The 966,653-nt window shown below is 43.8% G+C and overlaps 5 protein-coding genes and 1 pseudogene across 9 annotated transcripts; 5 read left to right on the top strand and 1 right to left on the bottom strand.

The window, feature by feature from the left end:
* The first annotated feature begins 39,311 nt into the window (after positions 1 to 39,311).
* LOC137377283 (kielin/chordin-like protein) lies at positions 39,312 to 494,923 on the top strand. Of its 2 annotated transcripts, XM_068046829.1 has the most exons (44): positions 39,312 to 39,562; positions 130,021 to 130,115; positions 131,085 to 131,174; positions 135,325 to 135,384; positions 176,696 to 176,815; positions 230,551 to 230,703; positions 237,393 to 237,521; positions 265,995 to 266,117; positions 308,847 to 308,975; positions 316,510 to 316,635; positions 322,017 to 322,142; positions 335,286 to 335,402; positions 340,146 to 340,271; positions 341,884 to 341,961; positions 358,830 to 358,943; positions 362,044 to 362,210; positions 367,116 to 367,203; positions 382,473 to 382,555; positions 383,730 to 383,820; positions 393,759 to 393,841; positions 400,555 to 400,642; positions 421,018 to 421,103; positions 428,733 to 428,850; positions 431,010 to 431,095; positions 431,607 to 431,703; positions 437,869 to 437,951; positions 438,630 to 438,720; positions 447,880 to 447,962; positions 449,099 to 449,192; positions 450,630 to 450,712; positions 454,281 to 454,386; positions 455,047 to 455,493; positions 456,406 to 456,488; positions 457,582 to 457,678; positions 458,539 to 458,621; positions 465,322 to 465,462; positions 466,495 to 466,660; positions 468,515 to 468,636; positions 472,478 to 472,652; positions 482,001 to 482,148; positions 483,797 to 483,962; positions 486,878 to 487,058; positions 488,509 to 488,634; positions 494,461 to 494,923. In XM_068046829.1, the coding sequence occupies exons 1-44, from the start codon at positions 39,450 to 39,452 to the stop codon at positions 494,547 to 494,549; spliced, it is 5,250 nt and encodes a 1,749-aa protein (XP_067902930.1). In that variant the 5' UTR covers positions 39,312 to 39,449; the 3' UTR covers positions 494,550 to 494,923. The 2 variants fall into 2 exon arrangements, with proteins under 2 accessions (XP_067902930.1, XP_067902931.1); XM_068046830.1 differs by lacking the exons at positions 488,509 to 488,634; positions 494,461 to 494,923 and adding an exon at positions 487,496 to 487,575.
* Positions 326,638 to 327,790, bottom strand: LOC137377235 (TM2 domain-containing protein 2 pseudogene; annotated as a pseudogene).
* A 22,080-nt stretch (positions 494,924 to 517,003) lies between the features above and the next one.
* LOC137376988 (protein phosphatase 1 regulatory subunit 12A-like) lies at positions 517,004 to 707,689 on the top strand. 4 transcript variants are annotated; one of them, XM_068046047.1, is made up of 26 exons: positions 517,004 to 517,336; positions 593,258 to 593,388; positions 598,845 to 598,963; positions 608,500 to 608,659; positions 609,952 to 610,096; positions 616,673 to 616,747; positions 619,483 to 619,574; positions 625,552 to 625,700; positions 627,861 to 627,964; positions 634,825 to 635,037; positions 639,260 to 639,345; positions 646,279 to 646,482; positions 662,032 to 662,172; positions 665,112 to 665,270; positions 671,983 to 672,081; positions 676,945 to 677,035; positions 677,454 to 677,621; positions 678,901 to 679,039; positions 681,294 to 681,421; positions 686,085 to 686,144; positions 690,783 to 690,799; positions 691,740 to 691,869; positions 692,806 to 692,910; positions 699,006 to 699,056; positions 702,684 to 702,734; positions 702,837 to 707,689. In XM_068046047.1, the coding sequence occupies exons 1-26, from the start codon at positions 517,070 to 517,072 to the stop codon at positions 702,921 to 702,923; spliced, it is 3,171 nt and encodes a 1,056-aa protein (XP_067902148.1). In that variant the 5' UTR covers positions 517,004 to 517,069; the 3' UTR covers positions 702,924 to 707,689. The 4 variants fall into 4 exon arrangements, with proteins under 4 accessions (XP_067902148.1, XP_067902149.1, XP_067902147.1 ...); XM_068046048.1 differs by having other exon boundaries at positions 625,528 to 625,700; positions 646,306 to 646,482; XM_068046046.1 differs by having other exon boundaries at positions 625,528 to 625,700.
* A 60,825-nt stretch (positions 707,690 to 768,514) lies between these two features.
* On the top strand, positions 768,515 to 770,751 carry LOC137376903 (uncharacterized). The gene is made up of 3 exons (XM_068045860.1): positions 768,515 to 768,748; positions 769,141 to 769,470; positions 770,479 to 770,751. Exons 1-3 carry the CDS (start codon positions 768,515 to 768,517, stop codon positions 770,749 to 770,751), a joined length of 837 nt encoding a protein of 278 aa, XP_067901961.1.
* Positions 770,752 to 773,275: 2,524 nt separating this feature from the next.
* On the top strand, positions 773,276 to 777,287 carry LOC137376902 (uncharacterized). The gene is made up of 3 exons (XM_068045859.1): positions 773,276 to 773,605; positions 774,889 to 775,188; positions 777,162 to 777,287. The coding sequence occupies exons 1-3, from the start codon at positions 773,276 to 773,278 to the stop codon at positions 777,285 to 777,287; spliced, it is 756 nt and encodes a 251-aa protein (XP_067901960.1).
* Positions 777,288 to 783,547: 6,260 nt separating this feature from the next.
* Positions 783,548 to 784,156, top strand: LOC137377282 (achaete-scute homolog 1-like). Its single transcript, XM_068046828.1, has one exon. It carries the CDS (start codon positions 783,548 to 783,550, stop codon positions 784,154 to 784,156), a length of 609 nt encoding a protein of 202 aa, XP_067902929.1.
* Positions 784,157 to 966,653: the final 182,497 nt, after the last annotated feature.

The following is a 966,653-nucleotide window of genomic DNA, read 5'->3' as shown; positions in this document are numbered from 1 at the left end:
TGAGCCAGGGAGCAAAAGGCAGCTGCTCTCATATTCCTTCCCTCCCTGTGAAGAAACATGTGACCACCTTCCTTTGAAGGTGGACACTTATTTTGTGTGAAGCTATGTCCCATCACACTGATTTAGTACCGCATTGATCGCCCTCATTAGAGTTATGCTGTAACTGTAATTCTGCTCGAACAGAGCTGCAGTGTTCTATCATACCATTAGATGGCGATCCTCAACACTCAACAAAAAGCTGCATAATCCTTACCTAAATGATGAATAATTTTCAGACCTGGCGGTGTCACTTTTTATGAACTGTAAAAGTAGAGTGGGATAGGGAGTAATTGCTTGAGTTGTACTTGTATTTTAATATATGAACTCTTGAGAGGTAATTTTACAAATTAAAATTAGTGGGTGGGAAACAGTGAGGAGTGTGTCCCCAAGTTATCAATCTCCATGCTCTCTTGGCAAAGCTCCATGACAGGAGTACAAATGACCCATTTAGATTTTAAATTTGGGAAGGGTGTAGCTCAAAGGTGCAACTTCTGCATTTAAAAGATCCCATGTCTTTAAAGGACTGAGCAGGCTATTGGAAGTGGGAATGAAATGGCTGGAGCTGAAGAAGCAATAAGGCAAGCTAACTTTTCAGAGGCTGATGTGGAAGTGCTGATAATTCAAATTAGCCCAAAGATATATGCAGAGTACCAGAGAAGAACCATCTCATGTGGCAGTTCAAACCATGTAGAAAAATCAATTGCAACGCAGGTAACTGAATAACAGAGAGCCACACAGATGTTCCCTAAATCAATGATCAACCAGTTCTCTTTAGGATATCCCATTGCACCATATCCTTTATTCCAGGAGCAACGTTATTTGGCAGTACTCATTTTAGATGTTACACATTCTGTGATGCATGCTAGTACGCTGAAATATCACAGCTTATATCCTTGATCTCTTGGACCTATCATTGCTACCCTTCATTCCATGAATCCTGACTGTTAGACCTAAGGCTGAAGTAGCCAATTCAGAGAATCATAGAAAGTTTAAGGCACAGAAACAGGCCACTTGACCCATTGTGTCTGTGCCCGCCAAAAAACGATCCATCTTTTCTAATCCCACCTTCCAGCATTTGGTCTGTAGCCCTGCAGATTACAGCACTTGAGGAGCATATCCAGGCTCCTTTTGAATGAGTTGAGGGTTTCTGCCTCAACTACCCTTTCAGGCAATGAGTTCCAGACTCCCACCACCCACTGGGTGAAAAGGTTTTTCCTCATCTCCCCTCTAATTTTTCTACCAATCACTTTAAATCTATGCCCCCTCATCACTGACCTCTTTGCTAAAGTGAATAGACCCTTCACCTCCACTCTATCCAGGCCTCTCAAAATTTTGTACATTTCAATCAGATCTCCCCTCAGCCTTCTCTGTTATAAGGAGAACAACCCCAGTCTATCCAATCTTTCCTCATAGGTGCATTTTTCCAGTCCTGGCAACATCCTCGTAAATCTCCTCTGTACCCTCTCTAGTGCAATTACATCCTTTCTGTAATGAGGTAACCAGAACTGCACGCAGTACTCAAGTTGTGGCTTAACCAATGAGTTATACAGTTCCAGCATAACTTCCCTGTTCTTATATTCTATACCTTGGCTAATAAAGGAAAGGATTCCATATGCCTTCTTAACCACCTTATCGAACTGTCCTGCTACCTTCAGGGATCTGTGGACATTCACTCCAAGGTCCCTCACTTCCTCTACACTTCCCAGTATTTTCCCATTAATTGTGAATTCCTTTGCCTTGTTTCACCTCCCCAAATGCATCACCTCACACTTCTCCAGGTTGAATTCCATTTGCCACTTTTCTGCCAATCTGACCAGACCATCAATATCTTCCTGCAGCCTACAGCTATCCTCCTCACTATCTACCACATGGCCAATCTTTGTGTCGTTTGGAAACTTCATGATCATGCTCCCTATATTGACATCCAAATCATTAACATATACCACAAAAAGCAGGAGACCCAGTACTTTGCCCTGCGGAGTGCAACTGGAAACAGCCCTCCAGTCGCTAAAACACCCATCAACAATTAGCCTTTGTTTCCTGTCACTGAGCCAATTTTGAATCCACCTTGCTGCATTTCCCTGGATCCCATGGGATTTTATTTTTTTAACCAGTTTGCCATGTGGGACCTTGCCAAAAGCCTTGCTGCAATCCATGTAGACCACATCAACTGCACTATCCTCATCTATCTTCCTTGTTACTGTTTCAAAATATTCAATCAAGTTGGTCAAACAAAATCTTCCCTTAACAAATCCATGCTGACTATCCTTGATTAACCTGTGCCTTTCTAAATAACAGTTTATCCTGTGTCTCAGAATAGATTCCAATAATTTGCCCACTACTGAGGTTAGACTGACAGGCCTGTAATTATTTGGTCTATCCTTCGCTCCCTTTTTAAACAGAGTTACAACGTTAGTAGTTCTCCAGTCCTCCGGCACCACACGTGCATCCAGTGAGGACTGGAAAATGATGGTCAGACCTTCTGCAGTTTCCTCTCTTGCTTCTTTTAACAGCCTAGGGTACCTGTCATCTGGCCCTGGTTATTTATCAACTTTCAAAGATGCTAATCCCATTAATACTTCCTCTCTCCCTATGTTTATCACATCCAATACTTCACACTCCTCCTCCTTAACTACAGTATCCCCTCTTTTGTGAAGACAGACGCGAAGTATTCATTAAGAACCATACCAACATCTTCCCTACACATAGGTTACCTTTTTGGTCTTTTATGGGCCCTACTCTCTCCTTAGTTATCCTCTTACTCTTAATGTATTGATAAAACATCTTTGGGCTCACCTTGATGTTGCTTGCCAATATTCTTTCATGCCCTCTCTTTGCTTTCCTAATTTCCTTTTTGATTTCATCCCTCCACTTTCTATACTCCTCTTGGCTTTCTGTAGTATTGAGTTCTCGGTGTTGGACATAAGCTTTCCTTTTCTGCCTTATTTTATCCTGTAGACTCCTTGACATCCATGGGGCTTTAGATTTGGCTGTCTCACCCTTTTTCTTTGTGGGAGCATGTTTACACTGAACCCCTTAAATCTCCCCTTTGAATGCCTCCCACTGTTCTGACACTGATTTACCTTCAAGTAGCTGTTTCCAGTCCATTTTCACTAAATCACTCCTCAGTTTAGTAAAATTAGCCTTGCCCCAATTGAGAACTCTAACTCCTGTTCTATCCTTGTCCTTTTCCACAATTATGTTAAAACTGACTGAATTATGATCACTAGCATCCCAAATGCTATCTCACTGCCACTCCTTCCACCTGCCCAGCTTCATTTCCTAAAACTAAGTCTAAAACTGCACTCTCTATTGTTGGGCTTGCTACATACTGGGCAAAAAAGTTCTCCTGAATGCACCTAAGAATTCTGCTCCCTCAATTCCTTTCACACTAAAACTAACCCAGTTGATATTGGGGTAGTTAAAATCCCCTGCTATTACTACCTTATTGTTCTTGCACTTCTCAGAGATTTGCCAATATATCTGCTCTTCTATCTCCTTCTGACTGCTTGGGGGTCTATAGTACACTCCCAGCAGTGTGATTGCCCCTTTTTGTTCCTTAGCTCAATCCATATGGCCTCATTTAATGAATCTTCCAACATATCATCCCTCCTAACAGCTGTAATAGATTCCTTGACCAAAATTGCCACTCCCCCTCCTTTCTTATCCGTCTCCCCATCGCATCTGAAAACCCTGTAACCAGGAATGTTGAGCTGCCATTCCTGTCCCTCCTTAAGCCATGTTTCTGTAATAGCTCTGATATCATACTGCCACGTGCCCTTAGCTCTTCTGCTTTATTTGCTATACTCCTTGCATTGAAATAGATACCCTTGAGCACTGCCAAACTCTTTTTTTTATTTTCTAACCTTTGTTTCCTCTGTCTTCCAGACTCATCCGTTAATTTTCTGCCTTCCATTTTTATTTCTGATTTTGTCCTAACTGAGTCTACCCTCAGGTCCCCAACCCCTGCTAAACTAGTTTAAACACTCCCCAACAGCACTAGCAAAACATCCTGTAAGGAACTCAGGCCCGGCTCTGTTCACCTGCAACCCGGCCGGCCTGTACAAGTCCCATCTCCCCCAGAGCCGGTCCCAATGTCCAGGAATCTGAAGCCCTCCCCTCCTGCACCATCTTCCAGCCCATGCATTTATCTGTCTTACCCTTTTATTTCTATACTCACTTGCACGTGGCACTAGGAGTAATTCAGAGATTACCACTTTTGAGGTCCTGCTTGCTAATCTCTTACCTAGCTCCCTAAATTCTGACTGCAGGACCATATCCTTCTTTTTACATATGCTGTTGTTTCCAATGTCGACCACGACTGCTGGCTGTTTACTCTCCCCCTTCAGGATGCTCTGCAGACATTTAGTGACATCCTTGACCCTGGCACCAAGGAGGCAACACACCATCCTGGATTCACATCTGTGGCCACAGAAATGCCTGTCTGTTCCCCTGACTATTGAATCACCTATCACCATGGCTCTTCCTGTCTTCCCTGTACCCTGCTGTGCAGCTGAGCCACCCGTGGTGCCATGGACCTGGCTCTGGCTGCACTCCCCAGGTGAAGCGTCACTTTCCTCAATATTCAGAACTGATTGCCTGTTGGACAGTGAGATGCACTCAGGGGTCCCCTGCACTACCTGCCTGATTCTTTTTTGACTGCCTGGTGGTCACCCATTCCCTCTCTCCCTGCATGATCTTAATCTGTGGGGTGACCACATCTATAAACGTGCTATCCATGTCGCTCTCATCCTCATTAATGCACCGCAGTGTCGCCAGCTGCCGCTCAAGTTCCAAAACCCGGAGCTTAAACTGCCGCAATTGACAACACAAATGGTTCTCCAGGATACGGGAAGTATCCTGGATCTCCCACATAGCACAGGAGGTGCACTCTCAAGGTTGAAGCACACTGCCATTCCTTTATTCATTCATTGACCCTTTGTTACTGCTAAAAAAAAATATTACCAATACTACAACACCTTAGAATTATTAATAAAACCTTACTGGTACTGATAAATCCTACTAAAAATCAACACAGGTCACTAGTTAAAATAAACCTTACTCAAAAACAAACTTGGCTACTCACTTGTTCCTTATTATTAAAACTTAATTTTTTTGCTCGTTTTTAGTCTGCCAGTTGTTGAGACGCTATAACCCAACTAGTTACACACGCACCCTAACAGTAATGTACTAACCCAGCTATTTACAGATACTCCCTAACAGCAGTTACTCACCAACCACCTTGCAGCTTTCTTGTGATGTCACTGTTCACTTTGTTTTCAAAGTCAGGCACGCATGGACTCCTCTCCATTGCTCTCCTGGAAGGTAAGTGCTGTAGGCCATGATCCTCGGGCTGGATTTATCAGCTGCCCGCTCCATGTTCTTCCCTCAGGTCTGCTCCTCTCCTGGAAGGTAAGTGCTCCAATTAACATGTAAAATCCATTTTCAGGAGTAAACAATATCCAATGACCAGGGACACCAGGCCGCTGAAAATGGATGTGATAACTTATTTTACTCATTCACTGCATGTAGGCTTCGCTGGCAAAGCCAGCATTTATTGCCCATCACTACTTGTCCTTGGGAAGATGGTGGTGAGCTACCTTCTTGAACTGCTGCAGTCTGTGTGGTGTAGGTACACCCACAGTGCTGCTAGGTAGGAAGTTCCAGGATTTTGGCCCAGTGATATATTTCCAAGTCAGGATAATGGTTGACTTGGAAGGGAATTTACAGGTGGTGGTATTCCCATGCACTTGCTTCCCTTGTTCTTCCAGGTGGTAGAGGTTGCGGGTTTAGGAGGTGCTGTTGAAGAAGCCTTTGTGTACTGCTGCAAGTGCATCTTGTAGGTGGTATACACTGTTGCCATGGTGCGCTGGTGGTAAAGGAAGTGCATATTGAATGTGATGGATGGGGTGCCAAACAGGCTGCTTTGACCTGGATGGTGTTGAGTTTCTTGAGTGTTGTTGGATCTGCACTGATCCAGGCAAGTGGGGAGTATTCCATTACACTCCTGACTTGTGCCTATTAAATGGTTGAAAGGTTCTGGGGAATCAGGATGTGCGTTACTCAGAATACACAGCCTCTGACTTGCTCTTCTACCCACAGTATTTATGTGGCTGGTCCAGTTAATGTTGCTAATCAGTGGTAATCCCCAAGATGTTGATGGTGAGATGTTGAATGCCAAGGAGAGGTCATTAGACTCTCTCTTGTTTGAGATGATCATTGTCTAGCATTTTTATAGCACAAATGTTATTTGCCATTTATCAGCCTAAGCCTGAATGTTGTCCAGTACTTGCTGCATGCCAGTATGGACTGCTACATTATCTGAGGAGTTGTGAATGGAACTGAACATTGAGCAATCATGGAAAACATCTCCACTTCTGACCTTATGATGGTGGGAAGTTCATTGATGAAGCAACTCTTGCAGTGATCTCCTGGGGCTGAGATGATTGGCCACCAACATGCGTGTGGGGCCTCCTCCTCTGGTTACTTGTTTAATTGTCCACCATCATTCACGACTGGATGTGGCAGGACTGCTGAGATTTCATCTGATCTGTTGGTTGTGGGAGCACTTAGCTCTGTCTATGACATGCTGTTTTCCATGTTTAGCATGCATATAGTCCTGTGCTGTCCCTTCACCAGGTTGAGACCTCATTTTTAAGTATGCCTGGTGCTGCTCATACACTCATTGGTCCCCTGGCTTGACATTAATGGTGGAGTGAGGAATATACAGAACCATGAGGTTACAGATTGTGATGGAATACAATTCTGCTGCCACTGATGGCTCACGGTGCCTCATGGTTTCCCAGTTTTGAGTTGCTAGATCTGTTCCGAATCTATCCCATTTAACACCATGATAGTGCCACACATGTCCTCAATGTGAAGACAGGATTTCATCTCCACAAAGACTGTGTGATGGTCACTCTTACCAATACTGTCATGACAAATGCATCTGTGACAGGTAGATTGGTGAGGACGAGGTCAAGTAGGTTTTTCTCTCATGTTGGTTCTCTCACCACCTGCTGCAGGCTCAATCTGACAGATATATCCTTCGGAACTCGACCCACTTAGACAGTTTCCCCTTTGGCCTGACAGTTGAAGATGGAGATTTGAGAGGGTCTGTGCCTTCAGTGTGTTTGTGAGAACATGTACCTTTTCTTTTTTAATGTTTTGATGTATTCTTCACTTTCTTCTTGCTATCAGTTTCCTCAGAAGATATCCACAAAGTAGGTGATCAAGACAGAATGCTGCTCAAATGCACCAAAGTTAAGAGTACTGTTCTTTTATTGCCAGAAGCTGCAAGCCAGGATTTGAGGGAGAATATTACTGAAAAACAAGAGCTTTCTTTACCTCTGGCAACATTAGTTCCCACTCACCTACCCCTGTCATTCATCTTCTCCCTTGCACTCAGCAAACTCGGAATACCCCTTTAAAGTGTACAGATAATAACATGTGGTGAGACACAGAGCACACAAAGTCAGAAGATGCCAATGTGAAAGTGAAGCCTGATGTAATTGAGCGGAGGCATAAAAATTGTCAGCCTTTGTCTAATAAGCAAGTGGATGATTATCACAGAGGTCCTGCCATGAGGGTAAGGATGCTAGCAGAGTATCAGGCAGGTATGAGATTCTGTGTGCTTCTCGCAGATATGCGTCAAGTGGCTGTGAAAGCAGTAGATTCCAGTACCCCACTATGCACCAAGAGCTGAGAGTGGTCAACTCATTACAGGGCAGCCTGAACAAAGTGACGGCCGTAGGACAATCTGTAAATCTTTCCCTGCCTCATGAGAGGTCCAGGCACATCAGTTAACTCAATGTGGAGGATTAAGTGAAGGACAACAGGGCTTGGGGAAACCATCTGGTGATGTCAATGTCAACTGAGTTGAAAAATTCAAGTGTTAGAATCTCGAAGGGAAAAAAGGCTATTCCATTGAGTCACTGTCAGAGATTTAAGGACCTTTCTCATTCTGTCAGCTCTGCTGTCCAACTGACAACTGGTAACCAGAATCCTGAACCCAATATGTGTGAAGAAGCTGCTGTGGGTGCTTCAGAAATTACTTTCTCTCACACCAGCAGTACAAAGTAGCACTCCATCAGATTCCAACAGAAGCATTCATCTTTGTTGGATCAGGCTCTTAAGGAGCTTAACCAGATACCATACTCTGAATATCTCAATGACTTGCTATAATAGTATCCTTGTCTTTATGTGTGCTTCATTCTGGAGGCCTTCTGCAGCACAAAGAGATTGCATGATGCATGGAAGTAGCAGAGATCAATGTAATTTCTAATATTTCTTGTTGTGCGTCGCCTGTTTGTTGCACTGTGCAGTATGTTCTGGATTGCTGCGCATCCACACAGCTTTGAGGGAACATTGACAGGTATCCCTCATCACCCCTCAGCATTCTTCTGCTGATGAAATTGGGCTGAGGCACTGGACAGATAAAGAATACAAGTATCAGAACAGGTCCCAGCATGTTGTGAATTCACATGCAAGAAATTGTGTCTCTCATCACAAATTTAAGGAATGGAAGCTGTGGTTCTTATAAATACAAAGATTTTCGTTTGGGCTACATAATGACACTTGGGTAAGATCAATAATAGTTACAACCCTGTGGAATGTGATAATTCTGAAATATTTGATGACCTTCTCAGTCATCAGTCAAATGACAGACAGTCAAATGAAATTGTAGAAATTGAACTGCCCTAGCAAAGATTGCATTGGGGTCTTGCCTTATACAGGAGTGCATCACAAATTGACTGATCTTCCCTAAGTGCCCTATGACTCCCTAGAACATTGTAAAGTTGAGAGTTGTGGTCACTTTTGTGCCTAGTCAGGGCAATATGTGTTGTGGACCATGTTTATAGATATGCTTTCAGCGACAAACAGAGATCTAAAGTTTCATGGCTGAAGTGTAGGCTCCTGGGGCAGTGCTTCTGACAAAAGTCTTGTAAAATGCACCTGGTTCCATACATCTGATTGTTGGATAGTGCTGGGGTGGTCTGACTTTCTGCCTGATTAATCTGGCTTTTCTTAAAGCCTCCCACTGCTCCTTTTCCTTCAGAATATATATCATGTAAAGTGGGATTCCATTGAGAAACCCACTGTGCAGCCCTCAGGTCATAGCTCAGTAATTGTCTTGACATGGAATGCTTTCCAAGGGTAATGCAAAATGTAGCAGAAAACTTTCTGAGTATGAGTGACCTTGTTTTGTTGCAGAATCTGCACTGATTCCCAAGTAATGGCAAAATTCTCCACAAGCAGTCTCAGTGAGCAGTGTACCTTTAATGAGGTACAGATTCTAAATAGACAGGTCCTAGTAAACTTTTAAAAAGTGGCACACAGTCTCAAGGGTGGATGGCAAGGCAGAAATCATGCAATTAAGGACAGGTGATATCAACCCATCCTAACTCTTTCATTTGCATATGACTGGCACTGGGGGAGAGTGGCACTTCAGCTGAATGGAAATTTATGCTATTGTGCTCTGCCAGTGAAACCCTGGCATCTGTCGGGCCCATTATAAATTCCTGGCCCCACAAAGGAATTATTTCCAACTTATGGCTCCCCAACCCACGAATTTCAAGGCTTGTGCTTCTTCCTAAAATGTTTGGAATCCATTTTTTCGTCCAATGTCTAACTAGAGATTGATGGGAAATGATGGAGATTCAGCAGGAGATGCAACACAATAGGAACATCATGGCAATAGTCTGAATAGCCTGTCCAGCAGGCACAAACAGGAATAAGGACTGGCCATTTTAAAAGGTGTTGGAAGGCAGTGCCAACAATCTGTACCAAACTCAGCTTTGCCATCTAGGAAAGTAGCAAGTTCATGGCTCATATTTTCCAGTGGTCAGCAGGGAAATCAATAGCCTAGCCATTCCATGTTACTCCCGCATGTGCTATCATAATTGGGGAATCTTCCACTGAAAAGATTTGGAAAATAGGAATTACTTTTAAACGCTGAGTGGTTTAAACAAAGATGCTGAGATAATAGGTAGTTAAAATGCTTTGATGTTGTTTTGTCATAGACAGTAAATAATCAAGCTGTTAGCCTGTCTCAGTATTAACATCTCACACCCATTGTGTTGGGAAGTGTCTGGTCCCTTCTGGCTGTGAACACAGGGCAATAAGAAACAGAGACACAGAGGCCTGAACTTTAATCTGCAGGAGGACATGGGGGGTTAAAACTAGCAAAATTGACAGCATGTTGGGAAGACAGCTCCAACCTGCCTGCTTCCACATTTCACTCCAGCACATTAGGCTGCGTGGGCCCAACCCACTCAGGAGAGGCAAATTCCAGTTAACATGATAATCACTCAATTAGAGTGATATTTCTACATACCTTTGAGTTTAATGTCGGGTCCGTAGGTTTTGCAGGCTTCTTGAAACTTGCTAGTGAAATACGCAGTGGCAATTGAAGGGGTTGAATCAATCTCATGGAAAAATGCTAATATATACTCAGTATCTCACTGCTTCCTTCTGATCTGCTAGTGGGGAAAGGATTTGTTCCCAGTACTTTTGCTGAGAGGTCACTTTCTACACTTTGGATGTTTGCTCGATCACATCGGGATGAGTGTTGCTTATGCTGCCTTAGCTTGGGCCTCAGATGAGAATTAAGATGACCAGCAACAACACCTGCAGCAGCCTACTGGTCGCAAACCTTTTGCTGCATAGGAGAGAGGGGAGCAGCAGAGATGTGCAACTTACAGGAGCGAAACAGGATCTACAGGTAGACTTTCTGTTTACTTGACATGTCTGAACACCAGTGTCTCCGGAGACATGGGATGTCATGTCAGGTGGTGACAGACATCTGCAGCCTACTGAAAGAAGACATGCTACCTGCTGCACCTGGTGGCCACACTTTACTGGTGGCTGCCAAAGTCATGACCACCCTCAAAATTTTTGCCTCCAGGTCCTTCAGGATCTTCCAATCAGCCGCCCACAAATATATCAGACATGTCACTGATGGCTTGTTTACTGGAGCTGGCAATTATGCCAATGATGATGCCAGTCAAAATGAGTGGGTGCTCAGTTTTGCAATTCTAACTGGTTCCAACACTGAAGCCCAACAGATATCACCATCAGACGTGTGTTTGAACAGGCCATTGGCATGCTGAAGATATGCTTCAGGTGCCTTGACAGCTCTGGAGCCTCCCTTCAGTATACACCAGCCAGGGTCTCCAAAATGGTTGTAGTTTGTTGTGGGTTGCACAACATTGCACAATAGTGATGTTTGGATCTGCAGGGGGAACAAGAAGGCACTTATCCAATACCCACGACTAGAGAAGCTAGGAATGTGATGAAAGTGAATAACATTTATGTGAGCTAAATAAAGATCAAAAACTTATCAAAACAACATTTCCTCATGCACGCATGAGCATACCCTTATGCAACTACAAAGCCTTACTCTTTCTTTTTCTGTTACTGCTACATGGTGCAAGCCCTGTGGCTTCAGCAGAGGTTGAGACAGACTGCTCAGATCTCTATTTCTCTCTCCACAGATGCTGCCAGACACATTGTGCATTTCCAACACTGAGTTTTTATTTGCTTAGATCCCTGCTCTGACTGCTGGGATGTACGTGGCTGAACATCCTCTATGTTTTGGAGCCTGTGAGGGCCCCACCAAGGATTGCTCCACCTGTACCTATGCAAGGACCGACTTGGCCACTGGGAGACAAGACAGCATGTCGGGTACTGGCTGTGGAGGGCAACAGGTGAGAAATGGAAGTGCTTTGAATGAAGTTTTCACATCCATGACCCCTTTGGCCATCGTCCCTCTCATGGCCCAGCTGCACTTCACTGCTGCCACTGTGTTGGAAAATGCTTTTGTGCAGATCAGTGGCGTGCTTTAAGGCCAAGGCTAAGGTATCTGTCAACATATTTAAAATGGCAGGCATGTTGGCAACTGGTCTGGTGTTCAAAGACATCATCTCAATGGTCTTGTGTCTTGTCATCGCCGCACACCCGTCCCCCCTCCCCCCATTCTTGACATAGTATCCTCCAATTTCTCTGCAATCATGGTGGGTGTATTTTAAGGCCTGTCAGTATGCCGTGCATTGTCTGCTGCTGCTCAATGATTCTCCCCTTTAATGATGGCCCCAGAGGTACAGCTTCTGTGTCCAGCTAAGCAGAACTTGGAGAGGGCTGCACCCCCAGACACAGACTCTCCACTGTTGTCCCTGTCTCCACCATCTGGTCTTGTTCATCTGTGAACTGTGAGTCACCAGGTGAAAGCCCAACTACCTGTCTTACTGGTCCAATCAAAGTGTGAGTATCTGAGCTGGTGCATGTTCTGCAAGAGTCGTGTGCACCCTCAGAAGGACTCAGTTTCTCTGAGGATTCATCACATCCACCAACTCCTGCTGTACACATGAAGGGCCTGTAGGAGATAAAAGACATGAATTAGTCCTGTAAAGGTAAGAATGTTGCAAGTTATCATTATAAAAATATCATATTTCACTTCCTGTTCAAACAAAGTCAACAGGACTGAGTGCCATATAACTTGTGTAGTATGGTCGCCTTAAGAGTGATGTCCCTTTAAGAACTCAGTGTGCTAATGAGCTAAATACCAGGGTGTAATCATGTGACCAGAAGCCATAGTCACTCTGCAACTGTAGCACCTTAGTCAAAGGTTCTGTATATAGTTTACTCTGTATTATACATACTAGTTTAGCTGTTAATAAACCTGTTAGAGATCTTCAAGGAACTGGAATCCCCATCCCTCATTGTGTTGCTTAAGATAACACAAAGAACACATGACATGGTGGCAGCTTTGGTGAAAAGACCAGCTGTAATCTTGAAGACCACAGGCAAACAGAAAACAAGTCAAGAAACTTTAAAACAAGTACCTGAAAAGAGTGAAAGAAATTTTGGCCCAAAAGTGGAAAGAAGAAAAAGCTTACCACCAGCTGTGGGAGACAGAGCACTGAAGGACAGGCTGCAAATAAATTCCTGTGATCCGGTGAGTCATTGTGCTGATTGCCGAGGAATCCCAGTTTGAAAAAAAGCTTTGAAGTGTTTCAAAAATTGATCTTTTTTTTAAAGGCTCCAAAAAAATCAGGGAAAACCCAATTCCTCTCTCAGGCTGATTGAGGTCAGCACCATTACAGGAGGCATCCAATAAAAGTACGGAAAACCCCCGAGCACTACAGAGTATCCATTGAAGCAGTCTAGCTGCAAAAACCATTAAACTACTACAAGCGAGAAGAACATAACCAATCTCTAGCAAAAAAAAAGCAAAGCGGTAAACCCTTGATATAAAAAAGAAAGTGCTGGAAATACTTAGCAGGTCTGGCAGCATCTGTGGAGAGAGAAACAGAGTTAACATTTCAGGTCTGTGGCCTTTCATCAGAACTGGCAAAGGTTAGAAATGTAATAGGTTTTCAGTAAGTAAAGCGGGGGTGGTGGGGGGGGGGGAAGAGATCAAAAAGGAAGGTGTGTGATAGGACAGAGGGCCAGAGAGATTAACTGACAAGGAGGTCATAGGGCAAAGGCAGAGGGAGTGTGCTAATAGTGTGGTGAAACACAAAACATTAGTGCAGAGAGAGTGTTAATGACAGAATAATAAACAGCCCCAGCCAAAAGCACAAACATGAAAAACCTAGTTTAAGGCAGACATATGGTACAAAAATGATAAAACAAAATAAAATAAAATGATAATAAAAAAGGGGCCAGTCATGCTCTGAAACTATTGAACTCAATGTTCAATCCGGAAGGCTGTAGTGTGCCTAATTGGAAAATGAGGTGCTGTTCCTCGATCTTGCGTTGATGTTCACTGGAACACTGCAGAAGGCCCAGGACAGATGTGAGCATGAGAGCAAAGGGTTGTGTTGAAATGACAAGCAACCGGAAGCTCAGGGTCATGCTTGCGGTACATTGATGAGTTTATCGGTGCAGTTTCCTGCTCTTGCATAGAACTAGAAAACTTCATCAACTTTGCTTCCAATTTCCACCCTTCTCTCACCTTTACCTGGTCCATTTTCGACACTTTCGTTCCCTTCCTCAACTTCTCTATCTCTATCTCCGGGAATAGACTGTCCACTAATATTCATTATTAGCCTAGCGACCCCATAGGATTCCCCGCCACTGTGGTTTACAGGGTCCTTAACTATGTCAAACCCATTTCCGTCACTTCTGCCCTCACTGCTTCACCTCCCTCCAAGAACCGCGAAAGGGTTACCCTTGTCCTCTCTTTCCACCCCACCAGCTTACACATCCAGAGGATCATCCTCCGCCATTTCTGCCAGCTCCAGCGTGATGCCACTACCAAACGCATCGTCCCCTCCCCTCCCCTTCAGCATTCCGAAGGGATCGTTCCCTCCGCAACACCCTGGTCCACTCCTCCATTACCCCCGACACCTTGTCCCCTTCGCACGGCACCTTGCCATGCAATCGAGAGAGTCCGTCCAGGGCCCAAACACTTCTTTCAGGTGAAGCAGAGATTTACTTGTACTTCTTTCAATTTAGTATACTCTATTCACTGCTCACAATGCAGTCTCCTGTACATTAGGAAGACTAAACGCAGATTGCGGAACACCTCCACACAGTCCGCAAGCATGACCCTGAGCTTTGGTTGCTTGCCATTTCAACACACCCTCTGCTCTCATGCCCACATGTCTGTGCTTGGCCTGCTGCAGTGTTCCAGTGAACATCAATGCAAGTTCAAGGAACAGCACCTCATTTCCCGATTAGGCACTCTACTGCCTTCTGGACTGAACATTGAGTTCAATCATTTCAGAGCATGACTAGCCCTTTTTTTATTATTATTTTATATTATTTTGTTTTATAATTTTTTTACCATGTGCCTGCCTTAAACTGGGTTTTTCATGTTTGTGCTTTTGGCTAGAGCTGTTTATTATTCTGTCATTAATACTCTTTCTGCATTTGTCCCTTGTCTTTCACTACACTGTTAGTACACTTTCTTTGCCTTTGCCCCACGACATCCTTGTCAGCTAATCTCTCTGACCCTTTGTCCTATCACACACCTTCCCTTTTGTTCTCTTTCCCCTGCCTCCCCTTGCCCCCACCCCTGCTTTACTTGCTTAAAACCTATTACATTTCTAACCTTTGCCAGTTCTGATGAAAGGTCATATACCTTAAATGTTAACTCTGCTTCTCTCTCCACAGATGCTGCCAGACCTGCTGAGTACTTCCAGCACTTTCTGTTTTATTTCAGATTTCCAGCATCTGCAGAATTTTGCTTTTATTTTAGGAAAATCCTTGAACTGCCTATCAAGCAGCTGTGTTAACATACAAGCTGAAGTGCTGAAAGCAAAATAAACAGAGAACACTATCAAGCACCTGTTACTCTCAATTAAAGCAGCTAGTCTAAATAAAAAATAATTTCTCAAAAGGGGGACCAGTGCAGAGTTAATAGAACAAGTTTTAAAACCAGTTTCAAACCCAAAATTGAAAAGTCATAATAAGTACAGTGCTACAGGCACACACAGAGCTGAACAAAGTTAAATTACAGAGCAGAAAGCAAAAGAACAGCAGAAAGATGGATATCAAATTTCTCAGCAAGAACTGGAAAGCCATTGATATCCTATCCGAGTTCAAATGTTTTAAACAAAGCATGCATTCATGCTTGACAGAACAAGAGGTTGTAGAACCAGACAAGCAGGCTATGAAAATACTGATAGCAGTTGGAAATGAGGGGTTATATAGAATCAATAATTCTGGCTTATCTGAAGAGACCAGAAAGATCTCACAAAGATATAGAAGATCAGTTTCGGGTAAGAGTGAATTTTACAATTCATCACCTGGAATTGATGTCCTACAGGCAACAGCCATAGGAATCAATAGATCAATTCACCAGTAGATGCCATAGTAAGGGCAATGAATGCGATTTTTCAGAAACTGAGCTGTCGGAGCGAATAACGGAGCTAGTGATTGTCTCAACACATATTGAAGCATTTCAAAAAGATCTCTTGTGGAAAAAGGAAGGTCACAGCATTGATGCGCTGCTAGAAGATGGCTGGAAATAGGGAGCCATTGTAGCTGAACAGCAGCATCTGCAAGCACTAGGTGCAGCTGACAGTATTGGCATGATAACCAGATCGCAAAAAGCAAGCAAGCTATTTTGAAAGTGTGGTTTGTCCCACTCAGTGCTAAGTTGTTCTGCATTTCAAGACCTGTGCAAGGCGTATGGTGCAAAAGGACACTGGGCCCGCCTATGCAAGAAATCTGGTTCCAAAGAGGCAGCCGGAGGTCACAATAGGATGCAAACAAACAGAAGACAGGCACAGCAACAGGGCAACAGCAGCAAGGAGAGCATCAGAGACCTGCGTAAACACAAGCCGATACATGAAGTCTACCGTGAAATAGACCTGAGACAAGGCTCAGAGTGGAGCGATTCTCAGCCAGAAGCCGAGCAGGGTTTCTCATTGTGCACCTGACACATTGTGTTGATAAAGTCAAACAACTGGAAGCCTTTGCTACTATTAACATCATGTGCAAACACACACTCAGGATTAAGATTGATACTGGAACTAGTGCAAATATCCTACCAGTCTGAATCCTGAAGGATATGTACCTGGGCCATTGGAAATGAATGATACAACTGACAACTGCAAAGCTAACTGCATACAATGGGTCATCCATCCCTTGCAGTGGCACACTAATAATGCTATGGCAAGTCGGTATGGAAACCACAAATATTTTACCTGGTAGACACGAGCGGACCAGCAGTGGCAGGACTAGTAGCATGTAAGGACCTCAACATTGTGACTATCCACGAGGTCGCCAAGGTACCCACTACAGCAAGAGACCAAGGGTACCTGCATTGATTCAGTCCATAGAACCATAGAACCGTTATGGCAAGAAAGAGGCCATTCAGCCCATCATGTCTGCGCTGGCTGAAAAAACTAGCTGCCCAATCTAATCCCACCTTCCAGCACCTGGTCCGTAGCCTTGCAGGTTACAGCACTTCAGATGCAGGTCCAGCTACCTTTTAAATGAGTTGAGGGTTTCTGCCTCCACCATTGATCTGGGATTTGGACTTAAATGTAGGAGGCATGATTGGGAAATTTGCAGATGACACAAAAATTGGCCATGTAGTTGATAGTGAAGAGGATAGTTGTAGACTCCAGAATTATATAATTGGTTTGGTTGAGTGGGCGGCAAAGTGGCAAATGGAACTCAATCCGGAAAAATGTGAGGTTATGCATTTGGGGAGGGCAAATTCCAGACACCCACCACCCTCTGGGTGAAAAAGTTTTTCCTCATGTCCCCTCTAATCCTTCTACCAATCACCCTAAATCTGTGCCCTTGGTAATTGGCCGCTCAGCTAGGGGAAACAGGTCCTTCCTGTCTACTCTAACTAGGCTCCTCATAATTTTGTACACCTCTATTAAGTCACCCCTCAGCCTCCTCTATTCTAAGGAAGACAACCCTAGCCTATCCAATCTTTCCTCATAGCTCCAACTTTCAAACCCAGGCAACATTCTTGTAAATCTCCTCTGTACTCTCTCCAGAGCAATTATGTCCTTTCTGTAATGTGGTGACCAGAACTGTACGCAATACTCCAGCTGTGGCCTAACCACCCTTTTATACTGTCCCAGCATTACATCCCTGCTTTTGTATTCTATACCTTGGCCAGTAAAGGAAAACATTCCATATGCCTGCTTCACCACTTTATCTACCTATCCTGCCACCTTCAGGGACCTGTGGACATGCACTCCAAGGTCTCTCACTTCCTCTACCTCTCTCAATATCCTCCCATTTATTATGTATTCCCTTGCTTTGTTTGCCCTCCCCAAATAATTTTTCATGTCTTCTCTTTGCTTTCTGAATTTCCTTTTTTATTTCACCCCTGCACTTTCTATACTCCTCTAGGCTTTCTAAAGTATTAACCTTTTTGTGACTGAATGTCATAAGCTTTCTTTTTCTGTGTTATCTTACCCTATATGCTTCGAGATAACCAGGGGGCTCTAGATTTGGCAGAACCACCCTTTTTCTTTGTGGGGACATGTCTAGACTGTGCCCATAGAATCTCGCTTTTGAATGCCTCCCACTGGTTTGCCACTGATTTTCCTTCAAATAGCTGTATCCAATCCACTTTCACCAGATCACCTCTCAGCTTCTTAAAATTTGCCTTCCTCCAATTTAGAACTTTTACTCCTGTTCTTTCTTTGTCCTTTTCCATAATAATGCTAAATCTAACTGTACTATAATCTCTATCTCCAAAATAATCACCACTGCTACTTCATCCACTTGCCCAAGACTCAATCTAGAATTGTACCCCTCTCACTGGACTTGTTAGATGCTGGCTAAAAAAGTTCTCTTGAATGCAGTTCAAGAATTTAGTGCCCTCTGTGCCCTTCACACTGTTTGTAACCCAGTTGACATTTGGGTAGTTGAAATCCCCAACTATTATTACCCTATTGTTTTTGAACTCAGAAATTTGCCTACATATTTGTTCTTCTATCTCCTTCTCACTATTTGGGGGTCTTTTGTACTCTCCTGTAGTGTGGCTGCCCCTTTTTTATTTCTGCGCTCAACCCATATGGCCTCATTTGATGATTCATTTAGCATATCGTTCCTCCTCACAGCTGCAATTGATTCTTTAACCACTAATGCTATACCCCCTCCTTTTTTATCTCCCTCTCTATCTTGCCTGAAAACTCTATATTCAGGAATGTTGAGCTGCCATTTTTGCCCCTCTTTAAGCCAGATTTCCGTTATATCAATGATATTGTGTTGCCATGTGTCTAACTGTGCCCTCAGCTCATCGGCTTTATTTATGATACTCTTTGCATTTATATAAATACCCGTTAACACTGTCAAATTCCTGTGCTGCACTCTTTTTAACCTTTGCTTCTTCTGTATTTCAGAGTCACTCGCTAATTTTCTACCTCCTGTTCCCTGCCCTAAAATTGTCCTATCTAAGACTGTGCTCAGGTTCCCATCCCTCTGCCAAGCTAGTTTAAACCATCCCCAACAGCATTAACAAACTTTCCTGCAAGGATATTTGTCCCAGTCCTGTTCAGGTGCAGACCATCCGGCTTGAACAGGTCCCACATTCCCCAGAACCGGTCCCAATGCCCCAAAAATCTGAAGCCCTCCCTCCTGCACTATCTCTCCAGCCACGCATTCATCTGGTGTATTCTCCCATTTCTATACTCACTAGCACATGGCCTTGGGAGTAATTTGGAGATTACAACCTTTGAGGTCCTGCTTGCTAATCTCTTTCCCAACTCTCTAAACTCAGCCTGCAGGACCTCATCCCTTCTTCTACCTTGGTACCAATGTCGAACACGACCTCTGGCTGTGCACCCTCACCCTCCAGGATGCTGTGTAGCCGCTCAGCGATATCCATAGCCCTTGCACCAGAGAGGCAACATACCATCCTGGAATTATTTCTGTGACCACAGAAACGCCTGTCTGTTCCCCTAACTATAGAATCCCCTACCACTATTGCTCTCCTGTCTCTCCTCCCTCCCTGCACAGCTGAGCCACCCATGGTGCTCTGGTCATGACTCTCCAGAGGAACATTCTCTCTCATTGGTACTTAGAACTGAAGACCGGTTAGAAAGTGGGATGCCCTCCGGGGACTTCTGCACTACCTGCCTTGTCTGGCAGCCACTCAGTCCCTCTCTACCTGCACTCTCTTAAGCTGTGGAGTGACCATTTTCTGAAATGTGCTATCCACGTATCTCACATCCATGACCTACAACAAATGTACCCAGACAGGTTCGACGCCACAGGAGGTTTCAAAGGCGAAGCCGTACTGCACCTCAGAGAGGATGCAATTCCATCAATCGACCCTCCCAGAAAGTGCAGCATGCATATACAAGAAAAGCTTAAGCGCACGCTGGATGACATGGAACGCAATGGCATCATCCGTCGTGTGCATCATCACACAGACTGGTGCAGCTCAATTACGTGTGTACTGAAGAAGGATGGAGGAAACAGGATATGTCTAGATCCGAGGCGTCTAAACCTCTCCCTGAAGAGATGTCCCCACAAGATTCCAAAACTAGAGGAATTGAATCCCATGTTCACAGGAGCCAAATTCTTCTCCAAATTGGATGCTAAACATGGATATTGGTTGGTACACCTAGCTAAGGAAACTCAAGAAGTCACCACCTTCAGAACAACATTTGGAAGATATTGCTTCCAGAGACTAGCCTTCGGCTTATCTGTCAGTCAAGATCTGTTTCAGCAACATATGGATAGAATTATAGAAAACATGCCTGGATGTATATGCATCGCCAATGATATTGCAGTAATGGGCAAAATCAAAGAAAAGCATGAGCAAAATTTTCATTCACTGATGGCAGTAGCTCCTCGTGAAGGTTTAATTTTTAACAGTAAGAAGTGCCAGGTGAATGTAAGTCAGATCAATTTCTTTGGCTCCATTTATTCAGGTTGCGGAATCTGGCCTGACCCAGGTAAAGTCGAAGATGTAAGGCAAATGCCTGCCCCACAAGACAAAGAAGATCTACAGAGATGTGTTGGATTTTTCAACTTCTTGGCACCAGACATTCCAAATTTTTCTGACAAAGCATCATCGAGAGAGCTTTTAAAGAAAGACACACCATATGTATGGCAGGAGGACCATCATTATGTGTTTGAGTCTCTCAAAGAAGCATTGTCAGCAGATACCTGTACCCTGCAGTACTATGATCCAAGGGAGAAGACAATCCTGGAAGTCGATGCCTCACATAAAGGGTAGTAGCGTGCATCCTGCAGGATGGCAAACCAGTTGCATTCAGATCCAAATGTTTATCCTCAGCACAATCCAATTACTCAAACATAGAGCATGAGACACTTTCTCTGTTGTTTGGAATCACAAGGTTCCACACCTACCTGTTCGGTAAGCAGTTCACTGGAAATTAACCACTGGAGATCTAGCGCAAACCATTGACAAGCGCACCATGTCGGCTACAGCAACTTTTAGTGAAAGACTTCGACGTCGGCTACAAACCGGGTACCAAGCTGGTCACCTCGGATACTTTGAGCAGATTGCCATATCCGAACAAGAATAAGGAATTTCCACTGGATCTACAAGTAGACAGCATGGACATTGAGGTGGAAGATGTGCTCAAAATCAATTTATTGCATTTTGGTCAGCACAAATATGACCATCTACAATCAGAAACAGCCAATTACCCACAACTGAGGGCACTGTGGAGAGTCATCTTAGAAGAATGGCCTGATACGATAAAAGACGTGCCGGAAACCCTCAGATGCTTTCAGCCTTATAGAGATAAACTCGGTATCTCAAGAGCCATAACCTTCAAAGGAAAACAAACGATTGTGCCCAAAGTTCTCCGACAGGACACCTTGTCACAACTTCACCAAGGCCATATCGGTATCGAGTGAATGAGATGAACGGCACAAGACACCGTTTATTGGCCAGAGATCAATGGTGACATCAAAAATTAGTGAGACTGTGTGAGGCATGCCAGAGCCACCAGCCACAGCAACGCAAAGAACCTCTGCACCCTCACGAGATTCCGTCAGGCCCTTGGTCCAAAATCGCCACTCATCTATTTACAGTGAGTGGAGATGACTTTATCTTAGTCACCAATTATTTCTCCAAATTTCCAATTGTCAGACAGGTAAAAGACACTTGAAACGTGCCGTATTCAGTCTGTTCAGTGCACCTGAAGAAATCATTTCTGACATTGGTCCACAGTATACGGGCAGACCTTTCAGGGATATGTGCACCAAATGGGACTTAAACCATGTGACATTGTCACCCCGATTGGTCAGCAGTTCTGGAGGGGGGAGCTTGTCCTTTAAAGGGACAGCAGCCTGACGTTAATTGGCTGCCCACGGTGGAATGGCAACGGAGGGCCGAGGCAGGTTCTCCACGCTCCTTCTGGTCCGCTGCTGGGACTGCCATCAACGGAATAAAATCCAGCTCCTTGAGTGTGCTGTCTGAAGTGCTCATCTGCATGCGCCAGATGTATCATTTTTAATATATTGATAGATTGCAATAAAGATTTTTTTTTAGAGGGTGAATTTCATCTGCCTATCCCATGCTCATGCTGAAAAAGCAGCTGGTCAGCAGAGAACAATTGTAAATAAAACCTACCATCCACTGGCTGCCTGAGGATTCCCCAACTCAATTTTCAAAATGGATGGCCAGCACTCACGGCTGGAACAGGCAGAAGCAGCGCACCCTTTAAGTTGCATGGGTGCGTAGCCGTGCAGCAGTCTGCATGGGGGACAAATAGGCTGCCATAGGAAGCAGTCCCTTTAAGATGTGCACATGTGCAGCCGCACAACAATCTTAAAGGCACCGCGTAGGGCAACAAACAGGCTGCACACAGCAAAGGGTAATTAAAGGGAACATTCAGCGGGAGTTTATTTAAATATTTAAATCAGCAGGTTCCTATGCTGGTTGTTGGAACACACCACAATTTACATATTTGACCACTAGGCAGCCTAACCAATGGTCCTTAAGGGGTCTGCTGCAAGCTGTTGTAATAAATTAAACAGACAGCTGTGGCACTGCTTTTAGTGGGATCAGGAGGAGCATGAATGCTGACGCCAGGTCCCCTCATTCCTTCCTCTCCCTCAGTATTGCATTTTCTCCTTCTTTAGGGGATGACTTCCAGCTTGGCTCGGACCTCTCATTATTGTCTTTGGGTAGGTTGTATGATTGTTCTCCACCCAGCCCCTGTACAATGCATGCTATATCTGAAAAATTGGCAGCAGACAGTTGTGAAGTGTTAATATGAATTCCTATTAGTTGTGAGTAATGAAGAAGATGTTTGTGGTGGTGAGGCCGCTTGGAAGGAGTGCTAAGTGGAGAGGTGTCAGAGCAGCTTAGTTCTGTGTTCCTGATTCAATACAAAGAGCTTTTTCATGTCTTGATACAAACGGGTCAGTTGTGAGGCCTCATTAGTCAGTAACTAGCAGTGTCTGGCCAGGGTAAACGTATACTTTAGTCGCACATAAGGTGAAATTCCAGAACCATTAAGTTCTCATTAAGGTACTATCTGATAGCTGATGTAATCAGAACCCTAATCCACAGACTATTCCAAAAGCTGATTCACTTCTTATAGGAATAGAATCATAGAAGGTTTAAGGCACAAAAGGAGGCCACTTGGACCATCGTGTCTGTGCCAGTCAAAAAACAATCCACCTATTCTAATCCCACCTTCCAGCATTTGTCCCGTAGCCCTGCAGTTTACAGTACTTGAGGTATGCATATCCAGACTCCTTTTGAATGTGTTGAGGGTCTCTGCTTCAACTACCCTTTCAGGCAGTGAGTTCCAGACCATCACCACCCTCTGGGTGAAAATGTTTTTCCTAATCTACTTTTTCTACCAATCACTTTAAATCTATTCCCCCTTGTCACTGACCTCTCTGCGAAGGTGAATAGACCCTTCACCTCCACTCTATCCAGGCCCCTCAAAATTTTGTACATTTTAATCAGATCTCCCCTCAGCCTTCTCTGTTCCAAGGAGAACAACCCCAGCCTATCCAATCTTTCCTCAAAGCTGCATTTTTCCATACAGTCCATGTTTGAGACACTGTTATTCATGTTTATTGCAACATTTCATATTGTTTTAATTTCTGCACAATAAGATTGTCCCCATGATTATACACCCCTTCCCCCTCCTATGTGTTCTCCATCCCAAATGTGCCAGCTGCAGAGTGCAGAGCAGAAAACAGATGATAGCCCACAGGGAGAGTAAGAAGTGAAAGGTAACTCCATGTTACATATACACTGAGTGGCTGGCTGAAAAGTGGCATGGGACTGGGTCATTTGTGACTATTGCTGGGAGACCAAAAAACAGACGGAGAATTGTTGATTATTATGAAGCATATATAATATATCCCCTCCCTCCGACCTATCTTCCTATCTCCCGAGGACACCAACACTTGACAAGGGTGGGTTTTTCATAAACTCCGACTGCCCTCTGAAATCCTGCCCAAATCTTGCACCTTTCAGCAAGACAGTGAGTGTTGACAGGTGTTATGACCAGGTGAGAAAGGGGTCCAGGGTTCTCTCTCAGCCTTCACCTGGTCTTACTGTAACAGGGTTTAATTTTAAACGCATCGTTTTTTTAGCTCCCCCTTAGTGAATCCTTGTTCACTAACTTGCAACTATAAGGCAAAAAAAAACTAGCTAAACAGGTTTTCTTAAGTTTAAAGAAAAAAGGTTGAAGTTTATTAAACTTAAATTCTAATTCGGTTAACGCCTACGGATGCGTGACATGCCCATGCTAGCATGCATATGCGATACACACATGCAGATAGAGACAGAAAAGAGCAGAAGAAATAAAGTGGAAAAGTTTGAGGCAATATCTGAAAATGAGTTTGTTCTTTGAGCTCGCTGTAAAGTCCTTGATTGTAGGTAGGTCTTGCTTATTGTTGTGGCCCAGTTTTCTTCTTAAACCTTGTTCGATGTAGGAGACTTTTCTCTCTTGCGGTTTATGTGTCCTCAGCGGGTCCAGAGGCTTGTGAGAAAGAGATGGGAACAGACAGGAGAGGTCTTCTCACTCCAGAATAAAACAGTCTTTGAGTTCAAAAACTCTGTGGCTAGTTCAAAAAATCCTGGAACAGCCAGTTAGTCATGTGACCAGCTGATTTAACCAGTCCTGGCTTTTGTGGATTGTATCATCTTAGCAGTCTCTGGCATGCTCTTCCTTACACCTTCAATGTCTGGTGATCAAAATCCATTGTGGATGTGGTGTATATGGATTTTAGCAAGGCGTTTGATAAGGTTCCCCATGGTAGGCTCATTCAGAAAGTAAGGAGGCATGGGATTCAGGGAAAGTTGGCTGTCTGGAAATAAAATTGGCTGGCCCATAGAAGTCAGAGGGTGGTAATAGATGGAAAGTATTCAGCATGGAGCTCGGTGACCAGTGGTGTTCCACAAGGATTTGTTCTGGGACCTCTGCTCTTTGTGATTTTTATAAATGACTTGGATGAGGAAGTGGAAGGCTGGGTTAGTAAGTTTGCCGATGACACGAAGGTTGCTGGAGTTGTGGATAGTGTGGAGGGCTGTTGTAGGTTGCAGCGGGACATTGACAGGATGCCGAGCTGGGCTGAGAAGTGGCAGATGGAGTTCAACCTGGAAAAGTGTGAAGTGATTCATTTTGGAAGGTCGAATTTGAATGCGGAATACAGGCTTAAAGACAGGATTCTTGGTAGTGTGAACAGAGGGATCTTGGGGTCCATGTCCATAGATCGCTCAAAGTTGCCACCCAAGTTGATAGGGTTGTTAAGAAGGCGTATGGGGTGTTGGCTTTCATTAACAGGAGGATTGAGTTTAAGAGCCGCGAGGTTATGCTGCAGCTCTATAAGGCCCTGGTTCGACCACACTTGGAATATTGTGTTCAGTTCTGGTCGCCTCATTATAGGAAGGATGTGGAAGCTTTAGAGAGGGTGCAGAGGAGATTTACCAGGATGCTGCCTGGACTGGAGGGCATGTCCTACAAAGAAAGATTGAGGGAGCTAGGGCTTTTCTCATTGGAGCGAAGAAGGATGAGAGGTATAGATAGAGTGGATAGTCAGAGACTTTTTCCCAGGGTGGAAAGGGCTATCACCAGGGGGCATAATTTTAAGGTGATTGGAGGAAGGTTTCGGGGAGATGTCAGAGGTAGGTTCTTTACACAGAGAGTGGTGGGTGCGTGGAATGCGCTGCCAGCGGTGGTAGTAGAAGCAGATACATTAGGGACATTTAAGCGACTCTTGGATAGGTACATGGATGATAGTAGAATGAAGGGTAGGTAGTTAGTTTGATCTTAGAGTAGGTTAAAGGTTCGGCACAACATCGTGGGCTGAAGGGCCTGTACTGTGCTGTACTGTTCTATGTTCTATGTTCTATGTTCTATGGCAACAAGCACGTCTCAAAGACCTTTTGCGTGAATGAATCACTCGTTGAAATCTCACCTGATGCTACATCATTATGATTTATTTCTTTTTTATACATTTACTTTTTCTACCAATTTTTTTCCCTCCTCTACTGAACTTCAGCCTTGTAGCTGGAATAACTTCCATCAGCACCCTCTGAAATGTCATCCAAGCACCCATTATTTATCCATGAGACTAGGCATTGAGCACAGGCAGGTGACTTATGGGGACATCAGTGTCAAGTCTGATGCTGTCCTCATCCAAAGGTCCAGACACTCACAAAAAGAAAACTACTGTACATGGTGCATGTAGTATAAGGAAGTAAAGGGTTAATACTGAAGACAGTGAGAGAGACCCCTCCCACTGTACGAGCAATGATGTAACAATCGCATGAGAGAGGCTTGAGAAGAAGATATAGCAGCATGGAGGATGCTAGCTTAGGTGGTTTGTGGAGAGTGTATATAGTAACTGTAAATAATAGAGTTGTTAGTTAACCTTTACCGGAGTCTAAGGCTCTCAAGAATGCCCTACAACACTACTAATACAAATCCAACAAACCCAACAGTGCATGTCTGAAATAAGAATGGAAAATGCTAGATACACTCAGCAGGTCTGACAGCATCTGGGCAGAGAGGAAGGTAGGTTAATGTTTCAGATCTTATGACTCGGTTCTAATTCAAACACCAACAAGAGATATCACACTGAAAGACTAGATAATGTCCCCACTTTCAAGTGCGAAGTTGTCTTGTCGAGAAAGTCAGGTTTGGACTGAGTCTATCTGCCTCAAAGGTTTATGAGAGATATTTAAAACCTTTCTGACTTCATGAATCATCTTTCTCCTTACTCCCCATCACAATGATCATGGGAAGCCAGCTTTCTACCACAAGGCGGCAAGAACAATTGGAGTGCTGGCATGTCAATCTGGTTATGAAGTGGCATCAGCTATCATTCCAGCGTCCTTTAATTACCCGGATCAGCAGATTAGTTCACAATGATTGGACAGAAAATGGAGAGTGGAGATGGGCTATTAATTAACAGGAGAGGAATCTGTATAATCTTCCACCAACCTTCAGAAAGTTGTGATTACTTCAGCTTATTCTGATGTGTTTGTTATTCCCTTTGAGAACTGTGATCTGTAACTGAGAGTGGCACCTCAAATAGGTACAAGGGCCAAGGAGGATGTTTGCTTCCAAGACACTCCTGACAGTGAGTGAGCAAGGGAAACTATCTAGTCGCATTCTCCCAGAGGGAGAAAGTTTGGAAATTTATTGTATGTTAAGCTTTATTAAGTAGGAGGGAAGATCAGATAAATCAGGAAGTAGTAAATGGGTAATGCCAGGCTTAGTATTAAAAAGCCTGAAGATTCTAGAGAAAAGACTGAGGGAGGCAAGGAGTTCCAGTTTTGAGGTTCTGGGAAAGAATGAGATAGCAAAGGAGACTGTACAATGTATCTTAATTTCAAATACAATTTAGGATGCAGGAAGGAAGAAAAATTTGATGAATGTTGCATTGGGCACTTAGAAGGAACAAGACAGGAAAGTTCAGAAAATCAGTAACCAAAACAGCAGACTTCTAAGAGAAAGAGACAAGAAAGATTGAAATGAGGAGAATGGTCTAGAAGCTCAAAGGAAGAGGATTGATTATCACACAACCAGCTTTTTCTTGAATCTTGTTCAGATGTGAAGAGCCCGATATGGGAGCAGTATTTAAGTCTTGTGCTTAATCGAGAGATCTTGAGGAAGAACAAGTATTTAGAATAAAAGAGGAACAGCTCCAAGGAAGCAGCTTTAGTATGGAGGAAATATGGGAGCATAATTCGAAATCCTAGGAGATAGCAAAGCCAATAGTGTCAATAGATGAAGAAAGATTATGGGGTCTGAGGTAGAAGGTGATGGTTAGACATGCAAGAAACAGGAAGAAACTATGTCTTCAAAGACCTGAACAAAAACAAGATTTTCAATGCCTGAAGTTGAAGAGATCATTACATAATAAACATTAAGCCGATGCAATCTAAAGGAAATTGGTGAAAATTTCAGTTCATGGCATCTCTTGGTAGAGCTCATTCTTTCTGAGGCAAGTGTGACCAATTCACATAACTGGCTATACAGTCAGACCATGGCAATGAAAGGTGTGTGTCCTGGATTGATTTCCTTTATTTGTTTCAACACTTCTGCCCAGAAATGATAAAACTCAAAAGCTGATTGCTGTTTAGTATGTGAACATAGCCTAGACATTTTTCCAGGATTAATTAGCAACAGAGGCAGTTTTGGCAGGGGAAGAGAATCTGTTATTTTGTACAATTCTTGCCTGTGCTGCACATGTCAGGAAATTGCTGGAGCTGTTTCTCTCTTGCCAGGACTGTACAGGTTGAGCTTGTATGAATACTTCAGATGGATCAGCATTAACTCAGTTAGATGTGTTGAAAGTCCATTTTAGTGTAGGTACACTTGGGCATGGGACTCTGTGTTGAAAGTTGTAATGTAACCTTATCTAAGGCAGCTTTCTGCAGGCCAGCCATCTTCTTCCTGACCTGTATCTAGGTCTACTTGACTGTACCAACAGCGTTGACTCGATCTGCAATCTGTTTTCACTTTTATTGAACAAGCTGCTTTTGAAGAGGATGCCCTTCTGTATCATAGACCTGCTCTCCCATACTATGTGGAAAAGGACATTCAGCTTGGACATTAAATTGAGTGATTATTGCTTGGGAAATCTCATTTTCACAGGAATATTACAATTGGAGGCTGATGTCAGAGGAAATGCGGCACAGTGGCTAGCACCTCAGCCTCACAGCTCCAGCAACCCGGGTTCGGTTCTGGGTACTGCCTGTGCTGAGTTTGCAAGTTCTCCACGTGACTGCGTGGGTTACCTCCAGGTGCTCCGATTTCCTCCACATGCCAAAGACTTGTGGGTTGATAGGTAAAATTGGCCATTGTAAAAAAAAAAATTGCCCCTAGTGTAGGTAAGCGATAGGAGAATTGTGGGGATGTGAGAGGGAAAAATGGGATTAATATAGGATTAGTATAAATGGGTGGTTGATGGTCGGCACAGACTCAGTGGGCCGAAGGGCCTATTTCGGTGCTGTATCTCTCGATGAAACCGTCTTCCTAATGACAGTTTTCTTTTCACGTATCTTGTCCAGATGCTAGGTGAACTTCCTTTGGTCTGGAATCAGTACTGAGCAGAATGTGAGGTTGAGAATTGTTCAACAGAATAAAATGCTTTTGCAAAAGGACAAAGCAGGTTTCTTGGAAGCTGCTTTAACTACAGGGGAGCTATGGAGTTTCCATGTGAGGTCAGAGATAGTGAGGCTGAGAATGTCAACAGATGAAGAAAGACAATCGATGGAGCCATTAAAGGTAAGAGACAATAGCTGCTGCTTAGACTTAGGAGAGACCTGAATAAATTGTAGGGGTCAAATTCCTCCTGTTAACTTTACTGAAAATCTCAGTGCATGTACAAAGCAGGTATTTTGGGGCCAGAGACAGGTATGTAGAGTTGGGATCAGGGTGGGGAGACTGGGATTGGGCAATAACCTGGAGTTGGGGTTCACGGGCTGGAAATGGCCAGCAATGAAGTTCCAGGATCAAGCAGGTGATAGGGGCAGGCATTGAATTGTGATCAGGTTGATATTAAGGGCAATGATCAGGATCATGGATCAGGAATGGGGATCCGTTTGGATTGATTTCGCTAGGTACTGAGCAATATTCCCTCTAAACTGTGCAGCCGTTCAGGAACCTGAAAGTTCCCATGCAGGCCAAGCACAAGTTAGCCCCTTTAAGTTATCGCGTGTTTGTGGGCACACAAAAAAATTTAAAGGGGCCACAGTCTTAAACAAATTCCCCACGTACTCCAGAAGAAATTAAAGGGAACATTGGTACCGAGGCAGGTTGCTTGTATTCCTCAGCTCTCTAGTCTGTAGGCAGAGACCTTCCAAACTGAATCAGTCCTTGTAATCTGAGACATAGATCCCATGTATGTTGTGTGCAATGCAGACTTCCCAATTGAGGACAGAGATTTCCAGGATCATGGGAAAAGTGCTTCCTCCCAGTGGGAGACAAGAGGGCCTGTGTTTTGTTACCAAGACTGCCCACAACGTGGAGATAGTAACCTTTAATATGAGGCCATTGGGTCAGAACATCCATTTGAGGGCAGAGACCACATTCTGCCCAGTGAACATAAGAGCATAAGAAATAGGAGCAGGAGTAGACTATTTGTCCCCTCGCCCCAGCTCCACCATTCAATAAGGTCATGGCTGATCTAATAGAAGCCTTAATTCCACTTTCCTGCCTGTCCCCCATAACCTTTCACTCCCTAGTAGATCAAAAATCAGTCTAACACTGCCCTGAATATACTCAATGATCCAGCTTCCACTGCCCTCTGGGATAGAGAATTCCAAAGATTAAGGACCTCTTCATCTCCATCTTAAATGAGAGACCCGTTATTCTGAAACTGTGCCCCCCAGTTCTAGATTCCCCCATGAGGGGAAACATCCTGTCAACATCTACCCTGTCACGCCCCCTCAGAATCTGATATGTTTCAATAAGATCACCGATTCTTCTAAACTCCAATGTGTATAGGCCTGACCTGCTCAACCTTTCGGCATAAGACAATCCCTTCATCCCAGGAATCAACGTACTGAACCTTCTTTGAACTGACTCCAATTCAAGTATATCCCTCCTTAAATAAGGAGACTAGAAACATAGAAAATAGGAGAAGGAGTAGGCCATTCGGCCCTTCGAGCCTGCTGCACTATTCATTATGATCATGGCTGATCATCCAACTCAGTAACCTGTTCCCGATTTCGCCCCATACCCTTTGATCCCTTTAGACCCAAGAGTTATATCTAACTCCTTCTTGAAAACATACAATGTTTTGGCCTCAACTGCTTTCTGTGGTAGCGAATTCCACAGGCTCACCACTCTCTGGGTGAAAAAATTTCTCCTTATCTCAATCCTGAAAGGTTTACCCGTATCCTTAGACTATGACCCCTGGTTCTGGACTCTCCTACCATCGGGAACATCCTTTCTGCATCTACCCTGTCAAGTCCTGTTAGAATTTTATAGATTTCTATGAGATCCCCCCTCACTCTTCTGAACTCCAGCAAATATAATCCTAACTGACTCAATCTCTCCTCATACATCAATCCCACCATCCCAGGAATCAGTCTGGTAAACCCTCGCTGCACTCCCTCTATAGCAAGAACATCCTTCCTCAGATAAGGAGACCAAAACTGCATACAATATTCCAGGTGTGGCCTCACCAAGGCCCTGTATAATTGCATCAGGAGATTCCTGCTCCTGTACTCGAATCCTCTCGCTATGAAGGCCAACATACCATTTGCCTTTTTTACCGCCTGTTGCACCTGCATGCTTACCTTCAGCGACTGGTGTACGAGAACACCCAGATCTCGCTGCATATTCCCCTCTTTCAGTTTATAGACGTTCAGATAATAATCTGACTTCCTGTTTTTACTACCAAAGTGGATAACCTCACATTTATCCACATTATACTGCATCTGCCATGCATTAGCCCACTCATTCAACTTGTCCAAATCACCCTGAGGCCTCTCTGCATTGTCTTCACAACTCACCCTCCCACCCAGTTTTGTGTCATCTGCAAATTTGGGGATATTACATTTAGTTCCCTCATCTAAATCATTAATATATATTGTGAATAGCTGGGGTCCTTGCACCGATCCCTGCGGTACCCCACTTGTCACTGCCTGCCATTCGGAAGAAGACCCATTTATCCCTACTCTTGTTTTTGTATCCCTACTCTTTGTTTCCTGTCTGCCAACCAATTTTCTATCCATCGCAATACACTACCCCCAATCCCATGCGCTTTAATTTTATACGCTAATCTCTTATGTGGGACTTTGTTGAAAGCCTTCTGAAAGTCCAAATAAACCACATCCACTGGCTCCCCCTCATCAACTCTACTAGTTACATCCTCGAAGAATTCTAGTAGATTTGTCAAGCATGATTTCCCGAAAACTATATGCAGTACTCTAGGTATGGTCTCACCAATGCCCTGTACAGTTGTAGCACAACTTCCCTACTTTTATACTCCATCCCCCTTGCAATAAAGACCAATATTCCATTTGCCTTCCTGATTACTTACGTGCCTGCATGCTAACCTTTTGTGATTCATGTACAAAAACACCCAGATGCCTCTGTACCACAGCATTCTGTAGTCTCTTTCCATTTAAATTATATTCTGTTTTTCTATTCTTCCCACCAATGTGGACACCCTCATATTTTCCCATATTATAGTCCATCTGCCAAATTTTTGCCCACTCACTTAAACTATTAATATCCCTTTGCAGATTCTTTGTATCCTCCTCACAACTTGCTTTCCTATCTATCTTTGTATTGTCAGCAAATTTGATTACAATACACTCGGTCCCTTCATCCAAGTTATTAATATATCGTAGATCGCGGCATATAAGACAACCCCATTTTATCGGCCCCAAAAATCATGTTTTTCCATATATTCGACATATAAGTCGACCTCCTTTTTCAGCCATGACATTCTATACTCACATTTGTAAACAGCCTCAATTTTTCACCCCACAAATGCATGTTTTACTTACCTTTATAGCTGGGCACAAAGAATTAAGCAGGGAATACGGGCTGTGCTGCGAAGATACACGGGAGTTTAAGATGTGCCCACACAGAGCAGACCCCGTGTGGCGAGCGAAGAAGAGAAATGGGTCCTCCAGCAAAATGAATGAAGTATGAAGCTGGTTTCAAGCTAAAAATCACAACGTTTGCTACTCAGGAGATCCTTACAATGATGCCCTAGTGAAAATGATTCAGAATGAATTCGATGAACTCTTTGTGTCAGATGCCAAAGACAATGAATTTAACGGGTTTTAAAACGCTTTGATTGTGGTTAAAGGTATATTTGTAGAATTAATTTATTCAATAAACCATGCCATGTTAATTTTATATGAATCATCAGTGTTATGTATTTTTTTCACATTTCAAGATAGCGACCACCCACACTGGTGGATCACATTTTATACTCAGCGTATAAATCGTCCCCGTTTTTGGAATAATATTTGGAGGCTTCAATTGTTGACTTATATGCCACAATCTATGTTCGATTTGTAAATAGTTGAGGCCCCAGCACTGATCCCTGTAGCACTCCACTACAGTGACATTCTGCAAACCTGAAAATGACCCATTGATCCTGACTCTTTGATTCCTGTTAGTTAGCAAGAGGATACTATCCTCTATCGATACTAATATATATTACCCCAATTCCATGAGCTCTTATCTAGTGCAGTAACCATTTATATGGCACCTTATCAAATGCCTTTTGGAATTTCAAATACACTACATCTGCTGATTGACTTTATTCACCCTGCTTGTTGCATCCTCAAGGAACTCTAATAAATTTGTCAAACACGATTTCCCTTTCATAAAACCATGTTGACTCTGTTTGATTGTATTACGATTTTCTATATGTCTTGCTACTACTTCCTTTATAATGGATTCCATTATTTTCCCAATGATTCCAAGTAAGAAAATAGGGAACACCAATGTGAAGACAGAAACTTCCCACGTGAGGCAAGGAAAACTGAGTCTGACTGCAGAGACTCCCAGTTAGGAATAGAGGTCGGCTGAGTCTGAGAACCAGGGCCCACCAGTCTGAAAGCAAAGACCTTCCTTCCAGTGTAATGGCTGTAGCACAGTGTGATGGGAGAAACCCCAGCATCACAGCAGTCACCTCCACCCATGCATGAGAACAGAAACCCCCTCATCTTATGTGTGGTGAAAGACCCCAAGTGAGAGGACATACCTTTGGTATGAGGGCAGAGACCCACCCCACCTGCCTGTACGATGGCAATAACCATCGAGTGTGGACATAGAGACTATCAATGCTCCTCTTGCTCAATGTGGGAGCTCAGGGACACGGCTGATGTCCCTGACTCCTTCACGTGCAGGAAGTGTGTCCAGCTGCAGCTCTTGTTAGACCCCATGATGGCTCTGGAGCTGCGGATGGACTCACTTTGGAGCATGCGCGATGCTGAGGAAGTCGTGGATAGCACGTTTAGCGAATTGGCCACACCGCAGATTAGGATTGCTGAGGGAGAAAGGGAATGGGTGACTAAAAGGCAGAGAAAGAGCAGGAAGGCAGCGCAGGAGTCCCCTGCGGTCATCTCCCTCCAAAACAATTGTACCATTTTGGATACTGTTGAGGGAGATGGCTCACCAGGGGAAGGCAGCAGCAGCCAGGTTCATGGCACCGTGGCTGGCTCTGCTGATAGGAAGGGCGGGAAAAAGAGTGGAAGGGCAATTCGATTGTAAGGGGAGTAGATAGGCGGTTCTGTGGTCGAAAACGAGACTCCCGAATGGTATGTTGCCTCCCAGGTGCACGGGTCAGGGATGTCTCAGATCGGCTGCAGAACATTCTGAAGGGGGAGGGTGAACAGCCAGTTGTCATTGTGCACATAGGCATCAATGATATAGGTAAAAAATGGGATGAGGTCCTACAAGCAGAATTTAGAGAGTTAGGAGCCAAGTTAAAAAGTAGGACCTCAAAGGTAGTAATCTCAGGATTGCTACCAGTGCCGCGTGATAGTCAGAGTAGAAATGAAAGAATAGTCAGGATGAATGCGTGGCTTGAGAGATGGTGCAGGAAGGAGGGGTTCAGATTTTTGGGACATTGGGACCGGTTCTGGGGGAGGTGGGACTATTACAAATTGGACGGTCTACACTTGGGCCGGACTGGAACCAATGTCCTTGGGAGTGCTTTTGCTAACGCTGTTGGGGAGGGTTTAAACGAATGTGGCAGGGGGATGGGAACCAAATGAGGAGGTCAGTGGACAGTAAGGAGGTAGTAACGAAAGCCTGTAAGGAACTAGATAATGAAGTCAGTGTGACTAAGGGGAAGAATAGGCAGGGAGCAGATGATGAACGCAAAGGGAGTGGTGGTCTGAGGTGCATTTGTTTTAATGCAAGAAGTGTAGTAGGTAAGGCAGATGAACTTAGGGCTTGGATTAGTACCTGGGAGTATGATGTTATTGCGATTACTGAGACTTGGTTAAGGGAAGGGCATGATTGGCAACTAAATATCCCAGGATATCGATGCTTCAGGCGGGATAGAGAGGGAGGTAAAAGGGGTGGAGGAGTTGCATTACTGGTCAAAGAGGATATCACAGCTGTGCTGAAGGAGGGCACTATGGAGGACTCGAGCAGTGAGGCAATATGGGCAGAACTCAGAAATAGGAAGGGTGCGGTAACTATGTTGGGGCTGTACTACAGGCCTCCCAACAGCGAGCGTGAGATAGAGGTACAAATATGTAAACAGATTATGGAAAGAAGTAGGAGCAACAGGGTGGTGGTGATAGGAGATTTTAATTTTCCCAACATTGACTGGGATTCACTTAGTGTTAGAGGTCTAGATGGAGCAGAATTTGTCAGGAGCATCCAGGAGGGTTTTCTAGAGCAGTATGTAAATAGTCCAACTCGGGAAGGGGCCATACTGGACCTGGTGTTGGGGAATGAGCCCGGCCAGGTGGTTGAAGTTTCAGTAGGGGACTACTTTGGGAATAGTGATCACAATTCCGTAAGCTTTAAAATACTCATGGACAAAGACGAGAGTGGTCCTAAAGGAAGAGTGCTAAATTGGGGGAAGGCCAACTATATCAAAATTCGGCAGGAGCTGGGGAATGTAGATTGGGAGCAGCTGTTTGAAGGTAAATCCACATGTGATATGTGGGAGGCTTTTAAAGAGAGGTTGATTAGCGTGCAGGAGAGACATGTTCCTGTGAAAATGAGGGATAGAAATGGCAAGATTAGGGAACCATGGATGACAGGTGAAATTGTGAGACTAGCTAAGAGGAAAAAGGAAGCATACATAAGGTCTAGGTGGCTGAAGAAAGACGAAGCTTTGAAAGAATATCGGGAATGTAGGACCAATCTGAAACGAGGAATTAAGAGGGCTAAAAGGGGTCATGAATTATCTTTAGCAAACAGGGTTAAGGAAAATCCCAAAGCCTTTTATTAATATATAAGGAGCAAGAGGGTAACTGGAGAAAGGATTGGCCCGCTCAAGGACAAAGGAGGAAAGTTATGCGTGGAGTCAGAGAAAATGGGTGAGATTCTAAATGAGTACTTTGCATCGGTATTCACCGAGGAGAGGGACATGAAGGATGTTGAGGTTAGGAACAGATGTTTGATTACTCTAGGTCAAATCGGCATAAGGAGGGAGGAAGTGTTGGGTATTCTAAAAGGCATTAAGGTGGACAAGTCCCCAGGTCCGGATGGGATCTATCCCAAGTTACTGAGGGAAGTGAGAGAGGAAATAGCTGGGGCCTTAACAGATATCTTTGCAGCATCCTTAAACACGGGTGAGGTCCCGGAGGACTGGAGAATTGCTAATGTTGTCCCCTTGTTTAAGAAGGGTAGCAGGGATAATCCAGGTAATTATAGACTGGTGAGCCTGACGTCAGTGGTGGGGAAGCGGCTGGAGAAGTTACTGAGGGATAGGATCTATTCCCATTTGGAAGAAAATAGGCTTATCAGTGATAGGCAACAAGGTTTTGTGCAGGGAAGGTCATGTCTTACCAACTTAATAGAATTCTTTGAGGAAGTGACAAAGTTGATTGATGAGGGAAGGGCTGTAGATGTCATATACATGGACTTCAGTAAGGCGTTTGATAAGGTTCCCCATGGTAGGCTGATGGAGAAAGTGAAGGTGCATGGGGTCCAAGGTGTACTAGCTAGATGGATGAAGAACTGGCTGGGCAACAGGAGACAGAGAGTAGCAGTGGAAGGGAGTTTCTCAAAATGGAGACGTGTGACCAGTGGTGTTCCACAGGGATCCGTGCTGGGACCACTGTTGTTTGTGATATACATAAATGATTTGGAGGAAAGTATAGGTGGTCTGATTAGCAAGTTTGCAGACGACACTAAGATTGGTGGAGTAGCAGATAGTGAAGTGGACTGTCAGAGAATACAGCAGAATATAGATAGACTGGAGAGTTGGGCAGAGAAATGGCAGATGGAGTTCAATCCGGGCAAATGCGAGGTGATGCATTTTGGAAGATCCAATTCAAGAGTGAACTATACAGTAAATGGAAAAGTCCTGGGGAAAATTGATGTACAGAGAGATTTGGGTGTTCAGGTCCATTGTTCCCTGAAGGTGGCAACGCAGGTCAATAGAGTGGTCAAGAAGGCATACGGCATGCTTTCCTTCATCGGACGGGGTATTGAGTACAAGAGTTGGCAGGTCATGTTACAGTTGTATCGGACTTTGGTTCGGCCACATATGGAATACTGCGTGCAGTTCTGGTCACCACATTACCAAAAGGATGTAGATGCTTTGGAGAGGGTGCAGAGGAGGTTCACCAGGATGTTGCCTGGTATGGAGGGCGCTAGCTATGAAGAGAGGTTGAGTAGATTCGGATTATTTTCATTAGAAGGAGGTTGAGGGGGGACCTGATTGAGGTGTACAAAATCATGAGAGGTATAGACAGGTTGGATAGCAAGAAGCTTTTTCCCAGAGTGGGGGATTCAATTACTAGGGGTCACGAGTTCAAAGTGAAAGGGGAAAAGTTTAGGGGGGATATGCGTGGAAAGTTCTTTACGCAGAGGGTGGTGGGTGCCTGGAACGCGTTGCCAGCGGAGGTGGTAGACGCGGGCACGATAGCGTCTTTTAAGATGTATCTAGACAGATACATGAATGGGCAGGAAGCAAAGAGATACAGACCCTTAGAAAATAGGCGTCATGTTTAGATAGAGGATCTGGATCGGCGCAGGCTTGGAGGGCCGAAGGGCCTGTTCCTGTGCTGTAATTTTCTTTGTTCTTTGTTCTTTGTTCAATGTGAGCACAAAAATTGTGAGAGGACGGACCCCCCAGCAGAAAGGGCTCTGCAAAGTAGAGGACCACCCTGTGTAAAGACAGAGACCCTACTCACTCAGACTTTCTACTCTGAGGACAATGGCCTCCCTGGTATCAGCTGTGTCTTAATTGGCAATATTCTTGCCTCTAAAACCCAAGATTCTGGGTTTAAGACCCACTCCAGGACTTGCGCACAAAGATTAAGGCTGACAGTCCAGTGCAGTTATGAGTGAGTGCTGCACTGTCAGAATTGCTGTCTTTCAGATGAATGTCAAACTGAGGCCCCATCTGCCTGCTTGGGTGGATGTAAAAGATTTTGAAGAAGAACAGGGGAGTTATCCTCAGTGTCCTGGCCAATATTTATCCCTCTATCAACATCACTAAAACAGATTATCTGGTCATTATCACATTGCTGTTTGTGGGTGTTTGCTATGTGAACTGCGTTTCCTACATTACAACAGTGACTATGTTTCAAAAGTACTTCAATGGCTGCAAAGCACTTTGAGACTTCCGGTGATCATGAAAAGCACTATAAAGATGCAAGTCTTTCTTTCCCTCCCATAATGGAAGGCTCACCCCTTGCAGTGAAAAGATTTCCCCTTCCAATGTAAGAGCAGAGATAATTTCCGCCACCGCCACCTCCCACACCCCCCCACCCCCCCCTCCCACACCCCCAAACCCACCTCATGATGTGTGGACAGGGGCCCCCTGATCTGATGCAGAGATCCCTTACCCCTATCCACTCCCAGCTCACCCCATCCCCCTCTGACAGCAGTATTCCCTCACTATAACGGTGGTACAGAGACCTCCCAGCATGATGGCAGAATGCCCTAGTGTGAAAGAAAGATGTGTATTTATATATTTTCAGTAAGAAGGCAGAGGCCCATCCCATCTGCCAGAATGAAGGCAATGACCATCACTCCTTTCACAACCATGAGACATTCCAAAGCACTTTACAGACAATGAAGTATTTTTGAAGTGTAGTCACTGTTGTAATGAAGGAAAGACACTGACCTCTCCTGTGGGGGGACGGAGCTCCCGAGCCCCCAATGTCAAGGCAGACCCTGTCTAATCTAACAGCAGTGAATACTCACTATCAGGGCACTATAGCTGTGACATTAATGAGAGAACAGAGATCCCTCCCCCTCTGTGATGCAGTGACCACCCCCCCCACCCTACCCCTCCCCCCTACCCCTCCCCCAGTGTGAGGGCTGAGATCCCCCACCCTCCCCAGTGTGAGCTCAGGGACTCCCCCATCTGTCACCACACTCCAGTGAGAGGGCAGAAACCCCCTTCTCCAGTATGAACTCAGGGACCACCCAATCCCTCCCCAGTGTGAAGGCAGAGATCTCCCCCCCCATCTTCCTCTCCCCAGTATGAGCTCAGGGAATCCCCCCCAATCCCTCCCCAGTATGAGGACAGAGATCCCCCCCCCACCCCCACCCCTTCCCTCCACCTCCACCTCCCCCTCCACCGCGTGAGCTCAGGGACCTTCCTCCTGCAGTGAGAGGGCAGGGACCTCCCCAGCTCTTGCTCTCTGAAGGCTGGGTTCAGGGCTCTTCTCCCCTCCCACCAGCCTGTCTCTCCATCCAGCTCAGCCTCCCATTGAGTGCAGGGAGAATCGGAGCGCTGCCGTCCGGGGAAGCTGCGCTGAGTGTTAGCGCAGACCCGACCATTGACTGGAGCTGGAGTGCAGCTTCAGCGGGTGCTCGCCACTCTCTCCCTCTCACTGTGCGGCTATGAGTGGCCTGAGGACTCTGTGTGTGCTGCTCTGTGTGCTGAGAGCTGATGGCAGGGTCTATCCGGGCAGGAAGCGAGGAGCTCAGAAACACTACAGCACCGCCATTCAGAGGTGAGTGAAGCAACTCATCTTCTCACTAACTTTTATTCATGTGAAATGATTGTAAGCAGCCTATTCGGTAAGAGACAGCAGCCTGGCACTGGAATCAGCTGCATTCACGACTGTTCCTTAACTTTATATTGAGGGATTCACTAAACACACTAACAGGTTGAGAGAATTTCACTCAAACCTACGGAGACGAAAAAGTGCAGCTTTAATGTCTCTGTTAACCTGTTAACATTGGCCAGGCAGTTTTTACATTTTTGCGTTCTGTCACAGGTTTACCTGTGGCTCTTAAAGGGACATGGTTTACACGCATATTATTTTTGGGTCAACCCTCATTGTTTATTTTCACTTGGGTACAAGCAAGTGACATAATGTAAATTGTATCAAAATGTATTTTGGTATAGCTTGTGTTGTGAAGTCTCTTACATTTGATGGAAGTGTAGAAAGTTCTATTTCTGTCCAAAGGAAAGATGTGTGTTTTAGGGAAATCGATTTTTCAATCTATGTTTACTTGAGTTTGTAAATGATAATTTCAAGGCATTTGTGAAGTGATGTGTAACCACTGTCTCTCTCAGGTTGATTTAACTTGTTTCGATTGGCATTAATAGGGCAGTAATTGTCTCAAAATGGAGTCAGCCCCATTACCCCTGACGATGGGGCTACTGTCATTTTGAAAGGGGGAACTGCTGGGTGCCCAAAGTGCTTGCTTGTTTTAGGCGGTAGGTCCATGTCTGTTAGCAAATTGTGGTCTTAGAGCCCTGATTGCTATTTCAGGTTGGACATGGTCAGATTGTGTGGTCATTGTGGTTGATGCAACCTAAAGCTCAGCCAAGGTAAGTTTGATAATTTGAGGATACCAGAGGACCAGGAGTGCTTCTCTGGGTCCCACAAATATAACTGTCTGCCACCTAGGAGTCTCCTCTGTGATCGCAAGCCCCCTAGCACTGACTTTGGCAGATGAGGGAGCCCAATATTGATCAGCCTTAATCTAGTGAATTTCATAGGGACCTCTGTTTGGTGCATGCAGTTCACTGGCCCCACGTAAATGAGGCCTGTGCTTCTTCACCGTGGATACCTCTGTGATCAAGAGGATGAAATCCATTGGAATTGTGAGATTGTGTAATTAAATGATAAATGAGAAGACTGGCAAGTATCTGAGGGAGTGAGACACAACACATGGGGCAAGATGTGTGCTAAATGTTAACTGTATATTAATTATGTTTTATTATATGCAGATGGTGGGTATTAACTGGGGATTCACTTGTGCTCCTATAAATAGGAACAGATTGAAACTGGGGTTGTTGGGTTCGGAGGTGTATGTTTGTCATGTGTATCTCTGTAAATAAATGCTTATAAAAGTGTGTAAAGTTTGGCTTAATTTCTGTCATTCAGCACCTGGCTTTCTGGTATATAACACTAAAACCACCCCTCTGTGGTTAAACACTCAAACATATGCATAAACTTTCATTTATAACTGCAGTTACAGTCCACTGAAATATCCAACTCAAAACAGATTTAGTAACCCGTTTGCACTAATCTGATGTATGTTTCAGTTCATATGTACTTGAATTCCTTATAATGTGGAGCAGTATTTGAACTATTGTGGCGAGTGGAGAGAGGGAATCTGCATTTTCAGTTCCCTGAAGGCATTGACTTTTGCTGGGATGCTGTTTCAAGGGTGTCCCACACCGATTTGTCATATTTTGGGGTTTAGATACTGAGTGTCAGCTGTATGACATGGGTGCATTGCAGCTGAGCCCAATTCTATCCTCATTTGACATCCACAGATGTAGTTTCCAGCAGTGGTCACAGGAGTGGCCAACCTGGCTGAATTTTCTCCTCCCTAATCCAGGGGTACTGAGGCCAATGGCAGCATCTTTACCAAGGAACCAATCTTGACTTTTGTCATCTGTATGGGCTAGTGCCAGATTGAGTGTACATTTACCTAGTAAATCAGAGGATAGCTGATGCTACTGCAATCAATCATGCAACAAGCAAAACTCTTTACACATTTGATGCGAGGAAGGTGTTTGGCCTGGTCACTTCCTTCACACTGCAGTCAATATTTCACTGTTGCTAACACAGTGACAATTGCTGCCAAAATATATCAGTTTGACTCTGTTTTGCATCATACCCCTGAATCCCCAGTGCTGCAGCTCAGCAGTGTCATGCAATTGTTAATTCAAAGGGTGAATGCTGTCTGCAATTAGTCAGCCACTGATCCAGTGTCAAGAGACTGGTACAAGTAGAGGATGTCCTACAATCAGCCACTGAATGTTGGATTTTGTTAGCTCACATTTCCCCCCCGCACCCCCCCACACCCCCCGCTTCCTGTTCAGCATCCAACTGTGCTGTTGTATAAATTCTGACTGACCCGCTGTGATTCCAGCTGTTTTGGTTTCAGTGCGCTGTGGAGGTAGAACTGTCAAACTGTTTACCAATGCTCCCATAGCTAGTGCCACAGCTCTCGGATAAGAAGAGAAGCCCTGAGACAGCGGGGAAGGTAACTCCTAAGTCACTAGTGCAGCTTGGTTCCACTTACTTTACAGCCCTGCCAACAACTTCAAGATGTAAGACACTGCTGCCTTTTGGGCTGCCGAGACCTTCTTAAATGAGTCAACCCTGAGAGCTTTCTGAGGCAGCAATATAAACAGTGCTTTGAGAAGTGTGACCTGCCATCTCTTCCAGCTGCCAACAATGTGGTTTTCAGTTTACTCACCTGTGTGGATTTTCCCAGCCGCTGGGAAAAGAACAGCAGACAGAAATCAAAATTTGTGGATTGCAGTTTGCAAACAACAAGCACATGTTGCTCAGGCGCTGGGGAATCTGCCATGTAATGCAAATGAGGTGATTCCGCAGCACTGGCAGTATTGGCCTGTACTACATAAATACTTCCTTTACAGCTCTTTGCTAAGCATGGTGATATTGGGTCTGGAATGTACTAGTGGAATTATTATACAACATGTGGAAACTGCCTTCGTAGAGAGCTGAACATCTCAACATTCAGTAAGCACAGTCACACCATTGGGTTCAGTAAATAATGATTGCTGCAGTATAACTTAGCCTTTTTCATGTGATTGCCTGTAATGAGCCTGCTTAGCAAAGGTGCTGATACTGCCCCTTTAAGAGCAGGGTTGATCCCTGGTGCAGATTTGAATTTCTCGTCATGTCCATTTTTTTGTTACTGTAAACATGAGTACTTCCATTTACAAATGGGTTCTTTCAGCCCTGCTTTACCCCACTGATCTAAAGTGACCTCGGGCCCTTTGTCTTCCCACCTGCCCCATCAATCAATTCAGTAATGACCCAGAGTCACACAACACATCTCTTGGAATGTGTTTGTTGCTTTTCCACTGAAAATGAGGCTCTGTTTCAGTGATGTATCGGCCAGCACGCACTGTTATGTCTCTGACTCTCCCAAAGAAGGTCTATCAATATTCAAGTGTAACCCGCTTTGATTTTAAACTCACTGAGCCAGTATTTTTCAGACTAAACCACTTAAGAGGGCTGTGGCTCAATTAGTTCCCCATTCAGATGTGGTTTTTTTTTCCTCCAGAAGCTGGCACAGTACTGTGAAAAATGTACAATTTATTCAGAAAGGCAGAAGAAAAATTCTAACATATTACCGAATCTCTCAGGTAGTATGAAGTTCACCATTGGTAGATAATAATGGGAATAGAAATTGTAAAAATTGCAACCTGATATACTAGCACTTCTGATATGTTTTCCTTTTTCCTCAACCGTGAATCCTCCCTGGCCCCCCCCCCCCCCCCCCCACCCCCCGCTGTGGTTGACAGGGTCCTCAACTGTGTTTTATCTATTTCTTGCATTTCTGCTCTCACCCTTCCCCTCCCTCCCAGAACCATGGTTTCCCTTGTCCTTAACTTCCACCAGCCTCCATATTCAGTGGATCATCCTCCACCATTTCTGACACCTTGAGCATGATGCCACCACCAAATCACAAATCTTCCCCTCCTCTCCTCTTTCAGCATTCCAAAGGGACCATTCCCTCCGCAACACCTGGTCCATTCTTCAGTCACCCCTAACATCTTCCCCTTTCCATGCAAGCACAGGAGAAGCAATACCTGCCCTTTTACCTCCTCCGTTCTCACCGTCCAGGGCCCCAAACACACCTTCCACGTGAATCAGCAATTTACTTACACTTCTTTCAACTTAGTATACTGTATTTATTCACAATGTGGTCTCCTCTACACTGGGTAAATGCAGACTAGGTGACCACTTTGCAGAACACCTCTGGCCAGTCCGCAAGCGCAATCCCGAGCTTCCTGTCATTTTAATTCTCCACCTTGCTCTCACTCTGACCTTTCTGCCCTTGGCCTGCTACAGTGTTCCAATGAAGCTCAATGCAAGCTCGATTAACAGCACTTCATCTTTCAACTGGGCACTTTACAGCCTTCCGGACTCAACATTGAATTCAATAATTTTAGATCATAACCTCTGCCCCCAGGACAGCTGCTATCCTGCCACTTACACCTTCTCTAGACACATCTTTTGTTTCTTTACTTGTTCCATTACCACTCCCTTTGGCTTTGTACCATGAAACCTTTTGTCATTTAACCTCTTTCCTGCACTCCACCCTATCACAGACCTTCCCTTTTGTTCTTCTTCCCCCTGCCCCCATTCACTTGCTCAGAACCTATTACATTTCTAACTTTTGCCAGTTCAGATGAAAGGTCACAGGCCTGAACTGTTAACTCTGTTTCTCTCTCCACACATGCTTCCTGATCTGCTGAGTATTTCCATCATTTTCTGTTTTTACTTCAGAAATTGTAACCTTCTTTTGCCCCAGACTTTCTGATGTCTGTAGGGCTATTTTTTAAAGGAAGGAGGTAGTGCCATTTCTGCTGTCTTTATAGAGTCTGATGGAACTAACTCCTTGCTATAGTGTATGGTTCCAGGCACCTCTATTCCCTCCAATACCTTTTCTAATTGGCCATTCTGCATGTCTGAGCCTTGAACAGAATGAGTGTCACCAGGTTGCTTGACTGTGACGGGCGGTGATTACAGTCAAGACGGATCCTGTTCTCATCTGACATTCATACTCAAGGTTCAGTAGCTGGTAATCAGGAGCCCTGGCCATTCCTCTCCCTCGCCCAGCTGGGGTGCTATAATTGACCTCCGTGCCCTTTGGAAAAGGAGGAAAGGATGAAACCAGAATCCTTGCCCCTGCTGGAAAGTTCATGTTTGGCAGCCAGTGGACAATAGGATAGTGATTTGGCTGTGAGACCTCTCATGGATGGATAGCATGCAGACACTCACTGACGGGATTCATTCATGAAGTACCGTAGGTAGACCATTAACTGTGGAATTGTACCTGATAAGAATCAGCATTTTCGAGACAGGAGAGAAGACTGAGAGAAGAAAAATCAGTATAATTTTAAATTGGTTTCAGGTGTAATTTGCTGACTTTTTTTTTAAGCTTCAAAATAAAAATGATTAGAGGTCCTGGGCAGAAGTCTTCAACTGATTGGAAAATGAAGCAAAATCTGCTAATCTTTTCTCAGGCACAAAAGGAAACATTAATAGACACCTTCTTGACTGTAAAATGGTGCAGTGACACTGGGGCAATCTTCAAACAGAAGGTTTAACCCTTGCTACTGATCTGAATACACAATGTTCTCAGATAATTCCATTTTCTGTTACGTTTGTGTGGAGTCCATGGAGACTAATGGGTGTTACAATGTATTGCTGTGTCAATGCCAACTACCATGTGCGTAAGGCAGGAGTCAGTGTTGGAAAGAAAATGGCAAATTCCAATTCTGGGCTGTGTTGCTGTGAGACACCTCCCAGCTGATGCACAGAGAGTTACTCACAAACCCGTCCCAGCAGATGCATGGAGCTACTGTCCCAAACACCTCCCAGCAGGTGGACAAACATCCCTCCCAAACACTTCCCAGTAGATGCACGGAGGGCCGCACCCACAAACCTCCCAGCAGAAACATGGAAGCCTCTCCCAGCAGATGCAAAAAGAGTTCCTCCCCAGAGGGGCCCCTCCCTAATACCTACCAGCAGGTGCATGGAAGGATCCCTCCCAAATTCATCTCAGCAACTGCAGAGAATTCTCCTGAACACCTTCCAGCAGATGTATGGAGAAATACATTTCTCCATGAATGAGCATTCAAGATGTACTCTGCTCAACAGCACAGGGGCTGTTTGAGTGGGCAGGTCCTGACTGCATCGGATATGAAATAATCTAATGACTTTAACGGTAGTTCCATTGAGTTTATTGCCATGGAGGTTGTTGAAAAGATGGCTCAATGTTAATGTTCAGGACTGTTCCTTTATTTGGGTGCTTGGATGCGGATTGTTATGTACTGGATGTCCTCAGGAACAACTTCCACTTTCAGTACTAATCCCTGTGCTCATGAAAGTTGATGAAAACAGGCTACATGAGAAGCTAGCTCAGTGAGAATAAAATAACGTCCTGTTTACTCTCTCTCATTTCACTACCTGGCACATATTGGCTAGCACTTGTAAAGGAATAATTAACTGTGTACAAACAAGTGCCTTAGAAATGTCTTGCAGCATACCATGTGAGTTTTAAAAAGACAAGATTCATGAATTCAAAGGTGTGATTCAAAGATTGTTTTACAGTTAATGATTTGTGCAAATTGATTGTAAGTAGCATATGATTTCTGAAATGTTATCTCTTTTGGAGGGTACTGAGCTCGACTGAGTTCTATAACCTCAGCATTGTCCTATTTTGTCCCTGTACTGTATCAGGTCAATGACAGTAATGGAGAGGCAATAATTAAAGAGGCAGTGATGGAGCACACAGTAATTAGACACCATCAATGGGGGGAAATGGGAGGTTAAAATGGAGAAAATAGTAGTGGAGAGGGCAGCAATGAGGGAACAATAATAGAGGCAACAGTAATGGAGGAAGCAATTAGATAGAAAGGGAGGAGATAATTGATAAACCAGTCAACTTAAAGCCCCTGGTCTTTGGATTGCATCCACGCATACTAAAATAAGCCAGCAATAGATAGCGAGGCACGATTGAAAAGGGAATAGTTGCAGAAGACTGGTGGACAGCTATTATTCCTGTGTTCAAAAGGAAGAAAAAACAAATCCAGAGAACTGTAGACCAGTTAGCTTAACATCAATGGAACAAAAGATAACAGAATCTTTACTCAAAGATGTAATAGAAATACATCTAGAAACAGAAAATGTAATGGACAGTAGTCAGCAGAGATTTCAAAAAGAAGATCATGCTTAACAAACTGTAGTGAATCCTTTAAAGAAATAATAGAGAGTAGACAACAGCGGATGCCGTGGATACATGGACTTTCAAAAGGCCTTCAATAAAATATGGTATAATAGACTCGAATAAGATCAGTCCTTGTGGAGTCAGGGGACAAGCAACAGAATGAATAGAAAACTGGCTACAAAACAAAAACAGAGAGTAGTGGTTAAAGATAGTTACTCAGACTGGCAGAGGTATGAAGTGGTGTTCAACAGGGATCAGTACTGGGACAACTGTTGCTCACCATTTACATAAATGATTTGGACTTGGGAATTGGAAGAAGTATATCCAAATAAGGGCATATAATTAATATTGAGCAAGACTGTGACAAAATACAAGAAAACATTAACAAACTTGCAGAATGGGTATGTAAATGACAAATTAATTTCAATATAGATAACTGTGAAGTGGTGCATTTTGGTAAGGGGAATAAGGAGGCCACAAACTCTTTGGGAAAAAGACTCGAAATGGGGTAGAGGTGCAAAGTGATCTGGGAGTACAAATGCGGCTCTGTAACACAGGAGTCTGTGCTCTACGGGCTGTTCCCAGGGACGCACACCGAGACAAACATCAACTGCTGCTGGAGGACTATCAATTCGGTGAAAGACGCCCTTTGGTCTGCCCAAAACTTGCTGGTCTTCCAGCGCAACGAATTGTCCACCACCGAATGTTGCAGACTGGCACATTCCAAGGTCCAGGACTACGTGCTGAGGGACGCACTAAAGCTTGGGGCAGCCGCAGCAAAGGCTCAATGGGGAAAGACCACAGTGTAAGGTCCCCCCACCAAGCTGAACTGAGGGGCTGGATCCATGAGAAATCCCTCGAACTGTATTGGAAAAATTTTGTGTGCTGTAAATGTAAAAATGTATATGGCATGACAATGAAATGGAAGAGTTGTGAGGCAACTCATGATTGTATAGAAGGAAACTGATCACCTTTGCGCTGTTTGTATTTTTTGACTTGATGCTGTTTTAAACTGTTTGGGAATGTAATTTTTACAGATTTTTATGAATAAAGTATATTTTGGAAAAAAAAAATCTGGGAGTACAAATGGTGTGGGAAGCAACAACTAACTTTAATAAAATGGGTATAAGGATTGCTTCCATTAATGTGCATGGCATTAAATCTACTACGCGATGTGTTTCAACCTTGGATTACCTCGCCAAGGTCAAAGCCGACCTACTGTTTCTGCAGGAGTGTGGAATACCACACCTCAGCACCTACAGGCAGTGGTCGCGATGGTATTCCCATGGGCCATCGATCTGGTCAGGGGGTAATGATTGCGTTCCTCCGGCCTGGGTATTCTGCTGCGGGGAGGTAACTTCACCATCTCCGAAGTTAAGGAGGTGGTGGGCGGTCGCCTCCTCGTAGCAGATGTAATGTACAACAACGCTCCGCTCTGGTTGATCAACGTGTACGCCCCAGTTCAATGCAGCAAGCGGCTGACCGTCTTCCAGCAGCTCCCACTGCTGCTGGCAACATCCAGACTGGTCATCCTAGGCGGTGACTTCAACTGCATCATCGATGCAGCTGGACAATCCGGCAGATACGACAGCAAACTGGACGCTACGTCCAGATTCCTAATAGAAGCAGTAAAAGATGCCAAACTGCACGACGTCTTCAGCAAACCTGCAGATGGAGCGCAGCATAGATACACCTGGTCAAGATTGGACGGGTCTTCCCGTTCCAGGATTAACTTACTCTTTGTGTCCCGTGCTGTCATGGTCGGATCCACCGACGTCAAGCCGGTGTTCTTCTCCGACCATTGCCTCTTACTGGCTGTCACTTACAGGACGACCAGCGGGTTGGCAGGGGGACGTGGAAGCTCAATGCTACACTGCTGACCCCACAGAAGAGGAACTCAAAAGGGATTACAAAGGTTGGAGGAACGTGAAACACCTCTTTGAGTCTCCAGTTCACTGGTGGGAAGCGATCAAGGAGAACATCAAGAGGTTCTTTATCTTCAAAGGTGTTCAGAGGGCGAGAGAGAGACAGAGGGAAGTGTCCCGAATCCAGAAAAGTATGCAAAATCTGCTCCGGCTGCAGTCGATGGGGGTCGAGGTCAAGGAGGACCTCCAAGAGGTGAAGAGCCAGCAGGCCTCGCTCTTTGCCACGGAGGCCTCCAAGATCATCTTCTGGTCCAGAGTCCGCTCCATTGAGCAGGATGAGACGTGCTCGCGTTACTTCTTCCAAAAGGTACACAGAGAGAGCTCTGTTATCAGCAGCCTGAAGGAAGAGGATGGCTCGGTGACGTCTTCGCAGGCCGACATACTAAGGATCAGCAAATCCTTTTATGCTGGGCTGTATGACGTGAAGCCCACACACAGCAGAGCCTCCCAGTCCTTCCTGTCATCTATCACAGAGGTCTTAGATGACAGCATGAGGGAGAGACTGGACTAGCCGCTAACTCTGGACGAGCTGACAAAGGCCGCTGAGTCCTTCAAGACGAGTAAAACTCCCGGAAGCGACGGCTTACCAAACAAAGAACAAAGAACAGTACAGCAGAGGAACAGGCCATTCGGCACTCCAAGCCTGCGCCGATCTTGATGCCTGCCTAAACTAACACCTTCTGCACTTCCAGGGCCCATATCCCTCTAATCCCTTCCTATTCATATATTTGTCAAGAGTCTCTTAAACGTCGCTATCGTATCTGCTTCCACCACCTCCCCTGGCAGCAAGTTCCAGGCACTCACCACCCTCTGTGTAAAAAACGTGCCTCGCACATCCCCTCTAAACTTTGCCCCTCACACCTTAAACCTATGTCCCCTAGTAACTGACTCTTCCACCCTGGGAAAAAGCTTCTGACTATCCACTCTGTCCATGCCGCTCATAACTTTGTAAACCTCTATCATGTCGCCCCTCCACCTCCGTCGTTCCAGTGAAAACAATCCGAGTTTTTCCAACCTCTCCTCATAGCTAATGCCCTCCAGACCAGGCAACATCCTGGTAAACCTCTTCTGTACCCTCTCCAAAGCCTCCACGTCCTTCTGGTAGTGTGGCGACCAGAATTGCATGAAATATTCTAAGTGTGGCCTAACTAAGGTTCTGTACAGCTGCAACATGACTGGCCAATTTTTATACTCTCTGCCCCGACCGATGAAGGCAAGCATGCCGTATGCCTTCTTGACTACCTTATCCACCTGCGTTGCCACTTTCAGTGACCTGTGGACCTGTACACCCAGATCTCTCTGCCTGTCAATACTCCAAAGGGTTCTGTCATTTACTGTATACCTCCCACCTGCATTAGACCTTCCAAAATGCATTACCTCACATTTGTCCGGATTAAACTCCATCTGCCATTTATCCGCCCAAGTCTCCAACCGATCTATATCCTGCTGTATCCTCTGACAATCCTCATCATTATCCGCAACTCCACCAACCTTTGTGTCGTCCGCAAACTTACTAATCAGACCAGCTACATTTTCCTCCAAATCATTTATATATACTACAAACAGCAAAGGTCCCAGCACTGATCCCTGCGGAACACCACTAGTCACATCCCTCCATTCAGAAAAACACCCATCCACTGTTACCCTCTGTCTTCTGTGACTGAGCCAGTTCTGTATCCATCTTGCCAGCTCACCTCTGATCCCGTGTGACTTCACCTTTTGCACCAGTCTGCCATGCGGGACCAGTTGAGTTATATTCAGCCCTGTGGGACTGGGTCGGCCCGGACCTGCTGGAAGTATACGAGAGTATGCTTCTGGCTGGCAGCATGTCAGAATCCATGAGGAAAGGCATCATCACCCTCATTTACAAGCGGAAGGGGGAGAGGGCAGAAATCAGAAATTAGTGCCCCATCTCACTGCTTAATGTTGACTACAAGATTCTGTCCAAAGTCATAGCCAGTCGAGTCAGGTCTGCTCTGGAGTTGGTGATTCACCCTGACCAGACCTGTACTGTACCCGGCAGGAAGATCTCCGATAGTCTCACGCTACTCAGGGATACGATCGCCTGTGTACGGGACAGGAGGGTGGACACCTGCTTCATCAGCCTGGACCAGGAGAAGGCTTTTGACAGGATATCGCACACCTACATGATGGACGTGCTTTCCAAAATGGGGTTTGGGGAGGGAATCTTCAATTGGATCAAACTGCTCTACACAAACATCAGTAGCGCAGTCTCAATCAATGGGTGGGTATCGGAAAGTTTCCCGATCCAATTTCGAGTCAGACAGGGCTGTCCTCTCTCCCCTGTCTTGTTTGTTTGTTGCATTGAACCCTTTGCTGAGTCTATTAGGAAGGATGCGAGCATAAGAGAGGTGACAATCCCAGGCAGTGGAGGCACTCAGGTGAAAACCTCCCTGTATAAGGATGACGTCACCGTCTTCTACTCGGATCCGCTGTCTGTGCGCAGACTGATGAGCATCTGCGACTAGTTCGAACTGGCCTCAGGAGCCAAAGTTAACCACGGCAAGAGCGAGGCCATGTTCTTTGGACACTGGGCTGACCGATCCTTTGTCCCCTTCACCGTCAGGTCAGACTACCTGAAGGCGCTGGGGATATGGTTTGGAAGGGCCAGGGCGTGCACCAAAACCTGGAAGGAGTGAGTAGCCAAAGTACAACACAAGCTGAGAATGTGGGAGCAGCGATCTCTCTCCATTGTGGGTAAGAACCTGGTCATCAGGTGCGAGGCGCTCATGTTGTTGCTGTACGTGGCGCAGGTCTGGCCCATACCCCACTCCTGCGCTGCGGCGGTCACCCGAGCCATTTTCCACTTCATCTGGGGATCCAAAATGGACCGGGTCCGGAGGGACACGATGTTCAAACCTCTGGATAAGGGCAGGAAAAATGTACCCAACATGGCCCTCATCCTGATGACTACCTTCGTGTGAGGCTGAATCAAGCTGTGTGTAGACCTCCAGTACGCAAACTCCAAGTGTCACTACGTGCTGAGGTTCTATCTGTCCCCGGTGTTGCGAAGGATGGGCCTGGTTACACTGCCGTGGAACGCTCCATCCAGGTGGACTGTGCCGTACCACCTCTCCTTCGTGGAGCAGTTTCTGCGGGAAAACACCTTTGCCCACCGATCCATCAGGCAGTGGTCTGCACGGAATGTCCTCAAGGCCCTACGGGAAAAGGAGACGGTGGATCCTGTCGGATGGTTCCCCGAGCAGACCGCCAAAGACATTTGGCGGTATGCCTCACCACCAGAACTTTCAAACAAGCACCAAGATGTAGCTTGGCTGGTGGTGAGAAGAGCCCTCCCCGTCAGATCCTTCCTGCACGCCCAAAGTCTCGCCCCCTCCGCACAATGCCCCCGCAGTGGCTGTGGGGGGGAAGAGATGGTTGCCCACCTCCTTCTGGAATGTGTCTTTGCAAAGCAGGTGTGGAAAGAGATGCAGTGGTTTTTGTCGAGGTTCATCCCAAGCAGCTCGGTAACACAGGAGTCTGTCCTCTACCGGCTGCTCCCAGAGACGCACACCGAGACCAACATCAACTGCTGCTGGAGGACTATCACTTCGATGAAAGACGCCCTTTGGTCTGCCCGAAACTTGCTGGTCTTCCAGCGCAAAGAGTTGTCCACGACTGAATGTTGCAGACTGGCATATTCCAAGTCCAGGACTACGTGCTGAGGGACGCAGTAAAGCTTGGGGCAGCCGCAGCAAAGGCTCAATGGGGAAAGACCATAATGTAAGGTCCCCCCGCCAAGCTGAACGGAGGGGCTGGATCCATGGGAAACCCCTCGAACTGTATCTGGAAAATTTCGTGTGCTGTAAAATGTAAAATTGTATATGGCATGACAATGAAATGGAAGGGTTGTGAGGTTGATTGTATTGAAGGAAACTGATCACCTTTGCACTGTTTGTATTTTTTGAGTTAGTGCTGTTTGAAACTGTTTGGTAATGTATTTGTTACAGATTTTTATGAATAAAGTATATTTTGGAAATAAAAAAAAATCTGGGAGTACAAATACACAAATCATTAAAAGTAGTAATACAGGTTAACAAAGCTAGAAAAAGTGAAAACAAAGCACCGGGATTCATTTCTGGAGAAATAGAATTCCAGAGCAGAAAAGATTTGTGAAATTAGTATGGAACCTTGGTTAGACCACATTTAAAAGTACTGTGCATAGTTTCAGTCTCCATTTTATAAAATCAATATAAAGAAAGTTGCCAGGCAAGACTGAACAGGCTGGGACTGCTTTCTCTGGAAGAGAAGACTGAGACTGAGATGTGACCTAATCAAGGTTTATAAAATTATGAAGGGTTTCAATAGAAGTAGGGAAAATGTTTCCATTTGTGGAGGAGTCTAAATATAGAGGCCATAAATATAAAAGATAGTTACTAATAAATCCAGAAAGGAATTCAAGAGAAATTTCTTTACCTGGAGAATGGTTAAAATGTGGAACTTGCTGCATATGGAATGGTTGAGGCAAATAGTATAGATGCATCTAAGAGGAAGATAGATAAGCATATGATGGAGAAAGAAATCGAAGGGTATGGTGATAAAGTGAATTAAGATGGGAGGAGGCTCGTGTGGAGCATAAACACTGATATAGACCTGTTAGGCTGAGTGTTTCTATGTATTTCTATGTAATTCTATGTATTTGAAGGGTAATACTGTAGAAGAACAGAAAAGGAAGGGGCAGTAATGAAAGAAAAGCAATGGAAGGAGACAGTATTGGAAAGGGCAATAATGGAAAAGAACAAGATTGCAGGGGGCAGTAATGAAAGAAGAACAACAGTGGGGGAACAAAGTAAACTGTGGCAGCAGAGGGAAATAATAATGAAGACTTGAGAAAGTAGCCAGGCAGTGACAGAGTTAATCCGTAAAGCAATTTTTAAAAGCTTCCTGACATGTAATGAGTACTACTCTGTAATACCAAAAACAGTCGGGTTGCACCTCTGTAAGAATGCCAAGTGGGCCTGCTACAAGCTCTTTCATGTCTTTACAATAATGAAATTTTTCATTGCTGCAAACCAACTGTGCTTGACACAATTTTAAATGCGTTTTTTAACATTTTAAATTAACTTTTCAAAATTTGCATATTGGCACACAGTCTGTGAAATTGTTGTGCTTTTCAATCATGAGGTGCTTGTGGATGAATACATAATACGCTTATGCTGGGAGTGATGCATTTGTAAGAGTTAAGGCAATTTATTCAGTCCTAGTCCTCAGGGATTTATTTGAGCTGCCGGGAGCAAAGGACCTTGCCTAAATTAATTAATGGGTTGGCCACTTGGGTCGCTGTCCCTTCCTGTCTCCAGGCGGGTCACTGTCCCGTCCTGTCTCCAGGCAGGTCTCTGTCCCGTCCTGTCTCCAGACGGGTCTCTGTCCCGTCCTGTCTCCAGGCGGGTCTCTGTCCCGTCCTGTCTCCAGGCGGGTCTCTGTCCCGTCCCTGTCTCCAGGCGGGTCTCTGTCCCGTCCTGTCTCCAGGCGGGTCTCTGTCCCGTCCTGTCTCCAGGCGGGTCTCTGTCCCATCCTGTCTCCAGACGGGTCTCTGTCCCGTCCCTGTCTCCAGGCAGGTCGCTGTCCCGTCCTGTCTCCAGACGGGTCTCTGTCCCGTCCCTGTCTCCAGGCGGGTCTCTGTCCCGTCCTGTCTCCAGACGGGTCTCTGTCCCGTCCCTGTCTCCAGACGGGTCTCTGTCCCGTCCCTGTCTCCAGGCGGGTCTCTGTCCCGTCCCTGTCTCCAGACGGGTCTCTGTCCCGTCCCTGTCTCCAGGCAGGTCGCTGTCCCGTCCCTGTCTCCAGGCAGGTCGCTGTCCCGTCCTGTCTCCAGGCAGGTCTCTGTCCCGTCCTGTCTCCAGATGGGTCGCTGTCCCGTCCCTGTCTCCAGGCGGGTCGCTGTCCCGTCCCTGTCTCCAGGCGGGTCTCTGTTCCGTCCTGTCTCCAAGCAGGTTGCTGTCCCGTCCTGTCTCCAGGCGGGTCGCTGTCCCGTCCCTGTCTCCAGGCGGGTCGCTGTCCCGTCCCTGTCTCCAGGCGGGCCTCTGTCCCGTCCTGTCTCCAGGCAGGTCGCTGTCCCTTCCTGTCTCCAGGCGGGTCGCTGTCCCGTCCTGTCTCCAGGCGGGTCGCTGTCCCGTCCTGTCTCCAGGCAGGTCGCTGTCCCGTCCTGTCTCCAGGCGGGTCGCTGTCCCGTCCCTGTCTCCAGGCGGGTCGCTGTCCCGTCCTGTCTCCAGGCGGGTCTCTGTCCCGTCCCTGTCTCCAGGCAGGTCGCTGTCCCGTCCCTGTCTCCAGGCGGGTCGCTGTCCTGTCCTGTCTCCAGGCGGGTCTCTGTCCCGTCCCTGTCTCCAGGCAGGTCTCTGTCCCGTCCCTGTCTCCAGGCAGGTCTCTGTCCCGTCCCTGTCTCCAGGCAGGTCGCTGTCCCGTCCCTGTCTCCAGGCGGGTCTCTGTCCCGTCCCTGTCTCCAGGCAGGTCACTGTCCCGTCCTGTCTCCAGGCGGGTCTCTGTCCCGTCCTGTCTCCAGGCAGGTCGCTGTCCCGTCCTGTCTCCAGGCGGGTCTCTGTCCCGTCCTGTCTCCAGGCAGGTCACTGTCCCGTCCTGTCTCCAGGCGGGTCTCTGTCCCATCCTGTCTCCAGGCGGGTCGCTGTCCCACTCCGTCTTCAGGCGGGTCTCTGTCCCGTCCTGTCTTCAGGCGGGTCGCTGTCCCGTCCTGTCTCCAGGCGGGTCGCTGTCCCACTCCGTCTTCAGGCGGGTCTCTGTCCCGTCCTGTCTCCAGGCGGGTCGCTGTCCCGTCCTGTCTCCAGGCGGGTCGCTGTCCCACACTGTCTTCAGGCGGGTCGCTGTTCCGCTGTGTCTTCAGGAGTGTCGCTGTCCAGACCTGGCTTCAGGTAGTTTCTTGCCCCAGCTTGGCTCCGGTTAGGTGCCTGTCATGGTCATGAGGTAGGTCAATCTGTTGATTTTTTTCGCCTCGCCTTTATTTTTTCTATATTTTTCCCGCTCCTCACCTGAGGGCACTGTGTATTACTGGGTTACTGTTCCATCAGTCAAGTAGCCAGACTGGTGGCAAGCTAGCTGACATTGCCAGGTATCATGACTAGGCTGAATCCATACTTTACCCAATGTCCACACACCTGCACCAAAAATGATCGGATTTGGGGTGAGTTATGGCACTCAATCTGTTAGGCCTGTTGTGTGGTTTTGCTAGTATGAAGCAGTAAGCTATGTTTTCAGATTCCTGTCAGGGAGATTCAACAGGATGCCAACCTCAGCATTTGTATACTAAGAGACTATGAGTGTTCAGTGTCGGGAGCCACACAAGGCTTTATTCTGGAGCTACCTGCCAAACTCACAGATGGCCTGGACAAGTACACTCTGAGCTCTCATAACAATTGAAATTAACTTCAGGATCACTGCCTATGCTTTTAGTGAACTACAGACCCAGGGAAGACAAGAGAGATCAAAGCTTTATGGAAATGAGAGATTAAAATTTATTTTCCTTTTTAAAAAGGGAATTGCTAACTAGTTGTGGAAAAGCAATGGAGCAGAGGGCTTACAGAAACCAATGTCTTGGTGAGAGTCCACTCCATAGTTTATGCTTCTTTGAAGCTGAATGAAATTCTTTTACTATAGTTGCTCTCACATTCGCATTATTAGTACAAATGTTGTTTGAAACATTTTTCCCCAAAATGCTCTCTTTCTCTCCTGATACTACTGACTCTTGTTAGGGCTTGGCTCCATGGATGCCAGTGCCTGCTGGTACCTTGCCCAAGTGGCCATTCTTTACATGAGAGCCAAGAAAGTAATTGGCAGTAGGATATTTGACTGTGGAGGCCATCACAGCTGAGCTTGATGCTGCCCATGGTCCCTGATAAAATCATTGGGGTGGTGACCAGGAAGAGCATCTGCAAATAAAAGATCCAGGTTAGTTTTCTGGATGGAGAGCCTTCATCCAAACGGAAAACTAAAAGGTCATTCAATCCATTAACTGTTGAGTCTCTGATTCGCAAACTGTTGTTTAGTCTCCTCATTTTCCCTATTTCCTTTTACAACCACACAAAAATATTTGCTGGTCTTTTAGTTTTCAGTCGCAGTGAAATGCTAAAAACCCTGACTGATCTGTTGTGATTTCCAGCAGTTTCTGCTTTTATTTCAGATTGAGCATTTTCTTTTGATTACTTTTGTTCCGTGTATTTATGAATTTTTGAAAATGTTGTTGAAATAAGTAGAACGTTGAAGGTGCCAAGTGTAAGTCATAAATGAACAAGAGATTTAAAGGTTCTATTTCCCCCACCATCTCTTCTCCATGGTCCATTTCTATGGCATCAAAATCTTGTTATCTGACTTCTTAATGCAGTTACATCTTCTGAAGATGGTTTCTGCTACACCATGCTTCAGGGCTTCAGTCATCATTCCCTCCTATTTGTTGTCTACATGCTCTTCCTTGGTGGCTTTACATGCATCTATGCATATGCTGATGACACCAAACTCTACTCCTCTGTCACTGCCACATTTGACTCCAGGTCTGTTGTTACATTATCAGACTTTCGTCCAACATTATGATCTGGAAGGGTCAAATTTGCCTTGAGCTCAAACTTGCAACCCTCTTTTCCAACTCCTGGCAACCTCTGTGGGTTAGATTTTGACTTTGTGCAGTAATATAAAATAGTGAGTAGTGAATTGGAAGGGTGTTTTACATTTCTCCCCATTTTTATTTCCATTAAAGTCATCAGATGTTGGCAATTCATAGAAATTCAGCCTCAGTGTTTTTCATCTGTACCCAACCTAACTCATAGTCAAATATTTCCCACCCATGGCCTGTCTTTTTTTAATCTGCCATCTAATTTATTTATTTATTTATGCTATTTTTATTTATTTAGAGATACAGCACTGAAACAGGCCCTTCGGCCCACCGAGTCTGTGCTGACCAACAACCACCCATTTATACTAATCCTACATTAATCCCATATTCCCTACTACATCCCCACCATTCTCCTACCACCTACCTACACTAGGGGCAATTTACCATGGCCAATTTACCTATCAACCCACAAGTCTTTGGCTGTGGGAGGAAACCGGAGCACCCGGCGGAAACCCACGTGGTCACAGGGAGAACTTGCAAACTCCGCACAGGCAGTACCCAGAACTGAACCCGGGTCACTGGAGCTGTGAGGCTGCAGTGCTAACCACTGCGCCACTGTGCCGCCCCGTCTTTCAGTCTCCCCTTTCACTCCTCTTATACAGCAGTCAGCCATTTAATCCCTCGAGCCTGTTCCACCATTCAGTGAGGTCATGGCCGATCTGCGAGCTACCACCTTTGCCCCATATCCCTTAATACCTTTGGATAACAAAAATCTATCAATCTCAGATATAATATTAACATTTGATCTAAAATCAATTATAGTTTGTAAAAGAATGTTCCAAACATCTGCCACGTTTCTTGAATGGAAGTGTTTCCCAATTTCATTCCTGAAAGTTCTGGCGCTAATTTTTAAACTATGCCCCCAGTCCTCGACTCCCCAACCTGTGGACAAAGTTTAGAATTTTCACTTTTCTGGTTCAATAACTTTGTTTTTGAAACAGTTCTTCATTATCTATTCCAATTGTAAACCTAACGATTTTCTGATAATTGGTCCCTAACTGCTTTCCTACCTTCCAGCCGAACAGAAGTCTGATCATGTAACAATAGCCCTGGAGTCAATGGTAGTGGTGACAGAGAAGTAGAGTTTAGTGTCAGCAGTATATACGCGCATGCTGATCTAGTTCTTTTCTTGGAAAACTAGGTCTACGACTGCAGCTTTGATTGTTTAACTTGAAATGCACTAAATTAAAAGCAGTCCTAAATAATACCCCTTCCTTTCCACAGTCTACCTATAGATAATAACTATTAGCTCCAGTTAATGTTTGAATTGACTGCAAATCTGTTTCCTTGTTACAATTTGGAAGTACATAATATTAGTGCAGCATCATCATTTTTTTATCACCCCCTCACCACAGCACTCTGATATACCAGCATCTGTCACTGTAACACTATTATATAACAACACACCTCACTGTAATACCCATATCCCTGCACTCCTCACTATAATACCCATATAGCTACACTCTTCACGGTAACACTCTAATATATATTCTTCACTTCTGTGGGTAATGAGTTAACTTTCTGTGAGGTAAACCAATCTTCTGTTGTGATTTTCATGAAATCAGGGCTACAAAAATACTTGACTAAAAATTTCACTACAGATCTGCAATGGAATAATTTTCTTGGACACAGTGGCAGTCATGTTTCCCAGGCTAGAGATTGACACATTGGTCATTCTTGATTCTGTGATGCTCGACCTGTTGGGCTAACTCTTGTTGCCTGCTGATGTGTTGCATCGCCCAGTTGACCTTGTGTGTCCCCTGCAGACAGATAACCATAGTGATTTCGGATCCAGATCAGAAGAGGTGGTCCATGAGGAGAAGAGACTTTTTGTTCATTTCTATTTTTCTATGCTTTTGGGTTAATTTTTTTTGGTGTCCTTGATTAGGCCAATATTTGTTAATTTCCCATTTCGTACTTGTCCGCTCTTCAAAAGTATTCACACTTGCTGGGGTGTGTGTTCCATGGTACGAGCGCCACCTGGCTCTTTACTGAGGTGATCATTCTTCATGTTTGAACCTATATAGTTAGTGTCAGCAGATTTTTCCCCCTGAGCCTGATATGTCCCCATCCAAAACCTCATACTTGGACTTTCCTAGACAGGGATCAGCAGTCAATGATTGTAGTTTTCCCTTCTTAGCAGGAAGGCAATTAATTTTAGCAATTAAACTGCTGCACTGGCTGAGTGCTGCTAACTGAGACAGACCAGGTATCAAAACCAGGATCTTTTAGGCTGTAAGATTTGGTTCTAAACCACATGCTACCCTTAACCACTAAGGTATCAAGAAAAGTTTAACAAGGATAATGAAGAATATAAAACTAATTTTGTAGTCAACAGCGATGGATTTCTGCTTGTTGTTCATCACATTGATGGATGCCCATAGACTATTGCCAGATGTTTGCGTCTCAACTTGCTGTACTTGGAGATCCTCTCCAGCACAGTGCCCTCTATAGTGGATCTGTGGCATGTGCGAGAAGGCAAGTAATACCAATCAGACTGAAGAATCCTCCCTGCGACATGCAGTCTAAACCAGGAAGTATAAATTAGATCTAATATGTTGTAAACTCAAGTACAGAAAGTGAATTAAGGTGCTGGAAAGAAAAATTGGATTGAGAGAGAGATAAAAGACAAAAAAGAAGAGGTAAAACAAAAGATTTTAATAAAAAAAATTTCCAACACTAATTAAACTCTGAAGGAATGAGACTCCACACTTATAAAATTACATTTTCAGTGCTAGAGAGTTTCAGTGTTAAAAATTCACTTACGTCTGAATGCACCAGCCCTAACTTTCTCTGCCATGTTTTGTGGGTAACTAGTGGGCAAGAACTGCAACTTCACACCCTTACATGGATTTCAGTGCCGAGTCTATCAGTGAGGCACGGGTACCATGTAGCCTGTGGTGGAGCGGAGTAATTCGGACAGCAACTTCTAATTTCCATGTTTAGTTGTGTATATGTGGGCTCTGAAAATTGCTATACAATTTACTCCATAATAACGGTGAGCTCTAGTAGCTTCACCATTTATTCTTAATGCAAAATATGGACCAATGACTCCAGATAATCAAACATAATTAGGCTGGTCAATTAATTATGTTCAAAAGAGCTGGACATAATCTTCAGGCTACTTAATCTACTTGAGATTCGCTCACTGATCTGAAACCAGTTGGATTATTGTGAGGAGGAGAGAGGTTTAAGGTTAGTAGATTCTGAAAAATACTAAATTAGTTTGACAATTTTTATCTGTTTTCTTTCTCTGTTCCTTTTGCTCTGCTTCTCTTTCTTACATAAACGAATTGTGCGTTGCTGATAATATCCCATTGCCTGTTTGTTTGATTTATGTCTGTAAAGGGGTACAGTCCACAATAGAGCAGATAGTGCATGGTCTGTTGACAGAATGGTCTTGCAGAAAGACCATCTAATTATTTGGAAGGATAAAGGAACACTTTAATAGATCCAGTAGCAAGTATAACTTGGAAACCATACCCAAACCCCAAGACTTGAGAAGATGATACATGGGATCCATTATGAAAAGTAATTTTCACAAAAGAGGAAGAGGCTTGTGTGGCATTTTGATGTACGTACCCCACCAAATAACCACCTAATTTAATGTATCTGTCCCAATGAACCATCTAATTTGTCTGTCCCAGTGAACCATCCATTGTGTCGGTCCCAACGAACCATTCTTTGTGTCTGTCCCTGCGAACCATCCGTTGTGTCTGTCCCAGCGAACCATCCGTTGTGTCTGTCCCAGCGAACCATTCGTTGTGTCTGTCCCAGCGAACCATTCGTTGTAATAAAAGCAAAATACTGCGGATGCTGGAAATCTGAAACAAAAACAAGAAATGCTGGAATCACTCAGCAGGTCTGGCAGCATCTGTGGAAAGAGAAGCAGAGTTAACGTTTCGGGTCAGTGACCCTTCTTCGGAACTCTTCTCCGAAGAAGGGTCGCTGACCCGAAACGTTAACTCTGCTTCTCTTTCCACAGATGCTGCCAGACCTGCTGAGTGATTCCAGCATTTCTTGTTTTTGAACCATCCATTGTGTCGGTCCCAGTGAACCATCTAATGTGTCTGTCCCAATGAACCATCTAAGATAGCTCCCCCAGTGAACCAACTAATGTACTGGCCCCACTGAACCACCTAATGTAGCTGTCCCAGCAAACCATCTGAGCAAGCTGCTTCAGTGAACCATCTGAGGAAGGTGCCCGAGCGAACAATCTAATGTAGCTGCCCCAATGAACCATCCATCGTGTCTGTCCCAATTAACCACCCAATGTGTCTTTCCTAATGCCCCACTGAATGTAGCTGCCATAATAAACCATTTAATGCATCTGCCGCAATGAACCACCTAATATACCCCAACAACCACCTTATGCATCTGTTCCAATGAATGTACTGTCCCAACCAATCATGTAAGATCCTCATAGCATCAAACCATCAAATGTGTTCACCCCAAACCACTTAATGTACCCACCCCTACTAACCATTGACTGTACCCTTTCAAACAAGTCACCTGCTGTGCTCACCCCAAAGAAACTAATATACCCCCCTCAGCTAACCACCTAAAGTACCAATGCCAATGTATTACTGAACACACCCACTTCAACCAACTACAGAAGTTGTCTGCCCCAACTATCCAACTGCCAAGCTGGTTTTTAAATGACAGTGAGAGATAGATTGAGTAATTGATAATCAGTTACACAAATACTAATTTCAATAAAGTTTGAGCAACTGATTATCAGTCAGTTGTTTCTAATTTTCACAATGGCAGTATTTGGTTTTAACTAACCAACTGACAGGCTGTGATCAGTGTATTGGATTATAAGTGTAGAAAGCAGTTACCTGTAGATGGATGAAAGTAGTATTTACATGATTGATTGTGTGAGTACCCGAGCGCCATGCAAATATTAGTCTGTGGCTCTGTTAGTGCATACGCTTCCCTTTCCTATGTCATGTACTAATTCCCAACACAATACCTTGATTGGTTTTGTGGCCTCTTCATCATCCCATCACAGGTTTTCCCAGAGCTCTACTGTCATGCTTTAAGGATGTTAACAATTTTCAAAGGTTGAATGCTTGTTAAGTTTTCTTATAGAATTGATGGGTTATACCAGTACCTTTAATGTTTAACAAACTCCAATCGTTGACCTTCTGTTGATCAATAATGGGACTGAAGGTTATAGAGATAATGAAGATAAGGCGTCCTGTCCCGCAGAAACCCTTGGAAAAGCATAGCATTAAGAATAACTCCATTGTTGATTAACTGAGACGAAAAAAATAGACAGATTCTACAATTATGCAAAATTATTTTTCAGGGTTGGGTTAAATGTTTGCAGAACCTTTCCTGCAGAATTTAAATAAATTGGGTAGTCTTAATTGCACTCAACTGCTACATTATATTAAACCAATCAGGCAGTGATTGATCGGGTAGCATAGAGCAAATCTGCTATGCACTAAATTATGCTTTACCAACCGGAGAATGATTGATGGGGCAGTGAAGAGGGAGTTTTACTTTGTATTTGAATTATACTAAGATAGTCAGGGAGTGATTGATAAGGCTGCATAGTGGGAGCTTTACTCTCATACAACCTGTGCTGAAGCTGATCTGAAAGTATGCCATGGGCCAGTTTCGAGAGAGTTTTACTTTGCACCTAACCTGTACCAGACCTATCAGCTATTTGCTGGTGTCTCCCTGGTAGAGCCTTTATATTAGCAATGGGGGATTTTCTGAAGGACGATGCTGAATGATGGGATAATTAGCTCTTCTGTAGAAATGAAATGGTTTGCTAAGAACTAGAGTTAACTTTAACAATTTTTTGGCTATTTTTCTTCTGAAATCTTTAAACTATGAGCACTGAAGGCTTTATCTGAGGGGGGAAGGAATCAACTTTTAAGAGTTAAGGAGCCCAACTAGTGCAAGTATTTACACATATAGCTAATGATGGTTTATGCTGATGTTAATATAGCTCTGTCACATTGCTAGGATTAACAAATGATCCCAGCCTGATGCAATGTCTGATGAATGTTGTCCTAAGTGTGTTTTGAAGACTCAGCCAGAATATGTACAGCACTGCTGTATCACATTGCACACCCCACTCAAATCTGAACTCTTCCATATTTTTTGACTTATGTGCATGCTGCAATGTTGCACGAGGCTGTTGCAGCAGGTGATGGAGCTGCTTGGATTAGGCAGTTTAGAGCAGGCTGGTTCTTAGCATGCGGGACTGACACTGTCTTGATAGCTTTATAGTACATTTAGAATGTCTGTGAGTAGTGTAGCTGAGGAAGGCAACTCAAAACATAGCTGATGTGCTCTTCATAGATTACCCTCTTCAGAGACCGGTGATGAATAGATGTAAATGGAAGGTATAATTGCAGATCCTCATAATCTTTCTAAAGGATGAGTTTAGTACATGCTTATGATGTAGAGAATATATGTTTTAATAATGTATTAAGGGGCCAATTCAATTGCATTGCAACTTCTAGCATAATTGTTTAACCTATGTCAGTGATGTAATGAAAACTAGTTTAACTGTCAAAGAACAATTATACCCAAGGGTGTAATTTAACTTAATATCACTACACATATCTAAATATTTTCTTGATTAACATTATTACATTCTACAACATATTATGCACTTCTATTTTCTGTACGTGCTCTGTGGTAATTTTAAGTAATTTAAACCAGATTTAATGCAGAGCATTCCTACAATGCCCTGCCAATGTGCTTCCACTCTAACTGCCTCATCTGTGGTAGATGGGCAGTGGGCACATATTACATGCTATGTAGTAATTACACTGTCACCAGCATCATCTGCTATTGTTAACCTTCACCCACACCTTGGGTGCTAATAAGTTCTCTGCTTAAATCTTGCCATTTTAAAACCTGCGTAATGTCTCCTCTCAATTTTCACAGCTCCAATGCGATTGTGCCCAGTTCTCCTCATAACCAATCAATCTTCTATCACAGATTTATGCTACTGATCTTCTCTGAACTCTCTTCAATATACCAGTGCCCTTTTGGAGGGTAAGAGTACCCAGAATTGTCCACTGTTCAAAATATAGCCTGACCAGTGAGTTATATAGCGCAAAAATGATCTGTTTTGACTTAAAGCGAAATGGCCATGAGATTTGTACTTTATACGTGATTCGCTTTGCTCTTAATAATTTCACGTTGACTGGACTGAATGACGTCACTTTTTACAACTTTCGGCAGCACAATATTGATGTTGCTACGTGGTTGCAGCTCTGATTTTAGCAATGCCACAATATGTCTGGTAAAATAAAGTGAGCCCTAAGCTCTGGAATTCCCTCCCTAAATCTCTCATCCTCTCTGCCTCTTTTTTTTTAAGATGCTCCTTAAAAGTTACCTCTTTGACTAATCTTTTGGCCATCTGTTGTAATATCTGTTTATGTGGCGTGGTGCCAAATTTTGTTTGATAAAACTCCCATGAAGGGCTTTGGGATACTTTACTATTTTAAAGGTGCTATATAAATGCAAGTTATTGTTGTTGGTAGCTCTGTTGCAGTCAGTGGATCTATTACCTAGGGTGCACCAAGGTGGTCCTCTACTTCGGACTTTCCTGACACTCTCCTGCTTTTCTATCTACTCTTTTAACATGTCCAGAAATGCTCCTCAAGCCCTGAAATAGTTGAGTTTTGTATTTAATAATGTCTCTTGCTTGACTCTCTATGGGATCTGTACAAACTTTCTCTGAGGGCCACCATTTTTGCTTTTTCTTTATTTCTTTATCAAACTTCTGTACAGCATTGTTGATTGCTAGACTTGACTTTTAGTGTTGATGTTCCAGGGCATTGTCAGCAGATTACAGCTTAATTTACAAATTTGTACATGATCAGTTATCTCCGCTGTTTGCGCTATAATTTTGGAATTGAAATTACTGCATGTTAATGCTGACCTTGTGCATAGGTGCACACGTTAGCTCTGACATACAGATTAATTTCACTCTCTTACAGAGATCAGGACATTATGCTTCCATATTGTCGAAAATCCTGCATGGTTTTATCTGGTAAATTTAGCAGGAAAAAATGCATGGATTGCTACTTTCCCTTCAAATTAGACTGAATTTCATCTGAAGTGTCTTTTCGCCCAATAAGTCTGTAAGTGTCTGCACATGGCAAAGAGAAATATAAGATTGTGGTCAGATCTGGCTGTGTTTTGCTGCTGTTATAAAGTTCTGAGATTGAGATTAAATTCGAAATAGAAATTTCTTGTGTTCAGGCAATAACTGGGAAAAGGAAAACTGGATTGAGTTAAGTCAACTGAGGTGGACAAATGACTGAGGCAGAAGGGGTGGTGATGGTGGGGAACCAGAGCTATCAGGCTATGACCATCAAGATCATTGGCAAGCTTTGTGCTCAAATGGACTTTCTAACTTGTCAAGAGGGTGCCACTGGTTTGGGAAATGCAGAATGAAAAGGCAAAAGGTGGCTTTCTGCCTTAAAAAGATTGACACCATTCCTTATTCTGGCACATCCCAGTGGTTTTTGCATGTTGCAGCTTCTTAGTCATGAAGGCGTGGAAGGAGACTGCCAGAGAAAATTTCACTCGAACTGTTCACATTCAATGAAACCATTTACAGAAGCTGCCAGAGAAAACAGTGCTAATGCCAAGGAACGCAGAGCAAGTGACTGAAGTCTGCCTGCTTCAAACGGCAGTAGAGGCAAATTAACTGGAAACTGGAAGTTATAGCACTTACGCACAGTGAACACTTACCTGTGTGTGCAAATGTTACAGGGCTACAGCTCAAACAGCTGACTGCACCCAAATTAATACCTGAAAAGTGAGTGCTTATATTAGCTGATTACTTTGGGCTGGGTAATCACACTGAGATAAATAGGGCTGACCAGTAATGTCAACACATCTGTGCCAGTCAGGTACATCTGGTTTTCTGTGTGCCTACAATAGAGAATGACTTTATTTAATGTAAGTAGTGCCAATAGCCTTCCTCATCTGAAATACCATGCTCAAAACTGATTATCTGATAAGGTGGTGACAGCCTGGGTTCACTTCCTATGCCTTCAATCATCAGGGAAGGAACTAATATGGCAGCTGTCGTGAGGAAGATATACTTACTGGCCAGGGACTGATTCAGTATCAGCAGGGCTAGGTAATTGTTTCAAAGCCCATTAAACACTTGGAAAATGGGACCACTTTTGAAAGTCAAACGGGCACAAAGAATTTAGGATTCAAGGAGTTCTACATAGAAAGGTATTGCATGTGGTGAATTTGGGCAGTCTCGCCCCTGTTTCTGATGGCCATGATTGTGTGGTTCAGATTTTTAAATATAGTTTCTGTGTCCACATATGTGACAGATTCCCTTCAAGTGACTTGAGCTTCTTGACAGCTGGGAATGCATGTATTAGGCTGTATAAACATCATCCTATTAGGAGTAACACTGCACAGGAAGGTATGTAATCTTCTGACTATGTCTTCTGTCGATCTGAAAGGTGAAAAATGCTGCACTCCATATGTGACTGGTGCAGGCTAAAACTTCTAATCAAACTTATTTACAAATGATGAATACATAGTGTTGATGATACAAGCAGAAGGTGGGAGCATCATTACCCTAAGGACTACAATAGTTAAAAGAGAAGGTCCACTACTATCATCTCAGAGCAACCAGGGATGGGCAATAAATACAGCTTTGCCAGAACGACCCACATCGCAGGAACAAATGAACAAAATGTGCCATCCAACACAAGGAAGATATACGAAGGATCTGAAACAGTCCACGAGAGGTTGGTTTACCCTTTCCAAATATCAGCCTTTCTCTGTGTAACAATAAGGAGTTCAGCAAAACGTTTCTGAGGTTTTCTTACAGTTTCTTGGAATGGAACAGTTACTTAGGATAAAACTTGGGCCTTCTCTTGCCCCTCAGGGAAACAGAATGCAGTCTTAAAGTGTGTTGAGCTGCTGCCTTTGTAATATGTGAGCCCAAATGCTTATGGAGCTCGGTGCTTCTGAATGGATATTCAGTACAGTGCTGGACAGCTCGATATCTTCAATTTGTTTGAAGACAGGGCAATCAATCAATAGAGATCATAGAAACAATAGGACAGAATTGTGTAAGAATTAATCATAATACCATGAAGATCCCATGGAATGCCAATGAAAAGATTAGCTACTTTCACATACATACATGAGACAGGCATTTTTGATACAAACATGGTCAAAAACAAATTTATTTCAACATCAATTCAATAATGTACTTCTTATGATCAAAACTTGCACACAAAAGTTGTTAGCTGTGGCAGGATACAAAATTTCACAATTGCCTTCAAAGTGAGCTAGCTGCTGTTGGGATCTAAAGTTCTATTAATGAATGTTTAAATACCTGGTAGTTGAATAGGTGTTGGATGTTTAGTTAATTGTACTTAAATGTGCATATATAAGGAAGAGCCAGACAGCATTGGCTGGGTAGTGTTAGGAATGGAGAAGTAAGCTTTGTGGCAAACAATAAACAGTGTCTACCTAAGCATCCTAGTCTCAGTGTCTTCTTCACAAACAGGCTTGGAAGTTTCTCTTATAACTTATGCTAATTTGGAAAGGACCTTTTAGGCCCTTTCTGTTTTAACCAGCAAAAAGTTATAATTTGTGAGATATAGAATGTTTTGATCCCCACCCCGTTCCAAGTTCAGGTCCCTAGTTTCTGCCACCTGTGCCCATATTCCATGAGTTCGCAACACCGGCCACTCACTCGAGCAGGCTTCATGCCCCTTTGAACTAGAGTGTCATTTTACCTGCTCAATAAGACCTAGAGATCAAACAGAGTACCCTTGACATTATATTCCAGCATACTGCAATATATCACCTGCTGCTTTGTAAACTCATGTACAGTAAATGGGTGAATATGCACCGTAACAGACCAAGGCACAGGCTATGGACCAAAAAATTCATTTACTTAATATTAAACAGGTAAGTGAACAATATTCAGTGCAAACATATTTACAATAATTAGTAACTTCTATTATAATTCTTGAAATGTCACAGCAAGAACAACGCTACTGCTGCACTGCCTCTCAGCATTGATCTTTGAAATGTAATCACGCATTTCTTGCATGGTGGAATACTGCCATGAAGCCTCTGCCTGACTCAGTCTCTGTTAGCTTCTGTCTGACTATTGAGCTGAGCTGAGCTGAGGGCCCTTGTTCCTGACCAAAAAGCTGCCAATGGAGAAGACTATGACAGATGATCGGCCTTCCTCTTCTCCAGATTCAACCAAAGCCTTCACCCATGAGACAGCTGTCTACCAGAAGCCTTCACCGCATGCCTCCCCCCTCCCCTCCTCCCACCAGAAGACCTAAAGGACATAAGTCTTGTAGGATGTTTGTTCTAATCTGCTTATGAAAGTGACCTAAGATGGTGACTGTAGTGGGTAGAAATTAACATGTTGTCCAGCCTCTCAAAAGCGTTATTCAATACATTGACATAAATGATGAAATTCAGTAGATGGTACCTGGTCAAACTCCCTTTTGTTTGATGGGAACTAATCCTCAGAAATATATTAATGCCTTTTCCAAAGCAGGCTATAACATATACTCATGCTTGCACAAAGCAATATTAACATAATGTTCAATGTTCAGCAAGAATGAACTTGATAATGCAACAAAGTGCTTCATTTCAGGAGACAGGGATCAGATACTCTAGCTGGAGAAGAAGGGGATCAGAAACCATTACAAGAGATAGAAGGACCAGTAATCCCGACTGGGCAGAAAATGGCCAGCAATCAAAGGGGTCATGGGGAACGAGAGGAAAGTAGTAAGCCATTCAGCTCCTGACACTTAGTTCATTCGCATACTAAAATCTTAAAGGGACATTGCTCTTAAAGGCAATCACACAACATCCCCCTTCTTTCCAAAGATAAGTCTCGTATGCTAAAAGTAAAAACATATAAAATTAGATAACATCAAAATTATTTATACATGGATAGAGATTGCAAGCACACAACAGTGTGAAAAAGTGCTTCCAGATTTTACTTCTAAATGGCCTAGCTCTAATCTTAAGATTGTGACCCTTGTTCTAGATTCCCTCACCAAAGGAAATAGTTTCTCTTGATCTATCTTATCAAATCCTTTTATCATTTTAAACACCTCGATTAGCTTAATCTTCAATCTTTTAATCTCAAGGGAATACAAGCCAAATTTATTCAATCTTTCCTTTTGATATAATCCTTTAAGCTCGGATATCATTCTGGTGAATTTATGCTATACCCCTTCAAAGGCCAATATACTTTTCCTAAGCTTCTGTGCCTAAAACTGAATGCAGTGCACCAGATGGAGTCTGGACAAGACTCTGTACAACTGAAACATAACTTCCTCCCCATTGTATTCCAATCCCTTTAGGATAAAGGCCAACATTCCCTCAGCATTTTTTTGATTACTTTTTGGGTCTACAGTTTTGTCATTTTTGTACATGGATACCTAAATCCCTTTGCTCCTCTGCAACTCCTAGTCTCTCACTATTAAGAAAATATTCCAATTTGTCTTTCTCTGATCCAAGATGGTTGGCACTTCCCCATGTTGAACATCATCTGCCAAAACTTTGCCCATTTGCTTACATTTTGATATTTACTTGGGGCTGTGGAGAGAGCGAGAGGGACGATTTCAGGATGGGATACCCAGAAGTAAGGATTTCCTAGACACTCTGCTGAAGTTAATTGCAGTGTGCCTTTTAATTTTTTCTGCAGGTATCCACCCAACAGCCAGCTTGACTGGCAGGCTAGTTGCCTGTTGGGCAGGAAAGCCTGCAGCACAAAGCTGCAGGAAACACTCCTGCTCCTCATGGGCAGTAAGTAGTGCGGTAAAGGCACTTACCTCATAGATCTAGTCCTTCTTGCCTCCTTTTCGTTGCCAGATTTCCAGAGCCCCAGGATATATTACAAAGCAGGATACAATATAGTCATTGGTATGCTCCAATATACTCCTTCAGATCAGCCTGTGGTATAGCTGGATACTGAACATCCTATGACCCTATTCAAAGATGAGCAGAAAATTTTACCAGTGCAGTGACCAACATTTCTCCCTATACCAATACTACCCAAACAGATCAATTGGCCCTTTGTTTCATTTGTTTGTGGGATCTTGTTTACAAATGTGCTGCTGCATTTTCATCCATTTCAAAGTAATTTATTTTATGTGACGACCTTTGACATGTTTTTAAGAGATATGATAAGTGCTCCTTAAATGCAAAGCTCTTTCACTTCATATTGCAGTTCTAGTTCCATTAAAAGCTGTTCCAAAATATTATAGGGTGCTGCTGCTCTGGAAACCATTTCTTTTAAAGTAATGATGCATGCTTATTTGTTTGGAAAAATGAGATTTGTAATTTTCTATCTAGCTGCTAGCTATCCCTGACAAGCAAGTGAGAAACTGCAGTGCTGACCTAAGATCCTTTGCAGCTGACAAAAGTGGTGGCCTCTAACCCTGACAGCAACTTTGATATTTGCTTCTGGCAGTGCTACAAGCTCTGGAGGGAAAGTGGAGACCTTTCTACCATATATTGCTGTTAGTAAAGTGACCTTCAGACACATTCATAATTCTATGTGTAACAATGGGGTGAGTTAGCAGAGCACATGTCCACTTTAACTCTTGGTGACTTGAAACAGAAACATTTGGAAGCTCTGGGCTGGAATCTATTAACGTAGTGGGCTGAATTGAAGTTGGGGGTCGTGGCGGGGGCGGGGTGTCCGGTAAATGTCTCCGGGAGAGGGCCACCACACACCCCGATGCCTTGAGGGCTGGGCCCAATATTGCCGGCAGCGGCAAGGCCTTGTGGCGGTCCCCATGCCGCTAGGTGACGGGACTGCCATGAACATATGTAAATAAATTTAAATCAATGATTTAATTAACCTTATGCTCCCGCCGTCTGTCCTGGTGCAATATTCGTGCCGCTGGCCGGCACTCCTGCACCTTTGGATCCCCGTCCGGGGAACCGAGGTGGAACACTGGTGGGGCGGGGGCAGGAGGTAAGTTTCTCAGTGCGGGGTGGGTGGGGAGTGGGGTCAAAGTTATCTCATTGGTATAGGGGATGGTGGGATGGGGTATAGGTACTTTGGTGAGGGTGGGGGGGGGAAGGTCAGGTGGACAAGGTAAGTGTTTAGTAGGGGAGAGGGCAAGTAATTAATTCTATGGTTATTGGGGGGGGGTGGGAGAGGGGCACGATAAATTTATTTAATTTTTTTAAATCAATGTATCTTTAAATATTTACATTGAACGGCAGGGCTCGAAGCCCTTTAAAATGGCACCACACCTGTGCACAGGAAGCTGACGCCATTGCCTGGGACAGACAGCCTGGCCCTTCCACATTATTGGGGGAGGGGGTGGGGGGAGGTGGTCTGTCCCGGCTATTAAAATGAGCCGCCATTGTTTTCGGCGACAGGAGTATAAATTTCAGCCCAGTTTCTCACAAACTTGCATTAAGGGCTTGAGGAAAGAGTCTGCAGAGGAGGAGCAGTCCTCCATACTACATTAGGCATTTTCACACACATAGTAGCTACCCTATCATTCAGACAGTCCTTTATGTTTTCTTATCTCTGATCTTCAAAATAGTTCAGTGAAATTAGTAGTAGGGTCAATGGAGATGTGAAGGAACTCATCTTACATGTCTGAAGCACAACTTGATCAGGTTGGCAATTCAAAACAGCAACAACAAACAATTAAACTCACATATTAACGTGTGGTTACCATACCCACCAACTGGGGCTCTGGTGTATCAGTCATAATCTGTTCCCAAAAATTGGGGCTCTGATGTTGCATAGGTGGACAATCATTGGATACCTTTGTCTGTATGATCCTCTAGCAAGAGCATCTTCTCCTCATCGTCCTTTTTGACTTTTCCAGCTGGAAATTCACAGCCTCTGGTCCGAAATAGTGTCTGATTATGAGGTGACAAGAATAAAAACTATGAATCCTGGGAATCTGAAATCAAAACAAAAATTGTTGGAAATGTACAGAAAGTCTTCCAGTATTTAAAATAGATAAGATAGGTAACATTTGAGGTGGAAGCCTTCATCTGAATTGATGTAAGATCTCCAACTGAAATGTTAGCCTTTCTTATTTTATGTTTTTATTTTGGATTTGCAGATGACTAATTTTGGTTGCTTTTGGAATGAAGAAGTGGCTTTGGTTGTGATAATTAATGCACCAGGTAAGTGAGAACAAACAGGTTTGACTGAAGGACAGGAGAATACCATATAGGCCAAGTCCAGTACCATTTGATACTTTTCATTCATTGATTCTACTCTGTTTGATTTGTTCTCTGGTTCCTAGTGCTTAAATAAAATGGATGTTTCCTGGGTCAAATCACAGCAGAGAATACCACACTGTACCACTAATGTAATTTCTGCAGGCACAGGGCTGATGTCTTTGTCACTAGAAGAAAAATCAGTTGACACTGCCATGTGTTAGAAAGTCCAGTGTGGTACAATACATGATAGTATAGCACTGTATAGCTTAGTATAATAGAGCAGAGCAGGACACTGGTCTGTACAAATGGGCAACAGCTAGTATTTATATAGCACTGCTAACATAAAAATTATCCCAAAGTTCTTCACAATTGGATATAGATAAGGGAATGGACCTTGATCCATGAAGAGAGATACCAAGATGGGTCACTGAAAGCTGGTCAAAGGGACTAATTTAGAGAAGGTTTTTAAAGTTAGGGAGAAAAGCTGAAAGGCAAATGTGTTTAGGGAGGAGGTTCCAGAAATCATGGCTGAGAAGCTTAAAATGTGTACCACTAATGGTAGGACAAAGGGAGGGAAAGAATCACATGAAGCCAGAGTCTGAGGACTGGATGTCCAGAGGTAGGATGAGGCGAGGGCATGGAGGGATTTGCACATGAGAGAAAGGATTTTAAAATCGATGCACTGAGAGCAGAGAGAGTCAATGCAGGCTAGAAAGCAATGGGAGATGGGTGAGTGGCTCTTAGTCAGGATAGGACAAGTTGGAGTTTATGGAGGATGGAAATTGGGAGACCAGAAAAAAAAAGTCATGCAGTAAAGATGAAAGGTGGATAAGAGTTTCCATGTTTCAGGGACTGAGGTAGCAGAGCTGGAAGCAGCTTTGGGAGGGCTGGCTAACTGGCCAAGAGTTAAGTATGGAGTGCTCAAGGAAGCAGGAGGTGGCTCTGATGGGAAGGATGATCTTAGAGAAGCATGGGAGAGAAAGTATAAAATGATGAAGTTCTGGGCTTCAGTAGGTGGGAAACTAGCGTAGGTCCACAACAGCAGGAAAAGGGTAAAGTGCTAAAATTATTTTCACGATTGGTCTTGATATTAGAGAGAAAGAAAACCATGAATTTTTATTCTGATGGAAGGTCATAGACCTGCAACATTAACTCTGCTTCTCTCTCCACTGATGCTGCCAGACCCGCTGAGTATTTCCAGCGCTTTCTATTTTTATTTCAGATTTCCAGCATCTGCAGTATTTTGCTTTTATATGAATTTTTATTCTTGGAATTGGATGTAAAACTGGATATAATGGGGAGTGAGATGTGATTAATTGGGGAGAAAAGGTTCTTGAAGTAGTAGGCAGTTTGACATAGTCAAGCCAAATATGGCAAAAAATAAATATGCCAGTTTTGTGCTGGGTACAAGTGCATGTGCACCCCTCTGACTCGAAGGAGCAATGATACCAGTGAACAACAGCTGGGGGTGTACTGGAGAAGAATAAGAGAAGGCAATACAGGGAACAGAAGTGCGAGGCAGTGTTTGATTTGCTCAGAACAGGAGCATCGAAGGCAGAGTGGAGTGAATGGTTTAACAGTTTGACACTAGCAAAGGTGTCTTGCTAATGGAGGGCCAGAGAAGAGGGAGTTGGAAGCTTGAGACTGATTTAATGAAGGAGTTTGGAGAGAGGTTTTGCCATGGCTGTTTGATGAGAGTAGTGGAGGGCAGGTGAAGCAACTTGGATGGAAATGGTGAGGAAGAAGTGGTTTGAGATAGCCTTGTCAGTGATTGAGATTTCAAGCAGCGAGGTTATGAGATTGGAGTGGCTGAGGATATATGTGGGGAAATTTATGTAAAGAGTGAAGTAGATTGAGGATAGAACAGAAAAGTCAGAGGAGAAGGGCAAGGGGATTTTAGGCAAGTTGAAATCACTGAGCATGAGAAGTCGTCTGTTACAGAGGCTAGGGCAAGAGACATCCATGAGAAAGTTGGAAAGGAAGTCATTGTAGTGCAGCATATACATTGCACAAGGTAGCATATACAATACACAGCAGTAGCACACTGGTACAGCACTACCATTTCTGTTGAAATGATATGTCTTGTGTTTTTTAATGAGGAATATCTAAATTTCAGCTAATGATATAATTTGCTCTATTACAGTTAATCACAGATAAGGATGACAAAAATACATGAGAACTAAATAAGGGATAAAAAGAGCAAGTTGTCACACTGTCGTGAACCCTCTTAAAGAGGGAGTCTTACCATCAGGACAACTTTTGAGTAGAGTAAATCTCATTGACCAGCACTTTTTTAAGAAGTATGTTTTGCTATTCGGACCCTTTTTAGTCCGAATGAGAAAGAAGCTAGAGCTAATATCCTTCCGATGAGATGTTAAATCACCAATTCTAGTGATTCAGCTGGATGTAACGGACCCTGTTGCACAATTTGAAAGAACACCAGGGAATTCTTCCAGCGTTCTGACTTTCTTCTCATCAAACTTTCCACTCATCCAATACCAAAAAAAAACCAGATTAACCTTTCTGGGATTTGCAGTGTGTAAAATAGTTGTGTTTGCTGCTTAATAGTCATCATGACTTTGAATGTAATTCTTTGCACTTTGGGATGGTTCTGTGAAATGTGAAAAGGCACATATAATTGCAGGCCTTTTTTTCTTTTAAGGAGCAATTCTCGGAACTGTTGAGCTTAGTAACTCTTCTTACTTCTTAGTCTGTGTCCTGTGTTACTGACTGAATCTGTACTGACGCTAATTAAATTTCTTCACATTGTTAGGCTTAGTAACTTCTCTGTGCCAGTTCGCAGCTGATGTTATCAGTACTTGTACTCTTGAAAAAGAAATATGCCTTTGTCTCTTCTGTCTGGTTTGAATTTGAATATGGTCTTAGAGATCAAAGGTTAGTATTTCAACGTATCATTAGTTAACTTTTCCAATGTAACATTTGCACAGTTTCTGATTGATAGAGTAGAAATAGGGGGAGGCAGTGGCGTAGTGGTAATGTCACTGGATTGGTAGCCCAGAGGCCCAGGCTAATGCTCAGGAGACATGGGTTCGAATCCCACCAAAGCAGATGATGAAATTTGAATTCAATTAATAAATCAGGAATTAAAAAGCTAGTCTAGTGTGACCATGAAGTCATTGTCGATTGTTGTAAAAACCCACTGGCTCGCTAATGTCCTTCAGGGAAGGAAATCTGCTGTCCTTACCTGATCTGGCCTACATGTGACTCCAGATCCACAGCAATATGGTTGACTCTTAAAATGCCCTCTGTAATGGCCACTCAGTTCAAGGGCAATTAGGGATGGGCAATAAATGCTGGCGTTTATAATAAACGACGCCCACATCCCATGAATGAATAAAACAAATCGACTTGAAAATGCAATGTTTTATTTTATGCTCCTACTGAGAGTTAATCACGAATCACAGATCAGTGTTGGTACTTGTTTCTACATCTTGTGATTTGTGACAGCAAAAGATGAGAATTTGGAAGAATTGTGAAGGGCCATCAACATGAAAGGTTAACTCTGCTTTTCTCTCCACAGATGCTGCCTGACCTGTTGAGTATTTCCAGCATTTTCTGTTCTTATTTCAGATTTCCAGCTTACGCTTATTTTGCTTTTCTATCAAAAATACTTCGAAAGTACTGAGAGTTGAATGTAATTGGAGAGCTACAAGTTTACCAGCAACAGGACAGTTGGCATCCTGAGGGACACCCTGGGATTGATGCCATTAGATTTTTTTTTAATGAACTTATCCACATGAGGTGCTACTTTTAATATGAACCAAATCCATCTACTCTTACACATCACTCAGTCTTTTCCCCATTCAAAGTATAATTATTACTTTCATTTCTTTTAACCAAAGTGTACTACCTCGTATTTACTGATATTGAATTCCAACTGCTGTTTTTTGCCCATTCCACCATCTTATCAATATTTCTTTGCAGCTTCCTTTGGTCTTCACAATTATTTACTAGGCCTTCTATTTGAGTACCATCTACAAATTTCTCTAGCTTTCTTTTTCTAGCCCTATATCCAAATCAGTGATTGCTGCTCTGTAGTGATTGGATATGTTCAGTGTTAAGTCTTCTATGACTCTAGGTCTTTCTGATCTTGATCTCTAATAATTTTGATTCCATTCACAGATTGTACAGTCTTTTGTCTATATTAAATTTAATCTACCTTTGTTCTACCCATTTATATTTTTTCCAACTCATTCTATAATTTGTGTTCTGTCTCCTTTGATTCTTTCTAATTTGATATAGTTTGCAAATTTAATGAATTGAATTGATTTTGTAGAATTGTAGAGTTTAGTTTCTTAGAGGGAGAGATTCAGCTCCATGTTTCCAATTTACTGCTGCATTGTGTTGAACTCTTTAGGCAAGATGGCTCCTGGGTTGTAAGCTCCCTAGGAAGCTCCCTTGCTGTTCATCTCTATCCGTGGCCATCTGCTCCCATTCTTAGTGTTTTCTCCCCCAATCTACCCTCTTAAACTGTTTAAACTCCCCTGGCTCTTTAAATCAGTTCATTTTATCTCTAACTAAAAGCTAACAGTTAGTTTAGTTTATGTTACCTGGGCATACTGACCTCCCCCAGCCACACCTGCTCTTTGTTTTCTCAACGAAATTGATCCGGACGAAACTGAAGAGTACAGCTGGTGATACTTTGATCTCCGATCCTGCTGTCTTCACCGTCCAGAGTGTCCGCGGCCACGGCGTGCGGTAAGTCCATTGAAGAGAAGAAGGAGCAGCGGGACCCTAGGGAAGCCTTGCAAGAAGGTGCCCCGAACACCCAAAAAATCCACGAACGGCTCTTCGGCCGCAACTTCAAATCGCCCGCAGGAGATGGCTCGGAGAGCATCTGCAGTGCACTGTCGGCAATGCTGTATGTCTTTATATAAACCACATCAAAAAACCCTTAGTGAATATAATCACCTTTGTAAGTCTGCCAAAAGATGCTTCACCTCCCGAAGGACGCGGATGAGCTTTCCGGACGTCGATGGTGGGAGCTGAGAAAATGGCTTATTACCTGCACCCGCTTTCCCCCCCCCTTCCCCTCCCCCTTCCCCCCTGTCCACTCCCCCCTTCCCTGCTCCACTCTCTCAGCTCACCCCCTCACAATCCCGTCCCAGCTCCCCCCCGCACCATCTTCCCCCTGCACCCGCTTCCCCTGCACCCCCCACCCCCTTACAGCTCGCTTCCCCCTCGCACCCCCTTCCCTCCACTCCTCCCCCTCGCACCTCCTCCTCCCACCAGCATCATCCTACACCTGTGTAGGGGCCCTAACAAGCCCACTGCCTTGTGGGCGTTTCGGGAGAGACCAAGGCTAAGGGAGTAAACCCTAATAGACAATCCGGAGCGGAACCTCGTAGGCGGTCATGTGTCACCTTTGGCATGTTTCTGGCAGTTCCTGCAGCCATACCGGTGCCAAACGTCGTGTCCTGCACTCCTTTGGACCCCACCAGAAAGGCCGAGAGGGGGGTTCTGACGACTGGGCAACTCTCAACCTCCATAAATTTGCCCAGGCATGCGCCATGGAGAGGTCACTCCATAGTTGCCTCACAGCGACTGACACAACACGGAAGGCAGCAGTTACGGGTTATAAGTCCAGCTAAATTGGTGTCGAAACTGGGCGCCACGGGTTGCCTTTGTCGGTGGGAGAGGTCATCACACCTCACTGGACAGCTACCGCCCGCCTCAAACTGGGCAGCCCCCGGTCAATAAGGTTCTGTCACACTACAGTCCACCTGCTTCAATGGGTGCTTGGAGCTCAGGGTCATTGCCCGAAAGGTGGACTGAAACACTGCACCAAACAACACGAAAAATGGAAAGAAGGTACCAGCCCTTCACTTTGCAAGCTGGAACGTCAGAACTATGTGTCCTGGCCTGTCGGAAGACCTCACACAAATCAACGATTCTCGGAAGACCGCCATCATTAACAACGAGCTCAGTAGACTCAATGTAGTCATTGCGGCACTTCAGGAGACACGCCTCCCCGCGAGTGGATCTCGAGCAGAGCAAGACTACACCTTCTTCTGGCAGGGTAGGGATCCTGAAGAACCAAGACAGCATGGAGTGGGCTTCGCCATCAGAAACTCCTTGCTCAGCATGATAGAGCCTCCCTCGAATGGCTCGGAATGCATACTGTCCATCCGACTGTTCACCACCTCTGGTTCAGTACACCTACTCAGCATCTATGCTCCAACACTCTGCTCCCCACCTGAAGCTAAAGATCAGTTCTACGAGGAACTCCATAACATCATTTGCAGCATCCCCAACACCAAACACCTATTCCTGCTGGGGGACTTTAATGCCAGGGTTGGGGCCGAACATGACTCATGGCCCTCCTGCCTTGGGCGCTATGGCGTTGGAAGGATGAATTAGAATGGGCAGAGACTGCTTGAGTTGTGTACCTATCATAATCTCTGCATCACCAACTCGTTCTTTCACACTAAACCCTGTCACCAGGTTTCATGGAGGCACCCAAGATCGCGTCGTTGGCACCAGCTAGACCTCATCTTCACAAGGCGAGCCTCCTTAAACAGTGTTCAAATCACACGCAGCTTCCACTGTGCGAACTGCGACACCGACCACTCCCTGGTGTGCAGCAAGGTTAGACTCAGACCAAAGAAGTTGCATCATTCCAAGCAGAAGGGCCACCCGCGCATCAACACGAGCAGAATTTCTCACCCACAGCTGTTACAAAAATTTCTAAATTCACTTGTAACAGCCCTTCAAAATACTCCCACAGGGGATGCAATTGGGCCCACATCAGAGACGCCATCTATGAGTCAGCTTTGACCACCTACGACAAAAGTGCGAAGAGAAATGCAGACTGGTTTCAATCTCATAATGAAGAGCTGGAACCTGTCATAGCCGCTAAGCGCATTGCACTGTTAAACTACAAGAAAGCCCCCAGCGAGTTAACATCCGTTGCACTTAAAGCAGCCAGAAGCACTGCACAAAGAACAGCCAGGCGCTGCGCAAACGACTACTGGCAACACCAATGCAGTCATATTCAGCTGGCCTCAGACACCGGAAACATCAGAGGAATGTATGATGGCATTAAGAGAGCTCTTGGGCCAACCATCAAGAAGATCGCCCCCCTCAAATCTAAATCGGGGGACATAATCACTGACCAACGCAAACAAATGGACCGCTGGGTTGAGCACTACCTAGAACTGTACTCCAGGGAGAATGTTGTCACTGAGACTGCCCTCAATGCAGCCCAGCCTCTACTAGTCATGGATGAGCTGGACAGACAGCCAACAAAATCGGAACTCAGTGATGCCATTGATTCTCTAGCCAGCGGAAAAGCCCCTGGGAAGGACAGCTTTACCCCTGAAATAATCAAGAGTGCCAAGCCTGCTATACTCTCAGCACTACATGAACTGCTATGCCTGTGCTGGGACGAGGGAGCAGTACCTCAGGACATGCGCGATGCCATCATCCTCTATAAAAACAGAGGTGACCGCGGTGACTGCAACAACTACCGTGGAATCTCCCTGCTCAGCATAGTGGGGAAAGTCTTTGCTCGAGTCGCTCTAAACAGGCTCCAGAAGCTGGCAGAGCGTGTCTACCCTGAGGCACAGTGTGGCTTTCGTGCAGAGAGATCGACCGTTGACATGCTGTTCTCCCTTCGTCAGATACAAGAGAAATGCCGTGAACAACAGATGCCCCTCTACGTTGCTTTCATTGATCTCACCAAAGCCTTTGACCTCATCAGCAGACGTGGTCTCTTCAGACTACTAGAAAAGATATGATCCGCATGCTGTGCCACTCTGAGACTACACAAGGTTAAGGTTAACATTTCTGAGCTCCTGGTCACTGAACGTGTTAGGCCCCTTGTTGAATTATTGATTAACAAAAGGAGGAGGTATGTTTGGTAAAGGATTCTTAACCTGTGGTATCAAGGATAATGGATACTAGAAGCTTCTGGCAGAATCACAATACCTCAGAAACCACTGGGGTTCTGATAATAGAACCTACAACTGCTCAGACCACTTGTCCAATCCAGCCACAACCACCTGTATTAATTCACTTGAAAGCTTTCTATCCAAACAAATTTTGGTTGTCAGCTTTCTTCCCTCATCTTCAGGAATGTGTTGACCTTCACTGAGTTACAGTTCCACAATTGGTGGTTGCTCTTCAACACCTCTTCATGTGTCAGCCTAGAGAGTGATGGACACAATGGGCTCAATGACCTCTTTCTGTGCCATACATTTTTCTATAATTATTATAGCTATCCTACCATGGACGTGCTTGACCTTGTTCTTATTTGATGTTCATGTATGGAGTGGGTTGCCTGGCTGAGTTTTTCAGGTCAGAGAAGATGTGCAAGTCCATCAGTCCCACCTAATCTCACCCTACTGTTAGACAGTGCAACCCATACATCACCCTCCCCAGTTGGTTATTGTAACCCAAGAGGGAAGTACATAAACTTTGCCTAATTTCAGGGAAAATCTGGGAAATTTTTCTCTAAACTCTCAAGGGAATCAAGCAGCCTCTTGGACTGAATAGTTATGTATGGTCTATCCCTTTGTTAGATATACTTAAACTAACTACTTTACCACCCTCTGCATGAAGAAAGTATGTATTGCCTCCATATTGACCATTTCTCATCTAAGTTTGAACCCATGTGGAATCCTTGGTGTATAGCTTGTTTAATACTGTACAAAATTCTGGGATCCAGTTGATCCAGCAAGGTTATAGCTAAGAGAGTGTAATGGTTTCTAATACTCTGAGAACTTTTCTCAGCTCAGGTTCCCAATTACCAGTTTAGTTTCTCTTCTTGGTGCTCTTTCCAAGATAAGGGTATTCCTCCTCACCTGCCGCCCCCCGCCTCCCACCACCATCGTTGTCATCCAATTCCTACTGCCCAGCGTTGTACAGTATTCAAAATGGGGAGACCAGTGCTTTTTTACAAATTGACTATCACTTTTGGGGGTTTGTGCTCTGTCCCTCCTGTTTTACACCTGAAAATCCTGTTTGTCTTTTCAACACTACTACACATACTACATGGTTTCAAGATGTTTTCCATTCCAAGATCTGTCTCCTGTGCTGTTTCCTCTAGACTGTTCCTATTTATTTTATATTCTGTTTGTTTCCCTTCCCCAGGGTCATTACTTTGTATTTCTCTATGTTAAATTACATCTCCACTTTTTGGCACAATCCCCCAGCCTTCATATATCTCTCTGCAACTAGTCTACTGATTATCTATTATCTCCAACCTCTCCCAATCAGTTCTCAGTTACAAACTGGGAAGGTTTTTGTTATTGTGAATTCCTTCAGATTATTAATCTTTATTGAAAGCAACAAGGACTGGAGAACTGATCCCAGTGGTACTCATTAGTGGCTTTCCATGTAGATGTTGCTTCCTCAGCAACCACCCTTCACATCCTCTGGTACAACCACTTCAAAAGCTCCTCCTCCATGCTCTGCCTTTCTACTTTAAAAAGTAATTTACTACATTTTTTTAATTGGAGGCATTGCTAAAGTCTAGATATACTAAATAATAAAAAGAAGCTTGTTCAGTAATGGTGACCATGAAACGACCAGATTGTCATAAAAAACTTGGCTGCGTTTGCTGACAACGCTACCACTGGGTGGCGCTGCAGTGGCACATGCGCAAATGCAGCATGTTCCACTAAAAAGTCACAGTCTGCGACTTCAGGCAGCTGCCAGTACTAAAGATGGTGCTGCTCAAATAATCACACGAAGGCAACCTAACCTAAACACATGGCAGCACACAGTGACGGGAGGGAGAGAGCGAGCGAGCCAGCGGGACGGGGACGGGGGGTGGGGGGGAGTGGAGCGGAGCGGGACGGGGGTAGGTGGGAGCGGAGTGGGCCGGGTGGGAGCGGAGCGGGGGAGGGGGTGCCAGCGGGCCGGGGGGTGGGGGCAGCGGGCCAGGTCAAGCAAGGGAGCGGCCCGGGGACGGGGGGGGAGCGGAGGGGCTGGAGACAGCAGCAAGGGGGGGAGCGGAGCGTCTGGAGAGAGCGGAGCGGCCGGAGATAGCAGAGGGGGGGGAGCGGAGCATCCGGAGACAGCAGTGAGGGGGGGAGCGAAGTGGCTGGAGAGAGCGGAGTGGCCGGAGAGAGCAGCGAGGGGGGAGCGGAGCGGCCGGAGAGAGCAGCGAGGAGGGAGCGAAGCGGTCGGAGAGAGCGGAGTGGCTGGAGATAGCAGTGAGGGGGGGGGAGCGTAGCGGCTGGAGAGAGTGGAGCGGCCGGAGATAGCAGTGAGGGGGAGCGGAGCAGCCGAAAGAGCGGGGCGGCATAGAAAGAGCAGCGAGGGGGTTGTGGGTCGGGTGTGCGGAGCTTGACGCATGGGTTAGCGTTGCATTGCTGTACGCGTAAAATGCATGTGCAGAGGCCGACCAGGCGCGTTGCCTGAAGATACACACATCACGCAATGACATCATCGGCGCATGCGCTAACCAGTCCTGGCAAGTCGGAACGCAGCGCACGTGGAGACAGCAGGAGACGATCTGTGCATGTGCGCACTTGGCGCAGCCTGATGATGTCAGTGGCCGGCTGCGTTGTCAGGAATCACTTTGTAAAAACTTACCTACTTCCAATCTTCCATCCTTACCTTGTCTGACCGATATGTGACTCCAGACCCATAGCAATGTGGTTGACTCTTAACTGCCCTCTGAAATGGCCTAATGAGCCACTCAGTTATAGAAAACCTCTCCAGAAAAGTTGAAAAAGAATAGAACTAGACGGACTAACAGGCATCGACCTAAATACCAGAAATGACAAAGGCACACTCTGTCCAGTTGACCCTGCAGAGTCCTCCTTACTAACATCTGGGGATGTGCCAAAATTAGGAGAGCTGACTCACAGCCTAGTCAAGTAACAGCCTGACATAGTCATACTCACGGAATCATAACTTACAGCCAATGTCCCAGACGCCTCCATCACCATCGCTGGGCATGTCCTGTCTCGCAGTGATATACAGTTAGAAGGGAGTGACCATGGGAGTTCTCAACATTGACTCTGGAACCCTGAAGTCTCATGGCATCAGGTCAAACAAAGACAAGGATACTTCCTGATTACCACCTACTACCCTCCCTCAGCTGATGAATCAGTACTCCTCCATGTTGAACACCACTTGGAAGAAGCACTGAGGATAGCAAGGGTACAGAATATACTCTGGGAGGGGGACTTCGATGTCCATCCCCAAGAGTGGCTTGGTAGCACCATGACTGACTGGGCTGGCTGAGTCCTGAAGGACATATCTGCCAGAATGGACCTGTGGCATGTGGTGAGAGAACCAACAAGAGGGAAAAACCTACTTAACCTTCCTTCACCAAACTACCTGTCACAGATGCATCTGTCCATGATAGTATTGGCAGGAGTTCTTGTCGAGAAAAAGTCCTGTCTTCACACCGAGAATACCCTCCATTGTGCATTGTGTTGTGTGGCACTACTGCTGTGCTAAATGGGATAGCTTCAGAACAGATCAACCAACTCATAACTAGGCATCCATGAGGCGTTGTGGGCCATCAGCAGCAGCAGAATATTATTCAATCACAATCTGTAATCTCATGGCCCAGCATTTCCCCACTCAACCATTGCCATCAAGGCAGGGGATCAACCCTGGTTGAATGAGGAGTGCAGGACAGCATGCCAAGAGCAGCACCAGGCATACCTAAAAATGAAATGCCAACCTGGTGGAGCTATCACACAGGACTACATGCATGCTAAACAGCAAAAGCAGCATGCAATAGAGCAAGGCGATCCCACAACCAATGGAGCTGATTAAAGCTCTGCAGTCCTGCCACAACCAGTCGTGCATGGTGGTGGACAATGAAACAACTAACAGGAGGAGGAAGCTTGACAAATATCCTCAATGTGCAAAAGACAAGGTTGAAACATTTGCAACTATCTTCAGCCAGAATTACTGAGTGAATGATCCATCTCGACCTCCTCCTGAGGTCCCCACCAGCACAGATGCCAGTCTTCAGCCAATTTAATTTACTCCACGTGATATCAAGAAATCGCTGAAGGACTGGATACAGCAAGGGCTATGGATGTTGATCACATTGGCTGCATTACTGAAGACTTGTGCTCCAGAACTAACCGTGCCTCTAGCCAAGCTGTTCCAGTACAGCTACAACACTGGGATCTACCCAACAATGTGGAAAATTGCCCAGGTATAAAAAGCAGGACAAATCCAAACCAGCCAATTATTGCCCCATCAGTCTACTCTTAATCATCAGAAAAGTGATGGAAGGTGTGGTTGACATTTACTCAGCAATAACCTGGTCACCGATGCTCAGGACATCACTGCAGGGGTTCCTTGGGGTAGTGTTCTCGGCCCAACCATCCTCAGCTCCTTCATCAATGACCTTCCCTTCATCACAAGGCCAGAAGTGGGGATGTTCACTGATGATTGCACAGGGTTCAGGACCATTCACAACTCCTCAGATACTGAAGCAATCCATACCCACATGCAGTAAGACCTGGACAACATTCAGTCTTGGGCTGATAAGTAGCAAGTAGCATTTGTGCCACTCCAGTTCCAGGCAAAGACCAACTCCAACAAGAGAGAATCTAACCATCTCCCCTTGACATTCAACGGCATTACCATCACTGAATTCCCCCACCATCAACATTCAGGGGTTGCATTGACCAGAAAGTTAACATGACCAGCCTTATAAATACTGTGGCTACAAGAGCAGGTCAGAGGCTGGGAATTCTGCGGTGAGTAACCCGTCTCCTGACTCTTGATGTAATGTCCTTGGGCTCAGATGATTGGCCTCCAACAACCACAACCACCTTCCTTTGTGCTAGGCATGACTCCAACCAGTTGAGAGTTTTCTCTCTGATTCCCATTGACATCAGTCTTGCTAAGACTCCTTGATGCCACACTTAATGTCAAGGGCAGTCACTCTCACCTCACCTCTGGAATTCAGCTCTTTTGTCCATGTTTGTACCAAGGTTATAATGAGGACTGGAGATGTGCCCGTGGTGGAACCCAAACTGAGCATTGGTGAGCATGTTATTGCTGAGTAAATGTCGCTTGATAACACTGCCGATGACACTTTACATCACTGTTCTGATGATTGAGAGCCTGCCCACCATCCACCATCCACCATCTGCAAGGTACAAGCCAGGAGTGTGATGGAATACTCTCTAACAACAATCAGGAAGCTCAACACTATCCAAGACAAAGCAGCCCGCTTGATCATAACCATCTTAAACATTCACACACTCCACCACTGATGCACTGTGGCAGCAGTGTGTACCATCTACAAGATGCACTGCAGCAACTGGCCAAGGCTCCTTCGACAGCACCTTCCAAACCCGCGACATCTATCACCTCAAAGGACAAGGGCAGCAGATGCATGGGAACACCACCACCTGCAAGTTCCTGCTAAGCCACACACCATCCTGACTTGGAACTATATTGCCATTCCTTCACTGTCACTGGGTAAAAAACCTGGAAATCCTTCCTAAGCACTGTGGGTGTATCTACACCAGTTCAGCCGTCCAGGAAGGCAGCTCACCACCACCTGCTCAATGGCAATTAGGGATGGCAACAAATACTGGCCTTGCCAACATCATTCACATCATGTGAATGAATAGAAAATAAATCTGAGTTTCCCGTTGTGTCAACTATCCGAGTTATATTCTAAAAGAGCTCTAATAGATTTGTCTAGAAATATTGACCCCTTTAAGTCTATTGTGACTCCTTCAGGATACTTTCTATTATTTCCAAAACTATGTGATTCAGACTGCTATAGTTCACTCGGTTATGCTCCCGTACCATTATGGAAGTTGGAACCACATTTTTCTCTCTCCAGTCCCTTAACATAACTGTTATATTTAACAATTACTTTTAGGTAACTGCCAAGAACTGTCCAATTTCATTTGTCACCTCGTTTTGTACTCTGTTTTGAAGTCTGTCCGGACCGCATGCTTTGCCTACTTTTACTCTCCCTAGCTTATCACTTCTTTGTGGTTAATTTTTATTCCCCGCAGTATATCCATCACTTGCCATTTAAATTCTAAACCTGCATGAGAAGGGCAGTCTTCAGATGAGTTGCAGTGTTTATAATGCTGTGGTGACTGAAATCCTTTTGTTCATTGGTCAGGACTAACTCAGTGTTCTGGCACTCATCATCGAAGCTCAGACATAAATAATGGCCAACTGAGTGAGGTACCAGAGGGTCCTTGTGGTTCAGGAAATGTACGACAGAAGGAGGATAGAATAAAATGCTTCTTTGTTGTTGTAAATAATTAATTTTAAGCTTCATATCTGGAGCTAAATGTATTTTCTGCAGCATATATGAGATTTTTGCCTTTTGTGTTTTGCCATGATTGACCTCCAACTTACTATCTCTCCCTTTTCCACTCCTGCTTGCTGTCTACTCTTTGCTCTCCCTGTCAAGTGCTCTGTGATGCATTTCTGTATGTGATCAGCTCGGGAAAGATACAATTGTTGTTGAGGGAGGATGGACTGGTAATCTGCTCCAGGTCTCTGCCAATGACACATCATCATAGCCCAAGGAAAGTGCAACAAAAGAAGCTGCTGATTGCTGCTCAGTGATTCACTGTGATGGCAAGGCTGGGATCTGCTGAGTGATTCACTGAGATGGCAAGGCTGGGATCTGCTGAGTGAATCACTGTGATGGCTGGGCCGGGATCAGCTCAGTGATTCACTGAGATGGCAAGGCCAGGATCTGCTCAGTGATTCACTGAGATGGCAAGGCCGGGATCTGCTCAGTGATTCACTGTGATGGTAAGGCCGGGATCTGCTCAGATTCACTGAGATGGTAAGGCCGGGATCTGCTCAGATCCACAGTGATGGTCAGGCCAGGATCTGTTCAGATTCACTGAGATGGCAAGGCCGGGATCTGCTCAGATTCACTGAGATGGTAAGGCTAGGATATGCTCAGTGATTCACTGTGATGGTAAGGCCAGGATCTCCTCAGATTCACTGAGATGGTAAGGCTAGGATCTGCTCAGTGATTCACTGTGATGGCAAGGCCGGGATCTGCTCAGATTCACTGTGATGGCAGGGCCAGGATCTGCTCAGATTCACTGTGATAGTAAGGCCGCGAACTGCTCAGTGATTCACTGAGATGGTAAGGCCAGGATCTGATCAGATTCACTATGATGGTAAGGCCAGGATCTGCTCAGTGATTCACTGTGATGGTAAGCCCGGGATCTGCTGAGTGATTCACTGTGATGGCAAGGCCGGGATCTGCTCAGTGATTCACTGTGATGGCAGGGCCAGGATCTGCTCAGATTCACTGTGATAGTAAGGCCGCGAACTGTTCAGTGATTCACTGAGATGGTAAGGCCGGGATCTGCTCAGATTCACTGAAATGACAAGGCCGGGATCTGCTCAGATTCACTGTGATGGTAAGGCCAGGATCTGCTCAGATTCACTGTGGTAAGGCCGGGATCTGCTCAGATTAACTGTGATGGCAAGGCCGGGATCTGCTCGGCGAGTCACTGTGATGGTAAGGCAGGAATCTGCTCAGATTCACTGAGATGGCAAGGCCGGGATCTGCTCAGATTCACTGTGATGGTAAGGCCGGGATCTGCTCAGAATCACTGTGATGGTAAGGCCGGGATCTGCTCAGAATCACTGTGATGGTAAGGCCGAGATCTGCTCAGATTCACTGTGATGGCAAGGCCGGGATCTGCTCAGATTCACTGTGATGGTAAGGCCGGGATCTGCTCAGATTCACTGTGATGGTAAGGCCGGGATCTGCTCAGAATCACTGTGATGGTAAGGCCGGGATCTGCTCAGATTCACTGTGATGGTAAGGCCGGGATCTGCTCAGATTCACTGTGATGGTAAGGCCAGGATCTGCTCAGATTCACTGTGATGGTAAGGCCGGGATCTGCTCAGATTCACTGTGATGGCAAGGCCGGAATCTGCTCAGATTTACTGAGATGGCCAGGCCGGGATCTGCTCAGTGATTCACTGTGATGGCAAGGCTGGGATCTGCTCAGTGATTCACTGAGATGGCAAGGCCGGGATTTGCTCAGATTCTCTGTGATGGCAAGGCTGGGATCTGCTCAGTGATTCACTGAGATGGCAAGGCCGGGATTTGCTCAGATTCTCTGTGATGGCAAGGCTGGGATCTGCTCAGTGATTCACTGAGATGGCAAGGCTGGGATCTGCTCGGCGAGTCACTGTGATGGTAAGGCCGGGATCTGCTCAGATTCACTCAGATGGCAAGGCCGGGATCTGCTCAGATTCACTCAGATGGCAAGGCCGGGATTTGCTCAGATTCAGCGTGATGGCAAGGCCGGGATCTGCTCAGATTCACTGTGATGGTACGGCCGGGATCTGCTCACATTCACTGTGATAGTAAGGCCGCGATCTGCTCAGTGATTCACTGAGATGGTAAGCCCGGGATCTGCTCAGATTCAATGTGATGGCAAGGCCGGGATCTGCTCGGCGATTCACTGTGATGGTAAGGCCGGGATCTGCTCAGATTCACTCAGATGACAAGGCCGGATTCTGCTCAGATTCACTCAGATGGCAAGGCCGGGATCTGTTCAGATTCACTCAGATGGCAAGGCCGGGATCTGCTCAGATTCACTCAGATGGCAAGGCCGGGATTTGCTCAGATTCAGCGTGATGGCAAGGCCGGGATCTGCTCAGATTCACTGAGATGGTAAAGCCGGGATCTGCTCAGATCCACAGTGATGGTCAGGCCAGGATCTGTTCAGATTCACTGAGATGGCAAGGCCGGGATCTGCTCAGATTCACTGAGATGGTAAGGCTAGGATATGCTCAGTGATTCACTGTGATGGTAAGGCCAGGATCTCCTCAGATTCACTGAGATGGTAAGGCTGGGATCTGCTCAGTGATTCACTGTGATGGCAAGGCCGGGATCTGCTCAGATTCACTGTGATGGCAGGGCCAGGATCTGCTCAGATTCACTGTGATAGTAAGGCCGCGAACTGCTCAGTGATTCACTGAGATGGTAAGGCCAGGATCTGTTCAGATTCACTATGATGGTAAGGCCAGGATCTGCTCAGTAATTCACTGTGATGGTAAGCCCGGGATCTGCTGAGTGATTCACTGTGATGGCAAGGCCGGGATCTGCTCAGTGATTCACTGTGATGGCAGGGCCAGGATCTGCTCAGATTCACTGTGATAGTAAGGCCGCGAACTGCTCAGTGATTCACTGAGATGGTAAGTCCGGGATCTGCTCAGATTCACTGAAATGACAAGGCCGGGATCTGCTCAGATTCACTGTGATGGTAAGGCCAGGATCTGCTCAGATTCACTGTGGTAAGGCCGGGATCTGCTCAGATTAACTGTGATGGCAAGGCCGGGATCTGCTCGGCGAGTCACTGTGATGGTAAGGCAGGAATCTGCTCAGATTCACTGAGATGGCAAGGCCGGGATCTGCTCAGATTCACTGTGATGGTAAGGCCGGGATCTGCTCAGAATCACTGTGATGGTAAGGCCGGGATCTGCTCAGAATCACTGTGATGGTAAGGCCGAGATCTGCTCAGATTCACTGTGATGGCAAGGCCGGGATCTGCTCAGATTCACTGTGATGGTAAGGCCGGGATCTGCTCAGATTCACTGTGATGGTAAGGCCGGGATCTGCTCAGAATCACTGTGATGGTAAGGCCGGGATCTGCTCAGATTCACTGTGATGGTAAGGCCGGGATCTGCTCAGATTCACTGTGATGGTAAGGCCAGGATCTGCTCAGATTCACTGTGATGGTAAGGCCGGGATCTGCTCAGATTCACTGTGATGGCAAGGCCGGAATCTGCTCAGATTTACTGAGATGGCCAGGCCGGGATCTGCTCAGTGATTCACTGTGATGGCAAGGCTGGGATCTGCTCAGTGATTCACTGAGATGGCAAGGCCGGGATTTGCTCAGATTCTCTGTGATGGCAAGGCTGGGATCTGCTCAGTGATTCACTGAGATGGCAAGGCCGGGATTTGCTCAGATTCTCTGTGATGGCAAGGCTGGGATCTGCTCAGTGATTCACTGAGATGGCAAGGCTGGGATCTGCTCGGCGAGTCACTGTGATGGTAAGGCCGGGATCTGCTCAGATTCACTCAGATGGCAAGGCCGGGATCTGCTCAGATTCACTCAGATGGCAAGGCCGGGATTTGCTCAGATTCAGCGTGATGGCAAGGCCGGGATCTGCTCAGATTCACTGTGATGGTACGGCCGGGATCTGCTCACATTCACTGTGATAGTAAGGCCGCGATCTGCTCAGTGATTCACTGAGATGGTAAGCCCGGGATCTGCTCAGATTCAATGTGATGGCAAGGCCGGGATCTGCTCGGCGATTCACTGTGATGGTAAGGCCGGGATCTGCTCAGATTCACTCAGATGACAAGGCCGGGATCTGCTCAGATTCACTCAGATGACAAGGCCGGATTCTGCTCAGATTCACTCAGATGGCAAGGCCGGGATCTGTTCAGATTCACTCAGATGGCAAGGCCGGGATCTGCTCAGATTCACTCAGATGGCAAGGCCGGGATTTGCTCAGATTCAGCGTGATGGCAAGGCCGGGATCTGCTCAGATTCACTGTGATGGTACGGCCGGGATCTGCTCACATTCACTGTGATAGTAAGGCCGCGAACTGCTCAGTGATTCACTGAGATGGTAAGGCCAGGATCTGATCAGATTCACTATGATGGTAAGGCCAGGATCTGCTCAGTGATTCACTGTGATGGTAAGCCCGGGATCTGCTTAGTGATTCACTGTGATGGCAAGGCCGGGATCTGCTCAGTGATTCACTGTGATGGCAGGGCCAGGATCTGCTCAGATTCACTGTGATAGTAAGGCCGCGAACTGCTCAGTGATTCACTGAGATGGTAAGGCCGGGATCTGCTCAGATTCACTGAAATGACAAGGCCGGGATCTGCTCAGATTCACTGTGATGGTAAAGCTAGGTTCTGTTCAGTGATTCACTGTGATGGTAAGGCCAGGATCTGCTCAGATTCACTGTGGTAAGGCCGGGAACTGCTCAGATTAACTGTGATGGCAAGGCCGAGATCTGCTCGGCGAGTCACTGTGATGGTAAGGCAGGAATCTGCTCAGATTCACTGAGATGGCAAGACCGGGATCTGCTCAGATTCACTGTGATGGTAAGGCCGGGATCTGCTCAGAATCACTGTGATGGTAAGGCCGGGATCTGCTCAGATTCACTGTGATGGTAAGGCCGGGATCTGCTCAGAATCACTGTGATGGTAAGGCCGGGATCTGCTCAGAATCACTGAGATGGCAAGGCCGGGCTCTGCTCAGTGATTCACTGTGATGGCAGGGCCAGGATCTGCTCAGATTCACTGTGATAGTAAGGCCGCGAACTGCTCAGTGATTCACTGAGATGGTAAGGCCGGGATCTGCTCAGATTCACTGAAATGACAAGGCCGGGATCTGCTCAGATTCACTGTGATGGTAAGGCTAGGATCTGTTCAGTGATTCACTGTGATGGTAAGGCCAGGATCTGCTCAGATTCACTGTGGTAAGGCCGGGAACTGCTCAGATTAACTGTGATGGCAAGGCCGAGATCTGCTCGGCGAGTCACTGTGATGGTAAGGCAGGAATCTGCTCAGATTCACTGAGATGGCAAGACCGGGATCTGCTCAGATTCACTGTGATGGTAAGGCCGGGATCTGCTCAGAATCACTGTGATGGTAAGGCCGGGATCTGCTCAGAATCACTGTGATGGTAAGGCCGGGATCTGCTCAGATTCACTGTGATGGCAAGGCCGGGATCTGCTCAGATTCACTGTGATGGTAAGGCCGGGATCTGCTCAGAATCACTGTGATGGTAAGGCCGGGATCTGCTCAGAATCACTGAGATGGCAAGGCCGGGATCTGCTCAGATTCACTGTGCTGGTAAGGCCGGGATCTGCTCAGAATTACTGTGATGGTAAGGCCGGGATCTGCTCAGATTCACTGTGATGGTAAGGCCAGGATCTGCTCAGATTCACTGTGATGGTAAGGCCGGGATCTGCTCAGATTCACTGTGATGGCAAGGCCGGAATCTGCTCAGATTTACTGAGTTGGCCAAACCGGGATCTGCTCAGTGATTCACTGTGATGGCAAGGCTGGGATCTGCTCAGTGATTCACTGAGATGGCAAGGCCGGGATTTGCTCAGATTCTCTGTGATGGCAAGGCTGGGATCTGCTCAGTGATTCACTGAGATGGCAAGGCTGGGATCTGCTCGGCGAGTCACTCAGATGGCAAGGCCGGGATCTGCTCAGATTCACTCAGATGGCAAGGCCGGGATCTGCTCAGATTCAGTCAGATGGCAAGGCCGGGATCTGCTCAGATTCAGTCAGATGGCAAGGCCGGGATTTGCTCAGATTCAGCGTGATGGCAAGGCCGGGATCTGCTCAGATTCACTGTGATGGCAAGGCCGGGATATGCTCAGTGATTCACTGTGATGGTAAGGCTGGGATCTGCTCAGATTCACTGTGATGGTAACTCTAGGATCTGCTCAGTGATTCACTGTGATGGTAAGGCCAGGATCTGCTCAGATTCACTGTGATGGTAAGGCCGGGATCTGCTCAGATTCACTGTGATGGTAAGGCCAGGATCTGCTCAGATTCACTGTGATGGTAAGGCCGGGATCTGCTCAGATTCACTGTGATGGCAAGGCCGGAATCTGCTCAGATTTACTGAGATGGCCAGGCCGGGATCTGCTCAGTGATTCATTGTGATGGCAAGGCTGGGATCTGCTCAGTGATTCACTGAGATGGCAAGGCCGGGATTTGCTCAGATTCTCTGTGATGGCAAGGCTGGGATCTGCTCAGTGATTCACTGAGATGGCAAGGCCGGGATTTGCTCAGATTCTCTGTGATGGCAAGGCTGGGATCTGCTCAGTGATTCACTGAGATGGCAAGGCTGGGATCTGCTCGGCGAGTCATGTGATGGGAAGGCCGGGATCTGCTCAGATTCACTGAAATGACAAGGCCGGGATCTGCTCAGATTCACTGTGATGGTAAGGCTAGGATCTGTTCAGTGATTCACTGTGATGGTAAGGCCAGGATCTGCTCAGATTCACTGTGGTAAGGCCGGGATCTGCTCAGATTAACTGTGATGGCAAGGCCGGGATCTGCTCGGCGAGTCACTGTGATGGTAAGGCAGGAATCTGCTCAGATTCACTGAGATGGCAAGGCCGGGATCTGCTCAGATTCACTGTGATGGTAAGGCCGGGATCTGCTCAGAATCACTGTGATGGTAAGGCCGGGATCTGCTCAGAATCACTGTGATGGTAAGGCCGAGATCTGCTCAGATTCACTGTGATGGCAAGGCCGGGATCTGCTCAGATTCACTGTGATGGTAAGGCCGGGATCTGCTCAGAATCACTGTGATGGTAAGGCCGGGATCTGCTCAGAATCACTGAGATGGCAAGGCCGGGATCTGCTCAGATTCACTGTGATGGTAAGGCCGGGATCTGCTCAGAATCACTGTGATGGTAAGGCTGGGATCTGCTCAGATTCACTGTGATGGTAAGGCCAGGATCTGCTCAGATTCACTGTGATGGTAAGGCCGGGATCTGCTCAGATTCACTGTGATGGCAAGGCCGGAATCTGCTCAGATTTACTGAGATGGCCAAACCGGGATCTGCTCAGTGATTCACTGTGATGGCAAGGCTGGGATCTGCTCAGTGATTCACTGAGATGGCAAGGCCGGGATTTGCTCAGATTCTCTGTGATAGCAAGGCTGGGATCTGCTCAGTGATTCACTGAGATGGCAAGGCTGGGATCTGCTCGGCGAGTCACTGTGATGGCAAGGCCGGGATCTGCTCAGATTCACTCAGATGGCAAGGCCGGGATCTGCTCAGATTCAGTCAGATGGCAAGGCCTGGATTTGCTCAGATTCAGCGTGATGGCAAGGCCGGGATCTGCTCAGATTCACTGTGATGGCAAGGCCGGGATATGCTCAGTGATTCACTGTGATGGTAAGGCTGGGATCTGCTCAGATTCACTGTGATGGTAACTCTAGGATCTGCTCAGTGATTCACTGTGATGGTAAGGCCAGGATCTGCTCAGATTCACTGTGATGGTAAGGCCGGGATCTGCTCAGATTCACTGTGATGGTAAGGCCAGGATCTGCTCAGATTCACTGTGATGGCAAGGCCGGAATCTGCTCAGATTTACTGAGATGGCCAGGCCGGGATCTGCACAGTGATTCACTGTGATGGCAAGGCTGGGATCTGCTCAGTGATTCACTGAGATGGCAAAGCCGGGATTTGCTCAGATTCTCTGTGATGGCAAGCGTGGGATCTGCTCAGTGATTCACTGAGATGGCAAGGCCGGGATTTGCTCAGATTCTCTGTGATGGCAAGGCTGGGATCTGCTCAGTGATTCACTGAGATGGCAAGGCTGGGATCTGCTCGGCGAGTCACTGTGATGGTAAGGCCGGGATCTGCTCAGATTCACTGAAATGACAAGGCCGGGATCTGCTCAGATTCACTGTGATGGTAAGGCTAGGATCGGTTCAGTGATTCACTGTGATGGTAAGGCCAGGATCTGCTCAGATTCACTGTGGTAAGGCCGGGATCTGCTCAGATTAACTGTGATGGCAAGGCCGGGATCTGCTCGGCGAGTCACTGTGATGGTAAGGCAGCAATCTGCTCAGATTCACTGAGATGGCAAGGCCGGGATCTGCTCAGATTCACTGTGATGGTAAGGCCGGGATCTGCTCAGAATCACTGTGATGGTAAGGCCGGGATCTGCTCAGAATCACTGTGATGGTAAGGCCGAGATCTGCTCAGATTCACTGTGATGGCAAGGCCGGGATCTGCTCAGATTCACTGTGATGGTAAGGCCGGGATCTGCTCAGAATCACTGTGATGGTAAGGCCGGGATCTGCTCAGAATCACTGAGATGGCAAGGCTGGGATCTGCTCAGATTCACTGTGATGGTAAGGCCAGGATCTGCTCAGAATCACTGTGATGGTAAGGCCGGGATCTGCTCAGATTCACTGTGATGGTAAGGCCAGGATCTGCTCAGATTCACTGTGATGGTAAGGCCGGGATCTGCTCAGATTCACTGTGATGGCAAAGCCGGAATCTGCTCAGATTTACTGAGATGGCCAAACCGGGATCTGCTCAGTGATTCACTGTGATGGCAAGGCTGGGATCTGCTCAGTGATTCACTGAGATGGCAAGGCCGGGATTTGCTCAGATTCTCAGTGATGGCAAGGCTGGGATCTGCTCAGTGATTCACTGAGATGGCAAGGCTGGGATCTGCTCGGCGAGTCACTGTGATGGTAAGGCCGGGATCTGCTCAGATTCACTGAAATGACAAGGCCGGGATCTGCTCAGATTCACTGTGATGGTAAGGCTAGGATCTGTTCAGTGATTCACTGTGATGGTAAGGCCAGGATCTGCTCAGATTCACTGTGGTAAGGCCGGGATCTGCTCAGATTAACTGTGATGGCAAGGCCGGGATCTGCTCGGCGAGTCACTGTGATGGTAAGGCAGGAATCTGCTCAGATTCACTGAGATGGCAAGGCCGGGATCTGCTCAGATTCACTGTGATGGTAAGGCCGGGATCTGCTCAGAATCACTGTGATGGTAAGGCCGGGATCTGCTCAGAATCACTGTGATGGTAAGGCCGAGATCTGCTCAGATTCACTGTGATGGCAAGGCCGGGATCTGCTCAGATTCACTGTGATGGTAAGGCCGGGATCTGCTCAGAATCACTGTGATGGTAAGGCCGGGATCTGCTCAGAATCACTGAGATGGCAAGGCCGGGATCTGCTCAGATTCACTGTGATGGTAAGCCCAGGATCTGCTCAGAATCACTTTGATGGTAAGGCCGGGATCTGCTCAGATTCACTGTGATGGTAAGGCCAGGATCTGCTCAGATTCACTGTGATGGTAAGGCCGGGATCTGCTCAGATTCACTGTGATGGCAAGGCCGGAATCTGCTCAGATTTACTGAGATGGCCAAACCGGGATCTGCTCAGTGATTCACTGTGATGGCAAGGCTGGGATCTGCTCAGTGATTCACTGAGATGGCAAGGCTGGGATCTGCTCGGCGAGTCACTGTGATGGTAAGGCCGGGATCTGCTCAGATTCACTCAGATGGCAAGGCCGGGATCTGCTCAGATTCAGTCAGATGGCAAGGCCGGGATTTGCTCAGATTCAGCGTGATGGCAAGGACGGGATCTGCTCAGATTCACTCAGATGGCAAGGCCGGGATATGCTCAGTGATTCACTGTGATGGTAAGGCTGGGATCTGCTCAGATTTACTGTGATGGTAACTCTAGGATCTGCTCAGTGATTCACTGTGATGGTAAGGCCAGGATCTGCTCAGATTCACTGTGATGGTAAGGCCGGGATCTGCTCAGATTCACTGTGATGGTAAGGCCAGGATCTGCTCAGATTCACTGTGATGGTAAGGCCGGGATCTGCTCAGATTCACTGTGATGGCAAGGCCGGAATCTGCTCAGATTTACTGTGATGGTCAGGCCGGGATCTGCTCAGTGATTCACTGTGATGGCAAGGCTGGGATCTGCTCAGTGATTCACTGAGATGGCAAGGCCGGGATTTGCTCAGATTCTCTGTGATGGCAAGGCTGGGATCTGCTCAGATTCACTGTGATGGTACGGCCGGGATCTGCTCACATTCACTGTGATAGTAAGGCCGCGATCTGCTCAGTGATTCACTGAGATGGTAAGCCCGGGATCTGCTCAGATTCAATGTGATGGCAAGGCCGGGATCTGCTCGGCGAGTCACTGTGATGGTAAGGCCGGGATCTGCTCAGATTCACTCAGATGACAAGGCCGGATTCTGCTCAGATTCACTCAGATGGCAAGGCCGGATTCTGCTCAGATTCACTCAGATGGCAAGGCCGGGATCTGTTCATATTCACTCAGATGGCAAGGCCGGGATCTGCTCAGATTCACTCAGATGGCAAGGCCGGGATTTGCTCAGATTCAGCGTGATGGCAAGGCCGGGATCTGCTCAGATTCACTGTGATGGTACGGCCGGGATCTGCTCACATTCACTGTGATAGTAAGGCCGCGAACTGCTCAGTGATTCACTGAGATGGTAAGGCCAGGATCTGATCAGATTCACTATGATGGTAAGGCCAGGATCTGCTCAGTGATTCACTGTGATGGTAAGCCCGGGATCTGCTTAGTGATTCACTGTGATGGCAAGGCCGGGATCTGCTCAGTGATTCACTGAGATGGCAAGGCCGGGATCTGTTCAGATTCACTGAGATGTCAAGGCCGGGACCTGCTCAGTGATTCACTGTGATGGTAAGGCCGGGATCTGCTCAGATTCACTGTGATGGCAAGGCTGGAATTGGTAACTTGTATAGAAACCTTTGGTTCTTCACCTGCACTCCAGAGCTCCATTGATTAGTGTGCTAGAATATTTGAAACAAATAGTTAAATGAACAAAGTATAATAGTAATGATTGATGATTGAGCTGTACTGTGTAAAAGCACTGCTGAGCTGAGCCAATGTCAAATGAACCATGAACTCCAGTATATGAACAGTACAGGCAGCTTCTGGGAGTTTTACTTCAGAGTTTCAGCCTTCATAAATAATTCAGGTCCAGAGAAATTACAACAAAATTGGAAAATACAAACATCATAACAGAGTAAATACCAGCAGCTCCCCAAATTCAGTGAATAAATGCACATTTGGTGTGCCACCAGCCATACAGAGAGAAGGACTCAGTTTGATCCTTTGCCCCTGCTGAATTAACTGACCTCAGCTGGGGCAGCTATAATTGGTCTGTGTCTGAGTGGATTAAGGAATTCCAGCCAGAGGTCCTTTTCCTGATCACTAACCAATGACTTTCAGCTCAAAAGCCTGGTATGTAGGAATATCACCAGAAACAGTATTGGGTTTGGCTGAGACTGCTAACATGATTAAATAGCTTGCAGACACTGTCTTGGCTGATGTGTGAAGATCAGATACTTGGGTGATAACCAGCCCTTTGTTAAATCATACAGGTAGAATAGGAGGGAGAGTAAAAAATAAAAAAAAACCCTCTGTCAAATGGATTACATTTTAAAGTAAACCCAGTGCAGCATCGTACAGGCTCTGAATTCTGTTCAGTCTTTTCCTTCAGGGCCCTGTTACATTTTCTTCATTCAATTTGAAGGCCCAGGCCCACACCATGCTGATAAACTGTTATCGCTGGTTTCAGCAAGTTGTGACCATGGACGCATAATCTGTAATAAGTCTGTCAGCACTGCAAGATAAACATTAGGGGCCCACCCTCCCAAGCTTCAATCATCCCACTAATTAACTCCAAGGTCATTAGGTTTCCACACCACATCAATAAATCTCTGTATTTCAAGAATGCAGCTAATAAAGGGTTGTGTGGGCTGCACAGATAAAAACAATCACACATAGATGTCAACACCTTACCCATTATCTACCATGCTTCAACTGCCTGGAATGTTCCATTCAGCAGTCTATTTTTTGAAGTTTCTGTGATTTTCTTTTATGTTTACTAAGGTGTGAAATGTCATTGCCAGTGAATGTGAACATTGCTTTCTTGCTTTTTCCATTCCTATGACAGGTACAGAACAGGATAAAAACAGAGGAAAGCACCCTCCCCTCCCCCCACCCACTGCACCATCTGATTCCCCAGCCATACATCAATTTCAGCAGAGTATTCTCTGTGAACTTTTACTTTTCTCATTCTAGCTATGCTGCACTTCTAGAATTGACTATAAACAATGTCATCCTGGCTGGCCTCCCATCTCATTCTCTAAACTTAAGGTCAACCAACACTCTGCTGCTTGTGTCCTATTCCACACCCATTCCTGCTCACCCATCATTTCTGATCTTGCTGATCTACATTGGCTCCCATTTTTCCAATTACTCCATCCAACTCTGGTCTCTTATCCATCCCACTCTTCCTTCACTCCACCATTGCTTGCCAGACCATCATATCACTAGATCTAAGCCCCAGACTCTTGCTAAATATCTCCACTTCTCTACCTCTCTCCTCCTTTAAGACCCCTCTTAAAATCCACCTCTTTGACCAAACTTTTGATTATCCCTCCTAGTATTTTTGGCTCGGTGTCCATTTTTGTCTGCTTATTCCTCTGAAATATCTTTGAGCACTTTTCTATGTTAAAGATACTTTTTAAATGCAAGTGATTGTTTTCTGTCTGAGTGAGATTGCTAACTGGTGTTGAAATATGGGGCACATTTGTGTTATAGCTTCAGGCTCAGTAGAATGAGCAACCAAACTTTTAAAACTAAGGAAATGGGTTGAAGCAATAGAAATGGTACAGCCAAGATATAGTTGGAGCCTGTCGATAGCTTCAAACAAGACCACAAATGAAAACATTCTGCAAATAAGAATTTGGAATTTGCAATGTAGAAGTTGAGCATCTCAGATTGATCCACAGGCCAGAAACTGTACCTGCCACGACATGTTGGAGAGAACAAGTTCTTTCATCAGGGAAATTGATCTGTAATTACTTCTATACTAGAAGTGATCCTACTGCCTCCCCACCAAGAGACAGCATTGCTAACAAGCCAGGGAAAATGGATTGTGTATATTCATCCCTCCTGGTAGAACAATCAAAAATTCATCTTTACAAACGTATCCAAAGTTACTTGCTTTCACTGTCACCTACCAGTCACTCTTTGAACTTTTTCACCCCTTACCATCCCAGGAAAGTGTGGGCTATGCAAAATGACATTAGCTGTACTCATTGGGATGGTTCTCCCACTTGTCTGCTGCAATTTTGGTGGTAGATCTGCGGAGACCTTGGAAATGTCGTGTAAACTGTGTTTACTGGCTTTCTTTTGGGATTCCACAGCTCTTCTGTAGCAGTTAACAGCAGACAGTTGAGAAAACCTCAGTGAAAATTCAACTCTGAAATGATTTGACATTCCATGATGTAGGAATAATGGCACTTATGTAAAGAGAGAGTGACAATTTTCACCACCACCTTGCTTAGGTTGAAGTGATATATGCTCAAGTATGTTGCTTTTGAACCTAATCTATTATGACCCAATTTTATGCATCTCAGGACCCCAAACTTCATTGCTTGTTCCTTGCAATAAAGCCAATCATTCTACTGTTCTGTGATGAAAATTATAATTGAATCCTGATGAACACATTAACTACTTGGCCAAGTAACTGTGTACATGGGGGCCAGGGTCTATAAATTCCAGATTCCTATAAGTGCTTGGCGAGCCTTCAGCTCAGGACCCACTCAGTCATGCAGTCAGCAGTTCATTCTAAGCAACACAAACACTTGACAAGGGCATTTATTTAATAGAGAATGGGTTCAATTTCCAAAACATGCTGCAACACCTGAGCAGGTGTTAGTCCTGGATTGTTTGTTCATTTCTTCAAGATGGAACTTTTGCCTTTATCAGGAATTCTATACAATGGGCATGAATGGAAAGGAAGGGTCTGATTCCTTAGAGATTCTATACAGTGAACGTGAATAGTGTTTTTGATCCTTAGGGAACTGTAAAATGGGTTTGAATGGGAAAAGGTTTGTTAAGTTGGAATTCAATGTTTGTTGGAGGTAGCTGTCCATTTGTTGGCAGCTCTTCTTATATTTATGGAGTCTTGACTGTTGGTATCTCATATACACATAGTCACATGCATGTGTAGTGAATCCTTACGTGTTTCATTGAAGAAGAAAAGCAGACGTACTGCATTTGTGTGCCAAAGCCTTAGCAAGTCGGAGATCTGATCAGCCAAGGTTCCTGAATCTGATTATTATCTATTGACCTCTGCTGCAAAATGTGCACAAGGACAAGATTGACGAGCGTCACTTTCATGCATATCGAGTGGCTACTTGAGTAAGGTACCAGATGGTGGCTGGTTCCTGTGGATCTCAGCATGATGCAGTGCCCCCAGCAGAAGGGAAGGGGAGATAATAGGGAAGACAGGAAAAAGTGCTAATAGGTGTGTCACGTTTGTAAATGGAGAAATGTTAACCTTACATTTGTTCCACCAAGCCGCTGCTTATCCTGCTCACATTCCGCACTACCTTATGTTCTGCAGCCTATTTGCTTAACGTGAACTTAAACCACATTTGTGCAGCTGTCCTAGAGCCAGCTAGTGAGGTTGGTAAAGTGGGTGCTGTTATTACTGCAGAAACCAGGCTGCAGAATATTTAGTCTGTGGAAATGGGAACCAGATGTTGATGTTTTTCAGGTGGTATCGGATGGCACAGTGGGTCACTTCCTAGCAAAACAGAGCACTGTAGGAAAAACATCATTACAGTATAATAACTGCAATAAAAAATGATTAACCGTGCAAGCTTTTATTGGAATAGAAGAGTTCATTCACAGATATTTTAAAAGTGTTTTGGGAAAGGTTAGTCAGTGCTCAGAACCCAGCACTCAAAGAAGTTTGCAGGGCTCTTTCAAGTTATTTAAAGATACTTTTTCATTCAATCTGGTGAATTTCTGCGGAGGGAAAGAGCTGGAATGACATGATTTGTTATTATTTTCTCTTAAAGGGCCTCCATCTTGAGTAAATGGTGGGCACGAAATTGGGATCAGGAGCACCCATTATTTGGGTGATATGGGTGCCCCTTGGAGGCCCGAAATGGCATCCACTTTGCGCGCACACACTTCTGATGTAAAACTTGTCTGGCGCTGTTGTGGGACGACCTTAAGAGAGGACCATCTTAAGAGCTGTAAATGAAGGCCACCGGAGGAAATGATGTCGCGTTACACATGAGCAGGGAGTTATGGGTGTAGCCTAACACATTGAGAAGTGTTATGCTCATTCAATAACTGTATATATATATATATATATATATGTTCTAGTTAAAATAAAATATAATAAAAACCCATGTTTTCTTTGAATATTTTCTTGTAGTCCTGTGAGTCTTACCATTGTTCACATACCAAGGGAGCAAGTAATATTATATGATGGCAATGTGTGGGATATATTTTTTCTGAAGCCCACCAAATATTACACTGTGGCAATGTTTGATTTTTTCTGAAGAACACACAAAGACCAAACAAAGAACAGCAGGTTGCTTACCTGGAGTGGCTGAAGATCCTGGAGAGCAGCTGGCAGGAGACCCCACAATGGTGCAGTGAACTAGGCTACAGATAAGATGCCAAGCGGTGTTGAAACTCTGTGAGTACAGCAGGCAATCGCCAGGAGATCGGAGCTTTCAACTAATCTGGCAGTGGGTCGAAAAATTTGAAAAGCTGTAGCTGAAGCCATTACTGTTTTAGTTTTCACTTTTGTTTTGGTTTGTGGGCAGGGCCTAAGCCTAAAAGACTGGGAAAATCAAACAGCTCCACTGGAGCTCCAACACAAAGCAAAGGGCTGGTTGTGGCAGCTGCCAGTGGTTAGCACCGCAGCCTCACAGTTCCAGCGACCCGGGTTCAATACTGGGTACTGCCTGTGTGGAGTTTGCAAGTTATCCCTGTGTCTGCGTGGGTTTCCTCCGGGTGCTCCGGTTTCCTCCCACATGCCAAAGACTTGCAGGTTGATAGATAAATTGGCCAATATAAATTGCCCCATCGTATAGGTAGGTGGTAGGGAAATATATAGAGATAGGTGGGGATGTGGTAGGAATATGGAATTAGTGTAGGATGGGTGGTGGATGGTCGGCACAGACTCGGTGGGCCGAAGGGCCTGTTTCAGTGCTGTATCTCTAAACTAAAACTAAACAGTGCTGCAAACTGCAGCTGGCTGTAGAAAAAAAATCTCAGTATAAAAAGAGCTCACAGTTTAAAAATACAAACCAGCCAGTGTAAACGATGCTGTTTCACAATTTAAAAAACTGAGCTGCGTCTCACTCTTAAAAGGGGCAGGCCTGCAGAAAACAAATCTGCCTAAACAAGAAAAAAAGTGTGCCTGTGAAAAGGAAACCTGTAAAAAGTCCTACATTCATATAAAAAGCAGGGTCACTGAGACATTGGCTTTCAGATATCCAGTTATAGATTGGAAGGTGTTGCCCATAGTGTCTGAGTTTAAGCTTTTTCAACAGCAAATGGAACTGTGCTTCCTGGATCAAGAAGTGAGCAAACCAGAGAAACAAGCCATCAAAATTAAGATTGCACTGGGAAGTGAGGGCCTGCAATGGATCAATACATCAGGATTGTCAGCTGAGGTTCAGAAGGACCTTCGCAAGCTATTGCCACTCCCACGCAATCCAAACTTATGAACTGAAAGATGAACTTACGAATTAAAACTGAAATGGAAACTTGTAAACAACATAGAGTAAGAGGTTAGGTGACCTTCCCTTTCTTGCTAATACACATAGAACTACAAGAACCCTGAGCTAATATTCATGTCCGGACAAATTTTTGAGAAGTCATTAAACTGCAAATGACCTTTCTGGAAACATCCCTGAGAAGTCATTAAAATACAAACTACCTTTCTGGACACATCCCTGAGAAATTATTAAAATGCAACAACATTTTCTGTGGGAATGGCTGCTTCTCTCTAACTGACTGGGTTGACAATATAGTTGCAGACCTTTGGACTCCAAACTCAAATTCCAAAGAATGGATGTGGAAAGCTCTACTTTATCAAGGTGAGATGAGGATGAATGACACCTGGACTCAATTGTCTAACACTGTCCTCACCATCAGAAGCCATTTATGAGGATAATGGAAAGAGAAACTATGGTCACATGACAGAAACTAGGGACTGGATTTTGTTCTCCCCCAGGCTTCGGGGACCATGGCAGAGGCGGGGAATGGGGCCTGAAGATGCTTCCGAGAGAAGGCCACCACACACCCTGGCGCCGGGAGGGCATGGCCCGGTATTACTGGCGACAAGGCATTGTGGCGGCCCCCCACCTTCGGATCTCCGTCTGGGGAAACAAGGCGCCACACTGGTGGGGAGGGGGGAGGAGGTAAGTTCCTCAGTGTGGCGTGGGGGGTGCAGGGTCAAAGTAACATCATGGGTGTAGGGGATGGTGGGAAGGGTTTGAGGTTAAAGTTTATGTAGTTTTGTGGGGGAAAGTTCAGATGGACAAGGTAAGTGTTTTGGGGGGAGAGGGCAAGTAATTAATTTAATTGTTATTGGGGGTTGGGAGGGGGCAGAAGAAATATATTTATTTTAATTGACTTTATCTTTAAATAGTTAAATCTCACGGTGGGGCTGAAAGCCCTTTAAAAATGGTGTCGGCACCTGCGCATAGGCAGCTGAAGCCATTGCCGTGGACGGACAGCCAGCCTCTTCATGTGAGCGGGGGAGGGGGGTGCGGCATGCCCTGCTATTTAAATGAGCCGCTGCACAGAAGATCGCGGTGGCTCTGTAACCTGCAGCCCGCGCGGGCGTGTCGCTGTTCTCTTCGTCCGTCGGTGGCAGGCATAGAAGATTCAGCCTGATAAGGAGCTTTAATAAAGGTATATTCTGGGAGGACAAAGGAGATTCATCTATGCCATTGAAAAGAAAGGACCCTGTTTTGAAGTACAGATAGGCAGAGACGGGAGTTGGCCTTGAGCTCCCTACCTGAGAAATCAAACCAGGAATTTGCTATTGACCTTCGGCTGGAATGTAACAAGAGCTGTCTGCAACAGCGCATCCGTCTTCCTGAACCTCCCAAATCTGTCTTCAATGAACGAGGGAAAGGATTACAGGCCTGCATTGTTTCAAGTCTTCACCCTGGGGAAAAGCAAGTTTAACAAAGAACTCTTTAAAATCAACAGACCTAATGCATATTATCTTTACAATCTCTATCTTGAGTGTGTGTATCTGTATGAGTGTGAGAGTGGGTATTGTTGCATATATTTTGGTGTTGTATAATAAACATTTGAGGGCAGTCTCAGTGACAACATTTTCCCTGGAGTACAGTTCTAGGTAGTGCTCCACCCAGCGGTCCATTTGCTTGCGTTGGTCAGTGATTGCGTCCCCTGATTTAGATTTGAGGGGGGCGATCTCTTTGATGGTTGGCCCAAAAGCTCTCTTAATGCCATCATACATTCCTCTGATGTTTCCGGTGTGAGAGGCCAGCTGAATATGACTGCATTGGTGTTGCCAGTAGTCATCTGCGCAGCGCCTGGCGGTTCTTTGTGCAGCGCTTCTGGCTGCTTTAAGTGCAACGGATGTTCACTCCCTGGGGGCTTTCTTGTAGTTCAGCAGTGCAATGCGCTTAGCGGCTATGACAGGCTCCAGCTCTTCAAAGTGAGATTGAAACCAGTTTGCATAGGTGGTCATTGCTGAGTCATTGATGGCGTCTCTGATGTGGGCTCACTTGGTCTCTGCATCTCCTGTATGTGTGTTTTGAAGGGCTTTTTCAAGTGAATTTAGAATCTTATGTAACAGCTGTGGATAAGAAATTCTGCTAGTGTTGATGCGCTGGCGGCCCTTCTGCTTGGAGTAATGCAACTTCTTTGGTTTGAGTCTACCCTTGCTGCACACCAGGGAGTGGTCGGTGTCGCAGTCCGCACTGTGGAAACTGCGTGTGATTTGAACGCTGTTTAAAGAGGCTCGCCTTGTGACGATGAGGTCCAGCTGGTGCCAACGACGTGATCTTGGGTGCCTCCAAGAAACCTGGTGACAGGGTTTAGTATGAAAGAACGAGTTGATAATGCAGAGGTTATGATAGGTACACAACTCAAGCAGTCTCTGTCCATTCTAATTCATCCTTCCAATGCCATAGTGCTCAAGGCAGGAGCGCCATGAGTCATGGTCGGCCCCAACCCTGGCATTAAAGTCCCACAGCAGGAACAGATGTTCGGTATTGGGGATGCTACTAATGATATTATGAAGTTCCTCGTAGAACTGGTCTTTAGCTTCAGGTGGGGAACAGAGTGTTGGAGCATAGATGCTGAGTAGGTGTACTGGACCAGAGGTGGTGAGCAGTCGGATGGACAGTATGCGTTCCGAGCCATTTGAGGGTGGCTCTATCATGCTGAGCAAAGAATTTCTGATGGTGAAGCCCACTCCATGCTGTCTTGGTTATTCAGGATCCCTGCCCTGCCAGAAGAAGGTGTAGTCTTACTCTCTTAGAGATCTGCTCACAGGGAGGCGTGTCTCCTGAAGTGCTGCAATGTCCACACTGAGTCTACTGAGCTCGTTGTTAATGATGGCGGTCTTCTGAGAATGGTTGATTTGTGTAAGGTCTTCCGACAGGCCAGGACACATAGTTCTGACATTCCAGCTTGCAAAACGAAGGGCTGGTACCTTCTTTCCTTTTTTTGTCGTGCTGTTTGGTGCGGAGTTGCAGTCCACTTTTCGGGCAATGACCCTGAGCTCCAAGCACCCATTGAAGCAGGTGGACTGTGGCGGGACAGAACCTTACTGACCGGGGGCTGCCTGGTTTGAGGCGAGTGGTAGCTGTCCAGTGAGATGCGATGACCTCTCCCACTGACAAAGGCAACCCTTGACGCACAATCTCTACATCAATTGAGCTGGACTTATAACCCGTAACTGCTGCCTTCCATGTTGTTTTGGTCGCTGTGAGGCGACTATGGAGTGACCTCTCCATGGCGCATGCCTGGGCGGATGTATGGAGGTTGTGAGTTGCCCAAGCGTCAAAACCCCCCCCTCGGCCTTCCTGGTGGGGTCCAAAGGAGTGCAGAGCACGACATTTGGCTCCGGTATTGCTGCAGGAACTGCCGGAAACATGCCAAAGGTGACACATGACCACCTTCGGGGTTCTGCTCCGGATTTTCTGTTAGGGTTTACTCCCTTAGCCTTGGTCTCTCCCGAGATGCTCATGAGGCAGTGGGGTTGTCAGGGCCCCTGCTCAGGGATAGGTGGATGCCGGTGGGAGGAGGTGGGGGGAAGGGGGTATGGGGGGGGAGGGGGTGCGAGGGGGAGGGGTGCATTGGGAAGGGGTTGAGGGAAGAGGTGCGAGGGGGAGCTGGGAAGGGGGCTGCATGGGGTAGGGGAGCGGGTGCGAGGGGAAGATAGTGTGAAGGGGGAGCTGGGAAGGGGGTGCAAGGGGGGCGGGAAGGGGGAACTGGGAAGGAGGAGCTGGGGGGGGAGGGGGTGGAGGAAGGGGGTGCAGGTCATAAAACATTTCATAATCTCCCACTATTGTCCTCTCGTGATCTGAATGCTGGTGGGGTACCTTCATTAATTGGTTAGTAGTAATGCACTTAAGAAAGGACCTCATCAGGGTAATCGGGCTTTCAGTGAACTTGATCGCTTCCATCTGCATCGTCTTCGTCAACAAGTGGATTGCGACCCTGGCGAGAAGGCCAGCCCACAGCCTGCACGGCCTCCTCAATATCAGCGTCCCCCAGGCTGACGATGCGCTCGTGGTTGCCTGGAGTCTGGATAAACCACAGCTTGCGGCTTCCCGACTCCCGGCAGCAGGAGTAGCTCCCGCCGGCCCCAGGCTGCTCCCGCCTCCTCCGCTGCCTCCGAGAAAGCTCACCGCGTCCTCTAGAAGGTGGGCGACAGCTTCGAGCGCCAGTACCAGCAGGAATTTGCCGACATTGCGCTGCAGAAGTACGCAGAACCAAACTGTAACTCTTGTAATTGCTCCAAACATTTCTCGTCACCGGAAACATCAGAGGAATGTATGATGACATTAAGAAAGCTTTTGGGCCAACCATCAAGAAGATCGCCCCCCCCACCCCCCTCAAATCTAAATCAGGGGACACAATCACTGACCAACGCAAGCAAATGGACCGCTGGGTGGAGTAGTACCTAGAACTGTACTCCAGGGAAAATGTTGTCACTGAGACGCCCTCAATGCAGCCCAGTCTCTGCCAGTCATGGATGAGCTGGATGTACAGCCAACAAAATCGGAACTCAGTGATGCCATTGATTCTCTAGCCAGCGGAAAATCCCCTGGGAAGGACGGCATTACCCATGACATAATCAAGAGTGCCAAGCCTGCTATACTTTCAGCACTCTACGCACTGCTTTGCCTATGCTGGGACGAGGGAGCAGTACCACAGGACATGCGCAATGCCAATATCATCACCCTCTGTAAGAACAAGGGTGACCGCGGTGACTGCAACAACTACCGTGGAATCTCCCTGCTCTGCATAGTGGGGAAAGCCTTCGCTCGAGTCACTTGAACAGGCTCCAGAAGCTGGCTGACCGTGTCTACCCTGAGGCACAGTGTGGCTTTCGAGCAGAGAGATCCACCATTGACATGCTGTTCTCCCTTCGCCAGCTACAAGAGAAATGCCGCGAACAACAGATGCCCCTCTACATTGCTTTCACTGATCTCATCAAAGCCTTTGACCTCGTCAGCAGACGTGGTCTCTTCAGACTACTAGAAAAGATCGAATGTCCACCAAAGCTACTAAGTATCATCATCTCATTCCATGACGATATGAAAGGCACAATTCAGCATAGCGGTGCCTCATCAGACCCCTTTCCTATCCTGAGTGGTGTGAAACAGGGCTGTGTTCTCGCACCTACACTGTTTGGGATCTTCTTCTCCCTGCTGCTCTCACATGCGTTCAAGACTTCAGAAGAAGGAATTTTCCTCCACACAAGATCAGGTGGCAGGTTGTTCAAACTTGCCCGTCTAAAAGCGAAGATCAAAGTACGGAAAGTCCTCATCAGGGAACTCCTGTTTGCTGACGATGCTGCATTAATATCTCACACTGAAGAGTGTCTGCAGAGACTCAGCGACAGGATTGCGGCTGCCTGCAACGAATTTGGCCTAACCATCAGCCTCAAGAAAACGAACATCATGGGACAGGACGTCAGAAATGCTCCATCCATCAATATCGGCGACCATGCTGGTCGGTTCAAGAGTTCACCTACCTAGGCTCAACTATCACCAGTAACCTGTCTCTAGATGCAGAAATCAACAAGCGCATGGGAAAGGCTTCCACTGCTACGTCCAGACTGGCTAAGAGAGTGTGGGAAAATGGCGCACTGACACGAAACAAAAAAGTCCGAGTGTATCAAGCCTGTGTCCTCAGTACCTTGCTCTATGGCAGCAAGGTCTGGACAACGTATGTCAGCCAAGAGCAATTTCTCAATTCATTCCATCTTCGCTGCCTTTGGAGAATCCTTGGCATTAGGTGGCAGGACCATACCTTCAACGCAGAAGTCCTCGAGGCAGCCAACATCCACAGCATATACACCCTACTGAGCCAGCGGCGCATGAGATGGCTTGGCCATGTGAGCCACATGGAAGATGGCAGGATCCCCAAGGACACATTGTACAGCGAGCTCGCCACTGGTATCAGACCCACCAGTCGTCCATGTCTCCGCTTTAAAGATGTCTGCAAACGCGACATGAAGTCCTGTGACATTGATCACAAGTCGTGGGAGTCAGTTGCCAGTGATCACCAGAGCTGGTGGGCAGCGATAAAGGTGGGGCTAAAGTGTGGCGAGTCGAAGAGACTTAGCAGTTAGCAGGAAAAAAGACAGAAGCGCAAGGGGAGAGCCAACTGCGAAACAGCCCTGATAAACAATTTTATCTGCAGCGCCTGTGGAAGAGTCTGTCGCTCTAGAATTGGCCTTTATAGCCACTCCAGGCGCTGCTTCACAAACCACTGACCACCTCCAGGCACTTACCCATTGTCTCTCGAGAAAAGGAGGCCAAAGAGAGAGAGAGAGAGATAATAAACATTTCTGCTTCTTTTAAACTTACAAGAAAACCTGTCATTTGTCTGTTCTTGACAATTAAAATCCTCGGGTTAAAAAACGCTATGTTAGGTCAGTCGAGAGATAGTAAAGGGGGAACGATCCCTATCATTTCCCACCTGTCTGTAACACTATGGACATTCCTTGAGCAGCAACTGAAGGTAAAGGTTAGTGTCTGAGTACATAAGCTTGAGCTTATGACCTACTATCAAAGGCAGTGTGAGTCCACTGACCAGTTTGTTGCAAGGTGCTGTGACAAAACTCAAGGATATGACTTTGCAGACATTGAATTGTCGGAACAGATTATGGAGCCAGTAATCACATCTACCCCAATAGAGGCCTTTCAAAAAGACCTGTAGAAAAGAAGAACGGGAACACCATAGATGCACTACTCAATGATGGAAGGAAGTGGCTGGGCGCCAACAGTTACAAGAATTGGGGGTGGCTGTGACAATTGGTAGTCTGCTAAGCCTTGTGGAAAATTTGGCTTGACTCACCCAATTTGTAGTTGTTTGGTGTACCAGGACCTGTGCAAAGCTTGTGGCATGCGTGGACATTGGGCAAAGCAGTGCAGAAGGCTGAGCTCAGATATTGCACATAGGAATGGTGGCAAATCACATGTAGAGAGAACGTCTGCAAGACAGGATGGCAAACACAACATAAGTTATGCCAACACACAACAAAAGCCCAAGCAGGTACATCAGGTCAGCAATGAGTCGGATTGCCAGGAGGACATGGATGAAGAATGCACGTGCAAACAGCGAGCAAGCATTTCATATAGTTAATTTGAATCAACATGTGAATGTTATTACTCAATCTGAGACATTTTTTTTATTCTTTCATGGGATGTGGGCATTGCTGGCAAGGCTGCCATTTGTTGCTCATCCCTAATTGCTCTTGAACTGAGTGGCTCGCTGGGCCATTAGAGAGGGCAGTTAAGAGTCCACCAGTTTGCTGTGAGTCTGGAGTCACATGTCGGCCAGACTGGATAAGGACAGCAGATTCCTTTCCCTAAAGGACACTCGTGAACCTGATGGGTTTTTACGACAATCGATGACAGGCTCATGGCACCATTACTGACTAGCTTTCAATTCCAGATTTGTATTAATTAATTGAATTTAAATTCCACCAGCTGCTGTGGTGGGATTTGAATCCACGTCCCCAAGCCATTAACCTGGGCCTCTGGATTACTAGTTCAGTGACATTACCACTATGCCACCGTCTCCCCTCATTTGCCATGATTGGGATTATATGTCCACAGAAGAGTTGCAAGCATAAGCTCAGAGTGAAAATTAACACCGGAGCAAGTGCAAATATTCTACCTATCCGTATACTGAATGACATGTACCTAAAGAAATGGGAATCTGTGGTATGACCCACCAGGGCTAGACTGACTGCCGACAATGTTCCTCTAATCAAGTGCACAGGAACGATAACCTAATAGTGCAACTATGGGAGCTCCAAATGGCTACCACAAATGTTTTATATTGTAGACACAACTGGACCAGCTGTCGCAGGACTTCCAGTATGTCAAGATTTATGATTCATCACCAAACATGAAGTCAGTAACGCACCAAAGATAGTAGAAGATAACTAGGTCGAGTGTATCGGGTCAGTCCATGTAAAGGATGACAGAAAGGCTGGGAGCCTTGACACAAAGAGGTGATATGACCGGGCGTCTCTCTTAGGGTTTTGGGTTCATTGCAGCAAGTACCCGGAGGCCAGAGAGATTGCCGATGATTGGTGATGTTGCCAGTCGTCATTTTTCTAAGCTGTCTAAACAACGGATGATGAAGGCATCATATGACAGGCAAGCAGGACCAGAATTAGCTCGACTGCAAGTAGGACAGAAGGTCAGAGTCCTCAATCATGCATCGGGAACTTGGTATCTTGCAGAGCTCATGAGGATATGTGACCAGTCCAGATCGTACGAGGTCCGGACAGCCAATGATGCGATTCTTACACAGAACCGAGGTCAACTCAGAGAGCTGTACAACAACACTACATGTGACAACCCTATAGCATCGTGCGCATGTTCAAAGACTAAGTCTGAAATAAACATACAGAGGCTACGAGCAGAGAGAAAGAAAATGCCAGTCAGAGTTCTGAGTCATCAGAGTTAGGGCATTAGGGCAGCACAGTGGCGCAGTGGTTAGCACCGCAGCCTCACAGCTCCAGCGACCTGGGTTCAGTTCTGGGTACTGCCTGTGTGGAGTTTGCAAGTTCTCCCTGTGTCTGCGTGGGTTTCCTCCGGGTGGTCCGGTTTCCTCCCACAGCCAAAAGACTTGCAGGTTGATAGGTGAATTGGCCATTATAAATTGTCACTAGTATAGGTAGGTGGTAGGGGAATATAGGGACAGTTAAGGATGTGGCAGGAATATGGGATTAGTGTAGGATTAGTATAAATGGGTGGTTAATGGTCGGCACAGACTCGGTGGGCCGAAGGGCCTGTTTCAGTGCTGTATCTCTAAATCTAAGGGTCTCAGCTCTGGGAAGAGGTTCACGAAAACAAGATCAGGATGAATAAGCAAGCCTCCTTTGTGGTTTACAGAATATTCAACTTGCTTAATTGTAAGTCATGTTTTGTTTTCATCATATATAGTCAGTCCGAACCACAACATTATTGTCTATTGTGCATATGTTTTTATCTTTGGAAAGAAGGGGACATTCTGGGACAACCTTAAGAGCTGTAAGTGAAGGTCACCAGAGAAAATGATATCACGTTACGCATGACCAGGGAGTTGTGGGTGTAGTCTGACAGAGTGAGATGTGTTTAGATGTGCTTGCGCAGTTACTGTCTGTATTATTGACGCCATCTTGGTGAGGCATTGGCACACGTGCAGCTAATGTCCCCTGGAAGTATGCAGAACAGGCAGGTGCTAGCATCAGTTAGCATGCAATGCTGAAATTTGCTCTTCAATGCTTCTGAACAAACTAGTTGTTTCTAAAAAGTGGACTAGTAGGCCTTCCACTTGGAATACAACATGGCAGGAAGAATGAACAGAGGCCACCTGCTGCAGCCACAACTGCAACCTCAGAGTGGGGCAAGGACCACATTTGCCAAGGGTGGTGACCTTTTACATATGAACTTTTACGTATCTAGCTCCTTCCAGGCTGGAGTTGAAGATATTTGCAACTTCTCGCAGTTTGCTGTCCACTGTTGCATAAAGGAGGTCACTGAGGCTCTCTGTTGAACAGGATCAAGCTACATTTCATTCTTTCTCACCAGAGATAAGCTAGTGGAGTGAGCACAAGGCTTTGCTCAGAGTGCAAGCTTCCACATGCTGCATCATGTACGTCACTTTGCTTGTACCACATGTCAACTCTGTCATGTACCAGGACTAAAAGGAATTCCATTCCCTTAACATCCAGCTAATGTGTGACTGTAGGCAGTGCATCATGCAGAGCAATGCTTGGTATCCTGGCAGCAGTCACAATGTCTTCATTCTGTGGCAGTCTGCTGTTCTATCTGCATTACAACCATCATGGCAAACCAAAGGGTGGCTACTAGGCAATCTGGGGCTATCCGCTGACAATGTAGCTCGTTATTCCAGTTTGCAACCCATGTGCACATGTACAGCTTGTGTACAGTAACAGCCATGATGCCACAAGAAATGTGATGGAGCAGATCATTGTCATGCTGAAACAATGCAGGAGCATGAGGAGGAGGAAGAGGAAGGGAGGTGTCAACCTAATCCGCTCCTTTCTCCCTTGGCTGTATGTGAAGAACTAATTTGAGTGAGATACCAGTAACTGCAACCCCAACTCCCCATTCAGCAACAGTCCCACAATCCTTACCCTCCCCTCTCTCACTGACCATCACATCATTATCTTGGGCACAGTGCAAGAATGAAAACCATAAAATAAACATTGCAAAGCAAATTTATAAATGAAATCATGCCATATTTCACACAAAAGTAAGCTAATCACCCTTGTGCATTCCCTTAGTGCTTGTCTTCTGTGTGCCTTTGCCTAGCCTAGTGCTGCTGCACAGTGCTACCCCAGTTGCTGCAGCATGGCTGGTGGAAGGCACTTGACTTTCAGTGGGGGAGACTGCAGATGGCTTTGCAGGATGACCTCAAACAACTCTGGGTGTGAAGGCCTGACTTCAGACTGTATCAACTTGGCATGGGTGGCAGCATTCTGGACTGGCTGGCTGGCAAACAAGAGCAGGGGCACTGGCAGGATGGTAAGGGTGGAGGACGAATGCTGTCATCCTGAGAGAGGATGTGCTGAATCACTGGGTAAGTGTTATATTGTTCCTCGAGAAACGTAGGCAAAGGGCTTAGGCAGATACAACACTAAGATTAAAAGGAGTGGAGAGAAGATAAGGTAAATGAAGAAGTAGAGATTAGATGACCTGAAGCTTGAGTTGCAAAAGCCTGCAGATTGCAGAAGGAAGGAAAGTTTGTAAGGAGCTCCAGTTTTGAGGAAAGCATCAGTTAGAGATGGTGGCTGTACAATGAGTTCTAATTTCAATGCAGGAAGAAGAGCGTGTAGGTTGGTGTTTTTGGAGGTTAGAAGGAAGGAGAACACGAAGTTCAAAGAAACATTAATCACAGTCTAAGAGAGAAAATAAAAATTGCAACAGAAAAAGATATGATTGAGGAATTGCTTATAAGGCAATCAACTTTACCTTTTACTGTAATAATATTAAAATATCAAGGGTGAAAGGCTGTTTGACCTGGTGAGGCTAATTCCCTGTCCATGAGGTAGGTGGTAGAAGTACCTGCTTTGCCCTTATATAGCATGCAGAAAACACTGGATAATGAACAGAAATTAGGCTCAGCCTAATTTTCTTCCCCTCCCCAGCTGAAGTGTGCCTAAATCAATAATGCCACCACCCGTGCTTCGCTGTCCTGCCCCTCCCCCCCATCTGAGATAGCTGGCTCATCACTGATTAGAGATGGAACCTGGGAAAATTCTTCATACATATGAACACACCAGGCAGTGCATTTATACACTTATGCACAGGGAGGCCATGTTGCTATGTAATACAAAGCAGTTACTGTGATAGTCTGATAATCAGAGCAAGACTGGTTCAGCATTTGATGATATTGCATGCTGTCCCAGATAAAAGCAGAGTGATCTGCTTTACGTGAGTACAGATCACAAATTTTTTTGTCTTTTTTTTTCCTGATGTCTTATTCCTTTGCCTGTTATCGATATTTGGTTCATTGTCAGCAACTGGTCTTGCCACTCAGATGGAGGGAGCTGAACAGAGCAACAGCCCAATTCATGAAGGAATCAATTCTCAGTGAGTTTGCTGAGAGGTCACAGTCATGCTGAGGGACAGGCTAATGGCTTCACAAGGTTGTCTCAAGGTTACAGATTGTGTCGACTAACTCAGACTGGAGAAGCGCAGCTTAAATGCTGAAAAATTAGAAGGTTCCCTGCTCTCTTGCATCTTCTAAAACATGAAGGAATATCTGTCACTTGTATTTTTTATGAGCATTGCCAATTAATACTCAAGCTGGGCTTTTGGATTTAAAGGGGATAACATACTTTAGAAATTAGTGATTATATAAAATGTGCCGTTTTCTCTTCCACCCTGTGACTCTCTGTGTCACAGAGTATATCAGAAACGGCATTCCGAATCCTGCTGATGAGAATTCATGTTCAAATATTGCTCTATGTGCATCTTCAAATGTTGTATCACATATGAATCATCAAGTTACAGAGTATCGTAATGCTGTGAGATATGAAATATTGCCCCCAGAAATGGCAGTCAGATAATCAATAATCAATCAATCTCTTATCTCTAGCCTGCAACCACTTTTTCTGCACTACAAACTTTCTTGTCTCTGCATCCTGTGTTGAAATCAAGATTAATTTTACCATCTCATACTCTAACATATTCTTTGTCAAGACTTGAAAGCTATAGAAAATCATACCTCCCTCAATCGTTACTTCTTGCTCTATAATTTGCTTTATTTAAATTTTAGCTTAGTGTCATCTCAGTCACTACTTCCTGACTTACCTTATCTTCTCTCCAGCTCTTTTGCTGGTGCCCTGGGCTATAGGCCTCGCCCCTCCACCTGGGTTTCGCAGTAGAAATTCGTATTGCCGTGTGACAAACAACTTAACTGCTATTTAAACATGAATTAACCAGTGGTGTAAACAGATGTGTTGAAAATTTCAGGTCAGTTGAGCTTATGATTTTTCCTTTCTCAAGGAATTTTATCAAAACTCTTGACAAGTCCTTGGGGTCAATGAGCTGTCAGCTGTGTGCCGTATGTCAGTTGATCCCTGCCTGTAATCATTTCTGACTGCACGTCTCGCCACAAGGAAGATAAGAGGGCTGTGAAAATCTCAGAGACCAGGAACAGGAATCAAACTATTGACAGATCGTATAAAAAGGGGTCACAGTTCAACAAGATTCACTGGTTCACATGTGGTTTATTTCTTCATGGGAAGTGGGTGTCACTGGCAAGGCAGCATTTATTTCCCATCTTTAATTGCCCTTGAGAAGGTGGTGTTGAGCCATTTTCATGAACCGCTACAGTCTGTGCGGTGTAGGTACACCCACAGTGCTGTTAGGGAGCTCCAGAATTTTGACCCAGCGATGAAGAAGGATCAGCAATATAAGTCCATTTTTTAACTTCTTGACAAACTTTCCTTATCCACAGGAAATACAATATTTTACAGGAAAAGTGGGTCTTAAAAAGATACAGAAAGACAAACTGGTTAACAGTATGGAATAAGGAGGGCGAGAATCCTGCTAACATTAACAGCTCACAGTGATTTTATACTGGGACATTATAGGTGCATGATAGAACAAGCTGAAAATGTAGATTCTACAAACAGATATAACCGGTTGTCATCAAAGCAGCAATTTTCAAGGTTTAAGGTCTACATTTGAAAGTGCTACTTATAGGTTGTAGAGGTATCCTTTTCTTTTCCCACAGTTCTGCAGATGGGTGAGAACACTTTTTTTTCTGAACCTGGACTGATTTCAGCTTTGAAGAAACCACCTGTTCTGTGCTGATTGTAAACAAACTCTTCGTTCTTTTCACATTGGCATGTGTCTGTGTGAACCAAGGATTTTTGAGTGAATCTGGGCTGAACCTTCACATATGTTGGGTGGTGCAGAAGTTATAGAAAAGGAATAGGTTGTCTTAAAAAGCTGGGTCTATTTGCTTTTGAGATGCGTCGACTATGAATTCACAAATAATATTTCATATTATTTCAATTTAATAGGTTAGGGAGAATCAGGGATTGTGTGTATAAGTTACACAAGAGCAAAACTGGGTTAAATGTCAAGAACTTCTTTTCCCAGAGGACAGTGAATCCACAGAATGAGTTGTGGGCTTGTGCGCTGAGTGCTGATTCACTGCGTACTGTTATGCCAATGTGTTTTGTTGAATGATAATTTTCTTTAATCCACTGACTGGAGATCTGAATTTATATATATATATATATATATATATTAAAAAGGCATTTTGAAAAGACAAGCTGCCAGAAAAGTCATCCTTTCAGCTTAAGATGATCACCTAGTTTACTCCACTGTATCCTACATTGCAAAGGACTGTGAGGAGAGAGGCAAAATGTCTGCTAATTTCCTAGCAAGAACCAAGACCCAGCACATTTAAAGGAATTACTTTTTCTCTCAGCAAGCAGAGAAATACTGCTAACTGCTGTGTTTGAATCACTGAGTAACTGTCATGTGACAAGCCCCTCCCTATCTGTGGTTTTAAGCTGGTGTTTTTCTCTGCAGCAGAGAAGCAACTGGACTCTGACATGAGTCCCTCTCCCCATTCCAGCTTGAAAGCTTTCAAATCCTGCTTGTTGACTGACCACCTTTGCATACTCCGACTGCAATCAGAAACCCTATTGGAGGAAATCATCTGCATCACTGTCTCTAAAAAGACCCCCCTGAACTAGTCATCTACCTCTTCAAACTAAAAGCCACAGGACCACTGAATTCAGCTAGAAGCCAGCCAAATCACCAAACTTCACAGACTGTATACCCTTTTGTTTTATAGACTCCAACTCAACCAATCAACCTTTCCCCACTCTGTAACCTATTTGTGTGTGTGTAAACCTCTCGTGTGTGTGTGAGAGTGAAAATTGATACGTTGTTTATTATTTTAGGTACAATAAAGTAAACCTCTTTCTTTGTTAACTCAAGAAAACCTGTCCAATTGGTTCTTGTTATGATCATAGCAAGTAAGTAATCAAACACCTATTGAATTGGTCAGTGCATCCACTTTAAGATAGGAATAAACCTGTTGTGGTCTATCAAGGAGAGGGAAAAGAGGGAAGCCCTTCGACCCCTCCTCACTTGATCGTAACTGTACCTTCAAAAGAGAGCTGGACCAGATGATGGCTGGAACAGAAATCTCAGCGTACAAAAAGTTGTTGGAATACTAAGTATGTGGTCAGTTGTGGTTACCTGAAGTCGTTTTAGTTTGCCAAAGGGAGTCGGAGAGGAATTTTCCAGATTTTTTCCTACTTAATTTGGCCTTGAAGTTTTTGTTAAAAAAAAATATTTTTGCCTCCCTCAGGAAATTATTTGGCTGGTGGTAGATTCAGGCTGCTAAAAATCATAATGCTTTTAAGGCACCATGACTGTGTGGGGCAGACTCGAGGAACCAGCTGGGCTTTCTCTGTCATTTTTTAAAAATCCCTAGATCTTTACAAATAGTACCTTTGTTTACATGGTGAAAAACAACAAGGAGTAATTGGGCACCAACCAGCAAGCATTACATAGATTGACATTATATAGATTTCAAAATATGGTGGAGGTCACAGCAAATATGGAAAGCAACCAGCCAAGATATTCTCCCAAGCAGAATGATAGAGGGAGAAACAGCAATCCTATGATCAATATGAGAGATTCCGAATATATGCCAGGCATTATGTTCAGTCAGGGATGCAAAGTGCTGCTATTGTCAGAAATGGACGCTTTGCAGGTGGTGTTAAGCAACAAAGGTGTTTGAGAATATTCCTGAGTGGACACCAAGAAGAATGCTGACCTGCATTTATGATCATAATAGAAAGGGCTGGCGAAGACCCAGGGATAGTACAGCTGTTACTTGCAAAAAAAAACATTAGTAGTCTGCCAAGTGGTCGCACAGTTTGAAATTGGTACACTCTCGGAATTGTAGTCCATTACATGGTTGAACCTCTTCATTCAGGGAAGCCTCTGGCAATAATAGCTGTGGAATGAAGCAGAACTCAAGAGCCAGGCCACACAAGAGAGGTGCAGACCTATGAAGGAAAAAGTAATTGAAGAGATTTCAGTAAAGGCGAGCTTCAGGATACATTTAATGGTCTTGTTGTGAAGTATGTATGCTTTTATCTGTTTATTGTGTTGTAAATTTTATCTTATTACTTTGTACTTGGGTCACTAATCAAAGTAAGTTTGTGGCTAAAAGCATTTTCAAGAAATATTTTTAAGGAATTTAGTTGGTTTCCCTTGTTCCTCTTAGAATTATATACAGTACAGAAAGAGGCCATTTGCTTCTTTTTAATAGGATGCTATTCCCTAATTCCTCATTGCAAACTTTCTTACCTGTTCAGTCTATTTCCGGCAGTTGGTACTGATCATTTAACACTAATTTGTTGCAATTTGTTGCTTTTTGATGAATGTGATATTTGAGCCAATCAAACAAGTTTATTCATTCATGGAATGTGGGCGTCACTGGCAAGGCCAGCATTTGTTGTCCATCCCTAATTGTTCTTGAGAATATGGTGGTAAGCAGTTTTCTTGAACCGCTGCAGTTTGTGTGGTGAGGGTACTCCTGAAGTGCTGTTCAGGAAGGAGATTCAGGGTTTTGACCCAGGAGTGATAAGAGTTCCAAGTCAGGCTGATATGTGACTTGGAGGGGAACTTGCAGGTGATGGTATTCCCATGTGCTTGCTGTTCTTGTTATTCTTGGTGGTAGAGGTTGCAAGTTTGGAAGGTGCTATCAAAGGAGTCTTGTTGAGTTACTGCAGTGCATCTTGTACATGGTACCTATTGTAGTGCAAGTGCGCAAGTGGAGGGAGTGAATGTTTAAGGTGGTGGATACAGTACCAATCAAGAGGGCTGCTTTGTCCTGCATGGTGTTGAGCTTTTTGAGTGTTGTTGGAGCTGCTGTCATCCAGGCAAGTGGGGAGTATTCCATCAAACTCCTGACTTCTGCCTTGTAGATGGTGGAAAGGCTTTGGGGAGTCAGGACATGGGTTACTTGCCGCAGAATATCCTGCTCTTGTATCTTATGTGGTTGGTCCAGTTAAGTTTCTGGCCAATGGAACCCCCCAAGATGTTGATGGTGGGTTTCAGTGATGGTAATGCCATTGAATGTCAAGGGGAGGAAGTTAGACTCTGATTAGAGATAGTCATTGCCTGGGCACTTGTGTGGTGCAAATGTTACTTGCTACTTATCGGTCCAAGCCTGAATGTTGTCCAGGTCTTGCTGCGTGCGGGCACAGACTACTTCATTATCTAAGGAGTTGGGAATGGAATTGAATGTTGCAATTGTCAACGAACATCCCCACTTCTGATCTTATGCTGAAGCAGATAAGGATGGTTGGGCCTAGGCTACTTCTCTGAGGAAGTCCTGCAGTGATATCCTGGGGCTGAGATGATTGGTCTCCAACAACCACAACCAGCTTTCTTTGTGCAAGGTATATCTCCAGCCAGTGGAGAGGATTCCTCCTGATTTCCATTGACTTCAATTTTACTCGGGCTCCTTGATGCTACACTCAGTCAAATGCTGCCTTGATGTCAAGGGCAATCACTCTCACCTCGCCTCTGGAATTCAGCTCTTTTGTCCATGTTTGCACGAAGGCTGTAATGAGGTCTGGAGCTGAGTGGACCTGGTGTTCTTTAATGCTATAACACTTTAATGTGTGACAGTTGTACCCTTGAAATGATATAATGTACATCAGTTGTGCATAAAAGGCTGGAGCCAGAGACAGAAACTGTGAGAAGTACGTGAGAATAAAGTCCTGTTAGTGATTGTGTTCATTGTTTGAGCCTATCCTCATGAAATGTGAATACACCAGTTTCAACCTTATTAATGACCCAAAGGAGCGTGTAATTGAAATTGTATTCCCATTAACAATATCCTTTACTGTTGGAAAAAAGTGACCATCAGGGACATCTCTCTTGGGAGGTGAAGGATTCCAATATTTTGTAAACTGGTGATGTTATTGGAATAAATCTAGTTGGTAGGGGAACTGTAACAACTTTAAAATATGGAAAGGTTGACAGTATTTCACCGGTTGTCTAACTGTCAAATTTTCTATCTTGGTCAATCTCTCTATCCCTCTTTCCATCTCTTTTACTCTCTACCTGCCTCTCTAGTTCTCTGTCACTCAGTCTACCTCTCTCCTTCAGCTTGATTAAATTACAATGGAACTGAGGGAGAAAAAAACTTAATGTCCATCTGGCCTGACCCAAAATTCAAAATACCGAACTGCACTCTATCCCTTTGTCTATCAGGCATTTCTTTTGTGAAAAATCTATAAAGCTCCCTGCTGGATTTGCTGATAGTTTATTCCTGCATTTCGCACACTCACTAATCTCCCTCTGCTTCTCTTGCTGCCTCTTTTGCTATCTTTCTCATGTCATCCATGTGTTGTTTGATCATCTTTCTACAATATATTAAAAATCTTCAGCTAAAAATTGCTCGGGCACGGGGGTCATGATTCATGATCTGCCCGCATCTGTTCAGATCAAGGTGGGCAGCACGTGAATTGGTGTACCCCTCTAATTTGCATGATTGTAGCCTCTGGCTGTACGGGTCCTGTGCTGTTGTCATCTTCTTAACACTGCTGACTGCCTCTGTGCTCAACAGGGGAGTCCAGTAGCGTTGTTTAGAAATCGTGTGGTGCAGCCAGTCTACTCTTTTTAAAGGCAGGCTGGCCTTCTTAAAGTGAAGCTCCACTAAAGAATATTGCTCCAATTTAAATGATGGCAAAGTGAACTTCAGGGCAGAGAGATAGCTCCAGATGTGGTGATGGAACCATTCGTGGTACAGGTGGACAGGAGGAGAGATGCCATGGTTCTACTAGGGGGCCAGGTGACCCTCAAGGACCAACCTCAGAAGAGAATGGGACCAGGGAGATTAGTTTCCAGAGTCTGGACCTGAGGACCTGGCAGCAGTTCCAAAAGAGTTTAATGACCTCATGTGGGTGATCAAGGTCAGTGAATGCATCTCCACATGACGACATCTACCCATCACAACACCAGCCTCTCATGCTGCTCAATGCATCACACCCCATCACCCACCCAGCAGCGGTCCCTGGCACACAGGACTCACTCCTAACATTCAGATATTCCACCTCATCCTCACGCGCCTACCAATGCTGATAGCCTCACACCCACCTGCCATTGCTTCCACATACCTCCAGCTATTCAGCTATGGCAGGCACATCAACTAAACACAGTGCAACACAGTCACTGACATTCTGACGTCTTTCTTGCAGACAAGATGGCACACAATAAAAGGAAGCAGAAGAGAACCAATGGGAGACAAGGACACCTGTAACTCCTAAATCCTATGGAGGAGAATGGTCATCTGGGTCATGGGGTCAGCTGTGATGGGGCCTGTGGCATCTGTGCGACTGAGAACTTAGAGGATAACAGTATGTTCCTGCCTTCTCAACTTGCAGCACAACCTCAGCCTCCTATCTGGCATGACGAGCAAGTTGCTGATAGTGTGACCATGGACCTCTTGTTTCCCACCCCACCCGCTTCCCTGACCCCAGCCTTCCCATTCTGAGTTCCAGCTTTTAGACATGTAATAACTGCCACCCAGCCACAGCAGCATGAGGAGGAAGAGAGAGAACAACAGAACAGCACTGATGAATAGGCCCCCACTTTATCTGACCCTTGCAGCCACCAACTCAGATACTGGCATTCTAAGCACCAGATATCATATAGAGTTGGGATCAGCACATTGAGTTATCTGGGCACAAATGGGCTGCAACCAGGTCAGGGAGAAAAGATGGTTTGTTTGCCCGATCACCAGAGGGCGAGGTTACGGACAAGTTCTGATGCAGGGGTCTTAGATGAGGACCTTGATGGGACAGCATCCAGGATAGTGCTGATGGGCAAGTACATCCAGATGCTGGGTGTATTGGGTGGTCAGCCTCGTGTCACCATAAAGGAGCATGGAGGAGTCCAGCTCCAAGTTGGCAGAAGGCATTATACAGAACTTCCCTCCCCGCAGGCTTTGTTCCATCACTGTGTCATGCTGCAGACCCAGAAGCACTGCTACTGCTGCCTAATTACCTGTGTGGCCTTGAGGACACCTCGTTCTCTGCCCTCCCTGTGAGGATGCAGTAACACTCTCCATCAAATGCAGGAATTCAAAACAAAAGACCTCCAGAAACACTTCCATGTTCTTTGCAATAGAAAAAGTTGACAAAACTTGCCTTGCCTGCAATTTAGATGCCTGATCCTTTAAGAAACTCTAGCGCAGGGACCATTTTGCAGCCTCACGTCTGATCTTTGCAGATTGATACGCGAATTCATTGCCAGAACTAACATTGCCCAAATTTGGGATCCTGGCATTGCATCAACTGGTTAGGTTAGCACTGTTTCACAGTTGTATGTTTGGGACATCTATACAGGCATTATTTTCAACAGGCATTGCCATGTGGGTCGCACCAGAAGCTGCTACTGGCACTGCGCACCCCCGGAAAGCAGCACTATGAGGCAGCGCTACGCAACTCAATTTTTCACCCCTTATGTCTGTGCACACTTCTCTCTGTACCACTTGACTTCCAGTCACCATGTTTTTGTTACATTTTTTGTGTCAATGTTTCCATTATAAATTCCTATATCTACATTTATAATGGATAACTCATTACACCGATTGTACAATCTGGTCACTACCATTCAACAATTCTCTCAAACTGCATTCTGGAAAATGTTTTTTGTTGATGTTTTTCAGCCTAATAACTAAAATTTCTATGTGCAAAATAAGGGTTGAACCAAAAACTAAAATTTTGGAAAATGATATTTCGTAATAATGTTGAGTACATCTGCTGAATTATCTTTTGTAATTTTAATGTCTTCATTATAGGTTTTATTCGAAGGCCTCAGCCACTCATAGAAGTAGGGATTTGGCCTTGTTATTTTGGCTAGAGCTGTTACGATGTGAGGTGATTTTGGATTGTGCAGTCTGAGCATGTGTTGTATATCTAATGTCCCAGGATGCATCAGTACTGTCCAATCAGCTACACTGGCCAATGTTTTAAATTAGATTCTAACATTTCCTGCTCAAACGATTTTCAAAATTAGTTGAAGGAAACCTAAAGGACAAATTTCAAAAGCTTTATTAAGATAAAATTGATATTGAGTATCATTCTTTTTAGTAAGGAGAGCCTGTGTGTGTGATAGAGAAAAAAATTGAATGGCCTGATTTCACACTTGTAGCTTTTATTTTCTGTTCAATTAACTCATAAAGGGTGTGGGGTGTTGAGAATGAGTGTGTCTTTTTTGATCTAATGGTATTTCAAGAAGTTGCTGGCTGAAAGGTCCTTTTTTTATAACCTTTCCAAAATTTCTATCTCATAATGTGTAAAAAGAAAAGTATTTTGTTGACAGTTATTAAAAAGTCAATGCTAATGGTTTACTGAGACAGATACTAATTTCTAACACCTATTATTAGATGGAGGGGGACAGAGATGGAAAGAAATGTACAAATAGAAAGAAAAGCAGGCAGGTTATTTCCTCATTTTAATTTGATTTCTTTGAAAAAACAAGTAAAGCTTTGAAAACAAATAAAGTATCCTTGAGTGAAACAGATAGGAAGGTTGGGTATAAGGGGATGGGGGGAGTAAAACTAATTAAGGGTGAGGTGGCTTTTGGCCTCATCACCTATTCTTGGATGGAGAGTTAACGTGAAGGAGATGATCAGAGTGGAACAGGTATTTCACAGGAAAAGAGGCAGTGGTAGGAAGGAGAATGGGCAGTGGGAAGGTGAAGAGGTGGGAGACACAATGGGATACAGGTGTGGGGGAAGCATAAGTAATTGGGGAGGAATGGGAAAGGAGCAGCTGAAGGCCATGTTTTCCCGCAATCCCAGCCTGCAGCTGTTGAAGGCCCCATTCTCCACTACACTAAGCCATGTCATACCATCCACCATTTCCCACCCAAAAGTAAAGAAGAAAAAGACAAAAAGAAAAGTTATGAAGCAGAAGAGAAATAGAGAGACAGAACCAGACAGAGAGAAAAACAGCAACATGAGGGCAGTAAGAGAAAAATTAAGAAAGACCATATTCTCTGATTTACCATGTGCAATGCCATAGGAGATTGACTTAGTATGTGCTGGATCAACCTTCCCACTATAAATTCTATGTGTATATTCCACTGGAAACTGCCTGTATAAACTTGTCATGTGGTAACTGCACACTCACCAATGGTGGCGCTGTAGCACCTCAGTTTTGTGTCTATCAGCACTTCAATCTGGTTCTGTAAAGAACCTTCTGTGCTGAAATGATCCCTAACACTCTGCTTCCCAATTTACCATATGGTTTGTCAAAATATATAAAGACAAGGACAGGATGCTGATTGAAAATGGGGACTGAATTATGCCTTCAGTTGTGATCCAATTATGTCTCATCTTCTAATTCCCCCTTTACCTTTAGACTACATTTAGTCTTGACAATGCCATGGGCGATCAACTAGTATTGACTATCTATATATGTGTGCAGCAGAGGGAGTCCTGGGAGTATTACATTTAGCTCTGGTTGAATGTGGAAAATGAACACATTATGATAATGAACAACACGATATGAGCACATTGACCTTGTAAATTAAGTGATTTCAATTTCATTAGAAACCAATTGGTAATGAATGGCAAAAGCAGCTAAAGTAGGTGAAGCAAAGTAATAAGCTTTCTACCTGTTTGAAAGAGGAAAAGTGGAGAAAAACTTGGTAAGTCTGACTACATGTGGTTCAGGAGTCTGCTCTGCATATGGCATCATATATGCTGGTCCTGCCTGTATTAGATGCACATTCACCCATGTCTTCAGTTGAAAAGATAAGAACCTGGAATGATTGGATTCAATACTACTGAACTTAAGTAGAACAGAACTCTGCTATGTTAAGTTGTGGAGAAATAATAAGCTTTATTAATGTTCTGACTAATTTAGGGAGATAGTTGGTTGGGATGGTACTGGAGCAGCACTAACTAATCATTGCATGGCTAAGGTAAAGTCTATATCCTCTTTCATCTGCTCAGCCAAAATCAGGACTGATGGTCGATCCATTCCAAACATCACTAAGGCATTCAGCAGTAAAGTGTGAGTTCCACAGCATAGATTGTGCACTCCGAACACCAATTGTCAAAGATTATGCTCCAAAGAAGTTGGGTCAACTATGAGAGAAAGACGCGATCAAATAAAGCATCTAGATTTGGCATAGTTCAATGAGTTAACAGAAAGCAGAGTGGAGAATGAGCCAAAAACCATCGTCAAGAGGTAAATATTAAGCAATTGTAACAAAACAAAAGGACAATAAAGTTGAAGGCAAATAGTGTTATTTCTGAGGAAGTGCATATCTGCATGTAGGTTGGCATTCAGTGATATAAACCACGTTGATCTATAGGAAAATGAACAAGCTTTCCACAACTGCCAGTCACAAGTACAAATTCTGACAAAGAACAATGAAACTGAGGTAAAACCAGACCCAGGACAGTGAACGGGTTGTCAAGTCACAAACACTATGTTAGCAGTTCAGAACAGGAGGACTACCTGTTTCATTGTAAAAGAGACAACTGGAAAAAATGTGAACTTGTATCAAATAAAGATGTAGCAGCTTAGCTCGAGAGTGTACCAGTAAACGTGCTGGTTGATTCTAAAAGCGGGGAGAAGCATTATTAAAGAGTGCTACTTTGAGAAAAATCGGGAGAAGTGCCAATTGTGACATGATCTGATCTAGGTGTTTAAACTTAAAAGAGTTCGATAGGGTAGATACAGAGAAACTATTTTCTCTGGTGGGGTAATGAAGAACAAGGGGGCATAATCTCAAAATTAGAGTTAGGCCATTCAGGAGTGGAATCAGGAAGCACTTTTTCACTCAAAGGGTTATAGAAATCTGAAATTCTCTCCCCCAAAAGGCTGTGGATAATTGGAGCTTGGAAAACTGTAATCAATGGATTTTTGTTAGGTAAGGGTATCAAAGGATATGGGAGTTAAGACAGGTAATTGAAGTTGAGGTACAGATCAGCCATGATTTAATTGAACGGTGAAGCAGGCTTGAACAACTGAATAACATACTGCTGTTCCTATGCTGCTAACTAAATGGATTATGTGTGCTCTACAAATTAGATCAAAAATCCAGATTGAAATTAGACCAGCTTGAAATAAAATCAGAAAACTATTATATCACAAGGCCCTCCATTTGCATCACTTTCAAATGATGCAAAAAGTTGAACTTCAGGATCTTGCCAGTTGCTGTTGTACTCCAGAAGGTTATGCAACAGGCAAGAGAATGCATACCTGCATGTTGAATGTTGTGTGATATGCTGGCTCATACACCAAGCCATCTGGAGTACAATGTTCCATTAAGAGCTTTGATCAAAAGAACAGATGCAAAAGGCATCTTGCACGCTCATAAAAAGTGTAAATTCAGCAGTGAAAATTATTCATTTTTTTCCTCAGGATGTTCCGAAGTACTTCACAGCCAATAAATTATATTTAAAGTATGTAGGCAAAGGCAGCCATCATTTTGCACACAGCAATATTCCATGAAGAGCAATAGGGTAATGACCAGTTAACCTGTTTTGTGGTGGCAACTCGGGTGACAGTAAATAGTAGGGCTGTTTTTTGAGTACCCGCTAAGCTTCTGATATAAAACTGATGTTTGTTGAAGAAAAATCATTTTTGGTAGTTAACAAGTGTGCACATTCCAAAAGACATTCAGTATTCAAAAGACTTATTCTGTGTCGTAATCATTGGGGCTCAGAATATTAGAAAACTCCCCACTGTTCTTCAGAATTGTGTCATGAGACTGTATACATCTATCTGAATGGGCAGACCGGGGCCTCACTTTAATGTCCAGAATATTACACCTTTGAAAATGTAGCATTTCTCAGTACTTCACTGAAGTGTCAGCTGGGATTATGTGCTCAAGTCTCTAGATTGGGGCTTGAATCCATGAGTAAGAGGAGAGAGTGTCACCACTGAACCAAGCTGACACTGAGTTCAGAAGGCAGCTCTACTGCAAACTTCCATTGAAGAGAGCTCTACTAGTGATGGTCATGCAATGTTCACACATTATCCCAAACCTCACTACAATTACAAAACTACTGCCATAGCTGGGACGGAAAGATGCAAAGTTCCAGTAGGAAGTAGAACCTGGAAAACAGTTACAGCAGTTGAAAGATTCAATATCTAGTGATCCTGCTGTGTTGAATGTCGATACAGAGAAAAATGACAGAAGTCTGGATGAATGTGACTCCTGCCAGTCATGAAGTAGAGCTCACTCATTGTTTTTGTTTCTCGGTCTATCAAATGAATTTTCAGTTACACAATTGGTACTGTAGTGTTATGGATGATATTACTTAACAGTGGATACAGTGACCTGAGGTCATATCATTCATTTAATAAACCTCTGGCTAGAATTAGGGGGTCAGTGAGTTTGAAAGTTGCTGCTCTGATCTTGGGGGAAAAGTGTTTCCTCTTAAATTTATTCAATTGAGTTGCATTCACACAGCAGTCAGATTTGGCCATTTCTTTTGCAATAATGTTGAAAAATTCAGCATCACAAGACAAGCAACAACAGATATTGAAGTGAATTGTGACCCTGTAGAAGTGTTTGTCTTACATTTCTATAGCACCTTTGATATTCTCAGGACATCCCAAAGCACTTTACAAGCAATGAACTACTTTTGAAGTGTAAACAGAAAGTGATGGAAATGCACAGCAGGTCTGGCAGCATCGTGGAGAAAGAAACAGATGGTCTGTGACCTTTCATCAGAACTGGCAAAGGTTAGAAATGTAACAAGCTTTGAGCAAGTGAAAGTGGGGAGAGGTGGAGAAGAACAAAAAGGAAGGTCTGTGATAGGGCAGAGGGCAGGAGAGATTAAATGACAAAGTTACCATGGAATAAAAGGCAAAGGGAGTAGTAATAGCCACAGTAAAAGCCAAAGCATTTGTCCAGAGAGAGTGTTGATGGCAGAATAATGATCAGCTCGGTCAGAAAGCAAAAACATGACTTGCTCACTGCCTATTACATTTCTAACCTTTGCCAGTTCTGATGTAACGTTAACTCTGTTTCTCTTTCCACAGATGCTGCCAGACCTGCTGAGTATTTCTAGCACTTTCTGTTTTAATGTCAGATTTCCAGCATCCACAGTATTTTGCTTTTACTTTTGAATTGTAGTCACTGTTGTAATCTAGGAAACCCCACAGCCAATTTGCACACAGCACAATCCCATTCCCCTGCTTTTCTTTGAAATAGTGCCATGGGATGTTTTATGCCCACTTGAGAGAGAAGATGGCGCGTTGGTTTAATGTGCCGTCTGAAAGACAGAACCTCCGACAGTACCGCATTCTCTCAGTACTGCACTCAAGTGTCAGCCAAGATCTTGTACTCAATTCTGTGGAGTGGTACTTGAGTTGGATCTTCTCACTAAGGTGAGCGTGCTTTCACTAAGCCACAGATTGCTACAGAACTGTTGCTGATTAAACTCGGGTGATGGTGTGACGAGGCAACTTATAGGGCTTTCTGTTAGTGAGGCCACGATAAATTATTTGTGTGATATTGGAATACAGGTTTCATAACTACTGTTCTGGCCAACATTCCTTGCTCAACCAAAGCAGATTAACTAATTATACATCTCATTGCTGTTTGTGGGACCTTGCTCTTTGCAACTGGCCAGTGCTTCCATATGAAACAACAGTGACTACTCTTCAAAAGTTCTGTTTTTGGCTGTGAAGTGCTTTGGGATGGTGTGAAGTTGTGAATCGAGCAATATGTACGTTAATGCGTGTTTGTTTGTTCTTCTGTTATACAGAATAAGATCTCTTTGAGGCAGCTCTTTTTGTCTTTTTTTGCAGGTATCGCCAAGGTCCTCATGTGTGCCAGTCGCGGTATGGGAATGGATGCTGCCTAGGGTGGAGCCCAACGCTGGGCAGTGGACAGTGTATAATACGTAAGTTAAAATGAGATCCGGAGAGCAAATGGTTCAACGTGGATTTGTTTTTTAAGAGATCTTATCCTCCTGGTGATGAGTGTTCAAGCAGACTTAGCTCCTCTGTGTCAGCCTGCTCCAAAATCTGTGCTGCTGTGCAACAATTTGGCAGCTCATGGTCTTTGTTTTGTTCAGACATTCTCTCAGTGTGCATCTGTACTGTGTGAGAGGCAGGTGAGGGCATCAATGTTGCCTGGCAGGAGCCAGTCTGCTCCTGCCCTGAGATTGTGAATGCCATGTCGGGCATTGCTAACTTGAACCTATGTCCTGCTACTCTGCCATCCAGATGGGGGTACACCACCACAATTTAATGTGCTTCTTTTTCCCCCGCCATCCCATCTCTCCTGAAGTTGCTAACTCTTGTTGGGGTACGCCCTCCAAGTGAGAGTTCTTCATATGTGATCCTGGACAGTAAGTACCAGACGTCTATTCAACTGTGAGGGCATCAAAGCCAAGCCAGCTTTGGTCCTCATCCAATATCCACATGTGACTGGTGTATCAGCTTCTGATCTCTAAGCCACCAGCCTCTGATTCACTGTCGTCCTCATGTAACAGCCATTCACTCTCTTTTCCACCCCCAACTCCATCCCTGTGGGTCAGCCTTTGATTTCTCCTTCTCTGTGTTTAACCCTTTGATAACCCTCCCAGCAGGGAGATATCCCCAGGGCCAACACTGCACATCTCTGGCCCAGTGGCTCAGGATAGTGTTGTGTATGTCTTTTGAAGCACATTGCTTGTCCCTAATTATGAGTGCAGTGATGAAGTGGCTCAGAAAAATCAGGCAATGGGGAAACAGTTTTCTGCAATAAAAGAAACTGATTATTAATTGTTTGCAGACTGTTTCAAGGTTGAATTGTTGTGGATTAGTGCATACTTTTTCTCTGGGGAGAGTGTTTCATGTTAACCCTGACCTTTTTGCTTTGTTTATAGCTGTTTGTTCCTTTGGATGTGAGAATGGTTACTGCGTCGCACCCAACCTCTGTTTCTGCAGAGGAGGACAACAAGGAATCTCCTGCTCAGGTAACCATGGCAGCTATCAGCTGCTTTAGTGATAATGTAACTGTAGTGTCTAGTTTTGACTTCACCCGAGACGGGGGTTGAGAGAGGCAATTTTTTGAGTGAGAGAGATTATCATTGGTTTAGTTAGAGGTGGGAGGTCGAGAGGTAGGAGGCGAGCATCTAAAACCCTCTGGGGTAGAGAATTCCAAAGATTCACAATTCTCTGAGTGAAGAAATGTCTCCTCATCTCAATTAACTTTAAAAAAACGGGTATAAAGATTGCTTCAATTAATGTGCGTAGCATTAAATCCACTACGCGATGTGTTTCAACCTTGGATTACCTCGCCAAGGTCAAAGCCGACCTACTGTTTCTGCAGGAGTGTGGAATACCACACCTCAGCACCTACAGACAATGGTCACGATGGTGGTCCCACGGGCCATCGATCTGGTCAGGGGGTGATGATTGCGTTCCTCCGGCCTGGGTATTCTGCTGTGGGTAGGTAACTTCACCATCTCCGAAGTTAAGGAGGTGGCGGGGGGTCACCTCCTCGTAGCAGATGTAATGTACAACAACGCTCCGCTCCGGTTGATCAACGTGTATGCCCTGGTTCAATGCAGCGAGCGGCTGACCTTCTTCCAGCAGCTCCCACTGCTTCTGGCGACATCCAGACTGGTCATCCTAGGCGGTGACTTCAACTGCATCATCGATGCAGCTGGACGATCAGGCAGAGACGACAGCAAACTGGACGCTACGTCCAGATTCCTAATAGAAACAGTTAAAGATGCCAAACTGCACGACGTCTTCAGCAAACCTGCAGACGGAGCGCAGCGTAGATACACCTGGTCAAGATCGGACGGGTCAGCCCGTTCCATGATTGACTTCCTGTTTGTGTCCCGTGCTGTCACGGTCAGATCCACTGACGTCAGCCAGTGTTCTTCTCCGACCACTCCCTCTTACTATCCAACTGTCACTTACAGGATGACCAGCGGGTTGACAAGGGGATGTGGAAGCTCAATGCTACACTGCTAACCCCAGAGAACGTTGAGGAACTCAAAAGGGATTACAAAGGTTGGACGACCGTGAAACCCCTCTTAGAGTCTCCAGTTCACTGGTGGGAGGTGATCAAGGAGAATATCAAGAGGTTCTTTATCCTCAAAGGTGTTCAGAGGGCGAGAGAGAGACAGAGAGAAATGTCCTGACTCCAGAGAAGTATGCAAAATCTGCTCCGGCTGCAGTCGATGGGGGTCGAGGTCAAGGAGGACCTCTATGAGGTCAAGAGCCAGCAGGCCTCGCTCTTTGCCATGGAGGCCTCCAAGATCATCTTCCGGTCCAGAGTCCGTTCCATTGAGCAGGATGAGAGGTGCTCGCGTTACTTCTTCCAAAAGGTACACACAGAGAGCTCTGTGATCAGCAGCCTGAAGGAAGAGGATGGCTCGGTAACGTCTTCGCAGTCTGACATACTAAGGATCAGCAAATCCTTTTATGCTGGGCTGTATGACGCGAAGCCCACAGACAGCAGAGCCTCCCAGTCCTTCCTGTCATCTATCACAGATGTCTTAGATGACAGCAGGAGGGAGAGACTGGACAAGCCGCTAACTCTGGACGAGCTGACAAAGTCCATCAAGTCCTTCGAGACGAGTAAAACTCCCGGAAGCAATGGCTTACCGGTTGAGTTGTATTCAGCCCTGTGGGACTGTGTCGGCCCGGACCTGTTGGAAGTATACGAGAGTATGCTCCTGGCCGGCAGCATGTCAGAATCCATGAGGAAAGGCATCATCACCCTCATCTACAAGCGGAGGGGGAGAGGGCAGAAATCAGAAATTGGTGCCCCATCTCACTGCTTAATGTTGACTACAAGATTCTGTCAAAATTCATAGCCAGTCGAGTCAAGTCTACTCTGGAGATGGTGATCCACCCTGATCAGACCTGTACTGTACCCGGCAGGAAGATCTCCGATAGTCTCGCGCTACTCAGGGATACGATCGCCTATGTACGGGACTGGAGGGTGGACACCTGCCTCATCAGCCTGGACCAGGAGACGGCTTTTGACAGGATATCGCACACCTACATGATGGACGTGATTTCCAAAATGGGGTTTGGGGTGGGAATCTGCAATTGGATCCAACTGCTCTACGCAAACATCAGTAGCGCAGTCTCAATCAACGGGTGGGAATCGGAAAGTTTCCCGATCCAATCTGGAGTCAGACAGGGCTGTCCTCTCTCCCCGGTCTTGTTTGTTTGCTGTATTGAACCCTTTGCTGAGTCTATTAGGAAGGATGCGAGCGTAAGAGGGGTGACAATCCCAGGCAGTGGAGGCACTCAGGTGAAAACCTCCCTGTACATGGATGACGTCGCCGTCATCTGCTCGGACGCGCTGTCTGTGCGCAGACTGACGAGCATCTGCGACCAGTTTGAACTGGACTCGGGAGCCAAAGTTAACCACGGCAAGAGCGAGGCCATGTTCTTTGGGAACTGGGCTGACCGATCCTTTGTCCCCTTCACCGTCAGGTCAGACTACCTGAAGGTGCTGGGATATGGTTTGGAAGGGCTGGGGCGTGCACCAAAACCTGCGAGGAGCGTGTAGCCAGGGTACAATACAAGCTGAGCATGTGGGAGCAGCGATCTCTCTCCATTGTGGGTAAGAACCTGGTCATCAGGTGCGAGGTGCTCATGTTGTTGCTGTATGTGGCGCAGGTCTGGCCCATACCCCACTCCTGCGCTGTGGCGGTCACCCGAGCCACTTTCCGCTTCATCTGGAGATGCAAAATGGACCGGGTACGGAGGGTGTTCAAACTTCTGGATAAGGGTGGGAAAAATGTACCCAACGTGGCCCTCATCCTGATGACTACCTTCGTGTGTGGCTGCATCAAGCTGTGTGTAGACCTCCAGTACGCAAGCTCCAAGTGTCACTACGTGCTGAGGTTCTATCTGTCCCCGGTGTTGTGAAGGATGGGCTTGGTCACATTGCCGCGGAATGCTCCATCCAGTTGAACTGTGCCGTACCACCTATCCTTCGTGGAGCAGATTCTGCAGAAAACCACCTTTGACCACCGACCCATCAGGCAGTGGTCTGCACGGAATGTCCTCAAGGCCCTACGGGAAAAGGAGATGGTGGATCCTGTCGGATGGTTCCCCAAGCAGACCACCAAAATTATTTGGCGGAATGCGTCATCACCAGAACTTTCAAACAAGCACCAAGATGTAGCCTGGCTGGTAGTGAGAAGAACCCCCCCGTCAGATCCTTCCTGCACGCCCGAAGTCTCACCCCCTCCGCACGCTGCCCTCATGGTGGCTGTGGTGGGGAAGAGACGGTTGCCCACCTCCTTCTGGAATGTGTCTTTGCAAAGCAGGTGTGGAAAGAGATTTTGTCGAGGTTTTTGTCGAGGTTCATCCCAAGCAGCTCTGTAACACAGGAGTCTGTGCTCTACGGGCTGTTCCCAGCGACGCACACCGAGATAAACATCAACTGCTGCTGGAGGACTATCAATTCGGTGAAAGACGCCCTTTGGTCTGCCCGAAACTTGCTGGTCTTCCAGCACAAAGAGTTGTCCACGACCGAATATTGCAGACTGGCACATTCCAAGGTCCAGGACTACGTGCTGAGGGACGCCCTAAAGCTTGGGGCAGCAGCAGCAAAGATCACTGTGTAAGGTCCCCCCACCAAGCTGAAAGGAAGGGCTGGATCCATGGAAAACCCCTTGAACTGTATCGGGAAAATTTTTGTTTGCTGTAAAATGTATATGGCATGAGAAATGAAATGGAAGGGTTGTGAGGCAACTCATGATTGTATTGAAGGAAACTGAACTCTTTTGTACTGTTTGTAATTTTTGACTTGGTGCTGTTTGGAACTGTTTTGTCATGTATTTCTTTACAGATTTTTATGAATAAAGTATATTTTGGAAATAAAAAAAAAGGTCTCCTCATCTCAGTCCTAAATGACCAACAACTGAGACTTTCACCCCTAGTTCTAGACTCTCCAGTTGGGGGAAACTGCCTCTCAGAATCTACCCTGGAAAGTTCACTGTGAATATTATACGTTTCACTGAAATCACCTGTCATTTTTCTAAACTGTAGGGAATATAGCCTCGTCTACTCAATATTGGAGGAACAGAGATAAATACTCAGTTTGGGTTTTGATTGACATTCTCCTGTTTGTTCTCTTAATTTCAGATGATGGAAGGTCCAGTCATCTTCTCAGTGATGGTATACTAAACCACTCGGACATAGATGGTGAGTAAGAATAGACCTCACATTCGGGCCAAACTTGTAGAATTGTATCAACCTAATGTTTGCAACTTATTTGAGTGGGTTCAGTTATGAAGACTCATATAAGCACTGGATAATAACTGTTTCCAGATCAGGCACCATACATGATTATGTATATGAACTGCAGAGTATTTAAAAAATAACCATCAATCATGATAAAATACATACTCTATATGTTTGACTTGCATAATCTCTCTCTCTCTCCCTCTCCGACTCTCTATTGTACGTTCTGAGTTTTGCTCTGTGTATCTAACTTGTTCCTCCCGCTCTCCAGGGGTAGGAGAAGTGCAAACTCTCTCCTCCCACAACCCTGTACTAACTACAGTATTGCTAAATAATGATGGTGATTCCCAATGCCATAGATTTGTTATGAAGAAGGTTAAAGTAAGTTTACCTTTGAGATGACTGAGTTTAGGTTCTCAAGATTGGGAAAGCAATTGACAAAGTTAATTGAGGCAAGCTGTTCTCTATAGTAGTTTCAAAAGGGACACAAGTTAAGAGGTAGGAGTAAGAAAGGAGTACTTCCAAACCAAATGGTGGTAAAGCTATGGAGAAGGTTGATTGGCCAGGCCACTGAAATAGACAATTTAGGAGGTCCTTCTTAGACAGCACCTCTCAAACCCGTGACTTCCACCATCCATAAGAACAAGGGCAGCAGCTGCTTTGGAGCATCATCATCTCCAAGTTCTCCTTCAAGTCACGTACTTGACATGGAAATATATCATTGTTTGTTCACCATCGCTGGGTCAAAATCCTGGAACTCTCGATCTAACTGCACTGTGAGAGCACCTCCACCACGTGTACTGTAGCAGTTCAAGAAGAAGGCCCCCCCACCACCTTCTCAAGGCAACTATGAATGGGCAGCAATGCCCACATTTTGAGAATGAAGCCAGTATGGACTCGATGGGCTGAATGACCTCCTTCTACGCTGTAGATGACTATATGACTACATGACAAGGATGCAACATTGTGAGGCCTAAGTAGTCATCTTTTATGTAATCCTTAAAGCCACAAAAATGTAAAAACCACAGCAAACATTCTGTTCAGATGAATAATACAATGCAGTTTATGAAGGAGGTTTCTCTGTTCCAATTTTTAAAGCCTGTAATTGATTAAGGAAAACAGGCTCAAAGAAAAAAAATGCACACATGCATTGATTTCACATGCTCAAGATGTGCCAAAGCAATTCACAACCAATGAATAACTTTTCAAGCACAGTCGCTGTTGTCATATAAGGAAATTGTCATGCAGGCCCCCACCTGCCAAGAATGAGGCATATTAATTTCGCCACATGAACATTGATTTTAAACTGTTACTGGAGTAAAGAAGGAACTTGCTTTTAAAAAAACCAGACCCTTGACTGGAAAGATATTTGCATATTTACAGACAGTGCTTAAAAGGGACAAAAGACCAATCCCTGACTCATTCAATCCACAATAGACTTTTGATTACCAGACGTTGAAGGTGGAGGAGCTAGCATTCCAGGTTGACTGCTCAGATGGCCAAATACACAAATGGACGTGATCACACCCGCTAGTCACATGACTGACCTGCTGGGCCACCTGAGGTTTGAACTGGCAGAAAGCTCCTGGATTGAGAACACACCTCTCCTGTCTGCTCATCTCGTTCTCCCCAGCTTTGGAATCCATTGAAGACACAGGAACCCTAAGAGAGAGAAAAGTCTCCTACAGTGAACAACGTTTAAGAAGAATATTGAACCCCAATGAAAAGCAAGAATTACTTACAAAAGGGCTCCACAGTAAGCTCGAAGGACAGTAATAAGAATCTCTTCAGATATTACCTCAAACCTCTCCACTTTATTTTTTCTTCAGCTCTTTTCTGTCTCTATTTGTATGTGTGTATCACATATGCATGATCGTGTGGGGCGCGGTGTGTGACCATAGGTGTTAAACCGAATTAGAGTTTAAGTTTAAAGTTGTAATAAATTTCACTTTTCTTTTTTAAACCTAAGAAAGCCTGTTTGTGCTCATTCCTTTGCCTTATAATTGGAAAGTGGTGATCAAGGATTCACCAAGGGGAGCTCAAAACACTGTATATTTAAAATTAAATCCTGTTACAGTAAGACCTGGTGAAGGCTAAAAGGGACCCCTAGACACCTTTCTTGACTGGTCATAACAATATACAGAGAGCAATTTATGCACAGCAAAGGTCCACAAACAACAAATGAGATGTGACAGTTTATCTGTTTGAGTGGTATTGATTGAAGAATTAATGCTTGCGTGGACACCAGGATAATTCCTTGCTCTTCTTTAAATAGTGATTGTGATCTTTTTACCTCTACCTGAACAGGTAGATGCAATTTAATCTGTCATCGAAAATATCTCTCCTCCAACAATAGAGTACTCTCTTAGTTGTTGTACTAGCTGTAGTCCCAAAGGACCATGGGCATCTCTCTCCATTAGAAAGAAAGAGAGTTGGTAATGTATAGCTCCTCAAGCATGGGGCAAAGTGAGGAGGCAGGCTTCCCTGAACTGCCACAGCTAGTACAGGGGTTGAACCCATACTGTTGCTATCTTTCTGCATCATACTTTATCTCTCTAGCCAACTGAGCTAACCATCCCCACTCCTTTTCATACTGTACTGCGTTTCAACCGAGGTTATGTGCTCAGACACTGGGATGGGGCTTGAAGCCACAGCCTCTGACTCATAAAATGAATGCTTTTACTAAGCCAAACTGAAACTTTATGGTACTCCACTTAATTTATTTAGTTTAAACATCGACTGGTATCTTCAAGTTGATTGGCTGCAGACTAATTATGTGGTAAAGTGAGATACAGAGAAACATGGGTGAAGGGATAAGGTTCAAGGTACAAGATAGTAATAAGACTGGAACAAGCAGGAAGTGGATCTGCAGCATGACAATAAGGACCAGTGGTTAATGTCAGTGTGTCTTCAAGCTGCTGCTGATTTGGTTTTAAATTACTTAACTAGTGCGGTTTCCAGATGGGAGTTAAAATTGAGTCATTATATGAACTCTTTTGTACAATTTGTACATAGAATTACAGTGCAAATTGGTATTTGCTGGTGGTGGAATGACTATAGTATGTTCATTACCATTTGCTTTATTGAGGTGAAGCAACAGTTTGAGAGGGATCTTGATTGTGTACCTGTTGAATGTTCCTTCTTTTACCTTATCTTAGAATCATCCATATTAAAATCTATCGATCAGTCTTCATCTCACTCACCGAATTTATCCAGATTCCTTTAATTCTTTCTTTTTCTTTCTTTTGGGCCTCCTTATCTCGAGAGACAATGGATACGCGCCTGGAGGTGGTCAGTGGTTTGTGAAGCAGCGCCTGGAGTGGCTATAAAGGCCAATTCTAGAGTGACAGGCTCTTCCACAGGTGCTGCAGAGAAATTTGTTTGTCGGGGCTGTTGCACAGTTGGCTCTCCCCTTGCGCCTCTGTCTTTTTTCCTGCCAACTACTAAGTCTCTTCGACTCGCCACATTTTAGCCCTGTCTTTATGGCTGCCCGCCAGCTCTGGCGAACGCTGGCAACTGACTCCCACGACTTGTGATCAATGTCACAGGATTTCATGTCGCGTTTGCAGACGTCTTTAAAGCGGAGACGTGGACGGCCGGTGGGTCTGATACCAGTGGCGAGCTCGCTGTACAATGTGTCTTTGGGGATCCTGCCATCTTCCATGCGGCTCACATGGCCAAGCCATGTCAAGCGCCGCTGACTCAGTAGTGTACACAAGCTGGGGATGTTGGCCGCCTCGAGGACTTCTGTGTTGGAGATACGGTCCTGCCACCTGATGCCAAGTATTCTCCGGAGGCAGCGAAGATGGAATGAATTGTGACGTCGCTCTTGGCTGGCATACGTTGTCCAGGCCTCGCTGCCATAGAGCAAGGTACTGAGGACACAGGCTTGATACACTCGGACTTTTGTGTTCCATGTCAGTGCGCCATTTTCCCACACTCTCTTGGCCAGTCTGGACATAGCAGTGGAAGCCTTTCCCATGCGCTTGTTGATTTCTGCATCTAGAGACAGGTTACTGGTGATAGTTGAGCCTAGGTAGGTGAACTCTTGAACCACTTCCAGAGCGTGGTCGCCAATATTGATGGATGGAGCATTTCTGATGTCCTGCCCCATGATGTTCGTTTTCTTGAGGCAGACACTCTTCAGTGTGAGATGTTAAAGCAGCATCGTCAGCAAAGAGGAGTTCCCTGATGAGGACATTCCATACTTTGGACTTCGCTCTTAGACGGGCAAGGTTGAACAACCTGCCCCCTGATCTTGTGTGGAGGGAAATTCCTTCTTCAGAGGACTTGAACGCATGTAAAAGCAGCAGGGAGAAGAAAATCCCAAAAAGTGTGGGTGCGAGAACACAGCCCTGTTTCACGCCACTCAGGATAGGAAAGGGCTCTGATGAGGAGCCACCATGTTGCTCCTCATATAGAATTATCCATATTAAAATCTATCGATCAGTCTTCATCTCACTCACCGAATTTATCCAGATTCCTTTAATAACATCAGAGATACCCTGTGCCTGAAATATCATAATCCACATTATTTCTGAACAGTAAGGACCTAGAACTGAACCCTGTGTAAATGCAGTCACCATCGCCTAGTCTGGGCATGGATGAATGTGAATGATGGGTCATGATGCCATTCACATGATTTTCTGTCATTTCTGCCTGTCTGACCTTTGTCCATATTTTTTTTAAATTCATTCATGGGATGTGGGCGTCACTGGCTATGCCAGCATTTATTGCCCATTCCTAATTGCCCTTGAGAAGGTGGTGGTGAGCTGCCTTCTTGAACCGCTGCAGTCCATGTGATGTAGGTACACCCACAGTGCTGTTAGGAAGGGAGTTCCAGGATTTTGACCCAGCGACAGTGAAGGAACGGCAATATAGTTCCAAGTCAGGATGGTGTGTGACTTGGACAGGAACTTGCAGGTGGTGATGTTCCCATGCATCTGCTGCTCTTGTCCTTTGTGGTGGTGGAGGTCGTGGGTTTGGACGGTGCTGTCTAAGGAGCCTTGGTGCGTTGCTGCAGTGCATCTTGCAGATGGTACACACTGCTGCCACTGTGTGTCGGTGGTGGAGGGAGTGAATGTTTGTGGATGGGGTGCCAATCAAGCGGACTGCTTTGTCCTGGATGGTGTCGAGCTTCTTGAGTGTTGTTGGAGCTGCACCCATCCAGGCAAGTGGAAAGTATTCCATCACACTCCTGACTTGTGCCTTGTAGATGGTGGGCAGGCTTTGGGGAGTCAGGAGGTGAGTTACTCGCCTCAGAATTCCTAGCCTCTGACCTGCTCTTGTAGCCACGCTATCTATTTATCTACTGCAGTTCAGTTTCTGGTCAATGGTAGCCCCTAGGATGTTGATAGTGGGGGAGTCAGCAATGGTAATGCCATTGAATGTCAAGGGGAGATGGTTAGATTCTCTCTTGTTGGAGATGGTCATTGCCTGGCACGTGTGTGGCGTGAATGTTACTTGCCACTTATCAGCCCAAGCCTGGATGTTGTCCAGGTCTTCCTGTGTTTCTGCACGGACTGCTTCAGTATCTGAGGAGTCGTGAATGATGCTGAACATTGTGCAATCAGCGAACATCTCCACTTCTGGCCTAATGATGGAGGGAAGATCATTGATGAAGCAGTTGAAGATAGTTGGGCCTAGGACACTACCCTGAGGAATGCCTGCAGTGATGCCCTGGGACTGAGATGATTGACCTCCAACAACCACAACCATCTTCCTTAGTGCTAGGTATGACTCCCACCAGCGGAGAGTTTTCCCCTGATTTCCATTGACTCCAGTTTTGCTGGGCTCCTTGATGCCATACTTGGTCAATTGCTGCCTTGATGTCAAGGGCAGTAACTCTCACATCACCTCTGGAGTTCAGCTCTTTTGTCCATGTTTGGACCAAGGCTGTAATGAGGGCAGGACCTGAGTGGCCCTGGCAGAACCCAAACTGAGCATCAATGAACAGGTTAATGCTAAGGAAGTGCCGCTTGATAGCACTATTCATAAAAATCTATAAAAGAATACATTACAAACAGTTCAAAACAGCACCAAGTTGACATTTCAGAAAGTGCAAAGGAAATCAGTTTCCTTCAATACAAGAGTGAGTTGCCTCACAACCCTTCCATTCCATTTTACATGCCATGTACATTTTACAGCAAACCCATATTTGGTGTATACAGCCCGAGGGGTTTCCCATGGTTCCAGCCCCTCAGTTCACTATGACGGGAGGATCTTACACAGTGGTCTTTCCCCGTTGAGCCTTTGCGGTGGCTGCCCCAAGCTTTAGTGCGTCGCTCAGCACGTAGGCCTGGACCTTGGAATGTGCCAGTCTGCAACACTTGGTCATGGACAACTCTTTGTGCTGGAAGACCAGCAAGTTTCAGGCAGACCAAAGAGCGTCTTTCATCGAATTGATGGTCCTCCAGCAGCAGTTGATGTTTATCTTGGTATGCGTCTCTGGGAACAGCCCGTAGAGCACAGTCTCCTGTATTACAGAGCTGCTTGGGATGAACCTCGACAGAAACCTCTGCATCTCTTTCCACACCTCTTTGCAAAGGCACAATCCAGAAGGAGGTGGGCAACAGTCTGTTCCCCACCACAGCTGCCTCGAGGGCAGCGTGCGGCGGTGGTGAGACTCCGGATATGTAGGAAGGATCTGACGGGGAGGGCTCTTCTCACCACCAGCCAAGCTACGTCTTGGTGCTTGTTTGAAAGTTCTGGTGATGAGGCGTTCTGCCAAATGACTTTGGTAATCTGCTCGGGGAACCATCCGACGGGATCCACCATCTCCTTTTCCGGGAGGGCCTTGAGGACATTCCGTGCTGACCACTGCCTGATGGATCAGTGAACAAAGGTGTTTTTCTGCATGAACTTTTCCACGAAGGATAGATGGTACGGCACAGTCCAACTGGATGGAGCGTTCCGTGGCAATATGACCAGACCCATCCTTCGCAACACCGGAGACAGATAGAACCTCAGAACCTCCAAACACTTGGAGTTTGCGTACTGGGGCTCTACGCATAGCTTGATGCAGACGCAGATGAGGTTGTCATCAGGATGAGGGCAACGTTGGGTACGTTTTTCCCGCCTATATCCAGAGGTTTGAACATTGTGTCCCTCCGGACCCGGTCCATTTTGCATCTCCAGATAAAGCGGAAAATGGCTCGGGTGACTGCCACGGCACAGGGGTGAGGTATGGGCCAGATCTGCGCCACATACAGCAACAACGTGAGCGCCTCGCACCTGATGACCAGGTTCTTACCCACAATGGAGAGAGATCGCTGCCCCCACATGCTCAGTTTATGGTGTACTATGGCTACTCTGTCCTTTCAGGTTTTGGCACTTACCCCGGCCCTTCAGGTAGTCTGACCTGACGGTGAAGGGGACAAGTGATTGGTCGGCCCAGTTCCCAAAGAACATGGCCTTGCTCTTGCTGTGGTTAACTTTGGTTCCTGAGGCCAGTTTGAACTGGTCGCAGATGCTTATCAGTCTGCGCACAGACAGCGGATCCGAGCAGAAGACGGCGATGTTGTCCATGTACAGGGAGGCTTTGACCTGAGTGCCTCCGCTGCCTGGGATTGTCACCCCTCTTATGCCTGCATCCTTCCTAATAGACTCAGCAAAAGGCTCGATACAGCAGTCGAACAAGACAGAAGAGAGCGAACAGCCCTGTCTGATTCCAGATTGGATCGGGCAACTTTCTGGTTCCCACTCATTGATTGAGACTGCGCTACTGATGTTTGTGTAGAGCAGTTTGATCCAATTGCGGATTCCCCCCCCAAACCCCATTTTGCAGAGCATGTCCATCATGTTAGGTGTGTGATATCCTGTCAAAAGCCTTCTCCTGGTCCAAGCTGGTGAGGCAGGTGTCCGCCCCCCCGCTCCCAAACATAGGCAATCGTATCCCTGAGTAGCGCGATGTTATTAGAGATTTCTGCCGGGTACAGTACAGGTCTGGTCAGTGTGAATCACCAACTCCAGAGCAGACTTGACCCGACTGGCGATGACTTTGGTCAGAATCTTGTAGTCAACATTAAGCAGTGAGATGGGTCGCCAATTTCTGATTTCTGCCCTCTCCCCCTTCCGCTTGTAGATGAGGGTGATGATGCCTTTCCTCATGGATTCTGACATGCTGCCAGCCAGAAGCATACTCTCGTACACTTCCTGCAGGTCTGGGCCGATCCAGTCCCACAGAGCTGGATATAACTCAACCGGTAAGCCGTCGCTTCTGGAAGTTTTACTCGTCTTGAAGGACCTGGTGGCCTTTGTCAGCTGATCCAGAGTTAGCCGTTTGTCCATGTTTGACCTGATGCCATGACACTTCATGGGGTCAGGAGTCAATGTTGAAGGCTCCCAGGGCACCCCCATCCACTGTTCCGCCACCTCTGGTGGGTCTGTCCTGCTGGTGGGACAGGACGTACCCGGGGATGGTGATGGTGGTGTCTGAGACATTGTCTGTAAGGTATGATTCCGTGAGTATGACTATGTCAAGCAGTTGCTTGTCAGGTCTGTGGGACAGCTCTCCCAACTTTGGCACAAGCCCCCAGATATTAGTAAAGAAGACTTTGCAGGGTTGGGTTTGCCGTTGTCTGTGCCTAGGTCGATGCCGAGTGGTCCGTCTGTTTTCATTGCCGTTATCGGTGCCTAGGTCATCTGTCTGGTTTCATTCCTTTTCTTAAAATTTATAGCATTTTGATACAACTGAGCTTGCTGGGCCATTTCAGAGGGCAGTTAAGAGTCAACCACATTGCTGTGGGTCTGGAGTCAGATGTAGGCCAGACCAGGTAAGGAAAGCAGATTTCCTTTCTTAAAAGATATTAGTTAACCAGATCGGTTTTTACAACAATTCACAATGATTTCATGGGCACCACTAGACTAGCTTTTAATTTCAGATTTATTAATTGAATTCAAATTCCACCATCTGCTGTGGTGAGGTTCAAGCCCATGTCCCCAGAACATTAGCCTCGGTTATTAGTCCAGTGACATTACCACTATGCCACCACCTCCCCTGTTCTGGGTGCTGCACTTCAAGAAAGATGTGAGGGCATTGGAGAGAGTACAGAAAAGATTCACGAAAATGGTTCCAGGGATGAGGAACTTCACTTATGAAGATAGACTGGAGAAGTTAGGACTGTTTTTCTTGGAGAAGAGAAGGCTGAGAGTTGATTTGATAGAGGTATTCAAAATCATGAGGGGTCTGGACGGGGTAGATAGGGAGAAACTGTTCCCACTGGTGAAAGGATCGAGAACCAAAGGGCACAGGTTTGAAGTATTTGGTAAGAGAAGCAAAAGTGACACGAGGAATAACTTTTTCATGTAGCAAGTGGTTAAGGTCTGGAATGTGCTGCCTGATCATATGCTGGTGGCAGGTTCAATTGAAGCATTCAAAAGGGAATTAGACTGATTTATGAGAGGAAGAATGTGCAGGGATATTGGGAGAAGGTGGGGGAATGGTACTAAGTAAATTGTTCTTTTGATGAGCCGGTGCGGACACAATGGGCCGAATGGCCTCCTTCTGCACTGTGACAATTCTGTGATTCTGTGTGTGTTCATTTACTGTTTACTGCCATGTTGACGGTGTGTGAAGTTTGTCCCCCTCGCCTTAATTTGGTGCTCAGTATAGGTAATATCTGAGTGACAGGATGTATCTGAGTTAATGATTGGGAGGGAGGGAAGGAGTGATGCTGTGTCCTGCAAAATGCTGGGATGGATGCTAGCACTAAATGCTGACCTGGCAACTCATCGGCACCATCTATTGATGACCTTCCAAGGATTTTGGGTGAAGTTTGAGGTCCCACCACTTATTATATACATCAACCCATCAGTTGTACACTCAGAAGGAATTGAGTTGCCCACTGTGCATTGTGGGCAAATTCCACAGATGATTTGCAAGCCATGCTGATTCTGGAATCTTTGGAATGTTTTAAAAAAACACTTCACACATTATATCATGTTCTCTTCCTCTGTTACATGTGATAATATGTGAACTTAGCAGGATGTGAGTTCAGGATATGGGGTATTTGCCTCTTCTGATAACTCAATCACTTGTCTTACTTCCTGTCAGCTGAACAACTGTGATCAGTGATTAGTTTTTTTAGTTTTAGAGATACAGCACTGAAACAGGCCCTTCGGCCCACCGAGTCTGTGCCGACCATCAACCACCCACTTATACTAATCCTACACTAATCCCATATTCCTACCACATCCCCACCTGTCCCTATATTTCCCTACCACCTACCTATACTAGGGGCAATTTATAATGGCCAATTTACCTATCAACCTGCAAGTCTTTGGCATGTGGGAGGAAACCGGAGCACCCGGAGGAAACCCACGCAGACACATGGAGAACTTGCAAACTCCACACAGGCAGTACCCAGAATTGAACCCGGGTCGCTGGAACTGTGAGGCTGCGGTGCTAACCGCTGCGCCACTGTGCCGCCCCACAGTGAAACTGAGCTGACCATGTGTGTGATCTCTGCACAAATTGATCATTCAAGTGCTATGAAGGGAAAGTGACTGTGTCCCATGGCTACAAAAGGCCCATAAGAGTGTGTGTGCAATCTCTGCTGTGTGAACCTTTTGAGAAAGAACAATTGATTGTGAGCTGCATTCCCAATGAATAAGTTCCTTGCCAACAGAGCTGTAATATTCAATACCCTAAAGATATCCCGAGGACACAGTGTCGATACTTGCACAGGAACATTTCTCTCAGTATGAAGGCTAATAGTCCCATACGTTTTCACCAGATAGCCAATAGGACTAGCAAAGGCCAGTACACTGAGGGATGGGTCTCTACTTGGATCACTGTGCTGTCTTTCTGGATTCTATTTGGAGGTAAATATCTGAGCGTAAGAACAATAGGGTATATAAATCTCATAGGACGAGGCACTGAGCGTGACTGTGTGAACAAGTTGTCTTCACAACAACTGGCATATAGCCAGCTGGGAACAATTACTAAGGCTGACAGTGTGAAGGAGCTGGATTAAATTTAGTGGAGATACAATCAGTTAAACAGCATTTTCTGGTGAAGTTACTGAGCTCATAATGTGGAGGAACTAGATTAAAGTACCCCCGGTGGAAATGGTGCAATTAAACATGTGAAGCACTGGGGAAACATTCTGAAAGGTATATTTTATGATAAGGAGTAAATTGTTTCTAAGTTAAAAACCCTGGTACAGAATTAATTTTGTTTGCAAACCATGCTATGAACTAATTTTATATTTTAACCTTCCATTGAAGTTGTGTTGCCTCCTTGCAACAGATTCCTCTTGGCCAAAGTTTTCAATCAAGGAGAATATTTGTTCCACAAGTAATGTGACAATGAATTACCTTTGAGGGAGAATATTACTTCTTACAATTCATTCTTGGGATGTGGGCAGTGCTGGGGAGGCCAGACTTTCTTGCCCATTCCTGGTTGCCCTTGAGAAGGTGGTGGTGATAGGGCTTTCTACTTGAACTGCTGCAGTCTACGTGGTGATGTTGCTCCCACGATACTGTTAGGTTGAGAATCCCAAGATTTTGCCCCAGTAACAATGAAGGAGTGGTGGTGATTTCTGTCTACATCGGGACAGTGTATGGCTTGGAAGGAAATTTGAAGGTGATGCTGTTCCCATGTACTTGCTGCCCTTGACCTTCTACGTGGTAGAGCTTACGGGTTTGGGTGGAACTGCCTAAGAAGCCTGGGTGAGTTTCTGCAGTACATCTAGTTGGTAGTACACACTACGTCAGTGGTTGAGGGAGCTGTTGCTGACGTCAGTGATAGGGGTATTTTCCCTGTTGCTAAATTCCCCCAATCTGCAATTGTTGGTACGGGACTGTTTGTTCTCAGCAAATTTAGTTGCAGATTGTGATTGGTATTTACAGGAAAAGGACAGTGATAAACACGGTAATAAAACCAGAAAATACTAGAAATATTCCACAGGCTGGGCAGCATCTGTGGAGAGAGAAACAGAGCTAACATTTCAGTTCTGTGACCTTTCATCTGTTTCTCTCTCCACAGATGCTGCCAGACCTGCTAAGTATTTCCAGCATTTTCTGGTTTCATTGCAGATTTCCAGCATCCACAGCATTTTGCCTTTGTATTAGAGATGAACAAGGACCACTCAGCGTTCAAGATCAGGCACCTGTGAACAAAGGAGTCCCTGGCCTTTTCTTTTGTCAACTGCTGCCCGTCTGACTCTACCTAAGTTCTACCCTTTAATCATTGCTGCATGTTGATGTCTATGTCTCAGTTGTTACGACCAAGGCAGGAGGAGTGCACTGTCTTTCTCTAGTTCCACTTCTCCACAGGTCACAACATATATTTAAATGTTTACCCAGTTACTGATACAGCCAATTATATGCTTTATTTTTATTTCAGAATAAAATCCACCAACCAGGTTTCTTTAATAAACAACAACATTATTAATTTATTATAAAACAATACTTATTCAGTAAAGATGCAAAGCATTAACACACAGATTGAAATATGAAAGTTCCCTTTTAAAATTACCCCCCCCCCCCCACATACACATACACAGACCAGTTAAAGAAAAAATAAATAAGTTTTCTCTGTAGAGATCTTTTTACAAAAAAATCCAAAAATCTTTGGCCAAATACTTGTTGATTCTTGAAGGAAAAGGAGAAGATATGGAGTGATATCAGTTGTTCCTTTATCCTGGCATCCCAGATACGCGTGGACAGCTGTCACTGGAATCTTTTTGGAGCAGTTCTCTTCAGGTGAGATTGAGGGTTAGTCTGGCAGGCTTTCTAGGAGAAATGCGGCATCAGGGGTTTCAGCAATCACACACTGGATTCGCAGGACTTCTCAGAGATGTGGAGATAGGATGAGCTGGGTGTTTCAGCAGGCTACAATCCCAGTTGACTCAAAACAATATTCAAAATGAAACCAACTTGTGAACACCATAAATTTTGACATGTTACTTCTCTGTAAACAACTCCCCCTGATCACCAAGGCTCCTGTTGTTTATTTAGTTTAAGACATATGACATCCAGTAAGGTTTGTTAAACAAAGTCCTTCCAGCAACTTTAAAAAAAAAAGTCCAGCATCTATGGAATCACTTCAGTTCTCCAAAGGAATCTGTTTCCGCAATTTTAAAACACAAGTCCTCACAAAAATATTAAAAAATTAAAGTACTTTCATAACACAGTTCAGTGACTCACTCGCCAGTAATGTTTTTCTCTTTCCTTTAGCAACCCATCTGAAAATCTTTCCTCCCATTCCAACAAATTTTTCACATAAACTCCTGCTGAGAGATTTCTACAGGGCTTCCTGTACATTGAGTAAGTGACCAGTCTTCTTGTAGGGACATTAGGGACAGGTGTAGGCCTTTCAGCCCCTCGAGCCTGCTTTGCCATTCAATTAGATCATGGCTGATCTGCACCTCAACTGCCTTTGCTCCATGTCCCTTGATATCCTTACCTAATAAAACATCTATCACGCTCAGTCGTGAAAATTCTAATTGACCCAGCATCCGCAATCTTTTGGGGGGAGAGAATTCCAGATCTTATTACCCTTTGTGTGAAAAGTGCTTCCTAATTTCTCTCCTAAAAAGCTTAGCTCTAATTTTAAGATTTATATCCCCTTGTTCTGGATTCCTCCACCAGAAGAAATAGTTTATCTGCATCTACCTTATTGAACCACTTTAACAACAGCCTGTATTTATATAGTGCCTTTTAAAGGCCTGCTACCAGACCAGGACCCGACGACATGTGTCGGGTTCTGGTCGGGTAGGTCCACACCTCCGGGTCCAGCATTTGGACTCGGGTCAGGCTGGGTCAGACACGCTCTATCACCACCTCAGGTAAGTGACTCTAATGTTAATTTACTATCTGGACTTTAAAGGTGGTTTTGTTACCGTTTTTTTAAGCTTGTGCAGGTAAGGAACAAAGTGAAAAATGGAAGGCAAGTTAACTGATGGTCGGGTGAGGTCAGGCGCGGGAAAAAATGGAAGGACTTGGGACGGGTCGGGCTCAGGGTTGGATGGGGTTCTGTTGGGCTTGGGTCGGGTCTCATTTGCAGACCCGAGCAGGCCTTTAGTGCTTTTCGCATAATACAACATCACAAGGTGCTTCACAAGCGTTATAACATTGAACACTGGGCTACATAAAGTGCTATTAGGGCAAATGGCCAAAAGCTTGTCAAAGAGGTAGGTTTTAAGGAGCATCTTAAAGGAAAAAATAGAGGGAGGGAGGGAGGCAAAGAGGTTTAGGGAGAGAATTCTAGAACTTCGGGCCCAGGTAGCTGAAGGCACGGCCACCAGTGGTGGGGTATTAAAATCGGGGGAGCGCAGGAGACCAGAATTAGTGGAGTGCAGATAGTTCGGAGGGTTGTGGGGCTGGAGGAGATTACAGAGATCAGGAGGGGCAAGGCCAAAGAGGGATTTGAAAACAAGGATGTGAATTTTAAAATTGAGGCTTTGCTTGACCGGAAGTCAATGTAGTTCAGCGAGCACAGAGGTGATAGGTGAATGGGGCTTGGTGTGAGTATGGGCCTGGCAGCAGGGTTTTGGATAACCACACATTTACAGTGGATAGAAAGTGGGAGACCAGCCAGGAGTGTTTTAGAATAGTTGAGACTAGTGGTAACAAAGACATAAATGAGGGTTTCAGCAGCAGATAAGCTGAAGCAGGAGTGAAGTCGGGTGATGTTACGTAGGTGGAAATAGGCAGTCTTAGTGACGGTGTGCCTATGTGGTCGGAAGCTTATCTCGGGGTCGAATGTGACTCCAAGGTTGTAAACAGACCGGTTCAGGCTCAGACAGTTTTCAGGGAGAGGGATGGAGTCGGTGGTTAGGGAATGGAATTTGCAGTGAGGACAAACGACAACATTCTAAACACCTCAATTGGACCATCTTGCTATCTTCTAAACCCAAGGGAGGACAAGCCATGTTTATGCAACCAGTCCTAATTAACCCTCTAAGCTGCACTATCATTGTGAGCTCACCAGTGTATGATGTCATCGCCGTTATATCTGGGAGTCTTTAACTTGTACATACTTTCTGATTCAGCTCACTGGATAATGACCAGGAGCTGGAACCCTGGCAGATTGTTTTCTTTTCCTAGCTCATGGGCATTGAAACCAATTGTAACCTTCCCCTACTGCTACCCTGACTGAGGTCAAATCACTGAGCTCAGATCAAAGGACCTGCCACCTTCCGGGTCTGTATGAATCAGAACTACATCAAAAATGCAGTTAGACGTCAAGTTATTAGAGGCAAAAATAATCTATACCTCAGGAAATAAAACTTCTGGTTTACTTTTTACATGAGTGATAAAAAGCAGGCTAATAACCAAAGGAAACTGAGTCCATGCAGTGACTGATAGGATGATGATAGGGGAACTTCTAATAGAATGGTAAATTCAGTGCACTCGGATTTCAAAAATCTCCACATCCTTGTTGAAATCATTTTTATGTTAAGAAGTTGCACGATTCTTGCTCCCTGCACCTTCCGTATCTCCTTTATCCTGAAGGCGTTTAATCTTCATGGTTTGCTAACCTGAACAGGCAGAAACTGCACCTGCAGACATCATTTGGTCTGTGGAAGAATAGCAGGCCTGCCAACAAAAGTAAGCCTTGAAATCTTTACTGGGGCCCCTGCAGACCAATTCATCTCCCCCTGGCATGCTGCAGCTTCTGACAATCACCAGCACGCACGGCAGAGTACTCACCCCAGCAAGTGGCAGGTGAATGGGGGAGTAGACCGTGACTGCCTTTGATCTGCAGGGCATTGCGAGGCCATTTCCGCTTGCTGTTTCATTGCGCCAGCAATGTTTAGAAGCCCTTTGTTTGGGGACGGGGACGAGCACACTCAGGTCAGTTAACAGAAAAAGTCCTTTTAAGTCTGATTACAAATTTGTGTATTTAAAAACACCTTCTCATTTGTTGATGGCTAGCCAGGCCTTTAATCTACACACTATTGTTTAAATTACTCCAGTTATTGAGGTTTTTCATAATTATCCTTGGAGCGGCCTTATTTTTATTATATGTGCAGCACCATTAAACCGCGTTCCTAGGGTAACCAGCCATTTGATTTTGAACAGTACAGTTTGGTTGTAATTTTGATCAACAGCTAGACAGTAAAGGTCCTGTTACCAATTGCTGTGTTAAAAAAATGAGGTATGTGTGTTGGAGGGAACAAGCTGGTGTAGTGTTCCGTATATGCAAACAGATTGGCTTAATGTGGTATATGATTGAACTGGTGAGTTTAGTATTCATCTATGAACAAATGGTTTAGTGAATGAATTAGCAGATTGTTTTAATGTTGGTGTGTGAATGAATGGACCGGTTTATTGTTCGTGCGTTTTTTTATTCATTCACTTACAGTGTGTAGCTGTCACTGGCAAGGCCAGCAATATTTGCCCATCCCTAATTTTCCTTGAAATGGTGGTGGACTTCTTGAATACAATTGAGTGGCTTGCTTGGCTATTTCATCCACATTGCTTAGGTCTGGATTACCATTCAGGCCAGACTGGGTAAGGATAGCAGATTTCCTTCTGTAAAGGACATGAGTGAACCAAATGGGTTTTTACAACAATCTGGTAGTTTCAAAATCACCATTAATAAAACTGACTTTTTATTCAAGGTTCATTTAATTAATTGAATTTAAATTCCTGAGTTGCTGTGGTGGGATTTATACAAGATATTGCAAGATTTTAACTCACTCAAAACCCACTCACTTACACAGAGTTGAAATTGATCTCATTGTCTCCAGATTATTAGTCCAGGCCTCTGGATTACTAGTCTAGTGACATAACCACCACTGGTTTAGACTGGTTTGGTGTTGACACATAAGCGAAAGGACCTTTGTAAAATTTATACATCAACACAAAAGAACAGGATTTTTGGGGTCCGCTATTTAAAAGAGGTCCTAATGGAGAAACTCTACATACGAACATACGAATTAGGAGCAAAAGTTGGCCATTCGGCCCCTCGAGCCTGCTCTGCCATTCAATAAGATCATGGCTGATATGTTTGTGTTTCGAATTCCACACTCCCATCTACCCCGATAACTTTTTATTCCCTTGTCAAACAAGAATTTATCTACCTCCACCTTAAAAATATACCATAACCCCGCCTCCACCACCTTCTGAGGCAGAGAATTCCAAAGTCGCACAACCCTCCGAGAGAAAAACATTTCTCCTCATCTCTGTCTTAAAAGGGCGACCCCTAATTTTAAAACAGTGCCCCCTAATTCTGGACTCCCCCACAAGAGGAAGCATCCTCTCCACATTCATCTTGTCAAGACTGTTCAGGATCTTATAAACTTCAATCAAGTCTCCCCTCACTCTGCTAAACTCCAGTGAAAACAAGCACAGTTTGTCCAACCTTTCCTTATAAGACAACCTGCTCATTCCAGGTATCAATCTAATAAACCTCATCTGAACTGCCTCCAATGCATTTACATTCTTCCTTAAATAAGGAGACCAAAACTACACACAGTATTTGAGATGTGGTCTCACCAATGCCCTGTATAACTGAAGCATAACATCCTTTTATTTTCAATTCCTCTCATAATAAAGGCGAGCATTCCATTAGCCTTCTTTATTACCTGCTGTACCTGCATACCAACATTTTGTGACTCATGCACAAGACCACCTAGATCCCTCTGCACCTCGGAATTCTGCAGCCGTACTCCGTTTAAGTGATACCCTGCTTTTTTTATTCTTCCTGTCAAAGTGAACAACTTCACATTTTCCCATATTATACTCCATCTGCCAGATTTTTGCCCACTCACTCAACCTATCTATATCGGTCTGCAAGCTCCTTAAGTCCTCTTCACAACATACTTTCTTACCTATCTTTGTGTCATCTGCAAATTTAGCTACTGTGCCATCGCTCCACTCATCTAAGTCATTGATATAAATTGTACAAAGTTGAGGCCCAGCACAGACGCCTGCAGGACTCTACTCGTCACATCCTGCCAATCAGAAAAGGACCCATTTATGCAAACTCTCTGTTTTCTGCCAGCCAGCCAATCTTCTATCCATGCTAATATGTTATCCCTACACCATGAGCTCTGACTTTGCGCAATAACCTTTTCTGTGACACCTTGTCAAATACCTTCTGGAAATTCAAGTACAGTACATCAACGGACTCCCCTTTATCCACAACACGCACTCCTTCAAAGAACTCCAACAAATTGGTTAAACATGATTTCCCTTTCACATTACCATGCTGACTATTCCTGATTGCCTTGAATTTTTCTAAGTGCTCAGCTTCTTAATGATCAATTCTAACACCTTCCCAATGACAGACATCAATCTAACCGGCCTACAGTTACCTGCTTTCTGCCTCCCCACTTCTTGAATGAAGGGGTTATATTTGCTACTTTCCGGTCTGATGGAACCTTACCAGAATCTAGTGAATTTTGAAAAATTAATACCAACACATCTACTATCTCATTAGCCACCTCTTTTAAGACCCTAGGATGAAGTTCATCAGGACCCGGGGACTTGTCAGCCCGCAGCTCCATCAGTTTGCTCAGTACCGCTTCCCTGGTGATTTGTAATTTCACCAAGTTCCTTTCTTTCTTCCACCCCTGATTTACAGCTATTGCTGGAATGTTTTTTGTATCCTCTATAGTGAAGACAGAAGCAAAATATGTGTTCATTGCCTCTGCCATTTCCTTATTATCTACTATTAGCTCCCCATTCTCACTCTCTAGAGGACCAATACTCACTTTACTTACTCTTTTCCTTTTTAATACCTGTAGATACTCTTGCTATCCATTTTTACATTTCTAGCTAGCTTCCTCTTATACTCTAATTTATTTCTCCTGATTAACCTTTTAGTCATTCTCTGCCGTTCTTTATATTCTGACCAATCATCTGAACTGCCACTCATCTTTGTGCAATTATATGCCTTTTCCTTAAGTTTGATGCTTTTGTTAACTTCTTTAGTTAACCATAGTTGGTGGGTCCTCTCTTTTAAAGGTGCCCTGATGATTGAGAGTTCCTTTTTAAAAAGAGGTGTAAGAGCACCCTAATGGTGAGACACTCTTTAAAAGGAATGCTGACAATGACACTCCGTGTTTAAAAGATTGTTGTATATTATCTGAGATTTTGATCAATCTCAGCATGTAATGTGGTATTGATGGTAAAACTCATGCTATACGATGGATGCTGATGATGGACATAAAATGCTGGTTATCTTAGTGCAATCATTGTTGAATTGCAAAGAAATAGAAAAATAAAAGTGGGCTGTAAGTGAAATAAGAAATGCCAAACAGGCACCTGTTTTTCAATGAACAATGGCTAAAAATAGATTTGATTCAAACAGAAATTCCAATTGAAATATGAAGTTAGTCTTGGCCTCTGTGTTGCGGTTGCCTGAAGCTCAACACAGCTGCAGTCCAGACTGTTGTGTGTGCTTGAGAAAGCTCTCTGCTGTGGTAACACCAACAGTCTGCTGCAGGAATGCTGCATGCAGAGTGGAGCAGTGTATATTGGACTGAAACAAGGAATATGATCTGTGATGTAAGAACTTTGCTATCCAATGCCGCGCCTGTCTATTTATTGCATATTTTTTCGGTTTATTTAAAGGTACACTAATTTCCAAGCCAAAAACATTCTTGTATACAAGAGTTCTGAAATGGCTCGATGTGCATTTTTAGTCTGAATTTTGAGCTTAGCGTCAATGCTTCAACCTTGGATTTGCCTAGGCAGCGCTATCGTAAGCTGTGAAATTTGTTTGGAGCTGCCAGTGTTGTGGCCACTGTGACTGTAAAATCAGGGTAATTTTTTTTTCTCTCCTCCCTTCCCATCTATGGACCAGTAGCTGTCTGTTCACGAACCATATTCTGTGCTAGCCTAATAGCTGCCTGTTGGTTCACCCTGGATCAAGGAGCAATCTGCTGGCTAACCTTCAATCCTAATTTCCCTGCACATTTAGTAGCTGGCTGTGGGTGCACCCAAGTTTCCTACAACTCCAGACGCTATGATCTTTTTCATCCATTCACAGGATGTGGGAGCTACGATGTTGTGGCCATTACGGAGACGTGGATATCACAGGGGCAGGAATGAATGTTGGATGTTCCGGGGTTTAGATGTTTCAAAAGGAATAGGGAGGGAGGTAAAAGAGGTGGGGGAGTGGCATTGTTAATCAGGGATAGTATCACAGCTGCAGAAAGGGAGGTCATCGAGGAGGGTTTGTCTACTGAGTCATTATGGGTGGAAGTCAGAAACAGGAAAGGGGCTGTCACTTTGTTGGGAGTTTTCTATAGACCCCTCAATAGCAACAGAGACATGGAGGAACAGATTGGGAGGCAGATTTTGGAAAGGTGCAGAAGTAACAGGGTTGTTGTCATGGGTGACTTCAACTTCCCCAATATTGATTGGAACCTCCTTAGTGCAAATAGTTTGGATGGAACAGTTTTTGTCAGGTGTGTCCAGGAAGGTTTCCTGACTCAATATGTAGATAGGCCGACTAGAGGGGAGACTATGTTGGACTTGGTGCTTGGCAACGAACCAGGCCAGGTGGCAGATCTCTCGGTGGGAGAGCATTTCGGTGATGGTGATCACAACTCCCTGACCTTTACTATAGTCATGGAGAGGGACAGGAGCAGACGGGATGGGAAAATATTTAATTGGGGGAGGGGGAATTACAATGCTATTAGGCAGGAACTGGGGAGCTTAAATTGGGAACAGATGTTCTCAGGGAAATGCACGACAGAAATGTGGCGGTTGTTAGGGAGCACTTGCTGCGACTGCTGGGTAGGTTTGTCCCGATGAGGCAGGGAAGGGATGGTAGGGTGAAGGAACCTTGGATGACAAGAGATGTGGAACAGCTAGTCAAGAGGAAGAAGGAAGCTTACTTAAGGTTGAGGAAGCAAGGATCAGACAGGGCTCTAGAGGGTTACAAGGTAGCCAGGAAGGAACTGAAGAATGGACTTAGGAGAGCTAGAAGGGGACATGAAAAAGTCTTGGCGGGTAGGATTAAGGAAAATCCCAAGGCGTTCTACACTTATGTGAGGAACAAGAGGATGGCCAGAGTGAGGGTAGGGCCGATCAGGGATAGTGGAGGGAACTTGTGCCTGGAGTCGGAGGAGGTAGGGGAGGTCCTTAATGAATACTTTGCTTCAGTATTCACTAGTGAGAGGGACCTGGTCGTTTGTGAGGACAGCGTGGAACAGGCTGATATGCTCAAACAGGTTGAGGTTAAGAGGGAGGATGTGCTGGAAATTTTGAATGATATGAGGATAGATAAGTCCCCGGGGCCAGACGGGATACCCAAGGATATTACAGGAAGCGAGGGAAGAGATTGCTGCACCTTTGGCGATGATCTTTGCGTCTTCACTGTCTACTGGAGTAGTACCGGATGATTGGAGGGTCGCAAATGTTGTTCCCTTGTTCAAGAAAGGGAATAGGGATAACCCTGGGAATTATAGACCAGTCAGTCTTACGTCGGTAGTGGGCAAATTATTGGAGAGGATTCTGAGAGACAGGATTTATGATTATTTGGAAAAGCATGGTTTGATTAGAGACAGTCAGCATGGCTTTGTGAGGGGCAGGTCATGCCTCACAAGCCTTATTGAATTCTTTGAAGATGTGACAAAACACATTGATGAAGGAAGAGCAGTGGATGTGGTGTATATGGATTTTAGCAAGGCGTTGGATAAGATTCCCCATGGTAGGCTCATTCAGAAAGTAAGGAGGCATGGGATTCAGGGAAAGTTGGCTGTCTGGATACAAAATTGGCTGGCCCATAGAAGTCAGAGGGTGGTAGTAGATGGAAAGTATTCAGCATGGAGCTCGGTGACCAGTGGTGTTCCACAAGGATCTGTTCTGGGACCTCTGCTCTTTGTGATTTTTATAAATGACTTGGATGAGGAAATGGAAGGCTGGGTGAGCAAGTTTGCCGATGACACGAAGGTTGCTGGAGTTGTGGATAGTGTGGAGGGCTGTTGTAGGTTGCAACAGGACATTGACAGGATGCAGAGCTGGGCTGAGAAGTGGCAGATGGAGTTCAACCTGGAAAAGTGTGAAGTGATTCATTTTGGAAGGTCGAATTTGAATGCGGAATACAGGCTTAAAGACAGGATTCTTGGTAGTGTGGAGGAACAGAGGGATCTTGGGGTCCATGTCCATAGATCGCTCAAAGTTGCCACCCAAGTTGATAGGGTTGTTAAGAAGGCGTATGTTGTGTTGGCTTTCATCAACAGGGGGATTGAGTTTAAGAGCCGCGAGGTTATGCTGCAGCTCTATAAAGCCCTGGTTAGACCACACTTGGAATATTGTGTTCAGTTCTGGTCACCTCATTACAGGAAGGATGTGGAAGCTTTAGAGAGGGTGCAGAGGAGATTTACCAGGATGCTGCCTGGACTGGAGGGCATGTCCTACAAAGAAAGATTGAGGGAGCTAGGGCTTTTCTCATTGGAGTGAAGAAGGATGAGAGGTGACTTGATAGAGGGGTACAAGATAATGAGAGGTATAGATAGAGTGGATAGTCAGAGACTTTTTCCCAGGGTGTAAAGGGCTATCACCAGGGGGCATAATTTTAAGGTGATTGGAGGAAGGTTTAGGGGAGATGTCAGAGGTAGGTTCTTTACACAGAGAGTAGTGGGTGCGTGGAATGCGCTGCCAGCGGTGGTAGTAGAAGCAGATACGTTAGGGGCATTTAAGCGACTCTTGGATAGGTACATGGATGATAGTAGAATGAAGGGTAGGTAGTTAGTTTGATCTTAGAGTAGGTTAAAGGTTCGGCACAACATCGTGGGCCGAAGGGCCTGTACTGTGCTGTACTGTTCTATGTTCTATGTTCTATGTCACTGACAGGACCAGCATTTATTATCTATCCTGAATTGCCCTTGAGAGGGTGATGATGAGTCACCTTCCTGAATACAAATGTGTGGCTTGCTCGGCCATTTCAGAGGACAATTAAGAGTCAACAGCATTGTTGTGGAACTGGAGACACACATAGGCCAGACTGGGTGAACCAAATGGACACCAGTGAATCAGGTGGATTTTAATGACAATCTGGTTGTTTTATGCTCACCATTACTGACACTGGCTTTATAATTCTAGGTTTATTTAATTAATTGAATTTAAATTTTTTCACCCAGAGGGTGGTTGGAATCTGGAACAAACTGCCTAAAGGGGTGGTAGAGGCAGGAACCCTCACAACATTTAAGAAGTATTTAGATGAGCACTTGAAATGCCATAGCATACAAGGCTATGGGCCAAGTGCTGGAAAATGGGATTAGAATAGATAGGTGCTTGATGGCTCGCATGGACACAATGGGCCGAAGGGCCTGTTTCTGTGCTGTATAACAATATGACTCTAAATTCTCCAGCTGCTGTGGTGGGATTTGAACTCATGTCTTGGTATCATTAGTCCAGGCCTCTGGATTACTAATCAAGTAACAACCATTTTGCTATTGTGTCCTAAATGTGGGTTTTCCAAGTTTCCAGCTGGTCCAGTAGCTGTGGGCTGTATTTTACGGCAAGGCCTGAGGTCCTACTGCCATGTCTGCTTGGGTGAGGGATGGGCTGGAGATGGTATTCTGTGGCAGCTGGCCAATTAGCAGCCGGGAGGCGAAGGTGGTTACCAGGAAGATGGTGGTGGTGGCATAAGTTCATGCTGCTGGAAGTGCCATATTTAAAGGGCTGCCAGCACTCAGTGAAATTGATCCAACCAGAAAGAAGCCTTAGTGGAAGATCTGAGAAAGAAGGCCTGTCTAACAATGGCAGAGGAAAGATCCCGGGTGGCCCCACGGTTTAGCGATGCCCCCCTGCAAGTTCTCCTCCAGGCTGCTTGGGCAAGGTGGGTGGTCCTCTTCCCCTGGGATGGGAGGAGCCTGGATGGAGATCAAAGAGGAGGTCAGAGGCTGTGGGGTCGTCCTTCTGGGGCCTCAACTTTTTACTGTTTATATAAATAACTTGGATGAAGGGACTGAAGGTATGGTTGCTAAATTTGCTGATGAGACAAAGACAGATAGGAAAGTAAGTTGTGAAGAGGGCATAAGGAGGCGAAAAAGAGATAGAACCATAGAACCATATTTAGTCTTAATTATTTTCATCTCCACCTTGATCAATAGGTTAAGTGAGTGGGCAAAGATCTGGCAAGGAATATAATGTGGGAAAATGTGAAATTGTCCATTTTGGCAGGAAGAATAAAAAAGAAGCATATTATCTAAATGGTGAGAGATTGCAGAGCTCTGAGATGCAGAGGGATCTGGGTGTCCTGGTGCATGAACTGCAAAAGGTTAGTATGCAGGTACAGCAAGTAATTAGGAAACGTTATTGTTTATTGCGAGGGGAATTGATTACAAAAGTAGGAAGGTTATCCTTCAGTTATACAGGGCATAGGTGAAATCACATCTGGAGTACTGTATACAGTATTGGTCTCCTTATTTAAGGAAGGATGTAAATGCATTGCAAGTAGTTCAGAGAAGGTTTACTAGACTAATACCTGGAATGGATGGGTTGTCTTATGAGGAAAGGTTGGACAGGCTAGGCTTGTTCCACTGGAGTTTAGAAGAGTAAGAGGCGACTTGATTGAAACATATTAGATCCTGAGGAGTCTTGACAGGATGGATGTGGAAAGGATGTTTCCCCTTGTGGGAGAATCTAGAACTAGGGGTCACTGTTTAAAAATAAGGGGTTGTCCATTTAAGACAGAGATGAGGAGAATTTCTTTCTCTTAGAGGGTTGTGAATCTTTGGAACTCTCTTCCTCAAAAGGTGGTGGAAGCAGAGTCTTTGAATATTTTTAAGGCAGAGGTAGATAGATTCTTGATAAGAAAGTGGGTGAAAGGTTATCGAGGGTAGGCAGCAATGTGGAGATTATAATCAGATCAGCCATGATCTTATTGAATGGTGGAGCAGGCTCGAGGGGTCGAATGGCCTACTGCTGCTCCTAATTTACATGTCTGTATGTTCAAGCCTGGCTGCAGTGTTGCAAGCAGGTTAATGACCTCATGCAATTCACCAAGGTGAGTGCACCACACATTGTTTTCTTTAGGGGCTTACATCTGTGGCTATGCCTGAGGGTGAGCTTGCCAGAAAAGGAATGCCAACCCAGTCAGTCTCAGTGGGGCCAGGCAGCAGCATAGCCAGTCTGCATGACTGGTGTGTGATGGGTGCATTCCACATGTTGCAGTGTAATGTCTTACAGAGTGCAGGTAATAACAACGTCAATGAAGGAACCAACAACAGGGCTGCAGAGTGCTGAGGCCTTATTGAATTGCATGGATCTGTCACTAAGGATCATGCGAAATGTGTCTGCATTAGCATGTTCCGAGCTTCCCTTGCAGGTATCTCATGGTGCCTTGCCTGTGGTCCCTAAGGTTCTTCAGCATCCTCTGCCTGATCATCATCTTCCTCCATTTCCTCTTTGTTGGAGGAGACATTGTGCTCAACGATATCCTCATTGTTCAAATTCTCTCCCTTCTGTACCGCCAAATTGCGGAGAGCACAGCAAACCACTATTGATGTGTCCGACCCTTGCTGGGAGATATCGAAGGGCTCAACTAGATCTATCCAGGCATTTGAACCGCATCTTCACTATGGCTTGCTTGATGCTCTCACAAGTTGTACCTCTGCTCTGCAGGTTCCTCGCAAGCGTCAGTAGGCATGTCTTCAGTGTATAGCTCTTGTTACTCATTATCCATCCTTGAAGTTGTGCAGGGGATCTGGAAAGGTCTGGCACCTGGGACCATCTCCGTATGTCGTATGCTTCCTGGGAACTGTGCACACACCTGCAGAAATGCTTGCAGTGGTCACAGACCAGTTGTACATTGACCGAGTGGAAATCCTTCCTGTTGATGAAGGCTGCAGGCTGGTCTGTGAAAGCCTTGATGGCCACATACATGCACTTGATGAAACCCTGCACCTGGGGGAATCCAGTGATGGCCCTGAACCATATGGCCCTCTCAGCCTAACTGTCCAGTCAGTGCGAAAGAGCATATATTGGTTGGCCCTCTTGAAGATGGCATTCGTGAGCATCTTGATGCAGCGATGAGCTGCAGACTGGGAAATACCACACGTATCTGCAGTGGATCCCTGGAATGATCCTGAGGTGTAGAAATTCAGCACCTTGGTGACGTTCAATGCCATTGGCATTTGGTGGCCACCACTTCCCACTGCTCAACCTCCATCATGGCACACAGCTCTGTGATGGCCTCCCTGGTGAGATGTAGTCTTCAGCGACCCTGCTGCTTTGACATCTGAAGATAGCTGAGCCTTGGTCTATAGACCTTCTTAGCAGGTAACCCCTTCTTCGCATAGGAGGCTGGTTGTGAGCCCCTCTGTGCCTTTTTCCTCCCTTCCCCATTCCCCCCACCCCGACCTGCCTGACTGAGGCTGATGCTCCTGCTGCCCCGCTGGTTGCTGCTGCCCTTTTGCCTGTGGGTGCAGCTGTCTTCTTCTCTGATGACCGCTGGAGGACCTGAAACCTGAGTGAATGTGGCCGATGGAAGGTAGTAGATGCACTCAGTCTCTAGGGCCTCTTACCAACAGCAGCTCCCCACCCCGCTTTACGTACAGAAGTGCCAGCTCTGAGATGGCACTCTGGCAGTATGCCCCCACAGTTCAAGCAAATTTTCCCCTTCTCCCGACTCGCAATGCCAATGCCCGTACTGTTCCACCCTCCCTGCCAAGGCACACTCCATCTGGAGCCAGAACTGACCTCCCGCTAGCTCACCACCTCCCTATGCCTGGCAAGACAATTAATTCCCGTGGTTCCCGTGCACTTGTGGAAAAATCTGAACACTCTGGTAAAATTGAAGTGCATGGGCTTCCTGCCATATTGAGCTCAAGGTTCTCTTGCCATGCCCGCCGCCCCTCCAAAGACCAAATATCCGGTTGTGGCGTGACGATGTTGAGCCTCCGTCCCAATATTTCGACTCCTCCCACCTCCCAGCCTGACACCAATGGGCTGAGAAAATTCAGCCCTGTGTGTGTGGGTTCACTTTGGTTTCCTGCTGGCCTAGCATCTGTATGTCAGTTCTACCAAGTTCTAGGACATTCTGACCTGCCTGAGAGTTTCACATTTTTCTTCCCTTTCCTCGCTCCTGCTGAAGGTGCTACCTTTCTTTGGAATACAGATCCATGGGTGTCAGTACCCAGCCATTTTTCATCCATGAGCCTAGAATTGAATGCTAATAGGCTATTTGCCCGAGGGAAAGTCACAGCTGAGTCCATTCCTGTCCTTGTATGAAATTCCTACATATACCGAACACTTTATAGTGGGAGTCACCACTCCCTGAACTCCAAGGTGATAAATGGCAAAGTACGAGAGAATTGTCAACACCCATTCAAACCATTAGGGGAGAAGAATAAAATAGGGAAACAAAAATACATTTTCTTTTTCTTTGGCACAAGCAATATCCCTGTTTAGGAAGAGAAGGGAATTAGTAAATTCTCAAGAGAAACAATAGTAAACTGCAACCTGACCTATTGTCAGTCACAGGTCCATGAACTCTACTGGAATGGCTCAGATCAAATACACAGAGCTTCTCGGGATGACTAATTGTTTGGCCTAGGCTTGATAACTGCATTCTTAGTGATCTTTCTGACTCCTGTGACTGCTGTCCCTCAACAGACCACATCATTCGCACCAAAAGTCTGCCTGTGCGGGTATATTTTTACATGTTGGCTTATGTTCAGCTCAGTACAGTCTGAGTTCAGCTCCATATCCTGTTGAGAAGCATTTGGAAATTTGTTACAAATGTTTTCGTTTTTTTTTTCCTCCCATGGATATCGACTCTTGCTGGGGAATGGTTTCACAGATACCTCAGAAAAAATAGCCATTCTTCAGCAGTGAAATGAATGACGATAGGCCATATGACCAAGGTAGGGGCCATCACAGTCTTGTTACCCAGTGTCCACAGGTACTATCTTTCCAGCTGGTTCGCTGGACAGTCAGCAGCAAGATGGGCTAGTTGCCCATCTGTCTAACCCAGGTAAAAGACCAAATGTAAAATGCATCCCCTTTTATTTCTGAGTCAACATCTGATGACAAAGAGACATTTCATAATAATGACTCACAATGTCACTGTGAGATCAGTCAGGTGTGATAGCTGCCAGTAGGAAATGTGGCTCACAGACTCCTGAGGCCTTAGTTCCAGTCTGTTTAACAAAATTGCTTATGTTGGGGAGAGTACCTGCAAATCCCACATTACTGGCCCCTGTATGTGTTTAGGTGCAGGACCCATGAACATTCCTGCTGTCCATGTGTAGGGACATAAGTGGGTCATGGGATCCTCTTATAGGCTGCTTACCCTTACACTGATGTGGAACTCAGGGACATTAGGCGCAGGAGTAGGCCATTCAAACCCTCCAACCTGTTTGCCATTCAATTAGCACATGGTGGGTCTCGAGCTTTCCTCTGTTTACCTGCCTTTGCTCCAAATTCCCTGATACCCTTGCCTAACGATCTGTCCAATTGTCCCAGCATCTGTAGTCTTTTTTTGGCGGGGGGGGGGGGGGGTTCCAGATTTTTACAACATTTGCGTGAAAAAATCCTTCCTAATTTCGCTTCTGAATGGCCGAGCTTTAATTTTAGGGTTGTATCTCCTTGTTCTTGATTGCCGCATCAGAGGAAATAGTTTCTCAGTATCTACCTATATCGAATTCTTTTAACATTTTAAACACCTCGATCAGACCACCCCTCAAATCGTTCTTTTTATTTCCAAAATATACTTTATTCATAAAAATCTGTAAAAAATACATTACAATGCCCCTCAAATCTTCTATACTCAAGGGAATATAAGCCACATTTATAAAACCTCATAAGCCTCGGTATTATTCTGGTGAATCTATGCTACATCCCCTTTAAGGCAATATACCCTTTCTGAAGTGTGGTGCCCAGAACTGATCACAGTACTTGGATAAGGTCTGACCTGAGGTACTGTACAACTAACTTTCTCCCCTTTGTATTCCAACCCCCATGGGACAAAGGCTAATATCTCATTAGTCATTTTGATTGTTATTTGTACCTGTTCTCTAGTTTTCAGGTTGGTCCTTTAAGAAAAGGAGTGACCAGCATAGACGCACTTCACTGTTTTCTTTGTTCCCAAGGCAGCCTGTGCAGTCCAAACCACACAATGGCCTGGATTCTCCAGTCAGCAGCAAAATCAAACAGCTCTAGCCATTTGTTACACTTACACCACTTTCTGTGGTCTCTTGCACTGCAGCTTCCTGTGATTAGACATCCAAAACAGGTGATCTCGAATTTGTGTGAACAGAGCAAGCAACTGTGTATTCTCCGAACCAATCAGATTGAAGAATTCATCCTGTAGCATACAGGTCTAGATATTAACAGGAGTGGGTTATGTAGACATGAATGGAGTTTCAGATGAGAATCCTGGTTTCTCTGCAGGTTGTGGAGTTTGAACTCCAAAGTGTGTGCTTTCTGGCCTGAACAGATTCCCTGCCCAGTATTCAGCCTGATTGACAGGTAGGGAGCACTCTAGAAGAGGCTGCAGGATCAGGTTAGTCCAATTCGTGACCCCAGGAGAGGTGGGGGGAGGGGATGTTGCAATTCTCAGCAGTGGTCTGCACGGAATGTCCTCAAGGTCCTATGGGAAAAGGAGATGGTGGATCCTGTCAGATGGTTCCCCGAGCAGACTGCCAGAGTCATTTGGCGGAATGCTTCATCACCAGAACTTTCAAACAAGCACCAAGATGTAGCTTGGCTGGTGGTGAGAAGAGCCCTCCCCGTCAGATCCTTCCTGCACGCCCGAAGTCTCACCCCCTCTGCACAATGCCCTCGAGGTGGCTGTGGTGGGGAAGAGATGGTTGCCCACCTCCTTCTGGAATATGTCTTTGCAAAGCAGGTGTGGAAAGAGATGCAGTGGTTTTTGTTGAGGTTCATCCCAAGCAGCTCTGTAACACAGGAGTCTGTGCTCTACGGGCTGTTCCCAGGGACGCACACCGAGATAAACATCAACTGCTGCTGGAGGACTATGAATTCGGTGAAAGATGCCCTTTGGTCTGCCTGAAACTTGCTGGTCTTCTAACGCAAAGAGTTGTTCACGACCGAATGTTGCAGACTGGCACATTCCAAGGTCCAGGACTACGTGCTGAGGTTCACACTAAAGCTTGGGGCAGCCGCAGCAAAGGACCAATGGGGAAAGACCACTGTGTAAGGTCCCCCCACCAAGCTGAACTGAGGGGCTGGATCCATGGGAAACCCCTCAAACTGTATCGGGAAAATTTTCGTGTGCTATAAAATGTATATGGCATGAAAAATGAAATGGAAGGGTTGTGAGGCAACTCACTCCTGCATTGAAGGAAACTGACCTCCTTTGCACTGTTTGTATTTTTTGACTTGGTGCTGTTTGGAACTGTTTGGTAATGTATTTTTTACAGATTTTTATGAATAAAGTATATTTTGGAAATAAAAAAAATTTCTAGGAGGGTTGCTCTGATCCCCAATCCCAGATCGGGAGTCTAATTCCTGACCCTGAGTGAGGGGGTCTTTGTATGGTGGGGAGCTTAGGGGACCAGGGCCAACAAGCAGTGCTCTGAAGACACTTAAACGTGAACGTAAGAAACAGGAGCAGCAGTCATTTGGCCCTTTGAGCCCACTTCACCATTCAACAAAATCACGGCTGATCTTCTATCTCAAATCCACATTCCTGTACTAGCCCGATCTTCCTTGGCATCCAAAAAGCTATCGACCTCTGTTTTGAACATACTCAACGACTGAGCATCCACTACTCTCTGGGTTAAAGAATTCCAAAGATTCACCCTTTGAGTGAAGAAATTTCTCCTTGTCTCAGTCCTAAATGGTTGACCCCTTATTCTGAGACTGTGACCCTGTGTCTTAGATTCTCTAGCCAGGAGAAATATTTTCTCAGCATCTCCGAGGATTTTATATGTTTTAGGTAGATCACCTCTCATTCTTCTAAACTCCAGGGAATATAGGCCTAGTCTACTCGATCTATTCTCATTGAACAATCCCCTCATCCCAGGAACAAAGATATGGAACCTTTTTCACACTCCTTCAAGGGCAAGCGTGTCCTTCCTTAGGTAAGGAGACCAAAACTACACACAGTACTCCAGGTGTGGCCTCATCAATACTCTGCATAATTGTAGTAAGAGTTCTTTACTCTTATACACCAGCCCATTTGTAACAAATGCGAACATACCATTTGTCTTCCTAATTGCTTGCTGTACGTGCATGTTAACTTATTATATGATTCATGTACAAGGACACTCGGGTCCCCATAAATGCAAACATTTCCCAGTCTCTCACCATTCAAAAAATATTCTGCCTTTTTATTTTTCCTACCAAAGTAGATAACTTCACATTTTGCCACATTATATTCTATCTGCCATGTTCTTGTCCACCCACTTAAACTGTCTATAGCTGTCTGCAGCCTCTTTGCATCCTCCTTACTGCTTACTTTCCCACCTAACTTTGTATCATCAGCAAACTTGGATATATTACACTCAATCCCCTCATCTAAGTCATTAATATAGATCGTAAATAGCTGAGGTTTAAGTACTGATCCTTGTAGTATCCAGATAATTACAGCCTGCCAACCTGAAAATGGCACGTTTATTCCTACTGTCTGTTTACTGTCCTTTAACCAATCCTCAATCCATGCTAATATATTGCCCCCAATCCCACGAGTCCTAATTTTAGTTTTAATTTTATGTAATAACTTCATGTGTGGCACCTTATCGAATGCTTTTTGAAAATCTAAATATAATAAATCCACCAGTTCCCCTTATCCGTCTTACTAGTTGCATCCTCAAAAAACAGATTTGTAACTCACCTTGAAGATGTTCTTATCTCATTTTAGCAGCCAGGTTTCCTGAAGCCTGGGAAACCCAGCCGCCCAGTGTAAAACCTGCAAAGTGGGTCAAATCAAAGGCTGCCTGCCACATTAAAACATTTAAATTGCCAACCAGCCCTCTGGGAGTGGGTTGGCTGCTTGCTCTTGTCCTGTCTCTGTAAAACACAGAAGTGGGTGAGTTGAGGTTGGGGTTCAGATTTTTAAAATTTTCATTTGACATCCTCCCCCTCCCCCCCAAACCCTGGACCTGTGCCCAACCCACCTGTTGTGTGCTAAAATTCCCCTCACAGCGTCTGAACCAAGAAGAATAGTTTAGAATAGTTAATTCGATGCTAAATCATGTACAGAAAGTGAAATAAGGGGGGGGTAGGGGGGGAATGAAAAATGGGATGAAGTGAACAAGAGGTAAAATCGAAAGAAAATTGTGTAAAATATAATTTTTAACAATCTCCAATAATCATTGAAATCTGAAGGAATGAGACTCCACGGGCTGAATTTTACTCGGCGAGCTTCAAAGATGGCGGCCTGCAACGCACGGGTTTCACTCCACGTGGCCGCCGTGATATTCAGTGCGGGTGGACCGTCCCCATCAGGACGTGGAGGTGGTGGCCGCTCCATTCCCGGCAAAGGCGTCTGGCGCCACTGCGCAGTGCTGGCGCCATTTTTAAAGGGCTTAGAGCCCTAAATGGCAATTTAAATTTTTAAAGAAGCATTGGATTTAAAAGCATTAAAAATAATTTTTTTAATCTTTCCAGCCCATCTGCCACCGCCCCCCCAATAGCCTTACATGTCACTCCTGCCCTCTCCCCCCCCACAAAAAATTTAAATATTTACCTTTCAGTACTTGACCTTCCCCCTCCCCCCCCCCCCCCCCCCCCGCCACGAAGTTCAGTAATTTTTACCTTTACCCCTTCCCATCACCCCCTCGACCAATCAGGTAAGTTTGACCCTGCTCTCCCCCCCCCCACACTGAAATACTTACCTCCTCCCCCCACCCATCAGTGTCCCACATCAGATCTCTGGTTGGTGATCCGAAGGCACGGGAGTGCCAGCCACTGACCGTAATATTGGACTGGAATGCCCGTTGGGATGAGGTAAGTAATTATTCTTTAATTTTAATGTTTTTAAATATTCAAATGGATGCCCCGTCGCCAAGCGGCAGGCGGGCCGCCATGAGGCCTCGCCGCTGCCGATAATATGGGGCGGGGCCTTCCTGGCATCGAGGCCCCTGGTGGGCCTTTTTCAGAGGCATTTTCCGGGCTCCCTATCATGACCCCCAACGTTGGGGGCTGGTAAAATCCAGCCCCACGTTCATAAAAGTTAATTTTCAGTGCCAAAGAGGTTGTTCGGCAGTAATTAAGACTTATCATAATGTTAAACATTTGTTTACACTTGAATAGATTTAAAATTTTCTGGTGTGTTTAGTGGACATGTTATCTGATAAGTATCCCAATTTCTTACCCTTTCATGCATTTGAATGCCGAGTCTCTCGTAAGAAATAGTCAGAATGAAGCTTCTGGAAGAACCGGACAACTTGGATGGCAACTTCCTGATTTCCTCATTTAACTGCACATGTGTGGTCGCCAGAAGTTGCTCTCTGATTTACTCTTTACTAGCGCTGATAGCTTCACCATTATTTTTACTGCAAAATCCAGGCCAATGTGTTTTATAACTTGATCCAGCAGTATTGAAGATAACCGTTAAATGATTTGCTCTCCTGACCTGGCATGGCAGAATTCCCCATCAAAATATGGAGTAATTTGTTCATGTTTAACAATGCTAATTGATGAAGCTTGTCACTGAGAGTGGTACAGTGTGTTCAAGGAAAGGATCTAGGGGTTACAATGGACTAATCGATGAAAATGAAGCACAATATTTAGTTGTCATGAAAAATGATGGCAAAATAATAAATTGCTTTAGCTGAGGGACAGACTAGAAATCTAATGAAGTTACACTGCTCCTATGTAAGGGACTGGTATATGGTGGACGATTCAAATATCAGGGAAAACAAATATGAGGAAGTTAAGAGCGGGAGGAAAAGTTAGGCAGAATATTTCTGCCCAGCAGATTAGTGTTGTGAAATGCATTGCCAGGGAAGGCCACTGAAACAGGCAGTATAGATGGGTTCAACAGATGAGCAGACACATCTGGAATAAGAAAGAATTTTGGAAAGCAAATAGGTAAGTAGGTAGGGCTGACAATAATCAAAAGGTTGTATGTTTGTTGGGCCAAATGTTTTGGTCCTATTAATAAAATGTTTATCTTGTAGCTTTTCATCTCTCTCACTCATGAACAACCCCTTTGACATCTAGCAGTTTTGTTTCCGGGAGTCTCAAGAATACACTCTGGGACTGGTGCGAACTCTTGCCACAAAACAATTCCACTGCTGGTTGAAATGACATATTAATTGGGCCTCTGTGTGTACAACTCATTAACCTCCTTACTCTGCCCAGTGCCTGCTCCTCTCAGCAGACAGAGTGAAAGATGGCTGCTGGAACTGAACAAGCTTTTGGCACCATCTCTGGAATATTTTTCACTGACCTGATCAGATGTTCATACAATTGGGTAACTAAGGAATAATATGTAACAATGGGCAGAGGGATTGTTGTTGGTGAATCAGTGAATCTTAAGATCAGGTCCAGTATTGGCAGATTGGGAGTGAAGCAACCTTTACTCTGCCCCCAAGGATGTGCCTCAGCCCCAACTTTAGAACATCCTCACCTACTGCACCAGTTTAACAATTTTCCACTGTGGGGATCTCATAGCTGTTATCACCACTTCCCAGGGTCTACTGCCACTTTTCACATGACAATCCAAGGAAGTAGCAGTAGCGCAGGCAGACGGCAGGAAAATCTACTGTGGGCTTAGATCCTGCATCCTCCCCACCAGCCTACCATTGACCATTTGCATGTGGTGGGTGGGAAGGGGGTGTGTACGAGCTGGAGTCCTGGGAGGAGGGAGATTGAAGTGGGGACACTGAGACAACAATAGGCCTCAAAATGGAATTATTTTCTACCTTGTCGACCTTTGCCCTGCTGAAATTCAGGCTGGATAATCCAGCCCATAATATATTATCAGAGCTACTGATTTATGGTGATTAAAAATTATGTTATTGTTACAAAGTGATATGGAGGTGCTGTGATCATCTGCATATATTTATGGGAATTGTTCACCCTTGACCTTGTTTACTTTGATGCATTGTAATTCATGTGGTTTGGTGATGTTAGGAGGGTAGTCTAGGGTCTTGCAGGGAGTGGGTGGTGAACGGGTTGCCTCTCCCAACTCCATGCACATCTGTCCCGGAACTCCCCGTTTGAATCCCTGCAATCAGGTTTCTGCCCCTGTCGCAGGACTGAAACAGCTCTTGTCAAAGTCACAAATGACATCCTATACGACTGTGACAAAGGTAAACTATCCTTTATCCTTCTCGACCTGTCTGTAGCCTTTGGCATGGTTGATCAAACCATCCTCCTCCAAAGCCTCTCCACCGTCGTCCAGCTAGGTGGGACTGCTCTCACCTGGTTCCATTCTTATCTATCTATTAATAGAATCTCCACCCTGACCCTGTCCCCTTATCTCAATGGCCTGGTAGAAGTGGGCAGATGCTAAGTCGCTGCAAAACCATTCTGGAAACTGTAATGCAAGTCCTGGGTCAGGGACCTTACCAAGTTTGCGGCCATTCTGGCTGATTCTCTTATGGTGAGGATCTGACGAATGGCCCCATGGTTACGGTGCTGGTGCATTTTCCAGCAGTCCACCACCTCCAGGCCCCAGTAAAGAAGGTTTCTTTTTTAACTTATCTTAGAGGGCCTCTCTGGCTTCCTGTCAGCTTCAACTGGTGGAGCAGCAGAAGTGGGTTGAAATTTAATTGGGATCCCATGTATGCCATGGCCCTCGATTTGCATTTATTAATGAGGCCTTTTGCCACTGAAACCCATGGCGTTAAAATCACATATCAGTGGGAATGGAGTGGAAATTGGAGCTGCTCTGTTTTGTCTGCTGGCTCCCTACTATCCCCCAATTGCTGGTGCAGAGTTAAAATTTTCCCTTTAATGATTGAACGTATCACTGTGTACTTTTATTATATTTCCTAACATCCAGGAGGCAAATAAATATACTTAAAGCAACCAAGTGCCAGTCACCAGCTCAATGGTAGGAAACTGGCTTTCAAGCTATCTTTAGAAATTCTTGGTGGAGAAGGCTGGGGAATCGATGAAGGCTCTCAGTCTCTATTCTTCTCTGGCTCTCTCCCTGCAGGCAACTAGGCTCCTCACAAAATATTGCCAAGCCCCAATCCTCTCAACTTTACCAGATTGCAGACTCCCTGATAGTATCAGACCCTAACCTGCTTGGCGTAGGCCAGCTGCTCAGAGCACCCATTTTGAAGGGACATTATTCCAGAAAGGCAGGCACCCAGTGTTAAAACAGGAAAATGATGCAGGAGATCTTAGGACACCATCTGTGCACTGTTTCCATTTGATTTAAGTGCGTCCTATGCTCATCCTTTTGACTGCCAGAAATGTGCATTTTATGTGAGAGGATGGAGGCCCAGCATAACTGGTCTCCACCTCTTTTCCTTTCCCGTAATGCTGCTGAACTAATGCACATCAGGCATTGATGACAGGAAAATCGGCCCGATAGGGAGTGAAGAACAGAGTGAGCAGAGGGCAGGTCCAGTAACAAACAGAACAGACATAGGACACAGCGAGACCATAAATGAGAGACAGCGATGGAGAGGGAGAGATCAATTTTTTTTCTAATTTTCATGACAGTATTGACATTGTGGACAGGGATGGGCTATAAATTGGACGGGGAATTTGTTGCTGCAGTAATGGCCTGAAATCTCAGGGCAGTTGCAGGGACAACAGGCAAAATCTCTGACATTTGTGGGAAAGAGTCAGCAGTGTGTTTTAAAGTGCCTATTTTCTGCCTCTCAGTCCAACTAACATTAAAAGACTATTCCAGCTGGTTACCGTAGCAGTTGGCCACACATGAGACAAATGCTCAGGTCACTGGAACTGTTCAAAATTAGATTTTGAATGACACGGCTAATAAGCAGAGTACATGCTGTTGCTATGAGCAGTTGTTGGAGTAAGCAGCTGGAAACCTCCTTCACTTTTGGGCATGTTTAAAAAAGGCAGAAGACTGACACGTTGAAATGAATCGCTAATTAAAATTAATGTGTAGGCGAGTAGAGAAACTGGCATGGAAAGCTGCACACTGAGGCAAACATCACAGGATTGCTCTTGAACCTGCCCACTCTCAGTCCTGGTATGCTTATTTCAGTTCCCAATGTCCTGACTCACACCTGCCTGATCTTAGTGCCCTGTGCGCAAACCAACATATTCAATGTTTTCAGCCAATTTCTCTTAAAGTTAAGCGAGAAATAGTGGGGTATTAAAAAGAAACATATTTACACAGTTCTTCTTTCTCTGTTAAATTAATCATAACGTTTTCTAAATTTTTTTTCTCTTCCAGTCCTATACACTTTGGGCCGAATTTTGTTGGCATGCCAGGGGTTCCCCATCCTAGGCTGGAAAACTGGGGGCACCCCGCCTCAGCCATTTGGGGGACCCCCAGCTGTATGTTTCGATGCTCAGGCAACTAACTGCCTGGCATCAGGGCTTCTGTCCCTTTAATAGCCCGCTTCCAAGAGCTGCCGGCCGCTCGGAGGTCCAACTGATCTTCAGTCTCAGCAGGACCAGTGGCCATTGCTGGGACTGAACCTGACCCAGAGCAGCATCAAAGCCATTAGGGTTGGGCTCGCTGGAGCCTGCCTGGCTGGGGTGGTTGGTAAGGGCATGGGGGCGTGTTGCTGCAGAGGCAGCCATTGCTGATGGGGGAGCCCTTTGTTGGCCAAAAAGTGTCCTATCAGGAGTGCAGCCCCCCCCCCCACCTGACACTGGTAAAATTCCAGTGGCGGCAGGAAGGGCCCCTTAAGGACCTCAATTGATCTCTGGGCGAGAAGGCTGTCTGCCACCTTCCCTGCTGCTGGCAAAATGCCATGGTGGCGGGAAGGCCATCCCCGCCCTCCTTCTCAATGTTTTACTCTCCCCTTCCCACCTCCCTGGCCTCCCAGTCCACTCCTGCAATCTCCATTAAATTCCAATGCAGGGTGGCACAAAGCAGTAACATCAACAATCATTAGGTTAGATCATGTGTGCTTCTCAAATTACCCTTACATCTGTCCTCTTGGATGGAGGTAAAAGATCCCATGACATCATTCAAATAAGAGCAGGGGAGTTCTCCTCAGTCTCCTGGCCAACAATTATCCCTCAATCAGCATCACTAAAACAAATCATTTGGTCATTATTATATTGTTGTTTGTGGGAGCTTGCTGGGTGCAAATTGTTTGTTGCATTTCCTACATCACAACAGTGACTACAATTTAAAAGTGCTTCATTGGCTGTAAAGCACTTTGGGACATCCTGAAGTCATGAAAGTCATGATATACTTGCAAGTCTTTCCTTTAAGCTGGCCACTTCAAAATTATTAATACACATTTCTTGGCCTCAAATCTTCATGGATCCAGGCCACCTTCCATGGCCCCACTTCTGCAGTTTGTTGACTTGGGGCATCTGCTCTCACCAGGTGAACTAGCTCTATAACCTGCTTGTCTTCTGAGAGGCCAGAGTTATAAGAACTCCTGCTAGTGCAAATGCCCACCCAACTCCCATCCCCTCCTGTTTAAATGGCCTTGTTTGGGATGAGCAGGTGTTTTACTCACAACAGGCTATTCAGCAACTCCATCGTAAGGACAGATTGGGTATTGTGACAAAAGGTTTTATTTTTGTACTATAATCTTGGACTTCTATGTGTTTCAAAAAAAAACTGAAAAAAGGATGTTGGTCAGTGCACCTGCAAAAATAATTGGAATTCCAGCAATGTTTCGAAAGGAAGTTCAGAACAAAGAGTTGAAGTTGTGGGTGTTTTGAAAGGAAGTTAAACTTGTAAAAGGACAGGAAGGTCAGCAATTTCAAGGAAACCACAGGGGTATGACCTTTGTTCAGAGCAGCTTGAGTGACGAGGGGGAGGCACTGTGTCTGTGACCATGTTCAGGAAGGTTCTTTTTTCACCTTGAACCCTGTGAATTGGACAAAGAGCAGGCATTTGAAATCTTTGCTTGACCTGCCTGGAGCCAGAGAGACAAGACTTTCTGTAAAGGAGACTTGCATCTCTTGAAAAGGAATCCTCCATTTGAAAGGTAGCAGATTCCTGTTGCCTCCAGTCTCTGAAGAATTTCTGCATCCAGTGAGATTCCTACTGCCTCCTGTGTTCGAAGAAAATCCTGAAATCTCAAGAATTTTTCTACTGCTGGACTGCTGCTTGAAAACCCAAGCAGACCTGTTGCTACACCCCTGATGGACGTGTCTGACGCCTGCTGCAGTTAAATTGCTATGACCATCTACCCATCACAGACTGTTCATCGACCTCACCTGGAAAGACTTCGAGTGGCATCTGACTATTTGACTCTGGGACACCTCACCGTACCAAAAACATCCTACCAGAATGTGAACCTCCATTATTTTTATCATTTCTTCTCTTCCTAAGAAACAGTTGTAATGTAAAACACCCTTTTGAAACTGGTTTGAATGTGTGTGCATGAGAGTTAAGGGATTAAGGAGTTTTCTCATATATGTAGATTTATCTCGTTAGCAGTTAAGACCTATTATTTCTTTTCGAATAAATAGTCAATGTTGTTGTTGTTTAAGGAAACCTGGTTCAGTGTGTTTTATTCTGGGGGAAAAATGCAGTGTTTAATTTGGCTAGTCTTCGGTCGGTAGGAAACTTTATTTGATATGCTAAGACCTGTGGAGTAGTGGGACTAAATTAACAGTACATTACTCCCGCCTTGGTCATAACAGTATATCCAGCCTAATTTGTAGGCCTTTTGGCACATTCTTGCCCGAGACTTTTAATATATTTTCAAAGCAGCTTGAAGTATGATCTGTACAGATTTACTGATGGAAATGAATTGCCCTGAAGTTCACTGTGGGACACAAGTCTCAAAGTAAGAAACGAGTTTGTCTGATCTTCCTCTCGCTGCTGTTTTAACTGAGGAATCAGTCTGTTTAAAAATAAATGGTTTGTAGAAAAAAAATTCAAAGGTTTTGGGTCTTTTTATGGAAAGAAAAGCTTGCATGTATGTAGGATTTATCTCAACCTCAGGACATGCCGAAGTGTGATCGCTGTTGTAATGTAGGAAATGCAGCAGCTAATTTTGTACACAGCAAGCTCCCACAAACAGCAATTTGACAACGGTGATGTTAATTAAGGGATAAATATTGGACAGGACGCAGGGGATAACTCCCCTGCTCTTCTTCAAAATAGTGCCATGTTATATTTTCATGTCCACCTGAGGGGGCAGACGGAGTATTGGTTTAGCGCCTCATAAAATAGGGCAGTACTTTTACCCTTCTGGAGGGTGAGGGCCTTATACCCCCATCCAAACCAAGTACGGTGTTGCAGATTGTGGCCCCCAATAGATCCTCATGATCATCCCCTAATTGCATGGATGGGTGGGACATCTCCCACTAAATCCAGAAAGTCCTCTGGGGCCATCAGTGGAGGTTCCCACAGAGTGTGTCCCTGCATGTACATTAGGTTGTGTTTACCAACTTTAGACTCTCTTCTGTATAGCATGCATTTCTTTTTTGTCACATTTACTTCCTCTAATGTCATGGGAAGCCATATGCTTTGCTGCAGGTGTCTGTGGACACCCATCCAAGATTGGTCAATGTGCTGATCTTAGATACTGCAGCAGGGTTAACAGCCATTCTCAGCACTACCTGGCTGTGCTACCTTTTCACTGGCACAGTGGGCCTATTCTGCCTAAGTCATATGTAGTAATTTCTAAGCTGTCTCCATCAAAACCACTGCAATAATGTTTTGAATCCATGTTGTTAATGTAAATTGGACCCAGCGTTGGCTCAACCCTTATTGCTTGGGCACCCCTCTCAGTGCTTCCTCTGGCCTCACAGTAGCGACTCAAAAATTAACATCGCTGCTCGGGTTTTTATGTGATCTTGCTACAGAATAAAGCATTTGGGAGTGGAACTACCTCAGTGAGTAAATAAAAATTGAACTCCTACACTTGAAAACATTGGTTTCAAATAGTTTAATGATCTTAATATTATTTGCAATTCCAAATGATTTTCTCCCATAGAATTGTCAATCTTTAGGCTGAGATGGGTTTGTTGAGTGTGGACACTATTTAAATGGTATTTAATGCTCTATTCGTTCTCTGATGTTTCTGTTCAGTGCTTTACGCCTGGCAGAGAGGGCAGTTGGACTTAGTAGAAAGGATGAGAGAGGGGCCTGGGATGGCTTCATTTTATGCCCTCACTGATTCTCTCTTTCTTTCCTTGTCCTCACTTCCATTTTTTTTTCAGTACTAACACCCACCTCCCATTTCTTCTCTCCCATTTGCACATTTCCTGTATATAGTATCACCCTCCTCCTGTTCCTTTGCTCGTTGCCGAGTACTTTCAGACACAGTGACACTCGGCTGTAAAAATTTCCATTGTTTTGCAGGAAACCCGCCCTCGTGCCTGAACATGCACTGTGACCAGAGCTGTGCTCTGATCGGAGGGATGCCTGTTTGCAGCTGCTATGGGGGTTACTCTCTGGGGAAGGACGGAAAGACCTGCTATGGTAAGATTGATTGACACTTATCAACATTGGGTAACAATCAATGTGAGCTGAGTCTTGTGGGATAAACAGTATTCAGGGGGCATGGCTAGCTTGATGACTCTGATGTTGATCCAGTGAGTATCAGAGCTACACAGACCAGGAATATCAAAGGTTCAATACCCAGTCTGGTCTGAGTTGGTAACATAAACAAAACTGTGCATTTCAAATTTTGCATTGCTTGTTTATTATGTTCTGACTGAGTGGCTGAATCTCTTTGATTCATGTGTACCTGAGCGAAAACACAAAGAACAGATCAGTAAAAGTATGTAGGAACATTTTAAGGCAGATTATCTTATATCTGTAACTTTTGCTTTGCTGAGAAAATACCAGTTTTCTGAGTCCATTTGTTTTTTTTTTGGTGTAATCAACTCAATTAAATGATTAGGGAAAATAGAAGTTGCTTTTAGCACACTTGGCTGATGTCTGTGCTTCACTCAGGTGCAAAGAGAGATGGAGATGCCTTGAAAGAACAGAAAGTAACAAATGCTGAAGGACATTAGCTATCCTTAGAGATAGTGCTGGAAATTGCAAGTACCTAATCCTTTGGTATTGGTTAATTTCAACCAATGCAACAGTGATGATGCTAGAGCTGGCTTCAGCAGTCCAGAGAAATATGTAGTGAAGCACTGAGCACCATTGATTGTGCTAACAGAGGAGGGTGGATGGGAAGCAGGCAGATGTGGGTCACAGGCCTTGTGTGCTGAATGCACTTTTCAGTTTTTTAGGATGCAAATCTTTATGGGCTTGTTCCCAATGTATTTGATTGGAACCTGGGCTGCGTTAAGCAAACATTTCCCTTTGTATCTTCCTATGTTCCGACAAAAAAAAAATACGGGTTAGCTCTCAGCTCGAGTATTGTGTTCAATTTTGTGCACTGCACTTCAGGAAGAATGTCAAGGTCTTGATGAGAGTGCAGAAGAGATTTTCTGGAATAGAACCAGGGATGAGGGTCTTAAGTTATGTGGAGAGGCTGGGGTTATTCTTCTTACAGCAGAGAAGGCTAAAAGGAGATTTGATAGAGGTGTTCAAAATCAGGAGTGGTTTTGATAGAGTAAATAAGGTGAAACTGTTCCAGTGGCAGAAGGGTTGGTAACCAGACCACACAGATTTAAGATGATTGGCAAAACAAGGCGACATGAGGAAACATTGTTTTGCACAGCAAGTTGTTGTGATCTGGAATGCACTGTCTGAAAGCAGATTCATAGAGTCTGAGAGTCATTACGGCACAGAAGGAGGCCATTCGACCCATTGAGTCTATGCTGGCTCTCTGTAGAGCAATCCAGCCAGTCCCATTCCCCTGCTCTATCTCCATAGCCATGCAAGTTTATTTCCTTCAAGTGCCCATCCAATTTGATTGTCTCCGCTTCCACCACCTTCATAGATAGCAAGTTCCAGGTCACTTGCTGCATAAAAATGTTCTTCCTCACATACCCCATGTATCTCTTGTCCGAAACCTTAAATCTGTGTCTCTTGTACCATCAGTTAATGGAAACAGTTTTCCTTGTCTACCTTATCTAAACCTTCCATAATCTTGTACACCTCTATCAAATCTCCCCTCAATCTCCTTTGCTCCAAGGAGATCAACCACAGCATTTCCAAATTAACCTTGCAGCTAAAATCCCTCAACCCTAGAACCATTCTGGTAAATCTCCTCGGCACCTTCTCCAGGATCCTCACATCCTTCCTAAAGTGTGGTGACCAGAACTGGCTGCAAAGCTTAAGTTGGGGCCTAACCAGAGCTTTATAAAGGTGCAGCATAACTGCCCTGCTTTTGTACTCAAAATACCTCCGTTTATGATGCCCAAGATCCCATATGCTTTGCTAACTACTCTCTCAATATATCCTGTCACCTTCAAAGACCTATGCACTTGCACCCTTAGATCCATCTGTCCCTGCATACTCTTTAGAACTGCACCATTAAGTCTATATTGCATCACCCTACCTCTTCTGCCAAAATGCATCACCTCACACTTCTCTGTATTAAATTCCATTTCCCACTTGTCTGCCCATTCTGCTAGCCTATGTCCAGTTGTAGTCGATTTGTATAATCCTCACTGTTTGCCAATCCTCCAAGTTTGATATTATTGGCAAATTTTGAAATTATACTCTCTATTCCAATATCCAAGTCATTTATGTATTATGTATTAAAAAAAAGCATTGGTCCTAGCATTGATGTTTGGGGAACACCACTGTCTGTCATGCTGAACTCAGTTTTCAGTCCTTAAGCCAAATTTTTTAATCCAAGCTGACACTGACCCTCCAAATCCATGAGCTTCAATTTTGTTAACCAACTTTTTATGTGGTACTTTGTCAAACACTTCCTTAAAATCCATATAGACAACTCCCACTGCATTCGCTCCTTGAATCTTCACTGTTACTTGTTACGACCAAGTTGGGAAGAGTGCACTGGCTTTTCCAGTCCCACTTCACCGCAGGTCACAACATATATTTTTAAAATGTTTACCCAGTTACCGATTTGGTTAATCATATACTTTACTCTTTATCCCAGAATAAAATACACCAAGCACGATTCTTTAATAAGCAACAAAATTATCAGTTTATTATCAAACAAGACTTATCCAGTAACGTAGCAAAGCATTAACACACAGATTGAAATATGAAAGTTCCTTTTTTAAAATCCACCCCCCCCCCACATACACACCACACATACATACACACTGAAAAATAGACAGAATTTATCTCTGCAGCGATCTGTTACAAAAAAAAGACAAAAAAGAATACTTTGGCCAAATATTTGCTCATTCTTGAAGACAAAAAGAGAAGATATGGAAGGAAGTCAGTTGTTCCTTTTGGTCTGGTGTCTCAGTATACGGATACAGGTCACTGGGATCTTTTCTAAAGCAATTCTTTTCAGATGGCCTTGAGAATTAATCTGGCAGGTTTTTCCAGTTTCTCAGGAGAGATTTTAGCTCTCCCACACTGGATCTTTTCAGGGTTTCTTCAAAGAGTTTGAGAAAGAGATGAGCTGGGTGTTTTTTCTTTGGCAAGTTGATTTCCAACTGCTTTTCAAGCACTCCAACTGAACTGAAAAACAATATCCAAACCCCAAGCAGCAGTTCAGAACCTCCTGACCACTTAAATATCTTGGCATGTCACTTCTCAGTAAACATCTTCCCCAGGTCACCAAGGTTTCTGTTGTTTTTTGAGCCCAAGATTTCCAGCAAAGGTTGTTTCAAATGACGTCTCAATGTCCTTTCAATGAACTGACAACAACAAAACAAAGTCCAGCATTTAGAAAATCTTCAGCCTTCCAATGAGTCCATCTCCACAATTTAAATATGAGTCCTCTTTATCCCTATTACGACCCACTCCCCCTCACACTACTCACTTACCATGCTAGTGAACCTCCCTGTGAGGACATTGATCCCAGTCCTGTTGAGATATGACCCGGCTCTTTTGAATAGGTGCCTCGTGCACCAAAACTGGCCTCAATGCCCCAAGAATCAGAAGCCCTCCGTCCTGCACCATGCTTCAAGCCGCTCATTGAGCCTCCCTATCTTCCTATTTACATGCTGACAGAAGATTTTTGGATTCCCTTTCATGTTGACTGCCAATTAATTCTCATATTCTCTTTTTGCCAGTCTTATTTTCCTCTTCATTCCCCCTCTCAACTTATTGTATTCTCTCCTCTATCTCTCTCACTATTTGGAGTCCTATAGAATACCCCCAGTAGCGTGATCATATACTTTTTGCTTCTCAACTCTAACCAAATGGATTCTGTCCTTATCCACTCAAGGACTTCCTCTCTTTCCAATGCTACATTGTCTTCCCTAGTCAGTACTAGCACTCCACCTCCCTTTTATCCTTCTCTATCTTTTCTGAACACTTTTATATCTTTGAATATTATGTGTCCAGTCCTCACCATGTTTAAGCCATGTTTTCGTTATTGCCACGACATCATATTCCCACATGGCTATTTGTGCTTGTAGCTCACCAACCTTATTCACCACACTTTGTGCATTTACATACATGCATTCTAAACCTGTCTTTGTATTCATCATAGTCCTTCTCAGTCTGCTCCGAACTAATATGGATCTACTCCTTCTCTAGTACTATACAACACTCTCACTTTATGCAACTTATTCCTCTTTTGTATTTCTATATGCTGCTGCCCACCCCCCTGCCAATTTAGTTGTTCGGTCCCCAACTACACTAGTGAATCTCCCCGTGATGACTTTGATCCAGTCCTGTTGAGGTGGGACCCGGCTCTTTTGAATAGGTGCCTCTTGTACTAGAACTGGTCTCAATGCCCCAAGAATCTGAAACCTTCCATCCTGCACGATGCTTCAAGCCATGCATTGATCCTCCCTATATCTTCCTATTTCTACTATTGTTAGTGTGAGGCACAGGGAGTAATCTAGCGATTACTACCTTCAAAGTTCTACTCTTTAACTTCCTCCCTAGCTCCTGAAAATCTGACTATACACCCTCAATACCTGCTCTCTCTATGTCATTGGTACCAACGTGTACCACAACTTATGGCTCACTCCCTTCTCCTTGCCGAATGTTCTACACCCTCTCAGTGATGGGAGGAAACACACCCTGCGGGACTGGCAATGATGGTTACAGAACATACAAACATATGAATTATGAGCAGGAGTAGGCCACTTGGCCCTTCGAGCCTGCTCCGCCATTCTGTAAGTTCATGGCTGAACTGATTACTCCACATTTCCATCTACCGCCGATCCGATAACCTTCCACCCGCACCCCCCCCACTTGCTTATCAAGAATCTATCTACCTCTGCCTTAAAAATATTCAAATACTCTGCTTCCACCGCCTTTTGAGGAAGAGAATTCCAAAGACTCATGACCCTCTCCGAGAAGAAATTTCTCCTCATCTTTGTTTTAAATGGACGACCCCTTAAAACAGTGTCCCCTAGTTCTAGATTCTCCCACAAGGGGAAACATCCTTTTCATATCGATCTTGTCAAGACCCCTCAGGATCTTATATGTTTCAATCAAGTTGTCTCTTACTCTTCTAAATTCCACCAGATACAAGCCTAGCCTGTCCAATCTTTCCTCATAAGACAACCCACCCATTCCAGGTATTAGTCTAGTAAATCTTCTCTGTACTGCCTCTAATGCATTTACATCCTTCCTTAAATAAGGAGCCAGTACACAGTACTCCAAATGTGGTCTCACCAATGCCCTGTATAGCTGAAGCATAACCTCCCTACTTTTGTATTCAATTCCCCTCACGATAAATGATAACATTCTATTAACTTTCCTAATCACGTGCTGTACCTGCATGCTAACCTTTTGCAAACCATGCACTAGGGCACCCAGATCCTTCTGCATCTCAGAGCTCTGCAATCTCTCACCATTTAGATAATATGCTTCCTTTTTATTCTTCCTGCCAAAGTGGACAATTTCAATCTTTCCCACATTATACTCCATTTGCCAGGTCTTTACCTACTCACTTAACCTATCAATATCCGTTTGTAGCCTCCTTATGTCCTCGTAATAAGCTACTTTCCTGCCTATCTTTGTGCCATCATCAAACTTAGCAACCATACTTTCAGTTAAGTCATTTATATAAGTTGTAAAAAGTTGAAGCCCCAGCACAGATCCCTGTGGCACACCACTCGTTACATCTTGCCAACCAGAAAATGACCCATTTATGCCTACTCTCTCTTTCCTGTTAGCTAGCCAATCTTTTATCCATGCCAATATGTTACCACCTACACTATGAGCTGTTATTTTCTGCAATAACCTTTGATGTGGCACCTTATCAAATGCTTTCTGAAAATCTAAGTACAATACATCCACTGGTTCCCCTTTATCCAAAGCATATGTAACGCCCTCAAAGAACTCCAATAAATTGGTTAAACATGATTTCCCTTTCACAAAACCATGTTGACTGTGCCTGATTACCTTGATTTTTTCTAAATGCCCTACTATAATGTCTTTAGTAATAGCTTCTAATATTTTCCCTAAGACAAATGCTTTCTGTTTCCCTCCCTTTTTGAATAGAGGAGTTACATTGGCTATTTTCCAATCTAACGGAACCTTCCCCAAATCCAGGGAATTTTGGAAAATTAAAACTAACGCATCAACTATCTCACTAGCTACTTCTTTTAACACCCTAGGATGAAGCCCATCAAGACCCGGGGACTTGTCAGCCGCAGCTCCAACAATTTGTTCAGTACCACTTCCCTGGTGATTGCTATTTTCCTGAGTTCCTCCCTCCCTTCCATTTCCTGACTTACAGCTAATACGGGGATGTTACTTGTATCCTTTGTGATGAAGACCGATGCAAAATAACTGTTAATTCATCTGCCATCTCATTATTATTATTATCCATTATTTCCCCAGTCGAAGAGACTTAGCAGTTGGCAGGAAAAAAGACAGAAGCGCAAGGGGAGAGCCAACTGTGTAACAGCCCCAACAACCAATTTTTTCTGCAGCACCTGTGGAAGAGTCTGTCACTCTAGTATTGGCCTTTATAGCCACTCCAGGCGCTGCTCCACAAACCACTGACCACCTCCAGGCGCTTACCCATTGTCTCCCGAGACAAGGAGGCCAAAGAAGAAGAAGATTATTTCCCCAGATTCACTTTCTATAGGACCAACGCTCACTTTGTTAACTCTTTTCTTTTTTAAATATTTGGAGAAACTCTTACTATCTGTCTTTATATTTCTAGCTAGCTTTCTCTCGTCCTCTAATTTTACCTTCCTTATTAATCTTTTAGTCATTCTTTGCTGTTTTTTATATTCTGTCCAATCTTCTGACCTGTCTCCCATCTTTGTGCAATTATAGGCTTTTTCTTTAAGTTTGAAACTATCTTTAACTGTTTTAGTTAACCATGGATGGCGGGTCCCACTCTTGGAATTTTTCTTTCTCATTGAAATGTATCTATTCTGTGTATTCTGAAATATCCCCTTAAATGTCTGCCACTGTATCTCTATTGACCTATCCCTTAACCTGATTTGCCAGTTCACTTTAGCTAGCTCTGCTTTCATGCCCTCATAATTGCCCTTATTTAAGTTTAAAATATTAGTCTTAGACCCACTCTTCTCTCCCTCAAACTGAATACAAAATTCAATCATATTATGATCGCTGCTACCTAGAGGTGCCTTAACTATGAGATCATTAATTAATCCTATCTCGTTGCACAATACCAGGTCTAGTGTAGCCTGCTCTCTGGTTGGCTCCAGAATTTTTAGATTAGATTAGAGATACAGCACTGAAACAGGCCCTTCGGCCCACCGAGTCTGTGCCGAACATCAAGCACCCATTTATACTAATCCTAAACTAATCCCATATTCCTACCAAACATCCCCACCTGTCCCTATATTTCCCTACCACCTACCTATACTAGTGACAATTTATAATGGCCAATTTACCTATCAACCTGCAAGTCTTTTGGCTTGTGGGAGGAAACCGGAGCACCCGGAGAAAACCCACGCAGGCACAGGAAGAACTTGCAAACTCCACACAGGCAGTACCCGGAATCGAACCCGGGGCCCTGGAGCTGTGAGGCTGCGGTGCTAACCACTGCGCCACTGTGCCGCCCATGTATTGTTCCAAGAAATTATCCCGAAAACATTCTATGTACTCCCTATCTAGGCTACCTCTGCCCATCTGATTTTTCCAGTCTCTATGTAGGTTAAAATCCCTCATAATTATCGCTGTATCTTTCTGACAAGCTGCCATTATTTCTTCCTTTATACCCCGTCCTACAGTGTGGTTAATGTTAGGTGGCCTGTGCACCACTCCCACAAGTGACTTCTTGCCTTTATGATTTCTCATCTCTACCCTGTCTGTCCTCTGACTATATAATCACTCATAACGACTGCATTTCTACTCTTTACTGTACCCTCCTGTGCAGTTCCTTGTCCATTAGTGCCGTTGTTTGAACTGCACTCCTTCAAGGTGTCGTCACTCCCAGCTGAGTACCTGTTTGAGAGTGGCACACAACCCAAAGACTCTTGTACTTCCTGCCTCTTCCTACTCTTCCGGATGGCCACTCACCCACTATCCTTAACTCCGACCACCTGTGGGTGACCACCTCCTGGAACATATGCTCCAGGAAACTCTGATCTTCCCTGATGCTCCGCAGTGACTCTAGCTGCCCTTCAAACAGCTGCAGATACTTCCTACACACGTGGGCCCCCAAGACGCATGAAGTGTCCTGACGTTCCCACATGGCGCAGGAATTGTAAGCATCAGGTCTCAGCTGCCCAGCCGCAATCTTACAAAAAACTCTATTCTCTCTTTTAGAACCCAGTAGCTTGTATAAACTATTAATCTTAATTAATGCCTCTCAATCTGCTCTGTGATACTGGTCTTATTAATTCACTTACTGTTATACTTACCCAAATTGAAGTTTTTTTAAATTTCCCCTCTCCTAGTTCAAACCAATTCCCTAGTTTAGAGAGAAAAAAAAAGAAATACTCCGGGACCAATCACTGACCTGCTTTCCTGTGACATTGCATTTTGGTTGGTCTGCTCCAAACATCCCCTATCTCCCTGTCGGTCCCGCTGTGCTCTCCCTCTTGGTGCTGCTCTGCCATTGCTCTTTTATCCTCCGTGCCGGTCTCGCTGTGTTCTCCCTCTCGGTGTTGCTCTGTCACTGCTCTTTTATCCTCCCTGCTGGTCTCGCTGTGCTCTTACACTTTAACTTTGTAAAGGGAATTGGATAAATACTTGAAGGGAAAATTTCTCAGAGTTATGACGAAGGAGCAGGAAAGTGCAATTCATTGGTTAGCTCGACCGTCTTCTTATCATATTGCTTCACCTTCCCTTGCCACTGTTGCACAAAGGTTCTGGCTTGAGAGCAGAAGACCTTCAGATCTTCAGGGCTGCATAGAGGGTAGTAGAAGGCATTCTAGGAGATTTTTCATCATTTGGGATGCCTCTCCACAGTCACAGTCGACAGAATTCATTGGACTCTATCCCCACTTCTGCATGAGGGCTTTGCAGCAGCTGACACCAGTCCTGAGGCGCTTGAGAAAGAGCCAAGTAGACCATGTTTCATTGGCCCTTCGGAAGAAGGGTCACTGACCCGAAACGTTAACTCTGCTTCTGCCAGATGCTGCCAGACCTGCTGAGTGGTTCCAGCATTTCTTGTTTTTATTCCTATCATTTCTCAGTTGTCCGTAACACCGGAAAAACACCTTGCAGATCCATGATGGTAAATATGCCTGGTAATTAATAGGAATGAACAACCGATAACTCACTGGAAGAAGTGGATGACCAGCTCAAGATACCATTAATGGTTGGTCTGTTTCTGAACAGTCTTCCATGGCTTCCTGTTGCTTCTTACAGATATCCATTTTAAGGGATATGGTAATATTATGCACTTACAACATAATACAAGAAATTCAAAAGATTTTGTGGAGCATAGTACAATCAACCACTGATTTAGTGATCAAATGTCTGCAAAAGGGCCCTGGTTTGTCCAGGAGCAGCTATTCTTTGCTGCAGTACACAGGTTATGTAGAGGAATCATCAGTGATGGGTGTATTGGTGTAACCTGTAACATGAAGAGCTAGCTCCCATTCACATTTTTATTCCAAGGAACTATGCAAAATTTGATTCCAAGGTTGAAATCAAGGGCGCCACCACACCCCACACACATTATGACCCACTCTCTCTAGAAACCATCACCCGCTCTCTCTCTAGAAGTCATCACCCACTCTCTCTGGAAATCATCACCGCTCTCTCCCCAGAAATCATAATCCGCATTCTCCCTAGAAATCAGCACCCGCTGTCTCTCCAGGAATCATCACCAATCTCTCCCTAGAAATCATCACCCGCTCTCTCTCTCTAGAAATCATCACTTGCTGCACCCTAGAAATCATCACTCACTCTCTCCCAAGAAATCGTCACCCACTCCCTCACTAGAAATCATCACTGCTCACTCCCTAGAAATTATAACCAGCTCTCTCCCTAGAAATCATCACCGCTCTCTCCTCAGAAATCATAACCAGCTCTCTCCCTAGAAATCAATACCCGCTCTCTCCAGGAATCATCACCCGCTCTCTCTCCAGAAATCATCACCCATTCTTTCTCACAATCATCACCCGCTCTCTCCCTAGAAATCATCACCTGCTCTCTAGAAATCATCACCCGCTCCCTCCCTAGGAATCATCAAATGCTTTCTCTCTAGAAATCATCACCCACTCTCCATGGAAAACATCACCCGCTGTCTCTCTCGAAAGCATCACCCACTCTCTCTCTCGAAATCATCACCCACTCTCTCTCGAAAACATCACCCGCTCTCTCGCTAGACTTCATCAGCCACATTCTCTCCAGAAATCATCACCCGCTCACTCCCTAGAAATCATCACCCGCTCACTCCCTAGAAATCATCACCCGCTCACTCCCTAGAAATCATCACCAGCCCTCTCTCTAGAAATCATCACCGGCCCTCTTTCTAGAAATCATCACCCACTCTCTCTCGAAAACATCACCCGCCCTCTCGCTAGAAATCATCACCCACATTCTCTCCAGAAATCATCACCCGCTCACTCCCTAGAAATCATCACCCGCTCACTCCCTAGAAATCATCACCCACTTTCTCTCTAGAAATCATCACCCACTCTCTCCCTAGAAATCATCACCATTCCCTCTCGCTAGAAATCATCACCTGCTTTCTCTCTGGAAATGATCACCTGCTCTCTCTAGAAATCATCACCCACTCTCTCCCTAGAAATCATCACCATTCCCTCTCGCTAGAAATCATCACCCGCCCTCGCTCTAGAAATCATCACCAACTTTCTCTTTAGTAATCATCACCCGCTCACTCCCTAGAAATCATCACCCACTCTCTCTCTAGAAATCATCACCCACATTCTCTCTCGAAATCATCACCCACTCTCTCTCTAGAAATCATCACCCACATTCTCTCTAGAAATCATCACCTGCTCTCCCTGGAAATCATCACCCGCTCTTTCCCTAGAAACCATCACCCGCCCTCGCTCTAGAAATCATCACCTACTTTCTCTTTAGTAATCATCACCCGCTCACTCCCTAGAAATCATCACCCGCTCTCTAGAAATCATCATCCGTTCCCTCTCTCTTGAAATCGTCACCCACTGTCTCTCTCTAGAAATCATCACTATTCTCTCTCCAGAAATCATCACCTGCTCTCTCTCTCTCTCTCGAGAAATCATTACCGCTCTCTGTCGAAATGATCACCCGCTCTCTCTAGAAATCATCACCGTTCCTTCTCTCTCGAAATAGTCACCCGTTCTCTCTCTAGAAGTCATCACTGTTCTCTCTCTAAAAATCATCACCGCTCTCTCTAGAAATCATCACCGCTCTCTCTCTAGAAATCGTCACCAGTTCTCTCTCTAGAAGTCATCACTGTTCTCTCTCTAAAAATCATCACCGCTCTCTCTAGAAATCATCACCGCTCTCTCTCTAGAAATCGTCACCAGTTCTCTCTCTAGAAGTCATCACTGTTCTCTCTCTAGAAATCATCACCGCTCTCTCTAGAAATCATCACCCGCTCTCTCTCTCTGTTGAAATCATCACCTGCTCACCCTAGAAATCATCACCCGCTCTCTCTCTCTGTTGAAATCATCACCTGCTCTCCCTAGAAATCATCACCCGCTCTCCCTGTAGAAATCATCAAGCGCCCTCACTCTAGAAATCATCACCCACATTCTGTCTAGAAATCATCACCCGCTTACTCCCAAGAAATCATCACCCGCTTACTCCCTAGAAATCATCACCCACTCTCTCCCTAGAAATCATCACCTACTCTCTCCCTAGAAATCATCTCCATTCCCTCTCGCTAGAAATCATCACCCGCTTTCTCTCTAGAAATCATCACTCTTCTCTCTCTGGAAATCATCACCGTGCTTTCTCTCTAGAAATCATCACCCTCTCTCTCTCAATATCATCAAAACTCTCTCGCTCGAAACCATCACCTTCTCTCGCTAGAAATTATCACCCACTCTCTCTTGAAATCACCTCCCACACTCTCTCTCTAGAAATCATCACCCACTGTCTCCCTAGAAATAATCACTTCCTCTCTCTCTAGAAATCATCACCCGTTCCCTCTCTCTTGAAATCGTCACCCACTGTCTCTCTCTAGAAATCATCACTATTCTCTCTCCAGAAATCATCACCTGCTCTCTCTCTCTCTCTCGAGAAATCATTACCGCTCTCTGTCGAAATGATCACCCGCTCTCTCTAGAAATCATCACCATTCCTTCTCTGTCGAAATCGTCACCCATTCTCTCTCTAGAAGTCATCACTGTTCTCTCTCTAGAAATCATCACCGCTCTCTCTAGAAATCATCACCCGCTCTCTCACTAGAAATCATCAAGGGCCCTCTCTCTAGAAACCATCACCCGCCCTCTCTCTAGAAACCATCACCCGCCCTCTCTCTAGAAACCATCACCCGCCCTCTCTCTAGAAACCATCACCCGCCCTCTCTCTAGAAATCATCACCCACATCCTCTTTAGTAATCATCACCCGCTCACTCCCTAGAAATCATCACCCGCTTTCTCCCTAGAAATCATCACCCACTCTCTCTCTAGAAATCATCACCCACATTCTCTCTAGAAATCATCACTCGGTCTATCCCTAGAAATCATCACCCGCTCTCTCTTTGGAAATCATCACTGTTGTCTCACTAGAAATCATCACCCGCTTTCACTCTAGAATTCATCACCTGCACTCTCCCAGAAATCATCACCCGCTCTTTCCCTAGAACACATCACCCACTCTCTCTGGAAATCATCATCCACATTCTCTCTAGAAATCATCACCCGCTCTTTCCCTAGAAATCACACTCATCTATCCCTAGAAATCATCACCCGCTCTCTCCCTAGAAACCATCACCTGCCCTCACTCTAGAAATCATCAACTCCTCACTCTCCCTAGAAATCATCACCTGCTCTTTCCCTAGAAATCATCACAGATCTATCACTAGAAATCATCACCCGCTCTCTCACTAGAAATCATCAAGGGCCCTCACTCTAGAAATCATCACCCGCTCTCTCTCTAGAAATCATCACCTGCTCTTTCCCTAGAAATCATCGGCTCTCTCTCTCGAAAACATCACCTGTTTTCTCTCTGGAAATCATCACCCGCTCTCTCTGTTGAAATCATCACACGCTGTCTCTCTAGAAATCATCACTGCCCTCTCTCTAGAAATCATCACCCACTCTCTCTCTAGAAATCATCACCCACTCTCTCTCTAGAAATCATCACCCACTCTCTAGAAATCATCACCCACCCTCTCTCTGGAAATCATCACCCACTGTCTCCCTAGAAATCATCACTTTCCCTCTCTCCAGATATTATCACCCGCTCTCTCTCCAGAAATCATCACCTGCTCTCTCTGGAAATCATTACTCGCTCTCGCTCTAGAAATCATCACTCTCTCTCTCTAGAAATCATCACTCGCTCTCTATCTAGAAATCATCATCCGCTCTCTCGCTTGAGATCTTCACCGCTCTCTTTGGAAATCTTCACCGCTCTCTCTCTCAAAATCATCACTTCCTCTCTCTCTGGAAATCATCACCCGCTGACTCTCTGTCGAAATCATCACTGTTCTCTCTCTAGAAATCATCACCCGCGCTCTCTCTCTAGAAATCATCACTTTCTCTCTGTCTAGACATCATGACTCGATCTCTCCCTAGATATCAGTCGCTCTCTAGAAATCATCACCCTCTCTCTCTCAATATCATCAAAACTCTCTCGCTCGAAACCATTACCTTCTCGCTAGAAATTATCACCCACACTTTCTCTAGAAATCATCACCACTCTCTAGAAATCACCTCCCACTCTCTCTCTCAAAATCATCACCCACTGTCTCTCTAGAAATCATCAGCTGCTCTCTCTGGAAATCATTACTCGCTCTCTTTAGCAGTCATCACTCTCTCTCCCTAGAAATCATCACTCGCTCTCCCTAGAAATCATCACTCGCTCTCCCTAGAAATCATCACTCTCTCTCCCTAGAAATCATCACTCTCTCTCCCTAGAAATCATCACTCGCTCTCCCTAGAAATCATCACTCGCTCTCCCTAGAAATCATCACCGCTGTCTCTGTCAAAATCATCACCACTCTCTCTCTAGAAATCAACACCACTCTCTCTAGAACTCATCACACGCACTCTCTCTGGAAATCATCACTCTCTCTCTAGAACTCATCACTCGCACTTTCTCTAGAAATCATCACTCGCTCTCTTTCTAGAAATCATCACTCACTCTCTCTAGAACTCATCACTCGCACTTTCTCTAGAAATCATCACTCGCTCTCTTTCTAGAAATCATCACTCACTCTCTCTAGAACTCATCACTCGCACTCTCTCTAGAAATCATCATCCGCTTTCTCTCTTGAGATCTTCACCGCTCTCTTTGGAAATCTTCACCGCTCTCTCTCTCGAAATCATCACTTCCTCTCTCTCTAGAAATCATCACCCGCTTTCTCTCTGGAAATCATCACCGCTCTCTCTGTCGAAATCATCACTGTTCTCTCCCTAGAAATCATCAAGCGCCATCACTCTAGAAATCATCACCCGCCCCCTCTCTAGAAATCATCGCCCACTCTCTCTCTTTGGAAATCTTCACCGCTCCCTCTCTAGAAATCATCGCTTGCTCTCTGTCTAGACATCATGACTCGATCTCTCCCTAGACATCTCTCTAGAAATCATCACCCTCTCTCTCTCAATATCATCAAAACTCTCTCGCTCGAAACCATCACCTTCTCTCGCTAGAAATTATCACCCACTCTCTCTTGAAATCACCTCCCACACTCTCTCTCTAGAAATCATCACCCACTGTCTCCCTAGAAATAATCACTTCCTCTCTCTCTAGAAATCATCACCCGTTCCCTCTCTCTTGAAATCGTCACCCACTGTCTCTCTCTAGAAATCATCACTATTCTCTCTCCAGAAATCATTACCTGCTCTCTCTCTCTCTCTCGAGAAATCATTACCGCTCTCTGTCGAAATGATCACCCGCTCTCTCTAGAAATCATCACCATTCCTTCTCTGTCGAAATCGTCACCCATTCTCTCTCTAGAAGTCATCACTGTTCTCTCTCTAGAAATCATCACCGCTCTCTCTAGAAGTCATCACCGCTCTCTCTAGAAGTCATCACCGCTCTCTCTAGAAATCATCACCGCTCTCTCTAGAAATCATCACCGCTCTCTCTCTAGAAATCGTCACCAGTTCTCTCTCTATAAGTCATCACTGTTCTCTCTCTAGAAATCATCACCGCTCTCTCTGGAAATCATCACCGCTCTCTCTCTAGAAATCATCACACGCTCTCTCTCTAGAAATCATCACCCGCTCTCTCTCTCTGTTGAAATCATCACCTGCTCTCTCTAGAAATCATCACCCGCTCTCTCTCTCTGTTGAAATCATCACCTGCTCTCTCTAGAAATCATCACCCGCTCTCTCCCTAGGAATCATCACTCGCTTTCTAGATATCATCACTCGCTCTCTTTCTAGAGATCATCACTCGCTCTCTCCATAGAAATCATCGCCCACTCTCTCTCTAGAAATCATCCCACTGTCTACCTAGAAGTCATCACTTCCTCTCTCTCTAGAAATCATCACCGCTGTCTCGTTCAAAACCATCACCTGCTCTCTCTCTAGAAATCATCACCCACGCTCTCTAGAAATCTTTTCTCGATCTCTCTAGAAATCATCACTTTCTCTCTCTCTCTCTCTCTCGCAATCATCATCCGCTCCTCTCTAGAAATTATCACTTGCTCTCCATCTAGAAATCATCTCTTGCTCTGTCAAGAAATCATCACCCGCTCTCCCTAGAAATCATTGCTCGCACGCTCTCTAGAAATCATCACTCACTCTCTCTCACTAGCAATTATCACCCGCTCTCTCTAGAAATCATTACTCAATCTCTCCAGAAATCATCACCCACTCTCTCTCTAGAAATCATCACTCACTCTCTCTCTCGAAATCATCACTCACTCTCTCTCTCTAGAAATCATCACTCACTCTCTCTCTAGAAATCATCACTCACTCTCTCTCTAGAAATCATCACTCACTCTCTCTCTAGAAATCATCACTCACCCTCTCTCTAGAAATCATCACCCGCTCTCTCTCTAGAAATCATCACTCACTCTCTCTCTCTAGAAATCATCACTCACTCTCTCTCTAGAAATCATCACTCACTCTCTCTAGAAATCATCACTCACCCTCTCTCTAGAAATCATCACCCGCTCTCTCTCTAGAAATCATCACTCACTCTCTCTCTCTAGAAATCATCACTCACTATCTCTCTCTAGAAATCATCACTCATTCTCTCTCTCCAGAAATCATCACTCGCTCTCTCTCTGGAAATCATCTCCCGCTCTCTCGCTAGAAATCATCACTCACTCTCTCTCTCTCCAGAAATCATCACTCACTCTCTCTCTCTCCAGAAATCATCACTCACTCTCTCTCTCTAGAAATCATCACTCGCTCTCTCGCTAGAAATCATCACTCGCTCTCTCGCTAGAAATCATCACTCACTCTCTCTCTCTAGAAATCAACACTTTCTCTCTAGAAATCATCACTCGCTCTCTCTCTAGAAATCATCACTCACTCTCTCTCTAGAAATCATCACCGCTCTCTCTCTTTGAAAATTTTCACCACCCTCTCTCTCTCGAAATCATCACCCGCTCTCTCTAGAAATCATCACCACTCTCTGTTGAAATTATCACGTGCTCTCTAGAAATCATCACCATTCTCTGTTGAAATTATCACGTGCTCTCTAGAAATCATCACCATTCTCCCTCTCTCAAAATCATTACCTGCTCTCTCCCTAGAAATCATCACCCGCTTTCTCTCTAGAAATCATCACTCACTCTCTCCCTAGAAATCATCACCCGCTTTCTCTCCAGAAATCATCACTCACTCTCTCCCGAGAAATCATTACTTGCTCTGCTCAGCGATGATCACCCTCTAACAATTCATAAAGGCGATTTTCAGGTGCAAGGGTTGTGATTCTCACTCTGTCCCCACTACTCCCATATGTGGTAGTCTGGCTGTCTACTCAACAGGGGCACTGATAGCTTATAGGCTCACTCGCCTCCATTTCCCCTCTTGAAGGGAAGCTGCATTGAATGAAAGGAAGCTGCTACTGACTGTCAGTGCTGCAATTGGAGACAAAGAAAATGGAGTAACAGAGCAGGGAGATTGCTTCGCCTGCAGAGATGCAGAGCTGGAGTCATTAGCCATAATGGCTAACAAGAGGAGAGAGGCCATCTTTCCACGGGGAACCAGGAGGCGCTCAGGGAACACGCTCTGATTGGAATGAGAGCAGGTGGCCACGGATGTGAATTTCCAGTGTCTTGTACCAAGGACCTAGCAGGAACACCCATAGAAGTTTAATGATCTCATGAGTGTGGTCAGGGAAGCGAATGCTCTGAACAGAACATCTGATACCCACCAACCTCTTATACTGCTCAATGCACCATTTGCTGTTCCTAGTACTCAGGACTAATGCCTAACATTGAGATACCTTATTTGGCCCTCACACACATTCCAATGATGCCAGTCTTGCAACCATCTCTTGTTGCCTGCACATACCTGCAACTATTCAGCTATGGGAGACACATCATCCAAACACTGTGCTACACATTCACGGACATTCTACCCTCGCTCTTGCAGGACAAGGTTGCCCATCATACAAGGGAGCAGCAGAGACCAGTGAGGGCCAGACACACCTTCATCCCCTGAGCCTGACGGAGATGTTTCCCTGCATCATGGGGCTGGCTGCAACAGAGCCCATAACATCCAGTGTCGCCAAGAGCACTCAGGATGCTGTTATGTTACTGCCTTATGGCCCTTCTCAATTCTCTCTCTTCACCCTCATTCTGCTATCTGGCATGTTGTGCAAGCTGCAGATGGTGTGACCGTGGACCCTTTGCTTTACACCCCATCCACATCTCTCACCCACCCCTCCCCATCGGCATTTATGCTTTCAGATACTTGAGAACTGCTGCCTGCCCAGTAATAGCAGCCCCAGGAGAAAGAGAGAGAACAGCACCAAACTACTGACAAAGAAGCACCACCACTTGATCTGATACATGCAGCCACCAGCTCAGATACACGCTCTGCACGTACCTTAGAGGCTGCGATAGAATCAGGATCTGTACCTGGTGAGTCACTGAAAAAGAGTGGGCTAGAAGCCAGACCAGGGACAAAGGATAGCTCATGTGCCAGCGCACTGGAGGGCAAGGTCACAGACAAGTCCAGCTACCTGGGACTCAGATAAAGACTTAGATGGGGTGGCATAAAGGAGAAGGCTGATGAACATAAACACTGAGCTGTTTGGTGCATTGGCAAGCCTACAAGATAGCCTCTTGGATCCTGGAGGAGTCTGGCTCTAACATGACGCAGGGCATGCACAGAATTTGAAGGCCATCCTTTCCAGTGTGGAAATGGTGGCTAATTCCACGACCGCATTTGTGGACCTGCACGTGATGCAGTGCCTGGTGGACATTGTCTCAGCTTCCACTGCAGCACAAGCAGAAGCCAATCAATGTTTCGGTGCTGCAATAGAAGCTCAGACCGAGGTCATGAATCCATGCTTGTGGCCATTTAGGCTCAGAATGCTGCCATCATGGCTGTGGATCTCAGTGCTCAAAGGAGCATGCAGGATCTCACAGCAGTCCAGCAATCTGACCTCCAACACATTACTAGGATTGCTGAGGTGCTGTCCCGTGGGAGTGGCAGTGGCCCCATGGGGCATAAGCCTACTGCCCTCTTTCAGGATGACAGCATTCATACTTTCCTCACTGCCACTCTGCCAGTGCCTCACCTGTCAGTCAGCTCGTCCAAGTTGCTGCCACCCATGCTGAGGTGATGCAGTCTGAAGCTGGGCCCTAGAGGGCATTCTGCAAGGCCATCTGCAGTCTCAACTGGTGAAAGTCAGCAATCTTCCACTAGCCATGCTGTAGCCACTGGGGTAGCACTGCATGGGAGCACTCGCCAGGCAAGGCAGACACTAAGGGAATGCACAAGGGTGAGTAGTTCATTTCTGTTTGTATGAGTGGCTGTGTTTTTAGATAAATCTGTAATGGAAAGGTTATGCTCTAATGGGGCATTCCAGATGAATGGTTAGTTGGGGAATATTGGAGCCAGGGTGGTGAAGGGAAGTTGTCCAATGGGAAGTGGAGTCTGACCAGGCGCTCTTGGACAGCCTGTCCAGAGGAAAAGTGTCCCAGATGCCTCCTCTCTACCTTCTCTTCCTCCCCATCCTCTTTTTCCTTCTCCACCTCCTCTTCCTTGTCCTCCTCCTCCCCATGTGGTCGTCAGACTCCTGGTGGTAATGGCTGTGCCCCCAAAAAAAGAAAAATAGATGGTGATGTTGTGGAGGATGTAGCAGAGCACCAGGATATTGGAGACATGCTGTGACATGTACTGGAGGGCTCCCCTTGAGTGATCCGAGCTCGGAATCATTGCTTCAGCATGCCCATGGTCTGCTCTGGTGGTTCCATGGCTCTCATTATACGCCCGCTGTCCTCTCATGGTCAGATGGCAGGGTGGTGGGAGGGTTGGGTACATTGGCCATTTGTCCCTGAGCAGCCACCCTCTAGTTGTTCCCAGAGGTGTGAAGACAGCGGGAATGGCACCAGGATAATGAAGGCACCGTGACTGCCACCAGGATAGTGGCTATTCACCAACATCATGTATTGTGCATGGTGGCACATCAACTGCATGTTGACAGAGTGGTAGGCTTTGTTGTTCCTATACCTCTCCCCGTTGGCATGCGGTGTGCCTGCAGAGCCACATTCACAAAGTGCTTCTCCCTCCTTAGAGACAAGATGATGTATCACCTTTCTTGGCACGTAGGGCCTCCGTCAACTGCTGAATGCATCAGTAGATGGTGTACTGGGAGACGTTGAATATGTCATATGTTCTTTCCTGGAAAGATACAGTCGCTTAGAATTTTAATACCACAGTGACCTTTACAGCCTTTACTAGCAGTGCCATCCTCCCCCTGGTGTGAGGCTCCAGGTCATGTCGATGGAGGTGGCACAGTTTTCTTTGGTAAACCTGAGTCATCTCAGGCATTGCCCCGGCTCAGATGGAGGTATGAGAAGTGCTCTCAGAATACTGTGATGGGTAGGGCCTTCTGTGGAGATCCCTCCTCCTGCTCCCTCTTTGCGGAGCATCCTCTCTTTGCGGCCTCTGCTCCATTTTGTTGGTCATGTTGCAGACCCAGAGGCAGGAGCCCCAACTATTATGGTGGGAAATCAATGTGTGCATACCGCCAGTCATATCAAACCCTTGGGTGCCTGTTCTACACCTGTAAGAAGATGTAGCACAATCTAATTTTCAGGCAAATGACCAGCAGGAACCCTCGGACACTGCAGTTTAGTATTATAATGTCACATGGCAGTAAATTTACACAGAATTTCTGATGCCAGACCTTATCAAAAGTATAAAATACTATAACAAGGGGAACTAAGAGACACCAGTTACAGTACACATCACTCCCTCAATAAGATATATGCAGATGAAGATATGGAATTTGCTTTTCTTTCAATTTGAAGAAACTTGTAGCATTGTATGATACTGTGAAGAACAGCAGTGAAATGAACAAGAGGCCTAATGACATTTTCCAATACTCTCGGCACTTTGCAGCATCCAACTTCTTACCCTGCCTTTAGTTGCTATTCTCATTTGTGAGTTGTACATTGTGTGACCCTGAGAAAACAGATGTGGTGTAAAGATGAATGGAAACATATTGCATCACATTGTAAAAGTTTCATGCGTGGAGCAGGTATATTAGTGTAGCTGTGGTGCTGGACTTTAACTGCTGCATGGAGAGTCCAGGAAACACCATTCTGGCTATAGTCAGTATTTGGGATTGATGTTTCACTGAAGATTTATGTTAAATGCATTACATCCACCTTAATCTAAAGACCCAGGTGTGCCTTTTCCCTTATACATAAAGCAGGCCTTGTCAGACTAGCACTTTTAAATTTGAGTAGGTCTGACCTTGACTCCATTATCACTGTGGAAATATAGGCAGAACAACATGCAAAGTCAAGTGATAGCCCCTCTCAACCCCAGGCACATTGTTACTATTGGCAAATGTAAATGAGTCTTGGGCTGACATTTGTGGGGCATCAGTTTACATCAGCAGGATAGTGTTCACATTGTTGCTGCATTGTTGGCATTTATGTATCTTGACCTCAAACCAAAGATATGTGTGTGCCCAGAAAGTTTGAATTGCTATTGAGACTTTCAGACTTGGTTGGGTGATTTGCAGTTGCTCCTGGTGATCTGAAACTCACCCAACAATGCAGACGCAGAAAATCCAGAACACTGACAGTAAACATGGAGAATCCAGAGCACTGACAGTAAACAGAAAATCCAGAGCACTGACAGTAAACAGAAAATACAGAACACTGACAGTAAACATGGAGAATCCAGAGCACTGACAGTAAACAGAAAATCCAGAGCACTGACAGTAAACATGGAGAATCCAGAACACTGACAGTAAACATGGAGAATCCAGAGCACTGACAGTAAACATGGAGAATCCAGAGCACTGACAGTAAACAGAAAATCCAGAGCACTGACAATAAACAGAAAATACAGAACACTGACAGTAAACATGGAGAATCCAGAGCACTGACAGTAAACAGAAAATCCAGAGCACTGACAGTAAACAGAAAATACAGAACACTGACAGTAAACATGGAGAATCCAGAGCACTGACAGTAAACAGAAAATCCAGAACACTGACAGTAAACAGAAAATGCAGAGCACTGACAGTAAACATGGAGAATCCAGAGCACTGACAGTAAACAGAAAATCCAGAGCACTGACAGTAAACAGAAAATCCAGAGCACTGACAGTAAACCGAAAATCCAGAACACTGACAGTAAACATGGAGAATCCAGAGCATTGACAGTAAACAGAAAATCCAGAACACTGACAGGAAACAGAAAATCCAGAGCACTGACAGTAAACATGGAGAATCCAGAGCACTGACAGTAAACATGGAGAATCCAGAGCACTGACTGTAAACAGAAAATCCAGAGCACTGACAGTAAACAGAAAATCCAGAGCACTGACAGTAAACATGGAGAATCCAGAGCACTGACAGTAAACAGAAAATCCAGAGCACTGACATTAATCATGGAGAATCCAGAGCACTGACAGTAAACAGAAAATCCAGAACACTGACAGTAAACATGGAGAATCCAGAGCACTGACAGTAAACAGAAAATCCAAAACACTGACAGTAAACAGAAAATCCAAAACACTGACAGTAAACAGAAAATCCAAAACACTGACAGTAAACAGAAAATCCAGAGCACTGACAGTAAACAGAAAATCCAGAGCACTGACAGTAAACATGGAGAATCCAGAGCACTGACAGTAAACAGAAAATCCAGAGCACTGACAGTAAACATGGAGAATCCAGAGCACTGACAGTAAACAGAAAATCCAGAGCACTGACAGTAAACATGGAGAATCCAGAGCACTGACAGTAAACAGAAAATCCAGAGCACTGACAGTTAACAGCGAATCCAGAACAATAACAGTTAACATTCAGAATAAAGAATAATGACAGTTAACAGCGAATCCAGAACAATAACAGTTAACATTCAGAATCCAGAACAATAACAGTTAACATGGAGAATCCAGAGCACTGACAGTTAACAGCGAATCCAGAACAATAACAGTTAACATTCAGAATCCAGAACAATGACAGTTAACATTCAGAATAAAGAACAATGACAGTTAACAGCGAATCCAGAACAATAACAGTTAACATTCAGAATAAAGAATAATGACAGTTAACAGCGAATCCAGAACAATAACAGTTAACATTCAGAATAAAGAATAATGACAGTTAACAGCGAATCCAGAACAATAACAGTTAACATTCAGAATAAAGAATAATGACAGTTAACAGCGAATCCAGAACAATAACAGTTAACATTCAGAATAAAGAATAATGACAGTTAACAGCGAATCCAGAACAATAACAGTTAACATTCAGAATAAAGAATAATGACAGTTAACAGCGAATCCAGAACAATAACAGTTAACATTCAGAATAAAGAATAATGACAGTTAACAGCGAATCCAGAACAATAACAGTTAACATTCAGAATAAAGAACAATAACAGTTAGCATTCAGAATAAAGAATAATGACAGTTAACAGCGAATCCAGAACAATAACAGTTAACATTCAGAATAAAGAATAATGACAGTTAACAGCGAATCCAGAACAATAACAGTTAACATTCAGAATAAAGAATAATGACAGTTAACAGCGAATCCAGAACAATAACAGTTAACATTCAGAATAAAGAACAATAACAGTTAACATTCAGAATAAAGAATAATGACAGTTAACAGCGAATCCAGAACAATAACAGTTAACATTCAGAATAAAGAATAATGACAGTTAACAGCGAATGCAGAACAATAACAGTTAACATTCAGAATAAAGAATAATGACAGTTAACAGCGAATCCGGAACAATAACAGTTAACATTCAGAATAAAGAATAATAACAGTTAACATTCAGAATAAAGAATAATGACAGTTAACAGCGAATCCAGAACAATAACAGTTAACATTCAGAATAAAGAATAATGACAGTTAACAGCGAATCCAGAACAATAACAGTTAACATTCAGAATAAAGAATAATGACAGTTAACAGCGAATCCAGAACAATGACAGTTAACAGCGAATCCAGAACAATAACAGTTAACATTCAGAATAAAGAATAATGACAGTTAACAGCGAATCCAGAACAATAACAGTTAACATTCAGAATAAAGAATAATGACAGTTAACAGCGAATCCAGAACAATAACAGTTAACATTCAGAATAAAGAACAATAACAGTTAACATTCAGAATAAAGAATAATGACAGTTAACAGCGAATCCAGAACAATAACAGTTAACATTCAGAATAAAGAATAATGACAGTTAACAGCGAATCCAGAACAATAACAGTTAACATTCAGAATAAAGAACAATAACAGTTAACATTCAGAATAAAGAATAATGACAGTTAACAGCGAATCCAGAACAATGATAGTTAACATTCCGAATAAAGAACAATAACAGTTAACATTCAGAATAAAGAATAATGACAGTTAACAGCGAATCCAGAACAATAACAGTTAACATTCAGAATAAAGAATAATGACAGTTAACAGCGAATCCAGAACAATAACAGTTAACATTCAGAATAAAGAACAATAACAGTTAACATTCAGAATAAAGAATAATGACAGTTAACAGCGAATCCAGAACAATAACAGTTAACATTCAGAATAAAGAATAATGACAGTTAACAGCGAATCCAGAACAATAACAGTTAACATTCAGAATAAAGAATAATGACAGTTAACATTCAGAATAAAGAATAATGACAGTTAACAGCGAATCCAGAACAATAACAGTTAACATTCAGAATAAAGAATAATGACAGTTAACATTCAGAATAAAGAATAATGACAGTTAACAGCGAATCCAGAACAATGACAGTTAACATTCAGAATAAAGAACAATAACAGTTAACATTCAGAATAAAGAACAATAACAGTTAACATTCAGAATAAAGAATAATGACAGTTAACAGCGAATCCAGAACAATGACAGTTAACATTCAGAATAAAGAACAATAACAGTTAACATTCAGAATAAAGAATAATGACAGTTAACATTCAGAATAAAGAACAATAACAGTTAACATTCAGAATAAAGAATAATGACAGTTAACAGCGAATCCAGAACAATAACAGTTAACATTCAGAATAAAGAACAATAACAGTTAACATTCAGAATAAAGAATAATGACAGTTAACAGCGAATCCAGAACAATAACAGTTAACATTCAGAATAAAGAACAATAACAGTTAACATTCAGAATAAAGAATAATGACAGTTAACAGCGAATCCAGAACAATAACAGTTAACATTCAGAATAAAGAACAATAACAGTTAACATTCAGAATAAAGAATAATGACAGTTAACAGCGAATCCAGAACAATAACAGTTAACATTCAGAATAAAGAACAATAACAGTTAACATTCAGAATAAAGAATAATGACAGTTAACAGCGAATCCAGAACAATAACAGTTAACATTCAGAATAAAGAATAATGACAGTTAACAGTGAATCCAGAACAATAACAGTTAACATTCAGAATAAAGAACAATAACAGTTAACATTCAGAATAAAGAATAATGACAGTTAACAGCGAATCCAGAACAATAACAGTTAACATTCAGAATAAAGAACAATAACAGTTAACATTCAGAATAAAGAATAATGACAGTTAACAGCGAATCCAGAACAATGACAGTTAACATTCAGAATAAAGAACAATAACAGTTAACATTCAGAATAAAGAATAATGACAGTTAACAGCGAATCCAGAACAATGACAGTTAACATTCAGAATAAAGAACAATAACAGTTAACATTCAGAATAAAGAATAATGACAGTTAACAGCGAATCCAGAACAATGACAGTTAACATTCAGAATAAAGAACAATAACAGTTAACATTCAGAATAAAGAACAATAACAGTTAACATTCAGAATAAAGAATAATGACAGTTAACAGCGAATCCAGAACAATGACAGTTAACATTCAGAATAAAGAACAATAACAGTTAACATTCAGAATAAAGAATAATGACAGTTAACAGCGAATCCAGAACAATAACAGTTAACATTCAGAATAAAGAATAATAACAGTTAACATTCAGAATAAAGAATAATGACAGTTAACAGCGAATCCAGAACAATAACAGTTAACATTCAGAATAAAGAACAATAACAGTTAACATTCAGAATAAAGAATAATGACAGTTAACAGCGAATCCAGAACAATAACAGTTAACATTCAGAATAAAGAACAATAACAGTTAACATTCAGAATAAAGAATAATGACAGTTAACAGCGAATCCAGAACAATAACAGTTAACATTCAGAATAAAGAACAATAACAGTTAACATTCAGAATAAAGAATAATAACAGTTAACATTCAGAATAAAGAATAATGACAGTTAACAGCGAATCCAGAACAATAACAGTTAACATTCAGAATAAAGAACAATAACAGTTAACATTCAGAATAAAGAATAATGACAGTTAACAGCGAATCCAGAACAATAACAGTTAACATTCAGAATAAAGAACAATAACAGTTAACATTCAGAATAAAGAATAATGACAGTTAACAGCGAATCCAGAACAATAACAGTTAACATTCAGAATAAAGAACAATAACAGTTAACATTCAGAATAAAGAATAATGACAGTTAACAGCGAATCCAGAACAATGACAGTTAACAGCGAATCCAGAACAATAACAGTTAACATTCAGAATAAAGAATAATGACAGTTAACAGCGAATCCAGAACAATAACAGTTAACATTCAGAATAAAGAATAATGACAGTTAACAGCGAATCCAGAACAATAACAGTTAACATTCAGAATAAAGAACAATAACAGTTAACATTCAGAATAAAGAATAATGACAGTTAACAGCGAATCCAGAACAATAACAGTTAACATTCAGAATAAAGAATAATGACAGTTAACAGCGAATCCAGAACAATAACAGTTAACATTCAGAATCCAGAACAATAACAGTTAACATGGAGAGTCCAGAGCACTGACAGTTAACAGCGAATCCAGAACAATAACAGTTAACATTCAGAATCCAGAACAATAACAGTTAACATGGAGAGTCCAGAGCACTGACAGTTAACAGCGAATCCAGAACAATAACAGTTGACATTCAGAATCCAGAACAATAACAGTTAACATGGAGAATCCAGAGCACTGACAGTTAACAGCGAATCCAGAACAATGACAGTTAACATTCAGAATAAAGAACAATGACAGTTAACACCGAATCCAGAACAATACCAGTTAACATTCAGAATCCAGAACAATAACAGTTAACATGGAGAGTCCAGAGCACTGACAGTTAACAGCGAATCCAGAACAATAACAGTTAACAGAAGAATCCAGAGTACTATCAGTAAACAGATAATCCAAAGCAATCACAGAAAATGAAGCACTGGTTGTAGGTAGAAAATCCACAGCATTAACAGCAAGAAGGGAGACTCCAGAGCACCAACAATAATCAAGAAAATCCAGACCAGCGACAGTAAGCAGCGAGAATCTGGCGCCCTGGCAACAAATGGGGCAAATCCAGAGCACTGACAATAATTAGGGAGGATCCAAAGTGATAGTAAACAGGAAGAACTCCGTGCACAGGCAGTATGTCGGGACAGTCCGCCCCAGTCACAGGACGGCTTAATTGGCCCTAACTGATCAACAATTCAAGGATAACAACAGCTCATAGTAAAAGACAGGCGAAACTGAATCTGTCAAATTTCTTCAAAAGTCTGTAAAGTTGTCTTAAGGACCATCTTGAATCAAAATCAATACATGCAGTGAAATGTAACATTTAAAATATTAGAAACCCATAAAAAATAGTTTTGCATGAAAGCTTATTCTTCTGCATAATTTCCTGCACTGTGTTGTAAATCACTTGAAAGTGCATTCTCAGAGAGGTATACAATTGCATTGCAAACCAATCTGGAGCTCCCAGCTAGAACTTAAATTATTGAAATAAAAACAGAAAGTGCTGGAAATAGTCAGTTCCGTCAACATCTTTGGAGAGAGAAACAGAGTTAACATTTCAGCTCGATGACCTTTCATCAGAACTGGCAAAGGTTAGAAATGTAATAGGTTTTGAGCAAGAGGGGTTAGTGGGTGTGGGGGGAGGGGGAAAGAAGATAGGGAAAAGGGCGGGAGAGATGAATGACAAAGATTTCATGGGATAAAAGGCAAAGGGAGTGGTAATAGTTGTAGTGTAAGACAAAGCATTTGTCAGATAGAGTGTGGTTATGACTGGGTGAGGAAGGGTTCTCAGGCTCCCGTCTTGCCCCTTTCCAGGTTTGGCTGTGACAGGGTTTATCTTTTAAAACACAATGATTTTAGCTTAACCTGTCAGTGAGTCTTTGCTCATTGCTCTCTAATTATAATTACAAATGAACCAAACAGACAGGTTTTCTTAGATTTAAACAAGAAAGATGTATGTTTATTAGCCTGATCACTCGAACTCAGTTAAAATTACTAAAATATGTGACACAACCATGCCAGCTTGCATACGAGATAAACACACACACAAATTGTTACAGAGGGGGAGAAAGAATTTGGGAGCTAGTTGAAATAGGGCCGGCAATAAAGGGAATTCAGTTACTGTCTTTTGTTTTTGATCTAAAGTCCTTGGTTGAAGTTGAGGTGTTAGATTTATTGCTGGGGCCCAGTGCACAATTTCTGACTTTCTTCTCTGGTACCAGAAGGCTGCAGAGGTGCTCTGTCTTGAGGCTGAAGCTGCTGCTGTGGATCCCTAGGACTTTGCTGGAGAGAGAGACAGGGAGAAAGACCTTCCTTCTGCCAGTTCAGTGGCAGTCTTCCTCTTTTCTGTTTAATTTGCAGTCTGTTTTCTGTGTGGCACAATTCAAAAAAGCCCCCAGTCTGGCCAGCAGATAAGTCATGTGACCATCTCTTTGTTTGAAACAGCATCTTCTGGGAGGGTTGTTGGATTTCAAAGCTCGCCAGTCACGCTCAATGGGGGGTGGAGTTCTGGCTCTTACACAGACAAAGAATGTTGATTTTCATGATTGCCCAGACCAATCTTGTTACTTGAATCAGTAAGCACTCCCATTGTCTCTCTATTCAACTATCTCTCAGAACGCAAATGTGCAATCATATTTTCAGTTGTTTAGCTCTGTTGGTTTTTTTTGAACAAGTTATGTGCAATGTCCAGTAAAAAAACATTTCCAGTTGTGTCCCATATGACGAAATTAATATGTTTCCATTTAGCAGGTGTGATTTCCGTCACACCTCCACCCCTCGCTAAATGAAATGCCATATTAGGGGAGAAATTCATTATAAGTTAAAAGTTAGAGAAAATACAGGAAAGCACACATGACTTTCTCTCATTCATTCCCATTCATTCAGAAATCTTAAAAATTGTTCCAGCCTGTCTTTTCTTTGTAGCAGTGCTGCTTTAAACTGCCCCTTTTCCTTGAGGTGGATCTGAGATAGTTAAGTGTTACCCAAGGGGTTTAAAGTTTCTTCACTATCAGCCTGCAATACATTGGGAATGGTTATCCCAATAAATATGTAATTTTGGGGAGATTTGAAGTTTGCACATTTCCATGATTGTCTGGGGTGCCTTTGTTCTTGTTGGGGTCTGCAGGCGGATGGTTATATTTAATTAGCTCTGGTTTGGAGCTCGGATCATCCATGTTGGCATTGGGTGGATCCACTTTGACCTCACTTTCAGTGCTCTGGTGAGTCGTGCAAGTGCTGTTCACTTCAGGGTATTATTGGTTCCCTTTTCTCCTGACTGTGGGGGTGGATCCCTTGCTAATCTTCCCTTTGTCCTCTGAGACATTTCTGCTTGCAGGTATTTGTCCAGATTCTACTGGACTCCGCTGTGGCACTTTGACTAGTTGAGGCATCACCCTCGTAGTTTCACTGCCCTCTTGAGGACTTTCTTTGTCCCTGCAGGTTTTTGCAAATGCTGTTAACAGCCCTGGTAGGGTGCTTCTGCTGTCTGCATTTACATAGGAGGATGTGGGGCCTAATTTTTCCAACATTTTGGGGTTGGCTAACCGGACAGTAGGGGTTTTCATTTGGGAATCCTCCCGGACCTCCTTTAACCTGTCCTCTTTGTCCATTTTGTCCCCTTCCTCTCTAACTCTCTGCCAGACCATTGCCTGTCTGTCCCCTTTTGTTCTCGGCAGGGGTCCCTTACAATTCACCAGCCCTCTGCTGTAGGGTTTCCAAAAAGCCGATACAAGAATTCAGGATGCAGATTTCACCACAGGTTGGGGTTTCCCCTCCATCTGGCACATGTGGCAACTGCTACAGTACTCCACTATATCTTTGTGGAGTTTTGGCCAGTCAAACTGCTGCCTTATGCACGCTTTGGTTTTTCAAATACCGACATGTGCATCCATTGTCAACTCATGGGCCATTCTTAATATTTCCCTCCGGTACCTCTGCGCACCACTAACTGGTGAACTACTGTCCACTCTTTGTCCTCAGGTCTGTGAGGAGAACTGCATTTCCTCATCAGTACCTCATTCTTTAGATAGTAGCAATCAGAGACTCCCTCTGCTTTAATTTCAGACTGGGCAGCCTGTGCTAATTCTCTCAATACTGGGTCGGCTTGCAGTGCCTCAGCTGGGGAAGATTCAATTAATCCATTCCCTGGGTCCTCTAACTTTCCAAAGAAAGTTTCAGACAGACAGACCACATGGTCATCTGCCTGCAGTGCCAATTCAGTCTCCTCTGGGGTAGCTGGTTTGGCCATGGCCCGATTCACTACACATTCAGGAGAACAGCAGGGGACCGACTCCTGCCAATGCCCTGTCTCTCTGACCTTCTTTAGTCTCTCTTTCACTACTGGGGAAGCTACCACCTTTGCCCCTCCAGATCATTACCTAAGAGCAGGTCAACCCCGTCCAAAGGCAAACTAGGGACAATCCCTAAGGTCACCAGTCCCGAAACTAGGTCGCACTCCAAGTACACCCGATGTAAAGGTGTACACGGCCCTCCAATACCATTCACCACCATTCTGGTATTTACTGCACTCTCTGGGGGAAAGGTCATGCTTTTTCCCAGCAAAAGGGATCAAGTGGCCCCTGTGTCCCTGAGGAGTACTATGGGCTTTCTTGTCCCACTCGAGGGGTATGGGTTACTCTCCCTTCAAATAAAAAATCCTGATAACCTTCAGGGATCCTACTAAATTTTCCTGCACCCACAGCAGTATGTTTTCTGGGTCTTACTGCTGCTGTAGTTAAAGCCACAGCCTGCTCAGCTGTGCTTTCCATCAGGGTCCCTTCTCCTGCACTGAACGGGTGTGCCCTGATTAACCCTACAGGCTTTTCCTGTAGTTTCCAGCAGTCAGCTCTTAGATGACCTGCCTTATTACTAGGGAAGCACACAGGTCTCCGGAACTCACTCCTACTTGGATGGAGGAGGGCCCCCTGTGTGTCCAAATGTTCTTTCTCTCCCAGGACTGTTTGGGCAGTCCTGGGCTCCTATCCTCTTCCCACCCTTTGTCCTTTGCGGATTTGTGGGAGTGACTAAGAAGCACTGCGGCTTTCCTCACTCTGTGTACTTTTTGTTCCGCTACATGGGTCTTTATGGAGAGAGGGAGAGAGTTTTAAAATTCCTCAAGGAGAATTACCTCGCTGAGGTTTTCATAGGTGGGCTGTACTTTAAGAGCCCTCAACCACTGGTCAAAAGCCAGCAGCTTACTTCTCTCAAATTCCAAGTAAGTTTGATCAGCTTGTTTCTGGAGGGTTTGGAACCTCTGGCAGTAGGCTTCCAGTACGAGCTCATATGCCCCGAGGATAGCATTTTTTGTCAGTTCATAATTTGATGAACTCTCATCTGGCAACAGGGAATAAACCTCATGGCCTTTTCCGGTTAACTTGCTTTGTAGCAGGAGAGTCCAGCTCTCAGCTGGCCATTTTAATTGCCTTGCAATTTTCTCAAACGATGCAAATAAATGCTTCCACATCTCCCTCATTGAATTTTGGAATCAATTGGGAAAATTTTTAAAACTCAGCACACAGCCTTGTCTTCTCCATGTTGGCCAGGCTTTCACTGGGGTTACTCTGTCGCCCCCTGGTTAACTCAAGCTGCCTCAGCTCGCTTTCTTCCTGTTCCTTCTGGAAATTTCTTTCTCTCTCTCTCTCTCTTTCTCTCTCTCGTCTTTCTTGCTTTCTCCTTTACTCTCTCTTCTCTCTCTCTTTGTCTCTCTCCTCTCTCCCTCTCTTTCCCTGTCTTCTAATTCAAGTTTCCTTTTTTCCAATTGCATCTTTGCTAACATTACCGTGTCGGAGTCTATTTCGAACACTGCCTCTGATTCTTCAGATTTGAGGGAAAAATGGTTCGCCACCAGTCTTAGGAGTTCCGATTTCCTAGCTTTGACGAGGAAAGTGATCCCATACTGCTCAGCCATATTTCTCAACTCCTCCATAGATCGTGCCTTTAACTTATCCCAAGTTACTTTATCCTGGCTTGGGGAAGTACTGGCTTCACTCACGGACATGTTAGTATTCTTTTGTTCTTTTCTTCTTTTGGGCCTCCTTATCGCGAGAGACAATGGATACGCGCCTGGAGGTGGTCAGTGGTTATGGAGTGACCTCTCCATGCGCATATTTCTAGCACACAAAACCACAGGGAAACCTGTATTGAAGTCTTTTTTCTTTTTGATTGGGATTAATTTGATTTCCCACTTCCAATTTCTCATTTGGCTGTTGGTCCAATCCAGACATTAGCCCCCAAATTTCTGTTACGACCAGGTGAGGAAGGGGCCTCAGGCTCCACTCTTGCCCTTTTCCTGGTTTGGCCGTAACAGCGTTTATCTTTTAAAACACAGTGATTTTAGTTTACCACCTCAGTGAGTCTTTGCTCACTGCTCTCTAATTGTAATTGCAAATGAACCAATCAGACATGTTTTCTTAGGTTTAAACAAGAAAGATATAAGTTTTTTAGCCTTATCACTCTAACTCAGTTAAAATTACTAAAATACGTGACGCAACCATGCGAGCATGCATACGAGATAAACACACACAAATACAGAGCAGGAGAAAAAATTAGGTGGGGCGGGGGGTTTGAAGTAGGGTTGGCAATAAAGGGAATTCAGTTACTGTCTTTTGTTTTTGATCTAAAGTCCTTGGTTGAAGTTGAGGTCTTGGAGTTCTCACTGGGGCCCAGTGCACAATTTCTGACTTACTTCCCTGGTACCAGAAGGCTGAAGAGGCGCTCTGTCTTGAGGCTGAAGCTGCTACCGTGGATCCCTGGGACTTTGCTGGAGAGAGAGACAGGGAGAGAGACCTTCCTTCTGCCAGTCCAGTGGCAATCTTCCTCCTTTCTCTTCAAATTGCAGTCTGTTTTCTTTCTGTGTGGCACAATTCAAAAAAGCCCCCAGTCTGGCCAGCACGTAAGTCATGTGACCATGTCTTTCTTTGAAACAGCATCTTCTGGGAGGGTTGTTGGATTTCAAAGCTCTCCAGTCGCACTCGGTGGGGGGTGGAGTTCTGGCTCTTACACAGACAAAGAATGTTAATTATCATGATTGTCCAGGCCAATCTTGATAATTTAATCAGTGAGAACTCCCATTGTCTCTCTATTCAACTCTCTCTCAGAATGCAAATGTGCAACCATATTTTCAGCTGGTTGGCTATGTTGGGGTTTTTTTGAACAAGTTATGTGCAATGTCCAGTAAAAAAAAGTTACCAGTCGTGTCCCATATGACGAAATTAATATGTTTCCATTTGGCAGGTGTGATTTCTGTCTCCGTGTTAATGGCAGAATAATGAACAAATCTGTTTGAAAGCAAAAGTATGAAAAAACAAGTTAAAGATTGGAACATGGTAAAAAAAAGTAAAATGGCACTCATGGTTCGAAGTTGTTGAACTCAATGTGTTAGGTCCAGAGGGATGCAGAGTGCTTATTCGGAAGATGAGGTGCTTTTCCTCGAGCTTGCTTGAGCTTCACTGGAACACTGCAGCAGGCTAAGGGCAGAAATGTAGGCATGAGAGCAGAGTGGTGAATTAAAATGGCAAGCAACCAGAAGCTTAGGGTCATGCTTGCGGACTGAGTGGAGGTGTTCCACAAATTATTGTTTGGGCTTGCAGACCATTCCACCACCCACCCCCACCCCAAATTTGATTCTTCCTGTCTTCAAAAGACTGCTTTGCTTCTGAGTCCAAGGAATATTTGCAAATTATTCAAGGACTTGCTCCATTTCAAACCAGCAGAAAAGCACAGAGGTTTTTGATATAACATTTTCTTTTGTATAAAATCTTAAAACTATTGTAAACCATGATGGTTTGGACTTTTTCCTGAGATAGGTTACATGATAAACAACTGATATAATATGGATTGTTTGTTGGGGGAATTTTGTTGATTTAAGGAATATGTGATTGTTTTCTGTTCAGTCCCAGTGAGTCTCCTCATGTTGAAGCATGAGCTCTTCTACATTTTTGAAATAATATTCCTGAAGCACAACTCATGTTGATGTATTCAAGGATTCTGTAAGCTCTGATGCTTGTGACAAATTTCAAAGTGCAAGCTTTATGATGTTACAATCAGGTGAGGAGGGGACAAAAGGCTCCCCTCCTGTCCCTCTACTTGTTTGACTGCAACAGGGTTTATTGCTTTTGAACAGTGGATTTGCTTATCAATTCAGTGAGTGTTTAACCCTTTTGTATGGTATGATCATAAAAGAACTAATCAGACAGGTTTTATTGAGTTTAAACAAGAGGTTAGTTTATTGTTCTTAAAACCAAAACCCAATCTAAGTAAAATAATAAACTATACTCTAACTTTCACACACAAACATGAGAATCGCACACACACAAATAGGTTACAGAGTGAAGAAGAATAGATTGGTTTGATTAGCGTTCAGAACAAATAAAAGAATATATTGTCTGTGGAGTCTGGTAATTCAGTGGTCTTCCAGGTGAGCTTGTGGTAGAGGTGGCCACCTGGTTCAGGGTTTTCTTGGAGACAGTGATGTAGATGGTTTTCTCTCCAGCGTCTTTGCCTGCAGCAATGATAGACTTGGACGTTTTGCAGTCCATGTACAGGGTTTGAATTTACAGTGTTGCCTGGAAAGAGAAAGAGAGAGAGAGACCTCCACTTGGGTCCTGCACTGGTCAAAAGCAGGTGCTTGTCTGCCGTAGCCAAAAGAAACTGTCAGTTTTCACACAGGTGGAGACATTGTCACACTGTCCAGTATATTATCTCTTTTGCATCTTAATTAGTTCAAGTCTAAGAATTCCAATCTCTCTTGGGTCCCATTGTTTTAGTATTTACCCTTTGGAGTTTGTCTCCACCAATGTTAATGTTCCAAGATGGCTTTGAATGTCTTGTCAATGGAGGAGAGGCAAGTAGTTTTTTCAAAATTCGTAAGCCCTTATTCTGGTGGGAGATTAACCAGACATCCGTCTCCACCTCGGTACCTTGGTATATGAGGTATTTCAGTGTAAATTGCGGTGGCCATTTTAGCTGCTTTCTTTTGAAAAGTTTAATTCAAGTTCTTTGTCTCCTGCTTTCTTTTTAAAGTTTAATTTAGGATTCCAACTGACGAATTAAAAAAAAATCATTCGGCATAGCACGTATTCATGACAATGTTGTTATGTACTTGAAATTATTACAGCATCTGTATTTTGTGTATAGTGCACACTCAAACTATGCTACATAGCAACAGATTTATTTATGTAACTGGTAATTATTTTATCTATCTACAGTGGGTAAGGAAAATGTCTTTTGTCAAAATCAGTGAAAACTCTAAAAACAGTGAAACTGAATCACTGTGTCACATTCACGGAGGGAACAGTGATGAAATATGAAATGAACTACAGGAATTATGATATAACAGTCAACTGTTGAACTGAACTACAAAAAATGGACACATTTATGCTACAGGCAAGATTGAGTAGAGGTCAGGTGACCCCTCCTGTACTGTCAATAAGCATGTTTATCTGTTGAAGAAGAAACCCATAATCCACATCTGAATTAGCTTTGGGGAAAACACATCGAAATGAAAAAACAGTCCATTCCCTGCTAACAATCTCTATCTGCAGGAATGGAACTAACAAAGACTTTTACTGACAGACTGACTCCGCAGCCATGACTAAAATAATAGATGTGAACTAGCACCACTTCAGCAGAATGGTCCATATTCAGATGCCATCATGTAACAATGATTCCCATATCCTGGAACATTGTATGAATCACCCCAGGGGAGAAAGCCCTTAGTCACCTGACCGACACCCCAACCAGTCAAGTTTCTACCTTTAAAGGTATCTTCTGGAAAGTGAGAGGCAGAACAGTGAGAGAAAGCCTTTTCCAGCCAGAATAGCTGTGAGACAGTGTCAGCTAAGCAAGTGCGCTGCTGATAACATTTTTAGCTACTGCAGCAGAGAAATTGCAAGGTGATTTTAGAACTCCCCATCTGCAAAAGTGAACCTGGATTTCCACCATCGACTTTGGATTGAGACGTAACCACAAGGAGCTTGCAACTCTTAATCCTTTTCAAGACAAAGAATATTCAGGCCTACACCGTTGAATATTTCCTGCAGTTATAGTTTCTCAAGGTTTTTTTAGAACAATTGGACTCCATAACTGCATGTTACCCTCTACTCTTGTGTGTGTGTGTGTGTGTGTGTGAACATTTTTCAGTTATTGTGTAAAAATAAATATCTTTCTTTTTAACCTAAGAGAAAACCTGTTGTTTGTCTATTTATTTGACCCTTAAACACTCAGGGACCAAAACTATTTTTAAAATACTGTATACGGTCAGTTGAGAGGGGAAAACCGAAAGTCACCCACACCACTTCCCATCTGTCTGTAACAACTGTGGTCATCTCTCTAACAAACTTCTTTCCAAACTCTTTTACTGGGGATGGACCTTACTTTTCCACTTTCATACCAGAGTAAACCCCAGAATGTAACCTTGGATTGACTATGAGCAACACCACAGGAGATCTGCTTACCTTTTAATTATATGCCATTTGCACGTCCATCCTGTCTACAAAATCTTATTTTACATTGTTACATTTACGTCACACTTCTTGTCAACTTTTTCTATAGATCTTGACATCTCTATTCATACTGCCTACATAAACTTGTTACACTACCTCTGTAAAATCATCTGCCTCTACCCCTGCTGCAGCCCGTCTGCTGTTCTTTTCCTGTCCTATTCCAATTTCTACTGAGGCCTGACTGGCTGAAGACACAGCTGCTAATGGTGGAGCAAAGGCAGCAGGAACACACAGGACCAGAGTCAGAGAAATAGAAAGTATGAGGGGAGGGGCTGGAGGGTTTGTAGGGCTGGAGGAGATTAAAGAGATAGGGAGGTATTTTAGCACAAGCAGGATCTCAAAATTGGAGGCAAGGGGATGAATGAGAGTTTCAGCAGCAGATGGGTTAAGACGGGCAAATGTTGGCAATGTTAGAGAGGTCTTTCTGATGGAGTGGGTATGGGGTCAAATGCTCAGCTCAGGGTTGAATAGGGTGCTGAGATAGAAGATAGTTTTGTTCACCTTAGGTAATGGCCGGACAAGATTTCTTCTGGCATGCAAATAGGCTGAACAGAGCACTGATTGTATCAGCAACCGCTGCACTTCCTTGGCGCGTCGATAGTAGGAACTGCATCCTCTCTCGTGGAATATGGCATCACCCTTGAAATTGCTGATTGCAGTTTCAGGTCTCTAACCGACTCAATGTACTCTATGTTGCAACCTTCCGTACCTTTCAGTGCGGTGCTGACCTCATGTATTGTGACTATTCATAAATCTTAGCACACTGGTAGTCCTGCGACAGCTGCTCCTGTTGTGTCCACAATATAAAACATTTATGGTAGCCATTTGGAGCTCCCATAGCAGCACTGTAAGGTTATCATTCCAACGTACTTGATTGGAGAACCAGTATAGGCAGTCAACCTAGCTTTGGTGAGTTGTACCATAGATTCCCATTTCTTTAAATACATTTCTTTCATATGTAGATGGGCAGAATATTTGCACTTGGTCCGGTGTCGATTTTTACTCTGAGCTTGTGCTTGCCACTGTTCTGCAGACATTTGATCCCGATCATGGCAAATGCCTCAGATTATGTGATAGCATTGACTTGTTGATCCAAATTAACTATGTGAAATGCTTGCTCTCTGTTCGTATGGATGCATTCTTCACCCAGTCCTCCTGGCAATCTGTCTCTCTGCTGACCTGATGTACCTGCTTGGGCATTTGTTGTGCATTGGCATACCTCTTGTGTTTGCCATCTTCTCTTGCAGTTGTTCTCTCTGCATGTGATCTGCCACTATTCCTGTGTGTAGTGTCTAAGCTCAGCTTTCTGCACTGCCTTGCCCAATGTCCTCAAATGCCATAAGCTTTTCACTGGTCATTTTATGGCAGACAACTGTGAATTGGGTGAGTCAGGCCACATTTTCCATAACACCTAGCAGACATCTGAGCCTTGGTTACCGCACTGATTGTCTTGGCCACCACCAATGCTTGTAACTGGTTGCTTCCAGCCATGATAGCTTCACATTTCCTTCCATCATTGAGTGGAGCATCTATGGTATGCCATTTCTTTTCTCGCAGGTCTTTTTGAAAGGCCTCTATTGGGATAGACACGATTGCCAGCTCTATAATTCATTCCGACAATTCAATATCTCTGAATTCACATTCTTGAGATTTATCTTGGCACCTTGCAACAAACTGGTAAATGGACTAATCTTGCCTTTGCCGGTCTGTCGTAAGGTCAAGCCTATATACCCGGAAATTGACCTGTACTTTGAGTTGCTGCTTCAGGAATATCCATAGCTTGCTAAGGTCCTTCTGATCCTCAATTGACAATCCTGATGTGTTGATCCATTGCAGGCCCTTGTTGCCCAGTGCAAAATTGATTTTGATAGCTTGTTTCTCTGATTTTCTCCTTTCTGGATCCAGGAAGCACAGTTCCATCCTCTGGCGAAACAGTTTAAATTCAGATGCCATGTCCAAAGCCTTCCAATCCATGATTGGATACCTGAAACCCATTTTCTGGATGATTCTGCTTCTCCACCCCTCCCGCCCCACAGATATAGGGCTGTTTACCGGTTCATCTTTTTCACAGGAACACTTCTTTTACAGGCTCTCTGCTTTACAGGCTTTCTGTTTCCTTTTTAGACAGGTTCATTTTTTGCAGACCTGCCCCTTTTAAGAGTGAGACTATAGCTGATTTTGTTTACACAGCTTGTTCCTCTTTTAAAATTGGGAGAGCAGTTTTTTTCTCTCTCAGGATTCTCTCTCTGCAGCTTGAAGTACTGGTAACTGCCACAACCTGCCTTTTATGTTGTGCTGGACTTCCAGTGGCACTGTTGAGCTTTTCCTGTTTGTTCCAGCTTAGGCCCCACCCACAAAGCAAAAAAAGGGAAAGCTGAAGCATTTATGTTGTAGTACTACTTTTCAACTTTTTCGACTCTCTGCCAGATTACTTGAAAGCTCTGATCTCCTGGCAAGTTGCCTGCTGTACTCAGAGTTTCAACACCTCCCGGGGTCTTGTCTTTGGTTCTAGCTCACTGCACCATTGAGGAGGTCTCCTGTCAACTGCTCTCTGCCTGAATCTTCAGCCACTGCAGGTAGGCAATTAGCTGTTTTTTGTTCTCTCTTGGTGCGTTCTTCAGAATGAAAATTAAATGTTGCCACAATGCAACATTTGGTGGTCTTCAGAAAAAATATATCCCAAATGTTGAAACCATGTAATATTACTTGTTCCGATGGTATGTTAACTATTGTAAGATTCACAGGAATCTAAGTAAAGAAAACACGGGGTTTTATTATAACTTCACTAGAATGCACAAACACATCTCACTCTGTCGGCTAAATCCACAACTCACTGGTCATGTGTGATGTGACATCACTTCCTCCGGTGACCTTCACTTACAGCTTCTTAAGATGGTCCTCTTAAGGTTGTCCCACAACAGAGATGGGGTTGCAGTTTGAAAAGACAAAGGGGTTAAGGGTGGGTTTATTGAGGATGGAGCTGATGGGCTTGAAAGGGAGGGGTCACAGTACCTGAGGAAGGGAAACTATTTGCAATGCCAACTAACATGAGAGCCAGAAAGGGGAGTTGGGTAGTCAACAGGTTACTGGGAATGGGCTTAAGGAAGCAGGAGGTGTGTCTCACGGGAAAGATGAGCTTGGGAATGCCATGAAGGGAAATAGGAGAGAATCTAGTAAAAGTATAAAGAGATATGGGAACAGGGCAGCCGCATGGGATTAGGATTGCTGCTCATATAGGAAATAAACATGACACTGACTACTTTGGCAGAATGGCCTCTGTCCCTGTTGTAATTTCTATGTACTCTGGAAAGCTAAAGCAAAATATGAGAGTAGTCTACTCAATCTCTGGGCTTGCCAGCAATTACCTAGGTATTGGCCAGTGACCGACATACTCCTTTTTATAGGAAGTGAGGATTTCCGATTATGCTACTGCAGTGAGGAACCTTGTGCGCTGCCAGTGCACATTGGAATATCGTGGGCACATAGCCCAATGTTTCACGACTCTGGCCACATTCAGCCAATTCCCCCATGGAGTAAAAACTCAGCCTTTACCTCTGATTGGCTTTTTTGACCCGTATGATGTTTTCCTCCTGGCCTATACCTCTTGTGTTTTTCTCAACTTTTCACTTTTATCATTACTGTTGCTACTGCAACTGCACAAAATAATAATTAAAATATTCATTAACTGCTTGCTCGGCTATTTAAGACTATGACACGTAGCTCTTCTAGTTTCAGATGGTCATTATGTTTTTTTATGCTAGATTTCATTGCTGTTCAAGTGTTTTCTGGTACTCTGAACTAAATTATTAAAATGCCAACCACTCATCCCCATCAATGTTTCTAGGCTGCTGGCTGTCCCGGGTCTTTTCTTAGAGCTAAACTTTCAGGCCCTGATGGGAGCGAACATGGAGGCTGGCGGGTGTGTAAATTCACGCCACTGGCTGGTGTGCCAGTTCCTCAGCTCCATCCCATCCCCGGGCCATTTTCTTGGAGCCTGGGTGGGGAGCGATGGCGGCAGAGCTACCTGCCCGTAAGTGTCACGTAATCAATTGACCTCATTAAAGGCCTATTAAGGCCTATTGTTTAAGGTCAACTGGACGGTCTCCAGGGCCCCGGAGGCATCAGGGAACAAAACAGCGGACTGGGAAGGCCTGCACTCCAGACAGCCTTAAAGGCTTTCCCGACCTGCTTGGCTTCAGCGGCAGCCTCAGGCCGCCCTATGGAGGGCTTCCCCCTCACAGTGGTAGTCTGGCTGCTCAGGCCATTTTAAAAAATTTTAGTTTCAAAGGTTGGAGAGAGGACACCTCCATCTTGGAGCGCCCTTTTGCTCAATTACCTGAAAACGCAGACCACTGCTTCTTCAGTGCTGGTCGGCCTCCTATCAGCCTTCCAGTTTTGAGAACCTGCCGACATCCTTAATTGGATAGTGAACATTCCCTCTGGCCATTAATTGGCCAATTCGGGAACAATCAGAGTCAGGTGACAGTTCCCCACACAGTGCAAGCTTCTGACCCTCATTTGATCATGCAGCGGGATTTCGAAGCCCGTGGGGAAAATCCTGCCCTATACTTTAAAATGGCTGCTTTTTTTATTCACTCGGATATGGATGCCATTGGCAAGGCATTTATTCCCCAACTCTTGCTGCTCTTGAGGAGGTGGTGGTCAGTTGTCTTCTTGGAGTACTGTAGTCAATGTTTCATTATGATATGTTTTATTGTGGTTCATATGTTTTTAGTGCTCTCCAAGTGATATGCTGATGGAAAAAAACAATAAATGTAATAATTTAATGTAAAAAAATAATTAAAATAGACACCTGACAATATTTTGCATACCACTAAATGAGCCAGATGTCACCTATTATTATGAAGTTCTAGTGGATTTCCATCTGGAATCAAGACCAGTTACAGTTTTAAATGAGTAATTTTGATATTCTTTTAGAAGGTAATGTCATCACTCCTTGAAGCAGTGCACAAACAGAAGCTATTATTAATCTGACTGGAATAGAAAATGTACAGAGTAAATACCACTCTATTAAATGTGAAATGTGTTAAAGTTTTTGTTTGACAGTTTACGACCTCGGCATGAAAAATCATCTGATACAAATCCAACACATACCAAATGCACCACTACTCACTCAACACAAGAAAAGCTTACTGAATATTTCAGCACAACATTTCCACTCCAGTCAGCACCACCCACCATGCCCTCTCATAGCAAAAATAAATATATTACAAAAATAAAGCATTCAACAACTTTCATACTTGAAGTCAAACTGTAAATCTGAAATTAAACTTTCAATGCCACCATGCACTTCAAAGTTTATTCACAGATTCCAGACCAAAGAACAAATGAGATGGTAATAGAAAAATGCATCAATCATAGAAAACTATTTTGGCAAACAACAACTTTTAATGTTCACAGGGTTTTTTGAAAAGAAACACAAGATACATAAACCAGGTTTATATCTGCGAATCTGAAAGTTCAAATGCCAATGAGCCAGAATTGACTGTCAACATAATGGTGAAGGTAATGGTGCTTGTTTACAATTCCTCAGTCTGATTGGTTGAGGGAACAGAGTGTTGCTAGCCTTGTTCACAAAGGACCCAGTTGCCTTGCAAAGGGCACCATGCCATTTCCATCTCCCATTTACAGCAACTTGCCATGCAAAAACTCATGGAAATTAATTGGGCAAGGGCATCTCTGATGAATGGTGGGTGCCACTCGTTTGCTGCCTAGATTAGAGTCTGGCCAGATAAATTAGCATTCAGGAAACAGCTTGACTTTGTAAGAAAGTGGGGTACAGCACCCCATGCAAGATAATGCCAACCACTTAAGATTGTGGATTGAGATCCATTTTTCATGAGGGGTATCAAGCAGCGCACCAATCCTTCCATTTGTTTGTCTTAATGCACTGAGTTATGCTTTAAATGCTAAGTGCAAAACCCAAAATTGACACCCAAAACTCAATGCACAATGAATTGAAATAGTGCTAAAGATGCCATTTTCAATATTTATCATCATATAATGATCCAGTTTAAACTATGTGTACAAAGAATTAGAACACAACCTGAAAACAGACTGAAGCAGAGTAAAGCATTGACAAATTCCACTTAGCAATGTGAACTCCTGAATCTCACTTCACACTGGAGAAATCAATGTGTAATAAGAGCACAGTTAACAAAGATATAAAGGAGGTAATTTCCCAACCTCATGGTCCTGTTGGGGAGCATAACCTGGAAATAGAGCACATCAGATGTTATGGTGCAATTTGCAAATGATTTTTGGACCATAAATTTAAATGATTAGAAAATAATTCACAGCGCATGTACAAATTTCCGATTTGCTTTCCTGCCAAGCAAGGCTCCCCAAGGATAGTACAATAATAGAAGTTGATGTAAAATTGTACTGCAAGTGTACCCTTCACAATATTAAATCAGAAATCAATTTATCCTAATGCATCTTAATGAATTTCTAATGAGGAAAGTATGTCATAATGCATGAAACAATTTTAATTTTGAAATGCAGACTTCAGTGATGCAGGTATGCACAATTTTTTCATGCAGTAAGTAAAATATATTGAAAGCTGTTCGTTCATAATGCTGTCATGCACAGAAGGAGCTGTGATGAAATAAACAATGAAATGGAAGAATTATGAATTAAAATAATCAACTGTTAAAACCACAAGAACATGGCTACTTGTACCACAGTTAAAATGGAGTTGTGGTCACATGACCCCTTCTGCACCGGAAATCAACAAGCCTGTCTGCAAGAATGAAACTCATTAACCTCGTCTGAAATAGCTCTGAGGAGAAGCCCTTTGAAATTGAAAACAGCTCTATTGCATTAATGACTCAACAGCATGAATGAACTAACAAAGGAATCTGGAGACCAACACACTCACAGCACAAACCAATATTGAATTGGTGTGAAATAGCACCATATTAACAGAAGTGTCCCCATTCAGACATCAATCAAGAGCCCTGGTCTCCACAACCTAGTCCATTGTGTGGTCACACCAGGGGAGAGGGCCATGCACCTCCTAACAGAAACTCTAATGTGATGGATTTTTATCTTTAAAAAGTAGCCCTCTGAAGTGAGAGGGGATAATAAAACCAACACCGTCAGAAAGTAGTCCAGCCAGAGACTGTGAAGGAGATTCAGCCAAGCAAGGAAGAAGCCCTGCTGCTAATTCTACACTTCAACTTGCTGCAGCAGCGAACTTAAAGTGGCCACCATATCCAGTCTGAAGTTTTAACCACCAGAAAATCTACAACACCTGAACAAGTTCAAGACTACAAACACCCAGGCCTGCACCTTTAAAAGAGACTGTCCTCCTGAGAATATTCAACAGGTTTATCGTAAACCACCAACACCTACCTCATTTTGAACTTTAAACCGCAACCCTTTTTCTCTGTCTATTCTTGTGTATGCGTGTGTGAGTGAATGTGTGCATGGATGAGGTTGTGACCATTTTGGAAATTGTGTAAAAAATGCTTTTTTAACCTATGAGAAAACCTGTAATTTGTCTGTTTATTTGACCCTAAAAAAACGCTCAGGACTAACTCATAATTTTTAACAAAACACAATTCCGGTGTGTTCTTAAGTGTCTTTTGAATGAAGTTGTTGCAGGAATTTTCTCCCAAAGCACAACAATTCTGCTTCACAGGAAAGTCCACATCTGTAACAAACTGCAGTAAATTGTCCAAACAATGCTGTAAATATTCAAAAGTCAACATCTTCATCACACAAACAATTGCAGTCATTTTCTTTGAATCTGTGCAAGTAATACAGTGAGAGCAAAATAACAATGTCTATCTGTTCAAAATTGCAGGCAAAAAGCTCAACTGTCCTTCTGTGACCTTTATGGTTGAGAATCCCAAAAGACACATTAATAAAGAGAGTCGCCATTCAATTACCTCCAACTGATCACACATCATTGACAGGGAATAAGGACAATATAAACTGAAAATATAGCCATGAGAACCAATGATATTCAGAATCTCAGCAACATATATGTACAGCAAATATTCAATATAAGCACAATGATTGTAACACATAGCATATCTAGGATCTTCGGGAGGTGAATAATATCTTCATCTTCCCCTCCACTAAAGGAACTACTCAATGCATTTCTTCAAGTCAAGCACTGATTTGCATTCAATTGCAGCCAATGAACCACTTTGAGGTGCTGCATACTGAACATGGTGTAATGCTCCTAAAATACCTTGTTTTGAAATGATTTGTCTTTACACATCTAGAAAAACAATCAGGGATGTGAACCTATATAAACTCAATAAGTTAATTTATCACAGCTTGGATTGTTGTACATTGCAACATTAGGTAGTTCATTTATCCATTGAGCCATTAGAGAGACCTCTTCATTTACTTAATGATATCCAGTCAGTGTCTAAACTCACATCAAAACTCAGGGAAGAGAACAAGAAGGGAGACTGCTGAAATAAAAACAAAAAATGCTGGAAATACTCAGCAGGTCTGGCAGCATCTGTGGAGAGAGAAGCAGAGTTAATGTTTCAGGTCTGTGACCCTTCTTCAGAACTGGCAAATAGTAGAAATGTGAAAGGTTATAATCAAGTAAAGCAGGGGTGGGGCAAGAGATAACAAAGGAGAAGGTGTAGATAGGACAAAGTCACAGAATAGCTGACCAGAAGGTCATGGAGCAAAGGCAAACAATATGTTAATGGTGTGTTGAAAGACAAAGCATAATACAGATAGGGTGTTAACAAACTGAAAATTGAACAGCCACAAGTACCAACATGAAAAAAACAGTGGTTAGCAAACTGAACAAACTAAGATGAAATAAAATAAAATAAACACAAAAAAAATAGAAAAGAAGAAAAAAGAAAAAAACCCCTAAAAATTAAAGTAAAATGGGGGGCCGTCATGCTCTGAAATTATAGAACTCAATGTTCAGTCCGGCAGGCTGTAGTGTGCCTAATCAGTAAATGAGATGCTGTTCCTCGAGCTTGCGTTGATGTTCACTGGAACACTGCGGCAATCCCAGGACAGAGATGTGATAATGAGATCAGGGGGGGGTGTTGAAATGGCAAGCAACTGGAAGCTTGGGGTCCTGCTTGCGGACAGAGCAGAGATGTTCCGCAAAGCCACTACCAAACGCATCTTTCTCTCCCTTCCCTGTCAGCATTCCGAAGGGATCGTTCCCTCCGTGGCACCCTGGTCCACTCGTCCATTACCCCCACCACCTCGTCCCCTTCCCATGGCACCTTCCCTTGCAATCGCAGGAGGTGTAATACCTGCCCATTTACCTCCTCCTTCCTCACTATCTCAGTCCCCAAACACTCCTTTCAGGTGAAGCAGCGATTTACTTGTACTTTTTTCAATGTAGTATACTGTATTCGCTGCTCACAATGTGGTCTCCTCTACATTGTGGAGACCAAACGCAGACTGGGTGACCGCTTTGCGGAGCACCTCTGCTCAGTCCGCAAGCAGGACCCCAAGCTTCCAGTTGCTTGCCATTTCAACACAACCCCCTGCTCTCCTGCTCACATCTCTGTCCTGGGATTGCTGCAGTGTTCCAGTGAACATAAACGCAAGCTCGAGGAAGAGCATCTCATTTAACGATTGGGCACGCTACAGCCTGCCGGACTGAACATTGAGTTCAATAACTTCAGAGCGTGACGGGCCCCCCATTTTACTTTTATTTTTAGTTCTTTTTTTCTATTTTTTGTGTTTATTTTATTTTATTTCATCTTAGTTTGTTCAGTTTGCTTACCCACTGTTTTTTTTCATGTTTGTACGTGCGGCTGTTCAATTTTCAGTCCGTTAACACCCTTTCTGTACTAATGCTTTGTCTTTCAACACAGCGTTAACATATTGTTTGCCTTTGCTCCACGACATTCTGGTCAGCTATTCTGTGACTTTGTCCTATCTACACCTTCTCCTTTGCTATCTCTTGCCCCACTCCCACTTTACTTGCTTATAACCTTTCACATTTCTAATATTTGCCAGTTCTGACCTGAAACGTTAACTCTGCTTCTCTCTCCACAGGTGCTGCCAGACCTGCTGAGTATTTCCAGCACTTTTTGTTCTTATTTCAGGTTTCCAGCATCTGCAGTATTTTGCTTTTATATAAGGGAGACTGCTGGATCAATTAACATGATTGGTGTGGTAGCCTGTTAACCTTGTCTTTGTGCAGGACTGCAACACCCTGTATTCATGAAATTGAACAGTTATCCCTTAGATTTACTCCGAAAATGAAATGGAGATTTTGCAAATGTATTTTAAAATCATTTCCTCCCACATCTGTGCATCATATTGTGCCCCAGAGAACAAAATGGAACATCCTCCTTGGGTCTTTGTCGATGACACTCATGTGCTCACTCAGAGATGCATCAGCATGCGCTGCCATAGCTTGATTTGCTCTCTAACTTTTTCCCCTCTCCTTTCTTGTTGGGGAGGCAGTGACATAGTGATTATGTCACTAGTAATCCAGAGGCCCAGGCTGATGCTCTGGAGACATGGTTTCAAATCCCATCAGAGCAGCTGATGGAATTTAAATTCAATTAATTAATACGTTCTGTTACGACCAGGTGGGAAAGGTGTCTAGGGGTCTTTCTCAGCTTTCACCTGGTCTTATTGTCACAGGGTTTTGTGTTAAACACGCTGTGTGTTGAGCTCCCCCTTGGTGAATCCTTGTTCACCGCTTTCCAATTATAAAGCAAAGAAATGAACATAAACAGGCTTTCTTAGGTTTAAAGAATAAAAGTGAAATTTAGTAAAGTTTAAACTCTAATTTGGTTAACACCTATGGATACATGCCGCGCCCCATGCTCGCATACATATGCAAATAGAGACAGAAAAGAGCAGAAGAAAAAATAAAGTAGAGGGGTTTGAGGCAATATCAGAAGAGTTTCTTGTTACTGTGCTTCGAGCTCACTGTAGTCCTTTTATAGGTACTTCTTGCTTGTAGGTAATTCTTGCTCTTCGTTGGGGCCCAGTATTCTTCTTAAACCTTGTTCACTGTAGGAGACTTTTCTCTCTTGGGATTCCTGTGTCTTCAATGGATTCCAAAGCTGGCGATAAAGAGGTGAGCAGAAGGAGAGAGGTCTTTTCAGTTGAGGAGCAAACAGCTTTCTGAGTTCAAATTCTCTGTGGCAAGTTCAAATTCAAAAAACTCCAACTGCCCGTTAGTCATGTCACTAAATTGGTCTGACTACGTCTTCTGTGTATTGGGAGAGCAGGGACTGGTTCCTTTGTTCCAACACTGCCGTTAGTATGCAAAAAGTATGCAAAAATGGTCTTTCTGGCAAGGGGCCTGGCAATTCCTTGTGATTGGCCCTCTTTTCTTCCCAGCAAGAATTTTAAGTTTAATGTCCATGTGGTGAAATTATGTGCCTCATTCTTGGCAGGTAGGGGCCTGCATGACACCTCCACACCCAGGGGAATGAAATGCGATTTGATAAAAGACGGCGCATTTCATTAAAAGGTTTGAGAGAAATATAAGATACAGAAAGAAAAAACATGCATTTCTCTCATTCATTCCCATTCATTCAAAACTCTTAAAGCTTATTAAAATTGTCTTTTCTGGGTGCCATTGCTGCTTTAACTTCCCCATTTTTGACATCCCAGTAAACATGTGGTTCTTTGGGGAAGCTTTTCTTCAGTTTGCCGATTGCCCTGACTGCCTAGGGTTTTGTTCCTGTTTAGGTAATGTTTTCTCCAGGAGAGGTACTAGTGGGCGGGTCTTTCCTGAACCCTCTTTCAATGCTTTTTTGAGTCATGCAAAGGCTTTTGCCTTCAGGGGATGGGTGGTTCCCTTTTCCTCTGACTGTGGGGAGGATTCTTTGTTAATCTACCCTTTGTTCTCTGGGACATTCCTGCCTGCAGGTATGTGTGCAGACTTGACTGCACTCTCCTGTGGCACTTCGACTAGGTGAGGCATCACCCTCATGGATTTGTGCCCCCTAGAGGTCTCTATTTGTCTCTGCAGGTTCCTGTAAATGCTGTTCGCAACTCTGGTGGGGTGCTTCTAGAGTTTGCATTTTCATAGGAGGGTGTAGGGTCTAACGTTTCACATTTTTGGGGATTGGTTGACCGCACAGTAAGGGTTTTCATCCGGGATTCCTTCCAGACGTCCTTTCACCTGTCCTCTTGGTCACTTTTTCCCCTTCTCTTTCCAAACCTTTGCCAGCCGTGTGCCTGCCTGTCCCCTTTTGTTCTCTGCAGGAGTCCCTTACAGTTCACCAGCTCTCAGTACAGGATTTAGGGGTGCAGGTTTCACTGTAGGTTGGGGTTTCCCCTCAACCAGCACATGTACCAACTCCTGCAATACTCCACCACGTCTTTGTGGAGTTTTGGCTAATCAAACTGCTGTCTTATGCGGGCTTTGGTCTTTCGTAAACTGGCATGTACAGCCACTGTAGTCTTGTGGGCCCTTCTTAATATTTCTCCCCGTTACCTCTTTGGCACCACTAACTGGTGAACCACTGCTCACTCCTTGCTCTCAGGTCTGTAAGGAGTACTTCATTTCCTCATCAATAACTCATTCTTTAAATAGTAGCAATCAGGGACTCCCTGTGCTTCACTTTCAGACTGGGCAGCCTGTGCTAACTCTCACAATACTGGCTCAGCCCACTGATCCTCAGCTGGGGAAAATCCATTTAATTCATTCCCTGAGTTTCCTAACTTTCCAAAGAAAGTCTTGGACCTCCTGGTCATTTGCCTGCAGTGCCAATGCAGTCTTCTCTGAGGGAACTGGTTTGATCATGGCCTGATCCACTACACATTCAGGGAAACTGCAGGGAACTGTCTCCTGACACGGCCCTGTCTCTTTGATCTCCTGCGGTCTTTCTTTCATTACTGGGGGGGGGGGGGGGGGGGCTACCACCTTCAACCCTGCCAGATTATTACCTAGGAGCAGGTTAATCCCGTCCACAGGCAAACTAGGGACAAATCTCTACGCTCACTGGTCCCGAAACTAGGTCGCACTCCAGGTGCACCCGGTGTACAGGTACAGGCATATACTGCCCTCCAATACAATTCACCACCACTGTGGTGTTCACTGCACTCTCTGGGGGAAAGGTCAGGCCTTTCCCCAGTAAAAGGGATCTAGTGGTCCCCGTGTCTCTGAGAATCACTATGGGCTTGCTTGCCCCACTCGAGAGGTATGGGGTTACGTTCCCTTCAGACACAAAACCCTGATAACCTTCAGGAATCCTATTAATTTTTCCTGCACTGGCCATCGTAAGCTTCCTGGGTTGCACTCTTACTGCAGTTAAAGCCACAGCTTGTTCTGCTGGGCTTTCCATCAGGGTCCCGTCTTCACTGAGCTGGTATGCCCTGATAAACCCTACCAGTTTTCCCTTTAGTTTCCAGCAGTCAGCCTTTAAATGCCCTGCCTTATTACAATGGAAGCACACAGGTCTCCGGGTCTCACTCTTGCTCACAGCACCTCCCTTTTAGGCAGGAGGTGGACCCCTGGGTCTCCTGCTTTCCTTTCTCTCCCAGGACTGCTTGGGTGGAGATTGCCTTCCCACTCTTTGTCTTTTTTTGGATTTGTGAGGGTGATTAGGAAAGATTCTCCCCTGGGAAACCGACTGATAGATTAAAGCAAACTCATCGGCCAGAACGGCTGCTTGCCGGGCTCCCTGAACCCGCTGCTCCTCTACATGGGTCTTTATTGAGAGCGGGAGAGAGTTTTAAAGTTTCTCTAACAGAATTACTGCTCTGAGAGTCTCATAGCTGAGCTATATTTTAAGAGCCCTCAGCCACTAGTCAAAAGCCAGCTGTTTACTACTTTCAAACTCCAGATAAGTTTGATTAGCTTGCTTTTTGAGGTTTCTAAACTTTTGGCAATAGGCTTCGAGTACCAATTCATATGCCCTGAGGATGGCATTTTTGGTCAGTTCATAATTTGATGAACTCTCATCTGGCAACAAGGAATAAACCTCATGGGCTTTTCCAGTTAGCTTGCTTTATATTAAAAGAGACCAGGTCTCAGCTGGCCATTTTAGCTGCCTTGCCAGTTTCTCAAAGGACACAAAAAACACTTCCACATCTTCCTCATTGAATTTTGGAATTAATTGAGTGAGTTTTAGCAATTTTGTACCCAGCCCTGAATTCTGCTCCTCCATATTGGCCATGCTTTCACTGGGGTTCACCTCCTAGTTAACTCAAGCCGCCTTAGCCCTCTTTCTTTGCATCCCTTCTGGAATATTCTTTCTCTCTCTCTCTCCTGCCTCTCTCTTCTTTCTCCTGTCTTTCTGGTTCTTCACATTCCTTCTGGAAGACTCTCTCATTCTCACTCTCTGCTCTCTCTCACTCTCTTTCCCGATCTTCTAATTCAAGTTTCCTTTCTTCCAATTGTATCTTTGCTAGCAGTACCCTGTCTGGGTCTTCTTCTAAGTTTGCAGACGACACTAAGATTGGTGGAGTAGCAGATAGTGAAGGGGACTGTCAGAGAATACAGCAGAATATAGATAGATTGGAGAGTTGGGCAGAGAAATGGCAGATGGAGTTCAATCCGGGCAAATGCGAGGTGATGCATTTTGGAAGATCCAATTCAAGAGTGAACTATACAATAAATGGAAAAGTCCTGGGGAAAATTGATGTACAGAGAGATTTGGGTGTTCAGGCCCATTGTTCCCTGAAGGTGGCAACGCAGGTCAATAGAGTGGTCAAGAAGGCATACGGCATGCTTTCCTTCATCGGACGGGGTATTGAGTACAAGAGTTGGCAGGTCATGTTAGAGTTGTATAAGACTTTGGTTCAGCCACATTTGGAATACTGCGTGCAGTTCTGGTCGCCACATTACCAAAAGGATGTAGATGCTTTGGAGAGGGTGCAGAGGAGGTTCACCAGGATGTTGCCTGGTATGGAGGGTGCTAGCTATGAAGAGAGGTTGAGTAGATTAGGATTATTTTCATTAGAAAGACGGAGGTTGAGGGGGGACCTGATTGAGGTGTACAAAATCATGAGAGGTATAGACAGGGTGGATAGCAAGAAGTTTTTTCCCAGAGTGGGGGATTCAATTACTAGGGGTCACGAGTTCAAAGTGAGAGGGGAAAAGTTTAGGGTGGATAGGCGTGGAAAGTTCTTTACGCAGAGGGTGGTGGGTGCCTGGAACACGTTGCCAGTGGAGGTGGTAGACGCGGGCACGATAGCGTCTTTTAAGATGTATCTAGACAGATACATGAATGGGCAGGAAGCAAAGAGATACAGACCCTTAGAAAATAGGCGACAGGTTTAGATAGAGGATCTGGATCGGCGCAGGCTTGGAGGGCCGAAGGGCCTGTTCCTGTTCTCTAATTTTCTTTGTTCTTTGTTCTTTAACACTGCTTCCTCTTCTTCAGATTCAAGGGAAAAATGGTTGGCCACTAGCCTTAGGAGTTCAGACTGTCTAAGCTTGCCACGTACATTGATCCCACACTGCTCAGCCATTTTTTTCAAAACTCCTCCACAGACAGCGCTTTTAACTTATCACAAGCTACTTCACCCTGGCTTGGAGAGCTGTTCGTTTCAGTTGCAGGCATGTTGGTATTCAATGACACACAATCACACAAGAAAACCTGTATTAATCTTGCTCTTTTTTGCTTGGGAACAATTTGGCTTCCCACTTCCATTTTCTCTCGTTTGTCTGTGAGTAAAATTCTGGACACTAGCACCCAAATTTCTGTTATGACCAGGTGAGAAAGGTGTCTCGGGGTCATTCTCAGCCTTCACCTGGTCTTATTGGCACAGGGTGTTTTGAGCTCCCCCTTGGTGAATCCCTGTTCACCACTTTTCAATTATACGCAAAGAAATAAGCATTAAACAGGCTTTCTTAGGTTTAAAGAAGAAAGGTGAAATTTATTAAAACTTAAACTTGAACTCTAATTCGGTTAATGCCTACGGATACACACTATGCCCCACACTAGCATACATACGCACATGCAAATAGAGACATAAAGAGCAGAAGAAAAAATAGAGATTTGAGGCAATATCCGAAGAGTTTCTTGTTACTGTGCTTTGAGCTCACTGTAGTCCTTTTGTCGGTAGTTCTTGCTTGTAGGTAATTCTTGCTTTTCATTGGGGCCCAGTATTCTTCTTAAACCTTGTTCACTGTCGGAGACTTTTCTCTCTTGGGGTTCCTGTGTCTTCAATGGATTCCAAAGCTGGTGAGAAAGAGGTGAGCAGAAGGAGAGAGGTCTTTTCAGTCGAGGAGCAAACAGCTTTCTGAGCTCAAATTCTCTGTGGCAACTTCAAATTCAAAAAATCCAGCAGCCAATTAGTCATGTGACTAAACTGGTCTGACTACATCTTCTGTGTACTGGGGGAGCAGGGAGTGGTTCCTTTGTTCCAACACCGCCTGCTAGTATGCAAAAAAGGTCTTTCTGGCGAGGGGCCTGGTAATTCCTTGTGCTAGGACCTCTTTTCTTCCCAGCAACAATTTTAAGTTTCATGTCCATGGGGTGAAATTATGTGCCTCATTCTTGGCAGTTGGGGCCTGCATCACAAATTAATGAAAATCTGGAATTGAAAACTAGTCCCAGTAATCGTGCCATGAAACTATCATCAAATGTTATTTAAGCCCACCTGGTCACTAATTGCCTTTCGGGAAGGAAATCTGCCATCCTTACGTGGTCTGGCCTACATGTGACTCCAGAGCCACAGCAATATGGTTGACTCTTAAAATGCTCTCTGGAATGGCCTAGCAAGCCACTCAGTTGTCAAGGACAATTAGGGATGGGCAATAAATGCTCGCCTTGCCAACAATGCCCACATCCCATGAAAGAATAAAAAAAAGATTGAGTCCTCCATGCTTTTACTTTTCTGTGACACTCCTTAAACAAGTCCTCCTGTGGAAACTCTAGGCTTGGGCAACCTATAATTCTGTGGTGCACTGCATAATGAAAAAATTGTTTAAAATGCTTTTGCTGTAGTAGCCAACTTTTGTTTGGAGGGCAGTGGAATTTTCTTGATCCAAATTAATAAAGTAATAATATCTGCTGTTTATCATACATACAGTCTGCGGTGTTTGGATCTGAGCACAAACTATGAATTTGCAATGACCTAATCTAAAAATGCATGGTTGTGACTCATGGCAACTGCCCTCCTGTCTTGTGTTTATTTTTAGATGTGGATGAATGTTCTCGATATGGGGGGCAAAGCCTTTGTCAACAGATCTGCAAGAACAACATTGGAAGCTACAGATGCCTCTGTTATCAAGGGTACCAGCTCTTAGCTAATGGGCGCACCTGCATTACTTCAAAGTATTTAGGCCTAACTGGTGAGTAATAGCTTGTTTATGGCACTGGCATTTCTTTAGTGCTTTTAACAAAAAAAGTGCTTCACAGAGGCGTAATCAAAAAATGGATGCTGAGTCAAAGAAAGAGAGTTTTGGAGGGTTACCAAATGCTTAGTCAAAGAGGCGTGTTTTTAAGGTGGGTCTTAAAGAAGGCGAAGAAATTGGAGAGGCAAAGGGATTTAAGAGAGCGCCCCCCTCCCCCCCCCCACCCACCACCTCCAGCCCCATTACCTAACCAGAGAGATAACTTCTCGCATGGAAGTTGTAACTGCAACAGATGCATTGGGTAGCAGAATGATGAGAGCTGTGTATTCAGACCTCTAAGTGAGTAGGACTGGAATCCTCACAAGTATATTTCTGTTTCAAAGATTCAATTGGCCCCATTAAGACAGCTTTTCTGTCGATCAGCAGCTAACTGGAACCAAGGTCCAGTACATGTAATCTGGCAGGTGAGTGTTGGAATGATGATGCTGTCTTTCAGGAAAATATGAGGTATTCCATCCCATGTGTCTTCTCAGGTGCTGCATACATGATAGTATCTCTCCCCTCCCAGTAATTCCCCAACTGTAACCAAGACCCCAAATAAGGTGGTGCAAAACAGGAAGTAGAGACTAAATCCCTGATTGATGGTTCAGGGGGAGAAGACACTGCCTTGTTGGATAAAAGGTTGGACAGTACCTGACCATGCTGGTGCTATACAAATTCAGTTTTACTGCTGGTGATTTATGTTCTGTCCTTTTCTCTATACACCACAAAACTTGTTTGCTTTCTTCATTATTGTTTTACACTGCGCCAACAACTTAAATGAGTATCCCAGATGTCTCTTCTCCATCATGTCCTGTAGTCTGCTGCTGTTCATTTTACATTCCCACTGCTTATCCTGCTTCCCTAGCCTCATAATCTTGTATCTGTCCTCATTAAATGAAATCGGTCCAATCAACTAGTCAATCCAAATTTCTCTGTATTTGCAAAAAAATGAAATATTGCATGTGCTGGAAATCTGAAAACAAAAGGAGAAAAAGCTGGATATACTCAGCAGGACAGGCTGCAACTGTGGAAAAACAGGAGTCAGTCAACATTTCAGGACTTAAATAAACTCTTCCTCAGATCAAGGAAGGGTTTAAGGCCCGAAGTGTCAACTGACTCCTGTTTTTCCGCAGATGCTGCCAGACCTGCTGAGTTTTTCCAGCTCTATCTGCTTTTATTTTCCTTTGTATCTGGTCCACTTGTTCCCTGTTATTTGCCGTTTGTTAGCATCAATAAACAACTTTGTTTTCTGCCCTCACTTCCAAATTATGTGTGTCCAATGTAAATAGTAGCAGTTCTCACACCAACCGTAGAGGCACCCAACTAATCACCTTCTTTCATTCTGATTCAACATCTGACACAACTACCTTTTGCTTCTTCAGACTGAGCCAATTTCAGATCTACTTCAGAAGTTTTCCTCCTCCTCCTCCTCTTTCTATGCCTCTTAACCTTGACAAATCTCCTGCCTGGTTTTGTTAAAATCTAAAACTCAGTCTAATTAATTCCCATCATCCATTATCTCCTTGAATTAACTACTAGATCTCCCTTAAAGCAATGCTGACTCCCTCTTATTAGTCCATATTTCTCTAGGTACTTTACGAGTCCCTCCTTTAGCATGGCTTGTTATGTTCATCCACAACAGATATAAGACTCACCAGCTAATAGTTTCCAGTGTTATCTTTGTGTTTTTTTGGTAATATAACAGCTATTACATTTGCCCTCTTCAATCACTATTTCCGTTTTCCTAAAAAAAAAGGCTGACCGATTTTATTACCCATTTCCTCAGGTACTTTACTCATGGGCCCAGGGGCCTTGTTGAGATTGCTGAGTTTCACATATGCCTGTTCGATGCATACTGAGATTGGAGGAGGAAAGGCTTTTCATTTTGTTGACAAGGGAGTTAACACTACTCCTGTGTATCTCATTTGAGCTAAATACGGCAGCATAGTGGTTATGTTACTAGATTAGTAATCCAGAGGCCTGGACTAATCTGAGTTCAAATCCCACCGTGGCTGTTTGGAATTTGAATTCATTTAAATAAATAAATTTGGAATAAAAACTTATCATTAGTAGCATAAAGCTGTGGGCTTGTTGTAAAAATCCAACTGATCCATTAACATCCTTTAGAAAAGGAAACCTGAAGTCCTTACTCAGTCTAGTCTATACATGACTCCAGACCTGCAGCAATGCTCTTAAACTGCCTTCTGAAATGGGCCAACAAGCCATTCATTTGTATCAAACAGCTGAAAAAAAAGAGTATGATGGAATACTCTCCACTTGCCTGGATAAGAGCAGCTCCAACAACACTCAAGTAGCTCAGCAACATCTACAACAAAGCAGCCCAGTGATTGGCACCCCATCAATGACCTTAAGCATTCACTTCCCTCCACCACTGGTGTACAGTGGCAGCAGTGTGTACCATCTACAAAAGGCACTGCAGTAACTCGCCAAGGCTCCTTTGACAGCAACTTCTAAACCCGTGACCTCTATCACCGAGAAGGGTAAGGACAGCAGATGCATGGGAACACCATCACCTGCAAGTTCCCGTCCAAGCAACGCACCATCCTGACTTGGAACTATATCGCCGTTCCTTCACTGTCGCTGGGTCAAAATCCTGGAACTCCCTTCCTAACAGCACTGTGGGTGTACCTACACCAGATGGGCTGCAGCAGTTCAAGAAGGTGGCTCACCATTACCTTCTCAAGAGCAATTAGGGATGGGCAATAAATGCTGACCAGGTCAGCACCACTCACATCCTATAAATGGATAAAAGCAAACAGACAGAACATCTGGTATTGACCGAGGCATTGGATTTGACAATGCGACAAGGGCACACTGGGCCCAGTCAATCCTGCAACATCTTCCTTGTTAAAAAATCTGGGGCTCTTGGGATTTGTGCCAAAATTGGGAGAGCTGTCCCACAGACTAGTCGAAAAACAGCCTGACATAGTCATACTCACAGAATTATACCCATCAGTCCACTGGCAAGGCAGACTCACCAGAGGTGGCGGCACTGTGGTATTCAGTCAGGAGTGAATGACCCTGGGAGTCAACATTGGCATCAGGCCAAACATGGGAAAGAAACCTCCTCTGATACAATAATGCTCCATGTTGAACACTACTTGGAAGAAGCACTGAGGGTAGCAAGAGCATGGAGTATACTCTGGGTGGGGGATATCAATGTCCATTGCCAAGAATGGTTCGCTAGCACCACTACTGTCCGAGCTGGACAATTCCTGAAGGGCTTAACTGCCAGACTGGGCCTGCAGCAGATGGTGAGAGAACCAACAAGAGGGAAAAATCTACTTGACCTCATCCTCACCAATCTACCTGCCACAGATGCATCTGTCTATGACGTATTGGTAGAAGTTCCATCTTCACATTTGGCATACTCTCCACCATATTGCGTGGCACTGCCACTGTACAAAATGGGATAGATTCAAAACAGATCTAGCAGCTCAAAACTGGGCCTCCATGAGGCCCTGTGGGTTATCAGCAGTAGCAGAATTGTATTCCAGCACAACCTGTAACTATATATTCCATTAACATCAAGCCAGAGGACTAACCCTAATTCAATCAGGACGTACGAGAGCATTCTAGGAGCAGCACAGGTGTACCTGAAAATGAGGTGCCAACCTGGTGAAGCTGCAACACAGGACGACATGCATGCTAAACAGCAGAAGCAGCATCCTATGGACAGAGCTCAGTGATCCCACAACCAACGGATTAAATCAAAGCTCTGCAGATCTTCCACATTCAGCATTAATGGTGGTGGAAAATTAAACAACTAACTGGAGGAGGCGGAGACTCCACAAGCATCCCCATTCTCAATGATGGGGGAGCCCATCACGACAGTGCAAAAACAAGACTGCATCATTTGCAACCATCTTCAGCCAGAAGTGCCGACTCATCTTGTCCTCATGTCAGTTTTCAGCCAATTTGATTCACTCCACGCGATATCAAAAAACAGCTGGGTACACTGGATACTGCAAAGGCTATGGACCCAATAACATCCCAATTGTAGTACTGAAGGCTTGTGCTCCAGAACTAGTCTAGGCTGTAGCCATGCTGTTCCAGTACAGCTACAACACTGATATTTACCAGACAATGTGGAAAATTGCCCAGGTATGTTCTGTTAATAAAAAGCAGGACAAATCCAATCCGGCCAATTACCGCCCCATCAGTCTACTCTCAATCATTGGCAAAGTGATGTAAGGTGTCTTGATGGTGCTATCAAGCATCACTTACTCAGCAATAACCCTGCTCACCAACGCTCAATTTGGGTTCTGCCAGCGGTGTTCGGCTCAGACCTCATTACAGCCTTGATCCAAACATGGATATAAGAGCTGAATCCCAGAGATGCAGGGAGTGTGACTGCCCTTGACATCATGCAGCATTTGAGTCCGTCGCCAAAGTGCCTGAGCAAAATTGAAGCCAATGGAAATCAAGGGGAATTCTCTCCACTCACTGGATCCATACCAAATGCAAAGGAGGATGGTTGTAGATGTTGGAGGCCAATCATCTCAGCCACAGGGCATCGCTGCAGGAGTTCCTCAGGGCTGTGTCCTAGGCCAATAATCTTCAGCTGTTTCATCAATGACCTTCCCTCCAGAATGGTGATGTTCACTGATGATTGCTCAGTGTTCAGTTTCATTTGCAACTCCTCAGATAATGAAACAGTTTATGCCGACATTGCAGCAAGACCTGGTCAGCATTTAGACCTGGGCTGATGAGTAGCAAGTAACATTCATGCTATACAAGTGCCAGGCAATAACCATATCCAACAAGAGAGAGTCTAACCACCTCACCTTGAAGTTCAGTGGCACTTCTATCATCAAATCTCAGCACTCGCCCCCACACACACATCACCAACATTCTGGAGGTTACCATTGACCAGAAGTGTAACTACACCAGCCATACAAATACTGTGGCTAGCAGAGCAGGTCAGAGGCTGGAATTCTGTCGAGAGTAACTCACCTCCTGTCTCTCCAAAGCCTTTCCACCATCTACAAGGCACGAATCAGGATTGTGATGGAATACTGTTCACTTGCCTGGATGAATGCAGCTCCAACACTCAAAGCAGCCCATGTGATGGTGATCCCATCCAACACCTTAAACATTCACTCCCTCCACTGGTGCAATGTGGCTGGAGACGCACTGTACAAGATGCACTGCAGCAACTCACCAAGGCTTCTTCAACAACACCTTCCAAATTCTCACGGCTACTGCCCAGAAGAACAAAGATATCAGGAGCATTGGGAATTCCACCATCTCCAAGTTCCCATCCAAATCATGCACCATCCTGACTTAGAATAATATCACTGATCCTTCATCATTGCTGGGTCAAAATCTTGGAACTCCCTTCCTAGCAGCACTGTGGGTGTACCTACACCACATGGACTATAGCAGTTCAAGAAGGTGACTCACCACCACCTTCTCAAAGGAAATTAGGGATAGACAATAAATGCTGGCCTTGCCAGCTATTCCCACATCCCATGAACAAATAAATAAAAAACATAAAATTAGCATTGCCTGATTTTGAGAATTGTTGGGCTGAATTTTATCAGTGCGCTGCGCAGCGGCCTTCGACATGGAAGTGTCGCCACACAGTCCCCGCAATATTATGCGCGGGGCCGATTTAAATGGAGGGGGCGGAGCATCCGTTCCCGATGCCATAGAGGGGGCAGCCACCGCGTCTGGCGCCACCATGCAGGCACGCACCATTTTTAAAGGGTTTCAAGCCCTTCAGTCACATTTAAATTTTTAAAGGTCCCGGTCTCCAGAAAATAAAAATAAAATTTTAATTCAACTTTAAATCCCGTCTTACACCCCCCCCAATGGGAATTCGCTATATAAATTGCCCCCTCCCCCCGGAAAAAACTTTTATTTATATCCCAAACCTTCCCCCCAAAATCTGTTCCCTTTGACCCTCAACCCCTTCCCACCATCCCTGCAACCAATAAAAAGTGTTTTCCCTGCTCCCCCCCACCACCCTAATAATTTTATTCCTGTCCTCTCCCCATCAGTCTCTCGCCTCGGAACTCCAACAGAGTTCCGAAGGAGGGCGAGTCACTGCTGGTTAGCCATAAAATCGCAGTCGGCAGGTAGGTTAATTTGAATGTTAATCATCCTCATTTTAATATTTTAATGAAGGCTCCAACGCTTGTAAGTTAGTTTGAATGTTAATGATCCTCATTTTAATATTTTAATGAAGACCCCGCTGCCAAGTGGTTGGGGGGGAGGGGGGCCGCACCAAGGCCTCGCTGCCACTGCTAATATTCGGCGGGGCCTTCACGGCATCGTGGGTCATGGCGGGTCACTCCCACCAGCATTTTACGGGCCGCTGCGCCGTAACCCACAGTGCGAGGAGCTGATAAAATTCTGCCCGTTGTTTATTGTGGAATGTTTCACAACGACTGCCTCCCTTTCTTCGTTCTGTTTCTGTGGCTTATAATTCTCTCTCAACCAACCTCACTAAAACAGATTATTTGGCCATTATCGTATAGCTGTGTGCAAATTGGTCACCTGCTATCTGTAATTCACCACTGACTACCTCAAGAGTACTTCATTGCATGCAAAGTGCTTTGGGACTTCCTAAGGTTATGAAAGGTGCTACATAAATGCAAGTCTTTGTTCTTTCTTAGGGCTTTCTGGTCGGTGTGGGGAGTACGGCTGCGACATGAGCTGTAACCACGGTGGCTGTGAGGAGATCTCTCGTGTGTGTCCCATCGGCTTCACCATGATTGAGACCAGCAACGGAGTCAGTTGCAAAGGTAGAGAGAGGGTTGACTGTACACACTTCTTAAAGGGTCTTGTTCCAAAGTCTCACTCAGTAATGTGGTACTGAGCCAACCAGACAAGGGAAGTGACAGGTTTCCATCACATGCTTGTTCTGAGATCGCTAATCACAGTGAAAGGTTGTAATAGAGTAAGGTGAAACTGCTTCCACATGTAGGAGAGCCAGTAACCTGAGAACACAAATTTAAGATTAATGGTAAGAGAGCCAGCGACAACATGAGAAAACATTTTTTACGCGGCAAGTTGTAATGATCTGGAATGTGCTGCCTAAAAGGATGGCCGAAATAGTAAATTTGAAAAGGGAATTGAATATACATTTGAAAAAATGACATTTATAAGGCCATGGGGAAAGACCAGGGAAGCAAGACTATTGGATAGCTCTTTTAAAGAGCTGATACAGGCAGAGTGGGACGAGTAACCTCTTTCTGTGTTATATGATTCTTTGGTTCAGTGGGAGTAGTGACAGGACTGCTGCAATTGGCCTCAGGACCAGAAAGGGGAGAAAAATCAGCCAGGGTCTTTGCAGCTTATCAATATCCATTGATTGCACGCACTGACCATGCTAATGTGTGAAGAATGACCACTTGGACAAGTTACCAGAGGGCTGCCAGCATTCTGGTAAGTTAGTAGAATGTCTCAGTGATCAGATGGCATTGGCAGTAACCCGTGGTTCCCCTCTCTGGTCCTGGGATTCTGTGCCGTCTTTTTCACTGCTCCCACAGAAATCCACTCGCTCAGAACAGATCTAAGGATGGAATATGGGGCCTTCAGTGCCACCCAGGACAGTCCATTTACTTACTGAGACATTGGATGATTGGCATTGATTCCCTTGGCAGCGATTCTGTAATTCTGCCAATTGTATTGTCATTCCAGGCTATCAAATCTGACAGGTTAACTGATGCCAACAATAATTGCAGTCACTAAGCAGTGACTGTAAAATTGATTGCTCCAAGTTTAGAGAGACATGAGTGTTATGATACCATCTGCCAATGCTCATGTATTTTACACTGGAATAGGATATGTTCAGCTGATTAAAGCACTCAGCCATGCTTTCAAAAATGTGTGTGGACATTGGAGATGTCAGGATTGGCTCCCACATGTGACTAGCCTTCTGAGATCATTGTCTGTGCTCCACATTGGTTACAGTCATGTGGATCAAGGTACAAGAGGGTGGACAGCACCCATTAACCTGTACCCCAGCAGGAACCTGAGAAAAGGGGAACATTGTGGGTGAAAAACATCACTGTGATACAAAAAGTAACAGAACTCTTAAAGTTTAAGTATCTTTTTTCTCTCTCCTTGTTTCCTGTAAATAGACCTATTCAATCATGACTTGGAAACTGGACCTTTCTCGAGAGTGCAGTAACAACATGTTCCTGAAAGTTGAGCAATTTTCAACTTTTATCCAAAATTGGTGCAATATATGCTCCACCCACTGCAAAGGGATCTTTCAACAAGCACAGGACCCCGATCTGCATAGGCAACTAGGCTCCCACCTGTTTTGGACGGGAGCTCTGGTCATCCATCTTCAGGCTCGCCTGAAAATCACATCAAGCGAGCGCTGGATTGCTGGCTGCCTCTTTTTGTCAGTGTTAACAAGGTGGACGGCCATTTAAAACTGTGGCGTTACCACCACCCACCCCCCCATCCCCCCTATGATTTCTTTGCTGACCAAGCTGTCATTCCCCAGCTCTTAAAACTCTTACAAATATCAATGAGTGTTCAATGGCCTCTTGCAAAGGACAGTGTCTGAATAAGGAAGGTGAGTTCGTGGACGACTGTGGAACAGGAATGCAACTTTAGCCTGACAAGGACGGCTTTGAGGGTGAGGGAAATGAGTCTGAAAAAAAATTCCTTCTGCTAATTTTCTGAATTGTTCTGATCAACTCAAAGCTTCATACTTCATACCTCAGAATAAAGAGGTCTTGTTCCATTAGTGGAGGGGCTGGAGTGGCAGCTGCAGGAGGCAAGGGAAAGCAGGGAGGGGGCAGACATGTTGATTCTACCTCTACTTTATAATGCTGTGGTTCTGATCTCAAATGCAGTGATGAAAGATAGAGGTACGATAGGCATAATCCTGTCTTGCTCAAACACATCCTGAAGCAATCTGAATTCTCTTGCACAGACCTGTAATCCCCTGTCCCATATATATCATAAACATGCACACAGACTCACATATATTGCATACACACGTATAGAAATGCATGTGACACAGACACTGTACACATGCACAGCCATGCATAAAACATCCACGTACACAGATGTGTGCACATACATACACATGTGCATGTGGACCTATGTGCAAACAGAAATGCATACGCATGTGCAAGCCTTTGGTCTGAACTTCATACAGCCATCATTTCCTGTTATCAAGTGGAGTTCATCTCCTCGACATAACCCTGAAATGCTGGAAGGACGTGCAGGTAGGTCAATGTTGTAAAGAGAAAAAGAGAGTACATTTACAGGTGAAGACCCGGGACGATCTGCTGTTCATTTCCACCATTTTCTCTATTTTTATTCCCTTCATGTTTTTTGCCATTCTTTTCTTCCTAAAATGTGCTAAGTATTTGAGTCCCATGTCTATTGCTCCTGGAAGTCAGGCAGTATCTGAATTCCATAATCAGTGGCAGAAAGGGTGTTCCCAGCTGCTTACTGGCATTGACAAAATGGAAAATCAGGTCATGGAAGTATTTGCACAGTTATGTTGTGTAACTGTGCACAACAAATAAAGTCATTTTTCACATGTAGAAAGGCTATACCATTCTCGCTTGTCATCGACATTGACCTTGTCATATGAAGAGGGGGACTATGTTACTGGTGCTATGGCAATATTGAATAGAATGATAATTGTTTTGCATAGTTATCTGATACTGGGATGCTCTCCCCAGTCCAGATAGCACATGATGTTAGATACTGGTCTTTCATTTCTGGCACCTGGATTTGAATTTCAAATAATGGGTTGAAAGTCTCCTCATTGTGACATCCACAAGGGGCCTATGTGGAAAGATTGAGATTGTTTCCATTCAGTTCTTAGTGTGGATGTGTTCATAGCACAGAAACTCCCAATACAAGTGGAAATCATCACCACTAGGATGGCATGAATGGCAAATGGAAATGTCATCTTCACGTACATGAGATTGCTCTTCCTAGGTTCTGGTTAAGAAACATTGTTGATATTGTTGGGGCAGTGAGGAGACAGTTTTAAACTGTAATTAATCCATGCTGTAACAAACTTTGGAAAGGTTGACAGGATAGAATAAAGGGAGTCTTTCTTTGCAAATTTGAAATGTAGGAAGTATCACTATATCGGAAAAGAAAATCACATTGCGAACTGTTCTGAAGTACCCAATGATCTTCAATAAGTGGAACAAGTAAAACTATGTTTTTTGTCATTCTATATTCTTGATTACCAACTGCATTGTTTAATTAGCAGCTTTATTTGAATTTTATAAACGGTAATTTAAATCTGCCATGTTCCGGTCATTTTTTGAAGGTTTTTACCAACCTGTTTTTTTCAAAAGGGGAATCAGCCACAGTTATTATAGATGATGAGAAAAAGAAACAAACTACTGCATGACTGAAATTCTGCTGTGGTTACAACTCTGGCAGGAGAATGACGGAACCCCTGGGGAAATGGTTAAACAGCCAAATACAGCATTTCCTGAGGGGGTCTTTTGATCTCTTGCTGGAGATGTGGAATTTGGCGGTCTTTATTATATTCTAGTTCAGTGCAGCATCTGCAAACTTTTTTTCTACTATTTTAGAAGCAAGCTAAGTTTCATAACAACTATAAAAGTACATGCTGCATTGCTGGTACTATTTGTTTGTTCCATTATTCTACAAAAAATCTAGTTAACAGTTCAAGCCTAAGATAAAGTCGAGAGTAAGTGTTATTCTGCTGCCTTCTGAAGTCAAAGAGGATCATATAATAATACTAGTAGCTGAAATTAACTGGAGGATATTCTGACCAGTCTCTGCTCATACATGAATTTATTTAGGTTCCTGGGTAACCTGTAACACTGTCATAGGGTGCTGGGGCTCATCTAAGAGAGCAGTCAGACATGGAACCTGATAAAATATCCAAAGTAAATAGAATCATAGAATGGTGAAGCAGAGAAGGAGGCCCTCTGTCTCTGTGCCAGCTGTCTGCAAGAGCAACTCAACTAGTCCAACTCCCCTACCCTTTCTCTGTAGCCCTGCATTTTTTCTTTTCAGGTGCGCTTATCCAATTCCCTTTTGAAAGCCATGATTCTATCTTCCTTCACCATACTCTCAGGCTGTGCATTCCAGATCCCATCCACACCCTGCATAAAAAAGTTTTGCCTCATGTTGCCTTTGGTTCTTTTGCCATTCAAATTAAATTGGTGCCCTCTGGTTCTCAACCCTTCCACCAATGAGAACAGTTTCTCTCTATCTGCTCTGTCTAAACCCCTCATGATTTTAAACACTTCGATCAAATATTCTCTCAACCTTCTCTTCTCGAAGGAGAACAGCCCCAGCTTCTCTAATCTATCCATGTAACTGAAGTCCCTCTTCCCTGGAACCATTCTTGTAAATCTTTTCTACATCCTCCCTAAAGTCTTCACATCCTTCCTAAAGTCTTCACATCCTTCCGAAAGTGTGGTGGCCAGAATTGAACATGATACCCCAGTTGAGGCCGAACTAGTGTTTTATAAAGGTTCACCATAAGTTCCTTGCTATTGCACTCTATGCCTCTATTTGTAAAGCCTAGGATCCCAAATGCACTTGCTTAACCCGCCCTGCCACCTTAAATGATTTGTGCACATACACCCACAGGTCCCTTTGCTACTGCACCCATTTTAGAATTGTATCCTTTATTTTTATATTGCCTCTCCTCACTCTTTCTACCAAAATGTACCGCTTCAAACTTCTCTGCATTAAATTTCATCTGCCATGTGTCCGTCCATTCCGCCAGTCTGTCTATATCCTCTTGAATTTTAACACTATCCTCCTCACAGTTCACAATATTTCCAAGTTTTGCATCATCTGCAAATTTTGAAATTGTGCCCTGTACAGCAAAGTTTAGGTCATTAATATAAATCAAGAAAAGCAGTGGTTCTAGTACTTCTTCTTCTTCTTTGGCCTCCTTGTCTCGAGAGACAATGGGTAAGCGCCTGGAGGTGGTCAGTGGTTTGTGGAGCAGCGCCTGGAGTGGCTATAAAGGCCAATTCTAGAGTGACAGACTCTTCCACAGGTGCTGCAGAGGAAATTGTTTGTCGGGGCTGTTACACAGTCGGCTCTCCCCTTGTGCTTCTGTCTTTTTTCCTGCCAACTGCTAAGTCTCTTTGACTCGCTACGCTTTAGCCCCGCCTTTATGGCTGCCCGCCAGCTCTGGCGATCGCTGGCAACTGACTCCCACGACTTGTGATCAATGTCACAGGATTTCATGTCGCGTCTGCAGACGTCTTTAAAGCGGAGACATGGACGGCCGGTGGGTCTGATACCAGTGGCGAGCTCACTGTACAATGTGTCTTTGGGGATCCTGCCATCTTCCATGCAGCTCACATGGCCAAGCCATCTCAAGTGCCGCTGACTCAGTAGTGTGTATAAGCTGGGGATGTTGGCTGCCTCGAGGACTTCTGTGTTGGAGATACGGTCCTGCCACCTGATGCCAAGTATTCTCCGGAGGCAGCGAAGATGGAATGAATTGAGACGTCGCTCTTGGCTGACATACGTTGTCCAGGCCTCGCTGCCATAGAGCAAGGTACTGAGGACACAGGCCTGATACACTCGGACTTTTGTGTTCCGTGTCAGTGCGCCATTTTCCCACACTCTCTTGGCCAGTCTGGACATAGCAGTGGAAGCCTTTCCCATGCGCTTGTTGATTTCTGCATCGAGAGACAGGTTACTGGTGATAGTTGAGCCTAGGTAGGTGAACTCTTGAACCACTTCCAGAGCGTGGTCGCCGATATTGATGGATGGAGCATTTCTGACGTCCTGTCCCATGATGTTCATTTTCTTGAGGCTGATGGTTAGGCCAAATTTGTTGCAAGCTGCCGCAAACCTGTTGATGAGACTCTGCAGACACTCTTCAGTGTGAGATGTTAAAGCAGCATCGTCAGCAAAGAGGAGTTCCCTGATGAGGACTTTCCATACTTTGGTCTTCGCTCTTAGATGGGCAAGGTTGAACAACCTGCCACCTGATCTTGTGTGGAGGAAAATTCCTTCTTCTGAAGACTTGAACGCATGTACTGACCCCTGGGGAACCCCAATGTCTACCTTGCTCCAGTCCAAAAAATACTACTCTCTGTTTCCTATCTCTCAGCCAACTTCATATCCACTTTGCTACCTCAACTACCTCCCCTTTAACTTTGCTGACAAACCTGTTATGTGACACTTTATCAAATGCTTTTTGAAAGTCCATGTATGCCACATCAACTGCATTGCCCTCAATCAAAAAACTCAATCAAGTTAGTTAAACATGATTTGCCTTTAACTAATCCATGCCAGTTTTCCTTAATTAATTCACATTTGTCCAAGTGACTGTGAATTTTATCCCAGATTATTGTTTCTAAAAGCGTTCCCACCACCGAGGTTAAACTGACTGGCCTGTAGTTGCTGCCTTATCCTTACATCCTTTCTTGAACAAGGTGTAACTTTTGCAATTCTCCAGTCCTCTGGATCTAAGGATGGTTGGAGATTATGGCCAGTTCCTCCACAATTTCCACTCTTACTTCCTTCAGTATCCTTGGATATATCTCATCTGGCCCTGGTGACTTATCAACTTTAATTACAGCCTTTCTAATACCTACTCTTTCTCAATGTTTAGCCCATCCAGTGTCTCAACTACCTCCTCTTTCACCATGACTTTGGCAGCATCTTTATCCTTGGTAAAGACAGGTGCAAATTACTCATTTAGTACCTCAGCCATGCCCTGTCCCTCCATGCATAAATTATCTTTTTAGCCCCTAATTGGCCATACCCTTCCTTTTACCACCCTTTTACTATTTATATGCCTATAGAAGACTTTTGGATTCCCTTTTATGTTAGCTAGCAATCTCTTCTCATACTCTCTCTTTGCTTCTCTTATTTGTCACTTCCCCTCTGAACCTTCTGTATTCAGCCTGGTTCTCACTTGTATTATTAACCTGACATCTGTTATATTCACCCTTTTTCTGCTTCATCTTACTCTCTAACGCTTCCATCATTCAGGGAGTTCTACTTTTGCTTGTCCTACCTTTCCTCCTCATGGGAATGTACCTCGACTGTACCTGAACCATCTCCTCTTTAAAGGCAGCCCATTGTTCCATCACAGTTTTGCCTGCCAATCTTTGATTCCAGTTTACCTGGGCCAGATTTGTTATCACACCATTGAAATTGGCCCTCCCCAATTAATTAGTTTTGCTCTGGTTTGCTTCTAATCCTTTTCCATAGATATGATGCATTATGATGCTATGGTCACTGCCTTCTAAATGTTCCCCTACTGCCACTTAATCCACTTTACCCACCTCATTCCCCAGTAGCAAATCCAGCAATGCCTCCCTTCCTGTTGGGCTGGAAACATACTGATCTAGAAAAATCCCCAGAACACAATTTAGAAACTCTTCCTCCTCTCGGCCTTTTACACTATTGCTATCCCAGTTTATTTTAATATAATTAAAGTCACTGATTATAACTACGCTATACTTGAGTATTACTGAAAAAAGAGGCATGCTCTTGAAGCTTTTTGTCTTGCACTCATCAGGACAGATAGAAGAAAGCCAAAGTTCAAACAGAGCAACAATTTATACTGCATGAGAAAAGGGTGCTGATCGGTTGAGGCATTGCCATGATCTCTCATGCTATTGTTTAATTCAAAAAAGGCGCAACACCTGGACATGTTCCTTTTGTCTGCAGATGATCGGTCCCTGCGTATGAATATATGTAGCTTCTAACAAGCGTAAGTGAACCATATTGTGAGCCCAACTGATTACCTTAAATTCTTTGCACACTGGGGATTGGGCGGAGGGCCGCATTACAATTTTTGCTCGGCCCAGGGGGCCGGTGAGCAAATTTCAAAAGTTAAAGGCATTAAAAATTTATCTTACTAATAAAAACAACAACAAATGTGCATTTTTGCGAAGAAGCTTTTGGTATGACCAGGTAAGAAAGGTATCCATGGGTCCCTTTCAGCCTTCACGTGGTCTTATTGTAACAGGGTTTGATTTTAAACACACCGTGTTTTGAGCTCCCCCTTGGTGAATCCTTGTTCACCACTTTCCAATTATAAGGTAAAGAAATGAGCACAAACAGGCTTTCTTATGTTTAAAGAAGAAAAGTGAAATTTATTAAAACTTAAACTTAACCCATAGGTTAACGCCTATGGATACACGCCGAGCCCCACACTAGCATGCATACACGAAACACACATGCAAATAGAGACACAAAAGAGCAGGAAAAAAATTAAGTGGAGAGGTTTGAGGCAATATCTGAAGAGTTGCTTGTTACTGTGCTTCGAGCTCACTGTAGAGTCCTTTTGTAGGTAATTCTTGCTTTTTGTTGGGGCCCAGTGTTCTTCTTAAACCTTGTTCACTGTAGGAGACTTTTCTCTCTTGGGGCTTATGTGTCTTCAATGGACTCCAAAGCTGGTGAGAAAGAGATGAGAGCAGACAGGAGAGAGATGTTCTCAGTCTAGGAGCCAGGAGCTTTCTGCCAGTCCAAAACTCAGTGGCAACTTCAAATTCCTGCAACAGCCAGCTAGTCATGTGACTAAACTGGTCTGACCACGTCTTCTGTGTATTGGGAGCAGGGACTGGTTCCTTTGTTCCAACACTGTCTGCTAGCATGCAAAAAATGTCTTTTCAGCTAGGGGCTTGGCAATCCCTTGTTCTAGGCCTTATTTTCTCACCAGCAACAATTTTAAGTTTAATGTCCATGTGGCGAAATTAATGTGCCTCATTATTGGCAAGTGAGGATCTGCATGACACTTTAAATGAGAAGATTAGTTTATTGACTTACTTTCTCGTCAGTATATTGAAAACTGATTTAGTGACACACCTGGCATTGTTTTTGCTTGCATAATTAGTCAATCTCTGCCCGTACACTTGATGTAGCGATTCAGAGTATTCTGGATAGATGTCCATCTTTCAGGGGAGACCTTGATCTCTCTCCACTCTCTCCCTGTGCTGTTTGTGTGTGTGTCTCATTCTCTCTTCCCTCCCCCCTCCCTTCTAGGACTAGGGGTCACAGATTGGAAGTTTTGTGCAAAAGATGCAGGGGGATTTAGAAAGCAATTTTTTACACAGAGGGTGATAATGACCTGGAACTCGTTGCCCACAAGGGTGGTGGAAGTGGAGACGATCAATGACTTCAAGGGGAAGTTGGATGGCCACCTGAGAGAAATAGACTTGCAGGGCTACGGCGATCGAGCCAGGGAGTGGGACTGACAGCATAGCTCTGCGGAGAGCCGGCATGGGCTTGAGGGACAGAATGGCCTCCTTCTGTGCCGTAAGTAAATGACTCTCTGACTCTCCCCCCTCTGTCTCTTTCTCTCTCTCTCCTCCTCCTTTCTGTCTGTCTGTCTCTCTGTCTCCCTCTCCCCCTCTGTCTCTCTCTCACCCTCTCTGTCTCCTTCTCCCCCCTCTCTCCGTTCCTCTCCATCCCCCTCTCTGTATCTCTTCCCCACTCTACCCTCCATATCTCCAGTGTTCCCCGCTCCCTGCTAGGTGTTCCCTGCACAATATTCCACGTTCTCTCTGTCCCCCCCCCACTGTCTCTGTCTCTCCCCCCTTCCTCTCTCTTCCCCTTTCCCTCTCTCCCCTTTTCTCTCTCTGTCCTGCTTTCTCTCTCTCTGTCCTCCCTCTCTCTGCCCCACGCTGTCCCCTCTCTCTCTCTCCCCCCTCTCTTTCTGTCCCTCCTCTCTCTCTGATCCCCTTTCTTTTCTCTCTGTCCTGCTTTCTCTCTCTCTCTTTGTCCCCCCCTCTTTCTCTGCACACCCTCTTTCTATGTCCACCCTCTCTATGCCCTTTCTCTCTCTGTCTCTCTCTGTTTCCCTTTCTTTCTCTCTCTGTTCCCCTTTCTTTCTCTCTCTGTACCCCCCCCATCTCTCTTTTCCTGTCTCTCACTCTCTCTGTCCCTCCTCTCTTTCTCTCACTCTGTTCCCCTTCCTTTCTCTCTCTGTTTGCTGTTCTCTCTCCCACTCTCTCTCACACAGTTGCAGAGAGTGGGACGCTCAGCAGATGGCTGGTCAGTTCTTTTTGAAAACATTGCTGTGTCAGTTTCAAAGCCGTCAGCTGCTGACAGCTTTGAAACTGACACAGCGATGTTTTTAAAAAGGCTGCTCTGTAAGAAGAAGACAATGGGAAATTTCTCATCTCCAGTCAAGGTGAGGATGAGGAACAGCCCCGGGAACAATTTACACCCGTGGGCCGGATTGAAACGTTTGGCGGGCTGGATCCTGGCCCGTGGGTTATGTGTTGGACAACCCTGCTCCCACTAGTTGGTGGACTACAGAATGCACCCAACAATGTAATGGTACCTCTATTGTTTCTTAGTTCTTTCCTTGACCCCTGTAGCACTCCTCTAGTGTAACGAAACCCAAAAATATAACTAAGACCAATGACTGGGCATACTTCACATAATTAGCTGAACTCTTAACTTGTTTGCTCAAAGGTGACTGAATTTATTTAAGTCCTGCTACCATCTCCATCCCTGCCTTAGCTCTTCTGTCACTGAAACCCTCCATGCCTTTGTTACTTCTAGACTCGATTATTCCAATGCTCTCCTGGATGACCTCCCACCTTGTTCCGTCCTTAAAACTTGAGCTGATCCAAATCTCTGCTGCCCATATCCTGACTCACAAAGTCCTGTGCTTGCTGACCTACATTGGCTTCCAACCCAGCAATGCCTCGATTTTAAAATTATTATTCTTGTTTTCAAATCACTCTATGAGCTCACCCTCTACCTATCTCTGTAACCTCCTCCACCCCTAAACCCTCCAAGTTCCCTGCACTTCTCCAATTCTCGCCTGTTGCTCACCTCCAATTTTAATCGCTCCACGATTGACGACCGTGTCTTCATTTGCCTAGGCCTTAAACTCTAAAATTTTCTCCCTAAACCTTTCTGCCTCTCTACTCTGTCACCTTCTTAAAACCTACCTCATTAACCAAGCTTTCGGTCAATTGTCCTAATATCGCCTTCTGTGGCTCAGTGTCAAATTTTGCTTTATAGCACGTCTGTGAAAAACTTTGAGGTGTTTTATTACATTAAAGGTGCTATATAAATGCAAGTTATTATGCTGTTAGACACAGACATGTTGGAAGAGTTGTTGGCTCTTGTATATTTCCTCATGGGTACTTTGAATGGAGGTGAATTAAAATCTGCCACTCAGGCAGTTTCTGAAGAAATTTAAAATGGGTTTAATGGGATGCCCCCCTCACTACCGATGTAAGGGCTTTCTGTGCATTAGTGACATAAAATGCTGCAGAAATGAATGCCTTTGCCTGTTTATGAGCTGCACAAGGTCACACATATTGGATTATTAAGTGTAAAGGAGGCCTATTCTAAATGAATGTTGGCAGTCGCCTGCATGATGCTTGCAGAGGAAGGAACTGCTGCCAACATCTCATTATTACTGTTGATCTAGCAGATAAAGAATAAGGGATGAATGATCGCAGGGGTTCTCTGGCATTTCCAAAGCTCTTCAGCTGAAGTTACAGCAGTTGAGCTGAAAAACTCCCAGAGTCTTGAAAATTGTGCGGCTGACATTGTGTAGAATTAGGGAAGCTTTGAGTGGGACAGCTTTCTGCTCACGAATCCAATGGTTTAAAAGAGACCAGTGCCCAAATGAGTGTGCATGTGGAGTAGTGCTTTCAATTACCTTTGCCAACCTTGTGAGATCGTTAAGCCTTTTTCTGCATTGTTTGGCAGTTCATGAGTACTGCCATGTCTCTCCATAATGTTTGTAGCAACCTCTTGTGGGGCTTCCGGTTCTTAGTCCACAAAATTCCTTGTAGTTTGCACCCGTGGATATATTAGTAAAAGCCATCCTACTAGCGACTCTGCCCCCTTAAATGGTAAGAGATTAGAAAGTGTAGATGTGCAAAGGAACCTGGGTATCCTTGTCAATAAGTCACTGAAAGCTAACATGCAGGTCCACAGACAATTTGGAAGGCTAATGGTATGTTAGCCTTTATTGCAAGAGGATTTGAGTACAAGTCTTGCTTCAATTGCATAGAACCTTGGTTAGACTGCACTTGGAGTTCTGTGTGCAGTTTTGGTCCCCTTACCTTAGGAAGGATATTATTGCCATAGAGGGAGTGCAACGAAGGTTCACCAGACTTGATCCCGGGATGGCGGGACTGTTCTTTGAAGAGAGATTGGGGAAACTGGGCCTGTATTCTCTAGAGTTTCGAAGAATGAGAGGTGATCTAATTGAAATACTTAAAGGGATAGACAGGGTAGATGCAGCTAAGATGTTTCCCCTGGTTGGGGAGACTAGAACCAGGGGACACAATTTCAAATAAGGGGGAAGCCACTAAGGTCAGGGTTGAGGAGACATTTCTTTACTCAGAGGGTTGTGAATCTTTGGAATTCTCTACCCCAGAGGGCTGTGGAAGCTCCGTCATTGAGTATGTTTAAAGCAGAGATTGACAGATTTCAAAATACAAATTACATAAGGGGATATGAGGATAGTGTGGGAAAAAGGCATTGAAGTGGATGATCAGTCATGATCATATTGAATGGTGGGGCAGGCCCGATGGGCTGAATGGCCTACTCCTGCTCCTATGTTCCTACCACTGAGCTGGCTTCTCCTTCAATCATTCTTCCACTTGTGGTTCCTGCTTTTGGCAAAATACAGGCTGCAGCACCACTTGATTTCCCTGCCGACCAGCGACAGAAAGCCAACGAACAGCGGTTTAACCTCTCCAAATGTATCCCACATATATAGGAAGAGACAAACCAAGGTAAAAGAAAGTGGGTTCACAGTGGAATCATGTGGGCAAGTCCTATCTCACCACTAACTCACAAGGGCCCAAGTCACCAATACCATGAACGTATATTTAACCTTCGCTGGTCAAATCCTCTTCAAAGATCATTCCCCAATCCAAGTCAAGGATGTGGATGGTGTTGGGGAGTCTGCATGATGTGAATACAATGTAGAAGAATTGATATAAAAATAGTTAGCATTTTTCTTGGGGGGGGGGGCAAGGAAGAAATTCCAATGGCAATGATCAAATGACTGAATTTGTAACTTCCTTGGCCATCTCTATTGTTCAAGCGGGCCAGTCTCTAAAAGAGAAAACAGGTTTCCTTTTTACAGCTATGGAAACATTTTAAAAGTAATCATTTCCTTTAAATAATCTAGTTAAAGCAGTGGTACTAAAAGTTAATGACGTGTTTTGAAAAAGCTCTCTGTTCCTTTTCTCTCTTTAACTCTTGCCATTCAGGGAAGTTCCAGATGTGATACATACAATAAGGTTCAGTTAGCACGCATCAAATTTGGGCAGTGCCAGTAATCCTGCTGTCATGCCATGAGATCCAGTTTCGCAGCATAAAGGTGATATTATCATTGACAAGAGAGGCTGCCATCCCTACAAAAGCTGACATTGTCCGTGCTTTTGACCCGCCAAGTGTTGGGAATGTATGCTGTGCTTCCCGTAGCTCTGAGAATCGTGCAGTAAAGCTCCCCAGGCCAGATGTTTTCTCAATGTTGAAATAAAAGCCACACTGGAGGAGTTATTTTTCCTTGATTGTTTTCCCTATTATCTGTAAGCAAATCTTCCTGCATGGAATCCTGTGCTGATGGTACTCAAAGGGATAGGAAGCAGTGGGGAGGGGCTGTGGGTGGAAGATTGTTGTCAGCTCACGCTATGGTATAAGGTTGCTCGCTGCATTACTGTCAGACAGGCTGAAGTCTGTGCGCAATTTGACTGCCCCATTTCCTGCATCACAACGGTGACTGCACTTCTAAAGCACTTCACTGGCTGTAAAGCGCTTTGGGACATCCTGTGATTGTGAAAGATGCTATATAAATGCAAGTTCTTTGTTTTTCTATTCTCTGCCGTGTAGCCGCATGATCCCATGATTAGGTTATATTTCAATTATTTTATTTTGTCTGTACCCCAAGTTCTATGTGTTTGGAATGCAAATATGAATTTCGATGGTCTAAAACCTTTGTAAAAGTATACATTAAGTTGCTGTTCTAGCTGTCAAGCGACTCAATTCATCACAGAATCGTTTACCTTTTGGTTTGGTCAATTTCTTTTGCTCATCAATGAGAGCGATGGAATGGTGTCCTATGTTTTCACTTCTGTTAGTGGCAAGAATTCCAAGGTCTTCTACAGCACTGCTTAGATTCAGAGTGAAACTCCTCCTACTCTGCCTTATCAAACACTCCCAGACTAGGTGCAGCACAAATATAGTTTTGTAGGTAACAGTCACTCTCTGGTACCTCAGTTGGAGTTGAGATTAAAGGCCGGCTCGTGTCTGCAAATGAAACTCGACCTGAGCCCGACAGAACCACATCTGACCCGAGCCTGACCCGGCCCGAGTCCTTTCATTTTTTCCCGCGCCCGACCCGACCCGACCACTGGAATGTTCAATTAACCTAGCTTCCATTTTTCACTTTTTAAGCTTGTGCAGATAAGCATCAAAAACTGTAACTGGACTTGAAAGGTTGTTTAAAAAGTACATTAAGATTAGAGCCGCATACTGGAGGTGGTGATAGAGTGTGTCCGACCCAACCCGAGCCTGAATGCCGGACCTGGAAGAGCCACCTGAACCGTTGGCTTTGGGTTGGGTAGCCATGCTGTATCATGGAGGACACCAAGGCTAGGTCTGAACCTGCCTTCACCTGTACCCACATGCACACAGTTTGGAGCAGGGGTCATTGGATGGTCATCAGCAGTGGAAATCCTATGCTGAGCTAATTGATCAGCAGTTGATGGATTGCAATAGGCCACAATACCCCAGGCTTCCTGAGGGTTCATCTAGGGTTTTCATTGCTAATCACTGACCAGTTCCTCTTGCTGGAAGAGGTACCACTATTATTTCGAGGATTTTTTTGTACTAAAAACTTCGAATTCTGTGTTTTTAAAAACTGAAAAAGGATTTCAGTGGACATTGAGACACCTGCAAATAGTTAAACTTTATGGATGTTTTGAAAGGAAGTTTAACAAAAACTGAACTGGTAAACAAGGACTGGAATGCAGATAATTTCAAGGAAAGCAGGGGGTTGACGTCTGTTATGACAAGAGAGAATTTATGACTGGGCATGTGACCTGTTTCAGGAAGGTTTTGGTTTCAGTTTGGAACTTTAAAAGGCTAGTGAGTTTGGACAAAAAGCAGGCATTTGAAATTTGATTTTGACCTGCCTGGAGATCAGAAGAAGACCCAGAAAAAGTAATACCTCTCTGGAAAGGAATCCTGCATCTCTTGAGAAGAAACCCTGTATTTAAAATGTGGCAGATTCCTATTTCCTCCTGTCTCTGAAGAATCCCTGCATCAAACTGTCCTGTTGCCTCCTGTGTTTTAAGAAATCCTGAAATTTGAAGAATCCTGCTGTAAGACCCAAGAAGACCTGTTGCTACACCCCTGATGAAAGACCTTATGTGAAGCCTTCTGCTGTTGAAGTTCTTTGAATGCCTACCCGTCACAGACAGTTCATCAACCTCGCCTGGAAAAACTTCACGTGGCATCCATCTATTTGTCTTTGGGATACCTCACCAAACCGAAGAGCTTCCTTTCAGATCATGCCAGACTAAGTCTATTATTCCTTTCATTGCTGTGAAACAGCTGTAAACCAAAATCCTTTTTTTCCCCAGTTAACCTTTTTTTTTGGATGCATGTATGTACGCATGAGGGCTAGGAAAAATAAGGAGCTTTAATATCTCAATTCATATATAGATTTACTTTATTATTGGTGAAGATTTGGTTTTATAATAGCAGTTAATTTTGTTGTTGATTAAAGAAACCTGGTTGGTGTGCTTTATTCTGGGGACAATTAGAGTATATAATTGGCTGTTTCAGTAAGTGGGAAAAATTTATTGATAGTCTGTGACTTGTGGAGAAGTGGGTCTGAATTAACAGTGCACTCCTCCTGCCTCGGCCATAACACCATCGAGAAGACTGAAGAGATTTCCTGACAGCACTAATCAATGATCAGAGACCACTTGGAAATTCCATGGGAAGTTCCTCATCAAGGCACCAGTGAACAGGACATTCATTTGTTGTGTTATTCAAAGTTTCCCCCCCCCCCCCCCCTTCTCGCAAAACCTCTCAATAAGAAAAGGTTAAAGTTAATTTTGGCCTTGTTGGTGGATTTTGCTGTGAAAGTAAATGCTTAAAGAGGGTAATTACTTACTCGAGGTGATAGCCATTGCAGAAAATAATGACCACTGGCACATAAAGCTACAACAGAGAATACGAAGGTCCCACAGCATGGATTGTGACTTCCAGAAGAGCGAATGCTAGAGTAAATGGGCGATGTGCGTGGTGGCCAAGTGCATAGGACATGTGTTAGGTGCATGCGGAAATATGATCCCACACATCAGGTCCACTGGTTTGGAATCAAAGATCTTAGCCTGAAAAAAAAAGCAATGCATCAGAGGCTCAACTGGTCCCACCAACAGCTCCTGGGTGATGTGGTGAACATCAAAACATTGGTTGCTAATGCATCTTCATAATAAATTGCAGCACCAATCAGATATAAGTAGCACAAGTAGTAAAAGAACATTAGTAGTGCAGACATTACGGTCTGGAAGATTAACTTACAGCACACCCCAGAAAGATGGGCAAAGTGACTGTGTGTATTTTGTGCTAATATTATAGTCATTCAAAGAGGGCTTCCCATTCCTGAAGGATTAGTGCAGAGGTCTGGCAGACCAGCAGCTGCAGTGCAGAAGTTGGCAGGGCAACAGTGGAGTGGAGAAGGCAGAAAAGGTAGGAGAGACCAGGATATTGGGAAATATATTTAATTACAAAGTTTTGTTACATTTTACAGCTAGTAGCATGAAAACATTTATGTTATACAGTAGGCTTGTCTGCAGATCCAAGGAAGGAATTACTCTATATCCGTGAGCACTTCCATCATTGTCAGCACAGGCTTAGGGTCCAACATTAGTTCCACAGTGATATCGGCATGGTTCATAAGTGTGAATTGAGCGCACGTTTTGACATGCTTTTCCTTGACAAACTGACACCTTATCCATGACTGTCACTATTTATACTTCTACTTCCTGAAACAACATAATTTCTGATGCTGGTGCTCATTTTTGCTAAATTTCAGAAAACTCTAATGAGCTTATCACAATGTGGTCTAATAATTGCATTTGCTTGGCTTTATACCCTCAGGTTGTTAGGCATGTCATTGCAACGGCCAGTTTTACTTGTGTGCTGTTTAGATTGTGCAACTTACTGCCAAGTCTTTTCTCATTCAGGAATGTTATGCACATGGAGTTCACACTGTAAATCACCTGCTCCCTATTCATGGTGCACACCCCAAATAAAAACTCCTATCTGGGCATCATGGCCTCATGGGTAAAACAAGCCTTGTGACCAGGATGTAAACTATAGGGTTTGTTGATTTGTAATTTTGTTCACCTTTTTAACCGCTTCAATTTGCTGTATAGCTGGTCAGTCTAGTTATTGCAGCTGTTTGCAGATTGGCTGTTTCAGGGTCAAATGACAGGAAGTAAATTGCTCCGTGGAAATTCTCTTGTTGCAGAACAATTGTACCCACCATCTGGACAACCCGTCAGAAAGTCAGCGTACTCTGTGCTCTCAATAGTCGCTGGAAAACTTCTCCTCCAGGAGAGAACAAGATTGGGCTCAACTGTGGTGCCCCCTGCAGTCAAACAGCCTGCCAGCACTCATTGTCTAGGCTTATACATGGAGACTGCCAATGGTTAGCCACTGGAAGGTTGCTGGCACCACTGGAACTGTTAGCATTTTCAGGGGACGAGTTGAAAAATAGAAAAAAATATTGCACAAAGAAGCACATATCTGTGTTGACAGTCGGCAGGCAGTTTTCCACAAACGTCCCTTAATTAATAACCTCAAAATAAGGTGCCGGCCATTTAGGACTGAGGTGAGGAGAAATTCCTTCACTCAGTTGTGAATCCTTGGAATTCAGTGCAGGAAGGTGGAGTTGAGGTAGAAGATCAGCTGTGATATTATTAAATGGTGGAGCAGACTCAAAGGGCCATATGGCCTACTCCTGCTCTTATTTCTTATGTTTTTATGTTAATTTAGAATTGAGGATGTTGCCATGAGCAAACAGTATAATGGGCCATGAACTTTAGCAGAGGCTCTCCTCATCTGTTGCATTAACTTTGATGTAAGATCAGCAGAATTCCTGGAGAAACAGTATCAGGAGCCATTTCTCCGGATGTCCCATTGATATCCCACTGGACAACATGCAAGCAAATTCAGGGCCACCGAGTCTACATGGAACAAATGGAGCACGTACCCTGCTGCTGTCCTTACATTAGTTATCCCTTTTGATCAATCAAACTAATTGTTTATTCCTGTCCAACTCTTAAGTTGGTCAAATGTTAGACTGCTGGAGTAATTCTGTCTGATTTGTTAGTTTAGGCCAGGTTGTGGAGAGCTCTTTATTGCTGTCATGTGCTATCAGGTCTCTTTGAAACAGTAGCTGTGGGACCGATGCTGCCTGCAGATAGATTTATCTGTGAGATAGATTGTGACACAGAACTGTCAGCTTGCCAAATGCATTCCCCAGCAGGCTCTGAGCGGAAAGACGTGGCTAATTGCCAACTGGCTACTGGCCAGTGTCAAAATCCGATTTACAGATAGTTTCAGTTGCTACCTGTTCTTGGAGCGCAGCATTAACTCCTTCACTGCTGGGGACAGCTATCATTTATCTCACTATACCTGGTCTGGAACAGTGCAGCGCACTGTAGAGTGAATACAAGGCGAAGTGTGCATGCAGTGATGTCAGAACCAGGAGAGACAGTAAGATAGCATGAGTCCCAACATCACAAAGACTGATATTACAGTGACACTTCTTTGTGACATTGCAAATGCACTTGCTGTTGATTACTTTGTTGGTTGGTGGGCCAAAGATTAGTTCACTGGTTAACTGAGATCGAGTGAGTTAATTGTTAGTCAGTCATCAGGATTGGGAAATTTGGCTGCAAATTTTGAGGTAAAAAAATTAAAACAATATTTTCAGTGATCTTGTTTCTGTTAATCAAGATGAGGTATGTTACTGCTACAAAAAACACTGCTAGGCCAGATATAGCATGGTTAGATGTAAATTAATACTCACTCTGCACTGCCCAGCATGAATTCCAATGTCAGGTACTTCAATAGTCAGTCATATAGTAAAGCTCCTTCTATACTTCCCCATAGTATACTCCTAGGTTGTGTGCAACATGGATTCGATGTTGAAAAAAGCTGTTTCTATACTGGCACATCTGCAACAAGAAGCGATTGAAGATGAAGGTCAAAGAAGTAGGTTTTGAAAAGGTTTTTGAAAGTATAGCATAGGTGAGATATGGAATAGTGCTCCTCCTACATTGCTCCCTTCTGGATAAAGTACAGCAGACATTTGACACTGTGACTAAACAGCGTTCTTTTGCTGTAGTCTTCACCCCTTGTTGGACCAGACACTCTTTCATCTTGGAATCCGGGTTGGAATCCTCTGTGCCTGGCAGATTGTCGGAGGCTGATAATCCATGACTTTTCTTGTGTGCTCTCATCATAACCCTAGTGCTGGAAAAGCTAGAAGTTTGATCAGGATCTGAATATTCAAGATCTTAGCTTGACTTCAGGATTTCCATGGACCTTAGAAGCAGAGCCTCCTCCAATCTTTTACACTGCCAGTGACAGAAGCGGTGGCTAGTTCCAGGCAGGGTGTCCCAACATTGGAAATTCCAGTGTAGGATCAGTGGAGGCATACCTGGTACAGCAAGGTGTATCATGTTGCCAAACAGTGGAAGTGGGACTCAACAGAATAATAGACCAAAATCACAGCTGGGAACCCCCCACCCCCCACCCATAAACATATAGTTTAAAAAAATTATGAAATGGTAATTTCCCCCTTACCCAGTCGGCACTGGCTCTTGCTGGGATATATTTCTGCAGGTGTCTGTCACTATACAGTACCATGCCGAAGTGGACGTATGCATCAGCAGCCTATTCAATCATAGGGTGCATCACCGCAGCCCCAATCCTGCCCTCAACCCACATGCACTTTTTACTCTGATTTTCACCCTTCTGTTGTAACTGCTGTACAGTGTCATTTTAAATCATTGCTGCTTTTTAGATGGTTTGCTTTCTTCAAATGTTTGGACTTGCTGTTCCCTGAAATTAGGCCCCAATGTACGACTTTTGTCTAGAAGATTGATGCAATTTAAGTATAAAAAAGGCTCCCACCCAATTGCCTTCAGAAAGTCTTGGGTTTGTTCACGCTTTGGAAAGCAGTACACAATGCCAGCTCCTGAGGGGAGGCTTAATCTTTAATACTGATTATTTAGAGCTTTCGTTTATTTTAATGAAGGTTAGAATACCATTTCGGAGCAGCCATATGATCCTTACAGGTTATTGTGGGAGGAGTTATTAAAGGGAGGAGGTGACCTGTTTCCCCAGAGCAGAGCAGGAAAAATTAGGAAGGAGTCTTCTGTTGTACCCATTCTGAAGCAGGCAGAATGTGGTAGAGAGAGCCTTGGCATTTCACTGGAAATGGTGTGTGTTATGAAGGAGGAAAGAAATAGAGAGAAAAATGTCCAGAAAGTAATTGGTGTGTGATTGATGCTAACGTCAAGTCACAATTAAGGCATAGTATCACTTTTAAAAGGTGCTGTCAATGTGAATGCTTGCTGGGGTAGGTTCCACCACCAGTGACAACAAAGGGCAGGAGTTTATCTGCCCTTGGAAGTGGGAATGGAGGCTGAGGAGGTGGGGGGGCACACAAAATGGCAAGGGGGGGCCATGCCTGATGTTGTCGTGATCCCCTGCCATTTTGTCCAGGGCGGGGAATGCTGGTGGCGCGGCTGGTACTGCATAGCGACACCTGTCACTGGAATAAAATCCGGCCCACAGCTAACTTATGTTGGAGTAGATTCTATTGGCTCAATGACTGTTCAATTGGGTACCACTGCTACCTGGACCATTGGTTCTTGGTGGTGCGGGTTCCACTAACATTGGGGCCATTGATCCATGCTGTGGTAGGATGTGCAGGTACTGAGGTCGATAATACCATGTGCAAATAGCCTGGATTGGGGAATCCTGTGATGTGGTTGATTTACAGTGGCCTATTTTCTGCTGCAGGGTGCCATGGGGAAAAAGTGATGCCACAGTTTGCTCTGCTGAGCAATGGGTTGATGACTGTTGTATCTGTACACTGCAGAATGACTGGCATTACTGAGGTTTCCAGTGGTAGCTGGGCATGAGCCTGTAACAGATAAGTTCTGGGCTGTAAGGACCTTCACTGTGGCGCAGATTGTCTGCAGATCGAATTCCAGCAGACAGGCCAATCGCTGCCTTCTTGGGAATTTGGGAGGCTGTGAAGGCAGCTGATCCTCAGCCAACTGTATGGACAAGGGTGGGTAAGGCCTATCTGCCAGCCTTTGGTGCTGTGATTCTGCATCAGATTGTTTCTTTCACCCTGTCCTGCCACCTTCAAAAAAATGCAAGTAAACATTTTATAGCAGTCAAAAAAAATCCTGAAAGCAAAAGTGCAGCAGTTATAAACACAGCTCTCAAAAACAAAAGCTAAAAAGGGCTCTAAAAAAAAAAATTCCTACCTTAAATCCTGCAGTTCAAGCACAGAAAGTGCCTGGCCTGAACTGGCCATTTTATGTGATCAAGATGAACGCATAGTATATTCTGGTGGGAAATTGAAGAATTGTGTACAGTTTCATTTAAAGACTATTTCCCTAGATTTCTGCATTAAAATTGAGTGCTCGGAGAAAGGTGCCTCAAATGGCTGACCACAAGATTCAACTTTTTGTGATTTGGGCAGGGATCCAGGATTATGGATCCCCACCTGAATTCCCAGCCGTCACTCACCTAGCCCATGATTTAACAGTAAAAAATGCTGCAGATGCTGGAAATCTGAAATAAAAACTGAAAATGCTGGCAACACCCTGCGGTTTAGGCTGCATCTGTGGACAGAACAGCACTTCCGCTTGTTGACTTTTCATCAGAACTAGGAGAAGTTAGAGATTCAGCAATTTATAGGTAAATACAGGGCCAGGGAAAAGGATGGGGGAAAGGGATAGGGGGTGGAGGGAGAGAAGGAAAGAACTAAAGGGAAGGCCTGTGTTTGGGTGGAGAACAGGAAAAATTTATCCTGGGTAAGTATTTATCTCAAGGTGAGACTCAGGTCAGTTCATGCAGTTTGGTTTCAGGAAATGTGCAGGTCAAGCAGGCCCGAAAGTTGATGCTTAAGCATAAAGAACTGTTCCTAATTTAGCAATTCTTCCTGAAAATGGGAATCCTTATTTTTAAAGAAATTTGATGCCACTTATTTAATAACCTTTCTGTACATTCCCTTTTTCTCTTATGTTACTGAGAGGTTTATCTTTACAGGGTGAATTCAGCATCTGTGCTCCAGGCCTGACTCTGTGCGCTGGATTTGTCGTCCCCACCAGTGTTGGAAATGGAGCTGGGCGGACGCGGAATTTTGTGCAGCTGGCCTGCATGCTGGTTCTCCACCTCCATTCCACTTCCGTCTATTGAGGCATATAGTTGGAGGCCGACTGGGATTTTCCAGTCAGCCTCCAGGCCCCTGCAGGCAGTGAGGGACAGTTTAGTTGTCTGGAGGCAGCCACCCAGGTGGCAGACCGGGGGGGCCCAGCTCTCAAGGCAGGCTCAGTGACTCTGCCTGCTTGTCTGGGTTCAGCATTAGCTGCAGGCCGACCTCTGGAGGGGGTCGCCCCCCCGCCCCCCCCACAATGGTGGCCAGGCTGCTGAATCGATTTTTAAATTGAAAATTAATAAAGTTGGAGAGCGGGCACCTCAAAATGAAGGTGCCCTCTCCCTCACTTAACTGCCAGGGCCTCTTGCTGCTGCTTTCAAGGTGGAAGGACTCCCATGGGACCTCCAGCTTCAAGAGCTCATCCGCCATCCTTAATTGGATGGCGAGCTTGATCTGTGGTCACAAATTAGCCAATTTGGGTAAAATCACAAGTGAGTGACTGTTACCCACACAATGCAGGCTTCTGACCCCCATTTAAGTATGACAGCAGGGTCCTGAAGCCAGCAGGAAAATCTTTCCCTGTGTTTCACTCCTGAGCTCCTTGACGTGAGGGCTGTACTGATGAATGGATTCCAACAGGAAACTGTGACTGGTGCTAAAAGATACTAGAATGGGAAGAAATTCAGACAATCAGTTGTGCCCTCATTTTGTTTCATAATTTAAAGTCTGCTTTCAGGTTCCTGACTGCAATTCACTATCAATTCTTTGTCATGCCAGGAATCAAATAGAATTTCAGATTCAAGATTTTAATCAGGTGATTGCTAAAGTCTTCAGTGTGAAGGTTTTCTGCTACAATTCAAAGGTGTTAGCAATGGCTCAACAGCAGCACTCTCAGCTCCTAGTCAGATGGTTGTTGGTCAAATCCCAATCCATAGCCTTGAGCATTAAATCTAGGCTGGCATTCCAGTGCAGTATTGAGGGAGTGCTGTGCTATCAGAGGTGCTGTCTTTCGGATGAGGCATTAAACCGAGCCCCGCCAACCCTCTCAGGTGGATTTAAAGTAGGGGAGTCTGCCTGGTGCCCTGGCCACTATTTAGGTACAGGAGGGTGTGACTATGAGTGAGGCAGGTAGAGGGATCTAGGAGGTAGTGTTGCAGGAGCCTCAGCCCTTGTCCTTGTCCAACAGGTTCGAGATTCTTGCTCCCTGTATGGACGAGAGCAGGGACTGTAGGGAGGATGAGCAAACTGACCATAGCACTGTGGTACAGGGAGCCGTTCAAGTGGGGGGAGAAAAGAGAAATGTAGTCGTAATTAGGGATAGTACAGTTAGGGGCATAGACACTTCTCTGTGGCCAGGATTGAGAGTCCCGAAGGCTGTGTTGCCTACCTGGTGCCAAGGTTCAGGATATCTCATCTGGGCTTCAGAGGAACTTGGAGTGGGAGGGGAAAGATCCAGTTGTCATGGTCCACTTAGGTACCAATGATATAGGTAGAACGAGGATAGAGGTTCTGCTGAGGGAGTATGAGCAGCTAAGGGCTAAATTGAAAAGCAGAACCAAAAAGGTAATAATCTCCGGATTACTACCTGAGCCACGAGCTAATTGGCACAGGGTCAATAAGATTAAAGAGGTAAATGCGTGGCTCAAAGATTGGTGTGGGAGAAATGGGTTCTAATTCATGGGACATTGGCACCAGTAAGGAGGGAGCTATTCTGATGGGACGGGCTCCACCTGAATCATGCTGGGACCAGAGTCCTGGCGAATTGCATAACTAGGGCTGTAGATAGGGCTTTAAACTAAATAGTTGTCAGGGGGGAGGGTTCAGGTGCATGGAAAATTAGGAAGTCAGAGTTAAAGGAGAAGGCAGGAGTGCAGGTTAGTGATGAGGCTGATTATTACCAGAAAATAAAAGGTAGGGACAGAATGTGTGAATGACATATTGCACCAAGGAATCATACAAGAGTAGGGAAATTTGATAATAGAACAAACCTAAAGGCTTTGTATCTGACTGCACGACGCATTGGGAATAAAATTAATGAGTTAACAGCACAAAGAGAGACGAATGGGTATGATTTAGTGGTGATTACTGAGACGTGGTTGCAGGGAAACCAGGTTTGGGAATTGAATATCCAAGGGTACTCAGTATTTCGGAAGAATAGGCAGGAAGGAAAAGGAGGAGGTGTAGCTTTCTTAGTAAAGGAAGCGATCAGTGCTGTAGTGAGAAATGATATAGGCACTGGAGATCAAGACGTAGAGTCAGTCTGGGTAGAAATAAGAAATAGCAAGGGAAAGAAGACCCTGGTGAGAGTAATCTATAGGTCCCCAAGCAGTAGTTACGCAGTGGGGCACAGTATAAACCAGGAAATACTGGAGGCTTGTAAGAAAGGTACGGCGATAATCATGGGTGATTTTAATATGCATATAGACTGGATTAATCATATTGGCAAGGGTAGCCTTGAGGGAGAGTTCATTGAATGTATTAGAAATTGTTTTTTGGAGCAATATGTTGTGGAACCAACCAGGGAGCAGGCTATTCTAGATTTGGTGTTGTGTAATGAGGTGGGATTAATTAATGATCTTATAGTTAAGGATCCTCTATGGAAGAGTGATCATAGCATGCGTAGCATAGAATTTCAAATTCAGTTTGAGGGCAAGAAACTAGAGTCCCACACTATCGTTCTGGAGTCAAACAAAGGTAATTGCCTAGGCATGAGGGCCAGATTTGGCCCCAGTGGACTGGGCAAGAAGACTAAAGGGTAGGACAGTTGATGAGCAGTGGCAGATGTTTAAGGAGATATTCAATTCCGCCCAACTAAAATATATTCCAGAGAGGAAGAAAGATTGTAAGAAGGGAAAAAAACATCCATGACTAAGCAAGCAAGTTAAGGATAACATAAAGCCAAAAACTAAGGCATACCGTATTGCAAAGGCCAGTGGCAGGCTGGAAGATTGGGAAACTTTTAAAGATCAACAAAGGGTTACTAAAAAATAATAAAAAGAGCAAAGATAAATTATGAAAGAAAACCAGCGCAAAATATAAAAATGGATAGCAAAAGCTTCAATAAGTATATAAAAGGGAAGAGAGTAGCTAAAGTGAATGTTGGTCTCTTGGAGGATGTGAATAGGGAGTTAATAGAGGGGAACACAGAAATGGCAGAGATACTAAATCAGTATTTTACCTCAGTTTTCATGGTGGAGGACACTAGTACCATCCCAATAGTACAAGTACTGCAGAGATTATAGAAAGGGAGGAATTTAGAACAAACATCATCACTAGGGAAAAAGTACTGAGCAGACTATTGGGATTGAAGGCAGACAAGTCCTCAGGGCCTGATGGCCTACATCCTGGGGTCTTAAAGGCAGCATTGTGGATCCATTGGTTATAATATTCCAAATCTCCCTGGATGGGGGAAAGGTTCCAGTGGATTGGAAAAATGTTAATATAACGCCCTTATTCAAAAAAGGAGGGAGGCAGAAAGTAAGAAACGAGAGACCAGTTAATTTAACATCTGTCGTTGGGAAATTGTTAGAATCCATTATTAAAGAAGTAATAACAGGACATTTAGAAAGTCAAAATGCAATCCATCAGAGTCAGCATGGTTTTATGAAGGGTAAATCATGTTTGACTAATTTGCCAGAGTTCTTCGAAGATGTAACAAGTGGATAATGGGGATCCTGTAGATGTAGCATATCTGGACTTTCAGAAGGCATTTAATAAGGTGCCACACAAAAGATAATACATAAGGTAAGATCACATGGGGTTTGGGACAATTTATTAGCTTGTTTAGAGGAACCAACAAAAAACAGAGAGTCGGGATAAATGGATCCTTTACTGGTTGGAAAGATGTAACTAGTGAGGTGCCACAGGGTTCGGTCCTCGGGACCCAACCATTTACAATCTATATTAATGACTTGGATGCAGGGATAGAAGGTACTATAACCAAATTTGCAGATGACACTAAAATAGGCGGGAAAGTAAGTTGCAATAAAGAAATAAGAAATTTACAAATGGATATGGATAGGTTCGGTGAATGGATCAAAGATTGGCAGGTGGAGTTTAATGTAGATAAGTGTGAGGTTATCCATTTTGGTTGGAAGAATAGAAAGATAAATTATTATCTACATGGAGAGAAACTTCAGAGTGCTTCGGTGCAGAGGGATTTGGGTGTCCTTGTGCATGAATCGCAGAAAACTAGTATGCAGGTGCAGCAGGTAATAAGGAAGGCAAATGGAATTTTGGTGTTTATTGCTAAAGGAATAGAGTATAAAAGTAGGGAAGTGTTGCTGCAAGTGCACAAGGCATTAGTGAGACCGCACCTGGAGTATTGCGTACAGTTTTGGTCCCCTTACTTGAGGAGGGATGTCGTTGCATTGGAGGCAGTTCAGAGGAAGTTCACTGGATTGATTCCAGAGATGAGGGGTTTGTCTTATGAAGAGAGATTGAGCAGTTTGGCCCTTTACTCTCTGGAGTTTAGAAGAATGAGAGGAGATCTAATTGAGGTATATAAGATGATTAAGGGGATTGACAAAGTAGATGGAGAGAGGATGTTTCCTCTTGTGGGGCAATCTAGAACGAGAGGTCATAGTTTTAGGATAAGGGGTAGCAGATTTAAAACAGAGATGAGGAGAAATTACATCTCTCAACGTGTCGTGAATCTGCGGAATTCACTACCCCAGAGTGCGGTGGATGCCAGGACATTGAGTAAATTTAAGGAGGAGATAGACAAATTTTTAATGAGTAATGGGTTGAAGGGTTATGGAGAACAGGCAAGAAAGTGGAGTTGAGGCCGAGATGAGATCAGCCATGATCGTATTGAATGGCGTAGTAGGCTCGAGGGGCTGAATTGCCTACTCCTGCTCCTAGTTCTTATTTATCACTAAAATCCAATTATCAGTCGCATATCACATTGCTATTTGTTGCACCATGCTGTACATTATTTGGCTGCTGCATTTCCTACATTGGAACAGTGACTACACTTGAAATGAATGTACCTAATTCCATGTAAAGTGCTTAGTTCATTAAAGTCTGTATACAGATGGATTGTTTATTTTTATATTTATTAGGTGAAAATGGTGTCTTGTATTGTAGAATGAAAAATGCAGACAGTTCTTTACAGAATCTATTTTTCATGTCTCACACAAGTTGATTCTGGTCACTACACTTTAAGAAGGATGTGAGGGTCCTTGAGAGGGTGCAGAGGAGATATGTCAGAATGTTTCCAGGGATGAGGGATGTTAGTTGCAAGGTTAGGTTGGAGAAGCTGGGGTTGTTTTCCTTTGAGCAAAGGAAATTGAGGGGAGATTTGATCAAGGCATACAAGATTATGACTGGTTTAGATAAGGTAGACAAGGAAAAACTGATCTAATTAACTGATGGTACAAGGACTAGGGGACACAGATTTAAGTTTTTGGGCAAGAGATGCGGCAGGGATTTTTTTATGCAACAAATGGTAATGGCCTGGAACTCACTCACTGCCATGAAGCAGGGAAGATTAATGATTTAAAAGGAAATTGGATGAGCACTTGAAGGAAATAAGCCTGCAGGGCTATAGGGATAGAGCAGGGGAATGGGACTGACTGAAACGCTCTATGGAGAGCTGGCATAGACTTGATGGGCCAAATGGCCTCCTTCTGTGCTGTAAATGACTCTATGACTCTAAGTCAAACAAACAATACCTCTTGCTCCATCCGTAGTCCTGCCATGTTTAAATACTTCAGTTTTGTTTCATGACGCTATATTTAACAGCTCATTTGTTCAAAAATAATCCATTGAGATCTGTACAGTTCAGCGGAAGGAAAATTGTCCCAATACAGTCTGATACTGATGTGCTTTTGTATTGCAGATCTCGATGAGTGTGCAGGAAACAGGTCTCCTTGCCAACAGAGATGTCAGAATGTGGTGGGCAGCTTTAAATGTTCCTGTCGGCCTGGCTTCTACCTGCACAACAATGGACATTCTTGTATCGGTAGGAAATACCTCAATTCAATGTTGTTGCTTTTGTTGTTGTCCTTCCCAAACATTAGGACAGGAGTTTTGTTTTTCATAACCACTTCCCCTGAAATGCTTCTTGGTTTTTTACTGTGCAAAAAAATGTTTACCCAATTTCCATCTTCCTTGCCTAAAGGCACTGACTGTTGCTAGGATACAATAGCACCAGTACTGGCTGCCCGTTGATACTTCAGATAAATGCCCATTCATCATGTTGGTCAGCTAAACAACCATACTTGTCCGGTTAGAATACATGTTGGGGATGCTGGCTGGCAGAGAACCAACAGCTTGTGGTGTAACAAACCCACTCCCAGTGTAACCTGCTTCAGGAGTAATAAACCAACCCCTGATATAACAAACCCACTCCCGGAGTAACAAAGCCACTCCCAGTGTAACACAATCCTGGAACAACAAAACGACTCTTGATGTAACAAACCCACTCCAGTGTAAGCCACTCCCAGAGTGATAAACCAACCCCCGGTGTAACAAACCCACTCCCGGAGTAACCCACCCACGCCTGCTGTAACAAACCCACTCCCGGAGTAACAAACCCACTCCTGCTGTAACAAACCCACTCCCGGAGTAACAAACCCACTCCTGCTGTAACAAACTCACTCCCGGAGTAACAAACCCACTCATGCTGTAACAAACCCACTCCCAATGTACCCACTCCCAGAATAACAAACCCACTCCCAATTAACCCACTCCCAGAATAACAAACCCACTCCTGCTGTAAAAAACCCACTCCCAGTATACCCACTCCCAGAATAACAAACCCATTCCCAATGTACCCACTCCCAGAATAACAAACCCACTCCTGCTGTAACAAACCCACTCCCAGAATAACAAACCCACTCCTGCTGTAAAAAACCCACTCCCAGTATACCCACTCCCAGAATAACAAACCCACTCCTGCTGTAACAAACCCACTCCCAGAATAACAAACCCACTCCTGCTGTAACAAACCCACTCCCAGAATAACAAACCCACTCCTGCTGTAACAAACCCATTCCCAATGTACCCACTCCCAGAATAACAAACCCACTCCTGCTGTAACAAACCCACTCCCAGAATAACAAACCCACTCCTGCTGTAACAAACCCACTCCCAGAATAACAAACCCACTCCTGCTGTAACAAACTCACTCCCAATGTACCCACTCCCAGCGTAACAAACCCACTCCCAGAGTAACAAACCCACTCCCAGTATACCCACTCCCAGAATAACAAACCCATTCCCAATGTACCCACTCCCAGAATAACAAACCCACTCCTGCTGTAACAAACCCACTCCCAGAATAACAAACCCACTCCTGCTGTAACAAACCCACTCCCAGAATAACAAACCCACTCCTGCTGTAACAAACTCACTCCCAATGTACCCACTCCCAGTGTAACAAACCAACTCCCAGAGTAACAAAACCACTCCTGGTGTAACAAACCCACTCCCAGAGTAACAAACCCACTCCCAGTATACCCACTCCCAGAATAACAAACCCACTCCCAATGTACCCACTCCCAGAATAACAAACCCACTCCCAATTAACCCACTCCCAGAATAACAAACCCACTCCTGCTGTAAAAAACCCACTCCCAGTATACCCACTCCCAGAATAACAAACCCATTCCCAATGTACCCACTCCCAGAATAACAAACCAACTCCTGCTGTAACAAACCCACTCCCAGAATAACAAACCCACTCCTGCTGTAACAAACCCATTCCCAATGTACCCACTCCCAGAATAACAAACCCACTCCTGCTGTAACAAACCCACTCCCAGAATAACAAACCCACTCCTGCTGTAACAAACCCACTCCCAGAATAACAAACCCACTCCTGCTGTAACAAACTCACTCCCAATGTACCCACTCCCAGTGTAACAAACCAACTCCCAGAGTAACAAAACCACTCCTGGTGTAACAAACCCACTCCCAGAGTAACAAACCCACTCCCAGTATACCCACTCCCAGAATAACAAACCCACTCCTGCTGTAACAAACCCACTCCCAGAGTAACCAACCCACTCCTGCTGTAACAAACCCACTCCCAGAATAACAAACCCACTCCTGCTGTAACAAACCCACTCCCAGAATAACAAACCCACTCCTGCTGTAACAAACCCACTCCCAATGTACCCACTCCTGCTGTAACAAACACACTCCCAGAGTAACAAACCCACTCCTGCTGTAACAAACCCACTCCCAGAGTAACAAACCCACTCCAAGAGTAACAAACCCACTCCAGGAATAACAAACCCATTCCTGCTGTAACAAACCAACTCCCAGAGTAACAAAAGCACTCCTGGTGTAACAAACCCACTCCTAGAATAACAAACCCACTCCTGCTGTGACTAACCCATTCCCAATGTACCCACTCCCAGTGCAACATACCCACTCCTGCTGTAACAAACCCACTCCCAGAGTAACAAACCCACTCCTGCTGTAACAAACCCACTCCCAGAGTAACAAATGCACTCCCAGAGTAACAAACACACTCCCAGAATAACAAACTCACTCCTGCGGTAACAAACCCACTCCCAGAGTAACCAACCCACTCCCAGAATATCAAACCCACTCCTGCTGTAACAAACCCACTCCCAGAGTAACCAACCCACTCCCAGAGTAACAAACCCACTCCTGCTGTAACAAACTCACTCCTAGAGTAACAAACACACTCCCAGAATAACAAACTCACTCCTGCGGTAACAAACCCACTCCCAGAGTAACCAACTCACTCCCAGAATATCAAACCCACTCCTGCTGTAACAAACTCACTCCCAATGTACCCACTCCCAGTGTAACAAACCCACTCCCAGAGTAACAAAACCACTCCTGGTGTAACAAACCCACTCCCAGAATAACAAACCCACTCCCAGAATAACAAACCCACTCCTGCTGTAACAAACTCACTCCCAATATACCCACTCCCAGTGTAACAAACCCACTCCCATAGTAACAAAACCACTCCTGGTGTAACAAACCCACTCCCAGAGTAACAAACCCACTCCCAATGTACCCACTCCCAGTGTACCCACGCCCAGTGTAACAAACCCATTCCCGGAATAACAAACCCACTTCTGGAGTAACAAGCCCATTCCTGGAGTGACAAAGCCACTCTTGATGTAACAAACCCACACCAGGAGTAACAAACCCACTCCCAATGTAACAAATCCAGACCAGGAGTAACAAACCCACTCCCAGTGTAACAAACCCACTCCCGGAATAACAAACCCACTGCCAGTGTAACAAACCCACTCCCGGTGTAACAAACCCACTCCCGGTGTAACAAACCCACTGCCAATGTAACAAACCCATTCCCGGTGTAACAAACCCACTCCCGGTGTAACAAACCCACTGCCAATGTAACAAACCCATTCCCGGTGTAACAAACCCACTCCCGGAATAACAAACCCACTGCCAGTGTAACAAACCCACTCCCGGTGTAACAAACCCACTCCCGGTGTAACAAACCCACTGCCAATGTAACAAACCCATTCCCGGTGTAACAAACCCACTCCCGGTGTAACAAACCCACTGCCAATGTAACAAACCCATTCCCGGTGTAACAAACCCACTCCCTGAATAACAAACCCACTGCCAATGTAACAAACCCATTCCCGGTGTAACAAACCCACTCCCTGAATAACAAACCCACTGCCAGTGTAACAAACCCATTCCCGGTGTAACAAACCCACTCCCGGTGTAACAAACCCACTGCCAATGTAACAAACCCACTCCCGATGTAACAAACCCACACCGGGGGTAACAAACCCACACCTGGTGGAACAAACCCACACCAGGAGTATCAAACCCACACCAGGAGTGTCAAACCCACTCCCGGAATATCAAACCCACTCCTGCTGTAACAAACGTACTCCCGGTTAACAAACCCAAACTGGGAGTAACAAACCCACACCGGGAGTAACAAACATGCTTCTGGTGTAACAAACCCACTCCTGGTGTAACAAACCCAGTCCCGGTGTAACAGACCCACTCCCGGTGTAACAAATCCACTCCAGAGTAACAAACCCATTCCTGGTGTAACAAGCCTACTCCTGGTGTAACAAACCCAAACTGGGAGTAACAAACCCACACCGGGAGTAACAAACATGCTCCTGGTGTAACAAATCCCCTCCTGGAATAACAAACCTACTCCCAATGTAACAAACCCACTCCTGTTGTAACCTCTACCAAGGTTACCAGAGGATATTGGCACCAGGGTTAGGTGTGAATCTCCGCTGTAACTTCAAGGAAAGAGAAAGTATTGGCATAGTAATAGTAATATATCAGAAACAGTTAATTTCTCTGCTGCACCAGGAACAGTTTGTTACACTGGGACAAAGCCGCTCCCGGTATAACAGATCCACACCAGGAATAACAAACTTGCTCCGAAAGTAACAAACCCATTCCGAGAGTAACAAACCCACTCTTGATGTAACAAACCCCCTCTGGAGAAACAAGCCCCCTCCCGGTGTAACATATCCCGGTGTAATAAAACCCACTCCCAGTGTAACAGACATACTCCCTGTGTAACAATCCTGCTCTCAGTGTAACAAACTGTTCCTGGTGAAGCAGAGAAATTAACTGTTTCTGATATATTACTATTACTATGCCAATACTTTCTCTTTCCTTGTAGATACAGCGGAGAGTCACACTTAACCCTGGTGCCAGTATCCTCTGGTAACCTTGGTAGAGGCATCCTTGATATAGGTAGCTCCTCCACAGATAACTCCAATGTAGACGGCCTTGCTTCTTTTCTTTTTCTTTTGGGCCTCCTTATCTCGAGAGACAATGGATACGCGCCTGGAGGTGGTCAGTGGTTTGTGAAGCAGCGCCTGGAGTGGCTATAAAGGCCAATTCTGGAGTGACAGGCTCTTCCACAGGTGCTGCAGAGAAATTTGTTTGTTGGGGCTGTTGCACAGTTGGCAACAGCCCCAACAAACAAATTTCTCTGCAGCACCTGTCACACTTAACCCTGGTGCCAGTATCCTCTGGTAACCTTGGTAGAGGCATCCTTGATATAGGTAGCTCCTCCACAGATAACTCCAATGTAGACGGCCTTGCTACAGGCAACATTATAAAGGATAACATCAGTATGGGTGACCTTGGTACAATTGGATGCTATTAGGTATCCCTGGTATGGATTTTCTTTCCAAAAATATACTTTATTCATCAAAATTTGCAGAAAAATACATTACAAAACAGTTCAAATTTAACATCTCGGAAAGTACAATCGAGATCAGATGCTTTCGATACAGAACATGAGGGCGGCACAGTGGCGCAGTGGTTAGCACCGCAGCCTCACAGCTCCAGGGACCCGGGTTCGATTCCGGGTACTGCCTGTGTGGAGTTTGCAAGTTCTCCCTGTGTCTGCGTGGGTTTTCTCCGGGTGCTCCGGTTTCCTCCCACAAGCCAAAAGACTTGCAGGTTGATAGGTAAATTGGCCATTATAAATTGTCACTAGTATAGGTAGATGGTAGGGAAATATAGGGACAGGTGGGGATGTTTGGTAGGAATATGGGATTAGTGTAGGATTAGTATAAATGGGTGGTTGATGTTCGGCACAGACTCGGTGGGCCGAAGGGCCTGTTTCAGTGCTGTATCTCTAATCTAATCTAATCTAATCTAAATGAGGTGCCTCACAACTCTTGCCATTCCATTTTATATGCAATGTACATTTGCATTACATAGCAAAAACATTTTTGGTGCATACAGCCAGAGGGGTTTTACATGCGTTCCAGCCCCTCGGTATACTATGGCGGGAGGGCCTTACACAGTGGCCTTTCCCCATTGAGCCTTTGCGGCAGAGGCCCCAAGTTTTAGTGTGTTTCTCAGCACGTAGTCCTGGACCTTGGAATGTGCCAGTCTGCAACACTCGGTCGTGGACAACTCTTTGCTCTAAAAGAGCAGCAAGTTTCAGGCAGACCAAAGAGCGTCTTTCACCTAGTTAATAGTCCTCTAGCAACAGTTGATGTTTATCTCAGTGTGCGTCCCTGGGAGCAGCCCGTACAGCACTGAGTCCTGCGTTATGGAGCTGCTCGGGATGAACCTCCACAAAAACCGCTCCATCACAAAAACCGCTCCATCTCTTTCCACACCTGCTGTGCAAAGGCACATTCCAGAAGGGGGTGTCTCTTCCCCACCACAACCACCTTGAGGGCAGCGTGCGGAGGTGGTGAGACTCCGGAAATGCAGGAAAGATCTGACGGGGAGGGTCCTTCTCACCACCAGCCAAGCTACATCTTGGTGCTTGTTTGAAAGTTCTGGCGATGAGGCATTCTGCCAAATGATTTTGACAGTCTGTTCGGGGAACTATCCAACAGGATCAACCATCTCCTTTTCCCACAGGGCCTTGAGGACATTTTGTGCAGACCATTGCCTGATGGATTTGTGGTCAAAGGTGTTTTTCTGCACTAACTTTTCCATGACAGATAGGTGGTATGGCACGGTCCAATTGAATGGAGCGTTCCGCGGCAATGTGGCCAGACCCATCCTTCGCAACACCGGGGACAGATGAAACCTCAGCACATAGTGACACTTGGTGTTTGCGTACTGGGGTTCTACGCACAACTCAATGCAGCTGCACACAAAGGTGGCCATCAGGATGAAGGCAATGTTGGGTATGTTTTGTCCCCCTTTATCCAGAGGTTTGAACGTTGTGTCCCTTTAAACACAGTCCATTTTCGATCTCCAGATAAAGTGGAAGATGGCTCGGGTAACCGCCACAGCGCAGGAGTGGAGTATGGGCCAGACCTGTGCCAAGTAGAGTAGCAACGTGAGCACCTTGCACCTGATGACCAGGTTCTTACCCGCAATGGAGAGAGAACACTGCTCCCTCATGCCCAGTCTCTGTTTTCTCATAGCAACATGCTCCTTCCAGATTTTGGCGCATGCCCCAGCCCCTCCGTACTATATCTCCAGCATCTTCAGGTCATCTGACCTGATAGTGAAGGGAACAAAGGATCGGTCGTCCCAGTTCCCAAAGAACATGGCATCCCTGGTATGGATAACCTCAGTACAAGTATCCCAGTAGCCTTAGTAAAAATAATTTTGCTATGGGTATATTCAGTAAAGGTAGCTTGGCTAAACATCCCAGTTGCTGAGAAGTAGAGGTAGCTGTTTTTCAAATTTAATAAGATTCTTCCCTGCAGGCTCAACATTTACATTGAAATTAATTGGTAACGATAACATAATTGTTATGTTGCAGAACTAGTAATCCAGAGGCCTGGATTCAGAGACATGAGACAACAGCTGGAAAATTTAAATTCAGTAAATTAAGTAAATCTAGAATCATGGCTAGCATCAGTAATGATGATCATGTAACTACTGAATTGCTATGAAATCCCATCTGGTTCACTAATGTCTTTTAAGGAAGGAAATCTGCCATCCTTTCTCAGTCTGGCTAATATGTGATTCCAGGTCGAGAGCAATGTGATTGACTCTTAACTGCCCTCTGGAATGGCCTAGCAAGCCACTGAATTGTCAAGAAGACAGCTCACCACCACTCTCTCAAGGGCAATTAAGGATTGCCAACAAATATTGGCCTTGCCATGAATGAACAAAAAAAAAGAGAAATTAACTTCACATCTTTGTAATACTTCCCTTCTAATAATACTCTGATCTAGTCAGCCAGATTCTCTCAATTTCCCAACTTTTTAAAGTTAAGAGTTCAGTGTTAGGCACTGGCATGTATAGAGGTGCCATTCATGGCAACTTCCTTCTTGAAGTTACTTAATTTGCATCTTTGAAAACACTTAACTGTGTTCAGAGAATTATGCATTGATATTCTCTCTCCTCTTTTCCCCCTGCAAACCCTTTCGGGACCCTTCATTTTTTGGACTGAATCTTTGCAGAGCATGTGATAGTTGATAGCATTGTTGGATTCTGCCAGTGAGCAACTCAGTTGATTCAGAGACAATTGATATCCTCTTGGGTACAAGTGCACTGTACACACACTAGATCAGTTGGGAATCAAAGATAAACTCCTCCTTTTCCAAACCACCAAAGATTCATTTTGGTAGGAAGAAAGAGGAAAGGCATTATAAAAATTAAATGACACAATACGAACTCAGTAAGAACAGAGACGCCTAGGGGTATATGTACACATACCTTTGAAGGTGGCAGGATAAGTTGAGAAGGCTGTTAAAACAGCATACAAGATGCTTGGCTTTATTAATAGAGATACGGAGTACAAAAACAAGGAAGTGATGCTAAAGCTGTATAAATCACTGGTTAAGCCCCAGCTGGAGTATTGTGTTCAATTCTGGGCACCGTACATTGAAAAGGATGTCAAGACCTTAGAGAGGGTGCAGAAGAGATTTACTAGAACAGTACCAGGATTGAGGGATTTCAGTTATGCAGAGAAACTGGAGTAGCTGGGGTTGTTTTCCTTAATGCAGAGAAGGTTAAGAGGGGGTTTGATTGAGATGTTCAAAATCATGAATGTTTTTGATAGGCGGTCATGTGTCACCTTTGGCATGTTTCCGGCAGTTCCTGCAGCCATACTGGTGCCAAACGTCGTGTCCTGCACTCCTTTGGACCCCACCAGAAAGGCCGAGAGGGGGGTTTTGACGACTGGGCAACTCTCAACCTCCATAAATTTGCCCAGGCATGCGCCATGGAGAGGTCACTCCATAGTTCTCTGCAGCACCTGTGGAAGAGCCTGTTACTCCAGAATTGGCCTTTATAGCCACTCCAGGCGCTGCTTCACAAACCACTGACCACCTCCAGGCGCGTATCCATTGTCTCTCGAGATAAGGAGGCCCAAAAGAAAGAAAGAAGAAGAATTAAGAATAAATTGTTTCCAGTGGCAGAAGGGGCTGTGACTAGAGGACACAAATTTAAAGTGATTGGCAAAAGAACCAGAGGTGATATGAGGAAATTTTTTTGCACAGCAAGTTATTGTGATCTGGAATGCACTGATTGAAATATTGGTGGAAGACATTAAAAACCGATCCCTATGGTGTTTTATAATAGCAGCAAAATGTTGCCAGTTGTCAGTCATTTCAAATAATACAACAGTTTTAACCCATTGATGAAAGAGTTAAACCAGTTAAAAGAGTTTTTCTTGGCAGACTATTCAGTTAGTAGATAGTAAGCTATTCTCTGTAGCTTAGCACCACCCTAATTTTTATCACTTGCAATCATAATTGGAATTACGTAGGCTTTCTTAACTATTCCCATTTTACATAGAATCACATAGAAGGTGCAGCATGAAACAGGCCATTCGGCCCAACAGGGTCATGCCAGTGTTTATGCTCCATACAAGCCTCCTCCCACCCTTCATCTAACCTCATCAGCATATGCTTCATGTGTTTATTTAGGTTTTCCTTAAATGTATCCATGCTATTCATCTCAAATTAGGCCTTGTGGTAGTGAGTTCCACATTCTAATCACTGTTTGGGGAAAGAAGTTCCTCATGAATTCCCTATCATATTTACCAGTGACTATCTTATATTTATGTCCCTTCGTTTTGGTCTCTCATACATGTGGTCTTGCCTCCATGTTCTTTGTAGCTTAGGCAAAATCATAAATGACTAGAATATCAGAAATGCTGAAAAATTAAGGTTCTCACACTCTTTGAAATGTGGCCAAGTCTTTTGAGAAGTCAGTCCAACACGATTACTCATACAGTTTCTTCAAAAGATGATCAAAACTATTTTGGTGAAATCCTTCATGTAGTTTATCTGGATGTTTATGCATTAAGGTGTTTTATACCCAGGAGCCATGATATTTTGGCTGATAGGTTAGAGACTGAAGTTATTTATGACTCAAAAGATTTTGGTTAGGGCTTCTCACGGTCCAGGCTAGAGGAGAAAGTATGCGAGCAGAGGAAGAAAAGAGCCATTGTAGAAGCGTAGAACCAAATATCACTGTGTCCCAATCTACAAACAGAGTTGGGTGATTTGTCCCTGTAGCAGCGCAGAGGAGCTAAACCCAAACAAAACTGACACAACAATAACCATTCTCCAACTGCAGGAGTGGTTTCAAAGTTCCACTCTAGTATAAATTGCAGATACTGTGATGTTAAACTTTAATATATTTCAGCTTTAAGTAATAAAGAGAGGACCCTCTGTGGCATTCATTCCAAAATTAAAATACACTAAATAAAACCCAGAGGAGCTGGGTAATAGACGGACTGTCAGTGTTGATTTGTCAGTGTAGAGTAATAGAAAACAGAGGGGATTGACTGGCTGTGGCTCACCAGTCACTCTGCCTGTGTCAGTATAGGCCTACAAAGCCTTTTGTGAAACATGCCACATGGGCAAGTTGAAAAAAAAGAAAGAACAGGTCAACTTATTTGACAGTTTCATGATGTCTTACCTTGACTGGCGTTTCTCTTATTGATTTCATTTCTTTGATGGCTTTTATTTTGGCTTGAAACTTTATTCAGAAAGTATGTGAAAATGCTTGGCCTCTATCCATGGAAGCACATTTTCTATATCTTCACTATTACATTCGCCATTTGGAATTTTTTTTTCAGTTTAATTACTCTGTGTTGGGAACTGGGAGTGAATCTCAGAATCTTACACCACCTCACTGAGTGTTAGATACTGAGAGTGTATCTCACTTCCCCTCCCCTCGTGTGTTGCAGACTGGGCGTATCTCTCATTTCCTCTCTACCCAAGTGTTAGATGCTGAGGCTGGGAATTCATGTGGACCCCTGAGGTGGGGTCAGAGGCGGGGAGGGGGCACAGAGTATCGCGACAGGTGATGGGGGAGGGCAGGGGAGCAATGGGCAGAAGGCCCATCGCCTCTCTGTTGCCAAGCGATCTTCCTGAGTTCGGGATAGGCTGATGACGGCCTTCACACCCAGAGGCCAATTGAGCCCCTCAAGTGGCCTATTAATGGCCAATTAGGGCCTCTTCCTGCCGCCGTTGGGATTTTATGAGCAGCGGGGGCCTTCCACCACACAGGAAGGACGCCTTGTAACACGAGGCGCCTTCTCTGCGAGCCTGGGGGGAGGGTTCCCACCTCCTTGGTCAATCTGTGGCCCATGGACAACCCCTGCTGGGAACCATTTTACCTCCTGGGACTCCCCTCCCCCTTGGACCCCTGGACTGCATGACCACCCTCCCACACCCACTTTCTGGGGCCTTCTGGACTGGCCTCGGTGACACCGCCTCATTTACCTGAGGTTCGGGATCCAGCGCTGGACCTGGGTCCAAAGCCTTTGCAATACTGGCAGTGACGCTGGTGATACTGCTGAGCTGCCGGCCCTCTAATTGGCTGGCAGCTCTTGGAGGCGGGATCCCTGTCTTCAAAGGACGGCGATCTCGGCACGGGACACTTAGCCTTGAAAACACTGGAGGATCGCTCCGGGGGGGGGCATGATAAGGCAGAGATGGACTTTCTCCCGCCTTTTTAGCCCAGCACTGGGAGCCCCGCATCAAACACAAAATCCAGCCCTGGGACTTTATCTCACTCGCTTTCCCCCAAATGTGTTGAATACGGGGAGTGTATCTCACATCCCCCCTCCACCCCCCCCCCCCCACACTACCAAGTGTTGGATACTGGGAGTGTATCTCACTCCCCCTCCACACCCCCCCTCCCCCTCCCCACCGTGTGTTGGGTACTGGGAGTGTATCTCACTCTCCCTCCACCCAAGTGTTGGGTACCGGGAGTGTATCTCACTCCTGTTGTGTGATTGCCTTTAAGATCTTAGTATACTAATGAGCTAAGTACGAGGATTTAGTCATGTGACTCGAAGCCTGCATCATTCTGTAACTGTAACACCGAGAGGCAGGTCCTATAAATAGTTAGCTCTGTGCTGTGTTTAATAGTTTTGCTGTAAATAAACCTGCTTGAGATTGTTCCGACCAGGTGAGAAAGGTGTCTAGGGGTCTTTTACTGTCTTCACATGGTCTTAATGTAACAGGGTTTAATTTTAAACACACTGGGTTTTGAGTTCCCCCTTGGTAAATCCTTGTTCACCACTTTCCAATTATAAGGCAAATAAATGAGCATAAACAGCCTCTCTTAGGTTTAAAGAAGAAAAGTGAAATTTATTAAACCTTAAACTTAAACTCTAATTTGGTTAACACCTACGGATACACGCTGCATCCCACGCTAGCATATATACATGATACACACATGCAAATGGAGACAGAAAAGAGTAGAAGAAAAATAAAGTAAAAAAGTTTGAGGCAATCTCTGAAGAGGGGTTTTTACTGTGCTTCAAGCTCGCTGTAGTCCTTTTGTAGGTAGATCTTGCTTTTCGTTGGGGCCCAGCATTCTTCTTAATCCTTGTTCACTGTAGGAGGTTTTTCTCTCTTGGGGTTTATGTGTCTTCAAAAGGTCTTCAGTTCCATGGAAAAGAGATGGGAGCAGACAGGAGAGAGGTCTTTTTAGACCAGGAGCAAAGAGCTTTCTGCCTTTCAAACACTCTGTGCCAATTTTTAAAAAAACAGCCAGTTAGTCATGTGACTAAACTGGCCTGACCAGGTCTTTGGTGTATTGGAGAAGCAGGGACTGGGTCCTTTGTTCCAGCACTGTCTGCTAGCGTGCAAATGTCTTTTGAGTCAGGGGCTTGGCAATTCCATGTGATAGGCCCTCTTTTCTTCCCAGCCACAATTTTGCGTTTTAATGTTCATGTGGCGAAATAATGTATGCCTCAATCTTGGCAAGTGGGGGCCTGCATGAGAAGATCTTCAACCAACTGGACTCCATGCATCACATTTATGTTGCATCAGACAACATAAAAAAACTCATTACAACACCCCCTCCGCCCGAGTGTTGGGTACTGGGAGTTTGTCTCACGTCTCCTCTCCCCCGAGTGTGAGATACTGGGAGTGTATCTCACTCCCCTTTCATGTGAGTGTTGGCTACTGGGAGTGTTCCTCATTCCCCCTCCACCCGAGTGTTGGATACTGGGAGTGTTCCTCATTCCCCCTCCACCCGAGTGTTGGATACTGGGAGTGTTCCTCATTCGCCCTCCACACGAATGTTGGATACTGGGAGTGTTCCTCACTCCCCCTCCACCCGAGTGTTGGGTACTGGCAGTGCATCTCACCACTCCCACTCCAAGCCAATTGTCTTGGTTTGGCAAAATCTTAGAAAGAAGGGCCCTATATCAGCTTCATCAAGGTTTAATAGGGAAACACTCAGATTTCTCAGGAATGATGATGTGGTTTAAACATCAACCTGTAAGAAGGCCCATATGAAGGGTTGATATGTTCCACATTTATTTTTGATCCAAAGTCTGATAAGATTATCCTCCTTCCAAGTTGGGGTTACAAATGCACCACAGTGTTATTAATCCGATAAAGAGAAAGGCAGGCCATTCACTGAACATGCTATGGTTTTCCACATTCTGACCCCACTGTTCAGTGATGCAGATGTTTTGGTAATATTGGCAGCCAGGTATACTATTATTAGAAGAAGTGAAGGTAATTGGGAATTTATTTTTGTTTGGGTGAAGATCAAACAATTTGAATCATGCAATTTTGAACTTTATCTGAAGCAGCTTTGGCATACCTAACTGTGATCAAAGAGCTGTTTATATTCAAGGGATTGTCATATTCATGTTTTTTTGTGAAAATGTAAAGTCATGCACTCTACATTGTTTATGCAAAAAGTGATTTTAAGTTGGGTACTGTAGGCAACTTTTCGGAGGGCTATACCATAGGCCTGTGTCGTGACAATAGCTCCAGCCGAGCCCCTCTTTCCAGTCCCCTCCAACAGTGTAGTTATATCACCACACCTTCTGCATTTGCCTTTACCAGCAGAATGGGTGAACTAAGATCAATTTAGCAATGCCTTAACAATGGAACTCGGACTAATTCTCATGAAAAGGAGCATTTTGCATTTCCAAAAGAAACGTAACATTGGTTGGGTTCACTTCCTTGATGGTCTTTTGCATAAATGCACAGTAGAATAGCATAAGTAACTGCATACAGTTTTGGTCTCATTATTTAAGGAGGTATATAACTTGCATTGTAGGCAGTTCAGAGAAGGTTCACTAGGTTGATTCTGGGATGAAGGGGCTGCCTTATGAGAAAAGCTTGAGCAAGTTGGGCCTATGTTCTTTGGAGTTTAGAAGAATGAGAGGTGATCTTATTGAACCATAAGATTCTGAGGGGGCTTGACAGGATGGATGCAGAGAGGATGTTTCCCCTCATGGGGGAATCTAGAACTAGGGAGCAGTTTCCAAGTAAGAGGTCTCCCATTTAAGATAGAGATGAGGAGGAATTTCTTCTCTCAGAGGGTTGTTAATCTTTGCAATTCTTTTCTCCAGAGAGCAATGGAGGCTGGGTCATTGAATATGTTCAAGGCTGAGTTCAATAGATTTTTGATCTACAAGGAGTCAAGGGTTATGGGGACAGGCAGGAAAGTGGAGTTAAAGGTGTAATCAGATCAGCCATGATCTTATTGAATGGCGGAACAGGTTCGAGGGGCCAAATGGCCTACTCCTGTTCCTATTTCTTATGATCTTATGTTCTAATGATGAGAAAAGTCTTTTGGATCATCCATTCTTGTCCTTTGAACATCCTTACTCACTCAGCCAGGAAGGCCTCAGGCTCAGGTCTGGATAAGGGAAAATCATCCAAAGTTTGGGATTGGGAAAATCAGCCAGGGATCCCCTTCCTGACTATTATCCAGTGACCTCCCTCCTCATGGTGTACCATTTGAGAAAAAAACTGATTCTTTGTTATCCGATTTGATAATTCTTGACTCCTGGTTAAATTACCTTTTTTTTCCCTCCATTGTTTTTATGAATGTTGAGCAAAAATATTCAAAGAAAATGAAAAAAAACACAATTTTTTTCAGGCTATGATAATTTTTCTCCCTGGTTGCTCGCAGAAGTGTCCTGGAGATTAATCTTCAATTCCGGGAGACCCAGGTCATTCCTGGAAGTTTGGCAACCCTTAAGCACAGGATCAAACTTAGATGTGATGCCTCCTTTGGTTAAGTACCCTGCTGAGATACACTATCTTGGCTTACATAAGAGGAATTGCTGGTTAGGGATCTGGCCTGGCCAGTGTCACCCACCTCCCAGGAATAATTAAAACAAAGTGCCGCCAGCACCCATGGGCCTTCAGGTGAGGAAGGGAGAATATTGGGGATCTAACTACACAGAAGAATATCTGCTTACATGTAGAATTGAGGCAGTGGGCTCAAATATGTGGAATGAAATAGCAAATGTAACACAGCTCACTTCAAAACATCTGTTTTTCTTTCCGTGGCCAGCAAAGAGGGGGAAAAGCATGTAATCTGGCTTTCAGCCAGCACTCCTCTTGGAAAGGCGATTTGCCAAATCCACTGTGAAACAATTCCACGTTGACATTGGCTATTAGTAATTCCATGCGGTATGTTCGTGTACTCATACTCATCCCTAGAGAGACTTAAATAGCAATTCATCCTCATTTGTTCAGTCTCCACATGCAATTTAAGAATTGTTGTAATTCTAAGAGGGAAAATCACTGAAGGAACTGTCCCTGTGAGAATATTTACACACAGGGTAGTAGATTGATCTTTTTGCATTCTGGCTCAACCTGAAGTGGGCCTCTATTTTTTCTCCAGTTCAGGGAGCTGACTTAAGTCTGTTATTTTCCACACTGGGGAAATTTATATTAATTTGTCAGTTTTCATTTTGTTGGTTATTTTTTATGTTTTCTCTTCACTCCTTTGAAGCCAAGGAGCTGGTTTCCTCAGAGTTACATCTGTTTTGAGTTCAGAAGTCATTCAATTGATATCGTTTTGGATTGAGGTCTAGTCAGGTCTTTTACAATTGAACCAGCACTCATCATCCCCAACCCAGGAGTGCCAGCATCCAGCTTCAGAATTTGTATTTAATACCATGGGTGTTTTCCAGAGATACACACCTATAAGATATATCTCCATTTCCGTCCATCATTGCATGACAATTCCACAAGCCTTTCCAGACTCAAATCAACCAGTCTATATGGTTGACCCAATCATTGGACTGGAGTCTTGGATCTGATATGTTCAGTTTGTTTTTTTCTCATATTGGGCACCTAGAGGATGATGTAGAATAAAGTACTCCTTAACCCTGGATCACCTCTTACTCATTCTCATGTTCACATTTTGTGGCACTAGGTGTTACAGTTTGGGCTTTTTCCCTATACATGATCACTTGTTCATAGCTAGTCTATAGTTTCCATAAGCAGACTGAGCTTTGACTAAAGTGAAACATTCACCTTAATTCACTACTGACTATAGGTTAGCATAGCTGAGGTTTAATAATTAATTCCTAATTGTAGTATATCAATCACTAAGGAATACATGGAATGTCACAACATTCTCGCAACACCTCTGAAGATACAGACTAATGTGTTAGATCACTAAATTCAGGCTAAAACTACTGTCAGATTAGTTTACAGGGAAAATGAGTGGCAATGAAAAGGCAGCAAGATATTGAATCGCAAGCAGATGCAAACAATAGAACTAGAATCATTTTCAAAGGGCTTTATCGGTAAGCCACTTTTTAGAAGTCTGTATTGGTATCAGAAGACTTTTAGGATGGGATGTTGAACATGGACAATGGGTGTTTTAGTTTCCTCATGGAGTTTGTTGTCATAAGAAAAAGTCTTGCATTTATGTAGCACCATTCACGACCACCAAATGTCTCAAAGTGCTTTACAACCAATGAGGTTTTTTTTTGAAGTGTAGTCAATGTGGTAATGTAGGAAACATGGAAACCAGTTTGCGCATGCCAAGCTCCCACTAACAGCCATATGATAATGACCAGATAATCTGTTTTAGTGATGTTGATTGAGGGGGAAATGTTGGCCAGGACACTGGAGATAACTCCCTTTCCCTTCTTCAAAATAGCGCCATGGGATCTTTACGTCCACCTGAGGGGGCAGATGGGGCCTCGGTTTGACATGTCATCCGAAAGACAGCATCTCCAACAGTGCAACACTCCCTCAGTATTGCACTAGAGTGTCAGCCTAGCTTGAACAGCAAAATACTGCAGATGCTGTAAATCTGAAATAAAAACAGAAAATGCTGGAAATACTCAGCAGGTCAGGTAGCATCAGTGGAGAGAGGAACAGAGTTAATGTTTCATCTGTCACAGACTAAAATGTTAGCTCTGATTCTCTCACATCAATTTGGTATGCTGAAGTCATGGAGTGAGATTTGAACCCCATGATTCTAATTGAGAGATAACTGAGCCACAGCTGACACTCAAGCCACACTTAAAAACTAGCAGCCAGAACTAATCTAATGCAATGGATTTTTTTTCCTGTTCCAAACATTTCTTTTGAAGTAACTGAGCAAACAGCAGTGCCAATAGTCTTTAAATATTGATAGGTGAGGTGATAATGGCTAGAAATGGTGACACCCTTTGCATATTCTTCCCTCTCCAGACTGAGCTCCACATTTTATAATTGATATTTTTTGATGGCTTAACATTCAGTGAACCAAGAGTCATCTGAGTCTTTGTCAGGCTGTGCATATTATCACCTGTAAACCCATTTCTTCCTGATATCAAAGGCAAATCTGTTATCACTTGTCACTTTCCCTGAAGTCGGAGCATTTGCCTTTCATTTGTGACGTGGTGGAGGCAGGCAGTCTCTAATTTGACTCCAAATATGTATTTTAAAAAGCCAGGAATGTCCTTATTTTTACACTTGTCCGTAACTAGATTTTCCTGCTTTGTAGAATAACCTTTTCCATTAACAAGGAAAGATTCTGATAGGACATCTATCAGGAAGCACTAACTCGGGGATGAACTCAGTTGTTTGTGTCTGATTTTCTTTGCCTGAAGTTCCCGAGCGAAGTGGTGACCTTCCACCAGAAATGTTTGGGTCATCACAAATCATCTGAGGTCATCTGTAGTTGAGTTCCGAAGAAGGGTCGCTGACCCGAAACGTTAACTCTGCTTCTCTTTCCACAGATGCTGCCAGACCTGCTGAGTGATTCCAGCATTTCTTGTTTTTGTTGTCATCTGTAGTTGAGTAGTTACAATATTTCAGATTGGAACCCCTTCTATTTCAAGAATGAATCACTTAAAGTACCTAACTCCTGCTCCATGCCTCCCAAAATGCCATAATGTAGTACGGACATCAGCCACATGCCACATCAAAGATGTGTGGGGTTAAATTGGGCCACATAAAGTCTGTTTCTCAGGTGCTACACAGCCTCCTCAGGCCCTAAAATGTTGACAGAAAGTGTGCATACATTTCCAACTGGAAGTGTGTCTCCCGCCATATTGGATAATGACAAATATCTTTTACCCAAGCCTATGCAGCATTGGTTTGCCCTGAGGCAGCCAGCACAGAGTGCTCATCAAAAGCCAATCTGAAACATTGCCTACATACAAAAAAATGCTCAGTACAATCATCATCCCGATCGCTGCTGCTCCTGGTCCCAAGTTCCCGAACCTTTGACCTCCAGGCCTTGGCCCCTGCCTCAGATGTCCCTCCCGCTATGACCTCCAAGCCCTCCGATCTCTCTCCCTTCCGCCCATGGCCCTGAAGGTAAGAAAATGCAAAATGAGGAAGATGAAGAGCAGACAGCCTGGTGCCAACTATATTCAGGGCAGCCCAATTTTCCATCAGGGCCTCAAACAGGTGTGAGATCCCATCTTAGCATATGCAAACAGCCTGTTTTGGGTCCTGGGAACCTCTTTTTTTGCCCACCAATGTGGCGACTGGTGGACTTCCACTGTATAATGAGCGCGTATGTCCCACCCATCATATTGGAAGCTTTTGCACCTAAAAAACGTGTGAGCTGCTATTGAATCCAGGTCTTTATCTCTGTTCTGCACCATTGCCTCCTCTTTCCACTTTAATTTCTTTAAAATGTAGTTTATTACCACAGTCCCTCTGACATGTACCTCAGTACTGTGCTTGGTCAATATCAGTGCTCTCATCACTATGACTGTAAATCCAAGTTTGAGCAGTTCCCAAGCGAACCAGGGGCAAACCAGAAATCTACCTTGGCTGAGCATGTGCCTCACATATTCTTACTCTTTACATTCACAGTGATGAGAGCACTGAGTTTTTTTTTAGATAGCCATTCTCCTTTTGATCGAAGCACATCTAAAAATTAAACAAACCGTTTATATCTTTTCTCCTATCTCTCTCCCAGAAGTTGTGCCTCTTTCTCCCACCTTCTGCCAAATATTATTTCGTTCGCAATCCCCATTTCATAAAATGGTGTTATTCTTTTCCCCCATTTTCCACATTATCATACTAATATTATCTTATTTTTCTCCCTTTCCATCTGCCAAACATTTGCTCTTCTTCTCCCACCCTCTTTCCCCACTCCCCAATTTCTCCCACTCCTCTCACACTTCATTATCCAAGCTGTACTGCTTCTCTCATACTCCAGTTCTCCAATATTATCTTCATTCATTCTATTTTTCTCAGTATATTCCCACTACTCTTCCACCACCATTCCCCGATTTACCACATGCAATGCCACGAGGTGGGGCATATTTGTTTTAAATGATTGACAGCAAACTAGCCTTTCATCTTTGCTGGCTAGAGTTTGAGGGTTCTAATCTCTCTCCATATCCTGCAATGAAAATAGCTTGAGGAGCACCAGCAGCAAGAGAGAGGAAACCCTCAATAAATTCAGGTCCATAGGCACCTTCTCAGGTTCAATGGCTGCAGTCCCTCCCATAGACAATCAGAGTATCTTATTTTTAGATTGTATACATTTATGGGTGTTGACACATGATATGATGGTGTAATGATGGTGTAACAATTGTATCCCCTTGTGATTTGAACTTGATATTCATTTCTTTCACATGTGTACTTCTTCAGTCTCTCTGACTGTGGACTGAGCAAACATTTGGCTTGAGATAAATCATTAAGCTGCTTCATTTCAAAGTGAGTAAGCATACAGCAAGACAGTTATGATCAGGATCATTTCGTTCAATTGGTACAACTTGTCTTCTTATACTAATAGAAAAATAATGAACACTTTGCATTTTCCCACATCAACTGTTATCTACAGCCTTCCTGACTGAACATTGAGTTCAATAATTTCAGAACATGACAGGCCCCTTTTTTAATTATCATGTTATTTTATTTTGTTTTATCCTTTTTTTGAAGCATGTGCCTGCCTTAAACTGGGTTTTTTCATGTTTGTGCTTTTGGCTAGGGCTGTTTATTATTTTGTCATTAACACTCTCTCTGCACTAATGTTTTGTCTTTCACCACACCATTAGCACACTCTCTTTGCCTTTGCCCCATGACCTCCTTGTCAGTTAATCTCTCCGGCCCTCTGTCCTTTCACACACCTTCCCTTTTGTTCTCTTCCACTCATGCACCCCACCCCCCTCCCCCAATCCTGCTTTACTTGCTTAAAACCTGTTAGATTTCTAACCTTGGCCAGTTCTGATGAAAGGTCACAGACCTGAAACGTTAACTCTGCTTCTCTCTCCACAGATGCTGCCAGACCTGCTGAGTATTTCCAGCACTTTCTGTTTTTATTTCAGCAGTTATCTTGCTTGACTTGAACTGATTTCTAACTTTAATAAAAAAAGAAAATGCTGGAAATACTAATTTTTCATGGATTCCATCCTTCTCACAGCCTGTATCTGGGCCTCTTTCTTTGCAGCTTTTTGTTTCAAAACTGCTCACTGCCTATCCAGTATCCTGTTCCAAAGGCCGCCCTGTGTCCATCTCTATGTTATATCTCTAGCTTTTCACAGAAGCAAAAACAAAGACTTCCGCACACAATGGATGTGAGATATTTATCGACAGTCAAAACAAGCTCACAAGTTGCTTACTATTTAGTCTACGAGGAAACAACATCTTAACAACCTATCATCTCAGGCCCTTTTTGTAACTTACATGAATACATTATACTTTAGAACACAATGTTTAAAGTAACACATTTTCCCAAATCCTTTCTGTTTGCTGGCAGATAAAAATACCTAGTTTGCCACTGCAGTGCTCACTTGAAGGTGAAAGAAGGCTAGAAGTTGGTATGCGTTGCAGCCATTGCAGCCATTTTTTGGTTGTAAAATGGGTGCAATGCATACCAATTTAGCAGTTAGCCTGCGCCCAATCTGCACAGGGGTTGGTTCCGCTGCTAAATTATTGGGCCTTTTTTTTAAAGTCATTCCATATGGATATCTTAAACAGGCACCAGACACCTTAAATATGTAAATTAGGGGTCTAATGCTTGTTTAAGTACTCTGTTGAGAAATTAATTGGTGATACGTCGGGCCTGCCCCATTCAGGATCTTTCAGTGGCTCCTGTGGCTGCCGTCTCCAGGTAAGTTTAAAAAAAAAACATTGTTTTGCCTAAAACCCATCCTGTACTCCACAGGAGTTGCAATCTGCCTCCCTCCAAGCTTCAATCACTGTCCCAGGGCATGAGGGCTACTGCTGGTGACATAGGAGCCCTGACCTTGATGTTTTCTCCTGGGGGTGCTACCTGCGAAGGTCTGACCTTCGCTGGATGCTCATGTCAACTATATTCATGAGGTCTATCGCTTCATTTTCATTGATCTTCAGGCCTCCCATTTTGGGTGTGTGGTTTTAGCGCAGAGCTGAGCCTGGACCTGAAAATGTGTCCAGACTGATTTCTAAGCCAATATATTTGACATACTATGTTGATTGGAAAGCTACTAAGTGTTGATGTACCAAAGCAAAATACTGCAAATACTGGAAATCTAAAATAAAAACAGAAAATGCTGGAAATGCTCAGCAGGTCTGGCAGCATGTGTGGAGAGGAAAACAAGAGTTAACGTTTCAGGTCTGTGACCTTTAATCAGAACTGGGAAAAATTAGAAATGTAATGGGTTTTGAGCATGTGGAAGGAGGGAGGGTGGGAAGAAGAACAAAAGGGAAGGCCTGTGATAGGGTGGAGGGCAGAAGAGATGAAATGACAAAAGGTTTCATTGTGCAAGTGGTAATGGTAGAAGTAAAGAAACAAAGGATGTGTCTAAAGGAGCTGGATAGCTGCCATCCAAATGCAAAGTAAAGGTAATTAGAGAGAAACGAGAGAAAAACCAAAGCAGCAAAGAAACACAAAACAAAATGGAGGCAGAGGTTATGATCTAAAATTGTTGTGTTCAATGCTGAGTCCAGAAGGCTGTAAAGTGCCCTGTCGAAAGATGAGGGGCTGTTCCTCGAGCTTATGAGGACCTGATGTACCACCAGAACACCTCCTGTTAAGTACTCTATCAGTCTACTTCATTACCTTGTTGGATACTTTTTTAAATTGTCTACTGTATTCAGCCTGTTTAACCTCATCGGGTTGAGTTGCTGAGATTTACCTGTGAGATGACTGCTTTTAGATTAATCCACAATGTAAATGTTGCAGAGGCAACCATTTGAGGCAGTTCTGCCTTATCTGTCATGCAGAACAGTGGTGAACAAGAGTCTGTAAACTTACACTTATGTTTGCAAAGACTATTTGTTTTTCGTTGAAAAATGAGATTGCTTATTACTTTGTGAAAATTTCTTCATCTCTGTAAAATTTACTCAAAGAGTTCCATCTGTCTTGGATTGTTTAATTATAGCTCCTTGCAAATTGTTTCCAGACTCCCAATACTGTGTTGCACTGTTCAGTAGTACTCCCGACCTGTTTGTTTCTGTATATAATTCTGTCCATAATAAACGTGTTTAATAGTTTAGCCTGTTTTTGAAGGTTGATCCAATTTAAGTTAAATTAAACAAGGAAAAGGAAATAGCAGTAGAAGAATTAGTACCAGGCCCAAGAAAGTTATGGAACCCCAGCTAGAATTAGTCGTTCTGGCAGTGGATGAAAAGGTTGGAAGAATGTGCATTCCAGTTAAATCCGCTTAAATTGGAGGCTACAAAGGAGGGGTGCAAACACAAGTAGGAAAAAGAGAATTGGATCACATGAGTGGGGACAGAGAACAACATGGGCATGAGTAGGTTCAGTGTCAACACAAAAAGAAAGAAAACAAGAATCAGCGTCACCACGTGGATTCTCTGGGCAGGGAACAACATCAAAGAAGAGGAGAAAGAATGCTAGTATGATCCAAGAACAGTAGGATGATCTCCAACTAAGTAAAAGTAAAAGGAAGGGAAATCTAGCACATGACCTGCACCCAACATCTACTAAATCCAATCTTAGTTGACAATTTGATGATGATGGAGATATAGATATATATGTAAGGCTGTTTTAATTAGTGGCAAATGGGATCATGCAACATTGAGAGTAAGGCTATTAGCATCACCCAGTGGAAAAGTCTTGACTACCATCCCTTATATCAATCTGCAGTTCCATACAAACTATAATGAAATCCTTAGTTATGATAGTCTCATGTTATGATGAATCAGTACTCCTCCATGTTGAATAGCATTTGGAAGGAGCACTGAGGGTGGCAAGGGCACAGAATGTACTCTGGGTGGGGGACTTCAACGTCCATCACCAAGAGTGGCTTGGTAGCACCTCTACTGACCGAGCTGGCCGAGTCCTAAAGGACATAGCTGCTAGTCTGGGTCTGCGGAAGGTGGTGAAGGAACCAACAAGAGGGAAAAATAGATGCGACCTTGTCCTCACCAATCTGCCTGCCGTGGATGTTTCTGTCCAGAACAGTATTGGTAGGAGTGACCACCGCACAATCCTTGTGGAGACAAAGTCCTGTCTTCACATTGAGGATACCCTCCATCATGTTGTGTGGCACTACCACCACACTAAATGGGATAGATTTCGAACAGATCTAGCAATGCAAAACCGGGCATCCATGAAGCGCTGTGGGCCATCAGCAGCAGCAGAATTGTACTCTACCACAATCAGTAATCTCATGGCCCCGGCATATCCCCCACACTACCATTACCATCAAGCAGGGGGGTCAACCCTGGTTCAATGAAGAGTGCAGGAGGGCATGCCAGGAGCAGCACCAGGCATACCTCAAAATGAGTTGTCAACTTGGTGAAGCTATAACCCAGGACTACTTACGTGCCAAACAGCATAAGCAGCATGCAATAGACAGAGCTAAGTGATCGCATAACCAACGGATCAGATCTAAGCTCTGCAGTCCTGCCACATCCAGTCGTGAATGGTGGAGGACAATTAAACAACCAACTGGAGGAGGTGGCTCCACAAATATCCCCATCCTCATTGATGGGGGAGCCCAGCACATCAGTGCAAAGGATAAGTGTTACGACCAAATGAGAAAAGTGTCTAGGGGTCCCTTCCAGCCTTCACCTGGTCTTATTGTAACAGGATTTAATTTTAAACACACAGTGTTTTGAGCTCCCCCTTGGTGTATCCTTGTTCATCACTTTCCAATTGTAAGGCAAAGAAATAAGCACAAACAGGCTTTCTTAAGTTTAAAGAAAAGTGATTTTTTAAAAAAAACTTAAACTCAAACTCGATTCAGTTAACACCTATGGATACATGATGCTCCCATGCTACCATGCATATGTGATACACACATACAGATAGGGACAGAAAAGAGCAGAAGAAAAATAAAGTGGAGAGGTTTGAGACAATATCAGAAGAGTTTCTTGTTACTGTGTTTCGAGCTCCGGCAGGCTGTAGTATGCCTAATTGGTAGATGAGATGCTGTTCCTCGAGCTTGCGTTAGCCTGCCGGACTGAACATTGAGTTCAATAATTTCAGAGCATGACAGCCCCCCATTTTACTTTCATTTTTAGTTATTTTTTCTTCCTTTTTTTACATTCTTTGTTACATTTTTTACTATCTTTTTTTGCATTTATTTCATTTCATCTTAGTTTGTTCAGTTTGCTTACCCACTGTTTTTTTTCAGGTTTTTTTTCAGGTTTGCACTTGCTGCTGTTCAATATTCAGTGTATTCACACCTAATCTGTACTAATGCTTTGTCTTTCAACACACCATTAACATATTGTTTGCCTTTGCTCCGTGACCTTTTGGTCAGCTATGTGGCCTGGTCCAATCTGCACCTTCTCCTTTGTTATCTCTTGCCCCACCCCCACCTCACTTGCTTATAATCTGTGACTTTTCTAATATTTGTCAGTTCCGAAGAAGGGTCACTGACCCGAAACGTTAACTCTGCTTCTCTTTCCACAGATGCTGCCAGACCTGCTGAGTGATTCCAGCATTTCTTGTTTTTGTTAATGGAAGATGTTATTGACAGTGCTATCAAGTGACACTTACTCACCAATAACCTACTGACTGATGCTCTGTTTGGGGTTCGCCACAACCATATGGCTCCAGATCTTATTACTGGTTTGGTCCAAACAGAGCTGAATTCCAGAGGTGAGGTGAGAGTGACTGCCCTTGACATCAAGGCAGCATTTGCCTGAGTGTTGCATCAAGGAGCCCGAGTAAAGTTAAAATCTGTGGGAATCAGATGAAAAACCACATCTGGAGTACTGTGTACAGTTTTGGTCTCCTTATTTAAGAAAGGATGTAAATGCATTGGAAGCAGTTCGAAGAAGGTTTTCTAGACTGATACCAGGAATGGGCAGACTATATTATGAGGAAGGATTGGACAGGCTAGGCTTGTATCCACTGGAATTTAGAAGAGTAAGAGGCGACTTGATTGAAACCTGTAAGATCCTGATGGGTCTTGATAGGGTAGATGTGGAAAGGATGTTTCCCCTTGTGGGAGAATCTAAAACCAGGGTTCACTGTTTAAAAATAAGGGGTTGCCCATTTAAGACAGAGATGAGGTGAAATTTTTTCTCTCAGAGGGTCGTGAGTCTTTGGAACTCTGTTCCTCAAAAGGCAGTGGAAGCAGAGTCTTTGAATATGGTCAAGGCAGAGGTAGATCGATTATTGATAAGCAAGGGGGTGGAAAGTTATCCGGGGTAGGTAGTAATGTGGAGAAACCAGTTCAGCCATGAATTTATTGATTGGCAGAGTAGGCTTGAGGGACCGAGTGGCTTACTCCTGCTCCTAATTCGTATGTACATATGAATCATACCTAGTACAAAGGAAGATGATTGTGGTTGCAGGAGACCAATCATTTGAGCCCCAAGTCATCACGGCAGAGCAGTGTCCTAGGCCCAACCATCTTCAACTGTTTCATAGGAACATCAAAACATGAGTATGAAGTGATTGATGACTTTAACCCCTTATAAGGACTAAACCAAATCAGGAGTACATCCCTATGAATCTCCTTTAATCAAGTTCAAACCAGACAAATTCCCATAGACACTTATTTGGGTCCAAAGAATTGTACTAGCTTTCCCTCAAAGAAAGAAAACCAACAGAGAATATTACCATCTTTCAGATAGCCTATTTTAATAATTAAGGCTAAGTCATAAATATCCCAGATATTATAAGGGTCCGGGATACTCTCTTCAATACGTTCTCTCCAGTTAAAGAAACACAGAGAGGGGGTTCTTGTAGTCGTATACAGAATACTACATGAGACGATTTATTAATTTTTATATATTTATCAAAGAATTTAATATGCAATAGACTTCTTAAGTGGCTAAGTATATCACAATATCAAATATTACTGAGAGATGTAACACATATTCTCATTTCTAACAAAGAATCCAAAAGTTTAACCTTGCTAATGTTACAGCAAAATATCTTAGAATATCCAGAATATCCATCAAAATTTAAAGTAAACATTTAGCTTAAATGCCCCTTAGTTGAGAAGCATTGTTTGAGGATGCAATACTCCTAAGCATTATTTCAAAACTCTCATGTTTTATACTGTTTCTGAAGTGTCATCTGACTTTTGCATTTAGATGTGACCGTCCTGTATTCCTTTTAAAATCAATATCTTTAATTACCATTTCCACTTAATGTTTACTGGACTTCCTTTGCTTTTGAAGTTGTGAACATTTATCTGGTCCAAATGTTTATAATTGTGTTTACATAATCTCTCTTGTTCCTGTTAGTACATTCCCTTTATTGTTAATTGCCCTTTCCATGGCAGCCCAAAGCAACCTCCGAAGCTGACCTGTCTACACAAACCCACAAACCAATTAAGTTTATTGCTACCTCTTACTGATGTCACACAGGATATTTCAATGTGTGTGTTTATCTTCCAATTCCCTGGCAACAAAAATTCTATTCTAACAGGGACCTTGAAACTTTTTAACTTCTTAACGGGGAATGTTAGTGAGTTGTAAAAACTGACCATCCATTCATTCACTAACTCTAAAAGGCATAATACACTAACTATTTCCAATTTCTACTTAATTAAGCCTATTATACCTATATTCCATCCCAAGTAGGCCATTTAGCCCTCCAGCCTGTTTCACCATTCAGTGAGATCATGGCTCATCTGTGACCTAACTTCATATACCTGCCTTTGCCTCATATCCCTTAACACTTCTGGTTAACAAAAATCTATCAATCTCAGATGTAACATTACCAATTGAGCTAGCATCAAATGCCATTTGTGGAAGAGAGTTCCAAACTTCTACTGTCCTTTGTATATAGAAATTTTTCCTAATTTCACTGTTGAAAGGTCCATCTCCATAGACTATGGGCCATAGTCCTAGACTCCCCAACCAGTGGAAATAGTCATAGAGTCATAGAGAGATACAGCACTGAAACAGGCCCTTTGGCCCACCGAGTCTGTGCTGATGAACAACCACCCATTTATACTAATCCTACATTAATCCCATATTCCCTCCCACATCCCCAACATTCTCCTACCACCTACCTACACTAGCAGCAATTTATAATGGCCAATTTACCTATCAATCTGCAAATCATTGGCTGTGGGAGGAAACAGGAGCACCCGGCGGAAACCCACGCGGTCACAGGGAGGACTTGCAAACTCCGCACAGGCAGTACCCAGAATCGAACCCAGGTTGCTGGAGCTGTGAGGCTGCGGTGCTAACCACTGCACCACTGTGCCGCCCCAGTTTTTCTCTATCTGCTGTATCCATTCCTCTTAAAATCTTGATAAGTTTGATCAAGTCATCCCAAAATTCCACTGTCATCAGCAAATTTGGATATGTGGCTTTCTATTCCATCATCTAAGTTGTTGATAAATACAGTGAATAGTTGAGGTCCCAGTGCAGATCCTTTCAGGACACCACTAGTCACATCTTGCAATGAGAGTGCCAGCCCATTATCCCTACTCTCTGTCTCTAGCCTCTCAGCCATTTTTCTTAACCAGGTCAATAATGTGCCTTGAATTCCATGAGTTTCATTAATGACCGTCCCTCCATGATCAGTTCAAAAGTGCAGATATCTGCTGATGATTGCACAATGTTTAGTTCCATTTGCAACTCCTCAAATAATGAAGCTGTCCATTCTCACATATAGCAAGACCTGAATGCCATATAGGCTTGGGCTAATAAGTGACAAGTAAAATTTGTATCCCAATGACCATCTCCAACAAGAGAGAATCTAACCAGTCATCTTGGCATTTAATGGCATTACAATTATTTAATCTGCCACCATCAACATCCTGGGGGTCACCATTGATCATAAACTTAACTGGACCAGCCACATAAATATTCTGGCTACACAAGCAGGTGTAGGAGGGACAGGCTGGGAATTTTGCTGCAAGTGACTCACCTTCTAACTCCCTTCCCACCCCCCGCCCGCCTACAATGGGCGTGTCTGAGTTTGATCGAATACTCTCCACTTGCCTGGATGAGTGCAGCTCTAACAATGCCAATGAAGCTCGACACCATCCAGGGCAAAGCAGCCTGCTTGATTGGCACGTCATCCACCACCTTCAACATTCACTCCCTTCACCATCAGCTAGTGATAGGCAATGTGTCCGTACACGGACACCAGTGTCCATGGTAAACAATTTTGAGGTCCCTGATTGGTAATTTCAGGGATGAAAATTTTCTGCCAATTGGCAGATTTCCGACATGGGGATTTCAGAAATCTGCCATTGGCTTCTTCTTTCTGACCAGACTGGCTTTAAAAAAAACATCAAAATTATCAGTTTCGCAGCTGACAGGTGCTGAAAGCAGGAAGCAGGAACAGCAGCTTCTGAACTTTGGACAGCTTTGTGGTTTTCTGATGGATTCTGATCAGAGAGAGAAGAGAGAACAGAGAGAAGGAGGGTGACACAGAGAGAGGGGGGGGTGACAGAGAGGGGGGACAGAAAAAGAGATGGGGGGACAGAGAGAGGGGGGCAGTGAGAAGGGGGAGAGAGAGAGTGGGGACAGAGAGAGAGAGTGGGACAGAAAGAGAGGGGGAACAGAGAGAAGGGGGAACTGAGAGAGAGGGGGACAGAGAGGCAGGGCTGGGGGGGGCAAGAGAGAGGGCGAACAGGGAGGGAGAAGGGGACAGAGAGGGGGGCAGGGAGAGGGAGGGGAACAGAGAGAAGGGGGGTCAGAGAGAGAGGGGGGATAGAGAGTGAGGGACAGAGAGAGAAAGAGGACAGAGCGAGAGAGGGGAGAGGACAGAGAGGGGGGGACAGAGGGAGAAAGAGGGGTGTAGAGAGAGAAGGAGGATAGAGAGAGAGGGAGATAGAGAGAGAGGGGGAGGGACAGAGGGGGGGACAGAGAGAGAGTGGGGACATAGAGAGGGAGGATAGAGGGGAGAGTGGACAAAGAGAGAGGGGCGACTGAGAGAGAGAGGGGGACAGAGAGAGCGGGGGCAGAAAGCATGGGGATGACAGAGAGGGGGAACGATACAGGGGGAACGAGTCAGAGAGGGGGCAATACACAGAGAGGAAAATGGATAATACGAAGGGGGGACAACACAGAGATGGGGAGATAACACAGATGGAGGGGGAGAGAGAGACAGAAAGAGAGAGGGAAAGGAGGAAGAGAGAGCGATCAAGATGGTCATCTATCCAGAATACTCCGTATCACTACAAGAAGTGTGAGGGCAGACATTGACTACTTGTGCAAGCAGGGACTGTGCCAAGTATCTCACTAAATCAGTGTCCAACATAGTGATGAGAAAGTAAGTCAATAAATTAGTCTTCTCATTTCAAGCTTCTTCACAAAAACGTACATTTGTTGTTGTTTTGATTAATAGTAAGATAAATTTTTAATGCTTTTATTTATTCTTTCTTACTCATTTCATGGGATGTAGTCATCGCTGACCAGGCCAGTATTTATTGCTCATCCCTAATTGCACTTGAGAAGGTGGTGGTGAGCTGCCTTCTTGAACCACTGCAGTCCATGTGGGTACTGTTAGGAAGGGAGTTCCAGGATTTTGACCCAGCGACAATGAAGGAATGGCGATATAGTTCCAAGTCAGGATGGTGTGTGGCTCGGAGGGGGACTTGAAGGTGGTGGTATTCCCACACATCTGCTGCCCTTGTCCTTCTAGGTGGTAGAGGTTGCAGGTTTGGAAGGTGCTGCCTGAGTAGCCTTGGTGCATTGCATCTTGTAGTTAGTACACACTGCTGCCACAATGCGTCGGTGGAGGGCGTGAATGTTTGTGGACATGGTGCCAATTAAGTGGACTGCTTTGTCTTGGATGGTGTTGAGTTTCTTGAATATTATTGAAGCTGCACCCATACAGGCAAGTGGAGAGTATTCCATTGCACTCCTGACTTGTGCCTTGTAGATGGACAGGCTTTGGGCAGTCAGGAGGTGAGTTACTCACCGCAGGATTCCTAGCCTCTGACCTGCTCTTGTCACCATAGTATTTGTATGGCTACTCCAGTTCAGTTTCTGGTCAATGGTAAGCCCCAGGATGTTGATAGTGCAGGATTCAGCGATCATAATGCCATTGAATGTCAAGGAGAGATGGTTCGATTCTCTCTTGTTGGAGATGGTCATTGCTGGCACTTGTGTGGCACGAATGTTACTTGCCACTTATCAACCCAAGCCTGGATATTGTTCAGGTCTTGCTGCATTTCGACATGGACTGCTTCAGTATTTGAGGTGTTGTGAATGGTGCTGAACATTGTGCAATCATCAGCACTTCTGACCTTATGATTGAAGGAAGATTATTGATGAAGCAGCTGAAGATAGAGTCATAGAGAGATCCAGCACCGAAACAGGCCCTTCGGCCCACCAAGTCTGTGCTGACCAACAACCACCCATTTATACTAATCCTACATTAATCCCATATTCCCTACCACATCCCCACCACCTACCTACACTAGGGGCAATTTACAATGGCCAATTTACCTATCAACCTGCAAGTCTTTGGCTGTGGGAGGAAACCGGAGCACCCGGCGGAAACCCACGCAGTCACAGGGAGAACTTGCAAACTCTGCACAGGCAGTACCCAGAACTGAACCCGGGTCGCTGGAGTTGTGAGGCTGCGGTGCTAGCCACTGGGCCTAGGACACTACCCTGAGGAACTCTTTCTGAAATTCTCTCACCAGCCCCCTTTGTCAGACAAAAATTGTAATATGGCCCCCCCGAATGCGAAAAACAAGGGTCGGCAAAATGTCCGTACACGGACACCAGAGTCTATGGTAAAATTTTGAGGTCCGTGACTGGTAATTTCAGGAATGAGAAATTTCCCATTGACATTTTCTTTCCAGACCAGTCCGACTTTAAAAAATTCACAGCCGTCTCTTTCACAGGCTATTGACAGGTGCTGGGAGCAGGAACAGTGGCTTCTGAACTCAAGACAAATTCAGGGTCTTCCGGCGGGTTCCGATTATTTTTCAGGAAGCCCGCCGAAATCCCCGAAGTTGTCCTGAGTTTGGAAGCCGCTGTTCCTGTTCCCAGCACCTGTCAGTTGTAAAACTGAGGGATGTGAATTTTTTTTTAAAACTAACCAATCACAAAGCTGCTCTGGGGAGACTTCCCACTCTCTGCAACTGTCAGAGAGAGAGAGAGGGGAAAGAGAAAGAAGGAGATGGCGGGAAAAGAGAGAGCGGGGAGAGAGAGAGGGGGGAGAGAAAGAGGGCAAGGGAGGAGGGGAGGAGAGAGGGGTAGAGAGAGAGGAGAGAAAGTGGTAGAGAGAGCGGGGAGAGAGAGGGAGAGAGAAGGGGGAGATGGACACGGGGGGGGGGGGGAAGAGAAAGGAGAGAGATGGACACAAAGGGGAGAGAGAGGGGAGAGAGATGAACACAGAAGGAGGGTAGGGATTGACACAGAGAGGGAGAGAGAGCGAGAGGGGAGAGAAAGAGTTCAAGATCACACCTGACAGCTGGACATCTATCCAGATTCTCTGCATCACTACACAAGTGTGCAAGCAGACATTGACTACTTGTGCAAGTAAAAACAATGTCACATATCTCACTAAATAGGGAGAAATGTGTTTTAAATCGGACTGTGTTTTGATGGCAGTAGGCTCACTATACACTTTACATACAGGTTAATTGCCCCCATGTCTGTGGCTGAGTCAATAATTTTGTCAAATGTCCGTCGTGCAGCATGTTGGTGCCTATCCCTGGCGAAAAGGTTGAACACTCCTGCTCTAAACCTTTAACCTTGTGTTTTGAAATAACCTGGTGGCTGGGTTATTTTAAAACAAAAGTTTAAAGGCTTCTGTTATGGAACCTCATTATAAAATGGCAAAAGTCACTTAGGAAATGCCTTGATTTCTATGCTCTGGCATGCATTACTTTCACCCGGGACACAAGGTCAGTGACATGTTGAAAGTTGCTGGACTTTTATTTCTATACAAATGCTGCAATTTTGCTGCTATCCATTTGGGATCACTTTGTTCCAGAACTTGTATTGAGGGGAAAGCAGGCAAGATAATCCAAGGAGTCTGCAAATGTCAGCACTGTAAGTTCCTCATGAATACAAGAGTATAATGGTGCTGAGTGATATTGGCAGAAATAGGATGCTGATGACCCATATACAATAGTTAGTGAATACAATGTAACAGATAGCTTGAATAAACCTTAATCTATGACGAACTGTCAATGATTCCTTAACAAAATCCAGGCTGCATTTACAGTTTTAAAAACTGTTGGGGAAGACATAGTAAAAACTTATTATGTTTCAATGACTATGTTAGAAAAAGTTATTAACTGATTTTTTTTTTGCTGAGAATTGGATTAAAGGAAAAGTTGTACAAGTACATCAAAGATCAATTATTGCAATGTGCATCATTTACTATCCAGTTTGAGGGCAGATAACCTGAGCAGCCAAGGTCATTTGAAAGTTGTCTGTATCATATAATTACATTATATTAAAAGTATACCTTTGCTAACAGGTCAGGGATTTGGCTTAGCTATAAATTGCTTAGTCTAGAGTACAATCTGACAGATAGTAATTCAACATTTTGTAACTGAATAATACATGCAGTAACAATCGCTCAACTTTTTCCAGAAAATCTTTTAGTTAATAATTATCTTGTCAGAGCTGAATCAGAATCGACATGGATAGACTGAGATATAGACATGAGTGGATTTAAGAGAATTGCTTTTCTGGAGGAACTCTTTATTTGTAATTGTGTTTATCTAATGTTGTCACTAGCTTTGGTGAGCAAATGTCATTTTGTCCATGGGAGATGCTGTTGTTTCTGTATTTTAGAATCCAGGACCAAGTTTAACAGCCTGTCAAGATGAATAAACTAGTTAGTTTTGGCTTTCTACCATTAATCTCTGTGTCCGTTCCTGTCCTACTCTGCTTTTCTGTTTTGCATGACTCTTCTGAAGTACTATCTACTCCATCCAATAAAATTCTCCTGATTTGGAGATCCCTGCCCTTTTGTTGGCTGCCCTGTCTTCAGACATATAGTACAAGGAGGTGGAGAATTTGCACAAACATTGACCATCACGGGTTAAATTGTCTTGTGACAACAGCAGTGTGAGAAATAGTCTGTCTTCCTGTTGCTGATTTTTCTACTGCCTACCTCAGTAACCACAATAGCAATTCTCTCCTTGAGTTTCATGGTTTATTGGATGAATTTGCACTCCTGAATCCACAGAGGTCATCCGATAAGGTCCACCTACCACCCTGTGATATGGTGTATCTAGCTCTAATCTGTCAACAAAAGTAATTCGCAATGGCATTGCATACTTTGCTTGCTAGCTAGCTAATACAGTTGTGTTGTTCTCCATTGATGTCTACATAATTAGCTACTTTATTTATAGGGAGAAATGTGTTTTAAATCGGTCAGTGTTTTGATGGCATTAGATTGGCTATACACTTTACATACAGATTAATTGCCCCCATGTCCATGACTGAGTCAATAATTTTGTCAAATGTCCTTGGTGCAATATGTTGGTGCCTATCCCTGCCACAAGCATAATGTGGCTGCAATGTCTACCATCTACAAGATGCACTGCAGCAACATGTCAAGCCTTCTTTGAGACTGCCTCCAAAATCTGCGACCTCTACCTCCTAGAAGGACAAGGGCAGTAGGAGCATGGGAACACCTCCGATTTCTCCATCGACGTTACCAGAAAAAATTAACACATTGCTGTTTTTGGGAGTTAGCTGAATTGGCCTGGCTTCCTGGCAGATTGCAGTCTGAGAAATGACAGGTGGGAGATCCGCTGCCTACTCACACAGTTCCACAAGATTATGTGTAATTGCAGCAGCAGCAGCAACCTCTTTACCCAGACAACTTCACCACCACTGCCTGGAGTTCAGAGTGACAAATTGTCGGCTTTTGTGCGCTGCACAAACTGGAGGTGCTGCACTGGGCTGTCTTTGTGCACAAAGTGGCTTCTACATTTCCTACATTATAGCAGTGACTACAGTTCAAAGTAATTGATTCGCTGTAAAATGTTCTGAGTCATCCAGAATTCATGCAAAACACTATATAAATGCCAATCTTTCATTCTGCAAGTCACACACCATCTTGATGTGGAAATATATTGCTACTCCTTCACTGACACTGGGTCAAAATCCTGGAACTTTCCAGCGATGCCCACATCCCATAAATTAATTTTTAATAAATCGGGCATGGTGATCATGGGATTTCTAGAAGTTATTTCTGACCTATGGTAACAAAAAAAAAAAGTTCTAAATAAATGGCTGAAATTTTACAGTCTCACGAGCTTCCAGACCATTGAATGAGTGGGAGAGTGAGTCAGCCACATTGGCCAGCTGGAAGGTAGTCAGACAGGAATCATCTGTGTTGTATGATCACCTTAAGAGTGATGTCCCTTTAAAGATCTCAGTATGCTAATGAGCTAACTGCCAGGAGGAAGTCATATGACTACCAGCCAGAGTCACTCTGCAACTATAACACCCAGACGAAGGTTCTGTAATTAGTTTGTTCTGTACTGCATAGAATAGTTTAGCTGCTAATAAACATGTTTGAGATCTTCAGCAGAACTGGAATCCACGCATCCCATTCATGTTGCGTCAGACAACATAAAGAACTCAGTATATGGTGGCAGCTGTGGTGAAAGGACAAAATCCAATTTGAAGACCACAGGTAAAACAGCTTTGAAAATGACCCTACAGCTAAAAGGGAGCAAGTAAATGTGGAAAGAAGAAAGGACTTACCTCCAGCTCCAGAAGACAGAGCACAGAACGACAGGCTGCAAATAAATTACTGCGAACGGGTGAGTCATTGTGCCGATGGTCGAGGAATCTCAGTTAAAAAAAACAAAATGAGGAAAACCTGATTCCTCTCCCAGGCTGATCAAGGTCAGCACCATTTTAGGATGCATCTGATAGCAAAAGCACAGGAAACCTCTAAACACTGCAGAGACCCATTCACGCAGTCAAAGTTTAAAAAAACCATTCAACCACTCAAGCATGAAGTACATAAACAAACTCTAGCAAAAAAAAGCAATTGAACTGCCTATTGAATAGCTGTGTAAACAGACAAGCTTAAGTGCTGGAAGCAAAAATAAACACAGAACAGTCTCAAACACCTGTTACTCTCCATCCAAGTTGCTATTCTAAATAACAGAGAATTTCTTAAAAGGGAAACAGCGTAGGGTGAATAGAACAATGTTAAATAAAGACTGGAAAGCCAAAGAACAGCAGAAAGAGGGATAAAAAATTTCCCAGCATGAACTGGAAGGCCATTGATATCCTATCCGAGTTCAAACTTTTTAAACAAAGAACGCAGTTATGCTTCACAGACCAAGTGATTGTTATACCAGAGAAGCAGGCTTTTAAAATACTAATAGCAGTTGGAAATGATGGATTACACAGAATCAAGGCAAGTTCTTTACACAGAGGGTGGTGAGTGCCTGGAACTTGCTGCCGGGAGAGGTGGTGGAAGTCGGTACGATAGCGATGTTTAAGAGGCATCTTGACAAATACATGAATAGGATGGGAATAGAGGGATAGGGTCCCCGGAAGTGCAGAAGGTTTTAGTTTAGGCAGGCATCAAGATCGGCGGAGGCTTGGAGGGCCGAATGGCCTGTTCCTGTGCTGTACTGTTCTTTGCTCTTCTTCTAATACCCCAGGCTTATCTGAAGAGGCTCAGAAAGATCCCACAAAGATGTAAAAAGTCCTGGAAGATCAGCTCAGGTTAAGAGTGGATTTTAGAATTCACCACCTGGAATTGATGTGCTACAAGCAGCAGCCACAGGAATCAATAGATCAATTCATCAGCAGATGCCGTAGCAAGCACAACAAATGCGATTTCTCAGAAACTCTGTACAGTGGCGCAGTGGTTAGCACCGCAGCCTCACAGCTCCAGCGACCTGGGTTCGATTCTGGGTACTGCCTGTGTGGAGTTTGCAAGTTCTCCCTGTGTCTGCATGGGTTTTCGCCGGGTGCTCCGGTTTCCTCCCACCACCAAAAGACTTGCAGGTTGATAGGTAAATTGGCCATTATAAATTGCCCCTAGTATAGGTAGGTGGTAGGGGAATGGAGGGACAGGTGGGGATGTGGTAGAAATATGGGATTAGTGTAGGATTAGTATAAATGGGTGGTTGATGGTCGGCACAGACTCGGTGGGCCGAAGGGCCTGTTTCAGTGCTGTATCTCTAAATAAATAAATAAATAAAAATAAAACTGAGCTGTCAGAGTGACTAATGGAGCTGGAGATTGTCTCAACACCCATTGAAGCATTTCAGAAATACCTCTTGGGGGTAAAAGAAAGGTCAAAGCATTGATGTGCTGCTAGGAGATTGTAGCAAATACGAAACCATTGTAGCTGGACAACAGCATCTGCAAGCACTAGGTGCTGCCAACACTATTGATACCACATCCATGTCAAAAAGAGTGAGCAAGCTGTGTGGTAAGTGTGGTTTGTCCCACTCATAGCAAAGCTATCCTGCATTTTGAGACCTATGCAAGCTGTGTGATGCAAAAGGAGACTGGGCCCTCCTGTGCAAAAAATCTGGCTCCAAAGATGCAGTCAGAAGTCACAGTAGGACATAAATAAACAGAAGACAGGCCCAGAAACAGGGCATCAGCAGCAAGAAGAACTCAGAAACCTGCGCAAATGCAATCCGATACACAAAGTCTACAGCGAAACAGACCTGAGATAAGACTCAGAGTGGAGTGATTCTCAGCCAGAAGACGAGCAGGCATTTCACATTGTGAACCTGACACATTGTGTTGATGAAGTCAAACAACAAGAAGCTTTTGCTACCATTAACATCACTTGTCCAAAGAAAGTTGGCAAACACACAATATCCTGCCAGTCAGAATCCTGAAGAATATGTACCGGAGTCATTGGAAATTAATGATACAACTGACAACTGCAAAGTTATCTGCATGCAATGGGTCACCCATCCCTTGCAGTGGCACACTAACAATGCAATGCAGCTATGGCAAGTTGGAATGGAAACCTCAAATACTTTACTGGGTAGACAAGAGTGGGCCAGCAGTAGACGACCAGCATGTAAGGACCTTAACATCATGACTATCCACGAGGTCACCAAGGTACCCATTAGAACAGAAGCGACCAAGGGTACCCGCATTGAGTCAGTCAATGACCTAAAACGTACCCAGACAGGAGATTTCAAAGACAATGCTGTACTGCACCTCAGAGAGGATGCAATTCTGTCATTTGACCCTCCCAGAAGGTGCAGCGTGCACATACAAGACAAGCGTAAGTGCGAGTTGGATGACATGGAATGCAATGGCATCATTCCTCGTGTGCATCATCACACAGACTGGTGCAGCTCAATTACGTGCGTACTAAAGAAGGATGGAGCAATCAGGGTATGTCGAGATCCAAGGCATCTAAACCTCTCCCTAAGGAGATGCCCCCACAAGATTCCAACATTAGAGGAATTGAAACCCAAATTCACAGGAACCAAATTCTTCTCCATGTTGGATGCTAAACATTGATTATGATCGGTACACCTAGCTAAGAGATCTCAAGAGGCGACACCTTCAAGGGAAAACAAGTGATTGTGCCCAAAACTATCCAACAGGACATCTTCTCACAACTTCACCAAAGCCATATGGGTATAGAGCGCACGAGACACTAAAATAAAAGCAAAATACTGCAGATGCTGGAAATCTGAAATAAAAACAAGAAATGCTGGAACCACTCAGCAGGTCTGGCAGCATCTGTGGAAAGAGAAGCAGAGTTAACGTGCTGGGTCAGTAACACTTCTTCGGAACTGACAAATATTAGAAATGTTGCACTTGCTGCTGTTCAATATTCAGTCCATTAACACCTTATCTGTACTAATGCTTTGTCTTTCAACAGACTATTTCCTCCCACATCCAAAGACTTGCAGGTGATAGGTAAATTGGCTGTTATAAATTGCCCCTAGTGTAGGTAGGGAATATGGGATTACTGTAGGGTTAGCATAAATGGGTGGTTGTTGCTCGGCTCAGACTCGGTGGGCCGAAGGGCCTGTTTCAGTGCTGTATCTCTAAATAAATAAATAAATAATTAGCATATTGTTTGCCTTTGCTCCATGACCTTTTGGTCAGCTATGTGGCCTTGTCCAATCTACACCTTCTCCTTTGTTATCTCTTGCCCCAACCCCACCTCACTTGCTTATAACCTGTGACATTTCTAATATTTGTCAGTTCCGAAGAAGGGTCACTGACCCGACACGTTAACTCTGCTTCTCTTTCCACAGATGCTGCCAGACCTGCTGAGTGGTTCCAGCATTTCTTGTTTTTATTATAGCACGAGACACAGTTTATTGGCCGTGTTCAACAATGACATCGAAAGGTTAGTGAGGCATGTCAGAGCCACCAGCCACAACAACATAAAGAATCTTCTACACCCTCACAAGATTCCATCAGTCCATTGGTCCAAAATAGCCACTGATCTGTTTTCCATTAATGGAGATGACTTTATCTTACTCACCGATTATTTCTCCAAATTTCCAATTATCAGACAGGTAAAAGACACCTCAAGCGCGGTCGTCGCAGATACATTGAGTGCCATATTCAGTTCAGTCAGTGCACCTGAAGAAATCATTTCTGACAATGGGCCACAGTATACGGGCAAACCTTTCAGGGATACGTGCAGCAAATGGGGTGTAAACTAGGTGACGTCCTCACTGCATTACCCTAGATCTAATAATCTTGCCGAGCGAATGGTCCGCACAGTCAAAGCATTTATCCTAAAGTGTAGGACAACAAAACAAGATTTCATGTTGCCATGCTCCACCTCCTAGATGCAGGAGACACTGCTCAAAAGACAGGGTAGAATGAAGATGGTGCATGACCGACACACAGGGGCGGAACTACCTCGGCTACATGTAGGACAAAATGTCAGGGTCATACACATCACAATGAGAATATGGTTACCCGCAGAGATATCCAAAGTATGCAGTGAGCCTAGGTCCTACGAGATTAAAACATCTAATGGAGAAGCGTTGAGGAGGAACCGAAGCCAAATAAGAGAAGTGTGCAATACTCCAATTGTGCACAGTGGACTCGAAAGACCACACTCTGAGGATGAGGATGTGACAGAACAACAGGACATCAACCAACACATTGACAACATGCCTGCAAACCAAAAACAGCCAAGGGTGAAATCCATATCCCAGAAGGTTATACCATAACAAGATCTGGAAGAGTTGTCAAACCACCGAAACGGACTATAAAGCTTCTATACTCGTAAATTTTACAATCTGTATCCTGTATAACTAATTTTGATGTTATCTAATTTTATGTGTTTTTACTTGTAGCGTACAAGACTTATCGTTGGAAAGAAAGGGGATGTTGTATGATCGCCTTAACAGTGATGTCCCTTTAAGATCTCAGTATGCTAATAAGCTGTCAGGATGTGATCCTGTCACTACAAGCCAGAGTCCCTCTGCAACTGTAACACCCAGATGAAGGATCTGTAAATAGTTTGCTGTGTACTGTATATAATAGTTTAGCTGTTAATAAATCTGTTTGAGATCTTCAGCAGAACTGGACTTCATGCATCTCATTTATGTTGCATCAGACAACCTAAAGAACTCATTACAGTCTGCAGCCTCAGATAGTCTCAAAAGGGCAACATCAGACCTACAGTGCTTGAAATATGGCAAGGCAGGGCACAGGGAAATCTATTGTTGGTCCAAGGGAGAATCTTGAAGCACAGCCAGAGAGATTGAATGCTGTTGTGGAGTCTTGCCTTAATGTGAATCATGTGCTGTCAGCCTATACAAAGCCTTTAATGGTTCACATGTGAAAAACCAGTTGGCATCTGATTTATGAGAGTCAGGGTGTAATGTTATCTTGGTACACTCACATTGGTCGGAACAGATCAATACATGAAGTGGAAAAAGGTCCTCATCCTTTTCTCTTTAGAATGAAAACTCCCTTAGATAAGATTAATGTATTGTAAAATAAGTGTATGAAAGGACAAAATTATGATTATTATTGGGGAGCAAATTAAAGTATAAGAATGAGTCAGCTTGGAGAGTTACCTTCAGTCAAGCAAAGGCACACAATCAAAGACAGCCCAGTGCAGCATGAGCATTCTGTGCAGGGCACAAGAGCATACAATTTGTCATTCTGAACTCGAGGCAGTGGTGGTGAAGTTGTCTGGATAAAGAGTTTGCTGCTGTTGCTGCTGCAGTTACACATAACGTTGTGGAATTGTGAGAGTGGGCAACATGTCATTTCTCAGAGTGCAATCAGCCAGGTAGCCAGGTTGATTCAAAGTGGACTTAACCTATGCCAGACTCCATGCAAGCTCAGACTTCAGCAACTCACCACCGGAGTTATGAGGAAACGTTTTGATACAACAATGGAGATCAAAATCAATTGAAGAACAATATGATATTTTGGGATTTCTGACCATGCCCCCATGGTGGGGGCATTGGGGAGGGTCCTTGAACTATTATTCAGGTAAATTTAGCTCTCAAAGGTTTAGATTCGCAGGACAAGAGAGCTGGAAACTGTAGATTCAGATGGGGTGACATTTCATTTAAACTCAGCAAGAGTCATTGCCAAGATCCACTCCTGGATTCCACAGTTGCATGGGAAATAGTCACTTTGACTAAAATCTGGCACTGGAGATGAACTTTTTAAAACAGGAAGGCCATGAGGACTTTTGATGAGTTTAAGGGGTTAGAAATTCTGGAAAATAGAAGCAATTAGATGACACTGGTCCACATGAGTGTGTCATCTTATTCGATGTGTCGCGAATTTGGTGCCTGGTGCTGTCCTCGCCTGGGACCAACCTGTAAAGGGCCACTAGGCCCAGGAGAGGGCCATAAGAACATAAGAACAGGAGCAGGCCATTTAGCCCCTTGAAGCCTGTTGCACCATTCAGTGTGATTATGGCTGATTTGTGACCTAATCCACATACCTGCCCTTGCCCCAAATTCCTACTACCTTTTGGTTAACAAAAATCTCAATCTCAGATTTAAAATTACCAATTGATCTAACATCAATTGCCATTTGCGGAAGAGGGTTCCAAACTTCTACCAACCTTTGTGTGTAGAAGTGTTTTCTAATTTCACTCCTGAAAGATCTGTCTCCAGTTTTTTGACTATGGCCCCTAGTCCTAGACTTCCCAACCAGTGGAAATAGTTGCTCTTTACCTGCCTTATCATTTCTCCTCAATATTTTGGCAAGGTAAGTTACATGTCGCCAATTTTAACTGATGAAGACGAGGGGGAATGTGTGGAGCAAGCATCAGCCACCCCTCGACTTGCCGACATGAGGCCCAGGACATTTTAACTCCCAGGCCTCATTTAAAACTGGACTTACACCCGAACCTGGAGGCAATGGCATCAAGCTAGCTGACAGGAGTTGGGTGAATGTGGCAGGAGGTCCTGGCAGTCAGGTTAGTGGCTGGGAAAGGCAATCGCGGTTGGGGGAGGGATGCCCAGGGCCCTCAATTTCTTTGTAGAGCCTGGAGGAGTGCTTATCCTCTTCCTAGCTCAAAGGAAACAGTTTTAAAAATCTTTATGTTATATTATTTAGCAAAGATAAGCTGTGCTGATTGAACTAAGTGCATCGAAACATAACTATTGCTCTGTATGTTTACTTGATGTGACATAAAGCAGCTTACCATTGTGGCAGAATATTGTTGTTTACACAGTACATACAAATGACAACAGCATTGTTAATGGTATGAAGGAGATACAGGACCAGTACCTTTCAGATGAATTAACGTGTAAACATACACACAGGCCACTGCATATTACTGAAGAGAACCCGATTTTACTGATTATATCTCTTGATATTAATCTAGCTGTTACACAGTTGGGGGTCAGTAACTCCTCTGAGTCAGCAACCCAGATCAGTTGGAGTTTGGGGAGCAGTATCCCAGCAGTGAGACAGTGCTTTTAGAAGAGGAATGGAGAAAAAAGGAAGGGGAAGAGGCTACATAGTGAAAGAAATATAGGTCTGAATTTTAACCAAACTCACCGGTTGCGATATTAACATGATCAGTCCAATGTTGGTGTACACCCCAGCCCAATATTACTCAACATCGAGTCAAATGCAGGCAAAACCGCTTTCTACCCAATCCTGTGGGTTTCTCACCCGATGAGCTGGGCTAAAATTGACTCCATAGAGTCTGAAGTACACATTTGATTGATCTGATTTGGTTGATGCCTGCTTGGTTTACCCACATATACTCACAGTGTTCGGTTTATTCTGGTGTTACTGTCTCTTTGTTATTGACCCCATGTGACAACTATGATTTTCTTCCCCTCCAGATGTGAATGAGTGCCGATGGCTCGGAGAGAGCCGGGTGTGTCACCATTCTTGTCACAACACGTTTGGCAGCTACCTCTGCTCCTGCCATGCTGGTTTCCGACTCCTGGCTGACAGAAGCACATGTGAAGGTAAGAAGGAAGAAAGGGAGGACAGCCTCCTCCCGAATTCTGAGGGAGGGTAGAAGAGCCCTTGTAACCAAGGGAGAGGAGAAGAGCCCTTGTATGTGAGGGAGGGGAGATGAGGCCCCAGTCCCTGAGCGAGGGGAGGAGATTCCCTAAATTTTGAGAATTGAGCGAACAGTCCCAAACTCTTGAGAGGACAAGAACTCCCAAATGTTGAGATTTCATCAGTAAGATTTTCTCAGTGCAACTGGGTCTTCTTGTATTCCATCACACTGTCAAAGAATTTCTTCATTTCTTCATTTTTCCAAATGATTTAAGCCAATCAAACAAATGAATTAAAAAAATAGATAATACTGCTCATGCTGGGAATCTGGAATAAAAACAGAGAAAGCTGGAAATACACAGCAATTCAACCAGCATTTGTAAAGAGTGACAGCAGGTTGTACTATTTTGGTGTGCACTCTTCACCTGAACTGAAGATAAGGAGGCATTTTCATAAGGTTGGAACGAGATAGGAGGAGGGAGAGAGCATGAACAAATATGCCAATCTCAGAGAGAAAGTTAACGGATTGAATGACTTCAAACTATTTCACAGAAAACTGTTAAATATGCAAGATCAGATCTGAGGTGATGGAGGAAAATACAAAAGGTACAAATAGTGGAGAGTTAAAGACATGGGAGAGAGACCCACACAATCAGAAAGATGAGATAAAAAGTTGTGGGGGGTGGGGGGGGGTGGGTGTAATGAGAAAGGGGAGAAAAGCAAATTAGACATGGAATAGATTTGACATTAAGATCTAAAATGCTACCAGAACACATTCAGCCCACTGGTGCCAAGAAGGGAAAAACCAGTCTTACAGTCTCAGGCACCTGCCAATGTTGTGTTCTGTTGAAAGTCTCAATCGCAAATGTTAACCCACATTTAATCTCCCCTGTGCAGAGCAGATCCCACTGTGAGCAGCAGAGTATACTGGATTAAAGGAAGTGCATGCTATTTTTGTGTCACATGGGAGAAGTATTTGGGACCCGAGACAGGTTTACATCTCCTGCAATTACACAGGAAGGTACCAGGGTAAGGATAGCTGGAAGTAAGAGTGACAGAAAATGAGACTTGGACAGCTGAATCTGAACATCTTTTCTTCAGATAGCAGTTCACCTTTAAACTATTATCAATGTCTTCATTTTTCTATATGGTAGTAAGTCTGTGTGTTGGCACCTGCTGTTTGTAATCCATCCAGTTGCTTTACATTGGAAACTTCCAGAATAGTTTGAGGTAACTGCATTTTAAATCTACATAGCAACCTGATGCCAATTTCAGCTATGAATTGGGAACTTTATTTCAGATAATTTTTTTTAATCTGAGTAAAATTACTCAGGAGCAAACCAGGTCAAACAAAGCTCTAGTCTTAGCACTAAATGTTAAAATTGTGCTCCGTACCCCTGACTATCCATGAGCAATGGCATGCGGGAAATAGCTAAACTAGCTTTCTATATCTCGTCTGTCACTTCTTGCTTTCTTTCCTCCTTTATCAAGAATATACAAACATACAAATTAGGAGCTGGAGTAGGCCACTCAGCCCTTCGAGCCTGCTCCGCCATTCAATAATATGTTGCTTTTCCCTCTCCTCCTTCACTTCCTCATCTCTTTTGCTCCTCCTTCTCCCCACGTGTTTTCTTGCACTCTGTCCCCTCATATATCACTCTCAAAACAGTAAATGTGTAGACTAGGCAGGCAAGCTGGTGGACCATGGAGAGCTTTGGTCAGGTCAGTGAGCAGAGTGGTTGGTAGCACTCATCAGCAGGCAGTCTAGGGCTCGATTTTAACTCTGTAAGTGAATGGGTTTTGTGTGAGTAAAAATCTCACCCTTGAAGTGGGAAAGGAGATGGAAAACATTTAGTTCAGGTGAGCAAGCGGTACGACAGGGAACGCTCGGACTTAGCAGGCAAGCAGTAAGTCTGAGAAGCACTGAGGGCAGGAAATAGTCAAGGTGGCCAGCTGGACATGCCAGCAGGTGAGCTGGGAAGTTGTATCCAGCTTCTAGTTACTATGCTTGCTGACTGTATTTTGCAACGCCAGGCACAATTGTGGAGCCGATGTGGGGGCGGGAGCGGAGGAGGGCAGGCATGGAATCTCCCAACACTGGCCAGAGTGTCGGTTCCCCGCCACGGTCCTGATTCCCTGTCATTTTCCTGGAGATCGAGTCAGTTGTGGAATAGCTACCTGCCCACAAGCAGTGGTAGCTTGTTGACTTGTTTAAAAGGCCAATTAAGGGCATTGATGTGAAGGTCCCCCGCGCCATCAAGAGCACAGCAGACACCTGGAGGTGACCTCCTGGCTGTAGACCAGGGAGACAGTGCTTCAGGATCATTTGAGGTACCCCCACACACCCCTGCCACAGCTGCCATGCCTACCTGGCTACAGCTGCACACAGGCAGCCCTACAGAGGAGTTTCTCCTCCACAATGGTGATCAAGCAGCTGTGGCCATTTCTTTTCTTCAGTTTTGTAAAAAATGCTAAGAGGGTGCCTCAAGATGGAGGTACCCTCTCTCTCCCTTACTTGCAAGGGCAGACTGCAGCTCCTTCAGTGCTGGACAGCCTCCTATTGGCTCTCGAGCTTTAAGAGCCTGCGCAAGCATGCCCTCTGGCCATTAATAGGCTAATCCTGCAAAAATCATTGTTGCATGACTATTCCCGACATGATGCAGGATTGGGACCCAGATTTGATACTGATGTCGGGGTCCTGACCCCAGAAGGAAAATCCTGCCTACTGTGTTTGGCACAGTATCACAAGTTCAGCTGAAAACTACAGTGAAATAGGCAAACACAGGAAGAGCACTATGACAATGAGTAAAAATGCCAGGGTGTGCTGACCTGAAAAAAACCTGTGTCAGGGCAGGCCAAAAAGAACAGAAGATAGTGTGGAATGGAAAGGATTCTTTGCAACTGGGCAAATCCGCATAAAAGCACAGAAGGGAATATGGAGAGAGAGTCAAGTAAGACCATTGAAGTGAGCAGAGTGAGTTTTGGATGGGTACTTATGAAAAAAAAATGAATAGTTTGATTTCTTAGGGTTGGTTCTATCAAGCGAAATTGAAAATGGCAGGGCTTGTCATGATTGACATTACTAGCAGCTAATCAAGAGAAACTGATGCAGTCACAGAGAAAAAAAAAATCAGCTAAGTTCAATGCAACGACCTAAATTTCACCAATTACTGCAAAATTGAGCTTAAGGCTCAGGAAACAGAAGGAGACTTCATAGTCAAAAACATTCTGAGGAATTTCCACCATGGAAATATCTCTGAGTAAAGATAAACATTTTATCCAAAATTAATTACTTTTAACAAGTTTTTAATATTATAAATGTTACTTTTACCAGTAATTGTTTAGTGGACAAACTAACTTCACAAATTTTTTGAAGTTATTTAATTAGTTAAGCTTTCATTAGTAAATTCCCTTCACTGTCCAAGTTTCATTTGTTGCTGTCACGTGTTCTTGGTTTCATTTGGTCAGTTTTCAGCTGCCTTTGTCTCTTTCTGTATGTACATTCCCTTCTTATTTCTGATTGGATTTTTAAAAAAATAATTATGCAATTATCAAAGTGCAACATCAAAGCCTGGCTCCTAAAGTGTGACAAAGTAAGTTTTATTTGATGCAGAAATAGCAAGATTGTGATAGTACTGATCAATATTTAAGATGAGAATAGAGCAATGCATGTATTGTTTTTAGTATTGCCCACAATGAACACAGTATTCTTAGCGTGGTCTAACCACTGCATTTTAAGGGTTTAGCATTTCCTCTGTACACTTTCAAACTCTGTTTATGATTTGTTCTTCAATTTTAGCAATGTCTTTCAGACAAGCCAATGTTGGTAATGGGTGACAATGTTTCAGCATTGAAAGAAATGTTCTTTTTTTTTAGAAAATTCCAGATTTCTGGCTTTACTTACAGACACATCAGCATAAATCATCTACTCTCTCTCTGTTTAGTCCTGCATGGTCATTGGGGAGCACTTTCATAATGCCCCATTTCTGATATGTTCAGTACCTCACAAAATCTTTTCACCCATTATGAGCCTTAACTGAACTGCTAGACTCAGATAATTACCAAAAGTTTCAGTACAAGCTACTCAGGTGTCTGGACTGCTGCTGAATTTGACTTCCGTTGGCCCTCTTTCCTTAGTTTCTCACCTGAAAGAGCCAACAAGACACACAAGGTTTATGCAATATAAAATCAGTCAGGGCCAAGCTTATGATGATTGACAGATTGGCGGCACAGTGGCGCAGTGGTTAGCGCCGCAGCCCCACAGCTCCAGCGACCCGGGTTCAGTTCTGGGTACTGCCTGTGCAGAGTTTGCAAGTTCTCCCTGTGACTGCGTGGGTTTTCGCCGGTTTCCTCCCACCTCCAAAGACTTGCAGGTTGGTAGGTAAATTGGCCAATGTAAATTGCCCCTAGTGTAGGTAGGTGGTAGGAGAATGGTGGAGATGTGGTAGAGAATATGGGATTAATGTAGGATTAGTATAAATGGATGGTTGTTGGTCGGCACAGACTCGGTGGGCCAAAGGGCCTGTTTCAGTGCTGTATCTCTAAATAAAATAAAATAAATAAAATAACAGCAGCAAAAATAAACAGCAGCAAATGATCCATATTTGCAACAGTGGACATGGCTAGCAATCTAGATTCATACTGTAAAACTGCTAGAAATCTAGATTCATACTGATAGAGGCTAAATGAAGAGTAGAATACTACCAAAACCTATACTCAGATGGAGGTACCTGTAGATATCTAGATTGTGATTAAGATGGTGTTCGAAATCTAGGATAGGACTAACATGCCGTTAAAAACCTCTATTCAGGTAAAGACAGTAGTTGCATTCCAGAGACAGGAGCGAATTTTACCAGGCAGCCGACATCGGGGATCCTGGCAAAGGGGCCTGGAAAATACCTCCGGGAGAAGCCCGTCGCCGGCCTCGACGCCGGGATGTCCCCGCCCCATATTACCGATAGCAGAGAGGCCTCATGGCAATCCCACCCCCCGCCCCTCAGCGACAGGAGCAGGATTTAATTATTTAAATTAGTGAATTAATTACCTACCTGCTCCCACGGCTGTCCTGCTGCCATATTCCAGCTGGTTGCCGGGAGTCCCGGGCCTTCAGCTCTCCGTTCGGAGTTCCGAGGCGACACACTGTTTGGGAGGGGGGAGTAGGTACGTTTTCAGGGTGGGGGAGGGGGGGGAGCAGGGAAATCAGTTGCGATTGGTGGAGATGATGGTGGGAAGGGGTTGAAGGTGAAAGGTAATAAACTTTGCGGGAGGAAGGTTGGGATCGTGAGATAAATTTTTTTGAGGGAGAGAGGGCAATTAATAAATTGTTTATCCATGGGTGGGGCGGTGGGAGAAGGGCTTGAATCTTTCAGTGAAGTTCTTACTTTAATTTAAAAATGTATACAACTTTAAAGATTTAAATGAAGCTGAAGGACTTGAAGCCCTTTAAAAATGGCACCAGAAGCCGTTGCCGGGGACAGAGCGCCTGCCACCTCCACGTTATCGGGGTGGGGGACGGGGGAGGGGTCGGTCCGCCCCGCCCCGTACATTTAAATGAGCCACTGCTCTAAATATCTCAGCGGCTTCGTGGAGTAAACCTCGCGCGTGTGCCCCGCAAAGCTGGAAAAATTCAGCCCACAGTAACATGCCTTTAGATGCATTAAGGAAATCTACTTTTACACTAGGTTCGTTTCGGAGATGGAAGTTCAAATCAAGATCCTTCTGGAAATCTAAATGCAGAGTAAAATACCTCTAGAAAATTTGATCCAAACTGTCAAAGTAACAATTCAAACTAAGATACTATCAGAAATTGAGATTCACATTAGGATAGTACTGGATACCTGGATTCACAATAAGATGCTTCTTGAGATCAAGATGGAAACCAAAGCTATTACAAATCTAGATTAGGACAAAAACAGTAGGAGTAATCGCTGATTATATAATAAATCTTATTGAAACATATAAGATCCTGAGGGCACTTGAAGGGTGGATGTTGAAAGGATGTTTCACCTTGTGCGAGAGACTAAAACTAGGGGGCACAGTTTAAAAATAAGAGGTCTCCCATTTAAGACAGGATTGAGGAGAATTTTTTTCTCTCAGAGGGTCGTGAATCTGTGGAACTCTCTTCCCCAGAGAGCAGTTGAGGTAGGGTCATTGAATGTTTTTAAGGCAGTGGTAGACAGATTCGTGACAAACAAGGGAGTCAAGGGGTATCAGCGGTAGGCAGGAAAGTGGAGATGAGCCCACAAACAGATCATCCATGATCTTATAGAATCACGGAGCAGGCTCTAGGGGCTGAATGGCCTACTCCTGCTCCTAGTTCATATGTAGGTATATATGTGTCTGTGTGGAAGGTTTTAAGAAGGTCAAAGGGCAGTGCCAAGGTAAAAACAGAAAGTGCTGGAAATACTCAGCAGGTTTGGCAGCATCTGTGGAGAGAGAAACAGAGTTAACATTTCAGGTCAATGACTTTTTATCAGAACTGGCAGTGCCAACGTACTTGATGCTATTTTCTGTCTCAAACATTTGTTGAGTGCAGTACTTACATGATGCAGTGTTCTGGCAACATCTTTCCATTTTAACTCTTGATCTACTTGTTACCTCTGAGTCAGGAGATTATGGCTTCAAGCCCCACTCCAGAGACTTGAGTTCATAAGCTCGGCTATCACTTCAGAGCAATACTGTTGGTAGCGCCATCTTTCAGATGAGATGTTAAACCGAGGTCCCTTCTGCCTTCTCAAGTGAATGGACAAGGTTCCACAGCACGATTTGAACAGCAGGAGCGTTTTCCTCTGTCTCCTGGACAATACTTATTCCTCAATCAACATCACTAAAAAACAGATGATCGAGGCATTTATTACATAGCTGTTTGTGGGAGCTTGCTGTGTGCAAATTAATTTCTGGGTTCCCTACATTGCAACAGTGACTACGCTTCAAAAGTACTTCATTGGCTGTAAAGTGCTTTGGGACAGCCCAAGGTCATGAAAGATGCAAGACTTTCTTTTTCACATCTCTGCTGCCTGAGCAAGAATCAAAATTGGGAAATCCCTGTTGTATGGCTCATCTACACAGTGCCTAAACACGAGTCGGCAGGGAAGCCCAGAATAGTTGTTTAACTGAGATTATAAAAGAAATAACCCATCAAAATTTAAATGTAAGAACCTGTTTAATTTCTGTGCTTTATTGGAGGCTGCATGAACTTCACAGGAGTCGAGAAACTTTCATAAAGTTGACCTTATTTTTAATGACTCTAATAATGTTAAATTTAATTCCATGCTGTTGTTTGTTGATACAGCCACCCCATTTAAACGTTCCTGAATATGTAATATAATCCCCCTCCCCATTTCCCCCTGCACCCCCTCCCCTCCCCGACACACACAAATACACACAATTGGGGTTGAAGGGGATGACTACAGGTTTTATTTTGTGATATCCTCTTTAATTAACAAAAACTTTAAAAGCAATGCTTGATATGAGGTTGCTTTTTTGTGTCCTTTCCAGATTGGGATGAATGCTCAGATCGCAGTCAGAGGACCTGCCATCAAACATGTGTTAACACAGCAGGGAGCTTCTTTTGTTCCTGTGACAATGGATATTCACTGGCTGCTGACAGTCTTTCCTGTGTAGGTATGTTACAAGATGGGACTTATTAGTGAAGAGAGTCATCACAGTCCAATTCCTGGTGAGGCGCACAGCTCAATAAAAATAAATCTATATTCATAATATTGTGTCTAGCACTCACTTCCTGTCTGTCACACATTTGCCATCACACTGTCTTAGTTGTGCCAAAATTAAAGAGCAACAATTCAAAATTGAAAATATAGGAACATACAGATTAAAAGCAAGGAAAGCAGTTATAAATCATAAGGACTTATAAAAATAATCAATCCTGATTGACCAGTCAGGATTGCCTACTAACATCCTCTCAAAAAATGAACTTTGAAATCATACAAAATGTTTTTTAAAAAATTTCGCCTGCTGCTTTTCTCAGCAATTGCAATTTTGAATGTCCAAAATTAAAGTTTTAAACAAATTAAAAACATAAAAATAACATGTTACAATAACATAATTAGCCACTGGGTTATCTTTTATATTGCCATTATTAACTTCACTAAAATTATTTCCTTAATGGCCTCAACATTTTCCAAAGATCTTGACTTTTGTGTGATATCTTTGCTCAAATCTGTTACTGTTAGCTGAAGGCAGATTTTGGAATCTGAGTATATGAAGCATGCACAGCTTCCCAGGGCGCATCAGTCACATTTAGCCATCCCAGCTGTCAGTGCTTCTTTTCATCTTCCAGTTACCATATCAGTTGGGTTGTTTTTCAAAATTAAAAATTCTAAATTATTTGATTTAAATGCTGGAGGATTGGTTTCAAAAGCTTTAATCAGGCAATTTATATTGAATAAGTTTTAAAAGAGAGGCTGTATTACTGTTACAGAGAAAGGGTGGAACTTTCAACTTCATAATGGGCGTAGTGTATCCGCCCCCATTGTACTCTGCCCCGTTTTTCTTTCTGTTGACATAAATGGGAAGGCAAATTGGGTAGGTATATAACAGGAGGCTGATTCACGACAACCCAGTATATATCCTGCTGAAGTTGAAAGTTCCATCCAGGCAGGGAAGGATAAAACAAAAGACTTTTTAAGTATGACAGATTGTGTTGATTACAAACCTCAAGTAGATTTTGTTCATTTTTTACTTAAATAGAGCATAAAATCAGGCAGGTTGTAGAATAGGAATCCGACCTGCACCTTCTCCATTCCATGCCAGCTGGGTTAGCTTAAAATTGCAGCTATGAAGTACTTTCCCAAAGCTGAACAAGTCCAGTCCGCAGTTGAACCTTTCCAGACTATCCTTGCATTCTTCATAGTGACTAGTGTCAAATTGATATTGATAGAGTCCAGGGATATACTTATTGCCCAGTCTCTCCTTAATAGGTTGCACAAGAGTCAGAGAGATTTACCCCCTCCCCACAATGAGGTGGATTATGGGGGTGGTGTTTGGATGAATTCTTCATTTCCGAACCTTGTGTGAAACAGTGATTGATACTTTATTGCTTTGTGCTGCGCTATGTCACTCCCAAAAGTGGTTTAAAAAGGGAGGAAAAATATTGTGTTCTGCTTCCTGTGAAGGAGAAGTAGCACCATTCAGCTGAGTCAATAATATTTTACCCAGTCCCTCAGTCTGGGAGAAGTCTATTGATTCCAGTTTAGAATTTGTCTTTGCCAGTGGTGTCTTTACTGCTGTGAATCGCAAGTGAATTGATAAATGAAATTTTTACTGCCAAATCATTTCTACTGAGAACTATTCTCCAGCCTACAATCCTGTTACAGATTGTGGTAATAGCCATTCAGATCCATATTATCAGGATAACATCGAGTAATGTTCTATTCAGTGGATAAATGTCACCCTCTATGATGGGAAGATTCATTAACAGTAAATGCTGTGCAATATGCTCACTCAAATCTCTCAGCAATAATTGTAGCTGAGAAAACTGCCCACTGGTTAGTGTAACAAATGTCATTGCCTGTCTGGCTCATGCTAAGTATTCATGTGGTAAATGCTGATGTTTGGGTTGCCAAGTGCTGAATGTTAGTGTACTATCTGATAATTGTGTGAGAAATGATAACTATAAATGTAGTAAGTGCTAATATTTAACTTAATGTTAATGTAATATTGTAAATATTAGTGTATTAAGTGTTAACTATTAGTGTAGTAAATGTCAATGATTAATATTCTAAGTGTTAATGATTAGTGTATTATCTGTCAATAAATTGTTACATTGTGCCTTATCATGTTGAGAGAACATCTCAAAGTAAGTCACACCTAAAGAGTTTCTGAAGTGTAGTCACTGTGGTTATGTAAGCAAACATGGCAGCCAATTGTCGGTGAATGTTGAGGGTGAAATTATAGCCAGGACACCTGCTGACCCAGCTTTTCTTCAAACTGTGCCATATAACATTTTATGCCAAGATGAAAGGGGAAAGTGAGTCCTTAGTTTAATGTCTCATTGATAGACAACATCTCTGACAATGTAGCACTCACCCACTCCTACAGTGCAGTGCCAGGTTAGATTATGTGCTCCTAGAATGGGGCAAATGATATCATAGTAGATATTAATTGTTACCATGTTACATGCAGATAATTATTTTAGTGTAGTAAGAGCTGAATGTTGAAGAAACTTAAAGAAATCAGTATAAGTAAATAAATAGTCCTGGAGAAATTATTGGGTCTGAGTGACGACAAATCCCCTGGACCAGACGACATGCATTCTCGCAGGTTTTACTGGGCGGCCTCCCCAGGTGCTGATGTGCTGATCTGCTGCTGCTAAAATGCCAGCAGCGGCGGGAAGAGGCCCTTAAGTGGCCACAAGGGCTTCAATTGCCCTAAAGGTGGGTGGACCTCTCACCACGACCCCTGCCACTGGTAAAATACCAGTGGAGGTGGGTAGGTGACAGGCACAGCACTTCCCACCATCCCACCTGATTTTATTCCCCTCCAGTCCGCTCCAGATGGTGGTGGGGGGGAGGGGAATGGGTGGGGTTGCGTGATGTTCCAGCCAGTGTGGCAAAGGGTGAAGTTATTCATTTTGGTAGGACAAATACAAAAACAGAATATATTTTGAATGGTGAGAGACTGGGAAGTGTTTGCATTCAGAGGGCCCTGGGCGTCCTTGAATATGAATCACAGAAAGTTAAAATGCAGGTACAGCAAGCAATTAGGAAGGCAAAAAGACAAATAGCATGTTTGCTTTTGTTGCAAAGAGGTTGGAGTATAAAAGTAAAGAAGTCTTACTCCAATTTACAGGGCATTGGTGAGCCCACATCTGGAGTACTATGTGCAGTTTTGGTCTCCCTACCTAAGGGAGGATAAACATGCCCTAGAGGAAGTAAAACAAAGGTTCACTAGACTGGTTCCTGGGATGAGGGGATTGTCCTATAAAGAGAGATTGAGTCGACTAGGGCTATATTCCCTTGAGTTTGGAAGAATGAGATGATCTAACTGAAAAGTATAAAAAAAGGGTGGATGTAGAACTAGGGCTCAGCATTTAAAAATAAGGGGTTGCCCATTAAAGTCATAGATGAGGAGAATTTTTTTCTCTCAGAGGGTCGTGAGTCTTTGGAACTATCTTCCTCAAAAGGTGGTGGAAGCAGAGCCTTTGAATAGTTTTAAGGCAGAGATAGATAGATTCTTGATAAGCAAGAGGGGTGAAAGGTTATTGGGGGAATATGGAGTTGAGGTTACAATCAGATCAGCCATGATCTTATTGAATGGTGGAGCAGGCTCGAGGGGCCTACTCCTTCTCCTAATTCATATGTTCATATTTATTTATTTTTTTATTTAGAGATGCAGCACTGAAACAGGCCCTTCGGCCCACCGAGTCTGTGCCGACCATCAACCACCCATTTTATACTAATCCTACACTAATCCCATATTCCTACCACATCCCCACCTGTCCCTATATTTCCCTACCACCTACCTATACTAGGGGCAATTTATAATGGCCAATTTACCTACCAACCTGCAAGTCTTTTGGCTGTGGGAGGAAACCGGAGAACCCAGAGAAAACCCACGCAGACACAGGGAGAACTTGCAAACTCCACACAGGCAGTACCCAGAATTGAACCCGGGTCGCTGGAGCTGTGAGGCTGCGGTGCTAACCACTGCGCCACTGTGTGACAGGGTAGATGCTAAGAAAATGTTTCCTGTAGCTGGGGAATCAAGAACACAGGATCACAGTCTCAGAAGAAAGAGTCAGCCATTTAGGACATAGATAAGGAGAAATTTCTTCACTCAAGTGGTTGTGAATCTTTGGAATATTCTACCGTGGCGATTTGTGGGTACTCAGTCATTCAGTATATTCAAGATAGAGGGCAATACATTTTTGGGTAGAAAGGTAATTAAGGACTATGGGGATGGTGCAGGAAGGTGGAGTTGAGGTGGAAGATCAATCATAATCTCTTTGAATGGCGACGCAGGCTCGAAGGCTCAATGGCCTACTCCAGTTCCTAATTCTGATGTTCTTATAATGTTAGTCTTGTAAATATTAAATGGCGGCACAGTGGCGCAGTGGTTAGCACCGCAGCCTCACAGTTCCAGCGACCCGGGTTCAATTCTGGGTACTGCCTGTGTGGAGTTTGCAAGTTCTCCCTGTGTCTGCGTGGGTTTCCTCCGGGTGCTCCGGTTTCGTCCCACATGCCAAAGACTTGCAGGTTGATAGGTAAATTGGCCATTATAAATTGCCCCTAGTATAGGTAGGTGGTAGGGAAATATAGGGACAGGTGGGGATGTGGTCGGAATTAGTGTAGGATTAGTATAAATGGGTGTTTGATGGTCGGCACAGACTCGGTGGGCCGAAGGGCCTGTTTCAGTGCTGTATCTCTAAACTAAACTAAAACTCAACGTTGTGTTAATCATTAGTGTGTTAATAATTAGTATAGTGTAGACCTTGCTGTACACAAATTGGCTGCTGTCTTTCCTACATTAATCAGTGAATACACTTCAAAAATACTTCTTTTACTGTAAAGGGATGTCCTGAGATCATGGAAGGTGCTATGTTAACGGGTGTGAATGATTATTGAAATAAGCGCTGCTAATTTGTCTAGTGGGCGTTGATTAGTGTTAATGTTTGGTGAAGATCTGTATGGATTAATACTGTAAATGCTAATGATTGTTTTGTAAGTGCTAATAATTTTTGTAGTAATTGTTAGTGGTTAGCACAGTAAATGATAATTAGCGTTTACGAAGAATTGATATGTGCAGTAAATGTTAGTAGTTTTTCCACTAAATGCTAATGACTGGTGTATTAAGTGCTGGCGATTAGTGTAGCAAGAGCTGATGGTTAGTGTACTGAGTACTGATCCTTAGGGTAGTGGGCGTTATTAGTTAGAGTGGTAAATGCTGACAATATGTAGTAAATGCTGATTTTTAGTGTAGTAAATATTGATGGTTACATTTCTGAAAGCTGTGACATTTACTGTGCTTCTCTCTTGTGATTTTAGATGTAGATGAGTGTGAAATACATGGACACACACACTGTGAGCACAAGTGCATTAATACTATGGGCAGTTTCAAGTGCGTATGCCCCCTTGGCTATGAGCTACTTTTCGATGGACGGAGGTGTGTAGGTATGTGGCTACTCCTCCTATTTTCTACTTTACAAAGCACAGCATGGTGTCACAATGTTCACTTTCATAAAATGACCAATAAACCATCACAACATTAGCCTTGACATCATTGTACATTGCTTGAATGTGGGTGCATTGAAATTACTCTCAAGGCCAAATTGATGCAGCAATTGTTGTAGCAAAATCCTTTCTCCACACTCTTGGACTTGATAATCTCAAAGCCAGAAAAGCTGCAATTAGGCGCAGCTCCAATCTGGCAAGACAGAGACTGGTGAAACTCCATTTGTAATCACAGGAAGTGATGCTAAGATCTTCAGAGGCACAATTGTAAATAACAACCTTGCAATCCTTCAGTTCCATGCAATCTCGGAAAGAGTTGACCCTGAATCTCTTGGTAATGTGGAAAAAAGACTCAGACAGTGCCCTTACTGATTAGACTCTCCAACTCAGCTTGTTAGAGGTCTTCAGATTTCTGGTATTAGTAAAAAGAATATCAGGAGTTCTTGAAATCTGAAATGAAAGCTGCCAATTGCAGCTGGGCAGTCAGTATCTGAAGGAGTGAATAGTGAATGTTTTGCATATAATTGTGATGAAGAGTTGCCAGAATATTACATTATCATTCTGTTCAGATTCTGGTTGACATGCTGTCCATTTTCAGCATTGTTTTGCTTTTATTAGAGATATTATTATATGAGTAACTAGGCGAGGCCATTGCAAACATTGAGATCATGTATAAACTGATGATTGCAAACATTAACTCTCTGAATTCACCTTCAACAACTGTCAGTATGTCTGTCTGACGTCAGCTACTGGATAAGCAAGAGTTTTCTTCAGCTCAGTGTAGGAGACACTGAAGCTCTCCTCATCAGCTCCTATTCAGAAACTTTGTACCTCAGTCACTGATCCTAACTTCCTTTCTGGCTGCTCGTCTAGGCTGAACCAAAGCTTTTGCAACCTCATCACACTCTATACCCTCAGCTGAGCTTCAAACCCCAAATATGCCTAATCACCAATGCTACCCATTTCCAGCTCCATATTGTTCAAGTAGGTCCATCCTGAAATCCTATTCTCTCTCCTCCACAACCCACCTACTCTCATTATGTCTGACCTGCTGATCATCTGCTTGTAGATACCGGCTGATTTTCAACCTTTCTAAATGGATGTACTACAGTGGAGTGCTCATTTGCTGCCTGCAAAATGGTTCAGGCCCCCCCCCAAGTGGTGGCCTATTTGGGCCAAAGTAAAAAAAACGACAGCCGACTGCTGGGCCTCTCTGCTAGAATGCCAGCTCAGACTGATGTGGCTACAAATGGTGAAAACTGTTTCTGACAATATAATAGCATTTTCATTTCAGTTCAAGTGCAAACCAAATTTAAAATAAAGTACTGTTGCAAGACCTCTGGGCCTCTTGTATTGAACAGCTCTCAGAGGAAGGTGCCAAAGGCTTAAATTATTGAGCAGCACTTGAAACCCAGCTTCAGTCAAGCCAGATGTTTCAAACCTATGGTACTCTGAATGATGTTTAATCCTGTATTTTATTTGGCTTTTCTGTCTCTACTTAGACAGGAATGAGAGTTTGGAATCATACCATGACTCTACTTGCAGCTGTGGGAGCACAGTAGTAAGTTATTGCTTTGTGTGCCAGTCAGACATGCACCTCGACTCCCATGAAGTGTTTATGAAGGTGGCAGATAACAGACAGAGTTGATGGTGCAGCACGTTTTGGTAAAGTACCAGGATAACCTTATGTCGCATTAGAATAAAGTAAAAAAAAATGAATTGAGAGATAATATGTGCAGGACCACCAAAATTGAACAAAGTTTACAATCACAGAGGGAGATAGATCCCAGACCTTTCCAATTAATTTTAAGAGTGATCTACATCAAAACACCTTGTACAACCAAAATGATTGAATGTCAAGCTTAATAGGCAACACTTATCAAGCCTCAGAATATTCAGGAGTTTATAGGGTCGTGTTGACCTCTGATACAACAGCTGGAGTGGTGACTGAGGTTTTTTACATTCTTAGGGCTCAGTAGCACTTGTTTGGGTGCTGTGGGTGCCATGTGGGGATCAAAATGGCATCTGATGCGCCTGCGCACACTGAGGCAGTGAAACGCGCTGGACGCAACCTTGGTAAGGGGCTTAGGGCACGTGCAGCTAATATCTGCCAACATATGAAGAGCAGGCAGAACATGACGTGAATCAGCATGTAATGCTGATGTGATGCCAGCAATTTCATTTTGGAGCTCAGCACTCCAGCCAGCACCCTCTCTTATATAAATAATAAAAGCAAAATACTGCGGATGCTGGAAACCTGAAATAAAAACAGGAAATGCTGGAAATACTCAGCAGGTCTGGCAGCATCCGTGGAGAGAGAAGCAGAGTTAATGTTTCAGGTCAGTGACCCTTCATCAGAACACCCTCTCTTAACCTTGCACAGCTCAACGTGTATTAAGCAGGAGGAAGGATCCTCCACAAGTGCTATTTAAAGACATCATTAACTACTTACAGGTTAGTTGCTGGTTGATTTCTTCTGTTTGTTTTTACAATTCTACAAGTGTCTGGTGCTTTGTATAGTTGTTTCAAGTTGCAAAATCTACAGGGAATGCTGCTGACTTCAAGGCATCTGCACAAACGGTTGCTCCCAGACTTTGCTGCACTAGTAGTCATTCACCTTGGAATCGAGCATGACTAGGAAAATGAGCAGAGGTACCACAGAGCTGGAGAAGCTGCAAAAAGACGGAGAAGAGCTCTCAGCAGGAGGTCATATTTACCCATCGTGTTCAGGGAACAATTCTCCCATCTGAACCGCAGCAAGGAAAAATGTGTGAAACGTCTGCGCTTCAGTCAGGACATCCTCATTGAAATCTGCCACCTGCTGCAGTCCCAACTGCAACCTCAGAGCAGGGCAAGGACCACAATTTCAGTGGCTGTGAAGGTGACCATGGCAATTAATGTTTATGCGGAGGCTCCTTCCAGGCTAAGCTGAAGGTATTTACAACATCTTGCAGTTTTCCTTCCACTGTTGCATGAGCGAGGTTCACTGAGGCTCTCTATTCAAAGCAGTGTCCAACCTGACCCGACTCGAGCCCGAATGCTGGACTCGGAACTTCAACCCGACCCGACCCGAACCTGACACATGTAGTTGGGTCTAGTCGAGTTCGGGTCGGGTAGCCAGGCTTTAATGAGTATGGTGCAATCTATTTGGGTGATATGGCTATCATGATTGAATAGCTGGCAGGATGTGCAAGGTGTGAGATCTGGATATGAGGCTTTCAGCAGTGCTATGTCTATGAAGGTGAGATGAAGCATATGGATGTGAGGTATGAGTCCTAATTGATCGAGATTGTTGGTAGGTGAGTGATCGGGGCAGGGTGCATTGAGCAGCGCCTGAGGTTAGTAATGTAGTTGATCGAATATGGCTTTTGAAGATGAATTCACTGACCTTGCCCACTCACATGAGGTTACTGAAATTCTTGTGGCTGGACTCCCGGCTTCGACCTCCATGGTTATCTATTCCCATTGACTTCTGACCATGCATCTGAATGGCCTCCTTCCCCGCTGTGGATATATGAGATCGCTTCTCCTTTCCACTTCCTCCACTAAGACCTCCTCCAGTGTAATATTTGAAAACCTCGGAGACCACTCTCTTATGTTGTTCCATTTTGTACTGTTTCACAGGACCGATTTGCTTCCTGCACAACTCCTGGCACTTGTTCTAGCCACAATGGACCTCCCTTTTAAGAGGTGCATGCTAGTTTTAAGCAGTGCAGGTTAACTTTAAATGCTGTTCGGAAATTATGATTTTGGGCTCCAGTGATGCATGCAGCCAATAAACAGTACGATTAAGCATTGGCTGCAAGCAGCAATCACTATAATGAGCAGGCAGCATGAAGTTGGAACACAACGGGTGCAGGTTAATCACGCAATATGGTCTCTGCACTTGATTTCAGAGGCTATCCAGTTTAGCCCCTTAATGTGTGAAGAAGATTCTTTAATTTTCTTTTTGCATGTAACAATGATGTTATGTATGTTTTGTAAAGGTGTAGATGGAGTCAGAATTTGGTGTGGTGAAAGATAAAAAAGCTTTCACTCCATGGGTGACGAGACTGACTTTGGTTGCTTGAGATCATTTGAATGCATGGTGACAAATAGGAACTTTTGGCCCAGATTCTCTTCAGAGCTGGCCGCACTCCACTGTTACAAGTTCACCAGAAGTGCACCATAAATGGGAATTTCCACTGAACTTCTGGCGAAATTATTGTGGTAGAACTTGAGCAGCTCTGAGGAAATTCCAGGCTAGTACCTTCATTTCATATGGGTTTTCTTGTTTAAGGTTCAAAGTAAAGGCTACTCTCTTTTCACTAAGTTTCAAAATAGAAGACAAGAAATGCTTAGCCTGCTAGTGATGGAGCAATGCCAATTTGGAATTCAAATTAGAATGAAGTTACTCTGGCAGCTGGAATGGCATGTTTGAAATGTTAATTTTTTTTTTTAACATGATTGCAGAATTTATATTTACAGCATAAAAATGATACACAAGCTATTCCAGCCTACTAATGAGACTTATTATAATCTTACATATACCCATAGGGATAGATAAAACATGTGAGGGATGAAAAAAATGTCTGTGATAGGATTCAGATATGTGTCCAAACAAACTGTAAATATGTCCACAGCAAAGCATAAACAGGCTCCTGATCTGCTTTGTCCTTTCCCTTCCACCAAACCCAAAAATGACTTCATGGAATTCAGTTGGACTGCATCTTCAGTAATAAGTGCACCAGTTACTGCCATCACTGGGCATCAGGCCTCCTGTGATGAGTAGTATTAGATCCACAAACCACCAGATCCCGAGACCTCCAAGTGTCAGCAGTTTCCCCACTGCAGTGCCAGTGTGTGCCAGGCAAAATCTATCGACACCGAAGCACCCCAGGAAAAAGGAAGATAGCAAAGTTGTTACAAAATAGTGTCCCGTATACTTGATACATGGCACATTTCCTCGGAGGAAAGTGCGTGGTCCGGCACACTCTATGTTCTTTAATGCAGCACAACACACTGGTGTGTGCTCCACTTCATTGTAAGCTTGCCCACCAAATTTTACACAACCATATCCTTGCTCTTGGTAGGCAGTCACATTTCCAAAAAGAAATGCTTGCACAGACAGAACTGTAGTTTCCCATTGATATCAGGTGTGAAGCTCAGCCTGTTCATGTGCATTACCAAGTTGTCTTTCAAGCTGTAAAAACTGTTACTCTCTTGGAAACTTATCTGCTTCAAAGGGGATTTATGCATGTGAAAAAATATTACAGTTCTTGCTGCTAGTTTTTAATTTTGGTGATTGCATTCAAGCTGAAGAAGAGCAGATGACTCTTATCTTGGAAAATTGTGGAAAAAGGAAAGATAAATATGATTGTCTCATTCAAAAGACCATTGTGTCCCAAGAGACAGTAAGAAGTTGTTTTAATTTTCCTAAAATACTAACTTCTCTTATCAAACACTGGACTGAAAAGAGGCTTGCTGACCTTGCTGTTTCTCTGTATGATTTTATTTGTAAATAAATCTGGACATGCAGTTTTAGTCTGTATGCAATAGTCTAGCATTGTGTTAATTTTCCACTTCTGAGGAATGTTACATACTGTCATGGTCCTGTAGTTTTTTTTCCGAGAATATGCGGTTTGCCTTTAAGGTTTGCAGAGGATCGGTATTGCTTTAAGAACCAGCAAGCTTCAGGAGTTATAGAAAGGTGCATTTTCAGTTGCCGTTAGAAACAGCCATTTGGAGACTGCGATTCTCCTTACCGTAGATACCATAGATACAACCACTGGGAGTGAGTCTCATGCGATACATTTGTTACAGTTCAGTTTTGAACTGGTTGTTAGTTGAAGACAGTTTGTTCTAACAGACACAGAGACATACAGACACAGTTGGTGTTGGTACCTGAAGAAAGAGCTCTTCTTTGGCCTCCTTATCTCGCGAGACAATGGGTAAGCGCCTGGAGGTGGTCAGTGGTATGTGGAGCAGCGCCTGGAGTGGCTATAAAGGCCAATTCGAGAGTGACAGGCTCTTCCAAAGGTGCTGCAGAAAAATGTGTTTGTCGGGGCTGTTACACAGTAGGCTCTCCCCTTGCGCCTCTGTCTTTTTTCCTGCCAATTGCTAAGTCTCTTCGACTCGCCACACTTTAGCCCCGCCTTTATGGCTGCCCGCCAGCTCTGGCGAACGCTGGCAACTGACTCCCACGACTTGTGATCAATGTCGCAGGACTTCATGTCACGTTTGCAGACGTCTTTAAATCCCCGTTTCTCCAGAGACTGCCTGTCACGGTCATCCACAGCAACGGGCAGCATACTGAGCACACTGCCTCCACTTCAGCTGATAATGTCGGGGTTTCAACTGGACATAGTGGGACAAAACATAAAATGAAAAAGTTATGAGCATGAAGGTGGCATGGGTGTTGTAAATAATGTTGCCATTTTGATCCATGGGTCATCCGGTGGGTCTGATACCAGTGGCGATCTCGCTGTACAATGTGTCTTTGGGGATCCTGCCATCTTCCATGCGGCTCACATGACCAAGCCATCTCAAGCGCCGCTGACTCAGTAGTGTGTATAAGCTGGGGATGTTGGCCGCCTCGAGGACTTCTGTGTTGGAGATACGGTCCTGCCACCTGATGCCAAGTATTCTCCGGAGGCAGCGAAGATGGAATTAATTGAGACGTCACTCTTGGCTGACATACGTTGTCCAGGCCTCGCTGCCATAGAGCAAGGTACTGAAGACACAGGCTTGATACACTCGGACTTTTGTGTTCCGTGTCAGTGCGCCATTTTCCCACACTCTCTTGGCCAGTCTGGACATAGCAGTGGAAGCCTTTCCCATGCGCTTGTTGATTTCTGCATCTAGAGACAGGTTACTGGTGATAGTTGAGCCTAGGTAGGTGAACTCTTGAACCACTTCCAGAGCGTGGTCGCCAATATTGATGGATGGAGCATTTCTGACGTCCTGCCCCATGATGTTCGTTTTCTTGAGGCTGATGGTTAGGCCAAATTCATTGCAGGCAGCCACAAACCTGACGATGAGACTCTGCAGGCACTCTTCAGTGTGAGATGTTAAAGCAGCATCGTCAGCAAAGAGGAGTTCCCTGATGAGGACTTTCCGTACTTTGGACTTCGCTCTTAGACGGACAAGGTTGAACAACCTGCCCCCTGATCTTGTGTGGAGGAAAATTCCTTCTTCAGAGGACCTGAACGCATGTGAAAGCAGCAGGGAGAAGAAAATCCCAAAAAGTGTGGGTGCGAGAACACAGCCCTGTTTCACGCCACTCAGGATAGGAAAAAGGTCTGATGAGGAGCCACCATGTTGAATTGTGCCTTTCATATTGTCATGGAATGAGGTGATGATACTTAGTAGCTTTGGTGGACATCCAATCTTTTCTAGTAGTCTGAAGAGACCACGTCTGCTGACGAGGTCAAAAGCTTTGGTGAGATCAATGAAAGCAATGTAGAGGGGCATCTGTTGTTTGCGGCATTTCTCCTTTATCTGACGAAGGGAGAACAGCATGTCAACGGTCGATCTCTCTGCACGAAAGCCACACTATGCCTCAGGGTAGACGCGCTCGGCCAGCTTCTGGAGCCTGTTTAGAGCGATTCGAGCAAAGACTTTCCCCACTATGCTGAGCAGGGAGATTCCACGGTAGTTGTTGCTGTCACCGCGGTCACCTTTGTTTTTATAGAGGGCGATGATATTGGCATCGCGCATGTCCTGAGGTACTGCTCCCTCGTCCCAGCACAGGCATAGCAGTACATGTAGTGCTGAGAGTATAGCAGGCTTGGCACTCTTGATTATCTCAGGGGTAATGCTGTCCTTCCCAGGGGCTTTTCCGCTAGCTAGAGAATCAATGGCATCACTGAGTTCCGATTTTGTTGGCTGTATGTCCAGCTCATCCATGACTGGTAGAGGCTGGGCTGCATTGAGAGCTCTCAACCATTTAAACTGAAGGAAGAGGATTTTAGTCTGTTTAATTATTATCTCTCAAAATTCTAAAAAAAGTCAAGCCAAAACAGAGATCTCTGGTAATTTAAATTGAACAAAGGGAAGTTAGACTGTGACAATCTTTTACCCCTCAAAAACTCTAAAGTCAGATTGATTCTATTGAAAGTTAATTGTTGAAATTCGCTGGAGAAGGAAAGAATCACATACTGCTGAAGTTAGACTACGGACTGTTCTATTATGGAAGAACCTTTTTTCCTGCATCGGACGACTGTGAGGACTTCAAGCAAGATTGGACTGTAAATTTGCAAGGACTCTAATTTTTTCTATTTTAAATGTTGTTTATAACTTCATAGTGTTTAAGAATTTAGTTCTTCTAATTAAAGAGTTAATTTGTTGATTTAAAGACACCTGGTTTGGTGAGCCTCATTCGGGGGTTAATAGATGGTACAATTTGGCTGGGCCTTTCTTTAATTTGGAAAGTTTTAAATAATATGTTAGCCAATCTGTGGAGCGACAGGAATGAATTAACAGTGCGTTGGTCCCACCACAATCAGAATCGTATACTTTGATTGGGGGCTTTGACAGAATTTTCCACTTCTGAGGAATTCTACATACTCTTAGTGTTGAGCATCCTGTTCTAAATATCCTTCTTTTTCCCTAATCTGTAAATGTAAAATGTGAATTTAGCCAGCACCAAAGAAGAGTGTGGGTGAGAGCAGCCAGCCTCAGAACAAGACAGTTCCAGTAGAAATCTAATTGACAGATATTTGGAAGTAATAATACATGTCAAGTAAATTATGAAACTTAAAGTTGTTATTGAGCTGACAATTTTACTTTTACAAATGCAGGTTGATGTTTGACTAATAATTTTGTAGGGAAAAATATATCTGGTAGAATTAAAAGAACATAATTCTTTTGCTATTCTTTTATTTATAGCACTGGCAATAACCAACACCACCCCCTCCACCCCACCCTCCACCCCAGACATTCTCCACTCCTCTCCTACAGGTACTGTGTACTGCCTGATCACTGATCATTAATGTCTGATCATTACGTGAGAGACATCCTGGCATTGGTAAGAATACAACAAATATAGCTAAATTGATATAAAAACAGAAATTGCTGGAAATACTCAGCAGGGCAGGCAGCATCTGTGGCAAGAGAAGCAGAGTTAATATTTCACGTCTGTGACCTTTCATCAGAACTGGCAAAGGTTAGAAAAGAATTAGCTTTTAAGTAAGTGAAGAGGATGTGGGTGTTGGTGGGGAAGAGAACAAAAGGGAAGGTGTGTGATAGGGCAGAGCGCAGGAGAGATTAAATAACAAAGCTGTCCTGGGACAAAGGCAAAGAGTGTGTTAATGCTGTGGTGAAAGACAAAGCATTAGTCCAAAGAGAGTGTTAATGAGCAGCACTGACTACATGAAAAACAGGCACATGCTTAAAAATAACATAAAATAAAATAAGAAATATAAAAATTTTTAAAAGGCCAGTCATGTTCTGAAGTTATTGAACTCAATGTTCAGTCTGCAAGACTGTAAAGTGCCTAATCGAAAGATCAGGTGCCACTCCTCGAGCTTTCGTTTATGTTCACTGGAACATGGAGCAGGCCAAAGACAGAAATGTTGGCATAAGAGCAGCGGGGAGATGTTGAAGTGGCAAGCGACTTGAAGCTGGGGGTCATGCTTGCGGACTGAGCGGAGGTGTTCGCAAAGTGGTCACCCAATCTGCATTTGGTCTCCCCAATATAGAGGCGACAGCATTGTGAGCAGCGAATACAGTTACTAAATTGAAGGAAGTACAAGTAAATCACCACTTCACTTGGAAGGAGTGTTTGGGGTCTTGGATGGTGAGGAGAGAGGAGGTAAAAGGGCAGGTATTACACCTCCTGCGATTGCATGGGAAGGTGCCATGAGAAAAAGATAAGGTGTCGGGGGTGATGGAGGAGTGGACCAGGGTGTCATGGAGGGAACGATCCCTTCGAATGCTGACAGGGGAGGAGAAGGGAAGATGTGTTTGGTGGTGGCATCATGCTGGAGGTGGAGGAAATAGCGGAGAATGATCATTTGGATGTGGAGGCTGGCGGGGTGGGAAGTGTGGACAAGGGGAACCCTGTCGCGGTTCTGGGAGGGAAGCAAAGGAGTGAGGGCAGACATGCGGAAATGGGTCGGAAAAGGTTGAGGGCCCTGTCACCCACAGCGGGGGGGCGGGGGGTGGGGGGGAAATCATTGGTTGAGGTAAAAGGATGACATGTCAGAAGCACTTTTGTGCTTTGCCGTCACAAGACAAGGGTTGGTGACCTGAGACATTTAGAACCGGCATCAGGAGGGAGTGATGGGCCTGGAGTATTTGAAGCTGGCTGTGTCTGCCAATCTGACCTGGTATTGGTGCCAAAATCCAGGGGCAGGGATCATTTATTATAAAGGGGGAAGCGGGTGTCATTTATATAATGGCATCTGTGCCATTTATGGTGCATTCTGGACATCTGCTCTGCAGTGGGCCACAAATAAGAGAGTCAATCAGAGGGTTGGGTGTTCCATGCTCTCGTGTGTAAGTATATCTACATCATGCAGGTGTACTTCATTGTAGGCTTTCAGATAGGCAGGGCTGGAGGCATTTCTGACAGGGGACTTGATGCTATCAATCCTACCTCCTTCAATTATGCCACACAGAAGGTAGCAGGATCAAGAAGCACCGGCGCCCTCCCATTGGAATTTTAGATGATCGGCAAAAAAAGAGTGGATATCTAGTGCAGTGGGTTTTCAACTCAAACTCCTCCCCTCCACTGCCCAGAATGTGTAATATTAGTGCTCAAAATACAGGGGAATGTCTCTCTGTTTACGGGAAATGTAGTTTAGCTCTGAGCATAATAAAAGCCCAGTGAATGGTGAATGAAAAGGCAACTGTAATAACTGCATCAGTTAGGTTGTTCAAAAAGCCACTACAATAGACAAAGAGTCAGAGGTGCTCTGTGGTAAAGAGCGGTAGATACTGAACCAGGAGTGTGTAGTAAAAACCCCTAATAAAGTTTATCTATGATGTTTTTAGTCTTTAAAACAATGCACCATGAGCCCAAGTTTATGAAAGTTATTCCTTCTGTAATAGGATAGAGTGTCCACAAATGAAAGATCAGATGCTGGTGCCAATGCATTATTGGTTATGATTTATGAATTGGCAAGTTACACTGATTGCCGATACAAGTGAATAATTAGGACTTTCCATGAGTGAATTAATCCCAGTACTGTAACTTTAACAGTGTGCTGCTTCGTTCATTGCTCATCTGTTAATTTGGGCAATCATGTGATATGGCATTTAGGAGATTCAGTGTAAGACTGAGTAATCCAGGGTTGTGGTGCTCCCACAGGACATCACATTGCTGAGTTTCTCCTATCACTAGCATTGCTGTGAGGTAGCATATACTTATAGGGGAGAGGAAAGGAGAAACATTAGAGCCACAGGCATCATGGACTATCTTCAACATCTCCAATATACCAGGCGCAGATTGTTAAACTCCAGAAAGCTTGATTTGGAAGGATAATGCTGGAGCCTATCTTTACTCAATTTCACATTTATTGTGTAGTGTAAAAGGATGACAAACCTGTAGCTCCTCACTCAAACCCTTCACCAGTCTTAGTAAGTGTCTGCTTATAAGTGCTCAAGTAAGACCCCAATTAACATCCTCCACCTTCATATAATCAATTGATACACAATTAACAGATTAACACAGATGCCTGGGAGGTGTTTACCAACTGACCTCCCCTGTAGCCAATCACATTAATTATGAAGTCTGAAAACACCATTGGAGAGAGAAAGGAGAAATGACTCAGTTGGGAGGCTGTAAGAAAGTTATCATCACAAGATAAATAAAGGAAGGGAAGTACAGGACAGAGAAATTGCCAAGATATCTTGGAATAGGGAAGAAGCTGGTTTCATGTTGCAAGGACTCAAGTTGAGTGAAAGGGTTCATTGGCCCTTCAGCTAGATACTGGGAATGTGATGTCAGCAGGAAATCTCACATAATCACGAGGCACTGTCGCTTATAGATTCTGTGGAAGATATGAAGACATTTTGAATAAATCAAGAAATGCTGAACAGTATGGTGATTGTGGGAGGAATTAAATGAAATTTGAACTGAATCTCCAGTATAAAAAAAAATGCTTTGGAAAACTTTACTTTTCTTGAGGGGGGAGGGGAGACGGAGAGGAGTGCTGCCTAATTTTTTTGATATCACATTGTACTGATGCAATTATAGATATCAAAGGAACTTGCCATAATTCAGTTGCATGTTCTAAAGAGATGCACATCGGTTTATAGAAATGGGATCTTTTTAAATCAAGTTGGACATGTTGGAAAAGGGGGAAAAATAATGCTGGAAGACTTACCCCGCAGCATTCCCACCCCACGCTCCGTTTTTTCCTACCCTTGTGCTCACTGGGACTGCTGCTGGCTAGCCTTTCCCCAGCTGCCACATGGAAATGCTAGCAGCAGTGGGGCAGGCCCAGGCCAGGCTTTCAGCTCAGTTTTGCTCCCATTCACCACCTTGCTCCCCAGGGTTGCCAGGAAAAAGGTGGTATTGGGCCCAGGGCAGCAGTTGTTCACCAAGGATCTCTGAATGGAGGGAGAGGATGGCCTAGTAAAGAACTCATCTCCTTCCAAATGACCCAATGAGTTCATCGTTCTTTTAGGTTCTCAGCTCAGCAAAGGCCTAAAAGAATGTTGGTGTTCTCTTTGCATTTTTCCACTCCCTTCAAATCTCCTGCCAGGTCTTCTGGTTGTGCAGGGGTGGGTCATGCTGCACTACAGCAGCAGGCTGCCTCTTGGTGCCAGAAATCCTGACCAGAGCCTGCCCTGCATGGGAAATGATCCCAACCCAGGAAAATGGGCCAGGTTTGGACTGGTCTAGGGGCAGCGGGCAGTCCTGAGATACCAGCATGCCCTGCCCACTCTGTTCACAGGGCCTAACTGTGTAGTGACTGTACCTGGAAGTTCTTCACCCTGACACTGGGTGGCAGAAAGTGGATCCATTCTCAGCGAAAGTTCCTCATTCCATAAGTACAAAAATCACATAATATCAAAAAAGAGTAATGATGAGAACTTGTGATAATGTCTTCCTATTGCAGATCATGAAATGCTATGATTATCTTTTGTTGGCAGATGTGAATGAGTGTGAGAAGAGCAACTGCTCCCACCACTGTGTGAATACACTTGGCAGCTTCCAGTGCCTCTGTCCACGTGGATACACCCAGCACATGAATGGGCGCAACTGTCAAGGTCAGCTACCACTTTTTTTGGTTGAGTTCTTGGGGAGTGGATAAATGTTCCAGTATCTCAAATCTAAACTGGGTGTAGTTTTGCATTCTGCAGAGGAGATTTACCAGAATGGTACCAAGGATACCGAACTTCAGTTATGTGGAGAGACTGAAGAAGCTGGGATTGTTCTTCTTCGAGCAGAGAAGGTTAACGGGAGATTTAAAAGAAGGGTTCAAAATGATGAAGAGTTTTGATAAGAGTAAATAAGGAGAAACTGTTTCCAGTGGCAGAAGTGTTAGTAACCAGAGGACATAGATTTAAAATAATTGGCAAAAGAAACAGGGGGAGATGGGAATTTACTTTCATGTAGTGAGTTGTTGCAATTCGGTGTGCACTGCTTGAAAGGATGTTGGAAGCTGACTCAATTGTAACTTTCAAAAGGGAATTCCAAAGTGTACATATCCTTGAAAAGGAAAAATTCGCAGAGCTATAGGGAAAGAGCGGGCGAGTGGTACTAAATAAACAGCTCTTTTAAAGAGCTAACACAGGAACAATGGGCCGAATGATCTCTTTCTGTACTGTGTGATTCTATATTTATTAATTGAAGCTGCAGTATCAATACTCTTTCACACATTATACCTCACAGGTGGAGTGGGTGTTCTGGATACTGCTCCTTCCTCAGCTCTCATCCGTCGTTCCCAGTGCACGAATGGTGGCTGTAGCCGGGACACTTTTCTTAGCTAAACAAAAAACCAGATGAACATGACATGCCACTCTGCCATCAATGGATGCAGAGGAACACCTATAGAGCATATGCCCAGTGGTAGATCAGCGATAGACGTCCGGAGGAATCTTGCTCTTGCAATTTCAGCAGCAGCCTAGCAATAGAACATTGACTCAGGCACGTAGCAAATGGATGATTCTCTACTCCAAAGGTGTTTCATTGTTTTGAATTTGACTTGTGTGTGGAGCCGCAGGACATGGGTGAGGTTTTGAAAGATTACTTTTCATCTGTGTTCACTATGGAGAAGGATGATGTAGGTGTAGTGATCAGGGAAGGGGATTGTGAAATACTTGAACAAATTAGCATTGAAAAGGAGGAACTATTAGCTGTATTAGCGGGCTTAAAGGTGGATAAATCCCCAGGCCCAGATGAGATGTATCCCAGGCTGCTATGTGAGGCAAAGGAGGAGATAGTGGGGGCTGTGACACAAATTTTCAGATCCTCTCTGGCCACAGGAGGAGTACCAGAGGATTGGAGGACAGTGAATGTGGTACCATTATTCAAGAAGGGTAGCAGGGATAAACCAGGCCGGTGAGTCTAACATCAGTGGTAGGGAAACTATTGGAAAAAATTCAGAGAGACAGGATTAATCTCCACGGAGAGGCAAGGATTAATCAGGGATAGTCAGCACGGCTTTGTCAGGGGGAGATCGTGTCTAACAAATTTGATTGAATTTTTCGAGGAGGTGACTAGAGGTGTAGATGAGGGTAAAGCAGTTGATGTAGTCTACATGGATTTCAGTAAGGCTTTTGATAAGGTCCTGCATGGGAGATTAGTTAAAAAGGTAAAAGCCCATGGTATCCAGGGTAATTTGGCAAATTGGATTCAAAATTGGCTTCGTGGCAAGAGGCGGGTGATTGTCGAGGGTTGTTTCTGCGAGTGGAAGCCTGTGACCAGTGGGGTACCGCAGGGATCGGTGCTGGGACCCTTACTGTTGGTAGTGTACATTAATGGTTTAGACATGAATATAGGAGGTATGATCAGTAAGTTTGCAGATGATACGAAAATTGGTGGTGTCATAAATAGTGAGGAGGAAAGTCTTAGACAACAGGACAATATAGATGGGCTGGTCAGATGGACGGAGCAGTGGCAAATAGAGTTTAATCCTGATAAGTGTGAGGTGATGCACTTTGGGAGGTCTAACAAGGCAATGGAATATACAGTGGATGGTCGGACCCTAGGGAATACGGAGGGTCAGAGGGACCTTGGGGTGCTTGTCCATAGATCACTGAAGGCAGCAGCACAGGTAGATAAGGTGGTTAGGAACGCAGATGGGATATTTGCCTTTATTAGCTGAGGCATAGAATATAACAGTAGGGAGGTTATGATGGAGCTGTATAAAACACTGGTTCGACCACAGCTGGAGTGCTGTATACAGTTCTGGTCACCACACTATAGGAAGGATGTGATTGCACTGGAGAGGGTGCAGAGGAGATTCACCAGTATGTTGCCTGGGCTGCAGCATTTCAGTTATGACGACAGACTGGATAGGCTGAGGTTGTTTTCCTTGTAGCGGAGAAGGCTGAGGGAAGATCTGATTGAGGTATACAAAATTATGAGGGGCATTGATAGGATAGATAGGAAGAAACTTTTTCCCTTAGCAGAGAGCTCAATAACCAGGGGGCATAGATTTAAGGTAAGGTGCAGGAAGTTTCGAGGGCAGTTGAGGAGGACTTTTTTCACCCAGGGGGTGGTTAGAATCTGGTACACACTGCCTGAAGGGGAGGTAGAGGCAGGAACACTCAGGACATTCAAAAAGTATTTAGATGAGCACTTGAAACGCCATAGCATACAAGGCTACGGGCCAAGTGCGCGGAAATGGGATTAGTTAGAATGGTGCTTGATGGTTGGCACAGGCACGTTGGGCTGAAGGGCCTGTTTCTGTGCTGTAGAACTCTATGATTGTATGACTCTACCAGCGCATGTGGATGTCAAACGGTATTTCAGTACAGATCAAAGATGAATTCTGAAAAGTGAAATTGTCCAGGAGTGCAATTGAATGGCACAGCTGGCTCAGCTCACACAATTACCCAACTCGGGCTGGTCCAGTTCATTGCTGCCCTAAAATACCACAGGACGTGTACTTTCAATTGTATTATATTTCTACATACATACTTGAAAATCTCCTGTGATACAGTTTTACAAGGACAGGAGTTTTATGCCTCGTTTTAAAAGCAAATGAGCGTTTCACTGTGTAGTACACAAGGAACAGGATTTAACTGCCCGTGGGTTTCCGGCTATAAGTCTCTGGTTTCAACAACAACAACAACTTGTATTTATATAGCGCCTTTAACATAATAAAACAGCCCAAGGCATTTCACAGGAGGTATTACAAAACAAAATATGACAACGAGCCACATACGGAGTTATTAGGGCAGATCACCAAAAGCTTGGTGAAAGTGTTAGGTTTTAAGGAGTGTCTTAAAAGAGGAAAGAGAGGTAGAAAGGCGGAGAGGTTTAAGGAGGGAATTCGAGAGCTAAGGACCGATGCACCAGAACCATGGATGCCAATGGTGGAGCAATTAAAATCAGGGATGCTCAAGAGGCTGGAATTAGGGGAGTGCAGATAGCTCAGAGGGTTGTAGGGCAGGAGACAATTACAGAGACAGGGAGGTACCAGGCCATGGAGGCATTTGGAAACAAGGATTATAATTTTAAAATTGAGGCGTTGTTTAACCAGTAGCCAATGTAGGTCAGCAAGCACAGAGGTGAAAGGTGAATGGGATTTGGTGCGAGTTAGAACACAGGCAGCAGAGTTTTGGATGACCTGAAGCTTACAAAGGGTGGAATGTAGGAGGCGGGCCAGGAGCACATTGCAATAGTCATGTCTGGAGGTAACAAAGGAAGGGATGAGGGTTTCAACGCAGAAGAGCTGAGGCAGAGGCAGAGACGGGTGATGTTATGGAGGTAGAAATAGGCGGTTTTAGTGACGGCACAGATACGTGGTTGAAAACTCATCTCGGGGTCAAATGTGACATCGAGGTTGCGAGCAGTCTGGCTCAGCCTCAGACAGTTGCCAGGGAGAGGGATGGAATCAGTGGTGAGGGAGTGGAGTTTGTGGCGGGGTCCAAAGACTTCAGTTTTCCCAATATTTAATTGGAGGAAATTTCTGCTCATCCAATACTGGATGTCGGATAAGCCATTTGACAATTTAGAGACAGTGGAGGGGTCAAGAGAGGGTGTCATCAGTGTGGAAACTTACATTGTGTTCTCTGATAATGTCGCCGAGGGGCAACATGTAGATGAGAAATAGAAGACGTCTAAGTATAGATCCTTGGGGGACACCAGAGGTAACAGTGCAGGAATGGGAAGAGAAGCATTGATGGTGATTAACTAGATAAGAATGGAACCAGGAGAGTGCAGTCCCACCCAGCTGGACAACAGTGGAGAGGCTTTGGAGGAGGATGGTGTGATTGACTGTGTCAGTTTTGGTTGATTTTGGTCCGTAGGAGGCAGGATGAGGCAATGATGAGTGTAACTGCACAGACGCATTAACGTTCCACCGGTCAACCTTCTGCCCACGTCCAATAGCAGAAGTAGAAAGGTGAAAAATGGAATAGGTACACGGAGACGGTCAGGAGGGTAGATAAATAACCTAATCGCTGAAGCCCAAAGTGCTCCAGGGTTCAGGTGGGAAAGAGGCTTGAGGCTTGAGGCTCAACTGAGAAAACACATTTTGGAGGAAAATCAATTGGAAGAGAGGAAAAAAGGGGGAAACAAGGTTAATTTTGAAATGTAAAAGCTTACAAAGCAAACTGAACTCGCTTCGTTAAAGAATAAAATCAACTTGGAGTACACAAATGAAATGTACACGTAGATGTATGCATAGATTGATATATATATAAAAACTGCTGTGCGCACCACTTAATTGGAGGTCACATTGTGTCACACCATATTGGAAAATCCTAATCATAGGCAAAAGGGTAGGACATATCAATTTTAAAATATCATGGGCATAAATTACCCTTCTTGGTTTTAAGATAACAATGAATGCGCCGCTTCTGGAGATGGCCATTGTGCTCATAACTGCGTCAACACAGCAGGAAGCTACTCCTGCACCTGCCATCCAGGGTATCGGCTTCACTTTGACAGACACTCCTGCATCCGTAAGTCCCTCCCTCTCTTACACATGATATGCTGTTCTCGCAGAAAATAGTTGCAATTGTCAATTGTGGTTTTTGGTACTGCAGTGCGAAAGCTGTGTTTATCTGCAACACTAACTGAAGGCTTGTGCTCAATGGAAGAGTTTTAATTAAACAAGATTGGGCAAAATCAAAGGTAGTTGAGCTAAACTCTAAACTCCATGATATTTAAATTTATACCTTAGTTATTCAATCATGGCTTTCTTTATAATGTTTCCATGGATCCAACAGAAGACAAACGATTATAATGTATTTGGTCATCCCTCTCTATCTCTCTGTTTACCTAAGACTTGCTCAGCTTTTTACAAAGCAGTTAATCAGTGCATCATTTGATGTTGTGGGGTTTTGTTCAATTACCTTAACTTTGTCCAATTTTGAGCACCACAGAGAAGACTTTTGAGATTTTGAAGAGGGTGATAGATTTTCACCATTGTAGATGTTCCACTTTTTAAGTGTACTGAGGGGACAATTATTCAATTCCACTTGAACTTCAATTTTACACTCATGCCCTCCTGTTTTAATAGCCTAAGTTAAGTAACAGGCTTGGACTTACATCTTGCATTCCTCTCAGCATATTAAAATCTTGGCTTTGTCCCCTTCAGTTTTCCTTTCTGCAGTGAAAATGTTTAGTTTTATGAGTTGTTCCTTAGACCTTGGAAACCTAATCATCTTTGTTGCTTTTCTATAAATTTTCTCCAACCCATCAGTGTCTTTTTGAAATTTGTGGGCCAAAACTGCACACAATATTCAACTGTAGCTTCACAAATGGTCAGTATAAGGTAAATGATTTTTAACTTGCAGTCAAGTGGTCATGAGATGCCCCCAGTCCATGACCCACTTCTCCTGATTGAATGCTTTCAGTGGTCAAGAGTCACACCCAAATCCCTCTCTTTCCATCGTTGCCAATGGACATGGTTTCATTATGCACACGTGTTTTCTGTTTCCTGTTCAATTTGGCATTACCTTCTGTTGATCTGCTACATTTAAAATCTATCTGCTTTTCCTTAGCTGAGTTGCCATTAATCGCATGAGTCTTAATGTTTTAAAGTCTCACAAGTGGAATACTTGGAGTCTTCTGAAAATGTCAGTAAATTCTATCACTGGGTAGTGCTCATACAATGATTACTTAATTAAAGTCTTTTTCTGTTTACTTGCCATTTTGAAGAATTCTAGTAGATCTTTAAATTCCTTTTAAAATTCTGAATCCATGCTGATTGTTACTTCTCGCCTCTGCTTCTTAGATCAGCATTGATAGCAACACATGTAATCTTCTTGAAGCTTTTCCTGACTGCACGCTATCAGTTCTAAAACTTATTGTCTCACGCTTTTTAATATTTGGGTAACATTTGCTGTTGTCCAATCCCTGGGTGAACCTCCGGTCTTTGTGGAACTCCTGAAACACAATACTGGAACAAAGTAGAAGGTATTTTATTCTACGACAAACCTGTGTTGTACCTGGTCTGGCAATGTTTGATGGGACAATGTAGAGGGGATTTTACTCTGCAGCTAATGCATGTAAAAAGCCTTATATTTTGGATAACAAGCTTCCAATCCTGCATTCCATTTGTTGTTACAGCTGATGGTCCCTGCCAGTCGTGCCAAAGTGAATGTTCCCCTGGATTTAGCCTCCTACCCAATGGGGTTGACTGTACAGGTGAGGATACCAGCCTCTGTTTTGCAGCAAATTGTGATAGAACAAAGAACAGTACAGCACAGGAACAGGCCATTTGGCCCTCCAAGCCTGCGCCGATCTTGATGCCTGCCTAAACTAAAACCTTCTGCACTTCCGGGGACCGTATCCCTCTATTCCCATCCTATTTATGTATTTGTCAAGATGCCTCTTAAACGTCGCTATCGTACCTGCTTCCACCACCTCCCCCGGCAGCAAGTTCCAGGCACTCACCACCCTCTGTGTAAAGAACTTGCCTTGCACATCCCCTCTAAACTTTGCCCCTCGCACCTTAAACCTATGTCCCCTAGTAACTGACTCTTCCACCCTGGGAAAAAGTTTCTGACTGTCCATGCCGCTCATAACTTTGTAAACCTCTATCATGTCGCCCCTCCACCTCCGTCGTTCCAGTGAAAACAATCCAAGTTTTTCCAACCTCTCCTCATAGCTAATACCCTCCAGACCAGGCAACATCCTGGTAAACCTTTTCTGTACCCTCTCCAAAGTCTCCATGTCCTTCTGGTAGTGTGGCGACCAGAATTGCACACAATATTCTAAGTGTAGCCAGCATTCGGATTATGGGGGGAATATTATTCTCTTCCCCGCAGTGGGTTTGGAGACTGGGAGAGCATAAAATCAGGTAGGATATTGGCGGGAGTGTCGGGGGTGGGAGTGGTTCCCACCACCATCCCGCTTCCGCCAAAATCTAGCATGGGGCGGGAAGGGCTGTGAATAGCCTTCTCATCCGCTGCCAGTTGAGGCCCTTAACTGGGCAATTAATCCCCAATTAAAGGCCTCATCCCACTGCCACCGCAAATAGCCGTGCGGCGGGCAGCCCTGTCGCCACACGGGAAGCACAGCGCAAAAACCATACAGGCTGCTTTCTGGCTCCGGGTGGGGTGGTGTGGGGGGGGTGTCCCTCATTAACAGGCACAGTGCCTAAACGAGGGACATGGCATCGGTAGGGCGGGGGCCTGCTGAGAGGCACCCGCTGCCCTTGCTAGCAACCTCCCTACACACTCCTGCCCCACGTCCCCCACCCTGTGAGACCCCTCCCATCCTGGCCTACCTGTGGCTTGGGTCCAGCGCTGCTCTTGGGCCTCCAACAGGTGCTCCTCTGGCAGCAGCCACTGCCTCCGCAGTGCCGATGTTCTGCTTGGCCAGCAGCTCTCCAAGGGTGGGAGGTCCGGAGATGGGCTCCTTGATCCTGTGGAAGGCCCGCTGCTGTCCACCTAGTGCATGATTGGCACTAGATTTGACAGGCCTTCCCGAGAAGAAACGATGCAAGGTTATCGGCGTCACTTTTTCCGGGCACTGAGACCCCTGCCACAAGCATAAAAGCTCGGCCTATTACTCTGAATTGATCATGGATCCATTGTTCAGCTTCCTTATCTCCTAAATCAATCTTCACTTACATGAAGCTTTTGCCGAGTCTTTTAATCCAAATCGATGTGTGTTTAGGAAAGCTCCAGCACACTGCACCTTGGAAGAGGCCATGCCTGTGAATTGCCATATGACCTCCTTATTGTGATTATACTGCAATTGGAGGTTTCCAAGTAGCAATCAAACATTATTCTTCAGGAAGTTAAGAAAATAATAAGTGGTTTGATTCTCCTTTCTACGGAAGCTTAATGGCCATCTTATGACTAGATCTAATTTCTTTTTACTTTTCTGAAAGTTGGTAAACTTCCTGGGAAGTACTTTTGCGTAGGCATATCACAGAGCTGATAAAGGTTTTAGATTTAGATTTCGATTTTTTTTAGATTTAGAGATACAGCACTGAAACAGGCCCTTCGGCCCACCGAGTCTGTGCCGACCATTAACCACCCATTTATACTAATCCTGCACTGATACCATATTCCTACCCAGCCTCACCTGTCCCTATATTCCCCTACCACCTACCTATACTAGTGGCAATTTATAATGGCCAATTCACCTATCAACCTGCAAGTCTTTTGGCTGTGGGAGGAAACCGGAGCACCCGGAGGAAACCCACGCAGACAAAGGGAGAACTTGCAAACTCCACAAAGGCAGTACCCAGATTTGAACCCGGGTTGCTGGAGCTGTGAGGCTGCGGTGCTAACCACTGCGCCACTGTGCACCTCTTTTTAAGGTCATCCATTCTTTTCATGGGCATTTTTAACGTGACTCCCGACTCACCAGTAGTGTGCGAAGTGACTTCTGCACCCATTTTTACCTTTCCCTGAGATGGCTGGATTGAGATTGACAAAACTCACTTTTGTAGCAGAGCCACTATGCAATTGTGAAACGAGCTGTTGTTAAATCTTAACTTACCTGGCCTCTGTGATGGGTGTATTGTCTGAGTGTGGTCGTGCTTCCAGAATTGCAGCAGCTCTTCCTCATTTGAAAAATGAGAATGCCTGAAAGATTGAACTGTATACTTTCTGTAAGTCCCCTATAATTTGGCTGTTTTCAAGCATATTGTCTTGTTTCCAACCCAATGCAACTTCCCATGTATTCTTTGACTTCCTCATAGTGTCAGCACTTTATAGTTTTCATCTGTAGTCTCACTTAGCATTTTAAGGTGTATCAGGTATATGACAGCTCATCCTGGGCATTTATCCATTTTAAGTATTTTAAACTTTTTAGGACCTTCATGAAAGTGATGCCAAAGTTTGTTGGGTGATATACTACTATTATCTTCCCTCGTAAATACTTTCAGGAAGAGATCACTGAAGGTTTCTGCTTGTGTGCTCAGCAGTATGCAATTTCCCTGTCAGTAAGTGTACAGGCTGAAAACCCTAGCCAGTATGTAACAATTCTTAATTCAATCTCTGTTTCAACCCCATTTGTGGTGTCCTTCAGAGATAGTAAAATTCTCCTTTCATCACCAACTTACTGATATAATATTCGAAAAACATTTGAATTTTAAAGCTGTCCTAATTTCTAGTTCCCTCTTTTCCCCTTCGAGCACCCATTACACATTTTTGAGAGGTTCTTGTACTCTTTCCAGTGATTTCCCTCATTGATTTATCTGCAGGCTTTGTGGAATTTATTTTCCTCCATTAATTTCTGTTCATATTGTTTCATTTATAGTCACATTCTTTTAATCTGTATGTATTAGTCCTTGGTATATAGTTATCCCCTGTACTCAATAGTAACCCCTAAAGGCATTCTTTTTGTTCATAACTGATGTTTTCTTTATTTCTACCCCCGCAGTGAAATGATTTAAGCTCTCTCCTCATTGCTTTGAAGTTGGCCCTTTTAAAGTTGCATGCCTGAGGATTGGTTTTGGTATTGGCACCGAAGGATGCCAATTGTTTCTTTCCGAGTATGATATCGTCAAGATAAATGTTGCAACACATAGTATCCCTTACGCTCTAGGCCAGAAAGCTGTCATAATCATAGGCAGGAACTTAGATTAGAAACTACTTGGGCTTTTCCCATTAACAATGGCACCCCAAAATGACTTTTCTGTCTGCAGATACCTGTCGCATCATAAAGTAACCTCTCCTCCTGTTCATTTTGTCCTCATTGTTTATAGGAAACTTCAAGAGATCTTTTTCTTTCTTTTGCACTATGTGATTCAAACCAGGCTATCTTGTTAGAAAACTTATTCTCTACCATTAGTTTCCCTTCTCTGTAGTCTGTTTTATTCCTACCTCTCTTCATTTTACTAAGTTAAATCATCCTCCAGTGTTCTTATTTACTCTCACAAAGTACATTAGTGCCAGTCTAGTTTAGATAAAGCCCATATCGTCTAGAGAGCTTCATACTGCCCCAGAAATTGATCTAAGAATCTAAAACCCAGCCTTCCGAACCATTTCTCAACTATGAATTGATATATCTAATTTGTTTCTGCCTGACTGGTCCAGCACACGGTACCTGTTTAGTTCTGAGATTGCTACCTTGATGTCCTGGATTTCATTCTGATCAAACTCCCTCAGCAAGACCTCCATCCTACTTCTTCCAACATTATTGGTTCCTACATGAATCGTGACTTCTGCAATCATGACTTCCTTCATAGAGGTTTTTCCACTTTCTCCATTATGTTCCTTACTTTAGCTTGCCAGGCAACAAACTATTTGAAGCTCCTGGCTGCAGCTATGGATTAAGCTGTCTACCTCCTTTTAATGGAATACCAATTTCTAATGTTGTCGATCCTCGTGAATGGTGTTACTCTTTTTCCCCATAGGTAATCACTTACACCACAATTCCATTGTGTTGCTCTTCTCCCCTTTACTGCCATTGCGTTGCTTTTCTCCCCTGTACTGCTCTCCTTACCTCATCATAGTGTTAAAACTTGTTCATGAATCCAGACATGCAGGATTTTCTTGTGTTGGTTCTTTCGGAGGAGACATTAAACCCAGGCCCATCTGCCCTCTCAGGTGGACGTAAAAAAGTCCATGACACTATTTTGAAGAAGAGCAGGGGAGTTATCCCCTCGGTCCTCACCAATATTTATCACTCAGTCTACACCACAAGAAATAGATTATCTAGTCATAATCACATTGCTGTTTGAGGGAGCCTGTTGTGTGTAATTTGGCTATTGTATTTCTGACAGTGACTATGGGCAGGATTTCCCTGTGGGCTTCAGGACCCCGCCTTCAGGCTCAAATGGGGGTCAGATTCCCACACTGTGTGGGAAACAATCACTCACTTGTGATTTTACCCAAATTAGCCAATTGGTGGCCAGAGGGTGGGCTCGATGTCCTATTAAGGATGGTGGGTGGGCTCTCAAAGCTGGAAGGCCAACAGGAGGCCCTGCAGCTTGAAAGCAGCAGCAGGATGCCATGGCAAATAAGTGAGAGAGAGGGTGCCTGCATTTTGAGGTGTCCTCGCTCCAACTTCTTTAATTTTATTTTAAAAATAGCTTCGGCAGCCTGGCCACCATTGTCTGGGGGTTGGGGGGAGCCCCTCCACAAGGCAGCCTGTGGCTGCTGCTGAACCCATGCAGGCAGAGAAGGCCTCTAAGCCTGCTTGGTGTGCTGGCCACCATCTCCCCTGGTCTGCCGCCAGGAGGCTGCCACAAGGCAGCTAAACTATCCCCTGCCACCTGCAGGAACCTTAAGGCCAACTGGAGAATCTCAGTTGGCCTCCAACATTAGGACTTTGATTACTTCAATTGGCAACCTGCCGCTTCTGGGCAGGTAGCCCTGCCGGAACCGCCCTACCCATCACCCCACCCCCCCCACCCCCAACCATCCCGCCTCCAGCAAAATGGCCCAGGGACGAGATGGAGCTGGAGAACCGTCACACAGGCCGCGGCACAAAATTCCATTCCTGCCCACCTCCATTGCCAATCCCAGTGATGGCTAAAAATCCAGCCCTACACTTCTAAAGTATTTCATTGGCTATAAAGTGCTTTGGAATGTCCTGTGATCATGAAAGGTGTATATTAATACTAGACTTTCTTCCTTTCTGGTTCTTCCTGTCTCCTCTGACTCTCCTGTGGATAGTTATCCACTTGCCCAATTTAGACTGAAGGTACAAAGGTTCCTGCACTGCTGAGGCCAAGAAAATATATCTGTGAGAAACAACCAGCCAGGAGTGAAATGGTAATGTTTGTGATTCAGAGCAATAGTTGTGCTCAATAAATTAAATAATTGAGGCAGAACATGCAACGAAGAAGTTGCACATTGGGTTGTGAAGGAGTGAGCTTGATGGACCAAATGACCTTTTCTTGTTCCATGCTTTAAATTCTTTGTGGTTTGGGTGCAGATATTGCTGAACACAGTGGTCAGTGTGGACCACTTTGCCAAAGAGATACAATTTACACTCAGTACTACATCAGTACCATTAGAAGCATCCACTGTACCTGCCTTTTGAGACTATGAAATTACTTTTATCTTTCCATATGGACAACATTGTTGTCTATTGATAGTCTGCCATTGCGTCACTTTCCTGAACAGGAAAAATCCATAATGCACGAAGATCTCCAGGTCTTTTGTGTGAAAGCACTTGTCACTGGTTAAATATTCCATTTATTAATAATCTATTGATGGGATATTTTCTGACCAAATCTTACACATATTTTACCCTGGCACCTCTTCAAAGTAGGAGTTTTGTTATCCCTGCCATTTAGCAGGGAAACTCTCCTTAGGGCACGCTGTCGAAACAGTGAGTGTTAACATAGGCATGTCACTAATCCTCCTGAGTGTCTGGCTGGCTGCTGATTTGGTTTTCATGGAGACACACCATTCCATAATAACCAAGGCAGTCTGAGTGTGTCCTCCTAATCAATTTGTCACTATGAAATGACAGTTCTCCATAAGAATCATATCAATAGAGTGTAAGCAGAGAGTTTGCGTTTCGTATTATCTTTAGATTTTCTCGGCATTTGCTCAAATGTTTCTGTTTATTATTAGGTGCTCTCAGGGAATCTCACCCAGTTTAGTTAAATCTTGGTCTGTGTAACTTTGAAAAGAACGAGACTAGAGTTCTAGATATTTCAGTGGATTTGCTTTTTTTTTCTGACATCCTGTTAATTTTCACTCAATGCCCTCAAGTTGTCATCTGGTGCTTCGTTTACATTGGCAGCTGCAGCTTTGGTCGAACCACAGATTCTGACCTTCGTTTACAAGTTTGTAGTTGCCCAAACATATGCTTTGATTTGTGGTGTAATGTAAACTGACCTCTGTGTATGTTTCCTCATGAACTGCAATATAAAATGATGACTGGCTTCATGAGCAAATTGGCAGAGGTTTGGCTCGCTACAACCATGTATGCCACCAGTGTGCCTGCCTTGTACAGCTTGACTGCAGTTCTGCCTGTAATCAAAGGAAAAAAATTGTTGGCTCAGGTGCATTATATCTGTTTTGTGCTGAAAAATACTCCGTTAAATGCGCGTGCACCCACAGTGTGATGCATAGAATGCCATCACAGGATGTGACATGAATCTTGTCCCATCCTCCTCCTGTCCTAGAGAAAGAACCAGGTTGTTTATGATAACTGATTTTTATTTTACATTCATCAAAACTTAGCAGTCATGAGACAAGATACACTTTGGTAACATCCATTTTCAATTTGGGTTGTATCCACAGATCTGGTAATTGTAATCCAAGTACCAGCAGGAAGAGTGGCGTGATCGGGAATGAAACTATTGGTAGTCTGAGTTGAGGGGTGGGGGGGAGTGGTGGGGTGAGGGGCATTGCTTAAATTGCCTGGCTACTGGCCCAGACTTTGGTTTAAGTTTGCTGATATAAGGTTTGATCTTTGGCATACTTCTGAAGCAAGATAATGCAATGGCAGGGCTGTAAATCCAGGGCTAATGGAGATGATGTGTTATTATAAATGGCACAGAGTAACATTCTTTCTTGGCAGGGCAATAAAAGGGACTGTAAATACCAACTGTTAAACACACCTTACAGTTAATTATCACTATTGGATTTCTCTTGCATCATAAAGTAAACCACATTACACACAATTAAGCCTTGCAACCACATGAAAATATTTAAAGAGATTTGTGGAAGTGCTTGAAACATTCAGTGAATGTGCATGCAGAGATTCAGACTCCTTGTATGTGAGATCCTTTCACTGTCAAAAAGTTGTCTTGGATTCATAGAAATACATTCACAATGTATTGTGTTTAATTATCTCTGTGTGGTGCTTCTTGTCATTGATTAAATCTGTTCCTATTTGTGTGAATCAAGAGCATTGTGAAACATTCATGTCACTATTACAAAAAACAGTTATATCATGAAACTGTTGCTTCCTCAACATCTGGCCACCCTTCCCTAGAGCAAATGTTCTCTAATAATGCCAAAAGAGAATGCTAGAAATACTGAGCAGGTCAAGCAGCATCTGTGGAGAGAGAAACAGAGTTAACGGGCGGAATTTACTCAACTTAGTCCCTGCAGGAACGGCGGGGCCATTTGCAGTTCAGAAACCCAAATGGTGAAGCGGTGGGCTTTGCCGAGGCTCTTTAACTGAGCCACTGTATTAGAGTTCTCCAGCTAATTAGGGAGGGCGGACTGGTGGGATGATGCGTCCATTCTGTCAAAGGAAGGATTTCTAATTAAAAGGACCACGACATGGGTTACAAGGGTTCACCAGCACTTGGATTTCTGAAGCTGCAGCAACCACAGAATTGGAAGGAGACCTGGGAAGGCTTCTCCCCGGGTCTCTCACTCTTATTTTTTTTTATTTTAGTGATACAGCACTGAAACAGGCCCTTCGGCCCACCGAGTCTGTGCCGACCAAGAACCTCCCATTTATACTAACCCTACAGTACTCCCATACTCCCTACCACCTACCTACACTAGGGGCAATTTACAATGGCCAATTTACCTATCACCTGCAAGTTTTTGGCTGTGGGAGGAAACCGGAGCACCCGGCGAAAACCCACGCGGTCACAGGGAGAACTTGCAAACTCCGCACAGGCAGTACCCAGAATCAAACACGGGTCCCTGGAGCTGTGAGGCTGCGGTGCTAACCACTGCGCCACTGTGCCGCCCAAACTGGAGGTCCTGCTGTAGGATCTGAGGGGCAGCAGTGAGGTGATGTCTCCCAAGGATGGGAGGAAGAGGCCAGCATCTCCAACCAAGCAGGCGTGGGTGGAAGTGGCCGAGGAAGTCAACAGCAGAGGTTTGGGGCCTCCAACCTGGAGACAGTGCACCAAGAGGATCCAGGACCTCAGGAGAGTGAGAAAGGTGAGTGGCATAACACTGACTTTCCCAGTATTCTCCTGCACAGCATGCCTCAGGTCAACACACCTTGCAGCTACACTCATTCCTCTCTCTTAAGGCAGCTCACATCCCCATCCAGCAGCCAACACTCACACTCACCCTCAACCTATTGCTTTCTTGCACCCATGCCTCACAGTCAACCTCCACAAATGATATCCTTCCCTCCTCTCCACACAAACCATTATGAACACCGACACCTCTCTCCTTGCAGGAGCTGCGAGCACACTACTCGATAAGAGTAGTGATGGTGGGAGACAAGCACCTTCTAGGCCACTGGCAATGCATGCCCACCTGCTTCACTGGGAAGGAGGTCTTGTTCCAGAAGGCTGCAGATGTCAGCAGTAACCTGCCGTGACAGCCTGGTGCTCAGACATGTTGGGAGAGCTGATCCTCTGCCTGTAGACCCTGTGTTGGTTGTCTCGCCTCCTTCCAGCTGGATCTTGGTGTCCATCCCCTCTGCCCTGTCGAGCGGCATGTGGTTGAGGAGACGGCTACTGGTGTTGCTCCTGCTGCTGCTGGAGCTGTTGGTGTTGGTGTTGGTGTTCCTCCTGCCCCTCATCCGAGGTGTAAGGTGGAGCTGCATAAGCTGCTCCCATGCCGTGGTAAAGGCTGGCAACAGGGAAGTGTAGATGAAGGTGAGTGAAGTGCTGGGCAGGTGAAGTGGCTTCCAAAAAGTTGGCAATCACCTGTCAAGCAGAGAAAGCACTCACTGAGCGACAAAGTGCTTTGAGCAGCAATATCTCACCTGGCCATGGCTGGAGATCTTCAGTTTCACCGATCAAAGCCTTCCCAGCTTGTCAGTTTCACTGAAGAAGCTCTTCCTGCTGTGCACTCATCTCGGTGACCCTGGCAAATTATTGATGGGTTGGGAAACAGGTGCCCTGGCTCAGAAATCCAGAATTGTGGGTTAAAATAGTTCTTAATTGGCTTTTTAAATATCTTAATTATTTATCCTACAGATCCAAAGGGGTTTCCCACTTACCTTCAATCTTGCACCGGTGAGAACTGGAAGAGGGCAGAATGACATTGGGATCCCGACCCGAAGTCACTTTTAGGGGATTTAGCTCCCTGCACACACCCAAACCTACCACCCATTGCCTGAAAAAAATCCCCCCAATGTTTCAGGTTACTGACCTCTTGTCAGTGACATCTGCAGTATTTTGCTTTTGTTGCAGGAGTTCTCTAACGTTGGCTATGTCATTGATGCTTGCTTCAATTTACATACAATCAGAGATGAGAAAAGACAGTAGCAAACTAAATATAATCTTCCAATGCAAAAAATGCAACCCTCCACAGCCACATGGTTTGTTTGCACTGAGCAAAATCCAGCTAAAAGAAATGCCTACTCAAAAAGAAAGACAGCATTTTTAAAATAACTTCGCAAACTGATATCAGCTGTAAAAAAATCCACTTCTGCAGCCGAGGCCAGCACCCATTATATATGGGTGAATCTGCAATGGAGGCAGAACTGGTATAATTGACATAATCGTCATGCCTTTACAGAGATTAACACGGAACTGTCACTGTAAACATTGGTCATTGTTTTTCTCTACAAAGTAGGATGTATGGTGCCTTTGTGCCCAATCGTGTGCCTGCATTTGCTGGGCAGGAGGCTCTGTGCTGTTGGTGGAACCTTTCAAATTCAAAGTATATACTGTCTGATCCAGGCAGGTAGCTTTGCTGTCTATGAATAAACTGATAAAGAATCCCCTTAGAGATGGGACGGCTTGATTAAAGTGTTACTGGACATAGCTTTTGCCAGACAGAGGTGTAAGGGTAAATATTTGTACGGCTCCACTCCCATACTCAGAGGCTCACTCAAAGGGACCACAGATCTGTGGCCCTATTCCCTGATACTTCCAATTTCTGGGTTATTAAAATGAATCGCTTAAAAGTCAGGACTGCATCAAATTGTGCACATTGCCCTTTTTGCTATGTCCTCATTGAGCAGTGTTCTACATCAGAAATACATCTTCACAGCGTTTACACTGTCACTTCTAGTTGTGGCTGTGTGTGTGAAAATTGTCTTTAAGAAAGTTCCAAGAGAAAATGCAACTGTTACATGCTTTTATCTGGTTGTCTGCCAAGGTTTGAGGACTTTTAACTTTTTGTTTGCTTGAGTGCTTCAAAAGAAAAGCATTCACATCAAAGAAGTTGGACAGGACAAATATCCCAGTTCTGGCTACTGGTCTTCAGATCCGGTGAGAATTCAAAAGGAAATTGGATGGCCACTTGAAGGAAATAAACTTGCAGGGCAACAGGGATCGAGCAGGGGAGTGGGACTGACTGGATAGGTCTGTGGAGAGCCGGCATGGACTTGATGGGCTGATTGGCCTCGTTCTGTGCCGTAAATGACTGGATGACAAGCCTGAGGCTGCAATAATCAATATAAAAAATCTTATCCCTAAAACGTACATCTTGAGATTGCCATTTGTGCTCAAAGAATCCATTTGATTATCAAATTCCATTCCAAGGATCCTCCTGAGGAGGGTCTACGAACCCTTTTTTGGACAGATTCCAGTTCTCTCTCACAGGTAGTGTGCTGTTCAGTATTTTGCCAAAAATTCTTTGCCTCAATATGTCACATTATTTGTAAATAAATCCAGAATAATAATTTAGCTGTCTAACGGTATGTTATTTTCTAATCCAGATTCACATTCTGCGCAGACTAAATATGCAAGTTACCATGGTTCAGTTTAATTGTTAATCCTGGGCTACGCGATCTCAAATAGAACAGAACATGAAGACTGAGGACAATTTGTTGTTTAAAAATTTCACCCAATATGGCAGGTGGGAGGCTCGAACCACTTTCAGGTTCAGGCCTCATTAAAAGTTTCTTTGCAAGCTGCAGACAGCTCCTTGGGGATAGTGGGGGGATGGTGGTGGGGGTGCGCGAGGAGAGCAAAGAACAGGCCATTCTGCCTGGAAGACGTTTGTGGGGCTCAGAAGAGCACTGTTGCTTCTCCTGACCCGACACAAATCTTAACTAACCTTTAAGAAGTGGCTTCCCACTGGTCAGTTTAACAACCATCGTAAACTCCTCGAGAAAGTAGCGTGTGCCACATGTGCTTTGCCCATTTCATGGTAAAAGTTTCCACTGGTGTAGGACCCTGATTTGCATATTTAAACAGCCTGTTTTAGGCAAGAGTGCTGGGCACCCATTTAAAGTTCTGCCTGAATGCTGATTTAAGGGGACAAATGGATGCACAAGGTTCCTGTCAGATTTTCAACTGCTGGTCACTGTTCTTCAGGCAAGAAAGAGGTGGCCAGAAGTGGAAAGTCTCCCCCGTGTTGCACAGAGTTCTTGTTAGAACTAAAAATTGTTAAACAATTGAGTTATTTTAATGGAACTGATCAAAATAAAATAAAGGAGGAGGAGGTGAGCAAGATAAAAAGAGTTAATGTAGTCCCATTCATTGCCCTTTGTCCTTATTCTTTTACTTCCTGAATACTACTAAGCTAATTGCGTACACTTGAACATGTCAATTTCCAAATCTGCACTCATTTTTCCTGCAACTCCATGTTTGAACCATTCAGTTTAGATTTTCGCCCCACCACAGCACTGAAATGGTCTGAATCAAAGTCACAAATTATTTCATCTGCGACTATAACCATCCTCCTCCATTGTCCAGCTGAGTGGGACTGTTCTCGCCTGATTTCACTCTTATCTGTCCGATCATAACCACAGAAAAACATGCAATGGCACTCATACTGCCTCTGCACTGTTAACTCTGGTGTCCCCCAAGGATCCAACTTGCCCCCCTCATATTACTCATTTACATGCTATCCCTCGGCAACATCATCCAAAGACATAACGTCAAGCTCCACTTGTAAACTACAAGTTCCCAGCTCTATCTCATCACCACCCCTCTTCACCCCTTCACTGCCTCTGTGTTGGTACACTGCTTGTTTGATATCCAGGCCTGGATGAACTGGAGTTTCCTCCAATTAAACATTAGGAAGACAAAGCCATTGTCTTCCACCTCCTCCATAAACTCCATTCTGTAGCCACCAATTCCATTCTCCACCCTGGCTGTTGTCTGAGGCTGAGCCAGACTGTTCGCAACCTCAGTGTCCTATTTGATTCTGAGCTGAGCTTCCGACCCCATTTTTTGTGCATTACCAAGACCATCTACTTCTACTTCCACAATATTGCTTGTCTCTGCTCCTGCCTCAGCCCATCTGCTGCTGAAACCTCATCCATGCTTTTGTTACCTCCAAACTCAACTATTCCAATGGTCTCCTTGACAGCTTCCCTACTTCCAGCCTCTTAAAAACTTGAGCTCATCCAAAACTCTACTGCCTGTATCTTAACTCTCCCCAAGTCCCATTTATCCATCATCCATCAACTCTGTGGTCACAGACCTACATTGGCGACCAGTCTACCAATGCCTCTCTTTTAAATTCTTCCCTCGTGTTCAAATGCTTCCATTGTCTCATCCCTTCCTACTTCTGTAACTTCCTCCAGCCTTTCAATCCTCCAAGAACTCTATGTTCCTTCACATCTGACTTGGAATTCCGCCACTTCCTTTTTTCCCACCGTTGGTGTTCTGTGTTATGGTCCTAAGCTTCGAAATTCCTGCACTAAAACTCTTTGCTGTACCACCTCTCCTCCACTAAGATGCTGCTTATAATCTACCTCTGACCAAACTTTTGGTCACCTGTGTTAATATCTGCTTCTTTGGCTTAGTGTCATTTTTTGTCTGATTATGCCCTTGTGAAGTGGCTTCAGATATTTTACTTTGTCCAACTTACTATATAAATGCAAGTTGCTATTTGCTGCTCTTTCTTTCTCGATCTCCTTTTTCTTATATTTCTATCTCTTTCTTCACTGCCCACTTGCTGTATGATTTTCAACAGTTTTCTGTTGATTCCTGCCATGCTGTGGTGGAATAAAGTAAGAGAAATACCAAGGAGTTGCTGACACAGTGTATCCAGAGGGGAGATCACAATCCTCTAGTGGAGGGGCAAAACAGTTCCGACGTGTCACTCTTGCTAATTGTGGGCGAATGGGTGGCCTGCCTTGTGACTTGTGTTAAAAAGTCCTTACTGCTAATTGTAGAAGTATCATCTCCCACCATGGCACTATGATGCCCTCTATCTGTCACCTGTAGGTGTGTCCTATTCACAGACTGTTGCACAAATTAGTAAACTCAGTGATGATATAAATTAGCACAAAGTTTTATCAATGACAGCCTGACTGGATATTCTACAAATCTGGATACAGATCTTTGGCAGAAAGTGACTCATTGCTGATGGTTTGTGTCTACTTTAGCTCAGCCAAGTTTAATTGCCATAGTGATAAGCCAAGCACTGTGTGTACGTTAGGTATTAATTTGCTTCATTTCACAGAGTTTTTCTTCTTTTGCTGCCAAGCACAGTGAGAGGGAGAGGTGGCCACGGCCTGGAATTTTATCAGAGAACTCTTAGTGAGCTATTAAGTACTTGGCTCAGATTGTACAGATTTAGGTCTAAGGTATGTTTTTTCAGAGACGGCCAAGAAGTGGTTTCAAGTGGCTGCTAAGAGGTTAACAGTCTCCTTGAATTTTCTGATTATAAGCGAGACTGTTATTCTTCCCCTCTCCTCTCCTGAAGGTGCTCCATCTGGGATATGGTCCCACAGGTGCCCTTATCCAAGTAGTGATTCTTCATGTGTGAGCATAGACAGTGAGTGTTGGGGGCATCACAGTCAAATTTGCTTGGTAACAGTGTGTTGAAAGAGAGACTTTGCAAAGGAACTGTGTGAGAGGCCGCAGGAGGAGGAGGTAGAAGGTGGTGCTGAAGAGGTGCTAACAAGTGTCAGGTATTGTAGGCTGGCAGCGATGTGTGAGAGAGAAAGACATCGCCCACTACTGTCAGGAGAGAATTTATATGATTGTTTTCTCATTTCGCCTGTACAAATATGAATTTTGCTTTGACTGAAGAGCTGCACATTCCTTTCCGCTTTCAAAAAGTCAAATTAGACACTAGCCTAGGTTTTCTGATGGTGAGCCTGACATTAATCTGTCTTAAACAAATTGCTTAACATTGCCATTACAATCAGAAAACCTAAACCTCAGTTTCCTTTTCAATTAATCGCAGAACTGAAAAAAAAATGCTTTATTGATCTCGTCTGCTGGTGATGTCTATGACTGTTTGTGTGTGTGTGTCTGTGTCTGTGTGTTTGCAAGTAGCCCCTCAGTACATATGTTACCTGCTCAGTGTGTTTTCTGACATCTCGGACATGCATAGTGTAGGCAGCAGTGAGCTACGTACTCCCCAAGTTGAGGTACCAGAAATTGTTGCTCTTGACATTCGATCTTCTGGCTGGAGTCGTAACTGCTCCTGATGTGAATACACTGGTGTCAAGGCTGTCCTGTGCTCACATTGTTGGGTGGCCCTCTTTGAGAAGAGCCTCTTGAAGCCATTTATGTAAAGTCTGATGCTGGCACAGGGTTGACCGCTTTGTTATTTGGGACTGGATTTTGAAATTGGGGTTGGAAACCTGACGCCCGGATAATTTCTGGGTCCTGACACTGCGCTGCGGTTGTTTTGCTCGTGCGACGCTATCTTTAAATGTAAGTGCCCTAATTGGGCTGAAGGCGAGATCGGCAACCAATTAGTGACGCTGAGTGTCACCAGGAGGTGGGAGCAGCCTGCAAAGCACGAGCGGCAAAGGCAGATGGCAGCCATGATGGGGCCTGTCACTGCCTTGCAGAAGAGAGCAGGCAGAACCCTGCAGGGCCAGCAACCTCAACGAGCACAAAGTGGCCGAGCGGAAGGTAAAATGCACTATCCAACTCCTGAAATTTTTCATCGCGAATAAAAAAATTTAACCTCTGCCCGCTTTGAACCCACCAGCTGTGCACTTACAAGCACCAGACTGTTCAGGTTCGGTGGTCTCACCTTTGAAAATTGCCTCCTTGCCCTCCCCAGCACATTAACAAGCTCCTCAAGGAGCTCAGTGGGCTGTTAATTGGAGGCGAGCAGGTTCCCCGTCCCCACCACCCACCCCCACACCACCTTCCCTTTGAAATTCCCTCATATTCCGGAGGTGGCAGGATTCACTGCCGCCCTCTAGGAATGCGATTTTCCAATTGCACACGCATCACTACCTGACCGCACCGGCAATTAAAAATCTCAGCCTTGGTGGCTCTGCTGTGTCCCTGCTCAGGTGCCTCCGGACATCCATTTATCTGCTGGAGGACTGTACGATCCACATCTCTGATGTTCCACAATTCCTCACTAATGGATGTCTTTAACATTTTTCAATGGATTCATCCCATGAATAACTGCAGTGGCAATTGTCATGTTGAGTATTGTCTAACAAAGTCACGGGTTCTTTGTAGAGCTAAAGAATAACTCATTTGTTATATACAGATCTAACTATTTACACTCTCCACAAGCCTGTCTAGCCAGCACACCTCATGCTGCTTCTTGTCTCTTCTCTGCCTAACACCCATGTGACTATTCCATCATTACTACAGTGGGAGGTATTTACTCTCACTGTCTCAAATATTAACCCTATCAAGCCCTTATACTACAGGATCACACCTCAAATGTTAATTCATCTGTTCTCTCTACAGATTCTAACTGACCTGATGCGTGTTTCCAGCACTTTTTGTCTTAGTTTCAGATTTTCAGCATCTTCAGTTTTTCTTTTCGTTGCCAGTTTATTTCTGATTGGCGCTTAATAGTAGATTGTGTAGCACAAAACCCTCCCTTAACCCTTTCAAATAGCACAGGGATGGGATCGAGGGATTTGAGCGTACAGTTCATATGTTCAAAAAACTTCTGTTAGAATGCAAGACAACTGACCACTCTAGCATGACCAGCCAGAGTACTGCGATAATGAGTTTCCCCCTGCGCATCCACTGTTCTTACCCATGCCAGTGTTAATCTGTTAATCGTGTGTCAATGGTTTGATTACATGCAGGTAAAGGGTGTTAATTGGGGTCTTAGTTGAGCATTTATAAGCAGACACTCACTGAGACCGGTGAAGGATTTTGAGTGAGAAGCTACATGTTTGTAATCCTTTTACCCTGTACAATAAATGTGAAACTGAGTAAATATATGCTCCAGCATTATTCTTCAACAACAAGCTTTCTGGAATTTAACAGCCAGCACCTGACAATTTTGTACTTGTCTGAGAGGTTTGGGTTGGTTGAGTTGCTGATGGATTGTGGATTGATTATTGCCTAATGTGGGTCATTTTTATATTCTCAGATATTGATGAGTGCCTGTCCAGCCCGTGCTCACATAGTTGTGTTAACACTGAGGGAAGTTTCTACTGTACATGCCCAGAAGGCTTTCACTTAAACGTGAATGATACCTGCACAGGTGAGTACAGAGACAGTGATCAGAGAGCAAGTAGACTAAATTCCAGGCAGAATATGACGAGGAGTTCGGGTAGCATTGTATGTGGTGGCAACAAAGTGAACCCTGAGGTTGTTCTGCTTTATCTCTGTTGAGGAATGTCTGTTCTTGTTTATAAGACATGCATTAAAAAAAAAACACACCCACATCCTTTCTTTTTAAACCACATTTCCTCTCGCCAGGATACAGTTCTGTGGGTGTCAGCCATTCTCCATTGCTTTGATTAAAATGACCATTCTTCAGTTTGAGCCTTGGCTGTTCAAACGTGGGGGACACTGGTACTACACCTCCCCCCGCACCACGAGGTCTCTGAACTCCCCTCCCCATGACAGGATTAGACCCCTCCTGGAATAGCAGCCCCCCCCCCCCCCACCCATCCTTCGGGATCGGTTTCCTGTCCCGGTCAGAGTTCAGATTACCCAGACCTGTGGCCTCTTCTCCAGTGCTCACCACCGATTGGAAGCCAAGCCTGTCAATCAGGCTGACTACTGGGAGGAGAACCTGTCAGTGATGTCACACGTGTGAGGAAAGCCCAACTTCGGTGTTTCCCATGTGTTACTAGGCCCTCACCCCTCCTGGCAGGTCAAAAAGTTCAAATACCCCCGAAGTATTTTACAGCATAGACACAGGATCAGTGTGATACTTAAAAACTGCTAGGGTGATTTTCACTTCCCTAAAGTCTAGAGGTTGGGGTTGGGGGTGTGGGCAAGGGTAGGGTAGTTAGACCAAATGCACCTGGGTAATGGAAGTGTCAACTTACTGCCACTTGTCCACCAGTTTTGACTTTCAGGCACACCTTGATTTAGGTGGTCAAATGCTATAATATTCTGAAGGCTGTATTATATAGTGGTTTTTGGCTACTTCAGATGATTGGAAAGTGCTTATAGTGACCGGAGAGTTTTCTGAACTTTTAAGGAACTTTTGGCAACACACCTCTTCGTGGGGGTCTTGCTGACAATTCCAATCTGGCAAGAGGAGAAGATGGATGAAGGAGCAAACAGAACCACAGTGGTAGGGAGAGCAGACAGGAGGAGGTGATCTCCCAATAGAGCTTCCAGGCCCAGGACAATGTCCCTTCAATTCCTAGCTGTCAAGAGTTATGTTGCCTCCTGTAATCAGACTTGCAAACCAACTGGCACACCTAGCACCTCATTGCCTATTGCAGTCAAGATTACTTCAGCTCTTTTTTGCCTTCAATTGCATTTGACAGGTCTGTTTTAGGTGCAAGATAGTGTCAGGCAAACCCCCCACCTGCCAAGACAGGATTTTTGCCACATGGACATTAAAACTTAAAAACATTGCAAGCTCCAGACTGGAAAGACATTTGCATAGTAACAGATGGTGTTGAAATAATGGGGACCCAGTAGTTGCTTCCCCAATACACAGAAGTGGTCAGACCAGTTTTAGTCACATGACTAACTGGCTGTTGCAGAGGTTTAAATTGGAGAAAACAGTAGTTGAAATCAGAAAGCTGTGTGTTCATGCAATAAGAACATTTCCTCTCCTATCTACCTGCTTCCATCTCCTTCCCATGGAACTGAATCTTGTGAAAACACGTGAAACTCAAAGAGAGAAAAGTTTCCTATGTGAACAAGGTTTTAAGGAGACTACTGGGCTCCAATGAAAAGCAAGACTACTTACAAAAGGACTACAGTGAGCTCAAAGCACCGTAACAAGATATTGCCTCAAACCCCTCTCTACTATATTTTCCTCTCTTTTCTGTCCGTCTGCATGTTTATATCGCGTGTGCATGCATACTAGAGTTTAAGTTTAAGATTTAATAAATTTCATCTTTCTTCTTTAAAGCAAAGAAAGCCTGTTTGTGCTCATTTATTTGTCTTATAATTGGAACATTGTGAACAAGGCTTCACAAAGGGGGAGCTCAAAACACAGTGTGTTTAAAATTAAACCCTGTTACACTAAGACCAGGTAAAGATAGCAAAAGACCCCTAGACACATTTCTCACCTACTCATAACATTAGTGAATGAAAAAACATTAGATATAATACTCAGTTTTGTCTTCTGCTCCTCCTAGACTTCAATGGTGGGGAAATCAGGAACATCAGTCTGCATTATGCAGGTGACTCATGCCAAGTTTGCTCAAGCAAACACCTTCATTGCTTTCCCCATGGACATGCACAAGCAGCAGGATAGGGCTTTGCTCAAGTTCAGGGAATCATTGACTGCACTCCCATTACCTTGCGGGCTCTTTCATACGACTTCACTGCCATCAAGAATTGCAGGGTCTTCCAGTCCATTTATATGCAACAGGTGTGTGATCATCAGCTGTGTATCATAAAGGTCTGCTCCTGTTTTCCTTAGAACTGCCATTACACTTTTATATTGTGCCAATCCTGCAGTCCTCCCTGTCCCCACTCTTCCCCTGCACAAATCAGAGGTTGGAAATGGCACATGATACACCTATACTAAGGAATTACTGTGAGAAAGATGCTAACCTCACTGATACATGACACAAAGTAGGTGAATAAGCTGGTTGCATTGTACTTCAGTCTTGTCTAGAAAGTTCATGTGGAATACTGAGCAGCAGTTAGCTAAGAGAAGGGCAGATGACAGTCTTGCGTAAACTGCTTGGAGTCACTTTCTTGGTGCCATGTGGACAACAGGGTTCCTTCAAAGGGAAATGCAGCTGAGTGTCTCTTAGCTGTAGACATCCTTCACATCTATCTTTCTGCCTACATAGAGCATTAATGGCCAGTTCCATGTTGTCACTGTCATATTGTGCACCTCTGCTTACAAATGTTGGGAAGAGAAACCTGTTCTTTTTGTCTTTTTTCCCATTGGTTATGCACCTTCCTCAGGAGGTTGAACAGACTGCGAGAATCCATGCTTCAGCAGGTTGTTCAGGGTCTATGGAGGAAGCAGACTGCATGAGCCTGCTCTTTTATAGTTTCTTATGTTCTTCTGCCTAGGAAATTGAACCACCTGCTGGTCCTTGTACAAGCACAGAACTTTCTAGAGATGTAGCAATCAATATGCAGTTTAAATGAGAAGTATTTTGCTGTGCAGGTATATTCTTACTGAGATGTGATGTGTTGTTTTCCAGAAAACTCACTCGACTCAGCTCCAGTGATGGAATCTCTCAAGCAGCCTTTGCCAGCTGCGATCTTTGCCACTCCCTGGATACCACCAACATCCTGCTGGTATAATGAGACCTTGCAACAGGACGGTTCCACCTGGAAAGTGTCTGAGTGCGTCGAGTGCACTTGCCAGGTGAGGAGCTCCAAACCTTTATCATTGTGTTTGATTCATAAAGGGTGACTCGGCTACAGACCATCCTATCTTGAATCTTCTGTTTACTACTTGGGTTATTTAAATATATTGCAAAATACTTTATTCCTTTAATTTAAAGAAATTCCTTGGGAACAAAAGTACTAGCAGGAGTGAAGGAGCTGTGACGAAACGTTCTACATGCCTGATATATAAATTATATTTTCACTTCTCTGCCCTCTGTACCCTGCCTGCTGATTCCTGTCAGCATTATCCATGGTACAATACGTTGTTTGGAGCACTGCTATGGTACAACACAGATGATGGGTCCTAACCCTCCTGTGGTGCCCTTCATGGTAAACCAGAGTGTAATTATTATATAATACTAATAGAGTTCGTGGGTAATCAGGGACATGAACCAGGGAGAGTATCAGTCGAGCAGGAAAAGGAGAATGGGGAGGGGGAGTAGATCTGTTCCAACAGGGAATGCATGAGAATGGAGTACTAGGGTGATATAGGAAATGAAACAGGGATGGAGTGGGGAAGTTCCCAGTTACAGGGAACTACAAGTGGCCACATCTAGGGCCTGATATATATGGAGATATTCCCAGGTTTGAGGATCAGAGTGGAAGCATTCATGGGGGTTGGGACTAGAATGGAGCTGGTGCAGAGGATATAGCATACAGAAGGACCTGCAGTTACCACCCGATCCTGATTTCTTAGTCTGCCGAAGGCCTTGCACCTTATTCAGCCACGGTGAACTCTATCATGGATCCATGAAGTGATGCATAAATCATCCAATTTGTATATGTGCATGTCCATTTCTTGCTTGTTTTAGCTGCTGTCTCCAGACCATCCCTTTTCCTGTTCACCTGTTACCCTAAACCAATCAGTGAGGAATTTCTTTAACTTAAAAGAAAAATGTCTTTGTGCAATATATTTAAGTAACACAAATAATTATTAATAGGCAAATGGAGGTCTCAAGACAGGATGGTCCCCAGCTGAACCACTCTTCAGGAATCAGGCTCCTGTCCTCCTCATTCCCCCCTACCCTCCATCAGTTTACTTGAGCTGTTACATTAATCATTATGTATATTTATCCTGACTTCCTCATACCTCACTCCTCTGCTGATCTCCTCTCATATCTCTACCACACAAGTGAGTCGTTCTTGGACTGGTAGATGGTTTACCTATGCTCTACTCTAGGCACTCTCTGCTGTGCCCAGCACAGCTCCTGCCACCAGTCCATACTGTCTGATTCCAGTATCTTAGCACATGGCTTATTCATTTCCTCTACTGAAAACAAACATAGAAACAGAAATTTTTGGTACTAGATAGATCCATTTGGCCACTCTATCTTGCACTTTTGGGGCCTCATTTTATGCAGTTCCAACATTGTGTTTTCTCCCAAACTAATTTAAACTTCATGTTGGGAATTCATACCCTTTAATAATAAGCCTCAACCCAGAAGTGGGGATGCAAAGTGGCATGCCTAATTTTGATTAATGCAAATTGTGCATTGTACTGTTCCAGTCACCTCTATGACAATCACGGATATTTCACCTCTATGAAATTAATGTACAGGTACTTTATATAATGAATATACAGGATTGTTATATTCAATAACACACAGCCTGTTAGTATATAATTAAAATGCAGCTATGTTATACCCAGTAACATGTGATACATCTTTATTACACAGGAGTGTTATATCCAGTAATACACAGCATGTCATTATATAATAAATATAACGCATTGTGGAGCCTTTTACTGCCCCAGTACAGAAAGTATGCCTTTATGAAAATGGACCTGCACAATAGATGGAACAGGTGGGATTGCCGAGGGAACCTGTTCTCCTGCCTCCTAAAGCAATGTCGAAACCTGGGGGCAAAGGTGATGGTGGGGGGAAGGAATCAGAAGAAGTTCTACCTCTCCCACATTAGAATTTGTGAATCTAACCAAGAAGGGGAAGAAACCCAATGCAAATTGGTTGTGCCTCAAACTCCTCCCCCACCTAGATTGTGCTAATTCCATAAAAGCAAAATACTGCAGATGCTGGAAATCTGAAATAAAAACAAGAAATGCTGGAAATACTCAGCAGGTCTGGCAGCATCTGTGGAGAGAGAAGCAGAGTTAACGTTTCAGGTCAGTGATCCTTCATCAGAACTGACAAATATTAGAATTGTGGAAGGTTTTAAGCAAGTAAAGTGGGGGGTGGGGCAAGAGATAACAAAAGAGAAGGTGTTGATAGGACAAGGTCGCAGAGAATAACTGACCGGAAGGTCATGGAACAAAGGCAAACGGTATGTCAATGGTGTGCTGAAAGACAAAGTGCTAGTACAGAGACGGTGTGAATAGACTGTAAAGCACAAAGCATTCCAAGTACAAACATTTTTTAAAAAACAGAAACAGTGGGTAGGCACACTAGAAACAAACTAACCAAACTAAAAAAAAATAAAATAACCAATGAAAAAAAAAGAAAAAATAACTAAACATAAAAGTGGGGTTGGGGGGTGGGGGGCATCATGCTCTGACATTATTGTTTAGTTATTTTATGTTTAGTTATTTTTTTTTTATTTGGTTATTTTAGGATTTTTTTTAGTTTGGTTAGTTTGTTTCTACTGTGCCTACCCACTGTTTCTGGTTTTTTTTTTAAATTAATGTTTGTGCTTTACAGTCAATTCACACCCTCTCTGTACTAAAGCTTTGTCTTTCAGCACACCATTAACATACTGTTTGCCTTTGTTCCATGACCTTCAGTTATTCTCTGTGACCCTCTGTCCTATCAACACCTTCTCTTTTGTTATCTCTAGCCCCACTCCCCGCTTTACCTGCTTAAAACCTTTTACATTTCTAATATTTGTTAGTTCTGAAGAAGGGTCACTAACCTGAAACGTTAACTCTACTTTTCTCTCCACAGATGCTGCCAGACCTGCTGAGTATTTCCAGCATTTCTTGTTTTTATTTGAACTAATTGATTAGGAAAGAAACATTGTTAACTGTGTAAACTCCCATTGCCTTACATTATGTGAATTTCAATTATTAATCACTGCGTTTGGACCCAGGGCAGACGTAGTCAAGTGTGGATAATAGAATGCCTGTGATGGGCCCCTTAATCACCAACATCTCATCCTAACTATCTGCAGTTTCTTGTGTTTAATAAACATATAATTAACTGAGGAAACATGTGGGGCAGAATTGGTGGGCCCTGCCGAGGTCAGGAACAGAGACAGATGAGGCCCAAAAATACCAGCGTTAGCCAGCATGCCAGTTTCCTGACCCCTTTCCCAGTGCCCGCCATTTTAGGGGAGGTGGGTTTGGGACACAGCAGGTCTGCCCGTCCCCATGAGGCGGGTAGCCAATTAGGCTCGTTAAGAGCCTTGTTAAGAGTTGTTAAAGGAGGCTGACTGGAACTTTTCAATCGGCTTCCAGTTTCCTGATGCGACGAGGGCAGTTTAAGGGCCTGGAGACAAGGCAATCAGCCAGCAGCAGGCTGTAGGGACCCTCCCTGCCTGCCTGGGTGCTAGTGCAGCCAAAGGCTGTCCTGCAGAAGGACTGCCCACCCCACCACACCTGCAACCCGCCCCCCCCCTGCTCGCCCAACAGTGGTGCCCTGGATGCTTCTTCTATTTTTTATTTGAATCTTTAAAAAAGGTTAGTGAGAGGGCGCTTCCATATTGAAGTGCCCTCTCAGTTTCTTACCCTTTATTGCAGCCTCCTGCTCCATACGTTGGAAGGCCTCTGATTGGCCCTCCAGCTTTGAGCGTTTTAGTTTTAGAGATACAGCACTGAAACAGGCCCTTTGGCCCACCGAGTCTGTGCCGACCATCAACCATCCATCCATACTAATCCTACACTAATCCCATATTCCTACCACATCCCCACCTGTCCCTATATTTCCCTACCACCTACCTATACAAGGGGCAATTTATAATGGCCAATTTACCTACCAACCTGCAAGTCTTTTGGCTTGTGGGAGGAAACCGGAGCACCCGGAGAAAACCCACGCAGACACAGGGAGAACTTGCAAACTCCACACAGGCAGGACCTAGAATTGAACCCGGGTCGCTGGAGCTGTGAGGCTGCAGTGCTAACCACTGCACCACTGTGCCGCCCCTCTGCCTACCATCCTGAATTGGACAGGAAATCTGTCTCCATTGCAATTAAGGGCGTGTCTCCATGAAAATCCCAACAAGTGGCTGTTTTCCCCCCGGCAGTGGGTTCAGAACCCTGAAACAAACCCGACTCCTGTTTCCTGCCTCTGAAGCGAAAATTGAGCCCATGGTATGTGGATACCTTGGGATCACAGCTCTTCCTAAACAGACTGCATGATGAATGAGAACCAGGCCTAAGTCTTGCCTCTTCAACAAGTGACATTCTTTCTGCTGTATTTGAACACTCTAATTAAAGTTCACCTCTAAATCAGAAGGTTGTCGAGTCAAGCTCCACTCTAGAGACTTGAGCACATAATCCAGGATCACACTTCAGTGCAGTACTGAGGGAGTGTCATCTTTTAGATGAGATATTAAATTGATCTCTCAGGTGGATGTAAAAGATCCTATGGCACTATTTCAAAGAACAGGATAGTTCTCTGGTGTCCTGGCCAATATTTACCAACCTCACTAAAATAGTTTATCTAGTTATTAATACATGGCTGTTCATGGGAGCTTACTGTGCTCCAATTGGCTGGTGCATTTCCTACACTACAACTGTGACTACACTTTAATGTACTTAAGTGGCTGTAAAACACTTTGGGACAACCTGAAGTTATGAAAGGCAGTATATAAATACTTTTTTTCCCATCTTTCCTTTTTTCCTTTATTTCTTTAATCTTTCTGTATATCATCTGGCAATAGATCGCATTAGGACTGAATGTTGTTTTTTATTTTGTCTGTTTTCTTCTGCCAGCTGGGAACAGTCTCATGTACCATGTGCCCCTCACTGCCTTGTAGCAAGATGGAGCTGGTGCCAGGGCTTTGCTGCCCAGTTTGCAAGTGTAAGTAAATTCCTGCAGCCGAAGGAAAAGTGACAGATTAGTGCCATGAAAGCCAAGAGTCCATCAGCAATCATTCTCCTTCCTACTCCTATCCAGAAATCATTGTGTCTCACTGGAGTACTGTTCCACAGGTGTCATGTACCCTTCAATACATCACTCGATTGGCATTCATTTTGTGCTGGGGTGTCACAACCAGGCTCAGGTTTGTTCTGATCCGACACCAGGTGCACAGGTACCAGAGGATTTTGTCAACTATGGCTCAGTTGCACTCCTGCCTCTGAATCACAAGGTTCTAGGTTCAAGTCCCAATCCAGGGCTTCAGCATAAAAATCAAAGCTGACACTGCAGTGCAGTGCAGTACTGGGGGAGCACTGCACTGTCAGAGATGCTGCCTTGTGAATGAGACATTAAACCAAGGCCCCATCTGCTTGCTCGGCTGGATGTGAAAGATTCCATGGCTTTATTTGAATGGAGAGGGGAGATATCCCTCATGTCCTGATCAATATTTATCCCTCAATCAACAACACAAAAACAGATTATCTGGTCATTATCACATTGCTGTTTTTGAGAGTTTGCTGTGTGCATATTGGTTGCCGGGTTTCCTGCATTGCAAAAGTGACGATACTTCATTGACTGAAAAGCGCTTTGAGATGTTCAGTGGTCATGAAAGGTGCGATATAAATGCAAGTCTTTTATTGCTGGATGAAATATTAGGCTGGTTCCTTTACAGGGCATCCTGCCCAGTTTTCCAATATCCGCTGCGCCTGGGGAAACAAGCACATTGGGGTGCAGACCCAAGAACATCTGTCCTTTGACGTATCAACTTTCCAGCAGAGGGCACTGAATAGTAATCTGGAACATGAACCCAAGCTGATTTTCCCTCTTGATCGCTGAGTTGCTGAGGCCACTTGTAGCACCTGTATATATGCCCTGGATGAGTAAGCACAGACCAGGCCCGTATTGTTGTTGACTTCTCTTCCTCTCAGTAGGTAGTGGCTCACCTTGCCATCTCCACTGGGCGATATAGTGGAGATTGGATGCTTGCTCGCATGGAACCCATGCCCTGTTCAATGTTTTCTTCATCCTGTTGGGAGATCCCACTCCAACCTTCTCGATCAGATCAATCAACACTAGCATGCCATCTTATTTTATTTGACCTTTGGGATGGAATGCTGATAAGCTCTGTTTATTTTCCCTGCTGTCAAGGAAAATATTAGGGAACATCACGCCTGCAAGTTACGATCTATGGGACACATCTTTTGTAAATAAAGGGGCTGATTTTCCTCTCCTATTTGGGCTCCACGCTACCATAGCTCACCTCATGTTCACTGCACCTGAACTGACCGGAACTTGCCTCCATTGCATGGTCCCAATATTTATGCCATTTCTCCAATGTTTCTGCTGATTTTCCATCCGTGAAGAAAAACCTTTTGGGCACCTTTGGGAGGCAGAGGGGATGTGGGGAGAGGGGAGGGGAGAAAATTGTCAGGGAGTGGAATTACTTACGAGAAGCAGCCTGAAAGCAAACATTTGGTGCAGTTTACTTTCATGATGCCATAAAGTGATATCTGGAATTGGGATGAAGGGGACCATTTCATGGGGAACCAGGGAAGTGGGGGGTCAGGCAAAACAACTTTTTTCCAGGATCTTTGTCGTTCTTTGACAGAAGTTACGGTAGATAATTGGGAGAGCAGCTGTGGAAATTTACCCTCATGGTCTCCAGGGAGAGCAGATTTTGTGCAAAGTTGACTGTTCTCAAACCACACATGCTCAACAGTTATATATCACAGGAACAAAGCATGATTGAGAGTGTGCAGGTGTTTTTCTTTTATAATATTCAGGATTGTGTGCTAGTTCTGATATGCTGCATTAGCTTCCTAGTGGCCTCTTGAATTTTTCCAGCTGGTTTAAAAGAATTCAGGGCATCTATGAGATTTGAAAGCTAGTCTCTTGATTTTCCCCTGAGCTGCAAATCTGTTCTCTGTGGAGTGCAACAGCAAAAGTGGAAGCAAAGTCCAGAGTAGGTTTTGATTGTGTGAAAACTCATCCATAATCCAAACTTTGCCTCCAGTCATGAGATTCTACAGAGTGCAGCCAAGGACTCTCGGTCTCCTCAAGGGTTGACAGCATAATTTACATCCTAGTTACATCAGAAAACAAGGTGTGAATTTTTGTCCCCTCGCCAACAATACACAAGCCTCTTGCTACTTAATAGTCAAAAGACATTGGCATGATCTTGGATTATGCTTGGCTTTGTGCAATTTAAGAACCTACCCAGGAGCCATTTCTGTTATTGGGTCAATTTGTGCCCCTTACTCTACTTCCTATTGCTACAGCAGAAGAATTAATGATTGGGATTTCCATTGTATAATAACAAAAGTAATAAGGACTGAGTACAGTAACAGAGAAGTAATAAAGCTGGCTTTTGTAGACTAAGAAAGAATGTCATTGAAAGGTTACAATGGAAATGACATCTTTTCTACAGATGTCAGATGTTTGTTATATCACATCTGAGAGGAGATTATAGGTTCAAGCCCCAATCCAGGACATGAGCAGCATAATCTAGGCTGCTATTTCAGTGCAGTAGCAAGAAAACTCTTAAATGGTCGAGATGCAGTCTTTCAGATGAAGTGGTAAACCTGTTTGCAGCTCAGGTGATTACTAATAATCCTATGATATGATTCAAATATGCATAGGAGAGTTATCCTATCCTCAATCAACACCAACAAAAAGCAGTTTAATTGGGTCAATTATTGCATTGCTGTTGGTTGGGGACATTTCTAAACAAAAACTGATTGTCACCTTTACCTATATACCATAAGGAGGACATAAGGAGGCTACTAAGGGATATAGATAGGTTAAGTGAGTGGACAAAGATCTGGCAAATGGAGTATAATGTGGGAGAATGTGAAATTGTCTATTTTGGCAGGAAGAATAAGAAAGAAGCATATTATCTAAATGGTGAGGGATTGCAGAGCTCTGAGATGCAGAGGGATCTGGATTTCCTAGTGCAGGAAATGCAAAAGGTTAGTATGCAGGTTCAACAAGTAATTAGGAAAGCAAATAGAATTTTAGTGTTTATTGCGAGGCAAATTGATTACAAAAGTCCGGGAGGTTATGCTTCAGTTATACAGGGCATTGGTGAGACCACATCTGAGGTACTGTGTACAGTATTGGTCTCCTTATTTGAGGAAGGATGTAAATGCGTTGGAAGCAGTTCAGAGAAGATTTACTGGACTAATACCTGGAATGGGCAGGTTTTCTTATGAGGAAAGGTTGAACAGGCTAGGCTTGTATCCGTTGGAGTTTAGAAGAGTAAGAGGCAACTTGATTGAAACATGTAAGATCCTGAGGGGCCTTGACAGGGTGGATGTGGAAAGCGTGTTTCCCCTTGTGGGAGAATCTAGAACTAGGGGTCACTGTTTAAAAATAAGGGGTTGCCTATTTAAGACAGAGATTAGGAGAATTTATTTTCTCTCATAGGGTCGTGAGTCTTTGGAACTCTCTTCCTCAAAAGGCAGTGGAAGCAGAGCCTTTGAATATTTTTAAGGCAGAGGTAGATAGATTCTTGATGAGCAAGGGGGTGAAAGGTTATCGGGGTAGGTGGGAATGTGGAGTCGAGTTTACAATCATATTAGCCATGATCTTGTTGAATGGCGGAGCAGGCTTGAGAGGCCGAGTGGCCTACTCCAGCTCCAAATTCGTATGTTCGTATGTACCAACAATAACTGAATTCCAAAAATAATTAATTTTCTATAAAATGTTTTTAGGATATCTCAAGGATATGAAAAATGCGATATTCATACAAGTTCTTTCTCCCTTAGCTGAGGATGAAAACAAAGGGCTCGATTTTCTTTTCCCGCCATCGGGAGCGGCGGGAGGCAAATAAAGCTGCCATGCTGCCGTGATCTTCCTTGCGGTGGCCCAGGATAATAAGCCAGTTGGGCCGCCCCTTCCCCCACAATCACATGAAGGGGGCGGGCTCTCCAGTGCTGGCAATGGAGTCAGCTGCCTATGCAAAGGTGCTGCCACCATTTTTAAAGGGCAGCGAGCCCTGCCGGGTCATTTAAATTTTTAAAGGGCACCCCCCCCCCCCCCCCCACAATGTAATGCAGCCGATAAATCTATCGCCCCTTCCCCCCCATAACAATTAAACTCAACATTTGCCCCATCCCCCCAAAACATTTACCTTCAACACTTGACCTTCCCACGCCAAACCGATCAGAGGTCTCCCCTTCCCATCCTCTCTTACACTAGTAATTTGCATTAAAGCCCATTTCCCCCCCCACCCCAAATCCCACTCCACTAAAAATCATAAGATTTCCCCTTCCCCACCATGTTGGCACCTGCTTTCCCTGAAAGGGAAAGTGAAGGCGCGTGAGTGCCAGCCACCGCTCGAAAAATCACGGCTTGAAGGTAAGATCACTGTTGATTTTATTTAAATATGTTAATCTGGGTCCCATCGCCAAGCAGTGGGGGGCTGCCACTGAGCCTCGCCGCCGCTGGGAAGATCAGGCCTGGCACTCCTGGCATCGGGCTCAGTGACAGGCTGCTGCCGGAACAATCCTCCGCCCCCCACCCCCCCCCCCCCCCCCATCCCCTGCCACCCCCACCATGGAGCTTGATGTCAGGAGCTCAGTAAAATCCTGACCATAGAGTGAGTACTCACATGTGGTGGGGTGCTCCATGTGTGTCGAAGATAATTAGTGAACAATATTGTTAAGCTGTTAGCATGTTGGCCTTTTGTAGCTTGTTGCTATACTTCTGCAATATTCTCATTACTTCTCTTCTGTGCTCCAATAAAAATGAGACACTGGTACATTTAAGGTGAACTATACTGTTCTTTGTAACAATTCCAGCAAACATGGCTGATACTTTACATTGCTTGAATGGTCATTTTTACTAATATGAAATAATAGTCATAGCAACTTATAGTAGAAGACAGTCATGTCCACATGTAACATCACAAGTTAATTCAGTCATACCCACATGTAACAGTGTAAGTAGTTGAGTGGCATACCTGGATGTGGCAGTGTAAAGTAGGTAATGATCATATCCAAATATGACAGCTTAAGTTGTTGACAGTCATAAAGTAAATGATCCCCACTGCTTACCTTAACACTTCAGTTCAAATCAGATCCCTTCTCTGCACATCCTTCCATATAAGATGTGATTGTGTCCTACTTTCTGTTTAGCAGTGGAGTTCCCTTCCAGCCCATGGAGGGCATTTCACTTTGGTCATATTGTGCACAATGATGTACAGGGAATTATGTTTGAAACAGTCTTTTCAGGTTCTCTTTTCTCTATCCGATAGTGCTCATATTTTCGTACTCTGTATCTGACTTGGTGCATTTACCATTCTTAAGAATGTTTATATGGTTATTTAAGGTTTTTGTTCATAAGTGAGTCAGCAGCATTATTGGAGGCACATTGTAATTAGCTCTTCTGTTGTATGGCCAGTTTAACACATCTGATCTCCAGGAAAGTTCACGGAGTGAACCTGTGCATTCCTGTGAGGGTACAAAGAAAAGAGAAATTTGAGTTGTACATAACACACAATCAGTTCTGTCAAAATTGCCTGTACAAATTGAGTTAATCTGGTATTTCTTGGAAGACTAAGTAAAGATTTCATTGATAGTGTGGAAAAGAACAAATCTCCTGGTATTGATAATATAACTGCAGAGTTGTTGCAAGCAAGTGAGGAACAAAATAGGGCGGCACAGTGGCGCAGTGGTTAGCACCGCAGCCTCACAGCTCCAGGGACCCGGGTTCGATTCCGGGTACTGCCTGTGTGGAGTTTGCAAGTTCTCCCTGTGTCTGCGTGGGTTTTCTCCGGGTGCTCCGGTTTCCTCCCACAAGCCAAAAGACTTGCAGGTTGATAGGTAAATTGGCCATTATAAATTGTCACTAGTATAGGTAGGTGGTAGGGAAATATAGGGACAGGTGGGGATGTTTGTTGGGAATATGGGATTCGTGTAGGATTAGTCTAAATGGGTGGTTGATGTTCGGCACAGACTCGGTGGGCCGAAGGGCCTGTTTCAGTGCTGTATCTCTAATCTAATCTAAAATGATGCAAAGGCTGTTTAACAAAATTCAGGAAGAATAAGTACCTGAAGACTGGAAAAAGGCGATAATACTGTACCAATTTTCAAAAAAGGAAACAAGGGCGAATGCAACAATTACAGAGGAATGATTTTACAGAGTATACACTGCTAAGTGTTTAGAAGAGAAAGAGAAGCTATCCAGCAGGGGCACTGCATGAAGACAAGCTGGTTTTCGATCAGGACAAAGTACAAAGCTGTTCATGGTAATACAATTTCAAGAGATTTATGGAATACAACATCCATTGTTACAGAAACTTCATTCATTTTAAGTAGGCCTTTGACCGTGTATGGACAGAAGGGATATGGCATGTCTTGAGGATTCTTCCTGAGAATCCAGTCAGTCTGATAGAAAACAACTATAAGTCCCTCAGCACTGTTAAAGTGGATAGGAAACTAATGGTTTAGATCAAGAATTGGCTTGAGGCAAGGATGCACACGGTGTCCTGTTGATTCCCTCTAGTACTGGAAGCAGTAATGAATCTTGCACTAAAGGATGATATTTGAGGAGTGTCCTTATGTGGCAAGATCTCCGATTTGCATTATAGCGACATCTAAAAGAGATTTGCTGAAATGAACTGAAACTGTGTATGTGGAGAGTAGAAAATTTGGATTACACAAAAACAAAAAGACAATGTTCATGTCATTTAAGAAGCATCAGGAAAATGTACAGGTTACAGTTGGAAGGGATGCAGTAGAATAGGTGGAAAAGTTTGTTCACCTTTGAGTGTTAGTGTCAGAGAATGGGAGTTGTGAAGAAGACAGCAAAACAAATATTAGACTTACTTCAACAGCTTTTGTAAGATTAAACAGAATATGAAAAGCAAGTGATATTTTGGTAAAAGTAAAGGCAAGAGTTCATGAAGCGATGGTTATCCCTCACTCTTCTATGGATCTGAGTGTTGCACATGAGAAAGATTGACAAGGAAAATATACTAACAGCAGAGATGAGTTGGTTGAGGGAAACATTAAGACTGTTCAGGATGCCAAGAATGGAAACAGCTGGACTATCTTTTCTGCCCAGCCTACAGATGTACATGGAGCAAGAGGCTGAGAAAGACCAAGGAATCGCTAGATAGACAGTGTCAAGAGTGACTTGTCACAGATAGGTGTGCAGATGAGTGAAGAGGACAGGCTGGTTCAGAACCAACATGGAGTGAATTTATTCAACACCCTTTCTGCCACTGAGCTGACGGATGGGTATTCAGTAGTAGTTAGTATTTAGTACACAATAGATCAGCTGAGAGCAGATAAAACCCCAATAATATTTTTTGTTCCAGATAGATGTAATATTCACTGATTGAGTTGACAAAAGGTTACCCACATTACATTGTTCCATGGATATAAAGGAGAAAAATAATGTGAATGTTCAAAACTTAAAATGAAAACAAAAGTCCTGTGTGGATATGGGTGAGGACAGATAGGTCTGCCTGCATTGTGTCCATGATAGGCCTGCTGACACTCGAGCTCTATACCCACATATGAAGAATGAACAAATAGTCACTAAGCCTGTGAAACTGTCCACTGGATGGGAATGGATAAAAACAAAAGTAAAAAAAACATAGAAAATGCATATCTTTTATTCAGGGCTTGGAAGAAAAGAAAGACTAATACATGTTTCAGCCTCAATCTCAGAACAACCCAATCTGTACCAGTGGAACCTTATTTCATTCGCCCTAATTAGCCATCTTATGATTGAGATTGAAAATTTCATGCTAGTCAGGAAGAGCTGGGTTCCTGCTCACTATTAACAGAAGATTGGACAGAATATAAAAAGCAGCAAAGAATGATTAAAAGATTAATAAGAAGGGAAAAATTAGAGTACAAGCTAGCTAGAAATATTAAAACAGATAGTAAGAGTTTCTATAGATATTTTAAAAAGAGTTAACAAAGTGAGCATTGATCCTATAGAAAGTGAGTCTGGGGAATTAATAAGGGAAAGTAAGGAGATGCAGATGAATTGAACAGGTATTTTGAAGTTGTCTTCACCATGGAGGATACAAGTAACATCCCAGAAATAAATCAGGAAATGGAAGGGAGGGAGGAACTCAAGAATATTACAATCACCAGGGAAGTGGTACTGAGCAAATTGTTGGAGCTGCGGGCTGACAAGTCTCTGGGTCCTGATGAACTTCATCCTAGGGGCTTAAAGGAAGTGGCTAGTGAGATAGTTGATGCGTTGGTTTTAAATTTCCAAAACTCCCGAGATTCGGGGAAGGTTCCATTAGATTGGAAAATAGCCAATGTAACTCGTTTATTCAAAAAGGGAGGGAGACAGAAAGCAGGAAACTACAGGTCAGTTAGCTTAACATCTGCCATAGGGAAAATGTTAGAAGCTATTATTAAAGACGTTATAGCAAGGCACTTAGATAAATTCAAGGTAATCAGGCAGATCAACATGGTAGGGAAATCATGTTTAGCCAATTTATTGGAGCTCTTTGAAGAAGTAACATGTGCTGTGGATAAAGGGGAACTGGTGGATATACTGTACTTAGATTTCCAGAAGGCATTTGATAACGTGCCACATCAAAGGTTATTGCAGAAACTAAAAGCTCAACGTGTAGTGGGTAACATATTGGCATGGATCGAAGATTGGCTGGCCAATAGGAAACAACGAGTAGGCATAAATGGGTCATTTTCTGGTTGGCAAGATGTAACAAGTGGTGTTCCCCAGTGATTAGGGCTAGGGCCTCAACCTTTTACAATTTATATAAATGACTTAGATGAAGGGACCAAAGGTATGCTTACTAAATTTGCTGATGACACAAAGGTAGGTGGGAAGGTAAGTTGTGAAGACGACTTAAGGAGGCTACAAAGGGATACAGATAGGTTAAGTGAGTGGGCAAAGATCAGGCAAAAGTAGGAAGTTTATGCTTCAGTTTTACAGGGCATTGGTGAGACCACATCTGGAGTACTGTGTACAGTATTGGTCTCCTTATTTAAGGAAGGATGTAAATGCATTGGAAGCAGCTCAGAGAAAGTTTACTAGTCTAAGACCTGGAATGGCGGGTTGTCTTATGAGGAAAGGTTGGACAGGCTAGGCTTGTATCCGCTGCAATTTAGAAGAGTAAGAGGCAAGTTGATCGAAACATATAAGATTCTGTGGGAACGTGACAGGGTGGATGTGGAAAGAATGTTTCCCTCTGTGGGAGAATCTGGAACTAGGGGTCACTGTTTAGAAAAAAGGGGTCGCCCATTTAAGACAGAGATGAGGAGAAATTTTTCTCTCAGAGGTTCATGAGTCTTTGGAATTCTCTTCCTCAATAGGTGGTATAAGCAGAGTCTTTAAATATTTTTTAGGCAGAGGTCGATATATTCTTGATAAGCAAGGGGGTGAAAGATTATTGGAGTAGGCGAGAATGTGGAGTTCAGGTAATAATCAGATCAGCCATGATCTTGTTGAATGGCGGAGCAGGCTCGAGGGGCCGATTGGCCTACTCCGGATCCTAGTTTGTATGCTCATATGTATTCACGCTGCGCGAAGTTACATCAAACTTTATAGCCAGAAAATAGAAGAAATTTTGATCATATCAGTCCAAGTTAAATTTGAGATGGCCTGTATTATCAAGCTCCATTGACCCATTCATTGGGCTAGATTTTTAAAAGTCCAGATTGGAGGCGGGTGGGTGCAAGCAGCAGGCAGCCAATTGAGCTAATTATTGTTAATTAAGGGGCCTGTTGATGCCCCATTCCAGTGTCAACAGGGATTTCCAGTCGGCAGTGTGGGCAGCCCACATATTAGCCTGTTGTGGTGGGCTCAGGGTGATGATGAGGTTGCCGATAGATCATGTGAGGGACCACTCCCACCCCCTCACTCCTGTCCCCCCGGAGCTATAACGGCACCCGGGCCACAACTGCAGCTGCTGACCATCCCCTGGAGGGGTTGTCCCTCCAGGATCATGGTCAGGCAGCTGTGGCTTTTTAAAAAATAACAATAATTTACCACCACTTGTCCCTCACTGCCTCCATGTTCACATTGGCAGCTCCCACCACGGCCGTTGGGGCTGCCAAGCTCTGAGTGCTGTAGGGCCTTCCAACGGCACGCCAGCATCGGGAGCTCGCCTGCCATCCCTGATTGGACAGCGAGCCTGCTCCCAGGCCTTTATTTGGCTGGAGTATTGACGATGATGGTGGGTGTGCCTAAAACACGCCATGCAGAGTCGGGACCTGGGACGAGCTCCCAATTCTGGTTCCTGACCCTTGATTGAAAATCCAGCCTGTTGTGTATTTGAAATTAAGGACCTTTAAAATAAAACTATATTCTATTTGGCAAGATTTTCTTTTTAAAACAGGCTCCTGGTTTAGAGATTCTCTCTTTAAAAAGATCCTGATAGCTAGACTCTTTTATCTAAGGAGTCTTATCATTAAAACCCCATTAAAAGAGGAGTTTGCCATCAGACATCTTCTTAAGGAGGCAATTTCACCAAGTGGACCCCTTTTATAAGGGGTGTCAACATCAGGACCCCATCCAAAGAAAGAGATCTCACCGTCAGAAAAAGGAGTCTGAATAAAAAGACTCACTCTTAAAAAGGGATCATAATACAGACAATTTTTTTTAAAAATGAGCTCTAAAAGTGAAACAACCCCTTTAAAGATGGTCCTGATGGTGAGATCTCCTTCTTTCGATGGGGTCCTGATGCTGATGCACCTTTTGAAAGGGGTTCATTTGGTGAGATTACCTCCTTAAAAAGATTGCCAATGGCTAAACCCCTCTTCATGGGGTTTTGATGGTAAGATGCCTTCTGAAAGGGGACCTGATGGTCACACTCTTTTGCAGATGTTGAAATGCTGATGCAGTGTCAAAGGCTCTATAAATTAGTAAAAATCATTGCAATTGATGAAAAATTGTCATCCTAATAAAAGTATAAGCAGTGGGCTTAAACTGTGCTGATCTCTGGCTGAGTTTATGTGATACATTACCTACAGTACAGAGTGAAAGCTGGATTTTATCTTTCAAGCTGTTTTTGGAAAGAGTGCTGTCCAAATGCTTATTGCTCTGGCCATGCACGGAGTGAGATTAGGAATCCGATATCACTAAAGCTTTTCTACTTGGTTACACTCTGTAAATAATCCAATGCTACGCGTGAATGGACAGAGGAACCCACTAATTTTTCAGTAAATGGCCCTACTTTGTTTGTCAGCCCTTTGCTCAGCTTTGTGCAGAACTCTGTGCCAAATATCTCAATGCTTTGTGTGCTATTGTTAAAGAGACAGTGGGCAGCTCTGTTCACCTCTCAGAGCTGGGCTTCAATCCAATAGGAAATTTGATACAGCTGAGTTTAAGCTGTCTGAATTGAGCTGTTAAGATTGAAATTCTTCTTCTTGTACAGACAATACATTAAATAGAAGTAGCTATGAATACTGTTCACCTAGCTAATCAGCAACTAAAGTGATATAAGTAGCACTTTGTGGACCCATCCAATTATGGCACACACCATCTTTCTGAGAAATGGAGAGAGAGTGCAGTGGTCATAAAGCAGGATTTGTGGATTAAGATCTCAGGACCATAGGAGAGTAATTGACTCAACAATACTCAACAGTAAAGCAAGCTCAGGCCTTTTCCTGGAGTCAACACAGTATCAGGTACTTGGAAAGCTGTGGAAGATGTCCACAAGGAGGTGTCAGTCTTGGAGTTAAGTGTCAAGTTGATAAATGATAATGTGTGCATAAATGTATTTTGCCATATATGTAAACTGCCACATATATAAGGAAACTCTGATGTAAATCAAATTAAGTTAATGGTATTCGTTGAGTTTGCTTCAGTGTATTTTACCTGAGTTGATCCAGTAACCTGCTGCAAATGCAATACAAAGAGAAGAAATATTGTTGAGAACTTTTTTTTTATTCTTGGGATGTGGGTGCCGCTGGCTAAGCCAGCATTTATTGCCCATCCCTAATGAGAACTAATGGGATCAGAAAAGGAGAATCTAAAACAATACAGCTGTTAAAGATTGAAGGCTGACTCTAAATAGTCACAGCTGATGAAGATTGAAGACTGACTAATTATTTACAAATGTTTAACGTTCACCAGCATTGCCATTGTCGAATCCCCCACCATCAACATCCTGGGGGCCACCATTAACTTAACTGGACCAGCCACATATTGCTGTGGCTACAAGAATAGGTCAGAGGCTGTGTGTTTGCTGGTGAGTGACTCACCTCCTGACTTCCCAAAGCCTTTCCCCTATCTGCAAACCACAATTCAGCAGTGTGATGGAATACTCTCCACTTGCCTGGATGAGTGCAGCTCCAACAGCAGTCCAGATACTCAACACCATCCAGGGCAAAGCAGCCCACTTGATTGGCACCCCCATCCACCACCGGTACACTGTGACTGCATGACCTCTACCACCTAGAAGAACAAGGAGAGCAAATGCATGGGCACCCTGCCACCTAAAAGTTCCTCTCCAAATGACATGCCATCCTGACCTGGAAATATATTGTCATTCCTTCATCATCACCAGGTCAAAATCCTGGAACTCCCTAACTAACAGCACTTTGGAATGCCTTCCTGACCCTGGGCTGCGTGGTTCAAGAAGGTGGCACATCACCACCTTATCAAAGGCAATAAGAAGGGAATAGGTTACTGAGTTGGATGATCAGCCATGATCATAATGAATGGTGGAGCAGGTTCGAAGGGCCGAATGGCCTACTGCTCCTAATTTCTCTCTTTCTATGAGCAAAGATGAGACCTTGCCAGTGACGCCAATATCCCGTAAATGAATGAGAAAAATGCAGCTGATGAAAATTAACAACTGACTAATTATTCACAAATGAAATTGCAGAAGAATGAAGACTGATAATTCACAACTGCAACCGTCAATTACTATGGAATCACTGGACTATCAATCCAAAAAAAAGCCTTGCATTTATATAGTGCTTTTCACGACCACTGAATGTCTCAAAGTGCTTTACAGCCAATTAAGTATTTCTGAAGTGCAGTCACTATTGTAATGTCGGAAATGCGGCAGTCAATTTGCGCACAGCAAGCTCCCACAAACAGCAATGTGATAATGACCAGCTAAGTTGTTTTTTGTGATGTTGATTGAGGAATAAATATCGGGCAGGACACTGGGTATAACTCCCCTGCTCTTCTTCAAAATAGTGCCATGGGATCTTTTACATCCGCCCAAGCAGGCAGTTAGGACTTCAGTTTAACGTCTAAATCAAAAGACAGCACCTCCAACAGTGCAGCACTCGCTCAGTACTGAACGGAAGTATCAGCCTTGATTTTTGTGCTCAAGCCCTGGAGTGGAACTTGAGTCTAAAATCTTGTGACGAAGCAGCATCAGAGCTATCCACCGCGCTACAGCTGACACTCTCAAACTTCCTGCAAACAAACTTCTTTACCTCAGTTAAACTATTTATAAGCATGTTAAACTGAAATGGGACAGGCAATTCAATATTTATCTTTATTGAAGATTTATTGAAAGAAAAGTTGCATCAATGTTCCAGGCTGATGACCGTTCATCAGAACCTGGTTCTGATGTTCAGACTGCATCAAGGTCCTCTACAAAGTCCTGAGAAAGAGCTGTCCAGTGAATTTGAAGGACAGCCTCAAGGAAAAAAAACTGCTCAGACAGAGCTTAGTGAATCCACGTTGCTTCCTGCAATGGCTGTTGGGTAACTGCTAGCTTTTCATCCTTCTCCAGTTACACTCTAGCTTATTATTGTTCATCATTCACAAACTTGCATAAGCCTGATGCAGGGGTTATGTTGTACAAGATTTAGCACACAGTTATCCTGCCACCTCTCCTTCCAGCACCTGGTCCATAGCCTTGCAAATTACAGCACTTCAGGTGCATGTCCAGGTACCTTTTCAAAAGAATTGAGAGTTTCTGCCTCAACCACCATTCCTGGCAGTGAATTCCAGACACCCACCACCCTCCAGGTGAATATGTTTTTCCTCATGTCCCCACTAATCCTTCTACCGATCACCTTAAATCTGTATGCCCTGGTAATTGACCTCCCTGCTAGGGGAAACAAGTCCTTCCTGTCTACTCTATCAAGGCCCCTCATAATTTTGTACACCTCAATTAAGTCACCCCTCAGCCTCCTCTGATCTAAGAAAAACAACCCTAGCTTATCCAATCTTTCCTCACAGCTGTAATTTTCAAGCCCTGACAACATTCTTGCAAATCTCCTCTGTACTCTCCCCACAGCAATTATGTCCTTTCTGTAATGTGGTGACCAGAAATGTACACAATACTCCAGCTGTGGCCTAACCAGCGTTTTATACAGTTCCAGCATTACATCCCTGGTTTTGTATTCTATACCTCAGCCAAAGGAAAGCATTCCATATGCCTTCTTCACCACTATATCTACCTGTCCTACCACCTTCAGGGACCTGTGGACATGCATTCCAAGGTCTCTCACTTCTTCTACCCCTCTCAATATCCTCTTGTTGATTGTGTATTTCCTCGCTTTATTTGCCCTCCCCAAATGCATTGCCTCACACTTCTCTGGATTGAATTCTATTTGCCATTTTCTGCCCACTCATCCAAACCATTGATATCATTCTGGAATCTCTGGCTATCTTCTTCACTATCGACTACACACCGAATTTTTGTATCCTCAGCAAATTTACCAATCACGCTGCCCACATTTAAGTCTAAATCATTTATATGTACCACAAACAGCAAGGGACCCAACACTGAGCCCTGTGGAATGCCATTGGAAACAGCTTTCCAAACACAAAAACATCCATCGACTGCTACCCTTTGTTTCCTGTCACTGAGCCAATTTTGGATCCAACCTGCCACATTCCCCTGTATCCCATGGGCTTTCATTTTAATGACCAGTTAATCCAATTAACTGGCCTATTCTCTACAGCAATTCGAGGGCACCTCAACATAGAGGCACTCTCTCCTCATTCCTACAGGCTCAGCAGTTGCCACCTCTGATTGGGCTGGCAGCTCTGAGAGGCAGGCTGCCATCCTTAACTGGATGATAGTCCCAGCGGACGCCATTTAATTGGCCACCACCGGTAAAACCCGCTCTGCAGGCCGTTGTTTGCTAGAAGTGGGACCATGGCGTGCTAGTAAAATTCTGGCCATTGAATTGAATTAGTAGTCGGATAAATTGGTCACTGTCTATGAAAGAAATGAATTCTACCTGTTTCATATTTTGTAATGTACTGAACAGAATGGTTTTGCTTTGCCTTCCTAGCCTGCCTTTTCAATGGGAACATCCACGCTCATAACAGCTCATGGATTTCACTGTCCCAGCCCTGTTTGACCTGCTCCTGTCAGGTAAGGATTAATGTTACAGGTAACTAAATTCTGAATCTTTCTACACTCTATAGAATATCAGTTTCCTTTCACCCCACCTCATCCCCCATTTATGATCCATAGATCAGCATGTCTTTCTTTCATAATCTATGTTAACTTCTATAAGGTGACACATTGAATGCGACTTAGTCTGTTTTTGAGCTGATAATATCATCACGTTGAGAAGCATACTAAAGTGCTACACTAATGATGTTGGTGAGATAAATTCAGAAAGGTACTTTCGTCTGTTGTATAATGTAATAATCTTCAAGTCCCATGCTAAGCACAAAAGTGAGCACAATGTAGGGAGGAATCCATTTCCTGTAAAAGAGTTTAAGGCTATACATGTTTCTATAGGGACAGAAAAAATTGAACTACCATGTTCAATTTTGGTCATTGCCAAAAAGAATGACATACATTGGAGTGGTTGCAGAGAAAAGCAACAAGAATGACCACAAGTGCAAGCAGAATGAGCCATTATGGAACATTAGAGAATCTCAATCTCTTCAATCTGGTCTTGGTCAAAGTATATGAAATATCTTAAATGGTATAGATAAATTAAATCAAGAATATTACTTCAAAATTGAGGGATATAACAATGGGCATAAATTTAAATTGATGAAAAGCATATTTAAAACAGATAAGAAATGATATTAAAGGGTGGTAAATGTTTGGGATAATCATTCAAGTTAACTAGTGAAGACTAATACATTAGGTTCATTTAAAATATATTAAATGTTGAACTGGAATGGGAGAGTTAGGAGGAGTAAGAACTACAGGTACAAACTTTGATGGACTAAATGGCCTTCTCCCTAACCTGATTGCTCTTACATATTTAAGTGATTTACATGGAAGACATCCCAGCTGATAATGATTCTTTTAAATTTTTGATCCCAATTGATTTTGTCGGAGGAGGAGGAGTGTAAGAGGTAGCTATTGGGGGGCATAACACAGCATAGGAGATGAGAAGGAAATGAAAGAATACATCAAAAAGCTCTGTAGTTTGATATGATCAGGATCAAGTATTTATCCCTAATTTTTTAAATACTGTTTGGATTGTGAATTGTTAATTCTGATCGTTATAATGCAAAAAAAACAAAAGTTTTGGGTTTTTGCTTCATGATTGGAGGTTGACCCCATGCTCTTGACCTTACAGGAAGGGGAGGTGTCTTGCCAGCCTATTGTCTGCAAAACTTCTTGTAGCCATCATGTCCATGTGGAAGGACAGTGCTGTGGAACATGTGATAGTGAGTATTAATCATATAGTATTCTAGAGCAATCTCCCTGAAGTGAAAAGATTCAACCAATGTATTCAATATTTACAGAAAGCAGATCGTCATGTACTAGTGTCAGAAATATTCTGTTGATACTTCATTTCATTTATGTACTTTTGTACTCAAGTGTAAGTAGAAAGGAAACTCTTCCATTTCAGGTACCAGTCTCAGCATCGAGCATTCCCAGGCCAGTTATAATGCAGACTAGACATAACGTGAGCCTCATCAAGTATTCCAGGATTAGATATGAATAGCAGATAAAGAATTCCTTTACACACTGATAAGGTGTCTTAATGTTAACTGCAACAGAGACCTCTGATTGCACAATCATGATATTTTCTGTTTTCCACACCAGCCAACGTTGTTTCAAAGAAATGTTGCTAAATTTATGCCAGGTTCTGGGCAATTTAGTGTCTCATTCTTGGGATGTGGGCATGACCGATGTTTATTGCACATTCCGTGTTGCCTTGTTGACGGTGGTGTTACCTCGTCTCCTTGACCAGCTTTGGCCCTTGAGGTGATGGTGTTCTCATGGTGCACTAGATGGGAAATTCCAACAATCTGACCAGTGCTGATAAAGGAACGGTGATATATATTCAGGTCAGGGTGATGTGTAATGTAACTTGATGAGGATCTTGGAGATAATGGGGTTCGCACAACATTGCTGCTCTTGCTCTTGGTTTAAGAGGGCAGGGGAGGGATGTGCTGCTGAAGTAGGTTTGGTGAGTTGCTGCCTTGAATCCTGTAGATCGTGCATACTGCTGCCGTAGTGGCTTGATGTTAAAATAGAGACCTTCTTTCTTCACATTTCATAATGAAGCCTGGGGAGATGTGTTGTGCACAGGACAAGATTAGGTTGTGTGATCTTGAAAATAGTCAGGATACAACCTGTTCATTATGGTGAATGGGAGGAAAGTTGTGGTTCATTAAGCGCAGAAGTAGAAAACCAAGGCTGATATGTGAGCACCTGCTCATTAGCATTTTATGCAATAGTTCCTACCGTTGTGTCTTTAATAACGGGTGACTGACGCCTCTGACTACAGTAGGCCTGGAACCACATAGATATGGGGGAATGTTCCCATCATCTTTCATTCTAGCTGAACTCTGGATGAACTGAGATTTCCATCATCCAGGTATAACAGCACAACTAGCAGGTCTATGAGCTGACTCTGTGTTCTAAAATGGGTAGTTTAACCCCTTTATGCACTGATCCCAGTTTTGTTTTTTAATATTATTTAAACCAATATCTTACAAAAGCAAAAAACTGCAGATGCAGCATCAGTGTAGAGAAAAGCAGAGTCAATGTTTCAGGTTGTTGACCTTTATTCAGAACTGGTAAAGGTTAGAAATGTAATAGGATTTGAGCAAGTGAAAGGGGGGAGTGGGGGGGTGCGGTGGTAGAAGAACAAAAGGGAAGGTCTATGATAGGGTGGACAGCAGGAGACCTTAAACAACAAAAGGTTTCATGGTACAAAGTCAAGTAACGAAACAAAAGATGTGACTGGATGAGGTCTAGATGGCAGTAGAGCAGCCATCTGAACACGAAGCAAAGGGATTAAGAAAGAAACAAGGGTTGTGGGGGTTGGTTTGGTGGGTACGGGGGAATAAACAAACCAGCAAAAAAAACACACGAGAAAAGGAAAAAAATGGGGGCAGAGGTTAAGATCTAAAATTACTGAATCCAATGTTCAGTCTGGAAGGCTGTAAAGTACCCATTCGAAAGAGGTGCTGTTACTTGAGCTTGCGTTGAGCTTCATTGGAACAATGTAGCTGGCCAAGGACAGAAAGATCAGAGTAGGAGCAAGGTGGAGAATTAAAATGACAGGACGCTCAGGGTCACGCTTGCAGACTGAACAGAGGTGTTTTACAAAGTGGTCACCCAGTCTGCATTTAGCCTCCCCAATGTAGGGGAGACCACATTGCGAGCAGTATACCAAGTTGAAAGAAGTACAAGTAAATCATTGTTTCACTTGTTTGGAGTGTTTGGGGCCCTGGACAGTGGGAAGGGAGGAGGTAAAAGAGCAGGTGCTGCATCTCCTATGCTTGCATGGAAAGGTGCCATAGGAAAGGGGAGGAGGTGTTCAGGGTAACTGAGGAGTGGACCAAGGTGTCACGGAAGGAACAGTCCCTTTGGAATTCTGAAAGGGGAGGGGAAGATGTGTTTGGTGGTGGCATCATGCTGGAGATGGTGGAAATGGCAGAGGATGATCAGTTGAAAACAGAGGCTTGTCCTCAGTTTCCACCCCACTAGCCTCTGTAAGGGAGGCATGGAGAGGACATGTCACCTGAGTGAGGCGTAGTCAGAGTGTGAAGGTAAGTATTTGGTTCACGTTGGAATTCGATGCAGAGGGAGAGAGGTGCTCCTTTTTAAGCCTCCAGTAGCCGTAGAAGAGGCAAGTTGCTTCCCAGAAATAGAATGTAACTTAGAGACAGCAGCAAGAGTTTGAAGAGCTCGGGTGGTGAGTCTGTGGGTTCAGAGCATCCTATAGAAAATTGACATGTGACGTTACAGCAAGTAAGGTGAACATTTTCTCTTTTATCTAAACTAAGTAATTTTAATTGGTTAGTATAACATTAATTGAAATAATAATGTTATGATCCTGTAGTTTTTTTTTTCTGGGAAGAATGCGGTGTGCCTTTAAGGCTTGGAAGGGAGCAGTACTGCTTTATGGCAACAAGCTCCAGAGACAGTCAAAGAATGCATTCTCATGGCTGGGATACAGCCATTCGGAGAACAAGGACACGAGATACATTGTTGCCAATTACCATTTGAAACTAGTTGAAACTGGCTATTGAGAGACAGTTAAGAAAAACAGACAGACAGTTGTGTGTTAGCACCTAAAAGGATGGCTCTCAGACCATTTAAACTGAAGGACAAGAATTTAGTCTGTTTATTATTCTCTCAAAATTCTAAAAAGTCAAGCCAAATCAGAGATCTCTGATAATTTAAACTGAAGGAAGGGAAGTTAGACTGTGACAATCTTTTATCCCTCAAAAATTCTAAAGCCAAATTGATTCATTAAAAAGTGTTTGCAAGTTGTTAATTGTTGAAATTCATTGCTGGAGAAGGAGCAACAATTTCAACTTCTGAATTAGACTGTGGACTGTTCTACTGTTGAAGAGCCTTTTTTCCCCATCGGATGACTGTGAGGACTTCAAGCAACCTTGGACTGTTCCACATCTGGCAGGAGCGTAAATCTACAAGAAGTCTAATTTTTTCTATTTTAAATGTTGTTTACATCTTAGTAGTGTTTCAGAATTTAGTTTTTCTGATTAAAAGGTTAATTTGTTGATTTTAAAGACACCTGATTTAGTTAGCCTCATTCGGGGGTTATTGGATGGTAGAATTTGGCTGGGTCTTTCTTTAATTTGGAAAGTTTAAAATGATATGTTAGGCGATCTGTGGAGGGATGGGATTGAATTAACAGTGCGTTTCTCCCACCACAATCAGAATCGTATATTTTGATTGGGGGCTTTGATTAGAGCGGTCGGTAACATATTAATTGGGTTTCTTGTCCGGGATTTGAATCATATATTAATTGGGGGGTCGCTCGCAGTTGAATCATATTTAATTCGGTGTCTCGTGTCTGGGAATAGAATCAGACTGATCTGGAGGGCTCTCATTTGAATCATATTAATTACTCGTTTGAGATAACATGTTTAAATTGGGGTCCTGTATTTGGCATCATATTTAATTGCTCTCACGTCTGGGATTATAGCAATTGGAAACTCGACTGTTCGGATCTAAATCTAACTCCAATTACAAAGAAATTAAAAGAACCAGGTCTCTTGTATAATAAGGTAAAGTCTATACCATTGTAATGGCATTAAAGGCCTGCTCAGGTCTGCAATTTAAACCCGACCCGAGCCCGACCCAGCCCGAGTCCTTTGATTTTTTTCCCGCGCCCGACCTGAACCAACCACCAGAATGAAGTTGATTATATTAAAGAGGTTGTGCTCTACCTTGGATGGAATCGCTCACTGCAGACTAATGCAGAGTCCGGATGCATGTTTCCTGTCTTGACGTCCTGGCTGTCACTGTGTCCGACCTGGCCCGACTCGACCCGAGCCCGAATGCCGGACCCAGAAGAATGACCCAACCTGACCCGAACCCAACACATGCCATCAGGCCCGGTCAGGTTCGGGTCAGGTAGCCATGCACTAAATGGCATTAGTGGTTGTAGCAGAGTTTTTGGGAAAGCAGAATGTTTCCTTGAGTGACTTGATAACTTTAAGAACAAATTAAAAGAATTGGCAGCAAAATTGGGGTTGGAATTGAAATCAGATGCCAAAAAAGCAGAGATAATTGACATAATAGCCGAACATCTGGAATTAGTAGTAGAAGATAATGGTGATGAAGCTGAAGGAGAATATGAGCGACAAGAAGGTAGTAGGTCCGAGAGTGATGCAGTGGTATTGGGTAGGATTCAGTTAGAAATGAGGCTGAAAAAGAATTAAGAAAACTTGAATTGGAAGACAGGGAGAATGAGAGGGAATTTAGGCTAAAAGAGATGGAACAAAGACAAAAGGGTCAGGAAGAATCTGAATTTAGATCAGGACCCAGCACGAAGTTGTTTACATTTACACAGGTTCTTCCTAAGTTCAAGGAAAGGGACGTAGGGGCATTTTCCGTATCTTTTGAAAGAATAGCCAAACAGATTAAATGGCCGAAAGAAAGCTAGACATTGTTCATGCAGGGCAGGTTGGTAGGCTGAGCTCACGAAGCTAATGCCATGATTCCTGAAGAGGCTTCTGCAGATTGAGATGGCAAAAAAGGCTATTCTTGCAGCATATGAGTTAGTCCCTGAAGCTTACCATCAGAAGTTTCGGAACTTACGGAGATTGGCTGGGCAGACATATTTAGAATTTGAGAGGGTGAAGCAAATTACTTTTGACCATTGGATACGGGCATCAAAGATAGAAACCACATATGAGAACCTTCGAGAATTGATTCTCTTAGAGTTTAAAAACTCCACTCCTTCAGTTGTGAGAACTCATAGTTAACCTGAAAGTTTTGAAAGCTAGGCAAGCAGCAGAAATTGCTGATGATTTTGAACTTGTGAATAAGCCAACCTGTGTTGTCCGTCACCCTCATAAACCTGAGAAGGATAGAAAGTGGGAGAGTGAAAGGAAGGCAAGTAGCCGGGGACAAGAAGGAACAGCTGGGAATGCCCCAGGATCACCTCCTCAGATCAGAAAGGAAGGTGCTGACAGTAGAAGTGAGGTTTGCAAGTCAGAGTGTTATCATTGCAACAAAACGGGTCATCTTCGTTCAGAGTGCTGGAAATTGCGAGATAAACCCATAGGACTTGTTGGAGTACGCAAAGTTAGTGCAGAGGAAAAGACTCTGACTGAGAGTATAGCAGACCAGGCTATAGCTTTAACGACAGCTGTGAATGTGAAAACAGATACTAAAACTAAAAGGAGTAGAGAGGTTAAGAATAAAATACCTGAGGGTTATAATGAATTTTTGTCAAAGGGGAGAGTAACTCCATATCCTGTAAGTGAGGCAGGAAAACCTATAATTATACTCGGGGACATAGGAGCAACCCAAACACTCTTGCTGGGGAAAGGTATGAGGTTTCTGCCAGAGAGCTCCTTGAACGCTAAAGTTTTAGTTACTGGAATTGGCGGGGTGTATATACCCATACCATTGTATAAAGTACACCTAGAGAGTGACTTAATATCTGGGATAGTAACTGTAGGTGTTATCCACAGTTTACCAGTAAAGGGAATTGATCTACTCCTAGGAAATGATTTGGCTGGATCAAAAGTATCAGTTTTTCCTATAGTTACAGAGTAATCAAGTGAAATTAAGGAAACTGAGCAATTACAGGAGCATGTTCTGGGAATATTTGCAGCATGTGTAGTTACCCGAGCAATGGCTAGACAGGAACCATTGTCAGAGGTAAAAGGGGCACCACAAATAGATAGTCAAGAATCTGAAACCTTATTTGGGGATTTAGATAATCCAATTGAGTTGTTTAACAGATCGTCTATCATTGCAGCACAGCAAGCTGATCCAGAGATATACCGAATAGCACAGATGGCTCTGTCAGAAGCTGAGGTGAAAGGAGTTCTGGAAGGCTATTATATGGCAAACAGGGTTTTGAGGAGGAAATGGAAACCGCCTCATAGACCTGCCAATGAAGACTGGACAGTTGTTGAACAGATAGCGGTACCACCTAAATATCGACAAGGATTATTAAGGTTAGCACACGACATTCCTTTTGCAGGACATAGGGGAATTTGGAAGACCAAATCATTAGGCATAAGCCAACATTCTTACTGGCCATGTCTTACAAAGGATGTGAAACAATTTTGTAGGACAGGCCATACCTGTCAAATTGTGGGAAAACCACAACCTACCATAAAACCAGCCCCACTAGTTCCCATACCAGTGATTGAGTGACCATTTAGTAGGGTATTAGTAGACTTTGCCAAAAACCAAAGCGGGGCATCAATACATACTTGCTATCATGGATGTGGCGACTTGATTTCCAGAGGCCATTCCTTTGAGGACAATTACTGCTAGAGTAGTGGTAGAAAAGTTAACCCAATTCTTTACGAGATATGGGTTACCGCTTGAATTTCAGTCAGATTAAGGTTCTGATTTCATGTCTAGGTTATTTCAAGAAGTTATGGGCAATTTGGGGATTAGAAAGTTGAAATCTTCAGCATATCACCCACAGTCACAGGGAGCCTTAGAGAGATTTCACCAGCCTCTTAAAACTATGATTGGAACATATTGTCATGAATATCCACATGACTGGGATAAAGGACTAGACTTTCTTTTATTTGCCACCAGAGTCTCACCGAATGAGTCTACCAGTTTCAGTCCTTTTGAATTGGTTTATGGACATGAAGTAAGAGGTCCTCTAAAACTTATAAAGGACAGATTCTTAGAACAAAAGAATTAATCATTGCTACTAGACTATGTATCTGTGTTCCGGGAAAGGCTCAGAAAAGCTTGTGGTGTGGCTCAGGAACACCTTAAAGCATCCCAAGGCAATACGTAAAGATGGACAGATAAGAATTCAAAAGCCCGTGATTTCCAACCAGGGGATGAAGTATTAGTGTTGTTACCATTACAGGGTGAACCATTAAAAGCATTGTTCAGTGGCCCATATAGTGATCAAAAGAGTGGGTAAGGTGGATTACTTGATTGACACCCCTGCTCGCCGGCAGAAGAACCGGTTGTGTCACATTAATATGCTCAAACAATATTACCGCAGGGAGGAGGATAAGCTAGTACAGGTATGTCAGGTAATCGGGACTGTGGAGAAGGAAAAGGGTAGTGAGGATGAGGCAGAAGCAGGCCTAGGAAATTCTCAGATTGAACCTCCAACTGTCAGATTAGCAAATACAGAATGGCTAGGAAAATTAAGACAATATGCTTTTATACTTAGAGGCAAAACAGGGTGAAGACCTAATCAGGCTTTTCACAACATTTAAAAGAGTTTGTAGGGATAAGCTGGGATGTACAACCTTCGCCACACATGATGTGGATATAGGGGGAACCGTTCCTTTAAAACAACATCCTTATTGCTTGAGTCCAGACAAACAGGCCCAAGTGAAAGCAGAGATCCAGTACATGCTGGAAAACAATTTGATCGAACCTAGTCAGAGTAGCTGGAGTTTGCCAGTAGTTCTAGTACCTAAACCTGACAGGTCAACCCAATTTTGTATAGATTATCGGAAAGGTAATGCTGTAACAAAGGCAGGCTCCTACCCAATTCCACATTTAGAAGACTGCATCAAAAGAGTAGTCAGCGCTAAGTTTCTTACCAAGATTGACTTGTTAAAGGGATACTGGCAAGTTCCTTTGACTCCTCGAGCCAAAGAGATATCAGTGTTTGTAAGGCCTTACGGTCTTTATCAGTGCCAGGTGATGCCATTCAGGCTAAAAAAATGCCCCAGCCACTTTTCAAAGATTAATGAATCAGGTGGTAGCCAGTGTTCCCAACTGTGTAGTATATTTCGATGTACTAATATATAGCAACATTTGGAAAGAACACTTAAACCAATTAAAACTTTTGTTTAAAAGTTATGGGCTGCGGACCTAATAGTAAATTTGGAAAAAAGTGAATTTGGAAGGACAAGAGTAACTTAGCTCGGACACATTGTGGGACAAGGTCAAGTATTACCAAAAACGGCAAAGGTGCAAGCCTTAATAGAATTCCCTACCCCTAAATCTAAATGGGAAATAATGAGATTTTTAGGGATGTGTGGGTTTTATTGGAAATTTGTATGAAACTTTATTACTGTGGCTGCTCCGTTAATCGACTTGCTACAAAAATAGAAAAACAAATGGTATGGTCAGATGAATGCCAGGCAGCTTGTGAAAAGCTAAGGCAATCCGAATTAATGAACCAGTGTTGGCTGCTCCAAATTTCGCTAAACCCTTTAAATTAGCGATCGATGCTAGCGACCTGGGGGTTGGTGCAGTCCTATTGCAGGATGACGAATCCGGCATAGAGAAGCCAGTAAGGTATTTTTCTAGAAAACTAAATTGTCATCAGAAAAAATATTCCACTGTGGAAAAAGAAACATTGGGACTTTTACTGGCTCTCAAACATTTTGAGGTATATATCCACCAGGACTATTAGGAGATATTAATATACATTGACCATAACCCATTAAAACTTGTGGAAAAGTTTAAGAACGAAAATGCTAGAATCTTTAGATGGAGTCTGTTGTTACAGCCTTATCTGAGAGTTGTGCATATTTTGGGGAAAAATGTTATCGCCAACGCTTTGTCATGGATTTAACTATGTGAATGGCGATGAGAATGCTGTAAATTATTAGTAGAGTATATCGTAAAAGCGAAAAAAAGGTAGCTTTTTTTCAATTTGTATTTTTTTACCAATTGTAATGAAATGCATTCCAGGAATGGTGTTTCATTCCACCAGGGGCAGAGGTGTTATGATCCTGTAGTTTTTTTTCTGGGAAGAATGCGGTGTGCCTTTAAGGCTGGAAAGGGAGCAGTACTGCTTTAAGGCAACAAGCTCTAGAGACTGAGTCAAAGAATGCATTCTCATTGCCGGGATACAGCAATTCGGAGAACAAGGACACGAGATACATTGTTGCCAATTGATGTTTGAAACTAGTTGAAACTGGCTATTGAGAGACAGTTGAGAAAAACATACTGACAGCTGTGTGTTCGCACCTGAAAGGATGGCTCTCAGACCATTTAAACTGAAGGAAGATAATTTAGTCTGTTTATTTATTATTCTCTCTAAAACTTGTAAAAAGTCAAGCCAAAGCAGAGATCTCTGATAATTTAAACTGAAGGAAGGGAAGTTAGACTGTGACAATCTTTTATCCCTCAAAAATTCTAAAGCCAAATTGATTCATTAAAAAGTGTTTGCAAGTTGTTAATTGTTGAAATTCATTGCTGGAGAAGGGGCAACAATTTCAACTTCTGAATTTGACTACGGACTGTTCTACTGTTGAAGAATCTTTCTTCCCCCATTGGACGGCTGTGAGGACTTCAGGCACCCTTGGACAGTTCCACATCCGGCAGGAGCGTAAATCTACAAGAAGTCTAATTTTTTCTATTTTAAATGTTGTTCATAGCTTAGTAGTATTTAAGAATTTAGTTTTTCTAATTAAACAGTTAATTTGTTGATTTAAAGACACCTGGTTTGGTTATCCTCATTCGGGGGTTAATAGATGGTAGAATTTGGCTGGGTCTTTCTTTAATTTGGAAAGTTTAAAATGATATGTTAGGCGATCTGTGGCGGGATGGGATTGAATTAACAGTGCATTTCTCCCACCACAATCAGAATTGTATGTATTGTTTTTATAACTATATATGACAAGGATCAGGATATTTAGATGGTAATATATGACACTATTTGTGTTTATCAGGGTTCTACCATTTCAGTGAATGTTTTTATATATTTCAGAGTGTCTCTATGAAGGCATGGTTGTGAACCATGAAGATGTTTTCTCTCCCTCCAATGACAATTGTACCCTATGTGTCTGCATTGTAAGTAGAATATCCTGTTTATAATAGGCTGCCAATGTGTAACAATGATGACAATGTGTCCAAAGCAGTCATATTCAAGATTACCACATTTATGTTAGTGGGAACTGAGTTTAAGCACCATTCAGAGGCAGGAGAGCCCCCAAGTTTTCTAGGTTTGGGAATAGGGTACAATGCCTGACTGTATTAGCAAGAGAAAGAAAGGTAGAAATGGTTCTTTTGCTCTATTATACCTTATTACTTCCTCAGGACAGTTCAAAGCATTTTACACCCAATTAATAACTTTTCCATGAACTGTAATCACTGTTGTATGTAGGCAGGTGTTGCAGCCAAAATTACAAATAGCAAGATCCCACCAATACAAATAGATTAATGAGTTTATCTTTAGCAAAAGCAAAATACTGTGGATGCTGGAAATCTGAAATAAAAATAGATATTGCTGGAAATACTCAGCAGGTCCGGCAGCATCTGTGGAGAGAGAAATAGAGTTAATGGGCTGAATCTTCTGTACCCGCCGCTGATGGCAGTGGGCAAATAAAATGGCATGTCGCGGAGCTGCCACATTCTTCCATGTGGTGGCTCATTTAAATAGCTGGGGATGGCTGCCCCCCTCCCCTCCCCCGCTAATCACATGGAGAGGGCTGACTGTCCGTCCTCGGCAATGGTGTCAGCTGCCTGTGCACAGGCGTTGAAGCCATTTATAAAGGGCTTTCAGCCCAACCGGGAAATTTAAATATTTAAAGATAACGTTAATAAAAATAAATAAAGACATTTGTTCTGCCCCTCTCCCACCCCCCCCCATAACAATTAGATAAATTATTTGCCTTCCCCCCGTCCCCCCACTAAATCACTTATGTTGTCCATCTGACCTTTCCCTCTTTGCCGCCCCCCCCCCACCAAAACTGCATAAATTTTAAACTCCAATCCTTTCCACCATCCCCTACACGCATGATGTTACTTTGACCCCATTTTCCCCCACCTTCCACACTGATAAACTTACCTCCTCGCCCCTCCCCACCAGTGTGGCGCCTTGTTTCCCCGGACGGGGATCCGAAGGCGTATGAGTGACAGCCAGAGGGCCGACGATCACAGCAGGAGATCAGGCAGCAGTGTAAGGACATTTATTCATTCATTTTAATTTATTTAAATGTTTAAATGGGGGTCCCGTCGCTGAGTAGCAGGCGGGCCGCCACAAGGCCTCGTCGCCGGTAATATTGGGCTCAGCCCACTCGGCGCAGGTTGTGTGGCAGCCCTCTCCCAGAGGCATCTTCAGTCCCCCCTGCCAGCCACAGACCCTAATGCCTGGCGGAGAACAAAATCCAACCCAATGTTTCAGGTCTGTGACCTTTCACAATCTATCATTGGTGTTAGTTGAGGGAGAAATGCTCTCCAACATACCAGGAGAACTCCCTGCTGCTCTTTGAATAGTGCCATTGATCTTCAGGTCTTGTACGGCAATTTGAACAGACATAAGGAGCTATGGTTTAACATTTCAGCATGTATCTCTCTTCCTTCAGTGTACCTATATTTTTATTTCAAGTTGTTCATTGTAACCTTTGCTCTATCACCAACTCTTCAGTGTATGTCAGTCTTCCTCACCAATACTTTGGTCTTACCCTTCGTCTTCAGTCCATTAATGTGCCTACCCCTGCATCTCCAATCCTTCAATATCTCTAGCTCTCAATTTACGTTACATCAGTATTTGTTTCCCTCAGCTCTCAGTCCTTGTGTGCCAATCCATGATCTTCATACCCATCTGTTGCAATCCTTCATTGTATCTATCCCTCTGTAGTATAAGGGTTTGAAAGTGTTAATGTTTGGTACAGTGTGATTAATACCTCCTACTATGAAGTTATAAGAGATCATGAGAGAGAGACTTAAGGGAGAAGTATGATGATCACCAGTGGAGTTAGACGTACTTGTATAAAGTGTATATAGTTCTTTAATATGTAATAACCTAGTTATTGTTAAAACTTACTGAAGACTCAGTAATCCCTCCTAGCTGGACTAGCCAAATATTCAACACCCTCAATCATTAATTTTTCAATGTAGCTCGAAGTCTTCAATCCCTCTGCATATCTCTATCTCCAAACTTTCAGTGCATCTCTCCTTCCTTTCATACCCTTCTTGCTGCATCTGATATATGTGCTTTTTTAAAATTCATTCTTTGGATGTGGGCAATGCTGGCTAGGCCAGCATTTGTTGCCCAAACCCAAATTGCCCTCGAGAAGGTAGTGGTGAGCTGCTTTCTTGAACCGCTGCACTCCATGTGAGGTAGGCACACCCACAGTGCTGTTAGAAAAGGAGTTCCAGGATTTTGACCCAGCAACAGTGAAGGAACGGCAATATAGTTCTAAGTCAGGATGGTGTGTGACTTGGAGGGGAACTTGCAGGTGGTGGTGTTCCTAACCAGTTGTTGGAGCTGCAACCATCCAGGCAAGTGGAGAGTATTCCATCACACTCCTGGCTTGTGCCTTGTAGATGGTGGACAGGCTTTGGGGAGTCAGGAGGTGAGTTACTTGCCACAGGATGCCTCGCCTCTGACCTGCTCTTGTAGCCACGGTATTTGTGGCTGGTCCAGTTCAGTTTCTGGTCAATGGTAACCCCCAAGATGTTGATAGTGAGGGATTGAGCAATGGTAATGCCATTGAATGTCAAGGGAAGATAGTTAAGTTCTCTCTTGTTGGAGATGGTCATTGCCTGGCACTTGTGCGGCGCGAATGTTACTTGCCACTTATCAGCCCAAGTCTGGATGTTGCCCAGGTCTTGCTGCATTTCTACATGGACTGCTTCAGTATCTGAGGAGTTATGAATGGTGCTGAAAATTGTGCAATCATCAGCGAACATCCCCACTTCTGACCTTATGATTGAAGGAAGGTCATTGATGAAGCAGCTGAAGGTGGTTGTGCCGAGGACACTACCCTGAGGAACTCCTGCAGTGATGTCCTGGAGCTGGGATGATTGACCTGCAACAACCACAACCATTTTCCTTTGCGCTAGGTGTGACTCCAACCAGTGGAGAGGTTTTCCCCCTGATTCCCATTGACCTCAGTTTTGCTAGGGCTCTTTGATGCCATACTCTGTCAAATGCTGCCTTGATGTTAAGGGCTGTCACTCTCACCTCACCTCTTGACTTCAGCTCTTTTGTCCATGTTTGAACCAAGGCTGTAATGAGATCAGGAGCTGAATGGCCATGGCGGAACCCAAACTGAGGATCACTGAGAAGGTTATTGCTAATAAAGTGCCGCTTGATAGCACTGTTGACAACACCTTCCATCACTTTACTGATGATTGAGAGTAGACTGATGGGGCAGTAATTGGCTGGGTTGGACTTGTCCTGCTTTTTGTGTGCAGGACATACATACCTGGGCAATTTTCCACATTGCTGGGTAGATGCCAGTGTTGTAGCTGTACTGGAACAGTTTGGCTAGGGGTGCAGCAAGTTCTGGAGCATAGATCTTCAGTACTATTGCTGGAATGTTGTCAGGGCCCATAGTCTTTGCAGTATCCAGTGCCTTCAGTCGTTTCTTGATATCATGCGGAGTGAATCGAATTGGCTGAAGACTGGCATCTGTGATGCTGGGGACTGGCTGAAGTTTGTTGCAAATGCTTCAGCCTTATCTTTTGCACTGATGTGCTGGGCTCCCCCATCATTGAAGATGGGGATATTTGTGGAGCCACCTCTTCCAATTAGTTGTTTAATTGTCCACCACCATTCACGACTGGATGTGGCAGGACTGCAGCACTTAGATCTGAACCATTGGTTATGGGATCGCATAGCTCTATCTATTGCATGCTGCTTACGCAGTTTGGCACGCAGGTAGTCCTGGCTTGTAGCTTTGCCAAGATGACACCTCAGTTTGAGGTACGCCTGATGCTGCTCCTGGCATGCCCGCCTGCACTCTTCATTGAACCAGCGTTGGTCTGTCAGCTTGATGGTAATGGTAGAGTGGGGGAAATGCCGGACCATGAGGTTACAGATTGTGGTTAAGTACAATTCTGCTGCTGCTGCTGATGGCCCACAGCGCCTCATGGATACACAGTTTTGCAGTGCTAGATCTGTTCGAAATCTATCCCATTTAGCATGGTGATAGTGCCACACAACATGATGGAGAGTATCTTCAATGTGAAGACGGGACTTTGTCTCGACAAGGACTGTGCGGTGGTCACTCCTACCAATATTGTCATGGACAGATGCATCTGCGGTAGGCAGATTGGTGAGGACGAGGTCAAGTATGTTTTTTCCTCTTGTTGGTTCCCTCACCAGCTGCCGCAGACCCAGTCTAGTAGCTGTGTCCTTTAGGACTCGGCCAGCACGGTCAGTCGTGGTGCTACCAAGCCGCTCGTGTTGATGGACATTGAAGTCCCCCACCCAGAGTACGTTTTGCGCCCTTGCCACCCTCAGTGCTTCCTCGAAGTGTTGTTCAACTTGGAGTACAGATTCATCAGCTGAGGGAGGGTGGTAGGTGGTAATCAGCAGGAGGTTTCCTTGCCCATGTTTGACCTGATGCCATGTGACTTCATGGAGTCCGTAGTCGACTCCCATGGTGACTTCCTCCCGACTGTATACCACTGTGCCACCACCTCTGCTGGGTCTGTCCTGCTGGTGGGACAGAACATACCTGGGGATGGTGATGGCAGTGTCTGGGACATTGTCTGTGAGTATGAATATGCCAGGCTGTTGCTTGACTAGTCTGTGGGACAGCTCTCCCAACTTTGGCACAAGCTCCCAGATGTAAGTAAGGAGGACTTTGCAGGGTCGATAGGGCTGGATTTTCTGTTGTCTTTTCCCGTGCCTAGGTCGATGCCGGATGGTCTGTCCAGTTTCATTCTTTATTGACTTCGTAGGGGTTAGGTACAATTAAGTGGCTTGCTAGTCCATTTCAGAATCAACCACATTGCTGTGGGTCTGGAATCACATGTAGGTCAGACCAGGTAAGGACAGCAGATTTCCTTCCCTAAAGGATATTAGTGAACCAGGTGGGTTTTTACAACAGTTGACAATGGTTTCATGGCCATCATTCGGCTAGCTTTTCATTTCAAATTTATTAATTGAATTCACATTCTTGCAGCTCTTCCTTTTCTTACTGACCAGCCCTTAATATAATCAAGTTAGACTATTTCTGAGGATTAATTTCCTCAAATTGAAATGCAAAGTAACAGCTGTAGGTAAGTGAGAAATTCTTTAAAAATCCTTCGTGCTGGGAAGTTTCCAAATCACTCTGTGCATATGTATATGTTCTGACTTAAATTCATTCATAGATAAAGCAATTCATGCAAGTAAAAAATAATAATGCAGTTGAGTAGTCGAGTCCCTTACTGTTATTTATCCTTAATGGTATCACATTGCCTTCATTTTAAAAAAAAATTAAAGTTGCTGTGGTCTCTTTGGTTTTTAGTCACTTTTTAGCATTACCCAAACTGTTCATCATTCACTGGTCAACAGTAGAAGAGAATCAGTATGCTCCCAGCCTCTCTTTTCGAACTTGGTATACTGGAAGTGTGTTAAAGCAATCATCTTACAATTTTAATCTTTGCTGTGTGAGGTTATGCAAGATATTTCCTTGCAATCATACAATTGAGTTCCAAATATACATCACACTTGCCCACCATATCATTGAGACAGCTCAAATAAATGACCAGAATAAAGAATTTACTCATAGCGAAGTACTTAATTTGTGTCTTTACCAGCGTTTTATTGCTTTTGACTGGCTGTGTAATAGAACAAAGAACAAAGAAAATTACAGCACAGGAACAGGCCCTTCGGCCCTCCAAGCCTGCGCCGATCCAGATCCTCTATCTAAACATGTTGCCTATTTTCTAAGGGTCTGTATCTCTTTGCTTCCTGCCCATTCATGTATCTGTCTAGATACATCTTAAAAGACGCTATCATGCCCGTCTACCACCTCCACTGGCAACGCGTTCCAGGCACCCACCACCCTCTGCGTAAAGAACTTTCCACGCATATCCCCCCTAAACTTTTCCCCTCTCACTTTGAACTCGTGACCCCTAGTAATTGAATCCCCCACTCTGGGGGAAAAAGCTTCTTGCTATCCACCCTGTCTATACCTCTCATGATTTTGTACACCTCAATCAGGTCCCCCCTCAACCTCCGTCTTTCTAATGAAAATAATCCTAATCTACTCAACCTCTCTTCATAGCTAGCGCCCTCCATACCAGGCAACATCCTGGTGAACCTCCTCTGCACCCTCTCCAAAGCATCTACATCCTTTTGGTAATGTGGCGACCAGAACTGCACGCAGTATTCCAAATGTGGCCGAACCAAAGTCTTATACAACTGTAACATGACCTGCCAACCCTTGTACTCAATACCCCGTCCGATGAAGGAAAGCATGCCGTATGCCTTCTTGACTACTCTATTGACCTGCGTTGCCACCTTCAGGGAACAATGGACCTGAACACCCAAATCTCTCTGTACATCAATTTTCCCCAGGACTTTTCCATTTACTGTATAGTTCACTCTCGAATTGGATCTTCCAAAATGCATCACCTCGCATTTGCCCTGATTGAACTCCATCTCCCATTTCTCTGCCCAACTCTCCAATCTATCTATATTCTGCTGAATTCTCTGACAGTCCCCTTCACTATCTGCTACTCCACCAATCTTAGTGTCGTCTGCAAACTTGCTAATCAGACCGCCTATACTTTCCTCCAAATCATTTATGTAAATGACCAACTGTTTGTGTTTCTGACAGTCTGGCAATGTGAAGTGCATCACCCCCGAGTGCCCTCCTGTCACATGTGAGCAACCCACCCTACTGGATTGTTGCCCTACTTGTTCAGGTTAGTATATGCTTTGATAACTATAGTGTACCTGAGCTTCTGAAAATTATAACTGTTTAACTACTGGATTCAGAAGAGTCTGGCTTTAACTTTGAGAGCTTCAGGCATTTAGAAAACCATTGCGAGTCCCTTCAACTATGATTTTCTCTTCATGTATTTAGACTGGATATTTCCTCAGGTTAGACTTTTTTGCCATAGCTTTACTTGATATAACCTCAAGCTAGCCAGACTCCAGCTGTCGGTTGGCTTGGGACTTGACCTCTATCTTTTTCAGAGAACTGCTCGTATCAATCTGTGAGCAAAACTCACCAGCCAATTACAGAGGGCTCTAGCCTTTTTTTCAAAGGTTGCAGAAATAGTTGTCAATTAAAACTGCTAACCCCAGGCTAGGGACTATCCTTTGATCTATTACCAGGGGGTATCCAGAGGTCTGTCCCGATGTGTGCCATACTCTAAAATGAATAGCTTAAATATTGAGATATCAGGATGGTATTTCTGTGGGACAGTGACGTCACCTCTAACAGGAGCATGTTTCATATTGTAAATAACAGTGCCCTCTCAGTGCTATGAACACCTCAAAGCAAACTTCTTCCTCTCCGAAACAAGTCCCTGATCTGGGCTGCTGATTGTTGCTGTCAATTATACGTGTAATCCTGAAAGCTCCTTACAGTTGTTTCTAGTACAAGTTTTTAAAAAAGGTGGTGTGTAACCAATACTTCATTTTGCCATCATACATGGCAACTGAATTTCTCTAAATTTCCTTCAACTTTCCCCCAAATGCATTCCTTACAAATCGCCGGTCAAATCGTTCTTCATTCCTTAATGATCATAAGGCAGGATGATGGGTAACATCATCTAACATAGTCATTTATGGTACAGAAGAAGGCCATTCAGCCCATCCAGTCCATGCTGGATCTCCATGAAGCTATCCAGTCAGTCCCACTCCCCGGCTCGATCCCCGTAGCCCTGCAAGTATATTTCTCTCACGTGGCCATCCAACTTCTTCTTGAAGTCATTGATCATCTAGTCACAATGTATATTAATGATGTAGATGAGGGAATTAAATGTAATATATCCAAGTTTGCTGACGCCACAAAGCTGGGTGGGAATGTGAGCTGTGAGGAGGATGCAGAGAAGCTCCAATGTGATTTGGACAGGTTGAGTGAGTGGGCAAATACATGGCAGATGCAGTATAATGTGGATAAATGTGAGATTATCCACTTTGGTGGCAAAAACAGGCAGATTATTATCTGAACGGCGATAGATTGGGCCAGGGGGAGGTTCAGCGAGACCTGGGTGTCCTTGTGCACCAGTTGCTGAAAGTAAGCATGCAGGTGCAGCAGGCAGTTAAGAAGGCAAATGGTATGTTGGCCTTCATAGCGAGAGGCTTTTAGTACAGGAGCAAGGATGTCTTGCTGCAATTATACAGGGCCTTGGTGAGACCACATCAGGAGTATTGTGTGCAGTTTTGGCCTCCTTATCTGAGGAAGGATGTTCTTGCTAAGGACTAAGTGCAGCGAAGGTTCACCAAACTGATTCCTGGGATGGCAAGACTGATGTATGAAGAGAGATTGGGTTGATTAGGTTTGTATTCGCTAGAGTTTAGAAGAATGAGAGGGAATCTCATAGAAACCTACAAAATTCTAACAGGACTGGACAGACTAGATGCAGGAAGGATGTTCCTGATGGTGGGGTGTCCAGGACCAGAGGTCACAGTCTAAGGATAAGGGGTAAGCCATTTAGGACTGAGATGAGGAGAGATTTCTTCACCCAGAGAGTAGTGAACCTGTGGAATTCTCTACCACGGATAGCAGTTGAGGCCAATCATTAAATATATTCAAGAAAGAGTTAGATATAGTTCTTAGGGCTAATGGGATCAAGGGATATGGGGAGAAAGTGGGAACAGGTTATTGAGTTTGGATGATCAGCCATGATCGTATTGAATGGCAGAGCAGGCTCGAGGGGCTGTATGGCCTACTCCTCCTATTTTTCTATGTTTCTGTCTCCACGTCCACCACCCTTGTGGGCAGCGAGTTCCAGGTCATGGTAACCAGCTGCATAAAAAGTGCTTCCTCACACTCTCCCTGCATCTTTTGCCCAAAACTTTCCATCTGTGTCCCCCAAGTCCTTTTACCATCAGCTAATGGAAACAGTTTTTCCTTGTCTAACTTATCTAAGCCCATCATAATCTTGTATACTTCTATGAAATCTCCCCTCAATCTCCTTTGTTCTAAGGAGAACAAACCCAACATTTCCAATCTAACCTTGTAACTAAAATTCCCCATCCCTGCAACCATTCTGGTAAATCTCCTCTGCACCCTTTCAAGGACCCTCACATCCTTCCTATAGTGTGGTGACCAGAACTGGACGCAATACTCCAGTTGGGGTCTAATCAGAGCTTATTAAAGGTTCAGCACAATGTCCCTGCTTTTGTATTCTATGTCTATATTTATGAAGCCCAAGATCCTATATGCTTTACGAACCACTCTCTCAATATATCCTGCCACCTTCAAAGATATATACACATGCATCCACAGGTCCCTCTGTTCCTTCACACTCTTTAGTACTGTGCCATTAAGTATATATTGCCGCATCCTATTCCTTCAGCCAAAATGCTTCATCTTACACTTGTCTGTATTAAAATTCCATCTGCCAGCTCTCTGCCCATTCTGCTAGCCTACCAATGTCCTGTTGCAGGTAGTTCATATCATCCTCACTGTTTGCCGCACCTCCAAGTTTGGTGTCCTCAGCAAATTTTGAGATTCTACTCTGTATTCCACGATCCAAATCATTTATAAATAGCAAAAAAAGCAGTGAACCTAGGACTAACCCTTGAGGAACACCACTGTCTACCATCCTCCAGTCTGAAAACCAATCATTTACCACGACTTGCTGTTTTCTGTCCTTAACCCAATTTTTTATCCAATTGGACAATGACCCTCCTATTCAATAAGTCAATTTTGTTAACCAGCCTTTTATGTGGTACCTTATCAAATGCTTTCTTAAAATCCATATAAACATACGAACATACGAATTAGGGGCGGGAGTAGGCCACTCAGCCCCTTGAGTCTGCTCTGCCATTCTTCACGATCATGGCTGATCTCAACTCCACATTCCCACCTACCCCCAATAACCTATCGCCCCCTTGTTTATCAAGAATCGATCTACCTCTGCCTTAAAAATATTTAAAGACTCTGCTTCCACTGCCTTTTGAGGAAAAGAGTTCCAAAGACTCACAACCCTCTGAGAGAGAAAAAATTCTCCTCATCTCTGTCTTAAATGGGCGACCCCTTATTTTTAAACAGTGACCCCTAGTTCTAGATTCTCCCACAAGAAGAAACATCCTTTCCACATCCACCCTGTCAAGACCCCTCAGGATCTTTTATTTTTTTCAATCAAGTTGCCTCTTACGGTTCTAAACTCCAGCAGATACAAGCCTGTCCAACCTTTCCTCATAAGACAAACCACCCATTCCAGGTCTTAGTCTAGTAAACCTTCTCTGAACTGCTTCCAATGCATTTACATCCTTCCTTAAATAAGGAGACCAATACTGTATACAGTACTACAGATGTGGTCTCACCAATGGCCTGTATAACTGAAGCATAACTTCCCAACTTTTGTATTCAATTCCCCTCGCAATAAACAATAGCGTTGTATTAGCTTTCGTAATTACTACTTAGTACCTGCATACTAACCTTTTGTGATTCATGCACTAGGACAACCAGATCACTCTGCATCTCAGAACTCTGCAATTTCTCACCAATTAGATAATATCCTTTTTCTATTCTTCCTACCAAAATGGACAATTTCATATTTCCCATATAATACTCCATTTGCCAGATCTTTTCCCACTCGCTGACTCTATCTATGTCCCTTAGTAGCCTCCTTATGTCCACAACTTACTTTCCTATCTATCTTTGTGTCATCAACATCCACTGCATTCCCTTCATCAAGCACAGTGGTGCAGTGGTTAGCACCGCAGCCTCACAGCTCCATTGACCCGGGTTCAGTTCTGGGTACTGCCTGTGTGGAGTTTGCAAGTTCTCCCTGTGACTGTGTGGGTTTTCACCGGGTGCTCCAGTTTCCTCCCACAGCCAAAGACTTGCAGGTTGATAGGTAAATTGACCATTATAAATTGCCCCCAGTATAGGTCGGTGATAGGGGAATATAGGAAAGGTGGGGATGTGGTAGGAATGTAGGATTAGTATAAATGGGTGGTTGATGGTCGGCACAGACTCGGTGGGCCGAAGGGCCTGTTTCAGTTCTGTATCTCTAAAAATAAATAACCTTCTCTGTTACTTCATCAAAAAATTCATTTAGATCAGTCAAGCATGATCTGCCCTTTACAAATCCATGCTGGCTATCCTTAATTAATTTGAACCTCTCTAAGTGTCTGATATTTTCCCTGATAAACTAACCTGGCCTGCAGTTGCTCGGACTGTCCTTACACCCTTTCTTGAATAAGGGTGTCACATTTGCCACTCTCCAATCCTCTGGCACCTCCCCGTATCCAGGGAAGATTGGAAGATTATGGCAAGCCCTTCTGCTCCATCCCCACTTCCTGAATGCAAGCCATTCAGACCAGGTGACTTATCTACCCTAATCATAGCCAGCCTCTTCAGTACCAACCCCCCCTCAATTTTTATCCTATCCTTTGCCTCTACTTTCTTTGCTTCTACTGATATTTTGTCAGCCTCCATTTCCTTAGTGAACACTGATACAAAGTACTCATTAAGTATATATGCCTTGCCCTGTGCTTCTAAGCATATATTACCCTCTCTGTCCCTAATGGGCCCTACTCCACCTCTTACTACTGCTGGTAGAAGATCTTTGTGTTCCCTTTAATGTTGACTGCCATTCTATTTTCGTATTCTCTCTTCACCGATTTTATTTTCCTCATCACCTCCCCTCTCACCCTATTGTATGTTGTTTGGTTCTCACTTGATGAGCTCACCTGACATGCATCATACACCCTCTTTTTTTTCATCATAATCTCAATATCCCTCGTCAACCAAGGAGCCCTATTCTTGGTTCCCCTACTTTTCACCCTTACTGGAGTGTACCTCGCCTGTCCCTAAAGCATCTCTTCCTTAAAGATAGCCCATTATTCTGATACAGCTCTTCCTGCCAGTGTCCTGCTAGATCCCCACCTGCCATGAGTAAGGCATATTAATTTCGCCATATGGACATTAAATTTCAATTGTTGCTGGGAAGAAGAGATGGCCTGTTACAACGGCTTGGCTGGAAAACATTTACATAGCAATAGGGACAAGAGAGGTTACTTCCCTTATCCAAGTTAACCCACAATGAACTTTGAGCACCAGACATTGAAGGTAATGGAGTTCAAATTTCAGGATGACTGCTGGGAGAGCTGAATCCACAAACTGAAGTGGTCAAACCAGCTGGTCATGTGACTAGCCTGCTTGGCAACTGGGTTTTTCTGAATTGTACAAACAGTTTGAACTGAGAGTGTCTGTTTGCTCCTGGACTGAAAAGACCTCCTTGTGGCTGGCTCACCACACCCTCTCCTGTCAGCTCCCATCTCTTTTTCACGGAACTCCAAATCCACTAAAGACACATGAACCCCAAGAGAGAAAAGTCTCCCACAGTGAACAAGGTTTAAGAAGAATACTGGGCCCCAACGAAAAGCAAGGTCTACCTACAATCAAGGACTCTCCAGTGAGCTCAAAGATCCGTAACAAAAACCCTCTTCAGAGATTGAATCAAACTTTTCTACTTTATTTCTTCTGCTCTGTTCTGTCTCTATCTGCATGTGTGCATTGCGTATGCATGCTAGCATGGGCGCATCATGTATTGGTAGACGTTAACCAAATTAGAGTTTTAAGTTTAATAAACCTAAGAATGCCTGTTTGTGCTGGTTTCTCTGCCTTATAATTGGAAAGCAGTGAACAAGGTTTCAACAAGGGGGAGCTAAAAACATGGTGTGTTCAAAATTAAAACCCTGTTATGGTAAGACCAGGTAAAGGCTGAGAGGGAACCTTAGACCCCTTTCTCACATGGTGGTAACAGAAATGTAGGTGCTACCATCCTGGATTTGACCCACAGACAAACGAGAGAAATTGGAAGTTGGAAGTCAAATTGATCCCAAGCAAAAAGAGAAAAGATTTCAATACACGTTTTCTTGTGGTTGTGTGTGCTAGAATACTAGAAGCTAGCAGCTTCCTAAGCTAGGGTGAAGTAATTGGGATAAGTTAAAAGCACTGTCGATGGAGGAGTTGAGAAAAATGGCTGAGCAGTGTGGGATCGCTGTATGTGGCAAGGCTAGAAAGCCTGAACTCCTAACACTAGTGGCCAACCAATTTTCCCTTGAATCTGAAGAAGCAGAAACAGGGTTAGAAGTAGACCCTGAAAGGGTATTGCTAGCAAAGCTACAATTGGAACAGAGGAAACGTGAATTAGAGGAGAAAGAGAGAGAGGTGGAAAGAAAGAAAGCCTTCCAGAAGGAACGTGAAGAAAATGAAAGGAAGGAGAGGGAGAGAGGCCTTCTCTTTTTCCGAGCAACAATTTGAAATTTTATGTCCATATGGTGAAATTAATGTGCCACATTCTTGGCAGGTGGGGGTCTAGCTTGATACCTCCACACCCAGTGGAATGAAAAGCGATTGGAGAAAAGGCACATTTCATTAAAAGGGTTGAGAGAAAATATATGATACAGAAAAAAAACATGCATTTCTCTCATTCATTCCCATTCATACATTTTAGAATATTACAGCGCAGTACAGGCCCTTCGGCCCTCGATGTTGCGCCGAGCTGTGAAACCATCTGACCTACACTACTCCATTTTCATCCATGTGTCTATCCAATGTCCACTTAAATGCCCTTAAAGTTGGCGAATCTACTACTGCTGCAGGCAGGGCATTCCACGCCCTTACTACTCTCTGAGTAAAGAAACTACCTCTCACATCTGTCCAATATCTATCACCCCTCAACTTGAAGCTATGTCCCCTCGTGTTTGCCATCACCATCCGAGGAAAAAGACGCTCACTATCCACCCTATCTAACCCTCTGATTATCTTATATGTCTCTATTAAGTCACCTCTCCTCCTCCTTCTCTCCAACGAAAACAACCTCAAGTCCCTCAGCCTTTCCTCGTAAGACCTTCCCTCCATACCAGGCAACAACCTAGTAAATCTCCTCTGCACCCTTTCCATAGCTTCCACATCCTTTCTATAATGCGGTGACCAGAACTGCACGCAATACTCCAGGTGCGGTCTCACCAGAGTCTTGTACAGCTGCAGCATGACCTCGTGGCTCCGAAACTCGACCCCCCTACTAATAAAAGCTAACACACCATATGCCTTCTTGACAGCCCTATTAACCTGGTTAGCAACCTTCAGGGATTTATGCACCTGGACACCAAGATCTCTCTGCTCATCTACACTAACAAGAATCTTGCCATTAGCCCAGTACTCTGCATTCCTGTTACTCCTTCCAAAGTGAATCACCTCACACTTTTCCGCATTAAACTCCATTTGCCATCTCTCAGCCCAGCTCTGCAGCCTATCTATGTCTCTCTGTACCCTACAACATCCTTCGGCACTATCCACAACTCCACCGACCTTAGTGTCATCTGCAAATTTACTAACCCACCCTTCTACACCCTCTTCCAGGTCATTTATAAAAATGACAAACAGCAATGGCCCCAAAACAGATCCTTGCGGTACACCACTAGTAACTAAACTCCAGGATGAACATTTGCCATCAACCACCACCCTCTGTCTTCTTTCAGCTAGCCAATTTCTGATCCAAAGCTCTAAATCACCTTCAACCCCATACTTCCGTATTTTCTGCAATAGCCTACCGTGGGGAACCTTATCAAACGCCTTACTGAAATCCATATACACCACATCCACTGCTTTACCCTCATCCACCTGTTTGGTCACCTTCTCGAAAAACTCAATAAGGTTTGTGAGGCACGACCTACCCGTCACAAAACCGTGCTGACTATCTCTAATGTACTTATTCTTTTCAAGATGATTATAAATCCTGTCTCTTATAACCTTTTCCAACATTTTACCCACAACCGAAGTAAGGCTCACAGGTCTATAATTACCAGGGCTGTCTCTACTCCCCTTCTTGAACAAGGGGGCAACATTTGCAATCCTCCAGTCTTCCGGCACTATTCCTGTCGACAATGACGACATAAAGATCAAGGACAAAGGCTCTGCAATCTCCTCCCTAGCTTCCCAGAGAATCCTAGGATAAATCCCATCTGGCCCAGGGGACTTATCTATTTTCACACTTTCCAAAATTGCTAACACCTCCTCCTTGTGAACCTCAATCCCATCTAGCCTCGTAGCCTGAATCTCAGTATTCTCAACAACATTTTCTTTCTCTACTGTAAATACTGACGCAAAATATTCATTTAACACTTCCCCTATCTCCTCTGATTCCACACACAACTTCCCACTACTATCCTTGATTGGCCCTAATCTAACTCTAGTCATTCTTTTATTCCTGATATACCTATAGAAAGCCTTAGGGTTTTCCCTGATCCGATCCACCAATGACTTCTCGTGTCCTCTCCTTGCTCTTCTTAGCTCTCCCTTTAGATCCTTCCTGGCTAGCTTGTAGCTCTCAAGCGCCCTAACTGAGCCTTCACGTCTCATCCTAACATAAGCCTTCTTCTTCCTCTTGACAAGCGCTTCAACTTCTTTAGTAAACCACGGCTCCCTCGCACGACAACTTCCTCCCTGTCTGACAGGTACATACTTATCAAGGACACGCAGTAGCTGCTCCTTGAATAAGCTCCACATTTCGATTGTTCCCATCCCCTGCAGTTTCCTTCCCCATCCTACGCATCCTAAATCTTGCCTAATCGCATCATAATTTCCTTTCCCCCAGTTATAATTCTTGCCCTGCGGTATATACCTGTCCCTGCCCATCGCTAAGATAAACCTAACCGAATTGTGATCACTGTCACCAAAGTGCTCACCTACATCTAAATCTAACACCTGGCCGGGTTCATTTCCCAGTACCAAATCCAATGTGGCATCGCCCCTGGTTGGCCTGTCTACATACTGTGTCAGAAAACCCTCCTGCACACACTGGACAAAAACTGACCCATCTAAAGTACTCGAACTATAGTATTTCCAGTCGATATTTGGAAAGTTAAAGTCCCCCATAACAACTACCCTGTTACTCTCACCCCTGTCGAGAATCATCTTCGCTATCCTTTCCTCTACATCTCTGGAACTATTCGGAGGTCTATAAAAGACTCCCAACAGGGTAACCTCACCTCTCCTGTTTCTAACCTCAGCCCATACTACCTCAGTAGACGAGTCCTCAAACGTCCTTTCTGTCGCTGTAATACTCTCCTTGATTAACAATGCCACACCCCCCCCTCTTTTACCATCTTCTCTGTTCTTACTGAAACATCTAAATCCCAGAATCCATCCATTCCTGCCCCTGCTCTACCCATGTCTCCGAAATGGCCACTACATCGAGATCCCAGGTACCAACCCATGCTGCAAGCTCACCCACCTTATTCCGGATGCTCCTGGCGTTGAAATAGACACACTTTAAACCAGGTTCTTGCTTGCCAGTGCCCTCTTGCGTCCTTGTAACCATATCCCTGACCTCACTACTCTCAACATCCTGTACACTGGCACTACAATTTGGGTTCCCATTCCCCTGCTGAATTAGTTTAAACCCCCCCGAAGAGCACTAGCAAACCTCCCCCCCAGGATATTGGTACCCCTCTGGTTCAGGTGAAGACCATCCTGTTTGTAGAGGTCCCACCTACCCCAGAAAGAGCCCCAATTATCCAGGAAACCAAATCCCTCCCTCCTGCACCATCCCTGCAGCCACGTGTTCAACTCCTCTCTCTCCCTATTCCTCGCTTCGCTATCACGTGGCACGGGCAACAACCCAGAGATAACAACTCTGTTTGTTCTTGCTCTAAGCTTCCACCCTAGCTCCCTAAATTTCTGTCTTAAATCCCCATCTCTCTTCCTACCTATGTCGTTGGTGCCTATGTGGACCACGACTTGGGGCTGCTCCCCCTCCCCATTAAGGATCCCAAAAACACAATCCGAGACATCACGAACCCTGGCACCTGGGAGGCAACACACCAACCGTGAGTCTCTCTCGTTCCCACAGAACCTCCTATCTGTTCCCCTAACTATGGAGTCCCCAATGACTAATGTTCTGCTCCTCTTCCCCCTTCCCTTCTGAGCAACAGGGACAGACTCTGTGCCAGATATCTGTACCCCATTGCTTACCCCTGGTAAGTCGTCCCCCGCAACAGTATCCAAAACGGTATACCTGTTGTTGAGGGAAACAGCCACAGGGGATCCCTGCACTGCCTGCTGGTTCCCTCTCCTTCCCCTGACGGTAACCCATCTACCTACTTCTTTTACCTGAGGTGTGACTACCTCCCCATAACTCCTCTCAATAACCTCCTCCGCCTCCCGAATGATCCGAAGTTCATCCAGCTCCAGCTCCAGTTCCCTAACGCGGTTCTCGAGGAGCTGGAGTTGGGTGCACTTCCCACAGATGCAGTCAGCAGGGACACTCTTGGCGACCCTTACCTCCCACATTCTGCAGGAGGAACATACAACTGCCTTAATCTCCATTCCCACTATTCTAAATTCCCAACAAATCTACTGAAAAACCAAAAAAACAAAAAGTCAAAACTTGTTAGGTTAGCAATTCAACGGACAGAACTTCCTAAATAAAAAGTTTACCTTATCAACACACCAGAGTCCTTTTTTTTTGGTTAGAGGAGGAGGGTGGGTGGGAGACACTACACGTGTAGTGTCTCGGGTACAGCCACCACACAAATATATACCCTTTTCCTTACCCAGCAGTCCCCTGGTCCTCCGAAAACAAAAGGGAATTCACTTTTAAACTTACGCTGAAATTGACTTCCCAGCTGCAAGCCCGTTCACGCACCTCCGTTGCTATCAACGCTGCAGTCACCGAAACTAAAAGAAAGAGATTCTAAACCACACAAATATATACCCTTTTCCTTACCCAGCAGTCCCCTGGTCCTCCGAAAACAAAAGGGAATTCACTTTTAAACTTACGCTGAAATTGACTTCCCAGCTGCAAGCCCATTCACGCACCTCCGTTGCTATCAACGCTGCAGTCACCGAAACTAAAAGAAAGAGATTCTAAACCACACAAATATATACCCTTTTCCTTACCCAGCAGTCCCCTGGTCCTCTGAAAACAAAAGGGAATTCACTTTTAAACTTACGCTGAAATTGACTTCCCAGCTGCAAGCCCGTTCACGCACCTCCGTTGCTATCAACGCTGCAGTCACCGAAACTAAAACTTATTACAGCCTGTCTTTTCATCCTGGCAGTGCTGCTTTAATTGCCCCTTTTTGGCATCCGATTAAACAAGTGTTTTTTGGGAGAAGTTTTTCTTCAGTTTGCCCATTTCCATGGCTGTCTAGGGTCTTTGTTCCTATTGAGGTCCAGAAAGGGTGGGGGGCTTAGATTTAATTGGCCCCAAAGCTGGAATTTCTTTCCTCAGGAGAGTCAGTAGTGGGTGGGTCTATCCTGAACTCTCTTTCAGTGCTTTACTGAGTCATGCAAAGGATTTTGAGTTCAGCGGGATGGGTGGTTCTCTTTTTTTCTGACTGCGGGGGAGGTTTCTTTACTAATCTTCCCTTTGTCCTCTGGGACACTCCTGCCTGCAGGTATTTGTGCAGACTCTACTGCACTCCCCTCAGGCACTTCGACTAGGTGAGACATCACCCTCAGTTTCTCTGCCCTCTAGAGGTCTTTCTTTCTGCAGGTTCCTGTAAATGCTGTTAGCAATTCTGGTGGGGTGCTTCTAGTGTCTGCATTTACGTAGGAGGATGTAGGGTCTAACTTTCAAATTTTTCGGGGTTGGCTGACCGGACAGTCAGGGTTTTCATCCGAGATTCCTCCTGGAGTTCCTTTGACCTGCCCTCTTGGTCGTTTTCTCCCCTTCCCTTTCAAACCTTTTGCCAGCCTTGTGCCTGCCTGTCCCCTTTTGTTCTTGGTGGGGGTCCCTTACAGTTCACCAGCCCTCTGCTAAAGGGTCCTCCTAACACCAGTACAGGACTTCGGGGTGCAGGTTTCACTGTAGGTTGGGGTTTCCCCTCAACCTGGCACATGTGACAACTCCTGCAGTACTCCACCACATCTTTGTGGAGTTTTGGCCAGTCAAACTACTATCTTATGCGGGCTTTGGTCTTTCGTATACCAGCTGTACAGCCACTGTAGTCTCGTGGGCCCTTCTTAATATTTCTCTCCGGTACCTCTGCAGCACCACAAAGTGGTGAACTACCGTGCACCCCTTGCCCTCAGGTCTGTGAGGAGAACTTCATTTCTTCATCAGTACCTCATTCTTTAAATAGTAGCAATCAGGGACTCCCTCTGCTGGGCATCCTGTGCTAACTCTCGCAATACTGTGTTGACTCGTCGAGCCTCACTGAGGGAAAATCCATTTAATTCATTCCGTGGGTCTCCTAACTTTCCAAAGAAAGTCTCGGACAGATAGACCTGGTCATCTGCTTGCAGTGTAAATTCAGTCTCCTCTGGGGGAGCTGGTTTGATCATTGCCTGATTCACCACACATTCAGGGAAACTGCAGGGGTCTGTCTCCTGCCACGGCCCTGTCTCTCTGACCTCCTGCGGTCTTTCACTACTGGGGGGCTACCACCTTCACCCCCACTAGATCATTACCTAGGAGCAGGTCCACGGGCAAACTAGAGACAATCCCTACGGTCACCGGTCGCAAAACTAGGTCGCACTCCAGGTGTACCCAGTGTACAGGTACAGGCATACACTGCCCTCCACTACCATTCACCAACAATCTGGTGTTCACTGAACTTTCTGGGGGAAAGGTCAGGCCTTTTCCCAGGAAAAGGGATCTAGTGGCCCATGTCCCCGAGAATTACTATAGGCTTGCTTGCCCCACTCAAGGGGTATGGGGTTACTTTCCCTTCAGACACAAAACCCTGACAGCTTGTCCTGCACTGGCCATAGTAAGCTTCCTGGGTTACAGTCTTACTGCAGTTAAAGCCACAGCTTGTTCTGCTGTGCTTTCCATCAGGGTCCCTTCTGCACTGTGTGGGTGTGCCCTGATTAACCCTACCAGTTTTTCCTTTAGTTTCCAGCAGTCAGTTTTTAAATGCCCTGCTTTATTACAATGGAAGCACACAGGTCTCTGGATCTCATTCCTGCTCCAAGCACCCCCAGATAAACCATCATTTTCCACAGAGTTCAGAACTGGATACCAGTTGGGGAATGAGATGCACTCAGGGGGCTCCTGCACTACCTGCTAGTATCTTCTTGACTGTCTGGTGGTAACCCATTCTCTGTCTTCCTTCATGCTCTTAAGCTGTGGGGTGACCACATAAACGAGCTATCCATGAAACTCTCAATCTCACAAATGCACCACAGTGAACAAACAAAGAACAAAGAACAGTGCAGCACAGGAACAGGCCATTCGGCCCTCCAAGCCTGCGCCGATTTTGATGCCTGCCTAAACTAAAACCTTCTGCACTTCCGGGGTCCGTATCCCTCTATTCCCATCCTATACATGTATTTGTCAAGATGCCTCTTAAACGTCTGCTTCCCCCACCTCCCCCGGCAATATGTTCCAGGCACTCGCCACCCTCTGTGTAACGAACTTGCCTCGCACATCCCCTCTAAACTTTGCCCCTCTCACCTTAAACTTATGTCCCCTAGTAACTGACTGTTCCACCCTGGGAAAAAGTTTCTGACTATCCACTCTGTCCATGCCGCTTATAACTTTGTAAACCTCTATCATGTCACCCCTCCACCTCCATCGTTCCAGTGAAAACAATCCGAGTTTATCCAACCTCTCCTCATAGCTAATGCCCTCCAGACCAGACAACATCCTGGTAAACCTCTTCTGTACCCTCGCCAAAGCCTCCACATCCTTCTAGTACTGTGGCGACCAGAATTGCATGCAGTATTCTAAGTGTGGCCTAACTAAAGTTCTGTACAGCTGCAGCATGACTTGCCAATTTTTATACTCTATGCCCTGACCGATGAAGGCAAGCATGCCGTATGCCTTCTTGACTACCTTATCCACCTGCGTTGCCACTTTCAGTGACCTGTGGACCTGTACACCCAGATCTCTCTGCCTGTCAATACTCCTAAGGGTTCTGCCATTTACTGTATACTTCCCACCTGCGTTAGACCTTTCAAAATGCATTACCTCACATTTGTCCAGATTAAACTCCATCTGCCATTCCTCCGCCCAAGTCTCCAACCGATCTATATCCTGCTGTATCCTCATCACTGTCCGCAACTCCACCAACCTTTGTGTCGTCCGCAAACTTACTAATCAGACCAGCTACATTTTCCTCCAAATCATTTATATATACTACAAACAGCAAAGGTCCCAGCACTGATCCCTGCGGAACACCACTCGTTACATCCCTCCATTCAGAAAAGCACCCATCCACTGCTACCGTCTGTCTTCTATGACCGAGCCAGTTCTGTATCCATCTAGCCAGCTCACCTCTGATCCCATGTGACTTCACCTTTTGTATCAGTCTGCCATGAGGGACCTTGTCAAAGGCTTTACTGAAGTCCATATAGATAACATCCACTGCCCTTCCTTCATCAATCATCTTTGTCACTTCCTCAAAAAACTCAATCAAATTAGAGTTTTAGTGAGACACGACCTCCCCTTCACAAAACCATGCTGCCTCTCGCTAATAAGTTCATTTGTTTCCAAATGGGAGTAAATCCTGTCCCGAAGAATCCTCTCTAATAATTTCCCTACCACTGATGTAAGGCTCACCGGCCTATAATTTCCTGGATTATCCTTGCTACCCTTCTTAAACAAAGGAACAACATTGGCTATTCTCCAGTCCTCTGGGACCTCACCTGTAGCCAATGAGGATGCAAAGATTTCTGTCTAGGCCCCTGCAATTTCTTCCCTTGCCTCCCTCAGTATTCTGGGGTAGATCACATCAGGCCCTGGGGTCTTATCTACCTTAATGCTTTGCAAGACACCCAACACTTTTTGATAATGAGATGACTGAGACTATCTACACTCCCTTCCTTAGGCTCATCATCCACCAAGTCCTTCTCTTTGGTAAATACTGATGCAAAGTACTCATTTAGTACCTTGCCCATTTCCTCTGGCTCCACACATAGATTCCCTTCTCTGTCCTTGAGTGTGCCAACCCTTTCCCTAGTTACCCTCTTGCTCTTTATATACGTATAAAAAACCTTGGGATTTTCCTTAATCCTGTTTGCCAATGACTTCTCATAACCCCTTTTAGCCCTCCTGACTCCTTGCTTCAGTTCCTTCCTACTGTCTTTATATTCCTCAAGGGATTTGTCTGTTCCCAGCCTTCCAGTCCTTACGAATGCTTCCTTTTTCTTTTTAACGAGGCTCACAATATCCCGCGTTATCCAAGGTTCCCGAAACTTGCCAAACTTATCTTTCTTCCTCACAGGAACATTCTGATCCTGGATTCTAATCAACTGACGTTTGAAAGACTCCCACATGTCAGATGTTGATTTACCCTCAAACAGCCGCCCCCAATCTGTTGCCAACTGCTATTCAAGTTCCAAAACCTGGATCTCAAGTACATAAGAACATAACAAATAAGAGCAGGCATAGGCCATTCAGCCCTTCCACCCTGTTCCGCCATTTAATGAGTTCATGGCTGATCTTCTACTTCAACATCATTTTCCTGCATTATCCCTGTATCCCTTGAATTTTTAATATGTAGAAATCTGTCGATCTCAGTCTTGAACATACTGAACAACTGAGCCTCCACAGCCCTCTGGGGCAGAGAATTCCAAAGATTCACCACCCTCTGATTGAAGAAATTCCTCCTCATCTTGCTGCACACAATACTACTGGTACGGTCTCACTGAGGCCCTATCTATTTGCAGAAAGACATCTTTACTCCGATACTCAAATCTCCTTGCAATAAAGGTCAAAATACCATTTGCCTTAATTGCTTGCTGTACCTGCAGTGTTAGCTTTCAATGACTCCTGAACAAGCACACCCAAGTCCCTTTAAAGTTCAACACTTTCCAGCCTCTCACCATTTAAGAAATGCTCTGTATTTCTGTTTTTCCTATTAAAGTGGATAATCTCATATTGCTCCACATTGTATTCCATGTGCCAAATTTTTGCCCACTAGCTTAGCCTCTCCAAATCCCCTTTAAGCCACTTTGCATCCTCTTCACAACTCACACATCCACCTAGTTTTGTGTCATCTGCAAACCTAGAAATATTACATTTAATCCCGCATCCAAAAGATTGTGAATAGCTGGGGTCCAAGCACTGATCCTTGCGGTACCCCACTAGTCACAGCCTGCCAATCTGAAAATGGTCCATTTATTCCTACTCTCTGTTTTCTGTCCATTAACCAGTTTTCAATCCATGCCAATATATTCCCCCCAATCCCATGTGCACTAATTTTGTTTACTGACCTCTTGAGTGGGACCTTATCAAAAGCTTTCTGAAAATCTAAACATACCACATCCACTAGTTTCCCCCTTATTTATTCTGCTAGTTACATCCTCAAAAAACTCTAACAGGGAAATCATGTTTAACAAACCTTACATAAATCCATGTTGACTCTGCCCAATCCTCCCATTATTTTCTATGTGTCCTATTATTACATCTTTTATTATAGATTCCTGTATTTCCCTATGACTGTTGCTAGAGTAACAGGTCTATAGTTCTCCATTTTCTCTCTCCCTCCTTTCTTAAATAATGGGGTTACATTTGCTACCTTCCAATTTCTAAGAACCATTCCAAAGTCTATAGAATTTTGAAAGATGACCACCAATGCATCTACTATCTCTATAGCCACCTCTTTCAACATTCTGGGATGTAGATCATCAGGTCCAGCAGATTTATCAACTTTCAGTCCCATTAATTTCTCTAGTACTTTTTATATCTTGTGTTCCTTGTTTATATTCGTCCCTTGTTTCTCCCTTATTTCTGGAAGATTTTTAGTATTTTCCTCCTTGAAGCCAGACACGCAGTATTTGTTTAGTTTCTCTGCAATTTCCTTATCCCCATTATAAATTCTCCTGACTCTGCTTGTAATGGACCCACATTTGTCTTTGCTCATCTTTTTTTACATACATATAGAAGCTTTTACAGTCTGTTTTTATGTTTTTCACCAGATTACTCTCGTATTCTATTTGTCCTTTCCTAATCTTTTTCTTTGTCCTCCTTTGTAGTGTTCTAAAATGCTCCTTTTTCTCAGGCTTACCATTCTTTTTGGCAACTTTATAGGTCTCTTCCTTTTCTCTAATACAATCCTTGATTTCTATCACTAGCCTCGATTGGCACATTTTCCTTGCTGGGTTTTTGTGCATTAAAGGAATGTATTTTTGTTGTAAGCTATGTATTTCTTCTTTAAATGTTAACCATTTCCTGTCTACCATCATTTCTAACATAGTTTTCCAATCGCCATAGTCAGTTTGCTCCTCATAGCTTTATAGTTTCCTTTGATTAAATTTAAGACTGTAGTTTCTGATAGAATTTTACATTCAAGTGATGTAGTTCAATCATATTATGGTCACTCTTTCTTAAAGGTTCCTTTGCAACAAGATTATTGATTCGCCCTTTTTCATTGCACAATGCTAGATCTAAAATAGCCCTCAACGGTTCCTTAATGCACTGTTCTAGAAAACCATCTTGCATACATTTCAAGAATTCGCCCTCCACATTAGTACCAATAAAGTTTACCCAGTCTATATGTAGATTGAAAACCCCGTGATTACGGTATTACCCTTGTTACACGCACCTCTAACTGCCTGATTTATACAGTGATTTACATTACCAGTGCTGTTTGGTGGCCTATAAATAACTTGCACCAATGTTTTCTGCCCCTTACTGTTTTAGTTCCACCCAAACTGATTCTACGTCTTGATCTTTAGAACTAAGGTCATCTTTCACTACAGTACAAATGGTGTCTTTAACAAAGCTATCCCACCACCTTTTCCCAGCTTCCTGTCCTTCTTGAATGTCACATACCCTTGGATATTCAAGTCCCAGGTTGTGTTTCCTTGTAGCCATGTCCCTGTAATGACTATCAGGTCATACATATGAATTTTTATTTGAGCTGACAATTCATCTGTTTTATTGCAAATGCTGCGGGTATTCAGATACAAAGCCCTTAATTCAGATTTTCAAATGTTTTTGTAAATTCTGGCCCTATCTGCTGGTACAATCTTAGGTTTGCAATCACTGTCCCTTCCTGCCATACTCTGATCATCATTACCTTCATTGCTACCTTGATCTATTGCCTTGTCATTTGCCTTTAATTTACTCAATCTTCCCCTACATGATCCCTTCCCCCCTCTATTTAATTTAAAGCCCTCTCTACCTTCCTAGTTATCCGACTTGCTAGAACACTGGTCCCAGCATGGTTCAGGTGAAGTCCGTCCTGACGGTACAGCCCCCACTTTCACCAGTACTGGTGCCAGTGCCTTATGAACCAGAACCCACTTCTCCCATATCAGTCTTTGAGCCATGCATTCATCTCTCTAATCTGATTTACCCTATACCAATTTGCACATGACTCAGGTAATAATCCAGAGATTATTACCGTAGAAGTTCTGTTTTTTAATTTAGTGCCCAGTTCCTTATACTCCCTATGCTAACCTTATTTCTAGTCCTATCTATGTCATTTTTGCAAATTATATTTTTGGTCAAATTGTGTATTTTTCCAATTTCTTTGATGTATGCAATTGCCACTGTGATTTATACAACAGAGTATATAAATCTACCAGTTAATTAACTCCCTCTACACTGCCCATTAAACACTTCAATTAGAAAGCTGCCTCTTTAAGCGTTCTCAACATCAGTGACATGATCTTCACATGTTTAATTTAGAGTAAATCACCCTCTACATTGTCCCAATAATATGCCACCTCCCCAACCTCCGAGAACACCCTTAATGACATTTTCCATTTCTGATTGCAGGCACCCTTGTCAACACTGACTAATAATATTTGTTGTATTGGAGATAGTTTCATGCTGTAGATCAGCATCTATTAGGGACTGCTTGAGATAACCCCAAATTACATTGAGTCTAAGGCACAGAAATTGGCCATTCAGCCCATCTGGTCTAGGCTGGTGTGTATGCTCCTCACAAGTTTCTTTCTACCCCTCTTCATCTAACTCTATCAGCATATTCTTCTATTTTTGTTTTCCCTCATACTTATCTAGATTCCCCTTAAATACTTCTATGCTATTTGTCACTATTACTATTACTACAAGGCATTTCAAATTCTTACCATGCTTTGGATAAATAAGTTTCTGCTGAATTTCCTATTGAATTTAGTCATTATTTTATGAACAGCCATAAGAGTGAAGAGACCATTCGACCCTTCAGTGTGACTCTTGATACAGATTAGTGTGTTCGCATGTGTTACCTCCGGAACAATTTTGGGACAGTGGGCAAAAGTTAGCATCAATCTATTAATTGTTATGCACAGGATTATTGCACAATGCAGAAACAGTGGGCTGGATTTTAAGCGACCTCAGAAAATTGCCCCCTCAGGCACTGGCCTCATGCCAAAGAGCTGCCGCAATCTCCCGCGCAGCAGCTCATTTAAAAAGCAGGGGCGGCCCAACCCCCCCCCACCCCAATCACGTGGAGGGGGCGGGCTGTCTGTCGCTGGCAATGGCATCAGCTGCCTGTGCACAGGCACTGGTGCCATTTTTAAAGGGCAGCAAGCCCTGCTGACATATTTAAATTTTTAAAGATACAGCCCCCACAAAATTTATCAGATAAATTTCTAACACCCCTTTCCCACCCCCCCCCCAATAGCAATTACATTAACTATTTGCCCTTCTTTCCACCTCCCCTCAAGACTGCACAAGTTTTAAAGTACACTCCATCCCCTCTCCCCCCCCGCCCCGCACTGAAAATGTCAACTGCTCCCCCTCTCCACCCTCACGCCGGCTTTCCTCAGACGGGGAATTGAAGGCGGGGGAATGCCGGCCGCTGCACTGAGGATCACGGCGGGCCCGGAGGATTAAAGGTAAGTTTACTTAAATTTATTCATCCTGTTCATTTTAAATATTAAGATTCAGTTTCCGTCGTTCAGCAGCAGGGGTGAGCGCCACTACGGATCCTCGTCGCTGCCAGCAGGATCAGGCCGGGCCCTCCTGGCATCGGCCTCCATGACAGGCCTCTGCCGGAACAATCTCACACTGCGCACCCCCCCCCCCACTGCTCCCCCCCACCCCACACCGCTACGGAGCCCGACTTTGTGGGCTTGATAAAATCCAGCCCAGTGTGTTTGCTGGCTCTAACCTATAGAACAAATTAAATGGGTTAAAATAATTTTTAACAACATCACACTGTATTATGATTCATTGATCTCAATTTTACTTTTCCTTAGCTGAGTGTATTGACCAGGGCATAGTATATCCCCATGGGGCAGAATTTACTCGGGCTGGCGACGACTGCATCAGCTGTGCATGTTTGGTAAGTTGCTGAAAGCACTAAATGCTGAGTTATTTGGAGTTGGCAGGTCACAACCAGCAAGACAAAAATTCCCAGTTTCCTGTTTAAAAACACAATAGTTTATATTTCTAATGAACATTTTATGTCCATTGGCAAAAGATACTTTGAATTTTTTTTCTTCCTCTACGTCAGGGTAGGCACTTTTTTTTGATTCCTCTTGGTGTTTCGGAATGGGAGTTCCCTTAAGAAGGCTGCTGTTCTTTGTGGTCGGAGAGACTAACTTTGGCTGTGAAATAACTACTGATCACATAGGTAATTGTGACCTTCAGCCCTTCCATGTGTCCTGTTTGGCTATTATTCATGGCTGTTTGGAAGCTGTCCCAAGAAAAACAGTATCCTTGAGACACTGGCTACGACCCTCAAGTGTAATATCTTGAGTGTTAAAACTGTCTTGCTGACCTGATGTTAAATACTAGACGTAGAAATTCATCATAAACACAATTACAGCCTGCCTGAAATGATTACTGATACAGTTCTTGATCTCAATCATACCACTGCCTAGCATCAAAGAAGAAAAAGAACAAAGAACAGTACAGTACAGGAACAGGGCATTCGGTCCTCCAAGCCTACGCCGATCTTGATGCCTGCCTAAACTAAAACCCTCTGCACTTCTGGGGCCCATATCCCTATATTCCCATCCTATTCATGTATTTGTCAAGATGCCTCTTAAACATCGCTATTGTACCTGCTTCCACCACCTCCCCCGGCAGCAAGTTCCAGGCACTCACCACCATCTGTGTAAAGAACTTGCCTCGCACATCCCCTCTAAACTTTGCCCCTCTCACCTTAAACCTATGTCCCCTAGTAACTGACTCTTCCACCCTGGGAAAAAGTTTCTGACTATCCACTCTGTCCATGCCGCTCATAACTTTGTAAACCTCTATCATGTCACCCCTCCACCTCCGTCGTGCCAGTGAAAACAATCTGAGTTTATCCAACCTCTCCTCATAGCTAATGCCCTCCAGACCAGGCAACATCCTGCTAAACCTCTTCTGTACCCTCTCCAAAGCCTCCACATCCTTCTGGTAGTGTGGCGACCAGAATTGCACACAATATTCTAAGTGTGGCCTAACTAAAGTTCTGTATAGCTGCAGCATGACTTGCCAATTTTTTATACTTTATGCCCCGACCGATGAAGGCAAGCATGCCGTATGCCTTCTTGACTACCTTATCCACCTGTATTGCCACTTTCAGTGATCGGTGGACCTGTCCACCCAGATCTCTCTGCCTGTCAATACTCCTAAGGGTTCTGCCATTTACTGTATACTTCCCACCTGCATTAGACCTTCCAAAATGCATTACCTCACATTAGTCTGGATTAAACTCCATCTGCCATTTCTCCGCCTAAGTCTCCAACCGATCTATATCCTGCTGTATCCTCTGACAGTCCTCAACACTATCTGCAACTCCACCAACCTTTGTGTCGTCCGCAAACTTACTAATCAGACCAGCTACATTTTCCTCCAAATCATTTATATATACTACAAACAGCAAAGGTCCCAGCACTGATCCCTGCGGAACACCACTAGTCACATCCCTCCATTCAGAAAAGCACCCTTCCACTGCTACCGTCTGTCTTCTATGACTGAGCCAGTTCTGTATCCATCTTGCCAGCTCACCTCTGATCCCGTGTGACTTCACCTTTTGTACCTTGAGGGACCTTGTCAAAGGCTTTACTGAAGTCCATATAGATAACATCCACTGCCCTTCCTTCATCAATCATCTTTGTCACTTCCTCAAAAAACTCAATCAAATTATTGAGACACGACTTCCCCTTCACAAAACCATGCTGCCTCTCGCTAATAAGTTCATTTGTTTCCAAATGGGAGTAAATCCTGTCCCGAAGAATCCTCTCTAATAATTTCCCTACCACTGACGTAAGGCTCACCGGCCTATAATTTCCTGGATTATCCTTGCTACCCTTCTTAAACAAAGGAACAACATTGGCTATTCGCCAGTCCTCTGGGACCTCACCTGTAGCCTATGAGGATGCAAAGATTTCTGTCTAGGCCCCAGCAATTTCTTCCCTTGCCTCCCTCAGTATTCTGGGGTAGATCACATCAGACCCTGGGGACATCTACCTTAATGCTTTGCAAGACACCCAACACCTCCTTTTTGATAATGAGATGACTGAGACTATCTACACTCCCTTCCCTCGGCTCATCATCCACCAAGTCCTTCTCTTTGGTAAATACTGATGAAAAGTACTCATTTAGTACCTTGCCCATTTCCTCTGGCTCCACACATAGATTCCCTTCTCTGTCCTTGGGTGGGTCAACCCTTTCTCTAGTTACCCTCTTGCTCTTTATATACGTATAAAAAACCTTGGGATTTTCCTTAATCCTGTTTGCCAATGACGTTTCATGACCCCTTTTAGCCCTCCTGACTCCTTGCTTAAATTTCTTCCTACTGTCTTTATATTCCTCAAGGGATTCGTCTGTTCCTAGCCTTCCAGCCCTTACGAATGCTTCCTTTTTCTTTTTGACTAGGCTCACAATATCCCGCGTTATCCAAGGTTCCTGAAACTTGCCAAACTTATCCTTCTTCCTCACAGGGACATGCTGCTCCTGGATTCTAATCAACTGACATTTGAAAGACTCCCACATGTCAGATGTTGATTTACCCTCAATTTACCCCAATCTAAATTCTTCAGTTCCTGCCTAATATTGTTATAATTTGCCTTCCCCCAATTTAGTACCTTCACCCGAGGACCACTCATATCCTTATCCACAAGTACCTTAAAACTTATGGAATTATGGTCACTGTTCCCGAAATGCTCCCCTACTGAAACTTCGACCACCTGGCCGGGCTCATTCCCCAATACCAGGTCCAGTACAGCCCCATCCCTAGTTGGACTATCTACATATTGTTTCAAGAAGCCCTCCTGGATGCTCCTTACAAATTCTGCCCCATCCAAGCCCCTAGCACTAAGTGAATCCCAGTCAATATAGGGGAAGTTAAAATCACCCAACACTACAACCCTGTTACCTTTACATCGTTCCAAAATCTGTCTACATATCTGCTCCTCCACCTCCCGCTGGCTGTTGGGAGGCCTGTAGAAAACCCCCAACATCGTGACTGCACTCTTCCTATTCCTGAGCTCCACCCATATTGCCTCGCTGCACGACCCCTCCGAGGTGTCCTCCCGCAGTACAGCTGTGATATTCTCCTTAACAAGTAATGCAACACCCCCACCCCTTTTACATCCCCCTCTATCCCGCCTGAAGCTTCAGAATCCTGGAACATTTTTCTGCCAATCCTGTCCTTCCCTCAACCAAGTCTCTGTAAGAGCAACAACATCATAGTTTCAAGTACTAATCCAAGCTCTAAGTTCATCTGCCTTATCTGTTATACTTCTCACATTGAAACAAATGCACTTCAGACCACCAGTCCCGCTGTGCTCCGCAACATCTCCCTGCCTGCTCTTCCTCTCAGTCTTACTGGCCTTATTTACTAGTTCCCCCTCATTTATTTCACTTGCTGTCCTACTGCTCTGGTTCCAGCAGCTCTCTGCTATGGGAGAGGAAATCGCAAGGAGTATCATCCCAGGACAGTTTAGAAATCTGGTGCAGCGTTGACAGAGAGCTGGCAGCAGAAGCCACAACCATAGGGGATACCAGGACCAGGGGAGAGGGCTCTGCAGGAGAAGTAGATACAGGTAGTTGCAGAAGCTAGTTTCTGGTAAAATGGGCATGTAGCATCCATGTCTGTCATCTATTTTAGATTGTTCATAGACTATCAGAGCACAGGTCACTGCAAAATAAATATGCCTTACCTTCAATTCGGCCTTGCAATTAGCTGTAACTCCTGTTGCATGGCATAGCTTTGCACTACTCCAGATACCACGATTGCAAACCCCTGCCCTCTCTCATCCTAAACCTTTCATTACAAAACCTGCCATTCCAAAGCCCATCATCATAAACCCCAAGCCAACCCAAATCCCTCTCATGAACCTCACCATTGTAAAGGCTTGTCATCTCAACACCCAAACCCTAAACATTGCAAGCCCCTCCCTCCTCACCATAACTTTCTGGGTCATTTTGGTGGTATCAATGAAAGTATTTTATATTCTTTTCTGATTGTTACAAAGGATCATCCAAGAACACATCCTGCAGCTGGTGAGAATTTCCATCTAGGTTTGTATGCCAGCTTTCGTGCACGTAAAGGGGATTGTGATCCCCACCATTTCTGGAAGCAAAATTGTGTTCGCACTGTTACAAAAGGGTTTTTTTTTTGTACTCAGAATTTAGAATTCTGTGTGTTTTAAAAAACTGAGAAAGGGATTTTTTTTGCTCAGTGGACGCTAACCTGTAAATAATTGGAATTCCTACAATGTTTTGAAAGGAAGTCATAACAAAAGTTGAACTTTATGGATGCTTTGAAAGGAAGTTGAACTTGTACAAGGACAGGAAAGCCAGCAATTTCAAGGAAACCACAGCTTTTGAGTGACGGGGGTGACACTATGTCCGAACATGTGACCATGTTCACCAAGGTTCTTTTTTTCACCTTGGACCCTTTAAAAAGCCTGTGAATTGGACAAAGGACAGGCAATTGAAATCTTGCTTTGACCTGCCTGGAGCAAGGGAGGAAGACCCAGAAAAGTGTTACCTCTCTCTATAAAGGAGACTTGCATCTCTTGAAAAGGAATCGTGCATTTGAAAGGTGGCGGATTCCTATTGCCTCCAGTCTCTGAAGAATTCCTGCATCCACAGTGGTTCCTGTTGTCTCCTGTGTTTTGGGAGATCCTGAAATCTCAAGAAAGCTCTACTGCTAGACTTTTCTATTCATTCATGGGATGTGGGCATCACTGGTTAGGCCAACATTTATTGCCCATCACTAATTGCCCTTGAGAAGGTGGTGATGAGCTGCCTTCTTGAACCTCTGCAGTCCATGTGAGGTAGGTACACCGACAGTGATGTTAGGAAGGCAGTTCCAGGATTTTGACCCAGCGACAGTGAAGGAACGGCTATATAGTTCCAAGTCAGGATGGTGTGTGACTTGGAGGGGAAGTTGCAGGTGGTAGTGTTCCCAAGCATTTGCTGCCCTTGTCCTTTTAGTTGGTCGAGTTTGCGGGTTTGGAAGGTGCTGTCTAAGGAGCCTTGGTGTGTTGCTACAGTGCATCTTGTAGATGGTACACACTGCTGCCACTGTGCATCTGTGGTGGAGGGAGTGAACGTTTGTGGATGGGGTGCCAATTAAGCGGGCTGCTTTGTCCTGGATGGTGTCGAGCTTCTTGAGTGTTGTTGGAGCTGCAACCATCCAGGCAAGTGGAGAGTATTCCATCACACTTCTGACTTGTGCCTTGTAGATGGTGGATAGGCTTTTTGGAGTCAGGAGGTGAGTTACTCGCCACAGGATTCCTAGCCGCTGACCTGCTCTTTTAGCCACAATATTTATATGGCTACTCCTGTTCAGTTTCTGGTCAATGGTAGCCCCTAGGATGTTAATAGTGGGGGATTCAGCGATGGTAATGCCATTGAATGTCAAGGGGAGATGGTTAGATTCTCTCTTGTTGGAGATGGTCATTGCCTGGCACTTGTGTGGCGCGAATGTTACTTGCCACTTATCAGCCCAAGCCTGGATATTGTCCAGGTCTTGCTGCATTTCTACACGGACTGCTTCAGTATCTGAGGAGTCACGAATGGCGCTAAACATTGTGCAATCATCAGCGAACATCCCCACTTCTGGCCTTATGATTGAAAGAAGGTCATTGATGAAGCAGCTGAAGATGGTTGGGCCAAGGACACAACCCTGAGGAACTCCTGCAGTGATGTCCTGGATCTCAAAGGATTGACCTCCAACAATCACAACCATCTTCCTTTGCACTTGGTATGACTTCAACCAGCGGAGAGTTTTCCCCCTGATTCCCATTGACTTCAGTTTTGCTAGGGCTCCTTGATGCCATACTCGGCCAAATGCCTTGATGTCAAGGGCAGTCACTCTTATCTCACCTCTTGAGTTCAGTTCTTTTGTCCAAGTTTGGACCAAGGATGTACTGAGATCAGGAGCTGAGTGGCCCTGGTGGAACCCAAACTGAGCGTCACTGAGCAGGTTATTGCTAAGCAAGTGCCGCTTGATAGCACTGTTGATGACACCTTTCATCACTTTACTGATTGAGAGTAGACTGATGGGATGGTAATTGGGCAGAATGGACTTGTCCTGCTTTTTGTGTACAGGACATACCTGGGCAATTTTCCACATTGCCGGGTAGATGCCAGTGTTGTAGTTGTACTGGAACAGCTTGGCTAGGGGCACAGCAAGTTCTGGAGCACAGGTCTTTAGTCCTATTGCCGGAATGTTGTCAGGGCCCATAGCCTTTGCAGTATCCAGTGCCTTCAGCTGTTTCTTGATATCATGCTGAGTGAATCGAATTGGCTGAAGTCTGGCATCTGTGATGCTGGGGACTTCAGGAGGAGGCTGCTATTTTTAAAAACTCAGGCAGACCAGTTTCTGCACCCCTGCTGAAAGACCTGTGTGATGCCTGCTACAGACAAATTGCCTTGAAAGCCTACCCATCACAGACTGTTCATCAACCTCACCTGGAGAGACTTTGAGTGCCATCCGACTATTTGACTCTGGGACACCTCAGCATGCCGAAAACATCCTACCAGAACATGATAAACTCAATTTTTTATAAAATTATTCCTAAGAAACAGCTGTAAGCCAAAAATCCTTTTCCCCCAGTTAACCTTTTTTAAAATTTATGTGTGTGTGTGCATGAGAGTTGAGGAAATAAGGGGTTTTCATACATAGATTTATCTCGTTAGTAGTTAAGACCTATTATTTCTTTTTAATAAATAGTTAAGGCTGTTGTTGTTTAAAGAAACCTGGTTTGGTGTGCTTCATTTTGGGGGGAAAAATAGTGTTCAATTTGGCTATTCTTCGCTAGGTGGGAAACTTTATTTGATATGCTATGACCTTGTGGAGTAGTGGGACTGAATTAACAGTGCATTACTCCCATAGGAACTTACATTTGGGAAGGTGGGGAGGGTAGCTGTTTGATTGACAACTCTATTGGGAAAACCCAAGACACAAAAATCTTGCAGATGGTCAGAGGTCAACTACCCTGGATTCCAGTCCAGCCAGATAACAAAAGAACAAAACAACATACAGTCTAGGGCATGTGGAAGAGCAGGCAAGGAAACCGTAATGGGAGAGAAAAAAAATTTCTTGTTCAAATTTAAACTACCTGCTGTTTGGACTGAATGGAATCATTCCAACATAATGGGGGTCAATGCTTACAAGGAATATCTGAATGACTTCCCTTGGCTCAAGCTGAAGTGGAATGAAGGAGGCACTACTTCACCAGTTAGTTTATGTAAATCTAATCTACACCTACCCACCCCTCCCCCATTATGTGCTCTTTGGATTTACTTCATTGTAGCTTAAAATCATCAAATTCATATAAATTACGCTTGAATCCTCTGTAGTGAAAATAGATGCAAGTGCCTATGAAATATTAACCAATCAAACACTGGTACCATCCCATCACCAAAATAGTGACAAAGTAAGGGCTACTATTGATTTTTTTTCATAAATGGATAGAACTTTTCTCTTTTAATCATTAAAGCTGACTGATTGTGTCTTCAGAATGGTGAGGTGGAGTGTACCTACAGCCCCTGCCCAGTGCTGGACTGTGCCAGAGAGGATTGGTTTCTGGAGCCAGGCCAATGCTGCTTTACGTGCCACCAGGATAAAACCATCAAAGGTGAGCCAGAGCCTCAAGTAATATGCAGGGCTCCATTTTGGGCTAAATATTTACTGAACAAGCCCAACTGAAATAACTATGAAAACAGAAATTGCTGGAGATACACAGCTCTTACAAGTTTTTACAATGTCAGCCACTTGTGCATTCTTTGGTTCTTTGAATGCCTTCTCATTCCTCACTTAGTTGATATTTTACATTATCTAATAGATTTCTATCAATTAGTTACTAAATTGCATCAATTACCACTCTGTGATTGGAATATCTGTTGTTTCTCTTCTACAACTGCCTTTTTGTTTCACCAATTTTACTAAAAAGCTTATATTTCAGCCTACAGATCTGACAAAGGGTTATGTTCAAAATGTTAATCTGTCTTTTCTGTTTAAAGGCACTGACCGAACTATATCTTTCTAGTAATTTTACTTTTAGTTTCTGTTTTCCAGCATTTTTCCTTTTGAGAGTGTTCATGAACTGGTTTCAAAAGGTTTCATGCAAATTCAAGCATTGCCTTGCAATCAAGGATAGGCACCAACATGTTGCACCACAGACTTTTGACAAAATTATTGACTCAGCCATGGATATGTGGGTGCTTAATCTGTAGATGAAGTGTATAGCTAACCTAATGCCATCAAAACACAGTCTGATTTAAAATACATTTCTTCCTATTTAGTGAGATATCTGACATTGTTTTTCCTTGCACAAGTAGTCAATGTCTGCCCACACACTTGATGTAGCGATGCGGAGAATCCGAATAGATGTCCATCTGTCAGGAGTGATCTTGATCTCTTTCTCTCCCCTCTTGCTCTCTCTCTCCCTCTGTGTCAATCCCTATCCTCTCTCTGTGTCCATCTCTCTCCTCTCTCCCCTCTCTGTCTATCTCTTTTGCCTCTCTCCTCCATCTGTGTGTTTTTCTTTCTCCCCCTCCCCCTCACCCTCACTCTCCCTCTCCCTCTCTCCCTCCCTCCCGCTCTCTTTCTCCCTCCCGCGCACTCTCTGTTGCGCTCTCTCACTCTCTCTCTTGCTCTTTCCCCTTCTCCATCTCCCCCTCCTTTCTCTCTCTCTCTCTTGCTCTCCCCCTCTCCCTCTCTCTCTCGCTCTCCCCCTCTCCCTCTCTCTCTCGCTCTCCCTCTCCCTCTCTCTCTCGCTCTCCCCCTCCCCTTCTCTCTCTCGCTCTCCCCCTCTCCCCCTCCCCTCCTCTCTCTCGCCTTCCCCCTCCCCCTCGCTCTCGCTCTCCCCCTCCCTCTCTCTCTCTCCCCCTCCCTCTCTCCCCCTCCCCCTCTCTCTCGCTCTCCCATTCTTTCTGTCTCTCCCTTCCTCCCTCCACTCCCTCTGTCCGTCACTCCCTCTCTCTCTCGCTCTCCCCCTCCTCCTCTCTCTCGCTATTTCCCTCCTTCCCCTTCTCCATCTCCCCCTCTTTCTCTCGCTCTTGCTCTCTCGCTCTCCCCCTACCCCTCTCTTTCTCGCTCTCCCCCTACCCCTCTCTTTCTCGCTCTCCCCCTACCCCTCTCTCTCTCGCTCTCCTCCTACCCCTCTCTCTCTCTCGCTCTCCCCCTACCCTTCTCTTTCTGACAGTTGCAGTGAGCGGGAACTCTCCCCAGAGCAGTTTGGTGATTGGTCAGCTTTTTTTAAAAAACACATCCCTTAGTTTCACAGCTGACAGGTGCTGGGAGCGGGAACAGTGGCTTCTGAACTCAGGACAAGTTCGGGGTTTTCAGCAGGCTTTAAAAAAAAATATCGGAACCCGCCGGAAGACTCCGCACTCGTCCTGAGTTCAGAAGCCGCTGTTCCTGCTCCTCACACCTGTCAGCAGCCTGTGAAACTGACAACTGGGAATTTTTTTAAAGTCGGGCTGATCTGGAAAGAAAAAGTCAATGGGAAATGTCTCATTCCTGGAATTACCAGTGACAGACCTCAAAATTTTTACCACAGACACTGGTGTCCGTGTACGGACATGTTGCTTATTCTTGTTTGCAATATATTTCAGTTGATAAATATACTTTGGTGCTGAGTTATATACATTGTACCTGATCCATTGAACCACCCAGTGCTGGTTATACAGATTAATTTTTTAGGAAACTTACAGGAACTGATGCAAATAATTGTTAATAGAAATGTGGCAAGGAATTTCTTTCATCCCATTTTGTATCATTTGTCCCTGACAGGTTGTTTTATCGACGACAATGGAATTGAGTTCCCAGTCGGACAGATATGGTCACCTGGTGATCCTTGTGAAGTGTGTGTGTGTCAGGTGAGTCAAGTCAGGAAAGAGAAACTAAAAATAGCGATAGTGGGAGGAACAAGCTGTCCAATCTGCAAATAGAATTTAACATTTTGGTGAATCAAATATCAGATTAGGTTGATGACCGTGCTTATAGGAAAGAATATTTTACTGACTGGTACAGAAGAACATAGTTGGTGTCTTCGCCTCTAACTGGGGAAATATCTGTACATTTATTCATGTGTCTCAGTTATTCCCTCAGAAATATGCTGAACTGATTTGTGCCTCTCGGTGCTCTGTGTGCTATCCATATACGGATTTGTACTACTCTTTGAGATAGCCATACATCAACTGGTGTATCTCAGTCCTTTCCTCGTTGACTGGTATCTTGCAGTATCACTCAAAAAGACTTCTGCCTATTGACTGGTGTCGCTCAGTCTCTCAGAAAGATATCCATACACTAACTGTGTTCTCAGTCACTTCCTCTTGGATTGTTTATTTGAGCTGTTGTTCTTTCTTCTTATTGTTTGTTTCATTTCAGGCAGATGGTTCAATTGTCTGTAAGAGGACAGAGTGCTTTGAGACCTGCGCACACCCTATACTGGTTCCTGGCCAGTGCTGTCCAGACTGTTCTGCAGGTGGTTTTCCAATTGTGTTGTTTGTGTTTGTGTGTTGTTTGTGCGTATGCGTGCACTTGTAAGTGTGGTTGCTCGTGTGGGTAGTCCGTGTGTGACTGTGAGCAATGGCCCTCTTTATAGCATTGGATTTATATCCTACAGATTTTGTTCCATTGCTTTTCAGAGTATGGGGGCTATTTCATGGACTGCTGTCTTCTTAACAGTTTACATAAGAACATAAGAAATAGGAGCAGGAGTAGGTCATTCAGCCCCTCAAGCCTGCCCCTCCATTCAATACGATCATGGCTGATCTACCCCAGACCTCAACTCCTCTTTCGTGCCAGCTCCTCATAGCCCTCAACTTCCCGATATTTCAAAAATCTATCTACCTCCCTATTAAATACTTTCAGTGATCTAGCCTCCACAATTCTCTGGGGTGAGAATTCCAGACATTCACTGCCCTCTGAGAGAAGAAATTCCTTTGCATCTCATTTTTAAATGAGTATCCCCTTATTCTGTATCTATGTCCCCTAGTTCGAGATTCCCCCACTAGTGGAAACATCTTCTCAACGCCTACCTGTCAAGCTCCCTCAAAATCTTGTACATTTCAATTAGATCACCCCTCATTCTTCTAAACTTTAATGAATAAAGGCCTAACCTGTTTAGCCGTTCTTGATAAGTCAACCCCTTCATCCCAGGAATCAGCCTAGTGAGTCTCTTTTGAACTGCCTCCAATGTCATCATATCCTTTCTTAAATACGGGGACCAAAACTGTACACAGTACTCCAGGTGCTGCCTTATCAACACCCTGTTCAGTTGTAACAAGACTTCCCTATTTTTAAACGCCAATCCCCTAGAAATAAATGCCAAAATTCCATTTGCCTTCTTAATTACTTGCTGCACCTGCATGCTAACTTTTTGTGTTTCATGTACAAGAACACCCAGATCCCTCTGTGCTGCACTTTTTTGAAGTCTCTCTCCATTTAAATAATAGTCTGCCTTTTGATACTTCCTACCAAAGTGCATGACCTCACACTTTCCTACATTAGACTCCATCTGCCAGGTTGTTGCCAACTCACTCAACCTATCTATATCCCCTTGCAGATTCCTTATGTCCTCATCACAACATGCCCTCCCACCTATTTTTGTACCATCAGCAAATTTGGATATATTACACTCTGCCCCCTCCTCCAAGTCATTAATATAGATAGTAAATAATTGAGACCCTAGGACTGATCCTTGTGGCACTCCACTAGTTACGTCTTTCCAACCTGAAAAAGACCCATTATTCCCAACTCTCTGTCTTCTGTGAGTTAACCAATCCTCAATCCATGCTAATACGTTACCCCCAATACCGTGAGCTCCTATCTTGTGCAATAATCTTTTATGTGGTACCTTATCGAATGCCTTCTGGAAATCTAAATACACCAACATCTACTGATTCCCCTTTATCAACTCTGCTTGTTATATCCTCAAAGAACTCTAGCAAATTTGTCAAACATGATTTCCCTTTCACAAAACCATGCTAACTCTGTTTGATTGCGTTATGCTTTTCTAAATGTCCTGCTATTTCTTCCTTAATAATGGACTCTAGCATTTTCCTAATGACTGATGTTAGGCTGACTGGCCTATAGTTTCCTGCTTTTTGTCTCCCTCCCTTCTTGAACAAGGCCATCACATTAGCAGTTTTCCAATCCGCTAGGACCCTCCCGGAATCCTGCGAGTTCTGGAATATTTCGACCAATGCCTCTACTATCTCTGCAGCCACTTCCTTTAAAACCCTTGAATGTAGGCCATCAGGTCCTGGCCACTTGTCTGCCTTTAGTCCCATTAGTTTGTCAAATACTTTGTCCCTCATAATAGAGACTGTTACAAGATCTTTGTTTAACCATGGGTGGTTCATCCTTCTCTTCGAGTCCTTTTTGACCGGGATAAATTTTTGCTGAGCATTATGAAATATCTGCTTAAATGTCTGCCACTGCTCATCTACTGACCTTCCCCTTAGTCTATTTTCCCAGCCTGCTTTCGACAACTCTTTGTTCATACCTCTGTGTAATTGCTCTTTGTTTGAGGACACTGGTTTGACACCCGAGTTTCTCGCCCTCAAACTGAATTTGAAATTCTATCATGTTGTGATTGCTACCCCCTAGAGGATCCTTAACTACGATATCTCTTATTAATCCTACCTCATTACACATTACCAGATCTAAAATAGACTGTTCCCTGGTAGGTTCTGCAACGTATTGCTCTAAGTAACAATCCCTGATGCGCTCTACAAATTCATCTTCCGTGTTATCTCTGCCAATTTGATTTGTCCAGTGGATATGCAGATTAAAATCACCCATGACAATTGTAGCGCCCTTTTTACATGCCTCCATCATTTCCCGATTTATACTTTGTCCTACAGTGAGGCAACTCTTCGGGGGCCTATAGATGACTCCCACCCGTGACTTCTTCCCCTTGCTATTCCTTATTTCCACCCAAACTGATTCCACATCACGATCTATTGCACCTATATCACTACTCACCACTGCACTGATACCTTCCTTTATTAACAAAGCTAACCCACCTCCTTTTCCTTTTTGCCTATTTTTCCAGAACGTCGAATAACCTTGAATATTGAGTTCCTAATGTTGTCACCCTGCAACCACGTCACTGTAATAGCTATCAAGTCATACTCATTAATTTCTATTTAGTCATACTCATTAATTTCTATTTAGTTATACTCATTAATTTCTATTTTATTTCTATCAGTTTCGCCTGTGATTATTCATCTTCCTCTGGGGATTAAATAAATAAAGGAGAGTCCAGGCTAGAGTGGGGGGAAAAAACCCCAAATGGGCTAAATTGACTGGTCTTGTTCCATGCATTTATTGCCTTTGTTTCTAAACCCATAGTGGTGAGATTGGGCATTGCTAAGTGGACCAGGGGTCATTTTCCTCCATGCCCGCTGGCAAAATCCAACACTTTCTCTTTATGTATTACACAGGGTGAGATGTTCATCTTATTCTTTCTTGTTTGTCTTCTCTTTTCATTTTAGTTCATGTCTGTTCTTCAGGCTCTTCCACTGATGTCTACCTTTACTCTTATGGTTGCTTTTAGTGGTTCAGTGTCCAGGATGAAGAAAAATGGTACTGGGACAATCCTGACTGGCCCTTCCCTACAGTAGAAACATGAGGCAGCTATGATTATGGCACAGACTGCAGAGTGGGTGTGGGTGCAACTTCTGAACTTATGCCTGAGCTCTGTTGTCTTTATTGCAATTTTTTTTTTTTTATTCATGGTATGTGGGTGGCAGTAATATGGCCAGTATTTGTTGCCCATCCGTAATTTCCCTTAAGGAAGGTAGAGGTGAGCTGTCCCCACTAGAATGACTTCCTGCACCATGGTGCCATGGGTCAGTTTGCCCATCCACCCTCCAGTTCTTGTTCTCATCCACACAGGTAGCAAGTACCTCGTACCTGTTGGTCAAAGTCAAGGGCTGAGGCTTCTCCATCACTACATGCTGGATCCCCATACCTGAATCGCAGTCACAGCCTCCTGTTCCTGACCATTGATCAATTCTAAAGTTCTACCTAACCTAAGGGGGTGCAACTGCCTCCCGGGACACAATGTCTAGTAACTCTCCCCTCCCTGAAGCCCACAATGTCTGCAACTCAGCCATAATTGCTCAAGCTGCAAACACTTGCCATAAATACAGTTGTCCGGGAATGCAATGCTTTCCACAAACTGCCACTTGTTGCAGTCATGGCACATCACTATCCCTACCATGTCTATCTCACTTTATTTATTTAATTAGTCAATTAGTTATTAATTTTGTTAGCTAAAGTAATAGCAAGTTACAGTCACCTAGCTTTAGAGAAAAGAAGAACACTCAACAGCTACTGGAGATTGAAAATAGGTATTAAAAAAAAACACCTCCTTCTCCCTCTGCACCAAATTCCTGTCTTACTACTTGGTTCACGAAACACTCTGACCTCCAATCACTCTGTGCTTCCTCACTGTGTAGTAACCAAACCTGTTTACTTTTATAGAGAGCTGATGACTCAATACTCAAGTTGCACTTTCTAAGTCAGCTTCCTGCAACAGTAATTAACACCCATTCAGGCAACCACTTTCAGTTAATTGACAGATAACTGCCACTGCCAGGCAATTTCTGTTAACCTATCCTAATCAGAAGATGTTCACTCATGATTGCTCAGTGTTCAATTCCATTGGCAATTCCTCAGTACTGAAGCAGTCTCTGTCCAAATGCAGCGAGACCTGGACAACATCCAAGCTTGGAATGACAAGTGGCAAGAAACATTTGCACCATACAAGTGCCAGGCAATGACCATCTCCAACAAAAAAGAATCTAACCACCTCCCTTTGACATTCGCTGGCTGAATCTCCCACTATCAACATCCTGGGTGGGGTCATCATTGACCAGAAACTGAACTGGACCAGCCAGATAAATACTGGGGCTACAAGAGCAGCTCACAGGCTGGGAAGTCTGTGATGTGTAATAGAAAAAAGAATATTTTTTAAAAGATGTGAGACTTGTTAATGTTGTTGTTCAGAGGGACTTGGGTGTACTCATACAGGGAACACAGAAAGCTGGCATACAGGTACAGCAAGCAATTAAGAAGGCAAAAGGCATGTTGGCCTTTCTTGCAAAGGGATTGGTGTACAAGAATAAAGAAGTCTTGCTACAATTGTATAGAGCTTTGGTGTGACCACATCTGGAAGACTGTGTGCAGTTTTGATCTCCATATTTAGGAAGGATGTACTTGTTATGGAGGCAGTGCAGCGAAGGTTCACTAGTTTGGTCCCTGGGATAAGTGGGTTGTCCTATGATGAAAGGCTGAGTAAATTGGGTCTTTATTCTCTGGAATTCAGAAGAATGAGAAGTGTTTCTTATACAAGATTCTGAAGGTAGTTGACAGGGTAGACACTGAAGTGTTTCCCTGGCTGGGGGAATCTAGAACATTGGGGCACAGTCTCAGGATAAGGGGATGATCATTTAAGACTAAGATGAAGAGAAATTTCTTCACTGAAAGGGTGTGAATCTTTGGAATTCTCTAGCCCAGAGGGTATTGGATGCTCCATCATTGAATATATTTAAGACCGAGACAAACAAATTTTTGGCCAATCAAGGGAGCAGGCGGAAAAGTGGAGTTGAAACCGAAGATCAGCCATGATTGTATTGAATAGTGGAACAGGCGCGAGGGGCCATAAGGTCTACTCCTGCTCTTATTTTCTATGTATTTATGTTCTTATGGAAGGTCATTGATGAAGCAGCTGAAGATGGTTGGGCACTCTGACAATGATCTTTGGAGAGATGTAGTCAGGGCCTTTTGGGGTTGGGTTGGCTCCAAGGAGGCACCCCTAATGATGAAGGATCAAATCCCCTGCGGGGTTGCATTCTTCCCACTTGACTCCAGAAAACCTTGTAAACAAATACCTTAACCAGTAGTTTGGCCCTAGCTAAACAAGAAGGAGGAACCTCGCCAGAGCTCTTTACTGGTAGGCCTGCACATTTTTAGTTGCTTAAGTGCTAGCAGTATGCCTGCACACATTCAGTGGTCCCAAGGCCTTGCCTCTTTTACCCTCGCCTAAGCTCTCCAGACTTATGTGAGTGGGTGTGTTCCTACAAGGAGAGAGTATTCACTCAATATCAGAAATTTTACTGGTGTACATTTTTCAGCAGTTTCGATTTGGGGACATTTTAACATGACGATGGATTTCCCCATATATCTGGCATCCAGCTGACCAAAACCAGAAGTACTGACCATGTGGATTAGGAAGCCCTACTCCACCATGTCAGTTGTTTAAATGTTGTTTAAGCGTTGTCACTGTATGGTATGCATTTGCATGTTGGATGTTGATTAGAATTCTACATTTTCAGTTGACATACATAAGCCTGTTAGAAATACTCAAGGTTTGCTCCTTTCCTTTTGGAATGTCAGTGTAGTTATAACTTTTTGTTCATCTAAGAGATGATCGTAAAAAGTACATAAATTTCCAACACAACATATAAGAATAATGGCATTAAGACCTCCTAACGGCAGTCATCTACTAAATACCTGTTACTTCCAACTACTTCAGGTGTTATGGTAGGCATACATACTTACAGATTGCTTTTATTAATCAGTAGTGATGGTGTCAGGATTATATCCAGTACTAACATGTTCATTCTCATTGAAGGTTGTGCCTATGATGGGGTGACCTATCAGAATAATGAGACCTTCCCATCAGCCGCAGACTCCTGCCTAACCTGCATCTGTCTGGTGGGTGTGTATAGTTCTTTAGTATTTCAATCTTTAGTTCATTTTCTATTTAGTTGGGCTCAGTGATATTTTAAAAGTAGGTCTGGGTCTTTTGCGATTATTTGGAGTAAGGTTGGTTATGTCATTAGACTCCAGGTCACTCATGGCAGTAGCTTAGATTTGATTTATTTTATTGCTCTGTCAATATATGACATTAAGATTACAAAACGGATTGGACTGAACTAGGCCGCATAGTCCTAATCTCTGCTGCACCTGTGAACTAAGCTGCCAAGTGTGAGGGTCCAACTTCATGCCAACTATCTTCCACCTGGCAGGGCTTATGATAAAATGGTTTTGCTGAGTTGTGACTAAATGGAGAGGCCTTATTCCTGGTGAGAAGATAGGCACAGTTATTCCAGGAAAGGGATTGATGTGCAGAAGAGGAAGGTAAATCTTATCGGAGATTACAAAATGCAGTCAGAGCTATGGCAAATCAGTTTAAGCAGGAATTAAGCCTAAACTAATATTCAGACAAGGCCTACATCTTTGCCTCTTAGATGTTACAATTGGCTACAGCACATTATAGTTTTCTGAATTCTATTCTTACTGTTCACTAATTGCTTCATTTTTTTCCACTGATATTGACCCATTAGGACTGCAGCACCTCCTAACATTTTGTTGTGTCTTTTTCTTCCACAGTCTGGCTCTGCTGCTTGCTCCCCCGTGGAGTGCAAAGCTCGCTGTACCTATCCTTTCCATTCTGAAGGCGAGTGCTGCCCCCTTTGCATCGGTAAGTACCATGATGATATCCTAAACAATTATCCTTTAGCAGTTCAGGATATTTGAACTGTCACCAGAAATCCAATGTTTTACTGAATGGCAGTGTACTGAGCAGCAAGGTACTAGGTCTGACTGAATTAGTCAACCACCAAGAGTAGCAGTAGGGACATTACAGATGGCCTCAGCAGCAATAGGCTGAGGGAAATCAGCCAATGTTGCTGCTGTTGATCACTATCTGGTTAGCCCCACTGGAAAGTATGATACGCACATTGGACAGGAATCAAGCAAGGTGTGATGTTCTCCCATAGTTGAATGTCTTTCTAGCTCTCATTGAAGACTGGTTACATGGTGAGGTGCATAAGGGCTGTCAAACTGTATCTGAGTACGTTTAGGAATGGAGGGGAGAGGTTTGACAAAAATAAACAGATCAATAGCAAGGATGAAATATGGACGAAACAAAGAAGATTTCAATTTTAATTCCTCCCAAAAAGGCAAAGCAATTCCCCAATAAGTCTCCAAGACAATGTAGATGATGAGGAGGGCAGATAAACCTCAGGCCCTACACAATGGCCCCGATATTAACTGCTGGGGGCAGTAGGGAAATCCAGAAGTAATTTCAGCGCGTCTGCCTGCAGCATTTTAACGCACGCACCTCATTTACATTTTACTTCTGGTTTGGTATCGAATGCGCAGCAGTGGGCTTGCTGCAGGCCTGCATGACTGGAGCTCAACTCCAGTATTTAAAGGTCCAATCCAAAGATGACATTTGGTGGCGTTGGGATATTTGCCACAGAGACAGCAATTTCACAATAGACGCCAGGCACTCAAAAGCTGTGCCTCACTTTATAGACAATTCTATTGATATACTGCTGGGAGCATTGAGGAGCTGGAGAGAGATATGCTTTTCCAGCAATAGGAGGTAGAAACCTGCTGCTGCAACAAAGGAGGTGGCAAAGGAGCAGCATTGTGCCACACCCCTGGTTTCAGTGTGGGAAATACTTTAATGAGCTAACCAAGGCAGGAAAGGTGAGTACAGTTGCACACATTCACTTATATCCTGCTGTGCACATCATCCCTGCTCACTCTGCCTTCTCAAGTCTACTCCATCACATCACTCCTCACACATACTTACCTTGCAGGTGTACCTATCCTTCCATGCAATTCCTCACATCCCATCTCTTCATCCACCACTGATATTCACCCTCATCCTCATGGAAATTCCTGCCTCTCCCTGTTAGTTACCCTCGCCAAATGCACTATATCCATTGGGTGAACACAACATTACAGTCACTCATAGGTCTGTTCTTTCCCCTGTTGGAGGAGAGGAGGGCACAAAATACAAAGGAGACGGATGAACTGGAACTGGTCCTCCACAGATCTGAGCTGATAGCTGCAGAGGAGGAATAACAACAATTGATGCCAGATCAATTGTTAATTGGGCGGCGCAGTGGTTAGCACCGCAGCCTCACAACTCCAGGGACCCGGGTTCGATTCTGGGTACTGCCTGTGCGGAGTTTGCAAGTTCTCCCTGTGTCTGCGTGGGTTTTCGCCGGGTGCTCCGGTTTCCTCCCACATCCAAAGACTTGCAGGTGATAGGTAAATTGGCTGTTGTAAATTGCCCCTAGTGTAGGGAGGTGATAGGGAATATGGGATTACTGTAGGGTTAGTATAAATGGGTGGTTGTTGGTCGGCACAGACCCGGTGGGCCGAAGGGCCTGTTTCAGTGCTGCATCTCTAAATAAATAAAAAGTAAATAATTTTAAATCCATGATGGATACATTATTGTCAACCAAAACTATTAAGGGATATGGGGCAAAGGCGGATGTATGGATTTAGGTTGCGGATCAGCCATGATCCCATTGAATGGCAGAACAGGCTGGAGGGGCTAAATGGCATACTCCTGTTCCTATATTCCTAGGAAGTGCTGGAGCTGAGTGGCTTCTTGGTGTTCCTGGCCATAGGAGATGGGAATCTCTCAGCTTCTGAAGGTGCACGTGCACAGGACTCATACTTACAATGCACCAGCTCAGATAATCACACTTCAGTGTTCGCTCTTAGGCAGATAGTTGGGATTTCACCTGTTACTTGCACTTCACAAGTGAGAAGGAGCAGATGGTGGTGGCAGGAACAGCGGGGCAGAGTCTGCATCTGAGGATGCAACATTTTGTTAGCTCTGCTCAGCTGGACACAGATGCAGTACGCCAGGACCCATCGATGAAATGAATAATCATTGAGGGGCAGCAGAAAATGTGTGACGCACACTGCCCACAATCGCAGAAAGAATGAAGGAATTCACCTCGGGCATGTGTATGGTAATGTTGTAGGGTGTTGCAAGATGACTTCTTCCGTGGATAGAGCGGCCAACTCTGTGGGAACATCAATCACGACAATCAAATGACTCCATGCAGGTCTTAACCATGGTTTGCATATTCTGGATGCTACCAAGTCTGGCGCCTTAAAAGAGGATGACAGATACCTTAGCCTTCGCATTATAGATCTGCACCAAACTGCTCTCTCGCAAAGTGATAGCAGTAAAGTGCAGCTGGCTCATGAGAGAGATGATACCGCAAGAGGGCATGGAAGTGGGGACTCCACTCAAAGTGCTCCCACTGTCCCCCTCCTCTCAGTCAGTAACTGACGTTCTTCCTCATCTCCCAATGGCCGAGTCTGCCCCTGCACAGGTACATGTGGAGCAGCCATTGGAGGGGCCCTCACAGGTCGTTGGCCAAGAGCATCTCAGCAGTCAGAGCAGAGATGTGAGCAGCCTGTCTTTACCTTTGCTGAAGCTGCATGAATTGCACCACATAGGAGTGGTAAGAAAAGGGGAAGTAAATCTTTGTAGTTTTACAAGGATATGCACATGGGTGTATGAGAAAATGTTAAGTTTCCGTTCTTTAGTAAAATCACACACAATTTATTACCTTGCACCACTTCCCATGTTGCCATTTTTGGTTGCTGGATGGTAACTCGCATTTTCAGTTACTTGTTGATGAATGGAAGGCATGGATTCACTGAATCAATGTGGGAATGTGCAAAGGTTGCTTTGTGTCGGTGGGTTTCAGGAGATTGGAGAGCAGCTGAGTTATGTCATTGGATGTGGTTTTAACATGGGTCCATGACTCAGTAACTAACTGAATCTTATAGAAGGGAACCACTGGCATGTTGGTTGGCAATGTGAGTGGCCAGTGCTGTGGTGGGGTCTTTATCTTCTTCCTTCTCCTCAGATTTGTCTGCAGACAATGTGCGCTCAGTGCCTTATTCCTCTTGCAGCTCATTCCTTGCTGCTGTGCAAGGTTGTGCAGAGTGCAACAAGCCATGATTACTCTGGAGACCTTGACTTGTGTGTACTGAAGGACGCCTCCATGTCCGACTCAGTAACTGAAGAACAAAGAACAAAGAAAATTACAGCACGGGAACAGGCCCTTCGGCCCTCCAAGCCTGCGCCGATCCAGATCCTCTATCTAAACATGTCGCCTATTTTCTAAGGGTCTGTATCTCTTTGCTTCCTGCCCATTCATGTATCTGTCTAGATACATCTTAAAAGACGCTATCATGCCCGCGTCTACCACCTCCACTGGCAACGCGTTCCAGGCACCCACCACCCTCTGCGTAAAGAACTTTCCACGCATATCCCCCCTAAACTTTTCCCCTCTCACTTTGAACTCGTGACCCCTAGTAATTGAATCCCTCACTCTGGGAAAAAGCTTCTTGCTATCCACCCTGATTATACCTCTCATGATTTTGTACACCTCAATCAGGACCCCCCTCAACCTCCGTCTTTCTAATGAAAATAATCATAATCTGCTCAACCTCTCTTCATAGCTAGCGCCCTCCATACCAGGCAACATCCTGGGTGAACCTCCTCTGCACCCTCTCCAAAGCATCTACATCGTTTTGGTAATGTGGTGACCAGAACTGCACGCAGTATTCCAAATGTGGCCGAACCAAAGTCTTATACAACTGTAACATGACCTGCCAACCCTTGTACTCAATACCCCGTCCGATGAAGGAAAGCATGCCGTATGCCTTCTTGACGACTCTATTGACCTGCGTTGCCACCTTCAGGGAACAATGGACCTGAACACCCAAATCTCTCTGCACATCAATTTTCCCTAGGACTTTTCCATTTACTGTATAATTCACTCTTGAATTGGATCTTCCAAAATGCATCACCTCGCATTTGCCCTGATTGAACTCCATCTGCCATTTCTCTGCCCAACTCTCCAATCGATTTATATTCTGCTGTATTCTCTGACAGTCCCCTTCACTATCTGCTACTCCACCAATCTTAGTGTCGTCTGCAAACTTGCTAATCAGACCACCTATACTTTCCTCCAAATCATTTATGTATATCACAAACAACAGTGGTCCCAGCACGGATCCCTGTGGAACACCACTGGTCACACGTCTCCATTTTGAGAAACTCCCTTCCACTGCTACTCTCTGTCTCCTGTTGCCCAGCCAGTTCTTTATCCATCTAGCTAGTACACTCTGGACCCCATGCGACTTCACTTTCTCCATCAGCCTACCATGGGGAACCTTATCAAACGCCTTACTGAAGTCCATATATATGACATCTACAGCCCTTCCCTCATCAATCAACTTTGTCACTTCCTCAAAGAATTCTATTAAGTTGGTAAGACATGACCTTCCCTGCACAAAACCATGTTGCCTATCACTGATAAGCCCATTTTCTTCCAAATGGGAATAGATCCTATCCCTCAGTATCTTCTCCAGCAGCTTCCCTACCACTGACGTCAGGCTCACCGGTCTATAATTACCTGGATTATCCCTGCTACCCTTCTTAAACAAGGGGACAACATTAGCAATTCTCCAGTCCTCCGGGACCTCACCCGTGTTTAAGGATGCTGCAAAGATATCTGTTAAGGTCCCAGCTATTTCCTCTCTCGCTTCCCTCAGTAACCTGGGATAGATCCCATCCGGACCTGGGGACTTGTCCACCTTAATGCCTTTTAGAATACCCAATACTTCCTCCCTCCTTATGCCGACTTGACCTAGAGTAATCAAACATCTGTCCCTAACCTCAACATCCGTCATGTCCCTCTCCTCGGTGAATACCGATGCAAAGTACTCATTTAGAATCTCACCCATTTTCTCTGACTCCACGCATAACTTTCCTCCTTTGTCCTTGAGTGGGCCAATCCTTTCTCTAGTTACCCTCTTGCTCCTTATATATGAATAAAAGGCTTTGGGATTTTCCTTAACCCTGTTTGCTAAAGATATTTCACGACCCCTTTTAGCCCTCTTAATTCCTCGTTTCAGATTGGTCCTACATTCCCAATATTCTTTCAAAGCTTCGTCTTTCCTCAGCCTCCTAGACCTTATGTATGTTTCCTTTTTCCTCTTAGCTAGTCTCACAATTTCACCTGTCATCCATGGTTCCCTAATCTTGCCATTTCTATCCCTCATTTTCACAGGAACATGTCTCTCCTGCATGCTAATCAACCTCTCTTTAAAAGCCTTCCACATATCAAATGTGGATTTACCTTCAAACAGCTGCTCCCAATCTATATTCCCCAGCTCCTGCCAAATTTTGGTATAGTTGGCCTTCCCCCAATTTCGCACTCTTCCTTTGGGACCACTCTCGTCTTTGCCCATGAGTATTCTAAAACTTACGGAATTGTGATCACTATTTCCAAAGTAGTCCCCTACTGAAACTTCAACCACCTGGCCGGGCTCATTCCCCAACACCAGGTCCAGTATGGCCCCTTCCCGAGTTGGACTATTTACATACTGCTCTAGAAAACCCTCCTGGATGCTCCTTACAAATTCTGCTCCGTCTGGACCTCTGACACTAAGTGAATCCCAGTCAATGTTGGGAAAATTAAAATCTCCTATCACCACCGCCCTGTTGCTCCTACATCTTTCCATAATCTGTTTACATATTTGTACCTCTATCTCACGCTCGCTGTTGGGAGGCCTGTCGTTCAGCCCCAAACATTGTTACCGCACCCTTCCTATTTCTGAGTTCTGCCCATATTGCCTCACTGCTCGAGTCCTCCATAGTGCCCTCCTTCAGCACAGCTGTGATATCCTCTTTGACCAGTAATGCAACTCCTCCACCCCTTTTACCTCCCTCTCTATCCCGCCGGAAGCATTGATATCCTGGGATATTTAATTGCCAATCATGCCCTTCCCTCAACCAAGTCTCAGTAATAGCAATAACATCATACTCCCAGGTACTAATCCAGGCCCTAAGTTCATCTGCCTTACCTACTACACTTCTTGCATTAAAACAAATGCACCTCAGACCACTAGTCCCTTTGCATCTTGAGCGGGACGGTCGCTTGCTCAATGACACATTTGGTGGTCATATGACTTTTTTTCTGCTGGTGGGTTTCATTGGGTAGTTTCCTCATGTGTGTCATTAGCTCAGTTTGAAGTGGGTACTAGCTGGCATCCCTTAAGTCATCTTGCTGGTCCAAAGGGCTGGGGGAGCTTGAACTGCCGCTGGACGAAGGCATTGTAGCAACTCCTTGTTAATCTGGCAGACACCTCATAAATCTATTCTTGTGGTTGCACTCAAGCTGCACATTGATGGATTGGAACCTCTTGCAGTGAATGAATACTTCAGGTTGATCCGGGGGCATGTAGATTGCCATGTGTGTACAGTTGATGATGCCCTTCACCTTTAGGAAACACAAACACCCACTCAATCTAAATGCTGCCATCGCAGGCGACATTGATATAATTGCCAGCCCTGGCAAACAACCCATCAGTGACGTGCCTTCTGCATTTGTGTGCAACTGACTGAGGGATCCTCGATATATTTCCTGGAGAGCCATGGAAGGATCTGCAGGCAAACAGGTTGAAGGCAGTTGTCACTTTTACAGCCACTGGTAATGCATGGCCACCAGGTCCGGCAGAGAGCAGGTTTTCCTCTAGGAGGCTGCAGATGTCTGGCACCATCTGACAGGGCAGCCTCAGCCTGTGGAAGCACTGCTCTTCCGAGAGATCAAGGAAGCTGAGCCTCTACTGGTACATCCTGTTATGTGGGTAGTGCCTCCTGCGAGCTCGACTCCTCTGCCACTCCTCTCTCTACTGATTCCCTCTCTGCTCACCAGCTGCATGTCTCTTCATAACTGACTGTTGTTGCTGCTGATAGACATTTTGATCTTTGTTCGAGGTCCAATCTGAAGCAGCCAAGGCACCACCCATTGTGATCTGAAACTCAAAACATCCAAACGTAGAAACTAACCTGTCACTATAAGTACTGTGAACAAACCCTTTCCCGATAGTAGGTAAGGAGGCAACTGGGAGCGCTGAGTTTTTATTGTACTATTTGCTTGACTTTTAATGAGCCTCATGTTCATGAAGCCCAGGAAACCTGTGGATATGTTGATAAATCTGAAAGTATGTTCAGATATCACTGCAATCCAGCGATTTGCATGTTTAAATTGCTAACACGCCTCTCCAAAGGGGGGTTAAGTGCAAATAGCCAAACGTGCCCGAGTTAAATGTTGAAGTCATGGGTTGGAGCCGGCTTCCAGTACATTCACATTTTCCACAAACTTGATCTCCCACCCACCCCTCATCCACACCATGCTCCATGTTACAAATCCCCCCACATGTCTGTTCATGGAGAGGTCCATGAGGGAAAACCTATACATTTATTTCTGCACATGCAGAATGTATAATGTTGTCGAAAGGATGGGTAACGGTGAAAAAGAGAGATGCACATGGATAATCTCCTTCCTGTTTTCTCTTTCTTCTGGGGAGGAAGCATCTAACCTCTGCTCCCTGTTTCCATGCAATGATGTAGCTGAGATTGGGAACTCGGGAGGCAGGAATTACAAGGATGGATCTGTGTCCCATCAACTGGTAGGGATGAGGCAGTTGTCTGATGTACTGCAGCAGAACTTTAATCTGCTCAATTAATGCATCGCTGTCCAATTCTGAAGAATGATCTGAATATTTTTGTTTAAATAATGATTGGTGATGACACCTTCAGGGGGACTGCTTGCAAAGAGTCACAGTCCCTGGCATGTGAAGAGGTGAATTACCAAATATTGGTTAAAAGGCAGGATTGAAAAACCATTCTGGGGAATGACAGTAACCCCGGCAATAACAATTCAGTTCCTTATGCCAAAGTAGCCCAGTTTATTTGTTCTGCAGTCCATATCGTGAAGAGATTCTGAATTGATTCTGTGAATTGTCCTAAGTAGTTGTACGAAAGAGGTCAGAGTTAATTGTCCTTTGATTTTCCTTCCTTGCTACTAAAGGACAAATTATCTTCTCTTTGTGAACCCCCACTCTCACAGCTCTGCCCTAAATATTCTCCTGCTCTCTGTCTCCCTCACTGTCCGGCACCTTCTCCTACTCTCTGTCTCCCTCACTGTCCGGCACCTTCCTACTCTCTGTCCCCCTCACTGTCCAGCACCTTCTCCTGCTCTCTGTCTCCCTCACTGTCCGGCTCTGTCTCCCTCACTGTCTAACACCGTCTCCTACTCTCTGTCTCCCTCACTGTCCAGCACCTTCTCCTGCTCTCTGTCTCCCTCACTGTCCAGCACCTTCTCCTGTTCTCTGTCTCCCTCACTATCCAGCACCTTCTCCTGCTCTCTGTCTCCCTCACCGTCTGGCACCTTCTCCTGCTCTCTGTCTCCCTCACCGTCTGGCACCTTCTCCTACTCTCTGTCTCCCTCACTGCTCAATGTATGCTCCTGGCACATCCTTGAGAACCCGACATGGTATGCTGAGGTATCTGAAAGTTTGGTCTTATTTTTAGCAAAATGCGGTACCATGAAGAGATGGTGGATGGCAGTGTGCACATGATCCCATTCCCGAGTGCCTGGTTCAGAGGCATAGCTGTGCAGAGCTGCTTCCACAAAGGGAATTCATCAGCTGCAGTTATACACCTCTCAGACTGATGCTGGTCCTGCTGCACATCACCCATTTCTATCCTCTGTCAGAGTTGTGCGAGTGCAAATCCTCACTCAGAGGAATGCTCTCAAACTGAGCGGTGCATCAGTATCAATAGACAAGTGCACCTCAGACTCAAGCCTCAGAGTAGTTGAATGGTGTGCTGTGAAAGATAGTATTACTCAGTCCATGGCGAGCAGTTACCGACAATGAAGTAAGTGCTTAGATACTGGGGTTCATCTCTGTATTGTAGCTGCATTCATTTATTCACATGGTCTTTCCCTTTCAGATTGCAACTATGAAGGGAGGAAGGTCACCAATGGTCAATCATTTCAGCCTGAAAACCGACCCTGCTACCACTGCAAATGCCAAGTGAGTTTCTCGTTACAAGATTGAGAGCAGGAAGGAGCAGTGACATTTATTGTAGGAGAATACTGAGATACTATGGGCTGCATTTTATTCTTGCAACGGGTGTCCCAGCTGCAGGCCTGAAGGTAGGGGCGAGACCTCTCCTCGGCTCTCCATCGGACCCCTGAAGCCATTTCACTGTGGGCAGGCCAATTGAAGAACTTCTTCAAGGTCCTTTTTCAGCTCTGCTCCTCCAGCTCATCACTTTGTTCTTGTATCAGGCGAATTCAAAGCACCTCCCCGCTCTCCATGTGGATAATCGCCACTTTGGTCAGTCGGATCTGCTTGTTGGGAGTGAAGATGGACATGGGATCAGCTACTTAAAGGTCTCAATTGGCCTCGGCCTTCCCTGTCCTGGCCAAAATGGCAGAGGTGCTGGGCAACATCTGAAATGGTGCCCCCTGCCATTTTGCTTTCCCCCTCTTTCTCACCCCCCCCCCTCCCCCTCCCCCTCCATGCTTGTCTCCAAGGGCAGAATAAAATTCTGTTCATAGTGAGCAGGTGGGGACTTCACATCAGATAAGTCAGAGAGGCTTAAGCACAGGACAAGGGCTGAATGTTGATGTGAGATGCATAGTAAGTATTTGTAGTTCTGGGGTTGCTTTACTCTGCAGCAAACCTGTCTTGTAGCTGAGTGTTTCATGAGCCAGAGAAGAGGCAGCTTTACTATATACGTAACTTGTGCTTAAGTTGGACATATTACAAATTAGCAATTTATTTGTAATTGACAACCATCAAGCCCAGTATAGGAGAATGCTAGCATTAGATGTTTTATCATTGGCATCTGTATTTGACAGAGTTTTTTGAATTAGAGACAGGAGCAGAGTTCAAGTCTGTGCTAATGGAATGTTTTGTGATGTGTGGGTGCTGTCATATTATTCTTTTGTATATCTCCTGTGCTTTCTGGGAAATGCTGCTTTGTAATTTTCCACCTTTTCTCTGTACCTGTCTTTTTCTCTGTCTCTCCATCTGTGTCTGTCTCGGTCTGTGTCTCTCTAACATTCCAGTTCCCTCTCTCCACCTCCCTTCTCTGTAACTCTCTCTCTCGTTTTCTCTTCATACCACCCTCCTCTGATTCTCTGCCCATCTCTCTTGAACAGCTTGGAGAAGTGAGCTGTGAAGTTCTGATCTGTGACCCACCTTCCTGTGATCACCCCCATTCCCTGCCTGGTGAATGCTGCCCCACTTGCTCAGGTAAGATCAAACAAAGTTGTTTGTCACTAGCAGGGGAGGCAGTAGCAGCAGCAGCAAACTCTGTACCTGCATCTTCTGTGTGTTTTACTATGAGCTTTACTTGTAGACCTTTCATCCTCTTCCATCACTGCCTTGATGCCAACTCAATTTATGAGAGAGGTGCAGTGTTCAAACAATAACCCTGCACAGCTGTATTGTACATTTATAGCACAACGTCATCATATTTGTAAGTAAATTTTTGTTGCTGATTCTCTACCAAGTTTGTCTGTGTTTTGGTGATGCGTTCAAACGTTAATTTTGCCTAGAACCTTGGGGTAAATATTTCAAGCCGATTTTGTGACTGACTGGTTATTAGGATCTTCTTTGAGTTGGAGTGCTCCAGTGAATGTAACGTGCCATACCCATTAAGGGGATTTTTCAAGGAGGCAATGAGTTGCTGTTCGCACTGAGCTATGGTTTGGGAATGTGTAGTGCCACCCACTGGTAGGGTTAGTCTGGTGCCTGTGATTCTGCACAAATTGTGCACTTGAAATCATAAGGAAGAATTTTAATTTTCTCTGTCCGACAGAAACTGGACTGAGCTGGAATTAGAATCCAAGCTGTGCACTATTGTTCTTTTATGCCCCATGGTCATTTTAATGCCACTGTTTTCTCGGGTGGTTGAGATGTGTGCCCAACTCAAGCAGAAACCTCATGAATAAATATAAATCAGGTTCTTATGATTAACATAGGAGCACAAAGCCATTTTAATGAGCTGCTGAGCAGAGACAGATTAGTGTAAAACATATTTTTGTGAGACCAGGAGAAACAGGAATACTCCACCAGGCCTAAAAGAACATTTAGATCACTGTTTCCTTGGGCTCACCTCGACTTCTGTTTGTGTAAATCCCTCCCCAATGACATAGCTGAGTGCTAGCAGGCAGCCTCCGGGTTGCCCATTATCCATCGGTCTTAAGAAAGACTTGCATTTATAAAGCACCTTTCATGACCGCTGGACATCTCAAAGCACATCACAGCCAATGAAGTACTTTTTGAAGTGTAGTCACTGTTGTAATATGCAGGTGAAAATGATACCAATTAATGCTGACTTAACCCAGCAAGCTACCTCTGGGCAGCTGTTGCATAGAAGCAGCTCGCTGCATTTATACTCATGAGGTTGGTCATTGAAATGATCCCTTCACAGAATCCTCCAGATGACTGGCCCACAACTTCCAACAACTGACTGAGCAGGAGTTATGATCCCCTCCCCACCCCACCCCCTCCCCTGTAGAATGTTACTGACACAGCATCAAGCCTGTCATATTTAAATCTAGTGTGTGACTCGTTCAATGTGTTTTAATGTCTGGTGTCTGGTGAATGACTTGAGTTTTTTTTTAATCTGCCATGTGATTGACAGTTACCATGTTTTCTAGCCGGTTTATTTATTCGTCTTTCCAGTGTGTCTGTACGATGGTCAGATTCTGGAAGATGGAGGGTATTACATCTCAGCTGCTGACCCCTGTGTCGTCTGTCTCTGTACGGTAGGTGCTGTCACAGTGGATGGATGAGGTAGATAGGCTGTTTCTCTAACTGTCAGCACAGAATTTGAAGACAAAGGTTTAAAAGTCATAAGCTTTGAGCGATTCTAGCTTTGAGCAAGAGGGTAACTAGAGAAAGGATTGGCCCACTCAAGGACAAAGGAGGAAAGTTATGCATGGAGTCAGAGAAAATGGGTGAGATTCTAAACGAGTACTTTGCATCGGTATTCACTGAGGAGAGGGACATGACGGATGTTGAGGTTAGGGACAGATGTTTGATTACTCTAGGTCAAGTCGGCATAAGGAGGGAGGAAGTATTGGGTATTCTAAAAGGCATTAAGGTGGACAAGTCCCCAGGTCCGGATGGGATCTATCCCAGGTTACTGAGGGAAGCGAGAGAGGAAATAGCTGGGGTCTTAACAGATATCTTTGCAGCATCCTTAAACACGGGTGAGGTCCCGGAGGACTGGAGAATTGCTAATGTTGTCCCCTTGTTTAAGAAGGGTAGCAGGGATAATCCAGGTAATTATAGACCGGTGAGCCTGACGTCAGTGGTAGGGAAGCTGCTGGAGAAGATACTGAGAGATAGGATCTATTCCCATTTGGAAGAAAATGGGCTTATCAGTGATAGGCAACATGGTTTTGTGCACGGAAGGTCATGTCTTACCAACTTAATAGAATTCTTTGAGGAAGTGACAAAGTTTGATTGATGAGGGAAGGGCTGTAGATGTCATATACATGGACTTCAGTAAGGCGTTTGATAAGGTTCCCCATGGTAGGCTGATGGAGAAAGTGAAGTCGCATGGGGTCCAGGGTGTACTAGCTAGATGGATAAAGATCTGGCTGGGCAACAGGAGACAGAGAGTAGCAGTGGAAGGGAGTTTCTCAAAATTGAGACGTGTGACCAGTGGTGTTCCACAGGGATCCGTGCTGGGACCACTGTTGTTTGTGATATACATAAATGATTTGGAGGAAAGTATAGGTGGTCTGATTAGCAAGTTTGCAGACGACACTAAGATTGGTGGAGTAGCAGATAGTGAAGGGGACTGTCAGAGAATACAGCAGAATATAGATAGATTGGAGAGTTGGGCAGAGAAATGGCAGATGGAGTTCAATCAGGGTAAATGCGAGGTGATGCATTTTGGAAGATCCAATTCAAGAGTGAACTATACAGTAAATGGAAAAGTCCTGGGGAAAATTGATGTACAGAGAGATTTGGGTGTTCAGGTCCATTGTTCCCTGAAGGTGGCAACGCAGGTCAATAGAGTGGTCAAGAAGGCATACGGCATGCTTTCCTTCATCGGACGGGGTATTGAGTACAAGAGTTGGCAGGTCATGTTACAGTTGTATAGGACTTTGGTTCGGCCACATTTGGAATACTGCGTGCAGTTCTGGTCGCCACATTACCAAAAGGATGTGGATGCTTTGGAAAGGTTGCAAAGGAGGTTCACCAGGATGTTGCCTGGTATGGAGGGCACTAGCTATGAAGAGAGGTTGAGTAGATTAGGATTATTTTCATTAGAAAGGCGGAGGTTGAGGGGGGACCTGATTGAGGTGTACAAAATCATGAGAGGTATAGACAGGGTGGATAGCAAGAAGCTATTTCCCAGAGTGGGGGATTCAAATACTAGGGGTCACGCGTTCAAAGTGAGAGGGGAAAAGTTTAGGGGGGATATGCGTGGAAAGTTCTTTACGCAGAGGGTGGTGGGTGCCTGGAACGCGTTGCCAGCGGAGGTGGTAGATGCGAACACGATAGCGTCTTTTAAGATGTATCTAGACAGATACATGAATGGGCAGGAAGCAAAAAGATACAGACCCTTAGAAAATAGGCGACATGTTTAGGTAGAGGATCTGGATCGGCGCAGGCTTGGAGGGTTGAAGGGCCTGTTCCTGTGCTGTAATTTTCTTTGTTCTTTGTTCTTAAACAATAGAAGGAACTGTCCAGAGTAGTGATTCTGCAGAACAAACTGACAGGAAAAGCAGCTGAGGCTGAAACAATTAACACAGATAAAAAGTAGCAGGACCAATCTCCAGTTGAGAATGGGATTAGTTATGGGGATAGTTATTGTGAGAGTCAAAAATAAATACTCCATGGGACTTGACAGTTCCTGCACTATTGGCCAGAGTTGAACAGTGAGGATGGATAAAGAAAATGGAGTTTTGCTTTAAGTTTGAGAATCAAGGGCGATTTACACAGAACTTTCCCTCAGGAGATTAAATAGTTGTGATAGAGTTCACAGTAGGCTAGATTGTACATGGTCTGTGGAGGAGAAGGTTTATTGGGGTAAATGGCTGCTTCTCATCCCATGGTTTCTCACATTCTTCCACAAAGTAGACAACTCATGTGGATTGGAGTGCAGTTTAAGGAGACACAGGGTGCTGAATAGTGAGTCAGGGTACCCAGAGATTTTGTTTCTTCCCTTTGGTGAGCTAGTGGCACCAACCATACCATTCAAGACTGTGCAGCAGTTTGTTCAGACCAACTCCCTCAGTTCTGCAACTCTGATTTGTCCAGTGACTCTCAAGCTGTACATGGTTGAATTGTGACTTCAGGAAGCATGTTCACTACTGGGCTACTTCATTCTTCACCTGCATGGAAGAAACCAACCGCCATGGCAAATGTTCTCAGAAGCCAGATACAAGTCAGAGGGAGGTGACCACCAGCAATCATGAGAGGGCCCAAATTTAAGAAGTGCTAAAATTATCCTGACTTCGGTTCTGTCACTGAAAATCAGAGGACTAGGGCGTTCAAACTTGAAGGTTCAAGAAAACATAATTATAGGCCTGAAATTAAAACAGAAAATGCTATAAATATTCAGCAGGTCTGGCAGCATCTGTGGCGAGAGAAACAGTTAACGTTTCAGATCTGTAACCTGTCATCAGAATTATAGGCTGAACATAGCTCTAGAATTCAACATAATCCTGCGTATGGATAGAAAATTAGTGAATTATTGCTATTTCTAATTATTCATAGCAGTAATCAAATTCAAATTTGACCTTTTATTTGCAATATTAAAACAAAGCTACCATTGGTTCCTAATGCTAAGGGGTTGTTATACAGGTGAGTTTTCATTTTCAGACAATTTTGTAAGAAAAAGTTAATTCTAAATTGACTACACTAAATGCTGGAGGAAATATGAATATGCAGTGTTTCAGGCAGTAGGTTCAAGGGGGTGCCCCACAGCCACAGCACACAATGGCAAAAAGCAGCACCCCACTGGGTGCCAAATGTAGAAAATAAGTTTCCTCTGGAATGCATCCTTTGTCATTTCCATTGAAGGTACCATGTCAGAATGTGACTTGTCTCCTCTATAACTCCTGAGTTGGCTGTGATTTGATCATTCCATGTACTGGGGGATCATAAACGTTTGCCTCAAATCCAGAATATCAGAAATCCCCCTTGGTGAAAAATAAACATTGTACAAGCCAGAAGTTCATATGTTAGATGCTAAGACTTTACTTCATATCCAAATCAGGTTGCTTTTCCAATGTCAGTCTGCTCAATGCTCTTCCTATTTGAGATACCGAGATATTTTGGCAATAACCTGGCTCTTTGCCCCTCTCACCACAGGAAGGCAATGTGGAGTGTGAGTGGAAAGGAGACAGCTGCACAGAGCTGGAGTGTGAACAGCCTTTGCTTCATGTCCCTGGCAGCTGCTGTCCTATGTGCCCTGACCGTAAGTACCATAATCAGTGGAACTGGATGAAGACTGTCTCTGAAGATCATTAGCTTCTCCAATAGCTAGTGGAACTTTATCAATTGGAATATGGAAAAAATACATTTAACCCCTCTATTACATTTTATTGGCTAACTGATTCTTGAGCTTTGCATGAGATGGGACCTTACAGGGGTATCTGAGATCCTAAGTGAAATTGGAAACATAAATCCAGAGCCTAATTTCAGTGTAGGTCATAACTGTCAGATAAAGGGTTATAGGATCATTAACTCCCTTGAGCTGTTCCTAGTGATACTTCACTGGAAGTGCAGCAAATAACTTGTATACATGCGTAAAATGGAATTTTCAGACACTTCCTGGGAATAGCGCTGGTGAAACGGGAGCAGTTCTAGGGAAATTCCCAGCCTAGTGCATCTCCGACACTGGTATCAGGAAGCACTTATTCAGACAAGGAATGATTAGATCTCTTAGAGCAGTATAGACAAAAACAGGAGAATCATTCAAGAGGCAATTAGATATTGTGACAGGTGATATCATAGTGAAGGATGATCTAGATGGGCCAAATGAACTCCATCATCTTTGATGTTTGTGTTATCAGTAACAGTGGCTTAATCTTTCGCCTCTGGTGTTGTTTACTAAATTTCTCTTTTTTTTTTCTAGTGCCAATGGCTTCACCTTCTACTGAGAGCTCAGCACTGTACCCTCCTATCACAGACAACACGATCCCTGAGAAACTAGCACCTACACGATTCTCCCGAAGCCCACGGAGAGCAACAGTTCTACCTCATACCTCTGACTCAGAAGTCAGGTTAACATCCTTGTCTCCTTCAGCCAGGCCAGCAATGAGGAAGTACAACCTGCATAGGATTTTACCCTGGAGTGTCAAGAGCAAGTTGGCACAGGGATTAAATGCTTCGCCTGAGAGTCAAAGAATTGTCACAACAGAGCAAGCAGTGGCTGGGCATCCTGCAGAAATGGGCACTAGTACAAACAGTGCACCCCAGGGGAATTCCGAACCACGAGCAGTGCTTCCTCTACCAACAACAGTCAAATCCACTTCACTAGACGTTGCAAGTACCAAAGACAAGATTATCCAGGAAGACTTAAGTAAGTGCACGGGGGGAGCACAGAAGGAAAATTTCCAGGTTAAGTGGTACATGGACAATGAGGATCTGAGCGAAGTCAGGCTACCTCACACAAGTGTAGTAGGCAAAAGAGAGTCAGAGGCGATTGTGAACCTATCAACGCTGTTAGTGTCCTGTGAGGTGTCTGTAAAATAGAATCAGATTGCCAGTGGACAGGAGCAAAAATGTTCAATTTGTTAAACACTACACTTGTAGGAAATCAGGAGCACAATTGCTTTTACAATACATTGTTCATATTTCTGATTATATATTTTGAACGGATAATAGAATCATAATATTGATTATTCCATTAGAGCTGATACCTGAATATAGGAAACAGGCTGTTTATAGGCTAGTCTTTCTCCATTGATTTATAATGCACCAAGCACATTCCCTGCCCCAGGATTCTTGCACACCTCATTGTGGGTGATCTGAATGGCAGCTTTAGCACAACACCCACTGCTGCAATCTCAGCAAGGCATGGAATGCCACACGGAGAACAAAATGGGAAACCAGAAGTATTAATTAATTTTTTAAAAGCACACAGAGAAAAAAGCAGTTGCGATGAAGATTTAGAAATTGGCTAAGCAATACACTCCCTCAGAGATGGAGGCACTCTCTGAATGATACTCTTCCTCAGGGATGGAGGCACTGTTCAAATTATATTCTCTCGGAATCTCATCTGCACCTTGGCACCATGGCCCCTCCTACCACTGATGCCATGTCCCCTGCACTCCTTGGTGTTGTGACCTCTTCAGTCTTTGGCAGCTTAAATCCTCTGCTTCTTGGCACTGTGTCCTTTGTGCCATTTCCTACCTGTTCCTTGATGCTGCATGTTAGATATTTAGTGCCATAGAATTTGCTTGATCTAATTTTCTGTTTTCTGTTTCTTTAGGTTGTGTGGATGAAAATGGAGTGGTGTTCAGCCACGGGGAGAGTGTTCCTAGGGGTGATCCCTGTGCCAAGTGCCTGTGTTTGGTCAGTAACATGGTTTAAAGCACACTTGCATTTAGCATACATGGAAAGTAACCTAGTAAGTCATAGGTTTGGCCCAAAGGGAATGGCATATTTTATACGCCCCTGATAAATCAATGGCAAATCACATTACTGTAATCCGGACTGCTTGGTACAAGGTGCATATTCAAATCGATCTTTATTTTCTCCCTCTCCCTTCTTTTTCCACGAACCTTGCCACGGCTGATGGGGCACGCCAGCAACAATGTCCTACCATGACTTTAGCAAAACTGCTTTAACCAATCATGTTGAAGTACATAGAACTCCAGTGAATAGACCACCAGCTAATGTTGATTCCTGAGCCATCACTGCCAAAAACAGATTAAGTGATCATTCATCGCACTTGCTGTTTATGGGCTGCCATCAACATTTCTGCTAAACTGCGTGGGTGCGCAGCTGTGCAGCATTCGGGAATGTGCCACACACAAGCAGTGGAATCCGTAAGATGCGCGCATGTGTGGCCACATAGCAATCTTAAAGGGACCGCGCAGTGCATCAAATAGGCTGAGCACAGCGATAGGAAATTAGAGGGAACACTGGCTGCCCTATTTGCCTACATGACAACTGTGAGTGGATTTCAAAACTAATTCATTGGTTTTGAAACATTTTGGGATATCCTGAGGATCTGATGAGGTAATTTATACGTGTAAGTTAATTTTTATTTTCACTGATTCTCCCTCTCTTGCTTGCTGAAGCTACAGTGTTTGTGTCCTCCGCCACAGCAGAAACCAGAGTAGGACCAAGATACTATTGCGGAGATGCAGGATGAAGATGTGACCACTCCTGACCAACAGAAAGCTGCTTTCAACACTTGGGAACCATACTTCCTCCAAAAATGTATTTTAATGGGGAAACAAGAACAGTCAGAAATGAAAAAAGAGAATATCTCCAATAGGATAAGGCAAATTCCTGAAAGGATTTAAACAGTGATTCCAGAAGCCATCTACAAAACTTTGACCTTGGCATTTGAACTCTGTCAGCAGAGATAGAAAGAATGTTAGCTATCTGTCAACAGAGGCTGTAACCTAATGATTTACTTTTTAAAATCCTTGTACAGGACACCGAGATCAGCTGCAGTCTCATCAGCTGCTTGATCCAGGAGGAATGTACCAATCCAGTAAAAGAGGAGGGTCAGTGTTGCCCCCCCTGCCAAGGTAAGAGGCATTAATCAAGACCATTTTGGACAGCTCCATTTGATTGCAAGAAGTAGGGAGTGATTTCAGTATCTGCTCATACTGAGGTGAAGGCTTAGGGCCAGTAGAACCTCAATGATCCATGCTTCAGCAGTAATGAGAAAGCATCACTGTGATAGGAGAGGATGGCACCTTCTTGTAAATAGGTTGAAACTTGTGATCCAGTCAATGTAACTGCAGGAAACATTGTCTAGGGAGACTGTGTAAACAATGGATAAGACAATCTTTTCATAACCATGACCTAGACTAATATGGTATGTCTGAGTAACGAAGCCACATGTATAATGGCCAATACCCCAGCAACAGGATACATGTTGCTACTGCAAACAAGTCTTCCCAGGATCTTATCCGAGTACCTTTAAAAAAAAAAAGCCCTACTGGTGGAAAATACTTCATTAAGACAGGTTTGAGAATGCTTGCAGCCTATGACTTCCAAAAAAATGTTTTTGTTTGTTGAATTTTAAAAGTTTTTTGGGGGTACTTTGCTGGAAAGTAGTCATTAATGGTTTCATGAGCACAGCGGTCAATAGAAATTCTAGGATTGATGGTTATTCCAAGCTTTGCTAATTCATTGTCAACGCCATACTAATTAACGTGTTGTCACAAAACAAGTGATAATAACAATTTACTCATTGGTTCCTGACCAAATACCCAAATTGTACCAAAAAACTGACCACTTGAACAGATCCTTGGAGTTAACATGGGCTCTGTCCATGGCTCTGCCTTTGCAACTCTCACTCAATCAGGGGCAAGATGCAATCATTCTTCCAGTAACATTTTAGGGGGTTATTAAATGCTTGCATCCCATTTATTCTTCATAGGCTGTATATTTAATGGCGTGAACTACACTGATGGATCTCTATTCATTCCACACGATAAGCCCTGTCTTCAATGTCGCTGCTTGGTAAGTGAACATTGCGTGTCCCCCATCTGATGGGAAACAGATTTTGGAAATAGTCAAACATAGAGCCGATAAAACATCAACTTTTAATTAAAGGAATATTACCAACACAGTGAGAGATTTTCATGTCTTCATTCCTGGAGTAGACTGTAATCAATCCTCCTCACCCATGAACATAACAAATGTGGCTAATATGCTTTTTTTGCTGCTCCATATTTTACTTCATTGAGGTTTAGCGCAATGGGAGCAAATGGGATCCTAAAGAATTGGAGTGAGTGAGAAGGGGACTTTTTGCCTATTATGATTTTGTACAATGGGTAGATAGAAATGGTCTTGATCTCTTGGGATTGCTGAAAAAGGATTTACAGTTGATACCCTCTTGAGTTCAACATTACTGGCCACTCCCGTAACCAGATCTCATTGCCCCCACTGATGCTTGGTGTGGCCGAAGATTGTAACAGTGGACTCTATATGGAGCTGGATACTATGATTAACATGTGTTGCCATGTGAATTCTCCTCACTTTTTGGAAGGCAGGCTGAAAATTATCTAATGATTCACATCCTATTGTAAACCAACATGCCTCCATTTGTCTAGGAGTCTTAACCTTTTGTAAACTGAACCTTACAGTAGCAACATAATTATAAATTAAAACAAAATGCTTCCCAGGCAGAATAGGTAAAAGTCTCAAGTTCCAGGGAATCGGAGTAGAACAGGGTGCTGTTCTTCAAGTGTTTATTTTCTTCTTGGCCAATTTTATCACATCATCTTCTGAAGGTGCTGGCTGACTCTTTCTTGGGTACATTCACCATTCGCTCTCCAGTGCCTCTTCCAACAGTCCATTTTTCATTTGTGAGCCTGATCAGTAACTGTTGATGGACTATTTGACCATGATAGCCAATCTCAGTTCTGTCCTCAGCAATGTCCACACAAGTGCCGTCTCTGGTGAGATTGGACCTCTCCGGACATGCCAACCTACTAAACTCAGAAAAGCTGATGATAAAGCTTCAAAACAAAACTGACAATTCAATAATAACCAGCCCAAATTAAAAGATTTTGAACAAGGCCACTGCTTCAAAGCAAATTAACAAATTCCTTCATATTACATTGGGTTTTGGGATTTTTATTAGTGTTTTGGGATAAAACTCCACAGTTTATTAAAGGTTTATTAATTTTTATTATATAATTGTCAACTGTCCCAAATTTCTGCACTCTCTCTTTACATGGGGACTGGGAATGCAGAGGTTGTCCCATAATCTACCACAACTAACCTCTTCTGTGTTTAGTGTATCATGGGGGAAGATCACCTGGCCCAAGATCAGTTCTTTTCCTGGCACCCTGTGAATGGGGACGACAGAAGTTGACATCCACATGAAAAGCAGTTGGCCAACAACTATGCAGTTCAAATTTTCAGTAGTGATCAATCTTACCAAGAACAGTCTGCGCACACAGGGCAGCATTTGTATATTACTCTGTATACTCTGTGTAGGCCAGTGGAGAAACTGCTGGGTGGACTGCAATGATTCCTCTAAGTTCTCTTTGTTGTGCTGGATTTGTTTACTCCAATGCATGGCCCCTTTAATTTATTGCAGTGGCTGTGCACAAAAGGGGACAGCTTGTGAGCAGCCTGTGTAGTACTATTATGATTGCTGCACAACAGTGGCACACGCACAACTTAGAGAGAACATTGGCAGAGACTCCAAAGCAAATAGAAGAGGTTAGCAATGGGAAGAAAGATGGGGAGAAAGGCTTCGTAAACACCCAGAGGCCTCTGAATCAGTGTGCGTCCAGGAGGAATATTTTTAAAACCATCTCTCCCTCTCCAGGCAAAGTGCCTTACTGCAAACTAACAGCTGATTCCAAGATTGCGTTGGGAAGTACATTGTCTTTCAGTTTTTCTCAACAAATGTCAGGAGTAGAGATTTCTCAGGATACAATTCTGCCTTGGGTATGTCCGTGTGCAGTCTCACTGGCAAATCAGCATGACACATAGAGCAAATTCTGAAACAGGGGGAATTGTGGGTTTTGGGGCCGTCATTGTTGATTGGGTTCATTTTCTTTTTAATGTGTTTCAGACAGAACCGGGTCTGGAAACATATCCAATTCAAATCAGAGCTGGAGTGCAGCAGGAGGGCTTGAAATCAGTCTCTGACCTCCTATGCAGGGTCTTTAGTATTTCTGTCACATCAGTTTGAGGGAGTCCAGGGTGAAAGTGAGACTGGGGGATATACTGTTGGGTTCGACTCCGAGTTTACAATAACCCATGGACCCTAAGGCTGACTTCAGACAGCCACCATCAGTTTCTTTCGCAGCCTGTATGTGAACAGTGCAAGTGAGTCCTGGGAGCTAATTCTACACAAACTGTGGATGGTTAACAACTACAGAATTTAACACAGACTTGGGAGTAGAGCTAGAACTTGTATGGCTCAGTGCCACATTTGACAGTGCATTTATCAATCAATATAATCGCATCAGGTACAGGTTTGCCTGGGGTTTGACTACTGCTCTCCTGTAAACTAGTTGGATAATTTATGTTGGACTTTTGTTGATATGTTGTACACTTTGTACAGAGGTGAATTAGTAGATGGAAAGAACAGGATGTTGTTTCAAACACATCAATGACAACTAGTTGCATTTAGAGAGCACATATAATGTAGAAGAACATCCCAAGGCGCTTCAAAGCAGTATGAGGAAAAATGGATGCTGATGGGCTGAAGGGCCTGTTTCTGTGCTGTATAACGCTATGATTCTAACATTTAAGATGTATTTAGATGTGCACTTGAAACACTATAGCATACAAGGCTACAGGCCAAGTGCTGGAAAATGGTATTAGAAGAGATGGGCTTGATGGCCGGCGCGGACACAGTGAGCCAAAGGGCCTGTTTCTGTGCTGTATAATTCTATGACTCTATGGGGTGATTGAGCGCGATGACCAAATGTTTGGCCAAAGGGTAAGCTTTAAGGAGGGCGTTAAAGGAGGAGATGGATATGAAGTGAAATTTAGGAAGGGAATTCCAGAGTGTGGGACCGAGACAGTTGAAGGCGTGGCTACTAATGGGAAAGCACAGGGAATGGGGGATACTGTTAGAATCCCATTGGGGACCATTAACTTTTAAAAAGAGAAAGTCGAATTCCCAGTTATTACGGAAAGAATTATGCCACAAGATTTCACATTTTAAACAAAAAACTTGACTGCACAAGAGTTAAAGCAAAACACTACTAACAACACTACAATTTGGAAACACACCTTTTAAATTTAAAATCTTAACAGAACATGAAGGCGAATACTTTAAACCAGGGTTGTCCAATATACAGCCCACAGGCCAGGATCCGGCCCGCGGACATAAACTGTACCCAGGGCCATTCCTCAACTCCGCCAGGAGTCCATAACTGGAGATTCGAAATTTCCCATTGTCAGATCGGCTTTTTTAAAAAGCCCACCAGAAAACTTTGAATCTGTCTGGGAACAGCAGTTTCTGAACTTCAATGTCAGGGTCTGTCAACTGTGAAACTGAATTGAGATTTTTATTAAAACTGATCAACCATCTGCTGAGCATTCCCACTCTCTGCAATTGTCAGAGAGAGAGAGAGAGAGCGAGGGGAAACAGCGAGTGAGAGAGGGGGATAGATAGAGAGAGGAGAGGGCAGCGAGAGAGACTGTGAATGATTAACTGAATGACTTCTATCCAGAATATTCTGCATCACTACAACAAGTATGCAGGCAAACATTGACTACATGTGCAAGCAAAAAAAATGCCAGGTATTTCACTAAATCAGTGTCCAACATAGTGACCAGAAAGTAAGTCAATAAATTATTCTTCTCATTTAAAGCTTCTTCACAAAAGTGCACTTTATTGTTTTGATTAATAAGATACATTTTAATGCCTTTATCTTCTTGAAATTTTCTCACAGCACCCCCCCCCCCCCACCTGACCCCATGTAAGACAAAAATTATAATGTGGCCCCCATGTGAAAATGTTGGACAACACTGCTTTAAACTCTAAATCTCTGTTTGACTGTTACTTCCACCTCAAGAGTTCCCCTATACATTACAGGAACTTGTCAGTTTGTTTATTTCTCTTGGGATTAATCCAAAATGTACCACAGCTCTGAGAAATTCACTTTGATTTCCTTAATTTCTCAGCTATCTTCAGAGGAATGAGATCTCCTGGAGATATTCCCCCTAGTTTCAGCTAGGCAAATCCTCCAGCTCTCTTCCAACACCTCCTGAATCTGGACTTCCCAGCTTGAGCACAGGCCTGCCTCAAAACAGAAGCACCCCTGGTTTCTGATGGCCTCTTTGCTGATAAACCCAGCTGCTTTCAAAGCCAACAGCTTTCCAAAAGCCTTGGTTCAAACATGGACAAAAGAGCTGAACTCAAGAAGTGAGGTGAGAGTGACTGCCTTTGACAACAAGGCAGCATTTGACCGAGTATGGCATCAAGGAGCCCTAGCAAAACTGGAGTCAATAGGAATTGGGGGAAAACCTCTCCGCTGGTTGGAGTTATACCTAGCACAAGGGAAGATGGTTGTGATTGTTGGAGGTCAATCATCTCGGCTCCAGGACTTCACTACACGAGTTCCTCAGGATAGTGTCCTAGGCCCAACTATCTTCAACTGCTTCATCAATGATCTTCCCTCTATCATTAGGCCAGAAGTGGGGATGTTCGCTGATGATTGCACAATGTTCAGCACCATTCACGATTCCTCAGATACTGAAGCAGTCTGTGTATAAATGCAGGAAGACCTGGACAATATCCAGGCTTGGGCTGATAAGTGACAAGTAACATTCGCGCCACACAAGTGCCGAGCAACGACTATTTCAAACAAGAGAGAAACTAACCATTTCCCCTTGACATTCAATGGTACTACGATCACTGAATCCCTCACTATCAACATGCTGGGGGTTACCATTGACCAGAAACTGAACTGAATGGCCCTATAAATACAAGAGCAGGTCAGAGGCTAGGAATCCTGTGGCGAGTAACTCACCTCCTGACTCCCCAAAACCTGTCCACCATCTGCAAGGCACAAGTCAGGAGTGTGATGGAATACTCTCCACTTGCCTTGATGGGTGCAGCTGCAACACTCAAGAAGTTCGACACCATCCAGGACCAAGCAGCCCACTTGATTGGCACCCCATCCACCACCTTCAACATTCACTCTGTCCACCATCGCGCACAGTGGCAACAGTGTGTACCATCTGCAAGATGGACTGCGGCAACTTACCAAGACTCCTTTGACAGAACCTTCCAAACGCGGGACCTCTAGCACCTAGAAGGATAAGAGAAGCAGATGCATGGGAACACCACCACCTGCAAGTTCCCCTCCAAGCCACACACCATCCTGACTGAGAAGTATATCGCCATTCCTTCACTGTCACTGGGTCAAAATCCTGGAACTCCCTAACAGCACTGTGAGTGTACCTACACCACACGGACTGCAGCGGTTCAAGAAGGCCAGCATCTTCTCGAGGGCAATTAGGGATGGGCAATAAATGCTGGCCTAGCCAGTGACGCCCACATCCCATGAATGAATGAAAAACAAAACTGGTTTCTTTGTGACCAACAGCATATCTGAAGCCAACAGTTTGCAAAAACCCAATTGCCTGTCTGTCAGCAAGCACACAGACCAAAAAACACCAACAGGCACCCCCTGCATCATCTATCACCAAAGCAATTAGGTACATATGGGATGTCCCAGATCGCAATTTAAGCTAATTACCTCCAACTCTCAAAACATCTCTAATTCCTGATGCCCACATGAATAATTAATATTGCTAACAATGACAGAACAATCTCTTCCAGACCTGCTGGCTCCAATTTTCAACTAAACAAGCTCACCTGCCAGTTTCTGGCTCTCGCCTCTGTAACTCTGTCTCTGTAAGCACTCATGGAGACATCTTTGAACTTTAAATCTTGGGTGGTCTGCAACCTTTGGAAATTCTTACAGCACATTTAATTCCCCAAAACTATAAGTGGCATCTAAAATATTAATACAAACCATGAACCAGATGTTCGTAACAATACATAAGAGGCCAATTAGACGAACGGAGGGTTCAGAGTGGGGATAGGGGAGGGACAGTTATAGGACAGGTAGAGGTTACAGAGGTATGAAGAGGGGCAAGGCAGAGAAGGACTTCAAGACAAGCTTTAACGTATAAAATATGAGGATTTGGAGGACTGAGAGCCAATGTAGGTCATCAAGGAAGGGTGAGTGGGATTTGGTGTGGGATAGCATACATGCAGCAGAGCTTTGGATGAACAGATGGTTGTGGAAAGTACAGGATGAGGGGCCAGAACAAAGAGTATCAAATATTCCAGTCAGGAAGTGACGAAGACGTGGAGTAAGGACTTCAGGTAAATACAGTAAGTCAGCTGAGAATTAGGGATCGGCAAACAAACCGCAAATACGGCCAATGCTGGAAATCTGAAACAAAAGCAGATACACTGGATACGCTTATCATCAATGGAACTTGAGTCAGTGGTCACAAGCGGTTAGAGATACTGCACTGGTGGATGGTGGAGTTTCTAATGTTACACTCCCATCTAATGGCAGGAAGCAGGCACTGCAGCAATGCTATTAATGCCTTTCGGACTGTGATCATTTTGCAGGTTGTATAGGCTGAGTACTTTGAGCTATAAATTTTAAAGTCTGATACGAAAGATTTTTGCTGCAACTATTGTTATATTTTATATTTGCAGGAAGGGAGAGTTATGTGCAGGTCACAGAAGGAGCAGTGCCCGGCCCTGCTGTGCAGCTTAATGCAGCAGGAGACCCCAGAGGGCCAATGCTGCCCAGTGTGTGTTGATTCACTCTGTGTGCACCAGGATCAAGTACATCAGGTGAGGATAGCTGACCTTTCCCAAGAGATGTGAGAAAATAATTTCCAAAAATGTCTCCTTTGTTCATTATGTTTACCATTCGTTGCAATACAATGGCCGCTATTCCCTTCACAGTCACAATAGAGAATGACAACAAATGCTGGAGGTAAGGCTCAATTCCGGGTGGTGGAAAGCAGCAATATCCGGCTGCCTGGTGAGAACTCTCTCCTGTCATATTAACATAGGAGTAGGCCATTCAGCCCCTCAAGCTTGTTCCACATTCAGTTAGATCATGGCTGATCTGTCACCATGGGAAAGATGGAAGTGGCCCCTGGAAAGTGATGGTGATCATCCTGGGTTCCCCCAGTGGTGGGAGAGGGCCTTGCAGTGGCATCCTTTCCTGCCATTCCATCTGCCTCTCACAGTCTTGCATAAACTTCGGCGGCTGACCAGGATTCTAGGTCACGTTTTGCAATTTAACTGCCCAGTGGCTTCTTCTGGTTCAGCAGTGGTCATCCATCTGGGACCAATTATTCCCCAGTCACCTACAGTTCAGGTCAGGTATAAAGTAAAGCTCCCTCTGCACTGCCCATCAAGCACTCCCAGGTCAGGTTCAGTATGGGTTAGATGCAGAGTACAAGATGCATGGTGCCTGTGGATTCATAGCACAATGAGAGTCAGTGCCTTCCATAGAAGTGAAAATATTCAAAGGGAAAATTAGCAGAAAAATATATACAATCAATATAAATAAACAGTTCTGAGCTAGGCTGTTAAAACCAGCACCCTGCTATGGTACAAGACATTCTGTTAGAGGGACCCCTTGATTGGGTTTATAAGCGATTAGTTTGGAGGATCCGCTGCCTTGGGTGTATGAATCCCTGTTTGTAAGGCCCATGGAACTTAGGTATGTGAGCTGCTATGTCTGAGGTCCATGGTCCTTGGGTCTTCCAGCTGCTGTTTGCTGGGCCCTTGGTGCTGAGCTACTGCTGGGTTGATAAGACTGTCGGTGCTGCTGTTCAGTGATGCACTCTGTCTCTGCTTTGTTTGTGGTAGGCTCAGACCCGGTGGCTGGTTGGCTGTGATCTCTGTCATTGTAACAATGGAACGGTGGAGTGTCAACCCAAACCCTGCTCTAATCCCATTTCCTGTCCGGCACAGCACATCTTGTCCCAGCTTGATGGAGAGTGCTGCATGAGCTGTGTGCCAAGAGCGAATCCAAGTAAGTCAGCATGAAATACATCAAACTGATCCTTCCAAACTTTGAAGTTTTAAGAAAGGAGCTTTTAAATGGGCACTGTTATCATTGTACTCAGGTGTTGCTGGAGTGTGTCTGCTGCTGATGAGGTTCTGCTGTGGTTCTGAAGGGATGCTGGTCTGCTTCCAATGGTTGCCACTCTGGCTATTTATGGTGTTCGAGTGGTTCAGTAGAATGCTGGTCTGGTCCTGATGAGGTGATAATCTAATTCCTTTGGTGTGCTGTTCTCGTTCTGTTGGGATGTAGCATCTGGTTCTTGTTGGGGTCGTAGGTTAGTTCTGTAGCGATATGAGTTTGCTTCTTTTTGTGTTCTGGTCTGCTTTCATATGCGGTCGTCTGCTTTTGTTGGGATGAGGGTTCTGGTTCTGTTGGAGCAATGGAACAGTTCCATTGGGGTGTGGACCCAGCTGTGCTGGGGTGTGGGCCTGGCTATGTTGGGGAGTGGGCCCAGTTCTGTTGGGTTGTTTTCCTGGTTTTATTTGAGTGTCATTTTAGTTCTCTTGAGGTACTGGACTAAATCTGTTGGTAAACAGGCCTTGCTTGTTCGGGTATGGGCCTGGTCTTGTTAATGTGCATGTATCTGGTGCTTGGCAATGCAGACTCTGGTGTTTGTCCGGTCCACCTTCAAGACATATCGGTTGTCCTTTGGATGAAGACAGTTGTGTGTCCCTTGCGAAGCTAGTGAGGGCAAGGAGAAAGCTGTCCTAACCTGTTCTAATATCCTACTCATTGATTGGCATTTCCAGAGAATAGCAGGAGAGTGTTCTGTACACCTTTCAAATTAAAAGAAAATTTATTTACAAAGAACAGACACTGAGAAATGACTGGCTGGGGCTGCCTCATATAATGACAGCTGTGTCTTTCTAACAAATATTTCATTCATGACTCCATAAAGTAAACACTCATCCACTGTGGTACGGAGAAGATCGCAGGTTCCTCTTCTGTGCTGAAATAGAGCCATCAGTTCAAGAGCTCAATGTCCACCTCTGCATCACTGATCCAGGAAAGGGCAAAATGACAGGGGTTCCTGCTGTTGATCACTGTCCAGTGACCCCTGCTGGAAAGTGTCCCTGTGAACATCAGATAAAGTCAGGATTGGGTTCGGGTCAGATCTTCCCATGGTTGAATATCCTACCCACAGCCACTACTTGGGCTCCCATATGGAGTATGGTCACTTGTCAAGCGTTGCTGATGCTCCAGATATCACCAAAGGGTGACATCTTCAGGAGAGATTGGTATATAATCGGTATGATTTTACGACTGTTCCAATACCATGAGAAGCCAACTTGCCAGACATACATTCCGCTGTCATGGATGGAAAACTGTAGAGAACATGTCCATGATTTCTGCATATGTGCTCTCAGAGGCTGGGGCTTCCAGCCAGCAGTGGCATTCATAAAATTAGCCTGAAAGTATCATCTTTGCTCAGTGGCAGTACTTTCAGCTGAGTCAGAAGACTGAGGGTTGAATCCTCATTCCAGGACTTGAGCACATAATCAAGATGGACATTTCAGTGTAGTACTGAAGGAAGGTTGCACTCTTCGAGGTGCTGTCTTTCAGATGAGATGTTAAACTGATATCCAGTTCGGTGGATGTAAAAAACAAATGCCATGACTCCAATGTCCTGGCCAAAATTCCTCAAACAACACTGCAAACAAATTAACTGGTCTTTTTTAAAATCTCATTTTCCTATACAACCACTGTGACTGTACTTCAAAACAGTAATTCATTGGGTGTAAAATAATCTGTTGTGCCCTGAGGATAGTGTATTTATAAATATGTTCTTGAATTGCTCACTGTATTGCTGCCTTCCTGCAGAGGGCGCTTCCTGCACCGTGTTTGGACAGTCGCACTACGTGACCTTTGATGGGCTCGTCTATGACTTCAATGGAACCTGTGCCTATCTTTTAGCACAGGACTGTGAGTCAAACCGTTTCAACGTAAGTACTGTTTATATGATGGTGAGCTGTGTTTGTGTTTTGATTGTATCAGTCTTGAGCTATCCAAATGGACTGAAGTGGTGGCAAAACAATCTTTGTTTGCATCTAAGTCTACTACGATTTTGACCAGTGATGCAGCACATTCCACTTGCAAGCAGATTCTGCCATTTGTGGTTGGGGTCAGTCCCAACAAGGTTAGGTGCTGGTCTCAGAAAACATCACCAGCAGAAGACAGAGAGGCACTGATGGGAGGTGAGACCCTTCCTGCAGGAGAGTGGTGGTTATCAGCAAGACACCTTCTTTCACACACATCCAGATTCCAGTATCACTTATCGAGAGGGAAATGAGAGGGAGAAGCAATGCACCACTCTAATCCATTGTTCAGTGGTCGATAACAGTGAATGAGAGGGAGAGACTGTATACCATTCTTGTCAGATATTGAAAATTAGGCCATATGTGGGTAGCATGCACATTGCTGCTGGGCAAGGCACCAACTGACAGTGCAGACTTACATCTTGGAAATTTTCATACAGCGAATCAAAAAAACAGATGGGCAGTAATCTTAAGGGAAAAGCTAGGGGCATGGGAATGAAGGAAGGAATCAGGCAGTTCCACAGGGGAATGACTCTGCAATAGTGTTGATCATTCCCCTATCCAATGTTCAGTTCTGCAAAGCAGCAGAATACTGGACATGACAGCACCTACATCCATCAACCTCCTGGGGGTGCAGTTAATATGGAGGAGACAGTGACAAAAAACAGGAAGACCTTCATAAACCGACAAAATGTGCATGCAATTGGCAAATTAACTGAAATATACATAATGGCAAAGTGGCACATTTTGGTAGGAAGATTAAGGAGGCCACATACTCCTTGGAAAATAAATGTATAAGTGGGGTTGAGGAACAGAGGGATCTGAGAGTACAGATACACAAATCAATAAAAGTAGTGATGCAGTTTAATAAGTCCACTTAAAAAGCAAAGCGGTGAGGTTCATTTCTGGAGGGATAGAATTGAAAAGCAGAGAAGGTATGTTAATCTTGGTTAGATGACATTTGGAGCACTGTAAAGCGTTCAGATCTCCATGTTATAAAAATGGGATAGAGGCATTGCAGAAGGGTGCAAAAAAATTCATTGAAACAATACCAGAACTGAGATATACTTATCAGGAAAAATTGAACAGGCTGGGGCTCTTATCTCTAGAACAGAGAAGACTGAGGACTGACCTGATAGAGGTCATTAAGATTATGGGAGAGTTTAATGGAGTAAACATAGAGATGTTTCCACTTGTCTAGGAGACCTGTGTGTAGGTGAGCTGCAGACGAAGCGGGGCTCCCATATGGCTTCAGCAAAATTGCAGTCCATTCGAGAGATACCCGCTAATTATATCAATAATTGTGTTAACTACTTGCTCGCCGCTGCCAGGCATGTTGCTATTACCGCTGTGCTCCCGCCTCTGGGAAATGCACAAAGAGGCGGAAAGACGTTGGGGAGCCAGCCTGCACTTTTTGTTCTAAATTTTCCGGCTCCCCCTGCCTCCAAAGCCGCCTTCACAGGACAGGAAAAATTCTGCCCTTTGTGTTGCTGATAGTGTTCAAGATGATTTGTTAATGTTATTGTTGATGATGCTCTTGTTGGTGGTGGTGCTCCTGTTGATGATGATGATGCTGTTCTTGTTACTGATAATGTTCTTGTTGGTGTTCTTGATGTTGCTATTTGTGATGATGTGCTTGATATTGATGTCGATGTTGGTGTCCTTAGTGTTGCTGATGGTATTCTTGATAACACTTTGTTATCGAAACATCAATTAAAGATTAATGATCTTTATTTTGCTGATGCACGTGTTATTTTTGTTATTTATCTTAATCCTATTGTCCTTGTTGATGTTTGTACATTTGATAATGCTTTTGAGGTTTATCCTCTTGTAGTGGAGGGGCAATGCCCAGTGCCCTTGAGTGTTCAGCAATGATTATTGTGGAGGGACAATAGGCTCAATATTCACTATCACATGGGTAGTAATCTGGTGTAGTTGATCACACATCCATTATAGAATATATCTGATGTTTTAAAATGGAATGGAAATTGGATGGATCCTATAATGAAAGAGTGGCCCATTCTGCCAGATTATTACCCTTATGGTGAAGGTAAAGATTGACCACATGCTGTGTTCCATGGGGTGAGATTCTAATCTCTGCTGTACTATCAGAGGAGAACTCCATGTATAAATAGTGATTTCTACACAGACCAGTTTACAGCAGAATAAGGGAATATGGGGTACCTGTCTTAATAATATACCACAGAGGCATCATAGTCAAAAGGAAATATTTTGAGCTGGTCTGTTAGAACTTTGAAATAATTGACAAATCTCCCCGATCAGTAGTCCTGCAGGTCTCCTGGCACTGACTAGGATTCCCTGGCTAATGCTGTTCCTGTTGTCTCTTGACCATATCTGATCCCACAAGTACTGGGATTACCATTGATCAGATCACGTTTTCCAACCTGCACTATGTGGACAATATCGCTCTGCTTGGTCAGGCTATGAGCAGTGTCAGAATTTGGGAGTCAGCTTTGGCTTACTGGTTTCTCAGACAAACACAAAAGTCCAGTGTGCCAGCGCAAACACTGATACAGGGCATTCACTATAGGGAGGCAGTGGATGGCTTTATCTGCCTAGTTAGCAAACTGGTTGGGTGTACTGAACCAGATGTGGTGAGGACAATCGGCTTAGCAACTACAACAACGAAGGACCTGCACAGGGGCTGGAGCTAAAAGAAGGTGAAAATCCCTACAAAAGCATGGATCTAACAGACCTGCATCCTTCCAATACTTATTTATGGATCTGAAACACGGCCACTGCTTAAGTAAAACATCAAGGATTAGAAATTTGGCTTGGACCTAGTGCAAAATGGGGTATTGCATTAGCCTCCAGCCCAATATTCAGGAGCATTGCAGTCAATGGGATTGAATGTCGGGTGGGACATAAAACAGGTGGCCAATAAAATACTGTCCCTTTTGTATTACTGCCCAAGCTGAATTTCTGTTCCAAATATGTGAAAGTGTTTCCATATGTGCTGTCAGAGATGATGGTTGAGAATTTGATGGTTTGATTTGGTCCAGTACACCGATGTAATAATGAGAAGCAGACTTGAAGTCATCATTAATAGTCACCATCGGTCGGTCATCTTTGGTTACATCGCCCACCTCACAGACATGGTTCCTATAAACTGGGCACTGTAGATTGGAATTGAGGTCAGGAAGGGACACCAACCTGCTCCAGATTGGTTAACCTGATTATATCAGATCACTCATGATCCATTGTAACTTTCTGACACTAGGAATGAAGCCAGACAGTGCATTAGGGACAGTTGATGCTACAGATCTGAACTGCCTAAGTGTAATCGCATGCTTAGTGATGATCAATCACAGAAGTCTTATTTCCAGTTTTTGCAAAACCAACCTTCCTCTCCCTGCAACACCGCCACCCCTCGCCGCACCACCCTCCCTCCCCCCCTCCACCCCGGCATCCCCAATCACACAACCCTACCACCTACCCACAGCCGGCTTTGCCAGACATTAGCCCAGGCCCTAGCTCCAGCTCCACTCCAAATCATTGCATCCACATGCAATTCAGATGCCTGGCTTCATGTGAAATCTCAGTTCCAACCTACCTCCTCCAAACAGATGCAATTGCCAAAACCTGATTCAACCCCAGTGTGCAATTACACCACTTCAGTCATCTTTCTGGCTTCAAGAGATTTTTAATGAATCTATATGTAAGTTAACATCGATAAACACACAAAATAAGTCTTGACTGTGTTCTAATAACTATTTGTTTTCTTCAGGTAGTTTACCAGAGTAAATGGAATGATAGTTCCACTGAGCCTGGGACAAAGGCCTTGATTGTACAGATTGAAAATAGAACCATCGAACTTTCAGATAGGAGTCAAGTTCGAGTTAACAACACAGAAATCGAACTTCCTTACTCTGATGCAGTAGACATCTCCATCCAACATTCAGGTATGCAGCTCACCCAATGGAGAAACGAGGCAGGGCAAGAAAGGTGGGTGTTCTCAGATAAGTAATTTAACTCATCTTGAGCCTTCTCCAATACAGGCCAAGAGAAGGGAATGCAGTTCAGTCTCCAGCTGTGGATGAATGAGTGACATGTAGCTTCAGTGTGACACAGAGTTTGAGTGCAACATATAATGGTGAGAGATTGCAGAGCTCTGAGATGCAGAGGGATCTGGGTGTCCTAGTGCATGAATCACAAAAGTTTAGTATGCAGGTACAGCAAGTAGTTAGGAAAGCTAATCGAATTTTATTGATTATTGCGAGGGGAATTGAAAGCAAAAGTAGGGAGGTTATGGTTCAATTATACAGGGCATTGGTGAGACCACATCTGGAGTACTGTGTACAATATTGGTCTCCTTATTTAAGGATGGATGTAAATGCATTAGGTGCAGTTCAGAGAAGGTTTACTGGACTAATACCTGGAATGAGTGGGTTGTCTTATGAGGAAAGGTTGGACAAGCTAGGCTTGTATCCACTGAAGTTTAGAAGAGCAAGAGGCAACGTGATTGAAACATATAAGGTCCTGAGTGGTCTTGACAGGGTGGATGTGGGAGAATCTAGAACTAGGGGTCGCTATTTAAAAATAAGGGGTCGCCCATTTAAGACAGAGATAATTAGAAACTTTTTCTCCCAGAGGATCGTGAGTCTTTGGAATTCTCTTCCTCAAAAGGCAGTGGAAGCAGAGTCTTTAAATATTTTTAAGGCAGAGGTAGATAGATTCTTGATAAGCAAGTGGGTGAAAGGTTATTGGGGGTAGGCGGGAATGTGGAGTTGAGGTTCCAATCAGTTCAGCCATCATCTTATTGAATGACGGAGCAGGCTTGAGGGGCCGAGTGGCCTACACCTGCTCCTAATTCGTATGTACATATCAAATTGTCACATGCAGGCCCTTTAACACAGCCAGTGTGTGACTCTGACACTGCATTCAGTCCTGAATACCAGCCCCTGGTGTTGTGAACTAGCATTAAAATAAAGAAAGTCTTGCATTTATGTAGTGCCTTTTATGACCACAGGACATCCCAAAGTGCTTTGCAGCCAATGAAGTACTTTTGAAGTGTCGTCACTGTTGTAATGTAGGAAGCAGACTTGAAGTCATCATTAATCGTCACCATCGGTCATCTTTGGTTACATCGCCCACCTCAGAGACATAGTTCCTGTAAACTGGGCACTGACAATTGGAATTAAGGTCAGGAAGGGACACCAACCTGCTCCAGATCTGTTAACCTGGTTATATCAGATCACTCATGATCCATTGTAACTTTCTGACACTTGGAATGAAGCCATTCAGTGTGTTATGGACAGCTGATGCTACAGATCTGCACACAATCTGCCAATTTGCACACAGCAAGCTCCCACAAACAGCACAGTGATAATGACCAGATAATCTGTTTGTTTTTGTGATGTTGATTGATGGATAAATATTAGCCAGGACACTGGGGATAACACCCTTGCTCTTCAAAATAGTGCCATAGGATCTTTTACATCATCTTGAGAGGACAGACATGACCTCAGTTTAACATATCATCTGAAAGACAGCACCTCCGAAAGTGCAGCACTCCCTCAGTACTGCACTGAGATGTCAGTTTTGATGTGCTCATGCCCTGGCATGAGACTTGAACCCACAACCTTCTGACTTAAGGTGAGAGTGCTATCAACTAAGCCACAGCTGACACTTAGCTCAGGTTGTGGTTTCAAGTTCCACTCAAGATACTTCAGCATGTAACCCAGGCTGACACTTTAGTGCAGTAATGAACGAATGCTGCCCTGTCAAAAGATAAAGAATGAATGACTTGCATTTATATAGCATCTTTTCATGACCTCAGGACTTTCGAAATTGCTTCATAGCCAATGGAGTATTTTTAATATATAATTACTGTTGTAATATAGGATGAGATATTAAACGGAGGCCCCAACTGCCCTCTCATGTGGGCGTAAAAGATCTCACAGCAGAATAGATTAAAGAATAAGGGAGATTCTCCCAATGTCCTGGCCAACATTAATCCCTCAAGCCACACCTAATTATCTGGTCGTTAACACATTGGTATTAGTGGAAGCGTGCTGTATTCAAATTGGCTGCTGAGTTTCCTACATTACAAGAGTGACTACACTTCAAAAGTACTTCATTGGTTTTGAAGCGCACACTCCAAATTTTGACATTCATACTTTCATATCTTCTACTAGACTAAATCCTGCACACCCTTCACCTCCATCCTTACAAACCTCTAATGGCTCTCTCTGCCCAGCATATTGATTTCTAACTTCCCATCCTAATTTTCAAATCTCTTTGCAGTCTTGCTGTACTCAATCTCTGTCATCTCCATAAATCCTAGTCTGAATTCCTCCACAAATCCATCACTTCTCATTTTGTGAAGGTAACTGCCATCTGTGCTGATCTTAATTTATAATTTTTTTTAAAATTTAGAGATACAGCACTGAAACAGGCCCTTCGGCCCACTGAGTCTGTGCCGACCAACAACCACCCATTTATACTAACCCTACACTAACCCCATATTCTCTACCACATCCCCACTATTCTCCTACCACCTACCTACACTAGGGGCAATTTACAATGACCAATTTACCTATCAACCTGCAAGTCTTTTGGAGGTGGGAGGAAACCGGAGCACCCAGAGGAAACCCACGCAGACACAGGGAGAACTTGCAAACTCCACACAGGCAGTACCCAGAATCGAACCCGGGTCTCTGGAGCTGTGAGGCTGCAGTGCTAACCACTGCGCCACTGTGCCGCCCTTGTCCTTATAAAATTTTATTCTCACTGAATGTAAGTAAACAGCTCAAATTTCTTCTGCATGTACCTCTCTGAGCAAAATTGCAAGTACTTCTTGACAGAGGCCTTTGAAAAGCTATTTTCAGCCGTGAACAACCCTTTAATAAGCTTACATTCATTAGTAACTTAATCAGTCATTATCCAGCCCTAAACAGTGTATTATTTTATAACTTGCTTTCCTGCTCCCATCACATCATTTCAGGCTCTGAGCCAATAAGGACAGGGAAATTACTGAATTGTTTTTCCTCCCCAATTAAGATTTTTCATAAAAGCAAACTGCAATCTGATTTCAAAGTTTTGCTTTTAAACTGCATACATTTCCTAAGGATGTAGACTCACAGGACCACCTCCTAAATACACACAAATATTAAATGCTAGCTGTAACAGCATCTATCCCCTCTGCCTGGTTGCACCTAACTTTTAACAGTTACCAAATTTGTAACAGAGGTTTCATGCATAAAAGAGTAGCACTCCCTGAAAAATTAGACATTTATAGAGTCCAGAAAACTTCATCCAAATGGAGCTCCTTGGTGCTCGACCAAAATGGAACACAGCTGAATGCTGTCCCCAATTGGTTCAGGTTGAATAGGTGAGAATCATAGAATTGTACACAATACTCCACCTAAGGCCTAACCAGAGTGGGGAGCACAGAGTGATCACAGAAATGACAGCATCGTTAACAGAGTACTAAAGTTGAGAATTTGGTGCAAGTGGGAATTCAGTGCAGAGGGGGAAGGAGGTGCTGCTTTTTATTTTTTTCTTACCTCCAGTAGCTGATGAGTTTTTATTTATGTCTTAAGTTTATTTCTGTTGTTAATAGTTTAATAAATAGAGACATGGCGGGGCATCTCAGTCTCATCGACTGCACATTCTGTTCCATGTGGGAACTCCAGGACACTTCTAGTGTCGGAAGTGTCATAAGCTAGAGGAGTTCAAACTGAGTTTTGGAGCATAAACAGCAGCTGGCCTCACTGCAGTGCATCCATGAGGCTGAGAGCTAAGTGCCTTGTATGTTTCTGGAGGAGATCACCCCGCAGCTTAAGCGAATTCAGGCAGAGAGGGAATGGGTGACCTCCAGTCAAGGAGGTCCAGTCAGGTCATGCAGGAGTCCCCTGAATTCATCTCACTCTCTAGCTGGTATTCAGTTCTGAATACTGGTGAGGGTGGTGGTTCATCTGGGGAGTGCAACCAGAGCCAAGTCCACAGCACCGTGGATGGTTTAGAATTAAGAAAGGTGCCATTACACTATTAGGTGTATTCAATAGGCCACCAGCTACAGAAAGATATAGAGGAGCAAATTTTCAGGGAAATTAGAGAGGTGCAAGAACCATAGAGTAGTGATAATAGGGGACTTCAATTATCCTAAAATAGACCGTAATAGTAATAGTGTAAAGGGTAGAGAGAGGGACCAGTTTTTGAAGTGAGTTCAGGAGAATTTTCTTGATCAATATGTTTCCAGAGGAAGGAGGCATTGCTGAATCTGGTTCTGGGGAAACAGATAGTAGGAGAACATTTGGGGATCATAGTATCATAAGGTTTAGATTAGCTGTGGAAAAGGACAAGGAGCAATCAAGAGTATAAAAACTGAATTGGAAGAGGGTTAATTTCAGTGGAGTGAGAACGGATCTGTCCCAGGTAAATTGGAATCAAAGATTGGCAGACAATACTGTAATCAAACAATGGGCTGTCTTTAAAAAGGAGATGGTTTTGGTTTGGTTAAAGAACAATGCCGTTAGGGAGAAAGGCAGTGCAACCAAAGCCAGAGCTCCATGGTTGACAAGAGAGATAGAGAGTAAGGTGAAGCAGGAAAAGGGTGTGTATGACAGATGTCCACTTGATAATACAAGTGACAACCAGACGGAATATAAGAAGTTCAGGGCAAAGTGAGAAATGAAATAAGAAGGGCAAAGAGAGTGCATGAGAAGAGCTTGGCAACCAACCTAAAAGGGAATCCAAAAGTCTTCACTCGGTATATAAATAGTAAAATGGTAGTAAAAGAAGGGGTGGGGCCAATTAAGAACGAAAGAGGAGATTTACACATGGAGGCACAGGGCACGACTGAGGTTCTAAATGAGTGCTTTGCATCTCCCTTTACCAAGGTAGAAGATGCTGTCACAGCCAAAGTGAAAGAGGAGGTAGATATTGGCTGGGCTAAAAATTGATAGAGGAGGTGCTAGAAAGTTTAAAGTTGATAAGTCACCAGGACCAGTTGAATGCATCTGAGGTTACTGAGGGAAATAAGGGTGAAAATTGTGGAGGTACTGGTCATAATCTTCCAATCTTCCTTAAATACAGAGGTGGTGCCAGAGAACTAAAAAATAGCAAATGTTACACTCTTGTTCAAAAAAGGGTGCAAGGATAAACCCAGCAACTACAGGCCAGTCAGTTTAACCTCACTGGGATGGGAAAGCTTTTAGAAATGATATTCTAGGAGAAAATTAACAGTCACATGGGCAGGTGTAGATTAATTAAGGAAAACCAGCACAGGTTTGTAAAAGCCAAATCATGTTTAACTAACTTGATCAAGTTTTCTGTTGAGGTAACAGAGGTTGCTGATGAGGGTAATGTGGTTGTATGTATATGGACTTCGAAAAGGCGTTTGATAAAGTGCTACATACTTGGCTGGCCAGCAAAGTTGAAACCCACGGAATAAAAGAGAGAGTGGCAGCATGGCTATGAATTTGGTTTAGTGACAGAAAACAGAGTTATAGCGAATAAAAGCAAAATACTGCGGATGCTGGAAATCTGAAATAAAAACAAGAAATGCTGGAAATACTCAGCAGGTCTGGCAGCATCTGTGGAGAGAGAAGCAGAGTTAACGTTTCAGGTCAGTGACCCTTGTTCAGAACTGGCAAATATTAGAAATGTAAAAGGTTATAAGCAAGTAAAGTGGGGTGGGGCAAGAGATAACAAAGGAGAAGGTGTAGATAGGACAAGGTCACAGAATGGCTGACCAGAAGGTCGTGGAGCAAAGGCAAACAATATGTTAATAGTGTGTTGAAAGACAAAGCATTAGTACAGATAGGGTGTTAATGGACTGAAAATTGAGCAGCCACAAGTACAAACATGAAAAAAACAGTGGGTAAGTAAACTGAACAAGTTATAGAGAATGTTTGTTTTTTGAACTGGAGGAAGCTATGCAGTGGTGTTCCCCCAGGGATTGGTACAAGGACACTGCTTTTCTTCATATATATTAATGACTTAGACTTGGGTGTATAGGGCACAATTTGCAGATGACACAAAACTTGGAACTATAGTGAACTGTGAGGAGCATAGTGATCGACTTCAAGAGAACATAGACAGGCTGGAGGAATGGGCGGACAAGTGGCAGATGAAATTTAATGTAGAGAAGTACGAAGTGATACGTTTGGTTGGAAGAATGAGGAGAGGCCATATAAACTAAAGGGTACAATTCTAAAGCGTGTGCAGGAATGGAGAAACCTGGAGTTAAAGGTGGCAGGCAGGTTGAGAAAGTGGTTAAACAGGCATATGGGATCCTGGGCTCTTTAAATAGAGGTATTAAGTACAAAAGTAAGGAAGTTATGATATGATGGATTCTCCCATTGCTTCGACAATGAGTGTTCAGCAAGGAGACTGGTTGTTCACCGTCTAGGTTGGTGTTTTCTCATGTTAAATCAAATCTTGATTTGTAGATCCAATTGCAAATATTACATATGAAGTCACTGTTGGAGGCGTGAGCGAAGGCACTGGTTTTATGGCATGCTCACATGTCCTGTAGGGGCCTGATTCTGTGCTCCTCAAGTGTTGCGATTGCTTGATAGAGGCTTCTCCATTTGGATCTGTCCACGGTTATTTTTTCCATGTAGTGGGGTCCAACTTACAAACTCTGAGATTGGCTTTCAGAATGTCTTTGAAGTTTGGGATGTCCTATGGTGAACCACATGGCCGACCCAGTGAAGCTGAGCTCTGATGAGCATGCTCTCGATACCAGGTGTACAGCACCTTGCAAAAACTCCGGTGCTAGGGATTTTGTCCTGCCATTTGATTTTGCAGATAGATCTTAAACAGCAAAGATGGAATGCATCTAGTTGTTTTACGTGACACCAGTAGGTTGTCCTGGTCTCACAGCCATATAGAAGTGATCTGAGAACCACTGCCTGGTGAATTTTGTTCTTCGTTTTGTGACACACAGCATGCTCTGTACAAACCCTGTGGATGAGCCTGCTGAATGCTGAGCTTGCTTTTGCCAGGTGTTGGGCAATTTCATCATTCAACATGGTGTTGGAGAGGATACTCCCAAGATAGCAGAACTTCTGAACTGAGTTGAGGGGTATATTGTTGATTGTGACTATGGGGTCTTGGTGTTTGTGGCCAGGGGCAGGGTGGTACAGAATCTCTGTCTTTTTCAGACTTAGTGTAAGACCGAAGCATTCTGAGGCTTGGTCAACAAGCAGCTGGATGTCCTCCGGAGTGTGTGTTGAGATTACAGTCATCGGCAAACAAGAGTTCATTTAGTATCTGTTCTTTAATCTTTGTGCGAGCCTTGAGTTTTTTGCAGATTGATGAGTTTGCCGTCTGTCCTGAACTGAATGTGTGCTCCTATGTCAAGATCTTTGAGTGCATGCAGGAGCATGGCCGAAACACAGATGGCAAACAGTACTGGAGCCATTACGCAGCCTTGCTTGTGCCATTGGCGACAGGAAAGGCATCACACTAGCCCTCATGCTGTCATGCATGAAATGAGTGGATGACCCTGATCATCTTTTCAGGGCAGTTGGATTTGTGCAGTGTCTTCCCCAGGGCTTCACGGTTTACTGTGTTGAAGACCTTGGTCAGGTCAATGAACACCATGTCGAGGTCCTTGGTTGGTTTGTGAACTTTTCTTGAATTTGACAGGCTGCAAAGATCATTCCAACCGTTCCTTGACTTTCCTAACCATGTGAGCTCCTCCATACTTGAACATTTCAGGAGGAATGCCATCAGTTCCTGGAGACTTACACCTGAAAAAACACTGATTTGGCCTCAACTGGAAAATTGGGTCCAATCCTTGGCACTACACTTTCGGAAAGATGTGAAGGTTTTAGAAAGGGTGCAGAAAAAATTGACAATGGTTCCAGGGATAAGGGACTTCAGTTCTGTGGATACAATGGAGAACCTGGGGCTGTTCTCCTTAAAGAAGAGAAGGTTGAGAGGAAAGTTGATAGCGGTGTAATCAAAATCATGGGTCTGGACAGACTAGAGGGAGAGAAACTGTTCCCATTGTCGGTAGGGTTGAGAACCAGAGGACACCGATTTAAAGTGATTGGCAAAAGATCAAAGACGCCATGAAGAAAACTTTTTTACACAGTGACTGGTTACGATCCGGAATGCACTACTTGAAAGGGCAGTAGGGGCAGAATCAATCATGGCTTTCAAAAGGGAATTGTATAATCAAGGGAGAACATTTGCAGGGCTATGGTGAAAGGGCAGGGGAGTGAGACTAGCTGAGTTGCTCTTGCACAGAGCCAGCATAGGTTGAATGGGCTGGATGGCCTCCTTCTCTGATGTAACCACTCTATGCTTCTATTATTAGCTGCAGAGATAGTGGATGCACTGGGTTATGATTTTCCAAAATTCCCTAGATTCCACAATGGTCCCAACAAATTAGAATTTCGCAAATGTAACATTGCTATTCAAGAAAGGAGGGAGAGAGAAAATTGGCAACTACTTGTCAGTTTGCCTGACATCTGTCATCAAGAACATGCTGGAATCTATTATTAATGAAGTCTTAGCAATGTACTTAGAAAATCATAGCATGATCAGACGGAGTTAACATGGTTTTACGAAAGGGAAATTATCTAACTAGTAGGGTAGATAAAGGGGAGCCAGTGGATGCAGTATCCAAAAGACATTTGATAAGATATGGGGAGCAGGCAAAAAAAGTGGAGTTGAGGCAGTGGTTAGCACCGCAGTCTCACAGCTCCAGCGACCCGGGTTCGGTTCTGGGTACTGCCTGCGCGGAGTTTGCAAGTTCTCCCTGTGACCGCGTGGGTTTCCGCCGGGTGCTCCGGTTTTCTCCCACAGCCAAAGACTTGCAGGTTGATAGGTAAATTGGCCATTGTAAATTGCCCCGAGTGTAGGTAGGTGGTAGGAGAATGGTGGGGATGCGGTAGGGAATATGGGATTAATGTAGGATTAGTATAAATGGGTGGTTGTTGGTCGGCACAGACTCAGTGGGCCGAAGGGCCTGTTTCAGTGCTGTATCTCTATGACTCTATCAGCTATGATTGTATTGAATGGCAGAGCAGGCTCAAGGGGCCATATGGTCGATTCCTGCTCCTATTTATTATGTTCTTATATTCTTATCCTATAATCAGAGATCTCCACTAGTTTAACACGGGAAGCATGACTGAGTGCTCCCTGCCTTTGGAAAACCCTGCAGGATTGCTATGTTTACAAATAGCTGTGTACATTCTGGACAACTGCACTGTAAGACTGCGCAAGGTTACAGCAATATCTAGCTAAATGGTTCTAGGTAAATGGTTTCTGGTGCTTCTTTTCAACAGGACTCTATGCCATTCTGAAGTTGCCGGAAGGTCTTACTATCACGTGGGATTGGAAAAGTTTTGTAGAAATCGATGTCCCTGAATCGTTGCAATCAAGAATGTGTGGATTGTGTGGCAATTTTAATGGAAACTCATCAGATGATTTTGTGTAAGTGCTGAAGTGCATGCATACATCTCAGAACAATGACGCTGAGACCATCTGAACATCTGGGGGATAATTTTAAACAAATTTGCTGGGACAGAATCCCAGGGGATCTGAGGAACAAAGGTTTTACACCCAGTCCAATGTTGCTCTTTGACTTCAATTCAGTGTAAAATCAGGTGAAGTGTAAAACTGGCATGCCACCCAATCTTGTCAGTTTCCTGAAGGCCAGGTTATATCAAAATTATTCCCCTAGTCTCTGGCATGAGTCAAGCCTTGTGTCATTGACTGACTAGAACATTTTTGCAACTCCATTTATTACTGCTGTTAACTTACGCTGCAACTTGTGGGAAACATTGTTCAGGTACAGTTGCTTAGATTGACTGCCCAGAGCAGCTCATGTTTTCACTTCACTCATCATTGAATTATGTTTGATGATGTAATTGTGGCACAAGATCTAATTCTGTGAAGGTGTTTTCCCAGTCAAGAGCTGTACTCACAGGAAGTATGGCCGGAGATCAGGGCTACAGTGTTGTACGCCTATCATTGACCTTTGCCGCCTGCAGTAGTGCCCTCCCCACTGAGAGCTTAGGCTAAGGGAATTGCTCTATGATCTTTTATAGTCTCCAAATTTTGCTTGCGTTTTGGATTCATCCAGCTTGTGGAATATCAATGCATTGATAAAATGATTTTGTTCATTTACATCCAGTGTTAGCATCAAGCATTTCCAGCTTAGCAGGCTGATATGCAAATTAGAGCTTTCTCTACATTGTCCCACCAAGTATTCTGATGTCAGGTGCAGAACAGATTAAAGACAAAGGCACAGAAATTCCTCAAGTCACAATTCCAGTGTAACTGCCAGAATTGTGCCAAATAGTTCTCTCCACACTGACCCCACTGGGGTTTGTGGGGCAGGGTGCCTCATTTAGTTATGATAGATATGTGCTACAGGTGCATCTAGAGCACTTGTCTGCCCATGCTGACCAGAAATTCTGGTGCCTGCTCTGTGGGAGTGACGTTATCCAAGTCCCATAAATTCTGGCCAAACTCCCATTGGCTCCGTGAGCAAGGGGCTAATGTAGAAACGTAGCTGGACGGTACTAATTGGGTTCACATATTCGGCCACATGGAGGCAATATACTTCCACTCACTCGGCGTAACAGCCTCCACTGATGTACCAGATACCACTGCAGCCTGAGGAATTGGACCTCCTAGTGTAGGGAGTCCCCACCCGTAGCTACACCCGCTAGCTATCATTTGCAACCAGGTCTTTACCATTTTTTGGAAAACCAAAGAGTTTGCAGCCAAAGTAAAGAATCTAGACGCATATAGTAGCTGACCCAGCAGTGCTGAAGGGACGGCGTAGAGGTGGCTTTATTCTGCATCTGCGTTACATTATAACTGACTTGGTACAGCTGGTTGCGTGATGAGTAAGGCATTCCATTGCTATTACTTACGTTGCTTTCCCTTTTGTGGGTGTGCTAAAACTCACCAAAAAAAAAAACTGACACACAAGGTCAGCATTGACATTCACTTCACTGGAAAGATTGGCTAAATTTTCATGGCAATTTCTAACTTAAATTACTAGTTACAAATTCATAACGTGAAGTTGGATGAATCAAAGGCCGCTAACAGTGGATTCCTTCTCTGACAGGTTGCCCAGTGGAGAAGTGGCTTTGTCTCCCATTGGGTTTGGAAACAGCTGGCTTGTCATGCTGAATAAGGGCAGTCTGTGTAGTGCTGAAGACATTGAGGACCCATGCAATGGAACAACTCTTCCTGACCACCAATCAGCAAACAGCACTTGCAGCATTATCATGGTAACCTTTATTGAATTAATTATTTTTGTGATTTAACACCAGGCAGCTTGCTTTAAGAGCTTCGTCAGCCCAATGTGGAAAGGAATCCTTGCCTGATTTCTTATTCCTCTTCAGCTTATTCCATGCTAACAGCTAAAGTTGCCAACACTCCTGGATTGTCCCAGAGACTCCAGAATTCAATATTTATCTCCTGGTCACTGCTCCAAGCAACCCAGGAGGAAAACCATAGTAACATATAAAAAATAATTGGAGTTTTGGGCATAATGGCTGTTTGGACGATCTATGACTGTCAATCAGGTTATGCTGAGTCTGTTCGCTTCCCAATTGGTGTGGGAAGGCGGTGTGCCACAAGGATGAACTTGTCAGGTAACTAATGGCAGAGGCGTGGGATCAGGGCAGTTGGAGCCAGAAAATCATGGGTTGAAAGCTCCCGCAATACATCCAACCCTAGCTGGCAGCCCAGGTAAAACAGCACAATAGATATCGTAGTTTGTGGGGTGTAGAAGATTGTGGGTAATGTAGCTGCCATTAATGACTGGTGTATTAGGTGACCAATAGTAGGACAATGTTGTAGTTAGGCACAGGAAGTCATGTGATGAAACATCCCAGAATACTGTCCAACCAGAGTTGACAATCCTACTGGCAGCACAGACCTTGCCAACCTCAGGTAGAAATTGTCTAGGTTTGTATATTTCTCTGGCTTCAATACTATTAGTTCATTATTTACAATTTTTCTGTTTTTACATTTGTACCCTAGTCTTCCCTGTACCTGTGGTATTGTATCTTCCTTCTCTGGAATTGTATCTATGAAGACTGAAGCAAAATATTCACTTCGTAATTCTGCTATGCTCATATCCTAAATCTGTTTCTAGTTGGCCCTTCTCCTCCTTTATCACTTTTTTTTCTTGATATGCCTATATAACCTTTGATACTATTTGTAAGATTTTTTTCATGCTCTCTCTTTGTCCTCATTTGCTGTAAGGCATGATGCTTTGAGAAATCTTCTGGAACTATTCAATCAATATATTCTCTTATTTTGAATTTGTGCAACTATTTCTCTCCCAATCTATATGAAAATTATAAACCCTAATTCTTTAAATTGGGCAGTCCCAGAGAGGAATGCTCATTAAAATGAATAGATGGGAAATTATGAGCTGCTGGCCTGTGATTATCTGACCTAGATCCCTGCCAACTGTGTTCCTCGCTGGGAACACCCAATCACTGAATCCTTCTTCTTGCATATCTCCCCAATCTGCATATACACACATTCCTCTGCTAATCATCACAGTCCGATCTATAAAATACTCTAATGTGTCTTTCTTATTCCCTTGTTTCTACATTCCTCCTTTCTCCCACCAGGGTAACCACCTTTGTTACTGCTGCCATTCCTTGCTCCATTTTCTATTTTCATATCTTTTCTATTCTGCATCTGCTACCTGACTGGGAGGGGAAATTTACTCTGCATCTCAAAAGATGGGAATTGATTTTATCCCTACCAGCCCGTCAGAAACGGGACAGCTGGACAGATTAAAAACCTGCTCGGATCTTGGCTTTTCCTGCTGCCTCCAATTTTAAACTGTGGATTTCTGCAGTTGGATGAGGAGCCTGGTAAAAGCAGGCAGGAGCCTCTGGAATTTATGCAAATCAGGGTCCTATTAGGTCAATAAGACCCCAATGACATATAAACTGGGATGTGAGCAGGAGTACCATTGCAACTTTCCCACCAAGCATGAAGCAGGTTGGCAGCTGGTGGAAAGGGGGAGCAGAACCTCCATATAACTCCAAACATTTCTGGAGTCTACGGCTATCTTCTTCACTATCAACTACACGGCCAATTTTTGTGTCATCAGCAAATTTCCCAATCATGCCTCCCACATTTAAGTCCAAATCATTAATATATAACACACACAGCAAGGGACCCAACAACTGAGCCCTGTGGAATGCCACTGGAAACTGCTTTCCATTCACAAAAACATCCGTCGACTACTGTCCTGTCCCCTGTGCCAATTTTGGATCCAACCTGCCACCTTCCCCTGTATCCCATGGGCTTTCATTTTACTGACTAGTCTGCCATGCGGGACCTTGTCAAATGCCTTACTAAAATCCATGTAGACCACATTCACTGTACTACCCTCATCAATCCTCCTGGTTACTTCCTCAAAAAACTCAATTAAGTTGGTAAGACATGACCTTCCCTAACAAATCCATCTTGACTATCCCTGATTAATCTGTGCCTTTCTAAGTGGCTGTTTATCCTGTCCCTCAGAATTTATTCTAATAAGTTACCCACCACCGAGGTCAGACTACCGGCCTATAATTATTTGGCCTATCCTTTGCACCCTTTTTAAACAATGGTATAACGTTCGCAGACCTCCAATCGTCTGGTACCTCACCTGTATCTAGTGAGGATTTGAAGATGATCCTCATTCTTACCTGGAAGCTGGTGGGCAACCAAGGGCCGTCTGAACTTTACCTACCAAAAGCCACTCTGTACCCTCTTCATGCCCGTTCCAGGCAGCAAGTGAACTGGTTGCATTTAAACGAGAACCCGGGAGTCAAAATACCTCAAGCTTGAGACTTGGGTCCGCATGTATGTTTCACAGTTGCTCCACCGGAGATCCGCTCTAGGTTAAAATCTACTCCATAATGTTCCTGCCATGTTTGACTGGACAATGTAGAGGGAACTTTACTCTCATTTATCTGTTTTTGCCCAGTGTGAGGCTTATGTTGGGACATGATGTGAGAGGTGGAATGTTCCAATCGATAAATTTCACTCAAAAAATAATTAGCTAGAATTGAAATTAAAAATCACTACTGCTAACCCACCCTTACCTGCGACAATGTTTTTGGTTATATTAGTGGTGCTGTTTGAAGAACTCCATTGGTGATTGTCTACTCTGTCCTGTTCTTCCCAGGGTCCCTTATTTCAGGCAGCACATGAGAGCGTCGACCCTCAGCCTTATTACCAGGCCTGCCTGACTGACCTGTGCACGTATGTGGAACAGTCACGGTGCCTGTGCAGCATACTGTCAGCCTATGCTTTGCGTTCCCTGAGAAATGGAATCATCTTAAACTGGAGAAATGAAACACTATGCGGTGAGTGTTTGCTGGGCATCATAGTGAGCTTGCCTGTGATTGGTCAGTTGGAGCTAATTTGTGAAAGTGACAAGTTAATTCCATATCAACAACAATTTGCATTTATATTGTGTATTTAACATTGTAAAACATTCATGGTGCTTCACGGGAGCATTACCAAAGAAAATTTGTCACCAAGCCACATAAGGAGATATTAAGATAGGTGACCAAAAGCTTGGTCAAAGTGATCGGTTTTAAGGTGCCTTCGAGGAGGAGAGAGAGAGAGGTGGGGAGGTTTAGGCTGAAGCAACTGAAGGCATGACCACCAATGGGCAGTTCCAATTACAGACCACCTGGGGACTGAATTGTCTGCCTTACCTCAAAGATTTGAAGTAGTGGATCAGTCTTCCAGTTGGAATGTTTTATCTTTTTCATCTAACTCTCTGCTTTTTTTTTAGTTCTTCCTATCTAAGAACTTGGGCGATCTCTTGCAACTAATAGGTGGTGCCATTCTAAGGCTGGGTAGCAGGTCTTTGGGAGAAGCTGGAGCCACATTATTCCAATGTAGCAGGTGTGTGGGTGTTGGCTGGTGTCATAATCCCTCTGATTTTCTCTGAGCTCTACTCAGTAACTCCCTTCCAGCAACACATGTGAGATCAGAACTTCATTGCATTGGAAATTACAGGCACAGGTCTGTTACGCCCTGCACCAGCATAACATCCCCAGTATAAGTTATGATGCCCTGGCAACAATGAACAACCAAGATGAGGGGCTAAGCAGCAACCCTAAAAGCCTTGCCATCGTCTGCTCCTCACTGTGCTTCGACTCTGCTTCTCCCACACATCCCCCTTTTTTCTCCTCTCTTGTTCTCCCCCTTACCAAAACAGGTAGATGGAGTTAAGATACTGATCTCCCATGATCCAATGAAATGGCAGATGGGCTGAATGGCCTTCTCCTGTTCCTGAAGTTGTTGAAACTTGCTGAGATGTTTCATACTCCAGTAACCAAGTGGCCATTCTTCGCTGCAGATGGTGAGCGTCGATAGGATCTTTTCCATGAGATGGCATAATCACAACTAAGCTTGTTCCAGATCTTGTCCTCTTCCAATGTTTACAAATGCATGTTTTCCAGTGTAGGTGCTGTTTAATGTTCAGAAACAGGGCTCTGTTTTTTGTTTTACTTCTCACTCCTGAGCCCTGATGCACTGAGGCGAATTGCAATACTAACTAAGCACAGACCAGAATCCCAGGACCTTTAGGTCTGTATAGCTCAGGACCAGCATGAGCAATGCATTACCCAGTGAGCCAGAGGAGCACCAGTTTCAGGATCATTTACAACAATTATGTGCTATTAGCAAAATCAGTTACATAAAATCTCACTAGGTCTGTATCTGGGATAGATTTTACCCAGGGTATTCTTTCTCAGAATTCCAGGATAAACAGTGCTTTCAATTCTGTGTTCTCTTTCTCAGGTGTAATTTGCAATGGTGGGTCAAGTTATAAAGAATGCAGCTGCCCTCAGACTTGCTCTACCTATCTGCAGTCAAACACCCAGTGCTCCACTGCCTCCTGCGTTCCTGGCTGCCAGTGCCCTGAAGGTAACCAAAGAAAAAATACACAGTTTCAGATCAGTTCCCATGTATCATCACCCAACACACAGAATCAGAGTAAGAGAAAGACAGTTGAAAGCAACAAGAATCCACTCGGTCTCTCAGCCTCAATGTGCCATTGGTTCTCTTTCATTGTCTTCAATCCACATCCAACCCTGGCACTCAGGCTCTGTTCCTCTGCTCTAACTGAATCAGGGTTCTATTTTTAATCAAGTACCCATGCATTGTGGTGTGTGGCAGTGTATACCAACAGTCCAGATTCACTGTGTTGTATAGCAGTTGATACCAACAGCCTCCAATCACTGTTCTGTTGCAGTCTATACCAACCATGTCCCCATTAATTGTGACAGGTTAGGGGCTGTGCCAACCAAGTATTCTGCACCCGCTGCCACTCCACTGACTGATAGCCTGTACTAATTGAGTGTGAATTGTCAGTGCTGGTGGCAAATTATAGTAACTAAGCAATTTATCCCAGCACTCATATAATAAAGAACTGTGTTAATTTAGTTTGAGAAGACATATGCTTCACAAAGCCACGTTGATTCTCCGACAGCAATAATGTATGTCTTGTTTTGGTCACCCCTCCTAATATCTCCATTGACACAGCATCCATTTTTCCCGTAAGTCGAGATGTTTTGCTACATTAAAGGTGCTAGATAAATGCAAGCATTTGTTATTGCCAGATATCTGAACCAGTTTGGAAAATTTGCAGTGATTTGAGCCCTGGTAAAATGTAAAAGTTTGGACCCCAACATCAATTGGAAAAATGTAATATTATAAGGCCCACAATCAATGTAGGAAACATAATAATTCACCTTTTGCATTCAATGCTTCAATATATAACAATAACTTGTATTTATACAGTGCCTTTAATGTAATAAAACGTCCCAAGGCTCTTCACAGGAGCATTATAAAACAAAATAAGACACTGAGCCACATAAGATATCAGGTCAGATAACCAAAAGCTTGGTCAAAGATACAGGTTTTAAGGAGCATCTTGGAGGAGGAAAGTGAGGGAGGGAGGTGGAGGGAGGGTATTCCAGATCCTAGGGTCTAGGCAACTGAAGGTGCAGCCACTAATGGTGAAGCAATTAAAATTGAGGATGCTCAAGAGGCCAGAATTAGAGAAGAGCAGATACCTTGGAGGCTGTGGGACTGCAGGTGATTACAGAGATAGAGAGGGCCAAGGCCATGGAGGGATTTGAAAACCAGGATGAAAATTTTAAAATCAAGACATTGTTTAGCCAAGGCATAGAATATAAGAGCAGGGAGGTTATGATGGAGCTGTATAAAATGCTGGTTAGGCCACAGTTGGAGTACAGTGTACAGTTCTGGTCACCAAACTATAGGAAGGATGTGATTGCAATGGAGAGGGTGCAGAGGAGATTCACCAGGATGTTGCCTGGGCTGGAGCATTTCAGTTATGAAGAGAGACTAGATAGGCTGGGTTTGTTTTCCTTGGAGCAGAGAAGGCTGAGGGGGAACCTGATTGAGGTATTCAAAATTATGAGGGGCATTGATAGGATAGATAGGAAGAAACTCTTTCCCTTAGCGGAGGAGTTAATAACCAGGGGGCATTGATTTAAGGTAAGGGCAGGAGGTTTGTTTATTTATTTGGAGATACAGCACTGAAACAGGCCCTTCGGCCCACCGAGTCTGTGCCAACCAACAACCACCCATTTATACTAACTCTACAGTAATCCCATATTCCCTACCACCTACCTACACTGGGGGCAATTTACAACAGCCAATTTACCTATCACCTGCAAGTCTTTGGCGGTGGGAGGAAACCAGAGCACCCGGCGAAAACCCACGCGGTCACAGGGAGAACTTGCAAACTCCGCACAGGGAGGAAGTTGAGGAGGAATTTTTTCACCTGGAGGGTGGTTGGAATCTGGAACACACTGCCTGAAGGGGTGGTAGGGGCAGGAACATTCACAACATTTAAGAAGTATTTAGATGAGCACTTGAAATGCCATAGCATACAGGGCTACTGGCCAAGTGCAGGAAAATGGGATTAGTTTAGACGAGTGCTTGATGGTTGGCGCAGGTGCGTTGGGCCGAAGGGCCTGTTTCTGTGCTGTAAAATTCTATGACTCTATGACCGGCAGCGAATGTAAGTCAGTTAGCACAGGGGTGATAGGGGAACATGACTTGGTGCGAGTTAAGACATGGGCAGCAGAGTTTGGGATATGAAACTATATTTGGTTTGCTTCCACTTGTCCTAAATTAGACCAATCTGAATATTATCAATTAAGAAACTAATCTGAGTACAATGTTGGTTGAAAAGCATTTGGATTAAAAAGTTTAACTCTTGGCTTACTAGAGATCAAGAAATGAATGGCAACACTGAGTTGTTCCTCCAACAATATTTTTCAACTGCTATGCAGCTGGTTATTGAAATATTTCTCACAACAACTTAAGTAACTCAGGTTAAAAATTGTAACAGTAGCTAGGTTCCCCCCCAGAGTCCTAAAGCTGCAGCTGGATTCAGCTTAATATATCGAAATAAATTTCAGTTCATGGCAGCTTTTAGAGCACATAGGAAGCTGTTTTTATATCCCCTCTCTCAAGTACAAGCCACAGGAAACGCTCCCGAAGTGTGCTCTCTCTGAAAATGCCTGAACCTGCCCATATTTCTGGGTTTAGGCATTTAGCACCTGTGATTGGGTGTACACAAATTAGAGGAAAGAAATTTGAATATTTAAAGGTATATTACTTTCTTATAGTACAAATCACTACAAATTTTCCTAACTGGTTCAGATGTCTGGCAAGAACAAATATTTACATTTATATAGCATCCTTAACATGGAAAAATATTCTTAGGTGTTTCAGAAACTTACAGGATAAAAAATGGATGCTGAGCTGAAGGAGATATTAGGAGGGGTGGTCAAAAGCTTAGTCAAAGAGGTGAGTTTTAAGGAAGGTTTTAGAGGAGTGGGAAGCGAAGAGGTTGAGGGAGGGAATTACAGAACGTGGGATGAGGCGGTTGAAAGCATGGCCACTAATGGTGGGGTGAAGGGAGGGGTTTCACAAGAGGCTGGAGTCAGAGGGACAGAGAATTGGTGGAAGGGCTGTTAGGTTGAAGGAGGATACAGAAATAGGGAACCTGACAACTGCTCACAATTACATATTTAAGTTGGATTTCCTGAAATTTAGTGGAAAATTTGCCAGCTAGTCTTTTGTAGTCTGTGTGTGAATCTAAACTGTAGTCAGTCATCCTTGGTTGTGAAGTGTTTTGAAACATCTTGTGGTTGTGAAAGGCGATATATAAATGCCAAAAGTTGTTTCCTTTTTTTTGTAATCAAAATTGTATGCATTCTATTTCAGTCTGATATTGTTGAAAAGGCTTATGACCCATTTGCTCTAGAAATGATTGGGCAGAACTTAAATTCTCTTCTACATCTATCTGATTCAGTCAGTCTCTGCAATGGCTGGTTTGATATCTGGATTATGTCTTCAGCAAATTATCAATGATCAACATTTGTTCTTGGTTCCTCAAGCTTCTTTTCTTTTTCTTCCTAAGTGTTACTGAATGAAGGGGTGCCAATACTGCTACATCTCTCTGGACTTAGCTGAAGCTTCTTGCCTTTTCTTGCTGCACAAGTTTCTTTCAGTTTGTAAAATGGTTCCTTAAGACTAGCAGTTATGCTGTCTCCTTTTATGTCAGAACATCAAAGGAATATAGTTTATCCCTTAGGCCATCTTTTACTTCTATAAAAAAAAATTTTAAGGTCTTCAATATATCAATTATTATAGGTATCTTGTACCTAATAATCTTTCTGGAAGTAGGCAACTGCTGAACAGTAATGCCATCCTTAAGGTTTCCCCAGGAATTGTTCTGAAGCTTGGATGTTCAAATGTTTTAAAATGGTCATAAACACCGAACAAACCAGGCCAGTTAGCCTATTTTACTATCCCAATATCTCGGACTTTTCCATCCATTATAAAAATGGATCCTTGGGACACAATCCTGCCCATCCAATAAACAAAATGGTACTCAGCTCTTTATTTTCTATCCCTTGGCTGCTTCTCAGGCAAACCCCCCACTTGCCAAGACTGAGGTACACATGATTTTGCCACATGAACATTAAAACTTAAAATTGCAAGCCCCTGACTGGAAAGACATTTGCATAGTACCAGACAATGGCGACCCGTAGTTGCTTTCCCGATACATAGAAGTGGTCAGACCAGTTTTAGTCACATGACTAATTGACTGTTGCAGAGGTTTGAATTGAGAGTTTTAAATTGGAGAAAACAGGATTTGAACTGAGACAAAGCCGTATTCATGGAATGAGGCTCTCTCCTGGAACTGAAGCGAGTATTACCTCCTCTCCTGTCTGCCTACTCCATCTCTTTCCCATGGAACTGAATCTTGTGAAGACACGTAAACTTAGAGAGAAAAATCTCCTACGTAAACAAGGTTTACAAAGAATACTGGGACACAACGAAACGCAAGACCATATCTTCAATCAAGGACTACAGCGAGCTCGAGAAACAGTAACAAGACATTGCCTCAAACTGTTCTACTTATATTTTCTTCTGCTCTTTTCAGTCCCTATTTGCATGTGTGTATCGCGTGTGCATGCTAGCGTGGGCACATCATATATCCGTAGGTGTTAACCGTATTAGAGTTTAAGTTTTAATAAAATTTCACTTTTCTCCTTTAAACCTGAGAAAACCTGGTGTGTTGGTTTCTTTGCCTTCTAATTGGAAAGCTGTGAACAAGAATTCCCAAAAGGGGAGCTCAAAACACAGTGTGTTGAAAAATAAAACCCTGTTACAATAAGACCAGGTGAAGATAGTAACAGCCCCCAGACACCTTTCGCACCTGGTCGTAACATACTTCTCTATCTCTGCAGCTACATTTCGTTTGATACCACATGCCTAATTTTTGTAAAAAGCCTCCTATGTGGTACCTTGTCAAATGCCTTTTGAAAATCATGCATATAAATCATCTAGTACCATCCCTAAATCTTAAGCGCTTTGGAAAATCATAACTAATGCATCACCAATGTCCTCACCTATTGTAATATTCTCAGCTGGACACCATCTAGGACTTGTATATTTATCTAGCTTTAATCCATTAGTTTATTCATTACCGCTGTCCTGTATGGACAGAAATAAATTTCTTCCCTTCAGTAATGTCTAATCTTTTCTGTATCTCTGGCTTTGACCAATCCTTCTGACTAAATATTCATTTTTTGATTCTGGTACATTCTTATCCTCCAATACTGTCGCACCAAAATCTGCTTTTAGTTGGAACACCTCTTGATCCTTTCAGAGTTAACTGTTGTTTGTGATTCCCTGTTCTCCCCTTCAGGCCTGATAGTTACCATTATATGACTGATTGCACTATTTCCAAGATAGTTCCAAGCTACCAGATCACCATTACTTATAGCTGTTTTAAAAATATATATGGAAACCTTGGCTTTATAAATAGAGGCATAGGGTACAAAAACAAGGAAGTTATGCTAAACTTTTATAAATGACTAGTTAGGTCTCAGCTAGAGTATTGAATCCAATTCTAGGGACCACAATTTAGGAAGGATATCAATGCAGAGGTGATTTTCTAAATGATACAGGGATGAGGGATTCTAGTTATGTGGAAAAAATCTAGGATTGTTCTCCTTAGCCTAGAGAAGGTTAAAAGGAGATTTACCAGAGGTCTTCAAAATTGAGGCATCCTGTTCTAATTCAACATCCTCATCACACACTTTTCAGCTTAGGTTAATGGATGCTGGGATCTTGGCTTTACATTCCCTAATTTAGAGGTGCTTATGCCAATTATACTGTTCCTCTCCTGTTTTATAGGTCTCTTCATGTATCAGTCGAATTGTTTGCCACCTTCACTGTGTCCAATGGAATCAGTCTACAGCCAGGGAGGCCTCCTCCTATCCTAGCTTGTGATGGCGCACTGCAGTGGTCCATTTATATCCACTATTTGATTAACTTTACTCCAAATCCACATGGTTTGATAATGGGAAGGGTTAGTGAGCCCTCACTGAATGGATTTGAACACTACAGCTGGCCTGAGACTAGAAGACATACACTGGAGGCTGAGTGGAAATTTTTAAGGCCTGACTTTGTGAAGTATTTTACATTAGATACCAAAACTGTGAACTACTGATCAACAGATTATGGAACAGAATTTTATTTATTCAGATGGTACAGCTCCCATATTATTACCTCATTAGAATTGAGAACTACTCTGTACAGTATTGTATAAATCGTATTCCTTTAATCAGAGTCTTTCTATGGAATGTAATATTTGAATTGTTACCGTTTTTGTACATGAAATAAAAGACTGGATTTACATTAAAATGTTGTTAGTAAGAGTTCTATAATTCTTTGAATGATATCGTTCATGCCTCTTTGTTTTTTCTGTAAAGAATTTCTCTGGTCAGTAGGTGTAGCACCATTTACATGTGCTTGTAAAAGATTTCTTCTAGTCACTGTTTCCCGAGGAATCATTTCTAGTGGACGTGTCTGCCCTAAAATAGGTGGAATTGTTGATGAGGCAGTACTGATGTGCTAATGCAATGCAAACCATTTTGGTCATTATTATTTCATTGACTCTATGGTAATTACCTCATCTACCTTGCTTTTTGCTTCAGTCATCTACTTTCCACCTGTCTTTCTGCTGTCGACTGCATTGCTGCTTCCTCTAGCACCAGCCTCCCCCCCATCCCAATCAGACAAGGCACAAAGTGAATTTCCCATTGGGGATTCCCTAACATCTTTGTTTCTTGGAAGAAAATAAGTGGTCAAATGGGGGGCTTGCATTGAAGATAAATAATGCCTCCCAATGATAACTGTATACCTGAAGATACCGGCAGAGCTGCTCCTACCTGCATTTCCATCAGGAGCAGAGGCAGCAGCCTGAAGATGATGTGGAGGACAACTCATTCTTTGTTGTAAAGCACATTTGTGCCAGACAAGATACCTCTTTAATACAACATTTAGTTGTAGCATGAACAGCCTTATGTGCTTGGCTCTTTAGAGTTTCTGTCATGGGAACCATCTTGCAATTATCCCACCACTAACCTACCATCATGTGCACAACCTTCACTGTGTGCACCCATTCATGCAACCTCATCAAAGGCACTTCCAATCAATGTTCCCACTAAGTAATGCGGGGTGCACGGCCGCGGAGCAGCCTGAAAGGTACTGCGCAGGCCTTTTCTGTAATTAATGCGTGTACGCAAAGAAATTTGAAGGGACTGTGCACTGAAACAAAATGGCTGCGCACAACAACTAAATTTTAATGGTGATATTGCTTCCAGTCCTTGCCAAGAACGATGTCTGCAAGTATCTTGTACAACCATTATTTTAATGAAAATGCATACTGTGTGTTTTCCTGGTACTTAACATCATATGTTCCCTTGTGCCAGTAGATAGGAACATAGGAATTGCTGATGAAAAAAGTCAAAGGTCCACGTAGATCACCTTCTATTATCCTGATAGTCGCATGATACAACAACAATGGAGTTGCTAACTAATTTTAGTAATCAATCTCTATCAATTAGTCTACAAAAGAACCAGACATGATGTGAGGAAAACCCCAGTTAGACATTCCATTGTTTCTCTTAGTTAGGAGGTATTCTCTTGACTACCACATATGGCCATTGCACAAACAGGCTTCCAACTACAAAACTACCCTCAGTGATGGACCTTTCTCTGCATACCAATTCACACAGCTCCCAATTCATACTACTTCACAGCCAGTTCCAAACGTTGCCAAAAACAATGTTTACATCCACAGCCACTTTTGTGCAACTGCAATTTTACTGAAAATTTAGGCAGTGTATGTGCTTAATGCTTCTTCCCACAGTGCTTCTCCTTGTTGCAAATTTGTGATGAGGGAGGTCTTAAACCTAATCCAGTACTACCATGTGCCAGCTCAGTGGCCAGAGACTGGGAAGTGGCTGGCTGATGTATTCATATGTGTGGCTTCTTGGGACTGAAGTGTCCTTGTTTCAAATCTGTTTAGCTGTAAGATAAACCTGCTGCAATCTCCACCATATGTGCTTTTGCAAGGGCAGCCTGTTCCTGGGTCCTTTCGGCCATGTGTACATGAGGAGATGATCAATGCTGCAATTCTGAGAAACAGTAGTCAACTATACCAATTCCTGCTATGCTGGGCATTGGCTCCTTATGGCCATCGACCTGCAGGAAAGCAGAGTTAATGGTAGCAATGAGCTCAGTGAAGCCCTTTGAGATACTTCTCTATATCCTAGCCCCAATCATTTAAATGCCAGAAGACATAGCCTTCTGCAATCTGGTGACCCTGGTTTGTAAAGCAACAGTTTTGACCATCTGTGGATGACACAGATTGAGCTGGTCCTCATGTTCTACTTTTTTATTTTACTTTTATTTTGAGATACAGCACTGAAACAGGTCGTTCGGCCCACCGAGTCTGTGCCGCCCAACAACCACCCATTTATACTAATCCTACATTAATCCCATGTTCCCTACCACACCCCCATCATTCTCCTACCTACACTAGGGACAATTTACAATGGCCAATTTACCTATCAACCTGCAAGTCTTTGGCTGTGGGAGGAAACCGGAGCACCCAGTGGAAACCCACGCGGTCACAGGGAGAACTTGCAAACTCCGCACAGGCAGTACCCAGAACTGAACCCGGGTCGCTGGAGCTGTGAGGCTGCGGTGCTAAACACTGCGCCACTGTGCCGCCACTTGTGGAGCAAGTAGCCACATCTTCCCTGGCCCATCCTCAAGCAGTTGAGGGTTGTCCAGATTGCGTCTGAACTCCAGTAACCGGGCTCCCAGTCCAAGCAGTAAAACACCACAGGGAAATGGATGCTTTTGCTGGTGTGAACGCCACAGTGGCCTCCCCGCTCATGCAGCAACTCTCCAAACAGCACCTTCCAAATCCGCAACCTCCCCCACCTAGAAGGATAAGGGAAGTAGGTGCATGCGAACACCATCACCTCCAGGTCCCACACCATCCCAACTTGCACACATGTTGCTTTGCTTCATTGCTGATGGGACAAAATTCGGGAACTCTCTACATAACAGCATTGTGTGAGTACCATCACTTGATGGAATGCAGCGGTTCAAGAAGAAGATAAGTCTTACTTCTCAAGAACAATGAGGCATGGGCAATAAATATTTGCCTTTCCAGCAACACCCATTATCCCAAGAATTAATTTTAAAAATCGCTGCCTGTGCTTAGATTCTCTGTGTTAGGGCATTCACTGCAGATCTGCTTGGAGCTGCCATATCCATGAAGGTACTGCAAATGCAGAGAAGTACACTCCTCATTTGCTTCACCATCTGCAGCACACTATCTGACATGGTCTCCAGTCCTGCACAGACTGTATACCTTCGGCAAGCATTCTTTTTTTGAAAGCAGCATCAATGATGAGTGGAAAGCAGGTGGGTGGGCAATTAAAATCACTAAGGTTACTTAATTGCCAGAAAACTGTTTTGAATTTTAACCTGATCTACTGAGCAGGTCATCTGTCCAAAGTCATCATTGGACCAAGCCGCAATTTTTTTGGGTGGCCTGAGCTGGGAGGCCACTGTGGCTTTCACACCAGGAAAATAATCCATTTTCCAGTGGTGTTTTACTGCTTGCACTGGGAGACGGTTACTAGAGTTCAAGCACCCTCTTGGAAGCATTAGTTTGCAGGTTTCCAAGTTGGAAAACTATTTTAACAGGTGATGACATGAAGGTTGCTGCCTCCCCCACAGATCTGTTCTACGGCCAACCACTCACCCATGACCCAACATCAAAACACCTTGACATCACTTTTGACAATACATTGACCTACCAGCAACACCTCCAAAACACTAGAGCCAAGGTCAAGACGAGACTGAATCTCATAAGGAAACTGGCAGGTACCACCTGGGGCAGCAAAGCCAACATACAACGCACTGCTTCACTCGCCCTGGTCTACCCAACAGCAGAGTACTGCTGCTCAACCTGGCTCAGGAGCTGCCACACAAACACAGTAGATATCCAGCTCTGGGAAATCATGAGGATTATTTCTGGAATGTTGAGACCAACACAGCTCGAGTGGCTTCCTGTGCTAGCACACATTGATCCACCTGATGTCCACAGGGAAAATATTCTCCTCAAAGGACACCACTGGCTGACAGCTAACGAAGCATTCTCATTGATACAGGACCTCAAAAAATAACTCATGTACTCACCTGAAATCTTGCAGCTCTTATGGGAACACACTCCACACCCGACAAACCAACAACTGCCCCACCACTCGATGGCACACCTCTTAATTGACTGCTAACAACAACAACTGCAACCTGGTAACTGATCCGAGTGGTGAAATCCCAGTTTTAACCTCCCATTGAAAATCTGGACAACCCTCAACCGCTTGAGGATGGGCCAGGGAAGATGTGGCTACTTGCTCCACAAGTAGAACACGAGGACCAGCTCAAACTGTGGCCATCCAAGTTAGACCATTGCTCACATGTTAAACTCTTGCCCTGAGAGATCCATTCCTGGTGGCATCACAACCATTCACACTGTATCAGCTGAAGCCGTTGAATGGCTTGTTAACCTCAAAATCGAACTATAATTAGTTCCCCAGCCATACGAATATATTTACAGTGGGAAGAGGAGCCATGGCCAGAAGAGGCCCAAACAGGTTTTTTTTTAAATTTCATTCCAGGACCAGGTGGAACAGAACAAGGTTATAAAACTTGTTCTGACATTAGGTTGCCATGCATCAGTATTTATATTTGGCACTCACAGACCCAGTCAGCTTCTGCCACTGATGATGTGCTGATGATCTAATGGCTCCATTTCTCTGTGCTGAATAATATTTCTCTCCACTGGCAGATTTAGAATTATACAATTGTATGACACAGATGGAGGCCATTGGCCCATCATATCAGTATTCACTCTCTGAAAGAGATATCCACTGAGTCCCACTTTCCTGCCCCTCCCCTTATTTTTTTCCCATTTTAAACATATATCCACTTTCCTTTTAAAAGATGGATTCTGCTTCCAACATTGTTTTCCGAAGTGCATTTCATGTGCTAACAAACCTCTGTATAAAAAAATTCCCCAACCTAATTCTTCGTAGATTTCTGCCTCAGTTATTTACTCACTGATCAGTAGAATTTGTTTTTTCCAATTTATTTCATTAAAATGCTTCAGAATTTTGAACACCACAATCATTTGGTCTCCTAATCTTATTTGTTCTTTCTCCAATATCTCTCCACAACTTAAGTCCCTCATCTTTGGTATCATTGTAGTGAATCTCTTCTGCACTCTCCCCATGGTTTGACATTATTTGCTAAAATAAAATGCCCAAAACTGGACACAATATTTGGTTTAACTAATGATTTGTATGAGGTTTAGCATTACACTTTGTTTCTATAGACTAAGCCCCTATTTTATAAAATCTACTCTTCTGCTTTTTAAAATAGATTGATCAAATTGTCTTCCTGCTTTTAAAGATTCTCTTGACTCCTCCACTGTTGCTAAATTATCAGACTGCTTATCCAACATCCAGTACTGGATGAGAAGAAATTTCCTTCAATTAAATATTAGGAAGACTGAAGCCATTGCTTTCGGTCCCGACTACAAAGAACAAAGAACAAAGAAAATTACAGCACAGGAACAGGCCCTTCGGCCCTCCAAGCCTGCGCCGATCCAGATCCTCTATCTAAACATGTCGCCTATTTTCTAAGGGTCTGTATCTCTTTGCTTCCTGCCCATTCATGTATCTGTCTAGATACATCTTAAAAGACGCTATCGTGCCCGCGTCTACCACCTCCGCTGGCAAGGCGTTCCAGGCACCCACCACCCTCTGCGTAAAGAACTTTCCACGCATATCCCCCCTAAACTTTTCCCCTCTCACTTTGAACTCGTGACCCCTAGTAATTGAATCCCCCACTCTGGGAAAAAGCTTCTTGCTATCCACCCTGTCTATACCTCTCATGATTTTGTCCACCTCAATCAGGTCCCCCCTCAACCTCCGTCTTTCTAATGAAAATAATCCTAATCTGCTCAACCTCTCTTCATAGCTAGCGCCCTCCATACCAGTCAACATCCTGGTGAACCTCCTCTGCACCCTCTCCAAAGCATCTACATCCTTTTGGTAATGTGGTGACCAGAACTGCACGCAGTATTCCAGATGTGGCCGAACTAAAGTCTTATACAACTGTAACATGACCTGCCAACCCTTGTACTCAATACCCCGTCCGATGAAGGAAAGCATGCCGTATGCGTTCTTGACCACTCTATTGACCTGCGTTGCCACCTTCAGGGAACAATGGACCTGAACACCCAAATCTCTCTGGACATCAATTTTCCCCAGGACTTTTCCATTTACTGTATAGTTCACTCTTGAATTGGATCTTCCAAAATGCATCACCTCGCATTTGCCCTGATTGAACTCCATCTGCCATTTCTCTGCCCAACTCTCCAATCTATCTATATTCTGCTGTATTCTCTGACAGTCCCCTTCACTATCTGCTACTCCACCAATCTTAGTGTCGTCTGCAAACTTGCTAATCAGACCACCTATACTTTCCTCCAAATCATTTATGTATATCACAAACTCTGTTCCCTAGCTACCGACTCCATCCCTCACCCTGGCAACAGTCTGAGATTAAGCCAGTCTGTTCGCAACCATGGTGTCACATTTAACCCTGAGATGAGCTTCCAACCTCATATTCATGTTATTCCACCTCCGTAACATTGCCCGACTTCACTCCGTCTTAGCTCATCTGCTGCTGAAATCCTCATTCATGACTATGTTACCTCTAAACTATTCCAACACACTCCTGTCTGGTCTCCCGCAGTCTACTCTCCGTAAACTTGAGATCATCCAAAACTTTGTTGCCTGTGTCTTAACTTACACAAAGTCACATTCTCCCATCACCCCTGTGCTCGCTGACCTACATTGGCTCCTGGTCAAGCAACGTCTTGACTTTAAAATTCTCATCCTTGTTTTCAAATTCCTCCAGAGCCTTGCCCCACCCTGCCTCTGTAATCTCCTCCAGCCCCACAACCTTCCAAGATATCTGCACTCCTCTAATTCTGGCCTCTTCTGCTCCCTGATTTTAATCATTCCACCATTGGTGAGCACACCTTCAGGTGCCTAGGCCTTAAGCTCTGGAATGCTGTCCCTACACCTCTCCACCTCGCTTTCCTCCTTAAAACCTACCTCTTTGACCAAGCTTTTGGTCATCTGACCTAATATCTCCTTTTGTGGCTTGGTGTCATACTTTGTTTCATAATGGTCCTATAAGGAGCCTTGGGACGTTTTATTATGGTACAGGAGCTATATATAAATAAGATGTTGTTGTATCCTGCTCCCAGGTCTCTTAGCTCCTACTCATTTTAAACTTTTACCTCTCAGGCTGGTGGGGCGGGGAGGGGTACCAAAAAGTTCAGTTGGCTAGATAACTAGCATGTGGTTCAGAACAATATCAACAGTACGGGTTCAAGTACAGTTCCAGTCTGAGGAAAGCAACAGGAAACTACCTTATATACCCTCTTCCCTAGTCATGCTCATCTCTGCTGGTGGAAGAAAAAGAGCAGAGGACCTGCCCTCGGGCAGACCACCACCATGGCACAACACCATTCAGGCTATATTTCTGGACTCTGTTGCAGATCTTGTTGGCATTCTCGAAAGAAGTAAACGTTGTGTTGTAGCTCCTTTTAAAATGCTGCAGGCCTTTAAACCCATGCAGCAGCAGGCTAATTCCCATCCCACCAAATGCTGATTAGTTTAGTTTAGTTTAGTTTAGAGATACAGCACTGAAACAGGCCCTTCGGCCCACCGAGTCTGTGCCGACCATCAACCACCCATTTATACTAATCCTACACTAATCCCATATTCCTACCACATCCACACCTGTCCCTATATTTCCCTACCACCTACCTATACTAGGGGCAATTTATAATGGCCAATTTACCTATCAACCCTGCAAGTCTTTGGCATGTGGGAGGAAACCGGAGCACCCGGAGGAATCCCACGCAGACACAGGGAGAACTTGCAAACTCCACACAGGCAGTACCCAGAATTGAACCCGGGTCGCTGGAGCTGTGAGGCTGCGGTGCTAACCACTGCACCACTGTGCAGGCACATGAAAACACCACCTGCAGCAAGTTTCCATCAAAGTCACACACCGTCCTGACTTGGAAACATATTGCCATTTCTTTATCATTGCTGGGTTAAAATCCTGGAACTCCCTACCAAACAGCATTGGTGGTGTTCCCGTGCATTTGTTGCCTTTGTCCTTCCATGTGGTAGAGATCACAGGTTTGGAAGGTGCTGGTGAAGAATCCTTGGCGAGCTGCAGCAATGCATCTTGTAGATGGTACACACCGCAGCTACTGTATGCTGGTAGTGGAGGAAGTGAATGTTTAACGTGGTAGACGGGGTGCCAATCAAAAGGATTGCTTTGTCTTGGATGGTGTCAATCTTCTGGAGTGTCGTTGGAACTGCACTCATCCAGCCAAGTGGAGACACTTCCATTGCACTCCTGACTTGTATCTTGCAGATAGTGGAAAGGCTTTGGGAAGTTAGAAGGTGAGTCACTTACCACAGAATACCAAGCTTCTGACCTGCTCTTGTAGCCACAGTATTTATCTGGCTGCTCCAGTTAAGTTTCTGGTTAATGATGACCCCAGCCCCACTCCCCCCAGGATATTGATGGTGACGGATTCAGTGATGGTAAGGCTGTTGAATGTCAAGGGGAAGTGGTTTTACTCTCTCTTGTTGGAGATGGTTATTGCCTGGCACCTGTGTGGTGCGAATGTGACTTGCCACTTATCAGCCCAAACTGAAAGTTGTCCAGGCCTTGCTTCATGCGGGCATGGACTGCTTCATTATCTATGCAGTTGTGAATGGAACTGCACAATTATCAGCTAACATCCCCATTTCTCATCATATAATGGACAGAAGGTCACTGATGAAGCAGCTGAAAATGGTTAGACTGAGGACACTGCCCTGAAGAACTCTAGCATTGATGCCATGGAACTGAGATGACTGGCCTCCAGCAACCAAAACTATCTTCTTTTATGCGAGGTATGACTCCAGCAATTGTTATTGTTGAGTATGTACTGCTTGATAGCACTGTTGATGACACCTTCCATCACTTTGCTCATAATTGAGATTAGGTTAATGGGCAGTAATTGGCAGATTGGATTTGTCCTGCATCTTTGAGGACAGGATATCACAACCATCTTCCTTTGTGCTAGGTATGATTCCAGCCAGCAGAGAGTTTTCCCCCATTTCCCATTGACTTTCCTTTTCTAGGACTCCTTGATGCCACACTCAATCAAATGCTGCCTTGATGTCAGGCGCAGTCACTCTCACCTGACCTCTGGAATTCAATTCTTTTGTCCATGTTTGGACCAAAGCTGTAATGAGGTCTGGAGCTGTGTGCTCCTGGTGGAACCCAAACTGAGCATCAGTGAGCAGGCTATCGGTGAGTAAGTGCCGCTTAATAACACCTTCCATTACTTTGCGAATTATTAAGAGTAGACTGATGGGGTTTGTCCTGCTTTTTGTGGACAGGACATATCTGGGCAATTTTCCACATTGTTAGGTACATGTCAGTATTGTAGCTGTACTGGAACAGCATGGCTGGAAGCACGGCTAGTTCTTCAGCATTACAGCCGGGATGTTGTCGGGACCCGTAGAGTTCTCAGCCGTTTCTTGATATCAGGTGGCGTGAAGAGAATTGGCTGAAAACTGGCATCTGTGATGATTGGGATTTAGGAGGAGGCCGAGATGGATCATCCACTCAGCACTTCTGGCTGAAGGCAATTGCAAACACTTCAGCAGTCTCTTTTGCACTCACACGCTGGGCTCCATCATCATTGAGGATGGGAATGTTCATGGAGTCTCCTTTTTCTCTTACTTGTTTAATTGACCACCACCATTCACAACTGGATGTGGCAGGACCACAGAGCTTTGATCTGATCCATTGATTGTGGGATTACTTAGCTGTCTATAGTATACTGCTTTGAATGTGTTTGGATAGTTGGGCTGTGTGGTGATGGGTATATTGGTTGTACCTTATACTGAATATGTTTGAATGGTGCTGTGCTGTGCAGGGGTCGATGTATTATTTACTACAATTTATATTGAATGTGTTTGGATGGTTTTGGGTTGTGCGGGGCTGAGTGTGTTGGTTAGAATTTAACAATGTCCATAGATGATGCAGACTGTGGGGTTGGGTAAATTGACTGTGATTTATACTGAATGTGTTTCAATGGTGTTGGGCTTTGCAGGATTGGATGTATTAACTGTAATTTATGAGACCTAGAAAAACTGAAGTCAATGGGAATCATGGAGAAAACTCTCCACTGGCTGGAGACATACCTAGCGCAAAGGAAGATAGTTGTGGTTGTTGGAGGCCAATCATTTCAGCCCAGGATATCACTGCTGGAGTTCCTCAGGGTAGTGTCCTCAGTCCAGCTGCTTCATCAATGACTTTCCCTACATCATAAGTCAGAAGTGGGGATGTTCGCTGATACTTGCACACTGTTCAGTTTTATTTGCAACTGCTCAAATACTGAAGGAGACCATGCCTGCATGCAGCAAGACCTGGATAAAATTCAAGCTTGGGCTGATAATTGGCACACAAGTGCCAGGCAATGATCATCTCCAACAAGAGAGAATCTAACCATCTACCCTTGATGTTCAATGGTATTACCATCACTGAATCCCCCACCATCAACATCCTCGGGGTTACCATTGACCAGAAACTTAACTGAACCAGCCATATAAATACTGTGGCTACAACAGCAGCTCAGAGGCTGGGAATTTTGCTGCAAGAAACTCACCTGCTGACTCCCCAAAACTTGTCATCATCTACAAGGCACAAGCCAGGAATGTGCTGGAATACTATCCATTTGCCTGGATGAGTGCAGCTCCAATAATACTCAAGAAGCTCGACACCATTTGGGACAGAGCAGCTCACTTAATTGGCATCCCATAGAGTCATTTATGGTATGGATGGAGGCCATTCAGCCCATCCTGGCTCTCCACGTAGCAATCCAGTCAGTCCCACTCCCTCGCTCAATACCCGTTGCCCTGCAAGTATATTTCCTTCAAGTGGCCATCCAATTTCCTTTTGAAATCATTGATTGTCTCTGTTTCCACCACCCTTGTGGGCAGCGAGTTCCAGATCATTACCATCTGCTGCGTAAAAAGTTCTTCCTCACATACCCCCTGCATCTCTTGCCCAAAACCTTTGATCTGTGTCCCTCAGTCTTTGTACCATTTGTTAATGGGAACAGTTTTTCCTTGTATAACATATCTAAGCCTGTCATAATCTTGTACACCTCTATTAAATCTCCCCTCAATCTCCTTTGCTCTAAGAAGAACAACCCCAGCTTCTCCAGCCTAACCTAACTAATATCCACCTACCCTGGAACCATTCTGGTCAATCTCTTCTGCACCCTCAAGGACCCTCACATCCTTCTTAAAGTGTGGTGACCAGAATAGGACACAATACTCCAGTTTGGGCCTAACCAGAGTTTTATAAAGGTTCAGCATAACTTCCCTGATTTTGTACTCAATGCCTCTATTTATGAAGCCCAAGATTCCACATACTTTATAACCACTCTCTCAATATGTCCTGCCACCTTCAAAGATCTATGCACATGCACACCCATGTCCCTCTTCTTGCGCACTCTTTAGAAATGTGACATTAAGCACATATTACTTCTCCCTATTCCTTCTGCCAAAATGCATCACCTCACACTCGTCAGTATTAAATTCCATCTGCTACTTGTCTGCTCATTCTGCTAGCCTATCTATGTCCTGTTGCAGGCAGTTCATATCATCCTCATTGTTTGCCGCACCTCCAGGTTTGGTGTCATCGGCAAATTTTGAGATTTTACTCTGTATTCCAAGATCCAAGTCATTTATATATAGCAAAAAAAAAAGCAGTAGTCCTAGCACTGACCTTTGGTGAACACCACTGTCTACCATCCTCCAGTCTGAAAAAGAACCATTTACCATGACTCGCTGTTTTCTGTCCTTAAGCCATTTTTAAAAATCAAATTGGACACTGACCCTCCTAGTCCATGAGCCTCAATTTTGTTAACCAGCCTTTTATGTGGTAACCTTATGTAAGCAACATCCACTGCATTCCCTTCATCAACCTTCCCTGTTACTTCATCAAAAAATGCAATTAGTTAAGCATGATCTCCCTTTTACAAATCTGTGCTTGCTATCCTTAATTAACTCGAACCTCTCCAAGCGTCTGTTGATATTTTCCCTGATTATTGTTTCTAAAACCTTACCCACCACTGATATTAAACTAACTGGCCTGTAGTTGCTAGGACTGTCTTTACACCCTTTCTTGAATAAGGATGTCACATTTTCCATTCTCCAATCCTCTGGCTCTCCCCCACATCCAGGGAAGTTTGGAAGATTATGACAAGCCCTTCCACCAGCTCCACCCCCACTTCCTTTAGCAACCTAGGATGCAAGCCATCCAGACCAGGTGACTTATCATATCTACGATTTCCCTGCAGATTTGCTCCTCTACCTCTCTCTCACTATTTGGAGGCCTATAGAATACCCCTAGTAGTGTGATCATACCCTTTTTGCTTCTCAATTCTAACTAAATCGATTCTGCCCTTGCCCCCTCAAAGACATCCTCCCTTTCCAGCACTACAATGTCTTCCCTCATCAGTACTGTCACCCCACCTCCCTTTTTTGCTTCCCTATCTTTTCTGAACACTTTATATCCTTTTATATTAAGCACCCAGTCCTCACAATTTTTAAGCCATGTTTCCGTTATTGCCACTTCATCATATTCCCGTACAGCTATTTATGCTTGTCGCTCACCAACCGTATTCACCACATTTGTAGCGCACCACACTAATTCACCCCTTCCATCACCTTAAACAGTCACTCCCTCCACTACCAGTGCACACCCCATCCGTCACCTTAAACATTCACTCCCTCCACCAGCAGCGCACAGTGGCTGCACTGTGTACCATGTACAAGATGCACTGCAGGAAGTCACCAAGACTCCTTCAACAGCACCTTCCAAACCTGTGACCTCTATTACCTAGAACAATGGCAGCACACGCATGGGAACACCACCACCTGCAAGTTGCCCTCCAAGTCAAACACCATCCTGACTTGGAACTATGTCGCTGTTCCTTCACTGTTGCTTGGTCAAAATCCTGGAACATCCTCCCTAACATCACTGTGGGTGTTACCACACCACATGGACTACAGCGGTTCTAGAAGAAGATCACCACCAACTTCTCAAGGACAATTAATGCTGGCTTTTCTAGTGATGCTCACATCCCATGAACAAATACTACAAAACATTATACTGAATGGGTTCGGATGGTGTTGGGCAGTGTGTTGTTGGGTGTATTGATTATAATATATATTGAATGTGTTTGGATAGTGTTGAGCTCTGTGGGTTTGGGTGTATTGATTATAATTTATACTGAATGTGTTTAGATGGTGTTGAGCTCTGTGGAGGTTGGTTGTTGTCAGGCAAACCACCCACCTGCCAAGACTGAGGCACACATGATTTCGCCACATGAACATTAAAACTTAAAATTGCAAGCCCTGACCGGAAAGACATTTCCATGGTAACAGACAATGTTGAAACAATGGGGATCCAGCAACTGCTTCTCCAATACATAGAAGTGGTCGGAACAGTTTTGGTCACATGACTGACTGTTGCAGAGTTTTTGAACTCCCAAACAAAGGAATTGCCAGGTAGAGAACGCTGTGTGCTCATGGACTAGGAACATCTCCTCTCCTGCCTGCCTGCACTTTTCTCAGGGAACTGAAGCCATTGAAAAAACGTGAAACTCAAAGAGAGAAGGATTTGCCAAGTGAACAAAGTTTTAAGAAAATTACTGGGCCCCAATAAATCGCAATACCATATCTTCAACCAAGGACTACAGCGAGCTTGAGAAACAGTAACAAGGTGTTGCCTCAAACTGTTCTGCTTATCTTTTCTTCTGCTGTTTTCTATTCCAATATGCATGTTTATATCACGTGAGCATGCTAGCGTAAGCGCATCGTATATCCGTAGGCGTGCACCATATTAAAGTTTGAGTTCAAGGTTTAATAAATTGCATCTTCCTGCATTAAACTAAAGAAAGCCTGTTTGTGCTCAGTTATTTGCCTGATAATTGGAAACTGTGAACATGGATTCACAAAAAGGGGAGCTCAAAACACAGTGTGTTTAAAATTAAACCCTGTACAATAAGACCAGGTGAAGATAATAAAAGACCCCTAGACATTGCTTACCTGGTCATCATGGTGTGTTGTTTGTAATTTATACTGAATGTGTTTGGATGATGTTGAGCTCAGTGGGATTTGGGTGTATTGATTATAATTTATACTGAATGTGTTTGGATGGTGTTGAGCTCTGTGGGGTTTGGGTGTATTGATTATAATTTATACTGAATGTGTTTGGATGGTGTTGAGCTCTCTGGGGTTTGGGTGTATTGATTATAATTTATACTGAATGTGTTTGGATGGTGTTGAGCTCTGTGGGTTTTGGGTGTATTGATTATAATTTACACTGAATGTGTTTGGATGGTGTTGAGCTCTGTGGGGTTTGGGTGTATTGATTATAATTTATACTGAATGTGTTTGGATGGTGTTGAGCTCTGTGGGGTTTGGGTGTATTGATTATAATTTATACTGAATGTGTTTGGATGGTGTTGAGCTCTCTGGGGTTTGGGTGTATTGATTATAATTTATACTGAATGTGTTTGGATGGTGTTGAGCTCTCTGGGGTTTGGGTGTATTGATTATAATTTATACTGAATGTGTTTGGATGCTGTTGAGCTCTGTGGGGTTTGGGTGTATTGATTATAATTTACACTGAATGTGTTTGGATGGTGTTGAGCTCTGTGGGGTTTGGGTGTATTGATTATAATTTACACTGAATGTGTTTGGATGGTGTTGAGCTCTGTGGGGTTTGGCTGTATTGATTATAATTTATACTGAATGTGTTTGGATGGTGTTGAACTCTGTGGGGTTTGGGTGTATTGATTATAATTTACACTGAATGTGTTTGGATGGTGTTGAGCTCTGTGGGGTTTGGGTGTATTGATTATAATTTATACTGAATGTGTTTGGATGGTGTTGAGCTCTGTGGGGTTTGGGTGTATTGATTATAATTTATACTGAATGTGTTTGGATGGTGTTGAACTCTGTGGGGTTTGGGTGTATTGATTATAATTTACACTGAATGTGTTTGGATGGTGTTGAGCTCTGTGGGGTTTGGGTGTATTGATTATAATTTATACTGAATGTGTTTGGATGGTGTTGAGCTCTGTGGGGTTTGGGTGTATTGATTATAATTTATAATGAATGTGTTTGGATGGTGTTGAGCTCTGTAGGGTTTGGGTGTATTGATTATAATTTATACTGAATGTGTTTGGATGGTGTTGAGCTCTGTGGGGTTTGCGTGTATTGATTATAATTTATAATGAATGTGTTTGGATGGTGTTGAGCTCTGTGGGATTTGGGTGTATTGATTATAATTTATAATGAATGTGTTTGGATGGTGTTGAGCTCTGTGGGGTTTGCGTGTATTGATTATAATTTATAATGAATGTGTTTGGATGGTGTTGAGCTCTGTGGGGTTTGGGTGTATTGATTATAATTTATAATGAATGTGTTTGGATGGTGTTGAGCTCTGTGGGGTTTGCGTGTATTGATTATAATTTATACTGAATTTGTTTGGATGGTGTTGAGCTCTGTGGGGTTTGGGTGTATTGATTATAATTTATAATGAATGTGTTTGGATGGTGTTGAGCTCTGTGGGGTTTGGCTGTATTGATTATAATTTATACTGAATGTGTTTGGATGGTGTTGAGCTCTGTGGGGTTTGAGTGTATTGATTATAATTTATACTGAATGTGTTTGGATGGTGTTGGGCTCTGTGGGGTTTGGGTGTATTGATTATAATTTACACTGAATGTGTTTGGATGGTGTTGAGCTCTGTGGGGTTTGAGTGTATTGATTATAATTTATAATGAATGTGTTTGGATGGTGTTGAGCTCTGTGGGGTTTGGCTGTATTGATTATAATTTATACTGAATTTGTTTGGATGGTGTTGAGCTCTGTGGGGTTTGGGTGTATTGATTATAATTTACACTGAATGTGTTTGGATGGTGTTGAGCTCTGTGGGGTTTGAGTGTATTGATTATAATTTATAATGAATGTGTTTGGATGGTGTTGAGCTCTGTGGGGTTTGGCTGTATTGATTATAATTTATACTGAATTTGTTTGGATGGTGTTGAGCTCTGTGGGGTTTGGCTGTATTGATTATAATTTATACTGAATGTGTTTGGATGGTGTTGGGCTCTGTGGGGTTTGGGTGTATTGATTATAATTTACACTGAATGTGTTTGGATGGTGTTGAGCTCTGTGGGGTTTGAGTGTATTGATTATAATTTATAATGAATGTGTTTGGATGGTGTTGAGCTCTGTGGGGTTTGGCTGTATTGATTATAATTTATACTGAATTTGTTTGGATGGTGTTGAGCTCTGTGGGGTTTGGGTGTATTGATTATAATTTACACTGAATGTGTTTGGATGGTGTTGAGCTCTGTGGGGTTTGGGTGTATTGATTATAATTTATAATGAATGTGTTTGGATGGTGTTGAGCTCTGTGGGGTTTGGGTGTATTGATTATAATTTATACTGAATGTGTTTGGATGGTGTTGAGCTCTGTGGGGTTTGGGTGTATTGATTATAATTTATACTGAATGTGTTTGGATGGTGTTGAGCTCTGTGGGGTTTGGGTGTATTGATTATAATTTATACTGAATGTGTTTGGATGGTGTTGAGCTCTCTGGGGTTTGGGTGTATTGATTATAATTTATACTGAATGTGTTTGGATGGTGTTGAGCTCTCTGGGGTTTGGGTGTATTGATTATAATTTATACTGAATGTGTTTGGATGGTGTTGAGCTCTGTGGGTTTTGGGTGTATTGATTATAATTTATAATGAATGTGTTTGGATGGTGTTGAGCTCTCTGGGGTTTGGGTGTATTGATTATAATTTACACTGAATGTGTTTGGATGGTGTTGAGCTCTGTGGGTTTTGGGTGTATTGATTATAATTTATACTGAATGTGTTTGGATGGTGTTGAGCTCTGTGGGGTTTGGGTGTATTGATTATAATTTATACTGAATGTGTTTGGATGGTGTTGAGCTCTCTGGGGTTTGGGTGTATTGATTATAATTTATACTGAATGTGTTTGGATGGTGTTGAGCTCTCTGGGGTTTGGGTGTATTGATTATAATTTATACTGAATGTGTTTGGATGCTGTTGAGCTCTGTGGGGTTTGGGTGTATTGATTATAATTTATAATGAATGTGTTTGGATGGTGTTGAGCTCTGTGGGGTTTGCGTGTATTGATTATAATTTATACTGAATTTGTTTGGATGGTGTTGAGCTCTGTGGGGTTTGGGTGTATTGATTATAATTTATAATGAATGTGTTTGGATGGTGTTGAGCTCTGTGGGGTTTGGCTGTATTGATTATAATTTATACTGAATGTGTTTGGATGGTGTTGAGCTCTGTGGGGTTTGAGTGTATTGATTATAATTTATACTGAATGTGTTTGGATGGTGTTGGGCTCTGTGGGGTTTGGGTGTATTGATTATAATTTACACTGAATGTGTTTGGATGGTGTTGAGCTCTGTGGGGTTTGAGTGTATTGATTATAATTTATAATGAATGTGTTTGGATGGTGTTGAGCTCTGTGGGGTTTGGCTGTATTGATTATAATTTATACTGAATTTGTTTGGATGGTGTTGAGCTCTGTGGGGTTTGGGTGTATTGATTATAATTTACACTGAATGTGTTTGGATGGTGTTGAGCTCTGTGGGGTTTGAGTGTATTGATTATAATTTATAATGAATGTGTTTGGATGGTGTTGAGCTCTGTGGGGTTTGGCTGTATTGATTATAATTTATACTGAATTTGTTTGGATGGTGTTGAGCTCTGTGGGGTTTGGCTGTATTGATTATAATTTATACTGAATGTGTTTGGATGGTGTTGGGCTCTGTGGGGTTTGGGTGTATTGATTATAATTTACACTGAATGTGTTTGGATGGTGTTGAGCTCTGTGGGGTTTGAGTGTATTGATTATAATTTATAATGAATGTGTTTGGATGGTGTTGAGCTCTGTGGGGTTTGGCTGTATTGATTATAATTTATACTGAATTTGTTTGGATGGTGTTGAGCTCTGTGGGGTTTGGGTGTATTGATTATAATTTACACTGAATGTGTTTGGATGGTGTTGAGCTCTGTGGGGTTTGGGTGTATTGATTATAATTTATAATGAATGTGTTTGGATGGTGTTGAGCTCTGTGGGGTTTGGGTGTATTGATTATAATTTATACTGAATGTGTTTGGATGGTGTTGAGCTCTGTGGGGTTTGGGTGTATTGATTATAATTTATACTGAATGTGTTTGGATGGTGTTGAGCTCTGTGGGGTTTGGGTGTATTGATTATAATTTATACTGAATGTGTTTGGATGGTGTTGAGCTCTCTGGGGTTTGGGTGTATTGATTATAATTTATACTGAATGTGTTTGGATGGTGTTGAGCTCTCTGGGGTTTGGGTGTATTGATTATAATTTATACTGAATGTGTTTGGATGGTGTTGAGCTCTGTGGGTTTTGGGTGTATTGATTATAATTTATAATGAATGTGTTTGGATGGTGTTGAGCTCTCTGGGGTTTGGGTGTATTGATTATAATTTACACTGAATGTGTTTGGATGGTGTTGAGCTCTGTGGGTTTTGGGTGTATTGATTATAATTTATACTGAATGTGTTTGGATGGTGTTGAGCTCTGTGGGGTTTGGGTGTATTGATTATAATTTATACTGAATGTGTTTGGATGGTGTTGAGCTCTCTGGGGTTTGGGTGTATTGATTATAATTTATACTGAATGTGTTTGGATGGTGTTGAGCTCTCTGGGGTTTGGGTGTATTGATTATAATTTATACTGAATGTGTTTGGATGCTGTTGAGCTCTGTGGGGTTTGGGTGTATTGATTATAATTTACACTGAATGTGTTTGGATGGTGTTGAGCTCTGTGGGGTTTGGGTGTATTGATTATAATTTACACTGAATGTGTTTGGATGGTGTTGCGCTCTGTGGGGTTTGGCTGTATTGATTATAATTTATACTGAATGTGTTTGGATGGTGTTGAACTCTGTGGGGTTTGGGTGTATTGATTATAATTTACACTGAATGTGTTTGGATGGTGTTGAGCTCTGTGGGGTTTGGGTGTATTGATTATAATTTATACTGAATGTGTTTGGATGGTGTTGAGCTCTGTGGGGTTTGGGTGTATTGATTATAATTTATACTGAATGTGTTTGGATGGTGTTGAACTCTGTGGGGTTTGGGTGTATTGATTATAATTTACACTGAATGTGTTTGGATGGTGTTGCGCTCTGTGGGGTTTGGCTGTATTGATTATAATTTATACTGAATGTGTTTGGATGGTGTTGAACTCTGTGGGGTTTGGGTGTATTGATTATAATTTACACTGAATGTGTTTGGATGGTGTTGAGCTCTGTGGGGTTTGGGTGTATTGATTATAATTTATACTGAATGTGTTTGGATGGTGTTGAGCTCTGTGGGGTTTGGGTGTATTGATTATAATTTATACTGAATGTGTTTGGATGGTGTTGAACTCTGTGGGGTTTGGGTGTATTGATTATAATTTACACTGAATGTGTTTGGATGGTGTTGAGCTCTGTGGGGTTTGGGTGTATTGATTATAATTTATACTGAATGTGTTTGGATGGTGTTGAGCTCTGTGGGGTTTGGGTGTATTGATTATAATTTATAATGAATGTGTTTGGATGGTGTTGAGCTCTGTAGGGTTTGGGTGTATTGATTATAATTTATACTGAATGTGTTTGGATGGTGTTGAGCTCTGTGGGGTTTGCGTGTATTGATTATAATTTATAATGAATGTGTTTGGATGGTGTTGAGCTCTGTGGGATTTGGGTGTATTGATTATAATTTATAATGAATGTGTTTGGATGGTGTTGAGCTCTGTGGGGTTTGCGTGTATTGATTATAATTTATAATGAATGTGTTTGGATGGTGTTGAGCTCTGTGGGGTTTGGGTGTATTGATTATAATTTATAATGAATGTGTTTGGATGGTGTTGAGCTCTGTGGGGTTTGGGTGTATTGATTATAATTTATAATGAATGTGTTTGGATGGTGTTGAGCTCTGTGGGGTTTGGCTGTATTGATTATAATTTATACTGAATGTGTTTGGATGGTGTTGGGCTCTGTGGGGTTTGGGTGTATTGATTATAATTTACACTGAATGTGTTTGGATGGTGTTGAGCTCTGTGGGGTTTGAGTGTATTGATTATAATTTATAATGAATGTGTTTGGATGGTGTTGAGCTCTGTGGGGTTTGGCTGTATTGATTATAATTTATACTGAATTTGTTTGGATGGTGTTGAGCTCTGTGGGGTTTGGGTGTATTGATTATAATTTATACTGAATGTGTTTGGATGGTGTTGAGCTCTGTGGGGTTTGGGTGTATTGATTATAATTTATACTGAATGTGTTTGGATGGTGTTGAGCTCTGTGGTGTTTGGCTGTATTGATTATAATTTATACTGAATGTGTTTGGATGGTGTTGAGCTCTGTGGTGTTTGGCTGTATTGATTATAATTTATACTGAATGTGTTTGGATGGTGTGGAGCTCTGTGGTGTTTGGCTGTATTGATTATAATTTATACTGAATGTGTTTGGATGGTGTTGAGCTCTGTGGGGTTTGGGTGTATTGATTATAATTTATACTGAATGTGTTTGGATGGTGTGGAGCTCTGTGGTGTTTGGCTGTATTGATTATAATTTATACTGAATGTGTTTGGATGGTGTTGAGCTCTGTGGTGTTTGGCTGTATTGATTATAATTTATACTGAATGTGTTTGGATGGTGTTGAGCTCTGTGGTGTTTGGCTGTATTGATTATAATTTATACTGAATGTGTTTGGATGGTGTTGAGCTTTGTGGGGTTTGGGTGTATTGATTATAATTTACACTGAATGTGTTTGGATGGTGTTGAGCTCTGTGGTGTTTGGCTGTATTGATTATAATTTATACTGAATGTGTTTGGATGGTGTTGAGCTCTGTGGGGTTTGGGTGTATTGACTATAATTTATACTGAATGGGTTTGGATGATGTCGAGCTCTGTGGGGTTTGGGTGTATTGATTATAATTTATACTGAATGGGTTTGGATGATGTCGAGCTCTGTGGGGTTTGGGTGTATTGATTATAATTTATACTGAATGTGTTTGGATGGTGTTGAGCTCTGTGGGGTTTGCGTGTATTGATTATAATTTATACTGAATGGGTTTGGATGATGTCGAGCTCTGTGGGGTTTGGGTGTATTGATTATAATTTATACTGAATGTGTTTGGATGGTGTTGAGCTCTGTGGGGTTTGGGTGTATTGATTATAATTTATACTGAATGTGTTTGGATGGTGTTGAGCTCTGTGGGGTTTGGGTGTATTGATTATAATTTACACTGAATGTGTTTGGATGGTGTTGAGCTCTGTGGGGTTTGAGTGTATTGATTATAATTTACACTGAATGTGTTTGGATGGTGTTGAGCTCTGTGGGGTTTGGGTGTATTGATTATAATTTACACTGAATGTGTTTGGATGGTGTTGAGCTCTGTGGGGTTTGGGTGTATTGATTATAATTTACACTGAATGTGTTTGGATGGTGTTGAGCTCTGTAGGGTTTGGGTGTATTGATTATAATTTACACTGAATGTGTTTGGATGGTGTTGAGCTCTGTGGGGTTTGGGTGTATTGATTATAATTTATACTGAATGTGTTTGGATGGTGTTGAGCTCTGTGGGGTTTGGGTGTATTGATTATAATTTATAATGAATGTGTTTGGATGGTGTCGAGCTCTGTGGGGTTTGAGTGTATTGATTATAAATTATAATGAATGTGTTTGGATGGTGTTGAGCTCTGTGGGGTTTGGGTGTATTGACTATAATTTATACTGAATGTGTTTGGATGGTGTCGAGCTCTGTGGGGTTTGGGTGTATTGATTATAATTTATAATGAATGTGTTTGGATGGTGTCGAGCTCTGTGGGGTTTGAGTGCATTGACTATAATTTATACTGAACGTGGATGGTGTTGGGTTCGTTATATATTCGCTCTGATCCCTGTGACTATGGCTGGATGAGGGGAGACTGGCTGTAATGTAGACGGGATGTGACTAGATGGCGCAGGGTATGTTGTGTGTAATTTATTTGTGTGGGGATGCTGGAGATTGAGTACACTGGCTGTAATGTATATGGAGGGTGTGTAGATGGCGCAGGGCTGTGTGCCGGAGACTGCAGCTGGGATTTCGGGCACTCCCGGTTGAGTCCAGTGGAAGATGGCGGCTCAGGATCGGGAGCGGGATCAGGCCCGCAGTGATAACGCCAAACACAAGAGGAAGGAGCAGCTGAAGCGCTGGCTGGGCTCGGAGACTGACCGGGAGTCGGAGCGGCCCCGGACGAAGCAGCTCCGTGTGAAGTTCGCCGAGGGAGCCGTGTTTCTGGCTGCCTGTTCGAGCGGGGACCAGGACGAGGTGGAGAAGCTGCTGCTGAAAGGAGCTGACATCAATTACACCAATGTGGACGGACTGACCGCCCTGCACCAGGTAAGAGATCGGCCGGAGGCTCTCGCTGACCTCCTTCAGCAGCCCGGAGTGGGGGACGAATCAGACTGAAACCACTCCGCAACTTGTCAACTCATCGGGGGCAAAGCTCCGGGAGTGAGCCGGCTCTGCAGTTGGGTATGGTGCAGCCGCTGTCCCGGAGCCAGCACCCAGGGTTCATTCACAACCTACCTGTAGTTTTAAAGTAAAGACCAGAAGCAATGGAATAAATGTCTCAAGGGTTGAGATCGTCTCGAAAGGAAATGGGTTGGCGGCAACTTACTTAATTGCTTCTGAGTACTTTTTAGCGGAGAGCTGAGTCTTGGACAGACGGTCTGGGTTCAAGGTCCTGGATCCAGGCCCTGGGGTCGGGGTCGGGGTCCGGATCTGGGTCTTACTCTCCAGCTCTTATGTGTCCTCCGCTCCGGGCGATGCACAGGGTTTGGATGCTGTAGTTTCTCCGCATATGTTGCAGCCCGGCCGGAATCACGGGCTGATCTGCAGCCGAATCGGGGAATGGAAAATGTCCTTTTAAAGAGCGCGATCCATATCCATAGCCCGAGTAAGGTGAGCAAGCGCAGGGAGAGGGGCAGTGCTGCTGTCGCCTTACTCTGTCCCGATTGCTGAGCTTCACAGTCGCCTCTTGGTCATTCTGGTTAACACGGGTTAGACTCAAAGAAAGGCGGACACCACTGGAAAGAAACAGCCAGCAGGTGATTTAGAATGACAGGATAAGCTTTGGAGGAACAGCATTGGTTTGATTTGTCAGTGTTCAGTAACTGGCGGGCCCTCGGATTTATTGGCGTTAATCTTTGGCCGAGGTCAGCATTTCTGTCACTGTCACTTTGGGAGCTGACAGCTCAGGAGTCCAGGCATCATTTGTATGCCAACTCCTTGCAATCCAAAAGCTAATCCTCCCTGCTCTCACACACTGCTGTGTATCATCATTTCCTTCAAATATTTATACAGTTTTTCTTTGAAAGATGCAATGTTCACTGCCTGTGCCCAAAGCATTTCATGTTCCAACAATCCTCTGCAAATAAATTTATTTTAACAAATATAAAGAAAAGCTTGGAAAAATAGTGTTTTTGTTAGAACAGAGAAGACTAAAGTTGATTTTGGTATTTGTTTTAAAATAATGAAGAGGTGGGACTAAGTAGGTAGAAAGAGATGGGTTTTCAAGCAGTTGGGGGAGGGATTCTACAGGAAGGGGGCACAAGGTTTACATAAAAGATTGTGAGGCTGTGGAATGCAACTTTGAAGGATAGGTTGAAGGAAAGGTGAATAAAGCACATCAGATTAGGGCAACTGCTGGTATGGAGGATAAACTACCAACATGGACTGGTTGGGCCAAAGAACCCTATTTCTTGTAATTTCTGCACAATTCTATGTAACCCCTCTCACTTCCTTAGTGACAGTTTTTAAGTAGCTGATCCCTTTCTCACTGTCCAATAGAAAGCAATAGATAAATACATTGGATCAGCTGTTGATCATAGAAATTCACAATCAAACTGTACATTGTAGCTTGAGAAAGCCACCTGAGCTTACACTCTACCGTTAGTTTAGGAGTGCATCTTAAACCACAAAAGATCATAAATCCTAAATGTTAGTTTTTGTTATGTTGTGCAGTAAAATAAAAAGAATAACTTGCATTAATATAATGCCATTAATCACCTCAATGTCCCAAAACACTTTATAACTAATTAAATACTTTCAAAGTGTAGTTACTGATGTAATAAGAACATAAGAAAAAGGAGCGGGATAGGCCATTTCGGCCTTTTGAGTCTGCTGTACCAGTTTATAAAAATCGTGGCTGATCGTCTACCTCAACGGGGTGACACAGTGGTGCAGTGGTTAGCACCGCAGCCTCACAGCTCCAGGGACCCGGGCTCAATTCTGGGCACTGCCTGTGCAGAGTTTGCAAGTTCTCCCTGTGACCGCGTGGGTTTTCGCCGGGTGCTCCGGTTTCCTCCCACAGCCAAAGACTTGCAGGTGATAGGTAAATTTACCATTGTAAATTGTCACTAGTATAGGTAGGTGGTAGGGAATATGGGATTACTGTAGGGTTAGTATAAATGGGTGGTTGTTGGTCGGCACAGACTCGGTGGGCCGAAGGGCCTGTTTCAGTGCTGTATCTCTAAATAAATAAATAAACCACCTTCCCACAATCCCCATATCTCTTGATTCCTTTAGTATCCAAAAATCTATCGATCGCTGTTTTGCGTATACTCAAAAACTGAGCACTTACAGCCTTTTGGGTAGAGAACCCGCGACCTCTACCAGCAAGAAGGACAAGGTCAGCAAATACATGGGAACACCACCGCCTGCATGTTCCCCTCCAAGTCACACACCATCCTGATTTGGAACTATATCGCCTTTCCTTCACTGTCGCTGGGTCAAAATCCTGGAACTCCCTTCCTAACAGCACTGTGGACTGAAGCGGTTCAAGAAGGCAGCTCACCACCACCTTCTCAAGGGCAACTAGGGATGGGCAATAAATGCTGGCCTGGCCAGTGACGCCCACATCCCATGAATGAATAAAAAAAAAATTCCAAAGATTCACAACCTTCTGAGTGAAGAAATCTTACCTCATCTCAGTCTCAAATGACCAACCCTTTATTCTAAGACTGTGACGCCTATTTCTAGACTCCTCAGTCAGGGGAACCATTCTCGTAGAATCTACCTTGTCAAACCCCTTAAAATTTTTATATATTTAGGTTTCTTCTAAATTTTAGGGAAGGTAGACCTAGTCTGCAAAATCTCTCTTCATAGAACAATCTCCCATCCCAGGAATCAGTCCAGTGAACCTCCGTTGCACTTCCTTTAAGGCAAGTACATCCTTCCTTAGATAATGAAACCAGAACAGTACTCCAGGTGTGATCTCATCAATGCCCTATACAATTGCATTAAGACTCCTTTATTCTTATGTCTCCAATCCTTTTCAATAAAGGCTAACATACCATTTGCTTTCCTAATTAATTGCTGTAGTTTGTAATTAATGTACAAGGACACCCAGGCCCCTCTCAATACAAACATTTCCCAGTCTTTCACCATTTAAAAAATATCTTGCTTTTTCTATTTTTCTGACCAAAGACATTCCTTCACATTATGTTCCATCTGTCATATTCTTGCCCACTCATTTAACCTGTCTATATCCCTTTGTAGCCTCTTTGCATCCTCCTCATAGCTTACTTTCCCACCTAGCTTTTTATCGTCAGCAAACTTGGATATGTTATACTCGGTCCCCTCATCTAAGTCAGTGATATGGATTGTAAATAGCTGAGGCCCAAGCACGATCCTTGAAGTACCCCACTAGTTCTAGCCTGCTAACCTGAAAATGACCTGTTTATTTCAATTCCCTGTCCATTAACCGGTCCTCAATTGATGCTAATTTTTATTACCCCCAGTCCTGTGAGCCCTAATTTTCTGTCCATTAACCAATCCATGCTAATATATTATCTCAATTTTAATTTTCTGTAATAACCTAATGTGTGGCACCTTATCAAATGCTTTTTGAAATTCAACTGCACTACATCCACTGAATCCCCTTTATCTCCCTCCTAGTACAATCTCAAAAGAACTCAACAGATTTGTCATAAATCCCAGTTGCCTCTGCCCAATCATATTATGACTTTTCTAAGTTGCCTGTTACTACATCCCTAATAATGGGTACTAGCATTTTCTTTACCACTGATGTCAGGCTAACTGGTCTATAGTTCCTTGTTTTCTCTCGCCTTCCTTTCATGAACAGTGGGATTATGTTTACTACCTCATAGTTGGCAGGGACCATTCTAAAATTTAGGGAATTTTGGGAGATCAAAACCAGTACATCCACTATCTCTGTAATCACCTCTTTTTAAAAATGTAGATCATCAGGTCCAGAGATTTGTCGGCTTTTAGTCTTGTTCATTTCTCCAGTACCAGTTATTTCATACGAATTTCTTTAAGTTCCTAGTTTCCACTAGACCCTTAGTTCCTCATTATTTCCAGAATGCTTTTTCTGTTTTCTACTGTGAAGATAGTTGCAAAGTATTTGTTTAATACCCCTGCCAGTTCCTTATTCCCCATTATGATTTCTCTTGCCTCTACCTGTAAGGGACACGTGTGCTATTCTTTTTGGCAACATTATAAGCAACCTCCATTATTTGAATCATATCTTTAACTTCTGTGGTTAGGCATGGTTGAACCTCTTTTCCTGTGGGTTTTTTTGTTCCTTCAAGGAATGTATATTCATTGTGAATTATGAAATATTTCTTTAAATGTTAGCCATTTCCTATTTACCACCATAACTTTTAATCTAGTTTCCCAATCTACCTCAGCCAACTCACCCCTTCAGACCTATGTAGTTTGTTTTGTTCAGATTTAAGACCCTAGTTTTGGACTTAACTAAATTACATACAAACTCAGTATAAATTCTTCATATTATGATCACTCTTTCCCTGACACTCCTTTATTATAACTTATTAATTAACCCTGTCTCATTGCACAATACTAGATTTAAAATAGCCTGTTCCCTAGTTGGTTCCTTGACATACTGACCTAGAAAACTATCGTGGATGCATTTCATGAACTCGCCCTCCACACTTTTACTGTATATTTGGTTTACCCGGTCTTTGGGAAGTTTAATGTCCCGATGATTACTGTATTACCCTTCTTACATGTGCCTCTAAATTGCCGATTTATATTCTGCTTGACAACACTACAATTACTATTGAGGGGCCGACAAACTAATCCCGTCATTGTTTTCTGCCCCTTGTTGTTACTTAGCTCCGCCCAACTGATTCTCCATCTTGATTTTCCCAGCTAACGTCCTTTCTCTTTATTGGGTTTACCCCAAACTTTATTATCAGGGTTACCCCCCCCCCCCCCCTCCCCTTTTCCATTTTGCCTAGCTCTTCTAAAAGTCAAGTATCTGAATATTTAGTTCCAAACCTTGGCCACATTACAACCAAGTCTCTCCGCAGGGACCATTCTATTAGATCAAACCTGTTTATTTCCATCTGTGTTATTAATTCATCTATTTTGTGATGAATGATTTGTGATTTCAGATATAGTGCCTTTAGCTTTAACATTTTTCTGTTTTTCTCTATTGTCACTTTCGTCACTAATGCCATATTACCTTTAAGCACTCTGACCTTCCTGACCCATTTTGCCCAAATTACTGCTTTGCTGTACAGCCTTGACATTCCTCTAGCTGCCTTTGAATTTACCCTTTCCTGACTCCTTGGTGCACACCGCACCCCGCCCGCGCCCCTCCACCTTCATTAATTTAAAACCCTATCTACTGCACGAGTTATTCAATTTGCCAGGATGCTGGTCCTAACCTGGTTTAAGTGGAACCCATCCCAGTGGAACAGCTCCTTCTTTTCACAGTGCTGGTACCCCATGAATTGAAACCCCTGCTTGTCACTCAACTCTTTCAGCCACGGTTCTAATCTGTTTGTCCCAATACCAATTTTCACATGGTTTAGGTAACAATCCTGAGATTATTACCTTGCTCTCTACATCTCTCAGCAGAACCTCATTCATAGTTCTACCTATGTTGTTGGTTCCGATGTGGACCTTGGTAACTGGATCCTCTCCCTCACATTCCAAATTCTTTTCCAGCAGCGAGGAGGTATCCTTAACCCTGGTACCAGGTAGTTAACATAATGTTCCCAATTCCCGGCCGTAGCTGCAGAGATTGGTATCTATCCCTCTAGCACTATAAGATTCCTTCACTCCCCCTTGAATGACACATGGTGCTGTGGTTAGTTTTCCTATCCACCATGCAGACTTTGTCCTCATCCACACAGGCAACAAGTACCTTGTACCTGTTGGATAAGGGCAAAGGCTGAGGTTCCTGTAGCGCTACACATCGGGTTCTCTTACCTGCCTGACTCGCAGTCATTCCCTTCTGTCCCAAAGCATTAACCAGACCTGTACAACATTCTATCCTAAGGGGTGCGAGTGCCTCCTGGATCAAAGTGTCCAAGTAACTCAACCCCCTCCATGATGCCATGCAATGTCTGCACCTCAGAATCCAGCTCAACAACTCTGAGCTGAAGTTCCTCAAGATGCAGCCACTTACTGCAGATGTGGCTGTCTGAGATCACGATACTCCACAAACCCCTACATGCTGCCATTACAGCATATCACCTGCATTGCCATCCCTATCTAACCTTGTTTTATTTATTTAATTAAACATTTTTGTATTTAATCAGCTTAGTTTATTTAGTTTTGAACTAATTACTTGATCTGGTTTAATTTGGTTGGCATCTTTCCATCTACGAAACATGATGGACACACAACAAACAATTCATTTAGGTGGTGTGTCTTCTCTTGGTGCATTTTTGCTGATGGCTGTGAAGGCCAATCCTTGAGATGCAGGTTCTGCCACAAGTGCTGCATGTGAAGTTGCTAGTTGTTCTTTTTGACGTTGGTGCCTGTTGCCAAGTTGTTGTAGCAACTGGTCATTGTGGTAGTGCACACCAGTCCACAGGATGTGTCACCATTTCCCTCTTTTGCCAGTTAGTGACTACCAAGTGTGATAGTCATATTTAGGGCCTTCATGTCACACTTGCAAGCATCCTTGAAGCAGAGATTTTGGTGCCCTACTGATCATCTGACCACGGCTACCTCACCATACAAGGTCCTTGAGTATGCGACCGTCTTCTATCCTGTGGACGTTACCAATCCACTGAAGCCGCCTCTGTTTGATTAGTGCCAACACACTTGGGATCTCTGTCTTTGAGAGGACTGCTGCATTTGTGATCTTGTCCTGCCAGGATTTACCCATAATGTGCTACAGACAGCGAAGAAGGACATTTTTGACCTCCTTTGCCTGTTAGCTGTAAGCCACCCATGTTTCGCAGTCACACAGCAAGGTGCTGAGAACACGGGCCTAATAAACCATCAGCTTGGTCCTAAGGGTTAGCTTGGTGTTATCCCATGTGTGTTTCGCAGGTCGGCCAAAGGTGGTAGCTGCTTTCCCTGTTTGTGTATCAAGCTCTGCATCAAGGGACAGATTGTCTGTCACCGTAGAGCCAAGATAACAGAATTTGCTTACCACTTCCAGTGGGGTGTTATTTAGTGTGATCAGGGAGGAGATGCAACACTTTGAGCCATGACCACAGTTTTCTTGACACTTGTAGTTAAGGAGAGCAAGTTACAGGCATGGGAGAGACAGTCCATGAGGTCTTTGTAACTGAGTTTCTGTGTGAGCGATTAGCACAGCATCTTCACTGTAGAGGAATTCTCTGAACAGGATGTGATGTGTTTAAGGTTCTAGGTATATTAAATTAAATATTAATTTATAACTTAGCCCTGCCACCTCGTCTTGTGCTGTGATGCCGCTTTGTGATTTTTTTTCTCTCCAGTGCCGCTCACAGCTGCTCAGAGTTCCCACATTTTTTTAATCCAAATGTAGATAAGAAGATGTCATTGTGTATGGCTGATGCACCTCGGCCCAGCTCTACATCTCTAGCTCGGAGATCAGAAGCAGACCATGAGGGCACCATTTGTTTTCACTGCTTTATCTCTTATTGTGTGAGCGTGAAGCTTGAGTTACTGGAGATTGCACCATGATTGGTGAATTCAAGTCAATGATGTCTAAATTTAAACTCTATACTGACTTCAAAATTAAGATTTCTTTTCAGTGTATTGAGATCTTTTTCATTTTTTTGGTAGGTAAATTGAATTCAGGTCTGGTGATGGGGAATTTGGTTTAGTGTGAGAGCCTGTACTGCTAAACGGGTTAAACAATCATAGAATGATACAGGACTGAAGCAGACCATTCAGCCTATTGAGCCTGTGGCAGCTGTTTGAAAGAGCTGTTTAATTAGTTCCACTCCCCTGCTCTTTCCCCATAGTCCTGCAAGTTTTTCTCCTTCAAATATTTATCCAATTCCCTTTTGAAAGTTATTATTGAATGTGCTTCCATCAGTCTTTCAGGCAGTACATTACAGACTATAACTCACTGCCTTTAAAAAGAAAATGTTTCCTTGTGTCACCTCTGGTTCTTTTGCCAATTACCTTTAAATTTGTGTCTTCTAGTTACCTACTGTTCTGACACTGGGAAGTTTCTCCTTAATTGCTCCATCAAAACTCCTCATACTTCTGAGCACCTATCAAATTTCCTTTAACTGTCTCTGCTCTAAGATGAACAATTCCAGCTTCTCTAGTCTTTCCACATAACTGAACTCATGCATCCCTGGTAACATTTCAGGATGCCTTATGTACTCTCTCCAAGGCTTAACATCCCTCCTAAAGTGTGGTCCCCAGAATTGGTCGTAATACTTCAGCTGGGGTATAACCAGTGTTTTATGATCATCAAGCTTAACTTCCTTGCTTTTGTATTCTACGCCTCTTGATAATAGGAGATAATGTTCCGATCCTGCCCAACCCCATTTTGGACTTTACATTAGTAACTATGTTGAATGGTGTGTTGTATGCTTGCTCAGGGGACAGCATGCTGACATCTACTCTCATTTTCACTGTAAGGTCATAAATAATGTCAAACATTGCACGTTGACCCTGAGTAAGGCGCGCAGCATGTTGTCAAAGAAGCCCAAAAGCACAACACATCCAAGTTAAACATGTACGGAAACAAAAACAAGAAATGCTGGAATCACTCAGCAGGTCTGGCAGCATCTGTGGAAAGAGAAGCAGAGTTAACGTTTCGGGTCAGTGACCCTTCTTCGGAACCCGAAACGTTAACTCTGCTTCTCTTTCCACAGATGCTGCCAGACCTGCTGAGTGATTCCAGCATTTCTTGTTTTTGTTTCAGATTTCCAGCATCCGCAGTATTTTGCTTTTATTAAACATGTACTTTCAAATTGATCTGGATCTGGCAAGCTCTGGAAACAGCAGCGTTCCTACGGTGAAGTTTCTGCAGCTAGATTTGGAGCTCTAATTACGACTTCCCTTTCCATTGCTTTCTCTTCCCATCTCCCCAGAAAAAATAAAACACTTAACATGTATAGTTTACTGTATGGAGACAGGGAGCTGGGAGTTATTTTTGAGGACAGCATGACAGGGCACGGATACTGCGGGGTCATTGTGACGGGTCGCGGGGTTATTGCGGGGTCAGTGTGACGGGTCACGGGGTTATTGCGGGGTCAGTATGACGGGTCGCGGTGTTACTGCAGGGTCAGTGTGACAGGTCGTGGTGTTACTGCGGGGTCAGTGTGACAGGTCACGGTGTTAGTGCGAGGTCAGTGTGACGGGTCATGGCGTTACTGCGAGGTCAGTGTGACGGGTCATGGTGTTACTGTGGGGTCAGTGTGACGGGTCACGGCGTTACTGTGGGGTCAGTGTGACGGGTCACAGGGTTACTGTGGGGTCAGTGTGATGGGTCACGGGGTTACTGCGGGGTCAGTATGACGGGTCGCGGCGTTACTGCAGGGTCAGTGTGACAGGTTGTGGTGTTACTGCGGGGTCAGTGTGACGGGTCACAGCGTTACTGCGGGGTCAGTGTGACGGGTCACGGGGTTACTGCGGGGTCAGTGTAATGGGTCGCGGTGTTACTGCGAGGTCAGTGTGACGGGTCACGGTGTTACTGTGGGGTCAGTGTGACGGGTCACGGTGTTACTGTGGGGTCAGTGTGACGGGTCACAGTGTTACTGTGGGGTCAGTGTGACGGGTCATGGCATTACTGTGGGGTCAGTGTGACGGGTCATGGTGTTACTGCGAGGTCAGTGTGACGGGTCATGGCGTTACTGTGGGGTCAGTGTGACGGGTCACGGCGTTACTGTGGGGTCAGTGTGACGGGTCACGGCGTTACTGCGGGGTCAGTGTGACGGGTCGCAGGGTTACCGTACGGGGTCAGTGACGGGTCGCGACGTTACTGCGGGGTCAGTGTGACGGGTTGCGGCGTTACTGCGGGGTCAGTGTGACGGGTTGCGGCGTTACTGCGGGGTCAGTGTGACGGGTTGCGGCGTTACTGCGGGGTCAGTGTGACGGCTTGCGGCGTTACTGTGGGGTCAGTGTGACGGGTCGCGGCGTTACTGTGGGGTCAGTGTGACGGGTCGAGGCGTTACTGTGGGGTCAGTGTGACGGGTCGCGGTGTGACGGCGGGGTCAGTGTGACGGGTCGCGGTGTTACTGGGGGGACAGTGTGACAGGTCATGGCGTTACTGTGGGGTCAGTGTGACGGGTCACAGTGTTAATCCGGGGTCAGTGTGACGGGTCGCAGTGTAACTGAGGGGGTCAGTGTGACGGGTCACAGTGTTAATCCGGGGTCAGTGTGACGGGTCGCGGCGTTACTGCGGGTTCAGAGTGACGGGTCGCGGCGTTACTGCGGGTTCAGAGTGACGGGTCGCGGCGTTACTGCGGGGTCAGTGTGATGGGTCGCCGTGTAACTGAGGGGTCAGTGTGACGGGTCACAGTGTTAATCCGGGGTCAGTGTGAAGGGTTGTGGTGATACTGCGGGTTCAGTGTGACGGGTCGTGGCGTTACTGCGGGTTCAGTGTGACGGGTCGCAGGGTTACCGTACGGGGTCAGTGACGGGTCGCGACGTTACTGCGGGGTCAGTGTGACGGGTCGCGACGTTACTGCGGGTTCAGTGTGACGGGTCGCGACGTTACTGCGGGTTCAGTGTGACGGGTCGCGACGTTACTGCGGGGTCAGTGTGACGGGTCGCGACGTTACTGCGGGGTCAGTGTGACGGGTCGCGGCGTTACTGCGGGGTCAGTGTGACGGGTCGCGGTGTTTCTGCGGGGTCAGTGTGACGGGTCGAGGCGTTACTGTGGGGTCAGTGTGATGGGTCGCGGTGTGACGGCGGGGTCAGTGTGACGGGTCGCGGTGTGACTGCGGGGTCAGTGTGATGGGTCGCGGTGTTACTGGGGGGACAGTGTGACAGGTCATGGCGTTACTGTGGGGTCAGTGTGACGGGTCACAGTGTTAATCCGGGGTCAGTGTGACGGGTCGCAGTGTAACTGAGGGGGTCAGTGTGACGGGTCACAGTGTTAATCCGGGGTCAGTGTGACGGGTTGTGGCGTCACTGCGGGTTCAGTGTGATGGGTCGCGGCGTTACTGCGGGTTCAGTGTGACAGGTCATGGCGTTACTGTGGGGTCAGTGTGACGGGTCGCGGTGTTACTGGGGGGACAGTGTGACAGGTCATGGCGTTACTGTGGGGTCAGTGTGACGGGTCGCGGTGTTACTGCAGGGTCAGTTTGACGGATCACAGGGTTACTGTGGGGCCAGTGTGACAGGTCGCGGGGTTACTGTGTGGGCTCAGTTTGATGGGTCCTGGGTATATTGTATGTGGTCAGTGCGACAGTTCATGCAGTTATTGCAGGGTCTGTGTGACGGGTCACTTGGTTATTGTGGGCTCACTGTAACTGGTCTTGGGATTATTGTATTGGGATGCTGAGAGCTGTTGTATGGACAGGTTTTCTTCCATTCTTTGTGGTCTTGTTGCCCATGTATGGTGATGGAACAATAAAAATGTCTTCTCTTTTCAGCAGAAACAAAATCCTGTTAAGAAAATAAACACAAATCTTTTTGCTTTTGGGATTGGTGGATTGTCTGCTCTATAGCCTGTGAAGGTACTGCTAATACCAACATGTGAATTTCCTTAGTTTTGCCCTTCCTTTTCCTCTCCTGGTTTTTTCCCCTTTCTTTCCTGAAGGTGGGGTGCAGTTACTCTTGGTGAGGTGGGGCTGTCCTGATTTTAGCCACTGTCCAGTGCCTCACTCATTCTTCATGGGCTATTGGACTGCAGGGATTGACTGATGAATTCGTCCTACCCTTGCTTGGTCTTTGCATAACTAAAATTTCCAGCAAAAGTCATTGGATGGTGTTCAGGAATCAGGAGTCCTCACAAATTAGTGTTACTGAGGCCAATTGTAGTACCTCTATCTGTCTGAAACTGGCACAGTTGAGGAAGTAGCAATCCAACCTGAAGCTTTTCCAGCCTGTGAGTCATGTACTCACTGTATGGCTGTTAGGGGAGCCTCCATAGGAAATTTTCCACTGGATCAACTGCCTCCCTCAGCCATTTATGTCAGGTCACCGCTCTTCGTCTTGGTGCCTTCTGTGTCAGGGAGTGAGTCAGAATTTTAAAATCTTGCTTGGACAGAGGCTAAATATTGTTTAATCTTGTAAACTCAGCAGGTGTTCGATAAACTCAGAAAGGTCAGGCTGGGCCGAAGGTGCTGAAGTGTTGAAGGTTTTTTTTTCTGGAAATAAGATATTAATAGAACATTTGCTATCTCCAGGAGGATGAGCAGCCATTTGTGTTTCAAGCAATGGGATCTTTGACAAACCTTCACATCTCTAATGATTCTGTTATACTGAGCATCTCCTGATCCTTGTCTTGCTGGATGCCGCCCTGAGTGCTCTTTCATTTTTTTCCCGTCTAAGTTAACGTTATCCTACATTTGATGGTAGTTCTTCCACTGTATACGTTGTTATATTTGTGTGTTTTTCTCTATTTTGTGGGGTCCCTACACCACAGATCATCTAAAAGCACAGGTCGATGGGAGAACTGGGCTGTGAACGGGCTGCTCTGAGCTGTTTAGTCGGACGTGAGCCTTTCACTGATTTTTAGCCTGGGTCTCAGTGCTGACAGCTTTTTAAATCCACATCCCACAGTCCTGACACACCTCCTGCCTCCAGTCCATGATGATTTTTCTTATTAACTTAAACAAATATTATAAATATGTATGGCAGTTATGGAACCATAATAAGTTATTAAGATCTTATTAGTAACTCTAGAGTGTGTTTATAATGAAACACAAGATTTGTGAGAGTCAGTGAGGAAGACATCGTTTCACATGCAGCTTGACTTACGTGGAGCTCTCGCCCTTTCATTGCCTGCATCAATTCTGAATCAGAGTTGCAAAGGAAGATGATTTGCCATGTAGAATGGGGCAGAGGCTTTCTCTCGCTCTCCTCTCTCTCCCTTTCTCTCGCTCTCCTCTCTCTCCCTTTCTCTCGCTCTCCTCTCTCTCCCTTTCTCTCGCTCTCCTCTCTCTCCCTTTCTCTCGCTCTCCTCTCTCTCCCTTTCTCTCGCTCTCCTCTCCTCTCCCTTTCTCTCGCTCTCCTCTCTCCCTTTCTCTCGCTCTCCTCTCCTCTCCCCTCCCTTTCTCTCGCTCTCCTCTCTCCCTTTCTCTCGCTCTCCTCTCCTCTCCCCTCCCTTTCTCTCGCTCTCCTCTCCTCTCCCTTTCTCTCGCTCTCCTCTCCTCTCCCTTTCTCTCGCTCTCCTCTCGCTCCCCCCTTTCCTCTCGCTCCCCCCTTTCCTCTCGCTCCCCCCTTTCCTCTCGCTCCCCCCTTTCCTCTCGCTCCCCCCTTTCCTCTCGCTCCCCCCTTTCCTCTCGCTCCCCCCCTTTCCTCTCGCTCCCCCCCTTTCCCCTCGCTCCCCCCCTTTCCCCTCGCTCCCCCGCTTTCCCCTCGCTCCCCCGCTTTCCCCTCGCTCCCCCGCTTTCCCCTCGCTCCCCCGCTTTCCCCTCGCTCCCCCGCTTTCCCCTCGCTCCCCCGCTTTCCCCTCGCTCCCCCGCTTTCCCCTCGCTCCCCCGCTTTCCCCTCGCTCCCCCGCTTTCCCCTCGCTCCCCCGCTTTCCCCTCGCTCCCCCGCTTTCCCCTCGCTCCCCCGCTTTCCCCTCGCTCCCCCCGCTCCCCCCCCTTTCCCCTCGCTGCTCCCCCTTTCCCCTCGCTCCCCCCTTTCCCCCCACTCGCCCGCCCCAGCCCTCCCCCTCCCCCTTGGCCCTCGCCCTCCCCCTTGGCCCTCGCCCTCTCCCCCGCCCCCTCCCTCGCCCTCACCCTCGCCCTCACCCTCGCCCTCGCCCTCGCCCTCGCCCTCGCCCTCTCCCTCGCCCTCTCCCTCGCCCTCTCCCTCGCCCCCACCCTCGCCCCCACCCTCGCCCCCACCCTCGCCCCCACCCTCGCCCCCACCCTCGCCCCCACCCTCGCCCCCACCCTCTCCCCCACCCTCTCCCCCTCCCTCTCCCCCTCCCTCTCCCCCGCCCTCTCCCCCTCCCTCTCCCCCTCCCTCTCCCCCGCCCTCTCCCCCGCCCTCTCCCCCGCCCTCTCCCCCGCCCTCTCCCCCGCCCTCTCCCCCGCCCTCTCCCCCGCCCTCTCCCCCGCCCTCTCCCCCGCCCTCTCCCCCGCCCTCTCCCCCGCCCTCTCCCCCGCCCTCTCCCCCGCCCTCTCCCCCGCCCTCTCCCCCGCCCTCTCCCCCGCCCTCACCCCCTCCCTCTCCACCTCGCAACGTCCTCCCCCCCCTCCCCCCCCCGGGGGCCAGCCCCGCCTCCGCCTCGCGCCGTCCTCCCTTTCGCGCTGCCCCCCCCCTTTCATAAATCAACTTGTGTGCTGGAGCTAAGTATTCTGCTTATATTTTGCATCCCTATTCATTGTGATTTTTCAACTCAAGTATAAGCGAAAAGAATGAAAGCACTTGCATTTACATAACACCTTTCACCATCACAGGTCTTTCCAAAGTGCTTTACAGCCAATTACTGTTGTAATATCGGAGACATGGCAGCTATTTTGCATACACAAAGCTCCCACAAAAACAGCAGGATGATAATGAACAGATAATCTGTTGTAATGATGTTGGTTGAGGGATAAATATTGGCGAGGACACTGCTCTTCTTGTTCTTCCTTGAAATAGTGCATGGGATCTCTTGTGCCACCTGAGTGGGCAGATGTGATCTTGGGAAGAACGTCCCATCTGAAAGAAAGTGTCACTGACAGTGCAGCACCCCTCAGTACTGCACTGGAGTGCCAGATCAGATGTTGTGTTTAAGACTGTGCAGTGGGACTTTTTAAATGTGCTCTGTTTCTTGCTCTATTACCATAAACAAGAATTCTGATTTATCTGTCATCATCCTCTTTGTGAAGCTTTGATGCAAGCCTGAAAAGTGAAAATCTTTCTTTCTTCACTGAGCACGGTGAGGACTAGCAGAAGTTCAAACTTCATGGTAGATCAAATCTAGATGTACTGAGAAATTGTGTGCACTGATAGCAGCACTGTTTACTTCACTTGTGATACCAGATCGTTACAGCTTGGCTGAGGCTTGTCTAAGTTTTTGAACAGACTTATTTATAAGAAGAAAATAAAGAGCATTTGAGTTTACTTTTGCAGCTTACAGTCTGGCAGAGAATCTAGCAACTTCTTGAGTAAATGGTAGACATTCCAGTCAGTCACCTGACTCTGTCTTAAAGAGGAAATGTCAGTCCAGTATATGAATGCAACTTGTCACAAATGGCGTTCATTAGACTCAGATGGAAGGGCCCTTTAGCTATGTTTTGGAGTCATAATTATGCATTATGAGTCAAAATGAAGCAAGGAAGGGCTTGCTGTGATTGATATAGACTGCATGCAATTTGAATAGTAACAGTCAACAAAGTTCAGTCCATTAAATTGAAGTTCCAGCCAAGGAATCCAAATTGATCCTTGGGCTCTCCCAGAAAAAAAAAACCCTGTCCAGGGATTTCAAGTATGAGTAAGAATGTTATTAAGAATTACTATTTTTGTTACAAATGTTGTTTCTAATAAATAAGTCTTAACATGAGGATGGAGAAGAAAATTCAAGATGGTATCTCAAGCTGACTAAATCGAATGTTTGGAGTGAATTGATTGGTCACTTATTGCTTGCCAATTTGGAATTGGCAGCTTTTTTTAAAGAAAAGGATTGAGTTGATTTTGCATTTGTCTGCTGCTTATTTGTTATTCACTACTTATTGATGAAATCCAACTACTTTTGCATTGTTTGCATTTTGTCAGTTGGATATTTGCTGGTTAAACTGATGTCATTATTTCAGCCAATCAATTTTCCCCCAGAGGTTCAACATTTTCAGGAGTAAAGTCTCTGAATGGTGTGATGCAATGGATGCACGTCTGATGCAAGACTTGTGAAGATACTGATATGGATAGAAGACACAGCTACATGTGTAACTTTACAAGGATGATGCCACAACTTAGATGGTAGAGGAGGCTGGTGCTCTTTCATCTCGAAAAAGGCTGAGATGTGACCTGAGAAAGGTCTTCAAAATTATGAAGGGGTTCCAGGGTTAGATAAAGAGATGATGTTTCACTTGTGGGGGAGTTCATGTATTGGGGCCATCAATAGAAACTGCTCTCTAAATAAATGCAATATGAAATTTAGGAGAAACTACTTAGAGAGTGATGAGAACTTGGAACTTTGACCATATTGAATGGTTGAGGCTATTAAGCAACTTGACCTCATCCTCATCAATCTCTATCACAGATTCATCTGTGACTGATTGTATTAGTAGGAGTGACTACTGCATAGTCCTCATAGAAACACAGTTCGGTCTTCACAGTCAGGACACCCTCCATCATATTGATTTATTTAATCATTTACGGGATGCAACCATTGCTGGCAAAGTCAGAATTTATTGCCGATCCCTAACTGCCCTTGAGCAGGTGCAGTCCATGTGGTATTGGTACACTGACAGTACTGTTAGGGAGGGAGTTCCAGGATTTTGACCCAGTGACAGTGAAGGGATGGTGATACAGTTCCAAGTCAGGATGGTGTATAACTTGACGGGAACTTGCAGGTAGTGGTGTTCCTATGTGCCTGCTGCCCTTATTTTTCTAGTTGGAAGAGGTAATTGGTTTGGAAGGTGCTGTTGAAGCAGCGAGTTGTTACAGTGCATCTTGTAGATGGTACACTCTGTAGCCAGGGTGCACTGGTGGTCAAGGGGGTGAATGTTGGAGGTGGTGGATGGGCTGCTGATCAAGCGGGCTGCTTTGTGCTGAATGTTATTGAGCATCTCGAGTGTTGTTGGAGCTGCACCCGTCCAGGCAATTAAGGAGTATTCCATCGCAATTCTGACTTGTGCCTTGTAGATGGTTGACAGGCTTTGTAGAGTCAGGAGGTGAGTTACTTGCTGCAGAATTCCCAGCTTCTTTCATGTCTTACCAACTTAATAGAATTCTTTGAGGAAGTGACAAAGTTGATTGATGAGGGAAGGGCTGTCGATGTCATATACATGGACTTCAGTAAGGCGTTTGATAAGGTTCCCCATGGCAGGCTGATGGAGAAAGTGAAGGCGCTTGGGGTCCAAGGTGTACTAGCTAGATGGATAAAGAACTGGCTGGGCAACAGGAGACAGAGAGTAGCAGTAGAGGGGAGTTTCTCAAAATGGAGACGTGTGACCAGTGGTGTTCCACAGGGATCCGTGCTGGGACCACTGTTGTTTGTGATATACATTAATGATTTGGAGGAAAGTATAGGTGGACTGATTAGCAAGTTTGCAGACGACACGAAGATTGGTGGAGTAGCAGATAGTGAAGGGGACTGTCAGAGAATACAGCAGAATATAGATAGATTGGAGAGTTGGGCAGAGAAATGGCAGATGGAGTTCAATCAGGGCAAATGCGAGGTGATGCATTTTGGAAGATCCAATTCAAGAGTGAACTATACAGTAAATGGAAAAGTCCTGGGGAAAATTGATGTCCAGAGAGATTTGGGTGTTCAGGTCCACTGTTCCCTGAAGGTGGCAACGCAGGTAAATAGAGTGGTCAAGAAGGCATACGGCATGCTTTCCTTCATCGGACGGGGCATTGAGTACAAGAGTTGGCAGGTCATGTTACAGTTGTATAGGACTTTGGTTCGGCCACATTTGGAATACTGCGTACAGTTCTGGTCGCCACATTATCAAAAGGATGTGGATGCTTTGGAGAGGGTGCAGAGGAGGTTCACCAGGATGTTGCCTGGTATGGAGGGCGCTAGCTATGAAGAGAGGTTGAGTAGATTAGGATTATTTTCATTAGAAAGACGGAGGTTGAGGGGGGACCTGATTGAGGTGTACAAAATCATGAGAGGTATAGACAGGGTGGATAGCAAGAGGCTTTTTCCCAGAGTGGGGGTTTCAATTACTAGAGGACACGAGTTCAAAGTGAAAGGGGAAATGTTTAGGGGGGATATGCGTGGAAAGTTCTTTACGCAGAGGGTGGTGGGCACCTGGAACGCGTTGCCAGCGGAGGTGGTAGACGCGGGCACGATGGAGTCTTTTAAGATGTATCTAGACAGATACATGAATGGGCAGGAAGAAAAGAGATACAGAACCTTAGAAAATAGGCGACATGTTTAGATAGAGGATCTGGATCGGCGCAGGCTTGGAGGGCCGAAGGGCCTGTTCCTGTGCTGTAATTATCTTTGTTCTTTGTTCTTTGTTCTTCTGACCTGCTCTTAGAACCACAGTATTTTTTGGCTGGTCCAGTTAAGTTTCTGGTCAATGGTGTTGGATAGGATGTTGATAGTGGAGGATTTGGTGAATGATAATGTTGTTGAACACCAAGGGGATATGGTTGGATTCTCTCTTGTTGGAGATGGCCATTGCCCGGCACTTGTGTGGCGTGAATGTTACTTGCCACTTAACTGTCCAAGCCTGAAAGTTGTCCAGGTCTTGCTGCATTTACAAATACATGTCAGGAGTGTGATAGAATATTCTCCACTTGCCTGGATGACTGCAGCTCTAGCAACTCTCAAACTCGACACCATCCAGGATAAAGCTGCCCAGCTACCATGTTAAACATTCACTCCCTCCACCACTGTTGCACAGTGACTGCAGTGTGTAGCATCTACAAGATATGCTGCAGCATCTCACCAAGGCTCCTTTGACACCACCTTAAACCCTCAGCCTCTATCACCCAGAAGGACAGGACAGCAGGGGAACACCACCATCTGCAAGTTACTCTCCAAGTCACACAGCATTTTGACTTGGAAATATCCTTTGTCGTTCCTGCATCGCGCTGGATCAAAATCCTGGAACTCCCTTCCTAACAGCACTGTGGGTGTACCTTCACCACATGGACTGCAGTGGTTCAAGAAGGTGGCTCACCATTACCTTTTGGAGAGCAATTGGGGATGGGCAATAAATGCTGTCTTTGCCAGTGACACCCACATTCCGTGAATGAATTAAAAAAGGAGTGGCTGTAACCCCTCCTTCCACTATTCCCAGCCACCAGCGTCCATTTCCCACTTCTTCCACTCAAAAAAGATTCTCCAACCTTCTGAATCCCACCTCTATCATCCTTGTTTTCCTACACCCAAGCACACCTTTTCAGCACACAGAAGCCCTGGAACCCCTCTCCCACTACTCCCAATACCCAACGACTCCCTCTCAATGCTTCCAACACCCCCCTCCAACACCTTGGATAACTCTTCCAATACACTAAAACAATCTCTGTGCCACTACTTCAGACCTATTACCTACTTCAACTTTGAATTATCTCACTTCCTCTGCACTTTGGACTTTTTGAAGAAAGAAAAGTTAGAAATTTGTGAACTACCTAAAAAAAAAATTGAGCGTGCAATGAACCTCCCCTCACAGGTTGGAAATACCTTGTTATACAGAACAGAGTATCTTCTGCCCATTACTGAGGAACATAGGAACAGACCTCTTGCTTGTGCTGCATCACTCAATTAGATCATGACTGCCTGTACTTCTTCTCCATTCACCCATATCTCTTGATACCCTAAACTAACAAAAAATCTTATTGGTCTATTTAAAAAAAAAACTTTTAACCATCAGACTTTAACTGAAACACATATTTTAACCTAAATTTCATATTTACAGCCTGAGGAGCAATTAAGTTTTCTCCGCACCACCTCGTCTCTCTTCCCCTCTTCTCCCCCCCACCCCCCCGCCCCCACCTCCCTCCCCCCAATCAGGTACAGTTTCTTCACTAAAGTCACTCGATGCTCTGTTTATTAACAACAACTAGGTTTTATGGCCTTAAAGGCACACAGCTGCACCATAGCAGCAGAATAATACATTGTGCTCTACATGTTCTAACGGCTCTACCATTATAAAATAGTGCATCTTTGGACTTGTCAGCAATAATATTACCGGAGGCCAATTAATAAATAATAAAACTAGTCTGTATTACACTCGGGTGTCAAATTTGAGATCAAAGTATCATCACCAGTTGCATCTAAATGGCTCAAGTTTTATATTTCATCAAGTTGCAACTAATCAGAACTGAATGGGTAATGAAGGTACTGATCAGGTTTAAAAAAAAACTGTCTATTGTTTTAAAAAAAGCCTATGAATCAAAAGTGGGCAGTTAGAACCTGCTGTCAATTTTTTTTTAAAAATGCATCAAGGGCTTTTCAGCTGTTATTTTGGGTTCTCCATTCAAGCTGGAAGTAAGGTTAGTATTGTCACAAAGACAAAAATGGAAAGAAATGTACAAGAAAATTATTATTACCTTATCTATCCAATAGCTTTCTCTGTGCTGGGAGTGCTTCTTAACAGTGTTTTGCATTCTAGAAGAGGCATTCACCTGTCTGATATCCAGGTAAACGATTGCAAGACACAGGGATTAAATGGAGAACTCCTGTTCATTGTACACCAATTTACGTATGTATCACGTGCAGTCAAGTGATTCTCATTGTCTCCGGATTGAATACACACTCTCTCAGACTGAGGCCCAGGCCACAATTTTACATTAATAGGTAAATGAACAGTGTCCGTGCAAAACAGTATATGTTGCAGTATTTTGCAAACTTTACTATCCTTCACTATATTTATCAGAGTAATGAACATGCTTCTCCTGAGCTATCTTTGAATGCGCATTGAACTTGAAAACAGGTGTCCACTTGTATATCAAACTAGCCCAGTTTCTCAGCTAGCTGCAGACTGTAGACTGATATCTGAAGTCAAATGACCAATGAGAATACTCTACAAATCCTTGAAGGGTGTATTAAAACAAATGCTATTCATGAGAAACTGCATTTCCCTTAACTCTGTTAAATGGTAAGTTGTTCTTAATTTTATAGGATGTTTATCCCCCAGTTTGACATATCTGAAAGTTGGAACTTCACAATTTGTGTAACCAGCTGTCAGACAGTATAAAACAGGTACAACCTGATGACTCCGCATTCAATCAATGTTCGTCAAAGATGGCTTCACTATGCTAACAAAAACAAAGATCAAAATTTGAAGTAATTGCCTTTGGTTGCCGAAGTGAAATGTCAGTCTGGAGCCTGGCTTCTGTGGACCATGCCTATTGTGCTTGGCATGTCACCATGGTTACTAGTTGCTTTGGGCCACAGCTATGGCATGCCTTAACGTGTCTTGGTGCCCCTTGCCCATACCATGGTTTTGTGTTTCAGTGATAAAGACTTTACTAGCTGGCATCAAACAAACTCCAATGGCGCATTGATTAAGTCACATCATGGGGGAGGTGGTGGTGTAGTGGTATTGTCACTGGACTAGTAACCCAGAGACCCAGGGTATTGCTCTGGGGACATGGGTTCAAATCCCACCACAGCAGAAGGTGGAATTTGAATTCAATTAATAAATCTGGAATTAAAAAGCTAGTCTAATGATGGCCATGAAACCATTGTTGTTTGTTGTAAAAACCCATCTGGTTCACTAATGTCCTTTAGGGAAGGAAATCTGGTGTCCTTACCTGGTCTGGCCTACATGTGACTCCAGACCCACAGCAATGTGGTTGACTCTTACATGCCCTCTGAAATGGCCTAGCAAGCCACTAAGTTGTATCTAACTGCTAGCACTGTGGGTGTACCGACCCCACATGGACTGCAGCAGTTCAAGAAGGCAGCTCACCACCACCTTCTCAAGGGCAATTAGGGATGGGCAATAAATGCTGGCCTGGCCAGTGAGGCCCACATGCCATGAATGAATTTGAAAAAAAAATTGCCCAGTTCTGCTCCATATGAGATCCTGGATGCTGCTCTTAAGTTGAATGATTGCAAACTGACTAACGGAACTAAATGTGAGCTGATATTAACAACCATTCCAATGAAGCAATGGAGAGATATTCGAAGAACATAATGTGCACATATATAAGTTGATGAAAAGACTAGGATGAGGCCCACACAAAGAAAAGTGGAAAAACGATAGTAAGAGCGATGGAATGAGATTATGCAAGAGAATCTTCAGAAGCACAAGGCTGAGACACAAAATCATCCCAGCAACAAACGAAGGAGGAAAGAAGGTGAGACGGCTCTCAATGAGCAATGCTATGGAGATCTACTGGAGTGTGTAGAATATTGGGTATATCGGAAGCGATACGGGTTGACGGGTTGGATCTAACTGAGGGCTTTTGATGTCCTGGTCCCAACTTTTGTAGTTTATATTTGCTCAGATATGCAACTACAGCCTTTTCCACTCTTGTGCGTAGTGAGTATGGTATTTAATAGTTAAATGCTGTTGGTCCTGTGACAACTTCAGGGTAACTTTGCCGAGCTGCGATGCCAGAGTGACGTTCTCTGAGCTCTTCAGCGATGCTATTGTAGGAGGAGGTTTATTGAAAAATTAATTAGCAGAGAATGCCATACGAAATTCTGTGCATGGGCTGCATCAGAGAGTTGATTTTTTGGCAGCCCTAATCAGGTTATCTCGCATGCTTTGTATATGTTATGAAAGGATAATTGATTTCCATAAAAGGCAGTGCAAAGTCAGCTGCGACAGCAACATATGCCGGTCTGGTACCCAGCCTGTGCCAGTCAGGAATCAATGTGCCTCTAATTTACAGCTGCAGCCAGAAATTGTTTTTTGGTTTATATCATAAATCTTTCTGAATGTAACCAATGTATTTTATCTTGATGTGCTGAGCACTGTGATATAAACAGTGTTAATATTGCAGGCTACAATCTATTGTTTCCCCTCAACCTGGCACATGTGGCAACTCCTGCAGTACTCAACTACCTCTTTGTGGAGTTTTAGCCAGTCAAACTGCTCTCTTATGCGGGCTTTGGTCATAGAGTCATAGGGAGATACAGCACTGAAACAGGCCCTTCGGCCTGTGCCGACCAACAATCACCCATTATACTAATCCTACGTTAATCCCATATTCCCTACCACATCCCCACTATTCCCCTACCACCTACCTACACTAGGGGCAATTTACAATGGCCAATTTACCTATCAACCTGCAAGTCTTTGGCTGTGGGAGGAAACTGGAGCACCCGGCAGAAACCCACACGGTCACAGGGAGAACTTGCAAACTCTGCACAGGCAGTACCCAGAACTGAACCTGGGTTGCTGGAGCTGTGAGGCTGTGGTGCTAGCCACTGTGCCACCCCTGGTCTTTCATATACCGGCATGTAACACCCACTGTAGTCTTGTGGACCCTTCTTAATATTTCTCCCCACTACCTCTGTGGCACCACTAACTGGTGAACTACTGTCCACTCCTTGTCCTCAGATCTGTGAGGAGAACTCCATTTCCTCATCAGTACTTCATTCTTTAAGTAGTAGAAATCTGGGACACCCTCTGTTTCAATTTCAGACTGGGCAGCCTGTGCTAACTCTAGCAATATTGGATCAGCTCACTGAGCCTCAGCTCGGGCCAATCCATTTAATTCATTCCCCTGGTCTCCTAACTTTCCAAAGAAAGTCTTGGACAGGCAGACCTCATGGCCCTTTGCCTGCACTGCCAATGCAGTCTCCTCTGGGGGGACCTGGTTTGATCATGGCCTGACTCACTACATATTCAGGGGAACTGCAGTGGACCATCTTCTGCCATTGCCCTGTCTCTCTGACCTCCTACGGTCTTTCATTCACTACTGAGGGAGCTACCACCTTCACAGATCATTACCTAGGAACAGGTCAACCCTGTCCCCAGACAAACAAAAGATAATCCCTACAGTCACCAGTCCCGAAACTAGGTCACACTCCAGGTGCACCCGGTGTATAGGTACAGGCATACACTGCCCTCCAAAAACATTTACCACCATTCTGGTGTTCACTGCACTCTGTGGGGGAAAGGTCAGGCTTTGTCCCAGTAAAAGGGATCTAGTGGCCCCTGTGTCCCTGAGAATCACTATGGGCTTGCTCACCCCACTCCAGGGGTATGGGGTTAACTTCTCTTCAGACACAAAACCCTGATAACCTTCAGGAATCCTATTAACTTTTCCTGCACTGGCCATAGTAAGCTTCCTAGGTTGCACTCTTACTGCAGTTAAAGCCAAAGCTTGTTCTGCATTTTCCATCAGGGTCCCGTCTTCACTGAGCGGGTGTGCCCTGATTAACCCTATCATTTTTCCTTTTAGTTTCCAGCATTCAGCTTTTAAATATCCTGCCTTATTATAATGGAAGCACACAGATCTCCGCGTCTCACTCTTGCTCACAGCACCTTCCCTTTTGGCTGGAGAAGGGCCCCCTGTGTCTCCTGCTTTCCTTTCTCTCCCATGACTGCCTGGGTGGAGATCACCTTCCCACCTTTTGTCCTTTTTGGATTTGTGGGGGTGATTAGGAAAGGTTCTCCCCTGGGAAACCAACATAAATTAAAGCAAATTCATTGGCCAGAGCAGTCGCTTGCCGGGCTCTCTGAACCCGTTGCTCCTCCACATGAGTCTTTATTGAGAGTGGGAGAGAGTTTTTAAATTCCTCGAACAGAATTACTTCTGTGAGAGTCTCATAGCTGAGCTGTATTTTAAGAGCCCTCAGCCACTGGTCAAAAGCCAGCTGCTTACCTCTTTCAAACTTCGTGATAAGCTTCGGGTACAAATTCATATTCCCCGAGGCTAGCATTTTTGGTCAGTTCATAATTTGATGAACTCTCATCTGGCAACAGGGAATAAATCTCATGGGCTTTTCCAGTTAGCTTGCTTTGTAGTAAAAAAGACCAGGTCTCAGCTGGCCATTTTATCTGCCTTGCCAGTTTCTCAAAAGACACAAGAAATGCCTCCACATCTCCCACATTGAATTTTGGAATTAGTTGAGCGAGTTTTAGCAATTTTGTACCCAACCCTGAATTATGCTCCTCCACATTGGCCATGCTTTCACTGTCACCCCACCTAGTTAACTCAAGCTGCTTCAGTTCTCTTCAGATTCTTTCTGGAATATTCTTTCTTTCTCTCTCTCTCTCTCTCTCTCTCTCTCTCTCTCTCTCTCTCTCTCTCTCTCTCTCTTCTCTCTTTCTCTTTTTCTCTTTTTCTCTTTCTCTCTCTCTCTCCCCTGCCTTTCATTTTCTTCACGTTCCTTCTGGAAGGCTCTTTCTTTCTCCCTCTCTCCTCAAATTCAAGTTTCCTCTGTTCCAATTGTGTCTTTTCTAACAATACCTTGTCGGATTCTGCTTCTAACACTGTTTCTGCCTCCAGATTCAAGGGAAGAATGGTTGGCCACTAGCCTTAGGAGTTCAGACTTCCTAGCCTTGCCACGTACAGTGATCCCACACTGTTCAGCCATTTTCCTCAACTCCTCCATAGACAGTGCTTTTAACTTATCCCAAGTTACTTCACCCTGGCTTGGAGAGTGATTCGCTTCAGTTGCAGACATGTTAGTATTCAATCACACACAACCACAAGAAAACCTGTATTACTCTTGCTCTTTTTTTGATTGGGAGCAATTTGGCTTCCCACTTCCAATTTCTCTCATATGTCTGTGGGTAAAATTCCAGACGCTAGCACCCAAATTTCTGTTCTGACCAGTTACGATCAGATCCCTTTCACCCTTCACCTGGCCTTATTGTAACAGGATTTAATTTTAAATGCACCGTGTTTTGAGCTCCCCTTGGTGAATCCTTGTTCAATGCTTTTCAATTATAAGGCAGAGAAATTAGCACAGACAGGCTTTCTTAGGTTTAAAGAATAAAAGTGAAATTTATTAAAACTTAAACTTAAACTCTAATTCGGCTAATGCCTACGGATGCACGATGCACCCAGGCTAGCATGCATGTGCGATACACACATGCAGATAGGGACAGAAAAGAGCAGAAGTAAAATAAAGTGGAGAGGTTTGAGGCAACATCCAACATTCCTGTTACTGTGCTTCGTGCTCACTGCAGTCCTTGCTTGTAGGTAGATCTTGCTTTTCGTTGGGACCCAGTATTCTTCTTAAACCTTGTTCACTATAGTAGAATTTTCTCTCTTGGGGTTCATATATCTTCAGTGGATTCCGAAGCTGGTGAGAGAGATGAGCAGACAGGAGAGAGGTCTTTTCCAGTCCAGGAGCAAGCAGCTTTCTGTCTTCAAACACTGTTTTTTCAATTTAAAACTCCCCTAGTTGACCAGCAGGTGGTCACATGACTGACTGGGTTTGACCAGGTCTCTCCTGTGTATTGGGAGCATCCTAGCAGTCAACCTGGAATGCTAGCTTTTCCATTTTCAATGTCTGGTAATCAAAAGTCCACTGTGGATTAAATTGGAGCAGGGAGTGGCCCCTTTGTCCTTTCCAAGTACTGTCTGTTACTGTGCAAATGTCTTTCCAGTCAAGAGTGTAGTGATTTTTAAAAAAAAACAAGTTCTTTCTTTACTCCAGTAACAGTTTAAAATCAAAGTTCATATGGCGAAATTAATATGCCTCATTCTTGGCAGATGGGGCCCTGCGTGACTCTTGTCTAACTTACCTAAACCTGTCATAATCTTGTACACCTTTATCCAATCTCATCTCAATCTCCTTTGCTCCAGGGAGAACAACCCCAGCTTTTCCAACCAAATCTTGTAATTAAAATCCTCCATCCCTGGACCCATTCTGGTAAATCTCCTATGCACCTGCTCAAGGACCCTTCCATCCTTCCTAAAGTGTGATGAACAGAACTGGAGGCAATACTTTAATTGTGGCCTAACCAACACTTTATAAAGGTTCAGCATAACTGCTCTGCTTTTGTATTCTGTGCCTCTATTTATGAAGGCCACGATCCCAAATGCTTTACTAACCACTCTCTCAATATGTCCTGCCACCTTCAAAGATCGATGCACATGCACCCCAGGTCCCTCTGTTCTTGTATACTCTTTAGAACTGTGCAATTAAGTTTATATTGCCTCACCCTATCCTTTGTACCAAAATGCCTCACCTCACACCTGTCTGTATTAAATTCCATCTCCCACTTGTCTGCCCATTCTGAAGGCCTATTTAAGTCCTGTTGTAGGCAGTTCGTATCATCCACACCGTTTGCCCTTGCTCCAAGTTTGGTAATATAGGCAAGTTTTGAAATTCTACTCTGTATTCCAAGATCCAAGTCATTTATATATAGCAAAAAAAGCAGTGATCCTAGGACTGACCCTTGAGAACACCACTTTCTATCATGCTGCAGTCTGAAAAACAACCATTTACCCTGACTCTCACTTTTCTGTCCTTCAGCCAATTTTTTTTCCAATTGGACATTGACCCTCTTATTCCATGACTCTCAGTTTTGTTGACCAACCTTTTATGTGGTACTTTATCAAATGCTTCTTAAAATCCATATGGACCATATCTACCATATTGCCTTAATCAACCTTCTCTGTTACTTCATCAAAAATTCAGTCAGATTAGTCAAGCATGATCTGTCTTTTACAAATCCGCGCTGGCTCTCCTTAATTAACACGAACCTCTCCAAGTGCCTGTTGATTTTTTTCCTTGATTACTGTTTCTAAAACCCGCCACTGATAAACTAACTGACCTGTAGTTACCAGGACTGTCCTCATGCCATTTCTTGTCTAAGGGTGTCACATTTGCCAATCTCCAATCCTTTGGCATCTCCCCCATATCTAGGGAAGATGATGGAAAGCCCTTCCGCTATCTCCACCCACACACTTAGCAACCTGGGATGCAAGCCATCTGGGCCAGGTGACTTCTCTACCCTAAGAAGAGCCAGCCTTTCCAGTACCTTCTCCCTCTCAATTTTTACCCTATCCATTGCCTCTACTCTCTCCACTTCGACTGATATTTTGTCAGATTCCTTTTCCTTAGTAAACACTGATATAAAGTACTCATTGAGTATTCTAGCCTTGCCCTGTGCATCTAAACATGTATTACCCTCTTTGTCCCTAATAGGCCCCACTCCACCTCTTACTACCCACTTAGTATTTACATACCAGTAGATGATTTTTGGGTTCCCTTTTATGTTGACTGCCATTCTAGTCTCATATTCTCTCTTTGCTCATCTTATTTTCCTCTTCACCTCTCCTCTCAACTATTGTATTTGGCCTGGTTCTTACGTGAAGGATTCACAAGACATGCATCATAAACCCTTTTTTTTTGTTTCATCAGAATCTCTATCTGCCTTGTTGTGCAAGAACACAAGAAATAGGAGCAGGATTAGACCATATGGCCCATCGAGCCTGCTCTGTCATTCAATATGATTGTGGCTGATCTTGGCCTTCAATTCCACTTTCCCGCCTGCTCAGCATATCCTTTGATTCCCTGAGACACCAAACATCTGTCTATCTCAGCCTCAAATGTATTCAACGATGGAACTTTCACAACACTCTGGGGTAGAGAATTCCAAAGATTCACAACCCTTTGAGTGAAGTAATTTCTCCTCATCTCAGTCTTAAATGATCAGCCCCTTATCCAGAAACTGTGCCCCCGTATTTTAGATTCCCTGACCAGCGGAAACAATCTGTGTGTGTGTGCCCTATCCAGCCCCTTTAGAATCTTGTATGTTTCAATGAGATGGCCTCTCATTCTTCTAAACTCCAGAGAATATAGGCCCAATTTACTCAGCCTCTCATCAAAGGACAACCCCCTCATCCCAGGAACCAATTTAGTGAAACTTCACTGTACGGCATCCAATGCAAGTAGATAATTTTTTTTATTCGTTCAGGGAACGTGGGTGTCGCTGGCTCAGCAAGGATTTATTGCCCATCCCTAATTGCCCTTTAGAAGGTGGTGGTGAGCTGCCTTCTTGAACCCACTGCAGGCCTTGGGGTGTAGGTATACCAATAGTACTGTTAGGAAGGGAGTTCTAGGATTTTGACCCAGTGACAGTGAAGGAACGGTGATATAGTTCCAAGTCAGGATGGTGTGTGGCTTGGAGGGGAACTTGCAGATGGTGGTGTTCCCGTGAATCTGCTGCCCTTGTTCTTCTAGGTGGGAGAGGTTGCGGGCTTGGAAGGTGCTGTCGAAGGAGCCTTGGTGACTTGCTGCACTGCAACTTGTGATGGTACACACTGCTGCCATTGTACATTGGTGGTGGAGGGAGATAATGTTGAAGGTGGTGGATGGTGTGCCAGTCAAACGGGCTGCTTTGTCCTGGATGGTGTTGAGCTTCTTGAGTGTTATTGGAGCTGCACCCATCCAGGCAAGTGGAGAGTATTCCATCACACTCCTGAATTGTGCCTTGTAGATGGTGGACAGACTTTGGGGAGTCAGGAGTTGAGTTACTCATCGCAGAATTCCCAACCTTTGTCCTGCTCTTCTAACTGTAGTATTTATGTGGCTGGTCCAGTTTAGTTTCTGGTCAATGGTATCCCCCAGGATATTGATAGTGGGGGATTCAGCGATGGTAATGCCATTGAACATCAAGGGGAGATGGTTAGATTCTCTTTTGCTGGAGATGGTCATTGCCTGGCACTTGTGTGGTATGAATGTTACTTGCTACTTATCAGCCCAAGCCTGGATATTGTCCAGGTCTTGCTGCACATGGACACGGGCTGCTGCAGTATCTGAGGAGCTGCGAATGGTGCTGAACATTGTGCAATCATCAGCGAACATCCCCACTTCTGACCTTATGATGGAGGGTTTATGATTGATGAAGCAGCTGAAGATGGCTGGGCCTAGGACACTGCCCTGAGGAACTCCTGCAGTAATGTCCTGGGACTGAGATGATTGATCTCCAACAACCAGAACCATCTTCCTTTGTGCTAGGTATGACTCCAAGCAGTGGAGAGTTTTCCCCATGATTGTCTCCAGTTTTGCTAGGGCTCCTTGATGCCATTCACAGTCAAATACTGCCTTGATGTTAAGGGCAGTCACTCTCACTTCACCGCTGGAGTTCAGCTCTTTTGTCCATGTTAGGACCAAGGCTGTAATGACATCAGGAGCTGAGCGACCCTGGCGGAACCCAAACTGAGCATCAGTGAGCAGGTTATTGCTGAGCAAGTGCCGCTTGATAGCACTGTCGGCAACACCTTCCATTCCTTTGCTGATGATCGGGAGTAGACTATTAGGGTGGTAATTGGTTGGATCGGGTTTGTCCCGCTTTTTGTACACAGAATATACCTGAGCAATTTTCCACATTGCCGGATAGAAGTCAGTGTTGTAGCTGTACTGGAACAACTTGGCTAGGGGCACGGCTAGTTCGGGAGCACAAGTCATCAGTACTATTGCCGGAATGTTGTCAGGGCCCATAGCCTTTGCAGTATCCAGTGCCTTCAGCCATTTCTTGATATCACATGGAATGAATTGGATTGGCTGAAGACTGGCATCTGTGATGCTGGGGACTTGAGGAGGAGGCAGAGATGGATCATCCGCTTGGCACTTCTGGCTGAAGATGGATGCAAATGCTTCAGCCTTGTCTTTTGCACTGATGTGCTGGGCTCCTCCATCGTTGAGGATGGGGATATTTGTGGAGCCTCTTCCTCCTGTCAGTTGTTTAATTGTTCACCACCATTCACAACTGGATGTGGCAGGACTGCAGAGCTTAGATCTGATCCGTTGGTTGTGGGATCGATTAGCCCTGTCTATTGCATGATGCTTCCGCTGTTTGGCATGCAAGTAGTCCTGTGTTGTAGCTTCACCAGGCTGATACCTGGTGCTGCTCCTGGCATGCCCTCCTGCACTCTTCATTGAACGAGGGTTGGTCCCCCAGCTTGATGGTAATGATAGAGTGGGGAATGTGCTGTGCCATGAGGTTACAGATTGTGCTTGAATACAATTCTGCTGCTGCTGATGGAGAACAGCGCCTCATGGATGCCCAGTTTTGAGTTACTAGATCTGTTTGAAATCTATCCTATTTAGTGACACGATGGAGGGCGTCCTCAGTGTGATGACAGGACTTTATCTCCACCAGGAATGTGCGGTGGTCACTCTGTCATGGACAGATGCTTCTGCGACAGGTAGATTGGTGAGGACGAGGTCAAGTAAGTTTTTCCTGCTTGTTGGTTCCCTCACCAGCTGCCGCAGACCCAGTCTAGCAGCTACGTCCTTTAGGACTTGGCCAGTTCGGTCAGCAATGATGCTACCGAGCCACTCTAGGTGATGGACATTGAAGTCCCCCACCCAGAGTACATTTTGTGCCCTTGCTACCCTCAGTGCTTCTCTCATTTGCTGTTCAACATGAAGCACTGATTCATCAGCCAAGAGTGGGGGGTGGTAGGTGGACTTTGCAGGGTTGACAAGGCTGGGTTTGCCTTTGTCGTTTTCAGTGCCTAGGTCAATGGCGAGTGGTCTGTCCGGTTTCATTTCTTTTCTTAGACTTTGTAGCGGTTTGATACAACTGAGCGTGTCTACCCTGAGGCACAGTGTGGATTTCGAGCAGAGAGATCCACCATTGACATGCTGTTCTCCCTTCGTCAGCTACAGGAGAAATGCCGCGAACAACAGATGCCCCTCTACGTTGCTTTCATTGATCTCACCAAAGCCTTTGACCTCTTCAGCAGACGTGGTCTCTTCAGACTACTAGAAAAGATCGGATGTCCACCAAAGCTACTAAGTATCATCACCTCATTCCATAACAATATGAAAGGCACAATTCAGCATAGCGGCGCCTGATCAGACCCCTTTCCTAAACTGAGTGGCGTGAAACAGGGCTGTGTTCTCGCACCTACATTGTTTGGGATCTTCTTCTCGCTGCTGCTCTCACACTCGTTCAGGTCTTCAGAAGAAGGAATTTTCCTCCACACAAGATCAGGTGGCAGGTTGTTCAACCTTGCCCGCCTAAGAGCGAGGACCAAAGTACGGAAAGTGCTCATCAGGGAACTCCTCTTTGCTGACGATGCTGCATTAACATCTCACACTGAAGAGTGTCTGCAGAGTCTCATTGACAGGTTTGCGGCTGCCTGCAATGAATTTGGCCTAATCATCAGCCTCAAGAAAATGAACATCATGGGACAGGACGTCAGAAATGCTCCATCCATCAATATCGGCGACCACGCTCTGGAAGTGGTTCACGAGTTCACCTACCTAGGCTCAACTATCACCAGTAACCTGTCTCTCGATGCAGAAATTAACAAACGCATGGGAAAGGCTTCCACTGCTATGTCCAGACTGGCCAACAGAGTGTGGGAAAATGGTGCGGAACACAAAAGTCCGAGTGTATCAAGCCTGTGTCCTCAGTACCTTGCTCTACGGCAGCGAGGCCTGGACAAAATATGTCAGCCAAGAGTGACGTCTCAATTCATTCCATCTTCGCTGCCTCTGGAGAATCCTTGGCATCAGGTGGCAGGACCGTTCCACCAACACAGAAGTCCTCGAGGCGGCCAACATCCCCAGCTTATACACACTACTGAGTCAGCGGCGCTTGAGATGGCTTGGGCATGTGAGCTGCATGGAAGATGGCAGGATCTCCAAGGACACATTGTACAGCGAGCTCGCCACTGGTATCAGACCTACTGGCCGTCCATGTCTCCGCTTTAAAAACATCTACAAATGCGACATGAAGTCCTGTAACATTGATCACAAGTCGTGGGAGTCAGTTGCCAGCGGTCACCAGAGCTGGCGGGCAGCCATAAAGACAGGGCTAAAGTGTGTCGAGTTGAAGAGACTTAGCAGTTGGCGGAAAAAAGACAGAAGCGCAAGGGGAGAGCCAACTGTGTAACAGCCCCGACAACCAATTTTTTCTGCAGCACCTGCGGAAGAGTCTGTCACTCTAGTATTGGCCTGGATTCCACCATCTGCAGTGGTGGGATTTGAACCTTTGTCCTGAGACAAAGTGAGCTGTATTGTTTTTTGGTAGGATTTATCAGTACTAATAAGGTTTTATTAATTCTAAGGTGTTGTCGTATTAAGTTTTTTTTAGTGGTAGCAAAGGGTCGCCTAATAAATAAAGGAATGGCAGGGGTGCTTCAACCTGAAGAGTACACCTCCTGTGCTATGTGGGAACTCCAGGATGTTTCCCGCATCCTGGAGAACCATATGTGCAGGAAGTGTTGTCAATTGCGGCAGCTTGAGCTTCGGGTTTTGGAACTTGAGTGGCAGCTGGCGATACTACGCTGCATTCATGAGGATGAGAGCCACGTGGATAGCACGTTGATAATGTGGTCACGCCACAGCTTAAGAATATGCAGGGAGAGAGGAAATGGCTGACCACCAGGCAGTCAAAAAGAAACGGGCAGGGAGTGCAGGAAACCCTTGAGTGCATCTCACTCTCCAATAAGTACTCAGTTCTGAATACTGAGAAAAGTGATGCTTCTCCTGGGGAGTGCAGCCTGAGCCACCACGGGTGGCTCAGCTGCACAGCATGGTACAGGGAAGACTGGAAGAGCAATAGTGATAGGTAATTCAATAGTCAAGGGAACAGACGGGCATTTCTGTGGCTGCAGATGTGAATGCAGGATGGTGTGTTGCCTCCCTGGTGCCAGGGTCAAAGATGTCACAGAGCGACTACAGAGTATCCTAAGGGAGAGGGTGAACAGCCAGCAGTCGTGGTCTACATCGGAACCAACAACATACGTAAAAAGAGGGATGTGGTCCTGCAGTCAGAATTTAAGGAGCTAGGTAAGAAATTAGCAAGCAGGACCTCAAAAGTAGTAATCTCTGGATTACTCCCAGTGCCACGTGCGTGAGTATAGAAATAGAAGGACAAGATAGATGAATGCGTGGCTGGAAAGATGACATAGGAGGGGAGGGCTTTAGATACCTGGGACATTGGGACCGGCTCCGGCGGAGACGTGTCCTGGATGGGTTGCACCTGAACAGAGCTGGGACAGAATTCCTTGCGGGACGTTTTGCTCGTGCTGTTGGGGAGGGTTTAAACTAGATTGGCAGGGGGATGGGGACCTGAGGGCAGATTCAGTTGGGACAAAATCAGAAGTGAAAATGGAAGGTAGAAAATTAATGGATGATTCTGGAAGGCAGAGGAAATAAAGGTTAGAAAATTTAAAAAAAGTTTGGCACTACTCAAGGGTATCTATTTCAATGCTAGGAGTATAGCAAATAAAGCAGATGAGCTGAGGGCACAGATAGACACATGGCAGTATGATATCATAGCTATTACAGAAACATGGCTTCAGGAGGGACAGGAATGGCAGCTCAACGTTCCTGGTTACAGGTTTTTCAGACGTGATAGTGAGGAGGATAAGAAAGGAGGGGGAGTGGCAATTTTGGTCAAGGAAACTATTGTAGCTGTGAGGAGGGATGATATGTTGGAAGGTTCATCAAATGAGGCCATATGCATTGAGCTAAGGAACAAAAAAGGGGCAGTCACACTGCTGGGAGTGTACTATAGACCCCCAAACAGTTGGAGAGAGATGGAAGAACAGATATGTAGGCAAATCTCTGAGAAGTGCAAGAACAGTAAGGCAGTAATAGCAGGGGATTTTAACTACCCCAGTATTAACTGGGATAGTTTCAGTGTGAAAGGAATTGAGGGAGCAGAATTCTTGAGGTGTCTTCAGGAGAACTTTTTTGACCAGTATGTAATAAGTCCAACAAGAGAGGGCGCAGTTTTAGACTTAGTTTTAGGAAATGAAGATGGGCAGGTGGAAGGAGTGGCAGTGGGAGAGCATTTTGGTGCTAGTGATCATAATTCAATCATAATTATGGAAAAGGACATAGATAGAACAGGAGTTAGAGTTCTCAATTGGGGCAAAGCCAATTTTTACTGAACTGAAGTGTGATTTAGCCAAAGTGAACTGGAAACAGCTACTTGAAGGTAAATCAATGTCAGAGCAGTGGGAGGCATTCAAAGGGGAGATTCAAGGGGTTCAGAATAAACATGTTTCCACAAAGAAAAAGGGTGAGATGGCCAACCTTGATGGATGTCAAGGAGTCTACAGGGTAAGATAAGGCAGAAAAGGAAAGCTTATGTCTGACACCAAGAACTCAATACTACAGAAAGGCGAGAGGAGTATAGAAAGTGGAGCGGTGAAATCAAAAAGGAAATTAAGAAAGCAAATAATGGGTATGAAAGAATATTAGCAAGCAAAATCAAGGTGAACCCAAAGATGTTTTATCAATAGGTTGAGAGTAAGAGGATAACTAAGGAGAGAGTAGGGCCCAAAAAAGACCAAAAAGGTAACCTATGTTTTGGGGCGGAAGATGTTGGTATGGTTCTTAATGAATACTTTGCGTCTGTCTTCACAAAAGAGGAGGACATGCAGATACTATAGTTAAGGAGGAGGAATGTGAAGTATTGGATGTGATAAACATAGGGAGAGGAAGTATTAATGGAATTAGCATCCTTGAAAGGTGATAAATCATCAGGGCCGGATGAAATGTACCCTAGGCTGTTAAAAGAAGCAAGAGAGGAAATAACAGAAGGTCTGACCATCATTTTCCAGTCCTCACTGGATACAGATGTGGTGCCGGAAGATTGGAGAACTGCTAACGTTGTAGCTCTGTTTAAAAAGGGAGCGAGGGATAGACTGAATAATTACAGGCCAGTCAGTCTAACTTCAGTAGTGGGCAAATTATTGGAATCTATTCTGAGACACAGGATAAACTGTCACTCAGAAAGGTGCAGGTTAATCAAGGATAGTCAGCATGGATTTGTTAAGGGAACATCTTGTTTGACCAACTTGATTGAATTTTTTGAAGCAGTAACAAGGAAGATAGATGAGGGTAGTGCAGTTGATGTAGTCTACATGGATTTTAGCAAGGCTTTTGGCAAGGTCCCACATGGCAGACTGGTTAAAAAAATAAAATCCCATGGGATCCAGGGAAATGCAGCAAGGCGGGTACAAAATTGGCTCAGTGGCAGGAAACAAAGGGTAATTGTTGGGTGTTTTAGTGACTGTGGAGGGCTGTTTCCAGTGGCATTCCAGAGCTCAGTACTGGGTCCCCTGCTTTTTGTGGTCTATATTAATGATTTGACCATAAATGTAGGGGGCATGATCAAGAAGTTTGCAGACGATACAAAGATTGGCTGTGTAGCAGATAGCAAGGAGGATAGCTGTAGGCTGCAGGAAGATATTGATGGTCTGGTCAGATGGCCAGAAAAGTGGCAAATGGAATTCAGCCTGGAGAGGTGTGAGGTGATATATTTGGGGAGGTCAAACAAGGCAAAGGAATCCACGATAAATGGGGGAATCCTGAGAGGTGTAGAGCAAATGAGGGACCTTGGAGTGAATGTCCACAGATCTCTGAAGGGAGCAGGACAGGTCGAAAAGGTGGTTAAGAAGGCATATGGAATCTTTTCCTTTATTAACCAAGGTATAGAATATAAGAGTGGGCTGATTCTGCTGCAACTGTATTACTCATTGGTTAGGCCACAACTTGAGTACTGTGTGCAGTTCTGGTCACCTCATTACAGAAAGGATGTAATTGCACTAGAGAGGGTACAGAGGAGATTTACGAGGATGTTGCCAGGACTGGAAAAATGCAGCTATGAGGAAAGATTGGATAGACTGGGGTTGTTCTCCTTGGAACAGAGGAGGCTGAAGGGAGATCTGATTGAAATGTGCAAAATTTTGAGGGGCCTGGATAGAGTGGAGGTGAAGGGCCTATTCACCTTAGCAGAGAGGTCAGTGACAAGGGGGCATAGATTTAAAGTGATTGGTAGAAAAATTGGAGGGGAGATGAGGGAAAACCTTTTTCACCCGGAGAGTGGTGGGAATCTGGAACTCACTGTTTGAAAGGGTAGACGAGACAGAAACCCTCAACTCATTCAAATGGAGTCTGGATATGCTCCTCAAGTGCCGTAATCTGCAGGGTTACGGACCAAACGCTGGAAGGTGGGATTAGAATAGGTGGATTGTTTTTCAGCCAGCATAGACATGATTGGCCAAGTGGCCTCTTTCTGTACCTTAAACCTTCTATGATTAGCCTGGGGCTCTGGGTTACTAGTCTAGTGACATTACCACTACACCGCCACCTCCCCTAATATCCTTCAATGTGGAGACCAAATTTGGTCTCAACAAGACCCTGTACAATTGTAGCAAGACTTCTCTATTCCTATACTCCAGTCCCCTTGCAATAAAGGCTAACATGCCATTTGCCTTCGTAATTGCTTGCTCACTTTGTGTTCCTTGTACAAGCTTTGAATATCAACACTTACAAGTTTCACATCTTTTAAAAAATATTCTGCTTTTCTATTCTTGCGACCAATGTGAATAACTGCACACTTTCCCACATTATACTCCATCTGCCATCTTTTTGACCACTCACTTAACCTGTCTATATCTCTCAGCAGCCTCTCTGTGTCCTCCCCAGGGATCCCTGTTTTTGGATCCCCTACCTTTTGCCTGTGTTGAAATCTACCTCGCCTGTTCCTGTAGTATATCTTCCTTAAAGATAACCCATTGTACCAATACAGTTTTTCTTATCAGTCTTTGATTCCATTTATCCTGGCTAGAACTCTTCTCATTGCATTGAAATTAGTCCTCTTCCAATCTAGCTGCTCTACCTTGTATTGTTCCTTGATTTTCTGCATTACAAGTATAAACGTTATGATAGGATGATCACTCTTACCCAAGTGGTCCCCCACATACACTTGGTCCACCTGACCCACTTCATTTCCCAGCACCAGATCCAGCAGTGCCTCTTTTCCATATGGGCCGAGAACATGCTGACAAAGGAAGTTCTCCTGAACACAATCCCAAAATTCCTCCCCCTCCTTTCCCTTTACTCTAAAAAAAAAAATTATCCCAATTGATATTTGGATAAATAGTTGCACAAAACAGGTCCCCTCTTTTAAACAGGCTAGCTGACTCTGGAGGGCAGCACAGTGGGGCTGACTCTTTTCCCCCTTCTTCACCATTTGCCCAAATGGGTGCACTTTCCATCGACTATCATTAGTTAGCAATCAGAAAAAGAAGCGGGAACCCTTGTTGGTATTCTTAACCGGGCACTGAGGTAAACTGTAACCCTTCCCCGTCCCCAAGTGTCATCAGCTAACAACACGGATCAGAGATCAAACCTGGGTCTTCTGCCATATGCAAGGCTAAATTCCACACTGGGCCACGTCTTTGGGAAGGTTTTGATTTCAAGACCCACTCCAGAACTTAAACACATAATAGAAACTGACATTTCAGTGACAGATTGAGGGAGTACTACACTGTCGAAATGTGTTGTCCTTCAGATAAGGCACTAAACCAAACTCTCATCTGATTTTTACCACTGGCTCAAGTGAATGCTAAATGGCTGTACTTGACAAAGGGCACAGACATTTCCTGATCTTGCCAACTTTACATTCTCGAACAACGTTGCCAAAAAGAAAGATTAATTGTCCACTCACCTCATTGCAAGTGTTCGATCTTGCTGTGTGTAGAATGGTTTGCCATATTTGACTACATAACCAGTTCTTTGAAGTGGCCTGGAATATTTCTGCAAGAAATGATAAGGTGTAATACAAGCGCAAGTTCTTTCTCTTGCTTCTATACATCTGGCTTCTTGAGAAAATGTTGGTTATGGATCAGACTTCAAAGGCTGTTCCTGGAAATTTGCTCCATTGGAACTGATATCAATCGGTGACTTGTAGATAGATTTTGGGGATTGACAACATGGGGCAAATTCCTGCATGAGATGAATTGGAATGTTACTCATTTGCATTTATGGTGATGTCACTGTAAAATCATAATACAGGCTTTAGTGTGACTGGAAGTGGTGAAGCAGTGCCGGTTCAGATATGACACAAAAGGTTTGTGAGTCAAATCCAATGAAACAGCCCAGGAACTACAGAAGGAACTAGGAAAATTTGCAAGTGGGCACAGTAATGACAGATGGATTTCAATAGATAAGTTCAAACTGTAGTAAGTGGGCAAAAAAAAATTAGGGTATACTTAATGAATGGTGTTGAACCAGCAATGGGAAAGGTGAAAGTTCTGGAATGATGGTAGGACTTGGCACCAACATGTCATTGAAAGGCAGCAATCAGCGATGCAAACAAAATAGTGAGCAATATAGCCAAATCAGTAATGTATAAGCCTGAAGTTTTAATGCTGAAGCTGTATAGTACTGCAGTCAGACTGCACCTCGAGTACTGTGATCTGTAGTATCAGGGTCTGAAAGATTGAGAGTGTGTAAAGAATACCTCCTACCATGATGATGTAAGAGATCACGTGTGAGAGAGACTTGCAGACAGATGCAACGTGGCTTTCGAGGAGTCACAGACTACTGTGAAGCTGTACATAGTTGTAATGTAATAAAGGCTAATGTTCCAATTACTCCAGATTAAGGAATCTCACTAAGCAGACTAACTATTTCAATAAGCATATTAAGGTGGCAGCATATGAAACAAACATACAATATGGTGATCAGCAGTGAGATCAAAAACAACGGTGGTTCTTACCATGCTACACCCAGAAGTAGATTTTGAAGAAAATTGGAAGAGGGCTGACCTGGAAAAAGCACCCAAACTGCAGAACGCAAGAGGAGGCTGTCGAGACGTTCCAGAGCTCCAGACACGGGGAGTCGGGGAATCAGTGGTAGAAGTCCAGTCCAGCAATTGAAGGCTTCAAGTTGGAGAACCTAGCAACGATTGAGAATCTGGTGAGACACCCTGAAAGAAGGTAAAAAAAAAATGTTGTCCCGAACAGCACTAGGCAGGCAGCACCGGGAAAATCCTCAGCGAGGGTTGATCTGAGGTCAGCGCCATTGCACGGGGTAACCAGAAAGAAAACAAATAACAAGGCTGCAAAAACTTGATTCTCTGTGAGAAGGGAGTTAAAGGAGTATAGCAGTAACCCTGTGAAACTTAGTTTAATACAAGGAGCAAATTAATCCTAAGTCTAGCGGCGAGATTTCAATGGCAGAAACGTTGGCCATAATGGGAGTAAACGCTGGGCTGTAAAAGTGCAGGAAAGTTCTCATACTGGAGGGAAAAGCCTTAAAGTGGAAGTAAAACAAATTGAAGCTATGGAGCTTAAATTCATTATACCAGAGAGGTTTAGCCACATGGAAGACCAAATCAAACCCAACATTGGTTATTGTGGTGATAAAGATTTCTGAGATACAGAATTGCTTAAAAATTAGACAGCCATCTGAAGCAGAGCAAATTAACACATTGCTGTATTTTGTGCGGGCTGTAGCAGAAGATATTGCAAGACAGGGCATTAATGAGACATCTGACAAATTTGATGAAGTTTTGCAAGCATTTGATTCTTATTTCAACTTGTGGAGTAATAAGATTTTAGAAAGAGCAAGGTTCAACAGAAGGGTCCAGAAATCAGGCAAAACAGTTGTTGCTTATATCAATTACAGGTTAGGTAAAGGATGTGAATATGGAGATTTTAAAGCAGAATTAATATGAGACCATATTCTATTGCTGATGAATCCCTATCGGAAAGTGAAAGATGCCATTAAACCCTGCCAGCGATGTTGCACCAAAAGTACCCACAGGCGCGAACAGTGTCCTGCAAACAAAGCACTGTAAGAAAAAAGGGCATTTTGGTAAATTGTGTGAAAGTAAAATCTCTACTCCCACCAGTTCAAAAGAAAAAGCATTTAGCCATAGAGTGGCTAATGAAATTAAACAAACTCCTTCAGAGCAACCAAAACACTTTCTTGGTGAGGTCAATGATCCTAATCAGGCAGATATATATGTCAACAGATATGCCACTAATTTTAAACTGTACACTGGAGCAAGTCTTATCAGGCAAAAAGCCATGGTTATCAACACATTTTTTGTAACCGACAGAAACAGTTACATGGCCCAGGAGGGGTTGAACTGGAGGTAAAGGGGAAGCTACAGACAACAATCCAGTACCAAGGGAAAGCAGATATTAGAAACACTATGTTTGAAGGAATCAGGAATTCTTTCTCAAGTAGAAGAGCTTGTATTGACCTTCATCTTATAAAGTGGAAGAAGTTAAGCAACAAAAATCCAGGAGTCACTTCCAAGAGGAATTCCCAAAATTGTTCACTGGTCGAGGGAGACCAAAGACCAAATATAGTATTACCTTGCAAAGAGATGCTAAACCAGTTTGTCTTTTCACGCCTGGGAATATTCCACACTCACGAATGAAGCAAGTCCAATATCAGTTAGAAGACATGACGAGGATGGGAGTCATTTCTCCTGTTACTGAACCTACAGAGTGGTGTTTGGGAATGGTTCCAGTTCCTAAACCTAACGGTGATTTTCGCATTTGTGTAGACTTAACTTAATAATGCTGTGGCTTGGGAAGTTCATCCGATTGTCCTCAGTGGACGAAAGTTTGACAAGGTTACCCAAAAGTACCGTCTTCACAAAGCTTGATGTGAATAGTGGCTTTTGGCAAGTTCCATTGGATAAGAAGTCAAGGTTATTGACTAACTTCATTACTCTATTTGGAAGGTTTTGTTTTAACCGTCTACCATTCAGTATCATATCAGCACTGGAAATATTCCAGAGAACTATGTTGAATGTTCTAAAGGGCCTTGAAGGTGTAATATGCCGTATGGACAACCTCCGAGTTCACATTGAGTCCAATGAAGAACATAACCTGAGGGTTAGAGGGGTTTTGAATCATCTGCAGGACGAAGGCCTTGCACTTAATGAGAAGTGCAAGTTTTCAAAAACATCCATTTGTTTTTAGGGCACTTGGCAGCAGTAGCCGCATAATGGCAGTCCCGCAAAAGACAAGAGCCATTAGAGAATTTCCACTTCCTATTTCTATACAACAGATTCGTCATTCGCAGATGCAAGATGAAGAATGTATCATATCCTCCAATATTGTAGGCAAGGCTGGCTGCAACAGAGCCCCAAGGGTAAGAGGATGCAAATCTTCTTCGAATACAGAAGATACTTTACCATAGTGGATGCTTTGCTGGTATATAACGAGAGACTGGTGATTCCAGAGTCACTTTGGGTAGAGATCTTGGAAAAAATACACCAGGGTCTTATGGGCATAACTAAATGCAGAGCACAGGCTCAGGCATCCATGTAGTGGCCAAGAGTATCGAAAAATATGGAAAAAATGATTTCAAATTGCCAGGTATGTGCAGTGCACAGACAGGATCAGAGAGAACCTCTTACCTCGACCCAATTCCTAACACAGATCATGGGAATGTCTAACGATGGATCTATTCATCTTTAATGGAAAATACTGTCTGATTATAGTTGATTACTTTTCTCGGTGGATTGAGGCTTAACATATGTCCACAACAACAACTGAAGTGGTCATTCGAATGTTACAAGAAATCTTCTCAACATATGTTCTCCCTGATCAGATAGTGTCCGATAATGGACCACAATTTACAAACAATGACTTCACGCACTTTGCGGAAAACTGTGGATTTGTACATCTAACAAGTTCCCCTAGGTATCCACAATGTAATGGAGAAGCTGAGCGAGCAGTCAGAACCATTAAAGCAATGTTAAAGAAAAATCAAGATTTTCAAACAACACTTCTGAACTACAGAGCGACTCTATTGTTATGCAGATTAGCACCATCAGAACTGTTCATGGGAAGAAAACTTAGAACACAACTACCAATCCTACCCAAGAAGTTACTTCCAGGGCTACAAATCCAGGATTATCAGAGAATTCAAGACAAAGGAAAGTCTTACTGAAAGCAACAAGCCTATAATTATAACAGGAAATACCATACCAGGAACCTATCGAAGTTGTCAGAAGGGCAAAAGGTATGGGTACAAGGCCAAAGCAGAGAAGGAGTAATTGTCCAGAGAGAGGAGAATCAAACAGCGATCTTGTAGTAACTTCAGAAGTACTTGCCAAATGAGAATAAATAGAAGGAATCTTATTCCTTTTCATCAAAGATGTCAATGAGTGATACATTTGGACGAATCAGATATTCAACCTGAAATTCAGAAAGCACCGAATACTACAAACCTCAATGAATGCTGTCCAAGTCAAGCAACAAGAGTTCAGAGACTACCAATTTTCCGCATCAGACAACTACAAGATCAGGGGAAGTCGTGAAGCCTCCTGACAGATTGAATCTATAAAGTCAGTGACTTGGAGGGAGATGGGGTAGTATGTAAATAAAAAGTGAATGTATGTCAATATATATATTTGGATAAGGTTTGGGGAGAGATGCAGTATAAGGGTCTGAAAGGGTTAATGTTGAGAGTGTAAAGAATACCTCCAATCATGATGTAAGAGACCACATGCAAGAGAGACTTGAAGAGAGATGTAGTTTAGCTTTGGAGGAGTTACACAGACTGGTGTGAAGCTGTACATAGTTGTAATGTATTAAAGGTTAATGTTCTAATTACTCCAGACTAAGGAATCTCTCGAGGTAGACTAACTAAGCATATTAAAGTGGCAGCATACCAAATAAACATAGAACATAATTAGTTCTGGTTGCAAAAGCACGAGGAAACCTTCAAAGCACTAGAAGCAATGCAGAGGGTGACTGAGAAGCTAATTCCCAGTGGTAGAGGATTGAGTTATGATGAAAAATTCAAAATAAGTTTTCAGTTTTAAAGGAGGTAAATAAGAGGGGATCCTGGGGTAAATAGTTGAGAAAAAGGTGATTGAGTTCTTTTAATTTTTTTCCCTCTAATTCACTCTCTCGATGAACCAACATTCTGTCTCTCTATGGATCTAACTTGTGGACCGTGGGACCTGTGCTGTAGGCCTGAAGCATCCAAAGAGCAGCCCATAGCTCACGTGGCCCTTGAAACTTTGATGTCCATGTTCTTAAGCAATGATGGTTTAGTCCCCATGAAACCATCACAATACTGCCTGATGCACACTGTGCACTTGACCTATACTGAAACTGCTGACCTTGGGTTTTTAAACTTGCAGTGATTACATATGAACAGTCAAGGAGGAGAAAGTCCAATTAGTTCATCAAACTCGTGCATCTTAACACCCCAACTCTCCCTGCCTAGTATATGAAGCTCCCTTAATGTCTGTCAACATTCTCTGACTGGACAAATTCTTCCAAACCTTTATCATTCTTTAACACAGAATTTTAAGCTGCTTTAAAACTAATATCTCGCATTAGTTTTATGTACTCATGCTACTTTCCTGCCTTACTTAGAAGTAGCATCCGGGAGTGACCACTTAATATTTTAAGTACTTGAATGTGGTCTCCCCGAACCACTACTTATCTAGTCTGCAGAATTTGAGCTTCTCTAATGTTTCCTTATAGCTTGAGATGATCCTCTTTACACAGGGTTTATTTTTCTTGCTCCTTCGGCATGCTAGCCAGCATTTGCACAGCCTTTTCGTACCATCATGAATGTTAATTCTTTAGTGTGGACCTTGTGCATCAGTGATGATGGGAAGATGACAAGTTCTATGCATCCTCTATGACAGGCTACACTTATAGAGAAATGACCTGAAACTGAATCTTTCCTTGCCCCACAAGATCTACAGTATATGTTGGGGAGGAAAAAGTACTGGGTGTGATCCAGTGTTAGAATCTCACCTGAGGGAGAAAGACGACCAGACTAAGCTCTGGAATTTTCTCTGTAAACATCTATGTCTCCACCTCTCTTTCCTTCGTTAACACTGTCCTTAAAAACCTACCGCTTGGACCAAACTTTTAATGTCTCCTTCTTTGGCTTGGTATCAGTTTTTCCTCTGATTATACTGCTTTGAAGCGCCTTGGAATATTTTATTTTGTTAACAGCACTATATAAATGCCAGTTGTTTTTGAATGTTTGTATAAATTTGTACAGGAAATATGTTTGAAGTTGTGTAACACTTCTGGTCAGAGAGAGGTCCGATATATAAATAGTACATGCTCGGGGAAGGAAGCAGCCATTTTGAATTAAGTTTGAGACATGCTGCAAACAGTCCCCTGAGAATTGTTATTGAAATAGTCTATAAACCACTGCATAATGTCGCACCTGCAATTACAATGGAAGATGTATGGAGGCTGGAAAGAGCATATTGCAGACCTGTGGAGATTTGGGATAAAGTTCTTACAAAGGTCTTGGAGAGAAAACAAAGTTGCAGGCCAGTAGTTTACTGTCTGCAACCAATCAGGGAGCAGTAGAGGATTTTTGTTATTCTGTTCATGTATGCAGAGAGAATGGATAAAAATAATTTGAAGGCATTACTGAAGAACATTATGTACGAAAGGCGTGCTTAACGCCAGTTCTTTAGCTCAAAGGGAAGATATTAATTAATAAATCTGCAACAAAAAATGACAGTTCTTGAGTACTGAGCCCACTTAGGTTTATTAAAAGCAGGCATGTGTTCAATATAACTACTGTTTGCTGAGAGATTTTTTTTATTCCTTGATGGGATGCAGGTATCCCTAGCAAGGCCAGCATCTATTGTCAATCCCTAATTGCCCTCATGAATGTGGTGGTGAGCTGCAGTCTTGAACCGCTGCAGTCCATGTGGTAAAGGTGTTTCTGTGGTGCTGTTCAGGAGGGAGTTCCAAAATGTTCACCCAGCAACGATGAAGGAGCAGTGATATATTTCTAAGTCAGGATGGTGTGTGGCTTGGAGGTGGTGGTGTTTCCATCTACCAGCTGCCCTTGTTCTTCCAGGTGGTAAAGGTAACAGGATTGGGAGGAGAAGGCTTTGAGTTTTGGGTGGTATGCATTGCAGCCATGGTGCGTTGGTGATGGAAAGAGTAGGTGTTTTAGGTAGTGGATGGGTTGTCGATCAAACAAAGTGCTTTGTCCTGGATGGTGTCGAGCTTCTCGAGTGTTGTTGGAGTTGCAATTATCCAGGCAAGTGGGAGTATTCCATCACATTCCTGACTTGTGTCTTGTAGATGGTGGACAGGCTTTGAGGAGTATGGAAATGAGTCACTCAGCGCAGAATTCCCATCCTCTGACCTGCTCTTGTAGCCACTGTATTTATGCTCCCATGTGCTAGCTGCCCTTGTTCTTCTATGTGGTAAAGGTCACGGGATTGCGTGAAGAAGCCTTGCTGAGTTGCTGCAGTGCATCTTGTAGATGGTACATAGTGCAGCAACTCCACTTAAGTTTCTGGTCAGTGGTGACCCCCAGGATGTTGATGGAATTCAACTGTAGTAATGACATTGATTGTCATTGGGAGGGGGTTAGATTCTCTCTTGTTAGAGATGCTCATTGCCAGGCACTTGAGTGGCATGAATGTTACTTGGCACTTATCAGCCCAAGCCTGGATGTTGTCCAGGTCTTGCTGTATGTGGGCATGGACTGCTTTATTATCTGAGGAGTCGCCAATAGTGAACATGGTGCAATCATCAGCAAGCATCCCCACTTCTGACCTTATGAAAGAGTGAAGGTCATTGATGAAGCAGCTGAAGATGGTTGGGCCTAGGATAGTGCGCTGAGGAACTTGGGCTGCTAAGTGGCAAGTAACATTGGCGCCACACAAGTGCCAGGCAATGACCATCTCCAACAAGAGAGAATCCAACCATCTCCCCTTGACATTCAATGACATTACCATAGCTGAATCCCCCACTGTCAACATCCTGGGAGTTACCATTGACAGAAACTTAACGGGACCAGCCATATAAATACCGTGGCTATACGAGCAGGTGAGAAGCTGGGAATTCTGCAGCGAGTAACTCACTTCCTGACTCTCAAAGCCTGTCCACCATCTACAAGGCGCAAATCAGGAGTGTGATGGAATACTCTCCACTTGCCTGGATGGGTGCAGCTCCAACAACACAAAGAGGCTGGACACCATCCAGGACAAAGCAGCCTGCTTGATTGGCACTCCATTTACCACCTTCAACATGCTTTCCCTTCACCACCAATGCACAGTGGCAGCAGTGCGTATTATCTACAAGATGCACTGCAGCAACTCACCAAGGCTCCTTCAACAGCACCTTCTAAACCCGTGACCTCTACCACCTAGAAGGACAAGGGCAGCAAATGCATGGGAACACCAATCACCTGCAAGGTTCCCTCCAAGCCATGCGCCATCCTGACTTGGAACTATATCGCCGTTCCTTCACTGTCGCTGGGTCAAAATCCTGGAACTTCCTTCCTGACAGCACTGTGGGTGTACCTACCCCACATGGACTTTAGCGATTCAAGAAGGCAGCTCACCACTACCTTCTCAAGGGCACTTGGGGATGGGCTAATGGTGGCCTAGTCAGCGACGTCCACATCCCGTGAAAGAATTTTTAAAAAGTACTCTGGCCCCAACATCAAGCCTGTCAGAAAATGTAATGTGGGGCATGAGAGGCAAATACAAAACTTTGGAATTTCAACTTGTGGAACAGTGAATACAGCCAGTCCTTCAACTGTGAGCATTCCCACAGTAAAGATTGATCAAAATAATTGATGCAGCCACTTGCACTGAATGCCTAACTGGGACACAGAAGTATACACAAATGTATTTAAAAGCTCAGGATGCATAGCAGAAGTTGAGCGTACAATAAAGTTAAATTCTGAACCAGTCTGTCTTGTCTTTGTTTAGGAAAGTGCCCGTCACAGTTCGTGATGAAGTTTGTGATGAACTAGAGAGAATGGAAAACCTTGGTGTAATAAATAAAGTCAGAGAACCAGGCCAGTTGGTCAGCATTATGATGATAGTAGTCAAGCCAAACTGTAAATAAGTGAGAATGTATCATGATCCTAAAGATTTAAATAAAGCAACAGAACGAGAACATTATCCAATTCAGAAAATAGAGGAGGCAATGTCATAGTCATTAAATTCCAAAATTTTCTCTCAATTGGATGAAAACTTTTATTAAAGTTGTGTACATTTAACAGTTCTTTTGGCTGATATGCCCTTTGGAGTCACTTCAGCTCCTGAAATTGTCCAGTGCATCATATCAGTGATACTAGCTGACGTTGAAGGAGTGGAAGTCGGATCCTGATTTTGGGAGGCGTGAACAGAAATATGATTGAAGGTCAGAGGAAGTCCTACAACATGGAGAACACAGTGTGAAGTTATCTCTGAATATATGTAAGTTCGAAGTACAAGGAGTTACATTGGACACACACTTAAAGCCAACAGGAAAAAGGTGCTCTGACATGAGGGAAAAAATGCAACAACCAAGACCTGCACTAAGGCAGCACCTTGGTTTGGTTAACGTTTAAGCAGGATTCTGCCTAAATTATCACATGTCGAAACAGTTTTTTTAAAAAGGCTACTTGAAGAGGATTGCATGAGATTGGACTGTTGAGTATGATGACTTTTCAAGAGATGTAACACCTGGTGTCAGAATCCCCAGAGCTGAAGTAATACAGTATGACTAGACAAGGACAACAGATTGTATTTAAATAGCACCTTTTAAAGTAGTAAAATGTCCTAAGACTCTTCATGGGAATGTTATCAAACAAAATTTTACACCAGACCACATGAGCTATTGGGGTAGGTGAACAAAAGCTTGGTCTAAGAGATAGATTCTAAGGAACATCATCAAGGCGGAAAGAGAGATTTCAGGAAGGAATTCCAGAGCTTATGGCCTAGGCAGCTGGAGGCACTGCTGCCAATGGAGGAGCAATTAAAATTGGGGGGCGAGGCCAGAATTAAATGAGCGCAGCGATCTCTGAGAGTTGCAGGGAGGTTACAGAGATGGAGAGGGGGTGAGACCATGGAGGGATTTGAAAGCAAGGATGAGAATTTTAAAATGGAGGCATTGCTGGGCCGGGAACCAATGCAAGTCGGGGAACACGGGCAATGGGTGAACTGGACTTGGTGTGAGTTAGGATACAGGCAGCAGAGTTTGAATGAGCTCAAGTTTATGGAAAATGAAAAATGGCAGGATATCATTGGAATAATCACGTCTAGAGGTAACCAAAGCATGGATCAGACCAGCGAGGATTAGGATTGATGCTTCCTGTTTCGGAATAGGTGCAGTGTTACAACAGGAGGGACAACCATTGTGTGTGTGCCTGGTGAGCATTTGTACCAGTTCAATACAGATATGTCCAAATGGACAAAGAGCTGCAGCACTTAGTCGCAGCAAGTTCCACCAATATGCCAAGCAAGAAATTTTCTGGTGCAGTGTGAGTTGAGCTTGAAGACAACAATAAAGATAATACTTCATGAAACCCCAAGAGGCTACAATGTGATAGTTGAACTGCAGAAATACATTGTTTGATAGTAAAATACAAGCAAGGCTCAGAGCTGTAGATTGTGAAGCATTGAGTCAAATTACCTGCCTGAAAAGTATAAATGGCAGGAAAGACCTTGGTGTCTATATTCGCAGCAACAACTTGCATTTATGTAGCACCTTTAGCATAGTAAAATGTCCCAAGGCATTTCACAGGAGTGTTATCAAACAAAATTTGGCATTGAGCCACATAAGGAGATATTAGGACAGATGACCAAAAGCTTAGTCAAAGAAGTAGGTTTTAAAGAGTGTCTTAAAGGAGGAAAGCGAGTTGGAGAAGTTGAATTCCAGAGCTCAAGATCTCAGCAGCTGAAAGCACAGATGCCATTGGTAAAATGATTTTATTTGAGGATGTCCAAAAGGCTAGAATTGGGGGAATGCAGGAGAGTTTTAGGACTGGAGGAGATTACAGAGATATGGGGGTGGGGGGTGGGGGGTGGAGGAGGGGGTGGTGAAACCATGGAGCCATTTGAAAAGAAGGATGAGAATTTTAAATTTGCTAATTGCTAATAAAATTGCTGGACAGAGAGCCAATGTAGGATGAGCTCAAATTTTTGGAAGTGGAAGATGGGATGCCGGCCAGGAGAGCGTTGGAATAGTCAAGTCTCGAGGTATGGGCCAGTGTTTCAGCAGCCAATGAACTGAGACAGGGTAGAGTTGTGACTATGACTGAGGTGGAAGTAGGTGGTCTTAGTGATGGCGTGGATATGTGATCGGAAACTCATCTTGGGGCCAAATACAACACCAAGGTTGTGAATGGTCTAGTTCAACCTCAGACAGTTTCCAGGAAGCAGGATGGAATCAGTGCCCAAGGAACAGAGTTTATCATGTGGACTGAAGAGAACAGCTTTGCATTTTTCCCTAATACTTAGTTGGAGGAAATTTCTGCCACGCCAGCGTCTGACAACTTAAAGAGGTGATGGTGAGGTAGGGATTGTGGTGAGGTAGAGCTAGGTGTTACGAGCACACACGTGGAACCTGAAGTTGTGTTTTTGGATGACTTTGCTGAGGTGCAGCATGCAGAAAAAAAGTAGGAGAGAACCAAGAATAGATTCTTGTGAAACTTGAGAGGTAACAGTGCAGCAGCAGGAAGAGAAGCCGTTTGCCGGCCGCAACTCTAAAGATAAGAATGGAATAGGTGAGCGCAGTCCCACCCAGCTAGACGACAGAGGAGATGGTTAAGAATGGTGTAGTCAACCATGTCAAGGACAGCAGACACAAACACTCAAAGGTGGACGGCAGGTTAATAAGTTGCTTAAAAATGTCACAAATGTTGCCAGATCTGATGAGTATTTCCAGCAATTTGTGTTTTTATTTCAGGTTTCCAGCATTTGCAGTATTCTGTTTTTGTTTTGATTTAAAATGGAGATGGTTTACTTGGCCTTATAAATAAAAGCATAGAATATAAAAGCCAAGAGATCATGCCAGAACTTTACAAATCATTGGCCAGATTCTGGGCACCACACTTCGGCTAAGATAGAAAGCCTTGGAAAGGGTACACAGGAGGTTTCCCAGGATGCTACCAGGGATGAAGGACTTCAGTTATGAGGAGAGCTTTGAAAAGTTAACATTCTTCTCCTTGTACCAGGGAAGAATAAGAGGTGACCTAACGGAGGTTTTCAAGATGATGAGAGATTTCTATAGAGTAGATAGAGAAAAACGACCCCTTCTGCTGAGTGGTTCAATAACCAGAAGCCATAGATTTAAAATCATTGGTAAAAAAAAATCTAGAGGGGAGATGAGAATTTCTTTTACTCACTTGTCGGGATCTAGAATGCTCTGCTTGAAGTGGTGGAAGCTGATTCCATAAATCATGTGGAATTGGCCAAGTACTTGAGGCTGAGGAATTTATAGGACTAAGGCCAAAAAGCGGGGGTGTGGAATTAAGCATGACTGCTCTTTCAAAGACCATCACAGGCACGATGAGCCAAATGACCTCCTTCTGTGCTGTAAGTTTCTGTGATTCTAGATGATAAAGATAATCAAATAATTGTGCATGGTTTTGTGTCTCAGTGTCACAAGCAAACCTTGGTGAGATGATAACTGAAACTGAGAGGGGGGACTAGTTTTTAGAAATGTCAATATCCAAATACACTTTGTGATTCTGAGGTGTAGCAGTATTGGAGCTTCTAAGGTGAGTGGATTATCAAAGAGGGGCTTGTCTTCAAAAGTCATAGTGCTTATGTCTGATAGCCTGAAAAATCTTAGCCTGTTAAAAATACAGAACCCCCACAGAAGTGAAAAATTTTACAGGTTAACAAATAGTGCCTTATTCTGGCCTGGTCAGTTAGCACAGATGGAGTAGAGGAAGAATGTGTGCAAAGAGCTGATGAAAGCCAAACAGCAAGTTGAGACAAATGCATTTTGATTACATTTTTATTAACATTTAATTGTCAGCGTTGCCCAATAGAAATTTCTGACTACCCACAAATACGGCAACACTGTTTTAGCCACATGCCCTAATTTTAGGAGAAAACTCCTTGCGGATACCTACATAATTTATTTATTTTTTATTTAGAGATGCAGCACTGAAACAGGCCCTTCGGCCCACCGAGTCTGTGCCAACCATCAACTACCCATTTATACTGATCCTACACTAATCCCATATTCCTACCACATCCCCACCTTCCCTATATTCCCCTACCACCTACCTATACTAGGGGCAATTTATAATAGCCAATTTACCTATCAACCTGCAACTCTTAGGTGGTGGGAGGAAACTGAAGCACCCGGCGAAAACCCACGCGGTCACAGGGAGAACTGGCAAACTCCGCACAGGCAGTACCCAGAATTGAACCCAGGTCGCTGGAGCTGTGAGGCTGCGGTGCTAACCACTGTGCCACTGTAACTGAGCTAAATGTACTTCACGTGTATATTTACTGAAGAAACATCGACCACCATTTAATAACCAAGGAAGTAAAGCACTCAACGATCAAAACTCGCACTTTCTGCTTTTCACCTGACCATTTTACCAACAAACACAGAAAAAGACTAAAGTGCACATGCAGATGAGCATTGAGATCACACACAAAAAGACAGTGTCTATCACTCATCTTTTATTTACTAATCCGAAATGCAATTAGCCACAAGAGGCTAGTGTTAATGTAGCTGTTGTGAGCTAGTTTAAATTTTTTTTCTAACTTGGCAAGTTAACGAACACTAAGTTCAAATGCATCCTGGGTGAAGTAGCTTGAGATAATCCCCAGTTTGCAGGCATGGAATCCGAAACATTTAGTAAAACTTATGGATTCAAACGCATGACATTGTTGCCAACATCCAGTGGGATGCTGAGAAAACTGTTCAAATTATCGTTAAAAACTTGAAGAAAGCAAAAGATAAAGTTGCACATTTAACTTGAGTAGCATAAATGCCTGGAGATGGAATAGTATCGTCAGTAGTATTAGTGATGGACTGTAGGATGAGAGCAACGCTTCCCAACTCAGAATAGATGCACAAACCAGAAAACTCCAAAGGAGTTTCACAACAGCTCAAGTACAACAAAAACAAGCAAAAGGTGTAGTTGTATCAGGAGAAACCGGGAGAGTGCATGGACCTAAGCAAAATAGTTATGAATCTAGCCATTGCCCTGCATTGGAATGAGGTGTTCAGATTTATCTTGTAAGAGCAGGTGATCAAGTATTGAGAAGTCACAGAAGAGATTTCATCAAGAACAGCTAACAGCGAAACTTCAGACACTCGAGCAACAAATCCGAGATTAATAATAGTGATCCAGATCAAACTGAACCTGAGATTAGTTGTAGTCAACTTGGATGGAAATACCCGACTAGAATCTGAAAGTTATATCACTTTGGGTAATGCCATATAATTTTCAAGTGCAGTGTAGAGTTGTCTGAATTTTGAAAGAAAGGATGTAGTGAACTGTTTAAAATTGTGCAGAACTGTCTCATGGTTAGAAATAAGTTTGACTTTTAAGCACCATATGCTCTGAGAAGAAAGCAGATGATTTGAATAAAGTTTCAGACATGCTGCAAACAGTTTTATGTTCAAATAGCCAACAAACCATCACAGTAAGTTTGTCCTCTGGGTGTGCAGTATTCGTGAGACAGAATGTTATCTGTATTCCTATTCAACTATGTATCAGGATGGGAGACAGTAAGCATCAATGTGCCTTTGCTGAGCATGGTTCTCTGACAGAGTTAGCTTCAGAAGCCTTATTTGCCTAGTGAAGTATCTGGCCATGTGGAATTTCCCATTTTCTACCACATATTACTGAGATGAGAAATAGTCAATCAGAATAAAGTGAGCCTCAGATTAGGAAAAGTGATACAGAATCAACTAACCCTGAGATTAGTAATAGCCCTTTAATGATTGCAGGTGCAGACTAGTCTTGATGTCAGAAGAAACACCAGGAACCTTGAACAAAAAATGAAGATAATAGTGAGTAAAGCAAAAATTATAGAGAGAGTTTTTCTAGATTATAATTATAGCACTCTGAATGAGAGGGTAATATTAGATCCTGTGATTACAGCACACCGGGCGAGAGGGTAATATTTGATCCTGTGATTACAGAACACCAGGAGAGAGAGTATTACATGATCCTGTGATTACAGTACACTGGACAAGAGGGTAATATTTGATCCTGTGATTACAGAACACCGGGAGAGAGAGTATTACATGATCCTGTGATTACAGTACACTGGACAAGAGGGTAATTTTTGATCCTGTGATTACAGTACACTGGACAAGAGGGTAATATTTGATCCTGTGATTACAGAACACCGGGAGAGAGAGTATTACATGATCCTGTGATTACAGTACACTGGACAAGAGGGTAATATTTGATCCTGTGATTACAGAACACCGGGAGAGAGAGTATTACATGATCCTGTGATTACAGTACACTGGACAAGAGGGTAATATGTGATCCTGTGATTACAGCACACTGGGGAGAGGCATGCTGCAATTAGAAAGGGATATATGACCCTGTAATTAAACCACACTGGAGTTAGAAAGGGATATATGATCCTGTAATTAGAGCACTCTGGAGTTAGAAGGGATGCTTTAACCTGTAGTTACAGCATGCTGGGTTCAGAAAGGAATATTTGATTCTGTACTCTCTGTAATTCCAGCACGCTGGGGTTGAGAGGAATGTTTAAAGTCTGTAACCTCGTGTTTAAATTTATGTCTGCCATGAAATCTCTGATGAATTAACAGGGTTACATCTGTTAATATAATGAATTTAAAAACAAATTTCTTTGGGTAGCTGAGAATTTCTTTTGGAAGTTAGGATAAGTGTCACCAGGAGGGAGGTCTTAATTGTAGAATATCCCTAGGAGTGTTTGAGTATTTTCTGGGAGTGTGCCATAATTTGCAAGAGGCCCCAGGATTGTGTCAATTTTTGCAGGTGGTGTTTTAAGAAATGTGTCAGTATCTGCTGGGGGTCCTAAGCACTGAGTCATTGTTCACATGGGAGACCCCGTGCAAAATATCTTGTAAACTAATTGTTGCTATTGTTTAGAAAGAGCCCTTTCTAGAACTGATTTTATAAAGTTTTTTTGAAGTCTTTGATGTGGTGTGACTCCCTAACGTATGGACCAGCTGGAATTATGTCACTGTTTCATATCCTGCCTTTGTTGGCAGATATGATGGTTCAGGACCATGGGAGGTGAACTGTTTGTAAAATGGATAGAAAACCATTGAACTGAAGAGCATGTGTCTGCATTTGCTCTGTTTAGAGAGATGAGTAGGAGAGTGTGGAATTTCAAGTGCTAGCACTCCTGGCTTCCCTCTGTATCCTGGCCTGAAGTCTGTCAGATCCTGAGGGATCTTGTGTGTGCTGTATAAGGATATTTTGCATGCAAACACTCCCATTTTGGGATGTAGCACAGAAAATGTATGGCGCCAAATGTTTGAGCTTGAACTTATCTGCATATTCCACCCCAAGTTTGAAGCGGTATGTTGTGTGGGGATGTCACACTGTACACAAGAGATACAAAAATTTCCTAACTTGAACAGCAGGGGCAATGTGAACATGCTGAAAATGGAATTGTAACCACATCTGTCACAAGGCTTTTGTGGTATATGTGTAGAAGTATCATCCCATCTCGATCCTATTTCTGGAGGTATATACTTTCCACATGTACGTTGACAACACCCAGCTTTATTTTTCCACTATATCTCAAGACCCCTCCTCCACTGCCTCTATTGTCAGCCTGTTTGTCCAACATTGAATTGCAATTTCCTCCAGTTGAACATTTGCAAGGCCGAAGCCATCACCTCTGGTCCGCTGCACCAGTTCTTTTCCTTTCTCCAGCCATTGTCTTGCGTTGAATCAGACTCCTTGTAACCTTATCATGCCTAGCTGAACTTCCAACCCCAAATCCTCTTCATCAGAAAAACAGCCTACTTCCACTTCTGTAGCATTGCCCGACTGCATCTCTGGGCTGGATTTTGTGTTGGAAGTGGGGCTCCTGGAGCCAAGCAGAAAAGCCTCTGCCTTTTCATAACCCCCATCGCCCCCACCCACCCACCCAGAGCGATCCTCATGACATTTTAAATCTAAGTTTCAAGAGACGGGATCCCCGTCCCTTTAAAGAAAGGGATCCCAGTTCCGAGAGCTGCTGGCCAGTCATAGGGCCGGCAACTCAGCAGTATCTGCAGCACCACTGTTAAACAGCCACTTAAGGGCCTCAATTAGTCTCTGGGCAGGAAGGCCGTCGTCTGCCTGTCCCGCCCCATGAGGATTGCTTGGCAACAGGTTCCCCGCCCCGCTGCCACTTGTCACGGTACCCTGTGCCCCCTGCCTCCGACCCCACCTCGGGACCACGTAAAATCCCAGCCTCCATCTTAACCCAGCTGCTGCCGAAACTCTCATCCATGCTTTGGTCACCTCCAGGTCTGATTATTCCAGTGCTCTCCTGGATGACTTTCCATACACCATTCTCCATAAACTTGAGCTCTTCCAAAATTCTGCTGCACATATCTTATCCTACCAAGCTTTTATTATTGGCCGCCTTTGACTTGGCATCAATTTTTGTCTGCTTACGCCTCTGTGAAGTGCCTTCGGATATTTTTCTGCATTAAAAACGCAATATAAATGCAAATTGTTGTTAGAAAAGAAGAGGGATGATTTGATCCATTTTATTTAAATATTGTGTTGAAAACTTCTTCAGGAAAGTAATGTCTGCGATGAGTTATTGAACTTAGAAGTGTGAGGAACTGGATTAAGCATCTGTGAAGATACAGTTTGTAACACAACTTTGAGAAGCACAGTGATGTCAGATGCTCAGTCCCATCTGAAAGAAAGAACTTGAATTTATGTAGTGCTTTTCATGAGAATTAGAATTAGAATATTACAGCGCAGTACAGGCCCTTCGGCCCTCGATGTTGCGCCGAGCTGTGAAACCATCTGACCTACACTATTCCATTTTCATCCATGTGTCTATCCAATGTCCACTTAAATGCCCTTAAAGTTGGCGAATCTACTACTGCTGCAGGCAGGGCATTCCACGCCCTTACTACTCTCTGAGTAAAGAAACTACCTCTCACATCTGTCCTATATCTATCACCCCTCAACTTGAAGCTATGTCCCCTCGTGTTTGCCATCACCATCCGAGGAAAAAGACGCTCACTATCCACCCTATCTAACCCTCTGATTATCTTATATGTCTCTATTAAGTCACCTCTCCTCCTCCTTCTCTCCAACGAAAACAACCTCAAGTCCCTCAGCCTTTCCTCATAAGACCTTCCCTCCATACCAGGCAACATCCTAGTAAATCTCCTCTGCACCCTTTCCATAGCTTCCACATCCTTTCTATAATGCGGTGACCAGAACTGCACGCAATACTCCAGGTGCGGTCTCACCAGAGTCTTGTACAGCTGCAGCATGACCTCGTGGCTCCGAAACTCGACCCCCCTACTAATAAAAGCTAACACACCATATGCCTTCTTGACAGCCCTATTAACCTGGTTAGCAACCTTCAGGGATTTATGCACCTGGACACCAAGATCTCTCTGCTCATCTACACTAACAAGAATCTTCCCATTAGCCCAGTACTCTGCATTCCTGTTACTCCTTCCAAAGTGAATCACCTCACACTTTTCCGCATTAAACTCCATTTGCCATCTCTCAGCCCAGCTCTGCAGCCTATCTATGTCTCTCTGTACCCTACAACATCCTTCGGCACTATCCACAACTCCACCGACCTTAGTGTCATCTGCAAATTTACTAACCCACCCTTCACATTCCAAAGCATTTTGCTGCCAGTGATGGTCACTGTTGTAATGTAGGAGACGAGGCAGCCAATTTGCACGCAGCAAGGTAATGACCAGATAATTTGTTTTATTGCTATCAGTTGAGGGCTAAATGTTGGTTAGGACACTGGGGTGAACTCCCCTGTTCTTCAAATGGTGATGTGGAATCTTTTACATGCATCTGAGATGGCAAATGGCACCTTGGTTTAACATCTCACCTGAAAGATGGCACATTGATATTGCAGCACTCCCTCAGTATTGCACTGAAGTGTCAGCCCAGATTATGTGCTTAAATCCCTGGAGTGGGATTTGATCCCCAACCTTCTGCCTCAAAGACGTGAGTGCTACCATGTTCGACAACTAACGCTTGCAACCAAGAAGGCTCCTATTAAGATCCCTGTGGAACTTGAGCAAGATTGAACTGAGGGAAGGAATTGGTGAATAGGAATGTGACTGTCTTGTTTAGTGATATTGAACAGGATCTCACAGTGAACTACATCATTGAAAACAATCGCGAGAACAGTACCTTTAGTGGTGCGCTCTTTTTAATTCGTTCGTGACTTGTGGGTGTCACTGGCTGGGCAAGCATTTATTGCCTATTCCTAATTGCCCTTGAGAAGGTGATGGTGAGCTGCCTTTTGAACCACTGCAGTCCTTGGGGTGTAGATACACTGACAATACTGTTAGGAAGGGAGTTCCAGCGACAGTGAAAGAACAGTGATATCGTTCCAAGTCGGGATGGAGTGTGGCTTGGAGGGGAACTTGCAGGTGGTGGTGTTCCCATGCATCTGCTGCCCTTGTCCTTCAGGTGGTAAAGGGTCAAGGGTTTGGAAGGTGTTCTCGAAGGAGGCATGGCAAGTTGCTGCTGTGCATCTTGTGATGGTACACACTGCTGCCACTGTGCATCAGTGGTGGAGGGACTGTTTGTTTAAGGTGGTGGATGGGGTGCCAATCAAGTGGGCTGCTTTGTCATAGATGGTGTCAAACCTCTCGAGTGTTGGAGCTGCACTCATCCAGGCAAGTGGAGAGTATTCCATCACACTCCTGACTTGTGCCTTGCAGATGGTGAACAGGCTTTGGGGAATCAGGAGGTGAGTTACTGGCCACAGAATTCCCAGCCTCTGACCTGCTTTTGTGGCCAGAGCATTTATGTGGCTGGTCCAGTTCAGTTTCTGGTCAGTGGTAACCCCCTGGATGTTAGTGGGGGATTCAACAATGGTAATGCCATTGAACATCAAGGGGAGAGCATTAGATGCTCTCTTGTTGGAGATGGTCATTGCCTGGCACTTGTGTGGAGCGAATGTTACTTTCCACTTATCAACCCAAGCCTGGATGTTGTCCAGGTCTTGCCGCATCTGGACACTGGCTGCTTCAGTATCTGTGGAGTTGTGAATGGTGCTGAACATTGTGCAATCATCAGCAAACAACCCCACTTCTGACTTTATGATGGAGGGAAGGTCATTGATGAAGCAGCTGAAGATGGTTGGGCCTAGGAACTCCTGCAGTAATGTCCTGGGACTGAGATGATTGACCTCCAACAATCACAACTATCTTCCTTTGTGGCACAACTCCAACCAGCGAAGAGTTTTCCCCCTGATTCCCATTGACTCCAGTTTTGCTTGGGCTCCTTGATGCTGTACTCGGTCAAATGCTGTCTTGATGTCAAGGGCAGTCACTCTCGCCTTACCTCTGGAGTTCAGCTCTTTTGTCCATGTTAGGACCAAGGCTGTAATGAGGTCAGGAGCTGAGTGGCCCTGGTGGAACCCAAATTGAGAGTCAGTGAGCATGTTGTTGTTGAGCAGTGCCGCTTAATAGCACTGTCGATGACACCTTCCATCACTTTGCTGATATCGAGAGTAGACTGATCGGGCAGTAATTGGCTGGGTTGGATTTGTCCTGCTTTTTGTGTACAAGACATACTTGGCAATTTTCCACATTGCTGGGTAGATGCCAGTGTTGCAGCTGTAATGGAACAGCTTGGCTAGGGGTGTGGCCAGTTCTGGAGCTCAATTCTTCAGTACTATTACTGTAAATCACATTCTATAATAGGGCATGTTGTGTGGATTACGTTACTGTACTTTGCACTTAACAGGTTAATCAATTGACCAAATAGTCATGATATTTAACACATAGAAGTGATACATTTTGGGAGGAGGACTAAAGGGAGGACATAGAGACTAAATGTCAAACATTAAAAGGCATGGCAAAGTCAAAGGACTTGGGGGATCAGAGACACACATTTTTTAAATGTGGGAGGATAATATATTAAATCTGTAAAAGAAAAAGAGCACTATGGATCTTGAGTATTTAAACAGGGTTATAAGAGTACAAAAATACAGGTAATCCCATACCCAGACAATTTATTGGTAGGCCATATAGTGAATAGTGTGACCAGTTTTGGGTGCTGCACTTTAGGGAGGATGTCAAGGCTATGGAGGGGGTGCAGAAGATTAGGGTGATAGGTCTCACTGATGAGAAGTTTAGGCTTTCCTCAGGGCAGAGAAGCTCAAGAGGAGATCCGATTTGAGGTGCTGACAATAATGGGGTGTTTGATGTGGTAAGGTGGGAAAAATATTTCCTTTTGGTGAATGAGAAAATATCTGGTGGCCATAGAGTTAAGATCGAAGAGGTTATGAGTTTTTTGCCCTACCAGAAATTGAAATATATATATATCATGCTGTTGGAGACAAGAAAAGGGTAGTGGACTGGGGCTCAGTGGTAGCTCTTTCAAAGAACTGGCAAAAGCGCAGTCGGTCAGATGGCCTCCTTCTCTGCTATGAACTGCTACGATTTTCTAAGCAACACTGCTGTAAATGCTGTTGTGCGATGAAGATTGGATCATGAGGATCGGGAGTGCCCACTGATTTTAATAAAATGGTTTGGGTTGGAATTGCACCTTAGATTTTTATGTGCTATGTGGCCACACTTTGTACAGCCTATCACAAATTGCCCGAGTTCTGGAAGCCCATTGGTACATATTCAGAGATGGAGAAACAAACCTGAGCTTAGTGAGTTTAGTTTTAGTCCTTCCCACAAATCTATGTATTCTGCATAAAATGTCACCGTGGCAACTTTTATTTAGTCTTTTATTTGGGAGGCATAGAAAGATATTTAATATCCTAGATAAGGTGTTATGACTGAGCCAGGAGGAGTGCATTGTTAATTCAGTCCCACTTCTCCACAGGTCACAGCATATCAATAAATTTTCCCATCTATTGAAAAACAGCCAATTACATATCCCCCAGATTAAAGCACGCCAACCAGGTTTCTTTCATCAGCAACATTCACTATTTATTATAAAAACAAGTCTTAGCCAATAATGAGATAACTCTATATACAAAAAGCTCCTTATTTCCTTCGCCCTCATGCACCCACACATACATTTTTTAAAAATGGCTTAACTGGGGGAAAAGGATTTTTGTTCACAGCTGTTTTATAAGAATAAAAGGAATAATAAAAAACTTAGTGTGTCGCATTCTGGCAGGAAGTTCTTCAGTTTGGTGAGGTGTCCCAGAGTTGAGTAGTCGGATACCACTCGAGACTCGAAGTCTCTCCAGGCAAAGTTGTTAAAAGCAACAAAGTAATGTTGAATTTGCACAAGATGACAGTTAGGCCATAGTTGGAATATTTATGTGCATTTCTGGGCATTCCGTTATACAAAGGACATTGCAGCCATGGAAAGGGTGCAATGATAGGACCCAGAGGTTATAGCTCTGAAAAGGGCTTGTGAATTTTATTTTCACTGGAATGGAGAAGGTTAGAGGTGGGTGGACTGATGGGGGGATACAGATGGAGGTTTTCAAAGTTGTAACAGGTTTTGAGAAGGTAAATAGTGAAGGATAGTTTCCAAACATTGGTCAATCAGTGACAAGTAGACGCTAACTCAGGGTTATCACAAGAAGAACAGAGTCGAAAATCACAAGGCATTTTTCTCCCGCGGAGTATTATTAGAATGTTTTACCACAAGTGGCTATTGTAACAAGGCTTCTATTGTTTCAAAGAGATTATAATCGGAAGAACATGAAAAGGATTAGAGTAAGCAGCCCTTGTTTAAGATTTAGCACTGCCACAAGCATGATGAGATATCTGAACCCATCCTGCACTGTCATTTCTGTGATTTGATGGATTTGTACCCAAACCCCAGGATTTGTTCTAACCCCCTGCTGCATTGGGCCTCTGCCATCTACATGCCTCATGATCTGGGCTCTAGCTAGCTCTGCCTCAGAGGGGTGTGGTGCAGGCTGGGCAAGAAATTTCTAACATCAGCCCAGGCACCTGCAGGTGAAGAAAATGAGAAAGCAGTGCCTACACCCAACTTTGATCACTACTGGTTCAGTATAGGTTAGAGAGACTGGAGCATAAAATAGCTTGTTTTTTTTTAAAGCCAAATTATGTAGCTTTCTATTTCTCCACAAAAGAATGAATTTTTCTCACCAGTGGTAGCAGTGGCTGCTGGGAATATAGTGGTCCCCTCCACAAATGCATTCTGTCAGATGTTTTGAAACGGGTGTGTGTGAATGCTGGGCAAGTAAGCTGCTCGCTGGTGGGGAAAGCTCCACATCCCTTTAGAGGGATGCTTGATGTGTATCTCCTGACATTAAGGAGTGCATTCTCCGCAGGTTTATATTGCACTGACACTGTTTTCCTATAACGTCTTCTGCACCAGTCGCATGAGGCAAGCATAGCTTGCCTTTTTTGTAAAAGCAAAACACTGCAGATACTGGAAATCTGAAATAAAAACAGAAAGTGCTGGAAATACTCAGCAGGTCAGGCAGCGTCTGTGGAGAGAGAAGCAGAGCTAGCGTTTCAGGTCAGTGACCTTTCATCAGAACATCTTGCCATTGAATCCATTCCCCTTCCTGGCCACTATTGTGCACTGGACCAGACTGTTTGCAACCTCAGTGCTTTGATCCCATTTCTTCTCCAACACAAAGACAGTTCATTTCCATCTCAATAAAATGGCCTACTTCTGCCTTTACCTCAACCCATCTGCAGTTGAAATCTTCATCCATGCTAAACTCAACTATTCCAGTGCTCTCCTAGATGGCCTCTTATTGTTTGCTTCAAGTCTGCTGCCCATATTGTATTGGGCACATAGTCTCACTTGCTTGTGATCCCTTTCCTTGTTGACCTACATTGGCACCTGGTCTCCCACTGTTTCCAGTTTAAAATTCTCATCTTGTGTCTAAACCCCTTCCTGGCCTTGCCCTATCTCTGTAACCACCTCCTACAAAATACCCTCTCCACAATCTGAGCTCTCTGTTCCTCTGACTCTGGTCCTTTCTGTATCTGCTTTTTCTTCCCTTTGTCCTCTGCTCTCACTTTCCCATGCGCTTGCTCTTGCATATGCTCTCTATCTCTTTCTCTCTCTCTCTCTCATGGAGCGTTTCATGATTCTGCTTTGTGTCAGCAGCCTTTCTAAACATCAAATGCAGTATGGAGTGCAGAGTGTCCTTTGTCATTCAGCTGACTGCACTGGCAACACCTTCCAGAACATTCCCAGAAACAAATACTCAATTCCAGAGCTGATACTTTTATGGCAGTGTGTAGCGTGCCTCGAGAGTGTAACATCTCAGCTTCCTCTGCACATTTGGAATACAATCAAACTCTCTCAGATGAGCAGGTGATGACACTGAAGGGAATAATGGGAATGTTCTGCTCAGTCAGAAACCTGTTAGCTGGGAGGGAATTGGTGCTTGAAGAAGGGGCGGTGCAGTGGTTAGCACCGCAGCCTCACAGCGACCCGGGTTCAATTCTGGGTACTACCTGTGTGGAGTTTGCAAGTTCTCCCTGTGTCTGCGTGGGTTTCCTCCGGGTGCTCCGGTTTCCTCCCACATGCCAAAGACTTGCAGGTTGATAGGTAAATTGGCCATTAGCAATTGCCCCTAGTATAGGTAGGTGGTAGGGAAATATAGGGACAGGTGGGGATGTGGTAGGAATATGGAATTAGTGTAGGATGGGGTGGTTGATGGTCGGCACAGACTCGGTGGGCCGAAGGGCCTGTTTCAGTGCTGTATCTCTAAACTAAACTAAACCCTGAGTTATGATGGCCTTTCTGTGTCAAAGTGAAATTGTCATTTGACGCTATTAAATGTGAAAATGATTGTGTAACCCCATCAGAAAGTATTGTCTGCACTTGTACGGCCAGGAGGTATTTTATTGCAGAACTCGGAATTGGGCCATGGCTATACAATATTCCTCCCTCCTGCTCTTCTGGTGGGTCCTGAATCCTGCAAATTCATCCCCATGGGTGCCGTGTGTCTTCTGGTACCTCACTCAAGCTGCCATTCTTCGCGTAGGAGGCTGGCAAGTGAGCATTGTCAGGATATTTAACGAGCAAACTGTAATGTCTGTACTGGCTAATGTCAAACCCAGAACCACCCCAGTCTTTGTGGTTTATATCTACAGCAAGTAGTGCATTTACCCAGTGAGTCAGTGCTTGAGGTGGTTATCCCAATAACTAGATATTTTGCTTAGTCTGATTGAGGATCTGGAACAATTTTTTTTTCAAACTTGGTTTAACTCCAATAAATGTTTTTCTGGGACTGAGGTTGAGCAGTTGATTAAAACAATGCCTGGGCAGCCTTCCATTATCTATCAACATCCCCTGGGGATCCCTTCAGAACCAAGCACAGGCAGACGACCGATCAACCTTGCTGAGTGCAGTTTGCTGCATCCTTTCACACTGACTTCAGATGAGGCTCCACATCCTGTCCTTATGGAGACTAGCGACCATCATTTGCCCTCTCTGCTAGTGTGTGTTGTGGTTTACATGTAAGTATTGCTGGGTTCCAGCTGAGAGTGGTGCAGGGACAATGTGGATTCCAGTTGTCTGACTGTCGCTGGCTCAGTGTTGGTTACAGTTGTGGGACTGTCACTGGGACAGTGTGAGTTACAGTTGTGAGAGTGCTGCACCAGCACCCAGGCAGGCAAGGAGGGCCTCTAGCCCTGCCTGGAGTGCCAGACACTTGGCTTTGTGCAATCACACAATGCTGGATATTAAAGGCCACCTCATTATTCAGAGATCAGTCTGAGTGCTTCAATGGCCACCATGCTGCAGCATCAGCTTTGGTGTGCTCACTATGATTGTGGCACTGTGACTTTTTCTGCAGAGATAGTCATGGAGGTGCTGAGCTTGTCTGTGATAGCTGTCATCACGATGTTAGACTGTAGTTGACTTTTCTTTGATCAATGTAAACCTTTTCTTTAAATGAAATCGCAACAGGCTAACGAAGGCTGTAATGATGGCAATGATTGTTCCTTTAATATTAGAAATCTAAGTAAGGGGCCAAGGCCCATTATGTAAGAGAGCTCCAAAGTTGACAAGACCAACTGTGTTGCGACTCAGTTGCCCGTTACAGAAACTGCCCGATTTCTTATTTCCAAGGTGATTTTTATTGTGAACAGCTCTCTTCTGGTCCTGTCTTTGTAGTATCACAGGCACATTACCCTAAAAAGGATTAGTTATCCCCAGCCACTCAAAGCACGTTACAAAATACACAAGCAGTGCAAAATTTCAAATGCAAAGTTTCATTTGTCACACAAGCAGGGAGGCCAGTAACCTGTTTCTAAATTGAGATTATCACTAGCAGTAACTCATTCATATTATGCAGTGGGTATGATACCTTCCCCAGTCTAGTTAGTATATCCATTGTGCTGGTGTGGATGTTGTACCTGTTGAAGAGCTCCAGCAGTAAACTGGTTTTCAGAGAGATTGCTTTGAGCTTAGATAAATCTTTCCTCTCCGTTTAGCTTTCTCATCCTTGGATTTCTGGGTTTGGCCCCTCTGTGCAGAGGAGGAATGCTGTCTCTTTTATAGTTTATTTGGAAAACAGGGACAACAATTTCAGCTCTTGGAACCTTCCCAAGTTCTTGGCTTAGTCTCGAGCACTGAGCACTTTGACCTTGGCCATTATTGCTTTCCTGTGTCTGAGCTATTTGAGCAGTGGGAATGCAGGATGTAATAATGGACAATAGAGTTTTCTGAGGGCAGCGACTCAGCAGCCATCCACTCATTCAACAACTGCTTCCTTTATAATGTACATAGAGTAATCTGTCCAACATTAACCCCTGTCCCCTGAGTTATCAACTAAAGTGTCATGTTTGGATAGAGTGAGATAGCCAAGGTAGTTGGATTATTAGTCTTGGCAACAAAAATGGAAAATTCTGCATTTTCGGCATTGTGGGGAGAACAGACAACTTTTTGATTCGGGTGCAAGCTCTTCTTTCCATCGATACTGGCTGACAGCATTTTTGATAGTTGTTTCAGATTTCTAGCATCTGTATTATTTTCTTTTTCATTGAGTTCAGTCATGCTGCTCATATAGATGTCTGGAGCTCCTCTCAGTAAGGATTAAATGACTAGGCCACAGCACCTCATCTCACTGACGTAGGTAGTTTGAAAATGCAGGGCTCAGCAAAAGTCTAGCATATCAAACCCTGAAGAGTGGTTGATGGGGCACTCTGGGGTGTCAGATCCTGAATGGAGGAATGAGTAAAAGTCTCTGTTGTCAAAATCTCAATGCAGAGCAAAGCTCCCTGGTGTTGCACTCTGAATCAAGAGGTAAGCTTGTGGGTGAGGGGGTGGTGGTGGTCACAGGGGAGTGGGACAAGGGTCTATAGTGTCAGATACTGAATATTCAGGAGTGAGAGGGAACAAACTAATTCTGTTTCTTCTCTGGATTGGGAGTTTTATGGTTCAGAGTCAGTGAAGGAGATGTGGACCATGGGAGGAAGAGGGGTGGTGTGTGGAGCATTAGCTGATGGTTGGCCCATCTAGAACATAGAGAGAAAGGAAGTGTAGTGTTCAGAGTTAGCTGAACAAGGTTATGGGCACTATCTGGAGCATGGAGAGGGGGTGGGTTGGGGAATGCATAGTGTGGAACACTAACTGGAGGGGCTGAGGGAGAAGAGAGGCTGTGTACATGTTAAGTTTAATTAAAAAACATCAGCTCTTAATACGAGTGCAGGATATTAATTGTAATTAAAATTCTCACTTGACAGTTAAATCCATTAATATATGGAACTATTATCATCAGTACGCTACAGTTCTGATGTGACACACACAACTTCTGTTCCTTGTTTTCATGCCAGGAATGTTTTCTAATCTAAATGCACCAGTGAGCAGCATTGGCACAGGGCACACCTTGAGTCACCTGTAGCATGTACACACAGCTGATGGAAGTTCCTTCAGTGTGAACGTGCTGAGGATGTATGTCTGCTTCATTTAACATTAAACCTCTCTGAAGCTAGCTGTCAAGGATTGATATTTGTTTCTTCAAAAAATTATTTTGCTGTTTAGTCCAATTTATTTTCATTCTGAACATTTTTGACATAAACAAGCTGGGACCTGCTCGAAGTTGATTTTGTCAGTTTTGTTTTTGACTGAATTCAAAGGGAGAAAAGATTAGAATGTGAGCAGATTAATTATGAAGTAAACTGCAGTGAGTGGAGGGGGCTGCCTGGCATTTTGATGCTCCATGAGGTTGCAATCCAGTCACTGATCTTTCATTCCAGACTCAATTTTGGCAACTCTCCAAGCTACAGCGTGGTGTAAAGCTACAGCGTTCAGCAATAGCTGGGGTGATGGAGAGAGGTAGGGGGAAGGGGATGTGGACCATGGGAGGAAGAGGGGTGGAGTGTGGAGTATTAGCTGATGGGTGGCCCATCTAGAACATAGGGAGAAAGGAAGTGCAGTGTTCAGAGTTAGCTGAGCAAGGGTATGGGCACTATCTGGAGCACGGAGCCGGGGTGGGTCAGGGGACGCATAGTGTGGAACACTAACTGGAGGGGCTGAGGGAGAAGAGAGGCTGTGTACGCGTTTGGGTATTTCCTGGAGGTGTTTGGCTGCATGAGATGACTCAAGGAAGGAGGTCAATGCTGGTTGGCAGTGTTCATATCCCAGCTGGTGCACAATGTCTAATTTTCCCTGTAATGCATTCCTTTCCAGTCTGATGTGAATGCTTTCCAAGTCACTGCAGTGAGCCAGCTAAAAGGAATTAGCTTCTTTTCCTTTTGTTGAGCTTTTTTTCTTTGGAGGAGGGCTCTTGTCTGCTTGGGGCCTAAACGAAGACCAGTGTTGCTACAGAGCTGCAGAGGTCACATCAGGTTCAAAATCATTTGCTGCGCAGTCAGTGTATTCTGTCCCGTTTTCTGTCTTCAGGATCGGAGGCAGCAAAACCAGAGCTCCCCATGGGGAGAAGCTTCATGGTAGTGTTGATTTGAACAGGGGCCATGGTGACAGATTGAATGTGTCTGTCTTCCCCTCCCCCTCCTAGTCTGTTTTTTTCTCTTTTTTTTAAAAGCTCTACATTGCCCTGCCTTTGTGTATCATTCTGTTCTTTCTGAATTGCATTGACTTGCAGTTAAACTATGTGCTAATGCTTTCAGGGGACTGAGTCTGATGGTGTGAAGTAACGGGTTGAACAGGAGTATCACTTTGAGAGGATTTTTGATGCGTTTCCTCATAAATACAGTGAAGACAACATGGAGGCAGCCTCTTGGCTATGGTTTATTTTCTAATAAAACAACCTCGTGAAAACTTGATTCTGCAGTTTTGCATGCTTACCTTTGGGGGATCGGGGATAGTTACAGCAAAACTTGCACTTGTATAGCACCTTTTTAAGGTTGTAAAATCTCTCAAAGTGCTTATTTATAGTAACTTTCCCTCAAGAGTTTAAAAGTATGGGGTGAAATCCCCAATGGTATGTGGCGTGCAATGGAGCAGCATTGGTGAGGTAGATGGTCTCTCCCCTTTCCTTGGTTTCTGATATTAATTCAGCCGCTTCAAGCTTAATTTTTTTTCCAAGGTTTTGCCCTCTCCTCTGGTGAAGAAGAAGCTGTGGATCTCAGTTTGCAGTTGACTCCAGGAATTGGATGCTGCTGTGCTTTGTAGTTGTAAAGCCGCTTGTCAGGAATGCAGAATATGGCAACCGCTAGCGGGAGACTGGGGAGGGGCTGTGGTTAGTTACTGCGAAATTGCCACTGTAGAATTGAAGAGATCTGGCTTAACAATATCCGAGCAAGCTAGAAAAGGGATTTTCTTGCTGCTCCAATGACTGATGGAAACCTAGCCAAAAGCAGTTGTTGTTCTTGATTTAATAGGTCAGAGGGCACTTGTGGGAAAAATCCTGGATCCCACGACCCCTCACAGTTCTATATATAACGAATTTGTGCTGTTTTTAGTTAATTTTGTCTAAACTCCTGTCAGCCCCTCTGTGAGGTATATGCAGTACAGTGTTCCTTTCCCTCGTTTGGCCAGGATTTTCTCTGTTTTGACATGTTCTATCGATGTACTCTGTGCAGACAGAGAGAATGACTGATCTACAGCCCTGGAATTAGGATGTTAGCCTGTTCCTGAGCTGCAGAATGCAGTCACAGGAGCTAAGGCTGTCATCCAATTGTTTGGGATCGACTAGTCTGGTTTTTGAGTTGGTTGTCCATAAATTTCTAAAATTTAACCTGATGACCACAGGTATATATTGAATATAAAAGTACTTTTTCAATTTTTGAGACTTTTTATTTGAAGGCAATTAGGCATTAAGGATTTTGACCTTTTTGATTTTTAATCATTCAGATTAGTTGTTTCATTGGAAAGAAGCTTCTTTGTCATGGTGACCAAGGCTAGCCAATGTATGAAACTCTCCAATGATACCTGCTTTTCCTTTGATGTCATAGGGCCTAGCTGGGATTTTTATTATTGATATCATTGCCCGTGTCTATGTGTGAAAGATTACTCGACATCTGTCTCCTTTGCGATAGTATGCAGGCACGTTTGTAGATTGGGGGAAGCCAGTCTTCCCTCTGTGACAGCTACACGGGGATCGGCTGAGACTACTGCTCACCTGACAAATGTACCATTGACCTGAAATTTCCTGGGTTGACTAGCTTTGGCTTGGCTCTCAATGGAGTTTTAGCTTCTTCTGGCAAGCTCATCAGGGGAGGGTAAAGAAACTCCCTGCTGCTGCAGGACTGTGGCACGTGCAGCAGCTTAAAGGAATGAGGTTAGGAAAAACTGCCTGGCCTCTGACCAATCCCACGCAAAATGCCAGGAGAGGACTGTAAATCGGTTGCCTTGTGGTTGACTCAGTCTCTGTGACTGGCGTTTTCATTTTTAAAAGGCCTTGCCTGGCCGTAGCAATGCTGGGCACTAGTTGTACATGGGCATTGTGGAGATTCAGGGTGGTAATGAGGAAATTGAGACCAATGGCATGACTCCATCATTTCTCCCTCATTTGGTTACTCCTGCCTTTTTTGGATGTGTTTCTATATCCAGCAGCATATCAAAGACAAAGATAAGGAAAGACCATTTGGCCCATCAAGCTTGTCCTATTGCTGTAGTTCATTCAGATGAAAATTCAACAGCATTTTGAACTCCTTTTAATGCTTTTGACTCTTCCATATTATCTAGTAGATTATTCCAAACATTTCTCCACTCTTTGAAGTTTCAAGAACCATTTTGAATTTACTTTTCACTTATATCTGAATCACCTTCTGGGTTCATTAATCAGTATCCCATTTAATATTTTACATAACTCAATAATTCCACTGCTTTCCTTAAGTGCATTCATTTTAGACTATAGAGCTTGACTTTCTCTAATCTTTCCTCATAGCTCATCCTTTAGCTCCATGATCACCCTGTATGTGGACTCATCCAATTCTACCTATGTCTGAATCGTCTATAGTAGGAATTGCACAAATTGGTGCATTGAGTGATAACGTTATGCACACCACACTCACCTCCAGGACCTTCATCCAATTCTGAAACATTCCCTGCTTGTGCCCCTGCCTCTCCCATCCATGCTGAACTTCTGGTCCATGCTTTTGTCATTTCGAGGATGAACTTCTCAAGGTCTCCTTAACATCTGCACCTTTCACAAATTTCAGTTAATCCAGGCCTCAGCCTTTGTTTGTACAGCAATCACCTTGGTCCTTCCGAAAGACCCACTGGTTCACTTGTGCTCTTAAGTCCTTCCGTGGATTCACTCCATCTCACTTGAATGATCTTCTGCAGTCACATGCTGGCCTGCACCTTCTGACTCTGGATTACTGCTTGTTTGTCACTTGCTCTACTCCACTATCAGTGGCTGATGTTTTAGTCACTGCGTGCCCTCTGGAATTGTTTTTGACTTGTTACCCCTCTCTCTGTCTTGAAAATCCCCTAAAAACCTTAACTGTTCCCTCTCCATTTGTCATTCCCTCCATTCTTGGTGTCGATCCCCCTTGTGAAGTGGTGTGACACATCAGTCTACATCGATTTGTGTTCTTTGAAGTAAGAGGATTGTCAAGGTAGTGCAGTTGATGTGTATATGAACTTTCAAAAGGCCTTTGATAAAGTACCACATGATAGACTTGTTAAAAAAAAAGCCTATGGTATTATAGGGGCTGTGGCAGCGTGGATATGAACTTGGATAAGAGACAGAAAGCAGAGAATAGTGTTTAACCATTGCTTTTCAGACTGGAGGGGAGTATGCAATCTCATTCCCCAGGGGTCAGTATTAGGCCTACTGCTGTTTTTAATGTAGATTAATGACCTGGTCTGGGGTATAAAAAGGGCATAATTTTAAATTTGCAGATGAGACAGAATTCTCAAATTGAGTAAACGGTGAAGAGGATAATAACGGACTTGGGAGGATGTAGACAGATTGGTGAAGTGAGCAGACACATGGCAGATGATGGGCTGATTATCAGGTCTACATGTCCTGCAGAGAAGGCTGTATGAGAGATTTGCTGATGAAATCAACTTTTACTCTGATAGCTCTCTCTTCAGTTATGTTTGGGCAGCCTTCTGGGCACTGCCAAGTTTGAAACCCCTATCTGCCTCAACCTCAATGTTTCATGCCGCCTTGGCCCAGGGTACATATAGGCAGCCTTCTCAGTGTTGGCTGTATCTAATTTGAAACTGGAGATTTAATGCAAGAATTGTGAAGTGATTTATTTTGATTGAAAGAATATGGAGAGACAACATAAACTAAATGGTATCATTTCAATGGGGGTGCGGGAACAGGGAGACCTTGGCGTTTATGTACATAAATCTTTGAAAGTGGCAGGTCAAGTTGAAACAGCATACGGGATCCTTGGCTTTATAAACTGAGGCGTAGAGTACAAAAGCAAGGAAGTTGTGCTAAACCTTTATAAAACACTGTTTTGGCCCCAGATGGAGTATTATGCCCAATTCTGGGCATCACACATTTGGAAGGATGCCAAGGCCTTAGAGAAGGTGCAGAAAAGATTTACTAGAACTGCACCAGGGTTGCGGGACTTCAATTATGTGGAAAGACTAGAGATGTTGGAGGTGTTCTCCTTAGAGTATAGAGGTTTAAGGGAATATTCAATAAGGTGTTCAAATGCATGAAGGGTTTGATAGAGTAAGTAAACTGTTTCCGGTTGCAGAAGGTTTGCTAACCAGAAGACGCAGGTTTAAAGTAACTGGCAAAAGAGCCTGAGGCGAGATGAAGAGAATTTCTTTTATGCAGAGTTGTTACGATCTGGAATGCATTACCTGAAAGGGTGATTGAAGCAGATTAAATAAAAACTTTCAAAAGGGAATTGGATAAATACTTGAAGGGCTGATTCATTCTATGATTCCATACATTGATATAAATGAAAATTGTGAAACCACATAAACTTCTGAGATATTGCAACTCTGTGATTTGCTCTGATGTTGGATAACCCTGCTGCTATAGGGAACTGGGTGGTCTGCAATACGCAGGACTCTTTCCATGCTCTGCAAGGACAGAGCTGAGACACATGACTAGAGTTAAGTGGCGTGAAATTTATATCCCAGTGATGGGCACTGCCTTCAGTGTAGCAGGAGAGAAAAATGGGGAAATTCAATCAAGAAAGGCTTTAGAACATCAAAAATAGGAGCTGGAATAGACCATCTGGCCCCTCGAGTGTGCTCCGTCAGTCAGTAAGGTCATGGTTGATCTTCTACCTCAGTTCCACTTTCTTGGCCAATTGCAATATCCCTCGATTCCCTTAGATTGTAAAAATCTATCGATCTCAGTCTGAATATACACACCTACTGGGCGTTCACGGCCCTGTGGGGCAGAGAATTCCAAAGCTTCACAATCCTCTGAGTGAAGAAATTTCTCCTCATCTCTGTCCTAAATCGCCAATCCCTTATCCTGAGACTATGACCCTTAGCTCTCGAATCCCCAGCCAGGGGAAACAGCCTTTTGACATCTACCCTGTCAAGCCCTCTTAAGAACTTTATACATTTCAGTGAGGTCACCTCTCATTCCTCTGAACTCCAGGGAATATAGGCCCATTCAATTTCTCCTCATAGGACAGCCCTCTTGTCCCAGGAATAAATCTAGTTAACATTTGTTGCACCCACTCTAAGGCAAGCATATTCATTCTTCAGGTAAAGAGACCAAAATTGTACACTGTACTCCAGGTGTAATCTCATCAAAGCCCCATACAATTCCAGCAAGACATGCTTACCCCATTGCAATAAAGACTAACATATCATTTGGTGGCCTGTTTCGGTGCTGTATCTCTCTATGACTCTATGACCTGCGCATGAACTTCCTGATGCCAACAATGTTGGACTGTTAAAGACAGGTTTAGAACCCAAAGTTCTCTCTCTGTTTCATGTCAACAGACCCACACTGCTGAACAGGCATTGATGTTTCCGGCTGCAGGGAGCCAGTTGTTTCGGTAATCCTGTTGATAGAATTGCCACTCTTCCAGTAAGACTGCTGGCATTGTTTCCTCCACTCCACCTCCTCACCCAAAAAGCAGACAAAGACGCACACTCACAGCCACTTTAAGAAAATGGAATTGCTGAGATTTTTCCAGATGCATATCTGTTTCGGGGATCCTGTTCAGATGGAGCTTCCTGATACAAGGGGATTTATGTTGTTTTGCTTTGTCGGTTGCCTTGGTTACTGCTTATAATTTGTAAGCTTTCCTGCTGCTGTTTCAGTTCAGTGGGAGTATCTCTGACTCAGCCCTCCCCTTCTCCAGCCCACCATGTTTTCCTCCACCATACTCCCCCAGTGTGCTATGCAATGCCCTCCTTCATCACTTTTGCAGGATTTCTCTCCGAACTGTTCATGTGCCTTTAAAAAGACGTGACCGACAGTTCAGTGCTGAGCTGTACAAACCAGACAGGGCTCAGATTTCCCCTTATATTGTGCTAGAATAATCTGTGACGATTGTCAACATGTGTCTGGTGCAGGAGGGTGCCTCTGTCAATGAAGCTTTGTCATAGCAAGAGTTAGTGCCTTGAGCGGAGTGAGGGGTAAGAGAGAAAGTAAGAAAGTCACTAGGTATGTATAATGTAGTGGAAGCCTTGTGACTGACTGCAACATTACCTTTATTGTATCGCTATTTTGAGTAAAGTTTTTGTGTTGAGATTTATAATGGAATAAATATAAGTAAACATTTCGCTTCTCACGCTGAAATTGCAGGCTCTTGGCCACTAGGTAATGGTGTTAAGTTCTTCGCTTCTGTCTTCCCAATTTTTGCCTTGCACAAGTAGGGTTGCCAACTCTGCTTGAATATATTCCTGGATTCATCGTATGATGACCTGCTCCAACTGCCCCCTATTTTCCCACTGTTGTTCAAACTGTAAGCGACTTTTGAAGTTTTATTTTAAATCTCCACTTTTTTCCCAGTTCTACTCCTCTCACACCCCAATTCCAAAGGCTTCCAGCCTAAATTTAAACTACAGTTGGGGCTCTGGCCCTGTTCCACTGCCCATCAGGTTCTAACTCTCCTCGATCAGAATGGGCGTTACTCTCCCGAGCACTGCTGCTGACAACTTGGGGGAAATGGGCCTTGTATATGTGGTTCACTCATGCACAGCACAGTGACTGTCATGACTTACAAGGAAACTCTGTTGTCTGATCCCTGCTGGTCTCCCCACTATTAAGGAACTCACCACTTTATTGCAGGTTGTAAGGATGAGGGAATCGGGCCCAATGAAAATCATCTGGAAATTCAGTGAGAGAGCAACAGGGAGAGGGAGGTAGAGAAAGAGAGAGAGAGGGTGAGCAGGAGAAAAACACACTGGGGGAGGGGGAGAAAGACCAAGTGAAGGAGAGGAAGAGAGAATCAGAAACTGGGGGAGGGAGTGAAACAAACAAAGAGAGGAGAGACACACACTAGGGGCTGGATTTTAAGAGCCCGCGCCGAGATCGGCGGTGAGCTCAAAAAATGGCGGCCTGTGCGAGCCAGCACAATCACCCACATGGCAGCTCATTTAAATAGCCAAGGCGGCCCGCTCCCCCCCCCCCCCACAATCACGAGGAGGGGGCGGGCTGTCCCTCACCGGCAATGGTGTCAGCTGCCTGTGCGCAGAAGCTGGTGCTCTTTTTAAAGGGCAGCCAGCTCTGTCATCATATTTAATTTTTTAAAGATACACCTTGCAAAATTTATCAAATAAGTATCCAATGCCCCTTTCCCACCCCCTAATAACAATTACATTAACTATTTGCTCTTTCCCCCAAAACACTTGCCTTTTAAATCTGTCCTCTTCTCTCCCCCGCCCACTGCACAAAGTTTAAAGTTCACCCCTTCCCACCATCCCCTACACTCATTACGTTTATTTGACGCCCCCCCCCCCCACCCCGGCACTGAAAATCTTAACTCCTCCCCCCACCAGATGGGGAATTGAGGGCGCGGGAATGCCGGCTGCCGCACTGAGGATCACGACGGGCCCGAAAGATTAAAGTTAAGTTTATTTAAATTTATTTATCCTGTTGATTTAAATATTGTATATCAGTTCTCATCACCCAGCATCAGGGGGTCCGCCACAGAGCCTTGCCGCTGCAGGGGAATCGGGCCAGGCCCTCCCGGCGTCAGCCTCTGTGCCGGGCCTCTGCCAGAACAGTTTTCCACTACCACATCCGCACCCCCGGCCACGGAGTCCGATTTTGTGGGCTTGGTAAAATCCTATGAGAAATCTTCGAGAGAAACACACAAGTTGGAGCAAGGGAGAGTTCTTGTCAGTCTGTACTGTACTCTAATGTATAAAGTTTTATTCCAGGAATCAGGCAGCTTTACTGTTGTTCCCTGATGGCTGAGCCTCATTTTCTCTCTCTCTCTCTCTCTCTCTCTGTTTCTTTCTTTCTCTCTTTATTTGTTTATCTATTTATCTATTTATTTAACCAGAAAATCCCCAGAGCCAAGCGATAGCCTCCTCATTTGCTGAGTTTAAGGTGATTAGTCCGCCATTTAGTCTGTGGAGGGGACACTCCTCGGTAATGTGCGGCATTGTTTGTGTCTCTCCACAAATGCATAAGGGGTTTGTACTGAGGCCAGAGCAGTGGAGGCTGCACAGGGCCCCTGAATTGTTCTGAACCTGTTTAGCAAGGACCACTCTTGCCGTGGTAGTTCAAAGCCTGCCATTTGGCAGATGGGGTTTGACACAAGGAACTTGTTAGTGACTTCCCGTGTTTCTCATTCCATGATCCAAAGGATGTCTGCTTGTAGATCTTGCTCAGGAAAGTTGCTCCATATGGGCCGCCGAGATGGAAGGTGGGCAGTAGGTGGATTGAACATGTCATTATGGAGTGGTAAGTGAGGTGCATTTACACCTCCTCTAGTCCCATCTTTTGTTTCTTTACTTGTCGGATTACTGTCTCTTACCCTGCACCATCATCCCTTCTGTCATTCAATCTCTCCTACCTTCCACCCATCACAGACCTTCCTTTATGCTCCTCCTTCCCTCCCCCACTTTCCCTGACTCTGTCCTTGCTTAATACCTGTTATATCTCTAATTTTTTCTGCGTCTAATGAAAGGCCATTGATCTGAAGCATTAACTCAGTGTCTCGCTCCACAGATGCTACCTGACCTGCTGAGTGTATCCAGCATTTTCTGTTTTTTTTAATAATCAGTCTTGCATATTGTGCACACTTCCTTTCTGTACTGTTTTTCCTGTCGTGCATCCTGCGACTCACAATGAGCAACATCGCAGGAGATCTTTGAGTAACTAATTTTCAAAGTTTGACCCTGACGCAGTGGATACAGTAAAAGAAAAAGTGAGCGAGGGTATTGGGCGGGGGAAGCAACAATGTGAGACTGTCTACTGATAGCTGTCTTCTGCTCTCTGACAGGCCTGCATCGATGAAAACCTGGACATGGTCACTTTTCTGCTGGACCATGGAGCTAATGTTAATCAACCTGATAATGAGGGCTGGACAGCATTACATGCAGCGGCCTCCTGTGGTTTTATGGACATCGCAGAGTGAGTGTGGATACAGCAAGTCGATAGCGATCGATTCATCCTCATTAATTGCCCCTGATGGTGTATCAAGCACATTTCCAGAATAGGCATTCAATTAACTTCATGTCCCCAGTATTCAACCTTAGCTCATATATGCCGAGCTCGAAAATGAGCAAACGCTGACCAGTAGCTTCAAAAACCTGACTACTACAAAACAAGCAATTGCATTGAAAGTGCAGTGGGACAACAGACTTGTAATGTAAGCTGTAGATGGCCCAATATTTCTGCACTTATATTGTAAGCAAAAAAAAACAGGTACTGAAAAGCTTGGAAGAGATTCAAAGATTCGAGGCATATAATTTATTTTCTAAGATTGTCGGGAGGCATGACCCTCAATAAAAAAAAAAGACTTTTGACATTATTTGGTACATTTCAAGTATCTTGAAATCTACGATGAACATTGGTTTGCAACTTTTGTTTTAGCTAAATAAGAAGGAACATTTAATCAATTCTATTAAAAACTACTGTCGTCATTAGGAAATGAATTGATTTTCTGAAAAGTTTTATGATTCTTATTCCAGGAATAGAGAATGATTGGCTTTAAATGTAAAATGGCTGTTAACTATTGTCTTGACCATTTTGGCGAGGGTTTTCAACAGCATGTTTAGAATTGTGTACTCGACTTCCAAGTGCTGCCCCGTACCTCTGCATGAACAGTATTTGCCGAGGTTGGGAATTTGCTCACCTAGAGTATTTCGAATTTTATAATAAAATTAGGCACTCTGATGGTGGGCCGAAGGGCCTGTTTCAGTGCTGTATCTCTAAACTAAACTAAACTAAACTAATCAGTTTTAATACTTCACAGTTGATACATTTTCAATCTGAAAGACAGAGGAAAATAAGTGACGGTTGGATAACCAAACTATAATTTCCTCAAAAGTAATTTTCTTCTCTTCAACCTATCTACTTCCATCCACCAGCGCACAGAAACACTCTCTCATGGAATCTTCCCTGTTCAACCTGGCACTCTTTTTGTGCTGTTGCCACTCCTCCCCTCCAAATCAAGCTGGCACTTTCTGCCATTCCCCAGTCCACAATTACATTCTTACTGCTCCCCCCACACCCCCGAACCTGGCCACTTCCCACTGCATTTTCAAGCTGGCATTTTCTTCTACACTCCCCCCAACACCGCACCCCCCCCCCCCCCCACCAAGTTGGCATTTTCCTCCCCTCCCTACTGCGCCACTGTATGTTTGTCCCCTCTGGGAGGGTCACTCTAAGTCTCGTACCCAAGTTTTTGAGCTGCTTTTGCAAATTAAAACAATTGAACATGGCTTCCAGCAATGTGCAGGGATTCCTGTGAATTCAGATTATAACAGTAACAGGACAAATGTTGGGTCACACCGTCCCATGACAGCATTGGCTGGGCACATGGACCAGTCCACCAGCACACTGATTGTCCCTCTGTTGCAGTTTGGCATGTACCACTGGCTTGTTAACCCTGTAGACACACTTTTTGGGATTTTCTTCTCCCTGCTGCTTTCACATGCGTTCAAATCCTCTGAAGAAGGAATTTTCCTCCACACAAGATCAGGGGGCAGGTTGTTCAACCTTGCCCGTCTAAGAGCGAAGTCCAAAGTACGGAAAGTCCTCATCAGAGAACTCCTCTTTGCTGACGATGCTGCTTTAACATCTCACACTGAAGAATGCCTGCAGAGTCTCATCGACAGGTTTGCGTCTGCCTGCAATGAATTTGGCCTAACCATCAGCCTCAAGAAAACGAACATCATGGGGCAGGATGTCAGAAATGCTCCATCCATCAATATTGGCGACCACGCTCTGGAAGTGGTTCAAGAGTTCACCTACCTAGGCTCAACTATCACCAGTAACCTGTCTCTAGATGCAGAAATCAACAAGCGCATGGGTAAGGCTTCCACTGCTATGTTCAGACTGGCCAAGAGAGTGTGGGAAAATGGCGCACTGACACGGAACACAAAAGTCCGAGTGTATCAGGCCTGTGTCCTCAGTACCTTGCTCTACGGCAGCGAGGCCTGGACAACGTATGCCAGCCAAGAGCGACGTCTCAATTCATTCCATCTTCGCTGCCTTCGGAGAATACTTGGCATCAGGTGGCAGGACTATATCTCCAACACAGAAGTCCTTGAAGCGGCCAACATCCCCAGCTTATACACACTACTGAGTCAGCGGCGCTTGAGATGGCTTGGCCATGTGAGCCGCATGGAAGATGGCAGGATCCCCAAAGACACATTGTACAGCGAGCTCGCCACTGGTATCAGACCCACCGGCCGTCCATGTCTCCGTTATAAAGACGTCTGCAAACGCGACATGAAATCATGTGACATTGATCACAAGTCGTGGGAGTCAGTTGCCAGCATTCGCCAGAGCTGGCGGGCAGCCATAAAGACAGGGCTAAATTGCGGCGAGTCGAAGAGACTTAGTAGTTGGCAGGAAAAAAGACAGAGGCGCAAGGGGAGAGCCAACTGTGCAACAGCCCCAACAAACAAATTTCTCTGCAGCACCTGTGGAAGAGCCTGTCACTCCAGAATTGGCCTTTATAGCCACTCCAGGCGCTGCTTCACAAACCACTGACCACCTCCAGGCGCGTATCCATTGTCTCTCGAGATAAGGAGGCCCAAAGAAGAAGACAATATTAATAAGAATGCTTGACCTGATTTCCCACCATAGGAACATAGGCATGTGTAGAACTGGAAGAGATCACTGTAGACCATAAACAGTCCCCAAGTTTCAAAATACCTATTTGCTACTTCATCTCTCATGTCTCTTGGTCACTTTATGTGCCAAATACCCGTCCAATCGCTCTTCAATTTGCTCCCACTATCCACCTCCACTGTCTCCTTGAGCATATGGTCACCCACCTCCCTCTGTGTAAAGTAGCTAAATCTAAACTGATTGTTTCTCTTTCCTCTCCTGAGCTGCTTGTAGATTTTGTGGTTATTCCAAGCATTATTAGGAATCAGCTTATATATACCCCTTAAAATCTTGAATAGCTGAATGAAGTCTGATCAGAACCACCTTTTCACTAGTGTAACACTTCTAGCTTCTGTTGCTTTATTTCATAGTGCAGGTGACTAATTGATTTAGTTGCCTACCTTGGCACCCTCTTCAATGCCAGGAACTCCCACTAAGCAAGTGTTTAGAATTTTGCACAGTACTGTAGGTGGGCCAGACCAAATCAATTATAATTTCCTGGGACTTTCTCTCACTCTGGCTTAATATTGTACTCCCATTGTTTATTCCTCTTCCTCAGTTTTGTTACTTTGCATTTATCCATTTTAACATCTACTGGGTCGGTTATCTTTTTAAAGGACTGCTAGATTTGTCAAACATGACCTTCCTCCTATGAAGCCAGCTCCCCTGTTATTCGACCATATTTCTTCAGCTGTTTTATTTTCCCCTCCCTCAGGATGTTCTCGAATGATTGACCTTTCCAGACGTCTGGTTCAGATGTAGATTGGGGGTGGGGGGGGGGGGGGGGAGTTGTTTTTTTACTTTTTATGTATTGATGTTATGTTTACACTTCTCAAATCCTTGGGCATTACTTCTGTTTCCAGTAGTTTTCCCAGTGATGCCCATCAGGATATGATCAACTTCATTAAGTTCATTAATTGGATATGGTAATGTAGTGGTCATGTTATTGGACTTGTACTCCAGAGAACATGAGTTCACAGTCACCAGTTTGAGAATTTGAATTATGTTTTTAAATAAGTGAAGAAATTGCATCAATAAAAGTGGCCATGAAGTTGTTGAATTGTCGTATAAACCCGACTGGTTCACTAATGTTCTTTAGGGAAGAATACCTGCCATCCTTGCCTGGTTCTGGCCTATATGTGACTCCAGTCCCACCCCAACATGGCAAACTCTTCACTGTCCTCTGAAGTGGTCTTGCAAGCCATTCTGTTGTATCAAACCAGCACCAGCAGTTAAAGAAGGTCCAGCACTATCTTCTCAGGGCAAGTTAGAGGTGGGCAATAAATCCCATCCTTGCCAGTGACGCCCACAACTTGGGAATGAATTTTTGTAAAAATAATTAAGAAGCCTGCTTTTTAGTCCTCTGTTCTACCTATTCTTTGGTGGTATATGGTTGTTATCTATTCTGTAAGGTATTCAATTTTTCCTCTATATTCCTTCCTTTTAATTATGATTTTCACTCTGGTTCTCTCAGTTTCTTCCTTATTTCTTCAACCCTCCATTTTGTATTTCCCATTTTCTATTATAAACGTGACCTTAAACTCAGTTGTAACATGATCGTTTTCTAACTATAACCTCTTGTCCTATCCCAGGGTGGATTATGTAGTGTCAGGCTGAATTTCACTTTCCCCTCTGTGCCCCCACCCATCCCCACCCCCACAAATCCCATACCCTGAACTTCCTTGTTCTTGGTTTGTGTCCCTTTATCCATTAATATATGAGGAAAAGAAATTCTTCTAGTGTAAAATCTTGCTTAGGCTTGTTAATTTTAAACCTATGCCCTCAAGTTCTGTTCTTAAATTACTCTGCTCACATCTTTATCTACAACTCCCAGCACTTTTAAGAGGTGGCGTTGCTTGATGAGACAGTGTAAAGTAGAAATGCCAAAAAGGGATCCATACAGTCTCATGCAATTACATGTGGTGGTCTTTAGTTATGTCCCTAAATTCTGCAGTGGCTCCTAAATACAGTATCTTCCCTATTGCATCTGCAGATATATATGTCTGTCAGTGGGAAGCATTGATGCTCTCGACCTTTTTAATGCAGCCTGGGCTTGATCCATCACTAGCTGGAACCAGCTGAAAAGTCAGTGGTGAGCCCGCCTCCGCTGGGCCAGGGGAGCCATGCCGGGAATTTTCGCTTCCCAGGCCCTTAATTGGTCTTGGGTGGGACGTCCACCTCCTTGAGGCAGGAAGTCCTGCCTAATGGAGCTGCCGACCAATCAGTGGGCCGGCAGCTCTTGGTCCCAGCAGTGCCACTGGGAGTGGTGGCCACTGCTGGGACTACACCCAGCAGGAGAGGAAGGGCAGCTGCCAAAAGATGGTGAGTTTTTGTGGCCTTGCCAGGGACAATCAGGAATTGATAGTGTCAGACCCTTTTATAAATTCACCCATCATTGTGACCCTAATAAAGAGATGGCTATGCATTTGGGACTCTTTTTCTAGGGAAAGATAAGTTGAAATGTCAGAGCTGGCATTCAGTGTTGTCAGTCACTTGGCAATCAAATCTCTTGGTAAGTGTAAGATCTAACTGAACCTTTTCATCTTTCCAGCTGTTAAGTATCATCTAACAGCAGCTTATGCGAGTCATTAGAAAGCTGGTCAGTGACCATGCTGAGCCCAGTTAGTAATGTGACTGAGCTTACCCAAAGTTCAGTTCAAGCCAACCTTGTGAAGTTGCCAGAATTTAGGCAGGAGGATAGATGCTATCCAATTGATTCTGAATGTGTTTTCTTGCTCCTTCATTAGGTATCTAATTAAACAGCGGGCAAATGTTGCAGCTGTGAACAGTGAGGGGGAGCTGCCGATTGACATTGCCCAGGGTGAAGCTATGGAGAAGCTGCTGAAAGTGGTCATTAAAAAACAAGGTAAGAGCTCTGGGTAACCAGACTACTCATTGGTGAGAAGACGTTGCTTCACTATTGAAGATATGTACAAAGATCTATCTAAATGAACTTGGAGAGCCATACTCCAGACCGGAGGGCAAAAAGATTGACTTTAGAACTGGTTGGTGTAAAGGAACTATAATAGTTCTTCAGAACCATTGAACTGAAGACTAGTATGTTATAGTGATAATTTCAAACATTAAGAATCATTCAGAAGTAATGAGTTGATTGATTGTATAAAATGAAAAAAAAGCTGATCTCACCAGGATGCTGATATCAAACAGGGAAAAGAGCAGCCATGTTTCTTTTCTACTGACTTAGTGTCATTACTGTGTTTCTTTGATAAGTTTTCTCCACATACCTCTTGAAAGCACTGATCCTTCCTGGGGTGTGGTTACATGATGTCAAGTATTCTTTGGCATCTTGCCCTTTCTTCTTTCTTTGGCCTGCTTGTCTCGAGAGACAATGGTGTAAGTGCCTAGAGGTGGTCAGTAGTTTGTGAAGCCGTGCCTGGAGTGGCTATAAAGGCCAATTCTAGAGTGACAGACTGTTCCACAGGCGCTGCAGATAAAATTGGTTGTTGGGGCTGTTACACAGTTGGCTCTCTCCTTTCGCTTCTGTCTTTTTTCCTACCAACAGCTAAGTCTCTTCGACTCGCCACTCTTTAGCCCCGCCTTTATGGCTGTCCGCCAGCTCTGGCGATCACTGGCAACTGACTCCCACGACTTATGTTAAATGTCATAGAACTTCATGTCGTGTTTGCAGACGTCTTTAAAGCAGAGACATGGGCAGCTGGTGGGTCTGATACCAGTGATGAACTCGCTGTACAACTCGCGGCTCACATGGCCAAGCCATCTCAAGCGCCGCTGGCTCAGTAGGGTGTATATGCTGGGGATGTTGGCCGCCTCGAGGACTTCTGCGTTGGAGATACGGTCCTGCCACCTGATGCCAAGGATTCTCCGGAGGCAGCGAAGATGGAATGAATTGAGACTTCGCTCTTGGTTGACATACGTTGTCCAGGCCTCGCTGCCGTACAGCAAGGTACAGAGGACACAGGCTTGATACACTCAGACTTTTGTGTTCTGTGTCAGTGCGCCATTTTCCCACACTCTCTTGGCCAGTCTGGACATAGCAGCGGACGCCTTTCCCATGTGCTTGTTGATTTCTGCATCGAGAGACAGGTTACTGGTGATAGTTGAGCCTAGGTAGGTGAACTCTTGAACCACTTCCAGAGCGTGATCGCTGATATTGATGGATAGAGCATTTCTGACGTCCTGTCCCATGATGTTCGTTTCCTTGAGGCTGATGGTTAGGCCAAATTCATTGCAGGCAGCCGCAATCCTGTTGATGTGATTCTGCAGACACTCTTCAGTGTGAGATGTTAATGCAGCATCGTCAGCAAAGAGGAGTTCCCCGATGAGGACTTTCCGTACTTTGGACTTCACTCTAAGACGGGTAAGGTTGAACAACCTGCCACCTGATCTTGTGTGGAGGAAAATTCCTTCTTCTGAAGACTTGAACGCATGTGAGAGCAGCAGGGAGAAGATCCCAAACAATGTAGGTGCGAGAACACAGCCCTGTTTCACGCCATTCAGGATGGAAAAGGGGACTGATGAGGCGCCGCTATGCTGAATTGTGCCTTTCATATTGTCATGGAATGAGGTGGTGATACTTAGTAGCTTTGGTGGACATCCGATCTTTGCTGGTAGTCTGAAGAGACCACATCTGCTGACGAGGTTAAAGGCTTTGGTGAGATCAATGAAAGCAACGTAGAGGGGCATCCGTTGTTCATGGCATTTCTCCTGTCGCTGGCAAAGGGAGAACAACATGTCAATGGTGGATCTTTCTGCTCGAAAGCCACACTGTGCCTCAGGGTAGACACGCTCAGCCAGTCATTACTGTGTTTCTTTGATAAGTTTTCTCCACCTACCTCTTGAACGCATAGATCCTTCCTGGGGTGTGGTTACATGATGTCACGTATTCTTTGGTATCTTGACCAAGTGACCATTTTCATGTGTGAGCTTCATGAGTGAGTATTTCTAAGACTTCAGTTGTAGGAGGATTTTACAGAGTCTTATCCTATTCTTGCTCATCTTTCAGTCAAGCACCTTTTCCCTTCTCGGCTCAAGGTTGTTCAGTCTTTGCTATCATCCTATGATTGACATAGCCGAGAGCAGGTAACTCAACACAAACTCAGATTGAAACTAGAACCACCTTTGTTCTGTTTGACTCAGTGACTAAATGTGTGTACCAGCTGAGGTCTCAGATGAGCAGTCAACTAATATCAATCCAAACCTTGCTGCTGTTGGATTCAGTAACTGTTCTAAGGCTGCATTTTGTTGATCTTGTCACACCCATATGACCCTCACTGAATGCATCACAAATCCAGACAGCATCTTCAGTAAATGGGTTCTGGGTAAGACAACTCACAATATTTCTGTGATGGTGATGATTCTATTCGTCTAAGTCAGGGAGCAGCCACACTAAAGTGAATGGAAGAAATAAATGCTTGCATTAATATAAAGTTTTACCCTATCTCTCTGTTCCTTTGCTGAGTGCTTTGTGTACAATGAATTGTTGTGACATGCAGTCAGATGTTTTGGTAGCTACAGTAGTGACTTGAGAATCTCTAACTATCAATTTCTGGTGGTTCTGACACAGATTTTAACTGAACTGTGAGTGTCTCAGCAACACGTATCAAGGTGTGAATGTCTTCTGTGTCACTGTTCCTTTGCATCTAGTGCCCATTATCCAGACTAAAGTTAATTCTTGGCAGCTTCCTCAATGAATATTGTGAATTGAAATCAATAACTTGACGCGTCCTTCCATTTCTCCTTTTCTCCATAGCTGGTCAAGTATGGTGCAAGTATTGATTACCTCTTTTAACTACCTCAGGATAAGGCCTGTATGTAACCAGTGCTTCACCTTGGTGCTATACTGCTGCAGAAATCAATGGCAAGCAGTGGATTCCCCATCCTGAGCCACAAGCAACACGGAACATGCCTGTGTAGATGAATTGCACAGTCCCCTTTGTTCCTCAGCACAGTTTCAAATATCTGCATTGCTTTTACAGATGTATGGAATGGGTTTATTCCCTTTGGTGGAGCTACTTTGAACTTTCAACATAAGAATCATTGAACTTCAGAGATTCTAGGCATGATTTCCTCCTATTGCAGAGACACTAAATGGATCATTTATGTCTTTGAAAATTCAGTTTATCTGCCTTATCACAAAGCTACCCAGTACTTCATTCAGCCAGGGGCAGGGAGAGGTGATCCCATGTGTCACAACTCGGAAGCCAGATGGTGAAGGATAGAATACTGTCTTCATTCACTTACAAGCTTTTATTTGCAGAGGCACGCATTGCATACCGTTCACCTCCAACTGTATATATATTATTGAGATATGTTGTCATGCCAACATACTATGTTGAATAATAATTTTTTAATTCACCGGCTGGAGACCTGAATTTTTTTTTCAAGAAATTAAAAAGGAACAGATAAAAGATGACTTTGCTAGCAGCTTAAGATGGTCACCTAATTTACCACATTGCAAGGCCTATGAGGTGGACAAAGAGTCTGGCCCATCCCAACAAGAACCAAGACTTGGGAAATTTAAGGGAACTGCCTGTTCCCATTAGCAAAGCATCAAGACTATCACTTGAACAATGGGACCATGGTTGTGAGAAAGGAATCCCCAGACATGGGTTGTTTTAGTTGTAAGAAGGAATACACTTCTGACTGCCATGCTTGAATCACTGATTGACTGTCATGTGACAAGCCCCACCCCCCCCATCTGTGTTTTTAAGCTGATGTTTCTCTGCAGCAGGCTGACAAGTATCTGCACTCGGACAAGTGCAGACCCAAGTAGGGGTCCCTCCTTTCTCTCCCTCTCCATTCCAGCTTGCAAGCTTCGAACCCTGCCTGCTGGCTGACCACCTCTGCATTCTCTAGCTGCAACCAGAGACCCATGAAGGAAAATATCCGCATTGCTGTTTCCAAGAGACCCACCGAATCAGCCATCTATCTCTTTAAACTGGAAGCCTCAGGACCACCGGATTCAGCTCGAAGCCAGCTGAATCACCAAACTCTACAGACTGTATACCCCTTTTTTTCTATAGACTCTACTTGACCAATTTACCCTTCCCCACTCTGTGACCAATATTGGAATATTGAAGTGGAATGATGGAATGGGGAGGTTTTAGGGGTCGAAAAGTAGTTCAAAGAGGTGGTGGTAGCAGTGCAAGTGAGCTAGGATCACAATAGGACTGAGGAAGTGGTAGTTGGGGAGGGGGTAATGCCAGGGTGAAAGGGCCACGATGGACGTGAGGGACTGCAGGGAAGCACTAGAACTGGGGGACGTGGACAGGAAGGGAGACACTGGGAGCTGGAGGCCACATTTTCCTAGCAAATCACCACTAGAAAATGCTGCCTAAGATCATCAGTGTCTCCTTCTCCCACTATCCTAACCATCACCTCCAACCCACAAAGAAAAATCAAAGGAAAACCAAAACACAGAAAAACAGATCAGCACAGGGAAGCAAGAGGAAGTGTCAAGGAGAGAGAAGCAGATGAGAAGGCAATGAGACAGAAACAGAAGAGGTGAAATAGTGTGAGCAACAGCAAAACAAAGAGTAATCAAGGTCAGTAAGAGAAAAACAAATTTCACACGTCATGTGTGACACCACAGGAGATCCTGTGATAGCTAGTGTAGTTAAAATAGCAGAATGTGGGACAGATCCTCTGCAGTTAGTGGCCCTACCATAGTTTGATTGTCCCAGCCCCCCACACCCCCAAAGAAAGAAAGACAGACTAACTTGCATTTATATCGTGCCTTTCACACCAACGAAATGTCTCAAGGCACTAGACAGCCAATGAAGGACTTAAGAATTATAGTCACTGTTGTAAGAAATGCACTGAAAGGTTCCACAAACAGCAATGAGATAATGACCGGTTAATCTATTTTAATGTTGGCTGAGGGATAAATATTATCCAGGACACCAGAGAACTCCTCTGCTGTTTTTTGAATTGTGCCCTTAGAGGGCAAACAGGGCTTCAATTTCATGTCTGATCTGAAAGTTGGCACCTCAGACAGCACAGCAGTTCCTCAGTACTGCATTGGAGTGTCGGCCTAAATTTTGTGCACAAGTCTCTGTTGTGAACCCATGAGCTACAGACTCAGAGCTGAGAGTACACTCACTGAGACAATTGACACTGTGGGTGGAATGTAATGATGGCTGATGGAGCAGGAAGTGAGGCAGGAGTGGCGATACCATTGAATCACACAAGAGGCACAGTTTCGGAATTCCGATGTTCAGGAGTCTGGGCCGCATTATACCGGCGGCAGGGAGGCAGTGAGGTGGCGATGCTGCAGGGGAGTGGTGGGAAGCCAATTGTCATTGTTAAAGAGGTACTAGGTCTCATTTACATGCAATTGAATGAAATTTAATGCTACCTTTTTGAATTAAATGTGCGGCGCACGGGGATCACAGGCTGTCAGATCCCCAACTACTCAAAGGTGGCGGCATCCAGGCGAGGCCGTGTGTTCTGAGGGGTAGGTCAGCCATTGTGGAGCTGCCTTCCATTAGAGTGGAAACTTTTGTGGAAAGGGGAGAGGAGGCCATCACAATCACTCAGCAGGACAGCTGAGAGGAGCTGAGGGACAGTCACTCAGCAGGGCAGCTCTGAGGAGCTGAGGGGCAGTCAGTGAGCAGGGCAGCTCATTGGAGCTGAGGGGTGTTGTGTATTGTGGTAGCGTAGATTGAGTGTTGTTTAAAGCAGTCTTGCATTCTTTCTAGGGCTAAGGAATAACTCATTTGTTGTACACAGATATAACTCTTCACACTCTCCACAAGCCTGTCTAGCCAGCACACCTCTTGTGCTGCTCTAGCTTCTTCCCAGCTAAATAACTATGTGACTATTACATCATCATCACTACAGTGGGAGGGGTTTACTCTCGCTGCCTCAAACCTTAACCCTTTCAGGCCCTTATACTAAATCTCCGCCCACAAGTCTTTGTCCTTATCTATTTTTATATATATATTTTGTTATACACATTCATTTTGACTTTACATACTACCCCATCTTCCCCCAAGAAGTCTGTCTCTCACGAATTCGGCCTATCAGGAGACTTCACACTCCCCCTGATTGAGTTCTTATCGGGTTCGGAAGATCAGTAGCCTTGCTTCAAAGTCTTTTTGAACGACTTGGATGGCCTTGACCAATGTTTGTAGTATCCTGTTGTCTCTGGGCTTCTTGATCATCATCTGGTTCATCCAGATAAATGATTGATTGTTGCTTCAGTGGAATAGGGTTAATGTTTCTCCTATTTCGTCCTATAATAGTCTCTCTATAATCTCTGGTAATTTTCATCTTTTTGGATGACAACACCATCTCATTCTAGGTCTCGTATCCATACCTTCTCGCCTTCCTTTAGATGTAAGTTTCTGGTATGAAATCCTTTGTTGTAATTGTGAGCTTGTTGGTTCCTGTAGTACTTTTCTCTATCTTGGACTTTTTGATTGTCTTTGACATCTAGCCCCAGAAGTAGTTTTCTAGGGAGGTTGGGTTTTTATCTTACTCCCCATCAACAGCTTAGAAGGTCCACACAACAACGGAGTAGATCGATAGTTAATCAATGTGGTTGGAAGATCTTCATTCTTCTTCAACAATGCCTTTATTGTTCTTACTCCTCTTCAGGCCTTGCCATTCGACTGAGGATATCGTGGTGAACTCGTGAGATGTTCAAATCCCCATTTTCTTGCAAATTGTGTGAAGTATTCATTTGTAAATTGTGGTCCATTGTCTGATATGACTTCATCAAGGATGCCATGTGCCGCAAAGGTCTCCTGCAAAATTCAGATAACAGGTTCTGTTGTTGTTGAGTGCAACCTTTTCACCTCAATCCATCGTGAGAAATAATCGATCACGATTATATAGGAGTTTCCGTTGTACATAAATAAATCCATCCCCAGCCATTCACAGCAAAATTTGCTGTAATCAGAGGTTCCCTCTGCTCTGGTCTATGTATTGCACATACTTGGCAGTTCAGGACCATGTTTTCCATGTCTTTGGATATTCCTGGCCGCCACATGGATGACTGAGCCCATGCTCTGCACTACGTTATGCCCATGTGGCCTTGGTGTAAACGTTACAAGATATCCGATCTGAGTGAACTCAGAATGACTAGTCTGTCATTATGTACACCAGCAAATCATCGATGATTGTGAAGTGTTTTCTGAATTCGTAGAAAGTTTTCATGATCTTACCACTAGGACATTCTTGAGGTTAACCCTGTGTGCAGTATTGACGTGTACAAGTACGTTCTTCACCCTGCTTTTGGCTGTGACAAATTTCTTGCAGTTTCTGTATACTTGCTGGCCACTGTTGTGCAGTATATTGTGAATACGACTCTATCTCGTCCACAAAGTTCTCGTTCTGTTGAGTTGGATTGTCTACCATTGCTCTTGATAGCCTCTTAGACCTCTTAGCAACTCCCACGGCAGTCCGGCAGGGTCACGGACTCTGCATTCAGGCCTGGCTGCCATTTAAAAATAGCACCAGCACCTGCCCAGACATCAGCTGACACCAGGATCGGCGCCTTCTTGCCAGCCCCCAGAACATGATTGGTCAGGCCTCGTGCCTCCATCTTGCTAATTGGCCAGCTGCTGCGCAATTGCATTTGGCCGTCTGCTTCTGTCCCAAGCTGCAATGCCACCCGCTTCCGTGTCCGCTGCCAAGACCCGCGCCGCTGACATTAAATTCTGCTCTGTGTGTTTTTTTCAATGTAGGTACGAACCGGTGGGGCCTCTGCTAAACGAAAGGGTGTCTTGTTCCCAAATTAGCTACTTTATTTTAAACATTTAAATCAGCATAAAAATTTTAAGATGCCATCTTTTTGCTGGTCTCCCAGTCAATAGAGCTGGAGAAACAAGTGCATCAAGAAAATGTCATTGGAGGGAAATCGATCAAATTTTAAGTGGAGAGGATTACTCATCCCAGCCTTTTAAATGGGAAGAGTTGATCCCCATCTATTTAAAGAACAAGCGCAATCACTTGCTTTACTCATGACAAACAGAGAGATTCACTAAGCCCCAGCCATTACTTTTCATTCTATAATGCAAACAATGAATCAGCTATGAAATATCGATCGTCTGGTGGAAAAGTAACTGATCGCTAGGACATTGGTCAGGTTCTGCTGAATGGAACAGCGTTAAGAAGTCAGACCAGACCTGGCAATATCTTTACCAGTGAGCCAACAGCAGAGCTACATTTACTCACCTGAAGCCTGATTCCAGAGGAGAATGATGAGTTATTTGAAACATGTTGACTTAGAGGAAGTTAAGTGTAAAATACTTGTATTTACTGGCTAAGTGCTCACTCATTTACATGTACTCACATCAGAAAATTATTTAGGATTGTTGCAAAGTTTTGAGTTCAGAATGTGTTGGCTGCGGATTGGCTGGGTGCTGCCAGTAGAACGCCATTGTGAATGATTGCCCTAGATACTGATAGAGCCATGCCAACCTGATCCATCAAAGAGTGTTGCATCATCGTTCCTATACACAACCCTTGCTGAACTAGTTGGTAGCACCTGGCGTACATACGGACCATGAGTGTAATGTGAGGGAGCTCTAAGTGCTGGAAGACTGTTTGTCTCTAGATACACTCCCAGGTGTAAGTTGCTGCACGCATCGACCAGCACTGGTTGTGTAAAGGGCCAATGTCCAGCTGCCCCCAAATCATGAGCACTCTCATTGTGTACTCATTCTATGTATATTTCTCTCCTTGTGTGTCTGTCTCCTACTCTCCGTCACTATCTGTCATTTTGTCAGCTGTTTCTCAATGCGAGCACTCTCGCCTCTGAGCTGGAAGGCTCTGGGTTCAAATCCCAGCTCATAGACTTGAGCACAAAATCTAGGCTGACACTCCTGTGCTGTACTAAGGGACTGCTGCATTGTTGGAGGTGCTCTCTTCTGGCAGAGACATTAAGCCAAGGCCCCATCTACACTTTGGATCTAAGTAAAAAGACCCACTATTATGAAGAAGAACAGGGGAGTTCTTATTGGTGTCCTGGCCAATATTAACTTTCAACCAACATCACTAAAAAACCATCTGACCTGACACAGGCAAAAGTGCTACCCACTGAGGCACGGCTGATATTTTCCTCCTAGACTCCAAACTTCTGGTAACCTTTGCTACCTGACTGAAAGCGTTCAGTTGAAAGACACTTTGCAGGTGAGAGTGCCACCACCCCATGCTGACATCTCATGAGCATTCTTCCTCATAAACCATGCTGTGCTCTGGGAAGTCCTAGAGGAATTCTAACCCTAACCACAATTTAAATGGCAGCAGAAACTGAGAAAAATGGGGGAAAAAATGTGGGGGAAGAAAAGGACAAATGCTGTAAAAATGGCAAAAGCAACTGATGCATGGAGCAAAATGTATTTTCAGACACTGAAGGAGTTGCGGGTCTTGTGCTGATATGACAATGTCAGGTTTTGCATCTCTCGATTTCAGGGATCGATGTGGAAGTAGCCAGGAAGGAGGAAGAGCAGCGAATGATCCAGGATGCTAGGCAATGGCTAAATCGAGGAAAATTGCAAGATATTCGGCACCCAAAAACTGGAGCGAGTGCCCTTCATGTTGCTGCAGCCAAAGGCTACTTGGAGGTCATGAAGTGAGTGCATTGTGGTTCTGCAGAAAATAGTTGGGTTCCCAATATTAGTGAACAGACTTTACCCTGGCTGCCCATTTACCCAGTTTCATAAAGGGATTTTTTTTAAGAGACGTGGAATCTTTAATACTTGATGTTTAGTTGACATTGTTTTTTCTACAAGAACTTTGCTGCTTCACGCAATAGGAACAAATTTTACTTGCTGTAAAAGCGAAAACAACAAGGGCAGCCTATGATATGCGGAGGAATGTTGGGATGGTTGCAAGAAGGTTCTTTCATCTGTACCAGGCTAAGTGAAGTATGGGACAAAATAATAGTCTGAGGAATCCTCAAGCTAAATATACCTGAGTAACTACTGTACACTTGAAGCTGATCTGGGTTAGCAGTTGAGGTTGCAAGACAGGTCAATTTGGAGAGCCTGTGACATATCCAGATTGGGGGTCTAGCCCAGGTGAGTGAAGTGAAAGAGTGCTGAAATAAGAAGATAATCTGTGACACTTCCATTCTTGTGCAGTAGTCCTCCAATCAGTGTCATTTCCCTGGAGATCTCTGGGGCTGGACTTCTCCTCTGTGATACTGCATGAAATCAGAAATGATAGTGAATGGGCAGGATGGCCTACAGCTGGAAACTTGATTTCAGTTTTTCTTGGCTACAATAAAATGTTATATCTCTTGGGACTTGTCCTGTGGAATCTGGATTCCAATCTAGCTCACACTGACAGCATAGCAGTCTGCCCATTCTGATGGCTAAAAGGATCCTGAAAATATCATTCTTTACTCACTTGCTGGTGGCTGCAAAGCATGAAACTGCTTTTGACATAGTGCTATTTGACACTAAGTAGTCAATCTCAGTCACAGAGTTAATAAGGATGGCTGATGTGGGAAATGAAAATCATGTGGTCAGTGCACGTGTTGGGACAATGCAGAGGTAATTTATTATTTGTATAGCTTGCGATGTACCTGACCTGGGCAGGCTTGATGCAGCTGTGTAGAGGGAGCTTTACTTACCTTGCACCTGGCTTTGACACTGAATACAAAGTGGGGAAAAGAACTGCTATCCTTTACTTTGAGCTCAGACTTCACCAAAATGTTTCAGAAAAAGAAATTCACTGTTTGCTACCTCCACTTTTATTGGCAGGACTCAGTGATATTTCTAATTGTGCTCCAAATATATAAAATGCAGTAAGCAGGATTATTTATCTAAAGGAAATTCTGGCTTTTACCATGAAGGTGCTTTCTCCTATGCTAGCCTTTCCTGCAAGAAGTCTTTGTGTATCACACTCCTGTTGTTGCAGGTTGTTAATCCAGGCTGGCTTCGATGTGAACTGCCGAGACAATGATGGTTGGACTCCATTGCATGCAGCATCACACTGGGGCAAAGAGGAACTATGCAAACTGCTGGTGGAGAACTTGTGCAACATGCAGGCCATCAATAAAGTGGTGAGTCCTACTAGCATTCAGTGAGGGGTTAAGAGCTCCCACATTGACACTGCTTATTTCTCCATGACTGTGGAAACCAGCTATTGAAGTTGTTGTCTCAGGCTCCTCTCTATTACTGTGAGTTGATGTGCCCCTGATATGGTATCAAGATTTACAGACCACAAAGATCTTTGGTTCCATCCCAGTCTATGCTAAGGCAACCGCTAAACTACTACAGATAGCCTTGGTGCCCCAGACTAGAGAAAGGAAAACTCAGCCAGGGGTTCCCATTCTTGAACCTCATCCATTCACTCCTGGATGGAACAGGATTGGGCATGTCTGCATGTTAATCCAGCTCCCTCACAGTGTCAGGCTCAGTGAATCTCTCGTAAAATCCTGGATTCCTTATACTTACAGGTTTAGTTACTTCTCCCAGCAAGTGGTCCTATCTGAGAAATGTGAAGTGATTCACTTTGGTAGGAAGAACATGGAGACACAATATAGAATAAAGGGTACAATTCTAAAGGGGGTGAAGGAGCAGAGGGACCTAGGTGTATATGTGCATAAGTCATTGAAGGTGGCAGGACAGGTTGAGAGAACAGTTAATAAAGCATACAGTATCCTGGGCTTTATTAATAGAGGTTTAGAGTTCAAGAGCAAGGAAGTTATGTTGAACTTGTATATAACACTACTTCGGACTCAGCAGAAGTATTGCCTCCAATTCTGGGCACCGCACTTGAGGAAAGATGTGAGGGCATTGGAGAGAGTACAGAAAAGATTCACTAGAATGGTGCCAGGGATGAGGAATTTCAGTTATGAAGATAGATTGGAGAAGTTAGGACTGTTTTCCTTGGAAAAAGAGAAGGCTGAGAGGTGATTTGATAGAGGTATTCAAAATCATGAGGAGTCTGGACAGAGTAGATAGACAGAAACTGTTCTCACTCATGAAAGGATCGAGAACGAGAGGGCACAGATTTAAAGTATTTGGTTAGCGAAGCAAAAGTGACATGAGGGAAAACTTCTTCACGCAGCAAGTGATTAAGGTCTGGAATGCGCTGCCTGAGAACATTGTGGAGGCAGGTTCAATTGAAGTATTAAAAAGGGAATTAAACAGTTATATGAAAAGGAAGAATGTGCAGGGTTATGGGAAGAAGGAGGGGAATGGAACTGAGGGAATTGTTCTTTCAGAGAGCCAGTGTGGACACAATGGGCCGAATGGCCTCCTTCTGCACCGTAACAATTCTGTGATCTTATTAATTGTATCAACACTGATGTTAATCCACTTCCCTCACAGAACCACTGTACAGCTTTTCACAGCCATTAGAAAGCTGATGCCACAAATAATCATATGAGTAATGCACTATATTTCACTATTTTGCACTTTATTAAATTACTTTGGATTGCATTATGTTACACTATGTTATTGGGCCAAAGCTTGCTGAAGTGGGACATATTGTGATGAGCACTGTTGGACCTTTTTCCTTGCACCCTTCAGCTTGAATTTATTTTGCCCTGTAAGTTGCTGGAAGTACGAGCTGATAACAGTGAGGCGAGGGCAACAGGGCATCTGGGACCTTAGGGAACGATGGAACCAACAGTGCATGTCCTTAACCAGTGAGACTTAAGAATTGAGAAAGAAACAGAGGAACACAGAGAAGCAAGGTGAATTAGAGTCAAATCAGGTGCAGAAAGAAAAATAGAGAAGGAATGATATATTGGATTAAGAGACAGAAAAAGAGATAGGAAAACTAAGAAAAAAAGCTAAAAAAATGTAATTTAATTTTTTAATATCTCTAAGAGGAGTTTACTACATGCATGAATGAAACTTGAACAGTTTAAATTGTTCCCTTTCCGGGCCGTAGAGATTGTTTGGCATTGCATTCGTTGGCGGAAGGGTTGAGAAACAGAGGACACCAATTTAAGGTGGTTGACAAAAGAACCAAAGGTGAAATGCGGAAAAGCTTTTTTTATGCAATGAGTGGCTAGGATCTGGAATTCACAGCATGAGCGTGTGGTGGAGGCACATTCAATCATGGCTTTCAAAAGCAAAGTAGATTATTATTTAAAGAGAAAAAAATTACAGGGCTACGGAGAAAAGGTAGGGGAGTGGGACTGAGTAGCTCTTAGAGAACCAGCATGGACAGGATGGGCTAAATGGCCACCTCCTGTGCTGTAACTATTCTATGACTTTATGATTCTATTAACAATTATCTCAGCTTTGAAAGGGTCCTTATACTCTTAATCGCAATCCCTAACTTCTGCAGCAAGTCTAGTGGGCAATTAATGTTCAAATTCAGCAAATGGCGAAGCTGCATAGATTGACCAGCAAGCTCTTGAAATGCTTAACTCATAGTGTACCTCTTAATCCCCAGAATTTGCTGACCCATCTGCATGTTAATAACAGTGCATGTCGATAGCACACTCTTATTTTTCCTGTAAGATTTGGCCTATTAAATCTTCTGTTTTATCATACTACATTGTACTGCATGTCTATGCTGGACTGTACTGCACTACAGTGCATTGTATTACATGGTTTCACTACATTGGTCACTGTATTACATTTGGTAGGATTACATTTCTTTCCTATGCTCTAAAGTGTTATATTGCACTGTAAAACAACTTAGGTTGATATAAACTTACTGTAGTAAAATCCCAAGGCATTTTGCAGAGCTGAAACTGATGCCAGTTGGTAGTATAGGAATTAGGGGCGATCGAAAGTGGTGGTTGAGGAGAGAAGTTTTCAGGAGGTTTTTGTAGGAAGAAAGAGATTTTAAAAAAAACTTTTTCACATGTGGAACAGAGTCTTGGAAAAGGTAGCTAATTTCAGGTTAGTGATATATTTAAAAGTGAGCTGTAAGGTTTCCTGTTGAAAATGGAAATCGAGTGTTATAGCTATGTTAATAACATTGCTTGATTTTTTTTTTGTTGTTGTGGGGAGATAGGAAAAAAAATTGTAGGAATTGAGATTTAAGGAACTCATACTTCTAGGACATAGCCTCATTCACTAGTTCTGTGCACCAGAAATTTGGGCAGGGAAATCAGTGCAGAATTTTAAAGATAATAAAATGAATGGATAGAAAAGCTGCCAGATCCATTGACGACCATTCCCATATTCCCATTAGTTGCTGCCAGCAAGTGAAACAACAAATGCAGATTTGTAAGATCTACTCTGATCGATAAAGTAGGATATCAAAAGGTTGTGGTGATGGCGGAGTGTGAAGAAGAGAAGCAAGCCGACTGATAGAATAGAATCATGATACATTGGTGTTGGATGGAATGGGTTTGATGGGCTGAATGGTCTTTACTGATTCCTTATCAACTTTTGTGCTGCATGTTGCTATATTGCATTGCCTAATGCTGTATTACACTGCTTTGGTCTATATCATATAACAAACCCTGGGTATTCTTACCTATCTAATTATAGCCAGAGAATCACCAGCAGTGGTTTCTCTTCTAACACATTAGAGCACAGCAACATTGGCTCCCAGTTAAGTAAAGCCTTAATTTTAAAATTCTCATTCTTGTTTTCAATTCCCTGCATGATCTAGTCTCTCCCTAGTTCTGTAATCTCCTCTAGCCACAACCTTCTGAGATACCTGCTCTCTAATTCTGGTCTCCCAGAGATTTCCCAATTTTGTTCACTCCATCATTGGTAGTTGTGCCTTCAGCTGCCTAGGCCCAAAGATCTGGAGAGGTGAGAGTGACTGTCCTTGGCATCAAGGCAGCATTTGACTGAGTATGGCATCAAGGAGCCCTAGCAAAACTGGAGTCAATGGGAATCAGGGGGAAAACTCTCCACTGGTTGGCGTCATACGTAGCACAAAGGAAGATGGTTGTCCCAGGACATCACTGCAGGAGTTCCTCAGGGCTGTGTCCTAGGCCCAACCATCTTCCGCTGCTTCATCAATGACCTTCCCTCCTTCATAAGGTCAGAAGTGGGGATGTTTGCTGATGATTGCACAATGTTCAGCACCATTCGCGACTCCTCAGATACTGAAGCAGCCCATGTCCATATGCAACAAGACCTGGACAACATCCAGGCTTAGGTTGATAAGTGGCAAGTAACATTTGTACCACACAAGTGCCAGGCAATGACCATTTCAAACAAGAGAGAATCTAATTATTTCCCCTTGATGTTCAATGGCATTACCATCGCTGAATCCCCTGCTGTCGGCATCCTAGGGGTTACCATTGACCAGAAACTGAACTGGAGCAGCCACATAAATGCTGTGGCTACAAGAGCGGGTCAGAGGCTGGGAATTCTGCGGCAAGTAATTCATCTCCTGTCTCTCCAATGCCTGTCCACCATCTACAAGGCAAAAGTCAGGAGTGTGATAGAATCCTGTCTACTTGCCTGGATGGGTGCAGCTCCAACAACACAAGAAGTTCGACACCATCCAGGACAAAGCAGCCCGCTTGATTGACACCCCAAACACCACCTTCAACATTCACTCCCTCCACCACCGACACACAGTGCCAGCAGTGAGTACCATCTACAAGATGCAGTACAGTAACTCATCAAGGCTCCTTTGACAGCACCTTCCAAACTTGCAACCTCTACCACCTAGAAGGACAAGCTGTTTGGGAACACCATCACCTGAAAGTTCCCTCCAAGCCACACATCATCCTGATTTGGAACTGTATCACCGTTCCTTCACTGTTACTGGGTCAAAATCCTGGAACTACCATCTGAACAGCGCTATGGGTGTACCTACACCCCAAGGATTGCAGCGGTTCAAGAAGGCAGCTCATCATTACCACCTCAAGGGCAATTAGGGATGGGCAACAAATGCTGGCCTAGCCAGCGCCGCCCTCATCCCACGAACGAATAAAAAAAATTTCCTCTCTAAACCTTTCCACCTCTCTACCACTCTTTCCTCCTGTGATGCGTCTTGGGACTTGACTATGTTAATATGCTATATAAATTGTTGTTGATCAATGTGTTCTCTCATCCAATAGAAACAAAAAAAAAGATGAATTAGTGATGCATCGCATTACTGTTTGGATCTTGCAATGTGCAAACAAGCTCACAGTTGCTTACTTGCCAACAGTCACCGTACATCAACATAGCACATTGTGTGAAGCACTTTGAGAAGTTTTTGCCCTATATTGTGCTATGCTACTCTCTCTCGCTCTGTTTGAACTGTATCATTCCATGTTGATTTGCATTGCTGAATATTGCATAGTATTGCTGCTGTTCTATATTGTGGTGCGTTGTATTGATCTATATTACACTGTATTTATCTATATTCCAGCATTTGTTCTTTATGGACTATTGTACCATATTTCTCTATATTAACTTTAGTGCGCTTTATTTCTCTATTCTGATGTGTTGCTTTATATTGCACTGTATTCTTTGATGCAGTACTATTGAAATATAGCATGCTTCATTGTGATAAATAGTAACCTATTCAGCAGTGAGTTTACATACTGAGTATGTTGCTCTATATTGTACTGAATGTTATATTTTCCATTGTATTCTATATTGTGCTCTGTTGTTCCATACTGCCTGTATTGATGTGTGCTGCTTGATATTGCACTATATTGCTCTTTTTTTTCATAGTGTAGCTCTATGTTTGATTTTGTTGCCTTAAATTGATCTACTTTGCATTATATTTATGCATTGCACTGTATTGGTGTGCTTTGCGTTGTATTACTCTAAATTAGAAAATGCAAATTAAAGTATAAAAACCATCCACAATTCATGCATGTAATTTTAAACTGATTAATCTTGTGGGTTGATGTTTCCTGTAGAACTTGCATTGTAGATTTTTACCTCTCTCAGTTTAGAAATGATGCAAAGTCTCAGATGTTCCTTGGTTCGAGTTGCTTGGCCTCCCTTCACTTTGTGAAAGTACAGTATGTTTCTTTTTGGGTGGATTAGCTGTCGGGAATTGATAAAGCTGCATTCACAAGCACCTGGATCCAATCTCCATATGTCCAGTCATAAAAGACATGTGGATATAAAGGGATTACTGCCCAGGATGACTCCACCCCCTGGGCTAATATATAGTCGATACAATCATAACCTTACATGGGCACAGAATGCATTTGAACAGTTGTAAACAATAGTTCCACAATGGAATCTGTTCACAATGTAATGCTGATGTAAATGCTGACCATCATTGAAACAGTTGTGAAAGCAGTAAGATGGTCAGAAAGAGTTGGCTAAACCTGAATCGGGTGCAAGGATTCAGATGCTGCCTGATCTCTGTTTCCTGATAACTGATCCTAACTATATTCCCAGGACTGGCTGGGAGACTGGCACACTCCCATGCGAGAAAGATAATTTCCTGCTGATGAATTGAATTGAAAGAAAAACAGTCCTAAAGACTCCATTCTCAAGTGCAGTTTAGATATTTGTTGAGTGGATACTTGACCTTTGCAATGCATTATGGGTCAAACAGTGGCACGATTAGAGTTCAGATAATGGATGGTCATAATTTCATGATGGCAAAGGTTTGGTTTGTTCAGTTGCATTGTATAGAAATGATACAAATTTGTTTTACTGTCTCCAAAATGACTGTTAAGTGGAGAGTAGTGATTGCTTGCTTTCGGGGAATATGGTAATTGACAGGTTTTTTTCCTGAATCATAGGGTCAAACGGCATTTGACGTTGCAGATGAAAGCCTCTTGGAACTGTTGGAGGAGCTACAGAAGAAACAGGCTGTTGTAAGTATCAGACAGAGGGATGTACTGATAGTCATTTCAGAACAATCTGCTCACACAAGGTGGGGACAAGTTACACCTCCTTGGGGTAAACTTCTGACAAAGTTAAAAAAGCAATTGATAAGTTTGTCATGGAGTGGAGTGGTGGGGGGGTGTTGGGTTGGGTGTGTGTGTGGGATTTGCCTGGTTCCTATTTGATGAGCATTGCGATGAGCCTCTTCCAACCACCACCAGCCTGTCCATGATCAGTAGAAGAAAACCATTGCCACCACAAATGATATGACAGGGAGACCCACCCCCATGGATCACCTTCATCACTGCAGAACAACATTGGGGAAATGCACTCCCCTGCACCACTCCCCACCTACAACATTGTTCCTAAACCTATTATGGATTGCTGCAAAATCCTATGTTTGCACAATAGCCAACATTCATCAGATATTTATTTAATATAAAGTTTCTTTAACTTGAAGGACATAAATCATATTCATGACTAATTTAGTTCAAGCTAGTTAAAGGGATTATACATTATCTGTTGGGCCTGCCTTTTCGTTGTTCATTTCCATCTCGAGGCCCTCTTCAATCATGTCCTGCTCCTCTTTTATCCTCATCTTCTTGCTTGTGGCAGGTTTGTCATCTCTCCTGTCAAACTAGGAGATTGCTGGCTGTTATGTGTGGGAAGCAAAAACTTTCAGCACATTTTCTTTCTAACGGGATTTCTTTTTTATCAAATTTTGGGATGACCAGCCAGAGGGTGATTGGGATCTGGAACTCACTGCTGAAATGGTGGTAGAGGCAGAAATCCTCATAAAATTTAAAAGTTCTTGGATATTGCCTTGAAGTGTTGTAACATACAAGGCTATGGACCAAGAGCTGGAAGGTGGGATTAGGCTGGATGGCTACTTGTCAGTTGGCGTGGACACAGTGGGTTGAATGGTCTCCTTCTGTGCTGTAAATTTCTATGATTCTAATTTCTATCATTTAAATATATGACCTATGAATGTAGAAGATTTACTTTGCATTCGACTTGGGCTGTACTTGGCCTGAGACTGCTTGATGGGATTTTGGTGTAAGGAGTATTTTTCTGCATCTGACATTTTCAGTTTGTGCATTCAAGTCCATCTCCAGAAATCTAAGCATATAATCTAGTCTGGCACTTCTGTGCAGTACTGAGGGAGTGCTGCACTGTCTAAGGTGCTGCCTTTCAGATGAGACATTAAAGCGATACTCTGTCTGCCGTCTCAGGTGGACATAAAAGATCCTGTGACACTGTTCAAAGAACCTCAAGGGAGTTCTCCTGGTGTCCTGGACAATATTTGTCCTTGAATCAATGCCTAATACAGATACTCTGGAATTATCTCATTGGTTTTTGTGGGGCCTTGCTGTGCATAGATTGGCTGCCACATTTCCTACATTACAATGACTACACTTAAAAATTATTTCATAGGTTGTAAAGCTTTCAGACGACCTGGGTTCATTAACAGTGCCACATGAATGCAAGTCTTTTCTTCACGTAGCTGATTTGGGAGTGTTTGGCTCAACATGATTGACATCTTTCTTCTTTGGTGAAAATTGATGGTATTTCTGTATGCATGTACCGTACTGCAGGATGATAGAGATTCTGCCATTCATTTTCTACCGCACAGATCCATATATCTGTTAAAATATTTATTATCTTTAGCTGTCCTCCCATTTCCTGGTTTTCCTATTGGTTAGCCAAGCAGATGGTTTAGCAAGCTGCTTCCAGACTGCTGCTGGTACCATGCACAAGTAACAAGCCAACTCGCTACCATTTGCACTTTCTGTATGTCAGTAAGTGCTTAATGCTGCACATAGCACTGAGACCAGTCACTTGGCATATGGGGATGGTTTATCATTCATAGACAAAAGAACCAAAACTCCTGCCAGTTCGGAGACAAGGCACCAAGATAGTTTCAATTAAACCATGGTTAGCAGCATCCCTGCAACAGAATTTACCTGCTGTTCCTGCAGTCCGCAAGCATCCAGTAAGGGCTGTGGAAGGTAGTGATTTATTGTACATGTGACAGCAGGCCTTTTGCCTCAATTTAATGGGATCTCACTCCAGATCAAGTAGAATAGGAACATTGTGTTCTTTTCCCTCCTACCTGCTCCTTTTACAGCCTACTAGAAAAATCATCATCTTACCAGTAATCATAAGAAATAAGAATTCTATCATTCCTAAAAGCTAGGGAGTCAAGTCTATCCTGGGCATAAGAAACCAGAACTTGCTTGTACAAAAGGATTGGTAGTGGAGCAGAGGCCTCATAAGCATCTGCATCAATGTAGCTCTCCAGGAATTATCAATAGATCTGAGGACATCAGTTAATAGAAATGGCACTGCTTGATTCACTTCCACATTCATCCGTGCTGCTGAGTGAATCTTAATTTCTTCTTGTATTGCAAACAGGTCAAAGTTACATAGGCTTCTCGCAAAGCCACTAACCTTTGGGGTTTATTATTGTTGTCTTAGCAACCAATAGTGTTGAAGCCTTTGTGGTTCAAGAAGAGATTCCTTTGGCAGACTGGTACCCTTGGGGGTTTGCTGATCAATTTTCTGCTTTTCTGCTTAATTGGACAAATCATAGCAGTTGGATTGGACCTTAGAGGCCATCATTGAATTCATGTTCTTTCTGCAGCTTTTTCTCCTAGTTGGGCATGTATAGGCATATGAATTAAGTTGAATATTATATTTTATTTCCTCTTTATGCTAAAAACAGATGAAGATTGAGAAGGAGAAGCAAGCTAAGATGGAAGCCTCCCTGATTGAATTGTCAAATGCCTCACAGCAGCTTCCATCCAGGAGCAGGAGGTTAGTTCTTGCTTAGTTTTTTACCATGATTCTACATCAGCATGTAGACACACTGTTTGATGAGTGGTGATGCTTTTACCCACAATAACACCACTGGATTTTTTTTATATAACCGTGGACACAATATTCACCAATCAAGAAACTGAGCTAATGCTTAAAAACACTCCTCTTCCCCACTTTCCCCTCTTCTGTCCCCACTGAAAATGGAAGCATTAGTGCAATTGAAAATCATTTTCAAAAACAATCATTTGTTTTGTCTTTTCAGTTTGTTTGATGTGGCTTCTTATGGAATTGGAAGTTTAAAATCTGATTAGTTGTCTGAGAGGAAGGCCCCACTGCTCAAATGTGCAAAAAAAAGCTCAGTGTGATGGGATCGTCCCATCCCTTTATGCTCAGTTAAGGGACTTTGAATGAAGCCACTCCAAATAAAGGTGAACTTTAAAGGCTTGTCAGAGATGGCAGGGGAAATGGTTCAGACCTGCGGATGAAGGGATAACACTGGATTTCAAACTGTAGGGAAGTGCTGACACTGTTACAGTGACCATGATATTTAATGTTTGAAACAAAGGCCTTTTCTCTTAATTTTAAATCTATATTTTTACTATATTTTAATAGTTTTTTTTTCATAAATCTTTTGTATTCCTTTTATTAGGCTGAGGTTTGTTAGCTGGTTTGCACCATTCCAGAGGGATGTTTGTGATCCACTTGCAGGAACTAGTTACTGCGGTACAGCAGATCACTGTGGGCTCAAGCTGGTTTCTTTTCAGCTCCCCTGCCCCCTTGTCCCAGCTGAGATTCGGAACATATACACACAAGGGAATTGATGCAAAAAGAGCAAGAACACACACACACATTTGCACACATACTTAGACATACTCGCTCTAGCAATCCTACGAGTTCCTCTCTTTCTAGATACCAAGAGCCATAATTCTTATTTAACTTGCACACACAGTTGGCCATCTCTCCCATTATCATCGTGAAGTGGAGCTGAGGGGGGAAATATGAAATCAGCTTAGGCCCTTCTCATTCACTATATGGTAACCAGCTACATGGCAGTATTGTTAGAAGCCTGGGAGGGTGCACTTCCGTCTTGCCTCTGGGTCCATGAGTAACTCATGTTATTGCTGAATGGTGGGAGGGTAGGGATTGAGTCTGTAACGCAAAGAAAATAAAGGGAAAAAATGGTGCTTTACCATGAATTACTGCTCACCTTATAGATTGGTGCTGCTTCTCTGGTCTATACAGATGAAGCCAGTTTCCTGTGGTCTCTGGCAGTGGCAGATGCCAGATGCAGCAAGAGTGTGGAGCTGAAGATGTGCTGGGCATCTTGTGTATGAGTGTCTTGCTGTTCTAATATGTGGAGTACATTGCAGCCGTCTTACAATCAAAATTGTACTAGATTTTTTAAAAAATCATGGAAATAACGCAGCTTTTTGCTGCAATTCTGAAAGTGCAGGGAAAATTAAATGCTGCAGCTCCCCTTTTCTGCCACGCGATAATGCTTTACTGCAGTTTTCTCAAGTGAGCTAATAACCTCCAGTGGTAGTTTCAAGTACTGCATCTGTCTCAACCCAGGTTCTGTGCAAAAGACCTAATGCCAGCAAGCCCATCCTAACAAAGACCATATACAATTAACTGTAGCAGTGACAACTTGGTACTGAGTCAGAAGGTTGTGTGTTCAAGCTCTACTCTAGGATTTGAATGCATAATCTAGGCTAACACTCAAGTGCATTATTAAGGAAGTTCTGTACTGTAAGAAGTTTTGTCCCTCGGAATGGCATTTTAAACAGAGCTCCTTTCTGTCATGCTGCCTTTCTCACTGATGCCTATGCCAAATGACAGCCATTTAATTTTAAGCTAATTCATTGTATATGAAGCCCATGGAGATGTATTTGGGAACCATAAGATGTTCTGTAAGTGCAAGCCTTTTCCCTTTTATCTTGGCCTTTATCCAAGTACTTTTAACCTCTGGAGGAAACATTTTGCTCATTATTTCCTTCTCACTCAGTGCCCCTGCCAAAAAACCCTGTCAGGATATCAGAATGCCCTCCCCGAACCTTCGATTCAATATTATTATCCTTGACGTTGATTTCTGTGTGCTGACTACCTCTGTAACCATCAAGTTCTATACAGTTTTGTGCCCTATAACCCTCAATTAAAAGTTCATGCAGCTCCTTTAGCAATTTTCTCTCCTTTTCAACTGCTCATACCCTTAATCAGCTGAGCTACTAGGAGAAACTTATCTCGTTCTTGTTAATGCGTTAATTGAAACAACATTAACTGATTTAGCTGCATGAACTTCTAATTGAGGGTTATAGGACACAAGACTGTATAGAACTTGATGGTTCCAGAGGTAGTCAGCGCACATCTCCATTGCTCTGTGATGAAAATGAAGATTCATTCTAGCCTGAAGAATAGCTTTATCCCAAGTTCTGTACTCACAGAGCATATTACATGACCTGCTTACTTCTTATTAACCATTCCTTTATTGAACCACATTAAAGAATTGAATCATATCTCATTCAGTCTTTCTCCAATGAAAACTAGCTCAGTTCTCTGTATATCCTCAAACCTAAGAGCCCTGAGTCCATTCCTCGTCTTTCATATTTCTCTTTCTAATACATTAATATGACCTTTTGAAGATGGTGTCTAAACTGAAACACTACAATCGAAATATCTGCTCACTGGTGATCTGTTCTTAGTTAGAATAACCTCTTAAACTCGTAAACAGACACCTTTGAGATAGATCCCAGTGCACAATTAGCATGTTATAAAATTGAGAGAGCGAGGTGAAGGATCATCATTGAAAAAAGTTAACAGAAAGAGGAGATATAACAGGAATCCATGGTTAAGTGACGTGAAGGTTTTTAAGCTTGAAGAATGTAAAAGAATGTAAGACTAAAGGATGTAAGGAGTTCTACGGGTTTGAGGTTTTAAAAAAGAATGAATTAGAGAAGATTATGTGATTAATCTTGATTTGAACACAGTGGGGCTGTAAGAAAAAAGGAACATAGAGTAAACCAGATTGGAGCATTGGAAGAATAAAAGCAGAAAGTTGACAGAATCCCACACCACAATTGTGTCAATAAAGTAAAGACAGAGGTCATGTCCCCAAAATGAGAGAGAGTGTTCAGAGACTAGCGGTGAAAGAGATATTGTCTTTCAGAACCAGCTATTCTTCAGCTATGTCAAGGAGTGCTTGAAAGGATGTAGTGATTAAGTTTTTTTGTACTGTGGAGGCTATGAGCACTGAGAAATGCAATCTGAGGGAAGTTGATGATCGTATAATGGAATTATTAGCAGAGATTGGGTTGGATAACAAGTAAAAGAGGTCATTGATTTAAAGAAGAAAGGACTGAGGGAGCCCTGGGGAGTGGAAATATGTTAGAGGATAAGGCACCAACTACAGCACAGTTGAAGCAATTTGAAGGCAATGAACCAGGTGGTCATGACCATGGGGTTGGTACTGAGAACCTATATAACGGTGATTTGTTTAAAAATGCACAGTGCCAGAGATATCAAAGGAACTGCGGGAATCCAAGGAAATGACAGGTGATTTACTGATTGTGTTCAGGAGTAGACATCTAGATGTGAGTAATATAGGCAATTAGATGGCCAGTGGAATAGTCCTGTCGAAAACCATACCAGTGAGTGTGTATTGGACCAGAACTTTAAAGTAATGGATAATTTTAATAACAGCTTCCATAGTAGTAGGGGTGGTAATTTGAAGGGTAGGACTGATTACTTTTCTTAGTGACTTGGTGAGCATGAGAACATCTCTCAGGAAAGCAGGACTGGAGAATAAGAGATTGCAGAGACAATGTAAAACAGCACACAATTTGTAGATGATGGGAGGGATAACAGCAGAACCAAATGTCTCTTTAGGCTGTAGAAGACAAAGCTCCGAATGCATCTGCTCGGGATAAAACATGATGGTGACCAATATGGTTGAACAGAACGGAGCAATTGGAAAAGGCAAATTCTAAATAATAGACACTTTTGATGAATGGCCATTAATCTCACCCAAATCTTTGTCAATCTTTGCAAACAGATATCCCTCCTTACAAATGGATATCCCTCCACTGTGTGCATGCTTCATTTCAATGTTCCAATGTGCATCATGTTAAATTTACTTAATTTGAAAAGCAATCTACTAAATTGACCCAAATCAGTTTAATCTCATCAATATCCCCCATTATCAATCACTGGGCCACAGAGCCTGGTTTCTGTTAGTTGTTCAATTTTAATAAAACTTCCATATGAACAGCAGGGAATTTAGAATAGATCTTGCACAACTCCACTCATTAACTCTCCTGGGATCTTTCCCATTTATCATCTCTGTTTCCTCTTCTTGATCCGCTTTCCAAACCAGCTAATTTACCTATCATTAGTTCAATGAGACGCAATCTTCTTCACAAGCGTCAGGTGTGAAACCTTATTGAATATCTTCTGAAAATGCCAGTAACTTACCTGCACAAAGAATGCCAGTAGGTTTGTGAGACATGATATTGCTAGTCACTGCTTTAGCTTGCACACCTGTTTTTCTCCCCCTGATATTCTGGTAGTTCTAACGCATTAATTCTTTTGAAGAGTGATCCATCTTTTCACCATCTACCCTAGAGCCCTTACAGTTGCAATAACTCACTCCTGACTGTTGTATGAGTCCTACACCTCGTTACTATTTCTTGTATCTTTCAAAACATTTCTAAATACTGATTGCCGTGATTAGTCAACAACTCCATTATCATTATATCATGTGACTACCAGGATGATAGATGGATCTTGGTCTTTCATTTTTATGTTCCTATGTTAAGCATTAAAACTGATTTTTAAAAATGAAAGAGGCTGCATTTATGCTCCAAATATATTGCTCTTAAGGGGAGAGCTCTTAAGTGAGGGAAGGGACTGCTGTAAAGCAGGGAGTCTTGCAGTAACCATGTAGTGATGAGGAATGCACTGTGTGCTGAGGCCTGGCCTCGTACAAGTTGATTGGAAGTCGGCTGCACTGTATTGGCTTCATCACTGGACAAAGAATGGTGCCTCACCCAGTAAAATGCTGTGTGAGGACTGACCTCTGGGCCCTTGCCAGGGGCTCAGTGATTGTTTTGTGCTTTGAGATCCAGCAGGGTACAAAAGAACAACTCCAGCATTTCCTCATGAGTAGGCTGCAGCACCAAGACAGCAGTGTCGTTCCCATTCGACACTGGAAAAACAATAGAATGTGACGAACAAATGTGCTAAGCTGAGATTGCAAGAGAGTATGAGAGGATGTTACAGTGCAACAGGGAACTGGGAGAGGGTTACACAGTGTAACAGAGCTGGGAGAGTGTTACAAGACAATAGAGGAGATTTTGGGAGTGCATTACACAGTAATCCAGAGCTGTGGGTTGTGTGCATAGAGCTGAGGTTATGTTACACAGCATAGCGGAGAGCTGGGAGTGTATTACACATGATAATGGAGAGCTAGGGACAGCACAGGATAACACAGTGCTCAGAAAGTGTTACTTACAGGAGAGCAGAAAACCAAGAGTGTGCTTTTCATGGGAGCCAGGGACTTATTGCACATCGAATGAGAGGGTTCTGGGAATGTGTTGCAGAACAATAGATCTGCAAATGCCACGCACTGGGTGACAGAGCTGGGAATGCACTACCCATGTTTATAGAGCAGGCGAGAGTGTTGCACAGGATAACACAGAGCTGGGAGCATGTAACACAGGAAAGCAGAGAGCTGGGAGAGAATTGTTTCAAAAGTTGGATGCAACATTGGAACTTTCTGTTAAGTTGGTCAGCCTTTGACATCAGCGCCCTATTTGCTGTGTCTGCTGGAGAGTGGCTCCTTTATACCCTGTTTGAGTTGTGTGTCTAACCCTGAGAGATGGAACTTGCTGACCTTGTCCTGGGCCTGCACGCATCACACTAACAGCCAACCGGAGCTAATCCGTTATCCCACCAGGACTTCTATTTCCCGTATGAGCAGCAAAGATAAAATCTCAATACATGACAAGGAGCGCAAGACGCTAGAGTCTTTGATGCTGGAGCATGTCAATGACGAGGAGGAAGACAGGAAGAAGTTGAATGGCTCAAGTTCTGAGGAGGAGATGCCATATGAAGCTGAATCAGAAGCTGGTAAGTCAAAGGACAGTGACCTCTGCTTCTAACAGTGGGGGCAACAGTTTAAGTTTCTCTCCACAGAGATGGGCCTTGGGCCTGGTGTTCCATTATTTTCTGTTACTATGCCATGGTATAATCTTCAATCCCAAGATTTCACCCAGGTTAAGACTCTGTACCCATTAGCTTCTCTGAAGAAGGCATTCGGTGGAAACTGGGTAAGGAACAAAAATCAAAGGCTTAAGAACATAAGAAATTGGAGCATGAGTAGTTCACACTGCCCATCGAGCCTGTTCCGCCATTCACTAAGATCATAGCTGAACTTCTATATCAAATCCACATTCCCACCTATCTCCATATCCCTTGATTACCTTAGTGTCCAAAAATCGATCGATCTCAGTCTTGAATATATTCATCGACTGAGCATCCACAAACCAAACAAAGAATTGCAACGATTTGCAACCTTCTGAGTAAAGAAATTTCTCCTCATCTCAGTCCTAAATGGCTGGCTCCTTATCCTGAGACTGTGACTCTAGTTCTAGACTCTCCAACCAGGGGAAACAGCCTCTCAACATCTTACACTGTCAGGTCTCTTTTTAAAAAAAAAATTCTAGATCTCAATGAGATCACCTCTCATTCTTCTAAACTCCAGAGAATGTAGGCCCATTCTACTCAATCTGTCATCATAGGACAGCCCTCTCACCCCAGGCATTAATCTAGTAAATTACTGTTGCACCACCGTTGGTCAAACCTGTGCCAATTCTGCCCTCCCCCCTCTGCAAGCACCACCTAAAACTACATTCCTCAACCACTTCTCTTGGATTTCTGTGTGTTATCGGATGTAAAACAGTGTACCCAGAAGCAATTTTAACAAGTGCTGATATGTTCTGAATCTGATGCTGTTGGTTGCTGAGAACAGAAAAGCTGACACTGCACTAATGGGTAATTGACTTTAATGAGGATGCTAGAGATTCCCCATCGCTCAGTGTATGTTCCTGCAACTATGGCACAAGTGATGACCGACAGGGCAGGATCTTATGCCCTCTGAAAAATTTCAGGGGTTGGAACCATTTTGCAGACTAGGGTCAGAGATGTGCCGACAGTTGGAATCTTCCAGGAGATGGCCAATTAAGAGGCCATCTTTGTGTTAACCATCCAATTAAGGGCACGGGAGGCCGAATCAGAGGGTCAACAGAACTGGACAGCTAGCAGCATCACTGGGGGAGGTGGGTGCTGCTAAGGCTGGTAGGAGACCGCAAGGGCGACTCAGAATGGAGGCGCTCTCTGAAGCATGATGAAAATTTACAAATAAAGAATGCCCAGAGCTGTCAAGGCCATCAGTGTGGAGGGGGAACCACAGGATTGATTGTGGCTATGGCCTCCTTATCCCATGGGCTCTGTGATTGGGTGATTGAAAGGAGGCTCTGCTAGCTTGTGGCATCCAGGTAGCGTCCGGGCTCCGGCCTCAGGGTGAGGTCCGTCCAATGCCTGGAAGCTGCTGTGGGGCTCTGGAAATAGCACCTAAGTTGGGGTCTTAATCGCCCAAATTGGCAATTGTGGCTTGCCGGTTCCTTTGGCAGCCGCCTCCAGCAAGATTGAATGGAGGCGGGAATGCGCGTCGGGTAGCTGACCCGATGCACAACTTTCAAAAATTCCGCCCTCCTCCCCGCTTCTAAAGCTGCCTCTGCTGGCCTGATAAGATTCTGCCCTTAGTGTTCAAACTCTGGAACAGTGTTTGCCTTGTGGGGTCCCCATGCAAAGATTCAATTTGGGGACTGAATCTGTTCGAGACCCTGACTGTGTGCCATTGCCTGGGTTGCAGGGCCCTAATGCAGCCCTGGACTTCTCTGATGATGGGAGATGGTCCACTGACTCGGGACCCCGTGCAGTTGCGCGGGCCAGCACAACCCTGCATGGTAGCGCTGTCATTAAAAAATAAACTGGTAGCAGAACCAGAGGTAATGGGTGGATGATAATTTTGGATGAAAAATATTAATGTACAATTAATTTGTTGCTTCCATATTGAGGATGTATTGATGATGGAGACACTCGCTTCTAAGGGGCTCCAGCTATATATAACTTGATGCATGCATTTGGGGTGGGAAGGAGAACCCCAGACTTGCCTTACTCTTACTTTTAGTTGTTGACCATTAATTGTGTCATCTTTTCATTTGAAAGGGAAAGCAAAAGCCCGACTCAACATGAACAACCTCACCACTAAGCGGAGCATGAACGACTCCATCCTCTCATCCTCCACTGCACCCAGTGCAACCAACAAGAGGGTACGTGACATGCGAGAAGGAGAAATGATTGGAGTTTGAGTTCAGATTCTGCAGCACCATCTTCCGATTCAGTTTTTTTTTAACTGAATAGAGCCAGGATCTGGTGGGATTGAAACTGGTTTGACTTTTCCTTGCTTCAGATTTGACATTTTCTCTTTTTTTTCCGAACATCAAACAAACATTCCAGAATTTCGGAAATACTGCATTGTTTTCTCTGAGGAATGCTGCTTGCTTGCTTTGGAAAGGACATTGTAAAGTTTCTTGCTGCAATGAATGCTGCACTGTTTCTGGTTGAGGGAAGATGCACTGTTTCCTGTTTGGTTGGATCATGTAATGTTCCTCTTCTGAGGGATGCTACATTTCATTGCAAGAAATATTGCATTGTTTGCTGTGACTGTGCACTTTCCTGTGAAGCCCAATTGCTTCCTAATGCAAGGGTTGTGTTTTGCTTCCTGTTATGTGTGCTGCTATAAATTGCTGTTGCAAGAGCGATTGCATTGTTTTTTGTGAGCTGTATTGCATTTTTCCTTTTGCAAAGGCTATGGCATGGTTTCATGTTCTGTGAAGTGTTGTATATTTTGAGGGATGCTGCATTGTCTGCGGTTCCAAGAGATAGTTCCTTTTGTAAGATTTGCTGCATTGCTTCCTCTTGCGTGGATGCTGCATTGATTCTTGTGAGAGATGCTGCCTAGTTTTTTTTTCATTGTGAAGAATATTTAATTCTTCCTGTGGTTAGAGCTGCTGTGATTTATCTGTTGTGAGGGAATGCTGCAAAAAACTGCTGGGGCAAGGAATGATGCAGTCCTTCCTGTTGTGATCGATGCTGTATTGCTTCCTTTTGCATTTTCCCATGTGGTGTGCTGCAGTGTTTCATTTTGGAGGCTGCAGAAAAGTTTTGATGAGCTGCAGAATTGTTGTTCCAAAGGGATAGTGCCCTCTCCTTTTTGTGACAGATGACTCATTGGCCAAGAATTTCTTTGGAGTTGCTCCCGCTGCATCGCCATAGGAAATTCCCGGTCATTGTTTCTGTGGTGAGGTACTGTGTGTTTCTCTTATGATCTGATATTTCATTGTTTTATGACCAATTCTGCCCTTTCTCCTATGTTGTTTTATTGTGAAAAAGGCTGCATTGTTTCTTAATGGCATGGTGTTGCATTGTTTCATGTTGCAGCAAATGCTGTTGCTTCTTGTGATGAATAGGGACAGTGCTTCCTCTTCCAAGGTATGTGTTTCTTGCTAAGATGGATATTGCAATATATATTGTTGCATTGTTTCATTGTGACATTATGCATGGTTTCCAGTTGTGGAGGATACTGCAATGTTTCCATTTAAGGTTGTTCATCGTTTTGTGTGAGGCATGTGTTTTTATCTCTTTAGAGATGCAGCATTGCTTCCTATTGCAACAGATGCTGCATTATTTACTATTTCAAATGATGCTTGGTTGGTTCCTGTTGAGAGATGTTTTCTTGTTTTTTTTTGTTGGGATACTGTTTTGTTTCCTGCTTGGGTCACCACAGCAATTCCTGCTACAAGTGATACGCCATCAGCTGTGAGAACGAATGCATTGTTTCCTTTAGCAACTGGTGTGACATAAATTAATGGGTCTTCCTTACATGGTCTCAGTGCAGTGGCACTGGTGTCAGACCTGTGGCGGCCCCTTATCTGTGGTATTCACTAGTTTACCCTGTACTACCCAGTATCCAATGGAATAACTTAAGGTTATAACAATAGGGATCCCTTTGTGATCTGAACTGGACATTGCATCCTTTGCAAGTCCCCTCATATGTGCTTCTCCAATCTTCTGGTAGGTGGAACTGATGAACACTCTGCTGAGACAGTGTGAAATCAAGAAGCTGGTTTATTTTGCATAATACACGTGACTGGACTGGATGGCATTTCTAAACTTCCTTAACTTTTATTATGCTCCATTAAAATGTAAAACAACAAAAATGTATTGTGCACTCCTAAATGATGGGGGAATTTCCCCCTTAATTTTCCCTTTAAGGTCAGTCTTTAGTGGTAAAAGTCTACCAGCTGTATCCTTAGCTTCCGGCTCTTACCAACACCTGTCTCTTACAGACTTTGTTGGAACTGACTAAGTGTCTTACCCTTTTTATTACTTGCGATCCCAGAAAGAAAGGCTTGGCTTTTAATTCCTTCTCATGTCCAGGGTGTGGTTCACCAAGCTGTCAATCAAGCCTGCTACCCATGCCTCAAAGAGCAGATAGTCACCATGCCATCATAGCAATTGACTCCTGCTGAGCTCAGATAAACAGGGCCATATCAATAATAGGTTTCTGGGAGCTCTGAGAGAAAACAACCCTCATTGTCCCAGATAGTGGGGAAGTTAACTTTAATGGTTTGGCTCGCCTGCCTTGATTTAGCTGCAAACTGAATAATTTTTGTTGACTTGCTTTAACCTAAATGCAGTCATTTCAAGATAACGCATTCCCAAATCCTTTCCATGTGAAAATGATCAAAAGTAAATCCCAAAATGTGACCAGGTTGCCTGTCAGAATGAATGCTGCATTGTGTTCTGTTCTGAGGGATGCTGCATTATATTCTCCTGTACTGATGCTGCAATATTGCTGCAGTGTATATGCTGCCCTTGCGATGCTTACAGCATGACTGCCTTTTGGAATGCTGCATTATTTGGTGAGCAGCAATTTTTTTTCTTGTAAGTTATGATGCATTGTTTCTTGTAGGAAATGCCACACTCATTCCTGTCAGATGCACTGCTTTGTATCTTTGGATGAGTGCTGCATTACTTCCTCTTGGTGAGATACGCTCAATTGTTTCCAGCTACAAGGATGTTGCATTGTTTTCTGGTGTGAAGTTTGCAGTGTAGTTTTCTGTTGCATGGGACGCTGCAATGTTTTGTGTGAAGGTCGGTGAATTTTATTTAATTTTCAAAATTTTGCGTTGTTTTCTATTGCAAGGGATTTTACACTGATTCCCTTTCTGAGGGATGCTGCACTGCTTCTTTCTGTGAGGAATCTTGCAAACTTTCCTGTTGTGAAGGAAGCTGCACTGTTCACTGTTGCATCTGATGCTCTATTTACTTTTCTGTGGGGCACACCAATGTTGCTTGTTGCAAAATAATCCTGTAGTTCTTCATCTGTGATGCATTGCTACTAGTGAGGGTGGTACATTTTCCCTTATAGTGAGTATACAGTGTCATTTTTTTGTGAGGTGTGATATCGTGCTTTAACTGTTGCAAGATACTCTGCATTGTATACCAGGGAAAGTTATGTAGCATTGTTTCCAGTTACAAAGATTGCTGAGTTCTTTCTTGAGAAGGTTGTGATATTTAATAGTGTGAAGATTACTGTGTTGTGTCTTGATGGGAAGAGTGCACTCTTTTTGTGCTTGTGCGGGGACCCTGCCCCCGTCATCCCAGCCCTTGCATGGGGACCCTGCCTTCCTGATCACAACCCTGCATGGGGACCCTGCCCTCCACAATCCGCCTCTCCCCACTGTGAGGACCCTGCCCTCCATATCCCCCCCACCATTGTTTGAGGACCCTGCCCTCCACCCCCACCGCCCTCCCTCATCATGGAGGACCCTGCCCTGCACACCCTCCCCACCTCCCCCCACCATGCGAGGACCCTGCCCTTCACACCCGCCGCTTCCCCACTGCCTCATGGGGCCCCTGCCCTCCCATACAGGGATACAAAATGTTTCATTCATTGAATGACTTTGTTGACATGCTTTTTTTTATAGATTGAATTGATGAAGATGTTCACTTGTATTAATGGAATTATAATATGTGCAGAATGAGGGTATGACCTTTTTCTGTGCCCTTTCTTGCCTCCCTTACTTTCTCTCTCTCTCTGTCTCACTCACCAGACCTCACCTGTCTTTCTCTTTTTCTCCTTTTGCTCTTCCTTCTGACTACAGTTTGACTTCATTACTCCTTTCCTACCTTTTTGTCAGCCAAATGACCCAACGTCATGGCGACAGGGCCTGCGCAAAACCGGCATTGTCTTGGTACCCCAGAGAGGGCAAAGAGCAGCGGTGAGCGTCTCACATGTTGAGGTTTCCCATCCTGGTGGAGCTTTTGGTGTGCTGCATGTGTGCGTGGTTTGTCTTGCTCTTTATCTTGATCTTCCTCTCTCTTTTAACCAACTAAATTTTGGGCTAACTTGCTCCTGCAAACTGAAGCCAAGCTGACTTCTTATTTCCTCATGAAAGCAACAGAAACTCTAGAAATCTACAAGTGAATATGTTAACATTGTACATTTTCACCAATGCTATGCCCTTTTTCCTCTATATAATCTCCCATATCTCTCTCATTGCTGAAGCTGATCAATTCAGAAATTGCTCTACATCGCTTCGCCTCTCCATGACTCTCATGGGTTGGGCTTTAATGTTTTTCCCCTTCCGTCTTACTTACCTTCTTTTATGTGGATTGACCAGAGAGAGGGAATGTGACCTCATTGAAAGCAAGTGCTGCTCACTTATTGCCTACTGGGGTGGAAGGGATGTTAGTGTCACATTGGTTGCCTTTTTAAAATAGATGGAGACGTATTGTGAGGATACTAGGCCTACTATATTACATAGGAACATGGACATGTACAGGATAATAGGTCATTGCAGTTCGTCTCAAGGTTCAGAAAGTACCAAACAAAGTTCTACCTCGTGCCTCTAACTCACTTTCTGTGCCAGTCCATCTTGAACCTAGCTTCACTGTTTCTCTTCTCCGTATATTCACCACCCTCTCTGTAAAGTAGTTAAATCTAAACTTCCCTACTTCACTTTCCCTATTTCAAGAATGAGTTTCCGACCCTTTGTTATAAAGTTAGTGATTGCCAAAGATATTAAAGCTTCAATTCATCTGAATTCCTTTGAATCTCTTAGTCATTTCAAACCACTTTTTTCTCCAGCGTGGATATTCCCAACTTCCATAACCTCACCATGCCCGGGTATGTAATCCAAAGTATCAGTTGTCTCTATCCAAGATGTCGCTGCTGTAATGTGACAGCCAGAATTGTACACAGTACTCCAAGTGGAGCCAGGCCAGTGCTTTGTACAAGTTCATTATTAGTTCCCGAGACCCATTTTCTTTACTGTTGTTATGCGCAATAGTTTCAACAAGCTATTCGCCAGAACACCACCCCTCTCCCCCCCATAATCTCTCTGCTGTCTTTTATCCTACAGTCTAATACTGTGCACCATATACTCCCACTGTTTATTCTTGTTCCGAGGTCTCATTATTTTGCACTTACTATTCACTTTAGACATCTGCCACTACTTGGCCCAACTTCACAGACTGTCCATATCTCTCTTTTTTGGTTATTTGTAGCTACTCTCCCCTAGATTTGGTATTATCAGCAAACTTATGCAGCTTTGATTCTATTCCAAGTTTTAAATCCTTCATGAACATTCTGAGCACATCCCTGAGGCATGTCACTAATAGTCTACCTGTAGAAAGAATCGAGGGCAGTGAAAGTTAACAATACAGACATATCAAGGATCAGGAGGGAACCTGCACGCAACCACAAGAAACTGCAGCTCTCAGGCAAACATCTAGGGTCCATGTGAGATTAAGGATGGCTGTGATCTCCACTGTAGTTAAAATATGCAAAATTAACAACATTATTACGACATGTTAGGCATTATGGTCGGCATGGATGCGGTGGGCCGCAGGGCCTGTTTCTATGCTGTACGACTCTATGACTCTATGTCTTTTAGTCCCCTGATTGGGTAAATGTTCACTGGCAGTCCCTGAGTGGCTGCCTGGCTCCCCGCAGTTCCTTTATTGGGTGCCTGGCTCCCCGCGCTCCCCTGATTGGGTGCCTGGCTCACCGCACTCCCCTGATTGGGTGCCTGGCTCCCCGCGCTCCTCTGATTGGGTGCCTGGCTCCCCGTGCTTGCCTGATTGGGTGCCTGGCTCCCCGCGCTCCCCTGATTGGGTGCCTGGTCTCTCTTAATTCCCTGGTTGCTGTGAATTTACTCCCTAGTTGCCACTTGGACCATCCCTGGGGCTCAGCTGCGTCTGCATTTGAAGCATCAGTAGTAACTATATCCAGAACAGTTTAGACAAAGGACGACTCTGAAGAACAAATGTTCATCGTTAGGGGAAGACTTCCTTTGGCCACCATTGAGAACAAAATTGTGAAGACCTTTTAGAAGCAATTCACTGGAACGATTAGAAGATGCCTTTGCCACATTTGCGATGTTGTCAACGCATATTGGCCAGAGGAAATCTTCCCCGATATAGTTCTGCTTTATTTTATTGTTCAGAATTTATTTTTGTTTGGGAGGGGTGGCTGCAGCCTGCTGGATGTGCTTATTTTCTCGAGGTTACCACATATGTCAAAGAGCTGTTTTGTCTCATTTCTGCTGTACTGGAAGGGTGGCAGAGGATATTAGTCCACTGCTGCCTCTGATGGCATGAGAAAGGTAAGCCCCTCCTACCTCTGCCAGCTTTTCTTTTTGTTTGCCTATGCTTCTGGTCAATCAGACCGCATTTCACTTCCATTGGTTGTGAGGTAGTTCGGTTAGGGGAGAGTGACATGAGACAGCATGGGAGGCTAAGGGCGGCAAGCCTACTTCCAGCAGGAAATGAGCCTCCCCACTACCCTGAGTGTTAAAATGATAAGTTCCTCCTACTCCTAATGTTAGAAGGCAGGGTGGGCTGTAAGCGCCTCCCTTTGCTGTTATCAGAGGCAGCTCAGTCTCTGACACCACGATGTCAATGGGAGGTAAGTTCCCTACTTTTGCTGGCATATTTTATTTTCCGCCTGTGCTTCAGCATCTTGTTTTCTGCTTGCACTGGTCATTCCCTCCGCTTGAGATGGTTGCGTTGTGGCTGGCAGCTCCCATCACTTAATAAACAGTTTCCCTTGCGCACCCAGTTTACAGGCCCTGCCCCCAAAATGGCTGCCCAGGACGAGGAGAAGAAGGAGCAGCAGTCCCTGGCCGCGTGGCGCACTGCCCTCCGCAAAACCGGCAGCTACGGAGCCCTCAACAACTTGCAACCACCACAGGAGGAGCAGAAGAGGAAAGAGATGGGCATCGTCCGGTCAGCATCTAGTCCCAAACTTACTCTGGCTGAATCCAAGGAGAAGGTACGTGGGAGGAATGTTTGGAACCACCAGTCTATCTTGTTCTTCGTCAGTTGCCTGCCTGATATTGTAGTGGCCTGGTATGTGGGTTAGTAACCAGAGAGTGTAAATTTAAGATTTAACGTTGGTCAAAGAGCCAGCGGAGGAGAATTGGTTTTATGCAGACAGTTGTTATGGTCTGGAATGCACTGCCTGAAAAGATGTTGGATGCAAATTCAGTAATAACTTTAAAAAGGGAATTGGATTATATTTGAAAAGGAAACATTAGCAGTGCTGTGAGGAAAGAGCAGGAGAGTGGAACTAGTTAGATGGTTCTTTCGAAGTGCCAACACAGGCACAATGGGCCAAGTGGCTGCCTTCTACGCTGTAAAATCTTTTGTTTCTTGCTGCAGTGTAATCCCACGTATGCTGCTTGCTCTCCGGTGCCTTCTACCTTCATCAAGATAGGGCACTGGATATGATCAGATACAGAAACCAGAGAGATTCCTGTTTCTCATTACCACCACCCACTTCCAAAAAACCACGGCACTGAAGCCAGTTGGAGCATCGCTATCGTCACTGGACCTGCCATCAGCTTACTCAGCACACTGGGTACTAACTCCTCCTGAGAGAGAGAATAGAGCCCAATCTCTCCTATGTAGAGGGAGAAATCATACACTCAGAGTTCAGGTTCTCCCCACATAGAGAAGCTAGCCTCTCGACAAAGTGAGCACAAAGGCCAGCCACTCCCTTACATGTGAACGAAAGAACAGAGGCTCCCACAGGGTGAGAGAGAACACATGCTCACAGAGAGAGTGCAGAGGCTGCTCTGTGTGTGTGTGAGATAGGGAGAGGAGGGGAAGTAGAAGCAGCGCACAAGCATGGAGGTCAGACACTTCCGCCACACACAGGAAGTGAGTGTGCAAGTAAATGTCAGTGCTCAGAGGAAGGAGAAGCTTGACACTACTGCACAGACAGAGCACGCACCAAGGTTAAGTTCAGTTCTGTGGAGATCGGCCCACATCACAAAAATGTCCCTAGGTGATCATTAGTTGGCAATCCCAATCTCACTCAGGCCAGAGGATGGCTGGTGGAGGAAGTGAAAAATGTCACACTTGTGAACAAAAAAGAGGTTGGGGCTAAGGCACATTATATCTCAGATTTGCTTTATCTTTTCTGAGGGTGGTCCATGGAGCTTTATAGAAGTTAGTTAATTCTGCATTGAGCCTGTGCCTTACTTGAGCTAGGAGTGCTTGATGGGCCAGGATGGAGGGTGGTTAACTGTGCATCAAAGGCCTGCTCTACTTATTCAGGGAGTACTTAATGCATCTAATGCATCTAACTTAAGCTGCACATTGCCTGAGAGCATTGATGGGCATTGTCAATGGATCTTTGCACCTAACCTGTGCAGTACCTCAGCTGGGAGTGCTTCATTGAACAGTACAGATGGAGCATAACTCTACATCTAACTGCTGTATCTTAACTGGACGTACTTGGCACGATAGTGTAGATGGATTTTTAAATCTACACCTCTATTGTACCTGATCTCGGTTTCCTGGATGGATAGTGTAGAGGGAACTTTATTCAGTGTCCACTCCACAGTGTGCGTCAGACCTTCACTGTACCTCACATTGCTTAATGGGATAGTGTTGAAGGAACTTTACCCTCCATCTAATCCCTAGTGTGCTGGGAGTGCTTCGTGGGATAGTGCAAATGTTGCTGTTTTTTGCATCCATCCTGCATTGTACCTGACTTTGAAGTGCTTGTTAATACTGCATAGAGGGAGATTTTGTTTTCCATCCAACCCATGCTGTATCTGATTAGAGTATGTGCAATGGAACAGACTAAAGGGCTTTTGCTCAGCATCTAATCTTTGGTGTATCTAACCGGGGCGTGCTTCATGGTCAGTGTTGAAGGAGCTTCACTCTGTACCTAATTTGTACTGGGAAAGCTTGAACAGTACAGAAGGAACTGCACGTAATCTGTGGTGTATCTTGCCTAGGAGTCTTTTACGGCCACTGTGGAGGGACTTTACTCTGCATCCGAACTGTGCTGTACCTCACCTCAGGTTGCCTGGGTGGGAGTGTGTGGAGAAGGTACTGCTATGCATGTAACCTGTGTCATAACTGAGTTTGGTGTGTTTGATGTGGCATTGTGGAAGAACCTTAGCTTAATATCTAACCAATGTTGTATCGGACCAAGTAGTGTTTGATAGAGCAGCAGAGAGGGAGCTTTATTCTGCCTATAATCTGTGCCTTAACTGAAAGTGATTTATGGGGATGTTTATTTTGTATCTAGCTTGTCTGCCTGATCTGGAGTTGCTTGATGAATGGTGCAGAATGAGTTTTACCAAAGCAAAATACTGCAGATAATGGAGATCCAAAGCAAAAACAGAAAAATGCTGGAATACTCAGCAGGTCAGGCAGCATCAGGAGAGAGAAACAGTTAATGTTTCAGGTTGATACAAAATGATGACATCATGACGGCACAGTAGAGCAGTGGTTAGTACCGCAGCCTCACAGCTCCAGTGACCCAGGTTCAGTTCTGGGTACTGCCTGTGTGGAGTTTGCAAGTTCTCCCTGTGACCGCGTGGGTTTCCGCCGGGTGCTTCGGTTTCCTCCCACAGCCAAAGACTTGCAGGTTGTTAGGTAAATTGGCTGTTGTAAATTGCCCCTAGTATAGGTAGGTGGTAGGAGAATGGTGGGGATATGGTAGGGAATATGGGATTAATGTAGGATTAGTATAAATGGGTGGTTGTTGGTCGGCACAGACTCGGTGGGCCGAAGGGCCTGTTTCAGTGCTGTATCTCTAAATAAATAAATAAATGACAGAAGGTCTTCTGTCTGAAATGTTAACTGTTTCTCTCTCCGCAGATGCTGCCTGACTTCCTGAGTATTTCCAGCATTTTCGGTGAAATGAGCTTTACTGTGCTTCTAAACTGTGTTACAGCTGATCTAACTGATATTAAAGTGGGTTACAGTTCTGTATCTAACCTGTGCTGCACTTCACCTTAAATAATGTAGAGAAGGTTTTACTGTGTTTGTTGCATATAGAACATAGAACAGTACAGCACAGTACAGGCCCTTTGGCCCACGATGTTGTGCCGAACCTTTAACCTACTCTAAGATATGCTGTATGTGACCTGGGAGTGGTTCGTTGGCACTGTAAAGGGAGATTTACGTTGCATGTAATCTGTGCTGAACCTTATCTTGGAGTGTTTGATGGAGTAGTTCCAAAGGAACTTTACTCTGTTGCCAATCTCTTGTGTACTTAACCTGGGAGTGCTTAATGGAGCTTTACTCTGCAGCTATCCTTTATCTGACATGGAATAAATGGTGGGAGAGTGTAAAGTACCACACGCTGTAGGTAATGTGGGAGATATGTGTAAAGCAATGTGGAGGAAACTTTCTATTGTAGTTAATCTGTGTCGTACTTGACCCAGGGGGCAGTATAAGTGCTTTATTCTGCATAAAAGTTAAGAGCAGGTCAGACAGTCACTATCGGGAGAATGTAAATGTTAATATTTCAGGTATAAAACTTTTTTAAAACTCTGCTTTTAACCTCTCTTGTTTGAGCTCTGGGAATGCTTGATGGACAGTGTGAAATGAACTTCACTGTGCATTTAATTCATACTAACACTTACCAGAGAGCTTACTGGGATGGAATAGAGGAATCCTTGCTCTGTGTCTGCATGAAAACATTGCTGTAACTGATTTGGGAGTGTTGGATGGATCAGAGTAGAGGGGCCTTTAAACTGGATTGAAACCATGCCTTATCTTGAATAGTTTTACAGGAGAGTATAAAAAGAGAATTACTTATATTTAGCCTGTTCTGTACCCGACCTGGAAGTGCTTGACAGTCTGTGTAGAAAGAGTGTTGATCAAGGTAGGCTTGATGAGGCAATATAGAGGTAGTTTCATACTGCTTGTAATGCCTGCTATTCATGACCTGGAAGCACTTCACCAGTATAGAGTTGAGACTTTACTCTGCATCTAATCCACCAAGTATGTGACACAGGGATGTTTGATGGGGCAACGTTGAGGCAAATTTACCATGTAGTGTATTTGACTGAGGAGTTTTTGGCACAATGTAAGGGAGAAGCTTCCTCTTTATCTAACACGTGTTGTACGTTGTGCTATGTACCATAATTGGGAATGTGTTCTGTTGTTCAGCACTGAGATCTCTAGTATTGAATGCAGATGATGTTGGTTTTGCATTTACCCGTTGTTTCTGTGTTGCCTTTCAGGAGAAGGAGCCCCGGTTAGCCCGTGTGCCGCCCACCCCAACAAGGAAGCTGTTCACCATTGGAGATGCCAATGAAGATAAAACTAGGTGGGCAGATAAGCTGAGGGAACCAGTTCACTAGACTAGTCCACTTGGTTAGCCAAATATTGAAACTCAGTGTAAATACTGACACAGTGATCTCTCAACCATAGTGGCACCATGAGAACAGTGGGGGCAGAAAATCTGAATTAAGAGTTAACATAAAGACTAATGAGTGGTTTTAGCCTGCAGCCCATGCAATACCAGAATGTACTTTGACAATACAAGGAATCAATGGTGGTAATAAGCTATCAGGAGCCCGTGGCTCTGAAGAATGAGCAGCAACAGCCACAGACAACACATGGCCATGTTGCTCCCTCTCTCCCATTCAATAAGAACAAGTTTTAAAGCACAATGCTGAGCTGTCTGGTTATAATTGGGGAGGCCCTTTGAGATTGGGAATGTGAGACTAGGTTACGTATCAAGAAGAAGCCCTGAGTCCAATTGTCCAATGGTGGATGGGATATCACTATTTGGGTTAAGAAGTGTCACCAGCACAGTGTAAATCCTGTATTTACTAAGGTATAGGTTACTGCACCAACTTTTCCTTCATTTTGACTGCCTCAGATACTCCTAAAAACTGGAGTTGGGGCCTGAATGGACTTCTAGTTTCAGCACTTTTCTGTATCAGTGGCTTCCTCGATCTAAAATAGGCCATTAGGATTTAGGTGTGTAAACTTAAAAAAAAAAAAAATTCTGATTGTGTACATGTTGAAAAAGGCCTAGATTTGAGGCTTCAGATAGATTGCAAGAATAAGGGTTGGAGCTCGCTAAAACCCCCTGATGATCAAGTGAGGCTGTTTAGGGGAATGATGGTTACATGTGGATGGATCAAATCATTTGTGGTACTCAGGAATGCAGACCAGACAGTCTCTGATTTGATTCTATGCTGCGTTAGCTACTGTCTCTTAAGGCAGGAGTTGGAGGGCCACAATTGATTTTAGATTGCTGGGGTAAGGAAGATAAAAATCAACCCTACTTTACTATCTTGATTGTTGCAGATGTAAAGTGAATACTTGTGGACATTCATTCGGCCTATCGAGTCCTTGCTGACTCTCCACAGAGCTATCCAGTCAGTCCCACTCCCCCACTCAACTCCTGTAGCTGTATAAAAAAAAGAACTTCCTCATATTCCCCCTGCATCTCTTGCCCACAACTTTCAATCTGTGTCCCCTAGACCGTATACCATTCGGTAATGGCATGGATTCGATGGGCCGAATGGCCTCCTGTGCTGTATATGACTCTATGACCTTTTGAGTGAGAACAGACTTAGTAATTAAGAATATTAGAAATAGGAGCAGGAGTAGGCCCATATGACCCCTCGGGGCCGCTCCACCATTCAATAAGATTACTACTGACCATTGACCTCAATTCTACTTTCCTGCCTGATCCCCATATCCCTTGATTTTCAGAAAGTCCAAAAATCTGTCCGTCTCAATCTCGAATATGCTCAGCAACTGAACATCCACTACCCTGTCGGGTAGAGAATTCCAAAGATTCACAACCCTCTGAGTGAAGAAATTCCTCCTCATCTCAGTCTTAACCCTTATCCAGAGACTATGCCCCCTAGATCTAGACTCTCCAGCCAGGGGAAACAACCTGTCAGTGTCTGTCCTGTTAAGCCTGTTCAGGATAGGAACATAGGAGCAGGAGTAGGCCATTCAGCCCATCGAGCCTGCCCCACCATTCAATATGATTATGGCTAATCATCCACTTCAATGCCTTTTTCCAACACTATCCTCATATCCCCATATGTCATTTGTATTTAGAAATCTGTCAATCTCTGCTTTAAACATACTCAATGACTGAGCTTCCACAGCCCTCTGGGGTAGAGAATTCCAAAGATTCACAGCCCTCTGAGTAAAGAAATTTCTCCTCAACTCTGACCTTAGTGGTTTCCCCTTATTTGAAATGGTGTCCCCTGGTTCTAGACTCCCCACCCAGGGGAAACATCTTAGTTGCATCTACCCTGTCTATCCCTTTAAGTATTTTGTAGGTTTCAAGGAGATCACTTCTCATTCTTCGAAACTTTAGAGAATACAGGCCCAGTTTCCCCAATCACTCTTCATAGGACAGTTCCACCATCCCGGGAACAAGACTGGTGAACCTTTGTTGCACTCTCTCTATGGTAATAATTTCCTTCCTAAGGTAAGGGGACCAAAACTGCACACAGTACTCCAGGTGCAGTCTAACCAAGGCTTTATACAATTGAAGCAAGACTTCACGACTCCTGTGCTCAAATCCTCTTGCAATAAAGGTTAACATACCATTAACCTTCCTAATTGCTTGCTGCACCTGCATGTTAGCTTTCAGTGACTTATTGACAAGGACACCCAGGTCCCTTTGTACATCTACACTTTCTAATCTTGTACCATTTGAGAAATATTCTGCACATCTGTTGCTCCTACCAAAGTGGATAACCTCATTTTTATATTTTTTCGCATTATATTCCATCTGCCACATTCTTGTCCACTATTTAAGTGTGTCCAAATCCCCTTAAAGCCGCTTTATATCTTCCTCACAACACACGTTCCCGCTTAGTTTTGTGTCATCCGTGAACGTAGAAATAATACATCCAAATCATTGATACATATTGTGAACAGCTGGGGCCCAAGCGCTGATCCCTGCTGTACCCAACTAGTCAGTCTGCCAACACGACAATGACCCGTTTATTCCTACTCTCTGCTTTCTGCCTGTTAACCAATCCTTACTCCATGCCAGTATATTACCTCCTATCCCATGTACTTTAATTTTGCTACCCAACCTCCTGTGGGGGATTTATCAAAAGCCTTCTGAAAATCCAAGTATACCACGTCCACCAATTCCCCTTTATCAGTTCTGTTAGTAACATGCTCAAAAAACTCCAACAGATTCTTCAAACATGATTTTCCATTCATAAATCCATGTTGACTATGCCCAATCAGATCATTACTATCCAAGTGTCCATTTATCACATCCTTTAGCATTTTCCTAACGATTGATGGAAAGTTAACAGGGCTGTAATTCCCTGTTTTCTCTCTCCCTCCCTTAAATAGTGGGGTGACATCTGCGACTTTCCAATCTGCAGGAACCGCTCCAAAATCCATAGAATTTTGGAAGATGATCACCAATGCATCCACTATCTCCATAGCTACCTCATTCAACACTCTGGGATGTAGAATATCAGGTTCTGGAGTCTTATCAACCTTCAGCCCCATTAATTTCTCCAATGCAGCCTTCTTATACTAATTTCCTTCAATTCCTCATTTCCCCTAATCCCTTGGATCTCTAATTCTGGGAGATTTCATGGTTCTTCCTCAGTGAAGACAGACACAAAGTCACCATTTGGCTTCTCTGCCATTTCTCTATTCCCCATTATAAATTCTCCTGACTCTGCCTGTAATGGACCCACATTTGTCTTAGCCAAACGTTTGCTTTTTACGTACCTATAGAAGCTTTTACAGTTCATTTTTATATTTTTTGCTAACTTATATTCGTATTCTATTCTCCCTTTCTTTATCAGTTTCTTCGTCCTCCTTTGCTGTATTCTAAAATCCTCCCAATCCTCAGGTTTACTACTATTTCTGGCAACTTTATAGGCCTTTTCTTTTAATCTTATACAATTCTTAATTTCCTTTGTTATCCACAGTTGATTGCCTTTACTTTTGGGGGTTTTATGCCTTGAAAGAATGTATAGTTGCTGTAAACTATGTAATATTTCTGTACAGACTATCCATTGTATTGTCATTTCTTTTCATGTATTTTCCTGATCCACCTCAGCCAATTTGCCCCTCATATCTTCATAACTTCCTTTGTTCAAATTTGACACCCTGGCTTCAGATTGAACTACCTCACTTTCAAACATAACGCAAAATTCTATCATATTATAGTCACTCATCCCTAAAGGTTCTTTAACAACAAGATTATTAATTAGCCCTTTCTCATTACATAATATTGGATCTAAAATAGCCTGTTCTCTAGTCGGTTCCTCAGCATACTGCTCTAGAAACCAACCCTAACACACTGCAGAAACTCGTCCTCCACAGCTTTAGTGCTCATTAGGTTTACCCAATCTATATTCAGATTGACGTCATGCATGACTACTGTATTACCCATACTACATGCTTCTCTAATCTCCTGATTAAACCCATGCCCCACACTACCACTACTGTTTGGTGGCCTATAAACAACTCCTACCAATGTTTGCTGCCCCTTGCTGTTTCTTAGCTCCACCCAAACAGATTCCACATTTTGTTCTTCCAATCTGAGATGCTCCCTTACTAATGTACTGATCACATCCCTTATTATCAGTGCAACACCACCTCCTTTTCCTTTTTGCCTGTCCTTCCTAAATGCCGAATATCCTTGAATATTCAGTTCCCAGTCTTGGTCACCCTGTAGCCACGTTTCCATTATGGCAATTAGATCATACCATTTACCTCAGGTAGAGTGCTCTTAACCTTGTCTTCTTGACATTATTCTGCATTCTGTGCCCAGTTGATGCTTGCCTTTGTTTTGCCTGCCTTCTAATGTCAGTTGCTACTTTTCTACCTCCTCTTACCAACTTTACTTCCTTCCAATTTGAGCTACCCCTCAGGTTCCCATCCACCTGACAGGCTAGTGTATACCCTCCCCAACAGCACTAGCAAACCTCCCTGCAAGGATGTTAGTTCCGGTCCTGTTAAGGTGTAGCCCGTCCATTGTGTACAGGTCCCAGCTGCCCCAGAACCAGTCCCAATGCCTCAGAAATCTGATGCCCTCCCTCAATTCTCCAGCCACGTGTTCAATTGATCAATCCTCCTATTCCTAGGCTCACTAGCATGTGGCACTGGGAGTAATCTGGAGATTACTGCTTCGGAGGTCCTGCTTTTTTAATTTCCTTCCTAACTCCCTAAAATCTACTTTCAGGATCTCCTCCCTCTTCCTACCTATGTCATTGGCACCAATGTGGACCACGACCTCTGGCTGTTCACCCTCCCCCTGAAGGATGTCCTGCAGCTGCTCTGTGACATCCTTGACACTAGCACCAGGGAGGCAACACACCATCCTGGAGTGACGTTTACTGCTGCAGAAATGCCTGTCTGATCCCCTGACTGTCGAATCCCCTGTCACTATTGCTCTTCCACTCTTCTTCCTCCCTTCCTGTGCAGCTGAGCCATCCGTGGTGCCACAGACTTTGCTCTGGCTGCACTCCCCCGAAGAACCATCGCTGTCACCAGTATCCAAAATGGAAACCTGATTAGCAAGCAAGATCGACTTAGGGGACTCCTGCACTGCCTACCTGGTTCTCGTAGACTGCCTGGCGGTCACCCATTCCCTCTCTGCCTGCATGCTCCTAACCTGTGGTGTGACCACCTCCTTAAACATGCTATCAACGTAGTCCTCTGCCTCGTGGATGCACAACAGTGACTCCAACGGCCGCTCGAGTTCCAAGACCCAGAGCTCAAGCTTCTGCAGCCGGTGTCACTTCCTGCAGATGTTTTCGTCTAGGATACCTGTTGCGTCCATGACTTCCCACATATCGCAGGCAGGACTTGCATTCCACTTGGCCAAGCTGACCTATCATAACGTAACTTTAAAAACTTTTTATTACAATGAGAAGTAAAATAACTTACCAGTTACTCACATCAACTTCTTCCCCTGTACCGAAGAGAGAAGCAGTTACTGGAGGCTGAAAAAAGGTAGAAGATAGAAAGAAAGGAAACCCTCCTTCAGGCACCAAATTTCCACTTTAGACTCTGTGCATTCAAATTTATTTTCTTAATTTATAGTTCCCTTCCTTACCGAACTCCCTCATTTACCAAACTCCCTTCTTAACACTCTGTGCCCTCCAGCAGCACTCAATGCAGACAAGCAGCACTGAGAGTTCCCTGAAGTTATACTCTGAAAACAATGCTGTGTCAGCTCTTCTAGAGCTCAGCTACAGCTCAGAAACCAGTTTAATCTCGCTACCTAATTAACTAGCTACAGAAAATCTCAGTGTTAGTATACCCCTGTTTAAAACTGCAAGAAACCTAACTTACCTCTTAACTGAAACAGGAATTTCAATTAATTGCTAGATGGAAACAAAACAAATCTGCTATGTTTCAATGGGAAGACCTCTTGTTCTTCTAAACTCCAGAGAGTATAAGCCCACTCTACTCTGTCTCTCATCATAGGACAACACTCTCTTCCCAAGAATCAATCTAGTGAACCTTCTTCACTGCACTGCCTGCAAGGCAAGTGTAACCTTCCTTAGATAAGGAGGTTAAAACTGTGCACAATACTTCAGGTATGGTCTCATCAAGCCCTGTACAATTGTAACAAGACTTCCTTACTGTTGCTGTGCAGCCCCTTACAATAATGTCCAAAGATTGCTTGTGATGCCTCCACATATACTGTCTAATCTTGCACAAGGCTACTTGGACGAGGTATCAGAGGGAAGATGAGAGGCTCAATTGTATCCAATTAGGGGCTAGTACCTTCAGTAGAGATGAGAAATGGAAGAAATAGTGGAATGTAGGAAGGTACAGGACTGGGTGGAGGTAGCAAATATGGTTGATCTGATTGGTCTCAAAATTTGAAAATGCCCTTTTTCTGCAAAAAAAAAAGCACCCACAACAATTCATCTCTCTTTTAAATGTATCCCCACAATCCACCTTACTATCTCCATGGGCAATTAGTTCCACATATTCACCATCCTCTGTGTAAAGTAATGAAACCTAAACTGCTCACCTTCCCTCTTTTGACTTTGAGTCTGAAACCCAGGTTGCTGAGTTTATGGTAAAGTTCAAACAGTTTTCTGGGGTTTACACCTTTCTTTAAAATACTTTGTTTCCCCTGAGCAGCCTCTTTTTGTGTTGGAAACATTCCTAGCTTCTTTAGTTTTAAAACAGAAATCTTAAAAAGTAGACCAAAGCTAGCCATCAAATTATTAGTCACTGCCTGCTTTTTGCTGTGTGTGATCCTTGTTTTTCAATGTAGTGACTCCACAGCCCCTTTGGCTCGCAGTGCCTCTTACACACGACGGGATGACGCTGGCAATCCGTTGACTAGCCTGGCCCGGACCTCGACCTACACACGCAGACAGACAGAGCTGGAGAGCAGCAAAAGGGATAAGGACTTGAACAACACAATGCCAAGTAGCACAGGCATCTCCACAGCAGCAGTGCCTGGTTACCCAAAGAGGTTTGTGACCAATGTATAGTGAATTTTTTAGCTGCTTGGTAATATCATGATGATGGGCTTACATTTCCAATAGGAATTCTTTAAAAGGGATTGAACTCTCGGGCTGGTGTTGAGCCTTTCAGTATGTTTCATCTTTCCCTCTGTTTGATTACTGTGAGGTTTTTATCTCCTGGTCCTTGGGTCTCTGGGTGCAGCACACTCACAGAGACTATCTTGGTTCTTCTGATGAATTATCAGTAAGCGATTGCAGATTGTTGCGGAGTCAATATTGCTCTCTTAATCAACACCACCAAATAAAACAAGAGTAACTGATCGTTCATCTCCATAATATATATGGGACCTTGCAAATTACCTGCTGTGTTTGTCTACAAAACAGTGACTGCAGTACAGATTCATTGTATGTGAGTGCTTTGGAATGTCCTGAATAAAGTACAATGCACGTTCTGCATGTATGACAGCCACAACATTAAACTGTAGAGGAATGTATATCTGCTAAAAGTCCAGTGTGCTGAAAATGTGCTTGCACCATATTGCTCAGCAACTATGGATTGACATTGGGCACGTTGATGAAGTGTTGTGTGAGTGCACAGTGGGATTTAAAGAAGTGCTTTCTCTGAGAGGAAAACTCAAATTGTGAATGGTTGCTCCAGCAAACAGTGCCATGGCGCAGTTAGATGGAGCTTTCTCACTGTGGTAGAATCTGGTGTCGGGTAATCTCATGCAGTTAGTATTGGAGCAGAGTGGTGTACAAAGAGGCAATGGGTGCAGACTGCAGAAAATAGGTCCACTATGTGGACAACCTGATTTCATGTTTTGTGTGAGGAGATGCAGTCACAATTATGAAACAGTCTTCAGGAAACGGGCTCATATCCTGGAGAATGTGATCCTTGAAATGCTCCTGATCACATGTTGCATTGATGCTCCCAGAGATTTTACTCCAAATGTTGATTGTGATGGTGTTAGAGTAAAGGTAAGGAGGGGGAGGAATTTCTGAAATGTGTTCAGGAGAATCTCCTTGTCCAGTATATTCTTGGCCCAACAAGGAAGGAGGATTGAAATAAAAACAAGAAATGCTGGAAATACTCAGCAGGTCTGGCAGAATCTGTGGAGAGAGAAGCAGAGTTAACATTTCAGGTCAGTGACCCTTCATCAGGAAGGAGGATTGCTGAATGTGGTGCTGGGGAATGAGGTGGACCAGGTGTCTGAGTGAACACTTGGGTAAGAGTGATCATCGTATCGTAAGGTTAATATTAGTAATGGAGAAGAGCAAGGAACAATCTAAAGTAGAACCTCCAAATTGGAAGAGGTCTGACTTCAATGGGCTGAGGGGATGTAGCCAAGATAAAATGGAACCTAAAACTGACAAGAAAAACTGATGGAACAATAGGTGATCTTTAAGGAGGAGATGTTTCAGGTACAGGATAGGTACATTACCACAAGGGCGAAGAATCAGGGAACCAAAAACCTACCTCCTTTTATGACGAGGGAAATAGAGAATACGATAAAACAAAATAAAAGAGGGTGCATGATGCATATCAGGCGAATTCTTCAAGCGATAACCAGGCCAAATGCAATAGGTTTAGAGGGGAAGTGAAAATACAACTGGCAAAGAGAGATTATGAGGATAGAATAGCAATTAATATAAAAGGGAGAGTGGCAATGTTGACATCCTTATTCAAGAAAGAGTGTAAGGGTGTTCCGAGTAACAACAGGAATACAGAGTAAAATTTCAAAATTTGCCCATGATACCAAACTTGGAGGTGTGGCAGACAGTGAGGATGATACCAATCGACTGCAACAGGACATAGATAAGACTAGCAGAATGGGCAGACAAGTGGCAGATGGAATTTAATAGAGAAGTGTGGGATGATGCATTTTGGCAGAAGGGACAGGGAGAAGCAATATGGACTAAATGGTACAGTTCTAAAGAGTGTACAGGAACAGAGGGACCTTGGAGTTCATGGACATATATCTTTGAACGTGGCAGGACATATTGAGAGAATCGTTATCAAACCATATGGGATCTTGGGCTTCATAAATAGAAGTATTAAGTACAAAAGCGGGGACGTTATCTAAACCTTTTATAAAGCTCTGGTCAGGCCAGAACTAGAATATTGCATCCAATTCTGGTCACCACACTTCAGGAAGCATGTGAGGGTCCTTGAGAGGGTGCAGAGGAGATTTACCGGAATGGGTCCAGTGATGAGGGATTTTTTAAAAATTCCTTCATGAGATGTGGACGTCACTGGCTAAGCCAGCATTTATTGTCCATCCCTAATTCTCCTTGAGAAGATGGTGGTGAGCTGCCTTTTTGAACCGCTGCAGTCCTTGGGGTTTTAGTTACAAGGTTAGGTTGGAGAAGCTGGGGTTGTTCTCCTCAGAGCAAAGCAGATTGAGGGGAGATTTGATGGAGGGGTACAAGATTCTGACAGGTTTAGATAAGGTAGACAAAGAACAACTGTTCCCATTAGCTGATGGTATAAGTACTAGGGGATGTAGATTTAACTTTTCCGGCAGGAGATGCAGGGGGATGTGAGGAAGAACTTTTTTACGCAGCGAGTGCATAATAAGAAGCACGAGGACCTCATGGACTGCTTTGTTGCCAGGATCAAGACCATCTGATAGGCTGGTTCTGCCACGTTCCTTCCTTCCACTAGCCCATCAAGCCAAACTTACTCTCAAGTTCCTTCCAGCCCTAACCCTGAACTTGCATATTTCTGTCGTTTCTCTCCTATCTCCCCTCATGCTGTATCTGAGTGCATCTTGTCCATAGACCCACCTTGACCCTTGACCCTATTCCCATAAAATTGCTGATAACCAAACTTTTTTTTTATTCGTTCGGGGGATGTGAATGTGTTGACTAGGTCAGCATTTATTGCCATTCCTAGTTGCCCTTGAGAAGGTGGTGATGAGCTGCCTCTTGAACCGCTGCAGTCCATGTGATGTAGGTGCACCAACAGTGCTGTTAGGAAGGGAGTTCCAGGATTTTGACTCAGCCACAGTGAAGGAATGGCATTATAGTTGCAAGTCAGGATAATGTGTGGCTCGGAGGGAAACTTGCAAGTGGTGATTTTCCCATGCATCTGCTGCCATCATCCCAACTCACCCTCCTGGTTCCATGTTGGCCGATAATGGTTCTCTGTCTTCAGGTGTGCCCTCTCTCCTTTAAATCTGCTGTTATCACTCCTCTCCTCAAAAAAACAACCCTTGACCCCACTGTCCTTGCAAACGACCGTCCTAACTCCAACTTCCCTTTCCTTCCAAAGTCTTTGAACACGTTGTCACCTCCCAAATCCTCCCATCATTTCTGAAACTCCATGTTTGAATCCCTCCAATCAGGTTTCCGCCCCACCATAGTTCCGCAACAGCTCTTAACAATGTCACAAGTAACATCCTATGTCACTGTGACAAAGGTAAATTATCTCTCCTCATCGTTGTCTGCAGTCTTTGACCTGGTTGACCACACCATCCTCCTGCAACACCTCTCCACTGTCATCCAGTTGGGTGGGACTGCTCTTACGTGGTTCCATTCTTAACCAATTGTCGCCAGAGTATCACTGGCAATGGCTTCTCTTCCTGCTTCTTTACCGTTGCCTCTGGTGTCCCTCAAGGATCTATCCTTGACCCCCTCCTATTTTTCATCTACATGCTACCCCTTGGTGACCTCATCCGCCAACACAGCATTAGTTTTCACATGTACGCTGATGACACCCAGCTCTACTTCACCAACAACTCTCTCGTCGTCTCCACTGTTGCTGAGTTGTCAGACTGTTTATCCACCATTCTGTACTGGAATAGCAGAAATTTCCTCCAATTAAATATTGGGAAGACTCAAGCCATTGCTTTTGTTCGTTGCTACAAACTCCATTCCCTGGCTATGGACTCCATCCCTCTCTTTGGCAACAGTCTGAGATTAAGCCAGTCTATTCACAATCTTGGTGTCATATTTGACCCCAAGATGAGCTTCCGACCCCACATTCGCACCTATTTCCAACTCCATAACTTTGCCCGACTTCATCCATCTCAGCTCATCTGCTGCTGAAACCCTTTATTCATGCCTTCAGTACCTATAGACTTGACTTTTCCAATGCAGACCTGGCTGGTCTCCTACATTCTACTTCCGTATACTTGAGGACAACCAAAACTCTGCTGCCAGTGTCTTAACTCGCACCAAGTCCCGTTCACCTGTGCTCGCTGACCTACATTGGCTCTCGGTTAAGCAACATCTTGACTTTAAAATTTTCATCCTTGTTTTCAAATCCCACCATGGCCTCTTCCCTCCCCATCTCCATAATCTCCTCCAGCCCCCCAATCCTTTGAGGTATCTGCATTCTCTAATTTTGGCCTCTTGAGCATCCCTGATTTTAATTGCTCCACCATTGGAGGCCGCGCCTTCAGTTTCCTGGGCCCTAAGCTCTGGAATACTCTCCCTACACCTCTCCACCTCTCTACTTCGCTTTTCTCCTTTAAGACACTCCTTAAAACCTACCTCTTTGACCAAGCTGTTGGTCATCTGACCTAATATCTCCTTACTTGGCTCAGTTTTATACTTTGTTTTATAATGCTCCTGTGAAGCAGCTTGGGACATTTTATTATGTTGTTGAGTGGTAATGACCTGGAGCTTGCTGCCTACAAGGGTGTGGAAGCAGAGATGATCAATGATTTCAAAAGGAAATTGGATAGGCATTTGAGAGAAATAAACTTGCAGGGCTACGGGGATAGAATGGGGAAATGAGACTGATTGGATTGCTCTACAGAAAGCCGGTATGGACTCGATGGGCTGAATGGTCATCTTCTGTGCCCTAATGACTCTATGGACTGAAATTTATACTCTCTCCGCTGATTAACAACATGTTGTGGAGCACGGCGGCTCACTCAAATAGCCAGGGCTGCATGTGTGCAGGCGCTGACGCCATTTTTAAAGGACTTAGAGCCCTGCTGTTCAATTTAAGTATTTAAAGATATATTGATGTAAAAAAATCAAATACATTTATCTTGCCCCTCTCTCCCCCCACCCCCAATAACCATAGCATTAATTACTTGCCCTCTCCTGTCCAAAATAGTTACCTTGTCCACCTGACCTTCCCCCACCCCCGCCAATGTGCATAAACTATACACTGTAACCCTTCTCACCATCCCCTACACCAATGATATGACTTTGACCACGCTCCACCCCCGCCCCCCCCCCCCCCCCCCCCACACTGTGCAACTTACCTCTTGCCCCCTCCCCACCAGTGTTTCGCCTCGGTGCCCCGGACAGGGATCTGAAGGCGCAGGAGTGCCGGCCAGCAGCACGAATATTGCACCGGGACAGACGGTGGGAAGGCAAAGGGAATTAATTCATTAATTTAAATTTGTTTCAATATGTTAATGGCGGTCCCATCGCTGAGCGGCCAGGGGGCGCCGCCATGAGGCCTCACCGCTGCCGACAATATGGGGCTGGGCCCTCCTGATGTCGGGGTGCGTAGCGGCCCTCTCCTGCAGGGATTTTCCGCCCCCCACCCCTGCCACAACCCCCGACATAGGAGGGGTATGTAAAATTCAACCCGTTGACTCCGTCACCTTTCGAAATCCAGGATGACTTTCACAGAGCGCCCTGTGGCTTGTGACCAACCTCAGAGATTAAATTGATTGAGACAATTGATGCTAGGCTGGAGGGAGTATGATCTGTACTTGATCTGGTCATAGTTAATGTATTAAGGGAGACTTTTACTGTTCATGCAGCAGGTTTTGCCTGATGGAGGTACTTGTGCCAGTATGGGCAGTGATTTATTCTGCATTTAGCCAGTGCTGTATCTGACATTTTATGGTAGAGCACTGTAGAAGAATGTAGTGCCTGGACAGCTGTTCAGCAACTTCTAGCCTTTTATTGTCAGCTGTCTGTTATCTTCTGTGTAACACAGTCCCAGCTTCCTGGTCTCCTGCATGTAACATGCTTCCAACTCACTGCTTTCCTACGTGTAACACATTCTCATCTCTGACATCCTTTTTATATGCAGTAGTTAGAGTAATGGCTGGTTGCATTGCTTGATGGTAGAAGTTGACCAGTGAGAAACTAATGGGAAAACCAATGAGCGTCTTATCACAAGGGATGAAAATGGATGTGCGGATGGGTTACAGCTCAGTTGGAATGGATCTGTTCTGTCCTCGCAACCAGGAAATAGTGTGAAAGTAGAACCTGAGCAAGGGAATGGAAAAAAAATTGATAGCTAGTTGTAAGCTTGGGGACATGCATTTCCACATCCTGCCTGTTCGGTGCCACTGCCATATGTGTGAATGAGCTACAGGACAGAATGAAATGTGCTGTGACATCTTGAGACAGTAGAAGCACAATTAATAACTGACAGAAAGGAGAAGGAACTCAGCTCAGTGGAAATATTTTTGGGGCAGTAGTGGGAGCTGAAATATCAGATTCTAGCATTATTTTAACTGACAATCTTGCGTAACTTGGATTTTAATGGGGTCAGCTGCTAAATCCTTGTTCTTTGTTGAGAGATCTCACCATGTGCACACGTAAAGTGTGTGTGGTAAGAGTATTTTGGCCTCCCAGGAAACAATTTCTTCAGGGGAAAATTCTAGAATAAAAATAGTAAAAATGGCCACTGCATTCAGTGCTCTTCTCTGCTTGAGTTTTTTGGAGGTGGAAACAAGATGATAATGGAAGTGGAGGCTAGGAGGTATGTTTACACCAGTGGCAAATGGCTCAAAACCTACAATTACACATATAGACAGCGGCATTCCTACCTCAGGGCGTCTAAAGATAGTTGCTGCTCACCTCCATTACAGGAGTCACTAGTGACAGTCAGCACTCCGAGCTTTAACATCTCTAGCTTCGTCCAAGCTACTTCAGGGGTCATCTGCAACATCAGCTAATCTGTGGGGGGAGGGATAGTTGTGTCAGCCAAACCACTCAAGCTTTGTTCACCAGGGCTTAACACATTCATTATTTTCCCAAGGGAAGAGCAATAGCACAAAGAGAGGGTGTTGCACAGTTTCCTAAAGTTCAGAAGGTTATTGATGGCATCCATGGGGCCATCCGCACCCCTATACAAAGGCTTACACCAATCACAAGGGCTTCCACTCCCATTGGTCAGGTGGTCAGTGACCAGCAGTGCACCATCATGAAGGACAATTTCCATTTCCCTGACAATAGTCATAATTCTTTCTATTTGAAGCCAACCCCCTGTGTCTGGTTTAATTAACAAAGGAGGCAGAATGGAAGGAAGCTCTGAGGAGACCAAGGCCACGCTGTCCAGCTGTGGCCACTGACTCCCTTGTGAGAGCCACAGACAGAAGCTGACCAGAGATATAATGAAGCTCATGCATCTGCCAAAAAAATTATTGGCATCTTGAAGTAGTGCTTGAGATGTCTGGACAGATCGGGGCACCTTGCAGCCCTGTGATATCTATTGTTATTGGCTGCTTGTTGCAGACTATTAGTTAACAAGGAGGAGGAGGCCCACCTGCAATTAAAATCAGATTACTGTCAGTGTCCTGACCTAAAGATGTTGCACCATTGCAGTTTACAAGACTTGTACAGCCAGGCTATCAGAGGGCACTGGTGCTCTCCTTTTTGCTAACACTCTTGTTCATGTGTGGCATGCAGTGGCTAATTACCACTTCAGCAACACTGTCTTCTGCACCACCATGGATGACCATCTTTTGATCTGCTGCCACCTTGTTGTGCAATATCAGAAGTAAATTCTCTGGACAAAGTTGAAGTAAACCTAAACATCCTACATGTGCAGTACATGTACTTAATGTGTTTTGTTTTGACGATTCCCTTTGTGTATGCAATTTTCTCACACTATCCTCATGCATCCTTTAGATGTTTCTTCACTGGGAAGACTAAGTGAGACCACTGGGTGTTAGTGGGAGTCTCTTTGTATTGAGGTAGTTCAGTGATTTCTTTTGCTGGGTCATGTGATGGCCCTGCAACTGCTTCTGCCACATGCGTTGCTGAGGTGACCGACTTGTCCTGTCCTCTTTGTGGCACATCGTCTGTCAGTTGAACTGGAGGTTGGATGGGTAGATGTTCCATTGTTTTAAAAGACAGCAGCCTTAACTGAACCTACTTCAGATATTCTCTTATGCTAGACGTTGTCTCAGCATCACCACTGATCTGTGGGAGGACAGATCTGAGGGCAGCAGCGAGGTCTGTGGAGACTTTATAATGGTTCCCTCCATCTAAATCCTCAGTGTATTGATGCTTAGCAAGAGAACTGCTGTACAGATCAGCCTCTAAAGCAACAGTTTAAGCATTTGTAAATTACTCTCTAACTAGGCCTAGAATGACTTCTAACTAGGGGCTAACCTGCAGAGTCATATGAGCGTACGAAAAATAACAGACAGGAAAAGACGTACTAGTCTATCAAGCCTATTCCATGTAATTGTGATGTTTTCTGCATCATTAGACTCCCCTCCCCATCCAGGGCCGTGTAATCTCTTGGGAGAAGTGTAAAAGATAAAGCCATGGCTAATTAGGAGGGGAAAATCCTCTCTTACCTGCTTAAACGATCAACGCTAGCCCAGGAGACCACTCTGACCCTGATTAATGTTATACGGTACCTACCTCTTGTACGAGGTGATCTCCGACCCAGCCATATGCACGTCATGTTGCCCAGTCCACAGTCACCACCAGACCTTGTAGACACACTGCCAGGTGACCCCAGAGGATGATTGTGTTCCAGTGACCACTTTTTTTATATGCAGTCATATAGAGTTTGAGTGGGTGCTGCAGCTGAAGAAGAACATGAGCTGACTCTGGGCTCCTGCACTGCCATCACTATATGCTCCTTCTCACTTATAATCTGTGATTCACCAGTTGCTGCTTCTCAAACTGGCTGAATGTACCTATGCTGGGGTTCCAGGGTTGCTGTGAGGTGCCGGCTTCTTCTTTGGCACTGGGAATGGTGGCTGAGTTTTGTGGATGCCTATAGATACAGGAGAGGGAGTGTATGATAGAATGCTGGCTGCATGATGTCCCTTTAAATAGTATTTACATGGAAACATATGGTGCCAAGTTACCTTGCATATTCACATTCTATAACAATAACAAGCAAATCATCATGTACATAGTAATAACACATAAATAACCGAAGATCTAGTCAAGAAGAACATATTCATGCTGTTTTTATTTAAACTGTGACAATTAATTTCCACAATCACCCTTGAAGAGACTCTAAGAGACCCCACCTTTCAATTCCTTATTTTCATGCCCAGTAAAATATAATCCTGGGTTCCTCTTTCAGTGCCCTACCTCATCACTATATTATCCCACTGTTGAAGTGTGAGAGTAGGCTTTGTGGATTATTGCACCCGGCACAGTGTTTATATGACAAGAATACATCAGGAATTCTGCTGCGGAGTTCAGTTGGCCCACACATTTCATTGTAGGCCCACTTCACAGACTGTCATTATGAGGAGCTACTGTTTCAGAATCCCATTCATCTTTAATTCAAGTAAGGAGTCAAACATTGCATCTTCTGTTAAATTAAAACCATCTACAAACATTCACAGAAAGGAGAACACTCTCCGACACACTTTCTTTACCAACGAGCAACCTTCAAGTTGATGAACTGCTGTTTGTTTTTATCTCTACACCCTTTAATAAATCTTGTGTCAGTCACACCGTGACATGTAGTGAAGACCTTGAATAGCAAACACCCATGATGCACTGTTTTTCATGTTGCCTCCCTTCATGCCCATGTTAAGTTCAGGCAGCCAAATAATTTTCCTAACTGTGAAAACTGTGCATCTTATAGCTCCTTGCCACAACCATGTATGTGTTTTGATATTCCCAGATGATTCCCGTCCTGTTAGAATAATTTTAACTGTAAGTAACATTTTTAAGATTAAACACGAGGCTGTCTTTTTTTCAGATAAACATTCAAAAACAATGTCAAAGTTGGCCCTTTTTATGGTGTATTCCTTCAAATCAGAACTCCAAGCCCACAATTTTCCAGTATGTGCCTTAAAAGACATTAAATTATTCATCAGCAGAAAATCTTGTTTCTTTTATGATAAAAGGGGAAGCTTCATGTATGAGGGGGATGAATAGTCCCTCTGTACTAATGCCAATTGCTGTAATATCTTTCACAATCAAAGGAAAAAAATCCTTTGAAAAGGAAAAAAAAATGCACGTACTGGAAATCTGAAACAAAAACAAAGAATACTATACAGCTGGCCAAACCATACAAGTAAACAGATTAACATAACTGGTTTAAGCATTTGTCAGAATCCTTGCTAGTTCTTTAAAAAGGTGGCACCTCCAAATTCTAGTTATAAACTCTAAACTCCAAGGGGGGAAACTCAATAGCTTTCGAAAATAGACACTGGTATTGTGATGCAGGATAAATCCAGGCCTGTTCCTTCCGATATAGGCATCATGCAAACCTTGTGCTGCCTGCTCATTTAAATGTAAGTAGTGTACAACCCAGCGATAAACGCACACAGCAGGGTGGTCCAAGTTCGTGCGAGGCGTCCACCACTTAAAGCTAGCCTGCACTATTTAAAACCAGCCTGCACCTCGTAAAGAGGAGGTGCATTCTGGTTGCAGTGGGTGCTGGAAGTGGCTGGGGAAGAGAGTCTGACCTGCAAGATGAGTGAATATTATGCAGTAGGGCAGAGAGTGGGCTCCAAGATCCTCTGACACAGCACTGAAGGCCTTGATGCATGAGGTAGACAGACAGAAAGAGCTCGTCTATCCGCACGGGACAAGGAATTCCTCAAAACAAGCTTTGCAAAGGCAGTGGGAGCAGATAGCCATTGCGAATGATACAAGCAGTGTAGTCCCGAGGACCTGGATGCAGTGTAGAAAGAAATTAATGACCTCGCAACAGGTTAAGGTTCATGAATTCATCTTCAAAATCCATATACTTACAACTGAACCATTTTTGGGCGGCACAGTGGCGCAGTGGTTAGCACCGCAGCCTCACAGCTCCAGGGACCCGGGTTCGATTCTGGGTACTGCCTGTGCGGAGTTTGCAAGTTCTCCCTGTGTTTGCGTGGGTTTCCTCCGGGTGCTCCGGTTTCCTCCCACATGCCAAAGACTTGCAGGTTGATAGGTTAATTGGCCATTATAAATTGCCCCTAGTATAGGTAGGTGGTAGGGAAATATATAGCGACAGGTGGGGATGTGGTAGGAATATGGGATTAGTGTAGGATTAGTATAAATGGGTGGTTGATGGTCGGCACAGACTCGGTGCCCCGAAGGGCCTGTTTCAGTGCTGTATCTCTAAACTAAAACTAAACTAGTCTCACACACTGTTCCATTCACCACATCCTTTTCACTTTCCTACAGATCTCTATTATGACTTATAACTCATATTCACAGCTTCACCTCACTCTCACACATTTACCAACACTGCAAGTCTCACACTTACATCTCTCAGCCAGTTATTTAAGCATGACAGCCTCATCACCCAGGGCAGGGCAGGCAGAAAGGATAGCACAGGTGCAGGTCACAGGAGGTTGAGGTCACATATGAGCTCTGCTGCAATGGACTCCGATTTGGGTGTTGACGGGGCAGCGTACAGGAAAGGGCTGATGGATATACATGCAGAATAGCTTGGGACTTCAACAGGCCCACCAGAAAGCATGTGGTCACTGAAGGAGCATGGAGGAGTCCAGCACCAACCTTGTGCAGGGTTTTGCATAAACCTGGGAGCCCATCCTATCCAACATGCAAGTGGTGGCCAACTCCATGAGAACACATGATGGCCACTGTCTCAGCTCCCATTGCAGCAGCAGCAGAAGCTACGCAGCACCTAAGTGCTGAAGTGGAATCACATTCTGAAGTCATGCAGCTTCAGCTTGTTGCAATGCAAGCACAACTTGCTACCATGCACACTCACTCTGCTGCCTTCATGGCTGTGGATACCAGTGTTTGCAGGCTCTCACAGCTGTCCAGCAATCTGTGCTCCAGCAGATTTCTTGCATTGCTGAGGTGCTGTCCTGGGGAGTAGCAGTGGCTCTGTGGAACATGAACCCTGCTGTCCTTTCTCAGGATAACAGAATCTGTCCTCCCGCCACTGCCACTCCGCCAATGCCCTTGCTGTTGCCTGTTAGCCAGCCATCCCATGCTGCCATCACCCATGGTGCAGTCCAAACCCGAGCCTTCTAGGGCTAGAGGTGCTCGAGGTGTTGGAGGTCATTTATCTGCAATCTTCCCACCACAAAGTCAGCAGCCTTCCACCAGCCATGCTTCAGCCACTTGGGTAGCACTGTGTACGAGCACTAGGCCAGGCAAAGGCACACATAAGACAGGCACTAAGGGAATGCACAAGGGTGATTAGTTGACTTTTGTATGGAATTTTGGATGATTTGATTTATAAAGTTGTTTTGGAATGTTTATTTTGTGGTGGCTCATTATTGGATCCAAGAGGACATTATGATGGTCAGCAACAGAGGAAAAGTAAGGTGTGGGACCGTTGTTAAAATGGCGGTTGGAGTTGCGTTCACTGGTACATCAGATGGATGAGCCGATCGCTGACAGTCAGGCTGGAAAGGGTTAGTTGCTGCCTCTTCCTCCTCCTCCTCAGCTGTTCGCCATATGCCCGGTGGTAAGGGCTGTGCCATCTTGATGGTGAGATTGAACAGGATGCAGCAGACCACAATGAATCATTGCATGTGCTATGGAGAGTGCTGCAGGGCTCCTCCAGAGAGGTCCAAGCAGCAGACACACTGCTTAAGCGCCCCAAAGGTCTGCTCGATGACGTTTTATGTGGCAGCATGGCTCTCGTTATATACGTGGGTTCCGTGCTGGAGATATGAGCCAGGTGGTCAGCGGATAGCCCTTGTCACCCAATAGCTGCCCGCTAGTCCTTCGTGGTGGCATAAATGCTGATGGTACTGCAGACTGGTGCAGAATAAAGGCATCATGACTGCTGCCAGGATGATGGGCATTGATGAACATCATGCCTGGTAACAATGAGATGATCTCTTCAGAGTGTGTTGTGTGAAGAAGTGCGCCTTGAGATCAGTCCTGAACTTAGCTTTTATTGGTTAGTACCTGCATACTCTTGTTCTGCGGTTGTGTTTGAACTGGAAATAATGCTCATTATTAACCTTTTCTATCCAATTTAGTATCTTGTATATCTCCCCTCTGATTGGACCATTCTTGAAAAAAAGTGCAATTTATTTTTCATCTTTTGCTTGTAAGTCAGTATCTTTAAATGAGGAATTGGCCTCATTGGCCTTCTCTCCAAGGTTTGGATGTTTCCTTTGTTCTCCGGTGACCAGAACTGAATGCAGTATTCAAGGCACAGCCTGACCAGAGCTCCAACACCTTGGCAATTTCATTTAACAATCTGCTTATTTTGTTGACTGCTGCTCTGCAGTGACTGAATATGGTCAATGTTGAGTCTACTACTACTTCCGTATCTCATTCAGCCTCTGCCATTCCTAGTTCAACATTACTAAGTAATTATGTCTCCATTTTTTTTTCTTCCAGTGTGTAAGAGGCTGCACTGCGTTGTGTTAGATTGAAGGTTTTGTACTTTACCCCATAGTTCCCACACTTTGGTTAGGAGACACAGCTGCAGTGTTATTGAGGAGATGCTCAATGGAGCCTGATCACCCAGGGTGAGGCATGAACTGAATGTTCTATTTTTGCATCCCATTTTAAGCTCTGTCACCACATCAACAACCTTGTTTTGATTGTCACGCTCAACATCATTGTATGCTTGTAATTTTTGTTTACCTATCTAATAGTTTCTTCCATGCATCCAATGATTCTTTGAGCTCTCTCTCTTTAAACTGGTCTCAAAAGACCAGCAGCAGTTGACCGATATAAAGTTCATTTCAAAAATGTTCTCCTTGCCCAGAGCAAAGCTGTGCAGTTTTTAAATTACACAGCTCAAGACCAAATGCTTTTTGCAGAATCTGTCTGTTACTGTTAAGCCAGCAGTGCTTTTCGGACTCTATTCTGTCTCACTTCTCTCTTTTTTTTTTTCTGTCTCTCTTTCTCCCTCCCTCCCCCCCTTTCTCCCTCTGTGAAACATACACTGAGAAAGCCACTATTGTTTTTCTCCCGCGTTATTTCCAGACTGTCATTTGCAACTACAGTTTTCATGGTAAACTCGCTTCCTCTTCTAAACACTGGAAGTATACCAGAGAGCAGTACTTTGCATTCTCTATCTCTGAGTTTTGAGACGATCCTGGTGTTTCTCTATTGGACAGACTCCGAGCTGTTCAACAGTCAGCTTGTAACCTCATTTACATTCCTCCGAGTAAAATGAAGAAGGAGCTTGCATTTATGTGGTGCTTCATCATATCCTCAGAACATCCCAAGGTGCTTTCCTATTGAGGATTTACTTTTGAAGTTCAGTCACTGTTGTTATGTGGGTGAACGCAGCAGTCAGTTTCCACACAGCAAGGTGTCTCAAAGAGCAATTAAATTAGTAACTATAGATAATCTGTTTTTTTTAGTTATGTTGTTTGAGGGAGGAATATTGGCCTGTGCTTCTCTTTGATTGGTGGCGTGAAATGTTTTTTTGCTTCCACTCTATTGTCATTGTATGTTGATATTAATCCAGATCTCTTTGACCGTCATGCTCAGTAACTCTTTCCCCACTTCCCCCCACCCCTCCTCAGCTAGTGCCCTGTTATACTGACTATCTTAATGGTACTATTCCAGCTCCTTCTCAATATCAGCCTCTCTCACCTGATGCCCTTTTGGGATGTTTCATATTTATTTTTGAGTTCACTTGTTTTTGGTTAAACCAGTACAGTGACATTAACAAGTTGAGAACAATGTGAATATCCACATTACATCATCCGGTCATTGAAGTTTTATTGCTTTGGTAAAAGTGTTGTGAACTCAGAGGTTTGTTATTTACTGCTGTGGTGTATTTAGGGCAAAAATATCAGATTCCTGTTTACCCAAAAGGGCAGGTCTGACATTGCATGTTATTCAGGAATAGTCCACCTGTTGGGTGCTTGCCACGTGCCTGCCTATTTTTCAACCTAGTTGTGTTAATGTCTTGTCACGTACTTCAGCCATTCACGTGGTGCTGGTGTCTCATTACTGTCTGTGTGTTGTACCTTAGAGTTCACTTGCTCCTTAGTTCTGAATCTTCTACACAGTGTGTGGTAATGTATTTAATTGCAGTATGCCAGTCTCATTCAGTGATCATCCCTTTGCTTTCAATTGCCTTTGTCTTTATTGCAATTTGTCTTTCTCCTGCATGTCAATCTGTATTTACAGTGTTAGCCTGTGCATTTGTGAGATACACCAGTCGATGCAGTAACTGTGTCTTGTCTCTGTAGTTACTACATATGCACTCTGTGTCACTCTTTCTACGTGTGGCATGCCCTTCTTGTGAGTGTACATATATGGAACCTGCCAGACCCTGTGCTTCAACATTCAATTTGTGTGTGAGCGCAGACTGTTCTTCCATGTATATACTGCCTGTCACTCTATGTATGACAGGCCTGTGCTTCTGTTCTTGTGCTCTGTCTGACTCCATGCGTATGACCTGTGAGTTCATGTATTTATTATGCTGTTCTCTTCCTGCATGTTTGTACACTGTTCTGCTGCTTCACTAGTCACTTCTACCTGAGAACAATAGGCCGCAGTTATAGCGCACGAGACTTCACAGCTCGTTCCAGAACAATGTCAAGTGCGGCCTCAAGCCATAAAGTTACTAACTCTGACTCTGCTTCTACCAACGTCATCGCATTTAAAAGGTACCGGACATATTGGTTTCACTTGACATTTTGTATTGTATGTCGGGAGATGTACCACTGCATTATTAACAGGGCATGCTGCTTGGATTAGCATTAGCTTGGATTCCTGGTCAAATTTCTTCTTGGTGACAGTGAGCTAAAATCAATCAGTAATTTGGGGAGAATGAAATCACCCTTTTGGAATCATCCTTTCCAGTATTCTCATGAGTCTCTGGTTAGGCACATTCATATCTTGCTGGGTGGTGCATTAGCTGAAATATGGGAACCATCAGTGTTCACGACATTGATCACTGGCCTTAGCTCAGAGTCTGATGTTGCATAATCTGGTCATGGTTTGAATAAGTTTTCTGTTGAATAACTGTACAGTGGAGGGCTTTGCGATTGTAGGAATAGTCTAGAATAGTCGTTTGGTAGTATAGAACTTGAGTATTGCTGAAAATAGAGACATTTTGTCGAAGCTTTTCGTCTTGCACTCATCAGGACAAATTGCAAGAATACCAATGTAAGGGAAAGCAACATTTATACTCTGAGAGGAGAGTGCTGGTTGGTTGGCAAGTGGACTCTGATTGGTAGAGAATGCACTAGTTTATGGTGACTGATAGTTAACTGTCAAACTTTGTTTGAAATTTAAACCAGGCAGCTGGACTCTGGTCAAGGCACTGCCCTGAGGAATGAACCAGCTGTCACTTATTTTGTTCAGCTGAAACTGGCGCAGTGTGTGTACATATTCTTTCTGTCTGCAAAGAACAGAGCCCTGTGTGTTAATATATGTAGCTTCCAGTACGCGCAAATATGCCACACTGCGATCCCGACTGACAATCTTAAATTGTTTGTCAGCATAATTCTAGCACACTGTGGATTATTTAGCAAATGTTGCCCAATTGCAGAATCACATCTAATGTTGGACACGGTGATTTGAGTTTTGCAAGCACAGGCTGGTTGGGTACGGCCTGTACCTTGCCCATTGCGAACAGCGGAAGAAACATGTTGTTTGATACGATCCGCCAGTCTTTGGGACATACGGAATATATACCTAGCATCACACTGGCATTGAAATTCATATATCACACTATTCATTTGTGTGATAGGCAGAACGTCTTTTTGGTTTAACGGCAGCATCCTGTTAGTGGTGAACATCACACGTGTTGCTCAAATTTTTGGGATACATTACCCTTCCAGGGTAATCTGAGGTAGACTGGGCACTTTTCAGGGCCAAAAATTACAGCATTAGGCCCGTTCATAAGTTTGCGCGATATTCAGTGAGAAATAATCTGATTGGTTGCCATTGTCAGGCAAGATGCCTTTGATTCGCCCTATTTCAGCATCAAGCTTGCCTGGTGAGCAAATGGCTTGGGCCCTATTTACGAGGTTGTTGATAAGGCCAATCTTATAGCGCGTGGAACTGTAAGAATCCCAACACATGTATTGACCAGTGAAGGTAGGCTTGCGGTAGACCCTGCTAGAGAACCCCAAAGCAGATTTCTCAACTAGTATGTCAAGGAAAAGGAGCTCATTTGACTGCTGCATTTCAAAGGTGAATTTGAGCGCAGGATGGAGCCCATTAAGACGTGTAAGGAAATTATTACATGCAGCTGTGGATTCAAATATAGCTAATGTGTCATCTACATATCAGAAATATGCAAGAGGTAGGAGGTTAGGTGTCATTCCCTCGAAGGCAAGTTTCTCATAGGACCCCACAAAGATGTTTGCGAGAGCTGGGCCTAGAAGGGATCCCATGGCAACACCATCTAGTTGGGCATTCATGGTGTGGTTAGAACTGAACTCAACTGTGTCAGTTGCCAAGTTCATAAGTTCATTGAATACTGATTCACGCGATGGTCGCAGGTCTAGATCGCCATGATATAGTGCTGCAGCGCTAATATCTATGGGAAAGGTACAGGCCGTGACTAACCAGCCCGTGCTTGCAAAACTCAAACCACAGTGTCCAACATTAGATGTGATTCTGCGATTGGGCAACATTTGCTAAATAATCCTCAGTGTGCTAAGAATTATGCTGACAATCAATTTAAGGTTGTCATTCACGCTCGTGGTGTGGCGCATTTGCATGTACTGGAAGCTACATATATTAATACAGAGGGCCCTGTTCTTTGCAGATGGGAAGAACATGAATACACATTGCACCTGTTTCAGCTGAACAAAATAAGTGACAGCCATTCACTGGTTTATTCCTCAGGGCAATGCCTTGACCAATCAAGAGTCCAGCTACCTGGTTTAAATTTCAAACAAAGCTTGGCAGTTAACTGCCAGTCACCATAAACTGGTGCATTCTCCATGGCAACGCCTCTATCAATCAGAGTCCACTTGCCAACCAATCAGCTCTCTCATACAATATAAAGGTTGCTTTCCCTCACATTGGTATTCTTGCGATTTGTCCTGATGAGTGCAAGGCAGAAAGCTTTGACAAAATGTCTCTATTTTCAGCAATACTCAAATGGTCTTGAAGTTGCTTTGTGACATGGGCCATATTTTGAAAGCTACTACTTTTCAGCCTTGACCTGGAGGAAATAAAACTCAAAGGCAAATCCTTTTGCTACCAGGAGAGAACCACATTTAACAGGATAAGAGGAGTCAGATGCAACACAGAGAGAGAGGGGAGATGGATAGAGATGGTGAGATCAATGTGTTGACATCCATGTTGAGGAGATCTGTGTGTAGGATTGAACTTGACTGAGAAGTTCAAGTGGGACAAGTAACTGGTGCATTGTTTCCCGCCAGGCTCCTGCCAGTCTCGGTTGGATTTGAGCTCAGGTCCCCGAGGTGAAAGTGCAGTGTCTCAGCTACTGCACCAGGCAGCCATTCATTTCCATTTCCCAGTGAGTTTCACTGATAGTTCATTGTTATTGTTTATCTGATGTGCTCCATGTCTGATTTTTCTCTTAGAAAGAGAATTCTCTTTTCGCTATATACTTCTCTTGCAGCTCATCCTTTGGAAGGAGACAGGAGGGTCTTACCAGCAATTCTGTCTCAGGGTCTGTCACCACGCTCTCCAGCACAAGCTCTTCCACCAACCCTGCCAGTAGCCGGGCCCTGACCACAGGCATCTCAGCAACATCTACAGCTGGCAGTTACACAAGCCGGTAAGACTGCCTCAGCACCATGTTAATGCCATCCTTGCCCCTTCTGCAATCTGTAGACTCTCTCTCGCTCTCTCTCTCGCTCTCTCTCTCGCTCCCTCTCTCTCTTTCTCTCTCTCTTTCTCTCTCTCTTTCTCTCTCTCTTTCTCTCTCTCTTTCTCTCTCTCTCTCTCCCCTCCCAAAATGGACTTCAGAGTTTCTCTGGATGTTATTATCGTATTGTGTTGAGAACTTGCCTCCAATTAAATATTGGGAAGATCGAAGCCATTGTCTTCAGTCCCCAACTCTCTTCCCTAGCTACTGACTCTATCCCTCTCCCTGGCAACTGTCTGAGGCTGAACCAGACTGTTTACAGGTTTGAAATCATATTTGGCTCAGAGCTGAGCTTCCGCTCACATATCCAGGCCATCACTAAGACTGCCTATTTCCACCTCCATAATTTTGTTCAACACCCAGTGTAATCTACAACAACCACATCTGCAGTGTGTCTACGGCTCGAGGACCTTTGGCTCAGAGTTGATGAGCTGGAGTCAGAGCTTCGGATGCTGCAATACATCAGGGAGGGAGAAAATTATCTGGACATTCTGTTTCAGAAGGCAGTCACACATACTTCAGATTTGGTCCATGGTCAGGGACAGCAGTGTGTGACTACGAGTGAGGCAGGTATAGGGATCCAGAAGAAAGCACAGGCTACCTTGCACTTGTCCAACAGCTACGAGATCCTTGCACCCTGTGTGCACGAGAGCAGGTACTGCAGGGAGGGTGACTAAACTGACCATAGCACTGAGGTACAGGGGGCCATTCAAGATGGAGGAGTAAAAAGGAATGTAATAGCAGTAGGGGACAGTATAGTTAGGGGAAAAGACACTGTTCCCTGCAGCCAAGAGCATGAGTCCCAAAGGTTGTGCTGCCTGCCTGGTGCCAGGATTAAGGACATTTCCTCAGGGCTAGAGAGGAACTTGGAGTGGGAGGAGAAAAATCCAATTGTCATAGTCCACGTAAATACTAGTGACATAGGTAGGGCTAAGGAACAGTTTCTGCTGAGGGACTTTGAGCAAATTGGGGCTAAATTAAAAAGCAGAACCACAACGGTAATAATCTCTGGATTACTACCTGAGCCATGAGCAAATTGGCATCGGGTCAGTAAGATCAGGAAGTTGAATGCATGGCTGAAAGTTTGATGTGGGAGAAATGGGTTTCAATTCATGGGGCCCTGGCATCTGTACTGGGAAAGAGGGAGCTGCTGCATTGGGATGGGGTTCACTTGAACTGTGCTGGTGTCAGTGCACCAGCAGATCGAGTCAGAGCAGGGAAAAATGGTAAAAAGACAAAATTAAAGGAAAGATGAATTGATAGCACAAATAGAAATAAGTGAGTATGATCTGATAGCCATTACAGAGACATGGTTGCAAGATGACCAAAGCTGGGAACTGAATATTTGGGTTTTTTTGACATTCGGAAGGATAGGCAGAAAGGAAAGGGAGGTGAGCTAGCTCTGTTAGTAAAGGATGAGATCAGTACAGTAGTAAGAAATGATTTTGGCTTGGAAGATCAAGATGTAGAATCTGTTTGGGTGGAGACAAGAAATAACAAGAGAAAGAAGTCACTGGTGGGAGTAGTCTACAGGCCCCCAAACAGTAGCTACACTGTAGGACAGAGCATAAATCAAGAAATAATGGGGCCTTGTAAGAAAGGTACTGCAATAATTATGAGCAACTTTAATCTTCTTATAGATTGGACAAATCAAGCTGGCAAAGGTAGCCTTGAGGACGAGTTCTACAGAGTGTATTCGGGACAGTTTCTTCGAATAATGCGTTGTAGAATCAACCAGGGGACAGGCTATTTTAGATCTGGTAATGTGTAATGAGACCAGATTAATTAATCTCATAGTAAACGATCCTCGAGGGCAGAGTGATCATAACATAATAGAATTTCTCATTCAGTTTGAGGGTGAGAAACTTGTTCTGAAATTAATGTCATAAATTTGAATAAAGGCAATTACCAAGGTATGATGACAGAATTGACTAAAGTGGACTGAGAAAATAGGTTAAAAGGTAAGACGGTAGAGAAGCAGTGGAAGACATTTAAGGAGATATTTCATAATTCTCAACAAAGATATATTCCATTGAGGAAGAAAGGCTCTACAAAAAGGATGAACCATCTGCGACTAACTCAGGAAGTTAAGGATGGTATAAAATTGAAAGAAAAGGAATGCAATGCTAAAAAGATTAGTGGTAGGCCAGAAGATTGGGAAAAGTTTAGAAACCAGCAAGGAATGACTAAAAAAAAAAGGGGGAGAAAATAGATTGAGTGTAAACTAGCAGGAAATATAAAAAAGAGACAGCAAGAGCTTTTAAAAATATATAAAAAGGAAGAGAGTAGCTAAAGTAGACATTGGTCCCTTAGAGGACGAGACTGGGGAATGAATAATGATAAACAAGGAAATGGCAGAGACTCTGAACAAATATTTTGTATCTGTCTTCACGGTAGGAGACAATAATAGTAGAAAGTCAGAGGGTAAAAGGGAGGGAGGAACCTAAAACAATCATTATTACTACAGAAAAAGTACTAGGCCAGCTAGTGGGACTAAAGGCTGACAAGTCTGATAGCTTGCATCCTAGGGTCTTAAAAATGTTGCTGCAGAGAGAGTGGATGCATTCCCTAGATTCTGGAAGGGTCCCAGCAGATTGGAAAACTGCAAATGTAACACCCCCTATTCAAGACAGGAGGGAGACAGAAAGCAGGAAATTATTGGCCAGTTGGCCTAACATCTGTGATTGGGAAATGCTTGAATCCATCATTAAGGAAGTAGTAGCAGGACATTTAGAAAATCATAATCCAATCAAGCAAAGTCAATATGGTTTTATGAAAGGGAAATCATGATTGACAAATTTATTAAGCGTTCCTTGAGGATGTAATGAGCAGGTTGGATAAAGGGGAACCAGTAGATGTAGTTTATTTGGATGTCGATAAGGTACCATTAAAAAGGTTACTGCACAAGTTAAGAGCTCATCATGTTGGGGGTAATGAATTTGTATGGATAGAGGATTGGCTAACTAACAGAAAATAGAGTCAGATAAATGGGGCATTTTCAGGTTGGCAAACTGTAACTGGTGGGGTTCCAGAGGGATCAGTGCTGGGGCCTCAACTACTTATAATCTATATTAATGACTTGGATGAAGAGGCTGAGTGTATTGTAGCCAGATTTGCTGACAATACAAAGATAAGTAGGAAAGCAAGTTGTGAGGTCCACAAATAGACTGCAAAGGGATATAGGTAGGTTAAATGAGTGGTCAGAAATTTTGCAGATGGGAGTATATTGTGGGAAAATGTGAGATTATCCCTTTGGTAGGAAGAACAGAAAAGCAAAATAGATTCACATGGAGAGAGACTGCAGAATGCTGCAGTACAAATGGATCTGGGTGTCCTTGTACATGAGTCACAAAACGTTAGCATGCAGGTACAGCAAGTAATTAGGTAGGCAAATGGAATGCTGGCCTTTATTGCAAGGCGGGGTGGAGTATAAAATTAGGGAAGTCTTGCTACAGCTGTACAGGACATTCGTAAGACCGCACCTAGAGTACTGTGTACAGTTTTGGTCTCCTTATTTAAGGAATGATATATTTGCATTGGAGGCAGTTCAGAGAAGGTTCACTAGGCTGATTCCTGGGATGAAGGAGTTGTCTTATGAGAAAAGGTTGAGCAGGTTGGGCCTATACTCATTGGAGTTTGGAAGTATGAGAGGTGATCTTATTGAAACATGTAAATCTCTGAAGGGGTTTGACAGAGTAGATGCGGAGAGGATGTTTCCCCTCGTGGGGTATCTAGAACTGGGACATAGTTACACAATAAGGAGTCGCCCATTTAAGATGGAGATGAGGAATTTCTTCCCTTAAACAGTTGAGAATCTTTGGAATTCTCTGCCCCAGAGAGCTGTGAAGGCTAAGGCATTGAATATATTCAAGGCTGAGTAGATTCTTGAACTATAGGGAAGTCAAGGGTGATGGGGAACAGGCAGAAAAATGGAGCTAATGTCCTGATCAGATCAGCCATAATCTTACTGACTGTCGGAGCAGACTCGGATGGGATGTATGGCCTACTCCTGCTCTTATTTCTTATGTTCTTGGGTTAACTCCACCCATTTGCTGTTAAAACCCTCATCCATGCCCTTGTTACATCTAGATTCTAATGCACTCCTGGCCGACCTCCCACATTCTATCCTTTGTAAACTTAAGGGCATCCAAAACTCTGCTGCCCGTCTGCTTACTCGCACTAAGTCCCATTCCTCTATCACCCCATGCTGGCTGACCTACATTGGCTCCCGGTCAAGCAACTCTTCGATTTTAATATTCTCATTCTTGTTTTCAAGTCCCTGTATGGTCTTGCCCCTCCCTATCCCTGTAATCTGCAGTCTCACAACCCTCTGAAATAGCTCTGCTCCTCTAATTCTGGCCTCTTGCATATTCCCTATTTTAATTGTGCCACCATTGATGACTGTGCCTTCAGCTGCCTAGGCCCTAAGCTCTGAAATTCCCTTCCTGAATCTCTCTGCCTCTCCCCTTCTTTCCTGCAGAAAATCTACCTCTTCGACCAGCTTTTGGCCATCTGCCCTAATATCGCCTTATGTGGTTCAGTGTCAAATTATTCTTCTGTGAAGCATCTTGGGGCATTTATTTACTTTAAAAATGCTGTGTTTGGTGTTCCATTTATGACGCTGTTTTTATTTATTATTCTGTGTGGTCGTGGTGCAGTATTGATGGGAAGAATCCATAACTCAAACTATGTATCATTTGTGTGTGTGGGATGGTGACATGTAATGGTGGGGTTAGAATGTGTCATCTTTTTAAGATACCAGTTTGCTGAAAGCTAGTGATAACTAGGTTCAGAAGGATTGAAAATATTTTAAAGTAATTGGAAACAGTAGTTAGCAGTTGCAGTGCAAAGTGAACAAGTGTAAAATAATTAGGGAAGCAAGGAGCGGAATGAAGAAATATTTGTCAAATTGCGCAATGGTACAGTATGCAATTCAGCAAAGAAATGCAGAGATAGTAATTTATGAAACCATCAGGACAGCATTGAGCTGCAGTAAACATGGTAAATTAGGTTGAAGTTACATATCAGAGGGACAGAGTACAAATCATGTATTGTGACTGTATAACTGGTGTCAGGTCCCACCTGGAATACTGCATGCACTTCTAATATGAGAACTGTATTATGACTAGAAAACTTGGATTATTCAGCCTCGTAATCAGTAATAGTTAACCTCATCAAGGTACTTAGAATAAAACGGAAAAGATAAATCTGTAATACCTCAAACAAAACTATGGTAGGACTACAAGGAACTGTTAGCAAAAGGAAAATTTAGGTGAATATCAGGAAATTCTTTGGTTAGAATGATCAAACATGGAATGGACTTCCAGGTAGAGTAGTGGATGCAGAATTCCTGGAATCATTTAAAGAACTAAAAGCTGTGATGACAGACTATAGGAGCCAGGATGGGCCAGATGGTATTTCTCATCTAGGACTAGGGGACACAGATTTAAAGTATTGGGCATGAGATGCAAGGGGGCGATGTGAGGAAGAACTTTTTGCGCAGCAAGTGGTAATGACCTGGATCTCATTGCCTATGAGGGTGGTGGAAGTGGATACCATGAACGATTTCAAAAGGAAATTGGATGGGGACTTGAGGTAAATAAACTTGCAGGGCTACAGGGATAGAGCCGGGGAATGGGACTGATTGGACTGCTCTGCAGAGAGCCAGTATGGACCCGATGCCATTCAACGCCTTCTGTGCCATTATGGCTGTTTGACTCTATCTGCATCTATTTTATGATTACCTTTGAGAAGTTACAGAGGTGGGCAGCAAAGATGGTTTCAATATCAGGAATTTAGGTTGTGAGCAGAGTACTTGGAGCTGATTTTGCATCTGTAAACTTTGCCGTTCAATTTCTTCCCTAGCATTTTTCTAAAACAGGAAACTTTGAGGTAATTCAGTTGAGGGTTTGAAAATTATAAAGAAAACTGATTAAATTTGTTCAGACCGATTGTTGAATGTGGTGGTGGGTTCAAATATCAAGGGCATCAGGTTAAAATTACCAGAAATGAATTTAAGTGACAATTGAACGTGCTTCTGGATTACGAAGGGATTGAGGCATATGATGCAAAGGTGGGATTGAGATCTGTCAAAAAGGGGTGGGTTTAATGGAGACTAATGCCAGTTTCCTTAGTAACACCACAGATTGCTAACGAGTAGTTATATAGCAGTAACCATTGCTGTGCAAAGTAACTAGCAGCTGTGCAGCTGAAGAAATAATAGCCATTGAATAATAACCAGTTACTACACAAAGGTGAACAGTCAACTGAAACCCAAATTGAATGAATGATTTGTTTAAGATTTTCAAGTCATCCTGATTGTTCAGTAGATAAAGGTTCTACCCAATGTGGGACTGAGTCAGCACTTTCAATGGGAGTGAGGCAAAATTGGCTGGATTAACCTGATTTAATTGGTTTGCAGCTTGGAGACTTACTTTGCTCTGGACATTAATTAAAAACAAAACATAAACTCAATGTCAAGTTTGCTCAAAGGATGATATTGTGCAGATCATACCAGTTGTATTGTCATAGAAATTTGATCAAGGACCTGAAGTCGCATGCTGTACAGGGTGCAGGAGAAAACTCATGTCATACGTCTTACTTTATCCCTTCACACCCTCAGCTCCCTGACTGGAAACCAAGCTGGAAATGGAGCGGAGAAAGGGAGTAATCCTACCACGCAAGGCAGTAGCTCTGGCACTGAGAATCGTGAGAGACGCAGGTACCAGCCACAAATGCAATTCTAGAATGATGTTCGTGTGCTTGAGAATGAGTCATATGCTCAAACATAGCTGCTTTGTATATACTGACTGCTGCTCCTTTTTGCATTCAGTTGTTGAACTTAATTACAGTTTTGCTGAAACAAAGGATTTTGATTGATATTAAAGTATATATGTCACCAGTGGACTCCCTTTAAGAATAGAGTTCTGGTGCCTTTAAGGCTCCTACCTGACATAAGGTCTCAACCCAGTTCCATATAGGCATGGACTCGCAACACACAATTGCTGTACATTCAACGAATTGGTATCACATTGAAAGGTGTTAATCATCTGAACACTTTTGCTCCTTAACACTTTAGCGAGTCACTTGCCATTGCTATGGACATCTCCAAAGCTGGCACCGTGCACTTCTAACCAAATTACCATCATATTTTCCTTCTGACCACATTATATGTCCTTTTGATTGATGCCTCACCCCCTATCATTAATTCAGAGGTTACTCCAGACTCTGCTCTTGAAGTGATTTATAACTTTAACCCCTTATAGGGACTAAACCAAATCAGGAGTACATTCCTATGAATCTCCTTTAATTAAGTTCAAACCAGACAAACTCTTACAGACACTTATTTGGGTCCAAAGAATTGAGCTAGCTTTCCCTCAAAGAAGTAAAACTAACAGAGAATATTACCATCTTTCAGATAGCCATAATTATTAAAAATAGGCTATGTCATAAATATGCCAGATATTATAAGGGTCTGGGAAACTCTCTTCAATATGTATCTCTCCACTTAAAGAGACACAGAGAGGGGATTCTTGTAGTTGTATACAGAATACTACATGAGACAATTTATTAACTTTTATATATTTATTAAAGAATTTAACATGCAATACACTTTTTAAGTGGATAAGTATATCACAATATCAGATATTACTGAGAGATGTAACAGATAATCTTATTTCTAACATAGATTCCAAAAGTTTAACTTTGCTAATATTGCAGCAAAATATCTTAGAATATCCATCTAAATTTAAAGTAAACTTTTACCTTAAATTCCCAGAGTAAGGCATAGGGTGAGAAGTATTGTTTGAGGAGTTCAATACTTCAAATTTTTTGCTTTAGAACCTCTCGTGTTTATACTGTTTCTAAGGTGTCATATGACCTCTTAGCATATAGATGTTACCTTTCTGTATGTGTTTTTCTCGCTTTCAAGATCCATATTTGGTAGCATCATTAACTAACTCTCTACTTAATGTTTTACTGGAATTCCCCTGCTCTTGAAGTTGTGAGCATTTATCTAGTCAAAATGTTTATAATTGTGTTTACTTGACCTCTTGCTCTTGTAAATCCATTCCATTTATTGTTTATTATCTATAATTGCCTTTTTTATGGTACCTTAAAGCAACCTTTTGAGCCGATCTGTCTGCATCAACAACACCTCTTACTGATGTTACACAGAATATTTCAATGTGTGTGTTTATCTTCCAATTCCCTGGCCACAGAGATTCTATTCTAACTGGGACCTTGAAATTTTTAACTTTATCTTCTTAAAGGGGAATGTCAGTGAGTCTTGAAAACTGATCATCTACAAGGCTTTTGGATGAATACCTTTCACTTAACCAAGTTGATGCTCTGGAATTTCCTCCCAAACCTCCTTAACACCCACTTTTTTTAAACAAACTTTTGGTAATTTCTCCGAATAGCTTTTCCTTTGGCTTGGCGTCCATTTTTGACAGACTATGCATCTAAAACACTGGGATTTTTTTTCTATGTTAGAGGGATATTTAAAGACATATTGTTGCTGTTGAATTATTATGCAGACTCCCCAATAATGAAACAATAATAATTCTAAAAGGTATAATATGTTAACAATATCTAAATTGCTACCTAATTAAGCCTGCTATACCTATATTCCATCATACTCTATCTTCCAATCCATTTGTCCTCCTTATCATGGTCAACTTATAATGCAACTCTGTCTGTTCTCTTACTAATGATGACACTTGACTTGATCAGCTTCCTTCAGGTTGCATGCCCTCAATGCACACAAATTCCAGTTTTCTTGTTGTGTAATGGCCGAGCATTTCAGCAGTTCAAAAAGAAATCGCACCATAACCTCCTCAATGCAACTAGAGATGGGCAATAAATGTTGACTTTGTCAGCACTGCCCACATCCCAAGAATGATTTTTTTCAAAAATGTGGTATTGGAAGCAGGGTCTTCCTCTTGTGTCAAACATAGAAAATGCCTATTTTACATTATGCAACCTTTGAAATAACTAGAATTAAAATAGAAGCCACCTTTCACTATCAAACTTTTTTATGGAGATGGAGAGACCTGTTGTTTGTGACAAATGGGCCTGGTTATGTGACCTGTAAATTAGTTGAGATACAGAGGCTTTGAATAGGTGCTAATCAAAGTATACATAGCAAATCATTAAGAGACATGGAACACCTGGATGAAGTGTGAAATGTGCTTATCAATATAGAATACAAACATCAACCATTGTGTCTTTGAGCTTGATAGATTGACATCCCTATGTAGAGGTCTTTGAGTCTGGAATGAAAAGGAAACATGTTTTATATTGGGGAGTCTGCATAATAATTCAACAGCAACAATATGTCTTTAACTATCACCTCTAACGTAGAAAAAAAATCCCAGTGTTTTAGATGCATAGTCTGTTAAAAATGGACGCCAAGCCAAAGGAAAAGCTTTTCGGAGAAATTACCAAAAGTTTGTTTAAAAAAAGTGGGTGTTAAGGAGGTTTGGGAGGAAATTCCAGAGCATCAACTTGGTTAAGTGAAAGGTATTCATCCAAAAGCCTTGTAGATGATCAGATCCTGTGAGAAATATACTCTGCAGCAGATAGGTTAAACTTTTGTAGACTGGTTCTATGTTTATTATTTAAGTAGTGCATTAGTTTACTGGTGCTCCTGTGTGTTGTCTTATTTGGCCTGAATATAATGGTCTGATAGTGTGTTACATAGCATTTTTCAGAGAAGGCAGGAGAGCACCACATGGTGGGTAATCTCCTGTGTGTTATATCATGATTCAGGATAATTAGGCATGTGATACTAGAAATGCAGGTTTCAGGCCATCAGAGACTTGATCTGCTGATGCAAAGCACCTCTGCCATGAGCACAGACAAAAGAGTTGTTAAAAAACCCAACCTGTAATAATCACACCTTAATTTCAGTTCTTCAAAAACAGTTTATTTATGTCTCTTGTAAATCTCATCAACAGTTTCCACCTCCAGCCTTAGATAACACCATCCTTAGTCAATCTTTATCTATACACATTCTTGGCCGTACAATCTGCTTTAACTGGAATGAACTTTTACAGCATCATTGTAAAACCTCTCCAAGAAGCTCTCTTGTTCTGAGCATTTCTTCCCCTCAGCAGCTAATTCTCTAGAAGGTCCAATTCGTCAGCCTCTTATAACACCTTTCTCAAAAGGTTGGACAGGATACAAACAAAAGCTTATCATCTAATACTTGATCCCTCTCTCACCTCCAGTCTCCCTTCAACAGATACTCCTTGCCTCCATTTCATTAATGCTACAATAGTTACTGGTCTTCAACAATGATGTGGAGCCCCAAAGAAATCTACACTAAATCCATGAATTTCCTAACACTGACCTGTACTCGGCATCTAACTAACCCATTCCTAGCACAGGTGTATTTTATGAGTCAATGTAAGGAAACTTGGTCCTGCATCTAAGCATTGCTGCACCTATTTGGAAGTGCATGATGGTGCAGGAGAGAGGGAACTTCACTCTGCATCTAACCTAAGGTGTAAACTTTCTAACCTTGATGTCTCTAGATTTTCTATGAAAGCCATGGAAGGCTTAAGTTGTAAGCATTGAAAGTTGTGTTTTAAATCTCAGAATGCTGACCCCAATATTCCTCTGCCTCTGCCATTTTGCCTCAGTGTAAATCAGGCAGTGCACTTTTCATGAGCTCCCACTTTGATCTCAGCAAAACCCGACCATGTTTTTGGGTTCAGATCATTTAAATGGACTGGTGATTTAGTGACAGGACTATGGCTTGAGAATAGGTGCACATATTAGTTCAGGGAAAGAAATTTTGTGCAGCTGCAGACCTCCAGACCCACAATGGAGCACGGGTATGGGCTGGGCAGAATGCCGAGTAAATGATTGTGGATTCAATTTAAATGCTTTCCTGTTTCAGTTGGGAGTTCCTTGCCTATACCAGTGATGCCCTGGGAATAGCAAAATGTACATAAAAGGGGTGACATTCCAGCGCAATAGGTCTCTGCCCCTTTTTCTTCTCCTTACTGCCTGGAGACTTGTACACATCAGACATAGAGCCGCACAAAATCAGCCCCACTTGTGTTAGTGACTGCCACAAATCAGTTCCTTAAACTAGCTGCATGATGTGATCTGATTGTACACAGGATAGCTCCTCATCTTCATTACCTATGAGGCAATCTGCCTGTCTGATTACTAGCCCTTTATGGAATCTGCCAGGTGTCCATCTCATTGAAAACCACGTGCATTCTATAAAGGGTGTGTAGATTATCGCCCAGTTAGTGAAGATGAAAATTTACCCTTTTTTCTTTCATTGCAGTAAAAGTAACAATTTTGTATGTATTTTTAATGATAGTGTTATGTTTTTGGCACTGTTCTGTTAACTTCCATTTGGGTAGGGCATGATTTAGTGTGGGGTGGGTGGGTTGGAGACAGGTGGGGTTGGATGAGCAGTAAAATGGGGAGAAGTTACATGAAGAATGGAGATCTCAAACCTTTCCCCTTTCTAATAATGTCCTTCTTGTGTACACTGCATTATCAGCTCCCACACTCACTCTCTTTAGAATGATTGTTTTCTGCCACGTTTCATGGTTTCCAGATCCTACCTCACCCCAGTTCGTGATGAGGAAGCGGAAGCGCAGCGAAAGGCGCGCTCGCGACATGCCCGCCAGTCTCGCAGATCCACACAGGTGAGCATGAGGGAGTTCAGCTTCCGTTCCAACATTGCTAAATGTTCCATTTCCCTTTGCACCATTTTCACCTGTCTTGATATTCAATGACAGGTCCAGAAATGTCTAACATAGCATTCGAGTGCCAAAAAAGCAGGATTTTGAAAACTGATGCCCATTTTTCCACTTGAAAAATTATTAAATATGACACCTGTGCCTCACATATGGAATGCAAAAAATATGGAACGATAGCATCAACAGCATCCATCGTTCATGGATGTCCTCAATTGGTTTGTTTGCAGATGGAGGAAACAGTGTGTGTTCAGCCACACCTCACCATGCACCACACTGTTCCATACCCTGCATCCCAGTGCTCTTGGTACATACTTTGCTGCTCCTTCCCAAGTAACTCCTTTTCATTTCTCATTTTTTGGTGCAGGGTGTCACACTGACAGAACTACAAGAGGCCGAGAAAACAATTGGACTGAACCGGGAGAAAAAAACTGCAGAGCAGGAAAAAGACAAAGAGAAAGAAAAGGAAGAGAAGGAAACAGAAAGTAAAGACATGACGTCAAAGTACAGATATAGCAGGACCAGTCAGGATGAGGTAAGTTGAGTGGCTGGTGAGAGGGACCTCCAGATGGCTGGATACATTCACATGGTACTAAAGTTCTCCTGAAACCTTCATCCATGCTTGTTAACCTTTAAACTTCAGTATTCCAATGCTGTTTTAGCCAGCCTCCCATCTTCTCACTTCAAGGCTCGTCATCCCTGTGCTCACTGATCTACATTGGTTTCTGGTCTGGCAATGGCTCAATTTTCAAATTCTCATCCTTGTTTTCAAATCCCCCCATGACCTAACCCCTTTCCTATCACTGTAATCTCCTCCAGTTTTACAGCCTTCTGAGATATCTGCACGCCTCCTATTCTGGTCCTTTGAGCTTCCCCCGATTTTAAGTGCTCCACCATTGGCGTACTTGCCTTCAGCTGCCTAGGCCCTAAGCTCTGGAATTCCCTCCCTAAACCTCTCTGCCTTTTTTCCTCCGTAAGATGCTCCTTAAAACTCACCTCTCACCATTCCTAATATCGCCTTTTGTGGCTCAATGTGAAATATTGTTTGATGTGCAGCACCTTGGGACGTTTTACTATGTTAACAGCATTCTATAAATAGAAGTTGTTTTTGATGTTTCATTTTTTCCCCTTGTAATGATTAAGATTATAACTGTTGGTTTGCTATGGAGAATTAATTTTGAAAAGATGATTGCCTGTTTACCTCTCTTTCTCCTGTTTTATTTTGTACATTTCCTCTTATAGCCATTTCTTTAGATCTTTATCTCTGACACCATCTGTGGAATTCTGTCCATCAGTAGCTCTTCTAAATGTTTCATTTGCCCATGTTGATAGAGTTTTGTGAGGTAAGGGTGTAAAGATGCATGGATCAAAGGCAGGTAGAGTTCAGGTGCAGATCAGGCATGATCTAATGGAATGGCAGAACACCTAGAGAGATACAATGGCCTACTCCTGTTCCTATGCTTTTGCAAAAGAGTTCAAAGCAAACTGGGGATTGAATCTGAAAGCTTTATTTCAGACAATTTTTGCATTGAAAATTTTAACTGTTTCTTATCTACAAAAAATGCCTTAATTCTATTCTTTTCTGTGTCTCTACAATTTGATCCTCATCTCTGTCTTGCACACTCATTCTTGTCTGTCACTTCTCATCTCTTGATGTGCACTCATTTCGTCTGTGTGCTTCCTCTTTTTTTTCCCCTTTTGCTCATTCATTAGCTGTGTCTCACATTCTCTACTTTTGGTGTTCTTAAATGCAGTTCATGTCTCAAAGCGTTAATTAATCATTTAGTTACCCACTGTGCTCCTGCCCAATACAGGAGAAGAACTGGCGGTCAAGATTAGCCAACCTTCAGAAAGCAGATCTGCTGGGCCTCACTTCCTATTGCACAGATTCCAATCGTTCCAGCGTTCCTGCCTACACCTGTCACAATGCTGTACAGCCATTGGACAACAAAGGTATCGCCAAACTTATCAAGTGCAGAAAGTGCTCATTGTCTACTTGATTCTTCATCTAAACTTGGAACACCAAACAGCTTCATCAAATTGCATCACCATAGCATTTCAAAGCAATAGAGAAAAAATCAACCTGATCAAAGCACATCAGGTGTGGCCGCAGCCCCAGTCAAGGAAGGTCTCTGAGTCGGTCTGTGTTGTTGGCTGACCTCAGCCAGGGCCACAGTGGGGTTATTATAGTCATTCGTCCGCAATTCTCCTGGGCTATGGTTCCTGCTGCTGAACACGATCCCTGATAGGAGGTGCCACTGTGTGGGTATTGTGTGAGGACAGAATTGGCCTCAACGCCTGGTGTCCTCCATGATTAGTCTACTGACGCATGAAGAATGGGTGAAGTACTGGCATGCGCACAATACATTTAGAGATTCAGCACCTTCAGAAAGGGAGGGAAGAGAATTGGATTCAAAATAAAAGGCTAAAACTCCTGCAGAATTCTCGCAGTACTGAAGGCCATTCATGCTCATCAAAAAACAAACTCTTCAATCTTAAAACACCATCAGATCTGTAAAGATGGTTTGCAGCCTTTTGGTCAATCCAGACTGCTTTATCCAGAGTCCATGTAGAATTATCCCATCTCTGAACCTCCCATGCTGGATATTATTGAATAGGACTAACTGTGCAGAGGCATATAGTGTTCCATGACGAAAGGACACTGTGGGCGGTGGCACAGTAGTTAGCATCGCAGCCTCACAGCTCCAGTGACCCGAGTTCGGTTCTGGGTACTGCCTGTGCGGAGTTTGCAAGTTCTCCCTGTGAACGCGTGGGTTTCCGCTGGGTGCTCCGGTTTCCTCCCACCACCAAAGACTTGCAGGTTGATTGGTAAATTGGCCATTGTAAATTGCTCCTAGTATAGGTAGGTGGTAGGAGAATGGTGGGGATGTGGTAGGGAATATGGGATTAATGTAGGATTAGTATAAATGGGTGGTTGTTGGTCGGCACAGACTCGGTGGGCCAAAGGGCCTGTTTCAGTGCTGTATCTCGCTATGACTCTATGACTAAGGTATGTTTTTGGAGTTTTAACAATTGGTTTGCACTACCCAATGCCTCAGGCAATTTGTTCAGTGAGCATTGACCCGTCCAGATCAGAAAAAACCCAGTTCCAATCTCCATCCAGTACTAAGTTAGTTGGTCTCAGCACAGATAGTAATACAGCTACAATAATTGGCCTCAGGCCCACTGGATTAGAGGGAAAAATCAACCAGTCCACTCTCAATCACCATATATTGGCTCCTGCTGGAAAGTCTGTGTGGTTGGATGTCGGTTGAGAAAGGGGTTCAGGCTCAGCTGTGATGTCCCCCATAGTGGAATAACCAATTGACACTCACTTTCAAGACTCACACATGAAGGCTGGCCACTTGGTCAGAGCACCTGAGGGTACCTGTGCATCTGTACCCGAGACAGAGTCTTTCTCTTTGAGTGCTGACTATTGTCACTGAGTTTGGTTTTTGCTTAGGTTGTGATGAGACTCACTTCCAGGTGATAACACGTCACCCAGAAACAACACAACACTCTGTGAGAAGACACATGACCCAGAAACAAAGCAACTGCTCGTGGCAGCACATGTCATCCAGAAACAAGGCAGGACCCAACAATGAATGGCAGAACAAAGATGCAAAACTCAGCAGCCACAAACAGTGGCCAGAGGTGTCACATAGCTCCTGGAAGTGAGACTTATCTCAACCTAGACAAAAAACAAACTCAGTTGTTTCTGGGTGATGTGTTGTCACAGGGTGTTGCGTTGTCTGTGGGTGATGTGTTGTCACAGGGTGTTGCGTTGTTTCTGGGTGACGTGTGCTCTCACGGTGTTGCGTTGTTTCTGGGTGACGTGCTCGCACAGGCTGTTGTGTTGTCACAGGGTGTTGCGTTGTTTCTGGGTGACGTGTGCTCTCACGGTGTTGCGTTGTTTCTGGGTGACGTGCTCGCACAGGCTGTTGTGTTGTTTCTGGATGACTGGCTGCTTTTCTCTGGATCCTGATTGTTGCCATACAAGGTGTGGTTTACCTCAGGGGCTGATTGTCATTGCTTGGTGCTGTTTGTCTCCTTTTGGTGTGTGTTGTCTCTGAAAGCAGTTTATAGCTGAGGGCTTGAGTGTTGACACTTGATGCTGTGTATCTCTGGGAGGTTGGCATCTGTGTGGTGTTTCTGGCTGCTGGGCCATTCCTGAATGGTTAATCACAATTTAGGATTTCTCCCACAGAATTGGAGAAAGCTAAAGAAGAGGAGAAGGAATCGGATGACTCTTCGTACAGAAAATCTGGTACCAGGGACCGAAGACGGCCGAGGGGGAAAAGAAGATCAACAGGTGTGCATTCCGTATCACAAGATGTAAGTATTCTGAGCAGTTGAGAATTCCAAGTCTGGTCAGGTACCCTGCTCAAAGACAGGGTCTCTTCAACAGAACCATTGCTAACAATCAAACCACTTCAGACCACTACAAACCATTGCAATCCTTCAAACTGAAATCAAACATACTCTTTTTTTAATGCCTGATTTTGTTAATATTTCCATTTAAACTAATTATATCATTTCTGGTGCTGGCTAGGAGGCATTACTGAACCTGAGAATGCGAGGAAGTGGATTAAGATCAGTAGAGTCAGTAAAGCAGCGTGGCAACTGGAAATGTCGAATAAATATTTTGTGGGCTTCAGTATAAAGAATCCTCAGTGAAGAGAAAAAGAATGGGCAACACTGTTTAAATCGATGGTGAATATGCAGAATACTCTGGTGGTGGTAGAGTTCACAGTTGTAGATGCTTTCTGTTGCATCTGTGCATTTTTACATGAACATCCTGAGGTTGAGAAGCTGATCAGATTCATATGTTAGTCGCTGCTGCTGCAGTCACACAGTTGGATGTTGATTTTGTGCTGTATAATGAGCATGGGAGGCAGCTAGAAAACCACCAATGAGTATCTACTAAATACTAAGGATAAACAACCAATCCTGAACTACCAGTTAAGAGAATAAAAGCAAAATACTGCGGATGCTGGAAATCTGAAACAAAAACAAGAAATGCTGGAATCACTCAGCAGGTCTGGCAGCATCTGTGGAAAGAGAAGCAGAGTTAACGTTTCGGGTCAGTGACCCGAAGTTCTGAAGAAGGGTCACTGACCCGAAACGTTAACTCTGCTTCTCTTTCCACAGATGCTGCCAGACCTGCTGAGTGATTCCAGCATTTCTTGTTTTTGTACCAGTTAAGAGAAACTGCCCGTAAATAATGAAAGTAAATATGAACCAGTTGAATCACTCAAACATTGTTTGTTAGTAATTGAATCAGGGAGGGGGATTGTGATATACTTGAACAAATTAGCATTGAAAGGGAGGAGATATTAGCTGTTTTATCAGGCTTAAAAGTGGATAAATCCCCAGGCCCAGATGAGATGTATCCCAGGCTGTTATGTAAGGCAAGGGAGGAGATAGCAGGGGCTCTGACACAAATTTTCAAATCCTCTCTGGCCACAGGAGAGGTACCAGAGGACTGGAGGACAGTGAATGTGGTACCATTATTCAAGACGTGTAGCAGGGATAAACCAGGTAATTACAGGCTGGTGAGTCTAACATCGGTGGTAGGGAAGCTATTGGAAAAAATTCTGAGGGACAGGATTAATCTCCACTTGGAGACGCAGGGATTGCTCAGGGATAGTCAGCATGGCTTTGTCAGGGGGAGATCATGTCTAAAAAACTTGATTGAATTTTTCGAGGAGGTGACTAGATGTGTAGATGAGGATAAAGCAGTTGATGTAGTCTACATGGACTTCAGTAAGGCTTTTGATAAGGTCCCGCATGGGAGATTGGTCAAGAAAGTAAGAGTCCATGGGATTCAGGGCAATTTGGCAAATTGGATCCAAAATTGGCTTAGAGGCAGGAGGCAGAGGGCGATGGTTGAGGGTTGTTTTTGTGATTGGAAGTCTGTGACCAGGGGTGTACCGCAGGGATTGGTGCTGGGACTCTTGTTGTTTGTCGTGTGCATTAATGATTTAGATGTGAATGGCGCAGTGGTTAGCACCGCAGCCTCACAGTTCCAGCGACTCGGGTTCAATTCTGGGTACTGCCTGTGTGGAGTTTGCAAGTTCTCCCTGTGTCTGTGTGGGTTTTCTCCGGGTGCTCCGGTTTCCTCCCACAGCCAAAAGACTTGCAGGTTGGTAGGTAAATTGGCCGTTATAAATTGTCCCTAGTATAGGTAGATGGTAGGGAAATATAGGGACAGGTGGGGATGTGGGAGGAATATGGGATTAGTGTAGGATTAGTATAAATGGGTGGTTGATGGTCGGCATAGACTCGGTGGGCTGAAGGGCCTGTTTCAGTGCTGTATCTCAAAAAAAAAAATAGGAGGTATGATCAGTAAGTTTGCAGATGACACGAAAATTGGTGGTGTCATAAATAGTGAGGAGGAGAGCCTTAGATTACAGGACGATATAGCTGGGCTGGTAAGATGGGTGGAGCAGTGGCAAATGGAATTTAATCCTGAGAAGTGTGAGGTGATGCATTTTGGGAGGACTAACAAGGCAAGGGAATATACAATGGATGGTAGGACCCTAGGAAGTACAGAGGGTCAGAGGGACCTTGGTGTACTTGGCCATAGATCACTGAAAGCAGCAACATAGATAGATAATGTGGTTAGGAAGGCATATGGGATACTTGTCTTTATTAGCTGAGGCATAGAATATAAGAGTAGGGTGGTTATGGTGGAGCTGTATAAAACTAGTTAGGCCACAGCTGGAGTACTGTGTACAGTTCTGGTCGCCACACCATAGGAGGGATGTGATTGCACTGGAGAGGGTGCAGAGGAGAGTCACCAGGATGTTGACTGGGCTGGAGCATTTCAGCTATGAAGAGAGACTGGATAGGTGAGGGTTGTTTTCCTTCGAGCAGAGAAAGCTGAGGGGGGACCTGATTGAGGACCTGATACAGCTGGTAGCACATTCACCTCTGAGTCAGTTGGATATGGGTTTAAGCCCCACTTCTATGCAAAACCAAGGGAGTGCTGCGTTATCAGAAATGGGATGAGATGTTAAATGGAGGCTTTATCTCCCTGTTTATGTAGACATAAAAGGTTCAAATGCACTATTTCTGGTGTTCTGGGTAATATTTCTCCCTCAAACAGCACTACCAAAAGCAGATCTTACATAGGAACGTAGGAACTGGTCAATCATTCATTTTCTGTTTATGCAATTTATAATTGTCTGCCACGTTCACATACCAAATAACAGGGACCACTTCAAAAGTAATCCGCTGGTTGGAAAGCATTTTGGGATACCCTGAGGGCTTGTTTAGATTCCAGATAAATGCAAATTATTTTTATTTTCTCCGTTCGTCCTTTCCTGAAGGCATCAGCCTCTCCCAAAACCCTGACCTTGGACTTAGTATTATTTTACCTAGAGCTGTAATTCTGCTAGCTGAAGGCCGATTCGACAGTCTGAGTAGTAGTGCGTACAATTGTCCAGGATGGATCAGGAGCACTTAGTGAGCTGAAGAGATTCATTGCTTCTCTTCAGTTTCTTCATATCTTTTTTAGTTAATTTTCAGAATTATTTGAAGGAAATCTGGAGTGCAAGTTTCATTATTTAGGTAATGCTTGTATCAAGAATATCTTTTTTTTAAAAAGGCTGTTTGTGTGCAAGAGGAAAAATAGATCCACTGCAGATATGACTGACTTTATTACACATCATTTGCAGTTTTTACTTGTGTTCAAATTATAAACAATCCATAAACTTCTAGCTGAGAGAATTAGAGGGCCTGATTTTATCCTAGCTCACTGGCAGGAATGGGATAGGTTCAGATTAGATGCCCATTTAATGCCCTTTCCGGTCTAACATTCCACTGAAGTTATTGACCTCTGTCATTGACCCTCCCAATGTCCAGGAGCAGCTGCTGACATTTATGGGGTATTATTTCAGCAGTTGTATTCTGCTTATGATGGAAACTTAGAGATAGGGGTTCATTTCTACAGGTATAGAACTGAAAAGCAGGGAAGTTACTTTGAATCTGCATAGAAACTTGATTTGCCCACAGTTGGAGTACTCTGCACAGTTCTGGTCTCCATATTTTAAAAAGGATATAGAGGCTTTGGAGAAGGTGCAAAAAAGATTCATGAGGATGATACCAGAACTGTGAAGTTATAACGATCAGGAAAGACTGAGCAGTTTGGGAACAGAGAAGGCTGAGAGGATGACCTAATAGAGGTCTTCAAGATAATAAAAGGGTTTGATAGGGTAGATGTGGAGAAAATGTTTTCACTTGCGGGGGAGATCAAAATTGGAAGCTGTAAATATAGGATAGTCACTAATAGATCCATTAGGGAATCCAGGAGCAACATCTTTACCCAGAGTGGTAAGAATGTGCAACTTGCTATCACACAGAGTAGTTGAGGCAAGTAGCATTGATGCATTTAAGGGGAAGTAAGATAAATGAATGAGAGAGAAAGTAATAGAAAATAAGGTGAGATAAAATGGAGTGGAGGGAGGCTCATGTGGCACATAAATGCTGGCATAGACCAGTTGGGCCAAATGGCCTGTTCCTCTGCTGTAGACTTGTGTAATCTGAAAAATCCAGGGCACAGTTACCCTCTGTTTACATGGAAAGCATTCATCTCTATTTTATCATATACAGATTCCATCAGTATTGTTTTAAACTTCTCATTGAATATTCCTGCAAAAGATCACAAACTGTGATATTCTGCACTCGGTTCTATTTGAAACTAGTTTAACAGAATCATCTTTTGTCCCAGTCATGGAACTCTTTCACTTTTGGCTGGACAGTCATTATGCACTTCACTCATAAACTGAAGTGAGCAAAGATTGCTTAAGCAAATGAGCTCAATGGCTGGAAAAACAACTTGACTGACAGGTCAGTGTTTGTCTTACCCGGTACTTGAAACTCTGGTATAGTTCATGTAAAGGAGTTCTGAATTTGGAAATGGACTATGGTCCATCTCTTGAGGACACTGGTTCCAGACTATTCATATGTTTTTGTAAATGCTATCTTCTTCCAGGATGACAATGACCAGGACCACTCAGATGGCGAGGAAGTGATGGAATCACAGAAGAGGCAGGTATGGATCAGGCACCTGTAGTACAAGACTAACATAAATTGACTGCCAAAGCTGTGTGGGAGGATCTGTCTCATATTTTTCATGTCTAGCTATCTGCCCAGCCTCTCTCCAACAGAGTGAAGCTAGTAATCCAGGTACGCAGACTAATGATCCAGAGACATGGGTTCAAATTCGAACTGGGGAACTTAAATTCATTTAATTAAATAAATTGGGAATAAAAAGCTAGTATCAGTAATGATGACCATGAAATACCAGATTGTCGTAAAATCCCATCTAGTTCATTAATGTCCTTTAGGGAAGGAAATCTGTTGTCATTGTCCAATGGCCTACATGTGACTCCAGACCCACAGCAGTGTGATTAACTGCCCTGTAAAATGGCCTGGCAAACCAATCAGTGGTATCAAACAGTTAGAGAACCAATAAGAATAAAACCAGATGGACCACCTGGCATTAACCGAGGCACTGGACACAACAAAGGCACAAACCCAGTTATCCCTGCAAAGCTCTCTGCACTAACATCTGGGGACTTGTGCCAAAATTGGGAGAGCTGTCCCACAGACTAGTCAAACAACAGCCTGACATAGTCATGCTCTTTGAATCATACCTTTAAAGCCAGTGTCCCAGACTACTTCATCACCATCCCAGGGTATGTCCGGTCCCAGTGCCAGGACATATTCACCAGAGGTAGTGGCACAGTGGTATACAGTTGGGAGGGAGCAGTCCTGGGAATCCTCAACATTGACTCCAGACCCCATGAAGTCTCATGGCATCACGTCAAAAATGGTAAAGGAAACCTTCTGATTACCACCTAACACCGTCCTTCAACTAATGAATCAGTATCCCTGCATGTTGAATACCACTTAAAAGAAGCACTGAGGATAGAAAGGGCGCAGAATGTACTCTGGCTGGAGGAGTTCAATGTTGATCATCAAGAGTAGGTCAGAAGGACCACTACTGACCGAGCTGACCAAGTCCTGAAGGATATTTCTGCTAGACTGGGCCAATGGCAGGTGACGAGAGAACCAACACGAGCGAGAAACCTACTTGACTTCAACCTGTCTCTCACAGATGCATTTATTCAAGACAGTATTGGTAGGAATGGTTACTGCACAGTCCTTGTGGAGACAAAGTCCCATCTTCACACTAAGGATACCCTCTGATATGTTGTGTGGGACTACCACCATACTAAATGGAAATGATTCCAATCAGATCTAGCAGCTCAAAACTGGGCATTCATGTAGGCCTTCAGCAGCAGCAGAAATGTATTCCTCCACCATCTATAACCGCATGGCCTGGTATATCATCACCACTTACCCATGGGGCCAAACCTCAATGAGTAGTGCAGGAGAGCATGCCAGGAAGACCTAAAAATGAAATGCCTACCTGGTGAAGCTACAACACAAGACTATAGGCATGTGAAACAACAGAGGCAGCATGCAAATGACAGAGCTGAGTCATCCCACAAATAACATATCAGATCAAAGCTCTGCAGTCCTGCCAATCCAGTCATGAATGGTGGTGGACAATTAAAGAACTAATGGGAGGAGGATTCTCTATGAACATCCCCATCCTCAATAATGGGGGTTCTCAGCAAGTGAGTGTAAAGGACAAAGCTGAAGCATTTGCAACCATCTTCAGCCAGAAGTGCTGATGGTTGATCCATCTCGGCCTCCATCTGAGGTTCTCACCATCACAAAAGCCAATCTTCAGCCAATGTGATTCATTACACATGATATCGAAATGGCTGAGCAAACTATTTATAACAAAGCCCCAACTGCTGAAGACTTGTGTTCCAGAATTAGCTGTGTGTCTACCCAATCTCTTCCAGTCCAACCACCACACTGGCACCTACCTGACAAAGTGGAAAATTGCTCAGGTGTGTCCTGTCCACAAAAAGCAGGACAAATCCAATCCAGCTAATTACTGCCCCATCAATCTACTCTCAAATATCAGCAAAGTATGGAAGGTGTCATCAACAATGCTATCAAGTGGTGCTCAGTCGCTTGCCCACCAGTGCCAATTTGGGTTCACCAGAACTTTTCGGCTCCAGACCTCATTACAGCTTTGATCCAGACATGGACCAAAGAGCTGAATTCCAGAAGTGAGGTGAGAGTGACTGCCCTTGACATCAAGGCAGCATTTGACTGAGTATGGCAACAAGGAGCCCTACAAAACTGAAGTCTATGGGGGTGGGGGTGGGGGGAACACTCCACTGGTTGGAGTCATACCTAGCACAAAGGAAGATGGTTGTGGTTGTTGGAGGCCAATCATCTCAGCCCCAGAACCTCGCTGCAGGAATTCCTCAGGGCAGTGTCCTCGGCCCATCTTCAGCTGCTTCATCAATGACCTTCCCTCCACCATAACATGATTCACGAGGATGTTTGCTGATGATTGCACCATGTTCGGTTCCATTCGGAACTCCTCAGATACTGAAACCGTGCATGGCTGCATGCAGCAAATCCTGGACAACATTCAGGCTTGGGCTGCTAAGTGGAAAGTAATAATTGCGCTGCACAAGTGACAGGCAATGACCATCTCCAACAAGAGAGAGTCCAAGCATCTCCCCTTGACTTTCAACGGGAATATCATCTCTGAATTTCCCACAATCAACATCCTGGGAGTTACCATTGCGCAGAAACTGAACTGGACCAGTCATATAAATGCTGTGGCTACAAGAGCTACAAGGTCAGAGGCTGGGAATTCTGCAGAGAGTAACTCATGTCCTGACTTCCCAAAGCCTGTGCACCCTCTGTAAGGCATGAATCAGGAGTGTGATGGAATATTCTCCATTTGCCTGGATTGGTGCAGCTCCAACAACACTCAAAAAGTTCAACACCATCCAGGACAAAGTAGCCTGCTTTATTGGCACAACATCCACCTCCTTCAACATTCACTCCATCCACCACCAGCGCACTGTGGCTGCCGTCTGTACCATGCACAAAGTACACTGCAGCAACTCACCAAGGCTCCTTCGACAGCACCTTCCAAACCCAAGACCACTACCACCTCGAAGAACAAGGGCAACAGATGCTTGGGAACACCACCCCCTGAAAGTTCCCCTCCAATGCACCAGCCTGACTTGGAAATATTTCACCATTCCTTCATTGTCATTGGATCAAAAGCCTGGAATTCACCACCTAACAGCACTGTGGATGTGCTAATACCACACGGACTGCAGCAGTTCCAGAAGGCGGCTCACTAGCACCTTCTCGAGGGCTGTAGCAATGGGCAATAAATGCCGGAGATATTCACATCCCACAAACAAATAAAGGGGAAAATAATATTTAAAGTGCGAAACGGGTTGTTCACCCACCCACTTTCCTGCCTCAATTAAAGCCAGATGTGGGCAGGTTGGAGGCGTTTATATTGGAATTCTGTTTTTTTAAGACTTTAACCACCCCCACCCCCCACCCCCACCATCAAACCAGTGAAAATCCACCCTTTTTATTTTGGTTAAACTGAAATCCACCCTTTTTTTTGGTTAAACTGCCTCCCTAGTCCTTTTTTCCTGTGTTCTGTGCATACTGACTCCACCCTTGATAGGATCCATTCTTAATCAGCATGGAGCAAGGATCCAGAACAGCAGTAACAACATATTTTAAACAATCCTAAGCACCTCCATGGAAGCATTAGGGAAAACAGACACCAGGCCAAAGAAGGAGGTGGCTGAAAGCTTGGGTAAAGACATGGGTTTGAAGGAATGTCTTACATGAGTAGAGTGTAGTGGATGGATTTAGGAAGAGAATTCCAAAGTGTGGGACCTAGGTGGCTACCAATGGCAGGGCAAAGGGACGAGAAGGGTACATAGGACTGGAATCACAGGAACAGGGAGTATGGGGGTGATGATGTTGGGATGGGTTTGTAGGGCTAGAGGTTATAGAGAAGGAAAGGCAATTACAGAGAGATTTAAGCGTGGATGAAAATTTTAACTGCAAGATGTAGCACCAGGAACTTATATAGATCAGCAAGGATGCTGGTGTGGGGCAGGGGTGGGGTTAAAACAGAAAATACTGGAAATACTCAGCAGGTCCTGCAGCATCTGTGGAGAGTGAAACAGTTAATGTTAACTCTGTTTCTCTCTCTACAGATGCTACCTGACCGCTGGGTATTTCCAACATTTTCTACTTTTAGTTCAGATTTCCAGTATTTGCAGTATTTTGCTTTTGTGTTGTTGTAGAGGTGTGGGTTCTGGTTGGGCAGCGGGGGCTAATGGTGGGGTGCAGGGCTTGCTGCAGGATAGTATACAGGTATCAGTTTTGAATGAGTTGAGATTTATGAAGGATGGGGGTTTAGAGGCCAGCAGGAGAGTATTGGAATTATCAAGTCTGAAGGTGAGATTGACCTGAATGAGAATTTACTTGACAGATCAGAAATGGAGGCAGGAGATGTTACAGTGGGACTAAGAACCTTTGTTCCAAGCAGGTTTGGCCAAGGGTGCGATGAGAATGTTGCAAGAAAGAATGAGTCATTAAAGTAACCTGAAACTAGACCACTCTGGAGACAGTGAGAGATACTTGTCCCATAACGGGAAGTTTATATGTGTGGTTATGTATGGATTGTTTACTGATCTCGATTATTTTTAGTGCATTATTTATTACTGATTTTGGTCTCAGTTTGTCTTTTTCCTTTCTTTTGCAGACTGATTATCTGACCAGGTAAGGATTCTGTATACTCCATTTCTCATCCTGTCATAGCTGAGATTGATTCAGTCCTCACCTAACATTAATGGATATTCTTTCTAGCAGGAGTCACTGGCTAATTTTTCCCTTCCCAAGTGCAGGTGCACAGGCATTGAATCCCTGCTGGGTGAGATTCCCTAACTTGTCACAGACCCTGGATTATACAGGGCGTGAACTCTAGGGTGTTTTGTATGAATGAGCTTCTGTGGACTGAATGGTCTTCCTCGTACATCATTATCCTCGTGACAGATTCTTCACAGTCATTATCACTCTGGGTGGTACATTTATCCACTGAGCCATCCAGAACCCTTCTATAGTGTCTGAAATTGTGGATTTTTAAGCTCTCCATTTTAGTCCTTCTATCACCAACTCAATGTGGGGAAATCCTACAGAAACATCAATTGAAGTCTTGAGTTCTGGTGGTTTCCTAAATGGCAAGGGTTTGTTCACCAGCCATATCTATTATGTGGTGCAGGTAGTGATGGATGATTGGATTGAGATGTGATCATTTAAAAAGCAATAAAAGAAGTGATGGTGTTTCCAAAGGCCCATGTTAATAGGCGTTTACAGCCACTCCAGGCACTGCTTCACAAACCACTAACCACCTCCAGGCGCTTACCCATTGTCTCTCGAGACAAGGAGGCCAAAAAAAAAGAAGAATGTTAATCGGAAATTTATAATGAGTCCTAAAGTTTGCGGATGGAATTGGAGCACCTCGTGTTTTGTTCATCTTTTGCTAGAACAAGTTGCCCACCATTGGCAAAGTTGGGAACACTGGTAGTCAGTCCCCTTTGTACCTGGTGACTGTACCCTCTACCATCTGGCAGTGGCCTCAGTGGATATGAAAGTTGGGTTGAAAAAGTACAATTTAATAATTACTGCTTTATTTCTGTCTTTGTGTTGCCTTCAATTATAGGGGAGAAACCACAGGAAGCAGCCATGGGAATCTGTCAGATAGAATAGTGACCTCCTACTCGGATACTGGCTTGCATTCTACACACATAGGTCGGGCAGACATCGAGGCCGAGAGGAGAGGCTACAGAAAGGTAAATTTGGAGCTGTGACCATATTTTCATTCAGGATATAGTGCTTAAATCCCTTCATTGCCTTGCCCCTCCCTATCTCTGTGACCTCCTGTATCATAATAGATCCACCCAGAAATCTGTGTTCCTCTGATGGTCTCTTGTACATCTCCTCCTCCTTTTGCCCACCATTGGTGGCCATGCCTTCAGTTGTAGAGCCCAGGCTCTGGAATTCTGGCCCTGTACACTTCTGCCTCTCTACCTCCCTCTCCTCCTTCAGGACTCTGCTTAAAATTCACCTCTGAGCATTATTTTGTTCGCCCCTTCTCATATCTCCTCCTTTAGTCTGATCATGCTTCTGCGAAATGCTTGACATTTCTTTAAATATTTTCTGTTATCCCAGTTTGCTTTTCTACTTTAGCTGTCATGACCAGTTTCTTGACTTCCTTTACCTTGTTTTGCTAATCACCTGTACGTTGTACTGTAGCTGTAATGTTGCACTTTGGAGCAATCGCTCTCTCGTTTTATCCCCCACATTACTGTTATTGCTGCTCACATCAGTCCTTATCCTCTGTTTCCCTTCTCCTCCGGTAGTATACATTATTCTGTATTCTGTATAGGAAGATGATCCACTTTTCTTCCATGCTTTTCCTCTTCTGTCCTGTCCATTTTCCTTCGGTCGTTCTCTCAAAACCTCCCTTTCCAAAGTTAAATGTTTCTCATGCTCATTCCCTTTTCCCTCATAAATCTAACCTTAATCTCCATATGGTGGTCACCATTGCCAAGGTATATTCTGATTCTGATGCTCCCTGCCAGTTCCTGTTGTTAATATTAATTCCTGTAGTATTTCTGCTCAAGTGGATCCATTGATGTAATGTTGAGTGGTGTTGCTCATCTGAAATGTTGCCAGAAAAGCCTCTAAAGTAATGACAGTCTCATCTCTGTCTTCGTCCTCAACAGCTGTACGAGGAGCTTCAGGGAGAGAATGTCCAACTACGGGACCAGCTGCAGGAGATGCAGATGCAGATTGCACAGACAAAGCTGGAGTTAGAGAAGGCCACACAGGTAATCGGCATTTGAACAGTCCCCACAGAACACAGCCCTTTCAGTGCTGGGTAGAGTTAATTGTTAAGGGTCAGTGGGATTAATGCAGTATTAATTAGATAGGGATGAAACTAGTGAACGACGCACCCACACCACAGAGCTCCGGAAATAGTGGTGATTGGTTTGCACCCGAATTAGCAGTTATCGTTCAGCTGTCCACACAGTTTCGGTGTTTCTTGTGCAAGTACACAAGTTTCTATTTCACTGAGTCATGTCTGACTTTAAAGGGAGTGCAAAGTCTGCACCACTTGTTCATGCACGTAAACCGCTTCCTTTTCTGAGAGAGCCCAGGAGGCACTTTTATGGGAGATGATAGCAAGAAAGTGTGCTATTCTTGGATCAGAAGAGCCTTCGCAGGAAGCTGCAGTCCGGGCTCTCTGGGAAGGAATGGCCAAAAAGCTGAATGCAGTTTCTTCAATAAAGAGGCCATCCTCCCAGATGAGGAAGAAATTCAACACCACGATATTTGCTACTTAAAGCACCCGCCGTTCTTTATCTCTACAATATACTGCAATGACATATCTGCAACACACAAAAGGCTTCCCGTCAATCAGCTGGTTACTGACACTGGATGTTTCTTTGCCTTTACACTCTCCTCTGCCCTAATAGCATGAGCACATGGCAACCCAAATTCAGGCATGGCACAACCTTTCATCTTCCCTGTAAACTTGCTGCTCTCACTGCTGGGAGGTGGGACCATGACCTATCCTTCTACTACCCACTTGCATGCTGCATGCTCTTGCACTCTTGCTTTAGGAAGCACAGTGGCTAATTATCTAATGATGGCGGACTTCAGGAAAATGGTCAGCATTTTATCAATATCTTCATGATGCAGGCAAAGGAGGCATGCAGTAGAAGGGGAAAGATGAAAACTGGAGCGGGCTCCCCAAATCTGCAGCCGTTGACTTGCGTGAAAGGACTCGGCCAGGACTGTCACTCGGTGGTCCCCATTGAAGAGGGTCATGCAGGTGATGAACCTGAAACTGCAGGCTAGTAACTATTCTTCCATTCCTTTGTCGCCCTTCAAAAAATTGGTCCTTCACTCAACCATTCTGCCAATAGGCAACTTACCTGGCTCCTCTATATCATATTGATCGCTACTGAAATGTTCTCCCAGGAATACCTTACAGATTCCATTATATGCTTTTCCCCAATTGAGCTTCTGTAAGGACTCCTGAGGAGCAACAGTTCATAGGCTCAGAGGGAAAATCCACTTCCCAGCACACTGCATCACTCACTCCACAAGCACCAGCACAGTAACAACCACTCTGAGGGAAGATGGTAGTTAGAGTAGGAGCACTGGGTGTAAGCTATAGCACGAGTGAGGAGGAGCAGGAAGTAGGCTGGAGGGATTGCTTAAAGATGGCCTCATGCTGTTCCAGGATTTGTGCTGTCCAGCACCCGTCTATACAAGAAAGTTGTTTTGTGAGGGCCATCAGTTCAGTAAGATCTTTACAAATGTGCAAAGAGCCCTGCAAAGTCTGACAGCTGCTATGAAGGAATCCACTACCTGTATCTGTGCAGTGATCTTTAACTACATCACAGAACTACAGTCTACTCTGGAGTGTGTGGAATCTCCAGGGCGTAAGAAGGCTTAAGGAACTGTCAGTAGTGACATAACTAGCACCATGGAGATATTAGGCTGCAATTTTCTTGAGCAAGTTCTCATCTGATGCCGATACTGGTGGATAATCTGGACAGCACCTTGATACAAAGCTTCTCCAGGGGTATGACAGACACAAAGGAGGTGCTGATCAGTGACTCCTCATCCTTGCCACATAACCATCTCACTCAGTGGGGTCAAGCAGTTTCCAAAGGCCAGTGAACACAGGCAGTCACCAGAGCAATACCAGTGGTGCCTGCAGTTACATGGACATGTGACCCTTCTGAAGGGGATAATAAGCCCAGGAGTCCTTAAGAAAAGCCAGAAGTGCCGAGTGGATGATCCATCTTGGCCTCCTCCTGAAGTCCCCAGCATCACAGATGCCGGTCTTCAGCCAATTCGATTCACCCCTCATGATATCAAGAAACGACTGAAGGCATGGATACTGTAAAGGCTATGGGCCCTGACAACATTCCAGCAATAGTACTGAAGACCTGTGCTCCAGAACTTGCTGCGCCCCTGAGCCAAGCTGTTCCAGTACAGCTACAATACTGGCATCTACCTGGCAATGTGGAAAATTGCCCAGGTATGTCCTGTGCACAAAAAGCAGGACAAGTCCAACCCGACCAGTTACCGCCCCATCAGTCTACTTTCAATCATCAGTAAAGTGATGGAAGGCGTCATCAACAGTGCTATCAATTGGCACTTACTTAGCAATAACCTGCTCACTGACGCACAGTTTGGGTTCTGCCAGGGCCACTCAGCTCCTGACCTCATTACAGCCTTGATTCAAACATGGACAAAAGAGCTGAACTCAAGAGGTCAGGTGAGAGTGACTGCCATTGACATCAAGGCAGCATTTGACTGGATACGGCATCAACGAGTCCTAGCAAAACTGGAGTGAATGGGAATCGGGGAAAACTCTCCGCTGGTTAGAGTCATACCTAACGCGAAGAAAGGTGGTTGTGGTTGTTGGAGGTTAATCATCTCAGCTCCAGGACATCACTGCATGAGTTCCTCAGGGTAGTGTCCTAGGCCCAACCATCTTCAGCTGCTTCATCAATGACCCTCCTTCAGTCATAAGGTCAGAAGTGGGGATGTTCGCTGATTGTACAATGTTCAGCACCATTCGCGACTCCTCAGATACTGAAGCAGTCAGCGTAGAAATGCAGCAAGACCTGGACAATATCCAGGCTTGGGCAGATAAGTGGCAAGTAACATTCATGCCACACAAGTGCCAGGCAATGCCCATCTCAAAAAAGAGAGAATCTAACCATCTCCCCTTGACGTTCAGTAGCATTACGGTCGCTGAATTCCCCACTATCAACATCCTGGGGGTTACCATTGACCAGAAACTGAACAGGAGTAGTCATATAAATACCGTGGCTACAAGAGCAGGTCAGAGGCTAGGAATCCTGCGGCGAGTAACTCACCTCCTGAATCCCCAAAGCTTGTCCACCATCTACAAGGCACAGGTCAGGAGTGTGATGGAATACTCTCTACTTGCCTGGATGGGTGCAGCTCCAACAACACTCAAGAAGCTCAACACCATCCAGGATAAAGCAGCCCGCTTGATTGGCACCCCATCCACAAACATTCACTCCCTCCACCACCGATGCACAGTGTTAGTAGTGTGTACCATCTACAAGATGCACTTCAGCAATGCACCAAGGCTCCTTAGACAGCACCTTCCAAACCCACGACCTCTACCACTTAGAAGGACAAGGGCAGCAGATGCATGGGAACATCATCACCTGCAAGTTCCCTTCCAAGCCACACACCATCCTGACTTGGAACTATATCACTGTTCCTTCACTGTCGCTGGGTCAAAATCCTGGAACTCCCTTCCTAACAGCACTGTGGGTGTACCTACCCCACAAGGACTGCAGCGGTTCAAGAAGGCAGCTCACCACTATCTTCTCAAGGGTAATTAGGGATGGGCAATAAATGCTGACCTTACCAGCGACCCCCACATCCCAGGAATGAATTTAAAAAAAGCAGGCAGCCACCTCAACACCTTAAAAAAAAGTTGGATAACTAGTAAAAGACCCTCAACATACATTACCACTAAGGGGAAGCACAGGAAAAATGAAACATAAGATGCACACGAGTAGAATGGGCCTTTACTCTCTGGAGTTTAGAAGAATGAGAAATGATCTCAGAAACATATAAGATTATGAGCGGGCTTGACAGGGTAGATACTGGCTGGTGAATCTTCAACTAGGGGGCATAGTCTCAGGATAAGGGGACAATATTTAGGACTGAGGTGAGGAGAACTTTCTTTGCTCAGAGGGTTGCCAGTCTTTGGAATTCTCTACCCCAGAGAGTTATGATGCTCAGTGATTGAGTGTACTCAAGGCTGAGATCGATAAGTGTTTGGACTGAAGGGATCAGATGGGAAAGTGAAGCTGAGGTCAAAGATCAACTGTGGCCTCATTCATTGGTGGAGCAGGCTCGAGGGGCCATATGGCCTGCTCCTGCTCCTATTTCTTATGTCCTTAAACACATTTTCAGATCAATAAATTTGGCACATGTGCCCTTGAATTTGGTGTTGGAGTTTCATTTAAGCCTGTGATCGAATGTGCACTCTTGATGGATGAAGTATAGTATGGTGTCATAGTATTGTATGGCACTGGTGGGACAGTTCAAAGGAAGCTCTGTTCAGCAACACTTAGGATGGGGAAATAGGCGAGGAGCTTGCAAATTTTAAATGAATTGTTTTCTAGGCACAATTGGTGGATTTCCCAAGCATACTTAGTTGGAACTGGTAAATCCACAGGCTCTGCCTCATGCCTCTATCCTCTTTGGCCCTATCATAACTTCCTCCAGAAAGTAAAGTTATGCAGAAAATGACTATAATTATCGAGAGCTTTCTGGGACCATATAGGAGCATGCCCCTTCCTGGACTTCTAGAAGATGGTGGAATGAGCAGTCCATCAGTGTGTTCTATTCAGCTCCGAGCAGTAGTACACTCCTCAGTATATTTTCTTTCAGTTACTGTTCTGGGACAATACATTGGTGTCTTCAGCGAGAGCTCACAAGGTGTCCTTGGTTGCCCTGTATCCATCCATCCAGCTGTACAGGGCCAAACCACTTTGAAGTAAGAACAAAACACTACGGATGCTAGAAATCTGAAATAAAAACAGAAAATGCTGGAAATACTCAGCAGGTCAGGCAGCAGCTGTGGAGAGAGAAACTGTTAACATTTCAAGTTATTGACTTTTCATCAATGCGCTGATGAACCCAGTGTAATAAAAGATGATCAACCTGAAAAGTTAACTCTGTTTCAACAGCTGCTGCCAGACATGAGTATCTCCAGCATTTACCAATTTATTTTCAACCTTGAAATAAGGGTAGCACTGCACGCTGATGTAGAATGAATGCATTGTGGCAGCTTCCAAGGTACCTGGCATCCGCCTACATGACACAATTCTGACAGTCACGTGCAACCCATGTGTTAATAGAATGCAATTTTTTTCACTCATGCCGTGGCATTATTGAAAGGAGTCCAAATGGGTGGAATCCTTGCACTTTTGGGAATCTACCACTTTGGAGGCAAAAACGAAAAAACCTTTTAGGCATCAACCATAACTCAGTTGGTAGTGCTCTCACCAGAAGATTGTGGGTTCAAATCCCACTCCAGAGACATGAACACAATCTAGGCTGCCACTCCAGTGCAGATTGCACTGTCAGAGTTGCTGTCTTCTGAATGAGATATCAAACCCAGGTCCCGCTGCCAACTCAGATGTAAAAGATCCCATGACACCATTTGAAGAAGAACAGAGGAATTCTCCTCGTTTTCCTGGACAATATTTATCCTTCAACCAAATCACTAAAATAGGTCTGGTCGCCATCACATTAGTGTTTGTGTGAGCTTGCTGTGTGCACATTGGCTGCTGCGTTTCTTACATTACAACAGTTACTACATTTCAGAACTACTTAATTGCCTTTGGGGTGTCCTGAGTTCATAAAAGGCGTTGTATAAATAAAAGGCTTTCTTTTTTCTTTCTGTTGATGTTTGTCCTCCTTTGGACAAGTTATGCAGTGCTTGGCCCCGACAAACAATGTCCCATTCACATGCTGGATATAGCAGCGCTCTCTGCTTACAAGCTCATTGCTGGATGCCATTCATGCTTCCATGAAGACCAAATGGCATAATGCTAGAAAGCAGTGGTGGAAAACTGCAAGGGCAAGCAGATCGGGTGAGGGCTCCTGCCACTGCTTTTCTCCCTTGTGCACCCAGTCCATGCATGTTATACCAGCAAGAGAGATCGTACTGGAATTAAACCAACAGCACTCTGCCCATACACCCACTCGCCAAGTATTAAATCTGTCGCACTCACTGTCCTTGCACCCCCTCGCCATGTTTTAAGTAGAGATGGCTCTGCTATCATACTCACCATTTTGCAATATGTCATTTTTTGATCTGTCTATTTCTGTTTTGGATTGATAGATGCAAGAAAGATTCGCAGACAGGACTGCCCACCTGGAGATGGAGAAGAAAGTGAGTACAGGATCTCCAAATTAATTATGGGAATTGGTAGCAAGCACTGGATAATTCTGGAAATAGACACAGAGTGATGAATAATATTGGCAATTAGTAATTCTAGCAACAATATGGGGTACCAAGTGATTTTAGAAATGAGAATCGAGAATGTTGTCTCTGAATCTGTTTTCAATTCACATCAAAAAATTAACTGGACCGGTCATATAAATACTGTAGCTACAAGAGCAGGTCAGAGGCTGGGATTTCTGCAGCAAGTAACTCACCACCTATCTCCTCAAAGCCCATCTACAAGGCACAAGTCAGGAGTGTGATGGAATACCTCAACACTCAAGAAGCTGGACACCATCCAGGACAAAGCAGCCTGCTTAATTGACATCCCATCCACCACCTTAAGCAGTCACTCCCACCATCACTGATGTACGGTTGCAGCAGTGTGTACCATCTACAAGATGTACTGCAGTGACGTACCAATGCTCCTTCAACAGCACCTTCCAAACCCATGACCTGTACCACCTAGAAGAACAAGGCAGCAGTCACATGAAAATGCCATGACCTGCAAGTTCCCCGTCAAAGTCACATACTATCCTGACTTGGAATTATATCACCATTCCTTCACTGTTGCTGCGTCACAATCCTGGGACCCATGAATGAACTAAAAAAAAAAGACAGGCTGAAAGTCTCTCTCTGCTGAAGGATTTTAGGGAGAAAAGTACTGGGAGATGTCAGCCGATGCTGAGACAGGCTAAGAAATTGCTTATTAATTACAGTCTGTGGGGAGACATCAAAACTAGCTCATTAGCCATTTTAGCTACCTATCCTCTGAGGGGCTTTTCTTAAAATTTGCTGAATACACATTTAAATGGCTTTGTGTGGGAAAAATGGTTAAAAGGTTCTGAAACATGATAGTGACAAAGATTATGGCTGATGATTATTAAAGGTAAAATGATGTTTTAACTAGAGGGATCTGAAAGATAGAACAGGGAGGAAGTCGATGTTTCTTAGATTAGCAAGATATAATGAGTGGTGTACCCCAGAGGTCACCATTTCACCCTCTCATTTTTCATATACATAAATGATTGTGACATGGCAATAATATTTCAATTTGCAAATTACACTAAATTAGGGGACATGGCAAACTACAAGGAAAATGCAGAAGGACACAGGAAGGTGGCAGATGCTGTTCAGTGCAGAGAGTGTGAAGCAGATCATTTAAAATAAATTTACCCTAAATGATAATGATCTGTGAGTGGAGGAATAGAGTGTTGTGGAGTGTAGATATTTAAAGCTTGAAATACTGGTAGGAAAGGTAATTAAAAACAACAAATGGAATTATGCACTTTATATATTTTTTTCATTCGGGGGATGCGGGCATCGCTGGCTAGGCCAGCATTTATTGTCCATCTCTAATTGCCCTTAAGAAGGTGGTGGTGAGCTGCCTTCTGGAACCGCTGCAGTTCTTGGGGTGTAGGTACACCAATAGTGCTGTTAGGAAAAGAGTTCCAGGATCTTGACCCAGCGACAGTGAAGGAACGGCGATATAGTTCCACGTCAGGAGGTATGTGGCTTGGGAGGGGAACTTGCAGGCGGTGGTGTTCCCATGCATCTGCTGCCCTTGCCATTCTAGCTGCTGGACGTCGCAGGTTTGGAAGTTGCTGGTGAAGGAGCCTTGGTGAGTTGCTGCAGTGCATCTTCTGCAACTGTGCGTGAGTGAATGTTGAAGGTGGTGGATGAGGTGCCAGTCAAGCATGCTGCTTTGTCCTGGATAGTGTCGAGCTTCTTGAGTGGTGTTGGAGCTGCACCCATCCAGGCAAGTGGAGAGCCACTCCTGACTTGTGCCTTGTAGATGGTGAACAGGCATTGGGGAGACAGGAGGTGAGTTACTCACTGCAAATTTCCCAGTCTCTGACCTGCTTTTGTAGCCACAGCATTTATGTGGCTGGTCCAGTTTAGTTTCTGGTCAATGGTAACCCCCCAGGATGTTGATAGTGGGGGATTCAGCGATGGTAATGCCATTGAACGTCAAGGGGAGATGGTAAGATTCTCTCTTGTTTGAGATGGTCATTGCCTGCCACTTTTGTGTGGCGCGAGTATTGCTTGCCACTTATCAGCCCAAGCCTGGATGTTGTCTAGGTTTTGCTGCATATGGACACGGATTGCTTCAGTATCTGAGGAGTCGAGAATGGCACTGAACATTGTGCAATCATCAGTGAACATCCCCACTTCTGACCTTATGATTGAAGGAGGGAAGGTCATTGCTGAAGCAGCTGAAGATGGTTGGGCCTAGGGCACTACCCTGAGGAACTCCTGCAGTGATGTCCTGGGACTGAGATAATTGATCTCCAACAACCGCAACCATCTTCCTTTGTGCTAGGTATGACTCCAACCAGCAATAGTAGTACTGCAGGAGAGTTTTCCCCCGATTTCCATTGACTCCAGTTTTGTGAAGGCTCCTTGATGCCATACTCGGTCAAATGCTGCCTTGATGTCAAGGGCAGTCACTCTCACCTTACCTCTTGAGTTCAGCTCTTTTGTCCATGTTTGAACCAAGGCTGTAATGAGGTCAGGAGCTGAGTGGCCCTGGCGGAACCTAAACTGAGCATTAGCGAGCAGGTTATTGCTGAGTCAGTGCCGCTTGATAGCACAGTTGACAACCCCTTCCATCACTTTGCTGATGATCGGGAGTAGACTGATAGGGCGGGAATTGGCCAAGTTGGATTTGTCCTGCATTTTGTACACAGGACATACTTGGGCAATTTTCTACATTGTCGGGTAGATGCCAGTGTTTTAGCTGTACAGGAATAGTTTTGCTAGGGGCGCGACTCGTTCAGGAGCACAAGTCTTCAGTACTATCACCGGAATGTTGTCAGAGCCCATAGCCTTTGCAGTATCCAGTGCCTTCAGCCCTTTCTTGATATCACGTGGAGTGAATCAGATTGACTTTAGACTGGCATCTATGATGCTGGGGACCTCAGGAGGAGGCCGAGATGGATCATCCACTGTTGAGGCAGTAAATATTAAAGCAAGGAATTGAAGTTGAATTTGTACAAGAAAATAGGTATGACCACAGTTAAGAATAGTATGTACGGTTCTGGGCACCCTGTTATTGAAAGGAGTCGTAGAAAAGGTACTGCAAAGATTCACCACAATAAGGTGGGCAAGAGCTGCTTTGCTATAAGGAAAAAGTTGAAGATTTTCAGCTTTTTCAATGGAAAACATATTAAGGTGAACCTGTTACAGGTTTTCAAGATGATCAGAGGTGTTGCGAGGGTAAATTGTGATAGATCTTTTCCACTGGTTGACACATCAGTAGCAGGTGGGCATAGACTAAGGATTATCAGTAGAAGAACAAAGGGAGATGTTAGAAACATGAGTATTTTACCACAAGTGACTGTCAAGACAGAAACTGGAAGGTAATTTAAAAGGAAATTGGATAAATATTTGAAAGGAACAATAAATAAATTTTATGGCGCAAGGACAGAGGAATGGCATTAGACTACTTCGTTCCACTTGAAGAGCTAGCACCATGCAAAGGCACAGTGGGCTGAATGGCCTCTATTTCTATAATAACACATACTGACTCTGTGCTATTCATGCCTCTGTACTGACTCTGACTTCTTTTAACAGGAGCGGAAAGCTTTAGAAAGAAGAATCTCAGAACTTGAGGAAGAACTAAAGGTCTGAGGCTTTTTTTTTCCTGTAGCATATTTAGTCTGAAACAAAAGTCCTATTAATGGCCAACATCCTAAACATAATTTTTTTTTTAAACTATCAATTCAGGTTTTAACAGATTTGAGAGCTGACAATCAGAGACTGAAAGATGAAAATGGTGCACTGATTCGTGTCATCAGCAAACTCTCCAAGTAACTGGTCTTCACTTCAACACTTGCACAAAGCTTTCTGGAGTGATGGGATGTACTGCCACTGGTCTTCTGATGCTTGCCTCACCTTCTCTATCTGGAGGGAATGCTAATCAAGCCACGCCTATTGCTGTTACAGTACACCTGGACTGCCACCTCGGGGTAGTTTGGAAAGGCATGTTCATTGAACTCTATAGATGATGCTCATAACCGGTACCTGTATAGACACACTACTGAGGAACAGCACTGCTGTGAGGAATGGCTAGAATGGGAGTCCACGATGACTACAACTGCTGCAATCAGCACACAAGGCCATTCTTCATTCATGTGACTTTGGTGATGAAGATATTAAACAGGGCACTTTTCTTCGCTCATGGTTCGTAGGCAGTTGAAGAAATGGATCCTTCATTGGTCTGATTGGAGAGACGGAGCAAGGCAGTTCTGCTTGGCAGGCTCTTCATTTTGGGTTGTTTTATAAGGGAATGGAGCAGAACAAAACTAAAGCCATTTTTTTTTAGTTACTCCAGTGTTCTTTTGATCTTCCACCTAAATGACATTTATCAAAAACCTCACCTGTTCTTGGCACACACAACTTAAAGGTCCTGCCATGCAGAGTTGTTCATTATTGACCTCTGCAGGCTGTTTTATTAGAATTGTGAACTGGGAAGAGGCAGTTAAGACCTCACACCTTTGTCCAGCACCCTTTGCCTCCCAAAACTGAAATGCACTTAGATTCATGACCCAACCTGCAAAGATTTTAGCTGGTTCTAAGTCACTGCTGCTTTCAGGAGAGGAGGCAAAGAAAGAGAGAAAGGGCCTTTGAGGATTAGTCTTCAACATGAGGGAATAGAATCCAGACAGTGATAATATATGCAATGAGGTGCAGTTAAAAATAGCCAACATCAGAGTCATTGTTTAGACTCTGGTATGTGGGTTAACCTTACAGTGGCTTGTGTGAGCAGCAACGGTTGAAGGAATCATCCTAACATGGAGATATTGTGAAGCATGTGACGCTGTCACAGTGGGGCAGACAGAGCTGCTGCTTAATGTTGAGGCTGGCCATTTTTTGAAGGGGGGTAGACAGAGTTAAAAGCTGTACGTACAGTGTACAGGCAAAGTTTTCTCACTGAGCTCAGTGTGAGATCTCTGCGAGTTGGAATTGCACTAAATTTTTCTGCCTCCTCTCTGTATTTGTTCTTTGTTCCCTCCCCTGTTTTATGTAGCTGTCCCCAATTTTAAAATCTCTCTTCTGCCCCTCTCTAGCCAAAAATAAACCTTCTCAGGTCTTTCCTGCATCCTGTATCAAAAAAAAACAATTGTATACAATCAGCACTTTCCACTTTCCTTGCCAAAGGAAAAAAATTGGTAGAATGAGCAATATAAACATAGCAGTCAGAATGTAAAGTGCCGTGGTACCAAAGAAGTATGTGTGTTTACATTGAGGAAGTATATTTTACAGATCCTCATATTATACAGCCTACCGTAGTGGCCCTGATATAAAAGCCCTGACTTGTGCTCTTGCAAAGCAAATATCTAATTGTTGTGGCTGTGAGACTGACATTGTTCCACTAATAAGACAGATTGGATTTCTATAGCACATTGCCACTTCCCTCAGAACATCTCAAAATACAGTGGTTATTATTGAAGACATAGGAAGATCCTAAAAACATTTAAGTTAATTAACTAGTTAATCTGTTTTAGTATTGGCTGAGGAAAGAATGTTGACCAGGGCACTGGAAAGGTGTATCCTGTTCCTCTTTGAAAAGTACTGTGGAATCTTAATGTCCACCTGATCCACTGGAATAAGCAAGTAAGTATTTGGTTCAACTTCCCATCTGGAGGATGGCTCCTTGACAGTGCAGCACTGCCTCGCTACTGCACCAGACCATCAGCCTGTATTGTCAAGTCCTGGAGTGGGGCTTGAACTCACAACCTTCTGATTCAAACAAGGCTGATACTAACTGAGCCAAGGTAACACTTAAAGAGAATCTAAGAGAGAATTTCTTTTTTTACATATATAAATATATGTGGTAGTGTTTAGTGGCCCCAAATTGGTGATCTGCTTACACTGGGTGAGTTCCCTCAATAATGCTGTAGGCCTCACTCCTGCTGCAAATTGCAACCTAACTGGTGCAGTGATTTGGTTAAAATGGTCAGAAGTTTAAGTCAAAAGATGACCCGATATTAATCTAGTCAAGGACATCATTGTCTGAATTATTCCTTTTAAAGATGCATAGATCACAGATTACATCATTTGCTAAACCCCAGTGTAATTGTTTAGCCAACAAACCATTTCAGTAGGTTAGTGCAGGGGTTCCTGAGAACAAATATTTAGACTCCTGCTGTTACTATCTGCACTTAAATACTAGCAAACTCTTCCCTTGCAGTCACCGACAGTCCCTTCAGTTGAACATGAACTTCCCTAGTCTCTCATGAGTATCCAAGAATTGAGGAATCTCTCATTGCAACAGAATGGTAACCAACTGAATTAATGTATGAAATTTAGTGACTAAGCATACTCTGGCACTTCTGTGAACTTCTCTCCTTTGGCTAGGTGTCCCAGGAAATAAGAATGTTGCCTTTTCACTTCCGAGGATCAGGCTTGGAATACAGGCTAAGAAGACTGGGCATTGTGGCCTCAAGATAGCACCTGTACATTAGCACTACCCAAATGTCTATATTTGTCTACGGCACTCTGAGACTTTGAGAGCTTTCCTAAAGTTTCCTATGCGTCCTCATCCTTTGTTCATCCATTGGCTGGTGTCTTCTCACAGTTAAGATGAACGCTCATTGTCTTTCTGCACTGTGCTTATCTATTGGTTGACTTCAGTAGCAAGAGTTCAGTGTCAGCTCAGCTGGGAGATCCCAGCATTCAAGAGGTCTTGGGTTCAGGGAATGTTGTCAATTAGCTCACTCTTTGCTGAGTATAGCAATTTTTTTTCAGAATAAATCATTTTTGTATACATGTTGGGATCAACAAGAGTTGGAATACCTAGAAGCTGTGAAATTAGATTACTGAGGGGGTAGTTCTGTAAAAGAGCATGGATGATCATTGTGTGGCACATTTAGAGGGTGCAGAGGGGGACAGAAGCATTTGATATCACAGTCTTCATAAGACAAAGCATGACTAAATTCCAGAGTTAGTTTTTCAAGACCTTAGCAAATGGGTTACATTAACTATGGTCTTGTTAATCTTTTATTTATACTGGTGGGAAGGAGACTGTCCTCATGTACATGCCAAATATCAGACTGAAACCACATAAAGTGGCATTGTTTAGCACAAGTGCTGACACTAGCCAGAGAGAGAAAGACTCCCCAAGAATGGGATGGAAGTACTTCTTCCCTTGTCTGTCCTGGCTAGCCCGCTCATGCACAGCTCTCAGTGCTTACTTGTTTATAGCCATTGGCCTCTTGAAATCCAAGGTGGAGTATAGATCTGCACATTTAGGAAAGGCTAAGAGGAATGGGGCTGGGGGCTTGTTCACGCTATGTGTACCTGATGGGTAAACACAGTACACATACTCCATCACTTGTGCAATAATGCTGAGTTTTATCTTTTATGCAATATATAAGTTAGTTTTCTATATGCTTGCCTACAAATTGCACAATGTCTTATTGTATAAAAACCACAGATGTGTTTGAAACCAGTTCGATATATTTCACCTTCCTTTCAAATGTAAACTTTATATTCTTGTACATTTGTATGTTAATATTTAAAAGAAAATTGTTGCTCACTAATCCATGCCAACCAATGGTTGAAAGTTGATTTGCTATCGGTAAACACGAAGCGAGACAAGTTTCATCTGTGAAGTGTCGTGGTGACTTTCAGTTTTCCGGAGCTGTATGGCTCTCAGGCTTTACTATCAAATTTGATCCTCACCATCTAACATGGCCTTCACTTTGACTCACCCTTCACTTTTGTACCCAGCCATCACTCTCGGGTCTCTGAAATCTCACTCACAGTCCTTATTCAGGCACAACATTCACTGTTTGGCCCTGCCCTCCCACTCAGTCCTCAATCTTGAACCCTAATTCTCACTCTACCTCACCCTCAGAAGTGCTGATGCCCCTTTGTGTATGTTGGAGAAGTCAGTTCAGCCCCAACCTCTGCTGAGATCAAGCATCTCATCTCTGTTTTTGGCTCCACCTGTGGTTTGAGCTGAGAACTGGCAGTGTCCAACTCATCCTGTTTGGTAGATAGGGGGCAATCTATAAGTTGAGCAACACAAACACCCTGAGTACTCATTCTGTGCTCAAACAGACAAAATAGTTGTCATGACTTCACTAAAATAATTTCCTGAAATATTCCCCCTATGGTGTCATGGGTCAGAGACTGCCCTTTCACCTCTTGAATCTGGATAAATCTAGTTCAGGCAGAGAGGGTGATGAAGTCCGCGCTCTAATATGATGAAGAGGGTTCAACACTGTCCTTTAAACTATGGGACCTGGTTTGGAAACCAACCCAGAGAGGGAAATGAGTTTGTAGCCTTTAAGTTCAGTTGCTAATAAGTATATAAAGTTTGAGGGTATCTGTTTTCTGGTACTACCTGGGCATTGCCACTTTGAGATGGCTGGTGTGGAAAATAAAAATGTCAAAAGTCTTTTATTTGAGAGGGGAGAAGGCCACTTTTATATTTAAAAAAAAAGTTGATTAGAGTATTGTTGAGATAATTTACCCTGCGTTTGATCCGGGAATATGTAATACTGATGGTGTAAAAGTGAAAATATATTCAGATCTCAGCACTGACATCCTTCATATTGATGAGCACAATATGCACCAAAAATAAAAATATATATTTTACAAAAAAAGTAAATGAAACCGACTTCTGTCATAACCCATTGCCTGTCTTCTGCTTCCAGACTCTGTGTTCTGCTGCACTCTAAAGGTATATTTTTACAGGTCTTGTATCTAAAAGGATATTTGTATATGGAACTCATTGCAGAGAAGCATGTCTTTTAAGGAGCCTATGCTGTTATAGACCAGAGCCCACCTGGAATATATGTGTGTTAATGTGCTTTGACTGAAGCAGACACCTGTGGATTTTTCCAAAGACTAATGGGTTTATTAGGTGGTGCTGTACACTATTTAGGCTATTTTATGATGGTTTGTTAACTTAATTTTGCTTTCCATGATTAGATGACATGGACACCCTCCTTATAAACCTAGATTTCAGTCCAGCCCAGATTATAGGATGGAATTTGTCTCTGTTCTCTGGCTAAGACACTGGCAAATGAGTTTGTGTAGCCTTACACCAATTCCATAATGAGGGTCCACAGTGCAAAGTTGTTCTTGCTGCAGCATTAATTGTCTGTCTCACTCAGAAACCGCATCAAGGTTGGGGTAAGAGATGCAAATATGACACTGGTACAGCACATGGAGTTAGGATGTTGTGAAAGAAAGACTTGCATTTATATAGTGCCTTATCATGATTCTCAAACATCTGAAAGTGCCTCACATGGTGAATTAGTTTGAAATGCAGTTTTTGTTGGATATCTGTCCATGCTGTATCTGACCAGCAAGTAATTAATGTGGAGTTTTGGTAGGACTTTTAAGTAAGTTTATTGACCAGCAGAATTTATTCACCAGGAAAGTATTGTATGTGATTCTCCAGGTCCAAGTGACCATTTTTCTTAGCATTAGCATAGACAGCAACTGTTTGCAGACAATTTGACTGTGGGAGATGATCACAACTAAGCCTGATCCTGCCATTACTGCTCCTGGCTGAGAACATCTGATTCAACATGTAACCATGAACCGTCAGAGACATAGAGGAGCAATTTGCAGAGAAAAACCATCTCCCCTTGACAGGCAATGGCATTACCATCGCTGAGTCTCCCACTATCAACATCCCGGGGGTTACCATTGACCAAAAACTGAACTGGACCAGCCATATAAATACCATGGCTACAACAGCAGATCAGAGGTTGGGAATTCTGTGGCGAGTAATTGACCTCCTGTCTCCCCAAAGCCTGTCCACCATCTACAAGGCACAAGTCAGGAGTGTGATGGAATACTCTCTATTTGCTTGGATAAGTGCGGCTCCAACAACACTCAGGAAGCTCGACACCATCCAGGACACAGCAGCCTGCTTGATTAGCACCTCATCCACCACCTTCAACATTCTCTCCACCACAGCACAGTGTGTACTGTCTACAAGATGCACTGCAGCAACTCACCAGGGCTCCTTAGACAGCACCTTCCAAACCTGCAACTTCTACCACCTAGAAGCAAATGCATGAGAACACCACCACCTGTAAGTTCCCCTCCAAGCCACACACCATCCTGACTTTGAACTATATCACTGTTCCTGGGTCAACATCCTGCAACTCCCTAGCAACACAGTGGGTGTACCCCAACCCAGAATACATTCTGTGCCCTTGCAACCTCAGTGCTTCTTTCAATTGGGGTTTAACATGGCAAAGCACTGATTCATCAAAGTTGGGGGTGGTGGGTGATAATCAGCAGAAGTTTTCTGTGCCCCTATTTGACCTAATGCCATAAGACTTCATTGAGTCCACAGTCAATGTTGAGGACTCGCAGAGCAGCTCCCTCCCGACTGTATACCACTGTGCCGCCACCTCAGGGATGGTGATGTCTGTAAGGTATGATTCCATGAGTAGGACTATGTCAGGCTGTTGCTTGACTAGTCTGTGGGGCAGCTCTTCCAATTCTGGCACAAACCCCCAGATGTTAGTAAGGAGGACTTTGCAGGGTCGACAGGGCTGGGTTTTCCATCGTCATTTCCAGTGCCCTAGGTTAATGCCGGGTGGTCCATCTGGTTTCATTCCTCTTCTTAGGCTTTGTAGTGGTTTGAACAACTGAGTTGCTTGCTAGGCCATTTCAATGGGTATTTAAGAGTCAACCACATTGCTGTGGGTCTGATCAGATGTAGGCCAGACCAGGTAAGGACAGCAGATTTCCTTCCCTAAAGGGCATTAGTGAACCAGATGGGTTTTTGACAACAATCAACAATGGTCACCGTTAAACTAGCTTTTAATTCCAGATTTATTAATTGAATTCAAATTTCACCAGCTGCCGTGGTGGGATTCAAACCCATGTCCCCAGAAGCCTGGGCTTCTGGATTACTAATCCAGTGGATATTACCACTATGCCACTGCGCCCCCCCCCCCCCCCCCCCCCCCTTGGCGAACGATGGAAAGAAAGACTTGCCTTTATCTCGTGCCTTTCACGACCACCGCTCATCTCAAAGTGCTTTACAGCCAATGAAGTACCTTTTTTATTAGTCCAGTAAAAGAAAATCCAGTTTCAAGATTCAGGAAATGGTTTGAAGTTAAACATTGTTCAGCTGTATTCATTTTGCAGCTATGTGCATTTCTTTCTTGTAATAAATTTGACTGATAGTCCAGCCTGAGCAATAGAATCCAACAGCAAGGACATTTTCCACCTATTGATAAGGAAAGGAAATTGTGATGAGCCACGCTTGGGAAATCCAATGCCTAATAATGTGGTAAGTGATTAATTACTAATCTCATGGTATGCTAACCCACTCCACACACGAGGTTAGAAGTTTCAGATTGTAGGAGGGGCGGCTCAGTCTATGGAAACTGCCTCTTGTGAGTATGAACGGAGAGTTTTGGGAGAAAGTCCAAAACGGATCTTGGCTCAGATCAGGAAGTAGAATCGGTATGGGTGGAGATTAGGAATAACAAGGGTCAGAAAACGTCGGTGAGAGTTTATAGTCCCCCTAACTGTTTTTTTTTTCATTTGCCTTTGGGATGAGAGCATCGCTGGCAAGGCCAGCATTTATTGCAGATCCCCAGTTGCCCTTGAGAAGGTGGTGGTGAGCTGCATTCTCGAACTGCTGCATGTTCGTATGGTGTAGGCACTCCCATGGTGCTGTTAGGGAGGGAGTTGCAGGATTTTGATCCAGTGACAGTGAAGGAATGGTGATATAGTTCCAAGTCAGGATGGCGTGTGGCTTGGAGGGGAACTTGCAGTGGTGATGGTCTCATTGCATCTGCTGCCCTTGCCCTTCTAGATAGCAGACGATGTGAGTTTGGAAGGTGCTGTCGAATGAGCCTTGGTGAATTGCTGCAGTGCATCTTGTAGATGGTACACACTGTTGCCACTGTGAAGGGAGTGAATGTTTAAGGTGATTGATGGGTGCTGATCAATCGGGCTGCTTTGACTTGGATGGGACTGAGCTTCTTGAATGTTGTTGGATACGCACTCATCCAGGCAAATGGAGAGTATTCCATCACACTCCTGACTTGTGCATGTAGATGGTGAACAGGCTTTGGGGAGTCGGGAGGTGAGTTACGCGCTGCAGAATTCCCAGCCTCTGACCTGCTGTTGTAACCATAGTATATATATGGCTGGTCCAGTTCAGTTTCCAGTCAGTGCTAACTCAAGGATGTCGATGGTGGGGGTTTCAGTGGTAGTAATGCCATTGAATGTCAAGGGGAGATGGTTAGATCTGCTCTTGTTGGAGATGGCCATTGCCTGGCACTTGATACTTGCCACTTATCAACCCAAGCCTGAATGTTGTCCAGGTCTTGCTGCCTGCAGGCACAGACTGCTTCAGTGTCTGAGGAGTTGTGAATGGTACTGAACAATGTGCAATCATGAGCGAATCTCCCCACCTTTGACCTTATGTTGGAGGGTAGGTCATTGATGAAGCAGCTGAAGATGGTTGGGCCTAGGACTCTGCCCTGAGGAATTCCTGCAGTGATGTCTTAGGGCTTTGATGATTGGCCTCCAACAACCACAACTGTCTTCCTTTGTTCTAGGTATGACTCCAGCCAATGGCGAGTTTTTCCCCCCAATTCTCATTGAGGTCAGTTTTGCTAGGGCTCCTTGAAGCCACAGTTTGTCAAATCCTGCCTTGTTGTCAACGGCAGTCACTCTCACCTCACCACACCTCTGGAATTCAGCTTTTTTGTCCCTGTTTGTACCAAGGCTGTAATGAAGTCAGGGGCTGAGTAGCCCTGGTGGAAACCATTGGACAGAGCATAAAGCAAGAAATAATTGGAGCTCGTAACAAAGGGAAAAATGTAATAATTGTGGGGAACTTTAAACTTCATATAGTCTGGAGAAATAGAAATAAAAATCTGGAAGATAAATTTGTAGAATGCTTTCGTGACAGTTTCCTGGAACAATATGTTGTGGAACTAACTGGGGATGAAGTTATTTTAGATCTAGTATTGTGTTATGAGGCAGGTTTAATTAGTAATCACATAATAAAAGATCCTCTGTGGAAAAAGTAATTATAATACAATTGAGGCCCATATTACGTTTGAGAGCAACATACTCCAGTCCCAACAAAATTCATAAACAAAGCCAGTTACATAAGTATGAGGGGAGAGCTGGCTAAGGTTGATTAGGTAAATACAATGAAAGGTATGGTGGTTAACAAACAGTGGGAAACATTTAAAGAAACGATTCAAAATGTTCAACAAAAACGCAGCAAGAAAGATCCATCCATAGCTTATAAGGGAAGTTAAGGATAGTATTAGTTTAAAAGAAAAGGCTTTTAACGTTGTGAAGAATAGTAGCGAGCCTGAGAATTGCGAGAGTTTTATGAACCAGCAAAAGTAAACCAAAAAAACTGATAAGGAAAAGATAGAATGAGAGTAAACTGACAAAAAATATAAACACAGATTGTAAAAGCTATTACAAGTATATAAACAGGAGGAGAGTAGCGAAAGTACAGGCAGAGCCAGGAGAAATAATCATAGGGAATGAGGAAATGGCAGAGATGTTGAGCAAATATTTATGTCTGTCTTCGCAGTAGAAGACACAAATTACATACCAGAAATAGAGGGTAACCAATGGGTTAATATGAATGAGGAACTTAAAGAAATTAATATCAGCAGAGAAAAAATATTAGAGAAACTTAAGGGACTAAAAGCCAATAAATCCCCAGGACCTGGTGGCCGACAACCATCGGTTCTTAAAGAGGTAGCTGCAGAGTTGGTGGATGCACTGGTTATGATTTTCTAAAACTCCCTAGGTTCTAGAATGGTCCCAGCTGATAGGAAGTTATAAAATATAACACCACTACTTGAGAAAGGAGGAAGAGAGAAAATGGGGAACTACAGGCCAGTTAGCCTGACATTAGCTGTCGGAACAATGCTGGAATCGATTATTAAGACAGTCTTAGCATTACATTTGGAAAATCATTGTATGATCAGACAGAAATAACATGGTTTTTACGAAAGGGAAATCATGTTTACAAACGAACATACGAACAAATGAATTAGGAGCATGAGTAGGCTACTCGGTCCCTCGAGCCTCTACAAGATCATGGCTGTTCTGATTGTACTCTCAACTCCACATTCCCGCCTACCCTCGATAGCCTTTCACCCTCTTGCTTATCAAGAATCTATCGACCTCTGCCTTAAAAATATTCAAAGACTCTGCTTATACCACCTTTTGAGGAAGAGAGTTCCAAAAACGCACGAGCCTCTGAGAGAAAACTCCTTATCTCTGTCTTAAATGGGCAACCCCTTAATTTAAAACAGTGACCCCTAGTTCTAGATTCTTTCACAAGAGGAAACATCCATTCCATATCCATCCTGTCAAGACCCCTCAGGATCATACGTGTTTCAATCAAGTCGCCTCTTACTCTTCTATTCCAGGTATTAGTCCTGTAAATCGTTGCTGAACTGCTTCCAATGCATTTACACCCTTCCTTAAATAAGGAGCCCAATACTGTGCACAGTACTCCAGATGTGGTCTCACCAATGTCCATATAACTGTCGCATAACCTCCCTCCTTTTGTATTCAATTTCCCTCGCAATGAATGATAACATTCTATTAGCTTTCCTAATTACTTGTTGGACCTGCATACTAACCTTTTGCGATTCATGCACTAGGGCACCGAGATCCCTCTGCATCTCAGAGCTCTGCAATCTCTCACCATTTAGATAATATGCTTTTTTATTCTTCCTGCCAAAATGGACAATTTCACATGTTCCCACATTATACTCCATTTGCCAGATCTTTGCCCACTCACTTTATCTATATCACTTTGGAGTCTCCTTATGTCCTCTTCACAACTTACTTTCCTACCAGTCTTTGTGTCATCAGCAAATTTAGCAACCATACCTTCGTCCAAGTCATTTATATAAATTGTAAAAAGTTGAAGCCCAGCACTGATCCCTGTGGCACACCACTCATTACATCTTGTCAACCAGAAAATGACCCATTTATGCCTACTCTCTGTTTCCTGTTAGCTAGCTGATCTTCTATCCATGCCAATATGTTACCCCCCACACCATGAGCTTTTATTTTCTGCAATAACGTTTGATGTGGCATCTTACCAAATGCCTTCTGGAAATTTAAGTACAGTACATCGACCGGGCTCTTTTTATCCACCACACATGTTACTTCTTCAAAGAACTCCAATAAATGGGTTAAACATAATTTCCCTTTCACAAAACCATGTTGACTCTGCCTGATTACCTTGAATGTTTCGATGTACCCTGCTATAACATCTTTAATAAAGCTTCAACCATTTTCCCTATGACATATGTTAAGCTAACTGGTCTGAATTTCCTGCTTTTTGTCTCCCTTTTTGAATAAAGGAGTTACATTTGTTGTTTTGGAATCTAGGGATTAACTAACTCACTACCCACTTCTTTTAAGACCCTAGCATGAAGTCCATTAGGACCTGGGGACTTGTCAGCCCACAACTCCAACAATCTGCTCAGTACCACTTCCCTGGTGATTGTAATTTTCTTGAGTTCCTCCCTCCCTTCCATTTCCTGATTTACAGCTATCTCTGGGATGTTACTTGTATCCTCTATAGTGAAGACTGATGCAAAATACCTGTTGAATTCATCTACTGTCTCCAAATTTTCTATTATTATTCCCCCAGACTCAATTTCTATAGGACCAATGCTCATTTTGTTAACTGTTTTCTTTTTTAAATATCCATGGAGACTCTTACTATCTGGTTTTGTATTTCTAGCTAGCTTTCTTTCGTATTCTAATTTTGGCAAATTAATTAAAGCTTTTTGAGGATATAACTAGTCAGGTAGATAACGGGGAGGTGGTAAATGGTAGTATTTTTGGATTTCCAAAAGGCATTCGATCAGGTGTCACACAGAAGGTTAATGCACAAGATAAGGGTTCATGGAGTTGGGGGTAATATATTAGCATGTCTATCTAAATTAATGACTTGTATAAAGAGACAGAGAGTAATGTATCCAGGTTTGTTGACAAGACAAAGCTAGGTGGGAATGTAAGCTTTGAGGAGGACTGGCTAAGTGAGAGGACAACAGGGTCGCAGGGCGGCACAGTGGCGCAGTGATTAGCACCGCAGCCTCACAGCTCCAGCGACTCGGGTTCAATTCTGGGTACTGCCTGTGTGGAGTTTGCAAGTTCTCCCTGTGTCTGCGTGGGTTTCCTCCGGGTGCTCCGGTTTCCTCCGACATGCCAAAGACTTGCAGGTTGATAGGTTAATTGGCCATTATAAATTGCCCCTAGTATAGGTAGGTGGTAGGGAAATATAGGGACAGGTGGGGATGTGGTAGGAATATGGGATTAGTATAAATGGGTGGTTGATGGTCGGCACAGACTCGGTGGGCCGAAGGACCTGTTTCAGTGCTGTATCTCTAAACTAAACTAATGTGGGGAAGTGTGAGGTTATTCACTTTGGTGGTAAGAATAGAAGAGCAGAATATTTTTTAAAAGGCGTGAAGTTTTTAAATCGTTCAGAGTATCTTGGATGTACTTATACATGGAACACAGAAAGTTAGCATGCAGGTACAGCATGCAATTGGGAAAGCAACCGGCATGTTGGTCTTTATTGCCAAGGGATTGGAGTACAAGAATAAGGAAGTTTTGCTACAATTGTACAGAACTTTAATGAGGCCACAAGTGGAGAAATATATGCAGTTTTGGTCTCCATGTCTAAGGAAGGATATACTTGCATTGGAGGTGGTATATTGAAGGTTCACTAGATTGATTCCTGGGATGAGAGGGTTGTCCTATGATGAGGCTGAGTACTATACTCTGGAGTTTAGAAGAAAGAGAGATGATCTCATTGAAATATACAAGATTTTGAAAGTACTTGACAGGGTAGATACTGAGAGGTTGTTTTCCCTGGCAGGGGAATCTAGAACACGGGCACAGTCTCAGGATAAGGGATTGATCATATAGGATTGAGATGAGGAGAAATTTCTTCACTCAGAGGGTTGTGAACCTTTGGAATTGTCTACCCCAGAAGACTGAGAATACTCCTTCATTGAATAAATTTAAGACTGAGATATACAGATTTTTTTTCATCTTTCAGGGAATCAAGGGATATGGGGAGCAGGTGGGAAAGTGGAACTGAGACAGATGATCAGATATTATTGTATTGAATGGCTTAGCAGGCTCAAGGGGCCTTATGGTCTTCTGCTCCTATTATGTTTTTAACTAGAGGATCTTCAACTGCAATGGAGCAGCTTAAGCATAAGGGGACATTTCGCAAGCATGAGGAGGTCAAACAGCAGTGATAGAGCAGATAAAAGGATGCCGTGGAATGTCTGCAGACATGAGGCTGATGAAAATGACTGTAAAGATGAAGAGGCTCTACAGAAATGAGGTAAAAGGAGAAGCCACAGCAACAACATGCGCTTGAAGTGACAGGAGAGGGTTTATCAACTACACAATCAATAAGTGAGGATCCAGTTGATCCAGACCATAAATCTGCGCTGAACAATTTTACTAAAATCTAATGTTTTTCCCCCAAATTTTAAAGAAAGGGAATCACAACAGGATTCTTTAGGCTTTTTGAATTGTAAGTAAACCATCAGAAGCAGGAAATGCGCACATAAAAACTGAAAATGTTGTTTAGCAATAAAATTCTTGCTCTGTTACACATATAAAATCTGACTTTGTCTTTTAAAAAATGAACCTTTCTTTTAAAAAAAGTGAACTCTAAGCTCTAAAATAGCCACCAAAGGAAAAGGACTTGGCCTTTGTATATTCAAACTGTCTGAAAGGGACAAAGGAAAATCTTCAAAACTAAGAGGTGTCAATTGCACCCCTCTTACACCCATCCTAAAATATTCCAGAATTGAATGGGTTCTTCTGAAACAAAGAAGGTGAGAAGTGGAAACATCATAACCAGATTATTCTCATCCTAAACCCATCAAGAGACCCCTTTGAATTGAATGGATTCTTCTGAAACAAAGAAGCTGTGAAGTAGCCATGGCCTGGGCCATTGTGCGATCACCATGGGGAAGAGACCAAAGTGTCTCCTACCAGGAGGTGAGATGTAACACATCTCTACCTTAAAAGACAGTCCAGGGAGAGAAAGATAGACACCCAGAAAGCGGCATCCAGGAAGCTGGTGTTCCAACAAACCAAAAGGGATGCGCCCTGCTGTAGAATTCCACATCTACACTTTATACAGCAGTGAAGTACAAATAATCCACTGTCTTCAACTGAACTTTCAATCAAGGGAGAAATCTACAAGTACCTCATGTCTGCAACCATTGAGAACTTGACTTCCAAGAGACGTCAACATGTTACCGTAACCCCCAACTTCTAAACCTACTTACCCCTTTTCCGCTCTATCTGTCTCTTCATATGTGTGTGTGTGCGAATTAATGAGTGAGTGGGTGCAGGTGTGATAATTTCAAGATAAAGTGTATTGATCAATAAATAATTGGCTTTCTATTTTAAACCTACAAGAAAACCTGTCGCTGTATATTTATTTGACAAATAAAAAAACAAAGGGGTTAAACCCTAATAACAAAACACAGTTGATACAATCAGGTGGGAGTTGAACATTGAGAACCATCCAAATCTCACCACATAGCCGTAACACTGCCCATATCCTAACTCACACCAAGTCCACCCATCAATGATGCTCTTGTGGACCTACACTGGCTCCCGATCCACCAGTGCCTCAGTTTTAAAATTCTCATCCTCATGTTCAAATCCCTTCATGGCCTTTCCCCTCCCTATCTCTGCAACCTACTCCAACCCTACAACCCTCTTGAAAACTTTTAATTCCTTCAACTTTGGCCTCTTATGAGGATCATGCAGATGTTAAAGCATTTGTTAGATGGGAGGTACTCAAAGGAGAAGATGTGCAGGAATAAGGGGCTGGCCAAGATGATGGTAATGGAGATATGAGCCACGCAAGCATCACAATGGTTTGGGCACGAAAATATGGTGGAACCCCTTGGTGGGGGGAAAGAGGAATTACAATTAGTAAGCTAAGTAGGACAGGATGTCAATAGATTCGAGGGTGAGATTGTGAATGACAAAACATGTATTCCATAAAAGAATGGAGATTTTGAAGGGATGCATGGTAGGACACCCATGAATATGGTCAGATAAGAGTAGTGAACTAAACGACGGTGAGGAGGATAGAAAGTTTTGTTCAGAGCAAAGGAAATAGTTCAACCAACATGAAGTGGTTGAGCAAGGTTGGAAATTGGAGTGGCTTTGAAGTTGCTGACTTCTTGCTCACATAATGCTCTTTTCCAGGCAACTAAATACCCTATAATACCAGTGCCTTAATGTTCACAACATGACTCTTATGTGGAACCTTAGCAAATGCCTTCAAAAAATCCATACATACAACATGCAAGACATTCCCTTCATCTGGCACTTGTCTGATTCCACTCTTAGCAATCTAATCATATCCAGAGAATCACCTGCAATGGCTTCTCTTCCCACTTCCCCACCATTGCCTCTGGTGTCCCCCAAGGATCTATCCTTGGACCCTTCCTATTTCTTAACTACATGCTGCCCCTCGGTGACAACATCTGAAAACAAAGCATCAGTTTACTTCCACATGTATGCTGATGACACCCAACTCTACCTCACCTCTCTCTACCCCTTCCATTGTCTCTAAATTGTCAGATTGCTTGTCTGCTATCCAGTACTGGATGAACAGAAATTTTCTCCAACTAAATATTGGGAAGACTGAAGCCATTGTCTTCAGGCCCCACTACAAACTCTGTTCGCTAGCCACTGACTCCATCCACCTTCCTGGTAATGGTCTGAGACCGAACCAGACTGTTCGCAAACCTGATGTCATATTGGAGCCTGAGATGAGCTTCCCACCATGTGTCTATGCCATCACTAAGACCACCTGCTTCCACCTTCTGCCCGACACTGCCCTGCCTCATCTCATCTGCTGCTGAAACCCTTACCAAATATCTTTGTTACCTCTAGACTTGACTATTCTGACGCACTCTTGGCTGGCCTCTCAGTTTCCATCCTTAGTAAATTTGTGGTCATTCAAAACCCTGCTGCCTGTGTCCTAACTCATACCAAGTCTCATTCACCCATCAGCACTGTGCTTGCTGAACTACATTGGCTCCCAGTTAAGCAAGGCCTCAATTTAAAAATTCTCATCCTTGTTTTCAAATCCCTCCATGTCTTTGACCCTCCCTACCCTTGTAACCAGCCCTATAACCCTCCAAGATATCTGCGATCCTCCAATTCTGGCCTCTTGCACTTGCCTGATTTTTAATCACTCCACCATTAGCAACTGTGCCTTCAACAGTTGAGGGCCCTAAGCTTTTGGATTTCCTCCCTAAACCTCTCTGCCTTTCTAACTCTGATTAGATCTTTAAGACACTTCTTAAACCTACCTCTTTCACAAAGCTTTTTGTCACCTACCCTGGTATCACCTTACGTGGCTCAGTGTCAAATTTTGTTTGATAAAGCTCCTGTAAAGCACCTTGGAATGTTTTGCTGTGTTAAAAGTACAATGTAACTACAAGTTGTATATGTGTAAATTGGCTGCTGTATTTCCCTATGCAAGGAAATGAAGCAGTACAGGATTTCTTCTGTGTTTTTTTAATGTTTCTAATAAACCACTGTGGACTAAGCTTTAGTATATGTTTTTAATGGAATATTCTCTATTTCCTCATCCTATAGCCTTGTATATATTCCATTTGCTCTGTGTTATTTTAAGCTCTGGATTCCCAGTTAATATTGTCCCTCTTCTCATCGCTCCAGAATCTGCTTTTCCAAAGTCCTAGAACAGTACGTTGTTTATGGTCTTACCTTTGACAACTGTCTTGAATCTAACACTCGATCGATGAGGTGGAAATAAAGAAGCAGAACAATGAACGCAGGAGCAGAGAACACAAGTCCAAAAACTTCTGATGAAAGGTCATTATCCTAAAACATTAACTCTGTTTCTCTCTCCACAGATGCTGCCAGACCTGCAGAGTATTTCCAGCATTTTCTGTTTTTGTACAAAATCTCGCTCCAGGCTTGTGAATTATCAATAGTGGATACGTGGAATAAATTCCCCAGGGAAGGTAGTTGATTTATGGTGCATTAGCATATTTAAAAAGAACTGCATTGATATCTGTTAGGAAGAGAGATTTCAGGCTATAGAGATAGTCTTTTTCCCTCAAAAATACGCTTTATTCATAAAATATGTAAACATGCATTACGTAACAGCTCAATTTTGACATTACTTAAAGTGCAGTTCGGATCAGTTTCTTTCAATACAGTACATGAGGTACCTCACTACATTTGCCATTACAGGTGATATTTACAATGTACATTTATTTTTCATGCCAAACATCCTATGGTGCATTCAGCCCGAGGGGTTTTACATGCGTTCCAGCCCCTCGGTTCACTATGGCAGGAAGGCCTTACACAGTGGCCTTTCCCCATTGAGACTTTGTGGCAACTGCCCCAAGCTTTCGTGCGTCTCTCAGCATGTAGTCCTGGACCTAGGAATGTGCCAGTCTGCAACACTCAGTTGTGGACATCTTTTTGTGCTGGAAGACCAGCAGGTTTCAGGCAGACCAAACAGCATCTTCCATCGAGTTGAAGGTCTTCCAGCAGCAGTTGATGTTTATCTCAGTGTGTGTCCCTGGGAATAGCCGTAGAGCACTGAGTCCTGCATTATGGAGCAGTTTAGGATGAACCTTGACAAAAACCATTATCTCTTTCCAGACCTGCTTTGCATAGACGCATTCCAGAAGGAGGTGGACGACCGTCTCTTCCACACCACAGCTGCCTTAAGGGCAGCGGGCGGAGGTGATGCAACACCGAGCATGCAGGAAGGTTCTGACAGGGAAGGCCCTTCTCACCACCAGGCAAGTTAAGTCTTGGTGCTAGCTTGAAAATTCTGGTGGTGAGGCATTCTGCCTGAATGAGTTTGACAGTCTGCTCGGGGAACCATCCGATAGGATCCGCCATCTCCTTTTCCCACAGGGCCTCAAGGACATCACATGTGGACCACTGCCTGATGGACTTGTGTTCAAAGGTGTTTTTCTGTAGAAAAATTTCCATGAGGGACAGGTGTTACAGCATGGTCCAACTGAACGGAACATTCAGCGGCACCATGGCCAGACCCAGCCTTCACAGCACTGAGGACAGATAAAACCTCAGCAGGTAATGACACTTGGTGTTTGCGTACCAAGAGTCTATGCACAGCTTGATGCAATCACACATAAAGGTGGCCATCAGGATAAGGGCAACATTGGGTACATTTTTCCCCCTTTATCTAGAGGTTTGAACATCATGTTCCTGCCATCACGATCCATTTTTGATCTCCAGTTAAAGCACAAGATGGCTCGGGTGACTATCACGTTGCAAGGATAGGCTATGGGCCAGACCTGCGCCACGTACAGCAACACCAAGAGTGCCTGGCACATGAAGACCAGGTTCTTACCTGCAATGGAGAGGAAGCATTTCTCATGACCAGTTTCTGTTTCACCAAGTCTTTTCACACCTTCCAGTTTTTGGCGCACACTCCGGCCCCTCCGAACCATATCCCCAGCACCTTCAGGTAGTCTGACCTGACAGTGAAGGAGACAAAGGATCAGTCGGCCCAGTTCCCAAAGAACATGATATTGCTCTTGCCACGATTTACTTTGGCTCACGAGGCCTGTTCAAACTGGTCACAGTTGCTCATCAAGTCTGCAAACTGACAGAAGACGGCAACATCGTCCATGTACAGGGAGACTTTGACCTGAGTACATCCACTGCCTGGGACTATCACCACGATTATGCCCGCACCCTTCCTGATGGACTTGGCGAAGTATTTGATCCAGCACACAAATAAGACAGGAGAGAGCCTGCCTAACTCCAGGTTTGATTGGAAAACTTTCTGATTCCACCCATTGATAGAAACTTCACTACTGATGTTTGTGTAGAGCAGTTAGATCCAATTGTGGATTCCATCCTCAAACCCCATTTTGGAGAGCATGTCCACCAGGTAGGTTTGTGCTATTCTGTCAAATGCTTTCTTTTGGTCCAGGCTGATGAGGCAGGTGTCCATCCCCCTGTCCTGCACATAGATAGATGATTGTAACCCTGAGTTGCGCGAGACTATCAGAGATCTTCCTGCCAGGTACAGTGCAGGTCTGATCAGGGTGAATCACCAACTCCAGAGCAGACTTGACTGGACTGGCGATGACTTTGGACAGAATCTTGTAGTCTACATTAAGCAGTGAGATAGGCCGCCAATTTCTGATTTCTGATGAGGGTGATGATGCCTTTCCTCGTGGATTCTGACATGCTACCGGCCAGAAGCATACTCTCGTACACTTCCATCAGGTTTGGGTCAATCCAGTCCCACAGAGTTGAATACAACTCAACTGGTAAGCCATCGCTTCCGGGTGTTTTAATCATCTCAAAGGACCCGATAGCCTTTGTCAGCTCATCCAGAGTTAGCGGTTTGTCCAGACTCTCTAGTGTGCTGTCATTTAAGACCTCTGTGATAGATGACAGGAAGGACTGGGAGGCCGTGCTGTCTGTGGACTTCATGTTGTACAGCCCAGCATAAAAGGATTTGCTGATCCTTAATATGTCAGGCTGCGATGATGTTAAAAAGCTGTCCTCTTCCTTCAGGTTGCTGATCACAGAGCTCTTTCTGTGTACCTTTTGGAAGAAGAAATGCGAGCACGTCTCATCCTGCTCCACGGAGCAGACTCTCGACTGGAAGATGATTTTCGAGGCCTCCATGGCAAAGAGCGAGGCCTGCTGGCTCTTCACCTCTTGGTGGTCCTCCTTGACCTCAACCCCCATCGACTGCAGTAGGAGCAGATTCTGCATACTTTTCTGGAGTTAGGGCATTTCCCTTAGTATCTCTCTTGCCTCCGGAACATCTTTGAGGATAAAGAACCTCTTGAGGTTCACCTTGATCGCTTCCCACCAGTGTTTCAGGGACTTCGAGTGTGTTCTCCAACTTTTTCTGGGGGTCAACAATTTCATGTTTAGTTTCCATGTCCCCCTGCCAACCTTCTGATCTTGCTGTAAGTGTTGAGTAAGGAATGCTGCATTGCTTGTCATGCAGCCTTACTCGACAGGAGTGTGGATTAGTGAGGAAGTCAGTTCTCCTCTTCTCGATTTTCTGGTCATGAATATTTATCTTGGACACTAATTCCAAATATATACTGATCCCACATTTACACAAACTTTGTGTGTTGTCACTCATATTAACCACGGACTTACATTCACCACACTTTTATACCATAACTACATTTCTATTGACCCCATGCTTATACTGACACTGCATTAATACTGACTAAATGTTCACACTGACCCTGTTGTTTTTACTATCCGCAGTTTTATACCACTCCATTTATTCTGCAGTTTGTTGCCTGCTGAATTTCATTTCGCTCTTTGTTTAACCAACACATTATGTCATGTGTATTTGCGTCCTTAAATTAGCACACATTCTTTTCAGTGGAGATTTGAATAACGGGGACTAACTTCCGATTAGGTTGTTTATAATTCTGCTGGTAAGTTGGGCTGCTGATTTGTGGGAATGGCAGCTTTTCCGCTTTGCCCAATATCCAAAGAAGCCTTTTTGTATCTGGATAGAGGCTGAAGCACTGCGTGCCAGCCCTGCCTTGGCACAGCACTGGTGGTAGACATCAGTACAGACTGGAGCTGTGTACTGTGTGACTGCTAGTGTACAGATGTTGCTTCCTGCTCACCCCTGCCTCCACCTCCCGCTACTGTCGATGACTCAAGCTCCAACCCATTCGAACTGTTATGGACAGTTTGTTTTATATTGTAAATAATGGTCGGCAAATGCCTTATAAGGCTGCGTGTCGACGGAGCGGCCGGGGGAGTCTCAGCTGCCAGAAGTTTGAAAACAGAGAGTCGTGAGTAGCCATATACGGACAAAGCCTGGAATTCACCGAGGCTCGGAAAGTGAAAGAAAGCATTAGCTTCATTGTAGCCCCACCTCGTGTTAGAGAACCAGCTCTACAATGCTCTGCAACCACTGGCTCCGTGGTATGTAAGGAACTTTCTGAGCAGCCTTACATGAGAGAAGGTGCCTCCTTCTCATCTCCCCTCCCTCCAGCACCGCCCCAAGGGACCTCTCATTCTCTTGAGAAGTTTCTGCCTCCGTGGCAGAGCTTGTCGTTTGGAAAAGTTGATATTGCCAAAAGTGCTGAACGGTATGACTCAATTCAAGTTGATGACTTTTCCATTCAATTTCCCCACTCGTGTATAAGAACCCTGGCAGTCAGCAGGATGGAGTGAGAGCGTGCAGTTCCATTTCCAGGCTAAAATAAAAGCAAAATGCTGCAGACAATGGAAATCTGAAATAAAACAAAAAGTGCTGGAAATACTCAGCATCTGTGGTTCTGATGAAGGGTCACTGACCTGAAACATTAACTCTGCTTCTCTCTCCACAGGTGCTGGCCAGATCTGCTGAGTTTTTCCAGCACTTTCTGTTTTTATTCCATTTCCAGGCTGATTCACAGCATCTGGGAGTCACGACATTTTTGTGCAAGGGAGAAAAGGGAAGAATCGGATTGGAACCTTATTTGCAATGGGAAGAGATTGGGAAGATCTGAGGAGGGAAATGGGGACTGGAAACACGCGGTGGGGCCTAGGTAACGGAGAAGAACAGTGGGGGAAACTAGGAGCATCGAGATGAGAAATAGGGATTGGGAGCAATGAGAGGAAGGTGGAAATAGTGAAAGTGGAAATTTAGGTTTGCATTGACTTTGGGGCTTGGGATGGAGTCAGTCCAGCGGATTGGCACAGGTTAAATCAGGAGTGCCAGGTCTAGGATTGGGGCACGGGCAATAGGTAGGAGCACAACAGAGGTGCCACACCAGAACATGGCAGAGTCAGTGACAGTGGTGAACGGGTAAGAAGCGAGAGTGTCAGGCAGCGGGCGTGACGCGCTGGAGCAAAAGCAGAGCTGAAGAAGCTGTGAAGATGATTATGGTTGGAGGGTTGGTCTGAGGCACAGGAGGGAGAGAGCACAATTAAAGGCTGGGCAGTGCTTAACTTAATGAGGGGGCTCCGGAATGAAGGGGGCATCGAACTTCATCGGAGCAAAGCCTTGGAGTAGTGGTGCAAAATATACTGTATTTTCAAGCCCATGTTCACTTCTGGCTCACTCAAGTAACCATTGACAATAAATATCACAAGACTAGGAGCAATTTTAATGTCTTGCAGAAAACGGGTGGATGAGCAGTTAAAATGGCTACTGTTACTTATCCGCCAGAAAGCTAGGGTCCTACTGTTCCAATTTTAACCTGCTTTACTGAACAGGTGGTCGAGGTCCTTTATTACATAAGCATATTAGGTCCCGATCACATCAGGATCTACTACAATTTTCATTGGTGGCCTGAGTGGGGCCAGAAGAGGTCCTATTTTAATTTTTCCTTGTGAGACCTGCATGAACACTCGGTAAAGATAAACCTCCTCTACTCTGGGCTCGCACTTCACCTCCACTCTCCCCGCCTTCGAATTTCTGCTGCTTCCCGTTGTGGGTGGGAAGTCAGCCAGTGGGATTCCGAAGAAGGTTCACTGACCCGAAACGTTAACTCTGCTTCTCTTTCCACAGATGCTGCCAGACCTGCTGAGTGGTTCCAGCATTTCTTGTTTTTATTTCAGATTTCCAGCATCCGCAGTATTTTGCTTTTATTATATTGGGATTAAAATGCCCCCGGCTTCGTTTCCCTCTCCCTCCGCAGTTTTTTTACTATAGTGTATGTGGCTAAATACATTTCTACTTGGCAAGTAAAAAGTATGTAATACTCAAACATGTTGAGCATGTTATCATAAAACCCATTCGCACGGCGTATGCATGTGCACTTTAACCTTTTACAGCATTTATTGGTAAAATGGCAATTTATAAAGGAAAGTATTTACATTTTTTATCATTGTGTGTGCTTTATTTGCTTCGTTAGTGAATGGTGGCAGATATTTGATTTTTTACATCTACATAAGTGAAGTACATTTACCCTGTATTGTGTCAGTATGTGTATGGAGTTTTCTAAAACTAAAGCATGTAACAAAAATTGTCACTACAGCCACACCCGTGGATAACGATGTCTACTGGACAGCACGTCTATAATGTTCTGTGGTAATAAAAAGACCTACACTATTCTTTTGGGCCTCCTTATCTCGAGAGACAATGGATACGCACCTGGAGGTGGTCAGTGGTTTGTGAAGCAGCGCCTGGAGTGGCTATAAAGGCCAATTCTGGAGTGACAGGCTCTTCCACAGGTGCTGCAGAGAAATTTGTTTGTTGGGGCTGTTGCACAGTTGGCTCTCCCCTTGCGCCTCTGTCTTTTTTCCTGCCAACTACTAAGTCTCTTCGACTCGCCACAATTTAGCCCTGTCTTTATGGCTGCCCGCCAGCTCTGGCGAATGCTGGCAACTGACTCCCACGACTTGTGATCAATGTCACACGATTTCATGTCGCGTTTGCAGACGTCTTTATAACGGAGACATGGACGGCCGGTGGGTCTGATACCAGTGGCGAGCTCGCTGTACAATGTGTCTTTGGGGATCCTGCCATCTTCCATGCGGCTCACATGGCCAAGCCATCTCAAGCGCCGCTGACTCAGTAGTGTGTATAAGCTGGGGATGTTGGCCACTTCAAGGACTTCTGTGTTGGAGATATAGTCCTGCCACCTGATGCCAAGTATTCTCCGAAGGCAGCGAAGATGGAATGAATTGAGACGTCGCTCTTGGCTGGCATACGTTGTCCAGGCCTCGCTGCCGTAGAGCAAGGTACTGAGGACACAGGCCTGATACACTCGGACTTTTGTGTTCCGTGTCAGTGCGCCATTTTCCCACACTCTCTTGGCCAGTCTGAACATAGCAGTGGAAGCCTTACCCATGCGCTTGTTGATTTCTGCATCTAGAGACAGGTTACTGGTGATAGTTGAGCCTAGGTAGGTGAGCTCTTGAACCACTTCCAGAGCGTGGTCGCCAATATTGATGGATGGAGCATTTCTGACATCCTGCCCCATGATGTTCGTTTTCTTGAGGCTGATGGTTAGGCCAAATTCATTGCAGGCAGACGCAAACCTGTCGATGAGACTCTGCAGGCATTCTTCAGTGTGAGATGTTAAAGCAGCATCGTCAGCAAAGAGGAGTTCTCTGATGAGGACTTTCCGTACTTTGGACTTCGCTCTTAGACGGGCAAGGTTGAACAACCTGCCCCCTGATCTTGTGTGGAGGAAAATTCCTTCTTCAGAGGATTTGAACGCATGTGAAAGCAGCAGGGAGAAGAAAATCCCAAAAAGTGTGGGTGCGAGAACACAGCCCTGTTTCACACCACTCAGGATAGGAAAGGGCTCTGATGAGGAGCCACCATGTTGAATTGTGCCTTTCATATTGTCATGGAATGAGGTGATGATACTTAGTAGCTTTGGTGGACATCCGATCTTTTCTAGTAGTCTGAAGAGACCACGTCTGCTGACGAGGTCAAAGGCTTTGGTGAGATCAATGAAAGCAATGTAGAGGGGCATCTGTTGTTCACGGCATTTCTCCTGTATCTGACGAAGGGAGAACAGCATGTCAATAGTCGATCTCTCTGCACGAAAGCCACACTGTGCCTCAGGGTAGACGCGCTCGGCCAACTTCTGGAGCCTGTTCAGAGCAACTCGAGCAAAGACTTTCCCCACTATGCTGAGCAGGGAGATTCCACGGTAGTTGTTGCAGTCACCGCGGTCACCTTTGTTTTTATAGAGGGTGATGATGTTGGCATCGCGCATGTCCTGGGGTACTGCTCCCTCGTCCCAGCACAGGCATAGCAGTTCATGTAGTGCTGAGAGTATAGCAGGCTTTACACTATTATTGTACTGCTATTACTCGGTGCTGCGCTGTCACTCCTCTCACCCGATCTATGAGTCTCTCACCCCCAGACTGCCGGCTCTCTCTATCTCTAACCCCACTCCACCTCCCCGCACTTCTCTGACTCGCGCTCTCTCTCTCTCTCATCCCCTGATCTCTGACTCTCATCTTTTGGTCTCTGACTCTCTCTCTAACACCCCCTGGTCTCTGACTCTCTCTCATCCCCTGGTCTCGGACTCTCTATCTCATCCCCTGGTCTCTGAATCTCTTACTCTCATCCCCTGGTCTTTGGCTTTCTATCCAACAACCCCCTGAGCGCTAACTCTCTCACCTCAGTCTGTTGACTCTCTCTGTCTAACCCCCTATCTCTCTCTCTCTCAAACCCCTTGTCTTTGGTTCTCTCTCTTCACCCCAACTCTGATTATTTGCCATGCAACATAGCAATGATTTTATTGGTGCATGAGTATACCTTGAGCTCAATTGTAGTTGTTCTAACAGTTGTCCCTCTTGATGTCTTCATGAGAATGGCACAGCAAGAAGATATCAGACCCTCCATAAAACCTGCAGGAAATACCTCTCCTGGCATCCTGCCGTGACTCCAACACTTGGCATGCTGCAGCTCAGTGTACATCTACCTGCATGTTGGTGGGGTGGGGGTGGGGGGTGGGGTCATTGGTTATAGATAATGATAGAGCTAGTAGGAGGGTATCAAGGAGTACAGTAGATCAGCAGTAGGAGGTGCAGGAAGAGGAAGAAGAACAGGTCTGTCATCAGAAGAGGAGAGGACCTCCCTCCAGCAACGGCTCATGCAGTCAACTTAGATCTCAGTGGCTGTGCTTCCAAAAGAAGAATGCTTTGCAGAGGAAAGATAGACTGTTGCAGCCATTGTGCCTGGCAGCTTCTGCAAGATGGTGACAAGTGTGCAGGAGTCCATATTCCTCATGTGTAGGGTTCTGATGCACAAAGTTGAAAGAGTGCTAACATCCTTGGAGCAGTTTTCTGTGCAGCCCCTCACAGCTAAGGCCATGTTGTCGGTCTTAGCTCCCCTCATGAGTGCCCAGTCTGCTGTGATACAGGCCATTGGTTGCATTCTGGCCTCCTTGATGTACTGGGGCCTGTTATGGGGTCTGATAACTTCAGATCTACTGTCAGAGTTTGAGAGAGGAGAATACAGTCAATGTTGGCCTTTTCACCGGATGGGTCTATTTCCATCAGTCTGATTCCTGTGTTCCTCTCCTGGCTACAGAAGATCCTGAATACAAGCAGTGGCAGGCTGTTCCCACAGCAGTGGAGGAGCTGCAGCCTGAAGCTGGCTCATTGCACTTGCAAGTGCACACAGATCAAGAGATATCTCGGGTCGCAGAGCGTCACACTGATAATCAGTTGCTATCATCCTTCTCTGCGCCAGGAGTTATCCAGACATCAGAATTACTGCTTTTCTCAACAATCACTTGAGTGGTAGCATAAGCTTCATTACATCTCTGCATTACTTCATTATTTGGAGCTTACAGGGGTGCCATCAAGCATATCAACAGTGGGTAATCAAGGTAACCTACCAGCCAGCCCTTTGAATCTTGTCCTTCTTCAAACAAGTATGGAATTGTAGGCTGTCTTTGAGGATGAAGACATTTTACGAGCTGCCAGGGAACCTGTGTAACTAATAGCTAGACATTAATGGACTAGCACCCCCTTTGGATTCATGTCAGGGACACTTCCCCTCTGTGGAAGCACACAAGCTGACAAGGGTCCCTTCAACCACTCTCACTACTCTGAGCAATCAGTGATCTGGTAGAAGCCAAGGACTTGGCCCTGGCACCCATGGAGAAGGTAATGAATTGATTTCCCCTGGCATCACTACCTGGTGGATGAACTGATGAACTGCTGACTGGTTTATAGAAACTATAACCAGTGGTGTGGAAATCTAGTGCATGGTTATCATCACTGGCACAGACAATGCAGCTGGCGGAGGCTCAAAACTGTGAGTTTCTGGTTTTTTCCCAGCATGTGACACAACTCTGAAGACCATCCTAAGAAACCAGAGCATTGCTCCACACCAAGAATCAGCAATGCCCATCAGGGGCCATAAACTCAGTCAGCTATAGTCGTTGGTCATTCTCAAGAGAAACCCAATCTTCAGTATTGATGGGTGTCCTAACTACAGCCAAAGGTAGAAAGAGATACAATCCATTTAATGGCTAGAATAGCAAAATAAACAGAAAACAAATATTCTTATCAACAATGAAGTTCTTCTAACTCAAAATTCTTTGTGTTTTAGACCTCAAAGAATTTACTAAGACCACACTGACCCTGCACAGTCCCACAGTGCACACTGTCCCCACACAGTCACTAAGATCGCAGTGTCCCCAGAGAGTCACTCAGTACACAGTGTCCCCGGACAGTCAGTCAGTGCACACTGTCCCCGGACACTCAATGTGCACTATCCCCAGACAGTCACTCAGTGAGCATTGACCTCGGGACAGTCACTGAGTGTGCACTGTCCCCGGGATAGTCACACAGTGCGCACTATACCCGGGACAGTCACATAGTGTGCACTGTCCCCGGGACAGTCACATAGTGTGCACTGTCCCCGGGACAGTCACTCAGCACGCACTGTCCCCTCAGTGCACTTTGTGTTAATTGTTTATCAATTCTGTTTAATTATATGCAGGTAAAGGGCATTAATTGGGCTCTTACTTAAGCACATGCAAGGAGACACTTATTGAGACTGTGCAGGGGTATGAGTTAGGAACTATATGTCCATAATCTTTCACTCTGTAAATAAATGTAAGGCTCAGTAAAGATTGGCTCCAGTATCATCCTTCAACACTGGCTTTCTGGGAAGAACATGGTGGCAGAGGATGGTTGCCCAAAAATGAAGGTTGGAAACTAAACAAAAATCAGACAGAAGATTGCAATCCTAGTAGCTAATATGAGAAATGGCAGAAAGCAAGTGTAAATTGTTGAGGTTTGATTATCCTCTGATGTGGATACAGGTTACGTCTCTACCAAAGAGGAAACAAGGTATAGTCTTGGCCTTGTCACTTCCTACCAGAGGTGAAATCAGAAGTTGGATACTGATGACGGTTTGGCACTTCTGTTAGAAGTCTTGGATGAAATTTACAAGAAATATGATCTATTAAATACCTATGAAGCATGGTCATACTTTGATAGATTTTGGTTGGTTATTCAATGGAGGAATAGATCATAAGCTTTAACAGACTGTATAAAAGATTGAGGAAATTCAATTTAGCAGTCCCTGGTACAGTGCTAGCATTTAATTTTCTGTATTGCGCTAAGATGTTGCATATGGACAGGCTTCTGGTTCTAACTATGGTTTGGTTGTCAAAGAGAGACTCCCTGTTGGATCAAATGCCTGCTGCCATAAAAAACATTCCTGGGGAAACAGACATTTCCTACGGCCGTGGTGGCACAAATGGGACATTCTGACACAAAGAATAGAGGACTCAATGACTGCCAGATTTCGAAATGGTCTGAATACTGGATGCAGGCACCAGTACAATGGAAAAGTTACAGACAGGAGGAATGAGAATGAAACACCTTTAGTAGAACTGGCTATTACAGCAAAAGACAGAATTGGAACAGCAATAATAGGTGAATGAATCCCAGGAATGCCCAAGGAACAATTAATAGGTGCTTCAGGTGTGACTCTAAGTACCACTATGCGATGAACTGGCCAAAGCGGAGAGACAGGACCCACGAAATGACACATGATGAAGAGAATTCTGAGGCATAAAGTTGAAGATAATGATGAATCTGAATGAATTATAATAGTCACAGGAGCTTTAGTCCTGCGATGAATGTGTTATTTGTGGACTTTGTTCCAACCAAGGTGGGAGGAGTGCACTGTTAATTCAGTCCCACTTCTTCACAGGTCACAACATATTTAAATCTTTCCACTGAGACAACAATCAATCATATAAACTACTTTTCCCCAGAATAAAGCGCACCAACCAGGTTTCTTTAATAAACAACTAAATTATCCGTTTATTATAAACCAAGTCTTAACCAATAATGAAGTAAACCATATACACAAATGGAAATATAAAAGTACCTATTTTATCCTAGCCTTCCCACACACATACATGCATACACAGCCGGTTAACTGGGGAAAAAGGGAATTTTGTTTACAGCTATTACAAAGAAATAGAAGGAATAAAAAAATTATTCTGAATAGTAGTTACGGAAGATGTCCTAGGTTTTGGTGAGGTGTCCCAAAGGCAAACAGGTGGCTGTCACTAAGATCTTCCCCAATCAGTCCCTTCCAAGCGATGTTGAAGATCAGTCTGTGTTGACTTACAAGCGATGCAGCTACAGAAGGCTTCACATAGGTTTTACATCTGAGGTGCAGCAACAAAGGTTTCAATTCTCACATATTTGATGCAAAATTCCTTCAAAGATGCAAGATTTCTGCAAACATGCAGGATTTCTTCAAATACAAGAGGCAACAGAACAACTTGATGTGGGAATTCTTTAAAGATGCAGGGATTCTTCAAACAGACAGAAAGATCTCAGCAACTCCTCCTTTCTGTTTTTAGGCCAAAAACAAACTGGCTTTTAACAGTTCAAAATGAAACTAAATCTGCTCAACAGAAATCCTGTGACATCTATAAATTGTGCGCTGCCATTTCCTTGCAAACATCTGTCCCTTCAGGTTAGAACACAACCCCTGCTGTGTTCACTTGAAATCAGATGCTTTCCCGTACTTGTTTACTGGCCAAAACCAGGAACCTTCCGTTGACCTTCCTTTTTTGTTAAAAACAGCCACAAAGTTCAGCCTTTTCAAGATTCCAGATGAATCAGTGTCCACAATCCAACTATAATTTCTTAAAACATGTTGTACAAAGGAAAATAGAAGAGCTCATGTAACACCTCCACCCTTGGGGAAATGAAATGCCATTTTTGAATCCATTTCAATACAATGTATAAAACCAGAAGTTGAAAACATTTTAGCACACATTCTCACACTCATCCCCCCCCCCTCCATTCACTCTTTACTTGTAGTTAATACAATGTTGCTTTGACCCATCTTTACTCATATAACTCAAACAAATATTCACAACAGAGCATCTGCAATAACATTATTTTTTCCCAAAATGTGGACAAACTTTAAGTGATGGAGCTGCAACAATAAACTCCATTGGAATAGTCTGGCTTTCTTTTTAAATGTTTCCACAAATGCTAGGGGGTTATGATCAGTATATACCAGTGTCTCTCTGTAGTCTTGGTGGGGCATAGATTTCAAAATGCTCAAGAGCCAATAATAAACCTAAGGTTTCTTTTTCTACTGTGGAACATCTTTTTTGGTGGCAATTTAGATTTTTTGAAAAGTATCCCATTGGCCTTTCTATGTCCAATTCATCATCTTGTAACAGGACTGCCAGGTTACTAGCATCAATCGCTACCTTGAAGAGCTTAGTGATATTTGGAGCAGCCTACACTGGTTCATTGGTCAAAATGGCCTTCAGCTTTTAAAACGATGCCTGGCACTCCCCTGATCACATTACTTCGGTTTGCTTTTTCTGTAGCAAATCTGTTGGTAGAGCAGCTACAGTGCTGAAATTATGTACAAACTTCCTGTAGAAACAACACATCTCCAAATAACTCATGATTTCTCACTTAGTCTTAGGGGTAGGGAACTCCACCAATGCTTGTACTCTCTCCGTTCTTGGCAACACTTGTCCTTGCTCTACTATATGCCCGAGGTAGGTCACTTTCGCTTTTGCGAATTCGCTTTTGGCCAGATTTACCACTAAATCAGCTGCTTGTAATTTTTTAAACAGAGTTTCTAGTTGTTTCAAGTGGTCCTTCCAAGTGTCACTGTATACCAACACATCATTAAGGTAAACAACACAGCTAGGAACATTGGATACCACTTGATTCATTAGTCTCTGAAAGGTTGCTAGGGCATTTTTTAGTCCAAATGGCATCACTCGCCACTGGAAAAGATGGTCCGGTGTGAGAAAAGCCAATATTTCGTTAGCTTGGGGTGTTAAAGGAATTGCCAGTATCCCTTTAACAAATCTATCTTTGTAAGAAACATGGCACTGCCCACTCTGTCAATACAGTCTTCCAAGCGAGGAATTGGGTAGGAGTCTGCCTTTGTTACTGCATTAACTTTTCTGTAGTCTACGCAAAGTCTAGTTCAGGGTTGTCCAACACGTGGCCCATGAGCCAGAATCCAGCCCACCAAAGATTTCCATCCGGCCCGCGGCTATAAGCTGTACCAGGGCCATTCCTCATCCTCCCCAGGGTCCGTGACTGGAGATGAAAAATTCTGCATTGTCAGACAAGCTTTTAAAAAAGATAGCAAATCAGTTTCACAGCTGACAGATCCTGACAGCGAGAACAGCAGTTTCTGAACTTCGGACAGATTCAGGGTTTTTTAAAAGGTCGCCGGAAAACCCCAAATCTGTCCGAAGTTCAAAAACTGCTGTTCCCGATGTCAGGATTTGTCAGCTGTGAAACCGACTTGAGATTTAAAAAACACTGATGAGCATTCCCGCTCTCTGCAATTGTCAGAGAGAGAGAAAGGGGACAAGGAGAAAGGAGGACAGAGAGAGAGGGAAAGTGGGACAGAGAGAGGGGGGGGGACTGAGAGAGAGAGAGAGTGAAAGGGGAAGAGAGAGGGAGGGCAGAGAGACTGAAAGGGGGACAGAGAGAGAGGGAGGGGGAAAGAGGGGCAGAGAGAGAGAGAGGGGCCAAGAGAGAGAGAGAGGGGGACAGAGAGAGAGGGAGGGTGATCAAGATCACTCCTGACAGAATGACATCTATCCCGGATACTCCGCATTGCTACAAGAAGTGTGCAGGCAAACATTGACTACTTGTGCAAGCAAAAAAATGCCAGGTACGCCACTAAATCAGTGTCCAATATAGTGACCAGAAAGTATGTCAATAAATTAGCCTTCTCATTTAAAGGTTCTTCATAAAAATGCACTTTGTTGTTGTTTTTATTAGGAAGATGCATTTTTAATGCCTTTATCTTTTGAAATTTGCACACCGGCCCCCTGGGCTGAGCAAAAATCGTAATATGGCCCTCCACCCATAAAGGTTGGCCAACCCTTGTCTAGTTGAACCGTCAGGTTTAGACAGTAATACTATCGGTGAACTCCAGTTGCTTTGACTGGGTTCAATTAAGTGGTTTTCCAGCATGTATTGGATTTCTGCTTTTACCTGGGTCTGTTTGTCTGGAATTAAGTGGTAAGGATTCTATTTTATAGGAACGGATTCTCCTACATCCACATCATGTGTTGTTAAGGTTGTACATCCGGGCTTATCCCTACAGACTATTTTAAATGCTGTGAGTAGCCTTGTTAGGTCTTCCCATTTTTCTGCATCTAAATATGAAAGCATAGTGTCCAATCTTCCTAGCAATTCATTAATAGCTAACTGGATAGTAGTGGGTTCAGTTTGAGAATTGTCTAGGCCTCCTTCTGCCTCACCCTCACTATCCCTTTCATTTTTCACTGTCCCTACTATCTGACATACCTGTGCTTGCTTATCATCCTCCTGCCGATTGTACTGTTTAAACATATTGATATAACACAGTCGATTCTTTTTCCGGCAATCAGTGGTGTCGATCAAATAAATTACTTTACCAATTCTTTTGACCACTTTATATGGACCACTGAACCGTGCTTTTAATGGTTCACTTTGTAAAGGTAGTAATACTTCATCCCCTGGTTGAAATATTCGGGTCTTAGCATGCTTGTCTGCCCATTTTTTCATAGTTGTTTAGGATGCTTTAAGGTGTTCCTGAGCTACATTGCAAGCTCTCGTGAGGCAATCCAAGAACACGGATACATTATCTAGCTCAGAAGATTCATCCCTCTGTTCTAAAAACCTTTAATTAGTTTTAGAGGACCTCTTATCTCATGTTCATAAACTAATTCAAAAGGACTAAAACCTGTAAACTCATTAGGTGAATCTCTGGTGGCAAATGAAAAAAAGTCTAGCCCTTTATCCCAATAATGGGGATATTCATGACAAAGTGCCCTAATCATTGTTTTGAGGGTTTGATAGTACCTTTCGAAAGCTCCCTGTGTCTGTGGGTGGTACGCTGAAGACTTTAACTATTTTATACCCAAATTACCCATAACTTCTTGAAATATTTTCGACATAAAATTGGAACCTTGATCTGACTGAACTTCAATTGGTAATCCATAACTAATGAAGAATTCTAATTGGGTTAACTTCTCTACCACTCCTGTAGCAGTAATTGTTCTCAAAGGAATGGCCTCTGGGAATCGAGTAGACATATCCATGATGCTGAGTATATATTGGTGCCCTGCTTTTGTTTTTGGTAAGGGTCCTACGCAGTCTACCAACACCCTACTAAATGGTTCCCCAATAACTGGTATGGGAATTGGAGGTGCCGGTTTATGGCAGGTTGTGGTATTCCCACAATCTGGCATGTATGGCATTTTTTACAAAACTGCACTATGTCCTTTGAAAGACCTGGCCAGTAAAAATGTTGACTTGTACGTGATTTGGTCTTCTGGATCCCCATATGTCCTGCTGTAGGAATTTCATGCGTTATCCTTAATAATTCTTGGCAATACTTAGGCTGTACCACTATCTGTTGGACAACCGTCCAGTCTTTGTCTGCAGGTTTATGAGGCGGTCTTCACTTCCTCATCAGCACCCCATCTTTAATATAATAGCCTTCTGGAACTCCTTTTACCTCAGCTTCTGTCAGAGCTGTTTGTGCCACCTTATTTAACTCTGGATCAGTTTGGTGAACTGTGATCAGAGCAGATTTATTAAACATTTTTTTGGATTATCCAAGTCAGTGCGCACTGTCTCCAGACAGTCACTGTGCACTGTCCCCTCACAGTCACTCAGTGGGCACCCTACCTGGACAGTCACTGAGTGTGCACTGTCGCTGGGCAGTCACTCAGTGTGCACTATCCCCAGGCAGTCACTCAGTGCCCTAGGACGGTCACAAAGTGTGCAGTGCCCCAGGACACTCACTCTTGCACATTGTCCCAGCACAGTAACTCAGTTTGCACTTATCTTCAACAGTTGTTCAATGCACACTGTCACCAGACAGCCACTCAATGCACACATGTCTCCGCACACTCCCTGCAAAATGTCCCACCGTACTCGCTTGGTGCACTCAGCCCCCAGACAGTGTTTGGTGTGCACTGTCCCCAGACAGTCTCTCATTGTACAGTGCCCCCAGACAGACACAGTGAGCACGGTCTCCGGACAGTCACTGAGTGCACACTGTCCCAGAATAGGTGCTCAGAGCGCACTGTCCCTGCATGGTCACTCCATCCGCACTGTTGCCGGACAGTCGTTCAGTGTGCACAGTCCCCGCACACTCATTGCAAACTGTGCCTGGACACTTAGTGCACTAACATCCTGAACAGTCACTCTTTGCACTTTGTCTCTGCACAGTCACTCAGCACCCACTGCCCCGGACACTCAGTGAACACTGTCCCCAAACAGTCACTCAGTGTCCCAGGACAGCCACCAAGTGTACAGTGCCCCAGGACAGTCACTCATGCACATTGTCCCAGGACTGTAACTCAGTGTGCAATGTCCTCAGACACTCAGTGAGCACTGTCCCCAGACAGTCACTCGGTGCCCCAGGACAGTCACTCTGTGTGCTCTGTCCCTCGACAGTCTGATACAAAAGTAATTGCATTTTTTGTTAAATTTTGAGGACTTATGTTTTAAAACTGAAAAAAGGATTCCATAAGTGTTGGACTTTGTGTTTTTTTTAAAAAGAGGTTATCGTAAGGTCTTTGGACTTGGTTTGGAAACAACATGTACTGGAAGTTACCTATCTTCAGATAATTATCCAGCAGGGGCTTTTTTGACTTGGGGGAGATGTTTACAGAGAAGTGACAGATCAAGATTTTTCGGGATCAGGAGGCTTGACTCTTGAGATATTGTTTTTGGTTTTGCTTTGGATAGTGTGTTGGAGTTTAAAAGAAAAACTGCCAAGCGAGCAGTCACCCCAGCACGGCCTTTTCTATCTCTTTGAAAAGCCTTCCAGTTCTTCCATCTCTTTGAGAAACTCTTGGAAGTGAGTGATAGAAATAGAGAAATTGATGCTACATTCATCCTGAAAAGCTTGCTTGAAACCCCTATTGCCGCATTTCTCCTGTGAGGCTGGAAAAACCTGCTAGATAAATGCATGACGCCACCTGAACAAATTGTTCCAGAGAAAGATATCAGTGACAGCCGTCTACGTCTTTCCATATCTTTATTTTTCTTCAAGAATTAGCAAGTATTTGGCCAAAGTATTCTTTTTAGTCTTTTTTTTTCAAACAAAGCTCGACAAAGAAAATCTCTATTTTTTCGGTTAACCAGTGAGGATGTGTGTGTGTGTGAGTGTGTGAGGGGCTAAGGTAAAAGGGAACTTTCATATTTCACTCTGTGTTAATGCTTTGCTTCATTATTGGTTAGGTCTTAGTTTAGTTTAGCGATACAGCACTGAAACAGGCCCTTCGGCCCACCGAATCTGTGCCGACCATCAACCACCCATTAATACTAATCCTACACTAATTCCATATTCCTACCACATCCCCACCTGTCCCTATATTTCCCTACCACCTACCTATACTAGGGGCAATTTATAATGGCCAATTTACCTATCAACCAGCAAGTCTTTGGCATGTGGGAGGAAACCAGAGCACCCGAAGGAAACCCACGCAGACACAGGGAAAACTTGCAAACTCCACACAGGCAGTACCCAGAATTGAACCTGGGTCGCTGGAGCTGTGAGGCTGCAGTGCTAACCACTGCGCCACTGTGCCGCCCTTTTATAATAAACTGATAATTTGGTTGAGGAAACTTTGTTGATGTAGGTTATTCTGGGATAAAGAGTAGAGTATATAATTTACCGTAGTGGTAATTGGGTAAATATTTAAATATATGTTGTGACCTGTGGAGAAGTGGAACTAGAAAAGTCAATGCACTCCTCCCGCCTTGGTCGTAACAAGTCACTCAGCACACACTGTCCCTGGACAATCACTCAGCATGCACTCTCACCACACAGTCACTCAGTGCACACAGTCAGCACACAGTCACTAAGCGTGCACACTCACCACACAGTCATTCAACGTGCACTCTCACCACACAGTCACTCAGTGCGCACTCTCGCCAAACAATCAGCGCGCACTCTCACCACACAGTCACTCAGCGTGCACTCTCACCACAGTCACTCAGTACACACTGTCCCCGGACAATCACTCAGCATGCACTCTCACCACACAGTCACTCAGTGCACACAGTCAGCACACAGTCACTAAGCGTGCACACTCACCACACAGTCATTCAACGTGCACTCTCACCACACAGTCACTCAGCACGCACTCTCACCACACAGTCACTCAGCACGCACTCTCACCACACAGTCACTCAGCGTGTACTCTCACCACAGTCACTCAGTACACACTGTCCCCGGACAATCACTCAGCATGCACTCTCACCACACAGTCACTCAGCGCGCACTCTCGCCACACAGTCACTCAGTACACACTGTGTTCTGTTATTGGCTCTTAGTACAAACGTACCAAACACTATGACAATAATTGTAAACTAAATGAAGGATTCTTTATTGAATAACAGTAGGATTCTTGGAGAGCTCTTCAATACTCATGCTACCTTCTGACTAACACTGCTCTAACTACTGTCTCCCATGTCAACTTGCATTATTTCCTGTGATGATGTATACTAGACAATTTACATATTCAGTAGGTTGCTGACTAGTATTAAAGCAATTAAAGCTATGTCACAACACCCCCTTTCCCTTAAATAGAAAATTACATAAATTATAAGCTATGTACATAATGAGATAGGATAATTGTGAACACTGTTTGCACATGCATGTACTCTCATATTAATTATTCAAATGTCTCCAAAATGTACAGATGGTCTGCTGACTCAACCTGATCTGGTAACTGTGAAACTTTGCTGAGATCTGGAAGTGACTATTCTTTTTTCTTGACTTGTCGGTCTAGACTGTCAATTATCTTGTACTTGAGTGTTGTACAAGTCATCTTCCTTAACTCCACTCTCAGAACTTGAATGTGAATGTGTTCTTGACACTACAGGAGTGTTAGGTGTGATGCTGTTGGATAACTCTCTCCGCTGACATTGTTATGAAAGTGCTTCTATTTAAATAAAAAATGTTTTTAAGGACTCAAATTTAAATTGTGGAAATGGATTCATTTGGAAGCCTGAAGAAATGCTGGACTTTGTTTTTTCACTGGGGTCACTGAAAGGACACTTGACTGAAAACACTTACTGGAAGAATCAAGGAGTGCGAAAAACAACCTCTACTGGAGATCACCTGTTTTAAGATAAATAAACAACAGGAACCTTGGACTAAGGGGAAATGTTTATAGAGAAGCCACATGTCAAGGTTTATGGATGTCAGGAGGTTGACTTTCTGGTTTGGGAATTTGGATTGTTTTCAGCTGAGTTAGGTGTGAACTGTTTTGAAGACATTTGGTGTTTTGCCTGCCAAGGAAAAAGATACCCCCGCCCCCCCCAGCCCATCTTTCCTGCACCTCTCTAAGAGACCCTGAGAAGTCCAGTGTGTCAGCTCCTCTTTCCTCTTGTCTTTGGAAAAACTCTGCGATTCAAGTGTGTGCTGGCTGAAACCCCTGATGCCACATTTCTCCTGGAAAAACCTGCCAGATTAATTCTCAGCGCCACCTGAAAAGAACTTCTCCAGAAAAGATTCCAGTGACCTGTGACCGTATACCTGGATGCCAGACCAAAAGGGACAACTAACATTCTTCTATATCTTCTCTTTTTTCTTCAAGAATTAGCAAGTATTTGGCCAAAGTATTTTTTTGTCTTTTTCTAGTAATAGACCTCTGCAGAGTGAATTTCTGTATTTTTTCAGTGTGTGTGTGAGTTTGTGTGTGTGGGATTTTAGAAGGGAACTTTCATATTTAAATCTGTGCGTTAATGCTTTGCTTTATTACTGGATAAGTCTTGCTTTATAATAAACTGATAATTTTGTTGTTTATTAAAGAAATCTCTTTGGTGTAGTTTATTCTGGGATAAAGAGTAGAGCATATGATTGACCGCATCGGTAACTGGGTAAACATTTAAATATATGTTGTGTCCTGTGGAGAAGTGAAACTAAAAAAGACAGTGCACTCCTCCCACCTCGGTCATAACTACATCTAGTCTTCCTCAACGTCGGTCCATTTGGGATAGTAACCGTGTATAACCATGGCTCATGACAGATCTTTGACACTTCTGCATTGAACCATGTCTTCTCTTGTGGGTGGATCACTCTGACCTTCTGTCGTACCTGTGGTGGAGGCAACACCACACCTACATGTTTGTCATGTGTGGCTTCCATTTTCTCTTGTCTTACCAATAATTTATCATGGACTGATGATGATCTGATCCAATGATGACTTGGAAGAGTTGACCTGACTTGCCTTCCGAACATGATCTCTGCTGGGGACAGTAATCCTGTATCTAGTGATGTTGCTTGGAGGCGTAACATTGCTATTTGAATGTCTTGATTAGTATCCTTACATTTCAAAATTAGTGACTTTACCGTCTGCACCATCCTTCCTGCTAGTCCATTTGACCTTGGATAGTGTGGAGATGATGCAACGTGATTTATAGCCCACTTTGCGCACATGTCCTGGAATGGCTTACCGGTATATTGTGGACCATTATCTGACATTTACTCCTCCGGGAAACCAGAAAGACCAAAAATTTCACTCACCGTGTTTGCTACTGATGCATTTGATGTATCCGTCAGTTGGTGAATGATAGGAAATTTGAAGAAGTGGTCAGTAATAAGTAAGAATTCATCAGATCTGACAGTAAATAAGTCAGTAGCTGTTCTTGGCCATGGATGTGATGGAATATCATGAGGATGAAGTGGATCTTTGTGTTTACTCGGCTGATGCTGTTGATGTACATCACACATCGTCATTGCTCATTTTATGTTGTTATTGATACCTGATCAATAAACTGTTTCATATGCAAGTTGTCTTGATCTTCAATGCCCATGCGATGTAATTGGGGAAGGATATATTGATGAAGCACTTTTGGTATCAATACTTGGCTGCCCTTGAAGATAAAATATACCTAATTCATCACAATATGTTCTGAGGTCTGTGGGAATCTCTTGCATTGTATCTGGCCATCCATTGATGATGAGCTGCCATAAAGGCCTGCTCTTCACATCTTTTCTGTCCAAATCACATTAGGTCAATGTTGTACACATCTTCTAGTTCCAAATCTACTTCATCCACTTGGACATCCAACAGTACATCTTCTGGCTTCTTGGGGTTAGATAGCCTGCTCAATATGTCAGATGTCACCATGAGGTTTCCAGGTTTGTGTCGAACTTCACAATCGTACCCTTGTACTTTGATTAGCAGTCATTGGAGTTGAGGTGGCACATTGGTGTGTGTTTTTTGCCAAATCATTGCCAACAGCTTGTGATTAGTCTCGATCACAAAGAGTTTCCTAAATAGGTAAGTCTGGAATCTGGTGATACCAAACACTAATGCCAATTCTATGTTCAAATAGTTCACCTGAGTGAGTGATAAACATTTAGAACCAAACGCAATTGCTCTAACTTCTGGTAACAGACATGCTCTGAGACCCTTTTGTGAAGCATCTACTTGGAGTGTAGTTTCTTTCCTTGGGTCATAGTATTGTAAACATGCTTCAGAAGAAAGTGACTGTTTTAACGAATCGTATGTGTGTTGATGATCTTCATGCCACGAGAATGGTGTATCCTTCTTGAGAAGTTCACGCAGTGATGATGCCTTTCTCAGAGAAATTCGAGATTTATGATACCAAAAACATCTCTGTAAATCTTCTTTATCTTGAGGTGTCAGCATTGATTGTACATCTTCAACTTTATGTGTCATAATAGACTGAACTGAAAATTAATATGGCTCACATTGATAGCACATTTTTTTGCTATTAAACACGAGACCTTCTCTTCTAGCCTTCTCCATTAGAATGTGACGATTCTTGTCATGCTCTCAGTAACGCAATCCATATGCTGTGGAACAGGTCTTGGCTCGCTGACAGACTGAATGGTAACCATAGAAAGCAATACCTTTCAAATGGTGTTCTGACAGTTGCTAGTTTCTGTGAATCTTCGGAAAAGTGGACTGACAGTATCTATGTTTCTCATCTGATTTTGAGAAGAACTTGGCTTTAGCAAACCTTGGATTGAGCTCTGCCAAAGTAGGAATCTTGTGAGGACATCTCATAAGTGCTCGAATTAATCTGCTAACACTATCACATGTCAACTTGCATCACTTCCTGTGATGCTGTACACTAGACTACTTACATATTCAGTCATAAGTTAACTAGTGTTCAAACAATTAAAGCAATATCATCACACACTGTACCCAGGCATTCACTCAGTGTATCCTGTCTCCCGAAACTCACTCAGTGCACACAGTCACTCAATGTGGACTGTCCTCCACACAGTCACTAAGTGCACACTGTCCCCAGATAGTTGCTCAGTGCACACTGTCCCCAGAGAGTAATTCAGTGCACACTGTCCCTGGACAGTCACTCTGTGCACTCTGTTCCCCTGAAACTCACTCAGTAGACCCTGTGCCTGGACAGTCGCTCAGCGCCTACTGTCCTTAGACAGTCGCTCAGTGCCTACTATCCCTGCATACTCAGAGCCCACTGTTCCCGGCCACTCACTCAGCACCCACTGTCCCCGGACAGTCACCAATTGTCCACTGTCCCTGGACACTCACCCAATATGCACTGTCCCCAGCACTCACTCAATGGAAACTGTCCCTGGATAGTTTTTTTTATTATTCACTTATGGGAAGTGAGTATCGCTGGTAAACCAGCATTTGTGTCCCATCCCTAGTTGCCCTTGAGAAGATGGTGGTGAGCTGCCTTCTTGTACCACTCCAGTCCGTTTGACGTAGGTACACCCACAGTGCTGTTAAGTAGGGAGTTCCAGGATTTTCACCCAGCAACAGTGAATGAATGACGATATAGTTCCAAGTTAGGATGGCGTGTGACTTGGAGGGGAACTTGCACGTGGTGGTGTTCCCATGCATCTGCTGCCCTTGTTCTTCTAGGTGGTTGAGATTGTAGATTTGGAAGGTGCTGTCAAAGGAGCCTTGGTGAGTTGCTGCCACTGTGCGTCGGTTGTGAAGGGAGTGAATGTTGAAGGTGGTGGATGGGGTGCCAATCAAATGGAGTGCTTTGTCCTGGATGGTGTTGAGTTTCTTAGCAATATGTAAAGTGTAAGATGGCAAATTGGTGTTCACCAGTAATGTGAAACGAGCTCAGAACAAATTTACGTCTCATTTTAGAGTACCGAATTTGTACACAGCAAAGTCCTGCAAACAGCAAAGAGATAACGGCTAGATAATCTGTATTCGGTAATATTGTTTAAGGAGTAAATATTGGCCAGGACATGAGGAAAATTACCATGCTCTTATTCAAATAGTAATATGTGACCTCTTATTTCCATCTGAAAGGAGAGACAGTCCCTCACTTTAATGTCTCATCTGAAAAATGTCCTTCTGACAATGCAGCACTCCCTCGATACTGAAGTGCCAGCTTAAATTATGTACTCAGATCTCTGGAGTGGAGTTGGAAACCACAAACTTTTGACTTAGAGGCAAGAGTGCTACCACTGAGTCAGGGTTGACATTTGATACTATACTAGGGCTTGATTCTGCAGCCAATAAAATAATGCAATGAGCTATTTTATCCCTACTAGTGGGTTTTGTCTTAAGCAAAAGTGTTGCCCACACCTTGACTCTCTTACCAGATCTTACATCAAACCAAACTGCATATGTTCCTCTTTTTCTTTTTATTACAATTTGAGCATATGGAAGTGAAGGAGAGCGGTGTCTCTCTAACTTCTTCCCCATTCAGCAATTCACCAGTAGGTCTGCCAATATAACCATCCAGCTAGCCATTTGAAGCAAGAGGCTACCAGGAGGGCAGAGAAAACACTACAAGGATGTCTTTAAAGCCTCCTTGCAAAAATGTGACATCTCCACTGATTCGTGGGAATCTCTTGCCTCTTGCCGGAGACCACCCAAAATGGAGAAGAAGCATCTGCGACGGTGCCAGCCAATTTGAACAACGTCGATATGCCCAGGCAGTGACCAAGTGTAAATAGCGGAAGGAATGTTCAGAAATTCGAGCATCCCATTCACTCGCCTCACCAAACACCACCTGTCCCACCTGAGGCAGAGTGTGCGGATCCAGAATTGGACTATTCAGAAATCTAAGGACCCACAACCCTGGAGTGGAGGAAATTCATCCCTTGTTCCCGTGGGACTGCCTAAGAAGAAGAAGCTATCTCCCCAACAATACTGAATTCTTCCATGACAGACTGTGCTGGGATCAAATGAATTGGGTCATCCCAAGAAAAATAGGTGTTGCTGTGTTTAGGAAGTTTGAAATGAGAGAACAAATTACCTAATATCCATCACTTTTATAGAACACATCTTCAAATTCTGGCTTAATAACGTATAATCTCTTTGTCTCAGCAGTTGTATGATAAGGCAGTAAGGAGAATTTTAAACATGTGTGACTGCACATTTTTAAAACGCACCACTTAAATGCAATTAATTTCTAAACACTTGCTGTGGAAAAACTGGTTAATGAATCCTGAAATGTAACAACCCATCTGTAATATGAAAACAATGAAGGGCTGCAACATTCCAATGGTAATGTGATCAGTTAAGTGAGGAGTGCAAGTAACATTATGTGACAGTCTCACTACACTGAATGTTGCCTGACCTGCCAGCTACAGCAGTTGCTGATGAAACTAAATGTCTGGTGATCAGTTCACATAGAAATCACTGTGAAAACTTTGAACAGAAGCCTTGTGATTAATATATTGATAGAAGCTCCTCGCTTAGGTCCGGCGCGGACCCAGAAATGGCAGCACTGAAGTTTATCTCCAGTCACCAAAAACATGTTCTGTTGTTTTGGATTTCTATTAATTCACATAAACTTGACTAGAACATTTTTCCCTTGTGAAAAACACATCCAATAAAAGTGAGCCTACCTCCAGTTGTGCTGAAAGGAAACTCAGCCCGCTCCACCACTCCCTTACCACTGATTCAAGAAACACCAAAGAGTATTTTTCATTCCATCTTCTCACATCCTGCTCTCTATTTGCATCCCCTCTTCTCCACCTCTCCAGACTCTTATCAACTGTATCCCACAGGTATAACAGGATTCCTTCTGCTGATGAGCTCTCAATGTTTTACTTTTTATTTATAGACTTTAAAATGAACATGTGGAATGACCTTGCAAGCACTGACACGCTCTGTGACCATCCATATATAGCATTTTAATATCATATCTTGGGTACACCAACAACAACTTGCAATTAGATAGCACCTTCAACATAGTAAAACGTCCCAAGGTGCTTCACAGGAGCGTTATCAGTCAAAATTTGATACTGAGCCATATAAGGAAATATTAGGACAAGTGAGCAAGAGCTTGATCAAAGAGGTAAGTTTTCGAAAGTGTCTTAAAGGAAGAGATACAGTGACGTGGAGAGGTTCAGTTACAACCTATTCAAATCTAGAATACAGTGCAGCACATCACAAATATAATAAAGCAGGCCATTATCATGACACAGCACAAATAGTGATGGCACAGGAAAAAGAAAATATGTTGAAGGAGCCTATTCACAAAACTAAAATTCTGACACGACAATCTTCATATTATCTACCCAAACATAAATTCTGGAATACTTTATACTGTTGTGCAGCAGGAAACTTACATTGATGAGAGCAGCCTTCACGAACGTGAGCCTGAGCACAGCAGTCTTTCCAGATGTCTTTCAGTTTATGGATCGGAGACTGGCGCGGCAATACATTTGAATGTCCGATACACCTGATCTATCATGGAGAAATATTATGACCAAGTACTCAGTTAACCACAGAACAGATCCAATTAAAATTTGTAATCAATATTCTAAAACTCAAAAACAATATAATATATTCAAACAATATTTTATTATAAAGAGCGCGTTGTGTGCGATCTCGAAATGTTTTTCCGTAAGTACACTGATCAGGGTAAGTTTTGCACTGCAACTGTAATTGCATCTCACGACAGTAGAGGGCAGTCAGTCAATGCTTCTGTCACATATACTGCAACAAGTGTACATATTAAGTGTATATTAAGTATTTTCAGCAGAAATCCAAGTATACTGATTCACTGAACAAAATAGAACTTCGTGATGTATGCTTGATGGCATTAGAGAACTTCATAAAATAACGCTCCAAAAGGCAAAAATATATCAATACAATGCAGATGTTTAATCCTTTTGTATTTAACTGCAGTTCGTTATAAGAATGACTAAGCACCTATGACATTTAGAAACAGCAGATCATGTTGCGGAAGAGAAAACATAACAATTGCGTTCTTTTTGACCGAATTTACTGTCCTTTAATTCTGTTTCCCCTTGTTTTGAAAACTGCCAGTCTGTACATAGTCTGAGCATCGAAAACTGGTCTCAATTTCACTTCCACCAATTTCTGTTCTAAATTAACTCCAAGGAGAAACCCTCGAGAAAATGTTTCTCCAGATGTAAAGTCCAATGAAAAGCAGAGCTGCACAAACGGTAGAACAAAAATGGCAACAAGTGGAAACTGGTTATAAAATCTTTTTTTGTGACCGTTAATGCAACAGGGTTGGGGATGGGCCCGCCTGACAAAGGCCAGTTCTGATGACATTCCGTTGTTCTGCAGATGGAATAGAAACTAGAACTGCGTTCCTGGTCAAGATGGACATTTAACCAGAGGAAAGAATCACAAGGTTTGAGTGCATCAGCAAAATCAATAACGTGGCAGATTTAAGCGGAATGGTGCTGGGATACAGTTATGTTCTTTTAACAGGTTTCCTGCTTGCCGGCCTCAGGGACTTCAGTCTGTGTGAGTCAGTTGCAGGAATTGAACTAGTGCAGCGCACTTTTGGGCCACACGACCGAACCGGAACCAGAACGGGCATGGCCAAAAAATGGTTGGTCCACTGTGACTAAACTTTGCCCACTTCACATCTGCATGAACAATATATTTTCTAATTATATCGGTTCTATGCGAATTTAGTCATGAGGAATATCAATCATATTTATAGGTGCACATGTATAGTCAGGATTTCTGACATTTCCTCATTCCAAAATGTGTTTGCTCCAGCCGAATCTAAGCAAAACCACAAGTAATTGTCATGTAGTTTCAATGCCACAAATAATAGTGGAAGAATCATTACCAATAATTATAAAGGATTCAAAACCACAACAACAGGACACAACATCACCAATAACAAAGCTATCAAATCCACCAGAATAGAGAATTCAAAGCCACCAACAATAGACGGATCATCATCACCAGTAATAGCGGGATCCAATCAACACTAATAGAGGAATCAGAATCACCAATAATAGAGGATTCAGAACCAGCAATAATAGAGGATACAGAACTAGCAATTATAGAGGAATTAGAACCAGAAACAATAGAGGATTCAGAACCAGCAACAATAGAGAATTCAGAACCAGCAACAATAGAGGAATCAGAACCACCAATAATGGAGGATTCAGAACCAGCAATAATAGAGAATTCAGAACCAGCAACAATAGAGAATTCAGAACCAGCAATAATAGAGGAATCAGAACCAGCAAAAATAGAGAAACCAGAACCAAAAATAACAGTTAATTCAGAACCAGCAACAGGAGAGGATTCAGAACCAGGAACAATAGAGGATTCAGAACCAACAATAATTGAGGATTCAGAACCAGCAACAATAGAGGAATCAGAACCAGCAATAATAGAGAATTCAGAACCAGCAACAATAGAGGATTCAGAACCAGCAATAATAGGGAATTCAGAACCAGCAACAATAGAGGATTCAGAACCACCAATAATAGAGGATTCAGAAACAGCAACAATAGAGGAGTAAGAACCAGCAACAATAGAGGATTCAGAACTAGCAATAACAGAGAAAGCAGAACCAGCAACAATAGAGGAATCAGAACCACCAATAATAGTGGATTCAGAACCAGCAGCAATAATAGAGGATTCAGAACCAGCAACAGTAGAGAATTTAGAACCAACAATAATAGAGCAATCAGTATCAGCAGAAATAGAGAATTCAGAACCACCAATAATAGAGGAATCAGAACCAGCAATAAGAGAGAATTCAGAACCAAAACAATAGAGGAATCGGAACCATCAATAATATAGAATTCAGAACCAGCAAAACTAGAGAAATCAGAACCAGCAATAATAGAGAATTTAGAACCAGCAACAATAGAGGAATAAGATCCAACAATAATAGAGGATTCAGAAACAGCAAAAATAGAGAATTCAGAACCAGCAACAATAGAGGAATAAGAACCATCAATAATAGAGGATTCAGAACCAGCAAAAATAGAGAATTCAGAACCAGCAATAATAGAGAATTCAGAATCAGCAACAATAGAGGAATAAGAACCACCAATAATAGAGGAATAAGAACCACCAATAATAGAGGATTCAGAAACAGCACAAATAGAGGAATCAGAACCAGCAAAAATAGTGAATTCAGAACCAGCAACAATAGAGGAATCAGAACCACCAATAATAGAGGATTCAGAACCAGCACTAATAGAGAATTCAGAACCAGCAACAATAGAGGATTCAGAACCAGCAAAAATAGAGAATTCAGAACCAGCAACAATAGAGGAATAAGAACCACCAATAATAGAGGATTCAGAACCAGCAACAATAGAGAACTCAGAACCAGCAATAATAGAGAATTCAGAACCAGCAACAAGAGAGGAATAAGAACCACCAATAATAGAGGAATCAGAACCAGCAGTAATAGAGGAATCAGAACCAGCAAAAATGGAGAATTCAGAACCACCAATAATAGAGGAATCTGAACCAGCAAAAATAGAGAATTCAGAACCACCAACAATAGAGAATTCAGGACCAGTAACAATAGAGGAATCAGAACAACCAATAATAGAGGATTCAGAAACAACAAAAATAGATGATTCAGAACCAGCAATAATAGAGGATTCAGAACCAGCAAAAATAGAGGATTCAGAACCAGCAAAAATAGAGGAATCAGAACCACCAATAATAGAGGATTCAGAACCAGCAGAAATAGAGGATTCAGAACCAGCACTAATAGAGAATTCAGAACCAGCAACAATAGAGGATTCAGAACCAGCAAAAATAGAGAATTCAGAACCAGCAACAATAGAGGAATAAGAACCACCAATAATAGAGGATTCAGAACCAGCAACAATAGAGAACTCAGAACCAGCAATAATAGAGAATTCAGAACCAGCAACAAGAGAGGAATAAGAACCACCAATAATAGAGGATTCAGAACCAGCAGTAATAGAGGAATCAGAACCAGCAAAAATGGAGAATTCAGAACCACCAATAATAGAGGAATCTGAACCAGCAAAAATAGAGAATTCAGAACCACCAATAATAGAGAATTCAGAACCAGCAACAATAGAGGAATCAGAACAACCAATAGAGGATTCAGAAACAACAAAAATAGATGATTCAGAACCAGCAATAATAGAGGATTCAGAACCAGCAAAAATAGAGGATTCAGAACCAGCAAAAATAGAGAATTCAGAACCAGCAACAATAGAGGAATCAGAACCACCAATAATAGAGGATTCAGAACCAGCAGAAATAGAGGATTCAGAACCAGCAATAATAGAGAATTCAGAACCAGCAACAATAGAGGAATCAGAACTAGCAATAATAGAGGAATCACAACCACCAGTAATAGAGGATCCACCACCAGCAGAAATAGAGGATTCAGAACCAGCAACAATAGAGGAATCAGAACCAGCAAAAATAGAGGATTCAGAACCAGTAGAAATAGAGGATTCAGAACCAGCAGAAATAGAGGATTCAGAACCAGCAACAATAGAGGAATCAGAACCATCAATAATAGAGGATTCAGAACCACCAATAATAGAGGATTCAGAAGCAGCAGAAATAGAGGATTCAGAACCAGCAACAATAGAGAATTCAGAACCAGCAAAAATAGAGAATTCAGAACCAGCAACAATAGAGGAATCAGAACAACCAATAATAGAGGATTCAGAAACAACAAAAATAGATGATTCAGAACCAGCAATAATAGAGGATTCAGAACCAGCAAAAATAGAGGATTCAGAACCAGCAAAAATAGAGAATTCAGAACCAGCAACAATAGAGGAATCAGAACCACCAATAATAGAGGATTCAGAACCAGCAGAAATAGAGGATTCAGAACCAGCACTAATAGAGAATTCAGAACCAGCAACAATAGAGGATTCAGAACCAGCAAAAATAGAGAATTCAGAACCAGCAACAATAGACGAATAAGAACCACCAATAATAGAGGATTCAGAACCAGCAACAATAGAGAACTCAGAACCAGCAATAATAGAGAATTCAGAACCAGCAACAAGAGAGGAATAAGAACCACCAATAATAGAGGATTCAGAACCAGCAGTAATAGAGGAATCAGAACCAGCAAAAATGGAGAATTCAGAACCACCAATAATAGAGGAATCTGAACCAGCAAAAATAGAGAATTCAGAACCACCAACAATAGAGAATTCAGAACCAGCAACAATAGAGGAATCAGAACAACCAATAGAGGATTCAGAAACAACAAAAATAGATGATTCAGAACCAGCAATAATAGAGGATTCAGAACCAGCAAAAATAGAGGATTCAGAACCAGCAAAAATAGAGAATTCAGAACCAGCAATAATAGAGGATTCAGAACCAGCAGAAATAGAGGATTCAGAACCAGCAATAATAGAGAATTCAGAACCAGCAACAATAGAGGAATCAGAACTAGCAATAATAGAGGAATCACAACCACCAGTAATAGAGGATCCACCACCAGCAGAAATAGAGGATTCAGAACCAGCAACAATAGAGGAATCAGAACCAGCAAAAATAGAGGATTCAGAACCAGTAGAAATAGAGGATTCAGAACCAGCAGAAATAGAGGATTCAGAACCAGCAACAATAGAGGAATCAGAACCATCAATAATAGAGGATTCAGAACCACCAATAATAGAGGATTCAGAAGCAGCAGAAATAGAGGATTCAGAACCAGCAACAATAGAGAATTCAGAACCAGCAAAAATAGAGGATTCAGAACCAGCAAAATTAGAGGATTCAGAACCAGCAAAAGTAGAGAATTCAGAACCAGCAACAATAGAGGAATCAGAACCAGCAAAAATAGAGGATTCAGAACCAGCAAAAATAGAGAATTCAGAACCAGCAACAATAGGGGAATCAGAACCACCAATAATAGAGGATTCAGAACCAGCAATAATAGAGAATTCAGAACCAGCAACAATAGAGGAATCAGAACCAGCAAAAATAGAGGATTCAGAACCAGCAAGAATAGAGGATTCAGAACCAACAATAATAGAGGATTCAGAACCAGCAGATATAGAGGATTCAGAACCAGCAACAATAGAGGAATCAGAACCAGCAAAAATAGAGAATTCAGAACCAGCAACAATAGAGGAATCGGAACCACCAATAATAGAGTATTCAGAACCAGCAAAAGTAGAGAATTCAGACCCAGCAATAATAGAGAATTCAGAACCAGCAACAATAGAGGATTCAGAACCACCAATAATAGAGGATTCAGAACCAGCAATAATAGAGGAATCAGAACCAGCAACAATGGAGAATTCAGAACCAGCAATAAAAGAGGATTGAGAACCAGCAAAATTGGGAATTCAGAACCAGCAACAATAGAGGAATCGGAACCACCAATAATAGAGGATTCAGAACCAGCAAAAGTAGAGAATTCAGAAGCAGCAATATTAGAGAATTCAGAACCAGCAATAATAGAGGAATCAGAACCAGCAACAATGGAGAATTCAGAACCAGCAACAAAAGAGGATTCAGAACCAGCAAAAATAGAGAATTCAGAACCACTAATAATAGAGGATTCAGAACCAACAATAATAGAGGATTCAGAACCAGCAATAATAGAAAATTCAGAATCAGCAACAATGGAGAATCCAGAACCCGCAATAATAGAGAATTCAGAACCACGAATAATGGAGAATTCAGAACCAGCAACAATAGAGGATTCAGAACCAGCAATAATAGAGGATTCAGAAACAAGAAAAATAGAGGATTCAGAACCAGCAATAAAAGAGGATTCAGAACCAGCAACAATAGAGAATTCAGAACCATCAAAAATAGAGGATTCAGAACCAGCAATAATAGAGGAATCAGAACCAACCAATAATAGAGAATTCAGAACCAGCAAAATAGAGGATTCAGAACCAGCAAAAATAGAGAATTCAGAAACAGCAACAATAGAGGAATCGGAACCACCAATAATAGAGGATTCAGAACCAGCAAAAGTAGAGAATTCAGAACCAGCAATAAGAGAGAATTCAGAACCACCAATAATAGAGGATTCAGAACCAGCAAAAATAGAGAATCAGAACAACCAATAATAGAGGAATCAGAACCACCAATAACAGTGGAAACAGAACCACCAATCATAGAGGATTCAGAACCAGCAACAATAGAGGAATCAGAACCACCAATAATAGAGGAATCTGAACCAGCAAAAATAGAGAAATCAGAACCAGCAACAATAGAGGAATCTGAACCAGCAAAAATAGAGAATACAGAACCGTCAATAATAGAGGATGCAGAACCAGCAATAATAGTGGAATCAGAACCACCAATAATAGAGGATTCAGAACCAGCAATTATAGAGGAATCTGAACCAGCAAAAATAGAGAATTCAGAACCACCAATAACAGAGAATTCAGAACCAGCAAACAATAGAGGAATCAGAACCACCAATAATAGAGGATTTAGAACAAGCAAAAATAGAGGATTCAGAACCACCAATAATAGAGGATTCAGAACCAGCAACAATAGAGAATTCAGAACCAGCAGAAATAGAGAATTCAGAACCAGCAACAATAGAGGAATCGGAACTACCAATAATAGAGGATTCAGAACCAGCAAAAGTAGAGAATTCAGAACGAGCAATATTAGAGAATTCAGAAACAGCAACAATAGAGGAATCTGAACCATCAAAAATAGAGAATTCAGAACCACCAATAATAGAGAATTCAGAACCAGCAACAATAGAGGAATCAGAACCACCAATAATAGAGGATTCAGAACCAGCAACAATAGAGATTTCAGAACCAGCAAAAATAGAGAATTCAGAACCAGCAACAATAGAGGAATCAGAACCAGCAAAAATAGAGGATTCAGAACCAACAATAATAGAGGATTCAGAACCAGCAGATATAGAGGATTCAGAACCAGCAACAATAGAGGAATCAGAACCAGCAAAAATAGAGAATTCAGAACCAGCAACAATAGAGGAATCGGAACCACCAATAATAGAGGATTCAGAACCAGCAAAAGTAGAGAATTCAGACCCAGCAATAATAGAGAATTCAGAACCAGCAACAATAGAGGATTCAGAACCACCAATAATAGAGGATTCAGAACCAGCAATAAAAGAGGATTCAGAACCAGCAAAAATAGAGAATTCAGAACCAGCAACAATAGAGGATTCAGAACCACCAATAATAGAGGATTCAGAACCACCAATAATAGAGGATTCAGAACAAGCAATAATAGAGGAATCAGAACCAGCAACAATAGAGAATTCAGAACCATCAAAAATAGAGGATTCAGAACCAGCAATAATAGAGGAATCAGAACCAACCAATAATAGAGAATTCAGAACCAGCAAAATAGAGGATTCAGAACCAGCAAAAATAGAGAATTCAGAAACAGCAACAATAGAGGAATCGGAACCACCAATAATAGAGGATTCAGAACCAGCAAAAGTAGAGAATTCAGAACCAGCAATAAGAGAGAATTCAGAACCACCAATAATAGAGGATTCAGAACCAGCAAAAATAGAGAATCAGAACAACCAATAATAGAGGAATCAGAACCACCAATAACAGTGGAAACAGAACCACCAATCATAGAGGATTCAGAACCAGCAACAATAGAGGAATCAGAACCACCAATAATAGAGGAATCTGAACCAGCAAAAATAGAGAAATCAGAACCAGCAACAATAGAGGAATCTGAACCAGCAAAAATAGAGAATACAGAACCGTCAATAATAGAGGATGCAGAACCAGCAATAATAGTGGAATCAGAACCACCAATAATAGAGGATTCAGAACCAGCAATTATAGAGGAATCTGAACCAGCAAAAATAGAGAATTCAGAACCACCAATAACAGAGAATTCAGAACCAGCAAACAATAGAGGAATCAGAACCACCAATAATAGAGGATTTAGAACAAGCAAAAATAGAGGATTCAGAACCACCAATAATAGAGGATTCAGAACCAGCAACAATAGAGAATTCAGAACCGGCAGAAATAGAGAATTCAGAACCAGCAACAATAGAGGAATCGGAACTACCAATAATAGAGGATTCAGAACCAGCAAAAGTAGAGAATTCAGAACGAGCAATATTAGAGAATTCAGAAACAGCAACAATAGAGGAATCTGAACCATCAAAAATAGAGAATTCAGAACCACCAATAATAGAGAATTCAGAACCAGCAACAATAGAGGAATCAGAACCACCAATAATAGAGGATTCAGAACCAGCAACAATAGAGATTTCAGAACCAGCAAAAATAGAGAATTCAGAACCAGCAACAATAGAGGAATCAGAACCAGCAAAAATAGAGGATTCAGAACCAACAATAATAGAGGATTCAGAACCAGCAGATATAGAGGATTCAGAACCAGCAACAATAGAGGAATCAGAACCAGCAAAAATAGAGAATTCAGAACCAGCAACAATAGAGGAATCGGAACCACCAATAATAGAGGATTCAGAACCAGCAAAAGTAGAGAATTCAGACCCAGCAATAATAGAGAATTCAGAACCAGCAACAATAGAGGATTCAGAACCACCAATAATAGAGGATTCAGAACCAGCAATAAAAGAGGATTCAGAACCAGCAAAAATAGAGAATTCAGAACCAGCAACAATAGAGGATTCAGAACCACCAATAATAGAGGATTCAGAACCACCAATAATAGAGGATTCAGAACAAGCAATAATAGAGGAATCAGAACCAGCAACAATGGAGAATTCAGAACCAGCAATAAAAGAGGATTCAGAACCAGCAAAATTGGGAATTCAGAACCACCAATAATAGAGAATTCAGAACCAGCAACAATAGAGGAATCGGAACCACCAATAATAGAGGATTCAGAAACAGCAAAAGTAGAGAATTCAGAACCAGCAATATTAGAGAATTCAGAACCAGCAATAATAGAGGAATCAGAACCAGCAACAATGGAGAATTCAGAACCAGCAATAAAAGAGGATTCAGAACCAGCAAAAATAGAGAATTCAGAACCACTAATAATAGAGAATTCAGAACCAGCAACAATAATCAGAACCACCAATAATAGAGGATTCAGAACCAACAATAATAGAGGATTCAGAACCACCAATAATAGAAAATTCAGAACCAGCAACAATGGAGAATCCAGAACCCGCAATAATAGAGAATTCAGAACCACGAATAATAGAGAATTCAGAACCAGCAACAATAGAGGATTCAGAACCACCAATAATAGAGGATTCAGAAACAAGAAAAATAGAGGATTCAGAACCAGCAATAAAAGAGGATTCAGAACCAGGAACAATAGAGAATTCAGAACCATCAAAAATAGAGGATTCAGAACCAGCAATAATAGAGGAATCAGAACCAACCAATAATAGAGAATTCAGAACCAGCAGAAATAGAGGATTCAGAACCAGCAAAAATAGAGAATTCAGAAACAGCAATAAGAGAGAATTCAGAACCACCAATAATAGAGGATTCAGAACCAGCAAAAATAGAGAATTCAGAACCAGCAATAAGAGAGAATTCAGAACCACCAATAATAGAGGAATCAGAACCACCAAAAACAGTGGAAACAGAACCACCAATCATAGAGGATTCAGAACCAGCAACAATAGAGGAATCAGAACCAGCAAAAATAGGGGATTCAGAATCAGCAATAATAGGGGAATCAGAACCACCAATAATAGAGGAATCTGAACCAGCAAAAATAGAGAAATCAGAACCAGCAACAATAGAGGAATCTGAACCAGCAAAAATAGAGAATACAGAACCGTCAATAATAGAGGATGCAGAACCAGCAATAATAGAGGAATCAGAACCACCAATAATAGAGGATTCAGAACCAGCAATAATAGAGGAATCAGAACCAGCAAAAATAGAGGATTCAGAACCAGCAAAAATAGAGAATTCAGAACCAGCAACAATAGGGGAATCAGAACCACCAATAATAGAGGATTCAGAACCAGCAATAATAGAGAATTCAGAACCAGCAACAATAGAGGAATCAGAACCAGCAAAAATAGAGGATTCAGAACCAGCAAGAATAGAGGATTCAGAACCAACAATAATAGAGGATTCAGAACCAGCAGATATAGAGGATTCAGAACCAGCAACAATAGAGGAATCAGAACCAGCAAAAATAGAGAATTCAGAACCAGCAACAATGGAGGAATCGGAACGACCAATAATAGAGTATTCAGAACCAGCAAAAGTAGAGAATTCAGACCCAGCAATAATAGAGAATTCAGAACCAGCAACAATAGAGGATTCAGAACCACCAATAATAGAGGATTCAGAACCAGCAATAATAGAGGAATCAGAACCAGCAACAATGGAGAATTCAGAACCAGCAATAAAAGAGGATTGAGAACCAGCAAAATTGGGAATTCAGAACCAGCAACAATAGAGGAATCGGAACCACCAATAATAGAGGATTCAGAACCAGCAAAAGTAGAGAATTCAGAAGCAGCAATATTAGAGAATTCAGAACCAGCAATAATAGAGGAATCAGAACCAGCAACAATGGAGAATTCAGAACCAGCAACAAAAGAGGATTCAGAACCAGCAAAAATAGAGAATTCAGAACCACTAATAATAGAGGATTCAGAACCAACAATAATAGAGGATTCAGAACCAGCAATAATAGAAAATTCAGAATCAGCAACAATGGAGAATCCAGAACCCGCAATAATAGAGAATTCAGAACCACGAATAATGGAGAATTCAGAACCAGCAACAATAGAGGATTCAGAACCAGCAATAATAGAGGATTCAGAAACAAGAAAAATAGAGGATTCAGAACCAGCAATAAAAGAGGATTCAGAACCAGCAACAATAGAGAATTCAGAACCATCAAAAATAGAGGATTCAGAACCAGCAATAATAGAGGAATCAGAACCAACCAATAATAGAGAATTCAGAACCAGCAGAAATAGAGGATTCAGAACCAGCAAAAATAGAGAATTCAGAAACAGCAACAATAGAGGAATCGGAACCACCAATAATAGAGGATTCAGAACCAGCAAAAGTAGAGAATTCAGAACCAGCAATAAGAGAGAATTCAGAACCACCAATAATAGAGGATTCAGAACCAGCAAAAATAGAGAATCAGAACAACCAATAATAGAGGAATCAGAACCACCAATAACAGTGGAAACAGAACCACCAATCATAGAGGATTCAGAACCAGCAACAATAGAGGAATCAGAACCACCAATAATAGAGGAATCTGAACCAGCAAAAATAGAGAAATCAGAACCAGCAACAATAGAGGAATCTGAACCAGCAAAAATAGAGAATACAGAACCGTCAATAATAGAGGATGCAGAACCAGCAATAATAGTGGAATCAGAACCACCAATAATAGAGGATTCAGAACCAGCAATTATAGAGGAATCTGAACCAGCAAAAATAGAGAATTCAGAACCACCAATAACAGAGAATTCAGAACCAGCAAACAATAGAGGAATCAGAACCACCAATAATAGAGGATTTAGAACAAGCAAAAATAGAGGATTCAGAACCACCAATAATAGAGGATTCAGAACCAGCAACAATAGAGAATTCAGAACCGGCAGAAATAGAGAATTCAGAACCAGCAACAATAGAGGAATCGGAACTACCAATAATAGAGGATTCAGAACCAGCAAAAGTAGAGAATTCAGAACGAGCAATATTAGAGAATTCAGAAACAGCAACAATAGAGGAATCTGAACCATCAAAAATAGAGAATTCAGAACCACCAATAATAGAGAATTCAGAACCAGCAACAATAGAGGAATCAGAACCACCAATAATAGAGGATATAGAACCAGCAAAAATAGTGGATTCAGAACCACCAATAATAGAGGATTCAGAACCAGCAACAATAGAGAATTCAGAACCAGCAAAAATAGAGAATTCAGAACCAGCAACAATAGAGGAATCAGAACCAGCAAAAATAGAGGATTCAGAACCAACAATAATAGAGGATTCAGAACCAGCAGATATAGAGGATTCAGAACCAGCAACAATAGAGGAATCAGAACCAGCAAAAATAGAGAATTCAGAACCAGCAACAATAGAGGAATCGGAACCACCAATAATAGAGGATTCAGAACCAGCAAAAGTTGAGAATTCAGACCCAGCAATAATAGAGAATTCAGAACCAGCAACAATAGAGGATTCAGAACCACCAATAATAGAGGATTCAGAACCATCAATAAAAGAGGATTCAGAACCAGCAAAAATAGAGAATTCAGAACCACTAATAATAGAGAATTCAGAACCAGCAACAATAGAGGAATCAGAACCACCAATAATAGAGGATTCAGAACCAGCAAAAGTAGAGAATTCAGACCCAGCAATAATTGAGAATTCAGAACCAGCAACAATAGAGGATTCAGAACCACCAATAATAGAGGATTCAGAACCACCAATAATAGAGGATTCAGAACAAGCAATAATAGAGGAATCAGAACCAGCAACAATGGAGAATTCAGAACCAGCAATAAAAGAGGATTCAGAACCAGCAAAATTGGGAATTCAGAACCACCAATAATAGAGAATTCAGAACCAGCAACAATAGAGGAATCGGAACCACCAATAATAGAGGATTCAGAAACAGCAAAAGTAGAGAATTCAGAACCAGCAATATTAGAGAATTCAGAACCAGCAATAATAGAGGAATCAGAACCAGCAACAATGGAGAATTCAGAACCAGCAATAAAAGAGGATTCAGAACCAGCAAAAATAGAGAATTCAGAACCACTAATAATAGAGAATTCAGAACCAGCAACAATAATCAGAACCACCAATAATAGAGGATTCAGAACCAGCAACAATAGAGGATTCAGAACCAGCAATAATAGAAAATTCAGAACCAGCAACAATGGAGAATCCAGAACCCGCAATAATAGAGAATTCAGAACCACGAATAATAGAGAATTCAGAACCAGCAACAATAGAGGATTCAGAACCACCAATAATAGAGGATTCAGAAACAAGAAAAATAGAGGATTCAGAACCAGCAATAAAAGAGGATTCAGAACCAGCAACAATAGAGAATTCAGAACCATCAAAAATAGAGGATTCAGAACCAGCAATAATAGAGGAATCAGAACCAACCAATAATAGAGAATTCAGAACCAGCAGAAATAGAGGATTCAGAACCAGCAAAAATAGAGAATTCAGAAACAGCAATAAGAGAGAATTCAGAACCACCAATAATAGAGGATTCAGAACCAGCAAAAATAGAGAATTCAGAACCAGCAATAAGAGAGAATTCAGAACCACCAATAATAGAGGAATCAGAACCACCAAAAACAGTGGAAACAGAACCACCAATCATAGAGGATTCAGAACCAGCAACAATAGAGGAATCAGAACCAGCAAAAATAGAGGATTCAGAATCAGCAATAATAGAGGAATCAGAACCACCAATAATAGAGGAATCTGAACCAGCAAAAATAGAGAAATCAGAACCAGCAAAAATAGAGGAATCTGAACCAGCAAAAATAGAGAATACAGAACCGTCAATAATAGAGGATGCAGAACAGCAATAATAGAGGAATCAGAACCACCAATAATAGAGGATTCAGAACCAGCAATAATAGAGGAATCTGAACCAGCAAAAATAGAGAATTCAGAACCAGCAAACAATAGAGGAATCAGAACCACCAATAATAGAGGATTTAGAACAAGCAAAAATAGAGGATTCAGAACCACCAATAATAGAGGATTCAGAACTAGCAACAATAGAGAATTCAGAACAAGCAAAAATAGAGAATTCAGAACCAGCAACAATAGAGGAATCGGAACCACCAATAATAGAGGATTCAGAACCAGCAATAATAGAGGATTCAGAACCAGCAACAATAGAGAATTCAGAACCAGCAAAAATAGAGAATTCAGAACCAGCAACAATAGAGGAATCGGAACCACCAATAATAGAGGATTCAGAACCAGCAAAAGTAGAGAATTCAGAACCAGCAATATTAGAGAATTCAGAACCAGCAACAATAGAGGAATCAGAACCACCAATAATAGAGGATTCAGAACCAGCAACAATAGAGAATTCAGAACCAGCAAAAATAGAGAATTCAGAACCAGCAACAATAGAGGAATCGGAACCACCAATAATAGAGGATTCAGAACCAGCAAAAGTAGAGAATTCAGAACCAGCAATATTAGAGAACTCAGAACCAGCAACAATAGAGGAATCAGAACCACCAATAATATAGGATTCAGAACCAGCAAAAATAGAGGATTCAGAACCAGTAATAAAAGAGAATTCAGAACCAGCAACAATAGAGGAATCAGAACCAGCAAAAATAGAGGATTCAGAATCAGCAATAATAGAGGAATCAGAACCACCAATAATAGATGATTCAGAACCAGCAGTAATAGAGAATTCAGAACCAGCAGCAATGGAAGAAACAGAATCACCAATAATAGAGGAATCTGAACCAGCAAAAATGGAGAAATCAGAACCAGCAACAATAGAGGAATCAGAACCAGCGAAAATAGAGAATTCAGAACCGCCAATAATAGAGGATTCAGAACAACCAAAAATGGAGGAATCAGAACCACCAATAATAGAGGATTCAGAACCAGCAATAATAGAGGATTCAGAACCAGCAATAATAGAGAATTCAGAACCAGCAACAATAGAGGAATCGGAACCACCAATAATAGAGGATTCAGAACCAGCAAAAGTAGAGAATTCAGAACCAGCAATATTAGAGAATTCAGAACCAGCAATAATAGAGGATTCAGAACCATCAATAATAGAGGATTCAGAACCACCAATAATAGAGGATTCAGAACCAGCAATAATAGAGGAATTAAAACCAGCAACAATGGGGAATTCAGAACCAGCAATAAAAGAGGATTCAGAACCAGCAAAAATAGAGAATTCAGAACCACCAATAATAGAGAATTCAGAACCAGCAACAATAATCAGAACCACCAATAATAGAGGATTCAGAACCAACAATAATAGAGGATTCAGAACCAGCAACAATAGAGGATTCAGAACCACCAATAATAGAGGATTCAGAAACAAGTAAAATAGAGGATTCAGAACAAGCAGTAATAGAGGATTCAGAACCAGCAACAATAGAGAATTCAGAACCATCAAAAATAGAGGATTCAGAACCAGCAATAATAGAGGAATCAGAACCAACCAATAATAGAGAATTCAGAACCAGCAGAAATGGAGGATTCAGAACCAGCAAAAATAGAGAATTCAGAAACAGCAACAATAGAGGAATCGGAACCACCAATAATAGAGGATTCAGAACCAGCAAAAGTAGAGAATTCAGAACCAGCAATAAGAGAGAATTCAGAAACACCAACAATAGAGGATTCAGAACCAGCAAAAATAGAGAATCAGAACAACCAATAATAGAGGAATCAGAACCACCAATAACAGTGGAAACAGAAGCCCCAATCATAGAGGATTCAGAACCAGCAACAAAAGAGGAATCAGAACCAGCAAAAATAGAGGATTCAGAATCAGCAATAATAGAGGATTCAGAACCAGCAATAATAGAGGAATCAGAACCAGCAACAATGGAGAATTCAGAACCAGCAATAAAAGAGGATTCGGAACCAGCGATAATAGAGAATTCAGAACCACCAATAATAGAGAATTCAGAACCAGCAACAATAATCAGAACCACCAATAATAGAGGATTCAGAACCAACAATAATAGAGGATTCAGAACCAGCAACAATAGAGGATTCAGAACCACCAATAATAGAGGATTCAGAAACAAGAAAAATAGAGGATTCAGAACAAGCAATAATAGAGGATTCAGAACCAGCAACAATAGAGAATTCAGAACCATCAAAAATAGAGGATTCAGAACCAGCAAGAATAGAGGAATCAGAACCAACCAATAATAGAGAATTCAGAACCAGCAGAAATAGAGGATTCAGAACCAGCAAAAATAGAGAATTCAGAAACAGCAACAATAGAGGAATCGGAACCACCAATAATAGAGGATTCAGAACCAGCAAAAGTAGAGAATTCAGAACCAGCAATAAGAGAGAATTCAGAAACACCAATAATAGAGGATTCAGAACCAGCAAAAATAGAGAATCAGAACAACCACTAATAGAGGAATCAGAACCACCAATAACAGTGGAAACAGAACCACCAATCATAGAGGATTCAGAACCAGCAACAAAAGAGGAATCAGAACCAGCAAAAATAGAGGATTCAGAATCAGCAATAATAGAGGAATCAGAACCACCAATAATAGAGGAATCTGAACCAGCAAAAATAGAGAAATCAGAACCAGCAACAATAGAGGAATCACAACCAGCAAAAATAGAGAATACAGAACCGCCAATAATAGAGGATTCAGAACCAGCAATAATAGAGGAATCAGAACCACCAATAATAGAGAATTCAGAACCACCAATAATAGAAAATTCATAACCAGCAACAATAGAGGAATCAGAACCACCAATAATAGAGGATTTAGAACAAGCAAAAATAGAGGATTCAGAACCACCAATAATAGAGGATTCAGAACCAGCAACAATAGAGAATTCAGAACCAGCAGAAATAGAGAATTCAGAACCAGCAACAATAGAGGAATCGGAACTACCAATAATAGAGGATTCAGAACCAGCAAAAGTAGAGAATTCAGAACCAGCAATATTTGAGAATTCAGAACCAGCCACAATAGAGGAATCTGAACCATCAAAAATAGAGAATTCAGAACCATCAATAATAGAGAATTCAGAACCAGCAACAATAGAGGAATCAGAACCACCAATAGTAGAGGATTTAGAACCAGCAAAAATAGAGGATTCAGAACCACCAATAACAGAGGATTCAGAACCAGCAACAATAGATCAGAACCAGCAAAAATAGAGAATTGAGAACCAGCAACAATAGAGGAATCGGAACCACCAATAATAGAGGATTCAGAACCAGCAAAAGTAGAGAATTCAGAACCGGCAATATTAGAGAATTCAGAACCAGCAACAATAGAGGAATCAGAACCACCAATAATAGAGGATTCAGAACCAACAAAAATAGAGGATTCAGAACCAGTAATAATAGAGAATTCAGAACCAGCAACAACAGAGGAATCAGAACCAGCAAAAATAGAGGATTCAGAATCAGCAATAATAGAGGAATCAGAACCACTAATAATAGAGGATTCAGAACCAGCAGTAATAGAGAATTCAGAACCAGCAACAATAGAGGAATCAGAACCACCAATAGTAGAGGATTTAGAACCAGCAAAAATAGAGGATTCAGAACCACCAATAACAGAGGATTCAGAACCAGCAACAATAGATCAGAACCAGCAAAAATAGAGAATTGAGAACCAGCAACAATAGAGGAATCGGAACCACCAATAATAGAGGATTCAGAACCAGCAAAAGTAGAGAATTCAGAACCAGCAATATTAGAGAATTCAGAACCAGCAACAATAGAGGAATCAGAAACACCAATAATAGAGGATTCAGAACCAACAAAAATAGAGGATTCAGAACCAGTAATAATAGAGAATTCAGAACCAGCAACAATAGAGGAATCAGAACCAGCAAAAATAGAGGATTCAGAATCAGCAATAATAGAGGAATCAGAACCACCAATAATAGAGGATTCAGAACCAGCAGTAATAGAGAATTCAGAACCAGCAGCAATGTAAGAAACTGAACCACCAATAATAGAGGAATCTGAACCAGCAAAAATAGAGAAATCAAAACCAGCAACAATAGAGGATTCAGAACCAGCGAAAATAGAGAATTCAGAACCGCCAATAATAGAGGATTCAGAACCACCAAAAATGGAGGAATCAGAATCACCAATAATAGAGGAATCAGAACCACCAACAATAGAGGATTCAGAACAAGCAATAATAGAGGATTCAGAACCAGCAATAATAGAGGAATCAGAACCAGCAAGAATGGAGGAATCAGAACCACCAATAATAGAGGATTCAGAACCACCAATAATAGAGAATTCAGAACCAGCAACAATAGAGGAATCGGAACCACCAATAGTAGAGGATTTAGAACCAGCAAAAATAGAGGATTCAGAACCACCAATAACAGAGGATTCAGAACCAGCAACAATAGATCAGAACCAGCAAAAATAGAGAATTGAGAACCAGCAACAATAGAGGAATCGGAACCACCAATAATAGAGGATTCAGAACCAGCAAAAGTAGAGAATTCAGAACCAGCAATATTAGAGAATTCAGAACCAGCAACAATAGAGGAATCAGAACCACCAATAATAGAGGATTCAGAACCAACAAAAATAGAGGATTCAGAACCAGTAATAATAGAGAATTCAGAACCAGCAACAATAGAGGAATCAGAACCAGCAAAAATAGAGGATTCAGAATCAGCAATAATAGAGGAATCAGAACCACCAATAATAGAGGATTCAGAACCAGCAGTAATAGAGAATTCAGAACCAGCAGCAATGTAAGAAACTGAACCACCAATAATAGAGGAATCTGAACCAGCAAAAATAGAGAAATCAAAACCAGCAACAATAGAGGATTCAGAACCAGCGAAAATAGAGAATTCAGAACCGCCAATAATAGAGGATTCAGAACCACCAAAAATGGAGGAATCAGAATCACCAATAATAGAGGAATCAGAACCACCAACAATAGAAGATTCAGAACCAGCAATAATAGAGGATTCAGAACCAGCAATAATAGAGGAATTAGAACCAGCAAGAATGGAGGAATCAGAACCACCAATAATAGAAGATTCAGAACCACCAATAATAGAGAATTCAGAACCAGCAACAATAGAGGAATCGGAACCACCAATAATAGACGATTCAGAACCAGCAAAAGTAGACAATTCAGAACCAGCAATATTAGAGAATTCAGAACCAGCAATAATAGAGGATTCAGAACCATCAATAATAGAGGATTCAGAACCACCAAAAATAGAGGATTCAGAACCAGCAAAAATAGAGGATTCAGAACCACCAATAATAGAGGATTCAGAACCAGCAACAATAGAGAATTCAGAACCAGCAAAAATAGAGAATTCAGAACCAGCAACAATAGAGGAATCGGAACCAGCAATAATAGAGGATTCAGAACCAGCAAAAGTAGAGAATTCAGAACCAGCAATATTAGAGAATTCAGAACCAGCAAAAATAGAGAATTCAGAACCAGCAACAATAGAGAATTCAGAACCAGCAAAAATAGAGAATTCAGAACCAGCAAAAGTAGAGAATTCAGAACCAGCAATAAGAGAGAATTCAGAAACACCAACAATAGAGGATTCAGAACCAGCAAAAATAGAGAATCAGAACAACCAATAATAGAGGAATCAGAACCACCAATAACAGTGGAAACAGAAGCACCAATCATAGAGGATTCAGAACCAGCAACAAAAGAGGAATCAGAACCAGCAAAAATAGAGGATTCAGAATCAGCAATAATAGAGGATTCAGAACCAGCAATAATAGAGGAATCAGAACCAGCAACAATGGAGATTTCAGAACCAGCAATAAAAGAGGATTCGGAACCAGCGATAATAGAGAATTCAGAACCACCAATAATAGAGAATTCAGAACCAGCAACAATAATCAGAACCACCAATAATAGAGGATTCAGAACCAACAATAATAGAGGATTCAGAACCAGCAACAATAGAGGATTCAGAACCACCAATAATAGAGGATTCAGAAACAAGAAAAATAGAGGATTCAGAACAAGCAATAATAGAGGATTCAGAACCAGCAACAATAGAGAATTCAGAACCATCAAAAATAGAGGATTCAGAACCAGCAATAATAGAGGAATCAGAACCAACCAATAATAGAGAATTCAGAACCAGCAGAAATAGAGGATTCAGAACCAGCAAAAATAGAGAATTCAGAAACAGCAACAATAGAGGAATCGGAACCACCAATAATAGAGGATTCAGAACCAGCAAAAGTAGAGAATTCAGAACCAGCAATAAGAGAGAATTCAGAAACACCAATAATAGAGGATTCAGAACCAGCAAAAATAGAGAATCAGAACAACCAATAATAGAGGAATCAGAACCACCAATAACAGTGGAAACAGAACCACCAATCATAGAGGATTCAGAACCAGCAACAAAAGAGGAATCAGAACCAGCAAAAATAGAGGATTCAGAACCAGCAATAATAGAGGAATCAGAACCACCAATAATAGAGGAATCTGAACCAGCAAAAATAGAGAAATCAGAACCAGCAACAACAGAGGAATCACAACCAGCAAAAATAGAGAATACAGAACCGCCAATAATAGAGGATTCAGAACCAGCAATAATAGAGGAATCAGAACCACCAATAATAGAGAATTCAGAACCACCAATAATAGAAAATTGATAACCAGCAACAATAGAGGAATCAGAACCACCAATAATAGAGGATTTAGAACAAGCAAAAATAGAGGATTCAGAACCACCAATAATAGAGGATTCAGAACCAGCAACAATAGAGAATTCAGAACCAGCAGAAATAGAGAATTCAGAACCAGCAACAATAGAGGAATCGGAACTACCAATAATAGAGGAATCTGAACCATCAAAAATAGAGAATTCAGAACCATCAATAATAGAGAATTCAGAACCAGCAACAATAGAGGAATCAGAACCACCAATAGTAGAGGATTTAGAACCAGCAAAAATAGAGGATTCAGAACCACCAATAACAGAGGATTCAGAACCAGCAACAATAGAGAATTCAGAACCAGCAAAAATAGAGAATTGAGAACCAGCAACAATAGAGGAATCGGAACCACCAATAATAGAGGATTCAGAACCAGCAAAAGTAGAGAATTCAGAACCAGCAATATTAGAGAATTCAGAACCAGCAACAATAGAGGAATCAGAACCACCAATAATAGAGGATTCAGAACCAACAAAAATAGAGGATTCAGAACCAGTAATAATAGAGAATTCAGAACCAGCAACAATAGAGGAATCAGAACCAGCAAAAATAGAGGATTCAGAATCAGCAATAATAGAGGAATCAGAACCACCAATAATAGAGGATTCAGAACCAGCAGTAATAGAGAATTCAGAACCAGCAGCAATGTAAGAAACTGAACCACCAATAATAGAGGAATCTGAACCAGCAAAAATAGAGAAATCAAAACCAGCAACAATAGAGGATTCAGAACCAGCGAAAATAGAGAATTCAGAACCGCCAATAATAGAGGATTCAGAACCACCAAAAATGGAGGAATCAGAATCACCAATAATAGAGGAATCAGAACCACCAACAATAGAGGATTCAGAACCAGCAATAATAGAGGATTCAGAACCAGCAATAATAGAGGATTCAGAACCACCAATAATAGAGAATTCAGAACCAGCAACAATAGAGGAATCGGAACCACCAATAGTAGAGGATTTAGAACCAGCAAAAATAGAGGATTCAGAACCACCAATAACAGAGGATTCAGAACCAGCAACAATAGATCAGAACCAGCAAAAATAGAGAATTGAGAACCAGCAACAATAGAGGAATCGGAACCACCAATAATAGAGGATTCAGAACCAGCAAAAGTAGAGAATTCAGAACCAGCAATATTAGAGAATTCAGAACCAGCAACAATAGAGGAATCAGAACCACAAATAATAGAGGATTCAGAACCAACAAAAATAGAGGATTCAGAACCAGTAATAATAGAGAATTCAGAACCAGCAACAATAGAGGAATCAGAACCAGCAAAAATAGAGGATTCAGAATCAGCAATAATAGAGGAATCAGAACCACCAATAATAGAGGATTCAGAACCAGCAGTAATAGAGAATTCAGAACCAGCAGCAATGTAAGAAACTGAACCACCAATAATAGAGGAATCTGAACCAGCAAAAATAGAGAAATCAAAACCAGCAACAATAGAGGATTCAGAACCAGCGAAAATAGAGAATTCAGAACCGCCAATAATAGAGGATTCAGAACCACCAAAAATGGAGGAATCAGAATCACCAATAATAGAGGAATCAGAACCACCAACAATAGAGGATTCAGAACCAGCAATAATAGAGGATTCAGAACCAGCAATAATAGAGGAATCAGAACCAGCAAGAATGGAGGAATCAGAACCACCAATAATAGAGGATTCAGAACCACCAATAATAGAGAATTCAGAACCAGCAACAATAGAGGAATCGGAACCAGCAAAAGTAGAGAATTCAGAACCAGCAATATTAGAGAATTCAGAACCAGCAATAATAGAGGATTCAGAACCATCAATAATAGAGGATTCAGAACCACCAAAAATAGAGGATTCAGAACCAGCAAAAATAGAGGATTCAGAACCACCAATAATAGAGGATTCAGAACCAGCAACAATAGAGAATTCAGAACCAGCAAAAGTAGAGAATTCAGAACCAGCAATAAGAGAGAATTCAGAAACACCAACAATAGAGGATTCAGAACCAGCAAAAATAGAGAATCAGAACAACCAATAATAGAGGAATCAGAACCACCAATAACAGTGGAAACAGAAGCACCAATCATAGAGGATTCAGAACCAGCAACAAAAGAGGAATCAGAACCAGCAAAAATAGAGGATTCAGAATCAGCAATAATAGAGGATTCAGAACCAGCAATAATAGAGGAATCAGAACCAGCAACAATGGAGATTTCAGAACCAGCAATAAAAGAGGATTCGGAACCAGCGATAATAGAGAATTCAGAACCACCAATAATAGAGAATTCAGAACCAGCAACAATAATCAGAACCACCAATAATAGAGGATTCAGAACCAACAATAATAGAGGATTCAGAACCAGCAACAATAGAGGATTCAGAACCACCAATAATAGAGGATTCAGAAACAAGGACAATAGAGGATTCAGAACAAGCAATAATAGAGGATTCAGAACCAGCAACAATAGAGAATTCAGAACCATCAAACATAGAGGATTCAGAACCAGCAATAATAGAGGAATCAGAACCAACCAATAATAGAGAATTCAGAACCAGCAGAAATAGAGGATTCAGAACCAGCAAAAATAGAGAATTCAGAAACAGCAACAATAGAGGAATCGCAACCACCAATAATAGAGGATTCAGAACCAGCAAAAGTAGAGAATTCAGAACCAGCAATAAGAGAGAATTCAGAAACACCAATAATAGAGGATTCAGAACCAGCAAAAATAGAGAATCAGAACAACCAATAATAGAGGAATCAGAACCACCAATAACAGTGGAAACAGAACCACCAATAATAGAGGATTCAGAACCAGCAATAATAGAGGAATCAGAACCACCAATAATAGAGGAATCTGAACCAGCAAAAATAGAGAAATCAGAACCAGCAACAATAGAGGAATCACAACCAGCAAAAATAGAGAATACAGAACCGCCAATAATAGAGGATTCAAAACCAGCAATAATAGAGGAATCAGAACCACCAATAATAGAGAATTCAGAACCACCAATAATAGAAAATTCATAACCAGCAACAATAGAGGAATCAGAACCACCAATAATAGAGGATTTAGAACAAGCAAAAATAGAGGATTCAGAACCACCAATAATAGAGGATTCAGAACCAGCAACAATAGAGAATTCAGAACCAGCAGAAATAGAGAATTCAGAACCAGCAACAATAGAGGAATCGGAACTACCAATAATAGAGGATTCAGAACCAGCAAAAGCAGAGAATTCAGAACCAGCAATATTAGAGAATTCAGAACCAGCAACAATAGAGGAATCTGAACCATCAAAAATAGAGAATTCAGAACCATCAATAATAGAGAATTCAGAACCAGCAACAATAGAGGAATCAGAACCACCAATAGTAGAGGATTTGGAACCAGCAAAAATAGAGGATTCAGAACCACCAATAACAGAGGATTCAGAACCACCAATAACAGAGGATTCAGAACCAGCAACAATAGAGAATTCAGAACCAGCAAAAATAGAGAATTGAGAACCAGCAACAATAGAGGAATCGGAACCACCAATAATAGAGGATTCAGAACCAGCAAAAGTAGAGAATTCAGAACCAGCAATATTAGAGAATTCAGAACCAGCAACAATAGAGGAATCAGAACCACCAATAATAGAGGATTCAGAACCAACAAAAATAGAGGATTCAGAACCAGTAATAATAGAGAATTCAGAACCAGCAACAATAGAGGAATCAGAACCAGCAAAAATAGAGGATTCAGAATCAGCAATAATAGAGGAATCAGAACCACCAATAATAGAGGATTCAGAACCAGCAGTAATAGAGAATTCAGAACCAGCAGCAATGTAAGAAACTGAACCACCAATAATAGAGGAATCTGAACCAGCAAAAATAGAGAAATCAAAACCAGCAACAATAGAGGATTCAGAACCAGCGAAAATAGAGAATTCAGAACCGCCAATAATAGAGGATTCAGAACCACCAAAAATGGAGGAATCAGAATCACCAATAATAGAGGAATCAGAACCACCAACAATAGAGGATTCAGAACCAGCAATAATAGAGGATTCAGAACCAGCAATAATAGAGGAATCAGAACCAGCAAGAATGGAGGAATCAGAACCACCAATAATAGAGGATTCAGAACCACCAATAATAGAGAATTCAGAACCAGCAACAATAGAGGAATCGGAACCACCAATAATAGAGGATTCAGAACCAGCAAAAGTAGAGAATTCAGAACCAGCAATATTAGAGAATTCAGAACCAGCAATAATAGAGGATTCAGAACCATCAATAATAGAGGATTCAGAACCACCAAAAATAGAGGATTCAGAACCAGCAAAAATAGAGGATTCAGAACCACCAATAATAGAGGATTCAGAACCAGCAACAATAGAGAATTCAGAACCAGCAAAAATAGAGGATTCAGAACCAGCAACAATAGAGAATTCAGAACCAGCAAAAGTAGAGAATTCAGAACCAGCAATATTAGAGAATTCAGAACCAGCAAAAATAGAGAATTCAGAACCAGCAACAATAGAGAATTCAGAACCAGCAAAAATAGAGAATTCAGAACCAGCTACAATAGAGGAATCGGAACCACCAATAATAGAGGATTCAGAACCAGCAACAATAGAGAATTCAGAACCAGCAAAAATAGAGAATTCAGAACCAGCAACAATAGAGGAATCAGAACCACCAATAATAGAGGATTCAGAACCAGCAAAAATAGAGGATTCAGAACCAGTAATAATAGAGAATTCAGAACCAGCAACAATAGAGGAATCAGAACCAGCAAAAATGGAGGATTCAGAATCAGCAATAATAGAGGAATCAGAACCGCCAATAATAGAGGATTCAGAACCAGCAGTAATAGAGAATTCAGAACCAGCAGCAATGGAAGAAACAGAATCACCAATAATATAGGAATCTGAACCAGCAAAAATAGAGAAATCAGAACCAGCAACAATAGAGGAATCAGAACCAGCGAAAATAGAGAATTCAGAACCGCCAATAATAGAGGATTCAGAACCACCAAAAATGGAGGAATCAGAACCACCAATAATAGAGGAATCAGAACCACCAATAATAGAGGATTCAGAACCAGCAATAATAGAGGATTCAGAACCAGCAATAATAGAGGAATCAGAACCAGCAACAATAGAGGAATCAGAACCACCAATAATAGAGGATTCAGAACCACCAATAATAGAGAATTCAGAACCAGCAACAATAGATGAATCGGAACCACCAATAATAGAGGATTCAGAACCAGCAAAAGTAGAGAATTCAGAACCAGCCATATTAGAGAATTCAGAACCAGCAATAATAGAGGATTCAGAACCATCAATAATAGAGGATTCAGAACCACCAATAATAGAGGATTCAGAACCAGCAATAATAGAGGAATCAGAACCAGCAACAATGGAGAATTCAGAACCAGCAATAAAAGAGGATTCAGAACCAGCAAAAATAGAGAATTCAGAACCACCAATAATAGAGAATTCAGAACCAGCAACAATAATCAGAACCACCAATAATAGAGGATTCAGAACCAACAATAATGGAGGAATCAGAACCAGCAACAATGGAGAATCCAGAACCAGCAATAATAGAGAATTCAGAACCACGAATAATAGAGAATTCAGAACCAGCAACAATAGAGGATTCAGAACCAACAATAATAGAGGATTCAGAAACAAGAAAAACAGAAGATTCAGAACAAGCAATAATAGAGGATTCAGAACCAGCAACAATAGAGGATTCAGAACCACCAATAATAGAGGATTCAGAAACAAGAAAAACAGAGGATTCAGAACAAGCAATAATAGAGGATTCAGAACCAGCAACAATAGAGAATTCAGAACCATCAAAAATAGAGGATTCAGAACCAGCAATAATAGAGGAATCAGAACCACCAATAATAGAGGATTCAGAACCAGCAAAAGTAGAGAATTCAGAACCAGCAATAAGAGAGAATTCAGAAACACCAATAATAGAGGATTCAGAACCAGCAAAAATAGAGAATCAGAACAACCAATAATAGAGGAATCAGAACCACCAATAACAGTGGAAACAGAACCACCAATCATAGAGGATTCAGAACCAGCAACAAAAGAGGAATCAGAACCAGCAAAAATAGAGGATTCAGAATCAGCAATAATAGAGGAATCAGAACCACCAATAATAGAGGAATCTGAACCAGCAAAAATAGAGAAATCAGAACCAGCAACAATAGAGGAATCACAACCAGCAAAAATAGAGAATACAGAACCGCCAATAATAGAGGATTCAGAACCAGCAATAATAGAGGAATCAGAACCACCAATAATAGAGAATTCAGAACCACCAATAATAGAAAATTCATAACCAGCAACAATAGAGGAATCAGAACCACCAATAATAGAGGATTTAGAACAAGCAAAAATAGAGGATTCAGGACCACCAATAATAGAGGATTCAGAACCAGCAACAATAGAGAATACAGAACCAGCAAAAATAGAGAATTCAGAACCAGCAACAATAGAGGAATCGGAAACACCAATAATAGAGGATTCAGAACCAGCAAAAGTAGAGAATTCAGAACCAGCAATATTAGAGAATTCAGAACCAGCAACAATAGAGGAATCTGAACCATCAAAAATAGAGAATTCAGAACCATCAATAATAGAGAATTCAGAACCAGCAACAATAGAGGAATCAGAACCACCAATGGTAGAGGATTTAGAACTAGCAAAAATAGAGGATTCAGAACCACCAATAATAGAGGATTCAGAACCAGCAACAATAGAGGAATCGGAACCACCAATAATAGAGGATTCAGAACCAGCAAAAGGAGAGAATTCAGAACCAGCAATATTAGAGGATTCAGAACCAGCAATAATAGAGGAATCAGAACCAGCAACAATGGAGGAATCAGAACCAGCAACAATAGAGGATTCAGAACCACCAATAATAGAGGATTCAGAACCAGCAAAAGGAGAGAATTCAGAACCAGCAATATTAGAGATTTCAGAACCAGCAACAATAGAGGAATCAGAACCACCAATAGTAGAGGATTCAGAACCATCAAAAATAGAGGATTCAGAACCAGTAATAATAGAGAATTCAGAACCAGCAACAATAGAGAAATCAGAACCAGCAAAAATAGAGGATTCAGAATCAGCAATAATAAAGGAATCAGAACCACCAATAATAGAGGATTCAGAACCAGCAGTAATAGAGAATTCAGAACCAGCAGCAATGGAAGAAACAGAACCACCAATAATAGAGGAATCTGAACCAGCAAAAATAGAGAAATCAGAAACAGCAACAATAGAGGATTCAGAACCAGCGAAAATAGAGAATTCAGAACCGCCAATAATAGAGGATTCAGAACCACCAAAAATGGAGGAATCAGAATCACCAATAATAGAGGAATCAGAACCAGCAATAATAGAGGATTCAGCACCAGCAATAATAGAGGAATCAGAACCAGCAACAATGGAGGAATCAGAACCAGCAATAATAGAGGATTCAGAACCACCAATAATAGAGAATTCAGAACCAGCAACAATAGAGGAATCGGAACCACCAATAATAGAGGAATCAGAACCAGCAAAAGTAGAGAATTCAGAACCAGCAATATTAGAGAATTCAGAACCAGCAATAATAGAGGATTCAGAACCATCAATAATAGAGGATTCAGAACCACCAATAATAGAGGATTCAGAACCACCAATAATAGAGGAATCAGAACCAGCAACAATGGAGAATTCAGAACCAGCAATAAAAGAGGATTCAGAACCAGCAGAAATAGAGGATTCAGAACCACCAATAATAGAGAATTCAGAACCAGCAACAATAATCAGAACCACCAATAATAGAGGATTCAGAACCAACAATAATAGAGGATTCAGAACCAGCAATAATGGAGGAATCAGAACCAGCAACAATGGAGAATTCAGAACCAGCAACAATAGAGGATTCAGAACCACCAATAATAGAGGATTCAGAAACAAGAAAAATAGAGGATTCAGAACAAGCAATAATAGAGGATTCAGAACCAGCAACAATAGAGAATTCAGAACCATCAAAAATAGAGGATTCAGAACCAGCAATAATAGAGGAATCAGAACCAACCAATAATAGAGAATTCAGAACCAGCAGAAATAGAGGATTCAGAACCAGCAAAAATAGAGAATTCAGAAACAGCAACAATAGAGGAATCGGAACCACCAATAATAGAGGATTCAGAACCAGCAAAAGTAGAGAATTCAGAACCAGCAATAAGAGAGAATTCAGAAACACCAATAATAGAGGATTCAAAACCAGCAAAAATAGAGAATCAGAACAACCAATAATAGAGGAATCAGAACCACCAATAACAGTGGAAACAGAACCATCAATCATAGAGGATTCAGAACCAGCAACAAAAGAGGAATCAGAACCAGCAAAAATAGAGGAATCTGAACCAGCAATAATAGAGGAATCAGAACCAACCAATAATAGAGAATTCAGAACCAGCAGAAATAGAGGATTCAGAACCAGCAAAAATAGAGAATTCAGAACCAGCAACAATAGAGGAATTGGAACCACCAACAATAGAGGATTCAGAACCAGCAAAAGTAGAGAATTCAGAACCAGCAATAAGAGAGAATTAAGAACCACCAATAATAGAGGATTCAGAAACAGGAAAAATAGAGAATCAGAACCACCAATAATAGAGGAATCAGAACCACCAATATCAGTGGAATCAGAACCACCAATCATAGAGGATTCAGAACTAGCAACAATAGAGGATTCAGAACCAGCAAAAATAGAGGATTCAGAACCAGCAACAATAGAAAATTCAGAACCAGCAAAAATAGAGGATTCAGAACCAGCAAAAATAGAGGAATCAGAACCAGCAAAAATAGAGAATCAGAACCACCAATAATAGAGGAATCAGAACCGCCAATCATAGCGGATTCAGAACCAGCAACAATAGAGGAATCAGAACCAGCAAAAATAGAGGATTCAGAACCACCAATAATAGAGGAATCAGAACCACCAATAATAGAGGATTCAAAACCAGCAAAAATAGAGGATTCAGAACCAGCAACAATAGAGAATTCAGAACCAGCAATAATAGAGGAATCAGTACTACCAATAATAGAGGATTCAGAACCAGCAAAAATACAGGATTCAGAACCAGCAATAATAGAGGATTCAGAACCACTAATAATATAGGATTCAGAACCAGCAAAAATAGAGGATTCAGTACCAGCAATAATAGAGGATTCAGAACCAGCAACAATAGAGAATTCAGAACCAGCAAAAATAGAGGATTCAGAACCAGCAAAAATAGAGAATTCAGAACCAGCAACAATAGAGGAATCAGAACCACCAACAATGGAGGATTCCGAACCAGCAATAATAGAGGATTCAGAACCAGCAAAAATAGAGAATCAGAACCACCAATAACAGAGGAATCAGAAGCAGCAAAAATAGAAAATTCAGCACTACCAATAATAGAGGATTCAGAACCAGCAAAAACAGAGAATTCAGAACCACCAATAATAGAGGATTCAGAACAAGCAACAATAGAGGAATAAGAACCACGAATTATAGAGTAATCTTTTCTTTGTTGGAATCCTTCAATTTATAAAAGATGATGGACATGCAGCAAACAATCCATTTAGGTAGGGTGTTTTCTCATGCTGCACCTTTGTTGATGGCTGTGAAGGCCAATCCTTGAGAGGCAGGTTCTGCCACAAGTGCTGTACATGAAGCTACTAAGTGATGCTGTGAGTTGTTGTTTTTGATGTTGGCGCATGTTGCTAAGCTGCTGTAGCAACTGGTCATCGTGGTAGTGCACACCAGTCCACAGGATGTGTCGCCATTTCCCTCTTTCACCAGCTCGTGACTCCCAGGTGCGATTGTCGACCTTTAGGGCATTCATGTCATGCTCGCAAGCATCCTTGAAGTGGACCTTTGGGCACCCTGCTGGCTGTCTGGTCCCAGCTGTCTCACCATACAGGAGATCCTTGGGTATGCGACCGTCTTCCATCCTGCGGATGTGTCTGATCCATCGAAGGTACCTCTGTTTGATTTGCGTCAACACACTTGGAAGCTTTGCCTTTGAGAAGGCTGCCACATTTGTGATTTTGTCCTGCCAGGATATACCCATAATGTACCACAGACAGCAAAAATGGAAATTATTGAGTTTCTTTTCCTGGTCGTTGTAAGTTGCCTATGTTTCACAGCCATACAGCAAGGTGCTGAAAACACAGGCCTTATAAACTATCAGCTTTATCCTCAGGGTCATCTTGGGGTTATCCCATGTGCATTTCACGAGTTGCCCAAAGATGGTAGCTGCTTTCCCTATATGTGCATTGAGTTTGCATCAAGGGACAGATTGTCTGTCACTGTCGACCCAAGGTAGCAGAATCTGCAGCATCAATAATAGAGGAATCGGAACCACCAATAATAGTGGAATCACTACATGTATAATGGGAGGAGTCAATAGAATCAATAAACCAAGAATTAATGTCGCTTTCAATAGAGGAATCAACCTCCCTGATAATAGAGAGGAAACCATCTTTATTAAGTCATAGCCAGTCGAGTCAAGTCTGCTCTGGAGTTGGTGATTCACCCCGATCAGACCTGTACTGTACCCGGCAGGAAGATCTCTGTTAGTCTCGCGCTACTCAGGGATACGATCGCCTACGTACGGGACAGGAGGGTGGACACCTGCCTCATCAGCCTGGACCAGAAGGCTTTTGACAGGATATCGCACACCTACATGATGGACGTGCTTTCCAAAATGGGGTTTGGGGAGGGAATCTGCAATTGGATCCAACTGCTCTACACAAACATCAGTAGCGCAGTGTCAATCAACGGGTGGGAATCTGAAAGTTTCCCGATCAAATCTGGAGTCAGACAGGGCTGTCCTCTGTCCCCGGTCTTGTTTGTTTGCTGTATTGAACCCTTTGCTGAGTCTATTAGGAAGGATGCGAGCATAAGAGGGGTGACAATCCCAGGCAGCGGAGGCACTCAGGTCAAAACCTCCCTGTACATGGATGACGTCGCCGTTTTCTGCTCGGATCCGCTGTCCGTGCGCAGACTGATGAGCATCTGCGACCAGTTTGAACTGGCCTCGGGAGCCAAAGTTAACCACGGCAAGAGCGAGGCCATGTTCTTTGGGAACTGGGCTGACCGATCCTTTGTCCCCTTCACCGTCAGGTCAGATTACCTGAAGGTGCTGGGGATATGGTTCGGAAGTGCCGGGGCGTGCACCAAAACATGGGAGGAGCGAGTAGCCAAGGTACGACAAAAGTTGGGCATGTGGGGGCAGCGATCTCTCTCCATTGTGGGTAAGAACCTGGTCATCAGGTGCGAGGCGCTCACGTTGTTGCTCTACGTGGCGCAGGTCTGGCCCATACCCCACTCCTGCGCCGTGGCAGTCACCCGAGCCATTTTCCGCTTCGTCTGGGGATCTAAAATGGACCGGGTCCGGAGGGACACGATGTTCAAATCTCTGGACATGGGCGGGAAAAATGTACCCAACGTGGCCCTCATCCTGATGACCACCTTCGTGTGCGGCTGCATCAAGCTATGTGTAGATCCCCAGTACGCAAACTCCAAGTGTCACTACGTGCTGAGGTTCTATCTGTCCCCGGTGTTGCGAAGGATGGGCCTGGTCACATTGCCGCGGAACGCTCCATGCAGTTGGGACGTGCCGTACCACCTATCCTTCGTGGAGCAGTTTCTGCAGAAAAACACCTTTGACTACCGGTCCATCAGGCAGTGGTCTGCACGGAATGTCCTCAAGGCCCTACGGGAAAAGGAAACGGTGGATCCTGTCGGATGGTTCCCCGAGCAGACCGTCAAAGTCATTTGGCGGAATGCCTCATCACCAGAACTTTCAAACAAGCACCAAGACGTAGCTTGGCTGGTGGTGAGAAGGGCCCTCCCCGTCAGATCCTTCATGCACACCCGAAGTCTCGCCCCCTCCGCACAGTGCCCCCGCGTTGGCTGTGGTGGGGAAGAGACAGTCGCCCACCTCCTCCTGGAATGTGCCTTTGCAAAGCAGGTGTGGAAAGAGATGCAGTGGTTTTTGTCAAGGTTCATCCCAAGCAGCTCTGTAACACAGGAGTCTGTGCTCTACGGGCTGTTCCCAGGGACGCACACCGAGACAAACATCAACTGCTGCTGGAGGACTATCAATTCGGTGAAAGACGCCCTTTGGTCTGCCCGAAACTTGCTGGTCTTCCAGCGCAAAGAGTTGTCCACCACCGAATGTTGCAGACTGGCACATTCCAAGGTCCAGGACTACGTGCTGAGGGACGCACTAAAGCTTGGGGCAGCCGCAGCAAAGGCTCAATGGGGAAAGACCACAGTGTAAGGTTCCCCCACCAAGCTGGACTGAGGGGCTGGAACCATGGAAAACCCCTCGAACTGTATCGTTAATATTCTCAATTGCTGTAAATGTAAAACTGTAATTGACATGACAATTGTGAAACGGAAGGGTTGGGAAGAAACTCATGACATTATTGAAAGAAACTGATCTCTTTTGCAATGTTTGTATTTTGTCGTGCTGTTTGGAAACTGTTTGGCAATGTAATTTTTACAGATTTTTATGAATAAAGTATATTTTGGAAAAAAAACCCATCTTTATTAGTGATGTTCATTTCCTCTATTATTGCTGGTTCCGAGTCCGCTGTGGTTCTGATTGCTCCTAATAGAGTAATAAAACCCACCAATAATAGAGGAATTAGCATCACCGATATTGAGGAATCAGTATCATCAATAAAAGGGGAATCAAGATAACCAATTTGAGAAATCAATTTCACTAATCATAGAGGAGTCGGGACCACCAATAATAAAGGAACAAACTTCACCAATAATAGAGGAATCAGAAACAGCAATAATAGAATAAAAATGACCAATGAAAGAGGACTGAGAACCAACAATAATAGAGGTATCATCATCACCAAGAGAGGAATAAAATACCATTAATAGAGGAATCAGAAGCACCAATAAAAGAGAATAAACATCACCAATAATAGAGGTATCAACCTTAGCGGTAATAAATAAACTGACACCAAAAACAGTGAAGCAATCGAACAGCCAATGAATTTGCGTAATGGAGGAAATTATACTCCAACTTGCGTTTCACCTTAGCTTCACTAGGTGTCATTGTTCCCATCTGTAGCAGAGATATTTTTTATTAAAGTTATTCTTGTCAATCCTTCTCCCGCATTTAATGCATGGCCCATGATTTGGAAAGTTATTTTCTGGCGTGTGCGTACACTGGGAAACTTCTAGATTGCACTTTTGGATAATTAATTTTTAGGATAGTCCTTAAACAGATACGCGAAATATAAGTTACTAGTTTTGGAGAGATCTGTTGTGTTTTGTTAAATATGAACAAAGCACTTTTGTCTTATACCTGACAAATACCTTTGATAGGGTTGAACTTTAGTGGGACTGCAGTGTAAATATATCTTAAACCGGTTTATCATCTTCCTGGACTTTGTTTCATTTTACTCAATGGATTTTTTCTTTCAAACCCCGCAGTGCAAATAATGGTATCAAGGCTATAAATTTGTTACTTGTTGCTTTAGGCGGCATCATCAGCATAAAACAATAAATGAACAATAATTGTTCCCAGTCCAGGGCAGGACCCGTGTGTAATAAAATGAATCCAACCGACACCAACAGCTCCTGTCAACTCGTAAACTTGCACGAAATTTACAATAAAAATAGTGCTTTCTGTGCTTCCATAATCAAATGTGGCTTGTGCGGAACGCGATATTTTGCTGCTGGGAACTGTTGGAAAGTGTTGATATATTTTATAGTTCAATCTAAGAACTGCGTATGAGAGGGAGAGAGATCAAAGTGAAATGCTTGCTTTATTTAACGGGGCGTCACTGTTCCACCAGATCGTTCAGTCTAAAGCTTTCCATTTAGGCTGACTGTCTACTGCATGAATGGTACTGGCTGCCTATTCTCTCCCACTGCCACTTGTCGACACTACACTGAAAGTGTAAGTGTCTGGGTCTCCGCCGCCTGATATTTTCGGCAGTGGGACAAGTTGCATATTCTAAAGGCTTTTGTACTAAAAATCTGTAGCTACAAACTTGAAACAGAAATAATGCCATTTTGTATGGTCTAAGACCTGCATTACAGACACGGGGCCATAAATTGAGGGAATAGTTAAGCTTCAGAAATTAAGCTAGCGTTGAATGTTATTTTGCCATTTTGTGTCAGAAAGTGATCGATCGCCTTGCACGCTGCTGTCTTCGCAACCGTCTCGCTGAAAGGACAAACTGCTCGCATCCACATCGATTTCCTTTCTCCCTCTCTATGTCGTCGATATCGCTGTTTGTGCAAATGACTGTCTATAGCGCGCTTCCAAACCATCTTGCTGATATTTATTGACTTTATTTAGCGATGCTTTGTTTGTTTCAATGAAAAAGATTACTTTAGAAACTGCTCACTTTGAAATAAACTTTGTTTCCAGGTTAATTTCACTTCAACGAGCAGACCTGCTGCAGCTTTTTTACAGCCCCGCGGCCCCCATTCTTCAGTTGCACAACGCGTTGTCCGAATAAACAATTTAAAGTGTTAGAATAGGCTGTTCTCTTTCGCTTGGGTTAGTCGGCACTTGCAGAGGTTGCTATTTGTGTTGAGCAATGAAAGCAATACAAGGGGCGTTCCTACTTGAGTTCAAGAACACAAGCGCGCACAAAAAAGACCAGAATCGGTGTGTTTACACAAATGGATCTTCCACAAGCAAAAAAGTGGAACTTTATCAAACATTTCACTCTGGTGCTGTTTCTTCATTGAGGGGCGAAGTGCAGAACTGTGCGCGTGTAACGATCGCTCGTACAGCTGCTGTCTCCTTGTAGACGCTGGGTTTGCATTGCACTGTTAAGACGTTATGGCTGCCTGCATCTTTTACCCACCACCTTAGGTTCCTTCCTTTTAAAAGTGCAGACTTGATATGCACATGACTGTTCACAGTACTCCAAAAAAACCCGTGAGTTCAAATATGTAACTATGCTAAATAAGACCCAAAGAGAGGTTTAAAATCCTTAAAAGTCCTCTGTAACAGGTATACGCTGAAAAGCTACTTTAAAGCTGCAAACTTTGCAAACTAATATAATCTGAGCAGACAGCAATTGTCTGTTGCATTTTAAGGGATGGATTTTGTGAAGTTATTTCGGGGGGTGGGGGGAGGAATAGTTGGAAAAGGAGATAATAACCCGAAGTTTGTGTCTTGCACAATCCTTTAAGACCATCGTCTGAAAGTCGGGTTAAGTGCAATTAAATAAAAAATGTGATCATTTATACTTTTTTTAAAAAAAGAGCGGTGCTGTGTCAATATAGTTGCAGCTCAAAGCAACAAGGGGTTGCATTTTGAGCCGAGAGGTGGCCAATGGGGGAGCAGGCGGAGGTTTGCATTGGTATGCAAATGAGGGCAGCGCGTGCTCCCGGGCCCGGCCGGCCGCAGCTGAAAAGCTCCATTTGTTTATTTAGAGCGGGACGGCACGCGCCGGGCGCACGAATGGAGGGGGCGACGCGCGTGGAATGTCAATAGGAGGGAGAGAAGGGGGGGGAGGGGAAGTGGGCCGGGCCTCAGTCGGAGCGTGCATCTGGGGAGGGGAGGCGCGTGTTGAAAAGGGCGAGTGCCTGCAAAGTCTGCAGCAGATCGGCTCCCGGAGAGGTGCGGGTCAGGACCTGCTCCTTGCGGTAAAGCGCGTGCCCCACGCGAACGCCACGAGCGCTGCACACTGCCAGCTTTCTCGCTCTCTCTCTTCCCCCACCCCCCTCACACTATCTCTCTCTCTCCTTTCCCGCCCCGTCCATGGAGCGGACAGCGGCCGCGCAACTCATGCAATCCTCCTGTCAGTACATGTTGGGGAGCCGGCCGGTCCCGTACAGCGACGGCTCCCCGGCCTCCTCGCCGGACAGCAGCGGCAGCGCCGGCGGCGGAAAGGGCGGCAAGCCGCTCAAGCGGCCGAGGTCCAGCTCGCCCGAGCTGCTGCGCTGCAAGAGGCGCCTGAGCTTCACCGGCTTGGGCTACTCGCTCCCTCAGCAGCAGCCGGCGGCCGTTGCCAGGCGCAACGAGCGCGAGCGGAACCGGGTCAAGCTGGTCAACATGGGCTTCCAGACCCTGCGCCAGCACGTGCCCAACGGGGCGGCCAACAAGAAGATGAGCAAAGTGGAGACGTTGCGCTCGGCCGTCGAGTACATCCGAGCGCTGCAGCAGCTGCTGGACGAGCACGACGCCGTGTCAGCCGCCTTCCAGTGCGGGCTGCCCTCGCCTACACTGTCACCCGCCTACTCCACCGACCTCAACTCCATCCCCGCATCGCCGCTCTCCACCTACTCCTCGGATGAAGGAAGTTACGAGGCTCTGAGCCCGGAGGAGCAGGAACTTCTCGACTTCACCAGCTGGTTTGACAGATACTGAGGCAGGTAGGCGGGCTATCGATCGTCAACTTGGGCAGCATTAACTCGCTGCTATTTGATCTTTATGGACTTTAATAAGGGAGAGAGCGCTTTGGGCTTTATATATATATATACTTTAAAAAAGACTTGTGTGGAATCTGCTCAGAAATGTGTTGAACTCTGTTACTGACACACCTCTTGCCTTTCTATTCCAGATGTTTGAAGGGAAGCATACCAATACCTCTGCGTCATCACTTCTGTGTTACAAGGGGGGGTGGGGGGGAGGAGAAGGATGGCGCGTTTCTGTTTACTAAGAGCTTCGTTTCACTGCCAGCCTCCTGAGTGCTGAACATCGGGGACCACAAACTACTCAGGACACACTTGAAGATGCTTCCAAGAGAAAGCCACGAACAATTATAACTGAAGTGCAATTATGTAAATAGCCCTCCCAGTTAATCGAGCGCACCATCGAGAGCGGACTGACAGGGTACAGTCTTTGTGATGCTTGTCTGAAAGGGGTATCCAACATTTCTGTATCGCTAATATATCTGTTAAAGGGTGTGGTGTTAAAGGAAATGTCTCAGTGCCATCCGTCTGTCACATACTTGTGTATACCCTGTCGCCTTTTGGGGTCAGTTAATACAAAACTAACTTTATATTGGGTTTTAAAGTGGAGAAAAACTTGAGGCTTCCGTACTTTGAAAGAACTTTTTGATTCGAATTGATGTAAACATTTCTATTTTGTATCTATTCTTACTACGAGGATTATATGAAGACTTATTTTTGTATATAAATGCAAGCAGAATAAAAATGAGCTGTACAACAAAAGCAAGATCTTAACATGACTTACTGTATCACTGCCACGAGCACAGTGTCAAAGAGTGCAAAAACAAAACAATCCTTTGAAGTTTCATATTGTTAATTATGCTTATCTATGGTGTGCCTTGAATTTCATTTGTTGTAATCTAGGTCTGAGAAATTAACCTCCCCTTTCCCCAAACCCTTTCCGGTTTGATTGAAGGTTGTTTTGATGCATGGGGGACACCATGTATGTGCACTTGCTGTGGTTACCTTGTTTGTTTTTAACTGAACTTGTACATAAGCAATTTTTTTAAAAAGTATATTTTATGTGAAATAGTCTATAAATAAAGATTTTCTATTTATACATTATTTGATGTATTTCTTTGATATAAACTCCACTTCTCACTCATAATTAAAAACTGCACTAATGAATGAAGTATAGCTGACTGTCACTGCACCTTCTGTAATTTTCACATGGGTGGATTATGTAAAAGAAAGAAGACAGTTCACACACAGCATTTGATAGGTGGGAATAATGCCAAAGAGAACATGATTGAGGCAGAATAGACAAAAGATCACAGTCACAGGATGGTGATTCTGGCATAAAATTGGAAAATAGGGTGGAGTAGAACTATACATAGATAGGCTCATAGATTGATAGCTTTTGCCAAAAATTATACAAAAACAACCTTTTAATGTCTAATATATAGTTTGCATATAGGCCAGGTGATCAATACAATCATCACATTGCAGTTTCTGTAATTGTGCTGCTCACGTATTTGCAATCACGAGATAAGTACATCCACAGCAATGGCCTTGACATATGCAAATGTTACCTAATTTCAAGTTTGCTTCTTATGTATTCATTGAAAGCGCAATCAATTATGTTATATGCAAATTAGTCCATATGCATATTCACTATCCTATTGATGCAAAGTATGCATTTCGAACAAGGCCAAATCAACTGCTATGGGATACTGGGTCTAGTTCACACAAGTTTTACTTCCAAATTTCTTCCTGTTGTATTTTGAGTCGTACATTCAATAAACAGCAAAAATAAAACAGGTGTAGTTTTGAAGGTAGTGGCACATTAAACTGTTCAAATAGACTGCTTAAGTTTTTCTCGGTTGTTTTGGTGTCAGCTAAACTGTTAGTACCCTTGTACCTTGTAACACAAAACTGACACCTATTATCCTAACCCATATATTTATCGGGCCGTATATCTCTATCAGTACTGGCTGCAGTGTGGGGACATATTTAATACATTTGTATATGCAAGGAGAGTGTCAGAATGTCCAATTAAATGACTACGCACAGGTTGTTTCGGTAAATGAAGAGGTATGGTTTATGGAAAACAAACGGTCGGATTATGTATTTTGCGTTGGAGTTTATCAAAATGGAAAACCTTTCCGTTCAGTGCTAACTTCATTTTATGTTGTGAGACATCAGATAACAATATTTTGCTCTTCTGGTCTCTGTCTGAAGTTAATTTCACATTGGGCGTTAATCAGCAGTTGCCAACAAGTAATTCAATCATACATATTATTTCAGTCCAAGGGAGTGTGTAGATTGGTGAGAGAGTGATGGGGAGATAGATATATATCTCTGTGTAGTTATAGGATTTGCATGATATATTGATAATTAATTTGCTCTATCCTCCACTTACTTGTGCCATGATAAAACGGAATAAACAGAGCAATACAGAACTAAAATTAAACGTCTACACTGATCGCCTTAAGTGAGAATTCTGGGATGCGGAAGTTCATTGGACCACTAAAGACTGTATGTACCGTACTGAGTACACTACTACTGACAATAGGAGCAGCAATAATTCAACAACAACTTGTATTTACATAGAGTAGGAAGACGTCCCAAGACGCTTCGGGGGAGCGTTCCGGACCAAAAACAAATGAATAACGAAAATAACGAATGGAGACAATGATACCTTGTTTTATTTGGAACTCATCAGCCGTGCAGGAAAAAAAAAGGAAACGAGCTCAGCAATATTCCAAAGAAAGCTTAAATCAATAGATCACTCGCCCATATCTCTGTTTGTAATAGTTATGTCAATTAGACCCGGTAGTTCCTCTTCCAATTCACTCACAAAGTTGTGTTTACAACTCTTCTCATTCCACAAAGCGCTACAGACTATTGTCAACTTGTCTATTTCACTATTAAATAAATTGCACAGAGGCAGAATGATATGTTATCTATAGTATCAAAATGCTGGCAAACATACATACATTTGTATTATAGAAATAGGACTGCACTCGGAGTGGCAAATGGCTGATGTACACGAAGAAGAGGAATTAAGTGAGAACGCAATCCAAACTGCTGGTTACTGAAATTTCAGCATTGTTTCGAAAGTATTTTAGTGGCTCTAATAACTTGTACCTCCGGCACCCTTTTTCTTCGGACTAGGCCTGACCAAAAATGTCCCTGCCCCTCCAGAAGAAAAGGCTTTGGAGATGGCTATTGTCTGGAACAATTGCAAGACTCTTTTATCTCATTATTCATATTGTGTGGTATTACCATCATCATTATTATTGTAAATAAACATTGAGGCTCCGGACAGGAACACACACGCAAAATGCTGATTCCACTTTCACCTGTCGGGAAGTGTATGTATGGAGAAAGAGCCGCCACAGAAAAGCGCTCTAGGAGCCCTGGCTGGAGTCAATAGGGCAGCTGGAGGGCGGCCACGTGTCTACTGTCAATCACCGGGCTCCCGGCGAGCGCATTGGATAACGGCGCGCGTCCGTCCCCCTTCTGAAGAATGAGTTTAAAGCGGTGATTAATGAGGGCAATTACTCATCGGCTGCCCCCAGGACAAACGGCCCTGTGATTTCGCCCCATCGGCGTCCCATGGTGCGCTCCAAAGAATAGAACTCGTTCGCTATTTTGCTACCATGCACACACAATAATCTGGGCGCATTGTGAGCCGGCGGTCTTGCTGCGAAGTGGAAGCGTTTCTTCGGTTTGATGTTTACACGGTGTAATTTCCTGGGGTCAAACGCTGTGAACCTTCCTATCTACTCGAGCCCGATTCCCCCGGCCTCACTCTCCGATCAGCTCCTCGCGTGTCCCGTTGCAAAGAGCCAGTGTAAACCGCCATCAACTTTGAAACACGATTGTTGCATGCACACACAATCGCTGTATGACCATCAATCATTTCCAAATAATACAGCCTACCAAACTCATTGTGCAAACCTTGATTAGAGTAATTCTAATTGTTTACAATAGTGGACAAAGGTTTATTTCTGTAAAGGGGAAACCATGGGGTAGGAGGGAAACTGAAACAAACGTGTCCGACATCGCTCCCAAATAGACAATTAAAAAATAGAGAACAGGTCGAGCAACCGATACCACCCTGAGCAAGACTGACCTCAGGGAGTGTATATTCTGCAGGCACCAACTTAATGGGGCTGTGGGTCATTTTTAGGTCCAATAAGATTATAGCCTGCTTGCACCTGCCCAACACAGCTTTGAATGGAATTCCGACTATCCGCGACATTTCACAAGTCCTGAAGCTTTCTTTGCAAGACCAGCAGTCTGGAAAGGTTGGTGCAACCAATGGGGAAGGACCCTTTCCAATACACTGGTTAGCAAGTTTTGAACAATCAAGTCTCTTTGAGCCGACCGCTTTAATCCGCTGATTACTGCTGTCGCTGAGAAACCAGATAATTATTGAGAAGTATATATTAAACTCAGCAGATCCAATAAGCAGAATGATTGTAACGTAAATGCACACAGTCCCGGTAACGTTATCCGGATTCAGAACATTCCAGTGTGTTCTATTGGGTGTATCTCAAAGTGCAGTCCCAGCTAGTTTTGTGTGATCCTCACAGAGTTGGTTCTTGGGCCCAGCAGTGCGTTTTCTTGGTTTAATTTGGTGGTGGGGGTGGGGGTGGGGGTGGGGGATACAGCAGGGTTTTAAAACCAGGTGCAAACTCGCTCGTTTGTTCATTTGCGTTAGTATTTGGTATTCATGGGACGAGGTGTCGGAACACTTCAGATGCCATAATTGTGACCAAAGATCAGCATCAGCAGGGACTCCATAATGCAGCCGAGTGACCATTTAGGACACCACCGTTTTGCTAAATTGCTTTCAGTAAAACTAGGGTCACACTGTTCAAACTATAGATCAATATATTTCACCAGCTTACTGCCTATGAGCGTGCATTTTCGGGAAAATGGTTCAGTTTAGAACTTTGCGCTGTCGAGATTTATTATTATCGAGATTCACGTCCCTACTGTAATCAATCCACCCAAGATTAACATGTACCAGTATCCTGCACCATGTTTGAGCTATTGGCCAAAGCTAGAGCAAGTATTGTGCGTATTACAACTCATACATTTATATAGCACTTGGCCACGTCTCTCGGACGCGCTACCCACAAGTAACCAATTACCATAATTTAGGCTGTTCTTGTGTATTCCTTCATGGGACATTGTGACTCAAATTGGGACTTATGCATTTATTTCACCAACAACCAACAATTGGATAAAAGCAAAATACAATTGGATACTAATTTCTGAGTATCAATCTTTGGGTTTTCAGCGAAAAGTTACACAAAGGTGGGAATTTGTAGATTAGCCTTCTGGTATGGAGATTATTATTGTGTATCGTTTGGTAGCGGGTGAAAATCAATGTCACCGTGGATGCCACTTAAATTGGGAGTCAGAACAGCCTCCATCGCAATTAAAGTAACCCGATTCTAAAACAAGGATCATGGAATATGGGCATTCCACGTGGGCAAGGGGATATAATCCCTAACTCCGTTACGTTGAGTTTATCAAAACAACAAAAATCACCTAGTTTGCTTTTTGCAATAAAATGATGCCAGAGATAGTCTGCAATTTGGTGTCACATTAATCTATGTAGAGAATTACACCTACAGGTAAAGATTCAGGATAGATCGTGTTTTTAAAATTACATTTAGTAAAGTTTACTCTGAATTTCTTTCTCTAGTAATCTTAATTTAATTAACTGTTTAATTCATATATAGACCGCCGCCCGTAAATGGGTAAATGAGTAGAATATCGACTTATTCAGCATAGGAAAGGTGCTCACATGCTCTTTGGAACCAGTAAGAGCTCTCCGCGCTTTTGGAATGGAGAAAAGCGGTGTGTTGTTCAGAGATGTATAGACTTTTGCACAGTCATGTTGAAAATGAATATGATATTTATCGGTGCCTCTTTAGACTGAGTTAGATATTCAGCTTCCCTTAGGTGTTGACGTGCTCTCCAAAATGGGCAAGTTCCTCTTGTGCTTTTCCGGTTGGATGGCATGCTCATGCAATCCTTCAGAACAAGTAGGTTGCTGATATTCACATTGGATAAAATATGGAAAATAATGGTTTTCACAATAATAAATACTATGACATTTTGACAACTGGGAACACTTTAAGATGAGCAAGAACAAATCATTGTAAATTATATTTATTAACAATCAATATTTCGGTGTCGGTGATTTAATCATAGATCAGAATAAGAAGAAATCCTTTCAAAGTAAGAGAGACCGCGCGGTCAACAAGGAGAATGTAGCAAAGCCTTTTAAGTATAATTCGTATCTTTTGAATTTGGTGCCTAATTTTTAAAAAGTCAGCTCCTTTAAAAAATACAAATATGTTGACTTCACGCTCCCAAATGTGCACTTATTTGAACACTGAAATTACTTTTTGAAGAAATATGACAAATAAGCACTTTAATTTAAAATCTATCTTGGTCTTGCTCTTTAATTCTATGACAATGTATGAAAACTTTAAAAATTAGCTTTATTTAAATAAATGTAATGTAAATATTGATTGATTTCCGAGCTGTTCATTGAAGGGAGAAGCTAAACTCTTAATTCAAATACAAACATGCTGTATGATTTGTTCAGATACCTGTCAGATTGGCAGTTTTTTGAACTAAACAGTTATTAACTTCATGAAACTTCTGTTATTATTTCAGAGTCTGCTTTTTATCAAAACACTTAATTTTTCTGAAGCCTTCAAGCAGTAGGTTAATTGCAGTAAACTAATGCAAATAAGATAAGCCACACAAGTTCTGTACTTGACAAGAAAAAAAGATTACTAAACAAAACACATTAAAGAATAATTATGGTCATAGCTTTAATGCTAGAGTTGTGAGTTATTTATTATTTTCTACCCCATGAACTGCTAGCAAAGTTTAAATCTATGAAATATATACATTCTGCTGCTGTTATTCCTTTGTGTATTTACTGTTTTCAAAAATTTAGTTTGATACTTAAAGCCTAAAATAAGGTCCAGTGCTAGTGCTACTCTATCACTCTTCAAAGATAAGGTGGATTCCATGATAGTATGGTATATAAAACAAGGGTTGTGTGCTACAATTTTACCTAGACATTAGACCAGTGGAAATAACCTCCAGAACATAGTTCCCATTAATAGTCGGAGGTGGAGACTGGTACTTGGATGAGCTGCTGGAGTCCAGGTAACCCTGTGGAAGCCCTATCCCAGCACAGGTCAGCACGTCCAGGAGAAAAGGATGCAGAGATATGGTGTGTGGGGGAAGTAGTTGGGAAAGGTGACAAAAATTATGAAGTAAAATATACTTTCTCTGCAGCAAAAATGATATAAAAATATCACATCTAAGTACATCAAATAAAATATATTGTATTCATTTTGGATTGAATATATGCACAAAATTGTTCAAAGATGTGGACGATTTTTCTCTCCCTTGTCCACTCTCTTCACTTCAGAGGCCGTAGACAGTGCTTCTCATAGAGCTATCTGGAAATTACTTTGGAATAGTACCTCAGGAGGAGAAACAAGGGTCACTGACCTGAAATGTTAACTCCGCTTCTCTCTCCACAGATGCTGGCAGAGCTGCTCAGTATTTCCAGCATTTCTTGTTTATATTTCCGATTTCCAGCATCCGCAGTATTTTGCTTTTAATTTTAACAGAGCTGTGTAACTTTTCGATGAAGATTTGCAAACCTCATTTACTATCCAGAAGGCAGAGTCAGTGGAGTAAAAATCATCCCAGTCCCTGATTATTTTCTATCCCTTGGGGTAATTTAATGCAAACATGGACAATACAGGCAGTGTTAGTCAGTTTGTCCTCACATACTGAAGCAGTCCATGTTCATATGCAGCAAGACCTGAACAACATTCAGGCTTGGGCTGATAAGTGCCAAGTAACATTTGTGCTACACAAATGCCAGGCAATGGTGATCTCCAATATGAGAGAATCTAATCATCTCCCTTTGACATTCAACAGCATTACCATCGCTGAATTTTTAAAAATTCGTTCCTGGGATGTGGGCGTTGCTGGCTAGGCCAGCATTTATTGCCGATCCCTAATTGCCCTTGAGCAGGTGATGGTGAGCCGCCTTCTTGAACCACTGTAGTCCATGTGGGGTTGGTATTCCCACAGTGCTGTTGGGAAGAGAGTTCCAGGATTTTGACTTTTAAGGTCTGGAATGTGCTGCCTGAGAGTGTGGTGGAGGCAGGTTCAATTGAAGCATTCAAAGGGGAATTAGACAGTTATATGAAAAAGACGAATGTGCAAGGTAATGGGGAGAAGGCAGGGGAATGGAACTGAGTGAATGGGCCAAATGGCCTCCTGCGCTCTAACAATTCTGTGATATAAATACTGTGGCTACAAGAGCAGGTCAGAGGCTGGGAATTCTGTGGCAAGTAACCCATGTGATTCCCCAAATCCTGTCCATCATTTACAACGCACAGATCAGGAGTGTGATGAAGTACTCTCCACTTGCTTGGATGAGTGCGGCTCCAACAACACTCAAGAAACACAGCACAATCCTGGACAAAGCACCCATCCATCAACTTAAACATTCATTCATTCCTTCTACCACCAGCGCACTGTGGCAGCAGTGTGTACCATATACAAGATGCACTGCAGCAACTCGCCAAGCGTCTTTTGACAGCACTTTCCAAACTGGGACCACTACTACCTAGAAGGACAAGGGCAGCAAACACATGGGAGCAACACCACCTGTAAGTTCCCCTCCAAGTCACACATCATCCTGCCTTGGATCTGTATCGCCATTCCTTCACTGTCACTGGGTCAAAAACCTGGAACTCCCTTTCCAAGGACACTTTGGGTATACCTACACCAGATGGACTGCAGCGGTTCAAGAAGGTGGCTTACCACCGCTTCCTCAAGGGCAATTAGGTATGGGCAACAAATGCTGGCCTAGCCAGTAATGATCATCTCATGAAAGAATAAACAAAAAGAACAGAGACCTGAGCATATATGTGCACAAACATTGATGGTGGCAGGGCAGGTTGAAAAAGTTGTTAATAAGACATACAGCATGCTGAGCTTTATAAATAGAGGCATAGGGTACAAAAGCAACGAAGTTATGATGAACTTTTAAAAAAATGCTGGTTGGCCTCAACTGGAGCATTATGTCAAATTGTGGGCAGTGCACTTTAGGAAGGATATGAAGGCTTTGGAGTGGGTGCAGAAAAGATTTACGAGAATGATTCCAGGGATGAGGAACTTCAGTTACGTGGAACTTCAGTTACGTGGATAAATTGGAGAAACTGGGGTTGTTCTCCTTAGAGAAGAGAGGGTTGTAGCTCCACGATGAGAGCAGCAGCAGCTGGCCATGCTAAGAAGGGTCCACCTGCACCAGAGGGTGTAATGATCCAGATATGTAAAAGTTTAGTGCCACTGCGATCTTTCGGGCCACTGGCATAGGATGATGACCAAATCCTACAGGTCACAACTCGTCCTGCAGCAGGGTGCTAAGTCCATGATGGCCTCCCTGGAGAACTGTAGTCTTCACTGACAATACCTTGGAGGTACCTGACTTGAGTCCAGTACACTCTCTGGCACAGGTGGGCCTTTGATGGCATGATCGGCTGCTGCTGCTCTCGTTGTGGAGCTTCACAGGAAGGCACAGTTGGCTCCTAGCCCTCCCTGCATCGGAGGCACTGCAGCACGCCACGGGGGTCCGAAAAGACAGGTGTATGAGACCCATGCGAGGTGATCAGGTGATCTAGAGCACTGTCGATGTAGAGATGACCCTGCCTTGTCAGCTGTGCCTTTGCTACATCTCGTGGCAGACTCCCTGATGGCCCTCAGTGCCCACCCTTGCTGATAGTTGACCCTCTCATCCAGCAGTACGGGCACCCAACCCTCCCTTCCCAACTGTTTGGACATCCGATACAGCCACCCAAAAACAAGCCCCCCCCCCCACCCCCCGCCACCTTGCAGACCACTGAGATCCTGCTCAGCCAATACTACCCCCAAGACCAAGCCTTCCCATTGCAAACCACCCAAGACCGTGACCCTCCTTGCAGAGTAAAGGTCTGCTTGGGTCTGCAGAAAAAAACCCGACCCGAGCCTGACAGAACCATATCCGACCCAACCCGAGCCCTTCCATTTTTTTCCCGTGCTCGACCCTACCTTCCATTTTTCACTTTCTTGCTGATCGGCACAAGCTTCAAATAACTGTAACAAAACCACCTTTCTAGTCCAAAAAATTACATTAACGGTGGAGCCACTCAGCTGTGATAATGCGTGTCTGACCCGGCCCGAACCGAGCCCGAATGCCGGACCCGGAAGTGCAACTCGACCCGACCTGGACCCAACACATGTCGTCGAGTCCCGTTGGGTTCGGGTCAGATAGCAGGCCTTTATTGCAGAGCATACTTCACTGTAGGCGAGCAATGGTCTCCACTCCCTACTGTTCCCCTATGCAGAGCTGGTCATGGCTGCCTACGCATCGCGGCACTGAGGCATTGCCTTGGTGCAGCTTTCAACAACCGGGAATCCGAAGAACATGAGGGCTGTCCGTCATCCACTTAATTCCAAGCCCGTGATGAATTAGATAATGTATTAAAACTAAGTGTTCAGCAATTTAAATTGCATTCTCGTCGTGTTGGGGTGGCATGGCCACCTTGGTGCTTTACAATCGCTGACTACATTCGCAACCGACATCATGACGTTAGATTTCTGGGTGAATACGTCCATTGAAATTCTACGGCCCCCCCATGCCACCATTTCTGCTCCCCATTAAATTCAGCCTAACAAGTTCCCATGGCAAATGTATGACCATAAAATGTATCTTTGATTGGGTTGTGTATTGGCCAGGAAAATCTCTGCTGTACTTCAAAGAATCACTGTAGGTCATTTTATATCCCTGTCATGCAGGTCCCCAACTGCCAAGAATGAAGCATATTAATTTTGCCACATGAACATTGATTTTTAAACTGTTACCGGAGTAAAGAAAGCTTTATTTTCAAAAAAACACTAGACTCTTGACTGGAAAGATATTTGCATATTTACAGACAGTGTTTAAAAGGGACAAAAAACCATTCCCTGACACATTCAATCCACAATGGACTTTTGATTACCAGACATTGAACATGGAGATGCGAGCATTCCAGATTGATTGCTAAGATGGCCGAATACACAAGCGGACGCGTTCAGACCAGTTTAGTAACATAACTAACTGTCTCAGAAAGCTCCTGGATTGAGAACATCTCTCTCCTGTCTGCTCTCATCTCTTTCTCACCAGCTTTGGAATCCATTGAAGACACATGAACCCCAAGAGATAAAGGTCTCCCACAGTGAGCAAGGTTTAAGAAGAATTCTGGGCCCCAACGAAAAGCAAGAATTACCTACAAGCAAGGACTCTACAGTGAACTCAAAGCACAGTAACAAAGCAACTGTTCAGATCTTGCCTCAAACCTCTCCACTTTATTTTTCTTCTGCTCTTTTCTGTCTCTATTTGCATGTGTGTATCGTGTATGCATACTAGTCTGGGCGCGTCATGTTTCCGTATGCATCAACCGAATTTGAGCTTAAGTTTAAGTTTTAATAAATTTCACTTTTCTTCTTCAAACCTAAGAAAGCCTGGTTGTGCTAATTTCTTTGCCTTATAATTGGAAATCGGTGAACAAGGATTCATCAAGGGGGAGCTCAAAACACAGCGTATTAAAAAAAAACCCTGTTACAATAAGACCAGGTGAAGGCTGATCGGGACCCCTAGACGCCTTTCTCACCTGGTATTAACAGAAAATTGGGTGCTAGCCTCTGGAATTTTACCCACAGACAAACGAGAGAAATTGGAAATGGGAAGCCAAATTGTTCCCAATCAAAAAGAGCAAGATTTCAATTCAGGTTTTCTTGTGGTTGTGTGTGATTGAATACTAACATGTCTGCAACTGAAGCTAGTAGCTCTCCAAGCCAGGGTGAAGTAACTTGGAATAAGTTAAAAGCACTGTCTTTGGAGGAGTTGAGGAAAATGGCTGAACAGTGTGGGATCACTGTACGTGGCAAGGCTAGGAAGTCTGAACTCCTAAGGCTAGTGGCCAACCATTTTTCCCTTGAATCTGAAGAAGCAGAAGCAGGGTTAGAAGCAGACTCCGACAGGGTACTGTTCGAAAAGATACAATTGGAACAAAGGAAACTTGAATTTGAGGAAAGAGAGAGGGAGAAAGAGAGAGCCTTCCAGAAGGAACATGAAGAAAATGAAAGGCAGGAGAGGGAGAGAGACAGAATATTCCAGAAAGAATGCGAAGAAAGAGAGTTAAAGCAGCTTGAGTTAACTGGGGGCGACAGAGTAACCCCAGTGAAAGCATGGCCAAAATGGAGGAGAATAATTCAGGGCTGGGTACAAAATTGTTAAAACTAGCTCAATTAATTCCAAAACTCAATGAGGAAGATGTGGAAGCGTTTTTTGTGTCCTTTGAGAAACTGGCAAGCCAGCTAAAATGGCCAGCTGAGACCTGGTCTCTTTTATTGCAAAGCAAACTAATCGGAAAAACCCATGAGGTTTATTCCCTGTTACCAGATAACAGTTCATCAAATTATGAACTGACCAAAAATGTTATCCTCAGGGCATATGAATTGGTACTCGAAGCCTATCGCCAAATGTTTAGAACCCTCAAAAAGCAAGCTAATCAAACTTATCCGGAGTTTGAAAGAAGTAAGCAGCTGGCTTTTGACCAGTGGCTGAGGGCTCTTAAAATACAGCTCAGCTATGAGAATCTCAGAGAAGTAATCCTGTTAGAGGAATTTAAAAACTCTCTCCCACTCTCAATAAAGACCCATGTAGAGGAGCAGCAGGTTCAGAGAGCCTGGCAAATGATCATTCTGGTCGATGAGTTTGCTTCAATTTATAAGTCAGATACCCAGGGGAAAACCTTTTCTAATCACCCCCAATAATCCGAAAAGGACAAAAGATGGGAAGGTAATCTCCACCCAGGCAGTCATGGGAGAGAAGGGAAAGCAGGAGACACAGGGGGCCCTCCTCCAGCCAAAAAGGAAGGTGCTGTGAGCAAGAGTGAGATTGGAGACCTGTGTGGTTCCATTGTAATAGAGCAGGGCATTTAAAGCAGACTGCTGGAAACTAAAGGGAAAACCAGTCAGGTTAATCAGGGCACATCCACTCAGTGAAGACGGGACCCTGATGGAAAGCACAGCAGGGCAAGCTGTGGCTTTAACTGCAATAAGAGTGCAACCCAGGAAGCTTACTACACAGTGCAAGAAAAGCTAATTGGATTCCTGAAGGCTATCAGGGTTTTTGTGTTTGAAGGGAAAGTAACCCCATACCCCTTGAGTGGGGCCAGCAAGCCCATAGTAATTCTCAGGGACACGGGGCCACTAGTTCCCTTTCACTGGGAAAAGGCCTGACCTTTCCCCCAGAGAGTGCAGTGAACACCAGAATGGTGGTGAATGGATGGTATAGGAGGGCAGTGTATGCCTGTACCTGTACACTGGATGCACCTAGAGCACGACCTAGTTTCAGGAGCAGTGACCTTAGGAATTGTCCCTAGTTTGCCTTTGGATGGGGTTGACCTGCTCCTAGGTAATGATCTGGCAGTGGTGAAGGTGGTAGCCCCCCGCCCCAGTAGTGAAAGAAAGACTGCAGGAAGTCAGGGAGTCAGGGCTGTGGCAGGAGACGGTTCCCTGCAGTTTCCTTGAATGTATAGTGGATCAGGCCATGATCAAACCAGCTCCCCCAGAGAAGACTGCATTGGCACTGCAGGCAGATAACCATGAGGTCTGCCTGTCCGAGACTTTCTTTGGAAAGTTAGGAGACCCAGGGAATGAATTAAATGGATTTTCCCTAGCTGGGTCAGCTATCCGACCCAGTATTGCGAGAGTTAGCACAGGCTGCCCAGTCTGAAAGTGAAGCAGAGGGAGTCATTCATTGTTACTATTTAAAGAATGAGGTACTGCTGAGGAAATGGAGTTCTCCTCACAGACCTGAGAGCAAGAAATGGGCAGTAGTTCACCAGTTAGTGGTGCCGCAGAGGTACCGGGGAGAAATATTAAGAAAGGCTCACGAGACTACAGTGGCTGTACATGCTGGTCTATGAAAGATCAAAGCCTGCATAAGACAGCAGTCTGACTGGCCAAAACTCCACAAAGACGTGGTGGAGTACTTCAGGAGTTGCCATGTGTGCCAGGTTGAGGGGAAACCCCAAACTACAGTGAAACCTGCACCCCTAAGTCCTATTAGGAGGACCCTCCAGCAGAGGGCTGGTGAACCATAAGGGACCCACGCCGAGAACAAAAGGGGACAGGCTGGCACATGACTGGCAAAAGTTTAGACAGAGAAGGGGCAAAGTGACCAAGAGGGCAGGTTAAAGGAAGTCTGGGAGGAATTCCAGAGGAAAACCCCTACTGTCCAGTCAGCCAACCCCAAAAAATGTGAAAAGTTAGACCCCACATCCTCCTACGTAAATACAGACTCTAGAAGCACCCTACCAGAGTTGCTAACAGCATTTACAAAAACCTGCAAAGACAAAGAAAGATCTCTAGGGGGCAGAGAAACCATGAGGGTGATGCCTCACCTAGTTGAAGTGCCACAGGGGAGTGCAGTAGGGCCTCAACCCATACCTACGGGCAGGAATGTCCCAGAGAACAAAGGGGAGATTAACAAAGAATCCTCACCCACAGTCAGAGGAAAAGGGAACCACCCATCCCCTGAAGTCAAAAGTCTTTGCATGACTCAGCAAAGCACTGAGGGAGAGAGTTCTGGATAGACCCGCCCACTACTAAACCTCCTGAAAAAAAAATGACCTCAGGAAGGCAGGAAGACCAAAAGGTAGGACAGTTGATGAGCAATGGCAGATGTTTAAGGAGATATTCAATTCCTCCCAACTAAAATATATTCCAGAGAGGAAGAAAGATTCTAAGAGGTGCAAAAAACGTCCATAGCTAAGCAAGGAAGTTAAGGACAACATAAAGACAAAAACTATGGCATATCCTTTGCAAAGGCCAGTGGCAGGCTGGAAGATCGGGAAACTTTTAAAGGTCAGCAAAGGGTTACTAAAAGGTAATAAAAAGGCAAAGGTAAATTATAAACGGATAGCAAAAGCTTCTATTAGTATATGAAAGGGAAGAGAGTAGCTAAAGTGAATGTTGATCCTTTGGAGGATGAGACAGGGGAGTTAATAGAGGGGAACACAGAAATGGCAGAGATACTAAATCAGTATAATAAAAGCAAAATACTGCGGATGCTGGAAATCTGAAACAAAAACAAGAAATGCTGGAATCACTCAGCAGGTCTGGCAGCATCTGTGGAAAGAGAAGCAGAGTTAACGTTTCGGGTCAGATTTCTTTCAGATTTCGGGTCAGATTTGTTTCAGATTTCCAGCATCCGCAGTATTTTGCTTTTATTTTAGTGTTTAATTCACTGCCACTTCTCTTGCAGGAATGCCTACCTTGAAGAAGTTCTGCTGACCCGAAAGGTTAACTCTGCTTCTCTTTCCACAGATGCTGCCAGACCTGCTGAGTGATTCCAGCATTTCTTGTTTTTGATACTAAATCAGTATTTTGCCTCAGTTTTCACAGTGGAGGACACTGGTACCATCCCAAAAGTAACAGGAAATGCAGAGGTTATAGAAAGGGAGGAACTTAGAACAATCATCATCACTACGGGAAAAAGTACTGAGCAAACTATTGGAATTGAAGGCAGACAAGTCCCCAGGCCCTGATGGCCTGCATCCTAGGGTCTTAAAGGAAATGGCAGTGGAGATAGTGGATCCATTGGTTATAATATTCCAAAATTCCCTGGATGCGGGAAAGGTGCCAGTGGATTGGAAAAATGCTAATATAACGCCATTATTCAAAAAGGGAGGGAGGCAGAAAGTAGGAAACTATAGACCAGTTAGTTTAACATCTGTCATTAGGAAATTGTTAGAATCCATTATTAAGGAAGTAATAACAGGACATTTAGAAAGTCAAAACGCAATCCATCAGAGTCAGCATGGTTTTATGAAGGGTAAATCGTGTTTGACTAATTTGCTAAAGTTCTTCAAAGATGTAACAAGCAAAGTGGATAATGTGAATCCTGTAGATGTAGTATATCTGGAATTCCAGAAGGCATTTAATAAGGTGCCGCACAAAAGATAATACACAAGGTAAGATCACATGGGGTTAGGGGCAATTAGTTAGCTTGGATAGATGATTGGCTAACCAACAGAAAACAGAGAGTCAGGATAAATGGGTCTTTTTCTGGCTGGCAAGATGTAACTAGTGGGGTGCCACAGGGTTCGGTCCTTGGGCCCCAACTATTTACAATCTATATTAATGACTTGGATGCAGGGATAGAAGGTACTATAGCCAAATTTGCAGATGACACTAAAAGAGGTGGGATAGTAAGTTGCAATAAAGAAATAAGACATTTACAAATGGATATGGATAGGTTAGGTGAATGGGCCAAAATTTGGTAGATGGAGTTTAATGTGGATAAGTGTGAGGTTATCCATTTTGGTCAGAAGAATAGCAAGGCAAATTATTATCTAAATGGAGAGAAACTTCAGAGTGCTTCGGACCCTTGACTGGAAAGATATTTGCATATTTACAGGCAGTGTTTAAAAGGGACAAAAGACCATTCCCTGACACATTCAATCCACAATGGACTTTTGATTACCAGACGTTGAAGTAGGAGGAGCTAGCATTCCAGGTTGATTGCTAAGATGGCCGAATACACACGCAGATGTGGTCAGACCAGTTTAGTCACATAACTAACTGGCTTTTGCAGGTTTTTTTGAACTTGCCACAGAGAATCTGAACTCAGAAAGCTCCTGGATTGAGAACATTTCTCACCTGTCTGCTCTCATCCCTTTCTCACCAGCTTTGTAATCCATTGAAGACACATGAACCCTAAGGGATAAAGGTCTCCTACAGTGAACAAGGTTTAAGAAGAATACTGGGCACCAACAAAAAACAAGAATTGCCTACAAGCAAGGACTCTACAGTGAACTCAAAGCACAGTAACAAAGAAACTGTTCAGATATTGCCTCAAACCTGTCCACTTTATTTTTTTCCTGCTCTTTTCTGTCTCTATTTGCATGTGTGTATCGCGTATGCATACTAGTGCGTGCGCATCATGTATCCGTAGGTGTCAACCGAATTGGAGTTTAAGTTTTAATAAATTTCACTTGTCTTCCATAAACCTAAGAAAGCCTGTTTGTGCTCATTTCTTTGCCTTATAATTGGAAAGCGGTGAACGAGGATTCACCAAGGGGGAGCTCAAAACACAGCATGTAAAAATAAAACCCTGTTACAGTAAGACAAGTTGAAGGCTGAAAGGAACCCCTCGACACCTTTCTCAACGGTCGTAATATCCCTCTGAGTGGACAGACAAGGGCCTCAGTTAATATCTTATCTGCAAGATCGAACCTTCTTGGTACTTTGCTGTTTCACGTAAATGATGTGCTTACAGTGGAGCTTGAAACCACAACCGACTGACTCAGTCAAGGGTGCTATCAACCGAAGGAAGCTTGTGTATAATAAATCAGTAATAGTAGTGCTTGACAATTCAATATATAGCATATCTATAGCAATGCAAAAATATGCATAGATCTGATGATGGATTGTGATAGGAGTTATGGGATATTCTTTATAGGAGCTTGAGAAAGGAGAAGTGTTGAATAGCCAGGCAGCATTTTTGTCAAAAGACATCTCACACAAGTGACCCGATGAGGCTTTTCACTGTGGTTTATGTCAACATAATCTGTATTTGACAATACAGGTTCAGGAAAATTGCCAAACATTATTTTTCAGATGATCCATTTTAATTCCATAGCACACTTAAATGGATATTGTGTGACATATTATAGTGCGATAAGAAGGTACTATATATAAACAATACTGATATCAAAATGAGGGTTATTTTGATGACTCAGCAGTTGCAACATGAATTGTACCAATTCAAGAATAAAGGACCAATTGTAAGGAGTTTAGAACCTTAAGAATGTAACTTGAAAGTGGTCTGTATCATTTGAATTAAGAAATTGAATTGATTTTTTTCATAATAGATTCTTTGAAATAACATAGCAACAGGTGGTTATTATGATTTATCAGGTTTGTGTACTTGAAATCACAACACGTTTCTACCTGTCACTTCTTCTATGGGCAATGACCTTGTTTCTTTGCAACTGCCGAGCTTATTCGAAGCAAGTCTTTGATGTTATTTTGATCCTCTTCCAGCTTGCTTTAGGACATGAGCAACAAATATCATTATACTGAAATCCATCTGTTTCAGCAGGTCAAAGTGTAGGGCATGACATGATATTTTTCTTCAGCCAAAGCAGTAAAGAAAGCTGAAGTTAAAGTAATACAAATTATAAGAGTCATAAAATTAAATGTTGGCAAATGGTTAGTGTGTATTTCACTAACTTTAAATTTATTGTGACTGTACTCCGAAGGGGAGATGCTTACACCCCTCTCATGAAAATGGCATAAGCCACAATGCCTTGGTGCAATATCATTTGAAAAGCTGAGCATGGACTGCTGCCGTTCAAGAGGAAGGCTCACCCTCACCTTTTAAAGGGCAACTAGATGTAGGCAATAAATGCTGGCCTTGATATTGACGGGGTATCCCAACAAAGATTTTCTTTTTTTAAAAAAAGACTCCTCTCTGTTTTAGTTCAGAAACTGTAAATCAATTGCCAATAAGGTATAAACAACATAGAATTCTGCTAGCAGCTGAGCACAGATTCATTCTCAATAAACCTCATGCAACGATACCACAACCATTAAGGTTTGGATCTACTGCTTAGCCATTACACCGGTGGAAGTACAGTATTATGGGACTTCTGTCTGCTACAAGGATATATGCCGAGGCCCAGACATTTTAACCACTCTGATATTCATTTTAATATAATTATTTGATCTGTTGCATATTTTAATCCATTACAAAGTAAATCTGTTTGTTTTATTAGTTAGAGGTGAGATGCAGTACTGAAAACATTGCATCCAATTGTGTAAGTTCCAATTGCACATAGGACTGTCACTGGTTTTCAACAAATAAGTGCTTTTCTTAATTGTGAATTTATACATGTGTTGGCTAAAACACACAATTTTGGATGAGCTTGTTTATATTTAGGTCATTGGTACCCTGGAGTGCGGGATGTCAAATTCAGCATTAATTACTTGGCAGAGTATTCACAAATTCAGTTTTAGTTTGAGGAGATGCTGCCATTGCAGTGAGAGAACCATACTGATGCTCCCTGGGAAATTAAGTTTGCGCTCCAAACTAAGACATCCAGCGAATTGCAGGCATAGAGTAATAGCTATTGGGAAAATATCAACTGCAAGCCCAGGCTTGTAAGTTCTTTGTGAAATGGAGATACTCAAAGACATGAGAACAATTTTACAGATATGTTTAATTATGTTGTGCACTATGTAATTCTAAGGTTTTTTTTATTATTTCATGGGATGTGGGTATTGCTGGCCATCTCTAATTGCCCTTGAACTGAATGGCTTGCTCGGCCATTTCAGAGGGAAGTTAAGAGTCAACCACATTACTTTGGGTCTGGAGTCACATGTAGGCCAGACCAGGTAAGAACAGCAGATTTCCTTCCCTAAAGGACATTAGTGAACCAGACGGGTTTTACGACAATTGATGGCACCATTACTAAGACTAGCTTTCAATTCCAGATTTTTATAATTAATTGAATTTAAATTCCACCAGTTGCCATGGTGGGATGTGAACCCGTGTCCTCAGGACACTAGACTGGACCTCCGGATTACTAGTCCACTGAACCATTACGGCACCATCTCCTTTAAATAAAGTTTTATTTTAAGTCTGAAACTGGCAGGCTACGGAGGAGTGAAGTATTCTGAGTGGTTTGTTTGGTTGAGTTTTAGGTTTAGTATACTTTTATAAGTATGAGTTGGGATTTGTTGCTTTTTAGCCAATCAAAAAGTGTTACGGCAGAAGTGTGACAGACAAGAATGTATGACTGCCATACTTCCTCATGTTGAATTGCAGAATATGCTGTTTTGTAACAAATAGGCATTGTGATTAAAATGAACTATTTTCATTTGTTAGTCGATCAATTGGTTTCTTTATTAATTGTCACAGTAGACACAGTTAATTTCTATTGGCTACTTCTGAAAAGCACAGGAATACATATTTTGGTCTGGTGGGTTGAAGTGCTTTTTTGAGTTTCGATTTCTGTGAAACTGGAGTTTAACAAACTAATTCCAACCGAATGCAGACTTGTTCATATCATTCCAGTGAATAGCATCTTTGATAGATGACAACATTTTAATTAACAGCCATTGCAGGTAGTCTATGTACTTGGCCTAGATCAATAAATCAAGCTATCCCTTCAATTCTAAAAATCCTATGTAATTGCTAAAGAAGGGTTGACCATTTACTGTAGTTAAGGGAAATGCACTTTAAAAAAAAAATGAGACTTTGGCCGGAATTTTACGGAGGGTGGATGGGAGCCGGCCTCCAACGTAAAAGTCGGTGGCGAACCCGCTTCCACCTCATCTGGGGATCTGTTCCGTATTTTACGGTCCCCAGGCTTTAAATGTTCCGAGGCGGAACTTCCACCAGCTTGAGGGAGGAAGCCCCGGCTCATTGAGCTGCCGGCCAATCAGCGGTGGCCGCTGCTGGAACTGCAGCCTAGCCGAAGATAGAAGACGTGGAGCTGGGAGGAAAGGTACGTTTTGGTTGCCTTGCCGGGGTAATCGGTCGGGCCTCAGCGAGGCAAGGGTAGTTGGTTGGGGGGAAGGGGGCATGTTGGGTGCTGGGGGTGGTTGGGGTAGCTGGGGTGGCCCTCCATCAGACACCCTGTGCCTGATGAGCAGGCCCCCCCGCCCCCACCCCACCCCCGACTGGGACGATCAACAGCCACCTGGTTTTCCCAGACGGCTTTTCCTGGCTTCAGGTCGCTCACTTGCCATGCTTAAAATCCGCGTGGAGGCAGGCGAAGGTGCTCAAGTGGCCGTTAAGAGGCCACTTAAGGGCCTTGATTGACCTGGGGTGGGCGGGCCATTTTTTGCCGCCCCCCCCACCCCCCCAATGTAAAGGGCGGCGGAGGCGGGAATGGGTCGGGATAGCCTCCCAGTTCCCACTCCATTTTACGCCACCCCCCCCCGCACCACAGCCACCATCCCGCTTGTTGGGGTGGTGTAAAATTCCAGCCTTTGTTTCAGTCATTAAAACGTCAAAGCGGTTGGAGCAATGTTTCTAATCAGTCTGAGGCCATCAGAGAGACTGCACTCAGTCAACAACTCCATAAGAAGTGAACATCAAAGTGTATTTAATTGAGAATGGCAAAATTTGTAATTACTGTAACATACACTGTTTTACACTGGATAATGATTTTTTACTTCTACTTTTCATTTACATGTTGTAAGTTAAATTGTTTCACTTATAACCTGAATCTTTGTCTGAGCGTCTATATTCAAATTACCAACCAAAGATGACGAGAATCACATGAAACATAGTGTAATATGGAGTGAGTGGCAAGGGTCCTCTGCTCACTCCCTGGGTCTTGTTATTTTTTACTTAAATATTGGGCACCCTCCAGATAGTAGGAAACATGAGTTCCGAATATGTGAGTGTTCAGTGAAAACGAATCTGGGTAGAATTTATAGCATAATATCCCACAAATGGAACTGTGGATGGCTGTTTGGATTATTAACTAACATTCAAGGGACATCTAAATGTTTTGAGTCTGAAGTAAACTGGACAGTAGCACATAGTTGTATTGTAAAATGGTGACAATGACGCAGAAAGAGAGAGAGAGATAATCTGTTTGGATACAGAAGGAAAACATTCATATTTCATGTTAATGAGGGTTTTGTGATGAAGCTGTGAATTTTCTGTTTCAGGCACAGTTCTGCCCAGTACTGACACCTATTTAAATTGCATGTTAGAGGCTATGAGCAATACTACTTGATGAGACAGTTACACTGTCATTCTGTTTAAATGGTAATTTCAGGGCAAGATATGGAAATTGCTTTCAAAGATTCCCATCACAGCATTCATAACAGAGGAAGGAGGAGATGAAAAGAGGCATGCAAGGGAGATCAGCTGTTCTCATACATGCTGTTACACAGGCACAGAGCTGCAAAACTGTGGCATCTACTACAAAATGTACTTGTGGCTAATTTCCACCATATGGACGACCACTGGCAACCAACATGACCAAACCCCTCACCATTTATGTAAACAGGATAGGCTGCCATCATATGCAATGTCCGTTAACTTGACATCTACACTTGTATCAAACACAACAACTGAAGTGTTTGCCAAGGCCAATGCTTGTATCTCCTCTCATATTGAAAGTAACTGCAGCATGATAGCATGACTAAATTTCACCACATTGCAATATTTCTCAAGGAACAGGAGGCCATGTATGTCACCCTCACAGTTATCCAGGCCCCTCAGCTCAATTCAGTAATATAAATTAACTGAAAGGGTCTTTTGCATCATTGTGTGGTTGGGTGACCAGAAATATTGGGTCCGATTTTAACTCTATGTAAGGGGAAGGGTTTTGAATGACTTAAAATCCCACACATTGGGCTGCATTTTAAAAGCCCACCGCCAAAATAGGTGGCGGGCGGAAAAAATGGCGGCCAGCACACATGGGTCCACATCGCGGAACCGCTGCGTTTGCAAATGCGGCGACTTACTAGCATGCCGGGGTGGCCGCACCCTCCACCCCCAATGATGGGGACGGGGTGGGCGAGCCGTCCCAGCAACGGCATCCATTCCACTGCACAGGCGCTGGCGCAATTTTTACAGGGCTTAGAGCCCTAAATGACAGGTTGAATTTTTAAAGTCACAGTCCATTAAAAAATATTGAAAATAATTTTTAAAAGCTCTTTCCATCCTTTCTCCCACCCCCCTCAATGCCTAACATTTAATGCCTTGCCCACTCACCCTCCCCCAAAATACTTACCTTGACTATGTCAAGCACTTGTTGCGACTGCTGGATAGGTTTGTCCCGATGAGGCAAGGAAGGGATGGTAGGGTGAAGAAACCTTGGATGACAAGAGATGTGGAACAGCTAGTCAAGAGGAAGAAGGAAGCTTACTTAAGGTTGAGGAAGCAAGGATCAGACAGAGCTCTAGAGGGTTACAAGGTAGCCAGGAAGGAACTGAAGAATAGACTTAGGAGAGCTAGAAGGGGACATGAAAAAGTCTTGGCGGGTAGGATTAAGGAAAATCCCAAGGCATTCTACACTTATGTGAGGAACAAGAGGATGGCCAGAGTGAGGGTAGGGCTGATCAGGGATAGTGGAGGGAACTTGTGCCTGGAGTCGGAGGAGGTAGGGGAGGTCCTTAATGAATACTTTGCTTCAGTATTCATTAGTGAGAGGAACCTGGACGTTTGTGAGGACAGCGTGAAACAGGCGGATATGCTCGAACAGGTTGATGTTAAGAAGGAGGATGTGCTGGAAATTTTGAAAGACATGAGGATAGATAAGTCCCCGGGGCCAGACGGGATACACCCAAGGATATTATGGGAAGCGAGGGAAGAGATTGCCGCGCCTTTGGCGATGATCTTTGCGTCCTCACTGTCCACTGGAGTAGTACCAGATGATTGGAGGGTGGCAAATGTTATTCCCTTGTTCAAGAAAGGGAATAGGGATAACCCTGGGAATTATGGACCAGTCAGTCTTACGTCGGTGGTGGGCAAATTATTGGAGAGGATTCTGAGAGACAGGATTTATGATTATTTGGAAAAGCATAGTTTGATTAGAGATAGTCAGCATGGCTTTGTGAGGGGCAGGTCATGCCTCACAAGCCTTATTGAATTCTTTGAGGATGTGACAAAACACATTGATGAAAGAAGAGCAGTGGATGTGGTGTATATGGATTTTAGCAAGGTGTTTGATAAGGTTCCCCATGGTAGGCTCATTCAGAAAGTAAGGAGGCATGGGATACAGGGAAATGTGGCTGTCTGGATACAGAATTGGCTGGCCCATAGAAGACAGAGGGTGGTAGTAGATGGAAAGTATTCAGCCTGGAGCTCGGTGACCAGTGGTGTTCCGCAGGGATCTGTTCTAGGACCTCTGCTCTTTGTGATTTTTATAAATGACTTGGATGAGGAAGTGGAAGGCTGGGTTAGTAAGTTTACCGATGACACAAAGGTTGCTGGAGTTGTGGATAGTCTGGAGGGCTGTTGTAGGTTGCAACGGGACATTGACAGGATGCAGAGCTGGGCTGAGAAGTGGCAGATGGAGTTCAACCTGGAAAAGTGTGAAGTGATTCATTTTGGAAGGTCGAATTTGAATGCAGAATACAGGCTTAAAGACAGGATTCTTGGCAGTGTGGAGGAACAGAGGGATCTTGGGGTCCACGTCCATAGATCCCTCAAAGTTGCCACCCACGTTGATAGGGTTGTTAAGAAGGCGTATGGTGTGTTGGCTTTCATTAACAGGGGGATTGAGTTTAAGAGCCGCGAGGTTATGCTGCAGCTCTATAAAGCCCTGGTTCGAACACACTTGGAATATTGCGTTCAGTTCTGGTCGCCTCATATGATGGAAGGATGTGGAAGCTTTAGAGAGGGTGCAGAGGAGATTTACCAGGATGCTGCCTGGACTGGAGGGCATGTCTTATGAAGAAAGGTTGAGGGAGCTAGGGCTTTTCTCATTGGAGCGAAGAAGGATGAGAGGTGAATTGATAGAGGTGTACAAGATGATGAGAGGCATAGATAGAGTGGATAGCCAGAGAATTTTTCCCAGGGCGGAAAGGGCTATCACCAGGGGGCATAATTTTAAGGTGATTGGAGGAAGGTTTAGGGGAGATGTCAGAGGTAGGTTCTTTACACAGAGAGTGGTGGGTGCGTGGAATGCACTGCCAGCGGTGGTAGTAGAAGCAGATACATTAGGGACATTTAAGCGACTCTTGGATAGGTACATGGATGATAGTAGAATGAAGGGTATGTAGGTAGTTTGATCTTAGAGTAGGTTAAAGGGTCGGCACAACATCGTGGGCTGAAGGGCCTGTACTGTGCTGTACTGTTCTATGTTTTATGTTCTATGTGACCTTCCCCCCCAAAGTTCATAAACTCCAACCCTCAACTTCTTCTCAGCATCCCCCCAACCAATCCAAAGCATTTGACCCCACTCCCCCACTTTCACACTAAGAAAATCACCTCCTCCCCCCTCTCCACAGCTGTTGCGCCTCGTTTCCCCGAAGGCACGGCATTGCCAGCCACTGGAATGAAGATCTCAACCTGCCGTCAGAATCGCAGCAGCCGGCATGTTAATGAAAAGTAAATGCCCATCTGCATATTGTAATGTGGGTTCCATTGCCAAGTGGCAGGGGGTGTGAGGGGGGGGGGGGGGTTGCCACCACGAGTCTACACCCCTGCCGACGACATCGGGGCAGGCTCTCCTGGCATGGGGATGGGTGGCCGGCCTAACCCATAGCAATCTTCATGCCTCCCCACCACTGATCCAGGCATCAGTGACCCTATAAAATCTAGCCCATCCTATCAGATATTCGGAACAATGTCCACTACTCAGTTAATTGTTATGTTGCTTTTGTTTTAAGACAATCATTTGTGGCAGACTTATTTCAGGCGAAGGTATACTAAAAGGATGGCTGCTGTTGAGCTCTGGGAAATGTCCTTATGCTAACAGTGGACAGAAGCAAAATGCAGATGCAACAAAGCCCATTCAAGTACCACAATCATTCTAGAGCATACCTTTGGTATCTTGAAGCAGTCCTCCGATTCCTCAATGGATCAGTTAGTAGTTTACAATATAGGCGTGTTAGGATCCAGGATCATCATTATTGCTGCAGTTTGTACATCCTTGCAACACAAAAATATTGAACCATGGAAGAGCAGGCCATCCTTTAATAAAGGCCAGAACAGGAAACCAGTACTGACCATAAAGATACTGTTGGAAAAAGCAGGAAGCTCACTGTGTCAGGCAGTTGTAGAAGAGGAACCCTCCTATCAATATTTACACAAACAAGCAGCCCAAAATAGTGCCACTAACATCGTCCTCTCAACTACCTCAACTATCATTGATGTGCCTCCTTTAGTTGGCTACTGCTTTATTCTGCATCAAAACAAAACTCTGCACAAAGGTAAAATAAAGTGCCATCAAGTTATTTCCCAAGTATGAAATCACTGCTTCTCTTTAATGTTTGAATATCATGTGTCCTTTTTAAATCCTAATTAGTGACTACTTCATTTATTGATTTCCTCATGGAAGAGCAAATGATTTGATTGGCTGCTGGGCCTCAGTGGGGCCCCTTCGGATTGAGGGGGCCCTGTACCTCCCCATGTTAATTGTGGAGTTGACCTTGCCACTGCTTTGCCTACATCTAAGATAAAGAGGCAAAATGTTTTCCGTGTGCGAGGGCATCAATAAACTTTTAATAGGCTGAAAGGACAAACTGCATGGCTTGCATTTTTGGGCCTTGGCAGGAATTTTACACCTCCCCAAAAGAATGGGCTGGTGGCGGAGAGGGTGGGTGGGTGTAAAATGGAATGGGAGGCTGGGGGGACCCCTTCCCAACCCGCTCCCGCCTCCACTGCCAATTTATGCGGAGTGGTGGCAGTGAGAAACAACCTGCCTGCCCCTGGCCAATCAAGGCCCTTAAATGGCCGTTAATCGCCCCCCTAACTGACCCCCGCCCCTTGCCTCACCGGGCCAATTGCCCAGGCGAGGCCTCAAAAACTTTCCTCTTTTCTGGTGCTGTCCGTCCTCTTCATCCTGAAGCTGGGTTGCAGTCCCAGCAGTGGCCACCGCTCCCAGTGACGCTGCTGGGACTAAGAGCTGTCGGCCCGCTGATTTGCCGCAGCTCCATTAGGCAGGACTTCCTGCCTCAATGAGGTGGAAGTCCTGCCCAAGACCAATTAATGTCCGAGGGACCGTAAAATCCGCTCTGGATCCCCAGGCCCGGCGGAGGTGGTATCACCACCGACCTTTCAGCTGGTGGATGGCTCCCCCTGCCCACTGTAAAATCCAGCCCCTTATTTTTATATATTTGTTCACGTGATGTGGGCTGGCAGGCTAGCATTAATTTTCCATCATTCTTGCCATTGAGAAGGTGGTGGTGAGCTCTACTCTTCAACTGCAGCAGTTCATGTGGAGTAGGTATACCCACAGTGCTATTAGAGAGGGAGTTCCAGGATTTTTACCCAATGACAATAAAGGAACAGTCATATAGTTCTAAGTCAGGATGGTGTGTGAGTCGAAGTGGAACTTGCAGGTGGTGGTGCTTCCATAAATCTGCTTCCCTTGTTCTTCTAGATGGTAGTGGTCACGGGTTTGGAAGGTGCTGTAGAAGGAGTCTTGGCTAGTTGCTACAGTGCATCTTCTACCCTGGGGCACAGTGCGGTTTTCGAGCAGAGAGATCCACCATTGACATGCTGTTCTCCCTTCGCCAGCTACAGGAGAAATGCCGTGAACAACAGATGCCCCTCTATATTGCTTTTATAGATCTCACCAAAGCCTTTGACCTCGTCAGCAGACGTGGTCTCTTCAGACTACTAGTAAAGATCGGATGTCCACCAAAGCTACACAGTATCATTACCTCATTCCATGACAATATGAAAGGCACAATTCAGCATCGCGCGCCTCATTAGACCCCTTTCCTATCCTGAGTAGCGTGAAACAGAGCTGTGTTCTCGTACCTACACTGTTTGAGATCTTCTTCTCACTGCTGCTCTCACACGCGTTCAAGTCTTCAGAAGAAGGAATTTTCCTCCACACAAGATCAGATGGCAGGTTGTTCAACCTTGCCCGTCTTAGAGTGAAGACCAAAGTATGGAAAGCCCTCAACAAGGAACTCCTCTTTGCTGATGATGCTGCATTAACATCCCACACAGAAGAGTGTCTGCAGAGACTCATCAACAGGATTACAGCTGCCTGCAATGAATTTAGCCTAACCATAAGCCTCAAGAAAACGAACATCATGGGACAGGACGTCAGAAATGCTCCATCCATCAATATTGGCGACCAGGCTCTGGAAGTGGTTCAAGAGTTCACCTACCTAGGCTGAACTATCACTAAAAACCTGTCTCTCAATGCAGAAATCAACAAGCGCATGAGAAAGGCATTCGCTGCTACGTCCAGACTGGCCAAGAGAGTGTGGGAAAATGGTGCACTGACACAAAACACAAAAGTCCGAGTGTTTCAAGCCTGTGTCCTCAGTACCTTGCTCTACGGCAGCCAGGCCTGGACAACGTATGTCAGCCAAGAGCGACGTCTCAACTCATTCCATCTTCGCTGCCTCCGGAGAATCCTTGGCATCGGGTGGCAGGACCGTATCTCCAACACAGAAGTCCTCGAGGTGGCCAACATCCCCAGCATATACACCCTACTGAGCCAGCAGCGCTTGAGATGGCTTGACCAGGTGAGCCGCATGGAAGATGGCAGGATCCCCAAGGACGCATTGTACAGCGAGCTAGTCACTGGTATCAGACCCACCGGCCATCCATGTCTCCGCTTTAAAGACGTCTGCAAACGCGACATGAAGTCCTGTGACATTGACCGCAAGTCATGGGAGTCAGTTGCCAGTGATCGCCGGAGCTGGCAGACAGCCATAAAGACTGGGCTAAAGATGGCAAGTCGAAGAGACTTAGCAGTTGGCAGGAAAAAAGACAGAAGTGCAAGGAGAAAGCCAACTGTGTAACAGCCCCAACAACCAATTTTATCTGCAGCGCCTGTGGAAGAGTCTGTCACTCTAGAATTGGCTTTTATAGCCACTCCAGATGCTGCTCCACAAACCACTGACCACCTCTAGATGCTTACCCATTGTCTCTTGAGACAAGGAGGCCAAAGAAGAAGAAGAAAAAAAGAAGTCCTGTGTTGCACCTCCACCAGGTTGGCATCTCATTTTTAGGTCTGCATCTCTCATTGAACCAGGTAGAGTGAGGGATATGCCAGGCCATGAGGTTCCAGATTGTGGTTGAATATAATTCTGCTGCTGCTGATGCTGATAGATGCCCAGTTTTGAGCTGCTAGATCTGTTCTGAATCTATCCCAATTAGCACGGTGGTGGCGCCACATAACATGATGGATGGTGTACCCAGTGTGAAGATGGGACTTTGTGTCCACAGGGACGTGTGGTGATCATTCCTACCAATACTGTCATGGACAGATGCATTTGCGGCAGGTAGATTGGTGAGGATGAGGTCAAGTAAATTTATCCCTCTTGTTGATATAGAAACTTTTGGGTAGGCTTATCCTGGTTGCCTTCTTCAAGACTGCCATCTTCTTCCAAGGTTGTTTCAAGCCCTGCAGACAGTAGAGATAACCTGAGGTCTGACCACTGTTCTTCTCCTGGCTGGGTGTCTTGGAGTGCCAAACAGAACAGCGTTTCTTGTGCCACTTCCTGCAAGCAGCATCAGTCATAACTCCCATCAGTAAATCTGGCATTTCCTTTGCTTCAGAAATAGTAAAGGAACTGTTTCCTTCCACAATAGGCTTTTTGGTACCAGCTGTGCTCTGCTTTTAAATCGCTGCTGCAACCTTGTAAATAGCTGCAGCACTGCTTCACAATTTCCCATAGGCAGCCATCTGCATAAGTAGAAATTTGACCTACATAAATAAAGTTAATCGTGAAAATTCATCCAGATATGGCTTTGCATAAAAAAAGGATGGATTTACCCGCAGCACACCATTTGTGCCCAGAAAAAGAGAGCTGTATTTATATAGTGCCTTTGACAACCTCAGGATGTTCCAAAGCGATTTACAGCTGATGAAGTACTTTTTGAAATGTAGTTGCAAAGTACAAACACCTAAATTGGAATTTATTTTACTATTTTTATATATATATATATTATCTTATTTCTTTATATATATGGAACTTCATATCTAAATACAATACTATATATGTGTGCTATACAGATCCTAAGGTTATCAACTAAGCAATCAGACTACTTTCATCTTCTTGGATCTGTGATGTATGATTATTATTCTGTACAGTGAAATGTAATATTTTGCCTTTGGGAAAAGCGATTTGCATATGTCACAAATTGATGCAGAATGAAATAGAAAAATGAAGAAGATGAATTCTTACAGCGGCTTAAATTATTAAAGGCACCAGTCAAATTAAAGAGGCCATTATGCATAAAGGCAGAACTCATTATTGTCATTAATCATCATTACAATGTTATCCATCAGCGAGGATGGTGTTTAGCAATCTCCAGCCAGGGTTACTGCACAATAAGGCTGTTTATCTTTATCGCTGAAGTAAGGCTAGGCTCGTGTTTCAGTCTGCATCCACGAACAAGTAGAAAACCAGGGCTATTTATATCTTATTTTGTAAAACTGCCAAGTTGATAAAGTTTAACCAAAAGTAATACGATGTCATGTAATTGCTATTTTAAAACTTCAATCAGCCTTTGCCTGAACAGTTTATGAGGCAATAATTTTATTACCCCTCCCTTTCTGAAGGCATTGACTCCTGCTGTGGTATGTTTCCACATGTGCCTCTCCCCAGTGGGCTAGTATGGTATTCATTGTCAACCTTGAGCATGAGTGTGGACAGGCTATTCGATCATAAGGGCATCATCATAGCCAATCCTGAACCTGTCACCTTTTGATATTCACACACATTGGGCTGGATTTTGTTTCCAGCCCGACTTCAGATTCTGTGGCGGGGTGGGGGGTGCGGTGGGGCATGGGGTGGGGGTGCTGGAGAATCAGAGCGGCAGATGGCCGTCTCACCCGTGAATGCCCATATGTGTCAAAGTATCTTTTAAAAACATTTGCGGGTGCTCTTGCGCAGTGTAACCCCTGTGCTGGCTGCTGGGCTGGAGGCAGGCTGCTAATCAGGCTGCTCCATGGCTTGGGATGACTTCAGCAGTCGTCCTTTGTGTGCCTGAGGCCTGGAGGGTCCCGGCTGCTTGATGGCCTCCTGCACCAGTGCAGGACTGTTCTCGGACATCACGGCTGCTGGAGCTGCACTCACTGGCAGAGGGGCTGAGGAGCCCTGTATCCACACTCAGATCGCCCAGAGGGGAGACCACAGGTGTGGAGTGCAGCCTCTCCTCCTCCCTCTCAAGGCTCTTTATAACCTTACTGCTCTCTGGAGAAGGACCAGGAGTGGGAAACTCTCAGTGCTCCTGGTCCTTCTCTTGCCCAGCCACTACTGATTTGCAGTCATGCCCGAGGTGAGGGTTTGCAGGGGATTGAGCATTTGTGGAATGTGGTTCTCCATGGGTAGCCATCCTCTTTATGGAGGAAGCCATGTGCTCATATGCCTGGGACATAGCAGCACTCATGGCATGAATGGATTTCCCCCACTGTCCACTCAAGGCTGCGCATGGCCTCTGGCATCTCCGCAAGATGTTGCCTTACCTCTCCCTGCAATTCCAGCGTGCTCTGTGCTGCCAACACCTGAGGCTCATCATCAGCCTGGGGCTCAGCATGGGTCTGGACACAGATAGTCCTCCGACTGTCAGAGGCCTCGGCTGTCTCAGCCTCAGCCAGCTACACGGGCACATGTGTGGTGCTCTCACCAGCTTGTGACCCTAATTCTAATGCTGATTGGATACCCACCGAGGTGAGAGTACTTGCACTGGTGGAAGGTGCAGGAGAGTCATGGGACAGTGCATCCTCTAAGTGTTGCTCGCTCTTAGAGGTGGTCGTAATTCCCTCAGTCCCTGGGGGTATTGGTGAGTGCTGCCCTGAAAGATACAGTGAGAAGAACGGGTGTTATGGTACACGTGTCGCAATGATAACATCATAGAAGATGTAATTTCCAATCATTCTGTGTTTGGCAATAATCACTCTCGTCAACTGGGACGCTGAACTCTACGTCCGATATGGCATGTGCTCCTTGTCTCCTGGCTAGCTCCTGTGCCTCCTCTTCAGCCTGTGACAGTAGCCTCAGGTCGGGCATGCCGCCTCCGGTCCTGGCCTGTTGTTGTGGGCCCTATTCTCCTGACATAGCAATGATGCAGATATTGAACATTGACAAACGTCAACACCACTGTTGTACCACGGTTGCTTCATCAACACGTGGGGGATGCTTGGTCTGCCATATGGACTCACCCTGTCATGGGTCTGACATGCTCTGAGGTACTAACGAGGGAGACTTGATTCACATATGCAGACAGTCATGTGCCATTAACCCTCACTGACTTCCCTGTCTCTGAAATGACAGTTGCACCCATGCGGCATACCTTGTGGGGACAACCAGATCACACCGAGCAATTTGGAAACGTGCCACTTACCTTTGCTGAATGAAGGAGTCATTCACCCTCTTACGACACTGCACCCAGTCTCGTCAGGTGACCACACAGCTGCTGACCTCCTCAGCTATCTCCATCCAGGCTTACTTTGTCAGGTGGGAGGACCTCTTCTTGCCATTGCTGGGGAAAAGAACCTCCACCTTTCCCTTGCAGCCTGGAGGAGAATAAGCAGGGAGGCATCACTGAACCATGGGACCATCCTCAATCAGACCTCAGACATCACACAAAAGTTGCTCAGTGGGGCTGTTTGCTGAATTTGGGATTTCTTCAACAATCCTACAATGCTGCTGAAATGCTTCTGACTGCATTGCAGGGAGAGATTGAATGCAGGGCTGGCAGCCTTTTAAAGATGGCGCCAGCACCTGCTCCTGCATCAGGTGACACCGTTCACTGCATCAGTGAGGTCGCCCCCGCCACATGATTGGGGGGGAGGGGCGGCTGCCGCAACATTTAAAGTGCCCACCCACTGCGTAATGGCAGTGGTGTGATGGCACAGGACCCATGGGGGACAGCAGCCACTTTCCGTGTCCGCTGCCACTCCCGGCTGCGGGACTACAAAATCCTGCCCATTACTTCCAGCAGTGGCCACTGGACAATAATAAGCAGCAGCAACCCCAACCAATTTTATCGTCCTAATCCTGGGTGGCTGAGGCCAATTTCAGTGCCTGTGTACTGACCTGGGTAAGGTGTGCTAACCTGACGCAGATCAGATATCCACCTATTCTAGCTCTGTGACTCATTAATTAAATTCATTCTGCTACTAGAGGAACATGTATAAACCAGAATTAAAATTCATGTTAATGTGAGTTGAAGGTTGTCAACTAATTTTACTCCGGCATCTGTGCAAGATGCATATTATTAAATGTAAGAAAGCACTCGTAGTAGTGCCAGCTTGGCTCAGTGCCTTTGAGAGTGAAGGCCATGGGTTCAAGCCACACTTCAGGACTTGAAGACATTGCTGCTTGTTCAGGCCCCATCTGAGGACTTAAGCACTTGATACATAAGTGCAGTACTGAGGGAATGCTACAATGCCAGAGGTGCTGTCTTTCAGATAAGATGTAAAACCAAGGTCCCATTTGCTTGTTCAGGTGCAATACAAAGAAGGGATGTGGAGTTCTCCTGGTGTCCTCGCCAAACTTCATCCCTCATCAAATCCAACCAAAATGTCTGACCATTTATCTTACTTTTTGCAGGATCCTGATGTACACAAATTGTCTGCTGCATTTACCTATGGAACAACAGTGACTACTGGCAGAATTTTCAAAGTTTGGACCCTGTCAAAACAGCAGGACCATTAGCAGGTCAGGAACCCATTGGAATCTCCAGCAGGCTTCACCGTGGCTCTTTAACTGAGCCATGGCATTAGCAACCTGTTTCTGGATTCCCCAACCAATCAAAGGAAGGACTTCTAATTAAAGGGACCAAGGTAGGAGTTAGAAAGGTTCACTTGCACATGCATTTTTGAGGCTGCAGAAACCACAGGATTGGAGAGGAGACCTAAAAAGGCTGCTCTTGGGTCTCTCACCTTTATCTGGACATCCTGCTGTGGGATCTGAGAGACTGTAGTGAGGCGATCTTGCCCAAGGATGGCAGGAAGTGGACCACTTCTCCAATCAAGTAGGCGTGGGTAGAAGCGGTCAAGGAAATCAGCAGCAGAAGTGTGGTCCCTTGAACCTAAAGACAGTGCACCAAGAGGATCCAGAATCTCAGGAGGGTGGGAAAGGTGAGTGGCATAACACTTTCCGGTGTGAAGCCCCACACTCTGACTTCCCCAGCATTCTCCTGCACAGCACTCTTCAGACCGCACACCTTGCAGCTCCACGCATTCCTCTCTTTCCAGACACCTCCTCACATTTCCATCTGGACAGCCAGCACTCATTCTACTGCCCTCTCACACCATGCCTCACAGTCACCCTTCACAAATATGTCGCTATGGGAACCCGCATGGGTCCTAGTTATGCCTGTCTTTTTGTGGGATATGTCGAGCATTCTTTGTTCCAGTCCTACTCAGGCCCCCTCCCCCAACTCTTTGATGACTGTATCGGTGCCGTTTCCTGCTCCCGCCCCGAACTCGAAAACTTTATCAACTTTGCTTCCAATTTCCACCCTTCTCTCACCTTTACATGGTCCATCTCTGACACTTCCCTTCCCTTCCTCGACTTCTCTGTCTCCATCTCTGGGGATAGGTTGTCTACCAATATCCATTATAAGCCCACTGACTCCCACAGCTACCTCGACTACACTTCTTCACACCCTACCTCCTGTAAGGACTCCATTCCATTCTCCCAGTTTCTCCGTCTCCGACGCATCTGCTCTGATGATGCTACCTTCCATGACGGTGCTTCTGATATGACCTCCTTTTTCCTCAACCGAGGATTTCCCCCCACTGTGGTTGACAGGGCCCTCAACCGTGTCCGACCCATTCCCCGCACCTCTACCCTCACCCCTTCCCCTCCCTCCCAGAACCGTGACAGGGTTCCCCTTGTCCTCACTTTTCATCCCACCAGCCTCCATATCCAAAGGATCATCCTCCGCCATTTTCGCCACCTCCAGCGTGATGCCACTACCAGTCGCATCTTCCCCTCCCTTCCCCTGTCAGCATTCCGAAGGGATCGTTCCCTCCGCGACACCCTGGTCCACTCCTCCATTACCCCCACCACCTCGTCCCCGTCCCAGGGCACCTTCCCTTGCAATCGCAGGAGGTGTAACACCTGCCCATTTACCTCCTCTCTCCTCACTATCCCAGGCCCCAAACACTCCTTTCAGGTGAAGCAGCGATTTACTTGTACTTCTTTCAATGTAGTATACTGTATTCGTTGCTCACAGTGTGGTCTCCTCTACATTGGGGAGACCAAGCGCAGACTGGGTGACCGCTTTGCGGAACATCTCCGCTCAGTCCGCAAGCAGGACCCTGAGCTTCCGGTTGCTTGCCATTTCAACACTCCCCCCTGCTCTCATGCTCACATCTCTGTCCTGGGATTGCTGCAGTGTTCCAGTGAACATCAACGCAAGCTCGAGGAACAGCATCTCATCTACCGATTAGGCACACTACAGCCTGCCGGACTGAACATTGAGTTCAATAATTTCAGAGCATGACAGCCCCCCACTTTACTTTCATTTTTAGTCATTTTTAGTTATTTTTTCTTCCTTTTTTTTGCATTCCTTTTTACATTTTTTGCATTTATTTCATTTCATCTTAGTTTGTTCAGTTTGCTTACTCACTGTTTTTTTCAGGTTGTTTTTCTTCAGGTTTGCACTTGCTGATGTTCTATATTCAGTATATTCACACCTAATCTGTACTAATGCTTTGACTTTCAAAACACCACTAACATATTGTTTGCCTTTGCTCCGTGACCTTTTGGTCAGCTATGTGGCCTGGTCCAATCTGCACCTTCTCCTTTGTTATCTCTTGCCCAACCCCCACCTCACTTGTTTATAATCTGTGACTTTTCTAATATTTGTCAGTTCCGAAGAAGGGTCACTGACCCGAAACGTTAACTCTGCTTCTCTTTCCACAGATGCTGCCAGACCTGCTGAGTGAATCCAGCATTTCTTGTTTTTGCTTCACAAATATTATCCTTCCCTCATATCTGCATAAGCCATTTGTAACACTCATTATCTCTGCTTTCTCTCTTACAGAAGAGAACATACAACTTTGGGGAGAGGCAGAGACTCAGTGGGGTGGGGGGAGGGGTTGCTCTCCAGTGACAGGCACCTTGACAGCCACTAACAATGTGTGCCCACCTGATCCATTGGAATGGGGGTCTTGTTTCAGATGTTATGAACGACCTGTCGTGAAAGCCTAAGCCCCCGAAGCACTGGAGCTCAGACATGTTGGCAGAGCTAATCCTGTGCCTATAGACCCTATGTTGGGGGTCTTGCCTCCTTCCAGCTAGATCTCTGTGTCTAGATCCCCTCTGCCCTGTGCAGCAGCAGCGGCTGAGGAGAAGGCAACTGCAGCTGTTGGTGTTTGTCCTGCAGCTCCTGGTGCTGTTGGTGTTGCTGGTGCTTTTCCTCTCGTTCCTCATCAGAGGTGCAAGGTGGAGCTGTATAAGCTGCTCCCATGCCGGGTGAGGAGTGACAGCAGGGAAGTGTAGCTGAAGGTGACTGAAACGCCGAAGAGGTGAAGTGATTTCCAAGAAGTTGGCGATCACCTGTCAAGCAGTGAAAGCACTCTCTAGGAATGAGGTCTGTGAGCACTAGTCTCTCACCTGGCCATGGCTGGAGCACTTCAATTTCACTGATCAAAGCCTTCCCGGCTTGTCAGTTTCACTGAAGAAGCTCTCCCCGCTGTGCACTCACCTCGGTGACCCTGGCTCACAGCTTGGGAAATAGATGCACTGGTTGTTAAAGTCAGAATGCTTGGTTAAAACAGTACTTAATTACCTTTTCGAATATTTAAATGCCTTTCCTGAAACCTGCATGGGGTTTCCCCGCTTGCCTTCAAACCTGCCCAGATGAAACCCAGAAGAGTGCAGGACTATGTTGGGAACCTTACCAGATATCACTTTTCGGGGATTTAAATCTCCACATGCACCCAAACCCGCCTCCCCTTGCCTGGGAAAATTCTCCCTTGTGCTGTGATCCTGATTATGTCATTGTGACGATGTAAGAAGTTATATGAATTCTCTTTTCAGTGCTTTTCATGTATATACAGAGCACAGTTACGAAACACAGGGCATTCCCCTTCCTACCTTCAGTGTTCTCTTCCCTCTCCTGAATGTGTTGACTTATATGGGTTCGGTTGCATAGCTACATGCGGGGATTATTCTTTCTGTCTGAACCTGGGCAGTGAGTATTGGCAGGCTATTCAACTCTAGGCAGCATCGCAGTCAAGTCTGATCCCATCCTTACCAGTTGTCCACACAACATTTTCCAACAACATCACTGTATAGCAATCAGGAGTGGGGATCCATGTAGAATATTTCCTTCCCTAGTCCAGGGATGCTTAGGTTAGGGGACCCATGCTTTCACAGTTGAAAAATCCTTCGACATTCAATAACACAGCAGCTGGGTTGCACCATGATCCAAGATCTAGTGGCATCTAACCATCTGCTATGTATTATAAAACAGTAACACAACAAAGAGATGACAATACAAACTGAAGAATAGCATGATCTATCATGCCATTTTTCAGGTCTTGGAATATTGAACACTAATCCAAAAATAATGCATGTAAAATGAGGCATTTGATTCCATATAAAAATGGCAAATAAAATCACTTGGACAAATAAAGTTTAAGGATCAGGATCTGCAGTGGTCTTTGGGGAAGTGCAAATTCTGGAACCATTCGATGACAGTTAGATAGTGTAATGGGCAAATCGCAGGTTTTTAGAGGGATGAGATGAATGGGTCGAATAGCCTTCCTTGACTTTTACTGTGCTTTGTCAACATAAATTAAATACTTTGTATGTGAAAAAAAAACAGAAGCAACTCACAATCCGCATGCCTTCAAGCTTACAAGGGCTACCCACTGAAGCTATTAACACCTGTGAGAAACCCACGCACAGATGCAGAGGAGAGGTACAACACCGGTCACAGGTCAACCTGAATGACTATTGAGCTGGTCATTATCTCCTGAAGATGCAATTCAGGTGCCTTGTTCAATCTGGTGGAGTCCTTCAGTATGCCCCAGCAAGCGTCTTGCATACAGATTAGATCTGCTGTGCTCTGCACAACCTGGCACTGCAGAGGGGAAAAGCATTGGACAATGACGATATTGTGATTGCAATGCCTCCTTCAATGATGAGGATGTGGAGGAGGCTACTGACCAGATGATGCAAGATGAGCAACCCAGGGACCACAGGCAAAATGCAATGAGATACATGCTGGGGCAGCTCAGGAGGCGCTAATACACAGATGTTTCAAATGACCCTTACTACCTGTTTGATCCATACCAAAAAAGCCTCACCTTTCTGCAGCCTTGCTGTTGCCTCCTACCAGTTGTCATGAAAATGTGCTATGTCGAATGATGATTTTTTAATCCACCGGCTGGAAACCTGAATATTAAACTGGTGGAAACGAACCACTCAAACCTTGCAAGTTTCAAACTCTGCCTGCTGACTGTGAGCATCGAAGCATATTCCCTGCTGCAGACCATCATGTTCAGTGGTTTAATTGATTGGTGCTTGATTGTGTTAGTCTGTTCACCGAGCAATACTCACTGTGCTTAATTACTTAAGCCTGAGGGTAGAGCTATACAGAGTTTTGAGAACTTTCCGGAAAGAACAGAGGGAGAGAGATCCCCCTCTTGAAGGAAATCAACTGCATTGCTGCTTCCCAAAGAACCACTGAATCAGCATCCACATCTTCAAACCGGAAGCCTCAGTACCACCAAAGGAAAGTCGCATGACCACCGACTTCTGCCTGAAGCCGGTAGATGAGTTACCAAACTCCACAGACTGTATACTCCTTTTATTTCTGTGGGCTCTAATTCGATCAATTTATCTTTCCCCACTCTGTAACCTATTTGTGTGTCTGTGTGTGTGTGTGTGAAAGTTGGAGTGTATTTTATTATTTTACTTAGATTGGTTTAAGTACAACAAAGCGAACCTACTTCTTTGTTAAACTTAAGAAAACCTGTCCAATTGGTTCTTTTTATGATCACGGTGTGTAAGCAGTTAAACACTCTCTGAATTGGCAAGTATATCCACTACAAAAAGAAATAAACCTATTGTGGTTGAGCAAGGAGAGGGAAAAGAGGGGAGCCCTTTGACGCCTCCTCACCCGATCGTAACACAGTCCATAGCATTGTGCCCAGTTGCACATCGCACAGTAGCAAGGGTGAAGCGTTGACTGCATGGGGCATGATCCCTCGTATCTGGTCCCTTGAGGGACCATGAACCCAAGTGCAGCTAGGTGCTCTTAAATCTCTTACATGTGCTCTTACATGATGCTTCCTCTGTGCCTGCAGTTGAGGTGGAAGCAGGCTGCTGACCTGGCTGCCCTGTTGCATGAGATGACCTTGGTGGTTGTCCTCTGGCTGCCTGAGGCCTGGAAGGCCCTGGCATTCTGAGAGGCTCCTGCACACGTGCAGGACTCTCTCCTATCTTTGTGGCTATTTGAGGCGCTGGTGCCACTGGCAGGAGGGCTAAGGAACCGCCATCCACACCAGGAGCGCTGAGAGGAGCACCAGATGCAGAGTTCAGCCACTCCATTTCCCATGCAAAACAAGCTTGCACCTCTCTGTTGACCTGGGAAGTACAAGAACCTGGTGGGGGCTTCAGGTGCTCGACCCCATCTTGCCTTGTCATTGCTGCATCAAACTCATGGACAAGGCAATTGCATGCAGGCGTGCGTGCATCTCTGGTAACCACTGACTGGTCTGCTGGATCTGGCTCTCCATGAAGGCTGCCAATCTCTCGATGGAGGAGGCCAAGTGCACACCTGCATGCAATACTCAAGGCCTGGATGGACTCCTCCATTGTCCATGCCAGGGTATGCATAGTGTCATGAAGACCCCACCTGCCTGAAGAATGAGGCATATTAATTTCGTCATCTGAACATTAAATTTAAACTGTTGCTGGACTGAAAAGATACCTTGTTTAAAGAAATCACAGCAAAGGCTGGGAGGGAACCCTGAGACACCTTTCTCACCTGGTCGTGTCAATAGCCTCTGGAAGCTCCGCCAGATGTTCCCTTATCTCACGCTGCAGCTCCAGAAATTGCTACCTTGCCACCGATCGCAGAAGCATAGCATCAGCCTGCAGCTCAGCCTCAGTCCGGCAGTCCTGCAAGTGCCAGTGGCCTCAGCTGTCACAGCCTCAGTCAGCTGCTCAGGCACGTATTGCTGAGCTCACCAGACTGTGGTCCTGAATATATGCAGGAATGGTCACCTACTGACGTGAAAATATCTACGTTTGTGGTGGATGCGGGGAAATGATATGACAGTGCACTCTCTGAGGTCCTGTCCTCCACAGGGATGGGTGGCTTTCCCCTGGTCACTGCAGTGCTCTGTACTTCTAACTGACCTGCAAGAGAGAAAAGATAGATTAAAGGGTTATGTGCTTCCCATTGTGTCCTTCCAACTACTCCTAGTGTGGAGCTCCATGTGTCCAGTGATAGACACATGAGCGCTATGTCTCATGTGTGCCAGAAGGTCCCTTGTGCCTGTTCACTCAGCTACTGACTCTCCTGTGTCTGCAGTTCTGTCTCAAAATTTGTGATGGAGCGGCCCCCCATGCTTCCCTACCAATTCTAAAGCCTCCTCTTCTTCCATGGGGTTTAGGATGGCCAGGTATGGAAGCCCTCTGCTGGTCTTAGCCCATTCCTTAACGTTATGGGCTGTCTTCTCCTGCAAGCACAAAGATGAACACAGTGAATCTCCGCACGAAGACAAGAACAATGCCTATGCTGGTGTCAGCTCAGCTGTGCAAGATGGTGGCTCACGAATGCTTCCTGCATGCGGCCACTCTCAAGGGACCTTGAGGGAGTCAGCAATGATAGACGGGCGCCTCTCATTGAGATGCAGCTGTGCCTCTGACAGGATATGTTGCTGCCTGACCCCATTTCCACTGACTGGGTGGACAATCCCTCTCCACCAAACTCACTCTCTCACGTTGCCACATACAAGTCCCAAAGGGAAAAGAGGTATGGAGTACTCACCTTGGCAGAACAAATAAGGTCATTGACGCACTTGTGGCATTGGATCCAGGTTCTGGGGGTGACCCCATGGCTGCTGACCTCCTCTTCAATCTCCATCCAGGCTTGCTTGGTCAGTCGGATCAGTCTCCTCCTCCTGTCCATGGGGAAGAGGACCTCCTGCCTTACTCTTGCAGCTTGGAGGAGAGCCTGCAGGGAGGTGTCGCTGAACCCTGGAGCCACCCAGAGTCTTCCTTCCGCCATTGCCTCTGCCAATTTCCTTTCCTTCTGCAGATGTCCTGGTCGTCCCTATGATACTGAGCGCTGGCAGTCCTTTAAATATGACACCAGAAACAGCTGCAGTGTGACCTCACACTGCCTCCACCACCTCACTGCCTGCCCCCACTGCTTTTGTGCTCGGCCCCCACCCCTGCTGACTCTTAATTGGCTGGCTACCCGTAAAATCGCTTCCGGCCTGTTGATCCCTGCCCAAGTGGTAACATCTCCCAGTCCTGATGGCAGGACCTGGGGCCTAGCCACAAAATTCAGCCCAGTGAGTTTCCCACTCAAGACAAACCCAGTGAAATATTCCATGTTTATTTACTGTTAGTGGAAATTCATTAATACATTCAATTGCTTTCAACAGTTGATAATATAAGTATTTTTGTTTACAGAATATAAACTAAATTTCCCTCCACAAGCACCAGCTCGACCATAATTTTATGAAATTGCTTCTTGCAACTTTGGATAAATACAGGCAGTCCAATAAAAGGTGCCACTTAAAATTATACCATAAAACATATCTGGGATAATCTTAAAGTAATGATAACATTTAAAAATGTACTACCTGAATGTCCAGGATATCATGTTAATTCCATACTGTGTTCTGAACATCCACCTCGGATTTCACCCTTAGGCTTTTTAAGTAAAAGGTTGATTTTATTTCTGCCAAGATCAATTAAGCTTTTCCTTTTGCAAATGCATACTCTAGGGTGCTAATGATAAACAGCTAAATAAAATGTGACACTGATCTTTCTTTGCATTTTATAACATCAGTCATTGACCCAAAACTTGTGCCATTCTTTGTTGAGAATAATTAGTTATTTTGGATAAGCCATGGGATAAGCAGGAAGCAAACAGTTCAATGCTAAGAGAATGAACTTTCTGAGCAATATCTAATTTTTCCATGGGGAATGTACTTTTATACTGTAATAACAATGTTCATTACACACTTTAATAAGACAGTAATTACAGTAAAATCAGAACAGATGAACACTCAGGAATAGCTGAGCAATGATGACATTCCCACCTGAAATGTTTACCTATCTTTCTCTTTCAGATGCAAATTAACCTGTTGCCCATTTTCTGTACCTTCTCTATCTACCTCAGCTAAAATCTTTCACAGCCTACTTTTTGTAGATGGGAGAAGAGAGTTTGGATTTATATACCACCTTATTAAAATGCCTCACAAGTATTTCAAATAGAATAATTACTCTGAAGTGTAGTATGTGGGTAATGTGGCAGACATTTTGCACACAGTAAGATTCTACAACTAGCAATGAGTTGAATGAACTGTCTGAGCTGACGGTGAGAAGGGCCTTCCTCGTCAGATCCTGCCTGCACACCCAGAATCTTACCACCTCTGCACGCTGCCCCCGACGCGGCTGTGGTGGGGAAGAGACAGTTGCCCACCTCCTTCTGGAATGTGTCTTTGCAAAGCAGTTGTGGGAAGAGATGCAGTGGTTTTGTTGTTCATCCCAAGCAGCTGTGTAACACAGGAGTCTGTGCTCTATGGGCTGTTCCCAGGGATGCACACCGAGATAAACATCAACTGCTGCTGGACGACCATCAATTCAATGAAAAACGCTGTTTGGTCTGCCCGAAATTTGCTGGTCTTCCAGTGCAAAGAGTTGTCCATGACTGAGTGTTGCAGACTGGCACATTCCAAGGTCCAGAACTACGGGCTGAGGGACGCACTAAAGCTTGGGGCAGACGCCGCAAAGGCTCAACGAGGAAAGACCACTGTGTAAGGTCCTCCCACCATAGTGAACTGAGGGGCTGGACCCATGGGAAACCCCTCAGGCAGTATGCACCAAATATGGGTTTGCCGTAAAATGTACATGGCATGTAAAATGGAATGGAAGGGTTGTGAGGCAACTCACTCCTGTATTGAAGAAAACTGATTTCCTTTGTACTTTCTGAAATGTCAACTTGGTGCTGTTTTGAACTGGTTTGTCGTGTATTTTTCTACAGTTTTTTAATGAATAAAGTATATTTCAAAAAAAGCTTTTGGTGGCTTTGTTGACGGAGGAATATCAGGACACCAGGAACAATAGGACACCAGGGACACATCCTCCTCTTCAGACATTGGCATGAATTCTTCAATAAAAACAGAAAATGCTTGAAATACTCAGCAGGTTTGGCAGCATCTGTGAAGAGAGAAACAGAGTTAACGTTTCAGGTCAATGATCTTTCATCAGTTCTTGACTAGTCTGTGAGATAGTTTCCCAATTTTGGCACAAGACCCCAGATGTTAGTGAGGAGGAGTTTACATGGTCAGCTGTGCAGGGCGTGCCTTAGTCAATCCTGGCTGGTCCGTCCAGTTTTATTCTTTTTCAGCTTTTCTATACAGTTTGATACAGCTGAGTGGTTTGCTAGGCCATTTCAGAGGGCAGATAAAAGGCAACCACATTGCTGTGCATCTGGAGTCAAATGTAGGCCACATCAGGTAAGGGCAGCTAATTTCCTTCTCCAAAAGGACATTAGTGAAGCAGATGGATTTTTTCCAAAAATCCAGTACTTTCATGATCATTATTGAGACTAGATTTTTATTCCAGTTTTTTATTAATTAACTGAATTTAATACCCGCAGCTACTATGATGGTATTTGAACTCATATCTCCAGAGCATTGGGCTAGGCTTCTGGATTATTAGTTTAATCACATTACCACTATGCTGCCATCCCCAACTATAGCACTACTGACTGTGTAGCACACCATCAGTAATTTCACTGCAGTGGCAACCTATATTATAGAGTCATGCGTGCTTCAAACCTTGAGGTAGGCTTAAACCAATACACTTTTGACACAGAAGCAATAATGCTACAAATTGAGCTGTGGTGACACAATACTTGTAATGAAAAGATACTGGGATAGAAATTTGTCCTGAAAATTGGTGCAAAATGGGCAGTATTGGATTGGCCGCCCATTATATGCAATGTCAGATATTTAATTCCATTGTAGATTAGATTAGATTAGAGATACAGCACTGAAACAGGCCCTTCGGCCCACCGAGTCTGTGCCGAACATCAACCACCCATTTATACTAATCCTACACTAATCCCATATTCCTACCAAACATCCCCACCTGTCCCTATATTTCCCTACCATCTACCTATACTAGTGACAATTTATAATGGCCAATTTACCTATCAACCTGCAAGTCTTTTGGCTTGTGGGAGGAAACCGGAGCACCCGGAGAAAACCCACGCAGACACAGGGAGAACTTGCAAACTCCACACAGGCAGTACCCGGAATCGAACCCGGGTCCCTGGAGCTGTGAGGCTGCGGTGCTAACCACTGCGCCACTGTGCCGACTGTGTAGTCAATGGCCAATCTGATACTGCCTGTTTGTTCCACTGCCAGAGATGAAGTTCTAACCCAGCATGCATTTTAATAGTTTGGGAGCTGTAACAGGAATCAGGTAGTGATTTTTGTACAAGGTATTAGATAATATGTTATTCGGTATGTTTCATTAGCATATTTTTCAATAGCACTGTATTCCTACTCCCACTGTCTCTGCGATCATTGGACTCACAGCTATTTGGGCATATTTCCAATTTTTCATTCTAGGAACACTAATATTCCTATCTTGGGGTTATTTGCAATAACATTTTTCCATGTGATATCCCATGTGTTTTGTACCTGTAGCGGTCTTTCAGCATTAGTGTTAAAGCTGGGAATTTGAACAATCCCAAATGACCTCTGCTCATGTGGGTCTGATACTTCTCAAAAATCTGAGAAACCACTTAACTATAACACTAGCAACATTAAATCAGCTGCAACGAGTGCAAATATGGGGGCTATTATGTCTCAAAACTCAACACATCGATGGATATTTGTCTGAACTTTGTAGATCCAGTCCTGAAGTAAAGGTCCCTCTCAGGCCAACAGAATTAACCCTGTCAAGGCCAGCAGCCAGTATGCCTGGTATGAAATTGCTGATGAAGTGAATACAATGAACGCAATTTCCTCAGACTGTGGATGAGGTCAGGAATAAGTTCACCAACTTGTGCAAAAGTACAAAGATAAAACAATATGAATACATAATAGAAAGATGAAAGGATAGATTGGAAGAGCACTTGTGGCAAGATGCATTGCATGGAAAGGTATAGATACTTTGAAAGACCTTGAATAATATCAAACAATTAGAGGAAGATGAAAAACAGAGGTGAGACGATTGAGAAAGGTTATCCAGCCTGAGATCTGACATATTGCAAGTATCTGCCACTATGTCATGCACCCTAGTAGTTTAAGTCAATAGGACGTCAATCACAGTGTGTGCATCTCCCATGGATGCTCACACTGCAGCTACAGCCTTGGGTTAAAAAATGCAGAAATTTGCGTGCACTGACTTTGACCCATTAGGAATAAGACTGCAGACCATCCTGCAGGGGGGATTGCAGCAGTTCAAACAGATGCATCATTCTGTGCTCCATCAAACTGGAGCCCTCCTGCAATGTGAGGTGAGATAGAGCATGGACCTTGCAAGTTGGCTCTTGGGTTGAGTCATGTGCAGACCAAAGTGCTTTCTAGCCTGTGCCACCTTCCGAAAAATGAGCTGAAGGGGTTGTACTGCCCTTACAATGCAGTTAAATTAACAAAAGCTGTCAATTTCTATGCCACTGATTGTTTCCAGATCTTAACAGAAAGATTTTCTGTTCACTACCAGTGCTATACAACAGGCATTTGATGTGCTGCTTGACCGTGTCCACCAGCTCATGTACTTTGGCACAGAGCAGCACCTGCAATCCCAAACCCAACACAATTGCTACTATAATACTGCTTAACAAGAGGGACAACCATATCTGGCAAAGCTACTGGTGTGTCTAGGTTCCTTGTGGCTGGAGGCTGAAGGTTTTTTTTTACCCCAGAAATAGATATGGGCATTCCTCTGTCACCAACTCTGATGGCAGATCACATAGACATAATTTAGGGCTTACAGAATTGAGAGAGAACATGAGAACATGGGCGGCACAGTGGCGCAGTGGTTAGCACCGCAGCCTCACAGCTCCAGCGACCTGGGTTCAATTCTGGGTACTGCCTGTGTGGAGTTTGCAAGTTCTCCCTGTGTCTGTGTGGGTTACCTCCGGGTGCTCCGGTTTCCTCCCACATGCCAAAGACTTGCTGGTTGATAGGTTAATTGGCCATTATAAATTGTCCCTAGTATAGGTAGGTGGTAGGGGAATCTAGGGACAGGTGGGGATGTGGTAGGAATATGGAATTAGTGTAGGATTAGTATAAATGGGTGGTTGATGGTCGGCACAGACTTGGTGGGCCGAAGGGCCTGTTTCAGTGCTGTATATCTAAACTAAAAACTAAAAAGTATACAGTGTACACAACATAGTGTGATGGAAACCATACCTGCCAATTTCGTTATATGGAACATTATTTTTGAACTGTTACTGAACATTGAACATAACTTGTTTAAAAATGGCTGAAAACATGGCTGCACATTTGCATTATAAAAGACATTGGCATGGAGAGACAATGGGAGCACCCCCAGATTCAATTAGCCAGATGGGTTTTGTCAATGATGATTATCAAAAGACAGTGAGAGTCATTGAATGTGTAAGAGCCAGGATTCCACGCACCCCCCCTCCCCCCACCCCACCACTAAGAGATGAAACCACAAACCTTGCAGGTGAGGCTGCTCCAAACAAGGAGCTGTCACATGACTAACCTGCTGGCTAACATAGAATTTTTTGAATTGTGCCTGACACAAAAGTTCCAGAGACTCACAGAAGTAACTCACGCCTCAAGACAGAAGACTCCTGCAGCTTTCTGGTACCAGTTAAGCAAGTTTGAAAGTGTGCACTGGGCCCCAACGAGAACTGCAAAACTTAACTTCAATCAAAGACATTACATCCAACCCAGAACCAGTAACTGAATTCCACCTATTACTTAAAATCTTTCCCCCTTAATTCTTTCTCTTCCTCTGTCTCTATTTGTGTGTTTATCGTGTATGCATGCTAGCATGGTCGCATCGCGTATTCTGAGCAGTTTTAACTGAGTTAGAGTTTTAAAGTTAATAAACTTATACCTTTCTTGTTTAAATCTGAGAAAACCTGTCTGGTTGATTTCTTTGCAATTACAATTAGAGAGCTGTGAGCAAGGACTCACTGAGGGGAAGCTAAAAACACTGTATTTTAAAAGTTACGGCCAAACCAGGAAAAGGTTGAGAGGGGAGCCCTAGACCCTGTCCTCACCTGGTCATAACAGAAATTTGAAGGCTAGGGTCCGGATTGGATCCACAGACAAATGAGAAGTTGGAAGTGGGAAGTCAAATTGATCCAATCAAAAAGAGAAAAGATTTCAATACAGGTTTTCTTGTGGTTGTCTGTGCTAGAATATTAACACGTCTGTGACTGAAGCTAGTAACTCCCCAAGCCAGGGTGAAGTAACTTGGAATAAGTTAAGAGCACAGTCTATGGAAGAGTTGAGGAATATGGCTGAGCAGTGTGGGATCACTTTCCGTGCCAAGGCTAGGAAATCAGAACTCGTAAGACTAACGGCCAACCATTTTCCCTTGAACCTGAAGAATCAGAAACAGGATTAGAAATAAACTGCGACAGGGTACTGCTGGCAAAGATACAATTGGAACAGAGGAAACTTGAATTAGAAGACAGGGAAAGAGAAAGGGAGAGACAGGAGAAAGAAAAAGAGAAGAGAGAAATAAAGACAGGAGAAGGAAAGAAAGAGAGAGAGGAGAGAGAAAGAGAAAGAAATTTCCAGAAGGAACAGGAGGAAAGATTGCTGAGGTGGCTTGAGTTAACTAGGGGGCGACAGAGTAACCCCAGAAAAAGCATAGAAAATACAAGTGCGGGTCTATGTACGGAATTTTTTAAATTTTCCTAATTGATTCCAAAATTCAATGAGGGAGACGTGGAAGCATTTTTTGTCTCTTTTGAGAAACTGTCAAGATGTTAAAATGGTCGGCTGACAGCTGAACTCTTCTGGTGCAAAGTAAGCTAACAGGAAAAGTCCATGAAGTTTATTCCCTGTTGCCAGATGAGAGTTCATCAAATTATGCTACCCTCGGGGCATATGAGCTAGTCCTGGAAGCCTACCGCCAGAAGTTTCGAACCCTCAGGAAGCAAGCTGATCAAACTTACTTGGAGTTTGAGGGAAGTAAGCAGCTGGCTTTTGACCAGTGGTTGAGGACTCTTAAAGTGCAGCCCAGCTATGAAAACCTCAGAGAGGTAATTTTGCAAGAGGAGTTTAAAAACACTCTCTCCCTCTCCATAAAGGCCCATGTGGAAGAACAAAAAGTGCACAGAGCAAGGCAAGCCGCAGTTCTGGCTGATGAGTTTGCTTTAATATACAAGTCGGTTCCCCAGGGGAAAACCTTTCCTAGTCACCCCCACATATCTGAAAAGAACAAAGGGTGGGAAGGTGATAGGAGCCCAAGTAGTCCTGGGAGAGAAAGAAGAGGAGAACACACAGGGGGCTCTCTGCCTGCCTAAAAGGAAGGTGCTGTAAGTAGGAGTGAGACCTGGAGACCTGTGTGCTTCCAATGTAATAAAGCAGGTCATCTAAGAACTGACTGCTGGAAACTACGAGGAAAGCCTGTAGGGTTAATCAGGGCACACCCGCTCAGTGAAGGAGAAGGGACCCTGATTGAAAGCACAGCTGATGCAGCAGCAATAAGGCCCAGAAAACAGACTGCTGCAGGTGCAGGAAAATTTAATAGGATTCCTGAAGGTTTTCAGGATTTCGTGTCTGAAGGAAGAGTAACTCCATACCCCTCGAGTGGGGCAAGCAAGCCCATAGTAATCCTCAGGGACACAGGGACCACTAGATCCCTTTTACTGGGAAAAGGACTGACCTTTCCTCCAGAGAGTGCAGTAAATACCAGAATGGTAGTGAATGGTATTGGAGGGCAGTGTACACCTGTACCTTTACATCAGTTGTACTTGGAGTGCGACCTAGTTTTGGGACTGGTGACCATAGGGATTGTCCCTAGTTTGCCTGTGGACGGGGTTGACCTGCTGCTAGGTAATGATCTGGTGCGGACAAAGGTGGTAGCTTCCCCAGTAGTGAAAGAGAAACTGCAGGAGGTCAGAGAGACAGGCCCCAGAGGAGACTGAATTGGCACTGCAGGCAGATGACCATGAGGTCTGTCTGTTTGAAACTTTCTTTGGGAAATTAGCAGACCCAGGGAGTGAATTAAATGGATTTTCCCTAGCTGAGGCTCAGTGAGCCGACCCAGTGTTGTAAGAGTTAGTACAGGCTGCCCAGTCTGAAATTGAAGCAGAGGGAGTCCCTGATTGCTACTATTTAAAGAATGAGATACTTATGAGGAAGTGGAGTTCTCCTCACAGACCTGAGAACAAAGAGTGGACAATTGTTCACCGCTTAGTGGTGCCGCAGAGGTACCAGAGAGAAATATTAGGAATGGCCCATGAGATTACCCCCGTGGCTGTACGTATCGATACATGAAAAACCAAAGCCCGCATAAGACAGAGTTTGACTGGCCAAAACTCCACAAAGAAGTGGTGGAGTACTGTAGGAGTTGCCACATGTGATAGCTTGAGGGGAAACCCCAACTCACAGTGATATTCGCACCCCTAATTACTGTATCGGCTTTTGGAGGACCCTCCAGAGAGGGCTGGTGAATTGTGAGGGCCCCCTGCCAAGAACAAGAGGGGATAGACAGGCACAGGGCTGGGATAAAGTTAGAGAGGAAAGGGGAAAAAGGGGACAGGTTACAGGAGATCGGAGAGGATTCCCAAAGGAAAACCCCTACAGTCCGGTCAGCCAACACAGAAATGTTGGAAAAATTTGACCCCACATCCTTCAATGTAAATGCAGGCACCAGAAGCATTTATAGAAACCTGCAAGGACAAAGAGAGCCCTCAAGAGGGCAGAGAAACTGTGAGGGTGATGCCTCACCTAGTCAAAGTGCCGCAGGGGAGTGCAGTGGAATCTGGACAAATACCTGCAAGTGGGAGTGTCCCAGAGGACAAAGGGAAGACTAGTAAAGAATCCACCCCACAGTAAGGAGAAAAGGGAACCAACCATACCCTGAAGTGAAAAGCCCTTGCATGACTCATCAGAGCACTGAAAGAGAGATCAGAGTGTATCCACCCACTGCCAACTCCCATGAGCAGAACTCCAAACCAGGACTAATTAAATCTGACGCCCCACAGACCTCAACAGGAACAAAGGCACCCTAGACAATCATGGAAATGTGCAAGCTGCAAACCTCCCCAAAAATCGCATGTTTATTGGGATGCTCATTCCCAACTTAATTGAGTTTTTTGACAAAGTAACAAAAAGGATTGACAAGGGTAGTGCAGTGGATGTGGTCTACATGGATTTTAGTAAGGCATTTGACAAGGTCCCACGTGGCAGACTGGTCAGTAAAATGAAAGCCCATGGGATACAGGGGAGTGTGGCAGGTTGGATCAGGGACAGGAAAGAAAGGGTAGTAGTTGACAGATGTTTTTGTGAATGGAAAGCTCTTTCCAGTGGCGTTCTACAGGACTCAGTATTGGGTCCCTTGCTATTTGTGGTATATATTAATGATTTGGACTTAAATGTGGGAGGCATGATTGGGAAATTTGCTGATGACACAAAAATTGGCCATGTAGTTGATAGTGAAGGGGATAGCCGTAGACTCCAGAAAGATATCAATAGTTTGGTTGAGTCGGCGGAAAAGTGGCAAATGGAATTCAATCCAGATAAGTGTGAGGTAATGCATTTGGGACGGCAAATAAAACAAGGGAATACATAATAAATGGGAGGATATTGAGAGAGGTAGAAGGAGTGAGAGACCTTGAAATGCATGCCCACATGTCCCTGAAGGTGACAGATCAGGTAGATAGTGTGGTGAAGAAGGCATATGGAATGCTTTCCTTTATTGGGCGAGGTATAGAATTCAAAAGAAGGGATGTAATTAATGCTGGAACTGTATAAAATGCTGGTTAGGCCACAGTTAGGGTACTGCGTACAGTTCTGGTCACCACATTACAGAAAGGACATAATTGCTCTGGAGAGAGTACAGAGGAGATTTACAAAAATGTTGCCAGGGCTCAAAAGTTGCAGCTATAAGGAAAGATTGGATAGGCTAAAGTTGTTTTCCTGAGAACAGAGGAGGCTGAGGGGTGACTTAATAGAGGTGTACAAAATTATGAGGGGCCCAGACAGAGTAGACAGGAAGGACCTGTTTCCCCTACCAGAGAGGTCAATTACTTGGGGGCACAGATTTAAGGTGATTGGTAGAAGGATTAGAGGGGGCATGAGGAAAAACGTTTTCACCCAGAGGGTGGTGGGTGTCTGGAATTCACTGCCAGGAATGGTGGTGGAGGCAGAAACCCTCAATTCTTTTAAAAGGTACCTGGACATGCACCTGAAGTGCTGTAACCAGCAAGGCTATGGACCAGGTGCTGGAAGGTGGGACTAGTTTGGGCGACTGGATTTTTCTGCCAGCGCAGACACAATGGGTTGAATGGTTTCCTTCTGTGCTGTAATTTTTCTATGGCTCTATGGTATTGCAGGCTGATAGTGAAGAAACATTGAACACCTTGGGCAACACATAACTATCGCAGACCCACCATGGAAAAAGGGGAAGTTTAAAGCAGCACAAAGGAAAGACAGGCTGTAACAATTTTAAGATTTCTGAATGAATTGGAATGAATAAGAGAAATGCATGTGTGTTTTCCTGTACTTTCTCTTCTTTCTATTTTATTATGAAATGCTTCCCCTAATGTCGCATTTCATTCTGCTGGAGGTGGCGGTATCACGGAAACCATACCTGCCAAAATGAAACATATTAATTTCATCATATGGAACATTATTTTTGAACTGTTACTAGACATTGAACATAACTTGTTTTAAAAAGACCACAGAACAGTGGCTGAAAACATGGCTGCACATTTGCATTCTAAAAGACAGTGGCACTCAGAGACAATGCGACTACCCCCAGATTCAGTTAGCCAGATGGGTTTTGTCAACAGTGATGATCAAAAGACATTGAGAGTCATTGAATGTGTACGACCCAGAATTCCACCCCCCCACCCCCCCACCCCCCCACCACCACTAAGAGTGTCTGGTAAGCTTGGAGGAATCCACAGAGCTCACAGGCGAGGCTGCTTCGAACAAGGAGTTAGTCACATGACTAACCTGCTGGCCAACCTGGAGTTTTTTGAATTTTGCCTGACACAGAAAAGTTTTGGATGGGACTGCAATTGAGCTTCAAGAAGAGAGCACTCCCTCTCTCTGTCTCTCTCTCACGCAAAGTATGGAAGTAACTCAAGCCTCAAGGTAGAAGACTCCTGCATCCTTCTGGTACCAGTTAAAAAAGTTTGAAAGTGTACACTGGGCCCCGACAAGAACTGCAAGACTTAACTTCAAACAAAGACATGGCATCTATTACTTAAAACCTTTCCCCCTTAGTTCTTTCTCTTCCTCTGTCTCTATTTGTGTGTATGTTTTTCGCTTATGCATGCAAGCCTGGTCGCGTCATGTATTCTTAGTAATTTTAACTGATTTAGAGTTTTAAGGTTAATAAATTTACACCTTTCTTGTTTAAATCTGAGAAAACTTGTCTGGTTGATTTCTTTGCAATTACAATTAGAGAGCAGTGAGCAAGAACTCACTGATTGGAAACTAAAAACATTGTATTTTAAAAGTTAAACCCTGTTACGGCCAAACCGGGAAAAGGTTGAGAGGGGAGCTCTAGACCTTGTCCTCACCTGGTCGTAACAATAGGAAACGTAATAGAAGTTCTGCTGCCTTTGGGATTGCAGGTGCTGCTCTGTGCCAAAGTAGACGAGCTGGTGGACATGGTCAAACAGCGCATCACATGAATGTTGTATAGCACCGGTAGTGAACAGAGAATCATTCTGTTGAGATCTGGAAACTATCAGTGGCATAGAAATTGAGAGCTGTTGTTAATTTGTCTACCATTGTAAGGGAAGTACAATCCTTCCAGCTCATTTTTCAGAAGGTGGCGCAGGCCAGAAAGCATCTTGGTAACTGTTTCAACTTCTGCAGGCACTTTCCCAGTGTACCTGGAATCCAAAGGACCCCTTCCTAGTTTAGCCAGGTTCAGGGCTGTGACCAAAACTAAGTCAATGTCTTTCATAATACTACTTGGCATAACATTCCTACTTTAATAAAATCTCTGACTCACTGTAATCAACACCATGGGACATGTACTAGTATGTTATTAAATTGTGCATATGTCAAGCATTTCCTGTCCATAAACCTGACTTCCTATTATCCCAATTGCTGATTACACATTTGTTTTCACATGAAGAGTCTGGGGAATCTGAGTAAGAGTAGGCTGGCTTGTAGAACAGAAATGAGTGTGTGTGTGTGTTTGTGTTGGGTGCGTTGGGGCAGGGGGTGCAGTGTTGGGGTGCGGTAGGCGCAGGGGGTGGTTGGGTGGACAGATCAACCTCAAGCTCAGGGCAACAGAAGATATAGGTGAGAGCCATTGCATGAGAGGACTGATTTTAATGGGCCTGGGACATGTAATACTGTGGGTAACAGCTCCAAAGTGTCATCAGCCATGGAGATGGAAATGGGAGAAAATTAGTGGTTGTTAAGGATAGGTGAGCACTAAGTTACAGACAGGTGTTGTAAAGAGCTGTTAGAGCCAGGTGTGATGAAAATATTATGATGGCAATAAAGTGACAAAAGAGCGTACAGGAAGTGAATGTGATACTTGCAGGAAGTAAATGCTACATGCAAGACTTTTAATATATGTATTGTATAAAGAAGTGCACATATAACAAAAATGGATTTTAAGTAAATGCCATCTAGTGGTAACAGGAATGAAAAGAATAACATTTGGGAAAATAACCCAGGTGATTTGAAATAGATATGACAAAGTGATAAACAGTTGAAATATAGCAAGTACCATGAATGAAAATTCAATTTTGTGGATTCAGGGAATGTTCAAAGGAACTCTTTTTTTTGTTTAGCCATCCAACATGTGCAGAAACTAATCACCATGGCTGGGATCTTATGGCTCTCCCTGAGGCAGGATTGGAGGCGGGGCAGGGGGAGTGCCAAGGAGAATTGCGACAGATGACGGTGGTGGCAGGGTGGCGGGCCCGTTGCCTCCCTGTCTCCCAGCAATCTTCCTGACAGTGGTCTTCCTGCTCAGAGGCAAATTGAGGCAAATTAAGGGCCTCTTCCTGCTGCTGCTGCTGGGGTCTTACCATTGATGGGGGGGGCCTCTGCCACACAGGGAGGGTGCCTTGTAAAATGAGGCGCCCTCCCTACTGGCTTGAGCAGGGTGTTCCTCCTTCGTGAACAACCGGTGGCCAACAGAGGCCTCCCACTGGGAACAACTTTACCCCCCAGGATCCCCTGCCCCCTGGACTGAATGACCACTCCCCAACGCCCGCACCTCACCGGGGCTTCCCGGACTGACCCCGGCGACCCCGCCTCACCTACCTCTGGTCCAGCATTCCACTGCTGGGCCTGGGTCTGAGGCTTCTGCAGTACCAGCAGTGGCCACTGCTCCTGGTGGTGCTGCTGATACAGTTGAGCTGCCAGCCCTGTGATCGGCCGGCAGCTCTTGGAGGCAGGAACCGCGTCCCTTTAAAGTCTTTAAAGTGATGGGGATTCTGCCTCCTAAAACTTTGACACATAAAGACTGGAGGATCGCTCGGGGTGGGGGGGGTGGGTAGAGGTTGAGCTCCCCCCACCTTTTCGGTCCGGTGCCAGGAGCCCTGCCTCCAGCACAAAATCCAGCCCCTTGTCTTTGAATCCAGCTACTGAGGAATCGAAACCTGTAGAATGTTGATTCAGTCAATGCAAATGAATATTATCTCCCCATTGAGACATAGCTACATGCAAAATGTTTAGGCACCGGTTGATGGAGTCATGGTTTAGTGATCCCCAAAAGTTCATACAGTACTGCTGAAGTTTCACCAGCTAAAATTGGGCAGCTTACCAATATAAAGCATCAGCGAGCTCCCTAATGCTTCTTCAGCTCCAAGCTACCCTTTATGCTACTGTTGTGCAGGATTATCTGGAGCTGAGTGAGAAGGATCCCAGCCCCCAGTGACAGATTTAACGTTTCAGCTTTCATTAGTCAGCCAACTTGGCCGGTCAATCATCAATAGTGCCCTGGACTAATACAGAGCTGCCTGGTTCAGGTATCAGGTCATGAGTCTGCCACAATGAGCTGTCTTCATTCCAAAATTCCATCGCCGTGTACCTATCTTATCTCGGAAACTGGTCACTATTTGGGAATTAGATAATTGACAAATGAGGATTTGCTAGGTGGTCATCAGGTATCAGGCACATCTCACAAATGACCTGATCAGAAGTACAGCTCCCTATAAGATGTATAAGTCCATTGCTGCCATCCTCCAGATGACTTGTGACCACATAGCCTGTGGAAGAGTGGCTCCATCTGTTGAAGAAATGGAGTTCAAGGAGCAGATGCTTACCTCTGTGCAACCCTATTATGATAGTTCCTGAACCCTGGATATTTGAAAGTGTGTTCTCACACTTCACCTCAAGATAAATTTTAGCTTATCGTCTGGGCATAAAACTAGCATTGCAGATCAACCGTTCATTGTAATGTACATAGTAACCCCTCAATCTCCATTCATTTCAATGGAAGTAAATATTGAGGACTTTCTAGAATGGGTGAACGAATGCAATGCCAGACAGCAAGTTGAAAATATGTCTCAATGTCTTGCAGCAGCTATCATTATTGTGACATTTTTGGGGTATCTTTGGTTTTTCTCTCTCATTGTGGCCAAAGTCAACTTGGACAAGTGAACCCAATGCTCCTTACAAATTTAAGTGTGATGCTCGCTGTACAATATCTAGCATTGTAGCATTTCCCAGGACAGAAGCTTACTGTGATTAGCCTATTGGAAGTATACAAGCTATCTTGCTTCTCTGATAGCAGAAGAATTAATGCCCTATCGGTCCTATGGGACTTAGGCTATGATCTACAAGTCAGGTTTATTAAAAGTGAAAAGTTGTCTGTAATAGAAAATCAATCAAGGGAATGTTAACCTAATTCGTCGGTAGGAAACTCACAAGATCGGTTGGAATTCTGGTTTTACACTCCGGCCAATATTGCTCTACACTGACTTCGCTGAAGAATAAAATCAAGTGGGATGTAAAACCAATGTTGCACCTGATCTCAATAGTTTCCCGACGGGCGGGTGAGGTTAAAATTGCCCCCAATTAATATAGTAGAATTCACAATTACAAAACTTTTGACTGCCACCTCTATCACCTAGAGGCCAAGGGCAGATGTACAAGAGCACCAACACCTTCCAGTTTCCTTCTAAGTCACACTCAATCCCATGTATCACTGTTCCTTTATCATTGCTGGGTCAAAAGCCTAGAACTCCCTATCTAACAGCACTGAAGCAGTACCTGTATTGTAGCGGGACTGCAGTGGTTCAAGAAGAAGGCTCACCACCATCTTCTCAAGGGCAATTAGGAAGTGGCTATAAATGCAGGTCCTGCTGCTGGCTCCCATATCCCAAGAAGGAATTTTTTTATGGAGCTGGAGTATACATTCCAAGATTTGTCCATTGATACCAATATTTCTGTTCTTGTGGATTAATACAACTGAGTCCTGAAATACAGGAATATTCATATTTTGCTTTTCTGATTTATGACATAGCCTGCATTTTTCACTTTTCTAGGCCTCTTCTCTTCATCATTTACATACTGTTCTTCAGTAGCATCATCTGAAACCATGCATTCAGCTATCAATGACACTCTGGTGTATCATTTCATCTTCTCCTGCTGCTGTTAATGCTCTCCCAAATGTTCTTCTGACATTAAGAATTTGGAGGAGCTAAATCTTCCTTCAGCTATATGCCATCAAAACTGAAACCATCTCTTTGGTTCTTGCAAGCATCTAATCATCTCTAGTCTGAGTTCCACCAATCCTCCCCCACCCCTCCACAATCTTGGGTTAAACCCAGAAGTGTGGAATCTTGCTGTACTGCTCAACATTGAGCTCTGCTTGCTCTTCTTTTTTTAAATTTTATTTTATTTTAGAGATACAGCACTGAAACAGGCCCTTCAGCCCACTGAGTCTGTGCCGACCAACAACCACCCATTTATACTAATCCTACATTAATCCCATATTCCCTACCACATCCCCACCATTCTCCTATCACCTACCTACACTAGCCAATTTATCTATCAACCTGCAAGCCTTTGGCTTGGTTGCAACTCATTATCAAGACAATTTTCTTTCACCCTTGAATCATTATCCACCTCTGACCATACCTCTTCTCCTCCAGAGCTGAAACATTAACCCATGCCTTTGTTATATTGAAACTGAATTTATTTCATACTTGCTGGTCTCCCCACATTCATATTTCATAAACTATGAGTCACCCAGAACAACGTGACCTGTGTGATCTCACTCGCACTAAGGCCACATCCTCATCATTTCCATGCTTGCTAAGCTCCAGTGGCTCTTCCTTTCGTCCCTGTACCCCAGCAAAATGGCTTTAAAACCCTCATACTCAGCATCAAATCTTTCATGGCCTTGCCTATTCCTTTGTCAGAAATACTCCACTCCTCCTCCTCCATATGGTCTTTTGTCCACTTTGGCTGGTTCAGCACCAGTCTATTTCTCATTTCCTACTCTTTCCACTCCACCTTCACTGGCCCCTCCTCAAATCTCAACTCCTGCTTCCTCTGAAAGATTCTCTTTAAACACCTTCCCCTTTTTACCACCCTTCCTTTTGACAATGTTTTTGCCACCGCTTAAGCCCTCTTTTCACTTTCTCCTCCCCACTCAATGTCCAATGGTTATCCGCTGCCTCAAAGATTGCTCTAAGATTTTTCTCTCTGTGAGGAATGCTATAGAAATTTGTCTGGCTCTGAATTATGATCTGAAAACTCATTCTCAAGTGTCTATTATTCGACATGAAATATGTTCATGTAGTGTTGCCCGCTTTTGCAAGTCATAATGCACAGCACCCAAGGACTTCCAATAAAGAATCATTGCAATGCTCCCCAACAATTTGAGCCTCCCAGCTTGGTTGCCCAAGGGAGGAACAGATGTGGTAGCCAAGCAATTTAAATCACACATCAGAAAACAGTGTATTTTTGTATATATAATGTGAGGTGAGGGGTGGGAAGATACTAGCTTTTAGAAAATCTAACAAATGAATGTACAAATTCTTAATGAGCCCATATTTATTCAATATGCTCCCGAACTCGGAAATGTCTAAAATATTAATCACTGCAGAAATGGTCCTGCTTTTTTCTATTTGTTCATGGCATTTGGGTGTTGCTGGCTAGGCCAGCATTTATTGCCCATCTCTAATTGTCCTTGAGAAGGTGCTGGTGAGCTGCCTTATTGAACCGCTGCAGTCCTTGTGGGGTAGGTACACCAACAGTGCTGTTAGGAAGGGAGTTACAGGATTTTGATCCAGTGACAGTGAAGGAATGATGACATAGTTCTAAGTCAGGATGGTGTGTGGCTTGGAGGGAAACTTGCAGGTGGTGGTGTTCCCATGCAACTGCTGCCCTTGTCCTTCTAGGGAGTAGAGATTGTCGGTTTGGAAGGTGTGTTTAAGGAGCCTTGGTAAGTTGCTGCAGTGCATCTTGTAGATGGTACACACTGCTGCCACTGTGCATTGGTGGTGGAGGGAGTGAATGTTGAAGGTTGTGTATGGGGTGCCAATCAAGTGGGTTCCTTTATCCTGGATTGTGTCGAGCTTCTTGAGTGTTGTTGCAGCTGCACCCATTCAGGCAAGTGGAAAGTATTCCATCACACTCCTGACTCTGCTTTGTAGATGGTGGACAGGCTTTGGGGAGTCAGGAGGTGAGATACCCACTGCAGAATTCCTAGCCTCTGACCTGCTCTTGTAGCCACAGTATTTACATGGCTACTCCAGTTCAGTTTCTGGCCAATGGTAGCCCCCAGGATGTTGATAGTGGGGGATTCAGCGATGGTAATGCCATTGAATGTCAAGGGGAGCTGGTTGGATTCTCTTTTGTTGGAGATGGTCATTGCCTGGCACTTGTGTGGCGCGAATGTTACTTATCACTTATAAGCCCAAGCTTGGATATTGTACAGGTCTTGCTGCATTTCTACATGGTCTGCTTCAGTATCTGAGGAGTTGCGAATGGTGCTGAACATTGTGAAATCATCAGCGAACATCCCCACTTCTGACCTTATGATTGAAGGAAGTCATTGATGAAGCAGCTGAAGATGGTTGGGCGTAGGATACTACCCTGAGGAACTCCTGCAGTGATATCCTGGAGCTGAGATAATTAACCTCCAACAACCACAACCATCTTCCTTTGCGCTAGGTATGACTCCAACCAGTGGCGTGTTTTCCCCCTGATTCCCATTCCCTTCAGTTTTACTAGGATTTCTTGATGCCATACTCAGTCAAATGCTGCCTTGATGTTGGGGCAGTCACTCTCACCTCATCTCTGGAGTTTAGCTCTTTTGTCCATGTTTGAACCAAGGCTGTAATGAGGTCAGGAGCTGAGTGGCCCTGGTGGAACCCAAACTGAGCATCACTGAGCAGGTTATTGCTAAGCAAGTGCTGCTGATGGCACTGTTGATGACCCCTTCAATCACTTGACTGATAATTGGGAGTAGACTGATGTGGTAATTGGCCGGATTAGACTTGTCCTGCTTTTAGTGTACAGGACATAGCTGTGCAATTTTCTACATTGCCCGGGTAGATGCCAGTGTAGTAGCTGTACTGGAACACTTGGCTAGGGGCGGGGCATGTTCTGGAGCACAGGTCTTCAGTACTATTGCTGGAATGTTGTCAGGGCCCATAGCCTTTACAGTTTCCAGTGTCTTCAGCCGTTTCTTGATATTACATGGAGTGAATCAAATTGGCTGAAGACTGGCATCTGTGTTGCTGGGAACTTCAGGACGAGGCCGAGATGGATCATCCACTTGGCACTGCTGGCTGAAGATGGATGCAAATGCTTCAGCATTATCTTTTGCACTGATGTGCTGGGCTCCCCCATCATTGAGGATGGGAATATTTGTCGAGCCATCTCCTCCAGTTAGTTGTTGAATTGTCCACCACCTGTTAGACAAAGAGAGTAATGATGTGCTGAGTAGATTTCTTTGTTTACCTGGGTCTTCTACCATAGCTTCTTATAGTACCTTTATATTGACCTGAGTCTCTTCAGATAAGAGCAATTCAGTTTGTCCTGTCTCCCAGTGCCTTGACATCTGCCCCACTTATATTTACAGGTTAGATTTTAGAGCACGAGCAAATAGTAGAAAATAATACACTATGCTTACGCAGTTGTTGACAATTTCTAATTGGAGCTTACAGCTTCTGGCCATGGACCATCCTTCCTGTTTTGGGCATGTCTAAACTGGGTGGCAATGTTGAACCAGGAGCGACTAATGCTGTTGCTGTGATTCTCTTCTTCCATCTCTTCTTCCTGCCATTCCACACACATTTTTTTGGCACCTTGTACAGCTACCACCTCCAACACCATTCCTAGCTGGCACCAGTGATGTGAAGAAAAAAGCATCTTCTGAGCAGGTCCTCTATGCCAAAAAAAGCAACAATGCTGCCTCATTTACACCGATATGTTCCTGAGGCCAGCGGCATCAATAGGCAGAGTAAATGCAGCAATAAACAGCTCCATTGAATGGATATCAGAAAATGTTGTGCGGCCAAGTAATATAGTTAAGATAATAATATTAGGAGTTAAGATACTTTGATTTGATTTACAAATTAGGAGTTAGGAGATCAAACAACAGGAAGAGGTTGTAAACTACATGAGAGTGGTAGTGACTTAGTGCAGTTGAAGATAATGAGACTGGCTTATCTCAAATGGAGAGATAACATCTGTCTTTGATCTTTTACTTGCCGAGGTGTACCCTGGAGATTTATCTCTTTTCCTGTCATAAATATGAATACTAGTACATAATAAGTATGTTAGTAACCCTGTGGGATTAAACAGCGCAACTTGTTGATGTATGCAGGTTAATTAACCCAAGGGGAGGGTTCTCAGAGTTTAACACCCACTGGAGCCAAGCTAGTGGAACATAATTACCTTTGTAGGAATGCTTCCGTGTTTAATGAGTTTAAGTGAAGCCTTCAAGAATAGGACCAAGAAAGGATAAAGCGGGAACATCAGAGGTAGAAAGATGATAGTAGCTAAGAGTGAAGCGACATATGTGTAGTTGAACCCTCTAGTTGGAAGAACGATGAATGAAAATATACCACAAAATCAATTATATTGCCTCCCTTAGTGTGGCAGGTTGCGAATATCTACATGCAGATGGGATCGATGCACTAGATTTTGTGGCATTTGTTCAACTTATTTGACTAGGTGACCAACGTGGGAAAGAGTAGGACTGAAGACATGATAAATAAAGAAAATTTGATTAGATGATACCAAGTTTGGGTTTAAAGCATGTTTATTAAAGGAAGAATGAGGGAGCCAGTTCGTGCTAGCTCTCCTCCCTCCCCTGAATTAAACCGGCACCTTTCTTCTCCCTCCCCCTTATCAAAGAGTACCATCCTCCTGCAGCCTGCTGTGTATTTTCTGTTTCTTTTAATGCAATTTTTATGGCAATGTTTCAGTTAAATTAAAAATTGAAAAGCTTCCCCAACTGCAGGTTCTTAAATAGGACTGTATGGCTGATGTGCATGAATTATGGTTGAAACATGAGTTGAAACTTCAAATCTCAAAGAAAAATTATATTGATCCAGTGTTTCCATTGTTTACACTGATTTGCACCCATTTTGAGTTTGAGTGTATTCTTAATAGATTGGGAGGACACTTGGGCTTAACTTGAAATGAAAACAAGAAACACTGGACCTGAAACGTTAACTCTGCTTCTCCCTCCACAGATGCTGCCAGACCTGCTGAGTATTTCCGGTATTTCTTGGTTTTATTTCAGATTTCCAGCATCTGCAGTATTTTGCTTTTATTTTGGTCTTAACTTGACATCGGCAAACTGGCTGCAGCTTTGGGCCCAATTCTGAGTGCAACTATCGAGTGATGGTGGCAGAGAATAGTTCAGCTCTGAGTTCCTGCACCAAATACAGTTGGTTGCTGTGAACTCAGCCACACTCTTGTACTTTGTCCACGTGGTCATTCTTCAAATGTGAGCCTATGCATTGAGCTTTTACGGGAAATTCAAAAGTGGGAACATCATATCTGCCTCTGATTCAGTACTCTGCAAATGTTCACACCATGCACTTTGCAGGGATAAATGGATAGTGGTCAGCATCTGGAAACTTGATTGACCTTTCCCTTCCTTCACTGAATTCTTGCACCCCTGTCAGTGTCCTGATTGAGATCAGCTCACTACACACCAGGGCTTGACCCCAGGTCCTTCTTGATCTCCACTGCTCTGCACATTGTTTGCTGGGGCCAAGTACTTCATAACTTGTCCAAAGGAAGAAGAACATTAACAGAAAGAAGAAAAAAAGTGCTTTTGAAGGGTATTCTCTTTTGTAAAATAAGAAATGTGGCTGTCAAATTATGCACAGCAAGGTCCCACAAACAACAATGAAATAAATGTCTGCTAAATGTTGGCCAGGATACTGGGAGAAAATTCCTGCTCCCATTAGAATAGTGTCATCATGGATAAGTTCAATAATCTACACATTCCCAAGCAAGAACTGTGGATCAGAAAATAGGCCCAAGGAAGATCTAGCCCTAACTACAACTCGCCATCTCATCAAAAGAGACTACTTGCTGGGATCACTGAATTTACTTGCTAATGTTTTCAGGAATTATGCAAAGTGCATTTTTTTTTGGGGGGGGTGGGGGGGGGTGGTGGAACACAGTACTTAGTAATAAGAACCACTATTTAATATATGCTAAAAAGGCCAAAGACCTTTGACACAATGCAACACTGAAACAACACTGCACCTTGTAACCCAGAGTATAAGTGTGTAAGTATCTCAGCCAACTAGCAAAAAAAACCTAAATGTTTTGTTAAAGATGGCTGTCTTTGTACTTTCATTCCCTTAATCCTTGCGTGAAAAGCTGCCTAGGCAAGCTGCAGCTTGCCGGAGATACAAAAAACACTTCCCTTCCATAGTTGATGCTCGACTATATTTACATAAACTTACACAGAGACTAAACAGCACAGCCTGGAGCAATCGGTTCTGCCCATTTATTAAATAGGATAACCTGATACATTACTGAGCACAGGATTCAGTGCACCGGCCCTTGAAGTGATGGAATGTGCCACAACTATACTAACCCATAGCAAGAAAGGAAAATAATGGTCTCAGGATTGTTAAACTCCTTCAAGTCAAAACAAGTCTGGGCAGAGATTGTGAAATAACCTGCTCTTATCTGATATATTTAACCATAACAAAACAAAAGTGATTGTCCTTTCTATTTTGCCATTCTACATCACCTCCACTTGCACTCTGAATAATTTTTCTCAGTACTGTAGAATTTTATACCTCTGATAGTATGGAGCTTTACAACAATTAAGTATTTTTATCTGCTGCTATACTTTTGTTTCTATACAATGTTTTGTAACAGTGGGATGGATTTTGGTCACTGTATGAATTGTTTATGCCATATTCCAAACTCTGATGCTTTGAATGAAAGCATAAAAGATATTCAGCTAAGTTCCTGTTTCCTACAAGTTTTCTCCTCTGTTCCTCTTCTGAAAGCATATAACTCCTTGTCAGGTTCCACAGGCACATGTCATCTTCCACTACCTTGCTAGGTGGCCAATGTTTATGTGTGAGCCTTCACAATTAATGCCAACAGTCTACTTGACTACAAGGGGCATCACAGCTAGTTCCAATCATTTGACATTGCCATGGGTGCATGTCCTGCAGGGGCTGTTAGCTAGCTATCAGAAACTAAAATGTGTTCCTCCCCCAAACATTTGCTAATTTTAACACCCCTAAGAGTGTACCAGTCAATTTCCACCAATTCAGCACAATCTAGCAATCAAATCGGGGCCCTTCCTGGTCCATATGGCTCAGCTACTACTTGCTGGTTAAAATTGCTGACCCATCAGGGAGTATATTGAGCTACTTATGTTTAGTTTTTTATTTTATTTTTATTTTATTTATTTTTATTTAGAGATACAGCACTGAAACAGGCCCTTCGGCCCACCGAGTCTGTGCCAACCATCAACCACTGATTTACACTAATCCTACACGAATTCCATATTCCTACCACACCCCCACCTGTCCCTATATTTTCCTACCACCTACCTATACTAGGGGCAATTTATAATGGCCAATTTACCTATCAACCTGCAAGTCTTTGGCATGTGGGAGGAAACCGGAGCACCCGGAGGAAACCCACGCAGATACAGGGAGAACTTGCAAACTCCACACAGGCAATACCCAGAATTGAACCTGGGTCGCTGGAGCTGTGAGGCTGCGGTGCTAACCACTGCGCCACTGTGCCACCCTGTTAGTTACCACAAATCATAATGTTCAATATCAACATTTTTACAGGAATTTTTTAGCCCAGCTGAGAGGGCAGAAAGGACTTTATATTTTTAATACATATTTTTAATATGACTTCAGAATTTGCTGGAACTTGTCGGTGCAACTACAGCCTAGGACCTGTTTGGTGCCATTTGTTGGGGGATCTTCTCGCATAGCTGGAGTGACAGCCCACTTGTTTAGTTTAGTTTAGTTTAGAGATACAGCAATGAAACAGGCCCTTCGGCCCACCGAGTCTGTGCCGACCATCAACCACCCATTTATACTAATCCTACACTAATTCCATATTCCTACCACATCCCCACCTGTCCCTATATTTCCCTACCACCTACCTATACTAGGGGCAATTTATAATGGCCAATTTACCTACCAACCTGCAAGTCTTTTGGCTGTGAGAGGAAACCGGAGCACTCGGAGAAAACCCACGCAGACACAGGGAGAACTTGCAAACTCCGCACAGGCAGTACCCAGAATTGAATCTGAGTCGCTGAAGCTGTGAGGTGGCAGTGCTAACCACTGCGCCACTTGTGTAGCGCCTTAGTACATTTCAGAGAGCAAACTGGTCAGGATCACATTATTGGGCCTGTAGGGGGCGGGGGCTGGGGCAGTAATGACTAAAACACTAAACTGTATAAGATCAGCAGTAAATTCACACTGAGCGAGCCAGCCATTGTTTTGGTGTTGCTTCCTGATTGGGACTACGTGTTGAGGGACGCACTAAAGCGTGGGGCAGCTGCTGCAAAGACTCAATGGGAAAAGGTCACTGTGTAAGGCCCTCCCGCCATAGTGAACTGAGGGGCTGGAACCCAGGTAAAATCCCTTGGGCTGTATGCACCAAAAGTGTTTTTGCTATGTCATGCAAATGTACATCAAGATGCGAACTTGCTGACATTAATATGCCAAAACATATAGAACTGACCAAATATAAAATGGAATGGCAAGTGTTGTGAGGCAACTCATGTTCTGTATCGTAGGAATCTAATTTTTTTTTGTACTTTTTGAAATGTGAAATTTGAACTGTTTTGTTATGTATTTTTTTGCAAATTTTTATGAATAAAGTATATTTTTGGAAAAAAAGTTGCTGCCTAATTGGGAACTCATCCAGATCAAGTTTATTTGGTCAGTTCTATATGTTTTGACATATTAATGTCAGCAAGTTCGCATCTTGATATCAGACAGCTGGATAAGTTTCCAGTACAGCCCGGTGTGAAGAGCAAATGTCTTAAGAGACAGCCAGTAGACAAGAGTCTACTGTTCACACCTCATCTATGCAAGTGGTAGAACCAATTAATATTCTGATTACCTGACTATTGAAGATAAACCTCTTTGATCTTAATTGTTGAAATCTATTTGGCCAAAGACCTCATTGTTTTGTTTTCTTATTTCCACATTGGGGTTATTGCTCATGTTTTATCAGAGGTTCAGTTTAAAAAATCTGGAAAGCATGACCAAAATTTGTGGACTCCTCATTGTTTCAGGAACTGTTTAAGTCACACATTGTGCTGTGAGTTTCTTGCTGTAGGTGGGGTTTGACACTTAAATTTCGTGTGCTGTAAAATGTAAAAATGTATATGGCATGACAAATGAAAAGGAAAGGTTGTGAGGCAACTCATGATTGTATTGAAGGAAACTGATCACCTTTGCACTGTTTGTATTTTTTGACTTGGTGCTGTTTGAAACTGTTTGGTAATGCATTTTTTACTGATTTTTATGAATAAAGTATATTTTGGAAATAAAAGAAAAGCTTTTGCAGAATCCTGGTCCTCCATCTGGTAGACTTTGTGCAAGCCTGATTTGGCCCATTTTCCCAGAGTTAGGCTAATTTTAATTATTTTTCATAGGGAGCTGCCCACCACAGTTAATCCTTGCTTCCTATGAGTGTGGGGACAGCATAATCCAGGCGTATAAGAACTCCATTTCCCTTCTAAACGTATACTGGGAAGATAACTCCAAATCTGTTTGAGTGATGAACAAACAACACTTTGACTAAATATACTATCAATTAGGATTGTTAAAAAATTGAATTAGCAGAATGAGAGTGAGGAACTTGAAGTAATTAATATTGACAAAGAAAAGGCATGAGAAATTAATGGGACTAAAAGCTAACAAATCCCCTGGACCTGCTCCTTGGGTTTTAAAAGGGGTAGCTGCAGAGCTAGTGGATGCATTGATTTTAATCTTCCAGAATTCCCTAGATTCTAGAACAGTATCCGCGGATTGGCAATGTTGAAAGAGGATGTAAGCCAGACACTAGAGGGGTTTAAAATTGATAAAGAAGAAGTATTAGATAGGCTGTCTGTACTTAAAGTGGAGAAAGCACCAGCGCCGGATGAGATGCATCCAAGGATACTGAGGGAAGTGAGGGTAGAAATCGCAGAGGCAATGGCCATAATTTTTCAGTCTTCCTTCGAGGGAGTGGTGTGCCAGAGGACTGGAGAATTGCAAATGTTACACCCTTGTTCAAAAAAGGGTGTAAAGATAAGCCCAGCAACTACAGGCCAGTCAGTTTAACTTTGGCGGTGGGAAAACTTCTGGAAAAAATAATTCGGGACAAAATCAATAGTCACATGGAGAAATGTGAGTTAATTAAGGAAAGCCAGCATGGATTTCTTAAGGGAAAATCATGTTTAACTAACTTGCTGGAGTTTTTTGAGGAAGTAACAGAGAGGGTTGATGAGGGCAATACTGGTGATGTGGTGCACATGGACTTTCAAAAGGCATTTGATACAGTGCCACGCTACAGACTTGTGAGCAAACTTGTAGCTCATGGAATAAAAGGGATGGTAGCAACATGGATACGAAATTGTCTGAGTGACAGGAAACAAAGAGTAGTGGTTAATGGATGTTTTTTGGGTGGGAGGAAGGTTTGTAGTGGAGTTCCCCAGGGATCAGTGTTGGAACCCTTGCTTTTCCTGATATATATTAATGACCCAGACCTTGGTGTACAGGGCACAATTTCAAAGTCTGCAGATGATATGAAACTTGGAAGCATTGTGAACTGTGGAGAGGATAGTGTAGAACTTCAAAAGGACATAGACAAGTTGATGAAATGGGCAGAGACGTGGCAGATGAGGTTCAATGCAGAGAAATGTGAAATGATTTATTTTGTTAGGAAGAACATGGAGAGACAATATAGAATAAATGGCACAATTCTAAAGTGGGTGCAGGAGTAGAAGGACCTAGGTGAATATGTGCATAAGTCATTGAAGGTAGCAGGACAGGTTGAGAGAGCAGTTAATAAAGCATACAGTATCCTGGGCTTTATTAATAGGGGCATAGAGTACAAAAGCAAGGAAGTTATGTTGAATTTGTATAAGACACTAGTTCGGCCTCAGCTAGAATATTGTGTCCAATTCTGGGCGCCGCACTTTAGGAACGACGTGAGGGCATTGGAGAGAATACAGAAAAGATTCATGAGACTGGTTCCAGGGATGAGGAATTTCAGTTATGAAGATAGATTGGAGAAGTTAGGACTGTTTTCCTTGGAGAAGAGAAAGCTAAGAGGTAATTTGATAGAGGTATTCAAAATCATGAGGGGTCTGGACAGAGTAGATAGAGAGAAACTGTTTCCACTTGTGAAAGGATCGAGAACAAGAGGGCACAGATTTGAATTATTTGGTAAGCGAAGCAAAAGTGACGTGAGGAAACATTTTTTCACGCAGCGAGTGGTTAAGGTCGAATGCACTGCCTGAGAACATGGTGGTGGCTGGTTCAATTGAAGCATTCAAAAGGGAATTAGACAGTTATATGAAATGGAAGAATGTGCAGGGTTATGGGGAGAAGGCGGGGGAATGGAACTGAGGGAGTTGTTCTTTCAGAGAGCTGGTGTGGAAACGATGGGCCGAATGGCCTCCTTCTGCACTGTAACGATTCTGTGGTGCTGTGATTGGAAGCTAACAAATGTAAGCCTATTATTGTAGAAAGGAGGGAGAGAGAAAACAGGGATCTATAGATCAGTTGGCCTGACATTAGTAGTAGGGAAAATGCTCGAATTGGTTATTGAGGGCATCGTAACAGGACACTGAGAAAGTCATAATATGATTATGTAGAGTCAACACAGTTTTATGACAGGGGAATAGTGTTTGACAGATCTCTTAGCATTTTCTGAGAGTGTAACTAGTAGAAAAGGAGGAACCAGTGAATGTCGTCTATTTGGATTTTCAAAAAGCATTCGATAAGATGCCACACAAGATTATGGGATTGGGAGTAATATATTAGCATGAATTGAGGATTGGTTAATGGACAGAAAACAGATTAAGAATAATTGAGTCATTTTCCGGTTGGCAGGTTATAACTGGTGGAGTGTCGTAAGGATCAGTACTTGGGCGTCAGCTATTTACAATCTATATCAATGACTTAGATGAGATGACTGAGTGTAATGCATGCAGGTTTGCTGATGATACAAAGCTAGATGCGAAATTAAGCAGAACAGTAAGAGGAGTTTGCAAAGATGCTGCAAAGGGATTTAGACAGGTTCAGTGTATGAGCAAGAAGAGCTGGCAGATGGGGTATAATGTCAGGAAATGTGAAATTATCCACTTGGGTCAGAAGAACAGAGAGGTAGAATATTTTTTTAAAATGTGAGAGAATAGTAAATGTTGGTATGCAGAGGTATTTGGGTGTCCTTGTACTCAAATCACACAAGGTAACGTGCAGGCACAGCAAGCACTAGGAAGGAAAATGATATGTTAGCATTTATTGCGAGGGAATTGGAGTATAAGAGTTAGGAGGTCTTGCTGTAATTATATAAGTCTTTGGTGAGACCCGGAGTACTGTGTACTGTTCTGGTCTCCTTACCTAAGGAAGGATTTGTTTTTTTTATTCGTTTGTGGGATGGGGGCATCGCTGGTCAGGCCAGCATTTATTGCCCATCCCAAACTGCCCTTGAGAAGGTGGTGGTGAGCTGCCTTCTTGTACCACTGCAATCCTTGGAGTGTCGGCACACTCACAGTGCTGTTAGGAAGGGAGTTCCAGGAGTTTGACCCAGCGACAGTGAAGGAATGATATAGTTCCAAGTCAGGATGGTGTGTGGCTTGGAGGGAAACTTGCAGGTGGTGGTGTTCCCATGCATCTGTTGTCCTTATCCTTCTCAGTGATAGAGGTCACGGGTTTAGAAGGTGCTGTCAAAGGAGCCTTGGTGCATTGCTGCAGTGCATCTTGTTGATGGTACACACTGCTGCCACTTAGCATTGGTGGTGAAGGTAATGAATGTTGAAGGTAGTGGATGGGGTGCCAATCAAGCGGTTGCTTTGTCCTGGATTGTGTCGAGCTTCTTGAGTGTTGTTGCAGCTGTACCCATCCAGGCAAGTGGAGAGTATTCCATCACACTCCTGACTTGTGCCATGTAGATGGTGGACAGGCATTAGGGTGTCAGGAGGTGAGTTACTCATCACAAGAATCCCAGCCTCAGACCTGCTCTTGTAGCCACAGCTTTTATGTGGCTGGTCCAATTCAGTTTCTGGTCAATGGTAACCCCCAGGATGGTGATAGTGTGGGATTCAGCGATGGTAAGGCCATTGAACATCAAGAGGAGATGGTTAGATTCACTCTTGTTGGAGATGGTCATTGCCTGGCACTTGTGTGGCATGAATGTTACTTGCCACCTATCAGCCCAAGCCTGGATATTGTCTAGGTCTTGCTGCATCTGGACATGGGCTGCTTCATTATTTGAGGAGCTGCGAATGGTGCTGAACATTGTGCAATCATCAGCGAATATCTCCACTTGTGACCTCATGATGGAGGGAAGGTCATTGATGAAGCAGCTGAAGATGGTTGGGCCTCGGATACTGCCCTGAGGAACTCCTGCAGTGATGCCCTGGGACTGAGATAATTGACCTCCAACAACCACAACCATCTTCCTTTGTGCTAGGTATGACTCCAACCAGTGGAGAGTTTTCCCCCTGATTCCCATTGACTCCAGTTTTGCTAGGGCTCCTTGATGCCATACTCGGTCAAATGCTGCCTTGATGTCAAGGGCAGTCACTCTCATCTCACCTCTGGATTTCAGATCTTTTGTCCATGTTTGGACTAAGGCTGTAATGAGGTCAGGAGCTGAGTGGCCCTGGTGGAACCCAAACTGAGCATCAGTGAACAGGTTATTGTTGAATAAGTGCCACTTGATAGCACAACCCCTTCCATCACTTTGCTGATGATCGAGAGTAGACTGGTAGGGCAGTAATTGGTCAGGTTGGATTTGTCTGCTTTTAGTGTACAGGACATACTTGGGCAATTTTCCACATTGCCTGGGTAGATGCCAGTGTTGTAGCTGAACTGGAACAGCTTGGCTAGGGGTGCAGCTAGATCTGGAGTACAAGTCTTCAGTACCATTGCTGGAATGTTGTCAGGACCCACAGCCTTTGCAGTATCCAGTGCCTTCAGCCATTTCTTGATATCACGTGGAGTGAATCAAATTGGCTGAAGACTGGCATCTGTGATGCTGGGAACCTCAGGAGGAGGCAGAGATGAATCATCCACTCGGTATTTCTAGCTGAAGATGGATGCAAATGCTTCAGCCTTGTCTTTTGCACTGATGTGCTGGGCACCCCCATCATTGAGGATGGGGATATTTGTGGAGCCTCCTCCTCCTCTTGTTAGTTGTTTAATTGTCCACCACCATTCACGGCTGGATGTGGCAGAACTGCAGAGTTTAGATTTGATCCGTTGATATATATACTTGCCTTAGAAAGGGTGCAACAAAGGTTCTTTAAATTGATTCCTGGGGATGAGAGGGTTGTCCTCAGAGGTCAGATTTAGTAGAATGGGCCTATACTCTCTGGAATTTAGTAGAATGAGAGGTGCTTTCATTGAAATGTATAAAATTCTTAGAGGGCTTAATAGAGTACATACGAACATACAAGCTTACGAATTAGGAGCAGGAGTAGTTCACTTAGCCCCTCGAGCCTGCTCCGCCATTTAATAAAACCGTGGCTGATCTGATTGTAGCCTCAACTCCACATTCCCGCCTAGCCCCAACAAACTTTCACCCCCTTGCTTATCAAGAATCTATCTACCTCTGCCTTAAAAATATTTAAAGACACTGTTTCCACCGCCTTTTGAGGAAGAGAATTCCAAAGACTCATGACCCTCTGAGAGAAAACGTTTCTCCTCATTTCTGTCTTAAATGGGTGGCTCCTTATTTTTAAATAGTGATGCCTAGATTCTCCCATAAGGGGAAACATCCTTTCCACATCCACCCTGTCAAGACCCCTCAGGATCTTATATATTTCAATCAAGTCACCTCTTACTCTTCTAAACTCCAGCAGATAGATGCTGACAGGCCATTACGCTTGGATGCAGGTTTTAGAAGTAGAGATCATAGTCTCAGGATTATGGTCAGCCGTTTAGGACTGAGCTAAGAACTTTCTTCATCCAGAGAATTGTGAATCTTTGGAATCCTCTACCTTAGAGTGTTGTAGCTGCTCAGTTGTTGATAATATTTGAGGCTGAGATTGATAGATTTTTGGTCACTAAGGGAATCCAGGAAAATGCAGATAGGGCAAGAAAGAGCAATTGAGGTAGAAGATCAGCCATGATCTGATTGAATGGCGGAGCAGGCTTGAGGGACCACATGCCCTACTCCTGCTCCTGTTTCTTATGTTTTTAAAAGTAAAAACACCTACAAAAGCAAACATAGATAGATAAATCACAGTGTGTTACAAAACCGTAAACTGTTTCAAATCTCTCCTAATTTACAGAAGTAACCCTCTTATTTCAGACCAACATCCAGAAAAACAAAGTTGTTAGGTAAAATTGGATATCCACAAGTGTTCCATTAGCCCCAGCTCTGGCAAAATAGAGACACGCTGAAAAAGCCTTGTCAAGGGCCCAATTATATGCCTTGGCTTTGAAATCTGAACTGGAACAAAGGAAGATAATACAAAGGAAACCTTGCCACTTGCACAATACTGATAATCAAAAATGTGTTCAGAGGCATAGAGACAGGTTCTCAAGTAATAATATTTACACCAGCGAAACAAAGCAACTTTGATATGGAATGTGATAGCTTCCCAAGTGGACAGGCCAGAACTGATGAGGGCAGTTGTCTCTGATACTTCTTCAGCACCCCGCTGAGAGCAGGCATGTCCCTTTGAAGTAACACTAATACATTGGTCAGGACATGCACTCCCACCTGGACAGAGAATCAGAAATTAAAGGAAACATTTTGAACTTGCCTCAAAACTGTTGATCTATGAATTCCCATAAAGCGGCTGGGGAGGTGGATGGAATCGATGCTGTGGGAAACGATTTTTTGGGGAGCTGAAGACAATGACTTTAGCCTTCTCAACATTTAATTGGACAAAATTGTGGCTCATCCGAGATTTTATCTGGACGATGGGGGTCTCGACCACTGGCTAAAATGCCGGTGAGAGCCCTATGTTGCCTTCTTTGGGGAAGGCCTGCCGCATTACATGCCAATTAGGCACTTAGGTGGGCAGTAGCGGGCCTTACCCGTGATTAAGGACCCCAGTGACGGAGGTCCCGCCTGCTGACAGCTGCTGGCCAATCAGAAGCCAGCAGCTCTTTAACTGAGCAGTGCCACTGCGGAAGCATCGGCTGCTGCCAGTACTGGATTCACAGGAGGTGATGGACCTAGGGCACAGGTGAATCAGGGTGGGAGGGGTTTCGTGGGGTGGCGTCGCAGGCAAGAGGGGTGTCGGGGTTTGGCAGCAGGGGATGGCTCTCAGCGGGCCCCCCTTTCCTGATGCCAGGTCCTTCGATCAGGCACAAAGTGCCTTTTAACAAGAGAACCCCCCACCTTAACCCCGGTGCTGGCAAGCAATGCACATCAGTTTAGTGGGAATCGAGTCGAGAGAGCAAGTATGTCTTTCGATAAGATGAGCTTGATGAAAGAATGAGGGGAGACAAGAGAGGAACTGGAGAAGTATGTGGGTTCAGTGCTAGGACAGGGGTATTAAATAAGCACATGGCTCCTTTAACAAACATATGTTGTGCAAATAAACAACCCTTTGGAAATAGTTATTTACATCATCTACCCCTGATAAAGTCCAACATACCATGGTTTACATTATCTTGATGTTTTTATACAAAACAATTATTTATTTCATAGGTTTGCATACAGTTGCATTATTTGACAGGAGAGGGAAGGGCTGGACTTACAAGATAGCCAGTCTGGCATGTTTTGTAATTGGGTTGTTTCTACCATCAGTCATAAAACAACCTGTGTGTCATGTTCCCCCTCCAGCCTTTAATATGTTGTGATGCTTGTGTTCAGGAGGGAGAGTTTCTTACTTGTGTTCTGGAGCCAAAGTGAAGAGGAGAGAAGCTTTCCATGATTGACGGGGATTGCAGCCAATGAGGAAAAATCAAAGCATTAACAGAAAAATATAGGGCTGAATTTTATCTTGGCAACAGGGGTCCGGTGACAGGCCGGAAGGTGAGTGGTGACTCCATCTTGGCCCTCTATCGGATTCCCGGCCAATTTCAGCAGCGGGCAGGTAATTAACACGGATACGTTCCCCTTTAAGAGACATAATCATTCCCCAAGAGTTGCTGGCCAATCAGAGGGCTGACAACTAAGCAGTACCAGCAGCTCGACTGCGAATGGTGGCCACTGCTGGTACTCCCGGGACCAAGTTAAGTGGGGTTGGAGTCAGTCACGCAGGCCCTGACATGGGGGTGGGGTGTCTTGCTGCAGTGAATCAATTGCCTCAGGGGAAGCCCTCTTTGGGCCATTGATTGCTCCCAGAGGAGGGGAGCCCCACCCCGCCCAGCACACTAGGAAGCTGCCAGGTCTTACCTGGTATTGTCTCCTGGTAGCGGTGGGCCCCTCAGGTCATTGGCTAAATACCAGCGGAGATGGGAGGCAGCCCTTAATTGGCCTGCCTGCTGTCTGCCAGGGTGCCCACTGCAGACAAAATGGCATGAGGGCAGGAAAACATCGGGCACCCCACCAGCGACAACCTACACCATTTTTTCTACCCCCCCCATTTCCCAGCCCGCCTCCAAGGACTGGATAAAGCCCATCATTTCAACAAAACCAACAGTAATTGAAGGTCCAGCTAAGTACTATAAATGGAGCCCCAGGCTCCTGATACAGGCCTTTTCCAGGTACCATTTTTAAAGGATTTACAACATTATTTAGGAAACTCTAGGTCAGAATTAGCATTTTATCCTGAAATGTTTGTTATTTTTATGGGTGTCTAATGTCATTGTTGTTACTTTTATCAATAAGCTTTCAGAAAGGTGAGCAATTCAAAGTAACAGCTCAAACCAACCTCACAACTTGTTTGAATGCTATGATTTGGTTTACCCTACTTGCACGTTTGAAATTGGTAGCTTTCAAGAGAACAATTGAGTGATTGGATTGCTCAGTTTCTGTTGTTTACTGAATGCTCTTGTGATCTGAACCAGATACTTGTGCCTTTCACACCATGTGCTTCTTCAGACCAAGTTCACAGTTGGAAAGACGAGGCCAGATACAAATCAATTCTCTACTGTATTTCACAGCGAGTGAACATATAGAACGTATATAGAGTTATGATGAGATTCAATTCTTTCAATTAGTAAAACTTGTCTTCAAATACTGCAAAATAACAAACATGCTATGCTTCCACAAATCAGTGGGTGATTTTAAAGCACTCCTTCAATACTGCACTGAGGTGTCAGCCTAGATTATCTGCTCATGTCTCTGGAGTGAGATTTGAACCCATGGCCTTCTGACTCAGAGGTAAGAGTGCTACCACTGATGCCTTAAATCAAATATATATACTGAGTTTTTATAGAACATCTGAGGTTTTCCAGCATGTAACATAGAAGGACAGACATCCAGTATGTTGAATTACCAAAAAAAACTTATACCTATGTTATGATTAAAATATGGCACTGCTGTCTCTGGAATAACTTTCCTATATGGTATCCTTCTAAACTCCAAATATACTACCTTATGTACCCTCCCACCTCCATAAATCCCCATTGATTTGACATCAAGACCTCTTGCATGTATACTATTTTAACTCATTCTCTCCCAGAACTTTAAAAAATCAAACTACTTACCTCCTTCAGTTTTCCCTTTCCCCCACAATCTACAGGTTTTTAAAACCCAAGCAGAATAACTACGATCAAAGAAAAACAAAAGTTTCTTTCCCCGTCCCCTCCAAGTGTGCACTGCAAATATTAAAATGAATGATTGCTTCTTCACTCTTAACGGAAAACTTATAAATGTGAGCATCTATCTGATCTGTTTGTATCTTATGCAGTCCCGTACACTCATGAATTGCAACTGCTGTCACGATTACGTATTATCCTTGGAGAAATTCCTCACATCTTTTTTCATCTTGTATGGACGACAAAACAAAAATGATGTCGAAATTTACCAATTACTCCCTCCTCAATTCTTTATAATCAGATGTCAGCTGTTTTTTTCCCACATAGAGTAGACATCTCCATTAAAGGCAATGACAAATTGCTTCTGGGTTGGATTGAAACAAAAAGTGCACTACCTCCTTTCAGCCTTTTAAGCTTTGAGTGTTAAATAATGAATAGGTCTGTAGTGCTAAATGCAACAAAAAGAGATACACTCTAATGAATAACGCTACCACCAAATACAAGGCGGTCTGATTTTACAAGGCATCGCAAGATATTGCCAGTAACTTTCTGTAAGAAACAGCTTGAATGCAAGTTAAAAATATGATTAAGGCACTAATAACTAAGAAAGATAAATTAGATATCTCCTCTGTTGTTACAGAATCATGAGCTTTGTCAGTAGTGGATTTCATTCACATGATTTTTATACATTGTCCTTTTCTTAAAAGTAACAGATAAAGAGCAATCCTAGTGTACAAATTACTTCGATTTTAAATCAACTTTTCATAAAGTAAAATGTTACCAAGGGACTGTAAAGATTTTGACTCTAAAATCTTAGTTTAATTTTTGTTTCGAACTACAAAAATGCCATTAGACACAAGCTAGGGGCTGTTGTATGACATGTTCTGTAATTCAACCACATACAATGAGCAGTTTTGGTAGCAACGCAGTGTGCTGTAAACTGAGAATGCCAGCGTTTAAGCTTCAGAGAAGAAATCTTAAATATCTGAATTAAATCCACGCTCCGGCAACTCATTTTGAATTCTACCCAAATCACCCTTTTGTTTGTCCCGGCATAAAGTAGTGTCAATCATGCTCCTGTGTTTTTGTTCATTGGAAGCGTTTGTTATTAATTTGCTGTTTCGTATTATGAGGAACCACATCTCAATGCTAAAAAAAGGGGGGAATAGAGACTCAAGTTAGCAGTCACTGATGACTTGCACTCTGGATCAGCATCAAAGTGGTCAAAATGTCCAATCAGATTTGTGTTACTGGCATTACATGATGAATATGGTTCATATGACACACAAAAGCTCTTTGTGTCCCCTTGAGCTGGGACTATTCAAATGCTGCAACAGGCAGCCAGGGTGGAAGTAAATGGAACTGGCCTTGCAATGCATCCAAAATTCTACAGCACAATAGATCATGCAAATTATTATCCCCCTGCAGTACTGATCTAGTACCCTGTTAGGTCGTCTGAAGTTTAAAGTCTATTCAGGGAAGAAGTGAAGTGTCAGTCAGGAGTGTAGAGCTTGCTGCATTCAGCTCAGAAGCAGTGGGGATTACTTTTTTTATTCTGTACAACTTGGAGAGAAACTGAAGTCTAAAGACTAACTTTTCTTTGTTATCGAGCATGCCTGACTTGAAATCAGTCGAGAAGTTTCATTCACCTAATGTAACAAAGCTTCGAAAAATGCAAACTGCAAGAATGTAAAGGTTTTTTTCACAAAAAAATTGCTTTAAATATCACTTGAAGGAGTAGAATAGACTTACCCCCTCTCTCCAAAATAGATAGAAAATTTAAAGACTGCATGTAAATTAGACATAAAAGCGTGAGTCATGTTTGGAATGCAATGAATTTGTAAAGTGTAAAAATTGTTGAAATTCTAAGTTGCAAGATTCTAATAGATTAAAAGTGCAAATTTTACAAATGCTGGTTTCTATTAAAACTATTCCAGAAAAATACAGTCAAATACTGTATAACACAATCTTAAGTACAAGAAGGTTGAAATTCATATCACAACTACCAGTTTAAGATTATGACATTTCTTGCAGTGACATGGAGCTAGCAGATCGAAGTTGCATTGTTGCCTGAAAGTTTGGGTCATTCTGTAGTAGGGGAAAGCTGAGCTCTGCACAGATAAGTAAAGTGTGTGTATGCACATGTTTGCACACACCTGTATACATACACAGGCACGTATACACAACTACTTGCATTTATATAGTGCCATTAACGTATTAAAATGTCCCAAAGTGCTTCACAGAAGTGTAATCAGACAAAAGAATTGACAACACACAGACATAGATACACATTCACAGATATGCACAAACACAGATACATACATATATGTACACATTGACATATGCACGCACGCACACACACAGATATATGTGCAAACACACACACACAAAATTCCATTCAGCAGAATCTACATGCTAGTAAACTTTGATAGAGGAGTCAGATATCAGCAAATGTTCAAAGTTAAATTTTAAAAGTTGCACCGCTCCTGAAGGTGGGTTCATACCGCGTGTGTAAGTTCAATTTGGGTGACATTCTCACCTGAGTTATAGCACATTTTGCACATCAATAGGAAGTTGAGCACTTCAGAAATATAACTGGTCTATAGTATAACCACTGTGAAAGTTATTTCACAGGTGCTTTACCACAAGAAAACAGAGTGATTCCAAAACTTTCCTCTACTTACCAGTTGAAATAGTGTCGGGCAACATTTGCAGAAAATATATCAATGCAGTCATATGAAATTCTTCTGCTCTGTATTTTAATGAAGATGTTTCCCCATTTAAAATAAACAGATTAATGCCTTGTTAAAGTATCAGAGGTATTGCAGTGTGATTCAACCTCCTACAGTGTGTAAAATGTGAGTTCCACTGCATTCAAAGCAGAATGAAAAATCATCCAGAGAAAACAAGTAAAAATAATATTTTTAAATTGCTAATTATATTTTGCTGTAAAATTATGCTTTTGTCATCTTGAAAAGAAATGGGACTCCTCTGTAAAGGTTAGTTGGGTTGGGTTATTGTAGAAGTCCCTTGTTAAAGCTGTGGAATGTTTGCAGTATTCAGTATATTTTCAAAAGCTTTAAACTCCCTTTGAAAGCTGGAGACAAGTCCTTCAAAGAATTGAACTTGAATAGTTCCCAAAAACCCATGCAGAACCAGATTCTTACCAATGGGATCAATTGCCCGGAAAAAAGCATTAACCCTCTCGGCACTGATTGTCCTTTGCACCATCCAAGACATATTCCTGTCTTCTGTAATAAGACTGCACCAACTATTCACTGATTTAATCAAATGACTGAAGCAATGAATGAAGTATACAAATGTACCAATGGTACATTCCAATGGTATATTTCCTAGTGAAATGTCTGTCTGAAGCTCTGTGCTGGTGATCTGCTGAGAGAACTCCAACCAGTTCCTACCCAGACATACATGTTTGCTCGTTGACTGGTTAATAAGGACAAAATATACACTTCAGTGTTTGTTCTGTTGGAACAGAAATACAATATTTAGGAACGTATACTTGTAGTTTTTACTGAAAAACTCTTGTTTGCCTCCTCCAACCATTTGTATTTTTCATGAATTCTACCCACTTTTCACCCCTTTTTAGCATTCTATTATCCTACAATTAAAACCCATTTTTTCTATTTTCTTTCCTTTTATGTGCACTGCAGATGTTGCTTCTGCCTTACCGAAAATTCTTCGTTTCTGCTCTGCACTCCAATTGCAAAGGAGTCCTTCTGTAATGCATTTGCTTCACACTCACACACCTGTGAATGCGCACAGTCTCTCACATACAATCAAATTCACAGATAGAAAATGCATTGAGAATAAATTCTGATGACTTGCACCCAGCATTTTGTTAAAAAAAAATTACTGTAATTATTTCCTCAATTTCCACTGCAAACTTGATATCCTTTTCCCCACAATGCTCATAATTTTTGAATAATCCAAAACAAACCCTGAAAAAAGTGGTGGAATTTTTTTTCAAAAGTAGTAATCGAAAAGTGGAGATCTAATTACAACACTGAGAATGTTGCAGGGTGCTTCAGCGATTAAACAATTACTTACATTTATAATGATTACGATTTGGATCAAATTATAATCTTTGACCAGAACAGCTGTGCAAATTGCATCTGAAAGAAATTGTTTTGTATAAATACCAAAAATGATAGGCTGAATTATGGCCTGTTGTATTGCAGAGACTGATACCTGCAGAGTGAAGCAGAGCCTGCAGTGCTGAGTTAAACTACTAATTCTACACCACACTCTTGGTCAGTCAAACAAGACTCTGTGCATGTGAACTTAGAAGCAGGCACAGCATGCTGCTTGCCAATGTTCAAATGCTGGTTTAATTGATAATATTGTCAAAGTTGATAATGTGTGACCATGGAAAGGTTAAAAACTAATATTATAAAGTTGGACCACCTAAAAATTTTAGTATTTTCATTTTCTTTGCATTGGCTGCTGTTACACCACAGCTATTTTGAAGTTGAATGATTAAGCGTACTTCCTCAGGCTGGTCTCACATCAATTGGCAAAATGCAATGAACATCAGTTGGACAGACTCACTCCCTAGCTATTCTGCAGCTTTTGTGTCAAAGGAACACTGTGCATTAGTGCAAAAGCTGCAGCATGAATGGGCAATAAGGCCAATAGAAAGAATCAGGGACTGATCTCTAAATAACTAAGGAGCAGAAATTCCTCTGTGCACTACATGTAACAAATTGAATAGTTCATTTAGGTGAAAATCTCCCGTTCTCTACTTTATGAGTCATTTTACTGTTCATTTTAAATGAATTAACAGCTTTGCTAAAATAATGAAAAAAGGGATTTCACTGAAATGCCTTAACAATTTATTGCAATTAGCATACCGAGGAAATTCTATCGGGTCAGCAATTTTTCGGAAATGCCTGAGTTCCATCTCATAACTTTGGCAGAAGTTTGGTATAGACTTCCTTTACACACATAGGGCTGGATCTTGTTGAGGTCTCGACATTGGGATCTGTGGCGGGGGAGGCTGGAAGATTGTACTGGCAGCGGCCTGCCACACAGCCCGACGCCAGGAGTGCCAGGCCTGATCTTCTCGGTGGCAGTGGCAAGGCTCCGTGATGGCCCACCTGCCACTGGGTGACGGGATCCAACTTTGAATATGTAAATTAAGAAAAGAATACATTTAAATAAAATTGTAAGCGATCTTACCTGCTGCCTGGGATCTTCCGAGCGGCGGCCGGCACTCGCGCGCCTTTAATTTCCCGTCCACGGAAAGCTGGCGCCACCAAGGTGGGGAAGGGGGGTACTTAGGATTTTCAGTGTAGTGTGGGGGGGGGCGGCGTACGGAGTCAAATGTACATTAATAGTGTAGGGGAGGGGGTGAAGGAGTGACCTCTGCACTTTGAACATTTTGGGAGGGGGGGGCGAAGGTCAAGTCTTGCATGTAAGTCTTTTGTGATGGGCAGGGGGCAACTATTATCTGTAAGTGTTATTGGAGGGGAAGGGGTGATATTTTTTATTGCAGTGCACTGGGGGGGGGGGGGTATGGTTTTAAATATTTAAATTTAGCAGCAGGCCTTGCTGCCCTTTAAAAATAGTACCAGCGCCTGCGCGCAGGCAGCTGACGCTGTTGCTGGTGTCGCCAAAGCACGTCCCCACCACGTGATTGGAGGGTGGGTGTGGTATTATCTTGAGCCACCACACAGCCCACCATTTTCTTTGTCCGCCACCAGGAGCGGCCGCAGGAGAATAAAATTCAGCCCATAAAGGGAGCCTCTGCCGCACTCCTGGCTAAGCTACAATGGTGAAACAGCTGCAGCTCTGAGGAAATTCCTGGGCAAAGTTTTGTTTTAAGGCAGAAATGGAGCTGTCCAAAATCACTTTCGGTAAATTTAAATGGATAAACACCATATTTAGTACTGCAATTACATTAGAGACTGATGTTGATGTGAATTTGGACTCAAATAAATGCTCAGAGCTAACAGCAGCGAGGAATTATTAAGGCTGTAAGAACAAAATTTAAATATATGGAACTCTGTTTATTTTCAAGTGAGGCCACATTTTTAAACCAGAATGAGTGACGGCCACCAGTAAATGACATTTGGCTGGTCTGAAAGGTAGTAATGTGTTACATTTTATTGTAAGAGGGTGAGGGTAGACAGCACCTTTGTTCTTCTAAGTACTTGTTATTTGGCAGCTGGACAGCAAACTGCAGGGCATGTATTTGGAGAAGATGGAGGAACATCTCTGTTTGATGTATTAGCAAGTCAGAGAAAAAGGAGGGAAATTGTCATCACAGGAAATCAGTGCCAATGTCTGGGGATGCAGATATACTGTATCTGCAGAATGAGATATACAGTCAAGGACTGAAGTTATAATGGCCATTGAGTATTCCAGCTCCTCCTGTGTGTGCTAAACCCTACTCCCCTGCCGGCTCATTTTTAACGGTAATGAAGAGTGGGTGGGCGTGTTCACCTTTTTATAATATTGAAAACATTCAGTACAAAGTCTTAAATGTTCCCACTTGTTTAAAAATGCAACTTCACATTGAAAGTCAAATTGGAGTCACAGACTGCATGGTTTGGGAATGAGATTGGGATTTGTATGCAGAGTTATACTTCTGAATTGCACTGCTACCTTCAGGTTAACCTACACCTGAAATCACTTTGGCTCAATGCAAAAATGGCAATATAACACTATTCTTGGAGGTAGACTCATCTGGTATTTTAATAATGTTAACTGATTAAGTCTTGAAGGCAGGTTTGCCAATCAAATCCTCCAGCTGTTTTAATACTACGATATCAGAAGCAAGTATAGGTCAACAATGAACCTTTAAGTGCCACTAAATTACAATACATATGCTAGATAATAGCACTGTGCGTTATATAATACTGTATTTGTGTGCTTCAGAATGCTTTCAAAATCAACTTTTCAGTCATAGTAATTACAGAGTATTACCATGAGAATAGACAGAATAAAATTAAAGCACGTTCTGTGAACATAAATCAGACCGATGTTAATCTGACCATCAGATTAAGCCTGTCCTGCAATTTGCCGTCCACCTGCCAAATAAAAGGTATTTAGAAGATTAAAAGGTGTGCCTTACCTTCCTTACTGAACAATAAAATAATGTGACACATTACCCACTTTTGGAAATAAGAGTATTTACAAGCCCTGCAGGTTCCCACTAGATGAAAGTCCATTTTCTAAAAAGAAATGCACAATTATTATTAATTTTTCAGTGACATTTCAAAAGTTTTTCTTGCTACTTAGTGAAATAAAATGTACAGCAAGTATTTGAAAAATAAATTTGTTAAACTATTGAGGAACATCTGATATCACACGTATGGGCACAAAAAGTCATCTTAAATTGTTTCTGTAAACTATGCATTTTTTAACCAGTGAAACAGACAGATGTCAGTGATGGAGATTAGAACACTTTTTTGCTCAGTATCTAGGTGCAGAGTAAAGCTATCTCTACACTATCTCAAGGAGCGCACTCTCTCCTCCACATTTCACATGCCATCCTCTCTGTGGGATTTTACCAATTAGGGGCAATTTTTGCAATGTGGGCCCATGGAACAGATTAGGTACTGGGACTGTTCAAACTTGGAGGATCCTTATAATCTTCAGCTGGATGAGTATCAGCCTGGCTGAGCCCAGAAGTAACAGACCAGTGTGGTAAATCAATACACCACCCAATGTCCCCTTAAAGTACACATTTTACATCTGAAAGTAATGATAACTAAGCTTTTACTCGTCAAGTTTCTCAGCTCTCAACTACTCGCCTTTCTGATTATCATTCCTCCACACACATCTCAAGGTCAATTATTTGTGGCAGGCCATTCAACCCATCGGCACATTCATGCAGCAAGCCCTGACAGTCCCCCATCATGCAATGAGTTATTTCTTAAATAGCTTCAAGGTTTTTGTTTCTACTCCTGTACCCAGAAATGTATTCCATATATCAATCACTCTTGTTCCTTTTTATTAGTTTGGGCCTGTGTCCTTTTGTCCTGGCCTTAGTAGTTTTGTTTGGTGTAGTATTCCAGATTTAGCTTTTCTATATCATTTATTGCCTTATCAGCCTCTATTGATCACTTTTCAGTTACCATAGCAGAATGCAGTTTGAGCACAACTTTCTCAAACTTACACTCCACTGTTTTGGCTATTGTTATGGAGATGTGGGAAATTATAGGGATGATTTCCCCTTTTTCACCTCTCAACTGAGCGAAGATAGTATTAAAAAAAAAATATGGACGCCCGAAAATGTATGCAACTTCACCCACTCTCACACCCACACAGATACACTCACACACAAGAAGATAGAGATTAAAAAATAACATGCAATTAGGTCTGATGGTTTAAAAGTGTCCTCTGTTTAACCTGAGTTTCCCCGGGTGAAGACTTGAAATAATGCAGGCCTGCATTCTTTTCTCTTGTTCACAGAAGAAAGACTTGGGAGGTTTAGGAAGACAGATGCACTGCTGTAGACTTTCTTTCTTTCTTTGGCCTCCTTATCTCGAGAGACAATGGATAAGCGCCTGGAGGTGGTCAATGGTTTGTGAAGCAGCGCCTGGAGTGGCTATAAAGGCCAATTCTAGAGTGACAGGCTCTTCCACAGGTGCTGCAGAGAAATTTGCTTGTCGGGGCTGTTACACAGTTGGCTCTCCCCTTGCGCCTCTGTCTTTTTTCCTGCCAACTACTAAGTCTCTTCGACTCGCCACACTTTAGCCCTGTCTTTATGGCTGCCCGCCAGCTCTGGCGAACGCTGGCAACTGACTCCCACGACTTGTGATCAATGTCACAGGATTTCATGTCGCGTTTGCAGACGTCTTTAAAGCGGAGACATCGACGGCCGGTGGGTCTGATACCAGTGGCGAACTCGCTGTACAATGTGTCTTTGGGGATCCTGCCATCTTCCATGCAGCTCACATGGCCAAGCCATCTCAAGCGCCACTGACTCAGTAGTGTGTATAAGCTGGGGATGTTGGCCGCCTCGAGGACTTCTGTGTTGGAGATACGGTCCTGCCACCTGATGCCAGATATTCTCCGGAGGCAGCAAAGATGGAATGAATTGAGACGTCGCTCTTGGCTGACATACGTTGTCCAGGCCTCGCTGCCATAGAGCAAGGTACTGAGGACACAGGCCTGATACACTCGGACTTTTGTGTTCCGTGTCAGTGCGCCATTTTCCCACACTCTCTTGGCCAGTCTGGACATAGCAGTGGAAGCCTTTCCCATGCGCTTGTTGATTTCTGCATCTAGAGACAGGTTACTGGTGATAGTTGAGCCTAGGTAGGTGAACTCTTGAACCACTTCCAGAGCGTGGTCGCCAATATTGAGGGATGGAGCATTTCTGACATCCTGCCCCATGATGTTCGTTTTCTTGAGGCTGATGGTTAGGCCAAATTCATTGCAGGCAGCCTCAAACCTGTCGATGAGACTCTGCAGGCACTCTTCAGTGTGAGATGTTAAAGCAGCATCGTCAGCAAAGAGGAGTTCCCTGATGAGGACTTTCCGTACTTTGGACTTCGCTCTTAGACGGGCAAGGTTGAACAACCTGCCCCCTGATCTTGTGTGGAGGAAAATTCCTTCTTCAGAGGGCTTGAACGCATGTGAAAGCAGCAGGGAGAAGAAAATCCCAAAAAGTGTGGGAGCGAGAACACAGCCCTGTTTCACGCCACTCAGGATAGGAAAGGGCTCTGATGAGGAGCCACCATGTTGAATTGTGCCTTTCATATTGTCATGGAATGAGGTGATGATACTTAGTAGCTTTGGTGGGCATCCAATCTTTTCTAGTAGTCTGAAGAGACCACGTCTGCTGACGAGGTCAAAGGCTTTGGTGAGATCAATGAAAGCAATGTAGAGGGGCATCTGTTGTTCACGGCATTTCTCCTGTATCTGACGAAGGGAGAACAGCATGTCAACGGTCGATCTCTCTGCACGAAAGCCACACTGTGCCTCGCTGTAGACTGCTTTTGTTATATTCCAGCCAAAGGTCACTGGCAATGTCCTGGTATAACTTCTCAGGTAGGGAGTTCAAGGCCAAATTCCAATTGCTGCCTACATGTGGTTCAAAGATGGTGTTCTTAGGCAGGGTCCTTTCTCTTCAATGGCATAGATGGAAACCTGGTTTCTGTCATGTGACCAGTGTTTCTCTCTCATTGTTCTCATAAATGGTGTCTGAAGATGAGGCTATTGTTAATCCAGAGGACTAGGCTCAAATCCCACTATGGCATTAAAAATCTGGAATTAAAAGCTAGTCTTGGTAATGGTGCCATGAAACTATCATTGATTGTTGTAAAACTGGTTCACTAATGTCCTTCAGGGAAGGAAATCTGCTGTTCTTACTTGGTCTGGCCTACAGGTGACTCCAGACCCACAGCAATGTGGTTGACTCTTAACTGCCCTCTGAAATGGCTGAGCAAGTCACTGAGTTCAAGGGCAATTAGGGATGAGCAGCAAATGCTGTCCTTGCCAGCGATAGTCACATCCCATGAATTAAAAGAATTAAAAGACAATGGGGTCTGGGTGTCATCATCTTTATTCCATCTCCATAAAGTGGGGTTTCATCACACCCATTCTCTTGAGTTTGAATTTGGAGTCATCAGGTCTGCAATGGCATTGTTAATCCAATTCGATGGAGAGAAATAGCCATTAACACGGAATAGGTCATTTACATTGTAATGTCTTCTCCAAGGCTTGTCCAAACATGAAGATTGGCTCAGGGTTCTTGCAGTTTCCATGTGTATTATCAGTACAGGGTAAGGTCACCTGACCTCTCAACTCCATTTTGTTCTGTCGGAAAATTGTCTGTTTTGGGTTTGTTTCATAAGTTCATTATATAGTTCATAATTTGTCATTGTGTGAGCATGACATTATATATGTCAGCATTCTATTAACTTGGATGAATGCTGCAATGCAATGGTTGGGCATTTTGATCTGTTTCAAATTCACCCTTAGGTATTTTAATACCACTCATGGATGCTTATCGTGCCACATTTAGAGTCCTTTCTCTTTCAAATGGTGTATCTTTTGAATTTTTTTGTTTGATTTTAATTATATTGGAAGAAATGTTGACTTTGAACCACCTATGTTAGTTGGATACTTGCACACCATTGTTTATAACTGATAAATGCCAGAGGAATACAGACCAGATTTTCAAACTTCAGGTTGAAGTCAGTTACACTTGCCAAAGCATTGATTAGGTTTTAAAGACATGAACAAGGCGTGAGTCCATATACCATCAGCTGTTGCCATGCACAAGGTGTTCCAGTGTCCCTTTGATTTTGATTGACACCTCAAGCTCAGGGGTTTCCTAACAGAAATAAATATTGCAGCTTTTAATGCAGTTCAGGAGAGCTTGTGTTTCATCCATTTGACTCCAAGTCAACATAATGAATCAAAATCTGCGACCCATGTATGACACATAACGCTGGTAAAAGAATTCTAAAAGCTGATATTTGTAGACAGCGTAAGAGTATTGGGAGAGTAACCCAAGTTGCAACTGTTATGTTGTCCATGTTTGATTCCTGCAAGCAGGACTTTACCCTTGTTTTCATTAGATTTCATTTGATACAGCTTTGTTCACTTACACATTTTGTCTAAGTCAATGCAAATTGGAGTATTACAGATCTCAACTCCAATTGCTGAGCCACTCCACCCAACACTTCCACACTTTGAAAGAACTCCACAAATACCCATGCTTTCTACCCTTTAGCCAGTTTCCTATTCACTCCTTGTTTTTTTTGCTGAATTTGTATTGCTCTGGCTCAAATAATAGGCGGAAGTTCCAGTCCTGATCTCAGCTGATTTTTCAAGGCAAGACTATTTAGCATATTGTCAGTGAACTTCCAGTGAGATTCCTACCTCTGTTAGAAAGCCCAACCTTCCTCAATCTCACCGAAGAAGGAGGAAGAGGGTGGGTAAGTGGATGCCTGCTGCAGTGTAACATGACTGGCAGCTTCTGAGCCTGACCCCAAAACATTTTATTTCTTTATTATTTGTTTAAAATACCCCTTTAGCTTGTGCAGTCAATTACCTTTAATTACCTACACCAGCTAAAGTACCCTTTAAATTTCATGTACTTCTCTCAATTGCTATAGCAACCCTGGACATGAGGAACCTGCTGGTGTTCCTAATACCCAGTATTGTTGAGACGCAAGCAACATCAAACATGTTGTATAATTTCCTTCGTTCCAGGATATTTTTTCAAAAATATACTTTATTCATAAAATTTATAAAAATACATTTCATAACAGTTGAAATTTGACATTATATAAAGTGCAATACAGATCAGTTTCTTTCAATACAATACCTGAGGTGCCTCATTGCACTTGCCATTACAGGTTATATTTACAGTGTACATTTATATTTCAGTCCGAGGCGTTTCACACAGGTTCCAGCCCCTCGGCATACTATGACGGGTGGTCCCTTTGCTCCAGGATTGGTGACTGTACCTTCACCTGTCTAGGCCCTAGGCTCTGGAATTCCCTCCCTAAATATCTCTGCCTTTCCACCTCCTTCCTTTCAGTTGCACCTTAAACCTACCTGTTTGATCAAGCTTTTGGTCACCTGTCCTAATATCTCTTTATGTGGTTCATCGTCAAATTTTGTCTGATAATGTTCCTGTGAAGTGCCTTGGGATGTCTTATTGCATTAAAGGCATCGTATAAATGCAAGTTGTTGTTGATGAATTCCAAACATTCGTGTTTAATTTGAATATCCTCTCCTCTATGGAACATACATAGTCTTCCAGTAGAAAATTTGGCATACCTCCTGTGGAAAACCCTGCTCAAGGTCTCCTAATCACAAAACTGGTGGTTCCTTGGAGGTTGTCACCAAGTGTGTTGAGGATGGCCTTTAGTTGACCATGGAGTGTGCATTACTTACAGTACTGTCTCCAAATTCAGAACATTTGGAAATCCCGCATCTCTGCAAGAGAGACAGAATATGGATGAAAAATGGTTAAATTGATTTATTTGGTATTTTAATAAAAGATGTCCTCAATTGATTAATAAGTACGATAACAGACTGACACTAAGAAAATTGAGAAGTACATTTTGCGCCTGGTTGCTCTTATGCTAAAATTATCAGAGCAGCCACTGACCTAATGCAATCATTCTCTCATCTCTAGCCTCTAATTTCTATTTTTTCATTGTTATGGACAGATGGAAAGGGGTGTGGGTGGTTCCCACTGTTCACCTCCCAACGGCAATTGTGTTTTATTAAAAATGGTGCATTAGGCCCTGAGTGTTTTTCAGGTCAAATAAATAGGCAAGTGATAGGTTTTCCTGTAGGTTTAGTTTAGTTTAGTTTAGAGATACAGCACTGAAACAGGCCCTTCGGCCCACCGAGTCTGTGCCGACCATCAACCACCCATTTATACTAATCCTACACTAATCCCATATTCCTATCACATCCCCACCTGTCCCTATATATTTCCCTACCACCTACCTATACTAGGGGCAATTTATAATGGCCAATTAACCTATCAACCTGCAAGTCTTTGGCATGTGGGAGGAAACCGGAGCACCCGGAGGAAACCCACGCAGACACAGGGAGAACTTGCAAACTCCACACAGGCAGTACCCAGAATCGAACCCAGGTCCCTGGAGCTGTGAGGCTGCGGTGCTAACCACTGCGCCACTGTGCCGCCCCGTGGTTAAAAAAATAGTTAAAAAAATAACTATTTTTACACAATCCCCAAAATGGTCACAACCTCACCCACACACACATTCACCCACACACACATACACAAGAATAGATAGATAGAGAGAAAAGGGTAGGATGTAGTTTAAAGTCCAAAGTAAGGTAACTGTTCGTGGTTTACAGTAAACCTGTTGAATCTTCTCAGGCGGAAAGTCTTTTTAAAGGTGCAGGCCTGGGTTTTTGTAATGTTACAGCCACGTGGTGAAGGGTGTGGGTGTTGTTCAACTGTTCAACTCCCAATTGACCACAGCAAGTTACTAGGGTTTTAACCCCTCTGTGTTTTATTTGTTAAATAAACAGGCAGCAACAAATTTTCCTGTAGGTTTGAAATAGAAGATTAACTATTTATTGAGCAAATTTTCACTATCCCGAAATTGTTGCAACCGCACATACTCACGCATTCACTTGCACTCAAACACACACAGGAAGAGACAGATAGAGAGGAAAAGGGGTAAGTGATTTGAAGTGAGGTAGGTTCTTGGGGTTCATGGTAAACCCGCTGAATCTTCTTGGAGGTCAATTTCTCTTTAAAGTTGCAGGCCTGTGTTGTTTGTAGATTTCTCTGTAGGTTGAAGTTTCAGTCTGAAGACAGGGGATCACTTCCAGTTGTCTGCTGCACAAATTGAAATTTAGAACTCACAACTTCTTGTTGGATTTTCTCCCAGCTCCCAGCTGGACAGAGTTTGGTAATGTTTTTTCCTGATTCTCTTTCTCTCTCTCCAGAAAACTACTTTTTAAGCTAAAAGTCTCTCACATCTTGCCTCTGTTGGGAGATATAGATCTTCCTCCCTGAGTGACCGACAATGGCCCAGGATGTGGCTACTTCACACTTCCTTTGTTTCAGAAGAATCCATTCAATGAATGGCTCTTGATGGATACAGGAGGGGTGTAATTGACAACTCTTAGCTTTGGAACATATCCTTCTGTCCTTGCCAGACAGAAAGACAGTTGAATATACAAGGCCAGGTCTTTTGACCTTTGGCAGCCATTTTGAAGCACATTGTCTACTTTAAAAAAATCCATTTTTATAATTCTTCAGGTTGAGTTCTTGTATTTTCAGTCACTGCACTTTATGTGAGCATAACAGTAGTCTTGAACTTGTTGAGGCATTGTAGAGTTCTAGTGGTTGCAACTCAGCACAAAACTGGTAGTGCAGATTTTTTACCTTCACAGATAGAGAGTCTCAAAATCACTTTGTGATGTCTCTGCCTTCGTGGCTATTACAGTTGTTGTTCAGCAGGGCTCTTCTTGCTTGGCTGGATCTCTTGCACAACCTCTGGCTGGACTGGCTTTTTGAGGCTTTGTTTTGATCGTCCCTCTCTCTCCAGAGGGCTACCTTTTTAAGGTAAAAATCCAGCACATTAAACTTTCTGTTCGGAGACACATGGCCCTCTCCCTTGGTGCGACCACACAATGGACCAGGATGTGGAAACCATGGCTATCAATTGATGTCTGAATGGGGACCATTCTGTTAACTTGGTGTGACTTCACACCTACTCATTTGGTGCGGGCTGTGAGTCAGTCTGTCTCCGGAATCCTTTGTTAGTTCATTCATGTCAATAAGAGTCATTAATATGCAATAGTGCTCCTTTCAATTTCAAATGGGTTCTCCCCAGAGCTATTTCAGACGAGGTTAATGAATTTCATCTTTGCAGACAGGTTTGTTGATTTCCAGTACAGGAGGGGTCACATGATCGCTACTCCATTTTGACTGTAGTACAAGTGTCCACGTTCTTATTGTTTTGTTTTAACAGTTGACTTTTTAACTTCATAATTCTTTCATTTCATTGTTTATGACAATTCCGTGCCAAAATCTTTCTCATTTATTTAATGACTACTACAATGGATATTGTGTCTCTGACTTTTCTTCTCTTTCTGCTTCCTAATCTTCAAATAAGCAATCCTATGTGATCTTTTTGAGTTCTTACCCTGTTGAAGTCATAGAGTCATAGTGTCATTACAGCACAGAGGGGGTCATTTGACCAATCAAGTCCATGCTGTCTCTTTATAGAGCAATCTAATCAGTTCCATTCCCCTGAACGTTTATTTCCCTCAAGTGCCCATCCAATTTCCTTTTGAAATCATTCATTGCCTCCACTTTCACCAGCCTTGTAGGCAGCGAGTACCAGATCATTACCACTCACTGCATTAAAAAACGTTCTTCCTCACATCCCCCCTGGAAATCTTAAATCTGTGTTCCCTAGTCCTTGTAAAATCAGCTAATGGGAACAGCTTTTCTTTGCCTACCTTATCTAAACATATCAGAATCTTGTACACCTCTACCAAATCTCCCCTCAATCTCCTTTGCTTCAAGGAGAACAACCCCAGCTTCTCCAAACTAACCTTGTAGATCAAATCCCTCATCCCTGGAAACATTCTGGTAAATCTCCTCTGCACCATCTCAAGGACCCTCACATTCTTCCTAAAGTGTGGTGACCAGAACTGGACAATGCTCTAGTAATGGCCTAAACAGAGCCTTAAAAAAGGTTCAGCGTATCTTCCCTGCTTTTGTACTCAATGCCTCTATTTATGAAGCCCACGATTCCATATTCTTTACTAACACCTCTCTCAATATGTCCTGCCACCTTCAAAGACCTATGCACAAGACCCCCAGGCCCTTTTGTCCCTGTACACTCTTCAGATCTGTGTCATTTTAGTCTATATTGCCTCTCCCTATCCCTTCTGTAAAAATGCAACACCTCACACTTCTCTGTATTAAATTCCATCTGCCCCTTGTCTGCCCATTCTGCTAGCCTATCTATGTCCTTCTGCATTCGATTGCTGTCATCCTCACTGTCTGCCACACCTCCAAGTTTGGTATCATTGGCAAATTTTGAAGCTTGACTTTGTATTCCAAAATGCAAGTTATTTATAGATATATATATATAAAAAAAGCAGTGGTCCTAGCACCGAACCTTGGGGAACACCACTGTCTGTCATCGCCAGTCTGAAAAACAACTATTTACCATGACTCACTGTTTTCTGTCCTTAAGCCAAATTTTTTTTATCCAAGCTGATATTGACCCTCCTAGTCCATGATCATCATAGTCCAGGATCCTCAATTTTGTTAATGAGCATTTTATGTGGCACTTAGTCAAATGCTTTCTTAAAATCCATATAGACAACATCAGTTGCTTTCCCTTGATCAACCTTCTCTGTTACTTCATCAAAAAATTCAATTAGATTAGTCAAGCACCATTTGCCTTTTCAAAATCTGTGCTGGATCTCCTTAATTAACTCAAACTTCTCCAAGTGCCTATTGATTTTGTTCCTGATTGGTTTCTATAACCTTATCCACCACGATGTTAAAGTGATAGGCCTGTAGTTACAAGGAATGACCTTACACCCTTTCTTGAATAAGGGTGTCATATTTGTCACTCTCCAATTCTCTGGCAGCTCCCCGTATCTAGGGAAGATTGGAGCTTATGGCAAGCTCTTCCGCTACCTCCACTCCTGCTTCCTTGAGTAACCTGTAATGCAAGCCATCCAGACCAGGTAACCTATCCACTCTGAGCATAGTGAGCTTTTCCAGTACAATTCCTATCAATTTTCACCCCATCCATTACCTCTATTATGTCTGCTTCTGCTGATATTTTGTCAGCCTTCTCTTTCTCAGTAAACATCGAATCAAAGAAATCATTCAGTATTCTAGCCTTGCCCTGCACCTCGAAGCATATATCACCCTCTTTGTACCAAGTGTCAGCTGTTGCTCAGTTGGTAGCACTCTTGCCTCTCAATTATAAGGTCTGGGTTCAAGTCCCACTCCAGGGCTTGAGCACAAAAATCAAGTCTGACAGTGCAGTGCTGAGGGAGTGTTACACTGTGGGAGGTGCCATCTTTCAGATGTGATGTGAAACCAATGTCCCATTTGCTTGCTAGGGTAGATGTAAATGATCCCATGGCACTATTTCATAGAAGAGCAGGGAAGTTATACCTGGTATACTGGTCAATATTTATCCCTCAATCAACATCCCAATGACAGATTATCTGGTCGTTATCACATTGCTGTTTGTGGGAGTTTGCTGTGTGCATACTGGTTGCTGCATTTCCTGCATTACAACAGTGACTACATGTCCAAAAAAGTACTTTGTTGGCTGTAAAGTGCTTTGCGACGTCCGGTGGTTGTGAAAGGCGCTACATAAATGCACATCTTTCTTTTAATAGGCCCCACACCACTTCTACTACCCATATACTATTACTTTACACGCCGGTAGAAGATTTCTGGGTTCCCTTTTACGCTAATTGCCATTCTATACTCACATTCTCTTTTCTGCCAGTCTTTTTTTCCTCTTACTTCCCCTCACAACTTATTGTATTTAGCTTGGTTCTCGCTTGATGAATTCACCTGACATGCATCCTACAGTGGCACAGTGGTTAGCACTGCAGCCTCACAGCTCCAGGGACCCGGGTTCGATTCTGGGTACTGCCTGTGCGGAGTTTGCAAGTTCTCCCTGTGTCTGCGTGGGTTTCCTCCGGGTGCTCCGGTTTCCTCCCACATGCCAAAGACTTGCAGGTTGGTAGGTTAATTGGCCATTATAAATTGCCCCTAGTACAGGTAGGTGGTAGGGAAATATATAGGGACCGGTGGGGATGATATTGGAATATGGGATTCGTGTAGGATTAGTATAAATGGGTGGTTGATGGTCGGCACAGACTCGGTGGGCCGAAGGGCCTGTTTCAGTGCTGTATCTCTAAAACTAAAACTACACCCTTTTTTCTTATTTCATCGCATTCTCCATCTCCCTTGTAATCCAAGAGTGATCAAAGGCCAAATCAAGATTCATCACTTCATTTCCTACTCTGGCTCAGACCTCAAAACTTGGAACTCTTTAGCTCCCTCACTTTCTCTTCCATCACCAAATTATAAGATGTGACGTATTATAGAGGTTACGTTACTAGACTAGTAATCCAGAGGGCTGCACTAAAGATCCAGAGACCATAAGTAAAAATCTCACAATCATAGAATCATAGAAAGTTTAAGGCACAGAAAGAGGGCACTTGGCCCACCGTGAATGCACCGACCGAGAAACGAGCTACCAAGGCTAATCCCACTTTCCAGCATTTGGTCCGTAGCCCTGGAGGTTACAGCACTTGAGGTGCATATCTAGACTACCTTTTAAATTAGTTGAGGGTTTCTGCCTCCACTACCCTTTCAGGCAGTGAGTTCCAGACCCCCACCACCCTCTGGGTGAAAGATTTCTACTCATCTCCGTCTTAGTCACCGACCTCTCTGCTAAGGTACATAGGTCCTTCACATCCACTCTATCAAGGCCCCTCATAATTTTGTACATTTTAGTCAATTTCCCCTCAGCCTTCCCTGTTCCAAGGAGAACCCAGCCTATTCAATCTTTCCTCATAGCTGCATTTTCCCAGTCCTGGCAACATCCTCGTAAATCTCCTCTGTGCCCTCTCTAGTGCAATTACATCCTTTCTGTAATGAGGTGACCAGAACTGCACACAGTACTCAAGTTGTGGCCTAATCAATGATTTATACAGTTCCAGCATAACGTCTCTGCTCTTATATTCTATACCTCAGCTAATAAACGAAAGGATTCCAATTGCCTTATTAACCAATTTATTGAATTGTCCTGCTACCTTCAGGGATCTGTGGACATTCACTCCAAGGTGCCTCACTTCCTCTACACTTCTCAGTATTCTCCCATTAATCATGTACTCCTTTGCCTTGTTTGACCTCCTCAAATGCATCACCTCACACTTGTCCAGGTTGAATTCCATTTGCCACTTTTCTGCCCACCTGACCAGTCTATTGATATATTCCTGCAGTCTATAGCTATCCTCCTCACTATGTACCACACTTTGTGTCATCTGCAAACTTCTTGATCATGCCCACTACATTTATGCCCAAATTGTTAATATATACCACAAAAAGCAGGGGACCCGGTACTGAGTCATGCGGAATGCCACTGGAAAACAGCCCTCCTGTCGTGAAAACACCGGTCAACAATCACTCTTTGTTTCCTGCCACTGAGCCAATTTTCTATCCACCTTGCTACATTTCCCTGGATTCCATGGGCTTTTTCTTTAAACCAGTCTGCCATGTGGGGATGTGAGGTCTCTGGAAGGGAGTAAAGCAGATAGACAGGAACTTGAAACTGCTCAAATCACCCCTGTTACCAGTTGACTGAAGTGCAGCATTTCCGAAGACTGTTCCACCTCCAGAGCTGGAGGGGTATATTGTGTCAGTGAATTATACTGCTTGTCAGAGAGGAGGAGGGAGGAATTGGAAGGTTATGAGAGAGATAGAAACCACATGTGATATTGTTAGGGTCAGGGAAGGTGTTAACGTCAACAATTATAGCTATAGAATGCTTGGAAATGGCTCTCTCAAAAGCTGATTGTAAAAATGACATACATAACGCAAAGGTTTCATTTTTGATCCCAGTGCATTGAATTAGCTGATCTCAATGGAAGTGTTAGATTGGCTTCAGAGAGGGGAAAAAGCAGTGAGGGCCCTGCTTCTGATAAGTGACCTCTGTGGACATTGGGTGAGGGGAGGATTTTACTGCCAATAGTGCCCTCACAGTTGAAAAATCAGCAAACAACAACTATCACAGCTAGCACCTGAAGAATGAGCTCTCGGCCAAGGGCAGCCAGTACCTGTGGACCTGTACCCCAACATAAGCAAGTGCCTTAAGGAGAACAGGTGAGAATAATGCGGGAAGAGGAAAAAATTGCAAAAGACTCAATTCTGTTCCGAGAAACTCATATTATGTGATTCTTCTTCAGCTACTTTTTTGGCTCTTTCTTTTTTTGATCACTGTTTTCTCATGGGATATTCCCACGTCGCTGCTGGAAGTCTGTCAGTACCAGACAGGTTGTCTACTCTGGGCCACTATCACAGTGCCTGAGCATTGAACCAGGGACACTTGGTTCTCTGGTGTTCTGCTCTGATGGCAACACCCTTGGCAATATTTTGCTTTTTACTTTGTGGAATGATAAAATGTCATAAATACATTCCTTCATAAACAACATTGAATTGTATAATAAATGATATAACAATACGGTTTCAGTCAGAAACTCCCTTAACAGGGACTGCTGACTCATGAACTTATTCCTGATGGTTATGGGGGGCCACAGAGCGGCCTGGAGAAAGTCTGCTGAATTATGGTACGGAGATTTCTCATGCTGCCAACCACCAGAATAATTTTATACAAGAAAAATCCACTGTTGATTCATTCATTTCTGGGACAGCGTCTGTAGGTACTGACAATGTACTGCTTCAATCATCTATTTTTAACGGCGAGACAGAGCTGAGACAGGAAACACCATATCAGACATAGGTGCCGCACCGGTCGGCTAGCAGTTTTGAAGCTGCACTGAATTTGTACATCCATGTGCCTGTCTCCCGACACTATTTTTTTTTTCACAAGGCCATTGTACAAACAGGGATATGGGAGGTCATTGTACTGCTGGCAGACCATGAGACCAATGGTATGTGGTTCACAACTACAGCTAGAGTGAGGTGAATAATTTCAAATACAGCCAATGATAATGGGGCCATATGTTTGGCACTGACTGGAATTTTGTTGTGGAAAAGCAACAAACTGATCTTTTGCCAGTTGTAAAGTAAGGGCAAGGCCAGTGTCTGGTCGGGTTGCCAACTTTCCAGGATTGTCCTGCAACCTCCAGGAATTAAAACTTAATCTCCCAGACGGTGCTGTGAACAACCCAGGACAAAAATGTGGTTTATTCAGTATTTTTTTCATTAGTTATAAAAATAATGGAGGTGGGGGAAAAAGGTCATTTGACTGGGTTGAATTGTTGAATATGGGCGGTTAAATGATGAAACCTCCAGGAATACTACATTACAACAGTGACTACACTTCAGAAAAAGTACTTCATTGGCTGTAAAGTACTTTGGAACATCCTGTGGTCATGGAAGACGCATAATAAATGCAAGTCTTTCTTGATTTTTATACTCGGGATGAAATTCGACACAAACCACTGCATCTCTTTCCAGACTTGTTCTGTGAAGGCAGATTCCAGAAGGAAGTGGGCAATGGTCTCTTTCCTACCGCAGCCGACTTGAGGGCAGTGTGCGGAGGCACTGACACTCCGGGCATGCGGGAAGGCTCTGATAGGGAAAGCCCTTCTCACCATCAGACAACCTACTTCATGGTGCTTGTTGGAAAGGTCTGGTGATGAGGTTTTCTGCCAAATGTGTTTGACAGTCTGCTCAGGGAACCATCTGACAGGATCCACTATCTCCTTTTCCCGCAGGGCCTCGAGGATGTTAAGTGTGGACCACTGCCTGATGGACTTGCGGTCAAAGGTGCTTTTAGGTACAGAATTTTCCACAAGGGACAGATGGTATGGGATGGTCCAACTGAATGGAATGTTCTGTGGCAATGTGGCCACACCCATCCTTCACAACACCAGGAACAGAGAGAACCTCAGCAAGTAGTGACACTTGCTGTTTGCGTACTGAGGGTCCACGCAGAACTTCATGCATCTGCTCACAAAGGTGCCATCAGGATGAAGGCGATATTCGGTACTAGTAAAGCAACAGTCTGACATAGTCATACTCACGGAATCATATCTTACAGACAATGTCCCAGACACTGCCATTGCCATCCCCAGGTAGGTCTTGTCCCACCGGCAGGACAGACCCAGCAGAGGTGGCGGCACAGTGATATACAGTTGGGAAGGAGTTGCGCTGGGAATCCTCAACACGACTCTGGACACCATAAAGTCTCATGGCATCAGGTCAAAAATGGGCAAGGAAACCTCCTGCTGATTACCACCTACCGCCTTCCTTCAGCTGATGAGTCAGTACTCCACCATGTTGAACAACACTTGAAGAAAGCAATGAGGGTAGCAAGGGCGCATAATGTACTCTGGGTGGGGGACTTCAATGTCCATCACCAAGAGTGGCTCGGTAGCACCACTACTGAATGAGCTGGCCGAATCCTAAAGGACATAGCTGCTAGACTGGGTATGCGGCAGATGGTGAGGGAACTAACACGAGGGAAAAACATACTTGACCTTGTCCTCACCAATCTGCCTGTTGCAGATGCATCTGTCCATGGCAGTATTGGTAAGAGTGACCACCGCAGAGTCCTTGTGGAGACTAAGTCCCACCTTCACATTGAGGATACCCTCCATTGTGTTGTGTGGCACTACCACAGTGCTAAATGGGATAGATTTCGAACAGATATAGCAATGCCAAACTGGGCATCCATGAGGCGCTGTGGGCCATCAGCAGCAGAACTGTACTCAACCACAATCTGTAACCTCATAGCCCGGCATATCCCCAACTCTACCATTACCATCAAGCCGGGGGACCAACCCTGGTTCAATGAAGAGTGCAGGAGGGCATGCCAGGAGCAGCACCAGGCATACCTCAAAATGAGGTGTCAATCTGGTGAAGCTACAACACAGGATTACTTGTGTGCCAAACTGCGTATGCAGCATGCGATAGACAGAGCTAAGCGCTCCCATAACCAACGGATCAGATCTAAGCTCTGCAGTCCCGCCACATCCAGTCATGAATGGTGGTGGACAATTAAACAACTAACTGGAGGAGGTGGCTCCACAAATATCCCCATCCTCAATGATGGAGGAGCCCAGCACATCAGTGCGAAAGATAAGACAGAAGCATTTGCAACAATCTTCAGCCAGAGGAGCCGAGTTGATGATCCATCTCGGCCTCCTCCTGAAGTCCCCAGCATCACAGATCCCAGACTTCAGTCAATTTGATTCACTGTGCGTGATACCAAGAAAGGACTGAAGGCACTGGATATTGCAAAGGCTATGGACCCTGACAATATTCCAGCAATAGTACTGAAGACCTGTGCTCCAGAACCTGCCGCACCCCTAGCCAAGCTGTTCCAGTACAGCTACAACACTGGCATCTACCCAGCAATGTGAAAAATTGCCCAGGTATGTCCTGTACACAAAAAGCAGGACAAGTCCAACCCGGCCAATTACAGTTCCATCAGTCTACTCTCAATCATCAGTAAAGTGATGGAAGGTGTCATCAACAGTGCCATCGAGCAGCACTTGATTAGCAATAACCTGCTTAGTGACGCTTAGTTTGGGTTCTGCCAGGGCCACTCAGCTCCTGACCTCATTACAGCCTTGGTTCAAACATGGACAAAAGAGCTGAACTCAAGAGGTGAGGTGTGAATGACTGCCCTTGACATCAAGGCAACATTTGACTGAGTATAGCATCAAGGAGCCCTAGCAAAACTGGAGTCAACGGGAATCGGGGGGGCAAACTCTCTACAGGTTGGAGCCATACCTAGCACAAAAGTTGATGGTTGTGGTTGTTGGAGGTCAATCATCTGAACTCCAGGACATCACTGCAGGAGTTCCTCAGGGTAGTGTCCTAGGCCTAACCATCTTCAGCTGCTTCATCAACGACCTTCCTTCAATCATAAGGTCAGAAGTGGGGATGTTCACTGATGATTGCACAATGTTCAGCACCATTCGCGACTCCTCAGATACTAAAGCAGTCCGTGTAGAAATGCAACAAGACCTGTACAATATCCAAGCTTGTGCTGATAAGTGGCAAGTAACATTTGCGCCACACAAGTGCCTGGCAATGACCATCTCCAACAAGAGAGAATCAAACCATCTCCCCTTGACATTCAGTGACATTACCATCACTGAATCCCCCCACTATCAACATCCTGGGGGCTACCAATGACCAGAAACGGAACTGAAGTAGCCATATAAATACTGTGGCTACTAGAGCAGGTCAGAGGCTAGGAATCCTGTGGCGGGTAACTCACCTCCTGACTCCCCAAAGCCTATCCACTATCTACAAGGCACAAGTCAGGAGTGTGATGGAATACTCTTCACTTGCCTGGATGGATGGAGCTCCAACAACACTCATGAAGCTCAACACCATCCAGGACAAAGCAACCCGCTTGATTGGCAGCCCATCCACAAACATTCACTCCCTCCACCACCGACGTACAGTGGCAGCAGTGTGTATTATCTACAAGATGCACTAAGGCTCCCTAGACAGCTCCTCCAAACCTGCGACCTCTACCAAATAGCAGAACAAGGGCAGCAAATGCATCGAACACCACCACCTGCAAGTTCCCCTCCAAGTCATACACCATCCTGGCTTGGAACTATATCACCGTTCCTTCACTGTCACTGGGTCAAAATCTTGGAACTCCCTTCTTAACAGCACTGTGGGTATTCCTACCGAACATGGACTGAAGTGGTTCAAGAAGGCGGCTCACTATCACCTTCTCAAGGGCAATTAGGGACGGGCAATAAATGCTGGCCTAGCCAGCGAGGCCCACATCTCATGAATGTATAAAAAAGGTAAAGTGGAAGATGGCTCAGGTGACCATCACAGTGCAGGAGCCAGGTATGGGCCATGTAGAGTAAAACTGAGAGCGCCCGGCACCTGATGAAAAGGTTCTTACCAGGAATGCAGAGGAAGCGTCACTCCCATATGCCCAGTTTCTGTTTCACAATGGCTATTCTCTCTTTCCATTTTTTGGCGCACACCCCGGCCCCTCCGAACCACATCCCCAGCACCTTCAGGTAATCTGATCCGACAGTGAGTGGACAAAGGATCGGTCTGCCCAGTTCCCAAAAAAACGTGGCCTCGTTCTTGTGATTTACTCTGGCTTACAAGGCCCGTTCGAACTGTTCACAGATGCTCATCAGTCTACGAACCGAGCAGAAAATGGCAACATTGTCCATGTACAGGGACGCATTGACCTGAGCGCCTCCGCTGCCTGGGATCGTCACCCCTTTATGCCCACAACCTTCCTGATGGACTCGATAAAAGATCCGATACAACACATGCACGAGACAAAGGAGAGAGGACAGCCCTGTCTGTCTCTAGATTTGATCGGAAAGCTTTCTGATTTCCACCCATTGAGTGAAACTTCACTACTGATGCTTGTGTAGAGCAGTTGGATCCAATTGCGGATTCCCTCCCCAAACCCTATTTTGGAGAGCACATCCATCATGTAGGTGTGCGCTATTCTGTCAAAGGCCTCCTCCTGCTGACGAGGCAGGTGCCCACCCCCCCTGTCCTGTACATAGACGATCGTATCCCTGAGAAGGGCGACGCTATCAGAGATCGTCTTGCCAGGTACAGTGCAGGTCTGATCTGGGTGAATCACCAACTCCAGAACAGGCTTCACCTGACCGGCGATGACTTTGGGCAGAATCTTGTAGTCCACATGAAGCAGTGAAATGGGTGCCAATTTCTGATTTCCTCCCTCTCCCGCTTCCGCTTGTAGATGAGGGTGATGATGCCTTTCCTCATGGATTCTGAAATGTTGCCACCCAGAAACATACTCTCTACACTTCCAACGGGTCTGGTGGGCCGATCCAGTCCCACAGATTCGAATACAACTCGACCAGTAACTCGTCACTTCCAGGAGTTTTACTTGTCTTGAAGGACCTGAAGGCCTTTGTAAGCTCATACAAAGTTAACAGTTTGTCCAGACTCTCCCGTGTACTGTCATGTAAAATCTGAATGATAGAGGACAGGAAGGACTGGGAGGCTGTCCTGTGTGTGCTTCACGTCATGCAATCGGGCATAAAGGCTGCCAAACTGAGCCAATGAAGTGACTCCACTGTTCTGGACCCAGGATTGATCGATAGTCTGGAGCCTATTTGACTTGGTGCCTCTCTATAGTAGCACCACTTTTGCAATCAAATAAGTTGAACATGTCACCATTCAAAGTTGTGAATTGTCTCTTTCACTTCTGGTTGCTATTCCTTCCTGATCGTTTGGGAAAGATTTGTGCAGGCTCAGGATGTGAAAACCTCACCGCTATCCTGTGCAAATAGTGCTGACTGTCTAGAGCTGGAATAGAGGGTCAGCCAATGCTGCGAAAGTGGCCATTTGCAATGCTGCTTCAATACCATTGCCCCTGAGTTGCCTAGGAAGAGTGGCAGCAGCCGTGCTCATTTACTTTTTACTGTGCTGCAGTTTTAACAGGGGTTGGTGACGGCAGTGCTTTGAGGTCAATGCAGCTTGAGATGCTTCAAAGAGCTGACCTTTGTACAAATAATAAAAACCTTCTCCAGCCTGCTCTAAATGGTATTTAAACTACTGTGATTATACTAAAAAGATGTAATCTATTTTACAGAGAGTTAAACATCACACTACCTTTAAGAGTAATCTATTATTACTCATCTTAGAAATTAATGCTTTTTCTTTCCACACATAATGATGTGATTGAAGCCTTCAAATGTATATGCACTTTTTTAAACTATTTGCCTGCAGCAGCTAGGATTGTCATTGCCCCTGGAGCACTTATAAGTGTGCTGAAGAATGCTAACAAAACTAAGATTTTCAACATAGATAATCCAGAAGGAGTGTCCTGCAAACAATAGGCAAGACATTGTGACAGGAGCACCTGCTTCAGAGGTGTCATTAATTCTCAGGAAAATTCCATTGACGTTAACTTGCCACAATACAGTACAGTAGTCTGCTTTATCACAGTACATCATGTTTAGTTGCAGATTTCTATGGTTAAAATGAAGGGAAAGAGAAATTGTTCATCTGTGATTTTTGAAACACAAAGCTTAACTTTATTCAACCTGGAAATTATCTCTGCACATTACCGTGGTTAACACAGCTATGTGAAAATGTGGCATCTTGTTCGATCTGAGCTGAGCTTTAAACACCCTATTCTAACCATCACCAAGACTGCCTATTTTGGCACCTGCATAATATTTTTTGCCTCTTGCTATCTTAACCCCACTGAAACGCTTATCCGTGTTTTTGTCATCTCCATACTCAATTATTCCAATTCTCTCATTTCTGCTCTCCGATCCTTGACCCTTCACCACTAACATCAACTTGTTCACAATGCAGCCATCCCTTTTCTTGTCCTGTATGAAGACCCCCTTTCCCACCTCTCCCTCTTTGACCTAAACTGAATTAAACTTAAACTCCTCAGGACTTTTCCCTTTAATGCTTGTACAGTAAACTGGTGGTTTGGATTGTTATAGTACCAGCCCGACTTAAATTGGTGGAAATGAAAAGCGGGCAGGCAATCTGCTCTGCCAGTTTACTGCCCTTTTGGTGAAGGTGAAGATTATTCTCCTTGTCTTTAAAATCCCATAAAGCCATATCCCACCATAACTCTGCAACCTCTTCCAGCTTTATATTCCATCCCACAACTTCTAATCCTCTAACCCTGGTCTTTTGTGTGTATGTTCTTCTTGCAGCCCACCAATGGTGGCACAGTTTCTAGCTGCCTTGGCTCCATTCTCTGGAATTCTCCCTCCAAAACCCTATTACCAACAACTTCCATTTTCTCGTTTAAGAGCCTTCTCAAAAACCATCTTTTCAACCAAGCTTTCCCTCCATTGTTCAGGATCCATTGCCCTGCCTACATCAATTTGGGAAAATTATTTTATTGTTGTCAAGTAGGGGTATTGAAATTCAGAAAGTACTAAATAAAGGTGAACTCAAGCTTTGAGATCAGGCTAGTAGAATCAGGGGACAGAAATTTAAATTGCTGAATACATTTTTTAAACACATCACACATCTTACGGAAAACTATTTAGTCAAAGGATAATGTGTATGTTTTAGATAATCTACCAGAGAAAATATTAGGACCTAAAATGTTAGGGGAGATCAAATTACACTTGGATTTTAGACTGAATGAGTTGAGCACAGAGGGACAAACTTGATGGGCCGAATGTCATCTTGGATGTTTTGTGCCCATATTCTTAAAACTTTGGTTTAAAGAACTATCTAGAGAACTTGTGTTTTCTCAAACAGCAAAATTATATAGCCATCTTACCACAATACAATAAAGATACAATTTTGCTACACAGGTTTGACAATGGTACCATCTGTAAGCAATGTGGACCTACAGGACCCAGCATTGAAATGCAAGCTGAATGCCCGATGTTAATAAAGAGCAAAGTATTCATATTAGAAAAAAATGAAAAATGAAATTTAAAATCTTCTAAGTTGGCCTGACAGACTGCCTGGAAACTGGGAAAGAAATAAGATTCTGACTTTGCATTTCCGGGAGCCTTGCTTGCTGGATGCATACTCAAATATTCAGCTGTGTGCTTCTCTGAACCCTTAATTAAAATGGTCTGAGGGTCATGCATGGAATGTCTGAAATTCTGATATGTGCTTCCAACAGGCGAGGTACTATGGAACAGGTCCACGTGAGGAAAATGATGCCTTTAAAGTTACCTTTGCATTGGTTGCAGTTAAGCTACAGCTGGTGCAAAATTCCATCAGTGACACAAATTCAATTTAGGCAACTTCATGAACAAGTTATACTACACATCTTGCATCAACGAGAATAGCTTAAACTATTTCATATCAACAAAAAATGTGCAATAGAACTGGTCTACAAGAGGCATAGTAATTCCTTCTAATGCTGACAAATTTGGTTGGGAAGTGCTATTAGACTGTAAACGAGCTGATCTTTAACTTTATTCAAAGGGATGAAATATTTGTATTTAGAAAGCATAAGAAATAGGAGCAGGAGTAAGGCATGAGGCCCTTTTTTTACTTGTTTTTGGGATATGAATGCCACTGGCAAGGCCAACATTTATTGTCCATCCTGGATTACCCTTGCGAACATGGTGTTGAGCCGCCTTCCTGAACCGCTGCAGTCCATGTGGTGTAGGTGGTAAGTAGGTGGCAGCGGGTCTAATTGAAAGGTGGGCAGCAGCCATTGCTGAGATTGCCGTTCGTCCAAAGAATGGAAGAAGGAACAGAGCAGAGGAAAGTGAGAAGGGAGGACCCCACCCCCCCATCCGTGCCAGGGCAGCCCCCCAACTTTCGGACACCTGACTGGAGGAGCTGCTGGAGGCGATGACTGAGTGCAGAAACATCCTGTTCCCTGCCAGTGGCAACAGAAAACCTGCAAGGTCCACCAAGAGGGCATGGCTGGAGGTGGATCATGAGGTCAGCAGCAGGGGAGTGATGAGGAGGAACTGGGTGCAGTGCCAAAAATGTATCATTGACCTTCTCAGGTTTGGAAAGATGAGCCCAAAGATGGAACTAGATGGTCACCAGAGTGTAAACAAGATGGGCATCCCAAGGATGCCTAGAGTTCTCCTGTCCATGGGAGTGATGCGTGCTCAGCAGCCTCGATGACCCATAAACATAGGTCAGAACCCTAGTGCTGTTGGACAAGAGGCTGGAGTGCAGACTAAAGCAGCATATATGAATGGAAAGCTGTGAGTGTTCAGGGAGAGGGGCATTGTCCTAACTGCATCTTTATTCGCCTTGCAAGCCAAGCGGGAATTGAATGCCAGGAGAAGGGGAGGGCACGTCTGGATGGTGGGCTGTCACAGCTCACGTCACTTTGATTTGGCCAGAGTGTCAAGGTAGAGGGACGCTGTGGACAGAGAAACGGGGGTCCACTGTAAACTGGGTGAAAACATCTCAATATCTCCAGGCTCAGGGGATGCATGGCAATGCTCCCCACGAAGCAAGCTGTCAAATCTTGAGCTGTCATATCATTTTTAGGAGCGTGAGCATCTGTTGACTGTCCTGATCTCTCATCACCTTCTCTTATGTCTCCCACAGGGCCAGTTGCAAAGGGTCTCGAGCCCGAACACAACAACAGAGGAGTCAGAGGAGGAAGACACCTCAGAGCCTGCACCATCACATCTTTCTTGTGCAGCAGCACCACCAGTACAGATACTCACACCTTAATGGGTTCTCACGCTTTATTAGAGATGGTGGCACAGGGTGAAGTGCACATCACATCAGAACTGGAGGATATGTGGGAGGCAGAGTCGGCTGTGGCCAGTTCCACTTGGAGGATGGAGGACAGGCACAGCCCTGCTTAGCAGGGAGGAGATGCAGAGCCTCAGGAGCCACAAAACAGGCAGCTGTACCTGGAGAACCAGCGTGAGATGTGTGCCCACAAGTCAGAGTTACCTGAGGAATAACGGAGTCTTAGGATGAAAATGGAAGAGTCCATTCATCTCATGTGCTCCAGAATGTCTCCGTGCTTTAAGCACAGGAGCTGCTCAATTGAGAGCGTGGTCAACCTTATGGAGAAACATATGCGGCATCACTCAAAGTGGATGCAGGAACGGCCCACTGACTTGCACAGAATGCATGTTGCAATCTGTAGCATTGACCAGTCAGTGGTACAGGTGGCGTAATGAAGCATGGTGTGCCAGTTGCACCCTAACTAATGGTTCTCTCCAGCGATCAAGGGCGCCATGAAAGGGCTGAGGTAGCGACAGACGGCGATGAGGGGACCACCTCTCACAGCTCTGTCATCCTCATCCACCTCCATGGCCCCTCCGACAGACAGAGCATCTGTTGAGCCACATCCTGTGACAGAGGCTGCCTCTGTAGTGATGCCAGTGCAGGAGCCTTTGGAGGTGTGCCCTCTCCCACCTTGGCACCTCCACACCAAGGCTAAGTGCCACAGGCATCTTGGGCCCAGACAGGCACTAGTGAGCAATCTGCCTCCACCTCATCCTCAGCCACAGTGGGGAGCAGAGGAGTGGCACTTTGTGAGTCACTTGGGTGTGTCTGTTGTAAATAATATCACACAGTACTTCGATAAAGCACTGGGCATTTTGTTGCACTATAGCAGACTTTTGTGTCTTCAATTCATTATGCAGATGGCTACTCCGAACCCTCGAATACCCTCAATGAGGGCACACAAGTCAGCAACCATCTGCTTGGATAGGCTCAGCCTTCTGCGGCATTCACACTCTGACATGTCCAGGTAGCTTCTCTGTTATTGGCAGACCCTCTGCTGAGGGTCTCATCTTTGTTGCCTTCCTGCCCCTTGTTCCTGACCCCTGCATCCCTGTTGCCCATGGTTCTGCCTCTGCTCACGCAGATGCTGCTCCTCATCGTTAGTCGATCCTATCTTGGAATAGCTTAATCCAATTTCCTTTTATGTCCTTCATTCCTTTCTACTGGAATGTGCAGTCTTCCTGATCCTCATCTCATGAACCCATGAGGCCTGTAAGCAGAGGGACCTGTTAATCCCACCGCCACCCCCATCCCCAATGCGAGTCCCGCAAAATGCCCTTGTCAATGTTGAGGAGATATGACAGTTAATTTTCCTGATTCTGTGCAACTAATTGCCTATGATTGAGGGTCTTTTCTAAGTCTTCCCTCTTTCATGGAGCCTCTTGCTGCTGACCCACTGTTCTCAGTGGCTTCCGACTTTGTTTGTGTCGCCCCCTCCCTGTTGTGGTCCTGTGTGGCTGAATGAAAATTCAATACTGTCCCTTAAAGAGCTGACAACAAATGGCTTAACTGGCTCTTTAACCTTGTTGGGTGGGTTGGCTCTTCTGGCTCTGGTGGAGCCTTTTAAACTGGAGCCTGCCATTTCCGCACCGGGAAATCGGCACACCAACGCGACGGGCAGGTTTAAGCGCCCACCTGATCCCACCCTCTCAATCAATTAAAAATCCTGCCCCTTAGTACCCAAAAATCTGTTGCTCTCTATCTTCAACATACTCAACGACTAAGCATCCACAGCCCTCTGGGGTAGAGAATTCCAAAGATTTCCCAATAGTTAGGTGTGAGGAGAGAGAAGAGCTGTGTGACATTTATGTCCGATTCTATTGAAACCTTTCATAGAAACATAGAAACATAGAAAATAGGAGTAGGAGTAGGCCATTCGGCCCTTCAAGCCTGCTCCGCCATTCATTATGATCATGGCTGATCATCCAACTCAGTAACCAGTTCCCGCTTTCGCCCCATATCCTTTGATCCCTTTAGACCCAAGAGCTATATCTAACTCCTTCTTGAAAACATACAATGTTTTGGCCTCAACTGCTTTCTGTAGTAGCCAATTCCACAGGCTCACCACACTCTGGGTGAAGAAATTTCTCCTCATCTCAGTCCTGAAAGGTTTACCCCATATCCTTAGACTATGAACCCTGGTTCTGGATTCCCCCACCATCGGGAACATCCTTCCTGCATCTACCCTGTCAAGTCTTGTTAGAATTTTATAGGTTTCTATCAGATCCCCCCTCACTCTTCTGAACTCAATCTCTTCTATATTTGCAGATAACTAGGAAGTGATTGCTGTACTTTTTTTCATAAAGATTCTGGGGACTTTAGAACATTCTGTCAAGTACAATGTATAACAAGGAATTTAAAAACAAACAAAAACAGAAAATGCTGGAAATGCTCAGCAGGTCAGGCTTCATCCATGGAGAGAAAAACAGAGTTAACATTTCAGGGCTGTGTGTCCTTTCATTTTTTTTTTTGTCTTTGTTTCAGATTTCCAGCATCTGCAGTATTTTGCTTTTGTGTTGAAAGAAAAACTCATTTTCTACCAATTGAAAATCTTTAGATTTTAGGTGTATGGCAAATGCCTATAACTGGGACTGCATGCAAATTGCTGCTAGAAACCAGGCAAATATCTGATCAGAACATGTAGGACAGTAACTGATTGCTTCACTGTGATTGCTGGGAGTTCCTCCATTTATTTAACTACAACCTGTTAGGCAAGTACAAAAAGACATCAATATCTCAATGAGTAATGACACACTAAAATGGCATGGTGTTGAAACTGAAGGCCTTGTAGTGAGTCCTTAAGCCAAATATTTCAGACAGAATAGTATTACATAGTTCTTATTGTTTTTCTGTGCCTGCAGGCAGAAGCTTTACATCTTGTATAGATAATAAAAATGGGAGCAGTCACTCCTACTGACCACACTCTTCCGTCTGTAAAAACATGTTTGATTTAACGCTTTCTCTTCTGAAATGTTTTTGATTGCATGATTTTTAAATAATTTAGAAGTTAGCTTTAGTCCCGGCAAAGTGCACCCATGTGGCCTGTTGTATGAAATAATCATTATCTCTGGGCCTGCAACGTATAACGCAATATGCAACCATGATGTGAAATTAATTGTAATGTCACACATTTATACATATGTATTATATATAGTATGTATCCCATTACCCTGTGGTATGCTGTTAAAGAATTCAAACGGGTCTCTCACCTTACCATTTGCTGAGGCACACTGATAATATGGATATCTGTGCTCCTCTAATTCTGGCCTCTTGAGCGTTCCCGATTTTAATTGCTGGTTGTGCCTTCAGCTGTTAAGGCCTTAAGGTTTGGAATTCCTTCCCTAAATCTCTCTTTTTGCTTTTAAGATACTCCTTCAAACCTACAATTCTGACCAGGCATTTGGTCATTTACCTTTTAATATCAATGAATCACACTGTCAGGCCATCATGAATTGCTCTTACACTTTATGATGCTGTCACCACGCGACTTTGGCCAGGATATTAGCTGCCAACAACGTGTCCTATAATTTTTTTTGTAGTTCACAGGCTTTATGTTTAATGTGTCGGCCCATTAATTTTTTTGCGCTGCCATGCACGTACGATAACATAAGGGAGCAAACATGTGTGCAGCCTGCGCTGAAACTTTCAGGTTGCTGTGTACAACTTAGAGGGAACATTGGCTGCCAGTGGGTTTCTGATGGGAAACCAGGCTGGTGAGTTAATTTCTTATCTACCTACAAAAGAATGACACCTGCCTAACCTTGACAAGAAGCGGTAAAAAATTGCACTGTCTGGAAGCCGCCTGCTGACACTAGTGAGTTGGCAGGATGGGCTGCCTGGGTTATTTTGCAGGGGGCTTGCAATTGGGAAGGGGAGGCCTAAACTTTCTTTGTGGGGTCCAGAGGAGCACCCCTTATCTCCTGGTCACACCAGCAAGGTTAAAAAAAAAATTCAGTTTGTGCCTCTTTTGGCCTTGATCCTCTTTCCCACTGGCTTCACTATGGTGGAAAAGCCACTGTGGCTTCTCGCTCAGGCCTTCCAATTAAAATTGAATTGTGTCCTGACGACATCGTGCATATGTAAAAATGGACCCTACTGACTTTGGGCAGATGTCCTTGCCGACTGCTCATCAACACAGTTTAAAATTGGTAACTGGCAGCTCCTGGCAGCAGCAGGGCAGGTAAGCAGCAGCAGGGCAGGGAAGCAGCAGCAGGGCAGGTAAGCAGCAGCAGGGCAGGTAAGTAACCTGGGTGGTTTAAACTGCCCACCACTTGGTTTCCACCAGGCTGGTAGATTAAAATCATCTCCGTCAGCTGTAGGGATCCTGAGCCATCACTTAAACATCTGTGAAACACATTCCAACTGGTGTTCTATCATGTATTAAACAGAGGCAGCAGAAGACAAAAAGGCTCTCTCAATCGATCAGGTAATTTAAACTGTCATGCTGCTATGCCATGTTATTAGAATTGCACTGATATTACATTTTATTTCACTGCAAGGGAATAACATGGGCTTGTCCTTCCCTAGATCTGTGACCTCTTCTAGTCCTCCAACCACCACTGAGCTGTCCACTCCTCCGACTCTGGCCAGCTGCATGTGATTGGCATGTGGCCGGCCAATTAACAGTGGGGAGGCACAAGGGCCGAAAACTGAGAGTGAGGAGACTGGATGGGAGGTGGTGGAGGTGGCATCAGGTGCACCTTTAAAGGGCTGCCAGCACTGCATGTTATGGGGACTGCCTGGAAAGTTGAGAAGTTTAAGGAAACCTGCAGCCAAAATGGCAGAAGGAAGACCCCGGGGGGCCCACGGTTCAGCAATGCCTCCACACAGGCTCTCCTCCAGGCTGCAAGGGCAAGGCTTTCTGCTTACAGGAGAAGACGAACCATAACCTCAAGGAAATGGTGAAGACTGGCGGAGGAGTACCATCCCTGCCATCTGGACCCCTATGCAGGTGGAGGCCTTAGAGCTGGCAGGGCAGCAGGGTGGCCACTCCATCGCTGATGGCGAGACAGGAGTGCCCTCCCAAGAGAGTGAGTGGCTGAGTGCAGGGGCACGAGGTTGCATCTGGCACACACAAGGCAAAGTGATCATGTGTCCACCACTAGACATACGGAGCCCCACAGTCTGGGTAGTTGGAATGTCGCAATTGGAAGCCCATAATCCTTTAATCTATTTGTTCTCTGATGCAGGTCAGGCCGAAGAGCAGAGAGCTGGAGAGACCAGGGACAGCTGGCCGCCTCTGAGGAAGAGGAGAGAGCCTTAGAGGATGCATCGTCACATCATTCCCCCACACCCTCCACCAGTGCAGATATTTTCATGTCAGTGGGTATCTGTTCGTGCTTACATTTGGGGACACAACCTGGTGAACACAGCACAGACGCGTTTGTGCAGCTAACAGAGGCTGTGACAGCGGAGGCCACTGACACTCAGAGGACTGTTAGAGGCCAGGGTGATGCTGAGCCCCAGGCTGATGATGTGCCTCTGGAGTTGTCAGCAACATGGCAAATGCTGCAGCTGCAGTGTGAGGTAGGGGAACATCTGGCAGTGCTTCCAGAGGCTATGTGTACTCATGTGTGGACAGTGGAGGAGCCCATCCAGGTCTTGAGTGCTGCCATGTCTCTGGCATGTGCATGCTTGACTGCCTCCATTGAGAGATTGGCGATGCTCATGCAGAGCCAGATCAAACAGACTGGTCAGTGGATGGTGGAGATATGTGCAGACCTGCATGCTATTGCCTTGTCCATGGGATCCAGTGGCAAGGCGAGAGGGGGACAAGGCACCTGGAGTCTCCACCAGGTCCTCATACTTCTCAGGTCAACAGGAAGATACAAGTGTGTCTTGCAAGGGAGGAGGAGGGCTGCATTTGGGGCTTCTCTCAGGGCACTTTTGCTGTGAACAGCCGCTCCTCAGTCCCTCTGCCAGTGACACCAGTGCCTCAAATAGCCAATGACAGAGGAGGGTCCTGCACTTGTGCAGCTGCCCTTCAACATGTTAGGGCCTTCTAAGCCTCAGATAGCCAGAGGACGACTGCCAAGGTCCATCCCAAACCATGGGCCAGCAAGGTCAATAGCCTGTCTCCACCTCAGCTGCAAGTGCAGGGGGAGCACCACGTACCAGCACCTGTAAGAAATTTAAGAAGAGCACCTAACTGCACTTGGGGCTCATGGGTGAATAGAGTGCCAACATGTTAAGCCTTGTGTTTGTTGTGCCACTTAATAAAGGATTAATATATTTTGCCGTACGTCTCCTTCCAATTCTTGCTGCCTTTTGGGACTTCCGATACATCCTGGTTCTCTCAAGGGGCTGGTTGAGAAGCACCATGCCATCATGTCACGTGCAGTCAATGCTTCATCCTCGCTGCTGTGTGATGTGCAACTGGGTGCAGGGCTGTGGAATGGTAAATGAAGGAGGTGACAGTGGTGCTGCAGACAGGTCAAGCTTTATTGATATGGCTCCAATAGATAGTAAGGGTCATATGAAACATCTGTGTATTAGTACCTCCCGAGATGCCCTTGCGCGTGTCTCATTGCACCTTGCCTTTGGTCCCTGGGGTCCTTCATCTTGCATCACCTGGTCAGAAGCCTCCTCCACATCCTCATCAGCAAAAGAGATATCACCATCCACGAGATCCTCATTATTCAACAACACCCCCATCTCTGCAGCACCAGGTTGTGCAGTGTACAGCAGACCACCACGATATGTGAGGCCCTCGCTGGAGCATACAGAAGGGCTCCATTGGATCGATCAAAGCATCTAAATCACATCTTAAAAAGGCCTATGGCCTGCTCAATGGTTGCTCTGTAACAGATGTTGTACCTCTCCTCTGCATCCATCCGTCTGTTCCGCTCAGGCTTTAGCAATCATGTCCTCAGTGTGTAGCCCTTGTCTCTGAACATCCATCGCTGAGGGCGTGAGGGCCGGAAAGGTTATGGCACCTGGGACGGCCGAAATATGTAGGTGTTGTGGCTGATTCCCAGAAACTGTGCACACACCTGAAGGATCCTTCTACAGTGGTCACAGACCAGTTGTATATTGAGCGACCGAAAGCCCTTCCTGTTGATGGAGGTCGGCGGCCGGTCTGTGGGAGCCTTGGTGGCCTATGCATGCAGTTGATCACACCCAGCACCTGGGGGAATCCAGTGATGGCCTCGAATCCAATGTATCTCTCAGCTTGATTGTCTGGATAGGTGCAGAAACGCAGATTCTCATCGGCCGTCTTGAACAGGGCATTGGTCATCACTTTGATGCATTGATGAAGATTCCGGCCATGAACGCACAAGCTTCTGAGTCAGAGGTGACAGTGCTACCACTGAGCCAAGGCTGACACCACTTTCAGAATGCAAGTTGTTTTTGTTGTTGCTGTATCAGTTAGTAACTACTAGTGATGCTATAATTGGTTCACACTACTTGAAACAATTTTATTCCATATTACTGTTTTGCTCATTTGTTCTACAAGACATAAAATACAAAGAATAATGTACATGTTTGTGATTGATCAAGCCTTTTGATGGATTGTAATTTGGAGCTTTGGTTTGTACTGGTGAGCTTGGCACACTGAAAGGAACACTTGACTGCAGTTGTTATCTGTTTTCCCTTTCGCTTATTAAAAAGAGAAGGCTGCACAGCTCTGGTATTAGTTCACTTTTTATTTGGCTTGATAACACAGTCAAGTATTTGCAGAGTTTATGACATGGCTATCGTAAGCTGCTGTAACTGAATGGATTGATTTTGCGATGGTTGAGATATGGCTCGTGTACAGATACCGTTAGCACAGTAATAGTCCAATTCAAACAGAGCTCGTGCTGGGCACTCCGACTGAATAAATATTCTGTCTTTATAAAAATAAGTAGTTGTTACGGATTAGGTATTTTCTATTTTTGATCTTTTTTTGTTACTTTAAATTGAGTTGATAATGATGCTGGAGAGTTTGGGAACATAATGCAGGTTGCACACAGATGTAAATCTGTGATTTAAAAACGTAGAGTGGAAATTACAGCAGGCAATGTTATTGTCCGAATACATTCATACCAAATTCATCTCTATGCTATTTTAACAGTTGGATTACCAGCTCCATCAAATAGTGGAGTGAGGAATTTTGGTACAAGTAGTTTAAACATCCTTATGATAAAATAATGGACAGTAGTTTCTAACCTTCCATATATAAGTAAAAAAAAGAAACAATTTATTTGCAACCAATGTGATATATTCTAGTCACTTGAATGCTTGTTATCACAGGCAGTTCCGGGTTGTTAGGAGCTTCACATCACAGTGCAACAGACAGTCTTTGCGACTGCAAATCCATCACTTTCTGCCAGGCAGCTCTGCTGGAATCACAGAATCAATCCTTTTGTCTTTTCACTAAATCTGTTTTTGGTAGTTTTCTTCTCAACTGTTAATTTTTTGATCCACTTTAATCCAGTTTTAAAAATTAACTTGGAGAACTGGGCAGTGCAGTCCTTTAGGTACTAACATTTTACCTCTGGGACAGGGGTTTTAGTCCAAACTGAACTGACGAACAGGAAGTTTCTTCTGCTGGTTTATACTGGGTGTCTTAATTCAACACTGATAATCTCACTTAAAGGTGTCACAGGATCAGTCATATGGGAAATGAAAAATGCCACTTTGTACATAACCAGTGTTCTTTCAGTGTTGGGGCAGAGGCACTTAGCTGGGAACAAGTCGAGGTAGTTTCAGTCTGCACGTAACCAAGCTAGAGCTGACTTGGGAATGTCTTATGTCAGGGAGTGTGAAAATGGAAAAATCTTCCCAGCAGTCACATTCCTCACATTGATGAACAAAAAACAAATTTAGCAAAATGGAGCAAAGTAAGCTCTCAGAAATGTGAAGCGCACTTGGCCTTCTATTCAAATGCTAGACTTTTTTTTAATCCTGCTTCATCCCAGAATATAAAACATTCTTTATATTTGTGAACCATGCCTTTTGATTTATGAATATTAGGTATATTTATGGGTAGGTCGCTGGTGCCAAGTCATTCCTGTTACACCTAATGACTTGCGCATAGTAGTTGGTTTAACCATTAACAGGTTTATTAGGGACTAGGATAATAATCCATTTGTTTAGCATAGCACTTTAGTATGAAATTCCAATAAGCGACATGAACAAATTTATCAAAGCGGAATGATTAGATATTGGTGAATGGATTTGTACAAATACTGCAGCAGGTGCACAGTGTTTTATAACTGCAAACGATTCTCCTTTCAGCTAGCTGTGTTTAATGGCAGAGAAATTCAACTTAAAGCATTTAAGCTTATAATTTGATTGGGGCAATTCCACAATTCTCTGCTCCCAGCAGGGAAGCCGTGCTTAAAGAAAATGTGGGTTGAAAATAGAGTTACAACAATGTAGCCTTGATATTCTGACCTGTGCTCCCTGGGAGCACAGTAAAGCATCCGTGTGGGTGTTCATAGGCTTATTTCTACCCTCAATTTAAGACAATAGAAATGATTAAATTGGCCTATTTTATAAAGAGGAATTCAGGTAGAACTGTCTTTCCAAGCAGTGGCACATCTCAAGTTTCAAATGATGTTGATCGAGCATCTGCAATATAAGCTCGAAATACACTTACACGTGCTCTTCTTCCTTCTGTTTGAATCCTCTGTCTCATTCTCTTTTTTTCCCAGGTGATAGATAATTAACTGCAGTCAGATTTTTCAATCCAACTCCATTTTGTGTGACTACTTAGCTTTCCAGTTTCATCAGTCCAGTTTATTTTGTTGTCAGTGCCACTTGCCTTCATGTCAGGCATCACCTTCTTCACTCTCACCCTCAATCAGCAGGATGTGGGTTTGGGTCCAACTCCAGGATTTGAGTGCATAATCAGTGCTGACATTTCAGTGCATTGCTGAGGAAATGCTGTTTTCTTGGAGATGCTGTCTTTCGCATAAGATGTTAAACCAAGGCCTCTTCTACCTATTCAGGTCGATGTTAAAGATCCCCTGATACCTCACTCTGTGCAAATTGGCTGGCACAATTGTCTATATAACTATAGTCATAACTATAAACAAAATTTAACTCATTGGATGTGAAGTACTTTGGGATGTACTGATGTCATGATTATATGCTATATAATGCTAATAATAGATGCACACCATAATACAGAGTTCACCCCTTCCCCACCCCCATACACATCAGAGTGCAGAGTTCACCCCTTCCCACCTTGGTGGTGCCAGCTTTCCCCTGGACAGGAAAGTGAAGGCCTGTGAGTGCCACACATCACTCTGAGGATCAGGAACTGAAGGTAAGATCACTGTGGTTTACATTTTAATTCGTGCAAATATGTTATCTAAATATGCTATAACTCAGGACCTGTCGCAGACCAGTGAAAGAGCTGCCACAGAGCTTCCCCACCGCAGGAAAGTTCGGGCCCGTCAATCCTGGCATTGGATTCCGTGGCGGCTGCTACTCTGATTTTCCAGCACCACCCTCCACGCACACCCCGCACCCCCCCAACCGTCACCCCCCCCCCACCCCCGACCCCCGACCCCCACTCCCGCCACCATACCTGACATCAGGCTGGGAACAAAATCTATCCCATAGATTGCATGTGGCTGATTTATGGCTCGCAATTATCAAATCAAAAAGAGATATTACAAAAAAGCATCTTATAGGAGAGCATGATGTTTCAACCCTAGAACAAACTAGCCTTTGGAATTCAAGAATGCTCGTCCTCCCTATTGGTATAAATGGGGAATACCAAGAGAGGTACAAGGCTTACTATGTAGCAAAACAATCAACATTTGCTTCCAGTGGTACCATAATAGTCACAAATGACTTATTTTTATGTTTTTGGAGGTATTATCTTCAATTTCACTTCCAACTGTTACCTGTACCACACTACAACTTTCACAAGTAAGTCCAAGACAATGAATGTACCCTTACCACCAAAAGCAGATCTGTACCTTTGTTGAATAAAGTGAAATGGCAACCATTAATAATGGCAGAAATTACTGGAAATGCACAGTAGGTGCTGAGCATCAGAAAGAGACAGGAAGGATAATAATTTGAGGGGAATCTTTCATTGAGTTTGTATGCAGTCAACACAAGAGAAAAATTGTGTGAATATCACCTCAACAATAACTTGCATTTCTAGAACTCATTTCGCACAGAAAAACATCCCAAAGCACTTCACAGAGCTGTGTTAGATAATAGAAATAATGGGCTGGATTTTAAGAGCCCGCCATCGCACTTGGCAGCAAGGCCAAAAAATGCGGGCCGCATGCCTTAGAGACGCCACAATCTCCCACGTGGTGGCTCATTTAAATTGCTGGGGTGGCCAACGCCCCTCATCACATGGAGGGGGCGGAGTGTCCAATACCAGCAATGGTGTCAGCTGCCTGTGCGCAGGCACTGGCACCCTTTTAAAAGGGCAGCCAGTCCTGCTGGCATATTTAAATTTTTAAAGATACATCCCCCTCCAAAATTTATCAAATAAAATTCTAACGCTGCTTTCCCACCCTCCAATAACAATTACATTAACTATTGGCCCTTCCCCCCCCAAAACACACCTTTTAAATCTGATCTTCCCCCACAGACTGCACAAAGTTTAAAGTTCACCCCTTCCCACCATCCCCTACTCTCATTACGTTTTTTTGTCCCCATCCCCCTCCCACCGGCACTGTAAATCTTAACTCCTGCCCCCTCCCACCACTGTCACGCTGGCTTTCCTCAGACAGGGAATTCAAAGTGTGGGAATGCCGGCCGCTGCACTGAGAATCGCGGCGGGCCTAGAAGATTCAAGGTATTTAAGTTCATTTAAATTTATTCATCTCATTAATTTAAATATTGAAATTGAGGTCCCATTGCCCAGTTGTGGGGGGAGGGGCCACCACAGAGCCTCGCCACAACTAGGAGGATCGGGCCCGGCCCTCCTGGTGTCAAGCTCCGTGGCAGGCCTCTGCTGCAACCATCTTCCGCAGCCCCCCCTACTCTCGCCATGGAGCCGGGCGTTGTGGGCTTGGTAAAAGCCCAATACATCGATCTGTGCACAAAACTCTTAACAAAACCTGACTTACTGTAGTTCAGCATCTCTTGAAAGGAATCAAAGAATTTTTGGAAGCATAAGATTTTTTAGATTAATTCCATTTACCGACTTTCACTCCATGGGGAAAGTTTCATCTGATTTAATTGTCAAAAACAATAGTTTTTTTAAAATGGAATCATAAGTGTATTCTCAAAGAGTGGATTGAGGATTTTATTAGAAATATATTCCAAAGAAATTCTCCTGCTCCATTAATGATCTCATAACTACATAAGCCCTCAAATTAAGTAGTAGGACATCAGTATACAAACACTACCACATCCATTTGAAATTCCTCTCTCTGCTTGCTATTGCAGTGGGGTGTTAGCCTGCTTCACATAAATTTGTATATTGGTGTCCCACTGCATAAATTCAGGTCATAATAACAACAGGAAATCATCCCCAGGTCTCTCAATCCCATGCTCTCTCACCAGAAACACATCCCTCAAACCCAATCTCCATGTAGATTGGCACACAAGAATACAATAACATTCCTGCTTTTGAGCATCAAATTATATACCACATCTTTTAAGTTGCCATAAAATCTATGAAGTCTTGATAAAATTGAGTTTTTGAGTTGCAAACTGTTAAAAATATTTGATTGACTTTTATATTGAACGAACAGCAAAATCTCAATCATAATTCACACCCCTAGATTTGCAGGTTGGAAAACATTGTGATTAAATTATTGATGCAGCAAACGTTAGTGTAGCTGATTGTATACATGGATATTGATATTGTTATTGATTCAAGATTTGCTGAACCTTTCCACAAGCCATTTAACACTGGACCAAGAAACTTCCTGCACCCTAAATATTTGTCAGACACTTATCTCATTGAGGATAATAGATGTAGAACTGCTTACATACTTGTTTAGTCTGAAAAAATTTAAGAGGCAAGTTAAATCTATTGATGTGTGTTCTGATTTGTGGCAAAGTACCACACTAGGCTTAACAGGAAGCAGCGTAGTATATTGAAGCATAAAGGTACATTTATAGTGTAGAGGCAGTTCTGCCAAGTGTGAAAGGCGGCTGATCTCTGAATTTAATGTGCTCCATTTTCATTGCTAGGCAGATTTATAACTCTAGCGCAAACACCAAAATAGCTTTGCCCTCGAACAGAAGTACAGTTCTCAAAAAGCATGTGAGTCTTTCCCAGTGACTGGCATAGTTCTGTACAGGTTGACCAATGGGCTGAATTTTGTCAGCACAGCATGGGTCCTGGTGGCACCACCGGAGGTGGGCACTATTGTCACGTGTGCAGCCAGCTGACCGCGATCACCCAGCGACGAGCTAATTACCATAGTTATGGTGCAGGGCCCATCCTATTGCAGGATAGGGCAGGCTATGAGGCATTGATGGCAGTGGCAGCTGACAAAAATGCAGGTACTGGTGCCAGCTTTAAAGCGCTGCCAGATCTGCTTGTATTGCTGCCTTTCACTGATGCATTGTCTCTGGAGTGCTGCTGGATCCCTGTTGCTGCTGGGCCCTCCCCCACTGCTGCTGTTGCTGTTGGACACCCTTGTGCCCCTGCACCAGGACAGAAAACCTAACGGATGAACAGGAAGCCAACTGGGACCATGTCTGAGGCAAGGCACTGGGCGTTGTCATGCTTTAGTGGTTCCTCCCTGGAGATTCTCCTCCAGGCTACAAGGGAAAGACAGGTGGTCCTCTTCCCAAGAACTGGCAAGAAGAGATCTTCCTGTCTGACCAAACAAGCCTGAACAGAGATAGCAGAGGTAGTCAGCAGCCATGGGGTCATCCCCCCAGAACTGGGTCCAATGCCGCAAGCAGGCCAGTGACCACCTTTGCTCCACCAAGGTGAGCACTCCACACTGATCTCCTCATGGGGCTTGCATGTGGCTACTTGGGGAGAATGTGACCAACCAGGAATTGGCAAGGAGGTGAGGCATCAACCCTTGCAAAGAGCTCAGCACCTGAGACTGCACCCACCTTTGCAATCTTGGGTGCTGGGCTCTGTACAAGGGTAGACGCAGTCTTGGGTGCTGAGCTCTCTGCAAGGGTAGATGCAGTCTCGGGTGCTGGGTTGTCTGTAAGGATGGGCGCTGAGGGGCATTAGTGGGCCTCCAGAGGAGAGTAGCAAGGGGAAAGTCCCAAGGCAAGATTGTCTCTCCAAGGACAGCGCATGGGAGGGGCAGAGACCAGCTGGCATGGGTCACATTTGTGGACACCTGTCCTGCCCAGGAGCAGTTCAGAGGGAGGGAGGGCCAGGATCTGGCCGGACATGCCGGTAAATCTCGACTAGGGGAGTGGCAGCAGCCAGCCTGCAGAAAATGGCCTATCCACACCAGGGAGTGTACCTTTGCAAAGAGCCCAGCACCGCACACCGACAATGGCCTCCGCTCCCCCTGTTTCCCGATCCACTGTTCACCATGACTTCCTTCCCCCAGTGGTTTTGAGGCCTCGCTTCGGTGCCGCCACCTTTAAACAGCTGGGGTTCTGAAGGCACATGATCCCCATGTGCCATTGACTAAATTGGAAACCCCCATAAAATTGGCTTCAGTTCAATGCAAATGCATTCTGACCAGCTGTTCAGCTGTTCAAATTGCAGCCCCGTCAAGTCGTCGTGGCAACACTGTCTTGGAGCTTTCCCGCCGCTGACAAAATCTGGAACTGGCATCAGGTTTCTGGGTGAGCGCGTTCACCCCGATCTTATGGCCCCCACTCCTTCAATCCTGCTCCTGCTGGCTGGATAAAATTCTGTCCATAGAAACTGAATGGAAACATGTAGGACTCAATAGTGTGCGTTTAAGTTTGCTACTACAGATCACTTGAAAACCCATCTCACATATTGGGCATCAGTGCCCACCAAGGGATCCACGTCTCTAGAAGCGGAGCTGTAATAAAGATCCTAGTTAGGACACAGCCCACCAGGTAACTTGAAGTTTAATGGCCAATTATTACTGGTATTTCTGGTATACGTGTAGGCACTGGAGGCTGTGTCTATCTGTCATAATCATTTAACAAAAAATGTAGCTGCAAATTGACCTGTAAAAATGTTTTGCTGTCATCCAGAGCTATTAATTCTCCTTCCAAGGAATTTCAAGTCCAATTTGGAACAGGAGTTATCTCGTGCCAATGAGTAAAAATAAATAACGACTTGCGTTTGTACAGTGCCCTTCACAACCTCAGACAGGAAGGACCTGTTTCCCCCAGCGGAGAGTTCAATTACCTGGGGGCACAGATTTAAGGTGATTGGTTGAAGGATTAGAGGGGTCATGAGGAAAAACATTTTCACCCAGAGGGTGGTGGGTGTATGGAATTCACTCCCAGGAATGGTGGTGGAGGCAGAAACCCTCAATTCTTTTAAAAGGTACCTGGACATGTACCTGAAGTGCTGTAACCGGCAAGGCTATGGACCAGGTGCTGGAAGGTGGGATTAGATTGGGCAGCTAGTTTCTTTTTCGGTTGGCACAGACATGATGGGCTGAATGGCCTCCTTCTGTGTCGTAATTTTTCTATGGTTCTATGGACATCCCAAAGTGTTTTACAGCCAACAAAGTCAATTTGTGCACAGCAAGATCCAACAAACAGCAATGTGATAATGCTCTGATAGTTTGTTTTTCGTGATATTGTCTCAGGGATCAAACTGAGGAGAATTCCCCTGCTAATTTACACCACTCTCCACCACTCCCAGCCTGGCTTATTTAGGGCAATTTTCATGTCCCTATGCCACTGTGGAAAATCTAAGTATGAGACCTGTGTAAGAATTTAAAACACTTTTTTGTGCCAGCCTAAGATTTAGACACCATCATTACTCAGTTATGAGATTGAAATCCTCAGCCGTGCTTGGGCAGGATTTTGTTTTGCCCTTGGAGGTGGGCATGGAGGCAGGGGGCAAACAAAATGGCAGGGCGCGCCATTCCCAACATCGCCTGAGCCCCTTGCCGTTTTGTCCAGAGCAAGGAACACTGAGGATGGCCTTCCCACCCCAGGCCAATTAAGGCCCTTAAGTGACCAATTAATGGCCACTTAAGGGCCTCTTCCCACCTCCACTTTAATTTTGTCAAAGGCGAGGGGCCTGCTACCATGGGGAGATGCCAAGTTTGGAGGGGGCGTCCTTCCTTTGGGGGCTATGCAGGACCCCCGGAGGGTCCCCCTGGTGGCTATGGCTGCTTCCCCGGGAAGATGCTCCTCACCCTCACTAATAGCTCTCACCACCCCATTGCCAGTGCCTACCTGAATGGCCCTGGCGACCCCAACCCCACTTACCTGTCCCTGGGTCTTCTCCTCTCTTCATTTTTTTTTTTTTTTAATTTCCAAAATATACTTTATTCATAAAAATCTGTAAAAATTACATTGCCAAACAGTTTCCAAACAGCACCAAAAAATACAAACATTGCAAGGGAGATCAGTTTCCTTCAATACTGTCATGAGTTTCTTCCCAACCCTTCCATTTCTCAATTGTCATGTCAATTACAGTTTTACATTTACAGCAATTCAGAATATTAACGATACAGTTCGAGGGGTTTCCCATGGATCCAGCCCCTCAGTCTAGCTTGGTGGGGGAACCTTACACTGTGGTCTTTCCCCATTGAGCCTTTGCTGCGGCTGCCCCAAGCTTTAGTGCGTCCCTCAGCACGTAGTCCTGGACCTTGGAATGTGCCAGTCTGCAACATTCGGTGGTGGACAACTCTTTGCGCTGGAAGACCTTCTCCTCTCTTCATACTGCAGGGCCTCCTGCAGTACTGGCTGTGCCCACCGCTGCTGGTACTGCAGAGCTGTCGGCCATCTGATTGTGCTTGTACCTTAAAGGGACGGTGTCCCCAATGGTGGGCAGTTAATTGCCAGCCCACTTTGAAATAGCAATGGGGGTCTGCTGCTGGGAGCCCTGTCACTGGAATAAAATCCAGCCCCCAATGTTACCTCCAGGCCCAACTATTCCAATGCTATCCTGGCCAGTCTCCCAACTCCATCCTCCATTGTTCATAAACTTGAACTCATCCCAGCTCTGCTGCCCATACACAAACTCACACCAAGTCCTGTTCACCCATAACCCCTGTGCTTGCTCACTTACCTTAGCTCCCGGCCTAGCAATGTCTCGATTTTAAAATTCTTTTCCTTGTTTTCAAGTCCCTCCGAGGCTCCGCCTCTTCCCACCTCTATAACCTCATCCAGTCCTACAATGCTTTGAGGTATTCCTCCAACTCTGGCCCCTTGCGCATCCTCAATTTTAATCACTCCACCATTGGCAGCCACGTCTTCAGCTGCCTAGACTCTAAGCTTTGGAATTCCCTCCCTAAACCTTCATGTTTCACTACCTCTCTTGGCCTTCAAAACACTCCTTCAAACCTCACTCTTATACCAAATTTCCAGTCATCTGTCCTAATATCTCCACATATAACTCATGTCAGTTTTGATCTGATAATGCCACTGTAAAGCCTCTTGGGTAGCTTTACTGTGTTAATGGTGCTATATAAATTCAGGTTATTAGTGATTTGATGCCCATGTTTTCTTTGCCAAACCGCCATCATTATCAGGAGGAAAAGAACCCACCAAACTAGCAACCAAAAAGAGAGAGAAAAGGAAGAGACAAGAAATAAAGAAACAAGAAGACAACTGGAAAAAAAAATCAGGATTTTCAAAAAATTTATGGATGCTCCATACAGGGAAAATGAAAAAAGGAAGTGATTAAAATTCAAAGAAAAATGTAAGTCTGTCCGCGTAAAGAAGAAGATTTCCAGCATTGCAGCTATTTTCAATGGTGGGTATGATTTTTGATAGTGAATTTTATCTAACTCAATCCAGGTGAGCTAAAAAGATGAATGAAAAATAAGAGAACCTATTTACAGCACGCTACACAAGAGAGAGGACCATTCAACTATCAGAAATGAAATCTTAAACCTCACACCAAAAAAAAAGTATCCTCGGCTAGAAAAACCTGTCAAACAAAAGATGAGAGTTGGTTAGTGGTAATTGGTCTTGCAGCTGTGCCTGTGAGCTACACTCAGAATCTGTTTAATATTGACAACTGTAGGAAGGCCCTGGTCATAATCTTGCCTCCTTGATGACATCTGTATGTAACATCTAAATCCCACATTGCCATACATAATAAAGAAAGAAAAGCCTTATATAGCACCTTACACGATATGTGGATGTCCAAAAGTGCTTTACAGCCTATGAAGTACTTTTGAAATGTAGTCACAGAGGCAATTGAAAAACAGGCATCCAATTTTTGCACATCAAGATCCCACAGAATGTAATGACCAGGTAATCTGCTTTTAGTAATATTGGTTGATGGATAAATATTGGCCAGGACATCGAGGAGGTCAACATGCTTTTTGTTAGTGCTTTCCTTGTGTCTCCAAAGCACAGTTATGACGCACACATTGTTTTACAAAGGAAATAATTAGTTTTGATGAAAGCTTTCCTTTGGAACTTCTATCGCAATTTGGGCATTTTCTCAATACCTTTTAATTATATTTAGTGCAAAAAAACTTCAATATGGAGTCCTGCACTTTCTATAAATCAAAACTGAAATTTCTGACACAGTATGTAGACAGGCCAACCAGGGGCGATGCCACATTGGATTTGGTACTGGGTAATGAACCCGGCCAGGTGTTAGATTTAGATGTAGGTGAGCACTTTGGTGATAGTGATCACAATTCGGTTAGGTTTACCTTAGCGATGGGCAGGGACAGGCATATACCGCAGGGCAAGAACTATAGCTGGGGGAAAGGAAATTATGATGCGATTAGGCAAGATTTAGGATGCGTAGGATGGGGAAGGAAACTGCAGGGGATGGGCACAATCGAAATGTGGAGCTTATTCAAGGAGCAGCTACTGCGTGTCCTTGATAAGTATGTACCTGTCAGACAGGGAGGAAGTTGTCGAGCGAGGGAGCCTTGGTTTACTAAACAAGTTGAAGCGCTTGTCAAGAGGAAGAAGAAGGCTTATGTTAGGATGAGACGTGAAGGCTCAGTTAGGGCGCTTGAGAGTTACAAGCTAGCCAGGAAGGATCTAAAGGGAGAGCTAAGAAGAGCAAGGAGAGGACATGAGAAGTCATTGGCGGATAGGATCAAGGAAAACCCTAAGGCTTTCTATAGGTATATCAGGAATAAAAGAATGACTAGAGTTAGATTAGGGCCAATCAAGGATAGTAGTGGGAAGTTGTGTGTGGAATCAGAGGAGATAGGGGAAGCGTTAAATGAATATTTTGCGTCAGTATTTACAGTAGAGAAAGAAAATGTTGTCGAGGAGAATACTGAGATTCAGACTACTAGGCTAGATGGGATTGAGGTTCACAAGGAGGAGGTGTTAGCAATTTTGGAAAGTGTGAAAATAGATAAGTCCCCTGGGCCAGATGAGATTTATCCTAGGATTCTCTGGGAAGCCAGGGAGGAGATTGCAGAGCCTTTGTCCTTGATCTTTATGTCGTCATTGTCGACAGGAATAGTGCCGGAAGACTGGAGGATAGCAAATGTTGTCCCCTTGTTCAAGAAGGGGAGTAGAGACAGCCCTGGTAATTATAGACCTGTGAGCCTTACTTCGGTTGTGGGTAAAATGTTGGAAAAGGTTATAAGAGATAGGATTTATAATCATCTTGAAAAGAATAAGTTCATTAGCGATAGTCAGCACGGTTTTGTGAAGGGTAGGTCGTGCCTCACAAACCTTATTGAGTTTTTCGAGAAGGTGACCAAACAGGTGGATGAGGGTAAAGCAGTGGATGTGGTGTATATGGATTTCAGTAAGGCGTTTGATAAGGTTCCCCCACGGTAGGCTATTGCAGAAAATACGGAAGTATGGGGTTGAAGGTGATTTAGAGCTTTGGATCAGAAATTGGCTAGCTGAAAGAAGACAGAGGGTGGTGGTTGATGGCAAATGTTCATCCTGGAGTTTAGTTACTAGTGGTGTACTGCAAGGATCTGTTTTGGGGCCACTGCTGTTTGTCATTTTTATAAATGACCTGGATGAGGGTGTAGAAGGGTGGGTTAGTAAATTTGCGGATGACACGAAGGTTCGGTGGAGTTGTGGATAGTGCCGAAGGATGTTGTAGGGTACAGAGGGACATAGATAGGCTGCAGAGCTGGGCTGAGAGATGGCAAATGGAGTTTAATGCGGAAAAGTGTGAGGTGATTCACTTTGGAAGGAGTAACAGGAATGCAGAGTACTGGACTAATGGGGAGATTCTTGGTAGTGTAGATGAGCAGAGAGATCTTGGTGTCCAGGTACATAAATCCCTGAAAGTTGCCACCCAGGTTAATAGGGCTGTTAAGAAGGCATATGGTGTGTTAGCTTTTATTAGTAGGGGGATCGGGTTTCGGAGCCACGAGGTCATGCTGCAGCTGTACAAAACTCTGGTGAGGCCGCACCTGGATTATTGCGTGCAGTTCTGGTCACCGCATTATAGGAAGGATGTGGAAGCTTTGGAAAGGGTGCAGAGGAGATTTACTAGGATGTTGCCTGGTATGGAGGGAAGGTCTTACGAGGAAAGGCTGAGGGACTTGAGGTTGTTTTCGTTGGAGAGAAGGAGGAGGAGAGGTGACTTAATAGAGACATATAAGATAATCAGAGGGTTAGAAAGGGTGGATAGTGAGAGTCTTTTTCCTCGGATGGTGATGGCAAACACGAGGGGACATAGCTTTAAGTTCAGGGGTGATAGATATCGGACAGATGTCAGAGGTAGTTTCTTTACTCAGAGAGTAGTAGGGGCGTGGAACGCCCTGCCTGCAACAGTAGTAGACTCGCCAACTTTAAGGGCATTTAAGTGGTCATTGGATAGACATATGGATGAAAATGGAATAGTGTAGGTCAGATGGTTTCACAGGTCGGCGCAACATCGAGGGCCGAAGGGCCTGTACTGCGCTGTAATGTTCTAATGTTCTATGCTTGAAGCACATGAGATAGCATGCACCAGGCAAACAATGAATCCTTCTAATGTTGGGCTACACACCAGAAATAGTATGGCAGTCCCAGAGTCCTCCTGATCTCTGTGAATCAGTGGAAAACATCATGGAAACAGATCAAAATTTTAAAGCCCTTAAAATGTGTCTTAATTTTAGAATTAGTGAAATTATCCTTCACAGTTTTAGGTTTGATCAACTGGAACCCCACTCACCGGCACAGTGGCGCAGTGGTTAGCACCGCAGCCTCACAGCTCCAGGGACCCGGGTTCGATTCCGGGTACTGCCTGTGTGGAGTTTGCAAGTTCTCCCTGTGTCTGCGTGGGTTTTCTCCGGGTGCTCCGGTTTCCTCCCACAAGCCAAAAGACTTGCAGGTTGATAGGTAAATTGGCCATTATAAATTGTCACTAGTATAGGTAGGTGGTAGGGAAATATAGGGACAGGTGGGGATGTTTGGTAGGAAAATGGGATTAGTGTAGGATTAGTATAAATGGGTGGTTGATGGTCGGCACAGACTCAGTGGGCCGAAGGGCCTGTTTCAGTGCTGTATCTCTAATCTAATCTAATCTAATCTAATCACCAGTCTCATGATCAATAAACCGCTCTGTCCCAGTTCAAGTACATATTGAGGCAGTTTTTGACTCATGTATGTTTGCTCTCTCTTCTTTTCATTCCTTCATACTTTTACGGAGCTTCCTTGTGCTTGCACTGCCCCTTTGCAGCTTCCAGGCTAAGTATTTCTAATTGGTACGCATTTTCTTCTTTTCTTTTGGCACCAATTATGTTAACTCTAGCTCGTGGTAGCCATATTTCTGAGCCCTGATGATAATTCACTTTAATTTAAAATTTTGCATAGCCTAATTTTGTTTGCAGATGCTGTTTATCCCAGTTTGGCTGTCACCAATTGTGACCAGTATTGGGAAAAGCCTGAAATTTATATTCAAGCTTATTGCAAAAAGACAGCTTTTCTTATGAACTGAAACGTGACCTAATACATGAATTATATCAGAAAAATGAAAAATGAACACTTCAACCATTGGAATGAGTACCGGGGAAAAATAACAACCTACTGTGTTCTCCAAATCTGTCAAAATTGTCAAGGAATACCACGCTGACAACCCATATAGTTCAGGCTAAAAACTGCTAAAGTTGATTATATAAAAGATAAAATTATAAAGAAGCGATGAGGAATCAGCAGATAAAAATGTCACAGTACTCAACACCATCTTATTAAGACAGGAAATCTGTCTTAATTGTTATATTCAATAATATTTGAATCTGAGTTCATAATAAAAAAAACCTCGTGGAGCTGCTATAACTTGTCTAGCACACAGTGAAATATGAATCTGGAGAACATTGTGGACCAGCCTACTTATATGTCTATATTAAGTTTGATGTCCAAGCTAGCACAATGGAAATTTTAAAGAAAGATATTAGTCCCAATTAATTAAAACTGATACACTTTGAATTACTCCCTTCAGTAGCATACCAAAGATAAAAGGAATCTAAAAAAACACAATGTTGATCAGCACTAAGCTTTCTAAAACAAAATGTGATTTAATTAGATTTTGAATTGCAGATAGTGTGAATATTTATGCTTCACTTCTTTTTAGCAATGCAGTTAACAGGATCCATTTAAATTTGTCATTAAAGTATAATGCTCCCTGGAAAAGGTACACATTACGCTTTGCCTGCCAGCTCCCGAGCTAAGACAAAGGGATCTTAAATAATTACACAGCCATGACTTCCAGTGTCCAGGCCAAGATATCAATTCATGTAAAATAAAATATAGAATTCTTATAGACAGAAGACAGACTGAGTTTTGTCTGTACAAGCAACCACTGCACTTTTCTAGGCAATAATTTAGCACACACCTCATACATTAAATGGAAATAAAACTCTTGCCTTTTTTTAATTGCACCCACTGGAGTGTACCATTTACTTAGTGCACTTTCTAGAAACTTGAGCGCATTGTACTGCAATAATAAAAAGCATATCTATTTGGAATGCATCTGCAAAGGTGCCACAGAATTAAATAAAGGAACACTTAACTGATCTAAATAGCCCGCTGTGGGGTAATGCATCTATAGAGTGTGCAATCTCTATGAGAATTGAAGGAAGAACAGAAGGTGTAAAGCAAGGTTTAGGAATCTAGATGTGCAATTCGTAGTGTGAAGGAACGGCAAAGTTCTCTCTATGGAATACCGGGACGAGCCACTATCTCATAAAGTGAATCATACGTGGGAAGCAATCGTACAGGGTGCTAATGCAAGCCATGTGCCAAGAGAGTCCGAGAGAATGTGAGACTTACAGAAGGTGGCAGACTTGCCAAAAAGTGTCACGACGTGGGAATAAGTATGACCTGCTTCGTATGCAGGCCCATAAATTTAAATATAGGTAGCTACTGATGCCGTAGGTATCAGACAAGTACTTGAATTGATCCAGTAATCTGAGAATTGCTCAAGGTCAAATATAAAGTTAGATGGCGCAGAGAAAGCTGACAGTCAGCTCTAATTATGCACATGTACAGCTGACAATGCACTCAGTCAGCTCTCAAACATTCCTATATTTTTCTGCAGGCAAGGTACTTTATGTTCAGATAAGCTGTGTATTAGCCCATAAGATGGTACTGAAGCCTAAAATATACAGCACAAATTAGTTAACACATCCTCTGTGCTGAAAAAGTTGTCTTCAAGAGAAGGCACTGGGACTCAGGCAGCCCAAATATCATACCTCCTTCAAAATTGCCATCATGGAGGTCATCAGCTAGGAAGTTGCCCACACCTTGCTGAAGAACATGAAAGTTGGAGGAGAGGAATGTGCTTCAGGTTTGTATAATTGTATTTGTAAAGGAGTTGCCGTGTTACACCACAAAATGTGCCATGTTTGCACAGCAACAATACACTGACTATACGGCACATCATATGCTTTTTCCCTCTTGTTATAGATATGTCACCACTCCAGGAGTCAGCCCTCTTAGCAACAAACCTTATCACAGCAATCAATGTCATAACAAAGCTTTCACCAGGTTGAGTCTCTCCGCATAGGTATGGAAAGGTTAGAGGTGACAGCTGAAGAAGAACTGTTTGCTCCTGAAAGAAGGCTTGGTATTGCCAGTGGTCTTGTTAAATGGCGTTCTGATTCCAACTTTCCAGGGCCAGATATAAAGTGCAGAATTTGTGTCTATTCCAACAGCCAAGTGACTTCTTACAGATCACATAGGAACCTTGCTACTCTACACTTTAGAGACTGCTCCTTGGACTGCTGTTAAGCTCCATCTGCAAGGGAGACCTCAGGAACACTGGTGGCAAACACAATTGGAATATCGCTTAGGAATGGTCCCACTACATTTCATGACATGTTAATAGTCAGTTTCAGCATGTTCCAGAAATCCATAGCGATTCAGTTACTTTATATAATTAGAACATTGTGGTTGATCAGAGCAGTGGTCAATGTTGAACTCAGCCTTCAGCAGGGCCATGTGGCTAGAAGCACAAAAGCAAGTGAGTGCTTCTCATGTTATCACCAGTGTCTATCCTGCAACTGCCTCTAGACAAGTGACAGGAGAAAGCAAGCAAACCTTTGTAGCTGGAGTGAAACAGGCTATTCCTGACACAGTCTGGACTACTAGGGTCTGCTTAATGTCACATGCTAAGATATGTGGCCAGCTGATTTACATTCAGATTCAAAGCAGGCCATTCAGGAAGCCTCCATGCCTACTCTTCCCATTAGGTGGATCAAAGGGACAAATAGCAACATACAGTCGTCTTACAGATATTGCACAGAAGAAAGCATGGGTGCATTTAAAGAGAGACTTTTATCAAGAGGAAATTACATATTTTTGTCACCTCTGTAGACCTGAGGCAACTTCAGCATGAGTGATTAGTTCCTGTAAACAAAGATCGCAGAGATTTCATATCAATTCACTGAAATGAGCAGAAGCTTTATGACATTTTTCATTTACTTACATATACACAATGCAATGGGGTAGAAATTTGTCTTTGGTGGTAATGCAAAACAAGCCAATTATACATCCCACCCCATATCAAGTTTCATCGATTTCATTGGAACATAATATCAGGCTGAGTGTATAACAGGCAGCTCCTGTGATACTGCCCAAGGTGAATTTCTACTCCAAGCTGAATAAATCATGCTGAAACAAATCATTGCATCAGTAGGACAAAATTGATGGACGATACTTTCCATTCCTCGCCCAACACACACAATAGTTTTGCCAAACAAATTTTAATCAGATAGATCCCTTTAATTGATTTTGATGTAGTTTGATGACAGGATGTATTCAAGGTAATGAGGATGGAAATACCTTGCGTCAACCTGGTGCACTATAATTAAGAGGATTGGCAGTCCTCGTGTTACATTGCAGCTGCTAGAAACCTCTGATCTGTAAATCATAGCTATTGTAAACAGGTTAATATTGTATTTCTAATCATAATTAGATGGTACCTATGTTTTTGAGAAATCTTATCTATTCCAGCAAAACCTAATTGTAGTCTAATCTGACTCAGTGAGCTCCAGCATTAGTACAGCAGCAGAATTAACGTTTGTTTAATGCAACTCAGTTTTTCCAATGCAGATTGATTTGTTAAATGTTTGGATTGAGTGCAATCATGGTTTTCCCCAAATTAGATTTTAATATGTGTTTTTAAAACCTTATGATTTCATTTCAACCAGCCCAGTTATCTACACATAACAGTAGTTATATTATCTTTCAATTATCCATGATCTTTAAAAGGGTAAAACATTGCAGTTGAATATATGGTCATGAATAATTATAGCTGAATAATGTTACAGTGGTAATCAACAATAACAGCTTGAATTTATATAGCACCTTTAATGTAGTAAAATGTAAAATTTTAAGGGGCCGGTGGCTGGGAGGCGGAGGGGCAGCCAAAATGGTGTGGGGTGGTGTCAGGCAATGTGCCCAATGTTCTACCCCCATGCTATTTTGTCCAAGCGGGCACTGTGGTGGACGGAAAGTCCACTGGGGGGCCAATTGAGCTACTTAAATGGACTATTAAGGCCCATGTAAGGGCCACCTCCTTCCTCTGCTGGCATTTAGACAACTTTGGAGGGGCCAGGTGCTGTGTGGAGACACCACCAGGTGAAACCTGGTGGCTTCCTAGTGAGCTGAGGGTAAGGTTGTTGGGGGGGGGGGTGGGGGGGTGGTGACCCACGCGTGGGCCCCAATGGCAACAAGGCCCCCCCTGCTGAAAGACCCCCCCCTCCTGCCCTCAGTAACAATTCCCACTAACACTGCTGGGCCTGCCACGTTGCCCCAGTGAGCCCAACCCCACAGACCTGTCTTCTGCAGCCTCCTCCATAGCTGCTACCCCGGGCCTCCTGCAGTAACAGCAGTGGCCATCACATCCAGTGGACCTGCTGAGACTGCTGAACTGCTGGTCCTCTGATTGGCCAGCAGCTCTTGGGGTGGGATCTTGTCCTTTAAAGGGGACAGCATTCCCGATGAAGGACAGCTAATTGCCTGCCCACTGTTGAATTCAGCCAGGAGTCTGATAAAGGGCAAAGGCAGGGTTGCCTGCATCACCCCCCCGCCCCCGTACACCCTGTTTACATTATCGTTATATAGAAAATTATATTGATCTGATCAATTATAATCTTCACTGTCATGAGTATTGATCACAGTTGCATTATTTTTGCATGGATAGAAAACTTACATAATGGATCTAAGTGTTAGAACAAAATTAATGTTGCATAGATTATCTTGGACAAGACACTGATATTGAAATTGGGGGAAGCCTTTCTGATCAGATCTTTGACTTATAGTAAGAATTTATTATGCAGTGTTAGCTCTGTTATTTTTCAACAAAAAAACTTTGAGGCCACTATCAAGAAAACACAATATGCCAAATGAGGAATTTTGATTTATTGGTTAGAAACTTACATTAAACTTTTAATGGAAAAAATCCTACTGTAAACTTTTACAAAACTGCCAGCCAAGATGGCCATTGCAATTTGCATTTGAAACACCTTTCACATTCCAAAGCCTCCAACAGGAGACACATGTCTGATGAGCCAAGCAGGCCAGCCACAAAGGGCACTTCAACAAGCCAAAGACTTCAAGAATACAACTTCAACTGGAAGACCACAGAATCATCCAACCTCACAGACTGTGCATTAACTTTTTTATTTATTCTGGACTCTAATCCAACCACAAATTTACTTCTCACTATTTGCGTGTGTGTGATTCTTGTGTGAGTGTGTGCGTGAATGTGTAGCGTATTTTTAAAATTATTTTATTTAGACTGGGTTTAGATTGTTCAGGAGAATAAACTCAGCTCGTTCTTGTTTTAACTCAATAAATTCTGTCTGATTGGTTCTTTCATGATCACAACAAAGGTAAAAAGTAAAATATTCACTGAGGTGATAAGCACATCCACTGGTTAAAGAATAAACCCTGTTGCGGTCAAATAAGAGGGAGGACAAGAGGAGAGCCTGTGACCCCTCCTCACCTGGCCATAACACCACCTAAAATACCTTTTCCAAAAATAAATTCTTGAGAAGCTAAGATGAAGAGCCAACAGAACCACACCAGTGTGTAAAAGAGATGTATTAAATCAGGCAAAGGTAATTAGGTGATGCAGTAGATTTCCCTAAAAATCTGTGTCTTTATGATCTATCAGTTTTGCTATTTTCATGAAAAACTAGATTCCATGGTAATTACATCTAGACATCTTCTGTTCTGATATCTTGTACAACCAGTGTGAATCATTGAAAGTTGAAACCCTTAGTGACACAAAACTTGGATATTAAAAGCCTGAAGATTTTCAGAGGAAGGAAAGACTGAGGGAGATAAGGATTTGCACAGTTTTGAATAAAGAATGAATTAGAAGACAGTTGTTTTAAATTGAAGGAACAGGAATTGAACGTTGACAGGAGCAGTAGCAGAAGAGTATTAATAAAGTAGATAAAGATTATTACAGAGTATGTTGGTGTTTATCTCCACATAAGCAGTATTCCTAATCACGAGTTCCCAGCCTGATCCCTTTATCCCATGTTCCTGCAGCACTTCTCTAACCTATTCTTAACTATCTTTGCCTCAAACACTAACTCTCGTAATGCACTTAACTGCCTCACAACCCTCTGTGTAAGAAAAAAAGCTTCTCCTGCTCTCCTAAACCGCTCACATTTAATCATATATCTATGTCCCCTTGTCCTTGGCTCCTCAATCACTGGAAACAATCTGTTTCTATCTATCTACTCTGTGCTATCCCTTCATATTTTTAAACAGCTCCATCCAATTACTCCATATTCTCTGTTCTAATAAAAATGACCCCAGTTTTTCAAGTCCTTCTTTGCACTTAGATTCACCTTCACATCTTGTGTTTTATGTTCTTTACCTCTCGCTTAAAACCCTGTTTTCTATTAGCTACGTTTTAGGCTGCTTTTAATGCCTTCTGAACCTGAACCCCAAATTCTCTTGCTCTTCCACATGATTCAGCTTTCCCTCATTCAATGCATAATTATGACTATTTTTTTTTACCAAAATGCTTCACCTCATATTTACTGAGATTGCATTCCATCTGCCTCTTTTTCTGCCTATTGCACTATCTTACCCCTTGTCATTTCTCTTCATCATCATCATCATTTAGGCTGTGTTCATCCCCTGTAGGATGTAACCCTCCTCATGCCGTTTCTATTTAACTCTATCCTTGGTTCTCACCCATGTGGTTCTTAGAGTATGACAATTGTCATCTCTTCCTCTTCTCCGTCTCCCCCTTCTTTTCCTGTTCTTGGCTGCCACTCCATTAGCCTTTTGTCCACTCGTTATAATTTCTTCGAGCAACATGTCCAGCCCATCTCCATTTGGTTTCTTTCATCTCCTGAATGATGTCTTTAATGCCGGTTTTCTGGCGTATTTCATTACACCTGATTTTATCATGAATGGAGATTGTAACATTTGCCTTTCCATTACTCTCTAAGCTGTGCATATTTTTGTTCTACATATTTTGTTGTTGTCCATGATTCTGCCCATATGTCATGATTGGTAGTACACACTGATCATACACCCTCTTCCTTAATGCCAGTTATATTTTATTATCACACATTCCCGAAACAACTCCATCCTGTCCTAATACTATTCAGTACCTCTTCATTTGTACAATCCACCATCTTTAATGTTTGGCCCAGATATTTGTATTCAGTCACTTTTTAAATTTTTTGGTCTTCAATTTGTGTTGTTTCTTCTGTCTTAAAGTTCGTCATATAATTTGCTTTTCCTTTGTGCATTTTCAGTCGTTTCCCTTGGTCCTCAGTATTATTTACCATGCTTCCTATTTTAATATGATCTGCAAATTTGGACAGCACTCTCTTTATCCAAATCATCAATGTACACAGTGAACAGAAGCAATCCCAGAACAAAACTCTGTGGGACTACTTCCAGCCACTCTGTAAAACTACCTGTAACTCCTCCTTGTTACCTCCTTTCTAACCAATTTTTAATGCAATGTGCTACTCTGCTCCTAATTGGCGCAGTGGTTAGCACCGCAGCCTCACAGCTCCAGCGACCCGGGTTCAATCCTGGGTACTGCCTGTGTGGAGTTTGCAAGTTCTCCCTGTGTCTGCGTGGGTTTCCTCCGGGTGCTCTGGTTTCCTCCCACATGCCAAAGACTTGCAGGTTGATAGGTAAGTTGGCCATTATAAATTGCCCCTAGTATAGGTAGGTGGTAGGGAAATATAGGATTAGTATAAATGGGTGGTTGATGGTCGGCACAGACTCGGTGGGCCGAAGGGCCTGTTTCAGTGCTGTATCTCTAAACTAAAATTAATCTTCTCCATTAATCTACATATTGTCAAAGGTTTTCTGAAGGACCATGTACACCACCAGATTTCCCCCATCCACCGTATATAACAGACAGCCAATTCCTTACCACTCACTTAATGCCCCCACTGAGGTTGAAAGTTCCGTCCTCCCTTTCTGAACTCCATGTTCACTGCTTCTAAATATTTTCTCTTCATCAAGATATTTAGTAACTTCAGTGGTAAATGATACGTATTTAATCTGCAACTTTACAATCTCTTTTTTAAAAATATTTCTGTGTTGCTCTACAGTCCTGTGTGCCAATTTCCCTTTCCACCTCACCTCAGCTAGCTCACTTCCCCAGCATTCTAAAATCTCACCTTGTTTCTCTATTAGGTTTTTCTGCTTTTATTTGAATATTAAACCAATTGTATTATCGTTACCCATATTTAACACATCAGCATGAATTATTTCATTTGAAGTTGGAGGAAATATTGAGTCCAAGAATGTTGATAGATGAAGCACTAAGGATGGTGACATCAAAGAGGTGCTGGCTTTTGGTTTAGCTTGTGACAGATATATTAAAAACTGTGTCTTTGATGCATTTATTCAAACAACGTTATGTGTTGCTGCAATGAAGGGCATAACAGAGCTCAGGATGTAGTGATTTAGCCATTGCATTGAGAGGACTAATAGCTGTGAGCACTTTTAAGTGCATTGATGAATGTAAAGTACAATTATCAGTAATTGTGGGTTTTTTTTGAAAGCTTGGTGATCAGATGTGTTGGGGCATATTTGATTTATTGCAATGGAGGAGAGTTGTTGTGACAGATGAGGAAACAAACAATTCAAGTTAAAAATATTCAGTTGGAAAGAAATATGTTGGAAATGTGCAAGAGAAAACATTACATTAGTGTGGGCATTCTGGATCCTCTCGGCTTGCACCAAGTACCAAATTTAGTCCAAGCTGCCTTCCTGGGGGTTGCCAGTTTACAGCCCCACCTACACTCTTGTTTGGTTCCACAGGATGAATCTGTTGAGTTTCTACCCCAACTAAGAGTCGATCTTGGTCTATATTATCTTACCTTTAATTTACAGGAAACTAATATGTAATGCAAGGGCCCCAACGCGCAGGAATATTAATTTCTGTAAGAATAATTGCTTATAATAAAAGTGTGAAAAATTTTGATACAGTTTTAAATTCAAAATGTACTTAAGGATCTTGTGGTGAGGAGCTACTGCACTTCATTATTTGCCAATACGGAAAAGAAATAAAAGCTTACATGTCAGTTTAATGCATAATGTTATCTGGTTCTAATTTAGAACTATCTTGTCTGCCCCCACCTGCACCCCCACAAGTTATGAATCAATACATCATGTAGGTTGTTCAGTAAGATCTGTGGCTTTGAATCTTATAGTGTGATTTTGCCTGTAAAATGTAATTGAGTACTTTACAGAACATAACAGAGTATTTCAGTAAAGGAAATGGAGTGACTGCCCTGCCTATGTATTTTCGAAAAGCATTTCACAAGGTTCTGCATTGAAGGCTTGTTGATAAAATGAACATGCCTGGAATTAAAGGGAATGTGGTAGCAGAGATGGAAAGTTGGTTGAAGGATAGGAAAGAGACAGCTATGATTAATGGATGTTTTCTGCCTGGAGGGATAGAAACAGTGAGACTGAGCTAGGGACCATTGCTCTTCTTGGTCTGTGTAAATGATTTATATTCAAGTATGATGACACAATATCAACATTTGAAAATAATACAAATAATGATTGGCTGTGGAGAAGATTATATGTTACTTAAGGATGATGTCGATGTCAGATAAAATTTAATGCAGAGAAATGTCAAGTGATGCACTTAGGAATAAAGAATAAGTTGAGGAAATATATATTAAATGGCAAAATTGTAAAAGAACTCGATGACCACAGTGTTCAAATTCACAAACCTTTAAAAATGGGGAAATAGGTTGATGAGTCTGTTTCAAACAAAATGAATCCTGGGTTTTATAAATGTTATAAATTTTATAATTTCAGTCGAAAAAGAAAGAAGCAGTGCTAAACTTGCACAAATCATTGGTAAAGGAGCCAGGGGTCTAGGGCTCCCTTCTCAGCCTTTTCCTGGTTTGGCCGTAACAGGGTTTAACTTTTAAAACACCATCTTTTTAGCTTCCCCTCAGTGAGTCCTTGCTCACTGCTCTCTAATTGTAATTGCAGAGAAATCAACCAGACAGGTTTTCTCAGATTTAAACAAGAAAGGTGTAAGTTTATTAACCTTAAAACTCTTAACTCAGTTAAAACTACTAAGAGTACGTGACGCGACCACGCTATCAAGCGTATGCAATAAACACACACACAAATAGAGACAGAAAAAGAGAAAGAAATAAGCGGGAAAGGTTTTAAGTAATAGATGGAATTCAGTTACTGGTTCTGGTTGGATGTAAAGTCTTTGATTGAAGTTAAGTCTTGCAGTTCTTGTAGGAGCCTAGTGCACACTTTCAAATTTGTTTAGCTGGTACCAGAAGTCTTCTGCAGGAGTCTTCTGTCTTGAGGCTTGAGTTACTTCTGTGGATCCCTGGAACTTTGCGTGAGACAGCGAGAGACAGACAGAGAGAGGGAGTGCTCTCTTCTTGAAGTTCAATTGCAGCCTCTTGCAAAAACTGTTCTGTGAGCATAATTCAATTAACTCCAGGTCAGCCTGCAGGTTAGTCATGTGACTAGCTTTTTTCTTGAGAAAGCCTTGTCTCTGAGGTTTGTGGATTCCTCACAGCTTACCAGACACTCTCAGTGGGAGGGGTGAAATGCTGGCTCTTACACATTCAATGACCCTCAATGTCTCTTGATCATCAGTATTGACAAAATCCATCTGGTTAATTGGACCAGGGAGTGCTCCCATTGTCTCTCCATGCAACTGTCCTTTAGAATGCAAATGTGCAGCCATGTTTTCAGCCACTGTTCTGTGGTCTTTTTAAACAAGTTATTTCAATGTCCAGTAAATGTTCAAATAATAATGTTCCATATGATGAAATTAATATGTCTCATTTTGCCAGGTGTGGTTTCCCTCACAACGGTTTATGAAGGATGTCAAGGCTTTGTAGAGGTGTGGAAGAGATTTACTAGAATGTTATCAGGGATGAGGGACTTCAGTTATGTGGAGAGACTGGAGAAACTGGGGTTGTTCTCCTTAGAGCAGAGACAGTTAAGAGGAGATTTGATAAAGGTTGTCAAAATCATGTATGGTTTTATAGAGTAAATAAGGAATGACAGAAGGGTCAGTAAACCGAGGGCCTAGATATTAACAGGGGCATGTTATGTAGGCGGGGGTTGCAGAGTTTTTGCTGAATGCTGTCAAGTTTTAACTCCAGTATGTGTCTTTTGTACTTGACAGGTTCCCTGCACGGATATCAGCCTGATTGACAGGCTTGGGTTTCAGGTGGGCGGGGAGGATTCTGGAGCAGGCTGTGGGAGCAGGTAGATTTGATTCATGACTTGGGGAGGGGTGGCTGATCAGTGGGTGAGGGGGCATTTTGATCTCTGACTTCGAGCCGGGGTGGGGAGTGGTTTCCAGGGTGGGCCGAATCCTCGACTTCAGGGGTCTTTGTTTGGGGGGGTGGGTAGCTGATGTGCAGGGCCCATAGCAAGGGGGACGAGGGATCACACTCCTGCTCCTCCTGGCCCAGAAGCAGCGATGTAAAGGCTCTTATCTTCTGTCTGAAGATGTCCTTGCCTCCCTGGCCAGCCACCATTAAATCTGCAAAGCAAGCTAAATTAGAGGCTTGCCAGCCTCATTGTAATATTGAAATTACCAACCCACCTCCTCACTACTTGCCCTTTGTCCCACCTTTGTTAACCTCGAGAGTGGATGGGTTGGAGGCAGGTTGGGGTCGGGTTTCAGATTTTTAAAAAGTTAATATCTGACCCGTCCCCAACTCACCTGTTTTTAGGTGTTAAACTTCACTCTAATGTAAGTGGCAAAAGAATCAGAGTCCTACAAGAGAAGGGGCAGTATTGGACCTAATCCTCGGGAATGAAGCTGGACAAGTGGTAGAAGTATCAGTGGGGGCGCATTTCGGAGATAGTGACTATAACTCTGTAAGATTTAAGGTAGTTATGGAAAAGGACAAAAGACGGGCCAGAAATAAAGGTACTGAGTTGGGGGAAGGCCGATTTCAATTTGATAAAACAGGATCTGGCCAAAGTGGACTGGGAGCAGCTACTTGTAGGAAAGTTTACATCAGGCCAGTGGGAGTCATTCAAAGAGGAAATAGTGAGGGTTCAGGGCCAACATGTACCCATGAAGTTGAAGGGTCGGACCATCAAGTCCAGGGAATCCTGGATGTCAAGGGATATAGAGTATTGGATCAGGAAAAAAAAGGAGGCTTATGGCAGATTCGGAGCACTGAAAACAGTGGAGGCATTAGAGGAGTATAGAAAGTGTAGGGGGGGTACTTAAAAAGGTAAATAGGAGAGCGAAGAGGGGACATGAAAAAACATTGGCGGTCAATATAAAGAAAAATCCTAAGGCGTTGTATAAGTATATTAAGGACAAGAGGATAACCAGGGAAAGAGTAGGGCCCATTAGGGACCAAAGTGGCAATCTGTGTATGGAGCTGGAGGACATAGGTGAGGTTTTAAATGATTACTTTTCATCTGTTTTCACTGTGGAGAACAACAATGTAGGTGTAGCGATCAAGGAGGGGGATTGTGATATACTTGAACATATTAACATTGAAAAGGAGGAAGTATTAGATGTTTTAGTGGGCTTAAAAGTGGATAAATCCCCAGGCCCAGATGAGATGTATCCCAGGCTGTTGTGTGAGGCAAGGGAGGTGATAGCAGGGGCTCTGACACAAATTTTCAGATCCTCTCTGGCCACGGGAGAGGCGCCAGAGGACTTGAGGACAGCGAATGTGGTACCATTATTCAAGAAGGGTTTCAGGGATAGACCAGGTAATTACAGGCCGGTGAGTCTAACATCAGTGGTTGGGAAACTATTGGAAAAATTTCTGAAAGACAGGATTAATCTCCACTTGGAGAGGCAGGGAATAATCAGGGATAGTCAGCACGGCTTTGTCAGGGGGAGATTGTGTCTAACTAACTTGATTGAATTTTTCGAGGAGGTGACTGGATGTGTAGATGAGGGTAAAGCAGTTGATGTAGTCTACATGGACTTCAGTAAGGTTTTTGATAAGGTCCCGCATGGGAGATTGGTTAAGAAGGTAAGAGCCCATGGGATCCAGAGCAATTTGGCAAATTGGATCCAAAATTGGCTTGGTGGCAGGAAACAGAGGGTAATGGTCGAGGGTTGTTTTTGTGAGTGGAAGCCTGTGACCAGTGGTGTACCACAGGGATTGGTGCTGGGACCCTTGCTGTTTGTAGTGTACATTACTGATTTAGATGTGAATATAGGAGGTATGATACGTAAGTTCACAGATGACATGAAAATTGGTGGTGTCGTAAATAGTGAGGAGGAAAGCCTTCGATTACAGGATGATATAGATGGGCTGGTAAGATGGGTGGAGCTGTGGCAAATGGAATTTAATTCTGAGAAGTGTGAGGTGATGCATTTTGGGAGGACTAACAAGGCAAGGAAATATACAATGGGTGGTAAGGCCCTAGGAAGTGCAGAAGGTCAGAGGGACCTTAGTGTACTTGTCCATAGATCACTGAAGGCAGCAGCACAGGTAGATAATGTGGTTAGGAAGGCATATGGGATACTTTCCTTTATTAGCCAAGGCATAGAATATAAGAGCTGGGAGGTTATGATGGAGCTGTATAAAACGCTAGTTAGGCCACAGCTGGAGTACTGTGTACCACACTATAGGAAGGATGTGATTGCACTGGAGAGGGTGCAGAGGAGATTCACCATGATGTTGCCTGGGCTGGAGCATTTCAGCTATGAAGAGAGACTGAAAAGGCTAGGGTTGTTTTCCTTAGAGCAGAGACTGATGAGGGGGGGACATGATTGAGGTATACAAAATTATGAGGGGCATTGATAGGTTAGATAGGAAGAAACTTTTTCCCTTAGCGAAAGGGTCAATAACCAGGAGGCATAGATTTAAAGTCAGTGGCAGGAGTTTAGAGGGGATTTGAGGAAAGAAATTTCACCCAGAGGGTGCTTGGAATCTGGAATACACTGCCTGAAATGCTGGTAGAGGCAGGAACCCTCACAACATTTAAGAAGTATTTAGATGAGCATTTGAAACGCCATACCATACAAGGTTACGGGCCAAATGCTGGAAAATGGGACTAGAATAGTTAGGTGCTTGATGGCCGGCACAGACGTGTTGGGCCTAAGGGCCTGTTTCTATGCTGTATAACTCTATGATTCTATGACTCAGAGTTGGCGGGAGGAAACACTTTTTAATGCAGCGATTTATTATGAGCTAAAACCACTGACTGGTAGGCTGCTCGATGCACTTCAACTGAATGATTGTATTCATTGTGAGTTGGGCAGAGACCCAATGTGTTTCATTTTGGGTAGGAAAAATTGCATTGTTTCACCCAGCCTTGTGCAAACTTGTCATGCATCAGTATGGGTGGTGGTAATGGAGAGGCGAGTAAGACTGACATTCCTGCTCACATATTTGAAGACCTCCAGAAAAGATGTAGACCCTTCCATCAGAATTGGAAACTGGAAGAAAAGTGAGAACAAGCCCATGTATAGGACAGAATAAAATGAGGGGAGGGAGGGGCAGAGCGGGAGTGGGGGGAGGGAGAACAACAGGCAAAATTCAAGATTCTGGAACTTAATTAATTATTTCAATATAATGGAGGCTTCACACAGGATAAAATGACTCACAATAAATAAACCTTTATTTAAAAGTGTTATTTGTCCCAGAATACTACAAAAGACTAGGAAGTAGATTTGTGAGACATTATCACTTTAAAGGAGTCACTGGACATTGGGAAGGTTGGAAACAGGCTGGCATGTTAGCCAAAAAGGATGACAAAAGTGACATGGGCATCTATAGACCCATTAGTTTTACGTCAATCCTGTGGAATGTATCAACAGGAACAAGCATCATGTTATTTGTACAATAGTAATCTGACTAACCCATTTGATTTTTTTTACGGGAATAGCATTCCAATTGAACTGTGATGTACCAAGACTTCAAAAGGGATCAGACAGACTACCAAATAAAAGGTTATTAGGATTCCAGGTAAATATTGGGAATGGATAATAAATTGGTTGAAGGGTAGAAACTAGAATGTATTAATGAGAAGAATTAAGTTGGCGTGGGGGAACATATTGAATGACGTGCTCTAAAGATTGGTGTTGGGGCCATTATTTTTACTAACTTACATCAAGACTTGGATTCAAAAGCATCTGTGCAAATTAGTGAAATTTGCAGACAGTACCAAATTAGAATTGAAGGAGACAGTTCAGAAATTACAAAATGAGTTGGATAAAATATGTAAGTGGGTAAAACAATGGCAGATGGAACTCAATGTGAAAAAACGTGAAGTATTGCAGTTCAGAAGGATAAATGGGCAAATTACATTCTCCATGAATGGTACTGACGGTTAAGGTTGAAGATAACAGAGATCCAAGAGTCTTCGTGAACTCTACACTTAACATAAAAAAACCTTCTGTATGGAGTGGAAGAAAATGGAAGATGGTGGAGAGAAGTGGGAAAGTAAACAAGTTAATCACTGAAGTCTGAAGTTGCTGAGGTTAATATTCAGAGCAGGCGGCTACACTTCATCCACCTCCAAACTGGCCAGGTATGTGTGCACAAATGCCTTTGTTTTTGCTGCTTTATTTAACTAGTCTTGGGTCCTTTTAATCTTTTAATGCAATTTCCTTGCTCATTGAATTTTTAAAAAATGTTTCCCACCAGTTTTCACTTTCCTCTCGCTTTTCAAAAGAACCTGTTTGCAGTCTATGAGCAAATGAAATGTCTTTTGAAGATACATTATTCATAGAATCATAAAATGACTACAGCACAGAAAGAGGCCATGTGGGCCATCGTGTCTGCACCAGCAATTCAGCTAGTTTCACCCCCACCCCCGCCCTTTCCCTGCAACCCTGCACATTTTTTTATCTTCAATTCCATTATGAAATATCCAAAATAAAAGCAAAATACTGCGGATGCTGGAAATCTGAAATAAAAACAAGAAATGCTGGAACCACTCAGCAGGTCTGGCAGCATCCGTGGAAAGAGAAGCAGAGTTAATTCTGTTATGAAAACCACAATTGAATCTGTTTCCACCAGACTCTCGGGCAGTACATTTCAGGTCCTAACCACTCACTACTTAAAAATGTTTGCTCGTGTCACCTTTGCTTCTTTTGTCAATCACCTTAATTCAGTGCCCAGACTCTGTCCAGAGCCCTCATGATTTTGAGCACCTCTATCAAATCTCCTCTCAACCTTCTATAAAGAGAAGAACCACAGCTTCTTCAATCTATCCATGTAACTGAAGCTCCTCATCCTTGGAAGCATGCTCGTAAATCTTTTATGAACCCTCTCAAAAGCCTTCACATCCTTCTAAAGTGCGGCTGCCAGCATTGGACACAATACTTCAGTTGAGGTCGAACTAGTGTTTTATAACTTCCTTGCTTTTGTACTCTATGCCTCGATTTATAAAGCTCAGGATACCGTATGTCTTTTGAACCACTTTCTTAACCTGCCTTGATTTATGCACAGATGCCACCAGGTCTCTCTGTTCCTGCACCTCCTTTAGAATTGTACCCTATATTTCTCTCCTTGTTCTTCCTACCAAAATGTATCACTTTACATTTCTCTGCATTAAATTCCATCTGCCATGAAATTCGCCTCTATCATTCTCACGATTCACAATACTTCCAAGTTTTGTGTCATCTGCAAAACTTGAAATTGTGCCCTGTACACCTAAGTCTAAGTCATTAATACATTTTTGTACTAAAATCTTGGACTTCTATGTGTTTCAAAAAAAAACTGAAAAAAGGATGTTACTCAGTGAAAGACACCTGCAAAAATAATTGGAATTCCAGCAATGTTTCGAAAGTAAGTTCAGAACAAAGAGTTGAATTTATGAGTGTTTTGAAAGGAAGTTAAACTTGTAAAAGGACAGGAAGGTCAGCAGTTTCAAGGAAATCACAGGGGTTTGACCTTTCTTCAGAGCAGCTTTAGTGACAAGGAGGAGACACTGTGTCTGGACATGTGACCATGTTCAGGGAGGTTCTTTTTTCTCTTTGGACCCTTTAAAAGCCTGTGAATTGGACAAAGAGCAGGCATTTGAAATCTTTGCTTGACCTTCCTGGAGCCAGAGAGAAAAGACGCAGAAAAGTGTTACCTCTCTCTGTAAAGGAGACTTGCATCTTTTGAAAAGGAATCCTGCATTTGAAAGGTGGCAGATTCCTGTTGCCTCCGGTCTCTGATGAAGTTCTGGATCCAGTAAGATTCCTGCTGCCTCCTGTTTTCTAAGAAATCCTGAAATTTGAAGAATTCTAGTCTGCTGCTTCAAAACCCAAGTACACCTGTTGCTACACCCCTGATGGAAGATGTATGTGACGCCTGCTGCAGTTAAATTGCCGTGAACACCTACCCATCACAGACTGTTCATCAACCTTTCCTGGAGAGACTTAGAGTGGCAGCAACTATTCAACTCTGGGACACCTCATCATACTGAAAACGTCCTACCAGGACGTGAACCTCCATTATTTTTATTGTTCCTTCTATTCCTAAGAAACAGTTGTAATGTAAAACACCCTTTTGAAACCAGTTAACCATTTCTTTTTGAATGTATGTGTGTATGCATGAGGGTTAAGGGATTAAGGAGTTTTCTCATATATGTAGATTTATCTCGTTAGTAGTTGAGACCTATTATTTCTTTTCGAATAAATAGTTAATGTTGTTGTTATTTAAAGAAACCTGGTTTGATATGCTTTATTCTGGGGGAAAAATAGAGTGTTTAATTTGGCTAGTCTTCGGTAGGTGGGAAATTTTATTTGATATGCTATGATCTGTGGAGTAGTGGAACTGAATTAACAGTGCATTACCCCCACCTTGGTCGTAACAATGTATCAAGGAAAGCAGTAGTCCTATTACTGGCCCCTGAGGAACCCCAATGTACACTTCCTCTAGTCCAAGAAACAACTGATTACCACAACTCTCTGTTTCCTGTCGCTCAGCCAACTTTGAATCCAACTTGAACTTTGGCCCTTTTATTCATGAACCTCAACTTTGCTGACAAGCCTATTATTTGGCATTTTATCAAACATTCATTTTCCCTTCCTCTATTTACCTCCACCATTTTGTTCAATCCTACAAATGAACCTATGTGTCTTGAGCCATTTTTATACTGGTGCTTGTTTGGCTGGATTCCTGGAGACTGGTAGCCTTGAGTCAGGTGCTAGTGGTCGCATTAAGTCTGTTTCTTTCACCATGGTGACTGGATTGCAGACCGATTTGGTTTGTGCGATGATGATGCTGCTATGAGAGCTGGATTTAGTGACGTGAATGCTGGGGAGTTAGTGCATTGATGCTCATCTTTAGGAATCAGCCAAAGTTGCACCAAAAGTAGCTTTTCAGTTCCGCTGAAAGGTTTATACCTGGAGAGTTAACTCGTCTTTTCTCTTTATAGATGCAAGCATTGTGTACTTTTAGCATTTTCTACATTTACTTTATAAACAGGGAGTAAGGGGTGCACAGAGAGGAGACTTCACCTGAGTTAAACGTAGTCAGAGTGTGAAGGCAGGAAACTGGTTCATGTGATAAGTTCTGGTAAGTTTTTCTCAAGTTTCAATTTAGATTAAGAGTCAGGCTCTGATATAGAAATGTCAAACTTCAAGTTAGTGAAATTGCCTTGTTAAACAGGAAGCTGCCTGGCAGTGGAGGTTATCTGTCAATCGTCTGAAAGTAGTTGGTTCAATAGGACTCATCAGAGGCTCTATAAAAGCAGTCAGGTTTTCAATTAATTTATAATAAATAAACCCCACTACTACTAAGCCCCACTACTACTAATAAGCTTTACAACTGTGAGTAAAGCTTACTACTCATCAAACCTTACTAATAAATTACCTGAGTCTCAGATGATTCGAGTAAAGGGCGCAGGGAGAGGAGACTTCATCTGAGTGAGACGTAGTCAGAGTGTAAAGGTGAGAATTTGGTTCATGTGGGAATTCAGTGCAGAGGGGAAGAGAGGTGCTCCTTTTTCAGCCTCCAGTAGCTGTAGAAGATGCAAGTTCCTTCCCAGAAATAGAGGGTAACCCGAGAGACAGCAGTGAGTGTTTGAAGAGGTGGTGAGTCCATGGGTTAAGAGCACTCCAAAGAAAATTGGCATGTGACATTACAGCAAAGAAGCTAAATGATTGGGTGGGGGGATTTTTTTTCTCCTTTCTAAACGAAGTAATTTTAATTAACGTTAGGATAATATTAATTGAAATAATAAAAATTCGAATCATCTGAGACTCAGGTAATTTATTAGTAAGGTTTGATGAGAAGTAAGCTTTACTAACAGTTGTAAAGCTTATTAGTAGTAGTGGGGCTTAGTAGTAGTGGGGTTTATTTATTATAAATTAATTAAGAAAAATAAATTAGTTAACACATAATAAAGATGTCAGGGCAGGTGATGTGTTGTGGCTGCAGTATATGGGAGCTGGCAAACCCCAGTGATTCACGGCAAACATGTCTGCAGTAAGTGTCTATGTCTCGAGGAGCTTCGGCTCAGAGTCAATGAGCTGGAGGCCGAGCTACAGACACAGTGATGCATCAGGGAGAGGAAAGTTATCTGGACACTTTTTTCCAGAAAGCAGTCGCACCCCTTAGGATAGGACCTTCTGATTTGGTCACGAACAGGAGGATGTGACTGGGAGTGAGGCAGGTAAGGGGATCGAGCAGGCAGAAGTGGAGGAGGCTCAACCCTTGTAATTGTCCAACAGGTTTGAGGTTTTCTCAGCTTGTATGGATGAGAGTGAGGGCCACAGAGTGGATGAGCAAACTGACCTATGGTACTGGAAGCCATTCAAGCGAGGGGAGTAAATAGGAATATAGTGGTAGTAGGAGATAGTATAGTCGGGGGATTGATACAGTTCTCTGCTGCCAAGAGCAAGAGTCCAGAAGGCTGTGTTGCCTGCCCATCACTGGGGTTCAGGACATCTGTCAGTTTAACTCCGGCGGTGGAGATACTTCTAGAAAGAATAATTCAGAACAAAATTAATAGTCGCATGGACAAATGTGGGTTAATTTTTAAAAACCAGCATGGATTTCTTAAGGCTATGACTAGTGGGGTACCGCAAGCATTAGTGCTTTGGCCCCAGCTATTCACAATCTAGATCGATGATTTGGATGTGAGGACCAAATGTAATATTGCCAAGTTTGCTGATGACACAAAACTAGGTGGGAATGTGAGTGATGTGGAGGATGCAAAGACACTTCAAGGGGATTTAGAGAGGCTAAGTGAGTGGGCAAGAATATGGCAGATGTATATAATGTGGAAAAATGTGCAGTGATCCACCTCGGTAGGAAAAACAGAAATGCAGAGTATTTCTTAAATGGTGAGAGATTGGGAAGTGTTGATGTCCAAAGGGACCTGGGTGTCCTTGTTCGTAAGTCGCTGAAAGTTAACATGCAGGTGCGGCAAGCAATTAGGAAGGCAAATGGTATGTTGACCTTTATTGCAAGAGAATTTGCGTACAGGAGTAAAGAAATCTTGCTGTAATTGTATAGAGCCTTGGTGAAACTGCACCATGACTACAGATTTGGTCTTTTTACCGAAGGAAAGATATACTTTCCATGGAGGGAGTGCAATGAAGATTCATCAGACCGATTCCTAGGATAGCGGGATTGTCCCGTGAGGAGAAATTGAGGAGACTGGGCCTGTATTCTTTAGAATTTAGAAGAATGAGAATAATATATTCTCATTGAATATATTAAATTTTCACAGGGCTCAACAGGATAGATGCAGGAAGGTTGTTTCCCCTGGCTGGGGGAGGGGGAGGGTCTAGAACCAGGGGACACAATCTCAGAATAGGAGGTAGGCCATTTAGGACTGATGTGAGGATAAATCTTTGGTATTCTCTACCCCAAAGGGCTGTGGAGGCTCAGTCATTGAGTATGTTCAAGACAGAGATCAATAGATTTCTAGATATTAAAAGATATCGGGGGATATGGGGATAGTGCGGGAAAGTGGCGTTGAGGTAGAAGATCAGCCATAATCTAGTTGAATGGCTCCTATGTTCCTCCTTCCAAATTTATAAATTTGCAGTTTTTGTTTTCTTTTTATCACAGCCATTTTGTGGAGAGAAGACATTCCACCAGAGCTTGTCCAAAGCACTTCTCCACCTCCTAGGCGTAGTATCACTTCCCCATTCGTGCAAGGATCAGTTGAACTTGATAAGGCAAATTGACATAATTACCCCTGGAGCCGACTCTTGAGTAACTTTGATTGCCATATTTCATGATAGGATCATTATTACTGACAGAAAAACAAGCTTGAGGTTAATGGTAGCAGAATGGTAAATGCTGATGGAGTTTCAGTTTTGCTCAGGGTGAATCAATCCTAACAATGTGAGGATCTTCATTAATATTTTTAGTCCTTGGACCTCTATTCCGTGTTAATATTATTTCATCAATGAAAGTAAATCTGTTTATTGGTAAAATTCTGGATTCTTAGCATGGGGTTAGAAATTAGCTTTATTTCTGTGCTGACATGAAAAAAAATGTAATTATTTTCTGTCAGGTGTTCTCAGCTTTCATGTCCCATTGCTCTGTGACAATAGACCATCAAGAACATTCAAATCTAACTGGACCATATTAGGATACAGTTCGAATATTTGTGACTTCAGATCAGCAAAATTTGAAAAAGATGAAAATTAAGGTTAGCTGTTAGCTGGGGGTGGTGGGGGTGAGAAATTAAGTACCTGTAAATAACAAGTAGGATTATTTTAGTCCAAGTAAACACATCCTGTGTTTATATTGTTTAGAGTATACAGCACAGAAACAGGCCATTCAGCCTAATTAATTTATGCTGGTGTTTATTCTCCTCCTATTCCATCTACCTCATCTCAGCCTTTTAACATATCTTTCTATTCCCTTTTTCTCACTTATTCCTCTAGTTTCCTTTTGAAAGCATTTGAGTTATTTGTCTCATCTGTTATGACCGAGGCTGGAGGAGTGCACTGTCTATTTCTAGTCCCACTTCTCCATGGGACACTACATATATTTAAATATTGCAGAAAATAAAGACATTTTGTCGAAGCTTTTCGTCCTGCACTCATCAGGACAAATCGCAAGAATACCAATGTAAAAGAAGCAACAAATTTATACTATATGAGAAGAGAGTGCTGATTAGTTGGATAGTGAACTTTGATTGGCAGAGGCAATGCCATGGAGAATGCACCAGCTAACTGTGACTGACAGTTAACCGCCAAGCTGTTTGAAATTTAAACCAGGCAGTTTGACTCTGATTGGTCAAGGCATTGCCCTGAGGAATGTACCAGCGAATGGCTGTCACTTATTTTGTTTAGCTGAAACAGGCGCAATGTGTGTACATGTTCTTTCTGTCTGCAAAGAACAGGGCCCTGTGTATTAATACATGTGGCTTCCAGTACATGCAAATGCGCCACACTGCGAGTCCGACTGGCAATCTTAAATTGGTTGTCGGCGTAATTCTTAGTACACTGAGGATAATTTAGCAAATGTGGTCCAATCACGGAACACATCTAATGTTGGACACTATGTTTTGAGTTTTACAAGCACGGGCTGGTTGGGTACGGTCTGTACCTTGCCCGTTGCGAACAGTAATATATTCAAATGTTTTACCCAGTTACCGATACGGCCAAATATATAATAAAAACAAGAAATGCTGGAATCACTCAGCAGGTCTGGCAGCATCCGTGGAAAGAGAAGCAGAGTCAACGTTTCGGGTCAGTGACCCTTCATCGGAACTGACAAATATTAGAAAAGTCACAGGTTATAAGCAAGTGAGGTGGGGGTGGGGCAAGAGATAACAAGGGAGGTCTAGATTGGACCAGGCCACATAGCTGACCAAAAGGTCACGGAGCAAAGGCAAACAATATGTTAATGGTGTGTTGAAAGACAAAGCATTAGTACAGATTAGGTGTAAATACACTGAATATTGAACAGCAGCAAGTGCAAACCTGAAAAAAAACAGTGGGTAAGCAAACTGAACAAACAAAGATGAAATAAAATAAATGCAAAAAAAGATTGTAAAAACTGTAAAAAAGAATGTTAAAAAGGAAGAAAAAATAACTAAAAATGAAAGTAAAATGGGGGACTGCCATGCTCTGAAATTATTGAACTCAATGTTCAGTCCGGCAGGCTGTAGTGTGCCTAATCGGTAAATGAGATGCTGTTCCTCGAGCTTGCGTTGATGTTCACTGGAACACTGCAGCAATCCCAGGACAGAGATGTGAGCATGAGAGCAGGGGGAGTGTTGAAATGGCAAGCAACCGGAAGCTCAGGGTCCTGCTCGCGGACTGAGCGGAGATGTTCCGCAAAGCGGTCACCCAGTCTGCACTTGGTCTCCCCAATGTAGAGGAGACCACACTGTGAGCAGCGAATACAGTATACTACATTGAAAGAGGTACAAGTAAATCGCTGCTTCACCTGAAAGGAGTGTTTGGGGCCTGGGATAGTGAGGAGAGAGGAGGTAAATGGGCAGGTATTACACCTCCTGCGATTGCAGGGGAAGGTGCCCTGGGACGGGGACGAGGTGGTGGGGGTAATGGAGGAGTGGACCAGGGTGTCGCGGAGGGAACGATCCCTTTGGAAGGCTGACAGGGGAAGGGAGGGGAAGATGCGACTGGTAGTGGCATCACGCTGGAGGTGGCGGAAATGGCGGAGGATGATCCTTTGGATATGGAGGCTGGTGGGGTGAAAAGTGAGGACAAGGGGAACCCTGTCACGATTCTGGGAGGGAGGGGAAGGGGTGAGGGTAGAGGTGCGGGGAATGGGTTGGACACGGTTGAGGGCCCTGTCAACCACAGTGGGGGGAAATCCTCGGTTGAGGAAAAAGGAGGTCATATCAGAAGCACTGTCATGGAAGGTAGCATCATCAGAGTAGATGCGTCGGAGACGGAGAAACTGGGAGAATGGAATGGAGTCCTTACAGGAGGTAGGGTGTGAAGAAGTGTAGTCGAGATAGCTGTGGGAGTCGGTGGGCTTATAATGGATATTAGTAGACAACCTATCCCTAGAGATGGAGACAGAGAAGTCGAGGAAGGGAAGTGTCAGAGATGGACCATGTAAAGGTGAGAGAAGGGTGGAAATTGGAAGCAAAGTTGATAAAGTTTTCCAGTTCGGGGCGGGAGCAGGAAACGGCACCGATACAGTCATCAATGTACCGGAAAAAGAGTTGGGGGAGGGGGCCTGAGTAGGATTGGAACAAAGAATGCTTGACATATCCCACAAAAAGACAGGCATAACTAGGACCCATGCGGGTACCCATAGCGACACCTTTTACTTGAAGGAAGTGCATGGAGTTGAAGGAGAAGTTGTTCAATGTGAGAACAAGTTCAGCCAGCCGGAGGAGGGTGGTGGTGGATGGGGACTGGTTGGGCCTCTGTTCCAGGAAGAAGCGGAAAGCCCTCAAACCATCCTGGTGGGGGATGGAGGTGTAGAGCGATTGGACGTCCATAGTGAAGAGGAGGCGTTTGGGACCAGGAAACTGGAAATTGTCAAAATGACGTCGGGCGTCAGAAGAGTCACGGATGTAGGTGGGAAGAGACTGGACCAGCGGAGAAAAGATAGAGTCTAGATAGGAAGAAATAAGTTCAGTGGAGCAGGAGCAGGCTGACACAATGGGTCTGCCGGGACAGTCCCGTTTGTGGATTTTGGGAAGGAGGTAGAAGCGGGCTGTCCGGGGTTGTGGGACTATGAGGTTGGAAGCTGTAGAGGGAAGATCTCCAGAGGAGATGAGGTCAGTGACAGTCCTTTGGACGGTGGCTTGATGTTCGGTGGTGGGGTCATGGTCCAGAGGGAGGTAGGAAGAAGTGTCCATGAGTTGGCGTTGAGCTTCTGCTAGGTAGAGGTCGGTACGCCATACGACAACAGCACCACCCTTGTCTGCAGGCCAAATATATACTTTATCTATTTTAGTTTCAGAATAAAATCCACAAACCAGGTTTCTTTAATAAACAACAAAATTATTAATTAATTATAAAACAAGATTATTCAATAAAGATGCAAAGCTTATTAACACACAGGTTGAAATATGAAAATTCCCTTCTAAATTAACCCAACACACACACGCGCACAGGCTCACAGCCACACACACACACACACAATGGTTAAAGAAAGAAATAAGGAAGTTTTCTCTGCAGAGATCTCTTTACAAAAAAGGACAAAAAAAACTTGGCCAGATACTTGTTAATTCTTGAAGGAAAAGGATAAGATATGGTATGTTCCCAGCTGGTCACTTATTTTAGCGTCCAAATGTGCGTAGATGGCTGTCACTGGGATCTTTTTGGAGCAGTTCTTTTCAGGCAACATTGAGGATTCGTCTGACAGGCTTTCCAGGAGAATCACTGCATCAGGGGTTTCAGCTATCACACTGGATTCTCTGGATTTCTCAAAGATGTGGAAAAAGGATGAGCTTGTGTCTTCTCTCTCAGCAGGCTTACCCCGCAACTGACTCAAAACAATATGCAAAAACGAAACCACCTGTTGACCACCATAAATCTTGACATGTCACTTCTCAGTAAACAACTCCCATAGTCATCAAGGTTCTTGCTGTTTACTTAGCTTAAGACATGTGACTTCCAGTAAGGGTTTGTTTTTACACATAGTCCCAAGTCCTTCCGGTGACCTCTTGTTTTAAAAAAAAAATCAAAGACCAGCACCTAGGGAATCTCTTCAGTCTTTCAAATGAATCAATTTCCACAATTTTTAACCACGAGTCCTCAAAAAATATTTAAAAATTGAATCACTTTCAGAAAACAACCATTTCCTGTGTTAGTGAGTTCATTCTAACCACTCTCTGAATAAAGACATTTCTCATTATTTCCCTATTGGATTTATCAGTAACCATCTTGTATTTCTCCCACAAATGGAAACATTTGGCTGGATTTTATAGCTCCCCTGCCCTTGAGGGATTGTGGCAGGGGGCCCAGAAAATGCCTCCGGGAGAGGTCCGCCACAGGCCTCAACGTTGGGAAGGCCTGGCCCCATACTGCTGGCGGTGGCGAGGCCTCGTGGCGGCCCCCCTGCTGCTCGGCAACTGGAGCCAAATTTACATATTTAAAAAAATACAAATTACTGAATTAAATATTTACCCGCTCCTGCTGTCCATTCCGTTGCCATATTGGAGCTGGCGGCCTGCACTCCTGCGCCGTCAGATCTCCGTGCGTTGATGTAAGGTGGAACACTGGTGGGGAGGGGGGAGCAGGTAATTTTCTCAGTGTGGGAGGGGTGAGTGGGGTAAAAATGATTTCATTGGTCAAAGGAGTTGTGGAAAGGGTTTGTGAACTTTGTGGAGGAGGAAGGTCAGGTGCACAAGATAAGTATTTTGCAGGGATAGGGCAAGGAATGAATTGTTTGGTCACTGGAGGGGTGGGAGAGGGGCTTGAAACATTTATTTAATCTGTTTGAATAAATTCTAAGTGACTATTTCTTTACAAATTCAAATTAAATGTAAGGGCTTGAAGCCCTTTAATATTGGCATCGGCGCCTGCACAATGGCACCAGATGCTGTTGCTGGGGATGGACCGTTCGCCCCCATCATGTCATCATGGGGGCGGTTTTCCCCGGCCAGGTAAATGAGCCTCCGTGTTTAATATCGCAGCAACTCCATGGAGTAAAGCCCGTGCGTGTGGGCCGCCATTGTTTGGCAACATAAAATTTAGCCCATTCTCTCCATGTCTACCCTATCCAACCATTTAAAAAATTTTTTTAAAGATGTCTATCAGGTCACCTCAAAGACTCCTCCAACCTGTTCTATCTTTCCTGATCACTGTAATCTCTCAGTCCTGCTAGCATCCTTGTAAATCTTTTTGCACTTTCTCTGGCGCTTCCATGTCCTTTTGTATGGAGACCAGAACTGTGCACAATACTCTAAGTGTGACCAGACCAGGCTCCTACACAGGTTTAATGTAATTTCACTACTTTTGAATTCTGTATCCTTGGAAATAAATTCCAGTGCTTTGTTAGCATTTTAATTACTTTGCTGACCTGCAGTTTTGCTTTAATGATTTGTTCACCTGTATCCCCAGATCCCTTTCCTCTTCAACACCATTCAGTTCCTTATTTTCTAAGGCATAGGTGATGTTTCTATGTTTCCTACCAAAATGCATCAACTCCCATTTATCTACATCAAAAGCTAATTTGCCACTTAACTGCTCAGTCTGCAGGTTTTCTAATGTTTTCTTGCATTATGTTGCATTTTTTCCTCAGTGTTAACTACACTCCCAGTTTGGTATCATCTGCAAATTTTGATACTGAGTTATCTGTTCCTGAATTCCAAATCATTCATATTAATGATGAGTTACAGTGATTCCAGCATTAATTCTTGTGGAACACCACTTTCTACCTTCCTCCAATTTGAATAATTACACTTTACCCTTATGCTTTGTTTTCTATTTTATTTTTGATGCAAATGCTACTGGCAACAGCCTTGACTTTGTTGCAATACCAAGGCGGGACGAATGCCTCCAGTGGCACAGAATACTGGTGTGTTCTTACTCTTGCCATCACTGGAGGAAACATAGACAGCTGCTCTTAACAGCATTACTATGTACTACTATTTATACTCATGTACTATATACTACTGTTTTATACCTGGCTTTGTGTGATCATCCTCTGCACACCCAAGAACAAAAGAAAAGCCAGACAAGAAAAGGTGGTTGAAGTTTTGCGTGTGTGTGTGCAGTTGTTTATCTGCTTCCTTTAGTGTTCTTGAATCTCACATCTTTCTCTAGTTTATCTCCTATCTTCCTTCATGCCCTCTCTGAGCTTATCTTGTTCATGAGACCCATCTCCTGCTCCCTCATCCCTATTCCCACTAAACTGCTAACCATCCAATTTCCCCTCCTGGTCCCCATGTTAGTTGATATAGTAAATGGTCCTATCTGTCTTCAGATACTGTCCCTCTCTCCTTTAAATCTGCCATCATCACTCCTCTGCTCAATAAAACAATCCTTGTCCCCACAGTCCTTGCAAACTACTGGCCCATCTACAATGTGTTGTCGCCTCCCAAATCCATGCCCATCTTTCCCGGAACTCCATGTTTGAATCCCTCCAATCACTGTGGCCCCTGCCATAGTACCGATTTGGTTCTTGCCAAAGTCATAAATTACATCTTATGTGACCATGACAAAGCAAAATTATCCTTGTCTTTCTTGACCTGTCTGCAGCCTTTGACTGATTGACCACAGCATCCTCCTCTAAAGCCACTCCACTGTTGTCTAGCTAGGTATGGTTTAACATGCCTGGTTCCATTCTTTTCTATTTAGTTGTAGCCAGTGTATCACCTGCAATGGATTCTCTTCCTACTCCAGCATCATTACCTTTGATGTACCCAAAGGGCCCATCCTTGGCCTTCTCCTATTTCTCATCTATATGCTGCCCCTTGATGACATCTTCCAAAATTACAGCATTTTCACATGTACACTGACAACACCCAGCTCCACCTAACCACTACCTCTCTCAACTCCTCCACTGTCATCAAATTATCAGACTGCTTTCTGACATCCAGTACTAGGTGAACAGAAATTTCCTCCAATTAAACATTGGGAAGATTGAAGCCATTGTCTTCAATCCCTGCTATAAACTCCATTCCCTAGCTACTGACTCCATCCCTCTCCCTGGCAACTGTCTGAGGCTGAACCAGACAGTTCATAACCTTGACCCTGAAATTAGCTTCTAACATATCCGCATCATCATTAAGACCGCCTATTTCCACCTGCGCAACATCGCCCGATTCCACGCCTGCCACAGCTCACTTACTGCTGAAATCCTTATCCATGGCTTGGTTACCTCTAGATTGGACTATTCCAACACTCCTGGCTGGTGTCCCACATTCTATCCTCTGTAAACTTGAAGCCATCCAAAACTCTGCTAGACATGTCCTTAGGTCAAGTCCTGTTTACCTTTCACCCCTGTGCTGACCTACATTGGCTCCCAGATAAACAACATCTTGATTTTAAAATTCTGATCCTTGTTTTCAGCTCCCTTTATGGCCTTGTCCCTCCCTATCTCTGTAATCTCCTTCAGCCCCACAACCTTCTGAGATATCTGCACTCCTCAATATCTGGCTTCTTGAGCATATTAACCGATTTTAATCACTCCACCATTGGTAGCCATGCCTCAACTGCCTAGGCTCTAAACTCTGGATTTCCCTCCTTAAACGCCTCTGCCTCTCAACTTCTTTTTGCTCCTTTAAGACATTCCTTAAAACCTACCTCTTTGAGCAAGCTTTTGGCCATCTGCCCTAATATTGCCTTATGTGGCTTGATGTCAAACATTGTGAAGCACCTTGGGATGTTTTATTTCATTAAAGGCACTAAATAAATGCAAGTTATTGTTGTTGAATTTGCCCTGTAGTTTAAAGGGTGTGAATTCCACATTATTGGCAGTGAACTGATAGAACTACTTCTGTTTTCCTGCATAGTTCAAGGGAATGCCCTCCCAAAATAAAGTGAAATGTTTTGTGACATTTCAAAGTGAGGAGGTGCTATATAAATACCAAGTACTTTATTACTTGAAACCGGTTTTGTTGATTTAAACTTGCCATTAGCTGTTGAGAAAATCCAAGCCTGTTGAACATTTGAAGGCTTTGAGTAAGAGTGATGACTCTGGTTGAAAGTGTCAGCAAGAGCTTATACTGTAGGTGTGCCACTAAAACCTGTTCCGGGACCTGCCCAGAGGTGATGTAAAAAAAAATTCCTTGTGTACGGCTTAGTAACTTTTGCTCTATAAATTGTGACAATTGTAGCTGGGGGCAATCTGTCATTTCTGGAAGAATATGTATGTCTGCAACAGAATCCGTGTTAGGAACATAGCAATTACTGGATGAAAAAAGACAATAGTCCATCTAGTTTGCTTTCTACTGTCCTTGTAGTCACATGATACAATGATAATGGAGTTGTTGACTAATCACAGCAATCAATCTCTATTAATTATTCTACAACAAACCCAGACGTGAGGCGAGGTAAATCTCAGTGGTGGAGAGCTTTGGAAACCGAAGGTCCAAAGTCACCTTTATCCTCAAAGCATTCTACACTTACCAAATGCCATATCCCAAACTACACATGTAGGGCCAAATTTACTGAGGCTGTTTGGAGTGGGAATGAAGGCGTGGGGGGCTGGAGAATAGCATCAGACATGTCCGCCTAGAAATCTGATGTCGTGACGTCGGTTATGGATTTAGCCAGAGGCAGGAAAGCTCCAAGGCAGCGTCGACGTCCTGACGCAATGGGACTGCTATTTGAATTGCTGAACAGATAGTTATAATACATTGGCATGCAACTGATCGTGGGGGCTTGGAATTAAATGAACAGTGGGCATCCCTCAATTGCCTTCAGATCCCCAGCCGTTAGAAAGGTGGTGGCACTAAGGCAAAGCCTCAGTGATGTGATGGGTTTGTAGTCGACAGGGCAAGCAGGGAAGCGGAGGCCATTGTTGGCCTGCAGTGCTGGGCCCTCTGCACGGTGCCTGCCCATGAAGCTCTACGACATAGGCTGCACAGCAGCCGGCCATGCCAAGAAGGGCCCATCTGTGCCAAAGAGCATACTGGACTCGAGTCAGCTACCTCCAAATGTCTGAGTGCCATTGTCAGTGAAGACTACAGCTCTCCAGGGAGGCCATCACTGGCCTATGTGCCCTGCTGAAGAACAAGTTGCGACCTATGGGATTTGGTGGTCACCCTACACCAGTGGCCCTGAAGATCACAGTGGCACTAAACCTTTACGCTTCTGGATCTTTCCAGGGATCCACCGGGACATGTGTTGGGTCTCCCAGGCAGCAGCCAGTACTGCATCAAGGAGGTGACCAATGCCCTGTTCAAGAAGTCTGGCGACTATGTGTGTTACCAGACCGACCCTGACAGTCAGGCCAAGAGGTCATCGGATCCAGGGCCATTGCTGGATTTCCCCAGGTGCAAGGTGACATCAATTGCACGCATGTGGTCATCAAGGCTCCAACAGACCAGCCAGCCACTTTCATCATCAGGAAGGGCTCCCATTCAATAAACATTCAACTGGTCTCCGACCACTGAAAGTGTTCCCTGCAGGTGTGTTCCCACTTCCTGGGAAGCAGCCATGATGCCTACATACTTTGATAGTCCCAGGTGCCACAGCTTTTCAGGCCCCCTGCTCATCTTCAGGGATGAATTCTCAGGGATAACGGCTACCTATTGAAAAAATGGCTACTCATACATATGAGGGACCCTCACAATGCAGCAGAGTACAAGATTTGCCAGGGGTCCACATGAGCACCATTGAGCAGGCCACTGGGCTGCTGAAGATGATCCTGTGGAGCACTGCGGTATACCCCAGCGACAGGGGAGCTTTGCATGAAGAGGACATCATTGATCGCCAGTGTCCTCCACCAATGAGTAGGACATGGAGGCGGCGAATGAGCAGGCAGCACTCGATCTTGAACCCTTTACACCGGAGGCCAGGCGCATTGAATGAAGGGCCAAGGAAGCAAGAGACAATCTCATATTTATCTGCTTCCAGGCACCACGATGGTCACTCAGAGTAAAAACAATAAAGACTCACCTCAATGCATGCAGTCTGTCACCTCTTTTCTATCTGGATTCCATGCCTAGCATGCAGCTTAACCATGTGCTCTGGCACATCTGAGACGCTTACCAAAGGAGGGCAGTGCCTACCCCAGCAGCCCAATGAGGGAGGAAGGGTGAAAGCAGCATCACACAATTAAGACGTGAAAGAATAAGCATTTTTCAGCAATGAATTTGAACTGTAATAACGGTAGAATTTTATAACACAAAACAAATGGCAAATATCAAACACCCATGTAAACTCCATGTGTCTCTAGGTGGTTCTCTTTATACGTTTATGAGTGCTTCTACAAGGAGTGACCTCAAGGCTAGCAGCTGGGCTGGAGGCAGGCTGCTGATCAGGCTGCTCCTTGACCTGTAACTATTTCGGCAGCCGTCCTCTGGCTGCCTGAGGCCCGGGAGGGTCCCGGCTTCCAGAGGGTTTCTTACACAGATGCAGGACTCTCCTCAGACGTCGCAGCTACTGGAGCTGGGCTCAGTGGCGGAGGGGCTGAGGAGCTGGTGTCCATACTCGGAACACCCTGAGGGGAGCCTCCAGCTATGGAGGTCAGCCTGTCCTCCTCCCTTTCAAGGCTCACTTGAACCTCCCTGCTCACCAGAGAAGGATGTGGAGGTGGAGAAAATTCCAGGGACCTCGTCCTTCTCTCACCTTGCCACTGCTTCATTGAGCTCATGACCAAGGCAATGCTGTGCAGGTCTGCGTGCATCTTTGGGATCTGGCTCTCCATGTGGGTCACCAACCTCTCGATGGAAGAAGCCAAGCACTCACATGCCTGAGACATGATGATTTATTAACAATTTGGACGTAAATGTAGGGGGCATAATCAAGAAGTTTGCAGATGACACAAAGATTGGCCGTGTGGTAGTTAGCAAGGAGGATAGCTGTAGGCTGCAGGAAGATATCGATGGACTGGTCAAGTGGGCAGAAAAGTAGCAAATGGAATTCAACTTGGAGAAGTGTGAGGTGATGCATTTGGGGAGGTCAAATAAGGCAAAAGAATACACAATTAATGGGAGAATACTGAGAGGTATAGAGGAACTGAGGGACCTTGGAGTGAATGTCCACAGATCCATGAAGGTAGCAGGACAGGTTGATAAAATGGTTAAGAAGGCATATGGAATCCTTTCCTTTATTAGCCGAGGTATAGAATATAAGAGCAGGGAGGCGATGTTGGAACTGTATAAATCATTGGTTAGGCCACAACTTGAGTATTGTGTGCAGTTCTGGTCACCTCATTACAGAAACAATGTAATTGCACTAGAGAGGGTAAAGAGGAGATTTATGAGGATGTTGCTGGGACTAGAAAAATGCAGCTATGAGGAAAGATTGGATAGGCTGGGGTTGTTCTCCTTGGAACAGGGAAGGCTGATGGGAGATTTGAATGAAATGTATAAAATTGTGAGGGGCCTGGATAGAGTGGATGTGAAGGACCTATTTACCTTAGCAGAGAGATCAGTGACTCGAGGGCAAAGATTTAAAGTGATTAGAGGGGAGATGAGGAAACTTTTTCCGTCCAGAAGGTGGTGGGCATTTGGAACTCACTGCCTGAAATGGTAGCAGAGGCAGAAACCCTCAACTCATTTAAAAGGTGCCTGGATATACACCTCAAGTGCCGTAACCTGCAGGACTAGGGATCAAATGCTGGGATTAGACTCAGTGGCTCGCTTTTCAGCCGGTGCAGACATGATGGGCCAAGTGGCCTCTTTCTGTTCCATAAACTTGCTATGATTCTATGACAGCAGTTATGGCATGAATGAGCTCCTCCATCATCCGCTCATGGCTGTGCATGGCCTCTGGCATCTCCACCAGATTTTGCCTTACTTCTGTCTGCAACTCCAGCATGCCCTGTGCTGTCAACACTAGAGGCTCATCATCAGCCTGGGGCTCAGCATGGGCCTGACCACCACAGTCCTCTCACTGTCAGAGGCCTCGGCTGTCTCAGTCTCAGGCCTCAGCCAACTGCTCAGGTATGTGTGCTGTGCTCTCACCATCTTGTGACCCTGATTCTACAGCCAAGTGTAAATGCACTGAGGTGAAAGTATCTGTGCTGGTGGAAAGTGCAGGAGAGTCATGGGATAGTGCATCCCCTGACTGCTCCTACTCAGAGGATGACTGCTGTCCCCCTTCAGCTGGAATCTCCAGCAGACGCCAACCTGCATGAGAGAACACAAACATGTGTGTTTTAGGCTGTGCAGATCTTGTCATGCCAACCATGCGTGATGTGGATCTCCAGACGTGTGTTGATGACGAATTAAAACAATCTTCACTCTCTTGCACAGAGACTCCAGTCTCACCATCTGCTCCAGTCTCACAATCCACTATTGAGTGGCCGCCCTGGGTCCCCAGTAACTCCAGTGCCTCTTCGTCAGCTGTCAACAGAGGCTGTATATCGAGAATTCCTCTGCCAGTCCTTGAGGTCTCCCTGTTGTTATTGGCCCGTTTGTCGTGCAAGTGGAAAGAGGGAGATAGTAAGAGTTCGCAGGAAGAGTGAGAGAACAATTCTACCAGTGGCAGCCCCTCATTCCCTGATCCCCTGGTGGGGTTTCCTACATGGCTTTTCCCCACGTCTGCTCTCAGGATGTGGTGATGAGTAACCCCCTTTGTCAGCACCTTTGTGGTGCCTCACTCCCCATGCTATGCTACCTCCCACATGGTCACATGCAAGCCGTAAAGAGCAGCAAGATACAGAGCACTCACCTTGGCAGAACAAAGGAGGACATTGACTCTATTTCTGCACAGCACCCATGTTTCGGGGGTGACCCCATGACTGCTGACTTCCTCTGCGATCTCTATCCAAGCTTGCTTGGTCAGGTGGGAAGACTTCTTCTTGCCATCCCTGGGGAAGAGGACCTCTCACTTTTCCCTTGCAGCCTGGAGGAGAATCTCCAGGGTGGTATCGCTAAACCATGGGGCCACCCAGTGTCTTGGCTCTGCCATAATGCGCTGTCCTTCTCCGAGGGTGGGGGGTGCAGGGTGGTCCAGGAGTTGCAACACCAGGTCTAGCAGCAATCTGGAATCAGTAACTCTCTCAAAGGCTGCAATGCAAGCAGGGCTGGCAGGGCTTTAAATATGGCGCTAGCACCTGCTCTGGAGGTATCGCATGCCGCAACCTCGGAGCCCACCCCTGTTATGTAATTGGACAGGCCCTGCTCCTCTATTATGATAAGTGACCACTCACCACATTATTGCAGTCAGCTAGCCACATATGTCATGGGTGGTGATGGCACCCACTTCTGGGTCTGCCACTGGGACCCATGACAGGAACACTAAATTCAACCAATAGTGTATCCCAAAATATTTCTATTTCATCTCCCAGAAGATTATGATACACTAGTAGATCTTCCATGGTATTGCTCGTGGTGAGTCAGAGGCAATATTTCCTCTAGCTGTATTGACCCCTGGAAGTTACTGCACAGGCTGCGCACAAATTGTTCCCTTTAAGATAGCATGTGTGTGCTCCCACACAAATAAATTTAAATGTACTGCACACAACAAAAAAATTAGAGGGGATGTTGGTCAGAGGTTTTGCTGTTTTGCGAAGATAGGGGTGTTAATACCAGGTAAGGGATAACTTTGGGGCTATTATTTTGCAGGGGTAATGTTGACTTTGGTCGATAGTGTTTAACAGGCGATGTTGGATCGGTCACTGTTATACATCTCTTCCACTTTTCATTTCAATTGAAATCAAAGGAATGAAAGTCAGGAGAGATGTATAATGGGTAGCTGATCAGATATCGCCAGTTATACACTATCAGCCAAAATCAAAATTACTCCCCATGCTGACTAAATCAAAGTCCATTTTTTAAACTGTACTCTGGGATTTTATTGGTAGTTTAATGATTGAATTTCACAACTGTCCCTTGTTCTGAGAAAACTGTGATTGAGTGGCCTTTTTCTATATGTATTGATACGACCAAGGCAGGAGGAGTGCACTGTTAATTCAATCCCACATCTCCATGGGTCACAGCATATCAATCAATTTTCCCATTTACCGAAAACAACCAATTAGATAGTCCATTTATCCCCAGAAGAAAGCATATCTACCATGTTTCTTTAATCAACAACAAAATTATCTATTTATTATAAAACCAAGTCTTAGCCAACAATTAAGTAAATAGATATAAAAATTGAGATATTAAAGCTCCTTATTTTCCCTAGCCCTCATGCACACACACACACACACACATATACATCCAAAAAAAATGGTTAACGGGAAAGAAAGGAATAATAAAATAATAAAATAACTTTGTCTGTCATGATCTTTGGTTATGTAAGGCGCCCCAAAGTTAAATAATTGGATGCTACTCAAAGTCTTTCCAGGTGAGGTTGATGAACAGTCTGTGATGGGTAGACGTTCAAGGAAATTCAACTGCAGCAGGCGTCACATAGGTCTTCTATCAGCGGTGTAGCAACAGGTGTCAGTTCTCTGTTACACATTCGATGCAAAAGTCCTTTTTAAAGAGACAAGCTTTTTGCAAGCATTCAGGGTTTTGTAAAAATGCAGGAGGCAACAGTACCACTCTTGATGCAGGGATTCTTAACAGAGGTAATGTTTTTTCTGGGTTTTCTTCTGATCTCCAGGCAGGTCAGAATCAAATTTCAAATGCTTGCTTTTTGTCCAAACTCACTGGCTTTTTAAAGTTCAAAACTGAAACTGAAACTTCTCTCTCTTGTCACTCAAGGAGCAGTTCTGAGGTCAAACCCCTTACTGGTTTTCTTGAAATTACCTTATTTCCTGTCCTTGATTACAAATTCAGCTCCTGTTGAACTTCCTTTCAAAACATACATAGAGTTCAGATGTCTCAATGTCCACTGAAATCCTTTTTAACTTTTTTTAAAACACAGAGAATCCTAAATTTGTGATACAAAAACAAAATCCTTGAAACAGTACATATACATTTCTTTACCTATGTATTTGTTAATGTTTATCTCTTGCCATTCTTGAAGGTGAGAATGTATAATAAGTCATTTTGCAAGATGCCCCAGTTGGTACTTAGCAGTTTTGGTGAGGGAGAATGAAATTTAGCTTCGGTAGCAATGGAACATAGTGCTGGATTTTGGGTGGGGGGTACCGGAGTGAAATAGGCATTACAGTGAGATTTCTGGTATTTGACAACAAAGAGCTTTCTTTTCGCCTAACAGGTTTGACTGTGAAATTTGACTTACTGGTGATTTCGTGGAGTCATCAGCAGTGAAGGGAAGGCACAGTCAGAGCATGAGCCTGATAGCGTTGATTGGGCATTGACTGGGTAGTGGGGGGAGAAGGAAGGAAATACCATCTCTAGTAGCACTGCCTTGCCAAGATAAGACCAACAATATTTACAGGCATTGTTGCACTAACCTTGCAATGGCTGTGGGATGGTGTCTACATGGAATTTGGATTGGAGCAGAGCCACATGTACAACAGTCCATACTGATGATGCCTGCTCAATTCAATATGGCTCTCTTCTTCTCTACAGTTTATGCTGGCATTCACATCCCTTCTTCAAATTACGCTGACACTCTTCCTCAGTTCAAATTCACATCTTCTTCCCACTCCATCAGTTTATTTTGGCAGTCTGTAACACCCTATTCATGCTGATACTCTTATTCCCACCTATTCAAAGTACCAAGTCTTCTTCCCCTCCTTCACACTGGTAATCCTCCTTATAATTCATGCTTCTATCACTCTTGCCATCCATTTCTTCTGCTTAATTCATGTTAACATACTTTTCACCTCCTCCCAGTTCATTCTCACACTCTCCTCTTCCCCTTTAGTTGAAGATGGCACTCTTCACTCACTCTCTCCAGTTCATGCTAGCATACATTTTTCCCTCGCCTCAGTTTATGTTGGCACTCTTTTCCCTTCAGTTCAAGTTGCCATCCATCCCCTTCCCTGCCATTTCAAGCTAGCATGTTTCTTCCCCTAGTCAAGCTGCCACTCTTCTACCCCTGAGTTCATACTCATACTCTTCATTCCCCGCTCTGCCTCTCCGCAACACAATTCATGCTGGAACTTTCCTACCCCATTCATGTTAGCACACCTACCAGTTCACACTGACATCCTTCTTCCCCATCCCATAGCTCATTATAGAATTTTTATGCTTCTCCTTTCATTCAAGTTGTGTGTTTTGGACTTATTCTCTTCTAGCTCAAACACACACTCTCCTCAGTGCTCTTCCTGTTGATATCCCAGAGCATGATTATGGTACCCAGGCAGACAGTATTTGGCACCCAATGTCACTCTTCACCAATGCAACCTACCCGCTCATATTCTTCTCTCTAATAAAAATGAAGACTTGGGTGTTGCTCATTCCTTCACTTTACTTCAATAGGCCTAGCTAATATGGTTTGAGTTTACTTTTTTTGTGTGGGCATGGTCGTGGCTCTTCTTTCTTTGGTTTTACCCAACAGGATTGGCACAGTAATTGGGAAACCCTGAACACTAACAGTTCATGAATGAAACTAACACCGGGGTCAGGGTCAGTGGTTGTTAAATGAGCAGAGATCAGTAGAGCCAGACCATAGTGTAATGTTGGACTCAGAGATAAATCTTGGTACAGCCCCTGCTGCTGTGGACCAGATCATGGCCCCATGTTGCATACTTTGGTTGTAGTCCCTACAGAAAAATAAAGTTACATACTAATGCCCGGTTTCTTTTTGTCTTCAATGGCCTTCAAAATGTGGCCCCAGTGAATCAGAAACAATGCAAATAAACCACAATGCTTTTCATTCACACACGTGGTATAAAATATATTGAAACATTTGTTTGAGGCGAGTAAGTCCAGAATGATCTCCTCTCCATTAGACCCAGATATAAAACTGACATCATTGCTAACTATTTGCATGAAAATGAGATTCCAGTTAAAATACACAGATTCTTACAGTGTATGTATACAGCTGTCTTAAAGAAATTACTGAGCCTTTTATATCAGCCGTTGCCATTCGCACAGCTAATATTTACACACATTGTCCCAGTGTCTCTGGAAGAAGCTCTTATCAGCATTTGCATACCTAGAGCATTGCTACTGTATGAGGCCTGAATAATACTGTTGTGTGATGGTCGTAGCCACAAATACAACACCCAGAGCCTTAAACTTTGAATTCTTGAACTGTAGGGTTTATTTTTTGTAAAGGTAAAGGTACCCCTACCTCCAAAAAAGTCAGTACTTATTTCTAACTTGCATCAAACAATTGTTGCTTCCTCTACAGCAGTGTAAAAATAAAGCATTCTTTAGTCCGCCCTTCAATGAGTGTGTCTATCCAAATTATGCAAATCTTGCAGAGATTCAATACAAGACTTTGCTGGAGCGAGGCAATCTTATGGCACTGTGCAAGCTGGCAATAGAAACTTTGAAATGCATGCAGCAAAAAGGCAGACACAGGCTGGTTTCATTCAGACGTAAACTCACCATGAAATGTTGTTAAGCTTGTTTTACACAGTGTAGCCTCCCTTGCAGTTTAACTGCTTTCTTAGAGACCGTGAGGGTGGACTATATTTCTTCAACAAATTCACACTCTCAATGCGTGTCTGCAAGGCTGTGGATGCTTTTGTTGTCCAGCTCATTGTTGGGGATTCAAGATGGAATTTATAATAAGTTTAAAGTCTTGTGTTTAAAAAAAGCTCTCAAAGACGCTGTTCTCTTTAGATTTTTTAAAGCTGTTTACTCCCCCTTCTACTATCTCCTGAAGATAGCAGAATAAACTTATGAAACAGTAAATAGTTAAGTGACAAACTAGATTATTTTTCTAATTAGGTTATTTTTCTAATAAAGCCAGTTTGGTGTCCTTGATTATTGATGGTGTTATTCATGTCTTTTTTTACTGCTGTAAGCCAATTTTTTAACAGGAAATGTTGCATCTAAATATTACAAATCTTGCATCTGCAAGCACTTACTGTCCACAAAACCCTACTTTTCTGTTGTCATATTTTTGTTACCCTTGTGTGTCAACATTTCCATTATAAATTCCTATGTTTTTGATTATACATCTGTAAAGTACTTTGGGCGATTTTTCTACATTAAAGTTGCTTTATAAATGCATGCTGTTGGTGTTATCTCCATTTATAATGGAAACTGCCTCATTGTCAAGGTGTAATTACACTGCCACACCACTGGCCCTGTGCTGCCTCTGTTTTGCTTCTTGCAATTTCTCAGCTTGTACTGCAGATACTTCAGTGCTCAAATTAATTCTATTTCTCTGCTTTCCAAATTACATTGCTATTTAACTATGAATAACATCAAATAATATAAATATAGAACTGATAATGACAGACTGTATGAGATTAAGATGGGGCCTGAATAGTATCTGCATCTTCTACTCCAAATACCTCCACTGTCTAACACTGCTTCCTCTGAAGACTATACTTGCTCTTGACTTCCTGTATGCAATCCCATCAGAGAGCGACCACTAATATATTAAGAAGTGTTACATTTTGGGTGGTATTTTATGCTCTCCCCAGTGGAGTATTTGAAAGCAGGGCGTGCATTTATTCAGGAGGGATGGTGGAGGGTGAGGACCCCGCCACCTTTCCACCTCCACCCTGATTAAGTCCGTGCCGCCAAATAGGCCCTAAAGGGGAAATTAATGCCCAATTAAGGGCAACTTCTCGCCGCCTCTGTTATTAACCCAACGGTCAGTGGGCATGTTGCCACACTGGGTGCATGACATCCAAACCTATGAAGGTTGCTTGTGGTCTCCCAGGGGGAAGTCCCTCATTCAAAGGCATTCAGTGCCTGATCGAGGGACCCGGCATCGGGAAGGGGGGGGGAGGGTCCGCTGAGAGCCAACACCCCCTGCCCTTGCTGCCGACCCCCTACACCGCACCCCCCATTCCCTGCGACCCCCATCCTGCAAAACCCCTCCTGCCATTAGTCACCTCTGGCCTGGGTCGCTTAACAATCCTGGGCCTCCAGTGGGTGTCGTTCCTATAGCAGCCACTGCCTCCCCAGTGGTGCTGCTGAGCTTACAGGTTGCTGACCTCTGATTGGCCAGCCGCTCTCGGCAGGTAGGTCTTCCCGCCCCTGGGGTCCTGATCCCATGGAAGGACTGCCGGTGACCTCCCAACTGCCTGATTGGCATGCAATACCGATGGACCTTCCCAGAGGAGGAAGCAAGGGTCTCTTGCCAGCTCTCCAGTTGGCGGCTGAGACACCTGTTGCCTCTCTAAAATTTCCTCTATAGTGTGCATTTCCTGTGACAATAATCCTGCTTGTAATGCTCAGACTCACCTATACACAATACATGTCTTTGTCGCACTTCAACCCCACCCAACCACCCGCATATAAGTCCTTCCATTTCTGAGTGAACCACAAGGGCCTCTGGTAGAACTCTTACCTCTGAATCAAAAGCTCAAGTTCCATGCCAGGGACTTCAGCACAAAAATCTAGGCTGACGCTCCACAGCAGTACTGAGGAGTGATGCACTGTCAGAGCTTCCATCTTTTGGATGAGATGGTAAACCAAGGCCCCGTCTCTCAGATGGACACAAACGATCCCATGGCACAATTTGGAAGATTGGCAGGAGAGTTCCTCCTGGTCTCACAGCCAATATTTATCCTTCAATCAACATCACTAAAAAAATGATATCTGGTCACAATGCTATTTGTGGGCTTTTACTGTGTGCAAATTGGCTGCTGCACTACCCACATTACAACAGTGACTATTCTTCAAAAGTACTTTGGAACATCCTGAGGTCATGAAAGGTGCTATATTAATGCAAGTCTTTTTTTTCCACAGCAGCACCTGCTTCAGCCCTGTTAAATTCTGACTTCACTCCCAGCAGCACCCCATGCTGTCTATCTCCATTTACTGAAGTAGCCTGTCTGCTCCTTCAGCTTGGCGTTGACAACTCTGCCCTTGCCCATCCCTACCTGACTGCACCCAGCACTTTTCTCTCTGAAGTGCCAAAACCTTCTTTCCAGCTACAATCAGCAACAGCCTTTAAGTTGTTTAAGGATTTTCCTTGTCTTTGGTATCATAATAAAAGCACTGAAGTGCAAAAACAACTTAAAGCTTCTTCTTAGTCATCATCACGAATGCAGCTTCAGCAGTGTGGGGGTGTTGTTCACTAAAGGCTTTACTTTGTACAAAGTGTCTGTGCCTCTGTTATTTAAAGCACAAGCACTGCTTTTTAGGAGCCGCCGTACTCACCTCAGTGCCTGTAGCTCTGCTATATATTTGTTGTTGGATTCTCACATTTTAGGAAAATAGGAGTAGGAGTAGGCCATTCAGCTTGCCGAGCCGGCTCAGCCATTCAACTAGATCATTGCTGAATATCTACATCAACGCCACTTTCCCACGTTATCCCCATATCCCTTGATGGCCGAAATTTTACGGTGGTTGGACGGGAGCCGGACTCCGACGTGAAAGTCGATGGCGAACCCACTTCCGCCTAGCCCGGGGATCCATCCTGTATTTTACGGATCCCCGGGCTTTAATTGTCCCGAGGTGGGACTTCCACCTGCTTGAGGGAGGAGGTCCTGCCTCAGTGAGCTGCCAGTCAATCAGTGGACTGGCAGCTCTTAGTCCCAGCAGTGCCACCGGGAGCGGTGGCCACTGCTGGGACTACAGCCCAGCCAACGTCATGGGTCGAGGAGGGAAGGTAAGTTGGACATGCCTCACCAGGGGGATCGGTCCTTCCCTGGTAAGGCTGAAGTGGTCGTTTGGGGGGAGGGGGTGTCATGGGTCATGGGGTGGGTTGGGAGGCGGGGGCAGCCCTCAATTGGGCACCCTGTGCCCGAATGCCATGCCCCCACACCGGTGCACAGAAAGGCCGGCAGCTATCGCTGGGTGGCCTTTCAAGTCCCCAGCACAGCCGCTTGCCGTGGGTAAAATACCGGTGGAGGAAGGCGAGGGCCCTTAAGTGGCCGTTAAGTGGCCACTTAAGGGCCTTGATTGGCCTCGGGCAGGAGGGCCGTTTCCCACCCCCTGCCCCCCCGCCCCCCCCCGACTGCCGTAAACTTGTCCGGAGGCGGAAGTGGGGCGGGTAGGCTTCCCAGAGCCTGCCGCTCAATCTTACGCCGCCCCCTCGCAACCATCCAGCCCGCTGGGGTGGCGTAAAATTCCGGCCGATGTCCTTAGTATCAGAAAATTATCGATTTCTGTCTTGATCATGCTCAATGATTGAGCTTCCATAGCCCTCTGGAGCATTCCAAAGATTCACCACCCTCTGAGTGAAGAAATTCCTCCTCATCTCAGTTTTAAATGGCCTACCCCTTATTCTGAGACTATGGACTGGATTTTATCATAGGCGAATGGGACTTCGCCACCGACGTAAAAGTTGGTTGCGAACCCACTTCCACCTAGCCTGGGGATCCAACCGCATTTTACGGGTCACTGGGCTTTAGTTATCCCGAGGCAGGACTTTCACCCACTTGTGGGAGGAGGTTCCTCCTCATTGAGCTGCCGGCCAATCAGCGGGCCTGCAGCTCTTAGTCCCAGCAATTCCACCAGGAGTGGTGGCCACTGCTGGGACTGCAGTCCAGCCAACACCATGGAGCCAGGACCTCAGGTAAATTGGGCTTGCCTCACCGGTGCTGGGAGGGGCGGGTGGGAGGGGGTTGGTCGGTCGTGGTGGTGAGGCAAGGGCAGTTGTTTGGGGGGAGGTGAGGGGGGGTGCGTCTTGGGTCCCAGGGGTGGATTGGTAGGCTGGGGCGACCCTCAATTGGGCACCCTGTGCCTGACTTCCATGGCACCTGTCCTGGTGCGCGGAAAGGCCAGCAGCTATTGCTGAATGGCTTTTCACGTCCCCAGCACGTCCGCTTGCCAGAGGTAAAATACCTGTGGAGGCGGGCGAGGGCCCTTCAGTGGCCGTTAAGTGGCTACTTTAAGGGCCTTGATTGGCTTGGGTCAGGCGGGCCGTTTCCCCCCCCACCCACCCGACCCCCGCTGGCCGCTGTAAAGTTGGCCGGAGGTGGGAGCGGGGTGGAAAGGCCTCCGGAGCCTCCCGCTCAATTTTGCGCCATCCCCAACTGCCCCACACCACCAGCCGACCCGCTGAGGCGGTGCAAAATTCAGCCCTATGTCCCCTGGCTCTAGACTCACCAGCCACGGGAAACATTCTATTTATATCCACCCTGTCACATCGTGTAAGAATTTTGTAAGTTTCAATGAGATCACCTCTCATTTTTTGAAACTCTGGAGAATGCAGGCCAAGTTTCCTCAATCTCTTTTCATAAGATAATCCCACCATGGCAAGTATATCCTTCCTTCCTTAGATAAGGAGACCAAAACTGTACACAGTACTCCAGATGCGGTCTATGCAATTGCAGCAAGACATTTTTACTCCTGTACTCAAATCCCCTTGCAATGATGGCCAATATACCATTTGGCTTCCTCATTGCTTGTTGCATCTGCATGCTAGCTTTTAGTGACTCATGAACAAGGACACCCAAGTCCCTTTGGATATTAACACCTCCCAACCGCTCACCTCTTTCTGTTTTTTCTACCAAACTGGATAACTTCACACCTATTCACATTATATTCCATCTGCCATGTTCTTGCCCATTCACTTAGCCTGCCCAAGACCCGTTGAAGCCTCCTTGCATCCTTCTCACAACTTACATTCCCACCTAGTTTTGTGTCATCAGCAAATTTGGAAATATTACATTTGGGGAAGTAGTGGTGCAGTGGTAATGTCACTGGACTAGTAATCCAGAGCCCAGGCTAATGCTCTGGCGACATGGTTTTGAATCCCACCATGGCAGATGGTGAATTTGAATTCAATTAATAAATCTGGAATTAAAAAGCTAGTCTAAAGGTGACCATGAAACCATTGTCGATTGTTGTAAAAACACATCTCATTCACTAATGTCCTTTAGGGAAGGAAATCTGCCATCCTTACCTGGTCTGGCCTACATGTAACTCCAGACTCACAGCAATGTGGTTGACTCTTAAATGCCCTCTGAAATGGCCTAGCAAGTCACTCAGTTCAAGGGCAATTAAGGATGGGCAATAAATGCTGGCCTAGTCAGCGATGCCCACATCCTATAAATGAATTAAAAAAAAATTTAGTCCCCACATCCAAATCATTTATATAGATTGTGAACAGCTGTGACCCAAGCACTGATCCTTGTGGTACCCCACTAGTAACAGCCTGCCATTCTGAGAATGACCCATTTATTCCTACTCTCTGTTTTCTGTCTGTTAACCAGTTCTCAATCCATTGCAGTATATTACCCCCAATCCCATGCACTCTAATTTTGTTTACTAACCTCCTGTGTGGGACCTTATCAAAAGCCTTCTGAAAATCCAAATACACCACATCCACTGGTTCTCCTATATCTATGTTCCAAGTAATATCCTCAAAAAACTCCAACAGGTTTGTCAAACATGATTTCTGTTTCATAAATCCATGTTGACTCTGCCCAATCATATCAATATTTTCTAAGTGTCTCGTTATCACATCCTTTATAATTGATTCTAACATTTTCCCTACTAGTGACGTCAGACTTACAGGTCTGTAAGTCCCCGTTTTCTCTCTCCATCCCTTCTTAATTAGTGGGGTTACATTTGCTACTTTCCAGTTTGCAGGATCCTTTCCAGAATCTATAGAATTTTGAAAGATTACCACCAATACATCCACTATCTCTTTGGCCACATCCTTCAACACTCTGGGATGTAGCTCATCTTGTCCAAGTGATATATCAACCTTCAATTCAGTTAACTCTTTGGGTACTACCAATTTATTGATACTAATCTCTTTCAGTTCCTTACTCTCACAGGTCCCTTGCTTCCTTAGTATTTCTGGGAGATTTTCTGAATCTTCCTCCATGAAGACAGACAAAAAGTAATTGTTTAGTTTCTCCACCATTTTGCTATTCTCCATTATTATTTCTTCTGTCTCCGCCTGTAATGGACCCACATTTGTACTTGCTAATCTTTTCCTTTTCACATACCTAAAGAAGCTTTTAGCTTTTAGCTTTGCGAGCTTGCATTCATATTCTCTTTTCCTTTTTTTAAAATCAGTTTCTTGGTCATCCTTTACTGGATTCTAAATTGATCCCAATCCTTGGGCTTACCACTTGTTCTAGCAACCTTATAAGACACTTCCTTTGATCTAATGCAATCTTTAACTTCTTTTGCTAGCCACGGTTGATTCATCTTTCCTGTTGGGTATTTGTGTCTTCGAGGAATGTATATTTGTTGTAGACCATGTAATACTTCTTTAAATACTAGCCATTGCCTGTCTGCTGTGAAACTTTTTAGTATATTTTTCCAATCCACCATAGCTAACTAGTCCCTCCTACCATCGAAGCTTTCTTTGTTCAGATTTAAAACCCTAGTTTCAGAATAAACTATATCAATTTCAAACTTAATGTAAAATTCTGTCATATTAAGGTTACTATTTCCCAAAAGCTCCTTTACTAAAGGTTATTAATTAGCCCTTTCTCATTACCTAATACTAAATCTAAAATAGCCTGATCCCTATTTAGTCCTTCAACGTACTGCTGCAGAAACCCATCTTGTACACACTCCAGGAATTCATCCTCCACAGCATTAGTGATGATGAACTTTAACCAGTCTATATGTCAATTGAAGTCGCCCATTATTACTGCATTACCTATGTTACATGCACCTCTAATTTCCTGATTTATACAGTGCCCAACATTACCACTGCTGTTTGTCTTATGAAGAGAGATTGAGCAGTTCAGACCTTTACTCGCTATATTTAAAAAGAATGAGAGGAGATCTAATTGAGGTATATGAGATGATTAAAGGGATTGACAAAGTAGATGTAGAGAGGATGTTTCCTCTTGTGGGGCAATCTAGAATGAGAGGTCATAGTTTTAGGATAAGGGGTAGCAGATTTAAAACAGAGATGAGGAGAAATTACTTCTCTCAAAGGGTCGTGAGTCTGTGGAATTCACTACCCCAGAGTGGATGCTGGGACATTGAGTAAATTTAGGGAGGAGATAGACAGATTTTTAAGGGTTATGGAGAATGGGCAGGAAAGTGGAGTTGAGGCCGAGATGAGATCAGCCATGATCGTATTGAATGGCGGAGCAGGCTTGAGGGGCTGAATTGCCTACTCCTGCTCCCAGTTCTCATGTTCTTATGTACTGTTTAGTGGCCTATAAACAACTCCCACCAATTTTTGCTGCCCTTTGTTGTTTCTTAGCTCCACCCAAACTGATTCTACATCTTGATCCTTTGATTTAAGATCCTCTCTCACTAATGCACTGATCTTGTCCCTTATTAAGAGAGCTACCCCACCTCCTTTTCCTTTTTGCTTATCATTCCTAAATGATGAATTTCCATCAATATTCAGTTCCCAGTCTTGGTCACCCTGTAACCACATCTCTGTAATGGCAATTAGATCATACCCATTTACTTCCATTTGTGCCTTCAATTCATCTACCTTGTTGCAAATGCTGCGTGCATTCAAATAGAGTGCCCTTAACTTTGTCTTTTTTACATTATTCCGCATTCTGTTCCTATTTGATGCTTGCCTTTGTTTCGTCTGTCTTCTAATTTCACTTACTGCTTTACTATGTCCTGTTACCAGTTTTGCTTCCCTTCAGTCTGAGCTCCCTCTTAGGTTCCCAACCCCTTGACAATTTGGTTTGAACCCTCCCCAACAGCACGAGCAAATCTCCCTGTGAGGCTATCAGTCTCAGTCCTGCTAAGGTGCAACCCATCCATCTTGTACAGGTCCCAGCTGTCCCAGAACAGATCCCAATGCCTCAGAAATCTGATGCCCTCCCTCTTGCACCAATTCTCCAGCCACGTGTTCAATCATTCAATCCTCTTCTTCCTATCCTTACTAGCACGTGACACTGGGAGTAATCCTGAGATTACTGCTTTTGAGGTCCTGCTTTATAATCTCTTTCCTAGCTCCCTAAAATATGCTTTCAGGACCTCATCCCTCTTCCTAACTATTTTGTTGGTACCAATGTCGACCATGACCTCTGGCTGTTCACCCTCCCCAGAAGAATATCCTGCGACCACTCTGTGACATCCTTAAAGATAGCTCCTCCAACAATAGAGCTTTCCCTTAGTTGCTGTTCTAGCTGTATTCCCCCCCATCTCTCTCTCCATTAGAGAGAGATAGTTGGTAATGCATAGCATGAGGGGGCACCACTCCTCAAGCGTGGGCAAGGTGAGGAGGCAGTTCTCCATGAACTACCACAGCTGGTATGTGGGATTGAATCTGTCTTTCCGCATCACAATCTAGTTGACTAGCCAACTGAGCTAGCCGACCACATTTTGGGCATGAGGTCCTTACAAGAACTAATCAGCAAAACTCACTAAGATCCCAGTTTCTTCAGTCTAATTATGCAATTTTTTTTAAGCTTTTGACTTCATTTTCATTTGCTAGCAGTTCTTAAATACTGGCCAACAGCCCACAAGAGCCCTCTGGTGTTAGGTAAGCTAACCCCTGTGTGTTCCTAGTACATTATTTACCACACCCTAGGAGCACTGAAAATGTATTAAAAGCTTCCATTTGTATCATGTCTTCCATGTTCTAAGAAGATTCCAAAGTGCATTACAATTAATGGATTACTTCTGAAGGGCAGTCATGGTATTTTGGAGGTAAAATCAGCTTGTGCTTAGCAAGAACCCCAATCAGCAAATTCATGAATGACCGGATAATTTTATTTTGGTTGGGTTGGTTGAGGGAGGGATGTTGGCCAGAACATCATTTTTGAATAGTGTCATGAGTTCTTTTATATCCACCTGAGCAGGTAGAAAAGACATTCGTTTAGAATCTCATCTGAAAAACACCAGCTCCAACAATGGAACACACCCTCAGTGTCAGCCTTGGCTCAATATTAGCACTCTTATCTGAGTGAAAGGTTGTGGGTTGAAGCCTCACTCTAGAGACTTGAGCAAATGATCTAGGCTTGTGCTAAGCATTCTCACAGTTGCCACCTTTCGAGTGAGATGTTAAACCAAAGCATTGTCTGTCCTTTCAAGTGGACATAAAAATCCCACAGGACTATTTGAAATCAAGCAAGTGAGTTCTCCTGATGACCTAATCAACACTTGTCCCTCAAGCAAATATAAAACGGATAATCTGGTTATTTATTTCATTGTTGTTTGTGGGAGCTTGCTGTGCACAAATTGGGTACCATGTTTTCTCCATTACAACAGAGGCTACATTTAAAAAATTCTTACATGGCTATAACGGGTTTTGGGTCAACCTGAGGTCACGAAAGGCATTTTATAAACGCAAGTCTTTCTTTCTCAGTCCTGCCCTGAAGTGTCAGCTGAGATCATGAGTTTAAGTGCGTAGTGGGGTTTAAACCCAAAATCTATTGATTAAAAAAAGAGTGCTGCCAAACGAGCTGACCTTGTGTCACAGGGTAAGGTCAGCTTGGTGGAATGTGGGCACATGCCTTGCCTCAGGAGCATTAGCAGCCCCGGGTCTGCAGTCAGCAATTACAATACGAGCACAGTATGTACTTTAAATAACAAGTGTTTAATCATTTTACCAAGAGTTAGTGAACGCTTACAATCTTTTCCACGCCCTCCAACACTTACATGCTGCAAACATAATTGCCTCCTCCACTGCTTCTTACCAACTCTGTCTCCAACTGCACTGAGCAACCATGCCTTCCTTTGTCACCTGCACGTTCCCTTCTACTATGATTACTCACCAGAATGTCACCACAGGCCCCAAGTAGGCCAACTTCAAGCTGGCCAATTACCAACCCATCAGTCTACTCTCAATCAGCAAAGTGATGGAAGGGGTTGTCGACAGTGCTATCAAGCGACACCTGCTCAGCAGTAACTTGCTCACTACGCTCAGTTTGGGTTCCACCATGGCCATTCAGCTTCAGATTTCATTACAACCTTGGTACAAACATAGACAAAAACACTGAATCCAGAGGTGAGGTGAAAGTGACTGCCCTTGACATCAAGGCCGAATCTGACCGAGTATGGCATCAAGAAGCCCTAGCAAAATTGAAGTCAATGGGAATCAGGTAATACTCTCCACAAGTTGGAGTCATATCTAGCACAAAGGAAGATGGCTGTGGTTGTTGAAGGGCAATCATCTCAGCCCCAGGACACTACTGCAGGAGTTCCTCAGGGTAGTGTCCTTGGCCCAACCATCTTCAGCTGCTTCATCAATGACCTTCCTTCAATCATAAGATCAGAAGTGGGGATGTTCGCTGATGATTGCACAATGTTCAGCACCATTCACGACTCCTCAGATACTGAAGCAGTCCATGTAAAAATGCAGCAAGACCTGGACAATATCCAGGCTTGGGCTGATAAGTGGCAAGTACAAACTGCAGCACACAAGTTCCAGGCAATAACCATCTCCAACAAAAGAGAATATTAGCATCTTCCCTTGACATTCAATAGCATTACCATTGCTGAATCCCCCCATTATCAACATCCTAGGGGTTACCTTTGACCAGAAACTTAACTGGACCAGCCATATAAATACTGTGTATGCAAGAGCAGGTCAGAGGCTGGGAATTTTGTAGCACGAGTCCCCTCAAAGCCTGTCCACCATTTACAAGGCACAAATCAGTAGTGTGAGAGGCGTGCAACTCCAACAACACTCGAGAAGCTCAACACCATCCAGGACAAAGCAGCCCACTTATCGGCATCCCATCCACCACCTTAGACATTCACTCCTTCCACTACCTGCGCACAATGATAGCAGTGTGTACTATGTACAAGGTGCATTGCAACTTGCCAAGCTTCCTTTGACAGCACCTTCCAAACCCATATCCTCTACCACCTAGAAGGACAAGGGCAGCAGGCGCATGGGAACACAACCACCTGCAAGTTCTCCTCCAATTCACCATCTTGACTTGGAACTGTATCGCCATTCCTTCACTGCTGCTGGGTCAAAATCCTGTAACTCCCTCCCTAACAGCAGTGTGGGTGTACCGACCTTACATTGACTGCAGGGGTTCAAGAAGGAGGTTCACCACCACCTTCTCATGGGCAATTTGGGATGGGCAACAAATGCTGGCTTTACTAGCAACACTCAAATCCCACAAATGAATAAAAAATGTGCCCATACCTCCTGCCACCTCTTGTGACACCTACTCCAGCCACAAGCATTTGGTGCTTCCCACTGAACCCCAACAAAAACCCATAACACTGCATTCTTGATAATGACCTTTGGCATTAAATTCTTTAATGTGCTTGCTGTACTTTCACCAAGATAGTATAGCTCTCTAAGTGCTTTAAAAACTTGTAGCCAGTTCCCAAGTTCAAGTCCAAATGCAGCTCACAACACACTTCCCCCCTGTTTCCAATCTCCAGGATCTTCCTCCTGGTCCTCCCACATTCAGTCTGTTTACCTATTTCACTCCAGTCATCCAAAGATCTTAGAGAGGCACTCACAGAAACCAAGCCTAGAGACTGCCTGCTAACCAAGAAGGTAAATAACTATTGGAATCCTGCTATAGCTCTGTCAGGGGTCTGGTGGGATAACTAACAAAATAACAAAAAAAACTCAGATTGTGTCTCGAGCTGTAAATTCCTACTTGGCCAACCTTTACAAGGGCACTTAAGTGGAGGTGACAGGAATAAGGATTTCCTATGTTGGGAGTTCCTGCTTCCCTAGCCAAGAAGGAACTTGACATAACACTGGAGGCCAGTACAGCCAGTGAGTGCCAGTCTCCAGAAGGGTAGAAATGGGCCCCGCTGTGACCACCAAATACAGTGAGAGTTTTTAAAAATGCCGTGGGCTCATGGGGTCTCAGGAAAGGGGCCACGGCCTGGGTACCCCTTCCCAATGGCAGCCAGGCTCCCGAGTGTCTGGCAGAATGGTGCAGATAGGCGCCTGTGATGTGTCTGTCCTGACATCAGTGCCTCCTGTCCCATGCAGTTGTTGTGCCTTCCCACACATGCTGTAAACTCCAATTCAGGTCAGTGCTGGCGGGTGCCAGTGTGTGTGATCCCAGCATCACCACTGCATGTTTTTGGGGCCAAACTTTCTTCTTAAAATATTTACAATGTTGCTACACTTAGAAACCAGAGCACTTTTTTTGCCCCTTCCACCAAGCACTTCCAGCCTTGTCCCTGTCTTCTATCTTACCTTTTGTCTGATCCTGCTTGGTTTTGGACTTGCCTAAAGTGACAAGTTTGTAAATGTAAAAGTTAATAGTAGGATGAAAAGTGTAACTTGCTCCCAATATGAAGAACACTTCCACTCCATTTCAAGATCTAACCACTGACAAATGGACATCAAGGAGATCAGGCAGACATTTTGCATTTATGTAGGAGGAGAGAATTTTTGAGTTGTGATATTTTCAGTTATTTGTGAGCAAATTTACAATGAACAAAAGATAATTTACAAAGATAAAGTGAGGTTTTTTGAAAGTTCATCGTACAGTAAAACACTGAGATGATCAAAGCTTTTTTTGGGGATTTAAGTCTTACATAATGAGTAAATCTGCAAACAATGATCACTTGAAGAAAAATTCTTAAGCTTTTGAAACTGGTTGCTTTTCTCAAAGATATTGTTCTTGAATTTTGTTTGCAGCATACATAATAAATCCAGTTGCAGGACAAATAATAACAAAGAACACAGCATTTTTAAAATGGGCATTATTGATGAAAACAGCAGATTGTACCTTCATCTATTTGAATGACTTTGTTATTAAAGCCATAGAAGTTTATAGCAAAATAGATCCCCCGCTTAAATATTATTACCTACATATTTATCTCACTGCAAGTTAGTCCAGTGTATAGTATGTTACAACCAGGTGAGGAAGAGGCCGAGGGTTCCCTTTCAGCCTTCACATGGTCTTACTGTAACAGGGTTTTATTTTCAAACACACTGTGTTTTAGCTCCCCCTTGGTGAATCCACTTTCCAATTAAAAAGCAAAGACATGAGCACAAACGGGCTTTCTCAGGTTTAAAGAAGAAAGGTGAAATTTTATTAAACTTAAACTTAAACTCTAATTCGGTTAACGCCGACAGATACACAACATGCCCACGCTAGCATGCATAGGCGATACACACATGCAGATAGGGACAGAAAGAACAGAAGAAAAATGAAGTGGAAAAGTTTGAGACAATCTCTGAAGAGGGTTTTTTGTTACTGTGCTTCGAGCTTGCTGTAGTCCTTGATTGTAGGTAGATCTGGCTTTTCATTGGGGCCCAGTATTCTTCTTAAACCTTGTTCGCTGTAGGAGACTTTTCTCTGTTGGGGTTCATGTGTATTCAGTAGATTTTGGAGTTCCGTGAGAAAGAGATGGGAGCAGACAGGCAGACAGGAGGCCGGGCAGAGGCAGGACAGGGAGCATGGAAGGTCTGGTAGTCTAAACTGCATTTACTTTCAGGCCAGAAGCCTTACAGGTAAAGCAGATGAACTCAGAGCATGGATCGGTCCATGGGCTTGTGATATTATAGCTTTACAGAAACCTGGTTGAGGGATGGGCAGGACTGGCAGCTCAATGTTCCGGGGTATCGATCCTTCAGGAGTGACAGAGGTGGAGGTAAGAGAGGAGGGGGAGTTGCACTATTGATTAGGGAGGACAGCACGGCAGTACTTAGAGAGGATATCCTGGGGGGGAATGTCCAGCGAGGCCATATGGGTAGAACTTAGAAATAAGAAAGAGGTGATCACTTTGATGGGATTATACTATAGGCCGCCCAATAGTCAGAGGGAAGTGGAGGAGCATATATTTAGGGAAATCACAGATAGGTGTAGGAATTATAGGGTTGTAATAGTAGATGATTTTAACTTCCCTAATATTGACTGGGACTGCCTTAGTGCTATGCATTCAGATGGGGAAGAATTTGTTAAGTGTGTCCAGGATAGTTTTCTGAAGCAGTATGTGAATGGCCCTACTAGAGAAAGGGCTACACTTGACCTCCTCTTAGGAAATGAGGCTGGGCAGGTGGTTGATGTGTCAGTGGGGGAGCACTTTGGGACCAGTGACCATAACTCGATTAGCTTCAAGATAGTTATGGAAAAGGATAGGACTGGTCCTCAGGTTGAAGTCCTAAATTGGGGGAAGGCTAATTTCGATGGCATCAGACAGGAATTCTCAAAAGTTGAATGGGAGAGGCTGTTTACAGGTAAAGTGGGAGGCTTTTAAAAGTGAGATAGGAAGAGTTCAGGCCAGCATGTTGCCGTTAGATGGAAGGGCAAGGCTGGCAAGTTTAGAGAAACTTGGTTGACGAGGGATATTGAGGGTCTGGTCAGGACAAAGAAGGAGGCATATGTCAGGTATAGGCAGCTGGGATCGAGCGAGTCCCTCGGAGTAAAGGGGATGTAGGACTACACTTAAGAAGGAAATTAGGAGGGCGAAAAGGGGCCATGAGATTTTCCTGGCAGATAAGATAAAGGAGAATCCTAAAAGATTCTATAAGTATATTAAAAGGGTAGCTAGGGAGAGAGTAGGTCCCCTTAAGGATCAGTGTGGCAATCTATCTGTGGAGCCACGGGAAATGGGCGAGGTCTTAAATGAATATTTCTCGTCCGTATTTACCATGGAGAAGGTAATGGAAGCTAGTGAGTTCAAGGAGGGAGCACCGATATCCTGGAGCATATCAACATTACAAAGGAGGAGGTGTTAGAGGTCTTGAAGCGCATTAAGGTGGATAAATCCCCAGGGCCTGACCAGGTGTATCCTAGATGCTCTAGGAATTAAGGGAGGAGATTGCTGGGGCCCTGGCAGAGATTTTTGTATCATCATTAGCCACGGGTGAGGTACCGGAAGACTGGAGGATAGCTAATGTTGTGCCTTTATTTAAGAAGGGCAGCAGGGATAGGCCAGGGAACTACAGGCCAGTGAACCTTACATCAGTGGTGGGAAGGTTATTGGAAGGGATTCTGAGAGACAGGATTTATATGCATCTGGAAAGGCAAGGTCTGATTAGGGATAGTCAGCATGGCTTTGTGCGTGGGAAATCATGTCTCACGAATTTGATTGAGTTTTTCGAGGAGGTGACCAAGAGGATTGACAAGGGCAGGGCGATGGACGGTGTCTACATGGATTTTAGCAAGGCCTTTGACAAGGTCCCACATGGTAGGCTGATCCAGAAGGTTCAAACACATGGGATCCAGGGTAAGCTAGCAAATTGGATACAAAATTGGCTTGGTGATAGGAGGCAGAGGGTGGTAGTGGAGGGCTGTTTTTCAGATTTGGAGGCCGGTGACCAGTAGTGTGCCGCAGGGATCGGTGCTGGGCTCTCTGTTGTTTGTCATATATATTAATGACTTGGATGTGAATGTAGGGGGCATGATTAGTAAGTTTGCAGAT

The sequence above is a fragment of the Heterodontus francisci genome, chromosome 14, assembly GCF_036365525.1.
Source record: "Heterodontus francisci isolate sHetFra1 chromosome 14, sHetFra1.hap1, whole genome shotgun sequence".
Lineage (NCBI taxonomy): Eukaryota > Metazoa > Chordata > Chondrichthyes > Heterodontiformes > Heterodontidae > Heterodontus > Heterodontus francisci.
The sequence above is the reverse complement of the archived record's forward strand: the minus strand, read 5'-3'. Positions and strand labels throughout refer to the sequence as shown.

Bases quoted from the DNA above. Each gene is read 5' to 3' on its own strand.
- LOC137377283 (XM_068046829.1), top strand. From the start codon at position 39,450: ATGAGTGGCCTGAGGACTCTGTGTGTGCTGCTCTGTGTGCTGAGAGCT. The intron at 383,821-393,758 runs GTGAGTATTAAT...TATATATTTCAG, and splicing joins GTGCTGTGGAACATGTGATA to AGTGTCTCTATGAAGGCATG. The intron at 487,059-488,508 runs GTGAGTGTTTGC...TCTCTTTCTCAG, and splicing joins GAGAAATGAAACACTATGCG to GTGTAATTTGCAATGGTGGG.
- LOC137376988 (XM_068046046.1), top strand. From the start codon at position 517,070: ATGGCGGCTCAGGATCGGGAGCGGGATCAGGCCCGCAGTGATAACGCC. The intron at 625,701-627,860 runs GTAAGTCAAAGG...TTCATTTGAAAG, and splicing joins TGAAGCTGAATCAGAAGCTG to GGAAAGCAAAAGCCCGACTC. The intron at 692,911-699,005 runs GTAATCGGCATT...TTGGATTGATAG, and splicing joins AGTTAGAGAAGGCCACACAG to ATGCAAGAAAGATTCGCAGA.
- LOC137376903 (XM_068045860.1), top strand. From the start codon at position 768,515: ATGGAGGAATCAGAATCACCAATAATAGAGGAATCAGAACCACCAACA. The intron at 768,749-769,140 runs GCAACAATAGAT...CCAATAATAGAG, and splicing joins TAACAGAGGATTCAGAACCA to GAATCTGAACCAGCAAAAAT. The intron at 769,471-770,478 runs GTAGAGAATTCA...CCAATAATAGAG, and splicing joins AGGAATCGGAACCAGCAAAA to GAATCAGAACCACCAATAAC.
- LOC137376902 (XM_068045859.1), top strand. From the start codon at position 773,276: ATGGAGGAATCAGAACCAGCAACAATGGAGAATCCAGAACCAGCAATA. The intron at 773,606-774,888 runs GCAATAATAGAG...GCAATAATAAAG, and splicing joins AAATAGAGGATTCAGAACCA to GAATCAGAACCACCAATAAT. The intron at 775,189-777,161 runs GCAACAATGGAG...CCAATAACAGAG, and splicing joins TAATAGAGGAATCAGAACCA to GAATCAGAAGCAGCAAAAAT.
- LOC137377282 (XM_068046828.1), top strand. From the start codon at position 783,548: ATGGAGCGGACAGCGGCCGCGCAACTCATGCAATCCTCCTGTCAGTAC.